The following is a 919,937-nucleotide window of genomic DNA, read 5'->3' on the forward strand; positions in this document are numbered from 1 at the left end:
AGAATCTACAAAACCTCTGCAAAAGGAAAATAATGGAACATTGCTACTGAAACTGGAGATGGGTAAGTGTGGAGAGCAGCCGGTGAGGACACGGATGCAGGGGTTCAGGTCGGGGAGGGTCGTGGCTTGGGCCAAAGATTGGTGGTGATGGAGAAAAACGCCTCTGATGCATTTATTTACATTTACTAGTTTACATTTACTAGTATTCTTCATTGATACAGTGATTTAACAAGCCCAACACGACCGAATGACTCAGTAGAAATGCATTCTATTCTTTGAGAATTCATTGTATTAGCTTTTACTCTTTTTGTAGTATCATTATAGACTCACGACACTTCAGATTTATTGTGTCAATGGATGTCAGCCAATATTCTCCATTGGATGCTCACATTGTCCCAGCTTTGGCAAGTGGGAGCCTTTTTAGACTAATTCTTGTGAAGCATCCCAGTTGAAAGGGCTGAGTGATGGGGTAAATCAGTTGGAGAGGAGAAAAGGAGGCCAGGAGAGAGGGGATAACCAAATACTATCAGGAACTAGTCCAATGTCTGCTGCATTGCTGGGCCTCAGTAAATTTTGGGGACGAAGGCAGACAACAAAATCATTGAGAGAAATTTCTACATACCTATATTTGCCAGCAATAATGGAGGGACACTAGGACAAATTATAGGAGGGACTCAAGCACAGGGAAATCAGAGGCTATTTCTGGGTTCTGGGTCCAGGCAAGTGACAGAGGAACAACTGACTCAGGGTGAGGGGCAAGGAAGAGTGGTGGTTAAGAATGGTGTATGACTTTATGGTCTTTATTTTTACAAACTGAAAATGTTTTTCCAGTTTAGGCCAAATTAAAATTAACACATACTCTTCATGAAAGAGTCTAGCAACACAGAAGCATACAAACTGGTACAGAGGAAAAGATCTTCAGCCTCTCATCCTCCTGCAGGGAGCCCACTTGGTGCAGAGAGCCTTTATTTTGTAGGGGAGATACCTGGCAAAGCACAGCCCCACCTCTGGGCCGCCTAGAAGGGCTGCAGGAAGTGGGCTGAGAACAAACAAGCTTGGTGGTTCCGGAGCTGGGAGAGGGGCTCAGAAGGGGGGCACAGGCCTTGCCCATCAATTTCTTCACTCCTCCGGAAACATCGCCGCTCTGTTTATTCTCTGATGCTGACTCTTTTCCTCTCCTGGTGGGGAGGAGGCTTCCGGAAGTGGGCCCTGGATGAACCTGCAGAGAGGGGCTGAGGACACCCTGGGTGAGCTGTCTTAAGGAAAAGCAGTCCCCCCAAGGGGCTGCCCATAGGGTGAGGCCTTCAGGAAGACCCAGGAGCACCCTGCCCAGGTGAGGCTTTAGCCAGCTGCCTTAGTCAGGATCCTCAGGCAACCAGGGCCTGTCCCTCACTCTTCTCCTGCCCCAAGCCTTCCTGGGGGCATCCCCACAACTCTGGCCAAAGTGGTCTTCAGGGGCCTTTCTGGACTCAAGTTTGAAGATGTAATTAGAACTCCGAAGACCTTTTTTTTGGAAGAAACCAAATACATTATCCAAGGTGACCCCTTTTGATTTTAATTCCAGACTTTAACAACTCTACAGGGAAAAGGAACATAGCAAACATCTGTCTGCATTCTCTAATCATACATATACCTTTACCTGCTGTTCTCAGTGTGTACACACTACCCACCCTTTAGTGTATTTCATGTACCCACCCACAGTATTTGTGCACATCACAAATGTCCCATTTTTCAGGTGGACCATGGCCTCCCTCCAAGCCATGGACTGTAGAGCTGGGCTGAGCCATTCAGCCCTGCACAGACATTTGGCTTGAAGTGAAATCAGAGCTGCTGTACCCATCCTTCCTTCCCTCTTCAAGCTTTCCTCCAGAAAAGTGGGCTCTCCAAGCCAGCTGGTGTACAGAGGCGCCATCATTCTTGTTCCATATTTACATATTGCTCTTCAAAAAAGTTGAACCAGTTGCAAGTTGCAATGTACAGTGTCACCAGTTTCCCTATGGCTCTGCAAGTGCTGGAGATATAAATACATATATATAAACTTAACGGCTGCAGTGATCCCCTCATTTTATAGATGAGGCAACGGAGGACCAGAGAAACTAAGTCACCTTCCCCGAGGTCGTTCAGCTGGGGAATGGCAGACAGATCCATCTCTGGAGGTCGCATCTCCTGACCCCCACTCAGTGCCCTGTCTGCCAGACCTCTCTGCCTCGGACAGCTGCTTCTAGGCCTGGACAGAGCAGGCTCCTTTTGCTCATCTTGTCCTTTGTCCATGAAAGGAAACAGATGCATAGCCTCTCCCGTCGTAGCATCTGTGCCACGCGGACCCGACTCTCAGCTTCAGCCCGGCCCTCTGCTGCGCCTGCTAGATCCAGGGCCTGAGGAGTTCCTCAGAAGACAGCACGGCTGTGGCGCAGACCTCCACCTCTTCCTTTCGGCAGCTGATTAACTTCTGAGGTGAACTGGTTATTTTCTGAAGAATAATTTTCATTAATATTAATTAGAGATGAATAGGAATAATAAAGTAGCAGTAGTATCTGTTATAGAGAATATCACAAAAGCCCAACTGTTTGATTAATTAATTTCCAAGCAGCAAAAAAGCCCAAAGACTACTGTTACCCCCAGATCAGGGACTTCCCACCTTCACTCCCCCAGCTCCCTGTTCATGCCCAGCAGACCTCTGGCTGCCCTGCTCTGACCATGCTCGTCTCGCTGGGACTTGGCCTAACAAAAGCCCAGAATGTAATTCTGTCTGGTTAAGAAAAATCTGACCTTCCAGCAGAGAGCTCTGAAAATAATGACTGGTCTGCAGTGCTTTACACACAACACTTCACAGGGTGCCCAGTCCAGAAATGGCGCTCCATACACAGAAGGCCCTTCCCCACCTATATTTCATGTTCCTACCACCTTCTCCCCGTGTCCCCAATACAAAATCATAACTGGCTGTAAAAATGCAGACACCGTCTTCTCAGAGGGACAATCCCAACTGTTGCCAGCCTGCTCACCTGCCCAAATTCACTGGGTTTGTCTCCAATTATCTCCCCACAGCCCCTACCCTCATCACTCCAAAGAGTGGCACATAGGCACAGTGGGTTCCTCCACTTCAGCCCCCAGAGACATCGGCTTCATGCAGCCAGTTGCCCTTGATCCTTATTTGCAGAGAGAGGTGGCTACAGGGCTCACTCTTAATGTCTGTGTGCAGATAATGGGAAAGGACAGTGTATAAGCAGGGCTCACAGCATGGCATGTCAGTGGAGAGCCCACCATCAGCTCACTGTTGCTGGGCCCGTCAGATTCTCAGGACACTGGCTACCTAAGTCTGCAGTGGTTATACTGGAGTATTTTTGAAATTCTAGAGCAGCACTGTCCAGTGGAAATGTCATGTGAGCTACACCAGCAATTTTAAATTCTCTAGTAGCACATTTTAAAAAGTAAAAACAGGTGGAATTACATTTCATTTTTAAAGTAAAAATTTTATTTTTACTTTAAAAATAAAAATAATATTTCAACATGTGATCAATATGAAAATATTAATGAAACAGGTCTTTAAAATCCTTTGGGTATTTTATATTTTATATTTACAGCACATCTCACTGTGGACTAGCTACATTTCAAGTGCTTCATAGTCCTATACAGAAGGCAGCTACTGTATTAGACAGTGTAGCTTTAGAACATGAAAATAAAACAGCATAATCTCAGAATTTCAGAAGGTGTGAAGCTGTTGTCCCCCACAGGTTAGAACAAACTTTCAAGCAAAGTTCAGTTCATTTTTTTAATTTGAATTCGTTTTCAACATTTAAAAGTTAGGAGATTTCTCATAAAAGCCTGATTCCTGGTTTCTCATTTAAAACCTGGGGATCCGGTCACACTGGCTCCCAGTCCCTCTGGGCAGCGACCTGCTGGAGCTGAGAAGCAGCTGCTTTCTTTAGCTGGAACATATTCGCCATGGTCTCCACCCTCTCCCCTAGATTGAATTACATTCACTGTTCTGCGGATTCTTCTTTTGCTTTTGCTTCTTTAACTCTCTGGGCCCCAGTAGTAACTTGGCCCACAAACTCCTCTTTCTACAAAGAACACAAAGTCATATTTGGGATGGTCCATTGAAGAATGACTAAGTTGGGGCCATCTTTATGCTTGCTACCCACATTACAGAGGAATATGACAGCAAGAAGAGAAAGAATAAAGTGAGTCAGGGAAAGGAAAGGAAGACTCTTTAGCACAAATTCTCCATCCCATAAAGCAATTAGGGGTGAAAGACAAGGAAAATAAATTATATTTTTTAATAGGTACCTTACACTGCTATTTTAATATGACTTGCCTTGCATATATATATTTGCTTTAGACTATTACGTGGTGGCATAAATTTGAATGGAAAGAAATTCTTAATGGTATGTTTCAGGTACAACCATCACCAACCATGAAATTATAGATGTGGACATGAAATGTTACATCCAAACAGATAAATTAAACACAAACTCAATAGGCACTTTGAAGAATTGTCAAGGATTTCCACTTGGTAATTTTCCATAGTTTAATTGGAAAGATGTATGGATTTTGCAAGGATGGCTGGAAGTTGCTTTTTAATAGTTGGGAGAATTATCTATAACTAAGGCAAATGTTGAAGTGAAGCTAGGCTGTGCTAAAGTCAAGGCTGAGAGGGGGAGATGGCGGTGGAGATGTATAGCTCCAGAATCTGTTTGGGATTTAACAGATATTAGTGGTCTATTTTCACACAGCACTGTGGGAAATGCATATATGCAGACAAATTGTTCACTTTAAAAATCTAGAGAGAAACTCTCCTGAATATAGACATGAGCAACTTTTTCATGAACATATCTCCTCGGGCAAGGGAAACAAACACAAAAATGAACAAGTGGGACTATATCAAACTAAAAAGCTTCTGTACAGCAAAGGACACCATCAGGAGAACAAAAATGCATCCTACAGTATGGGAGAATATATTCATAAATGACATGTCCGATATAGGTTGACATCCAAAATATATAAAGAGCTCACACACCTCAACAAACAAAAAGCAAATAATACAATTAAAAAATGGGCAGAGGATCTGAACAGACACTTCTCCAAAGAAGAAATTCAGATGGCCAACAAGCACATGAAAAGATGCTCCACATCACTAATCATCAGAAAAATGCAAATTAAAACCACAATGAGATATCACCTCACACCAGTTAGGATGACCAACATTCAAAAGACAAACAACAACAAATGCTGGCTAGGATGTGGAGAAAGGGGAATCCTCCTACACTGCTGGTGGGAATGTAAATTAGTTCAACTATTATGGAAAGCAGTATGGAGGTTCCTCAAAAAACTCAAAATAGAAATACCATTTGACCTAGGAATTCCACTCCTAGGAATTTACCCTAAGAATACAAGTTCTCAGATTCAAAAAGACATGTGGACCCCTATGTTTACAGCACAACTTACAATAGCCAAGAAATGGAAGCAACCTAAGTGTCCATCAATAGATGAATGGATAAAGATGTGGTACATATACACAATGGAATATTATTCAGCCATAAGAAGAAAACAAATCCTACCATTTGCAACAACATGGATGGAGCTAGAGGGTATTATGCTCAGTGAAATAAGCCAGGTGGAGAAAGACAAGTACCACATGATTTCACTCATCTGTGGAGTACAACAACAAAGCAAAAACTGAAGGAACAAAACAGCAGCAGACTCACAGAACCCAAGAATGGACTAACAGTTACCAAAGAGAAAGGGACTGGGGAGGGTGGGTGGGAACGGAGGGATAAGGGGATCAAGAGGCATTATGATTAGCACACATAATGTAGGGGGGTCATGGGGAAGGCAGTATAGCACAGAGAAGACAAGTAGTAACTCTACAGCATCTTACTATGCTGACGGATAGTGACTGTAATGGGGTATGTGGGGGGGACTTGATAGTAGAGGGAATGTAGTAACCACAATGTTACTCATGTGAAACCTGAACATAAGATTGTATATCAATGATACTTTAATTTTAAAAAAAATCTAGAGAGAAACAGAATGAAAATTAAACACCTATGGAAAGGAATGCACAGAGGAACAGACACTGGAATGATGTGGGAAGGATGGAAAGGAGAAGAGAGAAGCAAAAGGTAGTCAGGGTAGGGGATGCATCCTCTGCGGATGAAGTTGAACATACTATCACAGAATATCCTTGTTTCTGGTCTCATCTAAGTTGTTTGATTTTTCCCAAAAGCTATATATTAGGGCTTGGCTTGTAATACATTAGGATTCCTAGGAGTTCTTGCCATTTGAGGGTTCTTGTGCCCCTGAAATTCCATAAGGAACTGACTTCACATGGTTCTTTCCCTGGCCCTTAGTCGGTTGCTCACTAACAAGACACTGGGTCTTGGAGGGATCCTAGTGCCCCTGATTCTGAGATAGGGGGCAGACTCTGCAGGGTGGCTGAAGGTAGGACCAGAAGAGGAAGTGGGGGAGCGTCCTCCTAGTGGAATGGCCTGTGGGTACAGGGTAAGTGCGGGCAATGGAGTTGAGGGGAAAACCACAAAGGGTGACTACCTGATGGAGTCCAGCTGAGGAGACTGAACTTTCCACCACAGGTGGAAAAGAGCCAGCACCTGTCTGAGCCAGGAATGGCCCCCGGCTACCACTGTCTTCATTGCACTGGCTCAGAGAACCCTCCTTTATTCAGGGTTTCACTTCTACTTATGGCAGAGGAGCACCAATCAAGCTAATCCTACAGATAACTTCAAAACTGATCAGAGTATAAAACCATCTCTCTTAGGTCACTGTAGAGCCACAGAAAGTTGACACTTGGAAGAAGAGAATGTCACCAGGTGAGTTTTCCTTATTTGATAGTTCCTTGTCTGCAGGCAAATTTCTCTGGGGGCTGTGAACAATGAAAGTCTTACTGGCTTGAAAAACCAGAAAACAGATCAGGGTGCAAACACAGAAGATAGAAAGTAAGAGGACCACTGTCAAGTGTGAATGAACTAAAATTTCCATTAAATGTCAGAGATTGGTGGAACAGGTTTATTAAAAAAAAATAAAGAAAAAAAGACCAATTATATGCTGCTACAAGAGACACATTTTAAATATGAGGACAAAGATTAAGTTCAAAGTAAAAATATGGAAAGAAGATACACCATACAAACAGTAAACAAAAAAGGGCTATACTGATATTAGGATAAGGAATATTGCCAGAAACAAAGAAGGAGATTTTATGATAATAAAAGACTCAATTACTCAAGAAGACATATCAGTCATAAATATGCATGCACCTAAAGCAGAGCTTCAAAATACATGAAGGAAAATTGAAATAAGAGGAAAAACAAACACATGCACACCCATGGTTGGAGATTTTGTCGTCTTTTTCTCTCAATAACTAATAGAACTATACCCAAAAATCTGACCAGGATTATCAAACATTTGGACCCAGTTGATATTTATAAGTCACTACCCCAACAACTACAGAATATATATCCCTCTATGCTTCAGGGAACTTTGAGCCCCTCAAGTTCTTGCTGAAGGGGAGCAAGGCCAGCACTGACCACTGTGTTTGATGTTTCATGTTTAGCGGTAAACCACTCAGTCATCAGTGTGGGCTGGTGGGGGAACCAACGAAAAAGTCTATCCATTCAGTAAGCATTATGGAAAAAGGGAAATGGAATGACTCAAGACATGGAAAGCCTAAAGGGTCTGGTGCTTAACTCTATACTAGTGTCAGAACCCAGAAGTACTGAGAGAAAATAAAACTTGCATCAGGATAAGAGGGTGGAGAGTGTCCTGAAGACTGGGATACACAGGGGAGGATTACACTGGGTTACACAGACAGGATTATTCCTCTTGTGCAGGGAGAACATGGTCGAGCTCTTGGGGCCATGCAGATGCCATAAGAATGACACCCTCCAGAGGGACTCCAGGCTGAGGAGGAGCTATGGGAATGTACAGTCTGCACGCGGTTCTGACTCTAGTTGCTTCTAAGAAGCTGACAGCTTACTCCCTCAGGTGACAGAGATGGGTTTGTTTTTTCCTGTTGTTGTGTGGGTTTGTTATTTTTGTGTGTGTACTGCTTTGTGTGTTGAGGTCTGGGGGCCCAGAAGGCAGCCGGATGGAATGTGGTGGGGGAGCGGGGCTGCTGGAGGCCTGCTCTGGCTTCCCTCCTGCCCTGGCATGGCCACACAGGGCCTCTCTGCCTCTCGCCACTGAAGAGACACACACCTGTGGGCCAGTGTCCATACGAGTAAGACAAGAATCCTGGGCTTTCAAGGGTAGGAAACAGGTGGGGACCCCGGACTTGAAGTCACTGGGCAGATCCAGACTGACCCCCACACACAGGCGAAGCAGAGTCCATGCCTCCAACTTTCACACACGTGCACTTCACCCTGAGAACCCGTGGCATACAGGTTGAATAAGGTGATATCAGAACATGTTACCAGATGCAGCTGCTGCTGTAATTATGGGAGGGGACCAAGAGTGCTCAGCAGGCCAGCCTGGAAGGGTACGAGTGCACATGACACCTGAAATGCCAGCACCCCGGGCTGGGTAACACACCCGCTCTCCTGGCCATGCGAGGTCCTGTGGGCAAGCAGTAGGGGCCTGCTGGGAGCCCGCATGAGGTCACTACGCTCTGAAGAAGGGAGGTCTCTCCCAGCCGCTATGATTAGAAGTGAAGTAGTGTAAGTGTTCTTCTTCCCTCTTTGTGCAAATACTTGTAAAGCCAGAAATGTGTGCCCATGCCCAGCTAAGGCCCAGTCTCCATCTGATCAGTGTCATGCTGAAAGGAGGTGAGAGCAGCATTACCAGGGTGTCGGGAAGCACCACCACGGGGCAACAGGAGTGGCGGAGCAGCCGGCCCATCTTCCAGATGGAGAGCAGCACAGCCACCAGGATCAGCAGGAAGCCAACAAACGCAAACAGGGCCAGCGCCAGCGGGAGGGGCTCTCCTGGAAAGGAAAAGAGAGGAACAGGTTTAGGAGACAACAGTGGCGATGAAACTGCCAGTCTGGGTCTCTCCCTCTGGGGTTGGCCCTTCACATTGGCCAAGACGCAGACGCCAACATTGTGAGATTTGATGTGTGCTGTAGTGACTAAAATTACCACCATTAAAAACATTTTTCTAGATTCCAGATTAATGCTTGGTTTCCAGAAAGCTCCAGGGAAGATTACAATCTTTTCTTGGGAAGGGGAACAGAGGAGCATCATCTGTGAAGCCATTGCTGTGCTAGCACATACCTTGGCACGGCCGCCAGGAGGAAGGCAGAGCGCCAGGCCTGGGGCAGGATGAGGGAGACTTGTCCAAAGAGAACAGCACAGAAGGGAGCTGGGCGGTAACTGAAAACAAAGTGTGTTTCACAATTTGCTCTTGGCATTGATTCATATTATGGAGGAAAATCCTGAGATCGGAAAACATCATATAATAACTATGATATATCGGGCCCCTGCTACGGTTCAGTGACTCACTCCAGGTCACACAGCTCGGGCTGGCTCCAAAGCCCAGGTGATTCTACTACGTAAATGTATCAGAAAGTGCTGAGTGTGACCATCTGGAGATACAGAAGGCGGCTGGGTTGTTTTCCTATCTCAATGTTCTACTTGACCTCAAGCAACTCATGAGCCCCCAGGGCCAAACCGCTCACCTGCCGTGTGAAAGGTGGCCCAGCGAGTGAGGCTGTGGAGGAGCTGGTGAACTCTCCTAAGCGGTTGGGCACCATACTTTGTTTCAATACTTTTGGAAAACATTTTGGCAGTATACATCAAGAAATAAACAAATGTTTGTACCCTTTCAACCCACTCCTGTGAGTGGATTCCAAAAAATAATTCCAGCCTAAAGCAGTTCATAGCAAACTCTGGATGAGAGCAGCAGCCTCATATCCAGCCTCCTCTCTGCCTGCAGTGGCATGCCTCCACCTCCAGGCAGGCTGTGGTCTATTTTCTTCATAGCAAGAACCACTAAGAGAAACCATCTCATTTGTTTACTTTTTGTACCCTGTATCCCCACGAGAGGGTCAGCTCCAGAGGGCAGGGACTTCTCTGCTATATCCCAGGGACGAGGCCAGAACTTGGCACATAGTCAATGCTCAAAAAGTATTCAGTGAATGAATCAATGAATCAATGAACATTATCTTCAAAAGCAAATGAAAATTGTCTAAAACATGGAAGTGATCTAAATACCCCTAAAATAGGGATGATTTAATATATTATGGGACATCAGCATGGTAGGTTAGGAATACAGCTATTAAAATGAGAATTAGGATATATATACAAGCTTGTTCACTACAGCATGGTTTATAGTGGCAAAAGACTGGAAAGCACAGAATATACCTGTTAACAGGAGGATGGTCACATATATTTTGGCTCATCCATGTATCTTCTTTAACAATGAGGTAGATCCATATGGACTGACATGGAAAGACATTCACAACATCACACTGAGTGAAGACAAGTGACGGACAGAATAGTAGGCACAGTACTGCCCCATGTGCACCTGCAAGTACTGGTATCACGCAATGACTGGAGGAATAAATGCACGAGTGCCAGAGGAAAGCTCCTGAGTGGTGTGGGGGAACGTGGAGAACATGTGCTTTACTTGACATTCTTCTGTGTTGTTTGAGATCTATAACAAGCTTGACTGATATGGCTTTAAAAGTAATATAAAATGGTAATCAGAAAATCTAGGAGAGGGGCGGAAGATGGCGGCGTGAGTAGAGCAGCGGAAATCTCCTCCCAAAACAACATATATCTATGAAAATATAACAAAGACAACCCTTCCTAGAATAAAGACCAGAGGACACAGGACAATATCCAGACCACATCCGCACCTGAGAGAACCCAGCGCCTCGCGAAGGGGGTAAGATACAAGCCCCGGCCCCGCGGGAGCCGAGCGCCCCTCCCCCCAGCTCCCGGCGGGAGAAGAGCAGGCAGAGCGGGAGGGAGACGGAGCCCAGGGCTGCCGAACACCCAGCCCCAGCCATCCGGGCCAGAGTGCAGGGCCCTCGATACTGGGAAAACAGGGCAGCAAGAACAGTGAGCAGGCACTGGAGGCTGGGCGACAGAGGACATAAGAAAAGCGCGCGACCATTTTTTTTTTTTTTTTGCTTTTTTGCTGCTTTGTTTTGGCGAGCGCTTTTTGGAAGTCTTAAAGGGACAGGGACCCCAATACTAGGGAAACAGGGCAGAAAGACCGGTGAGCAGAGGCCTGAGGCTGGCACCGGAGAATAAAGAAAAACGAACGACCACCTTTTTTTTTAATTAAAAATTTTTTTTTTTTTTAATTAAAAAAATTTTTTTTCTTGTTTTTTTTTGTGGTCGTTGTTTTGTTTTGGCGGGTGCTTTTTGGAAGTCTTAAAGGGGCAGGGCGGGTCAATTAATCCAGAGGTAGGGAATCCGGGATCTCTGGGCACCCTAACCCCTGGGCTGCAGGGAGCAGGGAGGCCCCTTACGGAGATAAATAGCCTCCCAGCAGCTCCTGCTCCAACGCGACTCCACCATTTTGGAGTAGCTGCCCGAGCCAGGCCACGCCCACAGCAACAGCGGAGATTAACTCCATAGCAGCTGGGCAGGAAGCAGAAACCCTGTCTGCGCGCAGCTGCGCAGCACAAGCCACTAGAGGCCGCTGTTCTCCCAGGAGAGGAGGGCCACAAACCAACAAGAAAGGAAGTCCTTCCAGCCGTCACTCGTCCCAGTTCTGCAGACTATTCCTATCACCATGAAAAGGCAAAGCTACAGGCAGACGAAGATCACAGAGACAACACCAGAGAAGGAGACAGACCTAACCAGTCTTCCTGACAAAGAATTCAAAATAAGAATCATAAACATGCTGACAGAGATGCAGAGAAATACGCAAGAAAAATGGGATGAAGTCCGGAAAGAGATCACAGATGCCAGAAAGGAGATCGCAGAAATGAAACAAACTCTGGAAGGGTTTATAAGCAGAATGGATAGAATGCAAGAGGCCATTGATGGAATTGAAATCAGAGAACAGGAACGCATAGAAGCTGACATAGAGAGAGACAAAAGGATCTCCAGGAATGAAACAATATTAAGAGAACTGTGTGACCAATCCAAAAGGAACAATATCCGTATTATAGGGGTCCCAGAAGAAGAAGACAGAGGAAAAGAGATGGAAAGTATCTTAGAAGAAATAATTGCTGAAAACTTCCCCACACTGGGGGAGGAAGTAATCAAACAGACCACGGAAATACACAGAACCCCCAACAGAAAGGATCCAAGAAGGGCAACACCAAGACACATAATAATTAAAATGGCAAAGATCAAGGACAAGGAAAGAGTGTTAAAGGCAGCTAGAGAGAAAAAGGTCACCTATAAAGGGAAACCCATTAGGCTAACGTCAGATTTCTCGACAGAAACCCTACAGGCCAGAAGAGAATGGCATGATATATTTAATACAATGAAACAGAAGGGCCTTGAACCAAGGATACTGTATCCAGCACGACTATCATTCAAATATGACGGTGGGATTAAACAATTCCCAGACAAACAAAAGCTGAGGGAATTTGCTTTCCACAAACCACCTCTACAGAACATCTTACATGGACTGCTCTAGATGGGAGCACTCCTAGAAGGAGCACAGCACAAAACACCCAACATATGAAGAATTGAGGAGGAGGAACAAGAAGGGAGAGAAGAAAAGAATCTCCAGACAGTGTATATAACAGCTCAATAAGCGAGCTAAGTTAGGCAGTAAGATACGAAAGAGGCTAACCTTGAACCTTTGGTAACACGAATTCAAAGCCTGCAATGGCAATAAGTACATATCTTTCAATAGTCACCCTAAATGTTAATGGGTTGAATGCACCAATCAAAAGACACAGAGTAACAGAATGGATAAAAAAGCAAGACCCATCTATATGCTCCTTACAAGAAACTCACCTCAAACCCAAAGACATGTACAGACTAAAAGTCAAGGGATGGAAAAACATATTTCAAGCAAACAACAGTGAGAAGAAAGCAGGGGTTGCAGTACTAATATCAGACAAAATAGACTTCAAAACAAAGAAAGTAACAAGAGATAAAGAAGGACACTACATAATGATAAAGGGCTCAGTCAAACAAGAGGATATAACCATTCTAAATATATATGCACCCAACACAGGAGGACCAGCATATGTGAAACAAATACTAACAGAACTAAAGGGGGATATAGACTGCAATGCATTCATTCTAGGAGACTTCAACACACCACTCACCCCAAAGGATAGATCCACTGGGCAGAAAATAAGTAAGTACACGGAAGCACTGAACAACACAGTAGAGCAGATGGACCTAATAGACATCTATAGAACTCTACATCCAAAAGCAGCAGGATATACATTCTTCTCAAGTGCACATGGAACATTCTCCAGAATAGACCACATACTAGGCCACAAAAAGAGCCTCAGAAAATTCCAAAAGATTGAAATCCTACCAACCAACTTTTCAGACCACAAAGGCATAAAACTAGAAATAAACTGTACAAAGAAAGCAAAGAGGCTCACAAACACATGGAGGCTTAACAACACGCTCCTAAATAATCAATGGATCAATGACCAAATCAAAATGGAGATCCAGCAATATATGGAAACAAATGACAACAACAACACTAAGCCCCAACTTCTGTGGGACACAGCAAAAGCAGTCTTAAGAGGAAAGTATATAGCAATCCAAGCATATTTTAAAAAGGAAGAGCAATCCCAAATGAATGGTCTAATGTCACAATTATCAAAATTGGAAAAAGAAGAACAGATGAGGCCTAAGGTCAGCAGAAGGAGGGACATAATAAAGATCAGAGAAGAAATAAATAAAATTGAGAAGAATAAAACAATAGCAAAAAATCAATGAAACCAAGAGCTGGTTCTTCGAGAAAATAAACAAAATAGATAAGCCTCTAGCCAGACTTATTAAGAAGAAAAGAGAGTCAACACAAATCAACAGTATCAGAAACGAGAAAGGAAAAATCATGACGGACCCCACGGAAATGCAAAGAATTATTGGAGAATACTATGAAAACCTATATGCTAACAAGCTGGGAAACCTAGGAAAAATGGACAACTTCCTAGAAAAATATAACCTTCCAAGATTGACCCAGGAAGAAACAGAAAATCTAAACAGACCAATTACCAGCAACGAAATTGAAGAGGTAATCAAAAAACTACCAAAGAACAAAACCCCCGGGCCAGATGGATTTACCTCGGAATTTTATCAGACATACAGGGAAGACATAATACCCATTCTCCTTAAAGTCTTCCAAAAAATAGAGGAGGAGGGGATACTCCCAAACTCATTCTATGAAGCTAACATCACCCTAATACCAAAACCAGGCAAAGACCCCACCAAAAAAGAAAACTACAGACCAATATCCCTGATGAACGTAGATGCAAAAATACTCAACAAAATATTAGCAAACCGAATTCAAAAATACATCAAAAGGATCATACACCATGACCAAGTGGGATTCATCCCAGGGATGCAAGGATGGTACAACATTCGAAAGTCCATCAACATCATCCACCACATCAACAAAAAGAAAGACAAAAACCACATGATCATCTCCATAGATGCTGAAAAAGCATTTGACAAAGTTCAACATCCATTCATGTTAAAAACTCTCAGCAAAATGGGAATAGAGGGCAAGTACCTCAACATAATAAAGGCCATCTATGATAAACCCACAGCCAACATTATATTGAACAGCGAGAAGCTGAAAGCATTTCCTCTGAGATCGGGAACTAGACAGGGATGCCCACTCTCTCCACTGTTATTTAACATAGTACTGGAGGTCCTAGCCACGGCAATCAGACAAAATAAAGAAATACAAGGAATCCAGATTGGTAAAGAAGAAGTTAAACTGTCACTATTTGCAGATGACATGATACTGTACATAAAAAACCCTAAAGACTCCACCCCAAAACTACTAGAACTGATATCGGAATACAGCAAAGTTGCAGGATACAAAATCAACACACAGAAATCTGTGGCTTTCCTATATACTAACAATGAACCAACAGAAAGAGAAATCAGGAAAACAACTCCATTCACAATTGCATCAAAAAAAATAAAATACCTAGGAATAAACCTAACCAAAGAAGTGAAAGACTTATACTCTGAAAACTACAAGTCACTCTTAAGAGAAATTAAAGGGGACACTAACAGATGGAAACTCATCCCATGCTCATGGCTAGGAAGAATCAATATCGTCAAAATGGCCATCCTGCCCAAAGCAATATACAGATTTGATGCAATCCCTATGAAACTACCAGCAACATTCTTCAATGAACTGGAACAAATAATTCAAAAATTCATATGGAAACACCAAAGACCCCGAATAGCCAAAGCAATCCTGACAAAGAAGAATAAAGTAGGGGGGATCTCACTCCCCAACTTCAAGCTCTACTATAAAGCCATAGTAATCAAGACAATTTGGTACTGGCACAAGAGCAGAGCCACAGACCAATGGAACAGACAAGAGAATCCAGACATTAACCCAGACATATATGGTCAATTAATATTTGATAAAGGAGCCATGGACATACAATGGCGAAATGACAGTCTCTTCAACAGGTGGTGCTGGCAAAACTGGACAGCTACATGTAGGAGAATGAAACTGGACCATTGTCTAACCCCATATACAAAAGTAAACTCAAAATGGATCAAAGACCTGAATGTAAGCCATGAAACCATTAAACTCTTGGAAGAAAACATAGGCAAAAACCTCTTAGACATAAACATGAGTGACCTCTTCTTGAACATATCTCCCCGGGCAAGGAAAACAACAGCAAAAATGAGTAAGTGGGACTATATTAAGCTGAAAAGCTTCTGTACAGCAAAAGACACCATCAATAGAACAAGAAGGATCCCTACAGTATGGGAGAATATATTTGAAAATGACACATCCGATAAAGGCTTGACGTCCAGAATATATAAGGAGCTCTCACGCCTCAACAAACAAAAAACAAATAACCCAATTAAAAAATGGGCAGAGGAACTGAACAGACAGTTCTCCAAAAAAGAAATACAGATGGCCAACAGGCACATGAAAAGATGCTCCACATCGCTAATTATCAGAGAAATGCAAATTAAAACTACAATGAGGTATCACCTCACACCAGTAAGGATGGCTGCCATCCAAAAGACAAACAACAACAAATGTTGGCGAGGCTGTGGAGAAAGGGGAACCCTCCTACACTGCTGGTGGGAATGTAAGTTAGTTCAACCATTGTGGAAAGCAGTATGGAGGTACATCAAAATGCTCAAAACAGACTTACCATTTGACCCAGGAATTCCACTCCTAGGAATTTACCCTAAGAACGCAGCAATCAAGTTTGAGAAAGACAGATGCACCCCTATGTTTATTGCAGCACTATTTACAATAGCCAAGAATTGGAAGCAACCTAAATGTCCATCAGTAGATGAATGGATAAAGAAGATGTGGTGCATATACACAATGGAATACTACTCAGCCATAAGAAAAGGGCAAATCCAACCATTTGCAGCAACATGGATGGAGCTGGAGGGTATTATGCTCAGTGAAACAAGCCAAGCGGAGAAAGAGAAATACCAAATGATTTCACTTATCTGTGGAATATAAGAACAAAGGAAAAACTGAAGGAACAAAACAGCAGCAGAATCACAGAACTCAAGAATGGACTAACAGGTACCAAAGGGAAAGGGACTGGGGAGGATGGGTGGGTAGGGAGGGATAAGGGGGGGAGAAGTAGGGGGGTATTAAGATTAACATGCATGGGGGGGGTAGGAGAAAAGGGAGGGCTGTACAACACAGAGAAGGCAAGTAGTGATTCTACAACATTTTGCTATGCTGATGGACAGTGACTGTAAAGGGGTTTATAGGGGAGACCTGGTATAGGGGAGAGCCTAGTAAACATAATATTCGTCATGTAAGTGTAGATTAGTGATACCAAAAACAAAGCAAAAAAAAAAAAAAAGGGCAGTTCCTGTGTGGTAACCTCCAACGAGTTCTACACAAGGGTATAAAGGGCATATAAAAGTGTAGGCAAAGGGTCTGTTTGTGTTTATACAGAGGATCAAAGCCTAATTGGGCTACCCTGAAAATGAACTAAGATACGATATGAAAAAGAACTTCCAACATCTGCACTCTCTGGAAGACTCATGCCAGAAGATGATCATCAAAAAACCCCAACAAAGATCCACACACTGCTACAGCTGTAGATGCACTCATCCCACCAGCTCCTGGACTTGCCATGGGAATGAAAGAGATATCTAAGCTGGCCTGTGCATACAGTAAAACAACAAAATTGGACTGGATCTATACTGTTGGAACTCAACCAAGAATTTGGAGAAGTGCAAATTGTAGCGCTCCAAAGTCTTACAACTACAAACTATTTACTGTTAAAAGAACATATGGCATGTGAACAGTCCCCAGGAATGGGTTGTTTTAATTTGTCTGATTTCTCTCAGACTGTTCAAGTTCAGTTGGACAATATCCACCATATCATAGATAAGTTTTCACAAATGCCTAAGGTGCCTAACTGGTTTTCTTGGTTTCACTGCAGATGGCTGGTAATTACAGATATGCTTTGGTTATGTAACTATACTCCTATTATGTTAATGTGTGTGTGCAATTTAAGTAGTAGCTTAAAACCTATACATGCTGAAGTTACTCTACAAGAAGATATGTCAAAGAAATAATCAATCTTCCCATGTTTTCTTCCGCCTGCTACTTCTATAGCTTTTCTTCTTCCTTCCTAATTACAACCCTTAAATAGAATTCGTGCCTCATATCAAATTTACCGAGTATCATAATTCTTCCAAGTGGTAAAGATACCTCAAGACAAATGCTGGGCATAGAAGCCACAGGGCATAAATATGCAAAGAAGTAAAAAGCTAACTTTTTCAAACAATAAGGCTTCTCTCTCACTTACCAACTTCACATTTCCCTGTATGGCCCCGGAAGATGACTGGTTAGCCAGAGACGGGTAAGATTCCTCAAGGGAGGAACAACCTAAGACAGGCACAGTCGCAGGGGGGCCATCAGGTGAGAAATTGGGGATCAACAGAGGTGAGGCTTAGAACCTCACCCCCCGTTCTGAGAGAAATCTTCTGCATACGTGGATGTTTTATTGCCCTTGTTTAGCTTGGATTAACACATAGTCTACAGGCACACACCTGATCATCTACATTTGCTCTCTTACAACACTAAACTATGTTTTCTACCTTTATCTTGTATCTACCTACCACTTCAGCATTTTATTAAAAATAATAATAATAAAGAGAGAAATGTGGTATCCACATATAAATCAAGTATAAAAACCAAATGAGTATTCATATTTGAACTGACTGTTTAGAGTTCATAATGCATGAGCAAAACCGAAAGTTTCTGTGATGACTGCCCTTGTACTGTTCACTATGTAACTTACTCATTATGTAAGAATTTGTTCTACATGTAAAAACTTGTTTGTTATGCCTCAGAAGATTGGAGACTGACGAAAATTAGGCTTGGGGTGGAATAATGATTGTGCATTGAGCATTGACTCCCCTATACAGAATTTTATTGTCGTTAACAACCATTTGATCAATAAATATGAGAGATGCCCTCACAAAAAAAAAAAAAAAAAAAAAAAAAGAAGGACAGACTTCCAATGGTAAAATAAATTAGTAACCGGGATGTAATGTATAGCATAAGGAATATAGTCAAGATATTGTAACAGCCTGGTAGGATGATAGCTGGAACCTAGAATTATGTATATAAATGTTCTACCACTGTGTTGTACACTTGAAACTCATGTAATGTAATACTGTGTGTCAACTACCCTTCAATAAAAAAAAAAAAAAGAAAATCTACATGGAAAATATTATGGATATGATGTTTGTGGAAAAGCAGGCACAGAATATGTGCTCAAGACAGCTACCTCATGTGTCTACACACGGGCAATGCTAGAAAGGTAACACCCCTCTGGAGGGCAATTTGGGAATGTCAGTCAAAATTTGAATGTGTATGCCTTTGACCAAGCAATTCTATCTCCAGGAATTTATCCTTCAAATAGATACGTATCAGCAAATGATCTATGTGCAAAGTAATTAATTAAAGCATTACTTTATTTGCTACTAATATAATAGCAAAATATTGGGGAAAAACTAAATGACCATTAATAGGGGACTAAGTCTAGTTAAATTCATTATGTATACATACTATAGAATACTATGTAGCTGTAAAGAAGGATGAAGAAGTTTTTTATAGGTATGGAAAAATCTACAAAAAATATAAAGTGAAAAAGATAAGATTCAAAACAGTGCATAGAGTATGCTACCATTTGTGCTCAAAATAGGGAAATTTATATAAATATATTCTCTTTTATTGTGTATGTATGCAAAAGTCTTTAGAAGGATATGGAAGAAGCTAATACCTACGGGGGTGGGAATCATAAGGATGGGGAAGAGGAGTAGAGAGTTTCCATGTGTGTCTTATATTTCTTGAACCACACAGAAGTTCTAAAATGTAAAATAATGTTTTTTTAAAGACTAAAAAGTTAGACATAAAAATGTTCCTAGTGGTGTTTGAGTGGCAGAATCATGGGATGTGGGGGTTTGTTTTGTTTCTTTTCAAAGAGTTTTTAAACATTGTAGGTTTTTTGACCATAACATTTTAAGGGAAAAAATTAAGCCAAACAAGAGGCTTCTATAGACTGGGGCAGGATGAGGGGGACGTGTCCAAAGAACACGTCCAGCTGGAAGCAGCTCTGATATACAACAGGCAGCCTCCCCACAGGGCCTGACTCTCTGGCAAGCTGCCCAGATTCACAGGCACTTGCCATCTGGTAAACCAGCCTTGCAACCTCCAGGCCTAGAGAGCCTTCAGGGGGAAAGTGTTCCAGACAGCTGCTCAGCTGGCCCCAGCAGGGACCCTCACCTCTGGGGGTTGACAGTGAAGCATACTTTCACCACAGGAACCCAGCCAGCCTGGCAGCCAGTCAGTAAAACCAGGGAAGGCTCAGAACCAAAGGAACCCAGCAGGCAACCAAGCACCCACCAGGAGGGCTGTCACCTGTGCAGGGCTCCAGGAACAGACAGGCCAGCCTTACCTTGCACCTTGACACACTGTGCCTGGCTGAAAGTGCTGTGCCTTCCGATGGTCTTCACCAACGTCTGGGCCTTCACACAGTATGCAGCCCCTGGCTCCATGGTTTCCAGGTGCACTGGAACAGCCCCGCTCCTCACCATTTTGACATGCTCCTTTAGGAGACCAGACTACAGTTACACCCTGAGGGAAGCAGGACAGGAAAGGGCAAGAACCAGGGAAGGAAAGCTGCAAGTATTTCCTTTCCAAGATGCATCCAGAATGTTCCCTCTCATTTATTCGTGTTTATTGTTAATCACCTACTACGCACCAGGCACTGTTGCAGACACTGAGACACAGCACTGAGCAAAACAGAGATAGTCCCTACTCTCCTAGAACTTACCTGGAGAAGACAGACACATATAATCCTCACTGGGTGGGGTGGGGTAAATTCTGGTAGAATTTCCAGAATATCCCCACAGGGCCTTAGTTCATTTACATATCGATAAGTATTTACCTCTGCAGCCTCCCGCAGCCAGAGGGGATGGGGAAGAGCAAGGGGCAAGGGGTGGAAAAATAGCCGTTCTCTCCTCCCCTCCCTTTTTGGTAAGTAATTGGTCTGGTGCCTGCCAGTTGCCAAGGACCTGCCCACAGAGGTACCCCCAGAAGGGGCAGGCAGGGAAGTGGAAGTGCAGGTGGTGGCTGCAGATACCTGGAGGGCCAAGTGGACTTCTAGCGGGGACTGGGGAGAAAGGAGACACCGTGAGTGGCGGCCAGAGCCAACGGATGGGGCTGGACCTAGAAAGCAAATTCTATCAAGCTGTGAGCAATTAAAAACAGTTTCTCCCAACCTACCCTTTCCCTGAACTTATTTTAGTTTTACTGGTCTCATAGGGAATTCACCCTCTGCCCCAGACCTATAGTGGGGATAAGGACTGTGAAGAAAAATGAAGCTGGGCAAGAAAGGGAGAGTGATGAGGAGGCCCTGGATGGAGTGCTTAAGGCGGGCCTGGCTGATAGGTGGCATTTGGGCAGGGACCTGAAGGTGGGAAATCTGACAGAGCCAGGGGCTTGGCATGGCCACCGCCACCAGGGCATCAGTGCACAGGAGCAGCAGAGCAGATGGGCAGTGCCTCCTCATGTGTGCCTCCGTCTACCCGTCTGTCCGTCCATCTGTGCATCCCTCCACCTCCACCTGCTGCTGAGGCCAGTGCTCCACATCTGAGCCTGTGGAGGCTTGCCTGAGCCAAGCCCAGATGACTCCTCTCTCAACACTGCACTGGCACTGCCAGTTACCAAGGGTGGAGAGTGGGCTCCATCCCAAAGAATCTGAGGAAGCTGCCTGTTCCCTCCTGCCCAGGCTCTGATCTGTCCTCCACCCCATCCTGGCCAACAATGCCAGGTCCTACCCCTGGGCCCTGACCCGGCTGGAGGAAATACTGGAAACCATTTGTATTGCTGCCCATCTTCTCACATCACCATCCAGGGGAAGCTGCCTCACCTACAACCCCTGTTGAGTAGGTGGTAGGCTCGTGCGCTGCCCAGATAACTGCTATAAGGTCAGGGGAACCCTGGACTGAGCAGGGTCCATCAGAGGACAGCCAACAACCTGTGACCCCTGAGCTTGGGCTGATAAGATGAGCAGGACCAATTGTATTTCCTCTCCTAGGAACCTGGTCTTGGGAAACTGAATGCTTGGGTCTGAAAGCAGGGACAAAGGGGAAAGGACAGAGTGTGGGGAGCCAGGCCTTAGAAGCCTCAAGGGGCTGGGGAGGCACGGCTGTCGGCATGTGAGGGAAGGAATGATGAGGGATCAGGGCCTGAGGGTAAGCTGGGGAGAGGACCACCAAAAGAAGGCAATGCAGAGGACCCCAGAGGGAAGTAAGGACTCCACACTAAGGTTCCCTGGGTGAGTGAGGCTGTACTGTGGTCTGGCTCCGGACCAGCTCTGTCCACAGATTCTGAGAGCCTCCCACTGCACCATGTCAGTCCTTACAATAAAGCACACTCTTCCTGGTGCTGCCTGGAGTGGGCCTGGTCACCCTATCAGCCTGACTGTCCCCTCACTCCTGCTCAAGCCCCACCCGATCCGCTGCTGTGGCTGCTTTGGCCATTCTTAGAATAGCTGGCTTCCCACCCATCCCAGCCTGCAGCAACCATCCCACAGGGAGGCGCAGTGCCCCATCGAGGCCTTCTGGAGGGCCCACAGGCTCATAATTAGACTGATCTTTTTCATGAACCAGCTCCCGGTCTCTGCCCCGATTTCTGCACCCTGCCCAGATACATACCCTCAAGATGCTTGTGTCAGCCTCATATGCTTTTTAAATCATCCAGTTGATCTAGAACACCCTGGTCTGTTTCTCCTAAACATGCCAGGGAGAATGGCTGAGAAGACAGTCAGTGAGGGAGAAGCATTTTTTAATGCTTGGCAAATACCTGCAGGTGCTCAAGTCTACTGAACACAGGCCCAGTCTTCAGGGACATGTGATTCCCTATAGGTCATAGGTCAGTGATATGTACTGGCTACGGAACTGAAAAGGTACTGTGGGTCCAGCTTTGTTTCTCGGGGTAAGGAGGCAGACCCCAGAGTTTAGCGAACCTGGCCTGAGAGGCTCCCAGCCAAGGCCTGGGCTGGACCACGGCACTTTTTGAAGAGGAGGCTGCCCCAGCCCGCCTCTCCTTTCCTACCCTTCCCCAGGCCTGCTAATCCTCAGGCTACCTCCAGGCAGTGCGCACTGCAGGGGCTGGCTTTCCTCACCCACCCCTCAGAGGTTTGTGACTCCTTCCCTGATGCCTGACTCAAAGGCCAAGGCTGAAATCTCACCTTGGCACTGGGTTCTCTCCTCCAGTAGACCACGAGGAACTCAAACTGGGGCCCCAGGTCTTCCAGCTCAATAACCAGATGGAAGCCATCCTTGGTGACGTCCATCCCAGGTGGGGTGAGGACAGCTATTGGCAAGACAAGTGGAGAATCAAAGCCAGCCCGGGCCAGGACTGCCTTCTGTCCTGGGAGACCTGGACCAAGTCATTGGTGGAAACATGCCTGGCTCATGGGAAAACGGGGGTTGGACGTAGCTTCACAGTATCCAAAGTCCAACCCTATCTATGGTTTCGCTTTCTGTGGTTTCAGTTACCCGTTGTCAACCACAGTCCGGAAGCAGGTGATCCTCCTTCTGACCTACCATCAGAAGGTCATTAGTCACCAAATGTGCTCCCTCGCAATGCCTGTGCCGTTCACCTCATCATGATGGCATTTTACCATTTCACATCTTCACAAGGGTGAGTACAGCACAATAGGGTAGTTTGAGAGACAGAGACCACATTTACATAACTTTTTTTACAGCAATTGTTATAACTGTTCTATTTGATTACCAGTTATGGCTGTTAATCTCTTACTATGCCTAATTCATTAATTAAACTCCATCATAGGCATATATGTGTAGGGAAAAACATAATGTATATATTTACTTATTTATTTATATAGGGATATATACATATAGGGTTCAGTACTATTCTTAGTTTCAGGTGTCCACTGGGGGCTTGGATTGTATCCCCCATGAGTAAGGAGGGCCTGCTGTATACTAACACTCTATTGTATTCAGCAGGTACTTTTTGAATGATGAGCAAAAATAAAGATAAGACTTACTACAATTCTCTTTTTCACTCCTCTCCTTGACTGTAATAAAGTCCTCTACTCCTTCTTTAGGGGCACACATACTCAGAAGAAGTGATTGAATACTCAGGTGAACATTATCTCTTTCTGTTTAAAATTTTATAATCCATGCTCCTCTTTTTACTTTTTTGGCAGAAATGGCTCCTCACCTTAGCTCATCTAAGTGAGCAGATGTTATTTTTTAATGCTTGCCAAATACCTGCAGGTGCTCAAGTCTACTGAACACAGGCCCAGTCTTCAGGGACATGTGTTTCCTATAGGTCATAGGTCAGTGATATGTACTGGCTGCTGAAGACTTACGAACACCAGGAAATCAGCTGCCTGTGGTTGGGTTGGCCATTCTACTCTTGGCCCAGGGATTCTTTGTCTCATATCCTTAATGGGGGATGTTAGGAAGTTATGTTCCAATAATCAACTCTAGAAATTACAGTCTAAGCACAAACACCATCGTGCACAGTGCTGGAGCCCAAACACAGAGGCCAGAAGCCGCACATATACTTCCCCATGGAGACAGAGCAAGAACAGAAGGGCCCGCACAGGCAGTCTCTAGTCCCCGGCTACTGACAGAACCATGCTTGCCTCTCAGATTCAGACACTGCGGGACCAGAAGGGCCACCCTGAGTGTTGGCTGTGGCTTGAGAAGCAGAGTGGGGTGTGTTATGGGCTAAATTCCCCTGTAACTGGGGACAGGGAACACTGAGAAGCGCAGGTCCTAGAGGGAGTTTTCAGAGAGCGAAGCCTTTCCCGGCAATGGAAGGGCTATATGGATAGGGGACAGGAGGACTCGGGAAGTCAGGGGCCGTCTGTACAAAACATTTCTGGTGCAGAGGCTTCCCATGGCCACAAGGCAGCACCAGGACCTCTGAAACACCTCCACAAGGAAAAGAGGTTTGACTCCCCATTTTTAAGTCAAATATGATTAGAATTGGATCTTCTGCTCTCCAGCTTTACTGAGAACAGAATTAGAGAAAATAACCTAGTCATTTCAGTTTAGAGGAGAATTTATTTTACAGGGTTAGGGCAGGAACCTCTGTTCTATGTACTCTACACACTCATCTTGTTTAACCCATCCAGGAAGGTTAAGAAGGTCAACGCGATTCCTGTTATACCGATGGCATAACTGAACCTTAGAAAGGGGAAGTGACTTGCCCAAAATCATGCAGTTAACGGCCAGAACTGGAGTCCCCGCCTTCACAATTTGAGACTGCTGTGTGGGGCGTTTGGCCTCTGTACTAGTGGATATCAAATCTGGTTGTACATGAAAATAACCAGGGGAGAATTTTAAACTCCCAATAGACAGGATGCACACAGATCATTTAAGTCAGACTCTCTGGGCATGAGCCCTGGGCATAAGTGGTTCTAAAGCTTCCCTCTGACTTGAATATGCAACCAAGGTTAAGGTCCTCTGCTTTTGACAAGGTTTCCTTTTAGAAGAAGGAGATCCTTTTCAGAACAGCCTTAAAACAAGATTTTTTACATGCTTCAGGAGAAGTCAGGATAGCCTATTTTAAAGGCAAAGGAACAGATTTAATGCCTCAGGAGTCATGATTCCATCCTAGCTCTGTACCTAACTCCACTTGCACAGGGATCACACAGAGGACCACACCTTCCACCTTTTCCTGCAGGTACAGAGGCTCCTGTTCCTCAGCTCCTCCCACAGCAAAACCTCTCCTGTTTATACTGGCCTCAAGCCCAAGCTGTTATGGTGCATACACCCCTGCCCACATCGTTCTGTAAGCACGTCTTACCTCCATCTGGCCTGCACCTTCCAGCAGCTGCTGACAGCACCCAGCAGTGGTCTTGGCTGGAGCCCAGGAGCCCAGGAGCCAGAGGGATGTGGTGCAGGTTGCCGCCCAAGCCCCACAAGCAATGCCACCCCCCAGAGCCACTCATCCTCCACAGGAGCCCACATTCTGCACCCCAATGCCTGTGGGCATCCCACTCCACTGGTCCTGTTCCTGCCCATACTTCTCTTGTCCTTGGCTGTCCAACTCTCACCTGCAGGCACCCCTGGGGCAATGATGGTAATGCTAGCAATTAGTGAATGCTAAGATGGGGCAGCACCGCCTAAGCATTTACACTTCCTTCTGGTTTCGGCCCCACAACCAGCCAGCCAGGTGAACAGTTGCCCCTTACAGGTGAGCAGCCAGGGACCCAGCCACAGGTGGCCAGGCTGGGATGTGAACGACATCCATCTGACTCAGAAGGCAACTTGCCCTTCAGTCTATCTTCACCTTCCTCGGCCCCTTCCAGCTTGCACTCCCTCTCCTTCTAAACCTTCCTGATTTCCACCCACTCTCACACACTCCCCATAACCTTCGACTCATCCTGTTAGTATAGATGCCGCCCCCAATCTTCCTTTGGGAATCTTCCGCCACATCAAGAAAGCAGAGGTCACCGAAGGCCTTTGCCTTGCGTTTCCTGCAGCTCCAAGACGTCGCATTGTGGCCCATTCCTGTCTCAGAGGAGGCACTGCCCTGCTGCTCCCTCCTGCTCCCAAGTCCTCCTCCCACCATTCCTGGAAGTCACTGCTCAAGGACCCGCGGAGGGCCCTGGATCAGGCCAACCAGCAGCTCTTCCATTTGCCCCTTTCATGACCTCCCACCAGCCCAGCAAACTCCTGGTCTCCTTCCCTCCATCCATTTTTTACACCCTGAGGTTTCCCAGGATACTGTCCTGGGTTCTCTTTGCTCTCATATCTTGTCCCTGGACAATCTCATCTGCTCCCAAGCCTTTGCTATTAACTGTGTGTTGTGTGTCTGACCTGACCTGTCTGAACCCCAAGGCCTGATTTCCAGCTGCCGGTCAGGCATCTGTGGCACATCGTACAGGAATCTCAGGCTCAAAGAGCCCGGAGCCAGTGTCTCCACTCCTCAAGCCCAGTTGCCCCTCCCAGGCCCTCTGCCTCAGATGACATTCTCGCCAACCCGTCTGGAAGCTAGACCCATCACTGTCTCCCCCAGCAGCTGGTCCGAAGCTCTGGCCTCTCTAATTCAGCCATGTCTCTGCAGTTTAGCCTCTCCTTCCCCTCCCCCGCTCCTGGGGTCAGGACCCACCTTGGCTCAGACAGAGTGCTACCACCTCCCCTTACTCTCCCTTGCCCTGCAACCTACTCCAGTTTCCTTTCCACACAGCAGCCTGAGTGAGTGTTCTAGAAGACATAACTTCCCTAGACCCTCTCTTCTTCCGTGGCTCCCCTCTCCTGATTTGATCAAGCTTCATATTAAAGCCCAGCTGCTTCCCTTCCTGCTGCTTTTACACACTGGCCATTGTGTACACTCTGCATATTTGGCCACCTATCTGGATCCTTCTCTTGTTTCTTTCTCATTTTCCAGGTGCTATTGCTATAGGTGTTACTTATTTTCCAGAGACTATTTCTGGGAGGCTCTGATAAACATATAGATCCTATTGCACAAAGAAGCTGCTCACACAGGCAACAAATATGGGGTTAATGAGACACCAGGTGAGAAGCAGTGTAAGGCACTGAGGCACTTCCAGGGTGGAAAGAAGCTGTCTCAGCCCCATGTCCTCACTTCTAGAGAAGCTTTCCTTCCAAGCTCCCTTCCACCTGCAGACCCTGATAGAGGTTATCAGGAACTACTTCCAAAGTCTTTTTCAAAATGAGAGAGAGTGCATGTGGGAAGCAGTTGGCAGTTTCTTAATTGGACCAGTTAGGATTGTTTGTGTTCACAGTACTCTGGCTTTGCAATACTAATTTGGTGCTTAAAAGAATCCCAAAGGTCTCAGTGAATATGGTGGCTAAAGGGGAGGTTGTGGGGGTGGGGACAGGGAGGAAGAAGAGAAGTGCCTTACTTGAGTTTCGATTAAAGGGATGCTGCAGGGTGCTCCAGGCTGAGGTCTGTGAGCCCAGGGTGGCCCTGACATGGAGGTTGTACGGCACGGTGGCAGTGATATCATCGGTGATGTCACACTCAAGGCCTTTGGTGGGTGAGCACCAGCTGCTGGGGATCCAGATGTGGCTCATGTACAGGCTCTCGTACTCTCTGGCCAAGGAGAGGAGGGCCCAGTGTCACAACAGCCCCTTCTCCCCAGGCTCAGTGATGTTGCAAGTAACTGCCTCATTCACTTACTTTTTACAGTCAGCAAAATAAGCATTTGCCCCGCAGCCCAGTTCCTGCTCACCCTCACCAGCCATCCACTCTTCCTTACTTCTCTTATCACCAGACCAGGGAAACTAGGCCTAAATCCCAGGCTGTCCGGGTCTCCCTCTGTCCGTAACCACCTCCATCTCAGCCACTGTCACCCCTTGCCTTGCTGTGATGGTCCAGCTCCCACTCTGGCCGTTCTTCAAGCCATTCACCATTCAGCAGACTGCGCCGTCTCTCTCCTTACTGGTTTCCAAAGCACTTAGAATGAATCCAAACTCTTCCCTCTGGCCCACAAGACTCTCTTGCCTTCTCTCTCACTCTGCTCATAAAGTGATGTCCCTCCAGCCCAGCCTCTTCCACGTTGCTCCGACATGGCAAGCACTTTCTACCTTAGCACCTCTGACTAGCTGTTCACTGTCTCAGATGCTCTGGCCTTGCTGGTCACATTGGGTGGCTTCTTCTATCCTTCAGATATCGGTTTAAATGCTACCTCCTCAGACAGACCTTCCCAGACCACCTAATCAAAAGGAACCACAGGGTCAGCCCTCTGTGGCAGCAGCCCTCCAGCTTCCTCCCAGCACGGTCGCTCTCTGAAATTGCCCTGGGCAGGTCTAGGATGATGGAAATATTCTGTATTTGTGTTGTTCAGTACAGTAGCCACTAGCTACATGTGGCCATTAAAAACTTGAAATGTGACTAGTACGAATGGGAAACAGACATTTTAATTTAATTTGATTTTAGTAGCTTGTGCTGGTGGCTACCACACTGGATTTCAGAGCTAGTCTGTGTATTTCTTTACCTTTTTACTATCTGTCTCCTCCTCTAAAAGTGAGCTACCCTGAACCTAGAAGAATATCTACACATGTAGGTGCTCAGTGTGAAACAATATATTTCACTGTTAATGAAATATATGGAGAACCTTCTGTATCCCTGGCACTTCTCAACAGCTCCAAGGGCTAGAACACCTGCAGAAGAGTGGAGCCTGCTTGGGTTGGGGCTCCAGGGTCAGCTCCAGGGTCACAATTTGTTTGGTTCCTAGGAGCAAGCTCATAGTCAGGAAGATGGAGCTCTCCCCAGGCCCCAGAGGATCTGAGTCTCCAGTGATTGATCCACCTCAAGTCAGAGTCAAGCTCATTTCTTGAGATTTTCTTCCACCTTCAACAGTTGACTCACTGTTCAAAGAACCGCCACCAAATAAATGTGTTCATGTACGTTTGTGTTCGCAGAGAATCCAGTGTAAATCCACAGGACAATCCCCTTGCTTCTTCAACTCTCCCAATGCCCACGCAGGCAAAGGAGGCAGGTCATGGCAAATAATCTGGGCTCATGAGGTCTCCTTGCGCTCTGGAATGAGGGGTGTACCTCCAAGAATCAACGACTGCCTAAGGGCAAAAACTAAAACAGACCAAAAACAAAACAAAAACCCCAAAACAAAACACCCAACTTACCCCTGGTACTCGACAGAATAGTATATTATTTCTCCGGGCACAATCACCGGGCTCCACGTCAGGAGGTGCTTCATGTTGATGGACTGTACAGAGAGGTTCTGAGGGGCAGGCAGGACCACCACTCCACCTGGAATCGGGGTGGACAGGCTTACAGGGGGGCTCCTGTCAGGGAAGCCACAGCTTCAAATTCATTTCTAATGAAAGGCCTCATGTGTTTAGGAACCAGAAACAGCTCTAATTTTATCATACTTGTGTTAATACTAAATTTTTGCTATAATCATTGTAGTTCTGCCTTTGGTGATAAAATGGCACAATAACAATAATGGCTAATATTTTTGAGCCCTTATAATGTTCTATCTAGACCATCAGCATCAGCTAGATCGTTGCATGATTATCCCATTTAATCCTCATGCTCACACTGGGAGGTAAAGACTATTCATTTTTCCACTGGACAAATGAGAAAACTGAGACACACTATTAACAACCCTGTCAAATCCACCTAGATGCAGACCTTGGCTCTGCCACTTCCTAACTATGTGACCTGAAGCAGATTGCATGAACTGGTGCCTCCCACCTCTGTGTGGCAGACCCACGCAGCCTCCTGCCAGGTTCTTACCTCCTCCCTCTGCTGCCACTGTCATCCTTGGGTACCAAAGCATATCCTTTCATGTCCCCCAACAAGGCCAAATGGGGCATCAGCTCCCAGCCGGGAAGTGCAAGCTCAGGTCTGCTGTAGAAGGAGACCCCGCCCAGGTAGCCTGCAGGCCCCTGAGCCAGCTGGGACACAAGCATCTGCTCACACAGGCGTGTGCAGTGTGCCCAGAGTGTGCACACAGTGGGTCTATGGTTTGCACACAGAATCAAGCAGGCCTAGGAAGCCCCATGCTCTCAGAATGACTTGGGCAGCCCCGGGCTCCTCCCTGTGTGTAACACGGGGGACAACCTGGATCTTCTGCTATCATCTTTCTCCTCCCACTTGTACATGCTCTTCTTTTAATGCCCAACACCTGCCTCCCTTTGCTTCTACATCACAGTGATAACATTGACAGCACAGTGTGTAGAGGGCTAGGGCCCTCTCACAGCACTTTTCATCTCTGTGCTATCTCCAAGTTGGCACCTGCTGTTCACTATCCAACCCTGTGACCATGAGGGGATGGGGAGTTGCTGGGGACACCCTGACTGGTGCCCTTGCTTCTTTTCTATTATAGGATGCAACCCCATCTCATTCTCAGCAACCACGCCTGCCCTGGGAGGAAACACCTGGGGTAGCTACAAGGGAGGCTGACTGCCCTCCCCACCCTTAACCTTGCCATCACCCCAGGGATGGAAGGGAAAAGGGCCAGCTGTGGCACGGTGGCACAGAGGTCCTTCCCCTAGTAAAGTATACAAAACAATTCTCTAGTCAGAGTTGTGGGGACTATAAAGCTATAGAAATATAAAGCTACTCCATTTGTAATTTAAAACTCTCAAAAATGAAATCTCCAAGCCCAGATGGTTTCACTAGAGAATGCTACCAAATATTTAATGAAAAATAAACACCAATTTAATACGATGTCTTCCAAAAATAGAAGAGGAAAGAACACTTTCAAACTCATTTTATGAGGCCATTTATTATCCTGATAAACTGATATAGACAAAGATAGTATATTTATAAGAAAACAAAAATTTTAAAAACTACAGACCAATGTATCTCATGTACTTAGATGTAAAAACCTTCAACAAAATATTGGCAATCTAAGTTCAATAATGTCTAAAGGTGATTATATACCATGACCAAGTGGCATTTATTCCAGAGACTCAAGGCTGGTTCAACATTTGGAAAATAAATTAATGTAATCCATTGTATCAGAAAGCTAGAGAAGAAAGGTCATACAATCATATCAATTAACACAGAAAAAGCATTTACAAAATCCAGCCCTCAGTCATGATAAAAAAATTTAAAAAACCGCTCCAAGAACAGCAGGGAGTTACCTCAATGGGATAAAGACCATCTGCAGAACACCTGCAGCTAAGATCTTACTTAATGGTGACAGAACGTTTTCCCCCTAAAATTGGGAACAAGGCAAGGATATACACCTTACCACTTTTATTCAACATAGTACTGGAAGTTCTAGCATCTGCAAAAAGGCTAACAAAAGAAGTAAACAGCATAATAGATTGGAAAGGAAGTAATAAAACTCCCCCTATTTCCAGTTGACATGATAGGAAATTTTCTATAGAAAATGCCACAGAATCTACAGAAACCCTCCTGAAAAAAAGGAGTTCAACAAGTTCATAAGATAGAAGATAAACATAAAAAATTAACTGTACTTCTATATCCTAGCCATGAACACTTAAACACTGAAATTTAAAATACTGTTTACAATCACTCAAAAAAGAAAAGAAATATTTAGATGTAAACCTAATAAAACATATGTGTCTTGGATTTGTGTGGGGAAACCTCCACAACATTGGTGAAAGATTTCAAAGAGAATCTAAATAAATAGAGAAATGTACAGTGTTCATAGTTTGGACAATTCAATTAGTTTAAATGGTAATTATCTGCAAATTGATATATGGTTTTAATGCAATTTCTACCAAAAGTTTAGCGAGGTTTTATGTAGATATAGACAAGCTTTTGCCAAACTTTGTAAGAAAAGGTAACGGAATTATTACTAAAACTAAAATAATTTTGAAAAATGATAAAATGAGAGGAATCAATCTACAAAATTTCAAGACTTACAGTAATTCAGATTGTGTGATATTAGCAAAGGAAGACACATAATTGATGGAACAAAATAGAGATCATAGGAACAGACCCATACAAATACGCTCAACTGATTTTTTGGCAAAGGTACAAAAGCAATTTAATGGACGAAGGATAGCTTTTCCAACAAATAATACTAGAGCAATTGGGCATCTGCAGACAAAAAACCTCCTCCTAAATCCCAAACCTTATACAAAAATTATCTCAAAATGGATCTTCAGGGCTAGGCAAAGAGCTCCTAGACTTGTCCAAAAGCAAGATCCATAAAAGGAAAAATTTGTAATGCACCATTATCAAAATTTTTAACTTTTGCTCTGCAAAAGACCCTGTTAAGAGGAAGAGAAGGCAAGCTACAGAAATGGGAGAAAATATTTGCAAATGATATATGTCACACAGCACTGATATCTAGAATGATACTGTAAAGAACTCTCAAAATTCAACAATAGAAAAGCAAACAATCCAGTTAGAAAATGGGCAAAACACATGAAGAGACATTTTGCTGAAGAACACGGATGGTACATAGCACTTGAAAAGATGTTCAGCGTCATTAGCTATTAGAAAAAGGCAAATTAAAACCACAATGAGATTAGCACCACACACCTATTGCAATGGCTAAAATTTTAAAAAGTGACAAAACTAAATCCTGGGGAGGATGCAGGGAAAGTGGATTGCTCATACATTGCTGGTGGGAAGGTAAAATGGTACAGTACAGTCACTCTGGAAAATAGTTTGGCCATTTCTTGTAAAACTAACCTTATAATTACTATACAACCCAGCAATTGCACTCTTGGGCATTTATCCAAAAGAAATGAAAACTTATATTACACAAGATCTGCACATAAATGGCCATAGACAAAGTGTATCAGCCCAGTTGTCCTCCAATAGGTAAACTGTTAAACTATTCAGCCATGGAACACAATTAAGCAATAAAAAGGAACAAACTATTGATATACAGAACAACTTGGATGAATCTCCAGGGAATTATGCTGAGTGAAAAAAGCCAATCCCAAAAGGTTACCTACTATATGATTCTATTTACATAAAATTTTGCAGTGACACAATTTTAGAAATGGAGAACAAATTAGTGGTGGCCATGGGTTAGGAACAGTGGGGAAGAGGGGGCAGAGGGATGTGGGTGCAGTCATAAAAAGGCAATGGGAGGTATTGTCATGTTGGCACTGTTAAGTATCTGACTGTGGTAAATACACAAACTTATACACACAAACACATATACTCAAATGAGTACAAGAAAACCGGGGAAATCTGAATAAGCTGGGCGGATTGTATCAATGATGTCAATATCCCAATTGTAATATTATACTATTGTTTTTTATTATACTATTGTTATTATATTATTGTTATAATATTATACTATCATAGCAAGGTATTTTGCAAAATACCTTTGGGGAAACTGGGCTTTCTGTATTACTTCTTACAAATGCTTATAAATCTAGAATTGCCTTAATAAAATTTCAATAGAAAGTACAACCATAATGTCATCACACCTAAATTTTAAAAAAGCATTAACTCTGATTATCTGAATGACAGGATACATTTTAAGTAATCATGACGGTATAAACCCAAACAGGATGAAATACACCAAGGAAAAATACAAAGGTCTACAGTTAGGTCCCTTCAATTAAGTCAGTGAGGGAGACCTGATGATTGAGACCGTCAGTCAAAGCTTTAAGCAACACACTCTGAGACTCAATTACTGGGCATGTCTTTCTTCAGGTGGGGGTGCCCAGGCAGGAAAACAGCACGAGATGTCTCAACTTTTGGGTGGTTCCCCTCTGTTAATGCAATGATTTGCACTTGTATGACTCTCTTCTACCTGAGCAGCTCTAAATCTAACACCATTACCGGCAAAATGCTCATTTAATACTCATTCAATACTTAATACAGTCTCATTCCTGTATTAAGCTGAAACTGCAGCTTCTTTCTGAGCCTTAACAGCAACATCTTTAGCATCCTTATGCTATCTACATAGCACCCTCCAAATTCCATGTTTGTGTTGCTTGTGTTTCTGTAGCACACACGCACTGGGTATGAGATGTTAAAAACAGCAATGCCCATGAACTACTGATGCCAGGGGACGTTTACTAGAGCTACAAGAAAGATTATGGCACCACAGGAAGGAGGTTCCATTTTATGCGAGGACACTAAATAGGAATGACTCTACAAGATGGGAAGTATATTTTCAGCTCAGACTCCAAGCTGCAAGTGCCTCTTCCTACCTTCAAAGGGTTGAAAGTAACCCCTCAAATTGTTAGAGAAGGCTGATGGTGATCTCCAGAGGACAACTGCAGGAGAAAATGAAAACTTTATCCACACAGCATTCTCATAACAAGAAATGTCGTCAATCAGCCAAGAGCAATGAATATTGAAGTCAAGTCTCTGTAGAAACCAGTTAATACAAAAACAAAGATTACAGTCAAGGGGAACTGGGAGAGTAGACAGGAGAGACATATTAGCCACAGTGAAGAGGGTGCAAAATCTGGAAGAATTATTTCCTTGGCCATACTGGATGAGGGTTCTCGCCAGACCTGGGGAGAGATGTTGGAATCCTCTGTATAATCTCGTTTCCTTGTGAATATGTATGCTTTTGTGACTATAGAGAATTATATTATTCTCATTCCAGCAGTCTGACTCGGGTATCTCAAAAAGGCTTACTGGATGGAGCCTCTTTGGTGGTGTTTCCAGTAGAAACTGGAGCTGGGTGACTGTGACCTGACTACTAAGATTCCTGTGCTCACTATGGGCAAAACCAGCTAGGCGACATTTTTTGCATAGAGCTGCATTCACAACACTGCTCTCTGTCTCTCTTGCAGCCTATTAAGTGTTCTATTGCTGTTATAACAAATCACCACAATTTAGCACCTTGAAACAAAACAGATTTATTCTCTTACAGTTCTGGAGGTCAGAAGTCTGACAGGTCTCACTGGGCCCTGCCTTGGCAGGACCATGTTCCTTCCCGACGCCCTCAGGGAGGATCTGATTCTTTGCCCTTCCCAGCTTCTGGTGGCCACCTGCATTCCTTGGCTCCCTCGCTCCATCTTCAAAGCCAGCAGTGGCTGCTTGAGTCCCTTTTATGCTTCAAATGTCTCCTTCCTCTTCTTCTGTCCTCCCACGTGTCTCTCACTGCATTCAAGAAAGGTTCTCAGCTTTGAAGGTTTCATGTGATTAGATTGGGCCCTCCTGATAACCCAGGATGATTTCCCAATGTTATGTCCCATAACATTTAATCACATCTTTGAAATGCCTTTTTCCATGGAAGGTAACAAATTCAGTTTCCAGGGATTAGAGAGTGTACAGTTTTGTGGAGCCATTATTCTGTCTGCTACACTGCCCTTTGAACTGACATTATGCCCTCAAATTTCTCTTTCCAATACAGCAAATTATTTCAAGAGAATTACCTTGTATATGATCAGAATTTAAAAAGAGCAAGGCTGAGCTAGGACATGGCTACTAAACAGGCTGGTGGTATCACTTGCTGCGTAAGTAACTGATGCCTACATCCTAGATTCAAGATGTATGCAAACAAATTCATGCCTCAGGAAAGTGAGAGACTACTTCATGGTCTTAAAGTATGTTCTTTGGATCAACAACATTACAGCGCTCAGGAGCTTATTAGAAATTCAGGCTCTTGGGCTGCAACCCACACCGTGCTGAACCAGAATCTGCACTGTAACAAGATCCCCAGGCAATTCATATGCACGTTAAAGTCAGAGAAGCACTGGTCTAGAGGCTAGAGGGGTAGTTTGCAACCTTGGTTGCCCATTTGAATCACTAGGGAGGTGGTTTCATTTTTTAAGTCTTATTTTCAATTTTCAGACTTACAGAAAAGGTGCAAAAATAGTACAGAGAGCTGCCATATACCTTCACTTGGCCTTACATATGTACATGTAACCATAGTACAATTATGAAAATTAAGATATGAACATTGGTATAATACCATTAATTAAGCTTCAGTCTTTATTTGAATTTCCTCTGTTTTTCCCCTTACTGTCCTTTTTTTCTGGGGACCAATCTGGGATCCCACATTTAGTTGTCTTATCTAGTTAATCTCCTTCAGTCTGCTCTCGGTCTTTCTGTGTGTTTATAACATTGACATTTTTGAGGTGTCCCGGCCAGTTGTTCTGTAGAATACTCTGCAGTTTGGGTTCGTCTGATGTTCTCTCATGATTTGATTGAGGTTGCACATTTTTGTCATGTACTCACAGGGAGTACATGACATTAATACGTTTTATTCCTGGTGATGCTCACCTTGGCTGAGGTGGTACCTCCACTTGCAGAGCTACCATTTCCTGCTTTAAACTTAAAAAATAACTCGGGAGATACTTTGATCTGTGCAAATACTGTGTTGCTCCTTAATCTGTCATCCATTGGTAGATATCACTTGCAAACATTGTTGCTGTGATGTTTTAATAGTGATTTTCTATTTGTTAGTTGGAATTCTGTAAGAAAGAGCTGTTTCTCCTCCACCATTTATTTATTAAACTACTTACATCAGTGTGGACTCATGGACACTTACTTTACTCTGTTTTTACTTATTTGTTATTCAAATTGTTCAAGCTTTGGCCACGGAGAGCTCTTTCAACTTGACTCTTGTGCCCTTTTGAGTTATCCCATCCCCCACTCTCCTTTCTCATGTTATTTTTACTAATAGACATTTTATTTTTGGAATTTTAGATTTACAGAACAATTTGCAGACCATACACAGAGTACTGGTCAGTTCTGTTTACCCTTCTCCCAGCTCTTCCAAATGCTAACATTTTATAACCATGATATATTTGTCAAAACTAAGAAACCAACATTGGTACATTACTATTAACGAAACTCCAGACTTTATTTGGACTTTGCTAGTATTTCCACTAGTGTCCTTTTCCAAGCAGAGTCCAGGCCAGGACACTTACTCACTTAGGCCTCCATCCTTTTCTGGGCACTTCCTTACTTTCCACAAGATGCCCAAGACTTGTGTTGAATTTTCTCTGCCCAGTGCCGGAATAAACCACTTCTCCAAGAGGTCCCACCAGGGAGTTTTGAAAAATCCCAATGCGCAGGCAGCACCCTCAATTAATTCAGAATCTGTGGCTGTGAAACCCAGGCCATGAGAACCACTGATCTGGACCTCACTTTCAGGGGCTAAAGAATAATTAACACTGTGAATGGTAAATCCCCAAATGCCAAAGACTTCAGTGTGTTTCCCAAAAGGCTCTTGCGTTCTCTGAAGGCAAGGGCTCTGTTTTGTTTATTTCTAATCAGTACCTAGTCCAGGACCTGGCATATAGGAGTCACTCAGAAATGCCAAATGAATGCAAACTAAACAAGGGAACCAAGACTTGACTCCCTTAAAGAATTTAGTCTCAGCTTGACTTCCTAATTCCTATCTATCTTACACTAGACTTCTTTGTTGCTTGGAGGTTTATGCTGAACACGTATTTCCTAAAATCTCAAAGTCAGTGTTAGGGAAGCAGCATAAAGGCTGCCCACTGAGAAGCCCTTGAGCAAATCTCCAGTCAGAAATCCTTGCCATCTCCTCCCTGGAATGATGCCATGCTGGTTTCCTCCCACTGGGTCTGCTGTCAACATCCCTCATCTGAGTCGGCTTCGGCCACCTGTACCTCCAACAGCCTGTATGGCAAACGAATCAGAAAAGGTAGCACCATCTTCTTCATCCCCTTTATTTTGTCCCTCCTCCATCTTTCTGGGCTGCTTCAACGTCTCAGCTTCTTCTGCAGAGAAGCACAAAACCCAACCAAACCAGGGTCAAATCCTAATTTTCTCACTTACTAGATGTATATACTTGGGCAAATAACTGAACCTCCCTGAGTCTCTGTTTTGTAGTATGTAAAATGGAGATAATAGCACCTAGTTTGCAGGATTGATGTGAGAAGCCAAGAGAACATTTTCACTAACCCAGAGCACAGTGTGCGCTCAGAAAAAGCAGGTGTCATAGTCGTTATTTTTTTTAACTTTTACTGTGGGTTGGAGTGCCTTGCTGCTGGTACAGGGTTAGGAGTCACAACCCTGTCTATCACTTTCTGTTTTGACTGGGTCTGTGTGATGCCAAAATAACTACAATGGACCCTTGAACAACATGGGTGTCAGGGACTCTGACCCCCATGCAACTGAAAACCCATATACAATTTTTGACTCCCTAAAAACTTGGCTACTAATAGCCTGTGGTTGACGGGAAGCCTTAGTGATAACAATCGTCTTCAATTTTTATCATTATTTTTGGTAGTGGGGATCAGTTTCTGAATCACAGTATTATCTGGAAGGGACAGGACAAGGCAACTGACTTGTATAAAAGAAAGCAAAAATTCTACCCATTTGTCCAGGGATCTAGAGTAACTAACTGAAGTTCATTTAGAATTTACCTAATTCATTACAGGAACCTACACAATCCAGAGGAAATACTGCATAAAGGCAGCCTCAGCTGGAGCACTTATTTGCTGCCATCACCACCTTTCTGCTTAACCAACATAATAATAAATAACAGGAGGAGGGGACACACTGGCTTCTTCAGAGTGCTTCAGTTTGAATCGTCTCATTTAACACCTCCCGACCTCAAAATGGCTAGTTTTACCATTTTATAGTTAAAAAAAAAAAGATAAGGAAACCGAAGTTATATAAGGTAGTTACTGAGCTAGCCAGTGACAGAGTCAAAACTCACATGCAGGTCTCTGGCTCTGACATCCTTCTGGTTTCCAGCACTATTTGTTTGTTTTTTTCTTCCTGTGTAAGTTTATAGGTGTCAGAGAAGCACACTCACTCCAGGTCTATGCAAAACAGGAATTTATGGGAAAAAGCTTAAAAGGCTGCTGCCTCATTGAAAAAAATGTCAAATTTAAAAAATGGGTTAAGGACATCAATAGGCACAAATTTCCACTTATAAAATAAATAAATAAGTCCTGGGGGATATAATGTACAACATGGTGACTATAGTTAATAATACTGTGTTGAATATTGGAAATTTGCTAAGAGAACAGATCTTGAAAATACTCATCACAGGGAAAAAAATCTGTGACTATGCATGGTAATGGGCACTAACATGGTGATCACTTCACAATATACACAAATACTGAATCCCTATGTTGTCCACCTAAAGCCAATGTAATGTTATATGTCAGTTATACCTCAATAGAGAAAAAAAAATCCTGATGTTTCACCTTCTCACTTGACTGCCCCATCTCTTCCCTTTGACTGAGTGGAGAAGTGTTTCCCTGGCAACTTGTTTGTTCGCCAACTAATCACTCAATCAACTAACTAACCAAACAGCCAACATACTTAGCCTATGTTAAGGCTGTGGTGAGAGCTACCCAAGCCCTCCCCTCAGGCCAGTGCAGGCCAGTATCCCACCAAAGGAGAGGACATGGGGTCAAGTGTCAAAGGAGAGGGAAATCTGAGAACAGTCTGGACGAGGAGGAAGCCATCTGAAGGGTGGGAGGATGTGCTTGGGATGGGAGAAGCATTGGAGGTGGTATGCTGGTGGGAAATTCCAACAATAAAGACCAGTTGAAGAGGAGAGAAATAAGGGTGTGATACACCAATGATGAAGACAGCAGCCTCCTGTGGTCCCTATTTGTTTTCAGTGAGTAGTGAGAAATAGGGTCCAGGCCCGAATATGCTTGTTCAGCAGATTCAAACATCATGGACTGAGCAACTGGGAGCTGTGAAGGTTTTGAGCTCGGAAGGGAGACCATACATTTGATGTTTAAGCCAATTTTGAACACTGCAAATTGCCTCAGCGCTGATTTGTTGCCTGATTTAAACTAACTAAAATAATAAGTTCTCGGTGTTAAAAAAAAAAAAGAGTATTCAAGGCTTCCACTGACACTGGCAGGTGCCCAATGCCTCAAAGTATTAAAATTAGAAATTTCTTGAATTGACATGAAGATACAGGGAAGGCTAAGGAGCTTGGATTTGGGAACAAATAGCACATAGGTATAAGCAGCCAGGAGTGGAGCAGAGAGAATTACGCAATCTTACTGTCAGGAAAAATGCCCTAAACTGTCAGGAAAAATACAAATATTTTTTTAAATGCTATGCAGTACCTAACTTCTATCTTTTCTGCAGTGATCAGGACAGAAGTCTAATTTTTATTAGTCTTGTACCGACTATTAAGATTACAAATTATATCTTTTTATTTCGATGTATTTGTTAGATGCTTTATTTTAAGCTGTCCTGACAGCTAACAACTCTGAGGCACACACAGAGAGATGAGATTACTATGTTGTGCCTCTTAAAACCAGATAATGATATAACAAAAATGCAAGGAGCTCTGCTCACCTTTAGATTGTTTTGATGCTTTATCCTTCTAGATTGTTCTGTGGACATTAGGAGAGATTTCCAAACAGAACACAAGAGTTTTTCTTTTCTTTAGGATGTGAGGATGGAGGCTTAGGAGATAACAAACCATTTTAAAAACAGACATAAGATGTTCTATGCATATACTGCAACCCCCAAACCCTGGGAAAGTATCTTTCACCTTCTTAATCTGTATTCAAGTCCCAGACTATTGCCTGTATTCTAATCCATACTTACCTATGAGCAAACATGGCATCAAGGTGTAGAAAAAGCACATGGTAAGACTTGTCAAGATTTCTTCTAGAACCATCTTGAGGGTCTGTGTTTGGCAGACTCAGCTTGACCTGGAACATTGTTTTCTTCCAGAATGAAGCACTCTGGCTGGCTGAGCCATCCCTGCTTCAGAATGCAGATGTTGGAGCTGAAGTCTGAGTCGCTGTGAAGAATGAATTGTCCCGGAAAGAGGAGCCAGCCCAGACAGCTAAGAAGGGGCGGGTTATGCAGCACCCTCCTTCCCATCCAAACCCAGATATTGCATCAGAGGGAGTGGCTTAGAAGAGTTCCAGAGAAAAGGTAACTCTGAGGAGCTCGAGGATCTGCCTGGGGGAGATACCTGGACTATAGGCTCTGTCCTGGGGGACCCTGGGTTTCCCTAGAGGCCCCATCATCAGTGAGCAGGCAAGAGTATCTTACTCTCTCATCAAATAGCTATCCACTTCCAAGTCTCTGTCTTAGGAGTTCATTCAATCTGGGTACAAACTAGCTCTTTTTGCTACATACCTACTTCAGAAAAAGTAGGGAAGTTAAAAAAGATTTTTTAAAAATACCTTTCAAAAAGTCAGGAAGCAAAGAATATAGAGCTTCATTCATATTTGCTTGCATTTGCAAAATGAAAACCTGTAAGATGTAGAAACTAGCAAAATTGCTTACCTTGGGGCAGAGGGAGTGTGTATTGGGAAGATGGAGTTGAAAAATGGGAATGAGACTCTTCAGGGTAAATCTTTTTTTGCTTTTTTTTTAAAATTGTGGTAAAATACATATAAAAGATACCATCTTAACCATTTTTAAGTATACACAGTTCAGGAGTATTAAATACATTCAAGTTGTTGTGCAACCATCATTACCATCCGACCCTGTAACTCTTTTCACCCTGTAAAACTAAAACTCCATGCCAATTAAACAGTAACTCCCCACAACCCCTCCCTCTAATCCCTGACAACCATTCTACTTTCTGTCTTTTTGATTCTGACTACTCTAAGTACTTCTTGTAAGTGGAATCTTGCAGTACTTGCCTATGACTGACTTATTTCATAGCATAATGTCCTCAAGTTTCACCCATGTTGTAGCATATTGCAGAATTTTCCTTTTTATGGCTGAATATTCCACTGCATGAATATACCATATTTTGTTTGTCCATTCATCCATGGATGGACACTTGAGTTGCTTCCACATTTTAGCTATTGTGAATAATGCTGCTGTGAACATAAATGTACAAGTATCTCTTCAAGACCTTGTTTTTAATTATTTTGGGGGCTGTGTATCTTTTATACTGTTGGACACAAAACCATGTGAATGTATTATTGAAAAATTAAAAACAATTTTAAAAATTGGAAGGAAAAACTTATGATGGGGTTGGTCCCTTAAAATGTCAGCTTTTTAAGAACTCTAAACACTGTACAGATGCAAATGAATTAGTGGGAAAAAAACATGGGTTTTAGAGTACAATGGATTTTGGTTCCAGTTTCAGAACTTATTTGCAATATTACCTTGGGAAAGTTAATCACTTTTTACTCATTCAACAGACATTTACTAAGGGCCTACTATGTGCTAGATCTGGGAATTTAATAGTTCCTGCATCAACCAAGAATTTTCCAAGTAGTGAAGAAGATGGACATGGGAATAATCATAGATCAGTATTGAAAATGAGGTGACAAATCATCACAAGGGAATACAGGAGTATTAAGGACAAACACCCAGCCCAGACTGGGGAGATTGGAGGAGACTTCCTGGAGGAGATGACTTTGGGGCTGAGTGTTAAATGCTGAAAAACTTACCAGGCATGGAAACCACAGGAAGTTTGGTGCAATGGGAGAACGAGGTTGTAGTGGCAGGAGATCAAAGGCAGGCAGAAACAGGATTCCAGAGAGTTTTGAATGCCTTGTTGAACTTATAATTTATCCCGAGAGCAATAAAGATTAAAGGAGGTATTTAAAGCTCAAATTTCTGATGTCATTCCTGGTATTTGAGCTTTGAAAAGTTTATGAACTAGGGTGGAGAAATCAGCAGAAGGTGCCAGATTGGAGGCAGGAGGGCCAGGAGGCAACTATGTCAGTCAGCTAGGTGAGAGATGTTGGCTTCTATTAGGTTTTCCATGTCTGTAGAGAGGTAACTAAATTCAAAAGATGGAGGCAGAATTGACAGCTCCTAGATATCGAGTGGACTGGGAGGGTGGAACAGGAGGCAAACATGACTTTCAGGTTTTAGGTTTGAGTAACTGAGTAGATGGCAGAACCTCAATTGAAGTAATGGAAAGGAGGACAACGGGATGGGGTCAGGGCAGGCACCTCGACCTAAATAATGGAAAGAGGGTGGAGTGACAGGCAGAACTGGGGTGGTACAGAAAAGGGTTTCATGTGTTCAGCTTGCTACACTTGAATTTGAGATGCTTTTACAGGCAGGGGGGAATTTCTCTGAAACAATCTTTGCTTCAAGTTTGTGGGTGTCAAAGGTATAGCACCATTTCCCTACCTTCAGTCTTTCAGTAGAATAATCAAAGGAAGAATGTAGATCAAGGAGATGTGCGCCTGTGCTCCTGGTGAAGACCAGCAGAAAAAATAAATAGGGTGGTATATGGGGCGAAGTTAAGTCAAAGAGGTGGTCCTGGAATAAAACTGTGGTTTGAAGGATGGAGTGATCATGAGCAGGGAGTACAGAGGAGTCATAGAGTTAATTATTGAAAAATGTCTCCTGGATTTGGCACCGGGAAAGTCACCTATAATCTCAGAAAGAGGGGTTTCAGTGGAGAGCTTGGATCAGAAGCTAGAAGTTGTGTTTTGAGAAGTGGATGGGGAATGTGCTCATTTGATATGAAGGGAGAAAAATGCAACTCCAAGAGCCTCATTTTTTCTTTTATCAAATATTACAATTATGTTTTGTGTAACAGTTATGGGGACTAAAGAATGCAAATAAAGTACATTAGCACAGTGCCAGGAACACAGGTCTTCCTTAATACACTATAACTATATTAGTAGCATTAACAATAAGTACATTAGGGATTATTTTCTCTGGCTAGCCCTTTGAGAGCTGCGTTATCTTTTGGTGAGGCCTCTGGATCAGCAAAGAAAGGCTTCCAGTTGGAGATAGCTATTAGAGGGTAGGAGTTAAAGTAGTTAAAAGGGCTCTGGAGCCACTGTCTGGATTGGCATCTGGGCTCTCCCACTTAACCATGTTTTTTTAGGTGAGCAATTTAAATGATCTGTTTTAGTGTCCTCATCTGTAAACTTCAGACCTAGTTCATAGGGCTTTCGTGAGGGCTAAATGAGATGGCACACTTAGAATAGGATCTGGCAAGTAAGTGTACAGTAAACATTAGCACAGTATCTTTTATTACACCACGGTCAAGAACACTCGGTGCATGTTCTCCTCAATCCCAGCACCGTGAGTCAGCGGCCACCAGCTGCGTGTACAGTCTCTCAGTGCTCCCTGGTGTCTGATCTGGTTTCCCTTGCTTTGGGTTCTGGACACACCCCAACTTGGTGTGCTTCATAGAGGCAGGCCTCAATATCTGTTCCCCATGTCACCTTTGTTTTTCCAGTCCTGGTTTCCTGATTCCTTTCTTCTAAACCCATTTCTGCCCAGTTTCCACATGTTAAAAGCTAATGTGTACTGGGCATCTACTGTGTGCCAGGAACTGTCCCAGAAGTTTTCCATGATTATCTGCATTCCCATATTCTATACAACAGATTTGCAAGGAAAGACCTGATTCCCAGCTTCTCAGATGAGGGCTCACAGAAACTTATTTACTATAGGTCACAGAGTAGTCAAGGATAGAGACAGAAATGCCAACAACTGAGGTCTGTCTGCCTAGCTCCAAGTTCCTCTTACTCACCTCACTGCCTCGGAATCAGCACCAAAGGAGGGCTCACAATGTGTCTCAGGGGCATAGAGGAGTGAGTGATCCCAGAGGCTAGCAAAGGCTTTAAAGAATAGACAGATCTTGGAGTTCCAAGGATGTACCCATTTAGAATTAGGCAGGAGAGATGCATTCACAGTTCAGCATTCCAGCTGGGAGAATGGCATGAGCAAGGCCCAAGGATGGAAAAGTTGAGGGGAGTACAGACTGAGGATGAAAAGGAAAAGGTAAGTATACAGAGACTGGGAGAGAGAACGAACAAGATTCACTTAGCTATGCTATCGGGGAGGAAGAATTGTTCTCCAAGCCTTGAGGACTTAGGTTAGCTCTACCTGAGCGTGGGTCCCTAAGACACCCCTGCCCAGCTCTGCCAGTACTGTTGACAACGCAGTACTGCCCACCAGTCCTACACAAGCCAGTCCTGGGTTCAGTATACCACAAGGGGCACTGAAAGGTAAAGTTACCTACCTGGCACAGCTTTTGAAGGACAGTCCCTCTCAGGACTGGTTCATGACTCAACAAGCAAGCTAGATCATCACCTCTGCAGGGGCCACACCACTGGGTAAGGACTTTTGGAGGGCTGTGCCTCACCTGCCAGCCCCTACCCTTCCTAGACATTCCCCACTCTGATCTTGCCTTTCTCTTCTGACTTTGATATACTACTCTATTATCTTCTCAGCTGGTTTGTGCTCTTTTGTCTATGCAACATGCCCAAACTATCCTCTAAACTGCTGCTTGCACTTCTCAGGTAAATTTCCACTGCCTTCCAAAGTTGAAGGATCATCTGAATCTGAAGAGAGAATGCTAGAAAAACAGGCCTATTTCTTATCATTACCAGGTGGTCTAGAAGTATAAATTTTTTTTCCTATTATACCACTTGCCACTAATATGTTTGATATTTAATTATGGAAGGAACATTTAATTAACAAGGGATACAAGATTTTTATGGAAGAGAGACAGTGGGGAGGGATAAGGAGATCGATGGTCAAGAGAGTCCCCATAGGGCCTGGAATAGAATGAAGCAAGGGGGGCACTAGGGTGCACAACTGGAGGCACTACTCTTAAGAGTTGTGCAAGTGCAAGGTACGTCCTGGCACCCTGCCAGACTGCATGGTCAATTACCCCATTCCAATAATATATTGCCCTACATAGCACAGAACAGTCCTCTTTCCTTTACCAAGATTCCTATGTTCTGTGTTTTAACATATTTGATATTTACAAGTAACATGGGGTAAACTGGAATTTCTCTTGTCTTGGATTCTTCTAATTCATGCTTCCTCTGAATCTGCTCCAAGATGTAATTTCCACACTTTCAAGCTCTAGTTTTCAGGGTTCTTGCAACACTTCTATTATTAGTTTTTAAATTTCCCCTAATTTATTGACTGGCCACCAATGCAGAGCATCAAGAATTTAACCTCCCTTAACCTCAGTTCTTTTCTTAGAGTGTGATCCCTTAAATCCTTAAGTCTGTCAAACTGTCTTCCTTCCTGTAGTTAAAACTAATGATTTTTTTTTGTGGGACATTCCACAACTCCTATTGTAATGGGAGTACCAGGCTTTACTCAGCACAGTCCTTTGTAGTTAAAAAGTTCCACATTTAAATAAAACAATTACCATTTAATTAAACGAAACTTTGAAAGCCAGAAAAAAACGATCTGTAATAGTGAAGATCAACATTATTTCTGAAGAATTTTGGTTGTTGTATTTTCATTCAACCACTGGTTTAATTCTAGTTACCAGTGATCCTATTATACACACTGTACTCAAACATCAGTTTTACCAGAGGCCTCCATTGATCATCCTATATCAATTAACACCCATTCTCACTCTCCAACCCCCTCAACCTGCTCTAGTTTTCCTTCAGAGCACTTCATTAGGCATTACATCACTAGATATTTAAGTTTTATGATAGCTCTTGGACAACTGTGTCCATTTTTTTCATTATCATATTTCTAGGTTAGGACAGTCTGTCTGGCACCTGAGCAATCCAGGATCTGAAGTTTGTTGGACAATGGATAAATTTCTCCAAAAGCTAAACATACAAACACAATCATACACAAAGACAGAACAGTTCAAAAATATTTTTCCCATCTTGACACCAAGTGATTAGCACAATATGCCCTGATGCAATCAGTATTTGCTCTGTAACATTCCTCTTACAGTCTAGAAAACTTAACAAACAGCAAGTTTTTGGCATTTCTTGCTCCTAGAAAAGATGCTTATTCAGGGATTACTAATTTCTTCCATTAAGGACTCAAAAAATATCAATTTAATAACAATTCTGTGTTTAGCCTAAAGTAGACAACACTGAAGTCTCATTCTGGAATCTAGCCATCTCCATAGTTTCCCAAGGGCTATCTCTAAATTTTCTACATAGTCTTAAGATACAAATTACTGAGTCCACAGACTTATTTAAACCAACTAAATATGTTAAATACCTTATTTACAATATTTGTTTCCTGTTTGAAAGTCATTAACATTCCATGAGGTACAAGAAAATATGGAAATTGAGTACTTTTGTCTTCTGTAGTTCTAATTACAAATAAGATTTGCACGTTATTTCAAAATACTGAGATCAGTTTTCCTGAGCTTTAAAAACAGGTAGAAAAACTAATTTGGATGGGAACATTAAAAAATCAGCCAGGTTGGTAGGTCAATGTTTGTGCTAAGTCAGTATAAGCATCAGGCCAATTCTGAAATATCTGAGATAATGAAAGTGCTCTGGCCAGCAAAAATACTCTCAAAAAGACACTTTGGTTTAAGACCTCTCTGAACATGGCCAGTGATAACTGAAATGCTTCAAAACCTCACGAAGCCCTATTTAGGTTCTATTCATTAAATAAACAAGTCTCAGAAAACTGTGTGTACTTCTGGATCAAAAGAACACCTCACTAGTAAACTAGAAAAATGTATTTTAGGTTCTTGGTTACTTGGTTTAGTTATATAACAGCAAGAAATAGGGTGTGCAAGAAATTTGGGTGTGGAGTATGCACAATCTGCTGGTCTGTGTTTAGATGACAAGTTGAGTCATATAAAATAAGTTGAGTCATAAAGTTGCTAAACAAATAGAACCAGCTTATCAGAAAAGAGGAGCTTCCTACCTTGCTTTCAAATAAAATCAAATAATGGTTTTCCCTAGAAGCAGCAATGTGACATTTTTTAATAAGTCCACTGAATGCTGTTCAGAACATAAAACAAGATGTCACTTATCCTGTATCAAACGTCTTTTAAGGAGTAAGTAACTACAGTTGTGAAGCCATTTGTAAACAGTTATAAGATCTAAGCAAATACAAGGTCACAAAGGACCCCCTTTATCTTCTACCAAAATAATAAGTGGAAAAGATAAAGTGCACTGTAATGCTGCATTCCTAATTCATTGATTTGGACACTGCATCTGAAGTGTTTCTGAAAAATTAGTTTCCAGATTCCAAACCAAAAGCTCTCCGTGTTTCAGGAGAAACACGTAATATGTAACAGTGCATTTGGAAATGTGAACTAGGGGGTAAGAATGAGGAGGAGACATACTTAGTTTGAACTGTTTTTACCATGTGCATTGGTAAAAAAAAATTAGGGTATCGCTCCCATACTAGGTTCCATCCAATAGTTGCCTTGTGGGAATTCAACTCCAGTTATTATCAGCTTCTCACTTTTCAGAACTCTTTATGTGAAATCACCCTGTTTTTAAATGTTAACAATTACTTTCTGAAGCACTGTGAGGGTTAAACTGTATTCCTACTTGGTTGTATCCTGCCCAGGGCATCTGGCCAAAATGGTGGTGGGGAAATTTGGACTTCTCAACAAGGGAAGGTGCAGGGCTTGTCTTGGGGTAAGAGGCGTCTTTTCCTACTCTTACAAAGTCCTACCCAGACAATAGATATATATGTAGCCATATAAGGATGACCTTATTCTAACAACCCTAGTTGCTCATCTGCTAGGCCTTTTTATTCCTCCAGCAATGGCAGTGCATTGCACTTAGCCTCTTTTGTGATGTGTAACACGTGTGTGAATATATATTCAGCTGTGCCCTAAGAATTTAAGACCAACAATAGACAGCAGCAACAGCTTTTCATTGAGCATAAAGTTCTCCAAAATCTTGATTTTGGAGAAATTATTTGTAGAAATGGATTGGGCAGGATTGTGTATGTTCTGTGTATTAAACTGATAAACATCTCACATGCCAAAAATTTCTTAAATACTGCTCTTTCCAGGCCTCTCCTAGTCTAAATGCTAGTATAAAGAGGGCACTGTGTCATGACAGAGTGTACCAGGCTGGGAATAAGGAAACTTGGTTTTTGATACAAGTCCTGATACTATCTAGCGATGTAGATGTTTCCTAAGGTTGTTCTAGTTCTTAAGAAAATTGTTTCAGGTAAAACTCAAGCTTAAAAAGCCATCCATTGGTGTAAGGATTGGTTTAAGACTTTAAAAAAAATGTATAAAATATTGAAGTACAAAATTAAGTAGTTCCCAGTAAAGTTTTCATCCCATAAGAAGAGCACACAACAATATAAGAGCAACAGAGTTATTACTGGCTCACCTCCCTGGGATTTGCAGCCCACCTATACACATCACAGGAAATGGACTAAAGGAAGGATTGGAGAAAATACATGATATAGGTAATTAGAACAAAAATGCTACATCAACAGAAAGAGAAAAGATTAACAGTGATACCTTTTATATTTGTGTGGAGGTGGTTTTCTCTGGTCTGATTTCAACAAATCGAAGAGTGTCTATCTAGTCTGGTTTGCCTGCATGCCCTCCTGGATGCTGTTGAAGTTTTGTTTTGTTGGACAATCAGATGCCCTTCTATTTTGCCTTGTAGAACATGAGTAAACGCAGTGCTTCTTAAAATCATGACATGGAGATATAAATACGCATTCTGCTCCCAGTGCAACTCCATTCCTAGCTACTTTCTCAAAATCCTTAACATAAGCTCAGTGGGGTTTGCCAGAGAAGCTCATGTCTGTGATGCAAAGTATTAATTGCTCCATTTTCAAAAAACATCCATTATTTTTTATAAGGAAGATGGGCAGGGGAGGGACAGGGATGAGACAGGACAAAAAGAAATGGAAAACAAAAAGCAAGCATCAAATGTTTAAGATTAAATAGAAATATGTTTACTACCTAGTCATTTTACAACCACTTTATAGCTGTTTTCTTCAACTTACACTAAAATGATTTTACAGCAAAAAAAGGTAAGCATACATGACTTTTATTTCCATTAAACTTATCTACTAATAATCATCTTAATAAACAAAGGGGGACTGAGAATAATGAAATATGAACTAAAAGGCTTTAAAAGCAGATGTAATGAAGATGAAAAATTGTACATCAATCTCTTAATTGTATTTGCTGACTTTTGTTGCTTAATGGGAGAAACCAGGGCTGCCACCCAGTGGCAATATGTTTAAATAATTTGAAGATTTAAAGAAAAAAATAAAACAAATTAACCCCCCCCGCCCCGCTAAATCAGAATCTCATGAAATTAGACATTTTCAATCTTAACGTCACTAATTCTGGTATACTAAATGTTTATAACATATTAAAGAATGAAAAAATTAATTGCAGCACTGGGGAAATTTTTGAAAATGCCATATGACTTCCTACTGTTTAGTAAATGATGTGGTTTCAATAATTATTTTCAATTCAAATACTGAAGGTTACTTTGTTAAATTTAAGTCTTCAGAATTAATAATGGGGAGAAAAGCTGTGGCCATAAAATACTAGTTGGTTTTCTTCTGTGACCTACTGAAGCAAATTCTACAGTAGCCTTTCATCCATACATCTAAACTTTTACTTGGTAAACAAAAATGTAGAAGTACCTGCAAAGATAGATTTAAAAAATAATTTTCTCTAACCATGAGCACATTCCATCTTTTCTTCAGGTAAACATCGATGTTAGTGTCCCAGTCAACAAAACTCTAAGTTGAAAGGAGGAAATGAAAATAATAGAAATACCATGCCTGATAATTATGCATGTGTAGTGGCTGGATGGGGGAAACCAAGTATCTCATTGCCTCCTACTTCCCCAAAATTTGGTCATAGCTTTTTTCACAATGGCACAGATACAACATATCGTAATACAAGATGCTTTGGTGAAGTAATACCAGGAGAAAAAAAAATAAGAGCATGCACTTACAGTTTGAAAAACTAAGTATCTCAAAAACTGCTTTGTTGTCTTGAATAAGCAGATGAGAAAGCACCAAAAAAACTTTAATTCAGAAATCTTTGTTTTCAACAATTGTAAATTAAAATTGCACAAGATATGTTTTCTAATTTACGTCCAACTTCTTTTGCTTTACACTGAAGACAATGGATGAATTTTTAAAAATGGCAGACACAACATACTTGGTATTTACAATGGCTTTTAACAAATACAATACCTGAAAATAATATCTAATTTAACATTTATTATTGCTATTTAGTCACAGAAAAGATTAACACTCTTCAAGAAATTTATTTGAGCATATCAATATAATTTTATCTGACGAGAAACCACTGAGGAAGTGGCTAATACGGCACCCTTACAAAGAAATAAAGGCAATAAAGAAATTCTTCCATATAAAGACTTTTGATCTGCATAATTTTTCAAAATAAAAACCTTAATATTAGAAGCAAACAGAAAAACAGCAAAGAAAACAGCAACAGAAAACCAAGGATAAGGAATTGCTCTATGCAGATGCTTTGTATATGCAGTATATATGTAGGGGCTGAGTTATAATAAAAATACTTAGGTATTATAGTCAATTCTCATACGGAGTTAGAAACAGCAATTTCCAAACAAGCATGACTGGACATTTTCTCAGTCTTCAATTATATGACAAATTACAGCTATGTAGCAGTTGCTTTTGGTCAGCAGTATCAGGATAAATGCTTGATAAGATATAATTTTTCTCCTTGTTCACTTGTAAAAATTGGTGCCTTTTTGTAATGTTCTACTAGTTCTTCCATGGTGCTGAATTTACGCTGCCCAATGCAGTAGACAGTCTCTTTTAGTTGGACTTTAAAATGCTTGTTTTTCCCTTGTGCTTTTAGTGATACTGAGAAATCATTTGGCTAAAAGAGAAAAAACATGTAGGATAAACATTCTGAAAGATATCAATTAGCATTTTTATATTAAACTAGTAACAGCTGAAATTTGAGCACTTACTAAATACTAAGTACTATGCTACATTGCTTACATGCTACATTGTTTACTTTACTACAGATTATTTCTTTCATGCCTCAGAATAAACCCATTTTACAGATGAGAAAATCAAGACTGAGAGAAGTTGCCCAAGATCATCCATTTAGATAACAACAGACCAAGCACTCAGACTCCAAAGTCTCAACTATTATGCTACCCAAAACCCACCACAAATCCTAACACTCACTTTTAATTTAATATTTGAAGCATAAGAGCTTTCTTCTCTCTAACAGTCAGACTATTGGAGAAACACAGGAGAAAATCCAAGATATCCACGCCTAATTGGCTACCAATTAGTAGCCAATAGGAGCTGTCTTACAGAGTAGCTGAGACATTCTGATTCTCAGAGATGAAGGACATAAAAATCAGGATTGATGTAAATGTTAGTGAGAGTTCATAAACTCAAATACTTAAAAGGGGCAAAAAAGAAATGTAAACAAGTAAAAGGGTATATACAGAGGGAATGATAGTGCAAAGCCAATCTAAAGGAGGTGACCTCTTAGCTGTGATTTTTGCCTTGTAGAAATATGGGTAATGTTGACAGGACTTCCAATTTTAAAAGGGAAGTCTGATGTCTGAATTCTGGTAATAAATCTCCCAATATTTAAACACTGACAATGAATTTAAATATTTAAAAAACACTGTACACATCAAACAAAACATGCCTGTTTGAGACCTTTACTTTAAAAATTCTATTCCTAAAAATAATGGTGTATTTTAGCTAATATCTATGCTCATTTATTAACCACATGAAGTCACATAGTATTCTGCAATCAAGCTACTTTCTTAACTAGGTTTCTTTTTCTTTTAACCTGAACTCTTTTGAATAGTCTGTATCAACCCCAGAAAGGCTCTTTTTATATAGCTACTGCCAAAAATTCAAAGAGTGACTCCCTGGAAACACCCCTTACTTAAGACTTCTTTACCATCCACTCCAAAGTCACTCCCTTCCTAACTCCTCTGCCCATTGCTTGTCCTGGAAAGCATGGCCAGGTCAGGATCTAACAGAAAACAAAACCCACCACTCTTTCCTATCATCAACCACCTGAACTTCCTGAGGGGTTATATATAGGCCCCATTTCCTGAACTTCAGGCAGTTTAATTAATCTCAGTCTCTCCAGTCTCTTTTTTTCTTCCTTCCTCACTTATACACACTCACTTACACCACTCAAAACAGAGAGGTTTTCTTTCAACCTTTGGTACAATGACACATTCACTTTTGTATAACTACATCACACAAAGCCAATACTGTAATTTGAAAAGTGGAAAAGTAGTCACATTCTTTATCAAGGAAAAATAAAGTCCATTTTTAAGGAAATGAGTTGTCATCAAATTCTAATACCCCAGAGAGTACCAAACAAACCTCACATAACTATTTTCTCATTCAAGTTCTATGGTTTTATATTATTTAACTAGTTTTGGATTAAAATTCATCTTTTATTACAAATGCATCTCAAATACAATGAGTGTTAAAATAGATTTTTGAGGTATATGATAAAAGTGTATTCCAACTTCCAAACAACCAACTTATGATGAAACAAATAGAAATTTTAAATTTAGAGATTTCCTTTATTATAAGGATGACAGTGCACCCAATATGCAACTTAAGAAGTGTTTTCCCAGTTCAGTCTATTGCATTGTTCTACTCTAAATGAAGAAGTCAGTTTCAATTTTCTCTACTTTTCAGTGTAACGCCAATAGAAAATAATTCAAAAATGCAAATCCAACAGAACTAGACAAAGCCAAATAGTCCAGCGTGGTATCACTGCTAGGGCTATAGTCTATGCAAAATATATACAGCTGGGAAGAACACTGTCTTTAGCTTCAGAACATTTATGCTTATGTCCCAACTTTCTACCTTGTTCATTTCAGAGAAGCCACTTAAACCTCTCCAGTCTTCTATTTATTTATTTTTTAATACCCAGAGCCCTTATTTCCATTTACCTTTCAAAACCAACTTACCGAAGATTCACTATCACGAATGAGGAAATCACCTTCATGCCCTCTTTCATTTAATGCCATTTCTGCTTGATGCCTGGTGACTTTACCATAATACCATGGATTGCCAGCAAACTTTCCAGTGAGTGAAGGCCTAATGTAATCACACTGTGGAGGTGACGGTTCCAAACCCGAGGTTAATGGATTATTCTGCATAATGGTAACATAGTTTTTTGGCACCAGACCAACCGTTCCATTGATTTTCCTGCATTTCCACCACTCGGGGTCGTTTTCAGGTTTTTCGATAACATCCATTACATCTCCTTTCTCAAAATTAAGTTCTTCATCATTGGATGAGCTGAATGGGTAAAGAGCCTGTACCACATGCAACACTTGCCCAGTATTTAGGTTATTGACAACTGCTGCTAATTTCTCTGACAGAGAACCCACATGGTCACCCAAAGGACTGTCACCTTCCTCAGTTACGTAGTTTGAAGGGAACCATCCAACTTGTCCATTGTAGCTACCCCGCCACCATCCATCACTGCATTTCTCCATGACAATCACCTTCGTCCCTTTTATCAATGATAATTCATCCTCTCTCTCTGCCATGTAGTTAAATTTCACATAAGCAGGCATGTTGAGGTCATAGAGACGTTCGCCTGGGTCAACAAAGCTATCATCAGCAGGAGATGCAGAATCAGGCACGCTAGGTTTTCTTTTCACTTTTCCAATGCCTGTTTAAATAAAAAGGGGTAATGAGAAGAGAATATAAAATAACCAAAAAGCCCAATTTCCTCACTATTAAAAAAGATCTTCAACTCTGTAAGTTCTTTTAAGCTTTTAAAACTCAGCAAACTTATTTTACATCCCCATGACTTACTTATTTTATAACTACAATTTGTACCTTTTGACCCCCTTTACAAACTTTCCTTCATAACCAAATACTTAACTTCATTTCCTGTCAAATAATAATTTGCATTGACAATTATAAAATGTTATATATAACCATAATTATAAAATTATAACAATTATAAGGTTGTCCTAAATAAAGAAATTTTCTCTTAAATGTGAATATAGATTACTTGTATCACACGCACAATCTAAGTATATAATAAAGGCTTCGCCAAACCCATATTGTTATATAACTTTATTAACCTGGATTCTACATTACTTGTAGAGAAACAAATCAACAGTTTAAATTATAACTTGATGTGCAAAATAAAATTATAGTTATGTCTGGGTAATCCTCTCCCATTTGCTTTCTTAGTTCCCAGACCCAGGCTGCTCTATTTACCTCGCATGTTTATTTTAAAGTAATATAGTTTTCTTTTTTGTCTCCCCCTTCACCCCATTCGTTTACTTTTTTTCATGGTTATAATCCCAAGGATCTTATACTTAGTACACAGTAAATATTTAATATATGTTAGTTGTAAGAAGTGAGAAAAATCACCAAATGGTACTATTATCACAAATCAACTTCAGTCAGACATTCCCATTGCTGCTCACTTCTCAGTATATGATTCTATGTTCTCTGAGGCATTCCCAGGTAAAATTTCTCAAATACCTTGTCACTGTCTCCGTCTTTCTCATTACCTTCACTCTTTTTTTTGTTTTTCACCCAAGTTTCCAACCCCTGACCCTTCTGGGTTCTTAATGCCATCTTTCCTGCCTCGTTGGAGACTCCTGGCCATCATTTCCCTCCTACTCAGTCCCTTCCATTGTCTAAAAACACAGATCACTTCGATTCCAAAATAAAGTTTTGACTTTGTTATTCCTTTTAAACTACACCCTTCTGTAAAAAGTTGTCTTGACTTTCTCCTTCCATTTTTTTTTTTACCACACACTCACTCCTAGCTCCTTTTAATTTGGTCCTCTTACCTATCAAAACTATTTAATTAAAACCATTCTTATGAAAACTGGGCCATCTCTTTACTGGTAAATCAGAACCTTTCAGAAGCTTCAGTCTTTTCAAACTCTATACAGCAACCAAGATAATCGATCATCCTATCACTTTCTCCTTCTTTAGCTTCCCTGAGAATCCTGTTTTCCCTATTGACCTATTTAACTGTTCTGTGTGCCTCTGCCAGGGGTCCTCTAAACCTTATAAAATTGCATTATATTTGTTTACTTGTCCATCTTTTTAATAGTAGAGTATTAAAACTGATCTTATGGAGAGAAAACTGATCTTATTTTAACTCCAGGGCTTAGCAGCATCTACACTAGCAGTTGGAACAAAGTGAATGTTTGCTGATTAAGTGAATGATTCCTTAGTTGAATGTATTTCCTAAGATGCTTCAAGACTTCCCCTCCTCTTCAGGGAAATCATACACTTTTATTTTCTATGATTTCTGTATACAAGATTTCAAGGTCTCTGCAGTTCTAAACTTTTCCTGGAATTCAAGCACTACAATTTCAACTGCCACTAGACCTCTACAGATTGTACTATTAGCACCTCAAATACAACATCCATGTCCAAATAAAAATAACCTCTTCCATATCCTTAAATTAACTCCCTTCCTCCCAATTTCCTTACTTCTGAATTATAGTATTATCATCCTGAAAAATCCCCATACCAAGGATTTCTGGCAGAATAAGGAACTCCAGGGCTCCATCCATCCAAAAAAGTAATTAAAGGCTGGCAAATACTGTCATAATGAACTTTTGTACAACTCTGGAACCTAGTAAAAACTTACAAAAAATAGGGTAAGGCTTAGTGAAGAATGAAGCTGCTGCTGTCTAGTAAGACAGTATGGCATTTTAAGTTGCCTGCCTTTCATCACCTACATCCCAAACCAGCAATGGCTATGAGGATAGCAACCTGCATTCCTAATGCAAGGACTTACTCTCAAAGAATTGTGACTATGGGTTTCAACATGTCTGGCAACTATCTTAAAGACTGGCACAATAGCTTGCCTTGGTTTCACCCAACTTGGAGCATTCCCAGGGTGATGGTGTCTTTTGCTAAAATCGTTTCATTGATCCAGCAGCCTGAGGCAAGGAACAACTGGGGCAAGGAACAGAGAGACTGAAAACCCTGAGAAGGAAGATTTTTAGGAAAGGATTTATGTCAGGTAGTAAAGGCTTTTAAAGGCTACTCAGTATACCAGAGAATCCAGAAGGGCACACACACATACAACTATCCTGGACACACACTCAGGAGAGGCCTGAGAAGACCCTACAGTTTCACCTTCAGACGCTGAAGGAGCAGAAGTGAAGGCTAAGGCAGAGTAATTAATGGCCTGGCTAAGCGTTGAAAGAGTATTTTTTCTTTTGGATCCAGGTGTTTAAGGAAGCTCTGTCAAAATGCCAATCACTAAGCAAACAGAACACAAACTTCAGTAGCCACACTTGACAAATACAGACATGACAAAAATAGTTTAGAAAGTCACTAAACAAGCAAATAACAGCTCACTATAAGATGTGACAACAAACCTCAGGGAGGTGGTGGTGACACTCAAACACCCATCAGTCAAGAAACAAAGACATTAAGAAAAAAATATCCAGCAAAACTGTCCTTCAAAATTAAAGACACTCCCAGATAAACAAAAAAAGAAGGAATCTCTCACACTAGACCTATGCTACAAGAAATGCTAAAGGAAGTCCTCTAGGCTGAATGAAAGGACACCAAGCAGCAACTTAGTCGTATGAGGAAGTAAAGGACAATGATAAAGGTAGTCACCTCCATAAATACAGAAGCTAAGAGGAGTATTACATTTTTTTGGCTTGTAAGTCCTCTTTTTTACCTGTATGATTTAAGATGCAACCATATAAAGCAATGATTTCAAACCTAGGTTAATGGGAACACATTGTATAAAGAAGAGACTGTAAAGGAAAAGAGTTTTGTACACTCTTGTAGCTAAGTGTATACATTAATTCACACTTGGTTGTTAAAAAGTTAATTGTAATCCCCAGGGAAATCCACCCCCCCCAAGGAAAAATCTGCCTAAGGAAAAAAAAATATGTACACAGAAAAAGAAATAAGGGAAACAAAATGGTACATCAGGAAAAAAATCAATTACAAAAAAGGGCAGTGACAGAGGGACTGAGGTGAAAAAAGGCATAAAATATAAAGAAAACAGAGTGGAACAGCAGAGGATTTTTCTTATCAATAACTGCTTTAAATGTAAATGGGTTACAATGTTGGTATTAAAAAGCATAGACTGACAGAATGGATTTAAAAATGTGACCTGACTCTATGTTAACTATTAAATATTCACTTTAGATCCAAAGATGAAAATAAGTTTTAAAGTAAAAGGGTAGAAAAGATTGCATGAAAATGGTAACCAAAAGAAAGCTTGGGTGGCTATATTAGTATCAGACAACAGAGACTTTAAGACAAAAGTTGGTACATGAGACAAAGACATTATATATTGATGAAAGGGTCAATCCTTATTGTCACGTTATTTACAATAGCCAAGTTACGGAAGCAACCTAAGTGTCCATCAACAGATGAATAGATAAAGAAGATATGGTACATTTACAGACTGGAACATTACTCAGTCATAAAAAAAAAGAATCCTGCCATTTGCAACAACATAGGATGGACCTAGAGGGTATTATGCTCAGTGAAAAATATTATGCCAGGCAGAGAAAGACAAATACGATATGATTTCACTTATTTGTGGAATATAAAAACAAAACTAAACTAAACTAAATGAACAAAAATAGCAGTAGACTCATAGACACTGAGAAGTGACTGGTGGTTACAACAGGGGAGGGGTTGGGATGGGTGAGGGGGTAAAAAGGCACAAAAATTCTCAATCATAATATAAGTTGTTCATGGGGATGGTCGTACATGGTGAATATAGCCAATGACTCTACAACATCTTCCTACATTGACAGATAGTAACACAGCACTAGTGGGGATGAGGATTTAATATGGGTAACTGTTGAATCACTCTGTTATATACTTGAAACCAAGGTAAGACTGTGTATCAAAAACACTTAAAAAAAAAAAAGTCAGTCCATCAAGATATAACAATTATATACATACCTGACCACAGAGTCCTAAGACACACAGAGCAAACATTGACAGGATTAGGGAGAGATTGACAGTTCTACAATATAGTTGAAGACTTCAATATTTAACTTTCAATGATAGTAGAACTAACCAAAAAAATCACTAAGGAAATAGAGAACTTGAAAAATACTACAAACCAATTCGACCTGACATATATATATATATAGAACACTGGTAAACAACAGAATATACATTTTTCTACAGTGCACATACAAGATAACCATATGTTAGGCCACATGACAAGTCAAAAAATTTAAAGAGACTGAAATCTTCTCTGATCACTAACTAAGGAATGAAACTAGAAATCAGTAACAGAAAGGAAAACTGGAAAATTCATTAAAAAATGAAAACTAATCCACACACTCAAACTGGAAGAAATTACAGGTGAGATTAGAAAATACTTGTTGAGACAAATGAAAATGAAAACATAACATACCAAAACCTACAGGCTGCAGTGAAAGCAGTGCTCAGAGTGAAATTTATAGCTCTGAAAGCTTACATTAAAAATGAAACGACCTCAAATCAACTAACTTTATTTATGCCTTAAGGAACTAGAAAAAAATAAAGGCTACATAAGAAAATAAAGACTAGAGCAGAGATAAATACAAAGAATAGAAGACAGCAAAGATCTGATGAAACCAAAAGTTGGTCTTTGCAAATATCAGCAACACTGACAAATCTTTACCAGAATGACCATGAAAAAAAGAAAAGGATTCAAATCACTAAAAATCAGACAAGTGGGACATCACTAGAGACTTAACAGAAATAAAAGAATAAGAGAACACTATGAACAATTGCATGCCAGTAAATTAGATAACCTAGATGAAAAAAAAACATTGCTAGAAGCACACAAACTACCAAAACTGACTCAAGAAGAAACAGAAAATTTGAACATATCTGTAAGTTAAAGATTTAATCAGTAATCAAGAACTTACAAACAAGGAGAATCCCACGACTAGATAATGTGACTCATAAATTCTACGAAACATTTCCTTTCCAAACTTACACAAAAAGAAGAGGGAACATTTCCTAACTCGTTCTATGAGGTCAGCATTATCCTGATACCAAAGCCAGATAAAGGCAATGCAAGTAAACGACTAGCTAATACCCTTATGAATATAGATACAAAAATCCTTAACAAAATAACCAAGTCTCATTACTCATAGTAGTTATATTCTATAGAGTTACCATAAATACTGAATTAGTAAATACTGAACCACCACCCCTAGAGGAAACAGATGGTTAGGTCCTGCAGGCCTCTGTTCACAACATTTTTGCCAACCAATCAATACATAACCTTGTTCTAGGTGTTTTTCTTTAGAGACACTTAATTTGATATAAGTTGTTGATTCATTAATATTGAATTCATGGCCAACATCACTGTAACTCATGTCTGACTGAAGCTTACCTAACACATATACTTTTTCCACAAGGCAAATCATAACTTTCTTGTACTTAGGAACACTAGACAACATTTCAACATTATGACTGGGGCCATTTAAAAGAGCAAAATCATCCAAAAAAAGCAAAACAATGCAAAAAAACATGGTACTAAATAGACTGAAAAGGACACATTTACAGTATGAGAACTGAAACTGGCAGAGCATCACCCTGCTTAGTGGGCAACATGTGCATCAAGGCAACTCAAAGTTTCTACTACTCTGCACGTGACCAGAGAAGTATCATGAGTATCACTTTGGGGCCAGTAAGTACATTTTAGCAAATAGACAAATTCACAAATATGCAATCTGTGAAAAAGAAGGATCATCTAAACTAGCAAACTGAATATAGTAGCAATTAAGAGGATTATATACATCATGACTAAGAAGGATTTGTCCAAGGAAATAAGGTTGGTTTAACATATGAAGATCAATGTTACACACCATGTAAACAGAATGAAGGGGGAAAAAAACCACATGATTAGCTGATGAAGAAAAAGCACTGCACAAAGTCTAACATCATTTTCATAATAAAAAGAGTCAGCAAACAAGAAGAGACAGGAATTTCCTCAACATAATAAAGGGCATTTATGAAAAAGCCACATTTAACATCACACTCAACAGTTCAAAGAATGAAAGTCTTCCCCCTCAGATCAGGAAAGGAGACATGGATTTCTATTCATATTTCTATTCATATTTCTATTCAACACTGTACTGGAAGTGCTAGCCAGAGCAATAGGCAAGAAAAAGAAACAAAAGATATCCAAACTGGAAAGGAAGTAAAATAATCTTTATTCACAGATAACACGATCTTATATGTAGAATATCCTGAAGAATCCACATAGAAAGTGTTAGAATAAACAAGTTTAACAAAGTTGCAAGAGAGAAAAATCAACACAAAAATCAGTTGTACTTCTGTACACTGGCAACAATCTAAGAGTAAATTAAGAAAACAATTCTATTTATAATAGTATTAAAAATAATAAATACCTAAGACATTCTTGTTTATGCATTTTGAAGACTTAGTAATTTTAGATGATAATACTATCCAAAGTGATCAGATTCAGTGTAATCCTTATTAAAGTTCTAATCCCTACCACCACCCTTATTTTGAAGAAATGGAAAGCTGTTCCTAGAATCCATGTGGAAATGCAAGGGACCCCAACTAGTCAAAACAATCTTAAAGAGAAAGGAAAACAAATTTGGACGACTCACTCTTCCCAATCTCAAAACTTACTAAAATCCACAGTAATCAAAACAGTGTGTTACTGCCATTAAAGGACAGACATATAGAACAGTGGAACAGAATTGACAGTCCTGAAGTAAACCCATACATCTATACTTAGTTTACTTTTCACGAGGGTGCCAAAACCATTTAATGCATGCAAAAGAATGAAGCTGTACTCCCACTTCACACCACTTACAAAAATTTACTCAAATGGATTGATGACCCACACATAGGAGTTAAAACTTTAAGTGTCAGAAACAAACATAAGGGAAAGTCTTCATTGTAAGATAAATTTTAGCCAAAATAAGCAGGCGAAGAGAGGCAACAAAGGGCCAGGTAGTTTATTTGAATGCCACTCCTGGGTGATGTTCTGCAGTCTGGCTATCACAGGCAGGGGAAGTCACACCCGGTCAGGGAGGTGGGGGCTTATAAGGGATTAGGAGGGGGAGGAGTGGGCAAGCTAACCTAGGGGGCGTGGAGAGGTATGATTGGCTAAAGGTGACATAATAGACAACTAGAAACTTTTTTTCCTTCCAAGAGGGAGGAGGCTGACATCTGGGTCTTAGCTGGCACATCAGAAAGATGGAATTCAGGAAGAGCTGTCTCCTTTCCGTATAAAGCACAGACCTTGGGGTCTGGTCTGTTCTCCCCCTATGGCATCTCTCTGTTCTGTTTGCATGTCCTTGTTTTTCTTTCCTCCAGCCTAACATTCATGACCTTGAATTTAGCAATGGATTCTTAGATTTGACACCAAAAGCATAAGCAACCAAAAAAAGAGAGAGAGAGAGAGAGAGAGAAATTGTACACCATTAAAATAAAAAGCATTTGTGTAAAGGGCACTATAAAGAAGTAAAATTTCAAACTACAGAATTAGGAAAGAATACCTGAAAATCCTAATTCTGATTAAGGTTTATACCCAGAACATAAAAAGAACTCTTAGGACCCAACAACAAGAAGAAAAATAACCTAATTCAAAAACTGCCAAAGGACTTGAATAAACATTTCTCCAACAAAGATATACAAATGCCCAAAAAGCACATGAAAAGATGCTCAACATCATTAGTCATTAGGCAAATACAAATCAAAACCACAATGAAATACCATTTCACACCTGCTAATAATATAGCTGTAATAAAACCAAACAAGGGAAAATAACACTGTGCTGGGAGGTTCAGGAGAAACTGGAGCCCCCCCTTACACTGCTGGTCAAAATGTGAAATGGTACAACCACTGTGGAAAACAGCTTAATGTTTCCTCAAAATGTTATATACAGAATTATATATGATCCAGTAATTCCACTCCTAGGTATATACCCCAAGGAACTGAAAACAAGTATTCAAACAAATACCTATACACCAACGTTCCTAGCTTCACTATTCACAATAACCAAAAGGTAGAAACAACCTAAATGTCCATCAACAGATGAACACATAAAATGTGGTATATCCACACAATGCAATATTATTCAGCCATAAAAGGGATGAAATAGTAATACATGCTACATGGACCAACCTCAAAAACAGTATGCCATATGAAAGAAACCACACACAAAAAGTCACACACTCTGATTCCATTTATATTAAACAGCCAGAATATGTAAACCCATCCGACAGAAAGTACATTAGTGGTTGCCAGAGACTGAAGGGAGTGGGGAATGGAGAGTAACTGCTTAATGGGCATGGCTTTTTCTTTTGGGGTAATGAAAATGGTTTGGAATTAGACAGATGTGATGGCTGCACAACATTGTTACTGTACTAAATACCACTGAATTGTACACTTTAAAATGGTTAATTTTGTTATGTGAATTTTACCTCACAAAAAAACTTTACTTAAGATTCCCACATCAAATCCTTAGTTACCATGTCCTTTCTGCCAGCACTTTCACTTTCCATTCCCACTATTCACATGCTAATTAAGGACTATTATATTGTGCTTAAGCCTTCACTATCTAGTTTCTTTACTAACTGAGGCAATTTGTCCTTCTTCAACCCATCTTCCATATTATCCCATCTAATCTTTTCATAAATACAGCTGCAATCACATGATGAAAACCAATAGTGGCTCTTCGTTGCTGTGGTGAAGCTTGTAGATTCTTGAGCAAGCCATTTTACATTTCTGAGCTTAGAAATGGAGAATCTCTTACAATGACAGTGTTGTGAGAACTGGAAAAAAAATGACAAAGTAACAGCAGAGTACATACTGTAAATGTCACATAAGTTATCTTTCTATAATGCCCTGAACTAAAACTACCCTAAATTTTAGTAAGAATGGACCATTTAAATCCCCTGAATAAAGTTTTCACCTTCATGACGTAGTTTACCGTTAGCTAGCTTCTTCCCAAAACCCAATTAAAAACTCATGTGTCTCAAAAATCTACCCATTCAGTTAAGTGTCCTTTCAAATAACTTTATTATTTTATTCATATTCCCATTTTGCGTTTCTCAACATCTTTTATTTCTCGCCCTTGCCCCCAATGATATATAAACTTTCCTTTTTTAAGCACTCTAGCACCTTGCACTTCTGAGATGTTAGGGGAAAAAAAAAATAGATATGGATGGAAAGAGAACAAGGTCAATAAAGCCCCCTAGAAAGGATTCAGTTAACCAGTTAAAACTAGAAATCCAGAAAAGACTCAGAGTTAATGAGTTAATCAGTTAAAGCTCGAAAGGTCAAGAGCAACTTGGCCTTGAATGTTTGAATATGCCCCGGATAAGGAAAAGTATCTGAGCAAAGCCCATGTCTTCATTGTGTCAATTAGATCAAGATTGACTCTGGCCTGCTAAAAAGGCCCACCTATAAACAGCATAATAAAGACAGGGAGATCCCACCTTAAAGCCAAAATTACATTTTGAAAAAAAAAAACGCAGGAAGTTTAAGAAGAAGGATTCTTAACAAATAACTCTACCCACCTTGGAGAAAGGGCAGACAGTCCTGATTGATATGCTCCCAAACCAGGAAGCTGCTATCCTGGGAGGGGACCAAAGCAGTAAATTTCTTGTGTTAAACTAATTCTGCAGAATTACCTAGAGAACTGATAAGAAACTTAATGTCTCATCAAAGATACTTGAGACCACTTAACAAGCCCACACCCCTAGCCCTTTGTCACATTCCTGAAAAAAATCCTTAAAAGGGAGAACCCCCAACATCTCCCGGCGCTCCTCTCTCTGAGGTCGCCCGCACTTTCTGACTGCAAAACTAACTTTTCCCAAACTTTCAGGGCACTCCTCTCTCTCTGAGGTCATCGGCGCTTTCTCTCTAAGTAACTTTAAATAAAACTTTTACTCTGCTTCACTACTATGTCTCTGCCCTTCAATTCTTTGTTGCGGCAGTGGCGGCAGCGACAAGAATGGAGGAAAATACACAACGCCTCTCTCCCAACAGAGGTACTTGTATGTTTCTTGTGCTTGTCTTACTAAGCCCACCTACTGAAGCATAATTTTACCAGAGACACATTCTGTGTCTTCATGTTCTTTTCTATTTCCTGTACTATTTAGAACTAAATACAAAGATATATACAGCAGATGCTCAAAAAACAATCCTGATAAAAGCAAATACAAAAATTTAAGCCTGAAATAAAGGCCTGTTCCAAAATGATTTTTTTTTTAATTCTGGAAAAAAGATAACATCTAAGACTAATTACACATTGTCAAAAAGAGAATAAAGAATTTTTGGACAGACCCAACAATTAAAGTCCCAAGTGGAAAAACACCAGAAACAACCTATTTTAATCCTAGAGACCAGAAATAGTTCAGGGAAAGATAAAGCTAGAATATTTGTTTTCTACACAACACAATGCCCTCTGTGATCTCTCTCTTAAATAGGTATGTCTTCAACTTCATACCAATTTAACTAATTGTGGGTAAACCCGTAACATTTCCAGAATATCTTGCCAGGCTTTAGTATATCTGCATATCAATAGGTATGGAGAGAAGTTCATCTCCATATCAATGGTAATTGCCTGGGTAAGGATGGCTTATCTGTACCAGAGAGGAGAGAGGAGGGCTGGTTTTGCTTTTGCTGGAGCAGGAAAGAGAAGCAGCCCCAGACTGCAGTTTGTAAGCAATAAAAGGATTTTAAACTTTATTTCTCCCTTTGACTGATTTTGGTTTTTAGAGGTATTTTGTCCCGGGATTTCCTCTTCCCGGACTTACACTAATGTAACAGCCACAGAGGGTACTCAGTTACCAAAAAACCCATGCTCTTTGAAGACTCTGAGATACGGCATATGATGTTTTTCTAAGTCATTTGCCATCCTCTTTCAAGAAGACTGTCAAGGCACCCTCCCACCGAGGACATCCCTGTATCTCCCCCAAAACAGGGGTGATGTAGGCCTCCTTTGTGCCACTACTATTCATTGTAAATATTTTTACTGTAACGCTCAGTGCTCTGTATACCAGTATCTGCTTCCCTGAGTTCAAACACCATGTTTTAAATCCCTCTTTATCTATCCCCATTGCCTTACCCATATTAAGTGCTCCGTTAATGTTTATCATGTGAATGACTGACAAATGAATGCATAATTGACAGCTTCCTTTTCCCCAATGCTCAAAATTCTTTGGGAAGGGCCTGCCTACTGCCCTTTGTTTCTGTTACTAAAAACAAACAAACAAAAAACGTCCACCCAATCTCCAGGGATCTATGAGAGTAGATGTAAAATAGTACTTTACAAAATTAAATAAATATAAAAATTTAGTATCTCTTAATTTCTCAATTATAATCAGCAACAATTTAAATTATTGCACGAGATTCAGGCTCCCTCAGAACAATGTATTAACTTTTCTAAATTCTTCCCAAATTCACAGTTCACCACAATCCTAATCTCAATTAGCTCCCTTTTCACCAAATCTTTCTAATCTATTGCTTATCTGATTCTAATCCCTTCTCTACTCTTTAGTCATAATGCATGCACTGAGAAAACTCTAGTAAAGGAGACCCTACATTTAAATTTTAGTCCTCTTAGTTACTGGGTAATTAGATCTTGGTCAAATTATTTAATCTTCCTTAAACATGTTTCCTTGTTTGTAAAACGATGGTGTATAATAGTGGAGTGCCTCAAAGTTTCGTAAAGAATTTTTAAAAGTTTGTGTGTAAAGCATTCAGCACAGTGTACTGCACATAGTAGGCACTAATTCATGATAATTAAACTTTCCACTTTCTACTGCTTCTAACATTTACTTTTTCAAAAATGCTTAAATCTTTACTGCAGCATTATATATAGCTGTACCCCATAACTATTCTTTATGTAACCTGGTTTCTAAATCATTGATATACTGGATGCCAGTATATGGGAGCATTTGAGCTTCTCAGTATTGTTAGGAAAGAGTATAAAACCTAAATGTGATTTATTCCCACTAGGATGTTTAAACATTTTAACAGTAAGATATTAACAAAGGGCCACGTGGTAGAAGCTGCTCAGGCTGAGAGTGGGGGTGGGGGAATTGATAAGGGCCTGGCAATACCTGTTTGAGTTTTTTTAAACCTACCAATAAAATTAAGAAAAATGTAAAAGAAAGATGCAACTGGCTTAGGTGACGTCCGGGAAAGAATGTGAACCCTGTAGTACTCAGCCAATGAAGAACCAGGGGAAGGACTCATGTACTAGGAGATAAATTATTGGCGCCAAACTCCCCAGGTGTGCCTGCCCACCAGACACCCGATCTTGCAAGACCGTCATTAAAGCCTCACTCCGCTGTTCTGTCTCCGTGTTCACTTATTGAATTTGGACCAGTGAGTTTCTCACAGTATCAATGTTAAAAGATATCCAAAGTGGATAAACTATGTCATGTTTAATTTGGCCAGCACACACATAAGGAACCTATTGCATTTTCAACTGACCACCTCATAGATTTAAATCAATCCCATCATGAAATGTGTTGAGATCTTTTTTTTTTTAGCACCACATCATCACAGCTCTCACTACTAAGACTTTTACACTCATATAAACTGCTGCCAGGCCAGATTCTCAGAACCTTTTAAATTCCTTTTTAAAACAATTTAGAATTTTACATTAATGTCTGTCCCTATTCATCTTGTTTACTTCTACCCATTTTTAGCTTTCACATATATTTCTGAACCCAATGTATTAGTTATACTTTCAGCATTATCCTCTTTAAGCATGTCATTTTCCCTCCACCTAAAGCACTGAGTAATTAAATGTTCAAGAGAATGAACTCAAAGGAAGTATTACTGATTCTTCTAATTATTTAGGAAACTATAAATTCATTCTTATGCTCTTACTTCTTCATAACCAGTTTCTCCCTCATGGATTTCCCCCTGGTTTCTGTGACACATGTGAGGCTGATCAGCTGTTTACCAGGACTGTAAGACTTTTAGAGTCAGAAGGGACTTTCCAGGATCATCTGGTTTTGTCCAACTCCTTCCTTTAACAAATAAAGAATAAGAAATCAGGAAAGTTTAGTTATATATCCTTGGATACATGGTTAATAAATGGTGTATCTGGGAGCAGAACTAAGAAATTCTAAATACAAATATATGGTGTTTTTTCTGTTACAGGTTTTTAGGTATAAATTTTTGTACTTTTATCTGTTCATTTCATCTACATGAAAATTATTGTTTTTGATTGTTCTCTTTTTATCTAAAACATTATGCCTTTTTTTCCCAAGAGTATTCTGGCTATCTCAAAAGGAACACATATGCTGTTTCCTCTTTTTAAGTCTATTTGGGAAATAGGTGGGTGAATAGCCTTTCTCTACTCTGATAAGCTATAAAGCAAAATAAATATAAATTTTGGCTTGTGGCAGGTAGTGAGGAAAGGAATATTTTGGTTACAAATCTCAAATCCTGAGTCTTAGTCTACAAATGTATTTAAGATTAACTATCAACTTTCTAAGAGTCAATGAAGAGTGGTAATTTTATCACTGTATTAATACTGAATCACTGTATCAATGACACAATATATTCTTTTTACACCATTTCTGGTTGATTTATGGTTAACATCACTCATGACCAAACTTAGATATAAAATCCACTGTATTATTAATAATAAATAACAATCATCATGTACTTCCCCACCAGAATGTAAGTTCCATGAGAATCAGTATTAGTGTTTCATTCTGATTTTTGCCTGACTTGCAGTAGGCTCTCAATACAAACATTGATAAGCAAATAAATTAACACTCTATAAAAGGAAAACTTAGCAAGAAAAAAAAAATCTAAAACTGCAACAACTTCTCAAAAAGAAAACAAAAGAGATTTCAGAAAGATTCACTTGGCCACCAAAGTTAACTACAGAAACAATGAGTCTTAACATTACAACATTCTTTTTCAACAAAGTGCTTCTTCCTTTTTCATTTTGCTCTTTTATCCTGAAATCTGTCAACAGGTTATTCTTTGTTTCCTCAGACTCTTTATGCATGGGACATCTACAACAATTCCTCTGTTAATTTTTCTAGAAACACTAAGCAAATGTTCAAAGAGATCAGATCATGTTTACTATCATAAGATCATAAAAAGGCCATCAGCAGATACACAGATTAGGTTCTTAGAAATTAGTATTAGTATTACTTTATGACCCAAACCCAAAAACAATCCCAAGAATTCATATTTTCTTTCAACGTTTTCATTTTCTTTCTACACAGCTGCTCTCAGAATTCACTTCAAAATATCAAATCTCAAGTTTGCCAAAATAGTAATTTCTAGCAACCCTACATTGAATCAAAACATTCTCTTTACTTGTGCTTTTATTAAATATTGTTTTCTACACTGCTCCTCTACAATCTAAATAAAAAGTACTAAAATGTTAATTCAAATGTTGAGGATGAAGGACCTTGCTTACCTAGACCTCTTTTTCCTTACATCTTTACTGTGTTAGATTCACTTCAAGTGTCTATGCTAGGTCCAAACTTACTAAATTAAAACTAATTGCATCAAACTCAAATCATTTATATCCTTTTCCTATTTATTAAACAGATACTAAAACATTTTAAAACAATTTTACTTATGAAGCCAAAACTATTATTATTTGATACATCACCAACCATTTAGCTTGTTTCAGAAACAAAAAGCACCAGTCTATATATACCAACCAGGTTCTCTCCATACATCTTTCCTTTAAATTCACAAGTTAAAAAGCTAATTAAAAAACTACAAGAAAATTATGGATTTAATAAACAGATTAACTTACTGAAAAAGTCTTTAAAGACGTATAACCAATCCATTTTGAATTAAAAAACCCGTGTTGTCTTTTGTCAGTTCAACACAGCTCAGGGTAATTCTGCAAGCGTCCTCATTTGTTCTGCAACACTGAAACTCCCCACGCCCGATCCACGTGACTTGGCCCACACCCAGTCAATACAAAGTTTTTCGGAGGCCTTGCTCTTTCAAAAACTTTTTCCTCCTTAACTAGAACAGAACCTATAAAATAAATTTATCACAATTGCCACAAATGTGACCTTTTTATTCAGATGTATTTTGGAAGAAGCTTTAAAGCACACATATTTTTTGGTAGTTGAAATTATTAATTCATGTATTTTCTCCCTTTCTTTCTTAACTTTCAAAATTTCCATCAGCACAATCATAAATTTGGTAACTTACCAAAAAGGGGTTCAGAAACCTGAGATAGAAGAGAAGGCTGTCTGACGTAAAAGCTGGATTCCCATCACTATACAGGGTAACTACAGATCACTAACTTAGAATGTTTCCAATTACTTTGGAATACAAGTAGTAATCACTGTAATATAGTAATAAAGTTAACAGGCACACCCTAGGACTTAAAATAAAATCTTGCTAAAATCATCTCAATGACTTCAGAAAATTGTATAACAGGTTCTCCAGGAGTACTAACAAATAATAAATGTATCTAATTGGGTTTTTTATGTTTATATGCAGTAATATCTAACATTGGAGTATTTTCCTCTTTGCTCTATGATATTAATTTTTTCACTATCTTATGTTAATTACAGCCACATCTGCTCTAGTCCCAGGACACGAGTATCCTTTTAAAAGGGAACAAAGAAGTCTATGCAGGCGTAGCTCTAGTCCTTTTTGTGTCTTTATCACTATGAGACACATTTTGATAGAAGTAACCTTAATGTTTCCCCAACAGTTCTAATCAACATACACTAAATAAATGTCTGGTATTTAAAAAACCAGAGGTATTCCTGGTTCTAACTCTATTCTCTCTTCTTCAGCTATTCAAGGAAAATTTCTTTCTAACTTGTTTTCCATTTAAAAATTAGTATTAAAAACTAATAATGGTCTTATTCGGAAAACCTTAAAATCTGGAAGAAAGAGAACCTCAGATACAGTTGTTGAATTTCATGGCGAAAATTCAGATTAATAACTCCATTTATATTACCTTTAGAGTACTGGAAATGTTTTTAGCTCAGAAACTAATATTCTAAAACTTTGTATCTTACTTTGATTTGTACTATGTTTTAGTTTTTTCTGCTTTATAATGTTAAAAACTTAAAAGATTTATCTTCTATTGCTGCTAATTGAAAGAACACTCTAGAATAATAATGTTAAGAAAAACTAAGAAGCTAGTCAATATTTATATTGACTAACCATATAATCAATCATAATCAGTCATGCCACATTACTAATCATAATCAATCATGCCACATTACTCCCAACCAACTTTGCAAGAAGAAATTTTACTTTCTCTTCTACATAGGAACAATGAATCATTAGCCAACAAGAGAACTTAATTGTAAGAAAAAGAAAGAAAGAAAAGAAGCCAGCCCTCATCTGTACGCATTTCCTTCCTATCAGCTCAGCCAAGCCCCAGAGTGAAGCAGGTTCCACATCTTTGGCCCTAATGGAGGGCCAGTAAAAACAAACTTTCCAGTTAGACAAAAAAAGAGGAGGGAAAAAAAGAGACACAAAATAGTAAAGAGATCACTTTTGTAGATGCTAATCCACAGTAATGATCCACAATTTTAAATGATGAACTGTTTTTAAAAGCAGAGTTCAAAATATAAGCCACTAGATGTTACAATACCACAACGTGTCAGGTTAAATAAATTGCCTTAATGCCAAGGAGGCAATTCTGCACCTCACTCATTTATCCCTGTCTCAATTAGACGCAGAATTTGCCTAAACTCCAACAGGCACTCATGGCTCAAATAGCCCTGGCTAAAAAGATCACAGTCAGTTCTGCTCATCAGCACCACTCTGGCTTGACCCTTAACTTGGACTAGATCTACTAGGTAGAGTTACAGAAACTACCCACTAACACTTAATGGTCTCATGATGAACACCTGCTATAAGTCAAACAACCTGTTCTAGCTGAAATTCCAGTTCTGGCTTTTTCTTGTCAATCTGCCCTTTGCTGCTAAAATTCTGTATAAAAAGAATCAAGCTCTAGCATCCATTTAAAATAAAGTACTGTTGTTGTAGTACAAAAATAACTTACCTAAGGTATCCTTTAGGTTTTTCACAATAGATGCTTTCCGTGCACTGTTTTTCCTTTCCACATAGTTAGAAGGCACAAAACCTGTTTTATTCATGGAATTTCGAACTCGCCACCAGGACTTAGAATCATCCAGAAGCCATAACCTCTCATTCTTCTTGATGTCCAGCTCTTGTTCTTGTTGGGCCACGTAATCAAATTTGGCTACTACCACCACTTCTTCTGCCATCTTTCAGCAGCGTCAGCACTATAACCACACAGAAAATATTTTTTATAAAATAAGTAGTAGCCATTTACATGCTTTTCAAAAAAAAATCAACTAAAAACCTAAGAGAGCCTAGAAGGTTGAAAGTAAAAATACGAAGAAGAAAAAATAAAAACCACCAGGCAAATACTAAACAAAACTAGTGTAGCCATATTACTAACACACAAAAGGAATTTAAGTCAAAACCATTACTAGTAATAAAGAAGTTCCCTACACAAGAATAAAAGGTTTTATTCAGTACACTTAATAGCTAAAAGGTTTTATTCAATATATGTAACAGCTATACATAAAGGTTTCATCCAATATACATAACATAGCTCCAAAATACATTGACAGAATCACATTTTTAACCTATTTATCTTAGTAATAAAAACAAGGAAATAAAAGAAATAGTAAGGCTAGAGAAGAACTGACATCACAACCATTAAGTCTGATCTAATAAATATATACAAATAGTGCTTCCCAACAGAGGAGTGTACAAATGGAACATAAGCAAAAATCAATCAAATGCCAGGACAGAGACTCAACAACTTTCATATACTTGGTACCCTACAATCAGTCATATTCTCTGATAACTGCAAAAAGAAGACAGCCTTTTAAAAACCTCCTATGTTTGGAAACTTTTAAAAAGTCATGAGTCAAAGAAGAATCATAATTCAATGCTGAAAATACATAGAAGTAAAATACTAAAAAGACTACGTAGCCAACCTTGTGGGATGCAGCAAAAAGAGTATAGAGAGGGGAGATTCTTCACTGTAAATAGTTACATCAGAAAAATAAGAATAGCTAAAAATAATAAGCTGAGCATCTGTCTTAAGCAGTTAGAAAAGTAAAATATAAAATATAAAGAAAATTAGAAAAAAGGAAACAATACAAATAAAAGCAGAATTTAATGAAACAGAGAACAAAAATATAGAAGAAAAGCTTCAACAGAACAAAAAGGTAATTTTTTTGTCATGACTAACATGACGGACGCAATTCTGACAAGATGATCAATGAAAAAGGGAAAAAGCACACCTGAGTATCTCAAATGAAAAGGAAGTCATGTTTATGGATGCTGCAGACATTCAAAAGATATGGCAGTATTACAAACAACTTTAACAATAAATCTGAAAACCAGGAAAATGTATAAATTCATGGAAAAAATTTAAGTAATGAAATAAAATGGAATCTGTCATTAAGCAATCTTCCCATAATGAAAACACCAGAGCCAGATGGCTTTACAGACAAATACAAGGAACAAATATTTCAATTTATACAAACTCTTTTAGAACAAAGAAATAAAAATCACAAGCCTAACTCCCGAACCTAGATTAGTTCTCTGTTTTCTTCAGAGCTTATTTTACATCATCAGCTACCCCTGGTTTCGCAAGCAAGTAAATTCAGCTTTTGGTTTTGGATACTGAATAGCATTCTTTTTTCAGCAACGAAGTAAGTTCTTCAGTATTCTCAAAGAAATGCATTTTAATCTAGAATCCAACATCTACTAGCATTCAAGTATAGATACTTTTGTAGATACAAAGCAGATACTTTTTTTGGTGGGGGGTGGGGGGTGAGAGGTGGCACCTCAAAACCTTACCGTACATTCTTCTGAAAGAATGAATCCGGTATATACAGCAGCAAAATAAATAATGCTAAGTAAGGAGGATGACATATTCAACAATGATGAACATAAATAATTACTGGTATATGATGCAAAAAATTACAATAAGTGATAGGTTTCTAAGACAGTAGAGAGCAGAATTTCTCAGGTATACCTGGTCACTGACTGGTTCCTGCCCTGTGGGAATCCGCCTCATCCCCCAGTAAATCAGTACATTTAATGAAATTTAATCCTAGGTCCCAATGGAATTTACTCTGAAATCTGACCAACTGATTTTTTTAAATTATCTAAAAGAGTAAACATATAACTGCCAAATACTTGGGAAACAATAAGAGTTCATATAATGACACTGTTAGGTTGTATACTCTGCAATCATTTTCTCTTTCCTAAACAATATCCCAAGTACCCTTCCAGTTGTCACCTCATTATTATTATTTTAGCCTTGCAAGTTGGAGGACTGACTCAAGCTTCAGCAGTGTATTTCAGTTAATCAGAGCCCACCCTACATATAGAATCACTTACAGAGCTATTAAAAAAATACAGGAGATAGGGCTTCTACTTCAGAGACTAATTAGTCTGGAATGTCACTCAAGTAGTAGTATTTTTAAAAGCTACCCAAGTGATTATAATGTACAGCCAGGATTGAGAACTCACTTAAGGCAATCATGACAACTCTCCCTTGCTAGGTTTACCAATGCTAACCAACTTAAGGCAAAGGGGATGCAAAGAAAACTGTACTACAGGCTTTAGTGAAAAGCTGATTGGCTCCTGAGAAGCACAGTAGAAGACTGTCTCTGTATTTTGTCATGGACAGATATGAGGTCTGGAACTCCTGCAGCCATCTTGTCACCAGCTGCAAAATGAAGTTAACAAACAATGAAAGGAGGGCTGTTGGGAAATAGAACTAGAGCTGCTAAAATAATCACTGAAAACTGACCTCTAAACCTCCAGTTCACTGAGCTAATAAATTTTTTAATAATATTAAGACAGTTTTAGTTGGGTTTTCTGTTTACAGCTGAAAGTTTCATAATGAGGTATATGAAATACATATTTGATCATTCATATGATCACTATTTCCCAGGTACATTTGGTCTTCATCCACAGTTCCTGAAAACATGCAGCTTTAAAGGTGAAAGAGGTGTTTTGTCATGTTAACGAGAACTTTTGGACCCCCACCGAAGGTCAGGGGCTGGAGGCTGAATCAGCCAATTGCCAATAATTTAATCATGATTATGCAATGGAGCCCTCACAAAAACCAGTGAGAAGAGTGCTCCCTTTTGCTCTCTGCTCTGCCTGCTCTGCTCAGTTGGATCCTGTTTCTTGGTCGGAGAGAGCTTCTATGCTTGGTGAACCAGAACACCTGCACATGCCACCAAGCTCCACTAGAATAGAAGCTCACTTATTTGGGAGCTTGCCCTATGTTTCTCTTCATCTGGCTGTTAACTTGTAACCTTTATAAAACTGGTACACCCAAGTGTTTTCCTGAGTTCTGTGAGCCCTCTAGCAAATTAATCCAACCTAAGGGGGAGGTTGTGGGAACCTCCAATCTGTAGCCAGTAGGTCAGAAGTACAGGGAACTGCCTGGGGCTTGAGACTGGCATCTGGATTAGGGGGAGGAGGGCAGTCTTGTAGGATGGAGCCCTTAACCTGGGAATCTGGTGCTGTCTCCAAGCAGATAGCATCAGAATTGAGTTGAGTTCTCCAACACCCTGCTGGTGTTCGAGAATTGCTTGGTCTAAGTATGTGTGGGAAGACCCCCTCCCACATATTCACACACATTTGAATAGGATCTGGGCACCTGAATGAAGTTATACTACTATTATTGCTGTGCATAATATTGTTACTGTTACACATATACGTAGGGAAAAAGTACACCATCACATTTGGTGTCAGAGATGTTACACATGCCTATCAGATGTCAAAATATACTAAAATATTAGAGCAATTTAAAATAACATGATATTTTAAACAGACTAGTACAATATAGACTAAGGTCCAGAAACAATATACCCATGTAACAGGTGGCTTTAGAGGCCTTCTTCCCTAATGTACTAGCTGTGAGTTCTAATTTAAGTCTTTTTAAAGTAGATGGAGTACCTCAAAGCACTTAAAACAAAATGGATATTTGTGTACTTACCCCCCAAACATTTTACAGTGATCTCCGCAGACCCAATTCAAAACAAAGTAATTTTTTTAAACTTTATTTAAAATTTTTGGTTAGTTTCATTTTTGTTTTCTTAACAAGTCTACTGTTTAATCTCTCAGGATTAAAAAAAAACAATTATGAAGATTCTAAAGAATTAAACAATAAAGGAACGTCAAGGGATGGACATAAGTGCCCCATTCTCTGGAGTATAATCGCTATTCCAGTTTACACCTAGCTTCAAAACAAAACAATTTTTATGTTTTCTAAATGAAATAATGCACAACCACCATTTTCATCTGAGCCTCCTACAACTGTATCAAACACAAAAGCTTTTGTTAAGCTTGGTAAAAATCTTTCAACAGGAATGACGGCCAACCTTAGTATGTAGTGTGTACCTAACAGGAAAAAAATTTTTAAACAATCGTAAGTTATAATGCCATCAATGAAGTCCTCAATTTAGAATCTAGAACATTCTTCCATCAAGGGGGTGAGGGGGAAATTCAGTCCAATGAGTCTGTCTCAAGATCTTCATCTCTCTGGTTTGCTTCACTTGTATTCTCTTTTCAGTAACTGGATTAATGCTTTGAGTCCAAAATGAGATATATTTTTTATTACTGTAGATTACACTTATTTGGCTGGGAATACAATAAACTTTATTTTGCATAATACATTTCACACAAACTGCATCTGAAATGCTTTACAGAGCAAAATGCTCGGTTTTCATTTGTTCCTCTTGCTCACGTTTTCTGTCTGCTGCTTCTTTCTCATGTTGGCCTTTCAGCATATTGCTCCTATAAGCAGTACGAAAATTTCTTCCACCTTTTCTCTTCTTTTCACCTTCCTGGTCATCTCTTTCCTCTTCAGAATCAGAGGTTGATGTAACTCCTGTTTTAGCTAAATTTTTCCTTTTTGATTCAACTTCTTTGCCTCTTTTTTTTTGTCTGGCTCTTTTCTTGGCTTATCTTCTTCCTTCTGGCCTTCTTCATCCTTTCTAAGCTGATTTTTAGGCTGTTTTTCCTCACTTTTGTCTTCTTCAGTTACCATGTCACTCTATGAAAGGCAGGGCTGTTGTACCATTTCAGGTCTGCCTCTGCGTTTGGGAATATTGACTTCTGCAGCGGCAGGTCGTCCTCTTTTTGGACTCACTTTTAGGTTAACAGATGCTGTTGCTGTTGTCACTACTCTTGCCTCCTCGGTTTCTACTTATTTTTCTGCCTTTCTCTTCCTTCCTCTTCTGGCAGCTTTTGGAGTGGTTATGTCACTTGCTTTAGTCACATCCTCACTGCCGGCTTTTTCTTCATGGTGAGTATCTTCCTTTGAAATACTTGTTTCTTTTTCTTCAACTTCAACATCAGATGATGCATTTGATTGTTTAGTTGATGCCTGTTGACTTGAAAATTTCACTTTTGGATTGTTATCTATCTCCCACAAACCATTAGTCTTTTCTATTGTTTATTTGGTTTGCCGTACTTTTCCTTATTTTCTGAGTAAGGGAATATATCCTTTGGGCCTTAAAAAAAGCAGTTTCATGAGGTCCAAAAAAGAAAATGGTTAGTTTGTTTGTGGGTGGTTTTACAGCTCCATCTGGAACTTCATCTATTTGAGCCAGCCAATGAGGATAACCTTTCATCTTCGCAAGATGAGGTCTCCGGGTTTGAAATCACGAGTCCTGTTCGGGGGCGAGGCCAGGGGTCTGAAGCATGGGGAGGGGGTGCACTGTTGCAGACGGCCAGGTGATGCAGGGGGAGGACGGAAGCCCAAACTTCTGGGTGGCTGGAGGAGGAGGATGCCTTGGGGTGGCCCGACGTGCCTGCTGGGTCTGCAGGCACTGAGGCCAGCGCTGAGCTGCGGTGGCCGGCCAGCCGCCTCTGCCAGCATCCACTCAAGCCACCTGTGCCTTCAGCTACAAAGGTAACTTCTTAAAGTAACATTCCTTCCATAAGTTTTCTAAACCAATTAACTTAGTTTTCACAAAGTAACTTTTACCACTACTTTTGTTTATATAATACATAAAATTATAATAAGGAGCACACTTGAAAGAACAGTTTATCTAACTCCTGTAAACAGATGTAAAACAATTGGTAAGAGTGGAAATACATCAAGGGTATCAGATTGTATGTTTTGTAATAGAAACAGAGGGGTTTAGTTTATCAAGCAAGTTAGTTTTCTACTTTGTGTGAATAAACAAATATATGACAATTGCATACATAACAAGGGTGGCATTTCAAGTCACTGGAAAAGATGTTATTCAGTAGTCATATTAGGACTATTAGTTATTTATTTGGGGGAAAATAGTATTCTATCTTACAAAACAACATTACAGGACTTTCACTTCCAGGAAGGCAGACAAGTTGTCCTTTTTCCTATTCCTCCAGCTAAGTACAACCAAAAATCCTGGACATTATTACATTTAAACAAACATTAGAAAACTCTGAAAGATAAGGATAAGAAGGCTGATGAGCTAGGGGCCTTGAGATCCAAGGAATGACACAGTGGTTAATTCCCTAGGTTTTATTCTTGCCTGATACATCTCAGACTTGGAGCTGAAGACTGGCAACCTTGACATACCAATGGGCATGTGCACGCACGCACACACACACACACACACACACACACACACACACACACACACACACACACACCCCTAAAACAACAGCCCAGTGCTCTCCAGACAATGTATCAAAAAAGAGACACCTTTGCAAGACAGAAAACTTTAAGATAATAACCATTCTACTCCAAACACTACAGAAAAAACCAGCCACACTCAAACCAGCAAAGGCCAAGTAGGACACCTAACTGTCCTATCCTTGAGAGAGTATATATATTCCAGGCACCCCAATATCTCTCTGCCTAGAGTGTAAATAAAGGCCAGAACTTCTGCCTGTCATTAAGACAGAAAATCAGCAAGAATATAAAAGAAATCAATAATATATTGAACAAAGAGGACCTATGAATATTTATAGGACATTCCACCAAACAGAAGAATACAAATGCTTTTCAAGTGCCCTTGGAACAAACATCAAGACAGACCACATCCTGGGCCATAAAACAAACCTCAACAAATTCAAGTGAACTTAGTTAAATTAGAAATTAATAATAGGTAACATGAAAATCTGCAAATATTTGGAACACACTTCTAAATAATCCATGGATCAAAGGAAGTCTCAAGGAAAATTAAATACTGCACTAAAATGAAAATACACCCTATCAAAATATGTGGGACACAGCTAAAGCAATGCTGAGAAAGTCACAGCATTAAAGGCACATAAATAGAAAAGAAGTCTCCAATCAGTAATCTAAGCTCCTACCTCAAGAACCTAGGAAAAGAAAAGCAACATACACCTACAGAGAAAGAAATGACAGAGTTGAAATCAATGAAACTAAAAACAGAGAAGTCAATTAAAAACAGGTTCTTTGAAAATACCAATACAACTAACAAACCTTTAGCAAAAAAAAGGAGACAACACAAATTAACATTAAAAATGAAAAAGAAGATAAACTACAGACCTTGCAAACATCAAAAGGATAATAAGGGAATGCTACAAACATTTCTGCACACATAAATCCAATGACTTAGAAGAAATGGACCAATTCTTCAAAAAAACACAAATTACCACAACACACCTAATATGAAATACATAATTTGAATAGCTCTGCTAATTATTCAAGAAATTAAATTCATAATTTTAAAACTCCACCCCCAAAAAGAAATCTCCCTGTCCAGATGGCTTCACTGAAGAATTCTGCTAATTGTTCAATGAATTAACACAGCAATATATATAACCTCTTCTAGAATATAGAAGAGGGGGAAACAGACAAAGGACAAAAACAAAAACCAAAAAACCCACAAAAACCTACCAACAAATATCCCTCATGAATATAGATGCAAAAGTCCTTAACAAAATATTAGCAAATAGAATTCAGCAATACATAAAAAAATTAATACTCCACAACCAAGTGAATTTTTTTTTAGGGATGCAAAGCTGGTTTAATATTCACAAATTAATCAGTATAATCCACCACATTAAGAAGCTAAGAAAAATAATATAAGCATACTACTCAACACAGAAAAAGCATTTCACAAAATTCAACACCCATGATAAAAGCTCTCAGAAAAACAAGAGGGGTACTTCCTCAACTTTAATAAATGCATACTACGAAAAACCTACAGCTAACATACTTAATGATGAGACAGATGTTTTTTCCCTAAGGTCAAGGACAAAGCAATGATGTCCATTCCCACTACTCTTATTCAACATAGTGCTGTTAAGTTTTAGCTGGTTCAGTACGGAAAGCAAAGGATATAAACAGCATATAACTCAGAAAGGAAGAAATAAAACTCTCCTTATTTGTGGATGACATGACTGACTACACAGAAGATTGTAAGGAAGCTTAAAAAAAAAAGTCCTACTACTAAGTGAATTCAGCCAGGTCTCAGGACACATGATTAACCTGCAAAAATCAATTGTATTTCTATATACCAGCAATGAACACATGGAAACCAAAATTTTAAATGCAATACCATTTATAATCACTCAAATAAAAAAGGAAAAAAGTGAAAGAGGTGCAAATCTAACAAAACATACACACTGATATTGAAAACTAAAAAAATGCAGATGAAAGAAATCAAAGAGCTAAATAAAAGGGTTTATGGAATGGAAGACTCAACATAGTAAAGATGACAGTTTTTCCCAAATTGATGCACAGGTTTATGTAATTCTTATCAAAATCCCAGCAAAAAATTTTGTGTACATATAGGCAATAGTATTCTCTAATTTATACAGAAAGTCAAAATAGCTAGAATAGTTCAACAATTTTTAAAATTAGAATAAAATGAGGGAAAATGTATGTAGTTACAGTAGTCAAGATTTTATGGTACTAGCAAAAGGGAAGACACATAACAGAAAAGAATAGAGAACCCAGAAACAGACCCATACAAATATGCTCAAATGAGCTCACAAAGATGCAAAAAGTAATTCAATGAAGGAAACAGCTTTCTCAACGAATGTTGCTACAGCAAATGGACACTAATAGGAAAAAAAAAAGTACACTGACATAATCTCACACCTTCTACAAATGCTAACCCAAAATGGATGACAAACAAATGTAAAATTTTGAAAATTAGAAAAATATATAAGAGAAATTCTTCAGGATACAGAGCTAGGGAAAAAAAGCTTAGCCTTGACACCAAAAGCAAAATCAATTAAAGGAAAAATTCAGCAGGAGGAAAACCACATACAATTAGAAAACAAGCAAAAGACATGAGACATTCACTGAAGAAGATTTATAGATGGTAAACAAGTACATGAAAAGATGTTTATCATCACTAGCTTTTAAGAAAATGCAAACTAAAACCACACTGAGATGTCCCTTACAGACCAATCAGAATGGCTAAAATGAAATAATAACAAATACCAAACGCTGATAAAGACATGCTGAAACTGGATCACAAACATTGATAAGAGAATGTAAAATGGTAGGCAGTTTACAAAATGGAGAATAGTTTGGCAGTTTCTAGTAAAAATAAACACGAGAGGGGGGCGGAAGATGGCGGCGTGAGTAGAGCAGCGGAAATCTCCTCCCAAAACAACATATATCTATGAAAATATAACAAAGACAACCCTTCCTAGAATAAAGACCAGAGGACACAGGACAATATCCAGACCACATCCACACCTGAGAGAACCCAGCGCCTCGCGAAGGGGGTAAGATACAAGCCCCGGCCCCGCGGGAGCCGAGCGCCCCTCCCCCCAGCTCCCGGCGGGAGAAGAGCAGGCAGAGCGGGAGGGAGACGGAGCCCAGGGCTGCCGAACACCCAGCCCCAGCCATCCGGGCCAGAGTGTAGGGCCCTCGATACTGGGAAAACAGGGCAGCAAGAACAGTGAGCAGGCACTGGAGGCTGGGCGACAGAGGACATAAGAAAAGCGCGCGACCATTTTTTTTTTTTTTTGCTTTTTTGCTGCTTTGTTTTGGCGAGCGCTGTTTGGAAGTCTTAAAGGGACAGGTACCCCAATATTAGGGAAACAGGGCAGAAAGACCGGTGAGCAGAGGCCTGAGGCTGACACCAGAGAATAAAGAAAAACGAACGACCACCTTTTTTTTTTTTTTTAATAAAAATTTTTTTTTTTTTTAATTAAAAAAATTTTTTTTCTTGTTTTTTTTTGTGGTCGTTGTTTTGTTTTGGCGGGTGCTTTTTGGAAGTCTTAAAGGGGCAGGGCGGGCCACTTAATCCAGAGGTAGGGAATCCGGGACCTCTGGGCACCCTAACCCCTGGGCTGCAGGGAGCAGGGAGGCCCCTTACGGAGATAAATAGCCTCCCAGCAGCTCCTGCTCCAACGCGACTCCACCATTTTGGAGTAGCTGCCCGAGCCAGGCCACGCCCACAGCAACAGCGGAGATTAACTCCATAGCAGCCGGGCAGGAAGCAGAAACCCTGTCTGCGCGCAGCTGCGCAGCACAAGCCACTAGAGGCCGCTGTTCTCCCAGGAGAGGAGGGCCACAAACCAACAAGAAAGGAAGTCCTTCCAGCCGTCACTCGTCCCAGTTCTGCAGACTATTCCTATCACCATGAAAAGGCAAAGCTACAGGCAGACAAAGATCACAGAGACAACACCAGAGAAGGAGACAGACCTAACCAGTCTTCCTGACAAAGAATTCAAAATAAGAATCATAAACATGCTGACAGAGATGCAGAGAAATACGCAAGAAAAATGGGATGAAGTCCGGAAAGAGATCACAGATGCCAGAAAGGAGATCGCAGAAATGAAACAAACTCTGGAAGGGTTTATAAGCAGAATGGATAGAATGCAAGAGGCCATTGATGGAATTGAAATCAGAGAACAGGAACGCATGGAAGCTGACATAGAGAGAGACAAAAGGATCTCCAGGAATGAAACAATATTAAGAGAACTGTGTGACCAATCTAAAAGGAGCAATATCCGTATTATAGGGGTCCCAGAAGAAGAAGAGAGAGGCAAAGAGATGGAAAGTATCTTAGAAGAAATAATTGCTGAAAACTTCCCCACACTGGGGGAGGAAGTAATCAAACAGACCACGGAAATACACAGAACCCCCAACAGAAAGGATCCAAGAAGGGCAACACCAAGACACATAATAATTAAAATGGCAAAGATCAAGGACAAGGAAAGAGTGTTAAAGGCAGCTAGAGAGAAAAAGGTCACCTATAAAGGGAAACCCATCAGGCTAACGTCAGATTTCTCAACAGAAACCCTACAAGCCAGAAGAGAATGGCATGATATATTTAATACAATGAAACAGAAGGGCCTTGAACCAAGGATACTGTATCCAGCACGACTATCATTCAAATATGACGGTGGGATTAAACAATTCCCAGACAAACAAAAGCAGAGGGAATTTGCTTTCCACAAACCACCTCTACAGAACATCTTACAGGGACTGCTCTAGATGGGAGCACTCCTAGAAGGAGCACAGCACAAAACACCCAACATATGAAGAATCGAGGAGGAGGAACAAGAAGGGAGAGAAGAAAAGAATCTCCAGACAGTGTATATAACAGCTCAATAAGCGAGCTAAGTTAGGCAGTAAGATACTAAAGAGGCTAACCTTGAACCTTTGGTAACCACGAATTTAAAGCCTGCAATGGCAATAAGTACATATCTTTCAATAGTCACCCTAAATGTTAATGGGTTGAATGCACCAATCAAAAGACACAGAGTAACAGAATGGATAAAAAAGCAAGACCCATCTATATGCTGCTTACAAGAAACTCACCTCAAACCCAAAGACATGTACAGACTAAAAGTCAAGGGATGGAAAAACATATTTCAAGCAAACAACAGTGAGAAGAAAGCAGGGGTTGCAGTACTAATATCAGACAAAATAGACTTCAAAACAAAGAAAGTAACAAGAGATAAAGAAGGACACTACATAATGATAAAGGGCTCAGTCAAACAAGAGGATATAACCATTCTAAATATATATGCACCCAACACAGGAGCACCAGCATATGTGAAACAAATACTAACAGAACTAAAGGGGGATATAGACTGCAATGCATTCATTCTAGGAGACTTCAACACACCACTCACCCCAAAGGATAGATCCACTGGGCAGAAAATAAGTAAGGACACGGAAGCACTGAACAACACAGTAGAGCAGATGGACCTAATAGACATCTATAGAACTCTACATCCAAAAGCAACAGTATATACATTCTTCTCAAGTGCACATGGAACATTCTCCACAATAGACCACATACTAGGCCACAAAAAGAGCCTCAGAAAATTCCAAAAGATTGAAATCCTACCAACCAACTTTTCAGACCACAAAGGCATAAAACTAGAAATAAACTGTACAAAGAAAGCAAAGAGGCTCACGAACACATGGAGGCTTAACAACACGCTCCTAAATAATCAATGGATCAATGACCAAATCAAAATGGAGATCCAGCAATATATGGAAACAAATGACAACAACAACACTAAGCCCCAACTTCTGTGGGACACAGCAAAAGCAGTCTTAAGAGGAAAGTATATAGCAATCCAAGCATATTTAAAAAAGGAAGAGCAATCCCAAATGAATGGTCTAATGTCACAATTATCGAAATTGGAAAAAGAAGAACAGATGAGGCCTAAGGTCAGCAGAAGGAGGGACATAATAAAGATCAGAGAAGAAATAAATAAAATTGAGAAGAATAAAACAATAGCAAAAATCAATGAAACCAAGAGCTGGTTCTTCGAGAAAATAAACAAAATAGATAAGCCTCTAGCCAGACTTATTAAGAAGAAAAGAGAGTCAACACAAATCAACAGTATCAGAAACGAGAAAGGAAAAATCACGACGGACCCCACGGAAATGCAAAGAATTATTGGAGAATACTATGAAAACCTATATGCTAACAAGCTGGGAAACCTAGGAGAAATGGACAACTTCCTAGAAAAATATAACCTTCCAAGATTGACCCAGGAAGAAACAGAAAATCTAAACAGACCAATTACCAGCAATGAAATTGAAGAGGTAATCAAAAAACTACCAAAGAACAAAACCCCCGGGCCAGATGGATTTACCTCGGAATTTTATCAGACATACAGGGAAGACATAATACCCATTCTCCTTAAAGTCTTCCAAAAAATAGAGGAGGAGGGGATACTCCCAAACTCATTCTATGAAGCTAACATCACCCTAATACCAAAACCAGGCAAAGACCCCACCAAAAAAGAAAACTACAGACCAATATCCCTGATGAACGTAGATGCAAAAATACTCAACAAAATATTAGCAAACCGAATTCAAAAATACATCAAAAGGATCATACACCATGACCAAGTGGGATTCATCCCAGGGATGCAAGGATGGTACAACATTCGAAAGTCCATCAACATCATCCACCACATCAACAAAAAGAAAGACAAAAACCACATGATCATCTCCATAGATGCTGAAAAAGCATTTGACAAAGTTCAACATCCATTCATGTTAAAAACTCTCAGCAAAATGGGAATAGAGGGCAAGTACCTCAACATAATAAAGGCCATCTATGATAAACCCACAGCCAACATTATATTGAACAGCGAGAAGCTGAAAGCATTTCCTCTGAGATCGGGAACTAGACAGGGATGCCCACTCTCTCCACTGTTATTTAACATAGTACTGGAGGTCCTAGCCACGGCAATCAGACAAAATAAAGAAATACAAGGAATCCAGATTGGTAAAGAAGAAGTTAAACTGTCACTATTTGCAGATGACATGATACTGTACATAAAAAACCCTAAAGACTCCACCCCAAAACTACTAGAACTGATATCGGAATACAGCAAAGTTGCAGGATACAAAATCAACACACAGAAATCTGTGGCTTTCCTATATACTAACAATGAACCAACAGAGAGAGAAATCACGAAAACAACTCCATTCACAATTGCATCAAAAAAAATAAAATACCTAGGAATAAACCTAACCAAAGAAGTGAAAGACTTATACTCTGAAAACTACAAGTCACTCTTAAGAGAAATTAAAGGGGACACTAACAGATGGAAACTCATCCCATGCTCATGGCTAGGAAGAATCAATATCGTCAAAATGGCCATCCTGCCCAAAGCAATATACAGATTTGATGCAATCCCTATGAAACTACCAGCAACATTCTTCAATGAACTGGAACAAATAATTCAAAAATTCATATGGAAACACCAAAGACCCCGAATAGCCAAAGCAATCCTGAGAAAGAAGAATAAAGTAGGGGGGATCTCACTCCCCAACTTCAAGCTCTACTATAAAGCCATAGTAATCAAGACAATTTGGTACTGGCACAAGAGCAGAGCCACAGACCAATGGAACAGACTAGAGAATCCAGACATTAACCCAGACATATATGGTCAATTAATATTTGATAAAGGAGCCATGGACATACAATGGCGAAATGACAGTCTCTTCAACAGGTGGTGCTGGCAAAACTGGACAGCTACATGTAGGAGAATGAAACTGGACCATTGTCTAACCCCATATACAAAAGTAAACTCAAAATGGATCAAAGACCTGAATGTAAGCCATGAAACCATTAAACTCCTGGAAGAAAACATAGGCGAAAACCTCTTAGACATAAACATGAGTGACCTCTTCTTGAACATATCTCCCCGGGCAAGGAAAACAACATCAAAAATGAGTAAGTGGGACTATATTAAGCTGAAAAGCTTCTGTACAGCAAAAGACACCATCAATAGAACAAGAAGGATCCCTACAGTATGGGAGAATATATTTGAAAATGACACATCCGATAAAGGCTTGACGTCCAGAATATATAAGGAGCTCTCACGCCTCAACAAACAAAAAACAAATAACCCAATTAAAAAATGGGCAGAGGAACTGAACAGACAGTTCTCCAAAAAAGAAATACAGATGTCCAACAGACACATGAAAAGATGCTCCACATCGCTAATTATCAGAGAAATGCAAATTAAAACTACAATGAGGTATCACCTCACACTAGTAAGGATGGCTGCCATCCAAAAGACAAACAACAACAAATGTTGGCGAGGCTGTGGAGAAAGGGGAACCCTCCTACACTGCTGGTGGGAATGTAAGTTAGTTCAACCATTGTGGAAAGCAGTATGGAGGTACATCAAAATGCTTAAAACAGACTTACCATTTGACCCAGGAATTCCACTCCTAGGAATTTACCCTAAGAATGCAGCAATCAAGTTTGAGAAAGACAGATGCACCCCTATGTTTATTGCAGCACTATTTACAATAGCCAAGAATTGGAAGCAACCTAAATGTCCATCAATAGATGAATGGATAAAGAAGATGTGGTACATATACACAATGGAATACTACTCAGCTATAAGAAAAGGGCAAATCCAATCACTTGCAGCAACATGGATGGAGCTGGAGGGTATTATGCTCAGTGAAACAAGCCAAGCGGAGAAAGAGAAATACCAAATGATTTCACTTATCTGTGGAATATAAGAACAAAGGAACAAAACAGCAGCAGAATCACAGAACTCAAGAATGGACTAACAGGTACCAAAGGGAAAGGGACTGGGGAGGATGGGTGGGTAGGGAGGGATAAGGGGGGGAGAAGTAGGGGGGTATTAAGATTAACATGCATGGGGGGGTAGGAGAAAAGGGAGGGCTGTACAACACAGAGAAGGCAAGTAGTGATTCTACAACATTTTGCTATGCTGATGGACAGTGACTGTAAAGGGGTTTATAGGGGAGACCTGGTATAGGGGAGAGCCTAGTAAACATAATATTCGTCATGTAAGTGTAGATTAGTGATAGCAAAAAAAAAAAAAAAAAAAAAAAAAGGGCAGTTCCTGTGTGGTAACCTCCAACGAGTTCTACACAAGGGTATAAAGGGCATATAAAAGTGTAGGCAAAGGGTCTGTTTGTGTTTATACAGAGGATCAAAGCCTAATTGGGCTACCCCGAAAATGAACTAAGATACGATATGAAAAAGAACTTCCAACATCTGCACCCTCTGGAAGACTCATGCCAGAAGATGATCATCAAAAAACCCCAACAAAGATCCATGCACTGCTCCAGCTGTAGATGCACTCATCCCACCAGTTCCTGGACTTGCCATGGGAATGAGGAAGGAGATATCTAAGCTGGCCTGTGCATACAGTAAAACAACAAAATTGGACTGGATCTATACTGTTGGAACTCAACCAAGAATTTGGAGAAGTGCAAATTGTAGCGCTCCAAAGTCTTACAACTACAAACTATTTATTGTTAAAAGAACATATGGCATGTGAACAGTCCCCAGGAATGGGTTGTTTTAATTTGTCTGATTTCTCTCAGACTGTTCAAGTTCATTTGGACAATATCCACCATATCATAGATAAGTTTTCACAAATGCCTAAGGTGCCTAACTGGTTTTCTTGGTTTCACTGCAGATGGCTGGTAATTACAGATATGCTTTGGTTATGTAACTATACTCCTATTATGTTAATGTGTGTGTGCAATTTAAGTAGTAGCTTAAAACCTATACATGCTGAAGTTACTCTACAAGAAGATATATCAAAGAAATAATCAATCTTCCCATGTTTTCTTCCGCCTGCTACTTCTATAGCTTTTCTTCTTCCTTCCTAATTACAACCCTTAAATAGAATTCGTGCCTCATATCAAATTTACCGAGTATCATAATTCTTCCAAGTGGTAAAGATACCTCAAGACAAATGCTGGGCATAGAAGCCACAGGGCATAAATATGCAAAGAAGTAAAAAGCTAACTTTTTCAAACAATAAGGCTTCTCTCTCACTTACCAACTTCACATTTCCCTGTATGGCCCCGGAAGATGACTGGTTAGCCAGAGACGGGTAAGATTCCTCAAGGGAGGAACAACCTAAGACAGGCACAGTCGCAGGGGGGCCATCAGGTGAGAAATTGGGGATCAACAGAGGTGAGGCTTAGAACCTCACCCCCCCTGTCCTGAGAGAAATCTTCTGCATACGTGGATGTTTTATTGCCCTGGTCTAGCTTGGATTAACACATAGTCTACAGGCACACACCTGATCATCTACATGTGCTCTCTTACAACACTAAACTATGTTTTCTACCTTTATCTTGTATCTACCTACCACTTCAGCATTTTATTAAAAATAATAATAATAAAGAGAGAAACGTGGTATCCACATATAAATCAAGTATAAAAACCAAATGAGTATTCATATTTGAACCGACTGTTTATAGTTCATAATGCATGAGCAAAACCGAAAGTTTCTGTGATGACTGCCCTTGTACTGTTCACTATGTAACTTATTCATTATGTAAGAATTTGTTCTACATGTAAAAACTTGTTTGTTATGCCTCAGAAGATTGGAGACTGACAAAAATTAGGCTTGGGGTGGAATAATGATTGTGCATTGAGCATTGACTCCCCTATACAGAATTTTATTGTCGTTAACAACCATTTGATCAATAAATATGAGAGATGCCCTCACAAAACAAAAAAAAAAAAAAAAAAAAGGACAGACTTCCAATGGTAAAATAAATTAGTAACCGGGATGTAATGTATAGCATAAGGAATATAGTCAAGATATTGTAACAGCCTGGTAGGGTGATAGCTGGAACCTAGAATTATGTATATAAATGTTCTACCACTGTGTTGTACACTTGAAACTCATGTAATGTAATACTGTGTGTCAACTACCCTTCAATAAAAAATAATTATTAAAAATAAAAAAAAATAAAAAAAAATAAAAAAAAAGTAAAATAAATAAAATAAATAAATAAATAAATAAACACGAGACTACAATACAACCCAGCAATTGTAGTCCTAGGCATTCATTTCAGATAAATGAAGACTTACGTTCACACAAAAGCATTTATGTTTATAGCAACTCTATCTGTAAAAACCAAAAACTGTAAATTATATAGATGTCCTTCAACAGGTGAATAGTTAAGCTAGGATACATCCATACCATGGAATATTATTCAACAAAAATGAAAAATTATGATTGATACATGCAATAACTTGGGAATTATGCCAAGTGAAAAAGCCAATTCCAAGGGTTACACACTGACAATTCCATTTACATGTGAAATCCTTGAAGTGACAAAATTATAGAAATGGTGAACAGATCGATGGTTCGTAGGGTTATGGACGGGTGGCATTGGGAGGAAGTAGGTTTGGTTATAAAAGGCAACATTAAGGGATTCTTGTGGAAATGGAAATGTTCTGTGTCTTGACTATCAATACTAAAATCCTGGTTGTTATACTGTAGTATACTTCTGCCAGATGTTACCACCAGGGGAAACTGGAAAAAGGATACACTGGATTTTTCAGTAAATTGTAGGATTTTGTGTAACTATCTGGGTTTATAATTATCTTAAAATCAAAGTTTCATTTAAAATAAATTAATTAAAGATTAAAAAGCAAAACAAAGAATACAAAAATAATATTTTCATGTTCTTGATGCAGGTAAGTCTTTTATCACCATGACTCCAGTGTTAGCAACTATAAAAAGAAAAATTTTACATTTTTATACAGCAAAGGACATTAGCACCCACTGCTGCCATAACAAATTACCACAAACTCAGTGATTTAAAAACACAAATTTATTATCTTACAGTTCTGGAGGTCAGAAGTGTGAAATGAGTCTTACAGACTAAAATCAAAGTGTCAGCAGAGTTGTGTTCATTCTGGAGACTGCAGAGGAAAATCCACTCCTTGCCAATTCCAGCTTCTAGAAGCTGCCTGCATTTCTTAGCTCATGACTGCATCACTCTGACCTTTACTTTGATTGCCACTGTCTGTTCTCACTTTAACTAACACTTCTGCCTCCTTCCCATATGTACCCTTATAATCTACACTGGATTGCACATAAGACTAATTCAAAATAAAGTCTCTTTAACTATGTAAAATAACAGTTTCACAGGTTCTGGAAATTAGGACCTGTACACCTGTGGAAAGCCATTATTCTAACTATCACCAACATCAACAAAATTAAGAGTCTAATAAGAAGGGAGGAAATATCTGTAATATGCTCAAGTGTTAATGATGCTATACAATAAAAGCTCAAACGAAAGATGAAAAATAAGTTTTAAAATTGGCAAAGAACAATTATGGAAGAGAAAGTAAAAATGATCAAAAAGTCCTGTAAAAGACCCTGGATGTCCTTATCATTAAGGAAATGAAAACTAAAACCAAAGTACTATTCTTTACCTATTGCATGACAAAAAAAAACAGCAATATTATCTAGTGCTCCCCAGAATGTACAAAATGAGCATTCTACTACATTACAGGCATAATTAAAAACAGATATAAAGCTTTACATTTTTTAATTCTGGGAATTCTCAACACATATAAAGGTGAATAGCACAGTGAACCCCACATTTATTACCCAACCTTAATTATCAGTATTCTGCCTGTGGTTCATCTGCCCCCCAATTTTTGGTGGTGGAGCTGGAAAACAATGATTTCAGCTGTTAAGAGTATTAACATATAACCCACAGCCCATATAAATTAACAATGAAGCAAGGGCTCTTTATCTTCTTTTTGCTATGGGCCCTTTCTTCCTTTTGGCAGCCTGGTAAAACCTATAACCCTTATTCAGAATTAAAATAGCAAATGCATAAAAACATGTAAGACTGCATATAAAATCAGTATACAGAAATTCAGTTATCAAATACGAAAAAAAAATTTGTGCTGTCTGTCAAAAACTTAAGGGCTTCCTATTAAAGTTAAGAGCATCTGCAACAATTCTTTCATTTTATCTAATACTAATGTTCAATTTTTGTGAGTGAATTAATTTTTTTAAGAGTCTTTTACAGTAGGTTTGTCTGAACCAGGATCCAAACTAAGTTTGTTCACTGCACTCTGGTTAGTTATGTTCTAAGTCTCCTTAATCTCTACAGTTCTCTTTCCCTACTATTTATGTGTCATTTATTTGTTGAAGAGCCTGGCTTCATTGGTCCTTCAGTAACTTCCCACACAGCGGATCGGACTCAGGTGAGGGTGTTCCTTTACCTCCCCATCTCCTGTAAATTAACAATCCCATCTAGAGGCTTTACTTTTTCTTTTTCTCTCTCCCCCAACCAGATTCTTCTGTTGTTCTTGCAAGAATATATCACAGGAATTCTTGTGTATTACTTATTGCCATGAAACAGGAGGCACACTATGTCTGGCTGCCCCATTTTCAGTGATACTAAGATTGAATGGTGGATTGAGTATCAAACTGATTCACCAATTATCAAGTTCCCCATCAAACCTTCACCTAATGGGTTTTTATCAGCCACTGATGATCACTGCCTTGATCTTTTACTTCTAAAATGGTGATCTGCTAGTTTTACCTACTTTTGGAAACTGTAACTGACTAGAAAGAAAAACGTTGTCTCCTTAACTATCTGACTACTCTAACAGCAGATCCTACAAGACAGAACATATGCTTCCCTACAGTTAAGGACACAATTGGATGGATTATACAGCTAAATTCATTTTCTGGACATCACATTTTCCTTTCTTGAATTTAACTTTATCTTGTAATTATATAAAACATTTACTATCAAAATTTAAACTATCAAACAAGGTACAGAGCAGTCTGTTTCCACACTCACCTCTCTTTTCTCTCTCTCCCCCAAGAGAATAACCATTTTTTATTTGTTTTGGTTTATTCTTCTGTTTCTTTTTGAATATATAAGGAACATGTAAATTGGAAATAATAAATTTCATGTCCTCCCACAACAAAACATGTACACATACAGAGATGAGGCACACTATATATACTGTCTGAACCTTGTTTTTATAGTTCAATAAATCCTGAAGATCATTCCAGAACAGTATATGAGAGTTCTTTCCTAATATTACTACTACTTCTAACTACTGCACAGAACTTCATCATTATAGAAATATCACAGTTTCCTCAACTAAACCATAATGACAGATGAGTTTTTTCTAGTCTTCTTGTATTAAATAGTGCTGTAATGAATAGTCTCATATATGTCATTTTGTTTTTGTCAGTGTATACTTTGGGTAAGAGTCACTGAAGAATGCTGAGTTGAAGATTTATACATTTTTGTGAAATATTACCAAATTTGCTATCCATAGCTCCATGAATTCTCAACAATAGAGGAGTGACTATTTCCACACAGCCTTGCCAACAAACTATAGATTTTAGCCAGTTGGATAAATGGTATTTCAGAGCAGTTTTTACCATATTTTTTTATTATTGTGAGATTAATACCTTTTCCCAAATTTAAGGACATTTGCATTTGTTTTTCTGTGTGGAATACTCATTCCTATCTTTTGCCCATTTTCCTAAGGTATGGCTTTTTTTTTTTCAATGTTTAGCTCTTTATATAGTAGGAATATTTGCCCTTTGCCTTTAATTGCAAATTTTTTCAGTTTGCCATTTGTCTTCTTTACTTGGTTGTTGTATTTTTTGGTCAAAATATTAAACACACATTTCTTTGAATCAGTAATCTCTATACTACAGGAAAAAATTATACCCAAAGTCATGTGTATAGTAAGAATGTGTGGTGCAGCACTTCTAGTAATAGTGAAAAACTGGGAATGAAATGTACATTGACAGTGTCTAAATTTTAAGTACTGATGCAGTAAATGTCCAAGAAATATTGGGTAAAAAAATGCAAATTCCAAAGCTATGTGCATATGATTTTATTTTGAAAAACATATCCTGTGTTTGTCTCTGCATTAAAAAGTTCTAGGAAGACATACATCAAACTGTAAACAGTGGGAGCTTCAGCGGTAAGATTGGTAAGACTTTCAGTCCCTACTCCACAGATACGTGTGCTTTGAATATTTTAAAAGATACATATTATTTAATTTTTAAAAAACACATATTATAAAGAGAAAACCAGCTCAAAGCTGGCTAAAAGGAACTGGCATCCAGAACACAAAGCAGGGGTGAGGAAACATGGGGTAGGTCTGAGGGGAAAAAGAAATGTGAGAGAAGCAGGTATAAAATTAAATCTGCGTTATAGTATAATCACAATTAGAAACAATTAAAAGGAAAAAAACACTTATAACCCAACTTTGTTTTGACATCCATTTTTTCAGTTAAGTATCAGATAAAAAAGCTAACTTGAATTTAGAGCCCAGATAGAAACAAGGTATCTTTAAACACAAGAAATAGAGTGAAATGACATACTTACTCTACAAGAGGGACAGCAATTGAGGACGACTGAGAAAATGTTTCCCATCTTATGCTTATTCTGGAAAGACAGGCAGAAACATCTTAACTATTTTGACAGCCATTCCTTTCTTGCTCTCTTTAGTCAAATTTAGTTCAAATTATATAAATATGAAATGAAGTGACTCCACTGTACTTTGACCCAGCCCAGAGGCCTGGCTGGTACAGGCTGTCATTTAATATTCTATATTCCCCTACAAAAGCTTCAGTTCCATGTTTCCAACTACAGTCATATCTGCACTTGGATGTCCTGATGCCTGCTCTTGCTTTCAAGAATGAGATTCCTGTCCTTTCTGTCTCTGTGTCCTTGTACCTGGCACCTGACCCCAGAAGCCTTACCAGCCAGTGTCCAATTCCTGCCTTGACATCAAGTGCTGGATTTCCTTTATAGAATCTGATCTGCCTATTTTGATCCCACTGACTTCCTGCCCTGCTCTGATTATATGAACTATCATGGACCTTGGACTTGACACTAATTCCAGTTTAAAGTACTCTCATCCTGCTTGTCTTTTCTTCCTGGGCTTATTTCCTGATCTGTTTGTTTTTCATATCCACCTCCAATCTCATTCCCAAACTGGACCTAGTACACACTTGATAATACTCCTAGACTTTCCTGATCTGATTAGGACCAAGAATAAAACAAGTTGGACTTAAAGAGCTCAGTCATTTCAGTATGTCTCTAAGGACAATACAGACTTTACTGTTCTGTGGATCTTCATAAATGATACCACTTTGTATTGTGGGAAAGGGATCAGCATATTCAGTTGAAGAACACCTATTGATTTAAGATCAGAGGCTTACACACCCTTACAAAGGCTAGGAGTTGTTAAAAATATTTAACTCTCTCCCAGGGAATGTTTAATGAGTGTTAATAATTCAAGTACTACCCTAGCATTTTCCTCACAATAATCCTTTCAAGTATTATAGTCAATTTACAAAGTATTATACAGACACTAAGAATTTGAATGGCTTTTAAACCTTGGGAGGTAAGTGGTAGAAACAGTGAAATGGGAATCAAATGCATTATTTTCACTTTATCAGAGTTCATGTATTTTTGATACCATGCTTGGCTCTTAAAGAGCAGAAAAGGTGGTTGCATGTCATAAATGCAGAGAAACCAATTACCTACTAAACCAGCGAATCTCAAAACTCCTTTACACTCTTAAAGACCAAAGACCCAAAAATCTTTTGTTTGTATTGGTTAGGTCTATTAATTATTTACCATATTGGGAATTAAAAATGAGGAAAATGTTAGGATTTTTAAAATTCAATGAAATGCAATCATATTTAATCCAATAAGTTTTAACATAACACATTTTCACAAAAATTGTATTTTCCAGAACAAAAACATTCATGGAAAGAGAGGCATTATTTTGCAGATTTGCAAATCTTTTTAATATCTGACTTAAGAGTAGACAGGTGGATTCTCATATCTGTTTCTGCACTTAACGTACTGCAACATATTGTTCTGACTGAAAAGAAAACTTGGGACTCATACAGACATGTAGCTGGAAAAAGGAAGAGAACTTTAAGAGTCTTTTCAAGATAATCATGGATATTCTTTCTTGGTACTACACCTAAAGTTGACAAGCAGTAGAGTTCCTTAAAGACTAGTTTCTAATGTGGAATCTTAACCTTTATCAATGAACTTTCCCATACTGTTATATTAAAATTCATTGGCCTAAGTATTTTTAATTTCAAGGAAGATGGGTGTAAGCCTACTACAAACTCTCTCTCCAACTGATTACTACTAAAATCTCCAGAAAAAAATAAAAAGAATCAGCTACCTGAAGTCTCTGAAAAGTAAACATTATCAGGCAGATTGGGGAGGGCAATCAATCTGAAAAAAGACCAATACAATAGATTTCCTTTTGGTTATTCCTGCATGCTTTACTTTCAGGCTTTGACTCAAATGCAGGCAGAGTAGAAAATTGTATAACAGGTTCAGTCAGGAAAACTCAAGACAGAGCTCATCTGGCTGAAAGACAGGGGGAAAAGGCTCTTGAAAAAAGTGTGGGTTAAATCCCGGTCCCAAGACCAGCCATGCTGTGGATCTGCACTGCTGCCAGAATGGTGTAGACAGCCCATACATTAAGACTCCCAGAGAAAACCTATTCCTCTGGATTGAAGAAAGCAGAAAAATGGATCAGGTGATACAAAGAATTTGGGGTAAACATGCATTTTCTCTCACCACTTCACGCTGAAGGCAGGCAAACAACATCAAAGACTGAAACTCATAATAAGAGAACCCAATCCAGGAAAAAGGGTTACTGGGAGCTGGAGAATATTCTCATGAGAAAATAGTTGGAGAAGGTAATCAATAACAAAGACTCTCTCCTTAACCAAACTCTAGTCAGGTTCCTCTGAGCCCTCTTCTTGACTGGGCCCCAATCTTGGCCTAAAAACCTCTCAGCATAAATGATTGTGTCCACCCTCTCACAGTAAGAGACTTGAAAAAACACTAACATGGTTTCATGTTTCAAATAGCTTAAGGCTGGCTGTATCCCCTAGGATGACAACTCCAGCACCCCGCATAAGTTCCTGCTTGAGAAAGTTCAATGACACTATGAGAATTTAATATTTATTCCAGCCAAAACTTGCTGATAGGCAGATAGGCCCCTCACCCTCCACCCCCACCCTTAGAGCAGTTACTTAAGAGAGCATGAAATTATAAATACTGTCTCTGCCCTTTTGAGAAACTTCTACCACCTAGAACTGTCTTCTCAAGGACTTGAGAGCCACTTCTTTAAAATGTAAACACTCAAGGATATAATTCTCATTCTTACTCTCCAACTTTGGTGGACATCTTGCTCTAATTTGTACTACTGTCTCTTGTCAAAAATGTAAGAGAAGTTTGTTTCTCCTCTGGATAAGTAACAATTTCAAACACAGGCGGCCTAGCCACACAGTGCCTTTCCCTTAGCATACCCTAGCTTTTAAAAAGTTTCCTGCCTTTTATTTTGGTGAATGAATTCAGTTCAACATTGGACTCTTTTCTTTACTGTAGTATTTGTTAAATAAAATCTATCCACACCATTTTAACTAGTGTCTAGCTTTTAATCTTTCACATCTATAGTTAGAGTTATGAGCCAACAGAAGTACTGGGCTCCCAAGTTGGGCATGCATAGAATATCCAAAGCAGTATTACAAAGGCACTGAGAACCAAAGTACAAAATAAACACCATCCAAGTCCTAATCCATCCCTGATTGGTGCAGATGGAAGACAGACTCAAACCGTACAGAAAATGAAACTGATACCAGAACTACTGCCCATGATAAAACTTGGTATGAACCTAGTAAGATTGATGCTGCTAAAACAGTAAAATCAACATTCTCCAAAGGATTTTAGATTTTTAATAGGATCCAAAGTCTTACAACATAATATTCAAAATGTTCAATATACAATCCAAAATTATCTAACATACCAAGAAGTAGGAAAACCTGGCCAGCAAGAATTCGAAGAAAAAGACAACCAACAGATGCTAACCAAGAAATGATGCAGATGTTGGAATTATCCAAAACCTTAATGCTTTAAGATTTTACCGATAATTCATGAGGTAAACCTGAAACAACTGTCCAGATAAACCTGATCTGAGATTTAAATAAGATCAAGTGGAAATTTTAGAACTAAAACCCACAATATGCAACATAAAACTTCATTGGAGAGGCTGAATAGTAGAATCAGGATGATGGGATGTATTAATTTCCTATGACTGTGGCAACAAATTACCACAAACTAGGTGTTTTAAAATAACAGAAACTTATTCTGTTATAGATCTGAAGGTTTCTATCAAGGACTCAATAAAGAAGTCTAAAGTCAACTGTTGACAAGGCTTTATTACATCTGAAGGCTCCAGAGAAGAATTTGCACTTTGTGTCTTTCAGCTTTTGGTGGATGTCAGTCAGGAAGCTCTAAAACTCTTGCCTCTGTGGTTACATTGCCTCCTCCTTTTATATTAAATCTCCCTCTGCCTCACACTTGTAAGGACAGTTGTCACTGGATTTAGAGCTCGTCAGATAACCCAGGCATAAACTCCACCTCTCATAATCCTTAATTAAATCATACCTTTTGCCACATAAGGTAATCACAAATTCCAAGAATGGACATAGCTTTTTGGAGGCTGCCACTCAACATATTATAATAGAGGAAAGGAAGACTGTGAACCTGAAGACAGATCAATAAAAATTACTGAATCTGAGAAACAGACAGGGGAAAATATAATCTGAAAAAGAGCAGGGCTTTAGGGACCAGTGAGACAGTGTCAAAATAGCTATTAAGCACATCTTTGGAGTCCCAAAAAAGATACTGTAGCAGAAAAAATACTTTAAGAAATAATGATTGAAATTTTCCAAAAATATATCTATGTTTAGAAAGACATAAATCTACAGATTCAAGAAACTAAGCAAATCCCAGATAGGATAAATTCAGACCATATCCAGGCACATCATAATCTAAGTGCTAAAAACCAGATAAAAATCTTGAAGCCAGCAGAGAAAAACAAAATTATATTCAGGGGGCAGTGGTTCTCAATGGAAGATTATTTCACACCCAAAGGGATATTTGACAATGTCTGGAGTCATTTTTGATTATCACAGCTGGGAGGATGGGGGCCAGGGAGGGTGCTACCAGGTAGAGGCCAAGTATACAGCTGAACATTTTACAATATACCAGACAGCCCACCACAATAAGGAATTATCCAGTCCAATGTGCTAAGGTTTGGAAACCATGATATAGAGCGTATTTTCAAATGACTAAGGATTTCTCATTCAGAAACCATGAACCACATCTTTAATATGCTGAAAGAAAAAAATCAACAACCCAGAATTCTATTTTCAGTGAAAATATCCTTCAGGAATGAAATGAAATAAAAATATTCTCAGATGAAGAAAAACTAAGCTGTTTTGTTGCCAGCAGACTGCCTCTAAAAGAAATGCAAAGGAAGTTCTTAAGGCTGAAAGAAAAATGGTATCAGAAGGACACAAGAAACTTCAGGAATGAAGGAAAAGTAATAAAAATGATAGTAGCTGGGTGAATAAATATAATAAGGTTATCATGAGGGTTTCAACTTATGTAATTCATATGACAATTATTATATCAACTGATGAGGGCAATGGAACCTATGTGGTTATAAGGCTTTATGTACCATTAGAAGTGGTAAAATGTAAACTCTAGACATACATATGAAAAATCATATATATATAGTACAGTATAATCTTTAGAGCAATCACAAAAAAAAACCAGGACAAAGTGATATAGTAAAAAACCAGTAAATACAACTAAAATGGATACTAAAAAAAAAAAAAATCCTCAAATAATCCAAAAAGACAGGAAAAGGAAAATAAAAGAAACATAACAATAAAGCTCAAACATATCAATGATTACATTAAATAAGTGGTTTAAACAGACTAATTAGAAGACAGAGAAATTGTCAGATTAAATTAACAAACAAGACCCACTGCGTTCAGAAACCCATTTCAAACATAATAGTATACATTGACTTGTATAACTTAGAAAGATCATGCAAACACTAATCAAAAGAAAACTGGAGTGACTACATTAATATCTGACAAAGTAAATTTCAGAACAAGGAAAATTACTGGATATAAAGACACAAGATAATGAGGAAAAGGTCAATTCATCAAGACAACAATCCTAAATGTATTTATGTGCTTAACAGAGGGAAATTAGTAAATATTTTGAACTGAATAAAAATGAAAACACATTAAAAACCTGTTGGATGTGGCTAAAGCTGTGCTTACAAGGAAATTTACTACATTAAAATGCTATTAATAAAATGTTAGAGAAGAACAAAGGTCCCAAATCAATTATGTAAGCTCCCACCTTAAGAAACTAGGGAAAAAAGAGCACATTAAACCCAAAGAAATAAGGTATAAAGACCAGAAATCAGTGAGACCGAAATAGAATGTAACAGAAAAATCACTGAAACCAAAATATGTTTGAAAAGATCAAGAATGATAACTCTCTAGCAAGAATGACCAAGAAAACAAATTACCAATGTTTGAAATGAGAGAGTATATCATTATAGACCCAAAGACCTTAAAAATATAATAATATACCACTGATATGGCCTGATCCCCTCCCTCCCCCAGCAGTTCATGTTAATCCTAACCCCCATAAAGTGGTGGTATTATGAGACAGGGCCACTGGGAGCTGATTTCATCATAAGGGAGGAGCTCTCACAGATGAGATTAGTGCTCCTGTAGAAGAGATTTCAGTTCCACAGAGCTCCCTAGCCCCTTCCACAGGCCCAAAATGGGGTGACTTCTGTTAAGTCCCACATCAGCAAGCCAAGACTTAACATCTAACGTAACTACAACTTCATCCTCTCCCAGGAATGTAACCTTTAACCAGTCAATCTGGAACTACCTCGTCAGCACCAGTGAGGTAATCCACACATACGCCCTTTCCATCCCACGTAGGAAGGAGATCTTGTCTGAAACGATCCACTCTTTGCTAGAAACTTCCTTCTTCCACTCCCTTCTGCCTATAAAAGCCTTTCATTTTGTAAAGCTCTTCAGAGCTCCTTTATAGCTGCTAGATGGGATGCTGACTGATTCATGAACTGTTGAATAAAGCCAGTAAATAAGATTCTTAAATTTATTCAGTTGAATTTTACTTTTTAACAATGATAAAGGCCATTCTGATGAAGTCTCAGCTGAAAATGAGGAACATGTTACTGGAAACCGGCTGGAGGAGAGGTGATCCTTGTGATAAAATGGCAAAGAGCTTGGCTGAATTGTGCTCATTAGTGTTTTGTGGAAGGTAGAACTTGTGAAGATGAAATTAGGTATCTGGCTAAAGCTGTGTAAGCAAAGTGCTGAAGGTGAGGCTTGGCTTCTCTTGAAAACTTACAGTAAAATGCAAGAACAGAAATAAAGATGGAATTGTTAAGTCAAAAGGGAAGCAGAAATTTAATTTAAATTTAAAAGTTGGAAAATTTTCAGTCTATCCATATTGCAAAAAGTGAGACAGTACACTAAAGGTATGGCTAAGGGACCCTTTGATAAAGAGATTAGTATGAGTGTGAAAATTGGGCTTAATCAGCCATCTCAGGAGGGAATGAAGCAAGTTTGTCAACATTCTTAGATTTTATAGGATGGGCTCATACAGCTGTTTAGCTGCAAATACAAGACAGTCTTAAAGACAAGGGAACAAGGACCCCAAAGGCAACTCAGAGATCATTAAGGCTACCGCCATGGAGGCCAGGCCAGTAAAGCCACTGGTGTGTGATTCCAGCCTGGGGAAAGCGGCCTCAGGCTGTGCCCAGCAAAACCATGGGGCAAAAATATTTAACATCTAATATGTGAATACTTAGTATTTTTACATAAACAAAATATTTGAACAGACACTTCACAAAAGATATAGGTTCTCCCACTATCTCAAAGTAGAGCATTCCTATGAAACCTTTCGTAAGCCCAAAAAACAAGAGTATCCCCCACTTTCCAAAAGTTCAAGTTACACCAATGCACTTTATAAAAGACCTACGTTAGTATCTGTTTTTGCTAACCAAAAGAAATCTGAAGAGGATTTTCACTTTTAAGAAAAAAATCATAACCATACCAATGTAGGTCTGTAGTGGCATAATGCAAACTTTCAGAAAGCGAAGGGTATATACTGTATACGGATGGCATATAAGCACATGAAAAGATCCTCAGTATTATTAGTCATTACAAAAATGCAAATTAAAACCACAAAATGAAACCACTACATGGTTATCACATGGCTTAAAAAAAGAAGGGGGGTAGAGAAGAAACGAAAAAAATAAAGGGAAAGAGGGAGAAAAACAGAAACAGACTGACAGTACGAGGTACCAATGAGGACACAGAGCAAATGGACCTCATACATGGCTTGTGGGAAACAGTACACAACTTAGAGTAACAGTTTGGCAATTTCTTATAAAGTTAAATATACACTTACCATATGATACAGCAATCTCACTGAGCCAGACTTAAAAGGCTACATATGACATTCTGGAAAAGGCAAAACTATACAAAGACCACACCAGTGGTTTTCACTGGTTAGTGATGCGGGGAGAGTTCTATAAAGGATGATGGAATTTTTTTTTCTTGAGAAGGGGTTAAGGACTGTTCTGTATTTAGACTGTGGTAATGATTACATAACTCTAAAGTATGTGTCAAATCTCATTCTTACTTCAAAAAGTGTGTATCCTACTACATGTAAACTAAAATAAATACATAGCATAAAACATTCATTAGTTTTATAGTTTAAATGGACTTATTTTCCAAAATCATATCATCACACAATATAATGTCACTTGAGTTTTGCAGATCTTCCAAATGCTTACATCTCATTATAAAGTATCACTACATTTCATGCAGCCTCTGGAAACTGCAGAGTGAATATGATATTAACACTCAGTATAGTGAAAATGGTTTTGGCCTTATAGACTCCCTAGAAAGGTCCAATTCTTTAGAGAACTGCTAAATATGGAAGCAACATCTGGCCAAACACCTAAAAACCTGTTCTTCCCTAACCTATTTACAAATTCATTAGGTGTATCTACATATTAGTGACACTAAGTCAGCAAATCGTTTTATCAACCATATTGTGTATGATATGTAAACTGTAAGGAAGGGCACTATATACTATATATATGTCATAGTAAGTTCGACCACTGTTGGCAAGCCAGTTGTCAGATTCTGAGGAAAAAAGTAAGGAACCAGCTAGTGATAGAAAAAACTTCTAAAGAGAAATATATCATGCTAACACAAATGCAATTTTAAAATCTGCTGCACTTTAACACATAACTTGACAATTTCCTGTTTCTGATAAAAATCAGCAGAGTGATAATACCCAAGTGACTAACTCCGGAAGTTTGGTTGGGCTACTGATGTTTCAGTAAACAATGAAAGGGGGGAAAAATCTCCAAATAACTAACTTCAGAATGCTATAAGTAATACAAAAAATTAAGGCAATACTTAAGATGATTTTATTCTGTTCAACGTTTTAAACTCTATTACCTTGTCAAGTAACTTTAACTGTTAAAACACTCTTACTATTGAAACATGGATAAGAATCCCACCATGAGGGAAATAAAAAATGACAGGCTAGTTAGAAATAAAAATTATTCAAAATAAAGGCTTTTGGCACAAGAACAGACACACAGATCAATGGAACAGAATAGAGAGCCCAGAGATAAACCCAAGCATATATGGTCAATTAATATACGATAAAGGAGCCATGGATATACAATGGGGAAATGACAGCCTCTTCAACAGCTGGTCTTGGCAAAACTGGACAGCTACATGTAAGAGAATGAAACTGGATTACTGTCTAACTCCATATACAAAAGTAAACTCAAAATGGATCAAAGACCTAAATATAAGACATGAAACCATAAAACTCTTAGAAGAAAACACAGATAGGCAAAACTGTCTTGAATATAAACATAAGCAACTTTTTTCTGAACACATCTGCTTGGGCAAGGGAAACAAAAGCAAAAATGAACAAATAGGACTACATAAAACTAAAAACTTTCTGTACAGCAAAGGACATCATCAGCAGAACAAAAAGGCATCCTACAGTAGAAAGAGAATATATTCATAAATGAAAAAATCTGACAAGGGGTTAACATCCAAAATATATAAAGAGCTTGCACGCTTCAACACCCAAAAAGCAAATAACCCGATTAAAAAATGGGTGGCGGATCTGAACAGACACTTCTCCGAAGAAATTCAGATGGCCAACAGGCACATGAAATGATGCTCCTCATCGCTAATTATCAAGGAAATGCAAATTGAAACCACAATGAGCTATCACTTCACACCAGTTAGAATGGCCAACATCCAAAAAACAAGGAACAACAAATGCTGACAAGGATGAAGAGAAAAGGGAAACCCTCCTACACTGCTGATGGAAATGTAAACTAGTTCAACCACTGTGAAAAGCAATATGGAGGTTCCTCAAAAACTAAAAATAGAAATACCATTTGACCCAGGAATTCCACTCCTAGGAATTTACCCAAAGGAAACAAGAGCTGATTCAAAAAGACATATGCACCCCTATGTTTATTGCAGCACAATTTACAATAGCCAATAAATGGAAGCAACCTAAGTGTCCATCAGTAGATGAATGGATAAAGATGTGGTACATATATACAATGGAATATTATTCAGCCATAAAAAGAAAACAAATCCTACCATTTGCAACAACATGGATGGAGCTAGAGGGTATTATGCTCAGTGAAATAAGCCAGGCAGAGAAAGACAAGTACAAAATGATTTCCCCCATTTGTGGAATATAACGATGAAGAAAAACTGAAGGAACAGAATAGCAGCAGACTCAGACTCCAAGAAGGGACTAGGGGTTACCAAAGGGAAAGGGTAGGGAATGGGGGGAGGGATGGGGAGGGTGGCCGGGGAGGGAGGGAGAAGGGGATTGAGGGTATTATGACTGGTATACATGGTGGGGGAGGGGGTCACGAGGATACAGTGTAGCACAGAGAAGACAAGTAGTGACTCATCTTACTATGCTGATGGACAGTGACTTCAATGGGGTATGGGGGGAACTACTGATAATATGAGTGAATGTAGTAACCACATTGTTTTTCACGTGAAACCATCCTAAGAGTGTATGTATATCAGTGATACCTTAATAAAAAAGAAAAATTTAAGAAACCAAAAAATTAAAATATAAATATCTTATCTTCCCCATCTAATTACTAAACCTATTTTTTCCAATGTATAAATAGCCTTTACTCTCAAAGTCAATTAATTAATTAATTAAAATCAAAGCTTTTATTTATTTTTTAAGAATAAGTAAAAAAAAATGCCATCACAGCCTATCCACTTTCAGAATTATCACTGTGAAAAAATTCCCAGTATGAGAAAATACAAAACAACAACAAAGGCAAAAAATCCCATGCATACCAAAATTCATTCATTTACTCATTCAACAAATGTTTGTTGTTATTACAGAGCAGGAGGAAACTGAGGTAAGGCCTGAGGGTAAACAAAGGCATATCAAGCAAAAACTTCTAGTCTTAAAAAATACAGACTATAATTCTACTTCTTCACCAACTTATATAATTAGTGCCTCATACACACAAGGTGTTTCCTTACATGATTTTGTCAGCTACCACAAAATTTTACTCATTGCTCTCTCTCAATTACAATAAACTATACCATGACCACATTAAGAACATTGCCACCATTCTAAAATCTGAATATAACATTTTATATAAAGAAGCCATTATATGGTACCACTAAATATAATTGTATATAATTACATACCATAATACACAGTATGAACCAATAATATATAGTGTGTATATATATATATATATTTATAACAATAGGTATAGAAAGAACAATCTTGATAATACTGCTAAGTTATGAGCAGTTATAGCACAAACCACCAACTATGAAAAAAGTATAGCATAATGAAGAATTTAATGTCATAATTAATACAGATGTAAACACATTATTCTAATCCTTATTGTACTACATGGCAATTAAACATAAATGGGTTGGTAGTTGACTATAACCGTATTTTTTAAATTGTGGCAAAAGACATATTATGGGCTGAATTCCACATGCCCACCAATCTCCACTAAACTTCTGGACCTTAGAACAGGATTATAGCTGGAAATAGTCTTTAAGGAGGAAATTAAAAAATGAGGTCACTGGAGTTGGCCCTCATCCAGGATGACTGGCGTCATAACAAGAAACAATTAGGAAACAGACACACAGTGGAAAGACCAAATGAAGACACTTGGAGACGACCGTGTACAACCAACCCAAGGAGAAATGCGTCAGAAGAAACCAACCTGGCTGACAACCTGACCTCAGACCCTAGATCGTTCCAGAATTTTGAGACAATAAATCTTTGTTATTTAAGCCACCCAGTCTGTGATACTTTGCTATGGCAGCCAAGTCTGCTGCACTTTGTTATGGCAGTCCTAGTGAACTAATACACAAAATTTATCATCAAACCATTTTTAAGTGAACAGTTCACTGGCACTAAGTACATTCTCAATGTTGTGCAGCCATTATTATCATCCATTTCCAGGACAATTTTTATCTTGCAAAACTGAAACTCACCCATGAAACACTCCCCTATATAAACCAACTGCCAATTAAACATGAGAAGAATAAAGTCATTTTCAAACATGTACTCCCCCCAAATTTAATTCCAATGTGTCCTTACTCAGAAAACAACTGGAAGACATGCACCAGGAAAACAAGGAGTAAAGCAAGAAAAAGGAAGACATACGATTTAGGAAACAGGCGAACTAATGAAGAAAGGAAAAGGCAATTTCCATGATGCCAGCAAAAGTAAGCTTAACTCTGAAGCAGATCTACAGCAGTCCAAATTGGAGCAGGGTTCCAGGATAAAAAGAAAAAAAACCTGACAGATTATCTGACAGATATGACCATGTAAAAAATTATACAAATGAGAATTTTATAGAACTGCTGGAGAATGTCGGACAGCTTAGCTATAAGTTCAAAGAAAACTTTAAATGAGAACCTTATAAATTTCAATAAAAAATAAGTTACACATGAAATTTAATCACAGAAGGTGGGTGAGCTATAAATAACACATACATCGCTGTATGGTCATAACAACAAAAACACTGAATAGCAAATATATAATTTTATCAACAGAACAGGAGCCAAGAAAGACAGCTTAAGATAAATGAAGACATTTATTTTAACAGAAAATCAGCAGATGTCTAAATTTAATGAACCAAAAGATAAGAGACATGTGTTTTATCAAAGAAATAAATTAACATAGTTTAAAATGTCAAATAGTGCTAAAAGGCCTACAAATTTAAAAGTCCTTTGCTCTTGTCTCCCATTTTCCTCCCCCTTCCCTTAAGAGTTAATCATGTTCAACTCTTTTAGCTCTTTATTCTTGTTTCTTCTGTTATTTTCAGGAACAGCTAAAAAAATGGAAAGTAATTACTTCTGGAGGGCAAGAGAGTGGAAAAAAGAGGGGGAGAGCAAAGAAGTCCTATTTTTCTAATAGGCCTCTTAGCACTATTTGATATTTTAAACTATGCTGATATATGACTTCAATAACTTAAAAATTAGTTCAGAAAACTGCAGCGATCCCTTTTTAAAAAGTCAAAAATTAAGTAAATAAAAATAGCTGACTTTTAAGCTATACCAGTACCCTTTCTCTTTCTTTTTCTAATATTATCTTAACTTCCTTCTGAGAAACTACCCTCTCCAAACCCACCTCCCACCATCCGATTCTATTTCAACATCCTAAAGATTAGATTCCATTTGGGGGACCAATCTAATATACATCACTCCTCAAACATAATCATTCCTCAATCTAGATTTTTCATTTGATAAACCAAAATTACCTTTCTGTTAACACAAATAGGGTCAATATATAAGACAGTAATAGGCACATGAACTGAAAAAAAGAATTACCAAATTTAAAGTAGGGAAGAACTGTGGGAAAAGATGGGAGTATAGAAGGCAAGGTAGAAACCTCCTCCCATACACACCATGGAGCAACTATAGCAGATACAAATGACCCTAAAAACAACCTAAAGACTGCAAAACAATCTATAACTAGTAAAGAAGAATAGACCCCATAGAGAATGGTAAAATGGCAGAGTTGCTATTGAGCAGGACCCAAACCCTTCCAAACCCCAGCCCACAAGGGTGTGAGAGAGGAAGGACCAGGGAGGACATGTGTGCTCAGGAATCTGCACACCTGGCCCTGGAGATCTGCTCTGGGAACGCATTGCACTGGCCTTTGATGATTAATGGGGATGGACACCAGGGAGATTTGGAGCACTCTGGGAGGGTGGACTCCTGTTGTTTGTGGAGGATCGCATACTACAACGGTCCCACTGAGACCCCAAAAAAAGGCAGCAGTTTGAAAGATTTGGCAGCAGAAGGAAGTGGGCCAGACGTGTGGGGACTGAAGGTAGCTCTCTGTAGAGGAGAAAGGGCAGGTGGATGACACTTCCCCAACCCTCCCACAGCTTAACTGGTCAGAGCTTGCAGGAGCCAGCCCCAAAAGCTCCATCCACCTTGCTGGTGGCTCAGCCCCACTGGCACTTCATTTTACACCCACCATGCTCACCCCACTGACCCAGCCGCACTGCCACTGCTGCCTGGCAGGCTGGGGATGGCCCTGCCCACAACGATTCCGGCAGAAGCACTGCAGCATGGCTCACAAAGGGCCCCCAGAAGGAGATCAGCCATTGCTGGCAGACAGGTAGAAAGGTGGTCCCAAGCACCGCCCACAAACAGCAACTGTGGCCAAAGGAGAACCAGGCACTGGTGAGCAGAGAGTCTTAGGCTTTTGGGCACCACAACATGTCTTCTTCATAAAGCCATTACTCTCAAGACCAGGAAGCATAGCAGATCTGTCTAATACAAAAGAAACACAGAAGCCCTGACAAAATGAGAAGGTAGCGGAATATGTTCCAAAGAAAAAGAATAGGATAAGACACCAGAAAAAGGGCTAAATGAAACAGAGATTACCAATCTGCTAGATAATATGTTGAAGGAACAGTCGTACAGATGCTCAATGACCTGCAGAAAAGAACTGATGACCTCAGTGAGAACTGCAACAAAGAGAAGATCTGAAAAAGAGCCACTCAGAGCTGAAGAATACAGTAATTGAAATGAAAAATACAAAGGAGGGAATGAATACAGATTGCTGCAAGTAGAGTCAATCAATGAAATGGAAACCAGAGAATAGGAAAACAATGAAGCTAAGGAACAGAGAGAAAAAAATTTCTAGAAATAAAAGAATGCTATAAGAGCTGTGTGACAGCTCCAAATGAAACAATATTCTCATAACAGGGGTTCCAGAAGGAGAAGAGAGAGAAAAAGGGACAGAAAGTCTCTTTAAAGAAATTAATTGTTGAAAACTTCCCCAATCTGCGGAAGAAAATAAGATACCCAGGTCCTAGAAGCACAGAGAGCCCCGAACAAAAGGAATCCCACGAAAACAATACCAATACATATAGTAAGTAAAGGAATGAAGATTTAAGATAAAGGAAGAATCTTAAAAGGAGCAAGAGGCACATAGTCACCTCTAAGGGAAGCTCCATAAGGCTATCAGATTTCTGAGCAGAAACTTTACAGGCCAGAGGGACTGGTATGAAATATTTAACGTATTGAAAGGGAAGAACCTGCAACCAAGACTCCTCTACTGAGCAAGGTTATCATTCAGAATTGAAGGAGAGACCAAAAGTTACCCAAATAAATAAAAGTTAAAAGAATTCACCCCCACTAAGCCAGCCTTACAGGATATGTTAAAGGGACTCCTGTAGATGGAAATATATTCTTAAATCGAAATATTTTTCATCAGTGAAAATAAGCCTACAGCAAAGGTAATAGACCACTTATTTTACTGATGAAAAATATTTAGGCTTAAGAATATTTCCATCTACATGCATCCCTTTAACATATCCTCTAAAGCTGGTTTTTACTACTTTTTTTTTTTTAACTTCAGACTTGCTTAGTAATTTTGCTGTAGGTTTAACTTACTAAGCAAGTATGAAGTTTAAAAACATAGTAAAATCAACTGTACACAAAATCAGTCAAGGAATATACACAAAACATGTAATCATGACATTTAATACATGAAGTGCATAAGAGAGAGAAAAATGAAAAAAGAACTATTTTTAGGTGGAGTTCAAAATACACAGTGGCCATCAGCTTAATATAGACATATATTTAGGAAACTATGAACCTTATGGTAACCACAAACCTAAAACCCTATGATACACAAAAAATAGAAATCCAAACATAACACTAAATAAAACCATCAAATAACAAGAGGTGTAAGAGAGAAAGAAAGGATCAGGGAGGAACTACAAAACAACCAGAAAACAATAATGACAATACATACATACCTTTCAATAACTACATTAAATGTAAATGAAATGAATGCACCAATCAAAATTCACGAAGTGGCAGACTGGATAAGGAAATAAGACCCATCTATATGCTGCCTACAAGAGTCACGTGAGACCTAAAAACATATGTAGACTGGAAATGAGGGGATTAAAAAAATAGGGAGAATGAGGCAAGGGTAGCAATATTTATATTAGACAAAACAGACTTCAAAACAAAGAAGGTAATGAGACAAAAAAAACATTAAATAATGATAAAGGGATCAGTCCAACAGGATATAACCATTATAAATATCTATGCACCCAACATAGAAGAACCGAAATATGTAAAACACATACTAACAGAATTAAAGGGAGAAACAGACTGTAACGCATACATTTTAGAAGGCTTTAACATGCCACATACATCAACAGACAGATCAAAAGACAGAAAATAAAGAGACACACTCAACAACACACGATATCAGATGGACTTAAATTAATAGATATATACAGAACATTCCACCCAAAAGTAACAGGATACACATTTTTCTTAAATGCACATGGAATGTTCTCCAGAACAGAACAAATATTAGGCCACAAAAAGGGCCTCAATATATTAAAAAAGACTGAAATTGTATCAAGCAACTTTTAAGACCACGATTTGAAACCAGAAATAAATTACATGAAGAAAACAAAAAAAAAGAACACCATGAACACAGGAAGACTAAACAATATGCTTCTAAATAATCAATGGATCAATGAACAAGTCAAAGAAGAAATAGAACAATACATGGAGACAAATGAAAATAAAAATACAACACTTCAAAATATGTGTGATGCTGCAAAAGCAATTCTAAGAGGGAGGTACACAGCAATACAGGCCTACCTCAAGAAACAAGAACAATCCCAAATAATCAGTCTAAATTCACAACAAATTAGAAAAAGAACAAAGGAAATGCAAAGTTAATAGGAGGAGGAATATCATAAAGGTCAGAGCAGAAATAAATACATGAAAAATAACAGAATAAAAAAAAATCAATGAAACCAAGAGCTGGTTCTTTGAGAAAATAAACAAAACAGACCAACCCCTAGCTAGATATACCAAGAAAAAAGAGAAAGGGCATATAACCAAAATCAAAAATGAAAAGGGAAAGTTACAATGGACACCACAGAAATACTAATAATTATTAGAGAATGTTATGAAAAATTATATGCCAATAAATTGAACAACAGAGAAGAAATGGACAAATTCCTGGAAAAGTACAGCCTTCCAAGACTAACCAAGGAAGAAGCAGAATATCTGAGCAGACCAATAACAAGTAGCAAAATTAAACTGGTAATCAAAAAACTCCCAACAAACAAAATTCCACAACCACATCGCTTTACAGCTGAATTTTACCAAACACTTAAAGAAGAGCTAATACCCATCCTTCTTAAAGTACTCCAAAAAGAGGGAATAATTCCAAACTATGAGTCCAATACCACTCCAATATCAAAACCAAGCAGGTACTATAAAAAAACGAAAATGACAGACCAATATTCCTGATGAACATACATGTAAAAATCCTCAACAAAATATCAGCAAACCGACTTCAAAAATACATCAAAGGGATCATCCATCATGACCAAGTGGGATTTACTCTAGGGATGCAAGATGGTATAGTAATTGTGTATCAATCAATGTGATACACCAAATTAATAAAAAGGATAAAAAACATGATCATCTCGATATATACTGAAAAAGCACTTGACAAAATTCAACATTCATTCATGAGAAAAACTCTCAACAAAAATGGGTATATAGGGAACACACCTCAACATGGGAGAAGCAATATATGACAAACACACAGCCAACATCATACTCAATGGCAAAAAGCTGAAAGCTTTTCCTCTAAGATCAGGAACAAGACAAGGATGCCCACTCACCACTTATTCAACATAATACTGGAAATTTGAGCCATGGCAATCAGACAAGAAAAATAAATAAAAGTCATCCAAATTGGTAAGGAAGAAGTAAAAGTGTCACTGTTTGCAGAAGACATGATACTATATATAGAAACCCTTAAAGACTTCACCAAAAAAGAAATATTAGAATAACTGGATTCAGCAAAGTCGCAGGATACAAAACAAAATTAATACACAGAAACCTGTTGCACTCCTATATACTCACAAAAAACTAGCAGAAAGAGAAATCAGGAAAAGAATTTCATTTACAACTGCACCAAAAAGAATAAAATACCTAGGAATTAACCTAACCAAGGAGGTGAACGACCTGTACTCTGAAAACTGTAACATACTGAAAATGACACAAATAAATGGAAATTATCCCATGCTCATGGACAAGAAGAATTAATATTGTCAAAATGGCCTTCCTGCTCAAAGGAATTTACAGATTCAGTGTAATCTCCATCACAATACTAATTGCATTTTTCAGTGAATTAAATCAAATAACCCTAAAATTTAAATGGAACCACAAAAGATCCTTGTATAGCCAAAGCAATCCTGCGAAAGAAGAACAAAGCTGAGGGTATTACACTCCCTGACTTTAAGTTATACTACTAAGGTAAAGTAATAAAAACAGTATGGTACTGGCACAAGAACAGACCCATAGAAGAAGGGAAGAGAATAGAGAGCACAGACATAAACCCTTGTGCATATAGTCAATATACAACAAAAGCCTTGACTATACACTGGGGAAAAGACAATCTATTCAACAAATGGTGTTTGGAAAACTGGACAGCTTAATTTAGGAGAATGAAATTGTATTACTGTCTAACTGAAATTGTATAACTGTCTAAAATGGTTTAAAGACCTAAATATAAGACATGAAACCATAAAAACCTTAGAAGAAAACATTGGCAAAAACCTCTTGAACATAAGCATGAACAATTTTTTCCTGGACACATCTCCTTGGGCAAGGGAAACAAAAGCAAAAATGAACAAGTGGGACTACATCAAACTAAAAAGCTTCTATACAGCAAAGAACACCATCAACAGAACAAAAAGGCAACCTACAGTATGAAAGAATATATTCGTAAATGATTTATCTGATAAGGGGTTAACATTCAAAATACATAAAGAACTCATGCCTCAACACCAAATAATTATAATAATAACCTGATTAAAAAGTGGTCAGAGGACCTGACCATTTTCTCAAAAACAACATACAGATGGTCAACAGGCATATAAAAAGATGTTTCACATCACTAATCATCAGAAAAATGCAAATCGAAACCACAATGAGACATCACTTCACACCAGTTAGAATGGCCACTATCCAAAAGACACGAAATGTTGGCTAGGATATGAAGAAAGGGAACACTCCTACATTGTTGGTGGAAATGTCAACTGGTTCAGCCACTGTGGAAAGCAGCACAGAGTTCTGCTCCAAACTAAAAACAGCAATACCATTCAATCCAGCAATTTTACTTCTAGGAATTTACCCAAAGAAAACAAAATCCCTTATCCAAGAAAAATACACACACCCCTGTGTTTACTGCCACACAATAGCCAAGATATGGAAGCAACCTAAGTGTCCATCAATAGATTAATGCATTGAGAAGATGAAGTACATATACAAAATGGCATATTATTCAGCCATAAAAAAATAAAGAAATACTGCCATTTGCAACATGGATGGACTTAGAGGATATTATGCTAAGTGAAATAAGCCAGGTGAAGAAAAACAATTACCATAAGATTTCACTTATTTGGGGAAATTAAAAACAAAACAAAATGGACAAGAACAACAGAAGATTTCAGAGACACTGAGAAGTGAATTGTGGTTACCATGGGAGAGGGGTTGGGATGGGTGGGTGGGGAGGGCGAGGGTGATAAAAGGGCACAAAAATTCTCAATCATAAAATCAGTTGATCACAAAGCTGACAGTACAGCATGGAAAACACAGCCAATGATTCTGTAACATCTATGTTACAGTTGTTAACATGTTGACAGATAGCAACTGTACTAGTTGGGGTGAGGATTTAATAATGTGGGTAACTGGTGAACCACTATGTTGTATACTTGAAACATATAAAATGGTGTACCAACCATACTTCAATGAAAAAAACAAATATAAAAATTAATTAAGGAGTTACAATGTCTACATAAAATACTCCAGATTATACAACTCAAAAAAAAAGTATGGTAAACAAAACAAGAAAAAACAAGTTATCTTATATTACAAATTGGATACAAATGAATTTAGTTCATTTATAAGAGGTTATTAGATTAGATGTAAAAATAATACAAAATTCAACTAAATCTGCTTATAGAAGATAAAGGCTGAAAATAAGTGGAAGAATATTCTAGTAAACTCCAACACAAAAAAAGATGATGTAACAGTTTTAATATCAGACAAAACTATACCATTACAACATTAACAGGTTATGGACAGGTATGATATATAGTAATAAAAGTATTAACAAACTAAGAAAGTATGTCAAAACCTATATACACTGTACTCTTAAAATAAGGCAAAAAGTAATAGAATTACAAGAAAAAATTTAATTTTCAACCACTGAATGAGTCTCTAATTCACTCAATTAGAAACTGATCAGAAAGTCCGAGTATAAGGACATAGAATACTTGATCCACAAACTTAGTAAGTTTACTCTGTTAGAGAACCCTCCACCAAACAGAAAATAAGCATATAATTATTTCCAAGTACACAGGAACATTTTCAGAAATTCATCATGTATTCAGAGTCACAGAAGAAGACACAAAAAAATTTCAAAGAATTCATATCTAAGACCACATTCTCTGACAACAATGTTAAAATCGCCAATAAAACATTTTTTAAATGTGCAATAAAATGAACTCCCAAATGGAAAACAAAAAGACTATAAAACTCAGAAGAACTGAGCAAAAGAGGCACTGCACTGGGGGCAGAGAAAAAGATGGAGTAGGAGACAAGGCAAAAACCTCCTCCCACAAATACATAGAGAAAGAAACTATAGCAAATAGAATTAAACCTGAAAATGACCTGAAGACTGCAGAACAGACCATCTATACCTGGGGTAGAATAGAAGACCACACAGAAAAGGGTAAAGTGGCAGAGCCACTATTGAGTGGGACTCAAGCCCTTCCCCCATCCCAGCCCACAAGAGGGAGGAAGACAAACAGAGCTGGGAGGGGATAGGAGCCCAGAACTCTGCATACTTGGCCCTGGAAGCACAAGCCCACATTACATTGGGTTCTGGTGATTAGTGGGGCTGGACACCAAGGACAGGTGAACACTCTCTGAGGCTGAAACTCCAACCATTGTGGAGGACAGGCATGCTATACCTGCCCTAAAACTCAAAACAGAGACAGCTGTTTGAAAGACTTGCCAGCAGTGGGGGAGTGCCAGAGGGGCGAGGGCTGGATGGAGCTCTCCTCAGGACAAAGGGCAGATGGAAGATATCTCTCCAGCCCTACCTTGACCCAGCAAGTCAAGAATTCTTGAGAGCCCTAGATGCTCCAACTCAGCCCCAAGGTGCCTCATGTATGCACAGCTGTGAGTGAACCCACTTGGTCCAGCAGCAGCATCAGATTTTGCTGCCTGACAGGCACAGGGAGACTCTCACAGCTTTCTCTGCGCTAACAGGGAGGTGCCGGCAGTAGGCAACTATGAGTGTTCCTCCCTCCCCACAGGTGTACAAACCCAATGCTGCATGTCCAGCCCTGCCCCAGAGCTGCACAAGGGTCCAGCCCACCCCGTTAACCCTGCAGCTCCACCATCGCTGTAAGGCAGGCAGAGGGTGGCCCTGGCCACAGCAATCCCAGCAGAGGCCTTTGCTCTGATCACAAAAGCAGCTGTAGTAAACTGTCAGCACTGCAGACTCAGACCACTACCAGCAGACAGAAAGGCAGCCCCGCCTATTGCACACCAACAGCAACTGGGGCTCTACTGCAAAGTAGAACCAGGTACTGGAGAGTAAAGAGTCTTGAGCTTCTGGGCACCACAGGATGCCTCCTTCACAAAAGGATTACTCTCAACACCAGAAAGCATAACAGATCCATCTAAGACAAAGGAAGAAACACAGAAATCCTGACAAAATGAGAAGGCAGAGGAATATATTATAATCAAAACTACAAGCAAGACACCAGAAAAAGGGCTAAATCAAATGGAGATCACTCATCTTCTTAATAAAAACTTTAAAGCAAAAGTCATAAATATGCTCACACATTTGCAGAAAAGTATTGAAGATCTCAGGGAGGACTTCAACAAAGAGATAGAAAAGCTGAAAAAGAGTGCCTCAGGGCTGAAGAATACAGTAACTGAAATGAAACATACAATGGAAGGAATCAATAGTAGACTGCTGCAAGTAGAGGAAGCAGTTAGTAAGATGGAAATTAGAGAACAGGAAAAGGAACACAACGAAGCTGAGGAACAGAGAGGAAAAAAGGATCTCCAGGAATGATGATAAGAGACCTGTGTAACTAATGAAATGAAGAAATATTCACATAGTAGGGGTACCAGAAGGAGAAGAGAGAGACAAAGGGATAGAAAGTTTCCTTGAGGAAATAACTTGTTGAAAACTTCCCCAATGTGGGAAAGGAAACAGACACTCAGGTAATGGAAGTGCAGAGAGCCCCTAACAAAAGGAACCCCAGGAAGACAAATCCAAGACATATATATAATAATTAAAATGGCAAAGATTAAGGATAAGGAGCAAGTACTGAAAGCAGACAGAGAGAGAGAAAAAAATACTCATAAAGGAAACCCCATCAGGCTATCAGCAGACTTCTCAGCAGAAACTTTACAGGCCAGAAGGGAGTGGTACGAAATATTTAACGTACTGAAACAGAAGGACCTTCAACCAAGAATCATTTACCCAGAAAGATTATCACTTAAATTTGAAGCAGGGATTAAACAATTTCAAGATAAATTTATAATAACTAAACCAGCATTACAGGACATGTTAAAGAGACTGCTGTTGATGGAAATGTTCCTGAGGCTAAACAGCTTTCACCAGTGAAAATAAAACCACAGTAAAAGTAGTAGATCAATTAATTACTAAGCAAGTATGAAATTAAAACAAAAGAAGCAAAAATCAACAATACATAAAATCAGTCAAGGAATACACACAAAAAATGCAGATTATGACATCTACTACAGAAAGTGTAGAGGACGAAGAAAAAAGAAGTACTTTTAGATTGTGTTTGAAACAGAGGAATCATCAACTTAATATAGACTGTTATATACTTAGGAAGCTATTCTTGAACCTAATGGTGACCACAAATCTAAAGCCTGTAACATATACACAAAAAATTTTTTAAAAGAAATTCAATAACAACATTAAAGAAAACCATTAAATAACAAGAGTAGAGTATAAGACAGGAATAAAGGAAAAGAGAGGCGCTATAAAAATACCCAGAAAACAAGTAAAAAATGACAGTAACTACACACCTATAATTACCTTAAATGTAAATGAACTTAATGCTCCAATTAAAAGAGGTAATGTGGTAGAATGGATAAAGAAACAAGATCCATACATATGCTGCCTACAAAAGACTCAATTCAGAAACAAAGAAATACAGAGACTAAAACTGTAGGGATGGAAAAGGATACTTCATGTAAATAAGAGGGAGAAAAAGCAGAGGTAGCAGCACTTATATCAGACAAAATAGATTCGAAAACAAAGAAAGTAAAAAAAAAAAAGACAAAAAAGGACATTACATAATGATAAATGTGATCACTCCAACAAGAGGATATAACCATTATAAAATATCTATGTACCCAATATAGGAGCACCTAACTTTGTAAAACAAAGACTAACAGAATTAAAGAAAGAAAAAGATTACAACACCTTCATTATAGGAGAATTAACACACCACTCAACATCAATAGACAGATCAACCAGACAGAAAGAAAATAAGGAAACAGAAGCACTGAACATTAGGTCAAATTGACTTAATTGACACCTACAAAACATTCCACCCAAAAGCAGCAGGATACACATTTTTCTCAAGTGTAAATGGAACATTCACCAGAATAGATCACATACTAGGTCACAAGAAGAGCTTCAATAAATTAAAAAAGAATGAAACTGTACTGCTTTTCAGACCACAATGGTATGAAACTAGAAATAAATTACTTAAAGAAAAAATAGCCTACAAACACATGAAGGCTAAACAACATGCTTCTATATAACTAATGGATCAATGAACAAACTAGAAGAGAAATCAAGTAATACATGGAGACAAATGAAAACACTCAACAGCCCAAAATCTGTGGGATGCTGAGAAGGCAGTTCGAAGAAAGAAGTACATAGCAATACAGGCCTACCTCAAGAAACAAGAAAAATCCCAAACAAACAGTCTAAACTCACAATTAAAGAAACTAAAAAAGGAAGAAAAATGAAACCCAAAGTTAATAGGGCAACATAATAAAGATCAGAGCAGAAATAAATAAAATAGAGGAGAATTAAACAATAGGAAAAAAATAATCAACAAAACCAGGAGCTTGTACTTTGAGAAAAAAAGGTAAACCCCCTAGTCAGAATTAGCAAGAAAAAAGAGTACACACATAAACAAAATCAGAAACAGAGAGGGAATAGCCACAATGGATACCACAGAAACACAAAGTATTATTAGAGAATACTATGAAAAATTATATGCTAATAAATTGGACAACAGAGAAGAAATGGACAACTTCCTGAAAAACACAACCTTCCAAGAATAACCCAGGAAAACACAGAAAATCTGAACAGACCAATTACCAGCAATAAAACTGAGCTGGTTATCAAAAACTCCCACACGGCTTCATAGCTGAATTCTACCAAACACTGAAAGAGCTAATGCCCATCCTACTTAAAGTATTCCAGAAAGTAGAAAAGGGAATATTTCCAAACTCATTCTAAGAGGCCAGCATCTAACATCAAAACCAGACAAAAACACCACAAAAAAAGAGAATTATACACCAATATACCTGATGAACAAACATGTAAAAATTCTCAACATGTTTGTTCATCAGGGATATTGGTGTATAATTCTCTTTTTTGTGTGGTGTTTTTGTTGACGTATGTACTCTCTATACCTATTTTGTTGAGAGTTTTTATCGTGAATGGATGTTGAATTTTGTTAAATGCTTTTTCAGCATCTGTTGAGATGATCATGTGGTTTTTATCCTTTTTGCTAGTGTGGTATATGATATTGATTGATTTACTAATATTGTACCATCTTTGCATCCCTGGAATAAATCTCACTTCTTCATGATGGATGACTTTTTGATATATTTTTCAATCCAGATTCAATGCAACGTTTATCAAAATACCAGGGGTATTTTTCAATGAACTAGAAAAAATAGTTCTAAAATTCATATGGAATCACAAAAGACCCCAAAAAGCCAATGCAATCCCGGGAAAGAACAACAAAGCTGGGGGAATTACACTCCCTGACTTCAAGCTCTGCTAAGCTACAGTAATCACAACAATATGGTACTGGCACAAGAACTGACCCACAGATCAATGGAACAGAATAGAGCCCAGATATAAACCCAAGCATATTTAGTCAATTAATATATGATAAAGGAGCCATGAATATACAATGGGGGAAAGACAGCCTCTTCAACAACTGGTAGTGGGAAGACTGGACAACTAGATGTAAGAGAATGAAACTAGATTATTCTCTAACTCCATATACAAAAGTAAACTCAAAACGTATCAAAGACCTGAATGTAAGTCATGAAACCATAAAACTCTTAGAAGAAAACATACGAAAAAAATCTCTTGAAAATAAACATAGTCACTTTTTTTTCTTAGACACATCTCCTCAGACAAGGGAAGCAGAATTAAAAAATGAACATGTGGGACTACATTAAACCAAGAAGCTTCTACACAGCAAACAACATCATCAGCAGAAGAAAAAGGCAATCTACAGTATGGGAGAATATATTTGCAAATGGTTTATCTGATAAGGGTGTTAACATCCAAAATAGATAAAGAACTCATATACCTCAACAGCCAAAAAACAAACAACTAAATGAAAAAAATGGGCAGAGAACCTAAACAGACATTTCTGCAAAGAAGTTCAAATCAAAACCACAATGAGATATCACCTCACACCAGTCAGAATGGCCACTATCCAAAACACAAGAAATAAAAAGTGTTGGCAAAGATATGGAGAAAAGGGAACCCTCCTACACTGTTGGTGGGAAAGTCAATTCGTGCAGCCACTGTGGAAAGCAGTATGGAGGTTCTTCCAAAAACTAAAAATAGAAATACCATTCCAACTAGTAATTCCACTTCTAGGAATTTCCCTTTAGAAAACAAAATGCCTGATCCAAAAAGATATATGCATCCCTACCTACGTTTACCACTGCATTATTTACAATAGCCAAGATATGGAAGAAACCTAAGTGTCCATCAACAGATGAATGGATAAAGAAGTGGTACATATACATAATGGAACATTATTCAGTCATAAAAAGTAAGGAGACCCTGCATTTTGCAAAAACATTGATGGATCTAGAGGATATTACGCTCAATGAAATAAGCCAGGTGAAGAAAGACAAATACCTTATGATTTCACTTATTTATGGAATATAAAAACAAAGCAAAAAGGAAGGAACAAAACAGAAGTAGACTCACAGACACTGAGAAGTGAATAATAGTTATCAAGTGGAAGGGGTTAGGGTGGGTGAGTGTGGAGGGTGAGTGGGATAAAGAGGCACAATAATTCTCAATCACAATAGAAGCTGGTCACACAGATGGTAATATGGAGAATACAGTCAAAGATTCTGTAATATCTTTCTATGTTGATAGACAGTAACTGCACTAGAGGGGGTGAGGATTTAATAATATGGTTAACTGTTGAACCACTGTGTTGTGTATCTGAAACCAATGTAAGATTGTAAATCAATGATACTTCAATTAGGGTTGCAGGATTAAAGGATGGCAGCATGAGAGGTAAGACAAAGGCTTCCTCCTAAAACTGCATATAAATCGAAAACATAATTAATACAACTAATCCAGATAGAGCAACAGGAAAGAGGACTACGCCAGACTGCACACACCGGGAGAAACAGACCTCACGGAACAGGGAAACGTACCAAACCTGTGGCTCGGCAGAACCCAAGCCCACTCCCCACCCCAGCTCATCGGAGGGAGGAAGAGAAACAGACTGGGGAGGGAGTGGAGGCCTGGGACTGCTGAATACCTAACTCCGGAGATCTGCTCTGGGAGCACAAACCTACATTTCATGGTGCTTGCATGGTAATCTCCTGATTAGGGGGTTGAAAAGCTAAGACAGGCAGACTGGAGAGACTGAGATTCCAGCTGCTTGTGGAAAGCAGGGATCCATATCCAGCTGCTCTAGGACAAAAGAAACGCAGGTAGTCTGAGAGACTTCCTAACAACAAGAGGGCTTGAGAAATGGGCAAGGATTGTACAGAGCTTACTGCTCAGGAGAAAGGACAGGGAGACAAAATTGTCCAGGTGCACTCTGCCCAGCAGGTTGAGAGCTTTGACAGTCTTCAGGTGCTCCAGCTCTCTGGCTGGTAGCACAGCTCCAAGGACCCCCTCCATGATATGCAGCCTACCATGCCTTTCTCCCAGCCAGCCCCACCTGGCTCACAAACCGGCAAACCCTACCCTGGCGTTAGGCCAGCAAGAGGGAAGATCTGTGTACAGCAACTACAAACACAAAGCATAGAGGCTTATAACTGTGTGTTCGGCCCACTGGTTCGGGCAGTGGAGACAGGCATAACGGCCGGGAAGTAGGAAACAGCTCTTTCTTCCCCCCAGGCACCAATACCACTCCCCTGCAACCCTTGACATTGCTTCAGGGATTGAGCAGCTACAGAGAGAAGAGCTTCTGGGCACTAGAGGGCACAATATGCAAATATGAAACACCAAAGGAACCTGGTTCAGAGTAAAATTATTAATACAACTCCTGAGAAAGATTTAAATGACATCAACCTCATGAATCTTCCTGAAAGGGAGTTCAAAATAAAAATCATTAACATGCTCATGGAGGTACAGAAAGATATTCAAGAACTTAGGAATGAATTCCGGTAGGAGAGCCAATCATTGAACAGCCCAATAGAGGGTATTAAAACCAGATTAGATACAGTGGAAGAGACAATTAATGTAACAGAAAATAGACAAGAGGAAAACAAAGAAGCTGAGGCACAGAGAGAAAAAAGTATCTCTAAGAATGAAAGAATATTGAGAGAACTGTGTGACCAATTCAAACGGAACAATATTCACATTATAGGGGTACCAGAAGAAGACGAAGAGAGAAAAGGGGATAGAAAGTGTCTTCGAGGAGGGAATTGCTGAAAACTTCCCCAATTTGGGGAAGGAGATAGTCTCTCAGGCCATGGAGTTGCACAGATCTCCCAACACAAGGGACCCAAGGAAGACAACACCAAGACATATAGTAATTAAAATAGCAAAGATCAAGGATAAGGGCAGACTACTAAAAGCAGCCAGAGAAAGAAATCAGATCACACACAAAGGACAGCCCATCAGGCTATCATTAGACTTCTCAGCAGAAACCTTATAGGCCAGAAGGGAGTGGCATGATGTATTTAATGCAATTAAGCAAAAGGGCCTTGAACCAAGATCACTTTATCCAGCAAGATTATCATTTGAATTTGAAGGAGGGATTAAACAATTTCCAGATAAGCAAAAGCAGAGAGAATTTACCTCCCACAAACCATCTCCATAGTGTATTTTGGAGGGACTGCTATAGATGGAACTGTTCCTAAGGATTAATAGCTGTCACCAGAGGTAATAAAACCACAGTAGAGAAAGTAGAACAACTAATTACTAAGCAAATGCAAAATTAAATTATCACCAAAGTCAATAAAGGGATAGACAAAGAGTACAGAATATGATACCTAATATATAAAGAACAGAGGAGGAAGAAAAAGGAGGGAAAAAAGAACCTTTAGATTGTGTTTGTAATAGTATATTGAGTTAAGTTAGACTCTTAGATAGTAAGGAAGTTAACCTTGAACCTTTGGTAATCACAAATCTAAAGCCTGCAATGGCAATAAGTACATACCTATCAATAATCATCCTAAATATAAATGGACTGACCAATCAAAAGACATAGTCACTGAATGGATAAAAAAACAAGACCCATCTAAATGCTGCCTACAAGAGACTCACTTTAAACCCAAAGAAATACACAAACTAAAAGTGAAGGGATGGAAAAAGATATTTCATGCAACCAATAGGGAGAGAAAAAAGCAGGAGTTGCAGTACTTATATCAGACAAAATAGACTTCAAAACAAAAGAAAGTCACAAGAGACAAAGAAGGACATTACATAATGATAAAAGGGTCAATCCAACAAGAACATATAACCGTTGTAAGTATCTGTGTGCCCCAAACAGCAGCACCTACATATGTGAAACAAATACTCACAGAATTAAAAGGAAATAGAATGCAATGCAATCATTCTAGGAGACTTCAACACTCCACTCACTCTGAAGGACAGATCAACCAGACAGAAAATAAGTAAGGACACAGAGGCACTGAACAACACATTAGAACAGATGGACCTAACAGACAGCTACAGAACTCTACACCCAAAAGTAGCAGAATACACATTCTTCTCAAGTGCACAAGGAACATTTTCAGCAATACATCATATACTAGGTTACAAAAAGAGCCTCAGTAAATTCAAAAAGATTGAAATTGTACCAACCAGTTTCTCAGACCACAAAAGGATGAAACTAGAAATAAATTACACGAAGAAAATGAAAAATCCCACAAACACAGGGAAGCTTCACAACATGCTCCTAAATAACCAATGGATCAATGACCAAGTAAAAAACAGAGATCTAACAACATATGGAGACAAATGACAACAAAATTCAACACCACGAAATCTGTGGGATGCAGTGAAGGAGGTGCTGAGAGGAAAGTATATTGTGATACAGGCCTACCTCAGGAAAGAAGAACAATCCCACATGAACACTCTAAACTCACAATGAACGAAACTGGAGAAAAAAGAACAAATGAGGCCCAAAGTCAGCAGAAGGTGGGACATAATAAAACATGAGAGCATAAATAAATAAAATAGACAAGAATGAAAAACAGAATCAATGAAAGACCTGGTTCTTTGAGAAAATAAGTAAAATAGATAAACCCTTAGCCAGACTTATCAAGAAAAAAAGAGAGTGTATTAGCCAGACTTACCAAGAAAAAAAGAGAGTGTACTGACATAAACAGAATAAGAAATGAGAAAGGACAAATCACTACAGACACCACAGAAATACAAAGAATTATGAGAGAATACTATGAAAAATTATACTCTAACACACTGGATAACCTAGAAGAAATGGACAATTTTCTAGAAAAATACAACCTTCCAAGGCTGATCCAGGAAGAAACAGAAAATCTGAACAGACCAATTACCAGCAAGGAAATTGAATTGGTAATCAAAACACTACTTAAGAACAAAATCCCTGGACCAGATGGCTTCACTGTTGAATTTTATCAAATATTTAGTGAAGATCTAATACCAACTCTCCTTAATGTTTTCCAAAAAGTAGACGAGGGAATACTCCCAAATTCATTCTATGAGGCCAGCATCAGTCTAATACCAAAACCAGGCAAAGACACCACAAAAAAAGAAAATTACAAACAAATATACCTGATGAAAATAGATGCAAAAATAATCAACAAAATATTAGCAAACCGAATTCAAAAATACATCAAAAAGATCATCCATCATGACCAAGTTGGATGTATTCCAGGGATGTAAGGATGGTACAACATTTGAAAATCCATCAACATCATCCACCACATCCACAAAAACAAGGACAAAAACCACATGATCATCTCCAGAGATGCTGAAAAAGCATTTGACAAAATCCAACATCCATTCATGATAAAAACTCTCAACAAAATGGGTACAGAGGGCAAGTATCTCAGCATAATAAAGGCCATATATGACAGACCCACAGCCAACATTATACTTAACAGTGAGAAGCTGAAAGCTTTTCCTTTAAGATTGGGAACAAGACAAGGATGCCCACTCTCCCCACTTCTATTCAACATAGTACTGGAGGTCCTAACCACGGCAATCATACAAAACAAAGAAATAAAAGGCATCCAGATTGGCAAGGAAGAAGTTAAACCATCACTGTTTGCAGATGACATGATACTGTACATAAAAAACCCTAAAGAATCCACTCCAATACTACTAGATCTAAAAGCTGAATTCAGCAAAGTTGCAGGATACAAAATTAATACACAGAAACCTGTGGCATTCCTAAATACTAACAATGAACTAGCAGAGAGAGAAATCAGGAAAACAATTCCATTCACAGTCGCATCAAAAAGAATAAAATACCTAGGAATAAACCTAACCAAGGAAGTTAAAGACCTATACTCTGAAAACTACAAGACACTCATGAGAGAAATTAAAGAAGATACCAATAAATGGAAACACATCCCATGCTCATGGATAGGAAGAATTAATACTGTCAAAATGGCCATCCTGCCTAAAGCAATCTACAGATTCAACGCAATTCCTATCAAAACACCAACAGCATTCCTCAACGAACTAGAGAAAACTGTTCTAAAATTTATAGGGAACCACAAAAGACCCGAATAGCCAAAGCAATCCTGAGAAGAATAAAGCTAGGGGGATCTCACTTCCCAACTTCAAGCTCTACTACAAAGCCACAGTAATCAAGACAATTTGGTACTGGCACAAGAACAGACCCATAGACCAATGGAACAGACTAGAGAGACCTGATATAAACCCAACCATATATGGTCAATCAATATGATAAAGGAGCCATGGACATACAATGGGGAAATGACAGCCTCTTCAACAGGTGGTGTTGGCACAACTGGACAGCTACATGCAAGAGAATGAAACTGGATTATTGTTTAACGCAATACACAAAAGTAAACTCAAAATGAATCAAAGACCTGAATGTGAGTCATGAAACCATAAAACTCTTAAAAGAGAACATAGGCAAAAATCTCCTGAATATAAGTACGAGCAACTTCTTCCTGAATGCATCTCCTCAAGCAAGGGAAACAAAAGCAAAAATGAACTCATGGGACTACATCAAACTAAAAAGCTTCTGTACAGCAAAGGACACCATCAACAGAACAAAAAGGCATCCTACAGTATGGGAGAATATATTCATAAATGACATATCTGACAAGGAGTTAACATCCAAAATATATAAAGAACTTACACGCCGCAACCCCCAAAAAGCAAATAACCTGGTTAACAAATGGACAGAGGATATGAAGAGACAGTTCTCCAAAGAAGAAATTCAGATGGCCAACAGACACATGAAAAGATGCTGCACATCACTAATCATCAGGGAAATGCAAATTAAAACCACAATGAGGTATCACCTCACACCAGGAAGAATGGCCAGCATCGAAAAGACTAAGAACAACAAGTGCTGGTGAGGATGCGGAGAAAGGGGAATCTTCCTACACTGCTGGTGGGAATGTAAATTAGTTCAACCATTGTGGAAAGCAGTATGGAGGATCCTCAAAAAACTAAAAATAGAAATACCATTTGACCCAGGAATCCCACTCCTTGGAATTTACCCAAACAATACAAGTTCTCAGATTCAAAGACATATGCACCCCTATGTTTATCACAGCACTTCTTACAATAGCCAAGAAATGGGAGCAACCTAAGTGTCCATCAGTAGATGAATGGATAAAGAGGTGGTACATATACACAATGGAATACTATTCAGCCATAAGAAAGAAACAAATCCTACCATTTGCAACAACATGGATGGAGCTGGAGGACATTATGTTCAGTGAAATAAGCCAGGCAGAGAAAGACAAGTGCCAAATGATTTCCCTCATTTGTGGAGCATAACAACGAAGCAAAACTGAAGGAACAAAATGGCCGCAGACTCAGAGACTCCAAGAAGGAACTAGTGGTTACCAAAGGGGAAGGGTGTGGGAGGGCGGGTAGGGAGGGCGGGAGGGAGAAGGGGATTAAGGGGTATTATGTTTAGTACACATGGTGTGGGGGATCACGGAGAAAACAGGGTAGCACAGAGAAGCAAATAATGAATCTGTGGCATCTTACTACGGGGTGATGGACAGTGACTGCACTGGGGTATGGGTGGGGACTTGATAATATGGGTAAATGTAGTAACCACATTGTTTTTTCATGTGAAACCTTCATAAGAGTGTATATCAATAATACCTTAATAAAAAATTTTTTTTAAAAAGATACTTTAATTTTAATAAAGTACTGCGCTATCGAATATGGAGCTCTGCTCAAATTTTAGGTTTAATGCATTTGTAACAAAATAGGTAAGACTGAATGTGCTTAATACATTTTCAACCAGTAAGCTGGAAAAAAGAAAACAAACCTAAAAAAAGTCTAAGTGTATTAATTATATATTTTTATTTTCTATTAATGTTGTGACATGGTAGGGCCCTCTGGACCCAGGAGTGACTTCCTTCCCAGGGTTACCTAATTCCTAGAAATAGCAAACAGTTTGCCCTCAGGGACATTTTTGATACACAACCAACCAATCCAGAGACCATAGTTCCAACTATCTTCTTTAATAAAAAAACAAAAAAAAACACCAAACCAATATTCCCCCTGCCCTCATCATCCCAGGGCAAAGTATTAGACAATTAAAGACCACCCCTATCACCCAGAGCTACAAATTACTCAAACTATCCAATCCTAAACTTGTTCCAGCTTGCCCATCCTGTGTCATTGATTCCTTCCCCCAGAAACCACAATAGAAGTTCTGGCCCATGCTTTCCCCTCTCCCCTTGTTCCTTCTGCCTCCTGACCAAACTTGTTGCTTCCCCCATATGGCCCTGTGCATCATGGAGAGGGATGTTGTACCTCCTGTTTTCACGTAACTGAGTAAAAACTTCTTTCTTCATGATGGACATTTCCATCCTATGTGTCTTACTCTACCTGATTAAAACAAATCCTGGTTGCATTTCAAGACAATAAGGGAAATATTGAACAGAAATGGATAAAATGGAAAATTGGGGAAAAAATACCCCCAAAGAAGGGAAGAGCTGCTGAAATTAAAAAATCAAAAAGCATAAACCAGGAAAAAAAAAACAAACAGAAAAGATTAACAAGTGAGTACATTAAATCTTTTTTCCTTAACTCACTGATTTTAAGTATAGAGCTGAATGAGTCTTAAACTAATGTATAAAATTGTGTAACCCACACAACCAAGATCTAAAACATTTTTATCGACCCAAAAATTTCCCCTGTGCTCCTTTACAGTCAACTATCTACCCACTGGCAACTACTGATGGGCTTTCTGTCACTACAGTTTGCCTTTTCTTGAATTCCTTCTCAACGGAATTATATAATTAATTGACTATGTTAAAATTTAAAACTTCTGTTTATTAGATCCCCTATCACCAAACACATTAACTTACTTTTGAAAATCATCATAAATTTCAAAATCCTTACTAAAAGAGAAAGTTCAAGCAAGATTTGATAACTGAAGAATATAAATAGCAACTTATCAGACAGAACTGAAAAGGTAGCATGATGGGGTTGGGACTCTTGCATTCTGGATGGGAGCATAATTTAACTTACTCTGGAAACGGGATTGCCGTCCCTGCCCAAAGTGTCCCTCAACATTTACAGCACCTCTACCCAGGCATTTAATGGCTTCAAATGTTTGATTTACCAAAATGCAGTCCATTGTAACGTCTCCTCAAAGCAAAGGACCTGTTTAATGGTGGAAGAGAAATAATACGAATATGACCATAGTATCCACTGATCCTAGTACATATCACATCACCAGAACTGCCAGGCTAATACAATGATGGAATGACATATTAAAGGCACAGCTAAACAGGTCTTATTGGTCACCCACTGGTATTTCAGGGTGCAGTATATATACTGAACCAATGGCTGTAGTGTTATATCCCTCATATCTAGAATGCATCAGAGTCCAAAAACTAAGAGGCAGAAGATGAATTCTTTTTTCACCATCAATCCTAGTACTTCACTTGTGGAATTTGGGTTTCCCATTGCACAACTTAAAACCTCTCCTGTCTTAGAGGTCCTGGGGGTAATATCTCACCAGAGAACAAAGTAAGAGCCCCAATGAGCCTAAAAAACTATGACCACCACTTGGTCACTCTGAGAAACTCATGCTGATAGACTAGCAGGAAAAGAAAGGAATAACTACTGGCAGTGATAACTGACTCTGATTACCATTTGGAGTTTTTGTATACCATGTGGGTAGGGAGCAATCTGTCTGGAACTCGGTGTGTTTCCATGCTTCATACTACAGTAAACAAGAAATTACAGTAACTGTGGCCCAAAAGGGGCACACAACTAAGGGCTCAAATCCCTGAAGGATGAAAGTCTTGAGGTAGAGGTCACAGTAACCTAGAGCTGCTGAACTGCTGGCCCAGGATTAGGGAAATTCAGAATGGATGGTGAAAGAGGAAAACGATGAGTATTAATTCATGCCTCAACAACAGCTGCAGCAGTAGGTGGCACTAGCTTGCACCACTCACCCTTCCTAAATTCCTGCTGAAGAGCTTGCAGTGACTCACTGATGGATTAGGATCAGTGTAGGGCCCAGAGAGTAGAGCAAGAGGTTGATCTGTGTTAAAACTGTTACACAGCAGCAGGAAACTAATAAGGCTAGAATCAAAGGAGATGCTGACAAGAGGTGGATTCTATCAGAAACCTCATATTTCATCTTCATGCTGTCAGCCTCTCTTTTGATTCTAGCTGTATTAGTTTCTTACAGCTGTGTAACAAACTGCCACAAATTTAGTGGCTTAAAACAAGTTTCTTATCTCAAAGTTCTGGAGAGAAATTTGAAGCAAATTTTACAGAACCAAAACAAAATCTGCATTTCTTCAGGAGGTTCTAAGGGAAAATCCATTTGTTGTCTATTCCAGCATCTGGAAGCTGCCTGCACTATTTGATTCTTGGCCACATTATCATGACCCCTGCTTCCACTATTACAAATCTTCCTTGGACATTCTTGCCTAAGACTCCTTGTAATTAGGACCATTAAACGATCCAGGAAAATCTCACTATCTGCAAAGTCCCTTTCACCATGCAAGGTTTAGAGGATTAGGATACAGACATCTTTGGGAGACCGTTATTCTGCCTACCACATACTTCATAAGGTAACGCTAATGGTTCCAGGTAGGTTTTGACTTACTTCCCCCACAGTATTCACTGTGTTTCACTTGCTTTCTGCCTGGGGCATCTTTGAGGCCCTGAAGTGAGACACAACTGGGAACCTACTTGACAGGTTCTTATGTACAGACTGAAAGTGAAGGGAAGAAGAAAGAACTTACACCCCTCTAGAGCATAAACTGTTGTCAACTGATGGAGAATAAGAGCAGATGACAGTTTACTCTGTCCATTTGTAAGTAGACAACTTGAGAAGCACCCAGATCCTCAGAAGTTCCCACTGGGATTGAGTCCTAGTTGCCACAGCAGTGGATAACGATTAACACATTTTTTATTGGCTTTTCTTTTTTCATTTACTCTGGTCCCTTGCTCTTGTTCCCTAGGATTGTCTGCCAAATTACCTGCACAAAACTCCTTGCTTTTACATTATGCTATAGGGGTGGGGGGTAGGGGTGGGAGACCTGGTTAACACACTCTGGTGAAGAGTTTTAGACAAATAAAAGGGAAACACAATTTAATAAAATCAAAGCTATATACACAGTAGGGTATGATTCTTGACACTACCACTATGTAACTTTCTGCCAAATCTCTTCCCTAAGCTTTATCAATTCTAAAATAAATGGTTTGACTTTCATGATTCTTTACAGTTCTTACCAAATCTAAACTTTGATAACACAAAGAACATTACGTATTGATGAAAGGGAAGAGCAGAAAGGCAGTTATGATATTATCACCAAAGAGGGCAGCCAAGGAAATTGGTGTTAAAATAAACAAATCAGAAGGTAATGAGGTCCAGACTCAAGCCACGGAAAAACTGTAACCAATACACTGCTGATAAGAATGTAACATAGTATAGTCACTTTGGAAAACAATTTGGCAGTTCCTCAAAAGGCTAAACATAGTTACCATATAACCCATGAATTCCATTCCCAGTTATGTGACCAAGAGAAATGAAAACATACAATCACATAAAAATTTATAAAATGAAGTCAAACCCTTACTTTACACCATACACAAAAACAACTAAACATGCATCAAAACCCAAATGTAAGAGCTGAAAGCATAAACTATTAGAAGTAAACAAGGCAAAAGGTTTACCACATTGGATCTGGCAATAATTTCTTGAATCTGACACCAAAAGCACAGGCTACAAAAGAAATAAAGACAAACTGGACTTCACCAAAATTAAATGTTTTTTATGTCAGAGGACACTACATGGGATAGGAGATATTTGCAAGCCACATTACCTAATAAGGATAGATATCTTTGTATATCCAGAATATATAAAGAGCTCTTACAACTCAATGACCAAAAAAAAAAAAAAAAAACCTCAATTGAAAAAATAGACAAAGAACCAGATTAGACATTTCTCCAAAGACTTAAGTGAATACCAAGAAAAGATGCTCAATATCACTAGTCATTAAGAAAATGCAAATCAAAACCTCATTAGGACAGTTATGTTACAAGGTACCACCTCACACTCATTAGGATGGTTATTTTTAAAAAAACAGAAAATAGCAAGTATTGATGAGGATGTGGAGAAATTAGAACCCTTGTGTGTTGCTTGTAGGAAAATAAAATGGTCTAACCACTATAGAAAAGTTTGAAAATTCTTCAAAAAAATTAAAAATAGAATTACCATATGATCCAACAATTCTACTTCTATGTATATATCCAAAAGAAATAAAAGCAGGGGTTTGAATAGGTATTTGCACTACCATATTTATAGCATTATTCACAATAGTCAAAAAATGGAAGCAACCAAGTGTCCATCAATAAATGAACAGATATAACAAAATGTGATATACACCACCAATGGAGTATTGACAGCATTATGGAAGGAAACTTTGACACATGCTATATTGTGGATAAACTGTGAATACATTATGCACACTGCCACACTTCCCGTTTGTTTCTGAGGTCTGCTGTAATAAGGTAACACAAACTGCATTAGTTTATAAGAATCCATCTCATAGTTCTGGAGGACAGACATTGGAAATCAAGGTACTGGCCAGTTTCTCTTGAAGGCACTACTGAAGGATCTGTCCCAGGACTCTCTCCCAGTTTCTGGTAGCCTCAGGCATTCCTTCACTTTTCGATGGGCATCTTCCCACTGTACATTGCCTGGGTCCAAATTAGTGTCTACATTTGTGTAGACTGTTTTTAAAGAATATTTGCTGTTTTTAAAGAACACGTCTTATGAGAGAGGGGCGGAAGATGGCGGCGGGAGTAGAGCAGCGGAAATCTCCTCCCAAAACAACATATATCTATGAAAATATAACAAAGACAACCCTTCCTAGAATAAAGACCAGAGGACACAGGACAATATCCAGACCACATCCACACCTGAGAGAACCCAGCGCCTCGCGAAGGGGGTAAGATACAAGCCCCGGCCCCGCGGGAGCCCAGCGCCCCTCACCCCCAGCTCCCGGCGGGAGAAGAGCAGGCAGAGCGGGAGGGAGACGGAGCCCAGGGCTGCCGAACACACAGCCCCCGCCATCCGGGCCAGAGCGCAGGGCGCTCGATACTGGGAAAACAGGGCAGCAAGAACAGTGAGCGGGCACTGGAGGCCGGGCGCTGGAGGACATAAGAAAAGCGCGCGACCATTTTTTTTTTTTTTTGCTTTTTTGCTGTTTTGTTTTGGCGAGCGCTTTTTGGAAGTCTTAAAGGGATAGGGATCCCAATACTAGGGAAACAGGGCAGCAAGACCGGTGAGCAGAGGCCTGAGGCTGGCACCGGAGAATAAAGAAAAACGAGCGACCACCCTTTTTTTTTTTTAATTAAAAAAAAAAAATTTTTTTTTTTTTTTTAATTTAAAAATTTTTTCTTTTTTTTTTTGCTGGTCGTTGTTTTGTTTTGGCGGGTGCTTTTTGGAAGTCTTAAAGGGGCAGGGCGGGACACTTAATCCAGAGGTAGGGAGTCCGGGGATCTCTGGGCACCCTAACCCCTGGGCTGCAGGGAGCAGGCAGGCCCCTTACGGAGATAAATAGCCTCCCAGCAGCTCCTGCTCCAACGCGACTCCACCACTTTGGAGTAGCTGCCCGAGCCAGGCCACGCCCACAGCAACAGCGGAGATTAACTCCATAGCAGCCGGGCAGGAAGCAGAAGCCCTGTCTGCGCGCAGCTGCGCAGCACAAGCCACTAGAGGTCGCTGTTCTCCCAGGAGAGGAGGGCCACAAACCAACAAGAAGGGAAGTTCTTCCAGCCGTCACTCGTCCCAGTTCTGCAGACTATTCCTAACACCATGAAAAGGCAAAGCTACAGGCAGACAAAGATCACAGAGACAACACCAGAGAAGGAGACAGACCTAACCAGTCTTCCTGAAAAAGAATTCAAAATAAGAATCATAAACATGCTGACAGAGATGCAGAGAAATACGCAAGAGAGATGGGATGAAGTCCGGAGGGAGATCACAGATGCCAGAAAGGAGATCGCAGAAATGAAACAAACTCTGGAAGGGTTTATAAGCAGAATGGATAGGATGCAAGAGGCCATTGATGGAATTGAAACCAGAGAACAGGAACGCATAGAAGCTGATATAGAGAGAGACAAAAGGATCTCCAGGAATGAAACAATATTAAGAGAACTGTGTGACCAATCCAAAAGGAACAATATCCATATTATAGGGGTTCCAGAAGAAGAACAGAGAGGAAAAGAGATGGAAAGTATCTTAGAAGAAATAATTGCTGAAAACTTCCCCAAACTGGGGGAGGAAATAATCGAACAGACCACGGAAATACACAGAACCCCCAACAGAAAGGATCCAAGAAGGACAACACCAAGACACATAATAATTAAAATGGCAAAGATCAAGGACAAGGAAAGAGTGTTAAAGGCAGCTAGAGAGAAAAAGTTCACCTATAAAGGGAAACCCATCAGGCTAACATCAGATTTCTCAACAGAAACCCTACAGGCCAGAAGAGAATGGCATGATATATTTAATACAATGAAACAGAAGGGCCTTGAACCAAGGATACTGTATCCAGCACGACTATCATTCAAATATGACGGTGGGATTAAACAATTCCCAGACAAACAAAAGCTGAGGGAATTTGCTTTCCACAAACCACCTCTACAGAACATCTTACAGGGACTGCTCTAGATGGGAGCACTCCTAGAAAGAGCACAGCACAAAACACCCAACATATGAAGAATCGAGGAGGAGGAACAAGAAGGGAGAGAAGAAAAGAATCTCCAGACAGTGCATATAACAGCTCAATAAGCGAGCTAAGTTAGGCAGTAAGATACTAAAGAGGCTAATCTTGAACCTTTGGTAACCACGAATTTAAAGCCTGCAATGGCAATAAGTACATATCTTTCAATAGTCACCCTAAATGTTAATGGGTTGAATGCACCAATCAAAAGACACAGAGTAACAGAATGGATAAAAAAGCAAGACCCATCTATATGCTGCTTACAAGAAACTCACCTCAAACCCAAAGACATGTACAGACTAAAAGTCAAGGGATGGAAAAACATATTTCAAGCAAACAACAGTGAGAAGAAAGCAGGGGTTGCAGTACTAATATCAGACAAAATAGACTTCAAAACAAAGAAAGTAACAAGAGATAAAGAAGGACACTACATAATGATAAAGGGCTCAGTCAAACAAGAGGATATAACCATTCTAAATATATATGCACCCAACACAGGAGCACCAGCATATGTGAAACAAATACTAACAGAACTAAAGGGGGATATAGACTGCAATGCATTCATTCTAGGAGACTTCAACACAACACTCACCCCAAAGGATAGATCCACTGGGCAGAAAATAAGTAAGGACACGGAAGCACTGAACAACACAGTAGAGCAGATGGACCTAACAGACATCTATAGAACTCTACATCCAAAAGCAACAGTATATACATTCTTCTCAAGTGCACATGGAACATTCTCCACAATAGACCACATACTAGGCCACAAAAAGAGCCTCAGAAAATTCCAAAAGATTGAAATCCTACCAACCAACTTTTCAGACCACAAAGGCATAAAACTAGAAATAAACTGTACAAAGAAAGCAAAGAGGCTCACGAACACATGGAGGCTTAACAACACGCTCCTAAATAATCAATGGATCAATGACCAAATCAAAATGGAGATCCAGCAATATATGGAAACAAATGACAACAACAACACTAAGTCCCAACTTCTGTGGGACACAGCAAAAGCAGTCTTAAGAGGAAAGTATATAGCAATCCAAGCATATTTAAAAAAGGAAGAGCAATCCCAAATGAATGGTCTAATGTCACAATTATCGAAATTGGAAAAAGAAGAACAGATGAGGCCTAAGGTCAGCAGAAGGAGGGACATAATAAAGATCAGAGAAGAAATAAATAAAATTGAGAAGAATAAAACAATAGCAAAAATCAATGAAACCAAGAGCTGGTTCTTCGAGAAAATAAACAAAATAGATAAGCCTCTAGCCAGACTTATTAAGAAGAAAAGAGAGTCAACACAAATCAACAGTATCAGAAACGAGAAAGGAAAAATCACGACGGACCCCACAGAAATACAAAGAATTATTAGAGAATACTATGAAAACCTATATGGTAACAAGCTGGGAAACCTAGGAGAAATGGACAACTTCCTAGAAAAATACAACCTTCCAAGATTGACCCAGGAAGAAACAGAAAATCTAAACAGACCAATTACCAGCAATGAAATTGAAGCGGTAATCAAAAAAGTACCAAAGAACAAAACCCCCGGGCCAGATGGATTTACCTCGGAATTTTATCAGACATACAGGGAAGACATAATACCCATTCTCCTTAAAGTCTTCCAAAAAATAGAGGAGGAGGGGATACTCCCAAACTCATTCTATGAAGCTAACATCACCCTAATACCAAAACCAGGCAAAGACCCCACCAAAAAAGAAAACTGCACACCAATATCCCTGATGAACATAGATGCAAAAATACTCAACAAAATATTAGCAAACCGAATTCAAAAATACATCAAAAGGATCATACACCATGACCAAGTGGGATTCATCCCAGGGATGCAAGGATGGTACAACATTCGAAAGTCCATCAACATCATCCACCACATCAACAAGAAGAAAGACAAAAACCACATGATCATCTCCATAGATGCTGAAAAAGCATTTGACAAAGTTCAACATCCATTCATGTTAAAGACTCTCAGCAAAATGGGAATAGGGGGCAAGTACCTCAACATAATAAAGGCCATCTATGATAAACCCACAGCCAACATTATATTGAACAGCGAGAAGCTGAAAGCATTTCCTCTGAGATCGGAAACTAGACAGGGATGCCCACTCTCTCCACTGTTATTTAACATAGTACTGGAGGTCCTAGCCATGGCAATTAGACAAAACAAAGAAATAAAAGGAATCCAGATTGGTAAAGAAGAAGTTAAACTGTCACTATTTGCAGATGACATGATACTGTGCATAAAAAACCCTAAAGACTCCACCCCAAAACTACTAGAACTGATATCGGAATACAGCAAAGTATTTTGCTGTTGATTTTGCAGGATACAAAATCAACACACAGAAATCTGTGGCTTTCCTATATACTAACAATGAACCAACAGAAAGAGAAATCAGGAAAACAACTCCATTCACAATTGCATCAAAAAAAATAAAATACCTAGGAATAAACCTAACCAAAGAAGTGAAAGACTTATACTCTGAAAACTACAAGTCACTCTTAAGAGAAATTAAAGGGTACACTAACAGATGGAAACTCATCCCATGCTCGTGGCTAGGATGAATTAATATCGTCAAAATGGCCATTCTGCCCAAAGCAATATACAGATTTGATGCAATCCCTATGAAACTACCAGCAACATTCTTCAATGAACTGGAACAAATAATTCAAAAATTCATATGGAAACACCAAAGACCCCGAATAGCCAAAGCAATCCTGAGAAAGAAGAATAAAGTAGGGGGGATCTCACTCCCCAACTTCAAGCTCTATTATAAAGCCATAGTAATCAAGACAATTTGGTACTGGCACAAGAGCAGAGCCACAGACCAATGGAACAGACTAGAGAATCCAGACATTAACCCAGACATATATGGTCAATTAATATTTGATAAAGGAGCCATGGACATACAATGGCGAAATGACAGTCTCTTCAACAGGTGGTGCTGGCAAAACTGGACAGCTACATGTAGGAGAATGAATCTGGACCATTGTCTAACCCCATATACAAAAGTAAACTCAAAATGGATCAAAGACCTGAATGTAAGCCATGAAACCATTAAACTCTTGGAAGAAAACATAGGCAAAAACCTCTTAGACATAAACATGAGTGACCTCTTCTTGAACATATCTCCCCAGGCTAGGAAAACAACAGCAAAAATGAGTAAGTGTGGGAGAATATATTTGAAAATGACACATCCGATAAAGGCTTGACATCCAGAATATATAAAGAGCTCACACGCCTCAACAAACAAAAAACAAATAACCCAATTAAAAAATGGGCAGAGGAACTGAACAGACAGTTCTCCAAAAAAGAAATACAGATGGCCAACAGACACATGAAAAGATGCTCCACATCGCTAATTATCAGAGAAATGCAAATTAAAACTACAATGAGGTATCACCTCACACCAGTAAGGATGGCTGCCATCCAAAAGACAAACAACAACAAATGTTGACGAGGCTGTGGAGAAAGGGGAACCCTCCTACACTGCTGGTGGGAATGTAAGTTAGTTCAACCATTGTGGAAAGCAGTATGGAGGTACATCAAAATGCTCAAAACAGACTTACCATTTGACCCAGGAATTGCACTCCTAGGAATTTACCCTAAGAATGCAGCAATCAAGTATGAGAAAGATCAGTGCACCCCTATGTTTATCGCAGCACTATTTACAATAGTCAAGAATTGGAAGCAACCTAAATGTCCCATCGATAGATGAATGGATAAAGAAGATGTGGTACATATACACAATGGAATACTACTCAGCCATTAGAAAAGGGCAAATCCTACCATTTGCAGCAACATGGATGGAGCTGGAGGGTATTATGCTCAGTGAAACAAGCCAAGCAGAGAAAGAGAAATACCAAATGATTTCACTTATCTGTGGAATATAAGAACAAAGGAAAAACTGAAGGAACAAAACAGCACCAGAATCACAGAACTCAAGAATGGACTAACAGGTACCAAAGGGAAAGGGACTGGGGAGGATGGGTGGGTAGGGAGGGATAAGGGGGGGGAGAAGTAGGGGGGTATTAAGATTAACATGCATGGGGGGGTAGGAGAAAAGGGAGGGCTGTACAACACAGAGAAGGCAAGTAGTGATTCTACAACATTTTGCTATGCTGATGGACAGTGACTGTAAAGGGGTTTATAGGGGACACCTGGTATAGGGGAGAGCCTAGTAAACATAATATTCGTCATGTAAGTGTAGATTAGTGATACCAAAAACAAAGCAAAACAAAACAAAACAAAACAAAAAAAAGAGCAGTTCCTGTGTGGTAACCTCCAATGAGTTCTACACAAGGGTATAAAGGGCATATAAAAGTGTAGGCAAAGGGTCTGTTTGCGTTTATACAGAAGATCAAAGCCTAATTGGGCTACCCCGAAAATGAACTAAGATACGATATGAAAGAGAACTTCCAACATCAGCACTCTCTGGAAGACTCATGCCAGAAGATGATCATCAAAAAACCCCAACAAAGATCCACACACTGCTATAGCTGTAGATGCACTCATCCCACCAGTTCCTGGACTTGCCATGGGAATGAGGAAGGAGATATCTAAGCTGGCCTGTGCATACAGTAAAACAACAAATTTGACTGGATCTATACTGTTGGAACACAACCAAGAATTAGGAGAAGTGCAAATTGTAGCACTCCAAAATCTTACAACTACAGACTATTTACTGTTAAAAGAACATAAGGGATGTGAACATTCCCCAGGAATGGGTTGTTTTAATTTGTCTGATTTCTCTCAGACTGTTCAAGTTCAGTTGGACAATATCCACCATATCATAGATAAGTTTTCACAAATGCCTAAGGTGCCTAACTGGTTTTCTTGGTTTCACTGGAGATGGCTGGAATTACAGGTATGCTTTGGTTATGTAACTATACTCCTATTATGTTAATGTGTGTGCGCAATTTAAGTAGTAGCTTAAAACCTATACATGCTGAAGTTACTCTACAAGAAGATATGTCAAAGAAATAATAAATCTTCCCATGTTTTCTTCTGCCTGCTACTTCTATAGCTTTTCTTCTTCCTTCCTAATTACAACCCTTAAATAGATTTCGTGCCTCATATCAAATTTACCGAGTATCATAATTCTTCCAAGTGGTAAAGATACCTCAAGACAAATGCTGGGCATAGAAGCTACAGGGCATAAATATGCAAAGAAGTAAAAAGCTAACCTTTTCAAACAATAAGGCTTCTCTCTCACTTACCAACTTTACATTTCCCTGTATGGCCCCGGAAGATGACTGGTTAGCCAGAGACGGGTAAGATTCCTCAAGGGAGGAACAACCTAAGACAGGCACAGTCGCAGGGGGGTCATCAGGTGAGAAATTGGGGATCAACAGAGGTGAGGCTTAGAACCTCACCCCCCCGTTCTGAGAGAAATCTTATGCATACGTGGATGTTTTATTGCCCTTGTCTAGCTTGGATTAACACTTAGTCTACAGGCACACACCTGATCATCTACATTTGCTCTCTTACAACACTAAACTATGTTTTCTACCTTTATCTTGTATCTACCTACCACTTCAGCATTTTATTAAAAATAATAATAATAAAGAGAGAAATGTGGTATCCACATATAAATCAAGTATAAAAACCAAATGAGTATTCATATTTGAACTGACTGTTTATAGTTCATAATGCATGAGCAAAACCGAAAGTTTCTGTGATGACTGCCCTTGTACTGTTCACTATGTAACTTATTCACTATGTAAGAATTTGTTCTCCATGTAAGAACTTGTTCGTTATGCCTCAGAAGATTGGAGACTGACGAAAATTAGGCTTGGGGTGGATTAATGATTGTGCATTGAGCATTGACTCCCCTATACAGAATTTTATTGTCGTTAACAACCATTTGATCAATAAATATGAGAGATGCCCTCACAAAAAAAAAAAAAAAAAGGACAGACTTCCAATGGTAAAATAAATAAGTAACCGGGATGTAATGTATAGCATAAGGAATATAGTCAAGATATTGTAACAGCTTGGTAGGGTGATAGCTGGAACCTAGAATTATGTGTATAAATGTTTTATCACTGTGTTGTACACTTGAAACTAATGTAATGTAATACTGGGCGTCAACTACCCTTCAATAAAAAATAATTATCTAAAAAAAAAAAAAAAAAAAAGAACACGTCTTATTGTAATGACCTCATTTTAACTTGATTACCTCTGTGAAGATTCTATTTCTAAATAAGGCCACATTCTGAGGTACCGGGGGGATACCATTTTTTTGGGGGGGGGATGTCACAATTCAACCCATAACATCTGGTTGAACAATTCTCTATATTAAATTGTTATAATAAGTGGTGTGGTCTCCATTTTTCTGACTAGACTCTGATAGAAAGTGTACATCTATTTTCATCTATTTTCCTAAGTATCCAAGGGCCTCAACAAGCTGCAAAATGATTTTTCTTGAATGTCACTGATATTTCTTCTGCACTCTTTTCTCTGTTCTCTCACTAGTGCTTCTGTTATCTGCAAGCTAAGCTGATGCCCTGTACTGACCTTTCACTTATATCTTTTTTCACCTATTTTCCTTCTTTTCCACTTTTTTATGAAAGTTCTCCTCTACTTTCACTTCCATTCTTATATTGTTTTCTTTTTGATAGTCTCTAATTTCAAAAAATCTTTTCCTGTTAACAATTTTTTTTTCCTATTTATTCTCATCTCTTACATTAAACGTTTTTGTCATGTAACTCATGATCCTTTATTGTCTGCTCAGATTTAAAAGTAGGGCTATAAAAGTTGACTGTAACTTAGCTTTTCCTTTTGTGCTAGTTAGAAAAACATCCTCAAAGTTTCTACTTGACTGCCATAATTCTGGAAGAAAAGAACCTTAATGCGAAGAAGCCTTGAGCACATTCATTTAATCCAGGTGTTTTCTGTAGGACACCTGGCCTTCAATTATGTCTAGTGAGCACCACTCTCTCAGAGATATCTATTTTGAAGATAAGTCTTCAGTCTTCTGCTGGGGCAGTAAAAGGGGCAGTTACTCAGCTATATATACAATTGACAAAAATATCTAGATTTGAGTTTTTTTGGTATTAGCTTACAGAACTATAACTCACTTATTATACAACTGACCCTAAATGTACAATCCAATGGTTTCAAGTGTATTCACAGAATTGTGCAACCATCATGACAATCACTTTTAGAATATTTTCATCACACTAAAAAAAGAAACATCATACCCTTGAGCAGTCATTTCCTATTCCCTCTAATCTTGCCTACTCCTAGCCCTAGGCAACCATAATTTACTCTGTCTCTATTGATTTGCATTTTCTGGACATTTCATACAAACAGAATCATACAGTATGTGATCTTTTGTGGCTGGCTTCTTTCAGTTAGCATGATTTCAAGGCCCACTCATTAACACGTATCAGTACTTTATTCCTTTCTGTTGCCAGATAATACCCCACTGCATGGACATGTATTTTATTTACCTGTTTATCAGTTGGTAACATTTGGGTTTTTCCTACTTTATTGCTGTTATGATCGACTGAGCTGTTTCTTATACACGGTTTCAAACAATCCTATTTTTTAGCACCCCCATTAAAACAAAAATACCTGAGGCTCCAATTCCCAAGCCTAAGGATTCTTTCCCATTTTTCCTACTTCCAGTTTTGCACTGAACATTTTTAAGTTTACTAAGTTTTATCAGTGTGTTTACTTCTCGGCTTCCAAATTTGATTTCTTCTTCCATTCTCTTTACCTGTGTAGTTCAGATCTTTTAAAAATACCACTTACTATGAACTTGTGGGCTTTGCAAGAGTGGAGAAATGCATATTTCATCCATCTTTACCCAGAAATCCTTTCAATTAGTTTTGGCCTTTCTTTTCAACACACACATTTTAAGGCTACATGGCTTACCTGTATCCCATAAGTTATATCATATTTTCATCATTCAGTTCAAAATAGTTTGATGTTATTTCTTCTGTAATCGCTGTGTTACTTACGAGTATACTGTTTAGTTTCCAAACAGCAACAATTTTCTAGTTATTTTTTGTAATTAATTTCTGGCTTAATTTCAACATGTCAGAACACACTCTACAACAGATGATTTCCACCTTTTTTAGGGTCTAGCATTATGTCAATTTTGCGGAAATATCACACAGGCATTGAAAAAAATCTGTATTCTGCAAGTGATGGGTGAAATGTTCCATACATACCAGTTGGACTCATCTGTTAATTATATTGTTCAAATATTTTGACTTCTTTGTCTTACTGTTCTACTAATAACTCAGAAGGGATGCTAAAACAGCCCGTATTATGCTTACGCCTAAGTCTAATTCTTTTAGTTCTGTCAGTTTTTTGACTATGAGGCTGGCAAAAATTAGAATAATGCAGAGTTAAGGAACACTGTTTCTTGGTAAAGGTGAAAACTCGTACTTTTTTTGGAGTAGCAGTTTGGCAATAGCAACATTTTAAACATCTATACTTTTTCAACCCAATTATTTCACATCTGGAAATTGATTCTAAAGCTCATTATGTGTTAAATCTCTTAATGAGCCAAATACTACTTATGAGTTAAACGGACACATGAATTCTCATTTAAACCTTACAATAATCCCCTGATTAGATATCATCCCCCTATTAGAAGGAGATGAGAAAAATGAGTCTTATAGAGGCCTAAGTGGAAACAACTAGTAACGAAGCCTATATTGTCATACAAAATTTACTCCAGAATCTTTAAATTAATAAATACTGACACGGGAGGATGTTTATAAAAAACAAGTTAGAAAATAAGATGCATCATGTGATATTTTTTTTTAATGTGGACATAAGTTTGTATATTCATAGAAACAAGTCTTAAACATACATAAGAAAATAAATGGTAACTGCTACAGACAAGTTCACATGTAGAAAGGAAAAAAATATTATAGAAGAAACTTGTGATGAGACTGCTCATATGATTCAGACTATAACTGAGATTTATAGCAACTGGGACTTAAAGACATTTTATTTCCTGTAATGATTGTCTTGCCAATGGTGTCAGCCCCCAGCAAGTTCACTCTGGATTCAGTGTGAACCAAAGAAATGGCAGTAGAATGTTCTTGGGGTGAAAGGGTTTATTACCTGGCTTGTTCTCCCAGCACGAGCACTAGCGTCTCTGCCTCAGCCCAGAGCACTGGGCCGAGCTCTCTATATAGCACAATAATAGCTTATTGACTATGGGTATGGAAGCAGTAGCTTAGCAACAGGCCAGTTACATCATCAAGTGGTTTAAGTTCAGTGAGGATCCTGGCCATAGGAACCCCAACTTCCCCACACTCCACCCATCCAGGATTCTCACTTTACAATCTACAAGCACTCAATCTTCTGCAATGGTCCCTGTGCAAGAAAGCTGGAGCACTGTAACCAGATTCCACAATAGCAACAGAGGATAACAATAACTTAGAAATAATAACAAAAATTAAGACACAAAAAGATTTTGATGCAAATAACAAAAATTACAATAATGCTCAAGCCAGAGGAGGTTCCCAATCACAAAGACCTTAGGGGCAATAAGACACATGTCTGAATAACACCAACATAGGTAAATCTTGTTCATCAGGTAGGATGCATGCAAGAGAGTGGTCCTGTGCTAGGACTATAGCAGAAAGGGGGTCCCTTCCAGGACTAGGATACCATACCTTTACTCCTCTCCCCATGGGGGTTACTGAAGGGTCTATATATAGTGCTACTGGAGGTGCATGCACTGGCTATAATGATAAAACAAAACTCCCCGGTAAGATACTCCTACATGCTAGCTGTTCAGGATATACTACTATGACTACTGGGGGCCATTCTGATGTCATTTCAGGAATACACAGGAGGCCAGCTTCCAGACCTTGTCCCCAAGGTGCCAAGAGAGTCAGCCATTGTTGACCCCTGTGTCAGAAGGTCTAAGGTCACATCAACCCAATGGAGTCTCCAGGGTTTTGTACAGCTGGGGCTGGCAGCAAGATATTAGCCTAGTGGCCAAACCTTGGCTTCAATGATTCTTCCTTGGTTTGTATCTGCAGTTGTACAGGGATGGCAGCAATATGTGTTAATATGTCTATGAGTCTCAGGGCTCCCTTTTGGGGTTTCTCGTTCAAACACCATAGCACAGTCCATAAACAGACTGACCATCCCTGCAGACTACTGGTATCTGACGTTAGTCCAGATTTTAATAAGACATTGTGCCTCTCTATCATGCCTGCTGCAGTAGGATTATATGACACATGAAACTTCATTTGATTCCCAACTGTCCCACCCATCCTTGCAGTGCATGTCCAGTAAAATGGGTACCCTAATCACTCTCAATTACCTGTGTCAGCCATACGTGGCAAAGAGACACTACAGGCCTCTTTTGGTCATCTGCTGGTCTGCACAATGGGTAGGAAAAGTAACCATAAGTCCAGTAGCAATGTCCACCCAAGTCATAGCATACCGGTATCCTTCTGACACAGGTAGAAGCACAATATACTCTATCTGTCACCTGACGAGAGGTATCGGCCCCTTAGGTATTGTCCCATGTTGCTGTGGAACTCAGTGTAAGTCCCTTTCGGAGCATACAACACATTCCTGCCAGGCTCTACTTTCTTCAAAGGTCTAAGGCAAGCACCACCAACGGGCTACAGCCCACATTGTCTTTTGCCCTGCATGCAATAAACATTGATGTAGCCATTGGGATACATCAGACACACGTTTTCCTTGTAACCAACGTATCTGGGCCAATTTATCTGCTTCATCATTTCCTGGGAATGCCAGTGGCAAAAGACCTATCACATGCTATACTGTAATTATTTTAGTCTGACCACAGGCCCATAAGTCTTGCCACAATTCTTGACCCCAAAGAGGTCGGTGACCAACCAGCCAGTTGGCATGGTACCAGATGGGTAGCCACAGGGTCAAGCCCTGATGGCCCAGCTGTCAGTGCAGACAACTATAGGGGAGGGCTCCTGGCTGATTACAAGAAACAGGACCCGCAACTCTGCCCATTGACTGCTCTTCCCCTCACCATCATCCATCTATATTGTCTCAGTCTTAGGATGGAAAGCTATGGCCCTCCATTTAGGGGACTGCCCACAGCTGGAGCCATCTGTGTACCATGCATCTTCGGTTATAGAGGCTCTTCCTTCCTGATAGGGACCTCCCTGCTACTAATGGTTCAAAAGCAAGTTCTTCCTGCTTTTCGATAGTATATGTTACCAGCCCCAATAAGTGTTGTAGTTCTTCACTCAAGGGGCTACTAGAGAGGGCACTATGCTGCTGTAGGTAAGCACCCCACTTGGCTAGTGTGGGCATTTGTGCCACACCACTCCTTGGCTTTTGGGTCCAGTCTCGTACCCACCCCACGATGGGATAGGTGGTTACTACCATTACCGGGGCCTTTCCAGTGGTGGGTTCTGTAGCCAGCAAGGCGTGATACATAGCAGCCAGTTGTTTTTCTATCAAAGTGTGTCATACCTCTTCCCTTTCCAGAGTTATGACCAGAATCCAACCGGTTGGTGAGTTCGTTCAAGCCACTGCCATAGAACCCAGCCATAACCATCTTCAGTCACATGAACATCCAGCTCACAGGGCTTTGATGGGTCTATTAACACTCAAAGGCTGCAAGGCTGTGACTACCCATTTTGCTGTAGTAAAGGCAGATGAACATAATTCATCCCAGTTCCACCTGATGCTCTTTCATACCAACCAGTAAAATGGCTTCACAATTTGTGCTAAGTGTGGGATAAACATTCTCCAGTAGCCTAGAAGACCCAAAAGCTCCTGTAACAATGCTACAGTTACAGGGGTAAGAAAGACATGGACTTTATCTATGACTCCTTCTGGTATAATTTGTTTTAACTGACCAGACAACTCCCAAGAATTTAACAGACAAACCAGGCCCCTGAACCTTGGTGCTGTTCACAGCCCATCCTTTCTCCTGTAGATGTTGCAGCAGTCTAGGTTCTGCACCTTCTAGATCTGAAAGAGAATTGGATGTGAGCATGACATCATCAATATAATGGTACAGCTGCACCGCTGGTGGTTTCTCCCACATAGCCAAGTACTGGGCCCCAAGTCCATGACAGATGGAGGGGCTGTGGAGGTGTCCCTGTGGGAGGTCGGTGAAAGTCCACTGCCATCTGTCCCACATGAAGGCAAACTGTTCCTGACTTTCCTGCTCAATGTCAATGGAAAAGAAGGCATTAGCAAGATTTACCACATAATGGTATGTTCCTAGTTCATGGCTGAGGGTATCCATCAAGCCTGCAATAGAGGAGACAGCAGCATGCCTAGGGGGTATGACTTTATTCAGTTCTCTGTAATCCACAGTCATACGCCAGGAGCCAACTGGCTTTCTTACTGGGCACATTGGGGAATTGAAAGGACTATGGGTGGGCTTCACAATACCCACCTTTTCCAGCTCCTGGAGAGTTTCTCCAATCTCTTTATGCCCTCCAGGCAGTTTGTATTGTTTGGTATTAGTCATCCGCCAGAGGCACAGGCAAAGCTATGGGTGGGTGCCTAAGCATGTTCCCTCAGAACTGCCTTCACCACATGTACTCCCAGTCTGAACTCACCTGCAGTGGTCTGCAGCCATAGACCCTGCAGGATATCAATCCCCCAAATATACTTAGGGATAGGAGCTATATACACAGTATACTCTTTTGGGGGGGTAGACGCCCTATTCAAAAGGCATCTGGGCTTTTTTCACTCTGATAGCCTTCATCCCGTATCCATCTATGATAGTGGGGGTCCCGGGCAACTGCTCAGGTTTACCATGAATCAGTGAACATTCAGCCCCTTTGTTCACCAGAGCCAGGACATACTGTATATTCATTGGGATCCAACGGACAGCTATTCAACATGTGGCCCCCAGGGCCCCCGTAGTCCCTCAGGGCAGATACTTTGACCTTCCCCTCAAATCGTGTTCCCCAATCACCTTTCTGTGTGGGCTCAAGTGTGGTTGGCTCGCTCTCCAGCAGGAAGTCTTGCAAACAGGCCAGATTCGTGGCTCTGGCTCTGACCTCTGCCTCTTTGGTCTTAATGACTGGAACTGCTGCTCTGGTTTCAGCTGTTGCCATAGCTCTAGTAAGATCCTATTTGACTTCCCATCTAATTTCCTTCCATCTGCTCTTGCCCGTATTAAATCAACCCACATCTGGGTCCTTGTAACCTTCATGGGGCCCTGTAAATTCTTCTTCTGAGTAACAGGTCTTATTTCTTTCCAGATTCTCGTTGCTTCAGCCTCTCCTAAGTCTGCTACTGTACGTGTCACCTCGCTTATGGAATGCCCTAAGTGAGGGGAAAGAATGGCCACTAGAGACCCAAAGAGGGATGTAGGAGCCATTTGAAGTACAATATTTATTATCCCAGTAGTGAAAATCTCTTCATCTGGGCCATAATTCTCTGGAGTATAGATGGCATTTCTTATGCCTAGCTCTCATAAACCTGCTGGAGCTCAGCATATGTCTGCCATCTAACAGGAGAGGATGGTAGATCGCCCAGATTGAGCCACACAGAATGAAGTGCAGCCATAAGCCAATGGAGGAGGGAGTGACTCCCTAGGGTCTGATGTGCATTTTATAATCACTGCCTCAAGGCAGGCTGCGCTGTCAGGGAAGCCAGCTTTCCCATCTCTAATCCTGACAGAACAATTCCATCCACCCCTAAGTCCCACAGATGCAGGAGCCAAGCTGATGTTGACTCCGAGAGATTCTGCCTAAACCGGACGTCCAAATCCACCAGCTCAGCCTGAGTATAGGGGCAGAGCATAGAGTGCTCCATGACTTGGGGAGGGGGTTGCTCCTCTCCTTGGGGAACTTTCAGCTGCTGGGTCTTTATTTTCCTTAAAACCACTGGGCATGCTTTCAACACAGGAGGGGCCAGTGCCTCTGGCACCACCCCTTCATCCTTCCCCAGCTCCTCCATTTCCAGGGCTGATGGCACCTTTCTCTCCCCTCCCCTGAGTGCCTCTTCTGCTACAACCTTTACCTTTTCTACTGTGCCTCACAGCAATGCTAGCTCAGTCTTCAGGAGCTCTCTTACCTTCACCTCAATGCTTCACAGCTGGCATTCTTGTGCCACCTCCACCTGTGCCTCCCTCAGGAGTTTGTCTTTTTCCTTGATGGCCTTTTCCTCCTTTAGAGCACCTGGCAGCACTGCCATCTCATTCTGTAAGGGATCTTTTACCTCTTCAATGGCACCTTGCTGCTGGCATTCTTGTGCTGCCTCCTCTTGCATCAGTGCCATTTCCTTCTTCAGGGAATCCACAGAAGTTGGCAGCTGGCATTCTCATGCCACCATTTCTTGGGTCTTTTTCAGGAGCGTGTCCTTCTCTTCTGCAGACGTTTCTAATACTGTGAGAAGCAGCCAACCCACAGTCCCCGCTGCCTCATGGGCACTCTGTCTCTCAAAAGACCTGCTTACTATACCAAGCATCACCCCTACTGCCTCAGGTGTCACCTCCCCTTGCCCCCAGTCCTGGTTTGGGGCCCAGCCCTCTAAGAGGTAAAGCACCTCAGACCACATACCCACTGAGGACAATCCAATGTCTCCCCATTCATAGGAGCAGCTCACTGAAGCACCCTTCCCATATGGGCAGCCTGTCTTTCTCCTTGTTCCACAATGAATCCTGCTTATTTTGCCAACTGTCTTGCCAATGGGTTTCAGCCCCTGGCAAGTTCGCTATGGATTCAGAGTGACCAAAGAAATGGCAGCAGAACGTTCTTGGGATGAAAGGGTTTATTACCTGGCTTGTTCTCCCAGCACGAGCACTAGCGTCTCTGCCTCAGCCCAGAGCACTGGGCCGAGCTCTCTATATGGTGCAATAATAGCTTATTGCCTAAAGTTGTGGAAGCAGCAGCCTAGCAACAGGCCAGTTACATCATCATCAGGTGGTTTAAGTTCAGTGAGGATCCTGGCCATAGAACCCCAGCTTCCCCACAAAACATAATTCTTGTTTATCCCACTCTGACATGTGGCTCACATTAACTCTCCACCTCATTTCTGAACACTTTCAGGTAACAGAAAGATGCCAAATAATAATTTCTCTCTCACACCAGAGAAATCCAGGTTTTACTTGGCACTCATTTATTAGTGTTATTTCCATGTTTTTTTTCTTATTATTATAAATAACTCTGAAATTAAGATCTTTGTGTATAAAGCCTTAAAATGTTTTTCCTTTTGATGAATTAATGTGGGATCTAACTGAAAAATCTCAGTATCTTTAGAAATTGGTTTAGAGAAAGTATTGTTACAGTTTTTTAAATTGCAGAATGTATGAATTTTAATGTGTACAACAGTTCACTGGATTTTTACATTTGTAGACATCACTTCTCATCACCCAGATCAAGGTATACAATATCTCCAGTATTACAGAAGATTCTCCCATGCCTCCTCCCAAACAGTATCTCATACCCACAAAAGTAATCACTGTTTGCCACCATACGTTCTTTTCATCTGTCCTTGAAGTTAATATAAATGGAACCATACATATACTCTTGTGAATGCCTGCTTTTTCTTAACATTGTGTCTGTAAGATTCAAGTCTGTGCTGTTGGGTGGAGCAGTAGTAGGGCTTTGTCACTGCTGGTAGTACTGCACTGGATTATGATTCAGTTAAAAGTCACTATATGGATTGATGGATATTTGATTTCCAGTTTTTCAGCTATTGTGAACAAAGCTACTATAAACATTTACTTTCAAGTCTTTTAGTGAACATAACACACCCATTTCTTTTGGGTATGTATACCTGGAAATAGAATTGCTTTGTCCTTAAACAGACTTCAAAACAAAGAAAGTAACAAGACAAAAAAGGACATTGCATAATAATAAAGGGGTCAGTTCAAAAAGAGGACATAACCACTATAAATATGTATGCACCCAACACAGGAGCACCTACATATGTGAAACAAAATAGTAACATAAGGGGGAAATAGAATGCAGTGCATTCATTTTCAGAGACTTCAACACACCACTCACTCCAAAGGACTGATCAACCAGACAGAAAATAAGAAGACAGAGGCACTGAACAACACATTAGAATACATGGAACTAAAAGACATCTACAGAACACTCCACCCAAAAGCAGCAAGATAAACCTTCTCAAGTGAACATGGAACATTTTCAAGAATAGACTATATACAAGGCCACAAAAAGAGTCTCAGTAAATACAGAAGGATTGAAATTGTACTAACCAACATCCCAGACCACAAAGGTATGAACTAGAAATAAATTATGCAAAGAAAATTAAAAAGCCCACAAAAACATGCTCCTAAACAACATGCTCCTAAATAACCAATGGGTCAATGACCAAATAAAAATAGAAATCAAGCAATATATGGAGACAAATAAAAACAACTCAACAACCCAGAATCTGTGGGACACAGCAAACGCCATTCTAAGAGGAAAGTATACTGCAATACAGACCTACCTAAAGAAAGAACAATCCCATATGAACAGTCTAAACTCACAATTAATGAAACTAGGAAAAGAAGAATAAATGAGGCCCAAAGTTAGTAGGAGGGACATAAATAAACATGAGAGCAGAAATAAATAAAATCGAGAAGAATAAAACAATAGAAAGAATCAATGAAAGCAAGCGCTAGTTCTTCGAGAAATTTAACAAAATATATAAACCCCTAGCCAGATTTATCAAGGAAAAAAAGACTCTACACACATAAACAGAATCAAAAGTAAGAAAGGAAAAATCACTATGGACACCACAGAAATACAAAGAATTATTAGAGAATACTATGAAATATTATATGCTAACAAACTGGATAACCTAGAAGAAATGGACAACTTTCTAGAAAAATACAACCTTCCAAGACTGAACCAGGAAGAAACAGAAAATCTGAACAGACCAATAACCAGCAATGAAATTGAATTGGTAATCAAAAAACTACCTAAGAACAAAAATCCCTGGTTCCGGTTGGCTTCACTGCTGAATTTTATCAAACATTTAGTGAAGACCTAATACCCATTCTTCTTAAGGTTTTCCAAAAAGTAGAAAAGGAGAGAATACTTCCAAACTCATTCTATGAGGCCAGCATCACTCTAATACCAAAACCAGACAAAGACACCACAGAAAAAGAAAATTACAGACCAATATCCATGATGAACATAGATGCAAAAATAATCAACAAAGTATTAGGAAACTGAATTCAAAAATACATCAAAAAGATCATCCATCATGGTCAAGAAGGATTTATTCCAGGGATGCAAGGAAGGAACAATATTTGAAAATCCATCAACATCATACACCTCATCAAGAAAATAAGGAAAAAAATCACATATTCATCTCCATAGATGCTGAAAAAGCATTTGACAAAATTCAATATCCATTCATGATAAAAACTCTCAACAAAATGGGTAAAGAGAGCAAGTACTTCAACATAATATAATAAAGGCCATATATGACAAAACCACAACCAACATTATACTTAGCAGCAAAAAGCTGAAAGCTTTTCCTTTAAGATCAGGAACAAGACAAGAATGCCCACTCTACCCATTTTTATTCAACACAGTACTGTAAGTTCTAGCCATGGCAATCAGACAACACAAAGAAAAAAAAGACATCCAGATTGATGAGGAGTGTTAAACTGTCACTGTTTGCACACAACATGATATTTTACATAAAAAACCCTAAAGAATCCACCCAAAAACTACTCGAACTAATACGTGAATTCAGCAGAGTTGCAGTATACAAAATTAATACACAGAAATCTGTTGCATTCCTATATACTAATGATGAACTAACAGAAAGAGAAATCAGGAAAACAATTCCACTCACAATTGCATCAGAAATAATAAAATACGTAGGAATAAACATAACCAAGGAGGTGAAAGACCTAAAACCTGAAAACTACAACAAACTCATGAGAGAAATTAAAGACACCAATAAATGGAAATACATCCCATGCTCTTGGGTAGGAAGAATTAATATTGTCAATATGGCCATCCTGCCTAAAGCAATCTACAGATTCAATGTAATCCCTACCAAAATTCCAACAGCATTCTTCAATGAACTAGAACAAACAGCTCTAAAATTCATATGGAACCACAAAAGACCTCACATAGCCAAAACAATCCTGAGAAGGAAGAATAAAGCTGTGGGGATTACACTCCCCGACTTCAAGGCATACTAAAAAGCCATGGTAATCAAGACAATTTGGCACTGGCACAAGAACAGACCCATAGACCAATAGAATAGAATAGAGAGCCCAGATATAAACCCAAGCATATATGGTCAATTAATATATGATAAAGGAGCCATGGATATACAGTGGGGAAATGACAACTGGTGTAGGCAAAACTGGGCAGCTATATGTAAGAGAATGAAACTGCATTATTGTCTAACTCCATACACAAAAGTAAACTCAAAATGAATCAAAGACCTGAATGTAAGGAAACCATAAAACTCTTAGACGAAAACATAGGCAAAAAATCTCTTGAATATGAACATGACCAACTTTTTCCTGAACACATCCTCTTGGGCAAGGGAAACAAAAGCAAAAATGAACAAATGGAACTACATCAAACTAAAAAGCTTAGTACAGCAAAGGACACCATCAACAGAACAAAAAAGCACCCTACATTATGGGAGAATATATTCAAAAACGACATATGTGTCGAGAGGTTAACATCCAAAATATATAAAAAACTCACACACCTCAACACCCAAAATAACCTGATTAAAATATGAACAGACAATTCTCCAAAGAAATTCAGATGGCCAACATATACATGAAAAGATGCTCCACATCACTAATCATCTGGGAAATGTAAATTAAAACCACAATGAGATATCACCTCACACCAGGAAGGATGGCCAGCATCAAAAAGACTAAGAACAACAAATGCCTGCGATGATGCACAGAAAAGGGAACCCTCCTACACTGCTGGTGGGAATGGAAGCTAGTTCAACCATTGTGGAAAGCAATACGGAGGTTCCTCAAAAAACTAAAAATAGAAATACCATTTGACCCAGGAATCCCACTCCTTGGAATTTACACAAAGAATTCAAGTTCTCAGATTCAAAAAGACATATGCACCTCTATGTTTATCACAGCACTATTTACAATAGCCAAGATATGGAAACAACCTAAATGTTCATCAGTATGTGAATGGATAAAGATGTGGTAAATATGCACAATGGAATATTATTCAGCTGTAAGAAGAAAACAAATCCTACCATTTGCAACAACACGGATGTAGCTAGAGGGTATTATGCTCAGTGAAATAAGCCATGCAGAGAAAGACAAATACCAAATAATTTCCCTCATTTGTGGAGTATAACAATGAAGAAAAAATGAAGGAACAAAACAGCAGCAGACTCACAGACTCTAAGAAGGGACTAGTAGTTATCAAAGGGGAGGGCTGGTGGAGGATAGGTGGGGACGAGAAGGGGATTGAGGGGTATTATGATTGACACACAAAGTGTTTGTGGGGTGGTCCGGAGGAAGACAGTGTAGCACAAAGACAAGTAGTGACTCTGTGGCATCTTATTACACTGATGGGCAGTGACTGCAATGGTGTGTGTGGGGGACTTGACAATACGGCTGCATGTCGTAACCTCAATGTTTTTCACGTGAAACCTTCATAAGAGTGTATATCAATGATACCTTAATTTTTAAAATTATAAATAAATAAATTAAATTAAATTAAATTAAAGAATTGCTTTGTCCTTGTCTACCAATTTTCAACCGGCTTGAACCAGCTGTCTGGCTTGTCCATAGTAGTTTTCTGGGATTTCTCCCTTTACCATAAAACTAGAGATCCCCTTTGCCTTTCTCCTGTGTTAAATATCCTAATTGTTATGATTCATGTAGTTCTTTTTTTGGTGTTAGCCATCCTTTTGAAGGAGTATATCCTACAGTAGATTCTCTTTTTTGTTTTTTTTTTATCTTCCCACTTAGTTTGATTGGGTAATGACTTCTAGGTTGGAAATAATTTCCCTTCGAAATTCAGAAACATTACAACTGATAAATTTTCTGTGCTCCCTATCTTACAGCATTCAACTCTTGCTACATAAATATAAGAAAAATACTAAGGCTACCCCATGCTTCTGATAATCAAGAGAAACTTTAAAGTTAAGAGGAAAAAAATATGAACAAATATTTAAAAAGCAAATGACTTTCAGAATGTTTTGTTCAATAAGCAGATAGTTCAATAATGTTGCTCTTGGTAGATGAATCTGATAACAAAATAGCAAAATATAAGTGTTAACTGTTCTTTGAGGAAAAGAACATTTAGCTAGATTAATTTAAACTTAGTTATGAGATAAGCCCTCCAGGTTTCTTCAAACTATTATATTGTTCACAACCGGTTCATGACCCCCAAAAATTTAATCTCCTTATCAAGAGACTCAAACAACTAATGTCCAACAGTAAAACTTGTAAGATTTGCTCAATTTTTAGTGGGTTACAGAACTCAAGTGTAGAAATGACATTATTTTTGTTAATGCTAAAGAGCTACCAAACACAGAAGACTGTAGACATTAAATCATTGTTGCAATGATTTAAACAAGTCATGAAGGTTCTCCTGCCCTCATGTGTTTTGAATCTATGAAGGCATAAATACACAAAATACAAAGTAATATGAAACAAACAATACAAAACAACACAGCAAGAGATGAGAAGCAGTATAGTTTCATAAAAAATAGACACACAAAAAAAACTTTTTAATGAGCACACAAAACTTGAGTTATGAAATCAAGATTTGAGTCTCACGTCTGTTACCATCCCTAAATGTGTGTATTTTAGTACAGTTATTCTGTAGTAACTTAATTTTCCTTATGTATAAAATGTAAAGTTGGATTCCAATGTTCCCACAATATTGTTCTACGCAAGCTCACGTAAAAGTAAAAAACCAAAGGAATAACAGAATAAGGGTTATGGGTTCAAAAGAAAGCAACAACACAGGGAACAGAAAGATCTGGAAGACTGCCCTGAAGAACTAAAAATGAAACTTCAACAAAATTTTACTTCATTTGCTAATTGGGTAATTTGGAGGTTGGAGGGGGAGGGGATGTCTTTTAAAGAATAGGAAGGCTATTCAAATTCTCAACAGATATGAAGGTAAAAAAAACACGAAGTCTAAACGTAAACAAGAGACTGGTTTGGTTAGGGTGGACAGCTCCTATAGAGAAATAGTCCTGGCATTAGGAAAAAAAGGTTTTTGTAGGAATTCTAAACTACACTCTGTAGATAACAGGGAGCTACTGCTGGACTAACATCGAGGGTAAGTCTGAAGAATTATTTTAAGATCAAAGCGAAAGGCAGAACATCCTGAGCAGGGAGAAAAGGCAGGCAGAAAATCCAGTTAAAAGCTAGTGAAAAGAACAGATACATTAGAGAAATTTCAAAAAATGGCTGAAAAAAATTGGTCAATGTTAAGTTATGTGGATAGAGGAAGTCAAAGATAAAACCAAGGTTTGTGTCTAGATAACCAAAAGCATGACAATATCACCAAAACAAAGTCAGCATATGGCATCAGTTTTGAAGGGAAAACTATAAATTCTGTCTTTGAAGTAGTTTAAAGTGAGGCTCATCCAGATAGAATGGCTGTCTTAATTACTTCAAAAGTGTCATTTTTGGCTGTCTTAATTACTCTCTAAGTGTCATTTTTGGCCCTGTCAGTTGTCTTGCTAAAACAGCACAGCAAAGTATTTTTGAAGAACTGGTTAAATTCTTAGTGATTTCGAGTTTCCTCCAATATTACTTATCAACTAAATAACTAACCATTTAATCTTTTAGTGTAGGTATAGAAATTTTGTATTTTTCCATATTATAAAGGTGAGCAAATTGTAAAAGTTATTGATTAATCTATGATAGAAAAAAGTGGACTGCAATTATTAAATCAAGTATTCCTGACAAATGATTTACAACAATAATCACTTCAAATCTACTTTCAGCTTTGGCAGGAAAGTTTTTAAAGAAAAATAACCTCAGAGGCATAAATAATCACTCAGAATCTACCAAAGCATTCTGTGTATGCTTCAAGTTTTATTAAAAATCTGGACTAAAAGATAATGGTTAGAAAAATAAAGCAAACACTTGAAAATTTAATACATCAACAAGCACAGCTGAGCAATCCTGAACACTGCATACAGTGTTTACTGCTTAATTATAGCTAATTCCTACTAATCACAATTTTCCTAAAGAAAATCCCAGAGGTTTGTGATCAAGATGGAATGACACTACTACTAATCAACCAATATTTCTTGCGTTACTATCAAACTGTGACTGGGACCTAAAAGCTGAACGTCATTGACAATTACCAAGTAAAACCTTCCTCTTGGATTATTTCATTTACTTTGCGACCTCGCTGAAGATTGAGACTTTAGGCACAGTACTTTCCAGGTGCCTAATAAATTGTCCGGTTGGTTTTTCATGAAATCTACCAAGGTGAGATCTTTAAAAAGATACCTCTTGCAACACTTACCCGTTTTGCCCAGACATTCAGCTTCTTTGCTCACCACCCAAGATGGGGTTAGAAAATTCTCCTTAACTTCATTCTTTCCTAACTCCTATGGTTTCTTACCAAATCTAACGGATAGAATTATTTGTAGGCGACCAGTTCATGAGTTCCACACTGAGTGCATATAAAGTTACCGTTCTCAGCCCTGAACAAAATCCAGGTTCCCGAGCTTCTAACGGCAGATTTAGCTTTTATGGAAACACCTAAGAAAGGCTGCAAAACCAACCTACCGAGATATTTCTACAGAATATATTACAACTCAAGTAAAAAAATCTCAACCTAAGCAACTCGCGTACGAATCCACAACAAGTCCACACGATTAAAACAACCGATTTCCCGAGGAGGGAAGCGGCTCGGGGCTGAGGGGGAGGGGCGGAGAGCGCATCCCGAGGATGTCCAACCTCGGCTCAGGGCTGGCCTCCCTCCCCTCCTCTCCAGCTGGAGGTGAGCGCGCCCCTTCCCTCCTCTACCACGTCCCTACCTTCCCGGCCTCGGATCACGCCATCACAGGCAACAGGACTTTTTCGGGATGAAAAGGAACAGGGAAGCAAGCGCGCCCCACACTCGACCTCCCCGCCCCGCAAGGGCGGCCAGCCGGGGCGCTGACCCCGACGCGACGCTCTGGGCGTGGGCAGGGGCCAGAGGGTCGCGCGGGGCCGCGCGGCAAACGCCCAGGCCCGGTCGAGCAGACTCCCCGCCCCCTCCGGCTCAGCTCCGGGCCGGCAGACGGCGCCCCGGGGGCCAACTTCACCGGGAAAGAGGAAGCGACTTAACAGGCTGTGTGGACGAACAGGGGAGGAAAAGCTGTCTGTGCGTCTGCCTACCAGCAACCCGTCTCCCCTCCCTCTGCCAGCCCTGCAGCCCCGGCTCACCTGAGGAGGGCACCGGGATGCCGCCGCGGCCGCCGCGATGACCGTTACGGCACGAGGCCTCTGCTCCGTCTCCGCGTAGCTCTCGGGAGAGGGGCGGGACGCGCGCGGCAGGCGGGCCGGGCTGCTGCTGCGACTGGCCGCGAGGCCGCGGGCGCACCCACGCGGGCAGGAAACCCCCTCCCGGCCCAATCTGATAGGTGCAGTCTCCCCCTTCCCTCCTACCCTGGACGCGAGAGCTGTCAGCGCCGCGCTGGGATTGGGCGGACCTGCCTGTCAATCAAATGCCGTGCTGAGCGTGGAGTGAGCTGAGCCTCAAGAGAGAGAAAAGGGAAGAGCGAGCGAGCGAGCGAGCGAGGTGGAGCCGGAGGGTGTCAAGCCCCCGGCCTGATCTGGCCCTGGTCGCCCTTGCCTCCCCGGCCGCACAGACTGACTACTTTGGCTCTCCTCTAGCTCCACAGGAGAGACTCCACAGCAAAAAGTGCTGCTTCGCGAGGTCAGCCCCAGCTGTTGGGGAGCCGCCTCCTCGTTTCTGCACCTGAACAGCTTGTTAGGGCTGGGAAGCGGAAAAGGAAAACACCCGAAGGCCTGGAAATGGGGATTGGAGAGAAAAATGTAAGAAATGTTTAATTTGAGCCACAAACCTAAAGAAGCTCGCTCCGAGAGCCTTTGAAGTGCCCTCGTGCGCGGGTAGCTTCCAGCGGGCTGTGGAGGCCGTGCTGTGAGGAGGGAGTGCAGTGACCTAAGGTGCCCAGTCCGCCCATTCTTAGCGGTCCGGCCCCGGACACCTGCCGGATCGGCAGTAAACTGATTCTCCCCACGCCGGTGGGGCAGCCTCACAACCTGCCTCAGCCCTTCCGAACCATCTTTGTGGCTCCTTTTAGGCGCCCAGGGAAGCCTGGGTGAGGTACCTTTCAGGGATCACAGGTTGTTTTTTTTTTTTTACCTTGAAGTACTCTTTAAACAAATTTCAGAGCAAGGCTGTAAGAACAAATTTTTTTTTGTTAAATGGCTTGCCCATGGTAATTTTTAGTTGGTTTACTTTTTTTCCCCCAACTTTTTTTTTTTGTATCATTAGTCTACAATTACATGAGGAACATTATGTTTACTAGTCTCCCCCCATCACCAAGTCCCCCCCACATACCCCATTACAGTCTCTGTCCATCAGCGTAGTAAGATGCTGTAGATTCACTACTTGTCTTCAGATCACAGGTATTTTCCGGACCCAAGCTGTTGAAAAGAGTTAGTCCTTATTGCTGCCTAGATGGTAAATTCCATGGTCAGGAATCATGTATAGTTTTTTCCTAGGGCCTACCACATGACAGATCATGAGTAAATATCCTTGAAGGCGTTAACAATTCGGTCCTGACTGTAAACACTTTTCTGCATTTAACTTCAAAGTCATTCATTTGAATGCTGATAGATACAGGTAGTTTGCTTACCATATATAGGATCACAGGGTCAAAGTACAAATTACCTGTGGCCCCTTCCTAGCCTCCTTTGACTGAGGCAAGTAAACCATGAAACTCTGGACAACAGCTGCTCTATGTCTACCTCCCATTATCAGTATCCAAAGTGAATAAGGTAAGTGAATTTTGAATTTATTCTAAGGGTCTAAATACCTTTACATATTTTATAATGGCTGCTATGGAGTGAGTTTTGTCCTCCCAAAATTCCTATTAAAGCCCTAAACACCAGTGTGACTGTATTTGGAGATAGGGCCTTTAGGAGGTAATTAAGGTTGCCTGAGGTGAAAAGTGGGCACCTAATCCTGTAGGATTAGTGTCCTTATAAAAAGAGACCCGTTCTCTATCTCCACCATGAGAAGACACAATGAGAAAGTGACCAGAAAGAGCTCTCACCAGAAACTGACCATGCCAACACCCTGATATGGAACGACCAGCTTCCAAAACTGAGGAATTAAATTTCTATAGTTTAAGCCACCCAATCAATGGTATTTTGTTATAGCAGCCTGAGCTAATAGAATAATGTTATTTGTTGATTCATCTTATAAAGTTTATGTACTGAGATATATTCATTTTTGAGGCTGGAGAAACAATTATGCAAAAGTTAAAACTATTTTCCCAAAAGCACACAGTGAACTTAGCAAAACCTGACTCAATTCAGTTTACATATTTAGCAAGTGATGGGGTTACGGGATGTGAATGCAAACACAAGTAAAGTAGTCCTTGTGCTCAGGTAGCATATACCACTGCCTTAGTAGGGAAAATTTGTGTTGACATCGTTAAGTTTAGATCTTATTTTGTAAGGGAATTATTCTGAATGGGCCAATGATCTGAACAGACCGTTCAAAGTTTTGATTCAGATCTCTTTTGCCTATTGTGTGCCACCTATTTAAACAATAGAAGGGAGAGCGCTTATTCATAAAAGGATTAAGTTCCCTGTAAAAATGTTTTTTTTTCCTTTTAGTTTTCCTTTATATTTTTTTTATCACCCCTTCTTACTGGGAACTCTTAAAAAAAGAAAAACTCAAAAATATAAAAAAAATTGAACAAGAAAAATAAGGAAATAGCAATGAAAGAGGAAAGCTTTGGGTGGAAGGGTAGATAGGCAGAAAGTCATGTGTGAAATTGCTGTATGGTACACTCAAAAGGAATGGATGGATTCCTGTTTTTATGGGGTGGGAGTTGTCCCAGAGACTTCTTTCACACTTTCTGTCTTCAAACTTCAAACAAATATGCATATGGCTTCTTCTTCCTCTCTTAGAACTCAAAGCAAAAATGGGAATCACACTAATAATGCTAAATGGACCAAAGAACTAGCCAGAATCAGACAACAAGAAAATTTAGGTCAAAAGTTAAAACCTATGGAGAAGATATTTGCAAATGATATATCCAAAAAGGGTTAATATATAAAATATACAAAGAACTCATACAATTCAACACCAAAAACATAAACAATCCTATTAAAAAATGGGCAGAGGACCACTCATGACATTTTTCAAAGATATACAGATGGCCATCAGGCACATGAAAAGATACTCCTCATTGCTAATCATCAGAGAAATGCAAATCAAAGCCACAGTGATACACCACCTCATACTGGTTAGAATGGCTAGTATCAAAAAGACAGGAAATAAGTTTGGTGAGGATGTGGAGAAATGGAACCCTCCTACACTGCTGGTGGTCATGTAAATTGGGACAGCCACTATGGAAAGCAGTATGGAAGTTGCTCAAAAAATTAAACATAGAAATACCATATGACCCAATAATTCCACTTCTGGGTATTTAGCCAAAGAAAAAAAACCCACTAATTTGAAAAGACATAAGCACTCCTTTTTATTGCAGCATTTTTTACAGTAACCAAGATATGAAAGCAACGTAAAAGTCCATTGATAGATGAATGGATTAAAAAGATGCAGTATATATACATAATGGAACATTATTCAGCCATAAAAACGAAGGAAATCTTGCCATTTGTGATACCATGAATGGACCTGGAGGGTATCATGCTAAGTGAAAGACAGATAAAGACAATGCTATATGATTCAGTTATATGTGGAATCTAAAAAACAGAACAAATGAACAAACAAAACAGATATAGACTTGCAAATACAGAGAACAAACTGGTGGTTGCCAGAGGTGAAAGGATGGGAAGATGGGCAAAATATATGAAGGGGATTAAGAGGTACAAACTTCCAGTTATGAAATACATAAGTCGCACGGATGAAAAGTACAGCATAGGGAATATAGTCAATAATATTGTAATAACTTTGGTGACATGGTAACTGGATATCACAGTAATCATAACATATATAAATGTTGATTCACTGTGTTGTACACTTGAAACTAACATAATATTGTATATCAACTATAATTAACTTTGTTTTTTTAATTTATGACCTATGGACCAGAAATGGGGCTTCAGATATGGGGCAGCCAATCTGTCTAGGATAAAACCATGCAGGTACTTACTTCATTAATCCCAAAGGAGAGAATTTGGAAAGACAAGGAAGGGAAAAAATGAGCCTCCATGTCTCAAGACCTGTCCCAGGAAACTACTGAAAGCTTATAGTTAGAAATGATTAGAATGATCTGGTTTAGCATCACTGTCAGGCAGGACTATTTAGGACCCAAAAAAAAGCCTTTTAGCAAGAAGTAACTAATCACAGACTTGACTGAGAGATACAAAAATTAGTGGATCCTGGTGACTAAATTTAATTTCTGGATTGAGTATTGTTATGCTTTTATGGAAATTAATTCAACAAAAAATTATGGAGTCTTGTCCCGTCCAGCGGGACCTAGTTATTTGTGGAGACGAAGGGGATCTGACCTGGAAGAAAATGGGGGCGAGAGAAGAGCGAAGGCAAGACAGTATTCTGATCAAGCCTTCAAATTTTATTGTAAGACGGGGGTAGATATACACCAGTGTTCAGGGGCAGAGTGGGCCATAGGATACTTGTAAGCAGGGGATTGGCTGCATAGCAGGGATGGCGCAGCGAGTTACATTCTGATTGGTATATGATAATGGGGAAGGAGGGGGAGAAGAGTATCTCTTGGCGCGCGCGGGCTTTCTTGTTGGCGCGCGCGGGCTCGCAGCTAATCTCCAGGAAGTGAAGCAGGAACCTCATGAACTGTGGCCGTCTTGTTGTTTCAGTGGCCATCTTGTTGCCTTTGTGTGGCTCCCAACATCTCCTCCCTTTCTATTTATTTCAGAAAGGTGGGCCTTAATCGAGTGAGGGAATAGAGGCCTGGCTCCTCCAGCAGGGTAACATTTCGCAAATGCTCTCGGTATCTTTTAGGGAGGAGAGGCAGAGCTGAAAGCCAAATTGATCTTAATATATCAAGGCTTTATGTACATATGGATACCAACCTCTATGCAAGCCAGGCGTATTCTCAGGGAGGACCAGAGAGGTTCTAGAAAGAACCCTCCCTTGCGGTACTTTGTCTCGCACTCATCTCGATGCCCATACCCTCATAGTTAGGGGTCTGTCTGGTTCTGGCCGACCAGCATATGGGCCACATTAATTACGGTGCCAGAATCGATGGTACCAGGGTTGAGGCGCCTGTAAAGTTGAAAACTGGAGGCCGGGAGCATTGGTTGGTTCGGTGTCGGATCCTTCATCACAGGCTGTAAGTCTGTGATAATGAACAGCAACTGCTGGCTTGACGAGCTGGTCAACCTGCTCTCGAATAAAGGCTGTTAGTTTTCTTAAAGCCCAAGGGCCAAAAGACACTAAAAGGAGGAGTCCTGCTAAGGGTCCAAGGATGGTGGGGATCAGAGTAGTTAACCAAGGGGTGGCAGAGGTCCAGTTTTTATACCAGGCCTCATCCTTTTCTCTTTGTTTTTGCCTGGCTTCTAGGTTTTTCTTAACTTTATCAATGCTATCTTGCACTAACCCTGTTTTGTCTTTATAGAAGCAACATTCTTCTTTAAGAGCAGCGCAGAGGCCTCCTTCTTTCAGGAAAAGGAGGTCTAACCCTCGGCGATTTTGGAGCACTACCTCAGAGAGAGAGACAACAGATTCTTTCAGGCTGTCTAAACCTTCTTGCAGATTTTGTATGTCTTTATCAATAGCCTGACTAAGAGCATAATATTGTTGTTTAGAAGTAATTATGGAGGCAATGCCTGTTCCAGCCCCAGCTGCTCCTAATCCTAATATTACAGATAAGGTAATGGCGGTTACTGGCTCACGCTTAGTGCGAGTAGAGCCCGAGTAATATGGAAGGAGGTCTTCGGTGGGATGTATGGAAATCTTGGGCATGAGTATGACTAAAACACAATATTCATTGTTAGATATTAGCAAGCGCGGGTTAACAGAGGGCGTTATGCCAAAGGAGCAAGCAAAATAAGTACCGTTGGGCGCGACAAGGAATTCATAGGACAGCGGGGGTGAGAAGGAGCTGTTACAAATGGGTATTAGCTGAGGGGGTAGACGCAAGATGGGGCTATGTATACAGAGGCCTATTCCCGAAAGCTGCGTCAATGTGAGACCCGGAGAGGTCTCTGAAAAACGGGAGGGGTCTGACCAGCGAGTCTTGCTGGAGTCATTGGTAAGTATGAGGTCTGCTGAGGTGTTTACTAAAACTGCTATCCCTTCGTAAAACGGGGGAACGGGGGAGAAACATAACCAGCACTCGCTATATCCAGTGGAGTTAAGGGATTCTGCAGTCACATTAGCCAGGCCTTTAAGGATTTCGCCTGTAGAGGGTAAAACTGGGGGGAGCAAGGCCTGGAAAACAGTACTAGTAGACAGGGGAGAAGGGTTAGAAGGTCTTGGGTCTCTTGCCTTAGGGGCAATAGGGCCAAGGACAACGTGCTTGTTGGCGTTTGGAATGGATCGAATTAATTTGATTTTAAAAGTGAGCCCAGGGTCCTTCCCTGAAACATAAAGCCTTAGCCCCCATTCATGTCCCCTGAGCCATCCATCAATAGGGGCCCTTTTTCCCTTGTCAGTAAAGGCAATGGAGAGCGGTGTACATCGCCCCCTTGTGGATTGGGTGCTTTGACATTCTGGGGTAACAGTTGAGTTAGGCTTGGGATTCCAAGCCCTACTTACAGTTATATAATCCCAGGTGGAGCTAGGCTTCCAACTAGCATCTCCTGTAGTCTCACACCCCCAGGAGTCACAGAAATAGGAGTCTCTATATCCACATTTATAGTTAAGGGCTCGATCTCTATGAGCTCCCGGGCAAACATAAAATTCTGTTTCTCTGAGGTAGGTTCTCCTAGGGGTGTTGTTACACCCAGGAGAGGTGGTAGATTGTCCCTCAGGGTAGGTCTCAGGGGAGGTGGAAAAAGGAAAGTAAATGTCTGGGGTCCCCCAGGCCGCAGAAGCTCCAGCGGCCAAGTCACAGAGGTCAGGGGCAAGAACAGGCCATGGGGGGGAACTTGCTAAGGTAGAAGAACTGAAAACGACGTCTCCTGCTTCACTGGTGACTGTCCAGGTGAAATTGAAAATCTGATGGGTCCAAACGGGGCGAAAGGTCATGACGAGGGTCAATAGTGTACAAATCTTCATTTTTGCCTCCTGAAAATAAACAGAAAGGGAAGGCTTCTCAGGGGTTAATATGCCCTGGACTGGAATTATTATTGTTTTTGCCTCTATTTGTGTCTAGGAGTTTAATGAGCCTATCTGGGAGCCATCGGGCATTTTGTGCCTTAGCATCATATATACAAGCATGTCCTTTCCCCCATATGAGCACAGGGTCAGGCCCGTGCCATGTGTTGGTCATCGGATCTCTCCACATAGCCTGTGCATAATTATCTGCCGTGGAGGGATGCCAAAGGCGATCAGCAGCGGTTTTACCCGCGGAGTCATAAGTAAGGAAATTAAGAACAAACAGTGCATGATTTAGGAGTGTCTTTGCATTACCTGTTTTCGGATAGAGTACTTCTCCCCCCGACTGAAGTTTGAATAACATGTTTTTAAGGGTTAAGTGGGCTCTTTCAACAATGCCTTGGCCTTGGGGATTATAGGGAATTCCTGTTATGTGCTTAATACCTAACTGCGCACAGAACTGTTTAAAGCTAGAGCTGGCGTATCCAGGCCCATTGTCAGTTTTTAAGATTTTAGGTGGTGGTAGATATGCCAGGCATGAGAGAACATGGGTAATAACATTTTTAGTTGCCTCTCCCGTTTGCAAGGATGCACATAGGAAACCACTACATGTGTCAATAGACACATGGATATATTTTAATTTACCAAAGGGAGGGTAATGAGTGACATCCATTTGCCATATCTCTCCTGGAACCAACCCCCGGGGGTTGATTCCGTTATGAGGCTCTGGGAGGAGAGTTAGACATCCTTGACATTGCCGAACTATTTGGCGGGCCTGTTCTCGGGTGATTGAAAATTTGAGTCTAAGAGTGTGAGCATTGAGATGATGTAGTTCATGAGCCCGTTGGGCTGCAGCCAAGGGTGAGACTGACGTGACAGAGGCTGCTAATTGAGTTGCCAGATCAACTCTGTCATTGCCTTTGGCAAGCGGCCCTGGAAGGCCAGTGTGAGCGCGTATGTGCCCGATGAAAAAAGGGGCATCGCGGTTTAGAATTAATTTTTGCAATTTTGCGAATAGGGGGGAAGCATTTGTAGAGGGACGTATGTAAGGCACTGTCTCTAATAGGGGAACAGAGGTTGCTACATAGGCACTGTCAGTGTAAAGGTTAAAGGGGGCATCTATTAAAAGCTCAAAAACTTTGATTATTGCAGTTAGTTCAACAAGTTGTGCAGAAGAGAGGTCTGTTTGTATTCGAGTAACTTGCCCATTAATACTGAAAGCGGCTATACCGGAGGAGGACCCATCAGAGAACACCATTACGGCCCCAGCAATTGGCGTGGTTTTAGTCCTTTTGGGAAAGACAACCGGGGTCTTTTGAAGGAACTGGACTAATCTGTCTGCAGGGTAATGATTGTCTATTGTCCCCTGGAAGGAGGTGCAGCTAATTGCCCAATCATCATCATGTTGAATAAGCCATTGTAATTGAGATGTATTGTATGGGAGGGTTATAACTTCAGGGTCTCTCCCAAACAACTTGAGAGCTGCCTCTCGGCCTAAACGTAAGAGGGCAGCAACTAATTGAGGATAGGTAGCTAAGACTCTAGGGGGGGAGGCTGGCAAATGAACCCAAAATAGTGGATGGTTTTGCCAAAGGACTCCTGTAGGGGAGAAGGGGGTAGGGAAAATGAGCAGCCACAAACTTAGATGTGGAGAGAAGTAGCTAATGGTCTGTTCAGAAATAGCCTGCTCTACAATGGTTAATGCCCTTTGTGCTTCTGATGAAAGCGAGCGGGGGGAGGAGGGATCAGGGTCTCCACGTAGGACATCAAACAAGGGCTTTAACTCTCCGGTGGTCAGCTTTAAATAAGGCCTGAGCCAGTTGATGTCTCCTAGCAGACGCTGAAAATCATTAAGAGTGTTTAAGGAGCTTCTCTTTAACTGAATTTTTTGAGTGAGGATTTTATTAGAAAATAATTCAAAGCCTAAAAAAAGTTGGGGGGGGTGGACCTGGACTTTTTCTGGGGAAATTTGTAGTCCTCGATCTCGGAGGGCAGTGACTAGCTGTTGACTGGCCGCATAGAGCTGTTGCTGGTCAGGACTGGCAAGAAGAATATCATCCATATAATGGATAATATACAAAGTGGGGAAGAGCAACCTAAAGGGGTCTATAGTCTGGGCTACAAACTTTTGGCAAAGAGTGGGGCTGTTGGCCATTCCTTGTGGGAGAACTCTCCACTGAAACCGGGGAGAAGGCCCTACACAATTGGTAATGGGTATACTAAAGGCAAAACGTTTGCAATCATCAGGATGCAAAGGTATGGAGAAAAAGCAATCTTTTAGATCAATTACTAATTTGACATACCCTTTAGGGATGGCTATTGGAGAGGGAATTCCCGGTTGTAATGCGCCCATAGAGACCATAGTCTTATTAACCGCCCTGAGGTCTTGTAGGAGCCTCCACTTGCCTGATTTCTTTTGGATTACAAAGATTGGGGTGTTCCAAGGGGATGTAGAAGGTTCAATATGTCCAGCAGCCAGCTGTTCCTGCACTAACTCTATGGCTGCATTTAATTTTGTAGTGGTAAGGGGCCATTGATCGATCCAGACAGGAACATCACTTTTCCAAGTAATCTTGTCTGCCTGGAGTGCAGGAGGAGCAACGGCCCTTACGAAAAATGTTTTTCAAACCCTAAACCTGAGCGGTCTATCTTAGGCGTGGCCAGTATCGGGTTGGGATCTCCCTGTTTTAGTTTGCCCAACCCCTGACCAGGGAGGTAACCCTGTGAAAGCATCTGCTGTGTTACAACTTCATTAGGGCTACACATGATGACCTTCATTTGAGAAAGGATATCTCTTCCCCAAAGATTTACCGGCAACCCAGGAACTACGAAGGGTTGAATGAATCCGGTATTTCCTTCTTCATCTTCCCAGTTTAATAACTGTGAGCTCTGTAAGGTGTTTCTTGACTGCCCAATTCCTTGTAGATGGGTCAAGGAAGCGTGTAAGGGCCAGCTGGAGGGCCATGAAGCCTGAGATATGACCGTAGAGTCGGCCCCCGAATCTAAAATTCCTTCAAATACTTTTCCTTGGATCTTAAGTTTAAGAGTGGGGCGTTCTTTAGTAATAGCTTGGATCCAATATAAGTCTGAAGAACCTGGGGTAGAGGAGCCTCGCTGCTTATGAATAGCAGGGTGAGATGTACTTAAAGGGAGGGGGAGCGCCTGCGCAAGGCGCTGACCTTTCATAATGCTGACAGGGCACTGGGGGGCACTAGCAAGAATTTTTATTTCTCCAGTATAGTCATTGTCAACTAAGGAAGGGTGGACAATAAGGCCGTTTATTGTGGTGGAAGCTCGCCCTAAAATTAGAAAATAAGTATCTTTGGGAGGTGGGCCATAAATTCCTGTGGAAATAATTGTAATTCCCTCTTCAGGCGTTAATATTGTTGAGGAGGAGGCACAGAGGTCAAGTCCTGCACTCCCGGGTGTGGCCCGATAGAGGGCGGGAGTGCTACAGCTAGGCTGTTCCCCGAGGCCGGCTGAAATGGAATTGGCTGGGGGGCCCGGGGCTGGCCCCTCAGCCCGTTTCCCTGAAAAGGGGGGGTGAAAGGATTTGTGGTACTGTAAAAAGGATTTGTTGGATTGTTACGGCACTCTTTGGCCCAGTGCCGCCCCTTATGGCAGCGAGGGCAAATACCGGGGACTGACCCAACTCTAGGAGGAGGAGCTGTGGTAGGGCATTGGCGAGCGAAATGGCCTGGCTGTCCACATTTAAAGCAGTTACGCATAGGCGGTGCGCCCCTGGGGAAGGAAGGAGGATAAGAAGCCGGGGGAGTTTGAACAGCGGCACCTACAGCTAAAAGGGCTTGGACTTTGGATGTAAAAGGATCAACATCTCTACACATTCTCAGCATTTCATCAAGAGTTTTGTCTCGAGTCTTACCGCGGAGGACGGCTCGACATGCCGAATTGGCGTTTTCATAGGCTAGCTGTTTTACAATCTTATCATTGGCAGCCGCGGAACCAAGGGTCCTTTCGGCGGCCTCTAACAGTCTGCTAACAAATTCGCTATAGTCTTCTTGCGAGCTTTGAGTGATCTTAGTTAGAGGAGTGTTAGCAGTCCCGGAAGCAGGAAGTGATATCCAAGCGCCCAAAGCGGCATCTTTCACTTGAGATAAAAGACCAAGGGGAAGGCGCTGCTGCCTGGTTTCAGAGATATATCTGCCCTGTCCTGTAAGCTTATCAAAAGTCCAGGACGCTGTTGGGGAATGAGGGTCTTTTACATTGGCAGCAGCGATGGTCTGACAGCGGTCAGCAAAATCTGCCTTCCAAGTTAAAAACTGACCACGGGTAAGCACAGCCTGGACTATACGCAGCCATTCACCTGGGAGTAAATGTCCTCCTCGAGACAGCGAATCAAGAACAGAAAGGGTAAAAGGGGCATTGGGGCCATAAGCTTTAACAGCCGCGTTCAGCTCTTTTAAGCTTTTGAAATGGATTTTGTGAAATTCTCTAGGGCCATCAGCAGGCTCGGCCGGCTCTGGCTCAGCCTGCTCTTCTCCCTCACTTTCTATTTCCTGAGCAGCAGGGGCGTCTTCGCTATCGCTTTCAAGATCGCCCTCCTCCGGGCTATGTGTTGTGGAGGTGGGGCCAGAGCGGGCGGAGGCCCGGGTAAGAACAGGAAAGAGCAGTTTTTTAGGTTGTTTTTTAGGTTTTGTGGCTGTAAGCGGTTTCTTAGAGAGGCCCCTTTGCGAATATAATGCGGGACGAACTGGTTGGGAGACAACTAATTTTTGGAGATGGCAAGTTATTCTTTGTTCTACTATCTGTGCTATTAGGTCTTCAGTGCTGGTAGGGGGGCCAACAGGACCGGGAGCCGGAGGGGGTAGCGGAGGGGCCGACGGGGGCAAAAAGGCCGGGGCGCAAACATTGGGAGGCTGAATAGAGGGAGTGTAAGAGGCTCTTTTCAAAACTGGGGGTGTGTAAGAAGGGGGGTTAAGCGACGGGGCGGCAAGGGGCCAATCTGGGTTGTGATACTTGGCCGCTTCGTCTTCTAGTTCAGCCGCGTCTCTCGGATCTAAAGGCTCGCCATTTTGGCTCTTAGTCACGACTGGAAAAACCTTTTGTGTATCGACAAAGTCCGAATCTCGAGGGAGAGGCGGATAAATGCAACATTTGGGAGGGGTATCATGGAGGGCACCGAGCAAAGATGGTGTCGGGCTAGGGGAGGGGGATTTAGCTGATTTTGGGGCAGGGGGATCACTCGAAAGAGACGATTTTGAGGCCGCCCGAGATAGGGGGCGGAGGCAATATTCTGCCACTGACAAGAGTTGGCGTTTATCAGGGTCAGTATTTTCAACAATATCTCTGATAAGACCCCAATAGGAAAATACTGAAACAGGAACAGAGTCAGGGCCGTTTTTGATAAGATAATCATTTAAATCTCTACCTACTTTCTGCCATTTTTTAGGATGAATTTCGGGGCCATTAATGATAAACCACGGACAGACTTCATCAACAAAAATAAAAAACTTTACCAAGTCTTTCTTTTTAACTCGAACTCCTCTCTCCCTAAGTGAACTTTTTAGGTCTCCTATGAAGACCGCTTCTTTACTTAATTTAGTTCCCATTTTCTTGTAAGGCGGCCGGTACTCACCAGGGACGACGGCTTCCGTGAGCGGCGAAAGGCGTCTCCTATTGTTTCATCAAGAAGGGGTCTGGCCAGACGATATCTTACTCGGGGGTCCGCCTGCGAAGGATCCGCGCCTCGAGCCCCACGTTGGGCGCCACTTGTCCCGTCCAGCGGGACCTAGTTATTTGTGGAGACGAAGGGGATCTGACCTGGAAGAAAATGGGGGCGAGAGAAGAGCGAAGGCAAGACAGTATTCTGATCAAGCCTTCAAATTTTATTGTAAGACGGGGGTAGATATACACCAGTGTTCAGGGGCAGAGTGGGCCATAGGATACTTGTAAGCAGGGGATTGGCTGCATAGCAGGGATGGCGCAGCGAGTTACATTCTGATTGGTATATGATAATGGGGAAGGAGGGGGAGAAGAGTATCTCTTGGCGCGCGCGGGCTTTCTTGTTGGCGCGCGCGGGCTTGCAGCTAATCTCCAGGAAGTGAAGCAGGAACCTCATGAACTGTGGCCGTCTTGTTGTTTCAGTGGCCATCTTGTTGCCTTTGTGTGGCTCCCAACAGAGTCTATTCTGTAGTAGGCACTACAATAGGTACTGGAGATCTAAAGATCAGTCTGAAACTTAAAGGAGCTCAAATCAAGAGTCAGAGAATGAAATTTAACCATGTTTATTATTAATATAGTAAATAGAGCAATAGATATGTACAGGGGGACATTAAGCCAGAGGGTGAGGGGGAGTTGCATGATCAGGCTAGTTAGGCAATTATGTAGGCAAAGAAGAGAAGGGCTTTCCACATAGAGGAGCCTGCATAAGAAAAGTATTACACAATAGTAGAATATTGCTATAACAGAAGATGACTAAAAATATAAGCAATAGCAGGTTATGGACTTTACCCTATAGGCAATGAGAAGCCATCAAAGGGTTTTCTTTCAGCACTTTAAATGTCATTCTGTTGTTTTCTGGCCTCCATTGTTTCTTATGAGAAGCCAGCTGTAATTCTTTTTTTCCTGTTTTCAGATTGTTTTATTTATATTTAATTAAGGTATCATTGATACACAATCTTATTAAGGTTTTACATGAGCAACATTATGGTTTCAACGTTCACCCATATTATCAAGTCCCCATCCAGCCTCATTGCAGTCACTGTCCTTCAGCATAGTAAGATGTTGTAGTCATTACTGGTCTTCTCTGTGTCCAGCTGTAATTCTTATCATTGTTTTCCTGAATGTCATGTCTTTTTCTCTGGCTGCTTTTAAGATTTTGTTTCTCTGTCTTTATTTATCAGCAGTTACACTATGTTTCTAGGTGTGGTTTTCTTTGTATTTTTGCTGATTGGAGTTCATTATTTACCTGGATCTGTGGATTGCTGGTGGTTGTTTCCTTTTATCAGGTTTGGAAAACTTTTGGTAAATATTTCTTCAGATATTTTTTTCTGTCCCATTCTTTCTCTCTCCTCTTCTGGGGCTGTAACTACATTTATACTGGACTTCTTAGTCCTTAGTACAGGTCATTCTAGGCTCTGTTCTTTTTTTTTTTTTTCCCAAATCTTTTTCTGTGCTTTAATTTGGATAATTACTGTTGAGATCCAGTGTCTAGTAATTCCTGGAAAATCTGAATGTTAACATTTTCCCAAAAGCATAGACACTCTACTAATGACTTCAGGTTCCTTTGGGGAAGATTTGGACACATTAGTCAAGAAAACAGAAACCACAAGATACTATTACAACAGAAAGAATCTAGTATTGGATGTTGATGGACTGAAAAAGCAAAAAGGGAACACTAACGTGGCCATGGCTGATAACTCTGGAGAGCAGCTACTGCCCCTAGGCCTGAGAAAAAGAGGACTTACTGGATGGAACAGACGGGATGACTAAAAATGTAAGCAATAGCAAAAAGTAAAGACTACCAGGTCTCAGAAGCTCAGAGAAATGACCCAGCTGAGCTGTAGCTCACATCCCTGAGAAGATGCTGTCTAGTTGGTCTTGCTACTGCTGAGAGGGATATGAAGAAGCTGGCTGGGGACTGGAGGAGTGCCAAAAGAAGCTCAAGGCTGAGATCAGCTGATGCTGTAGAGCAAAAGGCTATTACTTGTTGTTGGTGCAACAGTGGCAAAAACCACAAGCAAACGGGAAGTTGGAAGTCCTTTCTCCCCTTTTCTGCCTTCTAGTCTCCCTCTAATGCCCTTTATTAGTGGAACCAAGTGAGAGTTCAGTCGGGATAGGAAAAATGTAGTTTGCAGGGTCTAAGTCATAACAGAAAGAGGAAAGTATGGAAGTATGAATTTGGAACTAACAGAGCTCAAGAGTAGCAATAGCTTAATAACCAGTACCATGTCAACATTTGTATGTTCTAAATTAGCAAGAATTGCTCAAATTAGACCCCAATTAATGCAACCTTATATGCTTTTACAGACTTACAGGCCATTTTGAAAAGACCCTCTGGACACCATGTTGTATTGATTTTCTGCTACTATGTTACTGTTAGAGTCTTTCTCAGGGTAAGGAGTACATTTCCTGCTGCTCACACATGTACCTGCTACAAAGTCATAAACAAGGGCAGTTTTGGAAGAGATCTGTACCACTGAAGATAAGTGGACCCTGCTTCAACATTAGGTCTCCCACCACCACACCTCTGGTCTTCCATACCTGATATAAGGTAGGACCCCACCATTGTCAGTGAAAAACCAGCTCCTTTCCTTTGTTCCCTCTTTTTTGACTCAACTCAATCTCCTTCACCCAGCCCAATCACCTCTAGTTTCCTATTGCAAGTACATGAAAGCAGGGCTTGGTACTCAGCATTTCAGCGTTACAGTGTGCTTTTCACAATGAAGATGTTAAATATTGAAGAATTTTTGTTGAACATTTGTAGAATATTGGCATGAACATTTTCTAATTTTTGAAACTTAGGACCAAGAAGGTCAATCTGAAAGAGGTCATTTCTTCAAGTCTTATGTTCTTAAGTGATAAAAATTAGCATTCTCCTTCTACCACAATTACCTTTTGTTAGTAACAGTAAAGACACCAGATTCACAATGTTTCACATATTTAGTATTTCTTTATGTATTAGAATAAATTTTTCTACATCTTCATAAATTACTTATTTAATACATAGCACTCTGTCAGTTATACACAAAAGACATTTATAGGTGAACATTAAAATGGCAGTGTACCTGTTAATAACTGAATGATAACAAGATAATAACCAGGTATTCATTTAATGGGAGAGTCTACTATTTCCTGATAATCCTGCCTTCTTGAATTCCTCCAGTAAAGTTTATAGCCAGCAAGGACAAAAACACTAATCATAATGATGGCCCCTCCAAAAACATCATAAACACTAGGAAATATATGTAACACTAGAAGCTGCAGGACCATGGCTACCACAATCTCCAGATGTTGTACTGTGCTGACCAAAGCTGGATGGAATTTGTCCAAGGCATAATAAACTCCTAAGAATGCTGCAGTAGAACAGACACATATAGCAATGAGATAACTCCAGGTTTCTCCATCTAATGGGATGATAGGTTCTTGAAGAACAAACATAGTAGATACCCCCCAGACTGTCCCAGTCCAACCAAAGGTAAACAATGCAGTCCACATGCTGATCTTCTCCTTAATGGATCTGTATACTATCATGGAAAGAGCGGTGGTCAGTCCAGCCATGACAGTCATAGTGTACCCAAAGGCTTCTTTCCAGGCATTTAACAAAGAATTGTCTTCATCAGCAATGTTGGGGATCATGATGAGACAAACACCTAAGATACTGCAAACAACTGTAGCCATATCAACATAAGCCATTTTCTCATCTACAAGTAAAAAGGCCAAAATGGCACTGAAGACCGTGGTTGTGGCTCTCCACATAGTGGTCCCATTGCTGGGAGGAACTATTGAAAATGATGTGTAAGCACAGGTGATAGAGATGACATTGCACACACCATAAAAGAAGAGTCGTAATCTATATCCACTAGGTCCAAAGGGGGCCTCCTGGTAGTAACACACCACTAACACAGATAAGACCTGCAAGACAGAACGGATAAAAATCAGTTCTAGAGATGGAACTTTAGAACGATCAGAAACAAGCCTAGTGATAAGAGCTACACATCCATGAGCCAAAGCAGATCCAAACAGCACTATCCACATTTTTCTGGACTGAAAAATATTTTTTTCTGCAAAGCTCTGGAATTGTCCAGTCTCATTGGTCATTGGGTCTTCTTTTGGTGGAGGTCGGGTATCAGTCGTTCCAAAGAAAGCTCTTCCTTTTCTTTTTATTTCACTCAGCAGGCCTTTTTTTGGATTTTCTTCCATAAAATTTCTGTAGTCTTCATTAATTTCTTCATATCCATCATCCCCAGGCTGGGGATAATGAGAAGTGTATTTCACCATCACTGTGTTGGGATGTATTTTCACCCGTTTTTTAACTGGATATTTCTTGGAGGAAGAAGTATCCATTTCTTCAGATAATCAATTCTACTGAAGAAGAAAAAAAAGACAAATGTACATATTCATTCCATTGAAATTTAGTCTTAATTTCTAGTATAATCATATGCACCAATTCAGTAGGTTTTTTTTTTTTAATTAATAGGAAGAGATGATCTGGCAATATGCCTCATCAGATGTATGAGGCCCAATGAAATTGTCTATCCTTTTTCACTCTCATCTTAGGTCTGCCCCTATTTCTCATTCTGTTTATTCTTTGTCTCATTCAGCCCTATTTTCTATCTTTACATCACAAACAACCGATATTTTTCCATCTTTTCATTCCTACCTGTCTCTCCACCCATCCAATAAGAAAAACATAGAAAAATAAAAAATAACAACTTAGATCAAAACCTTCCTTCCCATTGTGTCCATGTATCTATATTATAAATTATAAATAGATAAATCGAGTCTTTTGTGCAGTCACTTCTATATAATACCAGAATTAGCCTTGTATTACAAATTATAATGATTTTTAACATTTATTCAGTGCTCCCCAGACACTTTCAGATATACAGATACATCGAAATTGGAAAATAAATAAAATGAACTTGGTGACATTCCTGCACTATTGGTGTGTACCAAACTTTCTGATGAGCAGTTGGACAGTATGTATCAAGATTTTAACTGAAACTACCCTTTAATTCAGCAATACCACTCCTAAAATTTTACCCTAATGAGATGATCAAAAGATGCTTTTTTACCTTATGTATAAAAAAAGGAAAAAAGAGTATATATTTATATTGGCTTGTATAATATAAAGAAATTATGGAAAGATACAAGGGAAACTAATAATCATTGGGGTGGGACAAGGAAAAAGAATGGAAGGAAACCTTTGTATTGTAGACATTTTTTTATTTTTATTTTTGAATCATATTGTTCAAAAAATTAAATTACAAACTAAAACAAAATGTTCATCTGTTATTTAAGAAAAAGAGCATACAAAAAATGTGGAAAAAAATATGTGAATAGGAGAGTTCACTGTGGCTTACTACAATGACCATACAATGGAATACTATGCTATGCATCCATTAAAAACGACAATGCAGATCCTTATTGACATGGAAAGATCTTTATAGGCTATCATGAGTCATCAAGACATGCATAGGATCTGTGCTGTTAAATGAACCTTTTGAGACCTGCTGAGAGAAGCTATTCCTCCCTCTAAACTGATGAAAAGGGGCCCATATTCTGAGGCTCCAAAAGTTGTCAGCATGATTCTACCCATACTCATGCTGAACCGTGCCTTGCATAACCTTTAACACCCCTCCTTGTAAAGGGATTCTTCTCTCCCTTCCCTACTGCAACTCACGATGGACTAGAAGCAGCATTTAAGTTTGCTTGTGCTTTGTCAACAGTCTTTGAGCCTGTATCTTTGTGTAAAGGTTCACTGATGTAAAGGAAAAAGAATGTGCTTCTCAGCATCTGCCTCTTGAACTAGAAAATTAAGTCTTAAATGAACTAATGAAAGTAGAGTTTGAGAGACAAGAATAATGATAATAAGTGTGAAGTAACAAAGTAGAAATGCCCTTTCTTACATCAGGCACACTTAGGACTTGGGGAATTTATCATGAGAAAATTAAATGTTTACCCTTAGGAGGTGTGATAATATTCACATTGTATGGAAGTAGCAAATGATCAAAATGAACCAATCCTATAATCAAATCATGAACCTGAACAGTTTTATGCAGACTTAAAAAGGGACTGCAGGAAAAATTAATTGTACCAGACTTCAATAAAATAGATGTATAGAAACCCACCACAGGCAAAGTCACAAGGAAAAAATAACAAAAGAGGAGATATACAGTCTAGTAGTCTCCTATGATAAACCAATGAATGTTATCTCTGTAAAAATATAAAAAGAAATTTGAGTGGAATCTGGACAGAATTATTTTGAATTAGATGTGTTATGCAGGACAGATAACCATATGTAATGGCAGAAAGTGAAATAAAATTATCACTCATATTGCTTCAGATTATTGCTTGACAAACAAAATAAGGCACATAATCATTTCCCTCTTAACACTTAAAGCATTTTTGCAATGGACTATCAGAAAGAGACCTTGATTTACCCAGAGATCATAGCAACATTTTCAGGACTCCAATGAAACAATCAGAATTAGAATAAAAACAAGAATGAGGAAACAAATAGAATTTAAAAAGGCAAAACTAATGGCTCTAAAGTCCAGTGAAAACATAAGATGGAAGAAGTCAGTAATAGCAATACCATCAATAACCAGACATACTGATATTTACATTTGTACAGACAGTGTGCTAAGCACTAAACATGGGTTAACTCAACTTTGAGAGGAAGTGAAACCTTAGGAGGTTTTGGAAGGGTGGAAAACTAAAAACTTGGAGAAAGCTAATAGCCTACCTCACTTTGAGCTGAAAGAACTTAAAAGAAGGGTAAATTAAGGTATTTACTCTAGAAACTAGTTATGTAGATATAATAGAACACATTCTGTGAAGGGCACCAGGTAGGCCATGTGGAGAACATCAGTAGGTTCTATTGTTGAAAAGAATTTGTTCCAAATATTTGTCTGGAACTTTGTCACACATTACCCGAAATTATTCTATACTCTCTCTGTTTCTCTCACTCTGTATTCTTCCCAATCCCCTTCCTCTTTCCCTTTTCAATTTTACTTCTATTCCCTACAGAGATCACTGTCTGACATTCTAGCCCAGAAGTAGCTACCACTTATTCATACAAATGATCTCAGGAAAAATGATACCTCATTGCCTTAAATTACAAAGCCTTAGCACTGTCAGAATCAAATTCTGCTCTCAGAATAAAAGAAATTATGTTTATTTTCATAAACTTGTAAGTTCTGTGATAGGTAATAGGAGTGATGATGACAAAATATGTTTGTGAAAAATAAAACAGCCTTAATCACATGACCACCCTGCTGCTGAGATTCCCACCCTAAAACCTAGCCTTTTGCCATCCACATAAATTGTACACATTTTCACTCCTCTGGGTCTTTTCCCTGTGCCACCTGTACTTAGCATCTGCCTCCTTTTGTAACTTTATTCTCTTTGTGTATGACTTTGTTTTCAAAAGTAGCAGTTCCGTTCACTATGTAACTTATTCATTATGTAAGAATTTGTTCTACATGTAAGAACTTGTTTGTTATGCCTCAGAAGATTGGAGACTGACGAAAATTAGCCTTGGGGTGGATTAATGATTGTGCATTGAGCATTGACTCCCCTATACAGAATTTTATTGTCGTTAACAACCATTTGATCAATAAATATGAGAGATGCCCTCACAAAAAAAAAAAAAAAAAAAGGACAGACTTCCAATGGTAAAATAAATAAGTAACCGGGATGTAATGTATAGCATAAGGAATATAGTCAAGATATTGTAACAGCTTGGTAGGGTGATAGCTGGAACCTAGAATTATGTATATAAATGTTTTATCACTGTGTTGTACACCTGAAACTAATGTAATGTAATACTGTGCATCAACTACCCTTCAATAAAAAATAATTATTTAAAAAAAAAAGTAGCAGTTCCTTCAGTGTGTGTTTCTGAGTGGATTTTTAAAATGTGGTATATCCATACAATCAAATATTATTCAGCCATAAAAAGGAATGAATTCTAATGAAGGAATAGTCCAACATGAATGAACTTTAAAGACCATATGCTAACTGAAATAAGACAAACACAAAAGGACACATTGTATGATTCCACTTACAAAAGTTATTTATATTAGGGAAATTAATGAAATCAGAAAATAGATTTGGGGTTACCAGGGGCTGGAGTGGAGGGAAAATCAAGAGTTATACTTAAAAGCTATGGAGTTTCTGTTTGGAGTGATGAAAACCTTTTGGAAATAGTGGTTTTGGTCGCACAACATAATGGGTGTAATTAATGCCACTGAATTGTATCTAAAAATACTTAATATGGTAGGGTTTGTGTTATGTATATTTTACAACAATTTTTAGAAATATAAAAAAGAAAGAAAGAAAAGGGGGAAAAAAGTAGTGGTTCTTCCAGTGTTGTTGGGGGAGAAGGGACAATGCTAATTTTTAAAACCTCCCCAGTAATCCTAATGTATAATTTTCTTGTGCAAGAACCACTTGACTAGATTACCTAAGGGCCTTTTTTGCTTTAAGATTTAATGAATCTATGAGGTGCTGCATGACTAAGGAAGACAGAGAGTGGCACAAGGCTGGACACTTTTTTTAAAGTAAATACTGAATCCAGATTTGAACCCTAGCTACATAACTTATTAAATAAGTGACCTTGGGCAACTTAACCTACAATAGTATTATCTCATTGGGTAGAATATTAAATCAGCTAATATGCACAAAACACTTAGTATCTGGTACTAAGCAAATGCTCAATAAATTTAATTCTTTTTTCACATTATTCTGTCTGCCTGGAATGACCTGCTCCTCCCCATTTCTGCCCTTGTCTACCTGTTAAGCTCACATTTATGCTCCAGTGGTTTGCTCAAGTGTTACTTCCTCCTTTGCAAAGTCTTTCCTTGCCTCTTCCATCTCTGTGCCCTACTGCATTCATTCATTTAGATCCTGCCTTTCCACCAGATGGTACACTTCTGACTGGAGACTTTCTCACCATTATATCCTCAGTCACTAACAATGCCTGACACATACTGGCACTCAATAAATGTTTGTTGGATGGAATGGAATGGATTTGAAGACCAAGAAGAGGGAGACATGGAAAAGAATGGGGAATGATGTTAAGACAACTAACATCTCTATAGGATCTTATAGGCTCAGTTATCTACTTCTTATCTCTTAATATCACTGCTCAATCAATGGTAGTCTTAGATAACTAAAACCCTTGCTTCCCTTGATAATTCAGACTGCAAAAACATTTGAAAGAACTCTTTGCATTTACCCTGTGTATTAGTTAGGGTTCTCCAGAGAAACAGAATCAGTGGGATGTAACATGTATACATATACATAAAGAGATTTATTTTAAGGAATTAATTAGCTTGTGATTGTGGCAGCTGGCAAGTCCAAAATCTTCAGGATAGGACAACAAGTTGGAGACTCAGAGTAGAGTTGCAGTTCAAGTCCACATAGTCTGCTGGCAGAATTTCCTTCTCCGGGTATGTCAGTCTTTTGTATTAAAGCCTTCAACTGACTCTATGAGGCCTACCCACACTATGGAGGGCAATCTGCTTTACTCAAATCCACCAATTTACATGTAAATCTCATTAAAACATACCCTCATGGAAACATCCAGAATAATCTTCAGCCAAGTTGACACATGGTATTAACTATCACAGCCTCATCCTCTGCTTGTCCTCCACATGCACAAAAGTTCTGGCTATTCCAAACTATAGGGAACTCTTTGAATATGTCACTATTTTTCATGTCCTTGAGTTTTTACATACACTTTTATGGAATACTCTTCCTCCTTTTTCACCTGGTAAATTCCTGCTCATTCTTTAAGGCTCAGATTAAATATCACCTCTGAAAACTTCCCCAGGCCCATAGAATTTATTGTATTAAATCACAGCTGGGTTTTTATCTTTCTCTCCCACTAGATCTGTGAGGGTTTTAACCCCATGGGTATTAAATTAGGCACTATTAATTTTTATATTTACAGCATCTAACACGGCTTGGCATGAGATGGATGTTCAATAAATGTTTGTTAAATTAATGAAGTTTTTTTTTAATGAAGCAGTTTTGTTAAGAACAAAAGTAATGTAAATAAATGGATTTAAATGGCCAGTAAGTCAAACAGGGAGCCTTATCCACTAAAATACTTAAAGATCATGAGTAATACTTCAAGAATAATGAAACATCAGGGTGTGCAGTTTGGCTTTAAGAGAATTTGTTTATTTAGGTTTTCTGCCTCTAGCTCTATTTCCCTGCTAGGTCTCTCATACTTCTTTTAATATTAAATATCTCAGGTATAACTGGGACTATCTCTTAAGTAATATGTACCTCTTTTTCTTAGTTAAACCATCCTTGACCACTTAGGAAGAGTGTTGGATAAGCATCACCAGGGTGAGGTTAGTAGCTATGTCCCTGCTTCCCAATGTAAGCCTCACAGTTTGGCCTAGTCAAGTGAGTCCCACCATCACCAAGTCCACAGAAGTTCCTCATCAGCCTTTCCTGGGTTCGATCAACACAAGTTCTGACTCAGGAGGTATTTACTACCATTAGATCTCTAAATAAACAATAATTTTTTTATTTCTATTACAAAAGCAATATATTTTTATTGTAGAAACTACAATAAATAGATTGTGGATTCTTCCAGGCCTTTTTCTATTTGTGAACATTTTTTTTCCCAAAAAATGGTATCAAACACTATACCTTATTTTATAACTTCCCCATTTTATTTATCACTACATTGTAAATATTTTTCCATGTCACTAAATATTCTGTAACATCACTTTTAATGGCTAGTTAGTATGGATGCAACAATGGGCCTTGAATTCAATGGGTCACTCATTAACTTCAGCTCTCAGAGCTGAAAGGCAAATGGGATGACTGGCTGCCAACAATACTTTATGCACGGATAGATCCATAATCATCACAGGAATAGCCACCTATGTGAGATGAACAGACAAAGTTTTTGAAGTTTTTCCATTGAATGTAAATGAAGAAATGGTTTCATATGGCCAAGCAAAGATTGTAAAAGAACAGGAGATTGCCTCAAGAAAGGGAAACAAAATAAAAAATGAACTCATGAGACTACATCAAACTAAAAAGTTTCTGTACAGCAAAGGACACCATCACAGAACAAAAAGGCATCCTACAGTATGGGAGAATATATTTGTAAATGACATATCTGACAAGGGGTTAACATCCAAAATATAATAAGAACTTACACGCCTCAACACCCAAAAAGCAAATAACCCAATTAACAAATGGGCGGAGGATATGAAGAGACAGTTCTCCAAAGAAGAAATTCAGATGGCCAACACCACACATGAAAAGATGCTGCACATCATTAATCATCAGGGAAATGTAAATTAAAAGCACAATGAGATATCACCTCACACCAGAAGGACGGCCAGCATCGAAAAGACTTAAGAACAACAAATGCTGGCAAGGATGCGGAGAAAGGGGAACCTTCCTACACTGCTGGTGGCAGTGTAAGCTAGTTCAACCATTGTGGAACACAATATGGAGGTTCCTCAAAAAACTAAAAATAGAAATACCAATTGACCCGGGAATCCCACTCCTTGGAATTTACCCAAAGAATACAACTTCTTAGATTCAAAAAGACATATGCACCCCTATGTTTATCGCAGCACTTTTTACAATAGCCAAGAAATGGAAGCAACCTAAGTGTCCCTCAGTAGATGAATGGATAAAGATGTGGTACATATACACAACAGAATACTATTCAGCCATAAGAAAGAAACAAATCCTACCATTTGCAACAACATGGATGGAGAAAGAAACAAATCCTACCATTTGCAACAACATGGATGGAGCTGGAGGACATTATACTCAGTGAAATAAGCCAGGCAAAGAAAGACAAGTGCCAAATGATTTCCCTCACTTGCGGAGTATAACAATGAAGCAAAACTGAAAGAAAAAACAGCAGCAGACTCAGAGACTCCAAGAAGGAACTAGTGGTTACCAAAGGGGAGGGGTGTGGGAGGGTGGGTGGGGAGGGAGGGAGAAGGGGATTGAGGGATGTTTAGTACACATGGTGTGGGGGATCACAGGGAAAACGGTGTAGCACAGAGAAGGCAAAAAGTGAATCTGGCATCTTACTACACTGATGGACAGTGACTGCATTGGGGTATGGGTGGGGACTTGATAATATGGGTAAATGTAGTAACCACATTGTTTTTTCATGTGAAACCTTCATAAGAGTGTATATCAATAATACCTTAATAAAAATTTTTTAAAAAACAGATTAATCAAGAGTTTGCCTTGATTAATGTTTGCCTTTTGTTCTCCATTCAGATATTATCTATGGAGAGAAGCTAGCTGAAACTAAAAGTGAAATACAGTATGTCTTCATGTTTTGTGTGTTTATTTAGGATCAATATACTGTTTGGTTTTGAAAGGATTTAAGGCAACCATTCTGACTTACAGAATTGCAAGATAATAAATTCCTGTTGTCCTAAGCCACCAAGTTTGTGTTAACTTGTTACAGCAGCAAACAGAAAACTCATATACCATCATTCTGTGTATGTCTAAAGATCAGATACGTAATTCTTAGAAGACACACACATGTGTATATGTGGACAAAACAACTGCCTGCCTATAGATCATGAATTTCCATGGAAAATAATTTTTGATCTTCTTAAGATCTAGAAAAGTACTGGCTGAGACTGCAAAGTTCTGGGTCAAGTGACATGAACAAGATTATTTTAGCCTAAGGTAGAAACTACTTGCTGGCTTGTTTGCCCCCTGTGGTACTTGTTTAAAACAAGTGTCTGCTTTTAAAAACCACATCCTTGTGGATCAAATAGAAGAAAAGTGAATTATAAAACATCTCTCAGTGGCTGAGTAAACTAGCATGCTGGATGTAGTTACTAAATGTTGAATCAGAACTTTGGATGCCACCAAATAGGACTTTGAATTAACAACTAATGTTGGACAACAGGTCTAACCAATTCTGGAGGCAGCAGATCTGAATCTGAATTCTGTTTCTATCACTTTCTACCTGTGTATACACCACTTGACGTTTCTGAATCTTAGTTTCTTTATCTTTGAGATGGGTGATATTACCAACTTGAAAAGGTTGTTAATAAGGATTTAATAAAAAGATACATCAAAGACACCTAGAACAATACTTGGCACATAGCAGATGCTCAATAAATACTAGCTGCTTCCTTCCTGTTGGTCCAATATACTATGGAGATTTTGTCATTAGCATTGAAGTAATGATTGTTTTCCTCTCTCCTCTGTTTCCATAGCAAAAAGGCTGATACAGTTTCTGAACTGCTAGATGAGAAGTTTTTAAAGGCTAAAAACATGCATTCAATGAAATATGCCTAAAGGCCCAGCTTAAAGTCTGATGCAGCCCTTCCAATGATTTTAGAAACTTCTGATTTCTTGTGTTATATCTCTTTCTAATTCAAGGAGCTACTGTGATTTTTATTATCTGTAACTAATCCCTGTCAGATATACAGATATACTGGCATACCATGTAAGATTTAAAATTGAATCCCAACAACCAAGGAACCTCTCCAGCCTACTCTGCTTTTAACAATATTATTTCAATACAGATGCTAAGAAAGCTTTATATATTGAAATTTATGGAAGAAATTATTCACACATAATGCCAGTCTAATGAAGCTGAGACTGAGGATAATGCTGGTGATTCTTCTAATAGTCTTAAATTGCTATTAACTCTTCTTGATGGGATAGGAAGGTGGTATATAACAGTAATTCATAGTAAGCAGCTTGCCTGTATTTTGCTGCTCATGTAGTTATTGTTTGAGGAAAATAGCCTACAATTTATAAAGAAAGCTAGAATAGATTTTTGAAAGAATCAGGCAGGATTGGTTGGTAGTCTGGGGTAATAAAAACATAAGATTTCCTGTAAGATGAGTAAACAGCACTTTGAGCTCATACTGAAGAAATGCATGTCAATTGTGGTAGATAAGGACTTACAACTGCTAATTAGGAAAGAATCTGAATAATTCCTTGAAGTCATCTTCTAGGAACCTTTTAAGTTTTATATTATTACTTAGTTCTCTGGAAATGCAATTATCAAGGCAAATTTACTTTCTTATAACTTGCTGCATTCTTTCTTCACTCTCCCAACCACTTCTACTCAAATCATCATCTAGGCCCAGCTTGCATAGTCCAGGCTCACGGACAAGTACTAAAATTCACTCCGACCTCTGATTTTTAAAATGCTCTTTCTAAGAAGATTCAAAGCCACAGAGAAGTCAGGAGCCATCCTACTATGACTTCACCTCTTCCCACATCCATGCCAGGAAGGATATGTCAGCATATCTTAAGTTTTCTGGGTTGTGCGCAGCCCAAGGTGGCTCTTTTAATCTGCCATGTGCAGGCACCATCTAAAGGTAGTATGCCCAGTCACAGTCTCCTCTGTGGCCTGTGATTCCCATGAAGGCAAGAGAGTTCTCATTCATATTTGTGTTCCTGGCATACAGAGCACATGTAATAAATGTTGATTGAACAAATACAAAGACTCAGTCCTGAACTGCATTCTATAACTATTCCCATCCTGCTGTCAGCTGTCACAGTTCTGCTATTCATTCTCCCATTTCTGTCTTGGTTTCACCTTTGAGATTGTCCTCACACTGTTATCTCTGCCACTTGGCTGCAATTCTGACTCTCTGAGCTGGAGAGGAACAGATCTCTGAGGAACCCCTCTGCTCATCTGTCCTGCTTCTGGACTCTATGCTGGCCCAGGATTATCAGACCAACCTGGGCAGGATTCACCTGGAAGGGAGGTCAGCATCTCTGCAAAGTTCTTGGATTGAGAGAACTTTCATTTGAGCTACGTCATTGAAGAATTTTCAATGCAAACATAGGAAAGTTCTTGAACTCCATTTTTCATCTGAAGCTGATCCGGAACCAGCAAGGAAGAAATAAGGAAATGGCAATGAAATCAAATTGAATGAATGGAGTAATGGTATTCAATGAAAGGTTGCATTGAGTATTTGGAATAAAAAAGACCAAAAAAGTAATGGTGGTATCATTATTTGCATTTTCAAAATGGTTTGGTGACTAGAAGAAGCTATACTCTGAATTAACTTAAGAGCAATAAATATTAATATATTAGAAGTAGCTTTATTAAATAAGGGCGGTATCTTTATTGCAAAATACTTCAAAGAAGTCATGTGAATATTTATCAGAAGTATTAGGAAATCTTCTTAAATTCTGTATTAAAAATGATTGCTTAATTACTTAGTAGTTTTCATTTACAATAACCAAAAGTGATTATCTTCCATATTTCAGATTTTTCAGAGTAAAGAAGATAGAATTTTAGACTGAACAATAAATTGGCTATAACCTGGGTTTTTCCCACATGATTTATGTACATGACTTTATGGTGGTAACTTAGGTATTTATGCAAAAAATGTTAGTTGCAGGTGCTCTTGGAGATTGTTCTGATTTTTATGTCCACATTATTGGCCAGTAAGAAACACTGTGGCTCAAAAATTAGGATATGAAGTCTTTCACTCTATCCATAAGCTTCTTGTTCTTGAGTAAAAATAATTTACTCTGAGAGTCTGAGGAATGGCAAGGTTGTGCATTCTGTAATCTTGTTTTGGTGCTCTGATCCTCATAGTCCAGCTCTTACATAGGGCTCAGTTCTGTATTACTGTAGCAATAGCTAGCTTTTGTTTCTGTAGCCATGGACTGTACCTCCTGACCCTTGTAACCATCTCACACATGCATTTTCCTGCTTAGAATGGGAGGAATGTGGCTGAATCAGTCCAAATCTATAATCATCATTGTACTTTGCTTGTGGCAAGTCAGTGGTGACATCCTCTGTGAGGATCACTCCCTATGGTGCTAACAAATGCACACCACCACCAGAACTGGATGACAGCTCACCCATTCCATTTGGGGCACACAGACTGAATGAAAAGCTCCTTGGCATTTTAGCTAACATGAGCTTAAAAGAGGGATGCTTAGATGAGAAAGAATCCTTATTCTAGGCTGAAAAGGAGAAGCTACATAAAAGGGTATAGGTTAAGGTTGCTTTGATAGAGCTGAGCTAGGCTGAAGTCGGGGGTGTGGCTGGCTGGGTTAGGGATAAAGGCTGTTTAGTTGAACTAGGAAGGCAAAGGACTCCAGAGTGGGCCAGGCTGGGAGAAGCAAGGTAGAGTGATCTAAGAGAGCTAATAAGAGTTGAGCTAAGCTGGGCTGTGAGAGAATGGAAAAGAGGCCTGAGGATTTTCTAGACTGTGTCAGTCTGGGCTATAGGAGAGGAGAAAATTACAGCTAAGAAACTCAGAGATGAGGTGAGGAAAGGAGAGAGGTCTGATGGGATGGGTGTGGGGATGGGGGAGAGGTGGCAAGAAGTGGGAGAGATATACCAAATAAAAGACCTAGCCCAGTTCTGAGCTGGTGACTCAGCTGACAGTTCTGGAAAAGAAAGTTAGGGAGGGAGAGCCAAGAGCTGTCAACTGTGCAGGAGCTGCCAGACTTCAACAGCTGGCTCTGGGGGGGACAAAGACTGAGAAAAAGGGAAGAACTACATAAGAGCAGAAGGTGGAAAAGGGAAAGGGACGGAAAAGGGCAGGTAGAGAGGGGAGTTACTGGTCTGGTTAGAGCTAGGCTAAATACTCACTCTTGCCATCAGCTTGGAAGCAATTGGGCCTGTTGCTGTGTAGGCAAAATAGAAGTGAGAAGCCTGGCTTCTCTAATTCTCAGTGGTAGTTAATGACTTTAGTAGGCTGTAATGAACCGTGCATACTAGGAAAGGAAAAGGTTAACTGAGGTTGATAAAAAGCCTTATGTGACAGTTTTCAAACAAGCAGGTTGATTTGGCTTGTGTGAAGGCAATGATGCCTGATTTGGAGCAGAGCAATTTATGTTGTACCGTTTTAAAATCCATTCTGGCATGCTGTGATGAATGTGTCGGCTGGCAGCTAAGAACTTGCTGTAATTCAAGAGTCTTTCACCGTTTATAATCGACACTTCCCCTTCCAGGAGAGACTAATCTCTGAAGCAGTGGACCTATCAATTTGCATAAAATATGCCATTCTCAATGAACACATATTTATCATCCACCACTTACTTTCCCACTGTCTGAAGAAAAAAGAAAATGCAGAATCAGTTTGCAGTGAATCTTCACCTTTAAATTCAGCTGCCCTAGATAAATATGTTCAGAGAGGCAGGGAGCCATCCCTAGCAGGGGGAGGAGCAGGAATAAAAGGATGCTTTCCTATTTCCATGACCTCTTTTTTATATGTATGTAATAGATGCTAATTAAATGTAAAACTGATTAGAGGGCTATTCTGACATGCTTGTTAAAGTTGTACAGATTGGTTGCTTATCTTTTAACTAACTCTCATCAGAGAGGATCAAGCAGCCCACATGAGTTCAAAGAACTTTGCCAGTCCCCCAGGATTTGCATCAGTTGCTGAACAAGAAAGGAATACCCAGGATCAAGAGTCCACTCTCAAGTCCCTCAAACAGTATATGTACCACTTACTCACATTTGCCCTGTTCTTACTGCTGTTTATCCATTTGAAAGCCACACCTAAAATCCCTCTTGAAGCTGACTTAATGGAAATGCCAAATAAATTAGTTCAAAATTTTACTAATTTGGTTTCATTTAATCATAACTGATTCTCACTTAATACATATCACTCAATGAAATTACAACTCAGTCACATCTCCACATAGACTACAATTCATTAAACTCAAATAAAATAAAGCAATGAAGAAATGGTAAACAGATGCCATCTTGTTTCAGACCAAACCCTAAGTCATACTTTCAATGAAACCTGACAGCACCTGGTTGGTTAAGTGGCATTCACAGATTTAGCAAATCACTCTACCTTTAATGTCTGTCAGAGAATACACACATATACATAATGCTACTACAAAGTTAAAAAGAGACTTTATGAAGCCCCATCAGTAGAAGCGGAATTGTATATGAAAGACAAATACACTATAATCCATCTTATCAAGAGTTAATATTACCAGTAACATACCAAAATTTTAAATGTGAGCTCTTTGACCAGTGATGCCTTTTCCAGGAATATATCCTAAGGAGTTCACTAGTAAAAGTACATTAAAATAGCATGCATTCATCACTGATTTCCTTACACAATGAAAACTTGTAAGTAATTGTCCTTTAATGGGAGACTAGTTAAATAAAAATCTCAACTCAATATTATGCAGTCATCCAAAAAGATGTTTATATATATTAACATTAAAAAACTTCCTATCAAACCTTTATTATGCAAACCATAAGAATCCCATGAAAAAAATTAAGACACAAATAAGTGGAAATCTATCCCATGCTCATGGATAGGAAGAATTAATATTGTCAAAATGTCCATCCTGCCCAAGGCAATTTACAGATTCAATGCAATCCCTGTCAAAATTCCAAAGACATTTTTCAATGAACTAGAAAAAATACTTCTGAAATTCATATGGAACCACAAAAGACCCCAAATAGTCAAAGCAATCCTGAGAAAAAAAAGAACAAAGCCAGGAGATTACACTCCCTGACTGCAAGCTATATTACAAAGCTACAGTAATCAAAACAATATGGTACTGGCACAAGAACAGACCCATAGATCAACAGAATAGAATAGACAGCCCAGATATAAACACACACATATATGGTAAAATAATATACAATAAAGGAGTCATGCACATACCACAGGGAAAAGACATCCTCTTCAATAACTGATGCTGGGAAAACTGGGCAGCTACATGCAAGAAAATGAAACCAGATTACTACCTAACGCCATACACAAAAGTAAATTCAAAATGGATCAAAGACCTAATTATAAGACAAGAAACTATAAAACTCTCAGAAGAAAACATAGGCAAAAAAAATCTCTTGAACATAAAGATGAGCAATTTTTTCCTGGACACATCTCCTCAGGACAAAAAATGAACAAGTGGGACTACATCAAACTGAAAAGCTTCTATACAGCAAAGGACACAATCAGCAGAACAAAAAGGCAATCTACAGTATGGGAGAATATATTTGCAAATGATTTATCTGATAAGGTGTTAACATCCAAAATAGATAAAGAACTCATATACCCCAACACCCAAAAAACAAATAACCAAATTTAAAAATGGGCAGAATGATGAACTAGAAGAAAGAGAAATCAGGAAAACAATTCCATTCACATTTGCATAAAAAATAATAAAATACCTAGGAATAAACCTAACCAAGGAAGTGAAAGACCTATACCCTGAAAACTATAAGACACTCTTAAGAGAAATTAAACAGGACACTAATAAATGGAAATTCATCCCATGCTCTTGGATACAAAGAATTAATATTGTCAAAATGGTCATCCTGCCTAACGCAATCTACAGATTCAATGTAATCCCTATCAAAATACCAACAGCATTCTTCAATGAACTGGAACAAATAGTTATATATAAAATTCATATGGAACCGCAAAAGATTCCAAGTAGCCAAAGCAATCCTGAGAAGGAAGAATAAAGCAGGGGGGATCTTGCTTCCCAACTTCAAGCTCTACTACAAAGCCACAGTAATCAAGACACTTTGGTACTGGTACAAGAACAGAGCCACAGACCAGTGGAACAGAATAGAGAGTCCAGACATTAACCCAAGCATACAAGGTCAAGTAATATATGATAAAGGAGCCATGGATATATAATGGGAAAATGACTGCATCTTCAACAGCTGGTGTTGGCAAAACTGGACACCTACATGTAAGAGAATGAAACTGGATTACTGTATAACTCCATACACAAAAGTAAAGTCAAAATGGATCAAAGACCTAAATGTAAGTCAAGAAACCATAAAACTCTTAGAAGAAAACATAGGCAAAAATCTCTTGAATATAAACATGAGGAACTTCTTTATGAACATATCTCCATGGGCAAAGAAAACAAAAGCAAAAATTAACAAGTGGGACTATATCAAACTAAAAAGGTTCTGTACAGCAAAGAACACTATCGGTAGAACAAAAAGGCATCCTACAGTATGGGAGAATATATTCATAAATGACATATCCAATAAGGGGTTGACATCCAAAATACACAAAGAGCTCACGCACCTCAACAAACAAAACACAAATAATCCAATTAAAAAATGGGCAGAGAATCTGAAAAGACACCTCTCCAAAGAAGAAATTCAGATGGCCAACAGACACATGAAAAGATCCTCCACATTGCTAATCATCAGAGAACTGCAAATTAAAACCACGATGAGATATCACCTCTCACCAGTTAGGATGGCCACCATCCAAAGACAAACAACAACAAATGTTGGTGAGGATGTGGAGAAAGGGGAACCCTCCTACACTGCTGGTGGGAATGTAAATTAGTTCAACCATTGTGGAAAACAGTATGGAGGTTCCTCAAAAAACTCAAAGTAGAAATACCATTTGACCCAGGAATTCCACTCCTAGGAATTTACCCTACGAATGCAGGAGCCCAGTTTGAAAAAGACATATGCACCCCTATGTTTATTGCAGCACTATTTACAATAGCCAAAATGGAAGCAACCTAAGTGTCCATCAGTAGATGAATGGATAAAGGAGATGTGGTACATGTACACAATGGAATATTATTCAGCCATAAGGAGAAAATAAATCCTACCATTTGCAACAACATGGATGGAGCTAGAGGATATATATGCTCAGTGAAATAAGCCAGACAGAGAAAGACAAGTACAAAATGATTTCACTTGTCTGTGGAGTACAACAACAAAGCAAAAACTGAAGGAACAAAACAGCAGCAGACTCACAGAACCCGAGAATGGACTAACAGTTACCAAAGAGAAAGGGACTGGGGAGGATGGGTGGAAAGGGAGGGATAAGGGGAATAAGGGGCACTATGATTAGCACACATAATGTAGGCGGGGTCATGGGGAAGGCAGTATAGCACAGGGAAGACAAGTAGTGATTCTGTAGCATCTTACTATGCTGATGGACAGTGACTGTAATGGGGTATGTGGGGGGGATTTGATAATGGGGGTAATCTAGTAACCACAATGTTGCTCATGTAATTGTAGATTAATGATACCAAAATTTTTTTAAAAGTTTAAAAAAAAAGGGCAGAGAACCCGAACAGACATTTCTGCAAAGAAGTACAAATGACCAACAGGCACGTAAAAAGATGCTCCACATCACTAATCATCAGGGAAATGCAAATCAAAACCACAATGAGATATCACCTCACACCAGTCAGAATGGCCACTATCCAAAACACAAAAAATAAGAAGTGTTGGCGAAGATGTGGAGAAAAGGGAACCCTCCTACACTGTTGGTGTGAATGTTAATTGGTGCAGCCACTGTGCAAAGCAGTCTGGAGGTCCCTCCAAAAACTAAAAATAAAAATCCCATTCAACCCAACAATTCCACTTCTAGCAATTTACCTGAGAAAACAAAATCCCTGATCTGGAAAGACACATGCACCCCTTTGTTTATTGCTGCATTATTTACGATAGCCAAGATATGAAAGCAACCTAAGTGTCCATCAATAGATGAATGGATAAAGAAGAAGTAGTACATACTCACAATGGAATATTATTCAGCCATAAAAAGAAAAATCCTGTGATTTGCAACATGGATGGATCTCGAGGGTATTATGCTCAGTGAAATAAGCCAGATGGACAAAGACAAATACCATATGATTTCACTTATTTGTGGAATATAAAAACAAAGCAAAACAGAATGAACAAAACAGCAGTAGACTCATAGACACTGAGAAGGGACTGGTGGTTACCAAACAGGAGGAGTTAGTGTGGGTCAGTGGAGAGGTTGAGGGGGATAAAGGGGCATAAAAATTCTCAATCATAATGTAGGTTGGTCACGGTGATAGTAGTACAGCATGAAGAATATAGTAAATGATTCTGTAACATCTCCTGTTTTCAGATAGTAGCTGTACTAGAGGGTGTGAGGATTTAATAATATGGGTAACTGTTGAAACACTGTGTTGTATACTTGAAACTAAAATAAGACTGTATATCAATAATAAATAAATAAAAATCGTATCATTGCTAAGAAGAAGCAAAGGTATAAAAGATAATTCATGGTATGATTTTCTTTATATAAAACAATTTATATACTTACGGATGGTGGAATTTCAGTAATTTCTTCTTTTTACTTTTTTGTTTAATTTTCTACATAAGTATGTATTTACTTTAAAATTAGGAAAAAACATCAAGTTATTTTCATTGTAGAAAAAAAAAAATTACTCTGTATTTCAGTCAGACCAGAATAGTCATCCAGGAAGCCAAATGTATTTCTGTGCCTTCTGTCAGAAGGAAAATTGTCGATAAACAGACCATATTACAGTGAGAATTTGAATGGATAGTGTCTAGAACCCAAACTAAAACAGGTGAAAGACTACATAAACTAAGGAGGATGCGTTTATCATACATAGTGTTTAAAAGAATTCATTGTGCATGTGAATATGGATTACTGTGTTTTAATGACTGACAAAAAGAATAATGTGGATTCCAAATGGCAGCTAAAAATATAATGTAATTACCATTGATTTTTCTTATGTGAATTACCACTCCATAAATCTTGGTGTTAATGTGGAAAAATCTGACCTGAACAGATGGACCTCCATGCTGTTTTCTAAAACATGAACAGATTTCTTATTTTCTGGACCAGGAAGTGCAGTCAGCACTAGAACAAGAGACACTATCATCCATCTCCTAGAATTTCAACTTAAGAAGCTGCTAATAAAAGCGATATTTACCTCTTTAGAAATACAGCACAGTGATACATTTCTGTCTTAAGGGAATGTGCGCTTGATAGAGCAGCAAAACATAGTGGGATATTTGTGGCACTGGAGGTGCTGGTTGACTGGTCCCTGAACCACACCAATTTTGGAGAATCCCCTCACTGTGGTTCTTGGCAGGTGGCAGCATTTGGCTGCCTCAACCCTTCATTCTCCCAATTTGTCATGGAAGGCACATCCCTGAAGGCTGCCACTCTACCTGGTTAAATATTCATCTCCTTAGCCCAATAGCCCCTTTTCCCTGAGCATCTTCATAGGATCAGTTTCATAAATAGATGTGCTTGGGCTTGGAGACCCAATTATGGGTTCTCTATCAAGTAATTAGCATGTTTGTATTTTTTTTCCTGCACCACTTTATAAATGCATATCTTAAGGCTGTAGGGAGGGTGCTGGGGCCAGCAGAACTGGCTCTGAGGAGGAGTTGGGATAAAAGAGATGGTCTGTGAGGTCAGGATATTGGGTAGACAAAGGGAAAATGAGCTAAGAGTAGTAAAATGTTTAACAGGAGCCAGATTTCTCTACATCAGAGAAGAAACTTACAAACAAACAAAAAATGAAATTACAAAAAGAAAAAGTGCTGGAGTGGAGTTGGAGATATTAGAGTAAACTCGTGGGTTTTACTATAAATAGATGAATAGTTGTATGTGCATTGTGTTAAGTTTTCCAGCTCTGTCTGAAAAAACTAACTAAAAGCAATGACACCCCACTAGCAAATGAACACACACAGCACCCAAATCTTGCATTTTCTACTAAAAGGAACCAGGGCTCCTTGAATAAATTGCTTTTGAAATGACTGAAATGGCCAGCACAGGAAAAGTACAAGATGAGCCTGAAATATCTTACACCAAAAGTTACTCTAAAAATAATATAGCGACATCAAAAGAACACAAGAACCAGCTTGAATGAGATCCCAATGGCCAAATACAGGACAATTTTAGCACCAAAATCAATAATGATAGTAATGCTTTATAATCCATCGAATAAAATAAAAATCCACAAGTCCATACTTGAAAAAACTCTTCCTTATAATAGAATCCCAACTAGTAAGTGTAAAATGTTAATTGGACTACATACATGTGCAACTTTCCTATAAGTTTGGAATTGTATGACGTGCATAAAACAGAGCTAGGTACATGGTAAATGCTAAATAAATGTTAGTGATGGTGGTGGTGATAATGATGGCGATTGTGGTGATGAAGTCCTGAATTTTAACTCATTTGAATCAGGGCAAGTTGACTCTGGCTCACTTCTTTTCTCTTCTTAGATTTAGAAATTGAAATATTTATTTGCAGTTGAGATGCTAACAACATTATTTAAATTGTTTACTGTGGTTTAAGCATACAACATTCATATAGGGATAATATTTATAAACTGTTGTCCTCAAGCAAAAACAACAGATTAGTAATATTTTTTAAATAATCAAGATCAAGTTCTTGAAGTCATTTTCACCCTTCATTAATTTAGGCAATATGGTAATAATGGAAATATCTAATACATACATGCATATATTTCTTATATATATATACATATACAATACATACATTAACATGTATATGTTTAATATGGGTACCCACATACAATACCATAATAATATATATAGAATTAAAGACCATGAGAGTTGAAAAAGACTGAGGATCATCTACTGCAGTTCATTTGCAAATAATTAACAGATCTTCCTCAACTTAAGATGGGGTTACATCCCAATAAACCTGTTGTAAGTTGAACATATCATTAAATCAAAAGTGCATTAAATAACACTTAACCTACCAAACATCATAGTTTAACCTATCCTACCTTAAACTTGCTCAGAACACTTACCTTAGCCTATATAGCCTATATAGGGCAAAATCATTTAACACAAAGCTTATTTTATAAAGTGTTGACTATCTCATGTAATTTTTTGACTACTGTGCTGAAAGTGAAAAACAGAATGGTGGTATGGATATGGAATATTTAAAAGTGTATCCAAGTTGTTTACAATCATGATCACATGTCTGACTAGGAGCTGCAACCTGCTGCTGCTGCCCAGCCTAAGAGAATAGTACCACACATAGCGAGCCTGGGAAAAGATTAGATTCAAAACTTGAAGTATGATTTCTACTGAATGCCTATCACTTTTGCACCATTGTGAAGTTGAAAAATAGTAGCTCAAACCACCTTAAATCAGGGACCATCCGTATATCCTCTACAGCGTCCCCAACAAATAATAGTTTCTGTTTGAACACCTACAATGACAGAAAACTCACTCCTCCTCAAGGCAGCCACCTGGAAGTCATTCTGATTTTTATTATTAGAAAATAATTGTTTAATATTGAGTCAAAATCTTTCTCCATATAATTTCCAGAAGCTGTTCCTATGTATTTTTTCTGGGGTCACTAATTAATTCCCTCTTCCTCATGATATTTCAGTCAGGACCTACTACTTCCTACCCTCCCTATTCCATGTCTCATACTATGGCTTTGTCCAAACTGAAAATTTCTTTTTTTCAATTATTTCATGTATTATCAGGTTTTAGTCTTCTCCCAGCTTAACCACTCTTCTCTGAACATATGCTAATTTGTATAATCTGTCCTATTCAGGAGATTCTGTTTCTATGAGGGCAACCTGAGATCACACTAGCTGTTCTGGCAGCCACATGCATTCATGTTTACTCCTTTCTTCAGGCAACTTTTACTGAGTGCCTATGATATGGAAGGTACTGTGCTAAGACATTACGGGAGAAAAAATTAAAAAGACAAAAGCTTTCTCTTTAAGAACTTACATGTAGGAGGGGCGGAAGATATCGGCGTGAGTAGAGCAGCGGAAATCTCCTCCCAAAACCACATATATCTATGAAAATATAACAAAGACAACCCTTTCTAGAATAAAGACCAGAGGACACAGGACAATATTCAGACCACATCCGCACCTGAGAGAACCCAGCGCCTCGCGAAGGGGGTAAGATACAAGCTCCGGCCTGGAGGGAGCCGAGCGCCCATCCCCCCAACCCCTGGCAGGAGAAAAATAGGCAGAGCGGGAGAGAGACGGAGCCCAGGACTGCCGAACAACCAGCCCCAGCCATCCGGGCCAGAGTGCAGACACAGTACGTGCCTACGGGGCCCTGGATACTAGGAAAACAGGGCACCAAGAACAGTGAGCGGGCACTGGAGGCCGGGCACCGGGCGCCGGAGGACATAAGAAAAGTACGCGACCAATTTTTTTTTCTTTTTTGCTGTTTTGTTTCGGCGAGTGCTTTTTGGAAGTCTTAAAGGGATAGGGACCCCAATACTAGGGAAACAGGGCAGCAAGAACAGTGAGCGGGCACTGGTGGCCTGGCACTGGAGGACACCAGAAAAGCGAGCGCCCATTTTTTTTTTTTTTCTGTTTTCTTTTGGCGAGCGCTTTTTGGAAGTCTTAAAGGGATAGGGACCCCAATACTAGGGAAACAGGGTAGCAAGACCGGTGAGCAGATGCCTGAGGCTGGCGCCGGAGAATAAAGAAAAACGAGTGGCCACCTTTTTTTTTTTTTTTTTTTAATTAAAAAAAATTTTTTTTTTTGTGGTCGTTGTTTTGTTTTGGCGGGTGCTTTTTGGAAGTCTTAAAGGGGCAGGGCGGGACACTTAATCCAGAGGTAGGGAATCCGGGGATCTCTGGGCACCCTAACCCCTGGGCTGCAGGAAGCAGGGAGGCCCCTGACGGAGATAAATAGCCTCCCAGCAGCTCCTGCTCCAACGCGACTCCACCACTTTGGACTCCACTACTTTGGAGTAGCTGCTCGAGCCAGGCCACGCCCACAGCAACAGTGGAGATAAACTCCATAGCAGCCTGGCAGGAAGCAGAAGCCCTGTCTGCATGCAGCTACCCAGCACAAGCCACTAGAGGTCGCTGTTCTCCCAGAAGAGGAGGGCCACAAACCAACAAGAAGGGAAGTCCTTCCAGCCGTCACTCATCCCAGCTCTGCAAACTATTCCTGTCACCATGAAAAGGCAAAGCTACAGGCAGACAAAGATCACAGAGACAACACCAGAGAAGGAGACAGACCTAACCAGTCTCCCTGAAAAAGAATTCAAAATAAGAATCATAAACATGCTGACAGAGATGCAGAGAAATACGCAAGAGAAATGGGATGAAGTCCAGAGGGAGATCACAGACGCCAGAAAGGAGATCACAGAAATGAAACAAACTCTGGAAGGGTTTATAAGCAGAATGGATAGGATGCAAGAGGCCATTGATGGAACTGAAACCAGAGAACAGGAACACATAGAAGCTGACATAGAGAGAGACAAAAGGATCTCCAGGAATGAAACAATATTAAGAGAACTGTGTGACCAATCCAAAAGGAACAATATCCGTATTATAGGGGTTCCAGAAGAAGAAGAGAAAGGAAAAGAGATGGAAAGTATCTTAGAAGAAATAATTGCTGAAAACTTCCCCAAACTGGGGGAGGAAATAATCGAACAGACCACGGAAATACACAGAACCCCCAACAGAAAGAATCCAAGGAGGACAACACCAAGACACATAATAATTAAAATGGCAAAGATCAAGGACAAGGAAAGAGTTTTAAAGGCAGCTAGAGAGAAAAAGGTCACCTATAAAGGAAAACCCATCAGGCTAACATCAGATTTCTCGACAGAAACCCTACAGGCCAGAAGAGAATGGCATGATATATTTAATACAATGAAACAGAAGGGCCTTGAACCAAGGATACTGTATCCAGCACGACTATCATTCAAATATGACGGTGGGATTAAACAATTCCCAGAAAAACAAAAGCTGAGGGAATTTGCTTTCCACAAACCACCTCTACAGAACATCTTACAGGGACTGCTCTAGATGGGAGCACTCCTAGAAAGAGCACAGCACAAAACACCCAACATATGAAGAATCGAGAAGGAGGAATAAGAAGGGAGAGCAGAAAAGAATCTCCAGACAGTGTATATAACAGCTCAATAAGCGAGCTAAGTTAGGCAGTAAGATAATAAAGAGGCTAACCTTGAACCTTTGGTAACCACGAATTTAAAGCCTGCAATGGCAATAAGTACATATCTTTCAATAGTCACCCTAAATGTTAATGGGCTGAATGCACCAATCAAAAGACACAGAGTAATAGAATGGATAAAAAAGCAAGACCCATCTATATGCTGCTTACAAGAAACTCACCTCAAACCCAAAGACATATACAGACTAAAAGTCAAGGGATGGAAAAACATATTTCAAGCAAACAACAGCGAGAAGAAAGCAGGGGTTGCAGTACTAATATCAGACAAAATAGACTTCAAAACAAAGAAAGTAACAAGAGATAAAGAAGGACACTACATAATGATAAAGGGCTCAGTCCAACAAGAGGATATAACCATTCTAAATATATATGCACCCAACAAAGGAGCACCAGCATATGTGAAACAAATACTAACAGAACTAAAGGGGGAAATAGACTGCAATGCATTCATTCTAGGAGACTTCAACACACCACTCACCCCAAAGGATAGATCCACCGGGCAGAAAATAAGTAAGGACATGGAAGCACTGAACAACACAGTAGAGCAGATGGACCTAATAGACATCTATAGAACTCTACATCCAAAAGCAACAGGATATACATTCTTCTCAAGTGCACATGGAACATTCTCCAGAATAGACCACATACTAGGCCACAAAAAGAGCCTCAGAAAATTCCAAAAGATTGAAATCCTACCAACCAATTTTTCAGACCACAAAGGCATAAAACTAGAAATAAACTGTACAAAGAAAGCAAAGAGGCTCACAAACACATGGAGGCTTAACAACACGCTCCTAAATAATCAATGGATCAATGACCAAATCAAAATGGAGATCCAGCAATATATGGAAACAAATGACAACAACAACACGAAGCCCCAACTTCTGTGGGACACAGCAAAAGCAGTCTTAAGAGGAAAATATATAGCAATCCAAGCATATTTAAAAAAGGAAGAGCAATCCCAAATGAATGGTCTAATGTCACAATTATCGAAATTGGAAAAAGAACAGATGAGGCCTAAGGTCAGCAGAAGGAGGGACATAACAAAGATCAGAGAAGAAATAAATAAAATTGAGAAGAATAAAACAATAGCAAAAATCAATGAAACCAAGAGCTGGTTCTTCGAGAAAATAAACAAAATAGATAAGCCTCTAGCCAGACTTATTAAGAAGAAAAGAGAGTCAACACAAATCAACAGTATCAGAAACGAGAAAGGAAAAATCACGACGGACCCCACAGAAATACAAAGAATTATTAGAGAATACTATGAAAACCTATATGCTAACAAACTGGGAAACCTAGGAGAAATGGACAACTTCCTAGAAAAATACAACCTTCCAAGATTGACCCAGAAAGAAACAGAAAATCTAAACAGACCAATTACCAGCAACAAAATTGAAGCGGTAATCAAAAAACTACCAAAGAACAAAACCCCCGGGCCAGATGGATTCACCTCGGAATTTTATCAGACATACAGGGAAGACATAATACCCATTCTCCTTAAAGTTTTCCAAAAAATAGAGGAGGAGGGGATACTCCCAAACTCATTCTATGAAGCTAACATCACCCTAATGCCAAAACCAGGCAAAGACCCCACCAAAAAAGAAAACTACAGACCAATATCCCTGATGAACGTAGATGCAAAAATACTCAACAAAATATTAGCAAACCGAATTCAAAAATACATCAAAAGGATCATACACCATGACCAAGTGGGATTCATCCCAGGGATGCAAGGATGGTACAACATTTGAAAGTCCATCAACATCATCCACCACATCAACAAAAAGAAAGACAAAAACCACATGATCATCTCCATAGATGTTGAAAAAGCATTTGACAAAGTTCAACATCCATTCATGATAAAAACTCTCAGCAAAATGGGAATAGAGGGCAAGTACCTCAACATAATAAAGGCCATCTATGAGAAACCCAAAGCCAACATTCTATTGAAGAGCGAGAAGCTGAAAGCATTTCCTCTGAGATCGGGAACTAGACAGGGATGCCCACTCTCTCCACTGTTATTTAACATAGTACGGGAGGTCCTAGCCACGGCAATCAGCCAAAACAAAGAAATATAAGGAATCCAGACTGGTAAAGAAGAAGTTAAACTGTCACTATTTGCAGATGACATGATACTGTACATAAAAAACCCTGAAGACTCCACCCCAAAACTACTAGAACTGATATCGGAATACAGCAAAGTTGCAGGATACAAAATCAACACACAGAAATCTGTGGCTTTCCTATACACTAACAATGAACCAACAGAAAGAGAAATCAGGAAAACAACTCCATTCACAATTGCATCAAAAAAAATAAAATACCTAGAAATATACCTAACCAAAGAAGTGAAAGACTTATACTCTGAAAACTACAAGTCACTCTTAAGAGAAATTAAAGGGGACACTAACAGATGGAAACTCATCCCATGCTCGTGGCGAGGAAGAATTAATATCGTCAAAATGGCCATCCTGCAAAAAGCAATATACAGATTTGATGCTATCCCTATGAAACTACCAGCAACATTCTTCAATGAACTGGAACAAATAATTCAAAAATTCATATGGAAACACCAAAGACCCCGAATAGGCAAAGCAATCCTGAGAAAGAAGAATAAAGTAGGAGGGATCTCACTCCCCAACTTCAAGCTCTACTATAAAGCCATAGTAATCAAGACAATTTGGTACTGGCACAAGAGCAGAGCCACAGACCAATGGAACAGACTAGAGAATCCAGACATTAACCCAGACATATATGGTCAATTAATATTTGATAAAGGAGCCATGGACATAGAGTGGCGAAATGACAGTCTCTTCAACAGATGGTGCTGGCAAAACTGGACAGCTACATGTAGGAGAATGAAACTTGACCATTGTCTAACCCCATATACCAAAGTAAACTCAAAATGGATCAAAGACCTGAATGTAAGTCATGAAACCATTAAACTCTTGGAAGAAAACATAGGCAAAAACCTCTTAGACATAAACATGAGTGACCTCTTCTTGAACATATCTCCCCGGGCAAGGAAAACAACAGCAAAAATGAGTAAGTGGGACTATATTAAGCTGAAAAGCTTCTGTACAGCAAAAGACACCATCAATAGAACGAAAAGGAACCCTAGAGTATGGGAGAATATATTTGAAAATGACACATCCAATAAAGGCTTGACGTCCAGAATATATAAAGAGCTCACACACCTCAACAAACAAAAAACAAATAACCCAATTAAAAAATGGGCAGAGGAACTGAACAGACAGTTCTCCAAAACAGAAATACAGATGGCCAACAGACACATGAAAAGATGCTCCACATCGCTAATTATCAGAGAAATGCAAATTAAAACTACAATGAGGTATTACCTCACACCAGTAAGGATGGCTGCCATCCAAAAGACAAACAACAACAAATGTTGGCAAGGCTGTGGAGAAAGGGGAACCCTCCTACACTGCTGGTGGGAATGTAAGTTAGTTCAACCATTGTGGAAAGCAGTATGGAGGTACATCAAAATGCTCAAAACAGACCTACCATTTGACCCAGGAATTGCACTCCTAGGAATTTACCCTAAGAATGCAGCAATCAAGTATGAGAAAGATCAGTGCACCCCTATGTTTATCGCAGCACTATTTACAATAGCCAAGAATTGGAAGCAACCTAAATGTCCATCGATAGATGAATGGATAAAGAAGATGTGGTACATATACACAATGGAATACTACTCAGCCATAAGAAAAGGGCAAATCCAACCATTTGCAGCAACATGGATGGAGCTGAAGGGTATTATGCTCAGTGAAACAAGCCAAGCGGAGAAAGAGAAATACCAAATGATTTCACTTATCTGTGGAATATAAGAACAAAGGAAAAACTGAAGGAACAAAACAGCAGCAGAATCACAGAACTCAAGAATGGACTAACAGGTACCAAAGGAAAAGGGACTGGGGAGGATGGGTGGGTAGGGAGGGATAAGGGCGGGGAGAAGTAGGGGGGTATTAAGATTAGCATGCATGGGGGGGTAGGAGAAAAGGGAGGGCTGTACAACACAGAGAAGGCAAGTAGTGATTCTACAACATTTTGCTATGCTGATGGACAGTGACTGTAAAGGGGTTTATAGGGGAGACCTGGTATAGGGGAGAGCCTAGTAAACATAATATTCGTCATGTAAGTGTAGATTAGTGATACCAAAAACAAACAAAAAAAAAGGGCAGTTCCTGTGTGGTAACCTCCAATGAGTTCTACACAAGGGTATAAAGGGCATATAAAAGTGTAGGCAAAGGGTCTGTTTGTGTTTATACAGAGGATCAAAGCCTAATTGGGCTACCCCGAAAATGAACTAAGATACAATATGAAAAAGAACTTCCAACATCAGCACTCTCTGGAAGACTCATGCCAGAAGATAATCATCAAAAAACCCCAACAAAGATCCACGCACTGCTACAGCTGTAGATGCACTCATCCCACCAGCTCCTGGTCTTGCCATGGGAATGAAGGAGATATCTAAGCTGGCCTGTGCATACAGTAAAACAACAAATTTTACTGGATCTATACTGTTGGAACTCAATCAAGAATTAGGAGAAGTGCAAATTGTAGCGTTCCAAAATCTTACAACTACAGACTATTTACTGTTAAAAGAACATAAGGGATGTGAACATTCCCCAGGAATGGGTTGTTTTAATTTGTCTGATTTCTCTCAGACTGTTCAAGTTCAGTTGGACAATATCCACCATATCATAGATAAGTTTTCACAAATGCCTAAGGTGCCTAACTGGTTTTCTTGGTTTCACTGGAGATGGCTGGTAATTACAGATATGCTTTGGTTATGTACTATACTCCTATTATGTTAATGTGTGTGCACAATTTAAGTAGTAGCTTAAAACCTATACATGCTGAAGTTACTCTACAAGAAGATATGTCAAAGAAATAATCAATCTTCCCGTGTTTTCTGCCGCCTGCTACTTCTATAGCTTTTCTTCTTCCTTCCTAATTACAACCCTTAAATAGAATTCGTGCCTCATATCAAATTTACCAAGTATCATAATTCTTCCAAGTGGTACAGATACCTCAAAACAAATGCTGGGCATAGAAGCTACAGGGCATAAATATGCAAAGAAATAAAAAGCTAACCATTTCAAACAATAAGGCTTCTCTCTCACTTACCAACTTTACATTTCCCTGTGTGGCCCCGGAAGATGACTGGTTAGCCAGAGACGGGTAAGATTCCTCAAGGGAGGAACAACCTAAGACAGGCACAGTCGCAGGGGGGTCATCAGGTGAGAAATTGGGGATCAACAGAGGTGAGGCTTAGAACCTCACCCCCCCCCCTGTTCTGAGAGAAATCTGCATACGTGGATGTTTTATTGCCCTGGTCTAGCTTGGATTAACACATAGTCTACAGGCACACACCTGATCATCTACACTTGCTCTCTTACAACACTAAACTGTTTTCTACCTTTATCTTGTATCTACCTACCACTTCAGCATTTTATTAAAAATAATAATAATAAAGAGAGAAATGTAGTATCCACATATAAATCAAGTATAAAAACCAAATGAGTATTCATATTTGAACTGACTGTTTATAGTTCATAATGCATGAGCAAAACCGAAAGTTTCTGTGATGACTGCCCTTGTACTGTTCACCATGTAACTTATTCACTATGTAAGAATTTGTTCTCCATGTAAGAACTTGTTTGTTATGCCTCAGAAGATTGGAGACTGACGAAAATTAGGCTTGGGGTGGATTAATGATTGTGCATTGAGTATTGACTCCCCTATACAGAATTTTATTGTTGTTAACAACCATTTGATCAATAAATATGAGCGATGCCCTCACAAGAAAAAAAAAAAAAAAAGTACACACTTTCAATGGTAAAATAAATAAGTAACCGGGATGTAATGTATAGCATAAGGAATATAGTCAAGATATTGTAACAGCTTGGTATGGTGATAGCTGGAACCTAGAATTGTCATGTATATAAATGTTGAATCACTATGTTATACACCTGAAACTAATGTAATGTAATACTGTGTCAACTACCCTTCAATAAAAAATAATTATCTACAAAAAAAAACAAAACAAAAAAAAAAAAAACTTACGTGTTCATTTGGGAGAAAAGATTTATGGTAACAAGTGCCACAAAAGCGCCATAAAAAATGGTTTGTATGTTAAAGGAAGGAAATAATACAATTAAATATGTATTTGCTTTAACATTAAAGCATTGGAGAACAAGGCAAAGTAATGACAATTCTAGACTGGGCCTATTTTATTTTGGGAGAGCATGAGAATTGGTAAAAAGCAGTAGGCTGGGATTTAAGCTACATTAGAAGATAAACTTCCAGATTAAGAGAATTATCATACAGATACACAAGATACAACAAATTTAAATAGTCCTTTTACCTGTGAGAGCTCTAACAATGGGATCAATAATTATTTGTCCAGAGTAATACATGCAACTTTATAGAGAGGCAAAAAAAAAAGAAAAAGAAAAAGAAAAAGACTAGACTACTATACACTGGGTTTATATTAAGTGCTTTACATATATTTTTTTACTTAATACCTCACAGTAACCCTAACAAGGTAGTGTTAATATTATTCCCTCATTTTTTATCCAAACAAAACTTAAGTGAAGCTGAGCATGGTACAGTGATTTGCCCAGGCTTACAAAGGTGCTAAATATGACAGCCAGGCTTCAAATCCAAGTTATCACCTTCTAGCCCAACTTGAGGCCATCAACCGCTTACTACCTACTACCTAACAAAACAGTCTCTGGCAAGCCCACATACCCACAATCTTCCTGGTGACCTACTTGGTGAAGCCTCTCCCTGAACAATCTGTTCCTCCTCTGGGTTCAAGAATACTTTCTACAGAGCTCTGTTACCATTCTTGGCATTTGGTATCACTGTGAGTTGTGTAAGAAACACAAAGCCCTGATCAAGTGTTACTGCTCCAAAAACAGAGATTATGTCCTTATCTCTTTCTAGATATCCCCAGGTCCTAGAGCAATACCAGACTCAACAAATGCTGGGAGAATGAACAAGTCCTCTAGCATAGCTGGCCTGCTTTGGAGAAAGTCACCCTCCTAACTGAAGACCTCTAATTCTGGGTCTAATTAGTTCTGGTGCTGAGCTTTGGTTGCCACAGTTCTATAACCTAACTCTATCTTTTATCTTCTAACTGTAACTTAAGGGAATCCAAGAAGTAACATGAGTATTTGGCTTTGGACCACCACCACCCCCAGCAGTCTTATTCACCTTTCCAATCCTCACCTCCATTTAGAACAGTAGAGGAGACCAGAGGCAAATAAATGGGAAATTAAATTGCCTAATATTTGTATTCAAGAACTTCATCTACTTAAGAATATTCAAGAATTTCTAAGAACTTCATCAAATGTTCAGAGTTCAGTAAAGTTGCTGATACTTTTTAAGGTCTTAAAAGAAAGATCTACATAGTGAGTAATTTTGATACAGTCAGAAAATGATTAAATGAATTTTAATAAAGATGACAGGCACATGGATTCAGCTCATATAAAACTACCACTATGAAATAGTATGAAGTGCACATAAAATGTTATACATGTTCATTGATTACATATAATTCTATTACAGCAGAGACTATGAGAAACCAGAGTGAATAAACAATTTAATGTGCTATGTGTCAAAAATGTTTTAATTAAACATGTATATTAACATTTACAGAGAAAAACTAAGTTTTCGCCCACAGAAGAAGAAAAGGTCTGTGATCTCAGCTTACGGAGAATGATCTCCGACATTTCCCTACCAAGTAAAAAGGTATTTCCTGTGTCTAGAAGGTAGATGGATGAAAAGTGAAAAAGAGAGATACTGGAGTGATTATCATTCTCCTTCCCACACTCAAACCAGGGGCCAGGAGAAAGTGACTGCTGATATAATACTTTAGTTACTTGGAGTCTCTATTGCCAAGAACAGAATAGCAGGAAGAAATGTGTATGGTGACAAGAAGGGTACTTTGCCCAATTATAATCAAGATAATGCAGGAGAAACATAAAATAAGAGGAACTTATAGCTGTGGGCTCATAATATCCTAGAACTATGACTTATCAGAATATTTTAAAACCATCCATGGTGCAAGGTGGTCTTAGCAAGGAAAATGAAATAAGATTCTCATCACCAATGAAGTGTTTAAAAGTGCTCAGAAAAAAAGAGGGCCTGGTTAGAATATCATTAATGCCATCATCTTTTTCCTCACTAACAAATTCCAATTCCAAACTGGAAAGTTTATTTCTACTCAGGTCATCAGTAAGCAAAGACTCCTTAAGTACTTAATAAGTAAGAGTATGGGATTGTGATGTCTAATCCTCATCGTGACAACCACAAATGTCAAATTACTACATAGGCCAACAACTATTGAGATCAGCTAGATCTGATGTGTAGATAGCAATGCCATCCAGGTTAAAAGATACTGGGGGATTCAGCTATCCATTTGAATTAAAATATTGTGAAAATTAACTTCATAAGCTCCAGTCACACTTATATATGATTATTGGATTATTTATACCTGTACATATTCTCAGTAAATCTGTGTCTTTGAAAAGTCTCTACATAAAAGTATTTTTTAAAGTATGATTAATCTGTTACTCTCCCTGCCAATCTCTCCAGATACTATTTTCTCATGTGCCTCAATTCACTAACTCCCATATCTCACAGCTAACACAGAAGTGTAAGCCATATAAATTAAATGAAAACAGGGTGATCACTGCTCCTCTTCAGTTTGGGCCTCTCTGCTTACAGCTACCCATCATTCCCTGACAAGCTGACTACAGGCCTACCAATACAAACAGACAGAGTTCCTCTTTAGATCTAGATTTTCTTCAGAAACAGAACTGGTGCCTATCTAAATACAATATGATTCTAAGTTCCAGTCCTTATTAAATTTAATTGTGCTCTTTAGAGAATATTTTCATTATCTTGGGTTCGGGGTTGTGGTAGTGTTCTAAATTTAACATTAAATGTCAAACATCATAAAGGTACTACAATTGACAGATCTGACTCCATGAAAATTTAAATCTGTGCAAAAAAAGAAACCACAAAACAATTTAAATGACAAACTAAAAACGGCAACAACAAAGGGTCAATATCTTTCATTCAAAATGAGCTCTTAAAAACTCAAGAAAATTGGGCAAAGGCTATGAATAGGTAATTCACAAAAGAAATACAAATAACTAATAGACATATGGAAAGATGCACGATTTCTGTAAAAGTCACAGAAATAATTAAAAGAAGAGTGAGGTATGTGTCTTACCTCTTAGGTGAGGAAAATGGAAAAGTCTGATTGTTTCTAGCGCAAGTGAATAAAGAATCTAGAACATCATGAACTATTGGTTACAGAGCAAGAATTGGCTACTGTTATAAGAATTTTGAAAAGCTGACAATATACCAAAAATGCAAAGTGTGTATTCTCTTTAACCCATCGATTTCATTTAGGAATGTATTCTAAGGAAATAACACCATTACCCAGAGGTTTATTTTTTAAATGTTCAATATAGCATTGTTTCTATTATTCCAAAGTTGTAAATAATGTAAATGTTTAAATGGAGTATTAATTCAATATTTACATGTATCAGATGTGAAGATATCTATATCTTACATTAAAATATAAAAAATATATATAATACATTTCTATGATACACCAAATTTAAGATGCACTTTTTTCATATTTCTGAAGTTAAAATGCATCTTATAATTGTTAACATCTTACATCCAATGAAATGTATGTTTATTTGTGAATTTAACAATCTGGAAGTATTTATTCCAAACTAATATTCTTGATTGCCTATGGAGAATGGCTAACTAAAGGGCTTTTTATTTTCTACTCTGGTGTGTTTCCATTTTTTATAAAAAGCTTTATTTAAAATTTTATTCTATAAAATCAGTAATATTATTCCCATTCTAAAATGTTTTTAAATCCCTTAATAATGATGACCTGGTTTTATATGTAGTATTGGTTTGAAAGACACTGATGAAAAATTATATAGTCAAAATGCAAGCAACCCAAGACTGATCCATTTAAAATGTCTGTCTCTTCATCCAAAAACCTGTTTACAATGGTTTTCTCTGGTTTTATGCATTTCTCTATTATCTAAATTTCTTATAACAAGCATATGTTTTATGATAGAAAAACCAAAACATTTTTGTTTTGAAAAGTACACATGTAATCTTTGAGTCCACAAACCATATACCACCAGTATATTTGAAATTGCCAGTATTTTAATACATCTTAGATTTTCTTCCGGTTACAGCTTTCCATAAGATCATTACCTATTACTCTGAATTAAATTTTTCAATTTTTTTTGTTTAAGCTTCTTTTAGTAACATCTTTTCTGCATTAATATCAATTATATATCTTCCTAAGAGGCTACCTTTGTTCTGGAATTAAAATATGTATAAAAAACGAATTTCTCAAAAATACCAAACACTTTAATCCACAGGTTCTTTGACTAAGGAACAGATTATCATGAAGATTAATGGTTCTGCAGAGTTAAGAAACACTTAAAAGTGTCAAAAAGTAAAGATGGATTACAAAAAAACCTCTGGAAAAATCTGTGACTTGCAACATGTGATGGTGTTGAAAACGGACAAATGTATTTACATGTGAGTTAAGTTTGTGTGCATATGCTCATACCTGTATCCTACATATGCAGACATGAGTGTCCATGTTTTATGCTCACTGTGTGTACTTGCATTTAGGTAATCAAACGTGTTATACATATGCCTTATATGCACCCACAAGACGAGCCACATTTGCCTGCATGTTATTTTCAGGAAACCAGCATCAACCCATCTGCGTTGATGGGTTGATGCAAAGAGTTTCACTGTCAGGCGGGCCCCACTCTGGCCACCTGCCTTGAAGATGGGCTATTTCGGGCAAAGGTGCAGAGTGAAAGCGCAAGGCAGGTCGCAGTCCGAAAAGTAAGCAGACGAAGCTTTGAGGCACTTCAGCACCACGGACACGGGCAACCCCAAAGGCCTTTTGGAAGGAATTGCAAGCGGAGATCGCCTCTCCCCACCGGTTCCCAGCCCTCTCCGCTCAGTGCGTCACTATGTCGGGGCTCTCAATCATCCCTCCGACGCAAGCTTTTTTGTCGAGCTCCTCGTCAAGCTCCGCAAAAACCTGAAGGAGATATAGGTCCGGGCAATGGCCCCCTTGCCGCAACAAAAGTCTCCTTCCTGCTGGCTCACGCGACCCACCCTCTATTCTGCTCAAAACAGGCCAAACAGGCGCACGTGGCGTAGAAATTCTACAGCGCCCAGAGGCTGGTCAGGGAGGGTTAGTGTTTTCTCCCCTGGGCTGGGGAGGCTGAGTAGACTTGCCCCTGCGGCGCTAGCCGCCACACTAGGCGGTAACCGGGCTCTTCCTCCACTCCTTGCTCCCACCTTGTGTGGGGGAAAGACTTCTACAAATTGTTTATTCTCCACGAAAATCTCACCCACATACTGGCGTTCGAGAATCATAGACATGAGACAAGAGAGTAAAGAAAAATACTATTCTTGGCCATCTTTCTAAAACCAGCATTTTTTTAAGTTTGTATTTGAAATTGATCCCAAGACGCCAGAGGGACTCAACCTTATTTGGATGGGTTCCTGGGCAAGAGAAAAACAATGACCTCTTCATTATGGAGGCTGGGTGAGATCCCATAGGTGCGACGGTGGCAGGAAACTGCGGCGCAGGGGCCGTAGCTGATGCTGACCCTACCGACCCGGTGCCCGGATTTTCCAGGGAAGCAGTGCAGGGAAGAGGGGGCCTCGCGGCTTTCCGGACGTCGAAGAGCCTCCTGCGAAGGTTTGTGAAGGGGGCGGGGCGCTTCGTCCCGCGCCGGGCCCCGCCCCAAAAGAGGACTCTTTCCCTCAGGTCCCACGGGGGCAAATATGTAGGGTTCGGGGTCCGCTCCCACGCCTCCAGCCAGGGCGGCAGGGCAATCAGCATCAGGGGCCCAGTCGGCCGCCGCCAGCGGCTCCCATGGCCCACTCACCTGCGTGTCACCGCGAGGAAGGAGCGCCCGGTGCTCCGGCCGGGGCTGCCCGGGGCCGCGCGCCGAGTCCAGCTGCTGAGAGAACCGCGGCCGGGGCCCCCGAGGCTGCCGGGCGGGGCGGGGCAGGGCAGGGGCGCCGGCGGCGCGGACACTGCGCCTGCGCTCTAGCTGCTCCCCCGCCCCGCAAGGCCGGTGTCCGAGTCGAGCACCTGGCGGTGGGGGGCCGTGTTTATGCCCGCGCTGAGGGAGCGCCCTCCCCGCCTGGCGGGCGGGCCTAAGGCGCCCGGAAGCCGCCGGCCCGGCCGGCCGGTGCCCTGAGAGAGCCGAGTTAAAGGACTCGTCTGGCTGGCGGGGTGACGTGGTCTTCTGGAAGGGGGCAGGGAGGCAGCCTCGGCCCATTTCCACCGTCTGTTTGCGTTTAAAAGTCTTAAGTTCATTCCTTGATGCTTAGAAATATGTCTAGCGTCGGTAATCGGCGTCAGAACGGTCTCGCGGCATCCCCAGGACCACCTGGCACTTTACAGACGAGTTAGTTCTCTGAGGGAAGGAGCTGCGCGCCGCGGCTCTGGTGCCTAGACTCTGATCTGTGCGCTCCAGTTCCGTGCTAACTGAATACAGCGTCTGTTTCCAAAGCAATGGACGGGATGTGTCAAGAGGACAGGCAGGAAGGCTGTCACCATAGGCCAGGCAAGAAAGAGTGAAGTCGACACCAGGGTTGTGGCTGTTTTTTCGCCTGTCCCTCCAGATCCACCCTCCACCCTGCTCTAACACTCAGGGCCTATCTCTACGGCTTACATCAATTGTCCTCTGACTTTTCCTTGGTTTTGGCCGATAGGACGCACCTGCAGGAGATCAATGGGCAGGATATGATTCAGAATCCTCCCCTACATCCCTAGAGGGCCACTCTGTTAGCAGAGGCTGTCTTATATAAAAGTCATTACTCAAATCCTAGGCCTTTCCTAAAGTGCCTTCTTGGTCTGGTTACCATTCGCTGCCCCTGCCCCTTCAGGATCGGGGCGAGTAATGGCTCCCAGAGGTTTCCTTTAACCCTGCCCACACCTCTTTATACAGTCCCTTCCTTAAATTAACATCTTTTTCCTACCATTCCAGGACACTATAATGGATATTATTTCATTATGATTAGGAAGATTCATGAGCAGAAAAAAATAAAAGTGAAAAAGAAAGACAGGATGTTGAAAAAGTGAGATGTCTCCCAGAGTTATCTTGATAGTTTGCCGGGCTCCAGGCAGCCAGCATGCTAGGTGCTCTTCCCCACTGGGTCCCCCAGCCGATGGCACCAAAGACAGTTTGAATGGGATTCAGACCACTTACAACCAATGTGTTCACAAAGGGACTGAGGATCTGAGTGTCCAGCCTAACAGAACTTTTGGATGCCTCTTGATGTGAAGAGACAATCCAGATCTTTGTGGAGCAAGTGCTGGTGCTCTTCCAGCTGCAGCTGGGCTGCTTTCAAATGAGTCAATATTCTGAGGACACTTAAAAGAGTCCTGGGCACAGTGTCTTAAAAAATGTTTATGAAGGAGCTGCTGAGTGAGGTAATTGTCAATGAGAGTCTCCAGCTGTTTCTGTAGAAAATCTGAAGATTGTTCCCAAAGAGGGGGGAAATAAAAGTCAATAGCTTGAGTAACAGTCATTAAATTTCCCCTAGCACTCCGTATCAGTTTGGTCTGAATCTGACCATTTCTCTGGCTTGTAAAAATAATCAGACTAGTTTAACTGGTTTAATTCTTTCCCCTCTCCCCTTCAAAAAGCACAGAAAAAACAAAACAAGACCCTGAGGCACTATCTTGGCAAAAATTACCCAAAGGGAACCCCAGGAGTAGCTATTTGCAAACAATTAATGTCCAGGCAAACACATTATTTGTACTGAATACAAATGAGACCAGAATAAATATTTAGCATGTATTTTCAGCCTTTCTAAGGAAGGATTCTTTGTTATTCAGAAAGCAATCTGGGCATTAATTGCACTGATCCAGGTAAGTAGATATACAGAAGCAAAAGGAGCCTCTGAAGATTAGACTGATCTACAAAGCTCAGCTAGATTTTGTGTTTCTCTTAGAGGAAAAAGAGTCAGAAAGTTTTGAGGCTGGGAATGAGAAAAATGAAGATGCAGAGTTAGCTGAGTTCCGGGGAGGTTTCTGGGAGATTTGAGAGAGTGAAACTAACGTTTAGCACAACTGCCATTCTGAATTACACAGAGATACTGAGAAACAGGGATGTAGATTTTTAGATGTTATGTGTAATAAATATTATTCTTTTGTACTATAATACTGAGGACTTTTTCTTGCAAGTATCAAAAATTAAAATTCAAACTGATTAAAAAATAGATATGTGTGGTTTAATAACTGAAAATTTATGAACAGATAGCTTCAGGTATGGCTGAATCCAGGGTGCAAGGAGTGTCATCAGTTTATTCTCATGTAGTGATTTCTTCCCACCTCCCCACCTTTCCCCGGTGCTCAATTTATACCATCCTTATAGCTAACCATTCCAGTAGAAACAGAATGCTTACTTCCAAGGTGTAGCTCTGGGTCAAAAGGGGATTTCAGCCCCTGGCAAGTTTACTATGGACTGGGTGAGACTGAATAATGACAATGGAACGTTGGGGGTAAAAAGGGACTCATAGCAGTCACCCAACTATCTACAAGCAGCAAGTCCTTCTCCATCTCTGCCCCGGGCTCCAGCCTCTTCCCAGACACTGCCTTCACTCCAGGCTCCCCAGTCTCTCCTCTCATCTCTTGGCTCCGCCCTCCTGCTTCCCTCTACCTCTAGCACAAGGTGAAACTTTTCTTACATCGTTACTGGCAGTAATGGCTTATTGCCAATGGGTATGCAAGTAGGTGACTGTGCAGTAAGCTAAGTATCACCTCATTGCATGTATACAGTGGGCAAGACTAGGATTAGGTGAGAATCCTGGCCATGGAATTTCTATTTTCCCTGCACAAGGAGTTCCAATAAAATCTTGGGATTATGTCTCATTAGCAACCATACATGCCTTAGTCTGGGAACAAAGAACGGGAGAGTGGTCATTCTCTAAAGGAAAATCAACTTTCTGTTATCAAAAGAAATCGTATAGTGACAGGCAGGTAAAAAAAGTGCATGCTCACTATAGGTACCTTCCCAAGAAACTTCAGTTAAGGTTTATGTTGCTTTTCAGTGTTTTAAACACTAGACTAGTGTTTCCTTTGAAAATGACATCATGTTGATATGAACAGCAAAGCAGCTGAAATATTCTTTCAACCTAAAAAATAGAGGGAAATGTCCTGCAGTTCTTATAGGAGATACCAGAAAGTATTTTTTACATGTATTTTGTTCCCAGTTTCCATATGCACATAGCCTTTATTTAATTAAAGAGGCCCCTTTTCTGATCCAGAAAACAATTCGGATCCCTCAAGCCCAAACTAACTAGAGTTCCTGATTACCATTGTGGAAATACTTGTTTCCCACATCAGCACCACTACAACTTCGCTCTTACAGTCAGACACAAAGCTCAGTCAGTACTTGTAGCACTCTGAGCGAAACCACTAAAAATTGGTTGGTATACCCACACAGGAAGATGCACAGTAACAGCCCATTTCAGGAGCATTCAAACTTTTATCAGTCTGAAGTACTTGGTACATAAGTGAGGAATAAGTGAGGAAACTTGCTGTCACAAAGTTCAAGCACTTGTCTTAGTCTTCAAATTGTGTATAAAATGAAAGGCACAAACAATAAGCAAAGCTATCTTTTTTCCTCCAGTCCATCTTTCTTCATACCATTCACCACTCTATTAGCACATTAGCTCATTTCACCGCCTACTAGTCAGTGCTTTAGATTCCTTATCAGGAAAGGAGATAATAATAACCTACTTCACAGGGATGCTATGAGAATTAAACTAATTAATACATATGAAGGGGTTTGGACCCTGTCAGGCACCCAGTAAGCACTAAGTTAATGTTCACTATGATGACTATAGGGGTCAAAAGAAGAAATCCATCTAGATATGTAAAATGAATGAAAAGTCTAGATAGAGGTTATGTCTAAAGATTACGTGTACAGAAAGCTGCCAATTCAGCTTCAGAGACCATAAGGAAATATGAATCCCATATTGAAAGATCTTCTATTTTTTAAATAAGGGCTAGAAATCTTGACATTTTTGTGAAAATTTTTGATTATTAAAAAAGCAACTGCATTTATGATAAAAGAAACACTCAACAAACTAGGAATAGAAGGAAACTATTTCAACATAATACAGTTCATATATGAAAAAGCCCACAGGTATTATTTTCAATGGTAAAAGACTGAAAGCTTTTTGGTAGAAATAAGACAAGGATGCCACTCTTACCACTTCTATTCAACATGATACTTCAAGTTTTAGCCAGGGCAATTAGCCAAAAAAGAAACAAACAGCATCCAAACTGGAAATAAAGAAATGAAATGATCTCTGTTCACAGATGACATGAATTTATATGTAGAAAACCCTAAATACCTTACCAAAAGAACTTAGAACTAATAAATCAATTCATTAGAATTGGAGGATACAAAACCAATGCTCAAAAATCAGTTGCATTTCTGTACACTAACAATGAACAATCTAAAAGGGAATTAAGAAAACAATTCCATTTACAATAGTATCAAAAATAATAAAATACTTGGGAATAAACTTGTACACTGAAAACTACAAAAATTGATGAAAGAAATTAAAGACACAAATAAATGGAATGACACCCCATGTTCATAGATTGTAAGAATTAAACATTATTAAGATGTGTTACAAAATCAGTACAAAGTGATCTACAAATTCAATGCAATCCCCACCAAAATCCCAATTTTTTTTGCAGAGATAGAAAGCTCCACCTTAAAATTCAAATGGAAATTTAAGGAACCCTGAATAACCAAAACAATGTTGAAAATAAAGAACAAAACTGGAGGTTTCACACATCCTGCTTTCAAAACTTACTACAAACCTATAGTAATCAAAACAGTGTGGTACTAGCATGAAGATAGGCATACAGACCAATAGAATAGAATAAAAAGCTCAGAAATAAACCCTTATGTATATGGTCAAATGATTTTTTATGGTACCAACACCATACAATAAGGAAAGGACAGTCTTTTTAACAAATGATATTGGAAAAACTGGATATCCACATGCAAAAGAATCAAGTTAGACTCACCTTACACCATATACAAAAATTAACTTAAAGTGGATCAAAGACCTAAACATAAGTGCGAAAACTATAATAATGTTTGAAGAAAATATAGGGCAAAAGATTCATGACATTGGATATGGCAATGGTTTCTCAGATGTGACACCAAAGGAACAGGTAACCAAAGATAAGATAGATAAGTTGGACTTTATCAAAATTAAATGTCTTTTGGGCATCAAAAGACCCTGTCAAAAGGGTGAACCAAGGCAACCCATGGAATGGAAGAAAATATTTGCAAATCATATATATGATAGGGGATTGATATCCAGCATAGATAAAGAACTTCTATAACTCAACAACAAAAAACTGATTAATATTATCAAAAGTCTTGAATAGACATTTCTTCAAAGAAAATATATAAATAGCCAATAAGCACATGTAAAGATGTTCAGTATCATCAGTCACTAAGGAAATGCAAATCAAAACCAAAAGAAGATACCCCTTCACACCCATTAGGAAGATTATTATATATATCTGTGTGTTTTTTAAACAGAAAATAGCATTTGTTAACAAGGATGTGGAGAAATTGGAACCCTTGTGTATTGTTAGCAGGAATGTAAAGTAGAGTAGCCACTGTGAAAAATAGTGTGGCAGTTCATCAAAAAGTTAAAAATAGAATTACCATATGATTGAGAAATTCTAATTCTGGGTGCATACCCAAAAGAAATGAAAGCAGGAACTTGTACAAAGATTGGTACACCCATGTTCATAGCAGCATTGTTCACAACGGCCAAAAGGTGGAAGCAACCTAAGTGTTCAATAACAGATAAATGGATAAACAAAATGTGTATATCTACAATGGAATATGGTTCAGCCTTAAAAAGGAAGGAAATTCTGACATATACTATAGTATGCAAGAAGGACATGTCCTTAGGGAAGGATATTAGGCTAAGTGAAATAAGCCAGTCACAAAAGGACAAATTCTGTATAATTTCACTTACATGAGGTACCTAGGGTAGTGAAACTAATAGAGACTGAAGGAAGAATGGTGGTACCAGGGGCAAGGAATGTCGAAGAATGGGGACTTAGTGTTTGAAGGGTACAGAATTCCAATTGTGGAAGATCAAAACGTTCTGGAAATGGATGGTGGTAATGGTTATACAACAATGTGAATATACTTAATGTCATAGAACTGTACACTTAAAAATGGTTAAAGTGATAAATTTTATGTTTATTTTGCTATCATTTTTAAGTGTTGACTTAAAAAATACAAATACATAAACACTCTGTCAAGCACATCCATAACCCATAATACACAGCACTCCCAGAGAAAAATATAGGCTTACAAACAAAAATTAAAAATGAAGGGAGGAATCACCAATAGGGAAAGCCAAGCAGATGCAACGGGGAGGATTATCTCTGACCTTACTTTGTTCTCACTGTCACTCTAGATCCCTCTGATTTCTGACTGTGACTCCCAGAGGATTCCCAACCCAGGTAGTTTGCCAGCAGCGTTTCGCTAAAAAGTCACTTTGCTGCCAACATGGCAACCCTCTGGCTAAACCAAGGGGCACTATCACCTACTTTCCATGTCCCTCACAGTCCGTACAGGAATCTGTGGGGGGAGAGCAGAACCCGGAGAGTCAATCCAGCTCTCACCCCGCCCTCTCTGTGCCATACTGCACTTTCACTCTCTTGAGCCATCCTGTGGCAGTGCAGAGCTACCCTGTGGGGCTTTGTGCTCCCACATTCCCAGACAGGGAGTGGAACCCGAGCTCCTCTACCTTCAGCTTTCTCCACGGTCTGTTAAATTTACTGGAATTTCTGCCAGGAAGGTAAAGGTCACAATTTAAGTCTGTCTGCCTGCTTACTCCCACTATCTCTGTCTTTCTTGTCCCTTCTGCACTCAAATAGAAAATTGAACTTTGACTCTTACATTTCCTCATTAAATTATTTTTTTAAGAGTTCTTATGCTCCCCAACTTTGTGGTTGGGAGACACTTTCCGCTGACTAGACAGAAGGTAATATACATATATGCATATGCATGCAAAAGAGAAGACCGTGTTGATATATTCTTTTAATTTAAGTAAAATGGACTGGTTTTGGCAATAAGGAACTGTAATTGCTCATGTAATAAACAGTCCACAGAATTTCAGGCCAGGCTTCATCCAAATCCTGAAATGATGGGATCAGGACCATTTCATTCTGTTTCTCAAAGCCGTGTCTTCATTGTTAGGTTCTTTCTTGGCAGGCTTCTCCCCGTGAAGTTTCAAGATAATTACTAGAGGCTCTGGAAACTACATTCTTCTCTGTTCACCTGAAAAGAAAAAGAGCACTTCCCCTCTCCCACTTATTGAACCACAGTCCTGAACTTAGTCTGTTTGGACTTGCCCTTCCCTGATCCAGTCATGTGGTGACTGGGATGGGGTTTATTAACTTAAGATAAACACCATATCCCATACCACATATCCTATTTCTAAAGCAGGAGAGGGGGTAGCATCAGGTTCCCTCAAAGCCTATAGACCACAGAAATAAACATTAGACACCATTATCAAGAGAAGGGGAAATGTATGTCAAGTGGCCAAAGACAGCAACGTCCACTCCCGCCAATATCTGCCAGATCTGATTTGACTTACTATTCAACAAGCATTCATTGAACAAAATATTACAAAACAAAAATTTTTAAAAACAGAAACATCTTAATCTTAGCAACTCATCTGCACAGATCCTTTCTGGCTCCTGATTCTTGATTTGGGAAATTTCTTTTCAAATAATATTCTAGTGTCTGCACTTCATACACCAAAATCCACCTATTTCCTGAGAGTCCTGAGCCCCTTCTCACATCAGTCTCCATTCTCTTCCTACAGTGTGGCTTAAATATTAGTCCCTAGTCAGGAGTCTGTGGCCAACACCACCTGTCATGTGGGCAAGCTGCCAGTCCACATCTCCTTAAAGATCATTAAAGTGGTTCATAAACCACTTTGCAGCTTAAGCAGAGTTCACTGTAATTTTTATCACCTTGATCATTATTACATATAATAGTAAATGTAATGTACTGGTCTGTCTGCTTAGATATAATAGTAAATGTAATGTACTGGTCTGTCTGCTTAGATTTGACTATGGAAATAGTCACAAACAAAAGGCAGGGGTCTGCTAGGAGGAGGGGCCGCTGTGGCTAGGCCTAACAGAAGTAGTGAGGGTAGAGGTGGCTCATCCCGGCTTCCTACCTTCACCCCTCTGCCATTTCTCTTCATCACCCCTCTGCACCCTCACTGAACATAGATGAAAACTGCCAACCTGCCACTAAATGTATGCAAAATAACCTCTCTTCTCTTTTCATTAATCCTCAAAGGATTTTTTGTTTTAAAAGTTGAGATATGATTGCCCATGCTGGGTATTTAATATTATATGCAATAATAATCAACATGATAAAAATTAGAGTGAACTCTGCTTCAGCTTTAATGTGGTTTATAAGCCACTTTAATGACCTTTAAGACAATGTGGACATGCAGACTGGCAGCCTGCCCACGCAGCAGGTGGTGTTGGGCACAGGCTCCCTGCCTAGGCATGGAAGGCTTGAGGACTATTGTTAGCTCTGCTACTCTGCAGCTGTGTGACCTTGAACAAATCAATTAACCCCTCTGGACCCACTAATTCCTCAACTCTAAAATATCAGGGTTAAATTTGATGTTTCTTTAAGCTCTTTTCACCTTCAGCATTCTAGCATTTTCTAAGAAATTAATTTTGTTTTTAAGAGTTTATGTATAAGAAGTTACCAGTAAAGAGTTTTTACTTTTTCTAGAGCAGGAAGATGGCCAGGACACACTCATTTAGGCTGAATGGGGTTAAGGAAGAGGTATAGTGTAGACAGGGAGCTGCAGAGCAATCAGGATCACAGAGGACAAGATCCTGTGGTGGGTCTGACCCTCCTCTGTAGAGTCTCCAGTGAGCCTCACATAGCACACATACAGCCTAGGGAGGCTGTGTGGACTGAATCACAAGAATCCCCAGGCTCTTTGGCCTAGGGAGAGGTTGAATTTCCTAGGTTCACGGGATTCCCTTCTTCTGAAGTTCCCCAAGGACCCAGGCCTCTCTCCCACCGTCTCTGTGTCCTAGAGGAGGGCCTTAACTAGAGTGGACCATCCAAGGTTTTATACCATGTGAAACAGACAGCATGCAGTAACCTCCACTCTGTCTCAAAGAAAATAACATCCACAAGGACAAAGAGAAAAGAAGAGACAACAACTACATTTGGGAAGTTAGAAAATGCCTGGAAAAGCACCAGCAGACTCAGGTCAACTGAATCCTAAATCAGAGATGGTGAACGGTAAGAAGTTGCCTGATTTACGCGGCCAACCCCAAAGGGCACCTGAATTAGCAGTGCCAGGTACCTCTGGAAGTGGGCCGCAGTAAGGGGTTGACATAAAAGAAACAGATTCAAAGTTTTTTTAAGAAGCCATCAGATGCCCAGATGACCTTCCCAATCCACCCAGCAGGTAACTGCCCCTCCACCACCCTGGTGGGTAACTGAATGCCTTTCCTCTGATACTAAAGAGCAATGCTCTCTGGAGAAGGAAAACCCCTAGGGTCTCTGCACTGGGGAACCTCAGGCGCAACTGAGGATAGGGAGATCCATTCTGAAACCTGGAGGATGTGAAGGTTTATGTGCCAAATGTTGAAACCACCACCCCTCTTCTCCCTTTCAGTTCCCAGGATACTGGGCGCCAGGCCTGCACTGCCTAGGAGACCGGAGGATCCTTCTCTGAGCACTGAGAATCTCAAGAAAAAGACTTCAAAATTATGACATAGGGATTTTGCTAACCAACTGGCCCTGCTAGACCAGTGTACAGTAAAATCCATGATTGACAAGCCCCAACACATGTTCTCAGAGCTTCTAATCAGCTTTTTTATGGCCCATCCTTAAATATCAGCAGAAGCCAAAGATCACCACACATCTGAGGAAAATCTCAAACAGTTAAAGGTAACTTTGAGGAAAACAGAGTCTATTAGGGAGAAAAAAAATTTAATCACCAAAGTTCCCAGATAATACACGAAAAGGATATTACATGAAAGAGGAAAGGATGTATTTAGAAAAAGGGAGCCTTGAAAATTTAAAACGTGATAGGCGTAAAAGCTAGTAAAACGATTGAAAGAGATAGCCTCCCATGAAATGAAACAAAAGGACAGAAAGATAGAATATTGGACAGAAAAGATAAGAAAATTAGAAGACCTGTCAGGAAGTCCAACATCCAAATAAAGAATGCAGAAATAGAGAACACAGAAAACAGGGTGAAATAATGCTTGGAATAATTCAGGACAATATCCTACGGTTTGCAGATTGAAAGGGCCTATAAGACTCTACAATAGGCCAACATCAAAGCATATCTTAGTGAAATTTCAGAACTCCAGGGACAAACAGAATGTTGCCAAGACTCTAGGAAGAAAATAAACAAAAACAAAAGAGTTTAAAACAGGCCATTAAAAAAATCAGGAATCAGAATTCTTGGGGTTTCTTGACAAAGCTCAGACATGTGCTCAGAGCTTCCAACCAAATTTTCAGTGCTCCACTTTTTTTTTATTAAGGTATCATTGATATACACTCTTATAAAGGTTTTACAAGAAAAACAATGTGGTTATTACATTCACCCTTATTATCAAGTCCCCCCCCATACCCCATTGCAGTCACTGTCCATCAGGGTAGTAAGATGCCACAGAGTCCCTATTTGGTTTCTCTGAGCTACACTGCCTTCCCCATGACCCCACACACACCATGTGCACCAATCATGAAACCTCACAATCCCCTTCTCCTTCCCTCCCACCCGCCCTCCCTCATCCCTCCCCTTTGGTAACCGCTACTCCCTTGGAGTCTGTGATTCTGCTGCTGTTTTGTTCCTTCAGTTTTGCTTCATTGTTATACTCCACAAATGAGGGAAATCATTTGGTATTTGTCTTTCTCTGCCTGACTTATTTCACTGAGCATAATACCCTCTAGCTCCATCAGTGTTGCTGTAAATGGTAGGATTTGTTTCTTCCTTATGACTGAATAGTATTCCATTGTGTATATGTACCACCTCTTCTTTATCCATTCATCTATCCATGGACATTTAGGTTGCTTCCCTATCTTGGCTATTGTAAATAGTGCTGCAATAAACACAGGGGTGCATATGTCTTTTTTAACCTGAGAAATTGTTTTCTTTGGGTAAATTCCTGGGAGTGGAATTCCTGGGTCAAATGGTATTTCTATTTTTAGTTTTTTGAGGAACCTCCATTTTGCTTACCACAATGGTTGAACTAATTTACATTCCCACCAGCAGTGTAGGAGGGTTCCCCTTTCTCCGCATCCTTGCCAGCATTTGTTGTTCCTGATCTTTTCTATGTTGGCCATCCTAACTGGTGTGAGGTGGTATCTCACTGTGGTTTCAATTTGCATTTCCCTAATAATTAGCGATGTGGAGCATCTTTTCATGTGCCTCTTGGCCATCTGAACTTCTTCTTTGGAGAAGTGTCTGTTCATATCTTCCACCCATTTTTTAGTAAGGTTATTTGCTTTTTGGGTGTTGAGGCGTGTGAGTTCTTTATACATTTTGGATGTGAACCCCTTGTTGGATATGTCATTTACAAGTATATTCTCCCATACTGTAGGATGCCTTTTTGTTCTGCTGATGGTGTCCTTTGCTTTATGGAAGATTTTTATCTTGATGTAGTCCCATTTGTTCATTTTTGCTTTTGTGTCCCTTGCCTGAGAAGATGCATTCAGGAAGAAGTTGCTCACGTTTATATTCAAGAGATTTTTGCCTATGTTTTCTTCTAAGAGTTTTATGGTTTCAAGACTTACATTCATCAGTGCTCCACTCTTAAATATGAGTCAAAGACAGAGACCAAAGGAAAATTATAAATGTTGATAGCAGAAGTCTATCATTTAAACCCAGTCTAAAAGTCTAAAACTCCCTCCCCTCTCTGCTACTCCTTCCATAGACAGTGGGATGGTCAGAGGCCTAGCCAAGGAACTACCTGCTGAGCTACCCCTTTGTTCTTCCCTTAGGCTCCACCTCCACCACCACCCTTTCCTGTTCCCTGCTACCGTCTTCCTCCTCTCTCTCTTGCCCTCTGTCCCTTTCTTTCTCTCTCTCTCACTCTCAGTCTTGCTTTCTCTGACTTACACACACTTACACACACACACACACACACACACACACACAGGCTTGATTTGAGGGCAAGCATTGTGTTGCTTTTCTTGATAGCAAACATTGTTAACTATGGTTCTGCCCAGGAAATAGGCAAAGATCCCAAGAGCTCAGGCCTTGACAGTAGGGAGCTGCACTTTTTTCTGGACAAAGAGTCAGACTAGATTTAGGGACAAATTCTAAATTGGTATGAGACTTTCCCATTTCCTTGAAACATAATGCTCCATTGATTGCAAGCTGAGTCATATATTGAGCCTGCTTCTCATACTGTCAGCGGGAAGTGTAATTCCTGAATGACTCCCAGCAGACATTTATAGATTTTTCAGTCTGTTAAATTATAAAAGATACCCAATGTGTTTTTTTTTTCCTGAAGACCTTTAAATAAATCTTGATCTGAACAGCTAAATCATTGAACACAGTTATATACAACACACTGGGACTAATCTGCATAGAAACAAGAGTTGAGATAATGAGGATAGAAAAAAATCAAGTAAGTGCGTGAAGAAACAAAGAATGGAGGACTGAGGACTGGTGTTCCACCCTCCACTTTGCTCTTATTTAAGAGGTAGAAAAAGGAAAAATAACTCCTCAAGGAGCTAGAGAGGGCAAAGATGGGAATAAGGACCCAGTTAAGGTATCAGGACAGAAATCAAAGAAAGAGAATACTTAAATAAAAGGTGGTGTGCAGAGTTCAATATGTTAGCGAGATCAAGAAGGGATGTAGCAGACCTGGTCTCCCAGGTGCCCGTCCATATACTCTCAGTTCCTATAGTAACAAGGCAGGACTCCTGACAACTGTGCAGAGGCCTTTGCCCTAGCAATGTCAATCAGTGATTCCCCATCCTCATTCCAATGCAACAGCCCTCATCCAATGACTGACTGGAGTTGGTATGTGAATACCTCAGATTCCACACACCTAAGGGTAACTTTGAGCTTATGCACTACACTGAATCCCAGAATTTCACAGCAGGATTAAGTTCTAGTTACTCACAGTGGTAATTGACTTGATAGGACACCATCTATTGGCTTCCATCCTTTTTCGTTCTCACTTCCCTACATCCCTGCTGCTGCTTCCTGGCATCATCTTCAAAAGACTGGAATGAGAAAAGGCCATTGATAATATAGACTGAAGATCTCGACAGACCAAAGTCAATGGAGTGGGAAAGGCAGAAGCCATACCACTGGATTCTAAGGGGAGAGTTGGTGATGAGGAATTAGAGATAGAAATGGAAAACAGCTCTTTCCAGAAATTTAACATTTAAAAGAAGGAAAGAAATGGGGGAGTTATTAATGGGGCAATGGGATTGGGCAAAAATCAATTTTGTTTGCATCTATTTTGGAGAGATGCAATGCATATTTTCAGACACTTCATTCTAAGACCATTCATGTCTTCCTGGGAGCTCTCCTCCCTTTATAGGTTTACCTTCTACCTCTCTTCTGTTTTTTATCATCTCTTGGTCTAGCTTCTATTCTTTGCCTAGAATTAAGTGTTGTTTTCTGAAGATTCTTCTCATCTCTTTCTACACCCTTTGTCTGGGTAATCTAACCCTCCCCCATGGTATGAACTTCTACCTGTATGCTACTGATTCTTAAATTTGTGTATTTCCTGGGTTCCAGACCCATGTACCCAACTGCCTACTTTATAATTATTCCTGTCTATCCACCAGGCACCTCAAATTAATCATGCAAAAATTGGATTTTCTATCTTCTCCTCAAATTCATTTTTTCTTTGTATTTGGTACAACCATTCATTTAGTTACCCATATCATGAAAGTGAGACTCATTCTGAGTGAGCCCCATCTTCTCTCTTATCACCTTCCAAGCAGTCATTAAGTTGAATAAGTCCTTTCCTTTTCTTTAACAACTCCCAAATCCACCTATTCCTTCCATCTCCACTCTTCCTGTCTGAATTCAGGCCATTATCATCTTTTGCATGGGCCACAAATGTCTCCTAAGTGGTCTCACTGCTTTTAGTCTTGATCCCTTCTAATACATCCTTCACACTCCTGCCAAATAGATTACCTGATGCTTAAAATATTTCCAGGCTTTGGGGTGTGCACGCACATGTGTGTGTGTGTGTGTGTGTGTGTGTGTGTGTGTGTGTGTGTGTGTATTTGAGAGAGGGAGAGAATGAGCAAGAAAGAGATTGAGAGAGAGAGACAGAGAGTGAGCAAGAGAGAGATGGTAGAGGGATGTCCATGGTCAGAGTTGGGGAAAATTGAGCCAAGGACCCAGCCTGAGGAATGTCAGACTTCTGGAATCAGGCCCATTTCCCTTTGTGTAGGTTCAACACAAGAATCTGCCCACACCACCAAAGATAATTACTTCATTAGAATCTTTTCCCAGGAGAAAAGACTCACAGGGAGCCCCTGTGAATGAGGGTAGAGATAGGAAAGACATCCACTGTTATTTTTCATATGTCGGTGACAGCTACCAGTGGAGGGCCCAAGATTAAGAAGTAAAGCTGAATAAGGGTCATGATACAGAGACAGAAAGCTCAAGATGCAGGACCTCCTAAGACAAGCATCTTCAAGGTTAAGGCAAAGGCCAACATAGCAAGACACAAGGGGATTCCTTTTTCTTAGAAAATTCTGGCTTAGAAAGTTCATTCTGGACTGGGGAGAGAGCCATCCCCATCCTAGTTCCCACACAGGTCAGAATAACATCTCCTAAGACAGTGGGCTTCAGCCTGAGGCATGTGTGTCCCAAGAGGCACGTGAGGACTTTCCAAGGAGCTCAAGGGCAAGTTGGTTCTAAGGTAATCAGTTTTCATATCCTCAACTTTCTTATTCTTTCTTTTTTCCAAAATGATTGATGTGGGTTTGTATCCTGAAGGTTCTCCTTTCTTCCATACCATTTTATTTTTCTTCTTCTCTCTCTTCACAAACAAAGGCATTCCCTTCACCCATCCTGAATCTCACTATGGTGCCTCAAAAAAGAGTGTGCATGTGTTGGGGTGTGTTGGTTAATATTTTAGTGTTGGTGCTGAGAAAGTGAATCACTTTCTGTAGCAAAACAAAACTTTCATAAGCCAAGTGTTTCTTATTATTTTTTTCAAAAAATTGCAGGAGTCTGGCCCTGGACTTTTGTTCACTAAAAGTTTTTTTATTATCACTTCAATTTTGCTACTAGTAATTGGTCTGTTCAGATTTTCTATTTCTTCCTGGTTCAAATCTTGGGAGATTGTGTTTCTAGGAATTAATCCATTTCTTCTAGGTTGTCCAATTTTTGACATAGAACTTTTCATAATAATCTCTTCTAATTGTATTAATTGTATTTCTGTGGTGTCAGTTGTAACTTCTCTTTGATTTCTGATTTTATTTATTTGAGTCCTCTTTTTTTCTTGATGAGTCTCGCCAAAGCTTTATCAACATTGTTCACATTTCAAAGAATCAGCTCTTAGTTTCATTGATCTTTTGTATTAATTCTTTGTCAATTTGACAATTTTTAATTTTTTGAGTCTCTATTTCATTAATTTCTGCCCTGATCTTTATTATCTCCTCCCTTCTACTAGCTTTGAACTTTCTTTGTTCTTCTTTTTCTAGTACCTTTAGATGTAGGGTTAAAATTTTGGCATGTAACTTAAGAGGAGTTTAAAGCATTGAATGACATTTATTTATAACAAAATGCCTTCCATTTCTATCATCTATCATCTTATTTTTTGTAAATAAGATTTCTCAGGGCTTATGTGAATATAAACTAACAAACAAGAATATGATTGATGCTGAATGCTATCTCATTCCAGCAATTAATAGTTTTCATTCATTCATTCATGAACCAGTTTTAAAATAGCCTTCTACCTCATGAATAAACACTCCAATAAATTTTAATTTTTATGTTTCCTATTACTCATCAAACTTTGTGATATATTTATGTTGTTTTGATCAAATACGTACTTGTATTAATTGCAATGTAACTCAGTCCAGAAGAAGTGTTTAAATAATTCAAATCTAATTGGTCATACTAATGTTTTTAAATTCCATTTCAATTTATGTACATAATTTTTGGAACAAAAAAGTATGATAGTGTAATCAACAAAAGATGTTCAAACTTAAAAAAGTAATAGAATAAAATTCTATAGAGGTCAGATGGACCTAACAGACATCTACAGAACACTCCACCCAAAAGCAGCAGGATACACATTCTTCTCAAGTGCACATGGAACGTTTTCCAGAATGGATCACATACTAGGCTGCAAAAAGAGCTTCAGTAAATTTAGAAAGATTGAAATTGTACCAACCAGCTTCTCAGACCACAAAGTATGAAACTAGAAATAAATTATGCAAAGAAAACAAAAAAGCCCACAAACACATGCAGGCTTAACCCCAAGCTCCTAAATAATCAATGAATCAATGACCAAGTAAAGAGAGATCAAGCAATATATGGAGACAAATAAAAACAATAACCCCACTGCAAAACCTGTTGGACACAACAAAGGCTGTTCTAAGAGGGAAGTATATTGCAACACAGGCTTACCTCAAGAAAGAACAATCCCAAATGAACAGTCTAAACTCACAATTAATGAAACTAGAAAAAGAAGAATAAATGAGGCCCAAAGTCAGTAGAAGGAGGGACATAATAAACATCAGACCATAAATAAATAAAATTAAGAGAAGTAAAATGATAGAAAGAATCAATGAAAGCAGGAGCTGGTTCTACAAGAAAATTAACAAAATAGATAAACTCCTAGCCAGACTTTTCATGAAAAAAAAAGAGAGTCTACACACATAAACAGAATCAGAAAAGAAAAAGGGAAAATCACTATGGACACCACAGAAATACAGAGTTATTAGAGAATACAATGAAAAATTATATGCTAACAAATTGAATAACCTAGAAGACACCAATAAATGGCAGTACATCCCATGCCATTTTGACAATATTAATTCTTCCTATCCATGAGCATAGGATATATTTTCATCCAATCCTAAGAAGGTAGAATAAAGTGGGGAGGTGGGTGTGGTTATGCTCCCAAACTTCAAGCTCCACCACAAAGCCATGGTAATCAAAACAATTTGGTACTGGCACAAGAATAGATCCATAGATCAATGGAACAGAATTGAGAGCCTGGATATAAACCCAAACATATATGGTCAATTAATATACGATGAAGGAGCCATGGACATACAAAGGGGAAATGGCAGCCTCTTCAACAACTGGTGTTGGCAAACCTGGACAGCTACATGCAAAAGAATGAAATTGGATTATTGTCTAACTCCATACATAAAACTAAACTTGAAATGGATCAAAGACCTGAATGTAAGTCATGAAACCATAAAACTCTTAGAAGAAAACATAGGCAAAAATCTCTTGAATATAAACTGAGCAACTTTTTCCCGAACGCATCTCCTCGGGCAAGGGACACAAAAACAAAAATAAATAAATGGGACTACAAGCTTCTGTACAGCAAAGGACACCATTAGCAGAACAAAAGGGCTTCCTACAGTATGGGAGAATATATTTGTAAACAACATATCCAACAAGGGGTTAACATCCAAAATACATAAATAACTCACATGCCTCAACACCCAAAAAGCAAATAACCCAATTAAAAAATGGGCAGAGGATTTGAACAGACACTTCTCCAAAGAAGAAGTTCAGATGGCCAAGAGGCACATGAAAAGATACTCCACATTGCTAATTATCAGGGAAATGCAAATTAAAACCACAATGAAGTATCAACTCACACCAGTTAGGAAGGCCAACATAGAAAAGAACAGGAACAACAAATGCTGGAGAGGATGTGGAGAAAGGGGACCCCTCTTACACTGCTGGTGGGAATGTAAATTAGTTCAACCATTGTGGAAAGCAATATGGAGGTTTCTCCAAAAACTAAAATTAGAAATACCATTTGACCCAGGAATTCCACCCCTAAGAATTTACCCAAAGAAAACAAGATCCCAGATTCAAAAAGACATATGCAGCCATATGCTTATTGCAGCACTATTTACAATAGCCAAGATATGGAAGCAACCTAAGTGTCCATCGGTAGATGAATGGATAAAGAAGATGTGGTACATATGCACAATGGAATATTATTCAGCCATAAGAAGAAAACAAATCCTACCATTTGCAACGACATGGATGGAGCTAGAGGGTATTATGCTCAGTGAAATAAGCCAGGCGGAGAAAGACAAGTATCAAATGATTTCACTCATTTGTGGAATATAGCAACAAAGCAAACTGAAGGAACAAAACAGCAGCAGACTCACAGACTCCTAGAATGGACTAGCCATTACCAAAGGGAAGGGGCTTGGGAGAGTGGGTGGAGACGGGGTGGGGGGGGAGAAGGGGATTAAAGGGCATTATGATTAGCACACATAATGTAGGTGTCTCACAGGGAAAGCAGTATAGCACAGAGAAGACAAGTAGTGACTCTGTGGCATCTTACTACACTGATGGACAGTGAGTGCAATGGGGTTGGGGGGACTTGATAATATGGGTGTATATTGTAATCACAATGTTGCTTATGTGAAACCTTCAGAAGATTGTATATCAGTGATACCTTAAGAAAAAAAAATTCTTTGGAGGAAATGAAATAAGTTCAAGGAGAAAAAAATATAAAATTTTCTACTGAGAAAGAGGTTATTCATGTATATTTTAAGTGGATACTGTTTGGAGGAGTGTATTGAATTGCTTTGATATTTAGATTTCTTTGGATGCCTTTAGAAGAATGATATATCAGTTTATCTTAAAATGCCAATATTTGTGAATTGCCAGAAAGTATATCCTTTGCAACTACTAAACTTATGGTAAACATTTTCAAGATCAATTAAAAAATATGCAAGGAAAATACAGTTTGAAAATTATTTTAGGGAACATGAGCAAAAATATTTTAAGACCACTGAGTTAAGATTCTGCAAGCCAAGCCAATTTTTGTTTCAGGTTAACCAAGACCCAAAATGACCACCATTGCCATAAAAGGGTTCCCTGGTCCTGATAACTACTCCTTAGCACTGATTTTTTAGCATTGAGCTAGGCTTATAAAGCTCTATCTGTCTATTTCAGAGTCCATCAACTTCATATTTGACCAGCCACCTCACTTCCCCTCACTTTCTACTCTGCCTCCTCTCTCAACTCCAAAATAAAGCTATACAGGAGCCTTGCAACTCCCCCAAACCACCATTACATTTCACACCTCAAACCTTTGCTCAAGCTGCTCCTTCTGCCTGGAGTGCCCTTCACCTCTCTCCTCAGTTCCCCTTCTCCATCCAACAGGAATTTCTCCACAAAATCGTCATTCTTAACTGGTTCTTAATTTAGGGAGACCAACGAACCATCCCAGTTTGCCAGGACTGTTGGGTTTCGTTGGGATGAGGGACTTTCAGTGCTAAAACCCAGACAGTCTCAAGCCAGAAAGGATGGTTTGTTACTCTACTGTTACATGTTCTATTGTTTTATGTTCTATGTACTATTACATTTACTACTATATGTTAAAGGCACTCATAATTTTGGCCTGGGAAAAGTGACTCCAGCTTTGCATTGTTTACTTATGTCTTCTCCCTACTGACAGATGCACCTCTCACCTGTGGAAGACAATCACTCCTCCATATTCCAAGAACAATTTTTTGGGATAATATATAATTCAAATACTTGAAGCATTTAAGTTACTGTATTCCCAATTACCAGCTCACTCTTCAAATAGCAGTTATTTTGTGATCTTAAAAGAACCCCTGTGTTCTAATTAATTAAACTCATTAAGCTTGCACTTTCAATTCTTGTCCATGCATGCCTAGGATTATCGCTTCAAAATAATGTATTTGTAGCAATTGGGGCTCCTAATCTCCTAAAAATAATGTTGAGAGCAGCATTATGCATTTCCTGTGAACGTATGAATTTGTGTTTGGAGAGGTGGAAGACAGAAGGTTGATTCTAACCTGTAAGAGAGTTTCCAGAATTTCCCTAGACCAGAATGCAGCCAGGAACAAAGCCATATAGAGACATGTTACCTGACTGAGCTTCATTATCCAATCTGGACAGTAAGTATAGTAACACCTATTTTATTGAATTGTCAAAAGGATTAAAAGAGGCAATGTAGCAACTTGGTTAAGAGCATAGATTCTAGAGGTAGGCAGCCTGCTTTTGAATTTTGTCTCAATAGCTTACTAGCTGTGTGATGTTAGGTAAGTCACTTAACATCTCTGTGCCTCAATTTCCTCATCTGTAAAAAGGGGATAATAATAGAAGCTGCCTCATAGACTTGTTATGAGACTAAATGAGTTAATATGTGCAAATTGATTAGGACAGTGCCTGACACATAGTAAGTGATATGTAAGTATTTGTCAAATAACTGCATGTAAAGTGCCTGGAACATTGATAGGAAATGGAAGTTGCTATTGTATTTATAGGCATTCCCTCTTAACTGGAATTTCTAAACTTTCAGAGAATAACTGTATTCAACAGAAGTTCAACAAATCACTGAACCCTGAGAACAGATTTTTCTAACTCTCCACTGAGAGTCCTTTGTTCAAGTTATTTAGGGCTTGCTGAGAAAAGACTTTGAAAAGACAGATTTCTCTTTTTTTTTTTTTTCATTGATAAGAAAATCTGTCAATTGACAACAGAATTATTTTAAATAAATTGTTTTATATTTTCAAGGGTATCCCTAAGATTTTCATTGCAAGTGTTTTATTTCCATCATGGCTTTGTGTGCCCAGGAAGGGAGGCCAGCTTACACAGCATGGCTCAGAGTCCAGGTCAACAGGGCTCGCTGTGGTACACAGGACTGTGAAACCAATTTTGGGTAGCCATGGTAACTAAGGGAGTTTCCAGAAAATTTTCCAAATGTAACATCCATTCAGGGCATCAACAGGCAGGCTTAGGGAAGTGGGGGAAGTGGGGAGGACAGGACAAAAATGTACTGTCCCTGACCACCCCAAGTTCATGGATCTGTTGGAAAGAGAGTTTAAAACCATCAGTACATTCCTTTCCTCAATTAAAGATGCTTCTTGTTTTCATATTTCAAAGTTTCTGAAACCAGATGTGTCAATGGATGAGTTCATTTAACATTATGGGTTCCCTGACCCAGATATTTATTATTAAGTTAATAGATTAAAAGATGTCTTGCAATCTATAACTTTTTGTAACTGAATAAATTTGGCCTACCAGTGGGCTATGTGCTGTGACTGAAGCATGTTCAAAGGCAGAAGGGGGCCAAGCACTGGTGAGGAGGGGAGAGGGGGCACGGATGTAGTCAGGGAAGCTTCTTGGGAAGCTGAATTATCTGGATACAAAAAAAGATATAGGATTCTACAGCAGGATGCCAATCAAATTGCCTTCTCTCTCCCTTCCTCTCTCTCTCTCTCTCTGTTAAGTAAACATAGCACAACAGCATCACATTATGACACATAGCTTATAGAAAGACCAGAGGAACCGGGCTTGGTGGTGGTAGAGTGTGCACCACTGATGCCCCTCCCACCCACACTCAGCCCTGGCCCTTCTTGGCTCTTCAAGCCCAGGTCGCAAGGGGCAGACAGGTTGAGGAGGCTCGGCCTGCAGCACTAGCTTTTAGCACGGCTACTCTCAGCGACACCTCCAGTCAGACTAATAAGGGACTCTATAACTGGGGCCCCACACTTACCGCACAGCACCAGCACTACACTCCTTGTGGACTGGAGGGCTAGTACTGTCCAAAAACCAAGAACAGCAAACACTTACATAGCTCTTCCTATGTAAAATCTCTTACACTGTGCTAAAAGCCTTACATAGGTAATTCATCTAATTTGTAGAACTTTATAGGTAGATACTTTTACTATCCCCATTTACTGATGAGAAAATTAAGGCATAGAGAGGTAAAATAACCTGCTCAGAGTCCCACATTCTATTGGAGCTGAGATTTGAACCTGATTTGACCTTAGAGTCCATGTCCTCTACCCTCTGCTGCCTCTCAGCTTTGCTGTTAGTTACACAAGCACACATGGGGAGTCCAGGAACACATACAAACAGCTCTTTACTTTGACTTTAACGTTACAGTCCCACCCTTAGGGAGTAAAGGGAAGGGAAAGGAGAGAAAGGGTGGGAAAGGCTTCTATTAAAGTGCAATGTCTAGCCACTCTCCCTAGTGTGGGATCAGGTGGAGTGAAGGTTCTCTCAGGGACATCCCATGTGGCCGACTCCTTGTAGACCAAAAAGGAAAAACAAACTCTCCCCTGTGCATTCTTTCTAGTTCTCTACCCAGAGTCCCTTTATCCATTTAGCCAGAGGCCTTCAGAGGCCAGGAATATAACATAAATAGAGAATCAGAGAACAGATGCTCAAATTAAAAAAAACCTATGTCTGGCACAGAAAACACTTCTGGGGACAGAACAGACTGGAGAAGTGGCCAGTTTGTATATCTTGGTCTATTCCTTGGTTTCCCACACATGGCAGGTCTTCCCCTCTTTTTGATGCTCAGACTCCAGGGAACTGACATCTGGTCATCCTGCCCCATTCTAATCCCTTGCAGGGTAGACCAGAGGAGGCTTCTTGATTTCGATCTTGAAGGATGAGTAGGAGTTTGCCAGGGAGGAGTTCGACAATGAGGATAAGTGGATTCCAAGTAGAAAGAAATAGCATGAGCAAAGGCTGAGAAGCAGAAAACATAAGGGGCCTCTTGAGGATCTGTGTGCAGTCTTATGTGACTGGAGAATATGGACATGAGAGGAGGCTGGAGCGGGGAGGGGGGCAGGACCATGTGTCAGCAGGATTCCAGCATCAAGCGAAGAAACTTAACTTTTACCCTGGAGTCACTGAAAGGCCCTCAGAGATTTTTAACCTGGAAAGTAAGATGCTCTGATTTGTATTGAGAACCTTCACTTTGACAGCTGTCAGGAGATGGTCAGAGCTAGTGGGAAGCTGCAAGCAGGCAGTTGCTTGAACTGAAGCCGAGGCACTGGGACTAGAGTACAGAGGTCCCTGAGATATTTAGTTTGTAGAAATGATAATGTTCAGTGACAGGGTAAGGGAAAGGGAGAGAAAATTGCAGAGTAGCTAATGTTAGAACCAGTTCAGGAAAGCAATCCAGAACATGACACTGCTCTTGAATTTTTGTTCTAATTCTGTATCATTTTGACTTAAACTTATCCTTGAATTGTTTCAACCTACCTTAAGCAAACCCACATAGCACTTTTTAAAAGGCTCCTTCAGTTCTAGTATGGTTGTAATGGAGATATCTAGTAGAGGGAACACAGAGCCCACTGATGAGGAAATGTGGCCGTGACACGGGCAGTAACATGACTGTAGCAGGTGGGCACCTGTGTCACCTCCATGGTTCCTGCTTCCCATGCTCCCTTTTCTTTTCTTTTCTTTTTTGTCAGACATTTGTTTGATAGTTTTCACTAATTGCTGTCTGATATTCATTTTCTGCATGCTTTATGATTTTAATAAACTCCTTAGTGGTTTGACTTCATTTGAAACCATTACTAAATCCTGTACATCTTTACGGCTAACCAACTGAACACTGCCATCTTTGTAACAGTGCACCTGAATCTTAAGTACTCCAGCCCCCTGGGCTGTAGGTGGTGTGATGGTGAGCTTCCACTCTGATCTCCAATGACCATCCCAGAAGTTTTTAGGCTGAAACTGGTGGCTTTCAATACATGCAATAATGGTCTGTTGCCCATCTATAGTTTTAACATCAACAATACAGAAGCCGTTGAAATAATGATCTTTCACATAGGCCCTTAAAGTGCTGTCACAGGATTCTCTCCAAGACTTCACACCTCCATTTACTTCCTCTGGCTGGGGGGTCACTTGCTTATTTCCTTAAGTGATCCAACTTAAAGGAAATTTGGTTTCTTGGATCTGAAAACCTGCTATTACCCGGGTCACCATGTTCTGTAATTAAGACCTGGTCGTCATATCCTTCTACTTTCACAGGTGTGAACTGATCCACGTTATACTGGGCAAATGCATGTGCTGACCCCTTCCTGAGGAGCTTGTCATCATTAAGTAGTAGCTGAACATCACTGAATGCCTCATTAAATTCCCCTGGGGGTGCATGAGCAATGAATTCCACAGCTATGCATATCTTCTTCTCATCTGACACCCAGTCCTTGAAGTCGGCCATTACGGACTGCTCTCTCTCTCTCTCTCTTTTTCACACTCTCTCTCTCTCTCTCTCTTGCTGAAAGCATCCTGGTGGCACTTCCGTTTTTTGGTCCTCCAGCCTTTAACAGACCAGATCCTCAGAAGCACACAACTCTGCACTGTTAGTCAACGGCCTGAAAGGGCAGAACAACATCTTGTCAGGGGGATTCCATATCTCCAGATACAAGACAATTATCAGTAGAGAGAGGGGGCAGATGGGTGACAGGGAAAACTGCTCTTTGAATCAAACTGGGGAGATATGCTGTGGGTAACTCAGTTCTTAGATGTTTTGTTCAGACAGAACCACAAGGGGATGAGTTGGGCGGCCTGAACATCAGCTTCAAGCCACTTCACAACAGACAGCATCTGGGGCCTGGAGAGAGAAAATTCAACAAGTAAGAAAAAGCTTTGACCTTTAATAGCAAATCCAACTCCCTACAGGTACAGCACAAGAGTGAAATGGCATGCAGGGGACCCTGGAGTGCGCATGCCTCATTTGGAAGGGGCTTCAGCCAAAGCCATGTGTGAACACAGGGCCAAGGAAGGAGGGCTGCCAACTTTTCAAGAGAAGCCAGAAGTTCAGAGTTTTATGGACCGTCTTCTGATTTGAGGGTATTGGCAATTAATTCAAAGTTTAAAAAACATGGAGCAGGCCAAACAAAGCATCCTTTTAGGCCAGATTTGGCCCAACAGCCACCAATTTGCAGCCTCTGCTAGGAAACTTGGACACTGAGCTCTGAATTTCAACAGTCTAGAGCTAGAGCAGGAAAAACAACATGCAGCTATCAGGAAGCTGGAAAAAGGCAAATGGTTCATTAGACCCTAGGGGCCATTGGTCCAATTCTTAATTGCACAGAAAGGGAAACTGAGGTCTGAGAAGAAACAGGCCCTAGGGCACACAATTTTCAGCACCAGGCAGCACTTGCAGCAAGAACAAGGAGACTCACACCAGGCGCTCGGGAAACAGCCCTCAGGCAGCCTGGCTGCCGTCTGGGCCTCTCCCCTCCATCTCCTGTTTGATGCTGTGTCTCTGTTCTCTGGTTTTCAGCTGTGACTGATACATACGTCCTCTACCGAACTCCGAATGCCCCCTCCTCTGGGTCCTGGGGAACCAACCTGGGCTTCCCCCGGTCGCCAAATGACCTCTTGGCCCAGAGCTGGCGCTATTTCTGAGTCTGCTGGCATTGCCTACCCCACCTCACCCCAGGCTCCCCACTGGGCCTGTCTGAGCCCCCCATGTACTGGCTGCGAGACACAGCTTACAAGGAAGGGCAAATCCCGGCCCGCCTGAGTCTCACATCCCATCCACTCACACTGCCTCCCAGGATTCATATCTTCCGCAGAGAGGAAATGCGAGTTCAAATGTTATTTTGTCTGTGTGAGAACCATAAAGTGAGTTTGAATACATTTCAATTTTGCTCTTCCTTGGCTTTTTTTGCCCTCTCATAGTCAGGGCCAACTTAGCCATTGGGCACAGCAAGTACAGTGTCTAGGGGCCACTCTAAAAGGCTCACAGAAATGTTTTCGTTTTAATGTATTTTTAAATCAGAATAAAAATAAACATAGTAATGACATAAATAATAATAAATAAAATATAAACATAAAAAATAAATATACAAATAAATAAAACATAATGAATAAACACAATAATAATGAATGAATAATGAACATAATTAAAAACAAAAACATAAAAATAAATCCAATATGCTTAATGCTACTGAACTATATACTTAAATATGGCTAAAATGGTAAATTGCATATTATGTATATTTTAAAATTAAAAAAAGTGAATCCAGGCCCACAAATTCAAAAGTGCCCAGGGCTCAGGAAAGTTATAATTTAGCCCTGCTGGTAGTGAGTGGTTGGCTAATTCATATCAATGATGTTTTGTGCTTATGGGCCAAATCATATGAACTGTAACCCTCTCACTTGTCCATGGCTTCAAGGGCCCAACCATGAAGGTTATACACCATGATCCAGATTCCTAACACCTGCCACCTGATGACAGCTACAGAGATTGCTCAGGTGAGATGCTGAGTACGGGGGCTCGGAGAGCCTTGTTAATTCCAGTCCACAGTACACGTTCCCCCTTAGACAATGAAGAGAGACCCTTGGAGGTGGTCAATTTTACTCCAAAGGGCATTTCTGACACTTTTTAAAATGAACAAATCCCTCTCTTGGACTACCAAACCAGTCTCTCGGTGGCTCTCCCGGACTCGACTTCTGCTCCCATCTAGCTCAGTATGATGTTGGTAAACATGTATCTCCCTGCAATAAAAGTCTTCAGTGACTCCCAATATTTTCATTATATCAGAAACCTTGATGGAAATCCCACTTTTACTCATGGCAAGTAAAATAAACTAACTAAAAGTTGGTTTAGTTTGGGCTTGAATTGTACCAGTTCAATTAATAAGCTTTGAGAAATAAAATGGATTTTTCTTCCAAATGCATAGTTTTGTGTTGTAATGATGTCTTTCCCACATGGCCCCTTGGGGACAGATCATGAAAGGATCCTTGGAGGTGAGAAGATGTGGGGAGCCCTGGGATTGTCTCAGTCGAGTCTTCCTGACCCTGTGCGGGGGGCCATGTCACTCAAGCCACAGAGACGTTACTGACTAGCTGACCACAGGAGGCATGGGGAAGACAGTAAAGAAACATCATACTAAAATTCATTGCAAAGTAGGGGAACCCTCCCACATTGCAGGTGCAAATGTAAGCTAGTTCAACCATTGTGGAAAGCAATATGGAGGTTACTCAAAAAACTAAATATAGAAATACCATTTGACCCAGGAATCCCACTCCTTGGAATTTACCCAAAGAATACAACTTCTCAGACTCAAAAAGACATATGCACTCCTATGTTTATCACAGCACTATTTACAATAGCCACAAAATGGAAGCAACCTAAGTGTCCATCAGTAGATGAATGGATAAAGAAGATGTGGTACATATACACAATGGAATACTATTCAGCCATAAGAAGAAAACAAATCCTACCATTTGCAACAACATGGATGGAGCTGGAGGATATTATGCTCAGTGAAATAAGCCAGGTGGAGAAAGACAAGTATCAAATGATTCCAATCATTTGTGGAGTATAACAATGAAGCAAAACTGAAGGAACAGAACAGCAACAGACTCACAGACTCCAAGAAGGGACTAGCAGTTACCAAAAGGGAGGAATGGGGGAGGGCAGGTGGGGAGTGAGGGAGAAGAGGATTGAGGGGTATTATGATTGGCACACATGGCGTGGGGGTGATCATGGGGAAGACAGTGTAGCTCAGAGAAGGCAAATAGTGACTCTGTGGCATCTTACTACACTGATGGGCAGTGACTGCAGTGGGGTATTGATTCGATAATATGGGTGAATGTAGTAACCACATTGTTTTTCATGTGAAACCTTCATAAGAGTGTATATCAATAATACCTTAATTACAAAAATAGACAATAAAAAAAATTCAATGCAAAGTGAAAGCTTGTCTTGAGCGAGAAACCTGTTTCCAGGATTTTAGTTTCCGCTCTCTGCAGTTCCTATATTAAATAAAAAAGCAGACTCCCATTATCTACTTGAAGTAATTCCATTACTTACCAGATGGCAAAAAGCAGCAAACACATTTCCTAGAATGTTTTTTAAACCCTAAAGTGAAAGCACTGCTTTGGATCACAAATGCTTGGCACATCTCAGCATTGAGAGGAACTTGGCCTCTGACAGAGGAAAAGAGGCTTTGGGTTTTAAGTCCAGTTATGCTGTTTGTTCACCTCGGTAGTGCACAGTTACCATTTCACATTCCTACACTCAATCCCCTTTCTTCTGGCAACAGTTGCCCCCACCCAATTTTCTTGGGAAATAATTAATATGCACACACTCAGTCCACTCTTTTCTTAATTTATTTAAGTAATATTTATTAAATGCCTACTCTGTGCCATTCTGGTCTTAGGGGCTACAGTAATGAACAAGTCAAAGCCCTTGATAAAACATTTGGGAATTCAGGTTTATGTGTTATAGATGGACATGTGATCTGAATTATCCCTTAGCATAATCTCTCCCCTAAACCATTCATTCAGTAACTGGTTCAGAAATGGACATGTGTTTTAGATGGGGGTTTCCCAGAAGCAGAGCCCAAGGTAAGGATTCAGATGTAAGTGCTCTTAGAAGAAACATGTAAGGGAGTGAGAGAAGCAAGGCAGAGAAGAGAAAGGAGCCAAGCAGAGAGCTGGTGTTAGGTGAGGCTGGCCTTTTATAACTCTTAATCTGTCAGTCCTTGGTCTAGAGATAGAGGCACTGTAACCTCCCAGGCATCCCTGGGCTAGGAGGCTCTTATCAGCCAAGGGCAACTCTCATTAATCAAGGTCACAGTCTTAGGCTGCTAGCCACAGCCTCAAAACAGCTATGGGTGGTGAGGAGAGGAGTAGAAAGGGAAGGGGTGCACCAGCTGATAGAGGGGATTCGGACAGAACACCAAAAGCACCTACTACTGTTTGTGTCCCAACCAGGTTAACCTTAGACAGTGAGATTCCACTTTGGAACTTTTGTTTGAAACACTGGGAAAATCATCTCTCTTTTTGCTCTCTGTGATGTTAGTAAGAAGTATGCCTGCAGCTGCTTAAGCCCAGGAAGAGTTAGCTGAGAGGAAATAAGTGTAGAGAAATAGAGACAGTACAGATTCCTGATGACATTGTTTGAGCTGTACAACCATCTATACAAACAGGCATGTGGCCTTGGCCACAGGTGATGTCCAGTTGAGCAGAGTATGAAACCAATGAGTCCCAGAAGCACAAATATATAAAGAGAGAGCCAAAGAAGATGTACTCGTGGAGGATGTTGGGAGGTTGGAGAAGTAGGAGCCAAAACTAAAGAGGTTTTATATAGATTCCTTTGGGGAACTAGTTTTGTGGAATATTTCTGGGTGGCACATTCCCCCTTTTTCTAGATATCTTGGAGTATGAAATGAACATGTTTATTTTTGCCTCCAAGCCAACACCCCCTTCTTTGAGATTTTCACCCTTGCATAGCTCCTGCTCACACTGTGATCCCACCTCCCCCAGCCACATTTTCTTACAGCCAATGGAGCAATCCTAAAACACCCAAATTCTTTGTGTAATCTAAGCTGAGAAGCCTAGTGATTGTCTCTGATGGATATTTTAATAAAAACCATAGAATGTAGGCCTATATTCAGCATGAGGACAAGCTACCACCACAGCCAAAAAAAGCTTTAGAAAGCTAAAGTAATGGGAGAAGGGGCATCTTGGGAAGACAAAAGAAACTAATCTTCACAGAGAAACAGGTTAACAAAGCAAATACAAAAGAAGCAGAAACCAAGAGTCATAGAACTTTATGAGAACTGGAAGGGTAGCTTCATGACTTGACTTTCTATTTTCAAACCTGTGTCACTAGCACAGCCTCATTTCCTGTCCTCAGATGCTTAAGATATTGTCCATTAGCCTCTTACAATAATGTATCCTTCACATAAGCTAATTCAAGTGGCCTTCTGTTATATTATCAGTCTTATCTGAATATGAGAAAAAATGCCTATCATATCTATGTGTCCCATTAAAGGGATATATATTACATTTAGACAATATGGTACCTTGATTTATTGGCATTAATTCTTCACCTTTATCTACATTCACACACTTTGCCATGTGACTTTGCAGTTCCTGTTATTAGAGGCAGAACGTATTTCTCTTTACTACATGCAAAGCCTCATGAATTGGCTTTGGTCAAAAGAACATTAGAGACAACTTCCAAATGAAAGCTTGAAACCTGTTTGCACAATTGGTCTTGCTGTCTTGCTCTCTGCCACTGCCATGAGAAGAACTGTTCCCAGGTAGTTAATACCCCGTCAATCTGAGTCCCAGAATGAACACATTTATAGCAGTTCTTAGCCCTATTCTTAATGAGGACCCACATGAACAGGTGAACTACAGCTTGAAGCAGAGCCGGCCAACCAAAACCAGTCTGCATCAGTCAACTTCCAGACACATATGCAAGAATAAATGAGTTTGGGATGATTTGCTGCACAGAATTAACTCACTGATAGAACACTAATAATTCCTGGAATATTCTGGCCTAGCAATGCTGTAATATCCTTCCTACACGTACTGAAATTTCCTTGGCCTTTCCCTTAGCTTGTAGAGGTGGGCCCAGCTTTGGGCATCAGTCCTCAATACCCAGCTGTCACGAGGCTCCACTGGACACATGAACTTTGGTTCTCTTTAGAGTCCACTCTAAATAAATCATTCTTCAAGCTCATTGTTCAACCCTAGCAAGTCTGGTGGAGCTTACCTACAATAAGTGCTGAATTTTGAGCCTAACAGCAAAGCAGTGTCAACTACCTTCTTTCTGTCATAGCCAAAGCACAAGGTAGTTAAGCAAGAAGGCCAGACACTGGTAGGTAATTTACATAAATTATCTCAGTTAATCCTCATAGTAAAGTATAATACATAAAGGATGTATTATAAACTGTTGTATTATCTCCATTTTCCACTGGAAATAGAGTTTGAGTGATGTGTCCAAGGTCACCAGCTACCTAATAGATGAGTCAGGGCTCAGGCTCCTATATCCCAGTTGGTGTTCTTGCCACTGCAGACCAGTGTCCTCCACCTCATTGTGTCCAGTTCCCTTCCGCATATATCATCTTAACCCAGCTAGCAGGGGACTCAGTAGTCATGGAGTCCAATTGTCTTCAGAGGAGAGATTAAGTGGGAGTAAAGTGATAGAAGATTGAGCATTAGAATCCAAACCTCATGATGAAATTAAGGGCATGTTCAGGGCACCAGGTTGCTCCAGCTCTTGGAAGAGACTAAAATTCTTTTGTCAAAGAAAGAGTATCTATTTTACAAGGTCAGTTGCACTGTAAGAGAAACAGAAACTCTGCCTGATGATTGTCCAGTGTATGGGGTATTTTCACATCTTCAGTGGCCCTCGAAACTCCCACCAGCCCTGGAGGTCCCCAAGTCCAAATTTTCCCTGGAGTCTCAGAATGACTGAGTAATCCATTCAAAACAAAACAGGGACAGATGGGGGCCAACTTCTGTGCCAGACTGTAAGTTCTGCCTCCTGGCTACAGGGCAAGCCAAAGTAAAGCCCTTCTCAGAGGCTGTGGCTGCACTCGTGAACACAGGCTGGGCTGCACTCTCTCCCAGCCTTGCTGGCTCTGTATTTTTGCATTTCAAGGAGCCAGCAGGCTGAGGGCCAGAAGGAGATCCCATTAAAGAATGTGAAACATATGCTTCACTGCTACTTTGTTGCTTGTCAAGAAGACTGAAGAATTAACTATCAATGAATTTCTGGAAGTGAACAAGGATAGTGCCAGAATCAAGGGTGCAAAAGAAAACACCAACTTTTCAAAACTTGCAAAATCCAAATTTGAACAGACTAAAGTTTGAAGCAGTTGGCCAGCCTCCAAACTGAGAGTGTCTTCTCTCCCTTCTCCATATCCCAAAGTTTAAAAATGTTATTTCAAAGACATATCCTCCAAGAGTTAGAATATTTTTTGTAGGACTAGTTAGTAATACTTCTGATATTAGAACAGAACTTTAAAAACTTGAAGTTAGGATTCTCTAACTGTATTTTTACTTTTCTTAAATGTAATAGCAAAGACTGTATCCTACCATCTGGACAGCTGGGCCATCAGTGCTGGTGAGTTTCTCCTTTGTGACTGTCATGGACATGGTGATATGACCAGATCCCCTTCAGTGCAGGATTGCTGCCACGACTGCTAAGAGTGCTGTTGGCAGACAGCCTTCAGCCATCAGCCTCTTAGGAAAATGTCACATCTTGCAGAGATTAACCTTCCCCAAGGCCAGTCTTTCAGGGCTGGCCGTATCCAGTGAATACAGGAAAGAAAGGCTTGGCCATCTCAGCAAAACGTAGGAAAATTCTGAAGGACCATTCTCATTCTGAAACTCTTTGAGGGAGTCAAGGCTGCTGTTGGGCTTACATCATAGTTTGATTTCTCCCTCAGTCAACTCCTGCTTCCTTCCCCTTCCTGTAGCAACAGTTGATCCCAAGGACACTTCCCAATAAACATCCAGCAAACTAAACTCTAGATCAGCTTCCCAGAGAATGTAATTTGAGATAAACTGTTTCAATATTTTTTCAACTGTGACTTAATTTTTTAATGTGTTTAGGTTCACAACAAAATTTAGTAGAAGGTACAGAGATTTCGAAACCACATACTCCCAGCCTATCACACACACAAGCCTCTCCCATTACCCATTAAAAATCCCACACCAGAGTGATTCGTTTGTTACAGTTGATAAAAATCTAAATTGACACATCATTATCACCCGAAGTCCATAGTTTATATTAGGTTTCTATGGGTTTTGACAAATGTATAATGTCATGTATCCACCATTATAGTGTCAGAGAGTGGTCTCATTGTCCTAAAACTCATGTGTGTTCTTCCTATTCATCCCTCCCTCCATCCTTGATCCCTGACAACCACTGATGTTTTACTCCATAGTCCTGCCTTTTCCAGAATGTCATATAGTTGGAATCATACAGTATGTAGCCTTTTCAGATCGGTTTCTTTCACTTGGACTTAGTAATATGCATTTACGTTTCCTACACATTTTTTCTTGGCTTAATAGCTCATGTCTTTTTAGTGCTGATAATAATCCATTGTCTGGATGTACCACAATTTATTTATACATTCACCTTGGAAGCACTTGGTTGCTTCCAACTTTGGGCAATAATGAATAAACATTCCTATGCACTTTTTGTGTGGACATAATTTTCAACTCATTTGTATAAATACCAATGAGCATGATTGCTGGATCATATGGTAAGAGTATGTTTAGCTTTGTAAGAAGCTGCCAAATTGTCTTCCAAAGTAGAGGTTCCATTTTGCATTCCCATCAGCTATATAAGAGAGTTCCTGTTGTTCCACAATCTCACCAGCATTTGGTGTTGTCAGTGTTCAAGATTTTGGCCATTCTAATAGATATGTAGTGTTATTTAATTGTTGTTTCAACTTGCATTTCCCTGATGACGTATGATGCAGAGAATCTCTTCATAGGCTTATTTGCCATTGAATATCTTCTTTGGTGAGATGTCTGTTAAGGCCTTTGGCTCATTTTTAATTTGGATTTTTTGTTTTCTTACTGTTGAGTTTTAAGGATTCTTTGCATACTATAGATAACAGTTCTCAATCAGATATATCTTTTGCAAATATTTTCCCCTAGTCTGTGGCTTTTCTTCCAAGTCTTTTTTTTTTTTCAAGTATGGTTGATATACAATCTTATATTGGTTTCAAATATACAACACAGTGGTTCAACAGTTACCCATATTGTTGAATCCTCACCTCAACTAGTGCAGTTACTATCTGTCAACATAGGAAGATGTTACAGAATCATTGGCTGTATTCTCCATGCTATACTACTGTCCCAGGGACCAACTTACATTATGATTGAGAGGTTTTGTGCCCCTTTATCCTCCTCACCCTCCCCACCAACCCACCCAAATCCCTCCCATATGGTAACCACCAGTCACTTCTGATTCTCTTAACATCGTCTTTTGCAGAGAAGAAGTTTTTAATTTTAACAAAGTTCAGCTTATCAGTTATTTCTTTCATGAAATGTGCCTTCAGTGTTGTATCTAAAATGGCGTCACCATACCCAAGGTCATCTAGGTTTTCTCCCATGTTATATTTAGGTCTATGATCCATTTTGAGATAATTTTTTGTGAAAGATATAAGATTTGTCTAGATTCTTTTCTTACTTTCTACTTTTTTTTTTTTGCATATAGATCTCCAGTTGTTCCATCACCATTTGTTGAAAAGGTTATCATTTTTCTATTTTACTGCCTTTGCTTCTTTGTCAAAGATCAATTGACTATGTTTATGGGGGTCTATTTCTGTGATCTCTATTCTGTTCCATTGATGTACTTGTCTGTTTTCTTTTTGCCAGTATTGCACTATCTTGATTACTGTGGCTTTACAGAAAGTCTTAAAGTGGGAAAATGTCAGTCTTGTAACTTCATTCTACTACTTCAGTTTGTATTGGCTACTCTGGGTTTTTAGCCTATCCATATAAACTTACATATTTATTGTTTAAAATTCTTAATTTTATTTTTTTCTGGCTTTACTGGAATGTAATTGACATAAAACATTGTGTAAATTTAAGGTTTACCATGTGGTGGTTTGATATATGTATATATTGTGAAATGTTTGTCACAATGAAGTTAGTTAACACACCCTTCACCTCATGTAATTACTATTTTTATTGTTGTTTTTCTTGTTCTTATGGTGAGAACATTGAAAATCTGCTCTCATAGCACTTTCAATGATACAATACTGTGTTGTTAACTAGAGTCATTATGCTATACATTAGATGTCTGGAGTGTATTCATAACTAAAAGTCTGTACCCTTTGATCAATATCTCTCCATTTCACCCACTCCCCAGCCTCTGGTAACATTAAACTACTCTATTTCTATAACATCAATGTTTTTAGAATCCACATATAAATGAGATCCTACACTATTTTGTCTTTCTCTGTATAATTTTCTTCACTTAGCATACTATACCCCAAGATTCATTCATGTTGTTATAAATAACAGGATTTATTTTTATGGGTGGATAATATTACATATGGTCATATATGTACATATATACATATGTATATGGTTATATATGTCCATCAATGTATAATGATGACTGTGCATATATAATCACATTTTCTTTCTCCATTCATCCATTGATGGACATTCAGGTTGTTTCTATGACTTGGCTTCTGTGAATTATACTGTAGTGAACATGGGGACGCAGATATCTCTTCAAGATAGTGATTGAATTTCCTTTGTACACTCAGAAATGGAAATAATGGGTCATATGTAGTTCTATTTTTTATTTTTTGAAGAACCTCCATACTGTTTTCCATAGTGGCTGAACCAATTAATACTCTCACCCATACTGCACCAGGGTTCCTTTTTCTCCACATCCTCACTAGCGTTTATTATCTCTTATCCTTTATTTTTTGGAATCATTAATATACACTTACATGAACAACATTGTCGTTACTAGATTCCCCCCAATATCAAGTTCCCCCCACATACCCCATTACAGTCACTGTCCATCAGCATTGGAAGTTGCTATAGAGTCACTACTTGTCTTCTCTGTGCTATGCTGCCTTCCCCGTGCCCCGCCCACATTGTATGTGCTAAACATAATGCCCCTTTTTCCTCTTATTCTTCCCTTCCCACCCATCCTACCCAGTCCCTTTACCTTTGGCAACTGTTAGTCCCTTCTTCAGTTCTGTGAGTCTGCTGCTGTTTCGTTCCTTCAGTTTTTCCTTTGTTCTTATGCTCCACAGATGAGTGAAATCATCTGATACTTGTCTTTCTCCACCTGGCTTATTTCACTAAGCATAAAGTCCTCAGCATCCATCTATTTGGTCAGAAATGGCAAGATATCCTTGTTGTGGCTGAATAATATTCCATTGGACACAAACACACGTGTGTGTTTATACATTTTCTTTATCCACTTATCCATTGATGGACACAGGTTGCTTCCATATCTTGGCTATTGTAAATGATGCTGCAGTGACTATGGGAGTGCAGATAACTCTTCAGTACAGTGTTTCTGTTTTATTTGGATAAATACCCATAAATAGAATTGCTATCATATGGTAGTTCTACTTTAAAATTTTTGAGGAATGTCAATACTGTTTTCCATAGTAGATGCACCAGTTTACATTCCCATCAACAATGCACAAGTGTTCTGTCTTCTCTACATCCTCATCAACACTTGTTTTTTCTTGTCTTTTTGATAATAGCCATTCTGATAGGCGATATCACATTGTGGTTTTGATTTACATATCTCTGATCATGAATGATATTGAGCATCTTTTCATGTACCTATTTGGCCATCTGTATGTTTTCTTTGGAAAAAATGTCTGTTAAGATCTGCCCATTTTTAAATTGGATTATTTGTTTCAGTGGAGTTGTATGAGTTCTTTATATATCTTGGATAGTAACTCCTTGTTAGATAAATGATTTGCACATAGCTTCTCCCTTTTCATTAGGTTCAACCTTTAATAACTTCAACCATTTTAGTAGGTTGCCTTTTTATTTTGGTGATGGTTTCCTTTTCTGTGCAGAAGCTTTTTAGTTTGATATAGTCCCGCTTGTTTATTTTTGCTTTTTTTGCCTTTGCTTTTGGTGTCAAATCCAAAAATTATTGCCAAGACCAAAGTCAGGGAGCTTAACCATTTGGTTTTCTTCTAGAATTTTATGGTTTCTTGTCTTACTTTCAAGTCTTTAATCCATTTTGAGTTTATTTTTGTGAATGGTAAAAGGTAGAGGTCCAGTTTCATTTTTTTTGAATGTTGCTGTCTAGTTTTCCCAACACTATTGATTGAAGAGATTCTCCTTTCCGCATTGTATATTCATGGCTCCTTTGTCAGAAAGTAATTGACCATATATTCGTGGGTGTATTTCTGGGCTGTCTGTTCTGTTCCACTGAGCTCTGTGTGTATTTTTTTAATACCATCCTATTTGATTACTGTAGCTTTGTGAGAAAGCTTTAAATCAAGAAGCATAATGCCTCCCTCCATCTTTGTTCTTAAGATTGCTTTGACTATTCAATGTCTTCTGTGATTTACATGCAATTTTAGGATTGATCTGTTTCTGTGAAAAATGCTATTTTGTTAGGGATTGCAATGAATCTGTAGATTGCTTTGGGTAGTATGGCTATTTTAATAATATTAATCCTTCCATTCCTTAAGCACAGCATATCTTTCCATTTATTTATGTCTTCAGTTTGTTTCATCAGTGTCTTGTACTTTTCAGTGTACAGTTTTATCAGATCCTTGGTTAAATTTAATCCTAGGGATTTTAATTCTTTTTGGTGCCATTGTGAAAGGGCTTCTTTTCTTGATACTTATCTCTTAATGCCAACTTTATTGAGAACAGCATTGATAAAATGTAATTTTAACAATTGAATACATTTTTGTAATGTATTCATTACATAAGATGAAAAACATTTCTATCACTCCAGAAAGTTCCCTTATGTCCCTTTCTGGTTCATTGTCCCCCTACCGCTCTTATCTCAGTCACCACAGTTTTGCTTTCTGTCACTATAGGTGAAAGAATTTTAAATAGTTTCCATATAGAAAGAATCAGTGTGTACTGTTTTGCTTCTGGCTTCCCTTGGTAAGGCAGTGTCTTTTCAGACACATGGTTGTTTTTGCATGCATCAGTAGTTCATCCTATTTTATTAGTGTGCAGCTTTCCATTGTGGATATATTCAGTCTGTTTATCTTGTTGGATATTTAGGTTGTTAATCTGTTTTGGGCTCTTAAGAGTAAATCTGTTTTTGAACATTTCTGTACAAGTCTGTGTGAATATGTTTTCATTTCCATAAATTTTTCAGTGTATATTGCCTAAAAATGTTATTTCTGTGTATGACTGTTATTATGTCTTAGGAAAACGACAGGGATTTTTTAGTCTAATACTTAATTTTGTATTCACATTTACCCAGTTGATACCAAAAATCTTTCATAGTGACTTTCTCTCCACCTTTGTGTGGGGTCATAGACCACATGAAGACCATAGGTTATTATGTCTTTGTTCTCTTCAGCATAGAATAACTTCCTTTCTTTTCCCTTTAAGAAACTGACTTTTTAAAATAGATAAGGCTGCTTATTTTAAATATTCTCAACATGTTTTTAAGTTTTTTTTCTAATTGTTCCAGAGAGTCTTGTTGTATATCATTTGTATTTTTTATGAAGTGAAAATTAAGTCTAAATGCTTGATCAGTTTATGTTTAAATGTATTTTGTGCAAATAATTTATTGATGATGTGTACTTTATATTGCATCACTTCAGGGGGAACATGAAGTCAGTTTTTCCACTACTAGTGATGATGAATCTGATCATTCAATTAGTAAGATGGTGAGATTTACCTGATCTTTTCCTTTCTAGTTTGTGGAGTGATATTACTTAGAGTATCTTTCATGTGATGGTGTTAGAATTCATTAAAGACACTTACCTGAATCAATAATTTCAGTATTGGTAATTGCAATTGCAAATTGGTAATTTTCTAATTCTCTTACCTCTTTTACATTTATTAGCTGGCATTTTTTATATTCAGAAGAATAGCTTTGCTGATTAATGCAGGGAGAACACTTGTTTACCATTAATATTAAGTTTTTTTCAGAATAAGGAGTTCTGTTATGTATATTAGTATGGTAGCAAATCAGTTTCTTTTTTTTTCTTTTGTCTTATTCGAGTACTCTTGTGGATTCATTATTTTTACATTTTTTACAATCAAGTACAGGTATTGTTTTTGATACTAAAATTGATCTAAATTTAGCCAGTGGGTCTCTTTCATGCACAGAGACAACAGAATTGGATGGAAACCCAAGAGCAGTCATCTAGCTTTGAAATGAAAAATTTCCTCCCTTCTCCTTAAATATCAGTTAAAATAACAGATTGAAATATTGAGGTAATAATATCGAAGCATATTCACATAACATATACTAGGACTTTTGGACCCAGTTACATTGCAGTTTTCTAGACTATGTCATGCAGCATATCTGATAACCTAAATTCATCTTTGCTTAACCTTCAACTTTTTTAGGTCTTACCACTAATATGTTCTATAATCAGTATCCTTTTTTTCTTCCCCAAAATAAAATAAATTATCTATTCATCCTGGACTCAGTATATACTCAACTTTGTCACAGGTTGAAGAGATTTTAGGGTACATACTAGTTAAACTAAGAGTTGTTAGCATTTGCCAGAAACAACACATTGCTTATTTATTCAGTATGATGGAAAGCTAATAATACTAGCTGCCTCTTTATTGCATAAACCTTTGCTACCTCACTAACTTTTGAGATTTTCTTCCTCATTTCTGACAACCTAGTTAGGCAGATTTAACTGGCATAAATCCAACGTTGCTATTTCTAGAAATTTAAAAGTAAACCCTTACACTTAATACTGTCAAAGGAGTTATCTAGAGATATGTTGGCTCCAGATGTTAGCTTTAAGCCTTTATTTCCTATCTCTGCATTTGTGAAGATAGTAGGCTGTATTGAGAACCAAATAGAGTAGGAAGTAGTGCCTGTCATAAGTAATACATCTTGATAAGATAAAAAGCATGGGCTATATAATGTGTACACATTTTTGCATAATTAATTTTAAAGAAAAATTGTAGTAAAAAATTAAGAGCCTCTTCACTTTTGTGTTTCTGGCATAGACACTATTGATGCAAAACAAAACAAGGAAAAGAGCTGGAAAATCCATCCATTATTAAAACCCCTGCTGGTGTCAATTAACATTTATCTTAACATATATTGGGATACATGATTTTTCTTAAAAATACAAGTAGATAAAAGAAAATGTACAATTTTTTAGCTCTTTTATTCTGCTAAATTAGATCCTGGTGGAATGTTTGAGTTCTGTAGGAGTCTTTCCTGGGTGGTCTGAAAATCACTTACTTATGAATCAGTGTTTTTCCCTGGCATTGCCATATATTCACTTGGTGACCTTGGCCTCATACATCAAATTCTGCCTTTATTAAGTTGGAGTAGTAGGTTTCTTGGCTATAGGATTAAGAAAAACCAGGATAGTAATATGCAATTATGTGTTTTTAACCACATTGCTAATGTGGTTGCTGCTAATGTTCAATATTGAATGATTCTATTATATTGAATGATTAGTGAATAAGTAGACTATACCTTGTTGTTGATATTTATATATTAAAGTCATTTAAAACATTTCCTGAAAGGTACATGACTTGTTTTACTATTTGTGTGCCACTAATAAGTGCCATGATTTCATTAGTTGAATGTAAGGATGTTTGTTATACAGGCAGAGTGCTCTTTGAAGTGAATGTTATAATTTTTAAATGTGAATTTTTTGCTGTTAGTAAATGAGAGACCAAATACTTTTCTATAGTAATATAGCTCTGAAGTTGTGGGAAGAGTCAGTTTGTCAGTTTGGAGATTCTTTCTAACTAGATATTTAAATTAATTTTAAAGTGAGTTTACTTTTCTTTACTACCAAAATCTTGTGATGTAAATTGTATAAAACATAGAACATCTAAGTAAGCAAAAAAGTAATTTTATTATTTTATCACCCAGTAGCTAACCACTGTTAAAACATTTTGATGTTTAGCCTTCTAATCTTTTGTTGTGTGTTGCAGGCTCAGGCTTAAAACACAAATACAAAAAATTCTAAACTCATTTATTACTTTCATTTAAAAGATTACTTTTTGTGAAAAATGATTTTCAGGTTCTTTTAGCATTGCAGTCCTTGTTCAAACTATTCTTAGGGAGAAATGCAGTAAATAAAATAGATAAAAGTAGAGCTGCTTTGGTTGAAAGAGGCATGGAAAAACAAAAGCCTTAGTGTTTGGCTTTCTCCATTGCCTGAACAATCTGCCTTGGAGATGTCTCTGAAGAACTCCCATAGGAAGCATACTTGGAAATTATTGATAATATATATATGTATTTTTTTATTTTTATTTCGGTATCATTGATGCACAATTACATGAGCAATGTTATGGTTACTAGACTCCCCGCATTATGAAGCCCCCCCCCACATACCCCATTACAGTCACTGTCCATCAGCATAGTAAGATGCTATAGAATCACTACTTGCCTTCTCTGTGTTGTACTGTCTTCCCCGTGCCCCAACCTCCCACCCCCCACATTATGCATGCTAATCGTAATGCCCCGTTTTCCCCATTATTCCTCCCCAGTCCCATTCCCTTTGATAACTGTTAGTCCATTCTTGGGTTCTGTGAGTCTGCTGCTGTTTTGTTCCTTCAGTTTTGCTTTGTTGTTATACTCCACAGATGAGTGAAATCATTTGGTACTTGTCTTTCTCCGCCTGGCTTATTTCACTGAGCATAATACCCTCTAGCTCCAACCATGTTGCTGCAAATGGTAGGATTTGTTTTCTTCTTATGGCTGAATAATATCCCATTCTGTATATGTACCACGTCTTCCTTATCTATTCATCTACTGATGGACACTTAGGTTGCTTCCCTATCTTGGCTTTTGTAAATAGTGCTACGATAAACATAGGTGTGCATATGTCTTTTTGAAACTGGCTCCTGCATTCTTAGGGTTAAGTCCTAGAAGTGCAATTCCTGGGTCAAATGGTACTTGTATTTTTAGTATTTTGAGAAAACTCCATACTGCTTTCCACAATGGTTGAACTAATTTACATTCCCAATGTAGGAGTGTTCTCCTTTCTCCACATCCTTGCCAACATTTGTTGTTGTTTGTCTTTTGGACGGTGGCCATCCTAACTGGTGTGAGGTGATATATCATTGTGGTTTTAATTTGCATTTCTCTGATGATTAGCGATGTGGAGGGAGGATCTTTTCATGTGCCTGTTGGTCATCTGAATTTCTTCTTTGGAGAAGTGTCTGTTCAGCTCCTCTGCCCATTCTTTAATTGGATTATTTGCCTTTTTTTTTTTTTGAGGTGCATGAGCTCTTTATATGTTTTGGATGTCAATCCTTTATCAGATATGTCATATATGAATATATTGTCCCATACTGTAGGATGCCTTTTTGTTCTATTGATGGTGTCCTTTGCTGTACAGAAGCTTTTTAGTTTGATATAGTTCCACTTGTTCTTTTTTGCTTTTGTTTCCCTTGCCCAGGGAGATATGTTGATGAAGAAATTGTTCATGTTTATGTCCAAGAGATTTTTGCCTTTGTTTTTTTCTAAGAGTTTTATGGTTTCATGACTTACATTCAGGTCTTTGATGCATTTCGAGTTTACTTTTGTGTATGGGGTTAGACAATAATCCAGTTTTGTTCTCTTACATGTAGGTGTCCAGTTTTGCCAACACCAGCTGTTGAAGATGCTGTCATATCCCCATTGCATATCTATGGCTCTTTTATAGTATATTAATTGGCCATATATGTTTGGGTTAATATCAGGAATCTCTATTCTATTCCACTGGTCTATGGGTCTGTTCTTGTGCCAGTACCAAATTGTCTTGATTACTGTGGCTTTGTAGTAGAGCTTGAAGTTGGGAAGTGAGATCCCCCTGCTTTATTTTTCCTTCTCAGGATTGCTTTGGCTATTCGGGATCTTTTGTTGTTCCATATGAATTTTAGAACTATTTGTTCCAGTTCACTGAAGAATGCTGTTGGTATTTTGATAGGGATTGCATTGAGTCTGTAGATTGCTTTAGGCAGGATGGCCATTTTGACAATATTAATTCTTCCTACCCAAGAGCATGGGATGAATTTCTTTTATTTCTCTCATGAGTGTCTTGTAGTTTTCAGGGTATAGGTCTTTCACTTCCTTGGTTAGGTTTATTCCTAGGTATTTTATTCTTTTTGATGCAATTGTGAATGGAATTGTTTTCCTGATTTCTCTTTCTGCTAGTTCGTCATTAGTGTATAGCAATGCAACAGATTTCTGTGTGTTAATTTTGTATCATGCAACTTTGATGAATTCAGATATTAGTTGTAGTAGTTTTGGAGTGGATTCTTTAGGGTTTTTTATGTACAATATCATGTCATCTGCAAATAGTGACGGTTTGACTTCTTCTTTACCAATCTGGATGCCTTTTTGCCTTTTATTTCTTTGTTTTGTCTGATTGCTATGGCTAGGACTTCCAGTACTATGTTGAAAAATAGTGGGGAGAGTGGGCATCCTTGTCTTGTTCCTGATCTTAGAGGAAAAGCTTTCAGCTTCTTGCTGTTAAGTATGAGGTTGGCTGTGGGTTTGTCATATATGGCCTTTATTATGTTGAGGTACTTGCCCTCTATATTCATTTTATTGAGAGTTTTTATCATGGATGTTGAATTTTGTCAAATGCTTTTTCAGCATCTATGGAGATGATCATGTGGTTTTTGTTCTTTTTGTTGATGTGGTGGATGATGTTGATGGATTTTTTAATGTTGTACCATCCTTGCATCCGTGAAATAAATCCTACTTGATCATGGTGTATGATCCTCTAGATATATTTTTGAATTTGGTTTGCTAATATTTTGTTGAGTATTTTTGCATCTATCTTAACGAGGGATATTGCTCTGTGATTTTCTTTTTTTGTGGGGTCTTTGCCTGGTTTTGGTATTAGAGTTATGCTGGCTTCATAGAGTGAGTTTGGTAGTATTCCGTCCTCTTCCATTTTTTGAAAACTTTAAGGAGGATGGGTATTATGTCTTCTCTAAATGTCTGATAAAATTCAGCGGTGAATTCATCTCGCTCAGGTGTTTTGTTTCTTGGGTAGTTTTTTGAGTACCTATTCAATTTCGTTGCTGGTAATTGCTCTGTTTAGATTTTGTTTCTTCCTTGGTCAGTCTTGGAAGGTTGTATTTTTCTAGAAAGTTGTCCATTTCTTCTAGGTTATCCAGTTTATTAGCATCTAGATTTTCATAGTATTTGCTAATAATTCTTTGTATTTCTGTGGTGTCCGTTGTGATATTTCCTTTCTCATTTCTGATTCTGTTTATGTGTGAAGTCTGCCTTTTTCTCTTCGTAAGTCTGGCTAGGGGTTTATCTATTTTGTTTATTTTCTCAAAGAACCAGTTCTTGGTTTCATTGATTTTTTTTCTACTGTTTTCCTCTTCTCAATTTTATTTATTTCTTCTATTATCTTTATTATGTCCCTCCTTCTGCTGACTTTGGGCCTCATTTGTTCTTCTTTTTCCAGTTTCAATAATTGTGACATTAGACTGTTCATTTGGGATTGTTCTTCCTTCTTTAAATGGGCCTGAATTGCCACATACTTTCCTCTTAGAACTGCCTTCGGTGTGTCCCACAGAAGTTGGGGTGTTGTGCTGTTGTTTTCATTTGTCTCCATATATTGCTTCATCTCTGTTTTAATTTGGTCATTGATTCATTGATTATTTAGGAGCATGTTGTGAAGTCTCTATGTGTTTGTGAGCCTTTTTGCTTTCTTTGTACAATTTACTTCTAGTTTTATACCTTTGTGATCTGAGAAGTTGGTTGGTAAACTTCAATCTTTTTGAATTTACTGAGGCTCTTTTTTGTGGCCTAGTATGTGGTCTATTCTGGAAAATGTTCCATGTGCACTTGAGAAGAATGTGTATCCTGCTACTTTTGGGTGTAGAGTTCTGTAGATGTCTGTTATGTCCATCTGTTCTAGTGTGTTGTTCAGTGCCTCTGTGTTCTTACTTATCTTCTGTCTGGTTGGTCTGTCTTTTTGGAGTGAGTGGTGTGCTGAGGTCTCGTAAACTGAATGCATTGCATTCTATATCCTCCTTTAATTCTGTTAGTATTTTTTTCACATATGTCAGTGCTCCTGTGTTGGGTGCATAGATATTGATAATGGTTATATCCTCTTGTTGGACTGAGCCCTTTATCATTATGTAATGTCCTTCTTTATCTCTTATTACTTTCTTTGTTTTGAAGTCTATTTTGTCTGATACAAGTACTGCAATACCTGCTTTTTTCTCCCTGTTGTTTGCATGAAATATCTTTTTCCATACCTTCACTTTTAGTCTGTGTATGTCTTTGGGTTTGAGGTGAGTGTCTTATAAGCAGCATATGATGGGCCTTGCTTTTTTTATCCATTTTATTGCTCTGTGTCTTTTGATTGGTGCATTCAGTCCATTCACATTTAGGGTGATTTTCAATAGATATGTACTTATTGCCATTGCAGACTTTGGATTCATGGTTATGAAAGCTTCAGGGTAGCCTTTTACTATCTAACCATCTAACTTTTACTCACTTATTATGCTATTATAAACACAGTCTGATGATTTGTTGTTTCTCTCCCTTCTTCTTCTTCTTCTTCTTCCTCTAGTCTTTATCTGTTAGGTGTTTTATTCTGTACTCTTTTGTGTTTCCCTTGACTGCTTTTGTGGATAACTGATTTTATCTTTTTGCATTTAGTTAGTGTTTGGTTGGTCTGCTTTCTTTACTGTGATATTCTTTTCTCTGGTGACATCTATTTAGCCTTAGGAGTACTTCCATCTAGAGCAGTCCCTTTAAAATATCCTGTAGAGGTGGTTTGTGGGAGGCAAATTCCCTCAACTTTTTCTTATCTGGAAATTGATCCCTCCTTCAAATTTAAGTGATAATCTTGCTGGATACAGTATTCTTGGTTCTAAGGCCTTTCTGTTTCATTGCATTAAATATATCATGCCATTCTCTTCTGGCCTGTAAGGTTTCTGTTGAGAAGTCTGATGATAGGCTGATGGGATTTCCTGTGTAGGTGATCTTTTTTCTCTCTCAGCATGCTTTTAACACCCTGTGGTTGTCTTTGATCTTTGCCATTTTAATTATTATATGTCTTGGTGTTGTCCTCTTTGGGTCCCTTGTGTGGCGAGATCTGTGGACTTCCATGGTCTGAGAGACTATTTCCTTCCCCAGATTGGGGAAGTTTACAGCAATTATTTTTTCAAAGACACTTTCTATCATTTTTTCTTTCTCTTTGTCTTCTGGTACCCCTATTATGCGAATATTGTTCCGTTTGGATTGGTCACACAGTTCTCTTAATATTCTTTCATTCCTGGAGATCCTTTTCTCTCTCTCTGCCTCAGCTTTTCTGTATTCCTGTTCTGTGATTTCTGTTCCATTAACAGTCTCTTCCACTTCATCCAGTCTGCTCTTTAATTGTTCTGCTGTTTCATTTCTGTTATCTCACTCTGGAATTCATTCCTTAGCTCTTGTATGTTTCTCTGTAGCTCCATCAGTATGGTTATGAGTTTTTTAAAAATTCTTTTTCAGGAAGATTTGTGATTTCTGTCTCACTAGGCCCTCTCTTTGGTGTTTGGGGGATTTGGGACTGAACCAGGTTCTTCTGCTTTTTCATAGTGATAGAAGTGATTGCTGGTGGTGTCGTGTGTATCAGCTGGGAGACTAAAGTCCCTTCCTGCTTGCTGGTCACCTTGCCCCTCTCTGCTGCCTGTGTCAGTCAGCTGCACACAGCGAGCAGCCTCTGTGTTAATCTCCTGAGCCACCGTGGGCAGTGAGGTCCTTTGGATGTCCTAGGGCACTGGTGGGGGATTTCAGGTGAGCAGCATGCGTTCTCCTGTGAGAATGGCACCCCTTCATGCTTTCCGGACTCTGTGCTGCTCCGCTGCCTGTGCCGGGCAACCACATACACAGAGTAGCCTCTGGGTTGAGTCCCTGAGCTGCTGTGGGCAGGGCAGCCCTCGGGATGGCCTAGGGCAATGACAATGGTTGTAGGTGTATAGCGTGTGTTCGCCAGGAGAACAGACCCCCTCCTTGCCTTCTGGATGCCATGCTGGCTTCCTCTGCCTGTGCCAGTCAGCCAGGTTCACGGGACAGCCTCTGGGTTAATCCTCTGAGCTGCTGTGAGCAGGGCCACTCTTGTGATGGCCTAGGGCATTGGCAGTGGTTGCAGGTAATCAGCATGTGTTCTCTGCGTGAGCAGAACCCCTACGTCTCTTCCGGACTCTGCATACTGATAATATTTTTAATGGCTGCAGAGTGTTCCTTCATGTGGGCATCTGTGACAGTCTCAATGGAAAGGTAAGCAGAACACCTACTGAAGAAATCTGCCTTGAGGAATGTTGTACCCTGACAGCCTCTGGCTTCAGAGCTTTTGGCATTTGCTGCAGCAGTCTGCCATGGCCACATTCTCCCTGGGCAACTCCCTGCCAATAACTGAGCATAGCAGGATACTAAGTTTTATCCATTTCATCCCAACATGGGACTTCTCTAAGCGTAGTCTTTGCACTTTGAGATTCCCCTTGGGCCAGCAGACCAGCCCTGCGCTGGCTTGAGGTTTATATAGTGACAGATCCGTATATCACCCTGAAGGCTTTCTATGCTTACTTAATAATTCCTGTTCCTCCTTCCCTTCAGTCTTCATAGGTATTTCTCATAATGAATTTCTTACACTTCTAGCTCCATGTTGGGTTGGCTCCTCAGAAAGAAGCCTGACACACATCCTGGTATATGCGTTTAAAATTTTTTTTAATAAATGTTTTAAGGAATTGTAGATATAATACCTGTACATGGTTTTAAGAAGGCAGAGATACACAAAAACAGAAAGTAAAATATCAACCCCTCTTCAAACATTGAGAAAAGCATCTTCACATACTCATCATTATACCTATGTCATATTCTCACTTGTATCATTATTTTTTGAATTACTGACTTTAGGTGGTATCTATAATCTTAATGTTCTGAAAGAAAAGGGGTTTCATCTATCTAACTTTTTAAAAAATCTTCCCTTCACGATATTCCAATTTTTAACTAGTGATGTTATTTACCTGGTCAAGGCTTTGTTTATATTTAAGTATATATTTTAGTTTAGATTGTTCTTTAAATTGCTTACTATAATTTCAGAAATATAATTTAGTTCTGCACAAGGTGATTTGATTGAAACTATAAAGGAGAAATGTAATTCTCTGTATCTTAGCTCTGCTGAGAAAATACTTCAAGTATCATTCTAGATGCTCAGCTGTCTCTGTTCCTTGCTGCTTATGTTGTCTTTTTCAGTGGTAGGAACACAAGCCACTCTACTGGAGGTTGAATCCTAGCATTAGCAGTTACTGGTAATGTGATTCTGAGCAAGTGCCTTAGGCGTTCTGCACTTAAGACTTCTGGTCTGTACGGTTCTTATAACAGTTCTTATATTAGCTTTCTATTCCATTCTAACAAATAACAAGACTTAGCATCTTGTAGTTTTCATAGCTCAGAAATTCAGTGGCTAGGCTGAGTCCTTTTGTAAGAGTCTTACAAAGCCAGAATCTGTTAGCAGGGATGTTTTTCTTATGGAGGCTTTAGAAGAGAAACTGTTATCCTTGACCATTCAGATTGTTGGCCGAATTGATTTCCAAGTGGTTGTGGGACCGAGGTTCCTTTTCCTTGCTGAGGAAAAGTAGGGGAGGTGAATCAGTGTTAGTTTCTGGAGGTCACTCACATCCCTTGGTTCATGATCCCCCTCATCTCAGAACTGGCAATGAATGGCAAAGTTCCTTTCAAGCTTCAAATCTTCCTACTCTTCTGCTGATCCTTGATCTACTGCCTTCCTCTTTTACTCGAAAGGGACTGTGTCATTACTTCTGTAATGGGTGATAATCTCCCCATTCAAGTTCCTAATTCGTTTGCTATGTAGTGAGATACAGAAGAATAAGAGCAGGCTATGAAAATCACAGGGGGCCAAAATCTTGCCTACCACAGCCCTCCCTCTGGCCTCTGTGATCCCTGTATCCATCTCATATACAAAATGCATTCACCCTATTGCAAGGTCCCCAGAGTTCTCATCCTTTTATGGTATCAGTTCCAAGTCCAAAGGCTCTTCTAAATCTCAAAATCTCAGAAGTCCCATACCTCTTATTTAAGTCAGGTTTGGCTGAAGCTTTCTATCTGTTGACCTCTGAAACTAAAGAAACAAATGATTTCCTCCAAAAATACAATGGTAGGATAGCTTCAGGATGCTAGTCACAGAGATCTCAGTTCAAAAGGGAGAAAAGAGAAAACAGGAGTCACAAGACCCAAGTAATTTCAAAAGCCAGCTGGGTACCACCACTAGATATTAAGGCCTGGGAATAATTCTCTGTGGTTTGCATCTTTACCCTCTGGGCTTCATCTGTGCTCTGTCTTTTGGTTATTTTTGTTGTTTGTTTTTTCATTTTTTTGTTTCTCCTCAGATTCGGTAATTCTTGGTTGTCTGTCCATATTCATGAAAGAAGGATTAAGTTGGTCAGGTTAGGGTGAGAGAACAATAATGGAGTGGGGTTCTCTGCTGCTGGTCTGTTTCATTCATAGGTCTCTCCCGAGGTTAGCATGTGGTAGGCTTCTTTATTTACCCTAAGACATATACTCTTAAAGGAGTAAAAATTGGTTTTGGTGTTAAAGAAAGATTGCCCTTTTATGTATAAACCACAGATGTACATAGAGTATACAGAGAGATAAAACAGTGTATTGTGGTACTAAAATTTCATGGAGGGACTGTTAGTAGGGGAAATGTCTAAAAAAGCTCCTTTGTGGTTGATAATGGAAAGAAAAGTGGGGAAATAGTGCTCTAAGGCATATGGTTGAGGACAGGTAGGCTGTTAGGTACCTGCAGTTGCCACACTGATCTTGGTTTATCTGGGGAGTGGAGGCTTTAGTGTCTCAAGTACTTGTTGCTCTCCTTTTCTTTCAGGCCTCAACACCCACTTTAAGAGCTCTCCACAGACCTGCACAGTTTTTTTTAGAACATTAGCTTTCTAACTTTAAAACCTGTCACCCACATTGTAAAATGTTTTATGTTGCAACTTAGTGCACACAAGTATATGAATTTATAAATATGTAACTGAGCAAAAGTTTCATGGAGCAGTTATATACTCACTTTTTCTTTCCTGTTTTATTTATTCTAGATCATTAAAGATTGCTAGTTGTCACCCACCAAAATTATTTCAAAAAAGTAATTTGAAAAAGTTTGAAGAATACTTTTGGGTAGTACCTGGGCTTAATCTTGAGTCTGCTAGCCATTGCTCTCAGATCTTTCTCTTTAAACAGGAAGAGGAGGAGAGTCCTAGTTGACTGAATCATTTGAAACGAAGTTCTTTAATTACGGATTTACCGACATAGCCTAGATGCTAACCCACTCCCACCTCTAGTTTTGTATTTTAAGCTTGGAGCTTCTTTTTTGCTTTATTGGGAAGATCAAAACTGTTATCTTGGTTAGTTTCCTTTGCTCAATTTTTCTTAATCTGATCTCATTTGTTTTATAATTTCAAGGCGTCACTAAAATTTCTGAGCCTTTCCTCTCATACTTTCTGATTTATTTTCTTCTGAGTTTGTTTTAAAAGAAAACAAAACAACTGTCATTACCTGAAGACCAGGAGTGGGAGAAGGCACATTTGTGTGCTTACTTAGCCTGTCATCTTGGGTTGGAAGTCCTATAGTTTATTTAACAGTCCTAAAGTGTTATATTTTGATATTTTAAGTTTATTATTTTTATGATTATTTTTAGGAATGATTGTAACATGTTGACTATCTGTGTGACTTAATCTACTTACCTGTAAAATATTTAATTCCCCTTTTACTGGTGTTAATTAGTTGGTTAAGTGAGGCTGTCTCTGTTGATGCTTTCAGAGGTTTTTGAATTACAATTATTAGCTGTCTGCCTTTGGGCAAATTACCTCATTTCTCTGTACCTGTTTGCTTATTCTGTAGCAGTATCTACTTCATAGGGCTGGTGTGAGAATTAAATGTTATAGCATGTAAAGAATGCTTTTATGACTGCTTGGCATGTGGTGAGCATTTAAGAACTGTTATTTGTATCATAACCATATTCATCCATACATACGTCCTTTGCTTAAAAAGAAAGCATGTATTTTTTCCTCCTGAACCGTTTTTTCTCTTTTCGGCTTCAAGGTTGAACCACTTGCTCCTTTTTTTGTTTGTTTTGCTTTCAACCTGCTTGATGTTTATTTTTAAAAAATCTTGATGGAATTTACTAAGCTGGGAAATTGGCACAGCTAAAAATAAGTTACCTAAACTAAGGAGAGAAAGTGAAAGGTGACTAGAAAAACATCAGTTTGTTAGGATGAAGGGTTAATATTGCAAACTGTATTCACCATGGGCTTTGTGGATAAACGTTAAGGGTAAGGGGTATAAAGCCACACTGGGTTAGAACATTGATTCCACAGTTTACTGGCTATGTGGCTTTGGGTAAGTTACTTAACTTTTCTGTCCTCAGTTTCACCATCTGTAAAATGGAGGTAATAAGGGATATTGTGAAAATCAAATGAATTATTACATATAAATTGCTTAGAGATGCTTAGCTCTTAGTAGTATTAATATTCTGCTAGCATTTTGAATTCAGTGTTTGATTTTGTTCAGAATTTGTAAATAATAAGGAATACAGGGTTGAAGTAAAGGAGTAAGTTTTTATTGGAAGGAAATAGACTGTTTTCCACTGTTTGGCATTTGGGACAAAGGATTATCTAGATTAATGAACACTTCACTAATATAATATGTCGATCATCGGGCATTTTAGGGTTGTTCTAATGTGATTGGTGCCACACCTAGTCATTATGTGGTGACTTGTTGCTAGTTTTCTCATTTAAAGGTCATTAAAACACTTTGTCCTTCATCCTTATTGTACCTTGTTTTCTGAATTTACACTTTAGTAGTTAACAGTGGTTGTTCCCCATTTCTTAATCCCTCCTTTGAAGTTGTACAAAATTTAAAATTAAAATATGTATGAAATCTATGGCACATTGTAGTTTCTTTTTTAAAATATGTTACTCAAAAATATTTTTCTTTTTGCAGTTTGAGTATTAGAGTATGATTATTAGTCATTTTAGTATCTTTTATCTAGTTATACTGTTGGTACCAGTTTTTCCTGATAAATAATCAATTAGAAGTTTGAGTAGTTTTAGAAATAGATTTTTTCCTGACTGCTAAGTTTTGTTTGTGTTTTCCCCCTTTAATCATGGTCATTAAGCTTGTTTTTGAAAGTTTCTTCTTGCAGAACGGCACTCTGAATAGTTGTACCCGTCTGGAGTATATAAGGATTCCTGTATTTCCACTACAGAGAAGTCTTAATACTGGTGTGGTCAGTCCTATCAATACTAGTAAGAAAAGTAGCCATAATATTTTTCACCTAGCAGGTTACCTGTAGGTTCCAGGAGTGTAATTGTTTTCTAGGCATTTCTCTTTAATCTTTCCAGGATTGTATCTTTGCAGTGTTTGCCATATAGGATAGTGAACTGGTTAATACTATGTATTATGGATGCAATCATCTTGGGATTGAATTTGTTTAGTAATTGTGTGAACCTGGACTTTACTGTATGCTTCAGTTTTGTAATTTGTAAAATATTGTTAAGAGAAACTTTTTGCCTTTGTTGTGAGGATTAAATCTGTGAATGTATGTAGTGTTAAAATCATGGCTGGTATACAGTGAATGCTTTATAAGTGGGTTACTGTTACCAAAGTAAAGAAAAAAAAGTCCATCTGGTATTTGGAATGGAATTGTATAGAACTGATACATTTGAGTGAGAAATCATGTTGTAATTTGCACCATCCAAAATCATGGAATGCCTCTTCATCGATCAAAATTTTCTATGTATTTGTTAAAAATTAGATTTTCTTTTGTTTCTCCATTGTACTTACTATTCTTGATCACTAGTTCTTAATCATTAGCAATTTTGTACCCCCAGAGACCATTTGACGTTGTCTGGAGACATTTTTGTGTGTCACCACTTGGGAGATGTTATTGCATCTAGTGAGTAGAGGCCAGGGATGCTGCTAAACAACCTGTGTTGCACAGGCCAGCCCCACAGCAAAGAATGATCCAGTTCAGTATGTCAGTAATGCTGAGGTTGAGAAATCCTGTTTAGGTATATGGTTTTTGTCATTGTGAATGGTATTTAGTTTATTTTCTATTTGGCTATTACAGGGTAATATTATGTAAATTTTGTGTTACCTTGTATTTGGCAGTACAGCTGAACTCTTTAGTTATTAAAGCCTGTAGACACTATTTTTCTAGTATCTTTCCTATTTTTTCCCTCTCCCTTGCTTCCCTCCTCTTTCCCTCTCTCTACCTCCACTCCTGCCCTTCTTTTCTTTTAGCATTGGCCAGGACCTTTACTTTCTTATGTGAAATGGTAGCAGTGGTGGTGAACATCTTTGTTTAGTGTTCCCAACTATATGGAATGAGTTTCAAGTTTCCTAACGTTAACTAACACCAGAAATATAAGGTGTCAGTCTCATTTTACCTTGCTGTTATCTAGTATTACCACTTAAAATATGTTCTTGAGGGAAGAATGCTTAACTTCACTATTGCTCAAAGGAGTGCAGTTTAAAACAATAGTGAAATAATGTTTTGTATTTCAGTAGTGATATCAGTAATTTGTCTACAAGTACATTAGCCATTTTTCCTCAGTTTGTCCTTCATCGGTGTTTTGTTTGTTTCAGTGTTTTTATAAGTTCATGACTTGCTCAATGTTAGTATTAACCCTGCAGTTGTTATAGTAGTTTCCTTAGCTTTTTGTTTTGATGTATACAATTTTAATTTCTATGAAGTCAAATCTACTTATCCATGGTGAGATCTTTTATTGGTTTTATGCACAAGAAGAGCTTTTATTTCCTGTAACTTTCTTCTGAGGCTTTACTGTGATCTTTCCACTTCTGTGACATTTTCCTGGTTAAACAAGGGTTTACTTATCAATTCTTTCTTTGTTCTGAATCACTTAACCTGACTTCAGGTGTTACTTCTTCCCTTGAAGTGCTAGAATTGAAGGTGATCAGAAACAGTTATCCATTCAGTTTCTCTCAACCCCCCCCCCCACCTCCACCCACAAAAGTCCATTGGTTTCCATGGAATTGAGGATTTTATGTAGGGCATTTCAGGGGCCATTGGAGATAGGGCACTGAGGTAGAGGTTGATAAGTGGGCAGGGTTCCAGGCTTCCTACCCAGATTAAGTTAGGTTCAACTTTTCTATGTTGGTGGTCTTGGTAAGATTGTAAAAACATCCATCTACACTGATCTCACAGGAGAAATCAGACTTTAATTGCCAAGTCACAAGATTCCCCCCCCAAACTAGATGAGGGAATGAGAAGTGAGGTTGTAGAAACTGTGACTGTAAGCTGCTTTTCTAAGAAGGAAAACCTAGTGAGAATAGGGAGGGGTGCTACAATCTTTATGTTTTGTGTGATAGGGGACACGTGAGTGGTTTGTAGGCTTTGGGAAAGAGAGGGTAGAGAATGAAATAGTGACATGAGGGGATGGAGCAAGAACAAGAGGAAGGACACTTTTCTGAGATAATACTTACAATATTGATAGGCAAAGAATGAGTGAGGGAAAGGCAAAAAGCAGATAGTTCATAACTAATGACCTCATTTAAAAAAAAATGAACTTCAGGGATGGTGGAGGTTGGCCACAGATAGGAAAGGGTTTTAAGGTTAGTGAAAATTTGGAATAATTGTTGAAGACAATGGCAGAGGGAGCTCATCATGGACAAATAAAGAGATTGCTTCAGTTGGGCTGAGATTCCTCTTAAAATTGGAGACCAGAATACAGAGTGTATCAGTTTGCATGTCTTTGGAATCCTTTCTCCAATACTGCTCAGCAACTTGTATGCTTTAGAGAAGGTAGTTTGTGATATTATTTTAGATTTAGACTCTGATATGACAGGTCTTCAGAAGGACGAGGGGTAGAAAGGATTGGTGAGGAAGTAGTTTACATGATTCATGTGTACACCTACTAAGAAAAGGTGATGATGATGGACCAGCTAAATGATGTGAGGAATAAGTTCTAAGCGGTGTTCATGAAATTGAGCAGGTGTAAAGATAGTGTGGACACAAAAGAACTATGAATATGGTTAAGTGTTTGGTTGTGAAAGCTGGTAGATGAAGTTCAAAGGTTGTGCGTGAATGTCTGTGTAATTGAAAAGGTTCAAGGATTTTTTGACTTGGATTTTAGATAGACATTACCCAAGGCTTTTGATAGAGAAGAAGTTTAACCAAGATGCAAACATCTTCAACAATGTGATGAGCAGTGGTTAAGTGGTCCGCAAGTGAGTAGGTGACACAAGTGAGGAAGATTAGAGGGTGGTATACATGTGGAGGCAGGAGCAGTAATGATTTCTGAGAGACAGTGGGTAACCAGAAGAGTTCATAGTGTGGGAGAGGATTTGCCTAGTTCTCTTTTTTTAAATTTATTTTATTTTATTTTTACTAAGGTACGATGGATATACACTCTTATGAAGGTTTCACATGAAAAAATAATGTGGTTACTACATTTACCCATATTATCAAGTCTCCACCCATACCCCAATGCAGTCACTGTCCATCAGTGCTACAAGATGCCACAGATTCACTATATGGCTTCTCTATGCTGTACTGTTCTCTCTGTGATCCCCCACACCATGTGTACTAAACATAGTACCCCTCAATCCCCTTCTCCCTCCCTCCCCATCCACCCTCCCACACCCCTCCCCTTTGGTAACCACTAGTTCATTCTTGGGGTCTCTGAGTCTGCTGCCATTTTGTTCCTTCAGTTTTGCTTCATTTTACTAGTTTTCAACTGTGTTCCAGATAACAAAGACATTTTTATATGAGCATGTCAAGGACCTTGGAGTTGGCCATCATTAAGCTCAGAATAGTCATGTACAAATGGAAAATAAGACAGTTTTGTAATTACGTGCCTTGAATGGCATGGGCCGTCAATATTCTTGGAAACTTTCGGGTATTCATCACTTCTTCTGTGAATGAAACATCTGAAATGTTAGATACAGATATATAGAAGAAGAGGGATGATGATGGTGTAGGTGCAATGGAGGTGCAGAGCAGTATGAGTACAGGCAGTTGGGGGTGAAGACAACACAACTTACTGTTTTACCTGTAATAGTGCATGAGTGTAGGGGTAGCAAGAGAAGAAAGGTAGTAGGTTTAGCATCAGAAAGCCCTACCTTATGTTTAGCCTTTTTATCAAGTTCTCCTAACCCAAATCTAGATGTACCACAAGAATATCCCTTAGAACTCTTTTGGGGGTAGGGAGATACAGCAGTGTAGTTCTGAGCAGTGAAATCAAGGGAGACTTTAGTATAATTAGGTTGTCATTTAATATCCTTCAGTGTTTTGGGACTTAATGCAAAACATCAGTTGTCCCAGACACTTGAACATGGAATCATTCATACTTTACATATTCTAGTTAGTAGAGGTTTTGCTATTGTCTCTAGAGTACTTAATGTTTAATAGGAACACGTGAGAAAAATAGTGCATGTTTGTAAGAACTGAGACATATAAAAGGAGTCAAGTAAGCTGGTAATTAAATATAACAGCCTGATCAATGTGTTAAACTGTTAATAAGCTACAACAATGATAATGTCCTGGAATTTTGTACTTGGTGCAATAGTTTTTGTACCTCCACTAACCCTAAGTCATTACCATTGAAGGTAGTGAACTTGGCAATGGGGAATGCTTGAGAAAGAAGAGAGACCTGATAGGAGGCATCCCAGGAGTATTTTTAATCAAGATGATTGCCCTTGGGCAGCTGGCAGGCATAGTTCTCCAGTGAGCAGCAACGAAAAGACTATGGTTATGATTGTTGCAAGACTTTTTATACATGTACTTCACTTAACTTTCTGCTGCACACCCAGTTTCACAGTCAGCAGGATTCTGAGAAGCCTTCTGTTATTGGAGGAATACTCTGGTCTGTTCTTCAAATTCTGATAAAGTTTTTTCTCCCTCAAGTTCATTTTCTAATTGCAGAACCTAGTATTTATACAATTGTATAATCTACAGTTTTGTGTTGTAAAAGCACATTATCTTGTCTTCCCTACACCTACTAATTTAATGTTCTTTGCAACTTACGTTTATGATCAGCCAACTCTCAGTGTGATTGTGGGCTTTACAAATATAAATTATCCAAAAGTGAAGAAACATAGTATAAAAAATTATGTCTCACATTTTGAAGTGTAAAATTTGATAAAGACTCTGTCTTAAAGTAAATGAAAATGTTGAAGAGTCACATAATCTCAAAGGTGGTATGCCTTATAAGTTATAAGTGGTCTGCCCCATTGCCACATGGCCACATCACTTAAGTGAGCAGATGCCTTCCTTCCATTGTTAAAAATAGTCACTCTGCTTTGGCCTCCTACCTTGCACATCAAGTCTTGGCTCAAATGTTTCCGCCTTAGAAAGTCTTTCGAAGACCATCTTCTTGAAGTACTTTGTTTTTATCACTTGTAATCTGAAATGTCATGTTTATTTCTTTATTTGTTGACTGATTCTATGTATTAGAAATACCAGCTTCTTACCAGTGGGATTTCATCTAATTTATTTACTGCTCTGTGTTCAGCACTTAGAACATTATGTTATGTTTCAGTTCCGCAATAAACATTTCTTAAAATGGTGTTGAGTAGGTAACGTCTAAACAGTAGTTTCTTGGAATAGAGGGGTGTTATGGGTAGACTTGTGTCCCCAAGAAGATATGGTGAAGTCTTAATCCCTGTACTTAATGAATGTGATCTTATTTGGTCTTTGAATAGGGTCTTTGCAGATTCAATTACATTAATATGAAGTCATACTCAATTAGGGTGAACCCTAATGCCATTTGAGTGGTATCCTTATAAAAAAAGAGAACACAAAGACACAGGCAAGAGAATGCTATGTGAAGACAGAGACATGTGGACACAAGGAAGACAGTCATGTGAAGATGGAGGCAGAGATTGGAGTTATGCTGCAACAAGCCAAGGAATGCCTGGGGCTATCAGAAGCTGGAAGAGGTAAGGATGGATTCCCCCTCAAAGCTTCAGAAGGGAGCATGGCCCTACCAACATCCTGATTTGATCTTCCAGCAGCCAGAGCTGTGCAAGAATGAGTTTCTGTTGTTTAAAGTCACCCAAGTAATGTAACTTTGTTATGAAAACTACTACAAGGGAAGAGCCTTGGAAATGCAAAATATAAAGATGAAAGATAAAAGAATTTATTCTCATTATTATAGCCCCTGACTTTTAGCACTGTGTAGTTAGGAATTTTCTTAATGGGACTGAACATTTATGGAATTTTGAGCATACAAAATATCATTGGTTTTATCAGATGGTTGTTTTTTTTCTCTGCAAGGATTTTTTTTTGACATATGCACCCCTATGTCTACTGCAGCACTATTTACAATAGCCAAGATAAGGAAGCAACCCAAGTGTCCATCAGTAGATGAATGGACAAAGAAGACATGGTACATACACACAATGGAACACCACTCAGCCACAAGAAAGAAACAAATTCACAATCCGCAACAACATGCATGGAGCTGGAGGACACCTCCCTCAGTGAAATAAACCAAGCAGAGAAAGACAAGTGCCAAATGATTTCCCTCATTTGTGGAGTATAACAACGAAGCAAAACTGAAGGAACAAAATAGCAGCAGACTCACAGACTCCAAGAAGGGACTAGTGGTTACCAAAGGGGAGGAGTGCGGGAGGGAGAAGGGGATTGAAGGGCACCACATCTAGCACACATGGTGTGAGGGGCCACAGGGAAAACTATAGCACAGAGAAAACAAACAGTGAATCTGCGGCACCCTACTACACTGATGGACAGCGACCGCACTGGGGTATGGGTGGGGACCTGACAACGTGGGTAAATGTAGCAACCACACTGTTCCCCCATGTCAAACCCTCATAAGAGTGTACATCAATAACACCCTAATAAAAAATTGAAGAAAAAAAAAGAATGGACACTCTTTGCCACAAGGACTTCCCTGGGGTGAGGAGTCCTCTGTTAGAGTATGTTATGTAAGAGACACACTTTTGGGAGAACAAAGAGAGGAACTGTTAAGACACACAGATAGGATTTTTCCAGGAGAGTCAGTGAGACTAGTCTTCCTATTTACTCTCAGAACAACTAACAAACCCCAACATACTGCTGACAAGGTGCATGAATGTGGGAGGCATCACAGATTCAAGTTTTCAGAGAGTGTTACTTTGGACTCTAGCTTTCAAAGTCTAGTAGGGAAGAGCCTGAATAGTTGATAGCAACTGAGAAGTCCAGTCACACTGCTACTCAGAAGGCTACCACTTTGGAGATTCCTGCCCCATCAACAATGCTCAGGGGGAGCATCTATTTATTCACATAAAAGGAGAACCCAACATGGGTGCAAAACACTTGTCAGTTACCAGCAAGACTATCTGTAACGAAAAACAATTTAGTTACAGTATCAGAGGAATCAAAGCCAGCCAGACACAAGAATGGCCGCCCTGCCTCAGTGGACACATATTTGGGATGAAAGCAACCACTGGATGGGAGTCTTGGGAGACGTGCTTTGAGAGTGGAGCGAGGCCACGGCCACCTCTCCTGCAGACAAGGTCCAAGCCCCCAGCTGACTGTGCTCCTTCACCTCTGAATCTAGGGTCACAATGGGAACAAAAACCAACCCACAAGGCAGTTCCTGAGCAGCTGACTGTGACTGTGAGTACCTTCCTGTGTGCCTATTCCTCATGCCCGAGCTCTGGCAACCATCAGAAGAGTACAAAGATTGTCTGCTTAAGTTTTGAAGACATGAAGATTTTCTTCCTTCACTGTGGCAGGACTCCATGCAATATCTGTAAACAGGTTTACAAAATACTGTAACCATAACTTAACGGAGATAGTATAAAACAGAAGTAAATCCAAATTTACAAGTGGGTAAAAAACAGTGGGCAGCTTCACACAAAGTCTTCCGTCCTATGCCATATGATTTTTTTGATTACAAATATAATCCTGAGCTGAAAACTGGGAAGTGGGGGAGAGCCATGTTTGGGTACAGAATCTCCAAGGATGTTCATCTTTTACTTTTCTCTAGTGATAGTCAACCGCCAGAGACAGTTCTGAAGGTGTGATTTTGGAGACACTTATAGCTGCTGTGGTGCTCGCCATGGAAGCGGGCGCGGCTGCGTCCTCTGCCTCCTCTAGTTAGTCCTGGAGCTCCTGGCTGACGCGGGACTACAGGGCCGCGGGGGTGAGCCACTCCTTTGGGAGGCAACTCTGTAGATAGGGTACGCGGGAGCCGAAGCAGGCAAGCCGATTGATCCAGCGAGGAATCTTTTTCCCACAAAGAATCTGTGCTAAAGCTGAAGAAAAGTGATTGCAGTTTTTCATCAGCGAATGATAGGCATTCCCTTTGTATTCTTTTCCCAGCTCTTCTACAATTTTTTCTAAATCATCTTCTAGGAAGTCAGTGCTCCCTAAAACAACAGCTTCTTTAAATTTAAATCTGTCTCCTAGTTCAGAAGCATTTTCTGGGGACATTTCAGATATTCCAGAAGACGGGTAAGGATGGCCACCATAAGTAAATTCTCTGCCGTACACTTCAACTCCTGAATGAAAAATTCCAATTCCAATGGATGAGGTGTATTTGTTCGTCCAGGACAAGTCCTACACGTTGAGCACCACTAAGTGGTTAGCCCCCATCCTCCTCCCGGGAGCCGCCGCCTCGTCCTTCAGCTGCTCGGCGTCCTCCCGCCGCTCCTCGTTCTTTAGGTGCTCGTTGTCCTCCTGCCGCCGCCACGTCCTCCAGCCGCTTCTCGTCCTCCAGCCGCCGTTGCGTCCTCCAGCCGCTCTGTCTCCGGGAGGCTGTGGCCGTTACCCGCTCGCGGACGCGTCTGGGAGGCGGAGCCGGTTGCTAAGCTCACAGCCCGGCGCGCGGTAGCCAGGGCGTAGCATCAGGGTCCTAGCGCCGCGAGCGTCCCTCTGCACACCGACGGGGCCGGAATGGTGCCTGCCCGCGCAGGCCTAGGCGCCTCTCTCTGCAAGGATTTATTGAACTCCTACTTGTTGCACAGTACAGCCTCATGGAACTCTATGTGATATGCAGATAGTTTTAAGTGCAGTTTGATTAAAATGACTTGGAGTCGTTATTGTCTCAGTCTTGAAGAGATATAGACCATATTGGGTAGGTGGAAGGGAGGGAGAAGCTACATGGCACTGATGCCCTGTATATCTAAGAATAAGGAAATGTATTGAACCCTGGGGAGAAAGTGGTAAGATCATTAGATAAAATACCTCACCTCTTTTTTCCTTCATGTTTTTGGACTTCTGTATTTTAGTAATACAGTTTGGGGGTTTGTATTCCTTTCCGTCTCTCCTGTGAAATAATTTCTGTCTTTACTTAAGTTGCAAGAAAATACAAAAGTTATCTCTACACTTCATCTATCTTCCCCAAATGCCAGTATCTTAGATAACCATAGCACAATTATCAAAACCAGAAAATTAACTAATAATGTATTGTTAACTAATAAGCAGACCTTATTCACGTTTCATCAGTTTTCCCACTGATACTCATTTCTGATCGAGGATGCAATCAGGTATCACTTGTTGCATTTAGTTGTTATGTTTCTTCTTTAATGTGGCACAGTTCCTCAGTCTTTCTTTCATGACCATGACAATTTTGAAGAATCCTGCTCAGTTATTTTGTAGAATATCCTTCAATTTGTGTTTATATGATTATCCTTGTGATTAAATTTAAGTTTTTCTTTTTTGGCAAGAATACCACAGAACTGAAATCGTACCCTTCTTTCATCATGTCAGGAGGCCCATGCTGATAATGTCTCATTTTAGTGGTGTTAATTAGGATCCCTTGATTAAGGAGGGGTTTGCCAGGTTTCTCCACTGTTTCCTTCATTTTTCTTGTTTAAGAGATGGGAATACTGAGACAGTGAATTAGAGAGTTTGAAAGCATATCTGTTCTAAGAACCTGGACAGTATGCCTCCAAAACCCCACTCTTACACCAGTCTGTGTTTCCTTTTGATTTGAAGTTTATGTTACCCAGAAATGCTATGAAGAGTAGCTTTCAATAATATGTTATTAGATGTGAAGGCGGAATAATAAGGCAAGTTGATGTTACCAGTGATCTTTTTATCTTTGTCCTATTAAATATGTATTTCGATTTTAGAGTAAATTTTTCTATTTAATATTTTAGATTATCTAGATTAATGTTTTCAAAATTTTAGTACTTCCCTATTTCTTTTATTTTTGTATTTGCATATCATTATATACAATCACATGAGCAACATTGTGGTTACTAGAGTCCCACATTATCAAGTCCCCACCACATACCCAACTACAATCACTGTCCATCAGCATAGTAAGATGCTACAGAGTCACTACTTGTCTTCTCTGTGCTATACTGCCTTCCCTGTGCCCCCCCATATTATGTGTGCTAATCGTAATGCCCCTTATTCCCCTTATCCCTCCCTTTCTACCCACCACCCCCAGTCCCTTTCCCTTTGGTAATGGTTAGTCCATTCTTGGGTTCTGTGAGTCTGCTGCTGTTTTGTTCCTTCAGTTTTTTCTTTGTTTTTATACTCCACAGATGAGTGAAGTCACTTGGTACTTGTCTTTTTCTGTCTGGCTTATTTCACTAAGCCTAATACACTCTAGCTCCATCCATGTTGTCGCAAATGGTAGGATTTGTTTTCTTCTTATGGCTGAATAATAGTTCATTTTGTATATGTACCACATCTTCTTTATCCATTCATCTACTGATGGATACTTAGGTTGCTTCCCTTTCATTGCTATTGTAAATAGTGCTGAGATAAACATAGGGGTGCATATGTCTTTTTCAAACTGGGATCCTGCATTCTTAGGGTAAATCCTAGGAGTAGAATTCCTGGGTCAAATGGTATTTCTATTTCTAGTTTTTTGAGGAACCTGCATACTGCTTTTCACAATGGTTGAACTAATTTACATTCCCACCAGCAGTGTAGGAGGGTTCCCCTTTCTCCACATCCTTACCAATGTTTGTTGTTGTTTGTGTTTTGGATGGTGGCCATCCTAACTGGTATAATGTGATACCTCATTGTGGTTTTAATTTGCATTTCTCTGATGATTAGTGATGTGGAGCATCTTTTCCTGTGCTTGCTGGCCATCTGAATTTCTTTGGAGAAGTGTCTGTTCAGTGACTCTGCCCATTTTTTAATTGGATTATTTGCTTTTACTTTGTTGAAGTGTTTGAACTCTTTGTATATTTTGGATGTCAATCCCTTATTGGATATGTCATTTATGAATATATTCTCCCATACTGTAGGATCCCTTTTTGTTCTACTGATGGTGTCCTTTGCTGTACAGAACCTTTTTAGTTTGATGTAGTCCCACTTGTTCATTTTGGACTTTGTTTTCTTTGCCCATGGAGACATGTTCATAAAGGAGTTCCTTGTGTTTATATTCAAGAGAGTTTTGCCTGTTTTCTTCCAAGAGTTTCATGGTTTTATGACTTACATTCAGGTCTTTGATTCATTTCAAGTTACTTTTGTGTATGGAGTTAGACAGTAATCCAGTTTCATTCTCTTACATGTAGCTGTCCACTTTTGCCAACACCAGCTGTTGAAGTGGCTGTCATTTCCCCATTGTATATCCATGGCTCCTTTATCATGTATTAATTGACCTTATATGCTTGGGTTAATAGCTGCACTCTCTGCTCTGTTCCACTTGTCTATGGGTCTGTTCTTGTGCCAGTACCAAATTGTCTTGATTACTGTGGCTTTGCAGTAGAACTTGAAGTAGGGAAGCATAATCCCCCCTTCTTTATTCTTCCATCTCAGGATTGCTTTGGCTCTTCAGGGTCTTTTGTGGTTCCATATGAATTTTAGAACTATTTGTTCCAGTTTGTTGAAGAATGCTGTTGGTATTTTGATAGGGATTGCATTGAGTCTGTAGATTGCTTTAGGCAGGATGGCCATTTTGACAATATTAATTCTTCCTACCCAAGAGCACGGGATGAATTTCCATTTATTAGTGTCCTCTTTTATTTCTCTCATGAGTGTGTTGTAGTTTTCAGGGTATAGGTCTTTCACTTCCTTGGTTATTCCTAGGTATTTTATTCTTTTTGATGCAATTGTGAATGGAATTGTTTTCCTGATTTCTCTTTCTGCTAGTTTGTCATTAGTGTATAGGAATGCAACAGATTTCTGTGTATTAATTTTGTATCCTGCAACTTTGATGAATTCAGATATTAGTTGTAGTAGTTTTGGAGTGGAGTCTTTAGGGTTGTTTATGTACAATATCATGTCATCTGCAAACATCATTTTTCTTAATATGAGCATTTATTTTTATAAACTTCTCTCTTAACAGAGCTTTTACGTCATACTATAAGTTTTGGTATATTGTGTTTCCATTTTCATCTGCCTCAAGATATTTCCCTTTTGATTTCATCTTTGACCAAGGAGTTGTTCAGGAATATATTGTTTAAATTCCACATATTCGTGAATTTTCCAGTTTCCCTTCTGTTATTTTTAGTGTCGTAGTATTGTGGTTAGAAAATATACTTGGTATTATTTCAGTCTTTTAAAATTTGCTGAGACTTATTTTATGACCTAACATATGATCTGTCCCAGAAAATGTTCCATATACTCTTGAGGAGAATGTGTATTCTGCTGCTGTTAGATGGAATTTTCTGTATATGTCTGTTGGATCTTGTGGGTAAATTGCAATGTTTCCAGAATCTTTCACCTGGCCTTAGTGCATCTCCATATCAATAGGTGTTTCCAAGGGGTGGAGAGAAGTAGTCCATCTCCATATCAATAGGTAATTACAAGGGCAAGCAAGGACTTATCTGGACCAGAGAAGCTGGGTTGAGCTCTCTTCTTCTGCAGCCAGGTCAAGAGAGATGTGGGATGACTGCTTACAAGAAATAAATGGGTTTCTCCCACTTTATTTCTCCCTTTCACTGATTTTGGTTTCAAAGGTATTTTACTCTGGAATTTTACCCCCGGAGTTACAGATCTATTTGGTCTAAAGTATAGTTCAAGTCCAATGTTTTCTCATTAATTTTATATCTGGGTCATTTTTGCATTGTTGAAAATGGATTGTTGAAGTTCCCTGTGACTATCATATCATTACCTATTTCTCCCTTCAGATCTGTTATCATTGTTTGATAAATTTAGGTGTTCCATTGCTGGATGCATATGCATATATATTTGTAACTGTTCTATCTTCTTGATTAATTGATCCTTTTATAATTATATAATGACCTTCTTTGTCTCTTCTTACTGGTTTTGACTTACAGTCTATTTTATCTGATATAAGCATAGCTCTCCCTGCTTCTTTTGGTTTCCACTTGCATGGAATATCTTTTCCCTCCCTTCACTTTGAGCCTCTGTGTATGACCTTGAAGCTGAAGTTAGTCTCTATAGGCAGCAGGTTTTGTTTTTTTTTCAAATCTATTTAGCCACTCCATGTTTTTTGATTGGAGAATTTATCTATTTACATTTAAAATAATTACTAATAGGTTAGGACTTACATAGTCCCATCTTATTGTTTTCTGGCTGTTTTATAGTTCCTTTGTTCTTCCTTTTTGCTGTCTTCTTTTGTGAGCTGATGATTTTTCATAATAGTATCCTTTGATTCCCTTATCTTTATCTTATGTGTATCTACTATAGGTGTGGTGTGTGTGTGTGTGTGTGGTTACCCTGAGGGTTACTTGAAACACCTTATATCTATACAATCTAGTTTAAGCTGATCACAACTTCAATCACATACAAAGCTCTATCTTTTTACTGCACACCTCCATTTTATGTTTTTTTAATGTCACAATTTATGTCTTTATTATATTGTGTAGCCATTAGGAGATTATTGTAAGTATATCTATTTTTAATATTTTTGTCCTTTAACCTTTATCTTAGAGTTAAAGTGGTTAACATATCAGCATATTACATATAATAGTATTCATGTATTCTTAATCTGACTCTGCACTTACCTTATCCAATGTGTTGTTTTCATGTTACTAATTAGAATCCTTTTGTTTCAGTTTAAAGAACCACTGTCACCATTTCTTATAAGGCAGGTCTAGTGGTGGTGAACTCCCTAAGTTTTTATTTGTTGGAGAAAGCCTAATCTTGTTTTCATTTCAGAAAGGTAACTTTGCCAGGTAAAGTTTTGTTGGTGCAGTACTTTTCTTTCAACACTTGGAACTTATCATCCCACTTTCCTGACCTGCTGGCATCTTCAAATGTGAAAACCTCTGCAGCAAAAACCACTGAAATCCTCAGTGGCTGTGCTGGCAAAAACTGCCTGGGTCCTTTGCAGAACAGGTCATTGGGAACTGCAATGGCTCCCACTGCATAGCTTCTGCTCTTCTTCCTTGTTTCTAGCCATCTCTGTATGTCTCAGTTTTGCTGGTCTCTGGGTGGGGTGAAACTGAAGCAGGTACTTCATGTATTGCCGCAAAAGGCTGGGGATATTGTTGTTCATCCCATTCTTCCTTTACTGGCAAGGAGAATTCTTTTGCCCTGGGGAGTTCCCCCTTGGCACTTAGCAGTGCTGGTTTGGAGGATGGGGTAATGAAGGCAAGATAAAGCTTTTATTTCTTCCCTTTGTGTGCAGTTAGTATCAGGCTTTTTTTGTTTCACTGTGTTGCTGAAGTTTCTTAAGTGGACTCCTGAGCTCTCCCTGAACTGTTTTAGCTGTTTTTGTTTTGTGGATACCCATATAATCATTGATGTTTGGTGGGGAAGGGAGGCTCCTACACTGCCATCTTGGTGACATCACCCAATAAACATTTAGAGTAAGTTTATCAATACACACAAAATCATTTGCTGCAATTTTATTGGGATTCTGTTGAATCTATAGATCAAGTTGGGAAGAACTGACATCTTTACAATATTTTCTTCCTAAACTCAAACATGGAATAGTTTTCCACTTATTTAATTCTTCATAGATTTCTTTCATCATAGTTTTATAGTTTTTCCTCATATAGATATTGCCCATATTTTGTTAAATTTATGCTTAAGTATTTCATTTTGGATGCTAATGTAAATGGTATTGTGTTTTTTATTTCAAATTCCACTTGTTCATCACTGATATAGTAGAAAACAATCAACTTTTGTATATTAACCTTGTATTCTACAAACTTGCTATGATTGCTTATTACTTGCATGTTTTCTTGATTCTTTCACATTTTCTGCATAAATGGTCATGTCATCTGTGAACAAAGACAGTTTCATTTCTTCCTTCCTAAGACATATATCTTTTCTTTCCTTTTCTGTCTTATTGCATTAGCTAACACTTCCAGTATGATGTTAAAAACCAGTTATGAAAGGGAACATCCTTGCCTTGTTCCTGATCTTAGCAGGAAAGCTTCAAGTTTCTAACTATTAAACATTCTGTTGAATGTAGGTCCTTATAGATGTTCTTTATCAAATTAAAGAACTTTGCCTCTATTCCTAATTTGCTGACAGCTTTTTGTCATGAATGGGTGTTGGATTTTGACAAATGCTTTTTTTCCATCTACAAGTCAAGGAAAGAGGACTCCGAAGAAAAAACCTTACTGATAACGTGATCTTGGTCTTTGAACCACCAGAATCATCAGAAAATAAATGTCTGTTGTTTAGGCCACTCTGTGGCACTTAGATTTGAAAAAAAAAAGTCTGTGGTACTTTGTTATGGCAGCCCTAGTAAACCAACACAGGGACTTATCTTTTTTAAAAAATTATTTAATTTTTAAATTAAGGTATCATTGATATACACTCTTATGAAGGTTTCACAAGAAAAAGTGGTTATTACATTCACCATTATTATCGAGTCCCCACGCATACTCCATTGCAGCATAGGGACTAATCTTAAATATTTTTTGAACTGATGACACTCACTTACTGATATGTCAGCAGTGTTCCAATTGCAGTGGTGTATCTTGTTTTATATTGTCTTTGTCCGTAGCAATATCTGACATTAAATTAGCCAGAAAGTTAATGTGGGTAAAATTGTAACATTTCCATAATATCTCACCTGGCTTTGGTATATTTGCATATCCTCAGGGGTAGAGAGAAGTTCATCTCCATGTCAATGGGTAATTATCTGGGCAACTGAGGGTGTGTCTGAACCTGAAAGGTTAAGGGAGGGGCAGGCTTGCTGCTTGCTTCTTCCAGAGCAGGGGAGAGAGATGGCGCTGGACTGCAGTTTGTAAGCAATAAATGGATTTTAAAATTTACTTCTCCCTTTGACTGATTTCGGTTTTTAGAGGTATTTTGCCCCCGGATTTTCTCTCCCAGGTTTACAGTTAAATACAGAAATTCTGACAAATTTTGGCTCATAGAAATCCCATCAAAGAAGATTTAAAAATATATTGAGTGTTTATAATTGTAAATTTTGTGTTACTAAGTACATTTCCAAAGACATGGATAAGAATAGAATTACCTTATAATTGTTCATGTGTAAGATTGCTAAAATATTCCACACACTGTCATCTGGCTCTATATATTTCAAACCATCTTTCCATTATCCACAGCCTCTCTACCCCAGCAGCCGTCTCAGTCTCTGTCCTTGGTGCTGCCACCACTCCAGCCTCTGCTCTGCTCTTCTACAGTCTTGCACCTGTGCCACTGTGTCTCCCAGAGCACTGGGCAGAGCTCTTTATATAGAGTCAATAACAACGTATTGCCCACATGTGTGTAGTGAGCTAGCCAACCAGGGCCAGGTGAGAATCCTGGCCACAGGAACCTTCACTTTATCCACACTCCACACCTCCAGGATTCTCACCTCTCAATCTATGTGCCCTCAATCCTCTGCAATGGTCCCTGTGCAAGGAAGCTGGAACACTGTAGAAGAACCATAGGTGGGCCTTATAATACCCACCTTCTCCAGCCTCTCCAGCAAAAAGTCTTGCAAACATACCAGCCAATCTTGTTGCTTTATTTCTGCCTTCTGCTTCATCCTCAGCAGCCGGAACCGCTGCTCCAGTCTCAGTTGTTGCCACAGCTCCAATCATCCAATTTCTTTGTCTGCTCCTGCCTTTTCAAACCAACGCACATGTGGGTCCTTGTGACCTTCACAGGGCTCTTTAAATTCTTCCTTCAACAAGGAGACCATATTTCCTTTTGTGCTTGAGCCTGAGGATAGAAGCAAAGCATGGAGTGCTCCACAACCTAAGGAGGAGGCTGCACCACTCCTGAAAGAACCCGTGGTTGCTGAGTCCTTCTGGTTTCCCACCAGCTTTCAACCAGGTGGGGTCTCAACCAAGGAGGGGCCGATGCCTCCGGCACTGGCAGGCCCTCCACCACCATCTGTTTGTCAAACATTCGCTCCTCCATTTCTGGGGCTGACAGCCCCACTACATCCTTCACCTGCCCCATGGCACCTGGCAGCCTGCACTCTCGTGCTGCTTTCTCTCAGGCCACTCCTTCTCAGCCTGGTGTTCCTTCTCGTGCTGTTTCCTTCGGGCCACAACATCCTTTACCATTTCCACAGCACTTCTTAGTGATGTCATTTCAGTCAGCAATAAATTTTCTTTCTCTTGGGGTGGACCCCAGTCCTCCACCACTTCCCAGTACCACATGTCCACAGGGGGACACTCGAATGTCTCCCTGTCCATAGGTGCAGCCTACCATGAGGGAAGCCTTTTCTTTTCCTTGGTCAACAATGAATTCTGCCGACTGTCACCAATTGTCTTGCAAAGGGTTTCAGCCCAGGCAAGTTCACTATGGATTCAATGTGACCAAAGAAATGACAGTAGAACATTCTTGGGGTGAAAGGGTTATACCCACCTTTATTTCCATGGTGGCAGGTCAATCACTAGAATCCCATCCACTCAGAGTGAGTCTGCGTGTAGCGAGCCGGCCTCTGCCTCTGGGCCTCTCGGCCCCTGCAGCCATCTCAGTCTCTGTCCTCAGCACTGCCACCTCTCCAGTCTCTGCTCTCTTGCAGCTGAGCAGCCATACCACTGTGTTGCCCAGAGCACTGGGTGGAGCTCTTTATATAGAGTCAACAACAATGTATTGCCCACACATGTGTACTGAGCTAGCTGACCAGGGCCAGGTGAGAATCCTGGCCATAGGAACCTTCACTTTATCCACATTTCCATTGCCAGGGTCTGTAGACAATTCAAATGGCAACTCATCCTCTAACCCCATACTTTTATGTCATGATCCCAGGTGATTCAGCATTTTGGGCAATAGGAGTTTTCCTGGAAGCCATTTCTAACCCAGGGCAGCAAGTAATAAGTCACTACATACAGAACTGACTGATGAGCACATACACGTCACTAAACCCAAACTAAATGTTTCCCCAACTCAACTTCCCCTCATTATTGTCACAATAGAAAGTGACCCTTTGTCCATTACCTGAGACACTGGAATAGACCCTGAAACAGGGAGAATCACGGAGAAGGCAGACTCCAGGTGACCAGGGTTGGGGAACCATGATCAGAAACATAACAGCTTAAGTCAGGAGGAAGAACTGGCTGGATTTAAAATATGTTCCCCTTTTTACTTATTTTATTTTTGTATTAAGCATGCTCCCTGTGAAAAGTAAAGATACCATAGAGAGGTTTAATATGAGAAGTAAAAACTCCTGCTCTCTGGAGTTTTCAGTGAAAGTCATTCCTAGTCCTCATTACCTCATAGTTAATCAGTAACCATGGTTAATGATTTCCTCTTTGTGCATATTTGAAGGACTGATTTTAAGGGAGAGATGATGACTCTGGCTTGAGACACATGAAGTTGAGGATTATGATGTCTTGGTGGCAATGTCCCAAGAAACAGCTGGCTATTTTAAATAGGCAATTGGAGCAGTGAAAACTAATGAGATAGATCTGGAAATTTCTCTGCATTGTAAATGGTGTGAGAGTGAAGAACTGTGAGGAAGAGAAATGAGAAGCAGGGGAAAAAAAGCACAATTCTCAACCCTTGGCAACACCCACATTTCAGAGGTGGCTGAGGAAAGTGAGGCCTTTAAAACAGACAAAGCAATGGGAGTTAAGAAAAGTTGAGATGTGCTTCTGTGTTTTAGTGACATGTAAACTCCACTTCCCTGTGAAAGTGCAATATAAATACAGATGGCAGTTAATATTTCTACTGACAAGAAAACTTATAAAAAACATAACTACATTTTGAGCTGTATTTTACTGACGACTTTCCTCTACTTGCTCTTGTTCACAGTCTCCTGCTCCGAGTTTCTGTATGCTGGACTTTGGACCTCTTGTCTACCTAGGCATATGGGGAACTGCAAGATCTCCCCATATCTCAGCTTTCTTTTCACTTCTGCTCTTGGGCCACTGCAAAAAGCTTCCTCCTGCCCCACTGTGGTAGGCAGATTTCTAAGATGGCCTGATGATCCCTGTGGAGAAAGTGAAGATTCCTATGGCCAGGATTCTTACCTGGCCCTGGTGCCTTGCTCACTACACACATGGGGGCAATACATTTTTATTGACCCTATAACCCACCCAGTGCTCTGGGCTGCTGTATGGCTGCAGGGCTGCAAGGCTGCAGGAGAGCAGAGACTGGAGCGTGGGCAGCACCGAGGACAAAGACTGAGATGGCCACGGGCACAGAGAGGCGCAGAGGCAGAGACCAGCTTGCTGCATGCAGACCCGCTCTGAGTGGAGAGGATTCCAGTGATTGACCTGCCACCATGGCAATAAAGTTGGGTATAAAACCTTTCACTCCAAGAACTTTCCATTGGCATTTTTTTGGTCTCATTGAGTCCATAGTGAACTTGTCTGGGGCTGAAACTCATTGGCAAAACAATCCTCAACTCCTGATATTCATACCCTTGTATAGTTCCCTCACCTTGAGTGTGGGGTGGGCCTAGCGAGTTGATTCTATGGCATAGATGATAGGATGTCACTTCCATGATTAAGTTATAAAAGATTTGACCTGTCTTGCTAGCAGACTCTCTCTATTGTCTCTGGGCTTGAACACTTCAGTGAAGTAAGCAGCCATGTAATAGAGGCCCATGTGACAGGGAACTAAAGGCAAGGAACTAAAGGAACTGTGAGCAACTTTTGCTCACAGCCAGCAAAAACTGAAGCTCCCAGTCCCACAGACCATGAGTAACTGAATGTTGCTAACAACAATTGAGTGAGCTTGGAAGCCAATCCTTCTCCAGTTGAATCTTCAGATGAGATCACAGACCCTGGGTCAACACCATGATTACAGCCTTGTAAGAGCATATGATGCTGTGGATAAAGTGAAGGTTCCTATGGCTAGGATTCTCACCTGGCTCTGATCAGCTTGCTCATCACACATGTGTGGGCAGTATGTTGTTATTGAGTCTATATAAAGAGCTCTGCCCAGTGCTCTGGGTAGTACAACGATATGGTGGCATGGCTATAAGGCTGCAGGAGAGCAGAGATGAGACTGGAGTGGCAGCAGTACCAAGGACAGACTGAGACGGCTGCAGGGGCGGAGAGGCCCAGAGGCAAAGACCAGCTTGCTGCAGGCAGACTCGCTCTGAGTGGACGGGATTCTAGAGCTTGACCAGCCACTGCGGGAATAAAGTTGGGTATGAACCTTTCACCCCAAGAACATTCCATTGTCATTGTCTTGCCAATGGGTTTCAACCCTGGGCAAGTTCACTATGACAGCAAAATGTTCTTTGGGGTGAAAGGGTTTATTACCTGGCTTGTTCTCCCAGTGATAGGTCCAGTACTAGCATCTCTTCCTTCCCCCAGAGCATTGGGCCAAGCTCTCTACATAGTGCAATAATAGCTTATTGCCTAAAGGTGTGGAAGTGGTAGCCTAGCAACAGGCCAGTTACATCATCAGGTGGTTTAAGTTCAGTGAGGATCCTGGCCATAGGACCCCCAACTTCCCCACAGTCATTCCTCAGTGTCACTGAATCCATAGTGAACATTCCCGGGACTGAAACCATTGGCAAGACAGATGTAGAAGACCCAGCTCAGCTGTGGCCAGATTCTTGATCCACAGAAAGTATAAAATATATGTATATTGTTGGAAGCCACTAAATTTGGGGTAATTTTTACACAGCAATAGATAAGTAAAAAACACCAAACCCTAATGCTAGTTTTCTCAGAAGAGAATGACAAGTGTCATTCTCCAGGAATACAGGAAGGTTAGTCCAGAAGAGTGATGCTGAGACCTGAACCAGGACATTTACAGGTAGAATCAACAAGTGTAGTGTATAGGAGGCGGGACCAGCTGGACTTGATTAGCTGGACGCGACTAAGGAGAGGTGCTAGCTTGGGCTCCCAGGTGGAGAGTGGGACTGTTCACTAAGGAGTGTTACACAAAGGGTGAGGTGATGGACAGATGTTTTTGCATATTATTATATGTCCTCAAGCTAGAAAAGGAGTTTAGTTTCAGACTTTTCTGATCTGTTTAAAAGCAGATCTGTTTGTGTGGAGAAAGTGAAAGTTCCTATGGCTAGGGTTCTCACCTGGCCCTGGTCAACTTGCTCACCACACAAGTGTGGACAATACGTTGTTACTGAGTCTATACAAAAAGCTCTGCCCAGTGCTCTGTGTTGCACGGAGGCTGGCTGCAAGGATGCAGGAGAGCAGACTGGAGTGGTGGCAGAGCCGTGGACAGAGACGAAGATGGCTGTGAGGCAGAGAGGCCCAGAGGCAGAAACCAGCTTGCTGCGTGCAGCTAGTGATTGACTTGCCACGGTGAGAACAAAGTTGGATATAACCCTTTCACCCCAAGAACGTTCCATTGTCTTTTTTTGGTCCCACTGAATCCATAGTGGACCTGTCCGGGGCTAAAACCCATTGGCAAGACAGTTGGGAAAGTGTGTAGGGTTATATATTAAATAATTTTGAATCTAGGTCATGGGTACATGAAGATATACTGTGCATTTATACAATTATCTCAAAATTTGCACATTTGAAATTTTCCACAGTAAAATTTTTAATAGAAAAATGTTAAGAGCTAGATGGATCATCTAAGTCTATTTAAAGGAACAATGAAGAGAGGGAGAGAAAGAGAGAATGTACATTAAGATAACAGGCAGAAGAAGAAAAATCAAATAAAAGCAGGACGATTTGAAGCAAAGTAGAGGAGGAGGAGCCTGGGAAATTCCCTAAGCTGAGAAGGATAGTAGCTAGAGCTTTCAAGGGGAGCCTATGACCTTGCCCACTGAAGGCCCTGAGCCAACCAGAACTACCATCTACAAGAACAGGCCCACCCTCTGGTATGATCTCACGGATGGCGATTATAGCAATAACCTAGAGCAGGGTCATCATGGAAAGCCATCTTCAAACCAGTCAGGCAGGAAAAGGCCAAGACATAGCCCCCAGAAATGGCCCTGGCAAGGGAAAGCATGTACTAGTAGCATCCATGGTTGAGCAACAAGGAGTGGGAACAGAGTAGCCAAGTATACCTAAGAGACCTTCCCAAAGGAGGTCTGGGAGGCAACAGGCCTTCCTTCTGGATGGGAGTAGCAAGATAGTGTCCTATAGAAACTAAGAAAGAGCAGCCCAAGACTGTTACACAGATCCCAGTGACTTCTGGGACAAGAGCCACCCTACTGCCTTCCTTTGTCAGCTTTTTATAATCCCAAAGCATGGGCTGGCAATCTGCAGACAGCTGCATGGTTGATTTGAACAGCTGTAATGAAGCAAGGGTAAAAAAAGGCTGACAGTTACCTACAAACTTGGTCTCTACATGATCAAATCAAATAGAGAGACAATCACAGCACTACACAGGACAAATTATACTCTGAAAGATCACTTTTGGGAACATGCATTCTCCTGGGACAAGGCCAGTGCTCTCTCCCCAAAAAGCTGATGGGCCTTGCAAGGGAAAAGTGAACAAAAACTCAGAGACATATGTAATTCCACTACTGTCCTCATCCCACCTTGCTTCTTGGGTCCAGATAGCATCTGCTCCCCTGCACCTGAGTCATTGCTTTGGCAAAATATATTAGTCGTAGTGGCATGTTGGTAAATATTTAACAACTGACTCTCAAGGGCTGAAGTGGGGGAAAATCACTGATTGTAGCATTTGCCAATATCTGTGGTACAAATCCCAATTTCAACCTGATGTCACAGAATAAAGGTGGAAAGAGACTACACAAATAGCTCTCACAAGCAACCCATTCTTTTCAGATCCCAGCTAAAACAGATTCCATTTCTTTGAAGCTGCCTTTCTGAGAATCCTCACACCACTCAGGAGCCTGTTATGTGGCTTCATAGACATGTACTTTTTCATAGTACTTATAACAATTAGAATAGTTATTATATACCTAGTTGTTATATAATTGGTTTATTACATAAGTAGTCATTATATAATTAGCTGTTTAATGTTTTCACTCTTTGCTAAAATGTAAATCTGTAAGAGGGCAGGGATTGTCTGTCTTGTTCATCATTGTCTCCCCAGTACTCCACACTGTGCTTTACATATAATAGGCACTCGAATATATGTGTTACATGAATGAAAACTTATGGTAGATGTCCATCTTCCCAGGTTCTCCCAGCCTCCTGTCAGAAGGGAAATTCCTTTTTCAGGACTCACAATCCATCCTGGTCTCAGTTTCTGCAGGGCACATGCAGATCTCCTAGGCCTCACTCTTCCTAGTGGGAGGCTTCGTGGACTTTGGTCTCATAGTTTCCTTCCAGTTCTAAACATCTGCTTACAGCACAGGTGCTTTAAAAGAATCATTTGCTGATTTAGCCCAAAGTTAAAAGACTCTTTCTGGTGGTAAAAATTAGATGCCATTATTTTAATAGCTCTTCCATTATTTAAATACTAATATTAGTGTTTCAATAAGTCATCTCCCTTTATGATATGTTATAACAAATTAAATGCAATTATTTATAGCCTCAGAGGTAAAATACAAAATGATGTTTGCAACACTGGTTTCTCAATATGAATAACATCAAAATGTATCATACACTCAATGTTGTTTAGTTTTAAAACATGTTTATTTTTTCTCTGATTGTAGTCTTCTGTGTTTACTACAGAAAATTTGGAACATGCAAAAAATAAGTAGTGTACATTAATTTTATAATCAAAGAGTGCAATACAATAGACCTAGCGCCCAATAACTTAAGAAGAGATCAAATCCTCATGAAGAAGGGACCTGCAGCACCATGGCAAATGTTCATAGTAATGATTTCCTCAGTCCTTTCCCAAAGATTGTCTCAGAATCTTTGGACCTCAGACCTTTATTCAGATAGTTTTACACTAGTAAAATGGGAATATGTAAACATTTCAAGGACTCTTGATTACAGAGTCTAAACTGACATTGATACTTGGAGACCCAAAGAATCATCATGGTCCCCTTGTTAGAGTGGTGCATATGGGCTGGGGATTGGGAGCAGCCAATACAAGAAGTCCTATCCAAGGCCCAGGTTACAGTGGGCTCACTGGTCCATAGACCCATATTTTAGTTATTTCCTCAGTCCTCAAATACATAATCTGAATAGATGTACTTCATAACTGGTACAACCCCCACATTTTGTCCTCGGCGTATGAAATAACGGTTACTATAATGGGGAAGGCATACTGGAATCATCTGAAACTGTCCCCTCCCTTAGCCAAGATACAAATAAAAAACAGTATTGCTTGGGGTAATGGTATAAACTTAGTGCCACTCCTAAATATCTAAAGGATGCAGAGGCAGTGATCCCCATCATACCTCCATTTTATCTGCTGCTCTCGTCCCTGCAAATACCACTCTGATTCTGGAGAAAGATGCAAGATGTAGTGTTTTTATTAGAGCAGAGTAACATGGGCACAGGTACATGATATGGAACCATTAATTTGACAATTATGTTCTTTTCCATTTCTCTCAGAAAAGAGAATCAGAAACAGTTCTCATTTACATGCAGTGGATAACAATACACAGTTACATTTCTGCCCCAGGGTTATGTTAATTTTCCCACCTTAGTAATAGCCTAGATTTCAAGAATTGTGAAGGGTCTGAGATTTTACCCTATTTTCAGGCTAACAAGTCAGCTTGCCACTTTCAAGGATCCTAGTATAAGACATGAGACTCCTGGGTCAGAGTCAGGAGACTTTACTGCACATAGCAGCAGCATGAGGCTTATGTCTGCAATGGTTTCCCTTGTTCCCCAAGTACCATGAGGAAGATGAAGAGTGGTTATATAGAATATGTATATGCAGTGGTTTTACCTCTTGGCTGAGATACTCTGAATTTAGAGAACCCAAATCTTTAATCAAAAAAAGCTGTCTAAACATTTCCCCAAAGGGAGACATCTTTATTATACTGGACAGTAAACAATGCTCTCTTTTGTTCTGAAGAGAGAATCCATCTCTATCTTCTAAGGCTGTTCACTATACAGACATCCTTGAAAAGATAGTTCACAACAGAAGCTGTTGGTGTTGGCTTGCAAGATGGGCAGAATGCAAGATGAGCAGTAACTTGTCCGCCAACTGGAGCTCTGCAGAGTTGTAGGTACAGGTCTCCAAAGGGAATACAAGTTTACCAGGGAACACAGCAAGACTTCTGCTGAGCTACAACTAAGGCTGCCAACCGAGGTTTTTGTGTTCTTGGGTCCAAGGACTAGCAGGCACAAGAGGAGGCACCATTCTGGCATCAGAAGGTTAAACAACAAAAACATGGAGGAATATGTTTGGCATTCAAGTGATCCAATTGGATACCTTTTGGTGCACCTTTCCCAATTTTGACCATAAATGGACAAATGTAGCAATCTCAAGCCAAGAAGGGCATAGTGACCAGGGGTTCTTACAGTTCAAGGATGAAAGTCTGGATCATGCCACCAGGTAAGCCACTGAGACCAGCAGGGCTGATGGCTAAGGGTAAGGGGAATCTAGAATGGACAGAGAAGGAGGGAGGTAATGAGTATCAGTTGTAGCTCTGAGACTAGCTGCTTGCCAGGGATAGTAGTTTGTTCCATTAACCTTCTGTTTTAAAGTTTCCCACAGAAAAGAGGCCCACCCTAATTCTAGCATTGCTGGTCCCAGAACTTATATGAAGAAGTATACCTGAACACAACAAGGGATAGACTGTGATGGACACTGACTGTCATATGCTGCCCAGGTCCCTCTTCAGTGAAGAATTTCTTACCCCACCTTCTGGGGATGCTATTAACTCCTTCAGAGATTGCCTCAGCTGCACAGAGGTGTGCCCTTTCCCAGGATGGTCCTTATCCAATGACTGATCAGCACCAGGGTATAAAAAGGCCTGGCCACCTCAATTTGGTGAGTGGCCATTCTAGCATGAGAACTCTTTGTGAAGTCAGCTGAGGCTCTTACTGGGCTTGGATCCCAGTTGAACTTCTCCCTTTGTTCAATTCTGCTACCTTTTTCTCCTTTCCACAGATGTTGATACCAAGGGCCTTCCTTGGTAAAAGTTGCCTGTTAAAATTCTTCCCAGAGTCGGCTTCCCAGGATGCCCAGTTTGAAACAACCATTTGTAGTACATCTTTCTAATAGATTACTATGTACCTATTAAGAAGATACTATACCTCCCTATATCAATTGACTTCAAAAGAAACATTAAGTTAAACAAAATCACGGTTAACATATAGTAGGAAAAAATTGGGATGTATACTTTAGTATTAACAGTGAGTATCTCTGGATAGTGATTTTTATTTTCCACTTTGCAACTTTCCTGTATTTTCTGAATTTGTATGTTTATGATAAGTAAACACTCTCCTCCACGCTGGAATTATTCTGGAAAATAATTTAAACATATATATGATTACCCTTAATTCCCAGTAATTATATGTTGAGGAGGTTGTCATAGGGATTTACACTGGCTGGGTATTGAAGCTCTTTTTGAGAACGATTCCTTCACTCCATCAGCACATCGAGACTTAACAGTACTTGGGGCCTACTGGACATGAGACAACCTGAGAGCAAATTTTGAGAGGGAAGGTAATTGTTATCTTGATGGAAGAGTCCTCTGTATCACCTCTGAACAATTGGGTAGGTCTTAATAGGGAAGGACTGGCCGTTTCCAAGCATATCCTCATCTAATATGTCAAGCCCCGTTCTTTCCCATCCAGGGCCCTAACCTTGGCTTAGTATATCTGTCTTGATTGTAAATTTAATCTTTGGAGTTTAGCCACTCTGAGTTTATTCTTTTGCTTATTCTAGTCTCCCACAACAGGAAATGAGAGCCATTTTGTATGCTATCAAGGAGACTGTATAGTCTTCACTTTTAGCTTTCACTGGATGATTAATTACTCAGCTTTTCATTATCCTTTCATATTGCATGAGTCTGGCTAAGGAATAGCCACCAGTCTTAGTCAGCTGAAACTATCATAACAATATACCATAGACTGGGTGGCTTAAACAACAGAAATGTATTTCATACAGTTTTGGAAAGTCTGGGATCAAGGTGCCTGCTGACTGATTTGGTTCCCAGTTAGAGCTCTCCTCCTGGCTGGCAGACAGATCCCTTTTCACTATGTCCTCACAAAGCCTTTCCCTTAGTGCACAGTGGGGGCGCTGGAGAGACAGACAGAGAAATAAAGATGCAGAGATAAAAATGGGAGGGGGGACAGGGAGAGAGATCTCTCCTCCTCTTCTTAGAAGACTACCAATTCTATCAGATCAGGATCCTACTCATATGTGGTCATTTAACTTTAACTACTAGCTAAAAGCCCTATGTCAAAATATAATCACCTTGGGGGTTAGAAATTCAACGTATGAATTTGCTGGGGGCCACAATTCAGTTCATAGCACCACCCAGTTTCATTATCCTCATAGTTACTATTTTCCCCATGTTTCTCAAATACCTGATACTACACACCAGTTACTATATACCCTTCCACTGGTGTACCAACCTGACTGACCATCCATGAACATTCTAACAACTGGACTGCAATCTTGTGATAGGGGTCTTCATTGTCAGGAGGGCACCTAATCAAGCTCCAAAACCCCATCTAAGTGCCTGCTTTCTCAAACTTCCCTCCTGGTACCAACTGTCACAAATTGGGTTCTCAGGAGGCAGACTATGAGATAGAATTTAGCAGGCAGGATATTTATTAAGGAGTGTCCTTGGCATTAACACTTGTGGAAGGGAGGAGAAGGAAACAGGATTGGGCAGAGGGAGAAACTGAGCTGTATGTAGATCCCATAGGGAGCTCAGGAGATAAGAATTGACCTTCAGAGCTGTCCCTAGTTTGCTAGGATAATCAGGGTCTTTCACTGCTATATTGTTGGTAATTGAATGTGGGATACCTTGGGAAGGAGCCTAACCTTAAGCAATGTAATTTTCTATAAATGTAGCAATCCCGAAGGCACCAAAGACTATTAACAATGTGCCCAGTACCTGGAAAATCATTATAGGGGGATCTGGACAGCGCACACAACGTCCACCACAGGGGTAAATCATTTAAACCTCTCACTCCTTTTGTTTTCATAGAGGGAAGAAAATTTCCACTCCCCATGAAGAAAAAGAGTGAGCATAACTCTGGGGAAGAAAATCCCGGGGCAAAATATCTCTAATACTGAAATCAGTCAAAGAGAGAAATAAAGTTAAGAAACCCGTTTATTAGCAGTGGACCCACAAACTCCAAGAAGGGACTAGTGGTTACCAAAGGGGAGGGGTGGCGGAGGATGGGTGGGGAGGGAGGGAGAAGGGGATTGAGGGGCATTATGATTAGGACACATGGTGTGGGGGTATCATGGGGAAGACAGTGTAGCACAGAGAAGACAAGTAGTGACTCTGCAGCATCTTACTACAATGATGGGCAGTGACTGCAACTGGGCATAGGGGGGACTTGATAATATGGGTGAATGTAGTAACCAAATTGTTTTTCATGTGAAACGGTCATAAGAGTGTATATCAATGATACCTTAATAAAAAAAAAAAGAAACCCATTTATTTCTTACAAGTAGTCATCTGTTTCTTGACCAGGCTAGGCTGCAACAGAAGAGAGCTCCACCCAACCTCTCCAGTCCAGACAAACCCTTGCAAGCCCTTGTAATTGCATATTGATATGTAGATGGTTTCCTTTCTCCACCCCTTGGAAACACCTATTGATACGCAGATGAACTAATGCCAGGGAAGAGATTCTGGAAATATTACAATTTTACCCACGGTGAGACATACTCCTTCTCTCCACAGGGAAATAGGAATGATTTCTCTGATAGATGAGATTAGGAGAAGGAGTTTCTGTCCGTTCTACTCCCTTTCTCTCTGTCTCTTTATTCCCTAGCTTTTCAGTAGAATTCAACAAATTCTGTGCTCCTCAATGTTGTAAGCTTATGGGGCAGGCCTAAATTCCCTGGGAAGGCCTAAGGTTGTCTAGTTCTGCCTATGACTGGGTGGTGTACTCAGGTGTGGGTTGGGATGAAGGGACCATTAACAAGCCTAATTACCAAACCAAACCTCTTTCTCTAACTAGCTTTATGCAAGATAATTTTCATAAGTTGTATTTATGATGAAAAATTTCAAACATGACCAAAAGGAGAATAGTACAATGAATGAATGTATATTCAATACCCAATTAAACAAATGTCAGGATTTTTATTCAAACCAGTATTTTTATTTCCTTCTGTCTGATTCCTGAATCTTATTTTTCATTCGTTTCCACACTTGGGCAAGAACGAAAATAGTGTCATTTTAATGATTAAAAAAAAAAATCAAGAAACTTGACGAAAAACTAAGGTTGAGGTATTATCTAGAGTTTCACAGTGTATTATTAAAAGTTGTAAAGATAACCAACAAAGAGGTAAAATTAATGTAACTTAAATACTGGAGGAGTGGATATTAGCATAATCCTTTATCTTTAATAGCAGGAGTCATTAGATATTGTATAAAGCTGATATGAGCATATTTAGAAATACTGAAGTTATCACACAGACATGTAGAACAGGATGTCCCTAGGGATTGATCCTAGATACAGAAAGGGTTATGATGATAGTTGTTTTATCATAAATTCTTTTGTACTTTTTTGAGCTGTTCCCATTTAATGTTTCCTTTTATTTGTTGTCATTGTGCATTTTGTTGACTGAAAAAGAATATCAGAGGCTGATTTTTCTGTTTATATGGCAACAATATTTTGGACAAATATTTAGACAAAATCAAGGTAATCCTTGGTTACTTTATGAAGGATGACTTCCTAAAATGGGTCAGGCCTCACCCCAGATTTTTAAAAATAAACAATGAAGTGGAAATTCCAAGGACACCAAGAAACTTGGACTAAGCAAATGGTTGTTCTACTGATACTTCATCTCTACCGTAAATCATATTTAAGAACCCATAACTTTTACCCTTAGTTCTAGCCCTCTGTTTATTAGATTTCCTTTTTTTTTTTAAGTCTCTGTGTCATTCTGGCCATCCATTTTTGGGGGGTAGAGTTTTGCCTGCATCTAGGTTACTGATTCTGAAAGGGGAATTATTCTGGTTCCCTCTATTACCAATCTTGGGACAGAATTGATTGCTCATGTTTAGAAATAATTCTGTTTTTAGCATTAAAAAATGCATGGAAAAATGGCTTAATCTGATTGGTAAGACCCCATGACATATTACGACCACCGTTGACAGCACACCTTAATTGCAAGAGCAGAAAAGAAGAGAAAACCATTTCTGATTTTTGCAAATGTCTAGCAATATAAACAATAGCAAACATCCTACAACCAAGTGAAAAATGCATAGGAGGAATATTTGATTTTGAGAGAGTAAAATGAGGCCATGGTCACAATCTCTAAAATACTTCGTTACAGATATTCATGTGGTTTGTGAGGAGAAAGCATAACTAAAAGACCAAAGAGATTTGATCTCAATATCCAATAGCTGTACCAGGAACTCTGTAAAAGGGGTGGGGAAAGCAGGAATCATGAGTGAAATCCTACTTTGAAAAGTGTTCTTTACAAGATCTATATGAGGAAATCTACAAAACTCTGATGAATGCAATCAGAGAAGAACTAAATAAATGGAGAGACAGTCATGTTAATGGATAGGAAGACTCAATATCACCAAGGTATCAGTTCCTCCCAATTTTATCTATAGATTCAATGTAATTCAAATCAAAATCCCAGAAAGTTATTTTATGGATATCAACAAACTGGTTCTAAAATTTATGTGGAGAAGGGAAAGACCCAGAATAGTTAGTACAGTGTTGAAGAAGAACGAAGTTGGAACATTGACTTCAACACTTACTATAAATCTATAGTAATCAAGACAGTGTGATATTGGCAAAAGAATAGATAGATCAATGGAACAGAACAGAGAGCCCAGATATAGACCCCCAGAAATATAGTCAATTGATCTTTGACAAAGAAACAAAGGCAATGCAGTGGAGCAAAGAGAGTCTCTTCAACAAACGGTGCTGGAACAACTGGAAATACACATTTAAAAAAAGGAATCTATACACAACTCTTACATCCTTCATAGAAAATTAACTCAAAATGTATCATAGACCTAAATGTAAAATGCAAAACTATAAAACTTCTGTATGATAACATAAGAGAAAACCTAGATGATCTTGGGTATAGTGATGCCATTTTAGACATGATACCAAAGACACAATCCATAAAAGAAATAATTGATAAGATGGATTTTGTTAAAATTAAAAGCTTTGCTATACAAAAGACAACACTAAGATAATCAGAAGGCAAGCCACAGCTTGGGGGAAAATATTTGCAAAAGACACATCTGATTAAGAACTGTTGTCTATAGTATGAAAAGAACCCTTAAAACTCAACAACAAGAAAACAAACAAAACAACCCAAATTAAAAATGAGCCAAAGGCCTTAACAGACATCTCACCAAAGAAGATACACAATGGCGAATAAGCCTATGAAAAGATTCTCTGCATCATATGTCATCAGAGAAATGCAAGTCGAAACAATGTGATATCACTGCATACCTATTAGAATGCCCAAAATCTTGAATACTGACAACACAAAATGCTGGTGATTGTGGAACAACAAGAACTCTTACATTGCTGATGGGAATGCAAAATGGAACCTCTACTTTGGAAGACAATTTGGCAACTTCTTACAAAACCAAACATACTCTTACCATATGATCCAGCAATCACACTCGTTGGTATTTACACAAATGAGTTGAAAATTACGTCCACACAAAAGATGCATAGGAAAGTTTATAGCAGCTTTATTCATTATTGCCCAAAGTTGGAAGCAACCAAGTGCTTCCAAGGTGAATGGATGAATATGTGAATGGATGAATAAACTGTGGTATATCCAGACAATGAATTATTATCAGCACTAAAAAGACATGAGCTATTAAGCCAAGAAAAGATGTGGAGGAAACGTAAATGCGTATTACTAAGTGAAAGAAACCAATCTGAAAAGGCTACATGCTGTATGATTCCAACTATATGACATTCTGGAAAAGGCAGAACTATGGAGTAAAACATCAGTGGTTGTCAGGGATAAAGGATGGAGGGAGGGATGAATAGGCAGATCACAGAGAAGTACTAGGGCAATGAAAATACCTTGTGATGTTATAATGATGGTTATCTGTCATTCTACATTGTCCAAACTCACAGAATGTATGACACCACGTATGAGCCCTACGGTGAACTATGGACTTTGGGTGATTATGATGTGTCAATGTTAAGTGCATCCTTGGTAACACATGTATCATTCTGATGAGTGATGATAATGGGTGAGGATGTTATGCATGTGTGTGGGCAGGGAGTATATGGGAGATCTCAGTACCCTCCTCTCAATTCTGTTGTGAACTTAAAATAGTCATTAAAAAAAAACAAACCCCTCTGTAAGAGGAATACCATCATTATTGTGATTAAAAAAGTTGGCTGAATGTCTCTTACTTTAAGCAGAACTCTAAGGTCAATGGAATAACCTTGAAATCTTCTTCATGCCTTAATTATCCAGAGTGGAAAAAAATATAAGTTCAGACAAATTTTTAAAGGAGTTCTGCTAAATAGTCACAAAATAGCTTTTTGTGTTATAAGCACATATCGTATCTTTGTATCATTGGTTATCAAGTGGTAACCATTTATTCTATAATGCATTTATATTTATACTACATTAGTGGGTAATTCTATAGTAATTTCAAAATTTATAATATTAAATATCCACTTTTGGACCAGGTTGTCTAAGAAAAGACTTTTCTTGGTGAAAGAAAAGTCTAATGAGCATGTGTCTTCTTTAGACACATAACCAACAAGGAGGAATCTTCAAAGTGGGCCAGGCCTCATTTCAGATTATTTGAAATGAAAAATGAGGTAGAAATTCCAAGGACACCAAGAAATTTGGACTCAATGTTTAATTCTACTGATACTTTATTCCCTACCCTAAATAACATTTAAGAACTCTTAGCTTCTATGCACACTAGTTACAGATATCCTTTTCGGTATTTTGTTCTTACCTATGACTTGAAGCTGTTTATGAAAATTGAAGTTTTTGAAAATCTTTACTAAGAACTTTGGCATCTTCATTAAGAATTTCATGAAAGCAGAGGCTCCTGGGATATGTGTGATTCTGTAACAAAGTCAACACATTATGGGACCTATTACTTTATCTTACTAAGTAGCAATGGGTTGAAATGGATTTGTGCTTTTCTTACATTTATGACTTAGACTAGATCAACTAGTGTGAAGAATTTGTGACAAAATGGAGCAAAATTGGAAAAAAATCAAGGCATTTATTGAATGTCATTAACTATTTTAAATTATATTTTGTAAACTATTGGAAGTACAGAAAGTTTTTGTGCATTTTTTAAAGGGAGGTGAATGAAAGACAAGGACTTTTTAGAAGGTTTAAATAAGGATATGCAAAGGCTTGGGTATTTTTTAAGGAAAAGAGTCAAGTCTGGCCCTACAATTCAGAGCCTAGGGGACTAGGTAGTTATTTATGAACTCCATCTCAACTACTGATTTAAGAGAGAAGGCAAAATAAAGAAAATTTTAGATTTGTATACACTCAGAAAGTGTGTATCATGCCCCTGGATTTTTTTTTTCAATTACTAGAAAGTTCTCAGCACAATAAAAACAACAATGGAATAACACCAATGGCATATCTATATAAGTGCTAATTTGTTTAATACTTATAACAACTCTATGAGAGGTACTATTGCTACTTCCATCTTACAGCTGAGGAAACTGAGGCACAGAGATTTGTCACATAGCTTTCCAGAGCAGTATGGTTCCAGAGTCCATGTTCTTAATTACTACACTGAAATAACCATCCTATGAAGATAAATTAGGAAATTCAAATAAGAAAGATGCATTATTTTAAATGTTGAATTTTGAGCTGGAGTTTCCTGGCAAGTAAATTGAACGTGAGGAAACTTTGTTAAGGAAAAATTAGAAACGGAGTAATTTGGGGAGACTTTTTAAGAGAAAAAAATGTAGTAGAGAAGAACAGAGAGCTTGTAGTTGAAGTGCGGGATGGAAGAAAGAGGAGGAGCTAGCAAAGGAGTCAGAAGCCCAGTAAGCCAGGTAGTTGAAGGTTACAGAAATTGCCTTAGGAGAAAGGTATATAGGATTTGAGTGAAGGGATGGGGATTGTGTGTGCCAAGAAAATGAGAAAATGGCTGGAAATTAGAACTTGGCTCACTGTAAAGTGTAATGTCAGTTTGCTGTTATGGAGTCAGACTAATAAAAGTTAAAGAATAAAGTGGAAATTTTATTATAATTTTTATTATATCCTGATTGCTTCTTTTGAAAAATGTGACAGTGAAAGGAAGATGGGTAGGACAGTTGCTGGAGGGAGTAGCAGCACTGAATGTTTAAAAAAGACAATGGAAACTAGTCCATTGAAAAGCAGAAAGGAAGAAGCCAGTGGATAAAATATTGACGATATTAGATCCTACAAAGGTAGTGGTGGAAGGAGAATGTGGGAAGGATGGCATGCGCAGTCTGGGGAGGACTGGCTCCGGAGAGAAGGCAAGAATGGCTTAATTTGGTGAGAATTTTTGAGATCATGAACAGAATGTGGTTACAGATTCTTTAAGATGTACAGAGTATCAAACAGAAATTGGAGTCTCATACCTTTTATTCCAGAAAACTAAATAAAGTCTATCTATTAGCATGGTTTGGGACTGGCACCTTTAATAGCAAGCTAGAAACAGTCTTTGCACACAACACGATAGAAAGTCAACCAGATATTAGTCAATTCAAGTGGGAGTTCAGTCACGAATTCATGCTCGACCAGGTCAGCTGTGACTCCCTTCAGTGAAAAATTACACACTTTGGGACCCTTGGGAAAACAAACAAATGCGTAATCCTTAGGATACTGGCTCTGAGGACTACAAAATGGAGCAATTCTAAGGCAATACGGAAATAGAGCTGGCTATATATAGCAAAAGCGAATTTAGTCACAGTGATCTTGACCTGGGAGATTAAAGACTCACTTTTTAATCGAAAAGTTGTGAGCAGGTGAAAGGTAGCCACCGCCAAGGACACATTAGAGGAGAGTAAGTAAGTGGTGACGCTGAAGGACTTTTTTTGGCTCATGATTTCACGTTAGTCGATTCTCACGTCCATTTCAAAGAGCCACTGAAAGTAGTTCTATGCCGTGGGAGTAGAACATGTAATTCCAAAGCTAAGGCTGTATTTTCCCAGTCTAGCTACATTCCTTTTTCACTGATTAGCCAATGCTGCCGCCTTATGCAAAGCCGGCACTTCGGAGAGATCTGCTTTACAAAGGCAGGCACGACGCCAATCGGCCCGGGAGGGCACTGTTGCTAGATGGGAGGCAAGGGAGGGTCCCGTTGTCCAAACCTTTTCACCCCTGCACGGGAAAGTGCCTTGTCAACAGTCAACAATATATAGCTAATAAAATGCTAAGCTCTGAGGCCCTTGTTACACCCAGCACAGGGGGATAGGCAGCAGGGTTTTGCGTCGCCACTACTCCGGTTTCCGCAGCATACCGGGCTGGTGGTTGAGGAAGCAAGAGCCGGTAGGGGTTGCAAGGAAATGCCCGTCCCGCGACCTGGGGAGGAGCTCCAAGAAGGGTCCGGGGGCGGGTTTCCCTCCAGTCGCGGAAAAGCTCCAAAAATGGCGGGCGGCAACTCCGCTAGCGGGGCGCGCAAGCGCCACCGTGGCCGTCCTTCTGCCCGCCTAGGGCGGCCCACGAACCGTCCATAGCGCCCTCACCGAGAGGTATCTGCTGCTTGCGATTGGCTGAGCTGGGCGGCCACTCCATGCAGGGCCGGGTCCTCCAAGCAGAGGCCACGTTTCCCGCCCCACTGGTGCGCGTGCGCTCAATTGCCCCAGGAAAGCGTTTGCGCGCGTCCCCGCCAAGGGCCCCAGCTCGCGCCTCAGCTCCCTCCCCTTTCCGGGCAGGCCCGTCCCGTCAGCTAGGCAGTATGTACCGCGGCCAGCAGAGGGCGGTCCGGACTCAAGTCTGCAGCGGCGCCATTGGCGTGTGGAAAATGCCACCAGATGGCGGGTTAGGATTGCAGCTCCGTTGAAGGCGCGGCCCCCGCTCCTGAACCCCCGGCGACCACCCCGTAACAACCCCCCCACATCGGGAATAACACACCGGAGACTTTTGGGGGGAAACTAGGTCGACGGCCGGCGGCGCCCGTATGGGCAGCTGAGGTGAGTGCAGGCGGCGGCGGCGGCGGCGGGGGGCGGGAAAGAGGGGGAATGCGGCGGCAGCGGCGCGGGGGCTGGAAGCGCCGATCCAAGATGGAGGCCGGGCGAGAGCGAGAGCGAGAGCGCGAGCGGGGAGCGGGCGGGCCGGGCGCGGGACCCGCACAGGGGAGGGAGGCCGCGCGGGCCTGTGCGGAGCGCGGCGGTCGCTTGCTGCCCGGCTGCCGCGGGGTACGGCTGTGGGCACCTCTCCCGCGAGCCCCGAAAATTGTGCTCCCGCCCGCTCGGGCACTACGGCGCCGGGCACGGAAGCCTTTGTGGCGCGCTCGGGCCCGCCGCCAAGCCCGCCCTCCGACCCCCCCCGCCCGGACTCCTGGGACTCGCCCGCGCCCGGCGGGGCCGGGCCGAGGCGGGCTGTTGCAAACGCCTTCCGCCGCCCGCCGCCCTGCGTTTCTGCGGTGTTTTAGCGGCGTCGTCGTCACATGACTACGAGCTCCCCTTAGCAGAGGGGCCTGGGGGTCGCTCGGCGTGGCGGCCCGGCCCAGTCCTCTCCTCGCTGGGGTGGGGCAGGGGACTGGCGACTGGGAGAGAGGGGGCATCGAGCCCGTCTTTCCCGCTATCTGCTCTCCCCGCCCCGGACAGAGGCCTCCTTGTGAAACGCGTGTAGGCCCGAGCACTGCCCGCTAGTTTGCCAATGCCCCGGGAGATGAGGCCAATAAAAGTTGTTTTCCTTCCTTTCTCGGGGTGGGGGCGGGGTGAAGAGCTGGGGAACTGGAGTGCCTGGAGTTGTACCTGGGCCTTTATGGGAGGGTCTGAACTGGATGTTGCTTGTGTGTTGTGGGGACTAAGAAATTTGCAGGTTTTAGGATGGTCATGTCACTCCTTATGCCCACATTTGAAATGCTGTCGATTCTCTTCACATTGCAGGGAATCGTGCCCTGGGCGTAAAAAATAAGGGATGGTTTTGGAAGCATAGAGTCTCAACACAATGCTATTTGCATGTGATAGCGAATTATATGCTGTAAAAGGTGATGCGTGTAGTTTCCTTCTAGTGGTTGTGACTAGAAAAGGCTGTATTTTGCATTTTCTTAGCAAATATAGTTTTTGTGAAAGTGCTTGAATTGGTATAAAGTTGTGTGAGTTGTAACTTACATGGAATTTGAATATATGATTCCACCTTTTAGTTTTCTGTGTGTATGTGTGAAATGCAAATTCCGATGGTGAAGCACTTAGGGAAATATGCATAACAATGAAAACGACTTGTTTACTGTATGCTGTATTTTACCGTGTTCTCATATTTGTAATGTATGAAGAATTCAGGCTAAAAAAATATTGCTCAAGGGGGGAAAGATTTAAAGGTATTTGAAAGATCCGGACAGGTTGTTTATAACACAAATTGTTTGCTTTCTAAATAAAGTTCTGGAAAACCTACAGGTGTTTCGCTAAAATTTTTTTCTTTACCTCTTCGAAATGTACTTTAATTTTATTCAGTGGTCTGTCAGTGATCATTTTTACAACCAAACTACTTTTGAATGGAAATTTCTTAGTATCCGCTTTAATCTTGATGTTCTGACAAAGCTAAGGCATATTTAAATAGACATGAAATATGTAAAAATTGTTATTAGGATTGTTTTCTTTGAAGATAATAATACAATTACTGTTGATTTGAATGGTTCTTCTAAAGCCTTAAGGGAGCTGTGATGTAGGGGAGAGAGCTCTGACTGAAGTTACCTTAAATATTCCCTAGGCTTGTCGTCTTTGGGATGTCACTCTTTAAGTCTTAACTTTCCTCATCACTAAAATAAAGGTAATAAATTGTATGGTAGTTGTTTAACAAGATATGTGTATAAAAGCTATCTAAATTGTTAAAACTTAAAAAATTTATGCAGTTTTATACAGGGTTAGCCTTTTTTCCATGATTCCGGATCTATCTTCATAATCAGCTTGGTGAGGAGATACAATGCCCTCTGGAAAAGGATATGTCTACCTCCTTTTTATCTTTGCTGCTTTGTCCTACATTGAGGGAGTCTTAGTTTTCTTTTGATATATAACAGAGTACCACAATTTTAGCAGCTTAACAATACCCACTTATTACTCACAATTTCTATAGGTCAGAATCTGGGTACTATGTAGTATCTGGGTAGATACCCAGTATCTGGGTACTATGTAGTGGGGCTCTCTAATCAGCATCTCATCAGGCTGAAATCAAGATGTCAGCTGTGGCTGCAGTTCTCATCTGAGGCTCAGCATCTTCTTCCAAGCTCACTTCTTGTTGGCAGAATTAATTTCCTTGTGGCTGTATGACTGAAGTCACTGTGTTCTTGCTAGCTGTTGGCCAGGGACCATTCTCAGTTACTTACCACATGTCCACATAAGCATGGCTGTTTACTTTCAACCAGGCAAGCAGGAGCCAATTTTTCTGACTTCCCCTTCTTTGAGTGGCAGGCTCCCATTTAAGACTCCTTTTTTAAAGCTCATCTAATTAGGTCAGTCCCACCCAGGATAATCTTTTTGGTGAACTCAGCTGATTAGGGACCTAAAATACATAGGCAAAATCTGTTTGCCATATAACAATCAAAGGAGTGTATCCCATTATATTTATGTCTGTCCCACACTCAAGGGGAGAGGATTATACCAAGGTGTGGGTCATTGAGGGTTCTTAGAATTTGGCCTGCCATGGGGAAAGAAGTTACCTTTACATTGGTTTCTTTAGAATCTGGACATACAAGGAGAGTACATAGGCAGAGCAATTGTGGTAAGTTTACTTGTACTTATTTTGTCTTTTCTTCACACCTTTCCCTTTCCCATATTTTCTCGTACCTCAGTAAGTGCTTTCTTCTGTAAGAGCATTATACAGCATTTAGAGGAAATTAAAAATAACTAAAATTAAAATAAACTTTCAGTAAAAAGGAGGGCAATGGGAGAGATTATATAATTCCCATTATTCCTTTGATATCTATTATTTTACCAGTTTTAGAGATGAGATTGAATTTCAGAAGTTAAGAAATGTAAATGCTTAAGGTCACACTCCTATTAAGTGACAGATTGATACCGTCATTACATCAGACAGTTGCTGTGGTGCGATTGGTCTAGCAGTTCATGAAGGACTTCTGGAAAACGAAAAACAGTTATTTGAAAGTGGCAGGATAGTGATTGATTACTGGTGGAACAAAGAAAACAAATTTAGTGGTATATGGGATGATTTAAAAGTACAAGAAAGCAAAATATTTTCAAGAGGAGGCAATTAGGACAATGGTAGTTAAGGATACCATTATTTTAAAAAGTATAACCAGGAGTTTAAATTGTTGGGAAGATACAGCTTAATTTCTTAAGAGAGAGGTGATTTACTAGGGGCTTGGTAAATCTTTACTAGCTGAATAAACATGTAAATCTGTAAAATTTAGATGATTCTTGGTATTGTAACACACTGTAGGGAAAAGTAAGAAGTGGAGACCTAAGAGTGCTCTTGCATAAGCCTCAGAATCAGATGATTTTTAAGGTAGGAATTCGGGTTGTGTCTAATTCCTAAGAGAAGGATCAGTTTTCTCTGATTTTGGTGAAGAGGGTACGATCCCAGCTTCATATCTACTACTGACAGAAACCTTGTGTTACTGAGAAATATGATTTTTTTAAAGTGAGCCCAGTTGATATCATAGAATATTTTCTCCATATATACACCCCTATTGCTTTCTTCAGGTTTTTTGCTTCTCCTCTTCTAATTCTCTGTTCTTGCCTGTTAATGCTTGAAGGATATATCAAGCCCTATTTTCTTTATAAAATACATTCCTTTATGCTGTGGGCCTAAATGATGCACCAGTTAGTTGCCCAAATGTCTCTAAGGAGTTTCGCTGTTATTACTCAGCTATAGTAATGACTTTGAATTTGCAGGGAGCTCACAGTTCAAAAACATTTTACATTTTGACACAGTACAAACAGCAGAAGTAAAAGTTTCACAAAACAACATTTAGCTTTTATGCAGTGCACTCTTGTTATTTTTCTGATTAAAAAAAAATGAAAGTGCTGGCTGCAGCTCACCTAAGTAATATGATTCACAGAAACCCACATTTGGAAAAGGGCTGAATTACTGTCTCCTTGTAATCAGGAGAATGCAAAGTAAAACCATAAGAAGAAACCACTTAAATTTCATCAGACTGGCAAACATTAAGCATCTGATAATAACAAGGGTTGGTGAGAACATGGAGAAATTTTACTCCCACTTTGGTGGAGTGTAAGTTGACATAGTCATTTTGCAAAAGAATTTGTTTTCTCTAGCTGAAGATGCATGTACCTTAAACCTAACAGTTATATTCCTGATGAGAGAAATTCTTGTACTTGTCTATCAGGATATGTCAACAAAAATGTTCATAATAGCCTTGTTTGCAGTAGCCAACATTTACAAACAAAGTGTCCATCAGTGGTAGAAAGGATAAATAAATGGTGGTTTCCCAAAGTTAAAAGCACCTTCATTCCTAGGATAACCTCACTTGGTCCCAGTGTATTACCTTTTTATGTTTAACTTGTAAGTGATTAAGGGATTTTTTTTTTCATGAGCTTTGTAGTTTTCATTGGTTATGATGTCTTTGTAAGGTTTTGGTATTAGGATTATGGTGGCCTCATAAAATGTTGGGAGGTGTTCCTTCTATTTATTGAGAGAGTTTGTGTAATACTGATACTAATTCTTGAATGTTTTCTAAAATTTACCAGTGAATAATACCATCTGGACTTGGAATTTTCTTTGTGGGAGGGTTTTTGGTAACATTCAGTTTTTTAAGTAAACATAAGGCCATTTAGATTTTGTTCCATTTTGTGTCAGTTTTGGTAATTTGTATTCTTGAAAAATGTTTTCATCTGTTGAGGTAAGTTTGTAAGATTCCCTTGTTATCCTTCTAATGTCTGTATGATCTGTAGTGATATCTCCTTTTAAATTTTTGATGTTAATGTGTTCTTTTTTTCTTGACCAGTCTAATTTTTTTTTTTTAATTTTTTTTCTTTTGGTATCATTAATCTACAATTACATGAAGAACATTATGTTTACTAGGCTCCCCCCTTCACCAAGTCCCCCTCACATACCCCTTCACAGTCACTGTCCATCTGCGTAGTAAAATGCTGTAAAATCACTACTTGTCTTCTCTGTGTTGCACAGCCCTCCCTGTGCCCCCCCCACTATACATGCTAATCGTAATGCCCTCTTTCTCCCCCCCCCCTTGCCCCTCCCTACCCACCCATCCTCCCCAGTCCCTTTCCCTTTGGTAACTGTTAGTCAATTCTTGGGTTCTGTGATTCTACTTCTGTTTTGTTCCTTCAGTTTTCCTTTGTTCTTTTTTTTTTTTTTTTGAGAGGGCATCTCTCATATTTATTGATCAAATGGTTGTTAACAACAATAAAATTCTGTATAGGGGACTCAATGCACATTCATTAATCAACCCCAAGCCTATATCTCAACACTCTCCAATCTTTTGAAGCTTAAGAAACAAGTTCTTACATGGTGAACAGTGCAAGGGCAGTCATATCACAGAAACTTTCGGTTTTGATCATGCATCATGAACTATAAACAGTCAAGTCAGATATGATTATTTGTTTGATTTTTATACTTGATTTATATGTGAATCCCACATTTCTCCCTTATTATTATTATTATTATTTTAATAAAATGCTGAAGTGGTAGGTAGATGCAATATAAAGGTAGAAAACATAATTTAGTGCTGTAAGAGGACAAACGTAGATGATCAGGTCTGTGCCTATAGACTAAGTATTAATCCAAGCTAGACAAGGGCAACAAAACATCCACGGATGCAGAAGATTTCTCTCAAAACAGTGGGGGTGAGGTTCTAAGCCTCCCCTCTGTTGGTCCCCAATTTCTCTCCTGATGGCCCCCCAGCGACTGTGCCTGTCTTAGGCTGTTCCTTCCTTGAGGAATCTTACCCGTCTCTGGCCAACCAGTCATCTTCCGGGGCCATACAGGGAAATGTAAAGTTGGTAAGTGAGAGAGAAGCAATATTGTTTGAAAAGGTTGGCTTTTTACTTCTTTGCAGATTTATGCCCTGTGGCTTCTATGCCCAGCATTTGTCTTGAGGTATCTTTACCACTTGGAAGAATTATGATACTCGGTAATTTTCAATATGAGGCATGAATTCTACTAAAGGGTTGTAATTAGGAAGGAAGAAGGAAAGCTATAGAAGTAGCAGACGGAAGAAAACATGGGAAGATTGATTATTTCTTTGACATATCTTCTTGTAGAGTAACTTCAGCATGTATAGGTTTTAAACTACTAATTAAATTGCGCACATACATTAACATAATAGGAATACAGCTACATAACAAAAGCAGACCTACAATTACCAGCCATATCCGGTGAAACCAAGAAAACCAGTTAGATACCCTAGGCATTTGTGAAAACTTATCAGTAATATGATGGATATTGTCTAACTGAATTTGAATAGTTTGAGAAAAATCAGACAAATTAAAACAACACATTCCTGGGAACTGTTCACATCCCATATGCTCTTTTAACAGTAGGTAGTCTATAGTCTCATGATTTTGGAGCACTGCAACTTGCACTTCTCCTAATTCTTGGTTGAGTTCCGACATTATAGATCCAGTCAAATTTGTTGTTTTACTGTATGCACAGGCCAGCTTAGATATCTCCTTCTTCATTCCAATGGCAAGTCCAGGAACCGGTGGGATGAATGCAGCTACAACTGCAGCAGCGCCAGGATCTTTGTTGAAGTTTTTTGATGTTCATCTTCTGGAATGACTCTTCCAGAGGATGTTGATGTTGGAAGTTCTTCTTCATATCGTATCTTAATTCGTTTTCTGTGTAGCCAAATTAGGCTTTGATCCTCTGTATAAACACAAACAAACCCTTTGCCCACACTTTGATATGACTTTTATACCATTGTGAAGAACCTATTGGAGATCACCACACAGGAACTGCTTTTTTTTTTAAGAGAAAGGAATATTATCAGAAAAATGTACTTCCATAGCTGATCATCTGACACCCTTTAAAAGATCAAAATTAAGGATATGTAAAACATGCATTAATCGTTGATTTGCAGTTAGTTTTATCCTATCAGGGAGTAATCCCCCTTTTCTTTCTCTTTTTTTTTTTAATCATTAATCTACAATTACATGAATATTATGTTTACTAGGCTCTCCCCTATACCAAGTCCCCCCTCACAAGCCCCATTACAGTCACTGTCCATCAGCATAGCAAAATGTTGTAGAATCACTACTTGTCTTCTCTATGTTGCACAGCCCTCCCCTTTCTCCCACCCCCCCACATTATGCATGCTAATCATAATACCCCCTTTCTTCTTCCCCCCCTTACCCCTCCCTACCCACCCATCCTCCCCAGTCCCTTTCCCTTTGGTACCTGTTAGTCCATTCTTGGGTTCTGTGATTCTGCTGCTGTTTTGTTCCTTTAGTTTTTCCTTTGTTCTTATACTCCACAGATGAGTGAAATCATTTGGTACTTGTCTTTCTCCGCCTGGCTTATTTCACTGAGCATAATACCCTCTAGCTCCATCCATGTTGTTGCGAATGGTAGGATCTGTTTTTTTATTATGGCTGAGTAATATTCCATTGTGTATATGTACCACATCTTCTTTATCCATTCATCTACTGATGGACATTTAGGTTGCTTCCATATCTTGGCTATTGTAAATAGTGCAGCGGTAAACATAGGGGTGCATCTGTCTTTTTCAAACTGGGCTGCTGCATTCTTAGGGTAAATTCCTAGAAGTGGAATTCCTGGGTCAAATGGTATTTCTATTTTGAGCATTCTGAGGAACCTCCATACTACTTTCCACAATGGTTGAACTAATTTACATTCCCACTAGCAGTGTAGGAGGGTTCCCCTTTCTCCACAACCTCGCCAACATTTGTTGTTGTTTGTCTTTTTGATGATGGCGATCCTTACTGGTGTGAGGTGATATCTCATTGTGGTTTTAATTTGCATTTCTCTGATGATTAGTGATGTGGAGCATCTTTTCATGTGCCTGTTGGCCATCTGGATTTCTTCTTTAGAGAACTGTCTATTCAGCTCCTCTGCCCATTTTTTAATTGGATTATTTGCTTTTTGTTTGTTGAGGCTTGTGAGCTCTTTATATATTTTGGATGTCAATCCTTTATCAGATCTGTCATTTATGACTATGTTCTCCCATTCTGTAGGATACCTTTTTGTTCTATTGATGGTGTCCTTTGCTGTACAGAAGCTTTTTAGCTTGATATAGTCCCACTTGTTCATTTTTGCCTTTGTTTCCCTTGCCCGGGGAGATATGTTCATGAAGAAGTCACTCATGTTTATGTCCATGAGATTTTTGCCTATGTTTTTTCCTAAGAGTTCTATGGTTTCATGACTTACATTCAGGTCTTTGATCCATTTGGAGTTTACTTTTGTGTATGGGGTGAGACAGTGATCCAGTTTCATTCTCTTACATGTAGCTGTCCAGTTTTGCCAGCACCATCTGTTGAAGAGACTTGACCAGTCTAATTCTCAGTTTATCAATTTGATATCTTTTCAAATAGTAACGTTGCTAGTTTTCTCCAACTTTTCTGTCTCATTTGCTTTCATTCTTTGTAATTTTTTCCCCCCTCACATATTTTGTTCTTTCTCTAGCTTCTTAATGTGGAACTGTAGGTCATAGATTTCAAATGTTTTTTGTTTTCTAATGTAAAAATTCAAAGCTATAGATTTTCCTATAGGCACTGCTGTTACTCCAGATTTTGATAGCATTTTGGTAGCATTTTTCAAATCATTCATCTATTGGCTTTGTTGGTTTTAGGACTTGTTTTTTGTTTTGGTCTAGTTCTGTCGGTTGCTGAGAAGGATGTTAACATATCCAGCTATGACTGTGGAAATGTTTATTTCTGTCAATTTTTGCCTTATGTATTTTCAAGCTCTGTTTATTAGATACATACAATTTATGATTGTTATGTCTTATGAAATCAGTTTTTATCACTATTGAGATGTCTGTCTTTATCCTGGTAATACTGGCTATCTTGAAGTTTACTTTACCTGATATTCATACAGCCAGTCCAACTTTCTTGAGCTTTGTTTCCATAGTATATCTTTTTCCATCCCTTTGCTTAAAACTGTTTTTTTATATTTAAAAGGTAGCTCTTAAGGGTAGCATGTAGTTGAGTTTTGCTTTTTTATCCTTTCTGACAAAATGGAAGTAGAATCTCTCCTTGAATTGTTACAAACATTGATTATGTATTAATGACTGTCAAGAACTGAAGGGTCTGAGATTTTACCCTACTTGCAGGCTAACTAATTAACCTGCCACAGTTTAATGGATGCTGGGAGGAGCCATAAGACTCCTTGGTCAGAGATGAAGAACAGTGCCTAACAGCTATAGGAGTAGCCACAAAATCAGCATTTGCGTCAAACCTTTGAGCCCTAGTTTGTGAAAGGTAGTGTGAAGATGAGACATGTGCACATGCAGTGGGTTGTGTTACATACAGGAGAGGAATCCCAAGTGTAGGGAACTCAAATCCTTACAGTGGGCAGTACACATGCCTCCCTTTGTCTCTGATAGGCTTTCTTTTTGCCAAGACTGTTCACTATACAAATATCCTTGAAAAGATTGGAAAAGCAGTTGGTGCCTCTGTTTTCAAGACATACAATACAGAAAAGGAGAGGCCCTTGAAGAATCGTCTCCCAGAACTGCCCAGTGAATTTTCTCATTGCCTGTTACTCTCTTAAGCTTTTTTTCTGTTTCTTACATGATTACCTTCTAGCTGTCTAGTTCTTATATGTGCACTGTGCTTCTCTATGGGTTTTATGCTCTCACCAAATTGAATTACGTATTAGTATCCTTTCCCTCATGTTTTAGTTTTGGTGTATATGTATTTGTATAAAAATATATGTACCAATAAACATTTTACAGTAACCCTGTGGGGTAGTAATTATTGTGCGGGTATTATCTGTTCTACAGTTTAGATTAAGTTTACTTTTAAATTTATTAGATTAGATTAAACTTCCCAAATTTGTGATAAGGGAGAGACACATAAAAAGGCTTTTGGAGTATTCTATTTCTTGACCTTTGTAGTAGTTATATGGAGGGTTTGCTTTATAATTCTTTAGTCTATTATATAGATTTTTATGTACTGTACTGTATAACTGATGTTACTCAAAAAGAAAGGGAAAACAGAAAAAGCAAATAAATACTGATTTGTAGGACCTATCTGTGAGAAATCTTTCCTGGTAACTTCAGCCAGCATCAATCACCCTTAGTCTGTTTTCATTTATTGCAAATACACTATTGCATTTATTGTTGCCAACATAAGGTTTGGTAAGTGGTTGTGCACAGTAGCCTGTGTAATGTTGTAGACTAGTCCCAGGCCACTCAGCTAATAAATGATAGAGCCAGGCTGTAAACCAGGCTTACTTTCAGAACCCATATTCTAAATCTCTTAAAAGGCCATATTTCTCTCAGCCTCATTTCTTCCCCAGTTCCACTATATAATAGTTGAGTAGTCTTGGGTAGAACATTTAATTTCTGTAGGCCTCAGTTAGCTCTGTGATGGGAATCTAGTTAAGATCTTTTGAACCAATATTTATGTTGGTACCTACTCCATGACTAATAGTGAGTATACAAAGTTTATAAATTGGTTTTGCTCTTAAACACCTTCTGTCCTATTTGAAGAGATGAAAAGCCAAAATAAAACCCCAAAGTAATAAAACAGACTAACAGGTATAACACAAAATGTTGTGGAGGGTGTTGGGTAAATTCAGGATACTTTGGAAACAAAGTGCAAAGGGACAAGGAGATGCCCTTCTCCCTCTGAGGTTCCCCCCAAATAATAGACAATTTTTGTATGTCAGGAAATGACAAATAAAAGTCAGAAGTCGGTCTATTATCTAATCAAGGTATCATTAATAATTAAGTATTACTTGTACTTTTTAAGGCTTTCTGGCAAGATTTTTCTTCACAATTGTTGAAATGGCTTTTAAAGGTTCATGTAGAGGTTTGAGACAATCTTTGGCAGACAAAAAGTGTTTTATACATAGTCAAGCATGAACATGACCTGGTTGTCTCATTTGAGGTACTTAATTTCCCTCTTTCATTCTAAAGGTCTGTTGATTTTATCAGGTTATTATTTTTCATCTCTCATTTAGAGCCCTGATAGGTAGGCTTCCTCTATTCTGTGAGGTAGTACAAAGTAACAAATGTGTAGAAATTCAACAATGTTAAAGCTAAAGAATGTCTTAAGCTTAAATGAACTTTTGGGAAGAAAATGCCCTACTGTGTACATTCTACTGCTAGATAGAGATAGTTAAAAAGTTCTTATGTTCACAGATGAAGGAAGCGCTGTCACATGATAAGGGCTAAGAAAGCCATTGTCCATTGTCCAATAAAGTTCTTGGCACCTCAGTCACACACTGTGTCAGAGTCTAACAGCCCCTTCCTAGGTGTGTAAACTTGGGCAAATTCTTTAACTTCTCATCTGTAAAATGGGAATAATAAAAACATACCTCTGTCATGGGTTGTTGTAGAGGTTAAAAAGTTTTGGTTATTAGACTATATTGCATTGTACATAAATCCAGAGGACATTAGTCTTAAATTTAAAAGGTGAATAAAATAATAATGTAGATAAATGAAATTACTTCCTGAAGCAAAGAATTTTAATTAATTGGTTCTTATCAGCACATGGAGTAGCAGAATATTAAAACTTTATCACACAAATCTCAGTCATAATATAAATTGGTCATGGGGATGAAAGTACAGCATAGAGAATATAGTCAGTTCTGTATCAACATCTTTCTGTGTTGACAGTAACTACACTTGCTGGGAATGAGGATTTAATAATGCATATAACTGTTGAATCACTACATTGTGTACTTGAAACCAATATAATAAAATATATCAACTATACTTCAAAATTTATTAATGAGAATATCAGAGGGTGAGGTACTCTGCTTAACTGAGAGATGAGGGTAATAGAGTTTTCTGCTTATTATTAATCATATTTTACAAATTGAGCTCTTTTTCCTTCCGTGGAAACTATCAAATCCTGGGAAGGCTTTGTAATGATTTCTTGGTAATTGAGAAACTTTGATGACTGTATAAGGAATTATTTGTGAATATTAGCTTTACATGTATAATTTTGCAAACAGAAAGATTAGGAATGAATCTGTACCAAGAGCAAAACATATATGGAAAGTTACTCTTTGATTAAGTTCCTAGAGAAGATGATAGGTGACTTTTTCCAATCTGAAGAATGGGGTACAGAGAAAAAAACTGGTTGATCAAAGAATTAAAGTTATGGATATTTAATATTTTGTAAATGTAATATAAGATGTTAGAAGAGTGTGGTTAGGAGAGAGAAAACTATTGTAGGGTCAGATGTCAAGTTTTTAATTACAGCTCTACCACTAACTAGCTAGTGTCTTTGAGTCATTACTTCTCTGGGCCTCAGTTTCTTCATTGTAAAATTAGTGTCTTAGACCTACTCCAAGATTGCTGTAAATTTTTTAGTCCCTGTTGAAATAATCACAAAATCAACTCTGAATCAGGTAATGTGGAATTTTTGGTTTCAAAGTCTTTAGTTTTGAAAAAAACTAAGGGTGTTGTCAAGCAAGCTTCTTATGTCTCCTAATCTCCCAGATGGTTTTTGGAATAATTCATGCTTTCCACTAGCTGTTAAGTGTATAGAGCAAAATACATTAATATTTAGATAATATTTATAGTTTTTGGTACCAGTTATGGATGTGTGTTTGTTTATTTGGTGAGAAAGAGAACTATTGTGAGTCTTTCAAACATTTATTGAACATCCACAGTGAGCCATACACGGTGGTTATAAGGACATGAAAGGATAGTTTTTGTCTTCCTGATGTACAGAGAAGGGAATTCAATACTTAGAACTTAGGTGATACCTTCTCCTAAAATTGTTTCCTGATAGCCTCAATGCCCTCTCCTTCCTTATCCCTTCCTTCTCAAATCCAGAATTGGTCTAAGTACTCTTTCTTCATGTTTTAGTAGTATGCTGTGCCAGGGCTGCAGTGACTGACTGTAAAATTGGTGCTCTGTGTAAAGGTGCCTGGCCAAGGGGACAGGTGGGGACTGAAATCCACATTTTGTTCTGCTTGACAAACTGTCCATTTGCTTTTTTTTTTTTTTAACCCTTTTCTAATTCACCTGCCCAAAGGAGTCCTTTTCTCCTAATTCTTATAAAAGAGTTTGTGTATGGTAGTGGCTTTCCACCCTGTGTATTAGTGTACTGCAAAGAACATTCTGTGGTTTTTTTTTTCTTTGTAGCCAAGTTTTTACAGTAGGTAGTATGTGTCTTGAGAGGTTTTGTTGAAGTAAGCAAATGCTTCCTGAAGATGAATTCTTACGAAAGCTTTGAAAGAAAAGTGAAAGTTAGCCAGACAAGAGTGTGGAGTTGGGAATGTCAGTTCAGGTGAATTCAAAAGACAGGGTTGTGATCTGTTGTTGCTTAAGTTCTAAGTGTGGTGTCAGCAGTGTCAGCATTACCTGTGAACTTGTTAGAAATGCAAGTTCTTGGACCTCACCCCAGTCCAACTGAATCAGAAATTCTGGAGATAAACAGACCAGCAATTTGTGCTTTAACAAGTCCTTCAGGTGATTCTATGCAATCTGAAGTTTGAGAGCCACTGCTATATCCCATTTCTTGAGGAAGCATTCATTGAGTGTGTGTTCAGAGTATGGGATTCTGATGGAGGAATAATTAAAATATTGAGGGGTAAACAGTAAGCAGAATGCCTAGTGTGCCAGACTAAAGTGCTTGAACTTTGTCCTTAGGCTAGTGGCTGCATATTAGAACCACTTGGGAACTTTAAAAATATACCAGTTAGTTGGGATCTACTACAGATCAACTGACGTGAAATCTCTTGAGTTTCTGATGCACAGTGAGTGAACTTTACAATTGACAGAACTTGGTTACTGATTATGATAGTATACATATTTACTGAGAATGTGTCAAATACTGTGTCCAAATACATGATAATTAAATAACAGCAATCTTAGTAGGTATTATTACCATTTTACAGATGAGGAAGACAGGTTAAATACTTTTCCCCTAAATTACCTAGGTAGGAAGTGGTAGGTTTGAGACTAGGATTTTGTGTCTAAAGCCTACTCTCCTAAGCAATTTTTTGTTAACCCAGGGTTCATGAACTTACATGAAAACATGATTATATCTTTATTTTCACCAAACTCTAAGTTATATTTAGCATGTTCTTTGATTTTGGATGTAGCAACAAATCACAGTTGTGTTTGGAATACCTGTGACTTTGTTATCAATAAAAATCAGAAATATTTTCATATTAAATTACAGATGTTGCAGATCTCTCTTATCTATCTTAATGTGTACTTTAAAATTAGGCTAATTGTGAGATCCATTTCTAGATATTTTATTTACTGGGTTAAAGAAGCACTATAATTGCTATACCACAAATTTGCTCTTTTAATATGGTAAATGTATTTGAATGTAATTAATAATTCCTTTGCTAGGGCAGGGTACTATTTGCAGAGAGAGAGAGTTTAGTGGACAGCTTGATGTAGAGTAGAAAGAGAATAAAATGTATTTGTTGGGCTTTCTTTCAGAGATCCTAATAAAAGAGACTATCTATCCCCATTTCTCTTTTGACTTGTTGAAGGATTGAAATCCAAGTTCTTCATTACATGTCAAAGTTACTAATTAAAAACTAGTTTGGGTTTAGAGTAACTTTTTCCTAAGCACTTCCTAAAAAATTAGAGAAGATGGTATGCATTATTTTGCCAGGTATTCTAACTGTCCTGTAGTGTGATACAGTTGTGTTCAGTAGAACTTTCTGCAGTGATGGAAATGTTTGTATGTGTGCTATCCGGTATGGTAGCTATTAACCACAAGGATGCAAAGAAACAAAATATTACAGTAGTTAACAGCAATTCAAGAACTTTATGTAATTATAGTTAGCAATACTTCTTATATACCAGGCATTATTATAAGTACTTTATGTATGATTACTTTTGTAATCCTTACAACTCTATGAGGTGGATACTATTGTTAAGTCTCAGTTTACAGATGAGGAAACTGAGGTACAAAGAAGTTAAGTGTTTCCAAAGGTCATTTAGCTAGTAATTAGCAGAACTGGTACAGACCCTGGCAGTCTGATTTCCTTTATGTTACCTTTATAATATACTGCTTTATTGCTCTCTGCAAACCTCTAAATACGTATACAGAATGCCTTCAGAAACAGTATATTAAAAAGAATTTAAGATAAGCTATTTTGTTCTAATTATTAACAACATATTGTGCAGTACTTTATAGTACTTCACCCTTTGTTTTTGTTTGAGTCTAATCAAGGACTCAATTTACTATTTTATTTCCTAAAAGTAAAGTTAGACTAGATGAAATAGGTATTATTAGTAACCAGCACTGATACTGTTAAACAGTATTTTAGATTTGTTCCCCTCCAAGGTTAATTTAAAGCTGGGTTCAGTAATTGAACACTAATGTGGTTATTTTGTTCACTGAAACTAATTGAAATGTAATTCTGAGGTCATTTTGTGGTGAATTGGCTTTGGTTAATAGATATTTGGCTTTCCCTAGTCAACATATGTGAAAAACTAACCTTTGTTACACCTAGTATGTTATATTCCTGGATGACTGAAAGAGGAAAGCTGTCCCTTGGGTACAGAGTTCCATTCTTAACCATATTCAGGGCCAAATGGTGGCAGGGTGAGATTAAAAGGGACAAGAGAACTATCCTTTTTATTTATCTGTTATAGGCATTGTGCTTGATGCTTTACAAACATAGCCATCATTATTGAATACAGGCTGTTCATCATGCCCTTCCAGTGCTTTAGATAAATTACATGTCTCATTTAATCTGCACACAACCCTTCAGAGAGCATGATGACAGCGAAGATATTTCACAGGTGAGGGCCTTGTTAGGATCTTCTCTGCTCTTCATGCTCCTTCCCTCCACTTTGAGGGGAAATGGTCATAAATATAGGTGGGGAACAGATGGGAGTGGTGCTGAGATTATCACTGATACCAATTCATCTAATACTTAAGGTTCTCCAGTTATAAATTTGTTCATTTCATTTTGGCTAGATGCTGGAAATAAGGCAGATAAGGTGTTTGTCTTCATGTAAAATATAGCAAATAAATAAATAATTATATACTGTGATAAGTGTTAAAAAGGGAATAAATAAGGTTCTGTGATGGGTAATAATGGGATGCATACATTAAACAGGGAGAGCCAGTAAGACCTCTGAGAGGATGTGAAATTTAAACTGAGACATACACAGAACCTGGGCAAGAATGGTTCAGGCACAAGGAAGAGCAGAGGCAGTATCACTATGGCAGAAATGGCTGTGGTATTTTAGGAACTCAGAAAAGGTCATAATGACTGGAGGACACATAATGCAGGAAGAGTGTAGTAGCATCACATGAGGATAGAGAGATAGGGCAGACTCTGGACTGTATAGCATATGTTTGGGTCGCTGAACATGTTTGGTTAGTGACTCTAAGGAGTAAAGATTTTATTTTAAGTAAAATAAGAAACCACTGGAGAATTTTAATCCAAGAAACATTTAAAAAACACTCTTCTGACTCAGTGTTTTCAACTAGAGGTGATTTTGCTTCCCAGGGGACATTTGGCAACGTCTGCAGACGTTTTTGGTTGTCACAACTGGGGTTGATGGTGTATGCTTCTGGCATGAGTGAGTAGAAGCCAGGGATGCTGTTAAACATTCTGCAGCACAGGACAGCCCCTATAGCATATCAGCAGTGCCAAGGCTGAGGATTTAGCTCCAGCTGATGTGTTATATTGGATCATTGTGGGGGCGGAATAGAAGAAGGGAGGGTTAGGTTGTTGCAGTGTCTGAGTGACAGGAGTACCTTGGATTGTGGTTGTAATAGAGGCAGTAATGAGAAGTGTTCTGATTCTGTATGTGTTTTGGAGATAGACAGTGAGGGAAAGGGGATGAGTCAAGGATGATTTTCAGTTTTCTGACTTTAATATTTGAGTGAATGGTAGTGACATCCTAAAATGGGGAAGACAAGAAGGAAGACCAATAATGCAGGGTTCTGATTTTTAAAATCTTGTTTCCTGGAACCTCAGTTACCATTAATAGAAAACAATAATATTTTATGTATGGTAAGATGAAAATGTATGTCATATACCGGTGTGGTCTGTAATTGGTCATAACAGACACTCATTGCTTTGAAATCTTTTATCCATTTTCAGAGATTTGTCAGTTTCTTACGTCTTCATTTGCATCACTTGGCATGTGTTAGGCTGTCCTTTTGTATGTATTGAAGTAACAAAACATAATACATCTTCATCTACTTGTGGCTATTCTCATATCCAGTAAGTCACTTTATTCTTTGGAAGAAAACATGGAAGTGGGGTTATTATTACAAATCATATATTTGATTTGCTAAGCTAAACTTATATACCTTTGGACACAGCAACTTTTCAATGCAAAATTATAGAATTATATCTTAAAGGACATTTTAAAGGTAGATAAACTCAACATGCATGAAACGAATAAGGCAAACAACTCAACTAATGACAAGGTGACTAGCTATGACTGAGTTCATGGATAAACAATGACAGCTATGTTTAATTATTGTCTGTCTAGCACAGTTATAAAATACCATTGGTTGTGAGATGTATCTTTACTTCAGAAGTGTTATAAAGTAAGGGGGAAAATGTACATGTTAGAATGGGTGAAATATAGTAGACTGTGAAAAGCTTCCCAAGCCACCCATTTCATGTAAGATATTGATATAAATGGATGGACTAGGTTTACTGATGCTGCTAGTGCTAATAGAATGGTTTCTGTGTTACGAAAGCTCACTTTTAAAAGGTGATCACTGGCAGATGGAAATTTGCCTTTACTATAAGCTGTTCAGACAATTGTAGAATTTGTTGAAAGAATGGATAAAGAGGAAAAGTAAGAAATAGTTCGTAGGTAATATTGTGTAAGCTAAATGATGAAATTAAAGAGATGAAACTCTATGTATGTGTGTTTTGAGAGTTATGCTAGGACTAGTAGCACAAATTAGTACAGAGTAAAGTTACAGGCAAATGGTATCTTAATTTTGGCCAGGGAATCTAGGTGCCATTTTTTTCACATTTCACTGTAAGTTCTAGTTTAATTTACTAGTTTTGGAAAATAGTTTTTTTGCATTATATTAAAAGGACAATAACCATCATCTAAAACAAACACATTTGAAATTTTATTAACCAAAACAAAGTTACTGTATTACAAATGGTGTGTTCAAGTGTGGGTATATGAGTATAATTTCTTTGAGGTACAAAACACAAATCTCTTAACTCTATAACCCTTCAGCAGGAATGGAGATACAGCTCTTTAGTCTGGGCCATAGCCAGACATCCCAAAATACCAGGTACCCCTGTCATGCCTGATAGTGGTTTTTTAAATTGATTTCCGCAAATGATCATCTCTTTCTGAGATTACCTTTACAAAGAAAAGTGATCACATTGGTTGATTTGTAAATACCCTACTATGACTTTATTTTACTTGTTTGTCATAATTAAGTACTACTTGTATTGTTATATACTATGATAACTCAGATGTGGCTTTTCTTTTCAGTGTCTTCAGGGCAGGAAAATGTTGCTTTTGTGTGCTTCATAAGAGCAGAGCACAGTGCTGGGCAAAATAATAGACACTCAATAAATAGTACCTAAATTCAACCAAGTTGAATAATTTAGATTCCTACCATGAGTTAAACTTCATTTGTATACTTTAAGCCTTTTTATTAGAAATTATTTCATTATAACTTCAGATGCACTGATAACATCATTCTTTCCTAAAGAATTTATAAATTGTTGCTAAATAATTTCTTCTAAATCTTTTCAGCCACTTTTTCCCTTTCTACTTTATTATTTATTCACTCAGTTACATACTATTACCAGTTTCACCCTAAGGTCAAGCTAGACAGAGCTTGGAAATAGGAAAGAATTTTGTCATAGACCTCACTTTATGGAGATAAACACATGTACTTGAAAAAAGTTCTTACAAAGAGTGGTATATTAATGTGTGAGGTGACTGATTTGCTTACAGTATGTGTTTTTGGTAATACTTCAGTGATTCTCTAAGAAATTTGGAAGCTTCCTTAGTTGATTGAAAATATCGTTGGGTTTACATAGCAATGTTGAGGAACATACGGATTTGCAATGACAATACTTGAAACGTTTGACCTTTTCCTATTGGAACTTTTCTAATTCCCTAAAAAAAGGAAATCTAAAATATTAGGAGCATTCCATTTTCTAAAATAATAAGAAGTGGTACTTTGCTAGAAAAGACCTATTTCTGAAATGTTGCATTAGTTGTTGAAATTTTTTATTTTTTTTGAGCATAAACATTGATAATTTCTTTAAATTTTATAGAGCCTTCTAGTCCTTTAATACTTCTTTTGTAACCCTCCTGCCTTAATTTTCTTACCTAGTCTGGAGCCTTATGTAACTTCTGAAATATGTTGAGCTGCTTTGCACTGCTGTGTCTTCATTGCATTTGTCTAACCAATATTCAATCACAGATTTGTTAATTGTTCTGCTTTCTATGTACCTGGCTTTGACCTGCTGAGCGTATCTGGAAAAAATCACAACTTTGCAGACTGGAGCCACTAAATGTTCATGCTTTCCAATTTTCACTGGACCCTCAGCATTACCCACTAATCCTTTGTTCCTAGTTAGTTCTTTCATTTCTCAGAGCAGTTATTCAAAAATGTCTACTTTCTTGTATCCTTACTACACCACTTCCCTTCTTTTTCTCAGTAGATGCCTTATCTATTCGTTAAAACTTAGATTAAATTATTTTATTTCTGCAACATGTTGAAATGATTGAAAGGAAGCTAGATAGAGATTATGATTACCCTGACATTTGGTATGTCAACCCTTAGAAGCATACAGCAAACTAAGAGGTACATTTTGGAACAAAATTTGAAAGATGCATATTTGTGATAATTTTGGTTGAATTTGTGAGCTAATTTTAGTATAAAATCACTTTTTTCAGTTATAATTACATTCTTAGAGTAGTTTTGCATTTTGAAATTTAAGATTAAAGGAAGTTCTTCTGTGCTGTGTAAAAGGTTCCAAATAAATATGCCATGTTTTTTTATTTCAGCATAATGTGTAATACATGAAGTACACTACTTATAAGCTTGATGAGATTTACCCATGTAACCACTTTCCAGATCAAGTTATAAACATTTCCAGCACTCCAGAAGGTTCTCTATACCACTTCTCAGTTATCTCTCCTTTCCCTCCCTCACACCTCTTCCACCTTCTGTAGCCATCAGTTAATTTTGTATTGTATTGTCTGGCTTCTTTTGCTTAATGTGATGTCCCTGAGATTTTTTCATTTATGACAAGTATCAGCAGTTCTTTTTCTTACTGCTATGTACTATTTCACTTTATGAATATACCAAAATGTATTAACACATTCTTTTGTGCTTTGACATTTGGATTATTTTCAATTTTTGGCTGTTATGATAAATCTGCTGTGAACATTCTTATATGTGTCTCTTGGTGAAGATATGCCCTCATTTCTTTTGGATACTTATACCTAGAGTGGAATTGCTGAATCACAGTATTCTTAATACTACTTTTTTGTGAATATTTTTTGTTTTATTAAGGTATCATTAATATACAATCTTATGAAGATTTCACATGAGCAACATTGTGGTTATTACAGTCACCCATATTATCAAGTCCCCACCCCCACCCCATTGCAGTCACTGTCCATCAGCATAGAGTCACTACTTGTCTTCTCTATGCTATACTGGCTTTCCCATGCCCCACCTACATTATGTGTGCTAATCATACTGCCCCATAGTCCCCTTTTCCTTTCCTCCTCACCCTCCCTCCCAAACCCCTTCCCTTTGGTAACTGCTAGGCTCTTCTTGGAGTCTGACTCTGCTGCTGCTGCTTTGTTCCTTCAGTTTTGCTTTGTTGTTATACTCCAAAAACGAGGGAAATCATTTGGCACCTGTCTTCATCTACCTGGTTTATTTTATGGAGCATAATACCCTCTAGCTCCATTCATGCTGTTGCAAATAGTAGAATTTGTTTTCTTCTTATGACTGAATAGTATTCCATTGTGTATATGTACCACATGTTCTTTATCCATTCATATACTCGTGGACACTTGGTTGCTTCCAGGTCTTGGCTATTGTAAATAGTGATGTGATAAACATAGGGGTGCTTGTGTCTCTTTGAATCTGAGATCCTGCATTCTTAGGGTAAATTCCTAGGAGTGGAATTCCTGGGTCAAATGGTATTTCTATTTTTAGTTTTTTGAGAAATCTCCTTACTTTTTTCCACAATGGTTGAACTAATTTACATTCTGACTAACAGGGTAGGCGGGTTCCCCTTTCACTGCATTCTTGCCAGCATTTGTTGTTCCTGCCTTTTGGATGTTGGCCATCCTAACTGGTGTGAAGTGATATCTCCTTGTGGTTTTAATTTGCATTTCCCTGATGATTAGCGATGTGGAACATCTTTTCATGTGCCTGTTGGCCATCTGATTTCTTCTTTGGAGAAGTGTCTATTCAGATCCTCCACCCATTTTTAAAATCAGGTTGTTTGCTTTTTAGGTGTTGAGGTGTGTGAATTCTTTATATATTATGGGTGTTAACTCCTTATTGGATGTCATTTATGAATATATTCTCCCATACTGTGGGATGCCTTTTAGTTCTGCTTATGTGTCCTTTGCTGTACAAAAGCTTTTTAGGTTGATATAGTCCCATTTGTTCATTTTTAGTTTTGTTTCCCTTGCATGAGGAAACGTGTTCTGGAAAAAGTTGCTCATGTTTATGTTCAAGAGATTTTGCCTGTGCTTTCTTCTAAGAGTTTTATGGTTTCATGACTTACATTCAGGTCTTTGATCCATTTTGACTTTACTTTTGTGTATGGAGTTAGACAATAATCCAGTTTCATTCTCCTGCATGTAGCTGCTCAGTTTTGCCAATATCATTTGTTGAAGAGGCTGTCATTTCCCCATTGTATATCCATGACTCCTTTATTGTATATTACTTAGCTGTATATGTGGGTTCATATCTGGACTCTCTAGTCTGTTCCATTGAGCTATGGGTCTGTTCTTGTGCCAGTGCCAAATTGTCTTGATTACTGTGGGTTTGTAGTAGAGCTTGAAGTTTCGGAGTGTAATCCCCCCAGCTTTATTCTTCCCTCTCAGGATTGCTTTGGCTTTTGTGGTCCTATATGAATTTTAGAACTATTTGTTCTAGTTTGTTTAAGAATGCTGTTGGTATTGTGATAGGGGTCGCATTGAATTTGTAGATTGCTTTAGGCAGGATGGCCATTTTGTCAATATTACTTCTTCCTATCCATGAGCACAGGATGTGTTTCCATTTATTGGTGTCTTCTTTAATTTCTCTCATGAGTGTCTTGTAGTTTTCAGGGTTATAGGTCTTTCACCTCCTTGGTCACGTTTATTCCTAGGTATTTTATTCTTTTTGTTGCAGTTGTAAATGAAATTGTTTTCCTGATTTTTCTTTCTTCTAGTTCATTGTTAGTCCTGCAGCTTTGCTGAATTCAGTTATTAGTTCGAGTTGTTTTGGGATGGATTCTTTAGGGTTTTTTATGTACAGTATCATGTCATCTGCAAACAGTGATGGTTTAACATCTTCCTTACCAGTTAGGATGCCTTTTATATCTTTGTGTTGTCTGATTGCCATGGCTAGGACCTGCAGTACTGTGTTGAATAAAAGTGGGGAGAGTGGGCATCCTTGTCTTGTTGCCAATCTTAGAGGAAAAGCTTTCACCTTCTTGCTGTTAAGTATGATGTTTTCTGTGGGTTTGTCATATATGGTGCTTATTATTTTGAGATACTTGCCCTCTGTACCCATTTTGTTGATAGTTTTTATCATGAATGGATGTTGAATTTTGTCAAATGCTTTTTCAGCCTCAATGGAGATGATGATGTGGGTTTTGTCCTTCTTTTTGTTGATGTGGTGGATGATGTTGATGGATTTTTGAATGTACCATCTTTGCATCCCTGGAGTAAATCCTACTTGCTCATGATGGATGATCTTTTTGACATATTTTTGAATTCGGTTTGCTAATATTTTGCTGAGTATTTTTGCATGTATGTTCATCAGGTATACTGGTATGTAACTTTCTTTTTTTGTGGTGTCTTTGCCTGGTTTTGGTATTAGAGTTTGGAAGTATTCCTCTTCTACTTTCTGGGAAACTTTACGGTGGATGGGTATTAGGTCTTCTCTAAATGTTAAAATTCAGTGGTGAAGCCATCTGGTACTGGGGTATTTTGTTCTTTTGTTTGTTTGTTTGTTTAAATTAAGGTATCATAGATACACACTTTTATGAAGGTTTCACATGAAAAGCAATGTGATTACTACATTCACCCATATAATTGAGTTCCCCCCCATACTCTATTGCAGTCCAGGGTGTTTTGTTCTTAGGTAGTTTTTTTATTACAATTCAATTTTGTTGTTGGTAATTGGTCTTTTCAGATTTTTCTGTTTCTTCCTGGGTTAGTCTTGGAAGGTTGTATTTTTCTAGAAACTTGTCCATTTCTTCTAGGGTATTCAGTTTCTTAGCATATAATTTTTCATAGTATTCTCTAATAATTCTTTGTATTTCTGTGGTGTCTGTAGAGATTTTTCCTTTCTCATCTTTGATTCTGTTTATGTGTGTACACTCTCTTTTTTTCTTGGTAAGTCTGGCTAGGGATTTATCTATTTTTATTTTGAAAGAACCAGCTCCCGTTTTCATTTCCAATGTTTTATTCTTCTCAATTTTAATTATTTCTGCTCCAATCTTTATTATGTCCCTCCTTCTGCTGACTTTGAGCCACATTTGTTGTTCTTTATCTCGTTTCATTAATTGTGAGTTTAGACTGTTTATTTGGGATTGTTCTTCTTTCTTGAGATAAGCCTGTACTGCAATATACTTCCCTCTAATAATGGCCTTTGCTGCATTCTGCAGATTTTGGGGTGTTGAGTTGTTGTTTTCATTTGTCTCCATATATTGCTCCATTTATGTTTTTATTTAGTCATCGACCCCTTGATTATTTAGGAGCACGTTGTTAAGACTCCATGTTTCTGGGCTTTTTTGTTTTCTTTGCATAATTTATTTCTAATTTCATATCTTTGTGGTCTGAGAAGTTGGTTGCTACAATTTCAATCCTTCTGTATTTACTGAGGTTCTTTTTTTGGCCTAGTATTTGATCTGTTGTGGAAAATGTTCCATGTGCACTCCAGAAGAATGTGTACCATGCTGCTTTAGGGTGGAGTGTTCTGTAGATGTCTGTTAGGTCCATATGTTTTAATGTGTTGTTCATTGCATCTGTCTCCTTACTTACTTTCTTTCTGGTTGATCTGTCCTTTGAAGTGAGTGGTGTGTTGACGTCTCCTGAAATTGCATTCTATTTCTCCCTTTAATTCTGTTAGTATTTGTTTCACATATGTAGGTGCTTTTATGTTGGGTGCATAGATATTTATAATGGTTATATGCTCTTGTTGGTCTGACCCCTTTATTGTCATATAATCCCCTCGTCTCTTGTTACTTTCTTTGTTTTGAAGTCTGTTTTGTCTGATACAAGTACTGCAACTTCTGCTTTTTTCTCCCTATTATTTGCATGAAATATCTTTTTCTGTCCCTTTACTTTTAGTTTGTGTATGTCTTTGGGTTTGAAATGAGTCTCTTGTAGGCAGCATATCAGTGGGTCCTGTTTTTTGAATCCATTCTGTAGCTCTGTGTCTTGATTGTTGCATTCAGTCCATTTACATTTAGGGTGATTATCAATAGATATGTACTTATTGCCACTGCAGGCTTTAGAGTCATGGTTACCAAAAGTTTAAGGGCAGCTTCTTTCCTATATAACAGTGTAACTTTACTCGGTTATTGTGTTATTTCAAACACAATCTAAGGGTTCTTTTTTTTTCTCCCTTCTTTTTCTTCCTCCTCCACTCTTTATATATTAGGTGTCATATTCTGTACTTTTTGTGTATCCCTTGACTGATTTTTGTGAGTAGTTGATTTAATTTTGCATTTGTTTAGCAATTAATTGGTCTACTTTCTCTACTGTGGTTTTATTTTCCTGGTGACAGGACGTGCCTTAGGAGCAGTTTAGTCTATAGCAGTGCGTTTAAAATATACTGCAGATATTTTTGGGGGAGAGGTGAGTTCCCTAAACTTTTGCTTATTTGGAAATTGTTTTTTCCCTGCTTCAAATTTAAATTGTAATCTTGTTGTATAGAGTGTTCATGATTCTAGGCCCTTTTGTTTCATTGCATTAAATATATCATGCCACTCCCTTCTGGCTTGTAAGGTTTCTGCTGAGAAGTTGGATGATAGCCTGAGCGGTTTTCTTTTGTACATGATTTTTTTTTTCTTTCTGGCTGCTTTTAATAGTCTGTCCTTGTCCTTGAACTTTTCCATGTTAATCATTATATGCCTTGGTGTTTTATTCCTTAGGTCACTTGTGTTGGGAGATCTGTGCACTTCCAACACCGGAGAGACTATCTCCTTCCCCAGATTGGGGAAGTTTTCAGCAATTACCTCCTGAAAGACACTTTCTATCCCTTTTTCTCCCTTTTCGTCTTCTGGTCCTCCTATAATGGGAATATTGTTCCGTTTGGATTGGTCACACTGTTCTCTTTTTATTCTCTTATTCCTAGAGTTCTTTTTTTCTCTCTGTTCTTCAGCTTCTTTGCATTCCTTTTCTCTATAATTTCTATTTAATTTACTGTCTCTTCTACCTCATCTAATCTGTTTTTAAATCCCTCCATTGTATGTTTCATTTCAGATACTGTATTTTTCAAAGTTTCTGTCTCTTTCTTGAAGTCTTCCCTGTGGTCTTGACTATTTTTCCATAGCTCCATGAACATGTTTATGATTTTTATTTTGACATCCTTATCACAAATATTGGTGATTTCAGTTTCTCTTAGGCCTCTTTCTGGTGTTCCTGGGATTCTGGTTTGTACAAGATTCTTTTGCTGTTTTCATATTTCTAAAGATTACTATGGAATAAGAACTTTGTTTAGGCAGTGCCCTCTCATGCCCAGAAGCTCTACTGTCTGGAGCCGCCCTGCTCCTGGAGTGATGATGGGGCTGCAGATGTGCATTGCTGCTGCCTGCTGGGAGAAACTTCAGAGCTGCAGTGCCTGCCTCTATTCCAGGTCCAGTGGGCTGAATGTGCAGGGAGGAGCCTCTGCATTACACCCCTTTAGGTGCCATAGGCGGGGCCGACCTTTGGCTGGCCTGGTGTGATGCCTGAGCAGCAGGTGAGAGACAAGTGCCTGCTGGGAGGAAGGAGTAGTAGGCTGCGTGTTACAGTGGGGGATCTCGGTGTTACATCACCAGCCAGGGTGATAGAGTGCCTGAACGTCCTAAAAGTGCTGGGCTGAGTGTGCCAGGATGATTTTGTCCACCGGTCCTTTCTCCTGAGCTGCAACCTCTGTGTAATCCTTGCCCCTTTAACAGCCGTACCGCTGTTGGAAAGTCTTTCAAAGTGACTGCCTTTCTCTTGTCCCAGAGTGGCTGGTTGTGGGTACCTGTTCTCCACAAGTGCTGGAATCTCAGTCTCTCCCAGTATTCTGCCTGTCTTTGCTTTCCAACCCCTCTTATCTCCAGAGCACCATGTAAGGTTGGTTTGTGCTCCTGGAGCAGACCTCCATTGCTGGGTGTTTGGCAGTCCTGGTCTTCTACTACCTCTCTCCTCCGTTTCTCTTCCTTGCTACATAAGCTAGGGAGTGGGGAGGGCTTGGGTCCTGCTGGATCACAGCTTTGCTACTTCACCCTTTTCTGTGAGGTCTTCTCTTTTCCCCAGATGTAGGCAGTCTGTTGCAGTCTTCTTTCCTGTTGCTTTTTCAGGATTATTTTTATTTGCTGTATTTTTGTGTTAGAAACGATTTTTGGAGGAGGTTTCTGCCTCACTTCTCAGGCTGCCATCTTGTTTAATCCCTCACCTTAATACCATTTTTATAATGGAACCAAATCATTAACTTTATCCCTATCCTATCTATAGACAATTTCATTCTTCTTTGTAAAGAACATTAAGTTTTCTAACAGGATTCTAAAAAGAACACATTTTATTTTTATTTATGTATAAAATTAAAAATCTTCATTTGGTTTCAAATTGAACTGTTTGATTCTGTTGGTACTTCTTTCAGTATTATTTATAAGTCCTTTATTTTCCTTCTTTATTCAATATTGAACATTTCTCTCTATTATGGTCTGTTCTGTTCTGTATGAGATTATTTTTATTATTTATTAGAGGATTCCTCTGACTGCTTATAATACTGCGAAAAGTAATCAGTGGTTTTCCTGATAGAAACATAGGTTTTCTTTTTTTTGGCCTTTCAGATACTTGCAATATCCAAAGTAGAAGGAACTACTGGATTTAGAGACCAAAGGCCTGAATTCTAATTGTCTTTATTATCAGCATGTCCTTGTGTAAAGTTTACTTCACTGCCTCATTTGTATTGAGTATAAGCATATATGTCCTGGTCATTTTGGAGGATGTTGGCTAGCAAATGAGCTAATGTAATAAATAGTGTTCTATAGACAGTGATATAAGAATATATGTAGTTTTCTTTTTGCAGTGACATTTTGTACCTTTGCAGATTTCTAAGCACTATTCATCCAGTTTGTAAAACAAACAAAATAGAAGTTGCCGTTTTTAGAAGCACGCATCAGGGCAGAAGAGTGTATATAGAGAGTGCTGACTGCCTGATTAGTCAGATCTGTTTCAGGAACTGATGAACTGTGTACTAGAATCTGCTTAGAATTTATATATGTTTAGAAGTTCAACTTTTATTTACATACAGGAGTGATTTAGCATTCAGGTGATTTTAAGTCTGAAGTATAAACCAGGGTGTCAGATTATTGATACACATTGATGTACTTTCCAAATGAAATTGACTGTACTCACCAATCAGCCATTCTCCTGTAGGAAGACCTATGTCAGACAAAGATTATAACCTGAAATTGACCAGTAAACCTGGATGAATCCAAAGCAAGTTAGATCACCCTAGTTGTCAGTATTATTGAGCTGTGATAGCCTGACAAATCTGTCTTCACTATAGCAGATCTGTGTTAGAACACTATTCAAGAACAGTGTTGGAAGACAAAACTGCCAAATTTAATTTGTTTGAACAGTCCTCACTGGTCAGTTAATTTAGTTTCAGCTTTTATATAGTCATGGCCAAGATCTGTGTCCTGTGTCCTGTGCCATCTTGTTTGGATTTTTGTATATTTCTTCTTTCTACATATGATTTATCTTCTTTTTTTATTTTAATTTTAATTTTGGTATCATTAATATACAATCACATGAGCAACATGTGGTTACTAGATTCCCCCCCTTATCAAGATCTCACCACATACCCCATTACAGTCACTGTCTGTCAGCATAGTAAAATGCTATAGAATCACTACTTGTCTTCTCTGTGCTATACTGCCTTCCCCGTGTCCCTCCTTGCCATATTATGTGGGCTAATCGTAATGTCCCTTATTCCCCTTCTCCCTCATTTCCTTCCCACCCTCCCCAGTCCCTTTACCTTTGGCAACTGTTAGTCCATTCTTGGGTTCTGTGAGTCTACTGCTGTTTTGTTCCTTCAGTTTTTTCTGTGTTCTTATGCTCCACAGATGAGTGAAATCATTTGGTACTTGTATTTCTTTACCTGGCTTATTTCACTGAGCATAATACCCTCTAGCTCCATCCATGTTCTTGCAAATGGTAGGATTTGTTTTCTTCTTATGGCTGAATAATACTCCATTGTGTACATGTACCGCGTCTTCTTTATCCATTCATCTACTGATGGACACTTAGGTTGCTTCCATTTTTGGCTGTTGTAAATAGTGCTGCGATAAACATTAGGGGTGCATATGTCTTTTTGAAACTGGGATCCTGCATTCTTAGGGTAAATTCCTAGGAGTGGAATTCCTAGGTCAAATGGTATTTCTATTTTTAGTTTTTTGAGGAACCTCCATACTGTTTTCCACAATGGTTGAACTAATTTACATTCCCACTGGCAGTGTAGGAGGGTTCCCCTTTCTCCACATCCTTGCCAACATTTGTTGTTTGTCTTTTGGATGTTGGCCATCCTAACTGGTGAGAGGTGATATCTCATTGTGGTTTTAATTTGCATTTCTCTGATGATTAGCGATGTGGAGGATCTTTTCATGTGCCTGTTGGCCATCTGAATTTCTTCTTTAGAGAAGTGTCTGTTCATATCCTCTGCCCATTTTTTAATTGGGTTATTTGCTTTTTGGGTGTTGAGGTATGTGAGTTCTTTATATATTTTGTGGGTACCTGTTCTCTGCTGGTGTTTGGCAGTTCTGGTCTTCTACTCCCTTTCTGCTCTGTTTCTCTTCCTCGCGGTGAGCTAGGGAGTGGAGTTTGGATGTTAACCCCTTGTCGGATATGTCATTTACAAATATGTTCTCCCGTATTGTAGATGCCTTTTTGTTCTGCTGATGGTGTCCTTGAAGCTTTTTAGCATTAGATTGTCCCAGTTGTTCATTTTTTATTTTGTTTCCCTTGCTACATTTGTTTCCCATGTTACTTTCAATAGCATAATTTCTAATTTGGATTGTAGACCCCTGAATACTCTCAGATCCATGGCCCCCCACCAAAGACAGTACAATTTTTCTTTTCCTGAAATGTAGAATTGATTTCTTATTAGGATTAAGTTTTAGGGATATCAAAGTTAGTGAAAGCTATTTATGGTAAATGTGCGCTTTAATTTTAGTTCCACTACTCCTCTGTATGGGTGGGCTTCTCTGTGTTTTTGATCCCCAGTCCATTTGTGAAATGGAGATATTATAATATCTGTTCTTTATTCACTGATGATTGCCCAAAGGATAAAATGAGAAAATTAAGTAATTGCAGGTGGAGTGTGTGTGTGTGTGTGTGTGTGTGTGTGTGTGTAGGTGTTGGGGCATTGTTAACAATACTGTGTGGCTTTCATGCTCCATGCATTTACAGAAAAGAGCACAGAGAAATGGAGGAACAGAGGGCAACTATTTATTAAGTAAATGCCTGTATGTACAAATCATTGTGATAAGCCACTAACATAAACTCCCGCTTAATCCATATGACAGTGCTGGAAGGGATGAATTATCTTCATTCAAAATCAAGTTTCAGAAATGTGAAATAATTTGCAGAAGGTATATGTTGTTATCTTCAGTTTATGCTTGAGGAAACTAAGGCTTGGAAAGGTGTAGTAATTTGCAGAAAGTCTTACAACTAGTTAGTGTTAGAATTTGAGCTCAGGGCAGCTCTAATTTGAAAGTTTACAGGGCTTTCTACTTTGGGCAGTTGTATACCAAGGACACAAAGAACAGATGTTTTTTACTCTTTTTTTTTTTTCCCTTAAGGATTGAAATGCTAAAAGCTCCTTTGGTCAGCTAGCTAATTAGAATATTGTTGTAATATAGTCATGTTTGTGGGTTTGGTTAGCAATTTAGGCTTTACTGAAGACTAGACTTGAGTTCTGTTACCTACGTGGTTAAACTGGGTTTGTAGGATAACCATCCCAGAAGCACATGGTCAAAGCTGTGGGAGGATCATAGCAATGTTCTTAGAACTTCAGTTATTCAGGTACAAATGTCAACATTTTTGGCATATGTATTTACCACCTTTATTTTACTATTACTTATTTGGTTAAAAATTGTTTTTTCTATGTGAATTCATTTTGAAAGGAGAGTAGAATAGTGAGTGGGAAACTACTGTCACTTTCCACAAATAGGCTGTAACTGTTAAAATCAATAAATACTATTACATTAAAAACTTATGGTAGTGCAGCACCTGAAACTATTCCTTAGCCACCAGTGGTTTGCATATGTATTACTTGTTGGCAAACTCAAGATTTGGAAAATGTTAACCCCCAGATGAAACAGGCTGATAGAGGAAAATTGAGAGAAGGAAGATGCAGGCATTCCTGTTAAGCAAGAGCAAGACCAGAACAGAATGCATTTGTGACCACGCCAAAGGTCTTCTTTATCTAAGTGATGTAAGCCATTAGAAGTGATTCATATCACTTCATATGTACCTTTTTAAGCTACAATAATTGTCTAAAATATCTAGTAGATTTTTCATACTTAGTTGCCTTTTGCAAACTTTTAATTTTGAAAAAAATAATTTTTCAGTAAAACATAAAGCCCATTAAACATAAATGTGCTACTTAAGTAATTATTATAAAGTAAACAGTGGGAAACTAATTTGCTGAAGAACCAGAACACTGTCAGCATTGCAGAAAATCTTCAGTTTATGCGCATTTGCATTACTTGCCCATGCCCTTTCCCCTAGATGAACCATTTTTCCTGACTTTTATGGTTATAATTTTCTTGTTTTAAAAAAATATTTCTACCTCCTAAGTCTGTATCTCTAAATGCTTCAGTTTGGCTTTATCTACGTTTGAGTTTCACATAGACAGAATCACACTGTTTTTTTGTCTTGTTTACTTAATTGTGTTCTTTGTGAGATTTATCCATGTTATGTGGACCTATAGTTCATTTTTATTACTTTAGTATTGTGTCATTATGGTACAATTTTTTCATTCTGTTGATGTACATTAGATTATTTTCAGTTTGGGGCCATTGCAAATAATGCTTCTAAGAACACTTCTGTTTATGTTTTTATGCACATGTGTAGCCATTTCTGTTGGATCTATGTTTAGGAATGAAATCTCCTGGTCTTAAGGTATGTCCTCAGTAGAAAATGCCAAGTTGTTTCCAAAGCGGTTTTACCAACTTCTGCCAGGAGTATGTGAGAATTCCCTTTCCTTCAAATTCTCCCCAGTACTTACTTCTTTTTAAGTTTTAACCATTCTTGAGAGTTTTAATTTGCATTTTCACTGGCTACTAATGATGTTGAACACCTCAACTTTGCCCATTTGGACCTTGTTTTTGAAGTGATTGTTCTTCCCACGTGTACATTTTTCCATTGGATTGTCTATATTTTGATTCGTAGGGGATCTTTATATGTTCTGAATACAACTCCTTTGTCAGTTTAAATAGATTACTGTTATTTTTTATTCTGTGACTTTTTAAGGTGACTTTTTAAATGGAAACATTTGGTGCAGAGAAGTTCTAACATTTACATTTATCAGTCTTTTCCTTTATGGTTAGTGCATTTTGTGCCTTAAGAAAAAATCTTTCCTTAATTGGAGGGCATGAGATTATTTTCTTATGTCATCTAGAAGCTTAATTTACCTAATTCATTTAGGTGACTTCACCTGGGAATGATATATATGTGTGTGTGTGTGTGTGTGTGTCTAGTGTTAGGTCAAGTTTTAGCTTTTTTTATGGATATCCAATTGTCGTAGCAACATTTTATGAACAATCAAATAAAAAGTGAAAAACCTTCCCTATTGCTCCTCAGTGTCATCTTTTTATAATTTATGTCCATGTATGCACGGTCTGTTTCTGGGCCTCCATCCGGTTAAATTAGTACGTTTATCACTCGCTAATATTGCCTTGTTTATTGAGTTAAAGATAAGTCTGAATATCCTGTTAAGCAAATATTCCCAACTTGTTCTTTTTCGAGACTTTCTAGTCTATTCTTGAGCATTTCCATGTACATCATAGAACCACCCAGTCAATTTCTTCCCCAGAACAAAGAAACAAACCAGTAAAAACTCCCAGCCAAACCAAACCACAAATTTTGATTTGGGATTTTGATTGTGATTGCATTGTGATTGCTTTAGGTCATTTTTGCGATGGGGAGAAATGCCATCTTTTATAGCTTTCTGGATGAAAGTTAGGCATATCTTCTGTTAGTTTATTCTTGGATATTTGATTTTTCTAACAATGCCATTGTAAATACTATCTTTAACTGTTTTTTAAAAAGTGGCCTCACAGAATTTGGGATATTTTTTTAATCAGGAGTTTCTTAGCTAATTTTTGGGAACAGAGTTTCAGTCTAGCTCTGTGTCTAATAAGTAAATCTAGCATTTATAAAGCCTGAGAATCCTATATGCCACACAAAGTAATTGCTTCTGATAGTGTCATTTTTGTTTTGTTTTCAAAGAAGCTGACAAAGTGACTATGTATTATAATAAAAATACAACTTCACATGACCCTTTCACTTAGCTTGGTTGAGTAGATTGTGTTTTTCTGTGTTTAGCTTTTAGTTGCATTTATTATGGTTTTAAGTTACTCATAAATATAGTTGCTTAGGTAAAATGGTTTATTTACTGTATTTTAGTTTTAGATTTTTCTTCTTGGCCAACTTTACTTCTCATTAGTTTCTTCTTGTCCATGGTTGCAGTGGGGTAGGGACTATGACATAAAAATTAAAGTGAAGTACATTATGTACATTCCAATCTTATAATGAATATGAAGTATAAAATAAACTTTGAAATTTTAGGACTGTGAAAAGTATAGGCTTAATTCTGCATGGTGGTGTGTGTGAGAGAAAAAAATTAGTTGGGAGCACTGAACTTGGAGCACTGGAATGAAGTAAGGGAGAAAAGTAGCTGAGAATAAAGAGAAAATGAAATACGCTAGAAACAGACTGATAAAATAATATTTTAACAGCTTATTCTTGGGAAACCATTATGAATTCACATTACAGTACTGTAAGAAAATTGATCTTCAAAAATAAGCATTTTTATAATAAATACTTGCATTGGAATTTTGTGTGGGTGAACTTTTCTAGGTCTTTAAGAAGAATAGCCAGGAAAAAAAAAACCCACAGCATATTTCTGGGGTTATATAGGCTCAAAATGTTATATTATGTTTTATGAGTAAGTTCTGTGATACTTCTCTGGAGTTCTCAAACCCTTCTTTAATTAGATTTTGTTCATTTAAACTGAAAGAAATAACCACAGTTCATCTATGCAAATCATATTGTAATTGACTTTCTTAGATCATAAATTCTCCATTAAGGTTGGTTATAAAGTAAATGCACTAAATATACACAAACTTAAAATAATTGTAAGGGTTTACTACATGTTTCAAAGACTTCATGATGCTTTACTACGCATTATTTTTTGGTAGGTTGGAGGGGTGAAGTAATAAAACACCTAACAATGGTATAAATACCAGTATAGAAAACAGTCAAACTTTATTTCATGTTAGTCTTTGATCATACTGGTTTCTCAACATAAGCTTTTACTTAAAAAAAAAAAAATTGAGGGGCAGTTCACACATATATAGTTCACTATTTTTAAGCGTACAATTCAGTGGTGTTTAGTTATAGTCATACTGTTGTACAACTACCACTTTTCTCTCTAGTTTCAAAACATTTTCAACACACCAGAAAAATGTACCCATATCTGTTATCACTCCCCATTTACCCCACCAAAATTCAGTCCCCTGGCAACCACTTACCTGTTTTATTTCTTGGTTATTTGCTTATTCATGATATTTCATACAAATGGAATAATTTAATATGTATCTGGCTTCTTTCATTTAGCATAATGTTTTTGAGTTTCATCCAAGTTGTTTCTTGTATCAGTATGTATTTTTATGGTTGAATGATATTCCATTGTATGTATATACCATGACTTGTTTATTCATTCATCTGATGCAAATTTTGGCCATTGTTAATAATGCCACTGTAAGTACTTATGTACAGATTTCTTTGTGAACATAGGTTTTCATTTTTCCTGGGTTTATACCTAGAAGTCAGTTGCTGGATCATATGGTTAATTCTTTGTTCAATTTTGAGGAATTGCCAAACTGTTTTTGACAGTGACTGCACTGTTTTACATTTCCGCTATCAATGTAGGATTTCTATTGCTACACATCCTTTCCAACACCTGTCATTTTTATTTTCATTGCTTTGATTAGACAAAAAAATCACTGTTTGGATTACTGTAGCTTTGTAGTGAGTTTTGAAATTGAGAAGTGTGAGCCCTCCAATTTTTTCTTTTTCAGTTTTGTTTTGACTGTTTGGAACCTTTGGAATTTCATATGAATTTGAGGACTGACTTTTCCATTTCCACATCCTAGTGAAGTAGTATCTCATTATTTGACTTGAATTTTATCAATGACCAATCAAGTTGAGTATTTTTTCATGTGCTCGTTGGCAAGTTGTATCTAATCTTTGGAAAAAATGTCTTTTCAATTCCATTAATCATTTTTAAAGAATGTTTACTTTTGTCTTTTGTTGAGTTAAAAGAATTCTTCATATATTCTGAATACTACCCTTAAGTATTTATATATGATTTGCAAATATTTTTCCCATTTTGTGAGTTGTCTTTTAACACTGTTGATAGTGTCCAAAGTTTTTGTTTGGTGAGGTACAATTTTTTCCTTTACGCATTTGTGCTTTTGGTGTCATGTCTAAGAAGCTATTGCTAACTGTAACATCATAAGTTGCTCCTATGTTTTCTTCTGAGAGTTTCATAGTTTTACCCCTTATATTTAGGTTTTTGGTCTATTTTGAGTAGTTTTATATATGGTGTGAGGTGAGAGTCCAACTTCATTCTCTTTCATGTGGATGTCAAATTATCCTAACATATTGTTTAAGAATCTGTTCTTCCCTCATTGAATTGTTTGCACCCTTGTTAAAAATCAGTTGAACATAGATGTGTGGGTTTATTTCTGCACTCTCAATTCTTTTCTATTGATTTATATGTGTAGCCTTATGCTAGTACCACTCTGTTATGATTACAGCTTTGTATTAAATTTTGAAGCTGGGAATTGTGAACCCTCCAACTTTGTTTTTCTTTTTTTCAATATTGTTTTGATTATTTGGGGCCCCTTGCACCTCTTTTTGAATTTAGGGATTAATTTTTCCATCTTTAAAAAAAGGCCATTGGAATTTTGATAGGGATTGCAGTGAATCTGTATATCACTTTGGGGAGTATTGTGACCGTAGCAGTATTAATATGCTCTTCCAGTCATTGAGCATGGATGCCTTCCATTTTATTTAGGTCTTAATTTCTTTCAGCGATGTTTTGTAGTTTTCAGTTTAGGAGTCTTTAACACTATAGATTAAATTTAATCTTACATGTTTTATTACTTGGATATTACTGTAAATGGAATTGTTTTCTTAATTTCCTTTTTTGATCATCTTGAAACAACTGATTTTTGTATATTGATCTTATACCCTGCAACATGGCTCTATTCATTTATTAGTAGTTTTTTTGTAGATTCTTTGGGATACTCTATGTAGAGTGGATCATGTCTTATGCAATTAGAGGTAAATATACCTCTTCCTTTCCAATAAGAAGTCTTTTAATTCTTTTTCTTACATAATTGCTATGGCTGAGACTTCCTATAGAATGTTGAATAGTAGCAGGCCTCCTTGTCTTATTCCTGCTCTTAGGAGGAAATCTTACATTTATATGTCTTTCACCATTGAGTACAATGTTAGCTGTGGGTTTTCTATAAATTCCTTTTATTATGGTAAGGAAACTCTCTTCTATTTCTAGTTTTCTGAGTGTTGTTTAGCATGAAAGGGTTTTGAACTTTATGAAATGCTTCTTTTGTGTGTCTGTTGAAGTGGTCATGTTTTTTTCCTTCCTTCTATTGTGTTTTTTTACATTGGCATTATGTTGAACCATCCTGTATTCCTGGGGGTAAATCTCACTTACTCCATGTTCCATTTTTTTTTTCCTTGTGATATGTTTGTCTAGCTTGGTATCAGCATATTGCTCTCAGAGAATGCATAAGGAGATATTAATTAATCTTGTAATTTTTGGAAGTTAGGATTGGTATTAATAGTTTATTTTTAAATTTTATTTTAATTTTCTTATTAAAGTATAATTGACATACATTGTCAGTTTCAGATATACAACCTAATGATTTGACATTTGTGTACATAGAGGAATGATTACCATGTAAGTCTAGCTACCTTTTGTCACCATACAAAATTAAATTTTTGTTTGGATGGAAACTGTTAAGATTTACTTCTTAGCATCTTTCAGATATGCAGTATTGTTGAGTATAGTCACCAATTCTGTATATTACATCCCCAAGACTTAATCTGTCTTATAACTGGAAGTTTGTACCTCTTAATCATTTTCACCCACTTCTCCCACCCTCATATCCAACTCCCTTCTGGCAACCACCAATCTTCTCTGTGCATCTATGATTTTGTTTTGTTTTGTTTGTTCAGTTGTTTTTTTTTTAGATTACACATGTAGGTGATATCATACAGTATTTGTCTTTCTGTGACTTATTTCAGTTAGCATAATACTCTCTGGGCCCATGTTGCTAGAAATGGAAACATTTCATTCTGTTTTATGCCTGAGTAGTATTCTGTTGTGTATTTATACCACACGTTGTTTATTCATTCATCCGTTGGTGGACTCTTATGTTGCTTTCATATTTTGGCTATTGTAAATAATGCTGTGGTGAACGTAGGGGTGCTGTAGTGAATGTAGGGGTGCATATAACTTTTGAATTAGTATTTTTGTTTCTTCAGTAAATCCACAGAAGTGGAACTGCTAGGTCATTAACTCTCTTGTAAAATTTTTTGATGAATCTATTTAGGGTTTATTGTAGTGATTGCATCAGTTCACTACCACCAACAGTGCAGAAGCATTCTTTTTTCTCTACATCCTCACCTACACTTGTTATTTCTTGTATTTTTGATACTAGCCACTCTATCAGGTGTGAGTTAATACCTCATTGTGGTTTTGATTTATACTTGCCTAATGGTTAGTGATGTTGGGCATCTTCTCAAGTGTCTGTTGGCCATCTGTACATCAGAAAAATGTATAATCAGGTCCTCTGCCCACTTTTTAATTGGATATTTTTTGATGTTGAGTTGTATGAATTTAATTCTTTATATATTTTAGATATTAACCACTTATTGGCTAAATCATTTGCAAAGATCTTCCAGTCAGTAGTTTGCCTTTTCATTTTGTTGATGGCTTCCTTCATTGTGCAGAAGCTTTTTAGTTTTATGTACTTTTATTTATTTTTGCTTTTGTTGCCATTGTCTTTGGAGTCAGATACAAAAAAAAAAAAATTGCCAAGACAAATGTCAAAGAGTTTTCCCAACAAGTTTTTCTTGAAGAGGTTTCTGGTTTCTGGTCTTATTTTCAAGTCTTTACTCTATATTGAGTTAATTATTGTGTATCGTATAAGATAGGATTCAGTTTCTTTTGTATGTGGCTGTCCAGTTTTCCCAGCACTATTTACTTAAGAGACTATTCTTTCCCACTTGTCCTTGGTAATTTATTGTAAATTAGTTGACCTCATATGTGGGTTTATTTCTGGGCTTTCTGTTCTGTTCCATTGAGCTCCATGTCTATTTTCATGCCAATACCAAACTTTTCTTGAATACAGGTTTGTAATGTAGTTTGAAATCTGGGGATTGTCTCCAGCTTTGGTCTTCCTTCTCAAGATTTCTTTGGCTCTTTGGGCCTTCTGTGGTTCCTACAAATTTTACAATTGTACTACTTCTGTGAAAAATGCCACTGGAATTTTTTTTTTTAAGGTATGACTGATGTACAATCTTATGAAGATTTCACATGAAAAGCATTGTGGTTACTATATTAATCCATATTATCAATTCCTCCAATACCGCATTGAAGTCACTGTCCGTCAGCATAGTAAGATGCCACAGAGTCACTACTTGTCTTCTCTGTGCTACACTGTCCTCCGCGTGACCACCCTCCACACCACAAGTGTACCAATCATAATACCCCGCAATCCGCTTATCTCTCCCTTCCCACCACCTCCCCCATTCCTTGTGTTCTGTAACCGCTAGTCACTTCTTGGAGTCCGGAGTCTGCTGCTGTTCTGTTCCTTGAGTTTTGTTTTGTTGTTATACTTCACAAATGAGGGAGATCATTTGGTACTTGTCTTTCTCTGCCTGACTTACTACACTGAGCATAATACACTCTAGCTCCATCCATGTTGTTGCAAATGGTAGGATATATTTTCTTCTTATGGCTGAATAATACTCCATTGTGTATATGTACCACATCTTTATCCATTCATCTACTGATGGACAGTTAAGTTACTTCCATATCTTGGCTATTGTAAATAGTGCTGCAATAAACATTAGGGGTGCATATGTCTTTTTGAATCTGAGATCTTGTTTTCTTTGGGTAAATTCCTAGGAGTGGAATACCCGGGTCAAATAGTATTTCTATTTTTATTTTTTGAGGAACCTCCATATTGCTTTCCACAATGGTTGAACTAGTTTACATTCCCACCAGCACTGTAGGAGGGTACTCCTTTCTCTGCATCCTCACCATCATTTGTGGTTCTTGTATTTTTGATGTTGGCCATCCTAACTGGTGTGAGGTGATACTTCATTGTGCTTTTAATTTGCATTTCCCTGATAATTAGCGATGTGGAGCATCATTTCATGTGCCTGTTGGCCATCTGAATTTCTTCTTTGGAGAAGTGTCTGTTCATATACTCTGCCCATTTTTTAATTGGGTTATTTGCTTTTTGGGTGTTGAGGCATGTGAGTTCTTTATATAGTTTGAATGTTAACCTCTTGTCAGATATGTCATTTAAGAATATATTCTCCCATACTGTAGGATGTCTTCTTCTTCTGCTGATGGTGTCCTTTGCTCTACAGAAGCCTTTTATGTTGAGATAGTCCCATTTGTTCATTTTTGCTTTTCTTTCCTTTGCTTAAGCAGATATGTTTTGGAATAAGTTGCTCAAGTTTATATTCAAGAGATATTTGCCTATTTACCTGTTTTCTTCAATGAGTTTTATGTTGTCATGACTTACATTCAGGTCTTTTATTTGTCTCGAGTTTGCTTTTTTGTATGGAGTTAGACAATAATCCAGTTTCATTCTCTTGAATGTAGCTGTCCAGTTTTGCCAACACCAGCTGTTGAAGGGGCTGTCATTTCCCCATTGTATGCCCATGGCTCCTTTATCATATATTAATTGACCATATATGGTTGGGTTTGTATCAGGGCTCTCTAGTCTGTTCCATTGGTCTATGGGTTTGTTCTTGTGCCAGTAACAAATTGTCTTGATTACTGTGGCTTTGTAGTAGAGCTTGAAGTTCGGGAGCATAATCCCCCCAGCTTTATTCTTCTGTCTCAGGATTGCTTTGGCTATTCAGGGTCTTTTGTTCCCCATAAATTTTAGAATGATTTTCTCCAGTTCCTTGACGAATGCTGTTGGTATTTTGATAGGAATTGCAGTGAATCTGTAGGTTGCTTTAGGCAGGATGGCCATTTTGACTATATTAATTCTTCCTATCCATGAGCTTGGAATGTGTTTCCATTTATTAGTATCTTCTTTAATTTCTCTCATGAATGTCTTGTGGTTTTCAGAGTATAGGTCTTTCACTTCCTTGGTTAGGTTATTCCTAGGTATTTTATTATTTTCGATGCAACTGTGAATGGAATTGTTTTCCTGATTTCTCTCTCTGCTAGTTCATTGACAGTATATAGGAATGCCACAGATTTCTGTGTATTCATTTTGTATCCTGCAACTTTGCTGAATTCAGATATTAGATCTAGTAGTTTTGGAGTGGATTCTTTAGGGTTTTTTATGGACAATACCATGTTATCTGTAAACAGGGACAGTTTAACTTCTTCCTTGCCAGTCTGAATGTCTGTTACTTCTTTGTATTGTCTGACTGCCATGACTAGGACCTCCTGTACTATGTTGAATAAAAGCGGGGAGAGTGGGCATCCTTGTCTTGTTCCCGATCTTAAAGGAAAAGCTTTCAGCTTCTCGCTGTTAAGTATAAAATTGGCTGTGGGTTTGTCCTGTATGGGCTTTATTATGTTGAGGTACTTGCCTTCTGTACCCATTTTGTTGAGAGTTTATATCATGAATGGATACTGAATTTTGTTGAACGCTTTTTCATCATCGATGCAGGTGATCTATGCAAGGTTTTTATCCTCCTTTTTGTTGATGTGGTTGATGTTGATGGATTTTAAAATGTTGTACCATCCTTGCATCCCTGGAATAAATCCTACTTGATCATGATGGATGATCTTTTTGATGTATTTTTGAATTTGTTTTGGTAATATTTTATTCAGTATTTTTGCATGTATGTTCATGGGGGTATTGGTCTGTAATTTTCTTTCTTTTTGGTGTCTTTGCCTGGTTTTGGTATTAGAGTGATACTGGCATCATAGCATGAGTTTGGAAGTATTCCGTCGTTTTCTACTCTTTGGAAAACTTTAAGGAGGGTGGGTATTAGGTTTCTCTAAATGTTTGATAAAATTCAGCGGTGAAGCCATCTGGTCCAGCGGTTTTGTTCTTAGGTAGGTTTTTGATTACCAGTTCAATTTTGTTGCTGGTAATTGGTCTGTTCAGATTTTCTGTTTTTTTTTCTGTGTCAGCCTTGGAAGGTTGTATTTTTTAGAAACTTGTCCATTTCTTCTATGTTATCCAGTTTGTTAACATATAATTTTTCATAGTATTCTCTAATAATTCTTTGTATTTCTGTGGTGTCCGTAGTTTTTCCTTTCTCATTTCTGATTCTGTTTATGTGAGTAGACTCTTTTTTTCTTGATAAGTCTGGCTAAGGGTTTATCTATTTTGTTTATTTCCTTGAAGAACCAGCTCTTGCTTTCATTGATTCTTTCAATTTTTTTATTCTTCTCGATTTTATTTATTTATGCTCTTATCTTCATCATGTCCCTCCTTTGACTGACTTAGGGCCTCAGTTCTTCTTCTTTTTTCAGTTTCGTTAATTGTCAGTTTAGAGTGCTCATACGGGATTGTTCTTCTTTCCTGAGGTAGGCCTGTATTGCCATATACTTTCCTCTCAGCACGGCCTTTGCTGCATCCCACAGGTTTCGTGGTGTTGAATTATTATTGTTATTTGTCTCCATATATTGCTTGATTTCTTTTTTATTTGGTCATTGACCTATTACTTAGGAGCATGTTGTGAAACCTCCATGTGTTTGTGTGATTTTTCATTTTTTTTGCGTAATTTATTTCTAGTTTCATACCTTTGTGGTCTGAAAAGCTGGTTGGTAACAATTTCAATCTTTTTGAATTTACCAAGGCTCTTTTTGTGGCCTAGTGTATCATCTATTGTCAGGAGCCAGTCCGAACTGCCTGTCTGATGGCACAGCTCAGATGCCTGGAAAGAAGGAACTGCAAAGCAGACTTCTGAAAGGAATATCCCTGTTATCTCCCCTTACTATTATGGTGTTTGGAAATGTTGTTATTGGTCACTTACACACCTAAATTGGAAAACCAAATTTAACATACTTTGGGTGAAATGTTAGAGGCAAGATCCCCTAATTCTTCCAGGTGGTAACGATACTTCAAGATAACTGCTGGGCATAGAAGCCACAAGGCATAAATCTGCAAAGAAGTAAAAAGCTAACTTTTTCAAAGAACATTGCTCCTCTCTCATTTACCAACTTTACATCTCCCTGTATCGCCCTGTAAGATGACTGGTTACCCAGAGATGGTTAAGATTCTTCAAGGGAGGAACAACCTAAGACAGGCACAGTTGCAGTGGGGCCATCAGGTGAATAATAGGGGGTCAACAGAGGTGAGGCTCAGAACCTCACCCTCCCAGTTTTGAGAGAAATCTTTCGTGCCCATGGCTGTTGTTGCCCTTGTCTTGCTCGGATCAATACCCAGTTTATAGGCATGGATCTGATAGTCTACACTTGCTTTCCCACTGTACTAAACTCTACTCTCCATCTTTATTTTACATCAAGATTTAAATATCTTTTATGAAAAAGTAAGCTGTGTTAAACAGCTTTCTATTAGAGACTGTAATCTTTATTGCTTTTACCTACTATTTCAACATTTTATTAAAAAATAATAGGAGGGGGATGTGGAGAAAATATTGGAAACAAGTATCAAGTTATAAATAAGTGTTGTTTGAGTAGGTTCCAGTTCCCTTTCCCTGCCCAACTCAGCCCTGTGAGGAATTTCTAAATGACTCCTAGACCTTTTGGGTCTTGGGGAATAATAGAATAATAAAGGAAAGTCAGCATGAATGATTATTGCATGTAAAAAGGGCCTGGCATAATTAGAGACTATCCCAATAGAAAAGATCATTACTACAGATATTATTGTAAATGGTTTAAGGAAACTCTCAGACAGACATGCCCCTGCTTCCCCCCTTAGGAAGAGAAGTGGCCCGACTGGGTCCCTATGTCTTCTGATTCAGTGGTCATTATCCCCTTACCCTCATACCCCAGGTGTAACACTTTCATCTCTGTGAAACTGGACACCTACCCAAGAGTACAGAGTTTTCAGTTCCCGCAATTGCAGTTAGCTTAGTCTTGCTGCACTGCTTTAATGATACACTGTTTTGATGTTTTTCTTTTAATCTGCACGTAATGCTCTAGATCTAGAAAAATAGACTTAGCTATATTTATTAATTAGGTGAATAGTATCCATGGCTATTTTAGAATCAATAATAAGGAAACTGCAAGTAGGGTCCAGGCCAACCAGGTGTGAGGGAACAAGTCATGTTTGTTCCAAGACTGCCAGGGAAGCCAAACAAGCATTAAGTGCAAAAAATTAATGATTGCTAAGGTGCCAGTAATCTCTAATCTTTAAGATTGACCTTTATGTGAACATTTTTTCTGAAAGAATCAAATGATCTAATCTTTGTGAAACTGCATACTCAAAACATATATAACCTTGCTAAACTTCAATAAAATAGGCCAGGCCTTTTACTAGGTCTCTGTCCTCATTCACTTCATATCAGTCGCCGACGCCGTTCATCCTTCAGGGACTCCTGGACTTGCTGGAGCTGGACTCCAGCAATCTATTCTTGAAAATGTTCCATGTACACTTGAGAAGAATGTGTATTCTGCTGCTTTTGGGTGTAGAGTTCTGTAGATGTCTGTTAGGTCCATCTGTTCTAATGTGTTGTTCAGTGCCTCTGTGTCCTTACCTATTTTCTGTCTGGTTGATCTGTCCTTCAGAGTGAGGGGAGTGTTGAAGTCTCCTAGAATGAATGCATTGCATTGCATTCTATTTCCCCTTTTAATTCTGTTAGTATTTGTTTCACATATGTAGGTGCTCCTGTGTTGGGCACATAGATATTTATAATGGTTATATCTTCTTGTTGGATTGACCCTTTATTATTATGTAATGTCCTTCTTGTCTCTTGTGACCTTCTTTGTTTTGAAGTGTATTTTGTCTGCAAGTACTGCAACTCCTGCTTTTTTCTCCCTATTAGTTGCATGAAATATCTTTTTCCATCCCTTCACTTTTAGTCTGTGTATGTCTTTGGGTTTAAAGTGAATCTCTTGTAGGCAGCATATAGATGGGTCTTGTTTTTTTATCCATTCAGTGACTCTGTTTCTTTTGATTGGTACATTCAGTCCATTTACATTTAGAGTGATTATTGATAGGTATGTAATTATTGCCATTGCAGGCTTTAGATTCGTGGTTACCAAAGGTTCAAGGTTAACTTCCTTACTATCTAAGAATCTAACTTAACTCACTTAATATGCTATTACAAACACAATCTAAAGGTTCTTTTTTTTCCCCTCCTTTTTCCTCCTCCTCCTCCATTCTTTGTATATTAGGTATCATATTCTGTACTCTTTGTCTCTTGATTGACTTTGGGGATTGTTAATTTAATTTCACATTTGCTTAGTAATTAGCTGTTCTACTTTTTTTACTGTGGTTTTATTACCTCTGGTTACAGCTATTTACTCTTAAGAACACTTCCATCTATAGCAGTCCCTCCAAAATACACTGTAGAGATGGTCTGTGGGAGGTAAATTCTCTCAGCTTTTGCTTATCTGAAAATTGTTTAATCCCTCCTTCAAATTGAAATGATAATCTTGCTGGATAAAGTAATCTTGGTTCCAGGCTCTTCTGCTTCATTGCATTAAATACATCATGCCACTCCCTTCTGGCCTGTAAGGTTTCTGCTGAGAAGTCTGATAGCGTGATGGGCTTTCCTTTGTATGTGATCTTATTTCTCTCTCTGGCTGCTTTTAGTAGTCTGCCCTTATCCTTGATATTTGCCATTTTAATTACTATATGTCTTGGTGTTGTCTTCCTTGGGTCCCTTGTGTTGGGAGATATGTGCCCTTCCACGGCCTGAGAGACTATCTCCTTCCCCAGATTGGGGATGTTTTCAGCAATTATCTCCTCAAAGACACTTTATATTCTATTTCTTCTTCTCCTGGTATCCCTATAGTATGAATATTGTTCCATTTGGATTGGTCACAGTTCTCTGAATAATTCTTTTCATTCCTATAGATCCTTTTTTCTCTGTGCCTCAGCTTGTTTGTATTCCTCTTCTTTAATTTCTGTTTCATTTACCATCTCCTTTACTTCATCTAATCTGCTTTTAAATCCCTCCATTGTATGTTTCATTTCGGATACTGTATTTTTCAAAGTTTTGGTTTCACTCGTGAATTCCTCCCTGAGGTTTTGAATATTTTTCCATAGCTCCGTGAACATGTGTATGATTTTCATTTTGAAATTTCTTTCAGGAAGATTGATGAGTTTTGTTTCACTTGGTCCTCTTTCTGGTATTTATAAGATTTTGGTTTGAACTAGGTTCCTTTGACGTTTCATATCTGTAGGTGGAGCCCTCTAGTGCTCAGAACCTGTACTGCCTGGAGCTGCTCAGCACCTGGAGTGATGGCGGGCATCACAGGTGAGTGGCTGGTTCCTTCCCGGAGAAAGAGCTCTTTCTTTCTTCCCAGCTACAGTGCCTATGTGCACTACCATGGCCAGTGCACCTAGCATATAGGGAGGAGCCTCTATGCTGTGCTCTTGTAACTGCTGTTGGCGGGGCCGCCCTCTGGCTGGCCTGGCAAAATGACAGGTGCAGCTGGTTTGTGAATCAATGCCAGCTGGGAAGAACGATTGACAGGCTGCATATTGCAGTGGGAGGCCTTGTAGGTGTGTTGCCAGCCAGGGGGATGGAACTCCTCAATCTCCTGATAGTTACCAACGTGCTGGGCTGAGTGTGCTGGGATATGTTTTCCACCTGTCCTTTCTCCTGAGCATAAAGCTCTGTGCAATCATTGCCCCTTTAGCAGCCCTCTCTCTGTTAGGAAGTTTCTCAGAGTGCCTGACTTTTGTTTGTCCTAGAATGACCAGTTGTGGGTATCTGTTCTCCTCAAGTGGCTGGAATCTCAGTCTATCCAAGTATTTTGCCTGTATTAGCTTTCCAACCCCACTAATCTCCACAGCACCATGTAATGTATATTCCTGCCCCCAGAGCAGATCTCCATGGCAGGGTTTTCAGCAGGTGTAGGATTCCACTCTCTTCCTGCTCGTTTTCTCTTCCTCCTGCCGGTTGAGCTGTGGTGGTGGAAGGGCTTGGGTCTTGCCAGATCTCGGCTCTGTTACTTCACCCTTTAACATGAGGTTTTGTCTTTTCCCCAGGTGTAGGCAGTCTGTCACAGCCGCCTTTCCTTTTGCTCTTTCAGGATAGTTGTATTTGCTATATTTTTATATTATATGTGGTTTTGGGAGGAGGTTTCTGTTTACAGTCTCTGCCACCTTTAAACCAGTCTCCTCCTGCTGGAATTTTGATAGGAATAACATCAAATGTATAGCTTGTTTTGGGTTGTATGAATATTTTAATAATATTTTTAAGCTTTAAGCATGGACGGTCTTTCCACTTGTGTCTTCTTCAGTTTCTTTCATTAGTGTCTTATAGTCTTCAGACACTTAAAGCTCCTTAAGTTAAATTTATTTCTAGGTATTTTATTCCTTTTGATGCAACTGTAAATGGGATTTTTTTCTTCTCTTTGATAATTCATTCTTGCTTTATAAAAATGCAACTTGTTTTTGCTGGTTGATTTTGTATACTGAAGCATTAATTGAATGTATTATTTTTTTGGTGCATAATGTTATCTGCAAGTTGTGACAATTTTATTTCTTCCTTACCAATTTGGATGCCTTTTATTATTCTTTTTGTGTTTTTGCTTGGGTAGAACTTCTAGTAATATGTTGAATAAAATTGATGAGAATAGGTATCCTTGTTTTGTTCCTGATCTTAGAGGAAAAGATTATATCTTTTTGTTACTGAGGATGTTAGCTGTGGGTTTGTCATATATGGTCTGTGTTATATTGAGATTCGGTCCTTCCCCACCCTCCTTTGAGAGTTTTTAATAATGAATGTGTTGACTTTTGTCAGATGCTTTTTTAACATCTATTCAAGTGTTCATGTGGTTTTTATCCTTCATTTTGTTAATGTGGTATAACACATTGGTTGATTTATGGATGTTGAATCACTGTTGGATCCCTGCAGTAAATTCTACTTGGTATAGGTGGATGATTCTTTTAATGTATTGTTGGATTTGGTTGATATCTTATTGAAGATACTTTCATCTATGTTCATTATGGCTATTGGCCTGTAATTTGTGTTTTATGTGTCTTGGCTGGTGTTGGTATCAGGGTAATGCTGGGGTTCAGGAGCATTTCCTCCTCTTCAGTAATTAGGAAAAGTTTGATGTCAGTTATTAAGTCTTTGAATGTGTTGTAGAATTCACTAGTGAAGGTGTCTGGGTGGGGCTATTATTTGTAAAGAGGTGTTAAATTATTGATTCAATCTCCTTACTAGTAATTGGTCAGCTCAGATTTTCCGTTTCTCCCTGATCAGTTTTGGAAGATTGTTCCTACAAACTTATCCATTTTTTCTAGGTTGTTGAATTTGTTGGTGTTAATTGTTCATAGTAGTCTCATGTTTCTTTGTATTTCTTTGGTGTCAGTTGTAACTTTTCTTTCCTTTTGGATTTTGAGTGCTCTTTTTTTGGTGAGTTTTAGTTTCGTCTGTTTTGTTTTATCTTTTTAGTAAAACAGCTCTGAGTTTCATTGACCTCTATTTTTAGTCTGTAGTTCATTTTTTCTGCCCTGATCTTATTGTTTCCTTTCTTCTACTGTGGGCTCTGTTTTGTTCTTCTTTCTCTAGTTACTTTAGGTACAAAGTTAGGTTATTTGAGATTTTCTTGTGTCTTGAGGTAGGCATATATTGCTATAAACTCCCCTCTTAGAACTGTTTTTGTTGCATCCCATAGATTTAGGTATGTTGTATTTCCACACCCGGGAAAGTGAAAATGTGGATAAGGGCAACTACTACTGTTGTGTATTTGCTTTCATTTCTGAAATGAAAAGTTTCCAGTTTTTTTCCCCTTAATCTAGCTAAAGATTTGTCAGTTCTGTTGATTTTTTAAAGAACTAACTTTCAGTTTTGTTGATTGTTTTTCTGTTAATTTCATTTCTCTCAGCTCTGGTCTTTATTATTTCCTTCTTTATACTTGCTTTGGTTTTAGTTTGCACTTCTTTTTCTAGTTCTTTAAGGTGTAAAGTTAGGTTATTGATTTGAGGTAGTTCTCTTTTAACGTAGGTGTTTATAGCTATCAGTTCACTTCTGAGCACTGCTCTTGTTTTAGTAAGTTGTATTTTCATTTTCATTAGTCTAAGTTTTCCTTTTGATTTATTCTTTGACCTATTTCTTATTTAAGGGTGGGTTTATCTTGTTGGTTTTCCAGTTTTCCTTTTGTTACTGATTTCTAGTTTCATTTCATTGTGGTTGGAGAAAATATGTTGTACATTTCAGCTTGTTTAAATTTATTGAGGATTGTTTTGTTGCCTGACTTATGGTCTGTCCTGGAGTATGTTCTACATGTACTTGAGAAGAATGTGTTTTTGCTCCTGTTGGGCAGTGGTTTCTGTACCTGTCTGACATCTAGTTGATTGATAATGGTGTTCAGGTCCTCTGTTTACTTACTGATCTTCCGTTTAGATATTCCAGCCATGGTTGAAGGTGGTTTTTTGGAATCTCTAAATACTATTATTCAATTTTTTCTCCCTTCAGTTCTCAGTGTTTACATATGTATTTGGGATCTTTTCACTTGCTTGTAGTTGTTATCTTCTTGACAGATTAACTATTTTCTCAATATAAAATGTCCTTTTTAGTCTTCTGTAACAGTTTTTGACTTAAAATCTGTTTGCTATTATTGCTGTTCCAGTTCTTTTGATTACTATTTACATGAAATAACCTTTCGAAAATTTCATTTTCAAGCTATTAGTGTCTTTGTGTCTATAGGGGTCTCTTGTAAGAAATATAGTTGGATCATATTTTTAAGATAATTTTCCCAGTCCGTGTCCTTTAATTGCTGAGTTTAAGCCTTTTATATTTAAAACATTCGCTGATACTTGTGTATGTTTGCATATGTTTGTTGATGTATTTATTAAAATGTTTGGCATTTGTATATGGTCCCTGAAATCTCTGTTCTATTATCTTCATAGTCAGCCAGTGACCTAACAGGTCCTTGAGTACTTGTATCCAATAAATAAAGGAAACAAGAAATGTTTTGCATGTTAGATTTTTTGACAGTTGCTGCTCAGGAAACCACTTTAGCTCAGGGGCATTGAAACAATGGCCAGTCTCTTGTGCTAGTCCCTCAGTGATCTGTCAGGGAGACCAAAACACAAACTTAAATTTTTGGAGAGACAAGGTCCTTATTGCCACCCTGGCACTGGTAAACTGCCCCAGGAATTTAGGCTGCCATGCATCACAGGTTCTTGCCTTTAGGCTTATATGGGGGGATGGTTGCTGCTAAACAACATTCAGAAATTCACCAGTTTATCAGACTCTTCATGAACTATTCTCATGAACATAGCAAGTATTTGATTAGACTGAAGAGTTCCAAAATAGTTGATTCTAATCGTTCTTGCCAGCTCAGTTTTATTTCAGTGGAGGTATCGATTCTTGAAGATATATATATATTTTTTACCTAAACAATTTGCTGGACTAAAATCTGAATGGAGCTGGTTAATTTAAGTGAGTTATAAGTCTAATTACAAGTGAACTTACAAAGTCATAATTATTGATTGATTTAGTAACTTGATACTGGCCAGTATTGGTTGGAAACAATTTTAACAAGTAGTGATATTCTATTAAAAAAATAAATATAAAAGAGTAACCAAATTAGGTTTCAGTCAGTGATTAAAATCTAGTTTAATCTGTATGGTAAAACTGTGGGGCAAAGAAGGAGCTCTTCATATTTTAGGTTAACTAGCAGACTTTATTTGAAGCTTCAGGAGGTGAAACGAATGGATTTGTAAAATGATTCTCCCCAAAGTAATAGCTACCTTTTATTGAGTGACTGTTGTATTCCTAGAACACTGGAAGATGCATTAGATGATGTTTTTATTCTCATTGCATCCCTACAAGATAAATATTTTATATTTTCAGTTGAGAAACGGATGCTGAGAGAAGTATATTTACATGGGGTGGGAGTGGGGGAACTATAGTGACTGGTAAGTGGCAGAGGTGAGAAGCAACTTCAGATCTTTTTGGCTCTTTGTACTTCATTGAACTGCTTTTGTTTATGGGGAATGGTGACTTTAGGACTACCTGAAAAGGTAGAATGTGCACTACTTAACATATAGAGACATTTTTCCTACAAGAGATACTGGTTACTGATGATGTCATGGAAATAAATAAAGGTTGTTTCTTAAAAAGACTTTTTTATGTATGTATATATGCATAGATATTTGAGGATACATTAGTGGTAGTGATGTATTGGCTAGGGTTTAAGTTTTAAGCAGGAGCCAAAGAGTTCAAGGATAAAAGTCAGTTTTTATAAAAGTCTAGTATAATATTTTGGAAATAAATTGGATATTTAAAAGTAAAATACATTTAAAGGTGTTTGAATATGTAGTAACTCAGGATAGTTACATATACTTAAAATATTTGTGATAGCACATTTGTCTTTTTAAATTGTGTTTAAGAGACCTTTTGTTAATTTCTTGCTAGTAATCCTATTATAAATAACAATCATTTGTTCATATATTTTATAACAGGAAGGGACTTTTGAAATAATTAAGCCTTATATGCACATTTAACAAATGAGAAAACTGAGTTGGAAACTTACTGAAGTTAGAAACCCAGTTTAGTGATTGTTTTTCTGTCTTTTCTTAATACTTAATTGTTCAAGATTAGGAATGGAGGAGAGCATGAACATCCAGAAATAATATTCTGTAAATACCAATTCTAGGCAAAGTTTTCTATACTGAGGAAGACATAATTTGGGAGGTATGCCAAAAGGAGAGAAGCTGGAAGGACATTGTCACATTATAGACATGTAGAAGAATGTAACATGTCAGAGAAGGGAAGAATAAATAGTTCTTTTTCAAAATAGTTTCAATTACAAACATTATAAAGTAAATATATGCATTGGTAGGCAAGAGGAGCACTCGGGATATAACACAGTTAAGCATAGAATTTTGAAGGTAGTCATATGGAGACATGATGTGGGTACTTGGTAGGGCCCTTTTATTTCTTAGGGCTAATTATACCTATTTGCTATTAACTTCTTACTGTTTCCTCAGAAAATATTTTTCTTTTACAAAAACCTGGATGTAGTGATTAAAAGGTTATGTATTGCAAGTGGTAGTAGTCATTTTGTATATTTTAATTCTGTGGTTGTCCATCCTAGTGATTTGGGTTGTATCACATCAAAATTGTCTAGGGAGGTTTTTCGGAGAGCATTATATCCATTTAGATCTCCCTCATTTGTACATTTACATATTATATCAGAATGTACAAATTGTAGGGTCAGAGTAGAGAGGAAAGAGATAATATTTTGGAAAAAAACTACCCAGATGATTATTCTGCATCATCTCCCTACCTACTCCCCAAAAAAAGGGGTTTAAAAAAATCAAATTAAAATTTGTCAAAAACAGGAAAATATTTTGGCAAAAGTCTGGTTAAGAAAACTTTAAAATAAAGGATAAGTTTTAAGATACGTTTATTTAAAATTGAAACAGGATTGTTGCTTTGGGTAGGAGATATAACACAGAGTGATGTGTTGCAGGGAAGGATATGTCCAGTTATCTTTAGAAAAAGAACGGATAAGAGGTGAATCAGACAGAAGTGAAATTTGGGTAACAAATGAACCACAAATAAGAGAAGAATTGAGAAGAATGGCCTTAAAAATTTTTTTTTTAATTAAAAAGTGAATTCTGCATATATATATATATATATCTACCATGTGACAGGCTCTATTCTAATGAGTGCACAAAGAAGGCCAAAAAGATCCCTGCCCAAATGGAAGTTACATTTCAGTTTGGGGAAGAGGGCATGGTGTAAGTATAGGTTAAACATAAGTAAATTAAATGATAGATGATAGCTACCTTTGTGAAGGAAAAAAGCAGACAAGGGAATTGAGAGTGTTGGTAGACAGAAGGCTGCATTTTTTTTTATTACAATAAGAATAAACCTATTGAGAATCAAAGACCTGGAGGAGTAAATATCTGATGTAGATGTCTGGTGGTGAGGAAAGTTAGCTTTGCAGATATGTGGTGGTGACATCAGTGTAGGGAATTGCATAATACAAACCAGGAGTTCGCAAAGATTTCTAGGCTTCAGATACAAAACAGATAATCAGTTTAGATGATCTTGAAAGCTATAAGACTTGAAGAGGTCATCTGCAGGGACTGAGTATAGATATAGAAGAGCACCAAGGGTTATTTTGCACTGGGCTATGTAGTACTCTGAAGTGGCTGAGGAGGAAGGAGGATCCAGTAAGGTTAGGACCAACAAAGTAGGACACCTAAAAGAGGGAAGTGTTCTGGAGGCTACATATTTTCCATTTTGATTATGTTGCTGTTATGTCTCATTAAAATGGGGGTTGAATATTGACCATTGGGTTTAGCAACAAGGGGTTCTTGGTGATCTTGACCAGCTGTTTTGGTGACAAGAGTAGGGAAAAAGCCTTATAGGAGTGGTTTTAAAAGAGAATAGGATGAGAGATGTTGGGAATACCAAGTGTAAGCAATCCGTTTGAGGCATTTTGTTGTAAATTAAATAGGAGTAAAGAAATAAGGTACTATCTAGAGTAGAAAATGGGCTTCATGAAATATTTTTAAAAGGCATTTAAAAAGGCATCGAAAATGTGTATCTATATTGATGTGAATGTTTTGAGTAGTGAGTGAAATATTGATGTAGGAAAGATTGAGGAATTGTGGGAACACGTCTTTGACAGGGTAACTGGAAGGGAGGCAAAGTTTAAAGTGTGGTTGCTGGTGGTTGGGTAGATGTTAAGGTTTTTAGTTTCTGGAAAACTGATGCTTTCAGTTATCTCAGTGAAGGAGGAAGCTGAACACGGATGGGAGATCAGTTGTAGGATTGAAGAGAAATTTCATGTGGGTTTTCTAGGACAGTGGGAATGTAAATGCTCATTAGTTAATTTTCTTTCCAGGGTATATAAAATAGACCATAAGAATTCCCATTCACTTTATTATCTACCTCTTTCCTCGTAAGTAACTACCTTAATGGTTTTGTCTGTATCCTTCCATACACTTTTTTCTAGTAACATACAAATGTATGTTCATATATTTATAAATTAATAACAAAATGTAACTGGGCTGTGTAGAGTTAATAGTGGCTCCCCCAAAATACGTCCAGTTCATAACCTCTACAGCTTGTCAGTGTGGCTTTTGGAGAAAGGGTTTTTGCACATATAATTAAGAATCTCAACATAAGGTCATCTTGTATTAGGGTGGACACTAAATCCGACGACCGGTCTCCTTAAAAGACAGAAGCAGGCTATGTGAAGACAACACATGGGAAGAAGGTGATGTGAAGATGGAGGCAAAGATTAAAGTTAAGCAAGCCACAGTCCAAGGCATATACCGGGAGCCAACAGAACTGGAAGAAACAAGGATTATCCTCTAGAACTCTTGGAAGGAGCAGCGTGCCTGTACCTCGATTTTGGACTTCTTGGCCCCCAGAATTGTGAAGAGTAAATAAACTTGTATTGCTTTAAGCTCTCAAATTTGTGGTAATTTGTTACAGCAGCTCAAGGGAACTAATGTAGATTCATACTATATACACATCCTCTATGTAGAGCTTTTAACTTTTTATTGTGAACAACTTTTGTTTTATTGCATGTCATATAGATAGATTTTGTTCTCTTATAACAACTGCATTTTGTATTTCCATAAGGGATCTATGCATGTCATGTCTGTGCATGGTATAGTATGGACATTTAGCTTATTTCTAATTTCTAATCCTTAAACAATTTTTCTTTAGATCTTTGTTGCTCAGGTATATTTCTGTTAAATTCCTAGATCTGCCAAACAGGCCATCCTAAAAGGCTGTTTGAATTTATGTTTGTACCCTCGGTTTGAGTGTTGCCAACCCTGAATATTATATTATGAATCTTTAATTTCTCTTTTCTGATGGGTGAAAAATAATGTATTGTTTTATTTAGTTTTTCTCAAATTGCTAGTGATATTAAATATTTTGTCATGCACAACCTTCTGTTTGACCATTTGTAAAGCTTCCTAAAAATGAAATTCATTGTTTTAAAAAAAAAATCAAAACTTAATGAACTTTTAAGTGTATTTTTGAGACATGATATTTTTTTTTATTGCAGTTGAGTGTTATCTTCCTTTATTCAATAAAATTAAAGAATAAGCCTCTCCTAATATGAAGTGTTTTTAAAAAAGGGCTTTGTAATCTCTGAAGACAAAAGTAGAACCCTGTGAATACAGTTTACCTTGTTGAATTTACAATATCAGTTAGTCTTGCAAAATATGACATTGTTTAGGAACAGAAAACTGGTACTTTTTGACCATTTGAAAACCACTTTTATCATGAACTGTAAGTCTTAATACTTAAAATCTTGAGTTCTAAATTCAGTTTCTTAAGCCAGTTTTTGAATTCTATGTCTAGATTTCTGATTTGTATTTTGTATTTCAATCTCCACTCTTGTATGTGAGATTTTATGCCTAAAGATAGAAAGGTATCTTTTATCTTTTTCTCATAACTTTGGGAAATTATTCTTTATATTTTCTTCAGGAAATTATGGGTTAATTTATCAATGAATGTAGGGATGTAAACTATAACATTGACCTTTTATAATAAAATCCTGCAACTTGTGAAAATAAAACATATAATCATAATTATTGAAATTAAATATATTCAGGGCTTCTTAGATTATTTTAAATTAAGATAATTAAAGAAGAAAGACTTGTTGCTCCTAATGGAATTAACAGAAAATATGGCTAGTTAATTGAATTGCCACTAGATGTCCACCCTGAAATTAGGTTATGAATTACTTAATCAGAAAATCCTATGTAAACTACCCCTTCCAACACTGAGAGTTGGATTCATCCCATGACTTTTCCTAAGTCTCCTATTGCTGTCATAGATTGATACCTGTCAATTCATAGGTCTTTGAAAGACAGCCTTGATTCATTATGCTGTGTCTGAAGTTACTGTTTCTAAATTGTCGTTTAACTCAGAATACTTCATAAATTTTGTGAATTTTATTCAAATTCTTTTAAAAAACTCATTTGTCTTTACTTTTCCTTATGTCTGGCCATGGACAATAGGGTAAAAAAATGACCAAATGTCATGAAATTAAAGTAAATAGCACTTTGGAAATGGTGCATGACGAAGCAACTCAGCAGCATTTAGGAATGAAAGTAAATGGAAGAGCCCTTAAAGTTCTTGTCTTGTTGGATGTAAACACAGTTATGAAGGACACTGAAAAACATTGAAGGAAGTGAAGAGCTTTCAGGCCATCATAGTCAAGTAATGGTGAGAAAATGGATTTGACTAATTATCTAAGTAGGAACAATTTTTGCTTATGGGGATGAATAGGAAAAACACTGCTGTATTTCTCCTCTTTGCAATTAAACACAGAAGACTCTGTAGCTAGATGTATTGGTTCTCCATATATCAAGAAAATCCATGACACCAGCTGGGTACCCTACAATTTTAATCAATTCTGACATTATTTACCTGGAGCTAGTATCAGATCCCACAAGTTAAGGATGCGCCTCACAAGGTACCTCCACTCCAGACACAGTGTGTGCACACGCAGCAAGTCCAGGTTATTACTTGGGCTTCTGACTACCTGGATATAATCAGAGGTTCCCATGACCCCCTCCTTGGGTTCCATTAATATCCTAGGCATTCAGGAAAAGTTTACTTGCTAGATAACAGGCTTATTATATAAGGATACAATTCAGGGAATAAGCTGATGGAACAGAAGCTTAGGACAAGGTATGGGGAAGGGGTGTGGGACCCTCCCAGCACACCTACACATGTTTACCAGCCTAGAGGCTCTCTGAATTTCATCCTTTCGGGTTTTTACGGAGGCCCCAATTACATAGCCACAATTGATTATATCATCATTATTGACTGATTCAAACACCAGTCCCTCTCCTCCCCGATCCCTGGGGATCGGGATGGGGCCAAAGGTTTAATCTGCTAATATGGGTGGTTTCCCTGGCCATCAGTCCACATCCTTAGGGACTTTGTAAAAACTACCTCAGTAACAAACTCAGGTGTAATTGAAAGGGGCTTGTTATGAATGACAAGATATCTTTATTTCTGTGATGATTTAGGAAATTAACAAGAGTTTGGGGAGCACTCTGCCATGAAGATCAAGTATATATTTCTTATTATAAGTTATAATATTACAGTGGGATATACAATCAGACACAGAATCATTAAGTATTTGAGTAAAGCAGTGATCTCAGCAAAGATTATCTCCCTATAAAATTAAGTAGGCTAGTGAGACATTAAAGGAAGACATTTTCAGTAGGTGCAAAAGATGGTTTGATCTCCCCAAGTAAGACAGCCGGTTATCAAATCAAAAGGCTATGAAAACTGTAAGCTCATTTTCTAAAATAGGTAGCAATGTTCTTCAGATTAATGTGAACACAGTAGGAGACAGTTTCTTGATTCTTGATTATAAAGCAGATATGGTTGATTGTTAGATACAGAAGCTCAAATGATTTTTGCATAAGTCTCTATGGGAACAGTATTTTTGTCAACATTGATTACTCTCAAACCTTCTAAAATGATTCTTGACAACAGATTTTCACAAAGAGGAACCCTAATTTTATAGAAAACTCTACATTCTCTGAAGCAGTGATATCCCATGCTCTATAAAGTAGGTTAAAATAATAATAAAACAAGAAAGTGTATTCTCCCTAGAGTTGTTTACTATTTTATGATACGATACAGTGTTCTAAAAACACTGTAAGGGATCATCTTAAAAAGAACTACTTTGCAACTATTATTCCAGGAACCAGTAGGTCTTAAGATCAGGATCAACCACTGGTCTTTAGAAATTAATTTAATAAAATATCATTGGGATGCAGGAGACTGGAGGCTTAAATCTTGGTTTTGTCACTTACTTGGTTTTTGGGCAAGTATACAGTCCTTCAGTTAGTTTCCTGTTACATAATTTGATTAATGATGTCTTTAATGGCGTGAGAGAATGTATCTCATAGTGATTTGACTATTAAGTGATATGTATGTAAGGATGTTTTGTTATAAATATTCTGCTTTTAAAGATTGTACATGGAAAGCCAGGGGGAAAAGGAGAAGAAATTTTTAAAAGTGAAGTCTCATAATATTACATTTTTAAGTAATATTTATCTTAGTTTTTATGTTTTATAAAGAGTAATACCAAGGTGAGTTATTTATAGCAAAAGTTGACAATTGGCTCAGCTGTCATTTGCTTCAACAAATGTTTAAAAAACTCTGAACCAGGACCTGAGTTAGCACTAAATTGTTTGATAATCACTAGGTTTCTTATAGTTATGTGTATTTCATTTACAAAATGATTAGATATCTGATGTGTGCTAAATGTACCTCATGTTTATTTATTTAAATATTGCTGTGTAGTCTGATTTCTATAAGTACATGCTTTAACTTCTCTTTACACAAGGTACACATCCAGGGAATACAGTCAGGCTGAGGAAATTTTGGTCTCTTCATTTTCTATTCCTGGTAGTTATATAACTCCCGATTTTAAAATGTCTGGGTTGTGTCTAATTTCAAAGAGTTTTCAAGTAATGAAGTTGACCAGTGGTAAAAAAAAGTACACTGCATTGTGGTAGTTGTGGTATTAGGGATAGTCGGTGTGACTCACTGAATGCTTTTTAGTTTTTCCCTTCAAGCAGAGATCTGAGGCTACTGACATTGGAAATGACTGGAGTGTGTGTTAAAAATCTCACCTCTGATATCCATCCAAGACTTAGTGAATCAAAATCAACCTTGGTTACACGTTGAAATCTAAAAAATAGTGATGGCTAGGCCCTATTCCCAGAGAATTTGATTTAATTGGTCTGGAGTTGTGGCTAGTGGTTCTTTAACTGTGTTTGAATTACCTGGAGAGCTTCTTAAAATGAGGATTTTTGAGCCCCAAACTGAGAGTTTGTGATAACCGTTGGTCAGGGTTGGAGCCTGAGATTCTGCATTTCTAGTAAGTTCCCAGATGATCCTGATGCTAGTCCAGGGACCACACTTTGAGAACTGTGGTCTGACTGAGATTGTGCTACCTGTTTAATTTGGGGGATATGTAATGTTAAATGAGAAAACTAAATCCATAAGGAACATAGGAAATGTAATAGATTCAAAATAAAAGGTGAAGTGTGGTAAACGCTAAATTTTAATTTATAAAGCAGAAAGGATATTACTATGTTCATTGTGTTCATAAGTCTAAAATCTCTTAAGTTCATATAAATGAGAAATTCCAAATATCATTAATAATTACTTACCAAGTCATGATTTATCCTCACAGATGTTAAAGAAAACAAATGTTTTCTTTTCTCTTTCTCTGTCAGGTTTATTGAGGTATCAAATTATTGTAAATTTAATTCTTTCATGAGTTCTAACAAATGTGTTAATTGGGTGACTACCAGCAAAATCAAAATTCAGAAGAGTTCTAAGACTTCTCTTACACTGCTATGTGGTCAGCCCTTCCTTCATTCCCAGCTCCTGGGCAACCACTGATCTCTTTTCTCATCTTATGGTTCTGCCTTTTCTAGAATGTCATATAAATGGAATCATCTAGTAGGTTATGTAATGGTTGGCTTCTTTCACTAAGCATGATGCATTTGAAGTTCACTTTTGATGAGTTTATCAATACTTCATTTCTTCTTCTTTTTCCTTTCTCTCTTCATTTCTTGTCTTTCTTTTTTTTGTAAGAGCAATGTAGGTTCACGGCAAAAATGAGCTGATAATGCAGAGAATTCACCTATAGCCCCTACCCCCACACATACACAGCTTTCTCACTAGCAACAGAGTGGTTCACTGGTTATAATCAGTGAACCTGTGCTGACATGTCATTATCACCCAAAAGTCTGTATTTTTCATTAGGGTTCGTTCTTGTACATTCTCTGAGTTTTGACTAAAGTATAATGACATGTATCCACATTATAATCATTATAGTATCATACAGGATAGTTTCACTGCTGTAAAAATCTGTGCCTGCCTGTTCATTCCTACCATTCCTTTAGCCCCTTTAGTACTAATCTTCTTACTCTCCTCCATAGTTTTGTCTTTTCCAGAAAGCCATATTCAGTTGGCTCTTGAACAACATGGGGGTTAGGGGAGCTGACTCCCACACAGTTGAAAATCTGCACTTTGATTCCCCGAAAACTTAACTGTTAATAGCTTGCTGTTGACTGGAAGATTTACCAATTAACATAAAGTTCATTAACAAATATTTTATGTTATATATTATATACTGTATTCTTACAACAAAGCAAGCTAGAGGAAAGAAAATGTTTCTTCAAATTGTTGCAGATTTCCAAAACATTTTTCAGTATATTTTTGAAAAAATTCCTTGTAAAAGTGGTCGTGTGTTGCAAACTGCGTTGTTCAGGAGTCAGCTGTAGTTAGAATCATACAAGAGTAGTGTTTTCAGATTGTCTTCTTTCACTTAGTAATTTGCATGTAAGCTTCCTCCCTGTCTTTTTATGACTTGACAGCTCATTTCTTTTAATTGTTCAGTAACATCACTGTTTATCCATTCACCTGCTGAAGGACAACTTGATTGCTTCCAAGTTTCAGCAATTATGAATAAAGCTGTTATAAATATGTCTGTAGGATTTTTTAGGAATATAAATTTTCAACTAATATGGATAACTTTCAAACAGTGCCGTTGCTGGATTATATGTTAAGAGTATGTTTAGTTTTGTAAGAAACTGCCAGATTTTCCTGCAAGTGGCTGTACCATTTTGCATTCCTGCCAGCAATGTAAGAGAGTTCCTACATCTTTGCCAGTATTTGATATTGTCAGTGTTACAGATTTTTGGCATAGTAATAGATAAAGCAGTGGTGTCTTGTTTTATATGATGTTGAATATCTTTTCATATGCTTGTATATTGTCTGTGCATTTCCTTTTGTGAGGTGTCTGTTCAGGTTTTTTGCCTATTTTTGAGGTTGGATCGTTCATTTTTCTTGCTGAGTTTTAAGAATTCTTTGAATGTTTTAGATAACAGTCTTCTATCAGATATATCACATGCAGATATTTTCTCCCAGTCTATGGTTTGCTTATTTTCTTGACAGTGTTTTTTGAAGAGCAATTTTTTATTTTAACAAAGCCCAACTTACCTGTGTTTTCTTTCATGGATTTTGCCTTTGGTGTTGTATCTAAAAAGTCATTTTAAAATCCAAGGTCATCTAGATTTTCTCCAAATTTATTTTGCAAGAGTTTTATACTCTTACATTTTACATTTAGGTCTGTGATCTATTTTGAGTTAATTTTTGTGAAGGGTGAAAGATCTGTGAGGAGATTATGTTTTTCTTTCTTTTTTTTGCATGTTGATATTCCTTTGTTCCAGCACCATATGTTGATTTATTTTTTCTCCATGGTATTGCCTTTGCTCCTTTGTGAAAGATCAGTTGACTATTTGTGTGGGTCTGTTTCTGGGCTCTGTACTGTTTTATTAATTTAATTGTTCTTTTGCCAATTTTATACTGCCATGATTATTGTAGAATTATAGTAAGCCTTAAAGTTGGGTAGTGTCATCCTTCTGACTTTGTCCTTTTCTTTTAATGTTGTGTTGGCTATTTTGGGTTTTTTGCCTCTCCTTATAAGATTTAGAACCAGTTTCTGATATACACAGACAGAAAAGCTAGCTGAGAATTTGATTGGGATTCTGTTGAATGTACAGGTCAAGTTAGAAAGATCTGATATCATGACGATATTGAGTCTTCGTCTCCATGAATATGGATCTTCATTTATTTGGTTCGGGGATTTTTATCATCTTGTCTGTAGTTTTTTAGATTTCTATCCTACCTATTTCATTTTTTTGTGTTATTATAAATGGTATTGTGTTTTTAATCTCAAATTCCATATGTTCATTGCTGGTATATAAGAAAGCGATTGACTTTTGTATATTAACCTTGTATCCTGCAACCTTGATATAATTGCTGATTAGTTTGAGGGTTTCTTTTTTGTCTGTTCTTTCAGGTTTTCTACATAATCATTTCATCTGCATAAAAATGCAGTTTTGTTTTGTCCTTACCAATCTGTACACCCTTTTACTTTTCATGTCTTAACTGTGTTAGCCAGCACTTCTAGTACAGTGTTAAAAAAAAAAAGTGAAGAGAGGGGACATGTTAGTGGGAAAGCTTCTAGTTTCTCACCATTAGGCATGAGGTTAGCTGTAGCTAAGAAAGAAAAGCTGTTACAAAGTACATATAACAGAATTTACCATCTTAATTTTTAAGCACACATTTCAATAGTGTTTAGTACTTTCACATCGTTGTAAAACTAATCAGAATTATTTTCATCTTACAAAACTGAAACATTACCCATTCATCAATAACTCCCTATTTCTCCCTCGCCACAGCCCTTGGCAGCCACTATTTTACTTCCTGTCTCTATGAATTTGCATAGTCTAGGTACCTCATATAAGTGGAATCATACTTTCTGAGATTGGCTTATGTCAACTAGTGCAATGTCCTTAAGGTTAATCCATGCTGTAGCAAGTCAGAATTTCCTTCCCTTTTAAGGCAGAATACTACTCTTTTACATATATATGCCACATTGTTATCCATCGTTGGACACTTGGATTGCTTCCACACTCAGCTATTGTGGATAATACTGCTCTCAATGTGGGTGCACAGATACCAGTATTCTGCTTTCAGTTCTTTGGGTGTGCCCTCAGAAGTGGAAATGCTGGATAGATCATTCTTGTCTTTAATTCCTTCCAGCAACATTTGTGCTTTTTTTTTTTTTTTTTTTTGTAGATAACTATTTTTTTATTGAAGGGTAGTTGACACACGGTATTACATTACATTAGTTTCAGGTGTACAACATAGTGATTCAACATTTATATACATAACAATTCTAGGTCCAGCTATCACCATACCAAGCTGTTACAATATCTTGACTATATTCATTACATCCCGGTTACTTATTATTTTACCATTGGAAGTGTATACTTTTTTTTTTTTTTTTTTTTTTTTTTTGTGAGGGCATCTCTCATATTTATTGATCAAATGGTTGTTAACAACAATAAAATTCTGTATAGGGGAGTCAATGCTCAATGCACAATCATTAATCCACCCCAAACATAATTTTCGTCAGTCTCCAATCTTCTGAGGCATAACAAACAAGTTCTTACATGGAGAACAAATTCTTACATAGTGAATAAGTTCTTACATGGTGAACAGTACAAGGGCAGCCATCACAGAAACCTTCGGTTTTGCTCATGCATTATGAACTATAAACAGTCAGTTCAAATATGAATACTCATTTGATTTTTATACTTGATTTATATGTGGATACCACATTTCTCTCTTTATTATTATTATTTTTAAAAAAATGCTGAAGTGGTAGGTAGATACAAGATAAAGGTAGAAAACATAGTTTAGTGTTGTAAGAGAGCAAATGTAGACAATCAAGTGTGTGCCTGTAGACTATGTGTTAATCCAAGCTAGACCAGGGCAATAAAACATCCACGTATGCAGAAGATTTCTCTCAGAACAGGGGGGGTGAGGTTCTAAGCCTCACCTCTGTTGATCCCCAATTTCTCACCTGATGACCCCCCTGCGACTGTGCCTGTATTAGGTTGTTCCTCCCTTGAGGAATCTTACCCGTCTCTGGCTAACCAGTCATCTTCCGGGGCCATACAGGGAAATGTGAAGTTGGTAAGTGAGAGGGAAGCCTTATTGTTTGAAAAGGTTAGCTTTTTACTTCTTTGCATATTTATGCCCTGTGGCTTCTATGCCCAGCATTTGTCTTGAGGTATCTTTACCACTTGGAAGAATTATGATACTCGGTAAATTTGATATGAGGCACGAATTCTATTTAAGGGTTGTAATTAGGAAGGAAGAAGAAAAGCTATAGAAGTAGCAGGCGGCAGAAAACATGGGAAGATTGATTATTTCTTTGACATATCTTCTTGTAGAGTAACTTCAGCATGTATAGGTTTTAAGCTACTACTTAAATTGCGCACACACATTAATATAATAGGAGTTCAGTTGCATAACCAAAGCATATCTGTAATTACCAGCTATCTCCAGAGAAACCAAGAAAACCAGTTATGCACCTTAGGCATTTGTGAAAACTTATCTATGATATGGTGGATATTGTCCAACTGAACTTGAACAGTCTGAGAGAAATCAGACAAATTAAAACAACCCATTCCTGGGGAATGTTCACATCCCTTATGTTCTTTTTTTTTTTTTTTCTTTATTTTCTTTCTTTCTTTCTTTCTTTATTTTTTGAGAGCGCATCTCTCATATTTATTGATCAAATGGTTGTTAACAACAATAAAATTCTGTATAGGGGACTCAATGCACAACCATTAATAAAACCCAAGCCTAATTCTCAACAGTCTCCAATCTGCTGAAGCATAACGAACAAGTTCTTACATAGTGAATAAGTTCTTCCATGGTGAACAGTGCAAGGGCAGTCATATCACAGAAACTTTCGGTTTTGATCATGCATCATGAACTATAAACAATCAAGTCAGATATGATTATTTGTTTGATTTTTTTTTTTTTAATAATTATTTTTTATTGAAGGGTAGTTGACGCACAGTATTACATTACATTAGTTTCAAGTGTACAACACAGTGGTAGAACATTTATATACATAATTCTAGGTTCCAGCTATCACCCTACCAAGCTTTTACAATAACTTGACTATATTCCTTATGCTATACATTACAGCCCGGTTACTTATTTATTTTACCATTGGAAGTCTGTCCTTTTTTTTTTTTCTTTTGTGAGGGCATCTCTCATTTATTGATCAAATGGTTGTTAACGACAATAAAATTCTGTATAGGGGAGTCAATGCTCAATGCACAATCATTAATCCACCCGAAGCCTAATTTTCGTCAGTCTCCAATCTTCTGAGGCATAACAAACAAGTTCTTACATGTAGAACAAATTCTTACATAATGAATAAGTTACATAGTGAACAGTACAAGGGCAGTCATCACAGAAACTTTCGGTTTTGCTCATGCATTATGAACTATAAACAGTTCAAATATGAATAATCATTTGGTTTTTATACTTGATTTATATGTGGATACCACATTTCTCTCTTTATTATTATTATTTTTAATAAAATGCTGAAGTGGTAGGTAGATACAAGATAAAGGTAGAAAACATAGTTTAGTGTTGTAAGAGAGCAAATGTAGATGATCAGGTGTGTGCCTGTAGACTATGTGTTAAACCAAGCTAGACCAGGGCAATAAAACATCCACGTATGCAGAAGATTTCTCTCAGAACAGGGGGGGTGAGGTTCTAAGCCTCACCTCTGTTGATCCCCAATTTCTCACCTGATGGCCCCCCTGCGACTGTGCCTGTATTAGGTTGTTCCTCCCTTGAGGAATCTTACCCGTCTCTGGCTAACCAGTCATCTTCCGGGGCCATACAGGGAAATGTGAAGTTGGTAAGTGAGAGGGAAGCCTTATTGTTTGAAAAGGTTAGCTTTTTACTTCTTTGCATATTTATGCCCTGTGGCTTCTATGCCCAGCATTTGTCTTGAGGTATCTTTACCACTTGGAAGAATTATGATACTCAGTAAATTTGATATGAGGCACGAATTCTATTTAAGGGTTGTAATTAGGAAGGAAGAAGAAAAGCTATAGAAGTAGCAGGCGGCAGAAAACATGGGAAGATTGATTATTTCTTTGACATATCTTCTTGTAGAGTAACTTCAGCATATATAGGTTTTAAGCTACTACTTAAATTGCGCACACACATTAACATAATAGGAGTATAGTTACATAACCAAAGCATATCTGTAATTACCAGCCATCTCCAGTGAAACCAAGAAAACCAGTTAGGCACCTTAGGCATTTGTGAAAACTTATCTATGATATGGTGGATATTGTCCAACTGAACTTGAACAGTCTGAGAGAAATCAGACAAATTAAAACAACCCATTCCTGGGGAATGTTCACATCCCTTATGTTCTTTTTTTTTTTTTTCTTTATTTTCTTTCTTTCTTTCTTTATTTATTTTTTGAGAGCGCATCTCTCATATTTATTGATCAAATGGTTGTTAACAACAATAAAATTCTGTATAGGGGACTCAATGCACAACCATTAATAAAACCCAAGCCTAATTCTCAACAGTCTCCAATCTGCTGAAGCATAACGAACAAGTTCTTACATAGTGAATAAGTTCTTCCATGGTGAACAGTGCAAGGGCAGTCATATCACAGAAACTTTCGGTTTTGATCATGCATCATGAACTATAAACAATCAAGTCAGATATGATTATTTGTTTGATTTTTTTTTTTTAATAATTATTTTTTATTGAAGGGTAGTTGACGCACAGTATTACATTACATTAGTTTCAAGTGTACAACACAGTGGTAGAACATTTATATACATAATTCTAGGTTCCAGCTATCACCCTACCAAGCTTTTACAATAACTTGACTATATTCCTTATGCTATACATTACAGCCCGGTTACTTATTTATTTTACCATTGGAAGTCTGTCCTTTTTTTTTTTTCTTTTGTGAGGGCATCTCTCATTTATTGATCAAATGGTTGTTAACGACAATAAAATTCTGTATAGGGGAGTCAATGCTCAATGCACAATCATTAATCCACCCGAAGCCTAATTTTCGTCAGTCTCCAATCTTCTGAGGCATAACAAACAAGTTCTTACATGTAGAACAAATTCTTACATAATGAATAAGTTACATAGTGAACAGTACAAGGGCAGTCATCACAGAAACTTTCGGTTTTGCTCATGCATTATGAACTATAAACAGTTCAAATATGAATAATCATTTGGTTTTTATACTTGATTTATATGTGGATACCACATTTCTCTCTTTATTATTATTATTTTTAATAAAATGCTGAAGTGGTAGGTAGATACAAGATAAAGGTAGAAAACATAGTTTAGTGTTGTAAGAGAGCAAATGTAGATGATCAGGTGTGTGCCTGTAGACTATGTGTTAAACCAAGCTAGACCAGGGCAATAAAACATCCACGTATGCAGAAGATTTCTCTCAGAACAGGGGGGGTGAGGTTCTAAGCCTCACCTCTGTTGATCCCCAATTTCTCACCTGATGGCCCCCCTGCGACTGTGCCTGTATTAGGTTGTTCCTCCCTTGAGGAATCTTACCCGTCTCTGGCTAACCAGTCATCTTCCGGGGCCATACAGGGAAATGTGAAGTTGGTAAGTGAGAGGGAAGCCTTATTGTTTGAAAAGGTTAGCTTTTTACTTCTTTGCATATTTATGCCCTGTGGCTTCTATGCCCAGCATTTGTCTTGAGGTATCTTTACCACTTGGAAGAATTATGATACTCGGTAAATTTGATATGAGGCACGAATTCTATTTAAGGGTTGTAATTAGGAAGGAAGAAGAAAAGCTATAGAAGTAGCAGGCGGCAGAAAACATGGGAAGATTGATTATTTCTTTGACATATCTTCTTGTAGAGTAACTTCAGCATATATAGGTTTTAAGCTACTACTTAAATTGCGCACACACATTAACATAATAGGAGTATAGTTACATAACCAAAGCATATCTGTAATTACCAGCCATCTCCAGTGAAACCAAGAAAACCAGTTAGGCACCTTAGGCATTTGTGAAAACTTATCTATGATATGGTGGATATTGTCCAACTGAACTTGAACAGTCTGAGAGAAATCAGACAAATTAAAACAACCCATTCCTGGGGAATGTTCACATCCCTTATGTTCTTTTTTTTTTTTTTCTTTATTTTCTTTCTTTCTTTCTTTATTTATTTTTTGAGAGCGCATCTCTCATATTTATTGATCAAATGGTTGTTAACAACAATAAAATTCTGTATAGGGGACTCAATGCACAACCATTAATAAAACCCAAGCCTAATTCTCAACAGTCTCCAATCTGCTGAAGCATAACGAACAAGTTCTTACATAGTGAATAAGTTCTTCCATGGTGAACAGTGCAAGGGCAGTCATATCACAGAAACTTTTGGTTTTGATCATGCATCATGAACTATAAACAATCAAGTCAGATATGATTATTTGTTTGATTTTTTTTTTTTAATAATTATTTTTTATTGAAGGGTAGTTGACGCACAGTATTACATTACATTAGTTTCAAGTGTACAACACAGTGGTAGAACATTTATATACATAATTCTAGGTTCCAGCTATCACCCTACCAAGCTTTTACAATAACTTGACTATATTCCTTATGCTATACATTACAGCCCGGTTACTTATTTATTTTACCATTGGAAGTCTGTCCTTTTTTTTTTTTCTTTTGTGAGGGCATCTCTCATTTATTGATCAAATGGTTGTTAACGACAATAAAATTCTGTATAGGGGAGTCAATGCTCAATGCACAATCATTAATCCACCCGAAGCCTAATTTTCGTCAGTCTCCAATCTTCTGAGGCATAACAAACAAGTTCTTACATGTAGAACAAATTCTTACATAATGAATAAGTTACATAGTGAACAGTACAAGGGCAGTCATCACAGAAACTTTCGGTTTTGCTCATGCATTATGAACTATAAACAGTTCAAATATGAATAATCATTTGGTTTTTATACTTGATTTATATGTGGATACCACATTTCTCTCTTTATTATTATTATTTTTAATAAAATGCTGAAGTGGTAGGTAGATACAAGATAAAGGTAGAAAACATAGTTTAGTGTTGTAAGAGAGCAAATGTAGATGATCAGGTGTGTGCCTGTAGACTATGTGTTAAACCAAGCTAGACCAGGGCAATAAAACATCCACGTATGCAGAAGATTTCTCTCAGAACAGGGGGGGTGAGGTTCTAAGCCTCACCTCTGTTGATCCCCAATTTCTCACCTGATGGCCCCCCTGCGACTGTGCCTGTATTAGGTTGTTCCTCCCTTGAGGAATCTTACCCGTCTCTGGCTAACCAGTCATCTTCCGGGGCCATACAGGGAAATGTGAAGTTGGTAAGTGAGAGGGAAGCCTTATTGTTTGAAAAGGTTAGCTTTTTACTTCTTTGCATATTTATGCCCTGTGGCTTCTATGCCCAGCATTTGTCTTGAGGTATCTTTACCACTTGGAAGAATTATGATACTCGGTAAATTTGATATGAGGCACGAATTCTATTTAAGGGTTGTAATTAGGAAGGAAGAAGAAAAGCTATAGAAGTAGCAGGCGGCAGAAAACATGGGAAGATTGATTATTTCTTTGACATATCTTCTTGTAGAGTAACTTCAGCATATATAGGTTTTAAGCTACTACTTAAATTGCGCACACACATTAACATAATAGGAGTATAGTTACATAACCAAAGCATATCTGTAATTACCAGCCATCTCCAGTGAAACCAAGAAAACCAGTTAGGCACCTTAGGCATTTGTGAAAACTTATCTATGATATGGTGGATATTGTCCAACTGAACTTGAACAGTCTGAGAGAAATCAGACAAATTAAAACAACCCATTCCTGGGGAATGTTCACATCCCTTATGTTCTTTTAACAGTAAATAGTCTGTAGTTGTAAGATTTTGGAACGCTACAATTTGCACTTCTCCTAATTCTTGATTGAGTTCCAACAGTATAGATCCAGTCAATTTTGTTGTTTTACTGTATGCACAGGCCAGCTTAGATATCTCCTTCATTCCCATGGCAAGTCCAGGAACTGGTGGGAAGAGTGCATCTACAGCTGTAGCAGTGCGTGGATCTTTGTTGGGGTTTTTTGATGATCATCTTCTGGCATGAGTCTTCCAGAGAGTGCAGATGTTGGAAGTTCTTTTTCATATCGTATCTTAGTTCATTTTCGGGGTAGCCCAATTAGGCTTTGATCCTCTGTATAAACACAAACAAACCCTTTGCCTACACTTTTATATGCCCTTTATACCCTTGTGTAGAACTCATTGGAAGTTACCACACAGGAACTGCCCTTTTTTTTTGTTTGTTTTTCTTTTTGTTTTTGGTATCACTAATCTACACTTACATGACGAATATTATGTTTACTAGGCTCTCCCCTATACCAGGTCTCCCCTATAAACCCCTTTACAGTCACTGTCCATCAGCATAGCAAAATGTTGTAGAATCACTACTTGCCTTCTCTGTGTTGTACAGCCCTCCCTTTTCTCCTACCCCCCCATGCATGCTAATCTTAATACCCCCCTACTTCTCCCCCTCCTTATCCCTCCCTACCCACCCACCCTCCCCAGTCCCTTTCCCTTTGGTACCTGTTAGTCTATTCTTGAGTTCTGTGATTCTGGTGCTGTTTTGTTCCTTCAGTTTTTCCTTTGTTCTTATATTCCACAGATCAGTGAAATCATTTGGTATTTCTCTTTCTCCGCTTGGCTTGTTTTACTGAGCATAATACCCTCCAGCTCCATCCATGTTGCTGCAAATGGTTGGATTTGCCCTTTTCTTATGGCTGAGTAGTATTCCATTGTGTATATGTATCACATCTTCTTTATCCATTCATCTATCGATGGACATTTAGGTTGCTTCCAATTCTTGGCTATTGTAAATAGTGCTGCGATAAACATAGGGGTGCACTGATCTTTCTCATACTTGATTGCTGCATTCTTAGGGTAAATTCCTAGGAGTGCAATTCCTGGGTCAAATGGTAGGTCTGTTTTGAGCATTTTGATGTACCTCCATACTGCTTTCCACAATGGTTGAACTAACTTACATTCCCACCAGAAGTGTAGGAGGGTTCCCCTTTCTCCACAGCCTCGCCAGCATTTGTTGTTGTTTGTCTCTTGGATGGCAGCCATCCTTACTGGTGTGAGGTGATACCTCATTGTAGTTTTAATTTGCATTTCTCTGATAATTAGCGATGTGGAGCATCTTTTCATGTGTCTGTTGGCCATCTGTATTTCTTTTTTGGAGAACTGTCTGTTCAGTTCCTCTGTCCATTTTTTAATTGGGTTATTTGCTTTTTGTTTGTTGAGGCGTGTGAGCTCTTTATATATTCTGGACGTCAAGCCTTTATCGAATGTGTCATTTTCAAATATATTCTCCCATACTGTAGGGTTCCTTTTTGTTCTATTGATGGTGTCTTTTGCTGTACAGAAGCTTTTCAGCTTAATATAGTCCCACTTATTCATTTTTGCTGTTGTTTTCCTTGCCCGGGGTGATATGTTCAAGAAGAGGTCACTCATGTTTATGTCTAAGAGGTTTTTGCCTATGTTTTCTTCCAAGAGTTTAATGGTTTCATGGCTTACATTCAGGTCTTTGATCCATTTTGAGTTTACTTTTGTATATGGGGTTAGACAATGGTCCAGTTTCATTCTCCTACATGTAGCTGTCCAGTTTTGCCAGCACCATCTGTTGAAGAGACTGTCATTTCGCCATTGTATGTCCATGGCTCCTTTATCAAATATTAATTGACCATATATGTCTGGGTTAATGTCTGCTCTAGTCTGTTCCATTGGTCTGTGGCTCTGCTCTTGTGCCAGTACCAAATTGTCTTGATTACTATGGCTTTATAGTAGAGCTTGAAGTTGGGGAGTGAGATCCCCCCTACTTTATTCTTCTTTGTCAGGATTGCTTTGGCTATTCGGGGTCTTTGGTGTTTCCATATGAATTTTTGAATTATTTGTTCCAGTTCATTGAAGAATGTTGCTGGTAGTTTCATAGGGATTGCATCAAATCTGTATATTGCTTTGGGCAGGATGGCCATTTTGACGATATTAATTCTTCCTAGCCACGAGCATGGGATGAGTTTCCATCTGTTAGTGTCCCCTTTAATTTCTCTTAAGAGTGACTTGTAGTTTTCAGAGTATAAGTCTTTCACTTCCTTGGTTAGGTTTATTCCTAGGTATTTTATTTTTTTTGATACAATTGTGAATGGAGTTGTTTTCCTGATTTCTCTTTCTGTTGGTTCATTGTTAGTGTATAGGAAAGCCACAGATTTCTGTGTGTTGATTTTGTATCCTGCAACTTTGCTGTATTCCGATATCAGTTCTAGTAGTTCTGGGGTGGAGTCTTTAGGGTTTTTTATGTACAGTATCATGTCATCTGCAAATAGTGACAGTTTAACTTCTTCTTTACCAATCTGGATTCCTTGTATTTCTTTATTTTGTCTGATTGCCGTGGCTAGGACCTCCAGTACTATGTTAAATAACAGTGGAGAGAGTGGGCATCCCTGTCTAGTTCCCGATCTCAGAGGAAATGCTTTCAGCTTCTCGCTGTTCAATATAATGTTGGCTGTGGGTTTCTCATAGATGGCCTTTATTATGTTGAGGTACTTGCCCTCTATTCCCATTTTGCTGAGAGTTTTTATCATGAATGGATGTTGAACTTTGTCAAATGCTTTTTCAGCATCTATGGAGATGATCATGTGGTTTTTGTCTTTCTTTTTGTTGATGTGGTGGATGATGTTGATGGACTTTTGAATGTTGTGCCATCCTTGCATCCCTGGGATGAATCCCACTTGGTCATGGTGTACGATCCTTTTGATGTATTTTTGAATTCGGTTTGCTCATATTTTGTTGAGTATTTTTGCATCTACATTCATCAGGGATACTGGTCTGTAGTTTTCTTTTTTGGTTGCGTCTTTGCCTGGTTTTGGTATTAGGGTGATGTTAGCTTCATAGAATGAGTTTGGGAGTATCCCCCCCCCCCTCTGTTTTGTGGTAAACTTTAAGGAGAATGGGTATTATGTCTTCCCTGTATGTCTGATAAAATTCCGAGGTAAATCCTTCTGGCCGTGGGGTTTTGTTTTTTCGTATTTTTTTTATTACCGCTTCAATTTCGTTGCTGGTAATTGGTCTGTTTAGATTTTCTGTTTCTTTCTGGGTCAATCGTGGAAGGTTGTATTTTTCTAGGAATTTGTCCATTTTTCCTAGGTTTCCCAGCTTGTTAGCATATAGGTTTTCATAGTATTCTCTAATAATACTTTGTATTTCTGTGTGGTCCGTCGTGATTTTTCCTTTCTCATTTCTCATACTGTTGATTTGTGTTGACTGTCTTTTCTTCTTAATAAGTCTGGCTAGAGGCTTATCTATTTTGTTTATTTTCTCAAAGAACCAGCTCTTGGTTTCATTGATTTTTGCTGTTGTTTTATTCTTCTCAATTTTATTTATTTCTTCTCTGATCTTTATTATGTCCCTCCTTCTGCTGACCTTAGGCCTCATCTGTTCTTTTTCCAATTTCGATAATTGTGACATTAGACCATTCACTTGGGATTGTTCTTCCTTTTTTAAATATGCTTGGATTGCTATATACTTTCCTCTTAAGACTGCTTTTGCTTTGTCCCACAGAAGTTGGGGCTTAGTGTTGTTGTTGTCATTTGTTTCCATATATTGCTGGATCTCCATTTTGATTTGGTCATTGATCCATTGATTATTTAGGAGCGTGTTGTTAAGCCTCCATGTGTTTGTGAGCCTCTTTGCTTTCTTTGTACAGTTTATTTCTAGTTTTATGCCTTTGTGGTCTGAAAAGTTGGTTGGTAGGATTTCAATCTTTTGGAATTTTCTGAGGCTCTTTTTGTGGCCTAGTATGTGGTCTATTCTGGAGAATGTTCCATGTGCACTTGAGAAGAATGTATATCCTGTTGCTTTTGGATGTAGAGTTCTATAGATGTCTATTAGGTCCATCTGCTCTACTGTGTTGTTCAGTGCTTCCGTGTCCTTACTTATTTTCTGCCCAGTGGATCTATCCTTTGGGGTGAGTGGTGTGTTGAAGTCTCCTAGAATGAATGCATTGCAGTCTATTTCCCCCTTTAGTTCTGTTAGTATTTGTTTCACATATGCTGGTGCTCCTGTGTTGGGTGCATATATATTTAGAATGGTTGTATCCTCTTGTTGGACGGAGCCCTTTATCATTATGTAGTGTCCTTCTTTATCTGTTGTTACTTTCTTTGTTTTGAAGTCTATTTTGTCTGATATTAGTACTGCAACCCCTGCTTTCTTCTCAGTGTTGTTTGCTTGAAATATGTTTTTCCATCCCTTGACTTTTAGTCTATACATGTCTTTGGGTTTGAGGTGAGTTTCTTGTAAGCAGCATATAGATGGGTCTTGCTTTTTTATCCATTCTATTACTCTGTGTCTTTTGATTGGTGCATTCAGCCCATTAACATTTAGGGTGACTATTGAAAGATATGTACTTATTGCCATTGCAGGCTTTAAATTCGTGGTTACCAAAGGTTCAAGGTTAGCCTCTTTAGTATCTTACTGCCTAACTTAGCTCGCTTATTGAGCTGTTATATACACTGTCTGGAGATTCTTTTCTGCTCTCCCTTCTTATTCCTCCTTCTCGATTCTTCATATGTTGGGTGTTTTGTGCTCTGCTCTTTCTAGGAGTGCTCCCATCTAGAGCAGTCCCTGTAAGATGTTCTGTAGGGGTGGTTTGTGGAAAGCAAATTCCCTCAGCTTTTGTTTGTCTGGGAATTGTTTAATCCCACCGTCATATTTGAATGATAGTCGTGCTGGATACAGTATCCTTGGTTCAAGGCCCTTCTGTTTCATTGTATTAAATATATCATGCCATTCTCTTCTGGCCTGTAGGGTTTCTGTCGAGAAGTCTGATGTTAACCTGATGGGTTTTCCTTTATAGGTGACCTTTTTCTCTCTAGCTGCCTTTAAAACTCTTTCCTTGTCCTTGATCTTTGCCATTTTAATTATTACGTGTCTTGGTGTTGTCCTCCTTGGATCCTTTCTGTTGGGGGTTCTGTGTATTTCCGTGGTCTGTTCTATTATTTATTCCCCCAGTTTGGGGAAGTTTTCAGCAATTATTTCTTCTCAGATACTTTCCATCTCTTTTCCTCTCTCTTCTTCTTCTGGAACCCCTATAATACGGATATTGTTCCTTTTGGATTGGTCACACAGTTCTCTTAACATTGTTTCATTCCTGGAGATCCTTTTGTCTCTCTCTATGTCAGCTTCTATGCGTTCCTGTTCTCTGGTTTCAATTCCATCAATGGCCTCTTGCATCCTATCCATTCTGCTTATAAACCCTTCCAGAGTTTGTTTCATTTCTGCGATCTCCTTTCTGGCGTCTGTGATCTCCCTCCGGACTTCATCCCGTTTCTCTTGTGTATTACTCTGCATCTCTGTCAGCATGTTTATGATTCTTATTTTGAATTCTTTGTCAGGAAGACTGGTTAGGTCTGTCTCCTTCTCTGGTGTTGTCTCTGTGATCTTTGTCTGCGTGTAGCTTTGCCTTTTCATGGTGATAGGAATAGTTTGCAGAACTGGGACGAGTGACGGCTGGAAGAACTTCTCTTCTTGTTGGTTTGTGGCCCTCCTCTCCTGGGAGAACAGCGACCTCTAGTGGCTTGTGCTGGGCAGCTGCACGCAGGCAGGGTTTCTGCTTCCTGCCAGGCTGCTATGGATTTTATCTCCACTGTTGCTGTGGGTGTGGCCTGGTTCAGGCCTCTGCTGCAAAGTGGTGGAGTCGTGTTGGAGGGGGAGCGTCCTGGAGGCTATTTATCTCCGTAAAGGGCCTCCCTGCTCCCTGCTGCCCAGGGGTTAGGGTGCCCAGAGATCCCTGGATTCCCTACCTCTGAATTAAGTGTCCCACCCTGCCCCTTTAAGACTTCCAAAAAGTACCCACCAAAACAAAACAACGACCACACACACACAAAAAAGTGGCCGCTCATTTTTCTTTATTCTCCGGCGCCAGCCTCAGGCATCTGCTCACCGGTCTTGCTGCCCTGTTTCCCTAGTATTGGGGGCCCTATCCCTTTAAGACTTCCAAAAAGCACTCGCCAGAACAAAACAGCAAAAAAAAAAAAAAGAAAAAGAAAGAAAAAGAAAATGTTCACGCGTTTTTCTGGTGTCCTCCGGCGCCAGGCCACCGGTGCCCGCTCACTGTTCTTGCTGCCCTGTTTCCCTAGTATTGGGGGCCCTATCCCTTTAAGACATCCAAAAAGCGCTCGCCAGAACAAAACAGAAAAAAAAAAAAAAAAAGAAAGAAAAAGAAAATGTTCATGCGTTTTTCTGGTGTCCTCCGGCGCCAGGCCACCGGTGCCCGCTCACTGTTCTTGCTGCCCTGTTTCCCTAGTTTTGGGGGCCTTATCCCTTTAAGACTTCCAAAAAGCGCTTGCCAAAACAAAACAGAAAAAAAAAAAAAAGGTCGCGCGCTTTTCTTATGTCCTCTAGCACCCGGCCTCCGGTGCTTGCTCACTGTTCTTGCTGCCCTGTTTCCCTAGCATCCAGGGCCCCCTTGGCACGTAGTGTGTCTGCACTCTGGCCCGGATGGCTGGGGCTGGGTGTTCGGCAGTCCTGTGCTCCGTCTCCCTCCCGCTCTGCCTGCTCTTCTCCCGCCGGGAGTTGGGGGGAGGGGCGCTCGGCTCCCGCGGGGCCAGGGCTTGTATCTTTCCCCCTTCACGAAGCGCTGGGTTCTCTCAGGTGCGGATGTGGTCTGGATATTGTCCTGTGTCCTCTGGTCTTTATTCTAGGAAGGGTTGTCTTTGTTATATTTTCATAGATATATGTGGTTTTGGGGGGAGATTTCCGCTGCTCTACTCACACCGCCATCTTCCGCCCCTCCCTCATTCCTTCCATTTGTGCTTTTTTTAAAATTGAAGTATCATTGATTTGCGATCTTATGATGGTTTCACAGAAACAACACAGTGGTGTCAACATTCACCATATTATCAAGTCCTCACCCCCTCTGTTGTGGTCATTTGTCAGTGTAGTAAGATGTTATAGAGTCATTCATTAATCCAGGAACACTTGTGCTTTTAGTGTAAAGATTTCTGCTTCCTTTGTTACATTTATATTAAGTATTTAATTCTTTTTGATGATACTATAAATGGAATTGTTTTCTTTCATTTTCAGATTGTTCATATTTAGTGTATAGAAGCAACTGATAAGTGTGTTGTTGATTTTGTGTTATGAGACTGCTACATTTGTTTTATTAGTACTAAAAGTTTCTTTGTGTGGAATTTTTAGTTTTTTCTACATACAGTGTACCATCTACAAACAGTTTTACTTTGTTTCCAATTTGGATGCCATTTTTTTCTTTTTCTTCCTAATTGCTATGGCATTCAGTAGAATAGAAGAGGTGAAAGTAGTCATTAATTCCTTCCAGATTGTAGAGACAAACTTTCAGTCTTTACTATTAATTGTGATGTTAGCTGTGGGTTTTTCGTATATGTCCTTTATTATGTTGAGGTCATTTCCATCTGTTCCTAGTTTGTTCAGTGTTTCTAATCATGGGAAGGGTGTTGAATTTTATTAAATGTGTTTTCTGAATCAGTTGATATGATGATGTAATTTTTCCCTTTTCAAAAGCCTAATGTCTATTCTTGTATTTAAAAAAATTTTTTTTAAGTTTCATTAATACACAATCTAACGATGGTGTCAGGTAAACAACACAGTGGTTTCAGCATTCACCCATATTATCAAGTCCTTACCCTCTCCCTTGTGATCACTGTCTATCAGTGTAAGATGTTAAAGTCATTAATTGTCTTCTGTGTGCTGTACTACCTTCCCTGTGACCTACCTATATTGTGATTTCGAATTATAGTGTCCCTTAATGCCTTTCCTCCTCCCCACCCACCCTCTTCAACTCCTCCCCTTTGGTAACCACTAGTTCCTTCTCAGTGTCTGTGAGTCTACTATTTTGTTTCTTCTGTTTTTCTCTGTTTTTATACTCCACAAATGAGTGAAATTATTTGGTACTTGTCTTTCTTCACCTGGCATATTTCACTGAGCATAATATCCTCTAGATCCATCCATGTTGTTGCAAATGGGAGGATTTCTTTTCTTTTTTATGGCTGAATAATATTCCATTGTAATGTGGTATATTCTGTTGATTGATGTTAATATGTTGAACTATCTTTGCTTTCTAGGAATAAATTCCATTTAGTTATGGTTTGGAATTCTTTTATTGTGCTATTGAGTTCAATTTGCTAGTGTCTTGTCTTGAAACATTAAAAAAAATAAAATTATTTTTGTTTATATAATGCCAATCTTAGTAAATAAATGGCAGGTACTATGTTCCTTTCTTAGATGGAGTGTTAATGTCACCTAGTATTTCATTTCTTAAGATCTCTTATTGTTACCTTCTTACTTATAAATAATGCTTACCTACTGCCTTGGTTGGATTATACCTGAGTTAGGGGAGTATATATTGTGTTCCGAAGGCTATAGGCAGATCTATAGTATAAGTGCTTAATTTCATATGTGCTCACTTAATTTTAAATCATACAATTAAATACTGGTGAATTTAATAGTTTTCAGTTTTAATATTAAAGATATATTCTGTAACTAGGACATAGGTAAATTGTCATTTATAGTATTCTGAACTATAATTCTAAGATAATAATCACAACTTTAAAAGGTTTTACTTTCTCCATTATAATTTTTAGCTAGTTAATATTCATGTTCCATATTTATATATTTTAACCACTCATTAATTTTTTGTGTGTCTTTGTTACAGTCAATGCTTAATTTAGTTTATTATATATAAGTTCAATTCTTTCATCCTTGTATCTCTTTTTGGCTTGGCTCGGCTCTCAGCTTCATCCTCCCACTGCATGAGAACACTCCCATTCCATCCTAAATCTGTGTAAAGAGCATAGTATTATATATTGCTTTATACTTATCTCTTTATTCATATAATCTTATACAGATTCTTATGTTTCCAATTACATAGGCTTTTGTAATAAGTTTAAAAAATGATATATATACATTCCTGAAGCATTTTGTTTTCAGTAATAATACCTCTGAGAAATTTCCCATCTCAGATATAACTCTGCTATCTATCTAATGCATAACTAATTCATTATTGTCATGATCCATAACGAATGCTTCATGTTGTGTTGTGTAAAATTTTACTATTTCCACATTTATGGGAACATTCTTTGATTCTGTTTTTTGTCATTTTAAACAGAATTGCATCTTTGAAAAATATCTTCTCGCTTCCAGGTGCTTTTATTTCTGTGGGGGTAGATTCCCAGAGATAAAATAGCTGGGTTAAAGGGTTTTCAGAATTTTTATTTCAGTAGGTGTTGCCAAATTGCTTTCCATGAAAATTTTCCAGTAGCACTGTCTGAGAATACTCTTTCTCCTATATCTGTGTCAGGAATTGGGCTCTAGCTTTTTAGATACTTGCCAGCCTAATAGTTATAATGTTATATCTCACTCTTAATTTCAATTTGAATTTCCCTGAATACTAATGAGTTTGAGCATCTTATGTTTGTGGATACTTGGTTTTGCTCTTTTGTGAATTTTTCTTTTGATATCCTTTGCCCAAATTCTATTTGGCTTGTTTATCTTTTAAATCACAAGAACTCAGTGTGTGTTAAAGCATCAGTACTTTGTTACCTGTGTTGCAGTTGTCCTTATTTGTCCTTAGGTACAAAAACTTTTAATTATTTTATGCTTTTTAATTTTGAGTTGTTAATAAGTTGTTGCCCAGATTCTTTACCCACAGATTTTAATGCTTTTATTTTTTACAGTTTGTGTTCAACTTGAATTTTTTTTTTTGTATGTCTTACATTAGGGCACCCAGTTCTTTCAGAAGATTACCAGCACTTTTCAAAAAAAAACAGGTCATCCCATTTCCCACTGACTTAAGTGATTGCCCTTGTTTTTATTCAACTTTTTCATTTATTTGGTGCTGTTTTCCTCATCTATTTTATTGATATATTATTCTGTTTCTATATCAATACTATATTGAGTTGTTTTCTTTGACAATCTGTTTTGATATTTGAATCAGGTTCCAACTTAACTCCTCTTCTTCATCTTTAGCTGGTCCACAGCATTAATTCTTATATATAAACATGATAATTTCTTCCCTAAAAATATAATAAAGGCCCTTTGGATTCTAATTGGAATAACATGCAATTTATTAATTAATAAAGGGAACAACTGACACATGATAGTGCTCTCCAAATATATGATAGTGTTTATGCGTTTTAATAAGAATGTATAGTTTCTTCATATTAGTGCCATATTATTTAATTCATTCAAAAGCATTATATAGATCTTGTTGATATTGTAATGAGAACATTTTAATCTTCCATTTCTAAGATTATTGTTTCTCCACACAATATTGCTTTCTTTTTCAGTCACTGATGAATGTATAAATGTATATTCATACAGTGAAATATTATTTACCCATAAAAAGGAATGCAGTATTAATTCATGCTATAACATGGATGAATCTTGAAAACATTATGCCAAGTGAAAGAAGCCAAACCCAAAGTTCATATAGTGTATGATTCCATTTATATAAAATGTTGAGAAAAAAATAGGTAAATTCAGAGAGACAGTAGGTAAGTGATTATCTGGGGCTACTGATGGGAAATAGGGAGTTACTGCTAATGGGTATGGAGTAGCTTTTTGGAATGATTAAAATGTTCTGGAATTAGTAGAATTAGGTAGATTCACCTTGTGAGTAAACTAAAAACTCCTGAATTCTATACATTAATAGGGTGAATTTTATGGTATGTGAATTATATCTCCATTTAAAAAGAATTGGTGACTATAATTGTTATCATTTAACATTGAATTTGGCATTAGATAACAGAAAACCAGACTGCACTGGGTTGATAAAGTTGAACTTTATTTTCCTTAATTGCTGGCATTAATTGACTGGTACGGTGATGTCAGAACAGATACCTTCATAGTTAATTCTTGGCCTCTCTCTCACGTTTTCATATGGCTATTATGGCTCCAAGCGCTGGAAGATAGAGGAAGGGGAAGCAGCAATGACTGTGGCAGGAACTCCAAAGCAGTCTTCACATCTCAGTGGCTGGACCACGTTAAATGGTCACTATTGGCTGGAAGTTGGTTGGGGAAAAGATAAAAGATGGTAGTAGGGAATGAGATTTGGCTAAGAAAGTTTCTGCCACAATGAGCTTTCCTGTCTAGGTCCTTTTTTAAATTATTGTCTTTAGTGTTTCACAGTTTAAAAGTATATTTGTTGTTGGTTTCATAGTCTCAGTTATATTTAAGTAGTTTTCCCTAGTTCACTCAGTTTTTTCTTTTACAGTTATATACATTTTAGAGGTGTCTGTAGCATTTTATTTATGAAAAAGGAAAGAAGGAACTAGCTATTCAAGACTCTTCTTAGCTTTAACAACTTTATTGAATTAGAATTGACATACAACAGTATACATATTTAAAGTGTACAGTTAAGTTTTGACATAAATGTACACCTGTGAAAACACCAATCACCACAAAGATACTTTTTAAATTAGTGTCCTCTTTTTTAAATTGAGATATAATTGACATTACAACATTGTTAGTTTCAGGTATACAACATAATGATTCAATATTTGTATATATTACAAAATGATCAGAAAAGGTCTGGTTAACATCCGTCACCACACATAATGATAAATTTTTTCCCTTGATGAGAACTTACAAGATGTACTCTCAGCAACTCTCAAGCATACAGTGCAAGATTATTACTGTTGGACCTTGAGCAGCCCAGGTCTCTTAGTCCATTTATATGTTGGTTCTTTTCAATGAATGTATTTGAAAATTTTTTGGAGATGTGTGCCTATTTGAAAAATATTCATCATTACTATAAGAATACAGCTTTTATATAACATATATATAATACATATAAAATAAATATAATACACATATAAAAGTATGTTAATCGACTTTAAGGCTTTTGGTCAACAGTAGCCTATTAGTAGTTAAATTTTGGAGGAGGCTAAAGTTACACATGGGTTTTTGACTGTGCAGGATGGGGGTCAGTGCATCTAACGCCTGCATTGTTCAAAGGTCGACTATATAGTCACCATGCTGTATATTACATCCCCATTTGCTGCAGCAGTCGGCCATGGCAACATTCTCCCGGGCAACTCCCTGCCAGTAACTGAGCATAGCAGGATACTAAGGTTTATCCATTTCATCCCAACATGGGACTTCTGTAAGGGTAGTCTTCGCACTTTGAGCTTCCCCTTGGGCCAGCAGACCAGCCCTGCGCTGGCTTGAGGTTTATACAGTATCAGATCCGTATATCACCCTGAAGGCTTTCTATGCTCCTTCTTCCCTTCAGTCTTCATAGGTATTCTCATAATGAATTTCTTACACTTCTATCTCCATCTTGGGTTGGCTTCTCAGAAAGAAGCCTGACACACATCCTGCTGTATGCGTTAAAAATTTAAAAAAAAATAAATGTTTTAAGGAATTGTAGATATAATACATGTCCATGGTTTTAAGAAGGCAGAGATACACACAAAAGAAAGTAAAATATCCACCCCTTCTTCAAACATTGAGAAAAGCATCTTCACATACTTGTCATTATACCTATGTCATATTCTCACTTGTATCATTATTTTTTGAATTACTGACTTTAGGTGGTATCTATTATCTTACTGTTCTGAAAGAAAAGAGGTTTAGTATATCTAACTTTTAAAAATACTTCCCTTCACGATATTTCAATTTTTAACTAGTGATGTTATTTACCTTGTCAAGGCTTTGTTTATATTTAATTATATATTTTAATTTAGATTGTTCTTTAAATTGCTTTATGTAATTACAGAAATAAATATAATTTAGTTCTGCGCAAGGTGATTTGATTGAAACTATAAAGGAGAAATGTAATTCTCTGTATCTTAGCTCTGCTGAGAAAATACTTCAAGTATCATTCTAGATGCTCAGCTGTCTCTGTTCCTTGCTGCTTATGTTGTCTTTTTCAGTGGTAGGAACACAAGCCACTCTACTGGAGGTTGAATCCTAGCATTAGCAGTTACTGGTAATATGATTCTGAGCAAGTGCCTTAGGTATTCTGCACTTAAGACATCTGGTCTGTACAGTTCTTATAACAGTTCTTATGTTAGCATTTTATTCCATTCTAACAAATAACAAGACTTAGCATCTTGTAGTTTTCATAGCTCAGAAATTCAGTGGCTAGGCTGAGTCCTTTTGTAAGAGTCTTACAAGGCCAGAATCTTTTGGCAGGGCTGTTTTTCTTTTGGAGGCTTTAGAAGAGAAACTGTTATCCTTGACCATTCAGATTGTTGGCCGAATTGATTTCCAAGCGGTTGTGGGACCGAGGTTCCTTTTCCTTGCTGAGGAAAAGTAGGGGAGGTGAATCAGTGTTAGTTTCTGGAGGTCACTCACATCCCTTGGTTTATGGTCCCCTCATCTCAGAACTGGCAATGAATGGCAAAGTTCCTTTCAAGCTTCAAATCTTCCTAATCTACTGCCTTCCTCTTTTACTCTAAAGGGACTGTGTCATTACTTCTGTAATGGGTGATAATCTCCCCATTCAAGTTCCTAATTCGTTTGCTATGTAGTGAGATACAGAAGAATAAGAGCAGGCTATGAAAATCACAGGGGGCCAAAATCTTGCCTACCACAGCCCTCCCTCTGGCCTCTGTGATCCCTGTATCCATCTCATATACAAAATGTATTCACCCTATTGCAAGGTCCCCAGAGTTCTCATCCTTTTATGGTATCAGTTCCAAGTCCAAAGGCTCTTCTAAATCTCAAAATCTCAGAAGTCCCATACCTCTTATTTAAGTCAGGTTTGGCTGAAGCTTTCTATCTGTTGACCTCTGAAACTAAAGAAACAAATGATTTCCTCCAAAAATACAATGGTAGGATAGCTTCAGGATGCTAGTCACAGAGATCTCAGTTCAAAAGGGAGAAAAGAGAAAACAGGAGTCACAAGACCCAAGTAATTTCAAAAGCCAGCTGGGTACCACCACTAGATATTAAGGCCTGGGAATAATTCTCTGTGGTTTGCATCTTTACCCTCTGGGCTTCATCTGTGCTCTGTCTTTGGTTATTTTTGTTGTTTGTTTTTTCATTTTTTTGTTTCTCCTCAGATTCGGTAATTCTTGGTTGTCTGTCCATATTCATGAAAGAAGGATTAAGTTGGTCAGGTTAGGGTGAGAGAACAATAATGGAGTGGGGTTCTCTGCTGCTGGTCTGTTTCATTCATAGGTCTCTCCCGAGGTTAGCATGTGGTAGGCTTCTTTATTTACCCTAAGACATATACTCTTAAAGGAGTAAGAATTGGTTTTGGTGTTAAAGAAAGATTGCCCTTTTATGTATAAACCACAGATGTACATAGAGTATACAGAGAGATAAAACAGTGTATTGTGGTACTAAAATTTCATGGAGGGACTGTTAGTAGGGGAAATGTCTAAAAAAGCTCCTTTGTGGTTGATAATGGAAAGAAAAGTGGGGAAATAGTGCTCTAAGGCATATGGTTGAGGACAGGTAGGCTGTTAGGTACCTGCAGTTGCCACACTGATCTTGGTTTATCTGGGGAGTGGAGGCTTTAGTGTCTCAAGTACTTGTTGCTCTCCTTTTCTTTCAGGCCTCAACACCCACTTTAAGAGCTCTCCACAGACCTGCACAGTTTTTTTTAGAACATTAGCTTTCTAACTTTAAAACCTGTCACCCACATTGTAAAATGTTTTATGTTGCAACTTAGTGCACACAAGTGTATGAATTTATAAATATGTAACTGAGCAAAAGTTTCATGGAGCAGTTATATACTCACTTTTTCTTTCCTGTTTTATTTATTCTAGATCATTAAAGATTGCTAGTTGTCACCCACCAAAATTATTTCAAAAAAGTAATTTGAAAAAGTTTGAAGAATACTTTTGGGTAGTACCTGGGCTTAATCTTGAGTCTGCTAGCCATTGCTCTCAGATCTTTCTCTTTAAACAGGAAGAGGAGGAGAGTCCTAGTTGACTGAATCATTTGAAACGAAGTTCTTTAATTACGGATTTACCAACATAGCCTAGATGCTAACCCACTCCCACCTCTAGTTTTGTATTTTAAGCTTGGAGCTTCTTTTTTGCTTTATTGGGAAGATCAAAACTATTATCTTGGTTAGTTTCCTTTGCTCAATTTTTCTTAATCTGATCTCATTTGTTTTATAATTTCAAGGCGTCACTAAAATTTCTGAGCCTTTCGTCTCATACTTTCTGATTTGATTTATTTTCTTCTGAGTTTGTTTTAAAAGAAAACAAAACAACTGTCATTACCTGAAGACCAGGAGTGGGAGAAGGCACATTTGTGTGCTTACTTAGCCTGTCATCTTGGGTTGGAAGTCCTATAGTTTATTTAACAGTCCTAAAGTGTTATATTTTGATATTTTAAGTTTATTATTTTTATGATTATTTTTAGGAATGATTGTAGCATGTTGACTATCTGTGTGACTTAATCTACTTACCTGTAAAATATTTAATTCCCCTTTTACCGGTGCTAATTGGTTGGGTCATGGTTAAGTGAGGCTGTCTCTGTTGATGCTTTCAGAGGTTTTTGAATTACAGTTCTTATTAGCTGTTTGCCTTTGGGCAAATTACCTCATTTCTCTATACCTGTTTGCTTATTCTGTAGCAGTATCTACTTCATAGGGCTGGTGTGAGAATTAAATGTTATGGCATGTAAAGAATGCTTTTACGACTGCTTGGCATGTGGTGAGCATTTAAGAACTGTTATTTGTATCATAACCATATTCATCCATACATACGTCCTTTTGCTTAAAAAGAAAGCATATGTTTTTTTCCTCTTAAACAGTTTTTTTTTTTTTTGGCCTCAAGGTTGAACCACTTGCTCCTTTTTTTTTTTGTTTTGCTTTCAACCTGCTTGATGTTTATTTAAAAAAATCTTGACTTTTGCCTTGCTGGAATTACTAAGCTGGGAAATTGGCACAGCTAAAAATAAGTTACCTAAACTAAGGAGAGAAAGTGAAAGGTGACTAGAAAAACACCAGTTTGTTAGTATGAAGGGTTAAATATTGCAAACTGTATTCGCCATGGGCTTTGTGGATAAACGTTTAGGGTAAGGAGTATAAAGCCACACTGGGTTAGAACATTGATTCCACAGTTTACTGGCTATGTGGCTTTGGGTAAGTTACTTAACTTTTCTGTCCTCAGTTTCACCATCTGTAAAATGGAGGTAATAAGGGATATTGTGAAAATCAAATGAATTAATACATATAAATTGCTTAGAGATGCTTAACTCTTAGTAGTATCAGTATTCTGCTAAGATTTTGAATTCAGTGTTTGATTTTGTTCAGAATTTGTAAATAATAAGGAATACAGGGTTGAAGTAAAGGAATAAGTTTTTATTGGAAGGAAATAGAGTGTTTTCCACTGCTTGGCATTTGGGACAAAGGATTATCTAGTTAATGAACACTTCATTAATATATTACTTCAATCATTGGGCAGTTTAGGGTTGTTATGATGTGACTGGTGCCACACCTAGTCATTATGTGGTGACTTGTTGCTCGTTTTCTCATTTGAAGGTCATTAAAACACTTTGTCCTTCATCCTTATTGTACCTTGTTTTCTGAATTTACACTATAGTAGTTAACAGTGGTTGGTCCCCATTTCTTAATCCTTTGAAGTTGTACAAAATTTAAAATTAAAATATGTATGAAACAGAATATATGGCACATTGTAATTTCTTTTTTAAAATACGTTAGTAAAAATATTTTTCTTTTTGCAGTTTGAGTATCAGAGTATGATTATTAGTCATTTTAGTATCTTTTATCTAGTTATCCTGTTGGTACCATTTTTTCCTAATAAATATTCAATTAGAAGTTTGAGTAGTTTTAGAAATAGATTTTTTCCTGACTGCTAAGTTTTGTTTACTGTTTTTTCCCCCCTTTAATCATTGTCATGAAGCTTGTTTTTGAAAGTTTCTTATTGCAGAATTGCACACAGTTCAGATAACTTTTCTGGTTAACCCTGCCTGCTGTGTATCTCTATAGGAGAAGTGATTTCCCGAGGATAGTCTATGAAGAGATGCCTGCATCTTATCAATTGTCAAAACAATAATTTTTCTTAAACAGTAAAATACCTTCTGTATTTAATATTTTCTGGCACATCTTTTGATTATGTGAAGTGTGTTTGACACACAAACACATGTACACAGACGCCATATGTGTGTTGATAAACATTTTTGTCTGCCACATTTCGGGCCAGCTTTTTCATTAATAAAATCATGAAAATCTGGCAGTTTATTGTAGCATATGTTCATTCATTACCCTTGATGGTCCATTGCTAAATGTAGTCCTCATTATTCTTTCCTTTACTGTATCAGTTTTTCGCATTACTAAACATGGTGTTCAGCTATTCTGTGGTATTAATTAAAGGCTTGATTTTTAAATTTACAAAGTATAAAGCATTTGGTTCAAGAATATCAAGTATCCCTTTTGTTAAGAAGTGCTAGCAGTTGCCCTGGTAAGTAGTGGAGTGTTTTGTTTCATTTGGGTAATGTGCTGTGTTGAGCTTTGGTTGTTAATTGATAGATGTGGTATCCTCTCTGTGAGAGCTTTTAAAATGCATAACACGTATTTCAGAAAGCAGCTGTTGCTATGGCAACTCTTGGGTCACTTGCAGCTCAGCTTACATGATTGGCTGTTAATGGAGTCTAATATGCTTGAAGAGAATTGAGCAAATGAAAGAGGGTTTTGAAGGAATCCTCTAAAACCTCTTGAAGTTTAACAGAACAGCACATAAAATTGTAACATATTAGCGCTACACAATTGTATTGAAGTTGTTTTATAAATAATGAAAGTAAAACAGGACAAATTTTTGGAAAAAATAATTTCACAAACCGTTTAAAAAGGTTAGAAGTGTCTGCTATCACTTTTCTTCATTTTACTGTTGTTTAAAGCTAACAGTTGCATTCTGTATTGTACTTCTGTAACACTTGCCTCAGAAGAGTAGATTGAGGCATGGGATGGTTTTAGTTGTGCAGTGTTAAAAAGAATGGTAAAAACCAGGAATGTCTAAATTTACTCTGGCTACGACAGAGTTTGCTCTCACTTCAATTATTAAAGTGGTCCTATAAACTTCCCTCTCTTATAGGTATGTGAATGGTATGAAAAGGGAGGTGGTGGTGTGTACTTTGGATTTTGAGGCTGTGGAGTAAGTAAAATAAAATCTAATTAAGAACTGCCATAATAAAAATTAATGGAGCCCTGCAAAATGGCACAGTAATATCTGCTTTTAAATAATGGAGTTTTCATCAGTATTTACTTAACACCTCTTTTGTAAAGTAGTGCTGTAATGAGGGTGATTTTACTAATTTTGGCAAAAAACTAATACTAAATGTAATTAAACTATAATTACAGAATTTAAAATTCAAATAAATTGTATTAAAATAATGTTATCATCTTAAAAATTATTTCACTTTGTAAAGCAACTTCAGTTGATTAGTTCAACAAGGGTAGGGAGTAGGGTTAAGACATGTAGCTTATTTTAAATTCCTGCTGTTTCTACTTTTTTAAGGGTTTAAAAAATCATTTTGGTGATAGTGTTGATATTAATACACTAAATAAGTTATAGCTATGTTGTTATATACTGTTACATTAGACTTTCTGAGTTTGCTAGCAAAAATAACTAGGGATTAAAAAATTAATTAGCACTAACACCCTAAATTACCTTTGATTTATTATTTACTTTATTAAGGAAATACTTCAGAATATTAAAGAAAAACTTTTCATAATGAACTAAATAGAAATGTTGAGTTCCCTCATTACTTTTTAGACAAAACACTTTAGAAGTTTTGATAAACAACCTTCTAAACACTAAAGTCTGTAAGTCCACCATCAGTATGACCTTTGGAAATATTTTTAAAAATCATTTTGTTTTTAAATGATAGTTTCTGTGTGACCTGGTGACCATAGGTCGTGGTCTTCCTGAGGCAGTTCTGGTAGTACTGTGTTATGCTGTTACCTAATGTAATTACTGATAGCACCCCATTTTATATTTAATACCAGGAAATAGAAAAACACAAAAAGTCATATATGAATCTCACAGATTGCCTTAATACCATTTTTGTGCATTCTCTTTTCAGTCTTTTTCTGTGCACATGAGTGTATATAAAACATACGGTAGAGGTTGTCCTTTATATGGTTTCCTTCTTGCTATTTCATAAACATTGCGTGTTTAATTTTTCACATTGTTTTTAATGGTATTTAAAAATAATTCACATGTAACTGCTCTCCATTTATAGGTCATTAAGTGGTTTCCAGTTTTTTTTTTCCTCTTCTATTATAAATGGTTCTAGGTGGTTGAACACTTTTACTACATGTGAATATATTTACATTTACTTTTTATTTTACATTTGTAGAATAGAAATTACTGCATCAAAGATTATTGACATTTTAAAGGTCTCCATAGGTGTTAGTTATGTTCTAGGAGAATTTTTAATTTATTTAACTTTGAAATTATTTTAAATTTACTTTTTGGACCTCAAGTGCAGAAGGCTGAATTAATCCTATCATCATTTAATGGCATACAGTAATTACTGACTCATTCAAGGTCGTGCTTTCATTTTATTTATTTCCTTGTATGTACATTATCCACTCTTTTTCCTCTACCATGAGCATTCATTTAACATGCTTAACACTATATATTTATATGGATGCATTCCTCTATGTACTGTGTATATTGTTATCTGGTGTGGGTTTTTTTCAAGTCAAACATAAAAGTAAAATTGACATCACTTTGGTCTTTTATCCCCACTCATCATTGTGTTGTAAAAATCTATTCATATGGCTCTATGCCTGTCATGTGCTTTGATTCTAATGGCTTCTTAGTATTCCATAGTGCATATCTGCCATGTTTCACTTAACCCTAACCCCAGCGTAGTGATGGACACCATGATTCCTTCAGCTCTGCTATTGCAGACTGTGTTGAAAAAGATTATCCTCATACATATTCCCTTATGGATATATTCAAGATTTGGATTCTTGGGTTAGGTATGCATATAACCCTTCTCACGAAATTCTACCAGATTATTATTGTGAATAGTTGTACCCTTCTGGCGTATATAAGGATTCCTGTATTTCCACTACAGAGAAGTCTTAATACTGGTGTGGTCAGTCTTACCAATACTAGTAAGAAAGGTAGCCATAATTTTTTTCACCTAGCAGGTTACCTGTAGGTTCCGAGTGTAATTGTTTTCTAGGCATTTCTCTTTAATCTTTCCAGGATTGTATCTTTGCAGTGTTTGCCATATAGGATAGTGAACTGGTTAATACTATGTATTATGGATGCAATCATCTTGGGATTGAATTTGTTTAGTAATTGTGTGAACCTGGACTTTACTGTATGCTTCAGTTTTGTAATTTGTAAAATATTGTTAAGAGAAACTTTTTGCCTTTGTTGTGAGGATTAAATCTGTGAATGTATGTAGTGTTAAAATCATGGCTGGTATACAGTGAATGCTTTATAAGTGGGTTACTGTTACCAAAGTAAAGAAAAAAAAGTCCATCTGGTATTTGGAATGGAATTGTATAGAACTGATACATTTGAGTGAGAAATCATGTTGTAATTTGCACCATCCAAAATCATGGAATGCCTCTTCATCGATCAAAATTTTCTATGTATTTGTTAAAAATTAGATTTTCTTTTGTTTCTCCATTGTACTTACTATTCTTGATCACTAGTTCTTAATCATTAGCAATTTTGTACCCCCAGAGACCATTTGACGTTGTCTGGAGACATTTTTGTGTGTCACCACTTGGGAGATGTTATTGCATCTAGTGAGTAGAGGCCAGGGATGCTGCTAAACAACCTGTGTTGCACAGGCCAGCCCCACAGCAAAGAATGATCCAGTTCAGTATGTCAGTAATGCTGAGGTTGAGAAATCCTGTTTAGGTATATGGTTTTTGTCATTGTGAATGGTATTTAGTTTATTTTCTATTTGGCTATTACAGGGTAATATTATGTAAATTTTGTGTTACCTTGTATTTGGCAGTACAGCTGAACTCTTTAGTTATTAAAGCCTGTAGACACTATTTTTCTAGTATCTTTCCTATTTTTTCCCTCTCCCTTGCTTCCCTCCTCTTTCCCTCTCTCTACCTCCACTCCTGCCCTTCTTTTCTTTTAGCATTGGCCAGGACCTTTACTTTCTTATGTGAAATGGTAGCAGTGGTGGTGAACATCTTTGTTTAGTGTTCCCAACTATATGGAATGAGTTTCAAGTTTCCTAACGTTAACTAACACCAGAAATATAAGGTGTCAGTCTCATTTTACCTTGCTGTTATCTAGTATTACCACTTAAAATATGTTCTTGAGGGAAGAATGCTTAACTTCACTATTGCTCAAAGGAGTGCAGTTTAAAACAATAGTGAAATAATGTTTTGTATTTCAGTAGTGATATCAGTAATTTGTCTACAAGTACATTAGCCATTTTTCCTCAGTTTGTCCTTCATCGGTGTTTTGTTTGTTTCAGTGTTTTTATAAGTTCATGACTTGCTCAATGTTAGTATTAACCCTGCAGTTGTTATAGTAGTTTCCTTAGCTTTTTGTTTTGATGTATACAATTTTAATTTCTATGAAGTCAAATCTACTTATCCATGGTGAGATCTTTTATTGGTTTTATGCACAAGAAGAGCTTTTATTTCCTGTAACTTTCTTCTGAGGCTTTACTGTGATCTTTCCACTTCTGTGACATTTTCCTGGTTAAACAAGGGTGTACTTATCAGTTCTTTCTTTGTTCTGAATCACTTAACCTGACTTCAGGTGTTACTTCTTCCCTTGAAGTGCTAGAATTGAAGGTGATCAGAAATAGTTATCCATTCAGTTTCTCTCAACACTCCCCCCACCTCCACTCACAAAAGTCCATTGGTTTCCATGAAATTGAAGATTTTATGTAGGGCATTTCAGGGGCCATTGGAGATAGGGCACTGAGGTAGAGGTTGATAAGTGGGCAGGGTTCCAGGCTTCCTACCCAGATTAAGTTAGGTTCAACTTTTCTATGTTGGTGGTCTCTATATGATTATCTCTATACAGGTGGTCTTGGTAAGATTGTAAAAACATCCTTCTACACTGATGTTACAGGAGAAATCAGACTTTAATTTCCAAGTCACAAGTTGGAAAACATCAAAACCATGATTAGAGTCTGTGTGTCCTGAATCCAAATTCAGTTTCCCAGTTTCTTGTACATTAGATTATACTTCTGTGTTGTGTTGAACCTTTCTTACTGAACGATCCACTGTCACCTCTCACTTCTAAAACTGAGCCCATTATCTTCACTCTTTTTCCCTGGAGAGTGCTTCCTTCCCCAGTTCTTTATCCTGCTCCTCTGCTTTTTAAATATTGTACCACCATTCTCTTTTGCAGAATATGAAATATGTAATTTTCAACAGCTCTGTCCCTTTAATCCACCACATCTAGTTCACTGCCAAGAGTTTCCACTTTGGTCTTTATATTTTTTTCTTGAACTTATCTCCTCTGCTGTTTGCTGCTGCTAGCGCTATGGTTGAGTTTCTTAATATTTCCTGCCAGTACTATTATAACAGCTTTATAATTGGTTTCCTTACATCTAGGCTTTAATCCCTCTAGTCTTTCCTATACTCTAACTTAAAATATTATTTATAAAATATAGCTCATTGGACAAAATAAGGCCTCAAGTTTCCTGAACTGACATTGAAGGCCTTTCACAATTTGGCTACATGTATGTGTATGTAGGTATATGTATATATAACTTTATAGTATGTATTCCTATCTAACAAGTTATGTTCAGTCTGTACAGATGTTTAAAAAATACAACTTACAGTTCTCTCTTATTGCATGTGTAGTACTTGTTTATAGTAAGTACAGAGAAAAAAAGCAAGAAATAGAAGTCCATAATTTCACTTTTCAGAAGTAATCATTAGTCAGGTCTTTTAAATGAACTTCAGAAGAATTGAGTATTTTCATGTTTATGTAGTATACTTTTTGTAAGTTTATAGCTTTTTATCTTTGTATTTTGAAATTTGAAGTCTATTTTCTATTTTTTTTAATTTTTTGGTATGAAAACAAGTTACTCAGTTTTTATATTTTATTGGCCACCTTATTAAAGTCTTTCTTAACTCTAATTGGACTCTTTCACTTTAAAAAATGGTGCATAGAATGTTTCAGGGAGGAAATAGTATGAGCAAAGGTATGAATATGTTTTGCAATGAACCTCAAGTAGTTGGGTATTAATGGGGGTCATAAATTGAAATGTCTGTGAGAGAGATTGGAGGTGAGGTAGTGAGGAGCCAGATGAGATTTTTGTTTGCTGTGCTTAGGAACTTGAGTTTTATCCTAGAGGTGATATGGAGCCATTTGAAATATTTTAAACAGTGATCTGATCTGGTGTGATTAAATCAATATTTCAAATAAACCAGTGTGGCTATAAGTTGGAGGATTGAGTTGAGGGAAGCAAGAAGACTAGGAGACTATTGAAATATTCTTGGGACAGTGGAGGACTTTATTAGGTCAGAGTGAGTAGGATTAAAGAAGAAGGGATAGATTTAAGCTGTATTTTTTTTGGTAATAAATGGGCAAGGTTTTAAGTGGGAGTCCCGGCTGATCTCAGGGTTTCTGATTTTCCAGCTTGGGTGAGGAGATGCTTCCATTAGATGAGATGAAGAAAAACAGTTTTACGTTTTAATTTTACTAATTTCTCCTTTTGAAAGACAGAGAGGTGCGGGGTACTACTGAGAGGAGATTAGTTTATGAATGTCATGACCAGAGTCAAAATTTTGCAGCTAAGAAAATGTATACAGGAAGCAAAAGAATCAGATCTGAAACAAAGGTTTTAGAATCATTAAAAATTAGCATTAACAACTTTTATTTAAACTGCCTAACACGTACAGTGGGTGCATCACTTCCCGTACATTAAAGCGGTTTACTGTTGCAGGAGGGCAAGGCTTGGTGAATGTTTGGGGAGGCTGGAGGAGGGGAATACAGCTCCAACCCAGGTGACTTAGTGACTTCTGTGGTGGTTGAGAACCATTGTCTCGTTGAAAAGAGTACTGTGATATAGAGATCTGTGTTTTTTATTATTATGAACTTTTTATTAAGGGGAAAATTACAAGCATTATACAAAAGTAGATGACAATATATAGCGAACCCCAGTGTAACGGTTGCACAACTTCAACATTTATAAACTCATTTATAAACATTTATGAGTTTATAAATGGTTAATGTAGTTTTCATCTCTTACACCTCCAATCTTCTATTAGTTTGAAGCAAATCCTTCACATATCATTTCATCTGTACATGTTTTGGTGGGTAAGCACAAAGATAACATCAAGAAACAAAAAAAGCATCAATAATTTGGTAGTATCATAAAATAGTTCCTAGTGCTATTTTTTGAAAAGGTACTTTCAGCAGAGAGTTAGGGTGAAAATAAGATTTCCCCCCCTAAACTAGATGAGGGAATGAGAAGTGAGGTTGTAGAAATTGTGACTGTAAGTTGCTTTTCTAAGAAGGAAAACCTAGTGAGAATAGGGAGGGGTGCTACAATCTTTATGTTTTGTGTGATAGGGGACACGTGAGTGGTTTGTAGGCTTAGAGAATGAAATAGTGACATGAGGGGATGGAGCAAGAACAAGAGGAAGGACACTTTTCTGAGATAATACTTACAATATTGATAGGCAAAGAATGAGTGAGGGAAAGGCAAAAAGCAGATAGTTCATAACTAATGACCTCATTTAAAAAAAAATGAACTTCAGGGATGGTGGAGGTTGGCCACAGATAGGAAAGGGTTTTAAGGTTAGTGAAAATTTGGAATAATTGTTGAAGACAATGGGAGAGGGAGCTCATCATGGACAAATAAAGAGATTGCTTCAGTTGGGCAGAGATTCCTCTTAAAATTGGAGACCAGAATACAGAGTGTATCAGTTTGCATGTCTTTGGAATCCTTTCTCCAATACTGCTCAGCAACTTGTATGCTTTAGAGGAGGTAGTTTGTGATATTATTTTAGATTTAGACTCTGATATGACAGGTCTTCAGAAGGACGAGGGGTAGAAAGGATTGGTGAGGAAGTAGTTTACATGATTCATGTGTACACCTACTAAGAAAAGGTGATGATGATGGACCGGCTAAATGCTGTGAGGAATAAGTTCTAAGCGGTGTTCATGAAATTGAGCAGGTGTAAAGATAGTGTGGACACAAAAGAACTATGAATATGGTTAAGTGTTTGGTTGTGAAAGCTGGTAGATGAGGTTCTAAGGTTGTGCGTGAATGTCTGTGTAATTGAAAAGGTTCAAGGATTTTTTGACTTGGATTTTAGATAGACATTACCCAAGGCTTTTGATAGAGAAGAAGTTTAACCAAGATGCAAACATCTTCAACAATGTGATGAGCAGTGGTTAAGAGGTCCGCAAGCGAGTAGGTGACACAAGTGAGGAAGATTAGAGGGTGGTATACATGTGGAGGCAGGAGCAGTTAATAATTTCTGAGAGACAGTGGGTAACCAGAAGAGTTCATAGTGTGGGAGAGGATTTGTCCTAGGTTTCTTTTTTTTTTTTTATTTTTTTTATTAAAGGGTAGTTGACACACAGTATTACATTAGTTTCAGGTGTACAACACAGTGATTCAACATTTATATACATGATAATTCTAGGTACCAGCTATCACCATACCAAGTTGTTACAATATTTTGACTATATTCCTTATGCTATACATTACATCCCGGTTACTTATTTATTTTACAATTGGAAGTGTGTACTTTTTTTTTTTTTTTTTTTGGTGAGGGCATCTCTCATATTTATTGATCAAATGGTTGTTAACAACAATAAGATTCTGTATAGGGGAGTCCATGCTCAATGCACAATCATTAATCCACCCAAGCCTAATTTTCGTCAGTCTCTTATCTTCTGAAGTTTTCTTTTAAAAAAAAATTTTTTTTTTACTAAGGTACGATTGATATACACTCTTATGAAGGTTTCACATGAAAAAATAATGTGGTTACTACATTTACCCATATTATCAAGTCCCACCAATACCCCAATGCAGTCAGTGTCTATCAGTGCTACAAGATGCCACAGATTCACTCACTATATGGCTTCTCTATGCTGTACTGTTATCTCTGTGATCCCCCACACCATGTGTACTAAACATAGTACCCCTCAATCCCCTTCTCCCTCCCTCCCCATCCGCCCTCCCACACCCCTCCCCTTTGGTAACCACTAGTTCATTCTTGGGGTCTCTGAGTCTGCTGCCATTTTGTTCCTTCAGTTTTGCTTCATTTTACTAGTTTTCAACTGTGTTCCAGATAACAAAGACATTTTTATATGAGCATGTCAAGGACCTTGGAGTTGGCCATCATTAAGCTCAGAATAGTCATGTACAAATGGAAAATAAGACAGTTTTGTAATTACGTGCCTTGAATGGCATGGGCCGTCAATATTCTTGGAAACTTTCGGGTATTCATCACTTCTTCTGTGAATGAAACATCTGAAATGTTAGATACAGATATATAGAAGAAGAGGGATGATGATGGTGTAGGTGCAATGGAGGTGCAGAGCAGTATGAGTACAGGCAGTTGGGGGTGAAGACAACACAACTTACTGTTTTACCTGTAATAGAGCATGAGTGTAGGGGTAGCAAGAGAAGAAAGGTAGTAGGTTTAGCATCAGAAAGCCCTACCTTATGTTTAGCCTTTTAATCAAGTTCTCCTAACCCAAATCTAGATGTACCACAAGAATATCCCTTAGAACTCTTTTGGGAGTAGGGAGATACAGCAGTGTAGTTCTGAGCAGTGAAATCAAGGGAGACTTTAGTATAATTAGGTTGTCATTTAATATCCTTCAGTGTTTTGGGACTTAATGCAAAACATCAGTTGTCCCAGACACTTGAACATGGAATCATTCATACTTTACATATTCTAGTTAGTAGAGGTTTTGCTATTGTCTCTAGAGTACTTAATGTTTAATAGGAACACCTGAGAAAATTAGTTCATGTTTGTAAGAACTGAGACATATGAAAGAAGTCGAGTAAGCTGGTAATTAAGTATAACAGCCTGATCAATGTGTTAAACTGTTAATAAGCTACAACAATGATAATGTCCTGGAATTTTGTACTTGGTGCAATAGTTTTTGTACCTCCACTAACCCTAAGTCATTACCATTGAAGGTAGTGAACTTGGCAATGGGGAATGCTTGAGAAAGAAGAGAGACCTGATAGGAGGCATCCCAGGAGTATTTTTAATCAAGATGATTGCCCTTGGGCAGCTGGCAGGCATAGTTCTCCAGTGAGCAGCAACGAAAAGACTATGGTTATGATTGTTCCAAGAATTTTTATACATGTACTTCACTTAACTTTCTGCAGCACACCCAGTTTCATAGTCAGTGGGATTCTGAGAAGCCTCCCTCAAGTTCATTTTCTAATTGCGGAACCTAGTATTTATACAATTGTATAATCTACAGTTTTGTGTTGTAAAAGCACATTATCTTGTCTTCCCTACACCTACTAATTTAATGTTCTTTGCAGCTTACATTTATGATCAGCCAACTCTCAGTGTGATTGTGGGCTTTACAAATATAAATTATCCAAAAGTGAAGAAACATAGTATAAAAAATTATGTCTCACATTTTGAAGTGTAAAATTTGATAAAGACTCTGTCTTAAAGTAAATGAAAATGTTGAAGAGTCACATAATCTCAAAGGTGGTATGCCTTATAAGTTATAAGTGGTCTGCCCCATTGCCACATGGCCACATCACTTAAGTGAGCAGATGCCTTCCTTCCATTGTTAAAAATAGTCACTCTGCTTTGGCCTCCTACCTTGCACATCAAGTCTTGACTCAAATGTTTCCGCCTTAGAAAGTCTTTCGAAGACCATCTTCTTGAAGTACTTTGTTTTTATCACTTGTAATCTGAAATTGTCATGTTTATTTCTTTATTTGTTGACTGATTCTATGTATTAGAAATACCAGCTTCTTACCAGTGGGATTTCATCTAATTTATTTACTGCTCTGTGTTCAGCACTTAGAACATTATGTTATGTTTCGGAGTTGCTCAGTAAACTTTTCTTAACATGGTATTGAGTAGGTAACTTCTAAACAGTAGTTTCTTGGAATAGAGGGGTCTTATGGGTAATTTGTGTCCCCAAATGACATGGTGAAGTCTTAATCCCTGTATTTAATGAATGTGATCTCATTTGGTCTTTGAATAGGGTCTTTGAAATAGGTCTTTCAGATGTAATTAAGTTAATATTAAGTCATACTCAATTAGGGTGAATCCTAATGCCATTTGAGTGGTGTCCGTATAAAAAAAGAGAACACAAAGACACAGGCAAGAGAATGCTGTGTGAAGACAGAGACAGATGGACACAAGGAACACAGTCATGTAAAGATGGAGGCAGAGATTGGAGTTATGCTGCAACAAGCGAAGGAATGCCTGGGGCTATTAGAAGCTGGAAGAGGTAAGGATAGAATCCCCCTCAAGGCTTCAGAAGAGAGCATGGCCCTACTAACATCTTGATTTGATCTTCTAGCAGCTAGAGCTGTGCAAGAATGAGTTTCTATTGTTTAAAGTCACCCAAGTAATGTAACTTTGTTATGAAAACTAATACAAGGGAAGAGCCTTGGAAATGCAAAATATAAAGATGAAAGATCAAAGAACTTATTCTCATTATATCCTCTGACTTTTAGCACTGTGTAGTTAGGAATTTTCTTAATGGGATTGAACATTTATGGAATTTTGAGTATGTAAAATATCATTGGTTTTATCAGATGGTTGCTTTTTTTCTCTGCAAGGGTTTTTTTTGACATGCACGCCTATGTCTACTGCAGCACTATTTACAATAGCCAAGATAAGGAAGCAACCCAAGTGTCCATCAGTAGATGAATGGACAAAGAAGACATGGTACATACACACAGTGGAACACAGAAGAAAGAAACAAATTCACCATCCGCAACAACATGCATGGAGCTGGAGATCACCACCCTCAGTGAAATAAACCAGGCAGAGAAAGACAAGTGCCAAATGATTTCCCTCATTTGTGGAGTATAACAACGAAGCAAAACTGAAGGAACAAAATAGCAGCAGACTCACAGACTCCAAGAAGGGACTAGTGGTTACCAAAGGGGAGGAGTGCGGGAGGGAGAAGGGGATTGAAGGGCACCACATCTAGCACACATGGTGTGAGGGGCCACAGGGAAAACTATAGCACAGAGAAAACAAACAGTGAATCTGCGGCACCCTACTACACTGATGGACAGCGACCGCACTGGGGTATGGGTGGGGACCTGACAACGTGGGTAAATGTAGCAACCACACTGTTCCCCCATGTCAAACCCTCATAAGAGTGTACATCAATAACACCCTAATAAAAAATTGAAGAAAAAAAAAGAATGGACACTCTTTGCCACAAGGACTTCCCTGGGGTGAGGAGTCCTCTGTTAGAGTATGTTATGTAAGAGACACACTTTTGGGAGAACAAAGAGAGGAACTGTTAAGACACACAGATAGGATTTTTCCAGGAGAGTCAGTGAGACTAGTCTTCCTATTTACTCTCAGAACAACTAACAAACCCCAACATACTGCTGACAAGGTGCATGAATGTGGGAGGCATCACAGATTCAAGTTTTCAGAGAGTGTTACTTTGGACTCTAGCTTTCAAAGTCTAGTAGGGAAGAGCCTGAATAGTTGATAGCAACTGAGAAGTCCAGTCACACTGCTACTCAGAAGGCTACCACTTTGGAGATTCCTGCCCCATCAACAATGCTCAGGGGGAGCATCTATTTATTCACATAAAAGGAGAACCCAACATGGGTGCAAAACACTTGTCAGTTACCAGCAAGACTATCTGTAACGAAAAACAATTTAGTTACAGTATCAGAGGAATCAAAGCCAGCCAGACACAAGAATGGCCGCCCTGCCTCAGTGGACACATATTTGGGATGAAAGCAACCACTGGATGGGAGTCTTGGGAGACGTGCTTTGAGAGTGGAGCGAGGCCACGGCCACCTCTCCTGCAGACAAGGTCCAAGCCCCCAGCTGACTGTGCTCCTTCACCTCTGAATCTAGGGTCACAATGGGAACAAAAACCAACCCACAAGGCAGTTCCTGAGCAGCTGACTGTGACTGTGAGTACCTTCCTGTGTGCCTATTCCTCATGCCCGAGCTCTGGCAACCATCAGAAGAGTACAAAGATTGTCTGCTTAAGTTTTGAAGACATGAAGATTTTCTTCCTTCACTGTGGCAGGACTCCATGCAATATCTGTAAACAGGTTTACAAAATACTGTAACCATAACTTAACGGAGATAGTATAAAACAGAAGTAAATCCAAATTTACAAGTGGGTAAAAAACAGTGGGCAGCTTCACACAAAGTCTTCCGTCCTATGCCATATGATTTTTTTGATTACAAATATAATCCTGAGCTGAAAACTGGGAAGTGGGGGAGAGCCATGTTTGGGTACAGAATCTCCAAGGATGTTCATCTTTTACTTTTCTCTAGTGATAGTCAACCGCCAGAGACAGTTCTGAAGGTGTGATTTTGGAGACACTTATAGCTGCTGTGGTGCTCGCCATGGAAGCGGGCGCGGCTGCATCCTCTGCCTCCTCTAGTTAGTCCTGGAGCTCCTGGCTGACGCGGGACTACAGGGCCGCGGGGGTGAGCCACTCCTTTGGGAGGCAACTCTGTAGATAGGGTACGCGGGAGCCGAAGCAGGCAAGCCGATTGATCCAGCGAGGAATCTTTTTCCCACAAAGAATCTGTGCTAAAGCTGAAGAAAAGTGATTGCAGTTTTTCATCAGCGAATGATAGGCATTCCCTTTGTATTCTTTTCCCAGCTCTTCTACAATTTTTTCTAAATCATCTTCTAGGAAGTCAGTGCTCCCTAAAACAACAGCTTCTTTAAATTTAAATCTGTCTCCTAGTTCAGAAGCATTTTCTGGGGACATTTCAGATATTCCAGAAGACGGGTAAGGATGGCCACCATAAGTAAATTCTCTGCCGTACACTTCAACTCCTGAATGAAAAATTCCAATTCCAATGGATGAGGTGTATTTGTTCGTCCAGGACAAGTCCTACACGTTGAGCACCACTAAGTGGTTAGCCCCCATCCTCCTCCCGGGAGCCGCCGCCTCGTCCTTCAGCTGCTCGGCGTCCTCCCGCCGCTCCTCGTTCTTTAGGTGCTCGTTGTCCTCCTGCCGCCGCCACGTCCTCCAGCCGCTTCTCGTCCTCCAGCCGCCGTTGCGTCCTCCAGCCGCTCTGTCTCCGGGAGGCTGTGGCCGTTACCCGCTCGCGGACGCGTCTGGGAGGCGGAGCCGGTTGCTAAGCTCACAGCCCGGCGCGCGGTAGCCAGGGCGTAGCATCAGGGTCCTAGCGCCGCGAGCGTCCCTCTGCACACCGACGGGGCCGGAATGGTGCCTGCCCGCGCAGGCCTAGGCGCCTCTCTCTGCAAGGATTTATTGAACTCCTACTTGTTGCACAGTACAGCCTCATGGAACTCTATGTGATATGCAGATAGTTTTAAGTGCAGTTTGATTAAAATGACTTGGAGTCGTTATTGTCTCAGTCTTGAAGAGATATAGACCATATTGGGTAGGTGGAAGGGAGGGAGAAGCTACATGGCACTGATGCCCTGTATATCTAAGAATAAGGAAATGTATTGAACCCTGGGGAGAAAGTGGTAAGATCATTAGATAAAATACCTCACCTCTTTTTTCCTTCATGTTTTTGGACTTCTGTATTTTAGTAATACAGTTTGGGGGTTTGTATTCCTTTCCGTCTCTCCTGTGAAATAATTTCTGTCTTTACTTAAGTTGCAAGAAAATACAAAAGTTATCTCTACACTTCATCTATCTTCCCCAAATGCCAGTATCTTAGATAACCATAGCACAATTATCAAAACCAGAAAATTAACTAATAATGTATTGTTAACTAATAAGCAGACCTTATTCACGTTTCATCAGTTTTCCCACTGATACTCATTTCTGATCGAGGATGCAATCAGGTATCACTTGTTGCATTTAGTTGTTATGTTTCTTCTTTAATGTGGCACAGTTCCTCAGTCTTTCTTTCGTGACCACGAAAATTTTGAAGAATCCTGGTCAGTTATTTTATAGAATGTCCTTCAATTTGTGGTTATATGATTTATCCTTGTGATTAAATTTAAGTTTTTCTTTTTTGGCAAGAATACCAGAGAACTGTAATCATACCCTTCTTTCATCTTATCAGGAGGCGCATGCTGATAATGTCTCATTTTAGTGATGTTAATTAGGGTCCCTTGATTAAGGAGGCGTTTGTCAGGTTTCTCCACTGTACTGATAATGTTTTCCTCTTTGTTATTCATATCTAGTAGGGAAATACTTTTAGACTATGCTTAAGTTTCTTAGTATACTTCAGCCCTTCCAGTTTTAGTACCCATTAATAATTCCTGCCTGAGAAAATTAATCGAAATTTAATTTTTCCTTCCTGAGAAAATGGTCAAGTGGTGATTTTTCTATTTCTATCATTCCTTTTTAATTTATTTATTCTTTCCCCCAATTTACTTTTTCATTCTATTTTCCTTTCCCCCCATTTACTTTTTTCATTCAATTTTTAAATTCATATCATTGTGGACTCTTATATGTTTGTCCTGTTCTATGGTTCATAATCATTATAGTTCAGATTTTCCTAATTATATGTGTGCTCATGATGTGAACGATTTTTCAGAATTTAAGATAAAATGATATTTGATAGTGGAGCAATATATTTGAGGAGAATTTACACATAGCTCTCTGGATTTAAAGTAACACAAAATTAGATATTATGTGCTGAGTAAACCATTTTTGTTCAGAATTTCCTATTATATAAGAACTTTTCCTAAACCAATCCACAAAGTAATGAACCACTACAATTTTATAGCTTTTATCTGGTTTGGATGTCATTCTTTAAAGTTCATTTAGTCTTAACGTTAAGAACCTGTTTCTTCCTGGTGCCAGTCCCATAGATTTTTTTTATTTCACTGCTTCTTCAGATTACTAAGCAAAAAACCTAGGAGTCTACCTAAGACAGTGGTAAGGTGATGCCTTTTTTCCACAATATTGAAACAATTTTTATATGAAAATGAAAGGGCTATTCAAGCTTAATTATTCTTATAAGCTTTGTTAGAAGACATTTTCCATAAGTATTTTTATATTTTTCAGAAACTAAGAGTAGAGGTTTGTTTTAGCCAAAGGACATATTTAGGATATTTTTGTTGTTCCTAACAAAGAGTGACTAAATTGATGATACACAGTATTTTTCTTAAAGAAGTTGTTGTCAGACAATTCTTACTTGTATGAGGGTTGGCATTTCCATTAGAAAACTATTTACAAGGACAGAATTATTTGGCCATTGAATTAAATGGTGGTGGTTTGTTTTGTTTTAAACCACCTGAAGGGCAGTTATTTATTTTATTTATCCTTCAGGAATAATTATTTTTAATATGTTGAGGTACATGCAATATAAAATGAACAAATCTTAGTGTACAGAATAATGAGTTTTGACATGCATATGTACTCATGTAACTTCTCACTAATTGTTTTCAACCCTTCACCATTTCACCGATCTCCCCAAGTGGTGTGATATGTTTGAATTTTGGAAAAAAGTTTAATTTTTAAAAATCACAATGTACTTTTCATATAAAGTACATGGAAACAAATTCTTGTAATTTTGACAGGCAGGTCTGTTAATTTTCTTTTTGCAAGCATTATCTTTTACATAATTACTGTGGGTGATTTAGTATAAAGCAAACTAATTTATTTGGGTTCATTGTTACTTGTTAGCAATTTTGAAGGCTGATGACATTGTTAGTGCTCTTTCAATTTAGGCCTCGAAGAAGGAACTAGGGGTTACCAAAGGGGAGTGGTGGGGGAGGGGTTGTGGGACGGAAGGATAACGGGATTGAGGGCTATTAATTATTCGTACACATGGTGTACGGGCTTCACAGGTCATAGAGCTTAGCACAGAGAAGACAAGTATTGACTCCTTAGCATCTTAGTATGCTGATGGACTGTGACTTCAGTAGGGTATGGTGGGGGGGACTTCATGGTGTGGTTGAATGTCATAGCCACATGTTTTTCATGTGAAACCTTTGTCATATTGTATATCTGTGATATCTTAATAAGAAAAAGTTGTAGTGAGAAAAAGATAGTATGCACAATAGTGTTAAAAACAAATTTATTAAAGAATTAGCTCTTCTTCTTTATTAATGTAATATTCTAGTGGCCTGGTCTATCTTTATTTTTTATACTTGCTAATTGTTAAGCCCCTTTTCTGGCTGCCTGGTACTAGACAATTCTTCAGGAATATGAAGAGAAAACAGTTGTACTTAAAAGACCATATAATCTCTTAAAGAGCGAGAAATGCAGGTTAATCTCTAAAAATATGTGGGCATTTTGCTGTGAAGTTAAACCACTCTAAAAAAATAACGTTTATTAATTTAAAAAGTGATGAACAGAGAAAGGAGTAATAAAAGTAAGGAACTGAATGAAATTTGTGACAGTAGAAATTATAATACATGCACACACACACAGTATGTAGCAAAAAGTACTGTTAGTGTTATGGATAAGGTGGTCTGAAGGCTTTTAAGTGTGAGACCTAACCCTGCGTAGATTTCAAGGTTAGAGCTTTCCAGTTAGCTTCAGGAAGAGTGTGGTATGGTTTAAGAGGTAGTTATGTGCACATACACAGAAGCAGAAGAGAGTTCTTAAATTAAATATTTAATTTGAATTAAGAGTAGAGTAATGGAAGAGAAGCAGTGAGAGTTCAGATTGTAGGAAGCGTTAAGGTTCTTGTTGCAATTTCATGATGTTAGAGTATAAGAAAATACAGTTATGGGAATACTGAAAATAAAGGAAAATATAAGTCGTGTAGAAGTATTTTGGGAAAGAGGTTGAATATAGTTATCATGGAATTGCATTTTCAGACGTTGATGCTTAAAGTTTTGACAGAGATTGGTCAATACAGAAAAAAATCGAAAAATCTGGATGTGTGAATCTTATTTTGGCTTTTCACTTCCCTTTAGGGACATTTATCTATGTTTTGGGATTTATGTGTGTGAGATTGTTCATAGAGGCTTTTTCAAACTTAGCTGTCCTCTACTCTGATACATCCTACTCCTTTGTCTCATTCCTTAACCACTGCTTGGCCATCCACCTTCTACCTCCACTGGCTTTAAGTGTCACTGCTATAAGAGCACCATCACTGAGAATGCAACTTTTGTCTTTTTTTCTTTTTCTTTTAAAGAACAAGCTGCTAACTTTGGTTAGTTTGTCAACTCTGGGAGTTCTCCTCATCTTTGATTTTGTATTCTTTGCTTTAAATAAAATACATGTATATACATTCACACAGATCTTGTTAATTCACAAAATGTTTGCTAGATTTCAGGCCTTAAGAATATAGCAATGAACAGAAAAGACAAAAAATACTTGCCCTGGCAGAGCTGACATTCCTGAATATTTCTATCTGTTTCTTCCTCTTGTAGCTGGGAGTTAATATTTATTTAAGAGTCACAGGCATTCTTCTAGTCACTCTTCTCAAAAACCATATAGACTCTAGTTTCTTTCATTATGCCTGTTTAAGAGATGGGAATACTGAGACATAGTGAATTAGAGAGTTAGAAAGCATATCTGTTCTAAGAACCTGGACAGTATGCCTCCAAAATCCCACTCTTACACCAGTCTGCTATGTTTCCTTTTGATTTGAAGGTTATGTTACCTAGAAATGCTACCAAGAATAGCTTTCTATAATATGTTATTAGATGTGAAGGCAGAATAGTAAGCCAAGTTGATATTACCAGTTATCTTTTTATCTTTGTCCTATTAAATATGTATTTTGATTTTGGAGTAAATCCTTCTATTTAATATTTTAGATTATCTAGATTAATGTTTTCAAAATTTTAGTACTTTGCTATTTCTTTTTTTTTTTTGTATTTGTGTATCATTAATATACAATCACATGAGCAACACTGTGGTTACTAGAGTCCCCCATTATCAAGTCCCCACCACATACTCAAATACAATCACTATCCATCAGCATAGTAAGACGCTATAAAGTCACTACTTGTGTTCTCTGTGCTATACTGCCTTCCCCGTGCCCCCCCCTCCCCCATATTATGTGTGCTAATTGTAATGCCCCTTATTCCCTGTATCCCTCCCTTAATACCTGCCACCCCCAGTCCCTTTCCCTTTGGTAACTGTTAGTCCATTCTTGGGTTCTGTGAGTCTGCTGCTATTTTTTTCCTTCAGTTTTTCTTTGTTCTTATACTCCACAGATGAGTGAAATCATTTGGTACTTGTCTTTCTCCACATGGCTTATTTCACTGAGCATAATACCCTCTAGCTCCATCCATGTTGTTGCAAATGGTAGGATTTGTTTTCTTCTTATGGCTGAATGATATTTCATTGTGTGTGTGTGTGTGTGTGTGTGTGTGTGTGTGTGTGTGTATATACCACATCTTCTTTATCTATTCATCTACTGATGGATACTTAGGTTGCTTCCCTTTCATTACTATTGTAAATAATGCTGTGATAAACATAGGGGTGCATATGTCTTTTTCAAATTGGCTCCTGCATTCTTAGGGTAAATTCCTAGCAGTGGAATTCCTGGGTCAAATGGTATTTCTGTTTTTAGTTTTTTGAGGAACCTGCATACTGCCTTTCACAATGGTTGAACTAATTTACATTCCCACCAGCAGTGTAGGAGGATTCCCCTTTGCATCCTCACCAACATTTGTTGTTGTTTGTCTTTTGGAGGTGGCCATCCTAACTGGTGTGATGTGATACCTCATTGTGGTTTTAATTTGCATTTCTCTGATGATTAGCAATGTGGAGCATCTTTTCATGTGCCTGTTGGCGATCTGAATTTCTTGTTTGGAGAAGTGTCTGTTCAGATCCTCTGCCCATTTTTAAATTGGATTATTTGCTTTTTGTTTGCTGAAATGTGTGTACTCTTTTTATGTTTTGGATGTCAAACCCTTATTGGATACGTCATTTATGAATATATTTTCCCATACTGTAGGATTCCTTTTTCTTCTACTGATGGTTTCCTTTGCTGTGCAGAACCTTTTTAGTTTGATATAGTCCCACTTGTTCATTTTGGACAGTGTTTTTTTGCCCATGGAGACATGTTCATAAAGAAGTTCCCCGTGTTTATATTGAAGAGAGTTTTGCCTGTTTTCTTCTAAGAGTTTCATGGTTTTATTACTTACATTCAGGTTTTGATCCATTTTGAGTTTCTTTGTGTATGGAGTTAGACAGTAATCCAGTTTCATTCTCTTACATGTAGCTGTCCACTTTTGCCTACACCAGCTGATGAAGAGGCTGTCATTTCCCCATTGTATATCTATAGCTCCTTTCTCGTGTATTAATTGACCTTATATACTTGGGTTAATATCTGCACTCTCTACTCTGTTCCACTGGTCTATGGGTCTGTTCTTGTGCCAGTACCAAATTGTCTTGATTGCTTTTGCTTTGTAGTAGAACTTGAAGTAGGGAAGCATAATCCCCCCTTCTTTATTCTTCCATCTCAGGATTGCTTTGGCTATTCAGAGTCTGCTCTGGTTCCACATGAATTTTAGAACTATTTGTTCCAGTTCATTGAAGAATGCTGTTGGTATTTTGATAAGGGTTGCATTGAATCTGTAAATTGCTTTAGGCAGGATGGCCATTTTGACAATATTAATTCTTCCTACCCAAGAGCACGGTAGGAATTTCCATTTATTAGTTTCCTCTTTTATTTCTCTCATGAGTGTCTTGTAGTTTTCAGGGGATAGGTCTTTTACTTCCTTGGTTATGTTTATTCGCAGGTATCTTACTGTTTTTTATGCAATTGTGAATGGAATTGTTTTCCTGTTTTCTCTTTCTGCTAGTTCGTTATTAGTGTATAGGAATGCAACAGATTTTTGTGTGTCAATTTTCTGTCCTGCAACTTTGCTGAATTCAGATATTAGTTGTAGTAGTTTGGAGTGTAGTCTGTAGGTTTGTTTAGGTACAATATCATATTATCTGCAAATAGTGACAGTTTGACTTCTTCCTTACCAATCTGGATGCCTTTTATTTCTTTGTCTTTTCTGATTGCCATGGTTAGAATCTTCAATGCTATGTTGAATAAAAGCACGGAGAGTGGGCATCCTTGTTTTGTTCCTAAACTTAGAGTAAAAGCTTTCAGCTTTTCACTGTTAAGTACAATGTTGGGTATGTGTTTGTCATATATGGCCTTTATTATGTTGAGGTACTTGCCCTCTGTACCTATTTTGTTGAGATTTTTTATCATGAATGGGTGTTGAATTTTGTCAAATGCTTTTTTAGCACCTGTGGAGATGATCATGTGGTTTTTGTCCTTTTTGTTGATGTGTTGGATGATGATGATGGATTTTCAGTACTTAATGCTTTTTTAAACATACTTTATTTTTTAGGCAGTTTTAGTATCACAGTTAGAATGAGCAGAAGATACAGACCTCTCATACTCTGTCCACATACAGCCTCTCCCACTGTCATAGTCTCCTATCAGCGTGATACATCAGTTTAATCAGGGAACCTACATGAGATGTCATTATCACCCAAAGTCCATTTTTTTATATTAGAGTTTTCTCTCTTGGTGTTTCATATTCTTTGGGTTTTGGTAAGTTTATAATGATATGCTTCCATCATTATATAGTATCATACAGAAATGTTTTACTTCTTGAAAAATCCTTTGTGCTCTGCCTCTTCATTCCTCTGTCACCTAATCCATGGCATCCAGCAATCTTTTTATTGTCTTTGTAGTTGTGCCTTTCCCAGAATGCCATGTAGCTGAAATAATATAGTATATAGCAGTTTCAGATGGGCTTTTTTTAGCTAGTAATATGTTTTTAATCTTCCTGTATGCCTTTTCGTGGCTTGATAGCTCATTTCTTTTTTGGTCCAAGTAATATTCATTGTCTGTGTGTCTGTGTCAATTGATTTACTCACCTCCCAGAAGATATCTTAGTTGCTTCCATGTTTTGACAGTAATGAATAAAGCTGCTCATAAACATCTGTGAGCAGGTTTATGTCCAGAGATGAGGTTTCACCTCCTTTGGATGAATACATAGACGTGTAATTGTTGGGTCATATGGTAAGAGTATGTTTAGTTTTGTAAGAAACTGCCAAACTGCCTTCCAAAGTTGGTGTACCATTTTGCATTCCTCCCATTGGAGAGTGAGAGTTGTTATTAATCCACATCCTCACCACTATTTTGTTTTTGTCGGGGTTTTGGATTTTGCCATTCTAGTAGGTTTTTGAATGTATCTTGTTTTTAAAATTAATGACATGATTTTGAGTCACTTTCACAAGTTCATCTGCCATCTGTGTGTCTTTTTTGCGGTGTTGGTTCAGGTTTTTTGCCTGTATTTTAAACAGGTTGTTTATTTTCTTTTTGTATTCTTTATGTATTTTGAATAACATTTCTAATATTAAAAGGACAGAAATGTCTTACCAATACTATTTCCCAGTCTATGACTTGTCTTCTCTTTCTCTGGACAGTTTCTTTTGCAGAACAGAAGTTTCAAATTCTACTGAAGTTCAGTTTATTAATTATTCTTTTCATAGCTTGTGCCTTTGGTAGTGTATCTGAAAAGCCGTCACCGTACCCTTTGTCATCTAGGTTTTCTCTTATGTTGCCTTCTAAGGGCTGAATACTTTTGAGTTTGCATTTAGATCTTTGATCCATTTTGAGTTCATCTTGTGGCACATAAGGTCTGTGTCTAGATTATTTTTTGCACATCGATGTCCAGTTCTGGTATCATATGTTGACAATACCGTATTTTTTCCATTGTGTCACCTTTGCTCTTTTGGTCCAAGATCAGTTGCCTGTATTTATAGAGGTCTGTTTCTGGGTTCTCTGTTCTGTTCCATTGATCGATTTGGTGTTTTGCCAATATCACATTGTCTTGATTACTATAGAGTTATAGTAAGTCTTGAGGTTATGTAATGTCAGTCTTCCTACTTTGTTCTCCTTTATCATTGTGTTGGCTATTGTGGGTCTTTGGTCTTCCACATAAACATAGACATCAGTTTGTGATATACACAAAATAACTCACTGGAATTTTGATTGGATTATGTTAGATCTATAAATTTTTCTGTTTTAATAATATATGCATTCCAGCTATCCATTTATTTAGTTCTTGGATTTCTTTTCATCAGAGTTTTGTCCGTATTTTGTTGTGTTTAATTTTTGGTGTTAATGTAAATTTGTTTGTAATCTCAAATTTTACTTATCTATTGTTTGTATATATGAAAAATACTGACTTCTATGTATTAATCCTATATTCTTCAACCTTACTGTAATTACTTATTAGTTCTAGGAGATTTTCTTTATTTAAAATTTTCCAAATAGAATATCATATAATCTGCATGTAAAGAAAGTTTAATTTTTTTTTCCCTTCCTAGTAGGTATATCTTGTATTTCCATGCTATTCTAAACTTTCAGTACAGTGTTGAAAAGGAGTGTGGGGCAAGGAGACATTTTTTGATTTGTCCCTGTTCTTAGCAGGAAAAGCTTCTAGTTCTTCACTGTTATAAATGTTACCTGTAGGATTTTTGTAGATGTTCTTTATCAAGTTGAAGAAATTACGCCGTTTTAGTTCTTTTTTTTTTTTTATAGTTATCATGAATGGGTGTTGGATTTTGTCTTGCTTTTCCTGATATGATGGATTACTTTATTTCATTTTCAGATATGTGCCACTTAATTATGGTACATAATTCTTTTAATAAAATTTAAAAATTTTGACTTGCTAATACTCTTTTCCATATTTTTACATCTGCATTCACAAGAGATACTTGGTCTGTAGTTTTACTGTAATGTCTTTGTCTGATTTTCGTATTAGGGTAATATTGTCCTCAGAATGAGTTGGAAAATAATTCCTCTACATCTGTCTTCTGGAAGACACTGTAGATAATTGGTATAATTTCTTCCTTAAATGTTTGGGAGAAATCAGTAGTGAACCCATGTGGCTGTGGCACTTATTATCTTGGATGCTTATTAATTACAGGCTTATCTTATTTTATTGTGCTTTTGCTTTACTGCACTTTGCAGATATTTTGTTTTTCAGAAATTGAGGATTTGTGGAAAACTTGCCATCTAGCAAGGCTGTTGATGTCATTTTTCCATCAGTGTTTGCTCACTTCACATCCTTTTGTCTCATTTTTGTAATTCTTGAAATATATCAAAATGTTTCATTATATTTGTTACAGTGATCTGTGATCACTGATCAAGACACTGAAAACTCAGATAGTTAGCATTTATTAGCAAAGTATTTCTTAAGAAGTGTACATTTTTAAAAGATATAATGCTGTTGCACACTTAACTACAGTATAGTGTAAACATAACTTTAATATGCACTGGGAAACCAAAAAATCACTGGACTTGCTTTAAGGAGAAGTTCACTTTATTAAAGTGGTCAGGAAGTGAACCCATACTGTCTCTGAGGTATACTGTATAGATTCAATTTCTTTAACAGATACAAGCCTATTCAGACTATCTGTAGTTTCTTGTATGAATTTTGGCCAGTTGTGTCTTCCAAGGAATTGGTCCATTTCATCTATGTTATCGAATTTGTGGATATAGTTCATAGTATTCCTCTGTTGTCATTTTGATATCATGGGATTCTGTACTGATATTCCCTCTTTTCTTCTGAAAATAATAATGTGTGTCTTCTCTCTTTTTTTCTGAGCCTGGCTAGAGGTTTAGTAATTTTATTGGTCTTTTCAGAGAATCAGGATTTGGTTTCAGTCATTTTCTTTGCTGATTTACTATTTTCAACTAATTTGATTTCTGCCCTAATTTTTATTATTTGTCTTCTGCTTGCTTTTGATTTAATTAGTCATCTTTCTTACTTTCTAAGATGGAAGTTTCAGTGATTGATTTTAGTTTTTTTCTTTTCTAATGTATACATTTAATGCTATAACTTTTTCCCTAGGCACTTCTTTTTAGTGCATCCTATAAATTTTGATAAGTTGTATTTCATATTCATTTAACTCAAAATATTTTAAAATTTCCATTGAGATTTTTTTCTTTGACTCATGTGCTACTTAGAAGTGTGTTGTTTACTCTCCCAGTGTTTTGGGGTTTTCCTGCTGTCTTTTGGTTGATGATTTCTGGTTTAACTCCATTGTGGTCTGAGAACATAAATACATTGTATGATTTATATTCTTTCAGATTTATTTAGGTGTATTTAATGGCCCAGAATGTGGTTTATATTGATAAATATTCCATGTGAGTTTGAGAACAATATGAATTTTGTTATTAAAGGGTGAAGCTTATAGATGTCAGTAATATCCACTTGATTGATGGTGTTATTGAGTTCATCCATGTCCTTACTGATTTCCTGTCTACTCTTTCCTAGTTTTGGTGCCATTTTTTTATCCCTAAGAAGCTTGACAAAATGAAGGGAATAACTGTTATGCATTTTATTTTTAGTGTGAGGATCATAGAAGAAATGGAAGAGTCAGGAATCCTAAGAACAGGAAACAGGGTAGCTTAGAAGACAACACTGATAATTATAAAAAAGTTCCTTAGATATTAAGAAACAACATTCAGACAAGGGAAGGAGGAAGAGAGAGATGGGGGGAGGTACATAGGTTCTTTTAGGTAGAATATCTTTAACAGGATAACTCAGAAAGAATGGGGAATTTTCATGCTTAAAAATGAAAACACAGTGTCTAGTATATGGGGAGTAGTCAGTGGATACTTAATGAATGTTAGATGTTCTCAGTAAAAAGGAAAAAAAAAGCAGTTGGTTACAGAGCAATACCAGATTAAAGACGACTACCTGTAAAAATGGAATAAGGTTGATGTGTCACAAAGGATGAATTATAAGATAGTAGAAATTAATAGGAATAATGTTAGAATGGCATATGAAAGACACATAAAGAACAAAATACTTTTAAAGCTATGATTAGAACAAAAGTAAAGATCAAGAGATGGAAGAGATGGTGTAAAGTTAAGTAAGAATTGGAATTCATTCATTTCTATCTTCTCCACGAAGAGAAATATTCTTTAAGCTGTAGAGGGTATACAGAGCAAAGCATACAGATTTCTAAGACAAAGTTAGATGTACTTATTGATAAAATAAGAGACCCAATTAAAAGGATAAATAGAAATAATAACGTGCCGGGTTATTTTACTTAAGTAGACTATCCATGAATTGAGATTCCCCAGATCTTCCAAATGTTCTGAAATCATTGTGAGACATCTTGATATATGATTCAAAATCATGACAGTGGACTTTATTTTCAATGCAAGAAAGAAGCTCCAACAGGAAAAAGAAGTGTTCAAAATGAGTAATTTTAGAGGGAAATTTGCCAGTAAAAATGAGGAAGATACATGATAACATTGTTTATAGTAGTAAAAGAAATAGAGACAGGCTTAATTTTCACTAAGGAATGGTTTAGATAAATTCATGACATATAAGTATTAAGAAAAAATAATTAAATGAGGTAGAATGTCCACATGGCTTTTCTGAGTGAAAATCTAAAGTGCATACAAATACATAGAACATTCCATTTTGTGTTTCTTTGGTAAACGTATGTAAGTTTGTATGTTTATAGGAGTCAGGTAATAAGAGTCTTCTGACTTTGTTCTTTTACAAAATTGTTTTGTTTATTCTAGGTCATTTTCCTTTCCGCATTTATTTGAGAATTATCTCAGTTTCTGAAAAAGATCCTGATTGGATTTAAAAGAGAAGTTTTTATTTGCATATACTGTTTACCCCTGAAATTCTGCTATGTAGTCTCTTTATACTCCCCCAACCTCTAATAACCCGTGATCTGTTTTTTGTGTCCATTGTTACGCAGAATATCTCATAACTGGAATTGCACAGTATATATGTAGTCTGTGCACATGAGATTCATCAATATTGTGGTATATGTCCATTTAATTGTTGAATAGTATTCCATTATATGGATGTACTATGGTATTTTTAGTCATTCATTGAAGAACTTTTGAGGGGAATGTGTCCTGTTTTAGGCAGTTATGAATAAAGCTGCTGTTAACATTTGAGTATATGTTTTGGTATGAACATAAACTTTCTTTTCACTTGGATGAATACCTAGCAGTGTGGCATTTCTCAGTCATGTGGTTAATGTGTGTCTCATTTTTTAGGAACTGCCAAACTCTTTAAAAGGGATTTTGTACTTTATCTTCCCTTCAGCCATATATGAGGTTTCCAGTTATTCTATCTCCTCATCAACTTGAAATGATCTGTGTTTAATTTTAATCATTCTAATATGTATATCATATTATCTCATTGTATTTCTAATTTCCATTTCCCTAACAGTAAAGAACATCATCCATTGGAATATTTGTCATCCATTTTTCTTCTTCGGTTAAGTATCTTTTCAAATCTTTGACCCATTTTTAAAAAATCAGTTTTTTCCTTTTTTATTTTATTATCTTTGACCCATTTAAAAAATCAGTTTTTTCCCTTTTTATTTTTGAGTTTGACAGGTGATATCCATGAACATGAGATGTCTTTACATTTTTTGGTGTCTACTTTGATTTTCTTGAGCAGTGTTTTGTACTTTTCAGTGTACAAGTCCTTTGCCTTAGTTAAGCTTATTTTTAAGTAATTTATTCTTTCTGATGCTTTGGTAGTGATTTTTCTGTATTGATTTTGTATCCTGCAACAATGATAAATTTATTTACTTGTTAGTTCTAATAAGGAGACTTATTTGATTTTTGTATATTACCTTGCACTCTGCAACTTTTCTCTATGGTTGATTCTTTGAGGTTTTCTCTATGTAAAGCATTACATTATGTGTGAATAGAGATAGTTTTACTTCTTTACCTATTTGGATGTGATTTATTTCTCTCTTTTGCCTAATTGTCCCAGTTACAACATATAATACTGTCTTGAAAGTTGTGCTGAAAATGGACATTATTGTGTCTTCCCGATTTTAAGAGTAAAGCTTTTATTTTAGTCTTTCAACATGGGATATGAAGTTACCTATATGTGATGGTCTTTATCATATTAAGAAATGTCCTTTCTATTCCTAGTTCTTTGAATGTTTTTTATTAGTGGTTTGGCTTTTTGGTTTCCCTTGAGATTTTGTCAGTGATTTTTGTCAGAATTTGAGGTGATCATGTGCTTTCATCTCCCACTTTTTTCTATTAATGTGCTATAGTGTATTGATTTTTAATGTTGAACCACTCTTGCATTCCTGGGATAAATCCTACTTGCCCATGGTGTATATTACATTTAATAGTAGTTGCATTTTCTTTGCTAGTAAATTTTTTTAGAATTTGCATCTATTTTCACAAGGTATTGCTTTGTATTTTTCTTCTGATTTTGCCTGGCTTTTCTATAAAGAAATGTTGGTCTTAGAGATTGAATTAGGAAGTTTTTCCTCCTTGTATATTTTTTGGGAAACTGAGAAGGAATTGTGTCACTTCCTCTTTAAAGGTTAATAGAATTCACTCGTGTAGCTGATGTGGACTTTGTTGTGAAATTTTTAGTTAACTGATTTGGTATCTATGTGTTATAGGTCTGTTCATATTTTCTGTTTTTGATTTTACCTTCATTATGATAACAATAATTTGCATCTTCTCTGTTTTACTTAGTCTATCTAAAAGTTTGTCAGTTGTGTTGATCTTTTCAAAAAACCAATTTTTGGTCTCATTATCTCTTGTTTCTCTAGTATCTTGTTTATTTCTACTCTGATTTTTGTTATTTCCTTTGCTTTCTTTAGGTTTAGTTTGCTCTTCCTTTTCTCATTTCTTAAGATATAAAATTAGGTTATTGAATTGAGATATCTTTAAAAATATGGATGTTTACATCTTTATTTCCTCTGAGCACTACTTTTGTTGCATCTACTAAATATTGGCATATGGTTTTTTTTGTTTTCATCTCTTCAAATTAATGATTCTTTTTTCTTTGGGTAAATTCCCATAAGTAAAATTACTGGATCATTTGATATTTCTATTTTTAATTTGAGAAACCTCCATAGTGCTTTCCGTCGATACCAATCTATATCTTAACTAATGAACTTAATACACTTGCATTTAACATGATTGTTGATAAAGAAGTACTTTTGTTGCCATGTCACTGTATTTTCTATAGGTCTTTTATGTTCTTTTGTGTCAGTTCCTTCAACATTGCCTTCTTTTGTGTTTGGTCTTTGTCTATGCACCATTTTCATTTTCTGTATATTTTAAAATTGCCATCTTAGTAATTACATTGGTGGCTACAATTAACATCCTAAATTTATCCAGTCTAGTTTGAATTGATTGTAATTTACAAAATTCTTCTGTCTCCATCCCTCTCTCTTATATTATTGTTACAAATTACATCTTTTTATATTGTGTATCTGGTAACATAGATATATAGTTACTATTTTATGTGTTTGTCCTTTAAGTCATATAGGAAACAGAAAGAGGAATTACAGATCAAAAGTACAATGTCTTTGCTTCTGTACTTAATTTTTAGTTTTTACCTGTGTTCTTTATTCTTCACATAGGTTCAAGTTACTGTCTATTGTCCTTTCGTTTTGGCATGAACTCCATTAGCGTTTCTTGTAGGGTAGGGCAGGTCTAGGAATAAACTTCCTTAATTTATTTTTTCTAAGAATGTCTTAATTTCTTCAGCACTTTCAAGTGATATTGTCCTGGATGTGGAATTTTTGTTTGATAGTTTTCTTTTGGCATTTTATGTCATCCTAATGCCTTCTGGCTTCCATGGTTTTTGATGAGAAATTAGTTGTTAGACTTACTGAGAATTACTTATATGTGACAAGTCATTTCTTTTTGCTTTTTTTCTTATTTTGATATCATTAATATATAATTACTTGAACAACATTATGGTTATTAACTCCCCCTAATATCATGTCCCCCCTACATACCCCATTACAGTCACTGTCCATCAGCATAGTAAGATGCTATAGAATCATTACTTGTCTTCTCTGTATATACTCCTTTCCCGTGTCCCCCCCACCGACCAGCTACATTATGTGTGCTTATCATAATGCCCCTTTTTCCCCCTTATCCCTCCCTTCCCACCCATCTTCCCCCCGTCCCTTTCCCTTTGGTAACTGTTAGTCCATTCTTGGGTTCTGTGAGTCTGCTGCTGTTTTGTTCCTTCATTTTTTGCTTTGTTGCTATACTCCACAGATGAGTGAAATCATTTGATACTTGTCTTTCTCTGCCTGGCTTATTTCACTGGGCATAATACCCTCTAGCTCCATCCATGTTGTTGCAAATTGTAGGATTTGTTTTCTTTTTATGGCTGAATAATATTCCATTGTCGTATATGTACCACTTCTTCTTTATCCATTCATCTACTGATGGACACTTAGGTTGCTTCCATTTCTTCGCTATTGTATATAGTGCTGTGATAAACATAGGGGTGCATATGTCTTTTTGGAACTGGTCCTAAGAGTGGAGTTCCTGGGTCAAGTGGTATTTCTATTTTTAGTTTTTTGAGGAACCTCCATACTGGTTTCCACAATGGTTGAACTAGTTGACATTCCCACTATCAGTCTAGGAGGTTTTCCCTTTCTCCACATCCTCACCAGCATTTGTTGTTGTTTGTCTTTTGGATGTTGGCCATCCTAACTGGTGTGAGGTGATATCTCATTGTGGTTTTAATTTGCATTTGTCTGATGATTACTGATATGGAGCATCTTATCATGTGCCTGTTGGCCATCTGAATTTCTTCTCTGAAGAAGTGTCTGTTCGATCCTCTGCCCATTTTTAATTGAATTATTTGCTTTTTGTTGTTGAGGTGCATGAGCTCTTTGTGTATTTTGGATGTCAATCCCTTATCGGATATGTCATTTATGAATATGTTCTCCCATACTGTAGGATGCCTTTTTTTCCTACTGATGGTGTCCTTTGCTGTACAGAAGCTTTTTTGTTTGATATAGTCCCACTTGTTCATTTTTGCTTTTGTTTCCCTTGCCCATGGAGATATGTTCATGAAGAAGTTGCTCATGTTTATATTCAAGAGAGTTTTGCCTGCATTATCTTCTAAGAGTTTAATGGTTTCATGACTTACATTCAGGTCTTTGGTCCATTTCAAGTTACTTTTGTGTATGGGGTTAGACAGTAATCCAGTTTCATTCTCTTACATGTAGCTGTCCAGTTTTGCCAGTACCAGCTGATGAAGAGGCTGTCATTTCCCCATTGTATATCCATGGCTCCTTTATCATATATTAATTGACCATATATGCTTGAGTGTATATCTGGGTATTCTGTTCCATTGGTCTATTTGTCTGTTCTTGTGCTAGTACCAAATTGTCTTGATTAGTGTGGCTTTGTAGTAGAGGTTGAAGTTGGGAAGCGAGAATCTGTGCTTTACTCTTCCTTCTCAGGATTGCTTTGGCTATTTGGGGGTCTTTTGTGGTTCCACATGAATTTTAGAACTATTTGTTCCAGTTCATTGGAGAATGCTGTTGGTATTTTGATAGGGATTGCATTGAATCTGGATTGCTTTAGGCAGGATGGCCATTTTGACAATATTAATTCTTCCCACCCAAGAGCATGGGATGAATTTCCATTTAGTAGTATCCTCTTTAATTTCTCTTAGGAGTGTCCTGTAATTTTCAGGATATAGATCTTTCACTTCCTTGGTTATGTTTATTCCTAGGTATGTTTTTCTTTTTGATGCAATTGTGAATGGAATTGTTTTCCTGATTTCTCTTTCTGCTAGTTCATCATTAGTGTATAGGAATGCAACAGGTTTCTGTGTATTTATTTTGTATCCTTCAACTTTGCTGAATACAGATATTAGTTCTAGTAGTTTTGGAGTTGATTCTTTAGAGTTTTTTATGTACAATATCATGTCATCTTCAAACAGTGACAGTTTGACTTCTTTCTTGCCATTTCTGGATGCTTTTTGTTTCTTTGTGTTGTCTCATTGGCATGCCTAGGACCTCCAGTGTTGAATGAAAGTGGGGAGAGTGGGCGTCCTTGTCTTGTTCCCAATCTTAGTGGAAATGCTTTCAACTTCTAATTGTTAAGTATGATGTTGGCTGTGGGTTTGTCATATATGGCCTTTATTATGTTGAGGTATTTGTCCTCTATACCCATTCTGTTGAGAGTTTTTATCACGAATGGATATTGAATTTGTTGAATGCTTTTTCAGAATCTATGGTGATGATCGTGTGGTTTTTGTTCTTTTTGTTGATGTGGTATATGATGTTGATGGATTTTTGAATGTTCCATCCTTGCATCCCTGTGATGAATCCCACTTGATCATGTTGTATGATCCTCTTGATGTATTTTTGAATTCAGTTTGCTATTATTTTGTTGAATATTTTTGCATCTATGTTCATCATGGATATTGGTCTGAGTTTTCTTTTTTTGTGAACTCTTTGCCTGGTTTTGGTATTAGTGTGATGTTGGCCTTGTAGATGAGTTTGGGTGTATTCCCTCCTGTTTTACTTTTTGGAAATCTTTAAGGAGGATGGGTTTTAGGTCTTCACTAAATGTTTGCTAGAACTCAGCAGTGAAGCCTTGTGGTCAGTGGATTTTGTTCTTAGGTTGTTTTTTTGATTACCAGTTCAATTTCTTTCCTGGTCATTGGTCTACTTGGATTTTCTGTTTCTTCCTGGGTTAGCCTTGGAAGGTTTTATTTTTCTAGAAAGTTGTCTATTACTTCTAGGTTATCCTGTTTTTACCATGTAATTTTTCATAGTATTCTCTCATAAGTTTTTGTATTTCTGTGGTGTCTGTAGTGATTTTTCCTTTCTCATTTCTGATTCTGTTTGTGTAGACTCTCTTTTTTTCTGGATAAGTCTGGCTAGGGATTTATCTATTTCATTTATTTTCTCAAAGGACCAGCTCCTGCTTTCATTGATTCTTTCTATTGTTTTATTCTCGATTTTATTTATTTATGGTCTTATCTTTATTATGTCCCTCCTACTGACTTTGGGCCTCATTTGTTCTTCCTTTTCTAGTTTCATTAATTGTGAGTTTAGACTGTTCATTTGGGATTGTTCTTCTTTCCTGAGGTAGGCCAGTATTGCAATATATTTCCCTCTTAGCACAGTCTTTGCTGCATACCACAGATTTTGTGTTGTTGAATTATTGTTGTCATTTGTTTCTGTATATTGCTTGAAATTTGTTTTTATTTGGTCATTGATCCATTGATTATTTAGGAGCATATTATTAAGCCTTCATGTCTCGGTAGGCATTTTCGTTTTCTTTGTGTAATTTATTTCTAGTTTCATACCTTTGTGATCTGAGAAGCTGCTTGGTACAATTTCAGTGTTTTTGAATTTACTGATGTTCTTTTTGTGGCCTCGTATATGATCTATTCTTGAAAATGTTCCATGTGCCCTTGAAAGAATGTGTATCCTGTTGCTTTTGGATAGAGTGTTCTGTAGATGTCTGTTAAGTCCATCTGTTCTAATGTGTTGTTCAGTGCCTATGGTTGTTTACTTATTTTCTGACTTTTTGATCTGTCCTTTGGAGTGAGTGGTGTGTTGAAGACTCCTAAAATGAATGTATTGCATTGTATTTTGCCCTTTAATTCTGTTAGTATTTGTTTCACATTTGTAGGTGATTCTGTGTTGGGTTCAAAGATATTTATAATAGTTACATCCTCTTGTTCAACTGACCCCCTTATCTTAATGTAATGTCATTCTTTGTCTCTTGTTACTTTCTTTGTTTTGAAGTCTATTTTGTCTGATCCAAGTACTGCAACTCCTGCATTTTCTCCCTATTAGTTGCATGGCATATCTTTTTCCGTCCCTTTTACTTTCAATCTGTGTATGTCTTTGGGTTTGAAGTGTGTGTCTTGTAGGCAGCATATAGATGAGTCTTGTTTTTTAATCCATTCAGTGACTCTGTGTCTTTTGATTAGTGCATTCAGACTATTTGCATTTAGGGTGATTATTGATAGGTATGTATTTGGTGCCATGCAGGCTTTAGATTCATGGTTACCAAAGGTTCAAGGGCAATTCCTTTACGATCTAACACACTCTAACTTAATTCACTTCAGGTGCTATCACAAACACAACCTAAAGGTTTTCTTTTTTTTTTTTCCTCTTTTTTCTTCCTCCTTCATTTTTTGTATGTTATGAATAATATTCTGTACTCTGTCTACCCGTTGGGTTACATCTATTTAGCCTTAGAAATACTTCCATCTATAGGAGTCCCTCCAAAATGCACTGTAGAGGTGTTTTGTGGGAGGTCAATTCTCTCAATGTTTTCTTATCTGAAAGTTGTTTAGTCCCTCCTTCAAATTTAAATGATAAGTTGCCGGGTAGAGTATTATTGTTTCAAGGCCCTTCTGTTTCATTGCATTAAACACATCATGCCACTCCCTCTGGCCTGTAAGTTTCTGTTGAGAAATATGCTTGATGGGTTTTCCTTTGTATGTGATCTTTTTTCTCTCTCTAGCTGCTTTTAAAAGTCTGTATCCTTGATCTTTGCCATTTTAATTATTATATGTCTTGATGTTGTCTTCCTTGAGTCTCTTGTGTTGGGAGATCTGTGCACCTCCATGGCTTGAGAGAGTATTTTCTTCCCCAGATTGGGGAAATTTTCGGCAATTACCTCCTCAGTGACACTTTCTATCCCTTTTTCTCTCTTCTTCTTCTTGTGGTATCCCTATAATGCGAATGTTGTTCCGTTTGCATTGGTCATACAGTTCTCTCAATATTTTTTTTTCTCTCTGCCTCAGCTTCTTTGTATTCCTCTTCTCTAATTTCTGTTCCATTTACCGCCTCTTCTACTACATCTAATCTTCTTTTAAATCCCTCCATTGTATGTTTCATTTCAGATATGGAATTTCTTAATGATTGAATCTCTGACTTATATTCATTCCTGAGTTCTTGAATATTTTTCTGTACCTCCATAAGCATGTTTATGATTTTTATTTTGAACTCTCTTTCAGGCAGATTGGTGAGTTCAGTTTCATTTGACCTTTTTTCTGGGGTTTGTGAGATTTTGTTCTGAACCATGTTCTTTTGACGTTTCATATTTTTGTAGGGTACCCAGAAGTGCCAGTCTCTGGATCTTCTCAGCCCCTAGAGTGAGGTTGGGGGTTGTAGGGGAGCGATGCTGGTGCCTGAGGGGAGGAAAGAGCTATTTCCTGATTCCTGTCTGTGGTGCCTGTCTCTGGTGTCAGAGCCAGTGGGCTGAGCACACAGGTGTACGCCTCTTTGCTCGGTGTGTCCAGCTGTTGGAGGCGGGTCCTCCCTCTGGCTGACCTGTCGCCAGCACAGTGACTGCAGGTTTGCAGCCTGGTGCGGGTAGTCTAGGAGGAAGGTGCAGCGGGCTGCGTGTCACAGTGGGGGCCTTGGGAGCTGAGTAGGCAGAGGCATGGGGTGCCTGAAGCTCCTCAAGGTTCCCAACCAGCTGGGCAGAGTGCATCGGGACAACCTTGTCCAGCTCTCCCCTCCCCCGCGCAGCAAGCTCCATGCAAACCCCGCCCCTTCAGCAGTCCTTTCTCTGCTAGGAAGCCTCTCAGATCACCTGCCTTATCCCTTGTCCCAGAGTGGCCGGGTGTGGATCCCCCCCTCCACAAATGGCCAGAATCTGTCTCTTAAGCACTCCACCTGGCTGAGCTCCCCAACGTGCAGAGCACCACACAGTGTAATTTTCTGCTCCCAAAGCAGACCTCCAGGGCTGGATGTTCAGCAGTTCTAGGCTACCACCCCATCCCCCAGTCTGTTTCTCTTCCTCCCACAGGTGGGCCGGGGTGGGGGAAGCCCTTGGGTGCCGCCCGATTAAGGCTTTCATATGTTACCGTGGTTCATGAGGTCTGCTCTGTTTGTGAGGTCTGCATGCAGTCTCTTCAGCCTTCTTTCTTGTTGCTGTTTTAGGGTTAGTTGTATCAATTAACTACATTTTCATGCTGTTTGTTGTTTTGGGAGGAATTCTCCTTCTCACCCCTCACGCAGCCATCTTGAATCTCCCTCTTTTTGCTTTTTTAAGACTATCTCATTGTCTTTGGTTTTTAACTTTTGATTATTGTTTATATCTGTATGAATCTCTTGAGTTTTTCTTACTTGGGTTTGTTGATCTTCTTGATTGTGGCAATTTCTGCATTTCATGAAAATTGGAGAATTTTCCTCCATTATGCCTTTTTTTTTTTATATACTTTTCTGTCTTCTTCTGAAAGTCAGTCAGTCCAGTGTCTGGGCTTACTCAGAGATGATTTCTATCACATTTTTTTCCCTGTCAGTGGGCTATACTTGACTATTTCTTTGTATTCCTTTTGTGTGTTCTTTATTGTTTTTCTTAAAAACTGGACATTTTAAATATTTTAATGTAGTAACTGAGGACACTAGATTTTCCTTTCCTCCTCTGAGTTTACTGTTGTTTATCTGGAGTGCTTCCGTTCTTGTTTAGTGACTTCTCTGAACTATTTTTTTCAAAGAATGTATTCCTTTTTACATGTGGTCACTGAAATACTGTAATATCCATGGTCAGCTGTGACCTTTTACACATTTCCTGAACCAGTGGGAACCAACAGTTAAAAAGTAATCTCTTGGGGTTTGCAGACTGTCTCTCATTGAGGTATTCCTTCAGAGGTTAGTTAGGCTGCCAACAGCCTGTCTTCTGGCTGGCTGTCTTCACCGTCACTTTGTGCTTCACCTTGTGCTTGTACATAGCCCAAAGATAAGCTAGAGTTGCCAGCCTGTGCTCCTCTCAGGTGTTCTCTAAGCATGCATCCAGCCCTAGGCATGTATATAGCATTCTAGATTTCCTGGTTTACGTAATAGCCCTTTAAAGCCCTAATTCTGCTGAGTATCTTCCTCCTCCACCTCCTTATTCTGATAATTTTCATATTGTCTGCTGCTTGTACCATCTACTGTCTCTTGCCCCAGGTAGCTACTTGCAGTGTATGTCTAAGCCCTTTTGAAAGATGACACCTGGAAAGTCTTTCAAAATACACAGCCACCATTTTTGAGAACAAGGTCCATGTTCTCTTTGGCACCAGCAAGCTGCATGAAGAACTTGGTAAGCAGTCCTTATGGGCACTCTTGAACCTGGTGGAGGGGAGATGGTACACAGGTAAGCGAGAATGCTCCAATGCTTTCTTATGCAATTTAGCAGACTTTTTCTTTGTTAAATACTTCTCTCTCTGTTATAAGTTGTAAGATTTTAGATCTCTATAAAAGTTGATTTTGTCATTTTTTGCCAACCTAAGAGTTGCTTTACTGGAGGAGCTGATTCTTGGATCTTCCTACTCCTCTGTTTTCTATTACGTCACTCCTTTTATTTATATTTGAAAGATTGTTATCACTGGGTATATAGTTTAGGGTTCACTTTTTTGTCCTCTCAGCACTTTAAAGATGTATTCCATTGTCTTTCAGCTTACATTGTTTCCAACAAAATGTCTTATATATTCTTATCTTTGTTTTTCCTTATGCAAGGAATCCTGTTTCTTTAGCTTCCTTTGGAGTTTTCTCCTTAGCTTTGGTTTTTAGCAATGTTTATAATTTAAAGTATTTATTCTGCTTGGGAATTCTCTGATCTTCCATTTGGGTTTTAATATATTATTTTGGGTAAGTTCTTCTCTGTTATCTGTTAAGTATTCTGTGTTGTACTTTCTCTTTCTGGATTTCCAATTACACTCTATGTTCCATTTGATATCGTATCATGGCTTGTCCGATGGATGCTCTGTTTCATCCTACTTCCCCTGCTACTTCTGTTTTCCTTTAACAGACTTTGTTATTTAGATAAGTTTTAGGTTCACAGCAAAATCGAGCAGAAGGTAGAGTCATTCCCCTCCCCCACCCCATTATAAAATTGCTGCCCAGGAGTGGTACATCTTTTTACACTGAATCTACATTGATACATCATTATCACACAAAGTCCACGTTTACATTAGGGTTTACTCTTGGTATTTTACATTCTGTGGGGTTGGATAAACCCACTGCAGTATCATACAGAATAGTTTCAGTGCCCTAAAAAATAATCTGTATCCACCCATTCATTCCTCCTGTCCTAAACTCCAGCAACCAATCAACCTTTTACTGTCTCGATAGTTTTGCCTTCCCCAAAGTGCCATATAGTTGGAATTGTGCAGTATGTAGCAGTTCAGATCAACTTCTTTCAATTAGTAATAATGCACTTGAGCTTCCTAATGTCTTTTCATGGCTTGATAGCTCTTTCTTTTCCTTTTTTAGTACCAAATAATATTCCATTGTCTGCATGTATGTGCCACACTTATTTATCCATTCACTTCCTGAAGGGCATCTTAATTGCTTCCTTATTTTGACAAATTTGAGTAAAGCATCTATAAACATCTTTGTGCAGGCTTTTGTGTGGTTTCCAATTCATTTGGGTAAATATCAAGGAATGTGATTGCTCATAGTACTGATTGGTTGTAGTCTATATTTTGGCATATTCATTTTATTTTAAAATAATTTAATTTTTTCAGAGGACCTAAGTAGATGTTTTTCCAAAGAAGACATACAAATGACCAGTAGATACATGAAAAGCTACTTAACATCACTAATCATTAGGGAAATGCACATCAACACCACAATGAGATACCAGTTGACACTTACGAGGATGTCTATTTCAAAAAGACAGTAGGTAAATGCTAGTGAGGATATGAAGAATAAAGAAACCTTGTGCACTTTTGGGGGGAAATAAATTGGTGCAGTCTCTAATGGAAAACATTATAGAGGTTCTTCAGATAATTAAAATAGAAACTACCATATGGTCCAGCAATCGATTCCATTTCTGGATGTTTATCCAGTGGAAATGAAATCATTATTCTGAGAGGTATCTGTACTCCCATGTTCATAGCAGCATTATTCACAATAGGCATGGTATGGGAACACCGAAGTGTCCATTGACATATGAATAAGGAAAGAAAACCTGGTATTTATATGCAGCAGAATATTATTCAGCCTTAAAAAAGAGGAAATCCTGTCATTTGACAACACTGATGAGCCTGGAGAACAGCATTATGTTAAGTGAAATAAGCCTGGCAGAGCAAGACAAATACCACATGGCATCACTAACATGTGGAATCTTAATAAACAAATTGAGCACATAGAAACAATGACCAGAAAAGTGGTTACCAGGGGCTCTGGAGTAATGATTAAGGAGAGGTTGGTGAATACCTACAGACTTTCAGTAACAGGTGAATATTTCATGTATTACATGGTCAACTACAGTTGATAGCACTATATTATATAATTGAAATTTACTAAAAGCATAACCTCCTCCCCTAAGACAAGGTAAGTATGTGAAGTAATGGGTGTGTTCACTTGATGGGGAAAGTCCTTCACAATGTGGTATCAAATCATCACATTGTATACTTTAAATATCTTACAATCTTATTTGTCAATTAAATGTCAGTAAAGCTGGAGAAAGTAATTTTCCTTTTTTTTTTTAATTAACAGGATTGGTTTGAGGTCATTTTTAAAGTTTTGACTTATAAAGCACTTGATTCTTTTGTTCCATTGTGGAAAGACCTCTTCAGCAATGATTACATCAGAGTTACCAGTGTTACAGTAAGTATTATAGTTTTACATTTTAAAAATGTGTAAAACATTTTTCTATATGAAAAACGCTCTCTTTAATGAGGCACATCAAATACGTTCTCTGATAGACAATATATTTGAAATCAAAAAACTGTTAGAGCATATAATTACCATATATCCATACATGGCTCTTGCCACTGTAATGTCAATATGTTTTGTGGTTTTGAACAAAAAAATGTTACTGTCCTATATCAGGGGTCAACAAACTGATCTATCTGCCAAATCTTTCTAGCAGGCTGCCTCGTTTTGTAAGTAAAGTGTTAATTGCAACAGAGCTACACTCATTCCTTTATAAATGTTTACAACTGCTTTTGTGCTACAAGCTGTGATAGAGAATGAATTACCTGCAAAGTGTAGATTTTTTTTTTTGGCTGTTTACAGAAAAAGTTTGTAGACCTCTATCATACATCACACTATTTCTCTAACCTTCTTTTCCCTGAGATGAGATTGTTGAGCCTTTCTGGTTGCCATAGTAATATGAAGGACATACCAGTTGGCATTTCTGATGGCATCTCATTAGATTTGTTGGGGTTTTAAGACAGATCTAGACTTGGGTCTTAATTTGCAATCTCTGGGAAATGCAGTCAGTGTAATGGCAGATATTTTTCCTTTTATAGGTTTCATCAAGAATGCAAATTAGGATCTGCATACTATGATCCTGTATAACAGTTTAGGTATAATGGAAGTGATCAACAGTTTACACACTTACTTACAAGTTTTTACTGATTCAGTTCATTTATGTATCTCTTTTCTACTAGATTGTAGTCACCTTCTTTCTAATTGGTCTGGCCTTTTGTTTTATCTCTAGCTTTAAGACAGAAACTATTCAGATCAGTTTACCTGCTTGGAAAAACATCAAAACCTACCCTCCTTCTTTCCTCCAAATATAGGGGGGATAGAATTTAAGCATGTTCTAGTTACTTACCTGAAGCCTTTTTATTAAGTCTTAACTTAAACATAATAGCAAGTGTGGAAGTCTCCATGTAGTATTTTCTTTCCTTTCTTTGTAATTTTATCGCTGTCCTGCTTGTAATGGCTATGTAACTGTGCTCTTACCTGGCCATCTTACTAGTCCTATAGGTCTTAGCTGAGGTGTCATGCCTTCAGCAAGGCTCCTCTGACCCCTGAGTTGGGGTAGGGCCCCCAACTTTCTGCTCCTGTAATGTTCTTCACTGTTTTTTTAGCACCATACTTAACATAATGTTTTTTAAAATCTTTACTTACTGTTTCTGCCTAAATGTGCACTTTTGCGCCTTGTTTTCATATGGTCATCTCCCAGCACACTACTGAGTATTAGGCGGGCCCTTAGTGAGAATGTCTTTGATTACATATGAAAGAAGTTGTGTTTAAATAGATGTATTTAAGGAGAGGTTGAATCACCAAGAAATATTTAGCATGTTTTCTGAGTAACTGAATTTTTTTCATAAAAATGTAAATGTGATATAACTGAGTAGTGAACAGTAGTGATCTGTGACGAGGTGGTTGATCGAAATTTGTTTTTAGTCTGTTAGCTGGAGATGGTACTCTTGCTCAAGTTGAGATCTAAGAAGCATTTATTGAGGACATACAATTTTCTGAGGATTTTGCTGGATGTATTGGCAACATCTATTATCTTGTTTGATCCATCCATCCATCCATCCATCCATCCATCCATCCATCCATCCATCCATCCATCCCATGTCTGCATTGTAAAAGAAAGGAAACATGATGTATTTTTAGTAGGTGTAAACTTCAGTTTCCATCATTTGTAAAGATAATATATTAGAAATTAATCTGTTAGATCTCATAAACAAACTTTGGATCTAGTAATTCTTAATGTTGTGCTGTTTATTATTAGGCATTGTCAAATATTATCAGTTACCATATATTTATATATTTTACTACATACTGCAGTGCCAGGAAGTATGCTAGGTACTGGGGAGAAAGAATATGTACTAGAAACTTAGTTTTGTTCTCATAAAGCTTATATAGATAGAATTTAATCAGATAATCACAGATATATTCATCTAAACTGCCATTGGTGCTATGAAGGTAAATTAGAGGATTTTATGAGAATTTTACAACATGCCTTGATGTAGTCTACTTTTCTAAAGAAGAGACAGTTGAGCTTAGATCTGAAGTGGAGGGAAGGCTTGGGGGAGGAAGAGGGATCAGTGTACTTAGAATGAGACTGAAGGAATGGCATGTGCAATGACCCTGGGGTAGAAAGAATAATGGTATGTTTGAGGGCTGAAATAAAGCTGTGTGTTTTCTTTTTTCAGGGTTGGGGATAGAGAGTGCATGAGGTAAGACTTGTGGGGTGATGTCATACAGAGACCTGCTGAAATATTTTGAGAATTTTGAGGTGGTAATGGTGGTGGTTGTTTTAAGGAAGCCACTGTAGTGTTTTAAGCATGACAGAGACATAGTAAGATATATACTTAAAAACCACTATCAGTGCAGTATAATGATTAGATTGGAAGGGGTAACAGTCTGACCAAGGAGACCTATTAGGAAGAGGATGTTGCAGTATCCAGTCTAGGATGATGATAACTTGAAGTGATTTATTGTGGAAATGGAGACAGGTAGAATTTAGAGAGTTTTAGGGAGCAAAAAAAGTCATTTGATAAGATTCTTCCTCTTAATTTATGCCCAGTGGTCTTATAAATGAGAACATTGGCCATTTGCTGAATTATTGAACAGTAGTTAAGTGATGTTTGTATTTGAATACCCCTTGACCTAGCATTCTACTGTCTTTGCTAGACCTATGTTTGTTGATGTCTCATAAGATTTAATGTATAAGGACAGTTTTTTTAGCTGTTTATAATAATGCAAAACTAGAGACATTCTGAATGCTCACTGATAAGAAGTAGTTAAATAAATTTCATATATATAAGGAGCACCATTCAAGAATCCTATGCATTTGTACGGAAGATTCCCATTAGTTAAAACATTTCAAAATTGACACTTATGGGAAAATGGCAGTGTAGAGACAGCTTTAATCCACCTCCTCTCACCTATACACCAAATCTACACCTAAACACAGAGCATTTCCTTTTAAGGAGGAACTGAAGACTGTGTGAACACCTTCTACGCAAAAAGGGATAGAAACATCACATAAAAAATCAGCAGGAGAAATGGAGACACAGAAATGGAGGGAACCCTACCCCCAGCACAGCAACCCACACTGGGGGAGGGATATTGCTGAGGTACTATGATACAGATTTCCTATCTGGGTATAGAAAAAAAGCCGTGCCTCAATATACTTCTAGACTACAGATGAAAAAAACTGATTTTTATTGCTAAAGCACGTGCCAGTTAGAAGGGTAATGGCTGGAACTCTCTCCAGATCAGAGGTCTGGCGAGTGCCGTTGTTTGCATCCCTTCCCCACATCAGTAGTGACACAGGGAGCAGGACTGGGATGTATATACAATTTCAGACTTGGTCTTGGTGGCCTCCCAGCTCCCATACATACCCCGACTCATCAGCTGGAGAGGGTGTTCAGGCTGCAGCTGCCCTTAGAGTGTGGAGCCAGTCGTCCCTGAACCCTGGAGACTGCGCCTGAGCTGCTGCTGCTCCTTGGGTATAGAACCAGTGGTTGTGGAGGGGCTTTCCTGAAGGATGTGACTAGGCCTGCAGCTGTACTTTGAGTGTAGAGTCAATCACTACCCTCCCCTGGAGGAGGATATACCTGAGCCACTGCTGCACCATGGGCATGGAGCCAGTAGCTGTGGAGGCAGGGCTTTCCTCGAGACTGCACCTGCACCTGGATCCCTACCTCTCTGCCAGGGTGTACCCCATCAGTATCTTCTCAGGAGCCCCTCCGTTTCAGCTCCTTTACGCACCCTTCCTATCACACCCTGAGAGACCGGACACCAAGACACCTTCATGCCACACACAGTGGTCTCCAGACACCCAGCCAAAGCCACCAGGCACACATAGTCTACCCAACACAAGGTCAGTCCTTCAAGAGTGGGAGAGATATCCTTTTCTACTAATTAATAGAATCAAGTACAGAAAGTCAAACAAAACAAGGATGCAGAGGAATATGTATGAAACAAAAGAACATGACAAAACTTCCCCAAAAGAACTAAATGACACAGAGTTAAGCAATCTACTGGAGGTCAAATTAATGACTATAAAGCTACTCTTCAGACTTGAAAGAAGAGTGGAGCAACTCAGTGAGAACCTGTACAGATAGAAAATATAGAACAGAACCAATCAGAGATGATGAATACAACAATTGCAGCAGAAAATACACTAGAGGGAGTCAAGAGAGGATTAGAGGATACAGAAGAATGTATCTGTGATTAGAAGACAGTAATAGAAAGCATTCAAGATGAACAGCAGAAAGGAAAAAAGAATAAGAATAAATATGGCTAGGTTAAGGGAACTTTGGGTCAATATCAGATTTAGAAACATTCACATTATAGGAGGCCTAAAAGAAGAGAGAAGGAGAAAGGAGTAGAAAACTGTTTGAAGAAATAATAGCTGAAAACTTAACCTAGGGAAGGAAACATATCCAGATCAAAGAAGCATGAAAAACCCCAATCAAAATAAACCCAGTGGGGTCTACACCAAGACAAATCACAGTATAAATGACAAATGTCAAAGACAAATATCAAAGAGAGAATATTAAAAGCAGTGAGAGAAAAGCAACAAGTTACCTAAAGGAAAACCCCATAAGGCTGTCAGCTAAATTTTCAGTAGAAACTCTAAAATCCAGAAAGGAGTGGCATGATATAGTCAAAAGAGCTGAAAGAGGAAAACCTCCATCCAACAATACTCGCCTCATCAAGGTTGTTCATACTGGAAGGGGAGATAAAGAGCTTCACAGATAAACATGTTAAAAGAGTTCACTACCTTTTACAGCATCTTACTACGCTGATGGACAGTGACTGTGAAGGGGTATGTGGGGGGAACTTGGTGAAGGGGGGAGCCTAGTAAACATAATGTTCTTCATGTAATTGTAGATTAATGATACCAAAATTAAAAAAAAAAGTTCACTACCATGAAACCAGCCATACAGGAAATGTTAAAAGGTCTTTTTTAGGAATAAAAGGAAAGATGCTAACTAGAAGCAAGAAAAATATGAAAGCAGAAATGTCACTGGTAAAAGCAAACATATATCAGAGATAGATGAAACACTGAACAGCTAGTATGAAGGTCATAAAGCAAAAGTAGTAAAATCAATTACATCTAACAGTTAAGGGAATCACTGAATTAACAGGTGGGGTAGAAGGCATCATTTAAATATAATGTGGAGGAGGGGAGAGTAAAATACATAGTGTTGTTAGAATGTGTTCAAACTTAAGTGACTATCAATTTAGATTATTACATATGAAGGATGTCATGTAAGAACCCCAATGGTAACCAGAAGCCCAAAAGATAATGGATACACACAAAACAAAGAGACGGGAATCCAATAAAAAAAAAAAATGATAAGGCACAAGGGGAAAGCAAGAGAGGAAGAAAGGATCAGAGAAGAACAACAAAAACAACCAGGGAAGATTTAACAAAATGGCAGTAAACCTATCAGTAATTACTTTAAATGGAAATAGACTGAATGTTCCAATCAAAAGACACAGAGTGACTGAATGGATTTAAAAAAAAGACCCATCTATTTGCTGTCTACAAGAGACTCACTTTAACTCTAAGGATACATACAGTCTGAAACTGGAGGGATGGAAAAAGATATTCCATGCAGATAACAATGTGAAAAAAATGCTGGAGTAGCAATATTTACATCAGACAAAAAAGATCTTAAAACAAAAATTGTTACAAGATACAAAGAAGGACATTATATAATGATAAGGCACAATTCAGCAAGAAAGCACATCAATTTTAAGTATCTACATATCCAGCACAGGGCCACCTAAATGTATAAAGCATATGTTATCAGATATAAAGGGAGAGATTGATAGTAATACAGTAAAAATAGGGGACTTTTTATCACTTTTATCAGTGGATTGATCATCCAGAAAGAAAATCAATAAGGAAACAGTGGATTTGAAAGACACATTAGACCACCTGGAATTAAGAGATACATAACATTATATCCAAAAACAGTAGAATACATATTCTTTTCAAGTGCACATGGAAGATTCTCCAGAATAAGTCACATATTAGGCCAGCAAGCAAGACTCAATAAATTTAAGAAATTGAGATCATATCAAGCATTTTTCTGAGCACAATGGTATAAAACTGGAAATCAATTAAAGGAAAAGAAAATAGTAAAAACACAAACACATGGGGGCTTCGAGCATGTTGCTTAACAACCAGTGGGTCATCAAATAACTAAAAGAGGAACTGAAGAAATACTTGGAGAATAATGAAAGCAGAAATATAACAGTTCAGAATCTTTGGATGCAGGAAAAGCAGTCCTAAGTGGGAAGTTTGTAGTGATACAGTCGTACCTTAAGAAGCAGGAAACATCTCAAATAAACAATCTAACCCGATATCTAAAGGAACTAGAAAAATAGAAACAAACAAAGCCCAAACTTAGTACAAAAAAGAAAATAACAAAGATTAGAGTGGAAATAAATGGAAAGAGTGGAAAGAAACTTAAAAAATAACAATGGTAAAGATCAGTGAAACTTAAGAGCTGCTTCTTTGAATAAGCAGAATTGATAAACCTCTAGCTAGACTCATCAGGACAAAAAGAGAAAGGCTCTACTCAAGTCAGATAAGAAAGAGTACAAGTTACAATGATACCACAAATACAAATGATTGTAAGACAGTATTATGAAAAATTATATGCCAATACATTGGACAAGAGAAGAAATGGATAAATTCCTAAAAACACAAAATCTTCCCAGAAACTGGAAGAAATAAAAAATTTGAAAAGCTGAATTACTAATAATGGAATTGAATTGGTAATCAAAAACCCCCAACAAACAAAAACTGAATGCCAGAAGGCTTCACAGGTGAGTTCTACTGAAGCTTTAAAGAAAAGCTAATACTTCTCCTACTCAAAATAATTGAAGAGAAAAGAAAGGTTTCAAGTCATCCTGTGAGCATCACTGTGGTATCAGACAAGGACACTACAAAGAAAATTACAGACCAATATCCCTTATGAACATAGGTACAGAAATCCTGAACAGAATATTAGCAAACCAAATTGAGAAATACATTAAAAAGATCATTCACCCCCAAAAAAGTAGGATTTATTCCAGAGATGTCAAGATGGTTCATTAGCCACAAATCAATCAGTGTGATCCATCACATTAACAAAAGGAAGTGATAAAAACCATATGATCATTACAGAATATGCTTCAAAAGCATTTGACAGAGTTCAACATCCATTCGTGATAAAAACCCTCAACAAAGTGGGTGTAGAGGGCATGTATCTCAACATAATAAAGGTTATATATGATAAAGCCACAGCTAACATCCTTATCAATGGTGAAAAACTGAAAGCTTTTCCTCTAAAATCTGAAACAAGACAAGGATGCCCGCTTTCACCACTTTCATTGACTGTAGTTACAGAAGTCCTAGCCACAGCAGAGAGGGAAAAGAAAAGGCATCCAAATTGGTAAAGAAGAAATAAAATTGTCACTATTTGCAGATGACTTGCTATATATAGAAGACCCTAAAGACTTTATCAGAAAACTTAGAATTAATAAATGAATTCAATAAAGTCACAGGCTATAAAATCAGTGTGCAGAAATCTGTTGCCCTTCTATATACAAATAATGAACTAAAAGAGAAATTAAGAAATCCCATTTACAATTGTGTCAAAAAGAATAAAATACCTATGAATAAATCTAATCAAGGATCTGAAAGACCTGTACTCTGAGAAGTATAAAACATTTTTGAAAGAAATTAAAGATGACACAAATAAATGGAAAACTATTCCATGCTCATGGATAGGAAGAATTAATCTTGTTAAAATGGCAGTATGGCCATGAACTTACTGATTCATTGAAAACCCTATCAAAGTACCAGTGGCATTTTTCACTGAACTAGAACAAATAATCCTAAAATTAGTATGGAACCACAAAAGACCCTAAATAGCCAAAGCAACTTTAAGAAAGAAGAACAGAATTGGAGGTTTCACACTCCCTGTTGTCAAGCTACGTGGCAAAGCCACAGTAATTGTACTGGAACAGGAATAGATACATAGACTAGTGGGACAGAAGAGAGTCCAAAAATAAAGCCATGCCTATATGGTAAATTAGTATATGATAAAGGCAAGAATATACAGTGGAGAAAAGGCAGTCTCTTCAATAAATTGTGTTAGGAAAACTGGACAGCAACATGCAAAAGAATGAATCTGGATCCCTGTCTTATACTGTACACAAAATAAAATGGATTAATGATCTAAATATAAGACCTGAAACCATAAAGCTCCTAGAAGAAAACATAGGCAGTAAACTCATAAACATCACCATCAGAAATTTTTTTCTGGATAAGTCTCCCCAGGCAAGGGAATCAAAAGCAAAAATAAACAAGTGGACTACATTAAACTAAAAAGCTTCTGCACAGTAAAGGAAACCATAAACAAAATGAAAGACCACTTTACTGTATGGGAGAACGTCTTTGCAAATGATGTATCTGTTAAAGGGCAAATATCCAAAATAGATAAAGAACTCATACAACTCCACATCAGAAAACTAAATCCAATTTTAAAATGAGCAGAGGACCTGAACAGACATTTTCTCAAAGAAGACATACAGATTGCTAATACGCATATAAAAAGATACTGAACATCATTAATCATCAGGTAATTGCAAATCAGAACCACTGTAAGATATTACTTCATACCAGTCAGAAAGGCTAGTATCAACAAAACAAGAAATAATAAGTGTTAGCAAGGATGTGGAGAAATGGGAACCCTCATATACTGCTGGTGGGATTGCCAGTTGGTGCAGCCACTATGGAAAGCAGTATGGAGGTTTCTCCAAAAACTAAAAATAGAAATATATATGATCCAGCAATCCTACTTCAATAAGAAAATGAAACTACTAATTTGAAAAGATAAATGCACCCTTATGTTTATTGAAACATTATTTACGGTAGTGAAGATATGGAAGGATCTGAAGTGTCCATCATGGATGAATGGATAAAGAAGATTTGGTGTGTGTATATATATATATATATATATATATATATATATATATATATACAATGGAATATTATTCAGCCATAAAAGGAAAGGAATCTTGTCATTTGTGGCAATATTTATGGAGCTAGAAGGTATTATGTATGATAAGTGAAATAAGTCAGAGAAAGATGAATACCATAATGGTTTCACTTATATATGGAATCTGAAAAAACAAACAAAAACACATAAAACAAATAGACTCAAAAATAGAATGAACTATTACTTACTTGTTGAGGGGGTCTGAAGCAGGTGAAGGGGATGAAAAGGTACATACTTTATAAAAATGTTTTGGACACAGGGCTATAAGTATAGCACAGGGAATATAGCTCATAATACTGTAATATTTTTGTGTGGTGACAGATGGTAACTAGTAACTACACTTATTATAGTGAGCATTTAGTAATGTATAAAATTCATGAATCACCAAGTTCCTCTGAAACCAATGTAATATTGTGTATAAAGTATATTTCAGTTAAAAATAAAAAATAGAGACTTTTTATATTTTGATGTATTAAAAAGCATATTAATAGCAGGGTATTAATCACATGCTTAACAATGTTGTTCTGCAGACTGTTTCATAGTTCAGGTGAAATACAGTGAAAACTTCCTTGTATTCTTTTGTCTGCTCTATTGCTTGACATTGATAATACAAATTTATATATTCTAATAAATGTACATGCAGCCATACATACATAAATACACACATATATATACTAGTTGGAGTGTATTAGTTACTTGTTGATAATAGCCGTCACATTTTCAGCTGGCTCCACTTGGCAGAATTAGGAAACAGATTGTACATTCATCAGTGAACTATGTTGCTCAATGATAACTTAGTTTCACTAATGAGTCACAAGGATGCTGGAATCAACCTGCTTCTTCAGTTGCATGCTAAACATCAAAAGCACTAGCAGAGTCTGTCTGCATAAGAGAAATACAAAACAAAATACTTGCATTCTAGTATCCTCACAAGGAGAGAGAATTCAAGTTTACCGTGAGATCTAAGTGGACTCTGCCACTTACTGGGTGTGTGAAGATCATCAGGTTTTCAGATTTTGTTTTTTTTACTTGTCTGGGAAATCCGTAGGATAATACGTTTTCTTACAAGGTTTCCTTGCATATTTTTTCTAGATAACATATAAAATGTTAGACAGCATTTGTCAACATAGTCTATTGGGACTCTACAGTGACAAGAAAAAAACAGTATAATTTATTGTTCTTTAGTATAGGTGAATGAGATTAACTAGGTCAGGGATTGACAAACTGTTGCCAGTTGCTCAGACACCCGTTTTTATAAATATTATTGGTTCACAGCCACATCTGTTCATTACATATTTTCTGTGGCTGCATGTATGGTAAGATGCCAAAGCTGAGTAGTAAATATAGAGACCTAATGATCCCAAAGCCTAAAATTTTTACTATATAACCCTTCAAGAAAGTGTGTGCTGACTGCTGGACCAGATCGGTAATATTTAACGATTCAAATACCAGATTACCTTTGAAAATATGCGAACAGGGAAATAACATGATATAAGAATGTTACTGGCAGTAGTGTACACAATGGTTTGAACAAGGGAAATGATAGAAGCAGAAGGAGATGAGTTGAGATTAATTTTGGGAGTGGTAATTATGATAATCAAGGAAAGAATGAGACACAGAATTGTTATCCTGAGGATGACTCAGGATGACTTGTTATCTGATGGCAGAAGAAAAAGATTGATAAAATTCTAAGAATAGAGTAAGGTGGGATAATGGTGACAATAATAGATTTGTGTAACAACTTAAGCACACACATGTATTAATTTAATAAATCAGTTGATGTTGCCATGAGCAGAGAGCTAGAAATAAGTCTGTATCGAACTTAATTTTCTGTGTGGCATTTGGTGCATTTGAGGAGCCATTCAAAGAAGCATTATTAAATGTGCATTTAAAAGGCCTGAATTACAGATGGTCAGGTCTATTGATAATATTTTGAAGTTATTTGCATAGAAGTTATACATCAAGAAGATGAGATCTCCATGAGAGTATAGTTCAAGGAAAGAGAGCAGACATTGAAGAATTGAGGAAAAATGGAATTGAAAGCCTTAAGTGAAGCAAATTGAGAAATGTTTGTGAATTTGTGAGTTGGGCTTACCTTTTGCTATGTACACTTCCTGTTATTTGTAGTTTTACCCAGATCTTTTTTTCCTCTGTAACATTTTTTAAAATTTTGGTATCGTTAATGTACAATTACATGAGCAACATTATGGTTACTAGACTCCCCGATTATCAAGTCCCCAGCCCATACCCCATTACAGTCACTGTCCATCAGCATAGTAAATAGAATCACTACTTGTCTTCTCTGTGTTATACTGCCTTCCCCATACGCTCCCCACCCCACATATGTGTGCTAATTGTAATGCCCCCTTTTCCCCCTTATCCCTCCCTTCCCACCCATCCTCCCCAGGCCACTTCCCTTTAGTATAACTGTTAGTCCATTCTTGGGTTCTGTGAGTCTGCTGCTGTTTTGTTCCTTCAGTTTTTGCTTTGTTCTTATACTCCACAGATGAGTGAAATCATTTGATACTTGTCTTTCTCTGCCTGGCTTATATTACTAAGCATAATACCCTCTAGCTCCATCCATGTTGTTGCAAATGGTAGAATTTGTTTTCTTCTTATGGCTGAATAATATTCCATTGTGTATATGTACCACGTCTTCTTTATCCAGTCATCATCTACTGATGGAAACTTAGGTTGCTTCCATTTCTTGGCTATTGTAAATAGTGCTGCGATAAACATAGGGGTGCATATGTCTTTTTGAAACTGGGCTTCTGCATTCTTAGGGTAAATTCCTAGGAGTGGAATTCCTGGGTCAAATGGTATTTCTGTTTTTAGTTTTTTGAGGAACCTCCATACTGCTTTCCACAATGGTTGAACTAATTTACATTCCCACCAACAGTGTAGGAGGGTTCCCCTTTCTCCACAACCTCGCCAATATTTGTTGTTGTTTGTCTTTTGGATGTTGGCCATCCTAACTGGTGTGAGGTGATATCTCATTGTGGTTTTAATTTGCATTTCTCTGATGATTGGCGATGTGGAGCTTCTTTTCATGTGCCTGTTGGCCATCTGAATTTCTTTGGAGAAGTGTCTGTTCATCTCCTCTGCCCATTTTTTAATTGGCTTATTTGCTTTTTGTTTGTTAAGGTATGTGAGGTCTTTATGTATTTTGGATGTCAACCCCTTATTGGACATGTCATTTATGAATATACTCTCCCATACTGTATGATGTCTTTTTGTTCTGATGGTGTCCTTTGCTGTACAGAAACTTTTCAGCTTGATGTAGTCCCAATTGTTCATTTTTGCTTTTGTTTCCCTTGTCCAGGGAGATATGTTCATGAAGAAGTTGCTCATGTTTATGTCCGAGATTTTTGCCTATGTTTTTTTCTAAGAGTTTTATGGTTTCATGACTTACATTCAGGTCTTTGATCCATTTTGAGTTTACGTTTATGTGTGGCGTTAGACAATAATCCAGTTTCATTCTCTTACATGTAGCTGTCCAGTTTTGCGCACACCAACTGTTGAAGAGGCTGTCATTTCTCCAGTGTATATCCATGGCTCCTTTATTATATATTAATTGACCACATATGCTTGGGTTATTATCTGGACACTCTATTCTGTTTCACTGGTCTATGGGTCTGTTCTTGTGCCAGTACCAAATTGTCTTGATTACTGTGGCTTTGTAATAGAGCTTGAAGTTGGGAAGCAAGATGCCCCCTGCTTTTTCTTCCTTCTCAGGATTGCTTTGGCTATTTGGGGTCTTTTGTGGTTTCATATGAATTTTAGAACTGTTTGTTCCAGTTCCTTGAGCAGATCTTTTATACAGTTTGTAATGTAGGATTTAGTGAAGAAGTTCTTTCTTGCTCACATTATCTATACCTTTTCAGTGCCATATTGGAGCCACGGAAAGTTGAACAGTAAATTGCCCGGAATTTTGTGACCCAATTAAATATAACATAGTCATTGTAAAAAGTTAAATTATACAAACTTAGAATTAAATAAATCATGTTAAAAATAAAAGTAGTAAATATTTAAAGCTCATCACTAATTATTTTACATATATACTATTTTCTGTGTTGTTGAAGTTTTTATTATATCTGTGTCATTGAAATACTTTTTAGTGGTATACTACTCTTCATTACTTCCCAACTCTGTTTAGTGATACCACTTTTTATATTCTACAAAGTCAGCAAGACTACAAATCAGGGCTAATTTTGTTTTGATGTTTGTTTAGACAGTGAAGTGTAGGAGAAATTGTTAGTACTGCAGATTAAGTTTAAAGGTATATCAGGTCTATAGCCATAATACTATGCTAACACAGAAAATCGAAGTATCCTTCTAGTATTTGTTATTATCTGACAAGTAAATTGCTCACACCATTGAGTGAAGTTCCAAGAAATGTCTTTGTCATTTCACTCGCATCCTATTTGTTAAGTGAACAGTGGTTGCAAGTGTGTCTTGTGAAAACCCTATGTATACATCAGTCGTAATGATAAGTTAGTGAGAGGTAAGAGTTTGGCAAAATTATCAAAATTATTTTATGTTAATCAATTAGCTGTATGGAATTTACAATAAAGAATATTATAAATTTTATTGCTTTTTGTAAATTGTGTCCTGTAGATGTTTATATCAGTAACATTTCTAATCTTTTATGTGCATAGGTTTTTTCAAAGAGCCAGTTGTTAAGTATTTACCAGTATACCACTTTCATGATTTTATAAAATGAGCAAAATTCCTCCCAGGACTTTATCTTTTTATACTGAAGAATTAGTCTTTTTCAATACTTGTATTTTGCATTTAGATTTTGTATAGCAGCTGCCATTTCTGCAGTCATTTCCTTCTCTTTATTTCTCTACTTAGGTGATTCACTTCACTCAGTGTTAGGTGATATTAGGCAGGAAAGATAATAGTTTCAATTTGCTAAAGATTTTTTCTGAAAGTAGAAGTATAAACTACTTCTAATCAGCTAGATAGCATGAAGTAAGGAAAGTAGTGGAACAGGACTACACTATAAGTATGTATTGATTTATTCACTAAAAAATAATATCACATTTTCTAGGGATTCAACTAATGAAACTACTGCCCATTCCGATGCTGGCAGCGAACTTGAAGAAACAGAGGTCAAAGGAAAAAGAAAAAGGGGTCGTCCTGGCCGGCCTCCAGTATGTATTATGCTTGTCTTCTTTGTTCCTGTAATGGTTACAAGTAAAGGAGATTGGTATAAATTTTTGTTAATTCTAGTATTGTTAATAGATTTTTAAGATTAAAAAAATTTATTTGGAATAAAGTTGATACACAATGTTATATTGGTTCCAGGTGTACAATATGATTACTCAGTAATTGTGTACATTACTAGATACTTGCCACACTAAGTGTAGTTACCCCTGTTACCATACCAAGATACTGCAATGTTATTGGTGATAATCTTGATGTTGTAGTTGTTAATAGTGTTTTAAATTGTGGTGGCACATTAGCTTTTCTTGGAAACTTTGCTTCGTGAATTGGCTTGGCAGTGATCAGAAGAAGGAACTGATAATAGTATATTTTTTGCTCTCTGTGCTTCACTTGTTTATAAATGTGGTCCATCTGAAGGAATAGAGAAGATGATTAACATGGAATGAGGTGTTGTTAGTTATGACTTCCCTGTTTTTAGATGCAGTTGATGTGAGCGCCTAAGTGTCCATTTTGGTAGTATTAATTAGTTTGGGATTTGAGGCCAGTCTCAGACTGTGTTCTAGCTGATACATAATTGAGAAGTTCAGAAGACCTCTAGGTATCCTCACTTCAAGTGGTATCTTTATGTATTCTGAGTATACCAGTCATCATTAATTTAAGGTGGCATAAGCTCTCAGAGTCAGGAGTATTAATGTTTCAAGGAATTAAGGCTTGTACTATTCTACACTTACTTTTGTGTGATTTTCTATAAGGAGTTGTTTTTCTATTTTATAAAAGTTCTTACTATGGAAAATTTCAGCCTCCTTTATAGGAGGCATAACAGTATAATGAGCTCTTTGCATAACCCTTACCCAGCTACAAGTTATCAAGTCATGACATATTTTGTTTCATCTCCACCTCTTCTTTCCTTTCCATGTTATTTTGAAGATATTCTAGACATCATTCCACCTGTAAATACAGCAAAATAAATCTCTAAAAGATAATGTCTTGCTTTCTTTTATTAGTATCACCCGACTATCATTACCATATCCCATGATATTAGCATTTTATTAATATCACCAAATAACCAATTTAAAGTTTATTATTTCAGATATTATCATTTTTTAAAGTTTGTTGGTTTGAATCATATGAATAAGATCCACCTGTTGAAATTGGTGGTTATGTTATTTAACCTGTTATTTTATATATATGTCCTTTGTAGTATCTTAAGACTTTTATATTATTGCTGTTCCATCAGTATTTATCTTTTTGCTGCAGTTTTTAATTAGCTTCAGTGAAACTCCATACTTTTTACTTTTCTAGGACAATCTTAAAACAAAGAAAAGGATAGAAGGATTATATCTACCATTATCTCTATGTTCTTATCCTCCACTTTTAAGGAAAAAATTTGAGGAGGAAAAGACATGCATTATAGTTACTCTTTATAATACTGGTTTTGTAGAAGTATTTGGTGGTACAGTATTCTGAAACATTCTGGGACAGGTGAGTCTTGCACTTAGAAACTGGAGACTGTTCTAGTTCCCCTTACTATTGTGATTTTCCCGACATTATAGCCAAGTTACATTGCTTTGTCTAGGATTCATGGGTTATAGGTGCAAAAGTGGAAAGAAGACTAAACTTCTTGAAGATAGAATGAACTAACTGCCCATGACTGCTTGAATTTATTCTTCACTTACAATATTCAGATTGAGTGCCTCATTCAAGAAAGCCTTTATTTTTTTTCCCCCTAAAGAGAGTTTATCATCCCTTCAGCAAGCTATTGTATTATTCTTTAGAATGTTTAATTTTGACATGTTTGCAGCTGCAGCCCATATTTTCTTTGATGAGAATGAGTCTGTATATCCAAATGCTTAGCCCTGTTTTGTTTGGAAATAGAATTTGATTTTTAGTGAAATTGTTACTACATAGTCTAGTAGGTAAGTAGTACATGTTTTACATGTTTATAGAATTAAAAAAATCTGGAGATTTATGTTAGTCTTTAGTCCATATTCTCACACTCATTAGTTCACCTGGCTATCTACACTTCTCCCTGATTCGGGCCCATTTCTTGGCTTGGAAACAACACACTTTCCTGAGCTTCTAATCTGGTCTTGCACTGAGAGCTCATGCTTTGTATGTCATTTAATCCTTGCACCAATACTATGAAATAAGTCATACATGCAGTTTATGGAGTAGAAAACAAAATAGAAAGTGATAATTTGTCTGAGGCCACACATAGCACATAAGTTGCAAAACCAGGATTTGAATTCATACCGTAACTCCCAAACTCCTAAGAATGCCAAGCTGATTAATATTGAGGTATAATTATCAGAATGATCAGACTTGAGTTATACTGCAGTACCTATTCTGAAGATTGCTTGGACATTTTCTGTCAGCTGGCTCCATTTTGAACAATTCCACGTTTCGATTAATATTTTTTATTTCATTTAGCTATTTTAATAGTATTCATTTTGTAAGAGGACTTTGTGAATCTCTGGTTTTATTCATTCAAGTGAAAATAGTATAAAGAGTTTTTTATAGCAGTATCTCATTTCTAAATTCTTGGGGACATCTAATGTTTGGTGTTCTTTTTGGTATATTGTTATTTCAGAGATTTTTGTTTTTTTTTAGTAAAACACTCTTAATTTGTATCGTCATTTCATATTTATTATTGTAGCACTCCATCCAAATAATGATCTCTAAACAAACACTGTATATTTATACTAACCTTATGATTGTATTAATGTATAATGGACATCTGTGTATGTGAGAAACACACTCACTGGTCCACATTCAATAAGTGGACACGGAGACAAACAGTGGAGCGAGGCTTTAATGACGGTCTTGCAAGATCGGGTGTCTCGTGGGCAGGCACACCTGGGGAGTTTGGCGCCAATAATTTATCTCCTAGTACGCGAGTCCTCATTGGTTGAGTACTACAGGGTTCACATTCTTTCCCGGACGTCACTTAAGCCAGTTATATCTTTCCTTTCCATTTGTCCTAATTTTATTGGTAGGTTTAAAAAAACTCAAACAGGTATTGGCAGGCCCTTATCAATTCCCCCACCCCCACTCTCAGCCCAAGCAGCTTCTACCACGTGGCCCTTTGTTAATACCTTACTGCTAAAATGTTTAAACATCCTAGTGGGAATAAATCACATTTAGGTTTTATACTCTTTCCTAACAGGTCCCCCCTCTTTTTATTTAAGAATTTCTGATTTTATTCTCAGTAATGTATTTTAATTTACGCTTGGTCTTTTCTCAAATTTCTCTAATAGGTTTTTACTCTCTTCCTCATAGTTCAAATTTTCTTCTAATAAGATTATTTTGGGTGTAGGTCATAGGTATTTGCTTTTTTATGGCTGCCTTTATAAGCTTTTGAGTCAAACTTACAAGGGATGATACAGCATCTTACAGCAGTTAAGTCTTGCAACTGTAACAAGGGATGTTAAAACAGAGGCAACTATACCTTTCTATTTAACAAACCATCTTTCCAACCAGTCTATAAAAGGGTCACTGGTGCCAATTTTCAGCTAATTCATTAGCTAAAGTGGTGCCTTGTAATGATCTACAACTTCTATGAAAAAATTTATTTTCATTGGGTGTGGAGAGAAATGCTACGGTAAATGGAATGGCCAATTGGACTAAAGCACAAGTCCCAGTCCAGGTGGGTGGCAACAAGTAGCGCAGGTTCCTCTTTCCACAGTACCACCAAACATCCACTTGGGGGATGCATAATTTCGAGATGTTGCCCTCTTTAGAGACATTTAGGACATGGGTACAAGTCAGTACTTCCTCACAGGAGTTCTGAAACCTTCCCCTTGCCTAGAGAGGCATGAGGAGTGATTCATCTTCTCTATAGAAAAAGAGGGGATTGCCCTTGGGTCTGACTTCTTTAGTGCATTAAAGAGTAAAGACAAGCCCTTGCAAATCTCATTTCCCCAAGCGTCCTTGTCCTGGTACAGGGCCAACATGCAGTTCATATCAGTGGGGTCTGTGTCCCAGCAGAGAGGGAATGGGACCACCTGTGCCTGTGGCCATCCAGCAGCACATGCCTAACAATTGCCTTCTATTCAAAGCGAGTACTGAAAATTTAACCCACTCTACCCAGGCATCGGTGTCTCCATAACCTATCTCTACCTCAAGAGTCTGTTTTAGGTCTTTTATCTCTGTTACAGTAACTAGTCTAGGGTCATTTTGGGGAAGCTCTGCCTCAATATTTCCCTCAGGATTGGGGTGGCCACTATGGGTGAAGTCTTGCCTTTGATTAAATTAAGACCAAACCTTCCCACAGGATCTACTCCAATGATATCTGCACCGAGTCCATCTTGAGGTTTATGTATAGTTAATAAAAGGGGTTTACACTGTCTATCCTTGCAATTGTCAGGAGGAATTCCTTTAGCTAAGTGGAGCTTTCTTTTTAAAGATTTTTCTACTGCATGAGGGGCTGTCCACCCTTGAAACTGGGTAGTCTACCAAACACTGCTCCACCTTGGACATGGGGCCTGCTTGCCTTTTTTATTCTATTAAGATTTGTCCATTCAGGACAGAGATACTTATTATCTCCAGAAAGCTGTCTTTGGTCATTTAGGTCACCACAAGAAAGAACCTGACAAGCATCAAACCTAATGGTTTGGGGCTTGATGTTTTAGTAATATTGATTACTAGTTTGACAGGATAACCAGGAGTTCTTTCCCATTCTAGGGCTTCCTGCGACTTGCCTGTGAAATACAGAGTTAAAAGGATAAAAGTTAACATTTTTAGGTTCTTTTTAGTTTCAGCCTTAAGAGTTGGTTCGCCACCTGGGACACCTGCCAATTCTGTTTTGTCTCTAGATCCTCCAGTCAGTTTCTTTACTCTGGTGTAATGAGTCCAACTCTTTTCAGCCATCCTCACTGCAGTCTCCGTGATCAGGAGCACTTGGTAGGGGCCTCCCCAGCTGGGCTGGAGTCGATCTTCTTTCCAGGATTTTGCTAACACCAGGTCTCTAGGCTGGAAGCAGTGAGCGAAGAACTCCAGCGGGGGAGTCTGGGTGAGGAGTCCTTTCAGCTTAAGAGAAGATAAGTTAGAAGACATAGCCAGCACATATTACATCTTTTTCAAGTAAACTTGCTTCATATTTTAAAATTTGAGAATCTGTTAGCCAGTGCCCAGCCCACTGATTAAGTAAGCATGACCCAAACCTGGTGAGGAGTACTGACCATATTTCCTGCTCTCTTCTACCAGTAAGGCCATGGCTGCGATGGCCTGAACGCATTCAGAAGTCCATCCTCAAGAGACAGGGTCCAATAGTTCAGACATAAAGGCCACTGGTTGTTTCTTTCCTTCCCAGGCTTGGGTCAAAACCCTAGAGAACCTTGTTCAACAGTAACAAACTAGTGAAACGGCTTCTCTAATGATGGGAGTGCCAGGGCTGGGGTGGTGACTAAGGATTGCTTTCAATTTCTCTAGAATTTGCAGTTCCCCTGGGGTCCTTTGGAGAGGGTCTGGCTCTCCCTCTAACAATTTGAAATACAAGCTTCTAGCCTCTCTTCTAACAAACACTTTTGAGCTTCTCTTAGTAATTCTTCCATAGGTTTCTCATTCCGTCTATCTAAATTCTGTAATTTCTTAGCAAAGTCTAGCCAACTTTTGGTTACAAAATTGACTTTTAAAAGACCTTGTCCTACCTGAGCTTCTGGGTCAAGTCCTGAATACTTTCTCATCTGGTCCCTGAGTCTCTATGAAAATTGGACTTCAATCGCCTTAGAAACATTTTGAGATCTTGGGGCCAATTCCCTAATTCCCTTTATAATTAGCCCTCGAAGATCCCGCATTTTAATTCTATCCCCTAATTATTATTATCCCATCTAGGATATACATTTGGGAACTTTTGTTCCGCTGACTGGACACCCGGGCCCGGTGGGTGTTTTTGTTTTCAAATGGGCACAGCAGCTCTCCTGATCACCCCCCTCACCACCAGGGAATAGGATATTCATGATGGACATCAGTTCAACCTAAGTATATATATTAGGTCCCAGGAATTGATCTAGTGGATCCACTAGGCCAAGGGGATCTTCTAGCAATGCTTAAAACTTCTCACCTCAGTACCCATGAGGGGGAGCATTAACAAGTTTCCCCTTGTCTTAGTGGGACCTCTCTCAATGGAAACATCTTGGGATTCCTGGTGGACTCCCTAGAAGGCAAGGGGAAACTCTAAGTCCTTCTTACATTGTAAAGTCCAGGGAGAGGAAATCTTGGGGCAAAATACCTCTAAAAACTGAAATCAGTCAAAGGGAGAAATAAAGTTTAAAATCTATTTATTGCTCACAAGCTGCGGTCTGGGGCCGTTTCTCTCTTTCAGGCTCTAGTATCAGCCAAAAACCGGCCCTCCCCCTCACCTCTCAGGTACAGATAAGCCTTCTGTTGCCCAGGTAATTACCCATTGATATGGAGATGATTTCTCTCTACTCGAGGACAGCTGCAAATGCACTAAAACCATACTTCTTTCCACCTCTGAATGCCTGTTGATACGAGATATGAGTGGCGTGGAAAGAGAAAAAGGCCAGGAAAGTCCACTAAAAAGACCCAGAGTTAGTTAATTAAAGCTCAAAAAGACAGGAGCAAGTTGGCCTGGAATGTTTGAATATTCCTCAGATAAAGGAGAGGGTACCTCAGCATAGCCTGTCTTTATTATGTTAATCATACAGGCCCAGCCTCTCCTTTTTTTTTTTTTAACTTTACCTATATGCTATTTTTTTCTCTTTCTGACCCCAAATAGTCTGCAACCCAGGAAATCAATTCAGCATGCAGGCGCAGCTGTAAACAACACAGCAAAAGGCAGGAAGGATTTCATCCCAAAGATTGCATTTTAATACCCAGGCGGTCAAGAAGCAAGATTCTCAGCTTACTCATCAGCAAACAGACAATAACCCTGCACCCCTTGGAAGATGGGCAGCCAGTCCTGATATGCTCCCAAACTAGGAAGCTGCCATCCTGGGAGGGGACTAAAAGCAGTAAATTTCTTGTGTTAAGCTAATTTTTCAGAATTACCCGGAGGATTGATAAGAAATATAATGTCTCATCAAAGATACTTGAGACCACCTAACAAGTCTACACCTCCAGGTGCCGGCCACACTCCTAAAGAATCCTTAAAAAGGGAACCCCCAACCCCTTGGGTGCTCCTCTCTCCAAGGCCACCAGCACCCTCAAAGTGCACAACTTTTTAACTTAAAACTTTCTCTCTCCAACCTCCCAGGGCGCCCCTCCCTCCTGAGGCGGCCTCACTTTCTCTCTCCGGGAGTAACTCCAAACAAAACTCTCACTCTGCCTCACCGCTGTGTCCCCACCTCTCAGCTCTCCACTGCGGCTGCGGCTGGGAAAGGGACCGAGGAAAACACACAGTGCTCTCCCAACACCAGGGCTTGTCCTGGGAGGTCTCTTGTATTTCCTCCTCCCTAGCTTTCCCTTCCCTGGTGTTGAGGGGAAATAGGGGAAGCGCCCTTGGTAACCAACAGATTCCTCAGGTGAACTGGAGGCCTTATTACCATCAAAAAATAACTCAAACCAGGCAAAGCCAGTTTTCATCTGATCTAACTTTAATCCAGACAAAACAGCAAAATTCGATCATCTTCTGTTTGTCCTTAACCCGGTTCAGGAGGCGTCCCCCCAGTACCATAACCTTCACCCCAGCAGGCTATCTGGGGGGAATTCCAAGGGAGCTCATGTGGTTCCCTTTCCCTGCTTCCCTAGGCCTAGAATTTGTATTTCCCATCCTTCAAGAGGTCCCTGTGTACTCAACCCCCCATAATGGAAGTTTCTTCACACACCCCGAGATTACACATCTCAGCCACACACACTCAACCTCTGAAAAATGCCCAACCACCAAGGCAGTACTTACAGCCCAATTTTCCTACCTTGGCTCGTGTATGAGGTTGCCCGGTTGCCACGGTGCCTCCGTTTTCTCCCCTGCGTCGGTCACGCTGTCTCCGCACAACAGTGTCGGGTTTCCCCTCGGCTTCCGTGCGAAGGTGAGATGCCCAGACACAGCAGGCCGCCCAAAGCCAGGCCGGACGCGTCTTCCCACTCCGCTTGGGCCCTCACCTCGCACAGGCAAGAGGATCCCGGACGAGCCCCCAAATTGTGAGAAACACATTCACTGGTCCAAATTCAGTAAGTGGACACGGAGACAAAGGGAACAGCGGAGCAAGGCTTTAATGACGGACTTGCAAGATCGGGTGTCTCGTGGGCAGGCACACCTGGGGAGTTTGGCGCCAATAATTTATCTCCTAGTACGCGAGTCCTCATTGGTTGAGTACTACAGGGTTCACATTCTTTCCCGGACGTCGCCTAAGCCAGTTACATCTTTCCTTTCCATTTGTCCTAATTTTATTGGTAGGTTTAAAAAAACTCAAACAGGTATTGCCAGGCCCTTATCAATTCCCCCACCCCCACTCTCAGCCCAAGCAGCTTCTACCACGTGGCCCTTTGTTAATACCTTACTGCTAAAATGTTTAAACATCCTAGTGGGAATAAATCACATTTAGGTTTTATACTCTTTCCTAATATGTACATACATTACTCCCTTGGTGATCACCTCAAGTCTCATGACTTTAAATACTGTGTCTTAAACTTATGTCACCCAGATTTATGTGTTCAGCTTGGACTTCACCCTTGGCCTCTAAATTCATATATCCAAATGCCTGTTGAGCATCTTCATTAATGTATTTAAAGGACCCAACTCACGAGCTTACTATACCCGGCCCATCTCTCTTCCATAATGACAACTTCACTCCTCTATTTGCTCAGGCTGTAAACCATGTAGTCATCTTTGACTCTTTGTTTCTCATCCTACATCCAGTCTGTCAACAAGATCCTGTTTAATCAATTTGCAAATTGAATTTTTTTTTTAACGACACAACTGCTTTAAGCTACTATGATATACCTTAGCTCAAAATTGTCAGTCTTAACTCCTTGTCTCAGGGTCCTGTCTCATCTTCTCATTGAGACCTCCACTAAAGATGGTATTTAAAACTCTTACCCAAGGGGACTTACACACACGGAACAAGGGAATAATGTCTCTCTGTGTGTGTATCTGCTTTCCCCTTTTCTCTGTAGCAATTACTACCATATAACATAGTATACTTTTCATTTATTTACTTACTATCTGTCTCTTCTTACTAGAAGGTAAAGCTGCATGAAGGCACGGATTTTTACCTGGTTTGTTTACTGCTGCATACTAGCGCTTATTTAGTGAATAAATGGTTCATTTAATCATGACACTTTTTTCCTTCTTGGCATTTAAAATTCTTTTTATTTTGAAATAATTTCAGACACAGAAGAGTTCTGTGAATTCTACAAAGCATTCCTGTGCAGATTCTTCATGTAGATTGCTCATATTAGCATTTTTTTACATTTGCTTTATCATTTTTTCTCTCTGTAAATACAGACACATATACGTCTAAATATGTATGTTTATAAAGTAGTACCCCTCATCCATGTGGAGTACATTCAACACCCTCAGTGGCTGCTTGAAACTGCAGATAATACTGAACCCTATATATACTATGTTTCTTCTCATAAATACCTACCTATGATAAAGTATAATTTTTAATTTAGGCACAGTAAGACATTAACAACAATAACTAATAATGGAATAGAACAATTACAACTATACTGTAATGAAACATGTAGTCCTGAATGTCAATGTGGTCTCTGAGAATATCTTGATGTACTGTACTCGCCCTTCTTGCAATGATGTGAGATTATAAAATGCTTACTTGAAGATATGAATTGAGGTGAATGACATAGTCACTACTGTTGACCTTTGACACTTACAGAAGGAGAACCATCTGCTTCTGGATCGCGGTTGACTGCAGGTATCTGAAACCATGGGTAACAGGGGACCTACTATATTACATACTTATTATTGTTTCTGAATTGTTTGAGCATGACATACATGTACCACTTTACTCTTAATGCTTTTAGTGTTAGTATGATTTTTCTTAAAATCAAGGACATACTCCTATACAAAGTACAATTTATGAAAATTAGGAATAATACTGATAAATACCTTATCTGTATGCTTCATTCAAATTTTGCCAGTTGATCCTACTGATACCCTAAGCAAAAGAAAAAATTTTTTTTTCATGGTTCAGGAACCCATCCAGAATTTCATACTGCTTTTAATAATCAGGTAAATCAGCACATTTGTAACCTATCTTTAGTTTCTGGTGCAATGCTTTATTAAGGATTTTGCTCTTTTAGTTCTGTTTAAATGAGAACTAGCTTTTCTACCATTATTTAGGTTTTATATTTTCCTTGGCTGAGTAGGAAGGTAAATAAATAAAAGAGATAAAATTTTAACTTTTATATCCATATATTCATACATATATAGAGAGAAGATAGAGAATATACAGTAAAATAATAAGGGGTATCTAAAGGATAGGGTAACAGGTGAATTTATTTCTAAGAATTGGAAATTCTAAATTACTTGGTACTTTTATTTAGATTATTGTGAATTTTATGATATTTAAATATTTTGTGTAATTTTAATGGCTACATTGTATTCTGTACCAGATTATTTGATTAATCCAACTGTTGAACATTTATGTTAAAAATCATTCCTTAATCTAAACCATGCTGACATAAATTATCTTGCAAATAAATTTTGCTCTAGAGCAATTGATTATTTTAATCTTAAATTCTTAGAAGTGGAGTTGTTTAGTTAAAAAGCATGCCATATGTTTTGAAGCTTTTGATTTGTATTATTGGTTTGCCCTTCACACAGCAAAGTATATGGCATTGCCTATCTTACCTTGCTGATACTGATTGTTAAATCTTTACTTTTATTCTGAAACACTGATCATTAGTGTTTCTTTTTTGAATTGCCTGTTTTTCTTTTCCTATTTTTATTTTTCTATAATAAAAATCTCTTTATAAAATAATTTTTGTAGCTTAAGCCTACATTTTTTTTCATTAAGGTATCATTTATATACACTCTTACTAAGGTTTCACAAGAAAAACAATGTGGTTATTACATTCACCCTTATTATTGAGTCCCCTCCCATACCCCGTTGCAGTCACTGTCCATCAGTGTAGTAAAGATGCCACAAAGTCCCTATTTGTCTTCCGTGAGCTACACGGTCTTCCCCGTGACCCCATACACACCATGTGCACCTATCATGATACCCACAATCCCCTTCTGCCTCTCTCCCAACCCACCCTCCCTCATCCCTCCCCTTTGGTAACCACTAGTCCCTTCTTGGAGTCTGTGAGTCTGCTGCTATTTTGTTCCTTCAGTTTTGCTTCGTTCTTATTCTCCACAAATGAGGGAAATCATTTGGTATTTGTCTTTCTCTGCCTGACTTACTTCACTGAGCATAATACCCTCTAGATCCATCCATGTTGTTGCAAATGGTAGGATTTGTTTCTTTCTTATGGCTGAATAGTATTCCATTGTGTATATTTACCACCTTTTCTTTATCCATTCATCTACTGGTGGTCATTTAGGTTGCTTCCATTTCATGGCTATTGTAAATAGTGCTGCAATAAACGTAGGTATGCATATGTCGTTTTGAATCTGAGAAGTTGTTTTCTTTGGGTAAATGCCTGGGAGTGGAATTCCCGGGTCGAATGGTATTTCTATTTTTGTTTCTTGAGGAACCTCCATATTGCTTTCCACAATGGTTGAACTAGTTTACATTCCCACCAGCAGTGTAGGAGGGTTCCCCTTTCTCTGCATTCTTGCCAGCATTTGTTGTTTCTAGTCTTTCTGTGTTGGCCATGTTAACTGGTGTGGGATGATATCTCATTGTGCTTTTTAAAATTTGCATTTCCCTGATAATTAGCAATGTGGAGCATCTTTTCATGTGCCTGTTGGCCATGTGAATTACTTCTTTGGAGAAGTGTCTGTTCAGGTCCTCTGCCCATTTTTTAATAGGGTTATTTGCTTATTGGGTGTTGAGGTGTGTGAGTTCTTTATATATTTTGGATGTTAACCTCTTGTTGGATATGTCATTTACAGATATATTCTCCCATACTGTAGGATGCCTTTTTGTTCTGCTAATGGAAGCTTACATACTTTTATGATAAATTTTGGAAATATTTCAGTTGGACTTTTATCTCATTTTATTTCTCAAAACAGCTTAAATATTTTATCGTTTCCCTACTCATAATCTTTTGTTCAGTTAGATATGTATCTTTATCCTTCTGTGTGTCATTTGTGCTTTCCCACTTCTTCTACACCTTAGCTCATAGTGTTTTTTTCTTTCTGGAATCCTTGTTTCCTAAATTCTGTTTATGTTAATCTGACTAATTCTAAACTCTTAAGCGCCAAATTGCAGCTCATCTATTCTGTGAAACTTTTCCTGGTTATCAGTCACTTTAAATAACTTTCCCTTTGATAGAACCCTTCCAACGTTTATCTTAAACCAAATTTCCATGAAAAGTATTTTTATATACTGTAGTTTACTATATACAGTTATTTGTGTTTCTGTATATAAATATTTTTCATTAAGCTACCCCAAATATGTTTATTTGCTTTCTGTTAATGGAAGAAAGATATCAACTACTACTGTACCTAATAAAAAATTAAATAGTAGTTGGGGTAGATGGGGTAAATGATCATGTTCCACCAGGGAAACTTTTTCTCTAGGATCCATTAGTTTCAAAAGGGTGGGCATTACTTCACATTCATAGCTTATGAATAAATTCATAGGGCACAAAGGTTAAAAAAATGTTGGTATTTTTGTGTCTCTTAGAGCTTCTAGAAAAGTCATCACTCTTTCAGACTGCAGCTTATCTTACGTAGAACCTTCAGGATAGAGTAATTTTGGTAGTTAATTTTCCTACACAGCAGTCAATGCTAACTTTTACTTAAAACAGTTTACTAAAAGTGTGTAGGCACACATTTCAGTTAAATACTATATAGTTGCAATAAAGCATTTGTCCTAAAGATTGGTTCTAAACTCATTTTCAGAACGATTCAGTAAAGGGTGTATAGCTTTGTGACTTTTTGAGCATGTTTTCCATAAAATTCATTGCTTAATACATTGAGGAAGGCCTTATTTCAGGTAGTTTTGTTTTCTTAACAGATATTCAACAGCATCTCTTTTACTACTGTGTCCCTTGATTTAGCTGCAACAAAGAACATATAACTCTAGTTTCTGTATTACTAACCCTGTGGACCATAGGTCTCTCTCACTTTCATCATAAATTGAATCAGTTTGAGTTTGTCTGCTCGTGATTAGATTCAGGTTATACATATTTGGCAATAATATTACAAAAATGTCATTTGGGCTCTTAAGCATGAATTCTGAAAGGTAGAATAAGTGAGATTCCATGAGACATAGAAACCAGATATGCCCACTATGTTGAGGCACATGTTTGGGCAGAAGTCTGCTTGCTGTTAATGGAAGAAAGATATCAACTACTACTATACCTAATAAAAGATTAAATAGTAGTTGGGGTAGATGGGGTAAATGGATCATGTTCCACCAGGGAAACTTTTTCTCTAGGATCAGTTAGCATTTAGAGATCTGTGCTGACCTAGATCTGTGCTAGAGGTAGCATCTCTATGGTCAGGTATCCTGTTTTGGGAGCCCCATCTAAAGGCCTGAAATTCCAGGGTAGGACTTGAGTGCCTGGGTTAAATTGATAATGGTAGGATAGGACTGTAGCTCCTGAGGAACTAGGTTACTGGTTAGGTTACAAAGACAGCCTGTGAATTAAGGCAAGGACTCAGTCCTTAAGATGGCACAACCTCAGAATGAGACCAAGCAAGTTTGACATAGAACATTATACATTTCTTTAACTTGTGAGCACCTTGGATCCTTGTTCAGCAAAGGGAATACATCTATAGTTAGCCTGACCTATGTGGCAAGAAATGTATATAGGAAGGGAGCCTGGAAAGTTACAAGTAATTAAAGGGTTAGGTATGTATCATTACCCTTTGAAATAACTGTCATAAGTCTTCATTTTTAAATCCACCCAACACTCCTGCCTGCCAAGTCCCTTAACAAACATGTGATTTGAGTGGGATAAATATAACTAATATCTGAGAGAGGAATTATTTTCAGCACTGCAAAATTGTATCCCATGGGTATAAGCTAAAGATTGTGTATATATGTTTGTATTATGATAGTCTCTCTTCCTTAATCTTTTATTAGGGACAGTCTTCCTGAACATCAGCCTTTTGGTTTGTTTTTCTGCATCTTTACTGTCTAGATCTGTAATGGGAAAATCACTCTTGTAACAATGAGGTTAAAATATAGATAGACCCTAGATGAAATCAAATAGTTTTTTACTTTCTTACCTTTTTTCCCACTTTATAACCAATGTTGAAAGGCTCCCAGGTGTGAGAATTATGGTTTATTTTCCCTTTATTCATAGAGTTTCGATCATAGTACATATATGTGATATACACACATACATTTCCACACATACACAGGCTTATTTGTTACAGTACTATTTGTAATAATAAAAGATCCAAAACAAAATAAATGTCCATTGACAGGTTAATGGCTAAAAAAATTGATGTATATCTATGGAATAGAACACTGTGGCTTTCAGAAACGAATCAAGATATTATCTAGGTCTTGCTATAGACTAACTATAAAATCTGTTGATTGTGAAAAAAGAATGGTGCAGACTATGCATAAGTAACATAAACATAATAGATACATGGATATACATACGCTTTTGGGTTTTTTCCCCCTAATTTTTAAAAGTTCTGGTGAAATACACATGAGATTACCAAATTAACAGTTTTTAACTGAACAGTTCAGTGGTATTAAGTACATTCATAATATGATACAGTCATCACCACCACCCATAGCAGAACTTTCATCTTTTAAAACTGAAACTCTAATAAAATAATGTATAGCATAGGGAATATAGTTAATAATATTGTAACAATTTTGTATGGTGACAGGTGGTAACTAGATTTATTGTGGTGATCACCTTATAATGTATGTAAGTGTTCAGTTACTGTGTTGTACACCTGAAACCAATGTAATGTATGTTAACTACACTTCAAAACGAAAACACAAATTATATGTATTAGTAACTCCACATCCACCCCCTACCTCTAATTCCTGGCAATTACCATTTTACTTTGTCTCTGTTACTTTGTCTAAGTACCTCATATAGGTGGAATCATAAAGTATTTGTCATTTTGTGACCAGCTTCTTTCACTTAGCATAATGTCCTTAGGGTTCATCCATGTTGTAACATATGTCAGAATTTCCTTCCTTTTTAAGGCTGAATAAAAATTGTGTGTATGTAGCACATTTGCTTATCCATTCATCCATCAATGGATACCTGGGTTGCTTCCAAGTTTTAGCTATTGTGAATAATGTTGCTGTAAACATGGTGTACAGATACCTTTCTTTGACCCTGTTTTCAATGCATTTGGGTAAACACCCAGATGAGTAATTAATTGCTGGATCATATGGTAGTTCTATTTTTAACTTTTGGAGGAACTGCCATACTGTTTGCACAACAGCTGTACCACTGCATTCCTATCAACAGTGCACAGGAGTTCCACATCCTCATCAAGACTTTTTTTTTGGTAGTAGCCATCTTAATAGGTGTGAGATGGCATTTCATTGTAGTTTTGATTTTCATTTCCCTAATGATTAGTGGTGTTGATTGTCTTTTCATATGCTTGTTGGTCTTTTGTGTATCTTTGGAGAAATGTTTGTTCAAGTCCTTTGTCCATTTTCAAATTAGGTTTTTTGTTTTGTTGTTGAGTTTTAGGAGTTCTCTATGTATTTTGGATATTAATCTCTTATGATTGGCAAATATTTTCTCCCATTCTTTGTATTATCTTTTTACTCTTAACTCATTGAATGGTCCACCTTTCAAAAGTTACTTAACCATTTAAGAAAGGATTTATTTCTGAACTCTCTTGTATTCCATTGGTCTATGTTTGCTTTTATGCTAGCAGCACACTGTTTTGATAACTACTTTGTAGTAAGATTTGAAATCAGAAAATGTGAGTCCTACAGAGTTGCTCTTTTTTAAAGGTTGTTCTGGCTATTCAGGATCCTTTGAGATTCCTTATGAATTTTAGAATGGGTTTTTCTATTTCTGCAAAAAAGGTTATTGGGATTTTGATAGAGATTGTATTGACTCTGTAGACCACATTGGGTAGTATTGAAGTCTTAGCAATAGTTAAGTCTTCTAATTCATGAACTTGGAATAGGTTTCGACTTACAATTTATGTCTTCTTTAATTTCTTTCATATGCATTTGTTTTTTAAAGTGTTTGAATGTCTCTTGAAGGACATAGAAGAATGAATAATATTGTTTGTTTCTTAGCAAAGAAAATTGTGGCTGAAGGGCAGGGGTGGACAATTTTTCATGTACTTTCATCCCGTTTTGAATTTTGAGTCATGTGAATGTATTACCTATTCAGTATAGAAAAATAACATTTCCTCCTCCCATTTTCATACATACATGAATATATGCATACACACCTGCATGCATGCATGCACATACACATGCACCTGCTGTTTGGAAGATAAGTGTTACTCCCAAAAGTAAGCACAGAAACAAGATTTAGGAGGAGCCAGAATCTAAAGCACACCTAATTGTTTGGACGTTTGATGTTTATGAGGCTCATTAAAGATGAGAAATTAAATAAAGAAGTAATGGGGTTAGGTTTGTATTATAAGAACTACTGTGGTTAAAAATTTGGAATAGAGTGGCTTTGTCCAACAGAAATACAATGTGAACTACATCTGCAATGTAATATTTCCTAGTAAATTATAAAGAATGGGTAAAATTAACTTTGATATATAAAAATATTATTTTATCATTTAATAAGTATAAACTTATTGGAGATTTTTAATGCTGTTTTTCATATGAAATTTTCACAGCTTGTGGATAGTTTACACTTCACATCTCATTTTTGACTGGTCATATTTCAAGTTTTCAGTTAGCTACATGAGGCTAGTTACTACCATGTTGGATTAGTGCAAATATAGATGATCTACTTAGGAGACTAAACCCTCACCAGTACAAAAAATTTTAATGTGAAGTTATTATTAAAAAGTCTTTATAATCATTTGTCATTCAATTGCAAATTAAGACAACAGTAAAATAACTCTGCATACTGATTAGAATGGCTGAAATCCAAAAACCTGACAATACTAATTTCCTGGCAAGGATATGAGGCAACAGGATCTCTCATTCATTGCTGGTGGAAATGCATTTTGCCACTTTGGAAGGCAGTGTGGCAGTTTCATACAAAGCTAAACATAGTTTTACTATATGATGTAGTAAAGGTCCTCCTAGGTGTTTATACAACTGATAGGAAGACAATGTCCACACAAAATCCTGCATGTGAATGCTTATAGCACCTTTATTCCTAACTGCCAAAAATGGTGACCATGATGCCATCATTAGCAAAATGGATAGCAAAATGTGGTATACCCATACAATGAAATATTATTTAGAAATAAAAATACCTATTCAGCCACTGAAAGACATGGATGAATCTTAAATGTATATTGCTAAAGTGAAAGATGCCAGTCTTAAAAGGCTACATAAAGGGTAAAAGACAAGACTACAGTAATGATTTTAAAAAATTCAGTGTTTGCCAGAGGAAGTAAGAGGGTTGGTGGGTGTCTAGCCAATGGGTTTCAGCCTTGGGCAAGTTCACTATGGATTCAGTGAGATGGAGGAATGACAATGGAACATTCTTAGGGTAAAAGTGTTTATTACCAGCTTGATCTCCCGGTGATAGGTTGAGCACTGGAATTATGTCTGCATCAATCTGCAGGTCTGTAATCCTCCTTTGTCTGTGCCTCGCCAGAGCACTGGGCAGAGCTCTATATATAGTGACTCAGTCAATAACAGCTCATTGCCTGTGGGTGTGGAGGCATACATAGCCTAGCAGTTGGCCAGTAGTTACACCAAGTAGTTTAGGTTCAGGTGGAATCTTGGCCATAGGAACTTGTTTTCCCCACAGTGTGTGAAGTACAGGGTTGTTTTTAAGGCAGTAAAACTCTTCTCCATGATACTGTAATTGTGCATACATCATACTGTGCATTTGTCAAAACTGATTGAACTTTACAGAGAAAGTGAATTTTATACATACAGATTTAAAAAAAATCATTTAGGAGGTAGGAGGATATCAGGATGGAATGTAGAATATAAAAAAGCAATCTGACTGCATTGCTAATGTTTGAAACAGTGTCACACGAAGAGGGGAAGGGGTGAATTGCTAATTTTGGTAACTTGGGAAATTACTCTTTAAGACTACAATCAAAGAACCTATATAGTATATATGAACACTGTAATCTAGTTCATAAAATTGTTTCCCAGAGGGTATGGTTTAACAGTTCTAGTGCTGCTATACATGTATTCTGGTGGGAGTCAGTTTCTCACTGTTGGAGTGGGAATTTGTACATGAGCAAAGGAAAGAAGAATCTGTGTGATAATGGATTAAGAGTAGGAGATACCTGTATGAACTTATGTTTAGCTTAATATAGATAACAGATTGTTACATACAGAAATATTTATTATATTTATGATGATATGTATGCACAGAACAAATTTTTTGCTTTGCCTGCTCAAGGGACTAGAAGCCAGGACACTCATTATCAAGGGGCAAAGTTAGTGCTCAGGTCTTCATCTCTAATACCATTCTTCAGTAAAAGAAACTAGGCCTTTTTGGAATATTGGTTGATGCTGAAATTGGGGAAAGGAATATACAAGATGAGTCTGGAGAAAATTGTGTTTCCAAAAGTAACCAAGTGCTAAAACACACATACACAGGCACACATAATGAGGGTAATATGTCAAATGGACACAGGCCAAAAGATCTAAAGGCCAACGCTGAAATAAGGTGAACAACAAAATGAAACATTATTGAATTATAATCCAAAGTATAAAATAAATGTCATTAATCACATCGATATGTAGATTCCTGCCTCAAACCTGTAAGCATGGCAATGACCTCTTAGTGAAATTCAGATGTGGGAGTATGTTTTAGCATTCCATTTTTTAAGTCTGTGCTACTGGAATTATAAAAATCAATTCCTTTTGCAATTTATTATGAGACTTAGCTTACTGCGATATGCATGACCTCGTGTAGGTCACCAATTTAAAGCTATATATACAAAGTCCAAATCTATGGCTACAGTGACTGCTCTGGAACATTTTTTGCTCATTTTCAAAGGTTGAGAACTTGACCTGCAGGTTTCTAAGCCAATTAGAACTTCTATGTGGAGGTGAGACTCTGTGAATTATCATCTTTGGTTATTTTTAGTGATGCAGGTTAGTGTGTATAACCAGGGTAGAGTGTTTTTGCAGAAATACAAATCAAACACTGGTTGGCATTTATGGACAGTGTTATTTTGTGAACATATTTTGGACCCTTAATTATTAAATGACTAGAAACAGCAATATTGTTATATATGGGTTATATGCTAACTGTTTGAAACTACTCCAGAAAAACACCTGAACTGTCTTGATTTATTAAAGTACGGTATGCATTCAACTTAAATAAATAAATAAAATAAAATAAAATAAATGTCAGTGAGTCTGCATTAGTATAAGTGATTGAATGAATGAGAATAGATAAATCTCCCATACTGAAAAATTCAAAATAATATGTATAAATATTTCCCTTTTCCCACCCATTAAATGTGGGATGCATGTAGTGACTTTCTTCCAAAGGGTACAGTATGGAAAGGGGAGGATTTACACTGTAGTAGTCAAACAGACACCACCTCAGCCAACTGATTTATGATTAAGGTCAACATTAACAGTGTTAAGTCATGTTAATAGTTTGTACCCTTGATATGAGGTGATAAAAAGGACACTTTATCTCTCATGTCTTCTTGCTCAAACCCATACTCCCAGTCTACACCTGAGGAAAACATCAGGAAAACCCTAGTTGAGGAACATTTTACAAAATAACCTGACCATCAGTCCTCAAAACTGTCAAGGTCATCAAAAACCAGGAATGCCTAAAAACTCATAGTCAAGAGGAGTTTGGGAAAACATGAAGTCAAGCTGATATGGATGGTATCCTGGAGGGGGTTCTGGAACAGAAAAAGGTGCTTAGACAAAAACCTATAAAATCTGAATCAAGTATGGACTTTTATTAATGTATCGGTATTGGTGTGCTAATTTTAACAAATGTACCATACAAATGGTAAGGTTAATAGTCGGGGCAATTGACTAGATGTGATATATGTGAGAATTCACTGTACTATCACCACAATTCTTTTATAAATCTAAAGCTGTTCTAAAAATAATTTTTTTTTAAAAGCAACAAACTCATGCGCTAATCACACACAAAAATGGTATAAGGCTGTTAACTACTAAGACGAGTGAAACAGTACTGTGAAGAACACAAGAATAGAAAATGAAGGGAGCAGGAAGTGTAAGCAGTGAGAGCCAGCCCCTCCAATGCTATGCTTTGTACTGTTTCTCCAGTGCCCTCTCCTTACAAAGCCTAACACTGCAGTGGATGACAAAAGAAAAATGTTTACAGGGTTCAGCTCCAGCATCACAAAGTGGGACAAATAAGGGTAGATATGGAGACAAAGGGCAATGAATTGATAACAGAAATAGGCTGTTATGAAAGTGAATTAAGTCAATCAAAAGAAAAGAAGATTGAGAAGAACAAGATGGAGAAGATGCTCAGGAGAGACAAACTATGGTAACAGTAACAGGTAAGGAATACAGGGAGGGAAGAGAATTTGAAGTGAAAGGGAGAATCGTGACTTGTTGAGAGAATTTCAAGAAATGTTTATTATATTTAATAGCATTAATTTCATTGGTGAGTTTGCTAAAGTAGCAACCATAAGTTTATATATATGAATGACATTTATGGGAATAATAACAGTGACTACAAGCAATTCCACCAAATTACCCTTGACTGTAAAGGGTATCTATGACTGAGACATAGATAGCCTGGTAACTAGTGTTGACTTCTTAAAAATTTGGGGATATAATAGGGGATGTTAATTGAAGAATGTAAGCATCAAGGCAGGAATATTTGTTTTGAAATTTATTGCTGTGTTTCTAGTACATAGAATGGTTCCAGATATGTTCAGTGTGTATTTGTTGCATGACTGGATAAGAAATACTCGAGCACTTCTGTAGGGAGAGAAATTGAATATGTAGTATTTCCAAATAATGTTTTATTGAACAAAGTTTCTGAGGAAGTAGGAGAGTATTGAGGAAGGTATAAATAAGGAAATGTCAAAAGGGGCATGGTTAAATTTTTCATCATTGGCATTATTATTATACAAAATACTAAATCCCTTTTTTTACTTTATTTTCATGCTCTATATAAAATTTTGCTGTTTGCGCCCCCCCCTCCCCCTTTTATCACTGAAAGCAAATTGTAAATTTGGTCAGGGATTATGTCTCTTCTGTGTAGTAGTGCTAATTACCTTTCAGGGATCAAACATAATTTGAGATGATTCTGCATAAAGTGGAGTGTGCCTGCATTTTTCATTTAATTTTTTCCTTATCTTTTTATTCAGTCTACAAATAAGAAACCTCGAAAATCTCCAGGAGAGAAGAGTAGAATTGAAGCTGGAGTTAGAGGAACAGGCCGTGGAAGAGCAAATGGGCACCCTCAACAGAATGGTGAAGGGGAGCCTGTCACATTATTTGAAGTGGTGAAACTGGGGAAAAGTGCAATGCAGGTAAATTCTAAGTGTTTTTATTTTATTTATAAAAGCAATACAGACAGTAACCTAAATGGAACCTGTTTGTGTATATATTCACATTTTATATGCTCATTGATTTACATAATCAAGATGTTTATCCTTAAAGGTTTTCTTTGTTAGCTTGTTTTGTTAAGAAGGGTCAGGAAAGGCATTTTGTTTAATAGTAAGATGCACTTTAGATTACATTTTCTAAGTAAAAGGGCTTGCATATAAATGGGAGAATTTTTATTGCCTTAGTAATGTATGTTCTTAGAATTTGACTTAATGTAAGTAACATTTGTTTCGAAGAATATTTGAAAGAAAAAAGGGTGTAAAAAAGCACTCCTAAGTAGTGAATTAGGAGCAATCACAATATTTCATCGTTATTTTGTGTACGTGATCTTTTATAACCTTATTACTCTCTTTTCTCTCTCCTCCTTCACTCAACAAATACTAAATACTGTGCAGGAGCACGTTTTTGTTGGCTTCTTACCAATTCATTATAAAGATAAAACATTGTCTTTATATAAAGATAAAACTATTCCTTTAGGTCGTCTTTACCTTTTTTCACTATTAAAAATTTTTTCATTTGTGTTTATTTCTTTTTTTCATTTTAAAATGCTAGAGTTGGAATTATTTGGTTAAAAGGTATTTCTTAGCTGTGTGATACATAAATACTGTATTACTTTCCAAAAACTTGTACTGGTTTTATCTTTCACAAGAAGTATAGTTAGCAATTAGGTATTTTCTATTTAAGAATTACTTGATAATATTGGTGAAAATGATAATTCATTATTTTAATTTGCATTCTTAGATCATGACTGATAATATTTTAAGTATTTTTATTTGCTATTCATTCTTGATAATTCATTTTTAGTTTAAGTTTGAAATTTTGCTAATTTATATAAAAGCAGGCAACTTTTCATTAATATACTTCATATTTTTACCTGTATTTACTTTTGAATTCCTTAAGGGGGTTTAGTGTTTACTCCTTTATTAGATTATGTTACCAGATTGATGTGTTCAAAGGTCTTGAAATTTGTGTGGGAAGGGAAGGAGTGGAGTAGTGGGATGATGCTAAAAGGTACAGGACACACGGAATTCCCAGTTATGCAAAGCAGTAGACAAACTGTAAATTATATAACTTAGAAGTAGATGAAGCGGCCTTTAGCCATTAAGCTTGACAGTTTATTATACCTTAATAGAAAAATTGTCAATAAACTGTAGAAATACTAATTTTTGAGATCTACTTTATTGCTTCCAACCTTTAGGTGGAAGTTTAAACACAAAAATTGTTTACTTTTATGTAAAAATTTTTAAATTTCATTTCAGTAGTTTGCTTCCATTTTTTCCTATGAAGCTTTGTTTTGTAAGGTATCTGTATATGTAAAAGTAATTTAATACATACATATGATATGTATTAAAGCTCAGTACCAGCTTTTAAATCTGTATACTAACCCCTAACATGACTGAGCCATTATTTATTTAAACAGCTTTTATTTGGGCTGCTTTCCTTCTTTCTTTAAAAAGAAATAAATATATTTAAGATAATTAGTAAGCATAGTTGTATTCTGTTGAAAATAGTACAAATTGAAGGTTTTTGGCAACCCTGCATCTAGCAAGTCTACTGTCACCATTTTTCCAGCAACATTTGCTTGCTTCGTGTCTCTATGTCACATTTTGGTATTTTTGACAATATTCTAAACTTTTTTATTACTATTATGGTGAACTGTGACCAGTGGTTATGACTCACTGAAAGCTCAGATGATGGGTAACAGTAAGATTTTTCTTTATAGCACTGAGCCATTTTTCTCAATGGGTCAGGAAAGGCATTTTGTTTAATAGTAAGATGCACTTTAGATTACATTTTCTAAGTAAAAGGGCTTGCATATAAATGGGAAATATACCAATTTAAGGTGTTTTTAAAATTCTGGACATTTTTTTTTTTTTAGGCATAATGCTATTGTACACTTTTAATAGACTACATTATACTGTAAATATAACTTATATTCAGTGGGCAACCAAAAAGTTCATTTGACTTGCTTTATTGCATTGGTATGGAACAAAACCTGCACTATTTCTCAAGTATGCCTGTATATCCATCTGAAATGTACATGTAGGACTCTTTGGATTTATCACACAACTTCATGATAGTGGTTGCTGAGCAAAGGAAATCCACGTTTAAAAAAGGTGATAAAGAGCTTTTTTTTTTGAAGGTGGAACACTAATTTCACTATTATATCCTCACGTAAACATTAAGTAATGATGGATAAAATGTTTTAAAAAATACAGACAGACATTAATGAGTTTAGAAACTAAAAATGTTTCTGTGGCATATAGAAGAAAAACTACAAAGTAGTAAGCAAGATTGAGCCCAGAGTAGAGAAGCTGATACTTGTAGCCAAGAGTTTGGCCTTTCTGGGTTAAAAGGATTTAAAGTGCTTCATGAAGAATGGAGGAATAGAGTCAGATTATTTGATGAATCCTGGGTCTCACATGGGTCTCCATACTTGTGAAAGAGACTGAAGAAAGCCACTGCGATAACTACTGCATAGGTGAAGGCTTATGATTAGGGTGATCATATATCAGACTACCCTTGAAACTTTCAGTTTATACTTATCATTCATGTAGTTATTAATGGAGACTCCTTTATTGGGTCCTAGTTTGGATAATAATTTAAAACCTCACTTACAAGAAATCAAGGGCCTGTGGAAGGGAGAAGACGGGCATAATCCATATAACTAGGACCTGAATTGAAATGACTACTTACTTGGGTGGTGACTAAATCTGTAAAAATCTCCAATATTACCTTAGAGTAGGAAGTTCTAAGTCCACATTATATGATCTAGTTTGCAGTGGATAAGCACAGGTAATCACAGAAACAATTAGATGGGAAGGGATGAATAGTACAAGAAATAAATTAGTATATTTAAGATGCTAGAGAGATGAAAGAAGAAATTTTAGTACAAAAAAGGGGATAAACTCAGCAAGTTAGTTTTACTGAGGAAATAAAGCTACAGTGTGATCAAAGCAAGAATTCAGGAATTGACCTTCATTTAGAATGTACCCCAAAGAAACAACTAAATAAGAAGGAGCAGTGAAGTGACTTTAGTTTGAATTGAAAGGATTCCAAAATGTGCCAGTAGAAGAAATCAGAGGAAATAGAAGAGACATAATTTTTGAAGAGATAATTTTCAAGAGGTTTCCAGACACATTTCCCTGTATCTAGAGTTTGTTCTCAGGAATGAGGAAGTGAAAATAATTGCATAACTTTTGATCCTATAGTATAACTGCAGAATAATGAGGATTAAAAGAAAATCTTGAAATATTTCATTGAGGAATGTCTGACCCTCTTCTCTGATTACAGTGCAAGTAATGTTTGACATACACAAAATAAATTCCCCTTATAAATTACTTTATACTCACAAGTGTGAAAAGGCACATTGAAATAATTCATGTGATAAAGAGGAACTGTAAAGACTTGAAATGTGAATGTTGGTGAAAGCAATGTTAGTAAAAATATTGGGGCTAACTAGGGCACTATTTGAATAAATGTGCAGTCTTAAATGTACTAATATTAGCAAAAGCAGTAAAATCCCGAAAAAGACCGAACTAAAAATAATTAGGAAGAAGGGAATAATAAAAGTAGAAACAAATTAAATACAAAAATAAGTGATAGAAAATGTCAAATAAGTCAAAATATTAGCCATTTGAGTTCAATGCATTTTTAAGACTTGGAGATTTTACCTTAGGAAACATGGATAGTTTAATAATGGAAAACCTTTTGCTATAATATACCAAGTAATTATCATATGGGGTAAAAAAACCTGTCTCTACCTAAGTTGATATAGTATGTTTAGAAAAACAGTTTGATAAAATGTAATTGCTCATATTCATGCTGAAGAAATAACAAATTAGGCACAAAAGGGAAGTTTCTTAGCTTGGTTAAAGTTCTCTCCGAAAAACCTATAGCTCGAGCCAAGATAGAAACCCAGGCATATATAGTCAATTAATATATGATAAAGGAGCCATGGACATACAATGGGGAAATGACAGCCTCTTCAACGACTGGTGTTGGCAAAACTGGACAGCTGCATGCAAGAGAATGAAACTGCATTATTGTCTAGCCCTATACAAAAAAGTAAACTCAAAATGGATCAAAGATCTGAATGTAAGTCATGAAACCATAAAACTCTTAGAAGACAACATAGGCAAAAATCTCTTGAATATAAACATGATCAATTTATTCCTGAACGCATCTCCTCAGGCAAGGGAAACAAAATAAAAAATGAACAAATGGGACTACATCAAACTAAAAAGCTTCTGTACAGCAAAGGACACCATCCACAGAACAAAATGGCATCCTACAGTATGGGAGAATATATTTGTAAATGACATATCTGACAAGGGGTTAACATCCAAAATATATAAAGAACTCACATGCCTCGACACCCAAAAAGCAAATAACCCAATTGAAAAATGGGCAGAGGATTTGAACAGACACTTCTCCAAAGAAGAAATTCAGATGGCCAACAGGCACATGAAAAGATGCTCCACATCACTAATTATCAGGGAAATGCAAATTAAGACCACAATGAGGTATCACCTCACACCAGTTAGAATGGCCAACATAGAAAAGACTAGGAACAACATGCTGGCGAGGATGTGGAGAAAGGGGAATTACTCCTACAGTGCTGGTGGGAATGTAAACTAGTTCAACCATTGTGGAAAGCAGTATGGAGGTTCCTCAAAAAAACTAAAGATTCCACTCCTAGGAATGTACCCTAAGAATGCAGGATGCCAGTTTCAAAAAGACATATGCACTGCTAAGTTTATTGCAGCACTATTTACAATAGCCAAGAAATGGAAGCAACCTAAGTGTCCTTCAGTAGATGAATGGATAAAGAAGATGTGGTACATGTACACAATGGACTATTATTCAGCCATAAGAAGAAAACAAATCCTACCCTTTGCAACAACATGAATGGAACTAGAGGGTATTATGCTCAGTGAAACAAGCCAGGCAGAGAAAGACAAATACCAAATGATTTCACTCATCTGTGGATTATAAGAAAAAAGCAAAAACTGAAGGTACAAAACAGCAGCAGACACACAGAACCCAAGAATGGGCTAACAGTTGCCAAAGGGAAAGGGACTGGGGAGGATGGGTGGGAAGGCAGGGATAAGGGGATATTAAGGGGCATTATGATTAGCACACATAACGTAGGGGTGAGCACGGGGAAGGCAGTATAGCACAGAAAAGACAAGTAGTGACTCTATATCATCTTACTATGCTGATGGACAGTGTAATGGGATATGTGGTGGAGACTTGAGAATTGGGGGAATCTAATAACCACAATGTTGCTCATGTGATGGTATATTAATGATATAAAAAAAAGGATTCACATACAAAAATAAAAACCCATACCTCACATTATATAATTTTTTAAATTAAGGTATTAATGATATACACTCTTATGAAGGTTTCATATGAAGAAAAATGTGGTTACTACATTCACCCATATTATCAAGTCCCCCCCACCAGTCACTGTGCATCAGTGTAGTAAGATGCCACAGAGTCACTATTTGCCTTCTTTGCGCTATCCTGTTTTCCCCATGATCCCCCCACACCATGTGTGCCAATCATAATACCCATCAATCCCCCTCCCCCACCCCTCCCCTTTGCTAACCACTAGTCCTTTCTTGGAGCCTCTTCCTGCAGTTTTGCTTTGATCTTATACTGTACAGATGAGTGAAATCATTTGGTACTTGTCTTTCTCTGCCTGGCTTATTTCACTGAGTATAATATTCTCCAGTAGAGCTTGAAGTCAGGGAGTGTAATTCCCCCCAGCTTTATTCTTCCTTCTCTGGATTGCTTTGGCTATTCAGGGTCTTTTGTGATTCCATATGAATTTTAGAACTATTTGCTCTAGTTTGTTGAAGAATGCTGTTGGTGTTTTGATAGGGATTGCATTGAATCTGTAGATTGCTTTAGGCAGGATAGCCATTTTGACAGTATTAATTCTTCCTATCCATGAACATGGGATGTGTTTCCATTTATTGGTATCTTCTTTAATTTCTCTCATGAGTGTCTTTTAGTTTTTAGAGTATAGGTCTTTCACTTCCTTCATTAGGTTTGTTCCTAGGTATTTTATTCTTTTTTGATGCAACTGTGGATGAAATTGTTTTCCAGATTTCTCATTCTGTTAGTTCATCATTAGTGCAGAGGAATGCAACAGATTTCTGTTTATTAATTTTGTATCCTGCAACATTGCTGAATTCAGATATTAGATCTAGTAGTTTTGAAGTGGATTCTTTAGTGTTTTTTATGTACAATATCATGTCATCTGCAAACAGTGGCAGTAACTTCTTCTTTACCAATCTGGATGCCTTCTGTTTCTTTGTGTTGTCTTATTACTGTGGTAAGGACCTCTAGATCTGTGTTTAATAAAAGTGGAGAGAGTGGGCATCCTTGTCTTGTTCCCCATCTTAAAGGAAAGGCTTTCAGCTTCTCACTGTTAAGTATGATGTTGGCTCTGGGTTTGATTATGTTAAGATGCTTGCCCTCTGTACAAATTTTGTTGAGAGTTTTTATCATGAACGGATGTTGAATTTTGTCATATGCTTTTTTGGCATCTGTGGAGATGATCATGTGGTTTTTGTCCTTCTTTTTGTTAATGTGGTAGATGATGTTGATGGATTTTCTAATAGTGTGCCATCCTTGTATCCCTGAAATAAATCCTACTTGATCATGATGGATCGTCTTTTTTATGTATTTTTGAATTTGGTTTGCTAGTATTTTGTGAAGTATTTTTGCATCTGTGTTCATCAGGGATATTGGTCTGTAATTTCCTGTTTTTGTGGTGTCTTTGCCTGATTTTGGTATTAGAGTGATGCTGTCCTTATAGAATGACTTTGGAAGTATTCCCTTCTCTTCTACTTTTTGGAGAGCTGTATGGAGGATGGTTGTTATGTCCTCACTAAATGTTTGATAAAATTCAGTGGTGAAGCCATTTGGACCAGGGATTTCGTTCTTAAGTAGTTTTTGATCACCAATTCAATTTCGTTGCTGGTAATTGGTCTGTTCAGATTATCTGTTTCTTTCTGTGTCAGCCTTGGAAGGTTGTATTTTTCTAGAAATTTGTCCATTTCTTCTGGGTTGTCCAGTTTGTTGGCATATACTTTTTCATAGTATTCTCTCATACATCTTTGTGTTTCTGTGGTGTCTGTAGTGATTTTTCCATTCTCATTTCTGATTCTGTTTATGTGTGTAGACTGTTTTTTTCTTGATAAGTCTGGCTAGGGCTGTGTTTATTTTGTTTATTTTCTCGAAGTACCAGCTCCTGCTTTCATTGATTCTTTCTATTGTTTTATTCTTCTGTATTTTATTTATTTATGCTGTAATATTTATTGTATCCTTCCTTCGACTGACTTTGGGCCTCATTTGTTCTTCTTTTTCCAGTTTCATTAATTGTGTGTTTAGGCTGTTCATAAGAGGTTGTTCTTCTGTGAGGTAGGCCTGTATTTCATTATACTTCCCTGTTAGCACTTCCTTCACTACGTCCCACAGATTTTGCGGTGTTGAATTATTGTTGTCATTTGCTTCCATGTGTTGCTTAATCTCTGTTTTTATTTTGTCATTGTTCCATTGGTTATTTAGAATCATGTTGTTATCAGCCTCCATGTGTTTGTGGGATTTTTCATTTTCTTTGTGTAATGTATTTCTGGTTTCATACCTTTGTGTTCTAAGAAGCTGGTTGGTATAATTTCAATCTTTGTGAAGTTACTGAGGCTCTTTATTTGGCCTAGGATATGATCTATTCTTGAATATGTTCCATGTGCACTTGAGAAGAATGTGTATCCTGCTCCTTTTGGGGGTAAAGTTCTGTAGATGTCTGTTAGGTCAATCTGCTCTAATGTGTTGTTCAATGTTTCTGTCTCCTTAGTTATTTTCTGTCTGGTTGATCTGTCCTATGGAGTGAGTGGAGTGTTGAAGTCTCCTAGAATGAATGCACCACATTCAAATTTCCCCTTTTAATCCTGTTAGTATTTGTTTCACATACGTAGGTGCTCCTCTGTTGGGTGCATAGATATTTATAATGGTTATATCCTCTTTAAGGACTGACACCTTTATCGTTATGTAATGTTCTTCTTCGACTATTGTAACTTTCTTTTTTTGAAGTCTGTTTTGTCTAATACAGATACTGCAACTCCTGCTTTTTTCTCCCTATTAATTGCATGAAATACCTTTTTCCATTCCTTCACTTTCGGTCTGTGTATGTCTGTGTTTGAAGGGAGTCTCTTGTAGGCAGCATATAGATGGATACTGTTTTCTTTATCCATTCAGTGATTCTGTGTCTTTTGATTGGTGGATTTAGACCATTTACCTTTAGGGTGGTTATTGGTACATATGTACTTATTGTCATTGCAGGCTTTAGATTTGTGTTTACCAAAGGTTCAAGGGTAACTTCCTTACTATCTAAGAGTCTAACTTAACTCAGTATGCTATTACAAATACAGTCTACTGGTTCTTTTTTTTTTTCTCCTCGTCCATTCTTTATATATTAGGTATCATATTCTGTACTCTTTGTCTATCCCTTGACTGGCTTTGGGGTAGCTGATTTAATTTTGCATTTGCTTAGTAATTAGTTGTTCTAGTTTCTTTACTGTGTTTTTATTACCTCTCATGACAGCTATTTAGCCTTCAGAACATTTCCATCTATTGCATCCCTCCAAAGTACACGGTAGAGACAGTTTGTGGGAGGTCAGTTCTCTCAGCTTTTGCTTATCTGGAAATTGTTTAATTCCTCCTTAAAATTTAAATGGTAACCTTGCTGGGTATAGTGTTCTTGATAGAAGGCCCTTCTTGCTTCATTGCTTTAAATACATCATGCCACTGCCTTCTGCTGAGAAGTCTGATAGCCTGATGGGTTTTCCTTTGTATGTGATCTTTTTTTCTCTCTCTGGCTGCTTTTAGTAGTCTGCCCTTATCCTTGATCTTTGCCATTTTAATTGTTATATGTCTTTCTGTTGTCTTCCCTGGGTCCCTTATGTTGAGAGGTCTGTGCACCTCCATGGCCTGAGAGACTATCTCCTTCCACAGATTGGGGAAGTTTTCAGCAATTACCTCCTCAAAAACACTTTCTATCCCTTTTTCTCTCTTCTGTCTTTCTCGTACCCCTATACTATGAATACTGTTCTGTTTGGATTGGTCACACAGTTCTCTCAATATTCTTTCATTCCTTGAGGTCCTTTTTCTCTTGTGACTCAGCTTCTTTGTATTCCTCTTCTCTAATTGTCTCCTCCACCATATCTAATCTGCTTTTAAAACCGTCCATTTTATTCTGTAATGATTGGATTTCTTTACTAAATTCATTCCTGAGTTTTTGAATATTTTTCTGTACCTCCATGAGCATATTAATGATTTTTATTTTGAAATCTCTTTCAGGAAGATTGATGAGTTTAGTTTCATGTGACGCTTTTTCTTGTGTTTCTGGTATTTTGTTTTCAACCAGGTTCCTTTGATGTTTCATATTTGCATGTGCTGTCCTCTAGTGTTTAGAAGCTTTACTCTCTGGAGCTGCCTAGCCCCTGGAGTGATCTTGCAGGTCACAGGGGAGCGATGCTGGTGCCTGGGGGGAGGAAAGACTGTTTCCTGCTTTCCTGCTGGTATGCCTGTATCCACTGACAGAACCATTGGGCAGAACACAGCTGTAAGCCTCTGTCCTTTGCATTTGTAGCTGCCATAGGCAGCTTTCCTCTGGCTGCCATGATGCCAGGGCACAGAATGCCGGTTTGTGAGCCAGGTGTGGATTGGTCAGGAGGAAGGTGGAGCATGTTGCGTATCGTGGTGGGGAACCTTGGAGCTGCATAGCCAGCCATTGGAATGGAGCACCTGAAGATCCTGGAAATTCCCAATGTGTTGGGCAGAGTGAGCCTATAGGATTTTGTCTACGTGTGCTTTCTCCTGAGCAGTAAGGTCTTTGCAATTCTTGCCCCTTTAGCAGCCCTCTCGCTGTTAGGAATTCTCTCGGACTGCCCGCCTTTATTTTGTTGCAGCATAGCCGGGTATGGATCCCTGTTTTCCACAAGCGGGTGGAATCTCAGTGTCTCCAGGTATTCTGCCTGTCTTACCTTTTCAATCCCTCTAATCACTATAGCACCATGCAATGTAGGTTTGTGCTTCCAGAGCAGATCTCCAGGGCTCGGTGTTCAGCAGTCCCAGGCCTCTACTCCCTCCCTGCTCTGTTTCTCTTCCTTCCCCTGGTGAGTTGGGGTAGGGGAAGGGTTTGGGTCCTGCCCAATCACAACTTTGGTATGTTACCCTGTTTCTTGAGGTCTTTTGTTTTCTCCAGGTATATGCAGTCTGGCTCAGCCTTCTTTCCTGTTGCTCTTTCAAGATTAGTTGAATTATATTTTCATATTATATGTGGTTTGGGGAGGAGACCTCTGTTTCACCTCTCACACCACCATGCTTAATTCCCTCTCTCACATTATATAGTTTTTACCAGAGAAACCAGATATATTCCCAGGATCAAGGAGTAGTGACTAATACTTGGTATAAAATTTAATAAGAAATAATAAGTCTAACAATTGAAAAGGAAGATACAAAATTATACATATTTGAAGAATACACAATTGTCTATGTAGAGATTTCAGTTAACTAGACTATTAGAACCTAATGAGTGTTCAGCAGAATTCAAAGAGAGAAAATTAACATTAAAAGAAAAAAATCAGTGGCGTTCTATATAATTTTAATGACCATTTATACATGTGAAAGGAAACTAGAGCCCATTCAATAAACTACTAAGGAAAAGACAAATAAAATTTTGGATGGAACAGAATAAAATACTATTTCATACTTGTCACTTTCATTAACATAAAAATGGCTGGATGATCCTAAGAGTCATCAAGGCTGTAGAGTGTAGCACTTAGTGGAAGCACCTATCAGTAAAATCCCTTTGGAGAAAAATTTGGCAGAATCAAGTAAATTTGAATGAACTACCCATTTTTATTCATTTAGTAAATATTTAGTGAATGCCTACCCTGTGTGAGCCACCTTTTTTTTTTCTTTTTCCTGGAGAATATTTTGAAGAAAAGCAATTCAGTTCAAGACATAACCTGTGGAGACATTTTTATGTATATTTATAAAGGAGGCGAATACAGGAATATGTTTTGCTGTTTGTAATTGTAAAAAGTGTAAAATAAAAGAAACAACTTAAGGTCTATGAACAAGACAACTGGTAGATATGTTAGGTTCAAACAGTTAAATTCTCTATAGCAGTTAAAATGAATGAACCTAGACCTCTAGTTATCATTATAAATAAATTAACATATAAAAGAAACAAGGTCTATGAACAAGACAGCTGGTAACTGTGTTAGTTTCAAACAGTTAAATTCTCTGTAGCAGTTAAAATGAATGAACCTAGACCTCTAGATATCATTATGAATAAATTTAAGAAGTGCATTTTAAGGGACAAAGCAAGCTACACAGTGATATACAATACATTGTCTTCTTATATAAAGTATAAACACAAAGATTTAACTTGATAAGACCATTATCAAGTTTATGATACTTGTTACTGAAAAGGTAGGAAAGAAGAAAGGGAGCAGATGGGTGTATATGGGGTGCTACAGCTGTAACTGAAAAAGGAGCAAAAGGAAACAAGTATGGCTGTAAAATATTGTTGTATCTGTACTAAACCTTCTTGACTATCTTGTTTATTTTATTATTTGAAATAAAAATAGATGTTTCTGACGTGCATCCCAGAAGGAGGCCTTTTATATTCAGTGTGTTTGGAAAATGACTGCATATCCCTTCCCCTTTGGAGAGGTATGAAATATGGAGGCTTTGATAAAATTTGTATTAAATGAACCTTGTTACTTTTGTTTATCTATAAATCCTTGTTTCCTACAACTATTAATGACCATTCTGCTTTTGTCCTTTCTTCCTATCAGAATTGTGAAGAATCAGTTTCACTAGCTAAATAGGTAATTATGCACCTCCTATAATCAGATCATATGCTAGATCGTTCCTTTATGTACAGAAATAAAGCCACAATTCTGCCTTCATAGAATATATTATCATGGGAAACAGCTATTTTGGATTACACTAATAAGAGAGATATACGGGGTGATTTGCAAACACTGAAAATTCACTTAGGCCTGTCTAGAGGACAGGGTCATTGAAGGCTTGTTTGAATAGATAAAACTAAACTGATACTTGAAAGATGAGTACTCGAGTTAGATAAGCAGTAGCAAGGGGGCATTATAGTAGAAGGAGGACATGCAAAGATAAAATCAATACCCCTACTATAGAGGGTATAAGATCAAATAGATGCTCTAGTAAAAGTAAAGCTAAAAGAGATGCTGTATTTGGAACATTGAATGTTTTGACTTTTTGTGAAATTGATGGCCTTTTTAAAAGAAAATTGCTTGATCTATTAGCACTTTTCAAAATTTCTTTCTGGAAGCAGTTTAGAGGATTTGGTAGTTGTAAGGCTGGAGTCAGACCAATTAGAGGAGTCCTTTTTTATGAACCATTTGGGAAGTAATGAAAGTTTGAATATTTTATGGAGTGTCAGTGAGAATGAAGAGGAAGTGATGGATTCTACAAATAATAAGGCTATGGAATGATTCTGAAAGATGAGAAAGATGAAGGAATCTAAGCTGATTTCTAGTTGTGTGACTTGGTAGTTTTCGCTGAAAGAAAATTTTAAGATTATAAATGTTGGAGGATGGGTTTTTTAATAGTTTGGTTTGGACGTTTTGACTTTTAGATGCATGACACTGAATACCTGTTGAATTTTGGATCTTTCAGTATATTTACTTTAACTGATATTTGTTGCTTTAGTAGTTATGAGTTAGTAAGCATTTAAATGAATTTCTATTGATACATTTTTAATTTTGTAACCCCAGATACCAAATTAAAAAGTTGGAGTACAGCTTATTCAGCAAAGATTCATTGAAAACAGCTGATAGTTTCAAACACTGTAGGCCCAAAATATACAAATGAACTAAACTTGCCTGATCCTTGCTTTCATAAACTTTCTAATCATAGATGAAAAAGGAAATCTTTCATACTAATCAAATGATCTGTTAATATACTGTTATAAACTATTGATTAATGCTAAGAAAATTCTCTTTGGTCTTACTGTATTGATAATAACTTATGTGAAAAAGGAATTAGAATCAGCCTATAAATGAAGTATACTTAATTGTCAAACCTCTATGTTGTACACCTAAATCCAACATACTGTATATCAACTGTAATTCAACTTGCTTTTGGCAAGTGACTCTGAAGGTAAATCTGATTTTGCACGTTTAAATATGGTTGAAAAAGACATACTTATCTTAGGAGATAGTCTTTAATCAGTCATTTTCTCTCCCTTACTGAGGAAGCTTTGTTTTGATGTTGAAGCTATAAACTCGTATAGGACATTGATTTCTTCTAGTTCCCAAATTACAAATGGATTTGATGCCAAATCTCAACATACCAAATGCAGAGGAATTTTCCCCCAAGATTAAGCTGGTCAAGTTTACTCTGTAACTACTCTAAGAAAGGTGAAGAAGCACCTGTGAGTTCATTAAAATTTCATGTTAACTTGTGTTTAAATTAATGGTTACATAGTGACTGCATGGAAATTGTATGCATTTCAGAGCCATTAATAGAGTGCATAAAGGTGTTTATAATAATTTTTGAATTTCTGAAAGTTCATTGAAAACCTTAAGTTTCAAGAAGTATTTAAATGGCTGAAGAACGTCTAAGAAGTGTAATTATAAAAGAAATGCTAGTGAGACATTAGAAAGAAGAGCAAATTATACTACTGACTGAAATAAAACCATAACAAAGATGGCCAAAAATGAAGGAAGGAAATACTGCAATGAAATGAGGAGTGAAAGCCTTGTAGAATTAAGTAAATATAAATTCTTGAATAGAATTATTCAGCTTATGAATGTAACACTAGAAATAATGTGTTTGTAGCTGTGACCTTTATAGTATATAGTACAAGACACTCAAAATAACTTTTACAGAATTTAAAGTATTATAGCAAATATTAAAAATTTGTTCTCATTTTTAACATAATAAATTTATATTTAACAAAAAACATTTAGATTAAGTTTAGCTGAAAGTAAAATTGGAAAGCTGAAAATAATACCTGTTCAAATAACAGTTTGTTTCTCTCATATGTAAAGGGTCACAGGTAAGTGGTCTTTTCCGTGGAGGCAGATAAATTGTCAAATAATTGAAATTGTTAATATTTTAATAATCATTATAGTATACATAATTATAACCTCAGGAAGGTTTTGAGATTTTTTCAAAAATGAATTTTACACATAAAAAAGATGTGGGCAACTCAGCTGTAGACTCTTGCTCATGCAGCAGACTTTCAAGGGTCCTGTTTGACATCCTAAGAATATCTTTCTGGCCTATTTCTCATTCCTTTGTCCTGAAGCTGGTGGGGAGTTGACCTAACATTCCTAGTAATGGAGACAGCCAGCTATATCACATTTCAAGTGTCCAATGAATAAGCTGATATTTTAGGGGTGCAGGTGGGGGGTGGGAGTGCTGGTGTTGCCAAGCACTGGGCTCTCAAATTGAATTTCTCAATTCTAACCCTCTTAGTTCCTGTAGATAAAGGCATGTATGAATGGTTGCAAGAGTGGCTAGAGCCTGATAAAACCTAGCAAGCATACCTTTGTGAACATTCATGGCCTTTACAACCCCAAATGGGACAAAGGGTATTTGAAAGGTCCAGCAGTGCAACCAGTTGTCATTGTGCTGGTAGGTGAATTGATGGGCATCCATGATTTGGCAAAAGAGTACCTGAACCTACCCCTTGTTAAAAAAGAATCACTGTGCCTTTAATCAGACTGGGAAGCTGAGCTGCAGTGGCTCTTTTGTGACCTCCACTTGTTACAGTCCAGGTATGTGTTGGTTGTGTACTACAGGCAGCCCACCATCTATATTAAACAGCAGCAGCAGATCTGTGATGAGACAGACATCGTTAGCTCTGCCTATTTCAACAGGAGGCCTAGGGACAAATTATTCTTCCAGGGCAGTAGCAGTGTCTGTGAACTTCTCTGGCAGTCCCCTGTTGGTAGTCTCTACATAGATAAGAAATCCACCCCCCCCCACTTACCCATGAAACATTTGACAACTAGCCCCCATTTTGTCATTGTGTGGTTTGCTGGCATGCTGCTGGCATTGCAGTCCTGGTGATGACCATCAAGAGGCATTTGGGGAAATACAAGAAAGTAGGGATCAATGACTGGGAAGTTAAATGTATAACAGTATAGGTCTGTAGTGGGGGAAGGAAGAGAGTAGGATTCAGACCACTTTAGGGTGATACTAGATTTTTGGTCCACTTTAGGTACTTACCCGACCATCCCCTTCTTCTCTCACTTCTTCATTCTGACAGTTCTGGTCTCTTTCTGGCTTTATGTCCAAGCCTGTCTTGAAGAACTACTTCTAATATCCCTTCTTCCTCTTGGTCCAGCTACAAGTAATCTAACTCTGTAAAGTAAAGGCAGACAGACACAAGAGATCTCCATTTAATGATACTTTTCTTTATGTTTAAAATAAAAGGTTAAGATGACATCCAAGGATCATTTTAAATAACTTTTGAAGGTTTAAATGAATGTATGTGAGGGATACTGTTTTTCTTTCTTGAGTTTAAATTACTTTGATTAGCTCTATATTGTTACTAAAGAAAAGATTAGTAGCTTCATCCTGAATTGACTACTAGTTTATTGTGGGTTTTTTTTATTGCAGTAAAAGTCAATATACAATGTGTCGGTTTCAGATATAAATCATAGTGACTGGATAATTGTATACATTACTAGAGGCTTGCCACAGTATGTATAGTTACCTCATTATCATACCAAGATACCACAGTATTATTGGTTAAATTCCCTGTGTTGTACTTGTCTAACTTACTTTAGAATTTGCAGTTTGTACCTCTTGTATGGTGTAAGACTGTTATCTACTTTCATTCTCTTAAATGTAGCTCTCCAGTTTTTCCAGCATCATTTATTGAGGAGACTGTCCTTTCCCCATTGTATATTCATAGCACCTTTGTCATATATTAGTTGACTGTATATGCTTGGGTTTATTTCTGGACTCTCTGTTCTGTTTCATTGATCTGTGGATCCATTTTTTGCCAGTATCATACTGTTTTAATCACTTTAGCTTTGTAGTATAGCTTGAAATCAGGGAGCATGATACCCCAACTTTGTTCTTCTTTCTCATGATAGCTTTTATGGTTCTAAGATTCTTTGCTCTACTTCATTGAAAAATACCATTGGTATTTTGATAGGGATTGCATTGAATCTATAAATGGCTTTGGGCAGGATGGCCATTTGGTAATATTAATTTCTTCTTATCCATCAGCATGGGACAGATTTCCATTTATTTGTGTCTTCTTCAGTTTCTTTCATCCATATCTTACAGTTTTCAAAGTACAAGTCTTTCACCTCCTTGGTTAGGTTAATTCCTAGGTATTTTATTCATTTTGATGCAGTTGTAAATGGAATTGTTTTGTTGATTTCTCTTTCTTCTATCTGTTGTTAGTATTTAGGAATATAACAGATTTCTGTATACTGATTTTGTATCCTGCAACTTGTTGAATCCATTTATCCTAATAATTTTTTGATGGAGTCTTCAGGGTTTTCTATATGTAATATCGTGTAATCTGCAAACAGTGACAGTTTTACTTCTTCCTTACCAATTTAGATGAATTTGATTTCTTTTTCTTGTCTGATTGCCATGGCTAGGACCTCCAGTACTATGTTGAATAAAAGCATGGAGAGTGGGCATTCTTGTCTTGTTCCTGATCTTAGAAGAAAAGGTTTCAGCTTTTTGCCATTGAGTATGATGTTGGTTGTGTGTTTGTTGTATATGGCCTTTCTTTTGTTGAGGGTATGTTCCCTCTGTACTCATTTTTGTTGAGAGTTTTTATCATGAATGGATGTTGAATTTTGTTGAATGCTTTTTCAGCATCTAGTGAGATGATTATGTCATTTTGTCCTTCTATTTGTTGGTGCTTGTATAATGTTGGTGGATTTTCAAATATCATACCATCCTTTCATCCTGGGAACAAATCCCACTTGGTCACCGTGAACGATACTTTTGATACATTTTTGAATTCAGTTTGCTAATATTTTGTTGAGGATATTTGCATCTATGCTTATCAGGGATATTGGTCTGTAATTTTCTTTTTTTGTAGTGTCTTTCTCTGGTTTTGGTAATAGAGTGTTGCCGGCCTCATAGAATGAATTTGAAAGTATTTTCTCCTCTTCTATGTTTTGCAATACTTTAAGAAGGATGGATATTAGCTCTTCTTTGAATGTTTGGTAGAATTCAGCTGTGGAGCCATCTGGTCCTGGTTATTTATTTGTTGTGAGTTTTTTAATGAACAGTTCAATTTTAGTACTTGTAATCAGTCTGTTCAGATTTTTTGTTTCTTCCTGGGTCAGTCTTGGAAGATTGTATGTTTCTAGGAATTAATCCATTTCTTCTAGGTTTATTGACATGTAATTTTTGTAGAATTCTCTTCTAATTCTTTGAATTTGTGTAGTGTTTGTTGTAACTTCTACTTTTTCATTTTTGATTTTGTGTCCTCTTTTTTCTTGTTAAGTCTGGCTAAGGGTTTGTCTGTCTTGTTTATCTTTTTGAAGAACTTACTCTAGGTTTCATTGATTTTTTTTTTCTATTGTTTTCTTAGTCTCTATTTTATTTTTGTTTACTCTGATATTTATCATGTCCCTCCTAATTTTGCACTTGCTTTGTTCTTTTTCTACTTAGTTGTAGGGTTATATTATTTCAGCTTGTTATTTTTTGAGGTAAGCCTTTATTGCTGTAAACTTCTCACTTAGAACCCCTTTTGCTGTAGCCCACATATGTTAACTGTTGGGTTTCTGTCATTTGACTCCATGTATTGTTTGGTTTTCTCTTTGATCTGTTCCTTGAACCACTTGATTATTTAGAAGCATGTTGATTAGTGTCCAGTTGTTCATGTTTTTGCTGTTTTTTCCCTTGTAATTGATATGTAGTTTTATACCGTCATGGTTTGAGAAGATGCTTAATACAGTTTCAGTCTTAAATTTGTTGACATTTTTTTTTGTACCCTAACATGTGATCTATTTTGGAGAATATTCCATGTGTGCTTGAAAAAAAATATGTGTTCTGTAGCTTTTTGCTGGAATATTCTATATATATCTGTTAAGTCCATCTGTTCTAGTGTGTCAGTCACTGCTTCTATTTCCTTTTTTATTTTCTGTCTAGGTGGTCTATCCATTGATGTAAGTGGAGAGTTAAAATCCCCTAATATGCTTGCGTTGCTGTCAGTTTCTTCCTTTAGGTCTGTTGGTATTTGTTTTCTATATTTAGGTGATCCTGTGTTGGGTGCATAGATTTTTATGATTGCTATATCCATGTTAGACTGGTCCCTTTATCATTATGTAATGTCCTTCTTTGTTTCTTGTTACTTTCTTTTTTTTGAAGTCTACTTTGTCTGATTTAAGTATTGCAATCACTGCTTTTTTTTCATCCCTATTTGCATCTTTCTCCATCTCTTCAGTTTCAGTCTGTGTGTATCATTAGGAGTGAAATGAGTCTCTTGTAGGCTGCAAATAGATGGGTCTTGTTTTTTTTTATCCATTCAGTCACCCTATATCTTTTGATGGGAGCATTTTGGCCATTTAAGTTACATTAACATAATTATCAATATGTATTATGTATTTACTGCCAGTTTTGTTAAATGTTTCCTAGTTGTTTTGTTCTTCTCTGTTCCTTCTCTTGCTCTCTTCTCTTATATCTTATCACATTCTTTAGTGTTGGGGTTGGGTTCCCTTTTCTTTCTTTGTGTATCTATTAGAGTTTTTGGTGTGTGGTTAGAATGGGGTTCTTATATGACATCTTAATAACGTAATAGTCTGTAATAAGCTCATGGTCCCTTACGTTCAATCATATTCTAACGGCACTACATTTCTGACTCCCCCATTCCCCTTTTGATGTATATAGTATCTTCTATCACACCTTTTTACTAGTGATTGTTTTAACTCATTTTTAGATGTAGTAACTTTTGTTATTTTTGTCTTTTTGACCCTCTTACTAGTGTTCAAGTAATTGATCTAGTATTTTTGCTATACACTTGTTTTACTAGTAGACATTTTTCCCTGTCCTAAATTTCTTCTATTTATGATCTTTTCTTTTCTTCTTAAGGAAATCCATTTAACATTTCTTGTAAGGCTGGTTTAGTAGTGGTGAACTTGTGTATGTTTATCTCTGAAGCTCTTTATTTCTCCTTCAATTCTGAATGATAATCTTGCTGGGTAGAGTATTCTTGGAGGTTTTTTTTTTCTGTTCAGTGCTTTGAATATATCATGCTATTTCCTTCTGGCCTGTAGAGTTTCTGCAGAAAAATCAGCTGATAACCTTATGGGGTTTCCCTTATACATAATTTGTTGCTTTTCTTTGGCTGCATTTAAGAGTCTCACTTTGTCTTTGATCTTTGGCATTTTCATTATGGCATGTCTTGGTGTGGATCTGCTTGGGTTCATCTTACTTGGAGCTTCCTGTGCTTCCTGAACTTGTAGACTGTTTCTTTCCTCAGATCAGGGAAGTTTTCAGCCATTATTTTTTCAAATAAATTTTCTACTCCTTTATCTTCTCTTTCTGGGACTCATATAATGCAGGTGTTAGGACATTTGATGTTGTCCTAAAGCTGTCTTAACCCTATCCTCATTTCTTGCAAGTCTTCCTTCCTTCTGCTGTTTAGCTTGAGTGCTTTCCATTACTCAGTCTTCCAAGTCAGCGATCCAGTCTTCTGCATCATGCAGTCTGCTGTACATTCCTTCTATTATATATATTTTTAATTTCATGTATTCTTCATTTTTGATTGGTTCTCTTTTAGACGTTCTATCTCTTTGTTGAGGTCCACATTGAGTTCTGCTCTTGTTTTCTCTAGTGCAGTGAGTATCTTTATAACCTTTACCTTAAACTTATCAGGTAGATTGGTTTAATGTAGCTATTTTTCTGTTTGTTTGTTTGTTTGTTTTCTTGCCTCATTTGGAGCATAATTCCTCTCTCTCTTTATTTTGTATGACTGCCAGTGCCTGCTTTAGTGAATTAGACTTGTAGACTGTTTGTTTCCTCAGATTAGGGAAGTTTCCAGCCAGAAAAGGCTTCCTGTCCTGGTCTTAAAGGACTGGCCTTGTGTTGGAGAGTCCCTCGTGTACACTGTGTGTGTCTCATCATTTTGGCAACCTGGAGGCCAAGTAAGTGTGACATAAGGTTTTTTTGGTCCTGGACTTCTTAGGCTGTGGTCCTGGGGTCACATCCTTGGGGACTTTTTGGAGGGGCTCTTTGGTAGACATTCTGTGCTAGCAGGATGAGCGTCTTGGAGCAGCAGTGGATCAGGGGCACACTGCAGATCATTCAAGGTGGTGCCTGCTGAATCCCTTGTGCATCATCAACCAAATGTCCTTGGGCCACTTGGGACCTATTGTTGTCTTCATGAGAAGAAAATTTGGCTTTATTTGGGCTTCCATAATAGCTATTTTACTCTGTTACACCAACACATACTTCTCACTTAAAAGGGAATCTTAGTTAACTAAAAAAAAATTTTTTTTGAATGGAGGCTGTACAAAAACTGTCAAGTGTTTACAAGTCAGCTCACCCTTATTACAGCTGATACTAGTAATGTTTTATTATGTAGGAGTGTATATACTTTGTCTTTGCCAAGTTTTACAGCTTTCTCAATGTAACAAATTAAGTAGAATTTAATAAAATATGAGGAAGACATAAAGCAAAAGATACAGTTTGAATTTGTATCACATTATGCTAGAAAAAAACCCAAACTTTTTTCATTTTGATCCTTTGATTGTTTTTACATAAGAGGCAGATGAAATAAATGGTACTTTACAAAACACTAATTTGATAAATGAAGTTATTACATCAATAAGATATTATAAAATTAGTTCACCAATCTTAGAATCACAATATCTTAATTTGATCTTCAGAATATGATGGTCAGGTTTTATAGCCCATGGTTTTCCCTACAAATGACTGTATTTTTTTTGGTATCATTAATCTACAATTACATGAAGAACATTATGTTTACTAGGCTCCCCCCTTCACCATGTCCCGCCCACCCCCACTCCCTTCACAGTCACTGTCCATCAGCATAGTAAGATGCTATAAAATCACTACTTGTCTTCTCTGTGTTGTAGAGCCCGCCCCATACCCCCTCCACATTTTACATGCTAGTTGTATTGACCCCTTTCTTTTTCCCGCCCTTATCCCTCCCTTCCCATCCACCCATCCCAGTCCCTTTCCCTTTGGTAACTGTTAGTCCATTCTCAGGTTCTGTGAGTCTGCTGCTGTTTTGTTCCTTCAGTTTTTCTTTGCTATTATACTCCACATATGAGTGCAATCATTTGGTACTTGTCTTTCTCCACCTGGCTTATTTCACTGAGCATAATACCCTCCAGCTTCCATCCATGTTGTTGCAAATGGTAGGACTTGTTTTCTTCTTATGGCTGAATAATATTCCATTGTGTATATGTACCACATGTTCTTTATCCATTCATCTACTGATGGACATTTAGGTTGCTTCCATTTCTTGGCTATTGTAAATAGTGCTGCGATAAACATAGGGGTGCATCTGTCTTTTTTCAAACTGGGCTGCTGCATTCTTAGGGTAAATTCCAAGAAGTGCAATTCCTGGGTCAAATGGTATTTCTATTTTAAGCTGTTTGAGGAACCTCCATACTGCTTTCCACAATGGTTGAACTAATTTACCTTCCTACCAACAGTGTAGGAGGGTTCCCCTTTCTCCACAACCTCGCTATCATTTGTTGTTGTTTGTCTTTGGATGGTGGCGATCCTTACTGGTGTGAGGTGATATCTCATTGTGGTTTTAATTTGCATTTCTCTGATGATTAGCGATATGGAGCATCTTTTCATGTGCCTGTTGGCCATCTGACTTTCTTCTTTAGAGAACTGTCTATTCAGCTCCTCTGCCCATTTTTTAATTGGATTATTTGCTTTTTGTTTGTTGAGGTGTGTGAGCTCTTTATATATTTTGGATGTCAACCCTTTATCGGATCTGTCATATATGAATATATTCTCCCATACTGTAGGATACCTTTTTGTTCAATTGATGGTGTCCCTTGCTGTACAGAAGCTTTTCAGCTTGATATAGTCCCCACCTGTTCATTTTTGCTTTTGTTTCCCTTGCCCGGGAGATACGTTCATGCAGAGGTCACTCATGTTTATGTCCATGAGATTTTTGCCTATGTTTTTTCCTAAGAGTTTTATGGTTTCATGACTTACATTCAGGTCTTTGATCCATTTTGAATTTATTTTTGTGTATGGGGTTAGACAGTGGTCCATTTTCATTCTCTTAAATGTAGCTGTCCAGTTGTGCCAGCACCATCTGTCGAAGATGTCATTTCCCCATTGTATGTCCATGGCTCCTTTATCATATATTAATTGACCATATATGTTTAGGTTAATGTTTGGAGTCTCTGTTCTGTTCGACTGGTCTGTGGCTCTGTTCTTGTGCCAGTACCAAATTGTCTTCATTACTGTGGCTTTGTAGTAGGGCTTGAAGTTGGGGAGCAAGATTCCCCCCCTCTTTATTCTTCCTTCTCAGAATTGCTTTGGCTATTCGGAGTCTTTGGTGTTTCCATATGAATTTTTGAACTATTTGTTCCAGTTCATTGAAGAATGCTGTTGGTAATTTGATAGGGATTGCATCGAATCTGTATATTGCTTTGGGCAGGATGGCCATTTTGACGATATTAATTCTTCCTAGCCAGGAGCATGGGATGAGTTTCCATTTGTTAGTGTCCTCTTTAATTTCTCTTAAGAGTGTCTTGTAGTTTTCAGGGTATAGGTCTTTCACTTCCTTGGTTAGGTTTATTGATAGGTATTTTATTCTTTTTGATACTATTGTGAATGGAATTGTTTTCCTGATTTCTCTTTCTATTAGTTCATTGTTAGTGTATAGGAAAGCCACAGATTTCTGTCTGTTAATTTTGTATCCTGCAACTTTGCTGAATTCTGATATTACTTCTGGTAGTTTTGGAGTGGAGTCTTTAGGGTTTTTTTATGTACAATATCATGTCATCTGCAGATAGTGACAGTTTAATTTCTTCTTTACCAATCTGGATTGCTTGTATTCCTTTGTTTTGTCTAATTGCTGTGGCTAGGACCTCCAGTACTATGTTGAATAACAGTGGGGAGAGTGGGCATCCCTGTCTTGTTCCCAATCTCAGAGGAAAAGCTTTCAGCCTCTCGCTGTTCAGTAAGATGTTAGCTGTGGGTTTATCATATATGGCCTTTATTATGTTGAGGTACTTGCCCTCTATTCCCATTTTGCTGAGAGTTTTTAACATGAATGGATGTTGAACTTTGTCAAATGCTTTTTCAGCATCTATGGAGATGATCATGTGGTTTTTGTCTTTCTTTTTGTTGATGTGGTGGATGATGTTGATGGACTTTCGAATGTTGTACCATCCTTGCATCCCTGGGATGAATCCCACTTGGTCATGGTGTATGATCCTTTTGATGTATTTTTGAATTCGGTTTGCTAATATTTTGTTGAGTATTTTTGCATCTACGTTCATCAGGGATATTGGTCTGTAGTTTTCTTTTTTGGTGGGGTCTTTGCCTGGTTTTGGTATTAGGGTGATGTTGGCTTCATAGAATGAGCTTGGGAGTGTTCCCTCCTCTTCTATTTTTTGGAAAACTGTAAGGAGAATGGGTATTAGGTCTTCTTTGTATGTCTGATAAAATTCCAAGGTAAATCTATCTGGCCCGGGTGTTTTGTTTTTGGGTAGTTTTTTGATTACCGCTTCAATTTCTTTGGTGGTAATTGGTCTGTTTAGATTTTCTGTTTCTTTCTGGGTCAGTCTTGGAAGGTTGTATTTTTCTAGGAAGCTGTTATTTCTCCTAGGTTTTCCAGCTTGTTAGCATATAGGTTTTCATAGTATTCTCTAATAATTCTTTGTATTTCAGTGGGGTCCGTCGTTATGTTTCCCTTCTCATTTCTGATTCTGTTGATGTGTGTTGACTCTTTTTCTCTTAATAAGTCTGGCTATAGGCTTATCTATTTTGTTTATTTTCTCGAAGAACCAGCTCTTGGTTTCATTGATTTTTTTCTATTGTTTTTTCTTCTCAATTTTATTTATTTCTTCTCTCAAATGACTGTATTTTTTATACAATAACCATTGTTGATCCCTTGTAGAGATTCAGCTGGATTACCTTTAAATTCCGTTATTGTTTAAATTCCATTTGGTCACATATCATCCTCTTGTGTGTATCTTAAACTGACAGTGGAAAGCGGTTCAGTACATTTCACTATCAGTTTAGTGCCTTAAAATGCTTGGCATATTTGAGAACAAGTGCAAGAAAGTTCTAATCAAAGTGCATTTCTCCCAGATTTTTTTGTGTTTTGGTATGTAGTATTTGAATTACTATTTTCTCTTTCTCACAGATACATATATACTTTCACATGTCTACTGGTTATCAACAACTTTTGTAGAAAAATGAGCAAGTGAATAGAGAATTGTATTTTGCTATTTCTGAATATCTTGATGATAAAAGATGTTAGCCTAAAAACAACATGTCAAATTTCTGATTATTTCTAAGTTTTACTGTCTTTAACTCCTGCCTTATCTACTGTTTAGTGTGTGATTAACTATAGGCTAATTTCCTTTAAAGCACTTTAGTCCTCATTCCCCCTATTTTCTAGAACGAAAAGTAATATATAGAATATAGAGAATATGTAAAGTGCTTATGTCCTAGCTATTTGAAAATCCTCAAACGGTAGGTTAATGTTTACTTAAGAGTGAGTTCTTGTTTTTTTACATAACTAGAATACCTTTCTGAAATTAATTTTCTGAATATTTTAACCTGTCCCCAACAATTCTAGCAGCTACAGAGATTGATACTGTAAGTTGTAAAAATTAAACTTCAGATATTGTCAGCTTATCATGATACATATAATTTCTCATTTATGTCACTGTCCAATACCAGAACTAGGGAGCATCTTTCCTTCATAAAATGTTTTAGGGAACCATGGTTCATCCATTTTCTGGGTCTTTTTCCCCTAGCACCTTAAAGTTGTTTTCATTCAGTTGGTGGAAGGGGAGAGAGAATGGAGGAGTACCCACTTCTTAGAACCTTTTGGACTCTGTTTACTTTCCATTTTTAGGAACTTACTGTATAGTAAGGTAAGCTGGATAGTGTAGTCAGTCCATGGCTGGGTACTTTTTCTCTCCACTTTAGTACATACTGTGGAAAAGAGAGCACAGATTTGATAAACTGTGGTTACTTTTAGGTAATTGGAGAGCAGATATGCAGTAAATAATTCTGATTTTGCTTAATTTCTCCAAAAAACAGTAGAGTATAAAAGCTACTGATTAGTAGTAGGATAAGAGCAATAACTGCCTCTGAGTTATTTATGCCAAACTCCTAAAGGAAGTGAGAAACTCTTTATTAGGAATTTTCATAGCTTTTATTCAATTATATCCAAAAGTACCTACCATTTTTCTTGTGCTTAGCTTTAGTAAACAGATTGCTTTTTTAAATTTTTTTGTGAACATGCTGATGTCAACCTTGTGGCTTTAAATTAATTTGGGTATTTTACATATTATTAATTTCCTTAATGATAACCCTTAATTAATCTTACAATGGCATCATCCATAGGTGTATTACATTTTAAAAATATTTTCATTGTTTATTTTGTTACTGAATTATATTTGATATACAGTATTACAGTTTTTTCATCTGTACAATATACTAATTAGACAGTTAATCTACATTCTTAAATGCTCACCCCAAGAAAGAGCAGTTACTGTCAACACAGAAAGATGTTACAGAATTATTGACTATATTCTTTATGCTCTACTTTTATCCCTTTGACTAATTTATATTATGATTGTGATTTTTGTGTCTTTTTATCCCCTTAACCTATTCATCCACCCCTCTAACCCCTTCCTAGTGGTAACCACCAGTCACTTCTCAGTGTCTATAAGTCTGTTTCTGTTTTGTTTTTCATATTCCACATGTAAGTGAAATTATATGGTATTTGTCTTTCTCTGCCTGGCTTATTTTCCTTAGCATAATAGTTGTTGGAAATGGCAATATTTCTTTTATTTTTATGACTGAGTAAATATTTCATTGTATGTATGTACATTTTCTTTATCCATTCATCTATTGATGGGCATTTTGGTTACCTCTGTATCTTGGCTATTGTAAATAATGTGGCAGTAAAAATAGGGCTGCATATATCTTTCAAATCAGTGATTTCGTTTTTTTTTAGGTTAATGTCCAGGAGTGGAATTCTGGAGTTGTATGGTATTTCTGGTTTTAGATTTTTAAAAAACCTCCATACTGCTTTCCACAGTGGATGCACTAATTTACATTCCCACCAACAGTGTACAAGGGTTCCCTTTCCTTTACATCCTTGCCAATACCGGTTATTTCTTGTCTTTAGGATAGTAGTCATTCTGACTGGTGTTAGGTGATATCTCACTGTGGTTTTAATCGGTATTTTCCTGATGATTAGCGATGTGGAGCTTCATTTCATGTGTCTGTTGGCCACCTGTATGTTTTCTTTGGAAAAATGTCTATTCAGGCCCTCTGTCTATTTATTAATCAGGTTATTTGTTTTTCAGTACTGTCATACAAGTTCTTTAAATATATTGGATATTAACCCCTTAATCAGATACATCATTTTCAAATATATTCTCCCATACAGTAGGTTGACTTTTTATATTGTTGGTGGTTTTTTATGCAGTGAGAAAGCTGATTAGCTTGCTGTAGTCCCACTCATTTATTTTTCTTTTGTTTACCTTGTCTGCAGGAGATGTATCAAGAAAAAATTACTCATGCTGATGTTCAGGAGATTCCTGTGTATGTTTTCATAGAAAAACAAGGTTTCATGTATTTTTATTTTAATTAAGGTAATAGATAAATAATCTTATGAAGGTTTCACATGAACAATATAGTGCATATTACATTAGCCTATATTATCAAGTCCCCCCACACACCCATTGCAGTACATCAGCATTCTAAGATGCTATAGAGTCACTACTTGTCCTCTCTATGCTATACTTCCTTCCCCGTGCCCCCCTACAATATGTGTGCTAACTGTAATGCCTCTTAATCACCTTCTATCTTCCTCCCAACCCACCCTTTCCAGTCCCTTTCCATTTGGTACCTGTTAGTCCATTGTTGGGTTCTATGAGTCTGCTGCTGTTTTGTTCCTTCACTTTTTTCTTTGTTGTTACACTCCACAGATGAGTGAAATCATTTAATACTTGTCTTTCTCCACTTGGCTTATTTCACTGAGCATAGTACCCTCGAACTCCATCCATGTTGTTGCAAAGGGTAGGATTTCTTTTCTTCTATGGTTGAAAAATATTCCATTGTGTATATGTACCACATCTTCATTATCCATTTATCTACTGATGGACACTTAAGTTACTTCCATGTCTTGGCTATTGTAAATAGTGCTGCAATAAACATAGGGGTGCATTTGTCTTTTTGAATCTGTGATCCTGTTTTCTTACGGTAAATTCCTAGGTCAAATGGTATTTCTATATTTAGCTTTTTGAGGAATCTCCATATTTCTTTCCACAATGGTTTAACTAGTTTACATTCCCACCATCAGTGTAGATTGGTTCCCCTTTCTCAGCATCCTTGCCAACATTTGTTGTTGCTTTTCTTTTCAATGTTGGCTATCCTAACTTATGTTAGGTGATATCTTATTGTGGTTTTCATTTGCATTTCCGTGATAATTAGAGATGTGGAGGATCTTTTCATGTGCCTGCTGGCTATCTGAATTTCTTCTTTGGAGAAGTGTCTGATCAGATCCTCCACGTATTTTTTAATAGGGTTATTTGCCTTTTGGGTGTTGAGGTGTGAGTTCTTTATATATTTTGGATGTCAACCCATTGTTGGATATGTTGTGTATGAATATATTCTCCCATACCATAGGATGCCTTTTTTTTCTGCTGATGATGTCCTTTACTGTACAGAAGCTTTTTATCTTGATGTGGTCCCATTTGTTCATTTTTTATTTTGTTTGCCTTGCCCAAGGAGATGCTTTCAGAAGAAAGTTGCTCATGTTTATATTCAAGAGATTTTTGTCTGTGATTTCTTCTAAGTGTTTTATGATTTCATGATTTACATTCAGGTCTTTAAGCCATTTTGAGTTTACTTTTGTGTATGGGGTTAGACAATTTCATTCTCTCACATGTAGCTGTCCAGTTTTGCCAACAGTAGTTGTTGAAGACACTGTCATTGCTGCATTATATACCCATGGCTCCTTTATCATATATCAATTAATCATGTATGCTTGGTTTTGTCTGGGCTCTCTAGTCTGTTCCATGGATCTGTTCTTGTGTCAATACCATATTGTCTTAACTACTGTGGCCTTGTAGTAGAGCTTGAAGTGGGGAATAGTAATCCCCTCTGCTTTATTCTTCCTTCTCAGAATTGCCTTGGCTATTCACGGTCTTTTGTGGTTCCATATGAATTTTCTTTTTCTTTTTCTTTTATTAAAGTATTATTGATACACACCCTTATGAAGGTTTCACATGAAAAAGCAATGTGGTTACTACATCCATCCTTTATTATCATGTCCCCCCCATACCCCATTGCAGTCACTGCCCATCAGTGTAGCAAGATGCCACAGTCACTATTTGCCTTCTCTGTGCTACACTTTCTTCCCCATGATACCCCCTACACCATGTGTGCCAATCGTAATAGCCCTCAATCCCCTTCTCCCTCCCTGCCCACCTACCCTCCCCTACCTCTCCTCTTTGGAAACTCCTATCCCTTCTTGCAGTCTGTGACTCCGCTTTTGTTTTGTTCCTTCAGTTTTGATACATTGTTATATTACACAAATGATGGAAATCATTTGGTACTTGTCTTTCTCCACCTGGCTTATTTTACTGAGCATAATATCCCCCAGCTCCATCCATGTTGTTGAAAATACTAGGATTTGTTTCTTTCCTATGGCTGAATAGTATTCCATTGTGTATATGTACCACATCTTCTTTATCCATTCATCTACTGATAGACACTTAGGGTGCTTCCATATCTTGGCTATTGCAAATAGTGCTGAAATAAAGATAGGGGTGCATTTGTCTTTTTGCATATGAGAACTTGTATTCTTTGGGAAAATTGCTAGGAGTGGAATTGCTGGTCAAATACTATTTCTATTTTTAGTTTCTTGAGGAACCTCCATTAATACTTTCCACAATGGTTGAACTAATTTACATTTCCACCAGCAGTATAGGAGGGGTCCCCTTTCTCTACATGCTCGCCAACATTTGTTGTTGTTTGTCTTTTGAATGTTGGCCATCCTAACTGGTGTGAGGTGATACCTCATTGTGGTTTTAATTTGCATTTCTCTGATGATCAGCAATATGGAGCATCTTTTCATGTGTCTGTTGGCCATGTGAATTTCTTCTTTGGAGAAAGTCTGTTCATATACCCCATTTTTTAATTTGTTTATTTAGTTTTTGTTTGTTGAGGTGCAAGAGCTCTTTATATAATTTGGATGTCAATCCTTTATTGGGTATGTCATTTATGAATATATTCTCCCATACTGTAGGATGTCTTTTTGTTCTATTGATGGTGTCCTTTGCTGTAGAGAAGCTTTTTAGTTTGATATAGTCCCACTTGTTCATTTTTGCTTTTCTTTCTCTTGTCCGGGGAGATGTGTTTGTGAAGAAGTTGCTCATGTTTATGTCCAAGAGATTTTTGCCTATGTTTTTTTCTAAGAGTTTTATGTTTTCATGACTTACATTCAGCTTTTTGATCTGTTTTGAGTTTACTTTTGTGTATGGAGTTAGACAATAATCCAGTTTCATTCTCTTACATGTAGCTGTCCAGTTTTGCCAACACCAGCTGTTGAAGATGCTGTCTTTTCCCCATTGTATGTCCATGGCTCCTTTATTGTACAGTAATTGACCATGTATGCTTGAGTTCATATCTGGGCTCTCTAGTCTGTTCCATTGGACTATGAGTCTGTTCTTGTGCCAGTACCAATTTGTCTTGATTACTGTGGCTTTGTAGTAGAGCTTGATGATGGCGAGCATAATCCCCCCAGCTTTATTCTTCCTTCTCAGGATTGTTTGTCTATTTGTGGTCTTTTGTGGTTCCATATGAATTTAGAAGTATTTGCTCTAGTTCCTTGAAGAATGCTGTTGTTATTTTGATAGTGATTGCATTGAATCTGAAGATTGCTTTTGGCAGGTTTTCCATTTGGATAATATTAATTCTTCCTATTCATGAGCATGGGATGTGTTTCCATTTATTGGTATCTTTAATTTGTCTCATGAGTGTCTTTTAGTTTTCAGAGTATAGGTCTTTCACTTCCTTCATTTGATTTATTACTAGGTATTTAATTCTTTTTTCATGCAATTGTGAATGGAATTGTTTTCCTGATTTCTCATTTTGCCAGTTCATTCTTAGTGTATAGGAATGCAACAGACTTCTGTCTTTTTAAATTTTGTATCCTGCAACTTTGCTGAAATCAGATATTAGATCTTGTAGGTTTGGAGTGGATTCTTTAGTGTTTTTTTATGTAGGATATCATGTCATCTGCAAACAGGGACATTTTAACTTCTTCCTTGCCAATCTGGGTGCCTTTTATTGCTGTTTTTTTCTGATTGCTGTGACTAGTACCTCCAGAACTATGTTGAATAGAAGTGGTGAGAGTGGGCATCTTCGTCACTTTTGACATGATTTTGAATTCAGTTTTCTAATGTTTTGTTGAGTATTTTTCTATCTGCGTTTGTCAGGGATATTGGTCTGTGATTTTTTTTTTTGTCGTGTCACTGTGGTTTTGGTAATAGATTGATGCTGGCTCTGTAGAGTGCGTTTGGAAGTATTCACTCCTCTTCTACTTTTTGGAAAATGTTAAGGAATATGAGTATTAGGTCTTCTCAAAATGTTTGATAAAATTCAGTGGTGAAGCCTTCTGTGTCAGGGTATTTTGTTCTTAGATAATTTTTTGATTACTGAGTCAATCTAATTGCTGGTATTTGGTCTCTTCCGATTTTCTTTTTTCTCCTTGTCAACCTTGGAAGGTTGTATTTTTCTAGAAAGGTGTCTTTCTTATAGGTTATCCAATTTTTTAGCATGCAATTTTTCATAGTATTCTCTGATAAGTCTTTGTATTTATGTGGTTTCCATAGTGATTTTTCCTTTCTCAATTCTGATTCTGTTTATGTTTGTACACTCTTTTTTCTAGAAAAGTCTGGCTAGGGTTTTATTTATTTTGTTTATTTCTTCAAAGAACCATCTCCTGCTTTCATTGATTCTTTATATTGTCTAGTTCTCAATTTTATTTACTTCTTCTGTGATCTTTATTATGTCCCTCCTTCTAATGACGTTGGGCCTCATTTGTTCTTCTTTTTCCAGTTTCATTACTGTATTTGGGATTGTTCTTCTTTCCTGAGGCATGCCTGTATTGCAATATACTTCCCTCTTAGAATGGCCTTCACTGCATCCCACAGATTTAATAGATTTGTTCTTTTCATTTGTCTCCATATATTGCTTAATTTGTTTTTATCTGGTCATTGACCCATTGATTATTTAGTAGCATGTTGTTAATCCTTCATGTTTTGTATGCTTTTTTGTTTTCTTTGCCTTTTTTATTTCTAGTTTCATACCTTCCTTGTGGTCTGAGATGTTGGTACAATTTCAACCCTTCTGAATTTATCGAGGCTGTTTTTGTGGCCTAGTATGTTATCTTTTCTGGAATATGTTCCATGTGTACTTGAGAAGAATGTGTATCCTGCTTTTGGGTGGAGTGTTCTGTAGATGTCTATTAGGTCTATCTGTTCTAATGTGTTCTTCATTGCCTCTGTCTCCTTACTTATTTTCTGTCCTGTTGATCTGTCTTTGAAGTGGGTGTTATGTTGAAGTCTCCTAAAATGAATTCATTGCATCCTGTTTCCCCCTTTAATTTTCTTAGTATTTGCTTCATATATTTAGGTGCTCCTATGTTGGATGCGTAGATATTTATAGTGGTCATATCCTTTTGTTGGACTGACCCCTTTATCATTATGTAATGTCTGTCTTCGTCTTTTGTTAGTTTCTTTGTTTTAAAGTCTGTTTTGTCTGATACAAATACTGCAATTCCTTCTTTTTTCTCCATATGATGTGCATGAAATATCTTTTTCCATCCCTTCACTTTTAGTCTGTGTATGTGTTTGGCTTTTAAGTGAGTCACTTGCATGTAGTATATAGATGTGCCTTGGTTTTTAATCTGTTTTGTATCTCTGTGTCTTTACATTGGATCATTGAGACCATTTACATTTAGGGTGGTTATTAATAGATACATTTTTATTGTCTTTGCAGGATTCATATTCATGGTAACCAAAGGTTCAATTAAGTGCAGATTCTTTACTGTCTACCAGTGTAACTTGACTCGCTTATTTTGCAATTTCAAACACAATCTGTGGTTCTTTTTTTCCCCCCTCTGTTCTTCTTCCTCCTCCACTAATTATGTATTAAGTGTCCTAATCTGTTGTGTTTGTTTATCCGTTGTCTGACTTTGGGGGTAGCTGATTTAATTTTGCCTTTGCTTTGTAATTAACTGGTCTACTTCCTTTCCTGTGGTTTTAGTTTCTCTGGCGACAGCTATTTAGCCTAAGGAGCACGTCTGTCTGTAAAATTCCCTTTACAATATACTGTATTGGTGGTTTGTGGAAGGTAAATTCCCTCTATTTTTGCTAACCCGGGAACTGTTAAATCTGTGCTTCAAATTTAAATGAGAATCTTGCCGAGTAGTGTATTCCTGGTTGGAGGCCCTTTTTTTTTTTACTGCATTAAATATATCATGCCACCCACTTCTGATTTATGAGGTTTCTGCTGTAAAGTCTGATGATAGCCTGATGGGGTTTCCTTTTTTATGTGATATTTTTTCTCTCTCTGGCTGTTTATAATACTCTCTCTTTGTCCTTTATCTTTGCCGTTTTAATTATTATGTTTTGCTGTTTTCTTCCTAGGGCCCCTAGTGTTTGGAAATCTCTGCACTTCAATACCCTAAGAGACAAGATTGGGAAAGTTTTGGGAATTATTTCCTCATAGATACTTTCTTTCCCTTCTTATCTTTCTCTTCTTCTTCTGGTAACCCTATAATGGGAATATTGTTCCGTTTAGATTGGTTGCACGTTCTGTTGTTTCTCATTCATTCTTAGAGGCTTTTTTTTTCTCTCTAACTCAGCTTCTTTGTATTCCTTGTTTTCTAATTTCTATTCCATTTACTCTCTCCTCTGTCATCTAATCTTTTTTTTATAAGGTATGATTGATATACACTCTTATGAAGGTTTCACTTGAAAAAACAATGTTGTTACTACATTTGCCCATTTTATCAAGTCCACACCCATACCCCAGTGCAGTCACTGTCCATCAGTGCAGCAAGATGCCACAGATCCACTATGTGCCTTCTCTGTGCTACACTGGATTTTTCATTTTCTTTGGGTAATTTATTTCTAGTTTCTTACCTTTGTGGTCTGAGAAACTGGTTGGTATCATTTCAACCTTTTTAAATTTCCTGAGGCTCTTTTTGTGGCCTAGTATATGATCTATTCTTGAAAATATTCCATGTTCACTTGAGAAGAATATGTATTCTGCTGCATTTGGGTGTAGAGTTCTGTAGAAGTCTGTTAGGTCCATCTGTTCTACTGTGTTGTTCAGTGCCTCTGTGTCCTTACTTATTTTCTGTCTGGTTGAACTGTCCTTCAGAGTGAGGGGAGTGTTGAAGTCTCCTAGAATGAATGCATTGCATTCTATTTCCCCTTTTAATTCTGTTAGTATTTGCTTCACATATGTAAGTGCTCCTGTGTTGGGAGCATAGATATTTATAATGGTTATATCTTCTTGTTGGATTGACCCCTTTATCACTATGTAATGTCCTTCTTTGTCTCTTGGTACTTTCTTTGTTTTGAAGTCTATTTTGTCTGATAGAAGTACTTCAGCTCCTGCTTTTTTCTCTCTATTAGTTGCATGAAATATCTTTTTCCATCCCTTCACTTTTAGTCTTTGGGTTTAAAGTGAATTGTATGTCTTTGGGTTTAAAGTGAATCTCTTGTAGGCAGCATATAGATGGGTCTTGTTTTTTATCCTTTCAGTGACTCTATGTCTTTTGATTGGTGCACTCAGTCCATTTACATTTAGGGTGATTATCGATAGGTATGTACTTATTGCCATCACAGACTTTAGATTCGTGGTTATTAGAGGTTCAGGATTAACTTCCTTACTATCTAAGAGTCTAACTTAACTCGCTTAATATGCTTTTACAAACACAATCTAATGGCTCTTTTCTTTTTCTCCTCCTTTTTGTTCCTCCTCTATTCTTTATATAGTAGTTATCATATTCTGTACTCTGTCTATCCCTTGATTGACTTTGGGGATAGTTAATGTAGTTTTCCATTTTATTAGTAATTAGCTGTTCTACTTCCTTTAGTGTGGTTTTATTTCCTCTGGTGACAGCTATTAAACCTTAGGAACACTTCCATCTATAGCATTCCCTCCAAAATAGACTGTAGAGATGGTTTGTCGTAGGTAAATTCTCTTAGCTTTTGCTTATCTGGAAATTGTTTAATCCCTCCTTCAAATTGAAATTATAATCTCGCCGCATAAAGTAATCTTGGTTTGAGGTCTTTCTGCCTTATTGTATTTAATACATTGCATTGCCACTCCCTTTTGGCCTGTAAGGTTTCTGCTGCAAAGTCTGATGATAGCATGATGGGCTTTCCTTTGTATGTGATCTTATTTCTCTCTCTGGCTGCTTTTAGTAGTCTGTCTTTATCCTTTATCTTTGCCATTTTAATTACTATATGATATGTCTTGGTGTTGTTTTCCTTGGGGCCCTTGTTTTGGGAGATCTGTGTATCTCCACGGCCTGAGAGACTATCTCCTTCCCCCTGTTGGGGAAGTTTTCAGCAATTACCTCTGCAATCACACTTTCTATCCATTTCTCTCTCTCTTCTTCTTCTGGTATCCCTATAATGTGAATGTTGGTTCTGTTTGGATTGGTCACACAGTTCTCTCAATATTCTTTCATTCTTAGAGATCTTTTTTTCTCTCTGTGCCTCAGCTTCTTTGTATTCCTCTTCTCTGGTTTCTGTTTCATTTATCATCTCCTCCACTGTATCCAATCTGCTTTTAATACCCTCTATTGTGCTCTTCAACGTTTAGATCTCCGACCGGAATTCATTCCTGCGTACTTGAATATATTTCCTTGCCTCCATGAGCATGTTAATGATTTTTATTTTGAGCTTCCTTTCAGGAAGAGTCACAGGGCCCATGTCATTTAAACCTTTCTTGGGGTTGTATTAATGATTTTACTGTGGACCAGGTTCCTTTGGCATTTCCTATTTGTATATGGCTCCCTCTAGTGTCCAGAAGCTCTATTCTGGAGCTGCTCAGCCCCTGAAGCAATGTCGGGTGTCTCAGGGGAGTGGTATTGGTGCCTGGGGGCAAGAAACAGCTGTTTCCTGCTTTCCAGCTGCTCTGCCTATATCCACTGCCTGAACCAGTGGGCCGCGCACACAGGTATAAGTTTTTGTCCCAGAGCAGCCGGATATGGATCCCTGCTTTCCACAGTCGGCTGGAATCCCAGTCTCCCCAGAAACTCTGCCTGTCCCAGCTTTCCATCCCTTAATCACGAGAGTATGATGAAAGCACCATGAAATGTAGGTTTGTGCTCCCGGAACAGATCTCCGGAGCTAGGTGTTCAGCAGTCCCAGGCCTCCAACTCCCTCCCCGCTCCATTTCTCTTCCTCCCGCTGGTGAGGTTGGGTGGGGGAAGGGCTTGGGTCCTGCTGGGCCTCACCTTTGGTACGTTACCCTGTTCCCTGAGGTCTGCTCTTTTCTCCAGGTGTATGCAGTCTGGCACAGCCCTCTTTCCTGTTGCTCTCTCAGGGTTAGTTGTAGTAGTTATATTTTCATATTATATGTGATTTTAGGAGGAAGTCTCTGTCTCACCTCTCATGCCGCCATCTTTAATCCTCTGCATCTGATCTGCTTTTAAGTCCGTCTATTATATGTTTCATTTCAGATACTGTATTTTTCAAATTTTCTTTCTTAAAGTCGTTGGTGGCATCTTGAATATTTTTCTGTAGCTTCATGATCATGTTGATGATTTTTATTTTGATACCTTTATCAAGCGGATTGGTGATTGAGTGTCTCTTAGTCCTCTTTCTGGTGTTCAAGGGATTTGGGGCTGTACAAGATCTTTGTGCCGTTTCATATATGTAATGATTAGTATAGAATAATAACTTTGGTGGCACCCTCTATTGTCCAGAGGTTCTACTCTTTGGAGCTGCTCAGCACTTGGAGTGATGCTTATGGTTGCAGACTCACAATGCTGGGCCTGCCTGAAGGAAAGAACTCTTTTCTTCTTGCCAGTTGCACTGCCTGCTTCCACTGCCATGGCCAGGGGACTGAGTCTGCAGGTAGCTTCGATAGGCAGTCCTCCCTCTGGCTGGTCTCTTGGGATGGTGGGGACAGCAGCTTTGGGGACTGGGAGGGAGAAGCGGCAGACTGTGTATTGCAATGGGGGTGCTTTGGTGCTCTCTTGCCAGCCAGAGGCATGGAGTATCTGAACCTCATGTAAGTTCCCAATCTGCTGGGATGAGTGTGCTGGGATGGTTTTGTCTTCCTGTCTTTTCTTCTGAGCAGTAAGCTCTGTGTAATCCTTGTCCCTTTACTACCCCTCTCACTGTTGGGAAGTCTTTCAACCTGCCCACCTTTATTTTTTCCCAGAGCAGCTCATATTGGGTACCATTTCTCTAGAAATGGCTGGAATCTGTCTTTCCAAGTATTCTGCCTGTCTTTACTTTCCAACGCCACTTACGTGCAGGGCACCATTTCCTGTGGGTTCATGTTCCCAGAGGAGATCTCCAGGGTTCAGTTTTTAGCAATCCTGGGCTTGTCCTTCCTTCCTTCCCATTCTGTTTCTCTTCCTCCCGCCTATCAGCTGGGGTAGGGGGAGTGTTTGGGTCCCACTGGATCACATTTTTCCTACTTTACCCTTTTCTGTGAGGTTTACCCCAGATATAGTCAGTCTGTCACAGTCTTCAGTTTGCTCTTTCAGAATTAATTCAATGGGCTGTTATTATATGTGGTTTTGGGAGGCAGTTTCTTCTTCTTGATGCTATATTGTTCCACCCTCCCCTCCCCCGTGTATTACATTTTATACAGATGGTCTAGTGCAAATTAAAGAAGTAAAGATAGACTGTTCCTGTGTTTGTCATTATTATAGTGAAATATATATAAAAGACTATGCCTTTTTTTGATTAGTGGTTTTTATAAATGGTTTTATGCACATACATGTTTTTAGATGCTCAAATATATGAAAAATGGTGCTTTCTACTTATTTTATTTTACAATAGGGGACCCTAACTCATTTTAATGTTTCCGGTCCAAATACTTTTCTTATATGTTTAGTAAAATTGGAATACAGAAAACATCACATGTATAAAGATACATTAATGTGTAAGTGAGATTTCTTAATGTTTCTTCCTTTGTTCACCTGTGTGAATTTGGATTGAATTTCCTTACTTTATATGTGAACTGTAATTATATATAAAGCTGAACCTTTCCTTTCAAAAATTCTGTTTGTTTCCAGTCTTCTGAAGAATATTACATATATGTTGATGTAATTCCATATTATTTGCTAGGCTTTAACCCTATGCCTTCAAGATAGGAAGACAAGAGACACATCTCCACCTATTGAGGAATTTGATCTATACATGATTTATTACCTTGGAATAAATGCTAGAATTTTTGGTGGGCATGGACATGTATGAAGAGAGGGGTTAAAAGTTTGGGGTTGATCATAAAGAAATAAGTGACGAGAGAAAACTGATCTGTGATATTTAAAAGGATAGATAATAACACTGAAAAACTAAATTTTTATCACTACCAGTTTATATAATTGTTTTTCTCCTATAACTCAATAATTAAATATTTGAAATGGTGTTCAGCAAAAGGAAAAAAAACAAAAGTTGTGGCTTGGGATTAAAAATGGTGGTGTGAGACGTGAGATAGAACCTCATCCCAAAACCACTTACAATATAAAAGTATAGTTAATATAACTAATCCTGAAAGAGCAACAGGAAAGAAGGCTGGGCTAGACTGCATACACCTGGAGAAAACAACAGACCCCATGGAACAGGGTAAAGTACCAAAGCTCAGATCCAGTGGGACCCAAGCCCTTCCCCCATCCCAGCTCACCAGCAGGAGGCATAGAAATGGAGAGGGAGGTGGGTGGAAGGCTTGGACTACTGAACACCCAGCCCTGGAGGTGTGCTATGGGAACACAAATCTACATTACATGGTGCTCTGGACATTAGTGGGGTTGGAAAGTTAAGACAGGTGGAATACTTGGAGAGACTCAGATTCCAGCCGCTTGTGGCAAACAGGTATTCACATCCAGCCACTCTGGGAGAAAAGAAAGGTGCACTGTCTGAGAGCCTTCCTAACATTGAGAATGCTGGCAAAGGGGCAAGGATTGTACAGAGCTTGCTGCTCAACAGAAAGGACAAATGAGTAAAATCGTCTGGGTGCCCTCTGCCCAGCAAGTTGGGAACTTTCAGGACCTTCAGCTGCTCAGTTACCCTGGCTGGCTACGCAGCTCTCAGGCACCCCACCATGATACGCAGCCTGCTGTCCCTCTCTCCTGGCAGGCATCATATCGAAAACTGGCTGTACCCGCCATTGTGCCAGGCCAGCCAGATGGGGGCCCTGCCTACAGCAGCTACAAGTGCAAACTGTAAAGTATTCTACCTTTGCCCTGGGCCCACACTGGCCCTAGTAATGGAGACAGGCACTGCAGCCTGGAAGCAGGAAATAGCTCTTTTCTCCTATCAGGCGCCAGCGCTGCTCGCCTGTGACCCCTACCATTTCTCCAGGGGCTGAGTAGCTCCAGGATGTTCAGCTTTTGGGCACTAGAGGATGTCACATTCAAATAAGAAAAGTCAAAGTAGCCTTGTTTAAATGCAAACCCCGCAAACTCCAGGAAGAGGGCTAATTGAAGCTGAACTCATTAATCTTCCTGAAAGAAATTTCAAAATAAAAATTATACACATGCCCATGGACCTATAGAAAAATACTCAAGAACTCAGGGAAGAACTCAGGAATGAGAATTTAAAGAATACAGTATCTGAAATGAAACGTATAATGGATGGATTTGGAAACAAATTAAATGAAGTACAGGACACAATAAATGAAACAAATTAAAGAACAGGAATACAAGAAGCTCTGGCACAGAGAAAAAAGGATCTATAGGAATGAAAGAATATTGTGAGAAGTGTGTTACCAATCCAAACAGAACAATATTCGCATTATGGGGGTACCAGAAGAAGAAGGAGAGAGAGAAAGGGATAGAAACTGTCTTTGAGGAGGTAATTGCTGAAAACTTCCCCAATCTGGGGAAGGAGATAATCTGTCAGGCCATGTTGGTGCACAGATCTCACAACACAAGGGACCAAGGAAGACAACACCAAGACATATAATTCAAATGGCAAAGATCAAGGATAAGGGCAGAATATTAAAAACAGAGAGAGAAAAATGATCACTTACAAAGGAAAACCCATCAGGCTATGATCAGGCTTCTCAACAGAAATTTTATAGGCCAGAAGGGAGTGATATAATACATTTAATGCAATGAAGCAGAAGGGCCTCCAACACAGAATACTCTGCCCTGCAAGATTATTATTTAAATTTGAAGGAGGGATTAAACAATTTCCAGATAAGCAAAAGCTAAGATAATTTATCTCCCGCTCACTGTCTGTACAGTGTATTCTGGAGGGATTGCTATAGGTGGAAGTGTTCCTAAGATTAAATAGCTTTCACCAGAGGAAATAAAACCATAGTCAAGAAAGTAGAATAATTAATTACTAAGCAGATGTAAAATCCAATCAACTACCCCCAAAGTCAGTCAAGGGATAGACAAAAAGTACATAATATGACACCTAATATATAAAGCATGGAGGAAGAAGAAGAAAAGGGGGAAAAACATCTTTAATTGTGTTTGTAATAGCATACTGAGTTAAATTAGACTGTTAGATAGTAAGGAAGTTACCATTGAATATTTGGTAAACAGAATCTAAAGCCTGTAATGGCAATAAGTAATTATCTGTCGATAATCAACCTAAATGTAAATGGTCTGAGTGCACCAATCAAAAGACATAGAGTCACTGAATGGATAAAAAGCAAGACCCATGTATGTGCTGCCTACTAGAAGAGACTCATTTCCACCCCAAAGACATACACAGACTTAAAGTGAAGGGATAGAAAAAGATATTTCATGCAACTAATAGGAGAAAAAGCAGGAGTTGCAGTACTTGTATCAGACAAAGTAGACTTCAAAACAAAAAGTTACAGTAGACAAAGAAGGACATTACATAATGATAGCGGGGTGAGTCTAACAAGAGGATACGACCGTTATAAATATCTGTGCATCCTACCTGGGAGCTCCAACATATGTGAAACAAACACTAACAAAATGGGAAATATAATGTAATGCATTCAATTTAGGAGATTTCAATACACCACTCACACCAAAGGCCAGATCAACCAAACAGAAAATAAGTAAGGAGACAGAGGCACTGAACAACACATTAGAACAGATGGACCTGACTGACATCTGCAGACTGCAGAACAGTCCACCCAAAAGCAGCAGAATACACATTCTTTTCAAGTACACATGGAACATTTTCAAGAAGAGATCATAAACTAGGCCACAAAAAGAGCCTCAGTGAATTCAGAAAGTTTGAAATTGTACTATCCAGATTCTCAGACCACGTAGGTATGAAACGAGAAATAAATTACGCAAAGAAAACAAAAAGCCCACAAACACATGGTGGTTTAAAAACATACTCCTAAATAGTCAATGGACCAATGACCAAATAAAAACAGAGATCAAGCAATATGTGTAGACAAATTACAACAAAAATTTAACACTGCAAATTCTGTGAGATGAAGGGAAGTCTGTGGTAAGAGAAAAGCATATTGCAGTACAGGCCTACCTTGGGGAAGAATAATCCCATATGAACAGTCTAAAGTCACAGTTAATGGAAAAGAAGTACAAATGAGGCCCAAAGTCAGTAGAAGGAGGGACATAACAGTAATTAGAGCAGAAATACTTAAAATTGAGAATAATTAAATAATAGAATCAATGAAAGCAGGAGCCGGTTCTTCAAGAAAATTCACAAAATAGATAACTTCCTATGCAGACTTACCAAGAAAAAAAGAGTCTACACACATAAATAGAATCAGAAATGAGAAAGCAAAAATCTCTATGGGCACCACAGACTTGCAGAGTTATTAGAGAATATTATGAAAAATTACATGCTAACAAACTGGATAACCTAGAAAATAATGGACAAGTTTCTAGAAAAATACAACTTTCCAAGGCTGCACCAGGAAGAAACAGAAAACCTGAGCAGACTAATTACCAGCAACGAAATTGAATCAGTAATTTAAAAACTACCTACGAACAAACTGGATGACTGCACCGGGTGGCTTCACTGCTGAATTTTATCAAACCATTAGTGAAGACCTATTACCAATCCTTGTTAAAGTTTTCCAAAAAGTAGAAGAGGAGGGAACTTCCAAACTCATTCTATAAAGTCAGCATCTCTCTAATACCCAAACCAGGCAAAGACACCAGAAAAAGAGAAAATTAAGACCAATATCAATGATGAACATAGATGCAAAAGTAATCTACAGAATATTAGCCAATAGAATTCCAAAATACATCCGAAAGATCATCCATGATGATCAAGTAGGATTTATTCTAGGGATGCAAGGATTATACAGTATTTGAAAATCTATCAACATCTTACAACACATTAACAAAAAGGAGGACAAAAACCAAATGATCATCTCCATAGATGCTGAAAAAGCATTCAACAAAATTCAACATCCATTCATGATAAAAACTTTGAACAAAATTGGTATAGAGGGCTATTACCTCAAAATAATAAAGGCCAAAAATGATAAACTCACAGCCAATGTCATACTTAACAGTGAGAAGCTGAAAGCTTTTCCTTTAAGGTACGGAACAAGACAAGGATGCCCACTCTCCCGACTTTTATTCAACATAGTACTGGAGGTCCTAGCCATGGCATTCAGACAAAACAAAGAAATAAAAGGCATCCAGATTGGCAAAGAAGAAGTTAAACTGTCAGTGTTTGCAGATGACATGATAGTGTACATAAAAAAACGTAAGTAATCTACCCCAAAACTACTAGAACTAATATCTGAATTCAGCAAAGTTGCAGGATACAAAATTAATACTGAGAAATCTGTTGCATTCCTATATACTAAAGTTGAACTAGGTTAGAGAAATCAAAACAATTCCATCCAAAATTGCATCATAAAGAATAAAATAACTAGGAATACACCTAACCAAGGAGGTGAAAGACCTATACCTTACAACTACAAGACACTCATGAGAGAAATTAAAGAAGATACCAATAAATGGAATTACATCCTGTGCTAATGGGTAGGAAGAATTAATATTGTCAAAATGACCATCTTGCCTAAAGCAATCTACCTATTCAATGTAATCCCTATAAAAATATGAAAGACATTCTTCAATGAACTAGAGCAGAGTTCTAAAATTCATATGGAACCACAAAAGACCCCAAGTAGATAAAGCAATCCTGAGAAGGAAGAATAAAGCTAGGGGAATTATGCTCGCCATCTTCAAGCTCTACTACAAAGCCACAGTAATAAAGACAATTTGGTACTGACAGAATAATGGGCGCAAAGATCAGTGGAACAGACTAGCAAGCCCAGTTATAAACCCAAGCATATATGGTCAATTAATATATGATAAAGGAGCTGTGGATATACAGTGGGTAAACGACAGCGTGTTTGTCAACTGGTGTTGGCAAAACTGGACAGCTACATGAAATAGAATGAAACTGGATTATTTTCTTATCTCATAAACAAAATTAACTTAAAATGGATCAAAGACCTGAATGTAAGTCATGAAAGCATAAAACTCTTAGAAGACTTCATATGCAAAATTCTCTTGAATATAAACATGAGCAACTTTTTTTGAACGCATCTCCTCATCAAGGGTAACAAAAGCAAAAATGAACAAATGGGACTACGTCATGCTAAAAAGCTTCTGTACAGCAAATGACACCTTCAGCAGAACAGAAAGGCATCCTACAATATGGGATGACAACATATCCTACAATGTGTTAACATCCATAATGTATAAAGAACTCACACTTCTCAAGAACCAAAAGCAAATAACCTGACTGAAAAATGGGCGGAGGATATGAACAGACATTTCTCCAGAGAAGAAATTCAGATGGCCATCAAGCACATCAAAAGATGCTCCACATTGCTAATTATCAGGGAAATGCAAATTAAAACCGCAATGAGATATCACCTCACAGCAGTTAGAATGTCCAATGTCAAAAAAATTAAGAAGAAGAAATGGTGGTGAGGATGTGGAGAAAGGGGAACCCTCATATACTGCTGTTGGCAATGTAAATTAGTATGGAAGTTTTTAAAAAACTAAAAATGGAAAAACCATTTGATCCAGCAATTCCACTCCCAGTAATTTACCCAAAGGAAATATGTTCTCTGATTCAAAAAGACATCTGCATCCCTATGTTTATTGCAGCACTATTTACAATAACAAAGATATGGGAGCAACCTAAATGTCTGTCAGTAGATGAATGGATAAAGATGTGGTTCATATACCCAATGGAATACTATTCAGCCATGAGAAAGAAACAAATCCTACCATTTGTAACAAAATTGATGGAACCAGAGGGTATTATGTTCAGTGAAATAAGCCATGCAGAGAAAGACAAGTACCAAATGATTTTCCTCATTTGTGGAGTGTAACGACAAAGCAAAACTGAAGGAACAAAACAGCAGCAGACTCACAGACCCCACAAGGGACTAGTGGTTATCAAAGAGGAGGGACAGTGGAGCATTGGTGGGGAGGGAGGGAAAAAGGGAATCTAGTGGTAGTATTATTAGTACACATGGTGTTGAGAGGATCAGTTAGGACAGAGAATATAAATAGTGACTATGTGGCATCTTGCTACACTGATGGACAGTGACTTCACCTGAGTATGGGGGGGGCATGATAATATGGGTGAATGTAGTAACCACATTGTTTTTCATATGAAACCATCATAAGAGTTTATGTCAGTGATACCTTAATAAAAATATGTACGTTGTGCCTGGTTCCAGGAACTCCTTTTCAATATTTGTAGTCCTTTAAGGGTTCTCAGTTAGTTGAAACAAGACAATGATTGGTCTGGCATGCTTAGTCTTAGAAAGCATTTATAGATATGCATTTTGTAGATCATTGGGTAGGATATGAATGTCTCCTAAGTGGCTTCAGAAAGAAACACTTGAGCAGACATCCTCAAGAAAGTTGAAAACTCCATATTCCCTGTTAAAACCCCAGCTCCCCCATTTCTCTAAGATAATATGGGTTGGTATGTCTTTGGTAGCTCCTTTTTATGTACTCTTTATCATTTTATGACTAAACTTGATTTTGTTTAGGTCTTTCCTTCCTGTTCATTTCAAATAGGTCTGACAAAGACTAATTTATATTGTTACTATGATCCTTTATTTTAACTAAGAAGAGTATGATTAACAGAACTGTACAGGGTTACTTTGGGTGATATGAAAGGAAACCATTTACATATAATATCTATAGCCTAACTATTTATTAATATACCAATCTTCCATAATTTAGATATCTTTATCTCAGAATATACTATTTTAAAAATCCTTTTAGAAATATTTGGTTTATAAAATGTTTGTGATATTTAGTATCTTCATATATTCCAGAAAGAATTAATCAATAGTGAATTTAAATGGAGGATGTAAAAACAACTAGGATTACTTTAATTGTGGTGTTCTTCTACTTGAGCAGAAATTACAGAATAATTTCCTATTTGTGGTTGACACCAGCCTCAATACAAGGCAGTTAAGAGTATTGGGAAGAGATTAAAGTGAAGTATTATAGGATTTAGTACAGGCTTTTTCTAGCATAATTACTAATGACACTCTCCTTTACCCTATTTGTGGCCTAATTTGTATAATAAATTATAACAACACCCCAATAATATTTAAGGAAATTAACTCAAGATGAAGACGTTAGAGAACTCAAGTTCTCAAAGAGCCTCCAAGTGGATAGTGTGGGTATAAGTAGTTAGTGCTAAGTGGATAGGGCTTGATATCCTGCCTGGTAATATGACAATTTAGATTTCAAGGACAGAGTAGTTCCTAGATGTTTAGGATGTGAGTGGAGAGCTTTAAGTAAAAACTGTGGATCTTAGATACTGGGTGTCTTCTTGGATGTTGAAATGCCTCAATATATTGGCTCAATTAGGGGAGAGAAGTAGAGTATGAACCAAGTAGAGAGACGGGTTAATATATCACAGAGGCTGATGTATCACAGAAAGAAGTGGCGGTAGGAAGACAAGTCACCTGGCAAGGGTCTTAAAGGCTGATTAGTTTTGAAGGCTGGTAGAAACACGGTGTCTTGGGTATGACAACTAGGAGACAGCAGTTATCGTAAAGCACAAAAAAGTAGTACTGTAGTAGACTGAGGTCACCGGCAAGACGGTAAAGTTTCAGATTGAGACAAGGAGGTAAAGGCAGCTTTAGTGTGAACTAGTTTGAATGTGCATAGGAATTTTACAGTGAAATGTTTTTATAGGAAATAGTTGGGAAAAGAAAATCAGTGGAAGAATGAATTAACAGAAAGAAACCAAGAGCTGTGTGATAGTTTAAAGAACAGGAAAAAAAGATAAATTTGTGTTTTTAATCATTTTAGATATTACAGATTATATAGTCATTTTAAGAGATTTATTGAATTCAGGGTTCAGAATAAATTTGGTTTAAAATTGAATGTTCAGTGCAGTCTTTGCGGGTGTTTCAAGCTTTTATTGACTTATAATTGACTTCCATTATTAGTGGGAAAAATACTTCGCTTTTAGAAGACAAAGTTGTCATTATTTAGGATAGTCTTGGGCAAGTCATTATAAACACCTTCCACGTGTAGTTTCCTTATCAGTAATTGATGTCTTGCCTATTAGACTTCTTGTGAGAATCAAATGAGGCTTATTAATGTCAGAATATTGTGATTCAAGCTGTTTTAATTAATGCTTCGGCTAATGATAAAACTCAGAACTCACCTTTCCATGGGCGTAATGTTTTTCTGATTCTGTATTGTATTTTATATTGTAAATATTGTATTGAGTTCTAGAATACATGGTGTAAAAATTTAGGTTAAGGGTGAAAAAAGTTAGGAGGAGGATTCAGAAAGGTTATGTTTTGAGGCAGAAAAGAGCTTTCCAAGCATATATAATGTCCTTTACCCCAAATTAATCATGCTCTTTTTAAAATATGTATTAGAGGATTGACTGGAATACTTAGGTAAAAAAAATGAAACTGCTGCTTAGAATAAGATGCTCAGGTTAATAAAAATAACTGTTTGGATATTCTTAGTTGATGCCTTTTAATACCATTATCTCATAATCAGGGAATGATGTGAATATACGAAGAAGCATTGCAGTTCAGTATGGTTCCACAAATTCTTGACACTAATTCACATAAAAAAAATAAAGGCTTATAATGAGTGTCTCTTCCTCCTTTTTGGGGTTTTGTTTGGTTCTTTTTTTACTATTGTTAGCAACCCTTTGCTTATTTCTCATATTTTGAGATTTGCTGGTTTGTGAAATACAATCATCTTGAATCACTGTAGATTCTATATAGGCTTAAAGTCTGACATACCATTAGCAGCTAACAATGGACATTTTCTCTTCAGTTTTCTATTACCAGCTTCTGATTGCTTACTGAAAAACAGGTGGTAAAATTAAATGTCACTTGAAAGAAGACATCTGTTCAATGTGAGGCATATTCCCACAGCTTTCTTTAAAGTTATAGGGAGCCTCTTCCAATCAAGTTTGATACACAAACTTCTGTCATACCAGATACTATCTATGTATTTTATGATAAGTTTGTGTCCCCCCTGACTCTTATCCCTCCCCAGAAAATCAATATTAAATGTTTTGAGTATTGGGAACTGCGGTAAGCACTTTTTGTATCCATTATACACTTTTCACAGTAAAATTCATATAGTTGGCACTTAGTAAATAGTTGACAAATGATTTCCTTGTGGATATATAATTTTTTTTTTAATTTGGCACTTTCTGATTTAGCTCATATAAACTCTTGTCAGAAATTTACAGAAAAGTTTCAGAGAAAGAAAAACATCACCCACAATCGTAATTTTTAATATTTTGGTGTTTTTCTCAGGCTTATGTTAAAATTGTGCCTGTTTTATAAAAGTGGAATGATCAGATTTTCCCACTATTGATACTACTTCAATACAGGACATTTTACTACATACAATTTCATAATTTGGAGTGTTCCATTTTCCTTTTGATTATTTATATTTGATTGTAAATAAAACATTGAAAAAATCTTGATGCCTATATCATTTTCTTAGAATTGATTCCTATAACTAGGGCTACTGGTCAAAGTATATTATTTTAAAGGCTTGGAATAAGTATAACCAAATAGCTCATCTGTTCTTGTCAGTTTTGAAAATATCTGTTTTGCAAACTCCTGGCAACACTGAGACTCATGATTTTAAAAATAGTATTTGTCAGTTTGAAAGGCAAAAATGGTGACATTTTGAGTTCCCAGGAAACAAGATTAAGAGGTAAACCACACTACATTTTTTCTGAAATATTATTTGTCCAATTAAACTTCCTTTAAAAATCTTATAAAATTCATTTGTGTATGTAATATAACAGCAGCCAAAATCTTAGAGATTGTTTTGAAATTCCTGAAGTGACTGAGAACAAATAACACTTAAGTGGCCAAGAAAATTATGAAAGTGAAGAGTAATGAGGGCTTACCCTATCAATTAGTATACTGTATTATAAAGCTACGGAAAATATTAATGTAGGTTATTGGCTCAATAACTTGCAAATGGATTAGTTGAACACAAACAGACCTAATATGTATAATAATCAGTGTTAAAAATTATGTCCTGCCTAAGCCTTTTGCTTCATAATTGACAATTAACAATTTGAAAAAACAGATTTTTGCCTCATGTAATACACCAGTCTAGATGCAGTAAAGAATTAAAAATAATAACATAATAAAACAATTAGAAAAAAACTTAGATGAGAAGTTTCTGTATTTGAAAATGATAGAAGTATAAAAGCAGACTTAAAGCAAATGTTTTACTTATTTGAATACCTTGAATATTTAGCCATTTGCCATTATGTATTTTCTGTTTAGTGCTTTTAATTTTAAATGCCAGTATGATAATATTGCCATTTCAGCATTTTTGTTTTTGTTTATTCACCTAATATTTCTTGATCCATACCTGTACCTTGTTCTTTTTATAAACTGAATTTTATTTTTATCTAAATAACACATGTATGTGACTTAAAAAAAATGGTACAGTGACCCAAACAGCAATCCCTTCTCTTTCCCTATCCACCTCCAATCCTGTCCCTCATTGTAGTAGTTTTACTTCTTTTAGCATCTTTTTCTGGTATTTACATAATTATTTACTCTTATTTTTGACAACACTGTGCTAATTGAATATGATGAGCAGGATGTAGCAAATGCAGCCAAACCCTTAGTAACTCAGTGAAGTAACTCGATGTTCTGTAGTCTGGGGCATGTTATCAAGATAGTGAATTATTGTGATGTGCTCTGGAATGTAAAGATGATGAAGATACTGGTGGACAGACTCCAGTGTGGTCCCTCATGACTCCCACTTCCTGTTATTCATGCCCATCTCTGAATGTGTTGAAACCTGTGACTTCTAACCACCAGTATAGCAGAGATGATGGGAGGACAATTCTGTAATTGCATTATGTTACATAAGACTCTGCCTTGGTAGCAGACTTGGTGTAGGGGTTCTCCTACTTGGCTTAATAAAGTGACCCTTTTGGGAAAAAAGCCCATGTGTCAAGGAACTGTGAGTCGTCTTCAGCCAATGGCCACAGAAGGTCAGTGTCCTCAGTTATAACCAACCACAAGGAAATAAATTCTTTAAACAACATGAGTTTGGATGTGGATTCTTCCCCATATGAGCCTCCATATGAGAATGTAGCATGGCGAACACCCTGATTACAGCCCTGTGAGACCCTAAGCAGAAGATGCAGCAGAGCTGTGTCTAGACTCCTGACTCTTAGAAATTGTGAGGTAATAGATAACCAAGACAACTATGGCAGAGAGCAGGAAAATTTACATAGTGCTGAAGTGACACTGTGAAGGTATACTTTGTCCGTTCCAGGTAAAAATAACTTACTTTGAATGATCCTTGTTAATTGGAGGAAAAGACATGTAGGTCAGTAATTGCATATCAAGTGTCAAGAGCTGCAGTAGTGAAAGTCTCACCTGATTAAGTTTGCACCTAGGATCCATCTGATTTCTGTGTTGGCCAAACTCGTGGGTTTAGTGGGGATGTAGTAGATTTCAACACCTCTGCTTCTTTGAAGTCTGATTAAACTGAATTTCTCCAGGGATTTTTAATTGGTTATGTTGGTTAAGAAGGGAGTTCCATGAACTTCCCTTTAGACATTCCTACCGTAATGCTCCATATCCCATGGGTCAGAAAGTCAGTGTGGGGTTCTTCCAGTTGCCAATATATTCCCCAGTTCCAGAACTAGGGAATATATTCAAGAACTGGGGAAATAAACACAGGATAGGTCCCTAGGTCATTTGGGCTAACTCTGATTTGAGTTACAACTCCATGTATCACCTGACCGTTGTAAGCTGCTAATTTAACTGGTGAATCACTGTGGCATTTTGAATCCCCAGGAATTAAGGTAAATTCCAAAGGCAGTGTTTGTTATTCATGAAAGGTCTGGATATATCCTTTTAACAATACAGTACTTCTGATAAATGACTGCAAGTCTCTGGAGAAGGATTAGAGGAAGATGTATGATATGTACATGCTGTAGTTGTTCAGAATCCATCTTCCAGGGACCTGGCTTCCACTTAATTCCACGCACTATGAGTCTGCGAATTAAGCCAGGTTTGGCAACTGATGAGAAGACTATAACTCTCCTTTGTGTTGATGTAAGTTAGACTTCTGACTAGCAGACCTAGAGTTTTTCCTGTTACATAACTCAAATAGTACTCTAGTAGGCTGCCATCCTATTTTGTTCCCGCTGTGCTATAATGAGTTAGCTACTGCCAAAGCTCTCAGAAAGCCAAGATGTTCTGATTACCAGTAATGTCTCTGCTGCCCTTAACAGATAATGTGCCCACCTTGTCTTTGATGATCAAATATGGCCATTTGGGTTGTGTTACCTTGGAATCTTCATCTCCTTTGAAACCTAGGAGCTCTTCCTAATGACCACAGACATTCATGAAGATGTAGATATAGTTCCTTCCTTACTATTGTGGTTCTCATTGCCTTCTGGGCCCTCTTGTGAAGCATAGTTGAGGAGTAGGAGTAAAAGATCCCACATAGAAGCTCTCTTGTTCTCATACTATGACTTAAACTACAAGTTAATAGACTTGAGCTTGTCATTTTCTAAGTGTTCAAGTGTATACAAAAGGAGCCATCTTGTGGTACTGTTCTTACAGTCATTATTTCCATAATGGCAAATACAGTAGCCACTAAAGGTCCCAAGGCATGTGCTTGAGCTGATGCTTTATCACAGTGAACCACAGGTGAAAGCTTGACTCGTTTTGTTAAACTACTGTGAGCTCGTCCCTGTGCTTAATTCCAAGGGCATGATCAAACCGGTCCCAAAATTTCATCTTTATCTAGATTCATTCCTGGGCCCAATTCTTTATCGATCTGTATTCAATCAGGAGTCAGAAATTACAAAGCAATTTGAATTGATAAAACTTATAAATAATTACTAGACTAGTTATTACTTCTCTATTAAATGTAAAGTAACTCTAAAAGGGATCCTAGGGCTGAAGGAAAGAGACTTGGAAGTAGGGTCCCATTCCAAAGACTAGGGTCCAGACCTTGTAGAAGGTAGGGTTGTTTGTGGCTTATTAAATGATAGTGTAGTTTACTGGATTGCCTCAGCCAGAGCTGGTTCACAGTTGCTGGGCAGCAGGAAACAGTAGTCTGAGATACAGTCACGTTAAGTATGGTAGACAGTTGTTTTTACATTGGAAAAGAGGTACCATTGCCAGCATGAGCCCTGGAGCATGCTAGTGTCTGTGCTGGGTGGGCTGCATCAGAAGGGTAATCACCAATCCCAGGCTAGGGCAGAAGGTTGCCAAAGGACTGCACACTCAGAGATGGGGCTAGGACAGACCACCACTGGGTTTTTTTTTAATACATACCCAGGTCTAATGGACTATACCACAAAAGCAAGGAAAGCTAAATTTGAGCATACTGAAACCAGGAAGAGAAGACCCTTTCTTCTTGTATCATCCTTTCACAACTCTGTGCTATTAAAGCTTAAGATAGTGCTTACTGTGAAGGACAAATGCTTACAAAGTCCAGTCTTTTATTATAGAGCAGATAACTGAAGGATAATTTTGGAGCTAAGGCCCAATAAAATGGTAATTGATATAGAGGCTTTCCTCAAATGTCTGATGTTGGAGGCTATTATTTTAAGAGAGAGGCATTGAGTGTAGATTGGATGCTCTGTATGTGGAGAGAAAGTTTCTGTAAGTTACCGATTTACTTTAGTTGTTGGTCCTGTTACAAGGTTTTCTCTTTTTCCCTGGAATTCATGGATTTTACCTGATTACACTTATATGTGTCATTTTATTAGCAATTCTGGCAGCAACTAGGTAAGCCCAGGTTAATGTTCAAATTTAAATCTTCTATTGATTGGGTGGATTTTCATCTTAGAATGATCAGTTTATCTTTCTTCCCTTTTTTTTTTGTTCTCAAACACATGTACATATTAGAGCTCATAGATATATCCACCAAGTTCTTACCCCTTTCCTCATGAATTCTATTCTGTAATTTTGTTTTGTGTTGAGGTTCCCCCCCTCCCCATTCTAGGATATTGTTTATTTCCCATATTGATTATTCTTTCATTTATCATAAAAAGATATATATTTTTTAAACTTCAGAAAGTCCTTTCATGCTTTAAATTCCCTATCTCTTTCATACACACTCGATTTGCTTTTTCTTTCTCCTACTTGGTTACTGAGTGTTTTAGTCATATCATTTTACTTTGACCTCTTATAGCTATTTTCAGTTTGGGTGGTTAAGTCAAATTGTTAAGATCCTTCCACTGGCACCAATTCACATGTAATGGGTGTTGCCATGGTCTCCATTCCTATGAGTATCAAACTTACAAAACAGTTCCATTAATTGGATAGCACTTTCCCAGTCTTAGGAATAGGAGGTAACTAAGCTTGTCCTGCCGGTCCCTTAGTTCCTCTGAGCCCAAGAATTTGCAGCAGGCCCTCCTAGGACTACACACCTCAGGGCTTCTACTATCCTAAAGAATATTCAGTAATCTCCAAAGGGTCCAATTTTGAAGAATAAGAAACACTAGTCTTTTGAGAATTTATTTATTTATTCTACCCATCTCTTGCTTAGCTCAGAAGAAAACTTAATTTTGTGCTCTTTAGCTTCTACCAACCCCTGCAGAACCCATAACTTTGCTTTTGCCCTTCAGGCTCTGCTCCTTGCTTTATTCTAGCAATTGTTTTGTCAGGAATGGAGGATGTCCTGAGTGTGTGATGGAGAGTGTATCCAGAATTCATATTCAGGCTGTTACCTGCCCAAATTTCTCATGTGAGAGCTCTGCAAGATAAATACTGCAATGTAAAGGCATTACAAACTTGAGAGGAATATCATAAAGTCTTGACATTAAAAGGATTACTATTTAAAGTAATTTACCTGTGCCATTTTATTTAGACCTCACTATTATGGCAATCAGCTTTAAACCTAGTTAGGGTACCAGGTCAATTGAAAAGTATACTTGTTGATAATGGTTTTTTTATTTTTTTATTTTTATTTATTTTATTTTGGTGTCATTAATCTACAATTACATGAAGGACATTGTTTACTAGGCTCACCCCTTCACCAAGTCCCCCCCACATACCCGTTCACAGTCACTGTCCATCAACATCGTAAGATGCTGTAAAATCACTACTTGTCTTCTCTGTGTTGCACAGCCCTCCCCATGGCCCCCCCACACACACTATACATGTTAATCGTAATGCCCCCTTTCTTTTTTTCCCGCCCTTATTCCTCCCTTCCCACCCATCCTCCCCAGTCCCTTTCCCTTTGGTAACTGTTAGTCCATTCTTGGGTTCTGTGCTTCTGCTGCTGTTTTGTTCCTTCAGTTTTCTTTTGTTCTTATACTCCACATATGAGTGAAATCATTTGGTACTTGTCTTTCTCCATGATAATGGTTTTCTATCAGAAGCAGAATAATGCAAAACAAAAGAAAAACAAACAGATTAGTATCCAGTGAAAATCATTAATATGCTGTGTATGGGGCATTATATTTATTTTTCTGAACAATGATATTGCAATGATACTGTAATCTATGATTCCATTTCTAACTGTGGAATAAAATCTGGCCTGTCACATGAAGGGCCACACTATTTGTCTGAGCTTTAAAAGCAAATTTCTCTGTATCTTGGCAATAATGTCATGTAAAAGGATGGTGATATTGATCACATTGGCCAAAACTTGCAGTAAATTGATACAGTAGGAATTGGAGTAGGAATGAAGGAAATAGTGTTTCTATGTGTAGGATCAGTTTTTCTTCACAACCTCATAACATTACATTAAAAAAAAATCAACAAGTAAAAAAAACAGTTTTTGGAGAGCTCTGAATATCAAGAACATTTTAGCTTATACCTGAGGGTGAAATAGCCTAGTATCAAGGAATAACAAAGAACTCTCAGTTTACCTATGTAGTATTTATATTTGTGTTCACAGAAAGTAGGTATATGAAATTGCTAAAGGCTGGGTTGAAAAAACATCTGAATTTTAATTTATTATGCAGCAAATCTCAGTTTGGAAGAGGGCAGGCCTTCATTTCAGATTCCTAGTTAGGGTCTTTAGTTTACAAAATAGTATGCTATCTTTGCCATCTGCTTGTCTTTCTTTGAAGCAAATGAATTTACTCTTAGGCAACAGTATAGAATACTAATTCTCGGTGTCCCTGTCTGCTTATTCAAAACCCTATCAAAGGTTTTTTGTTGAAAGAAGTATATTTATCTAGTTGAATCTGAAGAATATGCGCTCAGTGTACTGTGTAAATTCTAAGACTAAATAGATTGATCTTCCTTTTAGGTTTAGTGTAGAGGAAGCTTAGAGAAGATTCAAAACTCATTGTTAACTACAGCATTGACTGTTCTGTTCCACATATTTGTACTTCCATTTCAATACCTAGACATTACTTTTTCCTCCTCAATTTTTAAAATAGCATTTTTCTCAAATTCCTTGTTACATTGTCCTTTATTGTAGTATGATAAAATGATTATAGAAAACATCATGTTTTTATCATTTGACTGTTTGTGATTCAGATGCTGCTTATGATTTTCTCATTGAGGATCTGTGGCTAAGTTCTCAGAAATTTTCTGTGTAGTAAAGTCTTAGATTTAAACTTTATAGAATGAATTGAGGGTCAAAGTTTGAATTTTTCTATGCTTTTGTGCGTGTGTGTGTGTGTGTGTGTGTGTGTGTGTGAGAGAGAGAGAGAGAGAGAGAGAGAGATACCTTTTATTTAAAAGTAGAATTGCATACACATTTTTCTTTTTATTTAATATATAATAAACAGCTTTCATTATATTAGCGCTAACATGTAGATACAGCTCATTTGTATTAATAGTTAAATATCATTCTACTGTACATATATACCATATTTAGTGAAATACTCCTTTATAGACATTTGGATTGCTTAGTTTTTTTCCCCCCACCAGTAAACAGTATTATAATATCCATACAGGTGAGTATTATTCCTCTGGAGGAAGAAGGTTTCATATAAATATTTGTAGCCAGAGGGGTAGATGTTGTCAGAGATAACTGGCCACTTACTAAAAATTTATTTTCCTTTTTCATTATTAAGAAAATTCAAGGAAAGTAGTGGCAGATAGAGACTCCAGGTCTCCACTCCCCTTGCATGGAGATGTGGCTAGTTAACAAGCTCTTGCCAATGAAGTATTAAGCCAAAGTGATAAGCATCACTTCCAAACCTCAATTATAAAAATCTGCCATGCTTGTTTGTGATTTCCTTTCTACCAGCTGGATTCTGATTTCTCATGGTCAACCTTGGAAGCTTATATAAAGGATAGACTCTTTGTCAGTTTAGGTCCCAGAATAATTGTATGATTATAACTTGATATTCATATGTTTTAAAGCTGCAGTCTTCTCTTTGCGAAACTGTGGGTATGTTATCAGAAATAATCTCTCTGATGATCTTGGAATTATACTGCTTATCTTTCCCTCCTTCCTAAATGAGGACAATCCACATTGAAATGTAATGTGAGTTTCGTAAGGTGTAAGATGAAATCATTGATTTAGACGTTTCTTTTACAAGTATTTTAAGTTACAAATTTCTCTCTAAGCACTGTTTTGGCTGCATTCTACAAATTTTGATAATGTATTTTCATTATCATCCAGTTCAAAATATTTTCAAACTGCCCAACGTTTTTGGGTATTTTAGATATGTTTTTGTTACTGATGGCTAATTTAAATCCATGATGGCCAGAGAATGTGTTCTGTATTTTTCAATCATTAAAAACTATCATAGAGACTTGCTTTTTGGTCTTCTGGTGAATGTTCGCTTGTGTACTTAAAAAAAAATGTGTGTTCTGTAATTGTCAGTGTTATATTTTATACATGTTGATTAGGTCATATTTATTAGTGCTGTTTAAATCTTAACATATATTTACTATTTTTTATGTTGATGCATTTGCTTCTGTCAGTTATCAAAAGTTTTGTTAAAAATTAGAACTATGATTATCAATTGCATCTTTCTCCTTTTCAGTTTTTACATAATGTATTTTGAGGCTTATTATTTGATACATAAACATTTAGAGTTGTTTTATCTTTCTGATGAATTTACCACTTTATTATTAGAAAATACCTCATTTTATGTTTGTAATACTCCTTGCCTTGATTTCTACTGTCTGATATAAACATAGTCATAATAGTTTTGTTATAGTTAATGTTTGTATGATACATATTTTTTCATTCGTTTAATGCAACACACCTGTGCTCTTATATTTAAAGTGTGTCTGTTATAAATATCATGTTGATTGGGTCTTTATCCAGTCTGGATAGTCTCTGTCTTTCAGGAGAGTGTTTAGTACATTTGCTTGGTTTTGTTTAGTTTTGTAGTCTGACAGGTTCCTATTTTTTTTTTTTTGAAGATTTTTTTTTTTTGCTGGAAAACAGTTCTGTGTGGGCATATTTTTCTTTTTCTTTTTTTCCACCTTTACTGAGATACAGTTGATGTATAACATTGTGTAAGTTTAAGGTGTACAACTTGTTGATTTGATACATTTGTATACTGCAAAATGATTTCCACCATAGCAATAGCTAACACCTCAATCCTGTCACATTATCATTTCTTTTTTGTGGTGACAGCATTTAAGGTCTACTCTCTTAGCAGTGTTCAAGTATAGAATACAGTATTAGTAGCTGCAATCACTGCTTGTACTTTAGATTCCCAGAACTTGATAATCTTACAATTGGAAGTTTGTATACTTAAACCAATTTCTCCCCATTCCCCTATTCCCATCCCCTGATAACAACCACTCTGTGTTTCTCTAACTTCAACTTTTTTAGATTTTTAGATCACATATAAATGATACCATACAGTATTTTTCATTCTGTGTTGTATTTTACTTAGCATAATGATCTCAAGGTTTATGCAAATTGTTGCAAGTGACAGGATTTCCTTCTTCCTCAGGGCTGAATTGTGCTCTGTTGTATATACTTATACCACATCTTCCTTATCCATTCATCTGTTGATGGATGCTTCAGTTATTTCCATATTCTGGCTATTTTGAATAATTATGCATTGAACATGGGAGTGCAGATACCTCTACAAGATCCTGATTTCAGTTCCTTCAGATATATACCCAGAAGTAGAATTACAGGATCATATAGTAGTTTATTTCTAATTTTTTGAGGAACCCCCATACTGTTTTCCATAGGGACTGCACCAGTTGGCATTCCCACCGAGAGTGCACAAGGATTTCCTTTTCTCTGCACTCACCAACATTTATTATCTCTTGTCTTTTAGATGTTAGCCATTCTAACAGGCATTTAGTGATATCTCATTTTGGACTTGATTTACATTTCCCTGATGCTTAGTGATGTTGAGCATCTTTTCATATACTTCTTAGCCATCTTTATGTCTTCTGTATAAAACTGTCTATTTAGTTTCTTTGCCCATTTTTTAATAGGTTTGCTTGTTTTTCTATTTATTAAATTGTATCTAATATAGAAATGCAGTTTTAGGATAGAAATAAAATTGTTTTCCTATGTTGTGTGTTCTGCAACTTAGTTCAATTATTAGTTCTAGCGGTTTTTTGGTGGTCTTTAAGTAGTTATGTATATAAGATATCATCTGCAAAGGGAGTTTTACTTCTTTCTTCCTATTTAGATGCCTTTTTCTTTTCTCCTTATCTGATTGGTTTGACTAGGACTTTTAGCACTATGTTGAATAGGAGTGGTAAGAGTGGTTACCCTAGTCTTGTTCCTGATCTTAGGAAAAGCTTTCAGCCTTACACCACTGAATATAGTGTTGTCTCTGGGTTTGTCTTATATAGCCTTTATTTTGTTGAGGTAAATTCCTCCTATACCCAATTTGTTTGCACTTTTTATCATTAAAGGATGTTATATTTTGTTAAAAGCTTTCTCTGCACCTACTGAGATGATCATATGATTTTTTTCTTTCATTTTGTTAATGTGGTATATCACATTTATTGATTTTTATATGTGGAACCATCATTGCATCCCAGGAATAAATCCTGTTTGATAATAATGAACGATCCTTTTGATGTGCTGTTGAATTTGGTTTGCTAATATTGTGTTGTGATTCTTTATATCTGTACTCATAAGGTATATTGGTCTGTAGTTTTTCTTTTCTTGTAGTGTCCTCATCTGGCTTTGGTATCAGGAGAATGCTGGCCCTATAAAAATGAGTTTGGGGGGACTCCCTCTCTTAAATTGTTTGTAATAGTTTGAGAAGGATTATCATTCATTCTCCTTTAAATATTTGGTAGAATTTATCAGTGAAACTTGTGATCCTGTGCTTTTCTGTTTTGAGAGGTTTTTGATTACTGATTCAGTTTCCATTCTAGTAATTGGTCTGTTAAGATTTTCTATTTCTTTGTGATTCAGTGTTTAGTAGGTTATAGTAGGAATTTATCCATTTCTTCTAGGTTATCTAGTTTGTCATCATATAAATGTTCGTAGTAGTCTCTTGTGATCCTTTGTAATCTGTGATATTAGTTCTAATATCTCCCTTTAATTTCTGCTTTTATTTATTTCAGTCTTTCTGTCTTTTTTGCTTAATCTAGCTAATGTTGGTAGATTTTGATTTTCATCTGCATTTTTCCTGATGATTAGTGATGCTCAACATCTTTTCATGAATCTGTTGGCCATCTGTACATCTTTGGAAAAAAGTCTGTGCAGATCTTCTGCCCATTTTTTAACTGGATTGTTTTTTCCCATTGAGTTGTATGTGTTCTTTATATATTTTAGGATATGGTCACATATTAGATCATATGATTTGCATAAAATTTTTCCCATGTGGTAGGTTGCCTTTTCATTCTGTTGATAATTTCTTTTGCTATGCAGAAGCTTTTTAGTTTGATATAGTCCTACTTGGTTTTTGTTTGATTGATCTTTTGCCTTTGTTACTTTTCAGTAAAAAAAAAATAATTGCCAAGATCTTTGTCATTGAGTTTCCATGTTTCATTCTAGGAGTTTTATGGTTTTAAGTCTTACATTCAAGTGTTTAATACATTTTGAGTTAATAAGATAGCATTCCATTTTCATTGTTTTCCATGTGGCTGTCCAATTTTCCCAGCACCATTTATTGAGGAAAAATTAGAAATAAAGAAGAACTATTACAACTAATACCATATTCTTTACTCTTTGTTAAAGATTTCCAGCAGTTTTATTTTGATGTGCCTTATGCAGTTTTGTATTAATCCTGCCCTCTGGGCCAAGGCCTTACATATTGTGACAGATCATATCATTCACCCACCTACACCCATAATAGTGTAACAATCACTAGTCTCTGCCATTCAAAGCAGGACTTATCTTTCTGTAGTTCTGTTTTTTAGATTCCTTTTCCTCCATACCTCTCTGATAGCCTTTGAAAGATAAAACTTTGTTTCATTCCAGATAGTCATCTAGAAGGAATTTATATTAGTTTACCAATTTATATCAGCATCAATTATTAAATAAATCACCCTTTTCCCTCTAAAATTGAATTATCCTCATCATCACAGTCTTAAGTTCTATATATACCTGGATCTATTTCTATGTTTCCTTGTCTTACATTACTTTTCTAGCTCTGCATTATTTTCAATCTATATATTTTTTCACTATCTTTGAATTTTTAATGTTTTTAATGCAAGTCCCGGCTCACTAGTCTTATTCAGAATGTTTTGGGCTCTTCATATATAACTGGCGGGATTATAAATTGATAGTATCACTTTGGGAATTAAAGAAAATGTTGGTCACCATCTTCAGAGTGCCTTCACAATGCTGGGCCCCATGTAGAAATGGGCAAATGGCTTTTCCCTCAGCCTTGGATCACACCTTATTACCTGGGTCACAAAGCATTTCTGTTTTGGGCCCTGAGTCTAAAAGTCACCCTTCACTTGTTCTGTCCATTCTTAGTCCTCACCACTGTTCTTAGCCAAACATGGCCTGTTCAGCAGAGCTAAACTTTGAGCAGTTATCATGACATTCTTTCTTTTGCCTTTTACCCACTCCTATGACCATAATATTTTTTCTAATTTTCTGTTTACTTTTAAAATGATAACTTCCACACTAATGTGATAAGCAGAGAAACGAGTGTGATATACATCAGCAGTTAACAAAAAAATCCTTTCTTTCATATGGGCGAAGGAGCATCGTTGTTCCTCTGCATAAGGTCATTAAAGAAAGGGTATGCTCAACCAGAATGGGTTATGTTCTGACTTAAAAGGATTGACAATACCTAGTATTGGTGAGGATGTGGAGCACCTAATCTCATACATTTCTAAAACTCACACAGTGCTGGTGGAAGCATAATTAGACCTGTTTTGCAAAATTGTTTGACATTGTCTACCGATCCTCAATGTTCTACTGCTACTGTGTATGTGTGTGTGTATAAAATATAATGATTATGTCCATCAAAAGATGTAGTTATGTTCATAACAATTTTATTTGTAACAGCCCTGTCTGTTTTACCCAACAAAATGGTTAATAAATTGTGGCATATTAATGCAATGAAATACTGCTCAGCTTAACAAAAAAAGGAATTACTGATACATAATGCAGTTGAATTTCACTGATACAACTTTGGAAAATATCAAGCATAAAAGATGACACTGTTTATAGGAATTCCAAAAACATATCAACTCTCAGGGAATAATAATTAAACCATTTCGGCTGGGGATGGTTATTGAAAGGAAAGGAACATGAGGTAGCGTGTTGGAGTTCTGGAAATGTTTTCTATTTTCATCCTTGTTATGTATTGCCAAAATTAAAATGTTATTTTGTACATTTATCTTTTGTCAGCTATCTTGTCACATTTTTTCCATTATTAATCTTTTGAGTTGCTTTAGTAGTCTTGGGTTGTCTTATCAACTGTGGGAAAGGGAATTGTCTTTAATAATATTTTACTAATTTTTGCATTAACTAATAAGAACATAAAATCCTATTGAATGGTTAGGGATGCATCCTGGCCTTGCTCCTCTCTCAGCTGAAATGTCTTAAGAATTTCAACAAGAAATATATTTAAGTCTGTCTTTATTTTGTTCACATACATTTAATCTAGCCTTAGTTTTTCTAGGTTTCTAAAATTAAGCAGAGCTGCAGAATTTTATCACATACCTCTTTCTGATCTAGTAGTATAATCATTTATTTTTCTCCTTTGTTGATATATTGAATTATTTGATTTGCTAATTTTGAGCCACCCTTGCATTACTGGGAAAAATGCATTTTGTTATATATGGTGTGTATTCTTTAAGCACTACTAATAATTAGATTTTTCTGACACTCAAAGTTTATATCCATTTATAAGTGATATTAGTTAGTTTTTATATTATTTTCACAGTATAGTTTGAGTATTAGTATCTACAGTTGCTTAATAATGGACTTCATGGGATTGGTAGTCAGGTTTTATTGCAGTCTAGTTTGAACAAATTTTTGAAACCTACTTACACTTTAATAGCCTTTAAAAGTGAGGGAATCTGCACATATTTGGCTACAGAGAAACAGTTTTCAGGTAAGTAGTTTTCTTGTTTAAATAGACACACACAGTAAATCACAAACTCTTTTGAAAACTTACTTGCCATATAACAGTTTTTTTTTAAGTTTTCATTTTTATATATATTTTTTTCCCACAGTCCGTGGTGGATGACTGGATTGAATCATATAAACAAGACAGGGACATCGCACTTCTGGATTTAATCAACTTTTTTATCCAGTGTTCAGGATGTCGAGGTACAGAATGTTGGAATGAATGATGTACATTGAGCCAGTCAGTTCAGCAGTGTCAAATTTACTTCATATTCCATTATTGATATATAATTCACTCTGGAACTAGGTGCTTATCTTTTTCTGATAAAGAAAATTATTGTCATGTTTATATTTCATTCATTCTGATTCAGTTTTAATAGATTTCTGTATTTTTTGAAATTCTGAAGTTAAGCTGAAATTCACTTAATGAATTTATAAATGGACTTTTTAGATCATTAGCTTTTATAATTAATATTTACTGATATTTGTACCTATGCTTAATATTAGGAACTGCACTAGTTGCTAATACTTGTTATTTCATATCCTTATCTGTATTTTGGTCCTTACTTTGTAGATGAAGCTCAAGTTATTTGCTTAAGGTGATATAAGTAGCAGTATTAATTTAAGTTCACAGTTGGTCAGAAGCCATCGACAATTTGTTAGAATAAAATGAAATTTTTTTATCATATTAATAGATAACTGATAGGCATTTTTCTTCTGTAGAATAAATAGATCTTAACAGATTATATTGTACTCCATGGGAAAATCAGTTGCTAAATCACCACTCTTTGCTTTCCAGTATAGAAAGAACAGTGATTTTGTATTGAGATCACTGATTAAATCGATTTCTTGAAGGCTTTCTTATTTCTGTCCAAGTTACCACTCATCATATTGACATAAGTAGTTTACCAAATATTTACAGAGCACCTACCTTGTACTAAATACTATGTTCCAGAGAATAAAAATGTTACCAGGACAGTCTGCATCCCAGTAAGTAATAGAGTAATTTCTAAAGGAGGCTTTATTATACGGAGCAAAGAGGGAAATACACCAGTAGTTCAGTAAAGTGTTTAGTGCCATCATAAGAGTAATAAAACTGTTTACTATTTAATGATTACTTAGTGTGTACCATGCTGTGTGCTTTGCATTAGCTCATTTAGTATTTGTTAACAGTCCTATCAGGCAGATGTGATGTTTATTTTATAGGCTTGGAAACTGAGAATAAAAGGCTTAGATAAGTTTTTGGACATCATACAGTTTCTAAGTACCAAATTCAAGACTCAGAATTAGGCTTGTCTTAATTTGGAATCTGTGTACCTAGCCAGAGGACACTGTGGGGAGTAACAAGGAAGGGCTTCTCATCTAGCCTAGGCTGTGTGTATCTGTGTATGTGTGAATGTGGGGAACCTTTTAAGAAAATGCATCCAAGAGGAAGAAACTGCTCTGAGACTGAGGTGTTGAGTGAAAGTAAGTTCAGACAGAGGAAAAAGGCCAAAGTTAACAGAGTGTACAAAAATGCCTGAAGATAAGAAAGCACAGCACACTCTTACATGTAAAAAGTTTTTGTCTGAATCCTAGAGCGTGGAGTCTGATGGAGAGTGGCAAGAGATTATGCTGTTTAAAGGAAATCAAGTTTGTTAATTTTACAGCCTTAAAATGGACAAGGCAAGCACTGAGCAATGCACTTTACTTATATTATCTCTCCTAATCTCTGTAAGTGTCCTGTTGGATTGGGTTTTGATTTTAAAACAACTAGTAGTCTTTAAACTTTTTCCTTTTGTAATTCATTCCCTTAGTTCAACAAAACCAAAAAACTTAAGAGATACAAGCAAAAAGTATTTATTTATTTATTTATTAAGGTATTATTGATACACACTCTTATGAAGGTATCACATGAAAAACATTGTGATTATTATATTCACCAATATTATCAAGTCCACCCCATACCATTGCAGTCACTGCCCATCGGTGTAGTAAGATGCCACAGAGTCCCTATCCACTTAACATATAATTAACCCTTCTAAAGTGTGTGATTCAGTAGCATTTAGTGCATTCACAGTTGTGTAACCATCTCTCTCTAGTATCAGAACGTTTTCATCACTCCAGAAGAATACCTCATATTCATTAAGTAATCATTCTCCATTCCCCTCTTCCGCCCAACTCTTGGTAACCACCAGTCTGCTTTCTTCTATGGATTTGTCTGTTTTGGTCATTTTGTATTAAATGAATTGTATAATTTGTGACCTTCTGTGTTTGATTTCTTTCACTTGGCATAATGTCTTCCAGGTTATCCAGGAACTAGCATATATCAATAATCCACTCCTTTTTATGTTTGAATAACATTCCATTGTCTATATGTATTAAAATTTGTCCATTCATTTGTTGATGGACATTTAGGTTGTTCCATATTTTGATTATTGTGAGTATTGCTACTTTGAACATTAAATGAACAAATATCTATTTGAGTATTTGTTTTTTAATTCTTTGGAGATAACCTAGGACTGGAATTGCTGATTCATAAATACTGTTAATTTTTTTGAGGTACCACCAGCCTGTTACCCATAGTAGCTGCAACATACTACATTCTACCAAAAATGTATGAGGACTCTTATTCCTCCATATTCTCTTAAATACTTTTATTTTCCAGTTTTTAAATTTTAACTGTCTTAGTGTGAGTATGATCTCATTATGGTTTTGATTTACATTTCCTTAATGACCAGTGACCTTAAACATTTTTTCATGTATTTTTTGGCCATTTGTTTATCTTCTTTAAAGAAATGTATATTCAAGTCCTGGGCTTATTTTTATATTAGATGGTTTTTCTTTTTATTGTGAGTTGTAAGAGTTCCTTATATATTCTGGATAATAAAACCTCATCAGATATGTAACTTGCATCTGTTTTATTTCCATTCTGTATGTGGTCTTTTTACTTTCTTAAAGATGTCCTTTGATGCACAGAAGTTTTAAAGTTTTATTAAGTCCAGTTTATCTAGTTTTTCATTTTTTCCTCATGTTTGTGGTGTCGAATCTAAGAATCCATTGTCAAGTCCAAGGACATGAAGATTTTCCTTGTTTTCTTCTAATATAGATTGTTACTTATATTTTTTCTAAGATAGACTTAAGATGTTTCAACTTACGGTTTTTTGTATTTATGATAGCGGAAAAGTGATACACATTGAACAGAAACCATTCTGTGAATATTGGATTTTGATCTTTTCTTGGGCTAGCAATACACGGTAGGATACTTGCCCATGATGCTGGGCAGTGGGAGTGAGCTGTGGCTCCTAGTCAGCCACACAGTCTATGTTTGTAAAACCATTCTGTACCCATACAACCATTCTGTTTTTCATTTTTAGTACAGTTTTGAATAAATTACATGAGATACGCAATGCTACTATAAAATAGGCTTTTTGAGATAGATGATTTTGCCTGATTGTAGGCTAATGTAAGTGTTCTGATCGCATTTAAGGTAGGGTAGGCTCTGATTGATGTTCGGTAGGTTAGGAAATTAAATGCATTTTTCACCTAACAATATTTGCATCCTTCAGTGGGTTTATTAGAATGTATGCCCATCATAAGTTGAGGAAGATCTGTAGTTTTACTGTTTTTGCTCTTACACTTAAGTCCTTGAACCGTGGTCAGTTTTTGCATATGGGTGACTTTAAATTTGTATTTCTCTGTAAGTGTAGCTTGAGAGCCATTTCTTTCTCTGTGAATTCTCTGTTTCTGACCCTTGCCAATTTTCCTATCTACTATCTTTGTAGTTCCTAAAAAAGACATTTGACAAAATAGATTTTAGAACATTTTGGTAAAACAGACATAGGGTGTATATTTCTTACTATGATTAACAAAGAAAAGACACTCTCTCACATTAGTGGAATATAAAAAATCCAGAAATAGTCCTAAATACCTATGAAACTTCGGTAAGCAGATTTTAAAACATGAAAAAAAAGAATTAAGAATTACTACACTGAGAAAGCATTTTTTACCTATCAGATTGATAAAAAATTAAAAATTATAACACTGTTGGGCAGGCTGTGAAAAACAGACAATATTACATTGTTTGTTGGAATACAAATTGGTACATCTCTCTTGGGAAGAAATTTGGCAATATCTACCAAAACTATGTTTTTGACCTTGCCGTTCAACTTCTGAAATTTTGCCATGAAGATACACCTCCAGCTTTACAAAAAAAAACTACACAAGTCTATTCAAAACAGTATTATTTGTAATTGAAAATGATTGGAAACAATTGAAATGCTCACATATAGGACAGTGGTCGTATAAACTGTGGTGCAGCTACCCAGTGGAGTTTTTTGGCACTGTAAAAAGGAATGAGAAAGATCCCTGTAGACTGATGTAAGGAGATTTTCAGGGTACATATTTAAGGCCAAAATGCAAAGTGCAAAAGAGTGTCTGAAGTATATAGCTTTTTTTCTGGAAGAAGTTATCTGCTAATCTGACCAAAAAGAAACACAGAGAGAAAACAGAAAATAATGATTGGTTACTTGCATGGAGTATGTATATGTGAATGAGGTGAGAAGTTTAGAAGGAATTGGGGTGAAGAGATGATACTTAATTTGGATATAGTTTTTGAATAGTCCTGACCTTTGGAATTATCTTAATGTTTCACATACTCAGAAAAAAAAAATCAACAAAGATGGAAGGAAGATCCTATAATTGGATACAAACAGAACAGATGAGCCATATACCATGCCATACCATAAATAACAACCACACTGAGTGTAAAAAGTACTAAGTGAAATAACATTTGGCTTAGACTGTAAAAGTGGTGGAGGAAAGTTTGAAGAATACAATATTTACCTAGTCTCAAAGTGCCTCCTTACAAGGTATCTACTTACAATGGATGAAATAGTAAATTTACTGTGTATAAACTTGGTAAGCACTACCATAACCACATGATAAAAGCAAACATTGCCAGTTAGGAGCCATTCAATAGCATGTGCTTCCTGGTATGCACTTAGAAAAACTCAACTTCACTTCTGTAATATTCCTGTCACAAGTAGAGTCTATATCTACTCATGAGGAAATAGCAGACATGCCCAAATTGAGGTATATTCTTCAAAATAAGTATCCTGTATTCTTAAAAAATGTCAGTGTTGTAAAACTATTCCAAATCAGAAACTAAATGAACATAACAACTGAATGCAGTGCATTATCTTTTATTTTTCTTTTCACATAAAGGACATTCCTGAGCTAAATACTGAAATCTGAATCAGTTCTGTGGATTAGAACCTATGTATTGTATCATTGTTAATTTCATGATTCTGATGATTGTACGATGGTTGTATAGAGATTTTTTTGTTTGGTGGAAATAGTCACTGAAGTTTTAAAGAGTAAAGAGTTATGTGAAGAGTGAAACAAGGATTCAACAAATGTAAAGGGTTTACGTCTGAGACTTTGGTCATAAATATTCAGAAATTCTTTGCACTTTTCGTATAACTTCTCTTTCAAGTCTGAAATTCTGTCAAAGAAAAAATGAAAGGGTATAAAAAAGCCTTTCAACTCCAAAGCCAACATCATGCTCAAGGGAAACCAATAGAGTTGTTTTCACTAAAGTCAAACAAGGCAAGGATGCCCTCCCTTGTAACTCCTTATTTAGCATTATACTGGTGTTACTAGCCAGCACATTTAGACAATAAAATTAAGTAAGTATGATCACTATTTGAAAATAATAATGTTTAGAAAGTTCAAGACACTCAGTTTGCAGAACTAATACAATCAATAAAATAATTCAATAAGTTATTAGGACATAAGTCAATATAGATAAACTAAGATGTTAGTTTATATAAGAATAGTCAGCTAGAAGAGATAATAAAATAAATGACTCCCTTTTTAAGGTAAAAATGGGCAAAATATGGGAAATTATTTCAGAACTACATTTTATGTGATATAATGTACACCAGGTAAATTCCAAATATACCAAGAGCTTTAATGCAAATACAACAAATAGGAGAAACAAAAAGAAACAAATACCAGAAGGCTAGGAAGAGAGGAAGAACAGATTGACTAGAAGAAAACAGGGAAGAATTGATAAAGTACACTGAAAACAATACTGAAAACTTGTATGGGGCAGGTACATTGTAGGGAAAGTTAAAAGACAAGAATGAATGGGGAATTATTTTTTTATCTTATGAAGGCCAATCTTAATTATTGAGGTAAGATTTGCATTTTATAAGGGCTCCTTGTGTTGCAAAATCTGCAAAACCCACATCAGTGTTTTGTTTTATGGTCCATTTTTCCCTAAAGCTGTATAAGAACCAAGAACAAAAGGATATTAAAAAGACAGACTAAAGTGAGAAGAGAACCAGGGAGGGGAGGAAAAATTGCAGAACTTTTTTGCCCTCATTTTTGGCTAGGCAGGACACTGCCACTAATGACACGACAAATTGGAGCATCATGGCAAGAGTAAAGAGTCTGAGCAACTCCTCTTCCATTTGGCTCCAGTACCACTATTTTCTGATCTTGACCTTTGAGCCTAGGGGATGGTATTGGTTTTCTACTTTAGCTGTATCTTAAGGTGCATCAGAACCCCTAATTGCTTCCTTAACTGTGCCCACACATCTGTAGTTTCATTTCTTCATTTGAACCATATGGAGTGAATTCTATTTTCCTCTGGGTCTTTCAGAATATACTGACTAATTCAGTGTGTTATAATAGAATATATTCAGTATCAGTGAAATAGGAAAGATGGCAAAGGGAAAGTTGATATAAACACTATTGAATTAGAGTTGCCTTTTAAACTATGAAACGTCATAAGCTTTAAGAATAAATTCTGAGGAAGCTAAGAAGGCAACATAGAATGATAAGATGGTATTGTACATGACAAAATAAAGATGGTATTTCTGTAGTCAAAGTACTATTATTGTTTAACACCATTAGTGTAGGTATATATACGTGGGTACATACACCACTATATAACAGATTTCGGCAGTATTTTATCAGGTGTATTGTTAAATAGTTTTCATTAACATGTGTGCTGGTTTCTAATTAACAAAGGGTGTGTTTGTCAAACTTGTGAAGTATGGTTAGAAATACCTTCTTTCTTAGTTGGTTATAATAAGTTATGGCTCTGAGAAAGAGAAATCAGGAAAACAATTCCATTCACAATTGCATCAAAAAGAATAAAATATCTAGGAATAAACCTAACCAAGGAAGTGAAAGACCTATACTCTGAAAACTATAAGACATTCATGAGAAAAATTAAAGAAGATACCAATAAATGGAGCATGGATACACATCCCTTGCTCATGGATAGGAAGAATTAATATTGTCCAAATGGCCATCCTGCCTAAAGCAGTCTACAGATTCAATGCAATCACTATCAAAATACCAACAGCATTCTTCAACAAATTAGAGCAAATAGTTGTAAATTTCATATGGAACCACAAAAGATCCCACATAGCCAAAGCAATCCTGAGAAGGAAGAATAAAGTGGGGGGAATTACGCTCCCTGACTTCAAGCTCTACTACAAAGTCACAGTAATCAAGACAATTTGGTACTGGTACAAGAACAGACTCATAGTCCAATGGAACAGACTAGAGAGCCCAGATATAAACCCAAGCATATATGGTCAATTAATATATGATAAAGGAGCCATGGGCATACAATGGGGAAATGACAGCATCTTCAACAGCTGGTGTTGGCAAAACTGGACAGCTACATGTAAGAGAATGAAACTGGATTATTGTCTAACTCCATACACAAATGTAAACACAAAATAGATCAAAGACCTGAATGTAAGTCATGAAACCATAAAACTCTTAGAATAAAACATAGGCAGAAATCCCTTGGACATAAGCATGAGCAACTTCTTCATGAACACATTTCCCTGGGCAAGAGAAAGAAAAGCAAAAATGAACAAGTGGGACTATATCAAACTAAAAAGATGTACAGCAAAGGATACCACCAGTAGAACAAAAAGACATCCTACAGTACGGGAGAATATATTCATAAATGACATATCCGATAAGGGGTTGACATCCAAATTATATAAAGAGCCCACGCACCTCAACAAACAAAAAGCAAAAAAGCCAATTAAAAAATGGGCAGAGTATCTGAACAGACACTTCTCCAAAGAAGAAATTCAGATGGCCAATAGGCATATGAAAAGATGCTCCACATCGCTAATCATCAGAGAAATGCAAAATAAAACCACAATGAGATATCACCTCACACCAGTTAGGATGGCCAACATCCAAAAGACAAACAACAAATGTTGGCGGCGAGCATGTGGAGAAACGGGAACCCTCCTACACTGCTGGTGGAAATGTAAATTAGTTCAACTGTTGTGGAAAGCAATATGGAGGTTCCTCAAAAAACACAAAATAGAAATACCATTTGACCCAGGAATTCCATCATGGATGAGAACTTGATAATAGGGAGAATCTAGTAAGCATAATGTTTCTCATGTAATTGTACATCAATAATACCAAAATAAAAATTAAAAAAGTTATGGGTCTATTTTGCAATGCTTGTGCCCAACAGTGGACATCCAAATGCCTGTGGACTTTCTAGGGGTGTGGGGATTGCTAGATAATTATCCTCACCTAAGTACAGTAATCTAAGAGTCTCCTGAACTTTGCCATTTAGTGGGCCAGTTAGTGTTTCATTAATTTTTTCATGGCATCTATAGGCCAAATGAAATACCTAACAGTTCCTTTTTGAAGTAGTAGTTAGGTCCAAACAATTTATGTCTTAACAACTTAGTAGCTATTTGGAAAAATAATAAACACAATTGAAAGAAAAATAAAAATGATATCCTATTCTGAAATAATCACAATTGCTTATTGTTAGATATATGTACCTGTTGGGCACTACACGAATCTCAAATTTTGGACTCACCCCCATTTTCTGTTCTGTGTTGCCTTTCCAGCAGTACTTTGGAAACTCAGCTTCTCAAAGATAGGATATCCTCAGAAGGAATAAAGTATGATCTGATATTGAAACTATGTATTACCTCATGGTAATAGTTCCTGTCATGATTAATAAATATTAAATATTGCTATGTTTACCATTGAAAAATTAAAATACACCACAGTGCCCATGTAAGTTTGCTTCAGTGGCTGAGGGCATCTCACTACACAATTTGGGCATTGTGGCTTTAACCAATGACTGTCTGGGAGTTAGTGTATAAATACCCCAACTTCTTTGCCCTTCAGGTGAGTTAACTTTTTTTTAAGCTTTTTTTCTATTTTGGTATCATTAATATAAAATCACATGAACAACATTGTGGTTACTAGATTTCCTCAATTATCAAGTCTCTACCACATACCCCATTACAGTCACTGTCCATCAGCATAGTAAGATGCTATAGAGTCACTACTCCTCTTCCGTGTGCTATACTGCCTTCCCCATGTGCGCCCCTCTATGTTATGTGTGCTAATTGTAATGCCCGTTATTCCCCTTATCCCTCTCTCTTCCCACCCATCGTCCCCAGTCCCTTTCCCTTTGGCAGCTGTCAGTTCATTCTTGGGTTCTGTGAGTCTGCTGCTGCTGTTTTGTTCCTTCAGTTTTTGCTTTGTTCTTAAGCTCCACAGGTGAGTGAAGTCATTTGATATTTTTCTTTCTCTGTCTGGTTTATTTCACTGAGCATAATACCCTCTAGCTCCATCCATGTTGTTGCAAATGGTAGGATTTGTTTTCTTCTTATGGCTGAATAATATTCCATAGTGTATATGTACCACATCTTCTTTATCCATTCATCTACTGATGGACACTTAGGTTGCTTCCATTTTTGGCTGTTGTAAATAGTGCTGCGATAAACATTGGGGTGCATATATCTTTTTGAAACTGGAATCCTGCATTCTTAGGGTAAATTCCTAGAAGTGCAATTCCTGGGTCAAATGGTATTTCTATTTTTAGTTTTTTGAGGAACCTTCATACTGCTTTCCACAATGATTGAACTATTTTACATTCCCACCAGCAGTGTAGGAGGGTCAGGTGAGTTAACTTTTAAGTGAATGGCCTACGCAGACTCCCAGAGTTTGCCAAGGAGTTAAATTAGGCTCTCTTAATCCATAGTAGTGATTGCTTAGGTAACACATTTTTTATTGTCAGCCTTTTCTTTCCTTGCTTCATTTCCACATTCCATTACCACTATTTTATGGGATCTCCTCCTAAATAAGTTATTTGTACTGGTACCCTAGCAGTCTCATCTGCTTTGGAGATATAAACTGGTGTGTGCTAATTATTTATTATGTATCAGTATGCTCTTTAGAAATCTATTTTAATGAATTATTTTTTATATCCATACATATAAAGCATATATAGATTGGTATTATTTTTTTAAAGTCCTTTTTAATTTTGACATGTTATACATGAAGATGAGTGCATAAAATGTATGTGTGTAGGTTAAATACTATTTATATTGTGAATCCCAGTGTTATTAGTGTTCACTCAAGGACAAGAATATTTCTAGGACTTCAGAAGACCCATTCCACTATCTCATATGCACTCTTCCACTGTCATAACTGCCTCCATTTTACACAGAAAGAAGTACTATTTTGATTTTGTAATAATTATTTCCTTGCTTTTTCTTTATAGTCTTACCATCAGTGGATCTGTCCTTAAAGAAAATAGTCTAGTTTTACCTGCTTTTTTTCTTTAGATAATTAACTTTGTGTTCTCTTTTGTACATAATTAACTGTACCGACTCTTTCATCTTGCCTTTTCTGCTCAAACATTCTGTTAATGAGATTCATTTGTGTTGCTTGTTCATTTATTTCCACTCATGTAAAGCAGACAATTCTTTGTTGTGAGCTTCCCTGTCTACATTGTACAATGTTTACCAGCATCTTTGGCCTTTACCCATTAGATGCCAGTGGCACATTCCTCTCTGTGCTCTCATTTTCCCCTCCCTTTTGTGACAACCAGAGGTGTCTGCAGACATTACCAAATGTCCCCTGTAAACAGAGTTAGGAAATTTGCCCTAAGTTGAGAACTGTTATGAAATACGCATTTTATGAAAGTACAAACTTATTTTAACTTCCTCCTTTTGAAGGAAATTGGCTTGTTTCTAGCTTTTGGGTAATATGAACATTGTTACTATAAGCTGTCTTTTGTACATGTTAATTTGTTGTCCATCTGCACAAAATGCTCTGGTTTGTGTACTGAGAAGTTAAATAGCTGGGTTATAAGAGATGGAACTTTTCTAGATAATGCCAGACTGTTTTCTGAAGTAGTTGTAACTTTTTATACTCCAGTTAATTTGAAATGTCACATAACTCTGATATTGCACATCTTTGCTAATACATAGTGTTGTCAGGCTTTTTTTAGTTTTACCTTGCTGGATCGGTTTACAAACATCACATTAGGGTTTTAATTTTATATCTTCCGTTACTGTTGAGAATGAGTACTATTTCACATATCATTTGAATTTTCTCTTGGATGAACTGCCTGAATTATTCTACTAATTACTCTATTCAGATGTTGAATTTTTCTTTAGTGATTTATCAGAGTTGGGTTTTTTTATTTTAGTCATCTTTGTTGGTTATTTATAATGCAAATATCTTCTCTCCCCTTGCAGCTTCTTTTATCCCCTTTATATTATTTTGATGAATTATATATTGATTATTTTGATATTGGTTTTGATAAAAATATATTCTTTTAATAAATTATCCCTCAAGAGTAGTGATTTTTGTCAATTTTATTCTGTACTGTATCCCCAGCACTTATAAATATATGTTGAAAGAGTGAGCATGAGTTCTTAATTTTAGTGTAGTAGAATTTGTTAGTTTTTTCCTTTATTGACTTCTGATGTCATAAAAATTCTTCTTTGTATCATGATCATAATAACCATGTTCTCTAATACAGACTTTCTAGTTTATGTATGGTTTAGTTACTTGTATATAGTTTTCACATCCAAATGTGTGTCTTTACTTCATCTGGAATTGAATATTTTAAGTGCAAAAGTCCTTCATTATTTTTCACTATTGTACAGTGATGCCACTGTAAATACATATCTTAAAACATCTATTTACAGAAGAGAGTTTCTTGGCTCTCTATTCTAGTATTTGGTATGTTTGTTAATTTACAGAGTTTCTTGAGTAGAAATTTCTTCATCTTCTATAATTTCATACTTTTTTAGAATTTAAGTTTGTCAAGTTTCATCAAAAAGTCTGTTGGAGTTTTGAAGGGAATTGTACTGAATTTTTATAACAAATTTCTAAACCTCAATGCTATTGATATTTTGGGCCGGGTAATTATTTGTTGTGTGAGGAGCTTTTCTGCAGTATATTTAGCAGCATCCTTGGCCTCTACCCACTAAATGCCCATAGCATCCCACCCCAGCCTTCACTGTTCATATCTGTGGGGCAGAGGAGCAAAGGTTGAGAATTACTGCTATACATCTATGAGGAGTGATTATATCTTTAACTCTTCAAGTTCATGTTCATTGTATATTTTTTTCCATTTATTTAGGTCTTTATTTTCTTTTATTATTTCAGAAGGCATATTTGTGTGTGAATGAGAAAAGATCTTATACATCTGTTACTAAAAATCTTTATTTCTGGACTTTAGGCGTTTAGAAAATGAATTTTAAGTAGTGTCTTTTTTTATTAGAATTTATCTTTTAGAGGAGGTTTAGGTTTACAAAAAAGTTAAATCAGAATTACAGAGTTCCCATATACCCTCCTCCCCTCCTTGCAGTTTTCCCTATTAATAACATCTTGATTACTGTACTACATTTGTACAATTGATAAACCAGTATTAATACACAGTTATTAATTAAACTTCATAGTTTACATTAGAGTTCGCTCTTTGTGCTGTGAAGTTCTATGGGTTTTGACAAATTCATAATGATATGAATCTATCATTAAAGTATCAAAGACAGAATAGTTTCACTGCCTTAAAGATCTGCCTTGTGCTCCTCCTACTCATCTCTTTTCCCTTGACCCCTGACACAAAATCCCTCATCCCTGGCTGCCACTGATCTTTTAATGTTAAATCTAATACGCATTGCTGAAATGAGTTCAACTTTATCATGATGTGAAGTAATTTTTAAGTTATTGCCAGATTTGCTTTGCTTGTTTGAGGTTTTATATATTTGTGTTCACCAATGAGTAAGATTGGCAGGCAATTTTCCTTTTTTATTCTTTCCATTTCAGGTTTTATTATGAAGGATTTTCTAACCTCATGAAGTGAATTGTGAAGAATATCCTCTTTCTGTTTTCTGGAAGAGTGTATGAGATTAGAATTATTAATTTCCAGAGCATCTGGTAGAATTCATTATTGAAACCATATGGGCCTGAGTTTTTGTGTTATTGGAAGATTTTAAACTTTAGTTTCTTTAATTGATTTAGCACTATTCAGTTATTTCATTGTCTTGAAAAGCTATATTTTTCTAGGAAATTCCTCATTTCATCTTAATTTAAAGTTCATTTAAGAAAGTTGTTTATAATAGCCCCTTAATATTTTCAATGCTCATAACTTCTTATGATGTTCCCTTTCATTAGTTTAATTCAAATGGGTTTTGCATTTTTTTAAACTTATGGATTATTTAAAAGCATATTTCTTAATTGCCAAACACTAAATTTTCTCATTAACTTTTATTGACTTCTTCTTAGCTTAATTGAATTTGAGGCTAGAGAAAATGTTCTTATGGTTTCAATCCTTTCTAATTTGTGTAGACTTGTTTTAAGGTCATATGGTCAGGTTTTTCTAAATGTTTCATGTGTGCTTGAAGTCCCTGTGTATTATGTATTTTTTATAGAGAGTTGTGTCCATTAGATTAAGGTTGTTCAGTTATTACATTAAAATACATTATATCCTACTGATTTGTTTACTTTTCCAGCAATTACTAAGAGAGCTATATTAAAATCCCACATCAAGACTATAGATTTATGTATTTCTTCTTGATTTCTCCTTGAAGGCCTTCCCATTTTCACTGTCTTCCCCTTCACATGCTCTCCCTCCCCCATTCCCTCCTTTGTTATTGGGTGTATATAAGTATATCAGTATTTTTTGTAACTAAAGTATTTATATTTATTGAATGTTCCCCTTTATCTCTGGAAATGCTTTTGTTGTAAAGTTTATTATTTGAATAGTAATGAAGCACACTACCTTTCATAGTATTCTGGTTCAACCTTTTCTTTTTTTCTTTTTATTGTTCTAGTAGGGTTACCTCCCTTTTATAAACAGTGTACAGCTGGATTGTATTTTTTTATTCAGTTTAAAAGTGTTTTTCTTCTAGCCGTATCAGTTAATCCTTTTTACACTTGATGTAATCACTGGTTATTTGCATTTATATTAAACCAATATCTTTCTCCTGTCTGCTCTATATTTTCTTTACTTTTCTTTCTTGCCTTTAAATTCTTTGAATACAAAATAATTCTTTTTCCCCTCTACTACTTTGGACATATCTATGCTCTTTACATTCATTTACTAGTTACCTGAAAGAAGTGGTTGGGGGGAAGGTGGTGGACTAGGAAGGCAAGTTGGAAACACACCAAAGAAGCAACTATAGCAAATACAAATAACCCTGAAAACAAACTGAAGACTGCAGAACAGACCACCTATACCTGGTGAAGAAGTGAAGACCACATGGGGAAGGGCACACAGGCAACGCCACGATCAACTGGGACTCTAGCCCTTCCACTATCCCAGCCCACAAGCAAGAGGAAGAGAAACGGAGCAGGGAGGGGATAGGTGCTCAGGAACTGCACACCTAGCCTTGGAGATCTCCTACGAGAACGAGTCCACATTGCATTGGGATATGGTGATTAGTGGGGCTGGAACACCAGCGAGAGTTGGAGCATTCTGGGAGTTGAAGACTCCAGCCACTTGTGGAGGACAGACATTTTCTGATGGTGCTTCAGAGACCCAAAAAAGAGGCAGCATTTTGAAAGATTTGCCAGCAGCAGGAGGGGTGGCAGAGGGGTGAAGGTTGGATGGAGCTGTCTCTGCAGGAGAAAGGGTGGGTGGATGACACTTACCAGCCTCTCCCTCAGCCCAACAGGTGGGGTACTCACAGGAACCCAAAAAACTCCATTTCTTTACCTGGGAGCTCAGACTCTGGTAGTTCCCTGTGCATTGCCAGCTCACTTGGCCCAGCAGCATCAGACTTAGCTGACTGGTAGGCAGAGGGAGGCTTTTCCAGATTTCTTGGCCTTCTCTTAGCCCACCTTTGGCGGTGACTGTGGGAACCAGCTCCAAGCACTCCTTCTTCTTGGGTGGAAGCCTAGTCTGGTGCCACGAGCCAATCCCAGAGCCACTCAAACAGCCCACCCACCACTTTAGCCCAGGAGTGCTGCCATCACTGCAGTGCAGGCAGAAGGCGGCATGACCCCAGATGATCCCAGCAGAAGCACCACTGCTCTACTCACAAAGGGCTGGCTGGGGATAACTGCAGCAGAGATAGGCCACTGCCAGCAGACATAAAGGTGCCCATGGCCCACCAGCAGCAACTGGGACTCCACCGCAAAGGAGAACAAGGTATTAGACACTAAAAAGTCTTGCACTTCTGGGCACCACAGGATGCCTTCTTCATAAAGCCATTACTTTCTGGACCAGGAATCATAGCAGGTCCATTTAATACAAAGGAAGAAACACAAACACTGACAAAATGAGGAGGCAAAGGAATATGTTCCAAACAAAACTACAGGATAAGGCACCAGAAAGAGGGCTAAATGAAATGGAGATCACCAATCTTCTTGATAAAGATTTCAAAGTAACAGTCATAAATAAGCTCAACATCTGCAGAAAAGTATTGATGATCTCAGGGAGGAATTTAACAAAGAGGTAGAAGATTTGATAAAGAGCCACTCAGAGCTGAAGGATAACAGTAACTGAAATGAAATATACAGTGGACAGAATGAATAATGGATTTCTGCAAGTAGAAGAGACAATTACTGAGATAGAAATTAAAGAACAGGAAGACAACAAAGCTGAGAAGCAGAGAAAAAAGAATCTTTAGGAATGAAAGAATGCTAAGAGAGCTGTGTGACAACCCCAAATGAAATAATAATCCATAATAGGGGAACAAGAAGAAGAAGAAGAGAGACAAAAGGATAGAGAGTCTCTTAGATGAAATAATTGTTGAAAACTTCTCCAATCTAAGGAGAAGTAATTGTTGAAAACTTCTCCAGTCTAAGGAAGGAAATAGACACCCAGGTCCTGGAAGCTTAGAGTGCTTCTAACAAAAGGAGCCCCAGGTAAACAACACCAAAACATAAAATAATTAAAATGACAAGTATTAAGGATAGATAGTATGGAAAGCAGCCAGAGGGTAAAAAGATTATTTATAAGGGAAACCCCATTAGGCTATTAGCAGACTAATCAGCAGGAATGTTACAGGCCAGATGGAAATGGCATGCAATATTTAATGTATTGAAACTAAAGGGTCTTCAAGAATTCTCTAACCAGCAAGATTATCATTCACATCTGAAGGAGAAATTAAACATTTCCTATATAAACAAAGGCAGAAGGAATTTGTAACCACTAAACCAACATTACAGTATATATTAAAGGGACTTCTGTAGATGGAAATGTTCTCAAGCCTAAATAGTTTCAGCAGTGAAAATAAACCCATGGTAAAGGTAGTAGACCAATTATTTACCAAGCAAGTAAAAAATAAAAACTAAGCAAAAGTAGCAAACCCAACTATATACAAAAGCAGTCAAGGAATACACAAAAATATAGATTATGGCATCTAATACATAAAGTATGGGGGAGAAAGAAGAATTCAAAAAGTACAGATTGTGTTTGAAATACAGGGATCATCAGTATAGAATATTACAAAGTTAGGAAGCTATCCATGAACCTTATGGTAATCACAAACCTAATAGATAAAAAATTATAAAAGAGAAACCCAGTCATAACACTAAAGAAAACCATCAAATAACAAGAGTAGAGTGTAATAGAGGAAGAAAGGAACAGAGAGAAACTACAAAAACAAAACAAGAAAATGGCAGTAAGTACACACCTATCAGTAATACATTAAATATTTATTTAATGTACCAATCAGAAGACGTAGAGTAGCAGAATGGATAAAGAAAGAAGACCCATCTATATGCTGTGTGCAAGAGACTCATTTCAGACCTAAACATACTCAGACTAAAAGTGAAGGGATGGAGATATTTCAAGCAAATTATTAAGATAAAGCAGGAGTAGTAGTTCTTACATCAGACAAAATGGACTTCAAAACAAAGTAACGAGATAAGGACATTACATAATGATGAAGAGATCAGTCCAACAAGAGGATATGTAATCATTATAAATACCTATGTACCTAACATAGGAGCACCTAAATATGTAAAGCAAATATTAACAGAATTAAAGGGGGAAATAGACTAATTCATTCAGTTTAGGATAACACACCACTCACATCAGTAGATAGATCTACCAGACAAAAAATAAGGAAACAGAGACAATGAAGAACACAACAGATTAGATGAGCTTAGCAGACATCTATAGAACATTCCACCTAAAAACAGCAGAATACAGTTTCTCAAGTGTACATGGAACCTTCTCCAGAAGAGATCACATACCAGGCCACAAAAAGAGCCATCATGAACTCAGAAAGATTGAAACTGTATCAAGCAACTTCTCAGACCACAATAGTATGAAACTATAAATAATTACACAAGACAAAAAATGCCCACAAACACATGGAGGGTAAAACGTATGCTTCTAAATAATCAGTGAATCTATGAACAAATAAAGACAAATCAAGCAATACATGGAGACAAAATAAAATACAACAGTTCAAAATATGTGGGACAGTGCAAATGTGGTTCTAAGAGGGAAGTACATAGCAATAGAGGCCTACCTCAAGAAACAAGAAAAACCCCAAATAAACAGTCTATCCTCACAACTAAAAGAACTAGAAAAAGATGAACAAATGAAACCCAAAGATAGTAGGAGGGACATAATAAAGATCAGAGCAGAAATAAAGCATAAAACAGAAAAAAATCAATGAAACCAACAGCTAGATCTCTGAGAAAATAAAATAGACAAACCTGTAGCCAGACTTATCATGAAAAAAGAGAGTATATAAATAAAATTAAAAAGTCACAACCGATACCACAGAAGTACAAAGATTTATTAGAAAATTCTATGAAAAATTATATGCCAATAAATTAGACAACTGAGAAGAAATAGACAAATTCCTAGACAAATACAACCTTCCAAGACTGACCCAGAAAGGAACAGAAAATCTGAACAGACTAATTACTAGCAATGAGATTGAATTGGTAATCAAAAAACTTCCAACAAACAAAATTCCAGTACCAGATAGCTTCACAGCTGAATTCTACCAAACATTTAAAGATGAGCTAATACCCATTCTTAAAGTATTCCAAAAAGTAGAAGAGAAGGGAATACTTCCAAACTCATTCTGTGAGGCCATCGTCACTCTACCAAAACCAGACAAAGACACTACAAAAAAAGAAAATTACAGACCAATATCCCTGATGAACATAAATGCAGAAATCCTCAACAAAATATTAGCAAACCTAATTTAAAAATACATCAAAAAGATCATCCATCATTACCAAGTGGGATTTATTCCAGGGATGCAAGGATGGTACAATATTTGTAAATCAGTCAGTATCATACATCACATTAACAAAATGTATAAATACCACATAATCATCTTAATAGATGCTGAAAAGCATTTGAGAGAATTCAACATCCATTCATGATAAGAACTCTTAACAAAAATGGGTGTATAGGCAACACATCTCAACATAATAAAGACCATATATGACAAACCCACAGCCAACATTATACTAAATGGCAAAAAGCTGAACACTCTTCCTCTGAGATCAGGAACAAGACAAGGATGTGTAGTCTCACCACTTTTATTCAACATACTACTGGAGGTCCTCAGTACAGCATCAGACAAGATAAAGATATAAAAGGCATCCAAATTGGTAAAGAAGAAGTTAAATTAACTATTTTTAGATAACATGAAATTATACATAGAAAACCCTAATGACTCCATCAAAAAATTACTAGAACTAATAACTGGATTCAGCAAAGTTGCGGGTAACAAAATTAAGTCACAGTAATCTGTCTAATTCCTATATACTAACAGCTAACTAGCAGAAAGAGAAATCAGGGAAATAATTCTATTTACATGCATCAAAAAGAATAAAATTTCTAGGACTTAACCTAACCAAGGAGGTGAAAGACCTATACTCTGAAAACTATAAGACACTCATGAGAGAAATGAAGGAAGTAACAAATAAATGGAAATCTATACCATGTTCTTAGACAAGAATAACTAATATTATAAAATGACCATCCTGCCCAAGCAATTTACAGATTCAGTGCAATCCCTATCAAAATATCAACAGCATATTTCATTGAACTAAAGCAAGTAATCCTAAAATTTATATGGAACCACAAAAGACCCCAAATAGCCAAAGCAATCCTGAGAAAGAAAAACAAAGTGGGTGGATTACACTCTCTGACTTCAAGCTCTGCTGCAAAGCTACCATAATCAAAACAATTTGGTACTGGCACACAAATAAACCCAGAGGTCAGTGGAACAGAGTAGAGAGCCCAGATAGAAACCCACACTTATGTGGTCAATTAAAATACAACAAAAGAACCATGAATATACAATGGGGAGAAGATAGCCTCTTCAATAACTAGTGTTGGGAAAATGATAGCTATATGCAGTAGAATGAATTGGATTGCTGTTTTTACTCTATACATAAAAGTAAACTTGAAATGGATTAGTGACCTAAATGTAAGCCATGAAACCATAAAACTCTTAGAAGGAAACATAGGAAAATTATTTGAATGTAAATAAGCATCAGCGATATTTTCCTGGACATGTCTCTTCAAGTAAGGTAAACAAAATAAAAAATGAACAAGTGGGAGTCTATCAAACCAAAAGTCTTCTGTACAGCAAAGGACACCATCAGCAGAACAAAAAAGGAAGTCTACCATATGGAAGAATATATTTGTAAATTATGTATCTATTAAGGGTTAACATCCTAAATATATAAAGAATTCGTATGACTCACTACCAAAATAAATCCACAATAACCCAATTAAAAAATGGGGGAAGGAATGGAACAGTCATTTTTCCAAGAAAAGAAAGAAATATGGCCAAGAGGTACATGGAAAGATGCTCCACATCACTAACCATCAGGGAAATATGCAAGTCAAAAGCACAATGACATACCACCTCATACCAGTCAAAATGGCCACTATAGAAAAGACAAGAAATAAGAAGTGTTGGTGAGGATATGGAGAAAAGGGAACACTTTTGGTGGGTGTGTCAATTGGTACAGCCGCTGTGGAAAGCAGTATGGAGGTTCCTCAAAAAACTAAAAATAGAAATGCCTTATGACCCAGTTCTTCTACTTCCAAGAATTTACCCAAAGAAAATACCATATTTGAATAGATATACGTACCCCTGTGTTTATTGTCAAATTACAATAGCCAGTGTATGGAAGAAATCTATGTGTCCGTGAATTGATGAATGGGTAAAGAAGAAGTGGTACATATACACAATGTTATGTTATTCAGCCATAAGAAGAAAGAAATCCATTTGCAGCAACAAGGATGGATATAGAGGGTGCTATGCTAAGTGAAACAAGCCAGGTAGAGAAAGAGAAATACTGTATGATCTCACTTATTTGTGGAATCTAAAAACAAAAGAAAATGAACAAAACAGGAGTATAATCAGACACTGAGAAGTGACTGGTGGTTACCATGGGAGAAAGGTTGGGATGGATGGGTGGAGAGCTTGAGGGGGATAAATGGGCACAAAAATTCTCAATCACAATGTAAGTTGGGCACGGGGATGGTAGTACAGCATGGAGAATATAGGCAATGCTTCTGTAACATCTTCTCTTGACAGATAGCAACCACTGTAGGTGCAGATTTAGTAATATGGGTTACTGTTAAACCACTGTGTTGTATACATGAAACCAATAAAAGATTGCATATCAGTGATACTTCAATTAAAAAAATAGTTACCTATAAATTGTAAGAGTCATGCTTAATATATCAAAATCCAAATGTAATCGCCACCTTTGTTTTTCACAAAAAAAGAACTAGAACTTTATAATTCCATTTATTTTCTTGTGCTATAATTTAAATCTATTTAGTTTTCCCATATTATTTTTTTAATTATTGTTTATTTAGTTTTACCCTTGCATATGCCACTTCATTTATTCTTTATTTATTCTTCATGTCATATATATATCTGGGATCACTTTGAATTTCTACTGGAGACTGATTCTGCCAGTTCTTTTGGACCTTTTCTAAAAGTTTATTTAACTTGTCTTTATTTTTAAAAATACATTTTGATGGGTATACAATTTAGTATTCGCAGTTATTTTCTTTCAGTACATTGAAGGCTTTTCATTGTCTTCTGTCTTGTAGTATTGTTGAAAACTTGGAATAATCATTTTTTTTTCTTTTTCAATACTTGTTTTTTCCCAGAGTTTAAGGTTTTTATCTTGTTTGTTGTATTCTGCACTTTTGACTATATTATGCTATAGGTATAGAGCATACTTCTTTGGATTGGTACATTCATCAATTAACTCTTTAAATATTACTTCTTCTCATTTTATTTCTCCTCAGTAACTTTAAGTTTGCACTGTCTTTTGTGTATATTTCTGTATTTTTTGAATTTCTGTGCTTTCTGTATAATATTTACCCTACGCTCCAATTCACTTACTCTTTTCATATGTGCCAAATCCATTTCAGTTACTATATTGTCCATTTCTAGAAATTATAGCTACTTGGTCCTTTTTAAAAGACAAATCCATGGAATTGTTTATTGTGGATACTCAGTCTTCTGCTTTCCTTTTTTAATATGATTAATTTAATTTTTTACAGTCTATTATTGATAATTCTAATACTTTAAGCCTTTGTGACTATTTCTGTGGTGTTTTTGTTTGTTCTTTGGCATATTGCCATTTTGGTATGTTTATTTACTTTTTGTGCCAAACTCCCTATTTTCTCTCAAATTTATTTGACTCCTAGAATAAACATACTTTTCTCTAAAGATTTATAATTTTTTTTTAAATAATTATTTTTTATTGAAGGGTAGTTGACGCACAATATTACATTACATTAGTTTCAAGTGTACAACACAGTGGTAAAACATTTATATACATAATTCTAGGTTCCAGCTATCACCCTACCAAGCTGTGACAATATCTTGACTATATTCCTTATGCTATACATTACCTCCCGGTTACTTATTTATTTTACCATTGGAAGTCTGTCCTTTTTTTTTTTTTTTTTTTTGTGAGGGCATCTCTCATATTTATTGATCAAATGGTTGTTAACGACAATAAAATTCTGTATAGGGGAGTCAATGCTCAATGCACAATCATTAATCCACCCCAAGCCTAATTTTCGTCAGTCTCCAATCTTCTAAGGCATAATGAACAAGTTCTTACATGGAGAACAAATTCTTACATAATGAATAAGTTACATAGTGAACAGTACAAGGGCAGTCATCACAGAAACTTTTGGTTTTGCTCGTGCATTATGAACTATAAACAGTCAGTTGAAATATGAATACTCATTTGGTTTTTATACTTGATTTATATGTGGATACCACATTTCTCTCTTTATTATTATTATTTTTAATAAAATGCTGAAGTGGTAGGTAGATACAAGATAAAGGTAGAAAACATAGTTTAGTGTTGTAAGAGAGCAAATGTAGATGATCAGGTGTGTGCCTGTAGACTATGCGTTAATCCAAGCTAGACCAGGGCAATAAAACATCCACGTATGCAGAAGATTTCTCTCAGAACAGGGGGGGTGAGGTTCTAAGCCTCACCTCTGTTGATCCCCAATTTCTCACCTGATGACCCCCCTGCAACTGTGCCTGTCTTAGGTTGTTCCTCCCTTGAGGAATCTTACCCGTCTCTGGCTAACCAGTCATCTTCCGGGGCCATACAGGGAAATGTGAAGTTGGTAAGTGAGAGGGAAGCCTTATTGTTTGAAAAGGTTAGCTTTTTACTTCTTTGCATATTTATGCCCTGTGGCTTCTATGCCCAGCATTTGTCTTGAGGTATCTTTACCACTTGGAAGAATTATGATACTCGGTAAATTTGATATGAGGCACGAATTCTATTTAAGGGTTGTAATTAGGAAAGAAGAAGAAAAGCTGTAGAAGTAGCAGGCGGGAGAAAACATGGGAAGATTGATTATTTCTTTGACATATCTTCTTGTAGAGTACTTCAGCATGTATAGGTTTTAAGCTACTACTTAAATTGCGCACACACATTAACATAACAGGAGTATAGTTACATAACCAAAGCATATCTGTAATTACCAGCCATCTCCAGTGAAACCAAGAAAACCAGTTAGGCACCTTAGGCATTTGTGTAAACTTATCTATGATATGGTGGATATTGCCCAACTGAACTTGAACCGTCTGAGAGAAATCAGACAAATTAAAACAACCCATTCCTGGGGAATGTTCACCTCCCTTATGTTCTTTTAACAGTAAATAGTCTGTAGTTGTATGATTTTGGAGCGCTACAATTTGCACTTCTCCTAATTCTTGGTTGAGTTCCAACAGTATAGATCCAGTCAAATTTGTTGTTTTACTGTATGCACAGGCCACCTTAGATATCTCCTTCCTCATTCCCATGGCCAGTCCAGGAACTGGTGGGATGAGTGCATCTACAGCTGTAGCAGTGCGTGGATCTTTGTTGGGGTTTTTTGATGATCATCTTCTGGCATGAGTCTTCCAGAGAGTGCAGATGTTGGAAGTTCTTTTTCATATTGTATCTTAGTTCATTTTCGGGGTACCCAATTAGGCTTTGATCCTCTGTATAAACACAAACAGACCCTTTGCCTACACTTTTATATGCCCTTTATACCCTTGTGTAGAACTCGTTGGAGGTTACCACACAGGAACTGCCCTTTTTTTTTTGCTTTGTTTTTGGTATCACTAATGTACACTTACATGACGAATGTTATGTTTACTAGGCTCTCCCCTGTACCAGGTCTCCCTTATAAACCCATTTACAGTCACTGTCCATCAGCATAGCAAAATGTTGTAGAATCACTACTTGCCTTCTCTGTGTTGTACAGCCCTCCCTTTTCTCCTACTCCCCCATGCATGTTAATCTTAATACCCCCCTACTTCTCCCCCCCTTATCCCTCCCTACCCACCCATCCTCCCCAGTCCCTTTCCCTTTGGTACCTGTTAGTCCATTCTTGAGTTCTGTGATTCTGCTGCTGTTTTGTTCCTTCAGTTTTTCCTTTGTTCTTATATTCCACAGAAAAGTGAAATCATTTGGTATTTCTCTTTCTCCGCTTGGCTTGTTTCACTGAGGATAATACCCTCCAGCTCCATCCATGTTGCTGCAAATGATTGGATTTGCCCTTTTCTTATGGCTGAGTAGTATTCCATTGTGTATATGTACCACATCTTCTTTATCCATTCATCTATTGATGGACATTTAGGTTGCTTCCAATTCTTGGCTATTGTAAATAGTGCTGCAATAAACATAGGGGTGCATCTGTCTTTCTCAAACTTGATTGCTGCGTTCTTAGGGTAAATTCCTAGGAGTGGAATTCCTGGGTCAAATGGTAAGTCTGTTTTGAGCATTTTGATGTACCTCCATACTGCTTTCCACAATGGTTGAACTAACTTACATTCCCACCAGCAGTGTAGCAGGGTACCCCTTTCTCCACAGCCTCGCCAACATTTGTTGTTGTTTGTCTTTTCGATGGCAGCCATCCTTACTGGTGTGAGGTGATACCTCATTGTAGTTTTAATTTGCATTTCTCTGATAATTAGCGATGTGGAGCATCTTTTCATGTGTCTGTTGGCCATCTGTATTTCTTTTTTGGAGAACTGTCTGTTCAGTTCCTCTGCCCATTTTTTAATTGGGTTATTTGTTTTTTGTTTGTTGAGGCGTGTGAGCTCTTTATATATTCTGGACGTCAAGCCTTTATCGGATGTGTCATTTTCAAATATATTCTCCCATACTGTAGGGATCCTTCTTGTTCTATTGATGGTGTCTTTTGCTGTACAGAAGCTTTTCAGCTTAATATAGTCCCACTTACTCATTTTTGCTGTTGTTTTCCTTGCCCGGGGAGATATGTTCAAGAAGAGGTCACTCATGTTTATGTCTAAGAGGTTTTTGCCTATGTTTTCTTCCAAGAGTTTAATGGTTTCATGGCTTACATTCAGGTCTTTGATCCATTTTGAGTTTACTTTTGTATATGGGGTTAGACAATGGTCCAGTTTCATTCTCCTACATGTAGCTGTCCAGTTTTGCCAGCACCACCTGTTGAAGAGACTGTCATTTCGCCATTGTATGTCCATGGCTCCTTTATCAAATATTAATTGACCATATATGTCTGGGTTAATGTCTGGATTCTCTAGTCTGTTCCATTGGTCTGTGGCTCTGCTCTTGTGCCAGTACCAAATTGTCTTGATTACTATGGCTTTATAGTAGAGCTTGAAGTTGGGGAGTGAGATCCCCCCTACTTTATTCTTCTTTCTCAGGATTGCTTTGGCTATTCGGGGTCTTTGGTGTTTCCATATGAATTTTTGAATTATTTGTTCCAGTTCATTGAAGAATGTTGCTGGTAGTTTCATAGGGATTGCATCAAATCTGTATATTGCTTTGGGCAGGATGGCCATTTTGACGATATTAATTCTTCCTAGCCACGAGCATGGGATGAGTTTCCATCTGTTAGTGTCCCCTTTAATTTCTCTTAAGAGTGACTTGTAGTTTTCAGAGTATAAGTCTTTCACTTCTTTGGTTAGGTTTGTTCCTAGGTATTTTATTTTTTTTGATGTAATTGTGAATGGAGTTGTTTTCCTGATTTCTCTTTCTGTTGGTTCATTGTTAGTATATAGGAAAGCCACAGATTTCTGTGTGTTGATTTTGTATCCTGCAACTTTGCTGTATTCCGATATCAGTTCTAGTAGTTTTGGGGTGGAGTCTTTAGGGTTTTTTATGTACAGTATCATGTCATCTGCAAATAGTGACAGTTTAACTTCTTCTTTACCAATCTGGATTCCTTGTATTTCTTTATTTTGTCTGATTGCCGTGGCTAGGACCTCCAGTACTATGTTAAATAACAGTGGGGTGAGTGGGCATCCCTGTCTAGTTCCCGATCTCAGAGGAAATGCTTTCAGCTTCTCGCTGTTCAATATAATGTTGGCTGTGGGTTTATCATAGATGGCCTTTATTATGTTGAGGTACTTGCCCTCTATTCCCATTTTGCTGAGAGTTTTTAACATGAATGTATGTTGAACTTTGTCAAATGCTTTTTCAGCATCTATGGAGATGATCATGTGGTTTTTGTCTTTCTTTTTGTTGACGTGGTGGATGATGTTGATGGACTTTCGAATGTTGTACCATCCTTGCATCCCTGGGATGAATCCCACTTGGTCATGATGTATGATCCTTTTGATGTATTTTTGAATTCGGTTTGCTAATATTTTGTTGAGTATTTTTGCATCTACGTTCATCAGGGATATTGGTCTGTAGTTTTCTTTTTTGGTGGGGTCTTTGCCTGGTTTTGGTATTAGAGTGATGTTAGCTTCATAGAATGAGTTTGGGAGTATCCCCTCCTCCTCTATTTTTTGGAAAACTTTAAGGAGAATGGGTATTATGTCTTCCCTGTATGTCTGATAAAATTCCGAGGTAAATCCATCTGGCCTGGGGCTTTTGTTCTTTGGTAGTTTTTTGATTACCGCTTCAATTTCGTTGCTGGTAATTGGTCTGTTTAGATTTTCTGTTTCTTCCTGGGTCAATCTTGGAAGGTTATATTTTTCTAGGAAGTTGTCCGTTTCTTGTAGGTTTCCCAGCTTGTTAGCATATAGGTTTTCATAGTATTCTCCAATAATTCTTTGCATTTCCGTGGGGTCCGTTGTGATTTTTCCTTTCTCGTTTCTGATACTGTTGATTTGTGTTGACACTCTTTTCTTCTTAATAAGTCTGGCTAGAGGCTTATCTATTTTGTTTATTTTCTCGAAGAACCAGCTCTTGGTTTCATTGATTTTTGCTATTGTTTTATTCTTCTCAATTTTATTTATTTCTTCTCTGATCTTTATTATGTCCCTCCTTCTGCTGACCTTACGCCTCATCTGTTCTTCTTTTTCCAATTTTGATAATTGTGACATTAGACCATTCATTTGGGATTGCTCTTCCTTTTTTAAATATGCTTGGATTGCTATATACTTTCCTCTTAAGACTGCTTTTGCTGTGTCCCACAGAAGTTGGGGCTTAGTGTTGTTGTTGTCATTGGTTTCCATATATTGCTGGATCTCCATTTTGATTTGGTCATTGATCCATTGATTATTTAGGAGCGTGTTGTTAAGCCTCCATGTGTTTGTGAGCCTCTTTGCTTTCTTTGTACAGTTTATTTCTAGTTTTATGCCTTTGTGGTCTGAAAAGTTGGTTGGTAGGATTTCAATCTTTTGGAATTTTCTGAGGCTCTTTTTGTGGCCTAGTATGTGGTCTATTCTGGAGAATGTTCCATGTGCACTTGAGAAGAATGTATATCCCGCTGCTTTTGGATGTAGAGTTCTATAGATGTCTATTAGGTCCATCTGCTCTACTGTGTTGTTCAGTGCTTCCGTGTCCTTATTTATTTTCTGCCCAGTGGATCTATCCTTTGGGGTGAGTGGTGTGTTGAAGTCTCCTAGAATAAATGCATTGCAGTCTATATCCCCCTTTAGTTCTGTTAGTATTTGTTTCACATATGCTGGTGCTCCTTTGTTGGGTGCATATATATTTAGAATGGTTATATCCTCTTGTTGGACTGAGCCCTTTATCATTATGTAGTGTCCTTCTTTATCTCTTGTTACTTTCTTTGTTTTGAAGTCTATTTTGTCTGATATTAGTACTGCAACCCCTGCTTTCTTCTCACTGTTGTTTGCTTGAAATATGTTTTTCCATCCCTTGACTTTTAGTCTGTACATGTCTTTGGGTTTGAGGTGAGTTTCTTGTAAGCAGCATATAGATGGGTCTTGCTTTTTTATCCATTCTGTTACTCTGTGTCTTTTGATTGGTGCATTCAACCCATTAACATTTAGGGTGACTATTGAAAGATATGTACTTATTGCCATTGCAGGCTTTAAATTCGTGGTTACCAAAGGTTCAAGTTTAGCCTCTTTCGTATCTTACTGCCTAACTTAGCTCGCTTATTGAGCTGTTATATACACTCTCTGGAGATTCTTTTCTTCTCTCCCTTCTTGTTCCTCCTCCTCAATTCTTCATATGTTGGGTGTTTTGTGCTGTGCTCTTTCTAGGAGTGCTCCCATCTAGAGCAGTCCCTGTAAGATGTTCTGTAGAGGTGGTTTGTGGAAAGCAAATTCCCTCAGCTTTTGTTTGTCTGGGAATTGTTTAATCCCACCGTCATATTTGAATGATAGTCGTGCTGGATACAGTATCCTTGGTTCAAGGCCCTTCTGTTTCATTTTATTAAATATATCATGCCATTCTCTTCTGGCCTGTAGAGTTTCTGTAGAGAAATCTGACGTTAGCCTGATGGGTTTCCCTTTATAGGTGACCTTTTTCTCTCTAGCTGCCTTTAACACTCTTTCCTTGTCCTTGATCTTTGCCATTTTAATTATTATGTGTCTTGGTGTTGCCCTTCTTGGATCCTTTCTGTTGGGGGTTCTGTGTATTTCCGTGGTCTGTTCGATTACTTCCTCCCCCAGTGTGGGGAAGTTTTCAGCAATTATTTCTTCTAAGATACTTTCCATCTCTTTTCCTCTCTCTTCTTCTTCTGGGACCCCTATAATACGGATATTGTTCCTTTTGGATTGGTCACACAGTTCTCTTAACATTGTTTCATTCCTGGAGATCCTTTTGTCTCTCTCTATGTCAGCTTCTATGCGTTCCTGTTCTCTGATTTCAATTCCATCAATGGCCTCTTGCATTCTATCCATTCTGCTTATAAACCCTTCCAGAGTTTGTTTCATTTCTGTGATCTCCTTTCTGGCATCTGTGATCTCCCTCCGGACTTCATCCCATTTCTCTTGCGTATTTCTCTGCATCTCTGTCAGCATGTTTATGATTCTTATTTTGAATTCTTTGTCAGGAAGACTGGTTAGGTCTGTCTCCTTCTCTGGTGTTGTCTCTGTGATCTTTGTCTGCCTGTAGCTTTGCCTTTTCATGGTGATAGGAATAGTCTGCAGAACTGGGACGAGTGACGGCTGGAAGGACTTCCTTTCTTGTTGGTTTGTGGCCCTCCTCTCCTGGGAGAACAGCGGCCTCTAGTGGCTTGTGCTGCGCAGCTGCGCGCAGACAGGGTTTCTGCTTCCTGCCCGGCTGCTACGGAGTTAATCTCCGCTGTTGCTGTGGGCGTGGCCTGGCTCGGGCAGCTACTCCAAAATGGTGGAGTCGCGTTGGAGCAGAAGCTGCTGGGAGGCTATTTATCTCCGTAAGGGGCCTCCCTGCTCCCTGCAGCCCAGGGGTTAGGGTACCCAGAGATCCCGGATTCCCTACCTCTGGATTAAGTGTCCCGCCCTGCCCCTTTAAGACTTCCAAAAAGCACCCACCAAAACAAAACAACGACCACCAAAAAAAAAAAAAAAAAAAAAAAAATTTTTAAATTAAAAAAAAAATAAGTTTTTAATTAAAGAAAAAAAAAAAAAGGTGGTCGTTCGTTTTTCTTTATTCTCCGGTGCCAGCCTCAGGCCTCTGCTCACCGGTCTTTCTGCCCTGTTTCCCTAGTATTGGGTTCCCTATCCCTTTAAGACTTCCAAAAAGCGCTCGCCCAAACAAAACAGCAAAAAAGGAAAAAAAAAAAATGGTTGTGCGCTTTTCTTATGTCCTCTGGCGCCCAGCCTCCAGTGCCCGCTCACTGTTCTTGCTGCCCTGTTTTCCTAGTATCGAGCGCCCTGCACCCTGGCCCGGATAGCTTGGGCTGGGTGTTCAGCAGTCCTGGGCTCCGTCTCCCTCCCGCTCTGCCTGCTCTTCTCTGCCGGAAACTGGGGGGAGGGGCGCTCGGTTCCCGCGGGGCCGGGGCTTGTATCTTACCCCCTTCGCGAGGCGCTGGGTTCTCTCAGGTGTGGATGTGGTCTGGATATTTTCCTGTGTCCTCTGGTCTTTATTCTAGGAAGGGTTGTCTTTGTTATATTTTCATAGATATATGTTGTTTTGGGAGGAGATTTCCGCTGCTCTACTCACGCCGCCATCTTCCGCCCCTCTAAAGATTTATAATTTATAGGTGCCCAGGGTTACTACTGAATTTAGGACATTTGTGGGAAAACCAGTTTTGATTACTTCCCAAGTCCATTTATCTTCTTTTACACAGTTGTGCCCCCCTTCTCCCTGAAAAAAACAAATCCCTCATAGACTATAGAGTATGAAGTGTTAGATTTTACTGGTGGTTTAACCTTAACCTAGAGAAGAAGGCCTATCAGTCCCCACTTCATGAAAGAGTTGTCTTAGGCCCTTCACCTCAGAATTCCTAACTTATGCATTGCAGGCTCAGCAAGTGTTATTAGAGAAAAAGGCATCTCAGTGCTTGTTCTGTATTTTGGTTTCTGCTTTTAGTCAGTTATTATCTTAGCAATTTCTTAACTACTTCATAAGGTTTCAGATGCTCTTTGAAATATTTTTCATATTTAACTAGTATTTCAGGAAGAGGATTTGCAAAAATAATATTTTTTTACATTATTACCATAGTCAGAACTTGTATATATCAATTTAAAATGATTTCTTTCCTTTGATGGGATGTGTGGGAGTGTGTGTGCGTGCATGTGTATATGTGTGTGTGAGCATAATTCGTAATTTTGAAACTCATACTTTGGACATATTTTTTATACTTGTATTTTACATTTGTTGTATGGTAATTTCTACATGCATGGATTTTGAATATTTTGGGGTTAATTATAAGTCTTACTTATTTTTCTCTTGAGCTCTCAAGTGTAGACATATACAGAAACTGTTTTAGGTAGAGTGCAGTGAAGATCACAGATAATCCTGATGGGTTTATTGTTTAGAAAAACTGTTGGACATGCATATAACAGGATAAAAATTATTAAAATAAGAGAATGGAACATGATATATCTTGGTATTTTTTATCCTTTTTTCAGTGGATTTCTGAAGAGTCTTATATATCAAAATTTTAGACACTAAATTATTCTTTTAAAACATTACAGGAATTATACTAATATAGTCAACTGATTTTTCTTTCTATAAAGTTGCAAAAGCAATTAAATGGATAAATAATGATCTTTTCAACAGATGGTGTTGGAACAGTTGTATACCCATATGGAATAAATGAACTTAAACACAGATCTTACCCCTTTTGTACAAAAATTAACTCAAAATAGATGATCTAAAAATGCAAAACTATAACTGTCTAAAAGAAAACATGAAGAAAGTGTACATGACCTTGGGCTCGTAGATGCTGTTTTTAAATATAACCATCAAGGGCATAATACTTGAAAGAAAAAATTGACAATTTGGACTTCATTGAAATAAAAATTTTTCTGTTCTGCAAAGGCACTGTTAAGAAAATAAAAAGACAAGTCATAGTCTGGGAGTAAGTATTTGCAAAACACATGTTAAAGGATTTGTATCTAAAATATACAAAGAGCTCTAAAAACTCAATGATAAGAAAATAGCCCAATAAAAAAGTGGGCAAAGGATCTAAACAGACATCTCACCAAAGAAGATATATATACAGCTGTCACATAAGCATATGAAAAGGTGCTCAACACCATTTGTCATTAGGTCAATGGAAATTAAAACAACGTGATACCACTACACAGCTAATAGAATGACTAAAATCCTAAAAACTGACAATACTAATTACTGCTGAGATTGTGAAACAATAGGAAGTCATTGATATGGTAATGTAAAATGGTGTAGACACTTTGGAAGACTGACAGTTTCGTACAAAGCCAAACATAGCCTTACTATAATTATAAAACCCAGCAATCATGCTATTAAGTATTTACTCAACTGAGTTGAAATTTATATCTACACGGAAGCCTGCATATGAGTGTTTACAGTAATTATATTCATAATTGCCAGAAACTGGCAGAAACCAATGATGTCCTTTACTAGATGAAATGGATGAACTGTGGTACATCAGTTTGTGGAGCACTATTTGGTGATAAGGAATGAGCTTTAAGCCATGCAAAAGCATAGATGGATTTTTTTTTTTTATTAGCTCAGGTCTTGTTTTTATTTTCATTTTTAATAATTTTAGGTTAGATACAGAAAAGTTGCAATAATAGTAGAGAGAGTTCCTGTCTACATTTCAGCCAGCTTCCCCTAATATCAAAATTTTTCATAGTCCTAGTATAATTACCAAAACAAAAATATTTACATTGCTATAGTACTACTAAGACTACAGATTTTATTTGGAATTTACATTTTTAAGCCAATGTCATTCCTCTGTTCCGGGGTCTAATCTGGGATCCCATATTAAATTTAGTTGTCATGTCTCCTTAGCCTCCTCTAATCTGGGGGCAGTTTCTGAGCCTTTTCTTGTCTTTCATGACCTCTACACTCTTGAAGAGTGCCGGCCAGTTATTTTGCAGAATGTCCTCAGTTTGGGTTTGTCTGATGCTTTTTCCTAATTAGAATATGGTTATGTATTTTTGGCAAAAATACCACAGAGTAATGTGCCCTCTCAGTCCTCCATTTCTGGGAATACATAATATAGTGATGTTGACTATAATCACTTGACGAAGGTGGTGTCTACTGGGCTTTCACATTGTTTTTACTACCCCTTGTAATTAAGAAATAATCTGGGAGATTCCTTACTCACATACTACTGTATAATATTCTATCTCTGTCTTTTTTAATGCCCTATGTGAGATACTTAAATTGTTTTATGCAGACCATTATTTTTTTGAATTTACACATATCTACCATTTTACTTGCTCACTATTCCTTCTTGAATTTCAGACCATCCTCTGTTGTATCTTTTTCCTCTTCCTTAAGGTACATCTTTTATAAGTTCCTTTAGAGCAAGTCCCATGGCAGTAGTTCACACTTTTATCTGTAAATGTTTTTGTTTCCTTTTATTTTTGAATTATAATTGGGCTGGATACCCAGTTCTAGGTTGATAGTTACTTTCTCTTAACATATCAAATAAGCATTCCACTGTCCTCTAACTTTCCCTGTAGTTGCTAGGAAGTTGGTCTTATCTTGTCATTCCTTTGTAGCTATTCTCTCCCTTCTGATTGCTCTCATGATACTTTGTTTATATTGTTCTGTAGTTTCAGGATGAAACTTTATTCTGTTTTGGATATATGTTGTACATCATGGATCTGTGGATTCATATTTTTCATCAGATCTGGCAATTCATAGCCATTATTTCTTTCAACGTGTTGCCTTTTTGCTCTGTTATCTCCATTTTCTCCTTGTGGAGGTCTAATTAGATATATGTTAGTTCTTCTCATATTTTCGATGTGCTTCTTTATATTTTCCATCTCCTTATCACTTTTTACTACATTTTAGATATGTCTTTCAGACATGTTTTCCAGTTCACTAATTGTCCAGCTGTCCTAGAGTAATTATTGAAAAGACCATATTTTTTACAATGCTCCAAAGTCCCATATTTAAGTAAATCAAGTATCCTTATGTCATAATCAAATGTCTGTTTTGGGGCTTTCTATATATTCTGCTGAACTATTTATATATTCTTATACTCATACCATATCACCTTAATTACTGTAGCTTCATAATAGTTCTTAAGCATAGATGGATCTTAAATTGACTTAAACTGAGCAAAAGAAGCCAGTCTGAAAAGGTTACATTCATTCTGTATGATTCCAGTTTATGTCACATTCTGGAAAAGGCAAAAATATGGAAATGATAAATAGATCATGTTTGACAGGTTTTGGGGAAAGAGATAAGTTTGAATAGGTAAATCTGGGGGACTAGGATGTTGAGGCTATTCTATATACTGTAATGGGGATACATGATACTTATATTTCTCAAAACCCATAGAACTTTGTAGCACAGAGAATCAATATCAGTGAATGCAAGTTAAAAAATAAAAGATATGAGGTCCTCCCAGGATGAATGCAGACTATGACAAAAGTATCTGTATTAAAAATACACAAAATAACCTTCCTGAAGGGGTTTGGGAAAATGTGTTGTCTTAAGTAACAGGAAATGAGTGAAGGCTATGAGACTAAAGACAAAAGGAACTGTATGGAAAAGCACCATACTCTAGTTGGCAAAGGGGGTTTGGATTACCAGTTCTTAAATCACTACACATGTATACTAGATTTGGAAAATCAAGTAAATAGATATTTGATAGTAGGAACTAGATTTTTCACTGTTGGAGTTAGAAATTATTGATAAGCAAGAAGAGGACACTAGAATAATCTATGTGGTAATGGGGTTGAAGACATTAGTCTAACTCATATAGCTTAATATAGATAGACTACATATAGAAATATTTATAGCTGTGTTTGTATATACAATAGTATACACATACATATATATTTCCTTGTTCTTTCAGATGAGCGGGTCTAAAAGAAATGACATCCTGGTGGCAGCAAGCATACTTAGCACATAGATCTTGGTTTCTTATTCCATTCTCTAATAAAAGAAACCAGAGTTCCTTGAAGAAATGTTAGGTTCTAGAAATGGGACAAGGAATATACAAGGTGAGACTGGAGCATCTCATAGTGTCAGAAAGTAAACAACTGCTCAAAGAAAACAATGATGAGGGTATGTGAAAAGGACACAGGAACCAACTGACAGAGACTTCATTTGCCAAAGATGGAAAGATGGAACAATTTGAGCAATAAAATAAAGAACTAGCTTAGAACTCCACTTATAAAATGTTAATGAGTCCATACTGATATAAATGATAGAATAATGAAAGAAATGGATGAGGGTAGAGAAATCTTCCATGTAAAATAAATGGAAATAGTTTATGTAGATACCTACATAAACCTCAAGGAATTGAAGCAAAACTCTTCCCCCACCTTATGTGTAGGCCCTCCATAGTGACTTCCTTCTAAAAAGTATAGTATACAAAAGTGGGAAGAGTTTAATTGTACAGTGGAGAAGCTTGTCAAATACTACCTCAGCTAGATGATCATGATTGAATGAGAGAAACTGGCTGTTGTCGATAAGTAGTTGTTTGTCTATTTATTAAGATTAATAAGTACTAAGAGTGTATAGTTAGTAGTATTTAGTTATGTTGACAGAATATACCCTTGTTTTGATGTGATGAGAATGGTACTTTGTCTTTTTGATCTTCTTTCAAAAACCCATGAGCTGTGTCTAACCAAATTCAAAGACATTCTATAATCTACCTAGCCACTGCTTATTAAAACTATCATGGTCATCAAAAACAAAGTCTGAGGAGCTATCACAGGGTAGAGAAGCCTAAGGAGACATGACAGCTACTACCTTTTGTGGTATTCTGGATGGGTTCTGGTACAGAAAAAGGACTGTAAGAGAAAGCTTAGAAAATAGTGTGACTTTTAATTAACATTGATATTATTATGTTGGGAAAGGGGGGATTGGAGAAAGTACTCATTGGCACAAACTTACAATTTTACAATAAGTACTAGGGATGTAATATACAATATGAATTATTATAATTAACACCAGTATGATATATGACAGTTATTAAGAGTAGATCCTCAGAGTTCTCATCACAAGGAGAATTTTTTTTTGTTTTTATTGTCTGTACATGAAATGATGGATGTTAACTATGTCTATTGTAATAATTTCCTAATATATGTAACCATTATGCTGTTGTACACCTCAAATTTATACAGTGATGTATGACAATTATTTCTCAGTAAAACTGAGGGAAAAATAGTAACATTATCAATATTGGCTTTAGTTGTAGCACATGTACCATACTAATGTGAGGAAGTAAGGTGAGAAACTAGTTGTAGTGTGCATGGGAAGTTTGTATTATGTTTATAACTTCTCTGTCAATCTAAAACTATTCTTAAATTAAAAACTATATATTTTAAAAACATAGTGGGGAATTCAGTTTAAGGAAAATTCTTTGAGACTCTTACTAAGGCCAGCTGGTTAGGTGTTTTCCTTTTTAATCACATACATAAAAATAGAAAAGGTATTACAGACAAAAGGTGAGTTGAGAAAGTCTTAGTAGCACATAAAAATGTAAGAGAAACTTAAATGTGTGTGTGAGATTATTTGGTGCCTTCTAGTGACATAGCTTTGAAACAGGGTAAACAGGACTTGATCGTTTATATGCACTTTGATAAGAAACGGCCAGATTGTCCTAAATCATCTCAAATATTTTAATCCTAGATTATCATACATATATTATGTTACCAGTATTATATGTATAGTGTTGGCTGTAAACAAAATATTTGATAAATACTCACTCTGCAATTTATGGATTCCTATAACATTATGGGAGAGGTCCTTTGTAGTTTTTCTCTATCACTTAGAAATGAAACCTGGCCCTTTCATTCATGGCCCAATTTATTGGAAAGAAAAAGAGTTCATTCAGCCTTTCCCTCTCTCCATCCCCCAGTCCTTGGTCTTTGCTTTTCTATACCATGCTATGAAGGTTGTATCTTCTCTAGAACTGTTCTTTACTGTCATCAGTTTATTTTTTCTTTCAACTCCCTAAGACCAAAAGTTTCACCTGTTATTTTTCCTCTGTTGTGTGATTTTTACCTTTTGAGTTCTCCAATTCCATTAATAATATCTTGAAAAATTTGTGCCTTTCTCCACAAAAGTGCATAGACCTAAATTACATACAGTTTCAAAAAGTTCATAGGTACTTAGGAATCCATGTGCCACAGATTAGAAGTCCTGCATGTCTTGAATTATATGAATATTAGTAATAAAACCTGAAATAGCAGACAGACATTAAAAAATAATAAATGTATTTTCCTCACTATCCTTCCCTCTGATTTTTATTTTATGTGGACAGCACTAGCACTGAAGGTGAGGTTATTTTAATAGTAGTTGAAGATTTGGTGAAAATAGTTTGAAAGGTTAAAACTCTAGGGTACTTGCTTTAAGCCCTGGGCTACACTTGTGTGGCTCAACCAAGCTCCCAAACTTGAAATTTTAATATTTAGTAAATTTATTAGTTCTTGTTATAGATGAAATGTATCCTATACAGTCTTGAAAAACTAGTTGTTGCTTACATATCATATGCTAATACTTGATTTTTCTTTTTGAGCATTTAGTTTGTTGTTTCAGTGTCCTTTTGTATTAATAGAGGAAGAAGTATATTAGCTTTTATAAAGAATGTTAAAAAGTGCAGGTTGCCATCTAGAGAGAGACACGTCACTGGAGATAAAAATCACAACAGTTTCTGTGTTTAAGGCATTCTAAGATTTGTAAGTTTCCAAAAGTGTATATTTGTAATAATCTGTGAGGTAATTTTTTTTCCATTTTTGCATGTACTACCTAGGCAGAGGGTATACATCACAAGATATTTATACGTAAACTTGAAATGCTCATTAAAAGGCAACCAAAGTATCTGTGTCTTTCTCTAACTTTTCTCCACTCCCCTCTCCTCAAATCTTGAGAAAGATTCTCTTATATGTAGTCACTGCAATCCTAGCTAACGGTTAGGTCCTGTATTTCTGGTATACAAATGTTCCTTTAGAGTATCCTTCCAAGTTTTAGTAGCCTCAGCATTTCTTTTTTCTTTACTCAGATTTCTCTAATTTATCCATATTTATTTGTCTTTCTATGTTTCATTTTCATTTACAAGCTGCTGTGTATTAGGTAAAGTAAAAATGAAACAAAAAATGAGACTATAAAAAAATTGTCCTGCCATATACTTGGATTATCTCTGGTCCATCACCAGATTAGGTTTTAAGATAATGTGAGCCACTCTTTAAAAGAAAAGCCTTAAAGCTGTTTCATACATGGGACAATTACTTAGAAAGCATCTACAGTTTGGAAAGCTCTCTGCTAAGTGCTCTTAGGCAATGTTACTGTATTTCAACCATGCCCAGGTTCATCATTGCCAATGAGCCAGAATGTTACTGTGTCTTACAAACGTAAAATTGAGGCCTTTTGTTATATTTGGATTTTTTTTTTTTTTTTGGCTGCCAAGTAAAGTTCTGTCGGCCTTCAGTCTTCTCTTCTACCTGCTTCTGTATCTAGTAGGAAGGGCTTCTTTATACCCTTAATTCATCCTTATGGTGGTTTCTTTGGACAGAGATGTTCAGTTTTACTGTATCTGATTAGCTTCACTGTTGAGGTGAAGGCTATAGATCTGGGTGATGGAAAAACTGCTGCAGTGACTTTCCTGGTTCTGGAATAAAAGAGGTGACTAGTCTCATTCTCCAAACAGCATTAACATGGCAACATGCACAGGAATCTGGTTTCCAATAGAGCTCAACTAAGTAACTAGAGCTTTTACCTTGCCTCCAAAATGGGCAGGGTGCTATGCCAGAGAATGAATGCATGAAATAGGAGAGTTTAAGAGTAACTGAGCATCTTATATCACTACAAGCATAGTGCTAAATAGTCTGCATTTGTTACCTCATTTAGTTCTGATATTCTTAATTTGCTTAGCAAGCGTTTTTTTTTAATGCCTCCTATGTGCTAAGCACTATTCCAGACACTAGGAATTAAAGCATGAACACTAGGAATTAAAGATTCTGTGAACCACTCTTTAAATGAAAAGCCTTAAAGCTGTTTCATACATGGGACAATTACTTAGAAAGCATCTGCAGTTTGGAAAGCTCTCTGTAAGTGCTCTTAGGCAATGTTACTGTATTTCAACCATGCCCAGGTTCATCATTGCCAATGAGCCATGCCTGCTTTGAAGCGGTATTATCACCTTTTTAAAGGTTAGAAATACAAGATTCATAAAGGACAATTGACCTTTCAGTTTCCTATAGCTCAGTAACTGGTGGAGCTGAGATTTACACCCTACTGTATTTGATTCCAAAGACTTAAAACCACTCTAGGATGACTTCTTGAGTGTTCTGCTTTATGTTGTGATTGGTATAACTGCAATTACAGTTTCTTTTTATTTTTATCCACATTACTAACTATGCAAGAGTATGCCCAGCCCTATTTTTATATTGCTTTTGAAGGTCATCTTTTCTGCCCTATAACAGTTGGTAAGAAAAGCATAAAAGTTACATTTCTGGCAAACAAGTCAGGCAATCTTACACTTGCCCACTGATGATGTATATTGATAGTGACAAAATGAATGTTTGATAGGCAATACTGAAGAACATTCCCTTTCAGCTTAGTTTTTAACATTTTATTTTTTATTTCAAATGTGTTAAATTATTATTTTATTTCAATAATTTAGTCATATAGTTTAAATTTCAGGAAATCCATAGGGTATGCAATATAATGTTTCTATTACATCCCTAAACCTCAACTACATATTTCTCTTTCCCAGAGGAGTGGCAATAGTTTTGATAGATATTTGTATCTCCAGAAATATTTTAATGCATGTACAGTCAAATCCATATATATTTCTTCTTTTTTCATGTATGAATATATCCTACACATCTTTCTGTATCAATCATAGGCAGACATATTCTTTTTTTTAAATTATTTATTAAGGTATTATTGATATACACTCTTAGGAAGGTTTCACATGAAAAAACAATGTAGTTACTACATTTACCCATGTTATCAAGTCCCCACCCATACCCCAATGCAGTCACTGCCCATCAGTGTAGTAAGATGCCACAGATTCACTATTTACCTTCACTCTGCTACACTGTTTTCCCCATGATCCCACACACCATGTGTACTAAACATAATAACTCTCAATCCCGTTCTCCCTCCCTCCCCACCCACCCTCCCACATCACTCCCCTTTGGAAACCGCTAGTTCCTTCTTGAAGTCTGTGAGCCTGCTGCTGTTTTGGTCCTTCAGTTTTGCTTCGTTATACTCCGCAAATGAGGGAAATCATTTGGCACTTGTCTTTCTCTGCCTGGTTTATTTCACTGAGCATAATGTCCTCCAGCTCCATCCAAGTTCTTGCAAATGGTAGGATTTGTTTCTTTCTTATGGCTAAATAGTATTTCATTGTGTATATGTACCACGTCTTCTTTATCCATTCATCTACTGATGGACACTTAGGTTGCTTCCATATCATGGCTATTGTAAAAAGTGCTGCAATAAACATAGGGGTGCATATGTCTCTTTGAGTCTGAGAAGTTGTATTCTTTGGGAAAATTCAAAGGAGTGGGATTCCGAGGTCAAATGATATTTCTGTTTTTAGTTTTTTGAGGAACCTCCATATTGCTTTCCACAATTGTTGAACTAGCTTACATTGCCACCAGCAGTGTAGGAGGGTTTCCCTTTCTCAGCATCCTTGCCAGCATTTGTTGTTATTAGTCTTTTCGATGCTGGCCATCCTTACTGGTGTTAGGTGGTATCTCATTGTGGTGTTAATTTCCATTTCCCTCATGATTACTGATGTGGAGCATCTTTTCACGTGTCTGTGCGCCATCTGAATTTCTTCATTGGAGAACTGTCTCTTCATTTCCTCTGCCCCTTTTTTAATTGGGTTATTTGCATTTTGGGTGGTCACGCGTGTAAATTCTTTATGTATTTTGGATGTTAACCCCTTGTCAGATATGTTATTTACAAATATATTCTCCCATACTGTAGGATGCCTTTTTGTTCTGTTGATGGTGTCCTTTGCCGTACAGAAACTTTTTAGTTTGATGTAGTCCCATGAGTTCATTTTTGCTTTTGTTTCCCTTCTTTAAGGACATGCGTTCATGAAGAAGTTGCTCATGCTTATATTCAGTAGACTTTTGCCTATGTTTTATTCGAAGTTTTATGGTTTCATGACTTACATTCAGGTCTTTGATCCATTTCAGGTTTACTTTTGCGTATGGTGTTAAACAATAATCCAGTTTCATTCTCTTGCATGTAGCTGTACAGTTTTGCCAACACCAGCTGTTGAAGAGGCTGTCATTTCCTCATTGTATGTTCATGCCTCCTTTTTCATATATTAATTGACCATATGTGGTTGGGTTTATATCAGGGCTCTCTAGTCTGTTCCATTGGGTATGGGTCTGTTCTTGTGGCAGTACCAAATTGTCTTGATTACTGTGGCTTTGTAGTAGAGCTTGAAGTTGGGGAGCATAATCCCGGCTGCTTTATTCTTCCTTCTCAGGATTGCTTTGGCTATTCGGAATCTTTTGTGGTTCCATATGAATTTTAGAACGATTTTCTCTAGTTTAAGAATGCTATTGGTATTTTGATAGGAATTGCATTGAATCTGTAGATTGCTTTAGGCAGGATGGCCATTTTGAGAACATTAATTCTTCCTATCCATGAACCAAGGATGTGTTTCCATTTATTGGTATCTTCTTTAATTTCTCTCATGAGTGTCTTGTAGTTTTCAGAGTATAGGTCTTTCACTTCCTTGTTTGATTTATTCCTAGGTGTTTTATTCTTTTTGATGCAGTTGTGAATGGAATTTTTCTCCTGATTTCTCTCTCTGCTGGTTCATTGTTAGTGTATAGGAATGCAACAGATTTCTGTGTATTCATTTTGTATCCTGCAACTTTGCTGAATTCAGATATTAGATCTAGTAGTTTTGGAGTGGATTCTTCAGGGTTTTTTTGTGCAGTATCATGTCATCTGCAAAAGGGACAGTTTAACTTCTTCCTTGCCAGTCAGGATGCCTTTTATTTCTTTGTTTTGTCTGATTGCCATGGCTAGGACTTCCACTACTATGTTGAATATAAGTGGGGAGAGTTGGCATCCTTGTCTTCTTCCCGACCTTAAAGGAAAAGCTTTCAGCTTCTCACTGTTAAGTATAAAATTGGCTGTGGGTTTGTCATATATGGCCTTTATTATGTTGAGGTACTTGCCCTCTATACCGATTTTGTTGAGAGTTTTTATCATGAATGGGTGTTGAATTTTGTCGAATGATTTTTCAGCGTCTATGGAGATGATCATATGGTTTTTGTCCTTTTTGTTGATGTGGTGGATGATGTTGATGGATTTTTTAATGTACCATCCATGCGTTCCTGGAATAAATCCTAATTTATCATGATGGACGATCTTTTTGATGTATTTTTGAATTTGTTTGCTAATATGTTGTTGAGTATTTGTGCATCTATGTTTCTCCGGGATATTGGTCTGTACTTTTCTTTTTTTGTGGTGTCTTTGCCTGGCTTTGGTATTAGAGTGATCTGGCCTCATAGAATGAGTTTGGATGTATTCCCTCTTCTTCTACTCTTTGGAAAACTTTAAAGAGGATGGGTATTAGGTCTTCACAAAATGTTTCGTAAAATTCAGTGGTGAAGCCATCTGGTCCAGTGCTTTTGCTCTTAGGTAGGTTTTTTATTACGATTTCAATTTCATTGCCAGTAATTGGTCTGTTCAGACTTTCTGTTTCTTTCTGGGTCAGCCTTGGAAGGTTGTAGTTTTCTAGGAAGTTGTCCATTTCTTCCAGGTTATCCAGTTTTTACCGTATAATTTTTCATAGTATTATTTAATAATTCTTTGTATTTCTTGGTGTCCATAGTGGTTTTTCCTTTCTTATTTCTGATTCTGTTTATGTAAATAGACTCTCTTTTTTTCTTGATACTCCTGGCTAGGGGTTTATCTATTTTGTTTATTTTCTCGAAGAACCAGCTCTTGCTTTCATTGGTTCTTTCTAGTGTTTTATTCTTCTCGATTTTATTTATTTCTGCTCTAATCTTTATTATGTCCCTCCTTCTACTGACTTTGGGCCTCATTTGTTCTGCTTTTTCTAATTTCGTTAATTGTGGGTTTAGACTGCTCATGGGATTTTTCTTCTTTCCTGACGTAGGCCTGTATTACGCTATACTTTCCTCTTAGCACAGCCTTCGATGCATCCCACAGGTTTTGTTAAATTGTTGTTTTCATTTGTCTCCATATATTGCTTGATCTCTGTTTTTATGTGGTCATTGATCCATTGGTTATTTCAGAGCATGTTGTGAAACCTCCATGTGTTCGTGGGATTTTTCATTTTCTTTGCATAATTTATTTCTACTTTCATACCTTTGTGGTCAGAGAAACTGATTGGTACAATTTCATTCTTTTTTAATTCACCAAGGCTCTTTTCATGGTCTAGTATATGATCTATTCTTGAAAATGTTCCATGTGCACTTGAGAATAATGTGTATTATGCTGCTTTTGGCTGTGGAGTTCTGCAGATGTCTATTAGGTCCATGTGTTCTAATGTGTTGTTCAGTGCCTCTGTCTCCTTACTTATTTTCTGTCTGGTTGATCTGTCCTTCACAGTTAGTGTAGTGTTGAAGTCTCCTAGAATGAATGCATTGCATTCTATTTCCCCTTTTAATTCTGTTGGTATTTGTTTCACATATATAGGTGCTCCTGTGTTGGGAGCATAGATGTTTATAATGGTTATATCCTCTTGTTGGATTGACACCATTATCATTATGTAATGTCCTTGTCTCTTGGTACTTTCTGTGTTTTGAAGTCTATTTTGTGTGATACACATACTGCAACTCCTGCTTTTTTTCTCCCTATCAGTTGCATCAAGTATCTTTTTCCATCCCTTCACTTTCAGTCTGTGTATGTCTTTGGGTTTAAAGTGAGTCTTTTGTAGGCAGCATATAGTTGGGTCTTCTTTTTTTATCCATTCAATGACTCTATGTCTTTTCATTGGTACATTCAGTCTATTTACATTTAGTGTGACTATCGACAGGTGTGTACTTATTGCCATTGCAGGGTTTAGATTAGTGTTTACCAAAGGTTCAAGATTAACTTCCTTACTATCTAAGAGTCTAACTTAACTCACTTAATACGCAATTACAAACACAATCTAAAGGTTCTTTTTTTTTCTCCTCCTTTTTCCTCCTCCTCCATTCTTTATATATTATGTATCATACTCTTTGTCTATCCCTTGATTGACTTTGGGGATAGTTAGTTTAATTTTACATTTGCTTAGTAATTAGCTATTCCACTTCCTTTACTGTGGTTTTATTTCCTCTGGTGACAGCTATTAAATCTTAGGAACACTTCCATCTATAGCAGTCCCTCCAAAATACACTGTAGAGATTGTTTGTGGTAGGTAAATTCTTTCAGCTTTTGCTTATCTGGAAATTGTTTAATTCCTCCTTCAAATTGAAATGATAATCTTGCCAGATAAAGTAATCTTGGTTCCAGGCCCTTCTGCTTCATTGCATTAAATACATCATGCCACTCCCTTCTGGCCTGTAAGGTTTCTGCTGAGAAGTCTGATGATAGTTTGATGGTCTTTCCTTTGTATGTGATCATATTTCTCTCCCTGGCTACTTTTAATAGTCTATCCTTATCTTTGATCTTTGCCATTTTAATTACTATATGTTTTAGTGTTGTCTTCCTTGGGTCCCTTGTGGTGGGAGATCTATGCATCTCCATGGCCGGAGAGACTATTTCCTTCCCCCTATTGGGGAAATTTTCAGCAAACCTTCTCAAAGATACTTTCTATCCCTTTTTCTCTCTCTTCTTCTGGTACCCCTATAATATGAATATTGTTCCGTTTCAATTGGTCACACAGTTCTCTCAACATTCTTTCATTTTTAGAGATCATTTTTTCTCTCTGTACCTCAGCTTCCTTGTATTCTTCTTCTCTATTTTCTATTTCATTTATCATGGCCTCCACCTTATGTAATCTGCTTTTTTTTTGTAGATAATTATTTTTTTTTAAGGGTAGTTGACTCACAGTATTACATTAGTTTCAGTCGTACAACACAGTGATTCAACATTTACATACATGATAATTCTAGCTACCAGCTATCACCATACAAAGTTGTTACAATATTTTGACTATATTCCTTATGCTATACATTACATCCCGGTTACTTATTTATTTTACAATTGGAAGTGTGTACTTTTTTTGTGTGTGTGAGGGCATCTCTCATATTTATTGATCAAATGGTTGTTAACAACAGTAAAATTCTGTATAGGGGAGTCAGTGCTCAATGCACAATCATTATTCCACCCCAAGCCTAATTTTCATCAGTCTCCAATCTTCTGAAGCATAACGAGCAAGTTCTTACATGGAGAACAAATTCTTACATAGTGAATAAGTTACATGGTGAACAGTACAAGGGCAGACATCACAGAAACTTTCGGTTTTGCTCATGCATTATGAACTATAAACAATCAGTTCAAATATGAATATTCGTTTGATTTTTATACTTGATTTATATGTGGATACCACATTTCTCTCTTTATTATCATTATTTTTAATAAATTGCTGAAGTGGTAGGTAGATGCAAGATAAAGGTAGAAAACATAGTCTAGTGTTGTAAGAGAGCAAATGTAGATGATCAGGTGTGTGCCTGTAGACTATGTGTTAATCCAAGCTAGACAAGGGCAATAAAACATCCACGTATGCAGAAGATTTCTCTCAGAACAGGGGGGGTGAGGTTCTAAGCCTCACCTCTGTTGATCCCCAATTTCTCACCTGATGGCCCTCCTGCGACTGTGCCTGTCTTAGGTTGTTCCTCCCTTATGGACTCTTACCCGTCTCTGGCTAACCAGTCATCTTCCGGGGCCATACAGGGAAATGTAAAGTTGGTAAGTGAGAGAGAAGCCTTATTGTTTGAAAAGGTTAGCTTTTTACTTCTTTGCATATTTATGCCCTGTGGCTTCTATGCCCAGCATTTGTCTTGAGGTACCTTTACCACTTGGAAGAATTATGATACTCGATAAATTCGATATGAGGCATGAATTCTATTTAAGGGTTGTAATTAGGAAGGAAGAAGAAAAGCTATAGAAGTAGCAGGCGGAAGAAAACATGGGAAGATTGATTATTTCTTTGACATATCTTCTTGTAGAGTAACTTCAGCATGTATAGGTTTTAAACTACTAATTAAATTGTGCACACACATTAACATAATAGGAGTACAGTTACGTAACCAAAGCATACCTGTAATTACCAGCCATCTCCAGTGAAACCAAGAAAACCAGTTAGGCACCTTAGGCATTTGTGAAAACTTATCTATGATATGGTGGATATTGTCCAACTGAACTTGAACAGTCTGAGAGAAATCAGACAAATTAAAACAGCCCATTCCTGGGGACTGTTCACATCCCTTATGTTCTTTTAACAGTAAATAGTCTGTAGTTGTAAGACTTCGAAGCGCTACAATTTGCACTTCTCCTAATTCTTGGTTGAGTTCCAACAGTATAGATCTAGTCAAATTTGTTGTTTTACTGTATGCACAGGCCAGCTTAGATATCTCCTTCTTCATTCCCATGGCACGTCCAGGAACCGGTGGGATGAATGCATCTACAGCTGTAGCAGTGCGTGGATCTTTGTTGGGGTTTTTTGATGATCATCTTCTGGTATGAGTCTTCCAGGGAGTGCTGCTGTTGGAAGTTCTTTTTCATATTGTATCTTAGTTCATTTTCGGGGTAGCCAAATTAGGCTTTGATCCTCTGTATAAACACAAACAGACTCTTTGCCTACACTTTTATATGCCCTTTATTCCATTGTGTAGAACTCATTGGAGGTCACCACACAGGAACTGCTTTTTTTTTGTTATCATTTATCTACACTTACATGATGAATATTATGTTTACTAGGCTCTCCCCTATACCAGGTCCCCCCTATAACCCCCTTTACAGTCACTGTCCATCAGCATAGCAAAATGTTGTAGAATCACTACTTGTCTTCTCTGTGTTATACAGCCCTCCCCTTTCTAATCTGCTTTTAATACCCTCCATTGTGTTCTTCAACAATTGGATTTCTGACCAGAATTCATTCCTGATTTCTTGAATATCTTTCCATACCTCCATGAGCATGTTAATGATTTTTATTTTGAATTCCCTTTAAGGAAGATTAATGATTTCGATGTCACTTAAAACTTTCTAAGGACTTGTATTTGTAATTTTACTTTGAACCAGTTTCCTTTGGCATTTCATATTTGTATATGGTGCCCTTTAGTTTCCAGAAGCTCTACTCTCTGGAGCTGCTCGGCCCCTAAAGGAATGTTGGAGTTGCAGGAGAGTGATATTGGTGCCTGGGGGGAGGAAAGAAATGTTTCCTGCTTCCCAGCTGCTCTGCCTATCTCCACTGCTTGAACCAGTGTGCCAAGCACACAGGTATAAGCCTCTATGCTTTGCATTTTTAGTTGCTGTAGACAGATACTCCCTCTGGCTGGCCTAATGCCAGGGTAGGGTGTGCTGGTTTACAAGCCATGTGGGACTAGCCAGGAGAAAGGCGCAGTATGCTGTGTATCACGGATGGGTTCCTTGGAGCTGTTTAGCCAGCCAGAGAGCTGGAGCACCTGCAGCTTGTGAAAGCTCCCAATCTTCTGGGCAGAGTGCACCCAGACAATTTAGTCTACCTGTCCTTTCCTCTGAGCAGTAAGGTCTTTTCTATTCTTGGCACTTTAGCAGCCCTCTTGCTGTTAGGAAGTCTCTCAGACTGCCTGCCTTTCTTTTGTCCCAGAGCAGCTGGATATGGATCCCTGCTTTCCACAAGCAGCTGGCATCTCAGTCTCTCCAGGAATTTTGCCTGTCTTCGCTTTCCAACCCCCTAATCATGAGAGTAGTCCATTCAAGCACCATGAAATCTAGGTTTGTGCTCCCAGAACAGATTTTCGGACTTAGGTATTCAGCAGTCCAGGCCTCCTCTCCCTCCCTGCTCCATTTCTCTTCCTCCTGCCAGTGATCTGGGGTGAGAGTATGGCTGGGGTCCTGCCAGGCCGCAGCTTTGGTATGTTACCTGTTCCATGAGTTCTACTCTTTTCTCCAGGTGTATGCAGTCTGTTGCAGTCCTCTTTCCTGTTGCTCTTTCAGGATTAGTTGTATTAATTATATTTTCATATTATATGCAGTTTTAGGAGGAAGCCCTCTGTCTCACATCATGCCGCCATCTTTAATCCCTCAGATGTGTTGTTTTTGTTTTGTTTTGTTTTCTTTTTTTGCAATATACTTTTTTTTTTGGTTTCATTAATCTACACTTACATGAGGAACATTATGTTTACTAGAACCCCCCCATCACCAAGTACCCCCACATACCCCACCACAGTCCCTGTGCATCAGAATAGCAAGATGCTACAGAATCACTACTTGTCTTCTCTTTGTTGTAGAGCCCTCCCCATGCACCTCCTCACATAATACATGCTAATCATTATGCCCCCTTTCTTCTCCCCGCCCCCTTATCCCTCCCTTCCAAACCATCCTCCCCAGTCCCCTTCCTTTTCATAACTATTAGTCCATTCTTGGGTTCTGTGAGTCTGCTGCTGTTTTGCTCCTTCAGTTTTTTTCTTTGTTCTTATACTCCACGGATGAGTGAAATCATTCGGTACTTGTCTTTCTCTGCCTGGCTTATTTCACTGTGCATAATACCCTCTAGCTCCATCCATGTTGTTGCAAATGGTAGGATTTGTTTTCTTCTTATGGCTGAATAATATTTCACTGTGTATATGTACCACATCTTCTTTATCCATTCATCGACTGATGGACACTTAGGTTGCTTCCATTTCTTGGCTATTGTAAATAGTGCTGCGATAAACATAGGAGTGCGTCTGTCTTTTTCAAACTGGGCTGCTGCATTCATAGGGTAAATTCCTAGGAGTGGTATTCCTGGGTCAAATGGTATTTCTGTTTTCCATCTTTTGAGGGACCTCCATACTGCTTTCCACAATGGTTGAACTAATTTACATTCCCACCAGCAGTGTAGGAGGGTTCCCGTTTCGTGTAGGAGGGTTCCCGTTTCTCCACAACCTCACCAACATTTGTTGTTGTTTGTCTTTTGGATGGTGGTGATCCTTGCTAGTGTGAGGTGATATCTCATTGTTCTTTTAATTTGCATTTCTCTTATCACTAGCAATGTGGAGCACCTTTTCACATGCCTGTTGGCCATCTGAATTTCTTCTTTGGAGAACTGTCTGTTCAGCTCTTCTGCCTTTTTTTTAATTGGATTATTTGCTTTTTGTTTGTTGAGGTGCATGAGATCTGTATGTATTTTGGATGTCAACCCTTTATCAGATCTGTCATTTATGAATATATTCTCCCATACTGTAGGATGCCTGTTTGTTCTACTTATGGTATCCTTTGCTGTACAGAAGCTTTTCAGCTTGATATAGTCCCACTTGTTCATTTTTGCTCGTTTCCCTTGCCCAGTGAAATACATTCATGAAGAAGTTGCTCATGTTTATGTCCAAGAGATTTTTGCCTATGTTTTTTCTAAGAGTTTTATGGTTTCATGACATACATTCAGGTCTTTGATACATTTCGAATTTACTTTTGTATGGGGTTAGAGAATAATCCAGTTTCATTCTCTACATGTAGCTGTCTTGTTTTGCCAACATCAACTGTTGAAGAGGCTGCCGTTTCCCCATTGTATGTCCAGGGCCCCTTATCATATATTAATCGATCATATATGTTTGGATGTTTGGGTTAATATCTGGACTCTCCATTCTGTTCCACTGGTCTGAGGGTCTGTTCTTGTGCCAGTACCAAATTGTCTTGATTACTGTGGCTTTGTAGTAGAGCTTGATTTTGGGAAGCGAGATCCTTTATTCTTCCTTCTCAGTATTGCTTTGGCTATTCAGAATCTTTGGTGGTTCCATATGAATTTTAGAACTATTTGTTCTAGTTCGTTGAAGAATGCTGTTGATATTTTGATAGGCATTGCACTGAATCTGTAGGTGGCTTTAGGCAGCATGGCCATTTTGACAATATTAATTCTTCCTAGCCGAGAGCATGGGATGAATATCCATTTATTAGTATCCTCTTTTATTTCTCTCATGAATGTCTTATGGTTTTCAGGGTATAGGTCTTTCACTTCCTTGGTTATGTTTATTCCTAGGTATTTTATTCTTTTTGATGGAATTTTTTTCCTGATTTCTCTTTCTGCTAGTTCATCATTAGTATATAGGAAAGCAACAGATTCCTGTGTATTAATTTGGTATCCTGCAACTTTCTGAATTCCATATTAGTTCTAGTAGTTTTAGAGTGGAGTCTTTAGGGTTTTTTATGTGTAATATCATGTCATCTGCAAATAGTGAAAGTTTGACTTCTTCTTTACCAATCTGGATGCCTTGTATTTGTTTGTGTTGTCTGATTGTCATGGCTGGGATCTCCAGTACTATGTTGTGTAACAGTGGGGAGAGTGGGCATCCCTGTCTTGTTTCTGATCTTAGAGGAAAAGCTTTCAGCTTCTCACTGTTAAATATGATGTTGGCTGCGGGTTTGTCATGTATGGCCTTTATTATGTTGAGGTACTTGCTGTCTATACCCATTTTGTTGAGAGTTTTTATCATGAATAAATGTTGAATTTTGCTGAATGCTTTTTCAGCATCTTTAGAGAGATAATGTGGTTTTAGTCCTTCTTTTTCTTTATGTGGTGGATGATGCTGATGGATTTTTCGAATTTTGTACCATCCTTGGATCCCTGAGATGAATCCCAGTTGATCATGGTGTATGATCCTCTTGATGGGTTTTTGAATTCGGTTTGCTAATAGTTTTTTGAGTATTTTTGCATCTATGTTCATCGGGGATATTGGTCTGTAATTTTCTTTTTTGGTGATTTGTGAGGTCTATGCCTTGTTTTGGTATTAGAGTTATGCTGACTTGATAGAATGAGTTTGGAAGTATTCCCTCCTCTTGTATTTTTTGGAAAGCTTTAAGGAGAATGGGTATTATGTCTTCTCTGTATGTCTGATATAATTCAACAGTGAATCCGTCTGGCCTGGGGGTTTTGTTCTTGGGTAGCTTTTTGATTACTGATTCAATGTCGTTGCTGGTAATCCAGATGTATTGTTTTTGTCATCTCCATGGATTTCACTGACTTTTAATAAGAGTCAAATAAGAGTAGTAGTCAGGTATACACCCTGCAGCCAGAATGCATACAGACCATGGCTCTGCTACTGGGAAAACCCTTTTGTAAGTTGCTGGATCTCTTAAGTCCCTCAATTTTTTCACTTGTAGAATGGGAGAAAAATACACATTTTTCGTAGGGTTATTGTGAAGATTAAATGTCTTAACTTGAAGAGCTTATTTAGCACAATCGCTGGCAGATAGTGAACCCTCAGATGTTAGCTGCCCACTATCATCGTCATTTTCATCACCTCTTTTACTTAGAGATTCTTATTTATGGGTATATGGGTTTTCTTTCTATTTTGCTGTTATAAACAGTGCTTCAAATAATAACCTCATGCATTCATTATTTTGCACATGTGTGAGTTTATGCTTTACAGCAAGTACAATGTGAAGGCCAAAGAGTATGAAAATTTGTAATTTGGTTGGACATTCGCCAAATTGCATACCATAGAGATTATATTGAGTCATGCTCTCACCAGTAGTTTGGCATCATTCAAGTGATCAAGAAATTGATGGTGGCTTCTCAATGTCACTTCTATTTCTGTACGTATAGTTAAAATGACAGTTTTATTCCTTTGTCTTCATTAGTAGTACCGTCTTGTCAGGAGGAGATGCTCCAACAACCTGTTATTTTTTAATAGAAAATGTGTATTAGTAGGTTATTCTTTCAGAATTTTCACTGATAACTTGTTTATGTTAAAGAAAGTGGGAAGTAATTCATTTTTTTCATTTTCTATTTTCAGATATTTATGTTCCCAGGAATGTGAATTATTTCGGATCTCTATTTTTATTATCCAGAATCTTATTATAATCATCTATTAGAAATACACATTTTTAAGAAACAAAAAAGAGAAGGTGAACTGTGATTAACTTTTTAATTTGAGTACTAGTCTTGAGTTAGTCATGATTTTTTCTTTGCCAAAGAAAGCTTAATAGGAACTAGAAGAGCTTAAGGTGTCAGGCATTTTTAAGGAACTGGAGGAATTTAGTAAGTAAAGTAAATATTCTTAAGTTGTGGTTTCTGCTGCACTTTTCTGTGGTGGCACCCCTTTCCAGGTTAGAAAATGTAAAAATTGACAAAGAAGAATGTGTTAGACCTTTGGAAATTACCTATTTCTACTGAGGTAAATGACTAGAAGTAAGTGAAAAAAATCAAAATTAAGCCATCATAGGACATGGTACACGGATATAGTGTTTCAGAAACCAATATAAGGAGCAAATGCTTTAAATAGAATAGATAGGGTATTAGTACGTAGACTGTTTTTAGGAGATAATTGGTGTAAGGAAGCAGTTTCAGTAGGGTCATGGGACCCAAACAGAAAAGAATGAACAGTTAGAAAGTAAATAAATAGGCTAATCTTTGAAGTAGTCTTGTGACAACAGAAGGGTTTTGCTCTTTAAAAAAAATCTCAGTAACAAGCTTTTGTTCATTTTCAAAATTACGGCTATAAATATCTGACTTTATTAGTAACTGCTGTTTGTCTGTGGTAGTCACCTTTAGAGATACTAAGCATGAGGTGGTGTTTTCATACTGCTTTTAATGCTAGTTTTCTGTTTTGTTGCCTTTCATTTTATTTACATTAAATTAATGCCATTAAATAGTTCTCCCTTTATAAACTAACATAGCTAGCTGCTGAAATTATAGTTAAGATTCCACTGTATATGAAAAACCTGCTGTATCAATCATAAATATAGAGATGAACATTATTTGCACTGGAAATACTTTAATAATGACTTGTGTAACTTACTACTGCAATAGTTGGATTAACTATCCTTTTTCTTGAGTTTTTAAAAAATCAATTTTACTACAGTAATAATTCTCATACATTAAAACTCACACATTTTAAGTGTACAGATTGATGACATTTGACAAATGCATACAACCATTACAACCATGTAGCAACACTACAATCAAAATGTAAAATATTTCCCATCTCCCTAAGAACAGCTAATTCTTCCCATGTTTAATAACATAAACATCTCATTTTATTTCTTTTGCTTATTTAGTACTTAAGAATGTAATTTTCCTTATCAAGAGTACTGTGAAAACAGCCCCTGAAATTAAATGCATTTTATCTTTGGGAGTCTGTTTCAGATTGACAGAATAGTTCATGACTCAAACAAGGTTAAATAGTTAACCAATTTTGTTTAATTTGAGCGATTATAAGAATGTCTGACAGAAAGTTACTTTTACTTTATATAATTAGCAATTCACCTTTTTTTATATAATTTTTAAAAATCTTCTGACAATGAAAGCTGTACTATAATGCACAAACAACCTGTCATCAATACTATTCAGTACTGTCTGTCTATAATGCTGTTTTGGGCATAAAAAATTAAATTGCAATATAAAAGTTTCCCACTATGGAAAATTGCACGTTGGGGAGGAACTCTTTGAAAATATTTTCCCTTTTTGTCCACCTTCTTACTTAGACTGTTATCTCTAGAGATGGATATAGGGACTATCTGTTGATGGTACTAAATAAATTCGACAACCTGAAAGTGAACCGGAGAGCTATATATCAAGTAATTAAAACATACTTAAAAATGGTTTTCATTAAAAGATAGAGATAAATGATTTTTTTCATTTTAGCAAATATTAAGTAAATTATGTTTGATGTGCCAAATATATTGTTGTAGTTTTTGTTGGGATTGTGAATTAAGATCACACTTTGATGACTTTTAGTGGCTGTTTTACTGTTCCTTGCTGTTTCCTATAAGACTATAGTCCACTTCAGAGACTTTTCCCTCTTACAGTACTAACTAAATGTGATTTGAATTAGAATTGGTAATCACTGGCAAGAAACCTGTCAGTGCTTACAATGTAATTATTGCCTTACTGATTCATTGAGTCTTATTTTCATTATTTTTAACTTGAATTTTTTTCATGTATACAGTTGAAACTGAACCTCATTTAATTATAGGCCAGGATTCTTTGTACTAAAGGTTAATTTTGAAACTTTTTTCAGTTTCTTTAAATTACATTTTTAAAACAAATTTTCAACATAATCTACTCATTAGTATAATAGCGATAATATTTACATAACCATATTTGAGATAAAAATTAAGTAGCTAAGGTAGAAGTAGTACAAGAAAGAGATGAGAAAGGGGTTAACCTTTTCTTTGATACATTAGAGAATATTGGAGAACTTCTTAAATTCAGAGAAAACAGATGTAACTGAAATGTATTGCTGGATTAAGGAACATTTAGTTTTAATTTAGAGAAGAATATGTTGATGACAAGGAATATTAGAAATATCCATGAAGAGAGAGAACACTCTCTATCCTTACATGTTCTTCAGACTACGGCAGCCAATTGTGTCTGCACAGCACCAGGATTTATTTAAGTCAATCCTTAGAGCCTTCCCTACAATATAAATCTGTTGTTTTATGTCTTTGTCTTTTCCTTTCCCAACTCTCTTAATACAGAGGATATTCTTTTTTTTTTTTAATGTCTGAAGAACTTCAGAATTCTTAACAAGGAATTCCTTTAGAATAGATAGGATTCCTAAAGTCTTTCATATAAAGTTTTTCAAATGGTGGTCAGATTAAATTTAATGCTTAAGCATGGGATAGAGAGAGATTAACTGTAAAATCTGTTGTTCCACAGGTACTGTGAGAATAGAGATGTTTCGAAATATGCAGAATGCAGAAATCATCAGAAAAATGACTGAAGAATTTGATGAGGTATAGCATTTCAGTATTTATGCATACTGCCTACTTAAATGGTGAATATGTTGATTATTTTAAGTTTTGATTTGGTGTTTAGTATAAGAGAAGATACACTATTTTCTCATTTATATGATAATACATGCTACCAATTCCAAAACTAATGATCTTTGGGGATTTCATTACATTGTATGGAGGTATCACTGAATATTAAGTAATGACTAATCAAAACAAGTGATACGAGGTAGAAGTTGATTCTTGACATTCATTCTGGAAGACCACTTAAAATTCCCAAATTTATAAATGTATCTCCAATGGTATCATATTCTGTGGAATACTAGTCTTATTAAATGCTATAAAGAGAAAATGGTTTGGAGGTCAAAGAAGTGTGAGAAGGCCTCATACTCTACCTGTGTTAGAGACTGTGAAAGCACATTATCTGATATAAGGTTCTTAGCAATCCTGGTAATTTACTTTATTTAATCCCAAATTCCCAAAATTATTTTACGTGGATCTCCCTCCACCACTGTGCACCCCCCTTCCAATATGTGTGTAAAACTTAAACTTCTATTTGGGATGCTGTGCTTGAGCATATTCTGATTTCCATTTAGAATACATGTTTTCTTTGCCAGTTTTCACAAATTAATCATGCAGAAATCTTTTTTTTTGCATAATTTCCATTTTCACTGAAATATTCTCTCAGTTTACCCTGATTACAAATGTTGAAACACTTTCATATTTTTGTTACTGTATTTATGGTGAACTCAATTCATGTCATGCTTTATTTAGGCCACCATTAATTCCGGTTTTAAGATTCACCTTTTGATTTAAACAAGATTACTATTTTCTGGTAGGTGTTTTTTCTTCTTGATTTTCAACACTATCAACAAAGTTTGGTATTCTTGGTCCACTCTTTTGGTGGGGTGGGCTCCAATTTTTTATTATTATTAGTAGTAGTATTTATTTTTAATTGAAAAAATACTACAAACAAATATTATAAAATAAACACTCAAACACATTACACGATGTCCATCTGTTTTATCAGGTGTTCACCTTAACTCTAGCAGCACATACCAAACATTTTCATGTGCATTTTTACAGAAACATTGTTAGTGGCTTTCAGATTGTTTAGTCTCAGTCTGTTGTGACCCATGCATATATATGTCCATAAATGCTTGTCTTCATTCCTGTAATCCCAAAAGCTCTGAAATTTCAAAGGATTTTTTGGTGGCAAAACCTGGCCTTAACTAATACAAGGCTATTTCCAATTTTGATTTATTCCAGTTAGTTTGAATATCTATATGTTCTTGATTAGAGGGTGCTAATTCTAGTAACCCAAATTCTGTGTGGTGTAATTGGATATAAGATACATGCACTATATATTAACATATAAAATTCAAAAATATCTGAATTCTAAACATTTCTGTGAACTGCTTTTTACTAAAATACAACTTTTTGTCATTACTTCATGAGATTGTATGTGGCAAAAAGAAGGTACAAGTGCTAAGTTTACTCATCAGCTACTATACTACCCACCATGCCAGGCTTGGAATACAGGGGTTCCAGGTCACAGATTAAAAAGTAGTACACATCTTAGACCATCAGGGTACTAAGTATAATGAAATGATTAAGAGTTTAAGACAGTAGTTCCTAAATTTTGCTGCACATTAACATCACCTGAAGATATTTAAAACTATTAATGCCTGACTTCCTCCCCAATACCCCAGAGGTTATGATTTAATTTGTAAGTTCATGTGACCAAGGAATAGGACTTTTTAAAAGCTCACCAGATAATTCAACATACAAGTTTGGAAACTACTGTTCTAAGGGTAATAAAGAGAGAGCCAGGATTTAAGTTATAAAAACACTTCATATATGAGCATAGAATGAGGGGAAAACTGAAATGAGTACACTGTGAAAATGCACAGTGACAGAAAATCATTGCTTTGTAGTAAGATTTTTGAGATAACTAGAGGAGGGAAAGGAATTTTAGGAAGATGAAAGTCATGGTATATACCTAAGAAAGTATTTCTGTGAATATTGTCAAATATTCAGAGTATATTGGAGAAATACTAAAGTGTTATCCAAACTGATACTGAGTTAAATGTAGCAAATGGAATTATTCAAAAGGTATTAGAATGTATTTGTTTAAAGCAGAATTATGTATTAGCATTCTTCTAAGGTTATCCATTACTTAGCAATCACTTTAGCAATACTAGCAGTGTTGCTCTATTGCTACTATATACACTCAAGAAACTGCATTTAAATGTTAACATATTGTTAAATATACAATATTCTATTAAGTTTTTTTTTCAAATTACCATACAGGTCATTTTAGTCCCCTGGGAATGGAGAGAGGTTAGTTTTGATAAATTGTGTTTTGAGGTAAAATTCTGAAAAATCTGATGACAGAAACCACTGGATCCCACAAGCCTTGATAAGTGTCTGTTCACAGGGAGGAGCCATTCAAGTTTTGTTGAATAAATGAATATGTTTTATAGCAAAATTAAAAAGTGAGATGAGTTAGAAGTAGGTTAAGGTGTTTGAATTTGGGTAAGGTAGTCCAAGAGTGTTATTTCCTAAGAAAGTATTCTGTAGCTCCTATTTCTTATTACACACTGTTTTTAACGTTTGTTATTAGATAAACTTTTTTTTAAGCCTTACACACCAAAAGTGCTTTGTATAGACATACCTCGGAGATACTGCAGGTCCAGTTTCAGAATGTGCAGGTAAGGCAGATACCCACAATAAAGCAGGTCAAATGAATTTTTTGGTTTTTCAGTGCATACACAAGTTATGTTATACTGACTGTAGTCTATTAAATGTGCAATGGCAATATGTCAGAAATGTGCATACCATAAGTTAAAAATGCCTTATTGCTAAAAAAAAGTTAACCATCTCTAAAATTTCAGTGAGTCATAACCAGTGATCACAGATCACCATATCAAATGTAATGATAATGAAAAAGGTTGAATTATTTCAAGAATTCCAAAATGTTATACAAGAGACACGAAATGAGCAAATGCTGTTGGAAAATTGGTGCTGGCATACTTGCTCAACACAGACTTGCCACAAACCTTCAGTTTGTAAAAAATGAAAAATCTTCAAAGCACAATAAAGCAAAATGTAATAAAACCAATGTATGCCTGTAATTGCAGTATCAGCCTAATTTAGAAACACATTAACTCCTAGAACAGATTATATAGCTCTTCAGAGTCAGTAGGTATACTTGGTTCCTATTGGAACCAGTGGCTGGGAGGTGTAAAACAAAATGGAATAGTATTTCTTCCCCAGGTTATTAGAATCACATCTCCATATATAAACTCTTAAGTATGTTTCCCAAAAGTCAGTTTGTGTAGTTTGCCTATGTATATTTAAGTGTGACATCTGTGTAGGGAAACCTTTACATCATAACACATGTAATGTATTTGTTCAGTACCTTTAATTCTTGTCTATGGATTTTGTATTGCACTATTCATAATTACAGAGATTTGATTATTGTGCTCTTCTATGTTGATTAAAACTTACCCATAGCTTTTTGTCTTCTTTCTAATAATATGTGCTTCTGTGAATTTGCTTTGTAAACTCAAGTATAGAACTTTTCCTCGTTTATCTAGTTGAGCATTTGAATTCTAAGAAGTGCAAAAATGATTAAATAGTACACACACTGAGAAAATGCAAAGGAAATGCCAAAGATATTGTAAAGGAAAGCTCAAATTATCTTCACTCCTAAATCAGTCTCTAAAGTTTTTTAATTGTACATCCCATCAGTAAAACAGTTTTTTCAACCTATAGTAAAGGCCTATTATAGGCTAATTTTATATATGTAATTCTCTCTTCCTTTCCCTCTCCCTACTACTCCTTCTCAAAAGGATAGAGTTCTTATTTTGGAGGGAGAGTGCTTAACAAGTAACTGCCTGGTGATTGTTTCACACTTTTTAGTTCAGAACTAAGCCTAATTCCTAAATATCTGATAAATAAAAATAGATAATTTTTTTCCCTTTCGCCTTAGAAGAGGATTGAGTATATACTCCATATTTTTTGTATTACAGTATAGTTTGCAGCATATGTATGTTGATATATATTTATTTACAGAATTAAATGCACATACTATTAGATCAGTTTCTTGTCAGATATCACTAGGGCATCATAGCTTTTTTTTAAAAAGAGCTTGTACAAGAAGTATCAGTGCTCCCCAGTACCTTATCATTCACTTGTGATTACATTTTCAGAGCTTTGTTTTTCTTTTTCCCAGAAATCTATGTGTTTCCTCAGGTTAAAAATACATATTTTAAAATATATTAAAATCCATTGTATTGGTGGTATGTAACTTACAAAATAAACAAACCAGTGGAGAACATATCTTCTAAAGTCAACCCCTTTGAGCATTAACTCTTCTTCTCAGGATGCCGCATATACCATTCGTGACACAAAACAATCTGAAATATAGACCCATTGAGAACAAACCAAGCTTATTCTGTATATGATATTAGTATTAATCAATTTACTTCTTATTTTTAGGCAAAAATAAAGAGAAATTCTAATATTTTCTTACAATACACCAATCAGTTTGTGTTGTACAAAGCACTTTGGAGACTGCTTCAAGTTGAGGAAGGTAAACAGAATTATTTAAGAAAGGAAGCGAAATTAGAAATTAGAAATGCCAAAGACAAAGGAATAATCACATATAAAAACTCATGAGGGCTCAAGAAATCAATTTGTAATGTGAAAGGTATAAAAACAGGATATAATATTACACCTGTTGAACCTTGCCGTGCAAAATATTGGAGACGAGGAAACAGGTTGAATCATAATAATACCAAACACTTATATCATATTTACTATGGTACTGTTGTAAGTACTATATGTATATTTAATCCTCACAACATTTTTATGAGGTAGGTCTTTTATAGTGTTTTACAGATGAGAAAACTGAAGCAAAAGGGTGTGATAAATTTGCCTGAGGTCACACAACTAGTAAATGGCAAAACCAGGAATTAAATACAGACCATCTAGCTCCTAAGGCCATACTTTTAACCACTATCCTATTCTGCCTGCTATATAACTGCAAGTATATAATGTGAAATAGCTGCGGAAAGGGTACTCAAGTAATAGTTGCACTCTCATCACTTGAACATCTTCAGTCATATAATACCTTTCTGTTTTTATTACCAATGTTTTATGACTGACTGAATGAGCTACAGAATTAAACTAGTGTTTCTTTTAGAAAGACTAGTTATAGTTTATTGATTTATATTAAATTTTTTTCGATTGAGTAAACCATTCCATTACATTAGCTGAGGCATCCACTCTCATGAGAAATGCTTAAATGAGATACTCATACACAAAAATATGACTCAACAATAACATTTGTATCAAAGACTAAATCCTCATCTGGATTAGTCATGATCAACTGTGTATTGAGGATGTAATTAACTGTGGCAATTTCAAGATTTTTATTTTTCAATTTAAAAACATCTGTAAAACATGATTTTATACCAATATAAATGAACCACATTCATATTTATTAATAGTATTTAAGAACTATTAAATTATCTAGCTAAAGCCAGGTATTTAAAATTCTATATATCCTTTTTATTTATTGTAGGTAATAACTTGATGTTAAGTAAATGAACTATTGGTCTTTCAAACTTATGTGGGATTAACATATTTTTTATGTTTTTTAATGAGCATTTACAGAACATTTCATGTATGTCCCAACTTTTAGTTAGGAGCTGCAGTATTTAGAGATCATCCAAGTTATATACCTCTAGACAATGAGTTCTTGTTTTAAATGGGGAAAGCTGTGTAAACTCTAATAGCAATAATACCTTGACAAGTTCAATAGTTGAGAAATAGAAGACCCAGTGAGAACCTAAGGATGATGTCATTATCTGAGCTTTGAGGTCTTCACAAATTATTTAGCCCTAAAACTAGGTCTTTAAAAATTAATAGAAGTTCACCAGAAAAAAACAGAAAACAGGAAGATGGAGTTTAGAATGTATAGGAGGAAACAGATACAAAGCTGGAGAGAGTGAGTAATAGCCTTGTAGACTAGGCCAAGGAAATTGGATTTAATACTCATAAATAAGCACAAAATTATTGTGCTTCTGAATATAAAGATAGTATCCTAGATAAATGCTAGAGATACAGAGGTGAGTAAGGTGTGAGCTTTGAAAATTACAATAAAATGTTTATGGCATTGACTTACAAAATTGTTTTTTCCAGATATATTTTTACATTATTTCTTAATTGGTGTATATTGGCTCTATGGGCCACTTTGAATTTCCCAGTACTTTAAAAAATCTGAGGTTTTACCAGAAGGAAGAGTTATCTTAGGCTTAATTAGCAGAGGTCTGATAATAAAGAGCAATTTCTCTTTCATTGCATTGTAGAAGTCAGACAAAATAATCTAAATAATCTTTATGGTTATTTTTTGTTAAAGGCATACGAGAACTTAAAAACAGAAGTTCAAACAATATATTTAGTGATAAATTATATTTAGGCCATTCAGAGTAGTATTTCATAAATATTTTTCCACTGGATCCTTTTCCTTATTCCCCTGGCACACTGTTCTTATGCATTCTGACTTTTTGAGGAAAATAAAAATGAAAAAATTTTCCAATCACCATGACTTGTAGATTCACAGATAGGATTTTACATTTTAAACACTGATTATAACATTGTGATAATTTAGAAAATGGCACTCCAGAATTTGGAATTCCTTCTAGTGATTTCAGGAATGAGTTATCCTCAGATAGTTTCAAACACTTCTTAATGAACCTATTTTTAAAACGTGTCATTTGATATATACCAAAGAACATATGTAAAATGTAATATATGTAAATCTGCCACTCCCAGCATAGAGCTGATACTACTGAAATACCTGGGTGCTCTTCCACTCTCCCATTCCAGTGTTTCTCCTCAAAGATAATCAAGATCTTGAATTTTATAAACATTTTCTTTATAAACCCATTGACAGATCCTTAAAGAAATGTTTGTAAAGGTCCATGGATAAGAGTACAGGACAGATATTTGGCGTTACTTCATTTAATTGTTGCCATTTTGGGGCAGGACATTTTAAAAAGGAGTGATATTGGCAGTTGTGTTACTACTCTCTGACTTTACATATTTTCCTCATTTCTGTGACTTGTCAAAATTTATAATTGATTAAGGGAATAAATGTAGGGATCTCTTAGATATCCTTACTATTATTTTAGATCCATATTGATCTTTTTATGTGTGGTGATTCACTCATGTGATGAAGAAATATTTTGAGTGTTTTTTAAACATTCCAGGCATTGAGGAAATGGCGCTGAATAAACCAGGCAAAAATCCCTCTGCCTCATAGAATTTACATTTTAGTTGGGGGGGAAATCCAATGAATAAAATATACATAGGCAAAATATTATGTATGACAAGTGATGATAAATGCTATGCAGAAAAATTTTAAAAAGAGGAGGAGGTTGGGAGGGGAAGGAATATTTTTTAAATAGGATGGTTAGGAAAATTTAAGAATGTGACTTCAAGCAAAGACTTGAAACAGATGATAGAACAACCATGCATATATCTGGGGGAAGAGAAAGTTTCAACAAGGACAAATGGCTCTGAGGTAGACACATACCTAGGGTAGTAAAGAGACAGAGTGGTAAAGCAGTCTGATGTATATATTGCATTTGATTGTTGTGTTCTCAGTGCTTTTACAAAATATGAAACAGTTCCTCCTTTTTTTCCTCATGACATTAACTTTTAGATGACAACAACCTAGTTGTTATTTAAAGTATCCCATATTTTAATTTTTCTGAAATTTTTTCCCCTCATGTGTCTAACTTGTTCCTTTATCTCCTGTACTGTGTAAATGAAAGGTCTAATGACTTCATTACATTTATTCATTTTTTACAAGAAAATTTCATAGGTGATGTTGGGTATTTCATATTGTGTCACAGTTAGTAGCACATGTCAGGTTGTCCTCTTACTATTAATGCTAAGATTGAGTACTTGTTTCAGGTAATGACCATTAAATCTTTTTGTCAAGTACTTTTCCCTTTGCAAGTATCAAATAATTTGGCCCTTTGTTAAAATTCTGCTTATACCAACTTGCCACTCAGTGGTTTAAATATTCATTGATCTATTCCTGAAATTTTGGATTTATTTTGAATGTAGAAGGAAGTGTGGCCTGAAGTCTGGAAATAGGGTATTCTTTATCAGTCATTTAAGAACTAAACACAGAGCAGACAGTAGTGATTTTACAGCATCTTACTACGCTGATGGACAGTGACTGTGAAGGGGTATGTGGGGGGGACTTGGTGAAGGGGGGAGCTTAGTAAACATAATATTCTTCATGTAATTGTAGATTAATGATACCAAAATTAAAAAATTTTAAAAAAAGAACCAAAGAATTTTTGTGTCTTATGGGGCATATTAATTAGGCATCCTTAAAAAAGAGTTATGCCTCCTACAGGGAGTTGGGGCAAATCAGTCTGTCTTTGTTTCCTGGTATGAATAAAAATACCCAGTAAACCAAACCAGAAACAGAGGTTTTTGCCCACCAGTTACTTACTTCAGTAAATTTTACTTCCTCAATATTTGAATATCACATTCCTCCCATTTTGCCCATCATTACCATCTTAAACTCTACATCCCTCATCCTCCTTTTGTTTTTGGATCTACTACAACATAAGTATCCTTGCTCCTTTCCTTTACCTTTTTACCTTTGACTCTTCTCCACATTGGAACCAGAACTATGTTTTAAAGCTCACATCTGTTCATGATACTTTCTTGCTCAGAACCCTTCAGTGGCCACTCATTGCCTCCAGGTTTAAGTTTGGCTTTCCTAGCCTTCTTTATATAAAGAAGACTTCCTGTATGATCTGGCACCCTCTTTCTTTGGTTACCACCACAAAATCTGTCTTAAGTTGCTCTATAGTTCCATTGTTGTACTTTTGTTCATAGACCTTTGCTAGGGTTATTGCCTAAAATGCTTTGACCCTGTTTCCCATGCCCATTGCCTGTGGAGAACTGACATTCTTTTCTAAGTACTATTACTCTTATAAAATTCCTATCACTGTGTCTGATTCGCTTATTTGTGCGTGTGTGTGTGTGTGTGTGTGTGTGAACGCACATGCACACCTGTCTGTCTGCCTTCTCAATTAAGGTAGTTCCAGGCTGCATGGGGGAAGTGAGGAAAAGTTTGTCAAAGAGTATAAACATACAGTTGCAAGATGAGTAAGTTCTGGAAATGTAATATACGGCATGGTAATTATAGTTAATATATACTTGAAAATTGATATGGGAGTAGATCTTAAATGCTTTTGTCCCCCAAAAAGAAATGGGTTAGGAGGCCTGGAGAGCCAGCTGCGGTGAGGACATAGACTAACTCCTCACAGAGAGACAGCTCAAACTCAGCAAATGTTCATCTAGTATTTTTCCAGGTTTAAAAAAGTATATAATGGGCTTTGGGGCGGGGCACGGGTGCCCGGGGTGGAGGAGCCAGGAGGCAGGAGGTGGGAGGCACCGCCATTTAAGTGAACTCCCTCCCTCCTCCAGCCACCCGGTCTGGCACTGGCTCTGTCCCAATCCCCGGCCTGGACCGCTTGGGCCTTACCCCGCCGAGCAGTCCGCCGGGCACGCGGGCAGCCTCCAAAGCATCCCAAGCCCATGAGGGCAGCGCGCCCAGTTGCCAGCGCAGATTAGACAGAGATCTCAGCTCCCCAGGAGGAGCAGAGGATCAATGCGGTTCAAGAATTGATTCCAGAGGTTCATGAACCACCGGGCCTGAGCGAATGGCTGCTACAAACTGACTTGTTTTGAACATGCTGCTAACTGCTACACACACGCCTTCCTCATCATGCCGGCCATCCTGGGCAGTGCCCTGCTCCATCAGCTGTCTGATGACTGCTGGGAAAAGATAACAGCCTGGATTTATGAATGCTTCTGTGCCCTCTTCATCATTTCCGCAGTATTTCACATTGTTTCATGGAAAAAGAGCCACTTAAGGACAGTTGAACATTGTTTTCACATGTGTGATAGAATGGTTATCTACTTCTTCATTGCTGCTTACTCTCCATCGTTAAAGCTCCATGAACTTGGACCCCTGGCATCTCATATGTGTTGGTTTATCCCGCTCATGGCAGGTGGAGGAACCATTTATGTATTTCTCTACCATGAAAAGTATAAGGTGGTTGAGCTCTTTTTCTATCTCACAATGGGGTTTTCTCCAGCCTTGGTGGTGACATCAATGAATAATACCGATGGACTTCATGAACTTGCCTGTGGGGGCTTGATTTACTGCCTGGGAGTCGTTTTCTTCAAGAGCAATGGCATCATTCCATTCACCCATGCCATCTGGCACCTGTTTGTGGCTATGGCAGCTGCAGTGCATTACTACACCATTTGGAAATATCTTTACTGAAGTCTGACAGACTTCCTGTGACATTTATGACCAATCTGTACTAGGTCTCCAAACCAGTATTATTTCAGTTATGGCACTTGGGAGTGAGGGTAGAAGCTGAGAATTGCACAGAGGAAAAAAAAAGAAGACAACTGCACTGACTTTCTTTGTTCTTTGAAATATGATTACTGTGAAAGTTATAAAGCTGTGTTCTGGAATGTTCCCCCTCACAGCAAGTAAATAAGGTAGTGAGTTAATTATTTATTCCATTCCACTATCATGAAGGACTCTGGATAGACTTGGCTAGCTGATGTTTACAAACCAGAATTTTGTATTTTAATTTTACAGATTTTACTACATGATTTTTTAAAATTACTAGGTCAGATTGCAAAAGTCAGTGCAAAAACAAAGCTTCCTTTTTAAGACAAAATTGTTTCTATCACTTTCCCACTAGCTGTGTGAATAATCATGGACAGAACATACACTACTTCTATCATGTTTCATCTTGGCCTAATAGCATAGTTATTTTTTAAATAGAACCTTTGGTTTTTTGTAAATTTTTGAAGACTATTTCATTGAAGCTCGTCTTTGCGGTTCCTCATTCACATGAATTTTTTCAGCAAGCTGTCAACATTATACAAATGAACAAACATTATACCTCTTAGGACAGTTTTATTAAGCATGGAGAAATTGCCAATTTTTTAAAAAACTGCAGTTTTCCAAACTTTTCTGCCAACCTCTGACTCTGAATTCTTTGCTGCTTTGGGACATATACCTGACCTAGTTGGGTTTACCAGTGATGGAAAAGTATTTCGATATCATTCACTTTTTCAAAAAGATTCAACTTTCCCTCGATGCCTTTGCCACGTTTTCTTCAGGGTCCCTTTCAACAGCAGGTGACTGTTCACATCTGTGTCAGGAGAGCATTGCTGTGTTGGCCAAACCCTGAAAACCCCAAAGACCAACACAAATTACAGTGATTACTAATATTGCCTGTTTGGTGCCCAATGGTCAAGTCATTGTCACTTAGCTTTGTATTACCAGTTTTGATATTCATTATCAGTTGTCGACTTAGATGCATAAATGCTCATTTCTAGCTTTCCTCTGTATCTCCCACTATACTTTCTTCTTTTCCATAGAAAAAATATTTAAAGCATTGTTGGAAAGAGAGAAACTCATGTTTGTTGTCCATGGGTTACATCCTTACTCAGTGGAGTCGTATTTAATATATTATTTTGGTTTTCCCTCAGTGTCTTATATTAAGATTAACATATTATTTGCTTTGTTGATGAATATCCTATTTGTGTTTTAATACATGAGATAACCTTGCCTTTAGATCTGGTGCTGATATTGACTGTTTTCTAGTAATGGGTTTGATTTGACAATACATGTAGGTTTACTCATTGAAATTTTGTACGGATGTGGCTTTAAAACAGTTTGTTTTGTGGGCGTATGTTTAGAACGCACTGATTTTGGTGAGTTATACGGGAATGAGGAACAGAAGAACTGATACTTGCTGGTAAATTCTTAAAATAGGAAAGGTACCCAGTAATTACACCAACAAGACTACCCCTCTCTGCATGATTCTGAACATCTGCATGCCTGTTGTTTTATTGTGTGTGTTTTATTTTTAATATATTAACTTTTGTGGATTCTTTTAAAGTCTGTTCAAAAGTAACACTGTCAAAACCACTAAGATGTTTGTAAAAACTTGTGCTGTAGACTAGAATAAAACTGTTTCTTGGGTTTGTAAAAAAAAAAAAAAGAAAGAAAGAAATGGGTACTATGATGGAAAGGAGGTGTTATCTTAATTCTATGGTAGTAACATTTTGCAATATAGAAGTGTATCGAATCAACATGGTTTTTTTTGTTTTTTTGTTTTTGTTTTTGATAATTATTTTTTATTGAAGGGTAGTTGACACACAGTATTACATTAGTTTCAGGTGTACAACACAGTGATTCAACTTTTATATACATGATAATTCTAGGTACCAGCTATCACCATACCAAGTTGTTACAATATTTTGACTATATTTCTTATGCTATACATTACATCCCGGTTACTTATTTATTTTACAATTGGAAGTGTGTATATATGAATTTTTTTTTTTTTTGTGAGGGCATCTCTCATATTTATTGATCAAATGGTTGTTAACAACAATAAAATTCTGTATAGGGGGGTCAATGCTCAATGCACAGTCATTAATCCACCCCAAGCCTAATTTTCGTCAGTCTCCAATCTTCTGAAGCGTAACGAACACGTTCTTACACGGAGTACAAATTCTTACATAGTGAATAAGTTACATGGTGAACATTACAAGAGCAGTCATCACAGAAGCTTTCGATTTTGCTCATGCATTATGAACTATAAACAGTCAGTTCAAATATGAATATTCATTTGATTTTTATACTTGATTTATATGTGGATACCACATTTCTCTCTTTATTATTACTATTTTTAATAAAATGCTAAAGTGGTAGGTAGATACAAGATAAAGGTAGAAAACATAGTTTAGTGTTGTAAGAGAGCAAGTGTAGATGATCAGGCGTGTGCCTGTAGACTATATGTTAATCCAAGCTAGACATGGGCAATAAAACATCCACGTATGCGGAAGATTTCTCTCAGAACGGTGTGGGGAGGTTCTAAGCCTCACCTCTGTTGATCCCCATTTTCTCACCTGATGGTCCCCCTGCGACTGTGCCTGTCTTAGGTTGTTCCTCCCTTGAGGAATCTTACCCGTCTCTGGCTAACCAGTCATCTTCCGGGGCCATACAGGGAAATGTAAAGTTGGTAAGTGAGAGGGAAGCCTTATTGTTTGAAATGGTTAGCTTTTTACTTCTTTGCATATTTATGCCCTGTGGCTTCTATGCCCAGCATTTGTCTTGAGGTGTCTTTACCACTTGGAAGAATTATGATACTCGGTAAATTCGATATGTGGCATGAATTCTATTTAAGGGTTTTAATTAGGAAGGAAGAAGAAAAGCTATAGAAGTAGCAGGCGGAAGAAAACATGGGAAGATTGATTATTTCTTTGACATATCTTCTTGTAGAGTAACTTCAGCATGTATAGGTTTTAAACTACTAATTAAATTGTGCACACACATTAACATAATAGGAGTACAGTTACGTAACCAAAGCATACCTGTAATTACCAGCCATCTCCAGTGAAACCAAGAAAACCAGTTAGGCACCTTAGGCATTTGTGAAAACTTACCTATGATATGGTGGATATTGTCCAACTGAACTTGAACAGTCTGAGAGAAATCAGACAAATTAAAACAACCCATTCCTGGGGACTGTTCACATCCCATATGTTCTTTTAACAGTAAATAGTCTGTAGTTGTAAGATTTTGGAGCGCTACAATTTGCACTTCTCCTAATTCTTGGTTGAGTTCCAACAGTATAGATCCAGTCAAATTTGTTGTTTTACTGTATGCACAGGCCAGCTTAGATATCTCCTTCTTCATTCCCATGGCAAGTCCAGGAACTGGTGGGATGAGTGCATCTACAGCTGTAGCAGTGCGTGGATCTTTGTTGGGGTTTTTTGATGATCATCTTCTGGCATGAGTCTTCCTGAGAGTGCTGATGTTGGAAGTTCTTTTTCATATCGTATCTTAGTTCATTTTCGGGGTAGCCAAATTAGGCTTTGATCCTCTGTATAAACACAAACAGACCCTTTGCCTACACTTTTATATGCCCTTTATATCATTGTGTAGAACTCATTGGAGGTGACAACATGTTTTTTATACCTTAAACTTAATGTATATCAGCTATATTTTTGGGAAAAAATATTAGAAGTTCTTAGAAAAAGATCCTTCTTTTGCTCATCTTTGTATGCCAAGGAACTGGTATAGTGCCTGGAGCATATTTGTTGCTCAATAAGTACATGAATAGATGGTTGGGTGAGTAGATAGTTATCCAAATAAGTGTTTGCAAGTCACTATTTTAAGGAATAGTGCTGTGTATATCTTTGGGTAAGTCTGTTGAAATAGATAACCAAAAAGGCAATGTTTCACCAAAAAAAGGTAACTTTTTTTGTGACATTGTTCACCAGCTGGGTTCAAAATCAATTCTCTTGTATTTACTCCTAATAAAGTGTTTTATCTCTTTAGATATCCACAATTTGTGACCAAATTGAGTTCCTAAATATCAATGCTTAGATTAGGTAGTTGGCCTCTTCTGTTAGCTGCATAAGCTCTGCCTTGCAGCACACACCTCTCATTAGATTGTTCTCATCCCAGTCAGAAGCTCTAAAATTTTCTAGTTTCTGTTGCTAGCTCTTTTCTCCAAAGCTTGGTGCTCCCCTCTCCTCCCCATCAGCGTCTCCAAAACTTCTAAAACAGCCTTTTCCATTAGATAGACTTCTCCATTAGATGCTTGTCTCTCCATTTGGAAGCAGAACCCCAAAGTTCTTCCTTGGAAGAGCATTTACTAGACAACACTTCTGTTCTCTGAGGTTCCTATAGTAAACCAGTGAAGTTCCATTGTAGACTAGAGAATACACGGATTCTACAATCCCAGACCAGAACCATGTAACTTTGTTACCTAGGACAAGTTCTTAAGATCTTACTGTATTCTTTATATATACCAATATCACTACAGTATATAATACAAGATTATATATGTGACAAGTACATACCATATAAATGGTAGATATGTAATGTTATATTTTGCTACGTGGAGATCTCGCCCCATGTATTCACCTGAACATACTTGAAGGACTTGCTTTCTTACTAGACCTTTTTGGTTTGGTCTATGTTATTCTTCTTGCAGATTTCTACCTAATAGTCTTCCTAAAGCTTCTGTCTGCTTTTCTATACCTGTTTCTTATTTGATATAGTTTACCTTTTCATTACTTATTCAATAAATTCCTTGTGCAAAGTGTCACAATAAGACCACCCCCAAAGAACTTTAATACTAGTTGTGGATAAGTGTTTAGGCTACTTAAGTATTATCTTTATTATCATTATTTCACTTTCTTACCTCTCCTGAAAAAAGAAATTACTGCTTTTTGAAGGAACCTTGTTTTCAATACTCCACTGCCTGCCATTAACTAGGCGGTTCTTTTTACATGGCATTTGTAAGTGTGTATAACAAGGCGAAGTTTATATGTAGTTCTAGAGTAAAAGCAAGAAACTGCCTTTTGAAGTGGATGCAGGAGATTATTAGCACATGATAAGAAAAGTTAAAGGGACAAAATGATGTACATTGTCAGTCTAGTTGGGAATTGAACTAGGTTAGTGCTCTACTCTTGCTGTCACCATCTTTAGTGTACCAGATGATTCAAATTTCCCTTGTGGTGGGCTTCTGTTGCTTTGTGCTTTGGGTACCAGAGGGGTTTTCTTAGTGTTCACACTGCATCCTAAGCTTTCAGTTTTCTATGCATTCCTTTGCCACAGAGCACTTCTGCTCCACAGTTTTTCTCTCCCCCACCTAGTGGTAGACTGGTATTTACTATTGTCTGGTACTGTGGTAAAGTCATGGAGATTCTCTGTTGTCCTAAGCCCTGCCTAAGTCTTAAGCATGCCTTGTGTGCCAGAGCCACTGAGGGACCTTCTTAGCTTTCCTGGACCTCCTTCCTATAGTACTTTAACTCTGCCTTATGTATGTGGTTGGTCTTGAGTGGGGTTTTACTACTTTCCCTCTTTCCCCCAGGTAGAGGATTTTTTCTTCTACCCTTCTCCTAGCTGCAGTGGGATGTACCTAGCATGTACCTGTTTCATGGTAGTGACTCAGTTTGCTTACTCTGCCCCATCAGATGAAGCCTTCTGATTTTTAAGAGAGAAAGATCTGGAGAAGTGATCCGGGATTCTTACCTTTTCCCGCAGCAACTGAAGATCATCCCTTGTAGGCCTGTACCACCAAGAGAGGTGCTCTCTGTTCTTCTCTGTGTTAGGCTTTTATTGTAAGTACCCAATTAAGACCTGTGGAAAATAACTTTTGAGTAAGTGCGAATTCCTTGTTATTCTACACTGACAAGCTAGCCCACATGTCATCTTTGGCAGTTTATTTTAATTTTAATTGATTTCTTCTTACCCGTTTTTATAGTGGCCACCTTTTCTTCCAAGGCTCTGCCACAGATTGATAGAGTTTGTGTGTCTTATTGGAGGGCTTATGATTTGGAATTCAAGTTCCTACAGCTAAAGTTGGGCTCAAGAAAAGTTATGGATTTTGGGGGGTTGATTCAGGTCATTATCATTGTTGTAGACTTCCGGATCTTAAGTAGAAGCCAAATAGTAGGAAACCCTCTCAAGTTACTCTTTTTGCTTTTCATGTTTTTATTTTTAATACAAAAATCACTTTTATGTGGTTGGATTTGTTGGTCTTTCATGACTCTGGCTTTTATATTGTATTAGGAAAAACTTCTAGAATATTCTCAGTCTGAGAATAGTCTCCTATGTTTTCTTTCTTTTTTTGGTTGAATATTTTTAAGTGTTTTGATTCACTAGGAATTTATTTTGATGTAAAGTGCAGCTTTTTTATTTCCTAACAGCCAGTTGTACCAAAATCATTTACTGAATAATTCATCTTTTTCGACTGCTCATAATTCTACTATAACAGTAGGAATGGATTTGTCTGTGAGGAACAAATTTATCTAACAGCTTTAATTCAGTTTATTTGTCTCATGCAAAATAAATCTGGGAGTACACAAGGCATGGTTGGTATTGCAACTCTCAGAGCAAAAATCTAATTTTCCATTCTTCTCTCTATCATTATTTATCTTCATACTTGTCCCCTCATGGTTGCAAAATGGCTGTTGAACACCCAACAACCACACATGAGTTTCAGATCGGTGAAAGAGGAAGGGAAGATGGCAAAAGAGGTCAGACTAACCTAGCCTGTACATTTTAAAGGGCTTTTCCAGAGCCTTCTAACAATTTACAATTGATCCTTAAACAATGCATTGGTTAGGAGTGCTGACCAGCCCCACACAGTTGAAAATCTATGTGTAACTTTTAACTTCCCAAAAACTTAACTACTAATAGCCTGCTGTTGACCAGAAGCCTTATCAATAACATAAGACAGTCAGTTAACATTTTGTATATTATGTGTATGATATACTATATTCTTACAATAAAGGAAGCTACAGAAAAAAAAAAGTTTGATATTGCCACAAAAACAGACCCACAGATCGATGGAACAGAATAGAGGGCCCAGAAATAAACCCACACATATATGGTCAGTTAATAAATGATAAAGGAGCTGTGAATATACAGTGGGGATAAGACAGTCTCTTTAATAAATGGTGTTGAGGAAACTGGACAGCTACATGCAAGACAATGAAGCTGGATTACTGTCTAACTCCATACACAAAAGTAACCTCTAAATGGATAAAAGATATAAAAGTAGGACAAGAAACCATAAGATTCTAGAAGAAAACAGGCAAGAATCTCATGAACATCAGCATGAGAAATTTCTTTATAGATACATCTTGGACAAGAGAAACAAAACCAAATATGAACAAGTGGGACTACATCAAACTAAAAAGCTTCTGTAGAGCAAAGGACACCATAAACAAAACAAAAAGGCAACCTACAGTATGGGAAATATATTCATAAATGATATGTTCCATAAGGGGCTAATATCCAGCCTCAACACCAAAAAAACCCCAAATAACCTGATTAAAAAATGGCCAGGGGACCTAAATAGATGTTTTTCCAAAGAAGAAATATAGACAGCCATCAGGCACATAAAAAGATGCTCCAAATCATTAATCGACAGGGAAATGCAAATCAGAAACAAAGTGAGATATGACTTCACACCAGTCAGAATGGCCACTATCCAAAAGACAAGAAATAACAAGTGTTGATGAGGAGAAAAGGGAACCCTCCTACACTGTTGGTGGGAATGTAAATTGGTGCAGCCACCATGGAAAGCAGTATGGAGGTTCCTCAAAAAACTAAAATCAGAAATACTATATGACCCAGCAATCCCACTTATGGAACTTTACCCAAAGAACATGAAATTATTAATTTGAAAAGATACATCCACCATTATGTTCATTGCAACATTATTTACAATAGCCAAGATACGGCAGCAGCCAAGTATTCATCAGTAGATGAATGGATAAAGAAGATGTGGTTCATTACAGAATGGAAATAGTTTATTATTCAGCCATAAAAATAAATCCTGCCATTGTGACAACATGGATGGACTTAGAGGGTATTATACTAAGTACAGTAAGTCAGGCAGAAAAAGACAAATACAATATAATTTCACTTAACAAGTGTAATCTGAAAGCAAAACAAAATGAACAAAACACCAGTAGATTCAAAAACACTGAAAAGTGACTGGTGGTTACCATAGGGGAGAGATTGGCGTGGGTGGGTGAAATAAGTGAACAGGATAAAGAGGCACAAAATCTCAATTGTAATAGAAATTAGTCATAGGGATAAAAGTACAGCATAGAGAATGTAGTCAGTAGTTCTGTAACATCTATGTTGGTAGTAACTACACTAGTTGGGGTGAGGATTTAATAATGTATAAAACTGTTGAATCACTATGTTGTATACTTGAAACCAATATAATAGAGTATATCAACTATACTTCAATAATAAACATCAACAACAAAAAGGAAAATATCTTTTCAAACTATTGCAAATCTCCAAAAAATGTTCCAATGTATTGGTTGAAAAAAATCCACATATATGTGGACCTGCACAGTTCAAACCTGTGTTGTTCAAGGGTCAAACTGCACCTTTTTTCTGAAATATTTCTTGTATACTGTTATCCAGGCTACTAATGTATCTCCTTTCACTGAACGTTCTTTCCTTCCATTCATCAACTGAATTGTTTAATTAAGAAGTATTTTAGATATGGACCCCCATGTTCATTGCAGCATTATTTACAATAACCAATATATGGAAACAAGTGTGTGTTGACGGATGAAAGGAAATGTGATACATATACATACACACAAAATGGAATATTACTCAGCCACTAAAAGAAGGAAATCTTACGAGTGGCAGCCTAGAGGGCATTATGTTAAATGAAGTAAGAGTAGGACATTTATGGTCACTTATGATGTCATTTATATGGAGAGTCAAAAAAACTAAACAAAACACTGAGCTGCTAGATAAAAGAACAGTTTAGTGGTTGCCAGAAGCAGGAGGCATGTCAAAAGTACAAACCTGCCATTATAAAAATAAATAAGTCATATGCATGTAATGGGCAGTATGGTGATTATGGTTAATAATACTGTATTTCATATTTGAAAGTTGCTAAGAGTAGATCTTAAAAGTTTTCACAAGAAAAAAGATAACTACCTATGGTAACCGATCTTAACTAGACTTATTGATATCATTTTCTAGTATATACAAATATTTGAATCACTGTATTGTATGTGTGAAACTAATATTATGTAATGTGTGACTTTTACTTCAAAAAGATCTTTTAAAAAATAAAAATAGTTTAATTCTCTAGAGGCTTTCTAAATTTTATTTTGTGCCACCCTTGAATCTTTTGAAGTGTACTTACTTAGGCTTTCCTAAGTGTTGATTTTTCTGCCTCCTTTTTCTCCTCCTTCTGTTAGGCCTGTTTTGAGGATTATATTCTTTGTTTTCTCCCTGGGGCCCAGGTCTGGTTGTTGTGGAGCAGTCAATGGCTGAATCCCATAGTTGGTGTAAAGCAAGAAGGACTCTACCTTGTGGGCTTTTGTGATACAGATACAGCAGGCAGTCTTCTGAGATACCTTTGAGAAGCGTCTTATCTGTCCACTCTACTACTCTCTTCAGTCTACCTGCACACCCCCAGTCTCAAGGGTGGGAAGATTCAGGCAGCCCCTTCCATTCCTTTTTTTATTTTTTTTAGGGCTTAGGAAACCCTGTAACACTCATGTAACACCAAAATTACAGTAGCTCTCTTTCCTGGAATATCAGCAGAACTCATGACTTCACTCATAACTAAGGCTTTCCTAGAAGCAATTTGGCCTAGAAAAGACAAACAGCCATAAATTACAAATATTCAGATAGTGTGTTCACAGATTTTCTCATTCTCTGCCTTGTGAATTTCCATTTCTCTACGAAAATTCTTTTTAGCTAGAGGGTGTGAATTTTAGGCTACTTGTAGGCTAAATGTTTAAAACCTCTAGTTGGGTTCAACTGTCAGTTTTGTGGCTCAAACAAAATGACATAATTTGATGATGCCAAGAGTCCATATTAGATTTTTTTCTTTCAAAAGCTAATGAGTGTACTCTATAAAATACAATTAATAGAAAGTTCATAGTTAAACTAGAAGAAACAGAATTGTATTTTGAGATATGAAGAGCTAATTTTGGACCTCTTAATGAAATGCTTATGTTTTTGAAATTCCTAAAAATTCTATTCAAAATCCTTGAAATATGCTATGTGAAACAGGTATCTTGATTAGTTGATTTGAATTCAATGGCAGGTATCCTTTCTAGGCTAAATTTCTTTAACTTTTTTTGTTTTCTATTTCAAATCATCTCAACTAGTACCCATGTACAACAAAACTATAGAACTTATTTTGAATGTATGACTTAGAATAATGAATTAAATACTGGTTCTAAATAATAATTTTGAGCATCTTTAGAGTTACTTAGTTGTGGAAGATCAAAACAAACAAAAAATAAAGCCATTAATATACCTTTGTAGTCACCTTCAATTTCTGTCCACATCTACTTTGAGAAAAAGGTTCTGAATAAGGTTCCTTTACAGGTAGGAGGAAAAAAAAATGCTCAAACTGAGATCATATGTCATATTTAACATGTTCTTCTTTTTATCCCTTCTAGGACAGTGGTGATTATCCCCTTACCATGCCCGGACCTCAGTGGAAAAAATTTCGTTCAAACTTTTGTGAATTTATTGGAGTCCTGATTCGACAGTGTCAGTATAGCATAATTTATGATGAGTATATGATGGACACAGTAATCTCCCTTTTGACTGGTTTATCAGACTCCCAGGTCAGAGCTTTTAGGCATACAAGTACCCTTGCTGGTAAGTAACCAAAGTTTTATTTCCCTTCCGTTAAATTTTGTTAAGTATGTTCTGTCATATATTAATTTAAATTAATTACTGTGCTCTTGAAAAAAATCATCCCTCTCCCCCAAATTCATTTGAATGGTTTGTGTTAATCTGTTAAGATTAAAATGTATACTTGTTTTGATAACTGGCATTTGATAGCCTTGAGAATGAAAACTGAAAAATTCTGGCAAATGTCAGCAAATATATCTCTGAATGTTTAGTTATTTTCCTACATCCCTATTTTATAACCATAGAAATTTAAGGAGTCCAGTAGGACGTATTCTTTGGTAAATCCAAAGAATAAAAGTTGATAATCCAAATTCATAGTACTTTTTAATATTTAATTAAATTGCTTTATTGCTCATTGTTACTATACATAAGTGTATAAATATTAATTTGTTTATATATTTTAAACACTTCCATCTAATTGTAAAGGTAATTGCTACCTAGTTGCCAATCCTATTCCTAGTCTAACCCTCCTAAGCATATGTAGACATAATGTGTCTAAAATCAGTTCATTTAGGTAAACTATAGATAATCTACAGAACTGTTAAGATTACAGTTTTTACTTCTTTCATTTTAGAATTATCTAGACAGTTTCTCAGCTAAGTACATTCATTTTTCCCTTGTTTTTCCCTCAACTATTTTAACTGTACTTACCTAAAATGACTGTTTTTCATGATATGAAGCATGTGTGTGTGTGCCTGTATGTGTACATGCACATATGTTTAAATATTTCTGAATTTCATCCTTTTTATTAGTAACTTTGTCTATGTTCATCTTACACATTACCACAACAAAAATCAAATTTAATTTCATTAATTGCATTTCACCTTGCATTTAAATTTCTCAGTGATCTAATTTATTTAAAGCGTTGGTTCTCTAGCTTCAGCATGCATCGGGATCACCTGCAGGGCTTACTGAAACAGGCTGCTTGCGCTAACCCCCAGAGTTCAACCGATTTCAAGGTGATGGTGATGCTGGTACTTTGGAGACTGCACGTTGCAAATCCCTGATTATAAATTATGTCATTTTTCTGGGCTTAACTTGTTTCCTAAAGCCAATGTGATGATATTACCTGTGTCATTCATTCATATTTTTCCCCACTCCCTTTTTCCATTTTTTTTTTCACTTAATGTAGTTAATCCATATTAGTGTTCATTATTCTCTTAGTTTTAGTCTATATGAAACATGGTTTATTTTCTTTTGAGACTGTCCTTTTCCTCATTATGGAAAACAGAAAGATCTTTTATCCAATTTGATCTTATTTTTAAAAAGTGAAATGAAAACACTATTATAGGAACAATTTCTATACAGAATCAACATCAAACACAATTTATTCTGTGTCTTGAGTATCCTCTACTTTATTAGAAAGAAAAAGAGATCTTGTACCCAGTTGTATCTTTTTATAAAAAAATGCTACTCATTATTAAAAAATTATCTGATACATACTATCTTTATAATTTCATGACTTTTAGTGTCTTCTGCATTTTGTCCTTGGATTTTTCTTTTCTTTGTATTTTCAATTTACTTTTCATCTTACTTTCTTCTATTTGCAGTAATGCCCATTTAACTGGCTGTCAGATGTACAGGAATTGCAGTGATTGAAGTAAAACCTAGACATAAGATAGAATTACTTCTGAATAGCCAAAGTGCTATCATAAAATATTATCTGGTTTCTCAAGGCCAAGAGAGGAGAAGCAACAAATGAATGGAGGTTAGACCCTATCCTGCTGATGATAGAATTGTGAAATAACAATTCATAACAAAAAGAAAAAAAATTTGCTTATAGATATCAAGATAGAGCGCAAGCTACCTCTCTTTAGGCCAGAAACCTGTGGGCACTCTGTACAAAAATTAAATATATGCCACATACTCTATGTAAGAACACAATAGAAGGAATAATATATTATAGAAATATACAGAATATTTTTACTTGCAATGTTTCAGTTTCCTGAAAAATGTGCTTTAATTCATTTGCATTTGTCCTTCACTGCCATGTATATGAACTATTACTGTATTTTACTGGCTTTATGATGGACTGTTTCACCTCTCCTTTCATTGGCCCATTTTCAGTGGCTTTTATTGTTGTATTGCTTTGGTAACCTGTATGTGCTAATTTTATGTGTGCTTAAATATATTTTAATTATGGCTTTAGTTCTTTTGAGTTGAGTTGAGTAGCTCCCCTCCTCTTTCCAGTGCCATTCCATCTTTTCCCACAATTTATCTCTGATCATGATAGCTTTTAAAACTGAGTGGTTAAATGCCATTTTGTTTTCACCTAAGCTCTTTAAGTATTATCATCTAGCCTATTTGAATTTGAAATCATTTTTCAAAATCAGATGTCAAGAAAAATGCAAGATCAGTGTAATGTTTATACTGATTTTTCAAAAGCTACAACCTATTTTTTAAGTCATTCTCAAATTTACTTCAAAATATTACTGTAATTGCTGTATGTTTACATTAATGATCTTATCTTCCAAGGCACAGTTTTATGAATTGTGAGACATATCCATCACCTATTCTTCAACAAAGCAGAAATCTTGCAGAGCACTTAATTTCAGGCTGGATGCTAAATATCTATCTTTTCAAGAATTTTCCTGTTCTCACTTGCCCTATTCTCTGTTTTTTGCTTTTTGTTTTCTTTTATGGTATGTGTGCAAGGGGTAGATTAAAAGGTAATCATTTGTATTCACTTTACAGGACGAGTCTTGGGGACTAGATAAAATGGGCAGGAACATTTAATCCTCTGCTTCAAAGACTATGTGCATGGACAGTTACAAGGCAGTTATGGCCAGATATGATTATCGGCTTTGGAATAAAATACTCCTTGACATTGCTTATATCTTAGCTGAGAAGAGAGACAATCAGGTTAGTTGTTTTGTAGGGTACAGAGTTCGAGAGCTTTTTAAGTCATCAAGAGTGGTCTTACCAGTAGTACTTTTAATCTGTTTTCCAAATAACCCATTTTCTTGTTAACAATTAAATAATGTGTCCCTAATGTCAGTGTTTATGCATTGCGTTTAATTGTATGCTTTTACTGCATTTTTATTAAAAATTTTAATCATCCTGTGGTTCTTCAGGTCTGTTAATTCTACAATTACAAGTAGTCTCATTTTTCCATTGAAGGTAAACTGTACTTCTCCCCTTTTTCTGGAATTCTTTTCACCATTAAATTGAACAGACTATTATCAATTTAATTTTATGTTCTCCTTGTTATTTTTTTTCTGCCCTCTGTTGGAATTTTAAAACATGCTCTCCTGTTTGTTTGACACATCTTAATAAAGAAGCTTCAGTACCTTTTGAACTATGAATTGGAGTACCTTTTGAACGATTAATCTTCAGAATTAAGTGCCCTTATTTCTGTTCTAAATAGCTATCTCAGTTGAACCTATAAATCATAGTTGGTAAATTTAATTTAAATAACATTTTGTCATTATTTTGGTGTATTTACAATCTGAGACTGGGCACATTTTTTCCCATTTATTTTCAGAAGAAAATAATCCCCCCCCTCCCAAGTCAAAAATAGGTTGGATTCCTTTTGTTGTACCACTGTGTTGTTTGGTATTATGAAGATAATTCCACTCTGAGAAAATCTATCTTTCAGATTTATAGTTATATTAGTCTTAAGCATTTGCTTTTTAATTTATGCTAATCCTTTTTTAAAGTTGTTGACTTCAAATTTTTGTAGAAGGCAATTTGCAGGATGAGTAATGTTGGTTTAACTTACTAATTTTTTGCTGTTTTCTCACTACATAATTTTCTAAGTGTTACAAATAGATTAATACAGCTACCTCTCACTTCTAAGGTGAAAATGCTAATTTGAACAAAGGGGGATTCAGAATATAAAATTTCTATTAATAATGCCATGGTGATTGTTTCTGTTCTGTTTTTTTCTATAGTCAATTTTAGAGAAGTTAGAAAATGTGGTTAAGATCATCATATGACAGTCAAGTGACCTCAGTATGCTTAGAGACCAGTCTTCACTAGAGGTTAACGATAGGTCACTCTTAGAGTCTTGGGGGAGTAAACATTTCTTTATACCTTATTATTTGGCATTATTATGCTGACATTGTTAATTTTATATTGACATATGAATCATTGTTGATTGACATTTCTTACAAAATCAGCATCTCTGAGGAAAGATCTGGTACTTTTTTCTCCTATCGTAAACTGAAAATCATTGCCTCAGTAAAGTGACATCTTTTCTTTGGCTTTCAGTTGCTTAAACCAGAAGGGATTCTGGGCCGTCTCAATCCATATCCTTCTCTACCTTTTACTAGATGGGTAACTTGGACAAGTCCTTAATTTATCTGGCCTCACTTTCTTCATATGCAAAGTGAGGAAGACAATGATATAACCTCATTAAAAGAAATTAGGAGTTTGGACTAGTGCCAGACATTTAGTAAGCTGCTGCTATTATTCTATAATGACAAGAACTAATAGTGTTTGAGATGTTTCCCTTCATTTATGTTTTTACTCAGAATTTATTGAACACCTACTCTATTTTAGCAAGAAAAGACATTACAAATGGGAAAATCAGAACTTTCAAAAACTGCTATGAAAACTAATATCATGCATTTTCATTTTCATTTTACTTATCTTTTGGCTCTTAGGTCCCATTTTCTATTTATTAAATCAGTAAGTATTTTAAAACTCTTAACCAGACATAGTATTTCTGGTTTCTCTGGTTAGGACTTGAAAAATTTAGGTCAGTCTGGCATCATCAAAAAGCAGACCATAGAGCATAGGTAATCTCTCTTATTTGTATTTTTTCTTACATGCATTTATTTTTATTTTCCTAGAGTTTTGCCTTCTCAATGCTTTCTACTTTCACCATTGCAGTTTTTTTATCACCCATGTTTTTTTGCATCCCTCCTCTAGATACAACTCTACTTTACAGTTTTCTAGAGTTTGTGTATAGCTAATTTTTGGTGTTCTCATGGGACTAATGCCCAATAATTGACCAAATGTGTGAATGCCACTATATTGTATAACTGTACCCATAAAATATAGTGAACTTTAAAAATGCAATTATTCTTTCAAATCTGTAAATACAGGTATCTAGAGTAGTGTTTAAAGTTTTCTAGTAAACAACTATCATTTTCTTAAAGTATTTCTTTAACTTCATATCATCAAGTATAAAATTTAGCTTTTTGGGGGACCAGTTTTTTTTTTACTAAGGTATCATTGATAAACAATCTTATGAAGGTTTCACATGAGCAACATTGTGGTTACTACGTTCACCCATACTATGAAGTCCCACCCTCATATCCCATTGCAGTCACTGTCCATCAGCATACTAAGATGCTATAGAGTCACTACTTGTCTTCTCTGCACTATACTACTTTCCCCGTGCCCCCCCTACATTATGTGCGCTAATCATAGTGCCCCTTCATCCCCTTCTACCTCCCTCCCCACCCGCCCTCCCAGCCCCTTTCCCTTTGGTAACCACTAGTCCCTTTTTGGAGTCTGTGAGTCTGCTACTGTTTTGTTCCTTCAGTTTTGCTTTGCTGTTATACTTTAAAAATGAGTGAAATTATTTGGTACTTGTCTTTCTCCATCTGGCATATTTCACTGAGCATAATACCTTCTAGCTTCATCCATGTTGTTGCAAATGGTGGGATTTGTTTTCTTCTTATGGCTGAATAATATTCCATTGTGTATGTGAACCACATCTTCTTTATCCACTCATCTACTGATGAACACTTAGGTTGCTTCCCTATCTTGGCTATTGTACATAGTGCTGTGATAAACACAGGGGTGCATATGTCTTTTTGAATCTAGGATCTTGTTTTCTTCGGATAAATTCCTGAGTCAAATGGTATTTCTATTCTTAGTTTTTTGAGGAACCTCCATATTGCTTTCCACAATAGTTGAATTAATTTACATTCCCACCAGCAGGATAGGAGGGTTCCCCTATCTCCGCATCCTTGCCAGCGTTTGTTGTTCCTAGTCTTTTGGATGTTGGTCATCCTAACTGGTGTGAAGTGATATCTCATTGTAGTTTTAATTTGCATTTCCCTGATAATTAGCTATGTGGAGCATCTTTTCACGTGCCTTTTGACCATCTGAATTTCTTCTTCAGAGAAGTGTCTGTTCAGATCCTCCACCCATTTTTTAATTAGGTTATTTGCATTTTGGGTGTTGAGGCATTTGAGCTCTCTATATATTTTGGATGTTAACCCCTTGTCAGATATGTTGTTTATGAATATTTTCTGCGATAATGTAGGATGCCTTTTTTTCCTGCTGATGGTGTCCTTTGCTGTACAGAAGCTTTTTGATTTGATGTAGTTCCATTTGTTCATTTTTGCTTTTGTTTCCCTTGCCCAAGGAGATGTGTTAAGGAAAACGTTGCTCATGTTTATATTCAAGACATTTTTGCCTAAGTTTTCTTATAAGAGTTTTGTGGTTTGGTGACTTACATTCAGGTCTTTTATCCATTTCGAGTTTACTTTTCTGTATGGAGCTTGACAGTAGTCCAATTTCATTGTCTTACATGTAGCTGTCCAATTTTGCCAACACCAGTGGGGAACCAGTTTTTGTAAAGAAATCAGGATTTTTAAAAATCATTTTACAAACACTGTAAATTGTCTTTTGTATATTATCTTAGTGACTGACCTTAGACAAGTTAATTATTTCTGTGCTTCATTTTCCTCATCTATATAGTTTGATACTATTGATACTAATAGTCTTATAGGAGTGTTGTGAGACTTAAATAAAATAATTCATGTTAAATGTTTAATATATACAAGTCACCCAATAATTGATCTTATGACTATGATAGAATGACAAAGCTTACTTGATTTAGTTTTAAGGAGGGCTGAGAAATTGAGAACATTTTTTGTAGATTTTAATATTAACATTGTACATTTAAGCATTTTCTGTACATGTCAAATAACATGTAGTATTTATAGAGAATTCACAAAAGGAAAAAAGTACAAAAATCAAAATTAGCAATAATTATACTACCTCCAAATTGTGCCATGACATGTTGGTATTTCCTTTTTTTCCTCATATACATATTTATAAAGGTTTTGTTTTATTTTTAAACAAATAATAATGTTATCAGTTTTGTGGCATGTATTTCTGTGCTTTTAATTTTTTATAATTAGTTTAACATGGCTGACTCATTTTCTAAAATCTTTGATGTCCTTTAAGTTATTTACCTTTGCTGCCATTGTTTGGATCCTTCATCTTTTGTTGGATCCCCTATCATTCTCATTCTCATTCTCATTCTTATATTCTCTCTCTCTCTCTCTCTCTCTCTCAATTTATTGTCTCCATTTTGGATAGCATATCTTTGACAGCTTCTTGAGCAAAGAGTGTTGGGGAAGTATATTTGAGACCTTACATCCCTGAAAAGTATATTTAATTGACCCAATGTACAATTCATCATTGAAAATTATCTTCAAAATATTTCCTCTACCTTCCAATGCTGCTATTGAGAAGTTCAAGCTGTTTCAACTTTTGATTCTGACCCTGTTTCTTGTCTTTAGAAGCTTTTAGACTTTTCTCTTTGTTTCTGGTTTTTGAAATATCAGTGTGATGTACCCTGATGTATATAATTTTTTTTCCCACTCATTGTTGTGGGCTCTCTTTGTTTAATTGCTTGGATACTAATCTCTTGAATCAGTTCTGAGTTTCTTACTATTTCTCTTCTAATTTCCATTTGTTAGCCATGTCATTTTTCTTGTGTTCCTCAATTTTGCTGAACTTAATTTTGACCATAATTTTAAGTTTTCTAAGAGTTCTTACTCTTCAAGTCTTTTTTTAAACATTGTTTTGTTGATGTAGTATTGTCTGTTATCTCTTTGACAATCATAATTATCCTGAAATTTGTTTCTGCTCCCTACTCTCACCTTTTCTCTTCTCATTCTCTCCTTTTATCATTATCTTCATGTTGGAAACTTTTCTTCAAATTTCTGTTCCTTGGCTCTGTGCTCATTGCTGAGAATGAGATACTAAAATGCCGATTGCCAGAGAGGGTAAGTGTTGTGTTGTGTTGTGTTGTGTTGGGACAGGATAAAGCAGTGACTCTGGCTTCTTTTGTGGGCATCATTGTAGGATAGTCAGCTAACATTTTCATTCTAGTCCCTAAATTGTTGGTATTGGTAATTATTTTCCTTGGAGCAGTTCAGCTTCTTTACAGAAGGGTCTTTTCAATCTTCTTAAGTTTGGTTATTGTCTAGCACTTGGGAGTTTGGCAGTATTAAGTAGTACTCTGCACTTTCACACAAATTCCTTCTCTGTGTCTAATGATTCCAAATCTCTGTCTTATTTTTTTTAGAAAATAAACCTATGGACTTTGAAGATGGGTGTGTGGTGGAAGAATTGCCTGACTGCCTAGGCTGGAGTGAAGATTTGGGGATTTAATTAATTACTATTCAAACTTTGAAATAATTCTCTTTTCAGACCATATCTCACTCCATCTTTGGTATAATCTAGTACTTCTGATTCCTGAATGCTTCTGGGTTCTACAGAGCAAAAAAGTTTTTTTTCCTCTTAGGTATAATTGTCAGGCTTTTTCAGCCTTTTGGTTTGATTTGTATGGTCTCTGCTCATCTTTCTGCTTCCCATATGCATGTACTAATATATTGTGATTTGGGGTTGCAGGCATTTTTCTGGATTTATTGAAGATGAAAATTGTTTTCTCGTTATTTTTGTTTGGTTTTAAAAGAATGTGAATGGTTAAATCTTCATCATTTGGAAAGTAAGATTGTTGTAGACTTTTTAAGTTTTTTTTTAACTGAAGTTGGAATATAATCCTACCTCTCTTAATAATTTAGTTTATGTCATTATCAGACATGTTTCCAGGGGTTACAGTATTGGTTTTCAAAAGTGTAGTAGGTATCAAAAAAAAAGTAAAGTAGGTATCACTAAATATAAATGCAGTTTTTTAGTTTTCATTTTTATATTTAGGGACACATAAATGCAAGTTGTTTGATATTGATTAAAATGGTCTATGTCCATTATCTTAATTTCAGTATCCCATTTCCCAGTAACTACTTCCAGTGTTCCAGTGTTTTTCTTCTATGTTCCCAGCTCCAGTATTGTTTTTCTTCTGTTTGGACTTTAAATCCTTTGATGCTGTATATTTAGTGTACTTCCCCTTCTCACTTCCTCCACTTTCCTAGCTTAAATTCCATCATCCAGAACTGTTATGATCACATCCTTCTTTACACCCTCAAAATCCTTGCCACTCTCTCCCTCGATCATACCTCTATAAAAACCCCATCTTATCTCCTGCTCCACACCTTCACCAGAACAGCTGAAAGTGGCTAAAGAAAAACACATAATCATAGTGGATGTGCTTTACGTTTTTCTCACAAGTGGACCTTTATTTCTGCATATTGCAGTAATTACTGTAATCCTATTTCCTATTACAGTATTCTGCTCCATGGATATTCCCACTTTCTTACAAGATTATTTCATACCTTCTCCTCAGACCTGTAATATATCCTCTGTCCTTTCTTCTTTACACTTAGCTGATTATCTTGATTGCTTAATAGAAGAGAATCCTTCAAGGATTAAATCTACATATCTAGGTGCAGCCATACCCATATACTCTGCTTTTTCTTTTATTACAGTACCCTCTATCTAAGGTCAATCCTTGCCCTTCTGCAGTAGATTCAATTACTATTCACCACCTCAGGAACTTTGCTGTTCAAATTGTTCTCACTCTTTCATGACTTCAGGTTACCCCCTTTTGCTAGATAATTTTTATCATTATACTAATGTGTTGTAATAGCTCTTATCTTTTTAGAAACAGTCTGTAGCATTTAGGGATCTCAGAAACACAGAACAAATAGGAGATATAGTTACTTAAATATATAAACACACATATATAGACATACAAAGATACATGTATTTGGTAAGAGGTGGATTTATTTCAGTGAATTGGCTCACGCATTTGTGTGGGAGCTGGCAAATTGAAGTCTGTCTGTAAGGCAGGCCAGCAAGCTGGAAACAGACAGGAGTTGTGGTCCTAAGGCAGAAATTGCTTCTCCAGGAAACCAGTTTTTCTTTTAAGGTTTTTATTTGACTGGATGAGGCCCGCCACCTTATTTATTTAGGTAAATGGGTAATCTCCTTTACTTAAAACTAACTCAGGATAGATGTTACCATACCTACAATATACATTCACAGTAATACCTAGATTAGTGTTTGATTAAATAACTAGATACTGTAGTGTTACCGACTTGATGCATAATACTGACCATTATATCCTACCTTGTTTCCTCTTGCCCCTCTAGCTACAATCCCTTATCTCTGTTTCTTTAGAGCAAATTTCAGAGAATTGTTTGTTTGCCATCTCTGATCTTTTCACTGTATCTACTCACTGTCTTATTCTTTTTAAACCATTCCAGTCGAGTTCCTATCTCTGCCATTTCACTGCCTCTACTTGTGGAAGTCAGCATTACCTTCTTATAGTCCATATCACTGGGCAGCTCCTACTTGTCAGCTTGAAAGACATAGCTGCTACTTCCTTCCTGAAGCACTGTCTCCAATTGTTTTCTGGAATACTACACTGTCCTAGTGGATCTTAGAAAACTAAATTTTAAATATTATCTTTGGATTCAGTCTTCAGACCTTTTTTTCTTTTCTTTTTATTCACTTCTCAGTGAATAAAATGAAAACCAAAACCATGGTTTCATTATTTCTATTAAAAAATAATGATGATGAGAGAGATAATACAGTCACATGATTTAAAATTTTTTAAAGTTTATATGTGAAATGTCACTCTTCAACCTATAGCTCTCAACCATTAAATTCTCTTCCCTGAAAGCAACCAAACTTGCCATTTTCTTATATAGTTTTCCAAAGATAGGTTATGAATGTAATAGCACATAGATACTCAGTGAGAGGCAGTATAGTGTGTAGTGATTAAGAACTTGAACTATATGTAAAGCATGACTGTAATCAAATTCTGTCTCTGCCAATTCCTGGCTGTGTAACTGGGAAATCTCTTAGCTGACGTGTGTCTCAGGTTTCTCTTATGTAAAAAAGAAATAATTATAATAGTACTTACTTGATAGAATTGTGAGGTATAGATGAATAAGTATGTGTAAAGAGCTTAGAAGGGTGAATGGCACATAAAAGTAGATAACATTCCTTTTTGTATGAATGATAGCATAATACATACTCTGATAGGCATCTTGCTTTTTTTTCCATCAACAAATATCTTGGCAGGCTTTTATTTTCAGCACACAAATCATGTGTCACTTTTCTGATAGCTGACAGCTATCCATTGGATGGATGTGCCATCTAGTTTTATGGCTTTAAATACCATTATCTTTGGTGATGACTTAGAATTGTATTTCTGTAGACATTTCACTTAGGTACCTCATAAGCACAAATTACCTTGCCTTTTCTACTTCTCTTAGTTCCTACATTATAATCTATCATATTCTTTAAACTTTACCTTCAAAATATACTTCACATCTAACCATTTCTCTCTACCTCTTGCTACCACTTTAATCCTAGTCAGCATTGCTTCACTGAGTTGCTCAAAGCCAAAAACTTGAGAATCATCATTACAAAGTTTGGGCAGATATTTTCAGCTCTCTTTCAGTGTTCTCCTGTTTAGTCTCCCTTATTGCACTTTTACTCTCTTATCATCTATTCACAAAGCAGTTTAAAATGTAAATTTGACTATTTCTTACCCACATTATATTCTCCAGTGAGTCTTACCTCATTTAGATGTAATTCCTGAGTCCTCACCAAATCCTGGTAGAACCCACTAGTAACCTTGGCTCTCCATTTTCTCCTCAACCTCACCTCTTGACTATGCCTATTTCTATGCCTCAGCCCCACTTAAATACTTTTCTCTTTTATGAGTGACTTCCTCATGATAGTTGCACTTTTTATTTCCTGTCTGTGGACTGCTGTTCTGTCATATAATCATAGGCTTATTCCCTCACTTCATGCTTAAATATGAGCTCTTCAGAGAGGTCTTTCTTCCTGATAACTCTCTTTACTCTTTTAACCTTCCTACCATACTTTTTTTTTTAACTATACTATGTTTTTCTTTGTAGATTTTCCATTAATTGACAGTTATTCATTTGTATATTATCTATTTGTTAATTGTCTTCTCCTCATAGAATATAAAATTACAAGGGCAGACACTCTGTCTTGTTCACTTTTGTACTTCTGGTATGTAGAACAATGCTCAGTACATGTTGCAGTGATAGATGAATTGGGAAGCACTGAATAAGTGTTTCTTGAACATTCTGTGGTAAAAAATGAATATTTAATTACCAATTTGTGACAACCTAGTAGTTTCGTATAATGTGATAGAATGGATATAAGGAAAAATGAAATGTGTATTTCTTAGTGCCATTTTATTGATATAATAGACATAAGATCACTCAGATTGTTATAAAAATTTCTAAACTTCTTTCAAATTTGTAATGATAATGAACTGGTAATAAGCAAATTGGGGTCAAAACCAACTTGTAGACTACAAACTCTGAGTAACTGCTCTAGAACAAGTTTGCCATTCTACAGCCAGCAGTTTAAATGTGAAGGCTAAATGAAGTGTTATCTTTGGTAGATAAGGAGAAACCACTTAAAAGTCCATGTCACAGAATCCAGGCTGGATTCCTGTAAGATTGTTAATTCATAAAATAATTCTGTTAGTTTACCAGTAAAATTTAATTAGTGCTCACCCCATGCAGGTATGAGTTTTTTTTCAATAGACTCAGTAAAACATCACAATCCCCATGTTATATCTGTGTCATTAAAAAGGAAGTCTCTTTATTTGCTTATATTTGGTATGTGAAATGAACATTGTACTGAAGTTTAAATTTTACAGATTCATAAACATTTATCTCAGTAAATACTGCTATATCCTATCTAATCCTTTAATGAAAATGTATTGACCATTTTGCATTTTTCTTTTAGCATGTTGATTATTTTGTTGTTTATGTATGTAAGGTTGGAGGAGGGTCATTACACAATGACAGTTGGAATTGGGAATTCGGTTCACAGGGAGATACATAGCTGAAAGTAAAACCCATTAAGTTCAAGGCAATGCATGTCTCAGCTTCCACTGGCAAATTCCAGCCAAGGTTGTTGTTAATTTTAATGCTTTCCAACTCCTTGATCTTAATGCTTTCGAACTCCTTGATGTTCAAGTCATTTTGTTTTAGGGATCTAGAAGTATATACTGAAGTTTCATTGGGTATGACTTTGTATGCTTAGGACAAGCTCTTTTAAACTATTATCCCTGAGGTGGGCATTTTGAATGCCCCAGATGCCTCCTGTCTTTGAGCTATTTTCATTTTTTTCTACAGATTAATTCCTAAAATACTTTTAACCTTCAGAGTATCACCAGATATTCTAACAATAAAAAATGCTGTAAAATTACTAGTCCACATTTCACAGCACAAGAATATTTCTCAGTTGACTTTATTGAGACACTATATCTAAGGAAAAGGGAAACATTTTCATTAAATGCATTTCTTAGTGGTCACAAACTTAAATACATTTTGTTTTCAGGAATTTTATCTTTACTTTGGTTTAAGGCAACAGCAATCACTATTACTAACATGGAATTGGCCAAAATACAGTGTTTCAGATTAACAAATTATGTGTGTGTGTGTAGGTAGGTAGGTAGGTAGAGATATAGCAACATGTCTTTATGTTTGTACTTAAAGAGAAACAGTCAAGTCTTAAAAGAAATGCATACTCATATTTAGCTATAGATATGTTTGCAAATGAGTGTATCATTTCCTCCAAAAAACTGATCAGTTCATTTTTTGTAGCTCAACATTTGTTTTTATTGATGAATATACTAAAAGGGAGAAAAATGGAAATTATTTTCCTCCAGACTCTCTTCCTTTGCTAATATTCCTACACTCTTAACCATCCCAGTAATGAAAATAAGTAAGAATAGATAAAAGTTTTAAGGTTTATGTCATTACTTGAAAGAGAAGATAACATATTTAACAAAATTTAGGATAAAAGTGAATATTTAAAGGTACATTAACACAGTAACTTGGGAAAATAGGTCAATCAGAACACATTTTTAATGAATTTGTTGATTTTGGTAGGATTGGTCTATTTTTCAAGGTTTGAAGGTTATGCCTTTCACTGAGGTGAGAAACAGAGAAAGGACCAACTTTGTTGGTAAAGATCGTGAATTGATTGTAAACATGTAAGATCCTTTGACACATCTCAGTAAAGGTATTCAGGAAGTAATTTGTATACACAGAACTGGTGATCATCAATAGGTTTAATTAGTATTCCTATTTCCTCACTAGAGTGCGTGTATTTGACAGCTGGGGAGAAGGGTTGTCAAAGATACTACTTTAATCCTTCCTGCTGATAATTAGGATGAGACTTTTTAAGTGGGAAATGTTAAAAGCCAAGATATAGGAACACTGAGGTAGAGAAAAGTATATTGCAGACTAAGATGACAAGTTCATTTCTATAAAATAATTATTTTAATTTAAATTATGCCTGATTGTAAAACCTGCAAACTGACTAGTCTCCTCCCTTCAACCATCTCTGTTATAAATTTGTAGTCTTAGTGATAAAGGTCTGAATCATAGATGAATACTGTGGTCTTCCTTTACTTCATAGCCATGAAGCTCATGACTGCTCTGGTGAATGTTGCCTTAAACCTCAGTATTCATCAGGATAATACCCAGAGACAATATGAAGCTGAGAGAAATAAAATGATTGGGAAGAGAGCCAATGAAAGGTTAGAGTTACTACTTCAGAAACGCAAAGAGGTAAGTTTCATGGTAACTGAGATTTTTATGTTCTGTAAATGTGTAATAAATATATCAGTTTTTATATTCTCTGTAAAAAGATTTGTATTTTTAAATTTAATTTTTTTAAGTCAGATTATCTAATCTTAAAGGTTTTGAATGAAACTGAAACATTGAACCAGTGATTTTCTGAGTGCTGTCTGATGGTAGAATCACAGAGCAATCCTACTGTTGAAAGGTGGTCTATGAGTTAGGTGATTATCAGGCTTTGAGCTCAGAAAGCACAATAAATACTAATATCAGAACTGAGGGCCAGCAAAGCTGTATTTCCAGGAGAAAGCCAAAGACAACATATTAGCTGATGTATAAGTCATTCCTGTGAATAAAATTGGCTCCAGTTTTACAATTAAATTTTCATATACAGGTTGAAAGTGAACTTAAACTTGGATTTTAGTAGGTGACATTTTTATTTGTCTCATAGGAAATAAGTATTTAGATTTGCAGTATTAGTCTACATTTTAAGTTGAAAAAAGAATAATGTCACATTGCCTCAAGTAAATTGCTTTCAGTGAATAATGGGTTATAATAGGCAACAAGAAGCAACAAACTAAATAAATGTTGCTGTAACAACCACCACAAACTGACTGGCTTAAAGAACAGAAATCTATCGATAATCTTACAGTCCTTAATAGGCTAGAAGTCAAAAATAACACACTCTTTACATGGCCTTATCCCTGTGTGTGTGTGTATCTCCCAGTTTCTCCTTTCTATAAAGAAATTAGTCATACTGGATTTGGCGCCCACCCTACTCTGGAACGACCCCATCTTAACTACTTATATCTGTCACAAACCTGTTCCCAAGTAAGTTTGAGGTACTGTGGGTCAGAACTTCAGCAAATCAATTTTTGAGAAACACCATTCAATTCATATACATACCTGAAATACGAAAATAAATTTTGAAACTGTGATTCAGTTAAGTATTGCTAACTAAAATGTATGTCTCTTATAAATTTATTTTTCATGTAATAAATGAAGCAAAAATCATTTTTTAAACTTTCAGTAAGTTGAAATAATTGGGATGATTTACGTAAAAGTATTCCCAAACTTATTTCAGTAAAATCTGAATCAAAGCATACAACAGAAGTCTGAGGGAATTTTATTGTCATATTTGTGTATGTAATCAAAGCAAATATTTCACTGAGTTTTACTGCAGAAAAAAATTAGAAATATCACCTTGAATGTAGTTTTGTATCAGTGTTTTTGTGCCATTTGAGCAGTGAATAAGCTCTTACTTTGCCTCTGCTATAGTATTTTATTTTGCTGCTGCATTCCATCACTAATGTCTAGGGTCCTTGCTATCTTCTGTTGTGCCTCCTATATTGGGAACTTGGCCTCCTCTCAGTTATGGGCTAATCAGATGCAGAGTAATATTTGGATACTTTGGGTGGAATAGAAATTATTGTGCAATGGGAAATACAATAATCAAGGATGATTTGTTACCAAGAAAGGCACAATCAAGCTGGGGAGCTGCTTTGGACAGAAGTATAGATTGAGGTCTGTTACCAAAGCAGGTGATATATTGAAAATAGGAATCTGACTGCAGTCCTTGCTAATCATCTTGTAATATGCGTTGAGAGAGACAGACCTAGACTCTAAAGCCAATGTAGTAAAATCATAGAAATACTGCAAGAAAACTGGTAATTTCAGACGTCTTTTCACAATAAGTAAGAAAAAGGGTTGATAATTACTCACAATGAGAATAAACAAGAATTAAAAACAACTGGAACTTTTCATTCCAAATATAATATCAATATTTTAATTTATATTTTTTACTGTTTTGTTTTTTATTTCAGCTACAAGAAAATCAGGATGAAATTGAAAATATGATGAACTCTATTTTTAAGGGTATATTTGTTCATAGATACCGGTAAGGGATTTTAAAAATCATTTAGAAGATTTTTTAGCTTCAGTAATTGATTGCATCTTTGTATTTCTAGGTAATTATAAAAATATAAAACTCTCTAATTATTTGTTTTGTTTTCTGGAACACAACTTTGGCTATAAAAACTATACAAATGTCATACTATTATTGTGGAGGAAATTGTGCCACAGCCACTGTGGACACACTCTAAATTATGAACATAGACTCTTAGAAGCCTTCATTGTACTTTCATTTGTACTGATGGAATATTAATCAGTAAGATACTATTAAGTTAAGTTGGCTTTAATAAGATAGGATTGTCTTAATATTTGAAAAAATTAAATTACCTGATTCCTGCTCTGTGGTACTCATCTTGTTCCACGACCAAATTAACAAATAGTCTTTAAAAAAATACCCCTGTTAAGATGGTAGAAAAGTAAACAAAAAAGGATTTGTCTGCAGAGAATGTAACAGCTCTATACATCACTCTTCTTTACCTTCAGCTACGCCCATGAAAGTAGAAGCAAAGCATTTCCAAAGAAGTTTTTGTCATGCTTTATTGCAAATGAGTTTGTCTTTTAGTGAAACCTAACTACATTATTAAAATGTACATTTCATAGAAAATTAATGAATCATAAACACACTTGTTATCTTTCATTAATTAGGCATGTTATGATATGTTTAGGTGGTGACACATAACAGAGCATTGTCTTTAGACACATTTGAGAGTTTAATTGGCCAGTTAATTTTAAAAGTTGGTTAAAAGAAGGAAGTTAGTTTTTTTAATGAAAAATTATAACTTAAACATTTTGTTTTAATTCCAAATATAGAAAAATCTTTTGATCTTCTGGATATTCATCTACAGAAAACAAAAAACACTAATTTGAAAAGATACATGCACCCCAGTGTCCTTTTCAGCATTATTTTAGCCAAGATATGGAAACAACTGAAGTGTCCATTGATGGATAAATGGATAAAGAAACTGTGAGAGAGAGACGTGTACGCATACACACACACACACACAGGAGTATTATTCAGCCATAAAAAGAATGACATCTTCAGGGATGGACCTCGAGGAAATTATGTTAAGTGAAATAAGACAGAGAAAGACAAATAATACAGAGAACAGATTGGTAGTTGCCATAGTTAGGAGACATGAGGTCAAATGTAAAAAGAAAAATAAAATTCACTGCATTACTGACCAGAAAACAGCTAATTGTTTAGTAATTTATGACCATCTCCAATATTATTAGGAAATTTAGGCAACTTTAATACATTTACATATAACTTCGATAATGGGTAATAGAACTTTTAGAAGAAATGTGGGTGATAATGCACTGTGAGACTTTAATAGCTGATTTAAAAAGAAAATAATGCTGAGTGTGGGAAATAAACTGTACATGTCTGAAAGGAAAACACACCCACAATTCCTAAAACTTCAGAAGTTTGGGATTTAAGGAAATAGGTTATGCTAGTAAAACTAAACAAAACAAACCTGTCAGGTGGCTTTTAAGGAAACTTTAAGAAAACAAAATTGCTTATATCTACTGACAAATTTACCATTTCCACTTTTCCTCATTCTTGAGTTTTTGTTACCATTTTACTTCAGCCTGATAGCTATAAATTCTTCTACTATTTGCTTATCTGCAAAAATTTTTATTTTACCTATTAAAAAATAAGGCGAAGGACTTGACTTTTGAGTATGGATTATCTGATTGGAGTTTCACATCCTCTTTCTTGTATAAACTACAAGTATAATGAAGTATTGACAAATGATTTGAAAAAAAGCAAGAACTTCCATCACCTGCCATGCAATCTGTTTTATAATTACAACTTTTATAGAGGATAGTTACCATAAATAAATTACATAGTAAGTGCATAATTTGATGAGTTTGGACATATATACAACTGTGGAATTACACAGGTAAAATAATAAATATATTCATCATCTTCAAAAGTTTTCTTATGCCACTTTGTAATTCTTCCCCAAGTCCATTCTGGCCACTCTCCCCCATCCCCCATCCTCAAGCAGCCATTAATTGACTAACTGATTTGTTTAGATTTTCAGGAATTTTATAGAAATGGAATTGCATAGTATGTATCCTGATTTTTGTTATTGTTGCTGTTTTGCTCTGGCTTTCACTCAGCAAAATGAATCTTTCATCATTAAGCCTGTTAACACACTTTCATAGATGCCCTTTATCAGTTGGAGGACGTTTCCTTACTATTCCCAAGTTTTCTTAGACTTATTAGGAATGGTTGTTGGATTTTGTCAAATGCTTTTCTACATTTACTGAGATCATAATTTGGGTTTTCTTTTTTAAGACTGTTAATGTGAATTGGTTGATTTTCACATAGTAACAAATTCTTGGGCTAAACCCACATAATCATAATATATTATTATTTTTATATATTGTTGGATGTGATTTGCTGAAAATGAATCTAAGTTCAGGAGGGTTATAGATCTCTTAACTTTTTATATTATTTAGTGTCTCTGAATGCTCTTGCATACCAAGGTAATGCTAGCTTTGTAGAAAGAGTTGCAGTGTATTCTCTCTTCTTTTATTCTCTGGAGTTTAATAGAATTGATATTATTTCTTCTTCAGGTATGAATTATACTATTGGGGCCTAAAGTTTTCTTTGTAGAGATGTTTTTAACTATAACTTCAGTTTCTTCAGTAGATCTAAGACTGTTCATTTTGTGTCTTAGAAGAAATGATACATTCATCTAAGTTGTTCAGTTATATTCAAGTATCAGCATAAAGTTGTTCCTAATATTGGTGGTTTCACTTCTCTCTCTGTCTGTCCAGAACTAATCAATTGTATTTATTTTTCTTAAAACATGAGATTTTGATTACATTGAATGTCTCTCTTTTTCTGTTTTCTGTTTCATTGATTTCTTCTCTTACATCCTTTCTTCTGCTTTCTTTGGGTTTCATTTCCTCTTTAGGTTCTCAAGGTGAAAACTGAGGTAATGATTTGGGGCCTTTTTTTTTTTCCTAATACAGGATTTTACTCCTACTAATTTTTCTCTCAGCACTGCTTTAGCTGTATCCCTTAAATTTGGGGGTTTTGTGTTTCCCTTTTCATTCACTTTGAAATACTTTTGTAATTTTCCTTTTGACTTCTTTCCTTCCCCTGTGGATTATTAAAAGTGAGGTATTTATAGGTTATAAATCTCTGAGAACTCTTCTGTTATTGATTCCATTGTGGTGAGGGGGCCTACTTTGTATGATTTGAACTCTTTTGAATTTATTGGGATTTGTGTCCCACAAGATGGTCTATCTTGAGAAGTACTCACTCAGGAAAATAGTATGTAGTGCATTTGGTTTTATGTTAAAATTATTTCAAAATTGATTGATAGTATTGTTCAAGTCTTTTTTTATCCAAATCGATTTTCTGTTTATTCTAACAATTATCGAGGGATTTTATAGGAATACTTTTTGTATTCTTGATACAAGTCCATAATCGCATAAAGTATTTGCAGTTCCACCCCCCCCAGCCTAAGGCCTTCTTTCCATTTTCTTAATGATACCTTTTGAAGAGCATAAGTTTTCAGTTTGAATGAATTCATGTATAAATTTTTCTTCTGTGGTCATGCTTTTAATCTCATATCTGTGAACATTTTGCCTAACCCAAAATTTTCTTCTGTACCTTATTCTAGATGTTTAATTATTTGATCTTTTCAATTAAAATCTATGAACTATTTTTTAAGTTAATTTTTTATATGGTATGATATAGGAGTTAAGTCTGCTTTTTGCATTTAAATACTCATTCATCCAAGCACTGTCATCCAGTTCAGTTGCTTTGGCACTTTTCTTGAAAATTAAATGACCGTGAATGCAACGTTTTATTTCTGGATATTCCAATCTGTCTATCCTTAAACCCGTGCCACCTGTTTTGATTGTAGTAGCTTTAGAGTAAGTGTTTTTTTAACTTTATTGAGATGTAATTGACTTAACAAACATATGTAAGTTTAAGGGGTACAGTGTGATGATATATACTGCAAAATGATTACCATTGTAAGGTTAGTTAACACCTCCATCTCCTCACATGATTGCCTCTTTTTGTGTGGTGGTGATAACATTTAAGGTTTACTCTCTTAGCAACTTTCAAGTATGTAATACAGTATTGTTTCCCTGTACATTAGATCCCCAGAACTTACCTTATAACTGGAAGTTTGTAGTTTTTGACCAACCTCTCATTCCTCCCCCTTAACCGCCAGCCTCTGGCAACTACCATTCTACTCTACATTTCTGTGAGTTCTGCGTTTTTAGATTCATGTAAGTAAGAACATACAATATTTGTCTTTTAGAATAAAAATTAAAAATTTAGTAGTGTTAAATCCTTCTACTTTGTTCTTTTTCAAAACTTGTGACTATTATAGATCCTTTGTATTTCTATATAAATTTTAGGATCAGCTTGCTGATTTTTACACAAAACCTTGCTAGAATTTTAATGGTGAATATAATGAAGCTACAAACCAGTTTGCAGAAAATTGCCTTCTTCACAAAATTGAATCTTCCAATCTGTGAGTGTAGATTGTATCTCCATTTACTTAGATATCCTTTAATTTCTATTAGCAATTTTTTGTGATTTTCAGTGCCCAAGTCTTATACTACGTTTGCTAAAAATTTATTTGTTTTCACTGTTTTATGCTATTATAAATGAAGTTGTTTTCTTGTTTTTAGACTTTTCCTTATTAATATATAAAAATGCAGTAATTTTATTCGCAAAGAATTAAGAAAATACTTTTACGCTATAGTTTTGGGTTTTATTTTTGTAGATTCTTTAGGATTTTCTACACACAGCATAATGTTGTCTATGAATGCAGTTTTAATACTTTCTGTGTGTTTAATTTCTTTTTCTTTTCTTTTTTTGCCTCTTTGCTCTGTTCCTAATTTTAAGGGAAAAACATTCAGTCCTTAAGGTTAAGTGTGATGTTGTTAGCTGTATGGTTTATAATGATACCCTTAAGTAGGATGAGGAAATTTCCTCCTACCCTAATTTTGTTCGGTGTTTTTTTTTTTTTATTTTGTTTATTTTTCCTGTTTAATTTAAGAGGAAATACAGTTTTTTTCCCTTATTTTGTTAAGATGGTATATTGCTTTCATTGATTTTCAGATATTAGACCAATTTTGCATTCTGGGAAAAATTCAACATGGTCATAGTATATTATCCTTTTTATATGCTACTAGATTCAGTTTCCTAATATTTTGTTAAGGATTTTTGTGTCTACTGTCACAGGGGCATAAAATACACTGGAAAATGTTTCCTCCTGCTCTTTTTCTGAAAAAGTTTATGAAATACTCGTTTTATTTCTATCTTATTTTTCTGGTAGAATTTACTAGGAAAGCCCTTTAAGCCTAGGTTTTTCTTTGTGTGAAAATTTTCAGTCACTAATTACATCTCTTATTATAGCTCTATATCAGTTTTCTATTTCTTGTTGATTCATTATGGTAATTTGTGTCTTTCAGACAATGTATCCATTTCATGTATATTGCAAATTGTATGGCATAATGTTGTTCGTTGTATTTCCTTACAGTCCTCTTCATTTCTGTAGGGCAGAATGTCTGCTATATTCATTCCTGATATTGTAATTTCTGTCTTCTTTTTTGTTTTGATCAGTCTAGCTAAAGATTATCAATTTTATTTTTTCAAAGAATAAACTTTTCATTTCATTCTTTATGTATTTCATATTGAATTGACTTTTGCTTCAGTTGTTAGTATTTCCTTCCATCTGATTGCTTTAGTTTTAATTCATCTTTTTCTAGTTTTGTAAGGTGGAAAGTCAAATTACTGATTTTATATCCTTCCTTTCTTATGTAGCCTTTTATTTTATTTTATTTTGTTTTGTTTTGTTCCTTCAGTTTTTTTTAAGGTGTCACTGATGTATACTCTTTATGAAGGTTTTCACATGAAAACCAGTGTGGTTACCATATTCACCCATATTAATGAGGCCCCCCCTCCCATACCCCATTGCAGTCACTGTCCATCAGTGTAATAAGATGGCGCAGAGTCACTGCTTGTCTTCTCTGTGCTACACTGTCTTCCCCATGATCCCCCCCACACACCATGTGTACTAATCATAATACCCCTCAATCCCCTTCTCACTCTGTTCCCCATCCCTCCCCTTTCATAACCACTAGTCCATTCTTGGGTTCTGTGAGTCTGCTGCTGTTTTGTTCCTTCAGATTTGCTTCGTTGTCACACTCCACAGATGAGTGAAATCATTTGGTATTTGTCTTTCTCTGCCTGACTTACTTCACTGAGCATAATACCCTCTAGCTCCATCCATGTTGTTGAAAATGGTAGGATTCGTTTTCTTCTTATGGCTGAATAATATTCCATTGTGTATATATGTACCACATCTTCTTTATCCATTCATCTACTGATGGACACTTAAGTTGCTTCCATATCTTGGCTATTGTAAATAGTGCTGCAATAAACATCTTATCTAGCCTTTTAAACTATATTTCCCTCAAAGCACTTCTTTAGTGACATGACTTTTGTTATGCTGTATTTTTATTTTTATTCAGCATATTTCCATATTTTTGTGATTTTTCTTTGAATCATGAGTTATTTTGTTTGATTTCCAAATATCTGAAGCCTTTCCAAATTAATTTTAGCTATTAATTTTTTATTTAATTACATTATAGTTAGTAAGAATACTTTGAGAATTTCAGTCATTTTATATTTAATAAGATTTTTTCCCTCAACCAATTGGATTACTGAAAACATTACATGTACATATAAAAAGTTTATTCTGCTGTTTTTTTATAACCTCCTGTTGTGTTGACTTTTTTATCATCATGAAATGTCCTTTTCTAGTATTTTTTTTTCTTAAAGATTTCTTTGTCTGATAATAAATACCTCTAGCTCTTTTATGCTTACTTTTTGCGTGATATATCTTCTGTCGTCCTTTTGCTTTAAATCTGTTTGTGTCTTTAAATATGAAGTATGTCTCCTGTAGACCACTTACAATTGGATGTTGTCTTTTTAATTGTCTAATAATTTTAACTATCTCTGTTATTTTCTTTATGGTTGCTCTAGGGATTACAATATAAAGCATAAGTTATCAGAAACTATATTTCACTAAAATGATTTAATTTAATAAACATAGAGCATCTTTACTCCAGTATAGCTCCATTTTCTTGCCCTTCCTTTGTGCCGTTGTCATGTATATTTTACGTTTATTATTAAACCAACAATACCATGTTAACCATTATTACTATATAAGTCTTATGTGACTTTTAATGAAAGTAAGAGAAGAAAAGAAGTATTTATGCCATCTTCTTTATCCTCTTAACATTTCTAGCACCCTTTATTTTCTCCTATGAATTTGAGTTACTATATAGAGTTATTTTATTTCAGTTTAAAAGACTTTATTTACTGTTTTTTGTTAAGGCAGTTCTGCTAGCACCATATTCTCTCAGTCTTTCTTTATCTGGAAACATTATTTAACTTCATTTTTGAGAGTTTTTCTGGATATAGAATTCTTGGTAGACAATGTAATTTTTCATTGCAATACTTTCATTGTCATTTCAATACCTACTGGTCTTCATTATTTCTGTTAATTGCTGTTAATTGTACTTCTCTGTACACTATTAGTCACTTTTTTGTTTTGTTTTTTGTTTTTTTCATTTTTCTTCTTAAAAGTTTTTTCTTTGGCTCTTGACAATTTGCTTATTATTATGCATCTAGTTATGGGCTTCTTTGTATTTATCCTAAGAGTTTTTTTATCATTTTGGATATGTAGACAATTTTTTCATCAAATTTCAGAAGCTTTTAGCCATTGATTCTTCAAATACTTTTTACCCATTTCTCTCTTTGTTTTGACTCTTTGGGCACATAAACTGGTATACATGATATTGTTTCACGGGTTTCTGGAGATGTCTTCCTTTTTTCTCCCCCAGTGTTTTTAAATCTCTCCTCTTTGGATAATTTCTGTTTACCTATCGTTAGGTTCAATGTTTCTTCTGCCAGCTCAAATATGCTGCTGAAACCATGAGTTCTTTATTTCTGTTACTGTACTTTTCAGTTGGTCCTATTCTTATAGTTTGTGCTTCTTCCTCATGATATACTCTTGGCTAAGTCATTGTCATGTTCTCATTTTGTTCTTTAAATATGGTTTCTTTCAATCCATTGATATATTTATTAGAAGCTTTTAAACTTTTGCTAAATTTACCAGCTGGTTTGTCTCAGAGACACAGTTTCAACTGTTTCAGTCCCTAAATATTAGTAATGCTTTCTTTTTTCTTTGCATATATCATATTTTTTTGGTTAGAAACTGCCCATTTTATATAACACATTGTAGCAAATTTGGGTTCTGATTTTTTTTCCCCTCAGGTTAGTTGTGTTGTTGGGTGTTTTGTTCTTTAATAATTTACTTAATCTTAGGAAATTTGTCTCTCTGCCCTGTACAACCACTTGATAATCTCTACTCAATTGCTTTTTGGGTTTTTTTTTTTTGCATCGATTCCAAAGGGATTGTCCATGTGGCTGCATATTTCATGGTCACCCAGTGACTGGTAAGAACTTTTACCAGAACTCCCAAGAGGGCTTTCACCCCCTGCCAGTGGTGCTGAATGTGGATGAGGGAGGAGTACATTCAGAGTTGAAGTAAAATTCAAGTCCAGCCTGGATTTGATTTTCCGCCACACCCTTGCCTTCTTGGGACCTTTTTTGGGGACTGGTGAGTGCTTGGGCACAGTCTCCCTATCAGCCAGATGTGCAGATAACATGGGTATGCTTAGATTACTCTTGCATTTGTTTTTGGCTAGTCCACCTGTATGCTTAGCCCAACCCAGGTGGCAGTGTGAATTTATGTAAGCAAGGCTTTGGTCTTTTCCCATTTGTTTTCTATAGTTTGCTTTTTTTATTAGTGTCTTCCTTGGGTGTAGGTATTTAGCACTTGACTCCCAATCAAGGCCACTCCCTCAACATTAAAACTGGTGGTTTTTTTATTTTATTTTATTTTTTTATTGAAGGGTAGTTGACACACAGTATTACATTACATTAGTTTCAGGTGTACAACACAGTGATTCAACATTTATATACATGATAATTCTAGGTACCAGCTATCACCATACCAAGTTGTTACAATATTTTGACTATATTCCTTATGCTATACATTACATCCCGGTTACTTATTTATTTTACAATTGGAAGTGTGTTTATATATATATATATATATATATATATATATATATATATATATATATATATATATATTTTGTGAGGGCATCTCTCATATTTATTGATCAAATAGTTGTTAACAACAATAAATTTCTGTATAGGGGGGTCAATACTCAATGCACAATATTAATCCACCCCAAGCCTAATTTTCGTCAGTCTCCAATCTTCTGATGCATAACGAACAAATTCTTACATGGAGTACAAATTCTTACATAGTGAATAAGTTACTTGGTGAACAGTGCAAGGGCAGTCATCTCAGCAGCTTTTGGTTTTGTTCATGCATTATGAACTATACACAGTCAGTTCAAATATGAATATTCATTTGATTTTTAAACTTGATTTATATGTGGATGCCACATTTCTCTATTATTATTATTTTTAATAAAATGCTGAAGTGGTAGGTAGATACGAGATAAAGGTAGAAAACAGAGTTTAGTGTTGTAAGAGAGCAAATGTAGATGATCAAGTGTGTGCCTGTAGACTATGTGTTAATCCGAGCTAGACGAGGGCAATAAACATCCATGTATGCAGAAGATTTCTCTCAGAACATGAGGGGGGAGGTTCTAAGCCTCACCTCTGCTGCTCCCCATTTTCTCACCAGATGGCCCCCTGCGACTGTGCCTGTCTTAGGTTGTTCCTCCCTTGAGGAATCTTACCCGTCTCTGGCTAACCAGTCATCTTTCGGGGCCATACAGGGAAATGTAAAGTTGGTAAGTGAGAGAGAAGCCTTATTGTAAAACTGGTGGTTTTTATGGGCAACCTCAACTCTGGTAACTCTACTGCACCTGCTGATTTGGGGTTTATGGTGTTTGAAGGGGTTAGTTCCATTCTGGAATGCTGTAGAATTCTGCTGTTTTAACCCAGTGTTCAGCAGTTTTTTATGAATAAATGCTTCTCATATTTTTTGGTTGATTGCCAGAAAACTGAAATGACTGTAAATGATTGTTTTGTCTTTTTTTTTTTTCTGTGGGGGAGAGAATTTTCCCACTACTTCACCCTCACCTTCATTTTTTTTTTTTTTGAGCAGTGAGAAAGCTTTATTTAAAGGTACGCACTTAAAGAAAGAAAAAGTGCAGGCATCCTCAGAGAAGAGGCACACTGAAAGACTGAGGGTTCTGTCTTTTTAAGGCTTTCAAGAAGGGGCAAAGTGTAGAGTGGGGGTTGTTGGGCGTAAGTTTGACTTGTGATCTCATGATGTCTCTCTCTAGTGAAGGACATTATGTCCTCATCCACAGTCAGTCCTCTAGATAATTCATAAATCAATAATGAGTAATGAGTGGGATCACAAATTCAGTTATTTCAGTAATTCAGTGGTAGGCCAAGTGAGATGCACAGTACCATGCTACATGAATAACTTTTTTTTGTTTGATAAACCCAGAAGGACTCAGGAGACACGGGCCCACGCAAGAGATTTTGTTATCTGAAAGAGAGAGTGGCTGCCCCAGAGGGAGGGAGGGAGGGAGAGAGAAAGAGAGGGAGGGAGGGAGGGAGAGAGAGAGGGATAGAGACAAGGGAGAGCCAGGGGACAGAGAGACAGAGACAGAGAGAGAGAGAGGGCAGCGAGACAGACAGAGAGACAGGGACAAAGAGAGAGGGCAGCCCCCTCACCTTCATTTTTGAAAGGTGTTTTTTCTCAGTATGGATTTCTAGGTTGACTTTTTTAAGTACTTTAAAGGAATTGATCCATTTTCTCCAGTTTGACTCATCAAAAACTAGAAAGAAACCTGCTGCCATACTTATCTTGTATCCTTTGTAATTTATCTTTTTGCTTTTGTTGCATGTAAGAGTTTACTCTTTACACCTAGTTTTGACCAGTTCTGATGTTTTATGTTGTTTTCTTCATGTTTATCTCTTCCATGCTCTCCTCTTGAACATATATACTTGTTATGACAACTGTTTTAAAGTCCTATTTTGCTAGTTTTATTATCTATATCATTTATAGTTCTGTTTCTATTGATTTTTCTCACTATGGGTCATTTTCCTGCTGCTTTGTATGCTTGTCAGTTTTTATTGGATTCCAGGCATTGTGAGTTTTACTTTGTTGGGTGTTAGATAATCTTATATTCTTAACAGTACTCATCTACTTTTTTTCATAATAATGTTTGATTCTTTCAAGATTTGTTTTTAAGGTTTGTTAACTGGACCAGAGTAGCTTTTAATCTAAGCATGGTTTTCCCCCAATACTAAAATAATACCATTTTTTGTATTCTGCCCAATGTGCTGGAATTATAAGGTTTATCTGCTCTGGATCATTGGAACACAAAGTATTCCTATCCTGTGTTTTCTCCAGAGATTGCTCTCTCTGTTCTTGAAATTCTTTCCCCAGCCTTGGATGGTTTGTTCACATCTGTGTGCTCTTTTAGTATTGAACTGAGAAGTTGAAGGGTGTTTCTGCAGCTCTCCAGAGCTCACTGTCTGTGCAGCTCTCCCTTCTAGTACTGTGCCTTATAAAATTTAGCCACATTGTCCTCTACAGTGTGAGCTCCTCCTCCTCAATTCAGGGATATACCCAGGCTCTGCCTAAGTCCCCTGTCAATACTGCTCCCTGGCAGGCCATGATCGGAGCCAACTGTAAGACTCACCTTCTTTGTTACACAACTCTCACAAATTATTTTCCTGCTCTGCCTGATATCCAACATCAAAAAGTTATACTTCATGCAGTTTTTTAGTTTTTTTCCAGTGGAAGCATAAATCCTGTTCACCTTGGCTCAGCCATGCAATATTAAGTACAGAATCCATATCATTTTTTATTATTTTATCTCAATCTTCAACACCTAAATAATATACCCTTTATTTTAGTGACTTACCATTAATAAGTCTTGGAGAAGCTTTCAATGTATTATTATCATAGAAAGAATAATTCTTTAATTTCCTACTGTTACCTTATTGATTTGTTTTTTTAATTTTATCAGACTTTGCATAAACCAGTATTGGATCTGCCACAGCTTCCCTTTGATACATTAAATTTTCAACTGCTCAAAGTAAGATTGTAAATATAGTTGAGAGTATGATCCACCTGTCAAAGTGATCAGTGTACCATGGATACTAATTGATTTTCCAGAACTATCACTTAATCCACTTATTAATAAAGGGGAGATAATGCTGCATGTAGATACTGGAAATAGAAGGTGCTGTGCAGAGATAGCACTTGAAGTTAACACTTTGAGTCTTACCTGCCACCCCGACTTTAAACAAAAATTGAAAAATTGAATGTTAATCTATACATTGCTACATCTAGCTAGTAGTTTATAGAAAATCAAAAAAATAGAAGAGCGTTTTATATGATTGAATCCTCATGGTATCATTTTAGTCCAGAATATGGGAAATTGTACAGGCCAAATAAATGACCCAGTTCCTTCAACAAATGAATGGTTTATAATAAGAACAAGTGGATATAAAAACACAATGTAAAATACTGTATATGAAAAATATATTCTTGAATATATGTTTAGTGAACAAGATATACTTTAGACTGTTGAAGAGACAATAGTGAATTAAAATATAATACTAAGGAATTTACCCAGGCTTAGAAGATACAGAATGACATTTTTGATATATGGGGGATAGTTTGAGAGGCTTCATAAGTCCTTTATGTAGGATTTCCAAAGAAGAGAGAAGTATTAAAAAGAAGTTTTACTGAAATAACTGAAATTTTATAAAATTGTTTAAAAAACTATTCAGATTAGAAAGGATTAATGAGTGTTAAATAGGTTAAGAAAAATATTTCACATCTAGACATAACCATAGTCAAAGAACGAACATCAAAGATAATGAGAAAGTCTTAAAAGAATAAAAAAGGAAAGACTACCTTTATTTACTGATGGCAAAAGAATAAAAATGTTATCAGGCCATGAGAACAAACTTAATGAAAGAAGAGATGATAGAGGAAAGATTTCAACAATTTTGAGATGAAAAATGAATGTCTTATTTTCTAATTGAGTCTTTCATCTTTTTACAGTACTATAATGAAACATTTCAGAATCATGTTTTTGGAGTTCTTATATAATACCATGATATGATTTATTCTGAGCAAATTGTCATTTTATTATTTTAAACATCATTTCTAATATTTCATCTTTGACCTAACCTGTGGGTAAGAGTAATAGTTAAAATGTGAATATAAATTAGAGATATTTTGCTTTGAAAAGTTAATGTGTCCTTGACCATTCAATTTTTAGTCTTACATATACCTAGATTACTATTTTAATAGTAAAACATTAAGGAGCAATGCAACCGCAGCAGATAGTCGTTTCTCCTGCTCTGTATGAGACTCAAATGATGCAATGCCTTTTTTATGTATTTTGCCACCATTTTCTGACTAATGGGTAGTGCAACAAAAAAATGAGATGGAAATATCTTCATGTTTATAAACTTTTTACATTTCTAATGCATTTTAAATAACTCTGGTCATCCTAAAATAATTACATGAAAGATTTGGATTTAATTAGCAACCAGAAGAGTTTCAGCTCTTCAGGTCTACATTCAAACATTACTGCCTCTCAGAGGCCTTCCTTGGCCCCTTTTATTCTCCATCATTTTTTATGTGTCTGTGTTCTCCATACTGACCTTTACGAACATTTAACACTCTTTAAGATGTTACTTATTTTAATCATCTTTCTGTAAGCTATGGTCTCTATTCTTAAGGTGTTCATAGTCTTGTAAAGGATACAGTATGACTTTCCAGTAACTCCTTCACTTCAGCTGTTGCTTTCTCCCTTAGGCTTTTTTTTTTTTTTAATTCTCTGTAGTTCTTCTCTTTTGGAAAGTGTGATTTTTTTCTAGCCAAATAATCAGACAAAACTGGTTGAGACATGAATTCATTGTGTTACAATTTAGATAGCAGACCTTCTTAGGATTTGTAATTGTGTCTTACTCTAGAGCTCTCATGGAATACATGAGATTCCATGTATGTGAGAGATAATTTTAAGTGTCAAAACATCCATATTAGCCAAGAGGATCTCTGAAATTTGTATTGCATTTTAATTTATTCTACTTGCCTACTGGGAAAGCATCTTTAAGGGTAGTACAAGAAACATTTAATTAAAATTCACTAAAATTAATTTCATTTTGTTGTAAGCAGAAAATAATTTGAATTCCACCTGCCAAGAATGTAGTCCAAAATGAAAACTTAAGTCCAGATATTAAATTAAAGGGTCATATCTCTCAAAAAGGCACACTAACTGTGAAGATCAGTAAATTATATAGGTTTTCATAGAAAGGAGTACAATAATTATTTTATGCTGTAAAATAGTTACAACAAAGGATTAATTGCCCTAGAATTATGTTCCAGTTTTTCTTTCTTCTCTCCTCCTCTCCTCTCCTCTATCCTCCCTTCCCCTATCTTCTCCTCTCCTTTTTCTTTTTCTTTTTCTTTTCCCCTTCCTTCCCTCCTTCCTTCCTTCCTTCTTCCCTCTCTCCATCCCTCCCTCCTTCCCTACTTCCTTTCCTACCTCTCTCTCTCTTCCTGTTCCTCTCTTTCTGTGCAAATAAAGTGTATCCTTGCTTTATTTTTAGTTGTTCATTTCCCAGCCCCAATACCAGAGTTATGAAAATTAGTCCATCTTATGATTGTCTTTATGCCATTCCTCTTACTAACTAACTTTTGTTCCCTCCTTTATTCTTTGCCCTGGAAATTCCCAAATACCTGCAGCTAAACATTAACTTTCTAAATGGAGAGGGCCATTGGAAGCAGAGATCAAAGTGTTAAAAAGAAGTTTAATATTGCAAACCAGGGATTGGAGGACTTGTATGTATGAGAAAAATGATTTGTATATCAAAACATGCGTTGTAATCAAATCAGGTAGTATTTAAAAACATACTACATTTTTATTTTATACTCTATCTGCCGAACTAGAATGTTAGTTCCTAGAGGGCAAGAAAGCTGTATCTGGTAGTAAGATATAACAGGAATCATGGAAGAACTGAGACCTCACTGGAGCTTGAATGAATAATCAGTATAGGTAATCAGTAGAATGAGGGCATTGTAAGCAGAGATGACCACAGATATGTAGATGCTAATGCACTTGAGCTATTTGAACTGAAGAAGAATTAATTCATGGAGCAGACTAGAAGAGGGTTGGTTATGGCTAGATTAGTAAGGACCTTAAATAATAATAAAAACTAATAATATCTTTTGTTAGTACTAAAATTTACTCCTAAACTTGGCAATGTAAAACAACAAACATTTATTATGTCATAGTTTCTGTGGGTCAGAAATTTGGGAGTTGCCTAGCGAGGTGGTTCTGGCTTAAGTAAGTGCTCTCAACATGTTGCAATCAAGACTTTGGTTGAGGCCGAAGTCATTTAAAGGCTTGACTGGAGTTGGAGTATCTGCTTCTAAAATGGCTAACTCTTATGGCTGGTGGCAGAAGACCCCAGTTACTCACTAATGGAGTTATGTATAGGGCAGCTAGGATGTCCACAAGACATAGCTCAGAGAGAATGACCACTGAGACAGATTGATCTAAGAGAGAACAAAGCAGAAGTCACAGGGTCTTTTTTTTACCTAATCTCAGGAGTCAAAATTCATCATTTCCATCACATTATATTTGTTAGAAACAAGTTACTAAGTCACCCACATTCAAGAAGAGAGGAGTTTGTCTCCAAGAGGAATATTAAATAATAAGAATTTGTGGACATAGAATACCACAAAGGAGTTCAATTTTATTGCATAGTCTGTGATTACATATAGAGAATGATTAGCACATGGTATCAGCAGGCAACGTGGATTGGAGCTCTAGAAGCCAAATAGGAGACAGATCACCTAAAGACTTTTAATAGCATAATGGGCCATCTGACCACACGCAGTCAAATTGCACGTTGAAAAGAGGATATTGAAAATTTTAAAGTTAAGATGAGAAAGGTCAGATTGACATCTGAAGTAGACAAGGATGGGGATTCCAGGAAGACAAACTATATCAGTATGTTGGCAGTGCATACAAAGAGGAGCTGTGTTCTAAGAATATAAACTTTTAGGAGTCTAATAAACAAGACTAAAAGGCATTCAAAATTATACTTCAATGTAGAGATGGTTATAAAAGTTACTAACAAACTTGTCCTACTGCAGTAAGGCTACTTTTACATTTTCTGGCCTTAGGAATTAGTCATGCCTAATCTCATTTTGTCCTCAACCTGCTTCCCTGACATTGAATAATAAAAAACTCAGCCTGTTTTTGTTTTTGTTTTTTAGGATTGATTTTTCACAAAGGTAATGCAACAGAGAATAAGTGTGATGGATCTCTGGGTGATGCATCACATCTTGGTAGGACTAGGAGAACTAAGATGATACAATTTGGAGTTTTGTTTTTGGAGGATAGCTTTTTTGTTTTGTATTTGCTGTAATCATTTGTTTTTATTTGGACAGTCCAGTAGAAGACAAAACATGAATCTGTAGTTCACAAAGATGGAAATTTATATTTAGTAGTAGAACAAGACCAAGTGTTGGGCAAGGATGTAAAGCACTAATTTATGGAGAAGTGTGTTAATACCTAATAAAGGTGGAGATGTATATCCTTCTCCCTTGTAATTTCACTTCTGGGTGTAAAAACAGTGTCTTACAGACTTAGCTGATCATGTCCTACATCAAGTACACAGTAGTTCCCAGAATAAAACTAATTTACCTTTACCACATGTCAAGCATTTTAGTATTCTCTATCCTAAATTCTTTTATGTTTTTGTTGCCACTCAGTAAATTGACTTCATAATATGCTGATAAACAGTGATGCACTGTTTGAAAAACACTGCCTTAGGGTAACTCACACAGATGTGCACAGGGAGACATGTACAAGAATATTCATGGCATTCATTGTTAATAAAAAACAAAAAACTTGGAAACAACATGAATGTCTGCCAGTGTGAGAATGTATAAATAATTTGTAATATGTATATATTGAAAGGAACACTGAACATCAGTTAAAATTAATGTATTAGAGCTGGAGCTATATGAATCAGTATGAACAAATTGTAAAACATAGTTTGTGAAAATCAAGTTGGAGAGGATACTTACAGGATATTATTTATGTTATTTATGTAGAGTTTCAAGATACATAAAACAATACATATAAAGTTAAAGCATAAGGTACCAATGGGAATTATTGTCATTGAGTCAAGGATAGTTATTTACTCTTGGGAAGGGAGCTACAACAGTAAGAGTTATATAGGAAGTTTCCATTGTAATATTTCTTTAATGAGTGGATACACAGATATTCATTATATTATCCTCTATAATGTTTTTATGTCTGAAATTTTTCATATTTAGAGAAAAACGCCCTTGTTCATGTTCAGTATTACAAAGTTCTAGGAGCATCCTTTCACAGTTGCAATAAAGCTACTTTTTCTACTGTATTGTCTGTAAATGTCTAGATTGATAATTAAAAGATTATAATAGTGAACATTTATGGAAGATTTAGTAGGTGCCAGGCACAGTGCTAAACTAAGTATTTTACTTTTACTAAGCGATTTCATTCTCAAAGTAACTCTGTGACCTTTGGGTACAGTTTTTATTCCTATTTTACATACAAGAAAATCTAAGAAAGGGAAATAACTTGCCTAAAGCTACACAGCTAGTAATTAGCAGAGCCAGGATCTGACCTTAGGGTGCCTTGCTTCAGAGCCTGTACCATTGGCCTCTAGCAATGGAATCTGTGCATTATACAAAGATATTAACAAAAAAAAATTAAGAAAACAAAAGATTGTGATTAGTGATGGCTTTGAAAGAGAAAGTTACATTTTTATTCTTAAGCAATTAAGGGACTTTGAAAGAACTGAGATTTATTAAAGTGGAGAAGTAACTATTAGAATGCTAGCATCCATTTTACCACAAAAGAGACACTACGAAAATTCTCTTAACAGTAAAATTCCAGCTCAACTATTGCCATATTAATTAATTAATCGATAGATGATTGCCTTGTAAGTTGAAGAGTTAAAAATTACCTAAAATTTTAACTTACTCATGTATGATAAATCAGAAACCTTGAAGGTCAGTCTACAAAAGAAAGTCAGTATTTATTTTATTTGTTACTTGTTTTTAGCTAGAACTAATAAGCTGTTGAAAGATAAGATAAAAATACTAACATTACATTTGTGGTTCACAGATTTTAGAGTAGGGAAGTCATCCCAGGAGAGTTGTGTTAGATGCTTATAGTAAGATGAAAATCCATCTGGGCACAGAGCCAGAAGCTTGAGTTTGGGGGCTGGTTCTGCCACCACTTCAGAGTATAGTCACCAGGATTGTTGGCCCATTGTAACTAAATGTGAGTCCTTATTTTCCTGTGCTGTAACTTCCAGGTATTGGGTTTTGTAAACGATTATACATTTTCAAATAACATAGGCTTCTATCATTTTGCCTAGTGGATACTAACTTGTGTCTTGGTCATAAAACTTACTTTAATTCATTAGATGCATGCTAGCTTAGGGAAAGTCAGTTTTTTAGAGAGATAGCTTTTGAGTTATACATTCTGCATTTGGATAATGGTACTCTGTTGCTTCAGAAGATTGAACATGTTTGTTGACTCTATAATAGTTATGAGGCTTTCAGAAAGCTCCACATGCCATTTCCTAGTCCAGTGAAAAATAGAGTAGTTGAGTCAAGATAAGATGATTTCCAGAAGCATTTTTTTTTTTCAGTTGGGTAGTGGAAGTTTTTATTTTACAGAAGCCATATGAAAAAGAAAAACAAGGTACCCAAGTTTGGGGTCTTGGAGAGTAATATATAAATACAGCATTAGGAATAATATTACTATTTATTGCTTGTTGAAAATGAGTATGAAGTACATTCCAAGTTTGAATATTAATCAGACATTTGTCTCTTCTTTTCTCCTCTAGTGATGCTATTGCTGAGATCAGAGCCATTTGTATTGAAGAAATTGGAGTGTGGATGAAAATGTATAGTGATGCCTTCCTAAATGACAGTTACCTAAAATATGTCGGCTGGACTCTTCATGACAGGGTAAGTTACTCTGTTTCAGGCTTTGGTAGAAGATGCACTTGTCTTACTAGTAAAATGCTAGAAGTTAGGACAGTAGTAGTTGGTTTTTTAAAAGTCGGAATAATAATGAAAATTAAGATGATACAGCTGAATAACTATTCACTTAATAGCCGTGATAAAATTAGAGACATCAGCCCTTGTATGAAAGTTTTGTCTCTTAGTTGTAATGCTGTCTTAAATCAAGACTGTCTTAAATTGCCTGATGTTCACAAATACAGAGATCTTAAAACAGTTTATTTTAAACTATTGTATTCCATTATTTGAACTGTTAAAAATAACAATTATTAGAAGACATTTTATTTTTTAATGCAATTATATTCTTTTTTCTTCTAACGCAGTTTTGTTAATATTCTGAGACTTACTTTCTATATCTTACTGTTACCAGCCTGTAGAGCATTTACTTTTTAAATAGCAGTATTAAATGATAAGTATTAAAGATGTTTTGAAAACCACAAAATTACATAAATTATAATAAAAAGGCCCAAGGGAATTTTACCAGCCATTTTTGCTGTAAGAGAGAGTTCAGAGCATAGAGAGGTTGTTACAAGTTGATTGCTCAAAGTCACAATTACTGATTTTTAATTGATGATTAAAAGGGGTTTTTCTCCCCAATGTCATTTGAAGGAAACTCCAGTTAATATGTAGTGAATATTTTCCTGAATATTTATCTTCCTTAGCAATTCAGATCTGTTTCTCTGCACTAATAAATCCCAAGCTTGATTCAGTTTTCTTTGTCTAATCCTTATGTTGAATTGGAGACCTTCACATCTAAGCCTCATCTCAGGTTTATCCAGTTCAATTTCAGTGTGAGAGAATGTGGAATTATACAGTGTGCCCTAACGCTTGCATACACACTGCTAAACCTAACAAGAACTTTTTAGTAGGAATATAGTTCTGTATTTTTATTCTCCACCACTACCACACCAGTTTCCTTTTCTACTGAATTTAAATAACAATAAAATTACCATATTTATGGGCACCAATACTGGGAAACACTACCAATTTGATTGGCTTACCAAAAAACAATCAACCATCATTTTTAAATAAATCACTAAACAATGCTTGTAGAAATCCTCTGTCCAGATAAAGGAAGAGGTACATTGCTGATAAAATGATATAAGGACTGCTATAAAAAATACAGTTTTATAAGTCTCTCCTACAGTCTTTATTTGGAAGTTATTTAGAAAAGGGTATAAGTATTAAATAATCCCTTCTAAACTTTCTTTTTTGTCATTCCCACTCTCATCTCCTTGTTCTTTTTTTCTCTGAGGAATATAGCCAATTGCTTTCTCTCCTTTTAATCATCTGGTTGAAACTGCTCATTCTGTAGGTTGTGACCTCTACCTTCAGACTCATCCTGTGCATTTTCAGATGAGCTGATAAATCCTGTCTTTTTTTTAACTTTATATTTTAACTATCAAGTGCATTTTTTCCATTTTTAAGCTATACTTGACATATAACATTGTATTATTTTAAGGTATACAACATAACGAGTTGCTATTTCTTTTATCTTGACTTAAGTATATTAGAGGTTATAACCTAGTCTACCCTCCTAAATAAGACAAACTTTTTTAATATTGCCAATTTATGTAAGTTTTATAGTATAATCTTTGGTTAATAGAAAGATAGTCTCCAACAGCTAAAGGAGTTTTTAGAGATTCAATTTGTCTTTCTGTTGACCAAAACTTATTTCTAAACTTTTTACCCATTGGTTTTAGTTCTGTCATTGAGGGTGACACAGAATAGGTTAATTTACATACAGCTATAGCAATCTCTGTGTTCTGGGCTAAATATCTTAATCTTTTTGTATTTATGTTCATAACTCTAGATTACCTTTCTCTGTCCTTTGCATTTTGTCAGTATTACTGCACTGATTTGCTTTTAGCTTATGTATATGATTCTTCTACTTTCTTGCCTGTGCTTGATTCCTCATATCACAAGTTCTGAAATGCTTCAGTGGGATATTATTTTCAGTTAGTCCACCCCATTTCATCTTCTCTATGTTGATTCACCTCATATTCTATTTCTCTTAAATTCACTGAAAACCTTTTTAGCTTAGTGTATAGCAAGCAAATGATGTCTGTTGCCTGTCTCCAGAAGTAGAACTTTGAACACTTCTGCCCACTGCATCTTGATATCAGGATTGCCAAGGAAATCAACACAGTCAAGCACTGGATGAAAGAGTGCTTTACTCACATAGAGAAAGGGACAGAGCAAGATCAGCTTCAGTAGTGTGTATCAGTCCCCCATGGCCAGCAGGCCCCTCCCAGCAGTCAACACAGAGCGGTTGCCCTGCATGCACCCCTCTTGTACCACAGAACTAAGGACTCTGTCCCTTTCCCTCAGGACAGATTTAGTCGTAGGGTTAGCCGGGTATCATATGAGTCAAATGCTTAAGCAGAACAAAGAACACACACTGAGTCTGAATCAGGAAAGGTATTTCCACACAAGGCAGTAAACCCAAAACGATGTGGGGACTCATCTCTTGATAAGGAAGTGGTCCAGGCCCAAGGCCCATTCTTATGGAGCCAGGCAGGGGCCAAAAGACTGCATAGACTGCCTTTCCAAACAGTTCACCCCTCACCACTGCTTGGTAACTGAAGTGGTAGATAGAGCATATCAAATGCTTTAGGACTGTTGCCCACCCCAAACTTAGAGGCAGAGTTGGGTCCTCTGGGGTTCCTGAACAACCTGTATGGATATGAATTGTACTTCTTTACTAGGAACCCCAAGATCCTGGATTAAGCCAATTTAAGAGGTCAAAAAGTGAGTCCGGTGGGGACTGTGAGTGTACAGCTGATAACCATTCCACCTGAGCATGTATATTCACCAGCTAAGTTTTTTAATCCCCCAAATTGTTGATGTATGCACAACAAGAAATGCTGCAGTAACACAGACACCACCCTGTTCTGCCATCAGATGACAGAGAGCTATTTGGTTACCCATCACCACCTAGACTAGTGAGTTCAGTGAAGTCTTGTTGGTCTTAGATGACTTGGGCAATAGCATCAGCTCTTCCTGCCATGGTTAAGGATAGGTTGTACACCATTTTTTCTATGGCCTGTATACCAATGCCTAGTATTAGATTATGGTAGCAGAATAAATCCAGTCCTTAGTTTGTGTCCCCAGGAGGGAACTATGAGCCACTCTGTGGTAAGTTAGCCAAGTGGGTCTTTTCTAGCCCTTTGTACAGTTGCTGACATGGATGGTGGGCCCTAGAACTCTAAGGCAACAAAATCCTTACCCTGGAGGCAAACATTCTATTGCCCATTGGAGTCCACAGAGAAATATATAACCCAAAAGGGTATAGCTGATGTACCCCCCATCAGGGATTAACCCAGTTATACAGTCTCAGCCTGCTTCTGCTGCATGGTAGAAGAGAGAGAGAAACGTTATACACTGGACATCCAATTCCAAAATGTCATTATAGACCAGTAATAACCATTCTGGTACAGAAGTCTTCTTCTGTCACATCACAGGTAATATTAAACTCCAGAGCATGCCTGCACTTGGACCTGTATTGAAGGAGTGACCCCTTGACATCTTGAGACAAATCTAAATAGTTGTGTATCAGTCAGGTCATTATAGTCGAAGTATGGAATGAAAGGTCTTCATTCTGGGATGACAAATCCAGCATTGTTTAAGTTTGCCTCTTCTCTCTATTGCTGTACTGATTTTTGTCAGGGTGTTATTGTACCAGGCATAGCAGAGGATTCTGTGGGAATAAGAAGAGGAAAGATTGCTGTTCCCACCCCTCTCCCATCCATGAATCTCCTGAGGCCGGAAGCTCTCGTCTGCTCCTTGTGATGTTAGTTCCCTGGCTACTGCAACCCAGGCTGTCTGCCCCAATCCTGGTGCTGCTGTGGGCACCCAGTGCCCTTGTTGTCTGACCCAGACTTCTTGGCCTCTTTGGCCAGTCCAGGAGGGAAGGTCACATCCTGTACAAACCTGACATGTCTGATAACATCACACACCTGATTGGAAGGTTCCCAGTACCACTAGACAGACCCTAGCACCCTGATTTTCCTTGATTTTCTCTCCCACTCTTGTGGTATCTGATAGGAGTGAGGTACAGGGAAGCACCACATCCCGATTAGAGTCAGGGTGCTATGGCAGCCAGAAGTGCAAACCACTCCAGAGACATACACTGCAAGAGGGAAAAAAAAGAATGGTTAGTATACTGAGATTGGGATTTTGAGGACACAGCCTAAGCATACAGCTGCCCAGTCTACTGCCACCTCATAGAAGCTCAGTATTTCCCAGTGTGTCACAGTGCCATGTTTCCCTTGCACTGGAGTGTAGTGTTTGGTAGCCATGCAGCCCTAGTCAAGTGGGGTACCTATCCACTAACAGGCCTTCTTGGTATCCTTTCTTTAATGGCTGTTTAAATCAGCCATTCATTCATTTGGTGACTCCCATTGGCATGCAAGTGATACAGTACATACTCAATGAGAAGAGTTCACCATATTCCATGAGAATATGTTCACCATATTCCATGAGACTCTTGCTTGGGCAGTGAAAGATATTCCTTGGTTAAAGTGAAGTCCCATGGAGTATCCAAAAATATGACATAAGTTTTGTTCAAGGGCAGCTATGGTAATTACAGCCAGCATCCACATGCCAGATTGGCATAGTAGTACAAAAGCCTGGGTAGATGTTAATGGCACTGAGGCATCATTTGTGCCCATGACTGGAAACCAGGGGGTCAGTGTGATCAATCTGCTAGACCCAGGTGGGTCACAGTTCTCCTCTCCAGATGATTTGAGTGCATTGACGAGAATCACAAGATTGCACTGTATCATTAATCTTGATATCTTTCAGAATAAGGCCTTTTTTGATCCATTTTTGCATTTGTGTTGGACTCCCATGTCCAGTCTATAGATGAACCTAGCAGGCAATGGTTGCATCTGCTAGCCATATGGTGGCTTTAACCTAGCAGGTTCTGTCTGCCTCTAATTTCATTGTGTTGTCAATATATATATATATATACCATGCCACACTGTCAGCAGGCACATCTTCATATCTTGGGCCTCAGTAGCCTCAAGAGAGGCCAAAGCATCCCCCTGCAGGTTGTTCGAGGCTTTCTGGTAAGCTCAGTATTTCTTTATGGAGCCTACTGATCTTTTGGGATTCTTTCCAGGCCTGATCTTTGATGTACCATTTCCATTATATGCTGGAATAATGCATTTCCATTATGAGCTCTGTTGAGCTTTTCCAATTTTAATTGGGCAAGCTTGATAATCACCCAAATGAGAATGGGCAGTTCAGGTGTGGTGTCACATGTGGCATTCTGGCTATACTGCCCTATCTCCAGCATTGCCCAACAGCAAGCAAAGAAATGTCATTCAAAAATGGGTGACAGCTTCTGGAAGTTGGTGGGTCCAGAATCCAAGAGGTCGGTGCACCATGGTAGTTTCCTAGTGCCACAGACCAATGAGAGTGTATGTGTGTGGCGGGGGGAGGTGTGACTTACAGAAATGTATAGTTCCGTCAGGCTAGCAGGTTTCAGAGGTTCCAAAGGCTGTGCTTGGGCCATGGTTTATTGAACAGCTTCCAAGGCCTGCTGCTGCAAAGGGCCTTATCTAAAATTGCTTTGCTGGTCACCTTGATTAAAGGAGCCAAAGAGAACATCCATGTGGGACACATGCTATTTCCATTACCCAGGGAGACTCACCAGCTCTCCTTTTTATTAGTGAGTGCTGCCAGGCTCTAGTTTTTATTTGATGATCTCTGGGATACTTTGGCTTCCTACCCAAGTGGTCCCTAGGAATTGCATGGGTTATGCCAGACCCTGACTTAATCTGGATTTATAGTCAAAGTGGCACTAATCATTCCATCAGTGACTAAGTACAGCACTGTAGCCATGTGTTTCTCAGTTGGCCCTGCTTATCAGGAGGTTATTCACGTTATGGATGACTAAAATTTCTGTAGGGACTTGGGCTTGTTGAAGATCAAACCCCAACTACTAGTGGCATATTACAGAGAGATTTAAGTATACCTGTGGAAGTACAATAAAAGTGTATTGTGGGCCATTCCATGTGAACACAAATTGGTCCTGCAAAGGGATCACGTAGAAGGCATTACTGTAACAGCATACTGGTTTCCCACGTGGGTTGTCACCATCTCAGTGGTAGTGATGTTAGCAGCTGCTGGGGCCAGCCTGACGTAATCTTGTCAGCCTCCAGGCTCTGGAGGCCTTACAGACCAGCCAGACTGGGGTGTTAAATTGTGACATGGTGGTTATCAGCACTTCTGCTTGTATTAAGTCTTGAGTTAACAGAATAATTTCCCTTTCTCCACCATAAATTCAGTTGTTTTTTTTTTAACAATGTGCTATGGTTTGGGCAACTCTGTAGTTCGCTAAGAATGTAACTTGCCCTTAATGCTTGAATTCGTATTTGTGGTGTATACCCCTTGAGACGGTGTTGGTGATCAGTACTGCACACAGCCAAATGTTAATACCTGTTATGTACTCAATGGTGGGAACCACCGTCACCAGTACCTGAAATGGTCCAAAGGACCCCTCCAGGTTAATAACTTTAAAGATATTCTACTAGTAAATAGCAGCCTCAGGACACTTCACTGATCATTTTGCCTTTGTTTTAAATACCCTTCCCTTTATTTGTTTCTGTAACTGCTCTTTCTGAAATGTAAAAGGCATCCAATAAATATTTGTTAAGTGAAAAAATGATACATTATTTAATGAAAAAATTTAAATGAAAAAATAGGGAATTCAGTTTTTCTACAGGATTATTCAGTAGTTACATAAAGGACAAATTTACACACTCTGCTCTAAAATTATAGCTTAAAAGTTCTGTCAAAGTGCCACAGTATGATGTGGGAAGTACTACATGGTGAATCAGAGCTGACAAATGCTTGAAAAAAGTATAGCTTACTCACCAGTAAGAGATTTTAAGTGCATTTTTAATTAAATAGAAGTGCAACACAGACTCTACAGTTGCTCAGCTCCACCCTGTGTTGAATTACAATACAAGTAAATTGAATGGTTAAGCTGAAAATTACTTTAGTCTTCATATAGACTTGAAAATCTTTTCAACTATTGTAGCATGGACTTGACCACTTCTGCTGTGTTTTTATTTGTATTTCTGAAGCAAGGAGAAGTCAGGCTGAAGTGTTTGAAAGCTCTTCAGAGTCTATATACCAACAGAGAATTATTTCCCAAATTGGAGTTGTTCACTAACCGATTCAAGGTAAGCATGAAGGATGCTTAGCTCTTTATTTTTCACTTCTGAATACTATTTATAACTAGTTTAGCAAATGACATTACCAAAACAAGTATTTAGTTCGTATTTTTTCTACATATTCTCTGAACAAACCTGTATTAGATAGACGAATGAATCTCTTCTTTACAAAAGATATTGCCAACATGAATTCTTATTTATTGCCTTCAAGAGAAGCTCTCCGGCTTAAAGTAAGATTTTCTTTATGTATAGGTCTTTATAATTATATTAATTTTGCAAGTTAAGGTTTATTTGTCTCAGGGGATGCCAGTTGATAAGAAAGATTTTCGCCGTGAACATTTATGCTAACACTTCCTTTGTGGGAAGCAGGACTATAATAATATGATTTCAAGAGTAAAGCTTTCCATTTAATCTGTCATTACTCTTGCACATATTCCCCAAGGACATTACCTTTGGTTGGGCCCGGCTTATTTTCTGCTCATGGTCAATTTGATTTATAACTTTATTTCAGGATCGCATTGTATCAATGACACTTGATAAGGAATATGATGTTGCTGTGGAGGCTATTCGATTGGTTACCCTGATACTTCAGTAAGTATAATATTTGTTAATGTTTTAATTTAATCTGTTGATATTTTAATGTCTTTTCCTGGCATTATTGATGCAGATATATATAACCTTAATGTATATTCTTAGTACTTTAGGCTCTACTTTTGTACATGAAGGTTAGGTTTGAAACAAAATGTTTTCTGTTTTTCTTTGTTTTTTATTTTGACTATTTTCTGTTTCCTCCATATAAAAGTTATCTTACGCAGTCCAGGGCAAGTATCAGTGAAATAACATACCATCCTATTTTTAAAAAGGAGAGAGAGAGAGAAGGCTTCAAAATGGATAGGTTTTTCAAATAGGCTTCTTTGGAATGGTGTAGGACTAGAAGAAAGGAAATAAGGCATTTAAATTGTGTCATTAATATGATATTTTTAAACAGTAACAGTTTTATCTGTAGAGCTTTACTACAAACTAGAAGGAGGTCCCAGTAGGTCCTAGCAAAGTCATTACAAATCCTTCCCTCCCTAATTTGTGATGCTGTATCTATCATACACCATATACCATCTGTGCTGAGGTATTTTTCATAGAGATATTGTACAGTATTAATTAGGTAAATTATTAAATACTTTATGGTTTTGTTATATGATCAGTATTTAGTGTTAAAATTTTCTACTTGGTTACTGCTGAAGCAAAGAAGTCTTAAATTTTTATGTTCTTATATGTGCAACCTATCAGAATTGTTATGCTTCCTGATAGTTTATTGATTCTCATGGGTTTACTATGTAGATTAGTATATCATCTGCATACAGTTTCAGTTTTGTCTCCCCCTTTCCTAACCTTAAAACTTTTATTTCATTCTCTTATCCAGATGCATCAGGCAGGACTTTCAGCACTATAAAAGTATCACTGATAGTAGATTTTTTTTTGTTCTTGTCCTAAGAAGACATGTAAAGTTCTGTATTGCTGTGATTTGTGACAGAGGTTTTGATATGTGATAAAAGTGCCTTTTATTCTGAGTTGAGATTTTCCTTTTATATATTGATGAGCCTTACTGAAATTGACAGATTTGTCTAATTGTAAACCATCCTTGCATTTCTAAAGTGAATCTTGTTTGAACATGATGTAATTGGTTTTATTGTATTTAGCGTGAATGCAGTGTTATATTTAATATCTTACTTAAGGATTTTCACATTTGTGTTCATGTGTAAATTTGACACAATATTTTTCTTGTCCTTAATCCAACCTTTAAATCAGCTTCTCTTTGTAATATATCTTAAGTAGTTTCTTGCCCTTCTTGTGTTCTGAAATAAATTTTCTGAGAGAGATTAACCCTTCCTTGAAATTTTAAGAGAATTCTTTTGTTAAAGCCATGTCAGTTTTGAGTTTCCTTTGAAGAAAAGGTGTTTAATTACTGTTTTCACTTAGTCAGTGGTTATCTACCTAAATTAACCTTTATTTCTTCTTGTACTAGTTTTGGCTTTTTATAAATTTTAATATATAATTTCATCACAGTTTTAAAATTTATTTATAGTTCATCATATTTTTATTCATAAAACTCTGCTATTTCTCTTGTTAATTCTTCTTTTTTATCCTCTATTTTATTTGTGTCCTCTGTTTCTTGACCATCATGCCACAGGTTTGTTTATCTTACGATTGCTTTCAAAGAACTAGCTTCATTTGGCTCATTTGTTTCTTGCTTTCTAATAATCATATTTAAAGTAATAAATATATCTTTAATTACTGCTTTACTAGTTTCTTAAAAATTGGACGTACAGTATTTTCATAGGCATTCAGTGCTAAATATTTTGATTACCTTTATGATTGATAGTTTAATCATGGATTACTCAGTAGTATGTTTTTATTCTCCCCAGGTCAGGTTTTTTTAAACTGACCTTTCTATATTACTGTATTATCTGAGAATGTGTTCTGAACAGTCTGGTTAATTTTCTCAATTTTTTAAATATGTTTAAAAATTATATATATATGTATATATTATATATGTAGTACATATAGTTATGTGTTTATATTCATTACTTCGAATTTTTTTACTGTGTCATTAAAATTATTGAGACCTTTGCCTTTTTTTTTCTACTTTTAAAGAGGGATGTGTTAAAGTTTCCAACTAGTATTGTTCATTTATTTTTCCTTATAGGTTCTTGTTTGGTGTACTTCAGAGTATATAGATGAGTACCCATGCATTTGTGATGTGTATACCCTCTCCTAATGTTCATTTTATCCATATGTACCATTCTTCCTTGTAATTTATGAAGTTTTTTTCCTTTTCAAATCTATTTTTAAAAACACCTCCAGTTATGGTTTCCTTGTAAGCTTCACAAGCTTATCAAATCTTTCCCTTCAGCAAAAAAATACCCTGATATTCCACCCACTCAGCTGTTTCATTGGAACTGTCTACAGTTTAAGATCTCTATTGTTAAGATACACTTTTTTAAATCCTTTTTTCTTTTGTTTCAGTACCTGCTCATTCAGACAGGAGTAAACCTTCCTTTGCTGTTATTTCCAGGGAAGAACAATTATCTCTTAGACTCATCTAAGATTATCTTTCCTACTAGTTTACTTCCTTAAACAATGTTTTCAAACCATCTAAGAACTTGTTTGGATAAAAAAATCCTACTTTCATCATGAATTTAGAAAATGGTTTGACTGGTTTCAGAAGTCTGTTTTTAAGGTCCTTTTCTGCATGTTCATTGGAGGAGATAGGATAGAGCATGTCTTACTTTAAAAGGTGTGTAGCTATGGCCCTAAATCTGTGTCAGATGTCCTAATTCATTAGGTAGTCCTCTTCAGATTCTTCAGAGAGCTCTCCCCACTCTAGGTATTAGTGACTACAGTTTACCAGAGTGGACAGTGCCTTTGGCTATTTCCTTTGTGACCTTTACTATTTATTTACTCCTGACCTTCAGGTTTCCTCTGTTGAAATTGATTGCCCTCTACATAGTCCTGTTAGACAAAGTATTTTAAAGCTGTTCAGGCTGGCTCCCTTTAAATATTCCATAGATGGCCTACAGTAAACTTGGACCATTTATGGTTGGAGAAAGTACACCTCACTCCCCTTGTAGCCCTCTTTTCTTAATTTACTACCTTGGGTTGCTCCAGTCAGCTTTTCACATTTAGATCTTTTTAAGCACGTGATACCATTTCCCAAATCTCCTCACAATTGTAAAGAATATTTATAAAGTTTTTATAGTAGTTCTCTGAAACTTTGTGCTGCAGTTTGGCTTGGAAAGAAGGTTTCAGATTACTGCAACACTCTGACTTCTCTTGAAAGAAATCCTCTCTAACCATTATATTACTCAATCCCCTAATTTCTCCTTATATGTTATTTTGGTTATTAATGAGGTAAGGATCACAAAATGAGCTTTCAGCACTTACGTGCAATGATCTGGCTTTATTTTTCTTGGCTTGTTGGATCTCTACCAAAATGTCTCAAAACAGGTGAAGTTACATTTAACTTCCTGTTACATCTCCTTTGAATTCTTTTTCTGTCTACCTTAATTCTCTTTCTTTTGGCATAGATTATCAATTTTCCTTTCACTTATGAGCTCGGGTTCCTAAGATATCTTGTTAAATATTTTCCTATGAGTTTAACAAGTTTCTTCTGAAGGTATTAGCTAATTGAGGTGATGATATGTAACTGGGTGAAGAGATTAGAGCTTTGTGCCCCTCATAATTTAGGGGTATGAGTTAGGCTTGGGCAGACACTTCTGCTTCAGGACAGAAAGCCTCTGGTTACAATTTGTAACTCCTCCCTCGCAGACTTAAAAACTGTCTCCTTCAGCTGTAATCTCATTTTAACCCTCAGATATTGAAGAGATACATGAGGAGAGTTAGTTCATGGGCTAAGACACTCAGGCTACACTAATTTTTAATTTCCCAGTGCTTGCTGGTTCTAGCACAACCCAGCTGTTGCCCACTCACACTCCACTGGCTACTGTTTTTGCTTCACAGTAGAATTAGAACAGGCATTGTTGAGAGGGGGGAAAAAGAGTACTTTAAAATATTCTTCTAGCCTATTTTCCTTGATATTAAGCTTTTTTCATTCATAACTGTATTATCTCTTATACTGTGATAGAACTCCCTTCTTTTGCTGCAAAGGTCACTCTGATTTTATGTTTATTTGACAGATCCCTCAATCTCTGCTTAGCTTCTGAGGCATCTCCAGGACTGAATTCTGGGGGATGAGCTTATTCCCCCTACACCTTGTCAAGGACCTCTATAGCCCAAGAATTCTGTACTTCATCTAGCCATCATTAACTGTATTCATTTCAGACATTTTTAACCATGTAAATAGTCAGGAAATAGATGTTCCTTTTTAGAAATAAAAATTCTTGGAGACACATTCTGGAAAACTAAGAAATGGCTCAAACTTTAAGAATGCCTGAATGAGAAGGTGGGAAGTTGGTATTAGTAAAGGAATGATAGGAACTGCTATATCTATTTTATGTAGAAAGAATACTAAATAATATTGTAAATATGGTGATAAGACATCATTCATCATACTTCCCACATTGGATAATTTACCCAAAGACAACAAAATCACTGATTCAAAAAGATACATGCATTCCTGTGTTTATTGCAGCATTATTTATGGTAGCTCTTCAAGATATGGAAGCAACCTAAGTGTTCAACAATAGATGAATGGATAAAGATGATGTGATACACATGTACAATGGTGTATTACTCAGCCACAAAAATAAATTGAAATCTTGCCATTTGTGACAACATGGGTGGACCTAGAGGTCATTATGCTAAGTGAAATATGCCAGATAGAGAAGGACAAATTCCCTATGACTTCACTTATATGTGGAATCTAAAGAACAAAACAAATAGACTCATAAACACAGAACAGACTGGTGGTTGCCACAGAGAAGGGGATGGGCAAAAAAAAATAGTTCTGGAAAGAAGAATTACATAGCATATTAATAATTTAACTGTGCAACAGGGAAAAATACAGTCCCAGTGCCTATGAACAAAACTTTTAAAGAAAGTACACTTAAAGAAATTGAGTTAATTTGGGCTAATATGTGTCCCAGGATGGTAACAGTCACTGTCTTTTGGAGTGTATGGGAAGAAACGTGGAAATTTATTTTCTTATTTTATCTGTACTTTCTGAATTTTATATAATGATTAGGTGGTTTTTATAATTAAGGAGAACTACTACTTTCAAAGTGAGATTAAAAAGAAATGAAAAAAATCAATATGCCTTGGGCTTTTATAATGAACTTTTACAAAATTTAAAGTAGAGCTGAAAGTAAGCATTTGTTTTGACTTAGATGTTGCTTTCTAAACTTTTCAGTGGAAGTGAGGAAGCTCTTTCCAATGAAGACTGTGAAAATGTTTACCACTTGGTGTACTCAGCACATCGCCCTGTTGCTGTGGCAGCTGGAGAATTCCTTCACAAAAAGTGAGTCAGTTATCTTTGAAACCAGGTTCTACTTTTGTGTTTTGTTTTGGCATTGTTTGAGAGTTTGTAGAAGAGAGTAATAGTGACTAAAACCACTGCTGGAAGTGACCATTTCAAGTTCTGGGTGCTATAATATCTTCATAGGCTATGTCATGAATCACACCCCTGAGAATTATGTCCCTTGTGACAAATTCCTTTTCCCTGAAATCTAAAAGAATGATTCTCTCTGCTAAGCGTGTAAGTGGAGATTGGGGAAGTACATGATTTTTCCCTTTTAAAATCCTCAGTTCTTACCTTCTTAGCATCTATAATCTAAAATCACCTTCAAAATGCCTCCCAAGTTTTCATGGGTTTGTTTTTGTTTTTCTTTTTCTTTTTCATTCTCTCTGTTGGAATGAGGATTATTTTCATCAGCAATCCATAATGATTCTGGAAATTATATATACAGTCACAATTTAATTAAAAAACAAAACCTCATCTTTTTTTTTTTGACAAAGCATAGAACTAATGAGAGTTATTAACATAATCAAACATCCTTATGAAACACATTATTGATCATCGTGTACTATATATGTTCTATAATTTATTAGTAAATAAATTCATTCTTAAAATATAAACATTCTTGGGGGGAGGAGTGTTTTGCTTTGTTTTTTTCTTTTTGTTCTTAGACTTAACTTAGTGACTTTGATCACTGGCAGGTGAACCCAAAAGTCCACTACATTGTACTAATCTGTGATTATGCTAAGCACAGGTATAAATCATGCCCTGAGCAACTGGTGTGATTGATGATTAGCCTTGATAATTAGTAGGCCTGGCCCTCCATCCAGCATCCCTAGCTCAGTGCTGCAACAACAAGCTCTTCTCTATTCAGTGATACCTCTCAAAGAGGAAAAAGTTTCACTGTGAAAAATCTCTAAGAAGGAAGCTGGCTACTAGTACCTGTTCATAATGAAAGTGAGAAAGTAAGGCAAGATTTCCAGACATGACTTTTAAAATAATATACCGAATTTGCCGGTGATTCTGACATATTTGGCAAGTAGAATAGTGCTGTTTCTCTTTAAGGATTGTCTATCACAAATAACAAAAGGCTGTAGTCTTAACTTGCCTTTTTTTAACAGGACTATTATATTCTATTAATTTCTGTTCCCTACTAAACTTTTCAAAAAGCTGTGTGTTTTAAGAATTTATTGCTTCTATGGTTTCAAAGAAAAAAATAGACTAAAAAGTTTGGCTCTCTGCAGAATAGAGTCCATAAACTGGAAACACTTAAGTCAGAAAGAGCCCTTGGATATATTTGATTTTCTCTGTATTGTATTTATCTAAGTTTGAAAAGAATTTTTAAATTGGAATCTTTTACATGAAAATCCACAAGTATAATCCACTGTTAATTCTTATTTCTTTGTGAAAATGAAGCCAATTCCTATGTTAATGAAACCTTCATAGTATAATCTTGCTTTATGCCCCTAACCTAGAGATAGTCAGAAAACTTCATTCTTAATGATGTGATGGCTTAAAGCATTCTCCCACCATTTGATACTGCGATCTTTTAAAATCTTCAACAAGTAAACCGTAGAGTAGCCCTAGGAATTCCATGATTAGGTTTTAAAAATATACGTGTGTGCATGTACATACTTAGTCTGTAGTCTAGTTTATAAACTATGCACAAGTTTAACCAAGCATCCAAAAAATTTTTTAATGTATCTGAAATGAATGTTTTAATGTCATCAAGAATTCTAGTATTTTATTGTTAGAAAAATTAAGCTAATTCTTTTTCTTATTACTTTTAACTTTTACTTATTTTTTCTTCGACTATAGTTGATACACAATCTTATATTAGTTTCAGGGATGCAACATGGTGGTTCAGCAGTTACCCACATTATTAAATCTTCACCCAAATTAGTGCAGCTACTGTCTGTCAACACAGGAAGATGTTACAGAATCATTGCCTGTATTCTCCATACTGTACTGCCATCCCCATGACCAACTTATATGATGATTGAGAATTTCAGTGCCCCTTTTTCCCCCTCACCCTCCGCACCCAAGTACCCCAACCCTTCCCGCATGGTAACTACCAGTCACCTCTCACTTTCTACCAGTCTACTACTGTTCTGTTCATTTTGTTTTCTTTTGTTTTTAGATTCCACTTGTAAGAGAAATCATATGATATTTGCCTTACTCCTCCTGGCTTATTTCAGTTAGCATAAAACCCTCTAAGTCCATCCATTTTGTTCCAAATGGCAGGATTTCTTTCTTTTTTATGACTGAATAATATCCCATTGTGTATGTATGCCACATCTTCTCTATCTGTTCATCTATTGATGGACACTTTGGTTGCTTTCACATCTTGACTACTGTAAATAATGTGGCAATAAACAATAGAGGTACATATTTCTTTTTGAAACGGGGATTTTGTTTTCTTTGGGTTAATTGCTAGAAGTGGAATTACTGGGCTGTATGATATTTCTGCTTTTAGTTGTTTGAGAAACTTTCTACTTTCCATGGTGGCTGCACCAATTGACATTCACACAAACAGTGTAGGAGGGTTCCCTTTTCACCACATCCTCACCGACACTTGTCTTTGTGTACTGGCTGTCTAACTGGTGTGAGGTGATATCTCATTGTGGGTTTTGGGGTTTTTTAATTAAGATATTATTGATATACACTCTTACGACGATTTCACATGAAGAAACAATGTGGTTACTACATTTACCCATATTATGAAGTCCCCACCATACCCCAGTGCACTCACTGTCCATCAGTATAGTAAGATTTCACAGAGTCACTGTTTGCCTTCTCAAGGCTACACTGTTTTCCCCATGACCCCCCACACGATGTGTATCTCTCAATCCCCATCTCCCTCCCTCTCCACCCACTCTCCCACATCTCTCCCCTTTGGTAACCACTACTCCCTTCTTGGAGTCTGTGAGTCTGCTGCTATTTTGTTCCTTCAGTTTTGCTTCGTTGTTATACTCCACAAATGAGGGAGATCATTTGGCACTTGTCTTTCTCCACCTGGCTTATTTCACTGAGCATAAAATCCTCCAGCTCCATCCATGATGTTGCAAATGGTACATTTTGTTTCTTTCTATGGCTAAATAGTATTCCATTGTGTATATGTACCACCTCTTCTTTATCCATTCATCTACTGATGGACACTTAGGTTGCTTCCATATCTTGGCTATTGTAAATAGTGCTGCAATAAACATAGGTGTGCATACATCTTTTTGAATCTAAGAAGTTGTATTATTTGGGTAAATTCGAAGGGGTTGGGTTCCCGAATCAAATGGTATTTCTATTTTTAATTTTGAGGAACCTCCATATTGCTTTCCAAAATGGTTAAACTAGCTTACATTCCCACCATCAATGTAGGAGGGTCCCCATTTCTCTACATCCTCGCCAGTATTTGTAGTTCTTGGTCTCTTTGATGCTGGCCATCCTTACTGGTGTGAGGTGATATCTCATTGTGGCTTTAATTTGCTTTTCCCTGATGATTAGTGATGTGGAACATCTTTTCACATGTCTGTGCGCCATCTGAATTTCTTCTTTGGAAAATTGTCTCTTCATATCCTCTGCCCATTTGTTAATCGAGTTATTTATTTTTTGTGTGTTGAGGCATGTGAGTTCTTTATATATTTTGGATGTTAACCCCTTGTCGGATATGTCATTTACAAATATGTTCTCCCATACTGTAAGACACTTTTTTGTTCTGTTGATGGTGTCCTTTGCCATACAGAAACTTTTTAGTTAGATGTAGTCCCATGTGTTAATTTTTGCTTTTGTTTCCCTTTCTCAAGGAGATGCATTCAGAAAGAAGTTGCGCATGCTTATATTCAGGAGATTTTTGCCTGTGTTGTCTTCTCAGAGTTTTATGGTTTCATGACTTACATTCAGGTCTTTGATCCATTTAGAGATTACTTTTGTGTATGGGGTTAAACAGTAAACCAGTTTCATTCTCTTGCATGTAGCTGTCCACTTTGCCAACACCTGTTGTTCAAGAGGCTGTCATTTCCCCATTGTATGTCCATGGCTCCTTTTTCATATATTAATTGACCATATATGCTTAGATTTATATCTGGGCTTGCTAGTCTGTTCCATTGGTCTATGGGTCTTTTCTTGTGCCAGCACCAAATTGTCTTGATTACTGTGGCCTTGTAGTAGATCTTGAAGTTGGAGAGCATAATACCCCCAGTTTTATTCTTCCTTCGCAGGATTGCTTTGGCTACTTAGGGTCTTTTGTGGTTCCATATGTATTTTAGAATTATTTGCTCTAGTTCATTGAAGAATGCTCTTGGTATTTTGATAGAGATTGCACTGAATCTGTAGATTGCTTGAGGCAGGATGGCCATTTTGACAATACTAATTCTTCCTACCCATGAGCACGGGATGTGGTTTCATTTATTGGTTTCTTCTTTACTTTCTCTCGTGAGTGTCTTGTAATTTTCAGAGTATAGGTCTTTCAGTTCCTTGGTTAGGTTTATACCTAGGTATTTTATTCTTTTTGATGGAACTGTGAATGGAATTGTTTTCCTGATCTCTCTTTCTGCTAGTTCATTGTTAGTATATGGGAATGCCTCGAATTTCTGCATATTAATTTAATATCCTGCAACTTGGCTGAATTCAGATATTAGAACTAGTAGTTTTTTGGAGTGGATTCATTAGGGTTTTTTATGTACAATATCATGTCATCTACAAACAGGGTCAGTTTAGCTTCTTCCTTGCCAATCTGGATGCCTTTTATTTCTTTGTGTTGTCTGACTGCCGTGGCTATGACCCTCTAGTACAATGCTGAATAGAAGTGGGGAAATATGCATCCTTGTCTTTTTCCCGATCTTAGGGCAAAAGCTTTCAGCTTCTCGCTGTTAAGTATAATGTTGGCTGTGGGTTTGTCATATATGACCTTTATTATGTTGAGGTACTTGCCCTCTATACCTATTTTATTGAGACTTTTTGTCATGAATGGATGTTGAATTTTGTCAGATGCTTTTTCAGCATCTATGGAGGTGATCACGTGGTTTTTGTCCTTCTTTTTGTTGATGTGGTGGATGATGTTGATGGATTTTCGAATGTGGTAACATCCTTGCATCCCTGTAATAAATACTACTTGATCATGGTGGATGATCTTTTTGATGTATTTTTGAATTCAGTTTGCTAATATTTTGTTGAGTATTTTTTCATCTATGTTCATCAGGGATATTGGTCTGTAATTTTCTTTTTTTTTGGTGTCTTTGCCTGATTTTGGTATTAGAGTGATGCTGGCCTCATAGAATGAGTTTGAAAATATTCCCTCTTCTACTCTTTAGAAAACTTTAAGGAGGATGGGTATTAGGTCCTCACTAAATGTTTGATAAAATTCAGCTGTGAAGCCAGCTGGTCCAGGGTTTTGTTCTTCAGTAGTATTTTGATTACAAATTCAATTTCTTTGCTGATAATTGGTCTGTTCAGATTTTCTGTTTCTTTCTGGTCAGGCTTGGAAGTTTGTATTTTTCTAGAAAGCTGTCCATTTCTTCCAGGTTATCCAGTTTGTTACCATATTTTTCATAGTATTCTCTAATAATTATTTGTATTTCTGTGGTGTCCATAGTGATTTTTCCTTTCTCAATTCTGATTCTGTTTATGTGTGTAGACTTTTTTTCCTCATAAGTCTGTGTCAGGGTTTATCGATTTTGTTTATTTTCTTGAAGAACCATCTCTTGCTTTCATTGATTCTATTGTTTAATTCTTCTCAATTACATTTATTTCTGCTCTAATCTTTATTGTGTCCCTCCTTCTACTGACTTTGGGCCTCATTTGTTCTTCTTTTTCTAGTTGCGTTAGTTGTGCATTTCGACTGTTCATATGGGATTGTTCTTCTTTCCTGAGGTAGGCCTGTATTGCTGTATACTTTCCTCTTAGCACAGCCTTCGCTGCATCCCACAGGTTTTGCAGTGTTGAATTATTGTTGTCATTTGTCTTCATATATTGCTTGATCCCTGTTTTTATTTGGTCATTAATCCATTGGTTATTTAGGAGCATGTTGTGAAGCCTCCATGTGTTTGTGGGATCTTTTTCACTTTCTTTGCGTAATTTATTTCTTTCATACCTTTGTTATTTGAGAAAATGGTTGGTACAATTTCAATCTTTTTTAATTTCCTGAGGCTCTTTTTGTGGCCTAGTATATGATCTATTCTTGAAAATATTCCATGAGCACTTGAGTAGAATGTGTATCCTGCTGCTTTTGGGTGTAGAGTTCTGTAGATGTCTGTTAGGTCCATCTGTTCTAATGTGTTGTTCAGTGCCTCTGTGTCCTTACTTATTTTCTGTCTGGTTGATCTGTCCCTCAGAGTGAATGGAGTGTTGAAGTCTCCTAAAATGAATGCATTGCATTCTATTTTCCCTTTTAATTCTGTTAGTATTTGTTACACCTTTGTAAGTGCTCCCATGTTGGGTGCATAGATATTTATAATGGTTATGTCCTCTTGTTGGACTGACCCCTTTATCATTATGTAATGGCCTTCTTTGTCTCTCATTACTTTCTTTGCTTTGAAGTCTATTTTGTCTGATACAAGTACTGCAGCACCTGCTTTTTTCTCCCTATTGTTTGCATGACATATCTTTTTCCATCCCTTCACTTTTAGTCTGTGTATGTCTTTGGGTTGAAAGTGAGTCTTTTGTAGGCAGCATATAGATGGGTCTTATTTTTTTTATCCATTCAGTGATCTGTGTCTTTTGATTGGTGCATTTAGACCATTTACATTTTGGGTGATTATTGATAGGTATGTATGTACTTATTGCCATTGCAGGCTTTAGATTCGTGGTTACCAAACGTTCAAGGTTAACTTCCTTACTATGTAAGAGTCTATCTTAACTCAATTAATATGCTATTACAAACACAATCTAAAGGTTCTTTTTTTCTCCTCCTTTTTCTTCCTCCTCCTTTCTTTATTTATTAGGTACCATATTCTGTACTGTTTGTCTATCCCTTGATTGGCTTTGGGAATAGTTCATTTAATTTTGCATTTGCTTAATAATTAACTGTTCTACTTTCTTTACCGTGGTTTTATTACTACCTCTGGTGACAGCTATAAACCTTACGAACATTTCCATCTATTGCAGTCCCTCCAAAATACACTGTAGAGGCCGTTTGTGGGAGGTAAATTCTCTCAGCCTTTGCTTATCTGGAAATTGTTTAATCCCTTCTTCAAATTGAAATGATAATCTTGCTGGATAAAGTATACTTGTTTTGAGGCCCGCCCTTCTAGCCTGTAAGGTTTCTGCTGAGAAGTCTGATGATAGCCTGATGGGCTTTCCTTTGTATGTGATCTTATTTCTCTCTCTGGCTGCTTTTAATAGTCTGTCCTTATCCTTGATCTTTGCCATTTTAATTACTATACATCTTGGTGTTGTCTTCCTTGGGTCCCTTGTGTTGGGAAATCTGTGCACCTCCATGGCCTGAGAGACTATCCCCTTCCTCAGATTGGCGAAGTTTTCAGCAATTACCTCCTTAAAGCCACTTTCTATCCCTTTTTCTCTCTCTTCTTCTTTTGGTACCCCTATATTGCGAATATTGTTCCATTTCGATTGGCCACACAGTTCTCTCAATATTGCTTCATTCTTAAAGATCCTTTTTCCTCTGTGTCTCACCGTGTTTGTGTTCCTCGTCTCTAATTTCTATTTCATTTATTGTCTCTTCCACTGTATCTAATCTGTTTTTAAAACTTTCCATTGTATGTTTCATTTCTGATACTGACTTCCATAATGATTCAATCTCCAACCGGAATCCATTCCTGAGTTCTTGAATATTTTTCTGTACCTCCATGAGCATGTTAATGATTTTTATTTTGAAATCCCTTTCAGGAAGATTCATGAGGTCGATTTCATTTGAATCTCTCTCAGGTGTTATATTCATAATTTTACTTTGAACCAGGTTCGTTAGGCATTTCAAATTTGTATATGGCGCTCCCCAGAGCCTAAAAGCTCTACTCTCTGGAGCTGCTCAGCCCATGAAGCATGTCGGGGGTCACTGGGGAGCGGTATTTGTGCCTGGGGGGAGGAAAGAGTTGTTTCCTGCTTCCCAGTTGCTATGCCTATCTCCACTGCCAGAACCAGTGGGCTATGCACACAGGTATAAGCCTGAATGCTTTGCATTTGTAGTTGCTAGACGGGGCTTCCCTTTCGCAGGCCTAATGCCAGAGTAGGTTTTGCCGGTTTGCGCACTAGATGGGGCTGGCTGGGAGAAATGCGCAGTAGGCTGCATATCACAGAGGGGGTCCTAGGAGCTGGAATGCCTGAAGATCATGAAAGTTCCCAACCTTCTGGGCAGAGTGCCCCAGGACAATTTTGTCTACCTGTCCTTTCTCCTGAGCAGTGAGCTGTATGCAATCCTTGCCCCTTCAGCAGCCCTCTTGCTGTTAGGAATTCTCTCAGACTGCTCACCGTTCTTTTGTCCCAGAGCAGCTGGAAATGGATCCCTGCTTTCCACAAGCAGCTGGAATCTCAGTCTCTCCAGGAAGTCTGCCTGTCTTAGCTTTCCAAACCCCTAATCACGAGAGTAGTCCATTCAAGCACCATGAAATGTGGTGCTCCAGAGCAGATCTCCGGAGTTAGGTATTCAGCAGTCCAGGCCTCCACTACCTCCCTGCTCAGCTCCTCTTCCTCCTGCCGGTGACCTGGGTGGGGGAAGGGCTTGGGTCCCTCAGGGCCACGGCTTTGGTATGTTACCCTTTTCCGTGAGGTTTATTCTTTTCTCCAGGTGTATGCAGTCTGGTGCAGTCCTCTTTCCTTTTGCTCTTTCAGGATTAGTTGTATTAGTTATATTTTCGTATTATATGCGGTTTTAGGAGGAAGCCTCTGTCTTACCTCTCATGCTGCCATCTTTAAGCCTTTCTCCATCATTGTGGTTTTGATTTGTATTTCCCTGATCATTAGTGATATGGTGCATCTTTTCATGTGCATGTTTGGCATCTATATTTCTTTTTTGGAAAAGTGTCCATTCAGCTTCCTTTACCCATTTTTTAATCAGGTTATTTTGGGGGGGGGGCTTTTTTTTTTGGTGTTGAGGCATATATGTCCTTAGGTATTTTAGATATTAACCCCTTATTGGATAGGTCATTTACAAATATATTCCCACATTCTATAAGATGCCTTTTTGTTCTGGCGATGGTGTCTCTTACTGTAGAGAAGCCTTTTATGTTGTGTAGTCACACTTACTCATTTTTGTTTTTGTTTCCCTTGCCCAGGGAGATGTGTCTGGAAAGAAAAAATTGCTCCTGCTTGTATGCCAAAGAGATTTTTCCTTGTTTTCTTCTAAAAGTTTTATGGTTTCATGTCTTTACATGTAGGTCTGTCATCAATTTCAAGTTTACTTTTATATAAGTCATTAGACTGTAACTCAGTTCATTCTAGTCCATGTAGCTGTCAATTTTTCCCACACCAGAGACTGTCTTTTCCACATTGTATATTTATGGCTCCTTTGTCATATATTAACTGAACATACATGCATAGTTTTCTATGTAGGCTCTCCATTCTGTTCCATTGATCTGTGGGTCTGTTGTTGTGCAAATTATTTTGATTACTGTAGCTTTGTAGAAGAGCTTGCAGTTAGGGAGCATAATCCTCCCAGCTTTGTTTTTCTTTCTCAGGATTGCTTTGGCTCTTCAGGGTCTTTTGTGATTCCACATGAATTTTAGAGCTATTTGTTCTAGTTTATTGAAAAATGCTGTTGGTATTTTGATAGGGATATATAGAATCTAAATTGCTTTGGACAGGATTGACATTTTGACAATACTAATTTTTCTTACCCATGAGCATGGGAAAGGTTTCCATTTGTTTGTATCTTCTTTAATTTCTCATTACTGTGTTACAGTTTTCAGTGTACAGATCTTTCACCTCCTTGGTTAGGTTTATTCCTAGGTATTCTGTTCTTTTTGATGCAATTCTAAATGGAATTCTTTTCCTGATTTCTCTGTCTGCTAGTTCATCATTAGTATATAGGAATGCAATGCATTTCTGTATATTAATTTTGTATCCTGTAGTTTTGCTGAATCCACTTATAGTTTTAACAGTTTTTTATGGAGTCTTTAGGGTTTTTAATAGAAGGTATCATGTCATCTGAAAATAGCAATAGTTTTATTTCTTCCTTACCAATTTAGGTGCCTGTCTTTATCTTGTCTGATTGCAGTGGCTAGGACCTCCCGTACTATCTTTAATAACAGTGGTGAGAGTGGGTATCCTTTTCTTGTTCCTTATCTGAGAGGAAAAGCTTTCAGCTTTTCGCCATTGAGTATGATGTTAGCTGGGAGTTTGTCATATATGGCTTTTACTATGTTGAGGTACATTCCCTCTTTACCCATTTTGTTGCGAGTCTTTATCATGAATGGATGTTGAATTTTGGCAAATGCTTTAGTCAGTATCTATTCAGATGATTATGTGGTTCTTATCCTTTTTTTTGTTATTGAGGTGTATGACATTGAGTGATTTGTGAATTTTGTACCATCCTTACATCCCTGGACTGTTTCTCACTTGGTTGCAATGGATGATCCTTTTGATGTATTTCTCATTTTGGCTTGCTAATACTCTATTGAGGATTTTTGCATCTATGTTCATCAGGAATATTAATCTTTAATTTTCTTGTTTTGTAATGCCTTTTTCTGGTATTGTGTTAAAGAGATGCTAACCTCATAGAATGAGTTTGGAAGTATTCTCGCCTCTTCTACTTTTTGAAACACTTCTAAGAGGGAAGCACATAATAGAGGACTACAAGAAGCACATTAAAGAAGAACTATGGGTTTTAGTTCAGCTGTGAAGCCATCTGGTATTAGTATATTGTTTGTTAGGAGTTTTTTTATTACAAATTCATTTATGTTACTGGTAATTGGTCTTTTTAGATTTTCTCCTTGCTGGACAGTATTAGAAGGTTGTATGTACTTTTCTAAGAATTTGTCCATTTCTTCTAGGTTGTCCAATTTATTGGTATTTAATTTTTCATAGAATTCTCTAAGAAGTCTTTGTATTTTGTGGTGTCAGTTGTAAGTATTCCTTTCTCAGTTCTGATTTTGTTTATTTGAGTCCTCTCTTTTGTTTTTGATAAGTCTGGCTAGGACTTTGTCCATTTTGTTTATCGTCTCAAAGAGTCAGCTCCTGCTTTCATTGATTTTCTTCTATTGTTTTATTCTTCCCTATTTTATTTCTTTCTGCTGTGATCGTTGTTATGTTCTTCTTCTACTGACTTTGGGTTTCATTTGTTCATCCTTTTCTAGTTTATTTGATAATGAGATTGGATGTTTGGGATTGTCCTTCTTTTTTGAGGTAGTCCTCTATTATGTGCTTCCCTCTTAAAATCACTTTTCAGGCATCCCACAAATTTTGGACTGTTGTATTTTTGTTTTCATTTGTCTGCATGTATTGTTTGATTTCTGTTTTCATTTGTTCATTGATCCACTGATTATGTAGAAGAATGTTTTTTAGCCTCCATGTATTTGTGGAGTTTTTTGTTTTCTTCATGTAATTTATTTTTAGTTCCGTAACATTGAGATCTGGAAAGATGCTTGATACAATTTCAGTCTTTCAATTTATTGAGGCTCTTTTTGTGTCCCAGTATGTGATCTATTCTGGAGAACATTCATTCCATATGCACTTCAGAAAAATGTGTATCCTGCTGCTTTAGGGTGGAATGCTCTGTATATATCTGTTAAGTCCATCTGATATAGTGTGTTGTTCACTGCCTCTTTTTCTTTATTTTCTGTCTGATTTATATGTCCATTGATGTAAGAGGGGGTAATAAAGCCCCTTAATATGATTTTGTTCCTGTGTATTTCTACCTTTACTTCTCTTAGTATCTGTTTATGTATTTAGGTGCTCCTATTTCAGATACCGTTTTAATTTGGTCATTGATCCCTTGATTATTTAGGAACATGTTGTTAAGCCTCCATGTGTTTGTGAGACTTTTTGTTTTCTTTGTACAATTTATTTCTAGTTTTATACCTTTTCAGTTGGAGAAGTTGGTTGGTAGAATTTCAGTCTTTTTTATTTACTGAGGCTGTTTTTGTAGCCTACTATGTGGTCTATTATGGAAAATGTTCCATGTGCACTTGAGAAGAATGTGTATCCTGCTGCTTTTAAGTGTAGAGTTCTGTAGATGTCTGTTAGGTCCATCTGTTCTAATGTGGTGTTCAGTGCCTCTCTGTCCTTACTTATTTTCTGTCTGGTTGATCTGTCCTTTGGAGTGAGTGGTGTGTTGAAGTCTCCTAAAATAAACACATTGCATTCTATTTCCTCCTTTAATTCTGTTAGTATTTTTTTCACATATGTGGGTGCTCATGTGTTGGGTAAATAGATATTTATTATGGTTATATCCTCTTGTTGGACTGACCCCTTTAGCATTCTGTGATGTCCTTCTTTATCTCTTGTTACTTTCTTTGTTTTGAAGTCTATTTCGTCTGATACAAGTACTCCAACACCTGCTTTTTTCTCCCTTTTGTTTGCATGAAATATCTTTTTCCATCCCTTCACTTTTCGTCTATGTATGTCTCTAGGTTTGCAGGGAGTCTCTTGTAAGCAGCATATAGATAGGTCTTGCTTTTTTATCCTTTCTATTACTCTGTGTCTTTTGATCGGTGCATTCAGTCCACTTACATTTAGGGTGATTATCAATAGATATGTACTTATTGCCATTGCAGGCTTTAGATTCATGGTAACCAAAGGTTCAAGGGTAGCTTCTTTACTATCTAACTGTCAAACTTTAACTCACTTATTACGCTATTACAAACACAGTCTGATGATTCTTTATTTCTCTCCCTTCTTATTCTTCCTCCTCCACTCTTTATATGTTAGGTGTTTTATTCTGTACTCTTTTGTGTTTCCCTTGACTCCTTTTGTGGATAGCTGACATTACTTTTTACCTTTAGTTAGTATTTTGTTGATGTGCTTTCTTTGCTGTGATTTTATTTTCTCTGGTGACATCTATTTATCCTTAGGAGTACTTCCATCTAGAGCAGTTCCTTTAACATACCCTGTAGAGGTGGTTTCTGGGAGGCAAATTCCTTCAACTTTTGCTTATCTGGAAATTGTTTAATCCCTCCTTCAAATTTAAATGATAATCTTGCTGTATGCAGTATTCTTTGGTCAAGGTCCTCTGTTTCATTGCATTAAATATATCATGCCATTGTGTTCTGGCCTGTAAGACTTCTGAGAAGTCTGATGATAGCCTGGTGGGTTTTCCTTTGTAGGTGATCTTTTTTCTCTCTCTGGCTACCTTTAATACCCTGTCCTTGTCTTTCATCCTTGCCATTTTATTTATTATAGGTCTTGTTGTCCTCCTTGGGTCCCTTGTGTTGGGAGATCTGTGAGTTTCCATGGTGTTAGAGACTATTTCCTTCCCCAGCTTGGTGAAGTTTTCAGCAATTATTTCTTCAAAGATACTTTCTATCCCTTTTTCTCTTCCTTCTTCTTCTTCTGGTACCCCTATTATGCAAGTATTGTTCCATTTGGATTGGTCACACGTTTCTTAATATTCTTTCATTCCTAGAGATCCTTTTATCTCTCTCTGCCTAAGTTTCTCTGTATTCCTGTTCTCTGATTTCTGTTCCATTTACAGTCTCTTGCACCTCATCCAGTCTGCTCTTAAGTCCTTCCATTGATTGTTTCATTTCTGTTATCTCCCTCCAGACTTCATCCCTCAGCTCTTGCATATTTCTCTGCAGCTCCATTAGTATGGCTATGACTTTTATTTTGAATTCTTTTTCAGGAAGATTCGTTATATCTATCTCCCCAGGCCCTGTCTGTGGTGTTGTTTGAGTGATTTTGGACTGGACCAGGTTCTTCTGCCTTTTCATGGTGATAGAATTGATCACTGTTAAGTGGCACAAGTGTCAGCTGGGAGAACTAAGTCCCTTCCTGCTTGCTGCTTGCCTTGCCCTTCTCTGCTACCTTTGCCTGTTACCCATACACAGGGAGCAGTCTCTGGGTTAATCCCCTGAGGTGCTGTGGGCAGGGCTGCCCTTGGGATGACCTAGGGCACTGTCAGAGGTCACAGGCACCGCATGTGTTCTCCTGCGAGAACGGCGCCCTTCGTGCCTTCCGGACTTTGTGCCTGCTTCCTCTGTCTGTGCCGGGCAGCTGCGTGCTGGTGGAGGCCTCTGTGTCTGACCCGGTTAGCTGCGCGCTGGGAGAAAACTCTGTGTTGTTGCTGTGGATGGGGATGCTTCCTCGCTGGTCCGCAGTAATGGTGGGTCAGCTAGTTTGCAGTGCCTGCGGGGGGCAATGAACGGCAGGCTGCTTATTGCTGTGAGGGGCTTCGGAGCTGCATTGCCACCCAGCGCATTAGGGCACCTAAAGTTCGTTAAGATTCCCAGCCTGCTGGGCTGAGTGTACTGGAATGGTTTTGTCCACATGTTAAACCCTTTTCCCTTTAAGACTTTTAAAGTGCCCGCTTTTCTTTTGTCCCAGGGGAGCTGGCTGTGGAAATCCACTCACAGTCTCTGTCTTGGATTTTACTTTTCTGTTTCTTTAATATCCAGTGCACCATGCAATGTGCTCCTATTGCAGATTACTATGGCTGGGTATTCCACTCCCACCCCACTCTGATTCTTTTCCTCCCCCCGGTGAGCTCAGGTGTGGGGAGTGCTCAGGTCCTCCTGGATCACAGCTTTGTATCTTACCCTTTTTTGTGGGATGCTGATTTCTCACAGATGTAGATGTAGCCTGGCTGTTGTACTTTATCTTCTGGTCTCTCTTTCAGAAGTAGTTGTATTTGTTGTATTTTCAGAATATATATGGTTTTGGGAGAAGATTTCTGCCACCCTACTCACACCGCCATCTTGAGTACCTCTCCAAATGTATTGCATTTTATTTCCCCCTTTAATTCTGTTAGTATTTGTTTCACATATGTAGGTGATACTGTGTTGGGTGCTGCTTTTAAATCCCTCCATTGTATGTTGCATTTCAGATATGGAATTTCTTAATGATTGAATCTCCATCCTAAATTCGTCCTTGAGTTTTTGAGTATTTTTCTGTACCTCCATGAGCATGTTTATGATTTTTATTTTCAACTCTCTTTCAGGAAGATTGGTGAGTTCAGATAACCTGCATTTGTGTGTGTGTGTGTGTGTGTGTGTGTATCATGACTGATTTTGTTCATACTTGATTTTTTACTTTTGGGTGTTTTCTTTTTCTTTTTTTATTAACTTCATACTTACTTAGTTAATAATTGGTCTAGAACCTTTGCTGTGATTTTATTATCACTGATGAGAAATATTTAAGCTTAAGTACATTTCCATCTACAGAGGTTTCTTTAACATATCCTGTAAGGCTTGTTTAGTTGTGTTGAATTCTTATAACTTTAATTCATATGAGAAACTTTAATGTCACTTTCTATTCTGGATGATAACCTTGCTGAGTAGAGTATTCATGGTTGAATGTCCTTCTGTTTATTCATTAAGTATTTTGTGCCACTCCCTTCTGACCTGTAAAGTTTATTCTAAAGAAATCTGATAGCATTATGGGTTACCCTTATAAGTAAGTTTTCGTCTCTCTTTAGCTGCTTTCAGTACACTCTCTATCCTTAATCTTTGTCATTTTCATTAATATATGTCTCGTCTTCCCTGGGATCCTTTTGTTAGGGGCTTTCTGGGCTTCCAGGACTTGGGTGTCTATTTCTTTTCCCATATTCAGGATGTTTTCGGCTATTCTTTCTTTGTTTCTTTTTTTTTTTTAATGAAATATACATCACAGTGGTTCAACAGGCCCCTTCCCCTCCCTCCCCATTCCTGCCCAAACCCCTCCCCCTTACTAACCAGCAGTCAGTTCTCAGTGTCTGTGAGTCTGATGCTATTTTGTTCCTCCTGTCTTCCTTTATTTTAATATTCCACAAATAAGTGAAATCATATGGTATTTGTCTTTCTCTGCATTGCTTATTTCACTCAGCATCATACCCTCTGTATCCATCCTTGTTGTTGCAAATGGCATAATTCCTTTTTTATGGCTGAATAATATTCCGTTGTGTATATATAGCACATCTTTACCTATTCATGTGCTGATGGGCACATAGTTTGCTTCCATGTCTTGGCTATTGTAGATAGTGTGGCGATAAACATAGCGGTGTAGATATCTTTTTGAATCATTGGTTTTGTCTTCTTCGGGTAAATTCCTAAGAGTGGAATTTCTAGGTCAAATGTTATTTCTATTTTTAGTTTTTTGAGGAACCTCTATACTGTTTTCACAGCAGTTGCATCAATTTGTAGTCCCACCAACAATGTAGGAGAGCTTCTCTTTCTTCACATTCTCACCAGCATTTGTTGTTCTTAGTCTTTTCGATACTGGCCATCCTAATTAGTGTGAGGTGATATCTCATTGTGCTTTTAATTTGCCTTTCCCTGATTAGTTATGTGCATCATCTTTTCATGTGCCTTTTGGCCATTTGTATTTCTTCTTTGGAGAAGTGTCTGTTCAGGTCCTACACCCATTTTTTGATCGGGTTACTTGTTTTTTGGGAGTTGAGCATATGAGTCTTTATATATTTTAGATGTTAACTCCTTTTCAGGTGAGTCATTTACAATGAATTCTTATTTACAAATATATTCTCTCATAAAGTTATTTCTTTATGGAGACTTTATACTCCTTTTTCTCCCTCTTTTCTGCCTGGGTCCCCTATAATGGGAATATTGTTTCATTTGGAGTTGTCACACAGCTCTTTTAACATCCTCTTGTTTCTAGTGATTTTTTTTCCCTCTTCCTTAGCTTTGTCATTTTTCTCTTCTCTAATTTCCATCTCTTTGTTTCTTCTACTTTCAGCAGTCTGTTATTCATTACCTCATTGTATGTTTCATTTCAATTCCTGTATTCTTCAGCTTTGAGTGGTTCTTTTTCAAATCTTGTCTTTGTTGGGGTATTCCCTGAGATTGCCAATACTTTCCAACAGTCAGTGAGCATATTTGACTGTTACTTTATAATCTTAATGAAGAAAATTGGTGATGTCCATTTCATTTAGCCCTCTTCCTGGTGTCTTCTCCTGTATTTTTGTTTGGAACATATTCTATTCCTTCTCATTTTGTCAGGGTTTCTGTGTTTCTTCCTTTGTATTAGATTGATCTGTTATGCTTCCTGGTCTAGAGACTAAATAGCCTTATGAACAAGTGTCCTGCAGTGTCCAGAAGTTTGAGACTGTTTATTGTCCAATGCCTGGTTTTCTTCTTGGGGGAGCCGCAGTTGCTGTTGATGGGCTGTAGACAGGGCCACCTTTCTGCCTGTCTTCTGACAGTGACTGTTCTCTGTCAGTAGAGGCCCTTTGTCAGCTGTACAGCCATGCTTCTCTTGGGATCTTTGTGCGTGGCACCACCTTCTGCCTTCCCAGCAGCAGTGGCAGTGCTACTGTGCCTACGGGTTGGGTGGGGCTAGTGCATGGGAGAGCTGTGGGGCTGGTCCACCAGCAAGGAAGAACTTTTGGAGATGGCCCTTGCAGGGCATCCCCAGTTGGGATGAAAGAGAGCTGGGAAATCCTCTTTCCTCCCTCCGCCTGACAGGCAGCAATGTCAGGTGCACAGAGAAGAGCCTTGGGGCTGAGCCGCCAGCGAAGTGTATAGAGCTCTTGTCTAGCTCCCAAAAGTGCCTGACCTGTTGGGCTGAGGGAGAGCTGGGGAAGCATTGTACATCTGCCCATTTTCTTCCAGAGAGAGCTTAGTCCAACTCCCTGCCCCTGTTGTACCCCTCCCGAGACTGGTGAATCTTTTGAACTTTTGCTTCTGTGTTGGGTCTCCACAGGACTGATGGAGGTGCTTGTCCTCCACAAGTGACAAGAGTCTCATCCTCCCAGAGTGCTCCAACTCTCCCTGGTGTCCAGCCCTGTCAATCACCAAACCACAGTGCATGTGGACTCATGTTCCCAGGGCATATCTCCAGGGCCAGGTGTACAGAGTTCCTGAGCACTTACCCCTTCCCTGCTCTGTTCCTCTCCATTCTACTTGTGGGGTGGGATAGAGGATGGGCTTGGGTCCTGATTGATCACTGCTCTGCCACTTTACCCTTCCCTGTGTGGTATTTTCTTCACCAGGTGTAGGTGATCTGTTCTGCAATCTTCAGGTCATTTTCAGAGTTAGTTGTATTTACTATAGTTACTTCTTTGCTGTGTATGTGAGAGGAGGTTTCTGCCTTTCCTTTCTACTCTGCCATCTTTTTCACAATCTCAGGACATCTTCTTAAGCTAATTCTTAAGTACCTTCCATGTATGTATGGTAAATGTGATTATCCAAAATCATACATTTCAGTTATAAAAGACCTCTGAATTTTCCAGTGTTCTGCCCTCTGAAAGCCAAACAAACAAAACTTCAACCATTCTGATAGCTATGCAGATACAGCTTGAAGGTGATACTGTAGTCCTCTCCTGCCATATTACTTTCCCCCTCTTCAAAAATATTAAACCTCTCTATTCTCATTTTCCGCTTAAGATTGGTTTAGTTTTATGTCACATGAAATTCTTACTTTATTCAGTTATTTAGTCTCTCATCTGAGAGACCTTCTGTGACTTCCATATCTAAACTAGCATACTGTATATCCCCATCCCTAGTTTCTTGTTTTTCGTTTTAATCCCCGACATAGTATATATTTCTCTCTCCCCACTGGAGTGAGAGCTCAGTGAGAACAGGATTTTGTCTTTGTTCACTATATATCCCATTTACCTAGATCAATACATGGGAATAAAGCACCTTTATCAGTCCTTAATTTTATTAGAATAAATCTTATTTGCAAATTAAAATTTTCAAGTCATATGTTTGCTATATTTTAGAAGTTCTGTCACTAAGTGCTATTTTTAAAAATTTAATGTTTGTGTCATTTTACTCAGTACTGGTTAGTGAGTGCTGTTTCTAGATAAAATGCTATTAAGCAGAAAAGAATACAAGAAGTAATTAAAGAATGAATTTTTATTATTGCTGATGGAACATTTGGTTACTTTATTTGCTTGACTATTAAATTAATATTTAAGAATATAGAACTATTTAAAATTATATACTCTAGTTAATATACCATACAGGATTTAAACAATTTATATTTTTCATAAATATTTGAACATTGTTTAATCATCAGTAAAATAGCTTCTTTTTAAACTTTACATATGACTAAAATTGTAGTTTTGAACTAACCTTTTTTTTACCTATAAAAACCTAAATTACTTACTTGTGTTTGAATAAATCAGTAACCTAATCCCTGACTTGTTTCTTTTCTTTTTTTCAAAACACTGAAATACTTTGTACAGTGAAGGGAAAGACTAAAGTTCGTATTCATGTAAATTTATAATTCTCCTGTTTTGTTACTTATTTCCAGGCTGTTTAGCAGACATGACCCACAAGCAGAAGAAGCATTAGCAAAGAGGAGGGGAAGAAACAGTCCAAATGGGAACCTCATTAGAATGCTGGTTCTTTTCTTTCTCGAAAGTGAGGTAAATTTTTAACATAATTCATTATTCTGTTTTTGTTTTAGATTACTTTTTAAATAAAATTGTCATTTAATTCATTATGATTAATTAATATTTTTTAATCAAATGAAAAAAAAAGCCTGTTTCTTACAGAATAGTCTTCATGGGTTGCCTGATTATGAAATTAGTTCTCTACCTCTTGTGAGAATATATATGCAGGTGTGGTTCAACACTGAATATAGACTAGCAATTCCTCAATTTTTTTAGTGTTACAATACTGCATATTTTATTTTCACATTTTGTCTTTCTTGAGTTTTTGCCTGTAGCTTTTAAATTACATTAAACAGTTTGTGAAAGTTGTCAGGCTGTTTAACCCATTCTTTCTACCTTAGTTGAAAATCATAAGAATAAAGGAAAATATGAATTTAAGTGTTTTAAATAATAGTTGAGTAAGCTCTGTTAGCAGTATTTCCATGTGACATTTCCATGTCATTTATCGCTTAAACAGTTTTGTGATTAGCATTTAAAATATATCTATCAGAATCTGTTTACACAAGTGAACTTTGGTTTGCCCACTAAAATGCTTTTTTATATTAGGACTGAAACTAAACCTACTTTGCTTAGTAATGAGTTGGGATATGAGTTGCAAAGAAAATGGAGAAAACCTACAAATCTAGGACCCTGAATTTTACTTGGGAAATAAGTATTTTTTTTTCAGTTTGTGTTAGAATATCCGGGAAGAAGAGAAACATAAAAGATTCTATGACTGGTCAAATTTGAAAGTCCTAGAAAAGCTGTAGAGATGAAGAATAGAGAGACAAATAGGCAGCCTACATGAAAATTAAAATCTAAGAGAAGTACGCTGACTCACTGGAATGAGTGCAGTTAGGGCAAAGCAGGGTAGAAAAGTGGTAAAGGAGTTGTCAACGTTTTTAAAGTTCACTGGAAATGAATAGAGAATAAAGTCAGCAACAAAACCAGCTGGAGAGTTGAAAGACAATGTTTATCATACAAGATAAACTAGAATTGAAGGCCAAAAGTGTTAATAGGAAGAGGGGATATTTTATATGTATAGAAGATATAAACCACCAAAGAAAGAATTGCGAGCTTTTTTATACCTATTCTACAGATATACTTAAATATGTACACATAATCAGACATAAAAGCAAGTTTATTCAACGTAGATTTTTTTTGAACTAGAATGAAATATTCATAACAAAATTTGCCATTTAAACTATTTTTAAATATACATTTCATTGGCACTAAGTATATTCATATATCTGTGCAGTTGTCACTGCCATTCAACTCTGAAACTTTCTTGAAAATTTTCCTGACCTGAAACTCTGTACCCATTTAATAATTCCATTTCAGCATAGGTTTTAGTAGCAACAATTTTGAAACTATTTCTTTTTCTATTTTCTGCTGATTATCAATTTCGATACCATGCATCTCTCAATGTTGGAATGATGTTAATGATGGTTTAGGAATAGTTTCCTAGGTTATGAAAATTTCAAAACTTTGAATGTATCCTGGTGCAGGCCTTTTGCCTATGTTCTTTCCTAGCGGAAATACTAATGAATATTATCTACTCTGGCTTTGACAAAAATCACAGGAAGACTGTGGGTGGGTGTGCTTCCCCTGAAGCATTTCAGGAGCTGGTATGTGAAATTTGAAATGGAGCAAAAATGAAGTAACAATTAAGGAAGTCAAATGAGTCAGGGCTTTAAATAGGTCATCAAAATGTAAATAAAGTTAATAATGAATAGACGACCTAACAGCCATCTACAAAACACTCAACCCAAAAGAAACAGGATACATATTCTTCTCAAGTGTACATGGAACATTTTCCAGAATAGATCACATAGTAGGCCACAAAAAGAGCCTCAGTAAATTCAAAAAGATTGAAATTGTACCAACCAGCTTCTCAGATTACAAAGGTATGAAACTAGAAATAAATTGTATAAAGAAAACAAAAAGGCTCATAAACACATGGAGGCTTAACAACATGCTGTTACATATTCAATGACTCAATGACCAAATAAAAACAGAGATCAAGCAATATTTGGAGAAAAATTTTAAAAACAGTTCAGTGTCCCAACTTCTGCAGGACACAGTGAAGGCAGTTCTAAGAGGAAAGTATAAAGAAATACAGGCTTAACTCAAGAAAGAACAATCCCAAATGAACAGTCTAAACTCACAATTAATGAAACTAGAAAAAGAAGAGCAAATGAGGCCCAAAGTCAGCAGGAGGGACATAATGAAGATTAGAGCAGAAATAAATAAAATTGAAAAGAATAAAGCAATAGAAACAACCACTGCAACCAGGAGCTGGTTCTTTGAGAAAGTAAACAAAATAGATAAACCCCAAGACAAGCTTATCAAGAAAAAATGAGAGTCTACACACATAAACAGAATCATAAATGAGAAAGGAAAATTCACTATGGACACCACATAAATACAAAGAATTATTAGAGAATACTATGAAAAATTACATGCTAAAAACTGGATAATCTAGAAGAAATGGACAACTTTTTAGAAAAATACAACCTTCTAAGACTGACCAAGGAAGAAACAGAAAATCTGAACAGATCAATTACCAGCAATGAAATTGAATTGGTAAGCAAAAAACTACCCAAAAACAAAACCCCTGAACCAGATGGCTTCACCACTGGATTTTATCAGACATTTAGAGAGGGCCTAATACACATGCTCCTTAAAGTCTTCCACTAAGTAGAAAAGGAGGGAATACTTCCAAACTCATTCTATGAGGCCAACATCACTCTACTACCAAAACCAAGCATAGACACCACAAAACAAGAAAATTACAGAATAATATCCCTGATGAACATAGATGCAAAAATACTCAACAAAATAATAGCAAACTGAACCCAAAAATATATCAAAACGATCATCCATCGTGATCGAGTAGGATTTATCCCAGGGATGCAAAGATGGTACAACATTCAAAATTCCATCAACATCCACTACATCAACAAAAAGCAGGACAAAGATCACATGATCATCTCAATAGATGCTGAAAAGGCAATTGACAAATTCAACATCTATTCATGATAAAAACTCTCAACAAAATGGGTATAGAGGGCAAGTACTTCAACATAATAAAGGTCATATATGACAAACTCATAGCCAACATCATGCTTAACAGCAAAAAGCTGAAAGCTTTTCCTCTAAGAATGGGAACAAGACAAGGATGCCGACTGTCCCCACTTTAATTCAGCATAGTACTGAAGGTTCTAGCCATTGCAATCAGACAACACAAAGAAATTATAAGACACCCAGATTGGTAAGGAACAAGTTAAACTGTCACTGGTTGTAGATGACATGATATTGTACATAAAAAACCCCAGAGAATCCACTCCAAAATTACTAAACTAAGAACAATTCAGCAGAGTTGCAGAATACATAATGAATACACAGAAATCTGTGGCATTCCTATATATTAACGATGAACTAGCAGAAACAGAAAACAGGAAAACAATTCCATTCACAATTGCATCAAAAAGAATAAAATACCTAGGAATAAACCTAACCAAGGAGGTGAAAGACCTATACCCTGAAAACTACAAGACACTCATGAGAAAAATTAAAGAAGACATCAATAAATAGAAATACATCACATGCTCAAGGATAGGAAGTATTAATATTGTCAAAATGGCCATCCTGCCTAAAAAATCTACAGATTCAGTGCAGTCCCTATCAAAATACCGACAGCATTCTTCAATAAGCTAGAACAAATAGTCTTAAAATTTATATGGAACCACAAAAGGCTCCTAATAGCCAAAGCAATCCTGAGGAGGAAGAATAAAGCTAGGGGGATTACACTCCATGACTTCAAACTCTACTACAAAGCCACAGTAATCAAGACAATACTGACACAAGAACAGACCTACAGATCAATGGAACAGAATAGAAAGTCCAGGTAACAACCCACACATATATGGCCAATTAATATAAGATAAAGGAACCATGGATATACAGTGGGGAAATAACAGCCTCATAAGCAACTGGTGTTGACAAAACTGGACAGCTACATGTAAGAGAATGAAACTGGATTTCTGTCTAACTCCATACACAAAGTAAACTCGAAATGGATCAAAGACCTGAATGTAAGTCATGACACCATAAAACTCTTAGAAAAAAACAGGCAAAAAAATCTCTTGAATATAAACGTGAGCAACCTTTTCCTGAACACATCTACTCAGGCAAGGGAAACAAAGCAAAAATGAACAAATGGGACTACTTCAAACTAAAAAGCTTCTGTACAGCAAAGGACACCATCAGCAGAACTAAAAGGCATCCTACAGTATGGGAGAATATATTTGTAGATGACATATCTGATAAGGGGTTAACATACCTCAACACCCAAAAGGTAAATAACCTGATTAGAAAATGGGCAGAGGATCTGAACAGACACTTCTCCAACGAAGAAATTCAGGTGGCCAACAGGCACATGAAAAGATGATCCACATTGATCATCATCAGGGAAATGAAAATTAATGCCACAATGAGATATCACCTCACACGTTGATGGCCAACATCCAAAAGACAGGAAATAGCAAATGCTGGCAAGGATGTGGAGAAACAGGAACCCTCCTACACTGCTGGTGGAAATGTAAATTCATTCAACTATTGCGGAAAGCAATATGGAGGTTCCTCAAAAAACTAAAAATAGAAATACCATTTGATGCGAGAATTCCACTCCTAGGCATTTACCCAAAGAAAACAAGATCCCAGATTCAAAAGACATATGCACCCCTATGTTTATCACAGCACTATTTACAATAGCCAAGACATGGAAGCAACGTAAGTGTCCATTAGTAGATGAATGGATAAAGAAGGTATAGTACATATACACAATGGTATATTATTTAGCCATAAGAAGAAAACATATCCTACCATTTGAAACAACATGGATGGAGCTTGAGGGTAATAATTCAGGCAGAGAAAGACAAGTACCAAATGATTTCACTCATTTGTGGAGAATAACTATAAAACTAAACTGAAAGAACAAAACAGCAGCAGACTCACGGACCCCAAGAAGGGACTAGTGGTTACCAAAGGACAAGCAGGTGGCAGGGTTGGAGGAAAGGGAGAGAGAAAGGGATTAAGGGGTATTATGATTAACACACATAATGTATTAGGGTCACAGGTAAGGTAGTGTAACACAGGGAAGACAAGTTGTGATTCTATAGCATCTTAGTATGCTGATGGACAGTGACTGTAATGGGGTATGTGGGGAGGACTTGATAATAGGGGTGAATGTAGTAATCACAATGATGCTTATCTTAAGAAAAAAATTAAAAATTGTGATGGAATTAGCAATGAGCAATAAAACCAACTCACATGCCAAATGTTCCAAGGTATCACTAGACAACCAGTAAGGCTAGAAACATGATTTTCAGACATTTTCCGGCCACTATTCATGATGAGAAAACTGTTTACTAGTACAGGCATATATAACTGAAATAAGAGTTAATATGAAATAGTACTTTCTATGTGCTGTATACACTCTTTTGTATATGTTTCATCTTTTGAATCTTTTTTCTCATGCATTAAATTAGTTGAGCAGTCAATGTATGGGTTGCAATTTATAATTTTTAAAATACTTATCTAGAAAGTGGTTTAGCTGGATCTCATGAGCCTTAAGGGTAGAAGAAGTTTATACAATGATGGAGAAGTAAACTGTAATCCTCAAAACTAGAATAATGTGAACACCTCTGCTTACCTTCTCTGAAGAGCTTAAATGTAGTAGTATTCCTCACAGTTTAGTGAATAACAGGTGGTGGGGGGTTTGGTGTGGAGTGTTTAATGAAGAATTTGAGGATGTTTGTTCATTGTGAAAATAAGGGTTTCCAGAGAAAATTGCCAAGAATAATGAGCAGCAAAAAGTGGGGATTCCTTGTGATGGGGAATGCATTGAGTTAATATAATCGAGAGTTAGAAAGAAAGATGGAGTAACTTACATTTTGTCCTTGACCAACCTGAGAGATAAGTAAAGTGAGTAAGGGTTACCAAAGTTTCAAACAGAATTCTGGAATAAAGTAATTGGTTCCCTTTATATAAATATAGAGATAAATGAAGGGTAATAAAAAGTGAACTATATATAGTTTATAATTTCAGGAAGTCTGTTAACTACTTATACTTTTAGTTTTCTCATTATAAATGATGTTGGACTAGGATATCTTTAACCTTATGACTGTAGGAAAAAATTTTTTGATTGAGTCTAACATATTGCACCCCCATTATTGATAATGGAGTACAATATATATATTTGTTCTGTAACTGGTTCTTGGAAACATTGTGACCAAGCCATTGTAATTATGAGTGAAATGGTTTATTAACTCAAAATATTCTTAGTAGTGTCTTCATTAAATGTTCTTGAGTCACACTTGATTTTTTATTTTTAGTTACATGAACATGCAGCCTACTTGGTGGACAGTTTGTGGGAGAGCTCTCAAGAACTGTTGAAAGACTGGGAATGTATGACAGAATTGCTGTTAGAAGAACCTGTTCAAGGAGAGGAAGGTACAGTATTTTGACAAGTTGATTTACATATTGTTTGGGGTTTCCATTAATAATCATACCATCCTGTATAGATCATTTCTTAGAAGTTAATATGTGCAAACATGCTGTGTATCTTTCCAAAGAGAACAGTTTGTTTCCTCTAACAAGGATGTCTCAATAGTTCATAACATCTTTCTAAATTGAGACTGTGACTATGGTACACATATTTTTTTTTAATCCATATGTCATGTAATCCTCAAAAAAATTTCCTTTATGCTGATTTGAGAAAGAAAGTACTGACATAATGTGAAAAAGGTGAGGTGGGGTGACATCCAGAATCTTTTTGCTATATTTAGATGGGAACTTGTAAAAGCCTTTGACACACAACTATTTAATTAAACTACAACCATCCCTTCTTTTGTTATATTTTCTTAAATATTAAAATCAGAAAATCAAAAATATAGCCATCTACCCAGCTATTCGAGAAACAGGATTGAATAATTGCTATATAATTTCTGAAATATGTGTCTTATTACACATTCCATAATAATATATACACATTTGCATAATCCATAAAAGTGGATAATATTTATATTCTAAAACTTAACATGAATTTTAACTACTTAAAACTAGTAATGCTTTTTCATATATATGGCTTGATTTCTTAAACTGGGCCACAATTAGTACTTTGAAGAAATGGTATTTTATTTAATCCATGCAACAGTTCTAGAATGGAGACAGTACCTTAACATGATGCTTGTAGTGAACTGAATGTGGACTTCAGAATCAAAAGAAATAGGTTCAGATTTTTAAACCATTCTTTGTGACTAATGTCCTCATTTTTTCTGTCCTTAGCTTTTTCTTTAACAGAGATAGTATTTTCTTTTATACCTTATATAGTAGTAAGGCTTTTAATGAGGTAGTATATTATTGATTCTCTCTTCAGTTTACCATACTCTTCTGTGTGGTTCAGTCCTCTGATAAAAGAACAGAATGAGCCATCTCCTGCAATAGACTACCAGAACAGGTCCCCAAGAGATTGACCACCCCCTAGCGTTCTTCCAAGCAGTAATGCTGATTATATTATCCACTCTGGCTTTGACAAAATTCAGTGAGAGAAATGGCAGGTATACATCATAGTTAAACTAGCCCAAATTACCTCTTCTAAACTCAGAATATCTGCCTCATAACCTCATTCTTAATCTGTAATGCAAATCCTTTTCAAAATTTTCTCAAACCTTCTTTCAAGGTAGAAGTTACTATAGTATATTTGGCCCCACCTCTGATTATTTTTACTTTATCTGCATGTAGTTTTTTCGTCCATATCCTTGGTAAGAGGATGGCCCTGTTACTAAGTTTACAGGGCTTTCTACTCACTAAGTCAAACTCAGACTCAAATTCCTTTCAGTTTTGTGATAAAGGAGTATGAACATACATTCTACTTTTTCTCCTCTTTGTGTTACTTATATGTGTTACCTGCTAAGTTCACTGATTTATTGTACTTTAAAACATTCCATTTTTTTAACTAATCTTAGTATTATTCTCTAATAGAATAAATTCTCCCTCTAATCACTAGAACCCGGTCAACACTTAAGCAAAGTGCCCGTCATTGTATTTACTAGTACATTCCATCCATTTTTCCTTCCCATGCTTATGACCATAGAAATTGGCCAATTGTCAGAGTGGGTTAGAGCTTCTCATTTATGATTCCAATAAACAAAGGGGATATAAATTAAGGGAAGAGCCAAGGTGCTATGCTTTGGTGGTTTTAACTTTTTACTCTGATGTAAGTAAGTTGTGTCAGTCAGTAGATAGTAGACCTAAGCCTATCAGGTACTGGATGGATTTACCTGGTTAAAATAACTACACACTATTAGGTGTTTCATTGTGGTTTAAATTTAGTTGACACTGGGTTTGACTTCGAATCAAGAGGTTGATTTGGTTTGGTTTGTTTGCTTTTAAGCAGAAAAGTGAGTTATAATGGAGAATTAAAGTGAACCACAGTTTTAGGGTATGACTGAAACTGAGAAGGCAAGGCTGGGGAAATTATATAAAGCAAATACAGAATTGTATCTACATCAGGATTCAGCTATTTTTAACACATTTGCCCATATGTATGATGGGCCACGTAGAAGCTTAGGTGTGGAATTGCATCAAAAGTAATTTGCTGTGCTGGTATTGTCTTATATTTTATGATAAAATTCCACTAGTAACTTACTTACTTTTTAAGACTGATGAGGAATTAAGTTGTATTTCAGGTCAGTGAGATGTCATAGATAATCCAGTGGATGAAAGTCTAGTTAGCAGTTGGAGATACAGGACTAAAATTTGGGAAAATAAATGCATTGTCAAAGATTACCAGTAGCAGTTTAAATCACAGTAGCCTTAAGACTGCCTTGCAGTGTTTTAAAGAGGCAGGCTTTTGTCATTGTTGCAGTGTGTTTGTGTATGTGTGTGTGTGTGTGTGTGTGATCTACGGCAAGATCAAATTGCTGGGTAAATGTTTAGTATAATGTGAGAATCTAGGTAACAGGTAATCAGGTAACAAGACCGTAACTAAATCACTTAACTTCTCAGCTTCTTCATCCATTATATCAAGCTTGCCCTTTGGTTAGATGATCTTCTGGATTCATTCCTAGTGATGGAATTCTATGATCCTTCTATGATCCAGTTGATGGGTGAAGTAAATGTGGACAAATGGAATTCTTCAAAATAGGGAATTATTAATTCATTTATTTTTTCCCTTTTTTTTAAATTACAGTATGATTGATATACACTCTTATGAAGGTTTCATGAGAAAAACAATGTGGTTATTACATTCACCCTTATTATCGAGTCCCCCCCAAAACCCCATTGCAGTCACTGTCCATCAGTATAGTAAGATGCCACAGAGTCCTATGTGTCTTCTCTGAGCTACAGTCTTCCCCGTGACCCCACACACACCATGTATTCATTCATTTATAATTTTAAAGTATTGACCACCTTCTGTGCGCTATTACACTAAGTACTGAGGGTGCATTCCTAAATAAGGTCAACACACTGCCCCTAGAGAGCTTTTATTCTAGTGGTGAATGCAGACCAAAACCAACAGTCAGAATGATTTCAGGAGTTACTAAGAATCTGTGATGGATGATAAGAAAGAGAGGTCTATTTTTAGATTGAATCCTAAAAGGAAAATTTCTCTGAGAAAGCCACCAGAGAGCCAAGAATTGAGTGGATGAGGGGGATAGCCATGGGAGGTGTCAAAAAGCGCCATTTAGATAAACAGCAATTACAATGTATCTGAAGCATGAATGATGCTGTTGTATTCCAGAAACTGCAATAGCTAAAGCATATTGAGCCAGTGGCACAAGATGAGATAGGTGCAGAAGCCAAAAATGACTTAGAACAATTTAGTTTATAAGTGGATTCATTTAATTCATTCTAAATGTAATAGCAAGCCATTGAAATGTCTTAGGGGAATGATGTGATCCAATTTATATTTTAAGAAAAATGTTGTTTTGTAAACATGGTTTGGAATAAGCAGGAGACCAGTTAGGTAACTGTTACAATGGTCTGTGAGAAATTATAATAAAAAATATATGAGGAAGATGAATTATGAAGAAAGAAAGAGCCTATGGCTGAATTTTAAAGATTGTGGATAGGGGACAAAAGCAGGAAGAGCAAGACAGGATGAGAGCTCTAGCAAGCTATATAAAAAGGATGATAAGAGAAAATTATACCCTATAAAAGCTCAGTGAAGAGGGTCTTCAACAACACAATAGTTAATAACCATCACATATTACAGAGGAGAAAAAAGACTGTGGAAGGATTGTTAGCTTTAGTGAAGATTTAGGTCATTGATGACTTTTTACTTTCATTTATTTATTTTTAATTGAAATATAGTTGATGTAAGTCATATTAGTTTCAGGTGTACAACATAATAATTCGATATTTACATACATTACAAAATGCTCACTACAGTAAGTGTAGTTACCACCTGTTACCATGCAAAGTTACTACATTATTATTGACAGTATTCCCTATGCTGCACTTTATGTCTCTGTGACTTATGTATTTTATAATTGGAAGTTTTTACCTCTTAATCCTTCATCTGTTCTGCCCATTGCCCCCCAACCCCTCTGGCAACCACCAGTTTGTGGTTTGTTTGTTTGTTCATTTGTTTTACTTATTTAGATTCCACATACAAGTGAAATCATGGTATTTGTCTTTCTCTGCCTGGCTTATTTCACTTAGCAAAATACCCTGTAGTTCCATCCATGTTGTTGCAAATGGCAATATTTCTTCTTTTTTATGGCTGAATAATATTCCATTGTACATGTACCACTTCTTCTTTATCCACTCATTTACCAGTAGACACTTCAGTTGCTTCCTTATCTTAGCTATTGTAAAAAATGATGCAATAAACATAATAGGGCATATATCTTTTTATATTAGTGACTTTGTTTTCTTTAAGTAAATACCAGTAAGTGATATTACGTTATATGTATTTCTATTTTTAATTTTTTGAGGAACCTCCATACTGGTTTTCATAGTGGCTGTACCATATTACATTCCCCCCAACAGTATATGAAGTTTCCCTTTTCTCCATATCTTTGCCAACACTTGTTATTTCTTGCCTTCTTGATACTTGTCATTCTGAGTATTGTTGAGGCAGTATCATTGTGGTTTTAATTTACATTGCCCTGATGATTAGTGATGTTGAGCATCTTTTCATGTGTCTGTTGGCCTACTGTATATCTTACTTGAAAAAATGTCATGAGTGGGTCCTCTGCCCATTTTTCAATTAGATTGTTTGGTTTTTGGTTTTCTTAAGGTTTTCCTAAGACAAACTGAAGTTAATGTGATTTTCTAAGAAAATGTTTTTAAAAATTTTTGACTTAAGATGTACATATATGTTCCTGTACAGGGTAATTTGGGTACAAAATAAAGTACAAGATATTATTATATCTTTGCCTTTTCATTGCTGTTGCCCCAATTTATTTTAAAATCATTTAAACTTCTAAAGCTTGATATTTTTTTTATTTATATGTTGTTTTCTCTCTATAATCCCACATCTATTGCTTTTTTAAGATAAATAAGTATACAGAGAAATGGAGAGGGAGAGGAAAAAGGAAACAGAAAGATAGAATTCAACTGTTCAGTTAGCCTCAAACTCTATCTTTAAAAATACATGGGAATGAATTCAACAGGGGAAGTTCAGAATCAGTATGAAGAAAGTCATAATGCTTTGTTAAATGATGTCAAGGTTTCAAAAATGAAGAACTGAATCATGACTGAAAAAATTATAAAAATGTTAGTTATTCCCACTGTATAGATTTCCTAAATTACCTTAATCTGAATTCCAGTGGGTTTGAAAGAATTCTGGGAGGTACAGTGAGAGAAGGAACTAAGAAAAATGATTCTAAAGTTTGTAGAGAATTTTAAGCTTATCTTAAAAACATAGTATAGCATGTTGCTTAAGAGCACAGACCCTAGTGTGCTCTGCCTGGATTCATATCTTGGTCCTACTACTACCTGAATGGAAAAGTTATGTAACCTCTCTGTGGCTCATTTTCCTCTTCTGTTAAGTGTGAAGATATTAGTTCCTGTCTCTTAGAATTGTTTTAAGGATAAAACAAGTAAATACATACAAATCATTTATAACAGTGCCTTGTACATAGAAAAAAATGCTTAGCGTTTAAAGTCTTTGCCATTAACATTATAGAAACTAGCAAAATTTTAGAAAGAAGACTAGATAAGAGAAACTTGTTCAACTAAATATTTAAATTAGTTGAATTGTTACTTAGTAAAGTATACTGTAACATACTATAAAACTGCTATAATCAATATCACATTGTAAAAGAAATAGATTAGTGAAACTAAGGAATCCATAAAAGATAAACATATGAGAGCCTTAGACATGTTGAAAAGTAACATTTAAATTCAACAGGGAAAGTTGGTTTATTTAACAATGGTGGAGGCATAATTGACTGTTCATCTGGTAGGAGTAATAGACCCATTTTTCATACCATCAACAGAAATAAGTTCCAGACAGATTAAAGATTTAAAAGCGAGAGAGAGAGAAAAGAAAATGTATTCCTTTAATCTCTAGGACAAGGAGATTTTTTAAAGCAATGCAAGGAACACAGAAGCCTTTCTATGTCTGTATGAGATGATGGGTGTTAACATATTGTGGTAATTGTTTTGCAATATATGTAAGTCAAATCATTATATTATACAGCTTATATAGTGCTGTATGTCAGTTATATTGAAATAAAATTGGAGAGAGAAAAAAGAAACCCACAAGCCATAAAACAAATTGGTACAGATGTGTTCTTGTAAAAATTAACAATTTCTGTCTCACAAAGATACCAGGAGGAGTCTGACAACAAAAGGACAAACTGTGAGAAAATACTGGCATCATTCAAAAGACAAAATTACTGTTCTTAATATACAAGAGTTCAAGAAAGTTGAATAGCAGTACAATGATGGGCAAAGAGTAAACAGAAGAATTTCAGGAGAACATTCTAGAAACCAATTAACAAGAAAATACACTCCACTGATTAGTAGATAAGGAGGAGCAAAATAACAATGAAATACCATTTTTAAGTCATTGAACTGGCCAAAGTTAAAGAGATTTATAGCATCTAGTGCTGGCAGGGATATGAGGAACTAAACAAAAGTTTGAATTGTGGTAAATAACATTATGATTAGTCAGTATCAAGTTTTTAACCTTTGACCCATGACTGCCTCTCTTAGGAATTTATTCTATAGATCTGAAAATATCAGTTGCATAAATAATATGTGTATTAATAATACTCTTTATGTGTTTAATAGTGACAAAAATTTGGAAACAACTTGAATGTGAGTAGGAGATGGTTGACTTAATTGTAGAATACAGATAATGTAATAAGTCATGATTATTTAAAATAATTATTCATGTATGTAGTGACTTGAAAGATATTAAAAATCTATTTTAATATAGAAATAGGTATAACATTTTTTAAATTAAAAAACAAAAAAGAAAGATACCTAATTATATGAGCTTTGAAATGATGTAAAAGGAAATACCATAAAATCTTGGCATTGCCTGATTCAGAAATAATAGTGTTAGAAGTTAGAAGAGACCACGTATTAGAAGAAACCAGTTTATCCTCTTTTTCTTTACTTTATCTCTTTCTTATTGACTTATGACAAACACATATGCTTAAAAAAGTAAAAAGACAAAGTGCAGATCTTAATTTGTCTTTAAGAATAAGTAGTAGAATATGGTTGCAGTTTTTTAATAATTGTGTTAACATTTAATACATGGTTATTGTAAAACTACTCATACTAGTGTGTTTTGTTTTACCTTAGCAATGTCTGATCGCCAAGAGAGTGCTCTTATAGAGCTAATGGTTTGTACAATTCGTCAAGCTGCTGAGGCACATCCTCCAGTGGGAAGGGGTACTGGCAAGAGAGTAAGTTGTATTAGTGAGAAATCTACAAAAAGGCTTTTAATGTAATTAACTGTCTTAAATATTTGAAATGTTACTGGTGTATTATCCCTAAAAATGTGGTATTCTTGCAAATGACATATGCTGTGGTGCTTCATCTTTATATCCTATCTGCTATACTCAGCTTTCAAAAATAGATTCTTTTCTCCCATGTGCCTATTGCATTTATACCTGCTTCTAGTCCAGTACTTCAGTAATTTTCACATTCATATCTGTTAAAAGCAGAAAGGCTCTGAAAGCAGACTGCCTAGTTTTGCAAGCTCTTCCATTTGGCAACTATGTAATCTGGATAGTTTATTTTCTTTGTGCCTTGATTCCCTTATCTGTAATATGGGGCTAATAATGCAGGTGTTATTGGTATTTAGGGTGGATTCAGGTAATCACAGATGGAAAGATTGGCTCTAGTGATGTGGAGAGGTAGGCAATTGTTTGGGGAAAAAAATATATAATACTGGAAATACTGTCAAAAAACAATATCAGGACTCTCTAGAAGTTGACCAAAGATAAAAAAAGAGAGAGAAACATTTATTCTTGAAAAACTGCTAAAGCTGCTTTAGGTAAAAGCAGTGGAAGTCTGCAGCCTCCTTGCCTGGGTTATAATACTAACATACCCCACAAGCTTGATTGTTGATACCTATAGTATTACCGAGTGACACTGTCTACAAAAGCCAGCAGCTTTGCTCTCAGGAGAGCAGACTCAGTATAGCAAAAGTTTGTCAACTAGAGAGGGCAAACTTGGTAGAAGACTCACAGATAGAATATTCAGTGGTTGTAGTTGTGGTCCCAGTTAGTAAGAACAGTGGACCAGCCAAGAATCTAACTAAAAAAGCTGGGAATGAGAAAGCCATAAGAGGATTAGATAAGCTCTTCATATCCCTGCTGACTGGGAAACCTGAGAGAACACAATGGGAAATAAAGTCAGGCCAAACTTGAGAACTGGCTAAACTTTGAATATGCCTCTAACCCACAAATAGACCAAGTATCATGAGGAGAAAGCCTCACAGATTTGAAATATTTGAGCACAACTTCTGCCCAGATCATTGGCTGACTAGTAATCAACAGTAAAAAAGGAAAATTCCAAGCACAGGCCACATATCATGGGAGAGAGAAACTCCACAGTTTAAGTTAAAGATTAGTTGGGTTTTTTTAAATGAAACTAAGAAAAATAAGCTAACAATACATTAGTTGCTATACTACATTATCCTAAAGTGTCCACTTATCCAGAAAAATTACAGCCATGCAAAGAAACTCTAAAATGTGACCACAGTCAAGGAAAAAAGGCAGAGAATAAAAATGACTGCCCAGTAGGCCCAGTTATTGGGTTTAATGGGTATTTCAGAGCCTTTTTTATGAATGTGTTCAAAAAATTAAAGAGAAACATGTTTAAAGAATTGCCAGAAAATAAGATAACAAGAATTAGGGAATTTCAATAATGAAAAACCAAATGGAAATTCTAGAGTTGAAAGTACAGTAAATTTAAAATTCAGTAGATAGATCAGTAGCAGATTTGAGATGACAAGAAAAAAACTGAACCTGAAAATAGAGTAATAAGGATTATCCATTTTGAAGAACAGAGAGGAAAGAAAGATTGAAGAAAAATGAATAGAGCCTCAGAAATGTGTGAAACAAGTGTGCCAAATTTGTATGGTGGTGTCTCAGAAAGAAAAAAAGTGAAAAGAGGAAGGAAAAACACTTGAAGAAATAATTGCCAAAAATTTCCCAAATTTAATGAGAAGCAGTCTAAAGATCCAAGAAGCTTGACAAAACCCAAGTAGAAGAAACAAAAAGATCTACCTCTAAACACAGGGTACTCACACTGTTGAAAGTCAAAGACAAAAAATTCTTAAAAGCAACAAAAGAAAAACACTCATTTATATAAGGCAACAGCAATACAATTGGCAGTTGACTTCTTATCAGAAACAGTAGAAGCCAGAAGACAGTAGAATGACATATTCACTGAAAAACAAAAAAATTACCTAGAATTCTAAATCTAGTAAAGTTATATTTCAAATATGAAGGATAAAAACATTCCCAGATAATCAAAGATTGAGAGGCTTGTTGCTAGAAGACCTGCCTTAGAAGAAATGTTAAAAGGCCTTTAAGCTGTAAAGAATAATACCAGATGGTAACTCTAATGCACAGGAAGTAATGAAGAGTACCAGAAATGGTACATACATGGGTGAATGTAAAAGGCTGTGTAAATTATATATTTTTCCTTTTTTTCTCTTAATTTCCTTAAAGGGACATGAGATTATTTAAAGAAATAAGGATACCACTGTAGTATTAAGATTATAATATGTATAAATATATGTGTGAACAAAAGCAGAAATAGTGGTAAAGGAAATGGACTGTATTAGAGCAAAATTTCTGTATTTTGCTGTAAATAATTCAGTATTAACCTGAAGTTGATTATAATAAGTTAAAGAAGTATATTGTAATCCCTAGAGCAACTATTCATAACTAAAAAAGGAAAACAAATTATATTGCACTAAAAATATATGATCCCAAAGAAAGCAATAAAGGGAGAACAGAAAAAACAAAAAAGAGGGCATGAGATATAAAATAACAAATAACAATAGCACAATGGCTTACAACCATATCAAAAATTACATTAACTACAAATATAGGAAAGACTCCCAAAAAATGGAGATTGAGAAAACTATGGACTGGGAATGAAATGATACTAAGGAATTAATGTTTAATTTTGTTGGAGATAGTAAGTTTTATTATTATTAAGTCTTCATCTGTTAAAGACATCTACTTAAATATATATGAGTGAAACAATATACCAAGAATTCACCTAAAAATGCTGCAGGAAAAAAAAACCTTTAGGGGGAATTGAAACAATAGTGAAAGAATGAGTGTTTTTAATTTTCCAAAATAAAAGTTTTAAAATATGGATGGTCCCAACTTTGCCTGAGAGCCTTTTCAAGATAATGTGTCCTTTGACATGTCTTAATCATTTTTTTTTTAGCACCTTCTGGCTTTGTTCCAGAGCAAGATGCCCCGGGTTCACTTGCTACCTTTACTGTTTTTAGTAGTTATCTATTGCAGTGTAAAAAAATTCCTTCAAAATTTAGAGGCTTAAAACAGTAAGTCTTCATTATTTCATACGGTTTCTGTGGGTCAAAAATTTGCCAGGGCTTACCTATTATTTTTGTTTAGGGTCTTTCATAGGGTTGCATTTAAGATGTTAGCCAAGGCTTTAGCCTCTGAAAGTTTGATTGCTAATTTACTACTTCATAGTGGCTCACTCACATGGCTCAGTAGTTAGCGATGATTATTCCTCGGGTCTTTACTATGTGAACCTCTTGGTAGGACTGTTTGAGTGACATGGCTTCTGGCCTCCCCAAGAATGAATGATCCAAAAGAGAGTAAAGAAGTAGACTTCTGTGTCTTTTATGACCTAGCCCTCCAAAATCACACAGCATCATTTCCACAATATTCTATTGGTTACACATGTCAGCCTTATTCATTGTGGAAAGAGACTATGCCAGCATTACCCTACCACAGGAATCTCTAGCAAACCCTGTTTCCCTTTAATAGAGGATAATATTTAAAGATCGTAATCTTGACATTAAGAATACTATCAATTGGTTACCATTTCTGCTAGTCATGTTTAGTACACAAGAACTAAGAAATCTATATATTTATATATACAGATATATTTACAGATATTGGTATTTCTCACTTAAACAAAGTTTTTACCTCTTTAATTTTGTATGTTTTATCTCATTTTTATTTTTTGGAAATACAAAATACATTTACACAGTTAAAAAGTCAAAACCATATAAAAATATATATTCAGAGAAGTCTTCCTTATATAACTCCCTTTACACCCAATTCCTACCAGTAATACTTTTGTTTTTGGTTTATCCTTCCAGTGTTTAATTTTGCAAATACAGGTAAATAGATGCCACGTGTATTCTTATTCTCCATCTTCCTCCCTCTTAACCTCCTACAAGAGATAGTATACTTTATATGGTGTTCTGTACCTTACATTTTCATTTTAACAGTGTATAACTGTATTTGGAAATCTTCATTTTCTTATGGCTACATAGTGTCCATTATGTGCACACACTATGCACAGTCTTCTGGGTTGTTGCCAATCTTTTGCTATTAGAAATAATGTGTAGTGAATAATCTTGTGTAATTTCATACATGCACTGGCTGTATTAGTGAGTTAAATTGTTAAAAGTGGGATCATTAGGTCAAGGAAAGATATATATATAATTCTGTTAGGTATTGTCAAATACCCCATAGGTATTATGCCATTTTTTGCTCTTATTATAAGGGAGATTGTGAGGATTATATGATCATTTAATCAAAGGTAGCTATTTCTCTAAAATCAATATTCTTAGACCTTCATACATTGTCAGATGAATTTCAAGACTTCTCATATCCTCAGGTTTTTCCTAGATATATATTCTACTTTATCTGTCCCTTTAATTACTTTGTGCAGAACTAAACACAGTAATTGGTAAGTCATTCCAGAGTGATTATTTTATGTTTAAGAGGTTGAAAAATAATAAAATCCCTGAAAGAAGAACTAGATAGGAGGCCCTATTACTCCTTTCACACATTCTCATGTTTATAAAGTGTCAATTTATATTGGAGTGTTTCTGTTCTGTAAAGTCATTCAGCATTATGATGGTGAATTCCTTCAAGATAATAAAATGCAGAATACTTGGAGGAAATGATTATCCTAACTGAACTTACATTTTAATATTTTGTCTTTGGAACTACCTATGATTTAACTGGTTGAATATAGACAGACTAATATGGTAGGTATTACCAGCTTGAATTTGTTCAGTACCATAGGCTATATCCCACTGTTGAGCAGGTTTATCAGTGTAGATACAAAGACAATCAAATATAAATGAGTCCAGAGATATCGGTAGTATATGCTTTAAAAATAAGTGAAAATTTGTTAGCTACTGATGGTATTAAAAAAGCATTACCTTCTAAAGTATTTTATTATAAAAATGTTTAACATAGGGGAAACATATTGAGGTTAGAAGTCCAAAAAAATTATTTCTCCATTGGTCCAATATTTTTATATTCATAATTATGGTTTTATTGAAATGTTATTTTTTATCTAAACAAGTAGTAATTTACCTAAAGTTTAGTGATTCTTAGGTAAGTAGCTATTTATAAAGTAATGGTGCATAGAAATCTACTAGATGCATTTATTGATTAGTTTGTTAAGCTCCTCTGAAAATTCTTAGTTACATTAGCTGCCAGTGCTTCATCATCTCTGTAGTACTTTAAATTTATAAATTAGTACATGACACTCTTACTCTTTGCCCATTTAAATTTATTTCTAGGTACTAACTGCCAAAGAAAGGAAAACTCAAATTGATGATAGAAACAAATTGACTGAGCATTTTATTATCACACTTCCTATGTTGCTGTCGAAGGTACAGTTTTATTTACTTTTTTGCCCTAATATGCCACTGAGTTTGCTTATTGCACTGTACTATTAAAGTACTTTTTTCTTTGCCTGTCCTCCTAGTATTCTGCAGATGCAGAGAAGGTAGCAAACTTGCTACAAATCCCACAGTATTTTGATCTGGAAATTTATAGCACAGGAAGAATGGAAAAGGTAAGACACTGAAACTTGGAAATTTTGCTATTATATTCAGTTTTATTAACTGGATTATTTTACTTTCATGTAATCTATAGACTTGTTATTTGACAAGTGGTTATTTTTATTTTTTGTTACTAATCCAAATATCACAGTTTTTCTTTTTTCCTTCTCAGCATCTGGATGCTTTATTAAAACAGATTAAGTTTGTTGTGGAAAAACACGTAGAATCAGACGTTCTAGAAGCCTGCAGTAAAACCTATAGCATCTTATGCAGTGAAGAGTATACCATCCAGAACAGAGTTGACATAGCCCGAAGTCAGCTGATTGATGAGTTTGTAGATCGATTCAATCATTCTGTGGAAGATCTATTACAAGAGGTCTGTTTTAAAGTTAATGTGTAATTATAATAATTTTGACTAATAATTCAATGATTTAATTATTCAATGGAATAATTGTATGTATATAATTGAATAATTAATTATTCAGAGTAGCTGAATGTTTAAATTGTTTCCATTTTAAAATAAAGTCTAGTAGAATTCTCTACCCCTTTTAAAACAGCAGCATTATTGAAATTGTTCATCCTATAAAGATCAACCTTGGTTGTACTTTGTTTAACTGAAAAACCTGTTTCATAAAAACTGTTTTTTTTCCTCTTTCAAGAAAAATCTTTTTAAGGTCTGGCTTTTCTTAACTCATTTTTTCATTTTCTATTCCTGGGACTAATTTGCATTTTAATACTGCATAACTATTACAATGTGTAAATGAATAGAACATAAAAATTAAGGTTGCTGCTAAGTGATGGCTGCTTACCCGTAGTATGCCCAAAGTAGCAGCAGCCATCTCCAACTGGTTGTTTTTATGATAATTTCTGTGATTCCCATCTCTTGCCTTCTCTCTCCAATCTGTATAAAGCAATCTGGGACCCCCACAGCTTTCTGTGTTCTGATGGTCAGGCTGATAAGATCTTCTTTATAATCCATTTAACCAATTTTTCCCTAATTTCAAATTTTAATATTAACTTTCTTTTGCATTTAATTTTTTTCAACCATTTTTTATTTTTCATTGTGATTCTGAAGCCATGGAAGCTAACAATCAATAAAATCTTTAAAGTACATAACCTTTCACTCTGCAATTTCAAGGAACTTATCCTAAAGTATGTTTTTTTTTATTAAGGTATCATTGATATACACTCTTATGAAGGTTTCACATGAAAAACATTGTGGTTACTACATTCACCCATATTATCCCCCACTGAAGTCACTGTCCATCAGTGTAGTAAGATACCACAGAGTCACTACTTATCTTTTCTGTGCTACACTGTTTTCCCTGTGATCCCACACATACCATGTGTGCTAATCATAATACCCCTCAATCCCCTTCTCCCTCCCCCCGACCCACCCTCCACCACCCCTCCCCTTTGGTAACTAACTGCTAGTCCCTTTTTGGAGTCTTGAGTCTGCTGCTGTTTTTGTTCCTTCAGTTTTGCTTTGTTGTTATACTCCACAAATGAGAGAAGTCATTTGGTATTTGTCTTTCTCTGCCTGGCTTATTTCACTGAGCATAATCGAAGTTGTACAAAGTCGTGTTCATGACATTTTTTAAAATGGTTATCTCTGGGTGTTGGGATTATGGGTATATTTTATTTGGGGTTTTTTTTGTTGTTTTTTTTTGCTTATATGTATTTTCTTATTTACCAATAGTGAACATATACTGTTTATATAATAAAAAATAATTTTTCTTTAGGCAGTAAGTATTAATAGACTTTGATTTGAATTTGAGGATGAGTAAAGTTCTGGTAATGAGGTGATAATCTACTTATTTATAGGGAGAAGAAGCTGATGATGATGATATTTACAATGTTCTTTCTACCTTAAAGCGGTTAACCTCGTTTCACAAGTATGTCACTTTATTTAAAGTAAATTTAGTGAATAACATATTAGCCAATATAAAGTAAACTGATTATCTTTGTAATATTTAACTATAAAACAATGAGAAATTTTAGAGAAGTATTGAGATGTTGTGATTTTTTTCTTTGTTATTCATATTTTCTCTAAATAAATTATGGGTTTTTACTGTAATTTGATTACTTAAGGAGTAAGATTTATCATTCAGTGTAATGAATGTACATTGTACACTGTCAGAGCTTAAGTTAATCAGTGTTACTAGTATGTTACTAATAAATTAGATGGGTTTATTCTAGTAGCTAGAGTTTTATAGTTATCATCTGATAGCTTTTAGAAATCTTAGTAAGAAATAAGATTTGGGGAAAGCCTTGACAGTTATTTCTATGAGCTTTTATCCAGAATTGCTCTTATTTGTTTGATTATTGTGTGTTTTCTGTGTAGACAAAACAGTTGTATTTGAGTAAGGAAAAAAGGCTCAGATCAATGAAATTAAGTGTCATTTTCAAATCATAATTTGCATGTCCCTTATAATGAGGCATGCTTCTCCATAAAGAAAGGAAAATAGAAAACTTTCTTGTCAAAAGAGTGTTCGAGTATAGCTCTTATATAATGAGTAGTTCGGATTTCAAAGGCAGTGTCTAAAATCTAAGCCTTCATACACGTCTTTTTGGAATTCCTTGGAGAAACAGTTATTTTTAAAAATATTTTGATCCTTGAAAATAAGAATTGACAACCAATGTCAAAACTCCTATTTAAAAAATTATTTTGACATTTGAAAATTAAAGTTGACAGGCAATGATCTATTTTTAGTAGTAGAGCTCATGAGACTTTAAAATGTTAACATTGTTTCAACTCAGAAGTCCTCCTCAACCCATGTAAATAGCTACCCTAAAGTTCTTGAACTTTGCTGTATTTCTTTTCCCTTGTTTTTGTCTTTATCTCCATCTTGAGAATACAGATCTTTTAAAAAATACACATGTGTTAATATTTTGAAATTGTGGATGTACTTATTTAAACATATTTTAAAATTTACTAAAAAGAAGTGGAATATGAGCCTAGGTTGACCATGTGGTGGTAACCTTCATTTAAATATGTAAAGTTTTATTGTTACTGATTTCTTTTAATGAATTCTTAATATCAGGTTGCACTCTGGTCTCTCTCTCCCGGCTCTCTCTTTTCCTCTCTCCCTCCTTCCCTCTTCCTTCCTTCCATCCTCCCTTGTTCCCCATTCCCTTTTTTCTACCCTCCCACTCTTTCTTTTTCCTCCTCCTGATTCCTTCCTTCCTCCTTCCCTTCCTTCGTTCCTTATTTCCTTCCTAATTTGAGCACTTGAACATTTCCTTATGAATCTTTTTCAATTCCAGAAGAAAATAGAAAGTTATTTTATCCTTCCACCCACTGAAACTAAACTCAAATTTAAATTTTCTCCCACTCTAGAATAAAGTTAATGCATTTTTTATTTATTTTAGTGCTCATGATCTCACAAAGTGGGATCTGTTTGGTAATTGCTATAGATTATTGAAGACTGGAATTGAACATGGAGCTATGCCAGAACAGGTAGGAGTTTATTGATATTCCTTCTATGTCATTTGAGAAAACTAAGCTTTTCTTAGATCACATAGGATTATTAAATGCCTTTCATAGAAAGTAATTTATAATTCTTAAATGCAGCCACCTTCTTTGAGAATTACTTCTATAGTGATTGAATATTACTGGTAGGTGTATCTTATCTTGAAGTTTGAACAGAAAAAACAGAGAATCTTTGCTATAATATATCTCAAAAATTTAACATTAAGGCAAATATTATTACTCTTTTAGGAAAAATACCATTACTTTTTATAGTAGCAATTTCAAAACTTGATTAACTCAACACAATGAAAATTTCTGATCATATGATGGCTCTGTTTCAGGCACTGTTCTAGGTATTGATAATAGTAAACTTTAAAGTATGGCTTAATTTTTGTAGTAGAACTATAGTCAAATAAGGTTGAGGGCCTTTAGCAGAATTAGACCTTTGTGCATTCATACCTAAGTTAGAGTAGGAAGAGCAGAAATTCAACAAGATTTGTCTAGTCCAGAGAGACTTAGAATGTTGTCAGTTCATTGTTAAACTTACTATGATTTATTGATTTTAATTAACAATTACAGTTACTATTGCCTAATAATAATATGTTGTTAGAATTAGGAGTTATTCTGTACATTGTAGACATTCATTCATGTGGACCAAAATGCCAGCCCCATAGTTAGGTATTAGGGCTGTTTAGGGGTAATCTCATCCATTCTTATTTAGATTATAGAATGCTTAGATGACACTTCATTATTACACTAAAGCAATAAGACCTTCAACAGATATAACAAAATTATAATTTCATATTGAATGTCAATCATATAAATAGTGCTTTATTATTGCTATAATTAATTCTTCTAAGTTGCCATAATTCATGTTTTTGATCCCTACTTAATGTAAGAGCCACTCTTAATAATAAATGCCCATGATTATGTTAGGTAGTTTGTGGGAAGAGGCTAATCATTTGGCCCTGTTAATTTCCTGTATTTGTTGCTGACTCTTCAACTTACATCCTCTCTTCATCTCAAATTTTTCATTAGCCTAAATGCAATTCACTGATAGTCTTTAGCTATGCTTCGAAGTTAAAAGGAATGATAGAGTTAAGATACTCCTTTTTTGGTTTCCTTACTTTGTTTTATTTATTTGTTTATTTAGTGTTGATCTTTATTTATTTTTAATTGAAGTATAGTTGATACACAATATTATATTGGTTTGAAGTACACAACACAGTGATTCAGCAGTTACACACATTATTAAATCCTCACCCAACTAGTCAACTACTGTCAACGTAGAAAGATGTTACAGAACCTTTGGCTATATTCTCCATGCTGTATCCATCCCCGTGAATAATATTCCAGTGTGTATATGTACCACATCTTCTATGGACATTTTGGTTGCTTCCATGTCTAAGCTGTCATCAGTAATCAGCAGTAAACATAGGGGTGCATGTATCTTTTCAAATCTGAGATTTTGTTTTCTTCGGGTAAATTCCTAGAGTTACTGGGTCATATGGTATTTCTACTTTTAGTTTTTTTAGTACTCTCCATACTGCTTTCCATAGGGGCTGGCACCAGTTTACATTCCCACCAACAGTATAGGAAGGTTCCTTTTTCACCATATCTTCGGCAACACTTGTTATATCTTACCTTTTGGCCATTCTGACTGGTGTGAGGTGATATCTCATTGTGGTTTTGATTTGCATTTCCCTGATGATTAGCACTCTGGAGCATCTTTTCATGTGCCTGTTAGCCATCTATATTTCTTCTTTGAAAAAATGTTCAGGTCGTCTGCCCTTTTTTTTTTGATATCATTAATATACACTTACATGAGCAACATGTGGTTACTAGATTCCCCCCATTATCAAGTCCCCACCACATACCCCATTACAGTCACTGTCCATCAGCATAGTAAGATGCTATAGAATCAGTACTTGTCTTCTCTGTGCTGTACCGCCTTCCCTGTGCCCCTCCCCTATATTATGTGCGCTAATCGTAATGCACCTTTTTCCCCTTATCCCTCCCTTCTCACCCATCCTCCCCAGGCCCTTTCCCTTTGGTAACTGTTAGTCCATTCTTGGGTTCTGTGAGTCTGCTGCTGTTTTGTTCCTTCGGTTTTTGCTTTGTTCTTACACATCCGTCCATTTTTTAGTCAGGTTTTTGTGGGGGTTTTTTGTTTGTTTTTTTGGTGTTAAGGCATATGGGTTCTTTATATATTTTGGTTGTTACTGCTTTATCAGATAAATCATTCAAATATATTCTCCCATACTGTAGGATGACTTTTTGTTCTGTTGCTGGTATCCTTTGCTGTACAGAAGCTTTTTAGTTTGATGTAGTTACACTTGTTCATTTTTGCTTTTGTTTTCCTTGCCTGAGGAAACATGTCCAGAAAAAGAAATTACTCATGCTTATGTTCAAGAGATTTTTGCTTGTTTTCTTCTAAGAATTTTATGTTTTCATGTCTTATATTTAGTCTTTGATCCATTTCAAGTTTACTTTTATGTATGGAGTTAGACAGTAATCCATTCTTTTGCATAAAGCTGTCCAGTTTCCCCAGCACCATTTACTGAAGAGATTGTCTTTTCCCCATGGTATATTCATGACTCCTTTATCATATGGTAATTGACCATATATGCATGGGTTTATTTCTGGGATCCCTATTCTCTTACAGTGTTCTGTGGGTCTGTTCTTGTGCCAGTGCCATACTGTTTTTTATCACTAACTTTGTAGTATAACTTGAAATCAGGGAGCATGATACCCCTAGCTTTGTTCTTCTTTATCAAGATTGCTTTTATGATTCCATATAAATTTTATGATTCTTTGCTCTAGTTCATTGAAATTGGTATTTTGATAGGGATTGCATTGAATCTCTAAATCGCTTTGGGTAGGATGGCCATTTTGACAATACTAATTCTTACTATCCATGAACTTGGGATGGATTTCTTTCCATTTATTTGTGTTCTGTTCAGTTTCTTTCATCAGTGTCTTATAGTTTCCAGGGTACATGTCTTTCACCTCCTTGGCTAGCTTTATTCCTAAGTATTTTATTCTTCTTGATGTAATTATGTGTGGAATTATTTGCCTGATTACTCTTTCTGCTAGTTTCTTGTTAGTATATAGGAACACAACAGATCTCTGCATTAATGCAACTTTGCCAAATCCAGTTACTAGTTCTAATAATTTTTAGTGGGAGTCTTTAGGTTTTTCTGTGTATGGTATCATGTCATTTGTAAATAGTAGCAGTTTTAGTTCTCCCTTGCCAATGTGGATGCCTTTTATCTCTTTATCTTGTCTAATTGCCATGACTAGTAATTCCAATGCTGTGTTGAATAAAAGTGGTGAGAGTGGACATCCTTGTCTTATTCCTGATCTTAGAGGAAAAGTTTTCAACTTTACGAAGAAAGCATCGTTTGATACCCAGAAGCTCAAGACTCTTTGCTCACCAGTGCCTCGCTCTCATTCGTTGTGGAGCTGTATTTGCTGTTGGTGGGCTGTGGGCAGGGCAGCCTTTCTGCCAGTCTGGAAGCAGAGGCTGACAGCTCACCTCTACAGGCTGTTGTGTGTCATGCGGTGCTTCTGGTGGGATTTGTTGTGTATGGGGCACCCTTTGCCTGCCAGTCAACCATGGCAACCACTGCTTGGGCAGGGCCAGCCAAGCAGGGCAGGTGAGTGGGGAAGCACCGCCATGGGGCTGAGACAGCAGTGAGGAAGCTGGAGAGCTTAGAGCTGGCTCCCACAAGTTGGGAAGGGCCGTGAAAGCTGAGAAAGCCTGCCGGGCAGCAAGAGGCACGCTACAGGGCTGAGCCACCAGCAAGAGAGAGCATTTGAAGCTGGCTTCCTCAAACGCCCAACCAGTTGGGCTGAGGGAGGGCTAGGAAAGCATCGTGCACCTGTCGTTTCTCCTTCGGAAAGAATGCACCCTCCTACCCACTCCCTTCTGGCACACTTTACACTGCTGATAAATCTTTCAAACTGTTGCCTCTGTGTTGGGTCTCAGCAGGACTGATCAGGAGGGTGCCTGTCCACCACAAGTGACAGGAATCTCAGCCTCCCAGAGTGCTACAACTCTCCCTGGTGTCCATCCCCTTGGATCACCTGTTCCATCTCTGGGAAAGATGTACTCTGTTCCCAGAGCAGATCTTCAGGGACTGATGTGCAGGCTTCCGGAGTACTTATCCCCTCCCAGCCCTGTTCCTCTCCTTCCTGCTTGTGGGCTGGGATGGGGAAATGGTTTGGGTCCTGACTGGTTGCAGCTCTGCCATTTTATCCTTCTGTATGTGGTCTCTTCCCCAGGTGTAGGTGGTCTGTTCTGCAGTCTTCAGGTCATTTTCAGAGCTAGTTGTATTTGCTGTATTTGTTTCTTTGGTGTGTACATAGGAGGAGGTTTCCGCCTTGCTGTCCTACTCCTCCATCTTTTTCCCCTCTAGGTCTCCTTATTTTCCTTAAGAAGAGAATAAGAGTAGCACATCTCTTTCATTTGGGAGTTAATAACTGTCTGAATTTATTTTGTGTTGAAGTCTCCTAGAATGAATGCATTGCAGTCTATATCCCCCTTTAGTTCTGTTAGTATTTGTTTCACATATGCTGGTGCTCCTGTGTTGGGTGCATATATATTTAGAATGGTTATATCCTCTTGTTTGACTGAACCCTTTATCATTATGTAGTGTCCTTCTTTATCTCTTGTTACTTTCTTTGTTTTGAAGTCTATTTTGTCTGATATTAGTACTGCAACCCCTGCTTTCTTCTCACTGTTGTTTGCTTGAAATATGTTTTTCCATCCCTTGACTTTTAGTCTGTACATGTCTTTGGGTTTGAGGTGAGTTTCTTGTAAGCAGCATATAGATGGGTCTTGCTTTTTTATCCATTCTGTTACTCTGTGTCTTTTGATTGGTGCATTCAACCCATTAACATTTAGGGTGACTATTGAAAGATATGTACTTATTGCCATTGCAGGCTTTAAATTCGTGGTTACCAAAGGTTCAAGGTTAGCCTCTTTAGTATCTTACTGCCTAACTTAGCTCGCTTATTGAGCTGTTATATACACTGTCTGGAGATTCTTTTCTTCTCTCCCTTCTTGTTTCTCCTCCTCGATTCTTCATATGTTGGGTGTTTTGTGCTGTGCTCTTTCTAGGAGTGCTCCCATCTAGAGCAGTCCCTGTAAGATGTTCTGTAGAGGTGGTTTGTGGGAAGCAAATTCCCTCAGCTTTTGTTTGTCTGGGAATTGTTTAATCCCACCGTCATATTTGAATGATAGTCGTGCTGGATACAGTATCCTTGGTTCAAGGCCCTTCTGTTTCATTGTATTAAATATATCATGCCATTCTCTTCTGGCCTGTAGGGTGTCTGTCAATAAGTCTGATGTTAGCCTGATGGGTTTTCCTTTATAGGTGACCTTTTTCTCTCTAGCTGCCTTTAAAACTCTTTCCTTGTCCTTGATCTTTGCCATTTTAATTATTATGTGTCTTGGTGTTGTCCTTCTTGGATCCTTTCTGTTGGGGGTTCTGTGTATTTCCGTGGTCTGTTCGATTATTTCCTCCCCCAGTTTGGGGAAGTTTTCAGCAATTATTTCTTCTAAGATACTTTCCACCTCTTTTCCTCTCTCTTCTTCTTCTGGGACCCCTATAATACAGATATTGTTCCTTTTGGATTGGTCACACAGTTCTCTTAATATTGTTTCATTCCTGGAGATCCTTTTGTCTCTCTCTATGTCAGCTTCTATGCATTCCTGTTCTCTGATTTCAGTTCCATCAATGGCCTCTTGCATTCTATCCATTCTGCTTATAAACCCTTCCAGAGTTTGTTTCATTTCTGCGATCTCCTTTCTGGCATCTGTGATCTCCCTCCGGACTTCATCCCATTTCTCTTGCGTATTTCTCTGCATCTCTGTCAGCATGTTTATGATTCTTATTTTGAATTCTTTTTCAGGAAGACTGGTTAGGTCTGTCTCCTTCTCTGGTGTTGTCTCTGTGATCTTTGTCTGCCTGTAGCTTTGCCTTTTCATGGTGATAGGAACAGTTTGCAGAGCTGGAACGAGTGGCGGCTGGAAGGACTTCCTTTCTTGTTGGTTTGTGGCCCTCCTCTCCTGGGAGAACAGCGACCTCTAGTGGCTTGTGCTGCGCAGCTGCGCGCAGACAGGGTTTCTGCTTCCTGCCCCGTTGCTATGGAGTTAATCTCCGCTGTTGCTGTGGGCGTGGCCTGGCTCGGGCAGCTACTCCAAAGTGGTGGAGTCGCGTTGGAGCAGGAGCGGCTGGGAGGCTATTTATCTCCGTAAGGGGCCTCCCTGCTCCCTGCAGCCCAGGGGTTAGGGAGCCCAGAGATCCCCGGATTCCCTACCTCTGGATTAAGTGTCCCGCCCTGCCCCTTTAAGACTTCCAAAAAGCACCCGCCAAAACAAAACAATGACCACCAAAAAAAAAAAAAAAGAAAAAAAATTTTTTTTAATTAAAAAAAAAAGGTGGTCGCTTGTTTTTCTTTATTCTCCGGTACCAGCCTCAGGCCTCTGCTCACCGGTCTTGCTGCCCTGTTTCCCTCGTATTGGGGTCCCTATCCCTTTAAGATTTCCAAAAAGCGCTCTCCAAAACAAAACAGCAAAAAAGCAAAAAAAAAAAAAAAAAAAAAAAAATGGTCGCGCGCTTTTCTTATGTCCTCTGTCGCCCAGCCTCCAGTGCCTGCTCACTGTTCTTGCTGCCCTGTTTTCCTAGTATCGAGGGCCCTGCACTCTGGCCCGGGTGGCTGGGGCTGGGTGTTCGGCAGCCCTGTGCTCCGTCTCCCTCCCGCTCTGCCTATTCTTCTCCCGCCGGGAGTTGGGGGGAGGGGCGCTCCGCTCCCGCCGGGCCGGGGCTTGTATCTTACCCCCTTCGCGAGTTGCTGGGTTCTCTCAGGTGCGGATGTGGTCTGGATATTGTCCTGTGTCCTCTGGTCTTTATTCTAGGAAGGGTTGTCTTTGTTATATTTTCATAGATATATGTTGTTTTGGGAGGAGATTTCCGCTGCTCTACTCACGCCGCCATCTTCCGCCCCTCCCCTGAATTTATTTTGGTTCACTACACCATCATTTGTTGTCTTAGAACCAACTTGTGACAGTCTCACAGTGTTATCTTCTGTGGTTATTTTGGTTTTTTAAATTTATTTTCACTGCATATGTATTATTACCCCATTTCAATTTCTTAAATATGATAATATGTGAAATTTGCTTTAACTTTATTAACTTTAATATTAGACACATGTTCTTAAACTTTAATCATGTATATGAACTTTGAGTGCATCTGTGCTATATTGTACTCTTGTTCATTTTAGCAATTAGCCGCTTTTAGAGACATCTCTTCAGATAACCAGCATTGAATATTCAAAAACTATACTCAACCAATTCTACATAGGGCCATACAAGCTCACTTTTTTAGATTCCAACTCTATACTTTGAATTAGAATCCAGAAAAGGGCACCATTTTAGAGCAAGGATGTGAAGGAATACCCAAATGTTTGCTGTTGTTAACTGTCATTTATGCTTAACATTTTGATAATACCTTAAAATTTGCTGTCTAGCTATTTTGGTGAACTGTATTCTCCATATTCTTAACTGTTTTCCATGATAACCATTTCACCTAAAAGTTTGCCAGTCCTACTATTCAGGATTAAGTGAATATTTTTCCCCTGCCTTCCAGTGATCTTTCTTTTCTCATGCTAGTACTTTTTTAAACTATTCTAGCTTTAGAATCTTTATGACCAAAGTTTGAAAGAATTTGCCTATTCTTGTAATTTATTTTTGAAAAGTCAAATTATAGAGAAGTTCACTTGTCATTTTCCACAGTGCGCATTTTCTTGCATTCTCTTTATATATGTACGCATATGTGTGTTTTTAACATATTATTAATATTCTTTATAGCATTTTTTCCCCAGCTCAGGATCCAAGCCATAATAACACACTACATTTAGTCAGTTATGTCTTCTTTGTCTCTCTTAATCTAGAATGGTTTCTCAGTCTTTGTCTTTTATGATGTTGACATTTTGAAGAGTACAGACCATTTATTTTATAGAATGTTCTCAGTTTAGTTTTGTCTGATCTACATGTTCAGATTCAGATTGTGCATTCTTGGCAGGAATGCTACATGAAATATATTCTGTCTTCAGTGCATTATATCAGGAGGCACATGATGTCATTTTGTTCACTATTTTGGTAATGTTAACTTTGATCACTTTAGTAAGGTAGATTCTGCCAAATTTCTTCTGTGTAGAGTTATTACTTCCTTTTTTAATTAGTAATCTGTAGGAAGTTTCCTCAGGAATACGTAAATAGTCCTGTTTCATTTCAAACTTTGACATAACTTAGGTAAATATGTTCCATCATCTGTTTATGCCCTCCTCTATTCTAATGAATTTTTAACCTATGAAACATTAAAAGTTATTGCAATTCCTTAACACAATGATCATTAGCTTGTGAAGACCCACATTTCAGAATTTATTGTAGTGTTTCTTCTTATAACTTTTTGTAAAATAAAGGCAAGAAATATTTAAATTCTCCTTATTTTGTGGCTTTGTTCCTATTTCCTATTGGTGTGGTTTTATGTTTAAATCTTGTCTTAGGTAACATCTAAGACAAATAAAATATTAAAACTTTTGCTTTACTATATAGTGTCCAGAAGAATCTGAGTTAACTCTAAACTTTGAAAACCAGTAAAGAACATTTGTGAATTATTTTGATAAATCTTTGCTGTATAACAAAATATTGTAAGAAACCCATTAAGAAGGAAAAGTAATCATATGTTACCAAATTTGGGCTTCTCAAGGCATCAGCAATAGAAAACTTTTCCTTCCCACTTATTATGTATCAGGTACTATTTTAAGTCTTAACATGCATACATTTATTTAAGCCTTATGACAACTCTATGGAATATGTATCATTATTATTTTCTTGATGATTAAACTGAAGCATAGAGATGTTAATAACTTGCCTAAGGTCACGTAGCTATTGCATACCCACTAAAACCAAACTTTTGAATTACTTTCAGTGTTTCCTTTTCTGCTACTAGTTTGCTACTACAGTTGACCCTGGAACAATACAGGTTTAAACTGCACAGCTTCCCTTAGATGTGGCGATTTTTTTCAGTAAATACAGTACTGTAAATGTATATCTCTTTATGAATTTCTCAATAATATTTTCCCTAACTTACTTTTTGTAAGAATACACTACATCATACATATAACATACAAAATATGTGTTGACTATTTATATTACTACTAAGGCTTCCATCAACAGCAGGCTCTTAGTAGTTAACTTTTAGGGGAGTCAAACGTTCTATATGGACTTTTGACAACATACACCAGTACCCCTAACCCTCAAATTCTTCAGGGGTTGACTGTACTGTTTATAGTATCCAGTATCTTCTGATGTTTGCCCTATGTCAGACTCTTTTTTGTTGTTGTTATCATTAATCTACAATTACATGAGGAACATTATGTTTACTATGCTTGCCCCTTTACCAAGTCCCCCACACAAATCACATTACAGTCACTGTGCATTAGCATAGTAAGATGCTGTGGAGTCACTACTTGTCTTCTCTGTGTTGCACATCCCACCCCATGCCCTTCCCCACATTATACATGCTGATCGTAATGCCCTCTTTCTTTCTCCCCCCTTATCCCTCCCTTCCCACCCATCCTCCCCAGTCCCTTTCCCTTTGGTAACTGTTAGTCCTTTCTTGGGTTCTGTGATTCTGCCACTGTTTTGTTCCTTCAGTTTTTTCTTTGTTCTTATACTCCATATATGAATGAAATCATTTGGTACTTGTCTTTCTCCACCTGGCTTATTTCACTGAGCATAATATCCTCTAGCTCCATCCACGTTGTTACAAATGGTAGGATTTGTTTTCTTCTTATGGCTGAATAATATTCCATTGTGTATATGTACCACATTTTCTTTATCCATTCATCTACTGATGGACACTTAGGTTGCTTCCATTTCTTGGCTATTCTAAACAGTGCTGCGATAAACATAGGGGTGCATCTGTCTTTTTCAAACTGGGCTGCTGTATTCTTTGGGAAAATTCCTAAAAGTGGAATTCCTGGGTCAAATAGTATTTCTATTTTGAGCTTTTTGAGGAACCTCCATACTGGTTTCTACAATGGTTGAATTAATCTACATTCCCACCAGCAGTGTAGGAGGGTTCCCCTTTCTCCACAACCTCGCCAACATTTGTTGTTGTTTGTCTTTTGGATGGTGGCCATCCTTACTGGTGTGAGGTGATATCTCATTGTGGTTTTAATTTGCATCGTTCTTATGACTAGCGATGTGGAGTATCTTTTCATGTGTCTGTTGGCCATCTGAATTTCTTCTTTGGAGAACTGTCTGTTCAGCTCCTCTGCCCATTTTTTAATTGGATTATTTGCTTTTTGTTTGTTGAGGTGTGTGAGCTCTTTATATATTCCGGATGTCAACCCTTTATCGGATCTGTCATTTTTTAATATATTCTCCCATACTGTAGGATACCTTTTTGTTCTATTGATGGGGTTCTTTTCTGTACAGAAGCTTTTCAGCTTGATTCAGTCCCACTTGTTCATTTTTGCTTTTGTTTCCCTTGCCTGGGGACATATGTTCATGAAGAAGTTGCTCATGTTTATGTCCAAGAGATTTTTGCCTATGTTTTTTTCTAAGAGTTTTATGGTTTCATGACTTACATTCAGGTCTTTGATCCATTTCATATTTACTTTTGTGTATGGGGTTAGACAGTGATTCAGTTTCATTCTCTTACATGTAGCTGTCCAGTTTTGCCAACACCAACTGTTGAAGAGGCTGCATTTCCCGATTGTATGTCCATGGCTCCTTTATCATATATTAATTGACTATATATGTTTGGGTTAATGTCTAGAGTCTCTATTCTGTTCCACTGGTCTGTGGCTCTGTTCTTGTGCCAGTACCGAATTGTCTTCATTACTGTGGCTTTGTATTAGAGCTTGAAGTTAGGGAGCGAGATCCCACCCACTTTATTCTTCCTTCTCAAGATTGCTTTCGCAATTCGGGGTCTTCGGTGGTTCCATATGAGTTTTTGAACTATTTGTTCCATTTCGTTGAAGAATACTGTTGGTAATTTAATAGGGATTGCAGTGAATCTGTAGATTGCTTTAGGCAGGATGGCCATTTTGACAATATTAATTCTTACTGGCCAGGAGCATGGGATGAGTTTCCATTTGTTAGTGTCCTCTTTAATATCTCTTAAGAAAGTCTTGTAGTTTTCAGGGTATATAGGTCTTTCACTTCCTTGGTTAGGTTTATTCCTCGGTATTTTATTCTTTTTGATGCAATTGTGAATGGAATTGTTTTCCTGATTTCATTTCTATTAGTTCATTGTTAGTGTACAGGAAAGCCACAGATTTCTGTGTATTAATTTTATATCCTGCAACTTTGCTGAATTCTGATATTCTAATAGTTTTGGAGTAGAGTCGTTAGGGTTTTTTATGTACAATATCATGTCATCTGCAAATAGTGACAGTTTGACCTCTTCTTTACCAATCTGGATTCCTTGTATTTCTTTGTTTTATCTAATTGCTGTGGCTAGGACTTCTACTAGTATGTTGAATAGCAGTGGGGAGAGTGGGCATCCCTGTCTTGTTCCCGATCTTAGAGGAAAAGCTTTCAGCTTCTCACTGTTAAGTATGATGTTGGCTGTGGGTTTATCATATATGGCCTTTATTATGTTGAGGTACTTGCCTTCTATACCCATTTTGTTGAGAGTTTTTATGATGAATGGATGTTGAATTTTGTTGAATGATTTTTCAGCATCTATGGAGATGGTAAATGTGATTTTTGTCCTTTTTGTGGATGTGGTGGATGGTGTTGATGGATTTTCAAATACTGTACCATCCTTTCATCCCTGAGATGAATCCCACTTGGTCATGGTGTATGATTCTCTTGATGTATTTTTGAATTCAGTTTGCTAATATTTTGTTGAGTATTTTTGCATCTATGTTCATCAGGGATATTGGTCTGTAATTTTACCTTTTGGTGGGGCCTTTGCCTGGTTTTGGTATTAGGGTGATGCTGGTTTCATAGAAGGAGTTTGGGAGTATTCCTTCCTCTTCTATTTTTTGGAAAACTTTAAGGAGAATGGGTATTATGTCTTCTCTGTATGTCTGATAAAATTCTGTGGTAAATCCTTCTGGCCCAGGGGTTTGCTCTTGGGTAGTTTTTTGATTACCGCTTCAATTTCATTGCTGGTAATTGGTCTGTTTATATTTTCTGTTTCTTCCTTGGTCAGTCTTGGAATTCTGTATTTTTCTAGGAAGTTGTCCATTTCTTCTAGGTTTTCCAGCTTGTTAGCATATAGGTTTTCATAGTATTCTCTGACTATTTTTTGTATTTCCTTGGGGTCCGTCATGATTTTTCCTTTCTCGTTTCTGATTCTTTTGATGTGTATAGATTCTCTTTTTCTCTTAATAAGTCTGGCTAGGGGCTTATCTTTTTTGTTTATTTTCTCAAAGAACCAGCTCTTGGTTTCATTGATTTTTTTCCATTGTTTTATTCTTCTCAATTTTATTTATTTCTTCTCTGATCTTATGTCCCTCCTTCGGCTGACTTTGGGCCTCATTTGTTTTTCGCTTTCCAATTTCAATAATTGTGACCTTAGACCATTGATTTAGGATTGTTCTTCCTTCGTTAAATATGCATGGATTGCTATATACTTTCCTCTTAGAACTACTTTCGCTGTGTCCCACAGAAGTTGGGGCTTTGTGTTGTAGTTGTGATTTGTCTCCATATATTGCTTGATCTCTATTTTAATTTGGTCGTTGATCCATTGATTACTTAGGAGCATGTTGTTAAGCCTCCATGTGTTTGTGAGCCTTTTTGCTTTCTTTGTACAATTTACTTCTAGTTTTATACCTTTGTGGTCTGAGAAGTTGGTTGGTAGAATTTCAATATTTTTCAATTTACTGAGGCTCTTTTTGTGGCCTCGTATGTGGCCTATTCTGGAAAATATTCCATGTGCACTTGAGAAGAATGTGTATCCTGCTGCTTTTGGGTGTAGAGTTCTGTAGATGTCTATTAGGTCCATCTTTTCTAGTGTGTTGTTCAGTGCCTCTGTGTCCTTACTTATTTTCTGTCTGGTGGATCTGTCCTTTGGAGTGAGTGGTGTGTTGAAGTCTCCTAAAATGAATGCACTGCATTCTATTTCCTCCTTTAATTCTGTTAGTATTTGTTTCACATATGTTGGTGCTCCTGTATTGGGTGCATATATATTTATAATGGTTATATCCTTTTGTTGGACTGACCCCTTTATCATTATGTGGTGTCCTTCTTTATCTCTTATTACTTTCTTTGTTTTGAAGTCTATTTTGTCTGATACAAGTACTGCAACACCTGCTTTTTTCTCCCTGTTGTTTGCATGAAATATCTTTTTCCATCTCTTGACTTTTATTTTATTCTGTGCATGTCTTTGGGTTTGAGATGAGTCTCTTGTAAGCAGCATATATATGGTTCTTGCTTTTTTATCCATTCTGTTACTCTGTGTCTTTTGATTGGTGCATTCAGTCCATTTACATTTAGGGTGATTATTGAAAGATATGTACTTATTGCCATCACAGGCTTTAGATTCGTGTTTACCAAAGGTTCAAGGTTAGCTTCTTTACTGTCTTATCATCTAACTTGGCTCGCTTATTGAGCTATTATAAACACAGTCTGATGATTCTTTATTTCTCTCCCTTCTTATTCCTTCTCCTCCATTCTTTATATGTTATATTTCTCTCCCTTCTTATTCCTTCTCCTCCATTCTTATATGTTTTGTTTTGTGGTCTTTTGTGTTTATTTTGTCTGCTTTTGTGGGTAGTTGATTTTATTTTTTGCTTTTAGTTAGTATGTGGTTGGTCTGGTATGTGCTGTGATTTTATTTCTCTGGTGACATCTATTTAGCCTTAGGAGTGCTTCTGTTCTAGAGCAGTCTCTCTAGAATACCCTGTAGAGGTGGTTTTTGCTAGACAGATTCCCTCAACTTTTGCTTGTCTGGGAATTGTTTAATCCCTCCTTCATATTTAAATGAGTTTTCTTGGTTCTAGGCCCTTCTGTTTCATTGCATTAAATATATCATGCCATTCTCCTCTGGCCTGTAAGGTTTCTGTTGAGAAGTCTGATGACAGCCTGATGGGTTTTCCTTTGTAGGTGACCTTTTTTCTCTCTCTGGCTGCCTTTAATACTCTGTCCTTGTCCTTGATCTTTCCCATTTTAATTATTATGTGTCTTGGTGTTGTCCTCCTTGGGTCCCTCGTGTTGGGAGTTCTGTGTGCGTCCATGGTCTGAGCAACTATTTCTTCCCCTAGTTTGGGGGAGTTTTCAGCAATTATTTCTTCAAAGACACTTTCTATCCCTTTTTCTCTCTCTTCTTTTTCTGTTACCCCTATAATGTGGATATTGTTCCATTTGAATTGGTCACACAGTTCTGTTAATGTTCTTTTATTCCTGGATATCCTTTTATCTCTCTGTGCATCAGCTTCTCTGCGTTCTTGTTCTCTGATTTCTATTCCATTAATGGCCTCTTGCATCTCGTCCATTTTGCTTTTACGTCCTTCCAGAGACTGTTTTATTTCTGTATTCTCCCACCCAACTTTATCCGTTAACTCTTGCATTTTTCTCTGCAGCTCCATCAGCATGTTTATGGCCTTTATTTTGAATTCTTTTTCTGGAAGATTAGTTAAATCTATCTCCCCAGGTTCCCTCTCAGGGGATGTCTTGGTTATTCTGGTCTGTATCAAATTCTTCTGCCTTTTCATGGCGATAGAGGTAGTTGTGGGCAGTTGTGTGTTGGCTGGAAGAACAAAGTCCCTTCCCACTTGCTTGTCGCCTTCCTCTCCTGTAAGAACAGCAACCCCTGCCTGCTTGTGCTGGGCAGCTGCACGCTGAGGGGGCCTCTGCAGACTCTTATTTTTTTATATTTTTATTTTTCCTAATGTCGTTTGTATTGTTTCATTGGGAATTATGCAGAGAGATTAGTTGCTATGAGTTAATCTGTCATTGTGATGTGGAAATCAACACCTTTCTTTAAAGTGGACATAATACAGGTGTTGAGTTTAACTTAGGTTATTGATTTTATATAGATTATGACTTTTATGTAAATAACAGAGTCATGCTTTCCTTAGACGACTACACACATATTTCCCTGTCCAGGCTTAGAAATTATTTCAGCTACCCACTTCCAGCTTCTCTTTGGGCATGCTTTATCAAAATCTTCTGGGACTTTGCCACCACCCATACACACATCCAGTTTACCATCTGCTTAGCCATTATTGACCAGAAAGTGTGTTTGAGTGTCAGGTACTCAGGATATAAGGGTATATTAGAAACAGTCCTTAATCTCAAGAGACTTTTTTAAAATTCTGCCTTCTGAATATTTCTTCTCACCATCATTCTTCCAGCCCTCCAACTATCTCTGTAGTTTAACCCTTCATATTTTGTCTTATGAACCACAGCAGAACCTGCCTGTTTTGTCTTTAAACTCAGATTCACCCTTTCGGTTCTGTTCCAGTAGTTCTCAACTGTATGTATACATCAGAAAACCTTAATGAAATTTGTTTTTTGTTTAATACTGACATACTCTCAAATACCTTTGTGAAAATAAATTGGTATGATCCCTTTAGAAAATTATTTGTTAATCTCCATCAAAACTCAAAGTGAATATACCCTTCATTGCACGTTTGTCATTCTAGACATTTAGACCACAGACATATAGTTGTATATGTATACAAAGATGCTCTCAGTAGCATTATTTAAATTGGTTCTGTGCAATGCCATGTGCCTATAAATAAAAGAATGAGGTTGATATTATTTATGTTAAATATTCTGTGTGAAAAGAAATTTAATGAAAAAGGCAAGGAGCAGAGCAGTATGTAAATTTAAAGGTGATAAGATCTATCTATACACATGCCTTTTAGTCGACAGATTATTTCTGGGGTGATACGTAAACTGTTAGCAGTGACTTTCTCAACAAAAAACTAGAGTTCTATAGTGGTCAGAAAATTTAGTTTTAATTGTACACCATTATACTGTTGGATATTTTACCATATATACCTATTGCTTTTTAAATTTTAAAACAGTTTTTTAGTAATGAATGACTAGAAATTGAAATTTTTAAAATTATACACCATTTACAATAGCACCAAAAACCATGAAATATGTAGGTGGAAATCTAATGAAATACATGCAAGATCCATATGCAAAACTACAAAGCACTAATGAAAGAAATAAAAAATTTAAGTAAATGAAGATATATCATGTCCATGAATTAGAAGACTCAGTATTGTTAAGATGTCAGTTCTCCCTAAGCTCATCTTAGATTTTAACACAATTGCATTTAATATTTCAGGACTTTTTGTATAAATTGGCAATTTGATTCCAAAATTTATACAGAAAGGCAACAGAAATAAAATCACCAAAAGAATTTTGAAAAGAAGAACAAAGAAGATTCACACTACTTGGTTTATTACTATAAGCAGTAATTTAATGTGGTATTGAAGAAAAGATAGATACATACATCAAAGGAACAACATAGAGAATCCAAATATAGACCTAAACATACATGTTCAGTTGATTTTTGACAAAGGTGCCAAAGCAGTTCTTTGAAGAAAGAATAATTTTTTCGGCAAGTATTTAAACTGTTGGATATCCATATAAAAAAATGAATCTCAATCCATACTTCACACCATATAACAAAAATTAACTGAAAATAGACCACAGACCTAAATGTAAAATCTGGAACTATAAAACATCTAGAAAAACACATTTAAAAAAATCTGTGGTCATTAGTTAATCAAAGATTTCTTAGACACAACACCAAAAGCACAATCTGTAAGAGAAAAAAGTTAAATATAGACATTCATCAAAATTAAGCACTTCTGCTCTTAAAAGATTAAGAGAATTGAAAAGGCAAGCCCGTAGACTGGAAAATATTTGCCACTGACAGATCTAATAACAAACTTGTACCAAAAATATAAACATCTCAAAATTCAATAGTAAGAAAAACAAGCCAATTTTTGAAAATGGGCAAAAGAATTGAAATGATATTCATCAAAGATGGTAGGTTGCAAGTAAGTAGATGAAAAACAATTTATTATATCATTAGTCATTATAGAAATGGAAATTAAAACCACAATGAGATACTGCTACAAATTTTTCAGAAAGCAGTTGGAACTCCTTACACACTGCTGGTGGGAATGCAAAATGGTATAACCATTTTGGAAAGCAGTTTGACAGTTTCTTATAAAGTTATACATACACTTATCATCTGACCCAGCAGTCCCTCTCCAGAGTATTTATCCAGGTGAAATGAAAATTTAACTACCTGAATGTTTATAGCAGCTGTATTCATAATTGCCAAAACTGCAGATAACTTAAATATCCATAAACTGGTGAATGTATGAAGACAAATTATCATCCATACAATAAAATACTTCTCAGCAATAAAGTGGAAGGAAGTACTGTTACAAAAACAACATAGATGAATCTCACTAACATAGAGTCAGAGAAGCCAGATGTACAAAGTTACATGCTGTATAATGGCTATGCATTCTAGAAAAATCAAAACTGTAGGGGCAGAAAAGAGATATCCAGTATATGGGAAGGGACGGAGTGCAAAAGGGCATGGGGGAATTTTAGGGATGATGAAACTGTTCAAAATCTTGATTGTTTTTGGTCGTTCCATGACTATATATTTGTCAAAATTCACAGAACTGTATGTTAAAAACAGGAAATTTTTCTGTATACGTAAATTATAGCTTAGTGTTTTAAAAATGAAAAAGGGTAAAAACTAGAAGAGTAATTGTTTGTCATACTTAATGAAGGCCACTTACAAGCCTGACCAATGTATATTTTGAGGTTTAGAAAGTCCCAGACCAAAACATAACCACAGGAACAAAAGAAAACATTCATTACCTGGTGTAAATTTTAGAACCAGGAGCCACAGAAAAATTTGATAAAATCTTTATTCTTATATTTCAGCTGTCTCAGCCAAAGCTCTCGAACATAATGATTGCAAAAATGATTTAGATTAGACTGTTAATTTTAAAAATGTTAAATTATTTCTGTTGGCTCTTAATTTTTATGCTTGGAGCATGAAGTTTTGTTTTGTTTTTGTTTTAATCTTTATAGGTCCTTCGGAGGCAAGGCTAGGGTGAAATTCATCTGCTCTCTCAAGGTTTCTCAAAAAACTAAAAACAGAAATACCATACAACCCAGTAACTCCACTTTATGAGAATTTACCCAAATAACACAAAATCACTAATTCAAAAAGGTTTATATACTCCTAGGTTTATCGCTGCGTTATTTACAGTAGCCAAGATACGGAAGCAACCTAAGTGCCCATCAATAAATGAATGGATAAAGATATGGTATATACACAATGGAACATTATTCATCTATAAGAAAATAATGAAATCTTTCCAGTTGAGACAACATGGATGGACCTAGAGGGTATTATGCTAAGTGAAATTAGAGAAAGAACAGATACCATATGATTTCACTTATATGTGGATTCTAAAATATAAAACAAATAAACAGTAAAAGGCTAATAAACACGGAATAGACTGGTAGTTGCCATAGGGGAAGTGGTGGGGGATTTGATTGCTTCCACATCTTGACTATTAAATAATGCTGCAATAAATAAAGGAGTATAAATGAGGAGAAAAGTCTACTGCACATGGACTGTTGTTGGCCTGAAATTGTGTGATGTAAACCCCTCATCCAATGTGCTTTCCACCATATACCAAATCCCCTTTTGGAAATCAGTAAAAAGAGATTACTACTAAAGGAGAATATAATATTCCATACTGGACTCATTATTGACATATATTTTTCTTCATAATCTTGCTTTTGTTTCATATACTACTTGGAATTAGAAGAAAGCTTGACAGTAATATCCCAGGGTCCAGAACTGCCAAGCATTAATAAGCATTAATATACATTAAACTGCTATGAAATCAATTCCTAGGCAAGTTTTTTTTTTTTTTTTTTTTAGTTACAGAAATTAACCTTTTACTGTTTGAATTTTTTTGAATCTGAGTTTCATCCATCTCAAGATTTTTTTTAATCTATAGTATAGCATGCCTTCTGGTAATACAGCACTTTGGATGATCCCCCATTCCCAAAGCACATGTAAAACTTAGGAATCCTTTTATTAAAGAAGTATTTGTTACTTTATATCACTGTGATTTCCTTTGATATTTGTACTTTTCTTAGCATTTCCTCAAGAAAAATTTATTACTGCAAACTCCATTCTGCCATATTGTCCTATTTTAAATTACTACACAGTAATATTAACTTTCCTTTTTATGTGATGTTATTAGTTTTAAAGTGTGCATAGATTTATGTGCTCACCACCCAGTCAGGTTACAGAACAGTTTTCATCATTCCAAAAACTTATCCCATTATAGTTATATGCTTGCCCTACCTGTGGACTCCTAGAAACCACTGATATTTTCCATCACTACAGTTTTGTTTTTTTTGAGATTTCCAAATAAATGAAATCATACTGTAACCTTTTAGAGCATAAAATCTTTGGCTGAGCACAGTGCCTTTGAGATGAATCTAAGTTGTGTCAATCAATAGGTGGTTCGTTTTTACTGCACAGTTGTAGTCTATTGTGTACATACACTACAGTTTGTTTCATCCATTCACACGTTGCAAGATGTTTGGGTTGTTTCCAGCTTTTGACTATCACAACAGCTAAATGCTGCTGTGAATATAAGTGTATAGTCCTTTGTTTGAACATAAGTTTTCATTTATCTTAAGTAAATGCCCAAGAGTGCAATCTCTGCATCTTATTTTAAGTGTGTATTTACCTTTATTAGAAACTGCCAAACCATTTTCCAGAGTGGCTGTACCATTGTGCATTTCTGCCATCAATGTATGAGAATTCCAGTTTTTCTGTATCCTTTCCAGCAACTGGTATTTGTCAGTATTTTTTACTTTAGCCGTCCTAGTAGATATATATGTAGTGCCTTGTGCTTTTAATGTACATTTCCTTAATGTTAATGATGTTAAACATATTTTCATGTGCTTATTTGCCAGCCTTATATCCTTTTTTGGTGAAGCCATGTTGATTATTAATTTGCATCTAAACATTCTTTTCAAAAGGGGATATCAGCTAAAAAATTTGATCCTACTTCCCCTTCAAGTCTCGTGCAAACAGAAAAGTGAGAGTTCAAATTTACCCACAGTTATGATAGGATCATTTTAAATATGTCCCATATGTGTGGATAGTATGTATCTGTGTGTGTATATTATGCATAATGATTTTTTACTTATTCTCTAGTCTGATTTTATTTTCCATGCAAGTTCAGTTTTTCTAAACTTAAATGTTCTAGGTTAGCCTTTAGTCTTAATTTATATTTAGTGATACAATTCATCTTCAAGATATGTGATATCATTAACTGGAGGTTGCATGATTCTCACTGATTCAATCTGCTAATCAAAGATAAGGAGCAGTAGTTCCTTTAAATAGATAAGAACTGATTATTAAGTAAATGACCTAATAAAAAATTATGTTAGTTAAGATAATGCTAACTACTATAATAGATTAATCTCCATATCTCAGTGGCTTAACACAATAGAAATTTATTTCTCAGCCCCAGAACATGAAGTGCAATTAGGGAAATGTCGTGTACCTGCACCACCACACAGTCATTCAGGGACCCAAGATCTCCTGGGGCGTTGGTATCCAGCTAGCAGATAGGGGAGGAGAAGATAGAAAAGGCTTGCCTGTTTCTTAATTACTTTTGCCCAGAAATGTGCAAAACACATTACTGTGTCCTCCCAGGAATGTTACCTCTTATAAACATGAGCACAGAAGAGTAGGGTTGGAAGAAATTCTTAGTCATCAGACCCACACTTGCTATTATTTGAAGATCCTCTTCAGGATAGAGCAGTGTTAATCAAGAAAATATAGGATGATGTTCCTCACAGGTTAGAACAATCCCTTGTCCTTGTTGTTTGATCTGTACTACAATAAAATGAAGTTGCTGAGTAAATGACTTCTGGACAAGTTAGGACAGTATTGCTAGTATGTAGGATAAAATACCAACATAACTGTTGGAATAACCTGGAAAGAAGAGTTCTAAATTTTCTTTGAAATGTGATCGGCTGTATTATATAACCATACCGGTGAGAAAGCAAAATGCTGCCCAGTCAGTAAAAGTGAGCTTTTTATTTTAAAATAAAGCAGTGGAGCCCTTCTAAAATAAACTTAAGACGAATACCAATATATGAAACAGATTAAAATAAAGATGCTCTATTTGAAATAGGTTTTGGAGTGACCAAATACCTCTCTTTTCTTATAACCACCTCCAAGAAACTTCTGCAAAACTCTGTAACACAGAATAATTCCTAGTATATAGGTCAATAGAAATGTAGAAAAAACAGAAATGATATTTGTGATGATTAGGATGATATAACCAAAGTTAAGCAATTCTTGGACATAACTTTTTTCTGTATCCTAATTTCCCATTGATTTGTTAATTTGTATATCACTTCCAGTAATTTAACAGTTCAGATGGTTTCAGATTGAAGAGAAATTCAAATCTCTTTTCCTTCCACACAAACCACTTTACTAATGTACTTTATATTTTAAAATAGAAGGTAGCAAAAGGTATCCCATACCAATAGGTGTACCATATTGAGCATTTTCTAAGTCGTGTAAGGTGATTTCTTTAGCAGTAATGTTCATAATTTGATAATGTTTCAGTAGTCTTGTTTTTGGCAGTATGCCATGAATCAGTCATTTAATTATTATGTTTAATAAAACCCTGACATATCTCATAAGTGTTGCATCAAAAGCAGGACCACTCATTCCTCTAATATTGTTGAGCTATTTTCAGTGCTGAGTAGGCATGTTATAGATATCTTTTGCTTTCATGGTCTGAAACCTGACATTTTTAAAGTAAAACCAGCTAAAATTCTAACTACTTCCTCCAGAATTCCATGTACTTGTTTCTCTTTGCGTTTTTATTCTTTATATATATTCATCCTTAGAGTTTTTAGTTTATCAAGTGAGGAAGATTTAGAGACACTATAATAGTAGAATATCGTATTATCGGGTAAGCTTTATTACAACAAATGTATTCAAAAAAAAGGTAGAAAAATACCTATCCAAAATGAAATTCTATTTTGTGTTATGATTCTTAATCAGCTTTACCTTCCTGAACTCTGTTATTTGTCTCTCTGAAAAACTGGGACAGACTTTTCATAAACTGAATTCAGTGCCAGTAAAAAATGAAAAGGTGCCCATCTCCATTGGTAATTAAAGAAGTGTAAGTTAACCACCACATTAAGATACTGTTCATACATAATAAAATCACAGAATTTAAAACATGATGTTATCAAATGTTGGTAAAAACATGGAGACACAGGAAGTATCAAAGCTCATTAAATACTTTGGGCAACAGTTTGGTATGAACTACTATAAAGTTAAACATATATATACTTTATGACTCAGCAATCCTGTTCCTAGAGCAGTGGTACCCAAGGCATGGTCCAGGAACCCCTGGGGTTTCCAGATCAGGACCATGAAGTCAAACTATTTTCATAATAACAGGAAAATGTTTGCTTTTTTCATTCTCATTCTCTCACAAATGTACATGGAAGTATTGGTGTCATATCAAAGAATATCCAGATTTATCTACAAAGACTATTAAAATATACCCTATTTTTCCAGCTAATCTGTAACATTGGATTTTCTTAATATATTTTAATCAAAACAGCATATGTAACAGAATGCAAAAGCAGATACAAAACTTTGGTTTTCTGTTAAGCCAAATGTTAGAGGTTTGCAAAAATGTAGAACAGTGCCATCTTCCCACCAAATTTTTTTCATTTTAGAAAATTTCATTCTTTTTTGGGAGTATTTATGTTATGATATATCAGTTTGTTTTTGTTTTTAAATAAGTTATAGTTTCTAATATATAAGTTTTAAATAAGTTAAAAATAATTACAAATTTTAAATAAGTTTTAGTTTCTCATATGGTAATACAGATAGAAATAACACACAAACAAAAGCCCTCTGAGGTCCTCAGTATTTAGAAATGCACTCTGAGGTAGCTAAAATGTACTGACTGCCTGATAAAATAACTGTTACCCTTATTGGGGAGGAGAGATTATATTGGTAGAAGGTGCTGCTGTGTTCTACTTCTTGACCTGGGTGGTGGTTACATAGTATTTTTCTTTATATTCATTGTTTTATATGTTTTGTGCACATTTTATATGAGTTATATTTTATGTTAAGAATGCTTTAAAACTAATCATTTAGCAAAATTTGGATGAATTTCAGTTTCAGATATTAGTTACAAAATTTGGATGTAATTTCAGTTTCCCTTCAAAAGTATGGCTAAAAGTATTCATAACCATTTTTGTTGAAAGCGTGGTGTTATTTGGGTCCATATTTATCAAGATATGTTACATCTTTATTCTCTAGGTTAACATGCTGGTTTGTCTTTTTTTTTAACCAAATATAATTTTATACATTCTCATTAATTCTACAAAAAATAAGATTAAAACTGATAAATATTGTTGTTCTCTTGATACTATGCAAACCATAAATTATGTCTTACTGAATTTTTCTATTTGATACAGATAGTCGTACAGGCCCTGCAGTGCTCCCATTATTCGATTCTTTGGCAACTGGTGAAAATTACTGATGGTTCTCCTTCCAAAGTAAGTAGAAGTTTCTGAAAGCAGGAGGGTTATTACCAAAATAAAGTAACCTTGCTTAACTCATTAATAGCTTATTATTATCACATATTATAATTCTAACTTTCAATAAAATATATAATATTGTTATCAATTCTTACTTTATCCTATGATTAAGTACGTTTTACCTCTTCGGAAGATAACTAGTTCTTCAAGCAACAGACACAGAATTGTATATACACACAAAGTTAGAATTCTTATAAGAAATAGCTGTAGTAGAAACCACAAGTGCTCTGATAGGTGCCATGCTATAAAAAGAGAATAATATTGAAAGGTAATACATGTAACTTGTGATTCTGACATTATAACACCTTGGGGCCAAAACTAAACATCATTCTTATTAAAAAACAATTTAAATTGTTGGATAGAGGTGTTTTTTTTTTAATTTTAATCTATCCATGACCATGCAAAACAAAAAGGAAAATACATACCAGAGAAATTAAGTGAAACAAGGATGCAGGAGAGTTGAGCAGAGCACTGAAGCCTATGTAACCTTGAGGATATTTTCTAATCTAGACAAATCCCAAGGCCCTTCCAAGGTGGATATCTAATAGGTAGCACAGCTCCATGGTAAAGTTGAGATCCTAAGAGCTATTCCTAGCACAAGAAATAAACTCACACCATCTTTATTCATGAGGGAATATAAGGAAAAAAGCTTGTCTTAAAATTTGCGATTGATAAAAGAAGAAAAAATAGGTCTCTTATGAAAGCTTGTAACCATGAGCTAGTTTTTACATGGGTTTCCACCCTAAATTCATACTACTTCAGTGGTCCATTTAAAACATTAAAATAAGCTTTTGATTTATTATGTTCTATAGTGCTGGTATCCCCACACCTAACAGAATCAAATGTGAATCCTTTTTGAAGGAACTTTTCCACTAATTAAATTTTTTAAGAAAAATGATCTCATGGTGAAAAATCATTCAACTAAAAAAGAAAACAGGAAGCCATTAATAGGACCATGAAGAGAATCAGATCAAAAATATTTTATACATTGGAATTATCCGACATAAATATAAAGTAAATATGTTTTAATTGTTTCATGGAATAAGAAATACTTGAACATGTAATAAGCAAACACTTGATAAAGAACCAAGTAAAAATATTATGATGTTTACATATCGTCATCTTGACGAAGCAGAAGGTGTTCAACAGTAAAGAAGGTTAATAATGCATTTCTATATAAAACCACCAGCTTGATGGAGCATTCTTTTCTCAGAAAAAGAATTTTTTCCTTTTTGTCCTTTCTGATTAATAACGTGAGGATTTCTCTGCCTTTAGAAAATAATTGGGTTTTTTGTTTATTTTCAGTTATAAGGATGCTAATATATTAGTTAACTTCCTAGTTTCTTTTAACAGTTTCAGTAGTGAAAAGCGCAACACAAATTTAACCTTTCTTTATTAGAAAAAGCCACTCTACAACTGTATTACATTTTCATGTTTTTTGAAATGTTATTTAATATGTAAAATTGAAAGATTGAATTTAAGTTAAAATTTGTTAACAAGAGTTTATATATTACACACAGGTTTTTTTCTGATTTTTTCATCTGGGTGATTTTTATATTCCATTTTTTCCAGAGATCATTTTAATATCTGAATTATTTTGTATTTTTGCTGAATGTTGATAATTGCACTTTAGTAAATTTGGAATATAAACTTGCCTAAAAATTTAGCATAAGTAATGCTTAATTCAACTCCATTGAACTTAATTTAAATTTTGTCCTTTACTCCAGATACTGCATAATTGAAGTGAGAATCTCTATTCTTGAACCCACTTGTTTGTTTATTTTTCTGGGTTTTTTTAATGCTGTTACAGAAAAATTATTTTGAGCTTCCTTGCCTTTCAATATAATTTTGGTCTGACAATTCTTATAATAAAAGATAGCTTCATTTTTGTTATTAATCATAATACAGATTTCATAGTTGTCACTGCCACAGTGGCGATGCAGATTTTGTGGCCAACACTGGTTTTCTTTACGCCAGAAAGAATGCTGTAGCATCTTTTCATTGGCTCTACTATTAAGTTGCTTCCTGTTTATAGTTCTGTATGCATTTATATAAAATATGAAATTCTTCTTACTTAATTCTTTCAAGTTCTCACTTGAAGTTATTGTGATTGTTTTTTAAATTTAAAGTATATTCAGTAATCATTGTGTGTCAATTGTTTGTAGTTTAAAATTAGATTCTCTAAGTGATCATCTTGAAAAGCATGAATCTTCAAAACACATCAAACTTTAAAAACCACTCCTTCATTACTAAGATTCTCCTTTTAAAACAATTATTTTAATGACACATACATAATAATTACTAGATCAGGAGTTGCCACACTTCCTAATCCTTTGTGATGTAGGTTATCTTTGAAAATTTAAGAGCCATATGCATAAATATTATAGTGTGCATATAATATATATATTATCCCACTTAATAAGATATCAACTTCCTAACTATAGTTCCATCTAAGTCATTAAGTTGTATAAATAACCTTGAGGCAAGTTACTTAAGTAATTTTAAAACAGATGATTTATGTTAAAGCTTTTTATCTATTATAAAGTGCTTTCCATATATTAATAGCAACTAAACCACATCTGTGTCTCATGTTACTCATTTAGAAATTTAAAAGTGTACTGGGCAAATCTTTTCTATCTCTGAAATTCTGCAGTCTTTGCTAAGGTTAATAACTGCTATACTGAAGATGTCTGGATAAATATCTTAGTAAATTTTCAACAGTGGTTACCTCTGGGAAATAGAAATTCTTTGGGGACAAGCATAAGGAGAGAGATGTACTTTTTGCTTTATACCTTCGATACTATTTGAAGGGTTGTTTTTATTGTTGGTGATATTTAACAGTGATAATAATTTTATCACAAAAATTAATTTTCAAAAACTACTAGTACAAAAATATCCTGACTATCCATCCTAATCTTAGGTTTTAGTTTATCACATATAACACAACTCATAAATCAGAGTTGTTGAGCTTGGATGAATACTAGAAAAATTCTTAGTGTGTTCTGTATCTTCATTACTGTAGCAGCATTATTCTGTTGTTCATAAATGTAATATTAGAGCTATAAGGGAATTTGGAAATGATTTGATGAAACCTGCTTGTTTTAGATAAGGGGACATTGTTATAATTATCTTGCTGATGTTTTTACATTTTGCAAATCACTTGAATTAAATGCTCTAATTTAATTAAATCTTATCAATAATCCTGTAAAATAGGTGTTAGAATCCCTTTTTATAGATATTAAACTGGATACTTAGAAAAATTGGGACTTGCCTAAGATAACACTTACATAGCCAAGTCTGTAGAATCTCAGTCTAGTGGTTTTTCTTTTAGCACTCTTTAAATTCTGTTATTAAGTTGCAACAAGTTGTAGAGAGTTTTGTTGTAGTTTTTTTCTTTTTTTAATAAAATTTTTAGTGGCACATTGGTTAACTCCTAACTGAACACAAATTAACCATATCAATCTGTTGGGTATTGAAAAGCTTTGTAAGTTATGTCACATAGCCAGTTTTCTTTCATCATTCTGTACCATAAAAGCATTTAAATTAGAAGTTACTTTGATTTTTAAATGGCTTAATTTGTAATGCCATGGGTTAACTATACAAATGACTTTGGTAATGATGCATCTAAAATTCTTATGCTTATTTTTCCCTTGAATTTGTTTCCTGAAAATTAAATGTAATGCAACAGACCCTTGAGCTCTATATATAGACCTTGAGGTTATAATATAACATTTATAATGTTGATCAGTTAGAGACTTGAAAATGTTTTTTTGGTTGTTGAATACTAATTATGTTAATATGGAATGAACCATTTTGCTAGTGAGGGAGCTAACCAACTGACCACTACTTGTTTTTCTCTATTTATGGTTTCATTTAAAGAAACACATTTAAATCTCTGAAGAGGTCACTTAAATTTTTAATTAATAAATTATGGTTATTAGTTTGGGGTATAACATATAGAGTGGTTTTTCATAATTTTTGGTTCTCTTATTTGAGTACGTTTGTTTTAAAAAACATGTAAATAGATACTATCAGGGAGGAGCCAAGATGGCGGCGTGAGTAGGGCAGCGGAAATCTCCGCCCAAAACCATATATATTTTTGAAAATACAACAAATACAACTATTCCTAAAAGAGAGACCAGAAGATACAATACAACAGCCAGGCTACATCTACATCTGCGAGAACTCAGCACCTCACGAAGGGGTAAGAAACAAGCCGCGGCCCAGCAGGACCCGAGAACCCCCCTGACCCCAGCTTCCCGGCAGGAGGAAAGGAGTTGGAGCGGGGAGGGAGAGGGAGCCCAGGGCTGCTAAATACCCAGCCCTAGCCATCCACACCGGGAGCATAGACATACAGTGTGTGGTGTGCTGGATATTAGGGAAACGGAACAGTAAAATCTGCGAGCAGGTCCCCGCAGCCCCAGGACAAAAGAAAAGCGAGTGCTTGTTGAAAGTCTTAAAGGGACAGGGGCCTCACAGCTGGATGACAGCATCCCAGGACACTTAGTCCAGCATCTGGGAATCCCAAGGAACTCCAGGCGCTCTTACCCCCTGGGCGGCAGCACAGCTCTGAGGCCCCTCACGGCGATCAACAGCCTCCCATCCATTCCCCCTCCGGCATGGCCCCACCATAGCAGGGGAGTAGCCTGAGAGCAGCCACGCCCACAGCAGATGCCCAGAGCCTCTGCAGACGCCCAGGTCAGACTCAGAGGCCCCGTTGGCGCACAGCTGCCCAAGACAAGGCGCTAGGGGTTGCCATTCTTGCAGGAGAGCACACCCAGCACCCCTGCCACATCCCACAGGGCTGTGGGCTGCCCCAACGGCTGCCCTGCCAGTGGCAGCTCCAGAAATAAAACCGGAAGCTGCTCCCCGTGTGCAGGTAACCAGCAGAGGAGCATGGTGGGCAAGACGACCAGGAAGCAGGAAGGGACTTTGTTCTCACAGCTAACACATGCACCAACTGCCCAGGACTACCTCTATCACCATGAAAAGTTAGAAGAATTTGATCCAGTCAAGAATAACCCAGACAACCCCCGAGAGGGAGTCTGGAGAGATAGATTTAACCAATCTTCCTGAAAAATAATTCAAAATAAAGGTTGTAACCATGCTGATGGACCTGCAGAGACATGCAAGAGTTAAAGGATAAAGTTGGAAGGAAGAATACAGAAATAAAACAGTCTCTGAAGGACTTAAGAGCAGACTGGATGAGGTGCAAGAGGCCGTTATTGGAATAGAAATCAGAGAACAGGAACACAGAGAAGCTGACACAGAGAGAGATAAAAGGATCTCCAGGAATGAAACAATATTAAGAGAACTGTGTGACCAATCCTAATGGAACCATATCTGCATTATACGGGTAACAGAAGAAGAAGAGAGAGAGAAAGGGACAGAAAGTGTCTTTGAAGAAATAATTGCTGAAAACTTCCCCAAACTGAGGAAGGAAATAGTCTCTCAGACCATGGAAGCCCATGGAACTCCCATCACAAGGGACCCAAGTAGGACAACACCAAGACACATAATAATTAAAATGGGAAAGATCAAGGACAAGGAGAGAGTATTTAAGGCAGCCAGAGAGAGAAAAAAGTTCATCTACAAAGGAAAACACATCAGGCTGTCATCAGACTTCTCAACAGAAACCTTACAGGCCAGAAGAGAATGGCATGATATATTTAATGCAATGAAACAGAAGGGCTTTGAACCAACAATACTGTATCCAGCATGATTATCATTTGAATATGAAGGAGGGATTAAACAACTCCCAGACAAGCAAAAGTTGAGGGAATTTGCCTCCCACAAACCACCTCTACAGGGTATTTTAGAGGGACAGCTCTAGAACGGAAGCACTCCTAAGGCTGAATAGATGTCACCAGAGAAAATAAAATCACAGCAAAGAAAGCAGACCAACCAAATACTAACTAAAGGCAAAAAATAAAATCAACTACTCACAAAAGCAGTCAAAGGAAACACAAAAGACCACAAAATAAAACATCTAACATATAAAGAATGGAGGAGTAGGAATAAGAAGGGAGAGAAATAAAGAATCATCAGACTGTGTTTATAATAGCTTAACAAGCAAGTTAAGTTAGACAGATAGTAAAGAAGCTAGCCTTGAACCTTTGGTAAACACGAATCTAAAGCCTGCAATGGCAATAAATACATGTCTTTCAATAATCGCCCTAAATGTAAATGGACTGAATGCACCAACCAAAAGACACAGAGTAATAGAATGGATAAAAAAGCAAGACCCACCTATATGCTGCTTACAAGAGACTCACCTCAAACCCAAAGACACACAGACTAAAAATCAAGGGGTGGAAAAAGATATTTCACGCGATCAATAGAGAGTAAAAAGCAGGTGTTGCAGTACTAGTATCAGACAAAATAGACTTCAAAACAAAGAAAGTAACAAGAGATAAAGGACATTACATAATGATAACGGGGTCAGTCCAACAAGAGGGTATAACCATTATAAATATATATGCACCCAACAGAGGAGCAACAACATATGCCTCATTTGTTCTTCTTTTTCCAATTTCAATAAGTGTGACTTTAGACTATTCATTTGGGATTGTTCTTCCTTCGTTAAATACACATGGATTGCTATATACTTTCCTCTTAGAACTGCTTTCGCTGTGTCCCACAGAAGTTGGGGCTTTGTGTTGTAGTTGTGATTTGTCTCCATATATTGCTTGATCTCTATTTTAATTTGGTCGTTGATCCATTGATTATTTAGGAGATGTTGTTAAGCCTCCATGTGTTTGTGAGCCTTTTTGCCAATAATGATAAACCCACAGCCAACATCATACTTAACAGCGAGAAGCTGAAAGCTTTTCCTCTAAGATCGGGAACAAGACAGGGATGCCCACACTCCCCACTGTTATTCAATGTAGTACTGGAGGTCCTAGCCACAACAATTAGACAAAAAAAAGAAATACAAGGAATCCAGATTGGTAAAGAAGAAGTCAAACTGTCACTATTTGCAGATAACATGATACTGCACATAAAAAACCCTAAATACTCCACTCCGAAACTACTAGAACTAATATCGGAATTCAGCAAAGTTGCAGGATGCAAAATTAATACACAGAAATCTGTGGCTTTCCTGTACACTAACAGTGAACTAGAAGAAAGAGAAATCAAGAAAACAGTTCCATTTACAATTGCATCAAAAAGAATAAAATACCGATGAATAAACCTAACCAAGGAAGTGAAAGACCTATACCCTGAAAACTACAAGACACTCTTAAGAGAAATTAAAGAGGACACTAACAAATGGAAACTCATCCCATGCTCTTGGCTAGAAAGAATTAATATCGTCAAAATGGCCATCCTGCCTAAAGCAATCTACAGATTCAATGCAGTCCCTATCAAAATACCAACAGCATTCTTCAACGAACTGGAACAAATAGTTTTAAAATTCATATGGAACCACAAAAGACCTCAAATAGCAAAAGCAATCCTGAGAAGGAAGAATAAAGTGGGGTATCTTGCTCCCCAACTTCAAGCTCTACTACAAAGCCACAGTAATCAAGACAATTTGGTACTGGTACAAGAACAGACCCACAGACCAGTGGGACAGAATAGAGTCTCCAGACATTAACCCAAACACGTATGGTTAATTCATATACAATAAAGGAGCCATGGACATACAATGGGGAAATGACAGCCTCTTCAACAGCTGTTGTTGGCAAAACTGGACAGCTACATGTAAGAGAATGAAACTGGATCACTGTCTAACCCCATACACAAAAGTAAATATGAAATGGATCAAAGACCTGAATGTAAGTCATGAAACCATAAAGCTCTTAGAAAAAAACATAGGCAGAAATCTCTTGGACATAAACATGAGCAACTTCTTTATGAACATATCTCCCCGGGCAAGGGAAACAAAAGCAAAAATGAACAAGTGGGACTATATCAGGCTGAAAAGCTTCTGTACAGAAAAGGACACCATCAATAGAACAAAAAGGTATCCTACAGTATGGGAGAATGTATTCAAAAATGACAGATCTGATAAAGGGTTGACATCCAGAATATATAAAGAGCTCACACACCTCAACAAACAAAAAGCAAATAATCCAATTAAAAAATGGGCAGAGGAGCTGAACAGACAGTTCTCCAAACAAGAAATTCAGATGACCAACAGACACATGAAAAGATGCTCCACATTGCTGGTCATCAGAGAAATGCAATTTAAAACCACAATGAGATATCACCTCACACCAGTAAGGATCACCACCATCCAAAAGACAAACAACAACAAATGTTGGCAAGGTTGTGGAGAAAGGGGAACCCTCCTACACTGCTGGTGGGAATGTAAGTTAGTTCAATCACTATGGAAAGCAGTATGGAGGTTCCTCAAAAAACTCAAAATAGAAATACCATTTGACCCACGAGTTCCACTCCTAGGAATTTACCCTAAGAATGCAGCAGCCCAGTTTGAAAAAGACAGATACATCCCTATGTTTATCGCAGCACTGTTTACAACAGCCAAGAAATGGAAACAACCTAAGTGTCCATCAGTAGATGAATGGATAAAGAAGATGTGGTCCATATACACAATGGAATATTATTCAGCCATAAGAAGAAAACAAATCCTACCATTTGCAACAACATGGATGGAGCTAGAGCGTATTGTGCTCAGTGAAATAAGCCAGGTGGGGAAAGACAAGGATCAAGTGATTTCAGTCATCTGTGGAATGTAAGAACTAAGAATAAACTGAAGGAACAAAACGGCAGCAGACTCACCGAATCCAAAAAAGGACTAACAGTTACCAAAGGGAGAGGGACAAGGGAGGATGGGTGGGAAGGGAGGGATAATTGGAGGAAAAAAAGGGGCATTACTATTAGCAGACATAATATGGGGGGGGACATGGGGAGGGCTGTACAACACAGAGAAGACAAGTAGTGCTTCTACAGCATCTTACTACGCTGATGGACAGTGACTATAATATCGTTTGTGGGGGGGACTTAGTAAACATAATGTTCCTCATGTAATTGTAGATTAATGATACCAAAATGAATAAAAATAAGAACAAGTAAATAAAATTTCTGAATCTTAACACTTGTGGATAACCATTGTTAATATTTTGGTGTATTTTCTTTTAGTGCTTTTTCTTACATATTTTTCAGTCTTATTGATATCCTAATATATTTGCAATTTTATGTTTTCTCATCAATTAACATTTCTTCAGTTATTAAGAAATGTTTAAATATAATATTTTTAATATATGCCTGGCAGTCCATCTTGTAGGCTATGCTATAATTTATTTTACCACTCTATTCAGTATTTAGGTTGTGTAAATATTTTGACTAATAAAATTAATGTCTTGATGGGCATTCTGATGGCAAAAGCTTTTAATGTGTTTTACATTGTTTCATCTTGCATCGTATTCTTAGAAATGGAATTGCTAGGTCAAAGATTGTACATCCTTTTAATACTTGATACATATTGCAGAATTTCTTTTTAGAGGTTACTTTCTAAAATTTATTTTCTCTATTTTCATGAACACTATCATTCAGGAGATTATGAATGATAGTTATATTTGAAGTTTAAGTTACAATTTAACTCAACAGTGAGCACTGTTTTATAAAATGAAGTATATGAGAAGACTGTATCAAGAACAGGATTAGATCTTTATTTGAAAAAGTGCACTGAGTTTCACCAATGGGTATTTCCTCTGTTCCCCTAATTTCCAGAGTTGAAGCTCTTTGGCAGTCACAGGTCATGCTCAGTATACTTTGCTCCGGTGCCCCCTAGTGCTGGTCCTGTAGAAGCAGCCTTCAGTTTCTCTTCTCTGTAGCAGAAAACATCCTTCTTCCTTCAGCTCCTTCTGGACATATACAAAGACATTTAAAGAGAAAGGTAAATAAGAGTTAGGACTGAAATAATGCCCCTACTGCCTTTTTTGGCCTGGAGATCTAGAATTTATCCTCAATATTTTTTTCCTCCTGGGAGAAGCTATCTGCCCTCTGTAGTCTTAAATTTTTAGTGCTTTCTGTCTTTACCTACTCTAGACAGAAGTAGGGAAGGCCTGTGGCAAACATCCCAGCTTTCTGGACCCTGGCCCTAATAATATAAAGATGTTTCCCTCAGGTAGCTACAAGTCAAATTATTATTGAAATGTTTAATTGCAAAATTTGTTCCTCCGCTATAACCTCTTGACTGAAGGTTCTCTGCAAATTTCAACTTGTTTACTTCCAGATTTGGGAAGGGAGGAGTTAAGGTGAAGGTGAGACTGGTGTTGGCCAAGGCCCATGAGGAGACATATTTAACCTTGCTACTCCTTGACAACATACATTCCTAGAAGTGTAAATATCTGCAGGCTGCTTTCTACACTTCTTCCTTTCCTCTTCGCTTCCTGTTCCCTTTAGATTAACGAATAACAAAGAGAGCTCATTCAAGCCCTTGCCTCAAATTCCTACAATAACAGAAGACAGTACCTGTCCATCCAGAGTTAACTGCTTGGAAGGGGCTGGGAATGGGGCCAAAAGTGTGAAATAATACGTATTCCTCTAGGAATGAACTTTTAGTATGTATAGCAATTTTCGTTCATTCTTTTCTTCAAGAATCTTTTCCCTCTACCTTTTATTTCTTGAGAATTCTATCCTCCATAGCTATTTAGCTTTAAGCCTTTCCTTTTGATAATTCCATGACTTTAGAGTCATTCTTTGATAGTTATGTTCCTATTAATATTAAGTCCCAGTCTCAATTGCCTGAGTGGCTGATCTAAGAAAGGGGAGAAAGAGCCACGTCTTGTTTTATATCCATTCTTGTTCAGCACGCAGAATGTTCTTTAAAAAAAAAAAAAACGGTCTGGAATACAGAAGTGGATGGCTGTGTATACCAAATAAAATTTTACCTAATTGTAGCAATTCTAAAAACCTCTTGAAACCAGAAGTAAGTAGGTTCAACTTCGAAAAGAACTTACGACTCATGATTCCAGCATTCCATTGAGAATGCCATGCTATATTTACAACACTATTCATACTGAGCCTCCAGTTTTGGAGACTAACGTTCTGGTAGGGAATACCCTCTGAACCCTTGAGGGACAGCATAAGGCTTCCTCAGCTTCACTAGTCTGTCCAGTTAGATGTTATTATTACTTACATACGAACAGTGGTTTTTAAAGACCTGATGATTTATAATTATTCAAACTCCTTAAAATATTTAATCCCTCGTGATCTAAGTAATGAGCTAGGACTGAGAAGATCTAAATGGCAATTACTATAATATGAAAGTATGTTTTAAATTAGTTTATCAGAGACCTAAAGCAACATTAAGAATATTTAAACAAAACATAACATTTCCCACCTTCTGGTACAGAGATTGGAGATTTTCTCCACCAAAATTAATGATAAAAGATGTTTACTTTGCTGTCAGACCATTTATTTGAATAAAAAGAAAATAAGTGTTTTAGCCTACTTAATATCCCAAGAGGTATAATCATTTACCTTCCTATGGTAGGTTTGTGATTTTAAATATGTTTCTTCCAGTGTCCTTACATAATTACTAAGTATTTGTTAAGCGACTTTTGTTGCCTACCCAATTTATATATAAAAGAAGCTCCTGGTTTATAAGTAGAGTACATTTCCACCATTTTTTGTCTTGGAACGTGGTCTTGTTAAATCTGGGTTCAGATTTTGTCTCCATTTCTTAAACTTGTGAAAAAGATAAGCAAACTACTTCACCTTTGAGCTTCAGTTTCCTAATGGGTAATACTGCTGCATGGAGTTGTTGGGAAGACAAAAATGAAAGAATGATTTTGGCAAACAATAATCATTGTTTTGCTGGCATTAAATGCAGTCCTAGTCTGTGCTTTCCTAATCTTCTAACCTGCCAAAACCAAGAATTGATACTAAATGAACTGTTACCTAAGGTTGTGGGAGTATGTAGACATGCATAGTAGCTAGTGCAGGTTTGGGAGACAGCATGGTAGATTTTGTTCTCCATCTGTATTTTGGAATAATTTGGGAATTAAGTCTCTCACGTTGGTCCTAACAGTCACTACTTTTCCCCTGTCCCTCTGACTCCTCCTTTAGCTTCCTTCATCTTTGTGTACTACAGGAAAGAGAAATCAGAAGATGTTTTGGAACTACAGTAGGCAGCGTAAGGGTTCCTGGATCATAAGTGGATTAGCCTTTGAGGCAATGGCAGGAGTCAGCAGGTGGGGATTCAAACCGCCAAGAACAGCAGCAACACTGAAAACTAGGTATTATATTTGGGGTTTAAATATCCAGTAGTTTTTTCTTATTGCATATTTACAGAAGTGACACACTTTCCCTTTAATGCCCCCAAAAGAGAAGCTAGTAACAAGTACTCAAACAAGGAAGCCATTTCAAGAGCATTAGAGTTTTCCCCACCACAATCGTGAGACTTTTTGTCTTTTTGGTCACTAATATGTCCCAAGTGAAAGAACTTAGTTCCATCTGTTTTTATCATATTTAATATAGATTATGACTTGGTTGAACTGAAAGATAACTAATAAGCCTCATTATATGTTAGTAACAGCACTAAGTACATATAAACACAACACAGCTTATGCCTCCAAAAGCTTTATTACCCAATACAGACTGGGCAGACTATAGCCCATGGGCCAAATCTGGCCTGACACCTATTTTTGTAAATAAAGTTGTAGAGGAATACAGCCATGTCCATTCATATATGTACTGTCTAGGACTGCTTTCACCCTACAGTGACAGCTAAGTAGTTGGTACAGAGACTTTATGACCTACAGAGCCTAAAATATTTACTATCTGATCCTTTATGCAAAAAGTTTTGCCAATCCCTAGTGTAGTAAGGTAACCTCTTAGTCTTGTTTACCAATAACAATAACTTGTCAGTAACTCTATTTGTCTATTCTGGGTAAACTAGCTTTGTGCTCCTTTTTTATCATGACATTTAAAATTTAATCACTAAATTTTCAACAGGTTTTATTTTCATAGTCTGAGATCTTTACAACTGTATTCTGTTGTATTTTTGCCCATTCTAAAAATGTATATTTGTCAGATAATGTTGAACTAGTCTTAAATATTTACTACTAGTTTTTATGTTGCTTCAGTTTATGGCTGTTGACTATCTTAATAGTATTTCATAGCTGTGGATAAAAGGACAAGTAAATTTGGTCTTCCTCTACACAAACAAAACTGACACAGAATGAAAAGAAATCACCCATTTAAAATTTGTAGATATTTTTGTCTGTAGAAATTAAGCTTTCTTATCCTTCCTCAGTGACTGTCGTCATATTGAAATAGTTGGCTCTTTAAGGAGCAGTTTACATTTAAGATATGTTATTTCTTACCAAGATGGTAGGGTAAGTTAAGTTTTTGTGCTATTAAGAGAACTTCTTTGTAATATATCTTATATGATAAATTCACCATCTTAATTGTGCCAGCCTTATGTGGGGTTCTTCATTGTTGAGATATGCTGACCAGAGTCTATTTTGAAAACCCTGTTATTCCTTGAAAGAGATTTCTCTTATCTTTGTCAATAGATCACCGATAAACTGAAACTATTTTAGCCCTTCCACAGTTGAGCATATTAGGTGTAGATCTTCTGATTCTTAGTTTTACTAGATCTACCGGGAAACAATAAAAAACACTAGTCAGGCCAGGGAGGCAACCTCAAATGGATACAAAATAGAGCCAAAATATTATAATTTAAATACTATCTTATCATCTGACCCATTTGAATTCCTTTTCATATCTGCTTTAGAAAAAAGTGTTCTTGATGTCAAGTTGCTTTGTGAAAACAAGAGAAAATAATTGGTTTCATTTAGGAAAAAGTATTTGAAAGGAAGCATCGTTTACTTAGTCCATATAACTTACACGGAATAACAGAGGAGTAGATCACTCCATTCTTTACTTTCAGCTCTAACCCGTATAATACAGGTACTCTGGCTAGAAAGGTGATTTAATAAATTTCCATTGTGCTCAAAGTGATGGAGATACTTCCTAAATACTCTAGTTTCTTAAAATTGCAGTCTGGATGATCAGCATACTTTGTTTTGGGTTGTTCTTCAGCATCTGTTGGGTTGGCTGGATTGTTTTTTGTTATGTATAAATACATTTAACTAATTTCAGTCTTAAATTTCTTACCTCCATAAGGCTGCCTGTTTCTTCAACATAATTTTCTCACATTATAGAAAGAGTCATTATAGTAAAGTGGTTAAGAACACAGACTCTGGAGACAAACTGTTTTGGTTAATTCACTCCACTTACTAGCTGTGTCTTTGGGCCTGCATGTAGTATTTCTGCACCTGTTTCTTTATATGTAAAATGAGAGTGATAATACCATCACAGTTGTGATGATTAGTTGAGTTATATGTGGAAAGATCAAATTAGTGCCTGGTACATAGTAAGTGCCAGTGAATGTTGACTCTATTTTTTAATTCTAGCTGGAGAAGAACTGAAGATAAAGTGTTGCTATTTATTCAGTGTAAGTTTAGAATATTTAATTTTATTCATTATGACTTACAGCCCCTATAGAAAGAGAGGTTTTCAATTCCAGAATATATGGAATGTAATGAGTTTTCTCAAATTTAGAAATAGCTAATGATTTCTGTTTTAAAGGAGTTCAAAGTAAATATGCTTATTTTTGCTGTTTAGACCAAGCTCTTACTATTTGCCCTATTTAGAATCTTTTTATATTTCTTTTTCTAATCCTTTTGAGTATCATTTTTTCTTGTATTTCAAGGGACATTAAGAATAAAATCCACTCTACAAAACATGTTAGCTTAACACTGGAGTTTTAAACCAACAAGTCCTGAACCTCTTAAAAATCTGACTTAATACCCTGAAAATTTCTAAAGATGCTTCCTACCACATATTCCAATAATGGCTGTTAGCCTTAACGAGCAAAATCACAGTCTCGGGAATCATAATTCCAACTATTTAAATCAAATGAAATGTACTGAGATGCTAGCACAATGAAGTGGAAAACTGTAGGATGAATAAAAGCACTGCTCTGAAATCCACTAGAACCTAAATTCTATTCCCAGCTGTTCAAAGGGATTTGCCATATGAGATTAGCTCATCCTGTTAAATACATAGTATCTGTGCCCATTTACCTCAGCCTGTTGGTATTTATATTTCTCTCAATGGGATCTAACTGGTTACAATTAAATTAACTCTTTTGAGCTCTCAAATAATACTTACATTGCATCGAAATCTAGACCAAACTTTCCTGCTAAAGGCCTTTAGCTTCTATTTCCTTGGTTGTTTCCCATTTCCAGCTTCTTACTTAGTTGGGATGTTAAATTTACAACTCCAAAGATGAATTGGCAAGTAGTTATTTTACATAGGACAAATTTGCTTATGATTGACCTTTAAAGGAATGTTTTGCCTGCAACTCCAAAGATGGCTGATTCCCTGGAATGCTTCTTTGCACAGTAACCAAGAAATTGAAGGGAATAAAAGAATGTTAATACCTCCCAGCACCACTTTTTAAAAAAACTATTGTTTGATAAAATTAACACATTACACATTTGCTCTTAGGATTGTGGTATCATCATACTGTGTGTATACTTACACATCACTCAGTAAATATTTATTAAATACCTGTCATATGCCAAGCACTATTCTACTACACTAGCAGTGGGACGGTGAACATTCACTTTTTGAATTCTAAGAGGTTTACCAGTTAGCACCTATCTGTTCTCATTTAAGTGCCTAAGAGTTAATTCAGCAGAATCACAGAATGCCATAGAACCTCAGAGAATACATAGTTCAACTTTCTTATTTATAAATTTTAAAAATCTATAATCCTGAGATAGAAAATAAGGTCACATAACTAGTTAATAGCATGTCTTGCTTTTTCTTTTTCCTTCAGTTATTCATTCAGCAAACATTCTGAAGTCTTTTCTGTTAAAAAGGTCAACAGAAAGTTAAAAAAAAATCCTCCATCAACTCCAAAAGACCTCTCTAGCAGCCATCCTATTTTTCTCTTGACTCTTTAGAATCAAAACTACTTAAAAAGTTGCCTTTTTATCTTTCTTTCAATCCACTGAGTCTGACTGCAGCCTTTTCAATTCCATTGAATATGTTCTTCCTAATAATGTCACTCACATCCCTATCATTTCATTATCCTTGGGACTCTTTCTAATCCTTATCTTTCTGCCCATTTTCAAAGGTGTTCTTTCCTTATCTGGCTTCCCTTACCAGGATGCCATAATATTCTGGTTTTATTTCTACTTCCCAGACCATTTCTTAGATTTCTAAATATGCTCTTCTTTTTCACCCATCTATTAAATATTGGTGTTCCCCAGGGTACCCCAGTGAGCCTTTTCTACAGTCTCCTTGATTAGTTCATCTATTTCCATCACTTCTGTTGCCTTGTAAATGCTGAGGACTCCCAAATCCTTATTCTTGCTCAAATTTTTTCCCTTGGGTTTTAACCTCATATATCCAACTGTCTAGTAGACATGTACAGTAGGATATCTTTCAAGTATCTTACATTATCTCTAAAATTGAACTGTTAACCTTAGTGTTTGTTCCTATGTTAACTTACACCATTATTTATCTCATAGGTGATGACCTAGAAATTTAGCAGTAACCAGGAACAGCCCCTGTTCTGTCAGTTCTGTTTTCTTTTCAATCTTTTCACATCTTTACTGCCAGCATTTTATTTTCAGGCCTTCATTCTAGATTATTCCTAAGGCCTTTCTAATATGGAGGAAATACAGAATGAGTAAGAGCGTGAATTTTAGAATCAGATAACCCTAGATTGGCTCCTTACTCTCTCATGTAGAGTCTGTGAGTTCTCTGAACATCAGTTTCCTCATCTGTAAAACAGGAGTCTTACTTACTTCATAGAGTGATTGTGAGATTTAAATTTATGTCCCTTAGAACATAGTACTTGATATGTAAAAAGCCCTCAATAGAAGATTGTGTTTACTTTTAACTACCTCCCTATTCCACATCATTCTCTGTACTGTTTAGAATACAATTCCTTAACTCAAAACTTCAGTACTCTCATGATAAAAATCCTTCTTCAGTAGTTCTTAATTGCCGTCAGAGTAATATCCAAGTGATTTAACATGACGTTTTAAATGTCTTCAGTTAAGTGGAAATGGATCCTGTTCTCCTCTTTAGTTCTTTCTTGCTACTCTCCTTCCTATTTGCCCCAGCTACAATAAATTAACTCTCTCAAAAGCACCTCCAGGCTTTTGAGCATTCTGTGCTCTCTGAAACATCTTTTCCTACAGCTAGATCATTTTTAGTTGTTCAGAACTCAGCCTATGTGTACCTTGTTTGGAAACCCTTCTATGACTACTTCTGACCCTGGGGTAGGCTTTCCAATACAGCACTCCTGACATTCTGTCATAGCTTCCTGTTCTCTTGTCTGTTTCCCCTAATGCATTATCAATCCTTGAAGTTAAAGAAGGTCAAGCAGTGTTGCAGTTTGGTTATTGGGTATTCATCTGCAGTAACATGAAAGGTTCCCAAGGCACTGTCCTTTTTACTGCTCTGCACAAGAGGAGCTTATTCCTTCTTTCAAATACTGCACTCATTTTATTAAGTATCATTATTTAGGATATGAAGATTCAAAAAAAAGAGTAAGTACTATCATCTGTACAAAAAGAGTGGGTGGCTTAAAGAGTCTTGGTTTAATACAGTACTTTTTTTAAATGATTACTAAATCAACTCTTGCTCATTTAATTATTTTCATTACTATTTTAAGTATCAATATAATTCTGAATTATCTGCATATGACTTGCTTATTAGTCAGTGAGAACATGAGCTCTGAGACTGTCATAGTTTCAAATCCTTGCTGATAATGACTACTACTTCTACTCAACGTAAATGTTAAATTATGTAATAGTAAACCAGTACCTGCACGTAAGTGCTTGATAAATTTAATTTCCTTTTATACTTTTCAACTGTTTCATATTGCATATTATACAGCCATTTAATTAAATCCTGTTTACCCACCCAGTCTTAGGTTAAAGCCCATCCTCCTACGAAGATCCCCCCAGCTCAGCTCTCTGCCACAGTTAGAGCTAATATAAAAAAAAATTTGAGCACTTAATTACTCTTTAATTGGTCTAATTCCCTCCTAGGATATTAACTCTTTGAGGGCATGGACACTGTCTTAAAGTTATTTTTCTTTCCTTGACATTTTACAGAGCACAGAGAATGTGGGAGAAATTCCGTACACATTTCTTGTGTCATTGATTTTTTTCAGTGTGCTGCTATGCTCCCCCACCTTACTAATCAGCTACATGTGTTTAGGAATGGCTAACAATTTTAATATAGCCTAAGTAAACCATGTTTATAAAGGAAAGTATGTTGGAGAAAATCATACTGAGCATTCCATAACTAAATAGACTGAATATTTGGTATTATCAGTTTCATTGCCCCTTCCATTAGGATAACTAGGAAATGACTGTGTAATTTGATTCCCAGCAATAAATGTGGTTTTATGAATTTCCTTAACAATAAACCAATTTGGCTCTTTTTCCATTTATTATTTCTTCTGGGTCAATTTTCTGGAATACTGTAATTCATGCTTGCAAATTTAAATGTGTCTTACAGGAGGATTTGTTGGTATTAAGGAAAACAGTGAAATCCTTCTTGGCTGTTTGCCAACAGTGCCTATCTAATGTCAATACTCCAGTGAAGGAACAGGTAAGAAATCACTAGTTAAGAGCTCAATAATAAAAACTCAGATGCACTGAAGAACAGTAAGAAGATGTAATTTTTTTATAGCAGTTCTTATCATATAGGTCCATCCCTAACTTTATGGGACCTGGGATAAGAGTACAGATGTCTGAATAAATTTAAGTTACAAAGCAAACTAACAAACATGTTATGTGTCTTTTTGCCTTGAGAGTATACTGCAAAGCCAGGTTGAAACTTAGAATTTTTGATTCCTAAGAATTTGATACCAGAACTTAAGAGGGTTGGGGAGCTGACCTATGGTTGAAAGTCTTCTCATCTCACCTTCAGCTCTTTCCCATACCAGGAAGAACTTCTCACACATGCATGTGAACACTTGAGCCCACATGTTCAAACTCCATCAGCATCACCACTTCAAACAGCTATTCCTTGACCACCCACACTGGGGGATACATCATGCCTAGGGAAGAGGCCTACATTGCCTCTGGTAGCAGAATCAGGTCTATTAGTGCAAGGAATCCCTATACCTGGACAGTGATATAAAAGTAGGGGTGCATCATCTGTGGAGTATAAAAACAAAGAAAAAATTGAAGGAACAAAACAGCAGCAAACTCACAGAAGCCAAGAATGGACTAACAGTTACCAAAGGGAAAGGAATTGGGGAGGCTGGGTGGGAAGGGCGGGATAAGGGGGGAAAGGGGGCATTATGATTAGCATGTATAATGTAGGTGGGGGGACATGGGGAAGGCAGTATAACAGAGAAGACAAGCCATGATTCTATAGCATCTTACTACGCTGATGGACAGTGACTGAAATGGGGTATGTGGTGGGGACTTGATAATAGAGGGAGTCTAGTAACCATAATGTTGCTCATGTAATTGTGCATTAATGATAGAAAAAAAAAGTAGGTGTGCAGGTGGGCATATCCCATTAGTCCAACAGATTCCTCACCCTTTTTGAAGAGGTGCGGCCCTCTTCCAAAGTAGAGCTTAAGGCAGTACCATTTCCATGAAGTGATTTTGTGAATTAATTATGTTCTTCTGTTGGGAAGTGCTTTTATATAATGTACCATTTCCATAGTGCTTTTTATTATGATGTTGGGCTGAAAAAAGTCTAGTCAATCTAGTTAAAGGATACTAGTAGTTATCCTTTGCTATCTCTTTGTACAAATAGCAGGTCTCTTCTTTATTGAATTGTTAGCTTCTAACTTAAAAATGGGAACAGAGATGGTCTTCCCTAAACCTTATTCTCTAAACCTTCTGAACCCCACCAGTGCTGTCTAAAAAAAAAGTACTTAGCTCTGAACATTTAAACAAAAAACTCAGTGTTTCTACATCATCACTGTTTGATGCTGTCCAAAACTGCAGCCTCAATAGAAAGAATTATTCTCCTAGATTCCCTTTATGTATCCCTCTTTTCAAGTGATTCTTTCTAAAGATCTTCATGTGTTTGATGGTTGTATAGTCAGAGAGCATGAGCTGCCATGAGTCTTTCTGGAAGGTAGACAGCCAAGTATACATACCAAAATTGTGTGTTCCCATAGAAATCAATTTTTGCAGGGGGAGAGTGGATTGTTTTGGGGTATCAGAGCCCTTGATTAACCCACAACAAAATCTTTTGAACACAGGCATATTTCATACCATCCATTAAATAGAGCACATTTGGCAACATTAACTATAATACTTTCTCTTGGGGGAAGTGTATTGAAAGTTCCCTTATGTGATTGAATTTGTTGGAAAACTTTCAGATACCATACTTGTTTCTATGTGAATAGTCTTAAATTCAGTTTTAAACTACTAGAGACTTGTTTCTACAGTAGAATTTTTTAAAGAAGAATCCAAAATAACAGCTTATAGGCTTAAGAGTACTGCTTTGTAATTTGTTCAGTTACAGCTTGTCCTAAGATTTATGCTTATTATTTGATTAAACAGCATGTGGTTGATTTCTAACCTTTATCATAATTTATTGTATCAATTTCATATTTCCAGAGTTGAGTTAACTTTTTTTTTTTTTAAGTTCAAGTCAAACCTCTTGATCAGCTGTTTTGAGCTAATATGGCCAAGAAATAGATTACCCTTAGGGGGGGAAAGTCTTAAATATGACTAGTGTTTAATGAGAGAAAGTAATTTTATTAAGTTTGGAAGTAAAATAATTTTAAATTTAAATACTCAACATTTCTATTATGGTACTGTTACTGAAGTATATTTGGTATGTTTTCATTAACATTGATTTGTAGTTGTGTTTGTACAGGATATTACTGATGAATTCCCTTTGCATTCCAGGCTTTCATGTTACTCTGTGATCTTTTGATGATTTTTAGCCACCAATTAATGACAGGTGGCAGGGAGGGCCTTCAGCCTTTGGTGTTTAATCCAGATACTGGACTCCAGTCTGAACTCCTCAGTTTTGTGATGGACCACGTTTTCATTGACCAGGATGAGGAGAACCAGAGCATGGGTATTTGTAGCTATCATCTTATCAGTATTGATCTTGTTTTTGCTAACCCCAAAAAGCAGAAAAAAATTCAGATTTGGTCCTGAAAAATACTAGAATTTATCTCTTTTTTAAAAAAGTTAATACATTCATGTAATTCAGAAACCAAAAAGAATAAAAACACAGTTGTCTCAATCCTTTGATACAGTACCTTAGAGATCTTTCCATGTCACTACATATAGAACTTCTTTATTCTCTAATAAACTACATATTGTTTCATTGTTTAAACATAGCATGAATCATATTATCCATCTCATACTAATTGATATTTGGCTAATTTCCAATCTTCTGTGCTATAATGAATAATTGTGAACATTTGCCATTTCCTATATAAGCAATAGAGATAGATAGCTGATGACAGATAGATAGATAGATAGATAGATAGATAGATAGATAGATAGATAGATAGATAGATAGATAGATAGATAGATAGATATGGGATAGATGTTTCTAATTAAACTGTGTCCATGTTCACAATTTTTCTAAAGAAAGCATCCAAGTTCCTTTTTATTCCTGAATGGTCATCATATATTATGCATATTAACAAAATATAAGATACTAACTGAAAAACTGTTAATCAAACCTCACCAGTCAAAATTGTGCTGAGCCTGCATAATGATAACTTAGCAAAATTAGACTGAAAAAAATAAATGTTATATAGAATAGGTTGTGAAATAGATGATTAAAGCTCTCTAAAATAAGATCTGTCACATATCTGATCCACAGATCTATTTAGTGCTACTAGACTCTTCTTAACAGAACATTTAGAAAATACTATACAGTGAAATAAAGTATCTTTATTTAGAGTTCATATTTAATCTCAGGCCATAAAGTTCACTTCCTACTTGTCTGAAGCAAAAAGATTCCCAACTTCCTAAAGCATTAATGCTTCACAGCAGGGCTGATTAGTAGAAAGGGAAGAGAGACGTTGAAAGTAAGTTCTTATATACCCAGGAAGAAAAGAAAGAAAACTGCCCCCAAATTAGGGGCAGGCTGAAACATGAAAGGGCCAATACGGAGCCTGAAACAAATGTGTTAACATCTGGTGCCTTGTGGAGAAAATTTTCCTAGGATTAGAAGTAAATAAGTCAGTGAAGCCTGAAAATTAAAAAAAATTGAAGAAGAAACACAGCTTGTTTTGAAAGTATTTGATAGTTTTGTTTTAAAAAATGTATATGTGCATAACAGAGTTTGCAAAATATATTTTACTTCTCAGCTGATAATGTAACCATGCACTTAAAACTAACTCTTCATATGTTTCCAGTACTTCCCATATATTTTTCTAAAAGAAGACATTTTCTATGTCGTAAAAGTTGCCAGAAATTTCTTCTCTGTGGAAATATAGCTAGCAGCACATAAGGAATATTGAAATAATAAAAGACAGCATTTTTCAGATAAACAGACAAGACAACAGTATTATTATGACAAGTATCAGGAAAAAAAATTTCCTTACATATGGTTTATCTCATTCAATGTTTATCTTTGCTAGAAGATAGGAACCTTAGTGCCTACTAAGTGTTTAATTGTGAATTAAATGTAGCACCCTAAAATGATCAGTATAACAGTTTTTATTCCATCTAAAACTGAATTGTACCTATTTGTGAAGTTGTCACACAGTTGGTTTTTGATTATACAGATTGTAAATTGTTTTACCTTGGATAAAGGGTCAAAGTTCATAAACAATTTATTTTCTGCCGTTAGAGGGTGATGAAGAAGATGAAGCTAATAAAATTGAGGCCTTACATAAAAGAAGGAATCTACTTGCTGCCTTCAGCAAACTTATTATTTATGATATTGTTGACATGCATGCAGCTGCAGACATCTTTAAACACTACATGAAGGTACAGTTTCATATTCTTATTTTTCTTATTCCATCTAAGTAACAGAAATTTGCAATTAAAAATGAAAGGGTGACAGAAGCTAAAATTGACAGCTTTTATTTATGCATTGTTAATGATATTCTAATAAATTTAAAGTTCTTCTTTTTTATATAATTACAAGCTTTTTATCAATTTATGTATACCATTATATCAATTCTGTAAAGTAGTTCTTCACATTTATATGAAAGAACACGTTTGTGTTTTCATGAGGCCATGGACTCTCTTAATCAACATGGAAGAAAGCTCATATCTCTTCACATGTTTTTATAAGTATGCCTACTGTGTACCATGCTGCCTGCCATCACTAAAGTTACAAATATTTTTTTAAATTCCTGCTTTAAACTGAGGATAAAGCTGAGGATAATCAAGAAACTAGACAGTTACGTTATATGGTATAAATAAGACATGTATACAGATTCTTAGAAATATATATAACATAAAGCCTCGCTCTAAAGAAATATGAGGGTAAACAAAAACTGCTCAGAAAAGTGACTCCTGAAACAAAGTCTGAGAAGATAAACATAAATCAGTCAAACAGTAGTGGAAGGACTTGTAGACAGATTGAACTTCATGTACAAAGATGCTAAGGAATATGAATTGTTTGGGGGAAATACAAGTTATTTGATATAGCAACAGAGATTGCTTATGAGAATGAATCCAGAAATAAAATTTCAAGAAAGTGACAGGTTAAACCTTGAATGCTGTGTGAGAAGTTTGGATCATTTTTCCTCAGGCAAGTAAGGTGATATTGAAGGGTATTAAACCTTCTTCATGTGACAGGATTTTCGTGGGTACCTTCCTGAGTGCTTGGTCTCCTTTCCATAAACTCCATTTTGTTACTGACCTTCTAAAAAAGCAGTGCTCGGAAATCATGATATAGCCTGACAGGCACGCTTCTCAGTTTACATGTTTTTTGCTTTGTTCTTATGTCAGAGAGAGTGTTGTATTTTGCCCATGATCAGAATAGTGCATGTGCCATGTTTAGGTATGATCCAGTTCCAGTTATGACATAATAAGTAATTGGTCATATTTTGCTGCATAATTGCAAGGTGATGAGCAATGTACTTATAGCCAAGGATTAGATAAGACATGATTTCTGCTTACAGAGTAATAGAGAAACTGAAATCCAAATATTATGTAACATGCTAATAATAAATGGCTGCATATGTTTTGAGCCATTTATATTTGAGACACTGTTCTAAGGCTTTTACATTATCTTTGTTGATTATAGTAACTCTTTGAGGTAAAAATATTATCATTTACAGATAAGGAAATTAAGGCTCAGAGAGGTAAGTAACTTTCCAAGATCACACAACTATTAAAGTAGAAAAAACTGGGATTAGATTTTAGGTTTGTCTAGCTTCAAAGCTTAGCTATACAAGCTACAAAGCACACACAGGGTACAGAGAGAGACATGAGTGAGAGAAACAGAAAAAGGCTTCCTAAATTAATGTCTAAATAGGGTTTGGATGGATGAATATGAGCTTACTATGGGTTTTCCCTGTCATCCCTTAACAATACTGGTTTCAAGAAATGAGTCTTAGCCAAAATTTTTATCATTCTTAACAATTTTGCACACTTCTACTCATTATAGGCTTTAATTGTTTGTGAGTATTCTAATAGCTATTTGCTACTCTGTTGTATATCCTTGGCTGTGAGGCTTTTTAACCCACTTCACTATGTGATCATTACAAATGTGAATTTATTAGAGATCTGCCTACAGAACCACTTCAGTGTCTTAATATATCTTTCTCTTTTTTCCTGCATTGCAATAATTTTTAATTAGATTCTTTGGAGCTATATCCTCTTTTTTTGCACCTCACATCATGGAAGTATACCCATCTTTTTGAAGATCATAAAAATCCAGTTGCCAAGCTGATACACTCATTTCTTCACATAGGTTATAGGTTAGGCTTTATCCAGAAATTACATCCAGATTTATCGGAAATTACATCCAGATTTAATGGTTTCACATAAAGCTTTTCCTAATCATTTACTCACAAGGAAAATTCTTTAAATCCTGTGTCCAAAAAATAAACTATAAAAAAATGTATTAAATTCTTCTCGGTCACTATTGAAAAAGTCAAATCAATATTTTTATTTTTTATAATAGTAGAATATGGACATGTTAGGGGGGGGAAATGAGATAGTACACAAAAGAATTAAATAAAAAGTTAAGTGCATTACCCTAATCTGCCCTTTCCCCTTATATATATCCACTCCCCAGAGGTGTAAGCAGTTCTGTTTTGGTTTTAGTTCTTCAGAAAAGTTTCCACCAAAGTTTTTTTTTGTATTTGTTACCTCATAAATGGTGTCTGTTGAGTCCATGTTAAAAAGAATAAGGAATTTTGCTTATCTATACCACTTTTGTCTTTTTGAATTCCAATTTTTTAGTTTGTTACTAGTATTTTTGTAATCTTAAATTTCAAATGTGTATGCCTTTATCTGTAGACACTATCTTTTAATGCTCATTATGTTTAAGATGAAGAAATTAAATATCTATACTCACCCTTGCATTGCTTTCACCAACCCATTCTTTATTTCATGAAATTTAAATAATTGTAAAACTGTGTTTCTTTCTTTTCCTTACAGTATTACAATGACTATGGTGATATTATTAAAGAAACACTTAGTAAAACCAGGCAGATTGATAAAATTCAGTGTGCCAAGACCCTCATTCTCAGTTTGCAACAGGTAAGAAATTTGAAAGGGAAGAGACAGAGAGTAGAATTAATATTGAGCACTCCCCTGTGCTTACTAGATACTATCAGGTGTCTTCATTAAACTAGGTCATTGTCTCAATGGTTCCTGTGAGTACATTGTGGTACAAATTTGTGTGTTATGTATCTTTTCTTTCGGAAGATAATCCTGTAGTTCTCATTTCAAACAGATGAAATCCGAATTTGGACAAGATGAAATGCCATATTGGACATTTTAGAACTAATCATTTAAAATTAAAAAGAAATATATATTTTTTAAGTATTCAATGATGAAGAGGCAACAGTAGTAGTCAAAGAAGAAAATATGTAATATCTATTGTATAAATAAGATTCCTAGTAAATTAATATAGAAATTTTGATGTGAAGGTGTCTGGAGGTATGTGTGTATATAGTTAGTCTACAATAAAGGTCTTATTTCAAATCAGTGGGAAAAGATATTCAATAAATGGTCAATTGACTATGTAGTTGGACAAGTAGTCATTTATAACCCTACCTAACATCACCCAGAATAATTCTGGGTAGAGTATATGTAAACATTAAATATTGAAAGTTTGTAAGAAAATAAAAGGATATTTTTATATCCTGGAGTAGGGACATTCTTACTGAGGAAAGAAACCACAAAGTGAAAAACTGATGATTATTAAACTTAAGTAAGCTTACACATCAGCCAGCACTCTGAACAAAGTTAAAAAGCAGATGACAGATTGAGGGAAAATATTTTCACTAATGTATAACAAATCCTTCAAATTACTGAGATATCTAAATCCCTTAGAAAAGTGAGCAACGAACATGAAAAGCACTTTTCAGAAGAGGAAATCTGAAAAACCAATAAGCATAGAAAACAGGCATAACTTCATTAATAATGAAATACAAATTAGAGTGAGGAAGTGTTTATCACTGCTGAACAGATTAGCATGAATTAAGATGATTGGTAATAATGATTGATAAAGATGTGGAGAAAAAGGTCCCCTTTTGAAAGAAATTGCTCTTGCCTTCTTAGAATTTTTGCAATATATTTCATAATATAAGATATATATTCCCTTTAAACCAGTATTTTTGCTACTAGGTATCTACTTAGAAATATGCAGATATGCACAAAGATATATATGAAAGATGTTTCATTGCAGCAGTCTCTGTAATACTAAAAAATTGGAAATAGTCTGAATGTCCAGCAACAGAAAAATGGTTAAATAAACTGTGATACTCTGAAGCATCTACAAGGTTTTTAAGACAATTAAGTGAAAAATAGCAAATTTCAGGACAAAGTATAGCACCACTTATGTAAAAATTTGTATTTGTAATATTTGTAATATATTAACATATCTAAACTAATCTAGAAAACTTTCAAACTTTAACATTGATTACCTTTGGAGAAAAGAATGATTAGTGGGAAAGAAAAAAGAGAACTTGTACTTTGATATTCCCTTGAATTTTGTACAATGAAATATATTGTTTGCAGTCGTTTTAAATGTAAATTTTAAGGCTATTGTATACAACTGTCTGTGAAACATTTTGAAATTTAAGAATCTATAAACAATTACCTATGAATAAATTTGAAAATCTCTGGAAGAGCTGCTGTTCCCAGTCATGGCATGGTAAGTAATTCAGACCAAGTGCTAAAGAAAACTAAATGGGGGACAATGTAATTAGCAGAATACAAGAGCTATGTCAATGGAATGGTGTGATTAAACTGAATTGAGAGATTGGGAGGTGAGGAAGTGAAAACAAATGTAACCAGTTCCTGGAACAAATAGTTCTAAAATTCATATGGAACCACAAAAAACCCAGAATAGCCAAAGCAATCCTGAGAAGGAAGAATAAAGCAGGGGGCATCTCCCTTCCCAACTTCAAGCTCTACTACAAAGCTACAGTAATCAAGACAATTTGGTACTGGGACAAGAACAGAGCCATAGACCAATGGAACAGACTAGAGAGTCCAAATATTAACCCAAGCATATACGGTCAATTAATATACAATAAAGGAGCCATGGATATACAATGGGGAAATGACAGCTACATGCAAGAGACTGAAACTGGATTATTGTCTAACCCCATACACAAAAGTAAACTCAAAGTGGATCAAGACCTGAATGTAAGTCATGAAACCATAAAACTCTTAGGAAAAAACATAGGCAAAAACCTCTTGGGCATAAATATGAGCAACTTCTTCATGAACATATCTCTCTGGGCAAGGGAAATAAAAGAAAAATGAATAAATGGGACAATATCAAACTAAAAAGCTTCTGTACAGCAAAGGACACCATCAGTAGAACAAAAAGACATCCTACAGTGTCAGAGAATATATTCATAAATGACATCCGATAAGAGGTTGACATCCAAAATATATAAAGAGCTCATGCACCTCAACAAACAAAAAGCAAATAAGCCAGTTAAAAAATGGGCAGAGGAGCTGAACAAACACTCTCCAAAGATGAAATTCAGATGGCCAACAGACACATGAAAAGATACTCCACAGCGCTAATCATCAGAGAAATGCAAATTAAAACCACAGTGAGATATCACCTCACACCAGTAAGGATGACCACCATCCAAAAGACAGACAACAATAAATGTTGGCGAGGATGTGGAGAAAGGGAAACCCTCCTACACTGCTGGTGGGAAAGTAAATTAGTTCAACTATGGTGGAAAGCAGTATGGAGGTTCCTCAAAAAACTAAAAATAGAAATATCATTTAACTCATGAATTCCACTCCTAGGAATTTACCCTAAGAATGCAGGAGCCCAGTTTCAAGAAGACATATGCACCCCTATGTTTATCGCAGCACTATTTACAATAGCCAAGACACAGAAGCAATCTAAGTGTCCATCAGTAGATGAATGGATAAAGAAGATGTGGTACATATACACAATGGAATATTATTCAGCCATAAGAATAAAACAAATCCTACCATTTGCAATAACATGGGTGGAGCTAGAGGGTATTATGCTCAGTGAAATACAAGTATCAAATGATTTCACTCAGCTGTGGAGTATAAGAACAAAGCAAAAACTGAAGGAACAAAGCAGCAGCAGACTCACAGAACCCAAGAATGGACTAACAGTTACCAAAGGGAAAGGGACTAGGGAGGGTGGGTGGGAAGGGAGGGATAAGGGGGAAAAGGGGCATTACGATTAGTAGACATAACGTAGGGAGGGGCACGAGGAAGGCAGTAGTGACTCTGTAGCATCTTACTACACTGATGGACAGTGACTGTAATGGGATATGTGGTGGGGATTTGATAATGGGGGGGTATCTAGTAACCACAGTGTTGCTCATGTGATTGTATAGTAAAGATACCAAAAATAAAATAAATAAAAATATCACCAGTTCAATGAAAAAAAAAAAGAAAAATACTTTTAAAAAATTGGGACCATACTGAAAAAAAAAACAAATGTAAACAGTTATTTTCAGGATCTTTGCCATATAGAGAATCAGAAAAATGGGTTGGAAGCTAGCAGAGGAGTTGGTGTTAAGAAGTTACGTTTTGGGGTTTTTTTTTTTAAGATGTATGCGTCTAGTAGAGAAGGAATAGTTAATGATGTAGGAGAAAGCAGTAAGCACAGGAGCAAAACTGACAGATTGGTAAAAAAGTGAAATTTAATACATGAGGAGGAAGTGGCTTTAGATGAAAACCTACAGTCTTCATGTCTCATAATAAGAGGGAAAGCAAATGTGTCTAGAAACATTTAAGTTTCCAACTTTGGTGGTAGAGTGACTATTGCTTTTTTATATCCTTTATTACTGCAGGGTTTTGTTTTTATTTTGATACTATATAATATGTGTGTAATTTATAAAACCTCTCCAGCAGCTTAACTTTTTTGTATACTTTGTTATGGGGTGGGAAAATCACCCCATATATCCACATGGTCTTTTTTACATAATGTTCTTGTCTAAGATACAGTAAGGTAAATAACAAAGTTCTAAACCCTGTATTTCATATATTGCCATTCCTGTGAAAACAAAAAGAATACATAGATGTTAGAAACACATAGTATATTTCTCCAAACATAATTACTTTTCCCAGCCTAAAGTGCATTCATTTTTTGTTAAAAAGAAATGAATTTCTGTTGGTGTTTAATCACACAACTAGCATGAAAATGAGCTAGTAATGGTAGATGCCTTGGAGAAGGGGAATAGTATGGCTCCCGTTAAGTGGAAGGAGGGAAATACATACTTACCATGTGCCTTTTAAATATTTTAAGATTATATTACCTATTCTAGCAATAAAACAAATACATCTTAGCTATAGGTTTTTTCCTTTTTCTTTCTACCAGTTGTTTAATGAACTTGTTCAAGAGCAAGGTCCCAACCTAGATAGGACATCTGCCCATGTCAGTGGCATTAAAGAGTTGGCACGTCGCTTCGCCCTTACATTCGGACTCGACCAGATCAAGACACGAGAAGCAGTTGCTACACTTCACAAGTGAGTGAGCTAAATAAACACTTTCTGTTCTACAGGGATCTGGCTTACTGGAATTTAACAAACAGCTATTATTTGACCCATTTTTAAGTGACATACAGAATTTTTAAGTTACAAGAACTTTAGATTGTCTAGTGATTCTCAACTAAGAAGGCATTTTTAATTGGAAAAAAAAATCCCATTTTTTCACCTTACATAGTATAGAAAGTAAAGTTTGACAGTATTCTTATCTGTCTATCAGTGAGAAAGTATTGTGGTAGATGTGTTTTAAAACACTGTGCAATACTGATTTGGCCAACCTCATTTCATAACTGAAAATTGAATGACTGAAAACTTTTAAGTACCTTAGCAAAAACTCAAAGCTGCTTGTACCATGACCAACTCTTAAGAACCAGATTTTCTGACAATCTAATTATCTTTCCAGGGTATTCTGTTAACCCTAAAAGATTCACATGGGAATTTAGTTTTGTGGCTATTTAGCTATTTTTTAAATTATTTTTCACAATTTGTATTTTCTATTGTAAGTAATAAAATACTATTATGCAAATAATTACTGTGTCATACAAATTAACATCATTTTACCATTTGGATTTGTCAGATTTTACTACCTTTGATGATGATTTCACTGCCTTCCAGTTGAAATTCTAGCACATGAGAGAACTATACTAGTTATCTAGAAAAAAATAAGATAATGTTTTCTTTTACTTCAGGGATGGCATAGAATTTGCTTTTAAATACCAAAATCAGAAAGGACAGGAATATCCACCTCCTAATCTGGCTTTCCTGGAAGTACTAAGTGAATTTTCTTCTAAACTTCTTCGACAGGACAAAAAGACTGTGTAAGTTGCACATTGCAAGAAAAATGGCTTTTAATCATATCAATGTAATTTTAAATGTTTATTTTTTAAGAAAAACTTAATCATCTAGATACAACTATCATTGATAGCTTAGGCTCTGATAGTTTGTTTTAAGGAGCTATAATTTTCTTTCAAGCTTTATAGTTGTTCTTTCCAGTTTAAGTACCCTAGAATTTGCAAGATTAAATTAAACAAAGTGGAATTGATTTCTTACTCTGCAATTCAGAGTTGTATGAACACTGGCAAGGCCATTGTGTAACCCATTCTTTCCTTTTATATCAATTATATTTTAGTTTAGTTTGATTTGTTTCAGACAATTGATTTCTATTTTTGATAATTGCTAACAGTTTAAAGAAATATATTCAATTTTCAAAAAATTTTTCATGGACTGTTTCATTTAGAACAGACTAGAAAACTTTAAGAGAGTGATTCTGTAATAGATCTCAAATTTTATAAATTGGTAGGTGAGTCAATTAAAATAATATGCTAAATTTGGAGTAGAAATTTGGAGAGACAGTTAAAACTTATGTGAATGTGAATGACTGTTCTAAGGAAAGGTGTTGACTTCATGTTGGTCAGAAATTTATATATATCTTATATATAATATATATTATATAGTGATGGGGTATGTGGTGGGGACTTGGTGATGGGGGAGTCTGGTAAACATAATGTTCCTCATGTAATTGTAGATTAATGATACCAAAAATATATATATATTATATAATATGTATACATATTATACATATATAATAAGATGTGTGTAATGTACATAATACATATTATAATATAGCTTATGTTGTAATGGAGGGAGACACAACATAAACATATGAATAAGAGTTTCAGGCACTGAAATAGGATAATATGATAGAGAATGACTGGTGTTCGGTGGGATGGTTTGAAAACTTTTATTACAGGCATTTGGGCATACATTTTCCTGAGTATTATGTTAGCTGCATCTCATAAGTTTTGGAATCTTGCATTTTTGTTTTCTTTCATCTCAAAGTATTTCATTTCCCTTGTGATTTCTTCTTTAATCCATTGGTTATTTAGGAGTGTTTTTTTTAATTTCCTCATATTTGTGAATTTCCAAATTTTTCTTCCATTATTGATTTCAATTTCCTTCTGTTGTGGTTAAACAACATGCTTTGTAGGGTTTTAATCCCTTTGAATTTATTGAGGCTTGTTTAATGGAACAACATATGGTCTATTCTGGAGAATGTTCCTTATTTACTTAAGGAGAATGTATATTCTTCTGCTGTTGGTGAGTGGAGTTTTGTTCTGCAGATGTCTGTTAAGTCCAGCTGGCTTATAGTTTTCTTCATACTGTTGTTCAAGTCTTCTGTTTCCTTGTTGATCTTTTGTCTAGTTCTATCCATTATCAAAAGTGTGATACTGAAGTCCCCAACTATTACTATTGCATTGTTATTTCTGCTTTCAATTCTGTCAGTTTTTTATTTCATGTATTTTGGGGCTTTGTTGTTAGGTAGATAAATGTTTATAATTGTTGTGTCTTCCTGATGGATTGATTCTTATCATTGTGAAATCCTTCTCTATCTAGTAATTTTTGTCTTAAAGTCTGTATTGTCTGATACTAATGTAACCCCCCCTCCATCTCTTTTACTGTCACAACCTTTTTTCCATCCTTTGACTTTTGGCCTTTGTGTCTTTGAATCTCAGTGTGTTTCTTGTAAGAAGCATATTATTAGATCTCTCTTATGTTTTTTATTTTCTATATGTCTCTGTCTTTGTTTTTTCCTATTATTGCCTTCTTTTATATTAAGTGGATATTTTCTAGTACAATATTTTAATTCTTTCAAAAATTTTTAATTGTACCTTTTTAGTTATTTTCTTTGTGGTTTTTCTAGGCATTACAATGTTCATCTTATAAAAATTTACTTCAGACTTATTAGGAGGAAATACAAAAATTTCAATGCTATATAGCTCCACTTGCTCCTTCCCTTTTTTTTGCCATTATTGTTACACACACACATACTGCATCTAAATATGTTACAAACAAGTATATGTTGTTAAACTTACTACTTGGTATAATCTGTGTCTTTTAAATAAGCTGAGAGAAAGGAAACCAAATATATATACTTATAGAGTTTATTATATTTTAACCTTCTTATTTACCATTTCTGGTTCTCTTTACTTTTTCCTGTGGATTTGAAATACCATCTGGCATCATTTCCTCCCTCTAATACATCTTTGTTCCCACTCACTTCTCTGGTGCTTATTTCCAAATATATTACAGCTCTGTTATAGCCCAACAATATAGTAATATATATTGTTTTATGTAATTGCTTCTTAAATTAGTATAAAAAATAAAGGACAAGTAAATAGGCAATTATATTGTCTTTTATAAGTACCTAGTAATTACCTTACCACTCTCTTTGTATATTCATGTAATTTAGATTACTCTGTGGTATCATCTGCTTTCAGCCTAAAGAACTTCTTTTACTATTTCTTGTAAGGCAGGTCAGCCAGCAACAAATTCTCTCAACTTTTGTCATCTGGGAGTGCATTTATTTCATCTTTAGCTTTGAAATACAGCTTTGCTAGAGGTAGGATTCTTGTCTGCAGTTTTTTATTTTAAGTGCATGGACTGTGTTATCCCACTGCCTTCCAGCTGCCATTGAAGAGAACTTGGCTTTTCAGCTTACTGGAGTTCCTTTGTGTGTAATGAGTTACTATTCTCTAACTAGTTGCAAAATTTTTTCTTTATCTCTGGCTTTCAACATTTTGACGTTGATGCATCTGTCTGGATGCATCTTTGCATTTCGTGCTTAGATTTGTTAGTTCTGAGACTATATAATGTTTTTTATAAAATTTAGAAGTAATTAGCCATATTTCTTCAAATTTCATTTCTGCTCCTTTCTTCCCCAGGTACTCCCATTATGCATGTTGGTGCACTTACTGATACCCCACCTTCTCAGGCTCTGTTCATTTATCTTGTTCTTTTTTCTTCTCTTCAGATTGCATAAACTCTACTGATATATCTTCAAGATTACTGATTTATTCTTCTTCCAGCACAAATCTGTTGAGTGCCTATAGTGAATTAATTTCCATCATTGTACTTTTCAATTTCAGAATTTCCATTTGGTTCTTTTTCATTTCCTTTTTATTCATATTCTCTCTTTAATGAGAGAGTGATGTCATACTTTTAATTATTTAGACATAGTTTTCTTTAGTTCTTTGAACATAGTTAAATAATTGCTTTGTAATCTTTGTGTACCAAGTTTCTGTTGCTATATTTAGGTCACATTGCCCCATTTCTTTACATTTCTCATAAATTTTTGCCAAAAACTGAACATTTTAAATAATATATTGCATATATGATACATTGTGAAATATTTACTATCTCTTCATACTGATTCTCTGCCTCCCTGGAGATACATGTTGTTTGCTTGGCTCTGTGTTTGGAGACTTGGATAAACAAACTGTGTGAAGTCTCTTCCTCTTGCAGTGTGCAGTCCCTACTGTCCCTACTGAGATCTTTTTTTTTTTTTTTCACTGTTTGGCTTTGGCACCTAGGGTTTACCTCTATGTCAGCATAAGCTTTTTATCAATCAGAGGTTGTGCTTAAACCTCCCTAGCCAGTTAGAGTTTTACCTTTGACTGTTGGGTGTGTGTGTGGCTTGAAGGCCCCTGTCAGAGTTCAGGGTGCTTACTCTGCTCCATACTCAGCCAGGGGACTAGCAGCTTGGAATTTCCCTCTCTAATTGCTCCTGAGAAGGGCAGCTATTAGGTGTACGCTGTCTTCCACACTAACAGGGAAGTATGTGATTTGATTTAATTAATTTACTTTACCTTTATTTTTTTAAGAGTAGTTTTAGGTTCACAGCAAAATTGAGGAGAAGGTATAGAGAATTCCCATTAGCCCCCTGCCCCTGTGTGAATAGCCTCCCCATTGCCAACATTGCCCATCACAGTGGTCCACCTTTGGAACTGATGAACCTACTTTGGCCCATGATGATCATCCAAAAGTCATAGTTTATGTTACAGTTCACTCTTGGCATTGTACATTCTGTGGGTTTAGAAAAATATAATCACATGTATCCATTATTTTGATACCATACAAAGTTTTTTATGTCCCTAAATATCCTTTGTGTTCTGCCTGTTCATTCTTCCTCCCCTCCTCCCAGTCCCTAGAAACCACTGATCATTTCTGTAGATTTGCCTTTTCCAAAATTTCATATAGTTGGAATTACAGAGTATGTAGCCTTTTCAGATCAGCTTCTTCCACTGTAATCTTTATTTAAAGTTCTGCCATGTCACACGGATGGAGCTAGAGGGTATTATGCTCAGTGAAATAAGCCAGGTGGAGAAAGACAAGTACCAAATGATTTCACTCATCTTTGGAGTATAAGAACAAAGCAAAAACTGAAGGAACAAAACATCAGCAGAATCACAGAACCCAAGAATGGACTAACAGTTACCAAAGGGAAAGAAGGGACTGGAGAGGGTGGGGGAGAAGGAAGGGTAAGGGGAAAAAGGGGCATTACTATTAGCAAACATAATGTAGCAGGGGGGCATGGGGAAGGCAGTATAGCACAGAGAAGACAAGTAGTGACTCTATAGCATCTCACTACGCTGATGGACAGTGACTGTAATGGGGTATGTGGTGGGGACTTGATAATGGGGGGATTCTAGTAACCACAATGTTGTTCATGTAAGTGTATATTAATGATACCTAAATAAATAAAGTTCTGCCATGTCTTTTCATAGCTTAATAGCTCATTTCTTTTTAGCATTGAATAATAGTCCATTGTCTGGATGGACCACAGTTTATCCATTCCCCTACTGAAGGACATCTTCATTGCTTTCAGGTTTTGGTAGTTATGAATAAAGCTGCTATTCATAACATTCTAACATCCCTGTGTATGGATGCTGTAAACATCCCTGTGCAGGTTTTTGTGAGGACTAAGTTTTCAGCAACTTTGGATACATACCAAGGAGTGCACTTGATGAAGTGCATGGTAAGAGTATCTTTAGTTTTGTAAGAAATGGCCATACTGTCTTTCAAAGTTGCTGTATCATTTTGCATTCCCACCAGCAGTGTATCAGCATTTTCTCACTAGCATTTGGTATTACTGTTGGATCTAAATGGATTTGGGCCATTCTAATAAGTGTGTAGTGACATCTCTTTTTAATTTGCATTGCCCTGATGACATATGATGTGGAGAATCTTCTCATGTGCTTATTTGCCATCTGTATGCTTTCTTTGGTGACGTACCTGTTCAGTTTCTTTGCCCATTTTTTGATTGGGTTGTATTGCTGAATTTTTAAGAGTTACTCGAGTATGTTATATAGCAATCCTTTATCAGATGTGGATTTTGCAAATATTTTCTCTCTGTGTTTGTTTTCTCATTCTCTAGACAGTGTCTTTTGCAAAGCAAAGGTTTTTCATTTTAATGAAATCAGCTTTTCATTTAAAAATTACCAATTCTTTCTTCATGGATCTTGCCTTTAGTGTTATATCTAAAAAGTTACCACCATACACAAGTTTACCTACATTTTCTCCTTTGTTATCTTCTAGGAGTTTTATAGTTCTGCATTTAACATTTAGATCTGTGGATTGATTTTAAGTTAATTCTTGTGAAAAGTATAAGGTCTGTGGATGTGCATTTGTTCTGGCACCATTTGTTGAAGATACTGTCTTTCTTCCCTTTTATTGCCTTTGCTCCTTTGTCAATAATCAGTTGATCGTATTTATGTGGTTCAATTTCTGAGTTCTCAATTCTGTTCCATTGATCTACCACACAGTACTGATTATTGTAGCTTTTTTTCCTTTTCTCCTCAGCTTGATTGAGATATAGTTGATATATAATAATGTCTAAATTTAAGGTGTATAAGGTGATTTGAAATATGCATATATTTCAAAATGATTATACTGTAGTTTTAGTAAGTCTCACAGTTGGGCGGTGTCATTCCTTCAACTTTGTTCTTCAATACTGTCCATGAAGATACTAGTCTGTAGTTTTCTTACAATGTCTTTCTCTGGTTTTGGTATTTAGGGTAATGTCAGCATCATATAATCAGTTATAAAGTATTCCCCACTGCTTCTATATCCTGAAAGAGAGTGTAGAAAATTGGTATATTTTCTTCTTTAAATGTTTGCTTAAAATCCACCAGTGAACCCATTTAAGCCAGGAGCTTTCTGCTTTGGAAGGTTATTAATTATTGGTTCAACATCTTATAGATACAGGCCTACTCAAATTGTCTGTTTCTTCTTTTGTGAGCTTTGGCAAACTGTATTTCAAAGAATTGGTCTGTTTCATCTAGATTGTCAGATTTGTGGGCACAGAGTTGTTCATAGTATTCCTTAATTTTCCTTTTAGTGTCCATAGCACTGATAGTGATGTGTCCTTTTTCACTTCTGGTGTGAGAAATTTGTGTCTTCTCTCTTTTTTTCTTAGATAGCCTGGCTAGAGGCATATCAATTTTATTGATCTTCTGAATTTACAACTCAGGTTTTCCTGCCCCAACAATGGTTCCAAAGGTGGTACTGGATAAAAGGACCTGCTGTGGATGTACCTTTAGTACTGTGGTGATGAGGTGGGGGCGGGGGGGAGTGTTCTGTAGTCCTGTGATTAGGTCTCAGTCTTTGAGTAAGTTTATGCCTTTGGACTATGAACTTCACAAGTGTTTCTTCATTTTTTTCCTTCACTCTTAGGTGGGAAAGGATGGGTAGAATGGGCTGCAGTGGGGAATTACCCTTCTCCCCTTTCAGTTAGGTTTTAATAATACCCCAGCAAGTTAGGCTTTGCTAACTAGTTTCCCCTGAAGAGAGGCCTTGATAAGAACAATATACTTTGGCAGATTTCAGAATGTTTCTTTTCCCTTCCCCCTGCTGGAAACACAAATGGAATTTTCTCTGGTATTTACTGTGGGAACCTGGTTGAGCTTTTGGAGATAAATCTCAGTATTGTAGGGGACCCCCTTTCCCCATGACTGGATCCCCTAGAGTTTTTAACTCTCAGACTTGTCCATAGTGAGTGTCCAGCAATTCATGAATTACAGCTCAGGTTTTCCTGCCTCAACAATGGTTCCAAAGGTGGTTTCAGCTCCACTAAGCCGTGACCTCCTGTGTTCACCTGCAGATCTTCAGGGCAGTGATTTTCTTCTCTTACAAATCCAAGAAGAGTTGTTGATTTTTCAGTCTGTTCAGCTTTTGTTAGGATGACAACTATTGGCTTCTTATGTGCAGAACTGAAAACAGTCTATTGTCATTTTATTTTTCAGCCTGGCTTCCTAGGAACTGCTCTTGGGCCAGAGCAGCTTATTGCTCAGTCACTGTTTGATTATATAGGTTGTGCTTAAGCCCCTTGTGCCAGTGAGGCTTCCACCCTGTGTTGGTAGATGTGTGTGGGTCTTAGGGAATGATTTCAGGGCTACCCCCTGTTCTGTTTGCCCATGAGTAGGTACAGCTTAAGTGTAAGTGCAGAGCCTTCCCCAACTTCCAGGATTGACTGTGATCCCAGGAGGGCACCTGGCTGCTTTTAAAACCTGTGTTAAATGTCTGGCTGCTCTATGCTAATTTGTTTCTGCACATGTCAGAGAACACCAACACCCTCTTTACTTGCTTTTCATCAAGATCTCCATTGTTTTCAACAACTCCGTTAAGCAAGATATTGTCTATACTTGATTCCAGATAGAGTCAGTACTCCCAGACAGCTGCAGATCTTCATCTTGTGGTCTGCCTCAGCCCTGAGGCCAAACTCGTATGCCACTAACAGGAGCTGAAGGCTGGGGCCGTCTCTCTCTTTTCCCAGAATAACACCCTGTTCTGTGGGCCAGGGGTAACCCCTGTTTCTCTGCTTGCCCCTCCAAGTGTGGAACCTGTGTTCTATAAAGGGAGCCTCTGAGATGGGGCATTCAGAGCCCCAGTATTCTAAGCCTACTGTGCCTGGGTGAGAGTTACTGCCTCACAAGTAAGGGAAGGGAGCTTCATTCCTCCCAGCTGCTGCCTAGACTAGAGCTTCTCCGACACACCAATTGTCTGTTTCTTCCAAGGTAGCTAGAGAGAGAGAGAGAGAGAGCCCCCATCTTCTTAGCCACGCCTGCCCAGAGTAGAGTCCCTATAAAGTTTCCGTAACACAGAGCTCTGACAGGGGAGAAGGGCACAGGGGGACTGAGCAGTTTATGGTTTATGTACTATAAATTCTCACTGAGAGTTTGTAGATTTTCTTGAAGAATTGTTTCTCTATTTGTTTCTCCAAGGGCATACCCTTAGGACAATTTTTGAAGACTTTGTCTTTTATAATTTTCACCAGTTCAAAGATTGTTTTGCTGGGGAAGAGGGTATGCTAAGCTCCTCATTCCACCATTCTAGAAATCCTTCCCTGGTTTAAACATTTGAAAATAAAATTCAGTAACATCTTTGAGCCAAACTTATGAATTTTTTAACACTAGTATTTAAAAATAAAGTCAGAAATATAGGAAGAACCACACACCCTTAGCAATACATTTGCCTGTTTAAAAGTATTCCAGGAATATGTGAAGAAAAATTTTTAATTTTCATCCCTATCTTTGTAAAGGTCACCACTGTTAACAGTTTAATGTGTGTCTTTAAGATTCTTGAGAATCTTCAGAAAGAGCACCTCAGGTTATGAGAAAATTAAGTAAGTGACACATGACATGCTTCCATGAAAATCACTGCTGCTTGCATTGTGCTTTCTAGTCATTCATATCTGGAAAAATTCCTTACGGAGCAAATGATGGAAAGGAGGGAAGATGTATGGCTTCCACTCATATCCTACAGAAACTCGCTAGTCACTGGAGGTGAAGATGACAGAATGTCTGTGAACAGTGGAAGCAGCACTAGTAAGACCTCGTCAGTAAGGAGTAAGAAAGGCCGACCCCCGCTGCACAAAAAAAGAGTAGAAGGTAAGTCTTCCATCTCAGTGAGACACACATAGTCAAAATGTAGACAAAAAGTAGGACAGAGAAGCGTCAAGGAAAAAGTTGCAAGAGCATGAAACACAGAGCTAGACAGTCACAGGGAACAGAAGGATGTAGTTAGGAAGGTTTATAAAATTGATCCCCATAATGACAGGTCTCTGACACAGAAAAATATCAAAGTTCATTCTGATGATTCTAGTGAGTTGTGGGTAGTTGTGGTATATTCACGTTTCTCTGCAGCAAATTGAGTATACCAGAAGAACTTTTCATTTCTACCCCTTTGATGAATAATTTGTTTTGTACATTAAAATAAAGATAGTCAAATCTGGTTTTATAACCCTCATGGACTGTGGGGAATGGGTTGAATTACCGTGAAAATATGATATGTAGATATTCATATATCCAGAAAGACTAAAAATTGCTTCATTAAAACAAAACATTAGTCTTAAACTATGAAAACTCAAAGTAAAAAAGCTTATTTCTTCAAATAGTGTTCTCCCATCTCCATGCATCTCCTAATAAAGATGCTTCAAACCAGGATCTGAATCCTGCTCCACTCCTTTTTACAACCTTCTATTTACTATTCAGCATCTCATCTCTGCTGCTTAAAAAATAGTGACTCGTTAACAATTTTGGTAAAATATGTGGCATAGTTAGAATTTAAATAAAATGTCTCATCACTGGGGAGGCCATATTGACTATTGATGAAGAATACAAACTCTAAAGTCAGAGTTCCGGAATTCAAACTTGGCTTTCTCATTTTCAGCTACATGAATTTTGGACATGTTACTTAACCTCTCTAAGCCTCAATCACTAACCAAATGAAGGATGATCAGAGTACCTGTCCTGTGAGCTTTGTGAATATTAAATGAGATACTCCAAATAAAACACTCAGTACACACACAGTGCTTCCTTACCACGGTGCTTGGCACATGAGTAGCGGTCAATCAGTGTCAGGCTGCTGTTGTCACAGTGTCATCATCGTCATACAGCAGTGCCCCTTATCTAGCATCAGTCAGTGGATTAGGCTGAAAATATATATATTTCAAAGAGAATAAAAGATTTGAAAATATTTACAGAATTAATGTTAAAGTTCAAGATTTCCTTTCAAGTGTGAACTTTAGGACTTAAAATCTGTGGTCCACAGAAAGAAAACCGAAACCCTGTCTTTGTAGTGTAGAATCCCAAACTTTTCTCTAAAGAATGACTTCAGTAATTCATTTCCATTTGAAAATGTCTTCCAGAGCTATCAGGGTTCTCCATCTCTCTCTATATATATATATTTTCCCCTACTCACAGCTTTTCCTAGATGTAATACATTAGCCAACATTCATCACATCTTTGCTATGTGCCAAGAATGTGTTTTACATGCCTTATATCATTTAATCACTCGTTTGACTAATATTTGTAAAACATTTAGGTCATGCTTTACAAATGCTACTAAACGCTGAATAAATGTTTTATAAATGAACTGAGTTTAACACTATTATCCATATAATAATACAGAAGAAACTAAGGCTTAGAGAATTTAAGTAACCTTGTATAGTCCACTAGCGGGGCAGGGCAGTCTTACTTCAGGAGTGAAAAAAGCATATATGAACCAGATAACCTAATTTGGTGATAATTAAATTGTGAAAAAGAAAACTTCCTCTGTGTTAGTTTGAAATTTACCAAGTAACTATGGGGGAGGTTACATGCCCTTAGGCAACAGAGTGTCATCTGTTTTGGGGTAAAGATGAAAAAGCTTTACAAGAAGTATTTTCATTGAATCTTCAGGGGTTTCAGGATTTCTTCAGAAGGAAGAGTGAGTTCTTCCTCAAGTTATTCATATATTCAGAAAGTCTTTACCAAGCACCTGCCTAAGAACTATGGTAGATGTTGCAGGTTATAAATTAATCACAGAGCTCTGGGTACAGATGGACAGGGAAGCAGGCAATTTCAGTTCAGCATGGTAAGTATTCTGATGGGCCTGAAAGGTTCTCTGGGACATAAACAGGGAGTGGCCAAACCATTAATGAAAATCAGGAAACAGTTTCTGTAAAAGACGACATGTAGGAGAGCTGAAAAATGAATTCACCAGGTTAGGAACCAAAATGACAGCCATTCTTATGATCATACAGTTTTAAGTGTGACAGCAAATTAAAGTTTTTAATAAGTCTGGAATTAAATGTTGAATGAAAAGTGGTATGAATAAAGAAGATGAAATAGTATCTTTGCTTATTAAGAGGAGAATCAGTAACTGAGAAAAGATCTGAGCTTCATATCAGTGGAATTATCTTAACCAGACAATAGGTCGGTATTTCCAGGGACAGAAAAGCCAATCCAGAAGGTAGAGATGTTTGACAAAATGTTTGAGACTTGGTAAATACACTGACAGAGATGGAATGCTTCATGGCAAATAAGGAGCCTAAAACATGTGCACACCTCTGAGACTTAATAGAAGAGGAAAAACAATGGAATTCATATATACTTTGTGATTAAAATTCATCAGAAGGAAAAACAGCAGTAATCCTTTTTTTTTAAGTCTCCCCATGTTAAGAAAGTAATTTAAAATTTGTATAGGTGGAAACTTTATAATTTAACATTTATATCAGGATGTAGCTTAGGTATGCAAATAATGCTTTTAATCTACTTAAATCTAATTGTGGAGATAACAGATACACTTGACAAATCACCTGCCAATGCAGGACAGTTACAGTTAAGTCCTAAGCAAGCAGGAATGATTCTGTCATTCAGAAGTTAAGAAAGAATGGGAAGTAGGGGCTGGTGCTCAAGGAGAGCTTCCCTGATGAGGCAGAACTTAGAGTCCTGAAAACAGCCTGTCATACACCCCAACACAGAGCCTGGCAAAAAAGAGTTACTTCCCTGGTGAGTCATCCAGTCAGACCATGGGATTTGCTGTCTTCTCAGTCAAGGCCATCAAGACTTTCAGTGTTGCTCCCCGGAGCCCTTGGAAGACATAGGAAATAAGTTCTTTACTGCCTGAGCAAAGAAAGGTTAGAGGGGTCTGTGGCTGATGCCATTCTTCCCCTTTTATATAAGGTAAATTAATTCTTAAGAATGGAGGGACTTGGAAGAGGTGATATGTGAGGATAGCTATCATTTAATCCTTACAGTGTACTCTATGAGATTAGTACTGATATTCCATTTGGTAGATGAGAAAACTGAGTTTTGGAAGTTTAATAAGATACACAAAGTCACACGAGTGAGTGGTGTAACTGGGATTCAAACTGAGCAGTCTGACTCCAGAGCCATCCTCTTCAAGTCTGTGCTACCACGTCTGCCAGAGTTCACTCCATCCGTGACATTCTGTGACTCTAACTGGAACTTTACAGATGAAAGTTTGGATAATCCATGGCTAAACAGAACTGACACCATGATTCAGACTCCTGGCCCCCTGCCGGCACCACAGCTTACTTCCACTGTCCTGCGGGAGAACAGCCGGCCCATGGGAGAACAGATTCAGGAACCTGAGTCTGAGCATGGCTCGGAACCTGACTTTTTGCACAAGTAAGTAGTAAAAATTTGGTTTTTGGCATAAACCTTTAGCTGTTAGAGAAAAACCTTAAAGAAAAACTTTATTTCATCAGAGCACATTACTGATCAGTTCATGAAAAACAGAACTGTAAATAAAGGTTAAATAATTTATATTTGAAAATGTGTAAGTCTGGAAACACTTACAATATCAGTTCCTCAAAGTCCAGAGACTTTTAAATGCATGGTATCTTATGCGTTTGTATGAGATTTGCATGAGCACATGTATCTCACTAAGTACTGATTTCAGTTAAGTTACAGATTCATTGGGCAAGTCTGTTTCTTCTCAGGTACTTGCCAAGAAGACATGCAAGAGAGTCTCTAAGAGTCTCTGCTGAGATTGTTACTAGTCTGAACACCAAATAGACTTTTATAATCCATTTAATTAATAGTACTTAGTCTTAGTAAAGTTTATATTTTAAACATAAACTGTTCCTGGATTAAGTATTGTTAAGATAAATTTTTTAAATTCTGAGTATTGCCCTTCCTCTAAGAGAGGATCAAGGGCTTAACTTTTCCCACATGAGCAATTAAAATGTTTTCAAGTACCAGTGCCCTGAAAATTATAGAAGGGGCAAGGTGGTGGTGTGACTTTTGCTATAAAGAAACTTAACTTTTTGTTTTCTACCCAACTTTGAAATTATCTGTCAAAATCTCCACTCATATTCTGATGATGCTGTGAACTACTCTGATGGATAAAAGAGAGAATTCTCACAACTCAACAAATTTAGCAGATTGGGAAGAGGTAGTGTGAGAAGTATTCAGATCCTAGGCTTTCATAAGGCACCCCTGCACTGAGAGCCCCCTTTCTTCAGAGCTGAAAGGATGAACATTGCCTGGAAATTCCTAGAACAGTAGTTCGCCTTATGACCAGCATTCCCACCCCACTGCCTACATGCAGGCTTCTCCTTATCTGAGCAGCCTGCTGTGCTTCTCTGACCTTTTACCACTGGCCATGGTCTCCATGCTTTTCCCTAGGATAGGTGTGCAATATTAATCAAGGTGGTAGCCCCACATGATATAAAGACAGTTGCTTAGAACTGCATGTGACAGATTTTTACCTACTAAAAACCATTAAAGTTTATATCCTGTAAAATTCCCAAAAGGCATGTTAATGCAAGTGTCCATGTGCCAGGGAGTATAGAGCGTAGTGAAGATTCAGCCCAGGATGCACCTGACTCCAAATGTCCTCAGAAGGACTGAGAAAAAAATGAGTTACACCCTTCCTTGTTCAACTCTAGAGCGCCCTGAGCCACCAGGTCGGCCACCCTGAGAGGCCCGGCTGTCCGACGGGAACACCTGCAAGTAGGGCAGCACCTGGGCCCAGAGGTCTGAGGGGTGTGCTCCTGTTTGCAGGTATAGGTGTTCGGGGAATGAAGCTGTTAATTTAAGCACCTGTAGGGGAGGAAAAAGTTTTCTTCGACCCTCATAGGGTCCCTGGCTGGGTCTGAAAATTAAGCTGAAAGGTTCACAGGAGAAAAGGGTACAAATTTTACTGAATTTTTCTATGTACATGGGAGCTTTCACAAGAGAATGAACACCTGAAGAGAACAGACCAGTAAGCTTTTTTTAGCCCTTTCATACAAATGGTGGATTTGTGCAGAATTGACAAGACAAAGGGAAGTAGTCCAACTAGGGAGGACTAGGTAGTCTTTATCTTCCTTAACTAGTTTATAGTTTGTTGGCAAATCCCTCTGGGTGCCACCTCTGGACTGATCAGTCTGTCTCTAGTAAGGTGAGGATTTATTTCCTGCCTTGAGGCAGAAAAGGGGGAGCTTTTTCTGTGTTTACTGATTTTTTTATTGCTTTTGGCTCAAAATAATTTTTAGTCTCAAAGAGGCATATTTTGGGGTGACATATTGTGGTTTCCTTCACACCTAACAACTAGCCACAGCCAGTTTCTCTTGGAAACTTAGGCATCTCTTTGGGCAACTTCCATGCAGACAGACCCTTCGCTGATGGTGTCACCCTTGGCCCTGGGATAAACCCAGCTCCCTCCCAAGTGGGGGCCAGCCAGCTGTGGCCTTCTTAGCATGGGACTGATTCGCTATATGTACCGTCTGCTTCCACAGAATGAATAATAGCGCTCTCTCTTAGTCCTCAGATGCAGATTTCTTGGTTAGGCCAGCCGAAATTAGAAGACTTAAATCGGAAGGACAGAACAGGAATGAACTACATGAAAGTGAGGAGTGGAGTAAGACATGCGGTGTAAGTGTTACGTCAAGTATCACATGAACATAAATGACTGTGTTGCTGATCATTTTGTGGGATGACTTGGGTTTCTTTGATGTTTGGCCTTAGGAGTTAAATCCTAACTCAGGATGTGCTGTGCAGTGCAGGACAGGAATGGAGGGCATGGCTCCGGAGGCTTTCAGAGTTTAAGTCCTAGTGCCCTTACTTGCAGGCTACATGGTCTTGGGCAAACTTTAAAACCTGTGTGCCTCACGTTCCTCATCTGTAAATTTTGAGTAAAATTATTTTCGTGGGAATTGACCCATAGCTAAATAAACATTTACTATTATTGCATTTAAATAACATTTCTTTCTGATGAAATGACATCTTGAGTGAACCAAATGAATATTACCCAAGGGTCAGTACCACAATTTGTGCAGTGTCTGCTGGTTATAACTGGAATGTGTGCTTTCACTGGTTAGAAGACCGAATGTAAAAAAGAGCCAGGACTCCAGTTAAGAAACCTGAGCAGCTACCTGATCGTGCCTTTTCCTTCAGCCGGGGCCTAATGGAGGAAGATGCTGAGCCCATCTTTGAAGATGTGATGATGTCATCCCGGAGCCAGTTAGAAGATATGAATGAAGAATTTGAAGACACCATGGTTATTGATCTAGTAAGAAAATACAATACGTTTTTCTTCCATTAAAATATGTGGAGCTGTTGGTATAAGGTAATGCTCTCGTTTCCAAAACCCTGTGGGATGAGGAGTGAGGTGAGGAGGCGGCGGCACCACCGGCCAGCAGCGGCGGCGGCTCTCGGAACACCTGTGGGCGTTTGGAGGCGCTTACGTGTTTTCGAGCATGCCCTCAAAGCACTCAGATTTTTGATTCCTGCATTAACAGGAACTGGTTCCTTCTTCTTATCTTCTTGATAAAGAGCTCATACTACTAGATCTTTCAATACAGCATGTGCATCTGGCTTCATAACTTTAAGTTGGAGTCTGACAATATGTGCTCCAGCCATCAAGTGCAGAATATGGACCTTTTTTGTTCAGTGTGATAAGACATCTCTGAAATTAGGAAATTTGAATATGGATAGGGGATATTAAGGTAAGTAATACATGGCAGTTTTGTTAAGTTTCATCTGTCAGAAACACATATTGAAGTAATTATAGGTAAAATGACATGGAGAAGGAACAACTGGGAGATTCACGATATTGCAGCTCAGTGATGGGTATGTGGGAGTTAATCATACTAGTTCTCTCTGAATGAGTTTGCTAGGGCTGCCATAATAAATACCCCTGACGGCATGGCTAACAAATCTATTTTCTCACAGTCTGGAGGCTAGAAGTCTTGAGGTCAAGGTGTCAGCAAGACTGATTTCATTCTAAGGCTTCTCTGCATGGCTTGTACACGGCCATCTTCTCCCTTTGTTTCCACATGATCTTTCCTCTGTGCCTGTCTCTTCTTGTAAGGACACAAATCATATTGGAGTAGAACCTACACATACTACCTCATTTTACCTTAGTTACCTCTTTAAAGGCTCTATTTCCAAGTAACAGTCACATTCTGAGTACTCGGGGTTAAGACTTCAACATATGAATTTGGGGGGCATAATTTAGCCTATAACATTGTGCTTCATATATTTTGAACTTTCCATAATCATAATGAACAGCTTTTGTAGAAAATGTGAGATCATATCATTCTAATCTATAACCTCCCTCTCCTTGCCCATCAAGTAGCCTTCCATCTACCTGCTTTGGGAATTTAGTGAAGTTTTGTCACCCAGTATTTGGTTTTATAATTATTCTACAATTCAAAGATATGTTCTACGTTTATAGGCCCCAAAATTATATGCATTTACATGTTGAATTTATTATAATTTGAAAATTTTTATATGTATGCTCCACATAAAAGCCACATTCTTTTCCTTTCAAAATTTGACCCTTATTTGCACACTTTATTGTCTTGGAGTTCAGGAAAAAACTAAGTGACTGGCTTCTCTTTCCAGCCCCCATCAAGAAATCGGCGAGAGAGAGCTGAGCTGAGGCCAGATTTCTTTGATTCTGCAGCTATCATAGAAGACGATTCAGTAAATGTTAAATTATTACTGCTTTGATTTTTGGTTTCTGGGTCTTGTTCATCCATGAAATTAATTGTGTTTCTCATTTTTCTAGGGATTTGGAATGCCTATGTTCTGAAGTCTGAAGAAAATTTACAAATATGGAACTCTATTATTTAGAGCTAGAGGCCTATATACTGTGATAGCTTGTTCGGGGAAAAAACACTTTTGATGTGATCTGATTTGTTTTTTAATCAAATGATTGAGGTCAATCCCTTTTTACAGTGACAGAAGAGGAGCATGTAAATTATCCACGGGAATGTCACCTCAGAAAGACTGACCTGAAAAGTCATTGTGTCCTAATAGTGGACTTATCCCAATACAGATGTGTGTGTTTTTCTGGAGGGAGGAAGAAATTTTAAATTTTTAAAACAGCTGTCAAGATAAACACTGTTATACACCTGTTTTATGAAAACTCAGCATTGAGTAAAAAAAAAAAATATTTTTAACTTTATTTTCCTGTTGTACAATTTAAAAACCGTTTTAACATTTTGCCTTTTTATGTTTTAAAAGCTAACCATTTTTATTAAACCTCTGAGTAAGCAGCTCATCCTAATTGCTGAAGAGTGTTTTGGAGCTCACTGGATTTGGTTGACCTTGTGGAATACAGAAATATGGAGGAGAATATTAACAAGCTAAGATGAAAATCTGACAGTGCATCTCTGCCAAAAACCACACACCCTCTGTGGATATGGATATGAATTCCCAGATTTTATATACTCTTAAATAAAAAGGTTTATTTTTATTTATAAGGGGGCATAAAATAAGAAATGTCCATGCAGCCATTTTTCCAACAGATGCTGTACACCGTTCATTTTATATAGAATAGGGATCAAATACAGTACATTTTCTATTGGTATTTGTTCTGTGCGTTTTTAGCAACTTCTACCAGCAAATAAAGTTCTCAGTAAAACAAAATGGTTCTGAAGTTATCAGTTTGCTATTTTTACCACTTATTTCATGCCCTGCCAAATTCAAGTTACATAGACATCCGTTTTCTTAAAAAGATAATCATGAAGAACTCCTTTGCCATTCAAAAGTAATTTTAAGTGTAACATAACTATGTCTCCTTCCCATGCACTTAATACCCTTACGCGCTAATTTTGTGAATTAAGTTTACCAATTATAGAAGTATGTGCTGCATAGAAGTCTGTGCTTAGAGGGTGAAGTTCCCAAGCTTACCTTGAAATACAGCTACATTTCAGTGTTAAATGTGCATATTAAGAATAATTCTTTGGGGGAAAGAAATTAAGAATCTTCAGGACAGCCTTCAATGGTTTAGAGTTATATTCTGCTTAGACTTTTATGATTTGCTGCTTTCATTTGAAAAAGCCCACTTAGTTTCTTCCTTTTTGATTTTTAAAGTAAGCCTCAGAATTTCCAAACCAATCCATCCATAAGTGTTTCTGGGCTGATTTTTAAAGTAGCTGCAACAGAATCATAAAGCTTTCCCTTTTTATCAAAAACAAAAGGCATTTTTAAAAAAAATTCGGTGCATCCAATGATGATTGTCTTTTGATGGGAAAGCAGAATGGGTTATCTAATTCATCCTTTTAGTAAACAGGCACAAGACAGATTTTTCTCAACATGTGTACAGTTCTAAAAAATTTGGTCACCAAAAATGTTTTATCTGCTAACTTAGCAATTCCCGGGCTCCAATTAGGGAGGCTGGGGTCTCACTTTCTTCCAGAAATGTGGGCTTCACCAGAAGTGAAGGGGTAGAGCCCTGCCTGCCTGTGGTTCTGGCCAGGGAGCAAGCCAGGAGGAGGAGGTACCCTGGCAAATGCAAATTGATAATTGCTTGACAGTTTGATGTGGAAAACAGATGCTGACTTAGAATTGTAGACTACCATGCAACAAAAAAAGGCTTAATATCTACTCCAATGGGTTTCCAGTTCAGTTTGAAGTCAGTCGAATTTTTGTATTTTCAGTGTCTCCTTGATTGGTTTTGCTAGTAATTCTGTAAATTGTACATTTGCAATATGAGGTTTTTTTTTTCCTTTTGTACAATTTGAAACTGATGCTTCATCTTTCCTTTAATAAACTATTCAAAATCAGGCTTGTGGTAGTCATCCTATTGTTGCTTCTAGGTAAAGGTTTAAAGATGATTTTGTCTGCTGCTCTTCAGAGTTTGCACTTTCAGATAATTTGTTAAATGATGGCAAAATTACTGTATCAGTGGTTTTTTGGTTTGGTTTTTTTGAAAAATAAGGCTGATTAATTTTCTTTCATTCCTTGGATTTCTGTGGAGAGAGAGAGTGGGTAGGGTCAAGTTGTCTGGGTTCAAGAGAAAGTCTCTTGCAGGCTGAGCTTTTGAGGCGGCATGCACACTGGTCTATAACCTGGTTCCTTATCCTGCCTGAGACCCAGACCCTTATAGGCTTATGCATGGTTTCCCCCTAGTAGTGACCCTTTAAAGACCACCCGGATTCTATATGACTGCAGAAAAGGTTTCTCGACATTGGTGTCAGATTTCCCTCCAAAAAGTCATGCCCTATACTTGATGGGCCCTTCCACGTTCTTTGGGCTGTGTTCATTAGATGGTCTAAGATGTTTAGTGCAAAAAAGGCAGGGGATGCAGGAGGGTGAATCAGCAGGTGAGCTCTCCAGAAAGCCAAAAGGAGAGATGATAAGGATGGGCCTCTGTGGTAGCTCATCTTGAAGGTCACAAGCTTATATTACTAAACCTGGGCTTTACCCGTATGACTGCCTTGAGACAACTTGGCCAACCTCCCAGATGTAAAGACTATCTGGCCCTGCTCTCCAAAAAAAAGCCGGTCCATCAAACAGTGTCTTCATGGAAACAAAGGATTAGTACCTACTCAGGCTTTTCAGATCAGAGCAAACTCTCGTAAGGCTCCATCCCTTCCACATGCACCTTGCTCTGTAGAGGTGCTATCCACCATCACTTTTAAAGGGCCACATCACTAAAAACGACAACAGCTCCTGCTTGGAACAGTGGAGATCCCAGGCTGACAGTGGTGCTAAGGGCTTGAGCACCAGTAGTTCTCACTGCAAGAATAAAGCCACAGCTCTGCAGAAATCCTTTGGCACCTAAGGACATAAAATTCTCAACATCTGTCAGATTGGTGAAATCTAGGCAAGTCAGTGAGTCCATCAGGAGTATCAGCTCAGTGTGCGGGTGAGCGTCTACAGGCTTCTCAGACTGGGCAGACAACATCTAAAGCACCAGCAAGAGCATCAGTGCCCCCAGAGGCAGAGAACTGGTCTGCGAAGACCGACAGCCAGAAGAGAAGCTGGAAGAACCTCACCAACACGAGCACTGAAAGGCTCCCCTGTGGCTGTGCCCCCAGAACTCCCGCAACTCAAAAAGATGACTGGCCATCATGATGTAGCGAAGCTTTCCAAATTAGTAGCTCATGGGTCCTTTGAGACAATCCCTGAGGAGCAGACCACCACCTTTTTCACTCCAACCCTTAGGAGTTCGTCCCACCTAGCTCATTAGTTGAGAGGCAGTACTCAAATGGTTAGAAGATAGACTTGGGGCTCAACAAATCCACCTGGGTTCAAATCCCAGCCTCACCACTCACTAGCCATGTGGCTTGGGATGACTTGGCTAACTTACTGAGGCTGAAGCAGATCCAGTACCACGCAGTGCCTTCTATGTCCACCATAATTTTACCCTATTGTGTGCTCAGTCTGAAGATGGACACTTCGCAGTGCTCCATTCAGTGAACCCAAGTCCTCTCTGGTTGCAAGATTCAACATTTTTTCCCCCATAAGGTGAGAACACCAGCTGAGAAATTCATTCCTTAACAGCAGCCGGTGAGTATATTCACTGCTACCCTTCTCAAGGCATTCTGCTGTCCACAGAGGCTGGTTGACTTAGCAGAGCTTCCAAGGTTCTGCCGCTTCATGGTTCCTTGACCACCAGCTCTATTCCAAGACTTCCCAGAAGCCTCTTGTACAAGTGCTTTCTTGGGCTGATTCCTCTACCTCATAGCACCAAGCCCTTCTCACCATCCAGATTTCATGACCTGTTAAACCTGTAACACACTTACTGGACCCTTTCCTCAAAAAGAAAAAATAAATAAATAGCACAAGCTTGTGTATACTCATTTTTATATGGACTATAGCATGATCATCCCCAAGTCATTCTAAATCCTAGGTTGGCTGACCCAAATTGAGCTGGCCAGGTTTAAGGTGTTGCACCACATGCCAACCAGCCTGTAGCTAGGTCTCTAAAAGCCCAGTAGTTTGCCACCATTCCTTTCCCAGTTTCCAGTGGCTGAAACTCTGGCCAAGACATATTCTCTGTCCCCTAGGAACTCACCACTAGTTAGGAAAATAAAAATATGTTTAAGGTTTAAGGGGGAAAAAAGGAGATGAGGTACAATTAAGTGCTTAAAAATTCCTGCTATAAAGCAGAATCAGTTGGAGCTCACAAAGTGAAATGAACTGATGGAGAAGCTGGGCCCTTGAGCATGAGCAGATGGGAGCTTCTTGGTGTGTTCCAAGGTGACTGGGCTCAAAAAAACGCATAGGTGAGCAAGGGAAGGGCAAACCAGAACCTTCTGTGTGGGTTAAAGATTTTGGAGAGCAGTATACTATAAACGAACTGCTAGAGCAGAGGAACAAGATCTGGGCCTAGAAATAACAGCAAGACTTTCATCATCTAGGAGTGGGCCACAAAGAGATGCCACTGGGGAGATTGTTGTAAAAGGACTCAAGAGCCCAACTAGAAAGGGAGACCTCCCTTTTCTCCAACTAGAGAGGAAGGAAGGAAGCTCGAGAAAACAAAATAACTTCAAGGACGTAAGCCTGGCTCCCTGGAGAGGTGGGGTAGCTGGTGGACATGGGGACAGTGGATGGTAAGACTCACTCATTGGTTTAGGTCAGGTTGGGCTTGAAATGATAGAACATTCAAGCAGTGCTCATAGACCTTTGGACCTAAGGGTCTGTAACATGGGAAGGTAACCAGTGGTGGAAGGAACGGGGCTCTCCTATAGAGGAAGAAGTGCACCCCGACAGGCACCCCAAACAGCACTCTGTGTTCACCTTTTGGCTGAAAGCACTTAGGATCACCAGTCTGATAACTTAATGCTGGACATGCTCAGCAAAATAAAGTCAAGGATGGGGGGGAAACTATAGTGATCTATGAACATAAAGGACTAACTCCCAGACTGATACTTAACATAGGTAACATAACCACCCAGTTATAGTTACATAAGCATCCAAATAACCATGTACCTTCAGCTTAAAGACAGAATTATAAAAAAGACTTGAATTTTACAGAAGGTTTACTGTTGATAAAACTGTAGTGGTTCTGAAACAGTTATTCTGGATTGAGCAAATGAGTAACAAAAAGATAACAAGCCAGTTTTATCACTAGGAGGAGATAAGATAATATGGAACGGGAGAGGCAAAGAAGCCATATGCTGGATTGGAATTAAAAGTTTCAGGATGAACTCATGACTTTAGAAAGATACATATATGTGCATGCTCCCCACATACATATATATACTACATGTTAATATAAATATTTTCCTAGTCTGACAATACCTAGAAGATATGATATACCCCCAGCATCAATGTGAACATCTAGTGCCAATTTCAGCTTCTAAATGACATCTCAAGAAACCAGGGCTTTGGAGAAATCACTGATTCCAGGGCTTGGCAAAGAAAATAATAGAAGATGAGCCTGGCACCCTATCCTGTGTCAAAATATAAGGAAGTGCATCAAAAGTTACCGGGACATAAAAAGAATCAAGGAACCAGCTTAAAGGAAACCCAGTTGGCGAAATTAGGAAGTTTTGAAAACAAAATGAGTAACATTTTAAAAGAATCCATGAGTCTTTTTTCTTGATTGATAAAAATATATTCATTCACCAAAACATTTACAGAACAGCTATGTACCAGGCACAGATTTCAACTATGAATAATATATGGTTCCCAATTTCAAGGAACTTTTAGGGTAGAGTAGGGATGGGACAGGGAGATAAACTACAATGTGTGTTTGAAAATCTAATAGTGTTAGCATAGTAATAAATTTTCAGAAAAAATTTCATGAAAAATGTTCTTTAAAAAATCCATTAAACTGATAATTAATACAAAATTAAAACAGGAGAGGAGAAGCATTTTCCAGGAGAGTACCAACTAACAAATGCAGACAACGATAGAGTAAGAAATATAACACTTTATAGTCAAAATAGCTAATTGGGGCAAGAATCAATGGAAACTAAAAGTACTAGGTGAAAGTTTGTTGACAGGCCTAAAGAATATTCCCAAATTAGTTATTAATTCCAAAGAGAAAATGGTAAACTTTTCATTTACCATTTTTCACCGTCTTAACAAAGTGATCAGAATTTTATCAATAAAGGAAAAACTAACGTTATGTGCTTCCTAATGAGATACACAGAACAAGTACTCTTGTGCATTACTCCTACCTGGATTTAAACATCAGGAAACAATTAGACAAACCCAAATTGAGGGCATTCTATAAAATAATTGGCAATCATTTTCAAAAATGTCATTTTACTGAAAGACTAAGACAATGGCTCTTGTTTCCTAGGACATAAACATTGACATTTTCAGGGACAGTCACAATTCTGCAACTCAACTGAGTCAACAAAAATAATTTATTATTTATGGAAGAGATGAAGCAAACAGAAAATATTAAGAACTGGAGAATGTAGGTGATGGCCTGAAAAATTCCAAAATAAGTTTTAAATGTGCCAACACATTTCTTGAATCAGGGTATTATGCGCGCGCGTGCACACACACACACACACACGAAAATATGTTTCTAGGGGAATGAAAAGATGGGGTATTTTTTTGAATATTATTTAAAAGTAAGGAAACAAGCTTTGCCCTAAAGACTAATTATCTCATCTTATGAAAAAATTATTGGGAGATTCAGGAGATAATACATAGAGGTGTCAAGAGTCAGCTCTATCTAGGTGACATTACTGTTTTCTTTCTAGTTTTCTTGATTATTCAGATTTCTACCATAAAAAAACATGTATGCTCAAAAAAAATTAGTTAAGATTTTTAATAAAGCAAATAATCTTACAGTAAGGCACAAATGAAATCTTCCTAAAATTTAATTAACTTAAACCACTCCAAGTTATTACTGGTATTTAGATTCCTGGGTTTCATGACTGCAAAAGGCAGGGATATGTGTGAATAGCTAGACAGTAATTAACTATTTCCTTTTGATTCATTTACAATGGAATGTTTGCATGTTTCCTCCAAGGACGCTGCACCTTCTTGCTGGCCAAGACATCCAGGTCACAGCAGATTCGGGCACGTGTGGAAGATGGTTGGATGATGTCATCTACAAACCCTGGTGAAGCACAGAAGAGGAAGTTGATGGTCTGCGTCCTCAGGTGATGCCACCACCCCAATCTTGTACTCGGCCTGGGCACCCTCTCTGGGACCAGCAGTGTGAGCAGGACCCAACTTGATATAAGAGGGTCTGGGCCCTATGAACCCTTCCTGCACCCCAGGAGCTCCCTGTTCCTCTGGAAGGTCCCCAACTTCTGGCCTAGAAACACTTAGCAAGAAAAGGAAAGTTTGATACACTCCTGGCCAAGATGAATTCAGTAGGAAATAAAATTAAGAAAATACACTGGTATTTTCAAAAATCGCTATAATTCCTCCCAGCCCTCTGCAATGTGACTTCACCACTTCTCTAACTGAGAAGTGTATCCTGTTTCTTGACCTGGCTTTGTGACTGGCTGTGGCCAACAATGTGGCAAAACTGACACTGGCCAACTTCCAAAATTAGCCCTCAAGGTGCCTTGCAGCTCCCCCCCACCGACACCACCACATAAGGGAGCGTGGATTTACCTCCTGAAGAATAAGAAGCCGTGTGGAGAGGCAGTCTAGCTGACAGCCACCACAACCACGTACATGGAGCCGTCATGAACTACCCAGCCCCAGCCAAGCTACTAGAGGACTACAGCTGCGTGCCTGATTCTAGGCAAGACCAGCAGAACCACTACCCAGCTGAGCCCAGACCAAAACTGCTGACCCCTAGGACCCATGAGGGAAAAAAGAGGTGGGTGTTTGAAACCACTCCGTTTGGGTGGATTTTTACACAGTACCAGGTAACTGGAACAACGCTAAGAAATTTAGTCATTTCAGCAGTGCTGTTCTGATTCTGGTCACCAAAGCAGCCTCTGCAGGCCCCACTGTCCTTCACTGATGACTGCCCAGGGACAACCCTAACCCTCGCCAGTCTCCGGATTCAACTGTGAGGATAAAAAGGCAGTGATGTGACACCTAGAACACAAGTGTCCCAACCAAGTGAATAAAGCTGCCCTTCCCACCACAGTCCCTACCTCTCACTGCGGCAGGAAAAGGGTTGGCAAACTTCTCGATATACTCGGCCTGAGCAGCTTCCACATTCTCATGCCCTTTGAAGATGATCTCCACAGCGCCCTGTCAGGAGAGGGGTCGGTGAACTTTGCTAGAGGTCTCAGCCGGGGCAGGCCTCCCCCAGCTCATCACCGCGAGGTTGCGAACTTCCTGGTGACTCAAAGTGTACTGAAGAGAAGGGCGCAGAGGTGGGCAGACACTACCTGGAGACAACCACCACGACGCCAGGGCTACGGACGGGACGCTCAGCTGTGGTCCCCGTGACAGCAGCCCAGGAAGAGCCAGCAGCTTCTCCCCCAGATTCCCTCCTACTCACTAAACCCTCTCTAATGGCAATTATTCTCTGAGACCGAGATGTTCAGCCTATTTTCCAGTCAGATCCATGGTCCCCTGCATCTAAGAAAGTAAAATGCGGTTCTCCTTTTTCCTTATCCTGAGCTCTGAGCACACAATCCAGTGGCCAGAGACAGAAACTTGAACTGAAAATGTGGAAGTAAGAAGAACTGGAAAATGAACCCCTTAAACTCATAAAAGTCAACTCAGGCGGGCTCCAGAAGGTATCTACTTCAACAGCTATTTCAGAGCAGGAAAGGCAGGAGAAAGAGGCTAAGCAACAGGAAATACAGCAGTCCCGCCTCATCCACGTGTCCCTTCCTGTGGTTCTAGTTCCCCCAGTAAGCCACGGTCAGGAAGATGCTCCCCCTGACATGTTACCAGAAATCCAACAGCAGCCTGACACTGTGCCTGCATCATCCCCCTCACTTCACCTCGTCACATACGTGTGTAATGCCTCGCATCGTCACAAGAAGGGCGAGTACAGCAGAATAAGATATCTTGAGAGAGATACCACATTCACATAATTTTTATTATAGCATATTGTTGTAATTGTTCTATTGAGTTACTGTCCTTACTCTATCATAGATATGTATGCATAGCAAGAAACACAGTATCTACAGGATTCAGTACTATCCATGGTTTCACACATCCACTGGGGATCTTACAACACATCCCCTGTGCACAAGGAGGGGATGCTGTACTTTGCCCCTAATCACCAGGGTCAGACTTACAGTTCAGCTTCTATGGGCTGAAACAAGTGGCTCTGCGGCCCTCCCTGGCAGATGAGACAGGGCTGGGGGATGTGCAATCTTCCCAAAGGCTAGTTAGCTTCTAATCACTCAACTCACTCTAATTGCACTTATCATTCTTTGAAACCAAGAATGGACATCTACAGAGATATGGCATCATGGAATGCATAAGGGGGAAACCATGTTTTCCCATCTAGTTACTTCAAAAGTACTTAATGCATAGATCATAAGGAAAAAAAATGCCTTTCCCTTTTACTGACATGCTGAGGATGCACTGGGGCCCCTCCCACCCTGAGCATAAAGACACCAGCATGCACCTGACAAGACAGTGCAGGACAGGAGGCACAGGCCCTGGGGCTCAGGAGTCCAGGCCCCACCTCCCTGGAGTCCTGCCCATCTCAGGGGCCCTGGCCCCCCCAACATCTCCCAGCTGTGTCTCTGCTCATGCTGGGAGAATACAATGCTGGGCCTAGGAAGGGAGAGTTCTCACCTTTGCTCCCATGACTGCGATCTCTGCTGTGGGCCAGGCATAGTTGGTGTCACCACAAAGGTGCTTGGAGCTCATGACATCATAGGCACCACCGTAGGCCTAGAAGAGACCCAAATGCTGAAAGTTAGATCCTGAGCCAACCAAATCAGATCCCTGAGAGATCCAGGAAGCCAAGTGAAATGAGGACAAAAAGCCAGAATGGCCCACCAGGGCCACTGAAGGCCCAGTGTCTTGAGGCCAAGAAGCCAGGGCAGAGAGTATGTGGGTGTAGTCCAGAGGTCTCTCCCAGTCAGTGTTCTTTCCTGGCTTTTCCCTGAGATGACTGTGAACGTCACTACAGCGTGTGGGTGCGACATTGTAAATGCGGTCCTCCAGAGAGCTCTTCAAGGATGGGTGGGGGGCTCCTCCAGCCCTGCCAAAACACAGCGCCCACCCACCCACGGCCATGTAGCTAGGAGTGAGTGGGCTCCCGGGTGAGCTCCTCACCTTCCTGGTGATGACGGTGACCTTGGGCACAGTCGCCTCAGCAAACGCATAGAGAAGCTTGGCTCCATGGCGGATGATGCCCCCATATTCCTGTGCCGTGCCTAGGTCATGAGAAAAAGTTACCCCTCTCAGCTGTGAAGTCTTCCCCTGCTCCCCAAAGGGCCAGGGGAAGGCTGCCCCTTAAATAGCCCCATCTTCTTGACACCCAGAATATCGAAAAGTTATGAATCCTTAGGGAATTTTACACAGTCTTCAAATAAAGTGGATGCCTTACTATGCAAAACCACCTCTCTGTCAACAACTTACCAGGCAGAAATCCAGGGACATCAACAAAAGTGATGAGTGGAATATTGAACGCATCACAGAATCGAACAAAACGAGCCCCTTTCACAGATGAATTGATATCCAAACATCCTAGAGAGAGAGAGATTATACATCCTGCCTTCTGGGTGACTCCTAATTCCACTCACAATGGGAATGTGCCCTCAGCAACCCCTAGAGCTGGTTCCTGTGGGGACACCAAAGTTTTCTCATCAGAGAATTATAAAGGGGACCCTTACACTCCAGGAAAAACAGGCACGACAGGAGGGCCCACCTAGCACTGGCCAAAGGGAGCCCAGAAGGGGCTTCAGATAGAAGGGCATGGAATTAAATATATTTAAACTTAACTGTAATTAAATTTGCTGGGAACACAGCCCAGTGCAGGCAGTCGCACTCTGTGCCTCACTGACCGAGCGACTGCTGCCACCAGAGGAAAGCCTGTTTTGTCCCAGTAGAACCAGTTGTGGGAGACACCATTCAACAGATGGCCTGGAGAGTCCTGGCAGCCCAGAACCAGATTCTGGATCCACCAATTATGCCCGTGTGCCCTCGGAAAACTACTTCACCTTTCTGAGCCTGAGGTACCTCACCTGCAATGTAGGGATGTTACTAACTCCTACCGTAATTACAGAGATTAAAGGAGGTGTATCTGTAAAGCAGCACAGAGTAAGAACTCAATTATTAGCAAATGCCCCGCTGCAACAGTTCCCAACATAATCCATGAGGCCAGCACTATCTTGATACTAAAACAAGATAAGGACATTATAAGAGAAAAATGAAGACCAAAATCCCTCACGAACATATAGATACAAAAATTCCTAAGATGTTGTTACCAGATCAAATCCAGTAATATATATAAAAATACTTAGCATGATGACCAACTGGGGGTTATCCCAAGAATTCAAGGTTGATTTAACATGTGAAAACTAATTAAGTTATTAAATAAAGAAGACACATCATCTGGTCATCTCAATAAAGAAAGCATCTGACAAAATTCATTTATAATTTAAAACTAGCAGTAAACTAGGAGCACAATGGAACTTTCACAATTTGGTAAGGATTATCTACAAAAATACTTCATACTCATGGATGAGAAGAAAAATTAAATCCCAGTGGTACTGAGCTATACCTATGCTGTCCAAAAGAACCTGTCATGATGATAGCAATGTTCTCCGGCTGTGCTATTCAACATGGTAGCCACTAGCCACATGTGACTACTGACCACTGGAAATATGGCTGGTACAACTGAGAAACTAAGTTTCTAACTGCATTTACTTTTATTTATTTATACTGTTTTCATTATTTTCATTTTAAATTTTAGTATCTAGCATAACGGACATATCCATATTTTCAAGCGATTCCTATCAAAATCATACAATGTTCTTTTATAGAAATTGATAAGCAGGCTCTAAAATTTGTATGGGCAATACAAAGGATAGCAAATAGTCAAAACAGTGCGTTAAAAAAAAACGAAATTGGAAGACTAACACTAGCTGATTTCAAGACTTAGAAAGCAGGGTTTCTCAAACTTGGCACTACTGATATTTGGGGCTGGATAATTCCTTGTTGTGGGGGCTTATCTTGTGCACATAGGATGCTCAGCAGCATCCCCAACCTCTATCTACTAGATGCTACCTCCCCCCACATCCCCACCTATAACAACTAAAAATGGTTCCAGTGTTGCCAAATGTCCCAAATCAAAACAGATGCCCACCCACCCTGAGAACCACTGAGACCCAGAAATACAGCACGGCATAGGCATAACGACAAACAAAAATAAAGAACACAGGAAAGATTGTGAAGAAATAGATCCACACAACTGATTTTAGGCCAGGCACCAAAACAATTCAATGAAGCAAGAAATCTTTCTACCAAATGGTGATGGAACAGTTAATCGTCTATCTGTATGGAAAAAAAAGATGAAAGACACCTGTTTCACTCTACACACAAAAATTAATTCAAAATGGATCACCAAATGTTGGCTAGGTTGTGGAGAAAGGGGAACCCTCCTACATTGCTGGTGGGAATGTAAATTAGTTCAACCATTGTGGAAAGCAGTATGGAGGTTCCTCAAAAAGCTCAAAATAGACATACCATTTGACCCAGGAATTCCACTTCTAGGAATTTACCCTAAGAAAATGCAGCAGCACAGTTTGAAAAAGACATATGCACCCCTATGTTTATCACTGCACTATTTACAATAGCCAAGATATGGAAGCAACCTAAATGTCCATCAGTAGATGAATGGATAAAGAAGATGTGGTACATATACACAATGGAATATTACTCAGCCATAAGAAAAAAACAGATCCTACCATTCGCAACAACATGGATGGAGCTAGAGGGTATTATGCTCAGTGAAATAAGCCAGGCGGAGAAAGACAAGTACCAAATGATTTCACTCATCTGTGGAGTATAAGAACAAAGGAAAACTGAAAGAACAAAACAGCAGCAGAATCACAGACTCCAAGAATGGACTAACAGTTACCAAAGGGAAAGGGACTGGGGAGGATGGGTGGGAAGGGAGGGATAAGGGCGGAGAAAAAGAAAGGGGGCATTACGATTAGCATGTATAGTGTGTGGGGGGGCATGGGGAGGGCTGTGCAACACAGAGAAGACAAGTAGTGATTTTACAGCATCTTACTACACAGATGGACAGTGACTGTGAAGGGGTATGTGGGGGGACTTCGTGAAGTGGGGAACCTCGTAAACATAATGTTCTTCATGTAATTGTAGATTAATGATACTAAAATAAAAAATAAAAATAAATAAAAATATAAATAAATAAATGAATGAATGGATGAATGAATGAATAAATAAATAAATAAATAAATAAAAATGGATCACAGACCTTACCATAAAATCTAGAGTTTCAAAGTTCTTAGAATATAGGACTACCTTTACAACCATGTAATGGGTAAAGATCTCTTGGCTGGGACATAAAAAGCTTTAATCATAAGTAAAAACATTGATAAATGGGACTTTCACCATATTTTTTAAATAATGTGAGTCAAAAGACATCATTAACTAATGGAGTAGGCAAGTCACAGATCAGAAAAAAAAAATTTTGCAATACAATGTCTGACAGAGGTCTCACATCCAGAACATATTAAAAAAAAAAGCCCTAAAAGTAAACAATATAAGGACAAACACCACCACCAACTTAGGTAAAACTTCCCTCTTGCCAAACACATTTCTGAAATGACAAAAATATTCTGTATCTTGTTTCAGATGGTGATTACAAGGTTGTATACAATCGTCAAACTGTCAAAACCCATCTAAATTAGCACTTACAAGATATGCGTTTTATTGTGTATAAATTATAACTCAATGAAAGAAAAATGTTTTGAATCTCCACTCCTCCCTCTCTATTCAAAATCTATGTTAATGACCTGAAAGAAAGAATCTGAGTGATGAGCCCCAGGATAAAGACAATTCTAAATTAACAAACTGCAAAAAGTACAAAGAGGCTAGAATAAATCAAACTGAAAATAGAAAAGATAAGCAGTGACAAGCAAAATACTGCAGTGGTTGAGGAAATGAACACAGAAAAGGAAAACCTGTGGCCCTAGCTACCAGGAAGCAGTCTCCAGGTCCAGGGGCCTGACATTTTATCACTTTAGGCACTAGTCCCCAGCCTACCAAAGTGTCTGCCACCCGGAGAATGTCCAGTGAGCCCTGGCTAATTTCTACAAGGGAAAAATGAAAGAGAATGGAGGCCTCCTCTGTGAGCCTCTAAAGATGCCTTTCAGTAACAGGGAATGAGTAAGTCAATGAAATGAATGATACTTTTTTCAAAAAAGCAGTGACCTACTGAACTTTCATACCATGCCACTCCATAAATATCACAAAAAATTACTGAGCCAAGAAAGAGGGAAGTCAAGGAATCACAATGGGACCAAGTGTTTAGGCTAGAGTGGGCCCCTGGGGCACATACTGTAGGTATTAGCAGATAAAACTTACATGATGCGCCTAATAGGATCTTAAGAAGTGGGCTTGTGAAGTCAATTTGCGTTGTAGGGCACTAGAATCTGCAGATGTAGTCATGGGATAAGAGAGACCTTTGAGAAGACACAGGAAATCATTTGATATCCATGCCAGGGACAAAGCTAGGAGGAGGAAATGAAGAGATCGAAGAACAGTTGAGAACAGTAGGAGCAAACTGCAATTGCAGTATGTGTAAATTCCTAACTTTAAACACTTTTTCTAAAAAAAATGGTGGTGTAGGCAGCTCCAAGCTCCTGACTTTCAACAGAAACATCAAGAAACAAACAGAAATTGTCAGAACCAACTTTGTTAAATCTCCAAAACAGGTAAAGGTTCTCAACAAACAAGTAAAACCTGAATCAGGTAAAAGATAACTTAAAAGCAGTGGGAAAGCTTTGTGGCATTTTTAATTACACTTGCCCCACACTCTCCCTGGTTCTAGAGGGAGCAAAGAAGACCTCAGTCACAAATTACTGGGTAGGTCTGTTCTAACTTGTCTGGGGGCTTCCTGAAAGACAGACTCAAGACTTTTGTCTCTGTTTTGCCTAACTCAGAATTCACCCAGGCTAGAAAAGTGGTAGGCAGTGCTCAAGAACATTGTTAAGGTAAAGAAACAAACTGCAGATGTCAGGGATAAAAGATTACAGCGCCTGGGAGAAAACACCCAGAGAGAGCATTTCTTTGGGAAATCAGGGCGTTCAAGAACACCTGTGTACACAGGGTACTTTAGCAAGACACCAGTAAACCTAGGACCAGATGCATGCTCAGAAAAGACCTAAGGAGGAAAAATTAGGAAATACCTTGAGATGAATTAAAATGAAAACACAACATTACAAAACAAAAGACCTGAGAAGACCTTAAACTTGAACCTTGGGATGATCCATAAACACAGCTGAAGTCCAGCTAAGTGTTGAAGGAAAACCCCAGCACAGAGCCAATTTGCAAAGACTAGGAGATATGCAAGATTGTGTTTGTGTTTTAGCACCTAGTATTCAAGGAAATCTCTGTCAAAACAATAGATGGATGAAAGCTGAGAAACACAGACTTCAGCGACCACATACAGCAAGGAATATAGTCTCTACAAAAACAGCTGAGGAAAATCACTAGATTAAGGACAACTATAGCAATCAACAATTTAAAAAATAACAAACCCTGGGAAAAGGGGAGAATATGGTTTCCAGAGTTACCACATTATAATATTCAAATATCCAGGTTTCAACAAAAAATAACAAGGCATACAAAGAAACAGTAAAGAACACCCATTCAAATGAACAAAATTGGCAGACTCTATCCCTGAGGAACCCCAGACATTGAACTCACTGTTCAAAGACTTTAAAACAGCTGTCTTCAGCATGCTCAAAGAGGTAAATGAAAACATGAACAAAGAACTAAAAAATCAGGAAAACAATGTGTGAAAAAAATGAGAATATAATAAAGAGACAAATTATGAAAAGGAACCAAACAAATTTTGGGGCTGAAAACTACAATAAGTGAAATCAAAGATTCACTACAGGGGTTCAATAGGAGATTCAGGGAGACAGGAGACAGAATCAGGGAACTTGAAGATAAAAGACAGTTTACATTATCCAGTCTGAGGAGCAGAAAGGAAAGGAAAAAATGAAGTGAACAAAGACTAAGGGGTCTATGGAATGGCAACACAGTAAGGGAGAACCAGAAGGAGAAGAGAGAGAAAAGGGCAGAGAGATTATTTCAAGAAATAATGTCAAAAAACTTCTCAAATTTGATGCAATACATGAAGCTACAAATCCAAGAAACTCTAAACTCCAAGTAGGACAAACTCAGAAAGACCCACAATGAATACAAAGACAGAATCCTGAAAGCAGCACATGATTCATCACATACAAGAGATCCTCAAAAAGATTATCAATTGATTTCTCAGCAGAAACCAAGGAGGCCAGAAAACAATGGGATGATATATTGGAAGTGCTGAAAGAATAAAACTGTCAACCAAGAACTCTGTATTTTATAAACTGTACTTCGAAAAAGGGACAAATTAAGAGGTTCCCAGATAAAAAAGCTGAGGAGTTCATCACCACTAGGCTTGGCCTATAAGAAGTAATACAGGGAGTCCTTGAGGTTGAAATAAAAGGATACTAGACAGTACCACAAACTGTGTGCAGAAATAAAGATCTCCAGTAAAGGCAACTATGTGAGGAAATTTAAGAGCCAGTATTACTGTATTTTTCATTTGTAACACCACTTTTTATTTCTTACATGATTTAAAAAACACATGCAGCCCAGGAAAGGTTCACTAGTGAATTCTATAAAATATTTTAAAAAGAAATTATACCAATTCTCTACAATCTCTTCTAGAAGATGGAAAAATGAGTGAATACTCCCTGTCTCACTATGAGGCCAGCATTACCCTAATACCAAAACCAGACAAAGATATTTCAAGAAAAGAAAACCAGGGACCAACGTCTCTCAGGAACACAGATGCAGGAGTCCTCAAAAAAATTCGGACAAACCAAATCCAGCAATGCATAAAAATAACTATACAACACTTCCATGTGGGATTTGTCCCAGGTATGTAAGGCTGATTCAACATTTGCAAATCAATTCATAAAATCCATTACATCAACAAGCTAAAGAAGAAAATCACATGAAATTATCACAGAAGCAGAAAGAGCATACACAAAATCCAGTGGTGATAAAAACTTGGCAAACAAGACACAACCTGGATTCAAGCTGGCGGTATGAGAGGTGAGACAGAGAACTCCTCCCAAAACCACAAATAGTATGAAAATACAGTTAATTAATACAACTAACCCTAAAACAGCAACAGGAAAGAAGGCTGAACCAGATTGCATACAGACCTCATGAAACAGGGTAACATACCAAAGCCTTGATCCGATGGGACCCAAGCCCTTCCCCCACCCCAGCTCACCAGCAGGAGGAAGAGAAATGGAGCAGGGATGGGGTGGAGGCCTGGGGCTGCTGAACACCCAGCCCTGGAGGTCTGCTTTGGACCACAGACCTACGTTGTGTGGTGCTCTGGAGGATGGGGAGCTGGGACAGGCAGAGTGCTTGAGAGACAGGTTCCGGCCGTTTCTGGAGGAGGGGATCCACACCCAGCCCCTCTGAGACAAAGGAAAGGCAGGCGGTCTGAGAGGCTTCCGAGCAGCAAGAGCACTGCTGAAGGGGCGGGGGTTGCACAGAGCTTGCTGCGCACGAGATGGGAGAGCTGGACAAGGTTGTCAGGGTGCGCTCTTCCCAGCAGGTTGGGAACTTTGAGGAGTTTCAGGCGCTCCACCCCCCTGGCTGCCTACTCAGCTCTGAGGCCCCCCCACTGTGACACACAGCCTGCCGAGCCTTCCTCCTGGCCTGACAGTACCAGCACGCAAACCGGCAGCCACTGCGCTGGCATGAGGCCAGACAGAGAGAGGCCTGCCTACAAAACCTAGAGACACAAAGCACAGGCTTACACCTGAGTGCTCAGCCCACTGGCTCTGATACTGGAGACAGGCACCACAGACGGGAATCAGGAAACAGCTCTTTCCTCCCCACAGGCATCAGCTCTGCTCCCCTACGACCCCCAGCCTCACTCCAGGGGCTGAGCACCTCCAGAGACTGGAGCCTCTGGGCACTAGTGGGCACCACATAGAAATATGAAACATTAAAAGAACATGGTTCAGACCAAAATCTCACAAACCCCAGAAAAAGGGCCAAATGGAACTGAACTCTCTAATCTTCCTGAAAGAGAGTTCAAAATAAAAATCATAAACATGCTCATGGAGGTGCAGAAAAATATTCAAGAATTTAGGAATGAATTTAAGATAGAGATTCAATGGTTAAAAAATTCCAAATCTGAAATGAAACATACAATGGAGGGATTTAAAAGAAGATTAGATGTAGTAGAAGAGATGGTAAATGGAAATGAAATTAGATAAGAGGAATACAAAGCAGCTGAGGCACAGAGAGAGAAAGGGATCTCTAAGAATGAAAGAATATTGAGAGAACTGTGTGACCAATCAAAATGGAACAATATTCGCATTATAGGGATACCAGAAGAAGAAGAGAGAGAAAAAGGGATAAAAAGTGTCACTGGGGAGGCAATTGCTGAAAACTTCCCCAATCTGGGGAAGGAGACAGTCTCTCAGGCCATGGAGCTCCACAGATCTCCCAACACAAGGGACCCAAGGAAGACAACACCAAGACATATAATAAATAAAATGGAAAGATCAAAGATAAAGACACACTTTTAAAAGCAGCTAGAGAGAGAAAAAATATCACATACAAAGGAAAACCCATCAAGCTACGATCACATTTCTCAGCAGAAACCTTACAGGCCAGAAGGGAGTGGCATGATATACTTAATGCAATGAAGCAGAGGGGCCTTGAACCAAGAACACTCTACCCGGCAAGGTTATCATCTAAATTTGAAGGACGGAATTAAACAATTTTCAGATAAGCAAAAGGTGAGAGAATTTGCCTCCCACAAACCACCTCTACAGGGCATTTTGGGGGCACTCCTATAGTTGGAAGTATTCCTAAGGCTAAACAGATGTCATCCAAGGGATAGACAAAGAGTACAGAATATGACTCATAACATGCAAAGAATGGAGGAAGAAAAAGGAGGGAAAAAAAAGAACCTTCAGGTTTGTAAAAACATACGAAGTGAGTTAAACTAGACTGTTACACAGTAAGGGAATTATCCTTGAACCTTTGGTAACCATGAGTCTAAAGACTGCAATGGCTATAAGTACATACTGATCAATAATCACCCTAAATGTAAATAGTCTGAACGCAACAATCAAAAGACATAAGAGTCACTGAACTGATAAAAAAACCAGACCCATCTATATGCTGCCTACAAGAGACACATTTTAAACCCAAAGATATACACAGACTGAAAGTAAAGGGATGGAAAAAGATATTTCATACAACTTATAGGGAGAAACAGCCAGAGTTGTAGTACTCGAATAAGAAAAAATAGACTTAATAACAAAGTAACCAGAGACAAAGAAAGACATTACATAATGATAAAAAGGTCAGTCCAGCAAGAACATATAACGATTATAAATAAACATCTATGCACTCAACACAGGATCACCTACATATGTGAAACAAATACTAACAGAATTAAAGGGGGAAATAGAATGCAATGCATTCATTTTAGGAGACTTCAACACTCCACTCACTCCAAAGCATGGACCAACCAGACAGAAAATAAGTAAGGAGACAGAGGCACTGAACAGCACATTAGAACAGATGGACCTAATGGACATTTACAGAACACTCAATCCAAAAGCAATAGGATACATATTCTTCTCAAGTGCATATGGAACATTTTCAAAAATAGATCATATACTAGGCCATAAAAAGAGCTTCAGTAAATTCAAAAGGATTGAAATTATACCAACCAACTTCTCAGACCACAAAGGTATGAAACTAGAAATAAATTACACAAAGAAAACAAAAAAGCCCACAAACACATGGAGGCTTAATAACATGGACTGGACACTGGACAATGACCAAATAAAAACAGACATCAAGCAATATATGGAGACAAATGACAACAATAATTCAGCATCACAAGATCTGTGGAATGCAGCAAAGGCCGTGCTAAGAGGGAAACATATTGCAACACAGGCCTACCTCAGGAAAGAAGAACAATCACAAATTAACAGTCTAAACTCACAATTAACGAAACTAGAAAAGGAAGAACAAACAACGCCAAAGTCAGTAGAAGGAGGGACATAATAAAGATTAAAGCAGAAATAAATAAAATTGAGAAGAATAAAACAATAGAAAGAATTAATGAAACCAAGAGCTGATCCTTCGAGAAAATAAACAAAATAGATAAATCCCTAGCCAGACGTATCAAGAAAAAAAGAGAGTCTACACACATAAACAGAATCAGAAATGAGAAAGGAAAAATCACTATGGACACCACAGAAATACAAAGAATTATGAGAGAATATTATGAAAAATTATATGCTAACTAACTGGATAACCTAGAAGAGATGGACAACTTTCTAGAAAAATACAACCTTCCAAGGCTGACCCAGAAGAAACAGAAAATCCGTATAGACCAACTACCAGCAAAGAAATTGAACTGGTAATCAAAAAATTACCAAAGAATGAAACCCCTGAACCAGATGGTTTCACTGCTGAATTTTATCAAACATTTAGTGAGGACCTAATACCTATCCTCCTTAAAGTTTCCCAAAAAGTACAAGAGGAGGGAATACTCCCAAACTCATTCTAAGAGGCCAACATCACTCTAATACCAAAAACAGGCAAAGAAACAACAAAAAAGAAAGTTACAGACCAATATCCCTGATGAACATCGATGCAAAAATACTCAACAAAATATTAGCAAACCAAATTCAAAAATACATCACAAACATCATCCATCATGATCAAGTGGGATTCATCCCAGGGATACAAGGAAGGTACAATATAGAAAATACATCAACATCATCCACCACATCAACAAAAAGAATAGCAATCACATGGTTATCTCCATAGATGCTGAAAATGCATTCAACAAAATTCAACATACATTCATGATAAAAACTCTCAATAAAATAGGTATAGAGGGCAAGTACCTCAACATAATAAAGGCCATATATGACAAACCCACAGCCAACATCATACTTAACAGAGAGAAGCTGAAAGCTTTTCCTTTAAGATTGGGAACAAGACAAGGATGCCCACTCTCCCCACTGTTATTCAACATAGTACTGGAGGTCCGAGCCACGGCAATCAGACAACACAAAGAAATAAAGGGCATCCAGACTGGCAAGAAAGAAGTCAAACTGTCCCTGTTTGCAGATGACATGATATTGTACATAAAAATCCCTAAAGACTCCACTCCAAAACTACTAGATCTAATATCTGAATTCAGCAAAGTTACAGGATACAAAATTAATACACAGAAATCTGTTCCATTCCTATTCACTAACAGAAAGGGAAATCAGGAAAACAATTCCATTCATAATTGCATCAAAAAGAATAAAATACCTAGGAATAAACCTAACCAAGGAAGTGAAAGACTTATACTTTGAAAACTGTAAGACACTCATGAGAGAAATTAAAGAAGATACCAATAAATGAAAGCACATCCTGTGCTCATGAATAGGAAGAATTAATATTGTCAAAATTGCCATCCTGCCTAAAGCAATCTACAGATTCAATGCAATCCCTATCAAAATACCAACAGCATTATTCAATGAACTAGAGCAAATAGTTCTAAAATTCATATGGAACCACAAAAGACCCTGAATAGCCAAAGCAATCCTGAGAAGGAAGAATAAAGCAGGTGGAATTACACTCCCCAACTTCAAGCTCTACCAAAGCCACAGAAATCAAGACAATTTGGTACTGGCACAAGAACAGGACCCATAGACCAATGGAACAGACTAAGAGAGCCCAGATATAAACACAAGCATGTATTGTCAATTAATATATGATAAAGGAGCCATGGACATACAATGGGGAAATGACAGCTTCTTCAACGGCTGGTGCTGGCAAAACTGGACAGCTACATGCAAGAGAATGACAGTGGATCATTGCCTAACCCCATACACAAATGTAAACTCAAAATGGATCAAAGACCTGAATGTCAGTCATGAAACCATAAAACTCTTAGCAAAACAAAGGCAAAAATCTCTTGGACATAAATTTGAACAACTTCTTCATGAACATATCTCCCCGGGCAAGGGAAACAAAAGCAAAAATGAACAAGTGGGATTATATCAAACTAAAAAGCTTCTGTACAGCAAAGGACAGCATCAGTAAAACAAAAAGACATCCCACAGTATGGGAGAATATCTTCATAAATGACAGATCCAATAAGGGGTTGACATCCAAATTATATAAAGAGCTCACGCACCTCAACAAACAAAAAGCAAATCAGCCAATTAAAAAATGGTCAGAGTAGCTGAACAGACAGTTCTCCAAAGAAGAAATTCAGGTGGCCAACAGGCATGTGAAAAGGTGCTCCACATCGCTAGTCATCAGAGAAATGCAAATTAAAACCACAATGAGATATCACCTCACACCAGTTAGGATGGCCACCATCCAAAAGACAAACAACAACAAATGTTGGCGAGGTTGCGGACAAAGGGGAACCCTCCTACACTGCTGGTGGGAATGTAAATTAGTTCAACCATTGTGGAAAGCAATATGGAGGTTCCTCAAAATGCTCAAAATAGACTTACCATTTGACCCAGGAATTCCACTTCTAGGAATTTACCCTAAGGATGCAGCACTCCAGTTTGAAAAAGACAGATGCACCCCTATGTTTATCGCAGCACTATTTACAATAGCCAAGAAATGGAAGCAACCTAAGTGTCCATCATTAGATGAATGGATAAAGAAGATGTGGTACAATACACAATGGAATATTATGCAGCCATAAGAAGAAAGTAAATCCTACCATTTACAACAACATGGATGGAGCTGGAGGGTATTATGCTCAGTGAAATAAACCAAGCAGAGAAAGAGAAATACCAAATGATTTCACTCATCTGTGGAGCATAAGAACAAAGAAAAAACTGAAGGAACAAAACAGCAGCAGACTCACAGAACCCAACAATGAACTAACAGTTACCAAAGGGAAAGGGACTGGGGAGGATGGCTGGAAGGGAGGGAGAAGGGGGAAAGGGGGCATTACAATTAGCACACATAATGTTGGGTTGCGGCACAGGGCAGGCAGTATAGCACAGAGAAGACAAGTAGTGATTCTACAGCATCTTACTATGCTGATGGACAGTGACTTTAATGGGGTATGTGGGGGGACTTGATAATGGGGGGAGTCTAGTAACCATAATGTTGTTCATGTAATTGTATAATAATGATACCAAAGTAGAATTTTAAAAATTACCATATGACCCAGTAATTTCACTCCAAGAATAGACTCAAAAGAACTGAAAACAGAGATTCAAACAGATATTTGTTCAACAATGTTCACTGCAGCATTATTCACAAGAATTAAAAGGCAGAAATCCAAGTGTTCATCAACAGATGTATAATTAAACAAAATGTATCCATACAGTGGAATATTCTTCAGCCATGAAAAGTTAAAATGAAGTTCTGATACATGCTAAAATATCAGTTAACCTTGAAAATATTATACTAAGTAAAATAAATCAAGCACAAAAAGACAAGTATTGTATGATTCCACTTATATGGAATACCTAGAAAAGGTAAATTCACAGAAACAGAGGAGTTTTACAACACAATGGGTAGGGGGAAGGGTGGAAAGGGAATGTCTATTTGGGGTGATCTGAAAATGTTTTGGAAGATAAGTAATGGTTACACACAGTGTGAATGTGAGCATTGCCACAGCACTATACACTTAAAAATGATTAAACTAGCAAATTTTATGTTACACATTTTACCATAATAAAAAATACTTAAAAAAAAAACACTTTTTCTAAAGACAAAGAAAACTGCTACAGCAGAAATACAAGAGTCTCGGTCAATATAGGAGGGCACATTTGTCCTACACAGGGATTCACAACAAATCTAAGAAGGAAAATAGAGAGGAAGGCAGAGTGCACAGTCCCCACCACACAGTCCCTACCCCACCCAGAGCACAGCTAGAGAAGAGTCCCCACAAGCTGGCTGCCACCCAGGTCTGGCCCTACCACCAGAAGGCTACAGGGCACAGACACAGCAAGATGCTCTTAACTCATCAAGCACCAAGCAGGTACCCGCATCACAGAAGGCACTGGAGATAAAACTGTGAAGACGACACCAACAGCCCTGCCCCCGTGGAGCTCATAGTTCAATGGATGAGTTCCCCCCAACCCATAGCCTGGGGAGACAGAAAGCATACCTCTGAACAAGACTAGGTTAAGTTCAGAAGTTATCTATAGAACAGTAAAACACAGGAAAGTACAAAAGGGGCATTTTGAGACACGAACATTAAAGGAGAAAAGGAGCTTTAACAACATCTTTTGGGTTTCTTCTCTGACCATGGAAGGACACATCTGAGGAAAATGCAGAAGGCAGACGCTGGAGGCCCAGGCAGACCTGCCCCAACCCCCACTCGAGGTTTATAAGCCCATCTCCATCCTACCTGAAGCCACATTAGGCTGGTTGCCAACAATTCCAACAGTCCTCCCATTCATTCTTGCAAAACCAACAGTGATGTTCTTGGCATAATTGGGCATGATCTCAAAAAATTCTCGCTCGTCAACAACCTGCAGGGATAAATTTATGCCTAAACTTAACATGACAAAGAATAAGATACAAGTACAGAATTACAGTGCTGCATCGCTGCTGCACCCCATGCAGGTTCTCCAGTGAGGCAGGACCACAGGCAGAGGTAGCATGGTCTCCCCGCTGGAGGGCAAACCTCCTACATTGGTGGGGAGGGTAAACTGATACAGCCTTTTTTAAAGGTTCTATTTGAATCTGGAATTAACTGTTACACTTTCTTATCTGATTCGGAAATCATTTCAAGCTTATATTAAAATTTCCAGAACAGTACAAAATAATTTATATATCCTCTACCCAGATTCCCCATTTATTAACATTTTACCACGTAAGCTTTATCGTTCCCTCTCCTTCCCCACCTGCCTGCCTACCCACCTTTCTCTCTATATATACATATACATGTGTGTATATATATTCTCTCTCTATATATATATATGTATATGCACACAATTTTTTTCCTGAACCATTTGAGAATTAGACATGTGTTTACCTCTATGCTCTCCTAATAACAACATTCTATGACTGCAGTGATATTACCAAAATCAGGAAATTAACATTAATACAATTATCTACTATAAAACCTTATTCAAATTTTGCCATTTATTCCAATAATATCCTTGAGAGCAATAAAACTCCAGCTCTAGAATCTGACCTAAGACCACCTAGAACTTTTAGCAATCATGTCTCTTCAGCCTCCTTTAATTTTTTTCCCTCAGTCTTTGTCTTTCATAATCATGACATCTTTGAAGACTACAGATCAGTTATTTGCTTTCCACGTTCCTTCATGTTTAATTTCAGATTAGGTATTTTTGGTGGAATATCACAGAAACAACCCTCTCAGTGAAGCACTCAATTTGTCCATTAATGGTAGTGGTCACATATGAGAGGTTTCTCCCCTGTAAAGTCACTATTTTTCGATTTGTAATTAAAAAGTATTTTGTGGGGAAATATGTAGAAATTATGTAAAAATCCTATTCTTCATCAAATTTTCACCCACTAGGTTTAGCACTGACTGATGATTCTTGCCTGGCCAATTATTGCAATAATAATAATTACTCCTAATTACAACCCTTAAATAGAATTCGTGCCTCATATCGAATTTACCGAGTATCATAATTCTTCCAAGTGGTAAAGATACCTCAAGACAAATGCTGGGCATAGAAGCCACAGGGCATAAATCTGCAAAGAAGTAAAAAGCCAACCTTTTCAAACAATATTGCTTCTCTCTCACTTACCAACTTCACATTTCCCTGTATGGCCCCGGAAGATGACTGGTTAGCCAGAGACGGGTAAGATTCCTTAAGGGAGGAACAACCTAAGACAGGCACAGTCGCAGGGGGGTCATCAGGTGAGAAATTGGGGATCAACAGAGGTGAGGCTTAGAACCTCACCCCCCGTTTTGAGAGAAATCATCTGCATCCATGGATGTTTTGTTGCCCTTGTCTAGCTTGGATTAATACTTAGCCTATAGGCACAGACCTGATCATCTACATTTGCTTTCTTACAGCACTAAACTATGTTTTCTACCTTTATCTTGCATCTACCTACCACTTCAGCATTTTATTAAAAATAATAATAATAATAAGGGAGAAATGTGGGATTCACATATAAATCAAGTATAAAAATCAAACGAATATTCATATTTGACCTGATTGTTTATAGTTCATAATGCATGAGCAAAACCGAAAGTTTCTGTGATGGCTGCCCTTGTACTATTCACCATGTAAGAACTTATTCACTGTGTAAGAATTTGTTCTCCATGTAAGAACTTGTTCATTGTGCTTCAGAAGATCGGAGACTGATGAGAATTAGGCTTGGGGTGGATTAATGATTGTGCATCGAGTCCCCTGTACAGAATTTTATTGTTGTTAACAACCATTTGATCAATAAATATGAGAGATGCCCTCTCAAAAAAAATAAATAAAATAATAAATAAATATTTGTTTAACTTCAAAATAATAATAATAATTACTGATAGTCTGTCAGTGGACATCTGACTCCCATTAGCCTCAAAATATATTTATTTAATCCTCAAATACAGAGAAAATGGTTTCAGAATCACTAATCCATACAATTGCCAAAAATCAAGCCTAACTAATGGAGAGAGATCTTTCTCTGCATAGTTTCTCTGCAACTATTTCTGTAGCTAGACAAAGTTACTCATTTGAAGCATTCATTTTTTTACTTCATTTTAAAGGTTTTCCCCCAATCTTGATTTGTCTTATTTTCCACCCACCGTTATAAATTTCATTTTCTGTGTGTGTGTGTGTGTTGCAGAACAGTGCGGATACATTTATAACTTCTTAATTCCCCCTACCTTCAATGGAAAGTAATATACTAGAGATACTCTTCTACGCTTAGGATTTCTTCATTATTTATTTTCTTCATATTTCTTCTAATACTTCTTGGGACTAATTCCTCATCAGTTATAGCTCCCACATAATACCCCATTGTGTGGACACACCAAAGTCTATTCAACCACCCTCCTGTGTGTTGTTTACATTATTTTGAGACTTACATTCAAGTTGTTCGGAATGTTTTTCAATTACAAATACAAGTAGTAACTTTGTGCATCTATAATTTTGTATGGTGGGAAGTATATCTTCAGGACAAATTCCTAGAAGTAGGACTGTTGGGTCAAAGTGCAGCAGGCTTAGATATTACTGTGTTCCCCTTCCAGCAATGCACCACAGTTCCCGCTTCCCCACAGACTTACCAGTGGAAAGCACATTCAAGTTTACTTTTTGCCAATCTGACCGATTGGAGATAACTCAAGTGTTAATTTGCATTTCTAGCATTATGAGTAAAATTAACTTCTTTTCATATATTTAAAGTCTATTCTATATGTAATATCTATATCTGTGAACTATTTGTGTTGTTTGCTTGCTTTTCTATCAATTTTGGTCCTTATTCCCTCAATTTTTAAGAGTTCCTTACATATTAAGTGTAGTAGTCTTCTGGATATACGCACCAAATATTTTCTCCCAGTTTGTTCATTGTCCTTTGACTTATAATTTTTTTTGCTATGCAGAGTGAGATTTTTAAATTTTACAAACTTTCCATTTTTAAAACAAACTGGATTTTGAGTGATAGTTCAAAATCCTTTCATTACCTTCCCCTGAATTTACAAAGAAATTCACCTTTTAGTGCTTGAATAGATTCAATTGTTATATTTAGTTCTTGCATCTACATACAGTTTAATTTAGTGTATTATAAAGTACAAATCTAATTTCATATTTTCGTAGCCTGATAGCTATCCAGTTGTCCAGCACCATTAAAAAACTAATGTCTGCCCCTGGAATTTGAGATAATTTATCATATATACCTGAATTCTGCATGTACGTCAATCTACTTTTAGCTTTTCTACTCTATTCTACTGACCTATTTATGTGCCAGTACCACTGTTTTCACTACAGTATGCCTTAATATATGATATGGCTGTAATAGTTCTTTGGCAATACACTGAGCTATTCTTGCACTTGTATTTTTCCATTCAAACATTTCTTTCAAGGGAAACTTCAGTCTTTTCAAATCAATCTAATTTATAAATGAGTTCACGTCAGTCCATATGAACTTTTGTATAAACTTGTCAAGTTCTATTTGTTAAATTTTGCTTGAGACTGCCTTAAATTGATCAACAACCTTAGGAAGAAGTGTTTTTATGGTAACCCAGTATGCAGGAAGAAGGGATATCTCTCCATTGGTTCGTCTAATTTTGTGTTTCAGTTTAATTTGCCCCATAAGTTTATTACTAATTATTTTATTTTTGTGGCTATGTAAAAGGAGTCTTTACCCTACCATAATGTTAGTTTATGTCAATGAAGACTATTTCTATATATTAGTTTTATATCCTGTTCCCTAATTACTACTTCAGTTTTATCATGCATTCTCTAGCATTTTTTAATATACTATGTCATCTACAAACGTAACTTCTTTTCCAAGACTTTGACTCTGGTTGATCCTCTCCTTGACCAATTGCATTGGCTAATCCCTCCATACAATGCTAAACAATAGTAGAGATAGTGTGCATCCTTGCCTTGTTCCTGATTTTAGTGGGACTAAGCCTTTCCTTATTAAGTAAGATGCTGGGTTTGGGAAAGATTTAAGTTTTATTCACCTTAAGAAAGTATTCATCTATGTGCTACATATACACAATGGAATATTATTCATTCATAAGAAGAATAAAAAATCCTACCATTTGCAACAACATGGATGGAGCTAGAGGATATTATGCTCAGTGAAATAAGCCAGGTGGAGAAAGACAAGTACCAAATGACTTCATTCATTTGTGGAGTATAAAAACAAAGCAAAAATGAAGGAACAAAATAGCAGCAGACTCACAGACTCCAAGAAGGGACTAATGGTTACCAAAGCAGAAGGGCTGAGGAGGGTGGGAAGGAATGGAGAAGGGGATTAAGGGGCATTACGATTAGCACACATAATGTAGGGGGGTCACAGGGAAAGCAGTACAGCACAGAGAAGACAAGTGGTGACTCTATAGCACTTACTACGCTGATGGACAGTGACTGCAATGGGGGCGGTGAGGACTTGATAATATGGGTGAATGTTGAAGCCACAACGTTGTTCATGTGAAATCTTAATAAGATCGTATGTCATAATTTAAAAAAAAGAAAGTATTCAATCATTCCTATTTTGAATATTCCTAAGGGCTTTTCTCAGCATCTATGAAAATATGATCTTTCTCCCTTTTATCTATTAACATAGTACATTTCAAGATTTCCTAGAACCAACCTTGTATTCCTACAATCAATCCCACTTGGTCATGGTGTATAATTTTAATATGGTATTGGGGTCTGTTAGCTTAACTATTTGGTACTGCTGCAAAAATATCAGTAAGTGATATTAATCTGAAGTCACTTCTGTATTTGTCAGGTTCAGGTACCAGTGCCACACATACCTCATAATGAGAACTTGGAAGTGGATGTATATGTTTGTTTTCCTATCTACACTCTGAAACAAACAATTTATGTAGCACTATGACTGGTCTCTGGAGGTTTCACACAATTACAACATGAAACTATCTGTGCCTGGTGTTTTTTCTGTGAATTTCTTCTACTGAATTTAGTCCACTTAAGCTTTCTACCTCTAATAGGGTCAATTTCTGATAAAATGTGTTTTCTAAACAAATTGTCCAGTTTACCTAATCTCTAATGGTTTGTAATAACCAATTCTATGGTTGTTTCCCTTTTCACTTCACATTTGTGTGTTCACTGCTTTGTTAGGTAGTAGTGACTCTATTTCATTAATCACACCTATTATTGTTTTACTTCCTAAATCATAACATTTCTTTATCCTTGTTAAATCCTGTATGATTTCTTTTAGAACATTTTTTTCCTGGCTTTTTAGCTGGGAATTAAATTAGTCCATTTTCCTTCTTTCATTTTAACTAAGCACTTAAGGCTATAAATTTTCCTAGGCTCATTACTATAAAAATATTCCATAAGTTTTGATGTGTAATGTTTTATCTTTTTTTTAAATTCTGTTGCTTGGTCTGTATTTTCTTTCATCTGAGAATTGTTCAACAGATTTATTTCCTAGTTGAGATTGTACTTCTGTTTTTGTTGCTGTAAGTGTCTTACTTTTGATCAGTGCCGTAATATTTTCACCTTTTATTTAATGATGGATGCTTTCTAACCTATTATGTTCAACTTATGTGAATGTTCCATGAGTACTTACTAAGATTTATTGCCTATTAACAGTCTCTAAAGTCTGAAATAGATCTGTAAGAAGTACCTACTATATTATTGAGTTCTCCTATCTCTTATTTTTCTCCATTTGACCTGCCTTGTACTAATTATGGTGTGTTTAAGTCCATTATTTGTTTCTACCTATGGCTCCTTGGATCACCTATAGTTATGCTTCATAAAGATGGTAGCCATATTATCTGGAGGACAGGTCTTTTATATCATTGTGAACTGTAGCTTTGACATTTGGAACAGTCTTTCCTTGCCAGTTAACACTTGAATATGTCTTCCAATATTAGGATCACAAACACTGGGATGTTGTTTCCATTGTCCTGGTATAATTTGCCCACCCTTTATGTGTAAACTTCCTGAATTACTTTTGTCTCCTTAATACCACATATAGTTCGTCTTGCTTTATGAGACAAATTTAACCTTTTTCTTCCAATAAATGAGATAAATGAGTTTAGTAAATATGTTATACCAAAATATAAATGGCTTATTTTTTTTTATTTTGGTATCATTAATCTACAATTACAGAAAGAACATTATGTTTACTAGGTTCCCCCCATCACCAAGTCCCCCCCACATACTCCTTCAGTCACTGTCCATCTGTGTAGTACGATGCTGTAAAATCACTACTTGTCTTCTCTCTGTTGCACAGCCCTCCCCGTGCCCCCCACGCACTATACATGCTAATCGTAAAGCCCCCTTTCTTTTTCCCTACCCTTATCCCTCCCTTCCCACCCATCCTCCCCAGTCCCTTTCCCTTTGGTAACTGTTAGTCCATTCTTGGGTTCTGTGCTTCTGCTGCTGTTTTGTTCTTCAGTTTTCCTTTGTTCTTATACTCCACATATGAGTGAAATCATTTGGTACTTGTCTTTCTCTGCCTGGCTTATTTCACTGAGCATAATACCCTCTAGCTCCATCCATGTTGTTGCAAATGGTAGGATTTGTTTTCTTCTTATGGCTGAGTAATATTCCATTGTGTATATGTACCACATCTTCTTTATCCATTCATCTACTGATGGACATTTAGGTTGCTTCCATACCTTGGCTATTGTAAATAGTGGAGTGATAAACGTAGGGGTGCATCTGTCTTTTTCAAACTGGGCTGCTGCATTCTTAGGGTAAATTCCTAGAAGTGGAATTCCTGGGTCAAATGGTATTTCTATTTTGAGCATTCTGAGGAACCTCCATATAAATGGCTTATTTTTACTACCATTTTATAATTATGGAGTATGTTACATTTGCTATTTATACGGTATGTTTTATATTGTTATTTATTGAAGGTCTACATTTTTGGTCCAGCAGTTACCTTCGTAATACTTTTTTAATACCCTTAATAAAATGTTACAGAAACAGACTAAGTGGGTTGTCTATTTCTAAGGCGGTTGACTCACAATCATTGAACTTAATCTGTTATACTATTTCCCTCTTTCTTCTCCCATTTTTCAGTTGTACTTTTTCTGCAACTAAAATATGGCATTTATACATTGTTCCACAACCTTAATCCCAGCCTTGTTTTAGTTTTAGAATTATAAATAAACATCATCAATCCTTTTGCTGAAATTTCTTCAGTCATGTCTTTGTTAGATGAAGCTCATCTTCCTTAAAAGAGCCTAGAAACAAGGAATTCCCTCAGTTCTTGAATATTTAAAACTGGTTTTCCTTAGTTTTAACACCTAAACATCAGTTTGGCCAGATACACAATCCTTAGTCCCATCCTATTTCCTTAAGTCTCCTGAAAGTGCTTCTTTATTGTTGCCTTGTTTTGTATCCTGCTTTTGAGAATTCTAATGCTACTCTAATCCTCTTATCCTTGTAAGTTATTTGATCTTTTGGCCTCAACACCCTGAGGATATTTATTTTATTATGGATATTTACTCAAGTTTGATCACTCTAAGTTAATTTTCCCAGGTGCTTAGCAGGCTCTTCATTATGTAGCTCTGTGTGTTAATTTTATTATGGCATGTTTCCTTAGATTACAGTTTTAAATATTAATTCTGTTCTTGGTTTTCCTTCTTTAGACACTCCAATTATCTGGTCTTCTTTGCCTATTTTCCACTTTTGTCATTTTTTTCTAATATTTTTTTACCTCTTTCTTTATCTTCAATTTCTTCGTTATTTTTCTATTTTTCTTCAATATTCCTTATTAAATTTCAAATACATTCTCCATATAGAGCACCTTGTAATTCTTTCTTCATGTCTAATATGCAATCATCCCCCTACCCCACTTTAATCTAAATTACTTTAATTTAATTTAAATTACTTTAATTTAAAGTAAGATGCTATAGAGTCACTACCCGTCTTCTCTGTGCTGTACTGCCTTCCCTGTGCTACCCACCCCACACATTATGTGTGCTAATCATGATGCCCCTTTTTCCCCCTTACCCCTCCCTTCCCACCCCTCCTCCCCAGTCCCCTGCCCTTTGGTAACTGTTAGTCCATTCTTGGGTTCTGTGATTCTGCTGCTGTTTTGTTCCTTCAGTTTTTGCTTTGTTCTTATACTCCACACATGAGTGAAATCACTTGATACTTGTTATTCTCCACCTGGCTTATTTCACTGAGCATAATACCCTCTAGCTCCATCCATGTTGTTGCAAATGGTAGGATTTATTTTCTTCTTACGGCTGAAAATATTCCATTGTTTATTGTACCACATCTTCTTTATCCATTCATCTACTGATGGACACTTAGGTTGCTTCCAATTCTTAGCTACTGTAAATAGTGCTGCAATAAACATAGGGGTATATATGTCTTTTTGAAACTGGGCTCCTGCATTCTTAGGGCAAATTCCTAGGAGTGGAATTCCTAGGTCAAATGGCATTTCTATTTTGAGTTTTTTGGGGAACCTCCATACTGCTTCTCATGTTTTCTTATTTTAGTAAGTTTACATCTACCTGTACCTCTGTATTTTGTGGACAGTGTTGGCAGTTTGAGATGGCAAACAAGATTCCCAGTTCAAGAGCACCCTCCTCTGGAAGTATAACAAGTTGCCATTTAGTTTATGGTGTATTGATATTAAGAAGGTGGCAGGGAAAGGAGTAGTATGTCCTCCATTTTTTTTTAATCTTGCAAACACACAAATTTACGTCTTCATTTTTCCCTCATGTCACAGTTTCCAAGGGTTCCTCTCCCTTCCTTTTTAATCTTTTCTATCCCAGAAGCAATGCATTTCTACAACTGCCTTGATTCCTATGGGCATGTTTAAGGTCTATCCCTGAAGTCACTAGTCTGACCTAACAGGACTCTTTACCATTATTTTCACTCTCACATTGAACTTCCTCTTCTTGAAAGTGATTTTTTCCTAAATTCCCTTTCTTTGTGCAGTTTCTCACAGGCACTTATAGTGAGAACTCAAGAAAGAGTCCTATTAGAAAGTGGTATTTTTTACTTTTGATATTTGAAGTCCGTAGTTTCCCATCTTCCATTATGCTAACGGCAAGCGAATGGTAGTATTATCTGTTCTTGTTGACCTATAGTTTTCAGAGGATATGTATAGAGTATTTTGGATTTAGGAGATCATCATTACCTCAATTACCCAGAAATTATTTTTTAATATTCATACTGACAAAATTTCATTGTTGGGTTCTGATCTGATGGATAGTCTCAAAAATATACTAATACACTAATACACACACACACACACACACACACACATACACACACATTTGCTGAGCACTGCTTGTAACAGCAAAAACTATAAAGGATCTAAATGTTCTATCAGTAGGGTAATGTTGAACTAATGTTCCATCCATACAGTGGAGTACTTATACAGTCACTACAATGAATAAGGTAAATCTGTATGCTATCCATGATAGGAAAATAAAGTGAAAAAAGAGAAAGGTGTGAGAGGGTGTGTAATGCAACCTTTTTTGAGACAAAGGTAATGGATATGTGTTTGGAATATAAGTAAATTTTCTGGGGAGATAAACTAGAAACTTAAGAGCAGTTACCTCTGAGAAGGACAACTGATAGGAAAAAGGAAAGGGAAAAGACAGACATTTCACTGGTCATGTTTTTGTAGATAATATTTGTTTTTGTTTTAAAAGCACTAAGAAAATAAGGCATAGACTGCTAAGGATCCACCAAAAATCTAGCTCTCATTTTTACCGCTGTAACAAAAATGATGGGCAGATGGCTGTCATGTTTCCCAGCCTCCCCTGCAGTTAGATATTGGCTATTTGATCATGTCCTTTACATAATCCTATAGATACAGTATCAAAATCAAAGGAAGAAAACATATGTATTAAACTTCTAGCTCAGAAATTTAGGGGGAAAGACAAGATGATAAACTGAAAGAAAGTAGAAAAAGAATATAAAAGAAGAAAATAGTGAGCCTTAAAAAAGAAAAAGTTAAACAATTCATTCTCTAAAATACATCAACAAAATACCTGTCAAGAAAACCACTGAAATAGATGTCACTAATCTTGTGAGATCACTGTGCACAACCTTGTGCAGATAAAATTGAAAACCTAGAAAAAAAGCAGATCATAGAAAAAAAAAGTTATCAAAACTGACCCAGCGAAGTTTGGAGACATAGTAAAATTAAAGAACAGAGTAAGTTATCAAAAAGCCACTCCTCCCCCACAAAAAAGCACAAGACTTTGACAATTTCACAGGAGAATTTCTACCAAATCTTTAAAGATTAGAAAATCTCAATATTATTTAAATTGTTCCAAAGCATGGAAAAAAAACTCTCAAATTCTCTTTATGATGCTATCTGAACTGAACTGTATCTACCCCCCAGTCCCTTCAATGTGACTTTATTAGGAGATGGAGCCTTTAAGGAAATCATTAAGGTTAAATGAGGTCATAAGACCAGGGCCCTGATCTGGTAGGACTAGTATCCTTATTAGAGAAGGAACAGACACCAGAGATTTCTTTCCCCATGTGCACAGAGAAGAAAGACCACATCAGGACACAAGACAGCAGCTGCCTGCAGAAGAAAGCAGCTGACCAGAAACCTACCCTGCTGGAACCTTGATCTTAGACTTGCAGCCTCCAGAATTGTGAGAAAACTCATTTCTGTTGGGTAACCCATCCAGTCTGTGGTATTGTTACTATGGCATCCCTAGCAAATGAGTACATGAAGCAAGAACAACACTGACAGCAAAACAATTTAAAGATAACACACACAAAAAAACACATCTACTAACATCACATGTTAGTGATACAAAAATTCAAAATAAGATATCAACATCATGTAACAGGCAGGATTTACTTCAGGAATAAGAATAGTTCAATATTAGGAAACCTATTAAGACATATTAGTAGATTTAGAAAAAAACCACATGAACATCTCCATAAATCCTGAAAAGGTTTAATAATATTCAGCATCCATCCTGATTGGGGGGTAAAAAAGTAAACAACAAAAATTAAAATAGGAAGCAGTGGTGGCTTTCTTACATGAGAAAATGATACAAAATTAGGCAACGCTAATGGCAGTCTCTCTAAAGTTAGGAAAAAGACAAAGATGCCCACTCTACCATTACTCATCAATACATTTTATAAAACATGGAGGTAGTGACAGAACTACCAGACAAAAGAAATGACAAAATTGGAGAGGAAAAGGTAGAAGTATACGTAGATGCTATACTAGTACACTTGAAAAACCCAAAAGAATTAACAATAAAAAACTATTACAAATAAGAGAACTTAATAGGTAACAGGATATAAAGTTGATAAACAGAACCAATAGCTTTCATATAAATCTAAAAAACAGAAGACAGAAAAGACCCATTTTACAATAAAAAGATTAGACACTTAGAAATAAACTTATATGTGAACAACCTACACAAGGATACCTTTAAAACAATCCCCAGAAGGAAAAAAGTATACGGCAGCAGAGATACCAACTATGCTTTTAGACAGTTTCAGACTCATAATGATATCAATTCTCCCAATTTAGCTCATAAATTTAACAGGACACCGCCTTCTACTTCTATAGCTTTTCTTCTTCCTTCCTAATTACAACCCTTAAATAGAATTCGTGCCTCATATCAAATTTACCAAGTATCATAATTCTTCCAAGTGGTAAAGATACCTCAAGACAAATGCTGGGCATAGAAGCCACAGGGCATAAATATGCAAAGAAGTAAAAAGCTAACCTTTTCAAACAATAAGGCTTCCCTCTCACTTACCAACTTCACATTTCCCTGTATGGCTCCGGAAGATGACTGGTTAGCCAGAGACGGGTAAGATTCCTCAAGGGAGGAACAACCTAAGACAGGCACAGTCGCAGGGGGGCCATCAGGTGAGAAATTGGGGATCAACAGAGGTGAGGCTTAGAACCTCACCCCCCCTGTTCTGAGAGAAATCTTCTGCATACGTGGATGTTTTATTGCCCATGTCTAGCTTGGATTAACACATAGTCTACAGGCACACACCTGATCATCTACATTTGCTCTCTTACAACACTAAACTATGTTTTCTACCTTTATCTTGTATCTACCTACCACTTCAGCATTTTATTAAAAATAATAATAATAAGAGAGAAATGTGGTATCCACATATAAATCAAGTATAAAAACCAAATGAGTATTCATATTTGAACTGACTGTTTATAGTTCATAATGCATGAGCAAAACCGAAGGTTTCTGTGATGACTGCCCTTGTACTGTTCACCATGTAAGAACTTATTCACTATGTAAGAATTTGTTCTCCATGTAAGAACTTGTTTGTTATGCCTCAGAAGATTGGAGACTGACGAAAATTAGGCTTGGGGTGGATTAAAGATTGTGCATTGAGCATTGACTCCCCTATACAGAATTTTATTGTTGTTAACAACCATTTGATCAATAAATATGAGAGATGCCCTCACAAAAAAAAAAAAAAAAAAAAAAGGACAGACTTCCAATGGTAAAATAAATAAGTAACCGGGATGTAATGTATAGCATAAGGAATATAGTCAAGATATTGTAACAGCTTGGTAGGGTGATAGCTGGAACCTAGAATTATGTATATAAATGTTTTATCACTGTGTTGTACACTTGAAACTAATGTAATGTAATACTGTGCATCAACTACCCTTCAATAAAAAATAATTATCTAAAAAAATAAATAAATAATTAAAATAAAGAGGTTGACTCAGAAAAAAAAAAAAAAAATTTAACAGGACAGCAATAAAAACAACAGGATTCCCTACTTCTAACCCCTCCACCCTAACACAAGACAAACTGACCCTAAAGTTCTTATGGAAAAATAAACAAGCAAAGACCAGTCAAGAAAACTCCAAAAAAAGAATCATCAAGAGGAACGATAGCTACCTGACGTGCAAGCGTTCTCATAAACTCTCAGTGATTAAAACAGCATGGCACTGGCCAAGCAGTGAGGACGTGAAGGAACTGGACCCTTCCTTCCTATGCTGCTGGTGGGAGTGAAAACTGGTTTAACCCCTTTGAAAACCCTCTGGCAGTATCTACTAAAGCTACATGTAGGCATACCCTATGACATGGGACTTTCACACCTAGGTATGGATTCAACAAAAATGTGTTATTTACTTATCAAAAAAATTACATAATAGAATGTTCATTTCAGAACTATTCATAATAGCCCCAAATTAGAAAGTACCCAAATGCCCACTGATAGTGGGTAAACTAGTCTGCTTATACAAAAGTGTAAGGATACCAACAAGAACAACATGCAACAACACGGACAAATCTCACAAACAATGCTGAGTGAAAGAAGCCAGACACAGTAAGACCATATACTATGATTCCATGTATATAATATCTAAAAACAAGAAAAACTGATTTATGCTGTCACCTGATCAGAGTGGGGACTGGAGAAGGAAGTGAGGGGTTGGATCAGGCCTTAAGGAAAGTGAAGATTATAAAAACAGGCACTGAGGGGAGGCTCGCAGGACATATTCAAGCCAGAGGGCCCATCCTCGGCTAGAGCTGGGCTCTGGGTCTCTCTTCCAGCAGCCCCAGGCACCGTAGGCAGCATGTGGATGGATGACTGCAGCCCTGAATGGGGGCTGGAGCCCTACAGGGCAAGAAAAGAATCAGGGGTGCTGATGACAGAGACCCTCTTTTATCTTCTTCATAGTATTTTTTGGATCTAAATCTTCCCGTGATGTATATGCTTTTGCTCTCTATGTATTTCACCCAACGTGAGGTCCCTGAGGCAGGGATTTTGTCCATCACAGTGTCATTTAGCACCAGCCCTGAGAACAGTGCCTGGCCCTTAATATCTGACAGAATGGCAGAGTCCAAGCTGGGCAAACCAAGAAGGCAGAGGCCAGAAGGGGCCGAGGGCTCCAGAGGAATGGAAAAATTGAGGGCTGGAGAGTCAAGGAGGAGAGGTAAAGGCAGAGGGACAGGGACAAAGTGAGGGTGTAGAGTATTGCAGGCTGAGGTCAGAGAGAGGGCATGACAGTAGAAGGTTATTACAGTGCTTACTAGGCTACAGAATCCAGCACTGAGTGGGGCACAGTCTGGCCATGGCTGCTAACTCACACTGGCTCCCCAGAGCCCAGAAGAAGGAACAGGTTACTGCACAAGCCAGAGCTCCAGGAGAAGCTATGTCTACAGAGCCATCAGCATTCCTTTACACAAGGCCTGCTAAGAGCACAGTGTGCAGATGAGTGTGTAAGGAAGACAATGGCCAGACAGACACCCACAGTTTGCCCCACCACTGTCCTCTTCACTTAGTGACCTAGGAATCTGCTACACTGGGGAAAAAGTATAAATGACTCCAGACTTACACACACACAGACGTGTGTCCCTCCCCCTTGTCATAGAACACAATGTATCTCCTTTCTTTGGAAAGACGAATGCCCTCTGAGCATAAGGCTCCAAACAAAGATGCCTAACAAAGAGCCACTCTGGCCTCAACTCCAGACTCTGGGGACATGGCCCTTCTCTATGCACCGCAGAGTGCCACCTGAAAACCTGAGCTCTACCAGCCCAACTGGTTCCTCCACCCGGAAGTCCATCAGAGCCAGCCACTACATCTTCCCAGAACGCACTACTTGGTGGCCCCTGGACCTGTGGTTTCTGCATTCTCTGCGCATGTTGCCGATGTTAATGCCTGTGTGTCTAGGCCTTCCTCACTAGCCAAAGAAACAATGCCCACGGACATGGCTGAGTCAGCACAGACAGGACGGGCAGATGCAGCACTTACAGAGTGTATGATGTCCACCATGTTGTAGGCTTTGGTAGATTCCAAAGGGACAATTGTGTCAAGCTCAGGAACCAGACGGTCACTTTGGATAGAAAAAGAAGCAGATACAATCAGCATTCCAAGAGTCAGTTGCTTTCTGTGGATCTCTGTGGATCGCAGGTGGGAGAGACACATCATGGGTCCTGGGTTGATTCAGTGACTGCAGGGCTTGCAAGGCAGTCCCTAAAGATGCATTCCTTTGTTACCACCATATTAAACTCAACCTGAGCTTGATATTAACCCAAAACATCTTTGTTTTCATTTAGAGAGGAAAAAATGGGCTTATTCCCCTGAATGTGGTTCCTTTATTTATCCTCTCCGAATACCTCCTGTCTGTCTGAATAACTCCTCTGTTCTGGGTACTGTGTGCGGTACTGCAGCATATTGTGGCAAAAAGACACTATTCTGGAAGGTCCCAGTCTAACTTCCTGAGACATTAAAAAGAAAACTTGGAAATGCAAAGAGAGTTCTGATGAAATCACTGGGGTTAAGCTCTCTACTGGAAAGTAAACTTACTAGAGCTCCTTTAAAAAAACTGCAGGACCCTGGTGGGCAGCATCACTGAGGACTAACCAGTCACACAGGGCTGTCCCTCCACTGTGTCCTGCAAGGGGCTGAGCAAGAAGCCCAAGCCAGAGTCCACTCCTTGGCCCCAATGGCACCCCTTAGGTGGGAGCCCAGGTCCACCCCGTAGGGCAGTGTCTAAAAATGGCTTTTTCCCAGGGGATACAATTCTAAATACCTTCTGCAGAAGAAAGTCCAAGCCAACTGAATGCCTAAAAATTGAAGCAGAAGCAAAAAGAAGAAAGCAACCACAGGTCTAAAGCAACAGTTCCTCAGCTGGGCCTCTGGCTTACCCTGTGGTGCCTCCCCAGGTCAGGCAGCAGCCCCAATAGCAAAAAGAAAAGGTGTTCACTAGGTGGCTAGCAACACACCCTCCCCCAGGACTGCCCCAGCCCCCAGCCACCAGGTGTGCACAAGCACACTTCCTAGAGGGTATGCTGTCTGAACCATTTCACATTATTTCATGCCAAGACAAAGAAAGTTCCATGTCCAATTCTGGACAAATCAAGATTCTGAGAAAGCAGGTTTTTTCGTCACTCTTTACTCCTAAGCTATTTATCAGGTATTACAGAGGAAAAGAGTGAATAAATACGAGATCTTTCTTTGCTGTAGTCAGACATGTCACCACCATGCCCACACCTGAGAGCCACAATGACTCCCCACCACAATCTACTCCAAGCTGCCCAAAAGGGAAAAAGACCCTGAAGTTCTTGCCAGGGCAGCAGGGACAGAGAGGACCAAGCTAACCTACAAAATGAGAGAAGGTGCTCCAGCCGGCAACTCACCTAGGGTCATGGCATTCGCGGATAGGAGCCGGGTCCTCACTGCTGAGGGGCAGGTAGTTGAAGAACTCCCGGAGATTACACAAGGCATCAACATCATTTTCAAAAGCTCTGTGGGCAACACCTGAGAAAACAGGGAGCATATAATGGGCCAGGGTAGCTGTCAGCCCCCGGATGCTGCTTCGTGCCCACCTGCCCATTCCAGGGCAGGTGTGCAGCAGACCGGCTAACAGCTCTGTCCTCCCCTGAGGATGGAATGCCGCACACCTTCACGCTGATCTTCAGCTCATGCAGCTTGTTCCCTCTGCTCTGAATCCACACCCCTGCCAGAGTCAGTCCTTTCTTTATTCAGATCTTTTCTCTAACACCACCTACTCAGAGGCTTTCCCTGGCCCCTGTCTAGAGCATGCCCTTCCCCACACCCCACACTTGCCATTCCCATTGCAGGGGGGTAGGGGGGTTCTCTTCACACTTTTCCCTGAAGTGCCTTCCATCCATTCCCTTGTTTACTGCCTGACATCGCCCCTAGGAGATCAGCTCCAACAGCACAGAGACCAGGCCCATCTTACCACCACAGTACCACATCAAGAATAACGCCTGATTATGTCAGATCTCTCTCAATAAAGCTGGATAATTTAAAAAAGAATACTGGCTGGTACATAATGTCCTGGCACTCAGCAATGGTGAGAGGAAAGAAGGGAAGGAGGGAAACTGCCTGGCCCTAGTGAGAAATCAGCCATCATTCCTCCAGAACACTCAACTCACACAACCGAACAGGGCCACAGACATAACCGAGAGAGTAGGGCCAGCTCTCCCAGGTTCACCCCAGCAGGCTCCCTGCTTCCACTGTGCCTCTACAGTCTCTCCACACCACAGCTAAACTGAGCTCTGTAAGACAAACTGTGTCATGTTTCTACTCCAACCACCTTCCTTGCTGTTCACGGAACATGCCAGCCACTCTCCTTCCTCTGCACCTTTGTATAAGCTATTCCCTCTGCCTGCAGTGCTTCTCCTCTAGATATTCATGCAGTTAATGTCCTCAAATCTGCTCCGCTGTTACCCTCACAGTGAGGCCTGCCTGCCCTGACCACCCTTTTATAACTGCAACAATCCCAACCCCTTTACACTGTTCCACTTTTTCCATGACATATATTACCTTCTATCATCCTATGTAAGATTCTTATTTATAAGGTTTATTGTTTGTTGTGTATCTCCTCTGCTGAATATAAGTCACAAATAGGCAAGGATTTTTTTCTTTCTTTCTTTCAAAAATGTATTTCTAGTACATAGAATAATGGTTCACACACAGGCACCCAGTATTTGCTGAATGAATAAAAAGCATTTTCAACATAACAGGATTCTTTCATTCAAGAAATATTTATGAATTGGTACAGCCACTTTGGAGGACAGCATAGCAATTCCTCAAAAAACTAGACAAAGTTACCATTTGACTCAGAAATTCCATTCTAGGTATATACCCAAGGGAAACAAAAACATGTCCACAAAAAAACTTAGACATGAATGTTTATAGCAGTATATTCATGACAGCCAAGAAGTGGAAACAATCCAAATGTTTAACTGATCAACAGATAAACAAAATGTGGTATATCCATACCCCAAAACATTATCCAGCAATAAAAAGGATTAAGGTACTCATTCATGCCATAACATGGATAAACCTTAAAAATACTAGGCTAACTAAAAGAAACCTGTCACAAAAAAACACCTCTTGTTTGATTCCACTTATATATCCATATATACCCAGAACAGACAAATCCATAGAAACAGAAAATAAATTAGTGATTGTCTAGAGCTAGAGTATTGGGGGAGAAATGGGGAACAAATGCTCTCAGATACAGGTTTTCTTTTTGGGGTGCTGAAAATGTTCTAAAATTAATTATAGTGATAGCTGAACAACACTGACTATACTAAAACCATTGAACTGTACTTTAAATAGTATTTCACACGTGTATAATATATGAACTATCTCTCAATAAAGCTGTTACCAAAAAAAAAGAGAAAGAGAAAAAAGGAAAAATATGTATACAGTATCTTCTGGGTCACGCTCTGCAGATATAAAGCTACGCACGTCAGACATGGCCCATCAAAGAGCCTCAGGCTCAGCAAGAACACCAACTGTCACCTTTAAAACTAAAATTATGCTGCAGAAATTTAATGTCACAGGCAGACATTCATTATTTTAAGCTGTCAAGTGAAAAAAGGGCTACAAAAGAGTATTATGCACCTATGTTTGAGTACGTGTATGTATATTCATACCTATCTGCATGAAAAGACTGCAAGGGTATATAACCTAAACATGAGTCGTGAAAATCAGTGGATGATGGAATTTCTAGTCATTTTTATTCCTGTATTTTCTAAATTGTCTACTACAAACGTGTATTATTGAAATCAGGAAAAAATAGAATACTTCATCAAATCTAAGATGCCATGAAGACTCAACATTATTTTATATCCCAGTAAGAAAGAAAAACTGCTCTTACTAAGCCCTGAGACAAGAGTGTGATGACAAATTGTGAGGAGTCAATGACAAGAGGCGGTCCGATTTAGATGTGTGCTGGAGATGGAGCTGAACGGAGCTGGTGGGGAGGGAAAGGAATGAGTCGAGGTTGATGCCAACTGAGATGGGGGAGGAATAATTTTTATGTGGTGGGGGGGCAGGGATTCAAGAGCTCTTTTTCTTTTAAAACCATATTTTATAAAATCTAAGCCTTAAATGATAGTAAGACACACTTCTATTATATGTACACTAAGAAAGAAATGCCGATAATGACAACCCAGTATCTTAACCACAGTCTAATGCAGTGCATAAATCAGTCACACTATCCTCTCATTGCTTAGACATCTTTCGAAGAGGCAATTTCTCCTGTCTTCATTACACTGCTTGTTATGGTGGGCAATGCTTTCACAACTTGGTGTCTTTTTCCAAGAAAATTCAGAATTCCAATCTTTGCTTCAACAATAAATGTCTTCACTAACATCAGATTCATGCCCTACTTGCAATTCCATGTATGCTTATAAACAGTAACTTTTTTGTTTCAACACCAAAGCAAAAAATGATCTTTATACATTCTGAACTCAGCACAGTGGGGGGCACATACCCCAAAAGAGTGACGAGCTATGAGGAAGTTGGTGAACATGTGGGCCATGACCCTTCCTTTACAACTGCATCTGACCAATGGTGACAGGTAAAACACCATCTACTCCAAGACATACACCACTTTGGAGTAAAAGAAAGTCAAGCAATAAAATTTTTTTAATGGGCTCAACTGCATACATATAAATCACACATCTTACAACAACCATTCCAGATACCTTTAAAATTTTTAAAGAATATGAAAGCATTAATAATAGCCTGTTATTTATTCCAACAAATTTAAAATACTAAACACATCTTTATTATTATACCTGTAGTCAATACACCATACTATGGTCTTTCCAAATTCTGTCAATTAAGTTGCATTTATAAAACATCGTAACCATTCTCTTTGGCCCTCTTCTCAGTATTTGAAAACAGTGACGTGAGCCTCAGACCCTCTAACCTGACATGGTGGTATGGGTCCTGGCACCACCAAGTTCCTCCTGGGTAACGTCCTCGTTGGTGACAGACTTCACAACATCAGGACCAGTGATGAACAGGTAAGAGGTGTCCTGAAATCAGAATTCCAAAAGAATCAATCTTAGCACCAGAGCTAGATGGGGCCTTTTACATAGCTGAAACGACAGATGCAGAGAAGACAGTGACATGGTAGCTGAACCTGGTTAGGATGCAGCTCAAAGATGCCTATCCAAACTAAAGACCCAAGTTTTCGCTGTCTCACTATCTAAAAATCTTCATTGCATGGTTCTATCTCATAAAATGACTTACAGTATGGCCATTTCAGGGTCATTCATCTGTTGAACAGATAGCCCTTATTCAGAGCTTGCTGTGCACCAAGCATTTTTGTAAGCACTTTATAGGACTGTGTCATTAAAACCTAGGTTCTATTATCACCCCATTTATAGATGAGGAAACCAAGGCACTGTGACAGTATACAGCTTGTCCAAAATTAACCAGCCGCTCTAAGTGAAGTCATTTGGAAACAATGATAATCAATGCCAATGCTTTGGTGTTTTGAGAGGTTGCCAAGCTTTTTTTTTTTTTTTTGAGAGGGAACCTCTCACATTTATTGATCATATGGTTGTTAACAACAATAAAATTCTGTATAGGGGACTCAATGCACAATCATTAATCAACCCCAAGCCTAATTCTCAACAGTCTCCAATCTTCTGAAGCATAACAAACAAGTTCTTACATGGTGAACAAGTTCTTACATAGTGAATAAGTTACATGGTGAACAGTGCAAGGGCAGTCATCACAGAAACTTTCGGTTTTGATCACGCATCATGAACTATAAACAATCAGGTCAATTATGATTATTCATTTGATTTATATACTTGGTTTATATGTGAATCCCACATTTCTCCCTTATTATTATTATTATTATTTTTTAATAAAATGCTGAAGTGGTAGGTAGATGCAATATAAAGGTAGAAAACATAGTTTAGTGCTGTAAGAGGGTAAATATAGATGATCAGGTGTGTGCCTATAGACTAATTAGAGGGTGCCAAGCTTTTATATTTTCATTGCTAATTTAAAGTCACACTGGAAAAAAAAAAAAGTTTTTTAAACAGGACACAATGGAAAACAAGTCTACATCCCAGCCTTTATTTTTAGGTCTCCCATTTCCCTACCCAAAGGCAACCACTGTCGATCTCTCTATCCTTATAAATACATCCATATAAGAACATAATTGAACTTGTATGAACATTAATATGGCATATATTTGTCCTCTTATTTTCTTTATAGCACAGTATCATACATATACAACTCTGAAACTTCTTAAAAATTATTCCATATCAGTATAGTGGGATATGTATCATGATTTATTTAACTGGCACTTATTGATGGTCATTTAGGTTGTTTCAAGTACTTTGCTAAAACAAGGAATTCTGCAGTAACTACCCTAAAACAGCCACCTGTAGTAAGCTAACTGTTCATACTCTTTGCCCATTTTTCTATTGGATAGTTGTTTTTATAAACTAAGGAAATTAGTCCTTAGACTATTATGTGTGCTGTATCAGTCTTTATTTTACACCTCCTTGGTATGAAATCCTTCTAGTTCTAGCTGCAAAATCCCCCTCTACACACTTATAAATAACACTGTTGGAAACATAGGGCAGAGAAAAGGTGGCAGAGTAGGAAGGCAAGGCAAAACCTCCTCCCACAAACACACAACCAAAGAAACTACAGCAAATAGAACTAAACCTGAAAACAACCTGAAGTCTGCAGAACGGACCACCCACATCTGGAGAAGAAGAGAAGACTGCACAGAGAAGGGGTAAGAGACAGAGCCACCATTGGGTGGGACCCAAGCCCTTCCCTGACCCCAGCCCACAGGCAGGAGGAAAAGGAAAAGAGTCCAGAAAGGCAGGAGCCTAAGAACTCTGCACACCTGGTGTGGAGATATCCTCTGGGAGTGCAAGTCCACAATATGCTGGGTCCTGAGGACTCGTGGGGTTGGACAACAGGGACGGGTAAACACTCGGGGAGGCTGAGACTCCAGCCGCTTGTGGAGGACAGGCATGTCCTACCAGTGCTGAGACCCAAAGCAGAAACAGCAGTTTGAAAGATTTGCCAGCAGGACAGGTGCCAGAGGGGCAAGAGCTGGATGGAGCTCTCTCCTCAGAAGAAAGAGCAAGTGGGAGATACCTCTCCAGCCTTCCCTTGGCCCAACAGTTCAGGAAATCTCAGGAGCCCCAGACACACCATGCTCCTCACTGGCAACTCAGCCCCAAGGTGTCTCCTTGAGCGCAGTGCCTAGGAGCCGACCTACTCGGCCCAGCAGCAGCATCAGACTTTGCTGCAAGGCAGGCAACGTGAGACTCTCCCAGCTTTCACGGCTCAGTCTCAGTCTGAATGGGGAGGTGCCTGCAGGATCCAGATCCAAGAGTTCGTTGCTCCCCCCAGGGGGAAAAGTCCCATGCTGCGTTTTCAGCCAGGCCCAAGAGCTGTGCAACAGCCCAGCCCACCCCATTAACCCTGCAGCTCCACCATCGCTGTAGGGCAGGCAGAGGGCAGCCCTGCCCACAGCAATCCCAGCAGAGGCCTCTGCTCTGATCACAAAGGCAGCTGAAGAAAACTGCCAGCACTGCAGACTCAGACCACTACCAGCAGACAGAAAGGCAGTCCCACCCACTGCACAGCAAAAGCAACTGGGGCTCCCACAAAGTAGAACCAGGCACTGGAGAGTAAAGAGTCTTGAGCCTCTGGGCACCACAGGACACCTCCTTCATAAAGCTATTACTCTCTAGGACAGGAAGCACAGCAGAGCCATGTAATACAAAGGAAGAAACACAGAAACCCTGACAAAATGAGGAGGCAGAGGAATATGTTCCAAACAGAACTACAAGACAAGACACCAGAAAGAGGACTAAATGAAATGGAATCTCCAATCTTCATGATAAAGATTTCAAAGTAAAAGTCATAAATATGCTCATAGATCTGAAGAAAAGTATTGAAGATCTCAGGGAGGACTTGAACAAAGAGAAGAGTTGAAAAAGAACCACTCAGAGCTGAAGAATATAGTATCAGAAATGAAACATACAATGCAGGGAATGAATACTAGGTTGCTGCAAGTAGAGTAGACAATAAGATGAAAATCAGAGAACAGAAACAACATGAAGGCTGAGGAACAGAGAAAAAAAGGATCTCTAGGAATGAAAGACTCTAAGGGATCTATGTGACCTAACCAAATGAAACAATATTTGCATAACAGGGGCACCAGAGGGAGAGGAGAGACAGAGAAAGGGATAGACGTCTCTTTGAGGAAATAATTGTTGAAAACTTCCCCAATCTAGGAAAGGAAATAAGACACTCAAATCATGGAAGTACAGAGAACCCCTAACAAAAGGAACCCCAGTAAGACAACACCAAGACATATAATAATTAAACTAGCAAAGATTAAGGATAAGGAGAACTGAAAATAGCCTGAGAGAGAAAAAAGATTACTTATAAAGGAAATCCCATCAGACAGACTTCTCAGCAGAAACTTTACAGGCCAGACGGGAGCAGCATGAAAGACTTAATGTACTGAAACAGGACTTTCAGCCAAGAATCCTCTACCCAGCAAAATTATCATTTAAATTTGAAGCAGGGATTAAACAATTTCCAGATAAACAAAGACTCAAAGAATTTATAACATCTAAATTAAAGGATATGTTAAAGGGACTACTGTAGATGGAAATGTTCATAAGGCTAAACAGTTTTCACCAGTGAAAATAAAACCACAGTAAAGGTAGTAGACCAATAAATTACCAAGCAAATACGAAATTAAAACAAAACAGAAGCAAAATCAACTATACACAGACTCAAAGGATACACAAAAAGTGAAGATTATGACATCTACTACATAAAGTGAGAAGGAAGAAGAAGAAAAAAAGTACTTTAACACTGTGTTTGAAAGAGAGCGATCAACAACCTAATATATACTCTTATATAGTAAAGAAGTTATCCTTGAACCTTTGGTAACCATAAAACTAAAGCCACAGATACACAAAAAAATTAAAGAGAAATCCAAATGCACCGATAAAGAAAACCATCAAATAACAAGAATATAAGAGGAAGAAAGGAACTATAAAAACAACCAGAAAACAATAAAATTGCACTAAGTACATCCCCGTCAATAATTACCTTAAATATAAATGGACTGAATGCACCAATCAAAAGACAGAGTGGCAGAATGAATAAAGAACAAGATACATCTATATGCTGCCTACAAGAGATTAATTTCAGACCCAAAGATATAAACAGATTGAAAGAGAAGGGACGGAAAAAGAAATTTTATGCAAATAATAGGGAGGAAAAAGCAGGAGTAGGAGTACTTATATCAGACAAAGAAAAAAGCCTTCAAAGTTGGTAAGGAAGAAGTTAAACTGTCACTATTTGCAGATGACATGATATTATACATAAAGCCCTAAAGACTCCACCATAAAACTATGAGAATAACTGGATTCAGCAAAGCTGCAGGCTACAAAATTAATACACATAAATTTGTTGCATTCCCATATACTAACAATGAGCTAGCAGAAAGAGAAATCAGGAAAACAACTCCTTTTACAACTGCATTGAAAAGATAAAATACCTAGAAATATACCTAACCGAGGAGATGAAAGACCTATACTTGGAAAACTATAAGACACTCCTGAAAGAAATTAAAGACAACAATAAAAGGATATCTAGCCCATGCTCATGAATAGAAAGAATTAATATTGTCAAAATGGCCATCCTGCCCAAAGCAATTTGCAGATTCAATGCAATCCCTATCAAAATACCAACATTTTTTGATGAACTAGAACAAATAATCCTAAAATTCATATGAAACCACAAAAGACCCCAAATAGCCAAGGCAATCTTGAGAAAGAAGAACAAAGCTGGGGTTATTACACTCCCTAACTTTGAGCTATGCTACAAAGCTATAATAATCAAAACAGTATGTTAGTGGCACAAGAACAGATCCATAGATCAATGGAACAGAATAGAGAGCCCAGATATAAACCCAACCATATATGGTCAATTAATACATGATAAAGGAGCCATGAATATAGAATGGGGAAAAGACAGCCTCTTCAACAACTGGTGTTGGGAAAACTGGACAGCTACATGCAAGAGAATGAAACTAGATTATCTAACCTCATACACAAAAGTAAACTCAAACTGGATCAAACACCTAAATGGAAGTCATGAAACCATAAAATTCTTAGAAGAAAATATAGGCAAAAATCTCTTGAATATAAGCATGACCAATTTTTTCATGGACACATCTCCTCAGGCAAGGGAAACAAAATAAAAAGTGACCTACATCAAACTAAAAAGCTTCTATACAGCAAAGGACACCATTAGCAGAACAAAAAGATACCCTACAGTATGGGAAAATATATTCGTAAACAACTTATATCTGATAAGGGGTTAACAACTTATATCTGATAAGGGGTTATCATTCAAAATATATAAAGTACTCATAAGCCTCAACACCAAAATAAACCAATAATCTGATCAAGAAATGGGCAGAGGACCTGAACAGACACTTCTCCAAAGAAGATACACAAATGGCCAACAGGCACATGGAAAGATGTTCCACATTGCTAATCATCATGGAATGCAAATTAAAACCACAAAGAGATACCACTTCACACCAGTTAGAATGGCCACTATCCAAAAGACAAAAAACAACAAATGCCAGCAAGAATGTGGAGAAATAGGAACTCTCCTACACTGTTGGTGACACTGCAAATTGGTACAACTGCTATGGAAATCAAAATGGAGGTTCCTCAAAAAACTAAAAATAGTAATACCATTTGACCCAGCAATTCCACTCCTAGGAATTTACCCAAAGGAAACAAAAATCCATGATTCAAAAAGATAAATACACCCCTATCTTTATCACCACACTGTTAGCAATAGCCAAGATATGGAAGCCACCTAAGTGTCCATCAATAGATGAATGGATAAAGAAGATATGGTACATATATACAATGGAGTATTTTTCAGCCATAAAAAGAAAGCTTCCCATTTGCAACAGCATGAATGGATTTAGAGGTTATTATGCTAAGTGAAATAAGCCAGGCAGAGAAAGACAAATACTATATGATTTCATTTATTTGTAGAAAATAAAAACAAAGCAAAACAGAAGTAACAAAACAGCAGTAGACTCAAAGACACTAAGAAGGGACTAGTGATTACCAAGGAGGAGGGGTTAAAGCAGGTGGATAAGGAGGGGGAGGGGAATAAGGTACACAATAATTCGCAACCACAATATAAGTTGGTCACAGGGGTGGTAATAGAGCGATCATGGAGAATGATTCTGTAACATCTTTGTATGTTGACAGACAGTAACCGCACTAGAGGGGGTGAGAATTTAATAATATGGGTAACTGTTGAACCACTGTGCTGTACATTTGAATCGAATGTAAGATTGTGTATCAGTGACACATCAATAAAAAATTTTAAACCATTTTTATATCAAAATACTTTAAGGTGCTTAGTGATATTATGATTTTCCTCCTAATTAGGATACATCTCAAAAATAAGAAGATTCACACACTAAGCCAAAATAAAATCATATGCAATAAAATTAAAAATTCCTCAAGATCAATTCTGGGAATAGAGGACAATGGCTTAATTCTTTACCTTTCATTACCAGTTTTTAAAATAAGGAGTTGATTTAAGACCCATCTTAAATGCTCTCAATACATTTTCTTTTTCTGTAGATCAAGGATTTCCATACATTTGATATTTTTTAATTCATTAAAATTATTCATTTTGATGTGCAAGGGAAAAAAAACTGGAAATAACCCAATGTTCAACACATAAATCTCAAAATAATTATCCCAAGTGAAAAAAGCCAGCCCCCTTCTGCCAAAGAAATTTTAAATGCATATTTTTGTACATATTTTGTAATGAAAAATGTCTTTTTTCTATGATTCTGATTATATAACATTCTAGTAAATACAAATTAATTTACTGCAATAGAAGGCAGATGAATGGTTTCCTAGAGACAGGGTTAGAAGATAGGGAAGGATGGATTAACAAAGATACATGAGGAAACTTTTGGGGATAATGGCTATGTTCATTATCTTGACTGTGCTCATGGCTTCATGGCTATATAAATGTGTAAAAACTCAAACTACAATAGATCAATAAACGGCAGGCTGATTATCGCCTTGAGAGCCTTCGGAGTTGCGCTGCCACCCAGGGGGTTAGGGCACCTGAAGTTCCTTAAGATTACCAGCCTGCTGGGCCAAGTGTGCTGGGATGATTTTGTTAGGATGGCCACCATCCAAAAGACAAACAACAACAAATGTTAGCAAGGATGTGGAGAAAGGGGAACCCTCCTACACTGCTGGTGGGAATGTAAATTAGTTCAACCATTGTAAAAAGCAGTATGGAGGTTCCTCATAAAACTCAAAATAGAAATACCATTTGACCCAGGAATTCCACTCCTAGGAATTTACCCTAAGAATGCAGGATTCAAATTTCAAAAAGACATGCACTCCTATGTTTATCGCACAACTATTTACAATAGCCAAGAAATGGAAGCAACCTAAGTGTCCATCAGTAAATGAATGGATAAAGAAGATGTGGTACAATACGCAATGGAATATTATTCAGACATAAGAAGAAAATAAATCCTACCATTTGCAACAACATGGATGGAGCTAGAGGATATTATGCTCAGTGAAATAAGCCAGGTGGAGAAAGACAAGTACCAAATGACTTCATTCATTTGTGGAGTATAAAAACAAAGCAAAAATGAAGGAACAAAATAGCAGCAGACTCACAGACTCCAAGAACGGACTAACATTTACCAAAGGGAAAGCGACTGGAGAGGATGGGTGGGAAGGGAGGGATAAGGGGGAAAGGGGGGCATTACGATTAGCACACATAATGTAGGGGTGGGGGCATGGGGAAGGCTGTACAGCACAGAGAAGACAAGTAGTGATTCTATAGCATCTTACCAAGCTGATGGATAGTGACTTTAATGGGGTATGTGGGGGACTTGGTGATGGGGGGAGTCTAGTAACTGTAATGTTGCTCATGTAATTGTACAATAATGATACCAAAATTTATAAAAAATAAAAAAACCTAAAACACACTACCCATAACTTACACATTTCACACTGACTCTTATATCAAAAGGGCATAGAAACCAGCTTGAAGAGACTAGCTAAGTAAAGGACAATTCAGTAAAATAAATAATGATATAAATGGATTATAAACCATTACGTAAAATAGGAAATCATGAACCCATATTTATATTAAAAGTTGAAATAAACAAATGCCCAAGAAAGCAGGGTTCTTCCTTGGAGTAAAATGCCAACTAATATAAAGTGATGGAGCTGCCAAATAATTTTGTAAAAACTGGTTCAGATGAGAATCATTAATAGATGCTAAAATCAAGGAGAAAAAGTGCAATGCAGAACAGAATACTTGCATGGTCTCAAAGTATCTCCCCAATGAATACTTAGCAGTTACAAAGGTGAAAACAGTAACTGCACAGTAGAGAAACCAGACAACACCTGGAACAGTGATCAAATTAATACTACCATTAAGGGGCAGATCAACATCATTTGTTTCTAGATGTGATAATCTGAGCAGAATACATTACTTATGAGGTAGAAAGGCTGGGATACCTCCTCTGAATCTAATAAGAGGAAACATCAGATAAAATCAAACTAAAGAACAATATATAAGATAATTTGCTTTGCAGACTTTAAAAAATGTATCATGCAAAGTAAGTCTGAGGAGTTTTTCCCAATTAAAGTAGATTAATGTGACAAATATGTGATCTCAAAATGGATCCTGTACTGGAGAACAAAAATGCTACAAAGGACATTATTGAGACAATGAACCAAACTGGAATCTGATTGGTAAACTAGACAAAAGTACTATATATGATAGACTATATGTTCAGTATATAATAAAACAAGTCTTGACTTAAAAAGGTTGAAATCATATAAACAGTATTATCCAATCAAAATGGAATGAAACTAGTAACAAACAGAAGGAAAACTGGAAAATACATAAAATTTTAAGAAAATACATTCTTAACCAAGGGGTCAAAGATGAAATCAAGGGAAATTAGAAAATATCTCAAGACAAATGAAAGCACAACATACAAAAACTAATGGATGCAGCCAAAGCAGTGCTAAGAGGGGACTTTCCAGCTGTAAACACTTATACTCAGAAAGAAGAAAGATCTCAGTCTAACTTTACATACTTTAAGGAACTTTAAAAAATAAAAATAACTAAACCCAAAGCTAGCAGAAGGAAATGATTCAAACAGAGATGGGTGAAAAATAGAAAAATAGAGAAAAATCAATGAAACCAAAAGTTGATTTTTCAAAAGATCAAAACTGACAAATCTTTAGCTAGATAAACTAAGAAAAAAAGACTCAAATTACTAAAATAATAAGTGAAAATGGGAACATTACTGCCAATTCTACAGAAATAAAGAGATTATAAAAGTACTGTGAACAATTCTCCACCAACAAATTGGATAGCCTAGATTACATGCACAAATTCCTAGAAACACACAATCTACTGTTGGGAGCCACACAAAGACAACAAGATGGCCACAGTTCATGAGGTTCCTGCTTCACTTCCTGGAGATTAGCTGCGAGCCCGCGCGCGCCAACAAGAAAGCCCGCGCGCGCCAAGAGATACTCTTCTCCCCCTCCTTCCCCATTATCATATGCCCATCAGAATGTAACTCGCTGCGCCATCCCTGCTGTGCAGCCAATCCCCTGCTTACAAGTATCCTATGGCCCACTCTGCCCCTGAACATTAGTATATATGTACCCCCGTCTTACAATAAAATTTGAAGGCTTGATCAGAACATTGTCTTGCCTTCGCTCTTCTCTCGCCCCCATTTTCTTTCAGGTCGGATCTCCCTCGTCCCCACAAATAACTAGGTCCCGCTGGACGGGACAAGTGGCGCCCAACGTGGGGCCAGAGGTGCAGATCCTTCACAGGCGGACCCCCGAGTGAGATATCGTCTGCGCAGACCCCTTCTTGATGAAACAATAGGAGACGCCCTTCGCCGCTCACGGAGGTCGTCGTCCCTGGTGAGTACCGGCCGCCTTACAAGAAAATGGGAACTAAATTAAGTAAAGAAGCGGTCTTCATAAGAGACCTAAAAAGTTCACTTAGGGAGAGAGGAGTTCGAGTTAAAAAGAAAGACTTGGTAAAGTTTTTTATTTTTGTTGATGAAGTCTGTCCGTGGTTTATCATTAATGGCCCCGAAATTCATCCTAAAAAATGGCAGAAAGTAGGTAGAGATTTAAATGATTATCTTATCAAAAACGGCCCTGACTCTGTTCCTGTTTCAGTATTTTCCTATTGGGGTCTTATCAGAGATATTGTTGAAAACACTGACCCTGATAAACGTCAACTCTTGTCAGTAGCAGAATATTGCCTCCGCCCCCTATCTCGGGCGGCCTCAAAATTGTCTCTTTCGAGTGATCCCCCTGCTCCAAAATCGGCTAAATCCCCCTCCCCTAGCCCGACACCATCTTTGCTCGGTGCCCTCCATGATACCCCTCCCAAATGTTGCACTTATCCGCCTCTCCCTCGAGATTCGGACTTTGTCGATACACAAAAAGTTTTTCCAGTCGTGACTAAGAGCCAAAATGGCGAGCCTTTAGATCCGGGAGACGCGGCTGAACTAGAAGACGAAGCGGCCAAGTATAACAACCCAGATTGGCCCCTTGCCGCCCCGTCGCTTAACCTCCCTTCTTACACACCCCCAGTTTTGAAAGGAGCCTCTTACACTCCCCCTATTCGGCCTCCCAATGTTTGCGCCCCGGCCTTTTTGCCCCCGTCGGCCCCTCCGCTACCCCCTCCGGCTCCCGGTCCTGTTAGCCCCCCTACCAGCACTGAAGACCTAATAGCACAGATAGTAGAACAAAGAATAACTTGCCATCTCCAAAAATTAGTTGTCTCCCAACCAGTTCGTCCCGCGTTATATTCGCAAAGGGACCTCTCTAAGAAACCGCTTACAGCCACAAAACCTAATAAACAACCTAAAAAACTGCTCTTTCCTGTTCTTACCCGAGCCTCCGCCCGCTCTGGCCCCACCTCCACAACACATAGTCCAGAAGAGGGCGATCTTAAAAGCGACGGCGAAGACGCCCCTGCTGCTCAGGAAATAGAAAGTGAGGGAGAGGAGCAGGCTGAGCCAGAGCCGGCCGAGCCTGCTGATGGCCCTAGAGAATTTCACAAAATCCATTTCAAAAGCTTAAAAGAGCTGAACGCGGCCGTTAAAGCTTATGGCCCCAATGCCCCTTTTACCCTTTCTGTTCTTGATTCGCTGTCTCGAGGAGGACATTTACTCCCAGGTGAATGGCTGCGTATAGTCCAGGCTGTGCTTACCCGTGGTCAGTTTTTAACTTGGAAGGCAGACTTTGCTGACCGTTGTCAGACCATCGCTGCTGCCAATGTAAAAGACCCTCATTCCCCAACAGCGTCCTGGACTTTTGATAAGCTTACGGGACAGGGCAGATATATCTCTGAAACCAGGCAGCAGCGCCTTCCCCTTGGTCTTTTATCTCAAGTGAAAGATGCCGCTTTGGGCGCTTGGATATCACTTCCTGCTTCCGGGACTGCTAACACTCCTCTAACTAAGATCACTCAAAGCTCGCAAGAAGACTATAGCGAATTTGTTAGCAGACTGTTAGAGGCCGCCGAAAGGACCCTTGGTTCCGCGGCTGCCAATGATAAGATTGTAAAACAGCTAGCCTATGAAAACGCCAATTCGGCATGTCGAGCCGTCCTCCGCGGTAAGACTCGAGACAAAACTCTTGATGAAATGCTGAGAATGTGTAGAGATGTCGATCCTTTTACATCCAAAGTCCAAGCCCTTTTAGCTGTAGGTGCCGCTGTTCAAACTCCCCCGGTTTCTTATCCTCCTTCCTTCCCCAGGGGCGCACCGCCTATGCGTAACTGCTTTAAATGTGGACAGCCAGGCCATTTCGCTCGCCAATGCCCTACCACAGCTCCTCCTCCTAGAGTTGGGTCAGTCCCCGGTATTTGCCCTCGCTGCCATAAGGGGCGGCACTGGGCCAAAGAGTGCCGTAACAATCCAACAAATCCTTTTTACAGTACCACAAATCCTTTCACCCCCCCTTTTCAGGGAAACGGGCTGAGGGGCCAGCCCCGGGCCCCCCAGCCAATTCCATTTCAGCCGGCCTCGGGGAACAGCCTAGCTGTAGCACTCCCGCCCTCTATCGGGCCACACCCGGGAGTGCAGGACTTGACCTCTGTGCCTCCTCCTCAACAATATTAACGCCTGAGGAGGGAATTACAATTATTTCCACAGGAATTTATGGCCCACCTCCCAAAGATATTTATTTTCTAATTTTAGGGCGAGCTTCCACCACAATAAACGGCCTTATTGTCCACCCTTCCTTAGTTGACAATGACTATACTGGAGAAATAAAAATTCTTGCTAGTGCCCCCCAGTGCCCTGTCAGCATTATGAAAGGTCAGCGCCTTGCGCAGGCGCTCCCCCTCCCTTTAAGTACATCTCACCCTGCTATTCATAAGCAGCGAGGCTCCTCTACCCCAGGTTCTTCAGACTTATATTGGATCCAAGCTATTACTAAAGAACGCCCCACTCTTAAACTTAAGATCCAAGGAAAAGTATTTGAAGGAATTTTAGATTCGGGGGCCGACTCTACGGTCATATCTCAGGCTTCATGGCCCTCCAGCTGGCCCTTACACGCTTCCTTGACCCATCTACAAGGAATTGGGCAGTCAAGAAACACCTTACAGAGCTCACAGTTATTAAACTGGGAAGATGAAGAAGGAAATACCGGATTCATTCAACCCTTCGTAGTTCCTGGGTTGCCGGTAAATCTTTGGGGAAGAGATATCCTCTCTCAAATGAAAGTCATCATGTGTAGCCCTAATGAAGTTGTAACACAGCAGATGCTTTCACAGGGTTACCTCCCTGGTCAGGGGTTGGGCAAACTAAAACAGGGAGATCCCAACCCGATACTGGCCACGCCTAAGATAGACCGCTCAGGTTTAGGGTTTGAAAAACATTTTTCGTAAGGGCCGTTGCTCCTCCTGCACTCCAGGCAGACAAGATTACTTGGAAAAGTGATGTTCCTGTCTGGATCGATCAATGGCCCCTTACCACTACAAAATTAAATGCAGCCATAGAGTTAGTGCAGGAACAGCTGGCTGCTGGACATATTGAACCTTCTACATCCCCTTGGAACACCCCAATCTTTGTAATCCAAAAGAAATCAGGCAAGTGGAGGCTCCTACAAGACCTCAGGGCGGTTAATAAGACTATGGTCTCTATGGGCGCATTACAACCGGGAATTCCCTCTCCAATAGCCATCCCTAAAGGGCATGTCAAATTAGTAATTGATCTAAAAGATTGTTTTTTCTCCATACCTTTGCATCCTGATGATTGCAAACGTTTTGCCTTTAGTATACCCATTACCAATTGTGTAGGGCCTTCTCCCCGGTTTCAGTGGAGAGTTCTCCCACAAGGAATGGCCAACAGCCCCACTCTTTGCCAAAAGTTTGTAGCCCAGACTATAGACCCCTTTAGGTTGCTCTTCCCCACTTTGTATATTATCCATTATATGGATGATATTCTTCTTGCCGGTCCTGACCAGCAACAGCTCTATGCGGCCAGTCAACAGCTAGTCACTGCCCTCCGAGATCGAGGACTACAAATTTCCCCAGAAAAAGTCCAGGTCCACCCCCCCCAACTATTTTTAGGCTTTGAATTATTTTCTAATAAAATCCTCACTCAAAAAATTCAGTTAAAGAGAAGCTCCTTAAACACTCTTAATGATTTTCAGCGTCTGCTAGGAGACATCAACTGGCTCAGGCCTTATCTAAAGCTGACCACCGGAGAGTTAAAGCCCTTGTTTGATGTCCTACGTGGAGACCCTGATCCTTCCTCCCCCCGCTCGCTTTCATCAGAAGCACAAAGGGCATTAACCATTGTAGAGCAGGCTATTTCTGAACAGACCATTAGCTACTTCTCTCCTCATCTAAGTTTGTGGCTGCTCATTTTCCCTACCCCCTTCTCCCCTACAGGAGTCCTTTGGCAAAACCATCCACTATTTTGGGTTCATTTGCCAGCCTCCCCCCCTAGAGTCTTAGCTACCTATCCTCAATTAGTTGCTGCCCTTTTACGTTTAGGCCGAGAAGCAGCTCTCAAGTTGTTTGGGAGAGACCCTGAAGTTATAACCCTCCCATACAATACATCTCAATTACAATGGCTTATTCAACATGATGATGATTGGGCAATTAGCTGCACCTCCTTCCATGGGACAATAGATAATCATTACCCTGCAGACAGATTAGTCCAGTTCCTTCAAAAGACCCCGGTTGTCTTTCCCAAAAGGACTAAAACCACGCCAATTGCTGGGGCCGTGATAGTGTTCTCTGATGGGTCCTCCTCCGGTATAGCCGCTTTCAGTATTAATGGGCAAGTTACTCGAATACAGACAGACCTCTCTTCTGCACAACTTGTTGAACTAACTGCAATAATCAAAGTTTTTGAGCTTTTAATAGATGCCCCCTTTAACCTTTACACTGACAGTGCCTATGTAGCAACCTCTGTTCCCCTATTAGAGACAGTGCCTTATATACGTCCTTCTACAAATGCTTCCCCCCTATTCGCAAAATTGCAAAAATTAATTCTAAACCGCGATGCCCCTTTTTTCATCGGGCACATACGCGCTCACACTGGCCTTCCAGGGCCGCTTGCCAAAGGCAATGACAGAGTTGATCTGGCGACTCAATTAGTAGCCTCTGTCACGTCAGACTCACCCTTGGCTGCAGCCCAACGGGCTCATGAACTACATCATCTCAATGCTCACACTCTTAGACTCAAATTTTCAATCACCCGAGAACAAGCCCGCCAAATAGTTCGGCAATGTCAAGGATGTCTAACTCTCCTCCCAGAGCCTCATAACGGAATCAACCCCCGGGGGTTAGTTCCAGGAGAGATATGGCAAATGGATGTCACTCATTACCCTTCTTTTGGTAAATTAAAATATATCCATGTGTCTATTGACACATGTAGTGGTTTCCTATGTGCATCCTTGCAAACGGGAGAGGCAACTAAAAATGTTATTACCCATGTTCTCTCATGCCTGGCATATCTACCACCACCTAAAATCTTAAAAACTGACAATGGGCCTGGATACACCAGCTCTAGCTTTAAACAGTTCTGTGCGCAGTTAAGTATTAAGCACATAACAGGAATCCCCTATAATCCCCAAGGCCAAGGCATTGTTGAAAGAGCCCACTTAACCCTTAAAAACATGTTATTCAAACTTCAGTCGGGGGGAGAAGTACTCTATCCGAAAACAGGTAATGCAAAGACACTCCTAAATCATGCACTGTTTGTTCTTAATTTCCTTACTTATGACTCCGCGGGTAAAACCGCTGCTGATCGCCTTTGGCATCCCTCCACGGCAGATAATTATGCACAGGCTATGTGGAGAGATCCGATGACCAACACATGGCACGGGCCTGACCCTGTGCTCATATGGGGGAAAGGACATGCTTGTATATATGATGCTAAGGCACAAAATGCCCGATGGCTCCCAGATAGGCTCATTAAACTTCTAGACACAAATAAAAGCAAAAACAATAACTCTAGTCCAGGGCATGTTAACCCCTGAGAAGCCTTCCCTTTCTGTTTAATTTCAGAAGGCAAGAAGTGGATCCACGCATCTCATGTGAAACCTGTTGTGGAGAGCCCAATCTACCAAGAATCCTCTCCAGCTCAAGATCAGCAGAACGCCCCTAAGATGATCGCCTTCGAACTGTGTGCCATTGTACTGGTACTGTGCTCCCTTCCCCCAGGCAGATGTTCCAGCCCACAGCAGTCTCACAACTTGACCTGGGAGGTGATCAGTGGGACAGGGAACGTAGTTTGGAGTGTGTCAAAAATAGCACACCCCTATTCCTGGTGGCCAGACCTGTACCCCGACCTGTGTACATTAGCAATAGATGCAGCCAATTGGGGTTTGGAAGGACACACAGACTTCCAAAAACCCCCCTCCTCCCCTGGGAGCCTAGGATCGCCCCCTTGGGGAGGATGCGGAGAACCCAGCAAGAGGAGAGAGTTGAAAACCCTCACTTTCTATGTCTGCCCTGGTTACCATCGTAGCCAGGCCCTTAATTGGAAGTGTCAAGGATTATCAGATTTTTACTGTGCAAGCTGGAGTTGTGAGACCTCAGGTGACACCTACTGGCGGCCCTCCTCCTCATGGGACCTTATTAAAGTCACTGCTAATTACACCCACTCAAATCGGGGCAACGATGGCACGTGCAATACATGGTGTCACCCGCTGCGTATCGAATTCACCAATCCTGGGAAACGGAGTACTAGTTGGACAACGGGGGCCACATGGGGACTGAGACTCTACCAGAGTGGCTATGATAATGGAGTCTCGTTTACAATCAAGCTTAAAGCAGAGCCTCTTCCAGCTGTCCCAGTAGGACCCAACGCTGTCTTGCGAGACCAGCCGCGTCTCCCAGCCCCGCCCGCGCCAACCCTAGCCCCACCTGCAGACGCTGCCACCCCTTCCTTCGCCTCCACTCTTAACCGACCCACCTTCCTTCCTAGCACCGGATGGCGCTTTCTCAACCTCCTTGAAGGAGCTTTCCGAGTTCTAAATACCACCAACCCAAATTCTACCGAATCCTGTTGGTTATGCTTTTCCTCTTCACCTCCTTACTATGAAGGACTAGGATTGTTAGGCAATTTTAATAATACGACCAGCCACAAAGCCTGTAGCTGGGGCTCGCAAAAGTTAACCCTGACTGAGGTAACTGGAAAAGCTACATGTTTAGGAACAATTCCCTCAACCCATAAAAGTCTGTGTAATCACACCCTACCTATAGTTTCCTCAGGCGAGAACAGGTATCTAGTCCCTCCCCGTCAAGGATGGTGGGCTTGTAACACTGGACTAACACCGTGTGTTTCCACCTCTGTTTTCAATTCCTCCCATGATTTCTGTGTTATGGTTCAACTAGTACCAAGGCTTATATATCATGATGATTCCTCATTTGTCACTGAGTTCGACCCTAAAAATAGGTACAAGAGAGAACTAGTCTCGTTGACCCTAGCCACATTAGTGGGAGTAGGAATTGCAGCAGGAGTGGGAACAGGGACAGCTGCCATCATCCAGGGGAACCAAAACTATGAAGGGCTGAGAATCGCCATTGACGACGATCTAAAAACCATAGAACAATCTATTACCAAACTTGAAGAATCTCTGACTTCCCTTTCTGAAGTCGTCTTGCAGAATAGACGGGGGCTAGATCTACTGCTCCTAAAAGATGGAGGTCTGTGTGCAGCTTTAAGAGAAGAATGCTGTTTTTATGCAGACCACTCCGGAATAATAAGAGATTCAATGTCAAAGCTTAGAGAAAGGCTAGACCAGAGAAAGAGAGAGCGAGAAGCTAGCCAAAGTCCCTTTGAGTCCTGGTTCACTAAGTCCCCATGGCTCACAACTCTGATCCCCACCATCCTTGGACCCTTAGCAGGACTCCTCCTTTTAGTGTCTTTTGGCCCTTGGGCCTTAAGAAAACTAACAGCCTTTATTCGAGAGCAGGTTGACCAGCTCGTCAAGCCAGCAGTTGCTGTTCATTATCACAGACTTACAGCCTGTGATGAAGAGTCTAATACCGAGCCAACCAACGCTCCCGGTCTCCAGTTCTCAACTTTACAGGCACCTCAACCATGGTACCATCGATTCTGGCACCGTAATTAATGTGGCCCATATGCTGGTCGGCCAGAACCAGACATACCCCATTACCATTTATGAGGGTATGGGCATCGAGATGAGTGCGAGACAAAGTACCGCAAGGGAGGGTTCTTCCTAGAACCTCTCTGGTCCTCCCTGAGAATATGCCTGGCTTGCATAGAGGTTGGTATCCATATGTACATAAAGCCTTAATATCAGCTAGCAATTTGGCTTTCAGCTCTGCCTCTCCTCCCTAAAAGATACCGAGAGCATATAGGTAGACATTCGCAAGATGTTACCTTACTGGAGGAGCCAGGCCTCTATTCCCTCACTCGATTAAGGCCCACCTTTCTGAAATAAATAGAAAGGGAGGAGATGTTGGGAGCCACACAAAGACAACAAGATGGCCACAGTTCATGAGGTTCCTGCTTCACTTCCTGGAGATTAGCTGCGAGCCCGCGCGCGCCAACAAGAAAGCCCGCGCGCGCCAAGAGATACTCTTCTCCCCCTCCTTCCCCATTATCATATGCCCATCAGAATGTAACTCGCTGCGCCATCCCTGCTGTGCAGCCAATCCCCTGCTTACAAGTATCCTATGGCCCACTCTGCCCCTGAACATTAGTATATATGTACCCCCGTCTTACAATAAAATTTGAAGGCTTGATCAGAACATTGTCTTGCCTTCGCTCTTCTCTCGCCCCCATTTTCTTTCAGGTCGGATCTCCCTCGTCCCCACAAATAACTAGGTCCCGCTGGACGGGACAATCTACAAAGACTGACTCATGGAAAAATAGAAAGTCAAAACAGACCTATAACTACTAAGAAGAATAAATCAGTAATCAAAAAACATCCCAAAACCAAACAGCTTCAATGGTGAAATCTACCAATCACTTCAGGAAGGTTTATATACTAATCCTTCTCAAATTCTTCCCAAAAAGAGGAGAACACACTTCCTTACTCATTCAACAAGGCCAAGCATTACCTTAATACCAAAGCTAGACAAAGATATGACAAGAAAACATATCAGTTTTCCATGTAAATATTAATGCAAAAATACAAATATTAGCAAACCTAATTCCACATTTTAAAAGAATTATACACCAAGACCAAGTGAAATTTTCTCCTAAAATGCAAGGATGGTTCAAACACACATATCATGTAATATGCCACATTTTAAAAGAACAAAGGGGAAAGATTACATGATCATCTCAATTGATGCAGATAAAGTATTTGACAAAACTTAAACACTCTTCATGATAAAAATACTCAAAACCAGAAACAGAAAGAAATTACCTCAATGTGATAAAGGTCATATAAGAAAAATCCACAGGTAACAGCATATTCAATGGTGGAAAATTGAAAACTTTTCCTATTAAGGCAAGGATGCCGACTTCTGCCACTTCTACTCAGTGTAGTACTGGAAGTCCTAGCCATAGTAATTAGGCAAGAAGAAAAGGCATCCAAATCTGAAAGGAAGAAGTAAAAGTTGCAGGATACAAAATCAACACACAAAAGTCAGTAGAATTTCAATACACTAACAACGAATAATCTGAAAAAGGAAATTACAAAAATACTTTATTCTTTTAAAAGCTACTGTAAATGAAATTATTTAGGACTAATTTACCCAAGGGGGCAAAAGATATGTACACTGAAAATAAAACATCATTGAAAGAAATTAAAAACACAAAGAAATGGATTGAAAGACTCAATACTGTCAACACTACCAAAACCAATATACAGAGTCAATGCCATCCCTACCAAAATCACAATGACATTTTTCTGGAGAAGTAGAAAAATCTCAAGGGACTCTATAACTAAAATAATCTTGAAAAAGAACAAAGTTCGAGGTCTCACACTTCCTGATTCAAAACCTACCACAAGCCTAGAGAAATTAAAACAGTGCAGTAGTGGCATAAAGACATTTAGACCAATAGACAAAATGGCCCAGAAATAAACCCTCACCTATGTGCTCAAATGGTTTTGACACTGACTCCTAGACCATTCAGTGAGGAAAGTCTTTATAACAACTGGTGATAGAAAAACTACATATACACATGCAAAAACATGCAGTTGAAACTCACATCATATCATATATAAAAATTAACTCAAAATGGATCAGAGGCCTAAACATAAGAGGTAAAATAAAAAAGCTTAGAAGAAAACATAGGGGAAAGGTTTCATAACATCCAATTTGGCAAAATGTCTTAGATATAACAAAAGCAGACCAAAGACAGATAAACTAAACTTCATTAAAACTAAAATATTTTTGTGCAAAGGACACTATCAACAGAATGAAAGGGCAGGCCAAGAAATCAGGGCAAATATTTGCAAATGATGTATCTCATAAGTCATTAATAGCCAGAATATATAAAGAATTCCTACAACTCAACAAGACAAACCCAACTTAAAAAGGGACAGAGGACTTAAATAGACATTTCATCAAAAAAAGATACACAAAATACCAATAAGAATACAAAAAGACACTTCAACACCTCTAATATAAGGGAAATGGTAACCACAATGAGATACCCTTCACACCCATAAGAATGGCTATTATAAAAACACAAAATAACAAGTGTAGGCAACAATGTAAAGAAATTGGACCTGTGTATTGCTGGTGGAATATAAAATGATGCAGCCACTAAAACAGCATGTGGTTTCCTCAAAAAATTAAATAGAATTAGTATATGACCCACTAACTCAACTCCTAGGTATATGGGCAAAAGAACAGAACACAGGGATTCAAGCAGATACTTATTCACCAGTGATTACTGCAACATTATTCACAACAGCCAAAAGGTGAAAACGGAACAAAAATAGCAACACAAATACACAGAAACACAAGAGCCAAACCATGTTAAAACATGGATGAACTTTGAAGACACTCTGGTAACTGAAATAAGCCAATCACAAACAGACAAATATTGTATGATACCACAAATTGAGAGAGACAGAAAGGGGCTGAAGGGGAAGGGGGAATAGAGAGCTAGCGTTTAATGAGTACAGAGTTTCAGTTGAGGCAGACGAAGAAGTTCTAGAGATGGATGGTGGTGAGGGTTACATAAAAACATGACTGCACCTAATGCCATATAACTGTAACTTAATATTTACCATTTTAACCTTTCATGTATGTTTTACCACAATTCTTCTAAAGTATTGTATCAGTGTTAAACTTCTTAAATTTAGCATCTGGTTATTTAAGAAAGCATCCTAGTTCTTAAAAATTAAACATAAGCATTAGGGAGTAAAAAGATAAGATACATACAACCCACTTTCCGATGGTTAAGAATTCAGTAAATTTGAAATTTCAAAGTCAAGACATTTTTTGAAGATCAGTTCAAAGGACAACATTCAGAGAAGGAAAAATACAATTCAAAATGGAAAAAGATAGGGGCAACATTATATCCAGAATATACAAAGAACTCCTAAAAATAATTAAGAAAAAACTCCAAAAACCTCAAGTTTTTAAATGGGCAAAATATATGGAGAGGCATGTCACAAAAGAAACATTATGAAAAGTTCCTCCATCTCATTAGTCATGGAAATACAAATGAAAAACCACAATGAGAGATCATACTACACACAAACTGGCATAATTATGTTAATAAAAGTGCTGGCAATGATGTGGAACAAGTGAAATTCTCATACACACAGCTAGAAGAAGTGTAAGTTGCTGCAATCTCTTTAGTACCTAGAAAAGCTGAAGATATGTAAATCCTATGACATAACATTGTCCCTGCCTTGAGAAACTAAAACACATTGCACCAAGACACATGCATAAGAATGCTATCAGCATTGCCTGCAACGGCAAAAATCCAGAAACACAAATGTCCTTTGACAGTAGAATGGATGAGTATATTAAGATAATTTACTACACAGCTATTAAAAGAATGTACTATATTTACAAAGAAAATGGATAAATTAAAAAATACAGGTCACAGCCATCCACCAAAGAATGCATATTATATGATTTCACTTTACATTAAAGGCCAAAAATAGGCAACACTAAACCACATTATTTCATGAGGCATAAAATTTAAACTGTAAAGCAAAGAAAATTTAAAAATTACCATAGAAGTTGAGACAATAAACAATTCTAGGCAGGATGGATAGAGGCAATAGTGATAAGGAAAGATAATGGGGGCAGGGCTCCTGGAGGGACATTTCTTGATCTGGGTTTTATCTACATGTATTCCTACTTTGTAGTAATTGCTAAACTATACATATTTTACGTGCTTCCCTGAGTATATTACACTACACAATTACAAGTGTTTAAAATGTTTTAAATTAACTGGGAGAGGAGGCAGAGACAGAAGCAGAGAGAACAGAAAGATTTTACAATAATCCAGGTGGCATACTTGAATCAAAGTGGTAGCAACTTGATTTTAGATAATATCCAAACATACAACAAATATGATTTCTGACTGACTGAACTTGGGATGTGACAGAAAAAGATGAATCAAAACACTGTCAGTATTTTTAACCTGACCCACTGGAAGGCTGGACTTGTCATTTATTAAGATGGGAAAGGCTTCAGGAGAGCACTTGGGAAGAGTTTATTAGAGATCAAAACCTATCAAATTTGAGATACCCATTAAAGTCCAAATAGAAACATTAGTAGGCAACTGAATGTATAATTCTGGAGTTCAGGAGACTATTCCATCCTGAAGAAAAAGACATTTGAGAGTGTTCAGCATACAGATGGATATTAAAAGTCTTGAGACAGGATAAGATCACCAAGGAAATAAGAGAAGAGCTAGAAGAAGAAAACCAAGAGAGTACGGCAGCCTCATGTTTCAGAGGAAGGAGTGATCAGCTAGGTCAAATGCTGCCATAAAGGTCAAGTAAGGAATAGGAAATGTCAGTTGGATTTAGTAATGCAGCAATCACTGGTGTCTTTGAAACAACAAATTAACATTATCAGTAACCCTGAATAGAACAATATCCATTTCACCATAAACTAAATGTCCAAGTGTGGGTAAAATTTTAATATTGCCAGAATATCTCACCTGGCTTTATTGCATTTGCATATCAACAGGCGATCCTCAGGGGTGGAGAGTAGTAGTTCATCTCCCTATCAATGGGTAATTACCTGGGCAACCAAGGGCTTATCTGAACCTGAGAGGTTAGGGGGAGGTCTTTTTTTTGCTTCTGCCTGAGTAGGAGAGAGAGACGGACCCAGACTGCAGTTTGCAAGCAATAAAAAGACAGGCACAGTTTGTTCATGGCTTTAAACTTTATTTCCCACTTTTACTGATTTCGGTTTTAGAGGTATTTTGCCCTGGGATGTCCTCTCCCCGGAGTTACACCAAGTATATTTAGATTTATTTCTCAATTCTGTCTGTTCCCCTGGTCTTTCTGTTTACTTACAAGTTGATTAAACAGCTTTAGTTATATTAGCTTTATAATACATTTTATTACCTGGCAGGGCTAACCCTTGATTACACTTCTTTCATGAAGTATCTATTCTTGCATAGTGTTCTCTTCCCCCTCATCTGACCTTTTGTTACCTTGTCTAGTCCTTTAAAAAAAGAATCTGTTAGCATTTTTACTGAACTCTCACACACATGGAATATTTAAGATGAATGGTTAGCCTTGATGATTAGTTGTGGAGGATACGAGAGAAGAGGTAGAACCAATATGCAGATATTAACTAAAGATCTGCAAGTGGAAAACCAGATTGCTTAGGATGAAAATGCAGAATTAAAAGAAAGCATATAAACAAAAACAGAAATCAGTTGCATCTCCAAATACTAACACAATATGTGATAAAAAAAGTCAACTCACTTATAGTAGCAAACATAACAAAATACTTAAATTTAATGAGGAGATGGAAGATCTATACATTGAAAACTCTAGACTTTGATGAAAGACAATGAAGACACAAATAAATGGGATGGGATCCCATGTTCATGGATTAGAAGAAGTAATATTATTAAAATGTCTAAACTACCCAAAGTCATCAACAGAGTCAATGCAACTCCTATCAAAATTCTAGTAATATTTTTGACAGAAATGAGAAAAAATCTAAAATTTGTATGGAACCACAAAAGATCTCAAATAGCCAAAGCAATCCTGAGAAAGAAAAAAGCTGGAGCCATCACATTTCCTGATTCCGAACTATACTACAAAGCTACAGTAATCAAAACAGTATGATTCTACCATAAAATCAGATACATAGACCAATGGAACAAGATCAAAAGTTCAGAAATAAACCCTTAACCTATTACAGTCAACTAACATTTGACAAGAGAGCTAAGAATTCTCGATGGGTAAAGATAGTCTCTTAAATAAATAGTACAGGGAAAACTGAATAATCACATGCAAAAGAATGAAACTCATTGGACATATATCTTCCAAAGTCGCCAAAATTAACCTGAAATGGATTAAAGACTAAGAAGGACTAAAACTGTAAAAGTCCTAGAAGAAAACATAGGCTAAATGCTCCCTGACACTGGTCTTGGCAACAGTTTTACAGATAGGTCACTAAAAGCACAGCAACAAAAGCAAAAATTAGTAAGTGGGACTACATCAAACTAAAATGCCTCGTTTACTGTGCAGAAGCTGTCAACAAAATGAAAAAGCAACTTACCAAATGGGAGAAAGTATTTGCAAATCATATCTGAAAAGAGGTTAATATCCCAAATATTTAAGGAACTCATACAACTCAATAACAACAAAAAAATCCAGTTGAAAAATCGGCAGAGGACCTGAATAGACATTTTCCAAAGACATACAAATGGCTAACAGGTACATGAAAAGCTGCTCAATATCACTCATCATCAGGAAAATGCAAATCAAAACCACAATGAGATATCACCTCACACCTGTTAGAATGGCTATTATCAAAAAGAAGTAACAAGTGTTGTTAAGGATATGGAAGGTAAATTGATACAGCCACCATAGAAAACAATATGGAAGTTCCTGAAAAATTGAAATTGAAATTGAAAATTGAAAATAGAACTATGCCATATGATCCAGCACTTCTGGATATACATTCAAAGGAAATTAAATCAGGACCTTAAAGAGGTATCTGCACTGCCAGGTTCACTGCAGCATTATTCACAATAGCCAAGAAATGGAAACAATCTAAGTATCTATCAACAAATGAAAGGATAAAGAAAATGGTAACACATATACACACACTGGAATATTACTCAGCCGTAAGAAGGAAAGAAATCCTGCCATTTGTGACAACATAGATGGACCTTGAGGGCATTTCACCTGGCATTTCCTAAGGTAAATAAGAAAAAGACAAATATTGTATCTCATTTATATATGGAATCTAAACACTCATAAAAACAGAATAGATGGTGGTTATCAGGGGCTGCAAGACAAGGGGAAATGAGGAGATGTTGGTCAAAGAGTACAAACTCCCAGTTATAAGATAAGTAAGTTCTGGGGATCTATTGCATAACATTGTGATTACAGTTAACAATACTGTATTATATACTTGAAAGTTGCTAAGAGAATAAATCGTAAATGTTCTCACCACAAAAAAGAAATTCCAACTGTGAGATGATGGACATGTTAGCTAACACTATAGTGACAATCATTTAGCAATTATAAGTACATCAGGTCAATGTGTTGTATACTTTAAACTTACATAATATTTTATGTCAATTACAACTTAATAATGTTGGGAAAAAAATATTTAAATATGAGAAAGCATTTTAGAATGAACTCCAGTATCATAGTGAGTGGAACAGAGTGAAACAGCAATGAAAACCAAGAAACTTAAGACCAGAAATATAAGAGAAAATGCCAAAACACGAGAGTATGGCCTCATGGAAGCCTCATGTTGTAGAAACATTGAGAAAATAAGAGTAAAGAGCATTTTTAGTGACAAAGAAGACACTTGTGACCTTTGAAAACACGTTTAGTGAACTGAGGGGAAAAGGCCAAATTACAGTGTGTTAAGGAGAAGGCAGGAAGATAGACACAGGGCAACAGCCACAGAGAGATACAGACTACGGGAGGGCTTTGTCTTTGAAGATAAGAAAGACTTAAACATGGGTAAGTTCTGATGAAAGGGTCCAGTACCAAAGGACAGACTGAAGATAACATTGAAAACAGAAATGACAGGGTAAGGCTAGTGAAAAGGTGTGAAGAATTGTATTCAGCAACGTGCATGTATATGGAGAGAGGGAGAAAGGAAGCCATTAAAGTAAAATGACCTCACACCTCCATTCCTACCCGGAAGGAGAAGACGACTGAGGTAGCACCAAGTAGGTATAGTATAGTTACATTTAGTGGACAAAGTTCAGGGAATTCTGCTTTGTTCAGGAAGTAAAAGATGTAGCCTTCTTAAAAATTTTAAAATCCAGCACTGTTGTTGATTATTTAGGTCGTTTTCAATCTGTCACTAAGAACAGAATAGTTGGGTCAAAGGATTAGCACTTTTCCAAACTTCTGAATTTGTACTGCATTCCTACTGCCAAACTACCCAAAAGAAAAAAGCATATCCTATTGTCCTCCCTCTATTTACTATTTTTACATTAGGTGACTATCTTTACTTTTTGCCACCATCTTTCTGTCTTGGCATTTATTGCTCATTATTGCTTAAAATATTTTAAAAGAAAGAGACTGATTTTTTTTCAAGGATATTCATTCGGTTAATGGTAAACACTCATGTATAAATCCAAATAGGATTTTTTTTATTAAGGTATCACTGATACACACTCTTATGAAAGTTTCACATGAGTAACACTGTGATATATGCTCTTATGAAAGTTTCACATGAGTAACACTGTGGTTACTACATTCACCCACATTATCAAGTCCTCCCCATATTCCATTGCAGTCACTGTCCATCAGCATAGTAAGATCCAAATAGGCTTCATTTACTCATCATTTTAGAATATCATTTCATCAAAATAATATATTAAAGATGAAGCTGAAGGTGGAGGGAATGCTGCAGTGCAGAGTAGTTAAGTTCTCCTCTAAGGAAGAGCCACTAGGCAGGGGACCTGGAGAAGCTGCTGGCAGCAAGAGCAGCAGCTCAAAGAAAAAGAAAAAGTTGCAAAAACAATCCCAGGAAGATTAGACTGGACATGTCCCTGGCTCGGCATAGCCCATGGTGACATTTCCACCCCACCTCACCCCTTATATTCCAAAAAACACAAGCTCACAAGAAAAGAAAAAAATTCATATATTAAAAATATGAACCTCTCCAAATGAAGTTGGAGGTCAGGTTCACTGTTACTATTATAGAAAAAATGTAATAAAATTGCAAAAAGCTGAAGCAAGCACATTACAGAAAAGCCTTCTGAGAAACTGAATAGGATTCAGTAAACAATCATCTGTGTGAGCAGAGGACAGTACCCTTTGATTACCTGAGAATCATTTGCAACTCAGATTAAGTAAAATCATCCACTAATGAAGCACACAAGCACATTGTACCTCTGAACCTCCAACAAGCTACAGATTTCATGCCAAAATTTCCTATCCACCATGACCTTATCATCACTACACAGAAAGCCAAAGAGAATGCAGATAAAAACCCAGATCTGGGTCAGGAATTATTTTTATTGCAGGTGAGGTATTGCACAAATCTCAAAGGGCCAGAGAAACAGGTTCTTCTTTCTTACCTTTACCATGAACGTGAAGTCTGTTAGGGCTGGGGAGTAGACAGCCCCACCAGCGCACGGGCCCATGATCAGAGAAATCTGAGGGATGACTCCAGACGCCATGACATTCCTCTACCAAAAGAAAAAGGCAAAGGCATCTGGTTACAGAAGTGTTCAAGGCATTATCTGCAGAAAGATAAAGGCAACAATAGAATTACACTTCACTTTAATTCACAGAAATTATTTCCTGGAGGCAAGAGAATAATCAGTACAGTTTCTTCCAGAATTATATATACAATTTCTCCCCATAGCTGGTAGGACGGTTGGCATATTACTTTCTGGCACATACGCCCTCTCTCCTCTTCCCTCCTTTGCAGCAGTTCCCCAAAAGGTCCACCAGGACAGAAACTCACTCTCACTCCAGATTTAAACATACCTCAAGCCCAGCATCCCTATCTGCACAAAGCTGGCTGGAAGAATGAATGAACACCTTAGGCAGAATACACAGGGCCAACAATTACCCTGGAACCATAACCTCTATTGGGAGCCCCTTCACACCCTCCACAGAGGGCATCCAGCAGTTATAAGGCAACACAAAAGGCAGGTGCTACTTTATTTTGTCTTCGATGTTTGCCCAGCCCTAGACAGGATGCAAGGGAAAGAGAGAGGAGTGCAAGAGCTAGAAAGGCTGTATAGGGACAAGGTGCTGTGAAGGGACAAGCCTCAAACCACCTCCTGGAAAAGACACATTGGGGACTGGAGGACCTTTGGCAAGATGATAAAGGCCCAAGGACTCCTTGCCCAACTCCCAACTTCTTTCCTTCCCCTGAGCCCCATCAACTTAAGAGAAGTATGTCCACTTTCAGCCCTGCCTTGGCTCTGAACCCAATTTCTGTAAAGCATAGGACACAGCTCAGGACCATATGGAAGAACATATAGAGAAAGAAGATTCTGGGAAGACCACAAAGTAGGAAGTACCAGGAATCTGTCTCTCCACCTAGACAACAATTGTACTAGCATATGTCTGATGTAATGTTTTGGAACTCTGGAGCCTCTTATAGGCTGGCAACTTGCAGGTGAAGATTTGGAGGGTAAATTGTGGTTAATTTCTGTCAGTTTCAACTCTTAGCACAGTAGCAGTTACCCAATCCCAAGCAAGGAGGCAGACAGCTGTGCATGTATTCCTGTAGCAACTTACACATAGCTATCAGAAGCCAAGGTAGGCAGATTGGGCACTGTTCTCCAAATATTGTGGATCTGTACTCTGATCACCCACTGCTGATTCTTAAAAAAAGATGCAGTTAGAGAGGTAGGCAGCCATTGTTGCTCACCTCCCTTCATTGTTACAAGCCCCTCCCCCTCCAGCTCAACATCACTAATCATTAGGGAATGGAAATCAAAATTAGAATGAGATACCACCTCACACAGATTGGGATGGCTATTAAAACAGAAAACAAGTAGCACTGGCAAGGATATGGAGAAATCAGAACACCTGTACACTGTTAGTGGGAATGTAAAATGATGTAGCCACTGTGTAAAACAGTATGGAAGTTCTTCAAAAGTTTAAAAATAGAATGATCATATGATCCAGAAATTCCACTTCTGGGGGAAACTGAAAAGAATGGAAAGCAGAGTTTCAAAGCAACGTTTGTACACCAATTTCATAGCAGTATTATTCACAATAGCTAAAATGTAGCAGCAACCCAAGGACCCACCAAGAGACGAATAGGTAAGAAAAATGTGTTATTACCAATAATGTAATATTATTCAGCCTGAAAAGAAAGGAAATCCTGTCACATGCTACAGCGCCGCTGAACCTTGAGGGCATTATGCTAAGTGAAATAAGCCAGTCAAAAAAAAAGACAAATACAGTATGATTCCACTTATATGAGGTCCTTAGTCAAAAGTCATAGAAACAAAGTAGAATATTGGTTGCCAGAGGCTAGGGCGAGGGGATAATGGGGAGTAATTGTTTAATCAAAAATAGAGTTTCAGCTTTACAAGATAAAAAGAGTTATGGAGATGGAGATTGGTGATGGTTGTATACAACACTATGAATGTATTTAAAACCACTTAAGTGTACATTTGAAAATAGTTAAGTTTGTACATTTTATATTATATATATTTTACCACAGTAAAAGTAAGTTGGAAAAAAAGTTTTTCCTATTCTGCAAAAATATTGAGGAGGTAGACTTCCAGCTATGGTAAGAAGTGCAGGAAACTACAAAAAACAAATATGACAAAACTTAAAAAAAAAAAAAAACACTTCAGGGCTCTGGAATCAGACAAAATATTTTAAAAAGGAATGCTTATTAACGAATTAGGTAAGAACAGTGGGATCTGTAGCATTCTTAACTAAGGCTGCTACCGCAACCCATACCAGTTCAGGAAACCCTTCAGGTTGGGGGCGGTGGGAGAATGGGGGTGGGGGGTAATACCAGACAGAAATTCAAAGCCACAAGAAGAGTGCTAAAAACTGTAGAAATGTGATTAAGTATATAAGGCTGCATATTAAGGGACTTTGGAAAAAAGCAAACATACTAACATTTACATCATAGGGCTCCAAGGAGGAGAAGAAAGAAAGAGGCAAAAATCTTATTTGAAGAAATAATGGCTGCAAACCTTCCTAATGTGGAAAAGACATCAAGACAGCCTGAGTTCCAAATAAGAGAAACCCAGAAACCCACACCAAGACATATTATAATTAAAATGTCAAAAGTTAAAAACAAGGAGAGAATATTAAAAGCAACTTATTACATATGAGGGAACCCCATAAGACTAAAAGTAGACTTTCAGTAGAAACTTTACAGGCCAGAAGGGAGTGGCAAGATAAAGCCAAAATGTTGGAAATAAAGACAGAAACTTCCAAGAATACTCTACCATAGAGAAAATGGAAGTTCCACGGCCAGGATCCTCACCTGATTCTAACCTACATCCACTGTATACGTGCAATGATGTAATACTTAGCCTACTGGGCAGGCACATGCTTTGATACCCATTGGCAATAATCCATTATTGCCTGTGTTGCTATAAAAAGAACTCTGCCCCCATGCTAAGGGGAGAGGGAAGCAGGGGAAGAGGAAAGCAGAGGCTGGAGGAGAGGGCAGGGCCTGGAGTGGAGGAAATGCCTGGAGCAGAGGCTGAGACAGAGGTGGATGGGACTCCAGTGCTTGACCTGCCACCATGAGAAAAAAGCTAGGTATAAAAGCCCCTTTTTTAACCCCAAACATTCTGTTGTCATTTTTTAGTCTCACCAAATCCAGAATGAATTTGCCAGAGCTGAAACCCATTTTGGCACAGAGCTACACCACCCAGCAAAGTTACTGTTCAGAAATGAAGGAGACAAATATTCTTCCAGACAAGCAAAAGCTAAAGGAATTAATCAGCACTAAACTGGCCTTACAAGAAATATTCGAGGGAATTCCTCAAGCTGAAAAAGAAAGGGCACTAGTTAGTAATAAAACACATATGAAAAAATAAATCTTACTGGAAAGGTAAATATATACTAAAGGTAAATTAATCACTTGTAAAGCTAGTATGAAGGTTTAAAGACAAAAGTAGTAAAAAAAAACTGATTATAATAATTTGTTAAGAGATACACAAGATAAAAAGATGTAAAATGTCACATCAAAAACATAAAAAGTGTCAAGGCAGGGAGTAATAATGATGAGATTTACAATGGGATCAAACTTAAGTTATTACCAATTTAAAAGAGACAGTTGTAATTTGTATATGTAGGCCTTGTGGTAACCTAAAACTTACAGAAAATATACAAAAAATAGAGAAAGCAATTTAAACATACCATTAAAGAACATCAAACTACAAAGAAAAAGATCAAGAGAAAAGGAACAGAGAACTACAAAAACAGACAATAATTAACAAATCTGCTATCATCGCATGCCTTTATTTTTAATATAATATGGACTAAATGCTCCAAAAGACAGAATGATTAATTGAATGGACTAAAAAATAAGACCCATCTAGATACTCCCAACAAGAGACTCACTTTAAATGTAAGGACACACAGACTGAAAGTGAAGGGATGTTAAAAGATACTCCAAACAAATGGAAACGAAAAGAAAGCTGGAGTAGCCATACTTGTATCAGACGAAATGGACTTTAAAACAAAGACTGTAGTAAGAGACAAAGAAGGGCTTTACATAACGATAAAGGGACCAATCCAGAAAGATGTAATATTTGTTATATAAATACTGATGTGTCTAACATTAGGAGCACCTAAATATATTAAGCAAGTATTACCAGACCTAAGGGAGTAATAGACAGCAAGGACTTTCACAACCCACCTATATCAAAGGATAAATCATCCAAACAGAAAATAAGGAAACATCAGCCTTAAAGGACATATTAGATCAGAGAGACTTCAATATATACAGACATTCCATCCAAAGACAGAAGAATACACTTTCTTCTCAAGTGAACATGGAACACCTCCAAACTAGATCATATGTTAGGCTACAAAAGCTGTATTAAACTTAAGAGGACTGAAATCATATCAAGTATCTTTTCCAAACACAGTGGTGCGAAACTAGAAATTAATTATACTAAGAAAACTAGAAAATTCACAAACATGGTGAACATGTTATTGAACAACCAATGGGATTCGAGTACAAAAGAGACAAATATCTTACGACAAATGAAAATGGAAATGTAGAATCCCAAAATTCATGGTATGCAGCAAAAGCAGTTATATGAGACATTTATAGTAATAAATGCCCACCTCAAGAAACATGAAAAATCTAACAACCTAACTTTATACTACAAGGAACTAAAAAAGAACAAATGATCTCAAAGTTAGAAGGAAAGGAAAAGGTTAGAGCAGAAACAAACAAAATATAGACTAAAGAGACAATAGAAAAGATCAATGAAATTAACAGCTGATTCTTTGAAAAGCAAAACTGACAAACCTTTAGTTAGACTCACAAAGGGGGGCAAAAAGCAGAGGACATGTTACAACAGATACCACAGAACTACAAATGATCAGAGACTAATATAAACAATCATACATCAAGAACCTAGAAGAAAGGATAAATTCCTAGAAACATATTACCAAGACCGAATCATGATGAAATAGAAAATAGGAATTGACCAATAGTAAGAAGATTACTGATTCAATCAAAAACCTCCCAACAAACAAAAGTTCAGGATCAAATGGATTCACTGATGAATTCTATCTGGTCACTTTTGTCAGACAAACTAGACTTCAAATAAAAACTACAAGAGACCAAGACAACTCTATTAAAAGTTCAATATTCAATACACCAAGAAGATAACAATTATAAAAACATGCAAGCCCCAAAATATATGAAACAGAAATTGACAAAATTGAAGGGAAAAACAGGTACACAATAATGGTTAGAGATTTCAACACCCTATTTCCAATAATGGATAGAACAACCAGACAAAAGATTGTAAGGAAATAATGGGCTTGAACATTATATATGTGGAACAGACATACACAGAACACTGCCCCCAACAACAAAATACAAATTCTTTTCCATTGCACATGGATATTCTCTAGGAGAGATTATACGTTAGGCCACAAAATAAGTCTCTGTAAATTTTAAATGACTAACGTTATACAAAGCATCTTTTCCAGTCACAATGGAATTCAAGCAGAGTAACAAAAGAAACTTGAAAATGCAAATACATTGAAATTAATCAAAACACTCCTAAATAACCAACAGGTGAAAAACATTACCAAAAAAATTAGAAAATACTTAGAGATAAATGAAAATGTAAGATACTAGAAGTTATGGGATAAAAGCACTGAGAGGGAAATTTATAAATCAGGAAAGATCTCAAAGCAATAACTAACCTTACACCTTAAGAAACCAAAAAGTACAACAAAGCAAGCAGGAAGAAGAAAATACAACTTGGAGAAGAAATAAATGAAAAAGGAATAAAAAAGGATATAAAGGCAATAGAGAAAAAAATCAAAACCTAAAGTTGGTTCTTTGAAGACAAAATTGACAAACCTTTACATAGACTGACAAGAAAATAATTCATATTACTAAAATCAGAAATGAGATGGCATCGCTACAGAAATGATTGTAAGAAAATAGTATTAACTATATGGCAAATTGGATAACTTAGATGAAATGGGTAATTTCTATAAAAACAAAAACTCCTGAAACTGAGTCTAGAAGAAAGAAACTCTGATAACCCCACAACAAATAAAGACATTGAATCAGTAATCATACAACTATCTACAAAATCCATGGCCTAGATGGCTTCACTGATGAATTTTACTGAACATTTAAAAAATAATGTCAATCCTTTACAAGTTCTCCCAAAAAGAGAGACAGAGAGGAGGCAACACCTCTAACTCCTTCCATGAGGCCAGAATTATCCTGACCCCAAAACCAGAAAATGGTATCACTAGATTCAATAAAGCTGGGGGGAGGCAGGGGTTAGAATTCACAGCAGCAAAAAATTAGGGGAAAGAAAAAGACATCACAGGAAAAGAAAACTGCAGACAAATATCTCTTGATAATAGACTCAAAAGCATTCAACAAAATATTAGCAAACAGAACCTAGTCACTTATGAAAAGGTTACATACCATGACCAAGTGGGATTTATAACAGGAGTACAAGGCTGGTGTAATCTCCAAAATTCAATTACGGTAATACACCATTATCAATAGAATAAAAGATAAAAATCACAGGATTATCTTACAGATGCAGAAAAAAGGATTTGACAAAATTAAACACCCTTCACAGTAACCCCCTCAACAAACAAGAAGGGAACTCCCTCAATCTGATAAAGCACAGACACCCGAGAAAAAAAAAACCACAGTTACCATCATACTTAATGGTAAAAGAATGAAAGCTTTCTCCCAAAGTTCAAGAACAAGACAAGGAGGTCCACTCTCACCATTTCTATTCAACATCGTATTGCATGTTCCAGCTACAGAAATTACGTTAGAAAAATAAAAGGCATCCAGATTAGAAAGGAACAAATAAAAATTACCTCCTCTATTTGCAGAAGATGTGATCATTTATATAGAAAATCCTAAGGATATGATCATTTATATAGAAAATCCTAAGGAATCCGCATATGCAAAAATTTAGAATAAGCAAGTTCAGCAAGGTTGCAGGATATAAGATCAACATACAAAACCCAATTTTATTTCTATATTCTTGCAAAGAAGAAAAGCCAAAAAAGGCAATTAGCAAGACTATTCATAATAAAAATAATCCACCTCAATGAAAAATCATAGATACCAAAAAGAGTTATAAATAGCAGGAGAAGACATGTATGTTTAAAGTTCCAAGTATTACTGAGAGAAATTAAGGACAACCCACATAAATGGAAAAACATTCTATTTACATGGATGGGCAGACCTATATGTTAAGATATAAATCCTTGAAAAATTGATCTAGAGACTCAATTACATATTATAGTTCCTATCAAATCCCAGCAAGCATTTCTGTAGAGGTGGCAGCTGATGCAAAAATTTATATGAAAATGCAAAGAACCAGAATAGGCAGAACAACTTTTTAAAAGAGTAATAATGTGGAGGACTTTATCATACCTTTCTAGAAGTTTCAAAGTTGGGTAATCAAGACAGTGTGGTTCTTATATAAGGATAAGCACACAGACCAATGGAAAAGAACTGAGCCAGAAATAAACCATTATATTTATGGTCAATCAATTTTTCCAAAGTGCAAAGACAATTCAATGGGGAAAGAGTAGTCATGACAATAAATGGTGGTGGGACAAAGATAAATTTAGATCCTGACCTCACAAACAGAAAAATTAACTCAAAATGGATCACAGATCTAATATATGAAAGCCAAACCTGTAAAACTCTGTTAAAAAATAAAAATAAAAATAAAACACTGACAAAATCTTCAAGACTTTATAATGGGGAGAGTTCTTACACATGACAATAAAAGTGCTCCATAAAAGAAGAAAAAATGATAAATTGGACTTCAGGATTTAAAACTTTGGATTTCAAATGCCACCATTAATAAAATGGTAGCCGCAAACTAGCAGAAATGTTTGCAAATCATATATCTGATAAATGACTTCTATCCAGAATATATAAAGAACTCATAAAATTTTCAAAAATCCAATTACAAAATGAGCAAAAGATCTGAATAGACATTTCAGCAAAGAAGATATACAAATGACTAGCATGTATATGAAAAGATGCTCAACATGATTTAATCAGCAGGAAATGCAAATTGAAAACACAGTAAGATGCCACTACATACCACTAAAATAGCTACAAGGAAAAAGACTGACAATACTAGTATTAGCAAGGATGTAGAGAACCTGAAATCCTCAAAGCATTGTTGTGGTAATGTAAACAGATAGCCATTTGGGGAAAAAAATGGCAGTTTCTTTAAAAGTTATAAATAAACTTAAGGCCCAACAATTCCATGATTAGGTATCTACTCAAGGGTTATAAAAATATATGTCCACACAGTTATATACAAATGTTCGCAGCAGCATTATTTATGATAGCCAGAAAGTAAAAACAACCCAATATCCATCAACTGATGGATGAACATGATGTTGTACATCCGTAATAGAGCATTATTCACCAATAAAAAGGAATGAATCATTAATACACAATACAGTAAGAGTAAACCTCAAAAAAAATTATGATAAGTGAAGAGGTGCAAAAACCAGAGACAGAAAGATTATCAGTGGTTGCTTAGGACCAGATCAGAACTGACTGCAGAGCAGCAGGAAGGATCTTTTTGGAGGGTGTGGGTAAATTGCAGTATTTCCAGAATCTTTCACCTGGCCTTAGTGCATCTCCATATCAGTAGGTGTTTCCAAGGGGTGGAGAGAGGTAGTCCATCTCCACAACAATAAGTGATTACAAGGGTATGGGAAGTAAGGGTATATCTGGATCAGAGAGGTCTGGTGGGGGCCCTTTTAGCAACTGGGTCACAAGAGACACAGGACAAGCAGAAGTGGATGCCTGTTTGTAGGCAATAAACGGGTTTCTCCCACTTTATTTCTCCCTTCGACTGATTTCGACTTGAAAGATAATTTGCCCCAGGCTGGGAACTTAATTTCCCCCTGAAATTACACCTAGCATAATCAGCAAGATCTCCGAACCTGAAATCTGTCTTCACGGGTGCGATGCTTGGGTGGACTGCCCCTAGGGATGGTGGGGAGATGCCTGGAAACCCTCCTGTGGACGGTGGGGAGACCACAGTGATACAGCAGCACAGGGTGTGGCTTCACCCAAACTGGTCTAGGGTAAAGCATCTCCTAGACAGGTGGGCCCTTCCCCACAATTGGGGAAGAGTGTAGACACAGGAAGCCATGGAATTAGCCTTCCATGAGACAGAAAAACTGCTTAGAGGCCCTGAGTGTCCGTGTAGCAGCCAGGATTGTGGGATTTTTGTTTCTCAAGATAGTAGAAAAGAGTTATCGAGAAGACAGACACACTTGGGTAAGACAGAAATGCACTTCGGCATTGCCTCAAAAAGTTGGTGATAACCTAGGGGATGCCCTTAAGAAAGAGACAGTTATTGAGAAGAAGGGTCACACTCCTGGAAGACAAGTTAGCAGCAGCAAGGGAGGAGGCAGCAAGAGAAGCCGCGTTGCAGGAGGCTGGGTGGGGAGGGGAAGGAAGGAGCGGTGCCTTCAGCCCCAGAGATGGTAGAGGGCATGTTGGGAGAGGATGAAGGGGTGGGGCCAAGGGCCGATCTGCTGCCTAGGCCACCGACAAAGGCACCAGCCCCTCCCGTATTAAAGGCCCAACCAGTTGTAATTAAGAAAGCAAAAATGCAACAACCGCAGGTTTCTCAGGGGAAGGAGTGCCCTCCGCCCAAGGTTGTGGAGCACTCCATGCTCCGCCCCTATACCCAGGATGAGCTGTTGGACATGAGCATCCACTTTTGGCAGAAGCCGTCAGAACCTCTGCCTATGTGGCTTTTGTGTCTCTGGGATATGAGGGTGGAAGACATTGTTATGTTGGGTTCTCAATTGGGCAGACTGCCTTCCCTTCAACAGTGATGGCAAAATGCCCATCACATCTCAAGGAATCAGGAGCTTCTGGATTGGCTGACAGCAGCCATCAGGGCAGTTTGGCCTAATCAGGGTGATTCACCATACTTACCCACTAGCTGAAAAATGTATGCAGAGCTTCAGCAGGTGTTATGGGAGCTGGGCATGAAAAATATCATCTATAAAATGGACCCCTAGGGTCCCAATGAGTTGCTCACCATAGGAATGAGAAATCTGGTGCTCCATACAGCAACCCCATCTCTCTTTGGGTCCCTAGTGACTATTCTTGCCTCCCCACATAGGGAACCCCATAAGTGAGGCTACTGATACTTTAGCAGATCTGGGGGAGGTTGAAACAATAAGAGCATGGAAGGAAGTACAGGCTATGACTGGAAGGAGAGGTGCAAAGAACCCTGTGAAGGTCTCAAGGACCCAGATGTGGGTTGACTTGATAAAGGCCAGGGTAGTGAAAGAAAAACTCAATGGTCAGCCCAATAGAATACTGTTAGAACTGTGGCACCAATTAAAGCCAGAGCAGCAGTTCTAGCCGCTGAGGTCCAGGACATGGAAATGAGAGTCAAGGCCTCATGCCCAGCCTGTGTCCCTGAAAAACATCCTAGGAGACAGTACCCAGGATCACCTGAGCCCTCACCCACACAGGAGGAGGATAGGGCATCATGGTTCGACCGGGGGGTGGTCAAAGTCCCCACCTTGGGGAACATGGTGGAGACCAGAAGCCACATGTAGAATTAGCAATTCATTGGTCCCCTGTGAATATATGTGTCCTGCCACTGGTGGACACAGGAGCTGAGTGTTCTCTGATTCGTGGCAACCCTGAGCGTTTTCCAGGGACCCCTGCTGTGATAGATGGCTATGGGGGTAAGGCAGTTAGAGTGAAGAAAGCCCAAATCCCACTGGGAATAGGGCATATACCCCAAAGGGGTATACTATGTACATTTCTCCCATCCCTGAATATATTTTGGGGGTATATATCCTGCAGGGCCTGTGGTTATAGACCACTAAAGATGAGTTCAGACTTGAGGGTACGTATGGTAAAGGCAGTTTTGAGGGGACATGCTCACCACCCACCTGTAGCCATGCCTGTCCCTCAGTGGGTGACAAATACTTAGCCGTATAAATTGCCTGGGAGACATGAGAAATTGGGAGAAACTCTACAGGAGTTGGAGACGGTGGGCATCATAAAGCCCACTCATAGTCCTTTCAATTCCCTGGTGTGGCCAGTAAAAAATGCTGGATGGCTTTTGGCATATGACCATGGATGATAAGGAATTTAATAAAGTCACACCCCCTCTGCATGTTGCTGTCCCCTCTATAGCAGCCCTTATGGACACAGTTATGAACTAGGGATGTATCAGTATGTTGTGGACCTTGCTAATGCTTTCTTCTCTTTTGACATAGCACAGGAAAGTCAGAAACAGTTTGCCTTCACATGGGAAGGCCAACAGTGGACATTCACTGTCCTCCTACAGGGACATATCCACAGTCCCATTTGTCACGTACTTGTAGCCCAGGACTTGATCACATGGAAGAAACCACAAATGGTGCAGCTGTATCACTACACTGATGTTATCATGCTCACGTCTGATTCTCTTACAGATTTAGAAGGGGCAGTTCCTAGACTGTTGCAACATCTACAGGAGAAAGGAGGGGCTGTGAACAGCACCAACGTTCAGAAACCTGGTCTGTCAGTAAAGTTCTTGGGGGTTGTCTGGTCAGGTAAAATTGAATGTATCCCAGAAGCAGTCATAGACAAGGTCTAGGATTTCCCTACCCCTACCACTGTGGCAGTATTACAAGAGTTTGGGGGTCTTTTGGGCTACTGGAGAGTGTTTATCCTGCACTTGGCACAAATTCGGAAGCTCTTATACCAGTTGGTGCGAAAGGGCATCAGGTGGGACTGGGATGAGACATATGCAGCTGCTTTTATTGCTGCTAAACGAGCAGTCAAGGCTATACAGGCCTTGAGTGTAATGGCTTCATCAAGGCCTGTGAGCTAGACGTCCATGTAACCAAAGATGGTTATGGATGGGGTCTTTGGCACAAGCTTGAACACACATGCCGAGCTGGTTTCTGATCACAACTATGGAAAGGAGCAGAGGTCCAATACACCTTGACAGAGAAGCAACTGGCTGCTGTGTATCATACTTTGCTGGCTACAGAGTCCATCACCGGAACAGCGCCAAACAAGGTAATAACCACCTATCCCATCACAGGATGGGTGCAAAACTGGACCTAAAGGCCACGGAGTGGCGTGGCACAGACACCTACAATGGCCAAATGGGGCGCATACTTACAGCAGTATAACAACCTATCTAGCAGCCCCTTAATTGGAGAACTCCAACGCTTACTGGGCCAGTGACATATACCAGTGGAAAGCAGGAAGAACTTTCATTCGAGCCTTGGTAGCCAAGAGTCCTTATCAGGAGGGAAAAGCCCCTATACCTGAAGATGCTTGGTATACAGATGGCTCCAGTCATGGGAGGCTGTGGCTTTCCATCCTAAGACTCAGACAATACGGCTGAAGGACAGAGAGGGAAAGAGCTGTCAATGGGCTGAGTTGCAGGCAGTATGGCTCTTGATCACCCAGGAGCCCTCCCCTATAGTTGTCTGTGCTGACAGCTGGGCTGTCTATTGGGGCTTGACCCTGTGGCTACCGACATGGTACCATGCCATCTGGATGGTTGGTCACCAGCCCTTTTGGGGGCAAATGCTACGGCAAGACCTATGGGCCTCTGGTTAGACTGAGAGTTACTGTATACCATGTGATGGGCCATTTGTCTTTGGCATCCCCAGGGAATGATGAAGCAGACACATCTGCCCAGGTGCATGACTAGAACAAGAGCCTACCTCTGATGTAGCCCAATGGTTACATCAGTGTTTGTTGCACACAGGGCAAAAGACAATGTGGGCTGTAGCCCACCAGTGGAGCTTACCAATGACCTTTGAAGAAGTCAGCAGAGCCCGGAAGGAGTGCCTTTTGTGCTCTAAGACGGACTGACACCGAGTCCTGCAGCAACATGGGACAATAGTAAAGGGGCCAAGACTCCTTGTGAGGTGGCAGATAGACTATATTGGGCCTCTGCCCATATCAGAAGGATATGGTGACTTGACTTGTATGGAGAAGAAGGCATGCCATGACTTGTGTGGACACTGCTACTGAACTGCTGGTTGCTTTTCATGCATGTTATGCAGATCAGCAAACTACAAAGAGGAGCCCGGAGGGTCTCTTTGCAGCCTATGGCTGACCACAGGTGATTGAGAGCAATCAAGCACCCACTTTACAGGACATGCGTTACAAGAATGGATGCAGTAATTGGGAATAAAGTGGAAGTTTCATGTACCATACAACCCTACCGGAGCAGGCATAACAGAGAGGTGCAATGGTTTGTTGAAATCTGGCCTGAAGTCAGACACCAATAATCTATGAGGCTGGTCAGTTCGCTTATGGACAGTGCTATGGGATTTGAATGAGAAGCCCTGGAAAGGAGCCTTGAGCCTTATGGACATGCTAACACATATTGCTGCCTCTCCTATACAACTGTATGTGCAAACCAAAAAGGAGTTATTGAAGCCAGAATATGGCCAGCAGAGCAACATCCTACTGCCAGGCCCAACTGCATTAAGCCATGGAGACTGTCGAGTGGATGTGGCCCTGGACATTTTGACACACGGGCCAGTGATGGCTGGCCCTTCTGGCACCATGGGGAAAAGGCCTGGAAGCTGGCCTCCTGTGTGTTCCTGAAGTAAAAGCAGAATGGTCCCCAAAGAATATGGTAGTATACCCAAAATGTCCAGGAAGTAAGAGCACCTTACAGGGAAGTTTCATTTTATATCTATGGCCAGTGCATGTACCTCTCCTTGTCCGATATATCGACCCATCTGTTAACTCCCACAGGGACGGGGGTGAAAGTCTGGCATACTAGACCAGGACGAGATCCCATTCCTGCCACTGTCCTATCACAGGACAACTCTCTTGCATGCATCCTGCCTGATGGACAAGATTTATCTATGCTGTGTCTTTAAAACATGTATCTTATCACCCTTAAGTTTATTTTCTTCTACAGTCCCTGTGGCCTAGACCAACCCCCTGGCTGCAGCTGCCATGTGATGATTACTCTGAACTCCCTACCTGTCCAGCTACTGACCACCTGTTGAACCAGCGAGCTATGGAGTTAATCTGCATACGACTTTGAACCTAGTTGAATCGTCCATCTTGAGGATTAGCATGATTTTATTGTATGTTATTAGTCTAGTTACAGTGCTCCAGTTTTCTTGTACAGGGGCCACTGCGGAAGATGGAGAGCAAGTAAATTGTGATGCAAGATTTCTGGAGGGGTTGGCTGGTAAAACTACAATATTTCCAGAATCTCTCACCTGGCCTTACTGCATCTCCATATCAATAGGTGATTATAAGGGTAGAGGGAGTGAGGATATACCAGAGAGGTTGGGTGGGGTCCCTTTTTGCAGCTGGGTCATGAGAGACACAGGTGAGCAGAAGTGGACAACTGCTTGTAAGCAATAAGCAGGTTTCTCCCACTTTATTTCTCCCTTTGACTGATTTTGGCTTCAAAGGTAATTTGCCCCAGGCTGGGAACTTATTTTCCCCCCACAGTTACAGAGGGAAAAGTTCTAAAATTGGATTGTGTAATGATTCCACAACTCTGTAAATGTACTAAAAATCATTTTACTATAAGCTTAGTTTTTTTGTGTGGATTATATCATTTGTAAATTATACTATAATATAGCTATGTTTTAAAATGTCAAGGTCATGGAGGAAAAAGAAAAACTAAAGAATTGCTTCAGATTAAAGGAGATTAAAGAGATATGCCAACCAAAGGCAGTATTTAACCCCGGATTGGATTGGGGGAAAGGGAGGGTGAATAGCTAAAGAGGACTTTATTAAGATCATTTAATGTAATCTGAATAAGAATAGTATAGATATCTATTAGTATGGATAAGAATAATATAAATGAATCAATGTTAAATTTCCTGATTTTTACTATTATATTCTGGTTATTTAAAAGAATGCCCTTGTTCTTAGGAAATACACGATGAAGGAGTTAAGAAAGGAAGGAGGCTCAGTTTCCAATTTACCCTCAAATGTTTCAGAAAAATGCAACATGTAAATACATTCATATGAAGAATGACAGAGCAAATGGGCAAAATGTAAACAACTGGTGAACCTGGCTAAAGGATATACGGGAGTTCCTTGTATTATTTTTGCAATTTTTCTATGAAGTTTGAAATTATATCAAAATTAAGTTAAAAAAAAAAAATAATATAGACAGGAAAAGTGGATGGAAGTGAAGGTGACAAGCAGCATTAGTAAGCAATTAAGCAATGCAGATCTTAAAGTCAGTAAAGCTTATCCCTTTAATACAAAACAAAACCCAACTTCCCCAGCTGGAACTCATAAAGTTCTGTCAGACTAGACAGTATTCTGAAATCCTGACAAGCTCTAAAATGTAGTGGTTTACTGCCACCCTTCTTAAGGCCACTCTGTCTTCCCTTCATTTCTAACACAGGCATGATTTCCAGGCTGGGGCCGAAGCAGACCTGCCAGGTCTAAACTATTCTGGCCAAGCCACCCAAAGAACTAATTCTCCCCCCTGGAGCTCAAGATTAAAAGGTAGGTTTAAGATCTACAAAGGAGCTTCTCAACTAACATTAACAATTACCAGATTATCTTAAACAAATACACATTTTTTTCAACTAATCAAAAAGGGCAGTAGCCAGGAATAAAAACCCTCATAAGCCCATACGACAGCAGGTGACAAGACCTGCTGGCCTGACTAGAAATGATCTCTGCCTTCCTCTTTCTTTCCTTCTCCATCTTTCTTCCCCTCCCTGGAAATGCTGATTTACCTCTTTCCTCAAGTTTCCAACTGGCAATATCTCTTTCCATCACCCCAATCTCCCTTACTATCTCTCTCACAATATATATCCTACTACAAATAACACATTTAATTTATTTTTGGGTTTTTCACTATTCTCTGGTAGTAAGTAAGCAGAAAGATACCTGAAATGATATTCTCCACATGTCTCTGAATGGGGGAGTTTGGACAGACTTCTTTCTTATTTGTACTACAGCCTGAAGTTTGTACATTAATCTTACGGTGTTTTAAACAAAAAACAAAAAGCACTACATTTTGTTTTAAATTCCTAATTCTAGCAAGTCAATTCTCTTTAACCTTTTATAATCCCTCTCCCTTGCTTCTGGGAAAAAAAAATGTATTTAAGTGGCTTTCTCTTTTGAGTGGTCTTTAATTCTGTTTACCCCTATGAATAGCCCTCTATGAGAAAAAAGCTCTCCTCACTTACTCTCTTTTCATTCACCCTTCATGCTACCTCCAGTGATAGGAAGGAGCCATAGAACAGACACAATGGGGCAGAGAACAATGAGGAGAGATGGGGAAGATCTGACCAGAACATAGCTTAGAGAACTAAGCCCTGTACTTTTTTACCCTCTACTCTTTATTAATGGGTTTCTCACCAGAAAGATGTCTGCATAGCCAGCCAAAGACTCTATTCCCTCTTGGATCCGTGCTCCCCCAGAGTCATTCAGTCCAATCACTGGAGCCCCCACTGTCATGGCCTGGTCCATTATCTGAGACAGCAGAGAAATCTTTTGTGAGACAACTGATCCTGTAATCAGAAACAGCATTTACAAAGCACCACAGTGTTTTCTGGCAAGTGTTCTGAATGCACTTTCAAAACAGGAATAACACAGGCTTCATTCCCCATGATGACTGGGTACCTTCACAGAAGACAGAGAACCAGATATTTAAAGAGTTGATTGAAGCCCTCCAAACATCTAAGAGCCAAGGTACTTCCCACTAGCAGGGGATAGGACTGCTCATGGCAAACATTTCTGCAGTCACAGGCCGAGGCTGTGATATTTCTCAGCGGGCAGTTTTGTTCCCCATACTCTTCTGAAAGAACCGCTAGTAGAATGGCAAAGAAGTATTTTAACAAAGTAAATGAAGACCCATCTGTCAACCTGAGGCTAGGTCCAGGCCGGCTTTGACTTCTAAAAGACAGGTTTTCTTCATGGGTCGTTGACAGCCTAATGAGGAACATTTCTAGCAACGCTTGATAGATTACAAAGCACTTTCGCTTCCATTATCTCAATTAACCACCATAACAGAGACAGTAAAAAGAGAAAAAATAGGAAGGTTTAGAAGTAATTGTCCCAGGACCTCAGGAGCAATATATGACAGGACTATGTCTAGAATCCAGGTGTTCCATTACACAGAGCAGTTCTGGATCCTAATAGTCACCTCTACCTTTAATTCCAAAATTCTTCAGATATGATGTACACTTTAATTCATCTCCAGATCATCATCACCTCGAACAGTGTTTTCTTAAAATACCATCACATAACCCTTGCACTGCTTTTTTAGTGCCTGGACTCTCCACCCAGACCATGGGTACTTTAGCTGGGGTCCTCAGAACCCTATGGAGTCTGTGAATAGATTTCAAAATGGGAGTTTATGAACATAGATTGGAAAAAAATTTATATCTTTATTAGCTGATCTTTAGCATTTCCTTCAGTTATGAATACAGGCAATAAAAGCACAGTAATATTAGAAATGCCTGTGACTTTATTGTTAATGAAAGGCAGATATTTTTATGTCACATTAACATCGTTGCAGATATCTTGAAATATTTTCACTCATGCCAATTTTGCAATTATAGCAGTTTAGATCCACTACAAATGTTATTAATGAAGCATATATATTACATAAATTAAGGATGTGATTTAAAAAATGTTTTTAATCTTTTATAACCCTACATATTTTATTTTCTGCATGTTAAAAAAAAAATAAAATAAAGGTTCAGGCTTCACCAGCCTGCCAAAGGGATCCATGGTGCAAAAATGTTAAGAACTCTCCTGCCCTGAAATGGAGGCACCTTCAGATCAGCACTAAATTTTGCACACTTCTGCCCCAACCCACACACCCAGCTCAGTGTCTTGTACCCCAGTGATTCTCAATATGCACTATACGACTGATTAAAGTCTTGGATTTGTTTTCAATATTAAATACTTACTTTGCAGATCTTCTGTGCATGAGCTCCTGACAAACTGCCTCCAAAAACTGTAAAATCCTAAAAAGAAAACAAATCAATAAAATACAGTGACTAGCCAGAGACAAAGAACCAGTAAGAGGAAGAAACTGAAAGTTCACAAATATGTTTTTAAAGAATTTTCAGAAGTTGAAAAAATTAGGAGAAAAGTCTGGCTTATAAATTATTCTATAAAATACCTTAAAGGGAGTTCACATATTGTCAAGAGCAAAACACCTAGTCTGCTCTACAAAAACAATTTGTAGCTTTAAGAAAAGGAAACTTTTCACACAGATTTAACCCAAAAAATCAGGTTCTATGAACATCAAACGGGCATTCCTATTACTAGGAAAATTTGCAGTTTTGACAAGAGAGGAGTAAAAAGTGAATCAAAGTCCTCACTGCTTCCTTTTGCTAATGAACTTTTTTTATTACCTTCTGATATAAAGGGCTTCTTGTAGGAATGACCTCCTTCCTAAAACCCCCTCAAAAAGACAGTGGGGAATTTAAAGCAGACTCAGCCCAGAGGACTGACCTGGGAACTGATAGCACAGACTATCTGTGTTAGAGCAAATGGAAGCAGACACACCTGCAGAGGGAGTGACCAAAAGGAGGGACAACCCAGAAATCAGGGAAAGTGAGAGGCGAGGAGTGGTGAAAAACAGATGGATAGCAAGTCTACTAGGAACAGTTAGACCTCACAGGGCATCTCCTTCACCTTGAGAGAAGAAAGGTTTGTTCTCTGAAGAAACTTAACCAGAGGGGTTCTGCACTCAAAATCACCACCTGCAAAAGTGAGGCTGAAATGGGTGAGAACAGTCTCTGCACACTGAATCATGAGCTACTGCTGGTCCCTCTTTTCTCCTACTCCCCTCCCCCTAGTACACACTTACAGTCTATTAGGCAAGAGACAGAAGCTGCTTCTCTGCAAAAACATTCTCTCCAGAAAAAAAAAGATTTGGGGGATCACTACAAAAAAGTGGCTCATCACACCCCACCCTCAGTATCCTTTAGGGCTTATTTCAAATGCCCCATTCTCTCTAAAGCCTTCCTCAATCCTGGAATTGATCATTCCTTGTTTTGAGCCAACAGAATTTTCCAGGAACCTCCCTAACCTCATCTATACTGTATTCACTCCTGTTTGGCCCCATTCTATCTACAGAATCATTAGCTTCTCAGGGCAAGCTCTGTCTCAGTCATCTCCACCTCACCCTCACTCCCACAATACCCCATGGGCACAAAATGTGTTCAAAAGTATTCTTTCAGAGAATTTTGTATCTGTTTAATAGGAGAAAAGAAAGGATTAAAGATGGTGGCACAAGAGCTGACACAGGGAACTCCTCCTAAAACCACATATAATACAAAAATATAATTAACATAACTACTCCTGAAAGAGCAACAGGAAAGAAGGCTGTGCCAGAACTGCATACACCAGGAGAAAAGAACAGACCTCACGAAACAGGGTAAGGTACCATTTGTAGCTTTAAGAAAAAGAAACTTTTCACACAGATTTAACTAAAAATTTTATTCTATGAACATCAAATGGGCATTCCTATTTGTTCGTATTATAGGGGTCACATGAAACCGATATTGTGACCCAGTGTGACCCAAGTCCTTCCCCGAACCCAGCTCACTGGCAGGAGGAAGAGAAACAGAGCAGGGAGGGAGTAGAGGCTTGGACTGCTGAACACCTAAACCTGGAGATCTGCTCTGGGAGGGCGAACCTACACTGCATGGTACTCTGGTGATTAGTGGGGTTGGAAAGCTAACACAGGCAGAACACCTGGAGAGACTAACATTCCAGCTGCTTGTGGAAAACAGGGATCCATATTCAGTGACTCTGGGCAGGCAGTCTGAGAGACTTCCTAATAGCACCAGGGCTGCTAAAGGGGTAAGGATTGCACAGAGCATACTGCTCAGGAGAAAGAACAGGTGAACAAAATTGTAAGGGTGCACTCTGCCCAACAGGTTGGGAACTTTCAGGAGCTTCAGGTGCTCCATCCCCCTGGCTGGCTACACAGCTTTAAGGCACCCCACAGTGATACACAGCCTGCTATGCCTTCCTCCCAGCCGGCACGCACCTGGCTTGCAAACCAACAACCCCTGCGCTGGTGTCAGGCTAGTGAGAGGGAAGCCCCACCCACAGCAGGTACAAAGGCAAAGCATACAGACTTACACCTCTGTGTTCGGCCCACTGGTTCTGGCAGTGGAGACAGGCATAGCAGCCAGGAAGTAGGAAAAAGCTCTTTCCTCCCCCCCCAGGCACCTGCACCACTCCCCTGCGACCCCTAACATCGCTCCAGTAGCTGAGAGGCTCCAGAGAGTAGAGCTTCTGGGCACTAGAGGGCAACACATACAAATATGAAACATCAAAGGAACCTGGTTCAAACAAAAATACCACAAACACCAGAAAAAGAGTCACATGAAACCAATTATCATCAATCTTCCTGAAAGAGATTTCAAAATAAAAATAATAAACATGCTTCTGGAGATACAGAAAAGTTTTCAAGGACTCAAGAACAAATTCAGGGCAAAGATTCAATTGTTAAGGAAAACAATGGAGGGTTTTAAAAGCAGATTAGATATGGTGGAGGAGACAATAAATGAAATAGAAATCAGAGAACAGGAATACAAAGAAGCTGAGGCACAGAGAAAAAAAAGGATCTCTTAAGAATGAAAGAATATTGAGAGAACTGTGTGACCAATCCAAACGGAAAAATATTCATATTATAGGGGTAATAGAAGAAGAGAGAGAAAAAGGGACAGGAAGTGCCTTTGAGGAGGTAATTGCTGAAAACTTTCCCAATCTAGGGAAGGAGATAGTCTCTCAGGCCATGGAGGTGCACAGATCTCCCAACACAAGGGACCTGAGGAAGACAACACCAAGACATGTGACAATTAAAATGGCAAAGACAAAGGATAAAGACAGACTATTAAAAGGAGTCAGAGAGAAAAAAAAAATCACATACAAAGGAAAACCCATCAGGCTAATATCAGACTTCTCAACTGAAAACTTACAGGCCAGAAAGGAGTGGCATGATATATTTAATGCAATGATGCAGTAGGGTCTCGAACGAAGAATTCTCTATCCAGCAAGATTATCATTTAAATTAGAAGGAGGGATTAAACAATTTCCAGATGAGCAAAAGCTGAGAGACTTTATCTCCCACAAACTTTCTCTACAGTGTATTTTGGAGGGACTGCTATACATGGAAGTGTTCCTAAGGCTAAATGGCCATCACCAGAGGTAATAAAACCACAGTAAAGAAAGTAGACCAATTAATTACTAGGCAAATGCAAAATTAAGTCAACTACCCCCAAAGTCAGTCAAGGGATAGACAAAGAGTACAGAATATGATACCTAATATATAAAGAATGGAGGAAGAAGAAAAAGAAGGAGGAAAAAAAAGAAAGAACCTTTAGATTGTGTTTGTAATAGCACACTAAGTGAGTTAAGTTAGACTCTTAAATAGTAAGGAAGTTACCCTTGAACCATTGGTAACCATGAATATAAAGCCTGCAATGGCAACAAGTACATACTTATCGATAATCACCCTTAATGTAAATGGTCTGAATGCACCAATTAAAAGACACAGAGTAATAACAGAACTGATTAAAAAAAAAAAAGACCCAACTATATGCTGCCTACAAGAGACTCACTTCAAACCCAAAGACATATACAGACTAAAAGTGAAGGGATGGAAAAAGATATTTCAAGCAACTAACAGGGAGAAAAAAGCAGAAGTTGCAGTACTTCTGTCAGACAAAATACTTTAAAATAAAGAAAGTAACAAGAGACAAAGAAGGACATTACATAATGATAAAGGGGTCAATCCAACAAGAGAATATAATCATTATTAATATCTATGCACCCAACACAGGAGCATCTACATATGTGAAACAAATACTAACAGAATTAAAAGGGGAAATAGAATGTAATGCATTCATTCTAGGAGACTTCAACACTCCACTCTCTCAAAAGGACAGATCAACCAGACAGAAAATAAGTAAGGATACAGAGGCACTGAACAACACGTTAGAACAGATGGACCTAAAAACCTCTATAGAACTCTACACCCAAAAGCAGCAGGATACATTCTTCTCAAGTGCACATGGAACATTTACAAGAACAGATCACAGACTAGGCCACAAAAAGAGCCCTGGTAAATTCAAAAAGATTGAAATTATAACAACCAACTTCTCAGATCACAAAGGCATGAAACTAGAAATAAATTATGTATAGAAAACAAAAAAGCCCACTAACAAATAGAGGCTTACCAACATGCTCCTAAATAACCAATGGATCAATGACCAAATAAAAACAGAGATGAAGCAATATATGGATACAAATGACAGCAATAATTCAACACCGCAAAATCTGTGGGATGCACCAAACGCAGTGCTAAAGAGGGAAATATAATGCAAAACACGCCTACTTCAGGAAAGAAGAACAATCGCATAAAAACAGTCTAAACTCATAATTAAACTAGAAAAGAAGACCAAATGAGGCCCAAAGTCAGCAGAGAAAGGGACATAATAAAGATTAGAGCAAAAATAAATAAAATCAAGAAGAATAAAACAATAGAATGAATCAATGAAAGCAGGAGCTTGTTCAAGAAAATAACCAAATAGATAAACGCCTAGGTCGGACTTATCAAAAAAAAAAGTCTACATACACAAACAGAATAAAAAATAAGAAGGGAAAAATCACTATGGATACCACAGAAATACTATGAAAAATTATATGCTAACAAACTGGATAACCCAGAAGAAATGGAAAACTTTCTAGAAAAATACAGCCTTCCAAGGCTGACCCAGAAACAAACAAAAAATCTGAACAGAACAATCACTAGCAATGAAATTGAACTGAAAATTAAAAAACTACCTAAGAACAAAACTCCTGGACCAGATGACTTCACCGCTGAATTTTATCAAACATTTAGTGAAGACCCAATACCCTTTCTCCTTAAAGTTTTCCAACAAGTAGAGGAGGAGGGAATACTTCCAAACTCATTCTACGAGATCACCATCACCCTAATACCAAAATCAGGCAAAGACACCACAAAAAAAGAAAACTACAGACTAATATCCCTGGTGAACACAAATGAAAAAATACTCAACAAAATATGAGCAAACCGAATTCAAAAATACATCAAAAAGATCATCCATCATGATCAAGTAGGATTTATTCCAGGGATGTAAGGATGGTACATTAGAAAATCCACCAACATCACCTACCACATCAACAAAAAGGACAAAAACCACATGATCATCTCCATAGATGCCAAAAAAGCATTCGACAAAATTCAACATCCATTTATCATAAAAAATCTCAACAAAATGGGTATAGAAGGCAAGTACCTCAACGTAACAAAGGCCATATATGACGACAAACCCACAGCCAACATCATACATAACAGCGAGAGGCAGAAAGCCTTTCCTTTAAGATCAGGAACAAGACAAAGATGCCCACTCTCCCCGCCTTTATTCAACATAGTACTGGACGTCCTAGCCATGACAATCAGACAACACAAATAAATAAAAGGCATCCAGATTGGCAAGGAAGAAGTCAAACTCTCATTGTTTGCAGATGACATGATATTGTACATAAAAAACCCTAAAGAATCCACTCCAAAACTACTAGAATTAATATTTTAATTCAGCAAAGCTGCAGGTTACAAAATTAATACACAGAAATCTGCTGCATTCCTATACACTAACAATGAACTAGCAGAAAGAGAAATCAGGAAAACAATTCCATTCACAATTGCATCAAAAAGAATAAAATACCTAGGAATAAACCTAACCAAGGAAGTGAAAGACTTATACTCTGAAAACTACAAGACACTCATGAGAGAAATTAAAGAAAAAAACCAATAAATAGAAACACATCCCATGCTCATGGATAGGAAGAATTCCTATTCTCAAAATGGCCATCCTGCCTAAAGCAATCTACAAATCCAATGCAATCCCTATCAAAATACCAACAGCATTATTCAACAAACTAGAGCAAAGTGTTCTAAAATTCATATGGAACCATAAAAGACCTCGAATAGCCAAAGCAATCCTGAGAAAGAAGAATAAAGCTGGGGGGATTATGCTCCCCAACTTCAAGCTCTACTACAAAGCCACAGTAATCAAGACAATTTGGCACTGGCACAAGAACAGAACCATACCCAATGGAACAGACTAGAGAACCCAGATATAAACCCAAGCATATATGGTCAATTAATATATGATAAAGGAACCATGGACATACAATGGGGAAATGACAGCCTCTTCAACAACTGGTGTTGGCAAAACTGGACAGCTACATGCAAGAGAATGAAACTGGATTATTGTCTATCCCCAAACACAAAAGTAAATTCAAAATGGTCAAAGACCTGAATATAAGTCATGAAACCATAAAATTCTTAGAAGACAACAAAGGCAAAAATCTCCTGAATATAATAAACATGAGCAACTTTTTCCTGAATGTATTTCCTCGAGCAAGGGAAAGTAAAGCAAAAATGAACACATGGGACTACATCAAACTAAAAAGCTTCTGTACAGCAAAGGACACCATTAACAGAACAAAAAGGCATCCTACAGTACTGGAGAATATATTTGTAAATGACATATCCAACAAAGGGTTAACATCTAAAATACATAAAGAACTCACACACCTCAACAACCAAAAAGCAAGTAATACGATTAACAAATGGGCAGAGGATATGAACAGACATTTCTCCAAAGAAGAAATTCAGATGACCAACAGGCACATGAAAAGATGCTCCACATCACTAATTATCAGGGAAATGCAAATTAAAACCACAATGAGATATCACCTCACACCAGTAAGGATGGCCAGCATTGAAAAGACTAAGAACAAATGTTGGTGAGGATGCAGAGAAAGGGGAACCCTCCTACACTGCTGGTGGGGATGTAAGCTAGTTCAACCATTGTGGAAAGCAATATGGAGTTTCCTCAAAAAACTAAAGAGAGAAAAACCATTTGACCTGGGAATTCCACTCCTAGGGATTTTCCCAAAGAATTTAATTTCTCAGATTAAAAAAGACATATGCACCCCTACGTTTATCGCAGCACTATTTACAATAGCCAAGATATGGAAACAATCTAAGTGTCCATCAGTAGATGAATGGATAAAGAAGAGGTGGTACATATACACAATGGAATACTATCCAGCCATAAGAAAGAAACAAATCCTACCATGTGCAACAACCTGGATGGAGCTGGAGGATATTATGCTCAGTGAAATAAGCCAGGCAAAGAAAGAAAAGTACCAAATTACTTCTCTCATTTGTGGAGTATAACAACAAAGCAAAACTGAAGGAACAAAACAGCAACAGACTCACAGACTCCAAGAAGGGACTAGTGGTTACCAAAGGGGAGGGGTGGGGGAGGGCAGGTGGGGAGGGAGGGAAAAGGGGATGGAGGGGTATTATGATTCATACACATAGTGTGTGGGAGATCATGGGGAAGACAGTGTAGCACAGAGAAGGCAAACAGTGACTCTGTGGCATCTTACAATACTGATGAGCAGTTACTACAGTGGGGTATGGGGGGCTCATGATAATATAGGTGAAGGTAATAACCACATTTTTTCATGTGAAACCTTCATAAGAGTGTATATCAATAATATCTTAATAAAAAAATAAATAGGAGAACAACAGGTCCAGAAAACACAGTACCTTTCTTTGTTCTAGCTATCTTATTAAGGATTTGTGGATAAAATGAGAGTTCCTCTGGCCAGGATCCTCACCTGGCCCTGTTTGAGTAGCTCACTCCACACCTGTGGGCAATACATGGCTGTTGACTCTATAAAAAGAGCTCCACCCAGTGCTCTGGGCACCATACGGTGGCAGGGCTGCAAGGTTCCAGGAGAGCAGAGCAGAGGCTGGAGTGGTGGCAGTGCCGAGGACAGAGGCCCAGAGGCAGAGATGGGCTTGCTGCATGCAGACTCGCTCTGAGTGACCGGGATTTTAGTGACTGACCTGCCACAGTGGAAATTAAGTTGGGTATAACCCTTTCACCCCAAGAATATTTTACTGTCATTTCTTTGGTTACATTGAATCCATAGTGAACTTGCCCGGGGCTGAAACCCATTGGCAAGACAGAGATGCACTAAAGCCAGCAAGAGATTCTGGAAATGTTACCATTTTACCCCCAGTAATTCATTTACAAACAAGTTATTGTCTAAATGTAATAAATTGAAAATTAACCAAGCAAAATTATTTTAGTATGAAACCCAGAAAACACTTTGGGTTCCTAAACAACCCTTATAACTTTAGATCTGTAAAAGGAACTAAATATTTAGAATTACATACATATTTCTACCTCTGTGGGGGTGGAAATCAAAACCAAAATAGTAGTAACATGTTCTTTGTTAGTTTTCTAAAGCTGCTGTAACAAATGACCACAAATTCAGTGATTAGAAACAATACAAATGTATTACCTTATTACCTTATATTTCTGTAACTTAGAAGTCCTACATGAATCTCACTGAGCTGAAATCAAGGTTAGCAATGCCATGCTCCTTTCTGGAGGGTCCAGGGGAGAATCTGTTTTCTTGCCTTTTCCAGCTCTATAGATCTTGTGTATTCCTTCACTGTGACCCCCTTCCACCGTCTTCTAAGCCAGCACTGGCAGGTCAAGTTCTTCTTACATCACATCACTCTTCTTCTTGTCCCTCTCTCCTGCACATTTAAGGACCCTTGTGATTGATTACACTGGCCCACCTGGATAACCCAGGCTGCTCTATTTTAAAGTCAGCTGATTAGCACCATTCATTTATTCTGGAAGCTTAATTCCCCTTAGCCATGTAAGGCAACATATTCATAGGTTTTGAGGATTAGAGCTTAGATATCTTTGGGGGCCATTATTCTGCCTACTACATTCTCTTACGGTCTCAGTGTGAAGAAACTGTATCTGTCTTGATGCAACCTAAGAAAACTTGTTTACACACTTTTATGAAAGCCCAGAACTCAGAGACCTAGGGTTCTAAGAGGCACTGAAAACTAGAAAGTAAATCTCTCATCTGCCCCAAACTATAGGGAAACCTTCATTCCCCAAGACTGTTTTCTTCTCATTTTGCTCCCAGCTCCACCCTCAGCCTATTTGAGTTATAAAATACCTGACTGAAGACATAAACCAATCTTCCATTGATTCGCCCCCGTCCAGTGACCACACTGTCTCCAGGAAACTACCAGAAAAACAGAAAAATAAAGGTTAAACAAACCAAATACTTCTTTTAATGAATTCTGCAATTACACCCCAATTGAAAGACCACTACCCCACACACACACAAAAAAAAAAATCCACCCCAATTCCTTAAAATTCAGTAAGAATAAAGGACATGAAGAAATCCCCTCTTGTCCCTCTGGCACAGCAAGCATTGCACTACTGCTTCATGAACATAAGTGAAGGATACTGTGGTCTTAGGCCTCATTCCCCTCAAAAGCAGGATAATCAAGATACCCCCTAGGACTGCCACCACCAAATGCTTGAGGGAAAGACGACACACAAAGAAACATGGCAACTTCTACCAAGCCACCCACCCCCACCCTCAAACCTTAATAAAGCAAACCCATCATTTTGCTTGGAATCCTGGCAATAACTGGGTGGCCCTATTATGGCTCAAATGGAGCCAGCTGGTTTAGTGCCAAGTTTACAAATCTTTGGTCACAAACAGCATATACCAAGACCTGAAGAAAACTGATCAAAAGTAAATCCAAAGAACTCTGCACATCCATGAAGAACACCCAGTTGAAGGAAGAAATGTCCAGTGACTCCAACCTCAAAAACTTCAAGGCATAAACTTAAAGTGTGTCGAAAAAGGCACGTGGTCAGTCTTTAGGGGTCTCTGGTTCCTAAACATAATAGAACACAACTCAAAGATATTTTCACCTTTCCTCCCAGGTCTGCCATTCTCTATCTCCAAGAACTGTGAACCTACAACCAGAGCCCTGGGAACTGGGCCAGAGTTACACTGCCCAAGGTATGAGCAGTTCACTCACATTGCTTCATCTGCAGACAAAGCTAAGTGGGGGAACCTGGAGGGCCCAGCAGTGCTCCTCCAGAGGCACTCCCACAATTCCAGGACCCCAAGTTTGAAAAGTTTTTGACATATCCTGAGTCCCTGAGGGATCTCATTAGTCTAGCAGGTAGGCCAGCAGGGCCACAGCTCAAAAGTGCACCTTGGAGGCTCACATCACCGCTGTAGACAGACAGATACCTTATTCTTATCAGCAGCCATTCCAAAATCTGCACATCTGTGCTCCACAAACATGTCACTCTCAATAAAACTGCCAGGATCCAACAAGAGACTGATCCGCTCTCTGGCCGTTAGTTTTCCCTAAAATGCAAAAAAAATCACTCACTCATTGTTGTCATTGTAGACAAAGTCAGAATGCAAGGAGTGCTCACGGGAGGGCCAGGACAGGTTTTCCCCCTTTGCCCACGTGAAAACCTCTATTTCATCAACCTGCCCAGATGACAGGTGTTACCAGTAGACTTCAGGGCAGACAGGGTGCTCCAGGAGCCACTAATTGTGGAAGGAAAATGAGGCAGAGAAGGAAAAGGTGAGAAGTGACTGACTCTGAAACAAGATAATTACTCCCACAAACATTTACTGGAGACCTAAGGAGCAATAAAAAGAAGAATGGAGAAGCAGAAGGTGGAAAACTAAAACAGGTTTAGTGAGGGGTCTGAGATTACACCCCCCAATTCATAGGCTTCTTCTAGGAAACCCCACAGAAGTTCACCTCACTAGGGTCCAGGGCCAAGTGAGGCAGGTGATAGAGGGATGCAGCCAGATAGAGTTCAGGGCCCCTGTAAGTTTCAAGGCCCTCATTAAGTTTCAAGAAGCTCCAATCAAACTCAGCCACTCAAAGAGTACACTTAGTTAGACCTCAGCTCTGATTGGTTATGCCCTGTGCAAATGAAGCCTTGTACTTTCAGCCAATCAGGAGTGGGTTGTGATGTCATCAGTTTAGTTATTTTATTGACCGAGGAAGGGTGGGACTCCTCTTCTCAGGAGGCAATATAAATCTCTGACACCACAGTCCTGATGGCATTCCCCCTTGGAGCCCTGCCTGAGTAATCGGAGCTTTCTCTTTTCGTTCATTAAAAGAACTTTGTTAGTTGCTTCTACTCAGATCTGCTAGCTTCATTCTTTATGGCCTCTGAGACGTGATCCTGGGGAAAACTTAAGCCACACAAGGACATTTTCAGGAGTACTTTCTGTCTCTTGCATAAGCTTCTCCTATCCTACACTGGGAGCCCCGCTTAGGAAGCCCACACCTGACAGTGATGCTATCATACAGAGACAACCCCAGCTCAGAGTACCTGAGCAGAAAAGGAGTGGGACAGACAGTGCTCACTTGAGAGGAGTGAAACAAATGCTTCTGGAGAGGTGAGGCTAGAGCCCTCAACCCATCAAGTGCTTCTGTTACTTGAGCACCCAAGCAGAATATCCAGACCCACTGTCTCCTGCCCCCCACAAAAACACTTCAAATTGGCTCTATTTTTTCCTTAAGAAAGTAGCGGAAGTCAGTGAGGTCATGTTAAAACAAATAGGCGATCCTACACACTGTTGTGTAAAGTAGAATAAGTTTTTCCAGAAAATAATTTGGCAGTATATATCAGAATGTTAATTTTGTATCTTCCAATTCATTAATTCCATTTCTGGGAATCTATCCTATGGAAGTAACCCAAAAATTGTTTCAACAAGTGGAGCGGGGAATTTAAATCAAGTCTGCCCCCTAAGTAAGTCAGCTTTGTCAAAAGAAAACAGATTCTGGAGGCTGCATCTAAACCCAACAGGATCTGCGGGCGAAGGGGTCGGGTGATGTTCCAGGGTGGAATTGAACAGTGGGCGCCAACAGAAAGAATGCACAGAACGAGGTACAGGCCTTTCCAGAAGATGATGTAAAGTTCCCCTGGAGGGAGGTTAAGCCCTCCAGGCACCACACATTATCAACCAAATTTGTATCTCACTCCCAAGAGTGTCAAGAGGGAATTGTTGCCTTCTTAAATAGTTTAAATTTACAACATCTAAATCAACGTTCTATTTCAATTTACAGAGCTGGTCACTGAAGACCCCAGCTTTCACCTATCCCACGCTTGTGAGTTGTGCCTCAGTGCCCTTCACCTGGAAGAACTTCAGTTCTACCAGGGCACCGATCCAGGCCCGTTTCTTTTGCTAAATGGCCCACCCAGCATATCTCCAAAGACCAGCTACAATTCTTGCCTCAAAACCCAGGGCAGTGGGTGACAGTGCCTGAGCTGCTTACCCTAATCCAAATAACTAGAGTAGCCTGCATACTTCCAGAAAAAACACCTGCTCCCGGGGCGCGCCCTTCCTATGCAGCAGGTCGACTCACGCTGAGACCCTAACTTGTTCTGCTAGCATTCTGGAGGCAGAGGTCCCACAAGTTGCCAGTGCGCACCACACCCCCCACTCCAGGATGATGTTTGTCCGTTGTTACTTCTCCTGCCTTGTATCTCGATTTTTCTGCTTCCATAATGGAACAAGAACCTACCACTACACTAATGGGGCACTAGAATAAACATTTCTTTTTTGATTAAGTGCCTATCATTGCTTCACTACCTAACAATAAGATTGTGAGAGGAGAATACTACCTTCTGTTTACAGTAAATTGACGCCTGGAGATTAAATAACTTGTCCAAAAGTTTACAGCTCTTGAGTGATTAGTCGGCTGGAGCCCAGCCAGGTCCATCTAAAATTCCAAAGAGAAAGCAGAGAGCGATAAAGCCTCATGTGCTCATCCTCTTTCCACTGGCCTCTTGGGAAAAGGTAACAGCAGGTTCCCAAAGTGAACGCTCTCGCCCCCGCCCCCGCCCCTTGCGAGCAACCCGCGGATTGGCTGGGAGGCCTCGGAGCCCGCGGCCAGGCGCGCTGTAATAGGTCACAAACGCAGCCGAGGGGGCCTGGGCCCCCTCAGAACTCACTCGCTTATGCTGCGCGTCGATGCGGCGCTGGCCTCCTCCCAGCAGCGCAGCACGACGCTTGTTCTCGATGCGTTCGTTAACGGAGACGGGCTGGCTGCAGAGGCCACGAAGCCCGACGCGAAGCCTTGCCCCAGCTGCCGCCACGCGTATGGCCGCCGCCATCTTTGTTCTGCCGGCGCGCCCCGAGCCGGCACGCCTCAGTACGCAAGTGCGTCGAGCGTGCGCGCAGCGGGTCTGCGCCTGCGTAGCGTCGCACGACACGGGAAACCTGTGGGCTGGAATTCGGAGTGTGCTTGAGAGGAGAGTCTGAGAGTTCGAGACCCCAGGCCCCCGACGGCGTCACCAAGGGAAGTATAGACCTGGTCCTTAGATCTTGTGCCCGCCTGGCAACATAGAAGATGGATAGCCCATGCCTTTCTCTTATTACTTAGGCCTCGAGTTTTGTCGTCATTTTCCTATATAAAATGAGTAGATAGTAAGAGCTAACCAACATTTATTGAACACCGTGCTTCGTGTGGCCTTAACCACTTATTTGCACTAGTTTATTATGCTGATTTCGCAAATGAAGCAAACGAAGCACAGAGAGGTAGAGTGAATCCGAACGTGTCATTATCAAGAGCAAATACTAAAAATGTGGTCGAGCCAGGATTCAAACACAGGCATGTATTACGTGCCATATATTGATCTTAACCTCTAGTGAGTAATTCTCAAAGGGTAGGCCCAGCAGCTTCAGCCTCAACTGGGGCAAGTTGGAGATCCAAACTTTAAATTCTTAGACTCCACCCTGTACCTGCTAAATCAATCTGTTTCGACAGATGACCTCTGGATGATTTTATGCTTGCAAGAGTTTGAGAACTGCTCTAGGGATTTAGAACTGAACTATTGGGAGTTTGTCCATCTGTTTCCCCAGTTAACAAGCAGTTCTTCAAGTTAAGGAATGGGTATATGTTTTGCATTCTTAGCCCCAGAAAATGCTACAGTTGATCATTAACCCCTCCAATTCCAGCTTATAGGCAGGGCCTTCATAAAGTCCAAACTCTGGCCTAAGACTTTAATGTTAGTGCAATTCAATTCAGCAAGCATTTTTGAGAACCCACTGTGCGCCAAGAACTAACCACCAGTATTTATGTTTCCTGGAATAGGAATTGTTCACTTTAAAATGCAGGGAAGCTGAGGGTCCAAGGCCTGAAATCATATATCTAGACAAAACCTACCTGAATCTGTCTGACTCAAAACTGAATGCTCTTGACTCTGCATTTAGGTACCTGCTTTAAGGACCTCACCAACCTACAGAAGTAAACAAAGGACTGGCCTGGTAGCACAGGAGAGAATTTGGGCAAGGCTGGGTTGTCAGAATGTATCTCTGAGAAGTGCATGCCAGGGGACAGGAGTAGGGGCATGTTCAGATTTACATGCATGGTTGTGTCCCCAGCTTTTGCAGGAATGGTGGTAACAGACTGGAAAGTAATAATGGAGTTAGAGGGAAGAATTTGTTCATGTTCAGAAACTGGGACTTGATTTGGGCTGAGGGCATTGTGCTGCCTTTGTCCTCAAGTGTTTTGCAAATCCCTCTCCTATGGCACATCTCATACTGTGTTACAAAATATCTCCCTTCCCAGCTAGATTCCCCAAGCCAGAGGGGCAGTGCCTGTTGCTGGCTTGCTCACCTTTGTGGCCCCTGCACGTAGAACAAAGCCTAATACATAGGAGGCATTTGAAATCTATTTGTGGAATTGAATTGAGCTAGCAAACAGGCAATTTCATGTGACTCAGGAGGTTTTCTCCACTTACGCATATTTCTCTGCTCTGGTATCATCTCCTCAAGGCAGTTTACCCTGAATTACCCTCTGCCTGGGTTAGGAAAGTATTGATCCCTCAGGGAAGCAAGGAAGTTTTCTTATTTAACTTTGAATAACCAGTGATTAGCAGAATGCCCAGCATAGGAGACATCCATAATGATTGTTAGACTAAATCTAAATGCTTCTTCTAGATGGTTCTCCTTCCCTCTCTTCCCCCTCCTCTCATTCCCCCTCCTCATTGTCCTAGTGCCCTAGCTTGGGTACTCCATAAGTAATTCAATAGATCTATAATGGTTTTCCTCCTACCTCAGAGGCAAGTCCCAGCCTTGGATCATGGGAGAGGAGAGTTGAACTACCTAATAATTGCCCTTAGAACTCTAGCTTGCTGTGGGCTGTTTTCCTGTCCCTAGTTGTCCTCGTGGGGTTGCTATGTTCGAGTTATTTCCTATTTTGAAACAGGAATCACCCTGATCTGGACATTCTATCCTAGTCAGTGACAACTGTCAGCAAATATGGGTGAAATGGAAGGAATAAATTTGGAAGAGGACACACATATTTGGGAAAGTGTTAGTCTGGGTCTTCTGAGAAGCGGCCACCAAGAAATCAATTAGGGGAGCCACCTGTGACAGAAAATAGGTCAGCATCTGGCAGAGGCTGGGAGAACTATCAGATTGCAGTGCAAGTCTAACTTCCAGTCAAGGAGAGAAGGGAGGAATAAAGGTGACTGGGAGTTTCTTGGACTACTGTGCAGTTTAAGGAAAGTTCAGTAAGGCTGTGGAGGAGTCCTGGACCCAAACTATTCCAGCCACTGTTAGCTGGGAGCAGCCTTTGAGACATGTTGGCCTCATTGCCATTCAGTAGTTAAGAGAAACAGCCAGAGCTCTCACTCAATTACCCTTAGTGCAGTCCAAGTGTTTTCTCACCTTAGAGGGTTTTTGGGTGGTTAGGAATAAAGGGTGTGAAAGAGAGGAAATTTTGGAGAGCAGCTGCCATCTACGTGGGAAGAGAGGATTTTTAAGATATTTCTTCCATAGTATGAATGCACTTCTCTCTTTAGTGTTTTATTTTAAAGACTGAAGAAAAAAATGAAGCACTCTCAATTCACTTTGTTTTTCTAGACCGTGTCTCTTTCACTACTGAGATGGGATCACAAGAGCCCTGGCTTAAATTCCAGTTAAAATGGTTATCAAGACTTGGAACCTGGTTTTCCCCAGACCACACACATTTTCCAAGCCACCTTGGAAAATCCTCATCTTTTCTGACTCCTTGAGCTCTGTGGGAAATGACCAGAGTTGGCCTGTCCCTTTTTCCACAGGCACCTTCAGACGATTCTTCAATCCTTGCTGAGCTGCTCTTTCTTTGAAGTTTTTGCCATATGTTGATCCCTGACCTCCACAACACCACCTCCTTTCCCTTCTGTGATTTTCACATCAGGCTTGCTTTTCCCCACTTCTCTGCTGTATTAGGATTCTCCAGAGAAAAAGAGCCACTAGGACATGTATGTGTGTGTGTAGCTAGATAAGAAAAATTGGCTTATGTGGTTAACTAATATTGTTAAAATGTCAAACTATCCAAAGCAACATACAGATTCAAGACAATCCCTATCAAAATTCTAATGGCATTTTCCATAGAAATAGAACAAAAGAATCCTAGAAATTGTACAGAACCACAAAAGACCCCAAATAGCCAAAGCAATCTTGAGAAAGAAGAGCAAAGGTGGAGGCATCATGCTTCCTGATTTTAAGCCATATTACAAGCCTATAATAATTAAAATAGTATGGTAGACTCATAGAATAATGGAACAAAATAGAGAACCCAAAAGTAAACCTAGGTACATATGGTCAATTAATTTACAATAGAGGAGTCAAGAATATACAGTGGGACAAGGAGAGTCTCTTCAATAGATGGTATTGGAAAAACTAGATAGCCATATGCAAAAGAATGAAACTAGGCAACTATCTTACATCATATACAAAAATAAACTCAAAATGTATAAAAGACTTAACATAAGACCTGAAATTAAAAACTCCTAGAAGAAAACTAACCAATAAACTCCTCAATATTGGTCTTGGTGATGACAACAAAAGCAAAAATAAACATGTGGGACTGCAAATGAAAAAGCTCTGCACAGCAAAGGAAACTATCAACACAAGGAAAAGAAACCTACCAAATGGGAGAAAATATTTTCAAATATGTACCTAATAGATAATATCCAAAATATATAAAGAACTCATACAACTCAGTAGCCAAAAAAAAAATCCTATTAAAAATGGACAGGGGATCTGAATAGACATTTTTCCAAAGAAAACATGCAGGTGGCCAACAAAAAGATGCTCAACATTACTATTCTTCAGGAAAATGCAAATCAAAACCAGAATGAAACATCACCCCACATCATTTAGAGTGACTTATCAAAAAGACAAGAAATGACACATTTTGGCAAGGATGCAGAGGAAATGGAACCCTTGAGCACTATTGGTGGGAATGTAAATTGGTGCAGCCACTATGGAAAACAGTATGGAGGTTCCTCAAAAAAATAAAAATAGAACTATCATATAATCCATACTTTCCCTTCTGAGTATTTATCCAAAGAAAACAAAGACACTAAACCAAAAACATTTATGCAACCCCATGTTTATTGCAGCATTGTTTACAATAACCAAGACAAGGAAACAACCAGTGTCCATCAACAGATGAATGGGTAAAGGAGTTGTGGTATATATAATGGAATGTTAATCAGCCATAATGAATGAAATCTTGTTATTTGTGACAACGTGGATGGCCCTTCAGTGCATTATACAAAGTAAAATAAGTCAGAGAAAGAGAAATACTGTATGATCTCACTTATATATAGAATCTTAAAGCAAAACAAAAAGCCAAGCTCATAGATACATAGAATAAATTAATTGGTGTTTGCCAGAGGCAGGAGGTGGTGGGTGGGTAAAATGAGTGAAGGGGGTCAAAAAGTAAAAATATGTGGATAGAAGGTCACAGAAATGTAATGCACAGTATGGTGATTATAGTTAACAATACTGTATTGTATTATTAACATTATTAAATAGGCATTACATATTTGAAAGCTAAGAGAGTAGATCTTAAAAGCTGTCATTACAAGAAAAAAATTTTTGTACCTGTGTGTGGTGACAGATGTTAATTAGATCTGTTATATATACAATTTGTATATAATTTTGCAATATATACAAATATCAAATCATGCACATCTGAAATGAATATAATGTTATATGTCGCTTATACCTCAATAAAAAATAAGACTCATAATATTCATAGTTTATTGTGGATGTTTTCAAATGTACCAATATATAAAAGATAATGTGGTTTTTATTCCAAAAAATAAAAATTAAAGATGGAGAACCATGAAAGTCTGTGGTGCAATTCAGTCCAAATCCAAAGGTCTGAGAAAGGGGAGCTGTAGGGTTAATGGTTTAAGTCTGGACCTGAATCTGAAAACCCTAGCACTAGGAGGGAAGATGTCCTTGGGCAGGAGAAGATGGATTTCTCAGCTCAAGCAGAGACCAGGAATTTGACCTTCTGCTACCTTTTTGTTTATTCAGACCCTCAATGGATTGGATGATGCCTACACATTGCTGAAGATGACCCTTGTTAGCCAGTATGCTGAATCAAATGATAATCTCTTCCAGAGACACACCCAGAAGTAGTATTATTGCCAGCTATCTGGGCATCCCTTAGCCTAGTCAAGTTGACATAAAAAATTAACCATCACACCTGCCTTTCACCATTATCAGAGATTCCATTCAGCCTCCATGCTGATATCCCAATTCCCTGGCCTCAGAATTCCTCAGCTTCCTCAACATGAAAGGCTTTCAGTTCTGTTCCACTTCAGTCACCCACACTCTGGCCTTGTGATCACTAAGAATATCTCTACTTCTAAAAGCTGGAACCTGGCAGTTCTGCCTGCCATCTCCTTTCCTCCTACCTTTCCCACACCCTTTCTTCATACTGTGTCTGGTCCATGCCCTTGATAGAACCTTTAATCCCTCAGTTTAAGTAATTAAACTACCTTCACTACCTACGCAAGCACTCTAGCCTCTTTTGACCATTGAGTTTCCATCAAGATCACCATGCCAAGTCTCAACCCTGGGTCACCCCTTCTCTTGGATCACTCAATTCTGTTCACAGACTGACCAGAGGTGCTGGCAGAATTCCCAAAAATCGTACCACATGTATTAGTTTCCTAAAGCTGCTGCCACAGATTCCCACAAAATTGATGCCATAAAATAACAAATTTGTTCTGTCACTGTTCTGGAGGCCAGGAAACCAAAATCAAGATTTGGCAGGGCCACTCTCCCTTCAGAGGCTCTAGGAGAGCATCTTCTCTCTGCCGGCTTCTGGTAGCTCCTGGTGTTCCCTGGCATGTGGCAGCATTACTCCAAACTCTCTTCCATCTTCACATAGCCTTCTTCCCTGCATCTTTGTATTTATGATCTCTTCCCTTTTCTTGCTAGGACACCAATCATTGGATTTAGGGCCCACCCTAAATCCATGGGGATCTCATCTTGAGATTATTAACTTGGTTACATGTGAAAGACTGTCCAAATAAGGTCACAATCACAGGGGCCAGGGGTAAGGACCTGAACATATCTTTTTGGAGAACATGATTCACTATACTTCACTAGATCACTGCAGATTCTTGCTGTTCCTTGCTGTTCTCCTCAACCCCATCTCTGTGTGTGCAAATCTAACGTATCCAATTCCAAACACCATTTCTTCCTTGAAGCACTTCCATAATTTCCCATGATAAGCAACCCTTCTTTCCCTCAACTCCTGTCTGCTTTTTGTTCCTCATTTACATCCTTTCATCAATCATGACGTTTTATTGAAGCTGTCTATGTAACAGAGACTTACATTTTCTCTGGTTCTCTGGGTTGCAGAAAGTGCTACCCAAGTGTCTGACCAGCAGACTCCACTTTGAAATCTTTGGTCTGGATAAAATGTTTTATGTTGCTCCTGCTACCACTGAAAGTGCTGCTCTGACCCTGTACCTAAGGACCCTGCCTTTCTCAATCAAAAGGGCCTGACTGGTTCTTACTTATTCTAATTCCCTAACCAGTTCCCAGCCTTCTGCTTAGACTTTGGGACACAATAATTCACAATCACAGTACAGGTTGCTGATGGGGATGGTAGTACAGCACGGAGAATACAGTTAATGATTCTGTAATATCTTGCTATGTTGATGAGCACAATGGAGGGTATTAAAAGCAGATTAGATGCAGTGGAGGAGATGATAAATGAAATAGAAACTAGAGAAGAGAAATACAAAGAAGCTGAGGCACAGAGAGAAAAAAGGATCTCTAAGAATGAAAGAATATTGAGAGAACAGTGTGACCAATCCAAACAAAACAACATTTGCATTATAGGATTACCAGAAGAAGAAAAGAGAGTAAAATGGATAGAAAATGTCTGTGAGGAGGTAATTGCTGAAAACTGCCCCAATCTGGGGAAGGAGATAGTCTCTCAGGCCATGGAGGTGCACAGATCTCCCAACACAAGGGACCCAAGGAAGACAACACCAAGACATATAGTAATTAAAATGGCAAAGATCAAGGATAAGCACAGCACACACTATTAAAATCAGCCAGAGAGAGAAATAAGATCACATATAAAGGAAAGCCCATCAGGCTATCATCAGACATCTCAACACAAACCTTACAGGCCAGAGGGAGTGGCATGATGCATTTAATGCAATGATGCAAAAGGACCTTGAACCAAGAATACTTTATCCAGCAAGATTATCATTTACATTTGAAGGAGGAATTACACAATTTCCAGATAAGCAAAACCTGAGAGACTTTACCTCTGACAACCCGTCTCTACAGTATATTTTGAAGGGACTGTTATTTATGGAAGTGTTCCTAAGGTTTAATAGCTGTCACCAGAGGTAATAAAACCACAGTAAAGAAAGCAGAACAGTTAATTACTAAACAAATGCAAAATTTAATTAATTATCCCCAAAGTCAATCAAGGGATAGACAAAAAGTAAAGAATATGATACCTAATATATAAAGATTGGTGGATGAAGAAAAAGGAGGAGGAAAAAAAGAACCTTTAGATTGTACTCATAATAGCATATTAAGTGAGTTAAGTTAGACTCTTAAATTGTAAGGAAGCTAACCTTGAACCTTTGGTAACCATGAATCTCAAGCCTGAAATGGTGATAAGTACATACCTATCCATAATCACCCTAACTGTTAAAAGAACTGAATGCACCAAGCAAAAGACATAGAGTCACTGAATAGACAAAAAAACAAGACCCATCTATCAGCGGCCTACAACAGACTCACTTCAAACCCAAACACATACACAGACTAAAAGTGAAGGGATGTAAAAAGATATGTCATGCAACTAATAGGGAGAAAAAAGCAGGAGTTGCAGTACTTGCATCAGACAAAATAAACTTCAAAACAAAGAAAGTCACAAGAGACAAAGAAGGATGTTAAATAATGATAAAGGGGTCAATCCAACAAGAGAATATAACCATTATAAATATCTATGCACCCAACACAGGAGCACCTACATATGTAAAACAAATACTAACAGAATTAAAAGGGGAAATAAAATGCAATGCATTGATTCCAGGAGACTTCAACACTCCACTCACTCTGAAGAACAGATGAACCAGACAGAAAATATGTAAGGAGACAGAGGCACTGAAAAACATATTAGAACACGTAGACCTAACAGACATGTTCAGAACTCTACACACAAAAGCAGCAGAACACATTATTCTCAAGTGCACATGGAATATTTTCAAGAATAGATCATATACTAGGCCACAAAAAGAGCTTCAGTAAACTCAACAAGGTTGAAATTGTACCAACCAGTTTCTCAGACCACAAAGGTATGAAACTAGAAATAAATTACACAAAGAAAATGAAAAATCCCACAAACACATGGAGACTTCACAACATGCTCCTAAATAACCAATGGACCAATGACCAAATAAAAACAGAGATAAGGCAATATATGAAGACAAATGACAACAATAATTCAACACCAAAAAATCTGGGATACAGAGAAGGCCATGCTAAGAGGAAGGCATATTGCAATACAGGCCTACTTCAGGAAAGAAGAACAATCTCATATGAGCAGTCTAAACTTATAATTAATGAAATTAGAAAAAGAAGAACAAATGAGGCCCAAAGTCAGTAGAAGGAGGGACATAATAAAGATTAGAGTATAAATTTAAAAAATCGAGAATAAAATAATAGAAAGCATCAAAGAAAGCAAGAGCTTGTTCTTCAAGAAAATAAACAAAATAGATAAACCCACAGCCAGACTTACCAAGAAAAAAGAGAGTCTACTGACATAAACAGAATCAGAAATGAGAAAGAAAAAATCACTATAGACACCACAAAAATACAAAGAATTATTAGAGAATACTATGAAAAATTATATGCTAACAAACTGGATAACCTAGGAGAAATGGACAATTTTCTAGAAAAATACAACCTTCCGAGGCTGACCCAGAAAGAAGCACAAAGTCTGAACAAACCAATTACCAGCAACAAAACTGAACTGGTTTTCAAAAAACTACCTAAGAGGGGAAGATGGTGGCATGAGTAGTTCAGTGGAAATCTCCTCCCAAAAACATATATATTTATGAAAATACCATAAATACAACTATTCCTAAAAGAGACACCAATGGATGCAGTACAACAGCCAAGATACATCTACATCTGTGAGAACTCAACATCACAGGAAGGGGGTAAGATACAAGCAGCAGCCAGGCGGGAACCGAACGCTCCCCCACCCCAAAACCCAGTGGGAAGAAAGGAGTCAGAATGGGGTGGGAGTGAAAGCCCAGGACTGCTAAACAACCAGCTCTAGAAGTCCGCACCGGGAGCGCAGACACAAGGTCCATGGGGTACTGGATATTAGAGAAACAGAAAAGTAAAACCTGCAGGCAGGTTCCCACAACCAGTGCCCCTGAGACAAAAGAAAAACAAGTGCTTTTTGAAAGTCTTAAAGAGACAGGGACCCTACAGCTGGACGAAGTTGTCCAGGCACACTTAGCCAGCAGCTGGGAATACAGGGGAACTTTAGGCGCCCTAAAACCCTGGGTGGTAGTGCAGCTCTGAAGTCCCTCATGGCACTAAGCAGCCTGCCAGTCATTAACCCAACTGTCACGGACCCCGACACACCGGCCCAGTAGTGGGAGAGTGGCAGCACACGACAGGGGTGGCAGCGCCAGATGGGACCGGGAGCAGCCCGTGTGCACCGGTGGTGCCAGAGGGGACAAGGAGCGGCACGTGCCTGCCCGCCGCGGCGGTGACCAAACAGCGCGGGAGCAGACTGCGCGTGCTGGCGGCAGTGGCGCCAGAGGAGACCAGGAGAGGTCCACACGGGAGAAGCCTGCGGGCACCTGCAGTGGTGCCAGAGGGAGCAGCTGTGCTCCCAGCAGCCGACCAGAATCCCAGCCCAACACACAGCCGCCTGGGCCAGACCCAAAGGCTGCTGCTGGCACACAGCTGCCAGGCAGGGGCACCACTATTGCAGAGGAGTGCACCTGGTGTGCCTGCCACTCTCCCCAGGGCTCCACGCAGCTCTGACAGAGACCCCGCCCACAGCAGCTTACGGGACTAACCCAGTGGCTCCTCCAGGAGTGCGGGTAACCGACACAGGCAGCGGAGAAGGGCAAGGCATCCAGCAAGCAGGAAAGCACTTTCTTCTCGGAGATGACACACCCCCAACCTGCCTACAACCACTGCTATCAACATGAAAAGGCAAAAAAAATTTAGTCCAGAACAAAATAGTTCAGACAACCCCTGAGAGAGGATGTGCAGAGACAGACCTAACCAGTGTCCCTGAAAAAGAATTCAAAATAAAAATATAAACATGCTAACAGAGCTGCAGAGAAATATACAAGAGCTAAGGGATGACGTCCGGAGGGAGATTACAGAAACGAAACAATCTCTGGAAGGATTTATAAGCAGAATGGAAAAGATGCAAGAGGCCATTGATGGAATAGAAAACAGAGAACAGGAATGCATAGAAGCTGATACAGAGAGAGAGAAAAGGATCCCCAGGAATGAAAGACTTTTAAGAGAACTGTGTGACCAATCCAAATGGAACAATATTCGCATCATAGGAGTACCAGAACAAGAAGAGACAGAAAAAGGAATAGAAAGTGTCTTTGAAGAAATAATTGCTTAAAACTTCCCCAAACTAGGGGAGGAAATGGCCTCTCAGACCACAGAAACACACAGAACTCCCATGACAAGGGACCCAAGGAGGGCAACACCAAGACACATAATAATTAAAATGGCAAAGATCAAGGACAAGGAGAGAGTATTAAAGGCAGCCAGAGAGAAAAAAAAAGGTCACCTACAAAGGAAAACCCATCAGGCTATCATCAGACTTCTCAACAGAAACCTTACAGGCCAGAAGAGAATGGTATGATATATTCAATGCAATGAAACAGAAGGGCCTAGAACCAAGAATACTGTATCTAGCGCAATTATCATTTAAATATGTAGGAGGGATTAAACAATTCCCAGACAAGCAAAAGTTGAGGGAATTTGCACCCCACAAACCACCTCTACAGGGTATCTTAGAGGGACAGCTCTAGATGAGAGCACTCCTACAAAGAGCACAGAACAAAACACACAACATATGAAGAATGGAGGAGGAGGAATAAGAAGGGAGAGTAATAATCATCACACTGTATTTATAATAGCTCAATAAGCGAGTTAAGTTAGACAGTAAGGTAGTAAAGAAGCTAACCTTGAAACTTTGGTAACCACTAATCTAAAGCCTGCAATGGCAATAAGTACATATTTTTCAATAATCACCCTAAATGTAAATGGACTGAATGCACCAATAAAAAGACACAGAGTAATAGAATGGATAAAAAGCAAGACCCATCTATATGCTGCTTTGAAGCGACTCACCTTAAACACAAAGAAATGCACAGACTAAAAGTCAAGGGATGGAAAAAGATATTACATGCAAACAATAGGGAGAAAAAAGCAGCCGTTCCAGTACTAGTATCAGACAAAATAGACTTCAAAACAAAGAAAGTAACGAGATAAAGAATGACATTATATAATGAAAAAGGGCTCAGTCCAAAAAGAGGATATAACCATTATAAATATGTATGCACCCAACACAGGAGCACCAGCATATATGAAACATATACTAACAGAACTAAAGGAGGGAATAGAATGCAATGCATTCATTTTGGGAGACTTCAACACACCATTCAATACAAAGGACAGATCCACCAGACAGAAAATAAGTAAGGACACAGGGGCACAGAACAAAACAATAGAACAAAAGGACCAAATAGATATCTATAGAACTCTACACCCAAAAGCAACAGGATACACATTCTTCTCAAGTGCACATGGAACCTTCTCCAGAATAGACCACATACTAGACCACAAAAAGAGCCTCAGTAAATTCAAAAAGATTGAAATTCTACCAACTAACTTTTCAGACCACAAAGGTATAAAACTAGAAATAAATTCTACAAAGAAAGCAAAAAGGCTCACAAACACATGGAAGCTTAACAACACGCTCCTAAATAGTCAATGGATCAACAACGAAATTAAAATGGAGATCCAGCAATATGTGGAAATAAATGACAACAACAACACAAAGCCCCAACTTCTGTGGGATGCAGCAAAAGCAGTCTTAAGAGGAGAGTATATAGGAACCCAGGCATATTTAAAGAAGGAAGAACAATCCCTCATGAATAGTCTAATGTCACAATTATGGAAATTGGATAAAGAAGGACAAATGAGGCCTAAAGTCAGCAGAAGGAGGGACATAATAAAGATCAGAGAAGAAATAAGTAAAATTGAGATTAAAACAATAGAAAAAAATCAATGAAACGAAGAGCTGGTTCTTTGAGAAAATAAGCAAAATAGGTAAGCCTCCAGCCAGACTTATTAAGAGAAAAAGAGAATCAACACACATCAACAAAATCAAAAATGAGAAAGGAAACATCATGATAGACCCAACAGAAATACAAAGAATTATTAGAGAATACTATGAAAACCTATATACTAAGAAGCTGGAAAACCTAGAAGAAATGGACAAATTCCTAGTAAAATACAACCTTCCAAGACTGATCAACGAAGAAACACAAAATCTAAACAAACCAATTACCAGCAAAGAAATTGAAGCGGTAATCAAAAAACTACCCAAGAACAAAACCCCGGGGCCAGATGGATTTACCTCGGAATTTTATCAGACATACAGAGAAGATATAATTCCCATTCTCCTTCAAATTTTCCAAAAAATAGAAGAGAAGTGAATACTCCCAAACTCATTCTCTGAAACCAACATCACCGTAATACCAGAACCAGAAAAAGACCCCACCAAAAAGAGAATTACAGACCAATATCCCTGATGCACGTAGATGCAAAAATACTCAACAAAATATTAGCAAGCTGAATTTAAAAATACATCAAAAGGATCATGCACCATGACCAAGTGGGATTCATCCCAGGGATGTAAGGATGGTACAACATTCGAAAATCCATAAACATCATCCACCACATAAACAAAAAGAAGGACAAAAACCATATGATCATCTCCATAGATGCTGAAAAGGAATTCGACAAAATTCAACATCCATTCACGACAAAAACTCTCAAAAAAATGGGTATAGAGGGCAGGTAACTCAACACAATAAAGGCTGTATATGATAAACTCACAGCCGACATCATACTGAACAGCGAAAAGCTAAAGGCTTTTCTCTGAGATCGGGAAATAGACAGGGATGCCCACTCTCCCCACTGTTATTCAACATAGTACTGGAAGTCCTAGCCACAGTAATTAGACAAAACAAAGAAATACAAGGAATTCAAATTGGTAATGAAGGAGTCAAACTGTCACTATTTGCGGATTACATGATATTGTACATAAAAAACACTAAAGACTCCACTCCAAAACTACTAGAACTAATATCGGAATTCAGCAAAGGTGCAGGATACAAAATTAACACACAGAAATCTGTGGCTTTCCTATACACCAACAATGAACTAATAGAAAGAGAAACCAGGAAAACAATTCCATTCACAATTGCATCAAAAAGAATAAAATACCTAGGAATAAACCTAACCAAGGAAGTGAAAGACCTATACCCTGAAAACTATAAGACACTCTTAAGAGAAATTAAAGAGGACACTAAAGAATGGAAACTCATCCCATGCTCTTGGCTAGGAAGAATTAATATCGTCAAAATGGCCATTCTTCCCCAAGCAATATACAGATCTGATGCAATCCCTATCAAATTACCAACAACATTCTTCAACGAACTAGAACAAATAGTTCAAAAATTAATATGGAAACACCAAAGACCCCAAAGAGCAAAAGCAAACCTGAGAAGGAAGAATAAAGTTGGGGGGATCTTGCTCCCCAACTTCAAACTCTACTCCAAAGCCACAGTAATCAAGACAGTTTGCTACTGGCACAAGAACAGAGCCACAGACCAGTGGAACAGAATAGAGACCCCAGACATTCAGCCAAATATTTATGGTCAAATGATATATGATAAAGGAGCCATGGACATACTATGGGGAAATGACATTCTCTTCAACAGATGGTGCTGGCAAAACTGGACAGCTACATGTAAGAGAATGAAACTGGATCACTGTCTAACCCCATACACAAAAGTAAATTCAAAACGGATGAAAGACCTGAATGTACATCATGAAAACATAGAACTCTAAGAAAAAAAATAGGCAAAAATCTCTCAGACATAAACATGAGCAACTTCTTCATGAACGTATCTCCTCGGGAAAGGGAAACAAAAGAAAAATGAACAAATGGGACTATATCAAGCAGAAAAGCTTCTGTACAGCAAAGGACACCATCAATAGAACGAAAAGGTACCTACACTATGGGAGAATATATTCATAAATGACAGATCCGATAAATGGTTGACATACAAAATATATAAAGAGCTCACACACCTCAACAAACAAAAAGCAAATAATCCAATTAAAAAATGGGCAGAGGAGCTGAACAGACAGTTCTCCAAAGAAGAAATTCAGATGGCCAACAGACACATGAAAAGATGCTCCACATTGCTTGTCATCAGAGAAATGCAAACTAAAACCACAATGAGATATCACCTCACACCAGTAAGGATTGCCACCATCAAAAAGACAAACAACAACAAATGTTGGCAAGGTTGCGGAGAAAGGGGAACCCTCCTACACTGCTGGTGAGGGTGCAAATTAGTTCAACCACTGTGGAAAGCAGTATGGAGGTTCCTCAAAATGCTCAAAATAGAACTACCATTTGACCCAGGAATTCCACTTCTAGGAATTTACTCTAAGAATGCAGCACTCCAATTTGAAAAAGACAGGTGCACCCCTAGGTTTATTGCAGCACTATTTACAATAGCCAAGAAATGGAAGCAACCTAATGTCCATCAGTAGATGAATGGATAAAGAAGATGTGGTACAATACCCAATAGAATATTATTCATCCATAAGAAAAAAATTAATTCTACCATTTGCAAAAATGTGGATGGAGCTAGAGGATATTATGCTCAGTGAAATAAGCCAGGCCAAGAAAGACAAGTACCAAATGATTTCACTCATATGTGGAGTATAAGAACAAAGAAAAACTGAAGGAACAAAACAGCAGCAGAATCACAGAACCCAAGAATGGACTAACAATTACCAAAGGGAAAGGGACTGGGCAGGAGGGGTGGGAAGAGAGGGATAAGGGCAGGGAAAAAGAAAGGGGGCCTTACAATTAGCATGTATAATATGGCGGGGGGCATAGGGAAGGATGTGCAACACAGAGAAGACAAGTAGTGAGTCTACAGCATCTTACCACACTGATGGACAGTGACTGTAATGGGTATTGTGGGGGGGACTTGGTGAAGGGGAGAGTCTAGTAACCATAATGTTCTTCATGTAATTGTAGATTAATGATAATAAAATGAATATATAAAATAAATAAAATAAAATAAAAAGGCAAGACCCATCTGTATGCTGCTTACAAGAGACTCACCTCATACCCAAAGACATGCACAGATTAAAAGTCAAGGGATGGAAAAATATATTTCATGCAAACAACAGGGAGAAAAACAGCAGGTGTTGCAATATTAGTATCAGACAAAATAGACTTCAAAACAAAGAAAGTAACAAGAGATAAAGAAGGACATTACATAATGATAAAGGGCTCAGTCCAACAAGAGGACGTAACCATTATAAACATATATGCACCCAATACAGGAGGACCAATATATGTGAAACAAATACTAACAGAATTAAAGGAGGAAATAGAATGCAATGCATTCATTTTGGGAGACTTTAACACACCACTCACTCCAAAGGACAGATCCACCAGACAGAAAATAAGTAAGGAAACAGAGGCACTGAACAACACACTAGAATAGATGGACCTAATAGACATCTATAGAACTCTACATCCAAAAGCAACAGGATATACATTCTTCTCAAGTGCACATGGAACATTCTCCAGAATAGACTACATACTAGGCAACAAAAAGAGCCTCAGTAAATTATAAAAGATTGAAATCCTACCAACCAACTTTTCAGACCACAAAGGTATAAAACTAGAAATAAATTCTACAAAGAAAGCAAAAAGGCTCACAAACACTCAGAGGCTTAACAACATGCTCCTAAATAATCAATGGATCAACGACCAAATTAAAATGGAGATCCAGCAATATATGAAAACAAATGACAATAACAACACAAAGCCCCAACTTCTGTGGGATGCAGCAAAAGCAGTCTTATGAGGAAAGTATATAGCAATCCAGGCATATTTAAAGAAGGAAGAACAATCCCAAATGAATAGTCTAATGTCACAATTATGGAAATTGGAAAAAGAAGAACAAATGAGGCCTAAGGTCAGCAGACGGAGGGACATACTAAAGATCAGAGAAGAAATAAATAAAATTGAGAAGTTTAAAACAATAGAAAAAATCAGTGAAACGAAGAGCTGGTTCTTTGAGAAAATAAACAAAATAGATAAGCCTCTAGCCAGACTTATTAAGAGAAAAAGAGAGTCAACACACATCAACAGAATCAGAAACGAGAAATGAAAAATCATGACAGACCCCACAGAAATACAAAGAATTATTAGAGAATACTATGAAAACCTATATGCTAACAAGCAGGAAAACCTAGGAGAAATGGACAACTTCCTAGAAAAATACAACCTTCCAAGACTGACTCAGAAAAAAACAGAAAATACAAACAGACCTATTACCAGCAATGAAATTGAACCGGTAATAAAAAAACTACCCAAGAACAAAACCCGTGGGCCAGATGAATTTACCTTGGAATTTTATCAGACATACAGGGAAGACATAATACCCATTCTCCTTAAAGTTTTCTAAAATATAGAAGAGGAGGAAATACTCCAAACTCATTCTATGAAGCCAACATCACCCTAATACCAAAACCAGGCAAAGACCCCACCAAAAAAGAAAATTACAGACCAATATCCCTGATGAATGTAGATGCAAAAATACTCAACAAAATATTAGCAAACCAAATTCAAAAATAAATCAAGAGGATTCATCCCAGGGATGCAAGGATGGTACAACATCCAAAAATCCATCAACATCATCCACCACTTAAACAAAAAGAAGGACAACAACCACACGTTCATCTTCATACATGCTGAAAAGAAATTCAACAAAATTCGACATCCATTCATGATAAAACTCTCAACAAAATGGGTATAGATGGCAAGTACCTCAACATAATAAAGGCCATATATGATAAACCCACAGCTAACATCATACTAAACAGCGAGAGGTCTTTGGTGGTTCCATATGAATTTTTGAACTATTTGTTCCAGTTCATTGAAGAAATCTTTTCCTCTGAGATCAGGAACAAGACAGGGATGCCCACTCTCCCCACTGTTATTCAACATAGTACTGGAGGTCCTAGCCACAGCAATTAGACAAAACAAAGAAATACAAGGAATCCAGATTGGTAAAGAAGAAGTCAAACTGTCACTGTTTGCAGATAACATCATATTGTACATAAAAACCCCTGAAGACACCTCTGCAAAACTACTAGAACTAATATCGAAATTCAGCAAAGTTGCAGGATACAAAATTAATACACAGAAATCTGTGGCTTTCCTATACACTAACAATGAACTAATAGAAAGAGAAATCAGGAAAACAATTCCATTCACATTTGCATCAAAAAGGATAAAATACCTAGGAATAAACCTAACCAAAGAAGTGAAAGACCTATATCCTGAAAACTACAAGACACTCTTAAGAGAAATTAAAGAGGACACTAACAAATGGAAACTCATCCCATGCTCCTGGCTAGGAAGAATTAGTATCATCAAAATGGCCATCCTACCCAAAGCAATCTACAAATTCAATGCAATCCCTATAAAATTACCAACAGCATTCTTCAATGAACTGGAACAAATAGTTCAAAAATTCATATGGAACCACCAAAGACCCCTAATAGCCAAAGCAATCCTGAGAAGGAAGAATAAAGTGGGAGGGACTCCCCAACTTCAAGCTCTACTACAAAGCCACAGTAATCAAGACAATTTGGTACTGGCACAAGAACAGTCCCACAGACCAGTGGAACAGAACAGAGAGTCCAGACATTATCCCAAACATATATGGTCATTTAATATACAATAAAGGAGCCATGGACATACAAGAGGAAATGACAGCCTCTTCAACAGTTGGTGTTGGCAAAACTGGACAGCTACATGTAAGAGAATGAAACTGGATTATTGTCTATCCCCAAACACAAAAGTAAATTCGAAATGGATCAAAGTCCTGAATGTAATTCATGAAACAATAAAACTCTTGGGAAAAACATAGGCAAAAATCTCTTGGACATAAACATGAGCAACTTCTTCATGAACATATCTCCCCAGGCAAGGGAGACAAAAGCAAAAATGAACAAGTGGGACTATATCAAGCTGAAAAGCTTCTGTACAGCAGAGGACACCATCAATAGAACAGAAAGGTATCCTACAGTATGGGAGAATATATTCATAAATGACAGATCCGATAAAGAGTTGACATCCAAAATATATAAAGAGCTCATGCACCTCAACAAACAAAAGGCAAATAATCCAATTAAAATGTGGGCTGAGGAGCTGAATAGACAGTTCTCTAAAGAAATTCAGATGGCCAACAGACACATGAAAAGATGCTTCACATCACTTGTTATCAGAGAAATGCAAATTAAAACCACAATGAGATATCACCTCACATCAGTAAAGATCGCCATTATCGAAAAGACAAACAACAACAAATGTTGGCGAGGCTGTGGAGAAAGGGGAACCCTCCTACACTGCTGGTGGGAATGTAAATTAGTTCAACCATTGTGGAAAGCAGTATGGAGGTTCCTCAAAATGCTCAAAATAGAAATACCATTTGACCCAGGAATTCCACTTCTAGGAATTTACCCTAAGAATGGAGCACTCCAATTTGATAAAGACAGATGTACCCCTATGTTTATCGCTGCACTATTTACAATAGCCAAGAATTGGAAGCAACCTAAATGTCCATCAGTAGATGAATGGATAAAGAAGATGTGTACATGTACACAATGGAATATTTCTTGGCCATAAGAAAAAACAGATCCTACCATTTTCAACAACATGGATGGAGCTAGAGGGTATTATACTCAGTGAAATAAGCCAGGCGGAGAAAGACAAGTACCAAATGATTTCACTCATATGTGGAATATAAGAACAAAGGGAAAACTGAAGGAACAAAACAGCAGCAGAATCACAGAACCCAAGAATGGTCTAACAGTTACCAAAGGGAAAGGGACTGGGGAGGATGGGTGAGAAGGGAGGTATAAGGGCTGGGAATAAGAAAGTGGGTGTTACAATTAGCATGTATAGTGTGGGGGGAGGCATGGGGAGGACTGTGCAACAGAGGGAAAACAAGTAGTGATTTTATAGCATCTTACTACACTGATGGACAGTGACTGTGAAGGGGTATGTGGGGAGGACTTGGTGAAGGGCAGAACCTAGTAAACATAATGTTCTTCCTGTAATTGTAGATTAATGATACCAAAATAAAATAATAAAAATTAAAATTAAAAACTACCTATGAATAAAACCCCTGGTCCAGATGGCTTCACTGCTGAATTTTATCAAACATTCTGTGAAGATCTACTACTCATCCTCAAAGTTTTCCAAAGAGTAGAAGAAGAGGAAAAACTTCCAAACTCATTCTATAGAGAGGCCAGAATCACTCTAATACCAAAACCAGGCAAAGACAACACAAAAAAAGAAAATTACAGACCAATATCCCTCATAAACTACATGTAAAAATACACAACAACATATTAGCAAACAGAATACAAAAATACATCAAAAAGATCATCTATCATGATCAAGTAGGATTTATTCCAGGGATGCAAGGATGGTACAACATTCAAAAATCCATCAACATCATCCACCACATCAACAAAAAGAAGGACAAAACCACATGATCACCTCCATAGGTGCTGGAAAAGTATTTGAGAAAATTCAACATCCATTCATGATAAAACTCTCAACAAAATGGGTATAGAGGGCATGTACTTCAACATAACAAAGGCCGTATATGACAAACCCACAGCCAACATTATACTTAACAGCAAGAAGCTGAAAACTTTTCCTTTAACATCAGCAACAAGACAAGGATGCCCACTCTCCCCACATCTATTCATCATACTACAGGAGGTCCTAGCCAAGTCAATCAGACAACCCGTAGAAATAAAAGGCATCCAGACTGGTAATTAAGAAGTTAAACTTCACTCTTTACAGATGACATGATATTGTACATAAAAAACTCTAAGGACTCCATTCCAAAACTTCTAGATCTAATATCTGAATTCAGCAAAGTTGCAGGATACAAAATTAATACACAGAATTCTGTGGCATTTCTATACACTACCAATGAACTAGCAGACAGAGAAATCAGGAAAACAATTCCATTCACAGTTGCATGAAAAAGAATAAAATACCTAGGAATAAATGTAACCAAGGAAGTGGAATACCTATACTCTGAAAACTACAAGACACTTATGAGAGAAATTAAAGAAGATACCAATAAATGGAAACACATCCTATGGTATTGGCTAGGAAGAATTAATATTGTCAAAATGGCCATCCTGCCTAAAGCAATCTACAGATTCAATGCAATTCCTTTCAAAATACTAATAGCTTCAACAAAATTGAGAAAATCATTCTAAAATTCATATGGAACCAAACACAAAAGACCCTGAATAGCCAAAGCAATCCTGAGAGTGAAGAATAAATCTGTGGCAATTATGCTCCCCAACTTCAAGCTCTACTACAAATCCACAGTAATCAAGACAATTTGGTACTGGCACTAGAACAGAACCATAGAGCAATGGAACAGACTAGAGAGCCATGATATAAACCCAACCATATATGGTCAATTAATATATGATAAAGGAGCCACGCACATACAATGGGGAAATGACAGCCTCTTCAACAGCTGGTGTTGGCAAAATTGGACAGCTACATGCAAGACAATGAAACTGGATTATTGTCTAACCCCATACACAAAAGAAACTCGAAGTGGATCAAGACCTGAATCTAAGTCATGAAACCATAAAACTCTTAGAAGACAGCAAAGGCAAAAGTCTCCTGAATATAAGCATGAGCAACTTCTTCCTTAACACACGTCCTTGAGCAAGGGAAACAAAAGCAGAAATGAACTCATGGGACTACATCAAACTAAAAAGTTTCTGTACAGCAAAGGACACCATCAACAGAACAAAAAGACATCCTACTGTATGGTAGAATATATTTGTAAGTGACATATCCGACAAGGAATTAAAATCCAAAATAAACAAAGAACTCACACACCTCAACACCCAAAAAGCAAATAACCTGATCAAAAAATGAGCAGAGGCTATGAAGAGAGAGTTCTCCAAAGAAGGAATTCAGATGGCCAACAGACACATAAAAAGATGCTCCACATCACTAATCATCAGGGAAATGCAAATTAAAACCACAATGAGATATCACCTCACACCAGTAAGGATGGCCAGCATTGAAAAGACTAAGAACAACAAATGCTGGTGAGGATGCTGAGAAAGGGGAACCCTCCTACACTGCTGGTGGGAATGTAAGCTAGTTCAACCATTGTGGAAAGCAATATGGAGGTTCCTCAAAAAACTAAAAATAGAAATACCATTTGACCCAGGAATCCCACTCCTTGGAATTTACCCAAAGAATACAACTTCTCAGATTCAAAAAGACATATGCACCCCTATGTTTATTGCAGCACTATTTACAATACCCAAGATAGGGAAGCAACCTAAGTGTCCATGAGTAGATGAATGGATAAAGAAGAAGTGGTACAAATACAGAATGGAATACTATTCAGACATAAGAAAGAAAAATCCTTCCATTTGCAGCAACATGGATGGAGCTGGAGGATATTATGCTCAGTGAAATAAGCCAGGCACAGAAAGACAAGGGTCAAATGATTTCCCTCATTTGTGGAGTATAACAACAAAGCAAAATTGAAGGAACAAAATAGCAGCAGATTCACAGAATCCAAGAAGGGACTAATGGTTACTGAAGGGGAGGTGTGTGGGAGGGTGGGTGGGGAGGGAGGGAGAAGGGAACAGAGGGGTATTATGTTTAGTGCACATGGTGTGGGGGATCACAGGGAAAACAGTGTAGCACAGAGAAGGCAAAAAAGGCAAATAGTGAATCTGTGGCATCTTACTACACTGATGGACAGTGACTGCAATGTGGCGTGGGGGAACTTGATAATATAGGTAAATGTAGTAACCACATTGTTTTTTCATGTTAAACCTTCGTAAGAGTGTGTATCAATAATACCTTAATAAAGATTTAAAAAATAAAAAATAAAAAATTACTTTTTCAGATTTTGCTGACCTCAGTTTTCCCACCAACGTTACGCTCCAATTCTGATTGTACTTATACCTGGTAATGGATTTTGGATGTTTGTGTTCAGAACTGTGATATACTGGGTACTCCTAGTGGAATAGTAGAAGAAAAATGATGTGTATTTTCAGAGAGATTCCTTGAACTCACAACAACAATGCCAGTATTGCCACATGAATATACTGATTCTACCACCCTTGACGTCTCCACTGGATTATTATTATTATTTTTTTTTTGTAGATAATTATTTTTTATTAAAGGGTAGTTGATACACAGTATTACATTACATTAGTTTCAGGTGTACAACATAGTGATTCAACATTTATATACATGACAATTCTAGGTACCAGCTATCACGATACCAAGCTGTTACAATATCTTGACTATATTCATTACATCCTGGTTACTTATTATTTTACCATTGGAAGTGTATACTTTTTGTGTGTGTGTGTGTGTGTGAGGGCATCTCTCATATTTATTAATCAAATGGTTGTTAACAACAATAAAATTCTGTATAGGGGAGTCAATGCTCAATGCACAATCATTAATCCACCCCAAGCCTAATTTTCGTCAGTCTCCAATCTTCTGAAGCATAACAAACAAGTTCTTACATGGAGAACAAATTCTTACATAGTGAATAAGTTCTTACATGGTGAACAGTACAAGGGCAGCCATCACAGTAACCTTCGGTTTTGCTCATGCATTATGAACTATAAACAGTCAGTTCAAATATGAATACTCATTTGATTTTTATACTTGATTTATATGTGGATACCACATTTCTCTCTTTATTATTATTATTTTTTTAAAAATGCTGAAGTGGTAGGTAGATACAAGATAAAGGTAGAAAACATAGTTTAGTGTTGTAAGAGAGCAAATGTAGATGATCAGGTGTGTGCCTGTAGACTATGTGTTAATCCAAGCTAGACAAGGGCAATAAAACATCCACGTATGCAGAAGATTTCTCTCAGAACAGGGGGCGTGAGGTTCTAAGCCTCACCTCTGTTGATCCCCAATTTCTCACCTGATGACCCCCCTGCGACTGTGCCTGTCTTAGGTTGTTCTTACCCGTCTCTGGCTAACCAGTCATCTTCCGGGACCATACAGGGAAATGTAAAGTTGGTAAGTGAGAGAGAAGCCTTATTGTTTGAAATGGTTAGCTTTTTATTTCTTTGCATATTTATGCCCTGTAGCTTCTATGCCCAGCATTTGTCTTGAGGTATCTTTACCACTTGGAAGAATTATGATACTCAGTTAATTTGATATGAGACACGAATTCTATTTAAGGGTTGTAATTAGGAAGGAAGAAGAAAAGCTATAGAAGTAGCAGGCGGAAGAAAACATGGGAAGATTGATTATTTCTTTGACATATCTTCTTGTAGAGTAACTTCAGCATGTATAGGTTTTAAGCTACTACTTAAATTGCGCACACACATTAACATAATAGGAGTATAGTTACATAACCAAAGCATACCTGTAATTACCAGCCATCTGCAGTGAAACCAAGAAAACCAGTTAGGCACCTTAGGCATTTGTGAAAACTTATCTATGATATGGTGGATATTGTCCAACTGAACTTGAACAGTCTGAGGGAAATCAGACAAATTAAAACAACGCATTCCTGGGGAATGTTCACATCCCTTATGTTCTTTTAACAGTAAATAGTCTGTAGTTGTAAGATTTTGGAGCACTACAATTTGCACTTCTCCTAATTCTTGGTTGAGTTCCAACAGTATAGATCCAGTCAAATTTGTGGTTTTACTGTATGCACAGGCCAGCTTAGATATCTCCTTCCTCATTCCCATGGCAAGTCCAGGAACTGGTGGAATGAGTGCATCTACAGCTGTAGCAGTGCGTGGATCTTTCTTGGGGTTTTTGATGATCATCTTCTGGCATGAGTCTTCCAGAGAGTGCTGATGTTGGAAGTTCTTTTTCATATCGTATCTTAGTTCATTTTCGGGGTAGCCCAATTAGGCTTTCATCCTCTGTATAAACAGAAACAGACCCTTTGCCTACAATTTATATGCCCTTTACACTCTTGTGTAGAACTCATTGGAGGTTACCACACAGGAACTGTCCTTTTTTTTTTTTTTTGGTATCACTAATCTACACTTACATGACGAATATTATGTTCACTAGGCTCTCCCCTATACCAGGTCCCCCCTATAAACCCCTTTACAGTCACTGTCCATCAGCATAGCAAAATGTTGTAGAATCACTACTTGCCTTCTCTGTGTTGTACAGCCCTCCCTTTTCTCCTATCCCCCCATTCATGCTAATCTTAATACCCCCCTACTTCTCCCCCCCCTTATCCCTCCCTACCCACCCATCCTCCCCAGTCCCTTTCCCTTTGGTACCTGTTAGTCCATTCTTGAGTTCTGTGATTCTGCTGCTGTTTTGTTCCTTCAGTTTTTCCTTTGTTCTTATATTCCACAGATAAGTGAAATCATTTGGTATTTCTCTTTCTCCGCTTGGCTTGTTTCACTGAGGATAATACCCTCCAGCTCCATCCATGTTGCTGCAAATGGTTGGATTTGCCCTCTTCTTATGGCTGAGTAGTATTCCATTGTGTATATGTATCACATCTTCTTTATCCATTCATCTATCAATGGACATTTCGGTTGCTTCCAATTCTTGGCTATTGTAAATAGTGCTGCGATAAACATAGGGGAGCACTGATCTTTCTCATACTTGATTGCTGCATTCTTAGGGTAAATTCCTAGGAGTGCAATTCCTGGGTCAAATGGTAAGTCTGTTTTGAGCATTTTGATGTACCTCCATACTGCTTTCCACAATGGTTGAACTAACTTACATTCCCACCAGCAGTGTAGGAGGGTTCCCCTTTCTCCACAGCCTCGCCAACATTTGTTGTTGTTTGTCTCTTGGATGGCAGACATCCTTACTGGTGTGAGGTGATACCTCATTGTAGTTTTAATTTGCATTTCTCTGATAATTAGCGATGTGGAGCATCTTTTCATGTGTCTGTTGGCCATCTGTATTTCTTTTTGGGAGAACTGTCTGTTCAGTTCCTCTGCCCGTTTTTTAATTGGGTTATTTGTTTTTTGTTTGTTGAGGCGTGTGAGCTCTTTATATATTCTGGATGTCAAGCCTTTATCGGATGTCTCATTTTCAAATATATTCTCCCATAGTGTAGGGTTCCTTTTTGTTCTATTGATGGTGTCTTTTGCTGTACAGAAGCTTTTCAGCTTAATATAGTCCCACTTACTCATTTTTGCTGTTGTTTTCCTTGCCCGGGGAGATATGCTAAACAAGAGGTCACTCATGTTTATGTCTAAGAGGTTTTTGCCTATGTTTTCTTCCAAGGGTTTAATGGTTTCATGACTTACATTCAGGTCTTTGATCCATTTTGAGTTTACTTTTGTATATGGGGTTAGACAATGGTCCAGTTTCATTCTCCTACATGTAGCTGTCCAGTTTTGCCAGCACCATCTGTTGAAGAGACTGTCATTTCGCCACTCTATGTCCATGGCTCCTTTATCAAATATTAATTGACCATATATGTCTGGGTTAATGTCTGGATTCTCTAGTCTGTTCCATTGGTCTGTGGCTCTGCTCTTGTGCCAGTACCAAATTGTCTTGATTACTATGGCTTTATAGTAGAGCTTGAAGTTGGGGAGTGAGATCCCCCCTACTTTATTCTTCTTTCTCAGGATTGCTTTGGCTATTCGGGGTCTTTGGTGTTTCCATATGAATTTTTGAATTATTTGTTCCAGTTCATTGAAGAATGTTGCTGGTAGTTTCATAGGGAGTGCATCAAATCTGTATATTGCTTTGGGCAGGATGGCCATTTTGACGATATTAATTCTTCCTAGCCACGAGCATGGGATGAGTTTCCATCTGTTAGTGTCCCCTTTAATTTCTCTTAAGAGTGACTTGTAGTTTTCAGAGTATAAGTATTTCACCTCCTTGGTTAGGTTTATTCTTAGGTATTTTATTTTTTTTGATGCAATTGTGAATGGAGTTGTTTTCCTGATTTCTCTTTCTGTTGGTTCATTGTTAGTGTATAGGAAAGCCACAGATTTCTGTGTGTTGATTTTGTATCCTGCAACTTTGCTGTATTCCAATATCAGTTCTAGTAGTTTTGGGGTGGAGTCTTTAGGGTTTTTTATGTACAGTATCATGTCATCTGCAAATAGTGACAGTTTAACTTCTTCTTTACCAATCTGGATTCCTTGTATTGTTTTGTTTTGTCTGATTGCCGTGGCTAGGACCTCCAGTACTATGTTAAATAACAGTGGAGAGAGTGGGCATCCCTGTCTAGATCCCGATCTCAGAGGAAATGCTTTCAGCTTCTCGCTGTTCAATATAATATTGGCTTTGGGTTTATCATAGATGGCCTTTATTATGTTGAGATACTTGCCCTCTATTCCCATTTTGCTGAGAGTTTTTATCATGAATGGATGTTGAACTTTGTCAAATGCTTTTTCAGCATCTATGGAGATGATCATGTGGTTTTTGTCTTTCTTTTTGTTGATGTGGTGGATGATGTTGATGGACTTTCGAATGTTGTGCCATCCTTGCATCCCTGGGATGAATCCCACTTGGTCATGGTGTATGATCCTTTTGATGTATTTTTGAATTCGGTTTGCTCATATTTTGTTGAGTATTTTTGCATCTACATTCATCAGGGATATTGGTCTGTAGTTTTCTTTTTTGGTGGGGTCTTTGCCTGGTTTTGGTATTAGGGTGATGTTAGCTTCATAGATTGAGTTTGGGAGTATTCCCTCCTCCTCTATTTTTTGGAAAACTCTAAGGAGAATGGGTATTATGTCTTCCCTGTATGTCTGATAAAATTCCGTGGTAAATCCATCTGGCCCGGGGGTTTTGTTCTTTGGTAGTTTTTTGATTACCGCTTCAATTTCGTTGCTGGTAATTGGTCTGTTTAGATTTTCTGTTTCTTTCTGGGTCAATCGTGGAAGGTTGTATTTTTCTAGGAAGTTGTCCATTTTTCCTAGGTTTCCCAGCTTGTTAGTATATAGGTTTTCATAGTATTCTCTAATAATTCTTTGTATTTCCGTGGGGTCCGTCGTGATTTTTCCTTTCTCGTTTCTGATACTGTTAATTTGTGTTGACTCTCTTTTCTTCTTAATAAGTCTGGCTAGAGGCTTATCTATTTTGTTTATTTTCTCAAAGAACCAGCTCTTGGTTTCATTGATTTTTGCTATTGTTTTATTGTTCTCAATTTTATTTATTTCTTCTCTGATCTTTATTATGTCCCTCCTTCTGCTGACCTTAGGCCTCATCTGTTCTTCTTTTTCCAATTTCGATAATTGTGACATTAGACCATTCATTTGGGATTGCTCTTCCTTTTTTAAATATGCTTGGAATGCTATATACTTTCCTCTTAAGACTGCTTTTGCTGCGTCCCACAGAAATTGGGGCTTAGTGTTGTTGTTGTCATTTGTTTCCATATATTGCTGGATCTCCATTTTGATTTGGTCATTGATCCATTGATTATTTAGGAGCGTGTTGTTAAGCCTCCATGTGTTTGTGAGCCTCTTTGCTTTCTTTGTACAGTTTATTTCTAGTTTTATGCCTTTGTGGTCTGAAAAGTTGGTTGGTAGGATTTCAATCTTTTGGAATTTTCTGAGGCTCTTTTTGTGGCCTGGTATGTGGTCTATTCTGGAGAATGTTCCATGTGCACTTGAGAAGAATGTATATCCTGTTGCTTTTGGATGTAGAGTTCTATAGATGTCTATTAGGTCCATCTGCTCTACTGTGTTGTTCAGTGCTTCCGTGTCCTTACTTATTTTCTGCCCAGTGGATCTATCCTTTGGGGTGAGTGGTGTGTTGAAGTCTCCTAGAATGAATGCATTGCAGTCTATTTCCCCCTTTAGTTCTGTTAGTATTTGTTTCACATATGCTGGTGCTCCTGTGTTGGGTGCATATATATTTAGAATGGTTATATCCTCTTGTTGGACTGAGCCCTTTATCATTATGTAGTGTCCTTCTTTATCTCTTGTTACTTTCTTTGTTTTGAAGTCTATTTTGTCTGATATTAGTACTGCAATCCCTGCTTTCTTCTCACTGTTGTTTGCTTGAAATATGTTTTTCCATCCCTTGACTTTTAGTCTGTACATGTCTTTGGGTTTGAGGTGAGTTTCTTGTAAGCAGCATATAGATGGGTCTTGCTTTTTTATCCATTCTATTACTCTATGTCTTTTGATTGGTGCATTATCCCATTAACATTTAGGGTGACTATTGAAAGATATGTACTTATTGCCATTGCAGGCTTTAAATTCGTGGTTACCAAAGGTTCAAGGTTAGCCTCTTTAGTATCTTACTGCCTAACTTAGCTCGCTTATTGAGCTGTTATATACACTGTCTGGAGATTCTTTTCTTCTCTCCCTTCTTATTCCTCCTCCTCGATTCTTCATATGTTGGGTGTTTTGTGCTGTGCTCTTTCTAGGAGTGCTCCCATCTAGAGCAGTCCCTGTAAGATGTTCTGTAGAGGTGTTTTGTGGGAAGCAAATTCCCTCAGCTTTTGTTTGTCTGGGAATTGTTTAATCCCACCATCATATTTGAATGATAGTCGTGCTGGATACGGTATCCTTGGTTCAAGGCCCTTCTGTTTCATTGTATTAAATATATCATGCCATTCTCTTCTGGCCTGTAGGGTTTCTGTTGAGAAGTCTGATGTTAGCCTGATGGGTTTTCCTTTATAGGTGACCTTTTTCTCTCTAGCTGCCTTTAAAACTCTTTCTTTGTCCTTGATCTTTGCCATTTTAATTATTATGTTTCTTGGTGTTGTCCTCCTTCGATCCTTTCTGTTGGGGGTTCTGTGTATTTCCGTGGTCTGTTCGATTATTTCCTCCCCCAGTTTGGGGAAGTTTTCAGCAATTATTTCTTCTAAGATACTTTCCATCTCTTTTCCTCTCTCTTCTTCTTCTGGAACCCCTATAATATGGATATTGTTCCTTTTGGATTGGTCACACAGTTCTCTTAACATTGTTTCATTCCTGGAGATCCTTTTATCTCTCTCTATGTCAGCTTCTATGCGTTCCTGTTCTCTGCTTTCAATTCCATCAATGGCCTCTTGCATCCTATCCATTCTGCTTATAAACCCTTCCAGAGTTTGTTTCATTTCTGCGATCTCCTTTCTGGCATCTGTGATCTCCCTCCGGACTTCATCCCATTTCTCTTGCGTATTTCTCTGCATCTCTGTCAGCATGTTTATGATTCTTATTTTGAATTCTTTGTCAGGAAGACTGGTTAGGTCTGTCTCCTTCTCTGGTGTTGTCTCTGTGATCTTTGTCTGCCTGTAGCTTTGCCTTTTCATGGTGATAGGAATAGTTTGCAGAGCTGGGACGAGTGACGGCTGAAAGAACTTCCCTTCTTGTTGGTTTGTGGCCCTCCTCTTCCCCTTCGTGAGGCGCTGGGTTCTCTCAGGTGCGGATGTGGTCTGGATATTGTCCTGTGTCCTTTGGTCTTTATTCTAGGAAGGGTTGTCTTTGTTATATTTTCATAGATTTATGTGGTTTTGGGAGGAGATTTCTGCTGCTCTACTCACGCCGCCATCTTCCACCCCTCGAATTTAACCTCTTTTCTTGGCAAGCCTCTGTTCTTTCAGTCCTGGAGACAATCTGAGCTTGAGCCTGCAAGTCCTCCTCTCCACTGGATTATAAACTTGTTTAGAGTAAGGATTCTATAATTTTTATTTCTGTGTTTCTAGTGCCTAATGGCTCCTGACACATGGAAGGTATTAATGGCTAAATGAACTTTGCTCTCCCTGTTCCAGTTTCTCTGGAAAATGGAATTATCTGACCCTTGGCTCCATCACTAGAAGCAGCTTCTTTTTCAAGGAGCGTGGGACACCTACTTCCTGAGGGTACTGTTGGCATTTGAGACATACTTAACTGGGGAACATCAAAAGTAATAAAGATCATTAGGGTGTGGTTCATCCCATCCAACTCCCCCCAAATTTCAACCTTATGATTGATACATGTGTGATCATGAGAAAAAGAAGGAGGAAGGTTAGGAAGAAGCATCAGATTGCAATACAGTCTAAGGAAAGTCCACAGAACTGAATTTAATGATGCCACCATGTAGTCTCAGCTATCAAACATGGTCTGTTATTTGTCAAGAAGGAAGGGATGGAGGAAGGAAAGAAGGAGAGAAGGAGAAGGGAAGGAGGTAGCATAGGAGAGTAAAAGAGAAAGCAAGGAAGAAGGAAAGGGAAGGGAAGAGAAAAACATGTACTGTTTGAAGAATCAGAAAACAGCTGCAATGACAAAACTTTCCTTAAATCCCTTCTGTGCATAGGAAAGGGTTGAGTAAATATTTATGTACTTCACTTCCAGAACCAGTCACAGGCTAGAAGAAGCCCTAGAAAGAAGCACTGAAAGAATTAGGTATTAGTGAAGGGTTTCTGGTGCAATAGAAAAACATGCTTTGATGCCATCAAAACTGAATTCCAAGTGATACAAGCAGTGTAATTGGAAAAAAAGGTTATTCTCCTTGAGCTGAAATTTTCTCATTTGTGAATGGCAATAATAATACTGACCCAACAGAGTAGTTGGAAGGATTAAATTAAGTGTCACATACGTAAAGTGCCTTCCACAGTGCCAGGTATGCACTAGGTGCTTAATAAATAGCAATCCCTCTGACTCGAGTTTGGAAGGAGAGTTGGGTGTAAATGCAAAGGATGCTGTAGATGGAAATTGATTCTGGATCTCTAAAGAAGAAAATTAAATATTGGAAGGAAGGAATTGTCAACAAAGCTGGAAAAAGTCACAAAGCAAGTGAATCTAGAAGCAAGAAAACCAGCCAAGGTCAGCCAAGGTCATGTTAGGACATTTACCTAGACACCACTGTTGCCATGCCTTGCTGTCACTGCCCCTCGATTCTCAAGGCTGTACCATCCCTGTGAATACTTTCTACATGGTCATGTATCTTTGCAGTCCTCCCACCTTCATAGTTTTGAGTGAGAATGTGGCAGATTATCAGAGACTAAGTAACATGCCCACACCCTAGCGTGAGAAGGCTCTAACATGCTTGGCATCAAAAGTCCCATTAATGGGAGAATCCCTTTAAATAAAAGAGAGTTAAAATAGTGAATAGCCAAAAACAGGACAAATGATTTCTGTATTACATAGAACAATACTAGCAACTGTAACAAACAACTCCCCAAATCTCAGTGATCTAACATAATACAAGGTCATTGTTCACTCATAAAACATTCCAGTGTAGGTGCTCCTGTGTGCGGTGGGCAGCTCCCCTCCACGTGGTGATTCAAAGACTTCCACCTTATGGCCTTACCATTTTGGAGTCCTCTGTATTCAACTAGAGAATGAGGAAGGAGACAAGTGCAAGAGGAGCCCTGCTTCTTAAAGTTCCCTGGCTAGATACAACGGCAGGCTTGGCAATGTAGTCCCGGGCTGGCTGGCCACTTTTCCAGCAACAACTCCACACTGGAGAAGGGGGGCATGAGTCACAAAGTTTTGGTTGATAATTGGCTCTCTATGCTACACCCTCTACTGGTCAATGTATGTGATAAAATGTATGGATAGTGTGGCAGGGAACTGAAGATTAAAGGACCCTGAAAGGATGCTATCTTGCCAATGGGTTTCAGCCCCAGGCAAGTTCACTCTGGATTCAGTGAGACTGATAAACAACAATGGAATATTAAGGGTAAAAGGGCTTATACCAAGCTGTATTCTTATGGTAGTGAGTAGAGTGGTCTGGCTCTGACAAGTCCAAAATCCATCTCCACCTCTGCCTCTGGCAGAGAACTGGATGGAGCTCTTTATGTAGTAACACAGGCAACAATGGCTCATTGCCAACAGGTGTGTAAGCATTAGCCTAGTACTAGGCCAATCACATCATCAAGTAGTTTAGGGGCAGGTGAGGATCCTGGCCACAGAAACTTCCATTTTCTCTACACCTATGATGGTTGAACTGGGCTCCTTCTGTGTTCAGGGCACTTGACTAAACGCAGAGGTTGGTGAGGGTGACTACCACCAGCAGACTTCTAAACTAATTGAAAAGAGGTATACATAGAAAGACAAGTTTTGTTTCCTAGGTACATTTTGGAAGTGTCAGGTGGATGGTAGAAGGAAGTGCTGTAAAGTTCAAAGTAGGAAGTTATCACTGAGAACTGGGGGCTTAAGTCAAGTGTTTAGTCCAGGTCCTCCAAGAAGCTGATGCAAAGACAGAACTGAATGTATGTAGGGAAGATGAAAGATCCTATGGCCAGGATCCCCACATGACCGTAAACTGCTTCATGATGTAACTGGCCTACTGATAGGCTACTGCTTACACAGCTGTTGACAATGAGCCATTATTGTCAGTGTTACTACATAAAGACCTCTGCCCAGTGTTCTGCCTGGAGGCAGAGATGGAGGTGGACTGCTACAGGTAGACTGTCCCAGGAGCAGATATGTGATTCCAGCACTGGACCTGCTGCTGTGAGGAAAAAGCTTGGTATAAACCCTTTTACCCTTAATGTTCCATTGTTGTTATTCAGTCTCACCAAATCCAGAGTGGACTTGCTCAGGGGCAATCTGCCTCAGGTGATAAAATGTGTAACAAGCTTATTAGGGTAAAGGCCTGTGAGAGAAAAATCTGGGAGAGCCTTAAGACTGCAAATATAAGGTAATCTGACCCTGAGTGAAAGAGAGAGAGGGAAGGATGGAAAGCAAGCTGGCGGGTAGCTTCTTTTTAAACCATAGAGCATGTTAAGGAAAGTAGAACAAGACCACTAGGGAGTCCTTGAGCAAAGTCACCCACCAGATGAGACCCATGTCTCCCAGGAATGGCCAGCCCACTTCAGTTTCCCTAACTCACTCAGTGTCTTGCCAATGGGTTTCAGCCCTGGGCAAGTTCACTGTGGATTCAGTGAGACAGAGTGTGGGGAAGTTGGGGTTCCTAATGCCAGGATCCTCACTGAACTTAAACCACCTGATGATGTAACTGGCCTGTTGCTAGTCTACCACTTCCACACCTTTAAGCAATAAGTTATTATTGTGCTATGTAAAGAGCTCGGCCCAGTCCTCTGGGCAGAGGCAGAGACACTAGTGCTCAACCTACCACTGGGAGAACAAGCCAGGTAATAAGTCCTTTCACCCCAAAGAATGTTTTGCTGTCAATTTCTTTGGTCACATTTAATCCATAGCGAACTTGCCTGGGGCTGAAACCCATTGGCAAGACAATTGGCAAAAGTCAGCAGGGTTCATTGTTGACCAAGGAAAAAGAAAGGCTGCCCTTATGGGAGGCGTGCTTCAGCGGGCTGCCCCTGTGAAAAGAATATCAGTATGTGATGACTTGTGTGGACACAGCTACTGGACTTCTGGTTGCTTTTCCTACCCGTTGTGCAGACCAGCATATGACCAAAAGAGGCCTGGAGTGTCTCTTTGTTGCCTATGGCTGACCACAGGTAATTGAGAGTGATCAGGGCACCCATTTTACTGGACATACACTGCAAGAATGGGTGTGACAGCTGAGAAGCAAATGGAAGTTTCATGTGCCATACAATCCTATCACAGCAGGCATGACAGAGAGGCACGATGGCTGTTAAAATCTGGACTAAAGTCAGACACCAATAGTCTGTGGGGATGGTCAATCTGCTTATGGACTGTGCTACAGTATTTGAATGAGAGACCCTGAAAGGGAGCCCTGAGCCCCGTAGACATGTTAACACATATGCTGCCTCCTCTATACAATTGCAAGTACAAACCAAGGAAGAATCACTGAAACTGAGGTTCAGCCACCAGAATAACATCTTGCTGCCAGCACCAACTGCACTGAACCCCGGAGACTCCATTGAGTGGACGTGGCCTTGGACCTTTTGACACATGGACCAATGATGACTGGCTCTCCTGGCACCTTGGGGACAGGGCCTGGAAGCTGGCCTCCTGTGTATTCCTGGAATAACAACAGAGTGGCCACCAAAGGTCACAGTAGTATATCCTGAACGGCCAGAAGGTAGGAGCATCTTACTGGGGAGTTTTGTTTTATCATTATGGCCAGTGCATGCACCTCCAGTAGCACTATATATAGACCTTTCAGTAACCCCCATGGGGAAAGGAGTAAAAGTATGATATACTAGACCTGGAAGGGACCCCCTTCTTGCTGCAGTCCTATCACAGGACCACTCTCTTGCATGCATCCTACCTGATGGAAAATATTTGCCTATGTTGGTGTCATTAAAATGTGTCTTATTGACCCTAAAGTCTTTGAGGATTGGGAACTTCCTCTGGCTTGAAAATTATTATAAATTTTTTTGTTGTCATTAGAAACCTCCTCTGATTTGAGGATTATTATAATTTTTGTTACCTATATCAAAATCTTGCAGTATCTTAATTTTTATTATCTCTAAGTTGTTGTTATCCTCTGTTGCTATTGTGGAATCTGGTTACAGTGCTCCAGCTTTCTCGCACAGGGACCAGTGCAGAAGATTGAAAGTATGTAGATTGTAAGGCGAGAATCCTGGAGGGGTGGAGTGTGGGGAAGTTGTGGTTCCTATGGCCAGGATCCTCACTGAACTTAAACCACCTGATGATGTAACTGGCCTGTTGCTAGTCTACCACTTCCACACCTTTAGGCAATAAGCTGTTATTGTGCTATATAGAGAGCTTGGCGTAGTGCTCTGGGCAGAGGCAGAGACACTAGTGCTCAACCTGCCACTGGGAGAACAAGCCGGGTAATAAACCGTTTCACCCCAAAGAACGTTTTGCTGTCAATTTCTTTGGTCACATTTAATCCATAGCGAACTTGCCTGGGGCTGAAACCCATTGGCAAGACAATTGGCAAAAGTCAGCAGGGTTCATTGTTGACAAGGAAAAAGAAAGGCTGCCCTATGGGAGGGGTGCTTCAGCGGGCTGCTCCTGTGAATGGGGAGACATTGGATTGTTCCCCAGAGGGTATGTGGTCTGATGTGGCTTGCCTCCTAGAGGACTGGTCCCCACCCCAGGACTGGAGGCAAGTGTAGGTGACACCTGAGGCAGTAGGGGTGGCCCTTGGTATAATAAGTAGATCCTTTGAGAAACAGAGTGCCTGTGAGGCAGCAGGAACTGTGGGTTGGCTGCTTCTCACAGTATTAAAAAGGTCTACAGAAGAGAGTCAAGAAGTGATGGCACAAAAATGTGAGCTGAAAACCTCTGTGGATTCCCTGAAGAAGGAAATGGCATTGATGTGAGAGGAGGTGGCACAAGAATGCCAGCAGCAAGGTGCCATTGGAGAGGTAAACAATTCCTTACCAGACAAGATGGCAGCGCTTTCACATGCTATGAAGGAGGAAGAGGCCATCAAGGAAAAGACAAACTCCTGAGGAGGTGGCACAAGAACCTCAGCTGCGAAGCATTGAGGTGAAGGTAAGAGACCTTCTGAAGACTGAGGTAGCATTGCTGTGCAACACAGTGACACAGCTGCAGGGCTGTAGGAGACCAGAGCAGAGCCTGGAGTGGTGGCAACCCTGAGGACAGAAACCCAGAGGGCAGCTGTGCAGGCAGAGACCGGCTCGCTGCATGCAGACTCGCTCTGAGTGGAGGAGATTTTAGTGATTGACCTGCCACCATGAAAACAGGGTTGGGTGTAGCCCTTTCACCCCAAGAACATTCTACTGTCATTTCTTTGGTCACACTGAATCCATAGTGAACTTGCCTGGGGCTGAAATCCATTGGCAAGACACCCTAACAGAGAAAAAGGTCTCTCTGTAAGCCATCCCAAAGGCCTTATGGTTCTCTCACTTAACCAAAAAATGTTTGTTAATGGCCCTCAGTCTCTCATGATTTTTCTGCAGGATGTCAATACAAGTTAGTATTTACCACCCAATTTTTCTATCTTTGTAGGCATTGTTCCCACCCCACCTTGGTATTCAAATGTCTGTATCATCATATCTGCTAAAACATTCCTCTCCACTGGGACATTTTCCAGGTTAACACTGGTGAAATCTTTAGCAGTTGCACTACTACCTTATGCCAGGAACTATCTACACCTTTCCTACTAATCAGGAAGACATCCTCTTTGTCTGAAGGGCAGTAGGTGAGCCAGTCCAGATTCCTATCTCACCACCTTTTTCGTGGACCCCTATCAGTATAACTGGTGTCTGTCTGGGTCCTTGAAAAATGGATGCAAGACAAGATTAACTATGCAGGAAATTTGTTAAAGGAAATGCCTCTGAGAGAAAATGGGGAGGCAAATGAGGGGAGAGCCATCAGACTACAAAGCAAGACTGACCCTAAGGGAAGAAAGGAAGGAGAGAAAGACTGGATGGAAGCATCTCCCATACCAGTGCAGTCCCAAGGGTAGTTGGACAAGGCTGTTTGAGATTTCTCAGTCTCCTGTCAGAGGAGTCTGGTATCTCCCAGGAATGCATATACCTTAGGTTCTCTGCTATGCTCAGACATTGGTTGGGAGCAGCCCATAGGAAGCTGAGCCTTGGTGTGCACACAGTGATCAATCTCAAAGGGCAGTAGCTGGAGCACTCAGTCAACTGTGCTCAATGCAATCAGAGGTCTGAGAGGTTCATTCTCATGGCGCCACGTTAATCTTTGTGGAGGAGGTGAAATAGGGTCAGGGTATAGAAAATAGGTAGGATTTAGATAAGTGGTGATGGGCAGAAGATACATCCAATGATGACAGGTAGGCAGAGTGCTCTATGTGTTCTAGATAAAATAAACAGGGTAACTTATCTGAAGGGCACCTTATCTAAAAGGCTCACTTTAGCATTGTTATGGGAAAAAATTTTGAAAGGTAGGTAAGGTGGAATTGTCATGGCCTTGAATGCCATGGTAAGAAATTTATACTCTATCCTATAGGCATTGGGAAGCCATGAACATATTAAATTGACAGCATGGAATACTAATGATCACTCTCCTTTTTTATATCCTTCTTTGTGAAATATTCTTCTGACTTCTTTGATGAACATACTCCTAGTTTTCTTCACCTAGATGTCCTGCAGTCACCTTAAAATTTATATATCCAAAATCAAACTCATCATTATTTTTCCAATATCTAGTTCTCACTTTGTTCTTCTCTATTCTGTCATTACGCCATCCTGTCTCTTTCTCTAAAGTGGTATAACCTTCCGTTACCACTTTGACTACTCTTCCCCAAGTATTATCAATTCTTTTTCTTTAAAGCAACTACAAACCACTTTATGATTATTATGATTCTACTTGTACAAGGTACCTAGAAGACTCAAGTTCATAGAGACTGAAAGTAGAATGATGGTGTCAGGAGCTGAGGGGTTGGAATAATGGAGAGTCCTTGTTTAATGGGTGTAGAGTTTCAATTTTACAAGATGAAAAGAGTTTTGGGATGGATAGTGGGGATGTGTGAATGAGCTTACTCAGTGAATTGTACAATTAAAAATGGTTAAGATGGTAACTGTTGTTTTATGTGCATTTTACCACAATTAAAAAAAACAGTTATTACAAATGTTAATTGTAAACAATTTACAAACACACACAAAAAAAAATGCCTATAAATCTACCTGTTAAAAATTCTTACATCCTTACAGACCTCTGCTGATGTGTATACAAACACATCTGTTCTACCAAAATGAGGTCGTGAATATAATTCTATTTTGGAACCTGTTTTTTTTTTTCACTTGACAATATGCCATGAGCATTTTCCATGTTATTAGATTTTCTACAACCGTAATTCTAAAATGTGGCTCCTGGCAGTTCAGCATCACTGAAGCTCTTGTAAATGCAAATTCTTTCACAGTGCCTCAGACCTACTGAATTAGAAGGCTTGTGGCAACCCTGTATCCAGCAAGTCTATAGGTACCAGTTTTCCAACAGCATTTGCTCTCTGCATGTCTGTGTCACATTTTGGTAATTCTCACAGTATTCCAAAGTTTTCATTATTTTATTTGTTGCAGTGATCTGTGATCAGTGACCTTTAATATTACTATTGTGATTGTTTTGGAACATAATGAACTGGGTGCATATTATAAAATGGTGAATTTAATCAGTAGATGTATGTATTCTGACTGCTCTACCAAACAGCCATTCCCTCATCTCTCTCCCTCTCCTCTGCCTGCCCTATTCCATGAGAGACAATATTGAATTTAGGCCAGTTAATAAACCTATCATGGTCTCTAAGTGTTCAAGTGAAAGGGAGAATCACACATCTCTCACTTTAAATAAAAAGCTAGAAATGATCAAGCTAGTGAGGTAGGCATGCCAAAAGCCTAGTTAGGCTAAAAGCTAGGCCTCTTGTGCCAAACAGTTAGCCAAGTAGTGAATGCAGAGAAAAAGTTCTTGACGGAAACTAAAAATGACCCCAGTGAACACACGAATGATAAGAAGGTAAAAAAAACACAGACATTGCTGATACGGAGAAAGTTTCAATTGTCTAGATAAAAGATCATACCAGCCACCAATTTCCCTAAAGACAAAGTCTAATCCAGAGAAGGACCCTAACTCTCTTCAATTCTATAAGGATGAGAGAGCTAAGGACGCTGAAGAAGAAAAGTTGGAAACTAGCAGAGGTAGATTTGTGAGGTTTAAGGAAACAACCTGTCTCTATAACATAAAAATGCAAGGTGAAGTAGCAATTTCTGATATAGAAGCTGCCACAAGTTATCCTGAAGATCTAGTTAAGATTATGAAGGTGGCTCCACTAAACAGCAGATTTTAGACAAAACAACCTTCTATGAAAGTCCTACATAGGACTTTCATAGCTAAAGAGAAGTCAATGCTTGGTTTCAAAGCTCCAAAGCATTGGCTGATTCTCCTACTAGGGGCTAATGCAGCTGGTGACTTTAACGCAAAGCCAGTGCTTATTTACCATTCCAAAAATCCTAAGGCCCTTAAGCAATATGCTAAATCTACTCTGCCTGTGCTCTACGAATGCAACGACAAAGCCTGGGTGATAGCACATCTGTTTACAAGGTGGTTAACTGAATATTTTAAGCCCATATTTTAAGCGCACGGTTGAGACCTACAGCTCAGGAAAAAAGGTTCCTTTCAAAATATGCTCATTGGCGATGCCCCCAACAGGAAAAAAGGTTCCTTTCAAAATATGCTCATTGGCGATGCCCCCAATTGCTCAAGAGCTCTGACAGAGATGTACAGTGAGATGAATGTTGGTTTCATGCCTGCTCACACAATGTCCATTCTGCAGCCCATGGCTCAGGGAGTAATTTTGACTTTCAAGTTTTATTATTTAAGAATTACATTTTGTAAGGCTATATAGCTGCTGCACATAGTGATGTCTCTGATGGATCTGAACAAAGTAAATTGAAAACCTTCTGGAAAGGATTCACCATTCTAGATGTCATTAAGAACTTCGTGATTTTTGGAAAGAGGTCAAAATATCAACATTAGCAGGAGTTTGGAAGAAGTTGATTCCAACCCTCAACTTGGGGGGTTCAAGATTTTAGTGGAGGAAGTAACTGCAAATGTGGAAATAGCAAGAAAACTAGAATTAGAAGTGGAGCCTAAAGATGTGACTGAATTGCTGCAATCTCATGATAAAACTTTAATGTATGAGGAGCTATTTCTTATGAATGAGCAAAGAAAGTAGTTTCTTGAGACGGAATTTATTCCTGGTAGAGATACTGTGAAGATTGTTGAAATGACAACAAAGGATATAGAATATTCCATAAACTTAGTTGATAAAGTAGTGGCAGGGTTTGAGAGGACTGACTCCAATTTTGAAAGAAGTTCTACTGTAGGTAAAATGCTGTCAAACAGCATCATATGCTACAGTGAAGTTGCTCATGAATTGATGAGGCAAACTTCATTGTTGTATTATTTTAAGAAATTGTCCCAGTTACTCCAACCTTCAGCAACCACCATGCCAATCAGCATCAATGCAAGACCCTCTACCAGCAAAAAGATTATGACTCACTGAAAGCTCATATGATGGTTAGCATTTTTAGCAATATTTAAAAAATTTAATGTATATACTTTTTTTAGACATAATGCTATTGCACACTTAATAGACTATCGTATAGCATAATCAACTTTTATATGCACTGGAAAACCAAAAATTCATTTGACTTGATTTATTACAATATTTGCTATGTTGAGAAAGTCTGAAATTGAACCCACAAAATCTCTGAGGTATGACTGTATTTTCAAAACAATATGAAAGGCCAGGTTTGAATTTAGAATTTTTGAAGCCCTTGGAGTTTCACACAAGAATGTGGTAGCACAGGTAGAATTGTTCTCCCAACCATGGCTCCTAGTCCACCTCCCTTCTCTTCCTGCTGTGAATTATTCTCATTCTTCAAGGATCCTAACAGTTCATCTCAAACCACACACCCAATCTCTATTACCACATGCCATTCTTTGGCGACTCCTTAGGCTCTCAGGAAAATCTACCTGGTTCTGTGGACTCTCCCTGACTGGAGGAGAGGTATTGTCATGGCTGCCCCTTCAGTCTGGATCTAAGAGCACTCTGAACAATTGTCCCTTTTCCTGTCCTATTTGTACAAACACACCACAGGAGCTAGATGTTGAAGTATGAAGGAAGAGAAAGGGATGCAATTCTTAAACATTTTGAATTTGTAGATTGCAGCAGCAAATGATAGTTGCAGTCCAAAATCTATTCTCCCCTTCTTCCTTACTGTTAGAATGTCCATTTTACTTGGTCTATCCATATGCCTACTATACTTCCAGATTCCCTCCCAAATAGCCCTGGCAAAGTGACTATGTTATGGCCAAAGAAATGTTAAAAAAGTATTATGAGAGCTCCTTAGAATTGGAGGCTGCTTTAAAGGCACTGACTCAGTTTGGAGGTGGGCACGTTTGTTCCTAGTTCCTTTTTCCTGTTGTCTGAGATAGTGAAGCTTCAGTAGTCATTCTGGACTATAAAATAACTTGAAGGGGATTAAATATGGTAGCATGAGAGATGAGACAAAGGCCTCCTCCGAACATATATAATATGAAAATATAATTAATACAACTAATCCTGAAGAGCAACAGGAAAAAGAAGGCTGCACCCGACTGCATACACCTGGAAACAGAGCAGCCCTCACAGAACAGGGTAATGTACCAAAGCTGTGATCCAGTGGGACCCAAGCCCTTCCCCCACCCCAACTTAACGGCAGGAGGAAGTGGAGGCCTGGGACTGCTGAAACCCTAACTCCGAAGATCTTCTCTGGAAGCACGAACCTACATTAGATGGTGGTCTGGTGATTAGTGGGGTTGGAAAGCTAAGACAGGCAGAAAACATGGAAGACTGAGATTCAAGTGGATTGTGGAAAATGGTTACCCACAACCAGTCACTCTGGGACAAAAGAAAGGTGGGCAGTCTGAGAGACTTCCTAACAGTGAGAGGGCATCTAAAGGGGCAAAGATTACACAGAGCTTACCACTCAGGAGAAATGACAGGTAGACAAAATTGTCCAGGCTCACTTTTCCCAGCAAGTTGGGAACTTTCAGGAGATATAAGAGCTCTATTCCCCTGGCTGGATACACAGCTGCAAGGATCCCCAGCTCCAAGGATCCCCACCATGATACACAGACTGCTGCACCTTCCTCCCGGGCAGCCCACACCTGGCTCACAAACCTGCAGCCCCTGCCCTGGCATCAGGCCAACCAGAGGGAAGCCCCGCCTATGGAAAATAGAAACGTAAAGCACAGAGGCTTACACCTATGTGTTTGGCCCACTGGTTCTGGCGGTGGAGACAGGCATAGCAGCTAGGAAGCAGCAAATAGCTCTTTCGTACCCCTGAAACCAGCACCACTCTCCTGTGACCCCCAGCATCACTCCAGGGGCCAAGCAGCTCCAGAGAATAGAGCTTCTGGGTACTACAGGGCACCACATACAAATATGAAATGTCAAAGGAACCCGGGCCAAACAAAAATACCACAAACACAGAAAAAGAGTCAAATGAAACCGATTTCATCAATCTTCCTAAAAGAGATTTCAAGATAAAAATCATAAATATGCTCATGGAGGTAAAGAAAAATATTCAAAAACTCAGGAATGAATATAGGGTGGTGATCCAATCATTAAGGAACACAACGGACAGTTTCAAAGGCAGATTAGATATGGTGGAGGAAAGGATAAATGAAATAGAAATTAGAGAAGAGTAATAAAAAGGAGCTGAGCCACAGAGAGAAAAAAGGATCTCTAGGAATCAAAGAATATTGAGAGAACTGTGTGACCAATCCAAAAGGAACAATATTTGTATTAGAGGGATACCAGAAGAAGAAGAGAGAGAAAAAGGGATAGAAAGTGTCTTTGAGGAGGTTATTGTCAAAAACTTGCCCAGTCTGGGGAAGGAGATAGTCTCTCAGGCCATGGAGGTGCACAGATCTCCCAACACAAGGGACCTGAGGAAGACAACACCAAGACATATAATAATTAAAATGGCAAAGACGAAGGATAAGGACAGACTATTAAAAGCAGCCAGAGAGAGAAATAGGATCACATACAAAGGAAAACCCATCAGGCTATCATCACCTTCTCAGCAGAAACCTTACAGGCCAGAAGGGTGTGGCAGGAAATATTTAATGCAATGATACAGAAGGGCTTTAAACCAAGAATACTCTATCCAGCAAGGTTAAAATTTAAATTTGAAGGAGAGATTAAGCAATTTCCAGATAAGCAAAGGCTGAGAGAATTTACCTCCCACAAACCTTCTCTACAGTGTATTTTGGAGGGACAGCTATACATGGAAGTGTTCCTAAGGCTAAATGGCTATCATCAGAGGTAAGAAAATGACAGTAAAAAAAGTAGAATAGTTAATTACTAAGCAAATGCAAAATTAAATCAACTACATCCAAAATCAGTCAATGGAAAAACAAAGAATACAGAATATGATACCTAATATATAAAGAATGGAGGAGGAAGAAGAAGGAGGAGAAAAAAAATAAATAACCTTTAAATTGTGTTTGTAATAGCATACTAAGTGAGTTAAATTAGACTCTTAGATAGTAAGGGAGTTACCCTTGAACCTTTGGTAACCACGAATCTAAAGCCTGCAATGGCAATAAGCACATACCTATCAATAATCACCCTAAATATAAGTCATGAATATAAGACCTTAATGTAAATCATGAAACCATAAAACTCTTAGAAAACAACATAGTAAATGATTCGAATGCACCAATCAAAAGACAGTCAAGGAATGGATAAAAAACAAGACCCATCTATATGCTGCCTAAGAGAGACTCACTTCAAACCCAAAGACATACACAGACTAAAAGTGAAGGAACCAAAAAAGATATTTCATGCAACTAATATAGAGAAAAAGCAGGAGTTGCAGTACTTGCATCAGACAAAATAGACTTCAAAACAAAGAAAGTAACAAGAGAGAAAGAAGGACATTACATAATGATAAAGGGGTCAGTCCAACAAGAGGATATAACTGTTATAAATATATATGCACCCAACACAGGAGCACCTACATATGTGAAACAAATACTAACAGAATTAAAAGGGGAAATAGAATGCAATGCATTCATTCTAGGTGATTTCAACACTCCACTCACTCCAAAGGACAGCTCAACCAGGTAGAAAATAAGTAAGGAGACAGAGGCATTGAACAACACATTAGAACAGAGGGACCTAACAAACTTCTACAGAACTCAGCAACCAAAGCAGCTGGATAAACATTCTTCTCGAGTGCACATGGAACATTTACAAGAATATATCATATCCTAGGCCACAAAAAGAGCCTCAGTAAATTCAAAAAGATGGAAATTGTACCAACTAGCTTTTCAGACCACAAAGGTATGAAACTAGAAATAAAGTATGCAAAGAAAATGAAAAATCCCACAAGCACATGGAGGCTTAACAACATCCTCCTGAATAACACAATGGATCAATGACCAAATAAAAACAGAGATCAAGTAATATATGGAGACAAATGACAACAATAATTCAACACCACAAAATCTGTGGGAAGCAGTAAAGGCTGTGCTAAGAGGGAAGTATATTGCAATGCAGGCCTACCTTGGGAAAGAAGAACAATCCCATATGAACACTATAAACTCACAGTTAAGGAAACTAGAAAAATAAGAACAAATGAGGACCAAAGTCAGTAGAAGGAGGGACATAATAAAGATTAGAGCAGAAATGAATAAAATCAAGAAGAATAAAACAATAGGAAGAATCAATGAAAGCAGGAGCTGTTTCTTTGACAAAATTAACAAAATAGATAAAACAATAGCCAGGCTTACCAAGAGAAAAAGAGATGGTACACACATAAACAGAATCAGAAATGAGAAAGGAAAAATCACTACAGATACCACAGAAATACAAAGAATTATTAGAGAATACTATGAAAAATTATATGCTAAGAAACTGGATACTTTCTAGAAAAATACAACCTTCCAAGGCTGACACAGAAACAGAAAATCTGAACAAACCAATTACCAGCAACGAAATTAAATTGGTAACCATAAAACTACCTAAGAACAAAATCCCTGGGCCAGATGACTTCACCACTGAATTTTACCAAACATTTAGTGAAGGCCTACTACCCATCCTCCTTAAAGTTTTCCAAAATATAGAAGAAGAGGGAATACTTCCAAACTTATTCTATAAGGCCAACATCACTCTAATACCAAAACCAGGCAAAGGCACCACAAAAAAGAAAATTACAGACCAATATCCCTCATGAACATACATGCAAAAAAATCAACAAAAGATTAACAAAGCTAATTTAAAAACACATCAAAAAGATCATTCATCATGATCAAGTAGGATTTATTACAGGGATATAAGGATGGTACAATGTTAGAAAATCCATCAACATCATCCACCACATCAACAAAAAGTGCAAACACCACACGTTCATCTCCATAGATGTCAAAAAAGCATTTGACAAAATTCAACATCCATACATGATAAAAACTCTTGACAAAATGGATATAGAGGGCAAGTACCTCAACATAATAAAAGCCATATATGACAAACCCACAGCCAACATCATACTTAACAGTGAGAAGCTGAAAGTTCTTCCCCTACCATCAGGAAAAAGACAAGGATGCCCGCTCTCCCCATTTCTATTGAACATAGTACTGGAAGTCCTAGCCATGGCAATTAGACAACACAAAGAAATAAAAGGCATCCAGATTGCTAAATAAAAAGTTAAACTGTTACTCTTTGCAGATGACATGATATTGTACCAAAAAACCCTAAAGAATCCACTCCAAAACTACTAGATCTAATATCTGAATCCAGCAATATTCCAGGGTATGAAATTAATACAGAGAACTCTGTTGCATTCCTATACACTAATGATTAAATTGCAGAAAGACAAATCAGGAAAACAATTCCATTCACAATTGCATCAAAAAGAATAAAATATCTAGGAATAAACATAACCAAGAAAGTGAATGACCTATACTCTGGAAAGTACAAGGCACCTATGAGAGAAATTAAAGAAGATATCAATAAATGAAAACACATCCCATGCTCATGGATAGGAAGAATTAATATTGTCAAATTGGCCATCTGCCTGAAGCAATCTACAGATTCAATGCAATCCCTATCAAAATACCAACAGCATTCTTCAACGAGCTAGAGAAAATCATTCTAAAATTCATATAGAACCACAAAAGACCCTGAATAGCCAAAGCAATCCTGAGAAGGAAGAATAAAGCTGGGGGGATTATACTCCCCAACTTCAAGCTCTACTACAAAGCTACAGTAAGCAAGAAAATTTGGTACTGGCACAAGAACAGACCCATAGACCAGTGGAACAGACTAGAGAGCCCTGATATCAACCCAACCATATATGGCCAATTAATATATGATAAAGGAGCATACAATGGGGACATACAATGGGGAAATGACAGCCTCTTCAACAGCTGGTGTTGGCAAAATTGGTCAGCTACATGCAAGACAATGAAACTGGATTATTGTCTAATCCCATACACAAAAGTAAACTCAAAATGGATCAAGACCTGAATGTAAGTCATGAAACCATAAAACTCTTAGAAGACAACACAGGCAAAAATCTCCTGAATATAAGCATGAGTTACTTCTTCCTGAACACACGTCCTCAAGCAAGGGAAACAAAAGCAGAAATGAACTCATGGGACTACATCAAACTAAAAAGTTTCTGTACAGCAAAGGACACCATCAACAGAACAAAAAGGCATCCTACAGTATGGGAGAATATATTTGTAAATGACCTATCCAACAAAGGGTTAACATCTAAAATATACAAAGAACTCAGACGCCTCAACACCCCAAAATCAAATAACCTGATCAAAAAATGGGCAGAGGATATGAAGAGACATTTCTCCAAAGAAGAAATTCAGATGGCCAACAGGCACATGAAAAGATGCTCCACATCACTAATCATCAGGAAAATGCAAATTAAAACCCCAATGAGATATCACCTTACACCAGTAAGGATGGCCAGCATCAAAGACTAAGAGCAACAAATGCTGGTGAGGATGCTGAGAAAGGGGTACCCTCCTACTCTGCTGGTGGGAATGTAAGCTAGTTCAACCATTGTGGAAAGCAATATGGAGGTTCCTCAAAAAACTAAAAATAGAAATATAATTTGACCCAGAAATCCCACTCCTTGGAATTTACCCAAAGAATACAACTTCTCAGATTCAAAAAGACATATGCACCCCTATGTTTATCGCAGCACTATTTACAATACCCAAGATAGGGAAGCAACCTAAGTGTCCATGAGTAGATGAATGGATAAAGAAGAAGTGGTACATATACAGAATGGAATACTATTCAGACATAAGAAAGAAACAAATCCTACCATTTGCAACAACATAGATAGAGGTGGAGGATATTATGCTCAGTGAAATAAGCTAGATGGATAAAGACAGGTGCCAAATGATTTCCCTCATTTGTTGGGTATAACAAAGAAGCAAAACTGAAGGACCAAAACAGCATCAGACTTACAGACTCCAAAAAGGGACTAGTGGTTACCAAAGGGGAGGGGTGGGGAAGGGCAGGTGGGGAGGGAGGGAGAAGTGGATTGAGGGGTATTATGATTGGCATACTGGTGTGGGGGGGATCATGGGGAAGAGAATGTAGCACAGAGAAGTCAAATAGTGAATCTGTGGCATCTTACTACACTGATGGACAGTGACTGCACTGGGGCATGGGGGAGGACTCAATAATACGGGTGAATGTAGTACCCACATTGTTTTTTCATGTGAAACCTTCACAAGAGTGTATATCAGTAATGCCTTAATAAAAAATTTTTTTAAATTTAAAATATAGGAGTAAAGTTCAAAAATAAATAAATAAATAAATAATAACCTTGAAGCTAGATGTATTTAGATGATGAAGCATAAAGATTGAACCTGGGTCCCTAATAACAATGGAACTGCCATACCAACTGTGCAAAGGCCTCTGGACTTTTTTTTTTAATGTGAAGGAATTAAATTTCTATTTGGTTTCTGCATTGTTGTTTTAGGTTTTTCTGTGACTTCAACCAGACCTACTCCTGATTCAATGTTTGAAAGTAGAATGGACTTTATTAACCAGAAAGTTATGGGATGTGTTCAAGATGTAATGCTGGGACAAGAAAGGACAGTTTAATATAGCATTGTTGAAAGTAGTGATTGGATAATAGAGAAGTCAAACAGTAGGGGCTCTCTGTGGTTTTTGAAGAATACAGTTTCAGTAGAGTGGTGGAGACAGAAATCTTATTTCAAGAGATTAAGAAGTTAATGGTTAGTGAAAAAAATGAGATAAGGTTGAATTCTACTGAAAGTTTAATAGGTTAAAGGAAGAGAGAGAACATGTGGTCTGAAAGATGGTTTTTGAAGCATATGGCATAGCTGGACAGAACTGGGGAATATAGCAGTGAAAGGAGGCAGGCTGAAGAAGACTGGCGAAAACTATGCAGCAAAATCCTAGAAGAAGCCAGATAACAGATCGATGAATGAGAGATGTAGAATTATGGAATATTTTTATGTAGAGAAGAAGGAGATCTTGATTTTTTCTCTTCTAAGTAAAGGTAAGGTCCTCTGCTAAGAATTGGAAGGCAAAGTGAGATGGGGGTTCAAAGACATGAAAATGTGAAAAAGGTTTGGAACAGTCCAACACCGCAGCTAAGAAAGGGCTAGATTTTTCAAATAAGATTTCAACGGTAAGAGGAGCTACCATTTGTTTTGCCTATTGTATGCTGTTTTTTATGCTAGATGCTTTACACACAATTACGCACATGAAAAATCTTTCCAGTTTGCTGCCTTCTTTCATGACTGTTCCTTCTCAGTCTGTTTTGTGGGATCCTCTTCTCTGCTTTGTTTGCAGGTTGCGACTATTGCCATCTGTATGCTACTGACTCCCAAGTCTGTACCTCGAACCTAGATCCCTCCTCCTGCAGTACACAGAGCCCCAGAATGCCTACTGGACACATCATTTGGATGTCCCAAGCCACTTCAAAAAGTACATGTCCAAAACCTGCTTTTGTTATTTCCCTCTAAAGTTATTTTTCCTGCTGAGTTCCCTATCTTCGTGAATTTCTAGAATTGTGATAAGATTAGAGAATCTAAATAGCCATAAGAGAAGAAGTAACAAGTGTTGGCAAGAATATAAGAAAAGGGAACCCTCCTATACTGTTGGTGGGAATGGAAGTTGGTCCAGACCCTATGGAAAGCAGTATGGATGTTGAGGTTCCTCAAAAAACTAAAAACAGAAATACTATACAATCCAGCAATTCCACCTCTGGAAACTTATCCAAGGGGGGTAAAATCACTAATTCAAAAAGATATATGCACCCCTATGATTACTGCAACATTATTTATAAGAGCCAAGATATGGAAGCAACCCAGGTGTCCATCAATAGGTGAATGGATAAAGAATAAATGGTATATATACACAATGGACTACTACTTAGCCGTAAAAAACAAGGATATCTTGCCATTTGTGACAGTGTGGAGGGACCTAGATGGTATCATGCTAAGTGAAATAAGTGAGACAGAAAAAGACAAATACCATATGATTTCAGTTATATGTAGAATCAAAAAACAAAACAAAAAAAAGAAATAGACCCATAAATACTGACAAACAGGTGGTTTGTTACCATGTGGGGGGGGATGGGTGAAGTAAATGAAGGTCATAAAGAGGTACAAACTTCAAATTATAAAATAAGGCAGTCACAGGAATGGAAATACAGCATAAGGAATATAATCAATAATACTGTAGTATCTTGGTGTGATAACAGGGGGTAACTACACTTATGTGGTGAGCATTCAGTAATGTATATAATTATTGTATCACCATGTTGTACATCTGAAACCAATATAATGTATCAACTATATATTCCAACATCTGAAACCAATATAATGTATCAACCATATATTCCAACAAAAACTGTTTTTAATCAATAAATAAGTGCTTGGTAGAATTATTCTGTTGTGAGGGCAGGAGAGGAGGGGAGAAGAGTAGAGAGTCTAGAACTGGAAAGAGCCTGGATTCAATTCTTATCTCACACTAGCCGTCTGATTTGAACAAATTACAAGACCTCTGTGTCTCAGTTTCCTCTTATGCGAAATGGGGATGATAATATTACTTACCTTATAGGGTTGTAGAGCAGATTAATGAGTTACTATATTTAAAGGACTTAGATCGGTGCCTGGCACATAGGCCATGTCAGTGTTCATTATTATTATTACCACAGTTAGAGAAGTTGGATATCATCTCTGTCCCTCATTCTCACATCCCACCATTCACCAAGTCCTATTAATTCAGTCTCTTTAATATCTCTCATCCCTGAGTGCTATCATCCTATCTTGATGCCCAAGATCAAGGACCAGCAAATTTTTAATATAAAAATCAGTAAATATTTTAGACTGCAGGTTGCAACTACTCAGGTCTGCTGTAGTTGTGCCAAAGAAACTCTAGACAATTTATAAATGATTGAGCTTGCCTGTGTTCTAATAAAACCTTATTTATGGATACTGAAATTTGAATTTCATATAACTTCCATGTGTCATAAAATGTTATTTTTATTTTTAAAACCATTACATGTAAAAAAAAATTATTATCTGTATGCCATATAAAAATAGGCAAGATGCCAGATTTGTCCTTTGCACTCTAATTTGCTGACCTCTGGGTAAGATCATCTTTTGGTGAAATATTCCAGTAGTTTCTTAATTGGTCTCTCAGCTTCTAATCTTGCCCTCTCAGAATCCATTTATTAACGTGCCCCGTTACCCTCAGGTTGACTTTATAATGTCCACAGAGTTTTGTAATCTGGTCTTTGCTTATTACTCCTACCTCATTTCTCATGACTTTTCCCCTTGTTTTATATTTGCTTTAGCTCTTCTCAATTACATGAAGTTTCCCAAATATTCAAGCTTCTTCCTCTAGACATTTCTATAATGCTTTTCCTCTATTTAGAGACTTCCTTGCCCTCTCCTGTTTCTCTTACTTGTCCTTCAAGTCACATTTTATATATTGTTTCTTCCATATTTTCCTGAGCTTTGATGTCTGGTTAGGAGTCCCTTTTCATGTTTTCACAGCACCACATGGAAGTACTCATCTTATTGCATTTTAACTATATATTCATTTCTGTCTTATCCAGTAAACTGGAACTCTTTGAGATGGTCTTTTTCACTTGTGTATCCATAGTGTCTGTGTTATAAACACATTTGATAAAGATGTGGCTTCCCATGGTAATACTTCAAGGAAAGTATTATCTCCATTTTATAGGTAAAAGAATTAAGTCTCAGAGAGCTTGAATATTTTCTTTAATATCTACACAGTAAGTGCTGGATTAAAGATTTGTTCGTGTTCATTCCACACCCCATGCTACTTCCCAAAGGTCAGAAATAGCAAGAAGGATAACTTGGCTCACATAATTTAGTTTTCCTAATTTCAGGTTAGAAATATTCATTTCTAGCCCTAGTCTGTCTTTGAGTTGCAAAGACCTTTCTCTCTCTTTTTTTAATCACAGTGGTTCAACAGTCCCCCCTCGCCCAACCCACACCAACCCACTCTCCTTCCCCTTGGTAACCACTAGTCATTTCATAATGTCTGTGAGTCTAATGCTGTTTTTTTCCTTCTGTTTTGCTTTGTTTTTATATTCCACAAAGTAGTGAAATCATATGGTATTTGTCTTTCTCCATTTGGCTTCTTTCACTGAGCATAATACCCTCCAGATCCATCCATGTTGTTGCAAACGCAGGATTTTTTTTTTTGTTTTTATGGCTGAATAATATTCCATTGTGTATATGTACCACATCTTCTTTATCCATTCACCTATTGGCTGTTGCAAACAGTGTGGCCAAGTAGCCAAGATTCAATATCTTGGCTATTGCAAACAGTGTGGCAATAAACATAGGGGTGCATATATCTTTTTGAATCATGGATTTTGTTTTCTTCAGGTATATTTCTAGGAGTGGGATTAGTGGGGCAAATGGTATTTCTATTTTAGTTTTTGCAAAGACCATTTTTTAAACCCTTATTGTCCAGTAGTGTATACTTTGATATCTTTAGGAATCCTATTTTATCCAGGAGGTGTATCCCTTTTGAAGTCATTCCTGCAATCCAGTTTCCTGGCCCTAAACAGCTCCCCCTCTCATTTCACATAGCAGCAATCCAAATTCTCATCACTCACTTGATGGGCTTGCTCTGTTCCTTCCCTTATACTAAAATAATGACAGTCAAATTGAGGACTGAGTCTCCTGTAGTCCTATCTGCTTGACTTAACCTGTATGACTAGACACTGCCCCAGTAGTGCAGTGCTGAGCCCTGGAGGCTAAATTGGTAACCCTGAGACCAGCAACCCTCAGATAGTACCATAGGCTATATGGAACAGTGGGAGTTGTAAAGAGATGTAAATTGTCCTTAGATAGATAGGGATCTTAGATAATGGAGAAGTAAACAGCCCACAGGGACAAACTGGCTCTGTTCCAAAAATGCAATTTTAAATCAGCTGTTTGGAATGCAGAACACATTTTCCCTTAGAAACAATGCTATGAATAATTGCAGTTATTTTCCCAGGAAAGTCCAACAAGCTTGTTTAACCCATAATGTAACAGAAATATCTGCTAAGACATTTTAAATTTGCATCGAGTGTATCGCTAAATTCTTACCACTCTGAATTAAAAATTAGCTCTGTGCATAGCTGCCACCCCAACTAGACTGTGAACTCTTTGAGGGCTGAAAACTGTTGAATTATTCATTTTTGTATTCTGAATGCCTGCAGATAACTGACAATAAATGTTGGTTGCATAAATGAATGGACAGATTTAATAGGCATTTGAATAGAGCTTGAAGTATCTCAGGGAATAAAAACAGTAACATTTAGTGGGTACCTTAATATGTGTCTGGTACTGTGCTTGGCAGATGACCTATAAAGCAAACTGCTTTGTTTAGGCTGGATTTAGGGATAGAGATGCTGAAGGCAATTTAATATTTGAGATAGAAATAAATGCATGCTGGACTTGCTATGTGTTTTTGGATGAAATGAGTGGATATATGTATTGATTTGAAGAAATGTCATAGAAAAAATATCAATAGGAGTTAATATGCAAAAGGAAGTGGTTCTTTTAAGGGGCTCTAGGACTGAGGAGGGGCAAGATAGGACCAAAGTGGAGCACAGAAGATGGAAGATGAAGTCTGATATCAGAGAGGCATGGTCAGGAAAGAATAGGTTTGGTCTGGATTAGGCCCTGGTTTAATTTCACCTGGTTTACTGCTCCCTTTAAAAGGTATTTGCTCTGTCCAGTCTCTGAAGATTTACTGAGTTTAGTTTAAGCTATTATAACTCTCCTTTAGACTGAGGATAATTAGATTGGTTTCTTTCCACAATGACAGTAAATTAAGCACTTCTTAAATTTGGCAGGAATAGTGTTTTAGCTTGGATTGCTATAACACTGTCCCATAAACTGGGTGGCTTAAACAACAAATATTTATTTCTTGTGGATGCTGGAAGGGTGAGATCAGGGTGCGAGCATGGTTGCTTGGTGAGGGTTCTCTTCTGGGTTGAAGGTATGGCTGACTTCTTGTATCTGCACATGATACAGTGAGAGCTCTCTGGGGATGCTTTTATGAGGGCACTAATCCCATTCATGAGTGCACCACCCTCATGACCTAAATATCTCCCAAAGGCCTCACCTCTTAATATCATTACACTGGAGGGCTGGGATTTCAATATGTGAATTTGGTGGTGATGGTGCAGGGGACACACAAATATTCAGTTTATTACAAATGGGGGTAATGGTAAAGGCAGTGGAGTAGAGATACTAGGCAGTCAGGGAGAATGTAACCTGAGAAGGTGGGAGAGAAACCTCTGTAGATGGTTTTTGGTGGAAGAAGGAAAAAGAGGGGACAGAAGAAGGAGGGTGAAAGAGGAGGGAAAGGAAAATAACTGTTACATAATTTTGTAAAGGGCCTAACCTCTCAGAAAGTCCCTGACTGACTGCCAGCCTGATCTTTGTTCTTTGTAAGCATAACTAACTACTTTTACATATATTTCATTGTCCCCAAAGTACTAGAGTGCAATCAGTAAATACTTGTTGATTGAGTATTCTGAGTGTTTCAAATCAATCCACACTTCTCATTTTCTTAAGGACCTTAGAATTGGCATTGATCAAGCTTAAGTATGAACTGTCCATAAATTTGTAAGACATTTTGTATCTCTCCCAAAGAAAAGCAAACATTTTCCTATGCCAGTTTTGCACCACAGGTTGTGCAGGGGCAGGGGGTGGGGTTAGTTACATTATCCCATTCCTAGTAATTCATCACTATTTCAACAGTGATTGAGTACCCATTATGTCAGACCCCATGCTAGGCAATGATATCAAAAGGTAAAGAAGCAAAAGCTCTGAGGTCTTCTCCATAACATACAGGTTGTTCTAGTAGTTGCAGGACACTGAGGAGAAGGCAGGGCTAAACCAACAACTGCCACGGCTTGTGACAAGTGCAGTGAAACAGGTAAGCAGCTGGCAATCTTGGAAGACAGAAAAAGGGAGGTAGGAAATGAGAAGGAAACAAGTATTTATTGTTTATTTGAAATGAAAACTTAACTGGGTGACAAGTGGAGTCTAGGGAGACATGACTAGAGTGGATCCTGGATATGATCCTGGGTCAGAAAAGGACATTGGGAGAGAACTGAAGAAAATGAATAAAATACAGATTGTAACTAATAATTATCTATTACTATTGGTTCATTACTTGTGACAAATGTAGCATGCTAATGTAAGATGTTACAAATAGGGGAAATTTTATGTGGAATATTCAAGAACTGTTTATACTAACTGCAATAATTCTATAAATTAAAAAATGTCTACAAATAAAAAAGTTTATTAGAAATTGTTTTAACTGGCATCTTGTATTTTTATTAGACCTGGCAACCCTACCACTTTTATTTCCAAATAATAATTAAACATAAAATATGAAAAACTTGTCTTAAGTTTGTTAGGCAGGAAAATAGATATGAGCGGGGTGGAAAGAGAACAAAGTCCATAAAGCCCCTTAGAAAGGACTTAGTTAACCAGTTAAAACTAGAAAGCTAGGAAAGACTCAGAGTTAAAGTTAATCAGTTAAAGCTCAAAAGGTCAAGAGCAACTTGGCCTTGAAGGTTTGAATATTCCCCAGATAAAAGTGAGCACAGCCCATGTCTTCATTGTGTCAATTAGATCATTGTGAGATTTACTCTAGCCTGCTAAAGGGCCCACTTATAAACAGCATAATAAAGACACGGAGATCCCACCATAAAGCCAAAATTGCATTTTGAAAAAAAACTCTTGAAGTTTAAGAAGAAAGATTCTTAACATACTCTTTAGCAAAGAGTATGTTAACTCTGCCCACCTGGGAGGAAGGGCAGTCTTGATTGACAAGCTAATTTGCAGAATTACCTAAAAAAAACCTAATGTCTCATCAAATATACTTTAGACCACTTAACAAGCCCACACCCTAGCCCTTTGTCACATTCCTGAAAAATCCTTAAAAGGGGGAACCCCCAACCTCTCAGGGCGCTCCTCTCTCTGAAGTCGCCCACACTTTCTAAGTGTGTAAACTCTTTTAATCATAAACTCTTTCTCTCCAATCTTTCAGGGAACTCCTCTCTCTTTGAGGTTGCCTGCAACTCTTTCTCTCTAAGTAACTTTAAATAAAACTTTTACTCTGCTTCACTAGGTGTTGATGCCCTTCAATTCTTTGTTGTGGTGGGGACAAGAACGGAGGAAAATACACAAAGCCTCTCCCCCAACAAGTTGATAGTTTAAGGGATTTGAGTTATATATGATTTCTCCTAAATATTTGACCCAAGAACTATATTAAAAAAATTTTTTTTATTAAGGTGTCATTGATATACAATTTTATGAAGGTTTCACCTGAGCAACATTGTGGTTACTACATTCATCCATATTATCAAGTTCTCCCCCTCCCCGTGTACCCCATTGCAGTCACTGTCCACCAGCACAGGAAGATGCTAGAGTCATTACTTGTCTTCTCTGCCAAGCGCTTTATTTTCTATAAAAGTTCATCTGTTTTTTTAAAGGAAGGCTCAAGCAAACAAATAATTATTAGACAGGAAATACACTTCAATATGGAGATGCTTTGCCTCTAAGTGCTATAACCTATCATGAATTGCAACTGTGGGTAAAATTGTAGTATTTCCACAATATCTTGCCTGGCTTTAGTACATCTGCATATTAACAAGTGTTCAGTGGTGGAGAGAAGTATGGCTTTAGGGCATTTGCATCATTTCTCAGGGGTGGAGAGAAGTTCATCTCCATATCAATGGGTAATTACCTGGCCTGCTGAGGGCGTGTCTGAACCTAAGAGGTTAAGGGGAGGGGGTTGGCTTGCTTGTGGGATTGCTTCTTCAGGAGCAGAGGAGAGAGATGGCCCTGGACTGCAGTTTGTAAGCAATAAACGTTTTTTAAATTTTATCTCTCCCTTTGACTGATTTCAGTTTTTAGACGTATTTGGCCCCGAGATTTCTTTTTCCTGGACTTAAGAGCAACCAATTTCGGAAGCTACACAAACACACACAGGAACCATCAGTAGAATTAATCCTAATTGGGGTTGTGCATATCTTTAGAGTTATTAAAAACCCACTCATGAGAAAATCAGCAAGGTTAAGACCCTGCAAGTACTGCTAACTTATGCTGTTTGAATGGAAAACAGTACTACTTTTGGGGGAGAACAACGTCTGTTATGGGAGAAGACCTTAGAATCTGGAATAAAAACAGACCTGTATATTATAACAGTTTTATTTGAAGGTGAATTTAGAAAAATTTTTTATTCTCCCCCCCAAAAGATGGGAATTCTGAAAAAGTGTATTTCAGAATATTTGTCATTTTCCATATATGAGATGGACCAAACATACTTTGCACAACTTTAATTTCTGCTTTACTGCTTAGCAAAATTAGAAAGTTAGATTCTTACTGCTTAATACTTAAGTGCTTATAATATGCTAGGCCTTGTAAAGAAAATAAATCTGTCCCCAAATGGTAATAGAAATTACATGCCTTAGGTTATATGGCCTTCATATCTTAATTATTCATTTGTACTCTAAGTGGCAAGCCCCTGAAACTAATACGTATTTGTGTCACAAAAGATATACATACACCATAAATTTCATTTTGCAAACGTGGAGAGCATTCATTATGTGCAAAAAATTGTGCTGAAGAGCTTTCTTGTATTCAGAGATAAGAAATGGTTCTTATGCTGTTTCTGTTTGTGCTACTCAAAAAAAAGTTTTTTACTTTTAGAATGGAGGAGAATCATCCGCTAAGTTAGGCTTTTGTTTATTTGTATGTCCTTGGTCTCCTGCAGAAAACATCAAGAAAAAGCTTGTCTAAAAAAGTTTCAAGGACTTTGGGTTCGTTCTAAAGTAGGATTACGGATACTTCAAGTGACTTGTTCACATAGAAGGGATAAAAAAGGGGATGGATTGGCTTTTCAATTGGACTCTGTTCCCGTTCGCGACTCAGTGCGGTCTTGGTCGGCGGCCCTGTATGGCCTGGCCGCTCGCGTCCGTCCAACTCCAAAGGCCATGCAAGAGCGCAGCTCTGACCCGCCGGGAGGGACCGTGGTCAAGGCCCACCGCTTTCAATTCGTACGCCGGGTCTTAGAGAACTCAAGCTGCCATGGTGGCGGGCCGCAACCCTACCTAGCAAACGCCGCTCGGAGCCCTGCTGGCCGCGTGGCCACGCTGACGGTTGCCTTCCTTCCCGGCTCCGTGAGTGGAAACGGGCGGCAGCAGCGCCCTTTGGGAGGTTGGGAAGCGCTGTTCCAGGAGAAAGGCCGCGAGGGCGGGGCTTGAGGCCATGTAGGACGACTTCTTCACTGGTCAGTGAGGGCTAGGAGAGGCCGCGTTGGGGCCGGGGCGGAGCGCCACGTGGCGCGACCCAGCCAAGCCTTAGCGTTGGTGGCACCGAGGAAACAGCATAGCGCGGAAAGCCTACAGCCCCGCTGGGGAAGGATGCGTCACCTAACGAATGTTTCTGCACAGCCCACACGGCCTAAGAGGGAATTTGGGAGCGCGTGGGGGAGGGAAA

General features: G+C 37.8%; 5 protein-coding genes, 1 long non-coding RNA gene and 5 pseudogenes across 16 annotated transcripts; 2 read left to right on the forward strand and 9 right to left on the reverse strand.

The window, feature by feature from the left end:
- Positions 1 to 779: 779 nt before the first annotated feature.
- IL20RB (interleukin 20 receptor subunit beta) lies at positions 780 to 40,773 on the reverse strand. 3 transcript variants are annotated; one of them, XR_008996313.1, is made up of 8 exons: positions 40,547 to 40,773; positions 29,251 to 29,377; positions 27,507 to 27,697; positions 22,845 to 22,969; positions 20,046 to 20,196; positions 8,794 to 8,936; positions 3,003 to 3,189; positions 2,335 to 2,470 (listed from the first exon to the last, which is right to left on the reverse strand). XR_008996313.1 is itself a non-coding variant. In XM_036877340.2 (7 exons), the coding sequence occupies exons 1-7, from the start codon at positions 40,617 to 40,619 to the stop codon at positions 2,363 to 2,365; spliced, it is 918 nt and encodes a 305-aa protein (XP_036733235.2). In that variant the 5' UTR covers positions 40,620 to 40,771; the 3' UTR covers positions 780 to 2,362. The 3 variants fall into 3 exon arrangements, 2 of the variants coding, with proteins under 2 accessions (XP_036733235.2, XP_057354036.1); XM_036877340.2 differs by lacking the exon at positions 3,003 to 3,189 and having other exon boundaries at positions 780 to 2,470; positions 40,547 to 40,771; XM_057498053.1 differs by lacking the exons at positions 2,335 to 2,470; positions 3,003 to 3,189 and adding an exon at positions 3,198 to 4,061.
- Positions 40,774 to 50,641: 9,868 nt separating this feature from the next.
- NCK1 (NCK adaptor protein 1) lies at positions 50,642 to 157,361 on the reverse strand. Of its 3 annotated transcripts, XM_036877257.2 has the most exons (5): positions 157,228 to 157,288; positions 93,738 to 93,797; positions 71,631 to 71,874; positions 53,590 to 54,302; positions 50,642 to 51,497 (listed from the first exon to the last, which is right to left on the reverse strand). In XM_036877257.2, the coding sequence occupies exons 3-5, from the start codon at positions 71,854 to 71,856 to the stop codon at positions 51,303 to 51,305; spliced, it is 1,134 nt and encodes a 377-aa protein (XP_036733152.1). In that variant the 5' UTR covers positions 71,857 to 71,874; positions 93,738 to 93,797; positions 157,228 to 157,288; the 3' UTR covers positions 50,642 to 51,302. The 3 variants fall into 3 exon arrangements, with proteins under 3 accessions (XP_036733152.1, XP_036733151.1, XP_057354025.1); XM_036877256.2 differs by lacking the exon at positions 93,738 to 93,797 and having other exon boundaries at positions 157,228 to 157,361; XM_057498042.1 differs by lacking the exons at positions 71,631 to 71,874; positions 93,738 to 93,797; positions 157,228 to 157,288 and adding an exon at positions 69,399 to 69,892.
- Positions 74,008 to 77,519, reverse strand: LOC118908200 (PC4 and SFRS1-interacting protein-like; annotated as a pseudogene).
- Positions 157,362 to 171,790: 14,429 nt separating the features above from the next.
- Positions 171,791 to 210,544, reverse strand: SLC35G2 (solute carrier family 35 member G2). 5 transcript variants are annotated; one of them, XM_036877254.2, is made up of 3 exons: positions 209,648 to 209,919; positions 188,581 to 188,631; positions 171,791 to 174,289 (listed from the first exon to the last, which is right to left on the reverse strand). In XM_036877254.2, exon 3 carries the CDS (start codon positions 174,269 to 174,271, stop codon positions 173,033 to 173,035), a length of 1,239 nt encoding a protein of 412 aa, XP_036733149.2. In that variant the 5' UTR covers positions 174,272 to 174,289; positions 188,581 to 188,631; positions 209,648 to 209,919; the 3' UTR covers positions 171,791 to 173,032. The 5 variants fall into 5 exon arrangements, with proteins under 5 accessions (XP_036733149.2, XP_036733150.2, XP_036733148.2 ...); XM_036877255.2 differs by having other exon boundaries at positions 171,791 to 174,292; XM_057498038.1 differs by lacking the exon at positions 171,791 to 174,289 and adding an exon at positions 184,468 to 184,796 and having other exon boundaries at positions 209,648 to 210,544.
- Positions 210,545 to 233,271: 22,727 nt separating this feature from the next.
- Positions 233,272 to 234,027, reverse strand: LOC118908201 (F-actin-capping protein subunit alpha-1-like; annotated as a pseudogene).
- A 34,722-nt stretch (positions 234,028 to 268,749) lies between these two features.
- LOC118908219 (deubiquitinase DESI2-like) lies at positions 268,750 to 269,857 on the reverse strand (annotated as a pseudogene).
- A 27,552-nt stretch (positions 269,858 to 297,409) lies between these two features.
- STAG1 (STAG1 cohesin complex component) lies at positions 297,410 to 760,800 on the forward strand. 2 transcript variants are annotated; one of them, XM_036877372.2, is made up of 34 exons: positions 297,410 to 297,594; positions 422,572 to 422,682; positions 436,894 to 436,996; positions 458,479 to 458,643; positions 520,256 to 520,352; positions 574,441 to 574,517; positions 595,641 to 595,845; positions 610,462 to 610,613; positions 612,446 to 612,519; positions 631,534 to 631,657; positions 638,809 to 638,907; positions 639,410 to 639,489; positions 644,762 to 644,869; positions 664,157 to 664,271; positions 670,676 to 670,793; positions 678,111 to 678,214; positions 683,578 to 683,670; positions 683,766 to 683,855; positions 684,014 to 684,217; positions 685,666 to 685,736; positions 687,214 to 687,301; positions 710,901 to 710,981; positions 729,558 to 729,650; positions 731,924 to 732,098; positions 733,836 to 733,975; positions 736,607 to 736,708; positions 741,009 to 741,157; positions 741,865 to 741,993; positions 750,695 to 750,900; positions 754,251 to 754,425; positions 756,547 to 756,657; positions 757,180 to 757,294; positions 758,632 to 758,712; positions 758,798 to 760,800. In XM_036877372.2, the coding sequence occupies exons 2-34, from the start codon at positions 422,654 to 422,656 to the stop codon at positions 758,819 to 758,821; spliced, it is 3,777 nt and encodes a 1,258-aa protein (XP_036733267.1). In that variant the 5' UTR covers positions 297,410 to 297,594; positions 422,572 to 422,653; the 3' UTR covers positions 758,822 to 760,800. The 2 variants fall into 2 exon arrangements, with proteins under 2 accessions (XP_036733267.1, XP_057354049.1); XM_057498066.1 differs by lacking the exons at positions 297,410 to 297,594; positions 422,572 to 422,682; positions 436,894 to 436,996; positions 520,256 to 520,352 and having other exon boundaries at positions 458,509 to 458,643.
- Positions 396,231 to 397,338, reverse strand: LOC118908221 (deubiquitinase DESI2-like; annotated as a pseudogene).
- Positions 583,609 to 586,943, forward strand: LOC118908252 (monocyte to macrophage differentiation factor-like; annotated as a pseudogene).
- LOC118908253 (uncharacterized) lies at positions 720,211 to 753,029 on the reverse strand. The gene is made up of 3 exons (XR_005023114.2): positions 751,833 to 753,029; positions 726,180 to 726,392; positions 720,211 to 720,856 (listed from the first exon to the last, which is right to left on the reverse strand). It is a non-coding gene; the product is annotated as an uncharacterized LOC118908253 (long non-coding RNA).
- A 4,939-nt stretch (positions 760,801 to 765,739) lies between the features above and the next one.
- PCCB (propionyl-CoA carboxylase subunit beta) lies at positions 765,740 to 862,041 on the reverse strand. 2 transcript variants are annotated; one of them, XM_036877373.2, is made up of 15 exons: positions 861,845 to 862,041; positions 859,107 to 859,226; positions 858,006 to 858,074; positions 848,858 to 848,914; positions 847,299 to 847,412; positions 830,809 to 830,919; positions 803,428 to 803,536; positions 799,871 to 799,991; positions 798,483 to 798,564; positions 783,509 to 783,632; positions 769,453 to 769,560; positions 769,147 to 769,247; positions 768,661 to 768,759; positions 767,049 to 767,148; positions 765,740 to 766,048 (listed from the first exon to the last, which is right to left on the reverse strand). In XM_036877373.2, exons 1-15 carry the CDS (start codon positions 862,004 to 862,006, stop codon positions 765,927 to 765,929), a joined length of 1,599 nt encoding a protein of 532 aa, XP_036733268.2. In that variant the 5' UTR covers positions 862,007 to 862,041; the 3' UTR covers positions 765,740 to 765,926. The 2 variants fall into 2 exon arrangements, with proteins under 2 accessions (XP_036733268.2, XP_036733269.2); XM_036877374.2 differs by lacking the exon at positions 847,299 to 847,412.
- Positions 862,042 to 919,937: the final 57,896 nt, after the last annotated feature.

The sequence above is a fragment of the Manis pentadactyla genome, chromosome 1, assembly GCF_030020395.1.
Source record: "Manis pentadactyla isolate mManPen7 chromosome 1, mManPen7.hap1, whole genome shotgun sequence".
NCBI lineage: Eukaryota > Metazoa > Chordata > Mammalia > Pholidota > Manidae > Manis > Manis pentadactyla.

Bases quoted from the DNA above. Each gene is read 5' to 3' on its own strand.
- NCK1 (XM_036877256.2), bottom strand. From the start codon at position 71,856: ATGGCAGAAGAAGTGGTGGTAGTAGCCAAATTTGATTACGTGGCCCAA. The intron at 54,303-71,630 runs GTAAGTTATTTT...TTATTTAAACAG, and splicing joins AAACCTAAAGGATACCTTAG to GCATTGGAAAAGTGAAAAGA. The intron at 51,498-53,589 runs GTAAGTTGGTTT...TTTCTCTTTTAG, and splicing joins TTCGTGATAGTGAATCTTCG to CCAAATGATTTCTCAGTATC.
- SLC35G2 (XM_036877254.2), bottom strand. From the start codon at position 174,271: ATGGATACTTCTTCCTCCAAGAAATATCCAGTTAAAAAACGGGTGAAA.
- STAG1 (XM_036877372.2), top strand. From the start codon at position 422,654: ATGATTACATCAGAGTTACCAGTGTTACA. The intron at 670,794-678,110 runs GTACAGTATTTT...GTTTTACCTTAG, and splicing joins ACCTGTTCAAGGAGAGGAAG to CAATGTCTGATCGCCAAGAG. The intron at 683,671-683,765 runs GTACAGTTTTAT...CTGTCCTCCTAG, and splicing joins TTCCTATGTTGCTGTCGAAG to TATTCTGCAGATGCAGAGAA.
- PCCB (XM_036877373.2), bottom strand. From the start codon at position 862,006: ATGGCGGCGGCCATACGCGTGGCGGCAGCTGGGGCAAGGCTTCGCGTC. The intron at 783,633-798,482 runs GTAAGTGCTGCA...TTATCCCTGCAG, and splicing joins TGGTGGACATCATACACTCT to GTTGTTGACGAGCGAGAATT. The intron at 767,149-768,660 runs GTGAGAACTCTC...CTCTCCTGACAG, and splicing joins TCGCAGTCATGGGAGCAAAG to GGCGCTGTGGAGATCATCTT.
- IL20RB (XM_036877340.2), bottom strand. From the start codon at position 40,619: ATGGTTCTAGAAGAAATCTTGACAAGTCTTACCATGTGCTTTTTCTAC. The intron at 27,698-29,250 runs GTAAGTTGGGTG...CTCCTTGGCCAG, and splicing joins TATTCTGTCGAGTACCAGGG to AGAGTACGAGAGCCTGTACA. The intron at 20,197-22,844 runs GTGAGATTTCAG...GGTCTCCTAAAG, and splicing joins GGAGAGAACCCAGTGCCAAG to GAGCATGTCAAAATGGTGAG.